At 42.1% G+C, this 1,153,433-nt stretch overlaps 41 protein-coding genes and 1 non-coding gene across 96 annotated transcripts; 17 read left to right on the top strand and 25 right to left on the bottom strand.

The window, feature by feature from the left end:
* Window positions 1-6,603: 6,603 nt before the first annotated feature.
* c4h4orf33 (chromosome 4 C4orf33 homolog) lies at window positions 6,604-10,967 on the bottom strand. Of its 2 annotated transcripts, none has more exons than XM_076728759.1 (6): window positions 10,615-10,967; window positions 9,900-10,093; window positions 8,581-8,641; window positions 8,434-8,485; window positions 8,144-8,343; window positions 6,604-7,611 (listed from the first exon to the last, which is right to left on the bottom strand). In XM_076728759.1, the coding sequence occupies exons 2-6, from the start codon at window positions 10,078-10,080 to the stop codon at window positions 7,515-7,517; spliced, it is 591 nt and encodes a 196-aa protein (XP_076584874.1). In that variant the 5' UTR covers window positions 10,081-10,093; window positions 10,615-10,967; the 3' UTR covers window positions 6,604-7,514. The 2 variants fall into 2 exon arrangements, with proteins under 2 accessions (XP_076584874.1, XP_076584875.1); XM_076728760.1 differs by having other exon boundaries at window positions 10,181-10,967.
* Window positions 10,968-10,998: 31 nt separating this feature from the next.
* sclt1 (sodium channel and clathrin linker 1) lies at window positions 10,999-23,362 on the top strand. Of its 2 annotated transcripts, XM_076729460.1 has the most exons (22): window positions 10,999-11,075; window positions 11,461-11,508; window positions 12,432-12,499; window positions 12,693-12,745; window positions 12,887-12,959; window positions 13,236-13,291; window positions 13,449-13,584; window positions 14,697-14,819; window positions 15,006-15,071; window positions 15,840-15,910; window positions 16,139-16,229; window positions 16,362-16,453; window positions 16,796-16,973; window positions 17,115-17,213; window positions 18,967-19,038; window positions 19,171-19,245; window positions 19,378-19,520; window positions 19,737-19,929; window positions 21,158-21,354; window positions 21,972-22,050; window positions 22,862-22,957; window positions 23,074-23,362. In XM_076729460.1, the coding sequence occupies exons 2-22, from the start codon at window positions 11,475-11,477 to the stop codon at window positions 23,131-23,133; spliced, it is 2,055 nt and encodes a 684-aa protein (XP_076585575.1). In that variant the 5' UTR covers window positions 10,999-11,075; window positions 11,461-11,474; the 3' UTR covers window positions 23,134-23,362. The 2 variants fall into 2 exon arrangements, with proteins under 2 accessions (XP_076585575.1, XP_076585574.1); XM_076729459.1 differs by having other exon boundaries at window positions 12,693-12,959.
* A 750-nt stretch (window positions 23,363-24,112) lies between these two features.
* Window positions 24,113-84,841, top strand: dnah6 (dynein, axonemal, heavy chain 6). Its single transcript, XM_076728205.1, has 82 exons — window positions 24,113-24,182; window positions 24,300-24,370; window positions 24,817-24,996; window positions 25,365-25,715; window positions 25,868-26,002; window positions 26,123-26,216; window positions 26,316-26,382; window positions 26,704-26,890; window positions 31,944-32,036; window positions 32,139-32,246; window positions 32,416-32,505; window positions 32,603-32,723; window positions 33,942-34,093; window positions 34,382-34,534; window positions 34,738-34,989; window positions 35,159-35,287; window positions 35,493-35,606; window positions 35,734-35,877; window positions 36,040-36,195; window positions 36,415-36,465; window positions 37,867-37,959; window positions 38,053-38,172; window positions 38,530-38,710; window positions 38,798-38,894; window positions 39,154-39,382; window positions 40,199-40,363; window positions 40,646-40,756; window positions 41,025-41,150; window positions 41,315-41,470; window positions 41,901-42,062; window positions 43,564-43,701; window positions 44,279-44,446; window positions 44,539-44,687; window positions 45,935-46,042; window positions 46,271-46,397; window positions 47,160-47,372; window positions 47,459-47,680; window positions 47,828-47,950; window positions 49,177-49,359; window positions 49,596-49,739; window positions 51,219-51,440; window positions 52,513-52,660; window positions 52,898-53,055; window positions 55,026-55,157; window positions 55,405-55,576; window positions 57,160-57,306; window positions 57,477-57,550; window positions 57,650-57,804; window positions 58,353-58,584; window positions 58,707-58,859; window positions 59,458-59,598; window positions 60,280-60,522; window positions 60,756-60,923; window positions 61,082-61,317; window positions 62,584-62,728; window positions 63,012-63,128; window positions 63,312-63,435; window positions 63,712-63,908; window positions 64,305-64,508; window positions 65,329-65,454; window positions 65,566-65,730; window positions 66,283-66,350; window positions 66,508-66,688; window positions 66,935-67,114; window positions 67,226-67,459; window positions 69,288-69,423; window positions 69,622-69,788; window positions 70,231-70,421; window positions 70,577-70,737; window positions 71,193-71,281; window positions 75,438-75,584; window positions 75,736-75,874; window positions 78,511-78,630; window positions 78,810-78,931; window positions 79,330-79,459; window positions 79,621-79,748; window positions 79,843-80,028; window positions 81,297-81,369; window positions 81,596-81,747; window positions 82,438-82,660; window positions 82,901-83,037; window positions 84,739-84,841. The coding sequence occupies exons 1-81, from the start codon at window positions 24,113-24,115 to the stop codon at window positions 83,002-83,004; spliced, it is 12,123 nt and encodes a 4,040-aa protein (XP_076584320.1). The 3' UTR covers window positions 83,005-83,037; window positions 84,739-84,841.
* On the bottom strand, window positions 27,748-31,354 carry LOC143318964 (uncharacterized). The gene is made up of 3 exons (XM_076727511.1): window positions 31,342-31,354; window positions 30,743-31,057; window positions 27,748-29,048 (listed from the first exon to the last, which is right to left on the bottom strand). Exons 1-3 carry the CDS (start codon window positions 31,352-31,354, stop codon window positions 28,288-28,290), a joined length of 1,089 nt encoding a protein of 362 aa, XP_076583626.1. The 3' UTR covers window positions 27,748-28,287.
* Window positions 84,842-90,611: 5,770 nt separating the features above from the next.
* On the bottom strand, window positions 90,612-134,505 carry chrna8 (cholinergic receptor, nicotinic, alpha 8). The gene is made up of 10 exons (XM_076728031.1): window positions 133,983-134,505; window positions 120,685-120,824; window positions 113,940-113,984; window positions 109,991-110,100; window positions 103,923-104,002; window positions 103,178-103,345; window positions 97,939-98,133; window positions 97,310-97,396; window positions 95,329-95,438; window positions 90,612-94,848 (listed from the first exon to the last, which is right to left on the bottom strand). The coding sequence occupies exons 1-10, from the start codon at window positions 134,050-134,052 to the stop codon at window positions 94,258-94,260; spliced, it is 1,596 nt and encodes a 531-aa protein (XP_076584146.1). The 5' UTR covers window positions 134,053-134,505; the 3' UTR covers window positions 90,612-94,257.
* A 6,558-nt stretch (window positions 134,506-141,063) lies between these two features.
* Window positions 141,064-152,914, bottom strand: chrnb3a (cholinergic receptor nicotinic beta 3 subunit a). Of its 2 annotated transcripts, XM_076728029.1 has the most exons (9): window positions 152,524-152,914; window positions 147,174-147,325; window positions 145,040-145,084; window positions 143,977-144,086; window positions 143,340-143,853; window positions 142,662-142,852; window positions 141,985-142,201; window positions 141,562-141,688; window positions 141,064-141,521 (listed from the first exon to the last, which is right to left on the bottom strand). In XM_076728029.1, exons 1-9 carry the CDS (start codon window positions 152,597-152,599, stop codon window positions 141,274-141,276), a joined length of 1,680 nt encoding a protein of 559 aa, XP_076584144.1. In that variant the 5' UTR covers window positions 152,600-152,914; the 3' UTR covers window positions 141,064-141,273. The 2 variants fall into 2 exon arrangements, with proteins under 2 accessions (XP_076584144.1, XP_076584145.1); XM_076728030.1 differs by having other exon boundaries at window positions 141,391-141,688; window positions 152,524-152,913.
* A 28,468-nt stretch (window positions 152,915-181,382) lies between these two features.
* On the bottom strand, window positions 181,383-203,773 carry chrna6 (cholinergic receptor, nicotinic, alpha 6). Of its 2 annotated transcripts, none has more exons than XM_076728917.1 (8): window positions 203,535-203,773; window positions 193,191-193,330; window positions 191,930-191,974; window positions 189,280-189,389; window positions 187,765-187,972; window positions 186,610-187,221; window positions 184,826-185,098; window positions 181,383-182,958 (listed from the first exon to the last, which is right to left on the bottom strand). In XM_076728917.1, the coding sequence occupies exons 1-8, from the start codon at window positions 203,590-203,592 to the stop codon at window positions 182,833-182,835; spliced, it is 1,572 nt and encodes a 523-aa protein (XP_076585032.1). In that variant the 5' UTR covers window positions 203,593-203,773; the 3' UTR covers window positions 181,383-182,832. The 2 variants fall into 2 exon arrangements, with proteins under 2 accessions (XP_076585032.1, XP_076585031.1); XM_076728916.1 differs by having other exon boundaries at window positions 184,826-185,095; window positions 203,535-203,733.
* An 11,327-nt stretch (window positions 203,774-215,100) lies between these two features.
* chrnb5a (cholinergic receptor, nicotinic, beta 5a) lies at window positions 215,101-227,872 on the bottom strand. The gene is made up of 8 exons (XM_076729118.1): window positions 227,353-227,872; window positions 223,328-223,473; window positions 220,329-220,373; window positions 220,129-220,238; window positions 219,087-219,613; window positions 218,121-218,611; window positions 216,615-216,760; window positions 215,101-216,170 (listed from the first exon to the last, which is right to left on the bottom strand). The coding sequence occupies exons 1-8, from the start codon at window positions 227,396-227,398 to the stop codon at window positions 216,155-216,157; spliced, it is 1,527 nt and encodes a 508-aa protein (XP_076585233.1). The 5' UTR covers window positions 227,399-227,872; the 3' UTR covers window positions 215,101-216,154.
* Window positions 227,873-235,707: 7,835 nt separating this feature from the next.
* LOC143320164 (uncharacterized) lies at window positions 235,708-242,311 on the bottom strand. 2 transcript variants are annotated; one of them, XM_076729638.1, is made up of 11 exons: window positions 241,951-242,311; window positions 241,806-241,869; window positions 240,790-241,128; window positions 239,808-239,921; window positions 239,528-239,643; window positions 239,298-239,406; window positions 239,078-239,214; window positions 237,268-238,925; window positions 237,075-237,173; window positions 236,882-236,973; window positions 235,708-236,284 (listed from the first exon to the last, which is right to left on the bottom strand). In XM_076729638.1, exons 1-11 carry the CDS (start codon window positions 242,031-242,033, stop codon window positions 235,979-235,981), a joined length of 3,117 nt encoding a protein of 1,038 aa, XP_076585753.1. In that variant the 5' UTR covers window positions 242,034-242,311; the 3' UTR covers window positions 235,708-235,978. The 2 variants fall into 2 exon arrangements, with proteins under 2 accessions (XP_076585753.1, XP_076585752.1); XM_076729637.1 differs by having other exon boundaries at window positions 237,075-237,176.
* A 1,571-nt stretch (window positions 242,312-243,882) lies between these two features.
* Window positions 243,883-245,642, top strand: LOC143320165 (group XIIB secretory phospholipase A2-like protein). The gene is made up of 4 exons (XM_076729640.1): window positions 243,883-244,129; window positions 244,744-244,832; window positions 245,150-245,315; window positions 245,524-245,642. Exons 1-4 carry the CDS (start codon window positions 243,883-243,885, stop codon window positions 245,640-245,642), a joined length of 621 nt encoding a protein of 206 aa, XP_076585755.1.
* An 834-nt stretch (window positions 245,643-246,476) lies between these two features.
* On the bottom strand, window positions 246,477-251,954 carry LOC143319879 (uncharacterized). 2 transcript variants are annotated; one of them, XM_076729127.1, is made up of 6 exons: window positions 251,735-251,954; window positions 250,893-251,433; window positions 250,635-250,778; window positions 248,379-249,881; window positions 247,270-247,345; window positions 246,477-246,857 (listed from the first exon to the last, which is right to left on the bottom strand). In XM_076729127.1, the coding sequence occupies exons 2-5, from the start codon at window positions 251,397-251,399 to the stop codon at window positions 247,271-247,273; spliced, it is 2,229 nt and encodes a 742-aa protein (XP_076585242.1). In that variant the 5' UTR covers window positions 251,400-251,433; window positions 251,735-251,954; the 3' UTR covers window positions 246,477-246,857; window position 247,270. The 2 variants fall into 2 exon arrangements, with proteins under 2 accessions (XP_076585242.1, XP_076585243.1); XM_076729128.1 differs by having other exon boundaries at window positions 251,739-251,845.
* Window positions 251,955-252,968: 1,014 nt separating this feature from the next.
* Window positions 252,969-257,705, bottom strand: LOC143319881 (uncharacterized). The gene is made up of 4 exons (XM_076729129.1): window positions 257,494-257,705; window positions 255,791-256,466; window positions 255,601-255,702; window positions 252,969-254,810 (listed from the first exon to the last, which is right to left on the bottom strand). The coding sequence occupies exons 2-4, from the start codon at window positions 256,424-256,426 to the stop codon at window positions 253,623-253,625; spliced, it is 1,926 nt and encodes a 641-aa protein (XP_076585244.1). The 5' UTR covers window positions 256,427-256,466; window positions 257,494-257,705; the 3' UTR covers window positions 252,969-253,622.
* A 10,563-nt stretch (window positions 257,706-268,268) lies between these two features.
* On the bottom strand, window positions 268,269-277,436 carry scrn2 (secernin 2). Its single transcript, XM_076729350.1, has 9 exons — window positions 277,097-277,436; window positions 276,255-276,417; window positions 274,911-275,092; window positions 274,219-274,418; window positions 272,476-272,691; window positions 272,208-272,373; window positions 270,790-270,970; window positions 269,364-269,520; window positions 268,269-268,658 (listed from the first exon to the last, which is right to left on the bottom strand). Exons 1-8 carry the CDS (start codon window positions 277,099-277,101, stop codon window positions 269,368-269,370), a joined length of 1,266 nt encoding a protein of 421 aa, XP_076585465.1. The 5' UTR covers window positions 277,102-277,436; the 3' UTR covers window positions 268,269-268,658; window positions 269,364-269,367.
* Window positions 277,437-285,361: 7,925 nt separating this feature from the next.
* sp6 (Sp6 transcription factor) lies at window positions 285,362-291,895 on the top strand. 2 transcript variants are annotated; one of them, XM_076729125.1, is made up of 2 exons: window positions 285,362-285,574; window positions 290,183-291,895. In XM_076729125.1, the coding sequence occupies exon 2, from the start codon at window positions 290,292-290,294 to the stop codon at window positions 291,216-291,218; it is 927 nt and encodes a 308-aa protein (XP_076585240.1). In that variant the 5' UTR covers window positions 285,362-285,574; window positions 290,183-290,291; the 3' UTR covers window positions 291,219-291,895. The 2 variants fall into 2 exon arrangements, with proteins under 2 accessions (XP_076585240.1, XP_076585241.1); XM_076729126.1 differs by lacking the exon at window positions 285,362-285,574 and adding an exon at window positions 289,911-289,936.
* Window positions 291,896-295,948: 4,053 nt separating this feature from the next.
* cwc25 (CWC25 spliceosome associated protein) lies at window positions 295,949-300,237 on the top strand. The gene is made up of 9 exons (XM_076727450.1): window positions 295,949-296,126; window positions 296,699-296,871; window positions 296,962-297,198; window positions 297,278-297,347; window positions 297,623-297,774; window positions 297,955-298,027; window positions 298,176-298,381; window positions 299,338-299,505; window positions 299,666-300,237. The coding sequence occupies exons 1-9, from the start codon at window positions 296,109-296,111 to the stop codon at window positions 299,775-299,777; spliced, it is 1,209 nt and encodes a 402-aa protein (XP_076583565.1). The 5' UTR covers window positions 295,949-296,108; the 3' UTR covers window positions 299,778-300,237.
* Window positions 300,238-300,903: 666 nt separating this feature from the next.
* Window positions 300,904-303,678, top strand: psmb3 (proteasome 20S subunit beta 3). The gene is made up of 6 exons (XM_076727623.1): window positions 300,904-301,022; window positions 302,078-302,262; window positions 302,514-302,621; window positions 302,718-302,895; window positions 303,320-303,414; window positions 303,510-303,678. The coding sequence occupies exons 1-6, from the start codon at window positions 301,020-301,022 to the stop codon at window positions 303,556-303,558; spliced, it is 618 nt and encodes a 205-aa protein (XP_076583738.1). The 5' UTR covers window positions 300,904-301,019; the 3' UTR covers window positions 303,559-303,678.
* A 772-nt stretch (window positions 303,679-304,450) lies between these two features.
* Window positions 304,451-317,250, bottom strand: LOC143319052 (phosphatidylinositol 5-phosphate 4-kinase type-2 beta-like). Its single transcript, XM_076727621.1, has 10 exons — window positions 316,616-317,250; window positions 313,736-313,833; window positions 310,233-310,329; window positions 309,974-310,126; window positions 309,580-309,726; window positions 309,014-309,052; window positions 308,459-308,572; window positions 307,289-307,550; window positions 306,931-307,034; window positions 304,451-305,652 (listed from the first exon to the last, which is right to left on the bottom strand). Exons 1-10 carry the CDS (start codon window positions 316,757-316,759, stop codon window positions 305,572-305,574), a joined length of 1,239 nt encoding a protein of 412 aa, XP_076583736.1. The 5' UTR covers window positions 316,760-317,250; the 3' UTR covers window positions 304,451-305,571.
* Window positions 317,251-319,934: 2,684 nt separating this feature from the next.
* Window positions 319,935-327,604, top strand: LOC143319053 (polycomb complex protein BMI-1-B-like). Its single transcript, XM_076727622.1, has 9 exons — window positions 319,935-320,072; window positions 320,716-320,843; window positions 321,305-321,401; window positions 321,483-321,538; window positions 321,641-321,770; window positions 322,098-322,137; window positions 322,274-322,372; window positions 324,526-324,606; window positions 326,363-327,604. The coding sequence occupies exons 2-9, from the start codon at window positions 320,726-320,728 to the stop codon at window positions 326,741-326,743; spliced, it is 1,002 nt and encodes a 333-aa protein (XP_076583737.1). The 5' UTR covers window positions 319,935-320,072; window positions 320,716-320,725; the 3' UTR covers window positions 326,744-327,604.
* Window positions 327,605-329,646: 2,042 nt separating this feature from the next.
* On the bottom strand, window positions 329,647-332,105 carry LOC143319585 (uncharacterized). The gene is made up of 3 exons (XM_076728668.1): window positions 331,788-332,105; window positions 330,682-330,798; window positions 329,647-330,603 (listed from the first exon to the last, which is right to left on the bottom strand). The coding sequence occupies exons 1-3, from the start codon at window positions 331,872-331,874 to the stop codon at window positions 330,418-330,420; spliced, it is 390 nt and encodes a 129-aa protein (XP_076584783.1). The 5' UTR covers window positions 331,875-332,105; the 3' UTR covers window positions 329,647-330,417.
* Window positions 332,106-332,318: 213 nt separating this feature from the next.
* On the bottom strand, window positions 332,319-334,546 carry LOC143319777 (uncharacterized). 2 transcript variants are annotated; one of them, XR_013077103.1, is made up of 4 exons: window positions 334,318-334,546; window positions 334,022-334,103; window positions 333,705-333,821; window positions 332,319-333,026 (listed from the first exon to the last, which is right to left on the bottom strand). XR_013077103.1 is itself a non-coding variant. In XM_076728990.1 (3 exons), the coding sequence occupies exons 1-3, from the start codon at window positions 334,408-334,410 to the stop codon at window positions 332,838-332,840; spliced, it is 399 nt and encodes a 132-aa protein (XP_076585105.1). In that variant the 5' UTR covers window positions 334,411-334,536; the 3' UTR covers window positions 332,319-332,837. The 2 variants fall into 2 exon arrangements, 1 of the variants encoding a protein (XP_076585105.1); XM_076728990.1 differs by lacking the exon at window positions 334,022-334,103 and having other exon boundaries at window positions 334,318-334,536.
* Window positions 334,547-335,290: 744 nt separating this feature from the next.
* Window positions 335,291-354,907, bottom strand: LOC143319447 (protein AF-17-like). The gene is made up of 20 exons (XM_076728446.1): window positions 354,574-354,907; window positions 353,606-353,685; window positions 353,444-353,498; window positions 353,169-353,278; window positions 349,589-349,692; window positions 347,472-347,565; window positions 346,746-346,853; window positions 346,559-346,648; window positions 345,860-346,007; window positions 344,946-345,746; window positions 344,206-344,405; window positions 343,167-343,284; window positions 342,961-343,027; window positions 342,451-342,599; window positions 340,357-340,557; window positions 340,103-340,179; window positions 339,452-339,822; window positions 339,146-339,245; window positions 338,163-338,375; window positions 335,291-338,068 (listed from the first exon to the last, which is right to left on the bottom strand). Exons 1-20 carry the CDS (start codon window positions 354,680-354,682, stop codon window positions 338,033-338,035), a joined length of 3,231 nt encoding a protein of 1,076 aa, XP_076584561.1. The 5' UTR covers window positions 354,683-354,907; the 3' UTR covers window positions 335,291-338,032.
* A 2,520-nt stretch (window positions 354,908-357,427) lies between these two features.
* On the bottom strand, window positions 357,428-367,591 carry LOC143319071 (zinc finger protein Aiolos-like). 2 transcript variants are annotated; one of them, XM_076727648.1, is made up of 9 exons: window positions 367,522-367,591; window positions 366,223-366,292; window positions 365,302-365,366; window positions 364,846-364,956; window positions 362,688-363,101; window positions 361,260-361,427; window positions 360,767-360,883; window positions 359,829-359,939; window positions 357,428-358,510 (listed from the first exon to the last, which is right to left on the bottom strand). In XM_076727648.1, the coding sequence occupies exons 3-9, from the start codon at window positions 365,351-365,353 to the stop codon at window positions 357,876-357,878; spliced, it is 1,608 nt and encodes a 535-aa protein (XP_076583763.1). In that variant the 5' UTR covers window positions 365,354-365,366; window positions 366,223-366,292; window positions 367,522-367,591; the 3' UTR covers window positions 357,428-357,875. The 2 variants fall into 2 exon arrangements, with proteins under 2 accessions (XP_076583763.1, XP_076583762.1); XM_076727647.1 differs by lacking the exon at window positions 367,522-367,591 and adding an exon at window positions 366,442-366,497.
* A 1,071-nt stretch (window positions 367,592-368,662) lies between these two features.
* LOC143319074 (insulin-like growth factor-binding protein 4) lies at window positions 368,663-384,681 on the top strand. The gene is made up of 4 exons (XM_076727660.1): window positions 368,663-369,573; window positions 377,635-377,798; window positions 379,219-379,344; window positions 381,086-384,681. Exons 1-4 carry the CDS (start codon window positions 369,216-369,218, stop codon window positions 381,221-381,223), a joined length of 786 nt encoding a protein of 261 aa, XP_076583775.1. The 5' UTR covers window positions 368,663-369,215; the 3' UTR covers window positions 381,224-384,681.
* A 2,180-nt stretch (window positions 384,682-386,861) lies between these two features.
* Window positions 386,862-395,533, top strand: LOC143319073 (SWI/SNF-related matrix-associated actin-dependent regulator of chromatin subfamily E member 1-like). 10 transcript variants are annotated; one of them, XM_076727649.1, is made up of 11 exons: window positions 386,862-387,281; window positions 388,021-388,075; window positions 388,408-388,451; window positions 388,739-388,843; window positions 389,661-389,741; window positions 390,083-390,214; window positions 390,441-390,612; window positions 393,043-393,215; window positions 393,314-393,415; window positions 393,928-394,189; window positions 394,284-395,533. In XM_076727649.1, exons 2-11 carry the CDS (start codon window positions 388,069-388,071, stop codon window positions 394,487-394,489), a joined length of 1,284 nt encoding a protein of 427 aa, XP_076583764.1. In that variant the 5' UTR covers window positions 386,862-387,281; window positions 388,021-388,068; the 3' UTR covers window positions 394,490-395,533. The 10 variants fall into 10 exon arrangements, with proteins under 10 accessions (XP_076583764.1, XP_076583769.1, XP_076583770.1 ...); XM_076727654.1 differs by having other exon boundaries at window positions 386,862-387,204; window positions 388,739-388,837; XM_076727655.1 differs by having other exon boundaries at window positions 386,893-387,281; window positions 393,943-394,189.
* A 1,362-nt stretch (window positions 395,534-396,895) lies between these two features.
* Window positions 396,896-400,116, top strand: ccr7 (chemokine (C-C motif) receptor 7). The gene is made up of 3 exons (XM_076728644.1): window positions 396,896-396,943; window positions 398,276-398,325; window positions 398,641-400,116. The coding sequence occupies exons 1-3, from the start codon at window positions 396,928-396,930 to the stop codon at window positions 399,703-399,705; spliced, it is 1,131 nt and encodes a 376-aa protein (XP_076584759.1). The 5' UTR covers window positions 396,896-396,927; the 3' UTR covers window positions 399,706-400,116.
* Window positions 400,117-402,561: 2,445 nt separating this feature from the next.
* On the top strand, window positions 402,562-411,428 carry LOC143319570 (tensin-4-like). The gene is made up of 13 exons (XM_076728643.1): window positions 402,562-402,596; window positions 403,763-404,036; window positions 405,162-405,504; window positions 405,899-406,230; window positions 406,320-406,415; window positions 406,590-406,721; window positions 408,077-408,169; window positions 408,776-408,853; window positions 408,953-409,015; window positions 410,324-410,495; window positions 410,616-410,684; window positions 410,952-410,981; window positions 411,188-411,428. The coding sequence occupies exons 2-13, from the start codon at window positions 403,784-403,786 to the stop codon at window positions 411,333-411,335; spliced, it is 1,809 nt and encodes a 602-aa protein (XP_076584758.1). The 5' UTR covers window positions 402,562-402,596; window positions 403,763-403,783; the 3' UTR covers window positions 411,336-411,428.
* A 547-nt stretch (window positions 411,429-411,975) lies between these two features.
* On the bottom strand, window positions 411,976-436,917 carry krt222 (keratin 222). 2 transcript variants are annotated; one of them, XM_076728453.1, is made up of 11 exons: window positions 436,578-436,917; window positions 434,185-434,372; window positions 433,735-433,938; window positions 430,661-430,743; window positions 429,544-429,697; window positions 426,170-426,451; window positions 423,436-423,561; window positions 421,160-421,380; window positions 418,852-419,072; window positions 418,643-418,745; window positions 411,976-414,283 (listed from the first exon to the last, which is right to left on the bottom strand). In XM_076728453.1, exons 3-11 carry the CDS (start codon window positions 433,930-433,932, stop codon window positions 414,070-414,072), a joined length of 1,602 nt encoding a protein of 533 aa, XP_076584568.1. In that variant the 5' UTR covers window positions 433,933-433,938; window positions 434,185-434,372; window positions 436,578-436,917; the 3' UTR covers window positions 411,976-414,069. The 2 variants fall into 2 exon arrangements, with proteins under 2 accessions (XP_076584568.1, XP_076584569.1); XM_076728454.1 differs by lacking the exon at window positions 436,578-436,917 and having other exon boundaries at window positions 434,185-434,678.
* Window positions 436,918-445,319: 8,402 nt separating this feature from the next.
* krt97 (keratin 97) lies at window positions 445,320-449,893 on the top strand. The gene is made up of 8 exons (XM_076728022.1): window positions 445,320-445,759; window positions 446,586-446,668; window positions 446,911-447,067; window positions 448,262-448,426; window positions 448,596-448,721; window positions 448,811-449,031; window positions 449,297-449,322; window positions 449,413-449,893. The coding sequence occupies exons 1-8, from the start codon at window positions 445,364-445,366 to the stop codon at window positions 449,517-449,519; spliced, it is 1,281 nt and encodes a 426-aa protein (XP_076584137.1). The 5' UTR covers window positions 445,320-445,363; the 3' UTR covers window positions 449,520-449,893.
* A 3,323-nt stretch (window positions 449,894-453,216) lies between these two features.
* rims1b (regulating synaptic membrane exocytosis 1b) lies at window positions 453,217-524,310 on the top strand. Of its 20 annotated transcripts, XM_076727999.1 has the most exons (34): window positions 453,217-454,070; window positions 474,023-474,236; window positions 478,433-478,453; window positions 487,586-487,884; window positions 488,391-489,289; window positions 495,192-495,232; window positions 495,526-495,636; window positions 495,889-495,988; window positions 496,295-496,418; window positions 496,526-496,582; window positions 496,892-496,938; window positions 497,119-497,234; window positions 497,324-497,454; window positions 497,546-497,717; window positions 498,271-498,424; window positions 498,664-498,720; window positions 500,825-500,978; window positions 502,405-502,521; window positions 503,021-503,083; window positions 503,618-503,695; window positions 505,757-505,876; window positions 506,652-506,741; window positions 507,775-507,852; window positions 508,336-508,401; window positions 509,645-509,758; window positions 510,325-510,428; window positions 511,193-511,287; window positions 511,415-511,575; window positions 515,293-515,507; window positions 519,313-519,457; window positions 520,185-520,297; window positions 520,900-521,001; window positions 521,253-521,392; window positions 521,533-524,310. In XM_076727999.1, the coding sequence occupies exons 1-34, from the start codon at window positions 453,904-453,906 to the stop codon at window positions 521,749-521,751; spliced, it is 4,884 nt and encodes a 1,627-aa protein (XP_076584114.1). In that variant the 5' UTR covers window positions 453,217-453,903; the 3' UTR covers window positions 521,752-524,310. The 20 variants fall into 20 exon arrangements, with proteins under 20 accessions (XP_076584114.1, XP_076584115.1, XP_076584118.1 ...); XM_076728000.1 differs by lacking the exons at window positions 503,618-503,695; window positions 505,757-505,876; window positions 507,775-507,852; XM_076728003.1 differs by lacking the exons at window positions 503,618-503,695; window positions 505,757-505,876; window positions 507,775-507,852; window positions 508,336-508,401; window positions 509,645-509,758.
* Window positions 524,311-528,373: 4,063 nt separating this feature from the next.
* Window positions 528,374-645,361, top strand: kcnq5b (potassium voltage-gated channel, KQT-like subfamily, member 5b). Of its 7 annotated transcripts, XM_076729376.1 has the most exons (16): window positions 528,374-529,034; window positions 610,762-610,852; window positions 612,300-612,426; window positions 617,765-617,940; window positions 622,047-622,172; window positions 623,586-623,696; window positions 624,935-625,030; window positions 626,056-626,150; window positions 628,071-628,097; window positions 630,219-630,275; window positions 632,321-632,544; window positions 635,110-635,221; window positions 637,103-637,234; window positions 637,562-637,669; window positions 639,549-639,675; window positions 639,988-645,361. In XM_076729376.1, the coding sequence occupies exons 1-16, from the start codon at window positions 528,694-528,696 to the stop codon at window positions 641,269-641,271; spliced, it is 3,234 nt and encodes a 1,077-aa protein (XP_076585491.1). In that variant the 5' UTR covers window positions 528,374-528,693; the 3' UTR covers window positions 641,272-645,361. The 7 variants fall into 7 exon arrangements, with proteins under 7 accessions (XP_076585491.1, XP_076585494.1, XP_076585495.1 ...); XM_076729379.1 differs by lacking the exon at window positions 637,562-637,669; XM_076729380.1 differs by lacking the exon at window positions 637,562-637,669 and having other exon boundaries at window positions 635,113-635,221.
* On the bottom strand, window positions 634,274-634,344 carry trnag-gcc (transfer RNA glycine (anticodon GCC)). Its single transcript has one exon. It is a non-coding gene; the product is annotated as a tRNA-Gly (tRNA).
* A 294-nt stretch (window positions 645,362-645,655) lies between the features above and the next one.
* Window positions 645,656-653,411, bottom strand: LOC143320021 (elongation factor 1-alpha 1). The gene is made up of 8 exons (XM_076729383.1): window positions 653,291-653,411; window positions 650,992-651,156; window positions 649,822-650,001; window positions 649,413-649,709; window positions 647,526-647,676; window positions 646,895-647,151; window positions 646,557-646,791; window positions 645,656-646,371 (listed from the first exon to the last, which is right to left on the bottom strand). Exons 2-8 carry the CDS (start codon window positions 651,133-651,135, stop codon window positions 646,247-646,249), a joined length of 1,389 nt encoding a protein of 462 aa, XP_076585498.1. The 5' UTR covers window positions 651,136-651,156; window positions 653,291-653,411; the 3' UTR covers window positions 645,656-646,246.
* A 75-nt stretch (window positions 653,412-653,486) lies between these two features.
* Window positions 653,487-661,769, bottom strand: LOC143318937 (NACHT, LRR and PYD domains-containing protein 3-like). Of its 2 annotated transcripts, none has more exons than XM_076727476.1 (9): window positions 661,705-661,769; window positions 657,954-659,589; window positions 657,149-657,493; window positions 656,040-656,207; window positions 655,765-655,935; window positions 655,361-655,576; window positions 655,108-655,281; window positions 654,201-654,374; window positions 653,487-653,976 (listed from the first exon to the last, which is right to left on the bottom strand). In XM_076727476.1, the coding sequence occupies exons 2-9, from the start codon at window positions 659,570-659,572 to the stop codon at window positions 653,961-653,963; spliced, it is 2,883 nt and encodes a 960-aa protein (XP_076583591.1). In that variant the 5' UTR covers window positions 659,573-659,589; window positions 661,705-661,769; the 3' UTR covers window positions 653,487-653,960. The 2 variants fall into 2 exon arrangements, with proteins under 2 accessions (XP_076583591.1, XP_076583592.1); XM_076727477.1 differs by lacking the exon at window positions 661,705-661,769 and adding an exon at window positions 661,182-661,303.
* A 5,728-nt stretch (window positions 661,770-667,497) lies between these two features.
* Window positions 667,498-699,607, bottom strand: LOC143319885 (ras and Rab interactor 2-like). 2 transcript variants are annotated; one of them, XM_076729136.1, is made up of 13 exons: window positions 699,492-699,607; window positions 691,697-691,850; window positions 684,238-684,332; window positions 683,788-683,986; window positions 683,583-683,697; window positions 681,051-681,123; window positions 680,170-680,261; window positions 675,609-677,027; window positions 672,207-672,289; window positions 671,709-671,934; window positions 671,393-671,524; window positions 669,276-669,439; window positions 667,498-668,906 (listed from the first exon to the last, which is right to left on the bottom strand). In XM_076729136.1, the coding sequence occupies exons 2-13, from the start codon at window positions 691,763-691,765 to the stop codon at window positions 668,580-668,582; spliced, it is 2,994 nt and encodes a 997-aa protein (XP_076585251.1). In that variant the 5' UTR covers window positions 691,766-691,850; window positions 699,492-699,607; the 3' UTR covers window positions 667,498-668,579. The 2 variants fall into 2 exon arrangements, with proteins under 2 accessions (XP_076585251.1, XP_076585252.1); XM_076729137.1 differs by having other exon boundaries at window positions 667,539-668,906; window positions 669,236-669,439.
* Window positions 699,608-700,992: 1,385 nt separating this feature from the next.
* On the bottom strand, window positions 700,993-747,491 carry LOC143319598 (sodium/potassium/calcium exchanger 3-like). Its single transcript, XM_076728695.1, has 17 exons — window positions 746,954-747,491; window positions 743,420-743,548; window positions 719,899-719,975; window positions 713,926-714,000; window positions 713,372-713,456; window positions 712,545-712,648; window positions 711,018-711,092; window positions 709,785-709,810; window positions 709,636-709,689; window positions 709,401-709,534; window positions 707,689-707,849; window positions 706,827-707,097; window positions 706,569-706,735; window positions 705,325-705,439; window positions 705,017-705,129; window positions 704,476-704,541; window positions 700,993-703,622 (listed from the first exon to the last, which is right to left on the bottom strand). Exons 1-17 carry the CDS (start codon window positions 747,147-747,149, stop codon window positions 703,470-703,472), a joined length of 2,001 nt encoding a protein of 666 aa, XP_076584810.1. The 5' UTR covers window positions 747,150-747,491; the 3' UTR covers window positions 700,993-703,469.
* A 957-nt stretch (window positions 747,492-748,448) lies between these two features.
* dtd1 (D-aminoacyl-tRNA deacylase 1) lies at window positions 748,449-765,795 on the bottom strand. 2 transcript variants are annotated; one of them, XM_076729293.1, is made up of 6 exons: window positions 765,684-765,795; window positions 765,156-765,246; window positions 764,128-764,363; window positions 763,035-763,132; window positions 755,892-756,056; window positions 748,449-752,427 (listed from the first exon to the last, which is right to left on the bottom strand). In XM_076729293.1, the coding sequence occupies exons 1-5, from the start codon at window positions 765,724-765,726 to the stop codon at window positions 755,901-755,903; spliced, it is 624 nt and encodes a 207-aa protein (XP_076585408.1). In that variant the 5' UTR covers window positions 765,727-765,795; the 3' UTR covers window positions 748,449-752,427; window positions 755,892-755,900. The 2 variants fall into 2 exon arrangements, with proteins under 2 accessions (XP_076585408.1, XP_076585409.1); XM_076729294.1 differs by having other exon boundaries at window positions 755,871-756,056.
* Window positions 765,796-766,735: 940 nt separating this feature from the next.
* LOC143319663 (small integral membrane protein 26-like) lies at window positions 766,736-768,401 on the bottom strand. Its single transcript, XM_076728795.1, has 2 exons — window positions 768,156-768,401; window positions 766,736-767,315 (listed from the first exon to the last, which is right to left on the bottom strand). The coding sequence occupies exons 1-2, from the start codon at window positions 768,277-768,279 to the stop codon at window positions 767,143-767,145; spliced, it is 297 nt and encodes a 98-aa protein (XP_076584910.1). The 5' UTR covers window positions 768,280-768,401; the 3' UTR covers window positions 766,736-767,142.
* A 7,383-nt stretch (window positions 768,402-775,784) lies between these two features.
* LOC143319231 (uncharacterized) lies at window positions 775,785-793,166 on the top strand. The gene is given in 52 exon segments (XM_076728020.1): window positions 775,785-775,848; window positions 776,531-776,563; window positions 776,925-777,389; window positions 777,541-777,588; window positions 777,668-777,721; window positions 777,845-777,892; window positions 778,707-778,850; window positions 778,969-779,070; window positions 780,103-780,171; window positions 780,265-780,345; window positions 780,555-780,605; window positions 780,754-780,915; window positions 781,062-781,142; window positions 781,244-781,288; window positions 781,872-781,994; window positions 782,095-782,385; window positions 782,469-782,519; window positions 782,603-782,629; window positions 782,760-782,786; window positions 782,886-782,948; window positions 783,028-783,123; window positions 783,202-783,255; window positions 783,457-783,492; window positions 783,581-783,634; window positions 783,783-783,854; window positions 784,050-784,112; window positions 784,459-784,530; window positions 785,080-785,115; window positions 785,221-785,337; window positions 785,430-785,525; window positions 785,671-785,742; window positions 785,850-785,900; window positions 786,043-786,105; window positions 786,205-786,264; window positions 786,440-786,466; window positions 786,569-786,619; window positions 786,842-786,913; window positions 787,138-787,167; window positions 788,210-788,311; window positions 788,405-788,527; window positions 788,659-788,748; window positions 789,339-789,464; window positions 789,557-789,631; window positions 789,786-789,890; window positions 789,999-790,136; window positions 790,474-790,635; window positions 790,766-790,912; window positions 791,419-791,568; window positions 791,665-791,811; window positions 791,937-792,017; window positions 792,256-792,309; window positions 793,061-793,166. Coding segments are annotated over 52 exon segments (4,719 nt in total). The 3' UTR covers window positions 793,129-793,166.
* A 306-nt stretch (window positions 793,167-793,472) lies between these two features.
* On the bottom strand, window positions 793,473-815,395 carry LOC143319416 (STE20-like serine/threonine-protein kinase). The gene is made up of 18 exons (XM_076728386.1): window positions 814,367-815,395; window positions 812,568-812,732; window positions 808,044-808,092; window positions 807,652-807,801; window positions 805,719-805,791; window positions 805,363-805,557; window positions 805,047-805,128; window positions 803,981-804,112; window positions 802,875-803,645; window positions 802,646-802,776; window positions 802,276-802,399; window positions 800,783-800,962; window positions 798,781-798,910; window positions 797,136-797,260; window positions 796,775-796,966; window positions 796,503-796,628; window positions 796,283-796,396; window positions 793,473-795,756 (listed from the first exon to the last, which is right to left on the bottom strand). Exons 1-18 carry the CDS (start codon window positions 814,514-814,516, stop codon window positions 795,610-795,612), a joined length of 3,036 nt encoding a protein of 1,011 aa, XP_076584501.1. The 5' UTR covers window positions 814,517-815,395; the 3' UTR covers window positions 793,473-795,609.
* Window positions 815,396-815,625: 230 nt separating this feature from the next.
* Window positions 815,626-823,444, top strand: stn1 (STN1 subunit of CST complex). Its single transcript, XM_076727495.1, has 9 exons — window positions 815,626-815,887; window positions 816,229-816,324; window positions 816,523-816,600; window positions 818,527-818,700; window positions 819,070-819,181; window positions 820,759-820,909; window positions 821,515-821,637; window positions 821,747-821,819; window positions 822,806-823,444. The coding sequence occupies exons 1-9, from the start codon at window positions 815,755-815,757 to the stop codon at window positions 822,961-822,963; spliced, it is 1,098 nt and encodes a 365-aa protein (XP_076583610.1). The 5' UTR covers window positions 815,626-815,754; the 3' UTR covers window positions 822,964-823,444.
* A 1,526-nt stretch (window positions 823,445-824,970) lies between these two features.
* sh3pxd2aa (SH3 and PX domains 2Aa) lies at window positions 824,971-921,161 on the top strand. Of its 7 annotated transcripts, XM_076727936.1 has the most exons (16): window positions 824,992-825,550; window positions 839,696-839,776; window positions 854,238-854,313; window positions 856,473-856,549; window positions 858,430-858,521; window positions 875,813-875,838; window positions 885,186-885,230; window positions 890,031-890,159; window positions 904,584-904,697; window positions 908,490-908,573; window positions 913,653-913,770; window positions 915,276-915,679; window positions 915,809-915,823; window positions 916,996-917,045; window positions 917,977-918,096; window positions 918,500-921,161. In XM_076727936.1, exons 1-16 carry the CDS (start codon window positions 825,455-825,457, stop codon window positions 920,516-920,518), a joined length of 3,546 nt encoding a protein of 1,181 aa, XP_076584051.1. In that variant the 5' UTR covers window positions 824,992-825,454; the 3' UTR covers window positions 920,519-921,161. The 7 variants fall into 7 exon arrangements, with proteins under 7 accessions (XP_076584052.1, XP_076584051.1, XP_076584055.1 ...); XM_076727937.1 differs by lacking the exon at window positions 915,809-915,823 and having other exon boundaries at window positions 824,971-825,550; XM_076727940.1 differs by lacking the exon at window positions 908,490-908,573.
* Window positions 921,162-931,846: 10,685 nt separating this feature from the next.
* neurl1aa (neuralized E3 ubiquitin protein ligase 1Aa) lies at window positions 931,847-1,008,381 on the bottom strand. 2 transcript variants are annotated; one of them, XM_076728289.1, is made up of 6 exons: window positions 1,008,286-1,008,381; window positions 961,719-961,969; window positions 961,110-961,431; window positions 945,666-946,394; window positions 936,248-936,397; window positions 931,847-935,094 (listed from the first exon to the last, which is right to left on the bottom strand). In XM_076728289.1, the coding sequence occupies exons 1-6, from the start codon at window positions 1,008,365-1,008,367 to the stop codon at window positions 934,853-934,855; spliced, it is 1,776 nt and encodes a 591-aa protein (XP_076584404.1). In that variant the 5' UTR covers window positions 1,008,368-1,008,381; the 3' UTR covers window positions 931,847-934,852. The 2 variants fall into 2 exon arrangements, with proteins under 2 accessions (XP_076584404.1, XP_076584405.1); XM_076728290.1 differs by lacking the exon at window positions 1,008,286-1,008,381 and adding an exon at window positions 973,543-973,769.
* Between the last annotated feature and the right edge of the window lie 145,052 nt (window positions 1,008,382-1,153,433).

A 1,153,433-nucleotide genomic window follows, 5' to 3' on the forward strand; every position in this document is an offset into this window, starting at 1 on the left:
TGCTTGATACTGTACATACCAGCCCCGGCCTTTTTCCATCTCGGTTGGTTTCTTCTTAATTTATACTATTCTCCATATAGAGCTACAACGGTCTACATTCTGCGGTGGATGATGTTCACTTAAATCATACACTTCATCTTTTTCCTGTATAGTCTGCCCCCTTTAAAAAGTCGAGGTGCAGGTGCTGAACTCACGGAATGCATTGAAAGACATTTCAGTCTTTTATCTGTTCATAATGCAGCATAGGCAGCCATGACACCTAACCCAGATAAATACTATAATTATCACTCCTGCCTCTCACAGCTCACCCGTCTGTCGATCATCTGTCATATCCATCATGCCTACACAAACACAGGAATGCACATATACGAACACACACACACACACACACACACACACACACACACACACACACAGACACACACACACTGTTTTGATCTGTCAAATCTGTATCCATCATAGCAAGTCAAAGTGAGATTTAGTACAGCACCCTGGCGGGGTAACCACACAGTGGGCGAGTTCATATTAAATTGTCTGCTGAAGTGGGCCAGATTGTGTTAGGCCAGTCTCTCCATTCATCTGCGCTAATGCCCTTTCTGCCTCCATCCATTTCAGGAGCTGAAGGAGACTGGAGAGCAGAGAACAGGGCCCAGGAGAGGAAGAGAGGGGAAGAGCAGAAATGAGTGAAGGGGAAAGTGAGAAAGGAACAGATTTGAAACGCAGAGAGAGAAAAGGGGTAAATAATAAAACAGGAAAAGGAGATAAAGGAAGCACAAAGACGGACTAAGCGGAGGAAATGCATGGTTAGACTGTGGCACCTAATGATGTAATTATTATTTTTTGGGGGGGGGTCACTATATGCGATTAACCACATTGTTATTTCAACATTTGTTCGGATTTTAAATGAGAAAGGTTGCAGCTCCTTCTTTAAGAGCAATATGGAGAGAACAAGAGCTAATGGAATGAAACGGCATGCCATGTACAGTGCATAGCAGCAGCTATACTAACAAGGCTCTATGGTAATGAGCTGGAGGGGGAGAGTACACGCGTATGAGTGGACACACTCATGCATGTAATACACACACACACACACACACACACACACACACACACAAACACACACACACACACACACACACACACACACACACACACACACATCATTACCACCATTGCCATTACCACTTTTAAGTGTTTGTTGCTATGGCAACAGTGTGATTTATTTCCCAATTAAGAGTTAGTGAACTTGCTCACTTACAACCAGTAATATCAAGCTGCAAATAAATTACCTTCCAGCATAATGTGGGCTATTTGCTATTAAAAACAAAGGAATATCACAATCTCCCAAACAAGCAAACTTCTGCATCAAGAGTTCACTTCTTTGTGAGTTTATTGTGCAAAAACAAATATTCTCTAATAATTGTGTGCCATGTCTACCAGCCAATTAATGGGCTTGCTAAAAAGGATAAAATTCAGCAGGCTTCACATCCAATAACAACCTTTTTCATCCATCTAGCTTAAAATGGAGATAAACAATACACGGATGGATGAGAGAGTCGGCAGGCAGGTGGGAATGTAATGGAATCAATTAGGCAAACACTCATGATTTATATTCTGTGTTCATAACAAAGAAAGCTTAATTTACTTTCTTTTCCCCTCGCACTGATATCATTTGTTTCTAATGTTTATGCACTGATAACATATGAATCCCATTCCTTCTTGTGACATATAAATCGAGCAGCAGTGCCCGTCTTTATATTCCTCTGTGTGTGTATGCACGAGTGTGTGTGCGTGTGTGTGTGTGTGTGTGTGTGTGTGTGTGTGTGTGTGTGTGTGCAGTGTATATGACCATATAAAGCAGAAGTAATTGTTAATTATTAACTCTAACCAAAATGTTAACGCACAGCACTGATTCATAAACATGAAGGCAATTTCTGCACGTGTCTGGTTGGAGTAGATTATACTTTCTGTGTGTTTCTGGGTGTCATTTGTCGTCACATTGTCATGAAAAATGTTAGCATATCTGTGGATGTGTGGATGTGAGAAAAACACCCTCGCTTGCCTAAGTTTGCAAATGGTTGTCCAACATCCTTCTGTAATGAAACCCCTCTATCCCTCTTTCTTTCTTCTATCCCCCTCACTCTCTCCCTCTCTCTTGTCTTGCTCACTGCAGTGTTGTTGAGAAGTAGAACTCGTCTGGCCCTCATTAATGTCCCTGGCATTTGCTTGGCTCTGCATCTCTCTCTTTTCCTCTCCCCAGCCTCTTACAGCTTCATCCCACATTCTACCCATGCCACCCTCGTACGCGCAACACTAGCAGGCTTCAACTGCAATTAGTACCTGCGTTATCACGCATTCATACACACATACACACATACACACGCACACACTGCAGAGACATTTAAGTCCACATCTTTTTTGTGCCCAGCACCACTCTTCAAATCCTTCACCCCTGCAGCCCTCTCAATAATGATGGACTTGTTGGACAATAATTAGACAGAGTTAATAAGCATTCAGTTGGTTAAGGGAAACACTGGGGATGCCATGTTCCCTTCCATTAGGGCTTTATTATATGCCGATTCAGTTTAACCTTAGTGGAGGACTGCACAACACAGCTCTGTCGGTGTGTTATTATATTTCATGTCTGGTTTAGCCGTGGCCATTGCGGAGAATTGATTGTGGATAAGGCTGCCTACTGTTTACGCCTAAATGGCACTTTGGTGATTAGGTGTGATAAAGTCCCACACGAGCACTGACCAAAGTTAACTTCTGTTTGTGCGATGTGGTGTACTGGAAGCCAGCCACACTAGGATTGTGTACTGCACAGCGTTGATAAGTTCTATCACTTTGTACAATCTGATACTGTTTTTGGCATTAGCCTGCAAAGACTGTGAATTGTCCCAGTATCTTATTAGCTCCGGTATGAATCTTTCATTTGGGTGTCTATCACAGAACCCCTAAAACTAGGCAAAGTCATTACCGTTTTCACTTTTTCAATCTCTCGCTCTTTTCATGTTCCGAGAGTACTCCTTTATCCCTCGCGTTCTATTTTTCATCACAACTTTATCCTCATTCATACCCTCAAACACTCTTTAAACTTGAAGAAATGAGACCCACGTCTCTTGAAACAAAAAAAAAAAACAAGGAAAAAAAAAAACAAAAAAACAAAGGAGCTAGGTCTGGGGTGATCACCAGAAAGTTTCTGACATGCAGAATCACCCTTAAGCTGGTGCTGAATGTTTTAGAGCAGGCTGGTCTCGTTTTCTGAGGGGGATAAGACGGCTCTTGTGTCTGCTTGTCTGCCAGGGCTTTGGTGGTAGTGGAGAGGCTGCTACCTGTTCTGCTCTCCCCTCTCATCTCTTCACACTAATTAGAGAGAACTGGGTTGAAGTCTTAGTGGGGACACACATCCTCCGCCTGCGCGCGGGTTGGGTGTGCGCAGTCATGTGTCTTCATCAAAGTGTTTCACGAAGATCATGTTTTTGTCTTAATGTGTCCAGAAACATATTCTAAGGACAACATTTTATTAGATAAGCTGGTGGACCACAATGTGCCAAGTCCATGCGCGTGTGTGTGCATGTGAACAGTGCGCAGTGTGGTGGCAAGGCACCGCAGGCGATGATAAGGAGGGGGCTTAAGCAGTGGGCTCTCCAGGCCTAATCACTGCACACATTTCAAAGGCAAGAACGCCAATTAAAACTGATAGGGCTCAATATGGGCTTTTGGGCTGCCACAGTGAAGAGCAACACATCCAACATGAAAATCAATCGGCCCCCCCGTCTCCTGGTCAGGAGAAGCGTTTTGCCAGACAGTGATCTGAGAGAAGCCTCTGATAAATACACAGGCTCTACAAAGGGCTGTAGCAGGGGCAAGGGGGACAGACTCGTGGGGTCATGGAGAGAAGCCAGATTTGTGAGTCCCCAGTCATCGTGCGTGTGTGCCGGTCTACGCTGGGGATCATAGGCCCTGTGATCTCAACTCCTAAAAGTAGGTGGAAAAGAAAGTGAGAGGGTCTTTGATATATATATTTAAGGGGGATGAACTGCAGAGTGTCATAATGAGTCATTCAAAGTTCCAGAAAGCTTTCAACCTACTTTATTTTGTCAGTTACTCCTGGTGTCGCCACTCGTAGAGGCTTGTCCTGAGACGATCATTTTCATCTCAGTCTGACAAATCAGGACAGGAGGGATTGCAGCCATTTTTCGACACAGTTTGTGTGCGATGATACTGACCTGGGTGAGTGTCTATCGTTTGAATATCTTGCTCATGAGCTCAAATTATCACTGCTCACCATTAAATTCTTGTTGTTTGATACGCTTGACCATGATATCTTTATCAGTGGTCTTGTTCCGCTGGTTGGTCTTTCTGACTCTGTTAAACTGGTTTCAAACATTCATCAAAGGGAGAAAGTTTTACGTCAGTCTTGGAGATCACGTGTCTGACAAACATGACATTTATCTTGCTGTTGCACAGTGGAGCTGCCTTTGTCCAGCACTGTTCTCACTATACATGCTGTGACATCAGAGAGCACAGTGTGTGTTTCCATAGTTACGCAGATGACACACAGCTGTACATCTGTGCTGAACCAAATGATGCTGCAGCTCTAGACTCCATTACTGTCTTTTGACAATAAACAAATGGATGAGTTAAATGAGGGTAAAAATGAAATCCTATCGGTCGGCCCTAAAACAAAAAGAGGAATGCTGTCTAATCATCTGGGGAAAATAACTCCCTGGATTAAATCTGAGGTTACAACTCTTGGTGTTCTCCTAGATTCAGATCTAAGGTTCAAGTCCCAAATCAACAAGATGACAAAACCTGCTGATAAACCTTCATTTCAGGCCAGCTTCATTACTGTAAAGCATTACTTACTGGTCTCATGAAAAAAAATTTTTCAATCATTATATTTTACTTGATTTTATGGATTAGAATCCTTATCATACAATGAGACATAATGAGAAGAAATATGTTCCACATTAGCAGGGAAAACTGCTTACTTGCTTCTTAATGGTCCAATTAGTTTTCCTGGCTAAAACTAGACTGAATTAGCTCTGGTTTTCTTTGAGTAAGCTAAGACTAACATGCCCAGAGTTTAAGACAAATAAAACATGACTTTAAATTAAAAAAAAAGCAGGATGAGGTTGACTGAATATGATAAAAAAAAAAAAGAAAAAGGACATCTGTAACAGGACTAACTGACTTTCACCTATGGAGACAGAGCAGGAAGACGGTTATCCTAACTTAACACAAAGACTAGAAACTGGGGGAAACAGTTAAGCAGACTCAGCCAAAAGATGCAAAAATCCACCTGCCAGCACTTCTAGAGTTACCTAATTTACTCAGCATATTTTGTTTGTCATATCTGTCCAAAAACCTAAAGTGTAAAATTGACCAGCTGTGGTTTTTCTATGTCTTGGCCGGGCGCAGTCACTCACTGTTTGTTGCTATTGGACAGAGCCAGGCTGTTTCCCTGCACTTCAGTCTTTATGCTAAACTAATTGCCTCTGGTTACTGTTATATAAACTGTCCAGTGGTGGAAGGGCTGGAACCCTAGGGTGGGACTCCATGGACTAAACTATGGACTAAACTGTATATAAGCAGTTAAAACTACCTCCACCTCCAGCAGCTACACCAGTAAAATGCTGCTTACTCATGGGGTTGCCGACTCTCACTATCAAATAAGGGACAAAAGGTGGCACGATGTGGGTGTGATGCTGTGTGAATATACAAAGTATTGTTTTGAGTCACTTATCATTATAACTTATCTCTTACAGTCCAAATAAAGATCAGTTCTCAATTGTCAGGGGTGGCAAATACAGGAGTTACTGTCCAACAGGTCCCTTAAACACAGTCCTTTATACGGAACTGTTAGCCTGACACAGCTTTTCATCTACAACACGTTCTCTGTCGAAACACCTGAAAGTCTTGGACTGCAGGTTAAAACTTCTTGTTAATCCTACAGGTAATGAACTTGAAGTAACAGTGGCCTATGCTGCAGTTTTGCAGAGGAATGAGACCCATAGAGGACGCATTGTATATTCATGTTCAACTGGAGAGGCAAGAAACGTGTATGTTCCATTTAGTCTGTAGCTTTGATAAAAGTGTGTCATTATGTAGGCTTATGTGAATAAACCTCTAAATACATGATGCAAGAAATCAGTTTGGATCTTTAAAGCAAAAAAACAAACAGCAAAAGAGGGGCATGACTCACTGAGTCGTTTTTTTTCCATGGGTACTTTGTGCTGCCCTTACCACATTCGAGCAGTCCTTTGTCCTTTTGCACAGCCACAGTGAAGTCCTCGCAAGTCACAAGTGACAAGTCACAGGTCACAGATATTTGAAGTTCATTTTTGATCAAGCTCTGCGCTGCGTCCACTTCTTGAGTCTGGTCGTTTAATGGTCATCAGAGAGAAAATCCTCTCTACAAAGGCTTTTGAGCTCAGGACACTGAGGACAAATGAGACAGCACTGATGCACTGATGTGTAAGTTAGACATCGGTGCATCAGCGCTAACGATCTCATAACGTCATATATACTGAGGTAATACATCAGTCACAAGCTCCACTTTCCTGCAGAATGAGTATGATACTTGAAGTACATTTTGATGATAATTCTTCCATACTTTTATTTAAGTTGGAGTTTGACTGAAGGACTTTTACATATAATGGAGATTTTTACATTGTTGTACTGGTACTTTTACTTCAGTGACACTTTTGAGTACTTCATCTAAACTCCTCGTCTAGCTGTCAGCGTATTTCTCAAAATGATGAACCATGACTTCAATAAGAAGACATAACAGTGAAACATGATCACACATCAGAAATACAGTCAAAAATCACAGAGAACAAATAGTGGCAATACACTTCACCAGCATTATGTGATCAATACGTAAACATATGGAATTGTAAAGGGAGTCCATAAAGGTAGTGGAATGATTGCAAAAGGATCTCATAACAGTCCAGCAGTAATTCAAAAGCTCTGGCATGTGTCTCTGAAAAACAGAGTTTTCATTTGACACTTGAGTGGTGTGTGATTGTTTGTGTGTGTGTGTGTGTGTGTGTGTCTCTTAACAGTCGGGGCAAAGAATCACAAGAGCCTGCTGTGGTTCACCTCACTGAAGTGAAACTCAGTCTACACAGGGGCCGGATGTCAAAGTGAGCATTCCTCGCCACCATCCACAGTAGGTCACACTCTGCCAAGGCAATTTAAGGTGACGTCCAACACCCTGTGATGTGTGATGTGTGTGACTGTGTGCTGGTCCAGATGTGTACGAAGGCTAATGCGCTCTGACAAGCTCATAACATACTCCTTGTCATATCGTTTGACATCGTTAATTAATAAAGATTGATTGCCCTTTGTTTCCTGTCAATGAGTGTTTGTAGTATTGCCCAGCCCCCGTAGTGCATGAGTGTGTGAGTGTGTGTGTGAGAGAGAGTGTGTGTACACGAGAGAGAGAGAGAGAGAGAGAGAGAGAGAGAGAGAGAGAGAGCGAGATGGAAGTGTTTTTGAGAAGTTCAGGGCTTTCCCTTCCACAGATCAGACACCGGCTGGACCCAATCTTCTCCCATGATGCTTTGCAGGCGGAAACTCTGGAAATACTCCAGGCGGTGGCTAGGACACATAAGAGACAGGCAAAAACTCTCATTCACTTTATCATCCACACTTGTTTTTCAGATTCTAACATACAATCTGACAAGTGCAACTGCAGAATTTGAAAAATTAAAGGGGCACTTGAGCGATTTCACATCTGAGGATCAGTCGAGTCACCTTAACCTGTGGATAACGGTTGTAAAGCGTCCCCTGAGAAGGAAAGTCTCTAAAGTAAAGAATATAATCCTTGTGATGTCATTAGGGTTATCTTAGCAGGAGCTTTAAATGCAGAAAGGCTGCATTAAAATTGGGGTGTGGAGTCAGGGGAAGGTGGGATCCAGTGCTTTTGGAGTTTGACCTATGCTAGGGACTAAAAGTCGTCTTTGAGCTCTTCTTTTATGAAGCTGCGTCTCGCATGTCTGACAACTTCATTTAAGTGCAGCATGAAAATTCTGGAGTTCCTTTTCAAAACAGTGTTTTACTATAAGTAACGTCTGTGTGCATGATCTACATGACCTCAAACCACTGCACTCATCGGAGTCTGCATACTCACAAGTTGGGTTTTTGGCCTTCCACGATGTCCTCCTTGGGGATGGCATAGAGAGCCTCATATACGCGCTTCTCTCCTGAGCCATGGATGGCGTAGGAGTTCATCTTGTCGACGTTGGGAGGGAAATACGACCAGGGGAGGAGAGCCTCACCCCTCCACCTGTCCCCTGTGGTCGTTGCATTAAACACCATGGGTAGCTGTTGCTGAAGAAATAATTTGAAGACAAAAATAAGATATACATCTAACTCAAAGTACAGCTGCTCCTTTCAAAAACTCCCTTCATGGCTACCCACCAGGAATGCTTGGCGGACTCCTGACAGCAATAATATCAGATGCTGTCCGTGTCTAAAATGAAACACAGTTCGTATGTTCATATTGACACATTTTACATACATATGGTCACAGACATGGATGTTACAGCAGCTTGGTTGTGTACTTACGGACAAAGCTCCACTTCTAGGTAATTATCTGTTGTACTATCAAGGAAGAAGGACTCCACAACTGTGAGGAAGTGGAAAAGAAAGATAATTGAATCAAGATAAAAATCTTTAATCCTGCATTAATAAACTTCTTAAAAGGTGTAATTAACCTCACCAACCAAAAAAATGTTATATGTTTGAGTCATTTATTTTAAGTTACAGTTTTACAATATTGCATAAAAATGACAGATACATAAACTTTGAAATAAGAGATGAAGAGCGGCATGCCTGCTATGCTAGCAGCGTGCTCATTATCTACTTAGATTATAATGGGGTTGGTTTCCAATCTAATAAGAAACATTAATGAGGCCAAATATGCGGGACTCATTAACCAGAAATCGAACTTAAGGTCAATTAGAGAGGATTGTTATTACTCAACCTCATCACTAGGTTTAATTGCTGTGTCACTATAATAATGATAATGCAGTTGCTATTATAGCCTAATAAACAGAGCTTCCCTCGTCTCTGCAGCCTCATTGGACTATATTCAGAATTTTAGCTCAGCTTTTTAGAGTGACCTAAAATTGCATCACACAGACTGAATCTCTAAATCCTGACTGGAATATCAACATTATAACAAGTAGAACTATTGAAAAAAACAAAAGATACAAGCAACATCTGTTCCGTATAAAGCAGTCTATTACAATAAGCTATAAATGTGACCTTTGTGAAGAAGTCTGAACTACTCACTACACACTTCTTAACTGGTTAACTGGAGCTAAGCTATAGTTAGCTTAGCATAACGACTGGAAACGTCTGTTGACCGTAGCTTCATACTGAACAGACTTTTGAGAGCCGTATAGATATTCTCATCAAGTCAAGAGAGTGAAAATGCAAAGTTCCCAAAATGATGAACTGCTCCTTTAATTAGCGTTGTTGTTTATTGCTGTTGTTGTTGTTTTAATCTAGTTAAATTGTGATGAATTAAATTTACATTTAATGCTACTGACAACTTTTGGTGGAACAGTGTCTGTCCCAATCAGTCTTCAAATGATTAATAAATGCACTCATCTTTAAATGGACATTTGCAGAATATGATTTTTAAAGGGTTTTAAAATGAGCCTTTAATTATTCCATTTGCCGATGTGACTTCATATCGCATTCAATTAAAACATTCATTTTTATCTCTTTTTAAATCACACTTTTGCAATCATTTTATCAATAAATCAGTCAGTAAGTAAATAAATCAATATCTCCCTCAAAGCTCTTGCTACAGATGTACGTGCATGTCTGGAGAAGCAGAGCAGTGCAGCACCCTAAGCCCCTGACCTCTGACCCACCCTCATAATCCCAGAGTCCAGGGAAGGGCTGGCCGGGATGCCCTGCAGGAGCTGCAGGATCATTGAAGAAGGGACCACACACCTCCATGTTCAGCCCTCCTTCGCCAGGAGAGAAGAGGATCCTGAGAGGATCATGATTCACAGGGTTGCTATCCCAGGTGTGCTGGATCGAAAACTCCATCAGCGTATGAGGACTGAAAGAACAACTGAATCAGCATGATGATCTGCCATGTGATCAGCATCACAGAGCAGCAATAAACTGCAGATTCACAGAAACTCACAGCAGATCAGAATGAGGAACTGTGTCATAAGCTGTGTTCCATGAGCTGCCCCCATGTTGTCATAGCTTTTCAGAGTCACAGGCTACTGGAATTCATTCCACTGTGCTCCAGCTCAGCTTCCATGTCTTAACACGCTGATAACAGTGTTACATGTGGAGACGTCTCCGTACTGTCAACGACAGAGCGGGAAGAAGTACACAGATATACTGGAAAGAGTAGGAAGCAGCTACACTCTGTGCCATGTCCTCAAGACGCCCACGACTCGCTCCTCTGAATTCTCTTTTATCGAACACGACACAGACTTCGTATTACAGAGCTGGCAGAGAAGTGCAACTGATGCGGACATTTGTGTGCATACAAAAGTTAAAGCCCCTCCGGGTCATGTCAGGGTAGCAGAGCAAGAGAGAAAAGGAAAATTATCGAAGTGAACTTACTTCAGGTACTGGTTTTAGGTTAGACTGGATTCAGTTCCGGCAAACAACGCAGAAGACGTTGTTTGTGACAGATTGTGATACGTTGGCATAACCAAACTAATTTTGGCTAATTGAGACTGTCTGCGGACTCATAGACATTGACACGCCTACGATATGATACTTCCTCGAGACTGTAGGTTAGGTTTAGATAATAAATCATGTGACCAGTCGTCCGGGAGCTATCCAGCAATTCTTAAACCCATATACCTATACTTTGTTACTTTTTGGTGGACCTTGAAACTACAGATTTGATTTCTTGAATTGACATCCTTCAAAATAAATCCGACCTACGCTTCCCGACACAGAGCGGAACCTTTATACTTCCCTGGTGCACACACGGAGCACGTTCTGTGGTGCATATCGTCATTGCCATTGGTTGTTACTTGTTTGCTTCAAAACAGACGGCGCAACCGGAGATTAAAGTAAACATCCCACTTTTGTAGTTCTGTATTCGAAAATACCACATGTCAAATAATACATTTGTCGTAACTCGTAACCGTGACCTTTCTCTGATGAAAATGATTTGTGTTGCAAGTTAGCCATTTGTTTAACAGAGCAAAAGGTTTAGTGAACAATGGTAGCTAAGCTCAGCTGAGATTCATTAGCTGCCCAAGCTAATGCTAGCTTCAGCAGGTAGAAACAGGTAACGTAAGCTAGCTACCTGATTATAAACAGCTTTGTATCGTCGTTAACGTTCGCTCGTCCTTTGTGCTTAACGTCAATGTTGAGTTTGCGATGTAATGTGACGTTAACGTCTGTGGTGATCGTTTTTAACTTACCGTTTGCAACTGTTCTGCCCGTTTTCAGGCTGCACCTACATCATGGAAGCAGATGTTGAGTTTTTACGTGATCAAGGTAAATTAAGGACACACTAGCAGGTTGTCAGGTCCCTCTAAATTGACCAGCTCAAAATTCGTCCAAAGGGAAGTGTAGCCCAATGTTCAAATGGAGAGAAATAACAAGGCTAATCATTTTTTTCTCTAAAACTGGGGAAAAAAGGGGCTCCTAATGACCCTCACGTAAATGCTAGTTAATCTGTTTTTGTAAATCGATAGCAAAGTCCACCACACTCAGACAGCACAAAAAGTTAGACGATGCTTTATCAAGACTGTTGGAACGCTTTCATGTCAGGGTACTGATGTGTGCCTGCCTCAACATGATGCATGCAGGACCAATATGATAGTCCGGTGTTGATTTGAAATTCCCCCACACATATATGTATGTATGTATGTATCTATATGAAATCTTTTTGATGAAGTGGTCTTACTCCTCAGCCTAAAAGCAGGCCTCATGTTTTTGGGTTATTAGGACTGATTCCTGCTCTGAAAGCCTTAATGAACTCATATCTAGGTCTCGCTCATAATTTTCATGACCTTGTGACTAATTCATTCATCTATCATCTTTGCTACCTTCTTATCTATATCTCCCTGACTGCCCCTGACTAACTGTTCTGTAACTAACATGTAGCCTAAATTTTGGCTGCTTTCAGCAAAACTGGTTTACCTTGACTTATGGCTCCCAAACACAGCCAACTGTTGCTGGATCTGGCCTCGAATTGACAGATAGTCCACTGCAGAGTCAACATGCACTTCAAGAGTGCTTTCAGTGCTCTTCTTCTGCTTTAACTGTAACTAATTGGTTGGTGGTACTGATTAAATCTACGATCCTATCAACCCCTTAATTTAGCAATTTCAAAATAGCCCCATGTTGATGGAGAAACCTGGAAACTCTGAATAGTGGAGCCACATGTGTGTGCTTGACTGTGTGTATGTTTTCAGTCCATAGGTTAAATTCAGCTCTCAGCCAGTATCAGCATGGACACCGAACTCAATCCACATCATCTCAGGTACAGAGACGTGTAAAAACCTCTAGAAACTGAAGAAGATTTAGCTCATCTTTAGATATCTTCTGTAAACAACATCAGTGTGTGCAACAAGATGTACTACTACATATATCAGACTTTTGATTAATGAAGTTTCTGATCTCTGTAACCCTGTCATCTGAATTTTACCCCATACTGCCCCACCATCTGTTATCAGGTTGAAGAGGCAAGACCACTAGAGTCCCCTGCACCCTGGATCTCTGATAGAAGGTTAAGTGCAATAAAAGTCTCACGACAACACATTCTTGTTGCAAGTCCAACTCATGGGGAAAAGAAGAATCTCATGTTGATACAAATGCACTGGAGAGCAAATATTTCTATATTTAAAGTAACATTATTCATCTGTTGCAGTATAATGGCTCCTCTGATTGCGGAGTATGATCGGCACATGAATGAAATGACTGAACAGCTGCAGACATACCAGGTGAAAGACTAAAATGATTAAATATAAAGTGAGGGATTAATTATTAAGTTAAGATGTTAAAATTTGCTGAATTGAGTAGTCTGAAGCCCAAAAGTAAAAGATGGAACTGAGGAGTATTATCTTGATTATTAATCAGGGGTGTTTTTTGCAGAGTAACATATTGTTGTTGACTTTTCCTTCAGAATGCTGATTTTTATCAGTTTTTAGTCATGTTAATTATGATTATCTTAACTGATTAATAACACACAGTGTTGATCTACTTGTTGAAATCAACAGGGACTGATGACAGATGTCAAAGTGAAGTTGGAAAGGGTTGTCAAGGAGAATGAAAGGTAGAAAAATTCCACTGGTGTCAACTTATGGAGCGTAGATACAAAAGAGGAGAGAAAAGCAATCAATATCAACCCAGTGTTTCTGTCATGGGAGATGTTCTTTAAGAATATCACATATTTATATCACCCTTCAATCTCAACCCCCAACCTTGGGCAGGCTGCACGCAGAGCTGAGGGAGTCTGTTGAGAAGCAGCTTCATGCCCTGCCTGTGGCTTTAGGAGTGGAGGGCAGCACACTGGAGCAGGAAGCAGTCACCAGAAACCTCCAAGAACAGGTCCAGCTGTCTGAGCAGGTCTGCATGTATATAAAGATTAAGTCCACCCTTAAAATTCTCTTTATGTTGTCCGTATAATATGTCGTACTGTGTCATGTTATAATCTGTAGGAATGCTCCAACACAGTGTTTCTGGGAGTTAAATGGGAAAAACAGTGTTAAAAAGTTTTGATCTCTGTGTATTCAGTGGAGAGATTTGTTCAAGATGTTAGCGAGACGATGTAAGGGAATTACTGTTTAGTATTTAGTTCGAATGCTAAACTAATATTACAGTTGCACAAGTTGAGAGGAGTCAGCAAAGTGATTCAATAATGCAGCAGTATTTATTTACTTTTTTTTAATCTTTATTTAATCAGACAGCCTCATTGAGATTCAAATCTCTTTTCCAAATGGAACCTGAGACCAGCTTTACCTCAAGTTTGCTAACATTAGCTAACATTAACCACCATAAACTACCGTTCATACCAGATCATGTATGGCTGTAACAGCAAAACCCCCGAGGACATTGGAATGAGCAGGGGTGCGCGTTGTTGATTATAAATTCAACTTTTCATTTTAAAGAGGAGGGAATGTTTGACTTCTTTCAAAAGTTACGCTGTCTGACTTTAAATTGACTGAGTACAAACATCAGAAACAGAGGGAAACACTCAGCCTAGTTCTGTCAAAGGTGCTTTCTGACTACTTTTAAACTGTCATATTTCCATGTTGTATCTTGTGTCTTTTACATATGTAGCAACAGAAAACAAGACATAATGTTTTATTAAGAAGCCAGCTCATGCGTTAGAGCTTGTAACTGACAGCACTTACAAACAGCTGGTCCCAGTGGCTCGACACAGCGCTGCTTGTTATAAGTTGCCAGCTTTACACACTTTGATGGTTGAACAAAACCCCGGTGACTTTTGAATCCAGTGGTGACTCACTTGCTAACAAGATAGAAGAAAAAAAAACTTTGGAACCCAGCTGTTTTCCACGCTGCTAACGCCTGCTCTACATGAGGCAATGTCCTGGATCAGTCTGTCGACTGAGTGCACAGAGATGGTTCATATTGTACTCCTCATGTAAGTCTGAGTAAGTGAGAAAAATTTGACTGTGAATCAATGTGTGAGTATATTTTTACGTGTGTTTGTGTAGGAGCGGTTGCAGGCCATGGAGCTGTGGCAGACGACAGCTCAGGAGTTGGACTGCCTTCAGCAGGTCTACCAGAAGACCATCTCTGATGGACAGATCCACGATGCTCAGAGACAGCAGCTCAAGGTTCAGTATTCCTGCATCAACATAAAGAGCCAGCATGTTAGCTCATCAGCCTTTCACCACTAGATAGTACCAGTATGATAGAAATTAGTTTAATTAGAGCAGTTTGGCCTCAGTTAATGCTTGACATAAGTGTGAGGTAATTAAAAGCAGTTAACTTTTATGGAATGCCTCTTTTTGCCATCACAGGATCAGCTCGTTCAGTTTCAGCAGCACACACACAAACTTCAAGTGGCCAATCAGAAACTGGAATCGGTAAGTGATGGTTAATTAAAAGCTTGTTAAATTATTGCCTCCTAATTAGCCATGCAATCGAAATGCTGAACACTTCTCTGAAATTAACCCTGCTCTAATAATGAATCGTGTAACTAAGTGAATTGGTCTCTAAATCACTGTGCTAGTCAGCCAGAACTGGCTTGCTTGGTTGTATAATGGAGTGTCAGCTCACTTGGTAATCCTCTAACTACCTCAGCCTTTTCTTTTTTCAGGACATGCTTTTACACACTAGTCTCTCTCTCTCCATCCCTCTTTCTCTCTCACACACCTACATTCACACATAAATACACTTGGCATCAAACTGTTTAGACTCTATTTAGACAGTAATCTGATTCAGGCTCTACCTTACTTGAGGTTTAAGGTGTACAGTATGCTGTGCATGTATTTATTCTCTCTCACACACACAAACACACATACACATGTGTGCCTGGTGGTTAGTTGGGCCACAATGCAGTGTGTGAGGACAGAGTAATACTATATCCCTTTAATGCATTTTTAATGAGGGTAAGCCTTGGGCTTTCCCCTCTCGATGTCTCATACAAACAGCCATTCTCAGTGACTGGATGTGACAACGATTGACTTTGTAGCCATGAGTGACTGACAGAGACTCCCAAGTTTGTTCTAAAAGGACACAGGAAGTTTTGAGGGATACGTTTTTGGGGAAAGTTGGTTTGGGGATAAAGTTCGAGGAGTGTGTTTGGAGTCATGCCACTCAAATGGCAGTCTTGTATCTCTTGTCACACACAGACTAACCAGCATTTCCTGAAGACGGTGACAGAGCAGAGCACAGAGATGGAGGAGCTACACAGTCAGCTCAGGTAACTAAATACCTTGGATTTTGTTACCTTTGGACAGAGTCAAGCTAGCTCCCTGTCTCCAGTCTTTGTGCTAACATAAGCTAACCAGCAGCTGTTGATACCTTCATATTTATTGTACAGACATAAATGTAATAAACAAATATGGTGACCATGAATTCAAGATGGCAGCCAGGTTTCTATGTTGTTATATGCTTGAACTATTGTTTGGTCTCTGTCCTCCTGATGTAGGCAGGCCAAGGCTGAGCTTAGGACAGCCACAGCCAAAGTAGATGAGATGACCAAATTGCTGCAGAACTTCCAGGACCAGATGCAGAGACGAGTGAGAGAAGATAAAAAACGAATATGAAAACAATATTGCAGAAGAAACGTGGTTGTCCACCTAACGGGAGTGGGGAAGGTCTTTGTAATGTACCCAAAAGCAATGGAACCACAACCTTGTGTATGTGTTTAGGAGGAAGATGTGGCAGAGGCTCAGGGCCGAGAGGACGCAGCAGACAGACGCCTCCAACAGCTTCAGACGGCTCTGAGCCAGCTGGAGGCCAGGTGAGCACACCCTCATCCTTTTCACCCTGTTCTTACCCCTTCAAGCATTTCCGCCTTGTGAAATTTATGCAGCATTGTGGAACTTCCAGCATGTTTTTCAAATGGGTCAGTACACATGATCATACCATCTTCTGCCTGTCAAAATGACTTAACATTTATAGCCGAAGCCCAACAACATTAACCAGTTTCAGACTGAACAGTAGCTGTAACAGCTTGTGGAAGCAGTGGGGTGCACAACTCTTTTGGGAAGTCATAGAATTTTCCATCAGAATTACAGAGAGCCGAGCAGCACTTGCCCATCTTTCCCCCTGCTAGTCCTCACTCTGTTTTCTCCATCACTAGACTAAAAGCTGCATCTCTGGAGGCAGAGGCAGTTCGTAGAGAGCAAACTGTGTGGGAGAGAAAGGTGGGGGAACTCCAGGCACGTTGCACCACCGTAGAAGATGAGAAGTATGAGGCCCTGGCCAAAGTGCGAGAGAGTGTTCAGGTGGCGGAGGAGGCTGCACTGCAGAAGGACCAGGTGATTCCGTCCTCATTTCTTCCTTTATTCCTTTTCCACTGGCCGGTGCTTTCCCCTCAGTCTTTTTTGAGCTGCCAACAAGTGTCCACATCCCATCCTTTGCCAGCTAAAGTGTCTGTCTGTCTTTACCCTCTGCCTCAGGCCCTGTTAAGAGAGAAACAGAAGACAGAGGAGCTGGAGAAGACAAAGGAGGCCATCAAACAGTTAATCCAGGATGCTGCAGTCCGCACCAGAAAAGAGGTGAATGGCTCGCTGAGCAAGAACAGCGCGGCTGTTCCTGAAGAAGTTGAAACAGCACTGGAACTCTGTGCATTCGCACTGGAAAATCTGCAAAGTGTCTCACAATCACAGCTTATTTTACTAAATGCCCTCCATGCAATTTGTTCCATGTGTGACGGAAATCTGCTTTTAAGATAGCAAATGTGTCTGCATGAAACTACAGATTTTCTGATTCATAATCACCCTTTCATGGCAGCACAGCCTCTAACTTTACCGCAGTAGTGAGCCGAAAGCAAAGCACTGCTCTTTCCCCTCCCTAACCTCAGTCGGGCATATGGTGATTAATACTCAATTAATGGGTCGTCTTCATCAAACCCTTCAACTGTTTAATCCTGTTAATGAAGCCTAGTATGACTGCAGTGCTGGCTGTCATCTTAGTCTCTGGCTGGCCTTCAACAAACGATGGTGTTTTAGAAAGTAACTGTTGATGTTTGACTTTCTGTAAATTATGGGTCCCTTGCCTCTGCCTTTTTACCTTGCAGGTAATTTTCTCATGACTGTCAGAGGTTGAGGTTAAACACTGAAGCAAAAATGAGGCAGTTTTTTCACCTTAATCTTCTCTCTCTCTCTCTCTCTCTCTCTCTCTCTCTCTCTCTCTCATTATTTAAAGCCATTCAGAGTTGAGATAAGGATGTGTAATGAAGAATTAATCCCAAAACTGCTTACACTGGTGGTCAGACCTCAGACTTACCTGAGGACTTAATTGCTTCTCATACAGTTGTGCATGAGGGGTGGAGTTTCTCCAAATATAGGTGTGTCTGGAGTTATCGACTGTTGAGACCACTGGTAGCGCTATGGAGCATTGTTTTTGGCTGTGCACGTGTCTTATGAGGAGGAAAATATTTGCACAACAGAACAAACAAAAAGAGTCCCATTCTTTAAAACAGGTGCCTGTAAGGAGGAGATGTTTTGCTGGAGAAGAATAATGACTTAATGCAGATTGGACAAACAAGCCATACAGATTTTCATTTCCTTACAGGGAACTAGGATTACATGAAACAGCCTAAAATAATGAATTTCACATTTCATTATCACTTCCTGTTTTGGGGGGCATTTTGCCTTTATTTTGATAATGGACAGGACAGAGGTAACAGGAAATTAGGGGGGGGAGAGAGAGGGGGGACGCTGTGCAACAAAGATCCCCGGGCTGGACTGGTGACATTGAGATTACGTGGTCAGCATCTTAAAATCCAAGGCCACCAGCGTGCCTCAAGTGAAATGAAATGCTGAAAACGAGTCAGTTTAATGAGACATTTTGAGTGAATCGATACTTAATCGCTCAGGTTAACTAATTTGTCTGCAGGCTGCAGAATTAATTTTACTTTTCTAAATTTTGTTATCTCACGTGTATTGGACCACAAGGACGGCCTAGAAGATTACTAAGATTATACAACACTGTAATAAGGATATTACAGAGATTTCACCTCACATTGCTTTAGTAATATCTCTTTTTTCTGTTGAAAAAGGTGTTTTCTTGACACCTTAGGAAAACCTCATCCCTAAAAACACCTGTCCATCCAAGAAAATCCTTCCGGCCTCAGTGGTGTGGGCTGGTTGTCTGAATTTACTGCCTTTCTCACATATGGTTCACGTTGCTAACTCAAGTACCTTCTTTGTTGTCTAATTAAAGTTTCTGTCTATGTAAAGCAATCGCGCTACCCAGATCCCAGTAATCACTGCCCAATTTGGAACTGTGTGACTTTATCTCCAACAGGTGGATAATGTGCGCAGGCAGTACAACGTTCAAATCCACCGTATGGCTGAGGAGCTGTCTGCACTGCAGCTGGTAAGACCCTGGCCCATTAAGGACTAATTCCTTTCAACATTACACTAAATCCTTTTATTCAGTCTCTACCTGTCTACTCATGTTTTATTTTTATACTCACTCTCCCCTTTCTCTCTTTCCACCTCTCTCCAGGAGTGTGCTGATAAAGAGTCTCAGATTGAAAGGTCCCTGCGGGAGAGAAAGGCTGTAGAGGAGGAGCTGGAGAAGGTATCAGTGAAACCACAAGAAAGATGCAGCTGAACCTAGCCACACAGTTCTGATAGCATTTGGATACATGGTTTTGTAGTTGAGCTCAGGCAGTGATTTGGTTTAAGACTGCCTGTGGTGTTTTTTGTTTAGCTGTATAAGGAGGGCAGGGCAGAGCCAGAGTTCAGGAAGATTGATGTCCTTCACCAGAGGTGTCTCGATGCAGAGAGGATGAAGGACGACATGAGCCTCACTCTACAAAGCACTCAGAACAAGCTGAAAAAGATGGAGATGGAGTAAGTGTAACTTAGCACTGTAGGTTTTCTCTTCAGTATTCTGGTCAGAAAGTTGAGCTTTCCACCTTTATTCCATCCCTTCTCCCAACCTGGAGCACTCACAGGGGGCAGGGGGGTGTCTAATGTAGCTCCCACTGCTGCCGATAATGATGGTTGTATGAAAATAACCATCTGTCCCGTACTTCGTCTCTCTTGCCACTTCCTTTCCATTTGTAGCTATAGTGAGGAGCTGTCACGGTGCCAGGAGGAAGTGCGGCGGTTGCAGGGCTCTCTGGCTGCAGCCCGGGACGACTGCGTCAGTGTCAGTGACGAGCGGCTCCAGCTTCAACAGGAGAACCTGCAGCTCCGGAAGGAGATGGATGAGCTGCGCAAAGCCAGCCTGCTGGTCCAAAAGAAGGCCAAGCAACAGGTAACGTAATGACTGTCAGAAAAGGAAGGAAGTGAAGGCATAGGCACTCTCTTTAACTGAACTGCCAGAAAAGATAAGTTTCAACAAGAGTGAAGCTGGATTCTGGAAGAAAGGGATGGAAGGCATTCTGCAGGGCCATAGGTTAATGAGTAGAGGACGGACAGCCTGTTAAAGGGATATTCCAGGGATTAAGAAAAGCTTTTTCATAAAGTTGAGGGACTTGCGAGAAACAGAATTAAACAAGACTGAGAGTCTTTGAACATGTGCAGTAGACCAGAATAAAGCCAGTACAAACCAAAACACTTAGTTTAGTGTGTTTGCATGCTAAAATTTGCAAATTTGCCCTAAACAAAGTACAGCTGTGGCTGATGGAAACGTCATTAGGTTTGCAGGTAATAAACCAACAGATAAATGAACATTTTGACCTGTTGATGGCACTGCATGAAAAGTCAGGAGACCAGCAAAGTCAGAATAATTCATCCTTGGGGAACATGAAAGTGTGTGCCCCAAGTTTATGGCAGTCTGTCCAGTAGCTGGACCAACCACGTTGACCGACAGACCAACATTACCATCTGTAGAACCATGCTGCTAAAAAGGGTCAAAATTGATGCAGCAGACATTTCCCACAATATGCTTAATACAACTCAACAACTTCTCTAACTTTTGTCTGACCACCCCTGCCGCCTTCTTTCACAGCTCCACACCTTCAGTTTGTAACTCAGTGTTTCTGGTATAAATTTGCTGTCGCCAAGCCCAAGCTGAGATAAACCTGATGACAACCTCGTTGTTGTTTTCTCAGACTCTCCCTCTAAAGCCAAAGATGACGTCGTATGACAATTTTTTTTTCTGGCTCAGTAGGAGCACTCACAATGAGTAAACTAATCTTCATGTGCAAAATCAGTGGTGTGCCTCTATAAGGAGAGGGAAAAAAGATGAAAGAACAAATGGATTTGCTTACCCTGCTGATCTGAAGTGTTTGCCAAGAACCATTTGGATTAACAGTTGGAAAGCTTTTACTGAAACAAATATTTAGAAACTTGCATGGAGAGTGATGGAATGGCTGGCAGAAGTTACAAACAGAGACTGACAATATAATACATGCTTTGCACACAAGTCATGCTCGCAGTCCACAAATGATAACATACCATCAATAATTCATTTGAATTATTTCCTACAAGGTAGGACATGTACATCTTTGTCTCTTGAAATGACCTGCCCTCCCCGTCAGGTGTCACAGATGGAGCAGGAGTACAGCCTGAAGGAGCAGGGCCTGGACGCACGGCTGCGGGAGCTGGAGGAATGCAGCCGAAGCTCCAGTGCTGATCTGACGCGCCTCCTCACAGCACAGCAGAAAAGTACCCAGCGCTGGAAAGAAGAGGCCAAGAGCCTGATTCAGTCCTTCGAGACTAAAATCACAGGCCTCAAGTGAGAACTTGCGAAGCTAGATTTCAAATGGGGGGAAAAAAGGATGCAAAATATGCAGAGAAATGTGCTTCAGGATCAAAAGGCTACCATTTTAAATCCTGAAAACGATGGGGCACATAAATGACAACATCACTCTGACAGCATCTGGCAGTGTGACTTTACTGGGTATTTTCCATATGTCAGTAAATGTGGAGCCATGTGGTGTTCAAAAAGAGCAAGTAGGCTGAGCAAACTTTTCTGTAACTGACAGACTGCTAAAAAAAGACTGATCTGATCCCCAATATGATGCAGTTTAAAATGATAGGAAATACATATGTTCTTATTTAATACAAACAGAATTTCAGCAGAGTTCAAACTGTACAAACAGTTTTTATGAAATGAGAAAGTCCTTCTTGTGATATTGCCTAAGGATTCTTTTTCTTTTACTTAAATGTTTCAAGATTAAGAGATTTTAACTAAAAATTGACTTTAACACTTTGTGTCGCTTTGCTCTCAGCGATGGCTGAACTACAGTTAGAAGTGTTGGAAGTATTAAACATGTTGAAACACTTGAAAATAAAGCTTTTCGGGTGAGAAATGACTTGGCTCTTTTTTCTCTTTTTAAACGTCTGTTTCAGGGCAGAGCTGAATCGGCAGAAGCAGCGCTCACACGAGCTAGAGATGCAGCTTGAAACTGACCACAATACCATTGCGGAGGTTTGTGTAATACACACACACGTGTGCAGCTTTATTTCCACTACAAACAGAGTTTAACATTAAAGAGCGATGAAACAATGAGCAGCAGGTTCTCATCACATGGTGGAAAACTTGGCAATCCAGACGTTCGCTGACTTATTACTGAATCACACATTAGTACCTGTCATAATTACAACAACACACGTGTATTTCAACCCCGTAAAGCAGAATAATAGAAATACACAAAACATTTGCTTTTGCATAAACTATTTGGCCATATAAGGATATGTTTTTAAGTGGCTCTAACAATATAAATTTGTCCTGAACTGTAGGGCACTGTTTTCTACCTGAGTGGAGAAGCTGCCCTTTGCTGTTCAGGCCTGATCAGTGGCTGTTAGCCTCTGCAAATGTCAGGCCTCCTTTGTAACATTGTGCTCAGACAAGAAGCAGGAGGCATTTTACTAGAGACCTGCAACATCAGCGTTAGAAGTGCCAAGCAGCATCAAGCAGCATGACAAAGACAGCTGGGAGAAGTTTAGTTGCACAAAGGGTGAAATAATAGCGGCGAGGATAATGGGAGCTGGCACAGTTTTTGCTTCTGAAAAATGCACAATGCGCTTAAACAAGTTGGGTTTGTTCAACGGCAAAGGAGTGATACTAATAATGTGAGGATTCATTCACAGTTTCTGCTCATGTATAAATGGGGAGCCCTCATCTTCTAACAACAGCCAGAAAAAAGTATCCCTGTGGTAATGGAGAGTAATAATTGCACACATTGCAGACTTTTGTGTTTGACTCGGTGTAACTAATTGACATGCTTGTTTTTGTGCAGTATGAGAGGCAGCTAGCAGAGAATCAAGAGAAGACGAGTCGTCTCCAGAGACGACTGACACAAGCGGAACAAAGGGCAACTACTGCTACACATCAGGTATGGCCGATTACAGTATGTGCCCTGTGCAGAGATATGATGACTTACCTGACTGAATAGTGATGTCATGTATCTGTTGTGCTGTTGTGTGTGTGTGTTTTTTTTTTTTTAAACAGCTGAGTATGCTGGCATCACAGCGAAGGAAAGCGGCCATGGTCAGTCCAGAGACTGTATGACGGTCACTGTGCTATGGGATGTAATGTTTAAAACAGGTTGCTTGCTCATTCTGTTATCATGTCAACAGTTTGGCCAAAAGAATAAGACAGCAATGATGTTATCTGTGATCTGGTGATTCAATGTAAACGTGTTCCAATCTGAAACACTAATGTACCAATTGTATTTATAAGGATGGAATGATGTATTTTGTGTTGAACGTAAAATAAAGTTTGTTGACAAACACCTTCGAAATCCACTCTGGTCTTTGTTGTATATTTAGGAATCACAATGCAATTCCTTGCGTCTTCAATATGTTCTTCTTCGTATTTGTCAAATTGCCAAATTGCACAACAACAACAACAACAAAAAACGTCATGGTGAAACGCTAAACCAGCGTGCCTTTGTTTGGCTGCACTGCATGCCGGGAGAGAGGTTTGTTGCTAGGAAACTGTAAACCTCGGCTCTGTCAGGAAGTGCGTGAGCGTTATAGATAGTTTTCCACAGAAATAAATAAGGTATAGCAAAAACTTGTCGAAGCTGAATATTTGATACGATAGGTATGTTTGAATGTCTCTTGTAGACGATGCTTAATTATACCAAATTCACCAATAATGAGCAAGTTGAAAAGTTTTCTAACTTAACGTTACCGTTTGAAATGTTTGTTAGAATGGTTGAAATGGCTGACGCTAACTAACTTTGAAAGCTAGCAAATGAATACCTTGTCTTTAATATTGTAATTTTGCCAACGGTATGTATTGTAACGTTAGCTAATGTGATGTGTGTATTTCAGAGCTAATACGCTAGAGTCACAAAAGTTGCTGTAGCTTTACCAAGTTTGACTTTAGTTAGTTACTCACGAAGTGAGCTGGTTGCGTAAATGATACAAGGTGTCTTCACTTTGCTGCTTTGTGAAAGTAGCTGAAGTTACTGCTTCATTAACATTGCTACTAACTCTTCTGTCCTTCCGTTCCCCCATTGCCCCAGAGCCTGTGAGCATACATGGCCTCTGCATCTCCGGAGGCCGCTCTGACGAGCCGCTCTGGTCGAAGCAGGGAGAATGAGTCCAGAGGTAGGTAGTAGACCTCCTTTCAGATGTCATGAAAATGTGCTAGTTATTGCTTACGTGTCGTACTGTAAAACAAGCAGTGAATTTAAATCTTAAATCCCACTGGCCATACTGTCTCAGAGCGACTGCTTCCTGAACTACAGAGCTCCACCATCTTCCCGAGACCTCCAGTCCATGTTCAGGACACACAGGTGAGACAGCACTAAGATCAAACTGACCATCAAATGTGCATCCAGTTTGGTCATATATATATATATATATATATATATATATATATATATATATATATATATATATATAAAGAAAAGAAAAATGCTCTATAATCTTTATATATATGTATAAAGATTATAGTGCATTTTTCTTGTGTTTATGTATGTGTTTTAAACATCTGTGCAAATCATTTGCTTAAAATCTGAATGAATGCAAAGCTGACAATCTGTGTGTCACAATTACAATTCACAATACTGTCAAAAATGACTTTACTGTTTGTACCATGAAGTAAAGCCTGATGTTTGATTAAAAAGCAGATATGTAAACCAACCAAGGAGGAGTTTTGAAGGTTTGAAGGTGTGTATATACAGTCTACAGTATGTAGGTATAGGTCTTTTGTTGATGTCAGTTTCTACCCTTAATCTAGGCTGTGCTGAAGAGACGTGTAGCACGGAAACAGCCCAGTCTCCACCACTTAAAAGCCCGTGATCGGATGTTTTTTCCAGGCTGGTACACTCAGTCACCTCCATCTCAACAAATGGAGCAGCCACACAGGCGCCATGAACAACTGCCTGTCCGCCTACCTCCTCTCCAATCCACGACCAAGGTCAGTGACAGACATGTTTGAGAAGAGGATAAGTATTGCTTCAAAGATGTCCATAGTGCATGATGGACAGGTTCCTCCAAAGTATATTTATGCTAAAATTCTTTTCATAAATCTAAAAAAAAAAAAAAACAATCCCAAAACCCAAGACTACCAGCAAAATTCTGACAAATGTGTCAAGCTTTCAGGCTACCTATTCACCTGTCAGGCTAAATAACTGGTAACAAAATGGTCCTTGGCAAAATCAGGCTCTTCTCTTCAAGGGGTTGACAAATCCTTTGTTAAAGTCCCAATTCATTGTTTACTGCCTTTCAATGAGCTACCTGCAGAAGGAAATTCATCTTTGCTTGTGTCTCTCCACCACTTTCCAGTTGTCCCAGACTGTGGCGTCAACCCCAAGTCTCCCCAGATGGCCGTTTCCCATTGAGAGAGTTGGACACTTGGACAGTCCCTCCAAAGTTCAGAGTTATGAGTACAGAAAAGATAACTATTTGATGGTCAGCCATGAAGGTGTGTTATCAGTGCGTGAGGACGAGCTGGACTTTGTGACTCTCAAGCGCTGGGATGAGGAGTATAACTACCACTGCAAGCTGATTCGCATGCCCTTCTTTGCCCTCTTCAAAAAGTGGAAACCCTTCTACGTCTGGCGCACCAAAGTTCGCGCCAAGAAGATTCATTTAGCCAAGGAGTCCCTCCAAAACCATTTGTTTACCGTCAGTCAGGTATGTGGCTGTTTGTTTAAATTGAGGTCTGGAATTTCTCTCAATTTGTCTTAATAATGTGCTAATGAATATAGAATATTATACATTGTCAGTATGCTCACTGAGAAGAACAATCTTTGTAGTCACTATTAACATCTGTATCTGTCATACAGTCTCTTAGTCCTGCACTGATAGACATCAGGAAAATGTGTTACCAAATAAGTGACACAGGCTTGTGTCACATGGAGAAAAAACACACCTACACACTGCAGGAGTTCCAGGACATCCAGTTCAAACAACTGCAAGAGGTGCAATTGTACATTCATACAAGAATTGGTCCAAAAGTTTGAAATGTATATACACACATTGTGTATGTCTGTGTGTGCCTCCTCACATGCTCATTGCACTCATTTGTTCATTACTGTCAGGCGCTGACTGACTTGAAGAAGTTTCAAGGTCTGGTAAAGGAGGTGACAGTTTGTGCCTGTCACAACTACTTGTCAGAATGTCAGCCCTCATCTGGTATTTCAAGTGCGTACACACTGACCATATGGACACGCTGGAACTTACATACATAGACCACAAAGTTATTGGACTGATAGACCTCTCTGTTTGTCACAGATAAGAGCAGGGACAAGACAATGATTGCGCAGATCAACACGACTTTTCGCTGTAACCGCCTCATTTGGTGGGTCATTTCTTGCATTTGTTTCTCTTTAATTGTGTTTGCCTTCTGATTCTGTTTGTGTACTAGACATGCCCACTTTTTGTTTTCTTTTTTTATTCACAGAAGACATTTTTATGTGTCACAGCCAGAAAAGCACAGGTGTGACTAATTAAATTAATGATGGCTGATTTCCACTTATCTGTTGTGGCCCACTGGAGCACTTGAATAGAACAGAGCCAGCGTTAATCTTATTGCTAACACGTGTTCACCTACTATGACAAGTCCAAATGTCTGCTGTGGAAAAGGCCAAGTCCAACCCATCTTTGTCTCCCACCTACCCAGCTTCATCCGTCTTGTTGACTATTTGGTCGTCAGCACCTTGCACATCTTGGTGGTGAATGCAGTGGCCAAACTGCTGGCTGTGCTCCAGGAGCAGGTACGTCAAACGCCCAGTCACGCCATTATTCAGAGCTGGAGCCAGCAGTCTGAGGCTACCACTGATCCTGTAGAAGAAGAGATGGATAAGAAGGTAGGGCACTGTTTCAGTATTATCAACAGTGAAAGCACAGTAATTACTGTATCTACCAATGTTTTTTCAAGCAGGCACAGTGATATGTCATGGAATGCGTAGGCCGAATGTACAAACCACAACAGGCCAGATACACTCAAATTCAGCTGTCCAATTGTCTCAAAGAATCTTCTTAGAAAAATGCTCAATAAGGGTCTGCAGGAGTCAGAGTCCGAGAAGCAAAAATACTTTATTGCCGGCAACAAAGGGGAAAAACACTCAGAAACGCACAGCGTGCAATTCTGAAGAACTCCAACTTACAATGGTCAGTGCTCTGTCTTTTATACAGTTCAGCTCAGGGTTTACCACGCCCTTGGGGGCATCTTCTCTTTTTTCTAAGGCTCTTCTATTTTTACACCATTACGTTATCTTTGGCAGCTCTTCTGCCCGGAATTTATCTATCTTACCCAAACTTGTATTGATACATTAGAGGTGCATCTTGAGGATGCCTCCTTTTCATTTTCTTTCTATTCTTCAAAATTACACCATTAGCTTCTGGTTGTCATGGGCTCTTATTTTTTAAAAATATTATCAAATTACAATTTATTGGCATAGATACATATAAAGTATAAAGGAATATCACACAATCACATGATCATTAAGTGCACTTTGAGATTATATTAAACATAGTAAGAGTATATTGAATCATCATTGAATCATAGTGTGATTATAAGAACACTCAACCTTTCGGTGATTACAGTAAGCACTCAAATATGGATTTATGGATGAATACAGTAAGGTTATATAAGGCTACACAGGGTTATATAGGGTCACAAAAACAACAGCTGCAAAGACACCTGCACGGCCATGGAAAAGCCCAAAGAGCCATAATGCAGGGGCCCTGCTCCCGTGATCTCTGCACAGTATTATCCTGGCCTTTTTGTGCTTCTTCTTCACTTTTCTACTTCTCCTGTACTCTTAAGCGAATGTGCTATTGTCACAGTATCACATCCAAAAACATTTCTGCTACAATATCATGCTCAACAAATCATCTGTTATCATCTACCATTGGTTACAGTTTTTTCTCTCAAATCATCACATATCTGTTGGAAAAAATTATACTACATCTCCCCCCTTTGTGACTGTAAAGTCACAGTGTTGCTGGTTCAACCAAGCTATTACTAGATAAATGATAAATGCAAGGAATGTGAGATGAGCAGACATATTAGTAAAGACTCAAATCATTTCTGCGTACTCCTTTTCAAAGATCAGTGTTTTAGACAATTGCTCAGTCGTTCACATTGGCTAAGGATTACAATTGGTAATTTCAGTGCAGGTACTAATGATTTCAGGTATCACATACATGAATGGAAACATGTCATTTATGCATGGACAATGGAAAGCCATTCAGAACATTTTTAGTCAGCAGGACTCGGTGGACTATCAGGACTGAGCGGATCAGGGGAGGTTGGAGAGCATGCAGGGGGGTCTGGTGAAGGCACGGCCTTCAACCCACGGATCAGTGTATCATACTTCAGGAGTCCCTCTATGAGTTCCTTCTGTCGGTGGAGGAGAGCATCACTTTGAACAATTAATTCCTGCAGTTGATTAAAGCGGACCTGGAGATCGGCGTAGGATTGCTGAATGGCATCGTATTCTTGCGGGATTTCATTTTTCTCTTGCAGAGCGGCATCTGTTTCTGCCAGGAAAATTTCCTTCTGCATCTCGAATTGCTTTTTCTCTATGCGATATAGTTCTACTTCACGACGCATCTGTCGTCGTGCTCTTCGGATGAGGGCCTGTCGGCATAACTGCATAAAGTAAGCACGTTCTTGGGGAGTTTTAATGGCTAGGTAGGGTCTAAACTTCCTCATGTTTAGTAGAAGTGTAGAGTGATGAAGGATGAGGTTTTGAGTGGGGGCCACAGCTTGGAGGGGCACAGTCCCTTGAATGGGCACAGCCTCACCATCAACAGTGGAGACGCTGTTAGCTTGTTTAAGTCTAGATGTTCTGGTGGGATCGTATCTCAAATCTTCAGATCCGTCTGCGGTGGGGGTTTTTGTAATATATCCAAATTTTCCTGTCTCCCACTCTACCCTTCTGGGGCCGATGCGAATCTCTAGTCGTGGATCTACTGCAGCCCTGTGTCTCCCTGCTATAGTCAGGTTTTCAGGGATTCCTAGAAAAGGACAAAAAGGGAGAGTTATTGAAGCAGTTGGATGATTACACAGTATTTCTAATAGTGTTGCCAGAGTTTTCTGTGTCCCCAAACCTCGTATCACTCTTTCCCACGGTATTGAAGGAAACTCCTCTTTTTTTTGAGCCAAGTTAATAATCCGTGTGATCAGCCACAATTTCAGAATGATTTCTTGTTCAGTTTGCCAATTTTCTACATCTTCGTTGTCAATGTAGGTTCGTTCCAACCAAAAATGTGTTCTGATGCCACGAGTTTCAATATCTCCTGTGCTATTAAAGTGCTCAGGCGTCACTATCTCGTCTTCACTATCACTGCTTTCCCTCTGTTCATCCATCCACTTTCTCCCTTATAGTTATTATTTACTTTGTCTTTTAATTTTATATTATTTACTTATTTATTTTTAATTAACTTATTATCTATTTATATTTGGTCTTTTAGTGTTATGTTATTTACTTCTCATTTAACACATTGTTCACTTATTGTTTATTTATATTATTTATTTTATCTTATCTTACTTTATTCTATTGTTATTTATTTATTATACTTTTAAGCAGCTTTCTAATTTTCAATTATTCTCCATATAATGCCGCTGAGAAATAGTAAAAACACTAGCAGCATCAAAATCCCTAAAAAAATATGCCCAATTGATGACTGATGAGCTATTTGCTGTAAGTTCTCAACTTTACTTCTCCTCTTCTGGTCTTTCTCTGGAGCAGCTCAGCTCTGAGGCCTCTGGTGTGTGTGTTACTCCGCTGCTCTCTCTCTTGTGTGTGTGTGTGTCTTGGCTACTCTCCTCCTACGCGTATGTGTGTGTGTGTAGCTTTTCTGCACCTGCACTCTCCTCAGATGCCTCAACTATATATGTGCGCGTATGTCTATCTCTCGCTCTGTGTGTGTGTCAAGGACGTGTGTGAGAGGGGAGGAGGCCAGCTCACCCCTCCCTTTGATTCTGCTTACTTTTCTCCTTCTTTTTTAACCCTTTCTCTCCTACGACTCTGTTCTCTACTCCGAATCCTTATTCTCCTGTTTTTCGTAACTCCTTTTTATTTCTTTTTATATTTTCTCTTGAAATCACTACCTAGTGTTTTTCTTCTTCTTTTTACTTTGCATAGGTTTCCTTTACTTCATTTACTCCTTTCTCAATCTGTGTTACGTCTCACCCTCTCAGATTTCACTTTCTCAACATCTGAAAAGGCGCTTATTCAGGAAACTGTCAACTTAATAAACTTTCCAACTAAAGGGTCTGTGTCACTTTTAATCTCTGGAATATTCTAACTTATCAACACCAGGGGCGTTGGCTCTGTTCTTTCTAGCCGCCCTGTTTAATACCAGCCAAACTAGTCCTCCAGCAAATACCAGCGTTGCAATCAACCAGCATGCAATACATATATTGAATATAATTTTTTCACACTCTCCCCGTTCACTCATGTCCGCACCATAGTTATTGCCGAAGCACCAAGACAGACACAGACATGTATACAGACACAAAGCTTAAGCAGACACAGACAGACAATGCTCTCGGCTGCCTCGTGCAATCACTGAATGATTTGGTAAATTTAAAATAGGTTAGGTTCGGTTGAGGTGGATCATCAGAGAGTCATACCAATCACCTGGGCGGACTATTCTCGTCACTCAGAAACCCTCCTCTAATTTGCAGAAATAAAGGCTCTGCTTACCTTTAAATTTTGTGGGCCCAGGTGTCTGGTAGCAGAGTGTAGCCGCCTCTGGCACTGGAGACCTCTTTGTCCTTGTCCTCTCCTGGGGCTGGCTCGCCGCTGATATGTTGTGGAATGCGTAGGCCGAATGTACAAACGACAACAGGCCAGATACACTCAAATTCAGCTGTCCAATTGTCTCAAAGAATCTTCTTAGAAAAATGCTCAATAAGGGTCTGCAGGAGTCAGAGTCCGAGAAGCAAAAATACTTTATTGCCGGCAACAAAGGGGAAAAACACTCAGAAACGCACAGCGTGCAATTCTGAAGAACTCCAACTTACAATGGTCAGTGCTCTGTCTTTTATACAGTTCAGCTCAGGGTTTACCACGCCCTTGGGGGCATCTTCTCTTTTTTCTAAGGCTCTTCTATTTTCGCACCATTACGTTATCTTTGGCAGCTCTTCTGCCTGGAATTTCCCTATCTTACCCAAACTTGTATTGATACCTTAAAGGTGCATCTTGAGGATGCCTCCTTTTCATTTTCTTTCTATTCTTCAAAATTACACCATTAGCTTCTGGTTGTCATGGGCTCTTATTTTTTAAAAATATTATCAAATTACAATTTATTGGCATAGATACATATAAAGTATAAAGGAATATCACACAATCACATTATCATTAAGTGCACTTTGAGATTATATTAAACATAGTAAGAGTATATTGAATCATCATTGAATCATAGTGTGATTATAAGAACACTCAACCTTTCGGTGATTACAGTAAACACTCAAATATGGATTTATGGATGAATACAGTAAGGTTATATAAGGCTACACAGGGTTATATAAGGTCACAAAAACAACAGCTGCAAAGACACCTGCACGGCCATGGAAAAGCCCAAAGAGCCATAATGCAGGGGCCCTGCTCCCATGATCTCTGCGCAGTATTATCCTGGCCTTTTTGTGCTTCTTCTTCACTTTTCTACTTCTCCTATACTCTTAAGCGAATGTGCTATTATCACAGTATCACATCCAAAAACATTTCTGCTACAATGTCATGCTCAACAAATCATGTATTATCATCCACCATTGGTTACAGTTTTTTCTCTCAAATCATCACATATCTGTTGGAAAAAATTATACTACAACAGACAGTATTCAGTTTTGGTTAGTGTGTGTGTGTGTGTGTGTGTGTGTGTGTGTGTCTTTATTAGTCCGTCAAGTCAGAAACTCCCTGTGTCCAACCCATGTTCATCACTGAGCTGATTCTGGACACAAATGCTTTGATCTACAAACCCTCTGAGGAGAACTTTCAGGTTAGTTATCCAAAGTGTTATTGATTGTGTCACTTAGAGTTTTTTTTTTTTTTTTAAATCTATTTACTTCATCTACAGTATACTGCTGGTTAATTCCTACAGGAGACGGTTGTGGAGATCATTGGGCGGCTTGAGGAAACAGTAGTTTCAGTTAATACACTGACAGGACATCTTGATTTGAATTCAATGACAAAGCCTGAAACACATAAGGTAGTAAAAATAACCACCACCTCAACACGACAGCCACTTAGTTGTTCTAAATGTTGATATTGATGGTATATCAAAAGTATTAATGTAATGATAGATTTTACTCTGCATGCGATCTGTGATATAGTCTGTGTTTGTATTTTTATGTGTACTTTTACGCGTTCACTTTTAGGATTTGAAAAATAAATACATGGATGCCCCCTGTTTGCAGTCCATCATAGACAATGATGGCCACCTGCAAAGTGCCATCCAGAATATCAAGGTCAGTTTTTACATTGCACAGGTTTCTATCTCTGGAGGGGAGGCTCTGCTTTGTCTGTACTATGTATGTATGGGTCTGACTTGTTTTTTCCCCTCAGGAATCACTCCACTTTGCCTTTGAAGCAGCAAAAGTGTACTCACACACGTTTGAGCGTTTTCGTCTGTTCTATAAAGAGAACGAAAGTCTGGATCTGGACGGACTGCAGCAACAGGATCATGGTGATGTAATATTCATTCGTGTAAAAATCGTTTCTGTGTCACATCTCCCACTCAACGCAACGAGCGTAGAATAGTGAGAATAGTACTTTGATCAGAGAGAGGCCTTTGTTACCAGCAGTATTGGTACTGGAAACATATTTTGGACATTTAAAAACACTGGACAAGTTGTCAACAAAACATGTTTGTTTCAACCTGGTCTGTGCCTTGGATGGACTATCAGTGGAAACAGGATATTTCTGTTTTCAAGTAATGACACCTCTCAGCTCCCCTCTGCCCTCAAGGAACCCTCTGTTTTCTTGAAAACAACCAAAAGTTGTGCCATATCATATCTTTCAAGACAACATGAGTATATTTTTTAATATGATTAAAAAAAACCCCATCATATCGTGATAATTGAAATGTTCTCACATGTTGATGTAATGGTGTCAAACCTTTATGCACAGAAACAACAAGAACTGCTGGAAGCAAAAGTTACATCGCTGCCAGCAGTATGGAAGAGGTTTGGTTACAAAGGATTTGCTGTGCAACAAGCCGCTGTAATATGTAACAAGTGCAAGACTTTAACAACAATACAAAAACTTATTTCACCTCCTCAAGCAGAAGCACCTGTTTGTGTATGAAGTTTGAATTTTCTAGTCTATAAACTACAAATGTCCATTTTTCAAAGCATGTCATAGGTTTGTATATAGACTTGCAGAGTTACTGTCTTCTTGTTGGATATGTTAAAGTTGCAGTCTTGTGAAAAACTCTGACATCTGAAATGTGAGAGTAGAGTAGAGTAGAGAGTAGGGTTTACTTCATCTGGGACGGCTAATTGCGTCTTCAAATTGCGCATGTTTTAAATCTTTACAGTTGTGCCAAACTTACAGGTATGTGTAACTACTGATCTACATGAAGTTATAGCCCTGAATTATAACACTGTTTTGTTTATAGCAGAGTTAGTTTTTCTTTTGGATTTGTTTCCTTTTTTGTTCGCCATTCATCTTAATCAGGGCTGCCGTGACTTGTATTGACTGAAATGATTACTCTGACTATTTTTGTCAATGCACTTGTGAGCAACTGGGGAACTTTTGAGGATACTGTTCAAAGAAGGGAGACGGTTAATAGCAGATGAGTTTTGGTGGAGATAAAAAAAAATATTTTCCAAAGATAAACTTTAAGCATGCAAAATAACTTGGTTCTTTTAGACTGATGGACGTTGACTGCTTCATCTCACAGGTTTGTCCTTTTTTGGAAAAGCACTGGAGTTATACCACAGTGAGCATAAGGAGGCCTCAGCCATTCAACAGAAGAGACATCTAGGCTTACTGCTTGTGGACAAAACACAGCTCAAAGAGAAGCTTGTGTCTTCCCCACGTCGCTGTCTGGAGGTGAGGTCTAGTTGTCCGCAAACATGCACTATATGACTGCTATTACACAACTGTTTTTGGTGTAAGAATTATGGAGTTTTTTTACCACAATGAACAAGTGCTTTAAACAAGAGGGCATTGAGGCCATCCTAACTCACTGAAATGAAAATGTAAGCGAGGTCCAAGGCTTCAGTGAGTGATATATTTGCAAGGGATATTTTCTAATACATCCAAATTTGGAATTAACACTGCAGCAAACATGTTGAAGGCACATAGGAATCGTTGCTCTGCTCTGAATCTCTGCTTTAGGTCGTCAACAAGATGCTCTCTCAGTTGGCTAAGAGGAGGCTCGATGGTGTCATTGCTGAGGCATGTGAAGCCCAGTTTAAACTAGAGTTCCGTCCCTCTACTACAGCTGAGTTAGCCGACTCCCTCACATTCCTCGATGAGATACAGGTGAGGGTTAGACATATGGTTCATGTTGATGGCAGTTTCTTTTGCATTCCTAAGTTCTTGTAAGAAAGCAAAGTTATTTTCACAGTATGTAGCCTCCAACCTCGTCTCCTCTCTTCTGTCCCCTTTCCTCTTGTCCTCTCCACCTTTTCCTGTCTGACTCTATTCTACTACACTCTCCTCTTCTTCTTTCTTTTTCTCCCTCTCACCAGATAACAGTGCTCGAAGAGGAGCAGGAGACAGTATGTCAGATGTACAATCTCATTAACATGTACTCAGTTCCCACGCCACCCGAGGATCTGGTTGTTTTCGCCACATTGCAACCCTCCATTAACTCTTTGCACAGCATCATTGATGAGGCAGCGGCGGAGAGAGACTCCAGCATGGAGAGGTTTTGCAGCTCCCTGCACAAGGACATAAAGGAGCTGAACCGTGAGGTCATGAAAGTCAAACTTAAGTCACAGGTGAATGGAGAAGTTCTACTCATTGTTCTATTAACTCTTACAGATTAAACAAATAAAAAGGGTCCTCTAATGGTTAGAAAGCATACTTTGGAAGTGTTATTTAAGGTGTGTCTGTGTATTAGTATTTGCTCCATTTTTTCTTGTTTGCCTTGTGGTTTTTCATGCGTAGGATCCACAACTCCTAGACATTAATGCCAATTCCTCCCAAGTGCGTCTGCTTCTGGGGGAGATCCAGATTTCCATAGACGAGCTGCAAGCCCAGGCCTCCACCTACACCACCTACCAGAAGAAGTTCAAGGTAATGTAATTCTTTAGATCCTTTCAGTAAATCCAAAATGGTTGTTGCAAAAAAAATAAAGCATGTCACAAGTCAATGCATAACAACTTCATTTTGTGTTGGAAATGTGGGTCCAAAGCATGAAAGGCCATGATATTTAAACTTTACCTGCAAACAAGCCACCCAACTCAACCCAAATTAGTTTTCCTTCTTTTGATGAGTAAAGGTGGAGGTGACAAAGTTTGACACTCTGGAGGAGTTAACTGCAGAGTTTAGGCTGAAGCAGCTGCTGTGGGACTCTCTAGAGGAGTGGGACTCTTTACAAGATGGATGGAGGCAGGTGAGGTGCATTTGATGTATTGTATGAGAGGCCCTGAACGCACGTACATTATCATGCACAGACACATGTAACAGCTCCTCCTCTCTGCTAAGCTTGACTGTGTCGTTCCACTTCCACCCATCCCCAGAGCACACTTGAGCAACTGGACCTAGAGCAGTTCAGCTCACAAGTCATCAAATATGGCAAATACGTCAACCAGCTGGAGAAGGGCCTGCCACGTAACAATGTAGTGCCAAGTCTTAAGGACAAGGTGGAGGTCACAAAGCAGAGGGTGGGTAGGACAACCCACATACTGTATACCAAAATGATCACAAATCTCATTTTGAAATGATGTCATATTAGAATACAAACTGCAAGCAACTGATTTCAGCAGCTGGTTCCTGACTGCAGCTTTGTGACTCTCTCTAAATCATATTCATGTGTTGTCCTTCAGCTGCCTGTGATCACTAACCTACGTAACCCATGTATGAAAGTGGAGCACTGGAAGACTCTGGAGTCTTTTGTGGGGACCTCCTTGAATGTGGAGGAGCTTACTGTGGCTGTTTTGGAGGAGATCAACATCTTTTCATATGCAATGGAGATACAAGAGGTAAATATAGCTACTTGATGAGCTGCTCCTGCTATGCTTGTGACAGCTTGGTCACTGCTGACTACATCACTACCACTTGCTTTTATCTAATCTTACTTACAGTGTTGCATTAAAGTAATCTTTGCATGTATTACACTAAATACAGGTATTCAACACTAGTACAAAAGCTGGTTATACTTACTGGATAAACAGCACTAATACAACCCTTGACCCCTTTAGGTGTCAGGACAGGCTTCAGGAGAGGCATCCGTGGAGACCGTTATCACAAAGGTGTGTTAAAATGGATCTACCTAGCTGTATCTAGACAAACTGCAGTACAAGTTTAATCATTAATCATGCCATTTTGTGCCCACATAACCCAATTTGATGACTCATACAGTATGACTCAACAATTACATTGTCACATACAGAGATTCCTGCTTTTTTGTAAGACTCTCTCTAAGATGCTTACTTAATTCCTATTTTTGTGATTTGACTCACACAGCATAAAGTGCATAAAGTGGGTTGGCTGGTGGCATGTGATGCACTGATGGTTGAACTTTGAGTAATACGTTATTAGTGGATATGATAGAGGCTGGCATTAATTATAGCCAATGAAAATCAGTTCCTCTGATCCACCTTAAAAGCAGTGCCCTCTCTTACACACAGGTCCCTTAAAAGAATAATTTGACATTTTGGGAAATACACTTATTTGCATTCCTGCCAGGAATCAGATGAGAAGATTGAAACCATTCTCATAGTTGTCTGTTAAATATGAAGCTACAGCCAGGGGACGGTTATCTTAGCTTTGCATAAAGACTGGAAGCAGGGGAAAACAGATATCCAGGCTCTGTCCACTGATAAAAGAAAATCTGCCTATCTTTTCTACAGATTAAGCAAACAAGATATAATGTGTTAATTAGTGAGCTTTAGAAGTGCTGGTAGGCGGATGTTTCTACCTTCAGACAAAATCAGCCTTCATATTTACTGCATAGACGTAACAGTGATATTGATCTTCTCATCTAATTAACAAGAAAACGAATCATGTTTCCAAAATGTCAAATTGTCCCTTTAAGTCAGATTTATGTTTCTGGAGACAATGACAGCCTGGTCACCATACTTTCCTCATGTGTGGTTTTAGCATTGAGTTTTAGTAATTAACACATGTACAGCAACAAGTTACTTTAAAATACATAAGTACATAAACTGGAATGATTAGTTAGATTGTGCTTTTATGAGTGAAGCACCACTCTGACATTTATGCGTGGAGAGCAGTGTTGTGTCTGGAGTAGGGCTGCATGTAATGTTTTTTTTTTTCATCATTGATTCATCCGCCAAATGTTTTCTCAGTTAATCGTTAGGTTAATAAAATGTTCTAAATCTAAATGATTATCAACAAAGTTGCTGCTTCATTTTCTGTTGATCGACTTAATTGTTGCAGCTTTCGTTTGGAGTTGTCCACCATTCACATTTGATTTTACTTAGGTGCTTTTCCCCTTATGTCACATCCACTTGAGCCAAGAGATAAGTTCAATGACGCTGTGTTAACATTTGTTGTGACCCACCATTCTCTACCCTGAAAATCATGTCTGTGGGATGATACACACATGATGTACACATGCAAGAACCTATTTATGGAATGCATTGCGAGCCCACATCATTTAACCTCTGCCCTCTCAATGAGCCATGCAGGTGGAGGATGTGTGGAAGACCACAGAGTTCACTGTGCTGTCTCATGGTGATTCCAAAGACGTCTTCATCTTAGGAGGCACGGATGATATCCAGGTGGTAACACACAGCACACACCACACACTCTCAGACACTGTTGTGTTTCAGTACATCTGATTGTGTGTGTTTCCATGTTTGTTTACTGTGAAGGTGCTGCTGGATGACAGCATTATCAATGCAAGCACGGTGGCATCTTCTCGCTATGTAGCTCCCATCAAGCTCAGGGTGGACAAACTGCTGAGACAGCTGACCCTCTTCAACCAAACACTGGTAAAGGCTAAGAAAAGAATGGCATAAAGTGATCTTTCATCATGATCATTTCAGGACTTGTCTACATACTGAATGCAGATTTTGACTTTGGGCTTGGCCTCAAATGCTACACAGTAGCTCTCCCTAGTGGCTGCAAGCGAGAACATATATTGCTTGCAGAAAGAAAATATGCTTCAGAATTTTTTGAGTTCTGTGTTTCACTTCATTCAAGGAAACACTTACAGTGTTGAATTTTAAGTCTATAGTTTATTGATATTATTCATTTCATTTTCTACTGTAATTCTTCCTCCACTCACATTGTCCCCGCTGTCTTCCCTTCCTCCCCTGTATTTCTTTCTTTTCTGCCCTCTTTTCCAGGATGAGTGGCTTACATGCCAAAGGAACTGGCTGTATCTAGAGAGTATCTTCTTGGCGCCAGACATTAAGAGGCAGCTGCCTGCTGAATCCAAGATGTTTCTTAAGGTGGACAAGTCCTGGAAGGAGATCATGTCAAAGGTCCATAAGATGCCCAACGCCCTAAAAGCAGCCACACAGCCTGGTAGGTAACCGAAGACAAGACGTGCAGTGACAGACGGACAGATACACACATGCGCTCGCTCTGGTAAATACATGTTATCCGACACAGATCTGCTGGAGACTTTTCAACACAACAACGCTCTTTTGGAAGAGATACAGAAGTGTCTGGAAGCATACCTGGAGTCCAAGAGAGTCATCTTCCCCAGGTATGCATATGCCTGCTTTGTCACATATTACAACAGACTTTAACATCATTTTTATCATCCTAAACTTTTTGCTTAATTTTTACTTCCTTTCTCTGTTAGTAGCTTTCCTTGTGCACAAACTACATTCAAAGTATACTGCTTTTCATTTCCCCCTTGACAGGTTAGCAGTTGTCACTCTAAACATCTCCTCCTGATGTGGATGCTAATGCGTAGTAGCAAGTACTCTGATATTCGTCCTTTATATATATATCCCTCGCAGGTTCTACTTCTTATCCAATGATGAGCTGCTAAAGATCCTGGCCCAGACAAGAAACCCCCAGGCGGTGCAGCCCCACCTCAGGAAGTGTTTTGATGCCATTACACGGTTAGAGTTCGCCTTGCTGCACGAACAATCTGCTGATGCGACAGGAACTGCGCTGGATGCTGGAGAACAGGAGGCGCTCTATAGCAAAAACATCCTGAACATGGTTTCTCCTGAGGGAGAAAAGGTCAGGTTTGAGTAACCTCAACACCTTCGGTCATCTTGCTTTCTGTTTTGTTCTACCTGTTGTTGTCTTGTTTCAGCCCTTGCTGAGAATGACTGAGTGAGTGAGAAGGGAAAAATACACCCTCATACCAACATCTTTACTGTGTGAAGTATGAAAATGTTCCCCTGTTCAGCCATGTTAAATGACACCACTCTTCTCTTATTAGTGGTGAGCGCAAGAATAAAGCAGGATGCCAGATACTGCAAAAAACAGTAATGGATAAAAAAAAAAAATTGGACATGCCAAATTCGGATTGGTATTGATAACAAAACAATGAATGAATTATGTAGTGTTGTTTTCAAAAGTGTTAAGAGTTTATTGGTTTGCCCCAAACACTAGAAAATTGGATAACAGCTTCGTCAGGGTTGACTGGTTTCGTACTCTCTCTGTGGCTGCTAGCTGTTTTCTGCTCTTGTTTGAGGTTTCATTGTATCCAGCTGAGGACCAGGCTCCCCTCAGTAGTAAATTATACCACAGCAATCATTATGGTATAATAGTGTTTGACATCTCAAATTCTGCAAGAAGAGTGATGAATGCTGTCTGACTGCAGTGGCAATTGTGCTTGCACAAATTGCTCAGTCACCCACTGTATCAGATGTAGGGCTCGTGAATTATGACCACAAGGGGTCATTAGTTATCACCCCTGCAGTCCTTTGATCACAAAAGGCAAATAGAGGCTGTGATAATTGACACAGAAGGTTCACATTGAACACGTAAAGACACGTATAACTGTGTCCTGAACTGTAACAGATCTTGTCCCTATGTGTCTAAGTGTAGGTGGGTTTGACCAAAGGTCTGAAGGCACAAGGCAATGTGGAAGATTGGCTTTGCAAGGTGGAGGAGGCCATGTTCTCTTCCCTGCGACGCCTCAGCAAGGCTGCCATTGCAGACTACCAGGTGAAGTCGAGAGAGGAATGGGTGGTGGCTGGACATCCATCACAGGTACACACACGCACACACATGCATTAAAGGCATCCCTGCTTTTCAGACTTTTTAAAGAACAGACATATTAGTAGTTACCACTACATTTCACTTTTATGCATTTATCATTTTTCTAACAGTGAGAATTATTGTTATTCACTGATTCAGAGGCTAACCAAGAACTGCTGCTATTGTCTCGTGCTTTCATTGATTTTGTAATTGATAACTATCATTTCAGGTGATACTTTGTGACAAGCCTTGTCTATTTTTATACAGACTTCAGTTTGTATGTGTGTCCACCAGGTGGTGCTGACCATTTCTCAGATGATGTGGTGCAGGGACATGGACGCCTGCCTGGAGGGAGACCATGACCACTTTGCTGCCCTGCAGGAATTTGAACTAACTAACTTTGAAGTACATCACACTAAGTCCTCTGCCTCTTGCTTTTCCTCTGGTTTTCTGGTTGAAAAGTATATTCAACAAATCAAGTCTGTTTTCCAAAGTATTTTTACATTTTAATTTCAACTTTATAACCCAATAATGTTCGCATTATTGTCATTGTTTTAATGGGTTGTCCAATAGTAATGTCTTAATTCATGGTGTGTGTGTGTGTGTGTGCGTGCGTGCGTGCGTGCGTGCGTGCGTGCGTGCGTGCGTGCGTGCGTGCGTGTGTTTATTGCAGAGGCTTAATGCCCTGGCAGCATTGGTACGAGGACAGCTGCCTACTTTACACCGCAATATCATCACTGCTCTCATCACCATCGATGTCCATGCCAGAGACATCGTCACAGATCTTGTCCGCCAGAAGGTACATAGTAGTGCAATAGTATGAACACACACAAACACCATCAAGGAGCATCAAGGTCTGTTCTTGGACTGGTATGATAGGTGCAGGTATTGACTGGGGACTTTCATCTGATTGAAAGGTTTTGTAAGAACTCACCACAAAGTAACTTCAGCTGTCTTTTTCAGGTGGACACCAGGTCTAACTTTGAATGGCAAAGACAGTTACGCTACTACTGGGACCTGGATACTGACAACTGTGTGGCCACAATGGCTCTATCTACTTACAATTATGGCTATGAATACCTGGGAGCCTGTCCTAGACTGGTTATCACACCACTCACGGTAACACACACTTACACAGTGATACTCAGACACACATGTATGACTGAAACACGCCAACCCCGGTGTAACACAGAGACCTTTTTCTGCTTTATGGTGAATACAACTGCAGTGAGATCAATGTGGGAACACATATTTTATCCTGAAGTAGACGAGCGTCCCCCAGTGGCAGAGCTTCATAAAGATTATGTTACTTCATTCAGAGTGCTTGTAAACCCACAGACTTCTATAGAAAAAACATCACACAAGCTAACAACCCACTACAAGGACCTAATAGTGTAGCCTGTAGAATATGTGTTTTGTAGTGGCTAGAACTGAATATGTGACACAGATACACAATATATTGTGAGTTTGTCTGTTATCTTGTTAATATTTTGTTTTAGTTTCAGCTATTCAGACTGTCTTGCATCTCTCACCCCTCCCTAATATGCAGGACCGATGCTATTTGTGTCTGATGGGGGCTCTCCAGTTAGACCTGGGAGGAGCTCCAGCTGGCCCAGCAGGCACAGGCAAAACAGAGACCACCAAGGACTTGGCTAAGGCCCTGGCCATACAGTGTGTGGTCTTCAACTGTTCTGATGGACTTGACTACAAGGTCTATAACCCACATCTGAACATTTGTGTGCTCCTTTATTACACTTTGTGTTACTTTTGTTTGCTCGTTTGTCCACTCACTTCTTCATTATTCACTTACATGTCATTCAGCACATATTCTGCTATTGTTACCAATAACTTTCACAGACACTGCATGTGTTCTCCTCAATGGAAGTAGCTCTGGAATGTTCTCTGTCACTCTGTTCATACTAAGTGATGCCATTAGATGGCACTGTTGCTAAAGCAGTCAGGCTTTAGCAATTTTGGCAGTTAAAGGACAGACATAGTACAAGACACTGTCCAGAGCCTTTAGTATAGTTGGATGCTACTAAAATGTTGCCTGATGCCAGATTTGGTCCTTTCCACTATGTTGTCCAAGCAGTCTCTCTGTAAGTTTTGCCTGCCCCATAAGTAACGTATTGATTACATCAACAATCTATCACAAGGTGGTTTCTGTGATCCCAATGTTAGCAAAAGGGATGACTCATCAAAAGTAAAAAAACACAGGATTGGAACCTGCTGTCACTCCCACGTTGAGGGTCAGATCTTTTGATATAAGTTATTCATTGTTTCTGTTTGTTTACAGTTTGCTTACATTAGTTAGTTTTCATTAAATTTGTTCAGGTGACAAATAAACACAGTTTATATTTTATCTATAAGTTGTAAGTAATATTATATATAAGGACTTACCAGTATTTTATAAGCCTTTAAACTTGAGAGAAAGTGTACTTTTAAATGTAATGTTTATAAGTATTTTGTCCTGGAGTCAGTACAGCTGAGAGCACACTGATAAGACAGCTGGAAAGCCACCCTCTCTACGTCTGCTGTCGTTAATTATTGGTAGCAGACACCTGTGTGTTAGAGTCGAACAGGGCTTTGATTCAGCCAGGCTGGGATCACAGCACTCTGTGGTTTTATGAGTAATTCTTTGTTCAGCTCTGCTCCACTGTGGCTAAGCAACATTTTACCGGAGCATTTAATTCCACTGTCCCTCCCACAGGGTTATTAATAACTTTGAACAGTGTTTTTTGTGTCGTCTGTGGAAAAGGTGCAAGCAAACATGACATCACACAAGTATAATGACTCACTGATACCAGCTAAACATATACATTATGTTCACTAGCAGACATGGCTGTCTTGTGCTCAGAAAGATTAGTATTAAAGCCAAAAACACGATCTCTTTTACTTTTTTATGTTTAGATTATTAGTTATTTCACAGGAATTTTAAATAGGTTTGGACTTTGACTACATCTTTTTTTTCCCTCTCTCTCGCTCATATTCTTTTTCCATAAGACATGCCAATGTCTAAGGCAGAGTGAGGAGTTTGCCATAGACAAATGGAGTCAAGATTATACATGTAACCATGAATTACACTGACTGTCTCACATGGTCTCAATGTTGCCACTTTATGAAACAATACTCAAAAATATATCTAGAAATGACAACCCAAACCTTAATATATCTTTCTCTCATTTTTAATCAGTGACACTTCTCTCTTCCAGATGATGGGGCGCTTCTTTAGCGGGCTTGCTCAGTCGGGTGCTTGGTGTTGTTTTGACGAATTTAACCGAATCGACATTGAAGTGTTGTCTGTCATCGCTCAGCAGCTCATAACCATACGCAATGCAAAAGCTGCAAAGGTACACACACACACACACACACACACACACACACACACACACACACACACTCACCACTTTTGCATTGTTCACAAGGCACTACCTTAAGATTCTAAGTAACATCAAGTGATGAGCCTTACACATCTCAAAAGTCAATCACTTGATGATAAGACTCTGATTGTCTGCTATCAGTCACTGGAGAATTATTTTCTATCTTCACATCTTTTCTAAATGTACGTAATCTATTGACAACACCATTTTGACAACACCTGTAATCTATTGACAACACCTGGAATTCATTGCCATTCATCTAGATGGATGGCAATGAATTCCATGGGACATCACACAATACATTAACTTTTATGTTGCATTTTATGACACAACGCTCACATCTTGACCAAATGCAATATGCTACAAGTTCAATTGAATACCAGCCTCTAATCCACTGTAGCATTACTGTGTTTTCCATAGAGGAGATACAGAAGGACCATTAGGTTAGGAGCCAGAACAGATTACATAAATTAGAAATTAATTAGCACCATAAGTCACTGCCACACACAGACATAAAGAGCATATCACTCATCTCTGTGTTATGCAGCTACCAAGGTTTCGATTTGAGGGCCAGGAGATCAAGCTCGTAATGACGTGTGCTGCATTCATCACCATGAACCCCGGTTACGCTGGAAGAACAGAGCTTCCTGACAACCTTAAAGCTCTCTTTCGACCCATAGCCATGATGGTGCCGAACTACGCACTTATTGCTGAGGTAACAGACTGTGTGTGTGCGTTGTTGTATATACTTGCTTATTTTCTCAACATAACAATTTGTCATTCCCCTGTTTCTTTTCCACTCTCCAGGTGATTTTATACTCAGAGGGATTTGAGTCCAGTAAGACCCTCGCGAGGAAAATGACCCAGATGTACAAGCTGTGCTCTGAGCAGCTGTCCCAGCAGGACCACTACGACTTTGGCATGAGAGCCGTCAAGTCTGTCCTGGTCATGGCTGGGTCAGAGTCATCACACTCATGCATACTCTGACATACACTGGCATAAATGCACTCAGTATATTTTGGCATCCATGCACAGAATGTGCTGTGAGAGATGGTTAAATGGCTGTGTTTCCAGTCAGCACACATTCACAGTCCATTACAGAGATAGTCATCGTCAGGGAGTTAGATGGTCGTCCTTTGTGCTGAGCTGTCACATACCTAGAAAATATTTTAATCCAATGTAAAAGCATTTAAAAAATCCAATACTGTATATGGAGGGTAAGAGCCTCTGACTGTTAAAATGACCCCATTCTTTCTTGCTGTGACTACGGTTGATAAAAGAAAGTAAGCACTTATTCAGTGAGACACTGGTTTCACTGTGTGTCACCTGTGTGAAATGTCTTCACTCATTCAAATGGATATCATACCTCAGGTGAAAGAGTGTTCGGACACATGAAGAGCAACATTAGGCAGAAAAAAAAGAAAGACTTGGAGAGACAGCACTGTTGTTCCTGGTGTGCGTGGGTGCATAAATAGATTTGAATGGATGTTCTTGACCATATGTAGTGAAATTCATGCTTTCGCCTGTTGGTTATTTGCTGAAGCTCAGGGAACTGATGTAATTGGCTTGTGATTCATTGTCTGTCTTTGCCTCGATATTACTCCTCTGAGTCTGCTCGTTCCACACTAAACACACATTCATTATCTCCCTCTCTAATGTTTTTTGCTTTGTTTTTATAATTAAGTGGAGCCAGCCTGTTGTGGAGATCAGGTTGTGTAATATTGAATTATCAGCTCATGGCGGCTGCTTATCTCTATTACATCTGTATTTGTAATGAGTCTGTTTTTCCACTAATTAATTTACCCATTCTAACATTGCTTTTCCTATATTGTGGTACATGGTCATCGAGTATTATTGAATTTCTTTCTTTTTTTACATTTGAATGCATTTTTTAAAAAAACTGACCAGTTAATTGATGCAGTTGATAAAAGTGAACGTTAAAAAAAAAAAAAGAAAAAAAGAAAAGAGGATTGTTGCAATGTGACCAACAGGTTTCTCCAAGCTTCAGGACTGCTACAAATGAAATATATATGAGCGCGTCATATTAGATTATTATAAAATGTCTTATATAAGGATTTCTAATCTGGCAATGGCTCTTTGACAAATACCCTACTTTGAAGAAAATGCTTCATGTGTGTAATTTCTAACGCTTTTTTTTTTCCATTTTGTGTGTGTGTGCGTGTGTGTCTGTGTGTGTTCTTAGGTCTCTAAAGCGAGATAACCCCCACCTCAGTGAGGATGTGGTCCTTATCAGAGCTCTCAGGGATTCTAACCTGCCAAAGTTCCTTGTTGATGATGCTGTGCTCTTTGGGTAAGCCTACCAGACATTTTGGTCAGGAAGCACATGTTACATCTGGTGTGCAGATACTAAAAAATAACAGGACATTAGAATATGACACCACACCGCCAACACAAGTTTCAGTGAGGAACGGTTTGTTGTGTATTTTATGTTTTTACATGTGCAAACAATTCTTTTCTATTGTGTGTGTGTGTGTGTGTGTGTGTGTGTGTGTGTGTGTATTATGCTAATGCTCTGCAGTGGTATCCTGTCAGACCTCTTTCCTGGTGTGTGCATTCCCGAGCACGACTACGGTGTGCTGCACTCCACCATCCTGGAGTCTCTGGTTAAGCGAAATCTGCAGCCTCTGGCTAGCATGACCAAGAAGGTACGTTGGGGGAAAATGATATTACTTTTTTTTTTTTTTGACTTATTTCTTTATGAATATGTTACCTCTGTAAAACACTTCGCCCTCAATACATACACCACATTTTAAAAGATAAGGCTGGTATTATTCGTCATTTTTCTTAGCGTCAACAAATCTCGTAAAAAGTACATTCTGACTAACTTACCCTGCCCATGGCTCTCATCCCCAAGCCCATTCACTCCCACTGAAGACATGATTTTTTTGAAGCAGGTCAGAAATATGTTTCTTTTTTTCAATAAACTAACTGATTTCCTAAAACATCTGGACACAGTTGACTAGAGTTAATAGAGATAATTGTGCGTCAATGGGAAACTATTTTCAGCCGCACATTAATACACATTTATGCATTAGTTGTTCATAGAATCAGTTAAATGTTGTTTTTGTATTTTCATCAAATTTGGTGAACAGTAATAAAGTGTAGAAGGTTGGCGGCCTTATCTTTTAAAGCACTGAATCACCCAAATTACCCCAAAACTCTTTTTCTCTTACTCTATCTCTGGTGGTATCTAGCCCTGCAGACATTTTAGTTTTACTTGCTCAGGTTTTGACATATCTGCCTCTGAGATTTCTGCCGCCTACACAATATAATGGAGGTGAATAGAATTTAGATGCCTTGTGTTTGTTTCACTCTGATGTAGTAGTGAACTTGGTTTGTTTTGTAGAAGGAGTCTCGTCAAAACATGCCCTCATTCCCCTCCTTTCCACTTCTTTTTATACAACCAGGTGATCCAGCTGTATGAGACCATGTTAGTGCGCCATGGTGTCATGTTGGTAGGGCCTACAGGTGGAGGTAAGACCACTGTCTACACCATCCTGGCAGACACACTGGAGGCCCTTCATTGCACAGGGCACAAAGCTAACAACCCCTTCTACCAACCTGTCAAGACCTATGTTCTCAACCCAAAATCTGTCACAATGGGAGAGCTCTACGGAGAGGTACTGTAGACAAGAGAATACATGATGCAGCTTCTTAGCTACCCTCTCTACTCCTGTTTATTTACTTTATTAACCTCAACCTTCAGGTTAACACATTAACACTGGAGTGGCGTGACGGACTGATGGCGCTGAGCGTCCGGGATGCAGTCAGTGACACCAGTGACCACCACAAGTGGGTGATCTGCGATGGGCCAGTTGACGCCCTGTGGATTGAGAACATGAACACGGTGCTGGACGACAACAAGATGCTCTGTCTGGCTAACAGCGAGCGAATCAAACTTACTCCATCCATACATATGGTGTTTGAGGTGAGAGCTGAGCACTGTGAGGGTAGAGTTTAATATTTTGTCCTGACTAAGAATTTGTTGCTCTCTGCTTTAGTGCATACTTACGTGGTTCCACAGATTTTGTGCTTCTAGATCAGCTTATTTACACTTCATTAACTGTGTTTTCAGGTCCAGGACTTGGCTGTAGCATCTCCAGCCACAGTCAGCCGCTGTGGGATGGTATATATTGACCCAGATGAGCTCAAGTGGATGCCCTATGTCCAGACATGGATAAGTGGATTAGGAGCCAAGGTTGTACATACTGTATCTCTGTCATCCCCAGATCTTTTAGAATCATACTTCAAATTGCAAAACAACTTTTGAAAGTGCCTAAAGGCATGTTGATAGTGACCATTATGCTTTCAAAACGAGGAATACACTTGAATTCGAATATACTCCTTCAAAATGCTTAATTTTCATCATTATCTGATGTTCATGTAGCCTAAACCAAAAATCTTTTGATATTTAGATGAAATGATCTCATTGTAGTCCTTGTTTATTGTCTTCTGGCGTTGAAACCAGCAGTCATTGAAGAATCCTGAACAAAAGATAAAAACAAAGTCAATATGAACAGCTTTGAACAGTGACTTTATTTTTCATTTGCATTTTCAAGTGCATTTATAGCAACAATTTAAACATAATGATAAAGACCTCTGGCATTAACTGTGTTTCATCTGTAGCGTGGTCTTACGGGGTCAGTGTTAGTACATACAATATAAGTTACATTCATTGTAATCAGGTCTTCTCTCAGGTCATAGGTCTGCACCCTTGATCACAGTCCATTGCAGAGACAGTTATCATTCAAACATCAAATACACTTTATGCTCTTACTGTATATCTCTTATCATCTCATCATCCTTCATCTTCCATCTGTCCATCGTCGCTTTTCTGTTCTGTCTGTGTGAAACTGCGGCTGTGTGTTCTTGACAGTTTGTGCTCTGGAACATGATTGGAAATGTGCCTTTTCATGCATTACAAGCAGGGGAACTTCAGCATCAGCATGAACACTGATGAGAGCACATCACATCAAAGTTTACAGTTTGCAACATTAGCCCTGAGCTGCTCAGGGTGACTGAGCACCACAATGAGAGCGGGTCATCCCTCCCCTCACCTTTTACCTCTCCCTCTCTTGCTGTGTACATCTCTGTCAGTGTCTACTTAAGTGACATTTTTCTGTTTGTTGACAGTGCATTTGTGTGTTGCTTTTTTTTACCTTTTGCACAGAGCCAGGTGTCCCCCTCTTTTATGCTATATTAAGCCAAAATTTAGTGCACTTTATCAATGTTGTCATGTAACACTTGGCAAGAAAGTGAATGAATGCTTTTCTGAAAATGTTGAACTATGTAACTCGAACTATGTCAATCTATTTTGCTTCAGTGATTATGTGTCTTTAAAGTGACATCATAACCTCACCCCCCTCTGCCTACTTACATCTCTCTATGATTTATTTCTTCCTTCGCTCCATGCTGTGTCTCTAGCTTCCAGACGCAGTGCGGGCATACCTGCTGGAGCTCTTTGAGCAGTATGTGGAGAAGGGCCTTCAGTTCGTGTTGAAGCATTGCACCCAGGCGATTCACCAAGTGGACATCAGCAAAGTCACCACACTCTGTTCCCTGCTGGAGGCACTGCTGCTGAGCAAAGGAGGGCCAGACCTCAAAATGGTACATCAATCACAAGATTTAACTGTCAAGTTGATGGCCAAGGTCAGATGAAGAAAGGCATAACCTTTGCTTAAACCACACTTGACACCAAGAACTTGGTGACTGGACTCCAGAAATACATAAATTGACAAGAGCATATAGTAGGTTATATGTATATTTAATTTTTAACCTTTACCTACAGTTATTTATTAACTAAGTTTCTTCCTCTCTTGTTTTTGTGTGTGTGTTGGTGTCAGGATTCCAAGCATCTCACCAGTGTATTATGTCAGACCTTCATATTTTGCTACCTGTGGGCAGTAGGCGGCAACTTGACCAGTTCTCACTGGGATGTTTTTGACACCTTTGTCAGAGAGCAGTTTGAAGACAACAGCAATGCTAAGGTATATACATATGCACACATCCACACTACATACAAGAATAGATGGACAGGATAGGGGTTTTTTTGCACTATACTGTATATGACACCACGTATGTTTGAAACGCACTGACATACATATAAACATGTCACAGCTGTGTCTCACATGTTCACTGTTGCTGTAAATCTCGTCTCTGCCACTCAAGGCATTTTTCTATCCCTCATCTGTATTACTGAGAGTCAAATGCATTTACCAACGCATTTGCTGATATTGGCATGAAATATGTGAAAAAGCCTGAAGGTTAGCTCATATTATATATTAGATGAAAGTACTCTTGGCACTGGGTATTTCTAGCTGGAGCACAGCTAATCTGAAAGAGGATTCTTTTCTATGATATCAGTTACTTGTGTGAAATGGCATTTTCCTCGATCCTCAGTGCCTTGCCATGTCTCACTACTGTCAGTGGTGAGAATGTGTGTAAGTGTTGTGTGTATGTATGTGTGTGTGTGTGTGTGTGTGTGTGTGTGTATATATATATATGTGTGTGTGTGTGTGTGTGTGTGTGTGTATGGAGGGTGGGAGGGATGGGTTTTATCTGTTTTTCCTTTACAATGTTTTTAACTGTTGTAAAGCACTTTGTGTTGCATTTTATTTGCATGAAAAGTGCTATATAAATAAAGTTTGGTTAAAGTTTGATTTGAAATGAAGATATTAAGAATATTGTACATTTTAGTATTACCTTCAGTGGGTTGCAAGGAACATCAGATAGATCAAATAGGAAGGATGAGCTTTGTGCCAAGGTTAGAAAAGTCAATCGCATACCATTAGCATTATGACTCTGCCATTATATAATGGAGGAATACAATTTTATTTGCAAAGAATGTGGTGCAGAGAAATAGATGAAAGGATGTAGAGGCTGAAATTATGAATCCTTCAGTCTTTGAGGCTAACAGGAAAAGGAAAGTTAATTGTCTTGGCTGGCAGTAGTGGCAGATGAGGGAATGTCTTATTGACAGAGGCAGAACACAGCAGGGTATGGACATGGAGGTGGAGTGAGCATGTTAGTAAAAGATTCACGAAGACTGCACAGTATCATCTGGAACATCCCACATCCCTGTCTGTGCATAAGGAGCTGAAGGTTGTGAATTTTAATGTTATTTATATCAGACAACTGTTGGTGTGTAAGTTTTGGTGTGTTTACTATGAGATTAAGCCAGTGCAGCCAACTCCCACCTGTGAAGCTTGAGGGAGTAAACTGCACATGCAGACATCAGTACCAGCAGGATTCAGGGAAACAAAAATGGCAGACAAATACTGATTCATATGCCACGGGGAAACATCCAAAGTACCACCTAACAGAAAACTACAGTCAACAGCAGAGTAGAATGAGTGTCTTTAATGCCTGATTTAAGGAGGTTTTACAGCTAATTACATACAGTCTAATGTAGGCACTTGTGCATTTTCGTGTTTGTCGATTAATGTGCTTTGATCTGTACCACGCAGCTCCCGAAGTATGGCACCCTGTGGAGTGTGTACATGAACTTTAACCACAAGCGTCTGGAGCCATGGGAGAAGATAATCCCTTCATTTAAATACAACAGGGAGCAACCCTTTTTTGAGATGCTGGTCCCCACCACAGACACTGTCCGCTACGGCTACCTGATGGAGAAGCTGCTATCTGTGCGACGTTCTGTGCTCTTCACTGGCGGCACTGGGGTGGGGAAGGTAAGGATTCATCAATACAGTAGAAACAGTAGCAACACTGTGAAATACTGTACTATAAGGAGCAGCACACTGATTGAATAGAAAGATACAACGCTATGTTGATATGTATTTGCCCACTTGTTTCCCTTTTAAGCCACTAAAGGGGCGTCTGGGTACAGAGAGGAAAACCACTGGCCACAGCTGGCGTGTCACTGAATACTGGCAGTGCCACTGCAAGAGTAGGTTCTTCTGGTTGCTTTTTGCACCTGATAAGCCAGGACCTTTTGCACATGTTAAGCTTGAGACATGCTTTGATGTCTTTGAGTTTGCATAAATTGGGCCCTATCTTACACCTGGCACACAGCGCAAGTGTCATCGCTAGTTTACCTCACGTGTCATAACACTTGTCGTTTTCATGCCCAGCGGCCATGCTGTGTATGTAGCAAATGTACTTGCACCCATCTGTGCGCTCATGGGCACGCTCATCGTAAACAATGTATGGTCAGGTGCATTGTTGGCTGAGCTATATAGGTAATTTAAATAAGGCAGACTGTGTTAATACTACATGCAAACAGGGGAGCACTATAGTGTGATTTAACAGCAAGTAAAGAAAACATAGAACAAGCCCCGATGGAAACACCAGAAAATAAGCTTATTAACTGAACTCGGCAAATACTCTAAATATCACGTCTGTGTGCTTTTAATATTGCATGTGGTTGAGATTTTAAAGGCGTGAATATTAGCTCACATACAATCTATGGACACCCCATTCTTTTCTATCCACACAAGGTTATTTATGCATGTCTCTGCATATTTTAACCCTCACCCTTACCCTCAGCCCCTCTCTTAACCTAAACCTCATTAGATTTGGAGAAGAGATAGCTAGAGATCAGGAGTAACTAAGGGTTAAGAACACACATTAAAAATAATCAATACTGCACCTTCAGGTAATCTTGAAATTACAAGGAATACATTGGCTGCAGAAGAAGCTTTTGAAACTAATGAAACCGTCGATGTTACAGGTCAAACTTGTTAGACAAGAAATAAATGTGTCTGCATTATTGAAGTATTTTTGCGTGTCTGTCCCTCACAGTCAGTGGTGGCCCGGGGCCTTCTTAACAGTATCCAGGAAAAGGCAGGATACCTTCCAGTCTACATCAACTTCTCTGCTCAGACCTCCTCCGCCCGCACGCAGGAGATCATTGAGTCCAAACTGGAGAAAAAGAGGAAGAACATTCTGGGTATTGGATCGCAGTTTGATGACCACATAATCATTAATATGCTGTACTGCAGTGTAGAAAAATCAGTGTAAAAACTGGTTTTGTCATTGATGTAGGCTGTTCATCGAGCCGTCCATTCATCTCTCTGTTTATGCAGTTATCTGTCATTATTCTGCTTTTTCAATCCATCTACAGACAGGTACTATCCATCTGTCAATCAATACACCTGTTAACCTTTTTCCTTTTCCCTCCCTGTAGGTGCTCCTGGTAACAAGAAGTTAGTGGTGTTTGTGGATGACCTGAATATGCCTAAACTGGACACTTACGGCTCTCAGCCCCCTATAGAACTACTGCGTCAATTCCAGGACTTTTCTGGCTTCTATGACAGAAACAAGTTCTTCTGGAAGGAGATCCAGGTATAAATGTATACAGATAAGATGAGCTCTATCGTGATGCTGCAGTTGAGTCATCATTATGTATGTGCTTATACCTGAAATTGGTTGCAAGGAGTTCAGCAGATGGCAGTTACAGTGTCCGACAACATGTGGTCGCCCCTTTTATGAAGCGTTAAACACACAAGATACATCCTGCAGACAGACATGTTCGGAGTTATTGTCGGCCACCATAGACAGAACTTCTCCAGCTGTTTCCTCCTGTTTACAGTCTTTATGCTAAGCTAAGATAAACCATCCAGGAGCTGTACTCAACACACAGAGATGGAAACGATATTGATTTTCTCATCTAACTCGAGGTGAGATGGCAAGCAGCCGCATTTCCCAAAATGCTTGATTGTTTTTCTGTTGAGTTAAAAAGTGTAGATATAGCTATTTAGTTTTTGTTTTTTACGCAGTCAGCATCAACTTCATTTGTTGTAGTTGGACTTTTAATGAAGTTTGTCCATTTATACAAGAAACCCATTCATCTTGTGTGCCTGTGTGTGTTTCTATCTGTATGTGTGTTAATATAGTCAACCCATATTTGTTTTCTGTATCGATAGAAAGTTTCCTACACTTAACTTTACTATACCACTGCACACACACACACACACACACACACACACACACACTCACAAGACTGATTGCACTTCAGATCGCTTGTGAAGTCTTATAGTACAATAGCTGAGTGTGTGTTTGTGTGCAGGTGTGTATGCAGAAAGTTGAAGTTGCACATAAGCAATACATTCAGGATCTTGTATAATAATGCAGTACACCACAGAAAGACAAGGTCATACACATGCAAAAGGCATAAATATACAGCAAGTACATTCCTGCAGAGTTATCAGTTTTTACTGGAGCACAAAGGGTTATATTTCAGGAGCAGGTGTGTGTGTGGTTTCCACCTGGAAACACAATTACACAAACTAACTTTTTTATTCAATATAGATATTTTTTTCCATTCAGCTAATTCATTCTGCCTATGAAGAACTTTTTTTTTCATTTATTTAAGTTTTCGTTGTGGCATATATTAAGTGCAGGATTTACAAAAAAAAAGTCCAAAGTTTAACAGAATCAGTGCAGCACAGGGCGACCAGAGAAGGAGGGACTGTAGTTTACACCCACCTGCCTTTGCAGGCGTTCTGTCTGTATCGTGCTCTGATGCTCCATCCCTCTAGCGCCTGCTCACATGGAGAATCTTATTACCTTCACTGGCAGAGTGTGTCTTATTTGTTTTTCTCAGGAGAAAATAAAACACATATTGCCCTTATGGATTTTTTGAACCAGAAGAAATGCAAATATAGTTACGTAACTATCTATAGCTTTCCAGATGCTGGAACGTCAGACTTCAGAGCAGGAGAAATATTCTTATTGTTTACAGATCAGATTGGATTCAAAGTGTTTTATGTTTAAATGAAATTAGTCTACCTGGTGTCTTGAAATCGAGAATTCAGCTGGGTAAACAGGAGACAAACCAAACTGAAACTCCACTTCATTCTGTGTCATATTTTCATGCATACGGTTTACTAGAAGTCAATTGTTTTACATTGAAAAGCCCCACAAACATTCCCTCTCATCTTTTCATGTCAGGAATTTCATCCAGCTAAATGTTAAACACCTGCTACCCTGCACAATGAAATAATTATTAAGTACTGCTGAAACACTTCATCAACCAATTGATTAGTAGACTGAAAGAAAATTGGTCATCAAAAATTCCAAAAAGTAATTTAATTGGTTTTTCAGACATTCTCTGGTTCTTCTCAAATGTTAGGACGTGCTCATTTTCTATCTTTCCTGTATTTTTGAATTGAGTATATTTATGTTTTGGACTTTTGGAGAAAGCAAACAACATGAAGTAGTCACCTTGGGCATTTTTACAATTTTCTGACTTTTTGTAGAGTAATGAAATAATAAATTGAGGAAAATAATCTTCATCCTTTCTTCCTGTCCAGGAAATGATCATTGCCGCGGCGTGTGCTCCTCCAGGAGGGGGCCGTAATCCGGTGACCCCCCGTTTCATCCGCCACTTCAGCATGCTGTGTCTTCCCACACCCTCGGAACACAGCCTAAAGCAGATCTTCAAAGTGAGGAAACACAGGCACACATATATACACACACATACATGTTCTTAACCGGTCCAGGAACATTATTATGTGGGCAGTACGTGATGTTCCTGTACGTCTCTCTGTGATATCTGACTTTCCCTTTTGCTCTGACTCTCTTTCTCATCTCTCCATTTCTCCTCAGTCCTTAGTTTTAATTTTCTTTAATCACACTTCATCCCCTCTTCATGGCTTTTACGATCTCTTTTTCCTCCCAACCTTCCTCCAGGCCATCCTGAATGGTTTCTTGAGTGAGTTTGCCCAGGCGGTGAAGGACTGTGCTGGTCAGATTGTGGATGCTGCTGTAGAGATTTATGACCGCTTGAGTGTAGATCTGCTACCCACTCCAGCAAAGTCCCACTATGTCTTCAATCTCCGGGACCTCTCCAAGTGTGTCCAAGGTGAGACATGAGCACTTATGGGATTTGACCCGATTGGCGGGTTGGTTTATGGGTCACACGTGACTGCAGCCTTAAAGATGCATTTTAATGTGAAGTATGGACAAGCGTGAGTTGCTCAGGCATACAGCATGTACACTGTCTCTTTGCTGAAAGAGACTGGCAGATACAGAGAGGGTCTAAATCCTGGCACCTTCACAGCACGGGGCACAGCTATGATGAATCTCTTCAAGTCACATCACCAGCTTTTATAGGCTGTGTCTCAGCCAAATGCTCCAAAATCGTCTGCGCCCCTACCCCCTCTGCCTCCTTCACCCTGTCCCTCCCTCCCTCCCTCCCTTCCCTTACCCAGCAGGCGTCATTACAGCACATAGATGAACTCAAGTGATTTCTGCAACTGCTTTCTATAGACTACTTGTTCAACATCGCTAGAGTGCATCACTCAAACACACAGTTCCCTTCAGCAATACATTATGTTGGTGAGGGGTAATAAACTGACACCCACTCTTCCCATTTTTTTATATCACTGTCATCTCGTGGCCTCCTTCTACACAGCGTCTTCTTCTTGTTTTCTTTCATATTTAACATTAGTAGGTAACTTTATTTGGCTCTGATTTAGGCTTCTTGCCTTGGTCTTATCTTTTTCTTGTGCTTTTTTGTTTTTGTTTCTCATTCTTTTGCTCCTACGTATTCTTCAAATTTCAAATCAAATCATATAGCACTTTTCATACATGATAAAATGCAACATTAAGTGCTTTACAACAGTTAAAAAACATTATAAAGGAAAACATAAAAACAGAGAAAACCCATCCCTCCCACCGTCTGTATGTACATATGCACACCCACAACTACACATACACACACACACACACACACACACAGTAGTGTGACATGGCAAGGCACTGAGGATCGAGGAAAAACGGCACCGTCCACACTGAGAGGAGTCATCACAGACTATGACCACAGGGGGCACCGGCACCCCCCCGAGGAAAACACTGGAGTTAAAAGTAAAAGGCATGATATAAGATAACTAAAATGAATTAAACAGTTAAAGGAAGAAAATTACATAAGATAATAAATAAAGTAGATTAAATAGGATAGAATACTACAAAATATAAAACAGCAAAATAAAAGGCATAAGAACATAAGAAGAATTTAAAGGTCAGTTAAAAGCCTGTTTAAAAAGGTGTGTCTTTAACCTTCTTTTAAAAAAAATCAACAGTCTCTGAGGTCCTGAGGCTCTCCAGCAGGCTGGGCCACAGGTGTGGGGCATAGTGGCTAAATGCCGCCTCACAGTGGGTTTTAGCTCTGGCCTTTGGTATGGATAAAAGGCCGGTGCCGGAGGACCTCAGGGTGCACGAGGGTTGATTCGGTAAAAGAAGGTCAGATAAGTAAGAGGGCGCAAGGCTGTTAAGACATTTAAAAACTAGTAAAAGAACCTAAAAATCGATCCTGAGGCGGACAGGGAGCCAATGCAGCGACTCTAAAACAGGTGTAATGTGGGCATTAAGATACAATAGATTAAGATAAAAAAAAAAAAATAACAACTCTCCTTCCCATACTTCTTGCCCTCTCTTGATGTCCAGGTATACTGCAGTGTGAGCCGAGCCAAGTGAGAGACAAGAACCAGATCTTCCGTCTCTTCTGCCACGAGTGTCAGCGGGTGTTCCATGACCGACTCATCAACAGCCAAGATAAGACCTATTTCAACACCATCGTCTGTGAGATGGCCAGTAAGAACTTGGTCACAAAGACCGTCCCGATGGCTCACTTTACTGAATGCACTGTTTGAATCCTGCACATTGGACTACTGACTGTCACTCTACCCACTCTCCACTGAATTTGCATCTCGCCGAGTTGAAGAATACCCCTCCTTTTGACCCCCTCTCTCTCTTTCTGCCAGGCAAATATTTTAGCATTAGCTTGGAGCCCTCGTATTTTGTGACTCAGCCCATCATTTTTGGGGACTTCATCAAGGTCACACTCTTCTTTTCTTATTGAAAACATTTGACACGTTCAGGAAAAAATTGCATTTCTATGTTTACACTGAAAAGCCTCACAACATTTCTCCTGTAGGTGGGTGCAGAGAAAGAAGACCGTCTGTATGAGGATCTGACAGACACGGATAAGATTCAGGCTGTTCTCCAGGACTACCTCGATGATTACAACATGACCTTCTCCAAGGAGACCAAGCTGGTTTTCTTCCAGGACGCCATTGAGCACGTCTCCAGGTGTGTACATGCAAAGTTGCACTGCTGAATTGCAAGATTTTTTGTAAGGTGGCTTCATTGGTGGTTAATGAGATTTAACTGTAGGTGATACAAACTGTGAGAGGAAAGTTGCACCGAGGAAGAAGTTACTCTCAACACTTTCTGATATTGCTTATTCAAAAGGAATATCTATAGATGCTGTTACATTATCTCTTGGAAAATTGCTCTTACAGTGTTTGAGAGGTACAGATGTACTGCATGAAATGGCACATAAGTCGTTGCTGATGAGGAGATGACTGTAAGATGTTTAGATGAGTTTGATAGAATTCATTTGTACAAGTCTCTACTTTTATGTTTGAGCTGTATTGTATCAAGACATGTCACTCCACATAAATGTGTTCTTTAATAATAAAAGTGAGCAGGTAGGGAGCACTACATTGCTCAAAGACCCTCTGAAAGGATACATGGCTCTCATGTTGTGGAATCAGTGATCTGTGTATATCTTTATAACTACGACATTTCCTGCCTTCTTCTTCACAAATTGCTATTTTTTTCTGTCTTTCTTTTAGGATTGCCCGTATGATTCGCCAGGAGAGAGGCAATGCCTTGCTAGTGGGGGTGGGAGGTACAGGCAAGCAGTCCCTCACTCGGCTGGCAGCCCACATGTGCGGGTATCGCTGCTTTGAGATCGAGCTGAACCGAGGCTACAACTATGACAGCTTCCATGAGGACTTGAGGAAGCTGTACACGATGGCTGGTGTGGAGGGCAAAGATATGGTGTTCCTCTTTACAGATACTCAGGTATGATGGAAGGACTTGACTGATATAAAAATAATAAACATTTGGATACCTGCAGATAGCTTTTTTTCTCTTGTTGCACATCCAATTACATTTAGAGGTATCTGCTCGTTTTCCTGTTGTAGATTGTGGTGGAAGAGTTTTTAGAGGATATCAACAACATGCTGAACTCTGGCGAGGTGCCCAACCTTTTTGAGAAAGATGAGCTCGAGCAAGTCCTCGCTGCCACTCGTCCTAAAGCCAAAGAGGCAGGAATCAGTGAGGAGAACAGGGACGAGGTATGCACAGACACAAACACTTAAAATGTTAAAATGTAGCACTGCAAATATCCATAACATATGTAGGCATGATATGATGATATGATCAATAATACTCTCATGTTTGTGCAGTAAATGTGAAGCTGTCACCAGCAGCCAGTTAGCTTAGCTTAACACAAAGACTGGAAACAGGGGGAAACAGGTAGCCTGTCATATCTTATTTGTTTAATCTATACAAAAATAAAGTTGTGGTTTCATGGGGCATTAGCTCTTACACACAGTAACATACGGATTTTGATAAAACAATCAAAAATACCAGATATTGCCACATAATGATTTAGATTTTCAAATGAAATCATTTGTATCAAACACTGCAGTAAGTAACCTAAGAGAAGCAGCTCAGAGAAGATAATTAAGAGCTCTCATAACATTTCAGAAACGACAAACATGTTAGAGTGTTTCCTACTAAAGTCAGTGCCCCCAAGTGAGCTGTAAGAAAATATCAGCCTTTTATTTTATCTGCCTACTGAGAGCACATTTCCAGAAGTTATGGAAGCTGTATGTGTGTGTGCACGCGCGTGTGCATGTGTGTGCGTGTGTGTTTATGTGCATCCTTCAGGTGTTCCAGTATTTCATCTCTCGTGTGCGAGAGAAGCTCCACATTGTGCTGTGTATGAGTCCCGTGGGCGATGCATTCAGGTCCCGCTGTCGTATGTTTCCTTCACTGGTCAATTGCTGCACAATCGACTGGTTTGTGCAGGTATGCTGAGATAGCTCTCATTTTGTTGTTTTTGCCATATCTAGTATATGGTGATATTAGATGATTTTGTAATTAAAACCCTGATCCCAGAAAGTTGGGATGCTTTTGCAATCAGTTATATTACACAGATCAAACCATATATATCTAAATATATAAATACAAATATTCTAATTGGTACAAAGATGTTGTGGGGTTTATCTTTGTGTTTGTTAGGATGTCACTCTCTTGAACCAGTCTACAGCCCCAGCAGCCCCATTCTTCTTTCACCCTATGGAACATTACCACCATGCCACTGGTCTTTTCCTCCCCCTTCTTTCTTCTAACATTTTTCTTGTTTTACATTTATCCTCTCTCTCACCCACCATTCTCTTCTCCTGCTCTTGTTCAGGATTGTAGTTTATAGCTTTTTATCCATATTGCTCTGCTTATATGCATTGTTAGCATATTGAATTTTCACTTGATTCAGTTGTGGAAGCTTGTAATTTGCATCTTTATCGAAATTCTTTTTTATTATGTTTTTGTTTTGTTTTGTTTTGTTTGTTTTTTTTAATCTTTCTATTGCTGGTCTGTTGAATCACCCTGCGAATAAGCAAAAGCTAAAAGAAAAGCTATATATCCTCGCCCTCACTGCAAACCTTATCTCACTCTTTCCTCTTTTCCCCTTTTCTATATGGTTGCAAGTGGCCTCGTGAGGCACTTCTCTCTGTCTCTCAGGCCTTCTTCCACAATGTGGACTTTGGCAGTGAGGAGCTGAAACAGAGCTTCTCAGCCATGTGTGTGGAGATACACGTTAGTGTCACTGACATGGCTGAGCGCTTCTACTCAGAGCTGAGACGACGATACTACACGACGCCTACCTCCTACCTGGAGCTCATCAACCTCTACCTGTCCATGCTCGAGGAGAAGAGACAGCAGCTGGTGTTTGTAAGTCTAACCACCAAAATGCACAAGCAGTTACCAGAACAAGTGATTAACTGCGTGTGGCAAAGCAGAAATAGCAGCTAGTTGCTCTTGCTAGTGGTTAATGATAAATGTGAACATTTTTCTCTGTGATCATCTTCTTTGTGGTTGTGACACTGTAATGCATTTTGTCGTAGACCTTGTAGATTGCATGCAAATTATGTATAATATATCTGTGTTGGGGTGTTTATGTATAGGCCAGAGATCGTGTGAAGAACGGTCTGACCAAACTGCTGGAGACCAATGAGCTTGTGGACAAAATGAAGGTGGATCTGTCTGCTCTGGAGCCAGTCCTGAAACAAAAATCCATTGATGTTGATGCCCTCATGGAGAAACTGGCTATAGACCAGGAGAGCGCTGATGAGGTGTGTGTGAGTGTGTGTGAGAGAGAGAGAGATACGGTATCACAGAACTTTCAAAAATGTGTCTGCTGTCTCCTTAAGGTGCTTAAAAAGCCTGATACCCGTTTGTCATTGCTTCAGTGTATGTGTGTGTATCGTACAAAAACATGTCCTTTCCACAGGTGCGTAAAGTAGTGAAAGAAGACGAAGCTTTGGCCAAGGTCAAAGCTGAAGACACCCAGGCCATGGCCGATGATGCCCAGAGGGACCTGGATGAGGCTCTGCCAGCCCTGGAGGGTGCCAATCAGGCCCTTAATTCTCTCGACAAGGCAGACATCTCTGAGATCAAGGTGTTCACCAAACCTCCAGACCTAGTCATGACCGTCATGGAGGCTGTCTGCATCCTGCTCAACTGCAAGTCAGTGTGCTTCTCTCTCACTCTAAACAACAAGACTTTTCCTCCTCAGAGATTTTTGATTCGAGATGTATCTCTGCCTCTCCCATCACATAAAATTGCCCTTCTCTCCCTGGCTGATATTTCATTATTACGAACTCAGATGTCACAAATTATGTCACATCCTAATAATCTATTTCAGAAAAAAATTAGGCGTGGCAGATGCCATTTGATAGGGCTTTTCATAACAAAGTCATGAGCGTGTGGAGAACAGACCAGGCATTAAGGACTTGGTGAAATCTAATAGCTAATCTCTGTATGATGTTTGTTTCATTTGTTCAGCACAACTGATTTAATTCAGCACCAGTGTCAAACGGTCACCTGTCAACAGAGCCTGATTCTGTCTGATCAAAAGTAGAATACTGGTCCAGCTTTAGTCTGGGATATGTGACTACAAAAATAAAGAAAACCAAACAGGAAAATGTAATCACCCGCTGTGAGTGTCCCAAAAAAAGAACCATCAGGCATCACATTTTTCATGATGATCCATCATTACAATCACAGTCATCGCTGTAGCTGCCTTCATCATCATGGCACTTACAATATCAACATCATAATGATCATCATCTTAATTTTTTTTCTTTTCAACAATGACCATCATCATTATAACCACAACTGTCACTCTGCCAAATGTGTGAGATTATGCCTGTTTTTTTAATCCTACATATTTTGTAGTCAGCATCCCGAGCAATTACCCTGCCATCTCATGAGTCACCCCTCTGTCTGCCCTTAAATTTCATCATTAATCTACTAGATTGCTGCACTAAACCCAATCCTGCCCAATATATTTTCACACTCACACCTGGTACACTTGCACTATGTGGATCCTTCACTGGCTGCTAGTACATGAATATGAATGTGTCTCATATCTATTTATACATTATACTATTTTGTTTCTCCTTGTTCTGAGTTATTCTGTTGCATGAGATCTGTAAGGTCTATGTGTCTTTTATTTAGAGTATCATGACCTGAAGTAGCTGATGTTATGTGAGTTAGTTATTTGTCAGTAGTGTTTCATTCTTATGCCATTCCCAGCAGTCACCAGTTCTGGCCTGGGTTTTCTAAATCTAAATCTGCCATGCTCAAATTGGAAATCAGCTTCCATCATTTTTTAACAGATATATTTTGTGCCCATATAAATTTAAGCCACACATGCACACTTATTAATTATTAGACATTTTCGTAGGCCCCCTTTTGTCACAGCTCCTCACCATCCCGTTCTACTTACAGACCGGACTGGCCTGGAGCCAAGCAATTACTGGGAGATGCCAATTTCCTCAGGCGTCTGACAGACTATGACAAGGACAATATCAAGCCTCAGATCCTGCTGAAACTGCAGAAATACATCAACAACCCTGATTTCATACCTGAGAAGGTCTGTTTGGATTTCATGTCAAGCACTCTGATATGTCAGTCAGATCTTTTGGAGTAGGGCTCAGAGTAAACAGACTATGGTGAAATATTTGGAAAGTTCTGAAAGTGCTGGAGCTGGGAGGGAAACTGGAAGGCAACCGCTGAAGTTTCAGCTATGGTCATCTGTACTTTACTGAAATGAACTATGTGGATTTAGTGGTGGCATAGATTGTTAATAATTTGTGGAACGTAACACCGGATGTTCTGTTATTTGGTGTAATTCCTTATTGTGTTGCTGTTGTTAGGTGGAGAAGGTATCTAAAGCCTGCAGATCAATGTGCATGTGGGTCAGAGCCATGGATATTTACTCCAGAGTCCTCAAAGAAGTCGGCCCCAAGAGAGAAAAACTGGCCAAGGCTCAGGTCAGTGGCATACAGTACAGCACAGTATGCATGTTTTGATCATATGGACAAATAACAGTTTAATGGAAACTGCTTTTCATACTCTTGCTCTAAATCTCAATGCTGCCTCTGTCAGATCTATTCAGTCCATTCAGTGGGTGAACTCTTTCTCTCCCCTTTCTCCATCTATTCCAACTCATGCAGGAGGAGCTGGACATGACTATGGTCACCCTCAGGGAGAAGCAACAAAAGCTTCAGGAGGTGGAGGACCAAATCAAAGTCCTGCAGGAGCAGTTTGACAGCAGCGTAAATGAGAAGGAGGATTTAGGTAAGGGGTGTTCCCTTTATGTGTTCCCATATTAAAGTCTACCTGGGTTTCAAACTGCTCAGCCACTTTATATATTATATGAATTCATTCCTGTTTTGTGAAAATCTCTGGAGATGGAGCATGTTCTCACTCATATGTCTTCCATCTCTTTCAGTACTGAAGGAGGTTTTATTACCCATTGGAACTGGAGAAAAAGAAAAGGCTGCCAGTGTTAACCTTGCTGATACTCTCTTTTTTTTCTCTTTGTCTCTTCGTGACCTCTCTCACTCTCCAAAGTTAACACCATGGCTCTCACACAAGCTCGCTTGACCAGGGCAGGGAAGCTTACTTCTGCTCTAGGTGATGAGCAAGTTCGCTGGCAAGAAAGTGTTGCCTTGTTTGAGCAAGAGATCATCAATGTTGTGGGGAATGTCTTCATTGCAGCTGCCTGTGTGGCCTACTATGGAGCGTTCACTTCCCACTACAGGCAGGCGGTAGGTACAGTGTGATGAGGTGCACTTCAGAGCTTTTAGGTGTACTCTGGCATGCAGAATGGACAACTGGTAGATTCAGTATGAGTGTACAGGGGTTGATCATTTGAAAGAAAATTAAGCTCAGTGTGACTTGTATTTCTGCTTTAAGGTGCAGTTCCCAGAACAAAATAGATATATGTTAATAGTATTGTCATTAATACCATTGTCATTAAGGTGATGTTGGGGATTTATTTGATCTTGTATTATGCCTAACTTTTGGTGGCTGATATGGAATTAATTTGGAGATGCTTCAGTTCAAGAACCAAACTTTGCTCTGGATGTCTCTGCTTACACCTGGCAGATATAACAAAAGCAAAGAAAAAAATGAATGCATGTGTTTGTGCCCCCTTTCCCCAGCTAATTGACCAGTGGATCATACAGTGCCAGGAACTGAGCATCCCCATCAGTTCCAGCTTCAGCCTGATCAGTGTTCTGGGTGACCCATTTGTCATCCGCCAGTGGAACACAGAGGGTCTGCCCCGTGACACTGTCTCGACAGAGAACGGGATTCTGGTGACCGAGGGCCGCCGCTGGCCTCTTATGATTGACCCACAGGACCAGGTGAACTAGAAACCAGGAACAGAGTGTGTCTCAGGGGTGTATTGATTTGTTGTTAGCTGTGATTAAGCATTTAATCAATTTATCATCCGAGGACTTCTATTTTCCTCTCATCCATTTAACCCATGTTAAAGCTTCCCATGTTGTGTCATGTTAGGGACAACTACATTTATACACATAAGGTTAAAAAAAACAAGTGAATAATGTTATTCCACAAATGTCTTGTCTCTTTAGATTTCATATGATTTAAAACATTGACTACATGGCTGCGGTACCAGCATAAAAAACAGAAAAAAAACCTCTTAAAATAGCACTTCCTGTCAGAGACAGTTAGAGACAAGCACACAGGCCCCTGCCCCAGGACATAAACACAGTTCCCAGCTACCCCACACAGAAAGGACACAAACCAGCTCGCTCAGACTTACATACGTGTACAGGGTGGAAATACTGTCACAGCTTTAGTTTTTAGGTCTCCTTGTAGCTGATTGTGTCCTCTTGAACACTGACAAATCCTGTTTTCTCTCCTGTCATATCTAAGCCTTTAATTCTTCTCCACCCCTTTAACTCTGTCTGTTCTTTTTCTACTGCAGCTCCTCTCTTGCTTTGCATAGACAGAGGGATGCAGACAGGGGTTAGATAGAAACTCTGACAAGTTATTTGTGAAGGCGTCTATGACTGATTGTGCTTAACAGACACACGATTCACTGTAGATGATATTTTATACTCTATAGGTCTTTTCCCACTTACGTTACCATGGTTGTCATATACATATACAGACCATCTTTTTGTCACATTTGATAAAGGTTATTTCTTTCACCCTCAGGCCAACCGATGGATCCGCTCCAAGGAGGCCAAACATGGTCTAAAGGTGATCAAGCTGACAGACCCAAGCTTTCTCCGTACCCTGGAGAATGCCATACGCATGGGCATGCCTGTACTGCTGGAGGAGGTAGGAACACACTAAAAACATTGTGTCGGAGATATAGGAGACCTTTATTGAACAGTTGTTTATAACCATTTGTGTGTGAGTGTTCCTTATTCTTGTACTCTGTGTGTGTAGTTAAAGGAGACCCTCGATCCAGCTCTGGAGCCCATCCTGCTGAAGCAGACATTTGTGTCTGGAGGACGGACATTGATCCGACTAGGAGACTCAGATATTGACTATGACAAAAACTTCAGGTTCTACATGACCACCAAGATGGCCAACCCACACTACCTCCCAGAGGTAAGGACACATTAGGTTCATCTGACATCAGCAGCTGTGCATCAGAGAAGCAATGCCAGTTCACCATGAAGTCTTGGATTCAACACAAACACACCCCTGGTGTTTGCCTCAAGCTTTTTGGTGAAGAAATCCCAAACAGGTTCCTACTGTGGCAACCAGATATTTATAGGCTTGTGAAAAAGCACATGTTTTGTGCTATAAGCAAAACAGTGACACAAAAGAACATTTTGTGCCCTTCTGCCATGGTAGCGAAGTGCCTGGTTCAATTAGTGCCGGGCTTCCTGTAATGGAATCGACTGTGGTCAGTTTGTGGGCATTGTGAAGAGATGAAGTCATCTGCCAGCTCACTGACTGTGCTGTGGCCTTTTATTCAACACCAGCCAAGCACAACAGCAACACCAAGTCAATACAAGCTTTGATTCCAGTGTTAATTCAAAACAACAGCGCGTGAAAGCAGCAACTTAGACAGCGTGAACCCACTCCACTGTTGTATATAAAGCCATTTTGTGTGCGCGTGTTTGTGTCTGTGTGTGTGTTCCTGTTGCCCTTTAGGTGTGTATCAAAGTTACAATTATCAACTTCACTGTGACCAAGTCCGGCTTGGAGGACCAACTACTGAGGTACACCCATTCACAGACACACATGACAAACAGAAATGACATGTAACCATACTCTCAGCCTCTTTTATCTAGTAATATTTATATTTGATTCATTTTCTTTCCCCCAACATTCTTTTCTCCACCCAAATCTTCCTGTAACACCTCTTCCTCTCCTCAGTGATGTGGTACGACTCGAGAGTCCACATCTTGAGGAGCAGAGGAATGAGCTGATTGTGTGCATCAACGCCGACCGCAACCAGCTAAAGGATATCGAAGACCGCATCCTGAAGCTTCTCTTCACCTCTGAGGGGAATATACTTGACAACGAGGAGCTCGTTCAAACTCTCCAGGAGTCAAAGGTAAATATGAGCTTAGCCGAAGGTCACATGGTTTGTCTTGTTCTGTACTGTTGAAAGAATGTTGATGAATGTGTTACCTGTCATCATCTATAAAGATTATTTCTACTTATATTTGGAGTTTTCTCGTTCTTCTCCTTGTTGTTTTGTCTTTTTCCTTTCCTCTGCCTCATCTCTTCTGTTCTTGTTTTGTTCTTATTCCTCTCTTTGATTTTTTGTTTTTTCCTCCCTGTTTCCACCAATCCTCAGGTGACATCGGAGGCCATAAAGCGTCGTCTGGAGGAGGCAGAGTCCACCGAGCTGATGATCAACTCTGCAAGGGAGCGCTACCGACCTGTGGCCACCCGAGGTTCAGTCTTGTACTTTGTCATCGCCAGTCTCTCTGAAATCGATCCAATGTACCAGTTCTCCCTCAAGTACTTCAAACAGGTAAGTCACCAGGCTTCATATTATAAGCCGCAGACAAATCTCCATCTGGAACATGATAATTTTCTTCGGCTCTGTCCCATTCTTGCTGTGCCTTGTTTTCTCCACCCTCAGCTCTTTAACTCCACCATTGAGACATCAGAGAAGAGCAGTGTGTTAGAAGAGCGCCTCCAGATCCTGCTGGACCAGATCCTGCTCACCTCCTACATCAATGTGTCCCGTGGCCTCTTCGAGCAGCACAAGCTAATCTACAGCTTCATGTTGTGTGTGGAGGTCATGAGGCAGCGTGGTGAAATCTCTGATGCTGAGTGGCAGTACTTCCTAAGAGGAGCTGCCTCTTTGGAAAAGGTAAGGTGGGAAATCAAGTGAGAAAATTCCAGTCAGACTTGAACCTATTCAATTTTTAATTGATCTTAGCTCTACAGTCCAATTAACTTGTATTGTGACATCCATCTTTACTATGTTATACATACCCTTCCCACACAATTCAAGCTAAGCTTTGTTTAAACATGCATTCTGCATATGGTAGTTGATGCAACAGACTGCAGAGTCATTGAGAAGAGCTGCATTGGTTCAGCCATTCAGAGTTTAAATGTACCAGAATGGCCAGCTGTCAGTGAGGTGATTGGACCACTGATGCCAGAACAAATCGCAAGGTATAAGGCGCAAGTGCCTGCAGGAATGGAGATATAATGTGTCATGAGCTCTGAATGAAAGAAAATATTTATTTTTCTTTTTTTTTTTTTTGTTTTTTTTGGCTTCTCAGTATTCTTATAATTAGACGAAAATAGAGAAATTTGTTACAGTTTGTTGGCTGGATCCTCTAAACTGCAGATAAACAAGGTGCCATTTTATTTTTCCCCTTCGAAAATCCCCCCAGGTTGGCCTGTAGGCGGTATCTTCATTCTTTCTCCCTCTTATGTTTGGATTGAGTTGATAGAAAAAAAGTCCTTTTTCACAAAGTCGCAGTTAGTCTCTCTCTCTCTCTCTCTCTCTCACTCTCTCTCTCTCTCTCTCTCTCTCTCTCTCTCTCTCTCACTCTCTCTCTCTCTCTCTCCCTCCCTCTCTCTCTCTCTCTCTCTCTCTCTCTCTCACTCTCTCCCTCTCTCTCTCTCCCTCTCTCTCTCTCTCTCTCTCTCTCTCACTCTCACTCTCTCTCTCTCTCTCTCTCTCTCTCTCTCTCTCTCTCTCTCTCTCTCTCTCTCTCTCTCAGCCAGCTTATTGCTGAAGAACCACTGAGACTGATGGAAACACAGTGAGCAAGAGACAAAAGAACATATGAGAAAGTCTGTGTGTGCAGAGAGGTTGACAAAATAATTATTTCTGTGAAGGAGAGATAAGGAAAGGAGAGTATCTCTGTTTCTCAGCTGGCCATATAACCTGTATGTAGCATGCTAATAGGGCTTGAGCAATCAATGCAAAGTACCCCAAGTCAAATGCTATAAGGCACTTCTCAACACCTTCACAGAGGCTAAATGAGGTCATCCGAACTGAGTCCATTTGACCTAAAAATAGTCCAACTTTCTTACATTTCAGTAGTTTTCGTTGAATAATCACCTTTTGTCTCCCCTTTTAGTTGTTATCTTTCCTCCCAACCCTCAGTGGGGCAGAAGGGTGTGCAGCTGAGGCACCATTGTTTCGGGCAATTAAGAAGGGGAAAGTACAGAGCAACTATTAAAAGGACCTTTGAGATTTAGCTCTGGTTTTATTGATGAGTTCAGATGGTTTTAAGGCCACAATACAGATCAGTCAGTGCCACCCAGGGGTATATTCCTGTGTTCAGCCACCATTTGGCTCTCATTTATATGACATTAGTTAGGCTGGAGGTGCTGCCTGTCAGCCGCTGTGATTCTCATGCTAATGGTGTCCTTCCCTTCCTTTCCTTCACTTCTGTCTCCAGTCTTTTGCATCACACCTTCGATGCATCCATCATCAACGTTTCCTTTGCTATTTTGAATGCTTTTTGAAATTGTCTTTGCCTTTTCACAGCATTGCCATCTCCTATCTGTTCTGTCTACCACCCTTAGATGTTTTGAATTATCTTCTCTTCACAGTTTTATTGACATGCTTTAATTCTTCTTTACTGCTTCTCTTCTCAAGGTCTGTCTTCCATCTTTTCCCCTTCTCCTTCCTTTACTATTGTAATTGGCTCCTTTTCCATTTCCCCTTCTCGTAGGACTATGCAGAACGGCCAGATGTGCCATGGCTAAGTGATTTTTACTGGCAGACATGTTGTGAGCTGGAGGACACACTGCCCTGCTTCAAAGACATCTCCAAGGAAATCACTAGAATGCATATCCGCATCAATCTAGGTAACCCAAACCTAGCGTTACTGTTCTGACTATCACATTCCCATGTTACAAAACATAATTTTTCACTGCCAGGTTTAGATATTCTAATCATTCTTCTACAACGTAGCATGCAGATCTTTATATACACAGCTGGGCAAAGGTCTTATGAAATCACCTACGAAGACGTGTAGCATTAGATAACAGTTGCCTCTCTTTTAGGACGTTTTCAAGCATCTATTAATCCAGAGGACTGGGAAGGCTATATGTCGGAGTTGCCTCCTCTCGGGAAGTCCAATGAGGCGAAGCAGGAGGTCAGAGGTTACTGGAGTGAAAGGTTGGGAGCCTTCCAGAAGCTGATCCTTATCAAGAGTTTCATGGAAGAGAACGTAAGCCAAGATGAAGTCTATGGAAAGATATTTCTGAAGGTTTTGGTGTTAAAATGAGAATAATTGTTGTCCATGTCATTGCTTTCACATGGCAAAGCAGACCTGCCACTGAATCTTACAAGAAAAGAAAGCCTTCCTTGCCAGCGATGTCCTGTCCTCTACTTATAAAAGCATCTAGTTTACCGATTGCATTTTATTTCTGTTTCTCTTAATGTCAGTCTTCCTTAGTCCTCTTTGTTATGACATCTTTCTTTTTGTTTAGTCATTTCTTACTTGCTTTTCTTACATTGAGGCTGTCTCTTTGCCTTTTCATCTGTCACATTCTTTCATGCACATATTGTGCCCTTTTATCCTGACTGCCGTTTTACTTTTTGTCCTCTTTGTCCTGTTATTCTATGATTTACTTCCTCCCCTTATTTTTTGATGTACTTCATCCTTCCAGGTGGTGTTTGCAGCAACCGAGTTTGTGATTGTCAGCCTTGGGAAGCAGTTTGTGGAAAACCCTCCTGTTGACCTGGCAAACCTCTACAGTGATATGTCCCCCTCCACACCACTAATATTCATTCTCAGCACAGGATCAGACCCAATGGGGGCCTTTCAGCGTTTTGCAAAAGAGAGAGGTTGTCTTGACAGGTAAAATAAGATAGACAGGTGGGACATGTGGCGTAAGGTCGAGGTGGTGTGACAGATAGAGATGTCTGGATGGAGAGAGAAAGGAGGAGTTTGGTATGATGATCAGTTGTTTGCACATGATCACAGGGGTATTTCCATCTTCCCCTTTCTCTCAGAGTTGAGTCCATCTCATTGGGTCAAGGCCAGGGACCAATAGCAGAGAAGATGATCCATGAAGCACTGAAGAGTGGCAAATGGGTCTTCCTGCAGAACTGTCATCTGGCTGTCTCCTGGATGCTAGCCATGGAAGAGCTTATCAAGACCTTCACTGAGCCTGGTACCGCCACACTGAATCAGCATTGAAACACTTCCATGTAATGACACGCATGGTCACACAAAGGCAGAATATCATGACACCAATTCCAGATGTGGCTACTGACCCATTTGTGATTGTATTTTGCACCGGTGCTCCAGGAAAAAAAGTGAAAGTATTTCAGTTTCAATTGTATGATTTTGATGCATGGCTACATTCAAAAAAAAAAAAAAAACAAAGGGAAAAAAACATGAAGAAAACGTAGAAGACACTAGCACATGCAACACAACAGATCCAAGCTTTAGGGTAACAAATAACTAAATGACTGTTGTTTTTAAGGGTGTTTCCTTAGTTTTTCACATTTGTATAAATTGAAAGGTATTTAATTGAATGTTTGTCTGTGTAATCAGAGAAATATTGATTAGCTTCTTCATTCTTTTGTCTATCGGTCAATAATGTTCCTGTCTCTTCCTGTGCAGACACATCAATCCACGAGAATTTCCGCTTGTTTCTCAGCTCCATGCCTACCAAAGTATTTCCAGTTACCGTGCTTCAAAACTCAGTCAAGGTAAACACACACACACACACACACACACACACACACACACACACACACACACACACACACACACACAGAGATTGTATAATCTCCCTTCAGTTTATTTCATTTGCAGATTGTCAAAGATTGCTCTGCAGGACAAATGTTGCCAGTATGAAGAAACATGTTGCATAATTAACAAAGGCTGCCTTTCTGTGCCTTTAAGTTCTGGCCTCAGAAACAATCAAGAGGTTTGAGTCAGAGGTTTGAAGCGACCTAGCTGGCACATACACGACTCACAAAAAGTTAGGGATATTTGGCTTTCGGGTGAAATTTATGGAAAATGTAAAAAGTTCACGCCACAGTGATATTATATCATGAAAGTAGGGCATTTAAGTAGAAGCATGCAATTTATTGAAACAAAAGCCAGCAACAGTGGTGGGTGTACCACAACAAAAAATGTCATTGTCTCGATAACTTGTCATGTGCCCTTGAGCATTAATTACAGCTTGACAACGATGTCTCATGCTGTTCACAAGTCAACTTATTGTCTGCTGAGGCATGGCATCCCACTCTTCTTGAAGGGCGGCCCTCAGGTCATTGAGGTTCTGGGGTACAGAGTTATGAGCCTCTACACAGCGACTCACCTGATCCCATAGGTTTTCTATGGGATTCAGGTCTTGAGAAAGGTCTGTAGTGACTAGACACACCTGCCCACACTGTAACACCACCACCACCAAAGGCTCGTCTGGTGACAACAGTGGCTGATGCATAGCGCTCTCTTTGACGTCTGCAACATCATTGGCGGCCATCATTTCTGCTCAACATGAAGCAACTTTCATCAGAGAACAGCACTGAGGTCCACTGGTTCCTAGTCCAGCATAAATGCTCCCTGGCCCATGCAAGACGATGACGCCTATGCCTGATGGTGTGGTCAGGTAACCTTGCAGGTCGTCTAGCACGCAGACCACGCTGATGTCTATTTTATTGGAGGAGTGATCATCCATGGCCACATAGAACTGTCGGCCAGTTAGATAAGAAAGTCAGCCGTTTAGATAAAGTCATCAATAATTATTATATTGTCATAATTAGAACTGATAATAGATAAGTGCTCAGAAAAATCAGGCGAGAAATTTGGGCAGTGCTTTGGTGGTTTATAAACAATAACTGCAAGAATGGTACCTGACATTTCAGTATGACAGCATGATACTCAAATGAACTAAAAACATCGAACGAAATAACCCTTGGGCTCATAACATACATAAACACATAAAGATGGCTGTCCCTGCACCCTCTTCCCTTGTCTAGGAGAAATTACAATTTTGTGGGGTAGTTTCAATAAGAGCAGCAGGTGTAAAAAAATATTAAATACATAATTGTCATGAACAGAGGTGAGTTTTTAGGGTTTTAATTAATGCCTGTCCTGGCATTGAACTTTAATATTTCATTCCAGCACTGTTGTGTATTCCAGACATAGTAGGTCAAAGAAATCTCATTAATTAAAAAGAGGAACCTGACTATTGTGTGTTAAAGCATTAAATAATGGCATTGTAGTTGTGTCCGCTGTGGGATATGGGATGATTATGAGACATAAAGGAATAGACCAAATGGATATGATTGCATTTCTTTTATTGGAAATTCAGACATTTTAGGTGCTTTGTAATTAGTTGAACAAAGATAATAGCTTCTCCTTAAAAAGAAGTGTCACAACATCAGTACAAACAATTAGTAGTATAGTATCCAGTATGAAACTATTAAATCAATTTATTTTGCAGTAGGCTTTTTAGCTGTAGTATTTTGTAGTTTGTGGTTTCCAGTTTTGGAAAGTGGAAGCAAACAATAACATGACTAATGACAAACCACTGCTATTGCGTAACATCCCCTTAAGCTCTGGAAAAAGATAAATTCTAAATGTAGATTCTCATGATTTTCTGAAAGATGAGCATTTGCCTGAGAGATGGGTAACACCTGTCTGATGACTGGAAGGAAGCAGATTCATAGGCATAGGAGTTGAGTCAAATGTCTTGAGTTGGGCCTGGCTTTCCTCTACCATTGTTGCTGCAGTCATCTGTGTGACAGTGGGGGGTTTGTGAGCAGGACTGGCTGGCTGGCTAGCTAACCACCCTCGCAGGCACTTCCGGTGCTTCTCAGCTCTGGAAACATTGTCATCAATTTTCAGAAGACTGCCAATATTCACACTACACAGTTGATTTCTCAAAAGTGAATTTAGTGATGAAATAGCATGTGAAAAATGTAAAAACTTCCCATTGTTGGCCCGCCTAGTTGCTGTGATCACTCCAGCACTTTGCAATGTGGGACACAGTAGAAAAGATAGACTGGTCTGATGCATACTGGAGATTTTGTCTGAACCAGTACGACAGCCAGGTATTTTTGGCATACTGCAGATTTTGCTTTTGTTTGCATACTGCATACTACATGCTGCATTTTGGTCTAATCAGTCCATGATGTTGTGTGGTAGCTAGATTCTGGTAGAGCTAGTGTTTCAATAGCCAGCAATGCCTGGCTGTATGGTCAGAAAATGAGCCTGGAGAAGAAAAGGATTTTTTTATTATTGAGGTTTGTTGAAGGATGGAATGTTTATAATTCATTGGCCTATGTAAGTAAAACTTACATGACCCAAAATGTAATCCATTCACAAATCTCTAAATCCATTGGTTGGACACTAACGTACCTGCATATTCTGCAAGTTCTCCTAGTTGTTTCTCCAAAGTCTATTAGTTTGCTTAAATTGTTAATAGTGGATAGCGCCACAAATCAGGTTGACATTTGAGATCTATGTGATCATGTGGGACAAACCACAGAATCAGAGGATCTTGAAATAATAGAAACAATCCGGGACATTTTCATGTGAGTTAAACCCTTTTTCGTGCTAAGATGGCACCAAGCAAAGCTGAGTTATACCACCGCTGTCTGCACCTTTAAGGTGTGTGTGTGAATGCCTGTAAAGATGCATGTATGTGTGCATGTGTGGGTTCGGCAAAAGAGAGAGGGAAAGGCATTCAAAGCAAAGCAGGGAGGGGATCCTAATTACCGTGGAAAGACACAATAACTGTCTCTTTATCACACAGAAACCCGGCGTCTGAACTCAGCTCAGAGCTTGTCAGCTGTGGCACTGGTCTGTTCATTGATAAAGCGCATCTTACTAGCTTCACCGCAGTGGGAGAAAACGAAAACAAAACAAAGCCAAAGGCGCAGGATCAACATAACATGCTTAATGCACAAAAACAAACAATAAGCGCAGCAGTCCATTAATTTCACAATACAGTAAAGCCTATATACAGTGAAGCTTACAGTCACTCTATTATTAATCTGTCTCTGCCCAAACAAAAGCCTCTGACTTTTTTTCAGGAGTTGGGTGCATCTGGCGGTATTTCTTGAGTCGACTTACTTGAAGTAAAATTAAATCCAAAACTTCCTTCGGCAGGCAAAGTAACATTGCTGGCTACACAAACAGCTGATCTTTTTGAGGATCCAAATGTCTTCAGTCAACACAAAGTCTTTTACTGATCCAGTGAGTTAAAGGACTGTTGCATAGGCTAATGAAAGTACAATATACCTCCTGTAGCAACTTCACATCACAGTGGAAAGGCAAGGTTTAGCAGGGAGTGTTGATTCTTATACCCTTGATGACACCATGGCTGTGTCATGGGGATTCCCCTGAGTGTCAGTGGGTCTTGTCTAATCGGAAACCAAGATTTGGATTCAAATCACATCTTATGCCGATGAGATGTTGGCACTATTCCTTTGTTCTCTGCCCTGAGATCTTTATCAGGCTTTAGCTTTTACATGTGAGCCTTTGTTCAGGTCTGTCTTTGTTCATCCACGTGGTGAGGTCCCAACATCTGTGTGTAATCTTTGATGTTATCAATTAAATATCCATTTACTGCTTTGAAAACTTAACTCTCCTATAATTGATAATTGATGAAGAGTATGATTTGACTTGTGTTTGTAGATCTGGAGAATCAGGTTGTGTCTTCAGTATAGACCATCGTACCTGATTTTCCAGCTTTCAGGATTATCAACAAAACAGACCTGATGGATGGGCATTATGCACAGGTGTCCAGGAGGGAGAACTGCATTTTTGGCAGTGTGAGCAGCAACTCACTGTAGCCTTCTCAATAACAGCCATCAAGCCTTGTGTATGTCTCTGTGCTGCTGTTGCCAGGTGACTAATGAGCCTCCTAAAGGCCTTCGAGCCAACATGCGAAGGGCCTTCACAGAGATCTCCAGCAGCTTCTTTGAAGACCATGTTCTGGGACGCCAGTGGAGGAAGATCGTCTTTGGAATCTGCTTTTTCCATGCAATCATCCAGGTTACACGCTGTCTCTTAAAATTGCACATGTGCTTGATCATTACTCCTCTGTGTGCCTCTATATGTTTCAGTTGTATGGTGCTGTATGTGCGGATATGTGCCTGTCCTTCTGTTTATGTGCCTATTATGTGTCTTGTTTTGCATATGTTAGGAGAGGAAGAAGTTTGGTGCTCTGGGCTGGAACATCCGCTATGAGTTTAATGACAGTGACAGGGAGTGTGCTTTGCTCAACCTCAACCTGTACTGCAAAGACGGCACCATCCCTTGGGACGCTCTCATTTACATCACTGGTAGGGAAGCCTACACACATTGCTCTATATACGTACAGGCATACATGTACAGCACAAGTTGATGTATTTGGGATTATGTATGTGCAGTGGCCTGCTCCAATCACATTTTCTATATATGATACGTATTAATTTGGCTCTGAAAGTGCAAAATCATAAAATCCAGTGTGCAAAACTTTGCATAATATGTCAGATTGTCTGGCTTTAAACAAAACAGGAAGTGTGGATGGAAACAGTCTCCCTCTGTCACTTAGCATGACATGTTTGTGGTGTTGCCAATGTGTGGCACAGACCACACACTGTTGTTTTGTCAACAACACACACATTTTCAGCCTCACATGAAATGTGGAAGGCAAAACGTTTGCTGATCTGACAAAGCAGGGCAGTTCTGTGACACGATTTCACTCTGTTCTGCAGCTGTGACCCCATGTTTGTTCAACTTTCACTCAGTGAACTTTGGCTGCTCTCTTCCTCTTGGCTTTGTGTTTGTAGGGATACAATTAAAAGAACAGATATTCCCATGCAACGCAAAGCTCTCTTTCTGTGTCAAGCATGGCAGATAAAGAAGTCAAAATAGTATGTGAAATAGTAATTTAAATTAGAACACAGCACTGTTAACAACATGCCACATTTCACATAACAGTTTTGTTCTAACCATATTGTAGCAGGGTTATGCTTTAGGGTTTAAACTGAACAGAGGAGATCACTTTGTTTGTTTTTTCTCTATTGCTTAACATGTAATATTCTCTGAGCACACATGTGAACACAGGAAATTTAAGCTGAATTTGATTATGTCACTTGTTTTGTCCTTGACTTCCATAACAGGCAAGAGATCCCTTTCATGAACAATACATCATATCTCTTAAATTCATTTGTTTCCCTAATCTGGTTTTCAATTACACCTTCAAATGATTATGTTCAGTCTCAGTGGAGCGCACCACTCCGGCATCAAATTGATGTTTCTTATTGTTTTCTCACTACTATGTTATTGGTTTAATCTTTAATTCTAACAGTTCTTGTGTGCCAGAGCTACAAACTCTTTGAGGCAAAGAATTTGGGCTCAAAGCATGATATTGCCTTTCCTCTGTTCGGAGGAGCAGCTCCTCTCTTCTGGTTAAAAAAAAACTAATAATCTAGCTTCCAGCTTTACCGCGCCTGCAGCTTGCTAAAGGCTTCAGCAGAGATTTGTCTGATTATTCACTCCGTTCTGTTCTGTCTTACATAACTGTCTTTACAATAAGTATAGATTTGAAGTCTTAAATTGTAAATGTTGAATATAAATTGAGTTTCATCTTCCTTTTTGTTCTTTGGGAATATTTACCCTCCTGCTGGGAAGTCTTTGCCTCCTGTCTATCTCCATGCCAGTGTGTGCGAGCCACATACGTGTTTGCCTCTCTGTGCTGTGCATTAATACATGAGAAGTCAAAGAACTGGACACAAACCAGACACTCCTTTAATGAAAACCTGTGACATGTATCACACTGTTTTTATGTTTTTTCACATCACCCAAGAACAGAAATGTTATCGTAGCTGTGTGTTTAAGCTCTTCAACTTAATGTTTCCTTTGTGGACTGTCCAGTGCCGCTGTAGTGCTCTCTATATGTCTCTCCCCCACTCTCTCATTCTCACCCATATGTGGCACATTAAGATGTCTGTGTGAAGCGCACTGACTGTATGATGTAGCTGCCTATGTAATCTTTATGTCTTTTCAGATGGGTGGGCAAAGAAACTGTCCCACGTTTCTGTCTCGTGTCAGTTTTTCCACATAAGAAGCAGATCGAAGCCTCTTCCAATAACTCTGTCCACCCATTCAAATGAGCGAAAGTGCTTCGATTGTTTTAACATAGTCATATTTACATTATTCAGTCAGAATTCAGATTACGTTTGGTCTCTCAACAAAGGATATCTCTGCTTGGTAAAACCTGTGAATAGCTCATGATGCTTGTTTTGTAGAATATTCAAGTGAGGGGGGTTAAAGCTGCAATGTGCATGTTTTCAATGGTTTTTTTTTGTTTTTTTTTTTCAAACACTTGTGTAATGCAATCCTAATCTGTTTCTGTGTGTGACACCCTTATGCCCTTGCGTTCCCTAATTGCCTGAGTTTGTCTTTTTTCCTGCTCCTTATTACTGATAATGGTCACCTTGGCCTCGAGCTGGATGGTGGTTAAGGGTAGACACATGATTAAGATGAGTGACAAGGTGCAATGTGAAACTGCCCATCTGAGGAGGAGGAGAGCAGGACAACAAAAACCCCCAATACACTTGGTCGTGTGAAGGAAAATGCTACTACATGTACTATAACTATTTGGGTGATGATCAAGTAGCTCACTGTCAGTGATCCATGTTTTTTTTAAATTGCTAAATATTTCTTCAGGTTTGCTTTCTCCTGACATTGTTTACTTGACAGTCAATCATCCATATTCAAATTGCCTACATATTCAATGGCTTATTCAAAATGTTTGCTGTAGAATAAGTGATTCATTGTGCTGGTCCTGAAGTGACGTTTGAGTGTGGCACTCCAGGTTCAAACTGGGTCTGAAGCAGGGGTGGTCAGTAAAACCACCGCCTCCTCTAACAAATACACAGAAATGCTGACACAGACTGACAACATCATGTGGTGTTTGTGTCTGTCTCCCCAGGTGAGATCACATATGGAGGCAGAGTGACGGATGCCTGGGACCAGCGCTGCCTCAGAACAGTCCTCAAAGGATTCTTCTCACCTGAAACCCTGGAGCCCGGCTACACCTTCTCCTCCTCCGGTATTTTCATCTCAAGCTCTCTCCTGCTCTCTTTCTCTCTGTATAAATACAGGGTGTGGACAAAATAACAGGAACACTTTGCAATATAATGAAATTCATTATAACAGATGTGTGTTTATATGTGTATATCTGCATTTCTTTTTCGTTGGATGAATGGTTTTGTTGCTTGTGTGTTGAAGGTATCTACTATGCTCCAGAGACAGATGAGCTAGAGCAATATAAGAAATATATTGAGAGTCTTCCAATAATAGATGATCCTGAGGTCTTTGGCATGCATGAAAATGCCAACCTGGCCTTCCAGGTAAGGAACAATAGTCGTATCTTACAAAAAAGGAATACAAATCTGCAAAAACTCTACATCCCCATCTCTCTGTCAGTCTGTCAATTGCCACCTTAAATATATATAATTCAATTTGATATGATATGCTTTTCTTGATAGACTCATATGAGCAGAAGCTGGAAACCAATTGACTTCTTTGTTTTCGTTGTGTTTGTTTTGCAGATGAGTGTTGATGTGTTAAAAAGTTCATTTGAACCAGTAAATGCCATTATTTATGGGCCTGTTCATGATTTAATCTGTAACTGCTTTCTGTTCAGAAGGCGTGAGAGTGCAACTGCAAAATATCAGTAAACAAGGATGCTGCAGTATGTCTATGTGTGTCCTTGAGTGTGTATGTCACTATGTGTTTGCCTCCACAGCGACAAGAAACTGTGACTCTAATCAACACCATACTGGATGTTAATCCTCGCTCAACAGCCCGTGATGGAGCTAAAAGTAACGATGACATAGTGTGCGAGCTCGCTGAATCCATCTTAGCCAAGCTACCTGGTAAACACACACACACATATATACATGACACACACATACACCTTGGCCTTTGTTGAGGATGTGTATCATTACCTGATGCTGTGCTGTTCATGTCCTTCTTGTCTGTCTGTCTACCTGTCTTCCTGGTTTGCTTCCCTGCCTGTCTGCCTGCCTATGTGCAGAGCGTCTGGACATGGACGAGGCATTGGAAACTCTGTTTGTCCGAGACAAAAATGGCCGCCTTAACTCCCTGACAATCGTGTTGGGCCAAGAGACAGACCGATTCAACAACCTGTTGAGAGTGCTCAGGGTGACATATATCTCAGAAAAGAACAGCACTTTAAAATACTTTCATTGATCTTTCCACCACTTCATTGTGATGTATAATATTTTCTGTTTCCCAGGTGTCTCTTATGACTCTGCAGAAAGCCATAGCAGGTCTGGTGGTGATGTCAGAGGAGATGGACCGTATATACACAAGCTTCCTGAACAACCAGGTTCCCACCCATTGGGCAAACTCCGCCTACCCCTCCCTCAAACCCCTGGCCTCCTGGGTCAGAGACCTGGCCCTCAGGACCTCCTTTATCCAGGTTTGAATAAGAAATGGAAAGAAATACCAACACACAACACATTTGTGCATCTTAAGGCTGATTTATACTTCTGTCTTACATTGTCGAACGTACAGCGTAGCTGTGTATCCTACACTGTGGTCTGATGTGAACCTCCCTAGAAATGTAAAGACACAGACCAGAACACCTATGATTGATTCGCTTGGTAGCACCTCATTTCCTTCACTGAGTAATGTCTACAGGCATACTGTTCATACACTAATGTGAGATAAATGGTTGCAGACCGCAAAAAATTGCCAAATGTACCTGCTGACATCTGAAAATATCAGAAATACATTTCCTCGTCCATGACTTTCAGTGGCCAGACAGGCACAGAAAACTCACCCGCTCATTATCTGCTCCCTCTCAGTTGCTGTTGTTTGATCTTCACAAAGAAAGTACATGAAGAAACTCAACACAGTGACATAGAATCCCACAGCCAACTCATATTTGGCAGAGGAATTGCTGAGGAATGCAGAAACACCAGCACACAAGTAAATGCTCACACCGATGAGCTTTGGCTCCGTGTGGATTAAGTGCAGAACTATAAATCAGCCATAATGCACTTGCTGACATTGAGCTGTATAGATAGGTTGTTTAAAGCCTGTTTTGGCTCAATAAAGATAATGGACAAGCATGTAAATGAATCAAAATTATGATAATAGGATTCTCTTCCTTCTGGCTCAAATCTCTTTGTATCAATGACTCTCACACACAGACATGACAGAGAGCTCCCTCCATGCATACTGGTTTGTGTGCCTGTGTGTGTTTTCTCATCAAGACAAAAAGCGCTAATAACACATGAACATTCTGTGTTCTTCCCAGCGGCACAGACCATCTCTCTTTCTCTCCCTGTACACCCTCTTTCAGCATTTGGTTCATCTCCCCTGACTTAAGCTGCTCTTCCGTGAGACTGGTCTGAACATGTGTGTTGCACAATCACTTAAAATCACTCTTACATGCACACACACACACACACTCACACATAAAAAAGGGGACAAACGGGAGAGTTGTCTCAGTTCATAAAGTGATGGGTAGCCGCTGAGTCAGACTGCACATGCTCACTACCTCAGAAGAGAGACTCCACCTCACTGTCAAAGTGGAGTCACTGAGTCACTTTCAGGTCCCATAAGTAAAAAGATGCCTGTAATGCATCATGGCTTGTTAAACACTGAACACAACCCATAAAAAAGTTATTTAAACGTGCACACATTTTAATTACATCCCTTACTCTCTCTCTGTCTTGCTAGACTTGGATCACGCGTGGTCAGCCCAAATCTTTTTGGATCTCAGGATTCTTCTTCCCTCAAGGCTTTCTCACTGGTAAAACACAGCAGAACCAAAATATCTTCCATGTTTTTAATGTTTTAATGAACTGTAGCAGCAAGGCAAGTTTCACGCTAACTATGCTTTCAAATACACATCAAAATAATGCCATTAGCTCCAAACAGCTCAACAATATCCACGGTTGCCACTATTGACGTGTTAGATCTTGCATAAGAACTTGATGAAATATTGTTCATGTTCTCCTTTACCTGCCGGCCTGTAGGGGTGCTTCAGAATCATGCCAGGCACTACAATTTGCCCATTGATGAGCTCAACTTCCGTTTCAACATGGTGCCAGTGTACAGAGACCAGGCAGCAGTCTGTGAGGCTCTACGCACTCTGCCCAACAACACTAAACTGGACATGGATGAGAAGGTACTTGAAAGGGGGGCATTCTGTTAAATCTAGTTGTTCCCATAACGTTATTTCAGACATGGGCACCCCCAATTCGTGCATCTGGCCAAGAAAGAGTCCTAGACATAACGTCCTGTAAAAAAATATGGTGCTTTCACACTCTGGTTTGGTTTGTACATACTAATTAGAAATGGGAATTACAAACTAAAGGTGCACATTTTTATCTTTGGACAGAGCCAGCCTAGCTGTTTCTCACTATTTCTAGTCTCTGTGCTAAACTAAGTTAACCCTCTGCTGGCAATTGCTTCATGTTTATTGTACAGACATGAGAGTGGTATCAAAGTCTTGCAAAGAAATTAAATAAGTATTGTGCATATTCCCCTAAAGTGTCCCACAAATACTTTTGCACTGGACAATCCAGCCCATCCAGATGTGATGTGACCTCACTAAACCATCCTGCCAGCTCTTCTACAGGTCTCTGCTATGACAATGAAATCCATACAGCTTTGGTACTGTGGCTGTATAAAGATTCTACAAAGCAAAGACACTGTTATGTCTCTGTTGGTAACCCAGCTTCTAAAAGGAGCAGTGATGATCTGAACATTGTTAACGCATACTGTGCACCACACAGGAGACAGCAATTCATCAAAAAGAGAGAAGTGATCGCTGTGAATATCTATCTTCACCTCCATCTCATTTGTGGAAATCCAGTTACCAGAGCCAGAGGACGGCGTGCTCGTGCACGGTATGTTCATGGATTCCAGTCGCTGGGACGATGACAGCATGGTGATTGAGGATGCGCTGCCTCGAGTGATGAACGCCATGCTGCCAGTGGTGCACTTTGAGCCACAGCGGAACTATGTGCCTGAGCCTGACCTATACCACGCTCCTCTGTACAAGACCTCAGCCAGAGCCGGAACTCTGTCCACCACTGGTACAGTACATCCTGGGTCCCTCACCCACATACTGGGTTACACTTTAGAGTTTTACATTTGAAGGTATTTACATTTTATACTGCATGAGCAGGCACAGGCTTGTTGTTTTGGATGTACGCCTAATTTTTTTTTAGAGGGTTTTGGTGTCCAGAACAATCTCTTCCACCATTTAGCACTGTAATGGATAGTTACTTAGATTTGACTTTTTCCCCTCACCCTTCATTTCTGTCCCCCTCCAGGTCACTCAACTAATTTTGTTGTGACAGTAATGCTCCCCTCCAAGCAACCCAGCGACTATTGGATATCAAAGGCCTCTGCTCTCCTGTGCCAGCTGGATGATTAAGACTTAATTAAAGGACAACAATGAATTTTAAATGTAAGTGAAATGCATTCTCTATGTACTACCTTGACGTAGCGTTGAAGCTTTTGTGGAATTATTCATAAAGTTTTTCACACACATGACTTGAGCTGAACGTGCACTTATTTCACATACAGTGTAACAAACACGAGTGAGCTTCCCCTGACTGATCTGCTTCCTTAGTACATTTGTGTATTCACGGAGGTTAATATCAGTTATATGCTGCAAAAAAGTCTCATCCAGTTGGCACTTGATGAGTACATCCAGATCTTTGAGGATGAGACACACATCTCAAAGATGTAAACTCCATGTACTAGTCTTCCATACTGGAGAGCTGCATTCCTGCTGTGCAGTAAGTCACTGGATGAATGAAATTTACAGTACACATGTAGCCTCGGGGAGAGAAAAGACGGGGGGATGGACGACAGAATAGGTACAGTAGATGGATGAACAGAGATGGGTGGCCAGATTCACAAAGGGAGTAAAAAAACAGGATAGCTGAGAGGGATGAGTTGAGACAGGAGAAGGAGTGATGATCATCAAATGATGAAATGTTTCCGCCACAACCCCCACGCACATCAGCAGCCTATTTGTGTCACTTAGGGCATGCAGTGCAAACACATAAAATATGGCTCTTCAGACTCATTAAGTATACCCACTGCAGCACTGGGACATTGTGCAGACACACTCAATCTCTGTCTCTCTGTCACACACACACATACTCTGCCTCCTCCACACCTTACTGCTTCAGTAGTGGCACACACGACCGGGAATGTAAACATTATATTTAACATCATCCTGGAGAAGAGCAGCACAGATAAAATTAAAAAACTGCAGTATCTCATGCTCACGATGGCACAACTTGTTTTTCTCAACAGTTTCAATTAGCAAAACTCTGAACACAAAATGCTATCATACTACTTTTTCCCTCACAGCACACAAAATTAAAACTTGTTGTTATCAAGTATTGATATCAGACAATAAGTAATTCTCATCAAAACACAAGATGCAGTGGTCCTTTTCTAAACATTATACACATCACAAAAAGACAAAAATGTGTATTTTAAGCAGAAGTCGTTCTTTGAAATGATGTGGAGTAAAATGATCTGTGAAAATCTAAATTTTATTCATTGAAAATGCATTGCTGTAGATGTAGGTGCTGAACTGTTGAGTCCAACTACAGTAAATTATACAAACAAAATGATGACTGATTTCACTTGACTGCCTCAGTTGATGTTTTCTGTTCTGTATCCGCCACAAAATAGATCGACACCAAACCTTATTGATATTTCAGTCACTTGTTTGCATTCTGAGGACTTGGCATGTGCTTTAGTGTTTACCTTGGCTTGTAGCGTTATGAGTTTTGCACATTGAAACTAAAACTAAGACAAAGTATCATAAAATTGTGTAAAGTGTAGTCACACTATTCAAAATAAGATACAGTGATAATGTGCTTAAATGTAGTGGAGATATGATGAGTTTTTCTTTCTTTTTTCATTGCAAACATCAGCTGAAAGAGAAAAAAAATGAGTCACGGCAAGTTTGCCATGAGGTTCTACCTGATTGCCCATTTCTCCTCGCAACTCTTCATCATTCACTCTCACTTTGCCAGTATCTGTCATCTTCCATATCCATTCCTCTGTCCTTCACTGTCCCACATGCACAGACCTTCATGCGCTTTGGTTATTAGAATAACGTACTCTGTCTATTTTTGTGCAGGGTTGGGATCTGTAGCAGAGGCAGCTGAGGTCCATGCCATGTAAAGGCTTCCCTAAAGCTGTAAATGGTGATGAGTTGTGTGGCTTTGCAGGGGCTTTTAAATACACACCATCACAACATGTCATTTTAGAGGTGAAACCTTTCCATTTATTAATCTCACCTTCATACAGATTTAATCAGGGATAGTGAAAATTGACTACTTACTGCACCTGAATAAGTTTCTGCACTAATAAAATCCTGCTTTTTTTCCTTGCCTTGGGAAAGCACAGTGATCCAGTTCAGTTAATTTTTAATTTTGTACGGTTCTTCCTACTGATGCGTACACAGTGACTGCACAAACGGCTTCACAGATGCATGATTTTCTGCAGCTCTTGTATCAACAGCAGCATCCACTAACCTCCTAACCTCCTTTATTAACCTCCTTTCTCCTGATCTATCCTTTCATAAGCCAAGATTATGCACTATGAATAACCGTGAATGTACTGTACTGTTAGTAGGATAAAAGTCATAATGAAGAGGGAGGAAAGGGATTGATGGGACCAAATAAGATTACATGCCCCAGTCACTCTGAAACCAGATTAACAATGTTTTATCATCTCACACACACTTTCATCCCTGTGGAGTAAGTCAGAGGGAAGAGGACATGGCTGATGTTTGAAACAGATGGGTCCAAAGGAAATTGTTTGTGTTGTGTTTTTTTAAGAGAGGGGGGATAAAAAGTGTGTCCATAGTTGATGAAACAGCTGTTAACATGACTATTTTACAACTAATCGACATGTTTGTAATGATGAAAAGCACAGATTGGCAGTTGGCCATCCTTGTGCTTTCGCTGCATTGATTTACAATTTGGTTTAATGATGCTGACAGCAGTCATTTGAGCTGAGCAGAAAATGTGTGAGTACTCAGTGTTTGCATCAAATTAGAGTGTCTAGGTCACACAGGTTATTCAGCTGTTATAGATTTTATTCAAACTTCCACCAGTGGCACTCCTTTACCAAGAAATTTGATATAACACCAGAAGAACCGATGCAACGCAGAGTCCAGGGAATTGGCTGACGCTAACAGAGAACATTGCTCTTGATGACCAGCCATTAACAGTTGTAGATAATATGGGATTTACAGATAATATGGGATAATATGGGAGTACAAGGATGCTGTGGACAACTTTGTCACATGGCGTGAGCAGAACCATCTGCAACTCAATGTGGCAAAGACTAAGGAACTGGTAGTGGACCTGAGGAGAACCAAGGCACTGGTGACCCCTGTTTCCATCCAGGGGGTCAGTGTGGAGGACTACATGTACCTGGGGGTGCATATTGACAATAAACTGGACTGGGCAAAGAACACTGATGCTTTCTACAGGAAGGGCCAGAGTCGTCTCTATTTTCTGAGGCGACTGAGGTCCTTCAACATCTGCCGGACTATGATCAGGATTTTCTCTGAGTCTGTGGTGGCTAGTGCTATTCTCTGTGCCGTTGCAGGCTGGGGCAGCAGGCTGATGCCAACAGACTCAACAAACTGATCCACCAAGCCAGTGACGTTGTGGGAATGGAGTGTGACTCTCTGACGGTGGTGTCAGAGAGGAGGATGCTGACTAAGCTACAGACTATCTTGAACAACGTCTCACACCCACTTCATGATGTGCTGGTCAGACACAAAAGTGCTTTCAATGAGAGACTCATCCCACCAAAATGCACGACTGAACGCCACAGGAAATCATTCCTGCCTGTGGCCATCAAACTGTACAACTCCTCCCTCTGAATGGTCCTTGGACTTTTTCAATATATATTTGTACATATTGATAATATATAGATTTTGTTATACATAGATAGATAGATAGATAGATAGATAGATAGATAGATAGATAGATAGATAGATAACAATTTCCCCTCAGGGGATCAATAAAGTATATCTGATTCTGATTCTGATTTGATCTGATTAACTTTATAAATATGCACGCATTCTAAATTTGATGCCTGCAGCACAGTTGAAACAAGTTGAGACGTGCATGTTTACCACTGTGTTACATCACCTTTTCTTTTAACAACTCTCAGTAAGCATTTGGGAACTGAGGACACTAATGACATTTTGAAGGTGAAATTCTTTCTTTCCCATTCTTGATAATGATCAAGTGCTTCACAAGAAAGCAATCACATGCACCAAGTGAGTGCTTCACATAGAAAACACAGAACGGACATAAAAACTGAATGTCAAATAAAATGGAGAATAAAATCCACTTGATGACAGTAAAACTAATATAGAATAAGGATGAAAATAAAGATAAAGACAATGCATTAAAGAGAATACACAACACAATTTCAGGCAGGCAAGTCTGGACTGCAGGTAGGTGTAGGAGCTGCACCCTGTGCACTCTACTCTGAAGCCATGCAGTTGAAACATGCGCAGAATGGGGTTTTTTTGGGTCATTTTTCTGTGCCCTTTATCTGGGTTATCAAGCCTCCCCACATTTCCAAGGCGCACTTACAGAAGCCCACAGGTCAAGGTGGCTGGGGCTTTCCTGTCGTCTGACATTATTATTGGGCCTGTAATGCCAGGGCATGCTTTTTCTGGAATTATGCTGAGGCTGTGGCTGCTCAGAGTAGCAGCCTGAGCGGTCCCAGATGGCCATCAAAGAACTGAAGGATGTGGCTTCATTTTTTGCATAACTAATTTAAGATTGTAAAGCAAATAACAGGTGTGCTGAGTTTCTCGTAAATGTCCGTTGTCTGTCTACTACTAAGGATCCCTACATTGCATCCTTTGCTCTGCTTCAGGTGGAATTTGATTTCCTTCCTTGTCACTTTTTTATGGTATCTGCAAATTAGAAATTTTGTCAGGCAACAACACAACTTTTATGACCTTATGACTAAAATCTCTCCTTCCAAACATGTAATTTCATAGTTGGTGGTCTTTCTCTGGCAAACCCTTCTCTCCACATTAAAGAGGCATAGATTAAGGACTTCAACTCATTCAGTTTAAAGTCATCCATCAGCTGCACCTTTCAAAGACCACACTGAACAGAATTTCTCCTTCTGTCTCAGCTACATGTGAGAAGTGTAAATTGGGTGATAGGACCCTCGGTCATCTCTCTTACTCCAAGCTCAAGAGGTTCTGGGATGATGTTTTTATGACAGCTAACCTCTGGCAGCGCCGCGGTGCTAAATGTTGACGTTTACGTTGTGGTTGTTTGCTTAGTTAACCACTCGCAAAAGTCCGCTGTTAGTTGTGTAGCTTGTAGGTATTACATTAAATCTATCACCATAGATTTAAAATAGCTAATGTTACACCACTTCCACCATTAGCCGACTCTGCTCCTCCTGATTGCAAACAGTTAACAAGCCATTTTTTTCAGTCAGTTTCTTGCATTTTTCACCTTATGAACAACAACATTTTGTAATTAATAAAAGCTCTTTGTGGTTTCTTGATTTTATTGGTCTGAGCAACTGTAAACAATGCAAAACAGACAGTTTGTTAACATGTTTCCTATGCAGAAAATCACTTCTGGCCGTCTATCTGCAGTTCGTAGCATAACAAAAAAGCAATGTGATGTCATCTGCAAACAACCTATTGGGTTACTGCAACTACTCTTTGACTCTTCACCCAGCTGTACAACAAGCCCTCATGTTTGATATGGTAATAACAAAAAGGGTTATCCTGAGAGTCAATCCGTATCCTTTAGAAAAAAAAAATGACGAAATGACACGCAAGTTTCAGGATTATAGTTTTCTGGCCATCATCTTTGGCCTTCCTCAACCTTACCTGGTCTTGTTCCATGGACTCTATTTCTGACCTTGAATCCACTGGTAGTCATTTCAGTCATCATACAGATTGACATGCACATGTGCACTTGTATATTATGCTTATTCACTTTCTTGCTGAGGCTTCAATAAGAAAATGGATACCACTCTCATGTCTGTAAATTAAATATGAGGCTACAGCCAGAAGCTGGTTAGCTTAGCATAAAACCAATGACCAGAGACCCCAGTGTAATACTCCAGTATATAACCCTGTTTCTAATCACAGCTATCACCAGCAGCTGGTTGACATGCATAAAGCTTGGAAACAGAGAGAAATAGTTACAGATTGCCACACATAGCCAGCTGTGAACCCACAAATTGTTCTTTTACACTTGTTTTTTGTACAGATCAAAGCAAATGAAATATAATGTTAACTAGTCAGCTTTAGCAATGCTAATAGGCAGTCTTTGTTACCTTCAGTCAGCTAGCTAGCTATAGAGTCCCTACCTAAACACCAGAAGGGCAAGTGCGTGCAGGCAATTATTCCACAAAGTGAATGACCATATAGACCACAGGAGGGGCAGGTGTGCGGTCTTAACATGAACTGAACAAAGCCTATGGAGATCTGTTCCAGTTGACCTGGTACCAACAGTGTTACATTATGTTACATTATTCACCACAACTGAATAACTCACCCTCCACCTACACCAACCCAGGTGGTCTGTTCCATCTCAGGACCAGAAAAGGGGAAGCAGTACCGTGACAGTCTACAGGGAGGGTTTGTCTGGGGACACTGTCTATGCCAGCTCAGCCTGATGGCAAATGAAGGCTTTGAGCGTGTGTGTGTGTTTGCATGGTGTGATACTGTGTGGTGCAATTCCAGCCACCAACAGCTAGCTGTCTGTCTGCATGTAGTGAAGCCTGAGATTAGATTTGACCAATTTGAACATGTCATTACTTTGCTGAGCAGCATTTGGTGTTTGTGTGTGTGTCCCTGTGCATGTGTGTGTGAGCTGCCAGATGTCTTAACTAATATTGCAGGCAGTAAGGAGATTAGATCCCTCCCGACTTGGTCTATCTCAGTCATTCATTCCTGCTGGGAAATGAGAAAGGTTGCTGAGCCTTGCTGGCTGAGGTCTCACTCATGCGTGGTCACATATCTGAGTTCATGTTAACCTGCAGTGTGTGGGTTAGCTCTGCAGAGAAGCTTAAAAACTTTGTGCAGTAGTCTGAAAACTTCCCCTTAAACTCTAACACCACTATATCTGGCCACATACACATATAACTACTCCTAAAAAGCAAATTAACAACAGAAACCACCGACATATACAATCTAGAAATACTGTTCCCAAGGCAAGAAAAAGCCTGAATGTTTGTGGATTTAGTGGGTGTGCGACAAAATATATAGAATCAAATGAATAGTTTAAGTTCCTTCTTAAGTATTAGACAGTGTTCAAAGATGGAAAATGTGTAACAAAACAACGGAGAGCTGCCTGGTTTAAGATTTTCTGTTGGAGATGTCCATTCAATATGGAGCAAGAGCCACATGACTGTTAGCTTAGTTTAGCAAAGCACAAAGAGGAAGGAATTTAACACAATTAGAGTTAATACAGAGTTAATAAGCGAGTTTTAGAATGCCAAGTATGATGCTACAGCCAGCAGCTCGTTAGCTTAGCTTATCACAAAGACTGGAAACTGGTGGACACAGCTAGCTTGTGACTTCTCGGAGTCTCGCTTTAGAGGTGCCGGTCGGAGGCTTTTGTAACCTTTAGACAGAAGCAGACTAGCGTTTTTTTTCCCCAGTCTTTATGCTAAGCTAAGCTAACCAGCTACCAGCTATAGCTAAGTTTTTATGGCAAAGTCATCAAACTACTTTAAAACTTTAACGCTTTTGGTGAGAAAAATGAACATTTAACAGTTTTCTGTCAGTTAATGTTTTTTTTTTAAGATGTGAAGCGTCACATTTCTATGGCAGAAGCAGGCAGTGATTAATCAGTAGACAAGCTGTCATGACACCATCTGCTACACTGGCCACAGCGACCCTGACATAACCCATGATGAGGCTCGTCTGACAGCTTTGGTGAATGGAAGCATTTTTGTGTGTATTATTTAGTGAATGGGCCACTCAAATACCAGTTATGTTCACATTTCTCCTTTATTTTTCTCAAAATAGTCATGTACAGTGAGCGTTTATGTACATCCTTCAAAAAAGAGAAAGAATACTGAGCAGAGAGGCACAGACAAAAATACAACACTGGTGATTTAAAAAGAAAAAAAAAAGCTGGTGATAGTATGGCAAAAGCAAACAGTCAAACCCTCACCTGACATGTACTTTTCAATTTCAGCCACAGAATTTCACATTGCTGCACTGCTGTCTGAGTCAGATGTGGTTTTAGCCTCAGCGTAGCTTTGACTCAGGAACTGCAGAATGTCTTTTACCCTGAATACCTAATTTTCTCTTCATATTTTCAGCACAGACTCATTTGACAGGTCCCATCATTCATTCATTAGACACACTTTGAACACTTTCAGTGCCATGAATGCTTCTAACATGAAAAACATATGCTGACTAGTCATCAACATGAGTGAGTAACAACAGAAATGGGTCAGGTTATCTCACAAAATATCTACAGAACTGGCTTTTATCAGTTGTCAGTCCAAGTCACATCTATGTTGATAACAAGTCTTATTCCACATCTCATATGAGTCATTACATCTCCACTGTTATATTCTCCAAGATGAGTCAGGGATCGTGGTTTTACATTATTCCTCCATCTGTTACGCAACATATTTAAAGCGGCTCAGACCCCTCTCCCACTTCTGTCCACACGAACTTTGACAAAATAACAAACTCAGCACTGGTTTGAACAGTTTTTTTTTCACTCTGATCATCAGCGTTCCGTCTTTTTGGATTTCAGTCTTCACCTGCTGTAACCCTTACAACTTACTCTACAATCTACACAATGTGGAATGACAAATGGACCAATATTAGAGGAACAGTGCAACATTTTGGGAAATATGCTTATTAGCTTCCTTGCCAAGAGTTAGATGAAAAAAATGATACCACTCTCATGCCTGTTTATTAAATATGAGGTCAGCAGCCAGACATCTTATCATATTAACTGGAAAAAGGGGTGAAGAACTGGCCTGGCTCTGCCCAAAAGTAACCACTCTGCCCTCCAGCACCTCTAAAGCTCACCAGTTATTCCCTGGCTTCCTGACTAAGCTAAGTGAACTGTGGATGCTGTTGCTTCACATTTACCATTAGACATGGGAGTGGTATTGATCTTTTAATCTAGCTCTTGTTTCCCTCTGTTTCCAGTCTTTGTAGTGATCGCTTTAACCAGCTGCTGGTTGTTCTTTACAGAACTGAAGCTCACTCATTAACATTTAATAGCTTCTTTGTTTAACCATGCAAACACACAAGTGTAAAACAACAAATTGTGTTAATGAGTGCTTCCCCTGTTTCTAGTCTCAATACGAAGCTAACTGTATGCTGGCTCTATACATGTGAGTGGCAGAGGTGGAAGAGGTACTTAGATCTTGTTCTTAAGTAAAGTAACAGTACCACAGTGTAGAAATACACTGCTATAAGTATATTTCCTGCATTCAAATTAAAAGTACAAAAGTGTTAGCATCAAAATATACTCAAAGTACCAAAAGTAAAACTATTCATTGTGCAGAAGGGCCCATTTCATAATCATGCATATTATATTATTGTACAATAATTACTGATGCATTAATGTGTTCATCAGTTAAATGTTGCTGCTGGTAAAGGTGAAGCTGATTTTAACGACTTTATTTGCTGTTAGGTAGAAATGGCTCTGATATAATTACATTACATTTTTGTAATAAAGAAGATGACCATATTTGTAATACTAATAATCATATTCCTGGTTGGACATAGGTGTAAAATGACTGAATCCTGATTAAAACTGCATTTGTGGATCAAAAATGAAGGAAACTCAAACTGTGGAGTATTGCATGTGCATTTCAGCCAAGATTGGCTTCACTTTTTCCTGTCTGTCCATTATGAGTGGATATGACATTTAAATGTTTCACAGTCTTGCAGTCATAGAGTGAATGGAAGCCAGTCAGTGGGAGGCAGCTATTTGTCTGCACTTGGCCCATTGATTAACTGTAACAGCATGAATTCCATTTCAGCAGCAGTCACACAGTGGACTGTATTTTGTTGTTTTCATTCTCCCTCGGTTCCACTCCACTTAAAATGGCCAAGAGCTAAGTTGTAGAGGTCTGTGAGTTGCATGCGTAAAAGTGAAAATTCACATGTGGCCTCTACCACTGAGGATCAGAGGGGACGCTCGGTTGGTGAGAAGAGACAAGGTTTAACACAAATCTGTTACATAAGGTCACCCAGTAATCCTTGTTGCATGTTGTTGCTGGAGATTAGAGAAGAAAGTGTTTGCCTTTCGCTGAGTATTAGAGAGTAAAAACACAAAGCACTCGGTGCTATAAAAGATTAGTGCCAAATGCATCTCTGCTGGGGTGATGTCCCTCCAGAATCATTTGAAAATCCCTCACAAGAACAAATATTGTCTTTCAATCACGACGGCTTTGATCTTCATTGTGAGTTTTTCCTCAGAACACAGCAACAAATTGTGTAACTAGCACGTATATCAGATAAATACTGAATTATTCTCAAAAGATAAATGCATTGTGAATGAATGTGAGTGATCTGCAAATAGCCGGAGTGTATCATATGCTAACCACACTGAATGCATTGTTTAGGACAAGGGATGGAAGTGAAGAGAAATGTTGGGATATCCCTTCTGAGGAAGTTAATTGATAACTATTTTGATGATTAATGAACCGTTTTACTCATTTTTCAAACAAAAATGCCAAACATTTGCTGTTTTTCCACCTGAACTATTGATTGGATAAAATGAGCAATTTGAACATGTCACCTGGGGCTCTAGGATATTATAATGCACTTTTCGCTATTTTCTGATGTTTTATATACAAAAACAACTAATTGAGTAATTGAGAAGAATAAGTGGCAGATGAATCTAAAATCCAAATAATCATCAGTGGCAGCTCTGGTGAAAAGAAGACAAGTGTGATGAACGGTGCTATGAGTTTAACGTGTCAGTCACTCAGTAAAGTCATCAACATAAAAAAGATTTCATCTCACCGTCACCACATTTATAAAGTAAGATGTAGATTTATTTACAAAATACAAAAACCTAGCATTACTAGAATACAGGCCTGAAAAAGCAAGTTCTAAAACTGTTCGTTGAGCTCTATGACTGCACTGTATGTAACTGCTGAAGACGTTTCTAGAAGATGAGAAGTGCTGCAGAGGGGACAGGAAGTGGAAAAGAGTTGACTTAAGCAGCAGAAAACGAAGACGTGGAAGGGAAGGAGTGTCAACAGTTTTCTGATGAGACGTGAAGACGAAGTGGTGGCAGGTAAATGATGTCAGCGGGGATACAGTGAAATATGCATTAGTATGAGTTTCTACATCATTAACTACTGCATGTAGCCTCAACTTCCTACGTGGCATATTGTGCGTGTGTGTGTGTGTTACCTAAGAGAGCCACCATGAAAGGGAATAACTCCACACAACCACATACCAATAAGAAATGTGTGCAGACTGAGGGAAAGGTTTGGTTGTGATGTACTGTGACTTGTAACAACACCATCTTGCGTGGCTTCATGTAGCTGTGGCAGGGAGGCTTGTGTGGTCCAGTTCTAATCATGTCAGGATTTCTAATGCTAGCTTTGCTGCTCTTCTTCCTCTCAGCGAAGGAGGAGATCTGCCTTATGTGAAGTCTTTGGACACAGCCTCAATGAAATTGGGAGCTGACATGAGAATGGTGAAGGTGCAGATGATGGAGAAGAGCGAAAAGGCCACCAGACATAACCGATCCACCACTGCCGCCGCAAACTTCCACTCGCTGCAGATCGCCTCTCCCTCGTCCTGGTCCCGGAAGCGCCTGGCAATGTACTGCACTTCCTCCAGGATCCGGGAAATTTCCGGAACCTGATCCAGCAGCAAAGTTTGCACCTGTTCTGAGTGGATGTCATGTTGGGAGGTGCCGTTGGGATGGCCGCCAGCGCCTCCTCCACCGCCGCACACCACCACACCTGAATCAGTGCTCGGTGGGAAAGCAGGGTTGTCTGTGCCCATCGAGTGGTAGCCGAAGTACATGTTCATGTTCCCATTGGTGGTGGCTGACTGGTTGGACGCCTGTCCTGGGATGGCGCTCATCTGAATGCTGCTGGTGCTGATATGGTGAGGAGGAGGGTGGGGGTACTTGTAGTTTGGGGGGCTCACTGCCGTTTTGTTTTCCTCTCCAGGTTTCTTCATGCGGAGAAACCAAGCGCACCAGTTGAGAAGGATGACTCGGACCTGGATGTAGAGATGGGGTAAGGTGGACAGATTAACGATGGTGAGTTACACACCAAGATATGAATGGTTGAATGAAATATAGAGAGAGAGGCAAGAAGATAGAAATACAGAGAAAAATAGAACTTTTACTCCCTGATCCCACTTCTGCCAGTGTTGCATTTGATGCACAATGTGCCATGAGCTTACAGTAAATAATGGATGACTTGAAGCTGGGGAGGTTTCCATGCAGTGCATTGTTTCTGAATAACTGTATGGTTCAAAGTGGATAATCTTGCTCTGATCAAGTGCTTTAAATAACGGTTGTGTTTGTGTTGACACAGCCTTTATCAACGTTTGAATGAACGTCACTTCATTCCTCCCACAAATGGGGCAATAACATAGTAGCAGCCTAGATGAGTACTTGAGTGTACCAATATGTACAAGTCATGTGGTTATTTGAAAATAATGCATTATTGGGTTTAAAAATGATGGTTAACTTACCCATTTAGGCATCTTCCCTCCATGCGGATCATGGTGGTGGAACTGCAGCACCAGGACTGTTACCACCACAGACAAGCCCACAATCATCATGGTGCTGGCAAAGTACTGAGCTGAAGGGGAGGAGAACACAGAAAAACAATCATAGCCTCTTATCTGAAATTGACCAGTGAATTTTAAATGAAAAGCTCATGAGGGTAAGTATTTTGGCAGAACTGCTGCTAAATCAGCCAGTCGGTTGGTTAGTCAGTGGAGAGTTTATCCCTGTCAACAAACCTGAGGTCCTAACCCCACAGGGGCTGGCAGGAGGATGACTAACATTTTGCTTCCTAATACACCAGCCAACCAAAACTCATACACTGCTGGAAGGCACTGAAGCTACAGAGACATGAAAAACATAACATATGCGTGGAGACAAGCACGATACCCCGTCCACATACACCATCATACACACAAACATGAGCGATATTCCCCTCTAAAAGAAAGAAGCAATTTTTCATCTTCATCCAGCGACCTCACAGAAAGGTGGACCAATCCAATTATTCCTTATACATTTCCATGTCAAAGTGTAATTGGAGCTATAGGAAATCTTGTCAGAGTCAACGGTGAGGAGCATTTATTATTGTCTTCAATCTATCAGTTCTGCTCCATCTGCTATGTGTTAATATGTGTACTCCAATAAATGCGAATTTGCTAATGGCTTCGTTTTACATCACTGAGCTGCCAAATGGCACTGAGCAGCATCTCTGTCTGCAGCCTCCTCTCCCATCTCATGGCTGGCTGCCTTGTCTCCTCTGGTCTGTATCAGTATGACCTTATACAGTGCGGCTCTGCTCGTCTCCTACACTGAGAGCATCTTTCACATCCTGCTTCGGCAGCCTCCCACACCCAGCCCCTCCCCGTCTCAACCACAACATATTGGTGAGTCAGTCTGCTGTGTGAAGTTATTTTATTTTATTTTATTTTGCACTGCTAATAAATGAGGAAAAACTCCCAATGACCCACCAACCATGCTGTAGCACTTTGCAGCCTGTCGCCCATGTGTTTATAGCTTCCCAGTGAAGGTCAGCTCTCTGACGCATCATCTGGTGTTTCCTGCGTTTCACTGGAAGTTATAGCAACTATGTACTACCAGGATATGACACCTTTGGGAGGCAACCAAATAAAAGCACCATTACCTTGAGTCAAGTTATGGATTTCTCTGGGTTCAAACATTGTTGGAAACATTTGGGATAATTTAAGTACACAACTCAACAAAATACAGATAACATACAGGTCTAGTCATTTTTAGACATGTTCCATATTATACCTTTAGTGCAGAACATTAGATTCTGCATTGTTTCATTCCATTATACCAGACAGGCTAAATGTAGCATCTTAAATGCATAGTTCAACATTTTGGGAAATACTATTCACTGTGCTTGTTAAAAGTTAGAAGATCGATGCCGCTCTCAAGTTGTGTTTGAACAGAACATGGGGGATATTTTTCTATGTGGTGGAACAATTGAATGAAAAGTCAATGGAAATGTTTCACTTTGCAAGAAATCTGTGTGGTTATCCTGGAGCTTTGTGCTTCATTAACATGCAGAAACAAGAAGAAGTAACTGAAGCCAGAAGCTGGAACCAGGAGCTTAGCTTAGCATTAAGACCGGAAACAGCTAGCAGCTGGCTCTGCGTGAAGGTTGAAAAACATCTACCAGCACGTCTTAGTGAGCTTTAGAGATTTATCTTTCCACCTTTGGAATGAGCCATGCTAGCTGTGTCCCCGTCCAGTCAGGCTGCTAACTCTAGTTTTATATTTACCGTACAGACACATTCTCATCTAACTCTTGTTTTAAACATGCATTTCACATTATTAGAAGTACAGTTCATGTCTATCACAAATAACTAATCACTCTGTGATCCATCTTCCTTGTTTTTCTTTCTTTTTCTCAGTCAAAGCATCACCAAAATGACTGATTATTTGAGCAGAAAAGTGTCTTACCAATCAGAGGAACAGAGTCTGAAGTGGCAGGCATGATCTCTGCGACCAGTAACATGAACACTGTGAGAGACAGCAGCACTGTGATGCCTAGAAAGACAGCAGACAGAGACGTGAGCAGAAACACAGAGGCTAAACTCCCTCACCACAGTTTAGCTTTCTCTTAAATGGTGACTGGAGAGTACTCAAAATGCAGCTGGTCGCTTCAAACTAGGTGAAAACAGCCGTGAATTTATTTTGGATTGTTCGCTCTCATTTCCTACCCTCAGGGGATTACTTGCCGTTGTATGTTTTACACTGACCTTGTCTCACTGAATGGCATTTTGAGACGAGCTGGCATTTTGAGGTGCGGGTGATTATCTTTTGTGTTTATAATGGAGCTTTCATTAATCTGCTCATGAATAAAATCCAAAACAAATGCCAATTCACAGCCATAATGTCAGCATTAGCATAGAGCAATGACAAATGGACGGGTTAGCAAGAGCGTCTGGACCTGGCGGGCTGAGATCACCAAAGCAGTGAAGAGAGATACATTTTTGTCTGCATGTCTGATTATAAGCATGAATCACTGTCCCTCTGTCTGTGCGTGTGTGTGTCTGTGTGTGTGTGTGTGTGTGTGTTCTGCCCTGTACCCAGTGAGATCTTCTCTCCGGAGTCAGCAGGGAGCAGGAAGACCAGCAGGGCCAGACCAGAGATGAGCACACAGGGGATGAGCAGGTTGAGGCCATAGTAAAGTGTCCTGCGGCGCATGGTGACAGTGAACGTCACGTCAGGGTAGGGCTCCTTACAGCAGTCATAGTACAGCTCGTTACGCTTAGCCGGCACACCTGAGGGAGAAATTAACAGGCGGAAACGTGTCAATTAGAGGTCAAATACACACAACTATAAAATACTGGTCCAGTTCTCAGTTCTGCTTGCCTGAATAATAATAATGAAGCCATTAATGTGTAGCTGTGGCTACTGCTTTCAATGTTAACACCATTTTAAATTTAGCGTGCTCGGCTGAGAGGATTAACAAAAAAGAATAAATGCAATGTTTATTGGTAGCATCTATTTGTGCAACCTTTGTTTAAACAGATAGTCTCATGAGATTAAAAACACTTTTTCAGGGGGATCTGGCCAAGATCGCACACAAGGGACAGTTAAAGAAATGCACGTTAAAAACAGACAGACACTGTCCAGAATAACACAGTTCAGCTCAGGAGTAGCAATAGCACTCTTCACTTGTGCTGCTTTTTGTCAGAGCTTTGAACGCTTCCAGGGAGATAAAATCAATAAGTGGTAGTGTGTTCTGTGTTCAAATATGACTGAACAAGGAGATTTGTGGTCAGAAGGTCACTGAGTTGAATCCTCGGATGGAAAGGAAAAAATGAAATGATAAATGCTTCCCTGTCTCGCTGTCAGTGTGCCTTTAAGACAGGTACTGACACCGTTCACTACAAGCAAACATGTTATTACATCTTATACAGGACAACAGCTTATGGATTTAAAATCAGTCCTAAAATTAAACTATGCCGTGACATCTACATTTTTTTGTATCTGAAGGTAAAACTCTGGACTTTAACCGAGCACAGATATGGAAGATGTTGTTATTTTAGGAGGATTAGGACTTTGCCATAAACAGACAGTGCGTGAAGCAGCTTGTCCCTGAAAAACAGCACATGTACTCTTACCTAAATGAATACTGTACATAATACAATGATGCCATGATGCAATCTTTTATATAAAACAATAATCTCCTGAACATCGTTTCAAAAACAAAACATTTTTGCTGATCTAAAATCACTTTAAAGTACAGCTTATTGTGGTCTGTTACCTAAGCAGACAGGCAGAGATTCCAAGTCAAATGTTTTGAGTCAGAAATAATATGTCTTCTACAGAGAAGCTTTTGTTATTTCAAAATTGCCACCTTTTGGAGAGCAGTCTTTGTGTTCAGAATCTGTACTTACTGGATCTGTATAATTGGACTACATAACCAATGTGTCAATAGACTTTACAGCCCAACTGCAGCAACAAGGCCAAAGCAAGGCAAGGCCACTTATCTATACAGCACATTTCATATTGAGTGGCAAGTCAAACAAAATTTTTTGTTGGCTGTAGTTGTTTGTTCTGTTCACACAGCCTGTGAAGAAATCCCTCTCTAAAGCAATTTCAATGTACAGTAAGTGATGGGGGACAAAATTCATTCTAAAGTTCAGCTAAAGGTAATATGAGGCCTCAGCAGGCTTAATCAAATGTAAAGTGGGTATTTTTCAAGCGGGTATTAAGTTACAAACTTCTTAGTGTTAAATTCCCTCTTTGTGTTGCTGTCCCTCTGCTGTGGCTCAGTTAGGAAATGCTGTCTGTGGAAGCACGAGAGGGAATTTAAAACTAAAAGGTCTGTCATTTTAGAAGATACCCACTTGATTTGTTTAACTCGGCCTGCTGAAGCTAAATTTTAACTTAGGCTGAGTTTCAGAGTGTATTTTTACACAGAAACACAAGTGCGGATTTTGTCTCCCATCACCCACAGTGAAATTGCTTTTGGAATGGATCTCTTTACAGCCATGTGGAAACAGGTGGAACAAATATAGCAACCAATATCTTTTCATTGGAAATATGGGGATGTGGGTATTGTTTTTTTGCAGTTCAGCACTGCACTCCTATGTCATTGTCAGACTCACAAGGTTTTTAAAAAATTGTCAAAATCGATGCAGTAGAACCAGAAATATCGTCCTTTTTTAACATGCATTGTTTTTCCTTGTCAAAATCTGGTGCCTACGTTAACCACAATACAACTCAACCGGTTCTGTCGCAGTTTTGGGTGTGTTATGCCAGTAGACGTTAATGTAGTCATGTGCTGAAAGCCTCAAGCAGAGGCGAAAAGCTACAGAGGTCTGGCAAGCTCATTTCTGTCTAACTCCATGCCCCCAGAATTTCTCCATTTTCAAACTTGTTCTTCAGCCCCAACTAATGCTGATTCCAGTGACATCACTTGAGGCCATTTATAAGATTTCACACAGCTGTGAGGTCAGATTTGGACAGTTTCTGAGATCATCAGGGCTGTTCTTCCAAGTACATGTAACAGCAACAAAATGCATCTTTTGTGTATTATTTTGTGTAGACCTGAGTCACAAGACCTAATCCTTGTATGTAGAAAGCATGTCAGAAATGTAATTTGGTCCCAGTCCCAGTGTGTGATTTGTCGACCAGCTAAAGTATTTTAAATTCAACTGCAAACTCCCACAATCCTTCTGTGCTACAGTACAGGCTTTCAGTGCATTAAAAACTGAGCTTTACAGCCTTTAACTTTTGTGTTAACTTCAAACTGCATCTCTAGAACCAATCCTAACTCACTTACTGATCCCGAATGTCTATCCCTGTGGCCTGGCTTCAGGTATATTTACTCAAGTAATGTGCCTTGTACATCAGATCAACAACAGAAAACAATATAACCTTGGAAGAACTAACAGTTGCACACAGAGTACAGACTGATGAGTTTTCTTAACTTAGAAAAAAACAAATGAAAAAAAAAAAACACAAGGTGAATGACTAACATCTTAATTTTGAGTCAATTTTGAGGTGAATCCTTCTTTTGTCCTCACATGATTAACTCATGTCAGCAGAAACTGTATTGTTTACAGTCTTTTATTCAGTATGATGTATGTCAATAGGAAATATAAGAAACTGCTATTAATGACAACTTGAATGGTCTTGGCTAGCCATTAACAAACAGCACATATGTCAGAGTCACGTAAGTCCAAAAATGTGTGTGTATTTGTGTTTATGAGAGCTACTGTGTACCGAGATGATTAATAAACGTGACTTTAATTAATTTCATGCACATCATTTTCTCCTTGATTGAAGCAAAAAACAGTGGGTGAGTTGGGGTGAGATGTCACAAAAAATTGATTGTCGTCTGTTTGTGCATATGTGTGCCTGTGCGTTTGTGTGTGTGTGTGTGTGTGTGTGTGTGTGTGGAAACTGTTCATTCCTTTAAAAAATTCAATTCTAAATTAATTACACAGATTCATTTTAATTTCATTGAAACTTTGTCACCTGAACGCTGAAGACGAATAGCCTTTGTCAGCCATCTATTAATTTGATGGATTGCAGACACAATTGATGCATTGTGCAGATGCACGTGTGTGGGTGCGTGCATGTGTGTGTGTGTGTGTGTGTGTGTGTGTGTGTGTGCATCCATGTGAGTGTGTGTGTTGGCATGGGTATGTTCTGAAGCACCAGGACAGTGTGTGTTCTTGGCCAGCTTGCCGCCTGGCTGTGCCTGAACTAAGTGAACCATCCCTGGGCCAGCTGTCACCACACACACCCATGGCCCCCTCCTTTATTCCCCCAGCCAGCTGGGTACACTCACAGCTCACTTTGTGTGTAAGTATGTTTGTGTTTGTGAATGTGAATTTTTCTGTTGGCCCCTGATTAACACCCAAACTTGGGTTAGAGCTGCTGTGAACCCTTCATTTCCACATGAAGAGATGAAGAGGAGAAAAAAACAAACTAACAAAAAAAAAAAAAAAAAAACGAGAGGAGAAGAAAAAAGAAAACAGAGAGAAGGCATCTAGATGCTTTATTATCTTTACTGTCTCATGTTGAACTTGACCTTTTTCCTCCTGCTTTGTTTCTTTGGAAGAGACAGATAAAGTGAGAGGCATTATGACAGTTAGAGAAATACCAAGACAGAACATTGCACACAAATAAGAATGTAGTGAGCCACTGAAAAATTGAGAAATGTCCTGCTTTTGTAAAGTTGAAATGTTGAAGGAATAGTCTGACACCTTGGCAAGTTTACTTATTTGTTTGTTTTCTTGGCAAGAGTTAAATGAGTAGATCGATACCAATGTCACGTCTGTGCAGTAAATATGAAGGTAAAGCCAGGAGATGATTAGCTTAGCTTAGCATGAAGACTGGAAACAGGCAGAAACAGCCAGCATGGTAAATAAGTGAATAAGTGTCTTTGCCAAAATGACAAACATATATATATACATATACATACGTATAAATGACATATATATATGTGTATGTATGTATGTGTGTGTGTGTGTGTGTGTGTGTGTGTGTGTGTATATATATATATATATATATATATACATATCTCAACCATGCCATGTGATGTCTATCAAAAAACACTTGGCACATGGCAGCCAATCAACCTTTTGCTCCATTCCAATTCTCACATTAGAAACAATAGCTTATCAGATACTAACTACCTAAAGGACTTTATCAACTTACAAATAAATACATATAAAACAATAAATGGTGTAAATTTGGTGTGAGTTCAACAATTGATCAGACAGAAGACGCTGTGTTGATACTGCTGTACTAAACAGCAGCAATATACTCCAGGATATCTGTAGCACTCTTTAACCAGGACTGATAGACAGGAAAATGTCAGAGAGAACAGCATCGTATCAGGAAACTGACATCCCTGAAACACCTGCTGTCAGAGCTGCGTAACACTGACTGGCTGTCTAACACCCTGAAATATGACATGAAGGGCTGGGCTAATGCTGAAAGTCTGTCTGTCTCAGCCTGTCAGAGTCTCTCAGAGTCCTGAGGGAATTCACAACTTGCTGCTCAAACACATCCGTCAAATATTGGGAGTGCTTTCAGTCAATCATCACATCAGCTCTCACAACTCATCTTTATCCCTCTTATGTCACTGTGCAACTTCTTCACTTATTCTCAGTGATTAAGTCAATCTAGATTCCGTTTCAGATTCATCCATACCCAGTCATCACCCAAATACTTTGTGATTGACATTTCATTGCTCTTAACTGCTCGATGCTCTCTTCACTAAGCAGATAATGATACATCTGTTACTCCTGTCAGAAACCCACACATTTTGAGAAAAGGAGGGTCTGTTCTTCTTCTTACCTACAAGATCCCACTCCCCGTTGGGTATGTAGGTAGAGATGTCGACATCCATCATCTGGAGGTCCAGCAGCCAGCCGTTGTGGGTCCAGGAGCCAAACTTCAGGTCACACTTCTGCACATCAAATGGGAACCACCGTACATCGATGTAGCAGGTACTCTTCAGGATGCCTGGAGAGACGTGTTGGAGAAATCTACTTTCAGCACTGAACGCTTTCAATAGTTTTTGGTGACACATTTTGAAAATGGCCCCTTAAATCAAGATGACATGGATGGTCTGTTGTCTTGTCAGTCATTTTTCTACTGATCATGTAACACATCATACACCAAATTCAGTCCCTAAAAGCATCATTTAAAAGAAAAATATGATTTCTATATGACACTGTGGGGTCTGAAAACTTTTCACTTTTCCTCAAAATTTTGCCCTTTTTTTGCCCCTAAATTTTTGACAAAGCTGAAACCTGCAAATCACCAAAACCATGGAAAAGGTGGAACTTTCAGTTTGCGAGTCCAGAATGAGGAAGATGATGATGATGATGATGATGATGATGATTGTGTTAATGATGTTTCTACAGACAGTGATGATCTCAACACTTGTAATGTGAAACGATGCTAATGATGGTGAGGATACTGTAAGAACAACCATAAGTAATGGAAATACAGTGATAAAATAGAGTTGATGAATGAAACTGAAACTGAGCTATTGGTGAAATATAATGTGTGATGTGTAATGCAGTGAATGTCTCACCTGGTGGGATGTACTGGCAGGATCCTGAAGCATTCACTAACACATTTGTATGGAACGTTGCATCAAACCTCTCATCAGCACTGCAAGGACAGAAGAGCAAATAATGGTAAAACAATATTGAAGTATTCAAAGACAAAGCCCCCCAAACATGGGGCTCGCTCCTCTAAAAGAAGACTTCGAGAGAAAAGGCCAGAAAGGGGAATAAAAGCAGCAGATGTTACAAAGCTCACGAAAGTACAGACAGATACAAAGAGAAAAACCCAGACAATGAACAGCAAGTGAGAATGAAGGTGACAGAGAGGTAGAGACAAGAGGGATTAGTGCAGACCCAGACAGACAGTGTTTAATTTTACTGATCATCTTCAACAAACATGCCTGTCCGCCATCATGACGTCCTTCAAACAGACAGGGATTATGTCCACTCAAAAAACAAACTACAGACACATCAAATTACTCATTTCACACAAGAGCAAAAATGATCCCCTGAACATCACCACTTCCAAAATGTTCTTTCAGAGAGAAACCCAAAGACCCAAAGTACCAAAGGACAGAAAATAACCATTCTTAGACCACAACTGTAAATGTTAGGGATTCTTTTTGGCATTCATTGCAATCAAAAGGAGCATGTCAGAAATGTAAAAAATTTAGTCGTGGCTAGCTGAGTATCTTTAATAAGAGTGGACAGAGTTTCAAAAGACCCCAATAAGTGCATTCAATGGCTGAGTATTCAGTAAATAAAAAGCACTCCCAAAGCATGTCTCTCCACCGAGGCTACGCGGCCCTCTACATTTATTGTTTTCATAATAGGAATCTGCGTTATGTTAATTAACAAATGTTAATTTGTCCAATACCTCAGTTCAACACTACAACACATCAACACTAATGACATTTCCATAAGTCTGTTCTGTACTTTATGTTTAGTATTAATTAGCAAATATAAGCATGCTAATACACTGAACATGCTAAATATCATACCTGCTAAACATCTGTATGTTAGCATTGTCATTGTCATTTAGATCAAGTACAGCCTTACAGAGGTTCTAGCATGACAGACACAAACAAACAAATGGTCGTATCGGACTAAAAACATAACCTCTTTGGCAGAAGTAATGAATCAATACAAGGCTTGGTTTGATGGTAGCATATATTTTTTTTATGTATTCATAAGTAGTATAATATTCATTCATTCCTTTCAGTACGCTGTTATCAATCCTGAACTGTAACCGAGTGCTCATCCAAAGTCAGACAAAACAACCTGACTCATACCATCATCTATTATTTTACATTAGTACATTTCTACCACTTACAGAATGAGACTGCAAGCGGCAGGAGAAAGTGAGGGGCATGCTTAAACTCTTCCTGAAGGCTTTTTGTTGGATAGGTAGAACATAAATTTTAGCAAAGTGCACTGGGACTGTGCCCAGGAGGCATATAACAAGACAAGGCTTTATCCTATGCAGATTTATAACAGCTACATCAATAATCTAAATCTAATCACTCTTTTCACTTTGCAGAGGGTGGAAAAGCTAAAAGGTTGTGAGAATATTTTGGAACAGTAGTAATCACTCTTATCCATTGCTTAGAATAAATGATCTAAATTAGCATTTAGCCTTGTAATAGTGTTTGGAACACAGCTACCTTACACACATACTAACTTGGTATCATTAGCATTTAAAAAAAGACCTGCAGTTTCTTATATTTTAAACAATCTATTAAAATGCAGGACGTGGTTAATATAGAAGTGAGTATTTTAAATGAAGATAGGACGAATTAAGACAGAAATATCTGGATGACATTGATTGATTATTTAAAACTCTTTTCTGAACCTTATAGAAATGTGGACACTTATTCAAGACACCAGTGGCACACATGAGCATCACAGGAGACTTCTTGACGCATAATCTTACATCTTAATCAGATCATTAAGTAAGTAGAACATGTTCCAGAAGGTCATATGCCATATGGAAAAGATAAGGGTATAATGAAAGTGTTGAATCCCAATGGAGTCCTTTTGCCTGCAATGGGATTCTTCAATAATTTAACCTTTTTTTTTCTTAGATGTGAGCCATTGAATGAAAAGCCAAAAGTGAAATGGTATCATACACATTGACATTTCATGCCTGTATGGTACAACATCACCACTGAGATATGCTTCTATGTATAGGAAAGAGCATTGTCCTGTCTGGATTCACATCTCAACATGTAAAGAAAGCAGCTCAACAGCGCGATGGCTTACATTATTTACATGAAAAACACAATGAAAGCAGAAAACTCACTCCTTTTGTGTCCCAACTTCCCAAGTGTCTGCAGATGGTGAAATATTCAAAGTCATGACTAGGACGGGACAAATGGTTCCTATATTATTCATCTGAAATGGGTTTAGGATTGTTGCTGTGCTAACATGGGTGCATATAAAACATACAGCTGTCTACATTTTAGATCCTTCACCAGTCAGACTTCTCAGTGCACCATGTCCAAACAGTCTTGGATAACGTCAATCAATCATTGGTCTTCAGCCTAAGGTGTTGTTCTACAAACTACCTTATGATCCAATAATCTGTCTGTTATGTCCCCAGGCAGCATACTCTTCTGAATCCCACCCAGAGACTCCAAGATAAGATACCTTGAGCTGCTGTTTGCTGCATAGGAATGAACAGTCAGAGCCTTCCTCTCCAAACATGCACTCATAGAGACGACCTTCCTGTTACTCCCTGAGAAGACTCCAACATAGCAGCACTCAAGACAGACGTTTGTGACCTTTGGTATCTTTCTGCCTCCTGCGATACCTTGTCCCCATCAGAGAGCTGACATTACACGTGCCCACAGACAGTTTTAGAGAGGGGTCAGCACACCAGGGACCTCACCTTCACCTGCTGCTTGACTGACAAATTTTACATGTTACACCTGCAAGCTCCCCTCCCAGGCATGGCTCAAGCAGTGCACCCCAGGCAAGGTAGGTTGATCTTGTTCATGCTGTAGTTGAAAGAACAAGATGACTCAAAAACTTCCCAAATGATGCACTAATGCTATTGTTAGCTTGAGAAGTCAATGCGTCTATGAACCCAATCTCAATGCTCTTGCATAGCATCTATAAAAACACACAATTTCTTTACTCCTCATTGGTTGAGGGGTCCATCACAGTTATTTTTGTCTTTATTTCCACTTTTTTATTTCCCTGCTGAAGTCTTGCCTCTGAAATGACCTGATTTCCAGATGCTGATCAGTAAAAGCTCATCTTATCTCATATATGTAATCTCTTTTCTTGCTTGCTTTCATGCTTCATAAAAATAGAAATGAATGATTTTACTCATGATTTATACTGCATGCATAAGGAACGTCAGTTTCAGTCTGGTTTTGTGTCAGGACTATATTGTCGTTATCGTTAGTGATCGCTGATCCCCACTGTAAGCTGCTTAATGTTCTGTATCATCCCTATTAGATATCCAAACCTCTCCCTTCTCCTTCTCAGTCTCATGCACGCGCACACAAACACACACACACACACACACACACACACACACACACACACGCAGCTGCCCTCAAAAGAATCCTCAATCACCTTGAAAGCGGAGCTGAAAAGCCAGTACCATCAATCAACTTCAACTCTGCCTTGTATCATGTTGTCTTTCCCCCATTACAAGTGTGATTCTTTAAGTGTGTGTGGGTGTAAGTGTGTGTGGGTATATGCGCAGGGGAAAGCATTCGAGGCATGAAGGATCGATGCATTGAAAAGATCTTACTCTCCTCTTAAATACCCTCTCTTGGAGCTTTACAGTGTAATAATGGTCAACAACCACACAAACTTTCTCCCGCGGTGTCTTTTACTGTCAGAAACACTATAAAAAGGTGTTTTACTCACAATAGCAAGAGCACCAATCAAATGCCGCTTTGCTATTTCCTCAAGTGGTATTCCCCTGCATATTAATGTAACTGATGTTTAGTAACAGAGGTCCTCATTCAGGTAAGCATTCCATCTCTTTGCTTGCAGTGTGAAGTTTTTCAGCAAAATGAACAGGGCTTAGACCTGTATCGCTTGTATCTATGTGCCAGTCATGTGATTCCACTGCATGCACCAAATTCAGCCACAGTGGCTGTAGTTGTTTTTTCAGTATGTCACAGCTGTTTAGAAAGAGGAGAAATGTTATGGATGTTCTTTGTTTACCATGTGGGCAGCTGTCTGTAATTTATGTCTAAGGGCAGCTTGTGTTTGTGGGCAAAATCGGTGCCACACACAATCTTTTCATTTCCACAGAAGCCTGAAACACAACGGACGCTGGAAAATGATCCAAGTTGCTCCAAGAAAGGGTCATTTTCTAAAACTGGGCAGGCCTCAACCACATTGTGAATCAATCTCAGAGACACCTAGCAACAATCCAAACAGCAGAATGCAGAACAGGTTGAATAGAAAAGAGTTTCAGTCAGACTGACAGATGAATCAAAGGAACCAATGAGCAGTTCAAGAAACAGATTTCTTTCTCTCTAACCCTGAAAGTCCCATTCGTTAACAAAGGTAGGAAAAGAAACAAGCTCAGCCAGATGAGGATTTCCAGTAAGACCTGTAGAGTTTGATATGAGATTGAACAATCTTCACAAACCAATTTAATTACACGATGACGACAAAATGAAGCACTAAAAGAACTAAGATATTGCATGCAAATAAAGCTACATTACGAAAATGTAATACACTACACTGCATTCTGTCTATTCTTGTCAAGGTGGATCCACTAATAGTATTTCCTCATATTTTTTACCACTGCCCATCGCATGCAACAGATGCAAAGCCCCCTGGGAGTAAAGGTTTATGTCCGCCCAGAGAGAATCTGCTCAATCATCTCATTAAATGAGGCTAAGAGGGAGATTTCACCTGGGGAATATGTCTTTCCACTCTGCTATTAGTGTACAAAGCCCAGACAATCTAGAGCAACCGACAATGTTCTTATTACAGAAAACAAGCTGGTAATAATAGAGAAAGAAGAGAGGGGGGGGGGGCAACAGAAAGAATAGATCAAAATAAGAACAATATGCAAAATAGAATGAAATAGCCAGAGCAGTGACAGATTAACCGATCATGCCAGTGGCCAGTAGCCGCTGATATAATCACCAGCAAAAGTGAGGTTTCATCATTTTAGCTGCCTTTCTTTCATCACTCCTTCCTTAATACCAATGCACTTTATTAAATAACCATTCTGATTCATAAGAGTAAAACTACACCATGTGGATGATTTTAAATTAAGTATGGTGAAATAATAAATCACTCTGTCAGTATAAAAATGGAGGGATTCTGAGGGAGTAGAGATTAAATGTGAGCAGTAAAATAACATTGAAAAGTATTATAGCAATGCAGATGTGATTTTATAAAGTATTTTAAATCTCTAGCATTAGTTCAGAAAGAGCACAGGAGGCAGGCTCTCAGTAGCTGATTGGTATTATTATTGGTATTTCATTCAAGCATCATCATCAGCGTCTCAGTCACGAGCTGCGTGGTTATCACCTGATTAATAATGTCCAATAATATTCATTCACTGACCATTACAACCTGACACTTTCACTTTGCTGATTACACTCATGCTAACACCTTTCGCTGCCACAACTCCATCCACCTGACCAACCTACTCCTTAGGTACTATATTTTTGATATTGTTGATTATACTATAGTTTTATGTTCATTTATGTCTGTTAAGGGGGCATTAGTTCTTTCAGCAGAATCCTCATTGCACTTAAGATTCATTATGAGCTCCCTCAAGGTGGAGAGCCTTTTTTCCCCAAATCTAACTGTATAGGCATTTGCTATGAATGGTTTGTTCCTTGACTTGATTGCATCTTTATTGCTCTTGCTCCTAGGCGGGTTATTTGCCTGAGGGCTGTAATGCCAAAGGACATCAATACTCCATCTGAGAATCCCTGGATGTGTGAGGTCCAATACGCTACTGAGAGACGTGTTGTAGCTTCAGATGTACAAAAGCAGATTTAAGCAGTAAAATCTTACAATCGACTCACAAGTAGCTGTTAAATGCAACAATCTGGGTGTAGTATGAAGTGAGATACAAAAGGTTGAGAGTATGTCCTACCTGTTGTAGAGGAGGATATCTGGCACCCAGACCAGATTGGAAGGGAAGCGAAGGTTCTGAACCCCGGGGTAGTTCTCTGGGTTCCATGAAAGGTAAATGTCTGTCCAATACTGAAACAAGCAACAGACAGAGTGAAGGAGCGGATATAAAAAGCAGGTGGTGTGAGGACATAAAAGTGACCACAAAACACATGATAATAAAAGTTAAGTGAGCAAACGGCAGAACGGGTAAAGAAAAAAGACTGAGGTTGAACTAAAATGAGACAAATGCCACATTTAAGGCTCTTTACTGTAATCTGCTTTTGGTTTGTATCCCAGCCAGGCGAGCCAAGTTATTATTTTTGTTGTTGTTGATACCTTGTTTGGCAAGGTATCATATTAGCAATGTTCACAGCTCTGACAGCAACACACATTTCACAGCTTTAGTGGTGTTGATACAATGCCACGCAACCTGCATGTATCATCTGTGCGTCATTGCATCTCTCCTAAAATAGAAAACACATCGTGGTTCACAGCAGCTATGTAAAACTTAAGTGCATCGTATCTTTCTTCCGAACTACAATCAACCATAGGCCATTAGAAGTCAAACACTGTCCCTTTACTCGAGCTAATATTCCAACAACTTTTGGCTCCTCCACTTTGTCCCCGTCTCTGATCATGGAGCCTGACAGTGAAACCATGCCAAGCCAACAGTTGCTGGCACTGACTCCTGCACTCCTATTTGAGCCTGTCTATATTCAGCAAGCAGCTAACTGATCCTGACATCAAAGCGTTCAGGAGCACTAAGAGTGAGTGTGTGTTGTGTGCTTCCTCTGTGCCTCCTTTCATGGCTTACAATACGTATCAACATGAGCTGTGGAATGGTACACATATTACATATTAGTGTGCGTTTCGGCATGTAAGCACATTCATTTGTGTTTGTTACTGTTGCGTCCTTCTATGGGTGTGTGTGTGTGTGTGTGTGTGCCTAGTATACATATATATAGAAGTCACATATAGATGGAGGCACTCAGATGTTGTCGCCATAGGGGACATTTTCTTTGGAGCAAACACAGTCCCATTACTAATATGGCCACAGTACACCGGGCACATCTGTTTATGCCTCTATGTACGTGAGTGTGTGTCTGTGTGCATGCATATTTGCACACGGATACTGTGCAATGTGTATTGTATTTACATGAATGTGCTTTTGGAACTAATGTATGTGTCTGTTCTCAAGCAAATCTATCTGTGCACATGTGCCTCTGTCCATGTAAGTGACGTCTAAAATCAACTGAGAATCCCATACAGAAAGTGTCTGATTTGAACCTTTCCCTCCCCACTTAGAGATGCGATCCATCTAAAGCACTGACATATGTCTCCACTCACGCAGCTAATGACTTAATCACTACACTTGTCATCTGTGGGCCTGGGCAGTTCGGTGCCAGACTCTTCTTTTCATGTTCGATGGCTTGGAAAGCACAACTAACAGCCAACAGTACAAATTACAGCTCAGTAACTTTGTAGTCTGTCAGGAACAGATGAGGAGGACACTCGGCTACGTAAGGTAACAGCTGTCTAAGAATAGGTTTTGGAGTTACATAACAGAAATTTAAGAAAGCGTCACTAATTTGAGACAACTAGGTTCTTATTAAGAGAGTGTGAAATTTATTCTCCGAATGCAAGACTGAGGATGATACGTTTTATGGTGTAGGATGAAAACATGCAGGATGTATATTCAGCATCCAATACAAATAACAGCTGAAAAAGTCGGACAGATGTTTAATATTTATCATTGATTGATTTGTGTTAATTGTGATGACCTTCTGTGCATCTCTTCTATGTGCTCCTCCCAACAAAGCCATGACTGGGTAATAAACTGTGCATAAATTATTTGTTACAGCTACAGATTGTTCTATTTGTCCATGTAGCAACATGTAAATTCTATTTAAAAAAAAAATACAACACTTGTATTTAGGTCATCTCTGGATTTAAGCCATGTTGATAGTTTGGATTTCATTGCCCTGGTTTTGAGATATCTGTCTCTGAGATTTCTGCCTTCACCCCAAAACAATGGAGGTGAATAGGATTTGATTTGTGGTGCTCGCAACAATGAATAAATGTATTTAATATTTTCAGTAACAGTAACAGGTCTATCTAGAAATAGTGTCCTGGTTTCTCTGGATAATCCACAGATATCACTAAGAACAGGGACTATTTCTTTGGTGGAAAGCAGTTCCGGTGAACAGCGCTGGTTTGTGGATTATCAAGATTCAGATCAGCACCACAGTTCCTGCAAGGACACATTTCTGATTATTGTTTGAAGTGTTTCAGAGTGATGAGCACCACAAACACAATTCCATTCACCTACATTGTATTCAGATGGAGGCAGAATTATCCGAGACAGATTCCTGCTAAAATGTAGATGAAACAGTTTTTTGGTAATATGGGTGAACTGACCCTTTAAAGGGCACTCCTCCATCAGCCATAAGAGCTGGGCATAGAGAGGACACTAAAGTAACACCAAGTTCTTAGAAAACTTAAGCTCATTACAATTCTCACAGTTAAAAACCACATAAAATCCAATCCATTCGGATGTGGGACATTCATTGCCTGATAAACCTGTAATCCTAAAATCCCCCACAATGCAGCAGAGGTGAACCTGCCCCTTCTCTGTGTGACTGTCTGCAAGCTAGTTAATGTACTTCTCAAATTTCCTTCAAAATCTGCTGCATCTGCAAAGCCCCCTTAAGCCATTACACCAAAGTGGAAGCCAGTATTATAGAGGTGGCTTCCTGAATAATTGATTCATTCATAACCTGTAAGCCAGTCAGCAGCCAACTCAACCTGACTGTCAGCTGTGAAATCCTTAATGGGCTGCTCTGACTGTGGCTGCTGTGATAATGAGGCTGTTGTGCCTACCTGACTGGCTTCATGTAACATTTTCCTGAGCATTGTGATGCATATTTCTTGTACCATTAGCCTAACTCATTTTCAACTTTCCATAATGGGATGGCTGTGCAACAGCTGAGCTAAGTAGCTTAGTCTCCACATGCTCACATGGCGGTACAGATGCTGTTAGTCCTCTAAACCCGTCCCCTGATCATAGTTCAGAAACTGGAATTTGGCACGGCAGCTCTGTCAGGCTTTCTCCTCATGCTGAAGCACGGTGCGGGGCTGTTGTCAGAACAATACTCTGCATTGAAGGAGTTTGGAAGGTTACCTTTCCAAACCAAAAACACAAAAGCCATTTAAGGAATGGAATAAACAATGTGATTATCTGTTCCAGCATAAGCTGTAATCATTGGCTAATCTCTGCTAATTCCAAGACAAAGAGTTCCCATATCATTAAAGAGCTGCAGTAACTTGTGGTTTTACAGGTTATGTTGACAAAAAGCCCCAGCGGTTTTCATTTTAGCCAGCAAAACTGATGGTTTCCAGGTAGAAATGAGGAGCCTGCTTATCTGTTTTGGTGTGATATGGAGACTAAAAAGATGTGTTGTAGCTCAAGAAAGGCAGACGCACTTCTAATTTATTGTAATGTCATCAGCTGAGAATAACTTCAACAACAACGTTGTAGTAAAGCCAATGTAAATGAAAAAGACTTAAAAAGCAAAAGAAAGTAACCCAAAGTGATGCTGAGAAATGTCTTGAGAGGTCTTTGAAAACATGATTAAATGGCTTAATAAGATATTTTTATCCTCATCCTCCTGTGACATACTCTAATGCTGGCAATAAATATCACATCATGCTATTATTAAATATCATGAAAGAAAAAAACTCTGGAGGGGGGGGGTCACGGAAACGGTTCCTGTTCAAAACAAAAGGTTATTGGTTGCTGCGCAAATCATACCTGACTGTGCTTTCAAAAGCCCACAGGACAAAACAATACACACACACGTTCCATAAATATACTAAATGACAATTATCACACAGTGATCACACAGAAAGTGCTTGGAGAGGAGACGTACCAGCTGCAGCCAGGCATTTGTGATCAACACTTGGTTCTTTTCATCCTTGAGGGGAACAGGAGGAGACAGAGAGAGTAATCAGCAGCAAGTAGACATGACGGCAGACAGTGAATCAAATTATTCTGCGGGGCGAGAGCAAATAAAAATATAAATGCTGCATGTCTGGTGAACATGAGGGGAGACTACGAGACAGATCGGCAATGAAGTCAAACTGCAGCCCTGATGACGCAGAGCCGGCGCGCTGACTGAATGACAATGATGCACTCCAGCCTTTTTCCTTTTTTATGAGATTCTTGTAATGCAACAGAAGTCGTGTTTTGTGATTTTAAACAATGCTGAGATCACAAATAAGGAAATGAAAAAGATAGGGCAATTTGCACAGGAAATTAGACTGCAGAAAGGACGCAGCTCTTCAGCAAAGAGATGAGCTTACAGCAGTTTCTACCAACATCATGAAAACAGAAACACACAGACTCAGCGGCTCCAGCTGCAGTTTATGATATTTCACAGGGGTCAGTTCATGGTCAAATGGTCAGAGAGAGAAAAGGAAGGGTGGAGAGTGAGTTTAAGTTAGATTGACAGAGAGAGAGAAGCAGAACGGAGAGAGGATGGGATAATTCATGAGGCAGCTGAAAGAAAAGGAGAGGTCGGAGGGAGAGGAAGCAAAAACCAAACAAAACCTGAGGACTTGTTTAGAGTCTGTTTCGCAGAATCCTACATGACAGCGACAAGTTTCACTCCTTGTTACACACTGGTACGCTCTGTGTCTGACTTATTACCTCCCTCTCAGCCTGAAGAAAAGTGCTCGACAGCGGTTGCTGGTCACAGCAGCGTCTTCTGTTCTGTTTCTTCATGGATTCGTCCCTTCTTGCTTCTTAGAATCACTTAAGTGGTGCCTCACCTTATCTTCTACCCATGACTGAAACCATAGCGCTAGCTCAACCCTTGGAAAACTTTCCCTTTAATGTCACTGTGGTAAAACCAAATCATGAAATCAATTTGCTCACTTTATTTCTTTCTGTTCCTCATCCCACCAGACCTAATCTAACGTGGAGTTTTCTTTCTTATCACACAGTTTCATACTGCTCTCGCTTGTTTCGTCCTGCTTTTTCTTTTTTTTTTCTCTCTCAGGAACAATTTCAGAAGTGGAACCTGAAAAATGAAACTTGTTCTTATGTTGTGTGACAGTCACAGAGAGTGTTTCGATTCGACCCTAACTGAATGACTGCTTTCACATTCCTTATTAATGCTTGGCAGTAATGTGGAGTATGCACAGTTTGAAGCTAATGGGATAAAACTTGTAAAATCACCTGTATGGTCCTTTTAAAGGTCTTTAAAGAGATTCAGGTGTTCCTGGTGAAGTTATTCTCAGCTGATGCCATTACATTAAATTAGATTATAGTGCATCAGCCTTTCTTAAGCCGCTGCACATCTTTTAGTCTCCATATCACACCAAAACAGGTGATCTTATTTTTATCCAGCCACCTCACTTTTAAAACCTCATATGGAGGATTTTGTTAATTTCCAAAGAACTGATTTATAACAGCTTGCTCTAGAAATAAAGGCAGCATGAGTGGAGACTGGGAAACCATCATCAGCACGCATCCCATCTGTCAGTTTAATAGGTACAGCTAGCTCCAACTAATGCAGCCTAATTCAACATTATACTGAGGTGTGTTTATTGCACTGGTATTCAATTATTTAATGTTAAATTGTAGTTATTCAACCAAGCCTGTGTCTGTCAGAGACTAAAAGATCTGCTATACTTGATGAACACTGTCCATCAAGTGTAGTTAGAAGAGCTCTGTTTGTGCCTTGAAGGAGAGTAATGGTGGTTAAATATGATGAAAAGGTGTCATGTACCCCTGAGGTCCAGTGGTGGAATTTAGCCAAGCAGATTTCCTCAAGTACTGTACTTAAGTGCCATTTAATTTGGAGGTTTTTCTACTTGAGTATATCCATTATATCATGCTACTTTTATACTTTTATTTCACTATTTCTGAAGCAAATATTGTACTTTTTACTCCTCTACATTTTACAACTTTACTACTTACTTTTCAGATTAAGATTTTATATTAAAAAAGCAGATGAAATAGATACATTACTAAACACTACAACACTAGTTCCTAACATTTTTGTTTTGTAACCCCTGACTATGTCAGCACATTATCGCTTCCACTTGTTTATTAGTGGAATGAAACTGACTGCAGGGTGTCGATCACTCACTTACACAATACAAACAAAACAGGCAACCACTCCTAAAATTGTTTCAGAGTGCTGCTGGTGGTTAGGGTACCTTCAACTTTTATGTTTGCACGTTCCCAGGCTTGAGCTTAATGACTTGTTGCACCACATAATTATGAAGCCGGATTTAGAGAACTGAGAGATCCAGCTTTCAAATCAGCTCAACATCAGCTTTCATGCAGACTGGGGTTTTCATAAACTACACGCTCAAATTTGGGCTTACAACAAGTTGAACAACCACTAATATGAGTATCACTATTGTTTTTGCAGTCTTGTAACTGTTAGTTAGTAAGTATCCATTTTAAATATGCTTGATGTGACTCTAACGATTCCCAGTTCAAAGAATCCCATTGACTGTGTTCAACTTCAAATGGTGTTTAAACTCAGAATCATCAGCGACAAGCAAAGCAAACTTGCTGCTCTTACTTGAAGTGAAAATCGATTCTCACACAATCACCACTCCTCTCTCCCTTTCCCGCCCCCTCACGTCACCCCTAACTCCCTCCACACTCCAATCTTATCTCCACCTGTCCTTTCTGATACATCCCTCTTTTAAACAGCCTCCTTTCGCCACTGCTGAATTAGAACAGCCTCCCATTGTGTGCTTCACAAAGCAACATTTTTCTGGCCTTTTGGTGTGTGTGTGAGCATGTGCACGATCAAGCTCGCAATCGTGGAGATTTAGCTTTGTCTGTGAGGTCGCTGTGTTTTCTCTCTCTTCTGTGCCTGACCTCTGCTTTGTGGTGTTTTGTGGGATTTTGCTCAGATGCAATCGGCAGTATCAGCCCTGTCACACCCACTATAAACACTAATCTCCACATGAATCTGCTCTGATTGGTGTTAGACAGACTGGCAAGGGAGTGATAGACACTTACATCCAACACAAGCTCCTTAACCGTATTTTATTGCAAGTTATCTGACATCATACAGCCAAGGTCAAAAACATGTTGTCATTCATATATATATATATATATATATATATATATATATATATATATATATATATATAGATAGATAGATAGATAGATAGATAGATAGATAGATGGATAGATAGATATAGATATATAGATATATAGATAGATATATTATATTCCATTTCTGTTTCAATTTCTGGAACAATATACATGGAGATTTACTGTAAAGCACCAATGGATTTTAATCTTTTATCCAGTTTTATCCAGCCTGTCCTCACCAGAAAAACAGCTGTATATGTATATGTATATGTATATGTACTGTATATATCATCCCTACAAGCAGGTTATTATAACCTAAGTAATTATGATGACAGGAGCAAAAGAGGAAGTCAGGTGACTTAGTATAAAAAGCAAGGAAATTGATGGGTTTTATCCATCACCCATCTGCCTTGTGTTCAATTGGCACTCTTGATATACTATAACTCAAACTGCAAGAGAGCAAATCAGAGTAGTTCCTAAAATGTTGAAATTTTGCTTTAAGTAAAAGTAGCAAAATGCCATATAAACACAATCCATTACAAGTAAAAGTACATAAGTATTAAAAGCAAAATGGGTGGCTGTGGAGCCCGTGGTTCAGAAGGTAGTGTGGGTCATCCACTAGTAAAAGCAAAAAGTGCAATTTTTCTCTCTGAACTGTAAAAGAGTAGATATATAAAGTCCCATGAAATAGAAATATTTAAGCACCTCATATTTGTACAAAATTGCATTTCACCACTGAACTTTGGTTTCTTTGTAAACAACATAAGGCACATGGCGACCTTCCCATACTGGATGGTGGCCGGTCCTGTGCTCATCTGTCAGTCTGTCTGTGCATCTGTCATTATTCATGGTGATGAACCCAGTTTGTGGACATCGACCTGCCCCAATTTCCTGGTTGGAGAGTTACCCAGGAGCAGATGGAGGAATCAAAGGCCACATTACACACACACGTGCACAACCCGCTTTACATTATTTACAACTGCCCAGTAAGCATTAATTCACATGGTCTTGCCAGCTTATCCATTATGCATTGAGTCAGCTAACAATGTAGTTAACAACAATGCACACATAGCAAACACACACACATATATAAAACATATTCAACAACATTTCAACAAATGACACGACAGCAATAATGTAAACACAACATGTTATTTGTAATTTTTCACAAATAAGTAAGCTTTGAAATTAAACTGTCCTTCAACAAAAGAACTAAATGGTCTCATGCCATCATGTTTGAAAAGTGCCATATGTTTTCTCTGAAGATTGTCTTGCCTCTCACCTCTGTGTCTCCAGTCTGTCATTCGTAAGCTCTCAGAATACATTAAAATGTTGTTTCATGTGTGCTGTAGGAAACTTGCCCTTATTAATAATAGAATGTGAATCCTACATTACAGCCCAGCGTATGGCTCTTACCAACATGTAGTTATCATGTGTCTTGTGACAGGGCTGGCCCAGTGATGTGACAGGGTGTCAGCTTAGGTTTTTTGGATGAGTGCTTCAACTTGAGGATTGGTGCACGAGTTGGGCACCAGGAGGAAACACATGATGAAGCACAAGGAACAAAACATAAAATGAGACGTGACAGAAAATCTGGCCAAAACCACAGAAGTGTTGATTTAAGAGCTGAGGGTTTGACAAGAAAAAGAGTGAAAGGGGGGATTGTGGCCACATTGAGCTAAAAGAGGCTTCTGTGTGTTTCTGGGTGTGTTTTTGTGTGTGTGTTTATGGGTGTAAAATGTAGGACACACAGATAAGAATGGAGAGATGTTGTGAACAAAGCCTTTCTCTCAAGAAACCACTTCAAAGAAGAAGAAACTTTGGCATTTGGCTCAGGTTTGGGGAGTGTGCAGAAAATGTTTCTGTGTATTTCTGAAATATTTGAGAAATATGTGACAAATGCACTTATTTGCTTCCTATGAGGCTGCAGCAGCCTGTTAGCTTAGCTTAGCAGAAAGACCAGAAATGAGGGGAAACAGCTAGCCTGTCATTTTCTGAAGGTAACAAAATCTGTCCACCATCACCAGTAACTTCCTCGAGTCTTGCTGTAGATGCCGATATAAGTGATGTTATAGCAGCGTCGCAACGCTGACCTCTTTTGGAGCTGACATTGTTGTTTTTGAACCAACAGTCGCTTGTCTTGTCGTCGTCACACTTAAACTGCACCCAGCTGTAGCTGCCATGAGCAGTTTCTCATGGGATGCTGATTGATCCAAATGACTGTAGTTATATCACACGCAAAGCCTGGCAAGATGGAGTCACATCACGTGACCTCATGTTATCTCATGATCCCGTGAATCCAGCTGTCTGAGAAGTCAAACTGGTAGGTTGGTTTTGTTACTTTGGACAGGGTCACGCTGGCTCTTTCAACCTGTTTCTAGCCTTTCTGCTAAGTTAAGATAAAATCTGAGAGGTATCAACCTTCTCATCTAACCGCTGGCACAAAGGCAAAAGGAAAATAAAAGCTCTTGCCAACACTTCTGAAGCTCACTGAGACTCGCATGTATCTCATTTTAATCTGTACAAAAGCCTGTTTGTGCTGTGGTTTGATTACGTGCCCAACTGTCTCTTGGCTGGGTGCAGTGACTTCCTGATGTCAGAAGGTGTGTTCACACAGAAAATTAAGCAACCTTTCACCTTTCATCATTTGCAGTAATTGGACTGCTGACCAATCGTACAGATGTTAGCTGGAAGCTAGCTAACAACAGATGTGCTGATCATGCGAGGGACCGTGTCAGTGTTAGTTTGTGTGCCAACTCAGCCTCTGATGGAACAGAAACAGCAGAAACTTCCTAATGAATTTCTGAAGTTGAAAATTTATCGACTTGCATTTTCAATTTGCCATCCTGAACAAGTTTACAGCTAATCACATCTTTCCATGAATTTGTATGCAGTCATGCCACTGCTACAATTGGCTTTGTGTTCTGCCTGAACACACAGTAACAGCCACAGTGAAATTGCCAGACAACCATGTTTTTACTCTTCGGTCATTGTGCTAAGCTAACCTCCTAGCTCTGACTTCATATTTAACAACAAATACAAAAGTCTATCCATCTAAATCTCAGCCAAAGCAAATAAGGGCATTTCCCAAGACTTTGAACTACTCTTTTTAAGGTGACACATGAAAATAGTTGTGATCATGTTGTAAAAATGGTGAAAGAGGGAGGGAGAGTGACGAGCAGCTCAGAAGGAGAAAAAGGGGCAAAAATGTGAGAGGGCATATCTCAACACTGAGACAGAATTTTCCCGTTGGATGAAAGAAAGGACTGAGGGCCTGTAGTGCCAAATGAAAAAGGAACGAGGCAAGAAACAAAGAACTCGCTCTTTCAGTTGGTTGGTTGCTGCCGCTGGTGGAATAACAGTTTTAGATTCGGAGGAAGATGAAGTGCAATACCCTCAAAGTAATGTGAATTAGTATGCACCACAGTCAGTGTAGGTAAATCAGATGACAAAAAACAAATCCCACACACTTCCTCACTTTTTCTGTCTGTCTTCAAACATACTCTGCACCTCACATCACCGTGACGCACACCGGCCCACACACTCACCACGTCAATGATTTGTAGCAGTGTGAGGCCCAGTTCCACCACAATGGGCGCGGAGTCATTTTGAACAGGTCTTTCCAACCGATTGTAGTTCAACATCAGGTCGTGGTACAGCTTCCTCTGGTGCACACCACCATCACAACCTGGAGCAGAAAGAGGATGGACAGCGTGAGTGTGAGAAATGAGAAAGGAATGAAGGATAGAGGGAGAGGAAAGGCATCAGCGGGACAAAGGGAAGGATGAAAGGGAGGAAGAGCAGAGGAGGGAGAAAGAATAATAGATAGTAGAGTTAAATGGAAGGGGAAGAAACGCAGGTGAGAAGGGAAGACAAAATGAAAAGATGTCATGGTGGGAGAAAGAGAGAACGGAAAGCAATGGTGACAAACTGAAATTCTACTGTTTGCATCTTTAACAGTCAACCCAGTACTTTAATAAAACACACTCACAATAGTCTCCCACACATATTAATGCCTGTAATCTAATCAACAGTGTTAGAGCAATTATTTCCAACTTGATTGAGCATGATTAACTCATAATTTGCTGAATGTAATGAGCACATTGTCAACTCAGTTAACTTTAATTGTGTTGACTGTGCTTTCATTTTGTCTCTTCTGTATTCATTAGGCCTCATCAAGAGGTTTACACTGAACAAAGAGGCATCCATCTTTAATGGGAATGAATATTGCAAAGCAGTCCCTGATACAAACAAAAACCCAGCCAGTTATGAAGGTAAGTGCTAGCTTTGTTCCTCTTTCACAAATTTGACTCAAAAAAGCTTTGACTGTGTGACTATCTGGAGAGTCAAAAAGCAGGACCAAAATATTTTTGACGGACGACACCTCACTCTCTCTAACTTAACATAACTACTGAACTGTCTATCTAAAATTATTCAGTGAGGAGGGACATTGAGCCGGGTGCTATTTAAAGAAAATTTAAATCAATCTTTATTTCCTGAATTAGATGCACAAGCATGTGTAATCAGTACTTTAAAGGTCCAGTGTGTAGGATTTAGTGGCATCCAGTGGTGAGGTTGCAGATTGCAACCAACTGAATACCCCTCACCACACACTCTCCTTCCAAGCATGTAGGAAAATCAATAATTGTCATGAAACTCTGGGCTGCTGCTGTTGAAACACAGAGGAGTCTGTGGAAGAGGACCTGCTCCTTCTGTAGATAAAACAAAAACACACTGATTCTTATTTTCAGGTGAATTTCTGCAAATGAAAACATACAGTACTTGATTATTACATTCCACAGAGCCCCCTAAACCTTACACACTGGTCATTTAATACATTTGTTCATCATTTTGGTAGAATAAATCTCCCTCCACTACATGTAGCTTGCCTCATAATCAGAGACTGTTGTCACAAAAACTACAGCATCAGTTATTTCAGTAAGTAAATTACATTCAAGGGACAAAGCCACCTAGTGGCTGTAGTAATTATGATGGAAGCAAAGGAGAAATTCAGGTGATGTTATCATTAATGGACAAAGTCCACCTGGGGAGGAGGTCAGGGTTGATGGATTAGGTGAAGAAAACATTGGATTTTCACATGGGAGACTGTTCAACCAAACCCTAAAGCTGCAAGAGGCAACAACTGAACATACAGAATGCAAAACCTTCTGGCTGTCTTACTGCTGGTTTGTCATCACTCCACTCAGACCAACCCACTAAACCTAAGTAAAAGTTTGAACAGAGGCAGAAGGATTTGTTTGCCCTGCAAAAACTCATAGAGCCTACTCTTTATGGCATGAGCCTCCCCACAACTCCTCTTCTCATAGATGCCCCTCCAGCACTTAATGGCTCCAGGACAGAGAGCCCCGGGCTTCAGAGGCAGCTGTGACACCGTTTCACACACACACACACACACACACACACACACACACGCACGCCTCTTTGCTACTCGTCGATAGGAGCGCCATGGCATCGAACACAACAAGCCTGAAGCTCCGTGTTAACGCGTGTGTTTTGTTCTGTACGCCACTGTGGACAAATTCATCACAAGTTGCAGGATTTTCTTAGAATTTTCCACCGTTGAATCAGACTGTCATTGTCACTTTCTCCAGCACTGGCACAGCGCTAAAAGAAGTGTGGAGATGTACAGGTCTGGCTATGTGAGACTAGGTTTCTACCATCTGAAAGGACACGCATGTGCATCTGCATATTCAGAAATGACCTGTGATTGGCCAAAGTCTCCTGTCACTGGCTAGATCTTCTAAAGCCTGAAAACAGAACCATGAGAAGGTGCGGAAGTCTAGTCTTCGTCTCAGACCACTTCAATTACAGTATGCTGAACGTTTACTATGGAATTTTTGCCCAATGATGTCGAAAATAAACTACCACAGTTTTAACCATAGTTTTATCAAGTAATAAAATGATTTTCCAACAGTGATTTAACACTTTTAGATGACACTGACTACTGATACCATCCTGCCAATAGGGACGTCAGATCAGAAAGCATTTATGTCTTTCATTCTTCAGGGCATGGACAAACAACAGTAATCAAAGTATAGTAAGACTAATGATGTGACCTCCTGTCGTCTTCCATTTAAAGGTAGAAAGACCTCTCCCCATCTTATTCACAGTCGTATCGATATGCTTTAAACATGATCATTTACAATCCAGCATTATAGACCCATTGTTTTTCAATTATAAGTGTTTATTAATGTATTTATGAAAACTATAACTTTTGTGGGCTCCTATGAGTGGAGGATGGTGTATACAATGTCTACTGTTAGCCGTGTCCTTATCTGTGCTTACAGCTACATTGTAGTCTGTTGTAAATGTAATGTAATAAATGTTTAGATTCTTCTTATAAATGCTAAATAGGGAGGCTTAAAGCAAAGTATTTTACAAGCCTTTTACGTATCAGAAGTAGATTTTTCTGATCACAGATTGTTCCAAACCCTGACACACTCTACGCTATCTAAAATACAACTACTTTTTAAAATTGTTCTATGACCAGGACATGAGTGAGTGAACTGGAAGCAGATTTCCATCCAACTTATCAGAAAACTTGCAGCTTTGGTGTCACCAGTGGCACTCCTGAAAAAGACACTGTAACTGACAGCAATGTACGACCCAGGGACAATATACTGAGAGCAACACATAAAAAGCAACAATCTTCATCAGGACAATCTCATTTCTCTCCAAACTATGTCTATCAGAATCATTTGAAAGATGCCCGAATCACATAGAAATTCCAAACACAGTGGCTTTAAGTCTCACGTCGATGTTGCCACCAGCAAAAACAAAACTTCCAGACTCCCTCAGCCATCAGTGTCTCATCTCAGCCAGAACTGACGAGGTCTCAGCCTGTCTCTCCCCAGTTACCCTTGTTCAGATTAGATGTTGTCTCGTCAGATTCCAGCATTTACCGAGCGACAGCCAAGACATGAGCGCACGCACGATGACTGAATGAATGGCTAATGAGGCAAACATAAACAAAGACAGCTCCCTTTGTGTTTATGTGTGAGGGTGTTGACGAGTGTCAGATGGGGCACTCCTAAATCTTGGCATGACAGGGACTCTGCATTATCGGTGAGAGCGGCGGCCAGCGAAAGAGTGGAGAGTCACTGGAGCAAGGCGAGATGAGCAAAAACAAGCTGGATAGAGTTGAGCTGAACAGGTGGTGACCAGGGATACACTGAGGTTAATCTATAATAGTGTATTTAATGAAGTCAGACTCCCTATTTCCTACCTGAGTGTTCCCATTGTTTGCAATGTGTAGGATGTATCTGTTTTCCACAATCATTTTTCTTGTCCTTTAAGTAGCAACACTCTGTACCTCCTGCCCTTGAGACAGAAGAGTCAAGAACATTATGTTCTCAACAATTTGTTTTCCAGGGTTCAAGCACGGAAACACACACTCTCAGCACTCCTTACTCCAGAGGGGAAAGGCAGGTTTATCTGTGTAGCAGCTTTCAACAACAAGGTAAGTGCTTTGCATACGATATTAAGAGCATATATAAAAGAAACACAAGGCAATTGTAAAAATGCACACATTAATAGGATTTTAATAAGACTAAAACAAAGTAAAATAGGAAATAAAAATAAGATAAAAAAGAATAAGGGAGAATAAAAATTCAAGTGCAGCAGTTTATTCAGGGTATGAATAAACTGCAGTGGCAAACGGAAAAGTTTCACTGATGAGACAAACTTTCGGTGACCTCGCTGGCCTTGTCAGTCTCATCTTCCCAGGCAGGAGAGAGCTGTTCCCTCTTTTTTTGTCAGCGATTTGTTATCAGCAATGTTAGTGTCGCAGAATGTGCCAGAATGTGCTCTGTTGGGGTGGAGGCATGCGACAGTGACCGTAATGCTAGCACTGACCAGCACTTCCATTTTATTTTCATACTTCCAGTGAATCCCCAAAGGGAGGAGAGAGACACATCTTTTGAGACCTCCTTGGACAGACTGAGCTGTTAACTGGTGCAGTAGACTGCGCTGCATTACACAGTGCGTCCTCAGGCAGTGTGTGTGTTATTTGACCGGGCTTTGGTTTGCACCATGTAGCTTCCTGAGAGCTGCATGTTTGTCCCTTCGGTGTCCCATATGTGACGCTCCATGTCAGTTCAGTCATTATGTAATGTCTTTCTTGCTCACTCCTCTCTGTGTATGTCTCCTTCTTTCTAATATGTCCTCAGTGTATTCAGACAGACTTATCAAGGTCATGCTAGTGCACTGGAGTCCATGGACAGCATCTGCTAATATGCTCGCACTGATAGGCCCTTGAAAAAATTCAGATGTTGGCAAAATGTACTTCAAAACTGCCAATTTCAGAGTCTGGCTTAACTCATGAAATTTTTGTTTTTGCTGACCTCTAGTGGTTTAACTCAGTCTAGCTGTAGTGATGTTGAAGTGCACACTTCTGACCCCTCCCATCAGTGATGTGATCAGAGGTGAAACAGGCTGCAAACTTTCAACCAGAGAGGGCAGTGAAACGCTGCTTTTCAGCCTGGTGTTCAGTTAGTCTTTGAAGACTTCAGTCATGAACACAAACTACTTGCTGGTGGCAGCTTTACTCTGGACTGAAAATAAAATCGACTGATATTAATCTGCTTTAACTGAAAACTTAGATTTAATTTGACCAGTGTAAATATTCACCCTCTTGTCCTGTAAGTGAGGATCATTTTTGGGTTTTCACATGTCACATTAAACACAAAGCATTTTTAAAATAATAGAGGCACACATTGTGTGGATCAATAAACATAACTTACAATACCTGTTTTTAGACTGAGCCCTTTTTTGTTTTTGTTCATTTACAATGCCTGCTTTAAAATGAAATCCATCAACCAACCCTCCACTTGAAAACATGTCCTGCGATAGAGACAAATTGTCACAATCTATCATAACTAGTTGGAAATATTCATCAAAGTTGCTGAAAGAGGTACAAAATTCCAAGCTCCATTTTTCAACTTGGCTCTTATTCTCATAATCGCACTTTGGGTGATTTATGTAAAATTTAATCCGTTTGAAAAACTCTACAAGGCTCACCCTGCATGCCCAGATATACTATATTACCATTATATACTACACTATTATTCATACTACTCATACTACTACATTTATCACAAATAGGGCTGGTCTTTCCTGCACAGGGCTGCCAACAAAGGGTATTCTCCAGCAGCTTGCCTGGTACTACATATCAACTTTTACTGCAGCCACCTGGGCTTGAATCTGGTCTGGGCCCTTTGCTGCATGTCATACCCTCACTATCACTATCAAATACAGCAGGAATGCAAAAAAGAGACATTTCCGAAAGGAAAAATGGGAGTCAATCAATGTCTTTATGTCTAATATAAAGCACTTTGTATTACCTTGTTGAAAGGTGCTAAAGCTCTCCTCATTAGTTTCATACATTCCATTCTGTTGCGTGATAGCATATGGCTGAATGGAGGGACAGACAGATGATTAAATGATTCATTGAAATGAATGAAGAAAGAGCTCCGTCTCAAAGCCTCTGCTCTCATGGAAGACTGCTAGAAAAAGCGCTCTTACAAGACTGCTGCGAGGGATGAGAGCAGATAGCTCATCTCTTGTTCAGCATCAGTTTACTACCCTCACAGTGCTGTACATGGCTGGCAGTGTGACCTGTCGCATTAAAGCGGGTCACAAGGGTTTTAAGGAAGACCAGATTACTGTCTCATTATGTTGTGTAGCCTGGGGGCAACTCCTGCAGTGTGTGCTCTCTCCGGCTTTCACACCGGCTCTCCCTTGTGTCTTTTGATGTGTTTGCAGTTGCAAGTGTGTGTGTGCAGCTTGCGGCACATGGATCAATCAATAAATAAAATTCTCTACTCCTACGTACTCACGATTTATGGATTCTATATTTCATTGTTGTACTCACTTTTCCTTTGTTGTTAGGCTCTTATGTATGTCATCATTATGTGTTTATTTCAGCTGTGATCTGAGGGGATGGTTGAAATACCAGGTCAGTTCAGAAATGGGAGAGGGGAAGATGAATGAGCAACATTCTTCCCTGCCTCATCACCATTAACTCTGAATGACTCAGTATAGCCTGTGGAGTTGCACTGCTTGACTCTAAGCATGCAAATGTACTGTATGTAGTATATTTAGCTTTTGAATGTCTTCTGACTCCTTCTTATTTTGCTTAATTTATTCATTTTAAATAGCTCTTTAACTGTTTCCTACCTCTATAGACTGTTTCTTGTGATACTGTAACATGTGAATTTCCCCTCTGGGGATCTATAAACTTCTATTTTATCTGCTTAAGGGTATACCATGCAGGATTTTCCTTAAAAAAAATGTCTAGATACAAAAGTAATCCCTCTAAATCGTCATTTATGACCCACTTAATGTGAGCAGGGTATCTGCAGGGATCCCGTCCTCTGCTTGTATTATCTTATTGGTATACCTTTGAAAGGCTGTGGTTGTCAACAGCAGCTGTTCAAGAAGGACTGTGCTGAAAATCCACAGAATGTTCAGAGCACTGTTACAAAAACACTGAAAAATTGGCCATGAGGTCAAATACTATGTATGAGAGTGGATGCTACTGTTTTTATCAGAGCAATTGGTTTAAAGAGGTTATCATGCCGCAACGATTTCTCTTGCACCTGAAATGCTCGACAGACCAAAACCACAATGTTCAGTGTCACTGTTTGCTTGAATTTGAAATTCAGCACACGATTTTGCTTCATTTAATCCATCAAACACATAAGCTATTTAGCTCATTAAAATGTAGGACAAAGACAGACAACAGAAATATCACAAAGAATGTTACCATCAAATGTTTTTTGCTCGAAAAATAACCGAAATGGTTCTTTTTCTGTCGAACAATTAGTTCAACTAAATGTTGCATCTCTCTCGCAATGCAACACAGAAAAAAAAAACACAGCAACACATTTCAAAGCTGCTGAACTTTGTAAGGAAAAGATACACACCAAGTGGGCCGTTTTTGAATTTGTGGTTTGCAGTGCATTTCAGTTGCAGAATGTCACATACTGTAGCAGCAGAGAGATAAGGTGCAGTCCCATTAAACGTCTGTCCTGCAAATTTTCACTCTGTCCCCTTCAGTTGAAACACATAGAATGGATGAATCGAAGCGTGCAGTTCCTGTTCAGATGCAATCTTCTTGCCAGCTCTGGCACACTTGCAGGTAAAACGTTGCCCTGCTTATTTACCCAACAGAAACATTGATGCACTGTGTTTGGAAATGAAGAGGTTATTAATGTAGCGATGAGCCACCGCTGTGTTTTGTATAAGACTGCACTACTTGCCTCTTGGCTGCAGCATCACTCTCATACACTGTTTACACAATGTGATTGCTCTGCTCAATATTTGTTTAATACCCACACAGGATACGCTGCAGAACCATGACATCATCCTTTTTTCGTGTGTATTTTCAGTGGACAGACACCACCTGAACAACAGTCAATGTTCAGATGACTTGCAGATCTCATTTGCCTTCACATTCAAGCTCTGCAGGAGGTCTTCCCTCTGCTTTTTCTGCAAAACACCTTATCCTCCTAATTCCTCTGATGTTTAAATTCCTGCTCCAGTCTTCCCTGCACAAAACATCCACTTCTATCCTCTATTGCATCTCCCGGACTACCACTGTTGTTTTTTCTTTTCAATTTTCAGCACTAAACCCAGCACTCACTGATTTGCTGCATGATCCACAACCTCAGTTGATACACTGAACATACCAATACAGACATACCCTAACATAGCCTGAAGGCATCTATCAGTTTTAAATGGCTACCATATATCTCTCTTATCGCATTAGTGGCCTCTCATATTTCCATTTCAGAGCCCACTGGGGACCTCACTCGATCCTCAATCATTAAAGCTCAGTTATATTGTACAGGTATAAAAAGGGTTCTTTTATTGGCGGGAGGACGCCGCAGTAGACACACAGGCAATTCACTTTATGAGTCGTTCACCCTTGAAAGTACTCGCTGCCTTTAAAATCATTTTTACAGACTCTGTGTCCATGGTGTGCTTTTTCCTGTCACAGACAATGACACTCACGGGTGTAACAAATCTTTGAGACAAAACCTGCCAGCGCTTTGACATGAAGTATTATCCGGTATGAATCAAAATCAAATCTGACACTCAGTGAAAATTGCCCTTTTTGCTTTGTGGATCTATTTGACCCACTGCAACTTGGGAAGAATCACACAATTTTATCACAGCAGTCTCAAAGCATGTATGTCCTTTAAGATCTACTCCAGCAATTTAGTATGTCACTTCAATAAAAGTGGTGGACTTGTCAAGGACAAGTTAAAAAAATGAGATAGCTTGACTTTTAGGTCCTAGTGTGGGAAACAGAAACACTGGATCCTACATTTTTTATGAGACCAACATTTACATCTTTCAAACTTCACACCTCCAGTTTGCAGCACAGGCTTTCTGTTATAAATTTGTCTCCAAGCCTATGATGACATCACATCATCTGGGTTATTTATAATAATACAACGGCTCTCACAGGCTGAGTGGTACTAACCATGACCAGCAAACTGATGTTGATGCTTGAAATCAGCACAGTGGTCTATTAATAAAGGACAAGTTTCATAAAGAAAAACATTTAAAGGTGAAACAGGTCCACTAAAACACCTGTAGAGCTCCAAGTATCCCAGCTCTTCATTCCTATACTCAGCAATGTGATATTCACATCTGGATCTATATTTTCTCTACACTGTACACTCCCTACAGGCTAAAGGCAATTTGCTTTTCTAAGTGTACCTATCAACACAGTGACTTTGTGACCTGCCATTAATAGAACCATGGAAACAGTAAATGCAGACTACAACAAACACTGACATGCAACCAGCAGTAAAGACCACATGTGAACTACAGCATATACACACCTTGCATGATCTGAAGTCCTACAATGTAACATGGCACACCCAGAGCTTCACTGCAGGTCATATTTAGGAAACTGTTTGTGCACAGTAGAGAGAGGCACAAAATGTTACACCCTAAAGCAAAATCCTAAACTGGGCTTTTCCCATCTTCGTGTCCCACATCGGAGCTTTCAAGGGCCAGAAGGCAACCCCTAACAGCTTGCTGCTCACAGCAATATTGACTTCACACTAAGAGAAACATTTGAGGACAGTAAGACAATGCCGGAGTACAGTCTTTAATGTCCGCAAGAGGCGGTTTGGGTTACGGACAGTAGTGAAAATGAATAGCAATAAATACACAATAAATAAAACACACAATGGACCACTGTCACCATGACCATTGGAGCAAAGGCAATGAAAACGGGAGACAGCCTGCTGTTATATTAAATTACAAGTCATTTCAAAGGTCAGCAGCTGATGGGGTAAAACACAGAACCCCTGAGACAGTTTTCATTTTCCACAGGTTGCAGTGTGCAGCATGTGGTGCACTTTTAAAGGCTTTACATGTTGATGTCATAGTGACTGCATACCGACATGATTCCATTTTTTCTTGACAGATGTCACTATCATTTTTCAAATTAACGTTGCTGGTGCAAATAATGTATTCTTCACATTATCATCTTAGATGTGTTATTACGGTGCACATCGTGAATGGTTCTCCTGAATGCATATGCAAAGTGATAGAAGTAAGCACCTGTTGGGGTCTTAGCTGCAGTCTGATGAAGGAATTTACCAGAAAGTAGATACAATTCAACTCAAGAGCACTCACAAGGACTATCCCACCACAGAGACAGATTAAATATTGATTAGCCTCAGGCACTTTGAACATCGAGGAGTCTTGGACAAGTTAAAAATCGAATCACATTAAAGCAGCGGGTTCACAGATTATCTGTATAAGATCAATACATATCTAGAATCTGAGAAGCAAAGAAGGCATTAGAACAGAATCTGACCAGGTCAGCGTATTAGCTTCAAGAATATCAAACAAGGTCACTTCCTTAGCTTCTGCAAATAGTGTCAAGCAGCATTTCCTCTGACCCAAGACGACACACACAAGTGTGTTTCTTAAATGTGGAGTAGCCTCATGCATCATGCAAGATTTCCTGGTTACGCATTTGCTTCACATTTAAAAGAATGATCCATTTACGCTCTGGTGCAGCACTATTTGTTTCCAGACGTTTCCTTAAACCTTAATTAATTGATTTCATGGCCTTTTGTGGGCAGTCCAACAGGCTGTGAACATAACACACATTTTGTAATAAAGCTGTGATGTCAAACACTTCCACACATCCAGCAGAGTAACATTATTATTCATTTAGAGTCATTTTTCCAATATTCACTTTAATTTTAGCTCCGCTCTGGTCTCCACCAACTCCTGAGGGAACTATCAGGCTCTCCAGCTGCTAAAAGCTCCACTATGTTCACCAGCTCGACACTAACTATGTCTGTGTTCTGTTTGGTGCTGAGCAGGCAGTGTACAGTGGGTTTATCAGAGCTTTTTTTTCTGAAACCAGCTACCTGGTATGCCTGGGAATGAGTTTGATGAGAGTGGCAGGCCCCAAAAAAGTGTGAATGGAATGATAATAATTTGTAAGTTTCCCACTTCGAGAGACTTTTTCACACCACACGGTCATTTTCTTTCATTACTAATATAAACATTTTGATCAGTGTCAATTCATTTTGTGCATGCATTTACATTCAGTGCTCTAGAATCGTCTACTGAGCTGATATTCAACAAGGACCATTCCTCATCAACTGCAGTAGCAAAACTCATTTTGCTCATATGAAAACACAGTCTCGAAGGAGCCAATTCAGGTGTCTGCATGCTTGAAACACATTTTACAGATTTTTGGGAGAATAATTACACCCACATTGGAGCAGTGACAAGCACAAGAGTGTAAATTTTAAGCTCATGTTTGCCCCACTTTTATAATGAACAGTAACTGTGTCTCAGAGTAAGAACTTCGATAAGCAATCACTGTTGAAAACGTCTGTGGCAAGCCAACTGCAAATTCAGATAATTGCATATTCAGTGAGTAATGACAAGACTGTGTCCACACTACATTTGACACGCTGTACTCATATTGGAGGGACTGTTTCTGGAACAGACGGTGGACACGATAAAACAAACAGCTAATTATGTGAACATCAGGGAATATGTGATTTATTACTTTAAGAGCTTAAGTCCTCCATGTAATGCTGTCCTAGAAATCGTGTGTAACGGGGACACCATATCAGTCATATCACTCAAGAAGGAAAGCCTTCACTTCACTGAGAGAAAAAAGAGGTAGAGATGTACATGGAATTTTGGACCCCTGAGGATTTCCTAGAAGGTTTGAATATGTTTACAGATGATGATAAGGAAAACATCTGACTTCATTTTAGTGTCTGTGAAAGTGCTCATACATCTACTTCACCTACAGTACACTACACCTACAACCTCTAAGTGCTTCCAAAGGCAACTGGACTTGCTTGTGGTTCTAGAAGACATTTTGTCTCTCATCCAAAAGGCTTCTTCAGTTCTAACTGACTGGTGGGAAGTCCCAGGCATTTGTCCTCTTGCAGGATCATAGCTATCATGCGAGTCGTTAGGTGGTGAGAATGGGTGGGTCGTTGGCCCACCTGCCCATCACTCGTGTGAGTCCTGGTGTAAATGGCTGTTGAGCTGCCTGGAGAGAGATCTCTGCATTGTAAGTGGCTGATATCTGGTGTCCCACCAGGTGAAACATCTTCTAGAACCACAAGCTAGTCCAGTTGCCTTTGGAAGCACTTAAAAGTGCCATTGCCTGGAATCTTCACAGACATACATCTACTACTGCAGCCATTACGCCATATACAGAACACCTGCCTTTGTAATCACAATGTAGTCTTGAGCGTAAAGTTAATGTCCAGTCTGTATGTTATTCTACAACACTCTACAACCTGTTTGAAGATGTGAGGGCTCTCCTTACTTTTACCTTCACCTGTGTGCATGTTGGAGTTTACACATGAGGAAACAAGGGATAGCAGCCCTGCTCCTTAACTGCGCTCTAATCTCCCTCTGAGAGTGGCTGTTCACATCTTCTTCTATGTGCGATGTCCCTCTGCGTTTTCACTTCATTTACTTCAGTCAAGCAGAGCAAAGGTGCCAAAACAGTAGGTTCCATCAGTAAAACCTGACTGCATGAGTAAAAACATCTACGCCACATGCATGTACAGAACAAGTCAAGATGTAAACCAGGGATTCAAACACATTTCAGAGGTTTAACCTCCTTTGAGGGTCCTGAGGCTCTGGTCCACTGGAGTCACGCATTTAACAATCCTTTAGCTGCAGATTACACTGAAGGGATGAGCGGCCCCAATGGGCTTCGTGCATCATCGCCTGGACGACCTCCTTATTCTGGGACAGATGTTGTCGGACTATTAAAGAAGGCTCACTGGCGTGCGCACGAACACTCGAGCATCCACTGACCCACGCGCTGCACCCTTACAAATGAACTCACATAGCAGTTTGTTAAAGTATGGTGATCTTCAGGGATTCAGCAGTCTTTACACATATTATGACACGCTTTGAAGTCTCCTTTAAATTGAATGAATACACATGAAATTGAATATTATAATATCTTTTTCTGAAAAAACATTTTAACAAAACGTTCTATTGCACCTTTGACAGCTGTGGATACAGGTGCTCCTGTCGCCCCAGATGTGCAGTTAACAGCCGAACTAAGCCGAAGTGTGTCTTAACTGCAGCTCTCATCTCTCTGACAAATGTTTATGCAAATGACGCTCAAATGACAGCAGCATCAGAGAAAACGTGCCTGTCTGCATATTTTTCTTTCTTTCTGTCTTTCTTTCTTTCTTTCTTCCTGTCTATCTTTTTTTTTTTTTTTTTTTTCTTGGTCTCTGCGTCTTTTCACAAGCCAGAAAACAGACTGAAGGCTCCGTCAGTGACCCACCTTGACAGCAGAATGTCGCCCACAGGTAAACTCCAATCAGTGCAGATCCAGTACACTTCCGAGGCTCCATGGCAGCGGTGGAGCACAACTCCCTCTGTAGCCCGCTGGGGATGTCAAACTTCGAGGGAGTGCAGCTTTATCAGACTGCTGGTATTCTCTCTCTCTCTCTCTCTCTCTCTCTCTCTCTCTCTCTCTCTCTCTCTCTCTCTCTCTTTGTGTTTGACTCCTCGCCCTCCTCAAAAGTCACTTCGGATTGCGCTCTGTGCCCCCCTCTCTGCGCTCTGCTGTATTTTTATATCAAACATCTCGAGCTTGTCCTCTGCGTGTTTCCTGTCGCGTCCGTGTCCGGTGATGGTGACAGCCACCTGTCCGCTGGAAGCTCCTGCGCAACGCTGTCAACTCCGTCGACGTTTTTCCCCTCCAGTCATTTCGGACTCATCCTCATCTGCTTTATGGCCGATGACTCAAGGACAGAGGAACACGCACGAGCTTAACGCGCGCACAGGGATCTCCAACAGAGGGCGACATGACCTCACCCCTGGACTTAGGAAAACTTTATTTAATTTATTTATTTGATTTTTATTTTCCACTCATGTTGCTCTGAATGTTTCATTAAAAGTGGGATCAAGGCCTGTTTGACCCATGCTCAGTTGCGTTATTGATCAGCAGGGTTTTGATGGCATCCCTGTGTGTCTGTTCATTTTGAGTAGAGAGCATGATCTCCTACAGTGATCATCCATCACTGCCTCATCCTTGTCCTCTTTTCCTCCTACAGGTGGGAGGGATGAGTCTAAGGCAACTGAGCAGCAGTAAAGATCAGTAAAACAGTCAAAGTGCACACATTCAGTTCAGGTGTGACCCTGAAAAGAGATTCATTTCCATTCTTTTCATTTTTCATTGTGGAATGTTTTTACTTCAACTGTTCTCAGTCTGATCAGTGTTGAAGTATTCTCCTCATGCACCTCCTCCTCCTCCTCCTCCTCCTCTCCTCTTCCCTTCCCTTCCTTCTTCTCTTTCAGCAACCTTGTCCTCGAGCGTTAGCCACTTTTACACAGCACACTCCTTTCTCATTATCCTGTTTTTGCTTGTAATGGTGTTCCTCCCCCTCTCTTTTTGGACTTTAACTTCATCCTCCCATAATGTTTCTCCTCTCCAGTCTCCATAATCTCTACCTCTTCATTCCTGCAGGCATCACCTGTAGCACACTCATCTTTCTCCTCTCGTCATTCCAAATCAGCCTGCTGCACACGACTTCTTCCTCTGGCCGAGGTGGTACAGTACATGACAGGAGAATAGATTATTCACCACAATTTACATTCTGAAAGCCATAAATCGCAGTAGCAAAGACCCCGTTGATTAACTGGCATTGATCCCAACTCATTTGCTCATTATCATTTCATCCTATGTGATAACACCCTTGTTCCGCGGTTAAATTGGTGCTTAGCCTTAAAAATACTGCCTTTTTTACACCCCATTTACTTCATCATTCGTTACATATGCTGCATTTTCCTAGTTGGATTTCCTGATCAGGTTTAAACACCCTGGAAATCAGAACTTGTGATTTTAAACACCTCAAACCAATCAGCTGTTAAACTGTACATTTCATAACAAGGACATTATACGATGCTATTTTCAGTGATGCATTTCTGCACAGCAGTGCACATGATGAACAAAGTTCATAATTTCATGTTAGCACGCACCACTGAATGCATCTTTAATCACTGTGGCAGCCGTCCAGTGTGGTGAATTTTGGTGCATTTGGCCAGTTGTTAAAGCATATTGCATGACATAATTACCCTTAATGAGACAGCCTGAGCGTCAGTGTGCTGCTGTCAGAGGGAAGGAAAACATCTTCAGGGCAGCACACAGGCAGCATACCTCACGCAGCCATGACAAGAGATGGAGTATTATTGCATTATTTTGCGCGCGCGCAGGTGTGTGTGGGAGTCAGTGTGCAGCTTCATTAGCTTGCATGGAGATGCTCCACGTTGTTAGTTGGTGTGATGCGCTGATGACGTTTCCTGCTCTGTTAACTTACTCATGTATGCCACCTCCGTCTTCTTTGCATCATCTTCTTAATGTTCTTCTCTCTCTCTCTCTCTTTTTTGTCTGCCTCTTCGTCACCCATTCACTGACTCACATTTTCTTTAGTTTTCTCATTTCTTTTACCCCCTGCCAGACCATACCCACCATTCCCTGTTAATCTTCTTTTTTGCCCTCTCTTCTCTTCCTCCTCCTCTGCCTTCCATCTCTCTTCTTCCCTCTGCTTCCATTCTTCCACTTCTCTGTTCTGTACTCTTACAGTTCTGCCTGTGAGCATCAGATGCAGCGATGTCCTCAGACCATTACAAGAGCGCCTGCAGCGCTTGTCCAGCTCTCACTATCTATTACTCTCGCTCTCCCATTCGCTTCAGCCCCAGTGTGTAAACCCCCACCTCCCCTGCTTCCCCTCCTTGTCTTTCTGTCTCCCTCTGGCTTCAGTCTGGACACAGTGTTGCACATGTATGCAGACTGCCATCAGCTCACATTAAATAAATGTCTTTTTGGCTGAGCCTGCAGGGACTGAAGGGTACTCTCTCTCTCTCTCTCTCTCTGTGTGTGTGTGTGTGTGTGTGTGTGTGTGTGTGTGTGTGTGTCTTTTTCTGTGTGTGCACCTGTTTATTTACAGTGCAGAGTCCTGTACTGTACATGCGTTGTCTCTTCTAGTCCAACTGAAAGAGACCCCCACCCCTTTCTTTTACAACACACCATACATTAACATACTGCGTAGCATAGTAACCCCAGGCCTGTGCCATAAATATCATAAACATATAAACAACATCACAAGCATGATCATCAAGCATGGGGCTGGACATGTGATTTATGGTGAGGCTTATGCCACTGCGTGTGCATACTTCAGCGTGTTAAATCATACTGTTGGCTACTGGACATATATGCTGAGAGCAATAACTTTCATTGAGCTACAGCAAAAGACATTTTTAAAGTAAATGACAATATGAAAAGGGTAAATTGCGATGAACCTACCAAGCATTATCACCTGAATCTCCAGCTCCCCTTGGCTTATGGGACTTAAGCTGTTTGGCTGTTTTAGTTCACTCTCAGTGTTCTCAAACACACTGAACCAGTCAGCAGCAGGACGGCAGCTAAAGAGCCAGATATGTCCCTCAGAAGTTGGTGTAGACCAAAAACAGAGCTAAAAAAGAGTGACTATTGAACTTACTTATGTTCACCATCTAGTTTCAAACTTTGTCTGTCTTCTATTTGGTGCAGGCAGGTATAGTTATTGTGTTTATCACAGTTTTTCCCCGAGAACAGCTGCTTTAGCTGGAAATGTGGCCGGTGAGAGTAGTTGTTCCATTTCCTGTGTTGCGTTGTGTTGTGTCTGTTATTTGAAACGGTAATGGTGCAAACTGTGTGGGAAACCCTAATGGCTACACTAGATGAAAAAAATTAGCTGACAAAATGAACTCTAGGTGAGAATGAATCACAACAGTAAAGAAAGTTTCCCCTTCCTTTGACAGTACTCATAGTGATATTTTCTTCTTTTAATTTAGAAATAAAGCTCTATGATCCACCATGCTCTATTAACGAAAATTAATTATTCATTATCATTATTTATATTCATAATTATTATTATTACCATAGAGGCATTTATCTACACAGGATGTGCACTGTAGCCTTGTCTTAAAATCCATAACCATGAACACGGTCAGCAGTGCGAGAGCTAATCCTCCTTTCACCTCTTCAGCTTCTCCATACATCTCTTCACTTTCACTCAGCAAAAAAACAAAAAGAAAAGAAACCTTAACCAATAAACACTCTTCACCCAGACTGCCTGTTCTCATGACAGAAGACATAAAAGGTAAAGGTCGCCTTCAAATCGGCCATTGTTTTTCTTTGAATGGCAGGATCACACCTTTAGGCAGTGAAGCTGAGGTGAGCGGCTGAGCATGATTTTCAGCACCTATGACCTTTTGACGGTGCTACAGTGCTACAGGCAGTCTGAGTCACGCAGCTGGAAAGTGACAAGGCTCACACACACAAGCACACGCAGTCTGTATATGTGATGTTATGAGGAATAGCACACGTGTCTTATTGCTTTGGTCCCTGGCAGTTCACTCAGTAATTGGATTCTTGATCAGCTCTCTCCCAGAGCTGCTTGCAACTCTGGTCTCTACCCCGTAATTTCCTCATGATGTACAACCTGGATTTGCTTCATTAAGAATGTATGTGAGACTGACCTTGTGGAGAATGTGAGTTTTCAGCCTCTCCATCCAGAAGAGCTTGAATTCATGGTGGCGATAACAGATGTGAAGCAGAAAATTGAGTCTTTCTGTATACCAAGAAATTCCCCAGAGCACTCCTGTGATCACCGTTTCAATCTTGTCTTGTTCATTGCTGCTGGAGCTGTACATTAGTGTCACAGAAAATAAAGTATGCACCTCCCAAGTCAATACTAAACTAAGGCAAAACTGCACATTCTCTAAAAGTTGCTCTGTGTGAGCTTTTATTGTGTATTTCGAGTCAGTGTCTCAGTCAAGCAATGCCATGACTTTCAATTGCTACAGCTGACATATAAATGCAGGTCAGGCTGGATTCGGACTGTAAAGGATTGAGATTAGCGAAGAATGTTCACTCGGGCGGATCAAATTACTCTGTGGCATGAGGCAAATATTACAACTGAGTCGAATTCTCTATGAATAGAAAAATAGAAAAATGCAGAATCCATACAGAATAAACTGGCTCAAATGTCTGTTGGCAGTTTGCATTAATTTGATAAACACTTCCTGGCTCTATTATAAACCATTCCGGCAGCTTGGCTCTCGGGATAGGACTGATGTTCTGTTGGGCAGTCCTCCCCTGTGCAGAATGAAATATCTCCACAGCTATTGCATGGATTACCGGGAATGTTTCTCCCGAAATTCATGGTCCCCAGAGGACAAATCCTACTGACTTTTCCTCTTGTGTCACCATGTGGTTTGTGTTTTCAGTGGAATGTCTCGGCATTTATCGCAAGTAATAATTCCCATCAGTCTCAGCTTAACTTTAATTAGCGAATGTTGCTAACATTCTAAGCTAACATGGAGAACATGCTAAACATTATACCAGCAAAACATTAGCGTGTTAGCATTGTCACTGTGAGCATGTTAGCACAATTCATGCTTCGGTAAACCCTCACCAGTGTGGCACTCCTTACTAGAATATTGTATTTCTCATACTACAAAGTTGCAATGCTGTTGGTCATTTTTTCAATGTAATGTGTATTTTCTATCTAAAATAATAATTTAAGGTTAGGCTGAAGTGTTTGGTAGTGGCTCAAAAAAGTTTAATGTCGAAAATGTGCTATGGTTCACAGCTTTTTGCTTTTTTGATACAAATAACTGAACTTCTTCTTCATACAATTTATCAGTATTAAATTATGAATTTCCCAGCTGCACCACAGAACATAAGAACATGAAATATGTTTTTGCTGGAAAGAGGAGTTCCCTTCAAAATATATTGGTTTTCTTACACACAGCTCCAGACTTTTCTCCACTCAAAGACCTGAAAGCTTGTTTATTTATATGGAATCCTGAGGGGTTCACACCCTGCTCTGTCACTGTCTGTTTGTGTCACACACACACACACACACACACACACACACACACACACACACACACACACAGTGCCCTTCTTGTGCACTCTCATTCTGTCTCACCCAAACACACACACACACATACACACAAACATACATACACACACACACACACCTGTCTGCCTGAGTCAGATCTGTAGCTGTGAATAATACACGAGTAGGCTGAGGTCAGACTGTTCAAGTGCAGGAGAAACAGGGGAGAGGCTTTCACTTAAGTATGCCAGCCATTTTTAATAAGTCAGAGAACAAACTCATGTCTCCCGTAAACTAGGCCAAAGCACAAAACGCTATGATATCACCAGGGACTGCCACTTGTAACAGTATTTGCTGGGTGACAAAAGCCTGAAGGCTGGAAAGTTACACAGCTAATAACCAGAAGGTTGGCCGTTCAGATAAGACAAACTCAGGGAAAATAATGATCTACTGTCTCCTCTTGTAAGTACTGCTGATCATGTGCCCTTTAGCAGCACAGACCGCTCAGGGAAGTTTGGCTAGAGCTGGTAAGGGGGGTACATAATAATGCTACTATATGACCGACAATCAACAAACAGTGGACATTACAAGCTTCCTAGAAGTATTGTATGTTCTATCTAATCTCATTGTACGGGTTAAATCTCCTCTATGCCTGCACTGCTCTGTTGTAACCTTCTCCCGTGCAGCTGTTAACCCGGGATGATGCTGTGAATGAAGACACATCGTTAGAAAAGGGCTGCTAAATACTGATCTGTACCAAAGCATGCTAATAGGTCATGTGTCTGTATCTTGTTAACGCATAATTTTTCTGGTCATATGTCATATTTGCAGAAGTTTTTTTTTTTTTTTTAAATCACATCACTATTTCTGTGAAGCAGATTTTGAATCAAAACCAACTGTTTTTGTGGCAAAAAAAAGATGTTTGCTGCCATTCAGTGGTGATACAGCATCATTACAGCCAAAACACAACCTAACTGGTACGCTCCATACAGTATGATATACTGTCAATACTCTAACACTACTCCAATTTATTGCTCTTGTCTGAAGTATCAGGGCCAGATTAACCCTCTACAGAGCCCTTGGTGAAAAAAATAGGTGTGGGCCCCTACTGACCCCTGCTCTCTCATTCTCTTTGTATTGTTTATGTATTACTTAGTAATTAGCAAATAATTTAAGGCTTTTTTTTCAGAAATATGCATCATGTATGTATAATCCTCAGAAAAAATGAGATCGCAAGATTATGCAACAGTACAGGGGTTGGTTTAAGGTCCCTATCATTTTCTTTGCTGGTGCTTTTGTGGTGCAGACAGTATTACCAAACTAATTTGCAGATCTTCAAATTCACACAAACAAATTGCCATGTTGTGAACTTGCAGTAATCCGCTTCGCTGACAGTCTTGGGGCCGCCGATAGTTGCCCCTTTGCCTGGTTGTAATCATCAAGTTAATCTTAAAAACAGGACTGGAAAATTGCTTTTGTACATCAGATTTCTTTTAATTAACATCATCATTACAGCACTTACAGTAGAGTACAGCGGGCTGGACGTCATGGTGCATGTGACACACAAAACTCATTATTCATGGAGTGATACTGTGCATGTTGCTTTATGTATAATTGCAATGTTACAGTTATATAAACATAAATATTCAAATCATATACGCTGCTTTAACCTGCTTATTGCTTTCAATCCTTTGCACTCCTGTGCAAACTTACAATGTATAACAAGTTGCATCTCGAACACTGCAGTTTCCAGTAGTCATTACAGGCTGCAAAACACACTGTCAGGAGGTAAAAGTTTGATTCTACAATAGAAATACATGGTGTGAATGTTTTATTGAACTTCATCAATAAATCATAGTCAAAGACAAACTGGAAAACAAGACACAGCTGTTGGCAGGTATTCATGAGTTTGTGTGTGTGTGTGTGTGTGTGTGTGTGTGTGTGTGTGTGTGTGTGTGTGTGTTTATCAAGGACTGCTGAGGTACATCTGCAGAGCAGGGGTGAAGATTAAGACAGTTCCCAGTATTGACACTGTGAGGAAGGCCCACAGGAAAATCCTGTCCAACACCTGAGCCACAAACTTCCAGTCTTGAACAACCTGAATAAGACAGAGATGGACAGACAGACAGAGCAAAACAGAGACAGACACAACAAAGAAAGGGCCACAGGTGAGAATTTGTCAGCCTCAAGCACTTCTGCCACAGTCAACATGCTTCATTCAGACACTACTTTGTGTCATTTTAAGCATCTATAGAGCAAAGGAGTCATACATTGGTGGTGAAACTCGAACAGTCAAGACGCTGCAGCGGTATAAAAAATTCAAAGAGAATGTAATACTCATGCATGCAAAGACTCTCATCCCACGCCTTCCCTCATGTCAGCCCACTCCCACACCTCTCGTATGAAGTGCTCCTTTTTGATGTGACGGCTGATGTAGCGAACTGAATTTGTGGCTTTCTCCAGCATGGCCAGCCAGGCTTGGGTCTCGTCCTCCTTCCCTGCGAGGGGGCCTCTCTGCTGGCTGCCACTGTGGCTAGAAACGCCCCTCCTCCCCACACCTTTGCGAGGCTTGAGCTCTGGGCTACGCATCTCCATATCTGGAAAGTGGTATCTGAGAATAATGGACACTGTGTTTTATGCATTTTACACACTGTATGTATCTTCTAATGTGTACTGGCACATTTAATAGTTTGACTTTTTGGGAAATATGCTTATTTCTTGCCAAGAGTTAGACGAGAAGATTGACACCGTTCTCATACATGTACGCTAAATGTGAAGCTACAACCGGGCGCTTATAGTTAGCTTAGCCAAGCATAAAGACTGGAAACCGTCTATTTGGCATTTCACAAGGGTTATGTGTCAGACTATTTTCTGATCAGGACCAGTAATCTCCTGATGTCTCAGCTAATTGTCTGCCAATGACTGTATTCAGCTAGTTAACAGCCTTGCTGTCTCCTCCCGTCTCCAGTCTTTATGCTAAACTGAGATAATCTTCTCTTCTGACTCTCATACAGAAAGCAAACAAGCATTTCCCAAAACCGTTCCTTTAGCTACAGTCGACCCCACATTACCTGTCAGTGTGGCCCCTCATACACAGCAGTCTGGGCAGTCTCTGAAGGAAGAGGCTCTTTACCCAGGGGGCCATGGGGTGGTAAGTTGCAGAGGAACGGTGGTGGACGTTAATGACAAAGACGGTGACGATGATGGAGAAAGTGACGAAGATCATGATGAAGAGCAGGTACTCTCCGATCAGTGGGATCACCTGGAGACAGAGAAATGTAATGGTTTCTGAGTCAGTTAAACAGCTTCACTCTAATGTTTGAACTGCTTCTTTCCACAGGTGGAAATTCATTCTGAATTTATGAGGAGACCTTTTTTTTTATTACCACATCAATAAATGTAACAATGACACACTGTCTGCTTCTTCAAGAGTTCAGTTTGGGAGCTCAGTATATGAAAAAGTGGATGCAGTCATGGTCTTCTTCAGCTCAGCTTTTCTGAAGTGTTCTGTAGTGGACTAAGATTTATCTGAAGTCAATAGCTTGTTAATTGAGTTGACGTGCAGTTTAAGCTGAAGGTAATTGAGAGGGCTGTGGGTGGGATCTGTGTTAATTAGGGCATGTGACAATTAAGATTACAATTAAGATAAGTGAACACAGGAAAATGTAGCACAGATAAAAAAAAATGCAGCCCAGACTAAACTTCAAAACGAACACAGGGTTTGAAGCGAACCCTCTTAGGGAACCCACCTTTGAGGATGAAGGGATGATTTCTTCTATGACCAGGAGGAACACAGTGAGTGACACCAGCACAGATGTGGAAAGTGACAGTTTCTCTCCTTCATCCGACGGCAAATAAAACACCAGCACAGTCAGAAAGGAGAGGCCGAGGCATGGGATGATGAGGAACAGGGTGTAGAACAAGGGCAGTCTCTTGAGGATGAAGGAGTAGGTGACAAACGGGTACCAGTACACCTCGTCCCTCCTGCTTCCCTTTACTCCCGTGGCATTGAGGATCTCCCACTCGCCGTTATCAAAGAAGTCTTTCCGGTCCACATAGTGATCCACCAGGACCAGGTCCACCATGTTCCCATCGTAAGTCCAGGAGCCAAACTTCATGGAGCAGTTCTGTCGGTCGAAGGGGAAGAAGGTGACATCCATGGTGCAGGAGGACTTGTAGCTGGCAGGTGGAGTCCATGTTATGGTACCGTCCCAGCGCACAATGGCTTTGGTCATCAGGGAACCCTCAAAGCGACCGTCCGCACTGAGAGAAGATGAGAAAGGAAGGATGAGGTGGCGAAGAAAAGTCATAAAGATCAGTAAAAATAAGATGTGATGTGTGTCAGGCACAGCTTCAGAATGTGCTTCTGATGTGTGCATAACTCACTTTTCATACAGGACAATGTCAGGCAGCCAAATCGTCTCTGAGGGCACTCTGATGGAGGTGATACCTCCATAGTCATCTGGGTTCCACTTCAGCTTCACATCAACCCACTCCTTTAAATAAATCAGTGACACACAACAAGTTACACAATCTGATCCATTTAGCCTACATTTTAGTGTGATCTTATGGTACAGCTGTCAAAGACACTAGACTCAGGAAAGCTTGATAGGCCTTTAAGTGCATCTCCTACATGTCAGCACCACGGACAGCTCCGGACTGCTAACTGCACCCAGCAAATGGAAACAATGCTTTAGACGACATGGTTTGCTTGTGCCTTGTCCACAATTCATTTGAGCAGGACAAACAAGTTAAAAGAAGCGTTCCCAAGTCCATGCCGTCTCCTTTAAACTGCAAGATTTGTTCTAAAAATTCTATATTTTCACAGACTCTTGTTGCAATTTCCTTTTATTTTCTTGATGCCCTTTAATGATCTAATTATATCACATAGACCCATTTAAGAATTACACTTTTTAGGAGTGTTAGGAGTCGGGAAAAAAAATATAATAAGTTTATTACAAGGAGGAATAGGGATTATTAAATGGCACTTAATAGCAGGAAATATTCATCATAATGACCAATGATATATTGTACAGTCATTACAAAATATGTCTTGTGTGTTCAGCTTTTGCATCTAGGATCAACTCTCAACTGAAGTGACCCTGGAGCTCTCCTAAAGTCAGTCAAAAAATGTACAGATGCTGTTTGTTGTTTTATATTAAATGAATTAATGAAATTAATCACATTTACAACAAATTTGTGAGCTCCTCTTGTCTGTAAAATTAAACTACACCACAATGTGTGACATTGTACATTTTATATAGGCTACAGTAGCACATTGTTGCCAATGAATCATAGCCAGCACTCAGACTGTGTTCAAATGAACTGATGATAGCCACCACTCGAGTCCCGCTGCACCAAAGGTGGCACACAAAGAATTCCCAGATGTGAAAACAGCACCTGACAGTTTAAAGATCCAGTTGTTGTAAATAGTAGTGTTCATTGTTACCTGCCAGAGCCAGACATTTGTAGTCATCAGTTGGTTCTTTTCATCCTGCAGGAAGACAGGGAAAGGGTTTTGTTCACTATTTGTACATCTTAGTGGGGCTTAACTGTGAGCAGTAAGAGAGGCTAATGAGGAGCAAACCAGAAGCTGGGGACAAAAAGTTGAGAGGGATGAAAGAAAGAAAGAAACCGAGTTAGAAAGGTTTTTTTTTTTTCTCAAATTGGGTTAATTACTCCTCTTGTTTGCCACTGAAGAAGCACAGAGGAACATTCTGAGGGTTAAGTGCCTGCTTCACGGTACATCTATAGCATTTAATGAGCAAGACAAGCACAAATTACTCTTGACAATACTAATATACTCTAGGTGCTGCTGCCTCATTTGCTCAATACATAGTATTGATCTATACTGTACAAAAACAGAAGTGTGAAGCCTGGAAAGAGGGTGACAGAAAGCAATAAGAGGAGGAGGACGAAGACAATAATGAATCTGAAGAGGTCAGAGAGGTTTTCGATGTAAGCTGTCGACTTTCCGTGCAGGATACGCTTTGCCAAAACATAAAAAGCAAAACTAGAGGAAAGAGAAAATCTATGGAATAGATTTTGTGGTTTGTCTGCTCTCAAGAGGCGCTGAGACAAACCTGACTGCATGCCCATCCTCTCTGAACAAAAATTGATTTGTTTTTGGTTTTTTAGTTTTTTCAGAATCTCAGTAGTTTAGTAAGAATACCACAAGATGGCACTCTTCTAGATGTTATTTCTGCATGGCAGGAGTACGAACATCAAATGCTGATGTAGTCAAAATATGGCCCTCTGTGGAGTAGTGAGAGCAGCTTTATGTGTGTGTGTGTGTGTGTGTGTGTGTCCTTGTGTAAATAATAAATGCGATCTGGTTCCTCTCAGCCTGATGGCCTCATTACTTCCTCTGCTGCTATGAAAAACTACTTTGGACCTCTCTTTTAACCTTTCTTCCTCTCTCCTCTTTTTACTCTCTCTTCCTGTCTTTGACCCTTTAAATCCCTCTGCTCCTTACTCTCCTCTTTGTTTATCCTCACACGTCTGTCCTCAGCACTGCTTCCGTACAACAGTTCCCTTAATCGCCACTCATTTCCATCTCTCACACTCCTAACCTGCCTCTCTCCGTCTTTGTATTTCTCTTCCTCTGCTCCAGCTAACTTTCATCATTTTTGACATTAAATAAAAACCTAAACAGAACATGAGCCATTTACAGTATCCACCAAACTCTTCTCATGGACTTCTCTCTGTTCCCTCCCTCTTCTTTCAGAATAATCACTAATCCTTCTTGCGCTCTGTATTCTCATGCATCTCAGTGATGGTGAGTTTCACTTCCTCCCCTCCTTTCCTTCCTTTCCTCTCTCATTCCAAAAACATAACCATCCAATTCTCAAAAGACTATAACACGATTTTATTCACCATGTTACATAAGGATAGTTTAATTTCTGCAGAGAGCTTCCTTAACAGGAACACACAGCTTAAGACTGCGCTGGGTTGGTCTCCCGGAAGCATTAGAGCCTCTCTGCCTGGTTTCACTCTGCTCAAGGGCGCTCAGGATGTGGTTAGCTTCAGAGACTGTTTAAAATACCCTCATCTATCTAATATTAATATAATACATTATATATGGCAAGGACAGAGCCAGAGCCACCTTTGAGGACACTGAGGTCGTGTCCTCAGTATTTTAATAGATATTGCGTGAATTGTGAATTTGTGGGCTTCCGCAACATCTTGTTTCTGATTGACCTTTTCGAAGTCCAGCCTGATTTTATTGATTTTCTGTCTTCCATTCCTCCTCTGTCAATATACCAAAAAATGCAAAGTCAGCTCACAAGATGAATCGAAGACGAGATCAAATCAAGATCAGTTGAGTGCTCCACATTAATAACTTCCACATTTATTTTACTTAGAATTCATGACAAAAATAATGTGATGATCTTTCATTTACTTCTACTTCTACAGCCTTAAAGATGACCATACAGTTAAAAACAAAGAAAACTGACCATGATAAATCTCAGAAAGGTTTCACAAACAGAGCCCTGAAGGTCCATCCTCCATGTGTAAAACCTGAAATGACTTGACATTATGTGCGCCTTGTGTGTTTGCATATCTGGGTGTTGTTTCCTCACCACATCAACCAGCTGTGAGATCTTGAGCCCAAAGCGAACAGTGATGGTGTCATTGGCGTGCTGGACAGGCCGCACCCACTTCTGGTAACCCCTGAAAAGGTTCCTCAACAACGAATCCTCCATCTCAGCCAGTGACACAAAGTCTTCCTGAACTGGAAGAAAGAAAGTTGTGATGAGGACTAAAGACACGGCATACAACAACAGTGTTCATGAAAACATAGCTACGGACATGATTATGAGATGATTAGTGATTAGTAGATTAGTCCATAAATAACAGTAAACTAATATTCTTTAACATCAATTTGGATAATTGATAAAGAAAATGTGGGTCTGCACAAAGAGGTGATTTCCCAGACATCTTACAGAACAGATGCATTTGTCTTTTAACCAATCCAGCTGTCTACACAACTGTTGTGTAAAACACACCTTTACATATGTAAACCCAACCCAAAGCACTTAAAGTCTACGTTCTTCCATTTCCCACCTGTAAGTGCAGTCATTCTGTGTTGGATTTCTTCTGTCAACACTGTCAAAACACTGGTGACCTACACTCAATGTAGTGCCTGAATGCATCATATGTGGATGGACGATTGAAGATCTTGTGCTGCTCTAATAATATGCTGCTTTAGCTTTACAGGCTAGGCAATGTCAGTAGGATACATCAGTTGAGAATCATGACTGAACGTTTGTGGAAATCCAGTAGCTGTTGAGATATCTAATGCATAAGCAAAAGCAATTCATCCTGTTTATACCACACTTCTAGCATGGCTAAATATGGATAAAACAGGTAATCTGAGGGTGCTACCTTGGACTCTAGGCAACTCTATTTTCAACATTTTATAAGGTAAACTATTCGATTAATAAAAAAAACAACAAATGAATCAATAGTGAAAAAAGTGTTGCAGCCCAGCTTATATGGCTAGTTGACTCACATGCATGTAATATTCATGTGCATGGACAGATGTGCACATAAATGTCACCCTCTTGCAAGGCCTACATGTTTAAGAACATACAAAGACACAGTGGTGCATGAACAAAGTGAACTACCTCTCCAGAGTCTCAAAAGCAAGCGGAAGGAAAAAATTTAGTCAGGGCCTAAGAGTCACACACACACACACACACACACACATACACACAGTGTCAACACTGGACTGACAGCTGGTCATGGCCGAGCGAATGCATCTAAGCTCCCAAGGCTGACAAAATGATCATGCTGACATGATCACCTCAGACAGAACAATTGCCAGGGGAGACAAGCTGAGCTCGGAGCGCTTTGTGCAGCCAGGCACAAATAGTCAGTTAAAAAGTGACGCTCACGCTGAGCAGGAGACTGAAGGAACAGTGCTTTCGCTTCACCAGCCACCGTTCTAGTGCGGACAGCTGGGAGATATCAGGCCTGTTCGGTAGACAATTACAGAAAACACACTGTGATATTCTGCAGTTACAGAGCAAAAAATGCAGGTGAGATTCAGTTCGGTCAATGGGTCGTGGTACAGCTTGTATTGAGTAAGAGCTAATGGTTTATTCTGGTAGCCAGACTGTTCAAAGACTCGTCAGTGGCTTGAAGTTTGCATACTTGATTGCACTGACAGTCAGTGTGCTCACCGACAGCTATATGTCCCGTCAAATTGTCCTTCAGCAAGATGCTGACGCTCTTCCCTGTTACTCACATTGTAACTCAGTCTAAAAGATGCAGATGACAGCAGCATTTGCTGGGCGCTCAGAGCATTATGTGGTATTTGTACTTGAGCTGCACAACAGAGCCTCCCACAGTAACTGGGTGCCTCTATCAGCTCTGAGCGTTTCACTGCATAAGAGGATGTTATTTGGCACCACCAACAGTCGTGTTGCAACGCAGGCAGAGGCTGATAGACACAAAAGAGAAGTTTGGATCCACAGCCTCTTAAACAAGGGGAATGGAGCAGAGGAATGGAGAGAGCTGATAAGGGAAGGAGAGAAACAGAGTGACCCAGAGCAATTCCCTTCGGTGTCTGAGAGACAGAATGAGGGGGCAGGGTAGGGTTTGATACAAAAGGAGAAGTTAACTGGAGCAAGGGGAATGAGAACAGACAGTAAAACAGACCACAAGGAGAAATCGAATTCTCATTTCAACTTGTAAACACAAGGTTCTATACTGTGCAAGCCAGCCCCGCTAATCTGACATGCTCCACATGTTACTTGATATGTTATATTCTGCAACTGTAGTTTACACTACAGAGAGATCAGATTTTCTTTATTTTTTATTTTTTTTTGCAGAGCTAGCCTGCATGTTTTTGTTTGTCTCAGCTGTGTCTAATTCTCAGTGATTACGATTAATTCAGTCCAGAAATCTTTCTTCCAGGAAACGTGAAAGCCAGATAGTATAACTGATGGATTACTGAATGCATCATGCTTTCTGTACATGGTACTGCAACAGCTAAGGCAGCGAAGTCACATTTTGAACACAAGGTGTTTTAGGCAGCAGAGGAAACGACAGTTTGCAATTCTGTGATGTGTGCAGGTCACGAATAAAGCTTTTTTTTTAAAACAGGGTTAATTCATTTGTGCACTTTTAACATTATCATTTAGTTTTATTTGTTGATGAAAAATGTCATACACTTCATCATAGGTTAGCGTTTAATACCTTTTAGTCTTCTTTTAGGCATGAAAAATTGGCTGATGGCGAATATTTTTCTTGACGGTACTACTGAATGTTTGGTTAAAACAACACTGCAGTGACGCCTGTAGTTGTTGGGTTTGTTTTAATGATTTTGGATTTGACACAAACTAACCTACAGGGCAGTGAGTTTATTCACAGAATGAAGGAACACGTCACCCAGTGTTTTAATTGGTTATTAAGAAACAATGGAGCTCTATGGCACACAGCAGTAAGCTACATCAGACTTTGGATACACAAACAACATCTGTTAGTAGGATTAATTCATTGTTGGTCTGGGTTTTTCTTCATAGTTTCTCCTGTGTATAAAAATCCATCTCTACAGTTTTTCATACTAAAAATTACTAAATTAGGTGACATTATGCTTGCTGTCATGCTTGAGGACTGGTGAGTGAATTAAGTCAGCGGAATGCCCTCACAAGTACCGAATAATAACACAAACATGTATGTGCATGTTTTTATGCCTGTGTGCATGCAAGGAAAAAAACTCAGAGTGCTTTAGGGAATGTGTGCATGGACACAACTGCACCCTTATATTTCCTGTCTTCTGCCTCCTATTTCCTGTCGGGTGTGCTGGAATCTGACGTACGCAGTGTGCTCAGACAGATTACATCCCATTGCATCAGAGCCCATGTGAAGCAATCAGTTTGTAAAGGCTTGAAACACGGCGTCGGTGCACTCAGTCAGCTGAATCCTATCTTCATCTCTACAGGAAGCAGCTCTGTCTCGAGACCCTCATCAACAAAAACACAGGAGCCAAACTAGTCTCGCAGATAGAGGATGATTGACTCGGTGTGTGTGTGTGCATGCAAGTGCAGCTGACTGAGCAGAGGTGAAGGGGAGAGTATTGATTAGAACACACAGTCTGATGGTGGGGGGTGGGTTTGGTTTTCTATGGGGAAATTATGATGCATTAGCATGTGTGTACACTGTGTGTGTGTGTGTGTGTGTGTGTGTGTGTGTGTGTGTGTAAGAGAGATGACCTACAGTTTGTTTATGATTGATACAGGCAGAGGGGTAACCCAGCATCCAAACAAACACCCTGCCTCCTCATCAATCTAAAACACCCCATGGGCCACACAGTGGTATGATCACCTTGACACTGCCACCATCTGTTCAGTATGAAACATCAGTGGGACGTACCACTGTGAGGGGTAGAAAGACGGGAGGGAAAACAGAGGGGAACCCACTTTTTCGTCACACACTAGTACAGATGAAAGACAACTTAACTCTGTGTTTTTTCTTTCCTCCATGCAGCTGTCACTGATTTCTAATGAGATGCTTACAGGCCATTGGAAAAGGGGATGTTTTTGAAGGCAAGAATCAAGAGAGAAGGAAGCAAGCTTTACTATTTGTGTTGCAGCCCTGCTCTTAGTTACCCATAATGTAACTGGACAGGTACCTCTGAGGTAGCCAAGACTTGTCACAATGGTTAACCCCTACCTTTGAGTCCTGTTTTGTATGTGAGTGTGCACGCCAATACGTTGCTTGCACATAGTCCTTGGATGCCACTGGACATCACATGCCCAGAGGTGACCACACGTATGCAATTTGACTGTTCATAGCCTACACATGTACCTGCATCTGAGCCTTCTTGTGAGCTGTTTTCATTGGAACTATCTTCCACCAAAGGAAAGGGTCCTGTGGAGCTGTGAGGTATCGGCAAGGTATGTGGATTATCCAGTGGAACGGGGCCATTGTATCTGGCTGCTGTTCAATTTTTAAGGTAATTTTTTAAAAGCTGTGACGACCACAAAGAAAATTTAATTTATCTCTACTGAGTTGGCAGCAACTACAACAAAGATCTCAAAACCCAGACAGATCGAGCCTAACATATCTGCATGACTAGAGGTTAGTGAGAACATGTGTTTGCTTTTTTAAAATTTTGGGTGAACTGACCCTTTAAAATCCAAGCACACCTACCTGCTTCCTGTAGGTGACATTCCTGTAATTCAGCCTTCGCAGCTCAGTGTCAGCTTAAAATGTGATTCCTCTTAAGTGTGGACTGACACTGGGACAGCTAATTGGTCACTGGAGGTGGATTAATTATTTCTTGTCATCACATCTCTCTCTTTTACTCTCTCACTGGTGCGCACACACATTCTTGCAGTATGTGCATAGTGTGTGACAGTATGAGCTGCCAATAGCCTCTACATCTCAAGATTAGAGTAACTGCTTTACAGTGAGCTGAATCAACACACACACACACACACACACACACACACACACACTATAGTATTTCATTCTTTATCAGACATCACTGAGTCAGTCTGTTTGTGTCAGGGAAGTCTTTCTCATGCAGGTCGGGTCTTTGTCCCATGTTGTTCTCCTGTACCATGTTATACACTCATCCCCAGTCATACATCCCCAGGGGGGCGCTGCGCTCCCATTCTTAAATAAACCATGAACATGCTCCTCTCACCTGACCCTAGCATTTTGCAAGTGCAATCACATCTGAATTATACAATATGCCCGCTTCTTTATGAAACTCTTCGCCTATTAAGAAGCGCTGGGCAAGACGGGGCACACCGTCTGTTAGATTAATGAGACTGTAACGTGGTGGGATGCTGTGTTTTGATCGCGCAACGCGGTCCCAAATCCTCACCAGGCTGCATCCAAGTCTATTTAGCATTTGTTGTTTTGGACTCATAAGACCCAACAGTTTAAAGACGAACTGTGTTTCCCGATTCTTACCTTGCATAGTAGCCTTCCCGAGAGCCAGGGAGAACAACAACACCGCAACCGCAAACTTCATGCTCCCTCTGATCATCAACAACACCGACTGGATCTATCCACCGCGAAGATCAAATCATGTCACTGACGACAAACACCTGCAGGATGCATCGCTGCTAAAAGCCAAGCGGGACCTCTGAAGTGTCGCCGCTGAGATGTCCAGTTTAAATAATGAAGGACAGCCGCTTGTTGGAGGCTTTGTATAACACGGACCGCCTTCACGATGCGGGGCAGCAGCAGTTTGTGCGATTCCCTCCACCTTCCTCCTGCTTGTCGCCTGTTGTGCGTCTCTGCAGCCTCTTTTTGTGCGCGCTTGTGTGCCCCGGTGCAGAGATGGATGGATGGATGGATGGAGCGGAGCGGAGCCGGGCTGAGGGCGGGACGGAGGAGGGCCGGCCCGTCAGAGGATGGAGGGAGGACGAGGACTGGGGAGGACAGATCTGGTCCCCTACCAGAGGGAAATAAATAATCAAATAAAATAAATAGTTAGATAGAGGAATAGATGCACGTGCAGTATACGATACCCATTGAAAACACCAACTTGGATTTTCAATACGTTTATATGACATAGCATCCCCTTTCTGGCTAATTGTTATGTATTTTTTAAAATAAGAACTTTATTAAATAGTTGTATATGTCTCAAAACAATCAGTACCTCCACTTTTCCTTTTATATAAGTGAAATAAATCATAAATAAAATGACAGCACTGACATTTCTGAAACTGTTCTTTTTGGTCCAAGAAAAGGACACATTGCAGACTCGTTGCAACCACAGATAAATACTGCATGATATAATCAACTGACACAATGAATTAGACAGTTTTACGAACAAAAGTAAATTTAAGACAATTTAGGGCTTTTAGGGCCTTGCAAACATCCTTAAAGATATCTCACCGATTCATTTTTATAGTACATATTACTTAATTTTCAAAAATGCCTCCCATGCTAGCTATTTAATAAAGTTAGAAGAGCTCAATATTCTTATACTATACCCTGTACAGATCCAAAGCACACTGCCCACATTCAGGCTTCCAGTTCTTCACTTGGGCAACAGTGATTAGGCCATGTGTGAGAGCTGAAAGGCTCCAAAATTGGTTCAAGTAAGAAAAATACCTAGTACTGTACCAAGTAACCTCTTGCCAAGCAGGAATGAAACAGCCCATGATTAACCAGAAGAATATGGCCTAATCTGCTGAGCAATGAAACATTAAGAACATGACATTGAAAATTTTGAGGTTAAGTGAATAAAATCGACAGTGTTCCATGAATGAATATAAAGAAACAAAACAAGCCCTGCAATGTCAAGATCAGCACTGACCGGGGCATGTTTTGTTTTGTTTTGTTTTGTTTTTGGTCTTTTTTTATTATAATTTTTTGTTGTTGCTTCTTAGCCAGCAATGGCTAAAGAACAGCATTGTCCTGAATGCAAAGCATAGTCTTAAGCCAGCAACGGCTAATGGTCAGCAGTGGCCTGAAGATTTTGCAAGTTTGAGTGTAGCCAGCATGACTAGTTTACAGGAATTACATACATCAAAAAGGCTTAAGCAGTCTCCATTCCCTACCACTTTCAGCATTTCATTCATTCATTCATTCATGAATAACACACTGAAGACCTGAAATTCAGCGCAGCGAACTGATTTGACCAAAAGAAGTCAGCAGTGACCCTAGAATTGTAAATTATGGAGTGCAGCTGAATAATTGGTGAGACAAACCACAAAACCACTGACCACTAGACATATGCAAGCTCACCATAAGCTGTGAAGGCCCGACAGATCTTTAAGCTTCGACACATGCAAGAGGCATAAGCAGAGGATGGGTTCATGATAGATCATGAAAGAACTTAAAAAAGAGCAATGACACACAGCAGTTAGCACAATGCAGCATTGATGTAGCAATTAGCAAATGCAATAATGATGTAGCAACTGACAGATTCAGTGAAATGTAGCAATTACCAGCAACAATATTCCATTTGTCAGCCATTACTGAATGCTAAATTAGAAAATGTATAGCCTGCAATGAACAATGCGTGTATGTTGTCAACAAGATCTGAATTAATTAAATGACCAGGATACAAGAATGTAATGCAGAGGTCGCCTTGACCAGAGGTAACAGATAAATCAAACAGACAGCAGGCAGCAGACAACAACACAGCACTACCATATTTACCAAAATATAATGAACATGAGCAATTGTAGATGCAATTAGTGTAGCATTCAGCAGAATACAACACATAACAATTCGTAAAACAGTGACTAAAAATTGCTGATGCAGTGAAAATGAAGCAATTAACAGAATGTGATGAATATGTATCAATTATCAGTGAATTAATATGTCCACTGACAGCCACGACTGGACACAAAATTAGGGTACCTATTTGGCCTGCAATGAGCACATGCATGTTATTACCAGCCATAATCTGATTTGAATATATAGAACTAGATGAGTGAATGATATGCTTAAAATCAGCTATGACTGAAAATACAGGAAAATAAGAAAGGGACAGAGAGTGGTAGATAGTTCTGAAACCAAACACCACTGCCAGTAAAATGCATTATGTATCAGAGAATCTGTGCAAACTACATTTACAGATCAAGCACTTTACATGGATGCTTCAGACATAGACTGTTGTGACAAGGGAGAAATGCAGTGGTTCTCCCCAAGCCCACAGATGGCATCCATAAGAACTTCCTATCATAAAAACATCTGCTCAACATAAAAAGTTATGTCGACTGTTGCAAATGTTGTTTGTGATGTTTAGTGACGAGATCAGCAATGACCTTGACTGGTTGATAATTTTTAAGTTTCCAGCAGAGGATAAGACTTGGTTACAACAGAGATAGCTGGGAGGAACCTTTCCAAACAAGGATTTGAGTTTGATTCCAAGGGGCTCGAGTCGTGTGTCTTGATTACTTATTATTCAAGGTGGTGGTAAAATAGAGCCGAGTTCCAAATTAAAGCAAGCTGGGGAAGAACAATGGTGGAACTCCTGTTGCAAATCATGAACATACAACTGATCTGTATAAAGCATTCCACTTAATCAATTACTTCAACAATATCATAAATGCTATTCGACTCTTTATAAGATTGGATTATTCGTCAACTTTCTAGAGACTTGATTCATTTAGCATAAGACGATACAGAACTGTGGATTTTATAATCTATCATGTGATACAAGAACTTACAAGGAAAACAAGAGAGAATAGGTCTCATGGTAGATATGAGCCAATACTCTTATTGGACATGAACTTAAAAAAACAAGCCTGTCTAATATATAAGCCTTCAAATAAATGTTTTTCTTGTAGTTGAGGTAAATTCAGGCTAGTGCCTTCTGTGGGGCCATATCATGCAGTAGAACATGGGCAGCTGGGAGGTGATCGCCTCCTCACGCTGACACACAGAGATCTCCATGCCACGGACATCACTGTAGCCAGATTCACCTGTAGGATTTAAAATCTTAAAAGTCAATAACTTTAAGGAAAAACCTACATGTAAGTATACCTGATTACCTGGGAATTGTGAAATATGCAGATGGTGACATTTCGATATGTCAACTTTTGTCATTTGATGAAGAGTAGCATTGTAGAGTACCATGGGTTAGACTGAACAGGCTGCAGAACTCATTCATGCCTTATTCAGTCAAACAATAAGAAGATGAGTACTCATTTTTTGTCTGTTCCTGAGATGGTTGTGGAATTTAAAAAAAAAAAAAGATGGGTTCTCTGTAGGCCATGGGCGATGTGTCATTTGTCAGGAAATTAGACACAAGGTTGGAAGGTATATTATGCAGGATTTTCCTAAAAGACAATGTCTAGATTCATAAAAAAAGAAATCCCTCTCAGCTTGCAGTGTACATACAAGAGGGACACATTACAATTACCGTTTGAAATTGTTTTGACTTTTTCTTTGCTTGCGCTTGTGGCACAAAAATCTGATGATAAAGTGTCATCTAATAGTATATGCCTGCAGTAATAAAAAAAAAAAGTCGTTTGTGCATGAGCCAGCAGCTTCAACTCTAACAGCTTTAAACAGCAGCCATCTGAATATACTGTATAGACTTGATGCAGAGCCTATTTTTAGGTTGAATGTTTCCTTTAGAAAATGTGGGGCCGTCTGTTAGCTCGTAACCCTGGTGCCATGCTTCTTATACAGTCAGGGCTTTTCCTGCTTCCTGCTTTCCCTCTTTTTCTAACAGGAAAATATTTTTAAAATGTGCCCGGTTCTCAGCACATGTTAGAGGTCCCATCTGCCTACTACTGAGCTGCAGCTATGGCTTAGGACATGGTTGAAGAAAGGGGTTCTATTTACAGGCAGACATCACTTCCCTCTAAAGGATGAAAAACACTTACATCTTGGAGGGGGCCTGAGTGGGACCCTTTGGCAGTTGGTTCACATAGAGGTGGAAGGTGATGGTGTCTCTTCAGGCTGAGGAGGTCACTGCTGCTGCTCTGCTGGATGACTGACCGCCATGTTGCACTGACAAAACCCTGACGGCACAGCATGACAACGGATGAGTCATTGTATGTTACTTCTGAATTATGCACATCACGTAGGTTAATAGAAAACAGCATAAATGCAACAAGGTAACATCTGCATCTTAAAAATGTGCGCATGTGCAATACCAGTCATTATGTCTTCCCCTATGAAAAATCCAGTAACACAATCTGTATTTTAGCTGATGTCAGTTGAGTGTGAACCATGTTTAAAATAGCAAGATTCACGCATTCTATGCATGAAATAGATTTAAAACATTTAAAAGCATAAAACTGTCCACACAACCTTTGTTTTCCAAAATACCTCTGTAAACTCAGGAATGTAAAATCAATTCCAAACACTCAAACAAGCATCCAGGCATCCAGGTAGTTTCAGCTGTCTTACCATAGTTGGTGCACGCTGGTTTCTTTAAACTAATTTAGCCTGACCGTAACTAGCTGGAGTGTAGCGGAGCTATTAAGTAGAAGAGCAGAGCGGTCTGATGAAGGATGGCAGCGAGACATTGAGGTGGTGGTAGTAAACAGGAACTTTATTTCGACTGCAGCAGCAAACACATGGCCTTCTCACACTACTAGGCTGCAACCTAAGCTTATCAACTCTAGAACAGACTGTAACATCTGAAGTGAGAAGTGTATTTATATGCATTTCTGGTTTCATTGTGTTATGACGTTTCTTTTCTGTGCAGACCTAATGGAACTACAAATACAGCTTTGCTCATTATTATACAATATGTAGTATTATATTTACTATACATACTGTAATTCAATCCGTGAAGTGGCTTTTCATCTGATAAGGATGTCAACACCCTCTTATTAAACCTGAATGTCAAAACTTGAACTTGAATACCATTCTAGAGAGACAGTACTGAGTACTGAGCAAACACAACAAAACATAATATTTCTATTAATATTTGTGTCAGCAATGGATGATGTCTGTTTATTCTCCTGTCAGGTGTCTCAGTGTGAAGTCCGAAATCCCCGGAATGGGAATCAAGAACCGGAACCATTGAGAACCATTTCCAAATGATTGATGTTGGCATGTTTTTCTGACAGTTGCACATTGTAAAACAACGGCAGCAAAATCAAGCGTCTATGCTGCTGAAAACTGAAAACACAAAAAAGCGTGGCTTCATTTCACAAAGAAAGACGACAGCAGTGGTAGTTGTAATGTCTGTAAAATGATGATTTAAAGTAAGGGTGTCTATGCGGCATGCACTTAAATTCCAGGAGTGCTATGTATTTGCTACTCTACGCATGAGTACCACTGCTTCCCAACCAAGCAGCACTTCCATTACTGAGGGTAAATATCCTATCCTCTATTATAAATTACATTAGCGCCATGCAGACAGGCCCAGCAGCTTTTTGCTTGACCAAGAAAACTTAAATAAAATGAAGGCTGTAGAAATATTCTCTCATTTCCTCCATGTGGATGATGACAGACTGCTGCTACAGCTGGCTCTCAGGCTACATCCAGCCTAACAAAAACTGAACAGGAATCAATGAGGGATTCAATAAAGAATCAGACCGAAAAGAAGAATCAATAATGGCATTGCTATCAAGAAAATCTTGGCAATTTCCATCCCTATGACATATTTTGAAGTGCAACATGCCTCTGTATTTCTGATTAAAAGATTTAAATCCTTATTGTTTAGGTGTAATGCCATCGAGAGAGTCAGAGAGCAATAAGAGCAAAGCAGAAATACCGTGAACGGCTCTACCACGACGGATGTCAGAGATGGAGGGCAGCTCCTTTTCTGGCAGGAGCGGAGGGGCGCCTAAGGAAAAAACAGGAATGGAAATGAATGACAAGCCACCTCCATATACAGTTAGATACCACACTCGACCATGATAGTAACAGTCATCGTTGACCATTTTCACCAGTGGTCTCTACCTGCTTAAATTGAGACTGTATCACGCTTGCTATTTATTATTCTGACATCTACATCTCCTTCATCATGGATGTTGTTAGCATGCGTTCCAGATTTTCTCTACATCACGAATAGTATTATATCTTCACTGTCGGGGATTTCAGTCTCATTTTGGCTCACCATGTTGTGACATGTATTGTAGCATCGACGGTAATTGTACACAGGAGGAAAACCAATCTGGGAAATGATCAGTACAAAACAAATCATCAACGTCTGCTGCAGAAACACAATATACTTTAATCAACATTAGACCCTAACCTAATAGTCCAGGAAGAAACGAGGTTGGTCTTTTCAAGGTGGCCAGCATGTCCTCCACAGCGAGCTCTGCCGCTTTGAGCAGAGCCTCTGTCTCGGTTACTCCCATGCCAGTCTTGTATGTCACCCCATCAATCACCACACAAAAGGGAAAATGAAGCCCTGTTATGTTGCCTGAGAAAGCAAGAGTTGAGAAATTGATTGAAGACAAATCCTCAGCTCTGGCTGGGATTGTGTTTTTTATTTTTTTGTTTTTTGAATCAGCTGTTACGTGAAGCATTCTGACAGATTTCGGGAATCATTTGAAGAGCTGAGAACCTGCAACTTTTCACCCTATCCAAACTTTAGGAAAGCTCACTTTGCTGGCTGGAGTTGTCAAGATGTGAAATAAGCCATAATAATAAATGAAATCAGCAGATGTAATATTTGCTTGGAATGAAAATACAGACTTTAGAATTTTGGAATGGCACCTGTGGCCACTGGACAAAGCAGTTATCTTTCTGAGCCCACAAAGAGGAAGTCACTGTGATTTGCTGTACACTGGACATAAAAATGGCCAATGACTAACCAGATTAAAAATCTGTCAGTGTTCAAAATAAGCTGAGTTTGTTGATACAGATGTTATCAATTATTAGGTTGTCAAGAGCTGAACTGGAGCTGAAATGATTAGTTCAGTATTTGATTAGTCAATGGACGGAACATTTCAGGGATTATTCTGACAATTGATTAATCGTTTAAATCATATTTCAAACGTTACATAGTTCTTGGGGCTCCAGACTCACTTTTTCCACTAGTAGCACTAGCACATCAGCACAAAATTTAGGAGCACCACTTCAAAATCAACATGCAACTTAACACACTCATGTTTTATTACTGATAAATGCTTTGGTAATAAAAAGGCAATTTACAGAAATAACAATGTGCTGTTTTATTTAAAGCAAAAAGTGAAGCAGTGCTTTAAGAGAAAATCATTTCCTAATGACATTTTCATTTTCATTGTCATCAGTGTTAAAACTATAGTGTTTTCCTTTTTCACTGGGATAATGACCGTATGTGTACTACACCAGTATTTGTGGTGGGAAAGAGGATTTGCTTTGCTCATCTCAGTTTATTTTCATATGCATGATGGATCTTCAGCTTTTTGTTGTCTTTTTTCCATGAACATCTTTGGGTTTTGTATTTTTGTCGACAAAATGATTAATCAATCTATTGTTGCAGTCCTAAAATAAGTCTCAATTTCTGTAATAATGAATTACTGTAATTATTCATGGGTGAAGTCATCAGGAAACAAAAGACCCAGATTAGAATTTGAACACAGGCAGCATATAAATCTTTTGCATGAATTGACAAGTACAATCAATCAACAGGCTTCCATGGACCAATAACAACAGCAGTGAATTTGAATACATACGGACATGTTGAGGAGCTTTCCTTGTGGTCACCGTCTCCTTTATTTCCAGGTGGAACATCTTGATGAGCTGATGGAGCAAAGCCATGTTGTCTATCTTGCCTTGCCTGGATCTGTCAATCAACGTTTTAGGTGAGACTTTTGACTTGACAGCAGGACCTTATTTGGTGAAATAAGGAAACATATAGAAAGGGTAAGTTTACATAGTTCACCTATATGATTTCTCCATTTGGCTGTAGGCACAAACAAACAAACAAAAAGCCTGCTCTGCAACAGAAACCAGACCTCATAGAGGATGAATGTAATCTGGAAGTTATTATCTGGATTAGTTCTTAAATGATTATCACTGGTGATAGAGATTGCTAATAGAGATTTGTGGGATTCAAGCAAATCACATTCCGAATGTACCTTTCTCTTGTTGGTCAGAGACATCTTTGTGAGGGCAGACGGAGGTTCACATGATTCAGTCAGTTCTGATGCTGCAGGAAAATGCTTCATGAGGACTCCTGGGAGATCGGAACAAAACCATGTCGCAACTGTAAGGTGCCGAGAAATGCTGTGGACGTGAACGAGTTACAAAATGTACATACAGCACCACCTCTTGGCCGATAACTGCCTCTGTAGATTGACACAAATGTTAAATGGAATTGACAGTAAAAGTATAGAGGTAATCATTACATACATTCATGGGTATTTCAGACTATCCAAAGACAGATTGTAGTGAAAGTGAGAATGCATTTAGAAAATGGCTTGCTTCACGATGATATCAACTGGGTACTCATTCAAAGTATTTATGGTGAATAATAAATAATATGCCATATGCCTGGTTAATATTCTGTGACACGGAGTTTAATATGTAGGATCGAGTTCTACGAATAAATTAAACATGCTAAAAATAGAAGCATAATCGTTATTCATTAGTCAGATTTCCTACGGTGGCTAGGCTAACAATAGCCATGTTAGCTAAGGCTAGCTATAATATTTTACTGGGTACATTGACAAAGGTATAGCTTATTTAGCTATAAACTAGTTAACAGTCATGTCAAAAGCATCTCACATATACTGTCTATGCACATATCCCAACAAGAGAATGGATGACAGAAACCAATACATTCCTTTATTGACTGTGCTTAATGCAGGGTTACAAAGTAAAATTATACAATTACGGCTGTACTTGTTGGAAAACTAAACCAGCGGCATTACATTTGCATAAGCATTAGGGCTGTGAAAATTGGCTATTCAATTATTCCTTCTAAAGAAATACACAGGCTCAAACCACACCAATATCTATTGCGCATTATGTCCGTAAAAGGAAAAGCCAATACAAGAGAAATACCACTTGTGGTTTGAGCCTTGGCCGTGACATCGGCATTTGAGAAATTCTCTGATTTCCTTGTTGGGATTACTTTCCACGTTGAGACTGACCACAAGTGTTTGGGGCAACGCTGGGGTCAAAGAACCTGTACGGGTTACCGCCTCATATTCAAAGACTGATAATGAGATTAATAAGCTTCTCATACTTCAACTTCCATGTTGCAGGGAAAAACATAGCCACTGCTGATGTCCTGTCGAGAGCGCATGTGCATGTGCTTCCATTTGATCCGGCCCGCACGGCAATTCATAAATACAAAAACGCAATTACTGTTTTTCATCAATAAGCAATATAACAGACTGGACTATTGGTTCTTCTGAGCAGAGTGTCCAAGTTAGTTTATGTGGACATGCTGGTAGTTGGATGAGCTAAAAGGACAAATTTGCTTGATAAAGTTGACACTTTTCTGTGAAGTTTGGTTGCCCAACAAAAAGCTGTGGCAAGTGCAACTGGAAAGAGGAAACACTGTGCAGCTCCCCTCTCTGGAAAACCTGCCATGACATCTGAATATGCTGCTGAGTGTGAAAACTCCTCCAGGCATTTGGTGAGAGGTTTCAGGGCATGGAAAGTAAACAAAAGGAACTGAGCATATTTGTCACGTCGTTTAATGTTAAACCAGCTGATGTTCCCGATAACTAACAACACAAAATCACTGAGTTGCAAAGCAACGACCTTATAGCAGTTCTTCAGTGCTGACTCTTTCTAAGACTCAATTCTGGTCAAGACTGACTGAACTGAACCTGGAAAACCAGCTGTGAGAACCATCATCATCATCACCATCATCATCACTACCATCTGACATCAGACACCAAAGAGAAGCAGTTCCAGCCGCTGCAGAGGTTAATTGATATATGTGTGCAATAATTTAGTATGGCCAGGGGTGACTGTTGCTCACGATCAGCCATGATGCTGGTAACTGGTTGGACATGAGGCAGGGCTCCAACATTACACTGTAAATATTAGTAATTGGAAGGCTCTGCAATACATTCAGTTACAAATATAAAGGCATAGTGTATCACTCACCTGCTCTTGAACGACGTCAAGCCCAACAGCGATTTTACCACTGAAACCTTCTTCAAGATCACACGCCTTTTATGTCACAGCAATATGCACATGTGATTGGATACAGCGTGTGAACGGCCCAGGTGTAAAAGCATAGATAGAGAGATCATAGTTCACCCGGACCATAAAGAGATCCCTTCCTAAAGAGACACTAAGAGAGTCTTTACACAGTCCTTGTTTCGTGTAAAAAGACATTTAAAGTTCAGATGAAGCTAATATGAGCCTTAGGCAGTCTGAGTTGGACAAATGAGGAGGGTGTATTCCAAAGTTAAAGTCTAGTATTCTCTATTTGTGCTCTGACAAACAGTTTGTGTTTGCTGAGCCACAGATGGATACTACTGTAATACAGAGAGGAGATAACTTTGGAAGATGCCCACTTTACTTGTCTAGCTTAGACTAATAAATCCTCATACTGTGCTAGCTTTTGCTGAACATAGGAATTATTTTTTATACAGACCAACAACTGTAGATTTTGTCTGCATTGCTCAGACTGAAATCGCTTTGGGTGGGATCTCTTTGTGGCCAGCATAGAAGGGAGGGACCATTACAGTGAACAAAAACTCTGTCAATATACAAACAGGCATATGAGTATTGCTCTTAGACAGACTTGTGAAACTATGCTGTAAGTCAGAGAAGAAAAGAGGTGCTCAACACACGTCATATCTGAACATGACAGACATCAGTCATGAACATGACTTTATCAAGGCTCCAACTCAAGTTACTGCACAAAATTTTGCATAGAGTAAAGAGTGAAGGATTGCACTGAAACCCAGAGCTTACCACTTTATGAGTAACACTCAAAGATGTTGTGAAGCACTTTAGTTCATGATAAATGGCCTAAGATCATCTTTCAGGAAGCAGTGACCTGTAAGTTTCCTCTCAGAAGCCCATCACATTGTTTTATAGGCAATGAGTCTGCACATTATCGTAAATCATCGCGGAGTGCAATTTGATGCTTCATTCATTCAGCTGCACACAGGCACGCACTTATACATGCCATGCCAAGCTAAGCCATGCCATACATGCCATGCCATCCCATAATCTCTTTACTGTCACAGGAGCCTAAGGGTGAGGCCGTAAGCACAAAGAATGATTCAAGACAAAGAAAATCCATGCTAATAATATCAGGACAGTGTGCACCAGAGGGGAAAACAGATCCCAGATGACTGGAATAAATCCTGCCACATCACATCCTGAGTCTGATTAGAGGCCGTAATGTATGTGGGCATCATGGACCACGATTAGAGCCTGACTCCAGTTCAAGTGGAGACTGGAGGTGCTTGTGCTATTATTTTATGCACAGTATGTTGTTATTCCAAACCTATCATCTTTCACTGATAAAAGGTAAAGTGGCCGGGATAAGCACTTACTGTGGCACATTCTATCTAATTATCTGCTGTACAAGCCGAGCAGATGAGGTGATCCAGTTATTGATCTGACAGAGAGTTTCCATACACTGTTGGGAAATTGAGAAATATGCATCCCCCCAGGTTCAATTCTCCTGTGTTGCCACTTAATGGTGTTGTAAGGGAATACAGCTTACACGAATATAATCAGGCTTGCACAATAGCAAAACAGCACTTCAATTTTCCTCACATGCAATACAAAGTAGACTGTGCCACCGTGCAGCAGAGAGCAGAGAGAGTGAAGAACGGGAGTGATTTACGGAAGAGCCAAGGTCCAACAGCCAGACCATCTGACAGAGAGCAGAGAGCTCGCATTCATTTGCTTTGTGCCATTTATGCAGGCAATCAAATAAGCAGTTAGTTGACTCGTAAAGAACTCAAGGCGAGCTCTCTCTCTCTCTCTCTCTCTCTCATAATTAATTTTGAGCCAACAGCAGCTGGAAGAAGAACTGCAAGGTGAATCATTTGGCACCCACGCACAAACACACAAACAAATGCACGGGATTTGATGCTTCATTCATAATCGACATGAACACACACTTCTTTGCTGCACACATGCAGGTCACATGCTTGAAAATCTGCCACTTTGGCTGCTTTCATTGGCTTTGTGTATCTCATTAAATGCTGTCTTACTCAGGCACCTGATCGCTGCGCTGCTACTGCCAAGACTCGCCCACGGGGGAACCCAGCCTCACACGCACACACACACACACGCACACACACACACACACACACACACACACACACACACACACACACACCTATCCAAGTAAGCACAACCTCCCTGCTTATCTAACACCCAAACAAACTCTGCCACTTCTGTGTCAGTGCACACAAACTGACAGTGGTGCTTCAGTAGTCTTGTTATCCAGCGCTGGAGGTGAATGATGATTCTGGATGGTCTTTAAATTGCAGACTACTTCAGTAATTAGTCTCATTCCACTTCAAATCCATGTTAATTAAGAAAATGAGTTCACATTAAGGTCATGAGAGCTGAGGAGAAGTATGGAGAGCAAAATGTGCTTTAATTATAGAAGAAATTTGAAAAGGCCCATCTTTTTGATGAAATTGTGACCATTATTGTTTATTTTGGAATAGAAGGACTCTGACTTCTTTCTTTCTGTCTTTCTTTTTCTTGCTCCATGATACATCTTGATGTATTAAGGTTCACTTTTAGTGTAGTGTAGCAGAGCTTTTTTTCCATCCTTTTCCAGGATTACTGCATTTGTCCATCAGAGAATGTGGATGTATGAAAACCTAATGCAATGTTTTATGTTTGGAATACGCAGGCACCGTAGAATTGCAGCTGACGTTCCAGCTAATCTCACCCGACTGATGTTTAATGCAAAAACATAACGACACGTGCACGTGGCCACTATCGCACACACACACACACACACACACACACACACACACACACACACACACACACGCGCGCGCACACACACACACACACACACACACACACACACACACACACACACAGAGGAAAATAAACTAACGAATGTCTCCCTGCTCTTTAATCAAACTGTGGGTGTTCCCACCACCATTTAACAGTCATGCTCCAGTTTGTGCTCAGTGACCTTTTCAATCCAAACAGAGGGAAAAAGGTAGACCACTGTTCAAATAGGAGCATTTGCCTCTGGCTGTGTATACACCTGTGTGTTCCTGTACATCTATCTTTACGAGGACCAACTTCAGTTTAAGCCCTTCAGAGCAAGCGAAGCGAGGCCATTTGATTTTAGAATTAGAGTTATTGTAAATTAAAGAGGGGCATGATTTATTTGAGTGCTACTCTGTGTGTGGAAACAGAGCTCAAGAAAGAAAATTATCCTGATGATATCATCAGGGTTATCACAGTTTTGGCTTGGATGCTCTCTGCAACAGAAAGTCTGCATTACAGACTGGAGACGTCAGACAGGAACGTTCTAATAAATAGTCTGCTGAGATGGAATATAGGCAATGCAGGATCCTGGGTTTCTGGAGCTTGGCCAATGATAGGGGATAACATGCAGGACATCTCAGCCTCTGCTGAGTCTGCTTTTTTATAAATCTGCCCCTCTGAAGTCTTCCTTTATGGAAGTGGCACATAAACTCACTGGACTACGCTGTTAAGGTTGAGGTTTGGTACTGAAGAATATATACTGGTAAGGCATAGTGTTATGGTGCATTAGCCTGAAAACTCTGACACTGAATCTATGCATTGAGGTATAAGCATATAAGCAGCTAAAATTCACATTTCAGATTTAGAGAAAGCTGACATGATTCAGACTAGGACTCCCTGCTGCAAGAGCTCATATCTGAGCCCTCAGCTGCTGTCATTTGTCACACTGATGTTATGTCACATCATTATCCTTCCCTCCTCCCCTCCCACTGCCCCTCCTTTTTATACCAGCACGTCTTTATTTATATCTTACAGAACTATTATTTCATTGGATGGTTTTCACAGCGTCATTTACTTGCAGACTTTTACAGAGTGCCTGTTTATTTTATGGAAAATGTCACACACACACACACACACACACACACACACACACACACACACACACAAGGAACACAGGTATCTAAGTATTAACTTGAACAGGGAAAGACAATAAAAGGCTGGTGCAAAGTCTTTCCCAGCAGTGACCTGTGTCTCTAGCAAGGAGCAGCACAGAGGAGAATAACACTAAATCTTACTGCCTGCTGGTTGTCTCAGACAGAGACAAAGTTTGAGAGACTAAGAGAGAAAGGTTGGGAGATGGACATCAGACGGAATATGAGTGAAGAAGGGGTTGTGGATCTCAAAGAGAATAGTTTTGATCCAATACAAATCCAATCTTCATCGGTATGATTGTGCACAGGTTGTGTATTTTGATGCAGGTTAACAGCAAGTTCTCTGCTCTCAGGCCCTTAGACAGACTAGCAAAGGCTAGAACAGGTGAAACATGTGAAAGACACATACTGTACACGCTGTGCTGCTGCTAGATTCCCAAGAGGAAGTGCTAACAAAGTTCTGTAGTGCTAATGGACGGTTCAGGGCAACAAGCTGTCTGTAAGAGCTGGTGCATGTGTGTGCATGTGTGTGTGTGTGTGTGTGTGTGTGTGTGTGTGTGTGTGTGTGTGTGTGTGTATGTGCATGCAAACAATGCACACACACATTAACACACAAACAGCATGGATCAGATGCTTGGCTGGAAAGTGAGAGGGAGAAAATATTAAAATATTTAGTAAAACAGACATAAAAATTATACCTGAGATAGATGAAGTTGTCAAATTAAAATCATAACACAGACAAAGTATCAGACAAAAAAAAAAACATGAAACCACGATCCGATGCTGATTATGACAAAGCGATGAGTCGGATTTTCTGCCCCAGTTACCGTGGCAGCCAGGAGCAGCTGCAGTGGCAGGGTAGCATTCGCTCTGCCGTTCCACTCCTCCACTCCCCGAGCCGGTCGATTATCAATGATACGGAAAGGCAAGGAAGATCCTGCTGGGCCCGCTGCCCAGCACATGCTGGGGCCACAAGAGGGGGGAGGAGGGTGAGACACACACTGAGAGAAATGGTTAGAGACAGAGAAGAGGACACGTTGTTGGCTTCGTTAATACACCAGTTCATGCCTAAAGGCATTAGGGACAGATAGAGTAGGACGGGGACGACAGTCATACATACACATATGCACTCGCACAAACTTGTTTTTGTCCCTCAGGAAGTAATCATATCAACTTACATTAAACCCCTGCAGGCTTACGCTAACATTTACCATGTGTGATGTTGCATCACCTAATGCAAGCTGGATGGGAGACATGGCAAAATTCCCATGGCAATGACTCATAAGTCTTCATGTCACTGGACAACCAAAGATGGCTGCATGATTACAAAGCTGTTCATATGAGAGTCACAAAATAACTCTATATCCATTGATTTTCAGGCACTTCATATTATTAAGCACAAAGTCAGAGGTACTGAAACTTTCAGACACATTTGATGACTTGGATGTTGACCATAGATATAAACCACTGAACAGTCTCCATGACTTCACTCAGGTTTCTGAGCAGCCATTGTGAAGCTCAGTGTCACTGGCTCCAGCCGTCGCCATCGTGACAGTGTCTGACTCCACCAAACTCCCAGTTAATCCAAAAGAGGTGAAGTGTAGGTGGAGCTGAGGTGGACAGAATGATGCCTGGTTGCTGGTTAAGCCTTAATATAATTCAAACCAGTGAGTTAGATTCAAATTCATGAACGGGGAATTTAATAAGGGAGTTTGTGTGGATTGATTCACTTTTGGAGTCAGCCTTGAGGGGCTGGAGTTTTGGAGCTTGATGGTCTTCATAAGCTGGAAACATCATAATTAAAAAAAAAAAAAAAAAAAAAATACACTCGTGGCCTAACCCTAGTTGCAGCCTGCCATCCGCTCTATTATTAATGAGGTTTTTTGTTTTACAGACCAAGAAAAACACAGACACAATCAGAGCTCATAGTCCTTCAGAGGGAACTTTTCCTTTACTCAACACTCACACAGTAATGTTAAATTCATCATCATAAATTTCCCCACAGTGGGATTAATGAAGGATTGTCTTATCAAATGCAGTGCACCATGTTTCCCATTACGGTTCCAGAGGTGGAGCGATCTGTGTAATCATGGTTTCCGTGGGAACGCAGCCACTGAGGCATTTGTTATGCATAAGTGGGCGTAGTTTCATCTTAACGAGGTTGGAAAATGATTGAGGTCATCCCAGATGCAAATCTTAGGGAAGTAGCTGCCTTATCACAGGTGGGCAAGTTAACCTGCAAACTGGTTCACACCAAAGCACCAGAGGCACCAAACCTACTGGGTTAGGTTAAAGATCATGGTTTGACTTAAAAAAAAAAAAAAAAAAAAAAAAAAAACAGCAATCAACACTGACAGTTGGCTTCAAGCCTGGTCTCTTTCTCTCCCAGCATTATTACACCCTCCTGGTACTGCACCGTCATACATCTGTGTACTTTTCACACCTAAGCAAGCAAAACATGGCACTGACGCGCTATCCTGTAGTGAACCAGTGATTCACTTACAAACTTTGGCATGAGATTGGGCAGTAATCTGAAACCAACCGCCAAAGCTGTCATTAAACATTCTACGTAGCAGAGTGTTCTGTAGAACAGAGAGGAGCCAACGTCTACACCTCAACATCTCAACTATGCATTGTACCCACAGATATAAAAGCAACAACCCACGACATCCATGAACAACCCTGTGCACTTTTTCCAATGTGCCATCCTGAAAAAAAAGTTTACACACGTCAGGTGAAGCATAAATCTTCATCAACAGTGTGGCCAAATAAGTTTTCATGTTTGTTTTCTTCTACTCATTTTGGTGTACCAAGCGAAGAATGGTTTTATTACTGCCCTGTGTGGCAAATGGGGGTAAAGTGGTTAATCAGAACTGCTGTTACAGTGGCTGTTTTTTTAACCCATAGGCCACAAGAGGCAGCAGTGACACCATTCTGCCACTTCTGCTTCCCTTACTGTTTCATCGTCTGGAGCTGTCTGTGAAGCCATGGATGAAATAGTCCCAAACAGGGCTACCCTAACCCCAACTCTACCACCTCTCTTTAACCCAACCCTAATCCTTAACCCTAACCAAGAACAAGTCTTAACCCTAATGCTGAATGGTTTACTCTCTGAGGACCAGCTGCTTTTCACCAGTGAGTCCCCTCAATGCAAGTGTGTAAACAGATTCAGATCTGCACTGCTTAATTAAGATAAGTACGTACTGTTGGTCAGAAGGGCTGATGTAGAAGTGAAGTTATTTTCAGTGAAAGTCGTCATTTCATTATGTCATGTAACATCAGCTCTGGTCTGTGCAGTAACACATCTGGAGCTGAGCTGACATTTTGTTCGCTGTCTGAAGACAGCTACAGGACCTTTCAGTGAAAAACAAAGGCGGCATCACAAGGACACATGAGCAAATACACAGTACCTACATGCACACACACACACACACATACACAGACACACACACACACAAACCAGAGGGACAGGAGTTGGCATTAAGTAAAACCAAGTCTGTCATTTCCACTCGAGCCCTCTGCCTCTTTTCGACTGAAGCTGTCACAAAAATATTCTGATAGAGGGACACAGATCTGACGCAGTGCGACTCACTGTCTGCACTCGTGGATGTTGAGTACCTTGATACATGCACACATGCACCATCTGCACACACACCTACACACACATGATGTACACACTCTCCCTGCTCCTCCACCACTGAAGTTGTCACAAAAATGTTCTGGACTGAGAGTTAAAGGTATGACTCAATCAGACTCCTTCCCTCTTCCTTATTTTACTCTCTCCACTCACTGCATCACACGCACGCACACTTCACAGCTCAGTGTGTGAATGCTCCTTTATGCACGCACACAAACACACACCTAGCTGCGCGTACACAAGTATCTTCAAGTTGAAGCTGTCACAAAAATACAGACACTTTCACATCTGACTCATTGAGACTGTAGCATGTCTCTGTTGCCGTACAACCTCTTGCAATCACTCTCTCTTTGTCTCACACACACACACACACACACACACACAAACACACACTCGCAAAACCCTGTTATCTACTGTATAATACCACCCTGGAACAGACCGGTATCTGAAGCCTCTGCAGTGTCCTCAGGGTATAGCTGTGGCAGCTATCAAAGAATAATGATTCACCCAGCCTGCCTTAATATGGAATATTTTTTTCCTAATATACTTACACACACACACACACACACACACACACACACACACTCACACACACAACGTACTTGTGGTATTACTGTATGCGCACTGAAAATACAAAGTGCTCTAATTTGATTCTTTGATTTCAAATATCTACAAACAGGCTCATATCACAGGCTACCAGTTTATCAACTATTACACCCTCCTACACTGGGAATTAAAGTTACGTATCTTGCATCAACAATCTTTATTCCGATAAGCTGACAGACTGGGCTATGATGAATACTTTTGGGAAATCAGACCTTGCTCTGTTTCAGTGTGCCTGGTAAATCTCAGTGGAGATGATTGAAGCTAAAACTGTGGAGCAGAGATGTTAGTGAACGCTGCCTTTCACTTCATCGCTCTACGAGCAGACTGTGAGTGTCACACTTGCTGTGAAGTGTAAAAAAAGGTAGAGATGATACTCAAACAGTGATAAGTGTGCTGTCTCAAAACATATTTCTCACTGCCCACTCCTGTTCTCTGAGAGAAGAGCACTCAGTGAGGAGTCTTTAACGAGGTTTCTAATGAGTGGCTCATTAAAGATCCATTATGATGTTGCAGAGCTCTCCTGGCTACCACACTGAGTCATCATCAAGGACAACAGGATGAGTACGTCATCCCCATTGTCATTGCGTCAGATCATACCATAGATTGTGTGACTTCCCTGAAATGACCTTTTTATGGCAGTGATATCACCGCCGTGGGGCTGACTGAGAGTACTGATGTTAAACTGACAACACACTCTCCATATGTTTGTGTTTAATCAGGGTTTCTGTGAAGTTACTTGGGAACAAGAATATATTCATTTTCTGTGTTCATACATGATACTGTGGCCCATACATTTGACCAATTGTTGTTGTTTTCTCTCTCTCTGTAGAGTCTGTTGATTTTCCCATATCCTCCTGACTACCAGTAGTTCAAATTTGTCCTCTGTGGAGGACATTTGTAAACCTGAATATCTCTCACTCACTGCATACTACTGAATTAACTTCTTTTGCTATCTGCAGAGAATATTTAGAGCTTTTCAATGATACCCAATGTGAAGGGGAGGGGCTTTGGTACCTTTCTCTTTCTCATTAAGGAAAATGACGTCTATCAGTGCAACTCTCTTAACAACACATTAAAACATTGTCTGAATTACTTTAACTATATTTAAGCATGGTATTTAAGTGTTTAAAAAGTGTCCTAAAAAAAATAAAAAATGAAAGGGTCATGCCTACTCTCCTGTCAGTGCATTAAAAACCCCATGAAATAAAATTTACTCATAACTGCTTCTTGTGTTACGGCTTTTGGGGTGCGCTTAGTCTGTTTCCTGTTTTATTTTGAAAGTGACTCTCCTCATGGGTCATTTTTCATTTTAGTTCCTGTCTTTGTGTGATGCTTTCTGTATCACCAGAGTTCCATCAGTTAACTAGCCTCTTGTTAATCAGCCTTCTGCGTTTTCCCTCTTTCAGTTGTCAGTTCTTAGTTCAGTTTTTGTTTTTCTCCTGAGCTCTTGGATTTGCCTCAGCCTGCTTCCTCAGTTGTTGTGTCGGCCTCTTTCTGTAGACTGGTATCAGTTTTAATTTATTAAAGTTTGGACAATGTGTGTTTGTGCGCAATGATGATAAGTATACACTGAACATGGGGGTTGGTTTGTGCATCTTTGTGTCCTCATCCAAAATGTTTAAAACTTGCATCATCGTCTGACTGCTCATGTTTTTTGCACTGTCAGACTTCTTCAGTGATGTTGCCACATTTCCATACCTCAGCAAGTAACTTGGTTTATTACTATATTATCATTATCAATGGAAAGGAGAGCGAAAACTTTGCAAATAAGACCGACAAGCTGTAATAAACTGGAGTTCACCAAAGGCCATTATACAGTAAGGATGGTATGAATGTGTTGAATATATTCAGTAACAAGTTGAATTGCAAAAGCAGGACTTGGTACCGTGGGGTATCAAACTTCTCATGAATTATTGAGAGACATGAAGTCCCCTCCTTGTTAGTTCCCTGGCCCTGTCTTGTTTGATGGAAATAATGCTGAACTGCACAAAAGTAGCACACACACAAATGTGCATACTATACAAACATCCTCTCTGTACTGCGCACATGCTGCGGGAATGCATTGTGAAAAAATCCCTTCCCTGCTCACCCACAAAGAGCCTAATTGGTTAGATACTGGACTGTGATGTTAAGGGGAAACAACCAGGCTCTTAAACCCAAGTGATTTGTCACTATCCTTGAAATGTTGTTGGATAGGTGATGAAGGTCAAAGAGAAAACAAATCCCAACAGCCACTCTCACGGCAGAACGTTTTGAGTCAGGTGGTCCGAATATTTGATGACCCCAGAAAACACACTGAAACCATGAATAGAGCAGGCAGTTGGACAAAGCTGCTTAAGAAAAGCACACACACAAAACAGATCTTAACAACTCATTTAGCTTAACGTCAAATCTTCAGGAATCACGGTACGTCTTACCTTGTTTCAAGATTTTTTTTTCTGAGTTGTCACAGAAGATGAATACAACTGAAAATGACATTTTAATGAACACAATGAACTTGTGTTCAGAAACGAAGGGAAAGATGGACTCAGTAATTGGTTAAAATGAGTTGTTAAATGGAGATTCCTGTAGGAAGGGTACAAGGGGCTCAGATGTTATGTGTTCATGTCAATTACACATGGCCTTGGTGCCATTTGCAGTGGTCTTTCTCTGCAGTTCAGAGCTGGATGACATTCTAGTCACCTCAGAAAATTGAAAAATGCCACTGCGAAGAAATAAGATAGCAGTGGTGTGGTATTTTCTCTTTAATGTTGGGATAATCATATCACACCATTTACAGCCACACTGGTTCTGAAAGTTAGGAACTTGTAGATTAACTACAGCAGGCTTTAAAGCTGCATGGAATCAGTGTTTTGTTGTTTTTTTTTTTGGCCACTAGGTAGCGATAGAACAAGCTGCAAACACTACATTGACATTTGATCACCTAAAAAAGCTGCTACAGTGATGCGTTAGTCAACACTTGCCTTCACACCTTGAGCAAACATGGAGTAACATTATCATTCACTTGAAGTTGTGTTTCAGCAGCAGCAGGCAGTCTCTGGCCTCTGTGTGTGTGTGTGTGTGTGTGTGTGTGTGTGTGTGTGTGTGTGTGTGTGTGTGTGTGTGTACACAAATTTACACAACCGGACAGTTGGGTTCAGTTAAAGGAAGTTTAACTTCTGATTTATTTATTTTTTTTTTAAGTGTTTTAATACAATAATGGCACCTGAGCTGGCAAGACTGATTACCATTGCAGTACAGTATCTATGCTGGAAGTCATCCCCCACTCCACTGGAGCAGAGAAGTAAACAACTCTGTGCATCTGTTTCTGCAGGCTCTTGCCTGGTTGTCGCTCGCATTGCATCACAGGACATTTGCATAAAGTTGAGCGTTTCTTAACTTTGTCCTTTTGTGCCGCTGGGCACCTTTTAGATCTCTGTATCTGAGCTGCCGGCGCCAGGCTGAAAAGCCAAGTCCCGTTCACAATGAATAGCAGCCTATCGTTCTCTCAAGCTTTTCAGTCTGTGTGTGTGAACAGTCCAATGTTCACTGTCTTTAGCACCTGGTTCTTCAGCCTGTGAAGACTCCGTTATGTTCACCAGCTTGTCGACATTTGGCACAAGACTGCTAGTGCACGGTGGGTTTTAGAGCTTTTCCTTTTTTTGCTGAAAACAGCTGCCTGTTGCCACTGGAAACAATGTTGATGAGAGTACAGTTTGTGGCCAAAACAATGAGCTGAAAGATGCTAGAAAACTTTACAGTGCTGAGTTAGGTGATAATTCTCTTTGAGTTCATCACCATCAGTGACCCCTTTCACCTTACATTGTTAACATAAAAGTATCGATTGGTACATCTTTAAACAACCCTGCTACATTTTCCTCACATATTCAAAGATAGACACTTTGTCCGAATACTCCCAAAGTGTGATATATCTGTGCTTTGATATGGAAATGATCCCTAAATTGTTACATTGTTTCGCATCATAAACCCACTCATTTGTACGTGGGAATGTTACATGTGGAAACAGCATCCAGCATAATGTATTTTTACAGAGAAATCACGATACCAACACCGTTATACAGCGTTGCTGTACATCTCCCTCCCACTGTTCTGTCTGAAGTGTGCCTGTGAGAGTTGCTCAGTTTAACATTGAACACTAAATCTTGTGATTTCCTGCCTCCGCCAGCCATCAAAGAAACACCTCTCTGCTGCTGTGGATGGCAGATGTCTTTCTTCTTTTCCTCTACCTCCTCCTCCTCCAGTTTCCCACAAGCAAACAGATTTCTCAAAAAGGGAAAGTCGGAAACGCCCTCACAAGCTGAATAAAGAAAGGGACAGATTTCCATACATAAAAACACTTTTTAAAAGTTTTTGCTATCACTTATTTAACACGGTGCACATGTTGGATACACGTGTCCTCCAATCGCAAAGCAGGGTTAATAAAAGAGAAGACGGTGAGGCTGGTAAAGGTTTGACATTGTCTGCATCAGGATCTTTTATGTGTTTGTCTGGGTTTTACTATTAAAGGCCCAATTTCAGAGCAATTGATAAACTGTGTTTGTTCTTGAGTGGATATGAGTCTTATATAAGATTTCTGTATTTCTGGCTCTATCATAACTCTTAATACCACTTTACTCTAGTGTTGACAAAATAAAAACCAACCATCCAATTGAATTCAAAACTGATGCACAGCTGTTTTACGCTCTTTGCCAATCGCTTTATCAGTGTGAACAATCTCTGAGAGCAATAGAGCTTCGGATAACACAATCTGGAGCCGTACATTTGTATACTCGTTTTATTACAGTGTTAAAATTGGGACATTACCCCAATTTTCAACACTGCCGTCATCCCCCTCATTCATTTTATCAAACGTGTTTCCTCATTCGCCGTCTGCAAACTCTGTCTTAAATAGCATTCTTCAGATACATCATAAATCCTTGGGGGGCATAAAAAACAAATTATGCATATAAATATTACACCAGCCACATTGAACCAAGCACAAGGTTGCTTTGCTTCCTTCGATTCCACAACTTGGCTTTTCATAAAGTCATATGATGTGATTGAATACGCCAGTGCAGCATAGAAAGGCAATTTTCCAGAGGGACTCAGATGAAAATTTGTATTACATATGATAATGTTTCCTATTAGGATTGAGCTCCTTCCCTTTTTGCAAATCCCACGGAAAATAGAGCATGAATCACCCCATACAATATAATTCTAGTTCTGCTTGACATTTCAATTTCGTTTGACCTCCGTTACTAAGAGCCTTCTATTGTATATGGCACTTCATAGTACTGCATTACGCTGTTCCATTAACGTTTTCATTTCGCCATGTTTCTTCTGCCTTTAAGCGTAGGGCTAAACTGGTTCTGAATTAAATCTAAATCAAATTGCACACTTGTATACAAATTGGGAAATCAAGCTGCAGAGCATATAAAATGCCTGCCAGTTGCAAAGCATGGGTTATTGATTCTCTCTCAACGGATGACTCAGTATCTACGTCATAGAGTCCAAAAACCATGCTGGTTTTGCTAAACTCAGAGATCAGATGTGTTGTCTGTCAACCTAAAACAGGTTTCCTTTCAAGTAAGTCAATCGAGCCACCAAAGGAATTTGTATTTGTGCATGTCTGTGTGTTTGTATTGATTGTGCTGGGGGGTCATGGTTAGGGTTAGGTGAGGGTAAGGGTTGGTGTTAGGCTAGTTTGTTTGGAATTGTCTCATCTTTGCCTGGCTTGTCCAAGTTTGGTTTGGAGTTCTACAAGAGCAGTCTCATTACTGACCCATTCACTACAACAGCTCTTCTCACCAACCAAACCACTCCAGATGATCACGTAAGTACTGGATGATTCTACAAACCCTGGATTTCCTTCAGTGCCAATATTTTTTATTTGTTATTCCAGCACTGCTCCTGACAGCACAGCTGGGCAGAGATGCTATATTCTAGCCATGTTATAAAATAAGAACATTTCAGCATTTATTTTGGCATGCGAAATATCTGCCCAGTACATAAAAGTGTTCAGGGATACTGCATAGCCTGAAATATGGACCAAATGTTGTGTATTGATCCAAACTCTACATCGGTTTTTCAGCTGCTGAAAAAGATGGAGGTGCTGTGCACATTACAGTGCAAATTGAGCATGTGCTCACCTCTTGGTATTGCTCTCTTGCCAGAATCCCACTGCACTCCCACTATAACTTTTTATTCCCCCTTTTTGTCCAATTTTGTGTAAATTCTGTCGTTGTCATTGAACATAGTAGACCTTTCATTCACAGAAATGTATATTTTTCTGCTTTTCAGTTGAAAACCTTAAATTTAGGGGTGAACATGGCAGTGTCTTCTGGATTAACATTAAGCCCAGTGCTGTTATTGACTGATGTTTGACATATAACCATATACATGTAATTTGTGTTTAGAAATGCGATAATGGTTTTATCAGAACTCAGTATTTTCCATTCACACACCTGAACAAGGGGGTGGAAGCAGCCCCAGCATTTCAAAGTAAACTAACAATGAGCGTTTTTGACCGTGGTGATGCAGAAACCTACGCTAGTCTATTCTGAGATTCTTTGAACGTGAGAGAATGTGTGTGTTTGTTGTTTACATCATTCACTGTAGAAATGTTGTACTTAGGGTCATGGTTGAGGTTAAGGACTGAATGTATTGTGAGTCAATAAAATGGCCTCCCTTAGAGAAAAAACACTGCTTCTGTACAGTAAGTACATGAAGTCACATTGTACCTCTTCTATGGACTGCCGAGTACAGTACATGAGGTACACAGTTGTATGTTCAGGGTGTGATATTTACACGGAAAACACAGTAACTTAGTTATCCAACAGCCGTCTAAATCCTGTTGACTGTGAAAAATGCTATCGACGTTGCAACATCCCACGTATCTGTTATTACCCACTGAGGTCTCTCAGCAGTTAAAGATCGACACTGTGGTTTGTATTGGATTAAATCTCAGTAATTGAAGATGAGAGCAACTGGCAATACTCATCGTGGTCCTTGGAAATGTCTGTCAAGCTTTTACTTTCACATGTAGGTCTTTATTACATTCTTTATAGTTGTTTTGTTGTTGTTTTTTTACAGACTCACAGCTAATATGCACAGACTAACCCTGTTTTACATCTGAATAAGCGCTTATCCAGGCCTCTGAAACCAATCCCACATATAGACTAAATAGGATCTTCCAAATCTAGTGTGCATTTGACATTTAGACACTTAGACACTTGATAAAATGTCACACACACACACACACACACACACACACACACACACACACAAACACACATACAGACACAGTGAAATTTCTTTAAGTGCAGTTTGCATGATTACAAGCCACAGGGGGCAGTTCAGTATATTGTGTTTTTGCATTTGTCACTTCAAAAGAAACCATTCATCCCTTGTGCGACTCTATGAGTCGTGAGACACATTCTGCATACTAATACTTGTTTATTGTTAAGCTAGGAAGGCTGCTCTTGTTTGATGTTGTGATAAACAATACTTGTAATTGAAAAGCACATCTGTTATTTCTATCTGCAATTGTTCGGGTTGGTTGACTTATTGAACAAGCAGCAAGCGGTAAATTATTTGTGTGGAGTTTGTGTTGCTTAACAAAGATTTTTTGCTGGTTAATCCATTATCCATATGTACACTGTACTCTGTACACACAGAGAAACCAAAGAACAGAGAGACCACACTGGGTCCTGAAAACACTGCTGCTTCAACTGCCGTGTGCCACACTGACGTGGTATAAAGGCAGTCTGCCATATCAGTGTCACGCTATGCCTCACCTTGGCATGGAAAGAGCACACTGTCAGAGATGCAATGTATGGTTAGATTTTTAAATTAAGCTTTTGAATAAAACATCTCAGGTGATGGCGGCAGTTTGGTTTGGTTTAGGGAAAGTACTTGGTTAGGTTGAGGAAAAGATCATGGTTTGGCTTTGAATGACTGTTTCCTTAAAATAATCAGCGATGACTATTTTCACACTGGAATTGAACCATAGTCTCCTTTGAGAAAGTCGTGATTGTTGCTCTTCATACTATGTTTGTCCTTCGTTCCTGTCATTATCGCCCCCTGCTGGTAGTGCATCTTCATACAGACTTGTACTTTTCATGCCAAGGAGAGACAAAACGAGACACTGACACCCTATCATCTTCTTCTATCTTCTGGATTGGCAGGTATATTACACAGCTTGGTGTGATTCTGGGCTGACCGTACTGTTATGTTACAGAGACAATGTTACTATAAGTGTTTGAAGGCTGTTTGTGTCCATACAGAATATAAAAATCGGAAAAGCCTTTTAATCTGGGTATTTTATTAGGTCTATATCCACTGGGCAACAATTTGTTGTGCAGTGTAGCATTTAGTTCCACTCGGCATATACGTACAGTATGTTCTCTTCCAGACCAGCCTTCATGTCCCTGTTAGCTGTCCCTGCTCTCTGGCACTGTTACTGCATCACTGATGCCTCTCCAGCCTCTGGGCTACAGCCATGTGTTTCATGCTCTGATGGCACCATAACTTACCATAGAAGAGATTATCCAGTGAGTCAAACTGCTCTCTGATCTCTTTAAACTGTGTTTGTGTGTGTGTGCAGCAGTGTCTCTCATGAGTTACGTTTCTATACAACTATTCTGCATTAGAAATTTCTGTTCAATATTGCGCATCAGGAGGAGAAGGTCAGTGAGCACTGCACCAGGCTGGACACAGAGACAAAAGAGAACAAGTCTCTGGGGAAATCAAGTATCTGGCCAACAAATCGGGATGGAGCAGACCAGGAGACTGGAGCTGAGTGAGCTGTTGCAGCCACAAAAAGACAAAAAAAAAAAAAAAAAGAAAGAAAAATAGTCTCATGCGGAAAAGATGAGGGAGGATCAGGAGCTGATCCAGAGGCTGAGGGATGAGCAGGATGCTCTCTGTAAGGAGCTGAAGGGCCTGAAAACAAGACTGTAGGAACTGGCCTCAGTAATGAGCATCCTCAAACCGTTACCACAAGGTTGGAGGGAGAATATTGTCCAAAACAGCATCATAGGTTGTAGCATTCCCTTAACTGAAAATATGGGGCCTATAGCAAAGCACAGGCCAGACCCAAAAATACACACAAATACTATATAAACAAATAAATATAAATATTTTTGACTACAAAATGGTTGCATACAGATGGACTGAGAGGCATAAAGACAGAGAGAGAGCTTGGATGTACTGCAGTATATCATATTTAGCCCCTATAATAGATATTCTGAAACAAAAATCAGTAGTGCAGCTGTCAATAAAAATCTTCTGTTATGAAATATGCATAACTAAGAATTACTGACTCATTACACTTGTACTCTACAGCTAGGAGATTGACTCTCTGATAGATAAACGTGATTATGTGGCAACCAATGATGCATTTTATCTTGTCTTTATCTAGCTTTTATTTTGGGGCGTAAATGGCTTCTAGGTAGGTCAACAAAAAGTTTTAAAATTGGTCAAGTGGATGACCTCAGTGGCTGCAAGGTAATCCACGTACTTCCACTGAAAGAGCCTGTTTTTGCGACTCACAGGCTCAGATTGTTATTCTAAATGTCTAACAGCATTGTGGAAAGGATCCCTACCGAGATAGATCTTTTTGTTTAAGACCTTTTTTGTTTAACAGCTGAAAAGCCACCACACTCCCTTTACAAAAACAATAATTTTACCTTGCAGAGCATGGGAGTTGCTGGTCTACCAGTGCTTCTATTGGTTAGTTTGTTTTAATGTCATTGTGTGACTTTGGTGTTTTAAAGGTCCAGATCCAAATTAACATCTTACAGCAAACACTCTTGGACATACTTGATGGGTGCATTTGCGCCCATGAGTTACGGTGCTGACAGCTGAGGGATCTACTGGACCAGTTCCAAAGGTTTTTGTACCTATATGTATTTAAAAAAAGGCCCAGGTTTAAAAAATTGTAATTAAATGCTGCAACTGGAGGCTCTGGTGGCTGTTCTTGTGTCTAATGGCAGAAAAAAAAATTTAAAGCAATCCTCCTGTGCCAGTTGTAAGTGTGTGTGTGTGTGTGTGTGTGTGTGTGTGTGTGTGTGTGTGCATTAGGAAGTCATTGGCATATTTTAAAACCTCTACCAAAAAACGCTATTCACTTTATTTGAAGAAATATGTCATTTATTTTAAGTTCAAAGACAGTCAGACAAAAGAAAGGCAAAGATCATTTCTACAAATACGTTTGCTCCCTTCAGGTTGAGTTGTGCATTTCTGATGTATCATATAGTCAAAAAGGATGAGGATAAATTAAATTAAGTAAATAAAACAGTCCCTTCATAGTGCTGTAATCCGAGGGTAATATATTTGTGGTCAAAGCAATCAAAATTTCTGTCATGCATGTTTCTTGCATTGCATGTTTGCTCTTAACAGTAAACTTAATCGAAAGTGACAAGAAAAAAACATGAAATTAATAGCCATGGAATCGGATGATAGAATCCTCTCGTGAATTAATAAATGTAATGCTATTTCAAGAGCAACTAATCAAGTACCATTTAATCCAATATTTACCAGGCCAAGCAATTACTTTCTGGAACATTAATCAGAGGGAACATTTATAAACATGTGGTTTCTAATTACAAAAAGAAGAACAGCCTGCCCTTATTTGTTAAAAGCGCTGCCAAGTGCGCCAGGAATCTGAACTCTAATTGGAAATGACACAAAAAGCGGTGAGTGCGACTGGCTCTGACAGTGAGCAGCTTGATGAATCAGACTGGGGAGTGGGTATGACAGTTATCAGTCAGCTGAATGGGGAGGGAGCTGCAGGGTTGAGTTCAGTATGGTAGAGAGTTTGTGTCATGTCTACTGGATGTCAAAAGTTCCCAGCTCGCTAACATCTGTTGGATGTTAAAACCCAGGTTCCAGTCCTGAAGAACTACTGGATGTGCCAAGTTTTGTCCCCTGCCAAGCTCTAACGTACCTCTTTCAAACCATGCAGGAATCAGCACATAAGGCCAAAAGGCAGAATGAATCTGACTTTTTGATGTTTTATCATAGAAAACATTATTATGCCATAGAAATAAGTTCCATGAATAGTACAGTAAAATTTAGCAACAGAATGGAGCAAAGAGTCAGTCCACAACTTTGTATTGGTGGCCTGTCTGCAGTAACTGGACTCTGTTTAGTAATCTCTGGGATCTACAACATGTCGTCACCATTACTGTGACAAGCCTGGCGAAACATACTTTTACTTCCTGCAAACTATAAACTAGTCAAAGTAAAGCTTATTTTCTTAAACTTTTGCAAATGGCAACGAACGCATGAAGTGTTATGTAAGTACTATGGCAATGATCTTCTTAGGTAAAATTAGCATTAGGCATGAAAATAAGTTATTACAACCAAATGACTGATGCAATTTACCAGCCAGCCTGAAAACTTTAAATCCTTTCTCGCACCTTCATTATTTCTACATTCCTGCTCTCTGCAAAAGGCAAGAAGCAAAACGAGCACACCAAGAAGTGCTTTAGGACTCAAAACTCTGTCTTCTGATTGGTCAACTGAGAGTTAGTCACTTGTTCAGGATTGGTCGACACAGGGTGGCGGTGAACCCCGACTGCTAAGCAGTTATGAGACAAAGCCACAAAGAGGCTGGAGGAAGAGGCCCACGGTTCCCAGGACGCACACGGTCACAAACACCCAAAGGAAGATTCTATCGATCACCATGGCAACATACTTCCAGTCATCCTCCACCTGCGAGCAAGGGAGGGGGAAAAACAAAAAGTGTGAGGGGACAGAGGAAGACGTCCGCAGTGACAAATGCAAGATGAAGAGTGGAGGGAGGTTGTTTTAAAAGCAGGTGAGGAGAGGTGCACAGTGAGAGGGTGAGTCAGAATCTCAGAGGGTGGGAGGTTTGTGGGAGACGATGGGGGAGGGTTACACAGTGAGGATGGAAAGAAGGGAGGAAACAAAGAAAGAGAGACAAGAGTTGAACATTTCTTGTAAGCCAACAGAAAATTGATACATAATTTACACAGGAGGAAATTACTATGATAATCACATTCAAACCACAGAGTCAAAAGAAGCGACAGGCGTTTTGACAAAGCTGATTGAGCCACAAGTTTTGCATATCAAAGGCTGCTTCTCCCCTTTGGGAGAATTCACCCACTGTATTTATAACTGACGGAGGGAGGAGGGAGAGCTCCCGACTCAAATCTAAAATTATTTGGCTCTAACTTACACTGCTGTTAACTTGTGGTGCAGGTTAGAATCTGCAACAATGCTGCCCAGAATCACAGCACAGCTCCCGAGGCCAACACTGCTGGAATGCTGGTGCATAAATACATTATGCATCAAACATCCGTTCTATAAAGTTTAGAAAAACTGAAATGTTTTATATATTTCCTGTGACTTGTTAGGAAAAGTTTTGTGGCCTACTATATTTTCTAAAATGGCGAAGTTTAAAATAATTAAATTTGCTTTCCAGTAAGACTGTTTGGAGGCTGGCTTGTCTTGTGTCCCATCCCTAAAATATGCTGTTGTGCAATTAATTAAGATTAGTTTCAATTTGGGTCATATTTTTTCACAGTTTGGTCATTATTTCTATCTTTCATTACTCAGCATTGTACTCAGCATATGCGACACTGCAACATTAAAGGCTGATGGGCAAGAAGCAAAAGCAGTAAATGGGATGTAAGCAAGATGATAGTTTAGCCAAATGTCTAAACCACTTTAAGACTGAATGTCAGCCCTCTCAAAGTGTCAGTAATAATCCCTCATTGCACAGGAAAACAGCTAGTGCATCAAGTCCAAACTGAACCAGGAAACTGGTCTGGAAGCTGTGGTCTATGTTTACATTAGTGTGGCTAATAATTTCACTGTTCATCTTTGTCTTTTTTTCTTTGAGGGATTTGTTCAAAATCTGTCTGCTAAGCCTTTTCACAATAGACATTTTCACACATCATGGCAGGAAAACTGCAGATGGAATTAATAACATGACAGTGGCTGCCCTCCATTTCCAGAGCCTTCATATTGGCCTTTTTCATGGAAAGCTCAGGGGTAAATAATAAGATGAATGATGGCTAAATTCCATTTATCTGCTTCAGTTTCAGAGTCCTTGTATTGTGTGCTGACTGTCATTGTCACACTGTAGTGGATCTACATACTTACTGGAAAACTACTTTTCTTCAGTTAACCCTTTCCATTAGCTGTGGTTTTATGTTAGATATTAACCCCATTATTCATTTACAGTGTCCATGAAAGCTTACTGACATTTAAAACTTGTTGTATTTAAATTATTTTGGGAAGCATTGCCTGAATAAATACCGTACTATTTAGTTCAAATTTTCTGAAGAAAAGCCGTGACACTAGTCCTTTTTCCCTCTGTTCTCTCATTGTTGGATTTTCATTTTTTTACTCTGCTTGAACACTATGAATCCTACAGTTGGCCAAACCACGAAAATTAAATATGAACACCTTGAGGGTTTATCTTTGCATACACGTGTTTGCTGGAAGACATGTGAAAACCGGTAGCTCTTGATGAAAAGTCAGTCATGCATTTGATTTGTTCTACTCTGACTTCACGCTGACATTCAGAGCAGTGAAAATAAGAATGACTCACCTCTTTGGCCTTGTTACGACTCCTCATGTTCTCAGCGATGTACTTGACGCTCTCGATGGCCTGTTTGATCTCAGGTGACACCACAGAAAAGGCCACCACTGTGTTGATGCTCTGCGGACTCAGCTGACGTGTCATCTTCCCCATGTCTGGTGTTTCTGGGGCCTCCTTTCCATGCTGGCAGGGACAAGGGCATTTCTTCCCAGTGCAACCCTCCACTGATGAGAGCTTACTATCCCCAAACTCCAGACAGTTGAGGGAGCCTCCTCCGACCTGCTGGGGATCACAACCAGGGCTCAGACTCAGCTTCACATTCTGCTTCAACTCAAACTCGACATTACTCAGGTAATAAGTTCATATAAAATATTGGAAACTCTGGGATACTCATCTGGGATCATCACAGTGCAACGCTAACAAGGTGATATAAAGGGCAGACTTGTTTCTGTCAAGTGTTTTGGGGAGTAAGACTTAAATAAGGGCTTTCTTTGAGCTCCCAGTGTTGACCACAAAGAACTTACTGGATCATACTGCAAATACATTGTGTGTGAGAACTTTGTTAAAAATTCTTTACTAATAGAGAAAAGTTTTTTAGACGATTTACCAAGTAGTACTTGCAGAAAGCGAGTAGCTAGAGCACTAAGGGGTTACACCATTGAAAAGTGGAAGGAGGTAAGAGTGTTTCTTGGAACATACAAGCTATCTAATGGTTAGAAACAGTCTGTTGGTGGAGGTGATCCAAGGTTTGATTCCCAGAGGGGTAATACATTCTGTACAGAAGTATGTTTTGAGTATTAATGGAGGAAACAGGTCAGGTAGGATTGTGATGTTGTCAGTCCAGCAGCTGGGACGCACTTGATTGACTACACTTTAGATGGTTGTTGCTTTGTTAAAAAGAGATTTAAGTCAAAATTACAGCATAGTGCAATAGCTAAAACCTGATTGCCTCTTTTCTCTCACTGAAACATACCAGAACTCACGATATATGGAAGTACAGACAGCTGTAAAGTTCAAATATATGAGTGGATCAATCTTCTCCAAAGAGAGACGAGTCAGCACTGGAAAATCCTGTAAACCCTGGATTATGTTCAGTGACAACGTTTTTCTACATCTGATGCTGCTGGTGTTTCTCGCGTTCTACAATATCCACGTATGGCAACTTTGGTATGATTAAGGTTAGGGAGCTGGTTATGGCAAACACACTATAGTTATGGTATGTTTACTCAACCTTCACACCTTAATTTTCCACCTTGCTACATAAACTGTGAGGTGCAGAATTGTCTGATATGAACATGAAAACCAGGGCTGCAATAAATTAAGTTTGAATTTTGACTATGACTGTTGGTGACCGTTCAGTGCACAACCAATGCAATACCAGCTGTCTTTGAAGTATCTTGGGCTCGTGATGGAAAGGAAAACAAAGATTCACTGCATCCAACCTGTCTTGGTCAGGTTCTTACCTGATAACCGCTAGTGCCTTCTTTTGTGTTAAACTGGATTACGTAATTCACAAACAGTTTTTTATAAGATCGTTGTTTATCTTTGCTGATTTCCTGCAACCTGGTGCCTGTTGGTAACATAAACCTAGACCACGCTTTGCCTGCAAAGTGCTCTGTGGTCCACTTTAAGGACAGCTCATACCATTGATCATTTGTAAAAAGCAAAAAGATTAACCTTAGCTTTTTTAGCAAGTCTTCATCTCCCACTGACCTTCACTTGGTGGTCAAAATGACATAACCCCTGTGAATATTTGAGTTTTAAATACTAGGTCCAGACCTGGGACGCCTCACCTGCATCAAGCTATTCTTCCTTTTCTTCCCTCCTTTCCCTCCTCCGCCTCCTCCTCCCCCTCCAGCTCCTCCTGCCTCCCCACTGCTGTCCAACCCCCGAGCTTTGGTGTCTTCGTCAATGGGCCTCCGCATCAACATAATCCTAGGCAGCACTTTGAGAAACACAGAGCGCACCCAACCCGGCATAGTGTGGGTCATTGGCGTGCGGTAATGTACATTCAGCACGAACACAGTGATGACGATGCTGAGTGTGACAAAGATCATTGTGAAGAGCAGGTACTCTCCAATGAGCGGGATGACCAGCGACGTGGAGGGGATGGTCTCCGTGATAACGAGCAGGAACACAGTGAGGGAGAGCAGGACAGAGATACAGAGCGTGACCTTCTCTCCACAGTCAGATGGGAGATAGAAAACCAGCACTGTGAGGAAAGAGATGAGGAGGCAGGGGATGATGAGGTTGATGGTGTAGAAGAGTGGCAGGCGCCGGATGTAGAAGGAGTAGGTGATGTCTGGGTAGATCTCCTCACAGCAGTTGTACTTGATATCATGCTTGTAGCCCGGAGCGTCAATGATTTCCCATTCACCGCTCTCCCAGAAGTCTTTCAGGTTCACCTGGGAGATGGACAATGTACTTAAAATCACAGAATGATTTAACAATTACAATTACAATTACATTTAACAGGAGGACAACATTCATGGTCAACTTACCATTCTGAACAGGGCGCTGTCAGTCAATACAATGCATACAGTACAAGGCAAATTTTTGTCCGATCAATATGGATTTGTTAAAATAATGAAAACAACTTAAAACTGATTTTCACCTGGATTACATGTCAGCATGCACCCAAAATACTGTATGTTGCAGCACGAAGATGCTGATCGCTCTAGTTTACAGTTGAGATGATCACCTTGCCTCAGATATTTAAAGTGTCAAGCCTTATTCTAGGTGACGCTAATAACATCACCATTCAGCATCAGACTTCGAAGAACTCCTTCCATTAAAACCAATGTTAATAGTACCCACAATAAATGGATGCATGCATTGGATGAGTGTAATCAGTGGTTTTCTTTTTTGGTCGGATAGACAGAAAAATAATTAAAGAGATAAATTATTAATAGTTACGCTGGAATTGTGACATAGTCACAAACACTGACCTTAGACCCAATGAGTACCAGGTCAATCTTGGCTTTATCATAAGTCCAGGAGCCAAACTTCATGGAGCAGTTCTGATAGTCGAAGGGGAAGTAGGTGATGTCCATGGGGCAGGAGGATTTAAAAATTGCTGGGGGAACCCAGGTGATGGTACCATCGAACTTCAGCAAAGCCTTGGTCTTGTCCTCCACCAGGAAATCACCTACAGCGCTGCATATGATGTGTGTGTGTGTGTGTGTGTGTGTGTGTGTGTGTGTGTGTGTGTACGCATGTGTTTGTACCATCAAGCAGAAGTATTCCCATGGTACAGGAGGTATGAGGAGGTATGATACAAGCATATGTGGGTTTTGAATAGGACACAAAGGTTAGAGGAAGGCGGAGACGTCAAACAATGGCGAGGAGAAAATGAAAGCAAGGAACACAAAAGAGGAGAGAAGATAAAAAGGTGAAGTTACGGAGGTAAGAAAGAGAACATTAGGATTTAAAGACAGGACAATCAAGCTGCATACATGTTATTGTGAAATACAAAATAGCCTTTGATTAACATGAGTCACTGATGTAAGCAGAAAGAAGAAATGAGAAGAAAAGAGGTGAACTGAAAGAGAGAGAGGGAGCACAACCTGACCCTGACCAACAGACAATCATCTTAGCATAATTCACTGTTATTACAGTGTTTTCTGCTGCACAGCGTAGCAGCTAGAGGTAGGAAAGAAATTTTGCTTCCAAGAATTTGGACAGAAATGTAATATTTTGACGATTTTTGATGTTTTGGTGTTCTGTTCTGATGAAGCTCTCATGGCAAAGTGACAAGACAGGTTTTTGGAAATTGCTTCCAAATATATGACCATTACAAAAACATGAGCGATTTGTGATCTGCCATCCCCATGGATATGTTGGTTTTTTTTTGTTTTTGCTTTTGTAGCCATATAAGCTGCAAACACAATACTGTCATGTTTTCATGTTTACAGCAAACAGCTGCCTATTTACTCATCTGCAGACACATAACAACATTAGCATTCATATGGAGTCGTGTTCCTGGCAACTTGATGAATTTAAGTCCAATATTCCCTCATGTTTTAGCTCTGTTGTTGGTCTTCACCAAAGCCTTGGGGAAATATCTGGCTCTTTAGCTGCTAAATGCTCCACTGTGTTGCCGTGTTTGTCAATAACTGTGTCTGTCCGTCAGGTATGTGCTGTTTGGTGCTGGGCAAGTAGCGGAAAGTGGATTTATTAGAGCTTCTTTTGCTGAAGACAGCTACCTGCTGCTGCTGGAAACAAAGCTGATAAAACGTAGCAAAAGGGAGAAAGGCTGCAGGCTGTGAAGCCAAAACAATGAGCAGAGAGACGCTAAAACAGTCCGAAGAGCTAAGTCATTATTTGGAAGGCCATAAGACGTCACTTTCCAGGAAAACGTGAACATCACTTTATGAGCTAACAGTCATTTCTGTTGTTTTTCTGGTGATGAAAACCTCATAATAAGTGTGATAATGGTGAACAGATGACAGTGACAGTCTCACTTGTTGTAGAGCACAATGTCGGGTCTCCAGATCTTGTTTGATGGAACTCTAATGAACTCAATTCCATCAAACTCCGCCGGCATCCAGCGCAGCTTGTAGTCATTCCAAATCTGAGAGGGAGGAAGAGAAAAACATTTTGAGCATAATGAGGAGTCAACCATCTGTTTTGTGTTTTGCATTGTACACTGCAGACAGTATTAGTCACTGGAGACACCCCCCTTCATGGGAATATTTTGAAATGCATATTTATACTGCAGGCAGAACTTCCTTTGATGTTTTACAGTAGAGAGTAAATAAGGATATTGTGGCAGAAAAAAAAAAATTAAATCTAATATAGACAGAAGCATGAGTTTCATGGAGCATCTGTGTGCTTTCATTGCTCTTTCACTGAAAATCAAGCACAAACATGTATGTTTTTGATACAATTCCTCCTGGTAATAGAGCCACAAAGGTTCAGTAAGCCAATAATAAGACACTTTATACAATACTCACATTTGTATAAAGAGGAGTTTAGAGAGGAGGAGTACTGACAGGAATACAGGATGAGTGCATTCACTTGCTGTTCTGTCAACATACCTGCGGGTAACATTTCATGAGCTGTAGATCCATTAGTCGTGGCTATTTGCATGTCATTCAAGATGAATTCATTCATTAGCAAGGCGGATTAATACCCAGTTATGACCTGGGAGCTGTTTAATTAACCACTTCATGCTACACTGGCTTTTCCACTTATCTATGAAGGGAGTTTACAGTATGGTTGGCTGGTGATGTTATTCCTGATCGAGGTCGAGGTTTATGGCTTATTGTTTATAAAACATAAATGATTCGAGATTTATTTTCTATGACCACAACATTCAAGCAATGATAAAAGCATACAGTGAGTCACTACAAGCTGCTGGTATGTCTGCTGCGTGTTAAAAGCAAAACAACAATTATACTGAACGGCTAGCTGCGGAGTTATCAGGGATGCATGAACATTTTAAACAGGACTTTGTATAGATTCAGTTAGCGACTGTACAAAAACAACTGGGGGAGGGGAGCAAAAAGGTGCCTATTATTATCATTATCATTATTATTATTATCATTATGTTCATTTGGTTGAGGGAAGTGTTGTCTGATTTATTTTTTCCCCATCAGTAGCTCAAGAAGATGCAGATTTTCTGTAAATTTGGGAATTTCTAATTTCACTTCCTATAATGCACAATGTTGTATTATTATTGTTCCATTAGGCAGATGTTAATCTAAAAACCTTTGAATTTTGCCTCTCAGTCATATGCCAATTCCACAAAACATCAATAAAATGTGATGATTTGCTAATCTCTTTTGACATCTACTCAACTGAAAACAGTACAAAGACAATATATTCAGCATCAGCTTCACTGATGAGGTAAAACATAGTTAAAGCAATTCTGACTCTCCTGTGTTGTCAGCACGCTTCAGTCTATAAATGTACAGCTTGGCAAAGATCACTTCTCTAATGAATCCGCATCACATACAAAGGCTGCCTGTCGTTGTACACTATGTCGCTCCGCTCTGTTTAAAATCAAGTTCTCTTATCCCTTACATAAAAGTAGTCAATGGAGCTTGTTTTTAAGGGGTATCAAATGAACACATTTAGAAACACTGTTACAGATGGAATCCCCTGCAGTGTTCCCACAGAACAGATGCAATGAATTCATCAAGGGGGGCTTTCTAAAATGGCTACCCCCGTAAACCCACTGGCTGTGATTCAAAGCCTATATCAGTGACTGTGATGATGACACAGCTTCTCATTAGTGATGCCTTCTTACAAATAAACAGCGCAGCCATTACAAACAGCAAACAAGATCAGCCTATATGGGTCCTTCAATGCATATTAATTGGACAGCTCCGAAATCACAGTATTGTATCTACCATAGGATCGTTCAGCATCCAACAGCTGTTTGTCCATGTAGCATAACTAGTCACTGATTTAAAAAGGCAATATCTATAATGTTTATTATAATTTGTAAATGTATAATTTATTGACATTTTGTGCTTTTTAAAAGGGGAAGTACCGATTTAGAAGAGGGAAACGTAAAGAAAAAAATAAACGACACTGGAAAAGTAGCAGGTTGGAAGACAGAGATAAAACATGTTATTTGGGAGAATAGCTAGCTGTGTGAGGTCAGGAGTTCAGCGTCTGTGGATATACATCTGCTGAGAGGCAGTGCGTGACTAACCATAATGCTGCCATTGACCATAAGCTGACTGCAGTTAAGTGTCCAGCTGACATATTCTGGCATCTTATTCACTATCCTTTCTCTTTTATTCTTACTGTTTTTAACATTTCACTGATGTGTGACACACACACACACACACACACACACACACACACACACACATACATATACATAAAAACTGTTTAACTGTTACATTGACGTAACCTCATCTTGGGGTCACACACACAAACTCAGGGGGAGGGAGAAGCAGAGCACTCATATTGATGTCTGCTTAGTATGTATAGGTATGTGCTAACACACGTGAACCATCCTCAGTCTTCACTTACCTCTGTCTCTGTAGACCTCAAGATGAGGTTCGATCAATGTAATAGTTCAAACATGTTGTGCGTGTGTGTGTGTGCGTGTGTGTGTGTGTGTGTGTGTGTGTGTCTGTGTCTGTGTCTACTTACATGTCTGAGCCATAAATTTGTTTCCATGATCTGATTCACCTCATCCTGCAGAGATAAGGAGAATGAAGAGAGCTTGTTAGCCAACATATGTGTGCATGCATGTGTGTGCGTTCATATGTGCGTGTGTGTGTGTGTGTGTGTCTGTGTGCATGGGACAGAGAGTATGTGGTTCACACAGCAGCTGAAATAACTACAAGCAAAATGCACACCATGTTGAGTTTAAAAGGAGAAAGAAAAACCATAGCCAGGAATAAAATCCACATTTTTGAAAAGAAAATGGAATCTGTCCTCTAATATATATCCTCTGGAGCTGGAGCTGATTGACTGAAAAGGTCGACTGTGAGTGAGTTAATAATAAATGGAGAGGTTACAAATGTCAGGTGTTCTCTCCGTCTCTCTCAGTGACCCTTATTCAGCTTGATTTTTGCAATCCTGTGATTCTCAGTGTTCCACATAAACAGAAACCACCTGCACTGTACATATATGCTTAAGCCACATATGCTGTTTACAGGCAGACACATGAAAATACGTGATCAGACACATACATCATGATGCGTTCAGTAAGTGCACCCCACGCCCACTCGTACACATCCATACACTCACCTTTAGATTAATCTCACCTTGCCCAGTAAGCAGAAATAGCTACATATCAGTCCAGTCTGAAAAAGATTCCTGCAGGCAATTTTCTCTTAATCTGAGGATTTCATTTCTGAGTTGAAAACCTCTTTTCACTGGCGGATATGCAGCATCCCCACCACCACCACCACCACCACCACCATCCCCCACCCGCATTAAACTTAACATTGCCAAAGCAAAACAGCAGTGTATAACAACACAGTGTGACATTTTCTGAATCCGTGAAATTGAGCAGACTAAATAAAGACTGCATTCACTTTCGGCTTTCACTTCTCTCGTTTCGCAGCTTATCTTTTCCCTTTTCTGTACTAAAGGTAGGAAATACGATCAAGATGCTCACGGGAAGACGTCTCCCGGCTCACTCAGACTCTCACACAGTGTTGAGAGGATGCTATAAGTGAAATAACATTTTGGTTACATTCGCTCATACATTTGTTCATGCACACCTATAAGACAAGACACACAGAACTGTATGAAATGAATGTGCAAAGGTGCTTAAAACACCTTTGGCATAATGTCGAACTGACTTTTAACAAGTTTCGTGCACATGATGATTATGATTAGAATATTACTCCTGTGTGTGTGTGTGTGTGTGTGTGTGTGTGTGTGTGTGTGTGTAGCTTACAACTTTGACCAGCTGCGAGATGGAGACCTCGAACTCCACAGTGACAGGGTCAGAGACATTCTCCACCGGCCTGATGAACTGGTTATATCTTCTGAACAGCTTCCTGAACAGTCGGTCCTCTGCCTTGGATGAAAAGCAGTCTGAATTGAGGGAAAGGGGACAGAGACAAAGAAGAGCGGGCACATGTTATCAGTGACTGGATGAGTGAACGTGAATAAAAAGAGAAGAGAATGATAGAAAAAAGGAGGGTTAGAAACAAACAAGCCGGAAAAGTGAAAAAATAAATAAATCAGTCTCAGAAGTTAGACATTTCCGAAAGGCTGGTGCTAGCACTACTAATCAATCACAGAATCCCAGCTATCATCCACAGGTCTCCAAGTAGAGTCCTGCATGGGACTGCTTCATAATCCTGCTCCCACCTCCTTCCACTGGACTTCTGACCATTACAACCCACTCCTGCAATGTGTATGTTGATTTTTGTCGATCATTTGACTAAATGATTTTCCCGTTTGGTCATTCTGAGCCACTGTACCCTGTATGAGTATCCATGTGCTGGTGTTTAGCCTAGTTCACAGCTGAGAACTTGCTTAATGTCCACACTGTTCATGTGGTGTTTATTCCTCATAAACCAGCCGCAGCTATTTCAAAACAGTGTGATCATTGATGCACAGATGAAGGAATTTCTATAATTTTCATCCTGCAAAAATCCTGCAATTAAGTTTTTGACCAGCCCTCCCACCCAGGCTTCTACCTCCAAGTCCATTCTAATCTTTAATAGGGAACTGAGATAAAATAGACATCAACCTCTTCCAATTTTGATGCAATGTCACATCAATCAAGTCTTTTGAGTTTGTGGATGAATGTTTTATGATGTTCTATGAAGAAGTCTCTTTAGATTATAGATCCTCCGCTTGGATCTTCAGAGTTGAAAGTCACTTTGAACAAGTCTGAGACATGAGATGACTTTTAGGGGGTTTCTTTGTGTGACTGGGCCAGTTTAAAATGGAGCCACAGCATTTGGTAAGGAAGCACAAAGCAGCCGTGTTCACTCTCACTCATATGGATGTATCAGATATAGTCTGTTTTCTTGTTTTCTTGAGGATCACTGGATCTCTCGAGGTCATGGTCTGTTGCTGCTCTCGCTTGGGCATATGAGAAAGGGAGGAAAAAGCTCATTCAGGACACAGATGCCCCACGTAGACCTTTAAACTCCGACCTCCTGAGTGAAACGACAGCTGTCAGGCTCACTGCCTCAGTTCATTTCAATTTAGTTCAACTAACCATGAGACCTTTTTCATTAGCTCCTGTTTCCTAACCCTTCACCTGCCCTCTTGTCTTTACAGACCTACCTCTACTTTCAGGGTTGGTCCCTGAGCTTTTACAACTGTAGATTTTCAAACAATATTTTAAAAACCAAGCCTTAACCTCATCTATCCGATACCAGCCTTTCTTACAATTTTCAATATCAATGAAACCACACTTACCAGGGTTATATAAATGTTTTTGTAGCTACTATATTGATTCATATTATTCATTTCTTCTTCTGCTTGACGTCATTGCAGTTTTCAACAGTGATCACAGCATGTTATCATCATCGCCCAGCAGAGCCATACTGGTGTCCAGTATGCATCGTTGCCATGGTTCGATATGTTTGTGGAATGTTTACAATGGCAGTGTGTCTATATTTTCCTCAGGTAGGTCTGTTATGCCTCAAGGTCACGGCTAAATGCTTTGAGAAGAACTTTAGTGCAACATTGACGCAGTGCAGTTAGCTGTATTTTGAGCAAAATGCACTGCTTTTCCTTCCAAACACACCACTGTCATTACTAGAAACCATTGACCGGAATTCATGAATTAATTGCAGTTCATCATGTAGGAAGACACAAATGTTTTGGAGAAGTATACCTTTAAAAAGCCCCAAGACAGTCTGTTTATTTAGACAGTGTTATGGGCAGATAATATACTACCATATCCAAGATATCCTAGAATAGAATCATATTTAAGCTCAAATAAAAATGTAATATCTAAATGGAGATAAATCACAGTGACAAGCATGTCGTCTTCTCTCCTCCTGACTAATGGCAAAGATGGGTAGGTGTTGGCAGCTGTGGGGTTTCATTCTGTATGAGATTTATTACAATTTACCTAAATATAGGTATGCCTTTGGCTAGACTGCCGCGTAAGTACTGTATACATAACCAAAATATGAAGGGCCTTATTTACTAATTATCCAGAAAGGAGCCTGGAAGGCCTGAGGCACAATATCAGCATGTTTACTGACTGAAAAATGCACAGCAAGCTATTTTAACACAGTGCAGAGGAGTTGTAGACTGTAGCCTGAGGAGAGGAGATAAAGTACTAAAAGGACTCTTTTTTTTTTTTTATTGGGCAGGTAAGGACTCAAGTTGTCGGGGGGGAGCTGCTGGTTGTCTTTAATAAGCTCAATGTTACTTAACTTAGAAACAGTGGACTGTCAGTTACCTTCTTTAAGTATGAGGGATTCACAGGAAACAATGTCACTGTTTGAAATTTGATTTCATCAACAACAGCCTCACTGCTCACTCTCATTACACCATATCAGAGCTGTGTTAAGTTGCTGCAAACACAAACCAAACATTTCCTACTCTTGCTGCTTCACATTAAAAGCATTGAACTAAGTAAACATGGGGGGGGGGGGCTTTATTGTCAAGCAACCACAGGAAATGCAATGCATTTGTCTATGCATTTACAGTTACAGTGCTGACCACAACTGTTCATCAAAAATGATTCTGAAAACATGGCAATGGAAGGTCGGGAGGAAGGACAGATGGCCTCACTGAGATGAAGTGCTATACAAACTTACTGTGCCCTGCTGTTGTGTGGAAAACTATTTGTGCCACACACAGCATGACATCAGATTGTGGTTGCTCATGGCTTGATGGAAAACGGTCAGTTACAGACTGATTTCAGGTTGTTTGGCTGCACCATTAACAGAACTAACCCCAGCTAACCCTCGAACTCTGCGACCTGCTGTATTAAATCACACTTGCTGTTGTTGCCAAATCAACCAAGACTGAAATCTTCAAGATTATAACTTTAAAAATGAGTTATTAGGATCAGGGTTGTTCTATTAAATGAGTCAAACTGCACTCTTTACCAGGATGAACTAGTTTTTGTTGGTTGTGTAAGCCGCGTACATTTTCAAAGTGAACCGCGTCATAGTTGAAAGTTTCCCACACAGTTTGCTGCCTTGAGGCCCGTTGAATCACAATGACTATCTCCTCTGTAGTTTGTGAAGATGATCACCCACTCTTCGTCCTCCCAGACCCCAAATGATCTTAGGGTTGTCACACAAAAACCCTGCTCGCTCCCCATCACACACTATAAATATCTAGATCAATAACACATTCTTCTCCGCTGGACAGATCTCAAGGTTGTTGGATGGAGGAGAGGGAATGCTCAAAAGGACAAAAGAAAGGAAAAACCCAAAGAAGACGTCTACCATTCAGAAGAACTATGTCACCTCAAAGACACCAGCAGATTTTACTTCTGTTGTTTTCCCCTAAACTCTTTTAAATACCATCTTCATTTGACTAGCCAGCAGAGTTTGGGATAAGATGAGAGGAAAATCTCTTGATTAAAATGGACTTCTTTGGAGAGGGCCTTGAAATCCTAATGATGAAACAGTGCTGACCCTATTACATCAAGATACCTTCCTCAACGGCTAGAGATAACCCTCGTCGTGCAAATAACAATGACACCAGAAACCCAGCTGCCGGTGAACTCCTGGAGGAGAGGAGAGGAGAGGAGAGGAGAGGAGAGGAGAGGAGAGGAGAGGAGAGGAGAGGAGAGACAGACTGAGAGTAAAGCCTTCTTAAGATGTCACCCAACAGATTATAAGAATCCACGTTTCATAGCCCTCTGTCTGTTAGCTGCCTAGCATGTGCTAATGCTGTGCTAAATAGAGTTTAAAGGCAGCATGATAGAACACTTTGCATCTGATCCATGTTTGTCAAAAAAGGAAGCGCTCCAATACATAATATTGACAGCAGTAATTTTTGGACAAGCGTAAGAAATAGAATTATAAAATAGAGAATAATTGAAAAGAACAATAGCAATAGGAAGGAAGGATGGAAGAAAAGTCATTTTAATTAAAAGATAAAATACAAAAAGTGAAGATATTAGATGGACTAAAATGGACTGTCATGGCGCTTCATCGGCTTGTTAACATAATTACAAAGGCAAAGCTGCTCTCTGCTGCGTGTCCACTGACTAAACCAGCTCTTTGATCAAAACAGGATCCTACACTCACGCTCACACACACACACACACACACACACACACACACACACACACACACACACACATACACACACACACACATACACGCATTTAACATGGTCACATGCATGTCACGTTGAGAATCATAAAAGAACCAATTATGACAGAAAATGAGCCACAGGTTCTATCCACTTTCATCTGGATTTAATCACATTTCTGTCCGCTCTGTCTCTGTGTTTCCAATTATTAGTCTACCAATATGTCACTGGCCTGGTTTCACTGGCTGCTTTCATCATGCCAGGATTAACATGTCACGTGGCAAAAAGGTAAGGTGCCAAAAAATGATTTTCTTCAGCGAGACTTTCTGGGAGAAAGAAGTCTCGTGAAAAATGTGTTTCATGATGCACAGGTAAAACAAGATTTCCAACAAGTGTATGACGGTTTGTAAATCAATCGTGTTCACAAATGCATCACTGCCACCTTAAACAACAGTTGCTAAAGTCTGAGGAATTGATTAAACTCTGTTTTTATGCTCTAACGTGAGCTGTAAGAGTTGCACGTCCAGCTAACTAGCTGACAACATACAGCAGGAACGCACTGTAGCGTAGCGTGGAATTCAGCCATCATTATTTTAATATTCATGGTGGCTTTCAACATTTTCCTACTTTCCTTGGCAAAATATCAAAGTGTCTTCTGTGAAAAAAGGACTACTAGTTCTACTCTGTTGTCCAAGCTAATGTTAGTTAGTTACTGGCTCCTGATTAGCATCTGACTTTACCGTAAGTCATGTTTTATATGGCACAGAAGTTTAGTTTGGCTTTAGTTTTGTCCACTTTTTGTATAATGTCTGTACTGTTATGTCAAGCATGTAGACGTTCCTTTCAGCATTTCATTCCCGGCCACTGTCTAGACTTAGACATGCTTATTGATTACCTCTGCCCTAACATAATAACAATTCAAACAACGAACTGATATTACTCACATTACTGCATAGCAGTTTTTCATTATTGGTTGGGGTTATCTTTTCATTCAGACTCATTTAAAACCAAATTAGAAAAAAAGAAACCAGCTGGTGCTTAACAGGAAGTTGTGTTTACAGTATACTCTGCAGCGTGTGCATTTAATGTACTTGTACATATAGTATCAGTTATCCAACTCAATGTGCAGAAGCTGTCAAAACCCACTTAGCAAGCAAGTTAGTTCAAATCCTGTGAGATATTTAATGCACCCAAGACACGAGGGTTGGAGGTCAACTTGCATACTGTGAAAAAAATAGTCTGGAGATGACTGACTATCATTCAAGATGAAGTATGAAGAGAACGACAAGGGGGGAGAGGCAGGAAGAGAAGAGTGAAGGACAGATAATGAGTGATGGAGAAGAAGAAACCATTTTATGGGCTGTCTGAGAGAATACTGTTAGAGTGCCATTTAGCCTCCATTCTCCCCTGAGCATGCAAATGCTTTTAAAGGAGAGAGAGAGAGAGAGAGAGAGAGAGAGGGAGAGCGACAGACAGGGGTGAAAGAGGAAGGCAGTATGTTTTAGCTTTAACATCTTCATCTTGTACAATACTTCTATTGTAAATACAGCATAAAAAGGAGTAATTGCTTTGCGAGGAGCTGGAAGGCTCAGCTCCAACTGTTTGTTTTCCTTTTGTAACTATGAAGCGGAGTTGAAATGAGCTGAAGTCAACTGACAGAGATTAAATGGGAGGAGAACAGCAGAGAGAGGGAGAGCGACAGCGGAAAAGACAGAGATGCAACTGAGTGGAAAGCTGATGACAGCAACAGAACCTGAGAGATTTGTGAGTGAGAAAGTGCGGTGGGAGCACAAGAATGTGAGAGACAGGTGCAAAGAGCCAGAGAGGATGGGATAGTGGAGCCAAGATAGATGAGTGTGTGTGTGTGTGTGTGTGTGTGTGTGTGTGTGTGTGTGTGTGTGTCTTCTTTGGGCAGATATAAGCATGAAAAGAGGTCCAATATAGTGCTATTAAAAGCCTTATGACATTCACAGGCGAGCACACATGCAACTGTGCGCTCACACATTTTCGTGTAGAAAGAAAATGGTTTTTCTTTCACCTTCAAAATGAGCATATCAAATAGCAATAGCTCATCCTTCCCCTCCAGGCATGTTCCCCCAAAAGTGGGTTACATGAATTTGAACGTTTTATGTAAAAAAAGTCATTCAACCTTTGTAGTTCAATATCTCAACGTCTTAAAAATGGACATTTTATGGTGATTAGGTGTAAATGAGACCCTGAAGTGGTCACATTCTTCTCTCTGGGGTTCAGGAAATGCCATCTTAACCTTGGAGAAGCCAGAGTGAGAGAAATAAGGTGTCAGTGGGAGTACACATGTTGTGTTTCACTAAATATGCTTGTAGAAAGAGTGTTACAAAGTGAATCCTGGCTGGTATACGTATGGCTTTGCTGATGACTGACGCTGAATGTGTTTTTTGTGGGAATGAAGAAAACACCCCCACACTTTACATGTTCTGGTAAAACTGTGAAATCCAGTGTACAGGTTGGGTGTTCATGAAAAGAGGCGGACGATCACAGCAGCGCGAAGCGAGCGCTGCAGAGCGAGGTGTTCTCAATACTTTTATCTATGACTCAGTTTATCTCTAGCCACGCCCCCTCTGCCCCCCATTCTGCCCTATAAATGTTACTGTGATACAAGCTTGCTCCACACACGCACACACATCATCATCATCATCATCACCACAGTTCACTGACCAGATCATCAGTCATGCATTCAAATACATTAAGAGAGCAGCCTCTATTTGAATACAAGGGACAGCATCATGGAGATACCTACAGGCTGATGTAACATGAGAGTCGCAGCACACTGAAAGCACATGCTGTAAATATTTTACGTGCTTTAGCATAATATGAGGCTAAAAATTGCAGCTACTGGTGCGGTCACATGAACCTTCTGTTTTAATGTACATAAATGCTGATCAGAGACATCGCAAACTGGCTGGAAGAGCAATGCAGCAGTTTGCAGTCTGGTAGTGTAATGCTGCACTTAACACGGTGATAGAATAATGGTCTTTCAGTCTCCAAGCAGCAGTGCACCACTGTTTTTAGAGGCCGACCATGCACATCCACAAGGTCACGGAACTCTGAATTGTGTGTCCATAAGAGCCGACTGGAGGTCACACCAAAACAGGAAATGCATGCTTGAATTTGTTTGTTCTGCCGGCGTCTTTAGAAGTGAATGGGAGCCAGGGCGTACGTTTGTGTGGTGGAGCTACCTTAAATCAGTTGCTGTTTTTTGAGTTGGGTTATGAATATGCATTTCAATCTGTAAATGTGTAGTTGGATTTGTGAGTATCCTTAACTCAACCCGGTCCACTAACATGCTTCAGAGGAAACATAATTGCTGTCCTGATTACATTCATTAGCAATGTTTCTTCTAAACCAGAAACACGACATCCCTTTATTGCGCATATGTAGGTCATATGGAGGAGGTCCAAGTGGATGGATGCGTGTAGAGTTCATGTCCCATGTCCTGCATTTTAGGTTTAAGCTACTAAAAAACTGCTTCAAATCAGTCAATCAATCAGTTTTTTCCACATTAAACCAACTTTTCTTTAATATTGACCAAATGCTTTGGGTTGCCTAAACATAACCAGTAAAGTGTTAAACATGTTTTGGTTACCATTGGTAACCAAAACATGAGAGCTGGCAACATTTGGCAAATACAGTCAGGATTAACATTCCTCTCAGTATGAATACTTCCTCATGTTGATGTTGTGCTAAAGCTGTAATCATATACAATATATTTATTCAAGCAAATTTTATGAGAAGGGGTTGCTTATTTTGTGATTGTGTAAAAGAATCTGAGAAGTACTCTTAGAGTAGTAAGTGCTGTAGTCTTAAATTTGTGAAAGTCTAAAATCATCAGATGTGTGACTTGTAAACGCACTTGACCTGTGATTATGTGAAACATCTATGATTGTATACTGTTACTGTAAGTGTACCCACATTTGTACGTGATCTCAGATTTGTGAATTTGTAAAATTAGAATATTGTGAAAGTACTTTATTTACAATCTAGGGCAATCTATGTAAAGCAATCTGTAAATGTGCACTGAGATTTTTACATTTGACTCAGATTAGTAAAAATGTACTCAGAAATGAAAATGAAATTTAAACATGCGACTCCAAGCTTCATCACAGAGACAAGTCCTCAGCATCAGGGTCAATTTGGAGGCCACAGCTTAGCAACCTCACCCGCTCCATCTGGCTAACATTAGCTTCTGTATCTGACCACCAGGAAATACCAGTGACCTCAGCAGTACTGAAGAACAGATTTAGATTCAGGTTCACAGCAAGCAAAAATAATTTAGGGACAACATACAAATGTGACTTCTGATAATACAGAGAGAGAGACAAAACACACACAAACACATACACACAGACACCTCCCAGCCAGGAGGGTCATGCATGGAGTGCAGTATGTGTGTAGAGCCTGATAAACCATAAAAGAGCCTATCTGCCACCTTGCATAAATCAGATAGCTGCTATTCATGCCCTTGGAGCAAATGTTTACGTTACTGCTTTGAAATGCCGCCGCATAATTACCGTCTCTGCATCTGTTTCACAGAGTGGCTCCAGGTCACATCCAGACTCTCTGCCACAGCTGCGGTCACTGATTAGGTCTCTGGATGTATTTCCATTATACCAAATCCTTCCTTCCTTCCTTCCTTCCTTCCTTCCTTCCTTCCTTCCTTCTTCCCTCTGACCCTCTCCTCCTTCCTTCCTTCCTTTTGTCATTCCTTCCTTCATCTGTGTGTGTGTGTGTGTCCCTTTATTCCCTCCTCCCTTCCTTCCTCTGTTCCTCTCTTCCCTCCTTCCATCCTTCCTTTCTCCTTCTTTGCCTTCTTTCTACATCCCATCCTTCCTTTCTCCCTCTCTTACCTCTCTTCCTTCTGTCACCCCCCGTCCCTTTATTCCCCTCCTTCATTCCTTCCTTCCTCTGCCCTATCTCCCTTCCTTCCTTCCTTCCATCCTGTTTTTATCCTTCTTTGCCTTTCTTCAAACATCCGTTCCTTCTTTCCTTCCTTACTTCCTTCCTTCCTTCCTTCATCAATACACGTGACTTAATCCTAATAATACATTTAACCAGGATTAACACAATTTATAACACTAAAATACCCCCTTTGAAAAGACAAGGTTGATCAAAATAACCTTTCCCGCTTCAAAATGTGTCCTCACTTTAAAAGCTCTAAAAATATACTTCCGTCTTTTGACAAAAAATTACAGGAACAAACACAAACGGCAAGTCAATACAACTTTTTATTCATACCATAATTGGGGTAAAACGAAAGTTATCAGGGTTATCCAAAGACGCACATTGCAATGAAGAAGGTTTTTATCAAATGCCTGCAGACGGGCGAAGCGGCTATCTGCCCTCTGTCTGAATACAGCAATGTTGGCGCAAGCCCTGTATAACCCTTCCAGCCGTAAAGAGGAAAACAGATCCTCTAAACAGATTCTAATCTGTTTTGGTTTCCTGAAATCACGACTTACGCCTCAAAACAAAATTTGCATTCATCAAAATTCATTTGCCTTTTCTCGCATTCGTCTGCATTTCATTTTGTTGGCCTAGTTAACAGGAAACCAAGTCATGATGAGGTTTATGACACGATCATGAGGACAGAGAGAGGAAAAAAACGTTTCGATTAAATTCGAATGGACAAAATGGACAATGTGGCATTAGATAATTGGAGGTTTTAAAGATTATTTTGTCATTTTCTAAATGATGATGAAACTGAAAAAAGTTAAGGGACTGATTATCGATGACTAAAGCTGAGGAACTTTGGTTTTTACGCACTGGACAGAAACTCCACTAAGTCACCTCGCTGCTGACTTCTCACAGCTGAAACATGAAGCCAAACTTAATGAAAAGCCTTTAAACCATCATAAAATCTCCAAGTTGAGCCTCAAGGCACAGACGCGCGTAAATCTCTCACGTTTCATCGCTAACTCTTGAAAAACAAACGATCTAAAATTCTTCATATGCATCTGACAGCGTCAAACCTACATGATATAAACGTCTGCCTGGGATAAATCCCACTTACTTTGCGCCATCAAACCCGCGAGAAGAAGCAGCAAAGTCCATCTCGCCGCCGGCTGCATCTCTCCCCCGTGTCGTTTGGGGATCCTCTTCACTTTTTTTTTTCCTGAAGGAACTCTGTCGGTTCAATCGATGAGAGGAAGAAATAAAATGAAATGGCGTGAAAACGTGCGTCTCTCCCCTGGTGCCGCCTGTCTCGCTCTGTCGGTGCGCTCCTTCCTGATCCGATCCGAACTTGACTACGCTCGTCCCTCCCCTATGAGCGCAAAGCTCCCCTCTGGCGCATCCATACGGACTCCACACAGGGAGGGGAAAACAGCCCGAACAATCGCTCTGGAGGGTAATAGGCGTAATTTGACTCCGTGGATGTCAGGGGGAGATAATTACCATAAAAATCCAGATGTAAGCCCACAGTCAGGAGGAACGTAGTAACTAAAGTCAAGTTTTGCTCTCGCCATGGTTTACTCGCTTTAGGTCTGAACGGAGCACCTCAGACTGGGGAGCATTCACATGTGTCTTTCATTTTAGATATATCAGCATTCACAATGATACAACAGAATTATATCTGACATAATTACAGTCAGTTTATACCAGATCTTCAGCTCACAGGCGCGCTGGAAAGGTTTTGAGTGATAGTCAGTGCAGGACTGACAGGTTCGCTGTCCGTGGTGCTGAAGTCACTTTACTCACTTTATTTACAGGAATGTTTCATGTACTGTTCGCATTTTCTGTCATTTTTGGTCCCATGAGGAAAACACATGTCTTTTAAAAGTGTACCCTGATGAGACAAAGTTCAATCTGTGCATTACTTCAGTCTGCTGAACCTAAGATTAGACCGTTTTGCATGCTGTGTCTTTCCCCTGCCACTAAACTGCAGCACTGCGCTGTGCTGAGGAGGAAAGTTTAGCTGCTCCGAAGAATCATTTCTGCCTCATTGAAAAGCGCAGCTTGTATTATGAGCTCCCCAGGTGCCTGTTTACCAGCCTCCGGATCGCGCTGATTAAGTTTAATTTTAGACCCTGATTCTCCACGTTTGGTTTGACGTCATCAAACAAATTAATTAAGGGAGGAGGAGGACTGAAACCGAGCCGAGCTGAACCGAGCCGACACAAAAGTGAGGGGTTAGGAACGAGACCCAACTGAGGTGTGTGTCCTGGTCGCGCGCGCGCGCGCGCACACACACACACACACGCACACACACACACACACACACACACACACACACATAGCTTAAGAATTGAGTGAAGCGTTCAATTAATTCTCTCTCTCTCTCTCTCTCTCTCTCTCTCTCTCTCTCTCTCGCTGTGTGTGTGTGTGTGTGTGTGTGTGTGTGTGTGTGTGTGCCTGTCCACACTTTCTCATTCATGGACACACACACACACACACACATTCATTGACCTTTAGTTGATATTGATCGATTGGAGACGTGTCTTAAGAGCTGTTGTCATCACAACCTCCCGTTGAACAAGTTTAAGTAATTGAATTTTGAATTAGATTTTCTTTTAATTATTCTTTCTATTGGGGATGATCAGATAACAAGCCACTGTTGGCACAAACACTTGAGACACTTGTTCTTATTCTGTTTGTGACCAGTAATAAATAGAGTTTCATAAAAAACAAACAAAAAAAGGGTATGGTTATTTTAACAGATCCAGACTTCCCTACTTTTTAGTCCTGCGACTTTCTGAAGAGAGGTGCTGAAAACAGTCACTTCAGTCAGAGGTGTTGGTGCTCTCTGACCCCTGGGGTCCCTGCAGCTGTTCTTGGTGTCCCCAGTAAGTATTTATTTGTGTGTATTTGCTGAAAATGCACTGTAGATGTTCCAGTATGTTGAACTGTTTTGACACTATAGGTAAAATTCAGAAGTACCATAATTTGTAATTTTTTTGTTCTGTTGATATGTTTTTCATATTTACATCCCCTGATATAAAACCAACAAATCACTGAGTCACAGTGCCACCCATCCACTACATCCATTATAGTCACATCTTACTTTCATTTAATATTATCTGTTAAATTGAATACCAAGATCGTGAAAACACTTCAAAACAAGACTGAATGAAACAATTATCATGTTAACAATTATTATTTCTGTGAAACAGCTAAACAGGTAGTGTGTTTGCCTCAAGTGAAACTCTACCAGATGTGACATGTGAGATATAAATATCATTTGAATATAGGTGTGTGTACACTGAAGCTTATACGCACGCACTTTATGTCAGGACCCCCCGCCCCCTTCACCCTCAGGCCATTTCACCCAGGATAAACACAATCAACCTTCACAACAATGAGCGCTGTCACAACAATCAGTGTCCTGTCATTTCAACACGCAAAACACTGTGCTTTTCACCTTCTCTTCCTTATTTAGCTATTGGATGGAGTTAACTGTTACAGAGTCTAATCCATGCAGACAGGAGCCGCACAAAAAGGACAGATGACGAAAAACAGAATAAGCGCAACGGGGATAATGTGTTTTTGCTGTTGCTGGTGTTGCCATCTGACAAGTGCTGAGCTCACAGTGTGGCGTCATGACACGCTTGTCTTCTCCAGCCTTATTAGTGAAGCAGTTTAGAGGAGGAACTAGGTGAGAATCAATGTTTCTGCCAGGATTGTTTAGCGTGACGCACCATAGCCTGTCCTGCTGCTCTGCCCTGGGCAATGTTTAATTCATGTTTTTCATAAAAGCTGAATGCACTGAGCCCAAAAGCCATTACTGTCATCCTCTTTTCTCTCCATGGCGTCATCTCCCCATTTTTACTTCCTCTCCTCTCAGTCATCGTCCCAACAATACACCGACTCCCCTCAGTCCTCTTGTTTTACTCGATTTCCTTACTTGCTGATTACGTTCCCTCCTTCCATGTTTTCTGTCACCCTTCTCTTTCACCTCACACACCTCGAACATGCTTCTCCTCCTGCACCTGCTCTCATTCATACAATGTACACTGGTGCCATCTTTCTGCCTCAAATGAAACACGACCCATAAAAAAAAATCTATCTTCCTCGCTAGAACTTTTAGACCATCCTGAATTATTCACACCCACATATCTGCACCACATCTCCTGACCCCGAGAGAAGTGCTTTTATTTTCAACCCCAAGTAATGAAATCTGGATGGCCTTTTTTATTCTTCTTGGCATGATCGTCTGCCTGAGGTGCATTTAATGGAGCAGAGGTGATCAGAGGCTTCTGGAAACTTCCAGAAGGCAGGAAGGTGGTTATTACTGTATATCTTCCTTATGTTGTGAGAAAAGATATAATGGTGGAGGTAAAGAGGTCAGGGTTGCAATATGGACAGAGCAGGATGCATGACTTTCAGCTGCATCCAGGAAATCACATCTATCAGGAAATAACTGTCTGCAATACATAACACAAGTATAAACATCATTATTATTATTATTATTATCGTGGTAATACAATGGATTTTGGATTGCTTAGCAACAGCTTCCAAAACAATGAGAGATTCGAATCAATATAGTCTCAACAAAAGCTGAATGTAAGTTTCATAAAGTAAGACTGTTTTGCAAGGCTGTTGTTTTTGATTGTATTGAGCGGAGTTACGTTTACCAACTCTGTTTGTTTCAGACTCACAGCCACATGCACCAAATGTTCCCAAGTTCAAACTTAGCTTTGTTAGAAGTGTTAACTAGGACACTAAATTTAAACAGGTTGCAGCAAAAAGAATAAAAAATAATAATAATAATAATAATAAATTCTTACATACAGTGTAGCTGTTGCTAAATTATTTCATTTATCATCTGGCAGATAAAGATAAAGTCGTGCTTTTGGGCACAAACAGAATCATTACAGAGGGATGAAACTTTACACACAAACTTAGCAAAGGATTTATGAATAGCTGGTGCAACCCAGGCCTGCAGTCCATATGAAGCCATTCTTTCTGCTTCCCGCTGACCTCTCTGGCTGAGGTCAGCGTCATGTTGAGAATAATATCTCAGGAAGACATTCTGCAAAGTTTGTTTTGAATCCCAGTTATTGTAAAGCAAAATGCTCGACTAGAACCACACAAAAAGGAGAAGACTGTGGTTTGATTGCTGTTGCATGTTTCCGAGATGTGATTGTTGAAGGTGAGTAAGAGTGCTCCACAGAGTAATGCTAAATAAATGCCAAAGACACTCCCTCCAGACAATTTTTCTCAGCATTAGAGTAATATGTCCCAAGATCTTTCTCTCTGTTTCGGTGTAAATAAATATGTTGAATTGTCCTTGAGCGAGACAGTGGACCCAAAAGCGCCCCCAGTATTTATGTACGGGGAACTAAACACCATATTAATGGGGCTATTTATTGCTTTACTGATGATTTCTTGCAGCCATTGAATCTAAAGTGTTCCCCTTAGAGCAATCCTTTGTGTTGTATTTTTTTCTCAAACAATTTAGAGAAGACAATAATATAAGCGATCAACACTTAAGCAAAGTGTACATTCAGACCAAGAGAAACGACCTCAGTAAAGACGTTACATAAATTCTGTCAACACATCTGGATGCCTTGACGTCAAATGATAGGAGGTCTGCCAACAGACGCAATCTTATTCTTGAACGCAGGATTATCAGCTTAATGCGCACACATACAGACAAATGCAGGTGGAAGAGCACACACATACACACACACACACACACACACACACAAACACACATATACACCTACACAAACACATCTGTTCATTTGTCTGACTAAGGAAAGCAATAATTAGATTGACTCAGCTCACATTAATCTACAGCTCTATACTGTGAGTGTACGGTGTTGTAGCCTTATACACACCTGGGTGCAAAGTACACCTACATAGGCATGATTTACGCCAGCAGCAGGTGCCATATTTTACACTGGAGCGAAAAGTGGACATACACACAGAAACACACACATGCTGGTTTTGCACAGCTAATGTCCTCTGGGACAGTAAATGTCATATGGTCTAGCGCGTGTAGTCCAAAAATGGGTTAGCTCATGCTGACTAAAACTATAATCAATCAAATTAGAGACACCAATTTTTGCCCCAACTGACGTATAAAACTCCCAGATCATTAGTTTAAAGTCCTGAAATCTGTCCCCATATGTGGCTTACGATAGTAATCACATCCACACACTCTCACTCTGCTCTGCAGGTCTCCGTGAGATTGCGAGTCAGATATTGGAAACTGATGGCTCTAAATCTGAAATAAATGTGGCAGCTCACCAGTCTGGCACTACTTTGACTGCTACAGCTTGTGATTGCGAGGGAAGGAGTATCATACACTCATACGTACTCAAGCCACAGGCAAGAGGAATACTCAGACAAGTTCAAACCTCTGTTAGTACATCATAAGTGCTGTCTAAGAGCATCGCACTCATTACTGTCTGCAGAGCTGGATATCTTTTATTCATCGCTGTGGCGGCAGAAGGGGAAGGGGAGTATAATTAGAGACCAAATGTACTGTCAACACTGGGGATGTTTTTACATGGTTTCTATATCCGAAATGAACTGAAAAGCCAAACTTAAAAGTTAGCTGCCAAGTAACAGTGCGTCAGCGCTGCGCAGTGTGAAATATCTGAAAGGATAAGTCTTTAAAATATTCAAAGTTTGTTCTGACATTTGTTCACGGGACACAAACATTGGGCATTCGTTTTTCCTCTTGAATTTATTACTCAGCGAAGTGTTTCTGTGCTGGTGTCTATTAGGGCATCTTCAGCCAGCAGGCAGAACACACACACACACACACACACACACATTCAAGCTGACACACAGAGCGATCAAATGTTGTGTGCTGCTGAAAGTGGGTTATCCTGTGGGACAAGCTGACTTAAGCCATCATGCTTAGCAGGCGATATCTGGAGGAGCCATGAAGACAGTGAAAACTCTGAAAGTATAATACTGCAGGGTCATCTGTGACCTATTGCTGCACTGGCACAACTTTATCTCGGCTGCTTCTCTCTCTACTAGAGTTCACTGTGGACTGAAGAATGTACAATGCTCCTCTGGTCCAAAATGATAATTGTGTCCAAAATCTGTTTCAGTTACCGAAGTGTGAAAGCTGTGGCCAGTTGATTTGTAGTTCCACACTGGTTAGACCAATTTGAAGCTGCTAAATTACTTCACTGAATAGTAAAACACTCAGGTGGAGGCACACAAACACGCAGGAATCCACACTAAGGGCTGGTATCTGGCACACAGCCTGTCCCGTGTTCCAAGCTATTTGGGCGTGTAGCGTGAAAAAGGACAGATAATTGGGTTTATCACCAGCGTATTTTTAGTTCTCATTTCTCCACACGCAATTTACAAACGACTGAAAATGAGCGGGGGGGGGGGGGAGTGAGGGAGTGGAAGAGCTGAAATAGAGAGAGGAGGAGGATAAGGAAGAGGGGAAAGAGAGGAATGGAGGTTCATAGAGGGAAGAGAAAGAAGGAATGGGCCATAGAGATGGAGCGTGGCACGTGTCCAGGTTTGGTGGAGTGTGTGAAGGAGCAGTAGTGTTTCCACCCTCAGGCACCGGAGCGGGTAGACGGAGCAGAACGAGCCCTCCGGATGACTGCAGGGGTGCCTGACAAACACTGCTTATTTTGGAGAGCAACCTTAGGAAACTTTAGCAGCGCAGCGAGCCAGATTTTCCACCATGATGCAGACCTCAGTTAACACTGGCAAACATTGGAGGGCATGAGAGTATAAATCTGATGTGAGTGCTGGAGATTATCTCCACGGTGGAATTTACATTAATTAGCGGTCTGAATGAAGAAAAGAAAAGAGAGACACAAAGCAAGTTCAGAAAGAGAAACAAAAGAATGTGTTTAAGGTCTTCCTGGAAATGAAAAGTCATGTGGTGATGGAAATATTAATGAGCTAAATGACAAGAGTTTGACTCAACGTCTGTCCACCATGTGAGTTTTTCACTAACATTTTATACATTAAGCTGGTCCGGTAATATTTGGCTTTATTTTCCACAGAGCTGATGGTTTGAGTGTTGTGAGAGTTCATGACCCCGTGCTGGATATTCTGTGGGAGCTATGGCTGTTAAAAAAGTGACGCGTGCACTTCAGTCACCACAGTTACTGTACCTTAACAAACGGTCAGAGGGCTCAGTGAGCAGGCCTGCACACGTGTGTTGGACAATAACCGCTGAGCTGAAACGCTGGGTTCACTTGGATTAACGGTGCTGCGGGTCAGCTGAGGCCGCCTCTGCTAGCGGAGATCAGATGGGTGCAGGTGAAGGGTGGCATGAAAAGGAGAGACGCAAAGAGGCACTGTTCTGGAAAAATGCTGCTGTGTGAAAAACGGTGACACCATTCACAAGTTAGTGAGGCAAGTTAGTTCATTGTTGTAGTTAGTTTGGCAACACTTCAATATAAAAGTTCGTTCATATCACTGAAACAGTGCACAATGTCAAATGAATCATTAATCAAAACTTCATTATACATCATTATATCTTTATTAAAGATAAACCAGCATACTCCTCCACCAGAAGCCAGACCTTCCAACCATTTATCCATCACATTTACATAACTATTTAATTTAGCTGTCTATTTCATCCACTTATTATTTTTAAATAACCAATTCACATGTTTATCTGTTACTTTTAGATAACTATTCAAACCACTTATCTATCCTACTTTTAGCTATTTAAACATTTAATCATTACTTATAGCTATCCATTTTGAACATTTTCCATTTTATCAAACAATTTCAATCATTTATGAATTAAATGGCTAACTTTTAGCCCTTTCAGTGCCTTTAAATAGCTTTTAGATAACTATTTGCACTATTTATTCATTACTGCAGCTCCCTGTTCAGACTTCTCTCCACATTTAGTTGCACTCTCAATTGCACCCTTTCAACTAGAGCTATATTTTTTAATCAAAATATAATTTATATTTTTTCTATTTGAGCTGCTCCACAATCTTTCCATATATTTGTGGCAACTGCGGAAGTACACAGGATTACCTGTATCCCTGGTTGGGAATCACTGTATTGGTAGTTTAACCCATACTCTGAGAGGGTAATACATACAAACGCACACTCAGACACACTTTGAATATGCAAAAATCAACGGCACCCCATTTCCAGCCCCTTGGTAATGTGTGTCTGGTGTATTCGCTAAGCTGCACAGAACATTACATTACACAATCTCATACCACCGTATGACAGCGAGCCTTCTCTGTTCTCTTCTGCCTTTCCCCCAGACACACCAACGTCACATCTGTCACCTTTATGCTCTAGTCAACCACACACACACACACACCACACACACACCACACACACACAAATCAGAGGGGGCACAGTAAATATGCATTTTGTCAATAGCTGTCCAGCACAGCAGAGGCTCAGTAGTAGTATTTTTGCTGATGTGCTGACTTCAGGAATCAGTGCTTCACTTTTGCTGAGATAAAGGATTTGAGCCAGTTAAATCTTATCATGGTCTATTATGTGTGTGCGAGTTCATTCATGCAGTAATACATAAAAAGTAACAGTGTGCTTTGTCTTCAGAGGCTGCAGACGGTTGGAAGGTGATGTTATTTTCACCCGGTATCACCTTTTGTTACGGCAGATGGAGTTCACAAATCTGGGTACATGGACATGCAAACACACAGACACACACACACACACACAGGAGAGCAGGTTTTCATCACTTCTGGGGACATTACATAGACTTACATTCATTTCCTAGCTTACCCTAACCCGAACCATAAACACCACTTACCTTAACCCAATACTACACCTTAAAATGTAATGATTTACATTGAGGACCTGCATTTTTTTACTACATGGGTGCACACAGTGGAACAAAGCACATTAGTGTTGTCGAGCACACTTCCTCTTTTGTCAGACTGAAGGAGCCTTTCTCCTACACACACATAGACACACAACCACCAGAATGTCCATTAACAGGATGTGACCCCGTCTGTGGATTCAACCTTATTCCACTTCAGATAGATCAGCAGACCAGAGCGAAGGTTTAAAAAGGGTCTTAACTGTGTGTGTGTGTGTGTGTGTGTGTGTGTGTACATCTCCAACACACGTAGAAAGAAAAAGAAAAAAGTCTCCTAATTAAGAACAGTCAATGTTCATTTTATCTCACCAGTAACACCTAAAGAACAAGCATTAATCAAATGAAGCATAATAAAACATGCATTTCTTTAGCAGAGCAGCTACACACACAATCACTGGAACTCTCACACACACACACACACACACACACACACACACACACACACACAACACACACACAAAACACAGACATCTGCTTGAGTCTTGTCTCCAGGTGATGAAGAAAACAAGTTCGTGAAAAGTTCAAAATGTATTTGAGGTCATCCAGATAAAACAGATGTCATAAATGACACATAAGTGTCATCATACCAACTTCTGAAAAGTATAAAAACAGAAAGATCACTTTCCCACCCCGTCTGCCTCCTGGCGAGTATTTAACACCTCCTTTTTATCCCATGCTGGCAGGACTCAGCTGAGTCTCTTCATGATGTTATCCCTCAGCAAAGGTAAGAAAATGATCTCTCTTCCACTAATAGTAATTCTCTTCTCTCTAACTGAGTGGTTTGACTGTATTTGATTTATTTATTTGATGATGACAGTTTGTGGTTATATATCATCATCAGCCTGTGGAAAAATGTATGAGAGGTTTATGAATGTGAAAACATTCAGCACATGACATTTGTAAAGATTTGTGATAATAGAGATATTTGACATAAAATCTATTTCATTCTTAATTTCTAAATGTTTTTTTGTCTGTGGTGACACAAATAATCTGAGGCCTCCATGCACTCTTAAGTTTTCTTTATTATGGAGTTGCTCATAACTGTGATTTAGGTGAAATTTTGCTTTTCCAAGTGTTACACATATTGCTCATTGCTTTCAGGATAACACTGACATTATTCAGTTTTTACTGTATACAGATCATATTAAAGACCAAAACCAACAATGCATTAGGTCATCGCTCAATAACTCCTGACTCTCCCTGCCTGTGGAGCTCCCAGTCCATTTCTTTGTACTGAAGTTGTAAACCTCTTAAACAGGTCACAAATGTACATGTTTCATTTTCAGAAAAAGCCCAGTAATAATCTGAAACAGCCGGGCACTGTGAGGTTTAACACACGCTACTCAGAAAGGAGTAATGGTGGATTTGTTGGGGACTACTTTCAGCTGTAGCTTGATACACATTTGGTGCACCAGTGTTATTTACAGCAGCAGGAGGGAGCATGTGAGATTGAGTCAAAAACTACAGTTGCAGTGTTCATGGTTACAAAGGAACATGGCACACAGTGCACCACTGTTGCTCACTTAAGTCTTCCTAATAGTTTTCAGACAACAATAGAGCTCTATGGAACAGAGGGATAAGATATATCAGCCCTTGGCTACACAGAAAATACTTGTTAGTAGGATTAATTCATTGTTGGTTTTAGTGGTTTCATTGGCAATGAGAAAAACAGAATCAACATAGAATATATTTCATAAAATGATGCCGCTATATTCATGATTTTAAGCTGAACTCAAAGGACCATACCATGGCTTTTGATTTTGAACTCCCATCACTTACATTAGACCATTAGTGTTGGTCAATTCCCAAAGCATGCAGCCATATTTTAGCTCTTGTAACATTTAGCAGAGTTGTTTAAATTTACCAAATTAAATGTTCAGGTGCTCCTTAAATTTCTGCCGTGTTGGTTCCAGAGACTGGTGTTCTGGTTGATCCTGTGATGTAGCGATGGTGTCACTTCTTTTTCTAACTAGTTAACCATTTTGAGCCACATATAGGCCAATTAATTTTGTACCATAAGGGCATCCAAAAGGACACATTTACTGCATTGTTTTGAACATGGGGGCACCGGGGGAAAATGCCACCAGTGAGATACAACACGCATTTTGTACAAAGTGTAATCATCTTCTCATTAGAACTCCTCATTGTGATATTCTCTGTCTGACACTTTCTTGCGAAAACATCATTATTTTGCAAAGTTATTTCTTTTCCTGCTACTTTTTGTTCAATAACAAGTATGCCGGTGTTCCAGCCCTTATCATCCAATGCGCACATGGAGTTCCAGGTAGAGGAATGGTGCATTTATGAGCTGTAGTGTGACGAAAAAGTTTTCCAGTCTAAAGTCATCAAGATACGTTAACTAACTTTATGTCAGATAAATTATTTGTATTCCCTGTTGAGTTTCCAGACATCATAGTTTATGAATGCAGTGCTACTATGTGACAGCTAAGTGGTGAAGCTCTCTCATCAGATCTTCACTTCAGCACCTGAATGCACCACCAGGAAGCATTCAAAGATCACTCTGCAATTTTAACGCTATTAAAAAATTATAGCAACGAAAATAAGTGCTGGCGTGTTTTTCACTATGATGCATTAGCAAGTTTCAAGTCTTTAGAAGTTGACTTTGATTGCAGACAAAAATTACCTGAAATCAATGGGCCCCTGGAAGGTGGGAAAAAAACCATAGCTCTGTTTGCATCCATTGGGTAATGGGTCACTATACAAAACCACTGGCATGGTCCTTTAAGAAAACAAATCCCAGACAAAATGTGAGGAAAGAACTGGGGAACATGTGACTAAGGGAAAAGCACTGGCCAAACATATAAAACTCACAGCTTTTTATTCAACATGTAATAGAATACAGTCAGTGTCATATTTATTGTTGATACTGATATAATGTGGTGCTGCTACAATTGTGACATGATATAGCAAAAAATAAAACACTAACTAAGTGTGCGAAAGACAGAAAGAGGAAGCAAGAGGAGAATACGCTTTCTTCAAAATAAGACAATGCATTAATAATTACAACACTGTCTGGGAGGTGGATGGTGGAGATGAGGCACAAAGCTCTGAAGCAGAACAAGAAAAGGACAGAGCAGGAGAGATGAGGCATTAATAATTTCATGAAGAGAAAAGGTGGGTAGGACAAAGTGTCCTCACATTGTTACAATAAAGTTTACTTTGAGAAGTGTGGAGAAATGAGAAATTATGGTCCATTGTATTGTGCTAACATGAACTATTGGTTTAATGTCCTCTAATGTCTTATTTTTCACATCAACAATGCTGCAGAGGACAGCAGACCTCATGGTCTTCTAGGAGCTGTAATGTGTAATGAACCTTTGTGCCTCCATCGTAGAGATCTCCAACTGCTCCATCAGCAGCACAGCCAGTCCAAAATGAAACAAAGACAACAAATTACCTGTATTTTTCACCAGCATGGTGGTTTGTGGTTGTTCTTTTCGTTGGGAGAGTTAAAGGCTGGGGAAAGTACTCCGCAACTGTCTTGTATGTTCTCTCAGAAACCGTGTATGGACATTATCTTGACTCTTTAACAATGTCACCTTGTTAGAGGTCATAAAAAGCATATCAAGATTGCCATGTCTGCACAGTGATGGGAGAGCTTGGACAGAGTCCATCATGAATAGAAGCCATGCGGTAAAAAAAAAAAAAAAAGAAGAAGAAGAAGAAGAAGAAAAAAAAGAAAGAAGTGTTCCAGAATGAATTCGGTCTTTATTTAAAGTCCACTGTCGCAAAGACAACCAGCTGTCAGCATTGGTTGGGCTGGTTATGTATCAGATCCAACCAACAAAGAAAACCTCTGTTATACTTTCTATGAGAGACACTTACTCCACGGTTTTCTTTCTCACGTCACACAAATCCTAGAAATCGCCATACCTATGAAAAGAAAAACACACAATCATAAACAGAAATGTAAATGAGGACGTACTACATTTTGCAAAAAATCATCTAGTCTGTCGATGCTTGTTTGGAATCAAGAGAAATTTCATGTAGTTGGCATGAGCTGAAATATAAGACTTCCTCCTTCTGCTTCACAATTAAAGCTTTTCACTTGCCAGCAAAGCTTTTATTGTGAAGCAGCTATAGCTTCATGTAGCTTTGTGCACAGACCTTAGCGACTTGTCGTTCTGCAGTGTTTAAAAATAGGCCTACATGACATAGACATGTTGCGGTGCTTTTTCTGTTAGCAGATTATTTAAATGACGTTTAAATGGCAGTTGTTGCCGAGCTAAGAGGTGTGTTGTGATACATTTTGATGTGTGTTTCAGAGTTTGTATGTCAGAGTACGTATGTGCGTTTCAGAGTATGTGTGTGACTCACTCTGTGTCATCAGCAGTGGGTGTGTTATAGCTCTGGAACAGTGGCTGCATGAAGAGCCCCAGAGTTCCCACCACACACACCAGGATGAAGATCCACAGGAACAAACGGTCTATCACCATGGCCACATACTTCCAGTCCTCTATGATCTGAAACCAAAAAAGAAAAAAAAAAAACAAGTTTAGACGATGACAGCTTGTTAAGACAGATCAAATCATGAATATAAAGGATGCGTGTGCAGGAGCAGACATTCAGAGAAACATCATGTTTTAATTCTTTGGGTCAGATGAACATGAGTGTGGTGAGGGGTCTCTATAGTTTGGAGTGCTTACAATCCTGTTTTACAACTGACTGTTAACCCCCTGAACAGCGATGATAGCTTAGTAACTGTGAATAAGTCTGTCTGTCAAGCTATGGCCAGAACATTGTTTGCATAAAGCTGCAGAAAGAACAATACTCAGTATTTAAAGAGTTTGGAGGGTCTTCTTTTAGCCTTTCCAAAAACCAAAATACAGCAAAAGTATTTCTGTGTAAGTGTAATTTGTAGCTTGTCCAGATGACTAGCACAATAGAGACCTGGCATCACTTGATTTTGAGTGGTTAGGCCTACAGGTTACATTTAAAAAAGACCTGTTCATGAGCAGCCCATTGACTGTAGAGTAGTACTATTGTATTTCCACAGAGTGTGAAAGCCAGACCTGGATGCTATCAGATGTTTAGAGTAATGTTAGAGGTTCGGTCTTGAAAGAGTAAACTGCAGTAAAACTGTAAAAACATAACTGAAATGCCCTGATGTTTGCCAAACACATTGGTTAGTCCTCATCCTAAAATCAGCAGCCAGACAGGGTTGTCGATCTTACATTTTTTCCCCCTATCACAGCGTAATTCTAGGACTAACGCACTGCAATGCTAGAGCAATGCTGGCAGGACTAAGCAAACAGTCAACTGCACTCTTCTCAGAAAGCGTATTAGTGATCAGAAGCAGTGTTTTATTGACTGCTGTTGCGGCTAAGACGCTTCTAGGACACCAAAAGCATATCAGGGTATAACTTAAACTGCAGTGCAGCCGGCAGTGCCGAGAGCAAGAGCAGGAGGCAGCTTGTTGAAAAATTTGCCATGAGCAATTACAGCTGCAAAACTTGTTTAGAATATTTATTAGGAGTGGGAATTTTGAGGAAGTTTAGAGGCCAAACCTGGGGTTAGGGTTAGTGCTGAGTTGAGTGACTTCATGTGCAAAGTTTTCTGAGAATATCTGACATCTTAAGATAAAAATAGATGTCTGACATTTTGGAAGAATGATTTGGCCTGTTCGACCTCCAATCTCCTTATTCTTCGCTGTTGCATCTTTGTCAACACACATCTCCATAATCTGCTTTTATAGGTCTTTACTTCCCTCAGTCTGTCTCTGCAATAATATATTCTGTCTTCCCATTCTCTCATGCGTTGATCCTATCTCTTCCTGCTCGTCACCATTGTTCTATTCACTTCACCACGGCTTTGTCTGCTCACCCCTTCATCGTCGTCTTCTGTCTTCATGTGTTCAGCGATGTATTTCACTCCATCCACTGCCTCCTCCAGATCTGCATCCCACTGAACAGCCAAACGCCTCTGGAAGTCTGAAAACCCGCCGCCCCCATCTGGGATGTCACCAACCTTCCAGCAAAACTTGTGTGCCAAGTCCTCATTCACGTAGAAAGAGTCGGTGTCTGTTCGGATCCCTCCGAGTCTGATGTTGGAGTACTGCTTCTTCTCTGTGCCGGTCTGGGAATAGTTTTTCCCAATGGCACTCCGGTTGGCGTACTTCTGGCGGAGTTTATCGCGGATACTGGAAGAGCCTGGACGCCTCATGAGGAGGAAGGTGGGCAGGCGGACTAAGAAGAGGCGTTTGACCCAGTCGGGCATGTGATGGGTGGATGGGGAGCGGTGGTGCACGTTGAGGACACAGACGGTGCTCACGATGGAGAACGTGACGAGCACCATGGTGAACATCAAGTATTTACCTTAGAAAAAGTGACAGAGAAACAGAAAGGGAAAAGATACTTCAAGAACAATACTGTTTTTATGAACTAAGTTATTCCAATGGCTTCGACTTTGCTGATCTTTTGATTTCTGCAAAGTTGCCGTCAATAATAGTCAGCACTTCCTGTACATGTTTCACATTAAAAGCCTACCTGGAACAGATGGGATAGTGCCCTTTCAGGAAGTGTTTAGTCTGATTGACAGCAGCCTAACACTGAACAAAAGGCTCACTGAGAGCAACAGAGCAAAATCTGATTTTAAGTATATGTTTATTTAACTTAAATAGTGTCTTTGATAAAGATATCAAAAGTTATTTGTGTGTTATTTGTTCATTCTGAATTTCATCCAAACAGTTTTGTTTTTTCAATTTATTTTATTACTAATGATGCATGACTCATCTGTTCACATGCCTAATTTTCTCAAATCTACACACTGTTACACACAACTATGACTGACCTATGAGTGGCACTGCAAGAGAGGTGGGTGGTACTATCTTTGATATCAGCAGCAGGAACACAGTGAGCGCCAGCAGCACTGAGATACACAGCGTCATCTTCTCCCCACAGTCTGACGGCAGGTAGAACACCAGGATGGCCAGCGACGTGATCAACACACATGGGATGATCAGGTTAATGGTGTAAAACAGTGGCTTCCTCTGGATCACAAAATCATAGGTGATATCCAGGTAGGTGATGTCATTGGGGTCCTCGTTTTTTCGTGCCGGGAGCGAGACGATGTCCCACTCCCCGCTGGGTGTGAAGTCATCGCGGCTGGCAAAGTCGCTCGTGAGGATTAGATCCACTTCTGTGTGGTCGTAGGTCCAAGAGCGGAACTTAAGAGTGCAGTTCTGTTGGTCGAAGGGGAAGTTCTGCACCTCGATGGCACAGGCTGACTTGTAGATGGCCGGAGGAAGCCAGAAGATGTCTCCTGTGTTGGAGACCACAGCGTTGCAATAGAAGGAAACCTCGTACACGCCATCAGCACTGTGAGAGGTTGTGGGTGAGATGTAAGATTAGTGAGAATATGGTTCCAGAGTCTGCACAAAAGACATATTTGAAGTCAGCTAACTCTTGAGGCAGAACTGCAAACCCCTTTTCCCTTTATTGTGATAATAGTAACCAGACAAACCCAAACTCTCGCTCATGATTGGCTGAAGTGAACCAGACATAGATGAAGCACGTATAAATCCCCTTCACCTCAACAAAAGAATAAAAAAACAGGCTTGAAGGAGAGAGAATGCAGAACATTTTAATTACAAAATCCCCATGGAAAAACATCCTTATTTTAGCAGCATATTGTCTGCATGTAATGCTTTGCTGGTGAAGTTGGAAAACCTCTGAATACTGTAGACTGATGTTCTGTGACTCCTTTAATACCAATGTGGTTGTGTTTTTTCTACCCGCTGACGTTAAAAAAACAGCACGATAGAAGCAGACCCTCTGAATCAAATACTGACAAACCGGTCCTCTCTTTGGTAGGATGACATGCACACGCTTACTTGTTGTAGAGCACTATATCAGGAAGCCAGATGCGTTTGGATGGTATACGCAGTTTCTTGATGCCTTCGTACTTTTCTGGGTCCCATCTCAGCCTGTAGTCATTCCACTCCTGCAGAGAGAGTGTTTATAAACTCCTTTAGTGACAAACACACCCACATGCTGTATATACAATGCCATATGTGGGCAGCTTGTATCCTACCTGAAACAGCCACAAATTGGTCGTCATTATCTGTTCTCTCTCATTCTGTAAGAAACAACCAGCATACTCTGAGCATCACTTCCATAAAATTCCACTTTGCAGTATAAACGCCTGAATCATTCTAATGCTAATGCTCTATGGGCAACAGTGTTAGCAAGACACATGAGGTCAAACCCAAATATCAGAACATTTTGGGCTAAATGTGTCTGTTTTTATAGCAGTTTTTATAGCACAATAGCATACATTAGAGATTTCATAGAGCTGCAGAGTGTCCACACTGAGTAAATATGTGTGGTCTAATGTTAAAGAACATTACAGGTTGTAGTATTGATAGTAATTTCACATGTCAAATATGCCAGACTGAGCGGCTGAACAAGGTTAACATTGAGCAGGCGGTTGATATTCAGCAAATAACTTCAAATTGTTAACTGTAACTGTTAAATCTCTCTGTCTCCTTTGTTTAGTCACACGGGTTAAATATGCAGAATAAATCAACAGCATCATAAAACTTAAATAGCAAACTATGTTTAAAAGTTGAGATGAATGAGTGATTAAAATGTGATGGATATGTCAAAATTCCTCTGACACTGTCATATCTGGTACATCTTATTTGAGGGCACGCCAATTTGCCACAGCACAGCCTTTGAAATCCTTAGCTGAAGTGAATTAAAGCGTGTTAGTTCAGAGTTTTCATGCAGTGGATAACAGTCTTCATTCAATAGTCCCAAAACACAGATAATCCAGAGATGGATTACTTTGTTTTAAACCAAACATCTAAAACTATCCATCCATCCATCTTCTTTGTTATTTTCCCTGTGCAGGTTTGAGGGTGGGCTGCAGCCTATCCCAGCATGCATTGGGCATGAGGTGTTGTAAATCTTGGAATAGTCACCTGTCTATCACAGATCTAATTCAAAGAGACAGACAAACAGAGTCAGACTCATTCACACCTACAGGCATTTTAAAGTTGCCAGTTCACCTAACCTGCATGTCTTTAGACTGTGGCAGTGATGCATTATCATATTTTCATTGTAGCATGTATAATAATATCAGGCCAAGTTACTGCATTGAAGCAGTTACAAAGTTACCACACTGTAATTCTAACATGTTAAAGCAACATTATGTTACTATTTTACTTCAAAATCATTTTGATGGACAATGATGCCTCTGTCATTCCATTACAATTTGTCCTTTGGCAGACACTTTTATCCAAAGCGATGTACATATGAGATTTCCATAAAACGAGGTGTTCAGTAAAGAGCTTGGTCTTTAGTCTTTTTCTAAAGATTGAGAGGGACTCTGCAGAACAAATGCAGTTTGGTAACTCGTTCCACCACCTGGGAACCACAGAAGAAAAGAGTCTAGCTAGAGACTTAGGGCTTTTTGGAGGTGGCAGCACCAGGCAGCATAAACCTGAATGAGGGAGTTCAGGTAGGTCGGAGCAGTTTTGGTGGCAATTTTGTAGGCGAGCATCAAGGACTTATACTTGATGCGGGCAGCAAGTGGGAGCCAGTGGAGGGATATGAACAGTGGAGTGACATACGCTCGTTTGGGCTGGTTAAAGACCAGACGAGCCACCGCATTCTGGATCACCTGCAAAGGTTTTAATATCCATGCCGAGACAGTGCACTAAGCTAAGAAGAGGAAATGAGAGTGTGCCCGAGCAAGAGGCCGGACAAGAGTGAATCTCAGCTTTTAGTTCTTGGTAAGAGCTTTGCCTTAATAAAAGGTGAGGTGAGGCAGACGCTGAGCTGGCCCTCTTACTGTTGGACTAGTAAGTAGTATTAGCTGGCTTGCTACTCTAAGTTATGTCTTGCATTGTTGCACTTGCTTAATGTAAGGCTGTGTTCGCAAAGTTGCTGACTCATTAGTTTTGATCATAAGTAATGTAGTTGTAATAAATGCATGTATGCAGCGGCCCATATTTTGGACAGTGCAGGAGTACACTCAGAAACTTTAGGGGCGGCAAATTGCAAAAAGTACCAATTCTTGAAAAACATTGCTTTAAGCAATTACACACCTTAGTTGCAAATTTTTTGAGGAGGAGAGAGGAGGAGAAAGGAGATCTGGACTGCTGATAGAGCAGGGGACCAGGAGACAGAAGACTACACAGATTAAAGGATCTGCACATGAACAAAGGCCCTCTAGTCAGGTTGAAACACCCTTTTTCACAAAGACCATGTCATGTTAAAGAAAGCGCAGGTATAAACAATAAAATTAATAATGTCTGAATTTAATTTGGCAGCTTTAGTTTGCTGCTGGTGTTGTGGCTTAAGGACACTCAAATAGACCAGAAGCATTCTTCATATTGCCGGTAACACCTGTGCTTTATGACAAGTCAACATGTCTGCTGTGAAGAGGCCTGTTGAGTGGAGTAATGCTTAGGTTGACATGATGTCAAAAAAAACCTTTGATCTAATAACAACGATGACGGTGTCCCGTCCTGATGGAGATGTCAGTCAAACACAACTGGCACACATCCACACAGTCTTACGAAGAGCACTAATCAGGATAGATAAGAGAAAGCTTTAGAAAAACCAGCACACCAGTGACAAAGTCTCTACAGTTCCAATAATAACCATGAGATCAAATGTTTGGGTATAAAATGTCAGGGCATGTCACAAGTTTGTTATGATTGTTCAGAGTTGGGATGCTTTCCTTTAACAGCAAAGTGCACAGTTGGAAACCTGCCTGTAAATAAAAGTTCAGTGTCTGAAACATTCACAGAGCAGAGTGCACAGGAATTGCTAGAAGCCATAAAAGATAAGAATTCAAGTCGTCAGATCGAGGTGATAAAAGAAAAACAAACAGAGATACGATCGCTGCATTGTGACCAAGCTGGAAAAAATATTCATGATGATATCAAAAGGGGCTTTTGTTGTGCGCCTATAAACATTTTGTCACAATCAGGCTGTGTCCCTGCTATCATATAGCAGCTTTTCTGATAACCTGCATTAGTGTACAAACACATGTTTTTGTATATACATAATTGTACTTACCACACTGATGAGCTGAGACAGAGACACCTGTATGGAGATGGTGACCTGCTGGCTCTTGTTGACGGCTGGTCTGATCAGTTTGTTGTAGCGCTCTGGACCCAACAGGTAGTTGACCAGCCGCTCCTCTGCATTCTCTGCCCTGCTGCCTACAGACAGTTCAGAGCACAGGCAGGGAAACGTTAGATTTTAAAGCGTACATCTTGAAAGTGCTGTAAACTCATCTCCATCTGAAATCTACTCTGTTAGTAGAGGCAGCGTATCTCCCTTTTATCGTAATACTGAATACAAAAATGTCTCCACGTTGTGTGCATGTGTGTGTGCGTGCTTGTGTGTGGGCTGCAGTTCCAAGCGTGATATTGTCTCTATCACAGTCTGTTTTCAGTCCAGTGTCATCATGAATGATGAACAATAAACAAGCTGGCTGGAAGTGAAGTAAATTTACCAAAAGGCAACACAGCTGAATCACGTGTTGTCTTTAATGTGTGTGTGTGTGTGTGTGTGCGTGTGTGTGTGTGTGTGTGTGTGTGTGTGCGGGTGTGCATCTTGCAGTCTCACGCTTTACTGCAGCATTTTAGAGCAAAAGAACAAACAAAAATTCAGTCATCCATCCATCCCCGTGTGAGGATCCCTGAAGCTTCGTGTTTCCTCAGCCCTAAATTATTGGTTATGTAAAAGTGATCGTATGAATAAGTCAGAAGCGAAATGCTTTGGACTCACTCTCCTGCCTCCCACAGCCATTATGACTACATTGTCAAACAAAGTGACAACATTGCGCAAAGCGTTTAATATCTGGAATGCTTCAGCCCCTCTGTGCCACATGAATTGTCTGTTTTTGTAAGATTACATGCAGGGAAGGCTGAGTGAGCATGGATGTTCTCTTTTTCAGCAGCACCCTGCTGTTTCAGGCTTTCATGTCACAGTGAACGCCGATGAATTCAGCTATTTGGAAGCAAGAGAGCCCAGGGAATCTCTTAGAACTTAATGGAACTTCAGTCTACAGTTTATTTTGACTTCAGAGGATAATTTATTTGCCATCAAACAAGAACCTAAATAGTCTACTTGTATGAGAGAAAGATGCTTGTTAAATTGAAGGATAACCTAATTTCTGAAGGCCTGTGTGTGGTAATGCTTCACATTACAGCCTGTAAATGACTCTGGGATGATTTACAGAGTATATACAGGGTATCAATAAAATACTTACTGCATACATATACCAGGAAAGGATGTGGGCTTAGGGAATAAGAGGATAACAACAAATGGGGCAAGTGTATTAAAGTGAAATTAGTTGTTCAAATTATGGCAGATATTTAAAATTGCTGCATCAGAACCACAGATATCATCTCTTTATTCCATACATTCTTGTCCAAACCTGGTGCCCGCATTACCCACAATGCAATTTGACCGCTTGCAGACCACCTGTAGTTCAGGTTTGAGTGTGTTATGATAGTGAACGAAGCCTCAAGCCACTGTTCTCAAGCAGAGGTGAGGAGCGAGCTACAGAAGAAGCTCACCTCTCTCTACCTGCACACGCCCAGACCTCTTTCATTTTCAGACCTGACTGTCGCTGTTTCAGGTGTGAAATTGATGGATCCCTTTAAGTGACAGTACAATACCTTTAGGTTAAAGTACAGAAAATGTGGGCTAAAGCTCCCTGACTGTAGAGTAGGTCTGGAGTGGACTGTGAAATAAAGCAATCCCTTGTTCACCGAGTACGGAGCAGCTTCCTGTTACGATTTCATTGGCACTCTATATGTAAAACATATTTACACTGTCATTTGCATGCTGTATTATTGATGTCTGAAAGAAGCGCTGAATGCTTTGACCTATTAAAATTATTGTTCACTATATTTGAGCTGGTGCGTTTTTCTTTTTTTTTTTATCTCTATGTTTTACGACAGCTTCAGTTATCACACAGATGCTGGACTGAAGAACGGTGCCAAACATCATTGCACAGTACAAGGCCGTCGAGCCTTCTGGCCTCCAGGGAAATGAAACACTCACAACAACATGATGGAATACACAGAGAAGTGCTGTGCGCTTTCTTGGTGTATTACATCATTTGAATAATTTAAACCTAGATTTCAGGGTATCTCTGCCTTGATGGATGTTGCAGAATAGTGCTCGACTGTATTGCATGTCAAACCTGATCTTTGTCAGAGTCTGGTTGCCTTTGTAAAGCAGATAGGAACATTGATGACGCCGGTATTTTGTTTTTTAAAGACCTGCTGACAGATAAATCTACGAGCTACGAGCTAAAGCTAAAGCCTAGACTACAATCTAATACAATTTCAGGGGTAAAAGATGTAAAAGACAATTCCATAGAAGAAAACCAGAATCGACGTCGAGGTAACAAATGGAAGTTTTTCTTTTAGGACATTGGAGGAGACATCCAAGTGTTCTGCCTAAAAGACAGGAGACGGTGCTGTCTTGGCCGTCGGTATAAAATAACCCTGTGTAAATTATTCAAAGAGCCCGTCTGCTTTTACTTACAAGTGTTTTAAGAGTATGAAAACTACGCACAGTTTTTACAACCCTGTTTCTGAGGGAAAAGTTGCTGCAAGGAGTGCTGTGGCTGCTTTTAATTCACGGGGGTCCTCTGAGGATCTGTCTCTGTCTTTAGTTACAAAGGCCTCAGACTGATCATCAAATTCTACACTGACAGTGGAGGTACAGAATGCACGTACAGGTAAGACAGATTGTGTAGAACTATGATTAACATGTGCACACATTGGAAACTGTATGTTGATGCTATTTACAGACATTACAATAAAAACAATGACAAAGCATAGCTAAGCCTCACTCTGAGCTGGAGTTATTGTTAAGGACACTGAGGTCATGTTCTTCATATTCTCTCCAGAAATTTGGGGATTTTAGCAGCCTGACGAGTTATTTATTTTCTACAAATACACACAAACCACAACTGACGGCTTATGTAATATTGATTGTGATGTCCTTTGGCAGAATTTCAGAATTGACTGTTTCTGTCATGGAAATCAAATCTAATGTAAAATAAGGGATTTAGTGTTTTTCTACCACAATGATCTTCTGGGCATGTGGAGAAGGGTTTGAATAACATTTAACCATCATAGGGCAATAGCAACGGTTGAACGAATAATTAAATGTACAAAGACTGCCCTTTCACTAGCAGTGGACAAACATTTGGGAGAGAGGTTGGTTTCCCTGGCAGAGCTTCAGCTCACGACTTCAGACCACAGCCCTCGCTACGCTGACACACAATGAAATGGAAGAGTGTCTTTGGTAGAGCTGAAGTGATTAAAAGTCAATGTCAAATCGTCTAGTGCCACCTTTAACGTGACCTGCATGATTATCTACAGGACAGTACATTCATTCATCTTCTCTTCTGAAATTTCTTCTGTGTGTGTGTGTGTGTGTGTGTGTGTGTGTGTGTGTGTGTGTGTGTGTGTGTGTGTACAGCAATCCTTGCCAAGCAATTTCCCAGCGGGGATCAATAAAGTTTTTCTGAGTCTTGGATTTGGAAAGTGAGGACCTTTTGGTTGGTCGTCACTTTCGGACAGACTTTTAAAGGGCTGTGTGGGTTAAGACTTGGTTTTAAGAGTGAGGTTAGAATTAAGTTTAGGTTTAGGTTTAGGTTTAGGTTAGGGTCAGGCATATAGCTGTGATGGTTAAGGTGAGGGTAAGGGGGTAGGGAATGCATCATGTCAATAGGGGTCGTTACAAGGATAAAAGTACAGTCGTGTGTGTGTGTGTGTGTGTGTGTGTGTGTGTGTGTGTGAGAGAGAGAGAGAGAGAGAGAGAGAGAGAGAGAGAGAGAGAGAGAGAGAGAATATCTTCATCTTATTGAAACGTGTCTGTTGGCAGAGTTGAGTGTACATCAGCACCATGGACGGCGTCATATTGTCAGTCAAAGCTCGCAGAAAAGGCTGGAAGTGCTCGTCTTGATAAAACACTTTCATGAAAATTTCAGTGTTTTTGCGTATTCCATCACTACACTCAGACACACATCAGTACTTCAGGATTATCTGAAAGAATATTAAAGAACTCACTTGTGAGAGAGAGAATGAAGAGCAGGAGCACAGTGCAGGCAGTCATCTCCTCTCTGCTTCTCTGGGCAAACTTACTACTTTCTTGTGTTGTCCTTCCAAAAAAAAGAAGTGTCTTGGATGTGAACAGCGGAAATATTCAGTGTTTATATAACGTCGTGGTACAGTCAGCCTTCTCTCTCACATCACATCTCGCATCCCTTCTTCTCTGCGCTGGTTGAAACACACCTGCTCCGGCTGGCGCAAAAAATAAACGAGCGAACTTTGGCTAGTGTAATAAGCAGGTCATTTGAAGAAAATCTTTATTTGGTAAAGACAACATGTTGGTCCTTTGTTTTATAGCCTTCCTCTGGAGGAGCCGGGCTGCCCATTGTGCGCCGCCACCTCAGCCACAAACCAGCCGCGGTGACACGTAAACCGCTCTCGATCCAGATCCAGCTGTCCAGGTTGATGTCGCCGTCCAAAAATGACTAAATCCTCATTTAACTTCTTCTTCTGTGAGTCTAAACATCCAGTGCTCAACTGCGTTAAGTTCTGTCCTCTGATGAAGCGCAGACAAGTTCTAGCGCGTCAAGAAATTGGCGCAGTTGCTGAAAAGTGCGAGACGCACAGCCAAGACGCTTTTTGTACGGCGGTTCCTCAGGGAAACTACTTGCAGGTAAAGTCCCAAAAGAGGCCGTGAACGATTTTCCATGAAAGTCCGTGTTACCCGGAGGAGAAGCCAGGAGGAGAAGCGGGAGGAGGAGGGGGTCGGGCAGGGGAGGTGTGTCCGTGTGTGCGCTCCTTGAGCTCCGGACCGGAGTGGAAAAGATTCGCGTCACGGCTTTAAGTGATGTTCAGCTGCCAGTCTGCTGTGGATGGCCTCTGTTCTGCCGGTGGTGCTTTGATAGCCTACTTTCCATGGCACTGAGTGAACCCAAACTTCAACAGCACAGAGAAGAGAACGGAGTTCGTGCCTTCATTTGACCTGTTCGTACGGGCACATTTACATAAGAGCGACTATAAGACGCATAAGTTCTTTTAAGACGGTTGTTTAGCCATAGGTTTACGCAAAGTGGGTTTATAGTGTAGCAGTATGATCACTGGAATATGTTTTTTGAAATGGCATAAGCAGACAGTTATTGAGTGCCAGCTGCGAGCAGATGTTGTCTAAATGAGTGGAGGAGGGGTGGCAGAGGATTTCTTTCCGTTGCTCTGAAGCGCTGAAAATGGAATACAAGGTAAGTCGTTAAAAGACTAAAACACCATGGAGGGTTTTTTTTGTTTTGTTTTTTTCAGTTGAGCCAGTATGAAGCATGAAGCACATTATGAAATTTCCTTTTTTTAGTAGGATAGGTGGATGCTCCATACCAGCATCATTCCCTGCCTTAGTGTCACTGAGCAATACATGAAAACCCATCAGCTCCAGAGGTGCTGCTCACTCACTCTGCTCTTAAACGTCCATGTGGATTGCATCCCCCCAGAGTTAGTGTCAAACTCTGCACACACCTCATCCTGTGCAGTGAAGGTTAAAGATCACCCTGAAGGAACAAAAAGTAAAACTGATTTTTGAGCAGAGGGGGACTTTAAAATCATGTATCTCTCATGTCTGACAAATAACACTTAGTGCTCATCTTCTTTCACTGAGAGGAACACACTGCTCATTATTCTCATGCTGTAAAACATATTGCGTGGATTCTGTTCAAAGGCACTCCTCTACAGAGGAGTTGTGTGCAGTTCATCTCACTATCAGAGCCACTACACAGAGGACTCCGTTATGTTGCAGATGTGCTTTTATACTCAAGCCAGGAATATTTTAACAGCTGGACTGGATGCACATGGCTGTGAATTGCCATCACACTAAGAGGAGAGGCATGTCGCAGGCCACTCAGCTGCAGAAGTCACAGCGAAAAGAGAGAAAGGCTCGGGTGTGAAAGCAATAAAGAGGAGACACGAAACAACTGCACATCTTTCAGACATTTCTGCACATGAATAAACCATTGCAGATTCAGTGGATAACACTTACAAGCATGGATTCCTCTTGGCCAGAGGCATTGAGAGGTTCTTTAATTGTGACGCAATAAAATGTACAATGCACAAGCAAGATATATAAAAAAAAAAAAAAAACAGTTAACATTGTGGAAACATCTTCTCGTCTCAAATGAAACATGACACATTTTCATAATTGTCATTTTTTCAATTCTTTTCAGTTAGTTTTGATGCAAATGCACGCAAATCCCACCTCCTCTCCCCTCTCTCTCTCTCTCACACACACACACATACACACAAGAAACATCTCATAAAACAGAAATAATAATGTCAAAACAAAAACTGATGAAGGATTTACTCTTGCACTATTATTTATGAGTTTAGCATGTGCATAAATCCCTCACAGTCCAGGCCATATAAATAACATACTACTCCCTTACATGGCCCATTGGAGGTTTCAATCTGCCATAATGGAAGTGTGTGTCTGCTTCAGCCAAGTTAACTGGCACGAGCACGCCACAGCTCACAGCAATTCATAACGCCCTCCGTCTCTAACTCTACTGCTCCATCACTGCCTTTCACCCCCGTACAGGCAGGCTCAGGCTGCCAAATAAAAGTGCCAAGATGATACCTGTCATATTAAATATTTATAGTCAGGACACGGCGTGTTTGGTGGGACCAATATATCAACATATTACACCGAGGAGGAGTTACACTCTATACTTGTTGGTGTTTAATTTTTACTTATCCAGATAAGGTCTGCTGAGTGTGCATGTTGGAAAGATTGCTGAGCCTGCAGCAAACAGCCTCTCCTCCCATTCATAAACACACACACGCACACATACACACACATACACACACACACACCTGGGCGCTAATGTTAGCCAACAGTTCCAGTGGAGGACTGTCATTATCCATCAGAAAGACTGAGATCAGCTGGACCAGCAGCAGCCTTGTCACAGACTGAATCTTTATATTTGTTGGGTTTTTCTGAGGCATTATGTGTTTCATTTGAAAGAGATAACCTCAGATACACACATGCAAATACATAAACCTCCCACCCAGTCCAAACCTACCAGGTGTACAGAAATGCAAGACTCAAAAATGATGGAGGAAGACAAATCTGCAGACCACTTATTTATCCACAGTACTTGAAAATTCCACTATTCAAAACAGAAGAACAAAAGGCATACTGACAGGTTAGACAAGAGATGTACTGCAGGAAACACATGTACAGGTCTCATATGTTACAGCCAACTCCTAAAAATCCCTTGTATGCAGAAATCTGAATTGAAATTTAAAAAAAATGTAGCTAGTCTGACTAAACGCTGGGAGGAAAACTCATCTCTAACCCAGTCTGTCTCTCAAAGGGGCACGTCAGCAATTTATTATCACACTTCCTTGAAATTGGGGTCCAGGCCAGAGACAGATTACAAAAGAATGGTCACAGTTGAAGCAGCAGCGACAGAGATATCCTGATTTTTAGGTCACTAGTATGAGTAAAGCCACCAAGGATCCTATATTTTCCATAAGGCATCATTCATTTTGAAGTCACTGTCTGTGAGAGTGTTACAGCTTTTAGGTTGGGCAAAATAAGCTGGAGGAGGTGGCATTAGCATTTAACTTGCTGGCAGGATAGTTTTCTCAAGGATGTGGTCACACTGTACAGAGCGCATTCACGCCTGGATGAGCTCCGATCATGGTGAGAGCCTAACCACCTCCAAATGTGCTCTCTCTGATTCAATTGCACTTTGACCCCAATATGTTCTAAGGCACTTTTTTTTCCTTATCCAGATAACTTATCCTGACAGATTACATTTTAATGCCAGGTGTAAATGGGGTATATGACATCATCAGGCGATATTTTCTCTGGGCTCTCCGTCACAGGCTGAGTAGTACTCCTCATGACCAAGAGTTCACTTTTTGCATTAAAGATGAGCCTCCTGGCAGGCAGGGGAGGGGTGGCGGAGCTGCATAGAAATACGCAGCCCACTCAGTGGAGCGGGTGAGGCTGAGGGTGGATCTGATGCAGGAGTACAGAAATAGAGCAGACAGCAAGGAGGCAAGGAACAACCAAGGGTGGGTATCAAAACGTGACATGTAACAATGAGCCAGCAGAAGGACTCATAAGAATCATATGGGGGAATGTCTTGATTGAAAAGTGGAAGCAACAGCGAGACACTGCATGATGGGTTTCTAAAATGTCACTATGATCCTGAAAAGAAGCCACCATGGCTTCACGAGTTCTAATGCAACGCAGCTGTGTGTAGGGCAGACTGTTCCAGGGAAACGCGTCACTTCATCTTCCTCAGAGTGAATCAGAGCTCGAGGTGGATGAGATGTATGTACATCTCAGCCTGAGGGTGTGAGGCTGGCGAAGGAGAACAGATTTGAGTCTCGCTGGCGTAGCAATGGAAGGTGTGGGATGTCTGTGATAGAGGAAATGAACTGGAGTGAGAAACAGAGTGTGGCACTGAAGCGTTGTCATGCAGATCAAACATGAAACATCACACCCAAGGGCATCAGTTCACTACACCCTGCATCTAACGCTGTTTGTCAACACAAAACGTGCCAATCTGGTTACTATGTTGTGTTGCACGGTTCAGCTGCAGTTGATGATTGTGAAATCACTGGTGTCCAGCCAAGCCTCTGGTTTTATCTTCATCTCAAATTTTCTGTATTTCCAATTATTCACATCTCTGCAGTTCTAACTAATTAAAAAATAGCATAAGACAAGTATTTGGAGTTAAATGCAAATATCATCTCATTTTTTTATATCTTGTGGCAATGGGTACTGTTGGCACACTTTTGTAAGGACAGAAGCACTGATGTAGACAAGTTGGCAAAGGCCCACACATTCACACACACACACACACACACACACACAGAGGGAGAGAGAGAGAGAGAGAGGGGTAACAGGTGTAATCTGTCACAGTGTCATAGTCATTAAAGCCCCAGAGCTTTTACCCTGCAGTTAGTCCTCCTCCTGTGCTCTTACATCATCACATTAACCTAGGTTTGAATGTTTATGCAACACCTGTGTGTGTGTGTGTGTGTGTGTGTGTGTGTGTGTGTGTGTGTCTGACTGTATGTGACCTTTTTGTGACTATTTTTTGCAAAAGTGCTTACTAAAGCTTCAGAGTTGGAAAATAATTTGCTTTTTAAAATCTGAACAGTTGTTTGTATAAAAAGACACAAAATCCTACACAAGCAAGGCAACATGTTCAATCTAAATTTATTTTATTTACAGTTTATATTATGTCCATAAAACAGTTTCCTGTTCACTCAACATTGATCCCTTTTGTCCTCCAAGGTGAAAAACAATTTCCTTCTGGAGATGTTCTCACTTTTAGCGATGCAACAAAATGTAAATTCACATCTGATGAGATTTACAGTCATCTATAATCTATTTTCTTGACTGGCACGACTTACTGAGTGGAACCAATTAAATTTCATGATGTTTTGGAGGTGTTTCACTGAGTTAAGGTGGATGCAAACAACGCCTACCACTTCACTGATACAGGATGACAGCAGCCCGGATCTGTTTCAACCAGTCAGTCAGACGTTTCTTTCAATATTATGTCAGTCTAACATCAACTAATGACTCGTTTAACCTGTCACTGCACTCTGAGATGGCTGGTGTAAAGGTACACATACCCACCAAAATGTGTCCAGAACATAAATGTGTTTTTATGGCACACAGCAGGTGGAACTTTCCATCCATCCATATTTGGTCCTATGTCCAGGTAAAAACTATTTATAATCCATTAGCTTTTGTATCCTTTGGGGGGGAAAAAATGATATGTATGCATAGGGATGGATGGATATTAGGTGGTCATGCATTTACTGTATCATATCTACCACTAGATGGCAACAATGACCTAATAACTGCACCACCAGCTCCTGTTAATGTTAGCACCCCACAGTCTGAGGCCAGATCATCTTTTTGAGCTGAGAAACAAAGGAATGAGGATGAAACATGTTCAGAAACTTGTGCATCAGCATCCCATCACCTCCTTTAGCACTCCCAGTGTCTCATGTGGAAGTTCAGGGCCAGATCAACCTGCTCTGCTCTGCTGCAACCAGCACAGCTCCTTTGACCCACCATTTCTATCACTGTGTGCAGAGGGTACACTAGTACTTTGCTGGAATATTGCACGGCCCCAGGTTTATTGTGTGTTAAAAAGATCAACATAAATAAACACATGTCACATGCAAGCACAGTATCAGCCGAAATAAGAATAAAAAATGTGACACAGGGCATCAAGATTTGGAAATAATGCATACTGATGGGTTGGTCTCTGTTAAATGATGAAAATAATTAACATACATGTAAATTTATTGTACTAAACATGTGAATGACTGAGGAGTTCCACTCCAAACACAGAGTGCGACCTCACAGTGAACAGAACACTGTGATGTTGTCGAATCAGATACACAGACAGAGTCCAGGCAGAGCAGCTCAGGGTTTCAACTCAGTCCACTGAAACCACACACACAAACTTTCTGTCAGTCTTTTTGTTTGAATTTCTACATTCATACTGATTTTACTTGAAACAGACCCAATGTACTGAGGAACGTGTCAGGTAAGATGAGACATACCACAAATTTGTGTGGTTCTGAAATAAGGATTGGGCCTTGAACTAATGGATAATCTTCATTTTTCTTCTTAACTGTGTGGTAAACAGTTTAGTTTTTCACTTGTTGTGTATTTTCACTCACATCAATATCAATATATAATGGCTCCTTCTTCCCTGAAAGGTTCATTTGTCTGGACTTCAAACTCTTGGACCTGAGTCTGCTTGAATACACTCAGCTGATATGTTACCCGTCTCTGTCCATGAGCGAGATCTGTTCAGTTCTACATCAGATATGCTGAATTTTCTTCTTTGCTGGTGGTCTGTTTTGATCAATTGGTTATTAATGTAAAGTTATTACAAGGTTATCTTTGATTGAGGATGACCAAATAAACTTATTAGACGGGTTTGGACCTAAATTTCTTGTCATTACAGATGCTACATACAAGAAACAAGGGTGAGAAGAATGAAATGTGAAACTTTGTGGACCTCTTGAAAAACATGCTGCAGGTGGACAAATACATGTGGATAATATGTAAAAAGCCAGGACAGAAGTGCAATAAGCAAAACTTTTGGACATCTTTTTTTCAGAAGGACAAATTTGTCATCAAAGTGTAAGTAAATGTGTGAGCCCTTACCAAAAATTCAAAATAGAAGAATCATTTCAATCCTGAACTGTGTCATACTGCAACACAACAAATCACATCCCAATCACTGCTAACCAATGCAAAACATGCAGGAAAGTCGACCAGTTTTCTGTTTGTTTGTTTGTTTGTTTGTTTGTTTGTTTGTTTGTTTGTTTGTTTGTTTGTGATCTGAACAGTCAATTCAAAAACTACTGTACATCCAGGTTACTGCCATTATATCTACAAAAACACTAAATGAGAGACATTTGATTTCAAATAAATCCAATTTAAACTCAAACAATATTTAAAGGAACATGCAAATAAATGAAATGATAATAATAATAATAAATCAGCTGCTGGTTTAAAATGGAGAGCAGTGGTGATGAATGGGGTAAACGTGATTTGGCCATCAGGGCCACCATACAAAACACTCAACAAAGAAAAAACAAACATGCTGGAGGTGCAGAGATACAGTGACACTGGTGACCAGTTAGCATTATGAAGAACGCACAAATGAGATTAATGGTTCATTTCAGACATCTACTCATTAATTTGTTCCTAAGTTCATGCAGATAAACACTGTTGAATAGTGATGAAGTTAGTGTCTTTTAAACAGCCAGTTGGAGCTTCATCAACTCATTTTTTTAAACTACACAAACATGTCAACAAGAGTATGACTTTGAAATGTCACACCTGCTGCCTCTCCTCCTTCTGGTGTCTGTATCTTTTTATCTTCTATGGACACATCGCCAACCAAAGCACGTGCTTTGACATTAAGGGTGCTGCATGTTTTGTCTCCTTCAGTAACACAGACACCGAAAACAATATGATAATATTCCAAAAGCATGAACATGATCTTTACAACGTAGGATTATTGTGGCAGTAACACTGGAGCAGCCCACTGTTGAAGCAGGATAAGCCTGTATATAGAGGGAGACACACAAAGACCAACCCATTCATATTTGCTCTCTCTTTATGCTTCTCAAAAATGATGCTTTCCTGAATAAATAACAACTGGCAACCTACTGAACTGTTTTCTATTTAATGAATTCATCATCAGGCATCGCTATAAAACAAATACCAATCAATGCAAAGAGAAAGTAAAAGGGCAGATTTCCATCAAAAGAAATCCACTCTGTGTGACGACAGGATTCTGTTATATCAGAATCACTCCAGTGAGACACAGATCAATGTTTTGGAACATTAGTTTATTTTTTCTAGAAAAATCAAAGACTTTGTTATATATATTTAATGTAATTTAACAATTTAATGTTCAATTATTTAAAAAATAAAAAAAAAAAAGTTGCACAGTTTGAAGTCTTAAAAACTGCACAGAAATGACAAGCACAAAGAAGCCTGCCCATTTTTTAAATACAACACAAGATTTACCATGGTTACCATGACTGGCCACAAATTAATTCAGATTATTAGAGTTTTCACACAAAAGTAATTCCAACGTTAATGTCCACTGTGGAAAACTGCAGTGTCTAAAGTCTTAAAAAGCTCCTTGAGTGGCGTCGCTGCCATGCTCCCATTCACCCGCTCTCCTTCCTCTGAAGTGTGCTTCAGTCTTGGTTGGGTGTGATGCTGCGTCAGTGGTGCCGCTGGTTTGAATGGCGAGCTGTCAGAGTCTGTCCCCTGAGGTTCAGTCACTCCTGCACCGCTGGGGGTCGACCCGCCTGATGCCTCTGAGGAGATGTGAGGAGACCGGTGAGAAGGCTGCTGCTCTGCTTTCTCCGTCGACTGTTCGCGGGAATCTGTAGTCTGTGGAGCAGATTATAAAACAATAACAGGAAAACAGGAGAAACAGGCATGAAGTTATCATTGTAAAATGGTGTGTCTGAATTGTGAATCTGGCAGGATTTTTCTTACTGACATCAAAACCCATGAAAATATCACCAACTGATCTTAATGGCAACTACTGTCCATGTATCCAAAGCCTGATATATCTGTTTTTTTCTGTGCCACAGAGGTTCCTTATTATCCAGAAAATATCTAGAACACACAGTGAGTCAAAGCACTGCACTGGATGACTTTCATATGTCATCATTAAAATGAACCTGGACACCATTGTTTGTTCTACGTCAATCCCACATATGTACATACATCATCACACTGCAGGAAATATTCCCCTGTCAATGCTCTTGCAGTGAATTTCCTCCTGTTTGAGTAATATTTGCTAAAACAAGACTACAGTTCGAGTCTACAGCCATGCTAGCTGCTAAATGCTAGCTGATGTTTAGCAGCTATAATGCTGACCATGTCCACAGAGCAGAGGAATGAGAGCGACCAACACTGAGCAGCTTTTAAAGTTCATGTCTTCAGTGGGAGCTCACGTCACGTGGATCATACGTTGCCTACCTCGTGCTTCTTCTTTCTTCGTCCCTTTCTTTTACTCTTCTGCTGTTGCGTCGTAAAAACACACGTTCCGCTTTTGTCCATCTTTTCACTTTCTGAAATGCACTCACGAGAAAAACAAATCAGTGCTCAATTCTACCAGGATGAGAACACTTTACACATGGATGTCAGCGTGATCCGTGAATGAACAGCACACCTGAAGGGACGCTGATCTGAATACAGCCCTGCTGCTCTCCGTCCTGTTGGTACGGGCTCAGGCACAGAAACAGAGTCCTCAGCACTGGATTTGCAGTGGCTGCTACAAAATGAACAGAGAATTAACAAACATGTTTCAGCAGAACCAATCAGCATTTCAGCTCAGTATTCGTGGGCAGTGTGTGGCAGCACACCTTTATGTGATGAGTCTTCAGGCAGCTGCTGATGGCTTGTAGATGGACTGTCAGCACAAGGAGCTGGACTGGTAGACGCCTCACTGAGAGAATCAGACACAAGGCTACTGACGGGACACACCGGCTGCTTTGCAGGTGGATCTATACGCTCAGTTGAACTGTCTCTTCCTATTTTAGGATCAGGGGAGAAATTAGAGAATCTTGGCGTATGACAGATTTCTCTGCCATCAGTTCTAACCTGTGGGATATCAGAGGCTCTTTGTTTGGAGCCTGAGAAATGAGTTGTATCATCAGTCCTTGAATGATCCGGCTGAGGCTGCACACATGGGAGAGGAGCAGCACTGAGAGGGGCGGCAAAAAGGCTGAGGAAGGAGCTGGCAGAGGGTTTGCTGGGTTCAGGCGCAGTTTTAAGATGATTACTTGCGCAATCGGCTGATGGTGGAGCAGCACAGGGAGACTGAGTTACGCCTTGAGCACATGAGGAATCTGTTCCACAGTTTTCTACAGGCTGTAGAGTGTCAGCGATGGGGCTTGCAAAAAGGCTGTGAAAGGGTCTTTTCAGGGTCTTTTTACATCCAGCTGCCAAATCACCACAATGTGCCATTTCATTGCTGCGGTCCGCTGTGGTTTCAGTGGAATAATGTTGTTTTGTGCCAGATTGTGTCTCTTTGGAGGGCAGGGGGATCTCAGTGGGCTGTTTGGCTGTAAAATGATGACTGACAGAGTCTGCAGAATCGCTTGATTTAACGGGGCTGGTGACAAGTTCAGCAAGAGCAGCAGCTCCACCTTTAAACTGAGTGAAAGGCTTGAAAGAGGCGTGTGAGTCAGATGTCAAAACAGAGAGCTGTGGAGGATGTTTGGAAGCAGATGACTCATGGCGGGGCCTTGAGAAAATGTTTTTGTGCTTGGTGGGTCCAAAAGGAAGACCACCTTCACTTTCACTCTCCACAGAGCATGTTATACCCACAGGCAGCTGTGACGACTCAAACTTGACTTCCTGAGAAGCTTGTTGAGGTTTCGGGGATTCTGGCATATTCCCACTTTGTTCCTTGTGATCCTCAGAGGCCGGAGAACGATTCGAGCAGGTCTTTGAAATCAGGCCGGTTCGCATTTGGAGGGATGACAGGCTCTTGAACATTTGCTCCTGGGATTTGTTTGCTTCTTTTCTGGTATTTGAAGAATACAAGAGCTTCTTATTTTGGGTTTCTGAGCTTAGCGGAGGATCGGTGATGTCTTCAAAGCTAGTTTTTGGGCTATAGGATACAGTTTGTGCAGTGGGAGGGGTAGGCATGTGACCAAAGGTAGACTTTTCCACTGATTTACAAGACCTGAGAACGGCATCGACAGAGTAGGGAACTTGGCTTTGGTTTGCAGACCCTGACGTGCAATCAGAAGAGGACAGAGGGGCAAATTCTTGACTTCTGGGAGTTGTGAAGAAACACGGGAAAGGTTTGGACAGCTGAGGTCCAAGCACTGCTTCAACTGAATAACAAACTGGCTCCTCATGCTGAAGGTTCGTTGACGGGGGGCTGTGGGGTTGGGCAGCATCGGATGCATGTGGTGGGACCACTTCCTCCATGTTATCAGCCAGTTCTTCAGTCTGACAGAGCAAGGCCTCCTCCTCAGGATTTGTGTCTGCACTTTGGTAAAAGTTAGGCCTGAAAAATACAGATTTCAGGAGAAGGTTGATCCCAAATGTCACAACTTGTATAGATGATTAATTATAAGATAAATTTCAGCGCAGGAGTAATACTGATACAGTAAATACCGACAGAATCACAGTGACAGGCTGCAGGTTGTATGTGCGCACCTGAGTGGCTGTATGAGTACATCAGGGGTTGTATTTGCATCTATGATTTTGGACTCGTCTGCGTCCACTGGTTGTCCAGAAGACTTCTGTTCAGCTGTTTTTGCAAGTTCATAAAGGTCATTTTCCCGTTTTAATGCCTGCAGTGAGAAGAAGTGATTTCAGCACACAGCAATGCACAGAAACCATTTTAACACGATGTTCATGACATTTACACACGCACCTTATCCAACAGTTCACTAGTGATGTCATTAAGAGGCTCATGGGAGAACCTGCAATCCGCTCCTTGAGAGCATTTTCCTTTTCTATGGAAGAACTTGCAGGGGAAGGACTGTACAGCTTAGTGAAGGAAATATTAGATATTCAACAGCCTCCAGTTTCTAACAAACAGCAGTGCAACATGTAGTTTATGACAGGAAGATGTGCAGCTTACTGCCGTTGAACCAAAGGATATTGTGCATGTATGGGCAGCTCTCCCCTTTTGTGCAGAGACCCTGGACGTAGAATTTGCACACTTCTTTGACCAGATTGTTGTAACCCTGAACATGTTCCAGCTGGCAGTCGTCACCCTGCGCACGGGAAAGAAAAGAAAGCAATGTTAGGACACTACAGGGTGAGCCATAAGAGCAGTCAGTGAAAGCATGAGGGCAGAAAAACAAGACGTTTTCTACCCTACATGTCCCTTTGACTGACTGGATGAATTACATATTAATATGTAATGAATATAACCTGCCTTGATGCACCTTCCCCAGAGGAAATGGCGACAAAGTAACCGCCCATCCACCAACAAAACATTCTGGTCTTTGAACTCCTGCGTCATGAACCTCGTTCGTTTCACGTGGAAGTCCTAAAAGGAAAGATGAGCTTATGAATAACATTCACAAATATTATCATTAATACATGATTTATACATTTTAAAGGAAGCTGTTTTCTGCCACCAGAGCTAATTCTTAGTGACAGTGTGAGCTTTGGTTTGAGGCAGTTACTCAATTGCTTACATTTGATGACTTGATTTGTGTAAATAGCAGCGTTTCATATCAGGTGTTACTTTGGGGGACGCCCTCAGTCAGTACTCAAGTCCTTTTTTCAGAAAATAACTAATATCTAAAAATAGCAGCCACAAAGTAAGAGGTCTCCATCAAATATCTCACATGCGTGTAGCACAGCTGCAGATTTTCACAGCTACACTTTCTTGATTCGTTGATTTCAAATCTGCAAATGAGTTTTTCTCAAGATAACATAAGGCCACTTACCTTTGTATTATCTCATTTTATTTTTCATTTTTCATGGGCTCAGGTTAAAATGAGGCATTTGCCTGGAGGTTTTTTCAATCATGAGGTTACACTGGAGCAGCAGCACAACAGAAAGTATTCCAAAAATCTCATGCCATTTTTTCTCTACCTTCTAATAATTTCACATGAGTTTCATTCAGTGTCAAAGGCATCTTAGCTCCATGCCTGTTTAGTAGAAAAAGTCTTCAAGCATTTTTGCCTTTACTTTGACAGTAAACAGGAAATGCAGGGACAGCACGTGGGGGATGAGATGCAACAACGATCACAGGCTCGCCCGATCAGAGAGCCAGCATGACTGATCTGAATGCCTCTGCCACAGCATCAGGTGGGCATCAAAGTGTGCTTTCATTCAAACTGCAACAGATAAGAAGCTGATGGTGGACGATAAGTGTCCTGACTGGTGCAGCCAAGTGTCTCACTCACCTGCTTATCATGCCTATTTTTCCTGTCGTCTCCACCTTTTCTAAAAGTAGGTCTAGTCTGATGGCTTCCACCTCTATTGGCATGTCTCCCTCTGTCCTTCTGTCGATGCTGATTTTTCTGCCCCTTTGTCTTCTTTTTCCACTCTTGTTGCTTGTTCACGTGAGGGTATTTTGTAGTTTTGGAAGTCTGACCTTTGTGGCACATGTTGTCATGGCCAGCTGTATCACTGGGGCCATGCATCACTTCTTTGTTGAAGCCAGCACTCGCATGTTCACTAGCAGTGTTACGCATACGGTAATGCATGGCCTTGAAGTGATCGGGTGTAACGTTTTGAGCAGTCTGGGCGAGAAGAAAAAGAAAATGAAGGGAAAGTAAATGTCAAGGAAAGGCAGAAGTCTTTTAATATAGTGATATTTATCATAATCTTCATTATTAATCAAATTGGGCAAGTCCATAAATACAGATTCATGCTGTCCAGACAAGCAGCACAAAGATCAGATAACAGACATCTACATCTAATACTGGGAAGTGTTTCTCATAATTTGTCCAAAACATTAATGATAGACAGTAATTTGAGTCCAGTGCCTTGATAGTAACTGATTTTATTCTCTTCATCTTCATTAACAGACTGATATTTACAGCTTAGACATGAAACCTGCATCTGCTCTTGTCCGACCTGCCTCCCCCATCCATTACTTTAACTCCTCCAGATAAAAATCAGTCTGAAAATTGCCCATTGAATTACTCTGGACCTTGACACAGTAGTTAATCTCATTTTAAGGACGGTTTAATTCTTGATGTAATCATCCCAAGTATTTTTGATTTGGCTCTAGCACAAAGATGTATTTCCTTCATGTTGCAAATTTGATGCCTGACAAAAAGGTCCATGATCACAACGTTGGATCTCTAACAAAAGCTGACAGTGTGCAGGAATTCAGCGTCAAATCTTCACCCAACGGCCAGAGAAAGGACACACAGGCTGATAATCAATGTTATAATTTCTAAGTTCAACTCGCCTTTTTGTTCGGGCCGGTCTGCTCAGCCTGAGTCTTCCTCTTCCTGCTATTCTCAGTCTCGTTCCTATAGACAAAAAGTGAGTGAGTGCTGAGTATCTGAAAGCCATTAAAGAACACCTGCTGCTGTTAGCGCACCGTTACACACCTGTGTGTGAAGGCTGGTCGACCAGGGCTCCTGACGTCTTCTTCGACAGCAGACAGTCTGGTGAACAGGTTGGCGAAAGCCATTTTCCTGTACTCGTCATTAGTTATTTGTTAGCACTGATGGTGTAACCACCCAGCGTTCAGGTTCAAGTGTAAATAAATTTTTAAACAGCCACGTGCACAGAGATAGTTCGTGATAACAAACGCTGCCTCGCGCTCATAAAAAGGCTCCTTCAGGTATTACCTCTCCTAACCTGCTTCCTGTCAAGGCCTGACGTGCCGAAATTTAGTCGAGTTTGACTTGCAGTCCAGTAAAACGGGGCTCACATGGCTCTCCTCCACACATCTCTCCATCGTTGTTGGTTTACATCTTCTTCCGTGTTTGAGACCGACGTCACGTCCCTGGACGCTACCAAACACAGACACACGGGAGGGGAGACCCTGACACCTGGCGCCACCTAGTGGTAAATGTACATACTGTATCTTCCTCAGGAGTGACAGAAACTCTTTGCAGCTATCACAGGAACAAACCCTGTAGCTGATTTCCTGAAACAAAGTTGTTTTGATCCCGCTCAGTGTCCATAAATGGATGAACTGTTGATTTTGCTTTTTATTTGTCCCTTTGAGGTGCAGCTCTGGGTTGGCCTTTATTGAGGTTATTCCTGTGGGCACTGATTTTCTCCTCTACAGAGATGAATCACTGGTCAAATGCTAACAGTTTGTCAGTCAGTAGACCTTCACTGAAGCGTATACATAAACTAAATGATGGCTGAATTCCATTTAGCTGCTGCAGTTTCAAGGTCCTGGTATTGTGCATGCAGGCTCACTGTCACATTGTCATGGCTGATCAGGACACTTGAACAGAGCCATTGTTACTGCCATTTGGAACATCTGTGCAATGTCTGCTGTGGAAAAATCAGTCCTGTTCTTTCTACAAATTAATGGCTGTACAGGTGATGAGAGTTGATTTGTGATTTGTTGTCATGTTTCTCTTTTTAAATACTCACTCGCTTGTGGGAATTTCTCAAATTTTGGAGAATAAAGTGCCAAAAAACTAAATACACATATCTGGCTTTTTGAAAATATTCTGTGTTATCCCATGATTTGACACATTATAATCATCTTCCTTTGTTAAACGTGCTGCTCTGTGATGACACACCTTGAGATTTGGGGACACACGCCATAATAGGCTACGGTCTGTACTAACCCATAGCAAAGTCTTCAGTTCAAATGCTTTAGCAAATGTATTCATGTACAGTTACAATATGATAAGTGCACAGCCTGCTCTGCATAGCACGCTCAACTGAGGGAAGAAAAGTTCCAGTTCTCCTCAGTTTGGTCATTTATACCCAGTCATTTTATGACATTGACCAAACACCTTAATATTGTGCTGATTTTCAAAAAAAAAAATAAAATAAAATAAAATAAAATAAAATGAAATAAAATAAATAGCTGTTAAAAGCAAGTTTGTAAGGTTCAGTAGCAAATGCTACCAAATGTGGGCTGTATCATGTGGTATGTTCATGAATTTGCTGACATTAACACACAATTTAACATGAATTCACTGACTTGAGAAACCAGAGAGCAGGGCCCAGAGGTGATGCTCTCTAATCTTAGAGCAAATTCACTCTATCCAGCTAGCTTCTCCATGTCACCCCCAAGGGTGATTAACTCTTAACTTAACGGGATTAAAATACAATTAAATCTTGGCTGAATGCTGAACAATTACTCTCTCATCAATCGGCTGGAGTGATAAAAGCTCAGACTTGCCAAAAAGACTGAGATAGAAACTGGACTTTGCTCCTCCACATGTGAGGCCATCCAGGAGTCGGGCTCAAAGTTCAGGTCACGCAGACAGTTTCAGCGCTGCCTCTGTGAGTGTGTCTGTGCTTCCCGTCAGTCTCTGAACTCTCTCTTCATACTGAGCTACAGGATGACCCGTTGGGCCCTTCTCGCTCCCCTCCTGCTGGGCCTGTTCATCCACAGTGCTGTCGGTCAGGACGCTGAGGACCCAGCACCACCAAGCCAGGCCTCCGATGGCACGCAGGCGCAGGACGAGAGCGGGGACTGGGGACTAAACTCCCTCAGAAACAGCTTCGAGTCAGTCGGCGGATATTTCGACTCTATGCTGGAGTTCATGGGGGGACGTGATGGAGTGTGCCAGTACCGCTGTCGATATGGTAAGTCAGTAAAATGGATGATGAAGCGTTACGCAGTATGGTTCATATGGTTTAGGGTTAGAATAATCCTGACAGTGACCTTTCATCAGCCTTTGTGGGCCACTACTGATAAACCTTTTTAGAAAACACAAAATGCTTCTTCTTTTTATGGAGGGTTTTGAGTCAAATCCAATCAAAGCCTTTTAATTATATATTAAACAGTAAATTTTTGTCAATTTTTTGTCAATTCCATCTTGATACACAGCATAATTTTTACATTAGTTACATCATTACTAATGAAAATACTAATAAAATACAAATTAAATTGGTGCCCAGGACAGACAGTTCATATTCAGGCAGCTGTAGTTTGGAAATCGTCTGTATGGAACAACAGAAAGAGTGCTCTGATAGTTATAACTTCCTAGGCTTTACTTCCTCTTGCACTTATCATGTTTGTTATCGTCTGGAAGGGGGCCTGCAAATGGACTGTGACCCCTGCATGATAGATGCAGTGTCATGGGAATGAGTCAATATCATGTGAACACATATGAAGCATTTGGATCTACTGTCAAGCCTACATGTTTGTTAGAAAGAGCCCAGCACATTTCCACTGACCTGTCATAACCCCCTCTCAGGTAAAGCCCCTCTTCCTCGTCCTGGCTACCAGATGCCAGAGCCTGACGGATGTAGCTCCTACTTCTTTGGTCTTCCTATTCCAGAAGGGGTATGCTTCCTCTCTGTTCGGGACAAATTCATGCAGATTTATAGACCTTGCACTCAGGATGTGAAATTAATAGTGACTGTACATTTCTAAGGGACTGCAAAAATGATGCAGCTTTCAAGCTTAATGTTTATGGAACAATCATTTTTGAACCAGGAGCTACTAAATTATTATTTCCACTGACACTGAATAAGTGATCGGGGCACAGAGGTTCTTCGCACACTAATATTTTCACTTCAGGGTGAATCAGTGTTTCTGTGAAGTAAAACTAACCCCCTGTGAACCCTGCAAACCCATTACTCACATTTGCTGTGTGACAGATGGACATGGGGATCCCTGCCATGACCAAGTGCTGCAATCAGCTGGATATGTGTTACGACACCTGCGGCTCCAACAAGTACCGCTGCGACTCCAAGTTCCGCTGGTGTCTCCACAGCATCTGTTCTGACCTCAAGAAGAGCCTTGGCTTTGTGTCAAAAGTTGAAGGTCGGTCATCTTTTCACCTTTTCCATCAAGTCCAAATGTTATGAATGAGTGCTGATTACATCTTGTCACATACTGGTCATTCAATGTTCTATGAAATTAACCTTAGGCTGAAATCTCAGATAACGGGAAAACGTCAAACCCTTCCTTCTTTCGTGCACACTGCTCTGTACTAACTGCGCTCCTGTGTCTCTTCACTCTCTCTGCTCAGCATGTGAAACAGTAGCAGACACCTTCTTCAACTCAGTGTGGACTCTGGGCTGCAGACCCTACATGAACAGCCAGAGAGCAGCGTGCTACTGCCAAGGAGAGGAGAAAGATGAACTTTAGATGAAGACGTGAACCACTCTCCTATTTATAATAGTATCAACTGGAGCAGCCTATCAGATGCTGCTGCTCTGCGTTATGCTGTTGCAAAGACTGCTGTGTCACTACTTGAGTAATTTATTTTGAAGTTGTTCTTCTGATTTTGTTCATTATTTCACATGGCAACAGAAAGGGATGTTATTGTCGAAAGCTCATCTGAACACTGTGTTGAGAGCCCAAACTTGTTTGTCTGTAGAGGTGCATCAATGCAGCTGAGTTTGGAGAAGGAAGAATGTATCTGTGGTGTGAACTTTACAATGCAGATCGCCTCTTGTGTTTCATGCTTCCAGTCTATGACCACGTCACACGTGTGACACGGTGTGAATAAATGCTGACACATACATGAATGTCATGGTGTCATTTCACTGTGTTCTACAGGCAGAGTTCATTACCTACAGTCCTCAGATCAGTGCACTTCATTAGACGACCTATGTGTTAGACTACCTGCTAGCAGCTAATGTAGCTTGTGCATGCAAGAGTACTGCCTTTGATATGCAGAACTGGAGGTGTTCCCTTTTAGTGTTAGCATTATGCCTCAATCCTCACAATGCACATGCTGTAGACAGGACCTCGTTTTTGAGGTAGAATTTTGTTCTGAGCTAGAGTCAGACGTGAAAATCCTGACCTGTTGGTGGCACTAGATGTAAAGTCAGGGGACCAACAGAAGTCATTAGGTTTCATCATCTGATGGGTAATTATTCTAAGATGTATAATAAGAACTGATCATTCAAGCTAGCTTTTGTCATCAACAAAGAACATTCACGACTACAGTAAAAACAGTCTACCACTCCATTCTTTCAAAGAATAGTTTACTCAGCATGGGAAGAACCTGACCACTTCTACAGGCTGAACCTTCTATGACAAAAAATATAGATTTATTCAACAGAGTTTATAAAACATATTTTTGCATCATCAAATTTCTACAGTACCAAGAGAAAAAAAAGGCGGAATAGAAACAGAGTTAAAAAGTAGTGATATTCACAGAAATACAGAGGTGAAATGAGCAGAACCTGCAACGCAAACCCGCAAATAACAAGCCGGCAATATCCTCCGAAGAACTCATTCACTTCACAGAATGGTCCCGTTACAAGCTGAACTGCATGTGGAAATATTGTTAAACAGGAGGTCCACGTGGTCCATCAGGGCTCACACGTAAGACACTCATCACACTCCACAGATCTGTGGAAGAAGAAGAAAAAGCTGGTGAGATCGTATGGCAGTCACTCAATGTTGTTCACAAATTCCCAATTAAATCATCATACAGTTCATACAGAGTTTCATTCAAAAACACCGTCCATTACAGAGATGTTTATTTCATTGTTACGGAGATTTAATTCTTAACAGTGTGATTTCAGAGAGATGTTCTGTGATGTTTTGTCGGTTGGAATTAGCTTTGACCCCTAAACGGGGTTTAATGAACGGAGCTATATATAAAGCATGTTATATATGGGGACTGGAAAGTTATTACACCAGTGGAAAATTAGCTCACATTTCACTTGATGAGTGCTTACAAAGCAGAAAGAGTCCCACACAGGATCATTTCTCAAGTTTCCAACTCTTCAAAGACACATGTCAAACTGTCAAAACTTACTTTAATCAAGCTCAGAGGTGAGAGAGTTGACTGGCTGTGGGATTTTTTGCTTCACCTTCTGGTTAAATGCTTCAAGCTAGAAAAAAACAGAAGTGGAAAGAACATCTCAGAATAGCGTCAGTGGAAGTGTGTTGTGATGAGGATCTTATGATGCAGTTTCATGTACAATATGTACAGAATTCTTTAATGGTGCCGAGGCTGCCCTGTCTTCCAAGTCATAGAACATATTGAGACATCTTTCACCTGTAGCAGGGTCAAAATATACGCAGGCGCATGGGAAAATAGTTCAAATATCAATCAATCAAGTGTCTCATCATTTTCTAGGAAAGTGACTCCAGGACGAAAAACAGGCCTCCCTCGGAGTAGCACATGAAAGTGATTTATGGAGCGTTATACTACACATACACACACTTTCAGATGACAGTCAGCAGCTGCAGTTTGAAACTTTAATGGGAAAAACTCAAAATGCAGAAAACAGCACCACTATTTTTGTGGCCTTTAGTGAATAGGGGAACAAACCATTTCAGAGGAGGCTACGTTTGAAACAGTATCTTCACTCTTATAATCACATGTAGTGAGCCACTCAGCATGAATGAACTGACAAATGTATACATGAATACAAGTTAAACTGGTACACTAGGTCATCTGGTCCAGCTCTGTGTCATATCCTTGTCAGCCCTGTCATCACACTGCACACACAGTGATGTGTTATAAACGGACTGTGGTCACCTCCACATGAAAAGCTTTTCTTCTTTTCCCCAGTTCAACTCACCTTTAAACTACTTCCTGTTCACTTATGTGGCCTATCCTTACAGAAAGCTTCTTCTGTGATTTGTCCCTTCAGATATTATTGACACTGACAGAAACAAATCATCACTGTTGTTCTTTCTTTAGCTCATAGTCATCAGTGAACATCTTCTATGATTTATTTTCTAAGAAAGCTGCTAAAATGTTTTGACTCCTGGTCAGTGGGAGAAGTAGATTTCCTACTCTGAGGCCCTGATCACTTGCTGTGTGGATCATGGCCACAATTCGGTATCAAATTCAATCTATCTGATATAACTTGAAAACAGATGATTAGGACATGAGAAACGCAGCACTCCACCAACCTTTTTCCTCAGGTTTGCCTTTATTTCCTCCTCTGTTGGCTGCTGTTTTTCCTCGTCTGACTGCTCAGCTTCGGATTTCTCTTCATCACCCCATGGAGCCTCCCCCCTCACCTCAGAATCTACGCTCTCATCTGCTGCCAATTTTTGGTTTTGACATAAAGTTTCTATTTCCCTGCTCCACCTGTAGCCTTCTGTGAGTTGCCTGTGACGGCTCTGAGCAGCGGGCTGCTTAGTGCAGACGACCTGCAGGCAGCGAGGTCCAGAGGCTGACCCTTGGCCTTCACTCATAGACAGATCTGGATTCACAAGTAAGTCAGCGTTCTGACGAGGCCAATGAAGAGGGTAGACCCCTCTGGAGCCGGGAAAGTGATGGTAGGTGTTCTGTGGATAAGGATGCCCCCTGGGATAACGGGATGAAAGAATGGCACCCTGAGAATATGTCCAGTAAGGACCTGCAGCAGCGCTGTAAGAGCCACTGTGGTGGGCACTGTAGTGAGAGTACTGGGGCAAACCGTACTGTGGAAAGGTAGGAAAGGCAGCGGGGTGGGGGTGGGGGTGGGGGTATGGCTGATTTTGTGGATTTGGATGTTGGTAAGCGGGAATTTCTCTGGAGTCTCCTCCGTCTGTCTCTCTGTCCCTGTGTGTCTGTGCTTTTTTGCTGTCCTGGTTGCCATCTTGGCATGTCCGTCCATCTCTGCTTCTGTCTCTCGAACGCCTGCGCCTTCGTTTCGAGCGCCTGTGGTGGGAGCGCCGACGGCGAGAGGGGCTGGAACTACAGCTTCTAGAGGTCGACCTTGAGGAGGAGGAGGAGGAGGAAGAGGAGGAGGAGGAGGAAGAGGAAGAGGCGTTCCTACACTGCTGACTCTCCTGTTCCCCTCTGCTGTCAGCCGTCACGCCGTCGTCTCTCTTCCCATACAGCCTCTCCTGAGTCCGGTCTGCTAATTTGCTCATCTCGTCCACTTCCAGGCTCAGGCCCAGACTTTTCAGAATGTTCTGGAGCTGCACGTGCTTCTCATCCACATTTGGTTTTTCTTCTTCTTCTTCTTCTTCTTTCTTCTTCTTCCTCTTCTTCACTCCCGGGGGAGACCTGGATCGACTACTCGAGCCAAAACAGAGGTCAGCTCTGTCATTCTTCTTCTCGTCATCACCAGGCAGGGAGAGTCTCTCGTTGCGGCGTCTCTCTGGACTGGGCGAGTCAATCTTCCTCTCTCCACTGTTGGTCCGACTGCGGTCCAGCAGCGAGGCTCCGCTGTTTGATCGCTGGCTCTGGCTCCTGAAGGGCACATCTGACTTGCTCTCCACAGTAGGAGGCTGAATGTTCAGGAGCTCCTTGCCTAAAGACAGATCCTCACTGTCATCGTTGACGATCCTGCGGAGGAAGTCTAAGTCCACTCCTTCGTTGAGCACGCTGACGAAGCGCTGGAAACCCTGGTTTACGATGTTCTCCTTCTTGGCTGGTGAACTGACACTTTGGCTGGGAAGGGGAGGTGTGACATCAGGGTCCTGGGAAAGGTCAGACATGCAGACACACTGCTTACTGTTTGAACGTGAATTCCATGATACAAAAACTGAAAACAAGCAGACCAAACGTGTTTTTTCGTGGATTTTACAGACAGGCTGAAGGAAGACATTATGTAAGTGACTTGTGCCTCATTGAAAGTGAAATGGAAATCTTGCTCTGTCCAACCTGGTTAATGTGACCAAGGTGCTTATTCACACATGCAGTAAGAGCAACATGTGAAACGTAAAGGGCTGTCTGAAAGGAGCCAACTGAAATTGCTCGTTACTTATTGGCCGACATGAAAGCTGACACTGGCCACACTGTACAAAACCACAAGGAAGTTACTGAGTCAAACATGTTTTCATGTGCATTTTCAATTGGAACCAACATGAAATTATGTTCATCTCAATGGATTTTTCCTCAAAATGAATGTGATGTCATCCAAAGACATGATTTGTGTATGGCTATCTATGTGTCAGTGTGTCCTGGGTGTATATCTCAAGCAGTGCATGCTGGGAAAGGTTTCAGCATTCAGTACGGGATAAGCGGGAATGGAAACCAAACATATTGATGTTTACATTTGATTTGATTATTGGTCCAATTTTAACTGTATTCACCTTTTAAGCTGAAATGCTGATTTCAGCTGTGATTTTTTCATAGTTTTTGTATATTTTATGTTTCACTTGGATGATTATTAAATGTAATGTGAAAGCGATAGCTATTTCCCACAAAGGAGGGAATAAAATATGACAAACCTCCCTGTTTCTTGGCAAAGCACAGAGATCACGAGATCTCTGCCTCATTAGTGCCTTCACTCTGAGCTTCAGCGGATGGTCTCCCTGCAGCAGTGCACCTTTGCTCAGGCTGGAGGACTTCACTCTGTCCCTGGGAGAACAGACCTGAGCAACACAAAGTGAGGCAAAACAGAGTACAGTATTTCATCTGGACAGCCAAAGTAAACTAATGTTCTTAAACAGCTGACTGATTATCTGATCAATGAAACCATTACTCACCTTTGACAGAAAGCTGAAAGAATTTCGCTGATGCAAAATGACATTCACCCTCTCCTTAAGAGCGGCACCTTTGCCTGGACCTGACTGCTGCTTGCAGGGCAGGCCTGGAGGCGACGTCTCCTTCCCAAACGGTTCAACTTTTTTCAGTGCAAGAGCAGCTTTCTTACGCATTATCTCCTCCTCTATTTTTCTAAGCTCTTTCATCTTCCTCGACAGCTCCGGATCGTTGTCCTCCTGCATTTCAAAGGGTTCTCCATAAGGGTTCTCACCTTCTGACTCCCCAACGCAAAAGTTATATGAGGGAGATCTGAGTTCCCTCGATCCCAAATTCACTCTCATGCTACTCTGTGGTTCATCATCAGTGTACTGTGAGTATTGGCAGCAAGTGTCCCAGTCATTACTCGATCTTGAGGTACTCTCCATGTTGTTATTAACAACAATCCGATGACTTGGGTCCAGGTGTCTCTGCAGTCTTTCAACAGCATCTTGCCAGCCCGGTGGATTCATGCTTCAGCCAGTTTCTTAGTTTCTGAAGCACACTCTGTTAAGTAAAAATGTGAAGAGATGACTGTGGGTTAATGAACACAGATCTGTGAGCACACACCGACTTTCCTCACAGTATAAAGACCACCTCTCCACCTCACGAGCCTTTTGGCCAAGCACTCAGCTAGCGACTGTAATCATGAATCTCTCAGCGCCAGACATGAACTTCGCTTAAATACTGAGTACTTTGGAAAGACACAGCCTTTGATAACCCAACCTCTAGCAACCGAACTAACGCCAAAACAGACTGCATCTTGCTTTTTGATAGGTTTAGCTTTGCTTGGCAGCAGACTGTTTACCTACTATAGCTGCTCAGATGACTCCTTCCTCTGTCGCATCGCGGAAAAACATGTTTTGAAGCCGGTGCTTCGACAATTAAGTTATTGAACTGTGAAATGTCGAAAGTGAGCTTTAGTGAGGTTTAAGTGTATGATAAGACAAACGTTTCAGTGTAAAATAGCAGCTAGCTCAGGCAGAGGGTCCAGGACTGCCCTCACTGCTTCAGTGGTGCTGAAAATGTATATTAACAGCGCCGCCTGCTGGATGGAGGACTGACACTGCATGAATGACCCTGTACATGACACGAAAACAGACTCATGATCCTACGACAAAACAGGACTCACGAAGCCTCTAAAAGCAGCTGGAGGCTGAGCACCTGAAGCTGTGTGGGATGTAAAACCGGGCTCTGCTTGACAGACACTGACACACTGCTTTTACTGACACCAACATTTCTGTGCAACTGCCTGCAAGCAGAAGTGATGGTCAGATTTTAAAAAGTGAAAATCTTAGAAGTGATTGGAGTGGTTCTTTCTTCATTGTGTAAGAAGCAGGAGCAGATTTTACATCTACTACGATCACATCTTCACCATGAAGTTCTTCAGTTTCTAGTTTGTTTTTGAGGAGTGGTGCAAGCATTGATTGACCTGGTGCACTGTAACACCATGTGAACGCTTGAAATGGTTGGTAGACTCTCTCTAGTCTTTTTTCAGGAGCTCTGCATTCCTTTCTGAACTTGTCTGAAGGTGTGCCATCGAGTTGAAATGAAACAGATCAATTCCAGCTTTGATAAATTATCATTTTAGTCAGTCAGACAGACAGATCACTTTGATTATTAACCAGAAAGTCTGTAGATCAATCAGCAATCCCAGAAATCATTAGTCCTAATGTAAAGCCCTCTTTCCCCCTCGCAGGTTAACAAGTGTACATCAGCAAATAGAGTATACACACACCGACCGGCAGTCAGCAGGGACTTCAGCCGCAGTGAAACTATCTCAGGTCATTGTAAATAAGAGTGGGATCTTTACTGTATAAACAGAATGTATGTTGTGGTGTTTCCCAACATGCTGATTTGTCACATTTTCATGTTGAAGCCTATGTACAGGTTCAGGTCAGTAGAGCACAATGCATGCAGCCTGCCAAGAAAAACTTCATGCAACGTGCTGACTTCTGTACATGAACGCCCCCTCCAATTTTTGCATTGTAAACATTTTTAAAACAGAGTGGAGAACAACGTGTGCAATGAAACAGCTGTTGGCCATTTTCTTTGAATCACTGTGTTTAATATCATACAATTCAAATATTTACATGTGTACACAAAAGGAAAACATGTCAACCTGACAGAGAGAGAGACAGTGAAGTGGAGAGCACATTTTGTGATTGTAGGTCAGCCAAAACCCTCTTAAGACTACACACTGGACAGTGATGCTAGTTCACTTGGCTTAAAAACGTGTATCCTACAAAAAGACCGCTCAAGACAAATATCAGCTCAGCAAAAATCAGAATTTTTCAAATCACTGTGTTTAAACAAATTTTTAACAAATTGAAGAAATCAATCAACCTTTTCTACACACTATGTCAGTGTTTCTCTCGAGCAGGACATTGTGCTCTCAGTATAAGCACAGACTGAGCAATGGACAAACCTCCAACACCACCTACAACTTCACTTGTGATCAACAACTGCTGTCTGTGTTGCTTTCATTGGTTTTGTTGCTGCTGGCTGCTTGCAAGTGTTCTATTTGGATTTTCTCTAAGGTGATGTTCAAATGTGTGTGTCGTTATCAAAACAGTCGTCCCTTAAGGCCCAACTGTTTACTTTATGAATATCGTATTATTCTTCAGATGCAAAAGATACTTTTTCAACCATATTAGTCGGTTTTTAAGACAGATTTTCACTGTACGCAACTGTCTTCATCCAGGTTGTTTGGTTTCAATGACCTGCAAACAGCGGGGCCTTGACAGTGTTTTGGATTTCTGTGTGGTGTTCAGAGGCTGAATGGGCAGGTTAAAAAGTGGGGGAGGATGACTCACGCATTGTGGGAGTAGGTGCCTCGTTTGAGCGAACATTGCTGGAAAGATGTTCAAAGGTGGGACGCGAGGGTACGGGAGGAGGGGGGGGGGCCGGCGAGGCAAGAAAAGCCCAGGTACAACGTGGGGCAAGTTAGGAGGTAGAGCCGGGTATGAAAGCGCTGAGGAGTTTACTGGAGAGTACATCGGCATCACAGGTGGAAGAGACGGCTCTGACAAAGTGTAAGTGGGATTCTGAGGAAACGCAGCAGTGCTTTCCTGGGAGTTAAATTCACTTTTCTCACTCTCCTGCAAAAACCTATAGCTGCTATTCTGGCCATATTCAACATCTTGATGTGCCCCTCTTACATCTTCCTGAGCACTATAGGAGTCTTTTTTCGTGTAATATTCCTGAGTTGAAGGGCTACGACTAGACCTGCTCGATGATGATCTACTTTGCAGTCTTGGTGAAAATGGCCGCCTCGTGTCCCTTTCCCTACTCCCTCTACGATTGCGGGCCACATCACTATCCTTCTTTCCATACAGACGCTCCTGGATACGATGTGACATCTGGCCCAGTTCCTCAAATCCTAAATTAATGCCAATAGCCTCCAAAACACCCTGCATGTGCCTGTGTTTGTGCTCTTCATCAGGTGTCAGTGTTGTTTTTTCCACCACTGAGGGAGACCCGGATCTACTGTTGGACCTGAAGTAGCTTCTTTCTCCGTCAGCCCTTTGCAGAGACTTTTCATCAGACAGGGAGCGCCCTCTGGGGCTGAAGGATCTGTGACGAGGCTGTGGAGAATCCGGTCTCTGGGATCCCTCGCTCTCACTCCAGTGGCTGGTGTTTTGGTGGCTTTCGTGTTGCCTCCTGTCACGTCTGGGAGACCACTGATAATCTCTAGTGTTCATGAAAGAACTTGTGGACTGTGGTTGAACATCCACGTCTGTAGAGGGCTGAGTCACTATCTTGGTGAGCGTGGCAACATTCACACCCTTGTTGAGGACATCGAGGAAACGCTGGAAGCCCTGGGTTGACTTCTTCTGCTCAGGAACAGCAGCACTTTGGTAGGTGACATCACTCTCAAAAGACTGATGGGAAACACGGTTTATGTATAACTATTAACTACAGTTTTTGCTTGTAAAAACACATGAGCACATGGAACAAAGTTTGGAACAAATTCACAGCCATCCAACACAATTCCCTCTAAAATTTCAACTATTATTTTAAAAATTCAACAGTACTAAGGAAAGTGGGGCCCTGTCTTATTTTCTTGACTAAAAGAAGCATCTTTTAGAAGAATATGGTGTTTTTATTGGTTCAGGTGATTAATTCCCTTTCATGCTGACAAACTGTGAGGACCTTCTCATTGTCACTCTCTATCACAACGTGAATAAAACCATGTAGTATATTGAGCCTTATTCCCAAAAGCCTGCCATAAATCTGACAGCTGCAAATACTGAGTATGATCCAATATTTTTCATTATTGTATTTCGATTTTTGTCTTGCATAGTATATTTTACAGTGCATACTTACATATTAGCTCTACGATGAAATTAGTTAAGCAATGTAGGTCTGACAGCTGAACAGCTGTCCATTAAGAAACTATAATCTGCTTTCATACAGCACTTTGTATGGTGTCCAATACATTTTGTATAGACTCTATAGAGAGAGGAGAGTCGATATGGGTCTGCTGTGGCAGTATGGTTATGTCAGAATGTCTGCAGACTGTATTCACCTCCAGAATGAGCAAAACGTTTTTGAGACTAAAAAAAGAAAAAGCGAAAAAGTGCTTTGTTTTCAGTACCCCACACAGATCAGCCCACATCTCTCACTGATGATACAAGTGGTCTCTAATGACCACATGTACACTAAACTCACCTGTCCACCAGATGCATTCAATGGAATCCTTGTTCTATTGAGACAACGATCCTCATGATCAATGGGAGGGCTGTCGTGCCTCTCTCTGGGTTTGGCATAACTCTGTAAGGAGGAAACTTGTATTAAACTACACTAAAAATAAACAAACTACGCTAACACTCGTGCTAACACAGTGTCTAATGTGACTTACCTTGATAGAGTGATCTTGTGAACGTGTCCTCTCTTGTGAATGGTCCCAGCTCCTTTCATGACCATCTCTATCTTTGTAATATCCAGACAATCGTCTGCTAGTTAAATCATCACGTTGCTGCTTGTAGGTGAACTCCTCATGCCGATGTCTGTGTCTTGAGTCTTGTGTTGTCTTCCTGTATCTGAAATCTTCATCCTGTGGAACTGTATGTTTCAAATCCTTGGATATGTCTGCACGTGAAAAACTGTCTGGTGACTGCCTGCTTGATTTATCCTCAGGCACACGCCTGTATCTGTAATCATCTTCATCACCCTCTGTAAACCTTTGCCTCTTCTTTTCAAAAGCACCCCAATCAGGTGAAGACATACGTCTCCTCAGTGGGCTCTTTCTGCTCCTGTCTCTGTTCAGTGAGTCTCTACTGTACGGCCTCTTAGGCGAGTCACTGTACTCTCTACTTCTGCTTGTCTTTTGGGTGCTACTGTGTCCATCACCACCATATTTATGATGGGATTCCCGCTGTACATCTCTGTGAGTTTCACGCCATTCTTCCCGTCTGTCATCATAGCCGTCCCACTGCCTTGAGCTTCTGCCATTGTACTGCCGACTGTGACTGTGCTCAGACCTGTGCGAGTACATTATCCCAGAGTAACTCCAACAGCTGAATGCCTGTCAAAGACTGCAGCAAAAAAAGAAAGTGAGCTTTAAAATCAAGAGGTTAAGAATTCAGAAAGAGCGATAAGCCGAATATAGATCAGGAAACAATCATTTATCTCACACTGACTTAGAAAGTGCTTGGTGCCTTACAACCCCTAAAAGCATCATGAAGAATTCATGCATTACTCTTGACAGTAAATGTGTGTTAATCAAAGGATAAAAAAGAGACAGTCAGCATCACTGTGGAACTCCATGACAGGAATGAGAGCTTTCTATCAGACCAGGCCCGTCAACAACAGGCCAAGGAGGACATACAGTACGCACATCAACCCTACTAAAGTTCCAGGAGGTGATCACATGGCTGTGCACACCTTCACCTGATCCAGTGACCGGTTTGACTGACAACCTGAAGTCACTCTTGAACATGTAGGAGTCAAGTACAATCATACAACACACTAAAGAATATATATACATTATGATGCGATTCTAATAAAAGACCAGACAACGTCTCCTAATATGCTGAAAGGGTAAATTAAAAAATAGTTAGGTAGCTAGAAACATCAGCTCGATGGCAGGAGTCTCAAACGTGTGTCCAAAGGTGTGGATTTCTTCACTCCGAATGAAAGATACACTTAATGATTTCTAGCAGACACTAATTATTCAAGAAATCGTGTCCTCAGCAGTACATTTCTTATCTTGAACGAGTTAGCACTGAGCTCTGCTGGAAAGGTTAGCAATGGCTTCAGTATCGTTTGACCTAGCTATATTAGCTCATGTTAACATTAACCTAGCTGGCTAGCTATACTAGCTCTTTGAGAGTAGTTGACTGCAAAGTAATGTTAGCGAAGCAGATAACGTCTAGCTATTCAACTTAAGCTAGTCTGAAGGTATCAAACTGACGCCATTGTCACATCAATTTTGTACTAAACCCTTCGTCCTGGTGTTCAAGTATATTAGCTGTGAAGTAAGCTAACGTCCAGGGGCAGCCTCTGGATAACCTAATAGCTACACTCAGCATAGCGTTAGGTGGCAACCTCATGTTACATTACCTTTTCCGTTGAACGACTCAACTTTCTTTCAGGGAGGGGCAGGCAAAATGCTGAAACAAGGCCTACCAATTTGTCAAAGTACTGACAATAACAAACCGTCAAGAACTGAGCTAAATTTTGCAAGTAAGTTTTTTAGGCAGGCGATGCAGCCCGCCTCGCTATGGAGCTGTTTGGTTTTCTACCTCCCCAGTCAGTCGCATGGGATGTAAGTTACCGCCGCCTGCTGGGCGGAGTGCGAACAAACAACTTCGTCCTCAGTCTTCTTCGGGTTTCATTGGCGGCTGGGAAACCTGCTGATAGGCCCATTAGCGGCACCTGGACAGTCAGGCAAACGATGTAACGCCAGAGAGAAAATCCATACTGATGCAGACAGAGGGCGATTTGAGGGGGGAGCAGATGCATTTGTAATTCTGCCTTTTTCTCTCAGTCCCATTTTTCTAGAAGTTTCATCTTAGATCCATAATATTCTTTAAACCATATACTATAAACAGGGTTCTAAATTAACTTTTTTGATCACCAGCCAATGTGGCTGGTGACCTTCTAAAGTTACCAGCCAATCAGAATTTCCACTAGCCAAATTTTTTCCCGGTGAAAATAAGAGATTATGAGTGCCACTGAATACATTTGATCATTTTATTTACATTGTTGGCATGAAAAATGCACAGAAAGTACAACACATGAAACAAAATATATACAGAAAGTGCAAACATTTAATTTATACAAACAAAAAATGCTGTCAGATTTATTATTTTATAAAAGACATTTTTCCAGTAAGTATTTAGTATCATTACATTCCTAATAAAATGTATTTTTCCTTTCAACTTAAAGTGTTTCTACTTTCCTTCTTTAATAAGAAATATATATAAGTAACAGCCATGACTTAAACACTTGCAAAAAATTGCATTGGTAATAAATTGAATTATGTATGTACAACTAGAAAACACAAATAGTGCAGCAGTCAGTATTGCAGACTCCTAGGCTCTCCTGATGACTTCGGGCACTCTCATGGTCCTTTACTGCCTCGATTTTAAAATTATTAGTCCCCACCACAAAATTATTCGTCTTGTTTTTTTCTTTCGTGTACATGCGGCAATCCTTACAAAACATGACGGCATTTTCGTGATCAAACACAAGCCATTCACGACCTGTCAGCCATTTAGCGTTAAACTTTCTTTTCTTCGTTTCGCACGCTTTGTTGAGGCGGGGTACACCTGAACCGGTCGCCAGCCGATTGCAGCAGTCTAAATTGTAAAAAATTGTAAAACTGTCTTTATGGCCTTTTATCACTAAGGGGGCTGGAGCCTATCCCAGCTAGCAATGGGCGAGAGGCGGGGTACACCTGAACCGGTCGCCAGCCGATTGCAGCAGTCTAAATTGTAAAAAATTGTAAAATTGTCTTTATGGCCTTTTATCACTAAGGTGAGAAGAGCATTCAATGAGGGAAACAGGACGAAGGGGGAAGTTTTTAGGGTGCAATCCATTGTAACTGAGAATTCTTGGAGGACTTCATTACGGCGTAAAAAGCGGCGTTCTTTTTGCGCATTACGGTGTAAAAAAACGGCGTAAAACCTGAAAAAACGCCGTTTTTTACGCCGTAATGAAGTTGAAACGTGACTGAATGTGGCGTATTTCTGGCAGGAACGGCTTGCCATACATTACGTCGTAAAAAACGTAAAAAAAAAAAAAAAAAAAAAAAAAAAAAAAAGCGTAAAAAAAGTGTCGGCGCCCAATCGCTGATCAAAACAAGCAGACCAAATCAGTTCAGCACAGATCTCCTTTGTGGCAAAGTTTGTCCTAACTTATCTTGTAGTTTCTCGTAGCTTAGTATTTTGGATGATTGGCAGGAACATATCCCATAAATTAACTTCGTCGTTGTTTTAAATTCCTCCTCCATGGGTGCGGATGACGCCTATCATGTGAATTGTTCGTCGCAGATGACGTCACTGCTCAGCGTGGTTATTATTTATTTTCTTAATTTCCATAGCAACAATCATAACAATATTAAACTCCTCTACAGCAGCAACGTAAAGACAAACAAATCTATCAAAGTCTAATATTTCCTGAGAAGTTTCAGTACATTAAAGGATTGGTTCACATTTTTTCAAGTCCACCTTACAACCATGCTCATAATGTCCACATGGTATGATGAAAACATTACTGTTGACTGTAACCATTGCTGACTGTACTGGGCCTGAAAAGATCCCTTCTCCAACCCATACTTATCATTCATCTAGTATGTGTAGACATACAAGGAATGGGCTGGTTTTAATTTTCTGTTCTGTGTAAATACCAGTTTCAAAGTTCGGGTGAAGGCTTTGTCACAGCTCATGAAGAAAACACTATCAGATGAAATACAAATTCCACACTAAGAACACCCACTGGAAAATTTGACAAATTCAGCCATTCGAGGCTCCATTTCCACCTCAGCTGTGTTTCAGAATGCATTTTTTCATAGAACTGGGCTGCAAATGTTGGCCCATCCCCATCACGTACATTTGAATCCCTTTAGAAAAGGATCTCCTCTTTGCTAGTAAGGACTGGAGGAATGATTACAAAAATCAATAACGCTTTCAGTTTATATATGGGCATGTTGGTGATGTTTTAAGACACACTTTAACTGAAATAACTACATGCAGAAGTCCATAGCACATGTTAGTCATCCATTTCTGTTGTTTAGGTTATCAGATGATAGTACCAATTATCAGTTGGCTCTCACATGACATGATTTCCAGTGTTTAAATATGTTTACAGTTTAAGTAAGTTTGGTTTCTAATGTGATAAAGTTGCACAGTTACTGTTAGGGGGTGTTAAACACTGCAACTGTTCATCAGTTGCATCAAAACGTTTCACATGCAAATCCTGAGACTGATCTTTGTGACACTTGATTTTATTCAAAGCAGGAAAGAGTGAGAGTGCAACTGAGCGAGAGTATAAAAAATGCTTTAATTTCTATTTGTAGTTTCAGCATTCAGTCACAGAGACACAATTTTCTTTCACTCAACAAGAAAACACAACCGCAGAAATGTCCACAACATTCAGTGTATCTAAAAGCAAGTGAATTAAATTATTAGGAAACTTCAGCCATAATTGAAAGAGATAACTTACCCAAATAAGACTGGCAACAAACTCAACACTAAACAAGACAAACAAAATACTGCACACTTCAACTTCCAGGATGATAAAAATGTACACTTTCATTAAATAAGTCCAACTCAGGTGAGCTAAGGCTGGGCGCTTAGGGTGAGGGAACTATGCCCCCCTGCGACATGGAGATGAACCAGGGCTGATCTCTGCTCTGTGCCCTTCTTTTTCATGTCCAGGACTTCGGGATAACATTAGGAGAGTTTGACAAACACACAAACATCACACAGGTTGATTGCTGAGATCACACAGCCTGTTTCAACCTGTATTAAATCAGTGTTTTTGGTCCCTTGGTTGCCTACTCCAGCAGAGAAGTAACATTAGCAATTGTATGGGCTCCTTTACATGCAATAATGTGGGATGGCTGTTACACCTCAGGGAGCACATTTAGCAACAGATAAAAGGACAACAGGTAAGTTGACAGTATTGTTCTTCCAGATGAATAGCAGCTTACCAATCAAATGTGACCAGTTTTAGAATTTTTGGGATTGTCAAATGAACTTTTTACATCAGTTAATCACTGCATCAGCAACTATTCAATAATTGTCGTCACCTCTTCAAATTGTAACATTTAATTGTGGTGTTAACTCATGAAAACTAAGCACTTCATTCACCCACCAGGTACCTACAAGACACAAGGAGAGACTGGTTTCAATTAATGGCTCAATAGCCCTGGTTACATAATCCATAACTGCTGCTTCAATGTGTTACAAAGACTGAGGGAAAAGGCTTGCAAAGGTAGGATCACCCTTTACACTCATATTGCATGACACATAATTTGAGTCGGTGTTGACATCAGTTTTAGTTAGAGCTAAAACGACGAGTCGATTGACAGAAAAATAATTGACATCTATATTGATAATTGATTACATTTCAGTTAAGCAAAAATCCTTAAAAAATGAAAAACACTCTCTGATTGAAGCATCTTAATGAGATGACTACTACTTTTCTTTGTACAGCTCAGGAGGTTGATAGAAGTCGTCCAGCTATGAGAAGGTTGGGGGTTCGAGCTCTGGCCTCAGCAGCCTACATGTCGAAGTATCCTTGAGCAAGATGCTGAACCCAAAATTGTCCCCGATGCTGTGCCATCAGTGTGTGAGTGTGTGTGAATGGATACACTCATAATGAGCGTGTGTGAATGGGTGAATGCAGACTTGTTGTAAAAGCGCTTTGAGTGATTGTCAAAAGCACTATGCAAATACAGTCCACTTACCATTTTCCGTTATCATTGAAAAGGGAATATTTTTGAGTTTTTGGTCAAACCCAAGAAATTGACATTTTTTAAATTTCACAGACTAAAGAATTGATTAATAATAATAAAAAAAAAATCAGCAGATTGATTGATAATGAAAATAACTTATTTTCAGACCTATTTTTTGTTTTTTTCTGATTTACATTTGAAGTTTGTAGTAAAAACACAATTGTTGCTAAAAAGCAGTAGTTATTTGCTCATTAAACCAACTCATCTGATTTATTGATGTGGACACAAACGTGAAGGATGCCTGATGAAGGAAGAATATTCTATGTAGGTGCATCCTTTAGAAAGGCACAAACACTGTGTTGCTAAGACAAATCTGAACATGAAGTTAACACAACAGTTTTGAAGTTTTTACACTTCCACTGGGCACACAAAAAGCTGTCTCTTGAGCAACACAATATTCAAAGTCATTTTGTGCCTCAAAGCAGACTGAACACTGACAGAGTGATATTTTGTCTGTTAAATTGCTGCGAGGATGAGAGCAGCAGAACAACAGTGCTGTGCGTCTTCTGTTACTGGTGTTGAAGCAGCATTTAGAAAAGTGAACAACTGATCCCAACACAAGTGTGGCTGCTTCCTCAACAGTTTTGCAAGAGTACTAATAGCATTAATTGCTGACCCATAACAAAATACAACTCGACCTAAGAAGCAGGGCCGACCTCTGCTAAGACCAATAGTCCACTCTTCTATGACATGCAAATCTGCAAGAGCAGCCACTATATATGTCTGAATATATTTCCAAAACAATGAGAATTTAACATTTGGATGTGAATAAGAGTGTAATTAGTTGCATGATATCAGTTGTGCTGGTCCTGGACTGCTTTCTGTATGAAGGTTGAGCAGCTCCTTGTGTTGGCTACTCCAGAGGATTACTGGTACCTGTGAATGTGGATTGTGGTATGAAGTCATTGTATCTCTACAATTGGCTGTTTTGTCACTGTTCAGCTTTACTACCATCTACTGGATGTTTGGATGTACAGCATTTATTCTGCCAAGGCCCAATGCCCTCTCTCACAGAGTTAAAAAAGTGAAAAACAATTTGTGTATCGAAATCCAAGCCAAGAAAAAAAAAAAGCTTTTTTCCCCAGCCTTCCTACACTACCCAGTGTTCACTGCAACAGTAACTTTCCAGAGATGCAGAATAAAAAATGAAGATGTGCAGCAATTCAGAAAAGACACAATTTGCAAGAGCTTTCGTCAAAGGCAAATCCTATTGTTTCATCACCCCACCATCTATGGCCTTCTTGATCAGTGTGGAGGAAACAGAGACCAAACTCAGCTCCTCCCAGCTCTTAGCCACCTTTCCATCATCAACTGCATTGCACTGCATGACTGATCATTTACTTTCAAAATACAGAGTGCGTCCACTGCCATAACTTGCAGGTGAACATTCTCTGAACAACGTCTGAAACAGAATAGCAAATGTTATCAAGGTAAAAGCATCTATTAAAAGAGAAAAGAGTAATAGGTCGCCACTGGCAGCCAAAAACCTCTCAGCTATCTTCTTGGCCATTGTCATGTTTGTGAATTCACGCCAATGTTGCATTCTGCTTCACTTCACATCATGTTCTGATTGGTTGTTTTTAGTCAGCTAAGCTCTGAATCGGCCGTTGGTGCACTTGTCTTTTTACACGTTTCTCTCATGTCTTTCATCTCCGGCTGCCACACAGTGTAAAGGGGCTTTTACAATGCGATTAAGATGATCTGAGCCTTAAGATGCTTGTGGGATATATGGCCCAGGTCGGTTATACATCGCACAAAGTACAAGACATGTTGGCCAAAATAAAGAACAATTCTGGTTAGTTAAAATTTAAATCTTATTTTTCTAGTTTTGGCCATTATTCCTGTCTTTAATAATAATATTGTACTCAACAAGTTAATCGCTGTGTACAGGGAACACAGCAAGCAGAAGTCAAAAAAAAAGATGAACAGAGGATGAGACAAGCTTGAAAGAAACTCCCATTTTAGCCAGTCTTATTTCAAAGAGAATTAGCATTTGAACTGTAAACATTTATCTCATTTTCAGACCAATATTATGTTCGCCTTTGACCTAACATGTAATGGTCATGAACAATTACTGACCTTTGTTTCAGCTAAATCATGTTTTAAGATCTTTTTATGAACAAAAAAGACATTTTAAACAATTACATTTTTGTATTCAGCAACTTGTTTCCTGAGAATCTTGTGAAAAAAGTTGTTAAAGGTGTTGGAAATCTATTTCCTCCGTCAGCTTATTAATGAGTGATGGGTTTCTACATGATCATGCAGTCTCTGCTCTGTTTGTGATTGGAAATTGGAAAAAGGTGATGTCACATATTTCCATGCACCAATTGAAATTTAGCAATATTTGAATGAATATGTGATGACAGTTGGTGGGTTGTTTGCTTGTGCTGCCAGATCAGTGTCAAATCTGATCAGTCTACACCCACACAGTCCTGATGAAGCAGATGAGCTGACTCTTTGAGCTTTAAACTCATAATATCTCTACTAAGATAAATAAGAATATTTTTTGTCCACAACTGTAACTTTGAGCAGGCGCTCGTTGCACCTGCACCACCTTTTTCCTGTGACTGGTTGGTAAGTATGGTTCAGTCATTACTGTGGCTGTTTGTGCTTCGCTGTTCCCAGAAATCGCTTGTCAGTCAATCAGCGTGGTCAGTGCTGTGACGTCTTTCACCTTGGATTTTCTCCGGGTGGCAGCCATGATGCCTTCCTAACTACCAAGTTTGTCTGGGGTTTTTTTAATGACTGTGTGCTACATGAGACAAATCACATCTTTAGCATTTTCTACCTCACTTTTGAACTCTGGGGGTTTATGACAGTAATTGTAAAAGATTTCATGACCACGGTTCGGGCCAAATAACTGGTATGTTATATTAAATGCTAACAGAGAGTAGTAAAGCACAGAAAAAAGTTAGATTGTTGACTGCCAAGCTTTCTATATGTGTGTTTTTCCTTTATGCTGCAGTGCATATGGAGCATCAGGTCTGGCTGTTGTCTGCAGCATTCAGCAGAAGTTGTTCTTGGCAGGATATTATTTCAAGGGAGAGTGCTCTCCTGTAGTTGAAGGATAAATCCAGGTAAACCGTTGGTATGCCCCGTGATAAATCTCTGTGGCGTAGCAGTGCCAGAGGGCACACATGCACACATTCAGACGCAAGTTCACAACAACGCCAGAGACGAACAGTGTTGTCGGGTAGTTTGGTCTGAGAGGAAGATTTCCTCATTTCATATGTTTGAGTGTTTAATGACTCTGTCCCTTCATAATGATGTTTTTGTTTCTGAGGTGATAAATGTCTTCTGGACCACCCCTCTGCTGGTCTCAGGCTCACTCCTGACGTAGCTGATTTAGGCACTGAAGAGGTGCCCTGAGGGGACTCTGTATAGTATGTGTGTGTGTAGTCTGAAAAGCATTAGCATTAGCATCAGTCAACTGTTCTAAATCAAAAGTTAAAATAATATAAATAAAATACAAACACTTAGGGAACGTTTGGATGGTCACTTTTTGTCGAACAAACAGGTGTAAGGGGATCAAGCTTAATGACACGAAAGACTTCAAGAGGAACAAGTCATTGGAAGGTCTGTTGAACTTCTGTCCTGAATTCAAATGTACCATCTCAACCATATACACTCATCAGCTCAATGTCGAGTGTAACATACCCAAAATATGTGTTGATGCAAAATCATGCACATGCTAATGAGTATAACTGGACTACTAGACAAGAGTGACATCTTGTGGTCAGAGCTGGCTGAGAGCAGTAGACAGCTGTGCAGTTTGTCACAAGTGCCTACACACTTTTCAACACTACACACAGCTCTTTACATTCAGCTTACCATTCACAATTCAAACCTCCTGTGTTCCTTTGGAAAGCAACAGCAATCACAACGGCAAGTTTTACTGACCAAGGTGTCAACAACATTTGCTTGACTGTTCTCTTAGAAATCAGAGCTTTAGCACTACTTAAGGCTCCGGATGAGCTCTCCTGTTTTGGAGGAAAATGGAGGTAAAGGAGTGAGAGTAAGAGGAGGATGAGGATAAGGAAGGACAGTTGTCTCAGATGAGATCATGACCACATTGGTAGACCATGTGTTCAACAAGAGTATGGAGGAGGCTTGGCAGAGAGTTCAGCTCAACCTGAGCTGCTGCATGTTTGCAGCTATCATCCTTACATTCAGAACTGGTAAGTTACCGACTATCTACATGATGCTAATGCTCTTTAGGTATGTCTACTGTAGTATCCTGCAGCCAGACACGTGTCAGTAGGTCTATGTTACTCTGTGATTGTTGGCCAAGGCCTGTGGAGACCACTACTGTAAATATGGTGGTAGAGGCACATAATACCATTACACTAGAAGAAATCCAGAACCACAGTAGACAAAAAACGTCCACCAGATGGGCTTTTCTACAGCTTTTGGACTCTGTTCTACAGCACAACCAAATCCAGATGAAACAGATGTATAGTGTGCCATTTGAGTGAAACACAGGGGGTTAAAGAATAGCATTACAAATAATGTGCAAGTATCATTTACTGCCATATCAGTACTGCATGCATGCATGTATTCTCATATTGACATGTCTGTGCCAGAGAGTCTTGGTTGCCGCTGTAATTCAGCACGTTTATGTTTGTATTGATGAGGCTCACTTTAACCTTGTCAAAAGAGGGGGAATATTACTGGCCACTGGTGCCATTAGCCAGTAAGGCATGATCCATCACCACGGCAACCTTGGTAACTGCAACACCGATCTTCTCGTTACATTCCTGGACACAGGACATGGCATCCTCATTCCAGGTGAGCAGAGGGGTGGACCAGAGAGGAAGAACACTCTTTATTGTCACATAAAAACTCAATTCTACACTATATTGCAGCCTATAGATTCTATAGTGTCACTTTCATGATCAAAATGACAAGTTGCAGGGTGTAGTTGCAGAATAGAGGATCATAAAGATATGCTGCCTGTAGTATTCCTATAATATTCCTATTTCTCTGATCATTGAGTAGCATCCATGCTGCTGAAAATACACCCTGAGACCAAACCATTTTAGGGGGGATATAGTTTTTACTATAGCTGTTTGGTGTAACCTGGGAGTGGAGCAGGTAATGTGACTTTCCAGGTAAAGTTTATACTGTTACTGTGTGTTTTGAAAATTATCTGTGCAGACTAAAGACCAGAGAGCTTTGACTGCTTTCTGGTCCGAAGAGAGGTGTTCAAATTCACAAATTATAACAGAGCTGCACCTTATTATAGAAATAATGTATAGCTGTATACCTTTTTATTTACAGTAGACATTTTGACATGTCACGGTAGGAAAAGTACAGCTATAATGAATGCGTTTAAAAATCCTGGTATTGCACATGCTGGTTCTCTGTCACACTGTCATGGCTCACTGGGACACTGGAATAGAGCTGAGCCATTATTAACATTTGTAATAACACTTGTCCCCTCTTCAAAGCACGTTGTGTGCAGTAAAAAAAAAAAAAACTATTCTGTTTCATTTTCTCTCAGCTGTGCCCACATTCAACATAAAGTAAAAAAATGTCCCGCGGCCAGCAGCTGGACCCATTTTTCAAAGTAATAAGGTATTAGTAATCACTCCAATGCAGTACATTACTTTGCATTTAATGTCAAGGAGGTAGCAGCCATTCATTTCTATATTTGCAAATCATTTTTTGTCACACAAAATTCAAATGAATGCATACTCCACTATCATTCATTTCAAAGTGAGACAGAATGATGATGAAAATAAATTAAAGGATGGAGGCAGAAATTAGTAATACTAATTAATAATGTGCCAAACACAAAGGTTTTGGTCAGCAATCACTGAATCGTGTGGCTGTGATCACACATCAGACACAAGAGAGAACTGTCACTCAGCTAGAACAAAAAGTTCAGAGAGCTGAATGAATGAACTGCGATGCATATTCAAAAGACTGGGAAGAGACCTTTAACTACTAATATCGACTAATACTCAGTAGATCAGAAATGACAAAACAATAAATCCCACTGGATATCATGTCGCTTGGGAATGGTTGGATTTATGTTGACAAAATCAACACAAGCCAGGGTTAATGACAACAGCTCTGCTCAGTATTCGGCTTTACTGGCATCTGAAATGAACAATCACAGAGCAGGAGATGAGTAAATGTTGTTTTCTTAACTTCCCTGACACGCAGCCCCTAACCCTCACTGGGCTGGCTTATGTCACCGTTTTGGAGAAGCTTTCACCTCGCACACTGAAATGGAGAAATGGACGAGCTAAAATGAAGAGATTTACAAATTTAACCAGCTTAAAAAGATGTGATGTCGCACTCATATTACCAGCACCTACAGCCGCACCACCAAGGTGGCCAGAAAGCTCACAACACACTCAGGACAAACTATGCACATTCTTTATTAGATCCTTCCCTACAGGTAGCCATCAAATGACAGCCCATTCATTTGCAGCAACAGACGAAATGTTAAACAAATGCCACATTCACAGTATTTGTGCAACTTCACACAGCTCTACATAGACGCCCGTGTAGTCTACATCATTATACTCACTAATGAGGTGCAGCCATTGCTCCCTGGGTGACAGATGATTAAAATGTTCCAATCACATGTGTAGTTTAGACAGTTAGTCTGTGTTAATGATGGAATGGTGTCAGAGATGTGTGTTGTGTGAGTGAGGCGGAGGCCCATCTGACGAGGAACACAGAGTTTGTAACAGTCCCAGGGCCTTCTTTTGTGAACCGTGCGAGCGCTAGGGATGTCCACCTGAGGGCGCTGTAACAGAGGACAGTTACACACGTTAGGCATTCAGTCTCAAGGGATGTTCCCGTATTTGCATGCAAAGTGTCAGGACACCAGAAACGTGTAAGAATCAGAACCAAGTTGTCATTATGGCTGCGACCTTTTGATCTTATTGCATAAGTGCAGATAGGCTGTCACCCTCTTGTGTTTGTTTTGCTGTGCTTTGCTCTTCAGGAACATTGTCAAAGAATTGCTGGCACATGCCAAAAATGCACTGGAGGACAAAGGATCATGATCAGGTCTGTTCAGATTTCAGCAGTAAAAGACAGCTCTGACTGGTCTCGTGTATTTCAACCGTCTGTACCTGCACAGTCTGTTCCCTTTTCACAGACCAGCACAGGCTCTCAAGGATCTTGAAAATCATCATGAAATTGGATTTGAATCAGATGTGATTAAGTAGTGTGCTGCTAAGACGGAATGAGAAAGCAGAGCTCTCCACCCCTTTAAAGTGCTTTTTACACCATTTCCGTTATTTTCTTCTGGTTTTTGACCTGAGCCTATACAGATAACATATACTGTAACCTGCAATGCCACTGGATGTCATTATATTTTGATCACAGTCATGCATATTCATCACTTTATCACCTTTTTAAAGTTGCAGTTAGAAGTTTTCCCTTAACAGCATTGAGCATATTCATGCACAGTACAGCACCAAATGAAGCCCCTGAAGCCTCTCACCTCCTCACTGGTAGAACTTAATCTCTGTGTCCACGCAATCGAAAAACAAGTCCCCCAGCTCATCTCCTGGTATCTCTCCATTCAGCATGGCTGCAATCTCGCTCAGACACTGCGACTCCAGCTCCCTCAGAATCTCATAGATGGCTAAACCCTCATCCTGACACAGGGAGAAGAAGACAGACAGACAGACATATCAAAATGACAGTAACACCTGGGTCAAATAGTACTTGCGTATATGTTTTAAACTGTTTAAGCAGTGCAGTCATTTGATTCAATCCTAAACTATGGTCAAGCCCTTGCATGTCATGTATTTACTATACTACAATCCAGTTCCCACTCTCGGCTTGGTGAAAGTCTCATTCAACCAGACATCTGTGGCCAGAGACGCAGACTTAACGACAGCAGTTGCACACCTGCTATAATACAGCTCTATTTCCTTTGCAGGCTAATCTGGGTTTCTACAAACTACACCTGCTCACCAAAACAGCAGCAATAGTTGTGTCCCAATTTCCATAATACATACTGTTAATATACAATCTGTACTGTATACTAATTCCCATAGTGCAATGTTTTGCAGTTACTTCGACACACTTAACTGATCTGTACAAAGAGGAAAAGATGCAAATGTGATGGCTAATGTTAGCATTAGCATGCCGTGTAACTGACAATATTAAGTGAAATGATGCTGACTTCATTACACTTATTCTGCTGTTACATTATGTTTAAGCATCAACCACACTCACTTGAACGTTTTACAGCTATGAGTATCTATTTCCTTTTGGAATTGCATTAGTGTCCATCAACAGCACACTATTACTATATACCGTATACTTCAGTTGTCACTTTTCTGTGTGAATGCACAATACTGACATGCTGAAAACCTACTTTGAATGTGAATATAGAATGAAATTGGGAATTTGACTGCTTCTGTAAATAGCACACTTCTCTTTCTGCAACTGTCAATTTATCTTACGCTGCCTCAACTATTGCATCATAAGCTCAACGCGGGTTAAAATGTAACTGCTTCTAATATTTGACAGTGATTCAACAAAAAAAACACAAGTTATCTCTGACAGGATAATCAGCTGAACAGCCTCAGTGAAAAACGTCACCTTGTTCTGAAGCACTAATACCTCCCAGCATTCTCATGTTGGTCTTTGGTTGCAATGTAGTCATGACTCAAACCCTGCGCTTTGGCTCTGGATGTTTATGTTTAGTCTACGCTCACAACAAGTGTCTTGTCTGCACTGATGGTGAGGTTCTGTTGTGTTTTGCTCTGCGCTGGGAGTGTCAGTCCTGAGCTGTGCCACTCCTCTGTAATTAATCAGCAACCAATGACCAAGTTCAACGCTCAGTAAAATAGTTTGGAATGAATGGGAACTTCCAGCAGGACTATCATTGACCTAGGTTGTCCATCAGTGCCCACCGGGTTGGTCTCCATGTTGTTGAGCGCCACCTGGTGGGCCTTGTACAGGTCGTGTCTGCGGTCCACCTGGCTCTGAAAGCGAGGCTGCTTCCTGACAGGGTCGTCTGGGCCGAACTGTGGGGAGACCACCCTCAGCACTGGGGTGAAACAGTCCGAGAAGATAAAAGGCTTGAATATAGACCTACCAGGGTATGGGTGGGGTGGGTTTACAGGGAGAGGAAGAGGAAAGAGAAAAAGGAAGACTCAGAAACTCCAAAGTGGAGACAGAATGCAGAAAAAGCAAAGTTCAGGAGGGGAACAATATTGAGTTGCAACACTTTCATAATGTAGGCATTTGAAATTGAAATGACACTTCAATGACAGGAAATCCAATGGAAATAAATTTTGCTGATCGATCAGTGTAAAAGCCATTTCTACGCTAGGTTTGTCTATTCCATGCAGCTATTGCTGCTTGTGCTAACAACTTTGTTTCAGATGCCAGAAATGTAAAACAAGTCACTTCCATTGCAGTTTGTTCCTTCAGACAGGACATACCAGACAGCCTAGCAGCATGCAACTGAATTTAGAAAATTTAGGAAGAATGCAGAGTCCAACATGTAGAACATGTTTGCTCTCTATTGGTGGGAGGATCTGGGGGGAAATGCCAAAGTAGCAGTCGCATATTTAAGCACTGCAGTGGTCTCAGCAGCCAGCGAGGCACCATGAAACACATTCTGCAACATTTAAAACATCCAGGATATAGGCAGTGCTTTATTTTACAGGGCTATAATAATTTCTTGAACGTTTCCTGGAGAGAACTGTGTCATTTCATACTAATTACATTGTTCTTACATAACATAGAAACAATGTTCTGAGACAGATGTTTTAGTCAGTTCATTTAGTTTATCACTCATTTTCCTGGAAAGAACTGCCCCATTTAAGTTGAAGTATATACAGTGCATAAGGAAACCTTTCAAGTTTCCACAGTTTGTCTCACGTTCACAAAGTTCTGCAGGTGAACTTTGTGTTCATTTCAGCTGCAGTTCACTGACCCAAAACCTCAAGGTTAGTCTCTAGCTGAGCATTGGGAATTACTTGGAAGTCTATCAATCAACCTCTCTCTATTTTCCCTGTAATTAGTCACATGCTTCTTTAAATATTTTAACTTTTTGTTTCCCTGATTTCTGGTCTAAAAGAGAACAGCACACACATAAATATCATATGAATGCTGCTGCTGTTTGTCATTCAGGCTTTTCCAATATTACTGCAGGGCTGCATGAGACAGAGTTATTTAGAACAGCTAGTTTAAAAGCCTTCATGTAAAGGGAGCAGTATAGGATTGTATTTACAGCAGTTTATATGTGAACATTTTGTGGTAGAAATTAGATACTATAGTCTTAAATGGCATTGATAATCTAGAGGAATTCTTAGTGACATACCTGGAGGGGTCTGGGGTGGCAGTGAAGAAGTGGATGCAGGGCAGGCTGGTGTCTTTGGGTAGGACAGACACCATGCTGCCTGTGGTGCAGAAACCTCCAGAATCCATGCAGATGCCACTGGGCTTGTCCCTCAGAATGGACATCATCACCTCTGCCGTCACTGAGCCTGAGAGCAGACGCAGCGTGGCAAAGTAGATGAGTGTTAGACGGTTCTCTCAGGCTGATGTCCAAAGGCATTTTGGGAAATACAGGAGAGGAGCACCCTCACCATCATGTTGCTGGAGTAGCTCTGTGCCTCCCTTGTAGCGCTGTTTGGCCAGCTCCATCCTGGCAGGCGGGCTCTCGGGGCTGAACACCTGAGAGAAGTTGAACTCTCCCTCACCGTCCCACCAGCCCTGAGCCTGGGCCACGCTCCGCAGCTCCGGGTGCTCTGCCGAGACCTCAGCACCGATGGTCAGCTGATTGGAGATGTTCTTCACACCCTCTGAGAAGACAAAGTGGCTGTCAGCATTTGAAATAAGACACATCTCCTGTTTGGGAGTGCGACATTTGCCACATTTTCCACCAGAAAAACATGCTGTTTATGTAAGGCATGCTCCTTTGTGTTGTATGTGCGTAGACACTGAGCAGAGCAGCTTGCAAGGTTTATCTCCTCTTGACAGAATGATCCAACCCCGATGAATGAGCGTCTCTTCACCACAATTTCAGGATTCCCTGAATTATATGACACATCTCTATAAGCTGTGGTCTCATGTTGAAGAATGAAGAATGAACAAAGAGATCTGAATTGGCTTTATTTACTTTGTAGTTCAGCTTCCCACATTAAAGAGCAAATATGACTCATGTAAGTATTTAAATATTTCGTATGGATTTTCAACACTCCTGTGTGGTTTAGTGTTTATTTGCTCTTTAAGGCTGATTAAGAAGCCGCGCACTCAATGCATAACTTTAGCCTACTGTAGCCTTAGCCCTGCAGATGCTTTGAGCCATGCTAGCAGTGTGGTAGAGGGGGTCTGCGGGTTGGTCCACAGCTGTGCTCCACACTGAGCTGAACTCAAGTTTCTCAATAAGTACTGAGTGGAATTCCTTGTCAGCCTTTGGTGATGCCTGACATTTTCATCTAGCACTGCCATCAGGTCAAAATTTCAGGTTGACCAACACTTTGGTTGATGGCCAAATACATGAAAAACACACATTCCCATGTGCCTCGGCTGTAATTTATGTGTAGTGCTAATTAGCAAATCATGCTAACATTTTAATCTAAGATATTAATGGTGGTAAACATTACACCTGCTAAAAAGCAACATGTTAGCATTGACATTGCCATCATGATAGCACGCTGACATTAGCATGCAGCTCAAACCACCACTGTGTCTGGGTACAGCCTCACAGAGCTGCTGGAAAGCTGTCGAGTCAAAGATAACTCATTCACACTTACGACACTGTCTCAGAGTTCTCAGTATTTGACCTCTAGGTTGTACGATACACTCTTATTCTGTATTCTTAGTACTTTGTAGTTTTTGGTTTTATGTCCCCCCTAGAAGAGGGGTCCCTCCTCAGTTACTCTTCCTGATGTTTCTTCCATTTTTAGCCACATGAAACTGCTCAAATCGCTTGAGACACACATTACAGGTGTAAACACACACCCAAATGGTGCACGCTGTTAATGCCACAGCTTAATTTTAGCACAGTCAGGCAAAAAACAAATAGGTGTTTTGTACTGATTGAAGTCAGACAGCTTGGTGTGCTGGGCACTGAACTATGTCAGGAGCAAATTCAGGATAGAAATGTTAATGAGTAACAACCAATGTTGAAGCTGCACAAGGTTTGTGTGCCATATGTGCCATATTAAATTAAAAGAAAAAAACAGAGTACAGACAGTTTTGAGCAACAGTCTTCAGTCATTCAACTCTACATATAGCTGTAGTTGTGTGAGCATACGTTGACAGCTCAGCACCCATTGAACTAAACAAAATTGACCCCACATGCACCCTCCGCTCTGCATCCTCACCCGTGACCTTCTGCGCCACCCACAGCCGTCCAGCGGTTTCCAGGACCCAGGCCTCGTTGCGGTCCACCAGTAGAAAGGTGTTGTGGTAGCTGAAGGGTGCAGGATCCTCCCTGCACTGTCCCCCCTGGCCATGCTGCTCCAGGAGGTTGGTGATCACCGTCAGCGCCGCCCAGGCACTGTCACCACGCTCCAACCCCAGTCTGACCATCAAAAGTCATGCTGTGTTACTGCTCTTTACAAGCATCAGTTGCAGAGTCATAAATGTGAGTAAGTTATTTATTAATTCCAACAACTCTTTCATCATCATGTATTTATCTCCTTGTATCTGCTTATGAATTTACTGTCTGATCAGTTAGTCCTTCTAACTCACCATGCGGACCGGTGGACTTTGTTTACATGCTCCTCTGCCATGTGTCATAGAGGAAATGCTACTCTAAGTGCTACGCTTCAACAGCACTTACTACACCTGTCAAAACATGCTTGTGACAGTCTGCACACCCTTCTGATCAAAGCCTGAGAGGATTAACTTAATACTTCTACTGAATATCCAGTACCCAAACTGTACTTAATGAGGATGCAATAGCTGCTCCCATCAGCTCGGAAGATTATTTTTTCTTTGTTGCTAAAATTGGCTAAGCTGTTTATGATCCATATAGTTCTTTTTTTGGTGCCAAAAGGTTTTCAATGCTCACCGGACAAGGTCCATGCCCAGCAGAGCCTCTCCTGGAGCGATGGGCTCTCGGGTCCACACAGCCTCATTCCCAATACACACTCCTTGGTCGTTGGCTCCCATTTCAGCGCCCCACATCCAGGCAGGTTTGCTGAGGATGAGAGCGTGAGTCTGCTCCACCTGAGGGATCTGGATGTATGTGCACTGCAGACCACAATGAGTGAGCGAGAGACAGCTAACTTTAGGGTGCCAATTTCAGAGTGATATGTATCTGCTTCAGGACAAAAGTTCCATTAAACTGTCAGTTAACAGCCACTTTCCACATCAGTGAAACTCAAAGGGCAGAATTACATCCTCTTGCCATATATAAATGTGTCTTACCGATCCCCGAGTTGTCTTCAGAATGCAAAATCTTTTGGATGAGAAGTTGAATATATTCCCTAAAATGATCTTTTTTTTCCCCACTCGTACCACTCGCGGGTTTAGTTTTGCTTTAATTTGCCCAGGTTTTGAAATATCTGCGTGTATGAATGCAAGTTAGTTGGTGCTACAGAGAAAATTGAAAATGTTTACATTTCAAAAACTCAGCAGCACCATCTTTTTCACAGACAGTGCTCCTGTTACTGAGGACTGCTGGTCTGACGCACCGTCACACCGTATCTGGTGCTGATACTGGTGCAATGACATAGAGGAAATTAGGTTGTGATCTTTCGAACAATACCCATTTTCTATCTGTGGTAACAGCTTTAAGTTCGACCTTCAGCTTTGATGCTGAGGCTTTCATGAACAGAACAAGCTGTCAACAGTTGTGTAAAAAGTAGTTAAATGAAACCTGTTTACAGCGAGGACTGTGTGTTATCCTGTGACCAGGACACTGTTTCTGAAAAGACACGTTACCGCTGATTGTATGAAGGTGATTTGTTTTTAATGCTGCGAGAACCACAAACAAAATAGAGCACCATGCCTCTCCACTGTGGTTAGGCGGAGGCAGAAATCTCAAACCTGGCCAAACAAAGTAAAGCTGCACAACCGAGGGGTGAAAAGGAGAAAGGATTTAATCAGTGATTTCAAACTTTCCCTTCCCTTAAACATTAACACGAAAGAATGTCTCTACATAAAGACCCCATGTAAATATTTTGCTATTCTGTTTCAGAGTACCGTCTCAGTTACGGTACTCTTAGTTTGAGCAGTACGTTGAGCAAATTTATGATGTGAATCTTTTTATTTTTAATTCTTTTTCTGCAATGCAGCAGCGTGTGGAAGTGCACAGTGAATCAGTGAGAATGTGATGCATGAAGCCTGCTGTCAGTCAGCTGTGCCAACAGCAGCGGTGCTGTGGGGCTGAGGGAGTTCAGGGCTGCTTTACCTCCAGCATGGAGCCTGGAGGGTGAGACGCTGCAGGGTAGTGGGCCACCTCCTGCACCTCATCCCGGGGACGGTCGGAGTTCTTCCCAAAAATCACATGGTCATCGCGAGACCCAGGGGGCAAGGACACAAAACAATCACATGACATGGGAGCCTGTGCCATCCTGCAACAAAGAAACAACATAAAAAATGGGTGGGAAACAGAAGTGTGGCTGGCTCTGGCGGAGGAATTAAAAGTGCTGTCAAATAAGCGCTCATTCAACCAAGTAGCCACCTCATGTAAACAACCTGATTTCCAAGTAATTAAGAATCTGACAACGTGTTTGACACCCAACACAAGTGAGCCCACACCCTGTTTGACCATAATATGCATGTGTGGAGTCAGGAGGACGAGTCTCCTTCCATTCCCCACCCAGCTTTTTGCACAAAGTCAGACCGAGCCGGTGCACTGCCCATCCCTTTCACACAGGGATTAAGAGGCAGTCTTGTGCAGAGCACTTTATTGACTGTAATCTTCACAAATCCGACCGCTACGTTGCTCTATTATCGCTCTCGTCTCGCATTTGCGACCACGAATCGCTTTCGATCCGGAAATTGTGTCGCCGAAAGTGCGCTGATCGCAGCTGCAGGCTGTGGCGGAGCTCGGTGTGAGATCAGTGTTTGTTCCGGAGATAAGGCCTGACTGAGCGCACTGACACCCGCCGTCTCTTTCCGGAGCGGCGACGCGCCTGTCGCTGCGTGTCAGTCCGCCGTTTTCGGGGGGTTCAGTAAAAGGGTGAACTTCAGGACTAACAGTGTGTAAACTAGAGCTAGTCTGTGAACGCGGCTGTAGAAAATGTTTACCTCATTTGCAATGGTGAGAGCGGACGGCCGGCTGCGAGAAGGCAGGTTGTAGATACCGAGTCACGTGACCGAGAAATCCAAAGGTATGTACTTAAAGGTCTCGTCTCGTCTGGCCACAAGCACAGCTCACCGTCTCCCAAAGCGTCCAGTCCACACCTGTGAAAAGCTGCACAGCAGGCCTGATGATGATGTACCTCTTCATCACGAGTCTGCCTCCCCTTCGCCTGTTTGTCAGGGCTGTAAACCCACAGCCAGCCCGGGTTAGAGAGTCCCAGGGAGTCCCTGCAACACACAGACTGCAACTTAAAACAATCCAGTGTTACTGCCCTCAAGTTAACAGCAAAGAAACTCTTCTTCGCTTCACTCCTGCCCTCTCACCGTATCCATTGTAAAATAAGAGCATATAAAACTGTAATTATATGCAAAGTATTTGTTTCGCCATACTTGCTGATTATCAGCTTCACTTAAACTCATGAGTTCATGTCTGCGTGACTCAAAGTGATGAGCTGGACAGACGTCTTACCTTGCATTCACTAAAGTAAACAAATTAACATTTTCATAAGAAACCTGCAAGAGGGGCACTCCACCCATTTCAACACGAAGCTCAGACTGCTCCTCACAGCTCGGCCCAGCCTGTGGCAGCACCCTGATGGCTTCTGTAGGTAGCTTTACAAAGTTTGAAAAAATATAACCCTGATGACGCCATTGGGGTTAGGATTGTATGGAGCTGCATTATGGGAAATGTAGGATTCAGTGTTTTAGGAGTGTGATAGTAGAGATCATTAATCTTAAAAATGTGTCTCTTGGAGTCACACATAACTGCAAGTACAATATTAAATCACTGGAGTGGCCCTTTAAATTGGTCTGTTTCCATTAAATTGAATATATGGATTCATATTTGTTGTTGCTCTCTATGTCTATGTAGGTGTCAGATTCTTTCTGTACTCACTTAATTCACCTCCACCTTTTTTTGAACCTTATTAAGTGTTAGTGTATTATGTAAACCTTTACTTTAATTGAAGTATCCAAAGCACCAACAAACTAAAGCAGACAAGCAAACTAAAAAGACAGAGCAAGTGGTCTGTGTCTGGAGGACGATGGACACCAACCAAAGGGGTTTTTCATGGTCAGTAATAAAGCCCTTAGTTACAAGTTTTAAACTTAAAGTAGTTTTTTATTTTATATATTGCTGGATTCTTATTATTGATACACAGGTAATCAGTATTTAATGCTATAGTTTTTAGCAGTGGAGTTAAATGTGACTACTTCTTACAGTATAGGGTAGACTGCATCATATTTTATAAGATGACTGTATGTTGTACATGAAAAATGGAGTTTGTATGTTGTATCTGTTCTTTCTGCAGTGTAAAGAGTCTCCTCTTTTCTGAGTCACGGTTTTTGGCACGGTGAAAACCACACTACTGCTTTTTACCAGTACTCTGGATCACATGTTGGCTAATCAGTGTAATTAAAGCAGGGCGAATTCCTGTGTGTCAGTGGGTTTATCGAGTGGGTGTCTCCCATCACTGGTGTTTCATTGAATTATGTCGCTGACACTTCCTGTCTGTGGGCTCAGGCTTTCCAGACACACACACTTACCAACACCTTCCACCTGCGTGATGCACTTCACTTCATTCCACAGTCATTTTAACAGGTTGAATCACCCAATTATGAAAAAACATATTTTCAAGCTTACCTCTGGTGGTATCTGGCAATGCAGATATACTTTTAGTTTAGTTTGTTCAGGACTTGAGATCTCCATCTCTGAGATTTCTGTCTCCACCACAATAAAGCGGAGGTGAATGGATTTTTGGGAAGTCAAAGTTAGCAACTAGCTAGTAAATAGTGGAGCATTTAGCTGTTTAGGAGTTGGTGCGGCCAAATCCAGAGCTAAAAAGAGAATGAATATTGGACTTACATTCATCTGGTGGCCTGAAACGCAACTCCAGATAAACGCTAAGTCTTCTGTAAGTGTAAATAAGCAACAGGTTTGTCATATCAACTTTATAAGGTGATTAGATCTTTTGCACTTACAGCTCAAAAACAAATTCAGTCTGATCATAAGCTGTTTTGGGGTTGTTGTTGTTGTTGTTGTTGTTGTTGTTGTTGTTTTTAATGCTGTGAGCACTGTCAACTGAATTAATTTCACTTCCACTGGGATGGAGGCAGAAAACTGCATGTTGTAGTTAGTTACCGCAGGTAATAAACCAAATGTTTTCTCCCCTAACCATTTGTTTAACCTGACAGCTTTCTTCTCATCCTAACATTAATTCCAGTCACTGAGCAGTGAATTGACTACATGGAGTGAAACTAATAACCTCACCCGTGCTAACAATAGATTGTCATTATGTGGTTGCTATAGGCTAGTTCTAACTCTAATAATGTAAACCTGCCCAACTGCATTGCTGTGACTGAAAGCATTCCGAGTCAGTCATTCCCAACTTCAGACTGGTGTAATGTCAACAGCTACTGATCATCAATATGCATGTCAGTGGGCCCCGTTCTTAAAACTGACTCATGTTGCGTCTGTCAAGTTTGATGATGCAAAGAGTTTTATGGCAGTAGTTTAATAACAGTTCGCATGCACATCTGAACGCACAGGAAACAAGGAGAGCCGATCTAGCCTCTTCAAATGTTCGACTAACGCTTGTGTTTTGAGATTCAGCACCTGGACCCTATTGGTGTTCAGTTATGCCCAGATTTGTAGGAGGTGTTGAGTTCTTTTTTTGAAGCAACTTGGTGGTGAGTGGTGTTCACTTGTGGTTCAGTAGGAATGCTGAAGGCAACAGGACTGAATTCTTGAGCGATTTCTGAGGAGACAACCTGTTACCTGAACAGCACTTGGCTACTTCCACACCCTGTCCGGCCTTTCATCTCTTGGAGCGTGCTGACAAGCACCGCACATCCTGTCTGTCCTTACACACAAACAGTAAAAACACCAAGAGAGGTAAACACCCACCTGAGCCAAAGGCAGACACACCCAAGCGAGAGCTCGCACACATGTACAGTACACACACACGCACACACACACACACACACGGGCACAGAAACAAGCACAGACAGAGTGAAACTAAACGGGTGAATGAAAAACAAAGCTTGTAAATAGCATACACCAACAAAACAAATCAAGTTGACGTCAGTAGTGTTGATTAATGAAGTAATGAAAAATGCAGATTCAGTCAAGCCAAGATTGGCCTTTGCTTTTCCTCCAAAAACATGATTTTTTTTTTTTAATTATTATTATTACACAGTTCCAGTGTGGCAAAATGGTCGGACCATTTGCAAAAATCACCTGAAACACTGGAAATCTTGTGGAAAAGTGTTTAAATTCAAAGATTTCATCAACTTATCACTGCTGTGTCTGATATATTTTCAGCGGTGTGGACAAGAGATCTGCCCTTCAGCTTGCTTGTTGAGCTCACATATTGACACACACCTACAGCGCTAAGCTGAAGACCCCTCCTAGAGCCACGCAGGCGTCGTGGGCCTGGTTGTGAGCCCTGCCATGTGAAGCAGAGGGCCGGCCGGAGGAAGATGAGGGGTGTTATGGGACGGAAACAGCTGGTGAGAAGCCCAGAGGATATTAATCTAAGGGGGGAGACAGGATGGCAGGAGAGGCCGTCTAATAAAGCATGGTATTACTGCTGCAAAGGTGTGTGTATGTGTGTGTGTCTGTCTGTCTTCCTGGGGGATTACTGGTGAGCCAGAAAAAAACGCTGGGTGTCTGTGTCCATCTGGCTACAACCAACTTTATGCTCTAAATGTAAGAAGTTCCCACATCTTCTCACAAATCTGAGGACATTTTTGGGTTGAGTGCTCATTTTACGGCTGTCAGGAAATCTGTGATCATCTCCAGTTCATTTGATAAATCCAGCCAGGCACATTTCAAGTTTTACAACCCTTCACATACACAGGAATAAGGGTTTTTGAAAATTAGATAAAATAAAGCAATCCAAATTTTCTCTGAGCAATTAAAGTTCCGGTTAAAAGGCAGAGGTGGAAGATGGGAGGGGAAGCTGGGCGGCATCAGTCGCACAGACAGTAATGACGGCGCCACTGCTGTTTAACAATCAAAGATGGGAGGCGGGGGCTCACAAGGAAGTCTCTCCTCGAAAAATACAGGTGTTTGGTACAATCAAAGCGCAGCTTGCAGAAATGACTGGGTTTGAAGTTGAAAGGGGAGGCAGGAGGAGAGGGGGGCCGTTGTGGTGAGTGAGTGCCTGTATGAGAAAAAAAAGGTGACTCAGAAGACAACTGTGGGCCGGTCTCTCCTCCGGGATTTTGAATAATTAACAAGGATAAGGAAGTTGACTACTAGGTGCTTACTGTTTACTTTGTTTGGATTTTTTTCTGCCTCTGGAGGGGAAGTGAGGCTTTAGCCGGCCTAGCTCTCTGGAGGTTGGCGTGTTGGCAGGAGGATTTGTCTGGGACACCGGTGTGGTTCCCGTGGGACTAGAGGCAAGTCAAACCAGCCAGAGGCCAGTGAATCAGAATCAGAACCAACTTTGTACGGTGGGAATCTTGTATACAAAACACATACCCTTTAAGGAAAGTCCCGAGTTGTACACACGGAAATACAATCACACACAAAGTGTGAGCTCCAGAATTCAGATTGATGTCTCACGTAAATCATTTTGACCTTCAGAGGAGCCAAAGCATCCAGCTCCAGAAACTTGTTCCTGACTAATTACTGTAATTAAAAATACAATAGATAGTAACACGCACCCTCTCATGTCTGTGTGTTAACTGTGAAGCTACCAAGAGACGGTTAGCTTAGCTTTACAAAAGACTGGGGCTGTCCGAAGGTAACAAAATCCACCTACAGTACCAGCACCTCTGAAGCTCACTAATTAACACAATGTGTATTTTTTAATTGTCATTTTTAATTGAAGGTGTTACGTGCTGAACTATTCCTTGGCTAGTCACGCTGACTGCCTACTAACTCCTGTCAAAAAATAGTTTTTACACTTTCTTTTTTCATACAGATTAAACAAATGAGATGTAACATGTTTACTGGTCGACAGACTTGCCACCTTTTTTCCCAGTCTTCACGCTAAGCTAACTGGTCGCTGGCTGAGCAAAAGAAAAAAAATCTACCCAACTTACTTGCAAGTCTACTTACTTGCTTTTTCATCTGCATCTTGTGGTTTTTGTTAGGCGATGGGATTTGCTCAGTTGTGGTTTCAGTTGTCATTAAATTATTTTTCCGGATAAGTCAAGCTTTTCAGCACAGACATTGATAGACACTGTTCTCCCACACTGCAGCTCACAATTAAAATGAATTAAAACAAAAATGGAAAAAGAAAAAAAATCGTTCACAAATTATTCATATATAATATAATATAATATAATATAATATAATATAATATAATATGTATTTGTTTATGAAGTTTTTAAAGTTGAATTAGCTGTGTCATTTCCAAAATTTCTGTTTGATTGGCATCTGGAAACACACGCCCTGCATTATTTCCTCATAGTATAATACTGTTTAGAGCATGTATAACATTAAACTGAGTGCCAAAGCAGTACACTGTTGACTTTGACACATTGTGTGCTTTCAAGTGCGATTAGGGAGTAGTGACTTGCACAGGTAGATGGGTTTGGTCTGAACAGCGCTAACACGCAAAGGTCAAAGGTGCTGCAGTCATATACATAGATTGACTTCACTGCATTGAAATTCACAGGGATCCTGCTGGATTGATGACAAGTGTAAATGTCAGTACTTCAGGAAAAGCCTCTTTGTAAGAGTGTTTAAAGAACCGCAAAGTTTCATGTACACACAGCATAAATTCTTATACAAAAAAAAATATGTAAGCAGTAACAGACATGAAAACTGTCAAACAAGTTATCTAAACACATTTAAATCATTAGGAGAATTTGTAAACCCCTACTTGAAATTGCACTGTAATTAAATGTTATTAAGCAGTCTCTTTCTGATTGTGCTGCATTGTATTCATGAGGAAATATGCTTGACTATTTAAAGACGTCAGTAAACAACATTTAGACGTGGTGTGTGGTCTTCAATTCAGTGGCCTGATCCTTTCTACGTGTACAAGTACATTATAGTGAAACATATGAGATGCTGAGATATTGTAGTAATTTTAGTTTTGACTAAGTTTTCTATGTGTCTCCAACAAAATTGTCAAACTGTGTTCAAATCTTCTATGTATGAATAACCTTGCTGTTAAGGCTCTTCCACATACTAAAATCCAAGCAGCGGTTTGGTTCCGTTGCAGGTCAAATATTGTGCGTGTGGAAACGACGTTCCCTCATCAGCGTGATCACTTTTCATGGCTGGAAGGTGTGTATGAGTCTATCAAGGCGCGTGCTCCATCAAGACTTTGTCAACATTCGCCGATCGCCCTGCGGTTCCATTAAGTGACCGTCATGTAATCAGTTCTAACTCAGCATTTGTAAAGTGCTGCTTCAGAGAAAGAGGAGCAGAGGGGGTAGGAAGTCATCTCCCGCCGGCTTGTCTGTGGTCTGTGTTTGTCAGTTGATTTGAAGCTGCTCCACCAACATGCTGTGACAGGAAAGGAATTAACTCAGCGAGGAGACAAAATAAAAGAAAAAGGCCTCAAAGGAAGATGATGTTAAAAACTCTTAAATGTGTAATGCACGTTCGAAGCCACTGCAGGCCATTCAGCTCTGACATACTACGACTCTCAGAAGCTGGGAGAGTTTCAACATTTGGCAAGTACTATAAGCCTTTTTGTAGGAGGTCAATTGTGATATTGAGCACAGTTTGTACTAATATGAGAAACTGTTTCTCTGAGCGGTTCAGATCTTTTGACAAGCAAATCTGGTGTCTGCTTACTGCAAAGTAAGAACTCCAGATTTGTGCATTGTGCCTGTGTTTTGGTCCGAGCCAAACCGCCTCTCAGGAGTGTCCGCAATCAAAGGATTTCCAGGTCTCAACTATCTGATTCACAGGCTGCAGTCACTGCACTGACCAGGTTACTGGACCAATCCTGCACAGTGTAAAAAAGTTCATCTTGATTTTGGTACATCACCATAACCGTGACAAAGTGTGACATAAGGCATTACAATGACATGAGAAATGTGTCTTATATTTATGTTCAATAGTTTTAAAGTAGTGGTAGAAAGTAGCTTTGAAGCAAAAGTGCTGTTAAAGTAAAAAAAAACAAATGAAGCAAATGAAGATTTAAAAAGTAATTCTAATAGTTAATATTCTGAATCTTAATTTCATAGACCAAATGTCATCTCCTCTAGCCAACTATGAATAAAAAAAATAAAAAAAAAAGCTGTGGACAAATTTAAGTTAATAAGTGGACTTGATATAACTTCAGAGGTCAAACTTTAATGCCAAAAACTGCTAGAACTATTTTCATTTACCTCAACTAAATCTTTATGGTTTTTATCCCTAAACACCCTACACCCTAAAACAAACGAGAGCTCCTGAGAGGTCAGCTTTAAATCTGATACAGAGCAGCAGTACTTCAGCTCTTACATGTCATGCTCTCACACATGCTTCAGTTTAAAGACCCCACTATCTGATGTACTGCGCTGAAAGATCAGATCATTTACTCAACTATTGGTAGCAATACCACACTACAAAAATATTCCATTACAAGTAATCAACTTCAGTAAAAGTCTAAAAGTACTATCCGCTATATGCACTGACAGTATCAGGAGCCGAAGCACTCATCATTATGCAGAATGACCCCTGTCCTCATTACGCATGTGTCCACGTTTAAGTGGCGGATTCATGTTGCAGTTTGTCGAGGTGGAGCTAATTTTAACTGCTTCATTTACGGCTGGTTTATTTAACCTCTAACAATGCATGACTGAATGTGTTATGAGTGGATGATTGTTTTATCTGTAAAATCTTCATCTGCTGTGAAGTAAAAAGCACATTTATTCCCCCAGATGTAGCAGAGTATAAAGTAAGGTACCTGCAACCTGTAGCCTACCTGAGTGTAGTATTTGAGTGTTATAGTATTAATTTGGGCAGTTTCCACCACTGACTGATGATATTAGACTTTCTACAGAAATGCAGATATTGTTGAGACTGAAAGCAGAGTCACACGTAGCACACTGTGAGGGAGAGCACGCTGAAATTTAGAATGAAGTATTGATGGTAAGTGGAAAAGTGGTCGATAGGATACCCCAGAGCACACTCTAGAAAACAACTGGGCTTCTGGCACCTCTGCCTCCCTCCGCATCAGCACAGGGCGGAGCCTGCAGCCACTCAAGACGCACAGCCTATCATAAAGTTTGGCACTCCTGAGAATGCTGCTTACCTGTGCGCCAAAACGCCGATACTTCCTCACCTGGAGCGTCTGCGATGGAGAAAATCAGATGAAATATGATGAGGATATTTTTTTTCTGTGCACTCTTGTCGACGAAGGGAAGAAGCAGCAGCAGCAGCAGAGCTGAGCCGAGACAGAGTTTCTCCAACCGAGTTGCTTTTATCCCATAAAGAAAATAACAGCAGCAGCAGCAGCAGCTCAACAGGTAAATCAGGAATTTGCTATCACTGCGGTCTAATGTAAGCCTTTACGTATCTGCTCATATGATCTGGAGTATCAGTGACCTGATCTTCGTTATAATTACTAAAACTATCTATGCTACAGCAACCGTTCATTAAACTGAAGGCACGTCCTGTGGCTTCCAAGTTGCCTACATGGAGCTGAGAGTCCAAACTTTAGAAAATCAAATAAAATTTCACATTGAAAACAGATAGTACAACAGACGCACTAAAACTCCTCTGACTTGAGACTTGAGACCCAAATTAAGAATGTATTAGTCTCCCATTAAAGAGCCCATAAGAGCTGCAATCCAACCTGAACTGATTTTTAAAAGGTTCACTTTGAATTCTTGTCTTGCGTTTTGGAGAATGTAGTTAAGAATGTTCAATATCAGCTGCCTTGATCAAACATCAATATATATATTATGATAAGAATATAAAGTCCAGGTTTTCAGGTGTAATAAGATAAAAGTGTGGATATTTAAGTGGTCTGTAGGTGTGGAGGGTCAGTTTCAATGGGATGTAGCCTGGTGTGTCATGGACTCACATAAAAATGATGATGCAGATTTTCTACCTTAAAGTCTTAGTTTAAATAATGTTTCACAAGCAAATGATGAGGAATCACACCTGTGTCACTCTGATGAAAGAGGAATCAAATCTGTTGATTAATGCTGCTGAGAAATTTTTCCGCCGCTCATTTCTGCTGTTTATTTTATATCCAGGTCTAAAGACGTTATTGTTCCTCTTTTCTTCCTGCTAAAAAAATATTTAGGTTATTTAAAGTTCACGTTCCCTTACAGGAACCCTGTGAAACTGATTAAAACTGAAGAATAATGAGAGATTTCCTAGAATGTACAGTAAAAGACAAAATATGTGATCTACACTAAATACAAGAGAGGAAGAATATCTTGACCTGAGATTCAGAGATGAATTATTTATGGCAAGCCGTCATTAAAGTGGAAGTGCACACGATGAGATTCGATAATATCCACTAAATGTATGTGTCTGCACATCAGTCTGGACAGTCTGACTGAGTTAGTATTAATTCTGTTTACATATTATTAGTTTTATTCAAAAAAGCCAAACTTAACTTTGGTGATTGATCCATATTTCAAATGCAAGTCTCAGTAAGATACATATGCAGTGGTGGAAGACATATTCATCATTTACTTTAGGAAAAGTAGCGATACCACAAAGTAAAATACAAGTGTGCACTCAGATGTACAATGAAGTAAAAGCATAAATATGAGCAATTAAAGTATGAAAAATAAAAGTACCAATACGTAGAATGGCCCTGTGAGTGTAACTGGATCATTACTGTTGATGTTTTAATATAATAATAATAATAAGCGGTTCTTCAATATTGAAATTGGTTGAAGTGAAGCTCATTTTTACTACTTTCTATACTGTTGGGTAGTTTAATCTAAAGCAATGCATCATTTATGAAGTGATCATATATTTTGTATGTAAAATTTTAATCAGAAAGGTCCTGTTGAATAACACTAAAAGGAACTATGTCATATAACTGTATATCTATCTATCTATATATATATATAGATCGATAGATATACAGTAGCGTTAAAATGGAAATTCTCAAGTAAAGCACAAGTAAAAAAATTTTTTTACTTAAGTCATTTAACTTAAAGTATTTGAGTAAATGCTCTTGATTTTTCCACAACTATATATATGTGTCTTGACAATTGTTAAATATTAAATCAAATATCATTTTTATGCAAACCAGGAGCAACAGCTGTCACATTTTGTACATCACATTTTAAATATCATCCTGTCTGCATGCTTGACATTTAATCTCTTTGTCCATTAAAACACAAATACTGAAACAACCAGCACACGAAATTGTGTTCAAAGAAATTCCTGTTGAAGAACAGCATGTGTGTGAAAAAAGCTGCAGTCTGTTTTTGACACTTGTGTGGTTTTTTTAAGAGAAAACTTAACAGAGAATATGCTCGGACTTCTGTGCAGCGGCTGGTAACGGTGGCCCTTAAAACTCCGTAAATCAAATGTTTGATGAAAGAGTTTTCTGGGTGCACGACGTCCACTTAGAGGAAAAATTGCTGTTAAAAAGTGCTGTTAAAACTACAGGCACAAGAACAGGTGTAGATATTGCGGTAATATATGCAGCAGGGCGTACAATTTACGCAACTGCGTATGAATCAGTGTCACAGCGATGGTCCTAAATCATTGAGGATGTCAAGCTGTCATCTAAACTATCTCTGCACTTAATCATACAATTAAAGCACAGAGAAAGCCATTAGCTGGGGTTAGCCTTCCATCTGGAACTCTATGTCACTAACTTCACCTTCATGTGCAAATTCAATTCTAGTTTGATGATTACTGTCGGTTACAGGATTTTATAAATTCTTAAATGAAGTCAGTTTCATTCCTCCTTATTGTTGCACCCACCAGATTTTTTACAGGTTTGTGGTCAGACTTTGGCCCTTGCATCAGTTGTCTGTATTTGTTTAAAGTTTTGTGTTTGTTTCAGTTTTGTGCAGACACATGGGCATTAAGCAAAGGTCAGAAAATCTTGATTGTAATAGGAAAGTGTTTTAAAGCTCGTTGTGGTACGTAGGTTAAATCAAACACCTTATTGGTGACCCAAACTGGTTTGTTTGGAGTGTCCACTGACAGTCAGCTTCAATGTTTTATTCTAGGTCTGGGATGAGATAGAATGGGAAATAAATTACTCTGGAAAATGGACTTTAAAATGCACATAAACTAGCACATTAGCAGGTTAGCAGTCTGAAAACGTATGAAGGCTTAACGATTCAACACTGCACTCATGTTGTAGTGTTTTCGTTTTAAAAAGCACAGAGAGAAGTTCCTTCTCTGTGCCTCTGCCCGATGGCAGACTTGTAAACTGGGGGCTGTGCTGGGTCTTGGTCGGGCAGGTTTTATGACCAGAGCTCTGTCATTGCTCTGTACCATCCTCCTCCTTCCAGGCTGCTGTCCCCCTTGGGGCCCACCTCATGCCAGCTGTTTCCTTCAGGAGCTCTTCACGCTCCCAGCACTTTGAGGAACGGAGGAGGATGCTGCTGTCATTTGTTTACGGTCATGTCAGCAGGAGCGGGATTGGGGGGGGACCATTCAGCCGTGCGTCTGCGTAACATTCCCAAAAAATTACAGAGCAGCTCTGGCTCCAGGCCAAAATGACATAAATCAGCTTGACCTTTAAGACAGGACCTTTCATTAGGGAATTCCAAACTAATTGCTTTACGATTTCATTGCAACTAGAAAGCATCTCTGCGAGGGTTTGACTGAACTTTTGAGAAGTGTAATTCTTTTGGTTTGGCCGTATTGACTCAACAAATTGAGATCCATTGTCAGTCAGAGTGACACGACTCGTGGGTTGAACCGCATGCCGGCTCCACCTGCATCTAATGAATCTGCGTATGTCTTCCACTGGCACTTGACCTTTTGTTTCTGGGCGACCTTGTGCATTTTGCTATGTGAGCTACGGTATCACAATGAGTGATCTCTATACTAAGATACTAACCTCTAAAGCTCCAGACTACTTTACTGTTTCCTGCTGTAAAGATAATTGTAGATGTTCCAGGATGGGGGTGTGGTGGAAGTCAACAAGATTGTTTGGGGCTAGGACATGTTTGGAGCCGAGCACAAATCTTGCAGCCTGCTAGCTTCTTGTCATAAATTTCAACACACTCTTGTCCAACTTTAACAAGCTTCATGTCACCTTCAGAAATCAGAGCCCCTCCCACCGCTGACTGACACTTTTTGAGGTGTGCACGAGTGTACGTACGTGGAGTGTGTAGGGGACAGGATGCTGTTTCAGAGCGTGTGCCCGTAATTACATACATAAAGTAATTGTTCTCATGTTATTGTTGGACTCCCATTCTCAGGCTCCTGAATGCCGTCAGTCTGCAACTGTTGATGCTTTCTGCCGCCAGTGTGTAAAAGGCGGGGTGTTTTACGGGGCTCCTTTTGTAACTTGCCTGGAGGGCTGTTGTTGTAAATCATGTGTGATTTATAAAAAACAGGTTCTCCTGTCTGCCAGGTTTCATCTCGACAAACCTCAGAGACGCACAAATAGACTTTGGCCTGCAGCCATACCTCCCTGGAACTTCTTCCTTTACCAAACTGCTCTCCTGTCAACACTCCCCTTCACTCTCGTCCCTCCCCCCGCTGCTGCCTGTGCACAGGGCCGATGATGTTGTTTTCTTTGCGCTTGTCTTTGACTGTCCTCCATGGGAAGTACCTGGCAGCGGATGCATGTGGCAGGCTTCTGCCTGGACACGTCTGTCTCCCCCTCTCTTCTGCCTCCACGGCCACGCAGCGTGAGAACTGCAGTATCCATGGCGATGAAGGAGGTGTGCTTGGGGTTGGTTATTTAAATGTTGTAGACAGGAGGATTTAGGCCTGAGTGTCTGCACTTCTGATGCTCAGAAATGTTAAATCAGCAGGAGCTGAGTAATTTCAAAGCCTGGAAAGAATGACCTCAGGACTTGTCAAAGTCACTGCATGTGGTTTAATGAAGTCATTGACAAAATGCAGCTGAGTGAGAAAGACTGAGTTGACACCAGAGATAATAGTTTGTCTGTTCTTTCTGTCTGCAGGTTTTATCCATGCATCGCCATCCCATCATGTGGTAATATCCTCAGCGTTACCCAAAAGATAGTGAACAACACTTTCATCAACAGTCTTGCACCTGCACCAGCTGCTCACATGGCCCACCCTTACGAGCCTTGGCTACGGACAGCACCACCTAGTGGCAGCTCAGAAGACATGAACATCCCCTCCTGGTGGGACCTCCACAGGGACGTCCAACCCGGGAGCTGGATAGACCTGCAGACGGGGCAGGGTGTCGGCTTGCCTTCAGTGAGTCCCGGAAGCTCCATGGGGTTGCAGTCCTCTTTAGGCCCCTACGGCTCTGACCCACAGCTGTGCACCCTGCCTCCAGCCCAACATGCTCCTGCCTCGCACTCGTCCCACCTCTTCCCCCAGGATGGCTTCAAGATGGAGCCGCTGGCCCCTGAGATGCTGCAGCAAGAACCGTTCTCCTTGGAGGAACCACAGGAGAACGTTGTCTCAGCTCGCCCCAAGCCCCAGCGCCGCTCCTCTTCTAGAGGTGCCGGCCAGGCTGTGTGTCGCTGTCCTAACTGCGTCCATGCTGAACAGCTGGGCCAGAGCACTGACGACACCAGAAGGAAGCACATGCACAACTGCCACATCCCTGGCTGCGGCAAAGCCTACGCCAAGACCTCCCATCTGAAGGCTCACCTACGATGGCACAGCGGGGACCGGCCATTTGTCTGCAACTGGCTCTTCTGTGGCAAGAGATTCACACGCTCTGATGAACTGCAGCGCCACCTACAGACACACACTGGCGCTAAGAAGTTCAGCTGCGCATTATGTCCTAGGGTGTTTATGCGCAATGACCACCTGGCCAAGCACATGCGCACACACGAGTCACCGCCAGGACATGGGGAGGAGAGGGTGAACGGAGACGGGAGGATGGATAAGGGCTTTGATGCACCTACGCCTCCTCAGTCATCCTCAAATGTGTCTGCGTCCGACACCACAGAGCCTCCGCTGAAGCTGAAATGTGAGACAGACCCCTCAGTCTCCAGCGTGACAGGGCAGTCCGGGTAATTTCACCACTTTCAGAAGAATCTTCTGCAGTTTAAGGTTTACCATTTGCTCCCGTCTCTGCCACAGAGGTGTCATAGATTTCCGATAGAATAGAGAAGAGAAAGAATTCGGACAAACTTGTACTGATCAAAGTTGGATGGAACAGAAAGTGTTCGTCTGTGGTCCTGTGAATTAATAACAGGGATAACTCAGTGATCTAAACGCACACAGAGAAAAACAATCCTGTGCTGTGACTAGAACTCTCCCTGTTTACTAAAAGTGAAAGGTGGCTAAGGAGGCAACCAAGCTGAAGCTGCAGCTTGTTGCTGAACTTCCATTGCTGCTAGAGCCACTACTACCAGTAGTGTAGAGACTGGGATGAGATCAACTGAAGGTGGCTTGTTAACTTGTTTACAATGAAATTAATCAAATGTGTTACTGGAGGAGTTGGGAACTTGTTTGACTCCAACACTGTTTAATTAACCAATTTCAAAGGCAGCATGAACGGAAAAAGGAAACAGTGATATTTTGCTTTGTTCCAGACTGAGGTAGTTGTGATAAGACACTGGAATATAATGCAGCATTTGCTTATTCATTGATGTCAGTAGCCATTTGGATGGTTGCCAGTTCATGCCACAAAACTGGTTGTGTGTGTATGTTGGTATGTAAGTAATTAAAGTGGTACATATACAAAATGAAAGTCCAGCAGCCATTAATGCATTGTCATGGCAGCTTGCTGTAATGATGTAGTGCAACACAATGATATAATATTTTATAAGATTTTATGATATAATATAATATTATATAATAGAAGTATAAAGTTCCATGCACTTCAAAGGCTACTATTTACTTAAAATAGTGTGTTTTTGTCACCACCATCATTTTGATGGCAAAACACTTCAGGTTACCAGATGAAAAGGAACGATGCAAACAACCGTTAAGTGTGACAATGATGTGAAAAAGATAAACTCACACATCTCGATAAATGAAATCTAAAAAATGAAAAGTGGTCAGAGCTGCTGAGGACAGTGACACCCTCCACTCTTCTGAGGTAAGACCAAGAAGAAACTCCCTCCACAGACACACTATGTCAACGCTACAAGCTGCTGGTACTGAATGAAACTTCCAGAAAGGCAGTTTACTGCAGTGGCCTCTGTGGTCCCAAGATTTAAAGCTGCAGTATTCAATATACCCATATTAACAATGGCTCAACTAACTCGCTCACAGTGCTGATACACAGAATAATCACTCAACTCAGCAGCTCTCCACAGCTTGCGAGTTTGAAAAGTGAAGCCAGTCCCCGAGTGCCTTAAACCTGCATTCTTTCTAATGACCAGCAGGGGGCCACTGGTTGCAAAAAGAAGTCAGATTAGCAAATCGCTACCACAGCGTGTGCTTGGGTTCTCAGTCAGATCCAATCTAGATAAGATAGAGGTGTAGCAATGTGTATCCTCTACCCAAATATGGTCACTTGTGGCTCCGAAAACCAGGATGGCATAGGCCATAATGCCAAAATCTGGCCTTCAAAACAGTAGTCCACAAACCAATGGGCGACGTCATGGTGGCTTCGTCCACTATTTATTATACAGTCGATGATTTGAGCTCATTATTTTGGATTTCTGGCCCACAACTGTTTTGGCTCAGTCTCATTCCCAGCAGCAGGCTGCTGTTTTCAGCAAAAACGTTCTGATAAAGCCTCTGTCAGCTGATTACTCAGCACCAAATGTCAAAAAGACAAAAATAGCTAGGCTACTGTCTAGTGAACATAGAGGAGCCTTTAGCAGTTTAAGAGCCTGATATTTAGGGCATTGGTGAAGACCAAACCTAGTTAAATGGGGAGTGAATTTTATTTTGTCGAGGGGCCAGAAACACAACTAATTAGGGGACTGTTTGCTAACAGTTTCCACATAATGATGCTGACATGTAAATGTTGTATTTACAACTTGTTCTGCTAAAAAACAATACTGCTTTTCATATTAGAATCATGCAACAGAAAATCTTGAAAGAACTTAACTTGAATTCATGCCTTCAAAAGGTTCAGGCAGTGGCAGAAGCAGAAGGTTGTCGTACCAATGTTATCCAGGTGTACCTCATTAAGTGGGCTTATGCAGTTCCTCCAAATATCATCAGCTTGATTACCATTTGCATGTCGGATCAAGCTTTAGTCAAAATCACCAACAAAGAATGTGGGAATTGCTCATCTCTCAACACATTTTATTAACAGCTGTTGGTGTGCCTGCGCTTTTTCCATGTTCACTGACACTGGCAAATTGTTGAACAAGACTCTTTTTGAAACATTACAAGGATTTGACTCTGAATTAGCATGCAGAGAAACACTGTTAGCAATCTAGTGAATGAAATAAAGTGCAGTTGAACACCACATGCATCAGAAATTGTTACTTGTTCTGAGTAGTTAACTTTCATAATCATTATTATGTGATCAATAGTTCTGTAGCGGGCAGTGTGAGCATCTTTACAGTTTAAAACACTATTAGGATGTATGTAAGCCATCACAGATGTTAGGCTGAGATCTCTATATATAGGGAGCTTGCATTATTGGAGGCTCACGATTGCTGTATTTATGTATAGAAGATAAGAAATGGAAGACATTACTTAAACATTAGTCAATTATTGTGTATTGACTATTATTGTTATTTTTTTGTTGATGTTATTATAGATAGTCTCTTATGTTGGTCAGTAGAACAGGATGGACAGCTTTTTTTAAAACTGGTTGCTGTAGTAAATGTTTTAGTTGACTGTAATGAAATAGGATCTAAAACTTTTAATAAGTTAAGTATCATGGTGTAATAACTTGTATTTAATCTATTATTGTCCTTTATCAAATAAAAAAACTATATTCTGTGCCCATGTTGAATGTTTATTTACAAAAGACAGGTGTGCTCATTATGAATTACTCTTTGCAGTTTTGTTTTCATGCAAATACAACAGATGGTTATTATTATTGTTATTACAACTATTCTTTTTCTTTTGTTTTTTTCATGTAGTAGCAGTAGTAGTCAAACACGAGGTTAGTTGGATGTGTTTAAAGCCTGTAAATTCTTATATCATATATGAGATATTGCAAAACTAGATATCATTCTTAAATTTGCACGCATGATTAGACTTCAACTCCCAAGAGATGGGACTGGATTGCAAGATAAATCTTAGGCGTCACAACATAATTAAAGTTAATTCATATATGTTATGTGTATGTTATTAATACACACACACACACACACACACACACACACAAAGATACATTACATAAAATAATAGATGTAAAATACATTTCTTTAATATGTTTATTGCATTCTTTGTGAACAACAGGGAGAACAATACTGATTATGTCCTCAAAAGGTTACAACACCTTCAATACAACAGGCCTGCAGCTTGTCTCTGCACGACATGGAAGATGTCGTCATGGAAGACCCTGTCAGGCATCATCACAGCTAAGCTGAATGAAGGTTTGGAATGATATGAATCAGTACAACTCTCAAAGTGGCGGTAGAAATTATCACCCAAAGTAAAAATATTTAGACTTTTTGCCATCCTCCATGATGGAATTTACAACCAGATGTTACATAGTTCCATCACACGAGGAGAAAACATGGGCAATCTGAATAAGGAGCTGATAAATTTGTAGGCGTTTGTCTTTTTTTATTGTTGTCATCTCTTTTTCAGACAAACATGAACAAGGGATACACCGAGTGTAGTTCTCCTTGAAAATGAAAAGAACTTATGTCTTAACATAAATTCTGTTTACAATACAATATTGACAGAAACCTACATTTATTGCTACATACACTTGACATTACATACATGCATTATGTCAAATATTAGACACTAAATAAATGTATCTAATATATTTTATTCCATTCTTTGTAAACAATACAACATTACCATAGCAACATATCATCATGACTGTCTTGTTTTCATGTACCGCCATTCAGTCAGTCCAGACAGTTCTGTCTGTCGTCTGTCTGAATCCACAAGTGAGCAGAACAGACATACAGAACAGAGACAAGTACCTGGGCATCCCACAGTTAAATGGAAACCACAGTCCATAGCAAGGAGGTCCGCTATAGCCAAATGCCTCCGAAGAATGAAGCAAGTTGTGAGGAACCAGCTCAGTGGGAAAAATAAGATCCAAACCATCAACAAATACTGTCTGCCCTATGAGTCATCAGATACCTAATGAGAGACATTTTCCAAAGGTGGTTGAGAGTGACAGAGTGAACATTTGGTGGGACTTACTTTCCAGACTGACAAGCAGCTGCTGGTGAACCCACCAGACATTGTGGTGGTCAATGAGAAACAGAAGACAGCAATAGTGATTAATATAGCAATCCAAAGCTACATCAGGAAGAAAGAGCATGAGACGCTCGAAATTCTGAAACTCCTAGGGAACCGCACAAAACAACCTTTACTCAAAATCATGTCCACATTAAGGCCATATTGTGGTAAATTGTTTCATTTTTAGCGATGACGAGCCAAACAGGTTTGGAAACATTGCTGATATAAATTTTACTTGAGGGTCAGGATACCGTTGATAAATATGTGCTTCGTTTTGTGATACCGGTTGTGCAACTAATTGACAACCACCAACAGCGTTCATTGACACAACGTTCATTTTTACTAACTGCGACCAAAACCAGTTCAAAGTCTTGTCAAGTCACATCGTTGACAGTTGTAGTTGACTTTACTGCGGGTACCTGAAGGCACCATGAGCTGGAAACGGAAGTAATATATACAAAACAGGAAATGCGTAAGGAATATCGCACATAAGCCTTGGTGGCTCCATTTTCTAGCTAGCTAGCTTTCTAGCAACTTTTGAGCTCCCACCTTTTATAGCTTTAAGGGCATATTTGTCTATTTCAATTTGTGTTGAAGTGAAACGACGAATCTTTCAAGATGGGGGGCGGTGATTTGGTAAGTCTGAGCTACACCACAGTAGGGTCTTTCTCGAATGATAGAAACCATTGGGACCAAACTGCATTCAGAATATAGGTATTTAAAGATGGCATTTTGCTTAATGGTGTCTATGCACCTGTTACAACATGAGTTAAGAACTGCTGCCATTTGTTACGAGCCACAATTCAGTTCAGCAATACTTACTTTAACTTTGGTCCTAGTCTTACATTGTAGTTGCTGTTTCAGTAGCTAACGTTAATGGCTCGTAGCCGTAGCGTATACGTTCAGAGTTCACGTTAGTTTGCGTTAGCTTTACTGACTGAGGATTCGATGGTCATCTGTAAAAGTTGACAATTACATATAATTTCCTTGCCGAATAAAGCCGAAGATGTTATGGATTTCTGATAGATCATTATTATTTGTGTGTCTTCGGATGGTAGATCCTGACACTCATTCTGTCTACGTAAATAGTTTTGATTGACAGGGAAACACTGTTAAACCCTTTCAAGCCAAAACTGTACATTAAAACTTGTACCTGGCAGTCTTCACAGATACAGTTACTAAATGTCTTCAACCTTGTCCTCTGCCAGAACTTGAAAAAGAGCTGGCACCCCCAGACTATGAAAAACATTGAGCGTGTTTGGAAAGCTGAACAGAAACATGAGGCTGAACGCAAGAAGATTGAGGAGCTCCAGAAAGAACTGAAAGAGGAACGAGCCCGAGAAGAAATTACGAGATTTGCAGAGGAAGCTGGTGCCATCAAGTTAGTTCTCTGATCTTCTCTAAGTTGTTTTGTGGGTCAAGACAGAAAAGTACTGTAGAAGTCATGTTGCATCTCTTTTTATGATGCCAGAAAGAAGGATGATCGTCTGGACTGGATGTACCAGGGCCCTGCTGGCCAGGTGTCCAGAGATGAGTATCTTCTGGGACGTGCCATTGACAAGCAGATCACTGACCAATACGAGGAGCCCGAGAGTGGTCCATCAGCGGAGACTGGCCTCCTGCCTGGGTCCATCTTCAACCCCACCACACCTGCCTCCAACCTCGATCTGGCTGCAAAGATCCGGGAAGACCCCCTGTTTGAGATCAGGTTAGGAAGCCCCCCCTCTCTTGTAATTTGTTCTGAAAAGTTGCAAATCGTTTAACTGTATTTTGTTTGTTTTCTGAAGGAAACGTGAGGAAGAAAAGAAGAGAGAAGTCTTGACTAATCCAGTGAAGATGAAGAAAATTAAAGAAATGGTAAAGTTACTGTGAAACTGTTTTGATGTGTTCGTTTGTGATGGATTCATTTTGATCTTGACCTCTCAAGATGTTGTTTTGAAATTTAACCTTTTTAAAGATTTTGATTTATATTACATCACTGTACAAAAATACGTATTACCCTGCTTAGCATCTTTCAGTGATGATTTATTAACACAGGACAACTGCAGTTGTGCTAGCAAAGTGGTACCATGTCAGGAGGAGATTGTCAACTATTTTTACTTATGGTGAAACATTGGTTGGTTCTCTGACAGCTGCGCCAGAATCTGGACAAGAAAGACAAAAAAAAGAAGAGGAAGAAGGATAAAAAGGAAAAGAAGGGAGACAAAGAGAGAAGAAAGGAGAAGAAGCACAAGAGAAGGAGTTCAAGTTCAAGCTCAAATGAAGAAGACGATAAAAATCACAGGTATGTAAGGACATTGTTTAAGAAATACCTGGAACATACTGTATACAATGAGCTAAGTACATGATGCACAATGCAAAAATACCATGTATTCTAGAATGGGATTGACACTATTACTGCACAAAGAGGATACTGAATCAGTTAATTCAATTAAGTGAATTATCGTCTTTGATCTATTTTTAGGTCACATTCGCGAAATGACTCTTCAGCAGACGCCAAGTCTCGTTCCCATCATGTTCCAGGCTACGGCCTACTGGTCAGTATGCAGCAAAGTGGTATTTTATTACACTACTCTTACCTTGCTCACACATACAGTACATCTGATCTCCTCTCCAGTTTCAATTGTTAATCTCTCACTGGACCTGAACCCTTGTAAGTCCTCACAGTTAAGTCTTCCCTCTCAGCTCCCTGCCGGCAGACAACACCAGTCCTCAGCTCCGTCCAATCACTCAGGGCACCGTGAGAGGAGCCGTTCCCGATCGCCTCACAGGAACAGCAGGGAAAGCCACTCCTACTCTTCTCTCTCACACAGAGGCGACAGGAAGGTGGAACCTCGAGCTGGCAGCCCACAGAGAGAGCGCTTCCACAGACAGAGGCACCATGTGTCCAAGTAAGAGTTCACAGGGACAGTGTAGACTCTATATTTGTAATTGTAATTTGTAACAGAGTTCTAATTTAGACAGTACTTCATTTAAGATTCAATTAATTCTCTTTTGACATATTTAGCAGTAAATCTTCTGTTAGTCATTCTTTATACAGTTGTTTGGGTTGGATTGCTGAACTATTTGTGTCTCAAATTTGGCACACATGTCCACAAAGATGAACTGACTAGATTTTGGTGGTCGAAGATCACAGAGCATGTTTTTGGCCATAACTCAAGAATTCATATGAGAATTGTAACAAAATGTCCTTCAAATGTCTAAAAGGATAAAATGATGAAGTGATGACATTTTATATCCAAGAGGTCAAAGGTTGACTTTCTCTGTGACATCATAGACCCCCTTTACACCTTGCATAAAAATGCGTTTTGTGTGATTGGATTGCAGTTGGATAGCACGAAAGTACAGGTATAAATGCACCCACGATGCATTGAGGTTGGCTTGTGATTCGATCAACCAAGCCACCTCTCAAAGTTGTCAGGGATGCATGGTGACCACGTGTAATTGTGCTTTCAATCCACATACAGCAATTACAGGGGTGGAAATAACACTGATAACTGGATAATGGTGGTCGCAGTTTGCCGGCGCATACATAGCTTTGACAACAAGTCTTCATCCATAATGGTCCCCATCACTATCCTCTCCCACCAGTATGCCTGTGCATCCAGGTCGTTGTCTGGACAGCACTAACCACAGCTGAAATTAAAGCAGCTGTATAAAACAGCATTCTCCTCTGCTCTCGTCTCCAGCATTCCATTTGACAAAGAAGGCTTCTCCCCTTGCCTCCAAAAGCAATCATAGGTCCATACAATAGAGCAGCATCTTAGCAGCATCGTAAACTGTAACTTCACTGGTTGGCAGAGGCATACAACTGCGAGGTGGTAATTCTAGTTTCTGTCCAATGTAGGAAGCTCTCTGCAGAAGAGCTGGAGCGCAAGAGGCGAGAGATGATGGACGAGGCCAAGCAGAGGGAGGAGGACAGGGAGAATAACGTGAAGAGATACAAGAGGCAAGATGAGCAGGAAAAGCAGCGGGAACAAAATGTCAAGCACGAGCGTCACGCTGGCTTCATTCAGTAAGTTTCTGAGCAACGCGGACAAAGAGATGAGATGATCAGTGTGTCTCCTATTTTGTTTTAAATGTACAAATAACGTTGTCCTGGTGTCTATCCATGTTTAGCCTTTCTTGCCTGCTTCATGTTCAGCTCCATTAATACAAACCTTTTCTTCTTGCAGTAACATGAAGCTGGAGAGTGCTGCCAGCTCTTCCTTAGAGGACCGAGTGAAGAGGAATATCCACTCCATTCAGAGGACGCCAGCCTCCCTGGATAATTTCATGAAGAGATGAAGACGGAAGACATTTATTTTATAGATAGACTGAACTGATTGGAAAGGCTTGGCAAGAGTGTGCCAGCCAATCCTGTATCTGTCTCATTAATGTATTCAGGCAGATATGTATGTACATATTAATGCATTGAGGTTGGATGGTGTGATGGGTCTATCATGAGGTCAAAAGGGGAACCACATGGCTCCATGCCTACCTATGGACTTTATTTTGAAAAGCAGTTTCCACAGTGGTAATGAATTTTCAGACGAATACAGAGAGCCTGTCATGGCTGCTCTGCTCTCTCACTTTCCTGAAAGCCAGTACATCTTTAAAGTTCATGTAATCTGAACTGTGTACAGTATATAGTTTTTTGTTTTTACAGTATAAGAGGACCTGTTTTTATCTAAGTGTTTTTGTAATATATGTTTGTTACTCAGTGCACACCTGTGAGTAGTAACTGGAATAAAAACACATTTCCAGAGCCCCATTCTTTCTCTTTATTTCTATTTGTATTGATATTCTGTCATTCAGGTATTGTGACAATCATAAAGTGTAAATATTCACATCACCTTCCTCATTATGAATATAAACGCTCCTGGTCACACACACAAAGCATCAGGTTTGTTGTCTGTGCAAAAAGAATTTATATTACTCAAAGCCTCATTCAACAGTGTTATGCTCAGGGAGGAAGATAATTCATTTTTTTTGTTGATTATTAAGTTTAGTGGTACAGTTTAGCAAATTTGAATGGGGTTGCCCGTCTTGGCCAGCTATTTGTACTCATTGAATAAGTTTTGTAACAGTTGGTCCAAGAACTTCAGGACAGGCTAGGACTTATTTTAAACGTTGCCATTCATTATTGTCCAGTTAACAGGGGGAAAAAAAGGATCGAGACGATACGATAAAATAGCCATTGCTTGCATACCTAACCCTGTCACCCTCAGACCTGAACTGGACAATGACAATCCAATTTTCAAGGCAAGTTTGAAAGAAACCCCGGTTTTAATTTCACTTTAACACGCCTCTAACAAACTATGCATGCACCGCGCGCCTGCGCCATATTCTCCAATGACAGTAGTGCTTTGCACAGTGTGCCGTTCAGCAGCCAATAAACTGTGCGGTAGAGGATGACGTAGAAGAATCATGATACTGTGATCTATGTGTTTCTAAATCGTGTAGTCACTGTGGGAAATAAGCAGTCATTTATAAAAGCTGGGAGTTTGCAAGTTCTAGCCGTTAGGAATACACCACAACACCGTCAACATGGTAAGAACATCATTAAGTAGATTATATGTGAATGTTTTGTTGGGTAAAATGGTTTAAAATTGGTTAATAAAGCTAACAGGTACAAGAGCCTGACTAAGCTAACTCAATGTTGGTAAACTCACTGACATTTCTTGCTAGCTCATTAAAGTTCGCTAATATTCTATGAAAGCATATTTAGCGCTAGATTGCACAAGTTATCAAAAACCCTTAAAGAACTTCAGATTTTCATTAGTGTTTCAGCGAACGTTAAAGAGCAATAAATGATAACAGCAGCCGGCGATAGCCGCGAAGCGAAATAGTTAGCATAGCCATGTTAGCTACATGAGCTAACGTTGTATTCTGTACATTGTGGTGTTATCCCGAATTCACTGTCATGACATTTTGTTTTTGTAATTGTTGTAGGTCAGGTTGTGTTTACGGCAGCTAAAGTTTGACGAGACATTTTCAGCTTGATTAACGTTAACTGAAGCTTCAGTGTAATATATACTCGTACTTACATGCTCGTACTGATGTATCAGACATTTGTGCCCTGTCTGTTCTCTACTACTCTTTTATTTTACTGTGATTTCTTCTGTTAGTTTGAGTTTTGTTTTTTATTACTACTCCATGTGTACACATGATGACGGATGACCCTGATGAATTCAATGGACTTGCTTTTTTCTTTTACATGTGTGATGTTATGAATATGAATATTGAAGTCATTATATTCTGTAAATATGTTGAGCAGAAGAATGTATTGTAGCAATAGTATTTATTCGTTATATGTCACACACACACACACACACACACACACACACACACACATAGGTGTTTACTGTATTCATACATGTTGATTGTTTGGCCATAAAATATCATTTAAAATGAAAAGTGTTTGTCAAAATCTCTTTTAGTGCAGAAACTGACATATTTAAGTGGCTCGTTTTGTCTTTTTGCTTAAGATGACGTAAGAAATAATTGAGTAATCAGTTAATCATTGGTCAGTGGACTTATAATGCAGTCTGTTGAGTGTTTCAGCTCTGACTGACTTACCTACCTCTGTCTTCTCCTTCATCCAGTCTATTATGTCCTATAATGGAGGGGCCGTCATGGCCATGCGGGGAAAGAACTGTGTGGCAATCGCAGCAGACCGAAGATTTGGCATTCAGGCTCAGATGGTCACCACAGACTTCCAGAAGATCTTCCCCATGGGAGAGAGGCTGTACATCGGGCTGGCTGGACTGGCCACTGATGTTCAGACAGTGTGAGTGTGTTTAACCTCCATCGCTTTCTCTCTCTCAAACTGGCAAAGCCGTTCTTTCAACTGGGCATGATAACAGGTTTTTATATCTCACTAACTATTTTTGAGGAAGCTGTGGTGTGAGTAATGCTGTTAGTAATGCATTTTTTGCAAATGTGCTTTTTGAGTAGTCAAATGAACAATAGTCAAACACAAAATGTCAGTGATGAATGAATCGCAGCAGTGCTAACTGGATGTCCCTGCCTTGTGTGTAGATCCCAGAGGCTTAAATTCAGACTGAATCTGTATGAGCTGAAGGAGGGTCGTCAGATTAAGCCCAAGACCTTCATGAGCATGGTGTCCAACCTGTTGTATGAAAGGAGGTGAGAGCGCTGAAGTTCATCTCGACCCATTTTAGCGTGAACAAGACTGATGTCCAAATCCACACTAATGCACTTAATATGTGATCCTCTCATCAGGTTTGGGCCATACTACATTGAGCCCGTGATCGCCGGACTCGATCCCAAAACCTTAGAGCCATTCATCTGCTCCTTGGATTTGATTGGCTGCCCCATGGTAACGGAAGACTTTGTTGTGAGCGGCACCTGTTCAGAGCAGATGTACGGCATGTGCGAGTCTTTGTGGGAGCCAGACATGGTAAGTCCTGTGTGGAGTTTAAAGTCCCTCTTTCGCCTGTAAGCTGGTTGCTGGACACTCAATGACAGTTACTACTACTTTATTTACATGCAAAGTAATATTCCCTTTATTTTCTAAATATATGATGTTTGCAGTATCCTACATGATAATGAGGGACCCCTTGTGTGTGCTTTTTGTGAATGTATAGTAAATGGTAGTGGTTTGTTTACACAGTCAACACCTGACCATTTCAACACAGCATTCAACTTCAAAAATCTGCCTCTTTGTTATTTGGGGTATCTATTGTTTATGTCATTAGTGCCACAGAGGCTAGTTGTTCAAGACACACCTCCTCTTGTACAGTATGTGAGGTCTGCCAAGGTGTCTGCCATGAAGGCCACAGCTATTCTTTCATAAAAACTGAGAAACGTGTGTGATCGTGCAGGAACCGGAGGACCTGTTTGAGACCATCTCCCAGGCGATGCTGAATGCAGTTGATAGAGATGCGGTGTCTGGCATGGGAGTTGTCGTACATGTCATGTAAGTACAGTGGTAACATGTACAGCACACACAGGTTAGAGTTAGGTGGAATGACAGGTTTGCAGTGATTGACGGCCTTCTCTCTTCTCTGGCAGTGAGAAAGACAAGATCACCACACGAACCCTGAAGGCCAGGATGGACTAGAGCTGCTGTTTCTCCCCACACTTCACCAACACAGATGTTTTGTATACAAATAAACAATGCTTGTACTTTGTTTTTGCCCCTCATTGATATTGTTCAATAAATGAAGACCGGTTAGGACAATGGACTTGACTGATATTATTTGTAATTTGCACTACATCGCTGCCACTTCAGATCTTTGTCAGGTCTCATATTGTGTAACACAGGCTCTGCACCAAATCAAGGTTCCTTGGAAATTCAAATTTCAAGGAAGGTGACACCTGCAGGGTTGGCTGACCAAAAAAAGATGGCACCAAGTGTGTGTCGCACCAGACTCACGACACACTGCAAAATCCTGAAGGGGCCAGTCTGACTGTCCATCCTAAACCCTGAACCTTCAAGACTACAGACGGGATCAAAATGCTTTGAGTAGTTTTTTCTTTTGGACATAGACCAGTGATTTCAAAGCTCCCTTGTCAAGATTAACAACTTACTCCACCTCTTAGCTTTTGGTGGGAGTTTCAACTGCATCTCACAGAGCACCTCCGTGGGTGGAGTTTGGTCAGTTGTCATGGACATTTTTTAAATCAGTTTCTGAGGTCAAGAATGAGCTTCTACACTCACTTTATCCTGCAGCCTTCAATAACACCAAGCTGAGGCAAAGGATCATTTTGGTATTTGGAAAATGTAATAGTCTGAGTGTAGATACAGGTCTGAGTAGCCCTTGACAACAATTGTTTCAATGTGTGCTCATGTTATTTCCAGATCTACAAACCCAAAGCCCCAGTCGTCTTAAGGATGTTCATTAGCAGCGTGATATATTAGCCTTATGCTTGACAAAGTGGCACAAACTCGAGACTGAAGTCTGTGATGGACAGTCAGTCACTGTAGAAAGAAGCACTGGCAAACAACAAAAACAAGATAAAACTCCCTTTAATATGCAATGAATCATTTTCAAGTAACCTTTTTTTCTAATGTCTGTTGGTAACAAAACAATACTGTATACAAACACAAAATTGCTACATTAATGTAAACAAGATATAAAAATGATCCTTATGGTAATAAAACAAGTATTTGCTGCAGAATTCCCCTTTTTATGTCAATTTTTTTTTTCTTAGACCAATCTCCACCAAGCTCACGGTTAAAATTCCAAAAAGATTCAAAAACAATATGGCAACGTAACATTCAAACACCAAGGTTTTTTTTTTTTTCCTCTTTTTTTTGTCTTTTTCGTTGTAACACTCAGATGCGAAGTTCAGTGGTTTGATGTTTCAACTTACTGGTGGAGTCTCATGTACACATCAGCCATGCATTTTTGATATTGCATTCATTTACTTAATACATCAATATATATTAATGTGTTTATCCCCTGTCGTTCCAATTCGTCAGCAGTAGGTTTTGCTTTTCTGTTGTTACTGAGAGAGAAGCCGGATGGTGACTGTCAAAGACTTTGTCATGCAATCTGACCATTCAGCATCTGTGCAAGTTGTTTACATCTGTGTGTGTGTGTGTGCGTGTGTGTTTGTGTTTGTGTCTAATAGAAATCATAAGAACAACAACGACATGAACAGAAACCGAAGAGACTGTACTAACGGACTGTTAATTGCTGAAGCTGACACACTCGTTCAAGGCATTAGTGAGACAGTTTCCGTGCTGGCGTGAGGAGTAACAAGGTGGCTGAGGAGGACTGGGAGGCAGAAAATTTTTAAAAAAAGAACAGGGAGATTATCGGGATGTCATTCTGAATTCAGTGAAGGGTTTCATGAGATTTCCTTGCTTTGGATGATGGAGCCAGGGAGGCGGCGGCGGCGGCGGCGTGTGCGATTGTGTGGGACAGTGTAACAGGCTCGGCGCATTCTTCCTGCCAGGCTGGTCCTGGCTGTGGGAGGATGCTGGTAGTTTTATGAGGCGGGGGGAGAGAGGAGAAGGGGGGGGGGGGGGGGGCTGACCTATACTGAGGTGGGGTAGAAGAGAAATAAGTGCGTGGCATTTGACAGATCTCTGACAGGAAGTGACGGGCTGGACCGGGAGATGAGTCTATGATAAGATGTTGGACATGAACTCGTAGAATCGTTTGGAGTACTGCTCCGGGTTCACCGTCGAAATTTCGGCCCCCGCCTGAGGAGCAAACAAACAAAAGGCAGAAAAATAGTTAGATGGAGCGACACGTGTGCAATACAAGAATGCCATCACTTTGATCTCCATTGTATTTAATGGTACATGGAGTTTAATGCGCTTCCATGGACTTTAGGACCTGACACACAGCTGAAGACCCCATGCCTGCAACTAACTTGTTTTCATGAATGATTACTCCGGTGATTATTTTTATGATTAAACATTTGTTTGTTACATCTTCAAAGAGTCAGACAATAGAGAGAAATGTAATGAACCAGTTTCCTTTCTTGTTTTGTAACACCAGCAGCCTGAAAGCCAGAGATATTCAGTTTACAATGAGAGAGAAAATCAGTGAGTCAAGTAACTATTCACTTTGTGACAATCGACTACAGTTGACTGTTTCAGGAAAAACACAACACCATGGTATCTGACCAGTGTTCAATAATAAATACAGAACGAAGACATTATGAAATTAATATTAGTAAAGTAAAACATCAGTAGTGAACTCATTTAATAACTACCAAAACATGATCATCACATGTTATTCATTTTTACTTCGTTGTGTAAATGTTCCAAATGTCATTTTTTTTCTCACCATTCAGCCAATCACATGCTCCCACTGTTTCATCAACCAAAATTTAGCACGCTAAATTCCGTAGCTAAAGCATCTGACAAAGCTAACATTCTTCTGAATCAACAAACCACAGGCTGCTGCTGTAAATAAACACAACGTAAGAACTAGTTTCTCTAAAGAACATGCGGCCTTACTCGACAGCTGCCTAGCTGAGTTTGGCTGGGAAGTGATTTATTACTGAGTCAGAAGTGAAGAGCCAGTGTTAGCAGCAGCACTTTGCTCGTGAATGCAGTCACCTCTGCAGCATTGTGACTCTAAAGATGTTCCTCAGAGAAAAAACAACCGTGTGTCTGTTGTAGCTAACTGATCTAGCTCGCTTGCTGACAGTTGTTAAACCTGCTGGGAGGCTGAGGGCACCTGTGATTGGCTGACGCTGGTAGAAACTCCCACTGTCATCAAAAGTGGCAGACTCATGAAAAAGGGAATTTTGAATTCATGAAGTCTGATGAAAAGATTGATCTTAGCATACTATTATAATAACTTATTAAATGATTTCATTATGTACTTTAAGAAAATATATTTGACATTATGTATTCATGTGTTTACTTGTTTCATAATGTCTACTCTAATATTGACCATTGTGGGGCTTCTTAGTCATCCGCCCTGAGCCACAGACAGATGGACTGTGATGTAGTCTCGACACTCACCCCGTGTTTCACAGTTTTGGCAGCATGTGCAGCTTTTTTCTTAGCATCATAGTGCGTGAGGATGTCGATGATAGCCATGAAGTATACCTCCTTCTTCACAGCACCTGGCACAAGATCAATACATCACAAGGCTTTAATTTGTATGAGGACTGCAGCCTTGACTGCTCTGCTCTTAGCCTGACTCATAAACATAGTTAAGTTTGATTCTGCTTGCCTGGAATTTAAGGTCAACATAAAACTGAACACAACAACAACTTAAGCACTTAAAAATCTAGATGATGCTAGCAGTCATGTGATGAGCTCTACCGCTCCTCTTAAAGCTACAGTAAGTCTGATGGATGTCAAAGATGACCCTCACTGTCGTGGCTCTTGATTGCGTAAACGTCCACAGAGGGGTCGAACTCCCCGGGGCCAAAGAATCCTCCACAGTTGAGAGGGTTTCCGGGGCTGTCGGGAGGCGTGCCGAAGGAGCCGGTGAGCACGCCTCCGCCCATCCCGTCGTTCTCGTACTCCTCCTCCTCTCCCACGCCCTCCACGTCCATCTCCTCCTGCTCCGCCCGCTCCACATCATGGATGCCCACCAGGAGACTGTAGTCCATGATCTTCAGGGTGGCCAAGAACTGACAGACACATAGAACACACAGAGAAACTCAACGCAAGGCCTCGCTGTCACATCTGGGCTTCTCGGTCATGATTCAGTCAGAATTAAACTCATAGAAGTCTTGTAAATAAACAGACTGTCACTTTGAACTCCATGGCCGTGATGAGCCCTTAAAGCTGCACCAATTAATACTTTAATACTTACAATGGATCAAATGCTTATGTGTGATGGGAAAGGGCTGGCTCGTAGTGACAAACCCAGAAAGTGATGACTCAAATTTGCCACTCCGGAGCATCAAAGTATTTTTCAGCTCATTTTCTGACCCATGACCTTATTTTGCGTTTCATCCACACTGGCTCCAGCAGTGAAAAAGCTTTGATAATCCCACTGTACATTAAAAACAGAGCTACAAGTGTGGATGTCGGACAACAGAACTGTGTACTGGAGTAAAATCTCAATGTGATTTCACTGAAAGACAAATGTCACTTGTACCTTTACAATACCTGACCTCTGGTACTAGCCATGAAATAGCCTAAAATTAATCTAGTTAATATAAGATTAGAATTTAAACAACAAACTACAAAGAACAAAACAATCCCAGCTCTTGGTGTTTTTCAGTACTCGCCGCTCCTGGCACATTTCAGTACTTTGTTTGGCACCAATAAAGTACTGAGGTTTGATACCCAACCCTGGCCAAACTAATCAAATGATTCTAAAAAAAAATAGCATGATTCACATTGCTTCAAATCTAAGTTGTGTCAAAGCAATGAAAAGATGGTGAGTTTTAACACGTCAGACTGACTCTGAGTTGCTCATCCAGGTTAGTTCATTGTGCTTTGGAAAGCTCTACCACAGCACAGGGTCAAAATCTCCTCTGAAACTGATCAATTCTTCAGCAGACCAGCTGAGAAAAAACACGTTTCTTACCTCTACATCCCGTTTTAACTTCTCCAGAAAGTACTTCTTGTTGTCATCTCCTATCTGTAGCTTCTGGCCTTCATTCAGGAAGTCGTTGTCTTTAAAAGTGGGGAGTTCTTTCGCCTGAGGGGAGGGAAAGGAGGTGTCAGACAGGAGCAGAATTGGCAGTTTTCTGGGTTTAACGGGATAATGAGGTCACAGGGCCACACATTCATCATCAACTGTAGGGATTTGGGCATGAATAGAGGCTAGATGCTACTGATAAAGTGTTCCAATTCACAAGTCATGAACGTCATATTATGACAAACAGAGATAATTCAAAAGCAATAGACAGAGAAAGTCCTATTCCCACAGCTCAGAGTGAATGACTGTCTCCTGTCAGTCTACAGCGCATGTACACACTGGCAGCATGAGGCCAGCATGAGGTACTGCGAGAATACATCTGCTTACTTATAACTACTTATTTTAGCTGTCATTTGACAGGTTTGGCTCTGGGGTGAGCTAAGGGCGTTTATTTTCGTCCCATCACAGCAGCAGCCGTCACTGCACTGAAATAAAACGTACCTTTTCCTTGTCGCTGGCTTCCCTTGAGACCGTAGAACCCTAAAAATGAGGCACAATAAGAATAAAAATAGAACCAATTGAAAGCAGCTCAAGACACATCAGAGGCTTTAACTCGCAGTGTTTTTTTTTTAAAACTGTCAATACTGGAAAGGTGAGATTGCTTTCTCCAGAGAATACTTGGCAGGAGAAGCAGCTTACGCTACAAAGGACACGATGAAGCACAATATTCAGCACAAAGTCCAAATTCTTTTCACTAAATTCACTGATGTGAATCACACTAGAGAGTGAAATGAAAATTCACTCCATTTATCTTCAGGTACGACCCAGACATTACAGTAGTACATGCAGAATATAGTACATGCACAGGATTTATACAGTCGTTTTTCACATAGGCAGCAGCAACACCTGGAAACAGACTCGGCTGATTGGATGAATGACAGTTCATGTTTTATTCTTGATTGATGATGCACAACTTCTCATGTGTGACTCTGGTCTGTCTGTCTGGTTTCAGATGTGTGTGCGTGGTTTATCGATACATGTTGGCGTAGCACGCAGACATGTCCTACCTTCAGGTCATATTTGCGGTGTACAGTGAGGCGATGGCTGAATACATTCCGGGTCACCACCATGTACGTCTCCACCCCGTCCACCGTTAGCCTGTACATGCCCAGGAACTGAGGGAGCAGCGTGTTTCCATGACACTCCACAATAAACTGGACACAATGAGGGGAGGAGAGCAGAGCGTGGAACAGGAAGAGTGGGAGTGAGGAATCAAATATACAGCATGAAAGTGATTCAAACTGGATACGGCAGCGCTCCACAGTCATCCTTTCCACAGTGCTGCGTCACTCACATACTTCAGATTCAAAAGAATGTTTTACACGTTCCACGTATCAAAGCGCTGAGTTCACAACACTCAGGTTTCTGTCTGTGTCTGGATGTGCCGCGTGGTGGTTCTACCTGGTGATATTTCTTCAGGATGTTGTGCATCTCAGCGATGTCCTCGCTGGACACGGTTTTGATTACAAAGCGGTGGTCGTAGCTGGACAGGAAGCGGTTGCCGAAGCGACCCTGGGAGTCGCTGTTGAGCGGGGCGCTCCTCGTCAGAGAGTTCTGGGGGCGAGACATCCACATTCAGTCTTACATGTGTTCTACCTAAAAACAACGTTCACTCTATCAATCAGAGTTAGTCTGTGTGTTGTCTGCAGGCGTGACTCACCTGGTAGTCCTGGTCGTCGATGCAGAACCTCTCCCTCAGGTTCCTGAACACCATGGGACAGTACTCTTTGAACTTAAAGCGACTAGGCAGGTTTTCTCTGCAAGAAAGAGACACAGTTCCACACAGTCAGCACAACAAACAGGAGCTCAGAGGCTCATTACTGAATGTGAGGACGAAGACTGACTGATGTTGAAGTCTGTCTGCTGATTGTTGGTTGTATTTCTGCGAGCGTGTGGATCTGCACAGACAACAACACAACTCAGAGTCGACATTTACAGCTTGGAACTCCTTTTCTGAATGCACATGTTTGTGAATGCAACTTCAGATGCTGCCGCTTTGCTGGATGAGAACATTTTTAAGTACGGCAAATAGCAAAGCAAACGCCAACATCAGGCTTTTAAACAAACGCATCATTTAAAGCTGGAGTGCAGGAATTTTCCGTATCAATGACCGTCTGTTCCATTCACGTCCTTGCCGTATTTCACAGTATACCAGTTTTTTAATCTGCTGTCTGTGGTGACACTTCCACGCTGACGCAGTACTGATGTGTTTTATGTCAGCCAGCAGAGTTTAGCTTGTCAGAGGTCAGAGCTGAAGGGGAGAGCAACCAAAAGCAACAAGTGGGCTACAGCAACTCGGAGCAGGGCGGAGCCAATGGTGCCATAAGCGCGTCAACAATGTTTGTGTAATTAGTCTTACAGCCAAAAGGGGGAGACAAATGTTTTGAACTGCAGATTTTAAATCCACGATCGCAAACAAACCGAGTTTCAAAATGGGAGCAAAGACATTGCCATAGAATTCATTCCCTCCTACAGATAAATGTGTACAAATTTCAATAAACACACACTTTATGGAAGGTGCATGTGCAGTTCATTTTGACATCCCATATTCCTATTGGCAGGTAGAATACAATATTTTGTTCTAATAAAGGAATGCAAAGAGATGAATGGACGTAGAATAAAGAATACCAGCAACAGAAAACTTACAGAAACTAACTGAGCTAAAATGTCAATACAAAGAAAACTGAACTGCATCCAAAATCACTCAGAGTGCTCTCAAGCTGTGCGGTTTGGTTTTGATGAACTCAGGTCCATTTTCCCAGTCAGTACGATTTTTTGGAGACAATCAATGTGCCAACAGGCCAATCAATGTGAAAGCAAATCGACCAAACTCTGGTGCTGACCAAGCAACCAAAGAAAGACAGCTAGGAAAGGCGTGTCTCCATCTGCAGTCAGGCGGTTTGTTTGAGGCAAACGAACCCACCACAGGATTTTATGATAGCAGACGTGTGACTTTAGCAAGACTTCAAAAGCTAAACTACTAATAAATCCATCTGCTGATCTGGGAAATGTACTCAGGAAGCAATTTTATAATTGACGTGTACAAGCCATGTACATATTTATGCAAATCATACGGTAACGATGGTAACACACATGCAAGTCAGCGCAGATTTTTTCTCTGATTTTTCAGTCAAAAGCTGTTAAACCTGCTGTGTGTGTATCCTGCGTCGTGTGCTCTGTCAGTTCATTAAATCCATTAAAAGATCCCAGATTTGCAGTTTATAATTGGTTATGCATAAACTTCTGTGAGTCAACAGAATCTGATCTCCCCTCGTGGGTCGTGATGATGCACTGATGATGCAGGACAATCAACAAGTTTACCAAAATAAACAAACTACAGGTGTGAAAGCACCCAAGAACCCTATTTGCATGGGAGTAGTATCGCGATGGGACCTCTTGTCTGTGTTTCGTGCAGCTCATTCACACAGAATAAGCAAAGTCTGTATTTTTCCCAAGTTTACTGACATTATCAGTCAAGGCTCTGTGTAACGTTAACATTGCAGAAGCAGAGCGTCTGTTCTTCAACAGCCACAATATTAATATAGTTTAGAGTTGTTTTGCATATATACGCATTTGCAGCTCATTTAGATCACATGCTTTGTGGCTGTGTGACAACCTTTTGTTCCCAACCTTCTCTGTCATCACTCATTTTAAACCGATCTTACAGCACAGCCGTTGACTGATTTTCAGCATGTTAAGAGCCGCGATCAAATTTCACACTTGTTCAGTTGTCTGACAACAGAAAACACATTTAAAAAAAGACCCTAAATCACAGATACGCCGATTCACACAGGAATAATATTATGACATGACCTCTGTGTTTGGTGAAATATAGTGGAGAATTTGAGGTGGAATTTCAACTTTACAACTTGGAATAAATCACTAGAGGGCCCCAGGTCATACTAGTCCTGCACCAATGTGGCTGTACTGCTTGCTATTCTGCATTTCAGCTCTTATTGCACTTTGTTAGAGGCAACAGATTTGGGTTGCTGTTATTGTTGGTTGGTTTGCCTCTGGTAAAAAACACTTATTAGTATGCAAGTTCTCTAAGCATCACAAGACTTTTGGCCACTGTGAACAAGCAGCAAAAAGACCAAACCACCAGCACTGAAGATTATGGGTTGTGGAGAGATTATCAAGTACGTGCACGAGAAGAGTCTCCTAAATCATGACAGCAAGCACAGATACAGTACACTAATTCAGAGTCAAAGTTCTGTTTATTTAGTGTTCAACTTATTTTGTCCACTCCTGCATACAGGGACAAAAGTTGTTGTCACCAATGCAGTATCCAACCGAATGTGAAATATGGCCACAATCTCCCCTTCTGATCCTGAGTTATGGTGCTGAATAATGACTGAAAAATGAAGAATAAATAAATAAAAGTCACAGTGAAACTGACCTTTTGGATACAAAATGTCATCACTTCATCATTTATCCTATGAGACATTTGTGTGAAATTTTTATGATAATATAAATTTTGTATATTTGTGTATTTCTTGAGTTATGGCAAAAAAAACATTATTTTGTTTCATTATAGAACCTTTTGACCATCGATGATCAAAATCTAATGAGTTCATCCTTGAGTCCAAGTGGACATTTGTACCACATGTAATGAAGTTCCCTGCAGGTGTCCTGAGATATCTCATTCACCAGAATGGGACAAATGTACGGATGCCCGTACAGACGGAGGGACAAACTGAAAACATTATGCCTCTGGTTGCAGCTGTGGCCGGAGCGGAGGCATAATAAAACACCACACTGCCTCAGTCTTGCACTGCTACTTTGCCATGAGGATGACTTGTATTGCAAAGTTGTTCGGTTAAGTACTCAGCCGAGCTTTGACAACAACCTGTGTATGAATGCGACCTGACCCTGCAGTGATGTCTCCACTGTCACATTATGCATGCTGACATTCATGCTGAATACAGCCCACATTAGGCCATTCAGAGAAAGTCTGCGTCTGTACTGTGATGAGATGTGTGTGGTTAAAGGCACAATCTACATTTTTTTTGGCCGCATAAATTACAAATATATTCACATTTACAGCTGACGAGCATTGGAGCAAAGAGGAGGGTTGACCACTGACGATTTTGATTACACGTGGATTACAGATTGTGCCTTTAGCAGACTGCGCTGACAGTGCATAAGCTGTGATGTACCTACTTGTTAAATAGGTGGTTGTCCACTTTGATCTTACTGTAGGCTTTAAAGTCATCTGGCATCAGCATTACTGGTACAGGCACGTTACTTAACTCGTTAACCTGAAGGAGACAAGTGAGAAAGAGAGACAGATCACACAAGAGCTGAAAGAAAACAGGAAATAGCTGCTATACACAACAACAGGCTAACAGCAACAGTAACTATTTATAAGAAACACAAGTAGCAATATTGACTTTCACAGTTTCACTGAGGGCACAGTCTGAAATTATGCTTGAAACAGACTCCTACACAAAGTGCTCTACTGTTGTGCAGCTCCACTGAAACAAATCAAGATAAGCTTTAAACATCATATGAGGATAAGACAGAGAGAAATATGCATATGCATCTCCCTTTGCCCTCAAGCACTGCACATGTTAATTAACAGGACAGCTGTAACACACCTCAGTGTTCACAAACAACCCAAACACATTCTGCCAAATCTCGGCCAGTGTTTACCAGCACTGATCATTAACTCTGGCACCAAAGAACAGGCTGACAGCTTTTCTTGCTACTGCTGCTAAGCCCCCCGACTCTGATCTTATCTGTTGACACAAATCCAGAGCAAAAGCTCACAGTGACGGACTTCAGGAAAACCTCTTCGTAGATTATCAAGTAAACAACCATACAAGAGAAACTGAGGGGAAAGATTGAAGCGATACCACGAACAGCCTTTAAGGAACTGTGAAGAGTAACCGACAGATAAACTAAAAGGGGCAGCAAAGGGGAAGTACGCAGTCCTGACAGTGCTTTTTGCTTATTTTAATGTAGCTTCTTCTCACTTTGAAAGTCAGCTCAAACTCCTGATGATGTATGTCAATACGAAGAGAATATGCTGAGGTTATGTTTGTACGTTCATAAGCAGCCTGTCTGACTGAACCTGAACTGACTGATCATCTGAACCCAACCTGTTACTTCCAGATTCACAATATAAACAACAACCAATCTTACTAATAGCCATAGGCCATAGAAGATATTTGTAAAAGACATATACAACAAAAATACAGCTGTTGTGTCTACATTAGGAGTCGAACTCTTGAATAAAGTTTGCAAAAAGGAAGTCAGGTAGCTTCCCACTGGCCGGGCAGGCCTGTTATAAATGGCAGACCTGTGTAAGTGTTAATGAATGCTGCTGAATGGGCTCACTGACAGAGCAGTGCCGTGAAGTACAAACCCTCCTTTAACCTGATGGGCTGATAGACCCGAGTGGGCAATTATTTGCTGACATGGCATTTAAAAAAAATCTGAGGGATTAACCGCATCTAACAGGTGGTGCAGTACGTCATCTAAACACCGACTGACACTGTGTGGAAGTTAAGTCCTCCTGCATCACAGCCAGGGCACTATTAAAAAATGCATCCAACTTCTGACTGGAAGACGGGGACTTTGATGAGAAGTCTGTTTGATGTCTTGAATCAGCTTCCCACCCACACCTCAAATCACCAGGCCTGTGTGCTGCACCCACACACCCACTGCCAAAGTTCACCCACTGAATACTGGAGATGCTGCAGTGATAACCATATCATTAGCTGCCTCCTTAATTCCTTGGCTGTATGCGTTTCATCCGCTGTGTCATTTCTTTTAACAGGATAGCTAGTGTTTATGGTTCTGATGTTATGTCTTGCAGAAATCGGAGGGGTTTGATACTGACACACAAACACATTTCCACTGTCAAAGTGTCACATCCGCTGGGACTGCTGTCACTATCAGCAGTTTTGGCAGTTAACAACGTTTGAGTTACAACCAATCACTCACTAAATTCATGTTTGGCAGATGAGTCAGTTTGTCATTTGATCACAGCAGTGCTGATGGGACAGTGGTGTGCTTTAACTGACACGAGGGAACCAAAAGTAAAGGACCCGAAAGCACATTTCACCTGACTGTGGCAATGAACCCACACTGCAGATCACAGGTGTTCTTCCATTCAGAGCAAATCAAAAAGCTCCGGCTCTGACAGACTTCTCTGTCACACCTGAGAGGCTCCTCTTCGACCACCAATCAAAACTGTGCAAGAGTGAATGTCAGACAAGCAGTTACCGTTGCACATTAGGCATGACCAAAGTGCTGGTGCAAACCCATTCCACCCATCACTGGTGTCGAATCTGCCCTTCGCTGTGCTTTTCATAGCCATGGCCAGGCTCGGCCAAAAGTGAATGTGATATATTTTTCTGCTCTATTTATAGGGAAATGGTGTGATGGAACAACCTGCAGCAATCGGATGCAGGCAAGGAGCACTGGAGCTGCACAAACACGCTCTGAGCAGGTTTATTCAAACAATAGGCAGGCTGCTGTCTGCAGCTGTGGGGCTGAAAATCTGTGTAACCTGCTGCTCCGGCTGCCTGTCACACCCCTCCCACTCCATGCCTGCACTACAGCCGCAGCTCACGACTTGGCTCCGAAACACTCCACCATCCATGATTTATGATGGCAGACTGTTAACGCTGTGTCTTAAGTGAAAATGCACAACCTGCCGCGGACATGCTCATTTTGTGATCATTACTCCACAACTGCAGAGAGCTTAACCGATTCACTTTACATCCCTGCAAAACGCACGCGCCAGGCACGTCAAGCCGCGGCTAGCTAACAAGGCAGCAGCAGTTCACTACAAAGTGCATGAAAGCGGCAAGCTCAGCGAAGAGTCAGCCAGCAGAGTTCTGTCCGAGCAAACTAATACTAATACTTGGCGAATTTCCATGAAATAGACTAATTCCATGGCCGACTTAAAGCATCAAAGCTGTCTTGACAGATGAGGGCAGCTGGCTAACAAGCTAGCGGACTAGCTAAATCAAAACAGCAGCATAAACAAGCCGCTCACTAGCAACAACGACACAGTTCACATATCCTTACCGTATGGTTGACACCCCACATTAAAACGCTGAGAATGGGCTCACTTGCGCGGAATAATTTCACTTTCTGTCCTATAAAATGCTTCTTTTTCGTCTTGGTTTTGCTAGCGCTGACAGGCGCTGCGCTGGTGCAGTTGGATGACATGTCTCAGGCTGGGAATTCAGGGGACGCAAGACGGCACTCACTGTCGTTCAGAGCCTCCACACACAACAAGAAAATCGGAAAGTTAAGAGCAGTTAAAAAAAAATCTATAAGTGCATCGTGCTCGTCGTCCAACTCGCAGCGAGTCTCTGGGAAGGATAACTGTCTTGTTGGGAGTCAGCGGTAGAGCATTTTGCGCCGTCACCACCCTTCCTCCTCCCGAGCAGGCCGCGGAGTCCAAAGAGCAGCTAGCCGGCCATCAGGCTACAGCGCAGCCCCTCTCTTTAGAAAAAACCCCCGGAGCGGTGAACACTCGCCGGACAGCTCCTCTGCTTTCCCTTTACCGCCTGCAGGCCAACTCTGATATGAAGCGGTTCTACTTGTTCGTGAGTAATCCCATCATGATGCGCCTGAGATTGTTGTCTATCACCACCAGCGAGCGCTGCGTTCGGGGTCTCCTCAAGATGGCGTCTGCGTTGCACTTCACAGTCAACAGCGCCCCCAGCAGGCCGCCGGCCGAACTACAGGGGTTCCCACACCTTACCCACAGGACAAGGAGGGTTGATGGGTTGTAAGCAAGGTTGATGAATGAAATACGGAGGCCAAATCCGTCCAATGTACTCCTGTGTTATATTTTTAACTAGTTGGATTTTTCTGATTTTATTTATTCGCTTAACTGTAGGATATTTACCAACATGAAGGAGTCAATACTGTTTGAAAGCTTTGTACACACCACCAGGAACACATTTCTGCACAGCAAATATTGTCTTTAAGTATATGGACTCTAAAAACCCTTAAAGATGCCTGTAAATAACACCAAGTTGTTTTTTCCCCCCCTTATTTTTATAAATAGATTTTGTAGGTTCCTAAAATGTCCAAATAAATGGAATGGCTGGTCCTGGTTATAACAGCTGTTGCACCTAAATTTGTGACCTGTCAGACTCTGCATCAGCTACAAAAAAAGACTCATGGGTTGACCCAAGGTTGACAGGTGAGGTGTGAGTTTTAAAGACAACTATGCATGGCACAGATTCATAACCCAGTAAATCAGAAATAAATGTGTGACATTATTCTAATTTCAATCAGGCATGTCCTCATTCAGGTTAAAAATCCAAACTGAGAATGTTTCAGGGAGTTACAGGATCCACATGGACCCACAGGCTCTGCTCTGACAGCGCTGTGAGGCCATGCTGGACATATCACTCACACACTGCATTCATTGCAGTATTCTGCAGAATTACTCCAATTTTAAATGCTTATATATGATGATGTTATGACAAGCTAAAACTCACCCAGCTGCTGCCACTCAGGTTCTTAGAAAAGACAGCATTGTTAGTTACAAACCCTCTCATGTGATTCTAAATGAGAGTACAACGGGAGGAAACACTGGAAATGTTTAAACTGGGAGTTCACTGTTAGTGGTTCCACCACTGTTTGTATGTCAAACAGATATGATGAAATTCAGTCAAAATACCAACTTTAGGTGGTAGGTGCCTCACCACCTATTTCATACATAAAACTCATTTTACTCGTTACAGTTAGCTCTGCAGCTGGATAATGTCTTCTGTGTCCAGTCTGACAAAATAACCCTGCTGATGTCATCAGGGTTATCCTGCATAACAAACAGGACATGGAGTTTGACAGACAAGAGTGTTGACTTGACAGGGTGAGTGTCATGAACAGATGCTATTGAACTGCATTGTGGGAAATGTAGGATCCAGTGTTTCTGCAGCTGAACCCATTTTAAGGAATAAATATTAAAATATCTTGCCTGTTGTTGCTTTAAGTTTGAACATTTCTCTTTTAAAAAAAATCTGTCTCTTGTGAGTCCTCCAGGCTTTATGGAATTAACAAATTACTGGAGTAACCCTTTAAAAACATTATTAAATGTTATTACACTACAAGATGCACAAGCTGTAAGAATGTAGTTGTAATAGGTTTTTTGTTTCAGGAGACCTTGTGTTCAAGTTTGCGCCATCCAAGATCAGATTGGACTTAATGTTTCTTTCTCATTAATTAAAATATTTTTTCTTAATATTTCCTAACCAAGAAATTCAAAGAAATTCTAAATCACCTTTACCCCCCTGTGCACTGTATCTCCACTCACTCACATTTCTGTTGTCTTCACAGAAAGCTTTATTCATATACAGCATGTTTACATACAGCAGCTCACAGACAGGAAGGTCGAGTCGGTGAAGGCTGCAGTATCAGTGTTCATTCCTGTGAGCTGTCCTCGGGCCCTCACAGGGCTCAGGGGTAAGTTTTGATGAGCTCTGCCTGGTTCCTCAAGGAACTCTGACTCTTCATCGGTTTACAGTCCAGTTCCACTTTTGAGTGATTGTCAGTGTTTTCATTTACTCATCCTTTTGTCCCTCTGCCCTGCTCTTCTGTCTTTGTCCTGTCCTGTTTCCATTCTACTGTTGTCATATTTATTTTTGTTCTCCCATCTGTCTGTAAATTTGTGCTGTTTGCAGGGTTATATGGAAAAGGAGCTTTCTAATCTCAGATTCATATTAGTAAACACTAATTGAATATATGAGACAAATAAAAATCGTTGAACTTGTAATTCACTTGATAGTATTAAGAATACTTCAGCACTTCATTTAGGCCTAGTCTACTGAAGATAATGTATCTGATCAGACATTTGTAATGTTTTCCACAGGTATTCATCGATGCAAAACGTTTTTTGTCCAAGTAAATAATTTTATCCTGCTATGTTTCATTTCTCTATTTCCTTTGACTTGTTGCTTCATCTATTATTCCTTATATCACTCCATATATCCTAATATAAAAATAATATATTGACTTTACTGTTTTTAAAAAATAATTAAAATGACAACGGAACAAGTCTTGCAAGTTTTCAAATGAACTCCCACACAGTGTGTGGGCCACCCCTCGGCCCGGGCCCCGGGACATGAGGCCTGCAGGGCCTCTGACTGTGGGTGATGCAGACCAAATGATCCCCATCAGTCAGCCGAGCAGAGGGCGTGTCGGATCCCTCTGCTGTGCAACTTCACCTGCGAAATGAATGAATAAACAGGTGAGATTCTTAAAAAAAAAAAAAAAAAAAAAAAAGCCAGAGAGGCGTCGGGCCGTGCAGCAGAAAGCAGTGTGTGCGAAGCGGTCAGGCCTGCAGAGGATACCCTGCATGCCCCGAGAACGAGGCGACAAAATAATATCACGTGATCCAAAATGGGCAGTCCTCTGACGGTGCTGAAAAAAGCCATTTTCTGGCGCTGCTGCAAATTCTGTCCAAGTCCAAATAATTTACCTGGATCCTCGTTGGGAGGAGAGGGAAACTTTTATGTCTAATCAGGTAGGACCGAAGCATCGGTGATCGCTCTTTCACGGGCTCATCGCCGCGCTGTTAGCTGAGGCGCACACAAAGTGCACGGTGTCACATTTTGAGTCTCTCTTGTTCGCCTCCTGATACAGCCCTGTCAGTGAATTTAAGATGGCTGCTTTGTGTACCAGTGTGATTTTGTATGGCTCTGCACCCCCCCTCAGTGTTGGTGTTTTCTCGGGATGTGTTCGGTCGTGGTGGCCGCTCGTCCGCCGGAGCTCTGGGCGAACGCAAACGCTCTTTGTTGCTCCGCTGGTCGAGCAGCAGAGCTGATGCACAAGATGAGGCCACACAGGGGCGATTCAATAGTCGGCTGCTGTGTACCAGCACTCAGGCTGCATTTAGCTGCACGGCTCCTGCTCTCCACACGTTCTTTATCGCTACAGCGTGTCATTCCAGGTGCTTCTGTGGGCCATCGGCTCTCTTTGTTGTGGTTTCACAAGCTGCTGTCCCAAGGACGAGCTGTAGACATTGTGTGAGGGAGCACTGTGGCAGCCACTCACTGACCATACGAGAAAGAAGCAAGAGCCTCAGCAAGCATTATGCACGTTCAGATCAGCTCCTGTGCTCCACTGTGTAACCAGAAGCTCTCCTGTTCTTGTTGTTTCCTCTGCAGATCTGTCCAGATGGATAAAATGCAGCCCAACCGGATTAAAATCACAGATCTGAATCCACACCTCACATGTCCACTGTGCGCTGGGTACTTAATTGATGCAACAACCATCGTAGAGTGCCTGCACTCCTGTAAGTTCCTCACAGGGAAGCGTTGGCTGACATGCATGCACAGAGTCTCCGCTGACCGCACTGTGGCTGGAGCACAGAGCTTCCACTTGCATGCATTTTGAAGCAGAGCTCCCGCTCATGTGTTTGTAAGGATGAGCATGATGTTGAGTGACCCCACCTTAATGTTCGTTTTTCAAAGCAGGCCTGGAGGTGGTTGACTTCGGGGAGCATCTGTGATAATCATGTAATGCGGTGATAATGATGCAGTATTTCCATGTTTGTTGACACTGTGCATTAGGCGTTAACTCAGCTCTGTGTGGAGGCTGATGATGCGTCTGATGGACTGTTGTGAGACTTCAGTCAGAATGTAACAAAAGCACTGTGTTGTTGCACTGCACTGAATCACGAGTGTTGCATGACCTACACGTTAACACTGTTGGTGATCGGTTCAGCATCTGTCCGTGTCCTTTCTCTCTGAACAGTTTGTAAAACCTGCATTGTTGCCTTCCTGGAGACAAATAAGTTCTGCCCTCGATGTGACGTCCAGGTTCACAAGACATGTCCGCAGCTCAGCATCAGGTCAGTGATGGTGCTTTAAACGCTCCTGACTGCAATGAGCACCATGTTATCAACGTAAAACGTGTTCTTCTTCTTTTCCAGAGCTGACAAAACTCTACAAGACATTGTTTATAAGCTTGTTCCGGGGTTATTCAAAGGTAAGGCCGCCATTCACGAGGATGTGGAGCAACAGATTAATCAAGCTTTGTCACAGTTTCCCATTTTCTGATGAATTTCCTCACAAATGGACACTTCTTCAGATGAGATGAAGCGGAGGCGGGACTTCTATGCCGAGAATCGTGTGCTGGAACCAGGGGAAGTGGTGGAGACGTTTAACATAGCAGAGGACGAAATCATCAGTCTGTCCATACAGTTCTATGAGAGGAACAAGTGAGTCACTCATTTCTCATTTTTCCAAAAAAAAAAAAAAAAAGCAGGGAGAATTGTTCATGTTGGGTCGGTTAGTGGAAAGTCGCTGCTGAGACAGGTGTAAAAGCCATGAAACGCAATGATCTGATCACGCAGAAGGCGAGCAGTAGAGGAGAGTTAGTCAGATATGCAAGTGAGGCCCGTGTTTAACAGAAATAAGAGAGAGAACGAGAGCAGTGTGACACTCGACATGGCTCCACTCACACCTGCGGTCTGTCCCTCTGAACGTGGAAAGAATTGTTCACTCTTGTTCAACACATTCTCTTTGTCTCTCATATTTGTGTGCAGAAATAATGAGAGGCAGTGCTCGGAGATGGAAGGAGACAAGGTAAAGCCTGATTTTAGAGAAACGGCAAAGTTGAGTGAAGCAGCAGTTGAATCCTGCACTCTTGATGTTTAATGTGGTGTTCTGGTCTCCACTCTGGAGTTATGGATCCCCTCTCTGCTCCTTTCTTTGTTCTCAGGCCAACGGTAAACGCTTCCTGCAGTGCCCAGCAGCCATGTCCGTCATGCACTTAGCAAAGTTCCTCAGAAGCAAGATGGATATTCCCAACAACTATCGGGTAATTAGACACTCTTGCCGTATTGATTGTGTAGCATACTTCAGGGTGTAGACACAATAATATAAATCCTTTGCGTAAAAGGACTTTTAACTCTGCAGTAACATAATCACAGCGGTGGGTGGGTCGTGTCGGGTTACATGCAGTTAGTGCAACACGATAACCAAAAGAGCTCCAAAGAGTCCAAATCATCTGTTCCCAAACTGACGTGCATCACCCGAAAAACTGCAAACTCATAAAAGCTGCTCTGCTTCTTTCTGTCAACACTGGATCAAATGACTGTGCTCGTACTGAGGAACCCACAGAGAGTTCTCACCAAACTCACAGTATTTTAGCATCTTTCAGTGTGTTGGTTTTGGTTTTATAGCCTGTAACTTCACTGTTTTGCTTCACTTTTAAAACTGCTGTCAGCAGCCTTGTTTTCAGCTGCAGCAGGCAGCTCTTTGTAGTGGAAGAAAAGCTTTGATAAAAGCAGCGTCTGCTACCTGCCCAGCATCCAACAGAGGACAAGCTCAGCCACGGCGTGCTGAGCGTAGAGCAGCGTTCAGCAGCGAAAGAGCAGTTGGTAGAGAGAAAAACACTCTAACGACTCCAAATGAATGCTAATGTTGCTCCGTACCTATTGGATGTGTAAACAGACAGCTGTTGGCTGACATGCTGGTCAGAAAGCTTTACATAAGTGGAGGTGAACAGTTTCAGAAGAAGAGATTTTGATAGGTCACAGCAGGAAAAGAACAGGTTTTGCTAACCCCATTAAAGATGGCCTGTTCCATTAAGCATCCCAGTGAGGCAGCATTCACAGCAGCAGGTCAGTCTAATTATTTTATTCATTCCACCTGTGCTTTTCTTGCTATTACCTGTCAAAATGTGTGCTATGAATATTTTACATTCAGGCCATGTCAGCGGGAAAACATCTGTAACTCGGGAGCGTTGACACATCATTCCAAGATCTGTAGCACCACTGCTAGCTAGTGGCTTGTTAACATATGAGCAAAGCCTGCATAGCTCCTTTTTAATGAGGTAAACTGGCAGTTTTCATGTTAATATTGGTTTTTATGTAGGTGCAGCTGCCAGTCATAGTGCCAGCCTCTTTGCCACTGTTTTTTTGACACTTGTGGGTGTAGTTTTCACCAAGCGGGGGAACTTCCAGCTGGCTGAAAACAGCATGATGTGAGTGTGGCATCAGACACAGACACACTGTCAAAACCAGTGTGTCCAGTGCAAAGGCCACATACATCATTTCAGTGACATAGCTGGAACACAAGCAGCAGCTACACTGTGTCCGTAGAAGGACCCAGTCCTTGCCAGCCAGTCAGCAATGAGCAGCGCTATCACTTTCATCTCACCCTGTCTTGGTTTCATTCGTTACAACATGTGATTAATTATAAACTACACCGGCTGGAAAATTCAGATGGGTCAACAACATTGTAGCGCTGTATTAGCTTCCAGTGGGGTGGAGGCTAATATTAGTAACAGCAACTGTGTTTACAGGTGGGAAACTGGTCATTACATGACATGAACACAGCATTGGATACACGGTACCTTGGCAGTAGTAGAAATCACTTAAAGATGGTGTTTGATTGTGTGACTGTTGACCTCCCAGCAGAACTGACTCCAGTTTGTCTGTCACTGCAGCTTTTCTTCTCCTTCTCTGTACAACGCTCCTTGATCAAACCCTCTCAGGAATCGATGTTTTTGAATGCCGACAAAATAAGTGCCATCTTTGTTCAGATGACGAGGTACTCGCACCGCAGCAGTGCCAGTTATCTCAAGATAGACACAGAAAGGCTTTCAAAAGCAATTGAGGTCAGTGAAACCGGAGCTTGCCTGGAAGCAGGACGGGACTTCAGGAGTAGGTCTGCTAATATTGGGTCAATATTCAAGGAAAGCTAAAAACATTAAGATGTTTCTATAGAGAGGTTTTTTTTTCTTTCCTTTTACTTCAGCGTCAGGACAAAAAATACTGGTATCAGCCTTGTAAAAATCCATACCGGCAGGTCACTGCAGTGCATCACCTGGAGCGTTAGGACACGTTGCAGTAGGATAGATCTGAACTTTCAAAGACAGAAACATAAAGCTGTTAAAGCGGAGAGCGAGCAGATGGCTGTTCTCTGCTGGTCACGTTGCATGAACTGGTTTTTCACTGTGCGTTACAGGTGGAGGTGTTGTACGGAGACGAGCCCTTAAAGGACTACTACACACTAATGGATATCGCCTACTTCTACGAATGGAGACGGGTGAGTGACGCTTTTCATCCTTTTTACTGTGCCCTTGAAGTATTCACCAGACCTGGACTGTGATGTTCACTGTGTTTGTTGTGTATTTGCGGGTCTTGTAGCTAACATGGTGTTATTCTTTGTTCCACTCAGGTGTAGATCAGTCTTCAGGTTGGCTTGAAATGGAAAAGTAACAGTGCTTTAAATCTTGTCAGGTCTGCAATGCAGCTACATGGTGGCTGTAAGTGAGGTGGCTTTAAGGGGGACCTGGTGTTTGTGGTGTCATGGAGGTGGTCCACGTTGTGCAGGTTATGTGGTTGTTTGGGTATCAGGAGGTCAAGTAGAACCACTTTGCCCTCCCTGATTCTCCATCTTTGCAGTGTTTCTTGGCCCGTCACAGATCACTGCTGACAGCTTTCCGGTGCATGCTGTATGTTTTTAGATGGATTACATGACAAACAGCCGATAAGAGCTGTTCATGTATACCTGCAAACATGGGGATAAACGGGTGCTTGGCGTTGAAGTTGTTAGCAACACATTTCCAGCTATAAAGCATTAAAGTGCATTGAAGTTAGCAACTTTTTTTCATGCAAGAAGTAGCTAAAGTCCCACGATCCCCGGTTTTCACCAGGTCAGTGTTTGATTGTCGTAGTTTGTGAATGCTCGTCAGTGTTTGGGCTGTCTCTACTCGTATGTGTCCAGCAACATACACACAGCAACATGCTCAAAGCCGACCCAGAGTCTCCCACATGAACGGTGCCATGGTGGTGGAAGCTAAACCCAGTGGCTGCCAGGAAGCGTGGGAGATGGTTTCAGAGGGAGCTGCTCTGAAACATGACTTGTGTCATCAGGAGGAAAGAGGGGGAAACACAAGCGTGGTCTGTCATCATGCAGACATCGCTGGAAACGTATTTACAGGATCCCACAGTGGTTTTTAGTTTGTTTTTCATTCCTGTTGTTTTTGGTTGTTCTTGTTTTAGCTGTATGTTTGTAGTTCACGATGCTGCTGCAGTGCTGTGATCTTCCAACAAAAAGTAATAGTTTCATCTTATTGAGTATGTTGTTCTGGAGCTTCGTTGGAATATCCTGGGTGGACAGGGTGGGCTGATGACCCTCTTTATAAGATGATCTCACTGAGATTGATGTTATGAAAAGGGACAAACTACAAGTGCTATGAAATGATTAGTTCTTGGTTATATCTTAGAGAGAAACAAGTGTGATATTTGGACTAAGGTTTGGTTCTCTGTAGCTGTTCTATATCGTCAAAAAATCCCACGAAAGGACTGAAATCAAAATAGTCTCCAACCTTCCCATACAGTCTCATTTTATTTAAACATGCTCAATAATTTCCTAAACTAGCTGTATTACTCAAGTATTACTCAAAATTGTAGTAAATGCTGCATTTGTTGGGGACTATTTTCTGTAGTGGATTGATACACATTTGGTGCACTAGCGAGTATTTGCAGCGTAAGGACAGTGTGTGTGTGAGAGTGAGTCAAAGTAAACCACAGTGCCCATGTTCATGGTGATGGAGGAAGAGGTCATCCAGTGTCATCGTGTGTCTCACTGGTGTGCGAGTAGTTTTCGCACAACAATGGAGCTCTGTGGCACAGCGGAGTAAGATGCAGTGGATGAGGCGCTGGCTGCACAGACGACACTTGTTATAGGATCCATTCAGTGATGCTTCTGGTCTGTTCATGTGATTTGTTGACAAAAGCATTTTTCACCAGTGTGAACTCCTATCCACAGTCCTAATTATGTGTGTGCCTCTGTGCAGACTGGACCCATCCCCCTGCAGTATCTGGTCAAACCCACCCGGAAGCGCAGGAGGCCGTCTCAGTCCGCCGCCCAGGGCCACTCTGACGGCGTCAACACCAGCCCGACGTCAGAGAGCGACTCGCAGAGCGACAAAGTCCACAGTCCCGCCGCAGCCCAGCCGCCCCGAGCCTCCTCGCAGTCCAGCACCGCGTCCCACGACCTCTCTCCCGCCATCCAAAGCTCCAACGGTACCACTGTGCCCAGTAACGCTCAGCGACACACTCTCGCCTCCAAACAGGGCGCCAATGCCCGGAAGGTGACTGTCAACGGCACAAGCTCTGCGGCCGGCAAGGAGGAGGCGAGGGCAGCCGACAAAAGCGGTTTGCCTCCGACAACCTAACGCGTGTGCGGGGCAGCGGGGAGGACAGTGTCTGAATTGCTCCCTTCTTTCTTCCCACAGAGCGAAAAGATGAGCTCGAGCCTTCTTCCTTCTGGACAAACGGGAGGCAGATTACTGATATCATTTTTCAGCAGGAAAGACTGAAAAGTGCAGCCAAATAGACACTTGTATGTATGTGCGTGTGTGTGTGTGTGTTTATGTGTGTTAGACTAGAACAGTGCACACATACAAACTGTACAGTATGTATCAAATGTGAGCATGTGTGCATACATATGTATAAACTTATCTTTTATACAAGATATTGTAATCGTTTTGTATTGTATATGCAGTGGGTCTGTTTCATTACCATAGTTCCATCAGCATTCATTTGGCTCCATGAAGCTTGAGACAAAATGCTGAAAGGCATCACAGTGTGCGCCACTGCAGGAGCTGGATGTAAAGAAAAAAGACGCTAGTCCTTGCCTTTGAACCGTCATGTTAATAACTGCTGTATAAGTGTCCAGTATAAGCAACCGCTCATCAGGTAACACAGGTACATTACATAGAACTGTTGATGCACTTTGTTAAGGTCAAGTCACACAATCCAAACCGACAAGTATTTTCCAACAGGAGAAGCATTTATATTTACAGAATTCCAAGCACTACCACGTTTGCGAGCCGATGTTTTTGACAGCAGAGCGTGTTCTTTCTCTCATGGCAGTCGAAGAACTCAAAAGGGATTTGAATATTGGGCCATGTATGTTGTAGTTCCATCGATTTCAACATTCCTTTTGTTTCTTTTCAGCAAACAATGATACTTTTTTATCAGCCATATGTGCATGTTTTAGGTCAATAAAATGTTTACTTACTAGGTTTTTCTGACCTGAGTGTCCTGTTTATGATTCCCTGAGCGTAGCGGGTTGTGAAGCATGCTGCGGTGCACGTGGCCAAAGCAGAGGGTGAAAACCAGGAAGCGCTGCTCGACAGTTATCTCCGTATGTTATGTGTGCTTAATAAACTTTACCTTCAGGAATCAGGCAATTCTGCTGGAGATTAAAACTCCACTTTAATCAGTTGGATAATTAAGGGTACATTGTCATGTCAACAGCTCTTTATTTTCTGTGTGATGGGGTGACCTTAAAAGTGTTAACATCACTCCATCGCCTTTGCATAATTCTCTCAATAGATGAGGTTTAAATGTATTCTTCCTGTCAGATTTTATATTTATACAGTCAGCATATCAAACCACAAATGTCAGAGCTTTCGTGTAATAAACTGAAACCAAACTCAAGTTATTAAAGACACTAGACTACATGTCACTGGTCCCTCATGACCCCCGGTCAGAGTTCTCTGTGCACTCTGTTATTTCTGACAGAGAAGCAAAGATTTGAGGAAAGCCTGGAAAAAGAAATTGAATTTTGTGTAGCGGTGGGTTCTCTTGTTGTTGAGCTGCTTTCTCTCCTTAAGGCATGCGGTCTGATCTCGGCTTTCTATGACCTGACCTTATCCTCCGGTGTGCCTCTCTTGCAGGGTAGTTTGGAAAAGGTGCTTGATGTGACAGATGAGCGGTGGGAAGAGGCACTGATCAGGGTCAAGTCTTCATGTGTCTTCACTGGAAACAGTGTAGTGACAGATGTGGATGTCAGCGGAGGATCATACTGGTGTTTTTTTTCTTGTCTAAAATCAGCTGAATTCTGAACTTGTTTCTTTCACACTCTGTGTGAGGGCCCTTTGAGGGCCATCTTTGGGGAATCCCTTATACCTGCCCTCTGAGTCAGAATGATTCAGATGTGGTTGCCTCTGCCTCACTCATCGCCTGTACATGTATTCTTTCAGTTAAAGCCCTGGTCCACCTTCTACATGCTGCTTGAATGATTTCATGTCTTTTCTGTCAATAGAAAAGGTGAAATATTTCGGAGGAGGATCATCTGTCCTTTTCTACATAAGACAGCAGCTCATTATCTCATCTGTAAATACTCTAATACCTCTCTGGACACCAACTGATTCTGAATGCATCCATGCTTTGAAGTAAGCACCTTGAGCATCCTTCTCATTGGACTTCCCTCTTTATTTCATTTTATATGCTTTTCGTGTGTGTTTTATTTAGTTTCTCTGTATGTGTGTTTTCTCCTCTCACTGAGAGTTTTGGGTTGGTGGGTGGGTGGGTGGGTGGCTTGGGTGAAGGTGTTGCTTTATTTCTGTTTTAACACACCAAAAATGAGGGGGGAAAAAAAAAAATTTTGGACGACAGATTTGTACTTTGTATTTGACATTTGTATAATAGCCGTTTTCAATAAAAATATATATGGAAAAAGAATTGTGTCACATAAATGTTTTGTCCTTTGTTAATTATGTTGCAACCCAACTCCCAGGTTGGTAACCACTGAAATGCATTATGTGATGTGATCAGTGATAAGACTTCCTATTTTGGTGAGTTGTATACAAACAGGTGAGACTCCCTGACCCTGTCCCTGATCAGGACGAATGTGAAACAGTGAGAAACAAACACCCTGTCTTCCATTTGAGGGCACTGTTACCATCTCTGGGGACAGATTCATTGTAACATAAGTTTTGCTCAAGCAGCCTGTCAGGATCTCAACTCCCCTGCTCTGATATCCTCAGCAGGCCTCCCTCAGTGTACATGTGCAGTAAAATGTCAGCAGCTCGTGTGCAAAGCCACCTGGTGGATGATACATGCAGTTGGAGCATCTTCTATCTACATCCTTTCTAGAGGTCCATTAGTTCCAGGGCCAGCATGGTTGACATGACAAAGTTTGTTATCAAAATGTTTTCTCCAAATCCCTCAAACATTTCTACATTCAGGACATCACAGTCTCAATATCAATCAAGGAAAGTTTGTGTGTAATATCCCAGGGCATTACCAGTCAGCACTATTCTTTCAAAAGATTTCCCAGACAGATCAATTAGACAAGTGTGAGTTTGGTTTTATTTCATTGTTTCATTGAATCATTGTAGACACTGGAGTCAACCTAACCAGCAGCTCAGTGTACATGCTGTCTATATCTCCATTTAAATAATCAAAAAGCATATAAATACATCTCCCATAAGTTAAAAGGTAAGAATGTGCCATTGTATATACTGTGCGGAGAAGAGCCTTACTCTGTGACCCTGACAGCTCCTCAGTGGAGTGAGTTGTATGAGACAGCACTATCACACCTTCTCACTGACTCTGAAATGAAATCATACATCATTTCATGAACACACTTCAGTGTAAAACATATGCAGACAGACAGCTTTCTCCTGTAAAACCATTCCGTAGATGTTCAAAATCTTGGCCATAATACAATTACATCCTATCTTCAACATCTTTTTCTATGGACTTTCACTATTGCGAATGTATTTGCAACAATGCCCACAATGGCTTCATAGAGCTGGAGGTATTTTTGCGAACCAAAAATAAACAGTATGGTAAATATGGTATATTCTCCACCACTTATACACACCTCAGGCGGTATTTCAGCAGTGCAACAATGCAACATCCCTCCCAGATAAAAAGAGAGAAAACAAATACTTTCTTCTGTCAAGCACAGAGAAATACTGACAAGACTCAAACACCATGGGCGCCACGGACAATCAGTTTAAGTGTTCTGCTTTCATTGAGTGCGTTGATTTACAAAAATGTGGATGCAACAGGAACATCAATGCTCAGTTCAAAGAGCTCTCTGCCTTCCTCTTCAAGAGCCGCTTTGTTCATGTAGAGGAGCAGATACAATGAAGTCCTGCTTGTGCGTGCCATCACAGTAAGGTGGGTTGTTTGTGTACTTGCAACCACACAACCAAACTGTGGCATCTTTCTCTGGGACAAAGCGTAGCGGGGACAGGCCTTGGGCTTTGGTTTTGTGGGCTCCATCGCAGAAAGGCTGAAAGACGAAGATGTAATCAGGCAATACACAGGATGTGTTGAGGAGTGAAACAAGATGACGTCAAAGGTGGTTTACCTGTTTCTTGCTGTGTCCACAGGTGCACCACGAGTAACGCTTTCCACCAACCAGCTCCACTTTGAAAGGCTTCTTAGAGGGGATGACAGGTTCTGAAGGAAGTGTGGAGAGCTGGACCTGAGGACGGAGTATGTAAGAGTTTTTTGTGTTTTTTTTAAAGATACCTAGCAATACTGTAAGTTACAAATACTCCACTGAAGCTACTAGTTCTGCATAGTAAAGGGTGGTTAAAGTAAAAGCAATACATGTGAAATCTAAAATATACTTCAATGTCAAGTCATGAGTCAGGATCAGAGTTTAGCATTTGATATCAGTGTTTAAAGCACCTGCATACGCACAGCACACATTGAGAGGAGATTTCACCTTCACCTGCCTGATGATGTTGGACCTCTTAAAACAGCGTGCAGACAGCGCTGTCAGTTTTCTTACATCAGTTTAGGGGGTGAACTTTTAACATTAGGAATCAACCTGAGCAAAACTTATCAAGCACAAGTGAAAACACCTGTATGGATGTGCAGCACCCATACAGGTGTAGTGCAGAGATTTCCTTTCTTTTGACCTCTTTTCACAGTGAGATTGGTTGAATAGTTGTAGGAGTTCATAGGTGGAGGCTAACTGCGCCCAGATGTATCTACACTAACATGAGATGTCAGTCCAGCCCGGACAGAGCAGAGCACAGCACAGCACAGCACAGCAGAGGGGAGTCCATGATTAAAACGTGTTGATGTTATACGGCAGGTGGCACTGCAATTGATAGTTTGTTCATACACATACTTTGGGGCCATTGCTAGGTTGTTAACGTGAGTGTCGTGTTTAATGTGGAAATAAACTAACGTCCCCCGACAGAAACTCTGGATGAAACAATGTACAGCGCTTCTACCTCAAATGTGCTGTGGTGCGTCATAACTCAAGTCTCGAGGCATTCAGCTTGAAGCGTCAGCTAACGCTAACACAACACTGTCCAAATAATACTGCGTAGTTTCTCTACGACAATACAAAAAGATATTTTATCAACCCAGCTATTTCAGACATGTTGCTACTAATTAAGGAGTCAGCCTAACAACACGTTTACAAAAGTCAGGGGCTACTGTAAGGACTGAATTTACCTTGGAAGCTGCCATGGCTGTTATCCAAGGTTGTCTGAAGGTGAAACTGATCCATTTATGGTCTAATTTGGTCGCCAACGTGTTCATGTTTGCACTGAGGGCGAAGCTTCAATGCGACCTTAGCTAACAGCTGCTCCAGCCGCGCGCAGGTGAAACAACCGTGAACGTGCCTCCGCGACCAACAACGTCCCAGTGACGTCACGGCTACGGAGGATATGGAAGGTCAGCCGAGCAGAGGAAGAAATATCAAACAAAAAACCGTCAACTAGCGAACTACTTCACAACCCAACAGCTGACCAAGGAGTACGAACAGTTCACTTCCTGTAGTCACGTGTTAGAAGCTGAACCAATTAGGAGGCGGATATCGGCCAGCAGCAAATTGAACTGAACTGATTTTGTGAGAAGTCCAATGTCCAAACAGTAAATTCATAACTGTGGGATCATTCAGCATGACACTACGAGACCAGGATGGAGCTCCTGCTGAGGACACAGGGGTCATGTCAAGCTAAGGAGGTCCAGTACACAAGGGTTGATACCAATATTTTTGAGGTGTATTGTGCAGAAATGTGACAAATCAAGACATTATTACAATACACATGGATAAATACAGCAATTAAACACACTTCAGAGAAAACCCAGGCACATGCGAATAACTCATAATCACAAGAAATACAATAGCTCTGCCTCGGCACAAGCTGCTTTGATATGTGTCACTTAGAATGCTTATGTATGTCTTTAACACAACACAACATGATTTGTATATGGACATTGGTTGCAAAAACATATAAACTTAAAAAAAAAGCAATGCAATTAACCGTGTACAGTCAAAATATCAGTCTGACAAGTATGAAGAGGATAAAATGATGCAGGACATCACATCTTCTTAACAAAAGCAGACAGCAGAGTATATATTTTGTTTCAATATTAAAATGTAATAAGTTTTATGAACCTGCAGATCACTGATGAGGCAGGATAAAGATAAATTTTCTGTTTCATTTCTGTTACAGTTACTGCTCCTCGATCTCCCAGTGCAAACATCTTGGATGCTGTTCATTTAAATATCCCTTTCACTGACTTCACTAAATCCCGGAAGATGACCTTCAAGTGTGAGCCGTCACAGTACGGCGCATTTTTGGTTTCCTTGCAGGCGCACAGCAGGACCGTCCTGTTTTTGTCAGGGGTGAAGCGTAGAGGAGAGATGCTCGGAGCTTTCATCTTGTGAGCTCCATCACAGAAAGGCTGAGAGAGAGAGAGAGAGAGAGAGAGAGAGAGAGAGAGAGAGAGAGAGATGACACAAAATCATTTCAGATCACATCAACTTTCTTTTCTTTTTTTTTTTTTTTTACCTGATGCCAGATTTACTATTTAAATTCAGTTTTTTCATCACTTTTTTGGATTATTCTGACATGATTTCATGTCCCAAAGCAGACAACAACTAATGTTTTATTTGAACTGGGTTCAACTGTATAAACACTGATCTTATTTATTACTCTTTAACACGCAACGTCAGAAGAAACAACCAAGGACAATACTCAAAATAGGTGTGTCAGTTTCAGGTTCCTACTTATTGCACACTGACTGACTATCGCTGCATAGTGAGACACGCAAATAGACCAGAGCCATTGTGAACGTGACTGTTAGACATGTGCTTTTCCTGCCATGACAGATCAAAAGTCTGTCATGAAAAATGACATTAACAAAGGAGTTGTGTGTCAGGACTGATCCTGAAATCCATTCTGTTATCTCCCACTGACAAAGTTCAAAGTTTCCCAGTGAGGGTTTAATATTTATTATTTTCTGGAAAGGCAGCTTTCGCACTGGTGGGGATGCAACCTCCAGGCTGTGACTCTGAATGACTGTCATCTTGCCCCGAGCCAAGGCGCCACTGGAGGTAGAACCCCAACCGCACATACTCACCTGTTTCTTACTGTGTCCACAGGCGCACCAGGCGTAGCGTTTCTCAGCAGACACCTTCACTCTGTAGGGCAGCCGGGCTGCAGGGACTCTCTCGGTGGACTGCAGGCAGCGCTGAACCTGCAAACAAAACAAACAAACCTTCACATGACACGCAACACCTGGCGATGGCTACAGGAATGCACTGTGAGCAGACATATGGTTGAAAATAGCAGAATAGTTAATGGAGAGTCAAAAAAAATGAAAGATACAAAATAACAAATGATACAAAAATGCACTTTATAACACCAGCTGACCGTAAACACGGACAGAATAGATACCTAATAGTTACTTTTTGACAGATATGTCTTGTTTGCAGATCACTGGTAGCCTTAAATCAAGTGGCCAGTTGTCAGGTATCACCTGCAGGCAGATTAGCAAAGCACATCAGTAGCAAAGGTCAACGACAGAGGGTGTGTCAGCTTTGTGTTTGCATACACAACAAAAGAATATACCGCTGCACGGTAGACTTAGCCATGACTCAGCACTCTGAAATACTCCGCTCGCGTCGGTAAAAGTAACAGAAAAATGACCTCCGAACACAACAAAAAGACTTTTCGACCTGATGAATTCTCACCACTGAAAAGGAAAGAGGCACAGCTAGCTGGGGTCGTCTGAAGGTCTGCCAGCATCCTCTCCACACCGCGGACACAGAGCTGTGAGTGCTCATGATGAAGCTCTAATGGACGCGGTCGTAATTTGGTGGCTTGTCAGGCTGGACAAGGAGGCCTCAGGTGTTTCGCTATCGAGTACGGACTCCAGAGAAAGTTCCAACATGGCCACTGTCGCGCACGCTACAGGTGATTGGTTGATGAGTGTAAACAGCTCGCGCGCTGAGGCCACAGCGCTCCTCCTCTTCCTCCGCGGTGAGTCGGTCCTTTTTTTTAAAGGTTGGACTATAAACCCGCGGAAGAGGAGAGAGGCAACAAAGAACTTCAGACAAAGCACGTTTTGGTTTCTATTTGGCAATAATCCACTTTTTAAATATTAATAAAACAATTAAACCACAAACCATGTATAAAGTCATTATTAATGGCCATTACTGGCACATTTAACATTAGCAAATGATTTGTTAATCACCCATAAAGCTACAAGTTACTATAATCTCTTTATAATGGATGCTTTGTTAGAGGGTGTTATAAAAAACAAAACAAAACGGTGTAAATGTCTAAACTTTGGATCTGCTTCAAGCATGTTTAAACCACATTTCTTTAGAAAATGAAATGATCTCAATATTCTTGACTCCGTGATGACTTGCAAAACTGTCTGTACACAAACAGATACCATAAACTCTTAATACAGAGTTCAACAAATTTTGTAACACAGTAAACATATAGAATATTTGCTTCTGATATTTGTTATGGTGACATGAATTTAAATCTATTTGAGTCAAACCAACACCAGGCTAGAAAAAGCTAACTATGTCAGTCAGTTGTCTTTGAAAAGGTCTGTGTTCATTCTCAAGTACACAGATCACTAACAGGTCAAAGTCATTCAACACCCAAAAAAAAATGTAACAACTCAGTAAAATACATTTATTGACAAAAAAGTTGTCTTAATCCGTCCTTTTAATTTTACACACAAAAATATCAAAATACTTTACAGGGCTTTTAATCTGAATATTGTCAAATTTGTTTCAATCAATTCTCTCAAACAAATACACTGTACAATGACAACATGCTTGTCCTTTTTAAAATTCAGTGCTCATTTCATTTAATTTCTTTTTTCAGGGAACAATGCATTTAAAATTATGCATAGTTATTACTTGGTATTTAGCAATACATTTGAGAGACCTCACTGCATTTCATGCAATTCATATCCCAATAGGTAACTCGCTCTCCATCAAACCTCATTCAGAGCCAGGTGCTTAAAATGTTGTAATACATAAAAGATACACAGTACGACATTCAGAACATGGATTATCTTGGTTACCCAAACTTCAAAGCTTAAAAGAATGAATGTGTTTTTACACAAACATATTAAAGTATACAACTTGTATTCCAACAAAATTGAAAAGGTACTAAAAAACAATTTACAATTGGGCCCAAAGTGCCCCAGTGCAACATGAGAAAGAAACCGCTTCAGAAATCCTTCGCACTCTTCAGTCAATCTCTTGGACATGGTTGTGTGTCTGGACTTACATAAGAAAGACATACTTGGTAAATTGCAGACCTCCCACTCGGAGTCGTGTCGTCGCGTTAGCCCATGTCTTCATCAAAATAATCAACATTCTCCTTCTGTCATTGCTACAGTATTTATCACCAACTAGTGAGCTGCTTGAAGTTCCTTTCTGACATCTACATTAGCTGCTAACAAAACAACCTAGCACTCAAGATATCACATGTATGGGAGATCATGTTCAAGATTGCAAAAAGAGGTGAGAAAGGCCTATGACAGCATTGTTAAAGAACACAGGAGAAAACACGATAAAATAATCACTTTGTGAGCGGCCCCTGTTAGTAGAACTGAGCCGAACAGATATATGATATCATACGATAGAGTGGAGTGGAAGGAAAGAGAAGCCTATCATGGTCCTGCATTGAGTCATGAACGTGGGCTCAATCAGGCCTGCAGTAAAGGTCAACACTAACGACACTGGTGATGCGCCGTCTGCTCAGCTGATAACAGCTACGCTATGCATCATACACTGCTGTGACAGCACTTTAATAATAGTTTACACCGCGGCCCCCCGCAGCCGTCCCCTACGGCACCACTGTGCAGGCTAAGATTCTCAACAAGTCCTTGTTTCTCAGTTCTCTGAAGCACAAACAACTAAAGAACATTGCATCTGAACACAAAACTTACAATAGAGAATGATTTGACACTTCTGTTACCACTATACGGTTATTCACACATTTCAACTTTTGAAATCATCAGTCAGCTATCAAAAGTATAAATGGGTTTAGGAAGAGTGCTTCCACTTCACTAATGTGCCCCTCCATGTACCCCAGATAAAAAAACACTATCAAAGAAAGACGACAAGAGAGCAAGCCTTTGGGCTTGTGGTTTCCTCTGTAAATCTAACATCATTAAGGCATTATCTATCCAGTATTGCTAAAAGAACAACTAGTTGGTGAACATGAAAAGAAGATCTATGTATGAAAGTAACACAAAAAAAACAAAACAACTGACACTTCAGGAGGAGGAGTGCAAAATACTCACAGAAATCAAAACCCTCTCAGTCCCTAGTGGCCTAGTAAGTACCAAGCATCCTTTATAAGGTACTGTGTGGATGGCTAATTTGCTCTGTTAGCTACTAACATGCAAAGTGCACATTTGTTTAGGAAAAGCAATTCATTTCTTACTTACAATTTCCAAATGTTTGGTTTTGTCTGTTTAATCTCAGTAGCAACTGGAAGGATATAAAAGTCTTTAGAACCTCTCGTGGTGGTTTGGAATAAAATCTGCTGGTCAACATTCGCGTTGATGCCAGTCTCTAGTGGACGCTAGCGCCATTTTGGACACGTGGGTTCTGTGCCATTTTTACATTTATGTGAGTTAATACCTTAGAGTTAACACCAAGATTTTTGGTGGGCATTTATATCCAGTGAAGGCTATTGCGGTAATGAGTTAGCACAAAATTTCAACAATGGAAAATAGGTGGCAAAAAGATCTGAGGTAATAACTAGCTTAATGAAGAAATGCCACCATCCACACATCGAAAATGACTGTATAGATATCCTTTACATAAGAAGTGCATGTGAGAAGATGCAACACATAGAAGATCTGGATGAAATTTGGGTGGGGTGAACACAAAGGGAAGACGAAATATCAAGGAAGACAGTTGAGGTTGAAAGAAGTGGCAGAAGCCTGTGATTCTCACTGACTGAATGGAAACTCTGGTTCGAGCCATGGAGGGAAATCATGAACGCTCAGTGCTTGAGAAGTCAGAGAGGAGACGCTCTGACCCAAAGTTCACTCTCCAACCCAGAAGCCCACACAGCACCTGCAGGGATGAGCAGAAACGCTGGCTCTGCCTTCATAAGCAGCCCCATTGGTCTAGCTAACAAATTAGTGCAATATAAGAAGAGACCATTGTATTTATGCTCTCTGAAAGCTGCCTACACAAAACCCTATGAGAAGAACCTCTGATATAAAGAATTCCCAAAAACATGAAAAACTTCACCTTGACGTTTAAGTCCATCCTGTTATACATTCATAAAAGAGGGTGTAACATAAAAATGATGGAGAAGGAAAGACGTTCAAAAGTCATGGAAGCTGACCGCAGTTCTTTAAGTGGGCTGTGGTGCCCGATATCTTCATCTGAGCTGCTCCTGTGTAATGAGGACACATCACCCATTCTTGTCTCCACCCTTGTCTCCTGCAGCCTGAAAACACAATTACACAATGTTTCTTACATTTCTAAAACTGAAAACATTCCCATAAACGCAGTCGTCATGAGAAGTCCTGCGCTTTGCTCACCCCAGGCTTGTGAAGTGTGTTGTCCTGCAGGCCAAACAGACTGCCACCCTGGCCACCCTGCAGGGGTGAGGCTGTGGCTGAGGACAGCAGGTTGGGTGACTGGGCGATCATGGGTGAGTTTGGGGTGGAGGTGAGTGCTCCTGTCAGCGTGAGGCGCTGCAGCTCTCTCTGTCTCTGCTGCTGCAGCATCTGGCACACCACCAGCTGCTGCTCCTGGTGGGGACACGAGAGAAGACGTTCAGGACACCTGTGACCTCCAGCTTGGACGTGTGGGACACTGAACTGTGAGCTCATTATGCAGTCATGTGACATTATACTAGTTTCTATCTTTGCACTGTAAACTTCCAGCTTTCAATTAAATCTGGGCTATCAATGTTGTGCAAGTGATCACATTCTGTTTCTATTTATATTTTAAAGTGTCACAACTATTTTAGAAACAGGGTTATATTTCAACACTTCACTGGTGTCTTGAATGTACCCTAACACAATTACAAATAAAGCCTAACCCTCACAGTCACAAAGGAAAGACAGCAGTTCTACATGTGTTAGATGTCCACAGCGTCTGGTTGGTTCCAGACTCCACCAGACTTTTACCAGTTTGCAAGTCAAATAGAGCAGTTGTGGCAGCTGGTTTCCTGTTGTTGAAAAGGAGTGACAGAGTGACTCATAACCTCAGTGGCTACTTAAACACACACTGCTGCATACTGTCATCCCCATACTCATCTTTGAAGCCATTGAGTATCATTGCTATTAACCAACAAGATTTCACATCTCACTCTTTTTCATAGTTAAAGTTCCAGCAGTACGTGAGTCAAACCTTTGACTGTAAATGACACGAATGACAGGAAGCATCTTGGAGCAAGACAACATAAGGCACATCACTACTGTGGTATCAGACAAATTCCACCTGATAAAGGGGAGCGATAATGGAGATCCTATGAGTACATTGTGAAAATATGGGGTGAGAATAAGAGTATAATTACAGGAGTGAAGTTCTGTGAGGTGAGGAACTGCTGGAGCTGCTGCTGTTGCTGTTGCTGTTCCAGAAGCATCTGCTTCTGCTGCTCGGACAGGAGAGAAGACCTGAAACACAAACAACAACACATTGTCGCATTATACACCAGGCAACACACTAACACTCCAGCCAGTCACTCCACGATTAGAGACGTATCGGTGGTTCAAGTACTACCTGCCAGCTGCCTGACATGATGCCAACGCCTTGAAATAAAACCACTAATTCTGTGTTGGATTTCTACTTCAGCTGATTTCAAGACAGACTGGGTACATACGGGCTCACACTCTTGGGAAGTGGAAAGCTCTGTGCCAGTGCCTGGGGGTTGAGAGGTGGAGGCTGGGGCCGCAGAGCGGGGAGCGTGGGCTGGGGGGCGTTCTGCACAGGAGACTGGATCACGCCATTCAGACTGCCCAGTACACCGTTCATATTCAGCTGAGGACTTCCTGCCAGGGACGCCATGAGCCCTCCCACCACGGGCAAAGAGGAGCTGCCAGCCTGACTGATTGTCCCCAGACCATCGCTCAGACCCCGACTCAGGCCGTTCAGGAGGGGCTGGCCGAAGGAGGCAGGGCTCGGCTGAGGAGGAGGAGTGCTCTGGAAGGAGAGGGAGGAGCTACTGCGGGACGGACTGCCAGAGTGGAGCTCCTGGGACAAAGACATGACCAATCGTTTGAGCTAATTAGCGCTCAGCTTACTTTTGATGCATTCAGTGCCTTTGCACCTCATTTAATAGCAAAATAAGCATTGGCACAAAAACATGGAGGGTAAATGAAGATAAATGTGAAAGCAGCAGACAGCATCAACTATCACGTCATCATCGTACTCAGGGTTAAACCCACATTTCATTTCACAATGGACTTGCTAATACAGTCTGACGCAGGTTTGTATGCTGTGTTCACTGTAAGGAGGGTGTACAGGGTCTCACCTCAGACGAGGTAACAAAGGAGGTGTCATTCAGGAAGCAGCTTTTGGACAGGGGACTTTTATTGGTGCTCAGGGGGTCTAAGGAAAAGAGGCGGAAACACAGGGTGAAAACTACAACACGTGCAGCCTCTACACTGCATTTTACTACATGTATCGTCTTGATTTTCTGCTGCATGCAGTTGAAGCAGTACAGATATGGAGTGCGTATCCTGAGATTTTAATATGACAATAGGTAGAGGAGATGAACAATCTGACCTTGGGTGGATGACAGGAAGTTGATCTGGGCAGAGCTGTGCATGGAGCCCTGGGCGGAAAGAACATGTGGGGGGAAAGGCACAGCAAGCTCCGTGTTGAGCAGCTGTAGCCGCTCCTTTTTGGCTGTCAGGCTGAGGATCTGGTCCTGGAGGCGCTGGTTCTCCTGCTGCAGGGAGTGGAGCGACTGAAGCATCTCGACAACTAGAAGAGGCAGGGAGGAGAGATCCGTCAGCATACAGAAACAGCATTTCAGCATGGGTCTGCTTCCATTACCTAACTGTATTTGGGAGTGCGATATGATGCAGACAGGAAGTGTCTAAATGAGTCAGACTATGACAAGAGTGGTTACTGTTGTGATAACTGGAATGTTTATGCAGCCACACTGGCACATGAAATATCCACTTAATACACAGCAGAGAACAGGCCTGGCGTGAGCACATCGGTCTATGTGGTGTCCAGACTGCCTTTACCCAAGAAAAGTCAATTGGCAGAGGAGCCAGAACTCATGTGTAATAGTCCCATTAATTTATTGCGTGTATCAGGATAACAGCTATGGTTAAACAATCCCATGCAGATGGAAAAATCAATGCCAAAGGCAGATGCAGTGACTTCCTCTAAACTTTATTTTAGTCCACTTTAAATGTCCTGTGCAACCCCACAGGTGGTTTCAATTACACGGATTGACTAGCCTCCTGCACTGGTAAATACAAGAGGTGGAACGACACAGAGCAAACACAGTCCTCTCTCATTTCTGCAGGGTGGAACAGCAGTTAACACTCATTAGTCTAAAGTCAACTCTCCCTGGGGCACAGAGAAACATATTTAAGGTGGAGGCTGGAGGCATTTCCTTTGGCAGATGACGGGAGGCTACAACCAAAGATTCCAAAGAAGTTGGGATGCTGTGTAAAACGTAAATAAAACAGAATGCAATCATTTGCAAATGAACTGTGTTTACCACCGACAGTGCTCCTGAGCCCATGTATTAATATCCTTTATCCAATCATGTGTTCACAAAGTGGTGAACCTCTCTCCATCCTTGCTTGTGAACGACTGAGCCTTTCCAGGATGCCCCTTTCATACCCAATCATGATACTATCACCTGTTACCAATCAACCTGTTTACCTGTGGAATGTTCCAAACAGGTGTTTTTGGAGCGTTCCACATCTTTCCCAGTCTTTAGTTGCTCCTGTCCCAACTTGTTTGAAACAAATTGCTGCATCAAACTCAGAATAAGCTGATATTTACAAAAATCAATGAAGCTAATGAGTTAAATATTCAATATACTGTCGTTGTACTGTTTTCAATTGAGTTTGTGTCAAAAAGGATTAACAAGTTAGCACATTTTATTTATGTTTTGCAGAGCATCTCAGCTTCTTTGGGCTCAGGCTCGTAAAGATGCATAAAACTATAGAGCTGACAAATATTATGAGGGTTGGAGGAGAAACAATGAACAGACAATGGAAGAAACGGTAGACAGAGTAAGAAAACTGATAAAAGCATGAGGCACTGGGTGGAGAAAGAAAAAGGAGCAAAAAATAGATGAAAAAGCAACTATCAGGTGATAATGTCCCCTGAGAAAAACTGAGTCAGAGTAAGAGGCAGTGATCAGTCTGGTCCAGGAGAGAGCCCAACAGAAAGAAATGTACACAAAGAACATGAGAAACAGAGCAGCTCGAGCTGCTTTCATATGGCTGCTGCAGCATGGCCTCTGTCACTGAGCTATTTTCTGTCCCTGAGTACATCCACAGGTTCATTCATCATTTCTAAATAGCACCAGGTCTTTTTCTCACTGCAGAATGCAGGTGAACACTACCATGTGCAGATTACAGATAGCACATTTTCAGCATGCATTGCAGTAGCTTCCAACCCTTTGGCTTGTTTGCCCTTAAAATGAAGATATTAGTGACCTCATATCCAGGTTATGGCCTGAATGTGGCCACTGGTCATGAGCAGTTCTACCAAAGAGTGACTTCTCCTTCTCTGAATGTTTCACTTAAACGATTTGTAAAAGCCAGAGGAAGTGAAAGAGTCAAAAAAACAAAACAAAAAAACCACTGGATTTGAGGTAATCGTCATCTTTCCAGGCTCACTCACTGTTGACTCCCATCTCTCCATTGCCGTGTTTCTCCAGCAGGAGCTCAATGTGTGAGCTGGCTGGAGGGACGTTCTCAGGACGGGCTCTGACTCCTGTACCCAGCCCGTCCCTCTGGTCAAACAGAAGAGGAAGACAGCTCATGGGAGACCTGAGTGTGGAGGAGGAGAAAACCAACAAGGAGTCAGAAAGAGGTCACTGCTACAGCCAGGCTGGGAAACTACCAACAAGATCCTGCTGCTGTGGTTGGTATTTTTTTTTTCCAATCCATGCAGTCACTTTGATAGTCGTTTCCTGTTGCTGCTTACAGAAATAGAATCTGATCTGACTACAGCTACAGTGCAGGGAAATTATATCCAAATGATCTTCCATTAAATGGACGAAAGATGAGCAGATAGTGAGACTGTCTCATAACTGAAACTGTTTACCACTCGCTTACTCATTTTGAACGGGAATAATCATGCACTGTGACTTTGAGTCAAAATCATCAAAAAAGATGAAACGAGACGTACTGTGATGAAAGGCTCTCTCTCGGTGAGTTCCCCTGACATGGGAAGCGACAGTCATCAAGGTCGGACTCTGAGAACGGGAACAAAGACTCATGAACTTTACTTTGAAGGCAGCACAATATGTCAGTCTGTGTAAAAGAGAAGAAACTTTGTGTCTGGTCATGTATATAGTTGTGTAACTCATGTACTGTACTGTGCCTTCCCCTCACCTGGCAGTGAGGTCTGGGCTTGGCTCAGTAGTGGTGGCAGTGTTGGGGCTGTGGAGAGACAGCTGGCGAAAGGCTGAGTGGAGGTCAGACTATAGGAGGTGCTGGAACCTGGGTGGACCTATGAGACAGTGAACATTAACATCTGGCTGACAAAGAAATCATCTGGACCATCTGGAGAGGATGTCAGAAAAAAAGAAGCCTTCTACTCAAACAAAGTCAAAACTCATCTGCTGGTAATAAAACCCCCATCTGCCCAAAATAAGTGTGAAACATAACTCAATATTAATCAGTATCACTCACTCAGATTCTTCTATGATGTTAACAATATTAGCATAGAAGTGCATTTTGCATACAAAATCATTTCATAATAGTATCAAGAGGTGCATTACAGTAATTTCATTATCAGTTAGCCTGCTGGAACTTCCACAGTTTGTCTATAAGATGAACACATGCCTACTACAAGTTCATAGAGGCCAGAATGATGCATCTGAATGACAGAAAATATTCAGTGAATATCAAATATTCAATTTTCACTGACATGAAACAGATCAAGGCAGCAAAGAGTGTTTTTGCCTCATAAATATCAAATATATAAAAAAATAATATTACAATTCAAAATTGTGGTTGACAATTATTTTCATTACTTTTCATTTACACATTAATAAAATAAATGAATATGAAGAAAATAACTAAAAGTAACTACAAAAAATGTTCATAATGAGATAATTCTTCATATTTCTATCTTACAGTCCTAATCCCAAAGATATTCCTTTACTGTTTTTATGCATTGTCCTTATGGTTATTTTCATCCTTATTCTATCTTACTTTTACTATCATTATGAAGTGGGTTTTATTCTCCATCTTATTTAACATTCAGTTTTTATGTCTGCATGTAATTTCTTTCTTGTGAAGCACTTGGAGCTGCAATTCCTCTTTGAAAAGGTGTTATACAACATTCTTCTTATTATAATGACATAAGAAAAGCAGAAAATAATCAGGTATGACAAGCTGGAACCAGCTTATCATACCTCTGAAGTACCTGTGTGTTTGAGACAGCGTTGACTGACGGAAGCGAGAGTGAGGAGACGTGGGATTGAAGGAGTCCTGAGGAGAGAGGGGTGCTACACATACCCCCTCCCAGGGACAGGGAGGTGCTACACACCCCTCCACCGAGGGAGAGAGGGGTACTGCAGACGCCCCCACCCAGTGTGAGAGGGTCCTTGAGACTGGAGTAGATACCTGGGAGATCAGAAAGGTAAAGCTTGTTTAAAAGATATTTGTTATTATTTTCACAAGTTGTAAGAATCCAAAAGACAACAACACAGGGCCCATGAGTGTGTGTGCACACAGAAGAGTCAATCTGTAAGTAGGGCAGGAAATCTACCACTCAGAGACATGTGCAGCGCACACAGAAACCACTATCTGGCACAATATCTGTGCCTCGTGCACATGAAATAAATACAGTGAGACAGATTTACAAAATATTCTAAAAGTTAAAACCACGTGTGTGAAAAACAATCTTTATTTGTCCTGCTCTGCTCTTACTCCACTGGCTGCTTCTACTACACTGTCAGGCCCTGATAAGCTGCTGCTGTGGTGCTGACATGACGTGTGGAATGGAAACATTTCAACACTTTAGACTCGAGTTGCAAGTGAACACACCAAAGTACAAAGAGATAGTGATAGAGTCGCTTTTTTTTTTTTTTTCTTTTTTACATACGCTCGCTCTCACACAGGAAGCTCGAGGGCTACCACACACACCCACTCACTTAGACTCACCGGGGCCGAGCAGCGAGTTGCCACGGCTTGTGGAAAAACTGCCGGCAGAGGAGGAGGAGAAAGAAGAGGAAGAGATGATGGTGGTGGGAGGAAGCGTGGAGGGGAAGGCGGGGTGGGGGACGGAGGACGGGCTTGGGTACAGTGAGGAGGTTAAAGCTGGAGGGGGCGGTGCTGCGTGGTGATGGTGGTGGTGATGCTCCTCTTCCCTCCGCTCGCGGTTCTTGCTGCCCCGTGGGCGCCCTGGACCGTGGCTGCTCTTCTTGTTGCCACGGTGCCTCCTCTCTCTGGGAAGAGGTGGAGGTGCGGCTTTGTCCTCCAGGTCCACCTCCTCCAGGATAGGAGGCGTGCTCAGTTGAGACGGTTTACAGAGAGACTTGGAGGGTTTGAAGTCACCCGAGGAGGAGATCTTCCGCACCTTGCTGCTGCTGCCCAGCCCTGACGAGGAGGTGATGCGCATGATGGACCCGAAGGTGGAAATAGTGACCTTGTTCTCGAAAGGGCTCGAGTTGCCCTCCGACCTGTCGTGACCCTGTGACCCTGCCAGTGGGCCATCGGCAGGAGTCAAAGCTGGCGGCTTGTGGTATTTACTGTCCTCCTCCTCCTCTTCCTCCTCCTCATCTTTGTCCTCTTCCTTTTCATCGTCCTCTTCGTCCTCGTCCTCCTGGACAGCTGGCCTCCTGTGACGCTCTTTACGCTCCTCGCCGCTGTGGTCGTCGCCGCCTCCCCCTCGGTCGTGCTCACGCTCCAGGCGGGAGGACGATGAGAACTGATGGAAATCCTGAGCAGAGGACAGGGAGCCACCTCCAAGAGAAACAAAGCTGTGGTCAAACTCAAAGAATCTCACTGCTATCAATCAGCTTTATATCACCTGCTCAACGTTTCCCTCTGGCTCCCTTTCATATCTCACGTGGTACCTGTGTTGAACGGACTGGAGGAGCAGGAGGAGGAGGAGCAGCTCTTGCCAGTGCTTCCTGTCTTCTTACTGCGGTGACTATGACTGTGTGAACTCAGCTTCTTGGACTTTCCCTCGCTGTCCTTGTTGCTGTGGTGGCTGGAGGATATCTGTACCAAAACACACGAGATTCGTTCTGTCCTTCAGTTTTCCCACCAAACGACAGTTCTAGATGTTACTTGTCAAAATCCCAGTTATATAATACTGATTAAGATACTGTGATATCATTCATTCATTCATCTTCTATACCCGCGTATCCCTTTCGGAGTTTCCGGGGCTGGAGCCTATTCCAGCTGGCAATGGGCGAGAGGCGGGGTACACCCTGAACCGGTCACCAGCCGATCGCAGGGCAACATAGACAGACATACAACCATTCACACTCACACTCACACCTATGGACAATTTAGAGTCACCAATTAACCCAATGAGCATGTTTTTGGGGGGTGGGAGGAAGCCGGAGTGACCGGAGAGAACCCACGCATGCACGGGAAGAACATGCAAACTTCACACAGAAAGGCCCTGCCCGACCCGGGGATCGAACCAGCGACCTTCTTGATGTGAGGCACGCGCACTACTGTGATATCAAGAATCCTTAAAACTGAAACTTTCATCTCACAGTATCCATCATCTCACAAGTCATCCTGTGGGCTGGCCTTTCTACCTTCTCTATGGTGCTGCTCGTCACTGAAGAGCCGAGGCTGTCAGAGGACTTCTTGTGACGCTCCTTTTGCCGAATCTTGTCCTTGTGACTCTGAATGATAAGGAAAACACAGGGCTCAGGTGTGTTCAGAGCCAAACCAGGTCCTACCAGGCACACACTGACCACACACATCAACACTGGTGTTTACCTTCCTCTGTCTGTGGTGGTGGTGTTTGTCCTGTGATGGAGAGCTGGAGCGCCCCCTGGAATGACTGAAGGCGCTACTTGCGTTTTCACTGGAGCGCAACTTCTTCTGCTGTAAACCCAAAGGAGAAAGTGAGCATTGCTTCAAGACCAAATTGCTGAGTTTTCCCTTCAAATAATGCTTAGAGGTGCCATCAAAATGGAAACCAGAGCTCACTGTGGGCTTTTAGATTAACAGGAAATCTGGGCAGGATCTGTTGAGCTTCAGCCTACATCTCAGTGATTAAACAGGTCTCGTGTTGTGCTCATTGACTGCTGTTTGCTCAACTGACAACCGAGCCAATCACAGCCTTTACAAGTGGGATTAAGAATGGAGGCGTCGTCTTTCTGTGTCAGAGCCAGAAAAATGTTGACAATCATAGATGAAATCGATGCAGCTATACTGACTATTTTAAGTCGAATTAATGAAATAACGAACAAAAACAACTGTTGTTTATAGTTCTGTTTGGCAACATGTTTACTGTTAATGGACCATGTTAAACTTCACAGTCCATTTAAGGGAAAGTCTTTTAAGAAGGAACATTTTTGAGACATTCATCTCTGATGTTTGAAGCAGCAAACATTTTCATCAAGAGGTCTTTAAGTTGATTGCAACTCCTTAATTTCCTTATTTTTACAATGTTCATGCAAGAATGTTGAGTTGCAGTCTCTGGACTGTTGTCCGTCTTACCATTTTGTTGTAGTGATGCTTGCAGTAGCCGCAATATTTAACATTGTCAGCTTCTGGACCTTCCTCCTCGCACAGCAGACCTGCCATCTGAGCACTGAACACAGGGTGTCACAGGGTCAGACAAGATACAGCAGAGCGAGCACACACACACACAGACACACACACACACAGACACACACACACACACACACACAGACTCTGACAACGACACCTGGATGTGGCCCAGGTCACCTGAGAGCGTTTCTCATCATTCAGGACAGAATGGATCAAATCTCTCTGCACACTAAAATCAGGCCATACAGTGTTCCAGCCTTGATTTGAAGTAGGCACCTCCTGCACTGTGACAGCAATCAGCTGCAGCTCACACAGAATTAAGGCACAAAACAATGCCATGAGAATGGAAAGACATAAAGAGGTGGAGTGCCAAAACTAGACTAACCCAAACAGAGCTACCAGCGCTCTGAGGCTAACTGTGGACAGGCATTCTTTCTGCTGATTGGCTGCTGCCGTTTCCAACAAGGAAAATCAATTATGTGCATCTGAAATGACATCACTTCTTGACCGTTTTTCCAAACAAATGTCACATGTTGGTTAATGCACACTGTCCTGCTGTGTACAAGCCCACTTCCAAAAACTTTGGGACACTGTGTAAAACATAAATAAAATGTGATGACTTGTTAATCCTTTTTGACACAAACTCAATTGAAAACAGAACAAAGACAATATATTTAATGTTTAACCTATTAGCTTCATTGATTTTTGTAAATATCTGCTTATTCTGAGTTTGATGCAGCAACATGTTTCAAACAAGTTGGGACAAGAGCAACTAAAGACTGGGAAAGATGTGGAATGCTCCAAAAACACCTGTTTGGAACATTCCAAAGGTAAACAGGTTGATTGGTAACAGGTGATAGTATCATGATTGGGTATGAAAGGAGCATCCTGGAAAGGCTCAGTCGTTCACAAGCAAGGATGGAGAGAGGTTCACCACTTTGTGAAGAACATTTAAGAACATTTCTCAACTTGCAAGGAATTTAGGGATTTCCCCATCTACAATCTCTAATATCATCAAAAGTTTCATAGAATATGGAGAAATCTGCACATCAGAGGCAACACTGAATATCTGTGACCTCCGAGCATTAAAAAGCAACATGATTATATAAAGGGTATGACTACATGGACTTGGGAACCCTTCTGAAAACCACTGTCAGTAAACACAGTTCATCACTGCTTCTAAAAATGCAAATTAAGACTCGACCATGCAAAGTGAGCAAAGTATCAACAATATCCAGAAATGCTGTCATCTTCTCTGGGCCTGAACTTATCTGAGATGTGTGAAGTGTCCTGTGGCTGAGTCCACAATTCAAACTGTTTTTGGAAATCATGGACATTGTGTCCTCCAGGCTAAAGAGGGGAGGGACCATCCGGGCTGCTAGCAGCACATATAGTCTGCATGTAGTTACAACAGCGTGGCTTTGTGGTAAAAGAGTGCGGGCACTAGGCTGGCCTGGCTGCAGTTCAGGCCAGTCTACTGTTGAAAATGTGTTGCGCATTATGAAGAACAAAATACAACAACGGAGACCCCGGACTGTTGAGCAACTTCAGTCGTATATCAGCAAGAATAGCTTTGAAAACATCAACAATTAGAGTCTTCAGTTCCCAAATGCTTCCTGAGTGTTGTATAAAGGTGATGTAACAAAGTAGCAAACATGGACCCGTGGGTGTATATTTATAAAATAATACTTAAGTTCCATTAAATATCTTGTCTTTGTACTGAATTCATCTGAATACACTGCAGATTGAAAAGGATCTGCAAATGACTGTAGTCTACTTTTACTCATATTTCACTCAGCGTCCCAACTTCTTTGGAATCAGGGTTGCATTAGTGTCTGTTTCTTCGTCGCCTTAACAATAGATTCACTCACAGGTCAATGTTACATCAAACATTTCATTTCCCCAAGCATTCTTGCAAGATATTTGCTGCAGCTCTTTCGCAACAATCAAGATAACTGATGATGTTGACCACCACGCTGTAAGTCTCACCACAACGCTGTAGACGACACACTTCCATGCAACCACGAGGTCACCCGTGTGCACATACACACCGTAACGCTTACCAGGTGACATGGAAAGCCTGTCTGCAGCCCTGTCTGTTGCACGTCATGCAGGCTCCGCAGGCAGCTTTGCTTTCCCTCCCGTGGTCCTCACAAATATAACAGGTCTGGTGAAGCAGCAAAGATGGAGAGAACAGGATATGAAGCAACACAAACACATCAGTTATTATTATTATTATCATTAACAACAACAGATGCTTTGTTGCCCCCTTGATGGACAAAGTTTATCCAAAGTCCCTGCTGATTCATAAAACGCAGATTCATGTGGACAGCTGTGTCAAGTTTTGGGAGATCTCGTCCCATCTGTTGCTCCAATGTTAGCGGGGCAAACTCATATATTCATGTTATTTGGCCATTAAAATGAGCCCTTGAGATTGCAGAGCGGGAAAGATGAAAGGCTCCTTAATTTGAGGCCAGCCGCAGCTATACTGTAAAAGATTAGGAAGTTTTGCTTGTCAAGGCAACAGACGAGGCTTTCAAACAGAACGCAGTTTGCTCCGTCCTTGATGCTGCAGCTTACAGCAGAACTGTTGACCAGATGTGAAGGAATGTTGTGAAACACATCTGACACTGAAGAGCTTTTACTTGAGAGGTTTTTGTGTCTTGATGCTACCACACTTCACTTCCTTTCCTTGTGACACACATTCCTTTTGATTTCCCTCCAAGTTATCATAGAATAGGTGTGAAAGGGCTTCATGATGAACTGTAGGTAGCACTCATTCTGATGCAACAAAACAATTCATCGTGTGCAACCAGGACTTTGGAAAGACTTGATTTTAGAGGCTGGACTTCTTGCGTCCTGTGTGAAAAGCAGTCTCGCCTGATATAAATGAGCACATAAGTACACAAAATACATGTAAGCATTGACACGTGAACACACAGGCACGCGCACACGGGGCTTTTGTACTTCTTCCTCAGCTATTCCCCCGTGAGCGGGGCTGACTGGTGGGGGGCAGAAGAGGCCTAGCAACAGGTGCGGGACAAAGGAACAGCGGGCTCTTTACCTTTCGCTTCAGCCCTCTCTGTTTCGCCTTTTCTCTCCCCTTTCCTCTGTCTTCCTCTACTCCCCACATCCCACTCAGCTCTCTGTTCCCCTCAGAGGATGTCGGCTGTGTAATGAAAGGCCAGAGACATAACTACACCGAGTGCGTAAAAGGAAGAGTGGCTTCTCAAGTTTTCACTGTCCATTGTAACGCTGTCTAGGAATGCAGGCAGCAAAATCTGGATGAATGGCTCTGACTGGGGAAAGCTGCATGCAATTTACTGTAGCTGACACAGTAATATGAAACCAGGCACTCAAACACTCACATGTGTACATTTATATGCAGGCACGCACACAGACATGGACACACATACACAAACACACAGCGTGTCAGCGACTGGCTGCTCAGCCTAATGTGTCCATGCGTCAAATATTGATTTCTTTGTAATGTGCAATGCTTTAAAAGGCCTGCTCTGGTGCATGCTGGATACGCTGCTCATTACTCCTGCTATACGTGCTCTGCCAACTGCCAAAGAACTGCACGGGCAAGAAATGAGCTACAAACGGATAAAGTTACAGGACAGCTGATGTATGATTGAGCTACAACGGCCTGAAACTAGTCTGCGGTTGAAATGGTTTGCTTTACAAAAGTGGGGAGAAAAAGACATTAGCAGAATATTTCAGAAGCATTTCTCGATGTCTAAGCAGGACTGTAAACACGCTGAGGACATATTCAGCCTGTTTTCCATCGGTGCTCTTACTCTGCATGTTAAGACCTGGTGTGAGGTGCCTTTATCTTTGTAGTTCATCGTCAATGTGCATCAGGAAACTGTTTCATGCAAACAAGTCATTCACCAGTGTTTACTTATACATGGAGATGACACGAAGGGGAGGCTTAATTACTGATATCTTCAACATCAGTTTTTTATGAATTAGTCATTTAATCTATGGAATCCCACACGGTTTTCCCCAGGCCTGAGGTGACACCTTCAACAGTCCACAGATTCAATCTTTAATCATACAAAAACAAGTAAGTCCAGCAAATCCTCTAAGTGAAGAATCAGCAACCAGTGACAACTGACTTTCATTACAATATGTAAAAGTATTTTGTGATGAATTGTGGTAAATGTACTTTGTTATCAAACTGCCTCATCTATTTCTACATCAGCTGGAAATCTCCCACATTTCCCAGAATGACTTTCAACATCCTCCAGAGAGCGGGCGTGACCTTGTCACATTCACTTCTGGCTTTGTACAGTAAGTGTAGGTGAAGAGTGCGGCGGTGATGTGGAGCGACGTGTTTTTCCCATAAAGAGAATTGTACCGTTTCCCACATGTCTTAAAGCTGCATTGCCTCGAGATTTGCTGAAACTACGGTTGTTGGTGGAGAACTGCTCTGTCTTTTTCCTTTAAAATGGATCTCTCTCTGGGACTGTTGACACTGGTGGAAAAAGTGACAAAGTCCCGGCTCTGAAAACATACAGAATTTACAGCTGTGGAGGTTTATTGTAATTGCTCTGGAAATACTTGTGTGACACCGATGGGGCTGGTGCCGACCATGTCTAATACAGGTGCCAATAAAATAGCTGCATTTGGTGCAATTTTTTGGTACGTGACAAAAGTTGTGCTACAGACATCAAACAATTTCATTTTCTATCCAATACACAAACATAATAGAGAGAATATACAACACTTGCAAGCATTTTAGCCAACTCTCACTGCAAACCCTACCAATGTGCAAAATAAACATGCTGAGCCGGGGACGCCAGGCTACTAATAGAGACATGGGTCCACAGTGAGTGAAGAAGATGAGACAAAGTACTCCATCTGCCTCTTTAGAGCTAAAAATGCCTTAAGTTTCTGGTGGTGGTGTCGCCCAATGATGGACAGACATCAATCCCTTATTACTAAAATTCTGTCACAACAGGTATATGAAAACGCAGCGCTCGCGTTGTAGACTTCATCCAACTGATTTTGTAACCAAACGCAGTCTGAAATTATCTGAAGGTCTCTAAAATGTGTGGGAATGAATAGAGTGCATTATCCATGAACACCAATATTTCAGCTGCGTACAGTGCAGCGCAGTGCTTAGTATAAACGAATGTGTCAGGAGGGATGAGAGGGTGCTGTCTAATCCTCTGAGCTGGAGGCCCTTGCGAGAGGGCAAATAACAATGGTGAGAGAGAGCAACCTTGATGGCAGCAACGTGAAATGGGAGATTGAGTGGAGGTGTTATTCCCTGTAACAATCATAGCAGAAGGGTTATAGGAAAGCACCTGGGTCAAATTGATAAATTCAGAGCCAAAGCCAAACTGCTCAAGCACCATCCACAGGCCGTCCCATTCTATCCCACTGAAGGCCTTCTCCGCACGCAGAGATGAGACAGCACAGGCTGAGTCAGTTGATAGGAAAGTACTGATGTTTAATACCTGGCCTTCGGTGACTGATCATCTTTAAAAAAAGACATTTCTATACGCATTCCCAGAAACCAGGTTGTGTTTCTGTCATGTAAGTTTCAGGACTGAGCCACGCACTCTGATGAAGTGTCGACTTCACAGTGTGTCACAGGTTTGATCCTGTCAGCAGTGTGTGTGTCAGTACCTTGATGTATCTCTCATGCGGGACGTACTGCAGGATGATGGGCTCCATGGTGAGGACGTTGGCAAACTGCACCTCAGGGATGTAGAGCGCGCACACAACGTGGGCCCAGCCTGACAGAGAGATTGGCAGCAGATCAATGGCATGATAAGGCTCCTTGTGAATGAAGTGGAAATCTGCAGCTTCTATGCTACTTCAGGCAAAGAGGTGGCCCTGCTCTTTCATACGCTTGCTGGGTAGCTCAGGGCGAGAGCAGATGGACAGAGGATGAGATTTACCTCCGCTGTCCGTCCTCTTGAGGGCACCATCCTTGTGGGGACACAGCTCACACCTCTGGAGGAGGACAGGACAGAGCAAACTAGTGAGCGTGCCATTAATGGTGACGGGTGAGGCGGGAAAGGATGGATGTGTCGTGTCATGTTGTGTGTTGGCATACTCACCACGCGCGCCGCCCTTTCCTGTGACTCACACTTCCGACAGAACCACGGACCGGTGGGCACCTGGACAATGCCATAGCATGCTGGGACACGCACACACAATCACACACACACACACAACAGATTAACCATATTATTTTTGATGCATGTAACACTGCAACACTGTAACATACATTATATGCATAGGGAAGAATTCTTTCACTGTCTTATCTTCACCACTTTTTTGTACTGTAATGTATTTTGCACATATGCTCATGTTACTCTGACCTGTCAGCAAAGTGAAGTTCTCTTACAATCCTTGTATTAAAAAAGACTTTTTTAATCAACTTGCAACTTAAATTAACCCCATAAAGACAGCTCTCCAGTCCACCTGCTGTGTCTTTTGACATTTTATAGCACGTTTCGCTGACTTTAAGGAATAAAACCATGTCTACTTCGAAAGAATGAACCTGCAGATGAGGACAGAGTGAAGTCAGGCAGGCATTAAGCTGATTTCTGCTCAGAAATATGAGCCAGTGCGTGAACTGCTCCCCCTGCTAGTCTCAAAGCAACAAAGCAAGTGGACACAAGGTAACATAGTGTCCAAACCGGCGGGCCTCGCCGGGGCTGTTTTGTCGCAAAAACACGCCTCTTGCTGTGTGCCATGAAACCAACCGGGCCAGACAGCCGCGCGCACACACGCGCCCGCACACACGCACGCGCACGCGGACCTTAAGTGGCATCAAGGCGCCATCCAGGCTCGTGTCACTCCGCCTGGCCCTGTGTGTTTAATCATGTGTGCTGAGAGGAAACAACAAACAGCACGCCTACCTACCCCTCCCACACGCAGCAACATACACACAAACACGCACGTAGACAGCGACAGACCGACACAGAAACCTACCGACCGACCAGCACCTCTGGCTGCCTCCAGCCGCCGGGTCAGCCGCCACAGCTGCCGGTAATTACACGCTAACAGCGGCTAATGTTACCTTGGTGAACGGCGACGCTGCAGCCGTGTCCATCACAGTAGACCAGCGGATTCTCAGCCCAGCCTCGTTCGTCTGAACACACGCAGCAACCTCCGACCATTTCCCGCATGCTTTTCCCATATGAAGAAATATATTTCCCCTCCCGGCAACCGCTCAGACCTCGCCCAGGCCTGTCAAGTGGTCGTCCCGCACTTTAACGCCGCGCCGGGCATAGTCGTGGGCCGCTTTCGTCGCGCAGTTTTAGCGCAGCGGAGAGACGAAATCTCGGCGTGGGGTTTGTGGTGCTGCTGCTACGTTTTTTCCGTGATGTCCTCCCCGTCCCCTTAGAACCGATGCAGTGCGCATGCTCAGACCTGCTCCTCTGGGTCGGAATAAAAGTCACAGCAAAGGTAGCAAGTTATTGTTATTTTTAACACGAGTCCCGTTTTTCACCGCGTTTTCAAACTGCACCGTGAATTTTGAAAGTATTATCAATATGTGAGAACTGCACCTCGAGGCCGCTCATCTGTTTAACAGTTTTATAAAGTAGATTAGTAAAACATGTGGATCAATCAGTCCAAACCGCTGGCTGCACGCTGTTTCTCTATCAATTCTGTTTCAACAGCGCCATCTTCAGGATATTCACAGAACAACGAGGCAACAATTACAAGCTATTTCACCATCTAACGTGCTGACCTGAAATAAAAAAGCATCCAGTGTGAATGTTGCACCTGTTTATATGACTGCCGTATCATTTCATTTTACTTCAGTCTGATTTATTCCATTTTGATCTAAGTCTGAAAGATGTTCAATGCAGCTGTCTACATTTGTATTTTATTATTTCCCCATTTGTAGACTAAACTCTAATCTAGTTGTAGCAAGAACTATCAAAAGAAAATAGATGTGAAATTCAAATTGCAGTTTGTCCAGCCGACCTGCACCCAAACTTCATCTGAATCCCTGGTTGCTCTAAAGGTCAGCGTACATTATGTTGTTGTTCCAGTCAAAACGCATCAGCATGGATTTCATTTTGACTTTTGGCTGTCCAGTCGACTCCTATAATTCAGTCAGCAGATGTCACCAGAAGCCTCTCATTTTGACTGGGCTTGCGTCACTGTTGCTTTATGACTCCTGTCTCGACTGGCTGAGTAAACTCTGTCTGGCAAGCCACTTTTATGGTGGAAATGGGACTCGAGACACACACACACACACACACACACACACAAAGAGGCAGAAACATGGCTCTCTAGATGCTAGCCCCATTCCTGTTTCCTTACATGCTTCTTTTATGTTCAGAGGTGATGTGTCAGAAAATATTCTCTGTGTGTCCTAACACAGTTTTTTTTTTTTTTAATCTTCCTAAATGACCACAAATTAAGCTTCAATTTCAACCTTTAACTTCTGCAAACAAACACCCACTCGACAAAGTACTCAGAAGACAAACATCCTGTCAATTCAAATCAACCTCTTCTTCTTGGAAAAAGAGAAGCAACCCATTTGTACTTTTGAAATGGATGACTGAGCTGTTTAATCTGACATATGGACATGAAGCTGTGATGACAGTTTGCCTGTGAAATGTCACTTCTCTTCAAACCCAAAGAGAGAAAAGGGAACTGGCACTGATGGAGGGGAGATAGTGTGGTGGCAGCTGGATGAAGTTAACACCCTGTTCTGGTCTGAAGGCAGCAAGGCGTGACCGAGTCCCAGCACTGACATGCAGGCAAAGCACATCCACGCTCACACAGCTCGACGCACTGACGAGTCAGAGCCCATTCAGTGTTCACCAAAACTTCCCCGACACTCAGAAGAAACCCATTTAGCTGTGAACAGTGGTTCCTTAAGTTTGTCATGCCAAAACCTCAAGTTTTACCTAAATTTGGCCCTCACAGATAAATTCCCACATGCAGTGTTTTACTGGCAGACATAATTTATTACCATCCAGTCTGTGGGTGAGGTGAGAGTTAAGTGGGAAGAATGAAACTATTGATTAAGATCATTGTTGCATTCTCTCAGAGAGCTTTCTTCCAGTTAAAAAAATAGTGACTATTTTTCATTTAGTTTGTGTCGCCCTGCATCATTTTTAAGGGCCCCGGTGGGTCTCAGACACCACCTTGGGACCTAACACTCTGGAGTCTGGAGCGATACACTGTCGTGCAGTACCACGCTTCCTCCAGCAGATGGATGCTGCTGTGAAGACATTTCCCGTCCACTGACATTCATTTCCTCAGCATCCGGGGAAAAACAGTGATGTCTTAATCCTGGGATGAAATCGGGAGACAATCCCATGATAGAGCTTTGGGTTATTTCTTATTTGACATTCTTGTAAACATTTTCAGTTCATACCAATTTTTAGATACTGCAGAGGCATCAAGATTCATCCTGTTTGCTGCTGATCTAATGTAACATAACAGCTTTAACATGTTTTCAGAGAAATCTTTAGGTGTTCAACAGCACATTTCATTTCATTCAACTTTCATTTACACCCCCTTTACCTCTGCCATTCTTAGATATACTTTGTACTTTCGAAATCCTATATAAATACACACACCTCTATTTTGTGCAAACATAAATGTCTCTGCAAAACCGTGAGCCATTTCTAACTTCTGGCAGGGCTAAATGAATATAATATTCAGGAGTGAGAAACCAACACATGGTGCAGAGCGAAGTGACGACTTCTGAAGCAGCAAACTGCACTTCTCTCAAACCACAGCCTAAAAGGAGACATGCGACCTTCGAGATAATAGGATTTTTTTTTTTTTCTGTCGTCTTGAATTGGCAAGTGTTTTCAGAGAAGCTTCACTTCTCTCAACAAAGTGCAGGTCTGTGTGTTCTGAAGGAAAAATGAAGTTCTCTTTTATTTTACACCTTTACACAGGTAACAGAAAAAAACAACAACAGATAAACAATGAATGCATTCAGGTTGCTACTTTGTTGAACATACATATATGGTATCTGGCTATATGATATAAACATTGGCTGCAGCAGGGATCATTAAGTACAAATGCTACTGAATTACTCCCTCATAAACACTTTACAGACCATCTTTTCAGATGAGGACAGTATGACTAAGAACACTCTGACACCCGTCACAGTCTTATAACGTCTCTCTCAATCTCTCTCACTCACACACACGCACACGCGCACACACACACACACACACACACACACACACACACACATACACACAGATAGCTGCTACTTCATGCTTTCATTTCTGATACTACCAGCTTCTTATATGAGTAAATCTGTGTGTGTGCTCATACACGTTATTTGTCTGAGCGTGTGTGTATGTTTGTAAGCATGAACAACTGCATGAATGAAAGCTACTTTAGTTCTAGGCGGTGCTCGCCACGGGCTATGTGGGAGGAAAACTCGTAACGGTCCCGACTGCGGTGGCCACACACGTTGCACTCGAGTGGGTCACGAAAGCCGTGGCACCCCATGTGGATGGTGAACATGACATAGTCCAGGAAGATCACCCTGCAGTGACCACAGGGGTACACTGCCCCAGGGACCGCTCCGGCCTCCCCGTCGGCCCGCACCACCCGTAAAGCCTCTAGAGGCGACAAGGGGATGGGCTGGGCGTGTGGGTGAGGGATGCCGTTCTGGTGGTTTAGCCCTCCCAGCAGGTGCCCTAAGCTGTACATGACGGGCTGGGACATCTGGGAACCGTCAGTGTGAAACGAGTCCATGCTGACGGGTGTCTGGGTGCCATGAGGGAGGCCCAGGAGCGGCATGGCCATTTTGTGGCCGTTGGAGAGGCCCATCGGGCTGATGTCGTTGCGGCTTAATGGGACAGGATAGGGCCTGTGGGAGGGAGCTGGGTCGCTGTCTGGGCCCGTGAGAATGGCCTGATGGTGGGAATCAGGCCCTGGGGAGCCTGTTGGAGGGTCCTTGTGGTCAGTTCGGTGGACCAGCTCCCTGTTAAAGCTCAGGTCCAGACAGACACCGTTGTCGCCTAGACCAGCAACACAAGAAGAAAGAGCTCAAGACTCCGCAGGAGGAATTTTCACGTTTCATCCAGCAGCATGGCCAGAGAAATACCACAGGCAGCAAGCAGCAGTTAAAGCAGTTATTGTTAACAGATGGAAAAAGATCTAACAGAGATCCTTACAGGACTCTGAGGGGTCCTCACTTTGGTGTTGAACACAGGCAATGAGAAAAATGAGCACCCCGAGGGTAACACAAAAGAAAAACCTACACAGTGAACTTGATCACACCAGGTCGACAGCACAAAAGAAGCTTTGAAGCATCAGAGCATCCTAACAGCAGTTGAGCTTGGAGGCATGAGAGGACAGAGGGCTGAGAGGAAGCAGACGACGTAGACGAAGGCCTCTAGTGCAGCTGCATCACACAAGTATAGACAGAGAGGCACCTGCTCACGTTTCTCGCCTCCTGCCTGCTCTCTCTCTCTCTCTGCGGTTGCAGACATTACTTCTCTTTTCCCCCTGTGGTTGTCATATTGAAAGATCTCACTTCATTTGTCAACTTGATAGAGAGACGTAGGAGGGTTTTTTTGCCAATACGCCCGTCATTTTGTGAGCAGCTTGAGGCTTGATTGCGAAACTACAACCCAATGTTAGTTAGGCTTAACCAGAAAGGTGAGAGCCAACTATTGAAAACTGTGTGTACGCCCATGAACCAGCCTTTTACCGAAACTGCTATCTTTTGATCATTCATCACATTATCTGAGTTTGAATCAAAACATGCAAAAGTAACTACATCGAGAAGTTTCAAGTGCACGTCTCCCTGTTTTACATGTCTCCATTTATTTAACCATGCATGGTACCCACCTATGACATACTTCTCACAGAGAATTTAGGACAGTGGAGACCACTCTCCGGTGTGTGCAGGTATGAGGCAGGTGCTCTGCTCTCAATTCCTGTTTGGCAAGAGATGAAGGCCAGCAAAGACAGACAGACAGGCAAACAGGTAGCTTAGACAGACAACTTGAAATAATCTAGAAAACAAGACTTCTGTATTCTGAAGCACAACTGCACAGCAAGAAGCACAAATGATGTAAACACTTCAAAAAGACAGCAACATATTATAGCTGCACAAGGCGGGCATGAACAGATATGATATCAAGTGGCAATTTAGTGGATAAATGTATCAAACAAAACCAAAACAATGCAGACATTCATAATATTTTGTATAAATCTTAAGCAATGCTATAGGCTACTTTAAAACTACAACAGAACTCTCCTTCACGTGCTTGAGATCATTGGCTCCGCTCAGTTCCTATGTGTCTGTGTTGTAAGTTGAGCTGCTCTTACCCGTGAACTTCTGTGGCATTGAGCTCTTCCGTTTGGCTACGTTGCTAGCGAGCCTGTCGAGCAGCAGAGCACGCTCAGTGCCCATCTGAGTCCTGGATGTCTGGCCGTCCTCTGTTTGACAGCAAGAGAGTGAGAGAGTAAGTGCAACACGGAAATGAAGACCTCTTCTCGATCAAGCAGAATCATGGGTAAAGGGAGTGCACTGAGCTGCATCTGTCCACCTGCCAAAGCTTTTGAGATTATAAAGTGAAGTCAAAAGAAAAAAAACTTGAAAAACACACCAGCTGCTCGAGTCACGCAAGGAGGAACAAGATATTAATTTGAGATCAGAAGCTCCTTTGACCTCACTTCCTGGTGCTTTTTTACCTCACCAGTGCAGGAGTGGAGACCACAGGATGAGGATGTACTTCCTCACCACCACGGCACTATCAGGCATAAACTTACGACATTCGGTGACCACAGAAGCAGAGCATTGTCTGTGTGTTGCAACCGTGCAACTGTCCTGTCAGTATGTAAAGGCATTTTGGGGGGAGTTTGTCGACCTGGAGGGTGCATGTTTATGTGTTTGCCCTACATATTTGGCTTCCCCTTTGCAGCTACAGACATGAGACGCGGTCTTCACAGCGCTGAGCCTCCACACCGCAGCAGCCATAACCTATTTAGTTGTAATGATGGGCTAACAGTCATAAGCCTATTAATTTAATGAGGCTAATAAAACAGGATGTGTTAGCAATAACAGCTTTAACCATGCGCCTGCTGCACGTGTACAAGTGTATTTATGTAGACTGTGCACTGGCCTGACTGCAGCAGTGGTTATATGTGTGTGTGTGTGATGTGTGTTTTTGTGTCCTGTGAGGACTGTTGGAGATCGAAGATGTTGTTTATGAAACGAGTGTCAGAAAGTGGCGTTGAGGCGAGGCTGTGTGTGCACTGCTCACCTCTCTCAGCGGGACCTTTGCTCTGAATGTACACATGGCACCTCTCCCTGTGCTCTTCGAGGGAGCTCCGCTGCTTGTAGCTGCGATTGCAGTGGTTGCACTTGAAGGGTTTCTCTACTGTGAGCAAGAGTTTCAGTTATCACGAACACACGAAGCATCAACGACACCTAAATGGTACAATTTTTTGTTTGTGGTTTCATACAAAACTGATGATGTGCATATTTGTGACCGTGCAGCATGTCTGCAGGTAAAACACGTGAACTGAAAGTGAATGAGTAAGTTTCCAGGGATAAGTGAGTAACATGTCATATGTGTAACCATATGAGAGTGCATGGCAGGGTGTTACTGGAAAAGCCATGTAGGCTGAGCGTGTGTTCAGATTCAAAGGGAGTGAGAAACCAACATGAAGGAGTGAGAAACCAACCAGCGTGATACTGTACACAGGTGCACACCGTATCAGCTTCACATGTGAGTGAATGTGGCAAGTTCGTACCAGAATGGGTGCGCAGGTGCCCGCTCAGGGCATCGCGTCGACGGCAGGCATAGCTGCACATCGGGCATTTGAAAGGCTTCTCCCCGGAATGCAGTTTGATGTGGCGAAGAAGGTTTCCCTTCTGCGTGAAGGAGGCCCCGCACTGAGTGCAGTGGAATGGCCTCTCACCTGAGAGAGGAAAAGAAATCCTAAAAAATAATCCTACACATTTCACATTTTGACAGAACATTTCTTTTTAAAACTTATGGATCACACAACAGTTTTGGTTTTCACAAGAAAGCTTGACAGCGTTGGGCTGATGCGTCCGACTGAAGATTACTGCTGAGCGTCACGTCGATGTGGTGTTCACGCCTTCACAAGTGGAAATGTTGTGCTAACTCAAAAATGAACTTGTTTTTCTGTACACTCTTCTTTCTCCTGGTATTACAGTGAATTGCAAAAAACACATGGTCATTCACCATCTTTGAAAAGGGAACAAGGCAACATCCACTTTGACGGTCAGAAACCTAGAAGCAATGTTCTCGTGGTCTCAAGTGTACTGTGCACTCGACTTCCCATGTTGAAAACACGGCCTCATGAGTTCCATCTGACGGCCGCATTACTTAACCTATTCAGCTACTCATCAGTGAAATGAAGTTGCAATAAAGATGTGTGTTATACTGCCAAAATCAATATTGTCATCTTGAATTCAACACGACTGTGTGAAAGGATCCTTTAAAATAAGTCAGTAATGCAGTCATAGTGTGATGTAACGTAATGCATTATGGTAACCTGAGTATCTGAACAGTGATGTTAGGAATGAGACAGGAGGAGAGCTCTGTGATCATCATGTGTTAAAGGTCTGTCACTACATTTAAAAGCTGAACTCTTTACCTTAATTCTTTGACAGGTTTAGTAAATTGTTTTGTCTTTTAGTGTATGATGTGTTCAGATGTGTCCGACGACAGCTTTACATTCCTTCACTGTGACAAATATTACTACATGTGGACTGCCAATAAGCTGACCATGACAGCAAATGTGTGCCTCACGTGTGTGGGATGAACATTATTTTCTATACTGTTACTCTTCTCTTTGAAAACTTAAGACTTTCCTGAACCATGCACGAGTGGGTTCTTTCAGGGATTGCATAACTCAGGGCAGAATAATGACTGTAGATGTACGTGGATGTGTTGATCTATCTGTTACTGGGATCAAATCACAAAGTTATTGCATGTTTATATTTGAACAACAATCTCTTAGCACTCTAGTGCTGGTTAGGACATGTGCGTCATGTATGATGCACACTCGTGTGCTCCTAATCGTACTTACTCAATCACACATCTTGACCTAGTCAATGCAAGGTGCTATCTCCCCATGCTATCAACAGAGTGATGGTTGCACAACTGTTGTGTTTGAGGTCAGGTGTTTGGGCTGTGTTCCTGTGCTTACCCGTGTGGCTGCGCTTGTGCACCAGCAGTACGTTGATGCTGACGCAGGACAGGCCACAGATGTCACAGTTGAGCTTGCCTGACGCCTGGATGCGGGGGACCACGGCTCCAGAGACATAAGTCCCTTCTGCACCAGTTGCCGCTGCTGCGTGGGCGTCCGGTGGGGCTGTGCTGTCATAACGGGAGTAGTCCATCAGTGACAGGTCCTGTGGCTCATTCAGGGTATCTCCCTCTTCATCCCCCTCCCCGTCCCTCTCCTCCTCGTCCTCCTCTATCCTCTGATCATCAAATCCTTCCTCCATCCCGTCCTCACTGGCCCCCTCTGTTTCCTCTTTTGGCACAATCTCTCCCTCTTTTTCAGCCTTGGGGTACTGCTCATTGTCTTCCATCTCCTCTGCCTCGGTTTTTATCACACCTAAGCCGGGAGGAAGCAATGGAGACGCAATGAATAGATTTGGAGTGACATTTGATGTAAATACACATGAAGTGACAGAAATGTGATAGAAATCACAGATTTACATAGACAAGACATATGGAGTGATGGATAGTACATGAAACAGTTGATGTTTGTTTTCACCTCCAAATATGGTGCTAAATGAGCTTGATGAGACTCCACTCCAATCAGAAAGTGAGGCGCTGTCACAAATTCACTTCTACATTTGTATTTTTAGTTGATAGTTTGATATCAGTACTGGCGCGTCTCCAAAATGTGGGTAGCTGAATTTGGGCCAATCTATAGTGTCACAAAGAGATTCAGATGATGTGTGCTCAAGATAAGGGGAAGGCATTTCCTCTGCATACACAGAAACTAGAACCAGGGCAGAAGAGAGGCGCAGCACGCGCCTCACACAGGCGACAATTCCTCATCTGCTTTTAAAGCAACATTTCAGATTGATTGTTTACTGTTTGTGCCACAGACGCAGAAAAATGTCCCACATCAATCTACAACAAAGATCCTCCCTGAGTTCTTCCATCAGCCAGCAGCTGATATGCAAGCTTTTCCATTTTTTATTTTTTTTTGACCATTTTCCACAGGGCCGTACCTACTGCAGGTCAAACTTCCACACCACACAGGATCAACTGTACATAAATTTCTCAGCATCACAACTTTTGACATGCAGAGTCCCGAGGCCTGGTTTGCAGGACCTCTCACCTAACCTCGTGCTAAGTGTTAACCAACCCCCAGCATACTCAGTTCCATCCAAAAACCACACTGTGGTCTTAGCGGTGACTGGTGATGAGCTGAAGAGCAGCGTCTTGTATTGTGGAAAGCGCTCAGAGGTGCTATGGAAACTTTGCGCACACTGAGCTCCGAGAGGCTCGATATAGAGTCCAGGGTCTCAGAGCAGCGAACCGCAGGCTGCGCATCAGACGCAGAGCAGGGCTTTAGGAAGTGCACCCAGCGGGGCAGATGGGTGGCAGTCAGAAATAAGTAGGGGAGCTGTCTTTAACAACATGTTCTTTTTTTTTTATGACGAATGAGGGACTAAGGCCACTAGGCTGAGAAAAACATTTCCACACTCAAAATATCATGTGTGAAACAAGGTGGTCACAGTGCAGACGTGCAAAAATAATATCTGACAAGGTTAATGTGATAACATTATATCATTAAGACATAATTTCTATCAGACAATACATGACACGGCAAAACCAGACTCTCTCTAGTTGATAATATTGCTGTTGGGTAAAAAAAAAAACAAAAAAACAAAACCTTCCATTCAGCTCATTCATGTACATTTTATTTTCCTGTTCAAGTCAAAGAAGAAAACTGTCCTCCTTGTTTCTATGGGTTGAGAACGTTTTACCGCGCTTTGATATATGAAACCATTAAAGCCCTTCGGAGAAACAAAGAGATGCACAGTGGCCACGCTAAAAGTAAGAACATTATTTCAGTTGCTTTGCTCGGCTTGACGTTCTTTTCTCAACAGCAGTCTTTCATTCTATTAAATCTCAGGCTTGGTAGCAGCGTCCCTCACACTTTTTCCAACTCTTTCTAATACTCAGCATCAAAAAAGTAACTGAATGATTGTACGATATGGTGTGAGTTTGAAACCTACAGTGCAAACTGTAATGGAAAGATGCGTGTGTGTGTGTGTGTGTGTGTGTGTGTGTGTGTGTGTGTGTGTGTGCGCGTGGGGGGGGGGTGGGGGGGCACATACGTGGATCTGTCACACCTTCAGCACACTGCATTCCATTCTCACTGAATGAGTTATCTTCCCTCTCTTCTTCCTCCTCCTGTGGCTTCAGATCTGCAACATCACTGCTACCATCTGAAAAAGTGACACGTTGTGCAAGTGCAAAGACTTAGTGTTACTTTTTGTTTCATTAAGAGGACTTCAAGCTAGTAAAGTACAGTTCTCTGTTATATTAGAATGGAGTATCAACTTCACTGGATGAACACTGAATGTGCACTTCTTCATCTAGCTGCTGCAGGGACACAGACATCTTACAGTCTGCTGTCCACTGCAGCCTGAGCAAACCCCTCCACACGCACAACTTCAGCTTTCAATACTCCGCAGTCATGTGCGGTAGGCAGGGTGCTGGCAGCTGTGGAGAAACGCGTGCAGCCTGGTCAAATACACTTTCACACTGACGACAAGGGATCAGATACTCACCCATCCCGTCTCCCTCTGGGGTGGTAAATTCAGGATGTTTGTCTGTGTTCATGATGTAAAATGTTCTGTGGAGAGGAATTACAATATTTGGTTCATGAGAGACAGTTTAGATTAAGCTGAACCAAGTCAAGTCAGATCTGTTCCTGTTGCGCTTTCACAGCTAAGTCCGTTCACAACTTCATTAACTACAAAAATGGTGGATTTGTTGCACGCATTCATGATGTGATATTTTGTTTGTGACACTGACTTTCTTCATGTTCTTGACACTATTAAAAGCCTCCTTCACTATTTCTACAAAGCATGTGAAGAAATAGAAGCAACACTTGCATCTCACTGTTCCTGTTGGTTGGACAGAATAAAAAGAAGTTTAGAAAAAAAAAGTGGGGCTAAGAGCCCACGGTTGATCGCTCGACCCTGTCACTACATTTAGCCTTGTGAGAAAGAGATGATGTTCACTGCACATGTACTTCCTGCCGGGTCTGTGCATAGGAGCAAATGTAAAAGCGCCTTCCTCGCCAACAGCCAGTGAGACTCCAACACTTGTAGCTATAGTTTGAAAATGTATTAGGAAATAAAAGAACCAGCCGTGCACCTTTCAAAAGCTGCTTTCAAGGCCCTTATCGCTAAAACAGTAAAAATTCCCAAAGTATCATACTATTAAAACATATACTACAAATATAACAGTCACAAAAACTCCAAACTGTACAGTTACTTAGAAACGTTTTCATCATGTAAAGAGCTGTAAGGACTTTCACATCACTTTCAGTGAGGAAAATACAGCAATAACAAACTTTCTGACACGCTCAAAATGAAATGGAGAAGCGTATGTCAACACTTCGCAATTCATTCCTTGGTGCTTCTTAGGTTTTATTTTTTGCTGGAAGATAACAGCAAGTTTGAGTTCTGATGAAATGATCTTACCTGCTTTTTGCTCAGCACCCGGAGGAGAACCACTCTCACAGTAGGAGATTCCACGCTCCGACTCTGGACTCTGAATATGGAATATACACGTCACTACAGTGAATTTTGGAGAGATCCCTTAAAGGAACAGGAACTTATTTTCAACAAGGTGGAGCAACAAAGACTAAAGCATGCTCACACAGCAGAGCAGCAGCACCAAACATTTTGATCACTCCTCACCATTTTCCTGATTCTAGTGTAAACATTCCTTTACAGGCGCGTAACATGGAGAGTCTGTAACGCTAAATGATTATGAGTGAAACAAAGAGCTGATCATGGTTTTGATATCACTTCAGGCACTCTACATGGGTCCTGACTTCCCATTTAAGGAGCTATTACTCCATCTTGTGGCCGTACTAGCTACGTTTCACTCCAACCATTGTCTCCCCAATCAGTAAAATAAGTCTGTATAACATGTTAAAACCCTTGAGCACTTGCACTGTTTATTTGGGTGAGTTGCACGTCCAAATGTTAATGCCATCTAGCCCTTGTCCCCTTTGCACTCAAATGTACTTATTGGAAGTTGCTTTGGACAAAAGCAACTGCCAATGATGTCATATACAAAAAATGCTTTTACCGCAACTGCACTCACATCTTAAACTTTAGGTATTCATTCTATTTTCCAAAAAAAATGCCTATAAACACCAAAAGACACACTATCACACTATCTGAGCTAGTTAATATCAGATTATGGGGCGCCCTGCTGCCCTAGCGGTTAAGTGAATGACAAAGAACTGCAATGTCCCCGGGTCGTGTTTGGCCAGGGACTTTTGTTTGCATGTCATTCCCCATCTGTCCTTCCCCTCATTTCCTGTCATGTCTCTAATTTGGCTATCAAATACAGGCATAGATGGTCACGAAAAAGAATTAAAAAAATGGATGAAACATCTGAAGTGTTCGGTTCTTTTCTGCTGTCAGTTCTAAAGATTGTAAAGACAGCTTTACTAACCACGGCTCACCGCTGAGTAATCCCCCCCCCCCCCCCAAGGAAAAAAACAAACAAAACACACACTCAAACACCTCATAAATGACACATAATGAAGCTGCTGGCTCCAGGACCATGAAAGTCATTTACTTGAAACCAACCAGGTGTAATTTTCCTCTCAAGTACCTCACTTAAAATAGCAGTTTAGTCATGAAAGTGGCTTAATTACAGAAAGACCGTTGATATCTTGACTAATTTCTGATCATATGCCACGATGGGATAGATGAGATGGATCTGGGTGTCGTGTAATTGACAACACACACTGTAGCACCCACCTGAGTGGTGCATGGCCTTGTTGTGAGGCTCGTCTGCTGCCACTGGCCCGCCTATGGCAACCAGCTACTAGCTGGAAGAAAAAAGCCCAAAGAAAGCACACTCACAAAGGCATTACAATACATGCTGGGTTTCCATGGCAAAATGGAGGCAAAGGAACACAGGGAAAAAAGAGAGACGTCGACCAATAAAAGCCATGATTCAAAACCTTAAAGGGCGGGTGTAGGGCATATCTGCACACACGGGCAAACAGGAACAAAGTAACACGCTGATTTAAAGACTCTTTCATGATCAGAAACACACACGTATAATAAACTATACCAGTTTGCAGCGTTGTTAAAACTTATCCTGCGATCCCACTGGTGGGAGGCTTTTTTAGGACTGGTGGGGGCAGGGCAGCCCTGAGGAGGGGGGTTAGACTGTCCATTTGCCTTTTATAGCTGCCCACTCCAGTTAGTAGCAAGAGAGAGAAAAAGAGAAAGAGACCGACATAATGAGGGAGGGTGGGGGGTGGGGGGGTGTTGGGGGTGCAACAGTACAGACTAGACTGACCACTGGACGCACACGTATGCAAACACACACTGAGACCCTGTCGAAGGAGCAGGAACGAGGTTGTTTTGTTGTTTGAACAATGTTTCAACCCCAGAGGCTCGTGTGTGTGCGTGTGTGTGTGTGTGCATATGTGTGTGTGTGTGTGTGTGTGTGTGTGTGTTGGGCATTTGGGGTTGATTAAAGTGGAACAGCACTGATGTGTTCTCTGTCTTTTTTCTTTTTCATGGACCCGAATGTTTCATCAGTGCAAATCAATATGACCGAGTGACTGTCACATGAAATAAGTAGGACATGTTTGACTGAAGAGAATAATAATAGGACGGCGGCGAGAGAGAACTAAGTTTATTCCGTGTGTGAACAAGTGAGAGGGCAATTCAGCTGTTTTTTCTCTCCAAGCACTCGGGATTGAGAGAGGACAAGTGAGGGAGAGTGTATATAAGCTTGTGTGCCTGAGTAGGAGAGAGCTAGAGAGAGACAGAGGGAGAGAGCTTTAGCCTGGCTTTTCTCCGCTGTGCCTTTCAGCTCCTCTCTCACTGTAGAAAGAGGCGTGTCCATGGACCAGTATAAAGTCCAAGGAGAGCCACTCGTGTTGAGCCTTTCTCAGGAGCGAGTCCTTTGCACTGCACACCAGCAAGAGGAGGAAACTGCAGCTGTTACTTAAAACACTGCCTTTTGATGACCTGCTTTGCATTTGGACACTTATAGACCAGATTTTTCTTCATTAGAGGGAGGGCGAGCCTCTGGACTCAAACTCGAAGAGAGAGCAAGACTCACCTGACCACAGTGGTGGATATCCTTCCTGCAACTGTTCATTTCAACATAACAAAAACTAGTTCTTATCACCACTACATTCGGCAGCCGAGCAGATCACGAACAAGCTCCAATTTCTGCGCTGTGAAATTGAATCAGAGGAACGGAGAGGCAATACAGCAGAGGCATTGTGTCCCTGCAATTGAAACACTAACCAGCTGAAAATATCAAAGAGCATTCTGGACAAAGCGTCTCTCAAACCTCCCTTGTTGGTCTAAAATCTGCTGTTGAAGTAGAAAGTGATCAAAAGCTGCACAACACTCAGAGAGGAGAGGGAAAGCAAAGGGGGACCATACACGAGGGCAAAGGATTGTGTGCAGGTGCCGGGGCTGCCATGGTGCGTGGAGGTGGCGTGGCAGTAGCTCCGTCCTGCTGGGGCTTTTGGGTGTTTGGCGCCCTGTCGCTGGTGGCGCTGTGCTTGTCAGACCAAGCTATCCGCTGTCCGGTGTGCTCCGAGGAGAGGCTGGCCAGCTGCCGTCTGCCGGAAGGCTGCGAGGAGACGGTGCGGGAGCCTGGCTGTGGCTGCTGCCCCACCTGCGCCCTGCCTAAAGGGGCTCACTGTGGTGTCTACTCGCCTCGATGTGGCACGGGCCTCCGCTGCTACCCGCCGCGTGGCGTGGAGAGGCCACTGCACTCGCTGATGCACGGCCAGGGGGTGTGCACCGACGAGAGAGAGGTGGAGGAAAACTCAGGTGAGAGCGAAGGGGTCAGAGTCTGTGTGTGAACTGATGACGAACACACTTCTTGACACTGGCCGCTTCTTTCTTTTACTTATTGTCAATTGCACTCAGACTCACATCACCGATGCATTTACACCACATTTGAGATGTCTGCAAATGTCTGTATCAAGATGCTCTCATAGTGCGAAGCATTGTCAACCACAGCTGACCAGGTCTCTCCAAACTCGGACTGGCGTCTCTGCGTCCCTCTCGCTCGGTGGACCCACGGCTGAGCAGACCAGAATATTTTCTGTCTCCGCTCCCTGGGCCTTACCTGAGCCGGGCAGGGTCAGAGTTGGGGGGGTGTGACAATGTGCTGCTTGTTTACCCTAATCTCGGCTAAGCCCCGAACCAGAGCGTGCACACACACCAGCTCCTCACGCATGGCCTGATGGGAGAGCGCACACAGTCCCTCTGCTGTCTTGCGGCTGCTCACTGTGAAAGGGGCCCTGCTGTAAGACGCAGAGCAGGCAGAGAGCAGAGCGCTGTGGTGATAGCTGGGGTGGGCGTGTGTGCATGTGAGTGTGTGTGAGGAGCTTGTACTGTATGTTTCTGCTGCATGTGTCTGCACTCTGTATGACTGTGCGGCATGCGAGATAGTCGCCTGTTTTAGTGCAGGAGTCGTGCATTTGGTTAATGCAGATAGTGACACTAAAACATCACTTTGCCAGCAACCTTTGGATGTGCAGTTACCACATAATGCCAAAGTTAAACTGAGATCCTGCAGGTAGCCGAGCAGTGCAGGCAGTGAAATGCATTGTGGTGGTACTGGGAATTTGAGTCTGTGTGTGTGTGTGTGTGTGTGTGTGTGTGTGTGTGTGTGGACGTGAATATGTGTGTGTGTTTGTAATGGGAGGAGGTAATAAAAGCTGCTGTATGAAATGACTGTAATGGAGTGTGGCCAGTCTGGGGCTATTAGAGCTCTCTGCAATCAGTAATTCACTTGGTGCTCTTTCATGGACGCCCCCATTCCTCCTCCTCCTCCTCCTGCTGCTGCAGATGTCTAACTCCTCTTCGACTGTCGATGTCTCTATCACACTCCTCTGGGCTGACTTCTTATTCTCCTCTTTGTTGATGCATTCCATTTGCAAAGAAGAAAGTCTGTTTCCACTTTCACACAGTGGGACGTCTAATACTGAATATCTTATCTGCAGTTCCAGTTCACTGCTTTGACGTTCACGTCTTTCTACTGAGGAAACTGGTCTCCACTGTTTGTCTTCCTCTGCTTTCCTCAAAGGGAGTGGTGTTGATTTCCATTATGCTATATGAGACAATTGTTAGAATGTGTCACAGACAAGGTGGTTCTTTCATTTGTTCCAGATTATCAACTAACTGGCCCGCCATTGCTTCACTGAGGCCAGGCTCCCAGACAGTTACTGGTAATGACAGTAGGCTATCTGCTCGTGCCAGAACACCAAAGATTTGGATCAACTTGGCCAATTCATTGCAGCATCTGTTTCCCCTGGCCCTGGGTACACCAACACATCCCCCCGCCCCCCCCCCAAGCCTTTGAGCGCATCGCCCACCACGTCCAGCTCCTTCATGAGGATGAGCTCATCGGCACTCTTGCTGCCAGAGCTGAAATGAGAGCCTTCTGCTCTCTGTGCAGGGCCAGCATAGGTTAGGCCGGCACATAGCATGACTAAATGGAATCAGAAAGAAGAGGCAAGCTGTTGAGAGCATGATAAAAACTGAGGGCTGTCTCAGCTTGGCCCGCTTGTTCTCCTTGAACATTATTTCTGCTCTTTGATGCTGCGTTGTCCGATCAGCTGGCTCAGAACTGGGTTACAGTGCACCGTGGGGAGCCTTGGGTCTTTTCTCTGGGGCGGGGCGGCAGTACATGAAACATTTCGGAAAGTTCATAAGTTTTGTTTTCAGTGTTCTGTAATCTGAGCACTGGGTTCTGTTTGCCTCCAAACTCCTTCTCACCCCTGGAGTCTGTCATAACAAAGCGGCAAAGCTCTGCCCAATAAACCTCACTGTAAATCAATTCTTCTGGGCAGCAGCTCAGATCTGCTGTATAAGAATGTTCAATGTAAACCATGGCAGCACAGAGACAATCAGAAAGGCACGGGGGAGAGGCGAAGTGCAACTCCAGTCACAAGCAAGAGATTTCCTTTGTGGCGCATTCATCGTACTTATGCATTATTAAACAAGGGGGTGCATCTCCTGAATACATGTCTGACACTGCCCCACTCCTAGCAACAGCGAACATGCTAGATAAAAATAGAAGAGGGTTTTTAAAAACCAAGAGAATTCATAATGAAAAGGACCCTGGGATAGAGGCAGATCTCGACAGCCCATTGAAGAGGATTTAGGGAGTTCAGGCTAATAGTCACAGCTCTGCATCTAGATACTGTAACACAACACATGTATCACAAAGACCTGTGCTGCCTCATGACTGTCACTTCATTTTAAGGCTAGCTGCTAACCACCAATAAACATGCACTGAATCAGGCTGGCAAGAGTAATGTTATCAGTCCATTTTCTTTGGATCAAAACAGTGTATTTCTCTCAAAAATTTATCAACCTTAAGGCTATTCTTGAACCAAATTTCCATAGCAACAACAAGCGCTATCCTGCATCTCGTGTCAAGGTCTAAGACAGCTTTAGTGCATGATAATATCCAATTCTTAGAAACCCTCTCTATCTTGATACTTAGAAAAAATCATCATGCGTGTGTTGGCATCTGTCGCTGCATTCCTGCCGCGTCTGCCCTGGTGTCGTATTCAAACGCTTCCCCCTGACAGTGAAACGGATATTATTTACAAACAGATACAGATGTCAGATATGAAAAGTCTTACACCTACAGGCAGCAAAGGAGTTGCATGAATGAAGCTGTCGGTGGAGTCAGGCTCTGTGCAACTATGCCTAATTTACAGTGACGCACACAGGTCTTTATGAAAGCAGCATGCTAACCTAGATTTTCCTCTCTCCTATGAGCGAGGACTCCTCAGCATGTTTTGGGAGTCGTGCACTGGTTAAAGACGTGGATGTATTTTTAGGGTGCTTTATGAGGATCTTCCCAAACCTCTTTGAGCAGATGTCCCTTAATGTTGTGTATTTGCTTTCTTTGGGTTGCGCAGGACATTTGTACAGCTGGGGCTCTTATGCAGGAGTAAACGTGATTAGCTAATTGCTGTCCTTCGTGGGACAGAGACCCCCTTCTGGTGTTGGAGCTGAGAGATACACAAACATGACACAGGCCTAAACTGAGGAAGACAGTGGATCCTCAAGGGCTGAGATTTCATATGGCAACCTATTAATTCAGCAATAAAAACACTGCAGCACTATCTTGATAAATTGTGATTTTTAAGATGTGTACTTGCTGAACAGTACAATACAATACTGTACTTGTTACTAATATTCCAGCTAGTACACCCCTTTCACTGGCTGACAGAATTGCTCAGTTCCTCTCCTCACACTTGCACTCAAGACCTTGATTCTGTACATACATTAAAACAAGAACAATCCACTCAAATTAAGTTAATGATGTTCCTCAAAATAGTCTGACCTAATTCTGTGCAGCTGCAGGTTTCCCTCTATTCAGAGATCTATTCATCACATGCAGTAGTAGTACGAGTGCATCAACAAGTGATAGATGGCTAAGATTACCCCGGCTCAATATGACAGGATTTACTTACCCATCTGCGAGCGAATGACTCTACAAAACAAGCAGCAGATGGAGTCCAGCCTATGAAGTTATGTCCCCGAGGTTAAAGATGAAAATAATATCTCAGTTCAGTTCATACTGCTGGATAAGTGACAGGAATTCAGATGTCTTTCAGTGTGTTTTTATCAAGATGAAAAATGAAACAGTTACGCTGGAGACAGTGAATGTGGGAAACACCTCACGTTGCACTAACATTCCCAAAACATGTTTTATTGTCATCATGCAGACCAATGGTTTGATCCAGAAGAGCTTTGTCAGGATAAAGGATAATGTTTATCCTGATGATGATCCATCTGGAAGTATTTGGATTTTTTTGTCTCTGGTCCACACCTCTGTGTGTGTGTGTGTGTGTGTGTGTGTATCTGTGTTACATCTGTCTTATTAGAGAAAATAACAGTGTTTCAAAACTTGCGCTGAAATGTTAAAGTACACAGTTGTGTTTTCTTTAGTGAAAATTAATGAACTGCTGGGAAGCTGCCACAGCCGAGAGCGATTGTGATTTTATCGTTGCTTTATTTTCTGTCAGACCCTGTCAGAGTACAAAGCAGTTTGCGTAATTTAGGATTCAAAGTAGGTGTGCACTTTTATTTATTTTCAGATTTCTTGCTCCTGACCATTTTCTGCTCGTTAAAGAGTAAATGAACACTAAATGAGAGAGGACAGTAAAGTGCTTCTGCTCTGCTCTATGTGGATTCAAACATGCTGTATGCCTGGATGTCTTTGACATCAGCTGGACGGGAGGTGTCCTGAATGGTATCAGACAGCGCAGCAGCAGTGCTCCATGTTTCAAAGGTTGCCTTTGTGATTTAGCTGATTTAACTTTCTGTCTTTTCTTTGACAAATGACACTATAAAAAGGTTCAACAGCCTTCTTGCAGCACATGCACAGCAGTCGTGACCTCACTAGACACCAACTCTGATGATTAACTGAATTCAGAGAAGTCTTCTGCCTGGAAACCAGCGGTTTGACACTCTGGCAGCATCCAGTGTTGACTGAAAAGAATAGTTTTTTGGTAGTGAGCCCAGCTGACTTTTGAGCTTGCAGCCATAAACTCTTGAAAAAACACAAATCAAAGTGTTACTGAACATTTTGGAGGAGTAGCCTCCACAAAGATCATTAATTTTGCAGGCGATTAGTCACTGTCAACGTAGTATAATCTATTCTATCAAGTGTCAAGGAAAATCACAACGCTATAAATAATGTTTATCTGTCGTTTTGTGAAATTCACAGTTTAAGTCACTCTAGGCAAGTTTTATGGACTGATATTCTATTAAAAACAGGCTAATCCCAGTGTTTGGAAACCATAAATGAATAAGTTGATAAAGCAGGAATGACACTGGCTGAGGCAAAGGCTCAGTCATGGAGCTGATCCCAGGGCAGTGATCAGTGGCTCTCTGTTGCAACTTTACAGATGCAATTTAAAATCTCAGCAATCCTTTCTTTGCATACACATATGCCATAAAAAGATGTTATTTAGCATTCAGGCTGAAAAAGGCATTGTTTTACTGTCCTCTCTGATTAAAAGCTTTCAGTGTGTATGGTCAGAAGTGTACTACACTTAGTACACGCTGCGCCAGCTGCACCTATAACCATGCCCAACAGTGATGTCACGGTGTACGGATCTGCCCTGAAGTACTCTCCTACATCACTACAGCAAATTGAGTTAAACCACTGGAGGTCAGAACTGTGACCAAAATATGTCCTGTGTGGAACATTTAACAGTCAAAAAATAAACCTGTCAGTGCTCTTACATAGGTTCTGAAATTTCTTGTTACTTATTGGCCATTACATACGGTAATAAGCTCAGACTGTGTCCGACATCAAACTCATCCTGCAAGTATCCTCAGTGTATCAGCATTAAAAAGAACACAATTGAAGTCATTCTTTGTAAAGGGTTTTTGTAGCAATGTGCAATATAGTGGACTGTCTCTTGGCTTAGATACAAGATATAAGATAGTGGAAATATAAACCACAGGAAAGTACTCTGCCAATCTCACTGAGAAGAACTAAATATTTATTTGAGGGGGATATTTGTCTAAGGTTTACAAGTTCAGCCCTAAAGCCACTCAGCCGAATCTGTAAACTGACCAACCCTTCAGCTCCTCATGTCTGTGTTCTATATATTGCAAAGAGAAGACATATAAATAAACAGAAGACGCAGCACAGACTTGTCATAATGTTGATTAAATGTTGTAACTGCAGTGAAAGTGATGGTTCCCCAAGCAGAAAGTGTATTCATCAGAGGGAGAGTGCCTGCTCTCTCTCATCCCATTATGACTGATGCTCACACGTCTGGTGGCCAGTGTGACGAATACATTTGCAAGCGCACCGGCTGATATGCAACAACAAATATTTGACTAAGAACTATTGAGCAAGCAATGCAGTTTATTATGTAACAGATCTGGAATTTGTCAGTTAAGTGCTAACAAAATGGAGTTTTGTGTTCACCCTACTGTATGCTCAGTTGATCAGTGCTGTATCACAATTAAATGTAGCAGCAGGCACTATGTGACCATCTGCTGATCACATGCTGCACGGTCTTCACACTAGGCTATTAAAATAATACAAAGTTTTTACCAATGGCTTTCATGACGAACTTAACCTGCTGATTAAAAGACAGGTAGTGGTCGTTGTCTTGAATGGATGTTGGTTGCTTAGTTTTAAGTGACTACAATGTATTCAAAGGCCAAAAAGACAGGTGAAGGCAGTTCCTGGTTCTGGGCATGATTATATGTTTACTCAAAACCTTTCGTTATCTTTGGTGTGCACCTGTGAAATGCAATTCAATGCAATGTATCAGCTGCAGGGCTGATAATGCACTGTAGGAATTATATTTCAAAAGCCAAGAGCTGCTGATCCAAATCAAATGAAACCACACACAGAAGTGGCAACTTCCTCCATGGAAAACAGCAGTGGTAGCAAACAGGACATGCCACCCCTGACCCACTTCTAAATCACTTTGGCTCGCCCTACAAAAGAGCATGGAATCGGAAAAGTGTGAACTGGCAAAAGAGGAGAAAGAACAACTTGGAACGAAGGAAACAGCTGAAAGTCTGTTGGCTCTTGTGGACGAAAGTGCTGATGAGCAAGGCTTAACAGCAACAAGACTAAAAATACAAACAGGCAAGAGACACTTCCCCCCCAGACAAGCAAAGCCAAGCAAGATGACTGTCTATGAAGTTTTAAGAAGCATGGTCACCTTCCAACTCCTGTTGCTGAAAAATTCAAGCCATCTCCAGAAAATGGCCCTGGATCAATATTCCGAATACAGCAGCTAGCTCGAGATCCAGTGCTGCAAAGAAAAGCTTGCTCTGGTTGGAATGTGTGTATGTGCACCTTCAAAGCATGGGAAAAGCATGTTGCACAAGATTAAAGAGGCTACTACTGACCCACCTTCACTGTCTCTTTGCCAAAAGCAATTAACTGGATGCCTGGCAGTGACCTTAGATATTAACCAGAGCTCAGATCTGGTTCAATGATCAGCTTCAAAAACAGCTTCAAAATGGTAAAACCGCAGTTTAAACTTCTTTGATTCCAGTGCCAATCTGTAAAATGCCATGGGTTGTGAGCAGAAAGCATCAAATGCTGCCAAGTCTTACGAGCCACAGGTGAAAGTCAACACACATGTGCACAAAGAAAGGCACACACAACCTTTATCCCTCATTTTACCCATGTTGTGTCCCCCAACCACCAACTAGCACACAGACACACACACAAACACACTTGTGCCCACTTGTGACAGTGCAAATACCCTCTAACAACCTCCATCTGGCACAGGCTGGGGTTGTTGTGAAGGGGTGGAGAATGAAGAGGGAGGGGGGCATTTCCTGAGGAAGCAGCTGGCTGCCTGCAGGGCCACAGAACTGCAGGATTATAGGGATGCAAAGGTGAAGGTGGCACAGACCACAATGTACAGAGGGTGGCAGAACAGGGGAGGTATGGTTTACCTCCCCTCAGAGCTTGTGGCATGGCTGTGGTGCAGTAGTTGAAAAGTACCAGGGCAAGAGCGGAGGTACAGATTACCCCCCAGAGCGGGAACATGGCTTGCTGTCCTTGAGGTTAACCTGGCCTCATTTTTAGCCTACATCTCACCACGTTCAGCTGTATGGGATGTTATGTAGAAGCACAAGGAGGAGCAGTGGAACAGCTCATGCTCTTTATCTGACACTCAAGCAAATCATGAAAATAATGGATGTTGCCATAAATCATGCTCATATCATTAAAACGTGGCTATTATGTTGCACTGACAGACATGCAACATAAGCCCTACAAATGCTTCTGACAAACTAGTTTATGTAATACTTTTGGCAGTGCATTGTTGTTGAATTTAAGGAACTAAAGCACTATTCTGTGTCCTTCAGCGATGGACAGGCAGGATGAGATCATCCCTGAGCACCCCAACAACAGCAATATCCGGTGCAGTCCTCAAGACAAGCGCTGCATACAGAAGACCCTGGCCCGACACCCTCCAAAATCCACAAATCAGAGAGGCAACACCGCCAGGGAGGAGACCAAGGCGGCACTGGTGAGAGAAACTATCTTCTGACGTCTTATCAGTTTCCAGGAAAAAAACCCAGGCAATCCTCTCTGCAACACATGCCTCAGCCCCAGCAGGTGTTTTATATTAAGGCTTTATAGTTCCAAAGCCACAAGCGTAACAGTCTAGTTATAAATTGTACAAATTAGTTATTTACAGACCGTAACATTTAATTGTGGTCTCGCAAAATAAAGTACAGGTGCACATTGACATCAACATGCAATTTGCTGTTTTAACACTGGCATGAGCAGGATCATAACATCCCTATTAATCACTAACAGGCTGGTTTTAGCACATTTAGTACATTCATTTAACACCGAAATGTGTTATATAAATGCCACACATACAGAAAAATACATACACATATAGATTTACTTGGGTTGCCCAACCACACAGGGTGACCTTTTGTTTTGAATACTTAGGTTTTTAATGAACTCATTTTTTTATGTCTTTAAAGTCTTTGTGGTCATGCAGTTGGACTGGTTGCGCAGCCTGATTGAAAAAAATGCCAGAGTGATGCATTCACATGCAATCATTCGTTGGCCTATGAATTCATTATAGCCGACTCTCAAGCGACTGCACATTGTTCTGATAGCCCATTATTCCAAAACCCCAATAGTCTGAAAAGACCTGTCTGATGTCCCTCTGATAGTTTGTTACTTTGTTAGGGTTAGATGGTTTGGGTTAGAATAAAATGTCAGGGTCAGAGCCAATCAGAAGCAGTACAGGGACAGATCTTTGTGGAATACAGATGGTAAAAAAAATAACGCAGAGAGCTGGAATAATGGGCCATCTGAACAACTGCACGGCACTGACTCTCTCCATTATTTGCTGATACGTTCACAAACAATGGAAGAGTTCTGACACTTCTAAGTGTCCAACGAAAAGTTGTTTGGTGTTGAGTTTAAGTATTACCAACAGCAGCTCTTGACTTTTCGCTACTTATGTCATGATGTCAAAATTAAAGTCGGATGTTTTGAACACTGTGTATTTAAGATAATCAAATACTCAAAAACTCTTCTGAACAAAAGTTGCCACAAGTTCCCATGAGCACTGGAGGCAATGTGCTCGGCAGATGAAATGTTATTTGAGTGAGTAATAATCGTTTAACCCAAATAAGACAACAGCACAAAGTATGAATCCAAAACATTTGCTACATTTTCCCACTATTTCCCAGATTTATTATTCATTACTTTTTATGACTGCAATAATCATTTGTGGTGGTCGTTTTAAGATTTTACCTAAACATTCTCATGATGTTCTCAGCCATTTAGAAAATTAGAGCTAATGCTTTCTTGTTAAGACAGCAGTTTTCTTATGGCACCGCGAATGTTTACACACATCGACTGCATGTCTGGGACTCTGCTGATGTCTATAAACGTCAACTCAAAAGCCATTTCTTCCACAGGCTCCCTGTCGTGCAGAGCTGCAGAGAGCGTTGGACAGACTGGCATCAAATACCCGCACACACGATGATCTCTTTACAATCCCCATACCCAACTGTGACAAGAATGGAGATTTCCACGCTAAACAGGTCTGTGAATTCAAACGCACAGTCATTATGAGCTTTATTGAATTACTGAGCAGACCACTATTTGGCCATGTGTATGGGTGAACTGTGAATCTCTATTATGAAGCCAATACAAATAAAAATGCCTATCTTTATTCTTCAAACAGTTCCTTTTAAACCATGTCAGCAATCTGTGGGCCAAAACACAAAACATGCCTGCAGCCGATGAAATATTACTAGTCTTACTAGTTCAAGATCAACACAAAAGTGCCTCCAAGCGGACTGTCATGGCAATGCCAAGGCCTTATTTTGCTAAGCTCATATGAAAAGTGATTTACTTTCAGAATGTGTGTATAAAGTGGTTTTCCCTTAACTGTTGGACGATAATCACTTTATTGCTATGATGGATGCAGTTTGCTTTTGGATGCTGTTGCTTGTTATTTTGCCTTTGCAAGTTTGGGCAACTCTGCAGATAAGAGTGACAGATACAGAGATAAGAGTGCTCTGAGCTGCATATGCAATCAAAGCAGGAGACGCAGAGCCAGTGATAAAAGGAAAGCTCTGCTAAGGCAAGAGTCTGAGTTATGTTGATTGTGTAATATGGTTAAAGTATCTCTGCTCAGACTCGGGCATCTGTTTACTGTTTAACTAAAACTGCACTGTGATAAAACCTAGTGGGAAGTAAAGCACAGGTCATGAGGGACAACTGGGAATCATTTCATGGCAGGCTTGCTCTGAGATTGTTAACTGGTCTTGGGGGCTTTTTGAAACTGTAAATTGTTACAGAAAAAGGAGAAAATCACACAATACATTTTGTATTTACAGGAATTGTTAAAAGTTCTCAGTAGGACTCTCAGAAGCTTTAAACCAGACAATCAAATTACTTGAAATACTTTTCACGGTTCGTTTAAGGTAACTTTAAGTGCCAGCTGGGTGTAGTTCGCCTTAACGTGTGATTCTTTGGTAAGTGGGGATCATTTTCTTAATGTGGTGTGGTGACAAAATAGTGTAAGACCAGACAAACTCCAGCCATTTGACCATTTATGCAGGAAAAGCCAAATGCTACTAAACAATGAAAACATCTTAAAAATATTTATAAGCCAAGTTGTCATCTTGAAGAACTATGGCCCAGCCAACAGAGCATTATCTTCTCTCTCAAGATAATCACTCTAATCTGTAACCTCTTACCTACAGCTCAGTATTACATGCATTGATTCTTGGAGGCAGCACAACAACCTGTAAACTGTATATTATCACCATATACCGTAAAACATGATCAACCTGTTCACAAACATTTGCTTATTTGCACACACAGCGACATTAGCATTCATTGGTAGTCGTGTCCACCTGGTGAACGTAAGTCCAATAGTCACTCTCTTTTAGCTCTGTTTTGCTCGCCACCAACTCCTGAGGGAAGCACCTCTCCAGCCGCTAGATACTGCACTACGTTCTCCGGTTATTTGCTAATGTGTCAGTGTGCTGGGCAGGTTAAGCACAGTGGATTTGAAATTGCACCAATGACAAAGGTCAGAGTGAGCCAAAACAGCAAAGCAGTGAGCCATAAGACCAAAATATTGATTTTAAAAAATCCATAAAGTGGAGAGGAACTGCAGCATTCACTGATAAATGTCTGTGGGTTTTTCATTGAGCAACACCATGATCCATTGTTAACATAACAATATTTACCAGAGCACCGTTAACATTTGAGCCTGCAGAAGCTGTTGAAGAAGCTATGACATGAAACTCTAATATCTTATGCCCACAGTGTCATCCGGCACGTGACGGCCAGCGGGGAAAGTGTTGGTGTGTGGATCAGAAGACGGGCATGAGACTGCCGGGGCCGCTGGAGCTGCGAGGGGATCTGGACTGCCACCAGTTAATGACTGCTACCCTGAGGGATTGAGGAATGAAGAGTGGCAGTGGGGGTGCAGGACCAGCTGAACTCTACTGGTGCTTATTAGTAGGACTACACAAGGAAAGGACTTCGCTCTAAAGCCTCGCTTCACCTGAGGTCGATGGTACTTGAGCTTGCGCAACAAAAAGGAAACCATTGAATTGAGTTCTTTTGCTATTTTGTTTCTGTGTGTGAGAGTATGTGATGTCTGAGTCTTTTGAGCACTTGTTGTATATTGTTTCTACTATGTGAACTTATGACGGATAGTCTTTAGACACACGCGCTTTGAAGTAACAGGTGGCAGAAAAAAACCTTTCACAGATAACAGTCGTAGTTGTGATCTTTGTTAGACAGCAAAATGTGTTGTTTTCTTTAGTCTAACTTCAGTAGAGTACTGTTGAAAAGTAAGAAAATGCATCAACCCCACCAGATAATCAGACCTGAGATACAAGAGGAGCTGGTAGCATCTGTTAAACTCTTTATGGAGCACTAGATCAGTTGCAATTACTGCAAAAAGATTATCAATTAAAAGATTATGTACTAGCTTTTCACACAATGTGTGTAATTGGTTGTGATGTGTGGATCTTATTCTGCTGTCCTATACGTATGTCATAAAAAACCCAACCCATCTGGTAAGTGGGTTCAAACTAACCATAAAATGTGTTTGCAAACACAAAGTCTAGTTCAGTGACAGCACAAGAGCAGCAATAAAAGATGGACTGAGAAGAACAGATGAAATGAAACCAGGGTAACAAAGGAATGCAACAATCCCATGACTTGAGTTACCAAACGATAAGCCATAGCTTTCACAATATCAAGACCAAACCGAAAAGTGAGATCAGTGTGAAAAACTGCATCTCTGAGAGGCCAGAATAGACGTGCTTCATTACCCCGTGGTTAACACTGCATCCTCCTTTCTCTGCCGACGAGCTCTCTCAAGCATCGCAGTCCAGAAGGACTGGCAGAGTAGCTGGGCTAGAAACTCTGTCCGCTGCTGATAGGATAATCTTATTTCTCCAGCTGGTGCTAAGATGCCAGTGTGACTCTTGTATGAATATGCTTCAACATACAGGATTTCTCTCCAAGCTGCTTGGCAGAACTTTGGTGGTGCTATATACTGAATGTGCCAAAATGCAAACAAACAAACAAAAAAAAAAGAGGCTTCTGGACTTTGTGGGCATTGTTTAGGATTGGAACTGAAGGCTGCGGTATGCAGGAAGTGGAGCAATTAGCATTGGCTAGTGTGAGGGTCACCTAAACGTGTGACCATCTTCACTAGCTGTCTCAAAGGTTTTCCATGTGTGTTTTCAATGTCACTGTTAACATGTAAAAGTAACATCCCATGCTGGCTTTGAACTCTCCCTGCAGCTAACAGACTGAATGTTCCATCGGCCGGTGTGACGTCTTTTAAATACACAAGCTGAGTAGAACAGGTTGTAATGTTTAAGCTCCTGGCAGCACAGCAACTCCTGGTTAATATGAAGCTTTGAATGGAGGACTCTGATGCAGCAGTAAAGATAGCATAATGATTTTGTGGAAACTAGAATTTCCTCTCAATCTGACTACGCTAGTTTTCACTTTTCATATCGTCTGTAGAGCATCACATTAATAATCACAGGAGTGTGTTACCAGCGAAGTGACATAGCTACTCGTCACACATTTTACATACCATGGGCGAGGCTGGTTTTGTACTGGTGTTGTACATTATGAGTTCGGGGCAGAGTGGCAGGTTTAAGCTAACACTGGTGTTTGTCACCACCAGATATGGACAGCCTGCTCTGTCTGCTCTATGGGAAACCTGGATTATTATTGACTCCAGCAAAAATTTGCCTGTGTAGATGGTCTGTCATTATTGCTATTGCTGAGCTTGACTTCACTAGAGAAGGGGGACCCCCACAGAAAACAGCAGAAAGATCAACCTGTCAGCGAATCATCGCTTTGTAGATGACAGTGCAGTCATGTCAGATACGTTGAAAAGAATGATCATAGTGAGTCAGATATTTACAGCTACTGTCACACAATGGATTCTTGGTTCTGTCTAGATCTCCACACAGATTTTACCTCAATATCATTTAAGCTTTAAATTGGACTAATTCAGCACAACATACTGAAGGAAGGTTCATTCAGTAACAGTGCCATGAAAACTACTATTATTAATATTATTATCAATATGCATTTTTTGCACATTTTCCACATTGAATTTGGTCTCGTCTTTCTTCTAAAATGCAGTAGTAGACACATATAAAGAATGTGAGAAAAGTAAAATGCCCTACTTTGATGCTTCTCTCATTTCTTCAATGTGCAGGGTAGCAAAACATGTAAGCCTATAAGCCCTCCCCCAGTAACCTCAACCTAACTAGGTGGGGGCAGCTGATTTTGACAAAATTTTGTCTCTTATCATCAGACTGAATGTTTCTCTGATGTACCCTCACTTCATTGTGAGGGTACTTGAGGGTGAAATTCTGGACAACTTTTTGTATTAAGGTGTGTTCTTAATGCACTTTGTCTTTGGCTACAAAATTCACTTGTGAATTTGGAATAAAAAACTTATATGGTTAATCATAATATACTATTGAAACAAAATGATGGAAGGTAATTTCTTGTGTTTGTGTTGGCCTAGTTCTGTCATACATAACATCAGACAGAATTCCACACCTTTCATCCCCAGTTACAAATACGACTACATAGTGTGGGGAATTTAATCTTATCACTGAAGCCAATGGTCAATTTCTAACCTTTGCTGGAAACAGAGCACTGCAACCTGATGACCACGTTTACTTGTCACTAAAGAGAGAATCCAAAGGTTCACCAAAGTTAACCAAAACACAGAACGATAGATAGAAGATGGTATGGGTGGAGATTCATTGCTACAGTTTAAGAATATCAAAAACCAAATATTCTAAAAATTGTTCCAAAGACTACAAACAAAGTGTCTGGAGACATCAATACTTATTCAGTGAAATGCATGCACACAAAAAAGTTTTGGCACAATCCTATCTTATCATTCATCAACTAATGAAGTGTTACTAAACATTCAAAGACATTTCTCTGTTAAATAATCTTAATCTTTGAGAGAGATGACAAATGGTTTTGGCTTTGATTTTGTAAAGGCCTTCTAACTACATAAACTGTGTATTTAAGCTATAGTACATTGCTTGATCTCTAACTTTGCTGTACTGAGCTGTAATTGCATTTCTCAAGACTAGATTGTTCCTGTTTGCCTTTGATATTATCTATTAATGTGTAGAAAATATGAAGTAACGTTTGCATGCATACAAATGGACTGGGGTTGGAGACAGCTAAGGTCTTGCGTATCTTGTCCAGAACAGGACTGTTATATTCAAACACTGAAGTGATCAAAGACCTGAAATATAGAGATTCAACCAATTAAATGGTCACTCACATTGTAAATGTTTACCTGATGAAAATGTACACATTGTAATACATCAATTAAAACACTTTAGAGACGACGATGTTATTGCTGTTGTTATTAGTAGCAGTAGTAATATCAATAGCAGCACTGGATCTTCATTGCTGCCATGTATGTATGTTGGCCAATACGTCACAAGAGAATGTGAGAATGTGAGAGAGCATGGAAATGCCATAGTGCAACGGTACTTTGTTTTTCATTGTGCTGTTATAAATAATGGTTGGAAGAAGTTTTCCTATAAAGCAACTTGTCTCACATAGACAAAATACAAGAAGTTCAGATAAATGAAGAGTGAATTAACACATGATAAACTTGTCATTGGTGACAGGCTTTTCTGTTTATCAAAATCCATTTACTAGTCATAATACTGGGTTCTCACAGTGCTTCATTTAATGTTTATTAAAGTCCAGTATAGCTCTAAATGCTGAATTGTTTAGCCAGTATTTATCTAATCTCAATTTAAATATGTTTTTTGATCTGTCTGCATTGCTGTTTTTAGTTATTACTGATGCTAATGTAACTGCCATCAAAGCCTTAACTGTAAAGTTTAAAGTAGAAATCCTTATAAAAAAGATGGCTTATGTAGTGTGTTAATTTAAAATAAATATGAGGACATATTGTTTTTTGATTTTTAAACTCAAATATTGGTATCTACCTCAAAATGCAGTATTGGTCAGGCTCTAGAATTGGTGGCTGTAGCAATAGTTGTGTCATTAGAGGAGGCACTGATTAGTGTCGTGTCATCTGTTACCCAAGCAGTTCTAGATACTGTGCCAAAATCAAATAGGAAACCTCTGACTACAAAATGAGCTGTGTTCCAGGATACACTTCACATCTGAAGTTACAGTGATTGACAAGTGTGAGAATACTTCATCTCATCAGTCTACTTGTCTATTTCATCAATTGGTAAAAAGTTCAAATTGTTGCCTCCAAGCAAAAGCAGTAAACAAAATATTTACACTGGACTTGAATGAATTTATGAACCTAAACATGTCGGCAGAACAATGCCATCTGTAATGTCAATGCCAGTTTTTTAGGGTTTTTTTTTTTTTTTTTTTTTTTTTTTTTTACATTGAAATCGAGCACCGTATGCTTCCCTGAGCCTCTCATGAAAGCTGGTTAGACAGACAGGTTAATGATAATACTCAAAGTATTTGTCCAAGAAATACCTCTGGAATGATACATCATAATAATCTGACTACAGCAGCTTCTAAAAATACCTCCACCGTCTACCACCAGAGTAAACTTTCAAGTCAGCTTAGTTCCACTCCCTGAGTCTATTTTGGAGAGCTCTACAGGCTTAAGAACTGGGTCTGAAGCTGCATTACAAGAACAGCCTTATGGGTTTCCCTCTGATTGATTCAAAATGTCATAGGCCCTGTTCTGCCCCTGGGCATCCACAATCCCACAGCTGTGCCTGGGAGGCCCTGCATGAGTGTCTGTGTTAAGCCTGCACAGTAGCTTACAGGCATGTGACCTCCAACCTACCTCAACATGTACTCCATCACAGGTGTCCAGTGCTAAACAAGGTCCCCGCCTTGCCTTGTATGGAATCTGCCCCGTGCGCCATCCATACAGCTTTCTGGCCATTGCTTGGTGAACGAAAAGATGAAGCACCACATCTGCAGGTGAGATCACAACAGTGTCTGCTTGCATATCATACAGGCTGCAGGTCAAGCAGAAATAAAATAAGCTCTCAAGTGTGCAGTGTAAACAGAAAGTAACAGGGTCACAAATGAACACAATCAATTAACAAATCCAAAACAAGTACTATTCAGGTTGAATGGACAGAGATGTAGGCTAAATCCTGCAGGCTTTGGACTGTTATCTTTAGGGTACACACTATTACAACTATTGACCTGGGCGGCTCTCAAACAATGTGAACAAGAATGCAAAGTATTTCAGTTCTCAAAACAAGGGAGCAGTGAATAGGGCAACCTTGATTTTCTCAAAAGCTTAGTGGCCTGTGAAGCGTCCGCCATGCAACTTACGGTATGGTGACATAAGCCACTTCAGCTTTTTTCAGTGCTATAGCCCGAGTTTATTTCCTTTTCCAAAAAAAAAAAAAAAAAAAAGTGAGAGAAATGTGTGTAAACTGTAAAGCATCTGCACTCACATAGCACTGGATTTTTGCTTCTAACTTTACACAACTCAGGAGTAAGCTGGCTCCACTATTTTCCCTACAAGTCTTATGATGATGCACATGAAGCTAAAGCCATTAAAGTGTATTGTGAAATCCCGTTTAGCTGCGCTGTTACGATACTTTCTCCTTTTCTCTGAATGGAATGACTGTTCTGGGGAAGAAATATGTTTCTGCTGTCAGATCAGTAAGTCAGAGCTGCAGCAGTGACAGTTGAGGGCGATGAGCATCCGCATCGAGCCAAGGAACAGCTGTAATGAGGAGAGGGTGGGGGTGCAATTCTGGAAGATTCTGCAGGAATCTTAGGAGTGGACCCCATTTCATTCGTTTATTGTGGGGACTGTTTCTTTGAGCTAGGTGGTTAGCCTTCCCTGTCAAACCCACAACGTACACACTGTGTTTGGGATTTAAGGTTTTAGGGTGAGTTTTTGTCCAGCACTTTATTATACATGCCTACTCGTCACCAGCAGAATCTATGGGATTTTGTATATCTGTAGGTATGTTGGTTTGCCTTGACGTTGCATGCTAGTAATGTCTCAGTTATGTATTTTCCTTGTCATTTAGCTGAGGTAGCTAAGCTACGTAACCAGCTAGTCCTCAAGCTGCTGGTTATTCAGACCACAGAAGTTAACGTTAACATGATGAGCTAGTCAACCAGCTAGTTTGGAATATTTTCTCTCCTCACAGTTTAGCGCTGAAGTCACGCACGTTTGCCACCGCTCTGTTTATTGCTGGCGTTTGCGGTAGACTAGCTAACCTAGCTAAAAAGAACACTATTCTGTAGCTGCTCTACGTTAGCATGCTAACGTTAGCTAGCTAGCTAAATCACAGCTCGCTCCCGAAGAGATGTAACGTTAGCGATAGCGGTTAGATGACCGATGAAATGTAGTCACAACGTGAACAACCTGTGCCATCTCAGCTGTTATCCTATCAAAATAGTCATGACTCCTTTGGCATTTAATGCGACCTTTAGCAAATGAACGCTGTGATTGATATGTGTTCTTTTGCTAACATTAAATGTATTTTAATCCAACAAGCTTCAGTTGATTGATTTAGTCAGCTTAAGCTAACTTAGAGGTAACGACGATGCTAGTCAGCGTTAGCCTGCCCTGTTGTCTGACAGTCACCATCGGCACTTCTTTGTTTTGTGCAATGGATAACATTAAACCACCGTGTCAGCACAGTTCATCTCATCTATACGATGTAAAATGCTTTCCCACTGTGTGTTTATTGCAGAGCCAATGACCGGAATAGATTGACACCTAACTGTTCCTCACTGCAAAGATGTCAAGTAAGAAACTGGGAGGGATTCAGCTTGATGTGACATTAAGCTATGTGAAGATGATGATTTCAAAATGCATATTCAAATATATTTCCAGAAATACACGTGAATTGATATAACCATAACACTGTAGTGTCAAAGGTTCATCAGTGGTTAACACAGCATTCTGTTGTTGTTGGTCAAATTGTGTTATTGATGGTTGTATTTCATGTAGAAAGACAGCATTTTTACTAACCATCACTAGTGAAGAGTCAGGGTTAGCTAATGTGGAGGATTTGAAATTGTCTGCTGTTTCACTGCACTGATGCTCTGTTTGATTTGGACCATCTCTTTCACAACAGAGAGGCCATCCTATGCTCCCCCCCCTCCCCCTGCCCCTACGACTGTAAGTATCCCTAACCTGGTGGAGCACTGAATGCTGGCTAGGTATCCAAAGTTAAGCCGACGTTGCTGCTTGGAGACATAATTTTGGTACAGTTCGTGCTTTATCAGAATATATTGTCATTTTTTCATGTTGAAGCCACAACACCTGTTTGTAACACAGACGGCTGTGCCGATACACCATGGCTTCTGAAAAGGCTTCAGATTTGCATTTTCCCAGCTTCTTATTTATTTGCACCCACCTTTTATGTCATTTCTCATTCGTATTTCTGTCTCATTTGTTTCCATCAGCAAATGCCCAACACTACCGGGTTTGTGGGGTACAACCCATACAGCCACCTTGCCTACAACAACTACAGACTGGGAGGGAGCCAAAGCAGCAACAGCCGGGTAACGGTATGAATAATAACACAGAGTAAACAAGGTGACTGAAAATGTCAGGCAGATGCAAGTGGACAGTTAAGTTTGGCTTAGTCTAAGGGTGAGACTTCAAGCATCAACAGCACTGGAGCTTTTCAGAAGCTTGACCTTTGCTTTGCTCAGAGCAAATGAGATTCGATGTATTTTTGCATTTTTTGCAAGAGCAGATGCTGCAGAGTAGTCAGTACGAGACGCTTAACTCATTCCATTACTGAGACTGAATGTGTGTCATACCAAACTCCCTGTGCTGCCTCCATCACAGTGCAGACTGGCTAAAAAGTCCATCTGTGTGTATTCAAATACCACCTGCCTTTCAAAGTCTGCATTTCTTACAGCCATGTTAAGTAACCCATGCCATCAGTGTTGCCATGGCATTACAGACTCGCAGCTCGGCATGGCTCTGGCTGCTGAGCAGTAATTTAGTCGCTGCATGCAAGCTGTGGTTGGCTGACTCTGATAATGGCATTATGGGCAAATCTCAGTTTAAGTGAGATTTTTTTTTTTTTCACAGTCAGTGCTATTCCATTGTACTCTGTGGGGTTCCTGACTTGCGTATGGCCTCAAACTGACATTAATTAAATCATGTTAATTGAAGTGACACAAAATTACTTTGATGCATATTGTATTTGATTCTAAGTCTCATTTTCTGATAGTTTTATGTCAAATTACATAACTATGCACCTGTATGTAGTTTTACAAGCTGTACTCAGCCTAGCTTAGTGAGAGTGTTTAAATGGTTGCCTGATCACTCCACAGCAACCGTGCCTTAAGGTGACTCTTCTTTGTTTGCCAGAATTCCTCTGGAATAAATATCCCAAAGCCACCAAAGCCACCCGATAAGCCATTGATGCCATATATGAGATATAGTCGTAAGGTAAGTGCACAGTATTTAATTGCTACCTTTTGAATCATCATATGCTCTGTTGGAAGACAGGGATGCTTTGCTTTTAAGATATTCTATCAGCTCAGAGTAAGTAAGATGTACATTTTGTTTCAGACACTAATAGATTCTTGCTAATCGAGGTAGGTGTGAAGCCACATTATGCCAGGAATTAGCTAGGACTGTCCTCACCATGCAGTGGGATTTATCAATTTGGAGATGGAGCTTAAAGCACACGGCCTCCTCTGGTTTGTGACCTCTCTGCAAAGAGATAACCACTTATAGCCCCTCCAATCCAACCCAACCCCACACCCATGTCTGGTTCTCATCACCAGGTTTGGGATCAAGTAAAAGCCTCCAATCCTGATCTGAAGCTATGGGAAATTGGGAAGATAATCGGTGGCATGTGGAGGGACCTCACTGATGAGGAGAAACAGGATTATTTGAATGACTACGAAGCAGAGAAGGTTGGTTGTTTTACAAGGGGTGTTTATGGGGTTGTTCTGATGGGTGACCAGTAGATGTGTCTCCAACAGTTGTGGGTCCCTCCAGTCATCATTTCTTCCTTCCTAACAGTAACCTGAGTAAACCTCTTTCCTTTTCTTGTCATAGTTGATTGAAACAAGAGTCCTCATGTTGCGTCTGTTTGCCTTGTCTGTTTCCCTGTCATTCCTGTCATCTTTTTCACCGTAGATTGAATATAATGAGAGCATGAAGGCCTATCACAATTCGCCAGCCTACCTGGCCTACGTCAATGCAAAAAGCCGGGCTGAGGCAGCTCTAGAAGAAGAGAGCCGCCAGAGACAGTCTAGACTGGACAAGGGCGAGCCTTACATGAGTATTCAGCCAGCAGAGGATCCAGATGGTAAGGCCACTCGGCTAAATGCTTTGTCTCCCAAGGTTTAGAGCACTGTGACAGAGCTGTAATTACTGTAGCACGACCACACAGAGTTGCCAGTCCGCACACCCAGAAACTGTTATCTTTTCCCCTCCTCCTACACTGCTACAACCATCCACATGTTTGGTAATGCTACCTTTGAAATGCCATTTCTGCTTTTAAGCTGCAAAATGGAACAAAATTTGTCATTGTTTTGCACAACTGTTTACATTTTGTAGGTATTCTTGCCATTGGTTTAGACATAATTGCAAAATTTACATTCTTTTCTCTGTTGTTTTAAAGACTGACGCACACACATGTTAGACACACAGGCCAGAAGAAGACTTTTGAGTTACACCCACCTCAAGGAAATGATGCTTGTCTGGGGTCTGGCTGGGTTACAGTAGAAGATAATGATGTACAGGAAAACTACAGATAAAACCAATTGCTATTTAGAAACACCCCAGACCATAAAAATGTCAGTGCTGGTATCCCAGTGGGTTATGTTCTCAACAGACTGCACGTACTACGTCAATGATTAAATAAGATTTAGCTCTCCGGGTGGCTATATATTCAGAGATTGTGCTTTAGTAATAAAGTCTTTTGGAAATTTGACTCTAAGCTGCTGGCATGTCTCTGTTTCTCCTGTTCTGTTCTTAATAGCATCAAAACAGCTCACAGAGATCAAGTTCCAGCTAGAGACATGCATTCAAAAGCAAACGACGGATCTATCGTGCTCTGTTTTAAAATGCATGTGAGAAAATGAACAAGCAAAACTAAATTATCGATATTTTTTCATAGTTTGTCATGCGTGTAATGTAATTGGGACATTATGAGCCATTCAGGAGGTGCCTTGGTTTTACTTTAATTCTGTCATGCAGAATAATGTGAAACACTAATCATGCAGGGTAGTATTGTGCTAAAAGGAAAAGTTGGAAAATATCAAATTCCACACACTAGTGAGGCTGAAATCTGTTGAATTTGTGAACATAAGAGAAGCTTAATTCTCACACACTACCTTCAGAATGTATTACATCTTTGGACTGTTTCCTGTTGTGGTGTCAGACAACTTCTGTGAGCACCTTTGAAACTTTGAACATGGCAGGTGAGATTCATGTCTGCTCTCTGGAAAGTTTCTTTGTGCACACATGGGTGCATAACAACCACGAATTCAGGTGATATCCACTGTGAGCTCTTGTTGCACGAGACAAAGCTTTAGCAGAGCCAAAGAGGAGTGCCACGTTTATAATAGCATTGAACAGTGTAGGCAAATTGAAGTATAAAAGGGGAAGTAATTGGTAAATAAACATGCAGACTTAGAAAGGAATCACATAGTTTCTATAAACTGTATTTAAAACTGTAACTGTGTGTATTTTTGAATCCAGCTATATATTCAAGTTGTTAAAATGGCACCGGTAATTTAACAGATACCGTAAAATTCAATACATAAATGCATTCAATTTACTCATTTGATCTAGTATTAATCACTTCTGTAAATGTCTTCATTAATTGCAGCCAGTTACTTACTTGCAATCATTTGACATTTACAGAACTTGTGTTGAAAGCACAAATGTCATTTTTGTGTTTGTCAAAAACACATTGTTTTGACCCCCAAAATGTTTTGCATTCAGCGTTGTTCTGGATTGGCTCTTGAAATTCTATTGAAAATCTACTCACCGACCTGAGGACAGCTGTGTACAGATACTGTTCTCTTCACACATCCAAACAAAGCCTGAGCAAAAGAGAATGGGAGAATGGTCAGTGCACCAAAATGATGGTTGTCAAAATCAGGAAGGTCGAAAGCTGTAATCACTGTCAAAGATGCTTCTGAAAGTACTGTAGTTCTGAATTTTATGCTGAATGCATTTGCAAAATAAATAAATAAAATAAAAAATCCATTTGAATCCATCTGGAGTTATTTCTTTAATGTGGAAAAAGTAAGTAGGGATGATTATTGTCTTAAGGTACTGTAGATTAACTGTATTTGGATTTTACTTTCCTGCACTATCATCCTGTATTTAAATGGAAAAGGAGTATACATTTAAGACAAAGAGGAACATTTGCTGATGAATGAAAATTGCAGACTACATCTGTCCACATACACTGGGTTATAATTAACTGCTTGTCCCATTCACCTAACAATAACGGTTTTGCTTTACATAAGGATGTATTTTGACATAATGGCCTACACTTAACTCTAACTCTGTATAAATATTGAGCAATATCCTCCTCATGTTTATAGTGTCTTGATAGAGTAGCATTTGCATCATTTTGTTTTGGATCATTTTTGCCATAGTTTGCTGAAGCCTCTCATATTCGGTGACGGTGACTGTAACACAGCTCTACTCTTTTGACAGGTGTGTAAAAATATATTTCCTGAAACAATCTTAATAACTTAGATGTTTTTCATGTCTTCAGATTACGACGATGGGTTTTCTATAAAGCACTCAGCTGCATCTCGCTTCCAACGCAACCACCGTCTGATCAGCGAGATCCTCAGTGAGAGCGTAGTCCCAGATGTGCGGTCCGTTGTGACCACTGCACGCATGCAGGTCCTCAAACGCCAGGTCCAGTCTTTAATGGTACACCAGGTATGATCAAATTGTGTAATGCTGGTATTTAGCAGACACCTTTGTTTTTAGCAGTTAATAGTGTACCAACTGTGGAGCCTGTGTGTCTTCTGTCACAGAGAAAGTTGGAGGCAGAGTTGCTTCAGATTGAAGACCGCCACCAGGATAAGAAAAGAAAATTCATCGAAGCCACAGAGACATTCACAAATGAGCTCAAAAGGGTATGGCATCTTTTACATGGAACTTGGTCATCACTTACTCGCACGCAAGCTTCATTTTGCATGTTTGATTATACAGTGTGCAGCTCTGGTTATGTGCCAGTCTACGCCTGCTTTACAGCCACCAGCTGCTGCTAACTCCATCCACATGTTCTGGCAATTATAAAGCTGTCATCATTTACAATTTGTAGCCCCCATAATTGTTCTGAAATGAGACGCAGCACTGTGCAATTGATTGCACTGTCTGCTATTCACAAGAGGTGGCGCCATTTACCCTGTTACAGAGCATCTGACAGCATCCAGTCACTCACTCACCGAGAAGGAGCATTTTCAAGACTGAACATGTGCTGAAACATTGTTGTAGATAGAAACAGAACTGAAAGTGCACATTCAGTGGTGTTATTTAGTTCCATTAAAGTGACCAAAAAAAATCTATTGGGCACGTACAGCATGCTCAAGAGTGCAGCAATTGTTTCATCTTTCCACATTAAATCCCCCATTGCTGTACTTTTAAGTTGTGTTGTATGAAGGTGGAAGTGGACATGGAGAAGATTTCTGCAGAGATCGCTGCAGCAGAAGAGGCAGCCCGCAAACGGATGGCAGAACGAGAAAAGGATGCAGGAGACCGAGGTGCAAGAGAGGCCCCCACCTGTGTCTTAGCTGAAGAAGAAAAGCACATTTGTGCAACGCATGGCAGCAAGTCCCAGCCAAATTCTCTGAGTGAAAGTAGCAACAAGGAAGGGGAGGACACGGAATCCAACACCACAGACACACCAGGTGTGCCACACTGGCCTTTTTTTGTGGCTGTCTAGCTCTGCTGCAGGGCTTCATGTTTTTTAATGTTATGCCTTGTTTTTGTTTTTTGACTCAGGGAAGTCAAAGGCCTCAGAGGAGCTTGACACTCATCCAGGCAGCGAGGAGGGGGTGTCAGAAGACAAAGAGAGTGTCCCAGAGGGAGCCATGGAGGAGGGAACCAGCGACAGTAACACAGGCTCAGAGACCACCTCTGCTCAAACAGAAGATGCCCCAACTATTGAGCCATCAGAGGGGCCAAGCAAAGCAAGAGCAGCCCACTGAGTCCAACACCTGAGGGTCTGTGAACTGTAAGGCTGTCATTTCATCCGTCAGCCTCTGATATCATCCTCTGATTACGTACATATTGCACCGTGTCATCTCAGTTTGTCGGATGGGCTCAGTGTTTAACAAGACTGAGGCAAAGATGATGTTTTAGTGGAGTTTGAAAGTCCCAAGGCTCACAGATGTGTGCTCAATACAAGTAAAAGAAAAATGTAAAACACTTGAAGCCAGCAAAGCAATGGTCCTGTCTAAAGACAGGGGCTGCCAAGTGCACCACAAATGCCCACGTGAACAGGCCTCATCGCTGTTTGGAAGAACACACAGAGGCCCCCTTCAGCACATATTGATACATATCTCTAGCACTATGTCTGGCATAGATCAGACCAGATCGTCACAAATCAAGACTATACTAAGACTGGCTATATGAAGAAAGCTTTCACATGAAACAAACATGGTTCAGTGTTATATTTAACGTTGTCCTTTGTATTTGTAGTGTCATTGTTGCTTTTATTGTTATTTTTGCATGTTGCAATTTTTCAAAATAAGTTGGCATACTTGTGATGAGTGGAGCTGGGTGACCATCTCCTTGGCAGGAGAATATTTGTTTACTCTCTGTATCAGTATTACAGTGACAGTATTGTCTCAGGAGTTTGTAGTCATTAGTAGTAGTTATTTTTGTTATTTATTCTAAGCATTTTTATTACACTTGTGTATCGGTTGTCCTGGGCCCCGCCCAGTCCATCCATAAGTATATCACGTGATCATCAATGCTGTACAATGCTGAACTACCAGTGTTCTCAAGTTTGCTAGCTATCAATCAAATCAAAAGCAGTATGCTTAGAACATGTCTGTGTTATGATCAATATTGCAATTTTAAGCAGAAAACTTTTAAATGTACCGTAATTGTGTACACAGTGTAACGAGGTTTGCTTAAACATGGATTTTCATGTCGTAAAACAGCTTGAAGAGCAGTCATAAACATGCAGTCTTAAAATGAATTTCCTTTTGCATATTTATACCAATAAACTTTTCTACCCTGAACAAGTTCTCACTTTCAGTATAAATAACTATAATGTCATGGTTATGGTACAAATGTGCATAATTTAAAAATACAGAAAGAGCTTTTAACGGTACAGTGCAAAGCCCTATTTGATAACGCTACATTACTATAAGCAGTCATGGCGCATAAACGATCAAAGACAAGTTGTCTGTATAAAGGTACGCAGAGGCTTGTATCATACGCCTGTTGGTGCATACAGTGTGCTTGTATGTAGCATATTTGTCCTTTACACAGTACAGGTAAGGGAAGTGGGTAAGATTAGAGGGAATTGTTCTCATTTCCTGTTTTCAGTGCAGAACTAGCAACCTTCCTGAAGGCTCAGTTTTGCATGTAACAGAATTCAGTATTACAACATTACTAAAGAACTGATTCAGACATGACAGGATATTTAAGTGTTATATGTGATTGCTATAGTTTCAGCCTCTTATGAGATGGTGTGATGATCAGATTTGGCAGTGCTTTGGCTGAAATGTGAAAGATATCTCCTGCATTGCAACTTGTCACGCTGTGTAGCATGAGGTTAGGACTACTTAAAGTGAAAGCTGGAAACCGCAACCACAGAGATACAGGTGTGCAGAACCCCGTGCAGATCTTCTGAGTTAGCAGGCAAAAGGGTAATTTTGCAAGGCCTCATCTGCTGTCCAGTGATGTAGTAGTGTGATGAACTGGGATAACGATTATAAAAAAGATACTGAGGCATACTGCAGTACCCAACAGTACTTTGAACTATTGCATTCTGTACATGGCATCCAGTCTATACATGTGCGGTGTTGCTGAGTGCTGTCAGGTAAGTATTTTCTGACTGCAGCGTGTAGCTTTGAGCAGAAGGATTTTCCCCACAATAACTAATTTACATACGATTCATATGATGATTTATACCTCAGCCCCTGCTCCTTGAAAAGTAGTCCCTTTCATTGAAGCATGAGTTGTGGCTGGTCATGTTAAATAACTGAAGACTGATCAAACACAAAGTACACACATAAGGCATAGATTTTTTTTGTCTTTAAAATACATCTTTTACCAAAATGTGGTCAAGGAGACTTTTTATGTAATCGAGGTTTATTTGTACATAACTGCGCTTCAGAACACCAACATAGTAATAGGTCTTGAGGCTATGAACACCAGGAAGATGTTAGAGCTTTATCTTTGTGATCAACCTCCATTCTTTAATGTCAAAGTGCCAATAAATGGAAAAAAGTTCATATTTTATGCAGTCTGTGGTTTTCTGACTGTTCTTTCGTGATTCGTGAGGGCCCACAGAAAGGAAGGTTTTTTTTTTTCCCCTTTCATTTCAACAAGGGGAAACCACCATCGAACACAGACAGTGAACTCATCTGTGTTGACGGGCTCTATCTGCAGCGTGCTGCTCTCAGTCAACATGACTTCAGTCAGCGGTGAGTACCTTAACAGAGTTGAACTAAGATAGTTAAAAGGATGTTGCATGAGCTATGGTGAATGATGCATGTAATAAAGCTACCAAATGATCACGCTTCAAAGGGTAATCTCAAGTAATAAATAAAAGTTAGTCAGTCATGTCAGAAGTAGCTGTGTGGACACTTCTGGTATCAAATTAATTAACGATAAATACTGCGTCTGTTGTGTCTGGGAGTGATACTGTGTGTATGTGTACGACATGTAACATGTTTAATCAATTACATTTAGCATGATCATCCATGTGCTCCAAATGACTGAAAGTGATGTCAGTGCTGTAATGGTTTCCTCGTCTGTAGCAAAGACCAGATTGCTCTGCACGTAACGTGGCACCGCACATGTTTTGTGAGGGCGATTTCATGTATCTATAAGTCGGTTATGCAGAGTTATACCTGTCTATACAGCTACTTGTAGTCATGTCAATCATTGTGATGTTTGAGGTAACCCAAATCTGCCAACCACTGCTACTACTATATAGTAATACTTGCTTAATATTAGAATTGCAATTGACAATTACTTGCAAAAGTAGTTTTTAAACATATTTATGTCTCATTTGCTAAACAGCAACTACTGGCATTTTTTCTGTAAGAACACACACAAAGTTTTTTCAATATCAAGTTATTTGAGTAATGATTCAGTCTGTATGGAAGTGTAACGAATCACATTTTCCAGAATGACTGAATGCTTTAGGACAAACAACTACTAGTAAGAGATTTAAAAAATAATAAAAATAATACAGAACTGTCCTTTTTTTCAATGAGTTGATTTAAGACAACATTACCACTGGCTGCAGAGGAAGCCCCTTACCTCTAACAATAAGAAACACAGTGTCACCACTAGTATGAAAACATTCAAAACAGAAAATATGATCAGTAGACTAGCATTTAAAGGGGAACTCCACCACATAAATTTCAGTTTACTAATGGTATGAAGGATGCTCGGCCTGTGAAAACACTTGTAGGACGACTTCTGTGGCTCTGGGGGAGCTTTGTGAAGTTGAAGAAAATAACCTTAATAATGTCATTAGATTTTCTCAGTGAGGGCTTGGAGTCTACACGTTAATATCACAAAATCTGTGTTAGAAACTGGGGTTATGGGACTTTTGGCCTTTTGCTGCTTCACTTTTGGCCATTCTTTTGGAAATCTGTCTCTTTCAAGTCCCTTAACTTGGGATTGTAGAACTAAATCGTAGAACCCCATTAACTGATCATCCGACACAGCACAATACAACAACTGTCAGTCATATTATATTACTGTGCTTGGTATTCTAAAAATTCACTCCATTTGTTTTTCAGATCTCCAAAAGCTTCTGCCAGCTGTGCTGATATGGTTGATGAATTTTAAGGTAAGAAAGACACAAGTGCAGCACCCCTTCTTACAGTTGTAAACGTGAAAGATAACAAGATGTTAAGAAAGGTTGTAGCAACTTGTATCCACTTAAGAGGCAAAAACAGTAGAGTAAATAACCACAACCTTCACCTCACAAGCATGATTTCCTTGAAGGAAGTGGTTGCTAAAGGTGTACCTAAAACAAAATTGTGTGTGTCTGTGTGTGGGTGTGTGTGTGGGTGGGGGGTGGGGGGCTGTGTGGGATTCAAATGATAGTTACTTGCTTTACTTGTTGCCTTTATTTGATAGTTTAATCTGTCTTTGATTACAGTTTAGCTCATCTCTGCATGAAGAGAATGCAACCACCCCGAACTACCAATCCTATGATTACAGTCCCGATTATTCCGATTTTCCTCTGCTGTGTGAGAAACATGCCAACCACCAGTTCCGTCTCTGGTTCATATCTACCTTCTACTCAATCATCTGCATTCTGGGGCTGGCAGGGAACCTACTGGTCATCCTCACCTTCTTCTACTTCAAGCGTCTCAAGACCATGACGGATGTTTATCTGCTCAACCTGTCCTTTGCAGACCTGCTCTTTGCTCTGTCGCTCCCCTTTTGGGCAGCAAACTCCATGGCAGAATGGGTGATGGGCCTGGTGGTGTGCAAGGCCATGCACACTATTTACAAGGTCAGCTTCTACAGCAGCATGTTCCTACTCTCTTTCATCAGCGTGGACCGCTACTTTGCCATCGCCAAGGCCGTCTCTGCTCACCGCCACCGCACCCAAGCAATATTTCTCAGTAAGGTGTCATCAGCTGTCATCTGGGTGATGGCAGTGATCTTCTCCATACCAGAAATGAAGTACACCACCATCAATAACAACACCTGCACTCCTTTCTCAAGCAATTCTGACCCACTCCGTGTCAGTATCCAGGCTAGCCAGATTGTTCTGGCTTTCGCCCTTCCACTCCTAGTCATGAGCATCTGTTACAGCAGCATTGTCCAGACCCTTTGTCAGGCTCGTAACTTTGAACGGAATAAGGCCATCAAGGTGATTCTCGCTGTGGTCGCTGTCTTCGTGGTCAGCCAAGTGCCTTATAACCTGGTCCTATTTTGGAACACAGTTGTCGCATCAAGAGGAGGAACCGATGACTGCAACTATGACAACAGACTACTCTATGCCACTGATGTCACCCAGTGTGTGGCCTTCCTGAGGTGCTGCCTGAACCCCTTCGTCTATGCCTTTATCGGTGTAAAGTTTCGTCATGACCTCCTGAAGCTACTGAAGGACTGGGGTTGCATGAGCCAGGAGAGGTTCTTCAGGTATACCTGCGGCAGGCGGAGGAGCTCAGGAGCCACCGACACTGAGACCACCACCACGTTCTCTCCTTAAAGCCATTTCAGTACGGCCTGTTCACATCTGCAGACCACACAGTCGACTGTTGAACATTAGAATCAAAGTCTCAAGCAAAAAGTATTTTACATGTACATATCACTTATCATATTCTATGAATGAAAATTATGGGGGGGGGCTTGCTGTTTTTTGTTGTTTTAGTCTCTTTGTTAATGTTTATTAAGTAGGCTGTGTTTTTGTTTTTTGTTGTGCTGCAAAAGTGTACAGTATTTCAAGAAACTGACAGTCTTATCTACAGTGCTTTTACTTCACCATCTGATGAGCGCCAAATCATGTACATGAAACAACAAACTGAACAATCCACATTCCAAAACTGTTTTCATTTCCTGTTCTCTGTATTGTAACATATTTTCAATATTGTAAAATAATTAAATACGATTACATTTACTGAAATGAGACTTCAGGTGTACTGCTTATTAGATTATTACATTATTGATATGGATTAAACACACAAAACCTATGGTAGCAGTAAAAATGGCTTATAAGTTTGACGGAAAACTGCCAACTGCAGAAAGAATGTGATTTTTATGCATCTTAACAGAAAATAACAAATACTGACTAAATATGTTTGTCAAATACCCCTTTGTTCATAGATGTAACCTACTTGGCAACCACCATGACAACAGTCGTTCAGAAGCTGATTGACCCTGATTTGAGAAAACCATGCTCTATAATATATGTAGGACAGGTGTGGGGAACATGCACGGGGATGCACCTGAGGAAGCTTATTATGCATATGCAACCTGGAGGAGGGGGATGCTCACTTGGGGCAAGCACTCCTGGCCCTCCCTTGGCAGCGTCCCTGGCCATGCTTTAAGTTACAGAACACATATCAATTAACCTCTGCACTGACTGGAACTGCTTCTCTTTGGTGTCTGATGTCAGATGGTAGTGATGATGATGATGATGATGATGCCTCTCACAGCTGGTTCAGCTCAGTGATTTCGTACTGTGGGTTGTCAGGGACATCAGCTGGTTCCACATTAACAGTGCAGCAAATATGTTCAGTTCCTTTTCTTTACTTTTCATGTCCTGAAACCTCTCACCAAATGCCTGAAGGAGTTTTCGCATTCAGCAGCATATTCAGATGTTCCAGCAGGCTTTTGTTCTTTTTCAGTCGGAAACTGCGCACTTTCCTCTTTCCAGCTGCACTTTCCATAGCTTCAATTTCACCTCAAATGATTTCACATTTGAAAGCAGAGAGCTGAGAAGCTGCTGGAGCTTGAGGTTCAGGTCTGAGAGGTTCTTGGTAATGTCCACCATGAAGGTCAGCTCACACAGACACTTGCTATCACTGAGTTTCCACACCAGTTTTTCCTTCATCTCTTTGAATTATTCCAGACAAACTGACACTTTGGAACAATTTTACTTTGTCTGGTGTGAGCAGCCTTGCAGCAGCAACAAGACACAAATTCACAAATTCTCCTTCTGAAGGTTTCAGCTTCTTGGATATCAGCTCGCTCACCTTGAAAACTGCCTGCATAACATTGCTTCTGTCAGAATGTGGTTTTGTGAAAGTTGCTTGTTGGGCATCCAAACTCCACCGAATAGCGTTAACTTTATAAAGCACATTTGTCCTTTTAGCTCATCCAGTTAAACGTTTTTGTAGCTGTAATGACTCTTGACTTTGGCCCCACAAACTAATGTAGACACACTGGCATGCCTTTTACTTCAACAAATTAAATAATAGTTTGTCCATTTCTCTCCACATCTACTTACATTTTGTTGACAGTCACCATGTTGCACTGACACGATAGCAACCACTATGTGTCTGTTGCATTCAGGGACTACCATTTTAAGTTATTTCATATATCGCTGAAAAAATTTTATGTTTTTTTTTTGTATTTCTGAACTGGCTCGCACGTCACATCAAATAGTCCAATGAGCCTGGAGGACGGAGGTTCCCCACCCCTGTTCTAGGGACAGCTGTCTCTGTGCTATACTGTTGATAGAAACCAGACAAAAACTTTTGCTGCACTGTTTCCAGTCACCAAGCTCCCTGCAGCCAATCTTTTCTGAAATTATTTCATACTGAAGGTAAGTTCAAGATTGCTCAACAGGAAAAAAGGGATATCTTCACTGTAATAAGAAGGGACAGTGATGTTTATGGCTTCCTTCAGGAGGCAAGTGGTACAGCAAGAGCTTTGGCTGTGTCAATATTTTATGGGCAAATAAAGAAAGAAAAAGTTCCCCAATCCTAGACTTAGAGTGTAGAAATAAAGGGAATTAAGTGAAAACAGAGGGCAGTTTGCCATTTAGCCTTACTGTTAAACAAATATACAGTGTGCAGGTTGAATGAAAAGAAAATTATATGTTCTGTATTCAAATAAAAGCATTAAAGGAAGTCAAAGGTGCAGCCACAGTTATGCGTAGGACCCTTCCCATAGTGCATAATAGCATGACAGATTATAATGCAACACACAGAATTAGTGGAGTTAAACTCCAGTTTGTTTCAACAATTCCTATCCTACTCTTAACAATTCCTACAACACTGAGTATTCTCTGCAAATACATGCACCCACCATGCAACTTCATATTAAATCATACTAAAGTTGTTATGAGTAAGTGTATATGGAAGCAAGCACATTACTTCCTTTAGGACAGTTTAAATGATGGCTCTGTGTACTCATCTGATTTCACTGTTGAAAAAAATTATACCACCCCTCCAGCCATAAACTTGACACTGTTGGGATGACATCATCACTTAGAGCCGCAGGGATTAGTGATACTCACTGCTGATAGGCTCACGGGGAAAGGGGTTGGGATTTCATTAATAAAAGCATGGAACACACGAAATGTCAAAGTAAAACTGAACAGTCTGCAAGTGAAACAGCATTACAATAGTGGAATCCCGACCAGAAGAAACTAAGGTAAGATGAACCTTCTTTACCTTATCTTGAGAAATACAACAGATTATTCAGCTGCAGTAAAGTTCTATGATCGGTCAATTTATCATCAGCTTTGAACAAATATATCAGTACTTCATTTTAACTGGATTGCTCCCTGTTCGTTTTTAATGTCCTAAATTGTGTTTCATCATTATTGCAGTCTTAGCAGGCACATAAAAAGTGATGTTATGCCAGATTATGATGCTCCACATGTATGCTCTTATTTCCTAAGATGAATAATGCTGAATAACTCAAAAGTTGCATGGCAGCTCATATGCCAATCGCATTTGATGGCACACATGGACCAAGCTGAAGCTTTGTGAAGTGGATGTTTCTCAAATGAACACAATGTTCTGAACGATTTGAACTTTCCAAAAAGGAGGCTGAGATTTTCGCCTGTGCACTGCTTTCCAATATACCACATTCACCTTAAAAGTTTTGGCTGTTGTAGCAAAACACTAGTCTAGTGTAGTCATGGTAACCACGAGTCACCTGGGTGACTCACTGCGCTCCACGCCTCATCTGAAACACACAGAGGGGGATACAGTACGAGCTGATCATGCCCTGTGCGACACGCCCTTTCTGAACGGCTACTCATGCTGATATCAGCACTGAAGTAAGCCATTTACTCAGCTTGTGTCATTATTCAGTGAGTGGGTTTATACAGGGATTGAGAAACATGTGGGAAAACTTGGACTAACATACACTGACTTATGCCCCCTCCTTACTTACGTACTGTTTGTTTTCTTTATGAACCACAACAACCTTCAAGTTACGTATTGCAGAGTGTCAGCATCCTAACATTAACTTTTACAGTGATGAACAAACCGAATGTAAGACAACACAAACACTGTATGTTTGCAACGGGAAAACTTAAAGAACATTTCTTATTAAAATCTGACAGTTGCAAATGCACTGCAAATGTTGCCAAGATATTGCTTTAATCACAGAAAACAACAACGAAAAACTTGCGATAGGTGCTTATGTATAGTCCATGCCAGTGGCCAAAATGCAGTTATTTTTTAAGAGTGTGAGTGTCTGGGAACAACAGCTTATGATGAGTCGGTTCTGCAGAGGACAAAAGCGAGTCTGTCATTCCAGTGAAGACTGATCTCTCTCCTTTGTATCACTTCCTTTGATCGTCCCAGAACACTGTGAGCTCTCCTAACATGATGCCTACAGCTAAAGGCATGTCCCACATGTTACCCAATCACGTTCTAAGAGTGGGTCAATCTATCCGCCTGGACTCAGCGCCAGAGACAGTCAGTCAACATCCCAGTCTCACGGAGCCCAGCAGTAACCATGGTGAACCCGATCTCGACATGTCACTGGAAAAGCTCAACCAACTCATCATGGAACTGGATCCGACATTTGAACCCATTGAGGTCAACAAAAGTCCCTCGTGCATCAGCCCTCCTACAGGTACAGTAACACTGTAAAGGCGCTTTGCATTGAAGCTTTCTTTTGTTTCTACAGCATTCAAACTGCTCTGTTATAGCTCATTCTTACTTAAATACATCAACAAAATGCAACAAAGAGGTGAGCAGAGGTTTGACAGAGAGCACTGCAATGCCATGCTCACTCTTATGAAACAAATAGCCCAGGGCTTTGGAAATTTACCCTCCCTGTTTGAGATAGTTTTATTGTTTTTAATCATGGGGTAATTGCACCACTTCAGCTGTTCTGGATTACTGCCCAGATGAGTACCACACCCTGCACATGTTAGACTACAGACACAGCGAAGCTCTCAGTTGTCACACGTGAGGGTGGTACTGCAGTGTCTTCACTGCCTGCTTTGATCAGAAAGTGTGCATAAGTCAACAAAGCATATCAAATCTTTTCCTGCTCATCTCTTTTTGAAAGATGTTTGGTCGGATGTTTCTGAAACTAGCAATGCGTTGTGGCAACGTTTGTTGGAAACAAAGTTTGAAGGAAACAGATCATCAGTGATGAGAAGTCATATAATACAAAGGTGCATTTCATCGCAGCAGACCAGTAAAAGAGAAAATTCATATGCTGTGTTGATGTGTACTTCTTTCCTACCTGCAACAACATAGCACAGCACCTACCTACAGTCACAGACAGAGTTTCTATTTCTGTATGAACATTAGTCATTATTATGTAACTTTGGTTGCAGAAGCCACTGTCTGGCTCATGCATTGACCACAGGCTACAGTGTCCTCCTAAGGGCATAAACTCACTCATTGCCAATCAACACAGTGAGGCAAACAGATCTTCAAGCACACAAGAACAAGTTGGGACTCCTTTAGGGGATTCACAACAGCAGAGGTGCATAATTCAAAGCATTTAGTTTGGAAGGAGCAGTCTGAGCTGTGCAAGCAAGTACCTGCATGACAAATATGAATGTCTTTATCAAGTGAGTTTTAGCAACTGTGTGTTTACATAACAAGGCCAAGCCCATTCTGCTAACAGAAATCCAAAGCATGAAGTCAGGGAAAACATGGAACACACTGCGTATTTCACATCCTTAGTAACATTTCACAATCCCTTTAAGGGTTTGCATAATACTTTCCTCTCGATCCTCAGGAGACGCCTGCTCAGATGAAGATGTCTCCCACTGCATGTTGGTCCCTAGAGGATGTTCTTCCTGCTCCTCACCCACCATGGTTCAATCTGTGTCACCCAGTATACCCATCCCTACACAGGGCAGCCTCAGCTGCAGTCCCCATGGCACACTGGTGTTCTCCAGTTCCCCTACATCCTCCCTGCCTCCACTGCCATGTGGAAGCGCGCCCCGACGAAATCCCTCACCGAAGCATGACATAGCCTTTTCTCAAGGATCCCTGCGCTTGTCACACTCCAACAGAAACAGTGCTGCCTCACTACTCTCCATGTCAACATGCTCAGACACCAGCTACATCCTTGGCAGGTAACACTCGAAATTAAAGTAATGGCTGCCATTAAACAAGTCTAAAATGTGCATCTTTTACATGCAGTGACTTATAAATATGCTAAAAACCAATAACCCCATGGTATTAAGTGGGTGACCAGGGCCATTTCACCCGCTGACTTAGTAGACTGACACGTTTGTCATTCTGCAGTGGAACAAAGGTTTTATGGCAGTAATAACAGTCGCAAACAAGAAAATGTAACCACATTCCCAGAAACAACGTGGTGCCATCTTTTCATGTGACAAACTAAACGATGGGAGAAGAGTTTCTGTTTCTCTGTGAAGTTTAAGTTTATGTTTACTGATAAAAAAATTAAAGAATACAGGATACTGATCTGCACATTTGCAATATATCCACTTCTTCCCTGCATAGCAACCTGTCTCTGGCAAGTGAAGATGCTGACTCTCCAGAGTCCATCCTTACTCGCATGTCCGGCTCCTTCAGCGATGTATCCAGAACGAGGTCATCTGACAACAGACACAGCCCAGACAAGCCCTCGCTGACAAAGCAAGGACATCTACAGGAGCTTCACAGTAAAGGAGCACAGAGCAGTCCTGCTTCACTCTCTGGATCTTTGACAGATATTCCTGTGCTGCTGGTAAATGGTGCACCACAGCTGGATCTGCAAATCCGGTCTCCTGGGTCAGACAACTATTTGATACAGACCATCCCTGTGTCCGACTCAAAGCCATTCTCTCCTCACAGTGAGTCACACATGTCATAGTAGTTTATTCTGCTGGCTGCTACCACATTTAATTTGTGATCTCAACAACATATTTTTCTGTTTGTTTAGGTTTCCAAGCCCGTTTTAACGGCAGCCAGCCCTCAATGAAATTTGTCATGGACACTTCAAAGTTTTGGTTCCGTCCACATATGAGCAGAGCAGAAGGTGAGCATCTCAAAACATCACTTCAAAGATTACCCATTGAAGAATACTCGCTTTACTGATGTTACTTCAGATTTTTTCTTCTGGGATGTAGGATTCTTTTGCAGCACAGACAAAATAATAAACGCACACTTGCAACTGTCTCCAAGCATTTCCTGTGATGTTTAATTGCTCTAGCTGAGGCCTTGGTAAAGGAAAAGGAAGCTGGAACATTTGTGGTGAGAGACAGCACCTCCTACAGAGGCAGTTTTGGTCTGGCTATGAAGGTGGACCAAACTTCCGCCAACTTCACCGCTACCGCCCTCCCAGGTAAACTTTTAATATTCAGAGCAACAGCCTGATCTAATTACTCCTCGTGAATCACGTGCACGTGCAATTGTAAAAAGTAACAGCAGTGTTTGGACAGATACAGGAAAGATAAGGTCTTGCGTAACACAGCTGCCACAATCACAGACCAACAGTGTGACCGTAGTGCAGTGCTGCTGTCGTCATGTGTCTATAGCAGAGACCTAAAAGGCACAGGGCATCACTTACCCAACTCTGCTGATGTGAATGGGCATGTCTGATGTCATCCAGCTATCTGTGGTGAGGCAGGAGACAGTGCTGTTATTTTTTCCACCCACAGTATACGCTGTATAAACACAAAAGAAAACCAGCTGTTTATGGCACTGTAAGCAATCAAGGAGGAAAAAAACGGAGTTCACTCACAAAACAATTTTGAGGCTTACTTCATTTGCAGATTTGTATTTGTTCAACCTTTTAAGGAATGCAGGACATGAAAGACATGCAAGCACTGAGACCATTTCAGTGTGCAGGCTGGGAGTATGTTGTCTGTTACAGTATTCCTCTGCTGGACCATGAATAAAATAATTATCCTTAATTGAGGGATGACAGTATAATATTTCCTTTCTGACTACCGTGTTATGCAGTGTAATACAAATCTAGTCCAAATAATTACTGAATATTTACAAGAGATGTAGGAGGAAGGATATCTGAAATGACCTTAGAATTTATGTTGAAATGAAGGTAGATTACTACACAGAGGGTAGAGGTTCTTAGATGTTTATTATAAACTACTACCTTGTGCTGATGGCAGATGGGGTAGACAGTTATAAAGACATTCCTGAAGAGCAGCGTTTATGTATTTTTAATGTTCTAGGTGACTTTCACAGAAAGCGATAAGCTAACGAATTAAAGAGTTAAAGAATCCTGGTTTGTGTTGTCTGTATTAGAGTAACATGTTGAGTTGGCCTTTTAATGAGGTTTCGTTTCCGTGAGAGTCACAGAAAATACGTGACAGCTAAGAGTACCCTGTATCCTTCAAAATGGGTTTCAGGGTATCCTGATATAGGACATTCTTGTCATGCAAGCAGTTAGCTTTTGAATGGGTACATTATGATTTGCTGTGTGAGCATCTATGTTTTTGTAGTTGTCTAGTGTCTCTTAAGACCATATGTGCTGGGCATCATGTGCTACAAGACACGAAAGCTAAATAAGTAAAAATAAAAAAATCAATCAATCAAAATAATGGATCAGCCATGAGCTACATGAAATACCTGTGCGTGCCTCGTGATCGCTGTTATCAATAACATATATTGTACATTAACTCCACTGAGTGCATGGAAATGTTGTTTTTTCTGACACGTGTCTTCCTTTCAACACAGAACAGAGCAGTTCAGATCTTGTCAGACACTTCCTTATTGAATCATCGGCTAAGGGCGTACGCATCAAAGGTTCTTCACAGGAACCCTACTTTGGTAAGAAGCCAACTACAATTAATACTTTCCCTCCAACTTCACACTGATGATGTCTGCCACACCAGAACTGAGTCAGCCATGTCTGGCCTCTCGGGGATGTGAATAGGCAGCAGTGGGTGGATCTTGTTCTTTTATTCAAAAGTATGAGTTCACAGGGTGTGCTCTCACACCCACAGAGCCATTGTAAAGGTTTATTGTGGGTCTCCTCTTTCTTATCAGAGCCTGTGGGTGTGAGGGATAAGACATGTACACTGATATATCTGCTTCCACAGAATGCTATCTTTACAGTACGTGCAAAAAAATAAAAAGTAATCTGATCCTGAAATAGGCCAACGGATTAAGGTATATTTAAAAGGCAAAAATACCATCCACATCCCACATCTAAAGCATAACCAGCAGAAAACACCATACTACACTACTGATCACAAAATCTCCTGATCCTCATTTACACTTTAAAATGAGTGCAACATTAACCTTTTTGTCTGACCCTTTGTGATCCAGAATAAGACAACGAACTCCCCAATTATACTTGAGCTGAGAGGTATGGTTGAGATAAAAGTACACATACATCATACTCAAAAGTCTGATTTTGTGTCATATTTGCAGGTAGTCTCTCGGCCCTGGTGTACCAGCACACTATCTCTGCTTATGCTTTACCCTGCAAATTACTGCTCCACTCCCAAGGTAAGGCGTTACTGCAAGACACAGTTTTTGTTTATTGCTGTTGTGTTTGTGCGTTACAAGGTCAACAAATGAAACTCCATCTGCTCTTTGCCTCCACAGATCTGGGTGCAGCAGAAGGGAGGGCAAATGACAAACCAGCATCAGAGGACAAGAGCAATACAGGTGGGACAAAATACCAGTGAAAAATATGACTCATTTGTTAAATTAGCATGTCAAACAGGGTTTTACATTGCATTTACTAGCACTTACTCTCAACTAACACTTACAAAGTGCCACTTAACTAGCCAGGGGCAAAAGACAAGGAGCAACAGAAACAGTTAAAAAAGTCAGCAACAATCAGTCAGTGGACAATAAGATGAAAAAAGGAACAAAATAATAAATATTACATATAAGCAACAAAAGTGGCTTTAAATACATCAACATAACGTTTGTATGTTCTTAGCATTTCTTCTCTTGTAGTCATGATTGTTTTGCAGCCATGCAGGGAAGGCTAGCAGCTAGCTAAGCTAACCATCCAAGAGGTAATTGAGGTTAAGTTAGCTAGTTAGCTAATTAGTTCATGTAGAAGGCTAGCTTTACATATTTAGGACTCCTTGGAAGCTTTTCAGGAAGTTCTAAAAAAAGTAAAAGTAATGTAAGTTTAAGTAATGTTACCTTGAAGCCAGTATATTGAGAAAGCAGGACAGTGGTGTGCACGTTTCCTCCTCCATCGTGTGCGCTCCACCTTGCTAGCTTCTAACTGCGTTTACAACAGAGCGCTCTGGCGGAGTAATTGACCAATCACAGCAAGCATTGGACTTATTGAGGACAAGCCCTCACAGGTGTAGTTACTGACGTTAATTAATCAACACTGCATTTCATCCAGGTGAGCTAGTGCTATACTCTAAGTATTAGAACTAACATGTACTTAAGTAGTACTTCTGGCCTCTGTCATATTTTGTTATTGGATTATCATAACATGCAGTATTCAATGTTGTAACTGAAGTGAAGCTAATACTTTATACTATTATAGATTATTCAATAAAATTTCTGAATATTTTATTATTGATTGATATGATTGGATACTCTTTCATGGAAAACCTTAATCAGAAAAATAGTTACTACAGCTGTCAGTGTAATGGAGTAAAAAGTACAGTTTGCCTCTGAAATGTGGTATACTTACAAAGTTAAAAAAAAAAAAAGAAAGAAAGTATAAAGTAGTATAAAGTACTAGAGTGATGTACTTCCCACCACTGTCAACTGAGCTGCCAATCAAGTCAAATCATATTAGAAATAACCTGTATGAAAATTCTGTCCATTTTGACTATGAGAATGGAAAAAAGGGGGTTTATTCAACTGGCAACTCCATGAGGGAGATGGAGGGGCTCCACTTAATTAAATTTGACTTTTGCTAACCTCCATGCTTAATTCCATGTGTGTGTGCAGTCAAACTCTATTTCTAAATGATCACAATGTTTGTCTTTTCCACAGCCTGCAATTTCGTCTACCTCAATGCTGTCCCCACTGAGATGCTGACAGGCCCTTGTGCAGTGCAGAAGGCGGTGTCCTCCACACTTGAGAAAGCCCCAGGTTCATTCACCCCAACCATAGTCAACGTGAAGGTGTCTCTGAAGGGAGTTACACTGACAGATGTCAACAGGAAGTAAGAAAAGACATCCTGTCAGCCTGCCGCTGAGATTTCATTTACAGTACATAACAAAATCATGGTGTTTTGTTTTTTTGTTTTTTTCCATTTCTGATCGCCAAAATCATTTCTTCACAGGCTCTTTTTCAGGCGCCATTACCCTGCTCAGCTGCTCAGCTACAGTGGTGAAGATCCAGACAATCGACTGTGAGTATACACAAGCATATTGTGAAATCAAAGGGTTTTGTGTTGAGAATGGTACACACACTGTGTTGAAAAAAATGTTACGTGACATTCACTGTGACGTTCTCTTTCCTGTGGGTAACTTCATATACAGAGATTAATCACCTTATTAGTACACCTTATATTCCTTACTCCTGAGAAAAAAAAACAAAACCAACATCTTTGCTAACAAACAGTATGGTCGTCAACCACATCTTTTAATCTCAAACTTTATCTTTTTTACTCTGACAGGTGGGTGAAAGGTTCCAGTTTTGGTGCAAGGTAATTTAAATTGCTTAAAATATCAGAGTGATTTTTTATATTTAACTTTAAATTCTTTGTATTTCTCATGTGAGTTCCCATAGTAAGCCCTCTCGGGCTTTCAAGCTCACCTCCAATTCCTATCTTTTATACTTAAATTTAAAAAGCACTTCTTGTACTTGTACTAATTAAATCTCATCATATCTATCGTTTCTGTGTCCCTCCAGGATGTTTGGCTTTGTGGCAAAAGGTACAGAGGCTAGCATGGAGAATATGTGCCACGTGTTTGCAGAATATGACGCCTTGCAGCCTTGCAACAAAGTCATTGAGGTTATTCAGGCTGCCATAGCCAAGACATTGACACACAAGGACTGAGACAATATAGAAGCGGTCTTAAGGCCCGACCTACACTGTCTGTCTTACACTGTACTTCTCTGAAGTAACCCGTCCAATATAAAGGTCTTTGTAAGTTTCACTACCACAGCTAACAGTTAACCTGGACAAGTTAGTGTATTTGATGGATTACAGTGCCATTAAAATCTGAATTAGAAGTGTTTAGAACTACCCAGACTTGATGATGAAAGTCATACTGAAAAGGAGCAACTGTGGCTCGTGGCAAATATGAAGATCGACAAGACTGAACAGCTGCCAAGCAATAACATGACAGACAAGGAACTAGCAGCATGTAATTGTAATTAAATGGCACGTTACCACTGTATAAATAATATATTACCAGTTTATAGGAATGCTAAAGCAAATTCACCTTAATATGTGAACCTCCCAAAGAATTTCTGTATAAAAAACTTAGAAACCAAACAATGAGGTACAACATGTGAAGCAGTTGATTTGTCTTATTTCTGAACATTTCTCCTTTCCAAGTAAACTGAAATGTAAACATGCACTAGCCGATGCTGTAAAATATAGTGATGAGGGATTCTGAAGGTTCTGTCTGAAGAGAAACTGACGTACTGTCATGTCCTGTCATTTCAAAGCAGAAACTTGGCAGATACCTTAGTTGTATTGCTCAGAAAGTATTTATTATACTGCACTGTAAACAATTTCTTCTCTGTATATTCATGCATTTTTTGAAACTGTTATGATGAAAAATAAACATGTTGAATTGTATATGTGCATGCTTACAAATGTTTATGTCTGAGAGAGACAGACAGAGAAAGAGAGAGAGGGAGTGCGGTCAAGTGTGAAAAACTGAGAAAGAGATTTATCTTTTCCTTTACCTCACCATCAAAGCCCATCTATAAACATAAAGGCAGGCATTGTGGTTAATGACTTCGTGTCTTCCAGTAAATCAAACTAAGATTATGATGGTAAACACTTGACAGAACACACAGACAGTCTGCACAGAATTCTCTCTTTTATTTGAAATGATAAATTGTTAGATAAAAGCATAATGCTTCATTTTGAAGTTTCAGAGCTCCCAAAATGAAGAGTGTGCTTCGTGAAGCAAAGCAAAATCAAGCACAGAACTGCATAGATAATATCTTTAAATATTCTCAACATATTCTGAGGCACCCAAATGCAATGCACAATGGTCCTTGTCTTACTGGTAATATCTTTGGTGCCAACTCAAAACTTAGCATAAAAACTTTGATTCTAAGGTTGAACAGATAGCACGTTCTCCACAACCCAAGTCGAGCATCGACGATACACTGCAGTGTTAACTATTTACAAATACTGCCCTCCTCTGGTTAAGACGGGGAATCTAAATTCTCTGAGACGTGTTGAAGAGACTCACTGCCAACATCACAGTGAGCTGTTTTTTAGATATTTTTATGGGGTGGGGGATACATTATTTTGAGTTGCAAGATTTTTTTTCTCCACAGAGAATGAACTGCAATGGCGAGACAAGAGACCTTTAATGTTCTCCTAAGTGCTGTATGTGTCTGCAATGCAAGCGTTTAGGGACTGTACAAAAGTGATTATGGTGGGAAGCGGGGCAGAACATTATGTGTCACTTTTAAAAAAGTGTCGCCCTGTCTAGCGTTATTCTTATTTTCAGCGGACCGTCCCTGTGACGAGCAGAGAAACTGCAACACTGAGCCAAAAAATCATACAGTAATATAACATATAATAATATAATTGTTAATTAACAACTGAAAGTGCACAAAGAATTGAAGATGGTGTGCTTGCTCCAATTTAAACCTTGACGTGTCCATGAAATAATAGCATTCACATAACCACCACACTGCAGAAGTGGACCTGGCAATTGCCAAAAATATGGCAAACGTAACAAAATAATGCATCCTGTTTAATGAATATTCAGTATATACTCAGCATCTAAAAGCTGTCACTTCATATCGCACATTATCTTGTTCTTTCTTGTTTTACACAATTACACAATTTACCTTACTGTACTTCTGCTTTCGGTTGAGATGCATAAAGTGAAGGTGGAAACTTACAGGATAGAGACAAATGAAGAGCTAACTAGAGAGATAACGTTCATAATCCCCCCCCCCCCGCTCCCACTAATGATTTTTGTACACTCTCTGAAAGAAAAAATCTGAAAAAATCCACCCATAGATACTTCACAGCAGCTTAAAGTGACTCGTGACTCCACGTCTTCATTTATCTCTACCTATCTGTGCACTCAGCCTCCTGCACCAAGTGTTAATTACAATTAGATGCTGTAGTTAAGCAGAGTGTTAATTACAATTAGATGCTGTAGTTAAGCAGAGTCATATGGTCGATATAATCTCTTTTGTCCAGTGACCTCATCCTGACATGACAGTTTTGAGAGACACTTTTTTCTTCATCTAGAATGATGTAGAAGAAAGATGGTAACATATTCAGTTGTTATCCTCTGATATATTTGATGAGGCTGACTAGCATTATAAAAATAGCCCCAGAAGCCTGATGGATAATTCTTATCCTGCCAGAGTCGAGGTTTGATGTGAGAAATCTCAGTTTCAGTCATCAGTTGTGATGCAAAGTTCAATGAATGTTGTCATTTGAAATTCATACTAAGCGTGATGGTAATGGATGGCAATATCGCAGATGTCAACGACACAAATGTTATTATTGTAACTTCAACATCACCAGTGTTACCACAAACAGCTGCAAGCCAGTGTTGACTCTGGCGAACCAGTGACAGTTACTGTGTGATAGTTGGGATGCTGCGAGATCTCTTCATGATGAGACGCACCTCCACGTCGGGGAGGCTGTCCTGTTTAGTCTGGGCACAGCCCTCATCTGCTGCAGCCATGTGCAGGTCGAAGCGCAGCGACACCGACTTCTTGCGCAGCTTGGGATTCCCTCTGAAGAAGGAGCCCTCCCACTGCTTTATCACCTTGTCAATCTTCTCCGTCCTGGTAGGAAAGAGTTCAGAGGTTGTGGCAATAAAAGCTGATGATGACATATGATGATTGACATTACGTGTGATCAGATCATTTGAACGATGCATGGACACTAAAAAATGTTTTGCTTTTTTTTCTTTTAGGCCTCTATTCTGTTTCAAACATGTTTTCTTTTATTGAGGAACATTTATTGCATGTGGTGTGCAGCAGTGATTTGTCTTTCCTTTGAATGTGGAGCTCAACTGCCGGAAATCTATTCATTTATTTCTAGTATTACTGTGTATCCTGTAATCCCATGTGGGATGGGCCATTTCAATGGTACCATATGACAAAATAGGAAGGAATGTCATTCATTCATTTATGCATGAGACACCTGGTTGCATAGTAACGCCAGGGGGCAGCAAGGGAGAACACTTTACTGCCTCAGATATGACTTGAAGGAGCGCCTACTTTGTGATGACATGCGACCAGTGTGGCACTAATAGACTCAGTGAGGATCAGGACCATATTAAATAAACTAAATAATGCAAGTCTCTTTCGATGTACTATGTACTGTAAGAGGGCAACCTTTCAGACCAAGATGTTTGACCTTGGGTAACTGGCTGTTGGAGATGTTGGATACCTTGCGCCTTAAAAGACAGATAATGGCTTTCTTGACCACCTGGGGGCAGTGTAACAGGCTGTAAACACAACACTGACATATACCTTATGAAGTTGACATGGTGAGCTTGTCACCAAACAGTTGCCTATTTACACATCCAACAAACACAGAGCAACATTAGCAACATTAGGGGCATTTGGAGTCATGTTTCTGGCCACCTGATGAATGTACGTCCAAAATTCCACCTCCTTTCAGCTCTATTTTTGATGTCCAGCTAAGGGACTATCTGTTTATCAGAGGAGCTGCCTGCTGCAACAGGAAACAAGGTTAATGAAAACAGTGAGAGTGAATGAAAACAATAAATTCGCAAGCTGTAAAGTATACAAACAATTAACTGCAATGTGCTAAAATGCTGTGTATGGCAGAGGTGAAATGCAGTGTCGGGCAATAATTCTGTGAGGATTCATCAAAAAATGGATTAGGCAGTTTTAACAAGTAATAGCTAGTCCATGCTAACACAACAAACATTACAATGTTGTTCTAGGATGAAAATATGACGTGTAATTAAATGGAGTGCAAAGCACTTTACACTTTGCCTTTCAGTCACACTCACACAGCTGGCAGCAAGTTACCATGCAAGCAAACAATTAACCACATAGAGTACATCTACTGTCCACTGAAACTGAAACACAGTGACTGGTTCCCAATCTGGGGTTTCCAACTCCCACTAGGGATCGCCAAAGCTTCACTGAGGTTTGCAAGGCCTTCTGGATTTTCAGGCATCTGAGAAAACTTAAAAAATATATACAGTAGGCCTATATCTCAGCATTTCCATCAGAAATTTGAAGATAACTAAGTTGAATAGTTACTTCTTAAGTTTAGATTGTTTTTGAAATATTAATAAAAAGTGACACGGTGAACACCTGAACACAAGCCACAGTGCTGCTTGAAAGTATGTGAACCCCTTGAACAGTTTAGATGTTTCTGTTCTTTTACCATGATTTTCTTATTTTATCATCTCCAGTTTTTATGTATGAAATGTCAGATATATGTTTATCAATTACATGTACTTGTCTAGTGGGACTTGTTTAAGTAGCCCAAAAACTACATGAAACATGGAATTTTGTATGTGCAAAAAGTAAGTGAACCCCCAGCTGCATTGGCTAAGTCAAGCAGGTAACAGACTCAGGTGAAACACATTTGGGTGTTTAATTAATCATTTAAGCAGACCAATGAAATGAGACATCCTTGGGAAAGGGTTTGGCCTGCACTAATTAAAAGAGAGAGGAAACCAACCAAACCACTGTGGTCCCATACAAATCAACAGTGGCAAGAGCAAAGGAGATATCTGAGGACGAGAGAAGAAGAGGGTAGTGACAGCCCATCAGTCTGGGGAGGGCTGTAAGACCATCTCCAAAAGATTCCAGCTCCATCCATCCACTGTAAGACAAATAATTTACAAATGGAGGGCCTTCAACATGACAGCAACCCTACCTAGAAGAGGACGCACATTAAAACTATCACCCAGAAGCACCAGAAAAATAATAAATCAGGTAAAGGCCAACCCACACATCACCTCTACCGAGTTTCAGACCTCTCTGGTAGCATCTGGGACAAATGTGCATGCATCTACAATCAGACAAAAATTGAATAGACATTCATGGGAGGGTTGCTAGAAGGAAGCCTCTGCTCTCAAAAAAGAACAAAGCTGCCTGTTTCAACTTAGCCAGAGAGCACTTGGACAAACCGGAGGCCTTCTGGAAGTCCATTCTCTGGATAGACGAGTCCAAAATAGAATTACTTAGTTACAATCAAAACCACCATGTTTGGAGAAAAGCCAACAATGTATCTGAGGACAAGAACCTCCTCCCAACAGTGAAGCATGGTGGTGGAAATGTGAAGGTCTGGGGCTGCTTTTCTGCTTCTGGACCTGGACGACTCCATATTATTCAAGGAACCATGAATTCTCAGGCATATCAACAAATTCTTGACCAGAATCTCCTGCCATCAGTCAGGGAGTTTAAGCTGGGACGAAAATGGATTGTGCAACAAGACAATGACCCAAAGCACTTCAGCAAAACTACAATGGAATGACTTCAGAGAAAGAGGATTCGTACTCTGGCTTGGCCCAGTCAAAGTCCGAACCTTAGTCCAATTGAAATGTTGTGGCGAGACCTGAAGAAGCTGCTACATACCAGATATCCCTCCGACCTCTCTGAACTGGCTGAGTTCTGCAAGGAGGAGTGGGCAAAAATCCCCATAAGCAGATGTGAGAGACTGGTTCATAGTTACAGAAGACGTTTGGTTGAAGTAATGGCTGCAAAAGGAGGAGCCACAAGCTACTAATAAAAGGGTTCACATACATTTGCACATGTTAAATTTTCAGTTATTGTGAAATTAATTGAATTAAATAATGAAAATATATCTCTTTTTGTGTGTGTGTCCATTATTTGGAAGGTGTGCTTTACAAATTGGGATTTGGGTGTATGTTTAATAAGGTTATTTTAATGTTTTTCACAAAAACAGTAACCATGTCTGGAGGGTTCACAAACTTTCACGCAGCACTGTATATTCACAGAGCTTTCACTCTCTGCTGAACAGCCTCATCCTGTATTACAACACAAGACAGGTATAACAGCCACAGAGCTAATAGAAAAATGGCCAAGCATCAGGGAGAAGAAAACAAAAGAAGTCTATCAAGTTTGTTGTTAAAAAATAGATGGAAAAAAGACATAATACAGACAGAATTGTATGAAAAGTTCCCAGAAATATCAGAAAAACAACATGAGGACACGCAGATTATGTATAGGCCTATGAGGCAGTTGGCCTGGGGAACATTCAGCCGGCTAACACTGGTTCCATCAGTGCTGACAGGCAGACGCCTTGATAGTGGATCATTACCTTACAAAGCTGCAGAGCAAATTAATTCACTTGAACTGGAGTATTTTTAACAAGATAAAGCTTCCTGTCAGCCATAGAAATGATGCCAGAGGTATTTAAGGAACATTTGGGTAAAGTAAATCCAGTGGGCTGGCCAGCAAAGAGCCTTGATATTTGTGAAGAATCTGTCAAGTGACAGTTTAACTTATCCTGTCTGCAGATCAAAGCTAAAAGACAAAGTAATATTCTGGCACAGTGAATGGGTTTGTGTGTAGCCCTCTGCGGACATTAAGTGTGTGTGTGTGTGTGTGCTTGTATGTGTGCGTGCATGTTGTTTTTGGATGTGCATTTGCTGGTAACACCTGAAGCATGAACAAAGAATTCCGCCCATGTCTACTCCAACAATAACAGGTGCCACGCCCTGAAGACTCCAGACCAGGCGGGTATCTCCACATCAAACACAAGCCATTACAGGAGGAAAATTCCCATGCTGCGCGATGATGAATTACTCATGGGAACCTGTGCAGCCAACTAAACGTTTCATGCCTCGTAACTTGTTCGACATGTAAAGGCCTTTGAGAGTCTGCACATCTTGTCGACTGGACCAGACGTCGCCGGGGTGGGGAGGACATGCATGATTGTGTCATTATAAACTAATGAGTCAATAAAAATTCTCTGAGTCACAGCCTTGGAGGTGAAAGGGTTCAGGACATTAAGCAAGCAAGAAACTATGTTGTTTCATAGTCAAAAAGGCATTTATCTGGACAACGTAGGACAGTGCCTTCTGAAGAGATGCTGTTAGCGCTTGCTACTAGAAAATGCCTTCATTTCAGAGTGAGCCAAAGGTGCTGACGGCAGGTCAACGGGGGGGCAAAAAGATCGATACTTACTCGATGGTGCCATGACCCTCTGCGCTCTCTCGCACCACATTGCCCTGAAGAATCTCCTGAGTCTTCACTGTGGAGATTGGCAAGTCTTTATCTTGCTCCGGCTCTGTGAGAAGACATTAATGACAAATCATAACAAGATAAGACTGCAGTAAGAGTGTGTGTGTGTGTGTGTGTGTGTGTGTGTGTGTGTGTGTGTGTGTGTTTCTTACCTGTGAGAATCACGAGGCTTTGCTGTCTATGCAGTATGCTTTTGTTTAGCCCATTTTCTGTTGGGAGGAGTGAAGGTATTTCAGGCAGGGGTTCAGACTTGGGTTCATCCGGGGTCACAGCAGGGTCACTGAAGCCGTTCTCGAGCCCATTCTCCTTCGGCTCCTCAACAAAAGACCTCCAGGGCCTCAGGCCCATTGGTTGCCCATTACGACCCATGTACCTGCGCACAGCAGGGGGAACAGAGTAATGACAACCAAAAAACCAAAAAGGATTGTGTGTATGCATGCATGCATGTGCATCAGACAAAGCAACAGTTGGACATTTAGTAAAAATATCTTGAATATCTATGAAGTTACAACTAGGAGACAGTTAGCTTAGCGTGAAGACAGGAAACAGCTTTTCTGGCTCTGTCCTACATAATGAAGATGTACCTCTAAAGCTCACTGATTAATATGTGTTCCATGCATAAACCGACTAAAGAATAACCACCTTCATATCTAATGGACAAACATCATTGTGGTGCTGATCTCCTTTTATCCGATTGTTCCTCTGGCGCCACCTTGTGGTTGATATTTGTGGTTTTCAGAAAAATGTCTCGACAAGTGGATGTATGGCCATGAAATCCGGTTCAGACATTCACTTGGGATGAAATCTAATAACTTTTCTGATCATCTGACTTTTCCTCTAGTCCCATTTTGAGTTCAGATTTTTCCCCCATTATTTCGGTTTATAAACATCAGCGCCAGCTGTGCTTTGTGTTAAGTGCTAATTAGCAAAAGTTATCATGCTGAAGCACCAAACTCATATGTTTAATACGACAAGGATTATACCTGCTGAACATCAGCATGTTTACATTGTCAGATGATAGCATGTGAATTTCACTTTGGGATGAATAAAGTATCTATCTATCTACCTATCTATCTATCTATTTAGCTCAACACATAATCTGACATAACTACAAGCATGACTCTAAGCCTTGTTATATGATTAATAATAACTTATAATTTTACTAAAACATTAGTCTTCGTTCATATGGTGCAAAGGAGAGTTTGAAACACACGCTCTCCTTCCCACATATGAACAAGACCCTGGATGACTGAAAGATTATATAAAAGTATTGTGCACTCACCATTCATTATGATCATATGTGCCTTTTATTTGGTTAATTTGCAGACATACCCAACTCACAAACCTTTGAGGATTTACGTGGGCAGATGAACGCATGAAACTAGATTTTTGTCACACAGTCACTTTCAGCCTCCGCTTGCTACCCACTCAGTCACCACCCTTTTCAATTATGAACAAACAATACAAATTTCAGATGCCATGTCCTGTCTCTGCTAGCATGAATGACATCAGTCAAAGTCATGTTTTGAAATAAAAGCATGTGCAAGCTAAGGAAAGGAGGAAAAGGCGTTACTCCAGTCTGTCTGCAAGCTCTACAAGAGCCATAAAACTAAATTACTGTACCTTCATCAAACTATAAAATGACAATCACAAGGTTGATACAGCAAATGTGTTGAACTGCAAAGAGCTCAATGTGAGATGTTTGTCCGTGGTCCAAATCGCCTGTGAAGATAATTAAAGGCCATGCCAAAAGAATGGAATATTCCCTAGTAAAACAGCATGACGCTGACAGGGAATAAGTTAAAAGACCAAACAAAGACGGGTCGACTGTCTGGATTCTATCATCCTGGATGATTAAAGGCAGAACTGGATTTTTAGGCTATGAATCACACATAGAAAGTCTATCATCTTACTTCATTTATCCTTTGTGTGTTTTTTGTATGTATGCAAATTTCCAATCACTGTTCTTACATGTCACTGTATTGTTTGGCTGCTCTCTACAGCCCGAGTATGTCTCAACCTGCAATTATTGTGGATTTTCAGTTTCTGCTGCATAATCCATGAGAGAATAGTAGGCTTTGACCAGACTGAAAGTGCGAGCACAGAAAATCATCAGTTTGACAGCTACATAAAGGAAACGATTAAGAAATCATTTTGTTTGCTTAGTTCTTAAGTGCTAAGAAAGTCATTTCTGTCTTAGTCATGTCACTGAATGTGTGTGTGTGTGTGTGTGTGTGTGTGTGTGTGTAAAGTCTTCTTTTTACATTCAGAATTTACAATAATACTGCATTAAAATGGATATTTATGTACTATTTTATTTTTCTTATGACAGTTTTTGGAGATGAAGCTGTTCCATTGTTCTGGGAAAACGTTTTCAACTAAAAAGTAAAAATTCCAGCCGAATGATTCCTTTCTGCTTTCTCCAATCATTCCACTCCTTTGCCTGTCTCTGGCCCTCACCTGCCCTCTTCACGCTCCAGGAGACGTCGGTATGTAGCGATCTCCCGCTCCAGCCTCATCTTGGTGTTGAGGAGCTGGCTGTGGCGTTGGCGCTGGGTGGCCAGCCCACTCCTCACCTGCTCCAGCTCGCTCTCCAACCCAGCGATCACCTGGGAAAGGTCCTGCAGCTGATTGGAGTACATCTGCTGGGTGTTCTGCAGGGAGGTCTCCAGGCCTTTCTCCTGAAAAGCAAGACGAAAGGAGCGATTAGGACAGTGACTATAGTTCTTAACATCTTTTTAAATAACTCAATGTTGTTTTAAATAACCATGTAGACATGTAGTTGCTACTGTACAAAAACATGAGCATCATCCCTCACTGGCTTCCCACCACCAACACAGCCAGGTGTGTTTGTTAGCTTGGTCTGCCTGAGCCCTAAACTGGGAACTGAAACCAGGTCTCTGCAGTGTTGATTCAAAAGGACTCTGCCATGTTCTGAGGTGTACCAGCCATGTGTGTAGGTGAAATGTGGTTGTAATGCTTCTCAAAAATGTATTAATCTAACACTAAACTAATTCTATAATATTTAAACTTATTCATTTTAGTTTATCGTAAAATATACCATGACATATGTCAAAGTGAAATATTTCAACAGCTACTGAAGGGATGAATTGTAACAAATTTGGTGATCCCCTGACTTTCCATCTTGCACCATCAGATCAAACTTTCCTTTGTCTCATGACCTTTACATCATTCTCAGCTGTGCTTCATGTTAAATACTAACTGACAAATGTTAGCATCACACACTAAACTAAAATAGCAAACATGGCACCAGCTAATCATTAGCATTTGCCGAATTAAACAAATAAAAAATAAAAAAAATGTTAGCATACATACTTCTAAGTCTTGTTTTCACATTTTAAAACACATTGTATGTAGTTATCAGTCTTAACGGGCTGCACTGGTGGTCCTGCATGTTTTAACCAATTGCAAATACGGTGCCTGTGCATACATGCATACAACATTATTGCAGACTTTTCCAGTACCTGCTTGCAACTGCAGTCTTAGAAGGATAACTTGACAATAAATAACTGACTCTTTGATTTCCTATTTTTATTCAAGTCTCTGCAAATAATTTTCATATTGTAGTAACAGGAAATCAGTAGAAATTTGAAAGTAAAATTCAGTCAAAAGCTTTGTAGTCAATGGACTAAGACTCACCAACTATAGGCCGATATCCAACCTTCAATTTATCAGTAAGATACTGGAAAAGATAGTTTCAGTGCCAATTAACCTCTCAAAGAATATAATATTCTGGACGAATTTACAGGCTTTAGAACAAACCAAAGCACTGAAATTGCTCTGACTAAAATAATCAGGGACCTCAGACTAAATTCTGATGAAAACAAGGTCTCAGTTCTTGATATCTTTACCAATGATCTGGTTCACTGGTTTCAAACATTGAGAAAGTTTTACGTCAGTCTTGGAGACCATGTGTCTGACAAACATGACATTTATCTTGCTGTTGCACAGTGGAGCTGCCTTTGTCCAGCACTGTTCTTACTATACATGCTGTGACATTAGAGAACACAATGTGTGTTTCCATAGTTACGCAGATGACACACAGCTGTACATCTGTACTGAACCAAATGATGCTGCAGCTCTAGACTCCATTACTGTCTTTTGACAATAAACAAATGGATGAGTTAAATGAGGATAAAACTGAAATCCTACCGGTCGGCCCTAAAACAAAAAGAGGAATGCTGTTTAATAATCTGGGGAAAATAACTCCCCGGATTAAATCTGAGGTTACAACTCTTGGTGTTCTCCTCGATTCAGGTCTAAGGTTCAAATCCCAAATCAACAAGATGACAAAACCTTCATGTTTCCACCTTAGAAACATAGCTACAGTATGACCATTTAGAAATCAAAAGATGCTGAAAAACTGCTGCACTTCTTTTAAAATGTTGTATTTTACTTGATTTCAAGTGTTCTATGTGCTCTGTTTTTAACTTCTTTTATCGCTATTATTCAGGGTTTTTTTCCATCTTATGCCATGAATTCTCTTTATTGTTTTCTCATTCTTGTCTGAAGGTTGGTATACAAATAAAGTGTACTATTATTATTATTATCATTATTAATATTATTATTATTATGCTATCTGTTGCTGTCTGTTTTCTTGTCATTATCCTATCACTTCTACGAGGTCAACTCATCCATTCTGCCACTTGCCATTGGCTCTCAGTGTCATAGTTGTGGAGTTGGTTGTGGTGTTGTGATGACGTGTGTTTCCTCACCAAGGCATGTAGGGTCTCAATCTCCACCTGCAGGGAGTGCCACTGCTTCCTGGCTTCAGCTAGCTCGGCCCGGGCCTCCCTCAGGGCGGCGCTGCCACGGCTCACCTGCGCCCACGCTGCCTCCTCCTGTATGAGGTCACAGTTAGCAGACATTAAAAGCCGTACAAGAATCCCAGCAGCACCACCACTGCTGCCACCTCATCCAAATGTACACACCCAACCGCACACACTCATTTGAGCTTCTATTCACCAGTCAACAGCAGAAACCCAAATCTTTGACCTCATGTCATGCCATGTCGGAACTGTTCTTCTAGCCCAAATAAATGAGAACAGAATGTGTTAATGTGTAGCACAGAAGCTGATGGTACGTGAATTGTCAGAATAAATATCTGCATCAGATAAACAAAAGATACAGCCAGCTAACACACAGACACACACCTTGTGGGTAACAGTTCTTTCCCACTGGCACTCAGTCAAACAGTCACATGAGAAGCAGAGGCAGCCACAGGTGGTGCTGTCGGTAGTGTGTCTTTCACTTTAGGTAAACAGGCAGCAGAGCAGACACCCAGGCCTGCGTGTACACACAGCTGAACAAGCTGTGTTGACACACTGTACAGCTGTTAGGCTTCACACCCTCTGTCCTCACCCCTCTTCAAATGCAGTGAAGCGGTGAAGCTGTCTCAGCACAGTTATGACAATATTTTGACAGTAAAAACAACAGAAGATGACTGAAGTTATGTAAGTTATTCTCTGTTTAATTTATTACTTCAATGATTCTCATTTTCTGTATCAATGCATAAAGTCTGTTTTAATTAATAAGAAAATCATATAAGTAAGCACATTTTGGCAGACGTTATCCTACATCAGCTCCCCGTTACTGATAACACGGACCAAACAAGACTCCTCGTCTTAGATTAAGTCGGATGTCCGTCATCTCAGGGAGTGATGGAAGGGGTACTGACTGAAACTTACCAGCTACTACAACCGAAACTGCAAAGTAAAAATTATCTGATCAAGTTAAAAGAAAAGAAAAAACAAAAAAAGAAGAAGAAAAGAAAGAAGAAAAATATGACTTTTGTATAATGTACTTGAAGTATCAAAAGTACTCATTATGGAGAATGGCCCCTTGTAGTTAGTGCAGTCAAGGTGAAGCTGACTGAAACTACTTCATATACTGTTGTCTGGTTTAATCTGTAACAATCCATAACATATTTTTTGACCATATGTTTTGGATGTAAAATCATCATAAGCAATTAAACTAGTAGCTATAGCTGTCACATAAATTTCGTTGGGTAAATAATCCTCTCTCACATATGGTGAAATAGAAGTGTTAGTACCATCAAATGGAAAGTAAAGTAGGAGTACCTTTAAACAAAGTACAGCAGTGGCGTAATTGTACCTTTAGGTGATATTTCAGACGTCACTGGTCTGACTACCATGTTTTTACGAGTGCTTGTTTGAATCGTTCACATGCTGCTTTCACACCAATAACACATTAAGAAATGCAGCAACGCCCCAATAAAGGTAGGGAAGAAGAAGTCGACAAGCAAACAAACAACAATGTAAGTAAAGCAGGATTCAAAATATTCACAAAAAAACAGCTTGGCAAATGTTTTGTGAGGAAGGAAATGCAGTCAACACATTCTAGACCCCAAGAATACACACGATGTGCTTTAAACATATCTTTTGTTTGTTTACAAAAACTCCACAGGGCACCTTTAAAGTTAAAAGCTGTCAGTGGAAATGATGCTAGATGTCCTGCGGTTTCAGTAGTTCTGGTGCCTGCATCAGAGTTTTGACCCTTCCGTGTAGTTTGCTCTCCAACGTTGCCATCTCATGAAGTAAACAATGCAACTCTTCCCAGGAAACTCAGGTTTCCTCTGATTACATGTTAACATGCTAAGCACAGCACAGTTTCCTTTGAAAAGAGGGCATTATTTTAAATGGAAATATCACCCATGATAATTATAGACATCATGCAGGCTTTTGACTGCAGCGTTGTGTAACCGTTACTTCAGTGGGACTGACAGAGAGGGTCTGATGTAAACAACGGCATTTCATAAACCTGCTCCATTTTAGGGCTGTGATAGCTTTGAGCCTTTGGCAAAGACACTTTATTGTCGCTGTCAGACCAAAGTCATTGTGCTGTGGCACAGAAACACCAGGATAATAAAAGGCACTCTGACTGTGTTTTTTTTCCATAATAACAAAAAAAGATAGGCCTGAAATAACAGTAGAAAAGCTCCTACTTCACAATAAAAGGCTGCCATTACTACATAAAGGATAAGAAAAACTGCAAGATACTGTAGATGAGAATGCTCAGGTTGTAAATTGGCTCATAAATGTTTAATGAAGACCAGGGATCATTCATTCAGAGTAGTAACTGATCTTCTGTTGTGGCACACTACTGCAATTGTGTGTGACAGTAAAAAGGTGAGGTGAATGAGGAGACAATCATGCAAAAACACACACAAACCTACAAGAAGGCAAACACAGACACCCACATTTACAAACAAGGAGGTATGATGATTCCTAAACCTACAGCTTTTCTCCACAGTCAACAAACACTCTGCTAACCATTTAAGTCCAGCTGAGCATGTACATCAGTCTGCCTTCCTTATGGGACTGCCTGGAGTTGGTGTTGAGGGTGTGTCTGGCTGGCAGTGGGCCAGGACAACATGACAGAGGCAGAGAAAAAAAAAAGATAAGTCAAGATGCGGGAGTGAATGCATACCTCACTGAGAGCTCCTCTGTGTGCTCTAGATGCTGCTGCTGCTGCTGCTGCTGCTCCAGAGAGGCTAGGCCCGACCAAGCCGGGGAGCGGATTTGACACAGCCCCCAGGCCGAGGTGTCTCTCGCCCGGCTCAGGAAGTCTGCTCTGATCGCACTGCGCTCTGATTCGGTCGAGGAGCTGGGTGAGCTCCATCCCTGTGCCATCCTCCTCCTCCAGTCCTGTGGCCGTCACTAACAAAGCATCGCAAGAGCTGGCCCGCTGCAGCTCTAGAGCCCGGGCTGCCTGCAAACAGCCAACCAGAGGGAGCAAGAGGGGGAGGGAGGGGGAGAGAGACAGAGAGAGGGAGAGAGAAAGGCAGCAAATGGTGAGGAGAGTGAATGATGTGAAGTGAGAGACTTAGAAGACAAAACATGTCAAAGAGGGAGATGAAACTGACTTCACTTGTGTATGAATAGACCAATAAATGCAAGGGAGAAAAGTGTGCAAGTGTGTGTGTGAGTGTGTGTGTCCGTGGGCGTGTGTGTGTGTGTGTGTGTGTGTGTGTGTGTGTGTGTGTGTGTGTGTATGTGTGTGTGGCAGTGGACTGTGAGACAGTTCATGCAATGCAGAGGCAAGAGGAAAATAAGAATCAGTTATTGAGTCCTACATGTGGGCATAGGTGAGTGTTTTTGTGCGTGTGCTTGTGTGAGAGCTTGTGTGTGTGTCTACGTGCAGGAAAAGACAGTGGGGGGTGGGGGGAGGGGGGCATTAGTCAGCAGGAATGAGAAAACGAAGAAAAGGAGGCAGGAAAGAAAGGAGAGGGGAGGGGCTGATGAGGTCAGAGCGAAGGGACGAGGGATCAGTAGATGCGGTGAAGTGTAACTCTCACGAATCAAACGCACGTACACACACACAAACACACACACACACACAAACAAAACATGAAAGGACTATAATGTCAGGGTTTAAAGTGAAGAGGTTACTCATAATGTACCCAATAACACGGTCACAATGATAACTAATGACATGTTTAAATACACTATATTTATACACTGTTCCTCATTTTATCTTCTGTTCTACTTCAGAACCAGCTGTCCAGGTCAGGGTCACGCAGCATCTCAAATGTCCTTCTCGTCATCCTCTGTGGTCAAATTTAGTACCAGTGACAAACAGCTCCTCACAGATCTTATATAGCTTCTGGGCAATCAACTGTCATCAGTCAGTCATGTGTGCTATAAGAAATCACATAACTTCAACAATTTCAATTTTGTGCAATACTGCAACAAGCAGCACTAAGAGTCTACAGTCATACAAGCAGCTCTGCAGTCATGGACTCTAAGTATGTATATTCACTCAAGTACTGTGCTTATGTGCTTTGACTAGTATTTGACAGCTGGCGTTACTGCTTAATCAGAAAGTACCAGACAGTATAAACAAGCACAGCTGACATGATTCATTCATAAATGCTAAACATTTCATTCTCCCAACTTCTCAAAAGGAAGATTTGCTGCTTGTCCTTTTGATTCTACAAATCTATTTCATTTTGAGGTTTGGACTGTTGGTCAGACAAAATAGGCATTGTATGGCTCTCAGTAATGGTGACAGCATTTTTTCAAGCCAATCAACTGATCAGTTGTGAAAATATCAACTGATTATTAATGAATAATTAGAAAAGGAGCAATAATAACCAAATGATATATATTAATGATATATAATATATCACAGAAGGCTGGAACAGTCACAAGAACCTTTTTTTTTTGGCATTGAGTACTTTTTAACATTTAATTTACTTTAAGTACATTTTTCTGATTATACTTACATATTTTTACTGAAGTAAGTTTTGAATGCAGGACTTTTACTTGAATTTTAACAGTGTGGTATCAGTGCTTTTATTTAAAGGATCTGAGTACTTCCTCCACCACTGCAGCTCTGTGAGGCTATACAGAGGTGATTTGAGTGCAATGCGAGCGTCAGCATGCCTACAAGCTCAAAATGATCATGATGATAACGTGCTGATGTGTAACAAGTATACTGTTTACCACTTTCACCATCTTAGTTGTGTGTATTAATATAAACACAAAGTACAGCTGATGCTGATGGGAATGTCATTACTTTTGCAGGATTTGGTCATAAAACAAAATACTGGGCAAATTGAAATTTTGACCTGATGAAGGCCCGAGATGAAAATTCTGCCAATTAACAGTATAAAGTGTATGTGTCTCTTAACAACTTTCTTAAAATAGCAACTACATAAAGTTATTGGAACTTCAGTTTGAGGCAAATGTTCCAAGCTAAATTTATAGGCCTGTCTAGCAACTTTCTCACCATGTGATCCAACTCACTACCAAATGCTAATATATCTCACTACCTAGTAAGTTAAGTGATGTTGGTACCTCTCAGCATGCAGACAACCTCACAAAGAAGCTCCAACTCCCTCCTTTTGAGCCAATTAGAGGGATCGTTCGTTTTTTTCGCCCCTTGCTTGAGACCATTTTGCCTTTCGTGACTGCTGATGTTCTACCGGACAATCCTAGAGAGCATCATTAGACACAGAATTACAACATGGTTTGGCAGCCTAACAGTGCAACTGAAAAGCAGGCGTGCCAATGTGAACAAAACAGCTATGAAGGCAACAGGGATGAAAGAATATGGGCCCATACAGAGCCTGTTCGAGCAGGCAGTCATGAAACAACCAACAAAAATCACTGTGGGATCTTAACACCCCCTTTTCTCTAAATACAAACCTCAGGAAGCAGCGTCCATGTGCCAAAATGCAAATCAAAGCGCTTGAAGCTATCGTTTGTTCCAGCCTCCATCAAGCTGTTGAACTCGAATGCTAAGTCTTAGTGCAATAGATCAATGTGCAATAAATCACTCTAGCACTTTGCACTCCTGGAGTTTCTTATTTATGCCGCCGTGTTGTCACTGCCAAATGTACAGTCAAATATCTCTTTCATCTTGTTAAGATTTTTCCATGTGCAGCAACTACCTAGCATCATGTCAAACGCTTCTCATGCTTTTGTGATGTTTTTCAATGTTACACAACTTACTGTTGCGCTGTACACTGGACAAAGTTGCTCTCGGGAACAATAAAGTTTACTCTACTCTATCAAAAGCTTAGGCTGGTCCCAAGAACACCGATCGACACCAAACCTCCACCAAGCCAAGGTTTCATTTCCAGAAGGAGTCAAGTGCATCTCATTCATCTGAGATTTCTTCTTGTCTAATGAGGTGACACGTACTCCACTGTCAGGCTGTGTTTGTAAAAGGTACATTAAAATTAAAAAAAGGTAGTATTGTGAGAGACTGTGTATATAGAGGGAGTCAGACAGAGAAACAGATATCAGACAGATGGGTTGGAAGTCATGACAGGCTTTCGCAGCGCATTTAGTGACCTCAAACTCCTGGTGCATCTCCTGCAGCTCTGTCATGGAGTGCCGAATCTCTGCCTGCAGTGTCATGCTGCTCTCATCTGCCTTCCTCTTTGACTGCCTGAGCAGATCCACCTGTTGCTCCAGGCGCCTCGTGTTCTTCTCCTCTGTCTCACACCTGTGATGTGATATTAACAGCCAAAGGTTATTTACTGAGGCCCACTCTGTGTTCACTGTTAATCATTTAACAATGGCATACATCCGTTACTTAAAAACCTGCGTGGAAAGCATTGAAAGGCCAGAGGAAACACATTAATTCAGAGTGAGTGCATCAGATAAATGACCTGAAGCATTAAGACATTCCTCAGTCTTACCCGATACCCAGTTTGAATGGATTTAAAAGGGGATCCCAAGGACTTTCCGCTAAGGGGGTTGAAGAGAGTAGTTTAAGCTGAATGATCTCATTTTGAGTCATGACAGCGAAGGAGGGTGTTGCAGAAATCATAACATAGCAAAAAGGACAAAAAAGACCTTGACATCATTTAAGTGTGTCCAGAGTCTCGCAGACACACTCAGGTAGCCAGCAGCTATAAATAGAACAGGTGTGTTTATTTCAAGCTGCTGCGTGTCGCCACTGTCCTTCAGGGGTTAATGGCTGACAGTGGAGGGACGGTGTGTGTGTGTTGAGGGAGGTGGGGGGTGGGGAGGTGACTCAGTGTCACTCTGCATCAATACATAAGTGAAAGTGCCGACGCGGCACAAAGCCCGGTCGGGATTTGTATGCAGGTTGGCTCACAAGAGCGGGAACTGGCCTGAGTTAGATAACAGAGGACTGGAAAAGCATTGCAGCAGGATGAAAACAGGAAGTCTTTGGGAGTGGTTCTACACCTATGTTTAGTATTTTGGGATGCTTATTAGGCCAGTAATAATGATCCCATATTTTTTATTAGCATGTCTCACTGTGTTACCAATTAAATCACAAATAAAAAGTATTTTTCTTCTCAGTGGGACACAAAGTGTATGAATGAGTGTAATGGTTTTATGTGATGCGATCTCATTACTAATACTGGCCCTTGACTGTATTCATGGAGGCAGGGGAGTGTTAGAGCTTTCAGGAAAACCACAGCCAAATACAGCTGACCTGGCCTGGATGGCAGCAGCTCTGGACCTCATGCTGTCAGACTGTAATGCCAGCTGGGCGTTCTCCATCAGTAGTTTACCAACCTGACAGAAACAGAAAACAATAGCACAAGTTAGCACATGCAGATACTGTGCTTTGATTTAGTTTGAAATGAGATCTCAAACACTATGTGTATATGTAGTTTCACTTTCCAAATGACTAAAATGACCCTCATTCATCAGGGAAGATATGTAGGTTTGTTTCAGTCCTCCTAATGCAAAACCTGCTATTTTTATCAGTCTTCATGTGATTAAATTTGCAAGCTTGAGTCACTTAACAGGAAATGAACAGATGTACTGAACTGTGCAACAGAACAGTCACCAACTCATTTCCTCTAGGACAGAAACTCTATTTTATATATGAGCATCTAAAGAGTATTGTATAAGAGATATATCAAGAAGAGGTTGCTGATTCTCTCCTCCATGTATTTCAGTACAATCTATATGTTTGCTGTAAGAGCTGTGCAAATAAGCCAAAGAGCCTTTTTCACAAAAGATGCAGGTGATACTGATAACATGAATTTTAATAGCTCTGTCCCAGTAAGCCATGACAATGAGAAAGTGAGCCAGCAAGCACAACAGCAGGACCCTGAAGCTGGAGCAGCTAAATGGAATTCAGCCATCATTCATTTTATTATTTACACCAGTTTTTCTACTGTACATGTCAAAATGTCCTGTTGTCTCTATATCGGTGATGTTTATGCATTTTCTTTTCTACAACAGTGTTTAGATGCTCATATACAAAATATAATTTCTGTCCTGGAGGAAAGGAGTTGGCAACTGTTCTATTGTACAGTTCAGTACATCTGTTCATTTCCTGTTAAGTTACTCAAGCTTGCAAATCTAATCACATGAAGATGATAAAAATAGCAAGTTTTGCATTGCGAGGACTGAAACAAACCTACATATCCTCCCTGATGAATCATTTTGGAAAATGGAAAGCCAAATTCAGGCCAGAACCAAATAAAGCCAACAGTTAAGTATTTGAAGTTATCATATCATATTTTGCCAATTAAGAAAATCCTTTTTCTCCATCTGTGAAGAAGCTAGCCCCACATCAAGACAAACTTTGTTCACTCTTATTCAGTATTTTGTGTTCTTTGTTGACAGGGGTATGGGAGACCAGGGACGCCTTTATTTTGCTAAATTCATCTACTCACAAAAAAGCTATGATGGTAGTTATGAGTTTTGCACAAATCTCAAACTTTTTTAAAAATTAAAATCAAGTATTCTTGCAGTTTCATGATCTGAGGCATTGTTACAGTATTTTTGATCATCCAAGTAATGATTCAAGAGTACTAATAGACTAAGATGAATACATTTCCAACCCTCCCTGATGTACATTTCTGTCCATGTAGAGATGTACATCAGGGTCTGGTGAATACAAACTGCAATAATAACTTGTTCATCTTTTATAAAACACTGAAATAATCAGGTGGAAAACATGTACTTGAGTAATTATTATTGTGGTTTCTTGCACAATGAATTGTCTGTAACAATCAAAACGATTTTTTGAATTTCTGGGGAAACTGAAACTGAAAGCGTAACAAGTCCTGACTGTAAATCAGCGTTGTGTACGGTGTCTACCTCTCCTCTCCTCACCTCACTTCTGGGCTCAAGAAGCAAAACAGTGCTAAAATATGTTCATAGTAAACACTAACTTATGTCACACAGCCAATGAACTACTGTGTGTATTTGTCTAGCAATGGCTAAATCATACATGAATGACCAAAAATATACAATTCTTTCCAGTTTCATTTCATTGTCACAGTGGAAAGGCTGTCAGGATACAAAGAGGTGGCTCCATGTCTTTTATCAGACACAAAAAAATGTTTAACACTCCTTTATTTTCTTTTGTGTTCAACGCTCTCAGAGCAAGCCGCACCCATGTTAAAAGACAGCCAAAAGTAACATGGAATATTCCATAACGTTTATAGCATAAACATTACAACTCATTACGCGGATGTTTTAGAACACCTGCCCTTTTTGATCCCCATTAGGATGAGTCAGTCAGTACAGTGACAGGATCTTATACTTAACGTCTGTGATTGCCCATCATTAAGTCTGTACTGTCAAATAAAATGATGTTATAAAGCTGCTCTTAACAAGATAAATAGTAGAGTAATCCTTTATGTTAACATTAAATCATTGCTCGGATCAGCGTACAAAGAAGCTAGCAGAGTTTGCTCGGGTGCATGCCACAGTCATGGGAACACCTGCCAAACTCTGATGACGTGATATGCAACGGGAAACAGGAGAGTCATTGAAATGTCTGTCAGTAACACCTACTCATGCAGAAAGTGACACTTAAACCGGGGAGCAGTTATAAACCATCAAGTCTGGTCATGTGAGATCATCATTAAGGTTGGCGTTTACGTGAAACAGCCTTTAAAGTGACAAAGACTTCTGCATTCTTTCTGCATGTGACAGCTGGCAGTCTCCGTGGCTCTGATCCAGCAGCAATGACACACATACCTGCCTCTCATCCTCTGCAATAGACTCGTTTAATGTGGAGTCATCACTCACCTCATGGATTTCAGTACAGTTTATCTAACCCGCTTTGGAACATCACTAAAATAAGCATTTCACTGCTCTTCAAAAGAAAATAAGAAAAAAAAGAAGAAAAGATTTTAGGTTATATGTATATATCAAGAGGAAGTTGCTGATTCTCTCTTCCAGCTGTAGTAAAAACATACAAATGTTCAATAATCAGTAATGGAGCATTATCTGAGCATGATCATAAAGCCCGCGTGGAAATACGACTGCATGCACATCTGCAGTACTATCATATGTTTGTCTGGAAAACAGCTGTGTAATTTCCAACACTTTAAGAAAAACAAACAAAAACCAGGTCACACGCAGAACAACATAGTGAAATTTGATCTCTGCATTTAAGCTGTCCCTGAGGAGCAGTGAGCAGTCATTGTGCAGCGCCTGGGGACCAGGTCAAGGACGCCTGATGGGAGAATTAACACTTAAAAGTGATTTCAAAGGATCACCTGACCTGTTCAAAATGTCAACAAAACAGAGTCTGACCTGGGCACGGAGCTCAGTGACAGTCTGTTCCTGCTGGGACCAGTCCCGGGAGCGTGAGGTGCTCCTGATGCCCCAGTCGGTTATCTGAGCCTCCAGCCGCTGGTTGGCCTCCTGCAGCCTGTTCACCTGCTCCAGGAAGCCCTTCAGTCGGGCATTCAGACCCCACATGGTGTGACTGGAGTCCTGCAGCAAGTCCATGGAGACCTGAGAGAGTGCACACCCAAATGTTTACAGACACACAGATGACAAGCCCCTGATATTTCCATACAGTCAAATGACACAACACAGCAGGCAGTGAACAAAACATTCGGATAGTACATGACTGACAGACTTACTGTGTGTCACAGAGATATGTAGTTACAACTTTTGCAGGACGCAGTCTGCCACCCATTTGAGATCACGCGCTGCCAGAGGCGTTTACTAGGTAAATGTTTACCCAGCAATACTCACCTGAGGCAACGTGGCCTTCACGTATAAGGCACAGTAAGAGTAGTAGAGGCAGGAAAAGTCTCTCAGTCTGTTCGCCTGGTCACACTGAGCTGATCCACCACTCCCCACAGCTTAGCCACATTCCTCTACAGCGGGCTGGTCAACACTTTCTCCTTCCCACTGTGTCCCAGGTCATCAGCAGCAGCCCCCTGAGACAGAGCAGACAGGCTCCCATTAGCCTGTCTCACAGTATCAGAGTGTCAGTCCGTAGTCTTCAGGGTCAACCACGAAAGGGACGTTCCTCTGTGTCCCACCTCACCCCCCTGGCAGCATGTGGGAGCAGGTAGAGCAGTGGGGTAAGCACTGGACACAGAGCTTACATCACCAGCACTCTGGGGCCCTTTGTGCTCTCTGATCCAGGATTACTGAGCCGCATTCAAAGAGGCAGCAACACAAGCTGTGGAGGGAATGTTCAGGGAGACACAGTGACAGGACCTGTGTGTGAGTGTGTGTGTGTGTGTGTGTGTGTATTTGCGTTAATAAGAGGTTAACTCCACATGTACTATAATTAACCCAAAGTCCGTGTCCCTATACACTCTGCTGAAATCAAGTAAATACACACTTTGTGCAGAGCTACCTCTTGCTCAATAACAGTCTTGGCTGCTTTTAAAGAATGGCTGAGTATGTGCCTGTCTGGGCCAAAGGTTTCAATTTTATGAATATTATAATGGGGCTTCAATATTTCCATGTTTGGAGATGGTATTGTTATGTCGCAACTGCAGCCCTTTGTTTCAGCAGAGATATGGCTTTAGTGCTGCACTTCTGGACTGTTTGGATTGTCACAGATATCAATACTGAACTGAAAACAGTTAAGGTGTTAAGGTGTGTTCTGGGGGTGTGGTGTAAAGATTCCATCGAATGTTCAAAGACACAGGCAGTCAAACAAAAAGATCATTAAAAAAATCTAAACACAGGGTTGTGACCTGGTACGGCTCCCCAGTTGACTGACAGGTAATTTAGTGCATTTAATGCACAGAATAACACATTGATGCCTTCTGATACTTCTCACATGAGACTGCTAACAGTGGCCACCCTGGCTACAAGCGGAATAAAAGGCTAAATGTAGCATGACAGTGCGGTCACTCCATGAAATGACACAGCGAAGTCAATATCTGTGCATTTTGTGAAGAAGGTGGTGCTAGATGCTTGGTGACGTAATGAAGAAGCAAGGCTGTTTGTTTAATCAGCTGACGAACAATGTGCGAACATGCTAGTCAGCTGAAAACCATGCAAATGCTCGACAGTATTACTACTATAACAGTAACAGTATTACTACTATAACTACTCGACAGTAGTTCTCCTGGAAGCAAGCCAGCTAGGTCAGTCTCTATCATCAAACTATGTAAAATTTCAGGTTTATAAATGACATGAAGTCAGTAAAGTAACACACTCTTTCAGAGCAATGTTCATGTCAAGTCGGCTGACATAACATAACATTAGCAATCGTACACGACTGCTCTTAGAAGTAAGGCTGAAACAGCACAAAAATAAAGTGTATGAGATGTACTAATAGTGTGTTTTATTGTGAGTGCTTTCAACTTTTTATTTTTGTTATTTCCTTCTTTCAACCTGTTACACAGTCTCTCTTCTTCTCACCCTCCAAAAACAAGCGCTCTTGACAAGCCAAGACTCGTCTCGGATTTAGTGATCGATCCTCTTCATGTGAATGGCACAGTTATGATCTAAATCTATTTTGATATACGCTATTCGGAGAATCTTGTGTTGTTTTTTTTAATCTAATGTGTTTCTGCATCATTTGTATTCACAGAGCCACTTTTGTAAATGTGCTAACACTTGGAGGATTTGCTTATCAGATGAATTTTCTGCTGGGTAAACAAACGTGTTTCGCTGAGAGGCAGGATGTGCAGATTATTAATACAGACAACCGAGCCTGCTCTTCCATCTGCTACAACCAATGTACAAATATTGTCTCTTGTCTAGACTTTTATTTTGACCGCAGAGAAACGACAGAGGAGGAGCAGCCGGCTGACTTTCTCATGTGGTTTCGCTGATAGTTTGTCATGGTTGTGGCTTTCATCCACCTGTATGGTCACATAAAGAGTGACAGAGATGGACAGATAGAGAGAGAGAGAGAGAGTGAGATTAAGAGAGAGTAGGAGAAAATGTCTGTCAAGCAAGAAATGTGGGCAGAGGAAAAAAATTCTAATGGAAATTTGAATTGGCTCATTAAATACACACATGCACACACGCAGGTGCACACACATGCATGCACGTACGCACGCGCACACACACACACACACACACACACACACACACACACACACACACACACACACACAAACAAGCTTACTACCTTACCATACAGTGCCAGACAGGATTGCTGGGACACTTACCATCATCACACTCCCACGCCCTCTCAGCAAGGTTGGTTGGCCTGTTGGTTGTTGATGATGACAGCAATTAAGGATGTTAGTTAAAAATCCTGGAAAAACAACACCTGTCAAGGCGTTGCAGGCCACTCTGTTCTGAGCATCTGGGACAGATGATTTCGACTGTGACTACAACAGGGAATGTCACCGAGCCTGTTCTCAGATGTCATCTTGCTCCCACATTGATCCAAGACCCGGCCTCCGTCGCACGACATTCACAGCGCTTTGCCAGGGGAACCACGGAACTGAGGGCTACAGGGAAAAGCAGGCAGTGACTTGTTAGTCAAATTTCAGGAGAAGAGGTGGAGGCTCCAGATGCGGACACTGCCTACAAGAGAAGGAAAACAAAACAAGTCTGCCTCAGATTACAGGTTTAACACCGAGCAGCCTTAAGAGCTCCCTCATGTACACTGACCTCTGCGACTTTACATTCCTCTGCCTCTGCTCCCCTGATGGGTGGGCGCTTAGGATCTCTTTGATGGTCTCTCATGTGATCTCACATTTTCTGTACGAGGAGCCTTTTACTAAAGGTTAAAAATAAAAAAGAAACACTTCTTTTAAAACAGAGGCCTGCCATTTCTTTCATACATCATCTAATAATTCTAAAAAACTCCATGCCAAGAGGTTTTCGTCTGTACATGATATCATTACGCAAGCCGCTTGAGTTCTGGATTGGAAGGCATTGTGATTTAAATCCAAAACCATGTGGGGGATTATCTTCACATAAACTCTTCACCAGACTTTGCTGTAGGGGTTATGTTAAGCTAAAGCATGTTTCATGTACGTTTACTTGCTGAGTAAAAGTGTTTGTAAGAGACAGAAACTGCAATAACAGTAGACTCAAGCACTCATTATTTATGCTTCTGCCGAAAATAATCATTCTCATCACTGTACCATTCAAAGCTGCACAAATATTTTCTATCAAAAATATGTCAAACTGACAGGAAATGATCAACCGGCTCTGCAGGTCCTCTCAGCTGTTTTAGCATCTTTAATCTTATTATTTTGGATTTCTGGCCCTCAACTTCAGCATCCAAGTGACTGTTATGTCCACTCATTCAAAGGTCATTCATGTTTCTCTCTGTCTGCTTGAACGTGCTGCTGCTCTTCTCCACTTACTGAACGCAGTCAGTCCAGAAAGCCACAAGAGAGCTCATTCATCCAGAAATATGGCGACTCTCTTCAAGGGAGAGGTTCTATAGGCTGCCCAAAAAGTGGCTAGATTTGTCAGCTAGAGCGGTATTAAAAAATCTGAAATGAATGAAAAATGACTCCAATTTTATGTCAGTGCTGCTCTGTGTATGTGTCTGCTGGATGTGTAATTTAGTCACATAATTGCCATATCAGCTTTAAAGGTAATATAATATCTCAGTGTTGTGTTTACAGCTTTTTTCAACCTCAAGTAGCCAAAATACAGCTTTAATATTCTGTAATTATAGCAGTATTAGTATTCACTGTAGCTAGCTAGATAACGGTAACACGCAAAGCGAGAACAATTCCTGGTTTGTTAACCACAGCATGAATCATATGCTATGAGAAAGTTTGGGGAAGGTCACTCGCTGTTTCAACATGAAGAAATTGTTTTGGCAGTTTGGTGTGGAACAACTTGAGTCAACATCTTTGGCCTCACTGCCAAACATCAGCAGTTGATCTCATTAGCAATCACATATGGGCGTAATATTTGGGTGTCCACATACTTTAGGCCATGTAGTGCTTCTCTGTGTGAAGTGTTTAGAAATACGACTTAAGGTTTTCGCATTATAACCAAAAGCAGTCCTCAATGTCCTTTGACCTGCCTGAGTCACACAGTTACTTTACAGACACACTTTGCTGACACGGTGATGTGCAAACACTTAGCCAAAACCTCTCCCATACCCATTTACTCCTGTTAACCAAACCCTCCACACCTTAGACTGAAATGCTGACCATACCTGCGGATAAGAACTTAAAGGACTCCCAGACACACACCATTCCATACATTTCATAGCTTATAGTCTCAAAGACAAATGCGACATACAGTTGAAAGAAACCTCTTTGAAGGTACTTTAATTGTATGATAAAAGGAACAGCTTTATGTGTCTGACACAGAAACATCAGTTAACAGGGCCCCGGTAGGGTGACTCCTCATAACCGACTGAGGAAGCTGATTAGATAACATGTCCATCATGACTGTTGCTTTGTGCCATCCCACTCTGATTCTTCGATAATAATGAGGGACCACATCAAGAAAAAGGGACAGGCTGGATTTCAGCCATATCAAAGTGTGTTTACCTGGATTTATGCACTTGTGTTTCTGATGTAAATATTTGCGTCTGACAACCAGTTTGATTAGAAAAAATAGCCTCATATTTCTAGAAGAACAGGTAAGCTCTCAGAGAGGCTGAGCAAACACAATACATGGCTCTGATGTTTTATGTAATTGGAATCTAGCTAATTTGGTCACATATCAGTTCATGTGTGAATTAACATTCCTTCGTGACGATTTACAATGTGTGATATGATCACTTGAAAACATCGGGACATGATCGTTTGTTAATGGTGCACAACAGGAATTCATGATACACCCTGCTTTAATTCATGCATTCTATCATCATGAATCACTACTTAATCATTATTTAATCATTACTTAAGTATAAGATTTGTACCCTTACTCTGAAGTGTTACCGTAACCTGATCTTAAATTGAGTTTCACACTGTGTAAATTGCTGATTTTACGCGTAAGGACCTCTAAAACAATGACATCAAAGTCAGCACCATTAAAAATTTGCTTTCTAATACATAGAAGTACCGTGACAGGGCCTGAAAAACTATTATCCTCGTCTTTGTCTGCCTGACATTTCGCAAAGCACCTCAGGGTTACACACTATTTGCTTCTCACAAAACAATTACGCTAGGAGTGCCACACTCAGCTGCCATTCAGTGTCATGGAGAACAAGGATGGGCAAATACTTCAAACAGCTGAACAAGTCAGGGCTGTGTACTTGTTAGCAGCAGTCAGTGGGGTCAACCAAGGGGCTGGTGGATGGGGTGTGGGTATGTCTGGTAAAGTGACAGGGTAAGCTGAGAAGAGGCACCTCTTTGTTTGATCTAGTCTGCTAATGTGTGGTAACGTGACAACGTGATGAACAGCAGAATCTTTACAGGCAGAATTCTATGCATTTTACAAGTACACGGAAAAACACCAACAAATGCATGGAGAGCAATGAACCCAATGAAAGCACTCAAACGTTCAATAATCTTAAATCCAGCCCCCTTGACACCCTCCATTCCAAAACCCGAGAGCTAAGCCCAGAAAAGAGTCCTCTGTCAGACGCTCTCTGAACACAGCTTTACACACACCATCAGAGTAAATTAAACTGTAACGCAATGTAAAGAAGCCATGGAACATTGGAAAGACAAAAACTAAAAGCCAGTAGATTCAAATATTATCTGACTCTAAAAATAGATTATCGATATGCAAAATATCTTTCTACCAACAGAGATAGAGAGCAGAGGATCCAAACCAAGTGCAGGCTCAGTGACCACAAATGAGCAATCAAAAAAGGAAGACACACACACACACACACACACACACACACACACAATATACAGAAAACACAATATGTGGTCACTGTGGTAAGAGATGCGCTGCTAAGGAACGTTTACTTCAACAAGTTCGACTCTGTAAATTCAGATTTCAGTGAGCTGAATGACGTCTCCGAATGAAAACTACCCTCAGGAGAAGGAGGCGGGGCATATCTCGCTGGCCAATATGTGTCAGTTTACCACAACCTGAGGCAGAATGAATGACCTACACAGACAGCACACACACACACACACACACACACACACACACACACACACACACACACTCACTCACAAATATATGCACTGTACTGTAATTGCGTGCTGCCCAAATATTTGGACAAATTGTATTTTGATGCTTTGTTTCTTGAAAGGTTCATGCCAATAAAGCCTTTTGAACTGAACTGCAATTAATGAACCCAAATGACTTCATAAGACCAGCCACTCAGCAAGGCATTCTGGGACAATGGAGATGCTGTCGAGTAACACTAGGTGTGTCCCAATTCAGGGGCTGCATCCTTCGGAGGACCCAGCCTACGCGGTCTCTGTAGGCTGGGTCCTGCGGAGGATCCTCCGTCGGCCGCATCAACTATCGGTAAATGGGACGGTCTAGCCTTCGGAACGTGTCCTGATTGCGTCACGACGTCATAGCTTCTTCCCTCCTAACCCGGGAAAAACACACGTACGGGGTGCAGAGATGCGCCCGTACAGCTCCTATCGCTTGTGCGAAATGTAGCCTATTATACAACTTACAAATTCACCTGATGTGAATATCTTCACAGCTTCGCGTCGGACGGTTCACGCCTCCTCGTCGTCCATTCATTTCTGATAATGGACACCTCGAAGGGCGTTATCCCGCTTATACCATGGTCACTTACGAAAGAAATAAATATTAAATCAATTATTAATACGTTAATGTTGTTTTTTTACCGTTAACATCGTAAGTTTTTCACAAGAGGCCGCTGAGTGGACTATTTAATATCGCTCGTTGTGACGCGTTGCCAAGGTAACCGGCTCTGGCCACAGAACCTGCAGTTTGAGCCAGCGCAATAATTTAGAACAATCAGGCTACACATTTTAACGGAGACCCTGCAGCCAATCACAATCGAGTATTCACCCAAAATAAGATATTAGTTGACATGCGAGCTTGTAACATTTGTAAGTGAAGAGTTTTAATAAGGCTAACTGTTAACTGAGCTCCTCATATCAACAGGTCGCCATTATTAAAAAAAACAATCGGTGCGCAAAGCATCTTGGGATATGGGAGGCCGTGAAGGATAGTAGCGACGCATCCTCCAAATACAGGGAAAAGGAGGACGCATTTGTCGGCTGCATTTGGAGGATCCTTCGAATTTGGACGAATTGGGACAGCCTTCGCGCAGCGTTATGACGTAAGCGGCCTTCAAATCCATCCTCCGAAGGATGCAGCCCCTGAATTGGGACACAGCTACTGTTTCACTATTAGCATTGTTAGGTTTAGCCAGGTAATCTCTGCAATGACCTTGGTTGTGTCATTAAGTCTGACATTACAGTGCATTCCAAGCAGGGCAGTTTAACGTAATGACACGGGGGTCAACAAATCTTGCGACTTTGTCAGTTTTACTTTAACTCTTGCTTACGTGTGCAGTTTTCCAAATTTAGCCACTAGAGGGGAGACTTGAACAAAATGGACAAAGCGCAGAATGCATCGGAAACTCTGCCATTAAGACTAAAGAGTGATCTTGATCTCACAGGAAGAAAAGGACAAACAAAAGGCTAATGTATAGGCCTAATCCTAATTTTAGCTCCTGTGTCATACTTAGTCCTGCAGATCTGGAGATGATCCTGTTTCTCACTTATTAGGAATAGAGCAGAGCCACGCTCTCAGGGTTTTATTCCACAGACTCACCTTAAGTCCCTAGTTTAAGCTCCGGTGTTGGTGTTATCCTCGTTAGTGATTATAACTCTTGTTTAAAGGCTGAGTGTCAATCCTGGTTTAATACCCTCGTCATTGTAACCCTAATTGAAAATTTATGCCAGCCTGTTCTTAGTTTCACTATCATCTGCATTAACCTTTTTTTTTTTTTTTTTTTTGGCCACATGGGAACAGCAAAACAAGCTGTGGAAACAACCCTGAAAAACAATCACAACATGAAGTTGATATTTTGAATATGTAGAAGGTCCAGAGCAACATTTGCGTTCAGTTGGAGTCATGTTTCTGGCCAGCTGATGAAGGTATGGCCGACATTTCTTTTAGCTCTGCTTCGGTCTCCAAAAACTCCTGTGTGAGTGTGTGTGAATGGGTGAATGTGGCATGTGCTGCAGAGTGCTTTCAGTTGTCAGTCAACTAAAGTGCTATATAACAGCAGTCCATTTACCAGCTGACTCTGTCAGCCTCTGTGTTGCTAGGCAAAGTTTATGTATATTAGACAAACTTATGTGATGAGTTTTTATTTGCCTTGGGGGGCATTTACATGTCAGTGCTTCTATCAGTTCTTAATGAATGCTCACACAGAACTCTGGCTCTGTACTGTTATAACTTCAGAGCAAACATAGCCTCGAAGGACTGGTTTACTGCAGGTTTCCTACATTTCTCATGAACTCTGAGCAATGTGAAAGGTAGGTAAAAAAATCTACAGATTATGGTCCACACTACTTGAAATAAATGATTTATGTGTTTTTATAAATGCCTGCAGTTATGAAAACAAACATGTTTCATGGGAATTGGATCAGATTCAGTTTCGGAGTGATTTAATTTGTGTTTTAAACAATGCTGCTTGGCAGCTACTATGAAAAATAGAATACAGTCTTCATAGTTTCCTTGTTTATCCTGGAGCAGCCCACTTGCTGCCAACAGCAACTTTCAGGAGACACAAAGACAAAAATTACAAAACATTTTGAGGGTCATGACATTTTTGTGAGCACCAGAACACCGTCGCTGGCAGTTATCCTGGATCCCAGTACAAAATCCTACTCTTGAGCAACTGCAACTGGGGACTCAGACAACATGCTGTTTTTTTTGTGACTGGCCTCTGCAGTACACGTATTGTGTGTTGAGGTCCCTTGGATTAAAACATGCTGACAGAGTGGTCAACACAGGCCTGCCTGGATATCATCAAACCACAACATGGCTTGAAACAATTATTATCTGAAGACTTGCAGACCTCTGTCTTTATGTGAAAGACGAGGCGCTGAAACTTTTCGTGTTTTTAGTCAAATCCTTCTTCAGATTTTGGTTAGACAGTGCACTTTAAGATGAAAAGATCATTCAATCTCATGAATTATAGCACCACTAAGAAGTGCTGTACATGAAAGAAAACATTCTCAATTATCAGCAGCATTGTGCTGACAGATCAGATCTTGAAAAGTCCTGTTTGCAGTCTGTTTGTACAGCATAAAGAACATTTCTGTCAACACACACCAGGTTTACAGGCATATGAAAACATGGATTCAGTATCTGTAAAACCATTGTGCACAAAGCCACTGTATAAAAAAAGCTCAGGTTAGCTGCTCTGCAAAACATTGCATAGAATGAATGATATTAAAGATGAAGTAAAATAGGAATAAATACTTTGCCCACTACCTTCAACACAAAAGAAACCTTTACTGACACACAAGAAAAGTTTTTCTTCTGTTAACGTCTACATTTTAGCAAACTCCTCACTTCCTTTGGAGTTCATGAGAACTCACATGCCGGCATGAACCTAAAAAGGTCAAGTTGCTGATCCAACTTTTGACACCAAATTAATGAAGACCAAGAGTATGCACAAGGGTTCACCTAGAATAGCTTATGCAACCGCAGCAGCCTGAGGCAGCAAAACATTGGAAATAAATATGTTTTTGGAGCAATTACCTGTGTGATCTCTTTTGTGCCTTTACCCAACAAGATCAAATCATTTTAATTAAAGCAAAGTATTAAATAACTCCATGGCAAGACTTCAAGAGCCTTGACTGGCAGCGCACTGCATGTGTAAACAGTTACATATGCAAATGTGGGAGAATATTTATAGCATGTTTGAATGAATGAGCAAAGAAGGAAAATGAACTCCCTTTGTATACAAGCACATACAGCTCACAGGGATCAAACCCTTCTCACCTCTGTTTAAATGATCCACCCTTTCACTGGTTCACACATAACAGCTGTAGAGGATCCTTCACTTTTTAGCCATGCTAAGCTAGTGCTGCAGCTCCAGGGATGGCAGTGTTGGTCAGGCCACCACTTTGGTCCAGACTGAAATGTCTCTACGGCTATTGGTTGTACTGCCACTGTATTTTGTCCAGATATTCATGATCCCCAGAGGATGCAGCCTGCTGACTTAGGCGATCTTTTTCCTCTCGTGTTAAAATCGAGTTCAGCGTTTTGTTTGTCCAATAGTTTGCTATTCAGAAAATGTTATCAAGCTAACACACTACACTAAAATGGTGAACATGGTTAACATTACTTGCTTAACATGTTGTGCATATTGTCATTACGAGCATGTCAGCTGTTGATGTGAGCGTTTAGCTGAAAGCACCTACATCCCTATGGTGCACAGCCTCACACTGCTGCATGCAGAGCTCTGTTTAGCCTTTAAAAACACAGAATAACGGACAAATTTCATTATTTCTGTCAAATCAAAGTAATACACTGACTTAGGTTTGAATATTTAGGGAAATGTTCAAAGTTTTAAAATCAATATCATCAATTTGGTTAAGAATTGAACACTAATGGACCGATAGCTGCATGCTAATCACGGATAACTTCATTTTTCTTGTACTTAATAGTAATTACAAAAGTTAAATGGACACATAGTATACTAATGCTTATTACTTGAGTCAGTTTTTGTAAGACAAATGTATAAATGACACCATGAAATCACAGTGTTTAAGTTTGGGGGAAATTAGCCAGAGACTGCCACAGACCTGAGATTAAGTGTATCAGACATGTTTAATTAAAGGTGACAGCTTGATTGAAGGCTGTCACACACGCCTTACTCGCCTCTGACACCCCTTCTATGAGGCGGCCGGTAAACCTGAATACCAACCTGCCACGCCCTGTGTGCGCTCACCTGTGATGGTGGCCAGCAGCATCTTTCCACCTACCTGTTCGGCCGCTCCCACCTCCGGGAAGAGGCTATAAAGTCCATCCTCCCGGCCACCTCAGCACCATCTCCTTCGCATCACTCTTGGGGTTTGACAAGTTGAATTGAGTCAGAACAGACGTCAACATGAGCACCCTGTTCCGCTCTGGGTTATCCACCGTGTCCCTGTCCTCTTCGCCGACAATCACTAGCTCCAGGCGGGGTACGAGCGTCTATGGCGGCGCAGGTGGTAAAAACGTCCGGATCTCCTACGCCTCCAACGGCATTGGCGCTGGCTTTGACCTGGCCGGGGTGCTCGCAGGTGTCGGAGGTGGCAGCAACGGTTTTGGCGTGACGGGCAACGAGAAAATAACCATGCAGAACCTCAATGACCGCCTGGCCTCTTACCTGGACAAGGTGCGCTCCCTGGAGAGCGCCAATGCGCAGCTGGAGCGTCAGATCCGCGAGTGGTACGAGAAGCAGACCCCCACCGTCAGGGACTACAGCAGGTATGAGGCAGTCATCGAGGACCTGCGCAGAAAGGTAAGCTTTCCCCGCATCAGTCTCAGAAATATGGCTTTAAGGGATTAATCTTTATTGTACTGCTACGAAACAAGGTTAAAAACGATCAGAAGGATACAACGATAACTTTAATGTTTTTTCAAACTCTTCATGTGACCTGCTGCCGTTGTTGTAATTGATGTGTTCTTTCTTTAGATTTCTCAGGTTTTTTTTTTAATCTATAATAATAATAAAACGTTGAATTTAATAAAACAATGTCATTAAACTACGACCCCCGAAACAACCACCAAATAAAGATGAATCATTTCATATATGTATCATATTACATCCTCCTGATATAACTCCATATGTGGCACTGCACCAAGAAGGGGTGAGAGCAGAGTTTAAGGTGGGCTCCTCCTCCACAGATTAGAATATGAGCCTTTAAAGAAATTCTTTTATCTCTTATTATGTGGCTTCCCTCATTAACATACTGTGTGCTCACTGACTCAGCAGAGTCTGGATCAAACCACCACCCGTCTGATTAGTGGAGAAGCTGCTCTGCCTCCTGAGTTAAAGTTAGAAAAGAGTTAGGTGTACCAAACTTAAAAACTAAAGCCTCTTATTGTTTTGTATTTCTCATTACAATCCACAAATGCTGCCAAGATATTTAACACTTTGACTCCATTGTCTGATGCCATCCAGAGTGAAAGTAATTTCAGTGGAATGCAAGTCAGGCGTGAAGCCAGCCATTCTCAACGAAACCCTGCCAGCCCATGTTTTACACACTATCACTAACATACCTTTGTAGCTGTATTATATGCGGTATAAGAACCCAGTGACATTACTTTTTTCTTCTTTTTTTTAGATCGCTGCTGCCACAAATGACAATGCCAGGCTGATGCTGCAGATTGACAATGCCAGACTGGCAGCAGAGGACTTCAGAATCAAGTGAGTGGAAATGTCAAAAGTAAGCTTTACTGTTTTATAATGGAAAAAGTCTGCAACTCGAAATGATGTGGTAATTAGCAGCATGTTCTTTCAGTCGTTCCAGTCTATATGCACATATTGTCACAGGGGTGTGAGCAGAGTGATAAAACAGGTGTAACCGGTTTTGGTGGAGCTTCTTTTTTGTTGGTGGTAACACCATTTGTGCAGGTGCAGCAACATGACCCTCTGTGCCCTCCATACAGGTTTGAGAATGAGCTGGCAGTGCGCATGTCAGTGGAGGTGGACATTGGTGGACTGCGCAAGGTACTGGATGACCTGACCACTACCCGCTCTGACCTGGAGATGCAGGTGGAGGGCCTGAGGGAGGAGCTGGTCTACCTGAAGAAGAACCATGCTGAGGTAATAGCATCACTGCATCTCTGTGAGCTCAGGTAGCCAGTGCTCCTCAGTTTCTTCATGCTCATCAGTTTCTGCACTGCAGAACAAAGCATGAATCTTGTTCTGTGGATAAATAGAAAAAGTTTTTCAAGAGACAGTCAACATTTGTCAAATACCTCCAAAGAATGCTATCTTTTGCTTGTACAAACAGCAGGTAATGTAAAACACTTTGGATGGTCTGCTGTGCCTTCCAGTTGTCAGAGAACTAGAAGCTACCAGGGTACCTCCAAAAAGCACTCACACATCCTCTGTTAACAGCACATCTCACATGATATTCAGTTGATTTGTCTATTTACTCAATGAGATGCTGACAAAGCAGTAGTGTGGTTACACAGGATGAGAAGCACATTTTTTGTGAGGTGCAATTACATACAGTCAGTGCAAAGCAGGGTGACACATGAGTCAAAAATCAGTTCAGATTTAGGGAAAAACTTGTGCATATCGCAGGATTTTGCAGAATACTGTGTGGAAGGAGGGGATTAATCACCGTCACTGACGGACAGCTGCTGAGTGCCAGGGAGCTCTGGAGGAGAGAGCCGGAGAAATAAACACCCGCAGTCACAGCACATTCTCCTCTGATCTGGAGCCATTTACCAGCAGGCTAAAGAGACTATTTTTTTTTTAGTTTTGGGAGTTAAAACTGGATCTGTCTTCGCTCTTGCTTCTCAACCTGTCTGTGGCGTGCAGACCTCCATTGTTGGGTGTTATCACTTTACTTCATGAACATACAGTAAGGAGAGGGGAAAAAGAGCACAAACTGAGCACAAACTGAACTAAACTGAGCACAAACACATAAGACACACACGCCCTAGGTGCCTGACGTCATTCGCTAGCTTACGGCTAACCTACAGTAAGGCATTCTGACTGTTTGAGGCGAACAAACATAAAACTTTCCCGTGATCATACTTGCGCAAGTAATAGTCAAGAGTCAAAAAGTCATTGAAGTAACTCAGAAATATTAATTATACATCATCTATCCGTTTAAAGTGTGCTGATATTAGCTGACATTAACCACCATAAACTAATGGTCATACCAAATTCAGAATTTCTGTGGTCGAGTTGTCTGTTTCTCAGAAACTCATGGCTACATTTACTTTTCGTGTGGTTTTCATGTCTGACCTTACCTGACCTTTGGCTCTGTTGTCCCGCCTGTAGGATCTTGCAGCCCTGCGTAGCCAAGTTTCTGCCAGCTCTGTGAACGTGGAGGTGGATGCCAGGCCTCAGGAGAACCTGTCTGTGATCATGGAGGACATCAGAAATCAGTATGAGGGCATCGTTGACAAGAACCGCCGTGAAATGGAGGCTTGGTACAAGGTCAAGGTGAGGCGAATGAGATGATACCTTTAACCTCATGATACCATGTTCATATCATCTCATGCCTTCATATCCAGTGAAGATGTGGCCTTTACCATTATATTAACATCAAATGGTTCCTAAGTAGCCTGAATAGCTTTCTGACAATTTTCATGTCCAATTTCATGTCTTCCAGTTTGATGAGCTGAATAAGCAGGTGGCATCCAGCTCAGAGACCCTCCAGACCTCCCGAAGTGAGATCACCGAGCTCAAGAGGACCCTGCAGGCACTTCAGATTGAACTGCAGTCCCAGCTCAGCCTGGTAATTCAGATGGCACATACACAGATGCACAAGTCCATACTGGAGGAAGCTGCTCTCATATCTCCTGCTGTGTTTTTCCTCCCGTGCAGAAAGCTGCCTTGGAGGGCCAGCTGGCAGAGACGGAGTCCCGCTACAGCCTGCAGCTGAGCCAGCTCCAGGCCATTGTCAACAGCCTGGAGGTCGAGCTCAGCCAGGTGAGGGCGGACATCGAGAGGCAGGCCGCAGAATACCAGGCGCTGCTCAACATCAAGACCAGGCTGGAGATGGAGATCGCTGAGTACAGAAGACTTCTGGACGGAGAGGATGTAAAGTAAGGGAATTCTTTAGTGAGATGTTTGTCACAAAACGTCCAACTTGATGTATGATTTATCCGTAGCTGGACTTTTTTTCTGAAGTAAACTAATATTATGCCTGCACAGTATTGTTAACAACATATAAAGTGTTAATCAATGACCTTTTTGGCGCTACAAGCTAAGCTAACCGGGCTGAGCCTGTTTCCCAAAACATCTATTATACAAATCTATTCTTTACCTCTTCCTTGAATGCTAAAAACATAACTTTTGTCTGTCTTCTAGGAGACCTGTTGTGACAACTGTCAAACGTAAGTTCACATCAATGCAGTATTTTTAGCTCTTTGCTCATAAAAATGAAATAGATTACATATTAAATTTTGCTGTGTTTTCATCTGCAGCTCAACCAGTCGTAACCCAGCGGAGGAAGGTGGTGATCGAGGAGATCGTTGATGGAAAAGTGGTGTCCCGCACAGAGGATGTGGACACAGAGGTCATTAAGAAGTAGATAGAGTTAATCCCAACAGATCTGGGTCAAATAAACAAAACAAAAAAAAAAAAAAAAAGAGAGAAAAATAAAGAAAAGAAATCTTCAAGAGCTCCTGTTGTATTTATTCTGTGTCTGACACTCATGAGATGTCCACTGAAGTCTCCTAAAACTAACCAGGAACAAAATGTTTTTTTTTTTTTTTTTTTTTTAATGTGTAAGAGGACTCTGTAAGCATTGGAAAGATTATAGGTTACATGTTGGGCCTAAATGACATATGTCTTAGTTTTATATCACTCTACCCCAAAAGCCACTGAAATTGTTGACAATTTTACAGACTGTCCTCCAATCTGCTAAAAGCGCACATTAGGTGGCACTGTGAGTCTGGATGATTAGAAAGGAAATGCAGCTTGGAGGCCTTTCATTCTCTGTTGGATTGAATGGATACATGCAGTGATACGATGCTTTTCATTTGTGTTTCTCTGACCATTGTCAATGTCAGTGTGAAAAGTTTGTGTTGCCGTTGTTAAAGCTCTGATGTATAGCGTTTTAAAAGAAAGACCATTGTCAAATTAAATGTTACACTATTACAGCTGCCATAAATAAAAGAGTCCACTGTTAAGATGATTGGCAGTCTTCACTCTGCTTTACTCTCTAAATTAAGACCACACTTCCCACAAACCTTCTTGTGTCATCTTGTGAAATCTTTGCTTTTTTTTTGCTTTTTTTTTTACTTCCTGAAGAGAATAAACGTTTCCCTTCTAATTGTCATCTTCCTTTGCATAGAAGTTATAAATCAGGATATATCCAGGCCGCCATGTCCAGTTTCACTGTTTTTCTGTTCAAATGCTACACATTATTTTGTAGAAGACAATAAAAGCTGATAAGATACTTCCTGTCGTGCTGCTGCAGTGTTATTTCAACTCTCAGAGTGTGTTTTATCTACTTGCCTTCATGCTTTCTTCCAGTATTTCCGAGACCTGCATCTGAGACACTTCACGTAACCATGATGATGTTTCTTGGTAAAATGTTCTTCAACGCTCCTCAATGATGTTTGCTTTGCTGTAGTTTTTGCTCAAAGGAATATTCACATCTTAAATGAATCAGTATAATTTATGATCCCGGTTGACACTTGTAATTTTCCTTAAAGAAACAATGCATTTGTCCTGTTTCAAATGAATCATTGAATTCAAAAGCAACAAAACAGACCACTAGTATACTCCTGAGAAACAGCATTGTCACGTAATTCACACTAGTTGTAACAGTTTGTCACGTTTTAACATGCAGTGCTTCCATCTGTCCACTAGATGTCAGTATGCTGTTGGAGAGTCTTGGATATGGAGACGTCCATCAGTTTCTGTGGGAATATCTTAGTAGCAGTTTACTTACTTTACTTCATCATCACAATGTAACCCAACCAAAAAGATTTTCTATCCACTACTGAATATTACACAAACTAGTTCCAACGGTGACTGACAAAAGAGTGACATTTCACATTCGCTTATCTAAGTATTGGTGACAATACTTAGATTCTTCAGCATTACTTTTGACACTTTTGACTGTTTGAAACACCTCCAGTTATTTTGTCCTTTTTATCAGAGCGTGTTGGTGTTTTTTTTTCTGCTGTTGCATCATTTTAACAGGATTTTAGGTCCATTTTTCAAATGAAAGACTTATGGTACAAATCAACTGAAACTCCCTCAGAGGATGCTGTTAGCCTTCCATACTTTTACTCCCAAAATAACGTTGCTCAATCCCCCTTGAACAAAAATGTTAAGTGTGATATAAATAAATGTAGCTTTTGATTGAAGACGTCACAGCCCCTGGTGTCCAGCAGGGGGCTCTCTCACCTGTAGTACCCAGCCTACACCAACATCCCTCACTTCTTTCATGCTTATTCATTTCCTACAATCTTGTTTTGCAGAGTAAGGATTTTTTTTTTTTTTCCCTCAGCATCCCAGAGAATGAGACAGCACTCATACTGAAAAAGTGGCTGTAAAGTTTGGGCTGATCTTTATTTTTTATTTTTTGCTGAAGATAGGTAAATCTGCCCTTCTTCTTTTTTCACTGGCAGGGAGGAATAAGGTCATCACTTATTTGCAGCCTTTCAATGTTCCTGTGAAATCTTTCCCACACACCACCAACAACTACCACATCTTTTCTCTCTGTAGTTCACCTTTACTCAGGGAGGAGATGTGACTGTTTCCAGTCTGACAAGTCAAGTTCAGGGCCTGGTGCACTTTCATCTGGGTCCACCATGCAGTGAAAACCTGAGTGTCACAATACCTCTCATGCATTAAGTCATGGCATTAAATATTGCATAATTGTGCATGCATCCAGTTTTCAAAACGTTTTTTTTTCTTTTTTTTTTGTTTACCATTTTCTAATAATGAGCATTATCACAGCTAATTGAGCCCATTCTTAATGTATGGAAAAGAGCCATTAACTCTGTCCTCCTACAGCTTGCACTCAGGGTGTATTTATACTCTGAGGTCTGCACCAAAGATCTGCTCTGCTGTAGCACGACTGTGTCACTCAGGGCTGGTGGTCCCTAGTCACGACCTAAATGATGACAAAATTCTGCAGCACGGGAAGCTGACGTCACCGCGGTACAGTCACCTCCTCGGTGACGTCACTCGACGGAGGCTGGGTGGCAGCAGCCGGGGTTAATGCCATCTGCTGGATGGACTCAGCCACTCAGCCGGCATTACGTCATCGGGGAGAAACCGGTGCCAGCTCCGGATCGGTATAGCCTGAGAGTCTGGATCTGAATGCAAAACGAGCCGAGAGGGGGGCTCGATTCTGACTGAGGCTATTATTGGACAGCAGCTGTTTGATGGAGCAGGCAGCTTCAACGTCTCAAAGGTTATCTGACAACAGTTATACAGTCCTCCAAAGTTTCTCTCACGCCTCAAACTTTCAATTAATTTGACTTAACCAACAAATAGAAAGTTCACCCATAAAATAAGATAAAGGAAGAGATGTCGCATCAGTGTGCTTTGTCCCTGTAGACATGATAGATAATTAAAAGATAACATTACACTGCACAGAACTGTCACAGTGCTCAGTTTTAGTTTTACCGCCCTCAAGAGAAAATTTGCTTTGCAGCCAGGTGAAACAGAACACAAACACAGACTAACCACACTTGAAACACTGTAATCTCAATAAGATGCTCATGCTAAAGCCCACCACACTTCCTCACATGAAATGTACATCAAGTGACAAAACGAAGGGACAGCAAGAGTTTATTAAACTGGCATAAGCAAAGCACGTAAGGGGAGAAGAAAAAAAAAGCTTCATAAAATGAAATAATCAACACGTGTGCAACAACTGCTTGTGCCAAACAGAGGAGGGTTATCTGATCAGCCGTGTTTCTGGAAGCCATGACGAAGCCATGAGGCAGGTACAACTGCACAGATACTCTGCGGGCTGAGAGCTCCACGGCAAGAAGTGGAAGACCCAGTGTGAGACCGACCACGGTGCAGTTCTGGGCCAGCTGCTGTCCATGGTGCTGAAACTGATGAATGGCTGAAGCCTAACGACGGACAGCTGAATCATGTCTCTGCTGTCACTGCGATGTAAGCTGCACGTGGTTTATAAAACACGCTTTAATGTATGATTTATTTGAATGACTGAAAGCGACCAAGTATCGCGAGAATCGAATATTCCAGCTGGTTATGACTGTTAAAGGCACTCCGGAACTTCGTGTGCCGAGTGTGTGCGTCTGTGCGTCCCTGCGCGTGTGTTTGTGCGTGTGGTTGATGAAACACTAGGGTGCGCGTGTGTGTGTGCCTGCTTGCCTGTGTGTGTGTGTGTAGCAACAGTAACGGTCGTGCTTGCATATGATGATGGTGAGGACCCCATTCTCACATGAGTAAGCGCGCCTCCGCAAAAAGAGGAGAGGAGGGCTGCATTCCCATTGACTGAGAGAGAGAGAGAGAGAGAGAGAGAGAGAGAGAGAGAGAGAGAGAGGAGCAGCACGGACTCCGCCTATACCGCCGTAACATCCAGCTCCAGTCCGACGACGGCGGAGGCACCACAGTCCAGCGAGTGATCCAGGGGCCCCCTCAGCTCGACTCAACTCCAGGCGTGAAAACGGAGATGGGCTCCCCGTGAATCCGGGCGGTGGAGGGGAGAGGCGGGCAGGCGGGGGGTGGGGGGGAACGACGACGAGAGTGTGGTGGGAGATACACCCAGAGAGGACAAACAAAAGCACAACCGAGGGTGCCTGCAACCATGAGCGGCTTGCACTATTCGCCAGAGCTGCGGCTGCCGCTGCCGCTGCCGCTCTGCCCGCGGACCATGTCGTGAGGTGTGGCTCCGAAACGCTCCGGGGAACCTGTCAGCCGAAACGACTCGCCGAGGAGGAGGAGGAGGAGGAGGAGGTGGGGTGGTGGTGGAAAAGATGTCCGCTTCGGTGGGGCCCCAGGGTGGCCCTCGCCCACCCACCGTGCCGCCATCCATGCCGGATCTACCGGACCTCAGCCATCTCACGGAGGAGGAGAGGAAGATCATCATGGCAGTGATGGCTCGGCAAAAGGAGGAAGAGGAGAAAGAACAAGCCATGCTAAAGTAAGTGCAACATTTTTCCTTTTCCGCGGAAGTTAGAACGCGTAACGCATAGCAATCCCCGATAGAGAGGCGTCCCTTGTACAGCGAGCTGCCCATTACAACCCAGTGTAACCAATGGAGTGGTCAGCCCACACTCCCATCACATCCAGTCACCATCAGCCGATGCAGCTCTGTTCTGCCATCATTTTACACTTGTAGGTTCGTTTTAAAGAGGCGGTGTGTTCCCCAAAATGCACCCACCAATATGAGGCACAGTGGAGCAGTAACAGCTCAGAATGTGTTTCTTAAAGAAGTCAGCATCACCAGAAACACGCCGGCTCGCTTGATGCTGATCGAATGGATCGATAAATGAGAACAATATACAGTCACAGTCAGTGGAGATGACCCGAAACAGGGTCGAACGTGTTACAGGTGTAGATAGGGCCGTGAGGATGAGGTGTGACAGTGCTGTGGTGGAGGTGGGGGAGAGAGAGAGAGTGAGAGAAAGAGAGAGAGAAAGGTGGGGGGTGCTGGTGATGAATCATAGCATTATCCATCCTTCACCCACTCGTTTTCATCAATGGGGGCTGCACCCCATCCCTCAGTTTACACATCCAACACCGCTGATTTTCCTTTTACGCACGCATACAGGCTGGAGCGGCTTTACCAGGGGAGGTTTTTGCAACCGCGAAGGGAATGTGTGTGCGAGTGTGTGTGTGTGTGTGCGTCAGTGTGTGTGTGCGTGAGAGAGAGAGAGAGAGAGAGAGAGAGATCGCTTCGACAATAATGGCAACAACAATGACATTATAGCTCACAGGCCTGGAGCGACACAAAGCGTTTTGTAAGGCCGACAGACGGACGGTGGTGAGGCGGTGTGTACCATCATTTGTGCTCCCCTCGGCGGTGAGAGGGAGATGGGGTGTGGTTGGGAATCTTAGCAGGCCTGAGCCGGACACGATACAGATTAGAAAAGAGACGGCTTATATTGGAGCACGCTTGAAAAAACCCCCCTGACTGTTCACCAAATGTCAATCCATTGGCAAATACGAAGAGTCTGTTTAAGAATAGGAAGAACTACTGATATGTTACAGAAAGATGCCAGAGGCTATACGGACACTGCAAGCCACTACAGGAGCATGATGGGAGCATGACAGGAACTAGCTATAGATTACTTTAAAGTCACTATGAGACGTTAGAGAGACATTACAGTGTTTTGTCAGTAGTGCTGGCAGTGCTACAGCTCACTCATACAGGGTTGATTACATTACAGTTTGATGCCTCAAGGGTTTCCACCACAAGCAACGACCGTTTGATCCACCAGAGCTAACAGTGAGCTGTATCCACACCTGCACTGAAGCATGCGGAGGCCCCTGTTTCCAGCTCCTCCAGCACTCTGGCTTGCTTCGATTCTAATGGCTGTTTTCATTTCCTGACTGCAGCCTAAAGGGAAGCTGGGTGAGAGCCGCGTCAGGCCCCTTGAGAGGAAGTGATGTATTTAATGTTCCATGAGGCACAGGCTCAGGTTCAGTCAATAATGGCTTCATCATCTGGCTAATCATTAATGGGACCAGCACGCCTCGGTCAGAGCAGAAATGGGATTTTTGAGAAATATGCAAATAATGGCTGCTGAGCAGTGCTGAGGCGGTCTTTGATATTTACTACAGTATTTTTTCCAAGATTACTCTGCAGGATGCTGAATGGACGTGAGGAGAGTTAGAGGGATAAATGGTAAAGCTTTAAGTCCTCCTGTTTGGCATTTATAAGCAGCATACAAACATGTAGTAAATGGTTTGTAATACACTATAAGCAGCTCTAAGTGTTTATGAATGTACAGTATTGACAGCACAGCTTTTTTCCTGTCAGTCATTATTTGTTCATACACCAGCCTCCACCAATGGGTGCCCACTGGAGAAGCTGTGGTTGTTGACAAACAATACACACTCATATGTACAACTGCATTGTCGTGTGTTATGAACCATTTATTAAAATACACTCCTTGATAATGATAATGCTAAATAAGCACACTTAAGTAAAGCTTTGTCAGATATATAGATAGAGAGAAAGAGAAATGAGAGGAGTTATATGTTCCTGTTCATGAGGTGAAAGCTTTATTCTGACTTCATTGCATTCAGGAGGCACTTCTTCCTCTGTGCGTGTTGGGAAGATTTTCAGATTTTTTTTTGGCAAGACTGTGTGTATCTGTTTGGCTGAAGAGATCAACTCAGTGTTACACACACTTGGTAATAGCTCTTTAGATGTAGCATTTCAACTAGAAGCTTTAGTTTCTAGATTGCTGACATTACCAGCAAGTGTGCACTTCCAGTGAGTCCTCCCAATGAAGCAATAACAAAATATAGTTTTATCATTGAAGGGTGAAGAGTTCAAACAGAGGCCTTTGTATAGAGCTGGCCTACACAGGGTGTTAGTAACTGGTGTATAGTAAATGAGTCAGGGACAAAGAGAAGATACAGGCAATCTGACATCTTCATTTGATCATGTTCACTCCTTTAATGTCAGTTAGTCCCAGACAATGACAGTGTATTTACAAAAATGAAAACAATGGCACCCGTCACACATGTCACACCTGTGCAAAGCAACCAATCCACTCAAAAACAGACCAACAAGAAATCCAAAGTCAGAGAGCCACGATCATCATGCACAGACACTTGAACTAAAACAATCACACATACTATGAATAATATCAACAACTTAAATCCCTCAGAGGGATATCTCTGTGTTTCTCAGGTCACAGCTGATCTAAGGAACCTTTTCTGGGATCTGGTGTCGTGCAGTTAGCTGTGACTTCAACAAAGACAGTAGTGCCTTGTAAATAAAAACATGCTGGTGCCTTTAAGATGTTGGTGACAATCATCCAACCTCTTCCTCTTCATTACAGTGTAGGCTGTTAGTGATGGATCAGATGGCACTGTGGTAAATGTCTATGAGCAGCAGCATGAGCACACGTGATATCTCTGTGGAGCAGATAGTTATGGACAGGGCAGGAATTCTGGCCTTCAGACGCTTCTGAATATCATATGCACATCTGCCTGTTTAGTTTTTTTTTTTTTCCTGGGGTTTTCCCGGCCGATTGAACTCAAAGGCGACTGTCAATGTTACTTTCAATACCCTCGTGTTGACTCTCCCATATATTTGAAATTCTGATTGAGCAAACACTTAATTGGTCTCATGTACTACAGATATATTGATTGCGGTGTAGTTTATTGAACATAAACATTTGAATTGAGAATAACTGCAGTTTTTTCAACCCAATACCAATTTGTTATACCACGCTGGACAAATAGGACATGCCTTTTTAAATTGGATTTTAGTGCTTCTTCTATTTTATATGTCACATTCTGTATTAAGCACATTGTTTTGTGTGGAGCTGATGATGTTAGTCGCAAACAAGTCAACCATCTCGCTTCCTCCTCATCTGAGTTGCACATGCACATTACCGCAAACCTTTCCTAATGATATAAGAAAATGATTTGATAAAAAAAATGTTTCTATTTATCTTGAAGTGTCACACTCTTTACTAAAAAAGGCATTAATGCTTTTAGAAATGCATCAGCCTTTTTAAGTAAGCCTTTGGCCCTCAAAAACATTTCACCCCTGCAAGCCAAGTGGCCTGGCCCCTAAAATTCTGAAATTCCAGGTCTGGTTATGGATTGTGGTTAATGGACTGTATACTTATTTTCCTGATTTTAGCAAAGAAACAAGCTCTGTTGGGTAAAAGAATCTGAATATGGGTGATGCTGTATGGCATTATATATGTGTCGTAATGTGTGGAGAGAACTATTTAATGCCAAAACTCAATAGGATTAGAGGAGGAACAAAAAAGATACTGGCATTGATGGATGGCAAACACTGATCATCTTAATTTTGTTTCATAGTAAAAGCAAAACCACGCTAAAAGGCTTCATTTGGTCACAGAGCCATTGAATGTACATGACTGTCACATACAGTACATGCCCTCCACAAGTTTCTACCATCCTTATTGTCTTTTTGCTGTTACTCAAATGATCTTAGTCAACAAAGCTGAATTTGGTTCCAGACGTTTGAATCATTGGTCACAGCAACTGGTTCAGCTATGCAGGTGAATTACGATGTCTGACTATCAGGCTAAATTGATCAAATAATTTATCAATTTCTGGTCTATTTCTGTTTATATATCTATGTTTTAACACAGAATAAATTTATTTTTGTATAATTTTGCTCTTATAATTGAAACCAACCTCCCCGTCTATGAAAATTATGCAACAGAATCAGCTTCTTTGGTGGCAGAGGGGGACATAAATAACAATAACCAGAAAGAACATTCTGTTCCTTACGTCAAGACTGTTCACCTGGTCAGCCCTGTCCAGTCTGTTTGCAGCGTTGCCTGGGACCTGAGCAGCTGGCAGCGATAAGGTTATACTGATACTGGACTTTATCTGACATGAGTTTAACCTCCAGCAGGAGAGAAACTGGAGCGTCCTGGTCTGTTGCTGAGCCAGAACACCTGGTTCTGGCCAATAATTTGCTCTGGTCAGGCTGTGAGAAGTCAGCACCTGAGCTTTGCTTCACTGATTCACAGCGCTAACGAACACTTTGTCCATGTCTAATACACCACAGACTTCAGAGCCGCTCTCCATTGACTTGCTAAACCTCCATTGACTTCCTAATCCAGAGGATGTTGGTGGAGGGGAGCTGTCACGCTGTGGGGAGTGCTGAACGCAGCAGTGACCTGCGTCTGCTGTGGCGTTGGAAATCCTCCTCCGAGCACTGCAGCAGGAAATCTTTTCTCTGCAGCCCAACATTCCAAGTTCCCCGCCACCCCTGGGAGCTTTTGAGGTTTCCAAAATGTAAATATAGAAATAATGTGTAAGCTATTGATGCGCTCAGCAGAGAGGTTGTAGACATTGCAGACGGGGGTGGATGCAAAACACAGGGCCTTAAGGTTGGAGTGGTGGGTGTGGTTAATGTAGGCCCCCCGCTTTTTGATGTTAAGGCAGAGTGTATAAGTAAACACTGTTAGTAGTAGTACTTCTTGAGTTTTAGTGAACTCACATCTGGCTTTGGTTTTATGTTTAGTAGCATCTCTCACTTTTCTGATGTACGACACGACACAACACGAGCAACGTGCTGATTGGCTGCAGTCTGTTGCTTGACACCAGCTGGACAGAAGAAGAAATCAGGACCTGGGGCACAGAAGGAGGGAGAAGGGGGAGGATTTAGAGGTTTTAAGGATTAGAGCAGTGGAAAGAGAGAGAAGAGGGGGAGACAGAAAGAATGGGAAGAGCTTCTGCAAGGGGTCCCACACACACACACACACACACACACACACACACACACACACACACACACACACACACACACAAGCACGCATTGCTAATCTCTTTACCAGGGCTCCCCAAGGCTGCAGGCTACAGGGTGCATCTAGAGGGCAGCGAAGCCCTCCTTCCTGTCTGCTGTCGAATATGGCTGCTACTGTCCACCTGGAGGTCATTTGTAGTTTTGTGTCCAAGGTCAAGAGTAGGCTTTCATGTATAGGAGAAACAGTTTGACTTCTGCTTCACTGTAGGACTTAAAATGATGGTTTGGCTTTTGATGGATTTGATTATTTTTCCCTTAACGCTGCACTAAACAATATTTTTGTGTAACAATGAATAAAGTGACTGTGTAACGTGAAGGGAGTTACTCATAGTAATGAACCCACAGAGAATTATCACCTGACTCTGCTGCTCCTGTCAGAGAGAGTGAATATTGGACTTTACATTCATCAGGTGGCCAGAAACTTGACCCCAAATGAAGGCTCATGTTGCTCTGTATCTAAAGAAGATGTAAATACGCAGCTGTTTGCTGACACACTGACTCTAACAACTTCACAGGGTGATAAAAGGTTCATGTTGTGTTTATAACTTCCTGCTTTGTCACCAAGTAGGTCAAAAAATATGCATATTTTTTTAGTGCAGCTTTAAGTAGTGTTGAAACAAACTCAGTTGAAGCTTTGTCTGTCTGCATGCAGTTTGAAAGTATATGTAAAGTGAGTTTAGCCTTGCTTAGCTCCATTCATTCTTTCCATCCATCCATTCCATCCATTCTCCATCATAGCGGGTCATTTAAAAGTTGTCTAACTACACAAAATTTGTTGTAATTTTTATATGAAAGTTGATGTTTCACGTTGATATATAACCAGACAGACAAATGTCTAATGAGCATGTGCAAATAGTCATGGCACTTCCTCTTAATGTTATAGAAGGAATAGATGGATACTAAATGGAAGAGTTGATTTTACTGATGTGGCAATGGAGTAGAATTAAGAATATGCAGATGTTTGGGTCAATAAATGTTTAAGGTGATTTTGGTGGAATTCTACAGGTGATAAATGAATATCTGTAAATCAGCTGTAACTTTCAGGCATGTTGAATCTCTGGCCACACCCTGATCAGTAATGTCACATGAGGTGCTTCTCTTCATCTGTCATAGTCGAAACGGCTTCAGTCAGTGATCAGAGTGCAGCCAGAAACTTAACATACTGGAAAGTTTTAAGGCCCAGAAAGCATCTTTTTGTATGCAGTGTTCAAACACAGAACCACCTTCCTTTGGGTCTTCTTTGAAGCTGGACTGGACTGAGCTGAGCCAGGACAGGATTTGTGGGTCTGTCTCATGTATGGATGGTTGGCTTTGAGGCTTCCATCAAATATTCGGACATGGACAATCTAGTTTACTTTGTGAAAATGAGAAATTGTTTGAACATTTCTCGTGATAGCTCTTCGTTTTACCTTCACTGCTGCTTTCCATTCATATATTTACTACAAATAGTGATGTAGTGACAAGTAAAATGGTGCAGCCACACAGGGCCAACAACCACCAGTCCACACCAGTATTAATCATAGTCTCAGAAATGCATTATGGTGTGCAATTATAAATGTATTCGAAAAAGAACTTCATTCTGCACAGAAAAAATTGGCTAAGCTGAGTTTAGGATGTTTTAGGTAGTTTTACAATCTACATGTACAAACTCGAGCTGTGATTTATTTTGTCAGAGTTAGAAATAAACTTACAGTTGCAGAATGAAAAACTATGTCTGCAAGCTGATAATATGTAGCGTTTGTCTGTCTCCATGCATTTGAATTCATCTTGACTAATGCTTGTTATTGTGGGAGCAGACATGCTTTTACCAGCCTCTAACTGTCCATTGTATCATCTAAACTTGTTGTATGCATTGGCCCTACGATAACATCATTCATTTTGTTTCTATCCAGTTCCAAACAGACATCCTTCCTCTTTCTCTGAAAGTTTCAGTGTATTTGCTCAACACAGCTAACATTATGTATAGTTACCAAATTTCGTCTCTAGAGTAAAAAAAAAAAAGATCCCCACTAAACCCAATTTGGTATCTCTCAGCTGAGATAAAGAGAAACATTTTCCCGAACAGACTTAAGAGTTTCAAGGTTTCTGTGAGAAAATGCTAATGCTGAATTATGGATCAGCTCTGAAAATAGCACACACTTGGAAGCGCTTCCTGAAATATTCAGTTCACTGGCTGCTGTTGATGTTCTGAACTCCTTTTTTTTCTTGTTAACCTGCTTCAGTTTTGGCCCACTGTCGAGTTCCTCTAATTACTCTTTGTCCATGAGTGCAGATATATGTTTGTGTATGTGTATACGTGTGATCATGTAGTTTAATGTAAATGAGAAAGCTGTGGTCAATACTATGTTAGAGAGGTGAACACATGCTCTCATACCCTCTAACACAAACATACACTCACACACACACTCAAACACACACATTCACATGCACACAGTATATATACAGCATGTCTGAGAGCATGTGTGCTGCAGTACTTATGAGAGGCAGCACATACCCAGATGGTGCTGCTTTTTTCTCAGTCTGTGGATGAAAGCTTGCAGAAGGAAGGTACAGTCTTGAAAAGACAGAATGTCTTTGTCACTGTACAGTTTGTCCTGTTGCTTTTCAGTCAGCCTCCACTCTTTTCCAGATAGCTGGAGAGAGCATGAATCCATGTACTCCCTATATGTGTGTGTGTGTGTGTGTGTGTGTGTGTGTGTGTGTGTGTGTGTGTGTGTGTGTGTGTTCAGAGTGTGCTGGATTGGATCTTCACACTTTGCTCTTAATTAAAAGAACCCAAAGGCAGTCGGGTGTGTCTGCAACACCTGGAGGAATGGAAGCCAGTGGGGTGCAGGGGGATGGAAACAGTGTGTGTGTGTGTGTGTGTGTGTGTGTGTGTGTGTGTGTGTGTGTGTGTGTACATGATTTCTGGCTTGTGTTTGTGCAACATCAGTGTGTATATGTGTTCTTGCCAGTTTTTCTACGCATCTGTCATCTCTGCTGTGTGTCTCAAAGAGCTGCATCTTGTGTTTGTGTTTCAGTTTTTCTCTGTCAGATGACCCCACAAGACTTTTGGGTTATACCTCAGTGTGAGTGTGTACGCAGGCGTGCATGCAAACACCATGATTTAAATGTCGGCCAGAAAGTTTTTGAAAGAGTTTGAAAGGCAGAAATCTCAGCATGCACTGAAGTAAAAGTATGTAATTTATTAAAGCTCTTTAAATCAAGCAATAAAATGATTAGTATTCTTAGTATTCTTTAACACTCTTGATTATGACTCATAGTCATAATCACGGTCTCTTCTGAAAGGCAACTCTTTGGAATTTAATGTCAAAAATTCTGAATGAATCTCAGTGATGCTGTAACAAATTTGCAGATGCACAAAATAGTACATACGTAGGATATTCTCTCTGTTTTTTGAACTTCACTCTAGTGTCTTGTATATAATTAAGATTTTAAAGTGGTTGACACAAATATAATCACAAGGCTTTGAGCTTTCAAATAATATGAATTTTGCAGAAGTTTAGTGAGCAATCAACTGGATGCAATTCCAAATAAGCTGCCAAACCACCCTCATGTTGAAGCTATGTGGTGCTGTGGTGGTTTTATGCTTTCGAACAGTGGCTGTTGTCAATGGTCTGGGCTTGACTTCTTCATTTAGATCCAGAGAAATCTTGAAATGTTTCAGCTGACAGTGATATGTCAGACACAACCCTAAGAACGCAGATGTTGAACCACTGGATGATCCCGTTCAGTGACAATGTTTTTTAACATCCAATTCCAGCGTTTTTAAAACTTCTAAACTTACCATGTTTGGACAGTTGTGTGCTACACACCCATCCACCACCCTGACCTCCACACTCTTGCATTTTCTGCTTTGTTACATGAAAGACAAACTACTTCCTGCGCTGACAATGAACATGGGCACTGGAGGCTGCACGCTTCAGATTCTTCCAGTATGATCATAATCCTTTGGATACTGGCCTGTTTAGATTGCTGAGCGGCCCCCATCGAGACTTTTTAAAACCGTGTGATGTTCCCAGTTTGGTGTGGATGAACTCGGGCTGCTCAGAGCCCTGACTTCTAACTCATCAAGCAAGAGCTCATCACCCAACATCAGCGTTGGCCCCCATGCAAATCCACACAGTCAGGTAAAAAAACTGGTGGAAAGCCTGAAACCAAAAGAGTGGAGGCTGTTATACAGCAACATTTTAACTACTGTATCACAGCACTGTGGCCACTTGTATGCATGAGGGACTGGATGACTAACCAAATGAACAACTGACAGCAAACAGCTGTTTCAACAATGTGTTCAGCTATCATACAGGGTTGAAATGTTTGGGTGTCCACATGCTTTTGTCCATGCAGTGAATGTGTGATAGAACTCAGAACTTCCCACAGTGTTCTAAAACTGTTCCTGTTTCTCTTATTGTCCAAGACTAGACAAGTGAACATGACCTTAAACCTCTGATCTATCTTTGGTCTTTTACTATCTTGTGCAATTTGGGAAACAGCCTTGTGTTTGTGTTGATACAGCTGGGCTGATTTGAGATCTGGTTAATCATTAGCTACAGTAGCAGAGACATAGGGGACAGTATGTAACAGAGAACCAGGACGTGGCCTTTCACGCTCTCAGAGGATGGGGAGGGATGGTGGTTGGCAGTGTGTGGGCTGGGTGGGACTCTGAGTGAGTGTGTTGAGAGAGAGTGCAAGACCTGAGTGAGCCTCTTTAGTGCTCCCAGACCTCCCCAGCATTAAAGTTTAATGAGAATGCATTCTACTTCGGCTGACCAGGCTCTCTACATCTCTCTCCCTCTCTCCTTCCATCCCTGTCTGTGTTTGTGGTCAGAGGAAGTGATGGGATTATATCATGAGCAGCCACACACAACATTGTATAGTACTCAAATTTGTCCTCTCTGGTAACACCAGCCACCACTCAAAAATGTCTCTCCATGCTTATTGGAAAACCTTAAATGTTAAATCATTGTGAATTGAACTGTGTCCACGACATGTGGCTGTGTGTGTTTGTGTGAATGTGTTTAAGAGAGAAGATTGTGACACACCTGTAATGTAACTGCTGCTTTATATTCTGACTTAAATTCGGTATATTATTATATTCGGTATTTAAATATATTTACTAAATAACTGTGTTTTGCTGCCCTCTCCACTGTAATGTCACAGAGAACATGAACGTAGTCTGAGTGATGTCGCCAGGGTTTCTGAAGAGCCATTGTGAAGCTCAGTCACAGTGACTCCGGCCATCTTGGCAGTGCCTGACTCCACCTAACTCCCTGTTAATGCTAAAATGGACAAAGAGGTGGAGGTGAAGCCTGGTTGCTGAAACATGGCGGGTAGCTGTCACTCAAAGCAGCCATGTCCGCGATTATACATAACTTTAAAACTAAAATGAGTGAGTTATATAAAGATTCAACTGGTGTACAGTTGTCATAAACAAGGAAACTTTTGGTTGCAGCCTGTGAATATGCTTATTTCTGCTGAAAAGTTGAGCATTTTAATGGGTCTATGGGGACTCGTTTCGGAGGCAGCCTCAGGTGGCCATTCAGGGAACTGCAGTTTTAGCACTCGCACATTGGCTTCATTTTCCAACCTTGGAGGCTGGTGCTTCATCAAAGTCTGCTGCACCTGTGAGCGTCACATCATCATCACTCTACTGCACCTATAACTACACCCAACAGTGATGTCACACTGTACTGACAGCTCTGAAGATTTAGAACTAAGATAAAATCATCCCAGTGGCCCGAAAGCAATAAAACAGGTTATCTTCCATTGTTTCGTTACAGTCAATGTTTCAAATGATGAGCAAGTGACACCACACAGAAGCAAAGAGTAGAGTATCTCAGTTAGGTTTGATGGCTCAGTCTGGTCCCTTGTGCCCTGATCTGATTCACATACAATTGGTTACTAATGTTGTATGTGCGCATGACTAAACAGGTAACAAGTAAACAAGTATAAGCTGCATTTTTATAGATATTGCCTCCTATTTTCTGGAGCGCCACCATGTTACTCCTTACTTCTCTCCTGCATGAATAAAACAGCTGTGAAACATAAATTCTGCACATTCTCCTCAAGCACATTTTGGACGGGAGTAAGACACGAGGCTAGCCGTGGAACAACAACAATCCAACAGAGCAATTACTTTTATTTGTAGCTTACTACGTGCGGAGGTTGGTGTGGCTCACAGAAAATTCAGTGAAGAAGAGGAAGGAGGGGGGTAACAGAGGAGTGGGCTGCTGGCTGTGGCCACTGGGATAGAGTGAGGGGATTAGAGGTTGTCCATAATTACTCCACAACTACTCCACCAACTCGGATGGAGGCTTAAACGTCACCCAGCTGGCTGAGTGAGGTCAGAGGCTTTGTATGCTACGTGTGATTTGTGCATGTGTGTCTCAGAATTTCAGATGCAGAGAGGAGGACAGTGCAAAGTGAGCTGTATATGCAGTTTACAGTGATGTGGAAGACAACATTGTTATCAGTTACTGGGCTTTGACGGAGTGAAATCCAATATACAACAATGAAGATATGAGATGGAGTTAGGTACAGGACGAGTGGAAAAGAAATCAGGCAAATGGAGGAAGAGTTTAAAGGGATATAAATGGAAAAGACAAAAAATAAATGCATGAGGAGGAGAATGATAGAGTGATAGACACACACGCACACACACACACACACACACACACACACACACACACACACACACACACAGACACATATACACACATACACGGTCAGGAGTCCATGCCAAAAAAGCACTTCGCTTCATGAAAATGGGTAAAACACTCACAGCATCAATAAAAAGAGTTATCAACATCTAAGCACCGGCCACGGGAGGGGCTTCTCAGTCTGATGCTATCGGCTGAAGACAGGCTAAAGCTATGAGGCTAAAACTCTCAGTGTGTGCTGTGATGGGGCTGCAACAGTGGCGGTGTGTGAGAAACAGAACTGAACCAACAACAACAAGTCTGAACTGTTGTTGAACAAGACAACATCAAGTCTGTTTATTGAACCTCTTCAGGCCCGCAGTGACTCTTACAAATGCCTGTCATTTGGAGTATATTGAAACTTAAATCAATTTATTTTGAATTTAGTCAACATCCCCCTATTTATAAAGATGTCAAATATGCAAAATTCCACGTAAACACTCAGAGCACATGATAGCCGTGATTTGTTTTGACCTAAATGCTAACATGCTTTCAATGATAATTATTGCATATTGTTTAGCAGCTAACACAGTGTTAGCACAGTGACATTTGCTAATTAACACCAAACAGTGTGTAGGTGAGGCTGATGGGAATGTAGTTACTTGGTCCTATTGGACATATTGAAAGTTTGACCTCAGTATGGTGGTAGATGTCAGGAGCTCAACAAAGCTGAATTACACTTCATCCTGAGCAGACCATGACTGTCTGCAGGTCTACTAGATTCTGTGGAAATCCATTCCAACTGCTCTTGAGACATTTCACTCAAATCTGAAAAAGTAAGAGTCAGTCAGTAAGAGTCAGTGAGGGTGGGAGTCAGCGTCTGGAGACTATCAATGTCTGCACAGTTTTTCATGACAATTCAGCCTGTAGTTCAAGAGATATTTCAATCTGGACCAAAGTAACTGACCAACCGACCGACAAACAATGTAAAAAGTTTCTTCTAAAACTTCATGAAATCTAGCCTTGAGACACCATGAAGTCTAGATTCTTCATTGATCACTGCTCCCCTAAAGCCGTGTACTAAAGCAGCAGGTTTATGTGACTCCAGCAGTCAGCGTGGAAGAGGCTCTAAGAATGACAGCTGGGAATCAAACCCCATCGAGCTACGGAGGATTGACCAGATTGTTTGAGAAATTGCTGCCCTATAGATAGATACACACTTGCCATCTGGGTGCTTTATTTCTGCTAGCATTATGACGTTAGTAGCATTTTATAGCCTTTTGACAGCGGAGGGAGCGTGTAAAAGTGGAAAGTGTAAAAGCCGTCATGGATATCATCATGGCAGGCAAACAAGAAAACAAAGAAGATGTTTGCATTCGTTTAATCACCCATCTGTTGCTGTTTTCTTTCCCTCCCCTTGCTCCTTTCTCCTTTTATCACTTCACACAGCACACTCCAGCAGGACTAGTAAGATTTTTTTTTTTTTTGGGGGGGGTATCTTTTTACACACAACTTCATTCATTTCCAATAAACGACTAATGTTCCTGCTCTTATGAACTGATTAACCGTGTTCCTGAACAGATCTACCTTTCTCTCCTCCACTTCTTCCTCCCCTTCCTCTTTCCATCATCCTGTCTCCATCCACTTTCCATCATCCACTCCTCTTCTCAAGTGGTATTTATAGAGTGGCTCCGGATGCATCGGCTCCTCTCCTCCACTGGTCTCTGGCCCACGCTTGTTTCCGTCTTGGCTCTCTTTGTTCAGCCTTTGCTTTTTCGCTTGTTCTCCTTCCACTTCCTCCTCCTCATCCTCCACCTCCTCCTCGTCCCTGTAGACAGCCGTTTGTCTATCCATCTCTTTCTGAGGTGGGAAGACTTCAGAGACTTAGTATATACACTCTTCACCTGTTCTTCCTGTCTTCCTGTTTCCCTTTATACCCACTGTATCGTCTTCCTGTCTGTGTCTGCCCCCTTTCATTTACCTCTTCTGATCACGCCGCCTCCACCCTGACTCCTCCTTTCCTTTCCCTTCCTTTCCTCCTTACAGCATGTGTCAGTCATTTTCCAGGTCTCTAGCACCCTCGTTGTGCTGTCATGGCGTGCTGGGACCACACTTGTTTTCTCTTTCAACTAAAAGCTACAAACCTCTGAAAAATGCAAGTTTGTGTTGCTGCAACCATTCGTGTCCTTTGTCTGCTTGCTAAACTCCACCCCTGAACAGCGACTGTCCAGTCAAGAAGAAGATTTATTTTTTCCATGTGCCAAAATTGTGTGTATAATGCTCTAATAATAGCAATACTTGATATTTCAATAGTTTGGAGGGTGTTGTCTTTTTTAAAGCCTTTCCAAATCCACCCAGGAACATCTTGCGTTAGATGTTATGTTTGCCAAACTCATTGGTTAGTCCTCACCTTCACGTACTCCACTGTAAAAGTGAAACTTTTTAGAAATACAGATATTAAAGCATAAATCTACTGTGCTGCTTTCCCAACTTTGTTTTTCTGTAGTAACCATCCAAAGTATCCATGGCTTTTCATGACATTGCAATCCAATTTTCATGTCTTCTTCATAGATGATTAGCTGGTGAGGATGATGACTTTTCAGTAGCTTTAGTCTGAATTATGATATCATGTATGTAGCCATCATGTGCCATCAAGACCAAGGTCCTTTTTTTTAAAAAGAAAAAAAAAAAAAAGGTCAAAAAAGTCAGCTTGCAATGGGGTTTTCAGCCAACTCAGAGTTTTAGCCTTAGTATTAACTTCTGCTAGCTAGCTACAGCTGATAAAATCAGTTTCAGCCAAAAAATAAATAAATAAATAAAATACATGACCCTTGGGTTAAGAATGAGAAACATTTCGTTCTTGTTCTTCGTCTTTACTACTGGGTCTCAAAAATTGTGAATTGGCACACACTACTACAGGCACAGCAACAATAGCCAAGGTGGCAGAGCTTAGTGAACGGTCCATCAGCATTTCCTGCTGCCGTTTGCCAGGGGCCGCAAAACACAGGCTGCTTCTTTTCATTTAATATGTGCATCTCCTCGTCTTCTGCAAGGCCTCACCAGGAATCAGCTGATGAGACAGAAATAGTACTGCCCTACGCACACACACACACACCTACAGTACACACATGCACACACACCCCTCCCCATCCTTGGGCAATGTATTCATAGCGGTGCTAATTAACAACTCCACAACAGCGACTGGTGAAGAGAGTGGAGACACAAGAGGGAGAGATAAAGAGAACAAGACAGAAAGGCAGAAAGAGGGAGGGAGTCCTTGGACATGCTGAGCTGAATATGTGAGGCCCTAGGCGAAGGCAAACCCATAGATGCATGTATGTGGGTTTTCTGTCTGTGTCATTGTTTGTATTTGCCTATGTGCGTTTGAGTGTATGCAAGCGTGTGCATGTGTGCTCATTTGCACACTTGTTTTGACAAGGCCAAAGCTGAGCTAACCCACATCTGGCTCTCTGGCTGTCCCTGCTGGCCCGTGGTGTTGACCTAGAGAAAGGAGACAGCCACAGTTCAGCCGGTTCACACCACTTGGACCCCCCTGGTCACTGTCTGCCTGGGCCAAATGCTAATGGTGTCACATAGTAACACATTACAGTAGTGTGAATAGGTTACTTTTTCGGTAATGAGTAGCTAGTGTACTGTAATGGATATCATGTTTTGTGTTTAGCAAAAACACAAGTCCTGCTCAGGACACGTTAACTTAGCTCTGGGGGCTGCGGGTGACGAGAATATGGCTAACTTCTGCTTAAAGAGGCATTACATAAGTCATTAGATTACATGTAAGTCTGTAACTAGTTACTGCTAGTGTGGAGTAGTTTAGGAATGCAATGTCATTTTTAATGAACAAGAGAAATCTTTCACAGTAGCCATTTTGTACTTGTCATGTGGTGAAACACAGGTGTGATTAAAGCTGCATTAATTGATTGTGGGCGACAGCGGTACAATTTCATATTTATGTATCCAGCAGACACGGAGGAACATTAGCATAGCCTTTATTGGAGTTGTGTTTCGGTCCACTCAGTTAATCTGTGTCTAATATTCACACCCTTTGTCGCTCCATTCTAGTCTCCACCAATTCCTGAGAAAAATATCTGTCTCTTCAGCTGATAAACACCTCAGTATGTTGACCAGCCGGTGACCAATGTTGTCTGTCTGTCTGTTGTTTGGTGCTGAACAGGTGGCGTACAGTGGGATGATCAGAAAGCAGCTGGCTGAGAAGTGAATGACAGCTGAGTTGTGGACTGTGAGCCCGATGCAGTGAGCTAAAAGAGGCTGAAAGGCTACATAGAGCTGAGAGGAAATGCTGAGTTGGGGAAACACACACAATGTGGGTTTGTCACTATGAGCGATCACGTTGCACACAGTAATTTGACTCATTGTTAATACAAAAACAATATTGATTAGTGTTTTAAAAACAATAACAATGGCTTTTACATATACTGACAATGGACAGAGTCTGTCTGCTCTGCTCATTCTTCACCACCTGTGATCCCAGGCATGGTGGCTGACTCCTGGGGAGGCAGCAGGCTCAGGCCAGTAATCCATGAACACACAGTAGAGTGAACACGGAGAGCACATCCTTTCCTGAGAGGACCTATTTTCCTGTCTTCACAGAGTGATTACGTTTTCATCCGTCTGGTTGGGGTCACTCAGATATCTCCTGCTGAGTCAAGGTTGAGATTAACACAGAGGTAGTGTTCATGATGTGCATTTAGGTGGAAATTACGATGTATATGAGAAGTGTGTGCTGACTCAGAGAGCGTGAATCTGGACTGCCACATTGCCTACTAATAGGGTGTGAATTTTAGATTTATGAAGGTGTCTGTGTGATGGAGAGCTTCACATGTTCGATGAACGCTGCAGCTGTGAAATCTGTATTATATATGGGCCTAATTCTTCACACAGGCAATTGCTCTCCAGTTGAGGACAAAGCTCACTGTCACTGAATATTGTTTGTTTTTAACCATTCATAGTGTGTCAGTCTCCCACTTTCTCTTTGCACGGTTTTTGAGAGCATGTTCTTGTCACACATTCATCGTGCAACTCTCACTCTCTCAGTTATCAAATGTGAAACAGAGTTGTAGGGTTTGTCTGAAGACATGCAGGTACACATTAAACCACTCTAATTTAAAGCTGCATTAATCCATGCTTTGATAGAAACACCTTGTCCTGATCTGTCCACAGAGAATTCAGTTAACACAGGTTTAGCCTAACAATAGGTTTCTATAGGCCACCAGTAGGTAAGGGTGGTGGGAAGAGGTGACCAGTTCAAAAATCTGGACAATCCAGATATCATGCAAGTGTCTTTACATAAAGGTATATGAGAATATAATAATGGGATTCAGATTTCACTGAATGGGCTTTACTGTAAATAACATTTAAGAGATCTTTTTGTGTTTCATCATTTCCTGGATTGTCCAGACCTGAGTTTTCTCCAGCTAAACCTCAAGGTTTTCAGTCAAAGGTGGTGAGACTCTCCTCACTGCTGCAGAGCTCCTTTGTGATTCAGCCTGAGAACACAGATGTATTTTTCTATAAAGAAGTCGCCTCGTGCAGCTTGAACAGTACATGTCTGCTGAATGCATGGAAGAGGTAGAAAAGACTGATGAAACCGTGGCTCTAAGAACAGAACAGCTGGTGCACTGACACCCACTGACACCCGGCGTTTGACGCCACCGCGTTACCATGACAACCGGCTGTGCGCCCTCTGTTTCTGACAGCTGTTCCCATGGTGCCTGGGCTTGGCTCAGCCCCTGTACTCCCATTGGCAGGATAGATAGCTTCTCAGGGTCAGAGGTCACACTTATGACGTTGCTGCGGTGGCTGTGTCATGTTTTTCCATTTGAATTACGTACGGATCAGTTTTGCTGAGGTTTGAGTCAACTCCAGTGTCCATTTATCATTATTTAGGACTATTGACTGAATCCAACATGCATGTGTAATTCAAATGCATGCATCTTTTGAGTATTTGAATGTGCAGACGCTTTCCACTGTCTGGACGATTACAATTACAGGATTCCACCAGATGCTTTATCAAAGCATCTTGTTCAAAGCGTCACCCTGTCGTCCTCAGTCAGGCGCAGCTCAAACTGGTGACACACAAAGAGATTAGAATGGGCGTAATGGTATAAAATGAAGATGTTCCGAGATTATCTTTATTATGTTGAGGTGTCCTTGCTTTGCATTATAGATGGCACAGATGCTTTGATGTTGAGCCCCTAGGTTATTACTGTTAGCTATAAAGTCCCCTTAAGGCATTACAAAACTTCAGCATTTGAACTTAAACATAACATAAGAAATATTAGGGAAACATGCATTTTAGATTGGATAATATTCACAATATCAGCCTAAAGGCTTCTGTTCGAGGATATTTCATTTTCTACCTTTAACATCAATGTGTATTTTTCCAGAAAGCATTCCTTACAATAACGTTTTTTCACATTTCATTCAACATTCCACGTCACAAAGTCGCTGTCCCTGTTCCAACCATTCTCTGTGTCAGCTGATTGGCCGAATGCGTCCCAGTCCGCCAGTCACCTCCCTGTTCCAGCTCTGTATGGTGGCAGTCTGCTGTCTCTGCTTGAGCACTAGCCAGAGACACCTAGACAGGCACAAGTGAAGAGGAATGTACAACTGACTTCAGTCAACTCGTCTCCTGGACGGGGAAAGTTTCTATTTGGCAGCTTCTGAAAGATTTTTTCAGGGAGACTGTATGCTTTGTGGGAATTACATAACGCTTTTTTTTTTTTTTTTTTTTTTTTCTGTAAAGACTGACAAAGACAAACCTTTTTCCAACTCAAAAGTATTCTTGAAGACACAGCTTTGACCCTGGACTGTGGATGGGTCATGGTGGAGGACTGTTATCTGTTTGATTTTTTCTACCACAAAAAGCTGCTGGCAGCAGATCAGGTGTTATGTTCTTTACCTGTTTCCCACTCTGCAGCTGAGCGCTACAAACAGGAGGACATGTCTGCTTTCAATAGACGCAGGTGATCTAGTTTAACATCAGTGTTCATTTGAATGTTATGTTGGGACCTCGTAATGTGTGATGGACAATTGTCACTTCTGATATTTTACAGATGCAAATGATTCATCAGCTGCTCATATATTTTAGGAATATTGATACTGTTCGCAGTCCGAACCATTAATCAGTGAGCAGAGGGAGTTCAGTGCCCTGCTTCCACTTTAACACTTTAACTTTTTCTTTAAGGTTAACAGATTTACTATGAATTTCTCATTTTCACCTCAGCAAATGTGCAAAAGTGCACTGCATTGTCTTAATGCTTTTTTTTTTTTTTTTTTTTGGACAAAGAACTCACAGACAAGACTGTAAAGTCAGTGTGCTGCCAGAGACTTAACTAAAGTTTGTCTGCAAATTGGCTGCAAAGCTGTGAATGAAGCCATCTCCTTCCTCTCTATCTCTCTCACTCAGCGAGGAAATTAAAGCGCCTGTCTGGGTCCCCTATATGAGAGCCATGGTATGCTAATGCAGTATTCCTTTGACAGTTCTGTTGAGACAACATTGTGGGTGTTTTCACATGGCCTGATTTGCAATTCACACTTGGGTTATTTCCATCATAGGCATGGGAAGCAGGGAGTGGAAGGGCTGTGAGCCACAGAGAGCAGAAATGAGTTGAGGTTTCATCTAATTGCGTGTATGATTTTTTGGAAAGCCACCTTTCAAGTGGAGCTCTAATTGCCAGTTATTTTGCTGGAGCTGAAGTGTTGTTCTCAAACATGTATAACATCACTATTGTTTGTTAGATTTATTTATTTTGAAAATTATTCAGTTATTCAGAAATTCCCCCATGGCTTTCGCTGTTTTTGTTTTTATCATGAGAGGACATTTAGACAGGAGGATCTGTCTGAACAGCGCTGAATGGTAAAGTTTATCAAGCACAAAAAGTCTGTGAATGCAAGATGTACCACTAATGACCAACCTTCATCTCTTCTCTCTCTCCTCAGAACACTGCACCAGCAGTTTGAGAGCTACAAACAGGAGGTGCGTCGCATCGGGGCAGAGACGCGGCGTCAGCAGACCCAACTGAAGGACGACGCGCCCACCTGCGGTATCTGCCGCAAGACTAAGTTTGCCGACGGCTGCGGCCACCTCTGCTCCTACTGCCAGACCAAATTCTGCGCTCGCTGTGGAGGGCGGGTCTCTCTGCGCTCCAACAATGTGAGGAACCTGACCTGTCACCTCCCCCTTTTCCTCTCTCCCTCTCACTCTCACCTCATTCCTGCTATAGCTGATGTTTCAGTTGGTCGTTCCGCTTCTGTGTTTGTTACCGTCTGCTTTGTTGCTTCCTGGTCACATTTTGGTGAGACCAAAGTGTATTGGAAGAATGGCTTGGCACCAGTCATGGACCCTTCAAGGCTCATTTTAAGTCTGAGGCTGCAGTGTTGTGGAGTGGTTATAAATCAAAGCACCTTAGCTCACTGGGATGTGAAAGCGCACCAGTAACAGCATCTGTGTTGTCCTGTGTCTCCTGTGACTGAACTGCAGATCATCAAAAAAGCACATCAGACAGTGACAGTACTGACCTTCTCAGGAAACATGCCTAAATAAGAGCAGAACCAGTGAGAGCAGGAGATGAAAAGAGGCTAACAAGGTTCAGAAAGAAAGGAACACTGAAAACCTTACCCGAGTGTCACCATACTGTGAGCAGTGAAAAGTTATTTTTAGCAAAGGGCGGCAGCTTGTACTGGCAACCCAGTTTATGTTTACAGATAATTTTTACAGTGTGAAAATCCTGTTAATTTAACATGTTAGCATTGCTAACATTTAATTAGCACCAAACACAAAGTACAGCCGAAGCTGATGAGAGTGTCATTAGTTTTGCAGGTATTTGTTTCTGTGCAAATCCAAGTAATTTATGAACATGAGTGTCCAAAATTCATCCGTCTCGTTGATAATGACCTATCACACTGTTCAGCCTGTCAAGTCTTTTCACCTGTTGGTGGCGCGAGATCAAAAGTCAGGGATCATCAAATTAAGTAGGCTTCCTTCTCTGGGGAACATCACATGGCTAAAAAGAAAACAAACTAATAAAAGATGTAATTTAAAGCTACAGTGCACCAAAAACACTGAGCTGTGTTTAAGTCTCTAAGCGACAGGCCGCAGAGACCACACTAGTATAAAACAAAGGCCCACACCATATCACCAAATTATAAGCATTAATGTGGTCCATGTCAGATCAGTGTGACATCTATCCATAAACCAACCATTTTTGCACTATTTTAAGACCCGGCTCTCTTCCATTCACGCACTCTCTGGGCTCTCCTCCAACCCTAGAGAGAGGACCTCCTCCTGGGTGTCTTACCTGACTATGGGCCCTCCACCCTTGGCCTGCTGGTCCTCAATCTGTTCAGGATCCGTACGGCCCAGCTGGCCCTGAACTCACACTGGCATCACGCATATGCAGAACTCAAAGCCAGTGAGAGTAGGGGATAAAGATAGTATCTCGATTGGTAAATCCTTTAATATTACTTTCACAGCAGACAGGCTTTTACATGGAAATAAACAGATGACACTAGCATGATGTAAATGCAATCTATAAATAAAACAGATGAGGCAAAAGATCTATTTGAAGGTAAATTATGCTCAAAATAACAACAATCAATATGGCCTTTTTTTGAATACTGCGTTTCATGCGTAACAACATACACACCTATTAGATTTATCCTTTCATTGGATTTTTCTTTATGTGTTTATGTTATAGTGTGTTTTTGCATCTGTGAGTCAGCACAAGAGTCACTTTAACACAATGAATCAATGAACCAAAGAGTCTACTGGGATGATAAGACATCAAATATAAAGAACCTAGTTCCTTTACATTACATAATTCCACTGTTATCCACTAAACAGATGGGAACTGAATAGTGAAAATTTCGTCTGACATTTCATTTTTCAAACACATGGTATGTTTAGTGTCAGCACATGTCACAGCCTTTCAAGGATTTCTGATAATGCAACAGCTGTATTTATCAAAGTTCCATGTAAGATTCGTTGCATCACTTAACCAAAACACACCTGAATTTTTACCGTCACTGAAAAATTCATAAATCCTCACAAGGGATAAGAGAACACAACGTGTGAATTGTCTGCTATTTCTTTTCTGTGTGTGTACATTTGTGAAAGGTTGTGTGTGCGTATGCGTGTGTATAATGTGTGGGGGGGATGTGTCGGAAGTGACGCTCCTTGGCAATGATTGCCTCAGTCCCGGGTTGTCTGGGCTGGCGAAGCAGAATAACAGGGTTAGGAAAGTGTGAGCTTTGTTTTATTACATGCAGACCTTCTCCTGCTTACAGCGTGCTCATTTATCCCACGTCAGCAGCCATGTTTTTTTCCTCTAGCTGCAGTCTGTACAACAGCTTGCTTCATCAGATGTATCCATATGAACAGGCACAACAGACACATTTTTCCTCAAAGAGTACAAAATATAATTTTGAAAAGTACCATGGTACCACAAAAAGTAACAAAAGCCATTCTAAAACAGTGCAATAGTGCGCCAAATGTCATTTACCACAAATGTACCACAATTGGGGGGATCAACAAGATTTTGAGCTTGCTCTTAAATAATAACATAAGATAATGGTTACCTTTCCAATCCTGTGAAAAAACCCGAGGCGTGCAGTCTCGTGGTGTTAATTCATGAACTTTTCCATACACACAAACTTGGATTTCTCAGGGAGAGTTTTCCACAGGTTTACGAAGGGTAACCACAGGCTTTGAAATGATTTCTCAACTATTCTACTGTCATTTCAAAAGAGTTTTTTATCATTTAAAAAAGTTTGATCTGTACCAGCTCCATATGGAAATGGTACTGAGACAACTTCTGTTGTGATTTGGCGCTATATAAATAAAATTGAATTGAATTTCACAAATTTACTGATCCTTCTTTGAGCCTAACAGACTGAACTTTTTTGAAAGCAAATCGATTTTGACATATACTATAATATCAATTATCAGATGGCATGCTACCAATCACTGCAGACATAGCACTACAGGGGCTGTGTAAGACTGCAAAATTATTGCTAGAAATATTAGGCTATAAACTCTTGTTTGTTTTTAGGCTTCCTGTAATAATTAATCAGTTCCAATGACAGAGCTGTGTAGTGCTCCCTGTGGCCTGCAGAAGGCGTCACAGCAACATGCTGTGCAAATGCCATCCACGCACTGATTAGGCCACAAAGCTTCACCCCTGCTTCACATTATAATGGGCACACTGTATTATTAAAGAGAAATCAGCAATAAAAGATTTATTAATTGTGTGTTTACATTTATTCACAGCATTGATGGAACAGGTCATGTTAAAAATGATGTAAGAACAACATCTTTGAAATAATTATCCTGAGGTCAAACCAAAGGTGATCAAAGCTATCATAGCTTAATGCAAATCCTTACGGACGTGTACAGACAGAGGGTTAGTAAAGGTAAGAATGTGCTCCATGTTGCTCTTGGTGTCCCAGTTTCTTCCTTGAGGAGCTGAGGAGCTGTGACACACCCTGCTGTTGTCACAGGTCATGAGTCACACCAAGGTCATGTCAAGCTGGGTCATGCATGTCGCTGCAGCCAACATGTCAGTGGTCACATATCGTACATTCACATACTCCTGTCCCCACCGCCTCACGCTCTGTCACTGAATATGAATATCTGTATCTAATTTGCACAATGTAATTAACAAATGTTTGCACCGCATCCTCTTTCCCTTTTCTCCTTTGTTTTTTTTCCCTCTTTTCCCACAATCTGTCCAATATCCCATTTCACAAATTCACCCTTTCTGCCTCTCTATTTCTTTTGTGTTCATTCATCTCTTTCTCTCCTTTCCTCTTTTGCTCCACTTCCACCTTCACTTTTCTCAATTCTCACTGCTACCTGGACTGCATGCCACAAAGGAGGACAAAGTGGTTAGCATCTTTTTTGTGTTCTCTCTGTGCTGTGAATGTGATGTCTGTCCCACCTGAAGGTAAAGACGCTGGCTGTGTTCAAATCTGGAGCTGAGATTTCTCTTGTCTGTTTACAGCATGTTGACATCTACCCTGGGAAGGTGACGGAAAATAGTTCTTTTAGTTTCTTCCATGTTGGCGAAGGCTATGATTTTTCAACTGAAAGAAAACAGGTTGAAAAACCAACAAGCGCAGATGCAAGAGAGTGAGCTATCGGATTGGAACGGAGCCAGTGTGTGTACAAATCCATTTATGGATTACTGACTTAACTGAACAGAGGGAGTCCCTGATAGTTCACAGTTTTTTGTTAACTTTGATTTCTGTGTGGGGTGGAGCCACCTGGAACTATTGTGTCCTCAGAAGATTTTCTCTCCAGTGTAAACCCAGACTAACTGTGTTCATTGTCTGTCTCCTCCTCTTGCAAAGTGTCTCATAGTGAAGGACAGGGTAAGGCTTGCTGGGTGATGGATTTTGCTGCATGGGTCACTACTATTGTCTCCCCCTCACACTTGGGTCTGTGCTCATTCACAGTATCAGAACAGGAATTCAGACCTACGATGAGTTTGGGCCTCACATATCATTGTGGTTAAGAGGTCCCAGGGCAGCTGGCTGTGATCCTGCATTAGTACTCTAATTCTGAGAATGAATGCAGACCCTGAAAATCAACTGGCGGGCAGAGCGAGCATGAGCCATGATATAGGCTGTCGGCAGGGGCGTCTCACCCTTCTGACCCATCCTGACCCCTCTTCCTATGGCTGAAGGCATGGCTGTGCTGAAAGGGGACAAATGGATTCTGGAATAAATCCTTGACAAACATGGGGATGGGAGATTGGGATTTCAGCTGGCATGCAAAAAAGAAAGCACTCTACCCTGCAGACCATTTATTTGAATGCACAACGAATGCACACTCATGCCTGTGCATGCTTTCCCTGCCTGTGTGTTTGAGACCAGACCAGCCTTGCCATGGGGAGACGGGAGGGGCCCAGGTATATGTTCCACTTTGTCAATTACCACTTTCCCACAATGCTTGGTCACTGCAAAATGTCGCCAAAGTGTTGTTACTGCTGCGCCCTGTCACAGTCACTCATGGTGAAGAGAATGGCAGTGAAACTTAGTTTGGGATGTTGCTGAGTCCTTGAATAGCCAGAGAGATGATTCATTGTTTTTACTTATGCTTCCACGTAAAGCAGCCAATAAGTTAAGAGAAAAGTTGACTCATGTCCTTCATGCAGGATTTTGATATGCTGCTTATGGAATACTGGTAATCTAGTAATTGCTCACTTCTCTCATGTAGCACGCTATTAGATTCAATTCCAAGAATCAAGATGACGCAGTCTTAACTAAGATATGACAGTGTGAAGTGATTGCGAATCATAGCTCAGCAACTGTAACTAGGCATGGCAGGCCTCTCAAGCTTTGGGTTTCTCCTCGTGGTAAAGTTGTGTGCATGGGCCTATAATAGGAGCGATACTCCACAGATAGAGAAACAAAAACTTTGACCATTATTTTACAATATGCATAGTACACCTGAGCTGTACGTTTCACTTTTTCAGAGACAGAAATTAAAGAAAGGCTGGATGCGTTGAGTTACAGAAGCTATTGGAAAAGCAGCTTACATAGTGATAATTGATTAAACAATGTTTATCAACTGACTATGTGTTATCCACTGAGCAAACATCAGTTGGTAGATGTAGGTCCATCTTGTCTTACTTTTTTTTGGCCTTAATATGAGTCATTTGGTCTGAAAACATGAAACAAAATAGACCAACTTCACTCAATGTTTGAACCACCTGAATATACAAGCATGTTTCTTAAACTTGAAATGAAAGAATAGAATCACACTAATTCTCAGTGTTGGTAACAAAGGTTACTCATTGTGATGCTTTGCAAACCCAACACATAATTAAATGTTAACATTTTCAAGTTTAAATCAATTTCAGTACATGATAGAAAGGCTGAGCTAGCTCTGAAGTGCGTGAAGCTTATGTGTATTTCATAGCCCTCTCTGTCAGGCTGCCCTGATAGTGCTGGTGCTATAGCTTGTCAATGGCAGTGTTTTTTTATGTGTTTAATGTCAGCTCCAGATGGCTTCCAGAAACTGAGCAAACCGCTGACAATCTGTCTCCTTTGTAGAGGAGTACTGCCTCCCAGTGGAGAGCAGGCAGGCGCTAACACACACACACACACACACACACACACACACACCCCTATGGTATACATTGATTCCTGGTGTTGATAAACCTGGTGAGAAAAACCACAAGACCCTGATTTTGTGCCAAAAATGGCATCAACCATGCCAAAAATCTGAGGAGAGGAAGTTCTATGACTGTACTTTGGTGCTCACACTTACACCTTGATTCACTGAAGCTCACATACATACAGTGCAGAAAAGTGCTAAAATACTGTGTATATTTATCATACAAGCACATTTAACACATTTCATCTTAGTGTTTATTTGTCTGGTTGCAGCTGTACCAAGTATATGGTGTGTGGTTTGAATTTGTTGATGGCCTACACTCTACCGATAACACACGTATACAGACACACATGCTCAGATTCGCACTGATACAGCCACGGAGAGTCTCGCTCACTTGCTGCATCAAGCTGACACTGCAAATTTTACCGGAAGGGAGGATGCACTGCATAATCTCAATCATGCTTCTCAGGACTAGATGACTAACCCACTGCTCTCTCCTCCTCCTCACACTCCACTCCTCTCTTCTCATACGCCACTATATCTCTGTAGTAGCCTCTGGAACACTCTTTGTTCCCTTCTTCTGTCCATTCTGAAGCATCTCCATTTAGCTCTCATCCCCCTCTTTCACTGTCTGTCCCTATGTCTGTCTTCTCTCTCCCCCTTTGTATCCACCCCCACAACACCATGCAGCTGTACACATTTCCTGGGCTAGAAAATATGCGCTTATGAGCCTGACAAACATTACGAGCCTGGTTTTGGAGCTCACATTATTGCTTCACAGTAATAGGACCTCCTTGACTGGATCTGGCAAAAGCCAATAGCAACATGCTCCTGTTGTTATCCCTCTCACTGAAGAGCCATAAGTGAAACGTGAAAGCTCACATGTGAAATAGAAGCACATGTTTTTTGGACATACAGTGTGTGTGCTAAAAGATAATTCTGGTTTTCTGTATTAATTTTCTCTTTTTTTCTTCATATATTTCTATTGGAGTGCAGCTCAGGCTGCATTTTTTCTGTCCAAACCCGACCTGACTATGAAACTGAGCCCAACCCAAAGCCAACAGGCATTCTTTTCTTATTCCTGAACTTAACCCAAGCCTGACACAGTTGATGTAAGCTAAGGCACTGAGTTTGTTTTACCCTGTCACACCATTATTGTCAGTGTGCATCCTGGACCCTTAGTCCACATGTCGCTGCAAGGCCCCATCTCCTTGGTTATTGCTGTCATATCTCATTAGAGCCCCACACATTTTAGAATACATATACATTACCAACTGCTTTGTTATTATCTGCATTGATGATTAAAGTGAAATCCCTCCATACTGTTGATTTCCATGCATGGTTTTGGTCATTTTCAACTTTCCTGAAATTTCCTTAAATTTTGTTTGACGTCCTCCATCCTTAACAAGGCTACATGAATAGGCTATTTACCGCCTTAAATAGCATAAGTCTTGCGTTCATGCATTGTTACATAAATAGCAAACCCCAGCACTCAGTAGGATGTAGACCAGCACAGACAGTAAGTCCTTAATCTTTATTTATTTTCATGGTGTTTTCGTGAAAAGCACCATGTCAGTCAGTCTAGGCCAGTCAACGTGACTGAACATGACCTAAACACAAACTTTGTCTTCGACTTCGTCTGGGCTTAGTGGGTCCTGTTTGGCTCTGCTATCCACACTTTACTTCTATCAGTAAAAATAACATTGTATTGACTAAAGTAGTTGCTGAGACCTGAGAAAGCTGCAACATCACTAAACAGATCCGATGAAGCAAAAACATGCAGCAGACAATCACATTATTGAAGCAAAGCCCCAGGTGAGTTTAATTTACACAAAGTCTTGATGTAACCATTATGCAAGCTGCTCTTCTCCTGGCGTCTGTATATCAACACTGGCTCATCCAGCCATTCTTTATTTTCTCTCTGAAAAACTGCTCAGTTTTCCTGTCCATATTCTAAATAAATGGCCAACTGCTAGAGCACTTGCCATTAGAGGTTAAAACCTTTGCAATTTTAAGTTAAATACTTAACTTGTTAGCATACAAAAGAACCCATTCTCATGAATTTACTAGTGCACCAATGCAGAAGATGGTCACGTCATTGGAACTTGGGGTTTCTTCAGTGCATGATATACACCAACTCTTGTAACATTGTTTAGTTCTAACCAAATCTGATCCACACTGTTGTCACATCATAAAGCAGAATTATTTATCAACAGTAATTTATAACAATTTTTGGAGGCACAGACAAATGATGCCGTCCTGCTGAGGTGCGTCAAATCAGGAAACACATTATTTGTGTTATTTTGGAGGGCGGTTGCATACAGTGTGTATACTGTGGGTATTTTATTGTTTAATTTGGAGGACTTGTTGGGTAATATAGAGCACTAAGAGCAGTGAGAGTCTTCGCTGTGATCCTGAGATCAGAAATGTAAAACCTGTGTGGATTTACAGTCTCAACAGCTCTGCTCTGCTTTCAGCCTTCCTCACCACTGAAAGCATTTGGCCTGCTTGCAGAGTTGATCTACTACCTTATTAGAGGAAATGGAGCATTATGTCTTTTGCGGTCGTCTTTCTTACCACCATTCAGGATTTACCATTCCCTGAACGATGGCAGTTTACACCCAGCGCTGCCTCATATGTCATTCTGTCGAGGTGTGTGTGTGTGTGTGTATATGTGTGTGTGTGTTTGTTGGTGGCAGGGTCACTGCACACGCTCACTGAAAGCCAACCACACCCTCACCACTGCCCACCACCCCCAAGGCTCCCATCTATTCTGCCCATTTAAGGAAAAGCTGATGTTCACACAATTCTGGCCTAAATGAATGCTGCTCTCGCCGGGAGCTGCTGTTGAATGCTGCTGCTGTTGGCAGAGCAGCGGCACGTCTTCACCATTTTGTCAGCAGATAGAGAGAGCAGTGCTGGGGGCGGAAGATGAAGGGAAGGGGGTATGGTATAGAGAAGTATGAGTGACAGGTGTGTGGTGTCTTCATTTGTCAAGTCAGCCAGGTGTGTCAGCTGAGCTGGAGGGTGAGGAGAGATGAAACGAAATAAAAAGGAAATGAAAAGAGGCGAGTGAAGGAAAGGGAAGAAAGGACAAAAGGGAAAGTGAAAAAAGGGAAAGAGAAGAAAATGAAGGTCAAGGAAAGGAAAACGGGGGGAAGGAAATGAAACGTAAGGGACAAAAGAGAGGAAAGGAAAGAAATAAAGGAAAGCAAAAAAGCAGATGAGAGGAATGATCAGAAAATTAAAGAAATTGAAAGAAAAGGAATAGAGAAATGGAAAGTAGTGGAGGAGTGGGAGGGAGGTGAAAGAAAGCAAGAAAAAAAGAAGTGGTGAGGAAAGGAAATTAAAGGAGACTAGAGGAAAGGACATAAAATGAAAGGGAAGGAAAATAAAGGAAATAAATGATAAGGAAAGGAAGGAAGTGAAAATGAAATAAGGGGAGTAAAGGAAAAGGAAGGAGAGGAAATCCATGTTAAAGCTCATATCAGATAGCAAATGCTGTAGTAACTCAAGGCAGTCTAAATGCCATTATTTATTTATTGATTTATTTTAGTTTTCCCTGCTGTCATTGTCCTTCAGTACTGACATACACATTCTGTTTTTTCTTCCTCAGATTTATAGGCACATACACGCACACACACACACAGTTTCCATCACTTTTGGGGACATTACATAGCCTAACTTAACCTTAACCCAAGTCTTCCCCCTAAAACATTTACATTATGGGGACTTCTGTTTCTGTCCCCATTTTGAAAGTGAGACCCCACAATGTGAGTAATGTCCATAAAGTCCAGACGCATGCACGCAACACACTGCTTTGTCCCCCTTTCTCTTACTGGTTCTTCTCCATACTTTGGTTACCATGGAGAAGCACATTTTTTAGAGGTTGACATTATTACATGAGAGAGATGGCACTGCTTATTTTCTACACACATATCTCGCCCACAGGCAGTCGCCCACGCCACACTCTTCCAGGCAAGAAGGTTTCAGAAATGTCCCACATATACACACTGCGCACATATGTGGATACACGCAGCCACATTCTCACAGTACATTGTGCTCAACGGCATTCAGTGAGGCAGCAAGATGAACTCGCATTGACACGAGAGTGGGCTGCCTCTGGACGCAGAGAGCTGATTGGTCAGCTTAGCTCAGGGTTTGACATCATGCTCTGGCTTGTCCGGCAGCAAGCACTACTGCAAATACATGTGTCACACACACTATAGGGTGGGGCTTTTGCGTAAATACATGCATGTGCGCACACACACATACACACACATGGGCATTGTCACACATGCTCTCAGTTCACACACGACTAATTCCCCCTACAATATCTTTCAGGCTATCCAGGAACACAGAGCACAATCAGTCTAGTGAGGCATTATATGTATTATGTCCTTTCTGTGTGTAGGTTTATGTGTGCGTGTGTGTGTGTGTGCGTGTGTGTGTCTCTGTGCCCATGTGTTCTATACCTTCTTTATTGTTTACTACCCTCCCACCCATCTGCACTGTTGGCTGTAAAGCACATAACAAACACATGGAGGCGTGCCATTAGAACGTAAGATCTGATTTTAATGTCTCTCTTTTGGATTATGAACACACAGGCCCATGAACAGTCCTCCCACAGTGTGTGTTCTTCTATATGATGCTCTCATTCAGGGATTAACCTTGTGGATTACACTATTTACTTCTGTTTGTTGGTAGTGACTTGTAGATACTCACATGCCTCACATGCTGATTGACCCTCAGCAGTAGGGCTGGGTATTGTTTCTGAGCTAGTGTTGATATGATACTTGATGTCAACACTAGAATGATATCTAACTTTGAGAAGTATAATTTAATCCCCTTTTTATTTCACTAAATGAGTCAGATTCTGGTGAAACGTGATCATTTTGCCCTGTGTGTGATACTTATGGTAGAAATGTTCCAGTGAGTGTAAAATTCCAATATATATATATGATCATTTTGAGATGTACTGTAGTTCTGGATTTTTTCCATGACAGTGAAATGGTATGGAGCTGATTTGGAACCAGTGTGATTATTGATTGGTCATTGTCTCCTCTATGATGTATAATGAAAAACTAGACCACTAGACAGCTGAGACAAATGTCCACTCACAACATCTTGCAAACTATTCGTGACTGGATTTCACAAATTTTGTTTGCCATGGTTTGATTGGCAAACTGTTGGTTAGCCTAGCGTCAAGTTTTGGTTTGGTTTGTACAAACACGCTATACCTGCATTCATACATACTAGGGTGCATACTGTGTCCTTCAGCCTGGCATAATAAACACTGGCCTGTCGTCAGAACCCATTGTATTAAAGTTGGTGAACCCAAGTTTTGAGTGCGCAACAGTCTGGAATTGAATGTACAATAGTTTGTCATGAAATATGACAATTCTGGAGTCTTTATGCAGTTATTTGTTTTTCAGCACCAGGGAATATAGCCAAATGTTAAAAGGCATCTAAAGACATGTAGCTGTACAAGAACTTGACATAAAGAAAATGTCTAAAATGTGTAAAATGTTTAAAACAGGAACAACTGTATCGTATGAATCTGTGACAGACATATTTCGGTTAGTACCAATAAAGTACTGAAGTTTGATTGTAGCCCGACACAGTTCTCTGAAACTGAGTTGTAAAAGAGTTAAAACTGGCTTCATCAGTTAAAAGTTTAACAGAGATCCAGGTGTGAAGAATGATTTGTATGTTTAAATGTGAGGGTTGCAATTGGCACATTTGATTCAGTGGATTTTACTGTACATAAAGTCATTTATATCCCATCATGCACTGGGTGAGAAGGCAGAAGGGGGTTGGGGCATCTGAGCTTAATCTCTAACCTGTGTAGTTGTGCTTGAGGGGGGTGATGGAGGAGGGTGGGCTATAGGTTAGAAGTTATGATTTGTGGGCTGGTATTGTCAGCTGATGATGAGTTGAATAATGGTGAGGAGCTGAAAGGATTACTGGCCACCGCTAATCTGTGGCCCCTCAGCTGAGGTAAAGAGGTGGGGAAAGACAGAGAGAGAAAGAGACTGTAGTGTGTGGCTTGGCGGCTGCCCGACAGCTGTGGGCCGTGCGGGCAGCTGATTTACTCTAGATTAGTTTGGACATGCGCCAACTAGGATTCAATCAGGCCATGATGAATGTGCTTTGGCGCGCTGACGGCTAAAAGCTAACTGCTAAACTGACTGCTAACAGTCCATCCCACTGGCCATCAAGGAGTAACATTTTGGGGTATACAAAGGTCCCAGAGGTGTTTTGTTTTCAACTTGTGCCAAGGTTTTTGCAGTGGAATACAAGAGACGACTGTTTCCTCTTTGCTTTGGATTTATTCTCTGAAAAATAAACCGCTGGGATTATAAATACGGAGGGAGATAAATCCTGTTTTTCTGCCGTTGGAGTGAGGTGCTGTTCAGTAGCCATGGCTACATGTGAGTATTTGATGTTGTCTGAGGGTCTGACTTAGAGAAAGAAGAATCAGATTTTATCATGGGTACTGTACATGGCTGTGGTCATCAATCTTACTTTGTTATGATGGCGTTCATAGAATTTTAAGGACTAAATCACAGAAGATCATTGCCTGCATGTGCAAAGATGATGCACTGACAGCTGATAGCTTTACTCATTCTCCTTTTGGATAAAAACAATGCATATATATATACAGTACAATACAATTTAGAGATAATCTTTCCCTTCTCTTCTTCCATTATAGTATTACAGAATTCGTTGTAGCCCTCGAAAGTATGATCTTTTTATTATACTGGATCACCAACATCAGCATCATGGATCATTCTAAAAGATAATTCACTGTATTGATGGTTACATGTCAATAAGAGTCGTAACAATCCCCAGCAGTAGAGTGACAGGGCAGGTGAGACATGACCTCATAAGGGAGTTCTGCAATTTCTCTAACCTTACAGAATTTACCAAAGCATTCAGCAAGCTGTGCTCGTGGATAATGTTGACTTTGATGGAAATGTTAATACAACACAGTCTGTCATATCTGAGTGCTCTGTAATATATGATTAGCTGTGCAAAGGAAGGAGGGGAAAGCATGTGGGGGAAACCAAAATGTAATTTTTAAGGTGAGCTACCATCTTGTATGTGAGTTAAAAAACATTACAAAAGGTGGTTAATTGTTTTTTTTTTTTTTAATGTTTAGAAGATATTGTATCTGCTTCCATATAGTTAGCAGCCTGTTTAGTGACAGGCTATCTGTTCGATAAAATTAATTTGTGTTGTGTACACATTGACAGTCATCAGATTTTTGTCACAGGCATGTCTAACCACTTCTTTGTTAGGTATTCAATTTTTTTAATGTACTTCTTTAATGCTACTTAACCCAACTTGCAAACACCTTTGTCCTTTAACCCCTGTAGGTAATGTGGGTATGCAACCTGTGCCGTAAACAGCAGGAGATTCTCACCAAATCAGGAGAATGGTTTTCGGGGTCAGGGGTGCGGCCTGGGAGCCTGGGCACCTCCTTGAACAATCCAGTCACGGGAGGTGAGGCCCAAAGGGACAGGAAGCTACTCCGCTCCAGGTCCCAAGCCCCGCCGAGCACCAACACCAACGCAGGGCCGCCTGACGGGATACAGCCACCCGCTGGTGTCACTGCTGCCAAGGGAGCGGACACCATGCCCAGCTCCCGCTCCCAAAGTGAACCACCTAGAGAAAAGTAAGGCTTCAAGATACACACACTGAACACAACTTCATCTCTAAGCTGCAGTACTTGCTCATAGAGGACGCTTTACATGTACAGCCAGTACCCTTTTTCATTAACATGGTGGGAATTGGAAAATTGGAGAATGGGAACCATATTTTTCAAAACTGAGAAAGTTAGCACTGCTTACTGGCTAAAGCTAATGTTGTTTTTTAATCCCTGGGGAAAAGGGGGTTTTAGTCTTGAGAGATCTTTGATTCAATCCCTTTATTTTCATTCAGTGGATGAGTTAGGTAAGAATTCATCACATCTCATGTTTGTTTTAATCTGTTTGTATAAAAGTCATCAAGGTTTTGTAAATATAGAGAGGAAAGTTCTGAGCACAGGATATTTGTGTACCCTCGTCATTATTTTTTTGATGTTACAAGTGCTGATGTTGCTCACCTGTTGTAATGGAAAAGATGCATCTGTGTTAGCAGACTATATGGTGCATTGCCATAATGAATCTTCCTCTCATATAGGAAAAGGCCAGTTTCCCTCCATGAACAAAATGGTAAAGGAGGCATGGGGCGTGGTAGTGGCCGGAGACCTGCAGGGAAGTTGCCATCTCAGTCATCCCTGGATGAACGAGTGGTGGCTGGAGAAAGAGGAGAGAGACGGTTAGGAGATGGACGGAGGCTGGAGAAGATCCATTCTCAGGACTATGAGGATGGGCAAGAGAACTTGGGCCGTTCAGAAACACACCGCAGACGGCCAGAGGATGAGGAGCAGAGGGAGCGCCAGCGCCGTGAGGAGGAGTTCCAGAATCGTTACCGTAGTGATCCCAACTTGGCACGATACCCAGTGAAACCACAGAAGGAGGAGCAGGAGATGCGCATGCATGCTAAGGTGTCCAAAGTCCGCCACGAACGACGACACAGTGATCTGGCGATCAATGAGGTTGGGCTGGGGCCTGGTGAAGGAGGTGGAGGTAGTGCAGGGGAGGTGCCTGAAAACCGCCTGGCCAGAAGGAGTGGAGGTGGGGAGGGAGACCGCAAGGCTGTTCTGGAGAACCACCGAGCCTACTCTGTGGATAGGACCGTGGGGGTAGGAGGGGGAGCTCCACCTGTTGGAGGTGGAGTGAGATCAGGACCCCAACCTGGGGGACCTGTGCCTCCAGATTGGGGCCCAAACAAGGGCCGCTTAGAGCCTGGTACAACACGGACACCAAGGGACAAGGGTGGGGATAACCTGCTGAGGAAGGACTCTCAGAGCTCGGACCAGTCGGAGTCTTTGCGGCCGCCCCCTCCACGGTCATACAAGAGCAAGCGCGGAGTCAACAAGAGGCAGATGTCCATCAGCAGCTCAGAGGAGGAGGGCGGTTCCACGCCCGAGTACACCAGCTGTGAGGACGTGGACATGGAAAGCGTCAGCGAGAAAGGTCAGTCAGACAGATGTGCTCACTCCACTAGCTTACTAGGCTAAATATATCAGAACTTGCAAACCTTTCACTGTTCACTGTCATTCATTTCCTTATATTAGACAGGATTCCTTAACCTGGCTCTAAAACCTGTTTCTACTCACCAAAACTTGTTAATGAGCAGCTGCAGATCTCACAGAGCCCACACGCCCATCCCTAATCAGCACACGTATCCTCATTCTGCCTACCTGAATCATAAAAAACCTTCGTTTATCTCTGCATTTGTTGTATTCTCATTATTCTTACTGTGAAGAGACTTTGCTTGTATCACCTATTATATACCCAGTGTAGTGTGGGTGGGATTAGAATTACAGCAGTATTATGTTTGTTGGCTAATTGACCTGCAGGTAATACTCAGAGATAGAAAGATACAGATTGAATGATTGGGCAAATGAACTGTGGGAACAGTTGTTATACAGATGACAGACAGTTGTAAAGATTCAATGACCTTAAACAGCTGAGTAACATAGTAACATATCAATGCCATAATAAAGCTCCTTTCTATTACAACATCTTCCCTCTTCCCACACTTCCTGGCCATACTTTCCAAACCCTAGCATCATCTGGTAAGTAGAATAACAGTAATGTGCAAAAAAAGCAGAGATGTTTTGGCTCGTAAGATTATTCTAATACCATCACATTCTAATTTTGGACTGTAAAACTATACGATAAGTGATAGAATGAAGCACCCACCCAGCACACAGTGCATTACTATCCCTGTGTGTCATCTACACCTCTGTGCTGTGGCTAAACCCTGCTGCTCTCAGGACAGCTCTCATTTATTTGGAGAGTCCCTGTGATTTAGGCCAGCAGCTTTGTGGAATTAGGCCAGTGGCTCGCATGCTACGTAATACTTCGCAAACTGCCAGCTGTACCAACCAACCATAGACGACCAGATAAAATCAAGCCTGGCTGTGGTTGCATGCTGCATGGTTACCGCTGGCTTCTTAGTACCTATGTATTATGCAGCTACTGTTAGAGAAGCGATGCTGGGCTGTGCTATAAGCCAAATTCAAGAGTCACTATGTGGAGTTAGCTGATAGAGCTATCAGCTTATCTCTCTCACCGGTCACAGAAGGGGCCTATTCCAGATGTTTTAATCCAGATTACTATAACTCGGGGACTGGTAATGGGTAGATGGTGTGGATTGAGATTATTAGCTGTTTTAAACACTATTTAGCTAGCTGGGCCTCAAAACAGGATGTCTCCTTTTACTCTCATCTGTGGCCTGAAGCAAGTTTTGCAGGATAATGTGCAGTATGTTTTCCTACAGAGATGCATTAGGGGGTCAGTCATTCATACAGAGTTGTGCTTTTGGCAAATCCAGGTCCAACAGACAGCCTCTTTTAGCTCTGTTTTTCTGTCTACAAACTCCTGAGGGAAATTTCTGGCTCTTTAGCCTCTAAAGGCTCCACTCTGTTCATCAGCTAGTCTCTAACATTGTCTGTTTCCTGTTTGGTGCTGAGCACGTATTGTACATTGGGTTTGAAAATGGCCACCTTACAACTAAACAATGAGATGAAACTCACCAAAGATCTGTAAAGCCAGCAGGAGCTGCAGATTCATGTGATATTTCTCTGTATAGTTCTGCACAGGTCCAGTTTTGTTTTTTTGTTTTTTTTTTGGCAAACCCACCTCCATTTGCAAAGCTTGGTGTTGGAACTGACCTGTTACCTACAAGTATTTCCAAGTCATAACTTGACCCACCCTGACCCGTTAATGTAGTCTGTCACCCAACCAGTAGTTAAATTCACAGATAACACAGTCACTCACTTTAAAGTGTTTGATTTTTACTTGCAAAATAGGAACATGTAGAAATTTGACTTCAAATCATAATTACTGCTCACTATGCTGACATTTAATTGCCCTTGACACTGCTGTGTAAAAGAAGAATACCGTCGGTAGTCCCTGGTTTAAGATGGAGCCTTCCTGACTCACAAATCTAGCCAAGGAAAAAAGTGTCTTCCATTTCAAACGATCTGATGTTCCAGCTCACAAATTTTACCGCTAACTGGATTGTGGCCTCCTTGTCCTCCCATTTAGACATTCTGAGAGTTGTGTTCTTGGAGTATCTGTCAATTCGTGCAGCAACTTGTTCCCTCAGTGACAATGTGCCTTGCTTGCAGCTATCAAACTTGATACAATTTAAACGCAGGAAAGCCACTGACAACATTATTCGCACAGTCTCTGACCACACCAAGTTTCTCCCAGACATCCAGCTTGGCCTTCAACTATATATTGTCCATGTATTGTTTGGTATGCAGTACTGGCTGTTTTTGCCTTTATGTCATCCATTTTTATGTACTAGCTAGTAGACATAGCTGTCGGATCGGTGATGTCCCGTTATTTGGCTGGATGTGAATTTAGAGTTCTTGCACATTTAGCTCGTTTTCACCTGATAAGACAGGATAACACTTTATTAATCTCTCCCATAGGGGATTAATACTGCGCCCATACCTGTGAGTTTAAACACATGTAAACACATTTAAACACATTGCACTTTTTTAGTACCAGTGAGTACCCACCGGTGTAGGACTCCAAACTACAAGCAACCTCTTCCGCAATGTATGTCACTCATGCATTGTTATAGTAGAAATATTGATTATTGAAAATTTTAGATATCAATATTGAGTCACATGGTTTCATAGTTTTTGAAGGCCTGTGTGATTGCCTGATTGGACAGTAGTCAAGCCTGTTGGGAAACAGCTGCATAACTGGGTTGAAAAACAGGGAACTTACACTTGAGAATTGATGTTAAGTGGATACACAATCAAAACATTATCAAGGCAAATACGATAGTGAAAGTTTTATGCAATGCTGTAACTGCTTGTAAGGTTGAATTTTAGTTCTATAAAGTCAGCAAATGATCCATACTGGGTCTATAGATTACCTGAAGGTGTTTCTCCTCGAAGTGCCTGTCTAACAGATTAACACAAGCTTCATTAGATTTAAGGTATAATTCAGGAAGATGAATTTTCACGGACAGTAGAATGGACTGTTTGCACATTTAACTGGATTATAATCATTGATTTAATGGTTAACATCAAAAAGCTTTGTGACCCTACTCCCACTAGTGATCGTCATAAGGTAATTACATTAGGAGTAAACAGCCCAGCGCCACATTGAAGTACTGTTTTTTTGAATACTACCTCATTGTAACATATTATTATTATTATGACATTACCTAATAAAGATTCTGAATGTATTTATACCCTTTAAACATTCTGTCAACTACACTGGTCAAGTAAAAGAGCTGTAAAATTTGGATTTAATGCAGAACACAAGCATTGATGCAGTGTACGCGCGTAGCAAGGATTACAAGCTACAGATATTATATGTAAGAGGAAGTTATGTAATTTTCATGCAGAAATAGTTGTTTATATGTAGCAAGAATCCTCTTAGCAGGATTATTGTAAACCATGTTTATGTTGTGGTTTCCCTTTCTGCCCAATAAACTGCATCCCACTGGACATACAGTACTAGTGTATCTCCCAGATTGAGGCTTTAATGATGGAGCAGCTCTGACTGGCAGGGCGTGTGGATGTCTTCCTTCTTTGGAGTGAAGAAGACACCAAGGTGGTAGTGGTGTTGAAGAAATGGAAGAGGGAGTCATTACTAGAGTTGCATGTTCTAAAAATGAAGATACAAGAGATGCTGTGGTATTTGCCCCTATTGATTCCGCCATAAACAGGAAAAATACATTTGAAATATTGTGTGGTCTATTGAATATCAGAGCATTAAATCAGCCAGAGTTTGATAAGTCCCTCTGTTTATCTGTCATACCAGTGTCTGAATCGGATCTGATGTGAGGTTGTCAGCGTGCTGATTGGTGTACAGGCTGCGATCTACCAGCTCTTATTGTGGTCATCCAGTATGTTTGTAGTAATTAAATTTGTTTTTTCAAAATAAAATCTGTGCAATATGCTTTCCTCAAAAATTAACAGTACAAACAACACTCCATAAATTCTTAGGTGCAATAAAAAGAACCTTTTACTTTCCGTTCATTGGTCCCACATCTTCTTCACCCAGTTCTCTCTGAGACATCCAGTGTGATGAGCTGTAAAATGCACTGCGACAAGAGAATATGTCAGTGGCAGAGAAGAGAGGCTGCGATATCCCTGGGTGATAAATACTAAAACTAGAAAGGCTCTCGGTCCCTAGCTGACCAGTCAGCTGGTCCAAGTCAGTGTCCTGCAGGCCATTTGACAATGGTACAGATCCTTATTCCACTGTCAGGCACAGCATATTCCTTAGTCTGATAGTCAGGGTAAGGTCCTGGTCCTGGATTTGTGTAAGATGTGCTTTTAGGGCATGAATCTGTTCTTCAGTCTTCAGACCTGCTGGCACAAGCCTTTTAATTGTGGCAAATTCAAATAACTTGTGGAGCATCAACTTTGAGTTTTTATTATCTTCACATGTTGAAGCGTGTGTTTGGTGACGTGCAGATCATAGTCTGTGCACATTTTAAACATGCCTGTTTAGTCTAACAGATTCCATAACATATTCATTAATGTATTGTTCTCTTTTTTCTGAACTCATTCAGTGTCATTTTGGGTTAAATGACACTAAAGAATCAGCACATGCTGTTGTTGTTGTGTGCAGGCAAAGATAAAAAAAGTTGGCAGGAGTTCAAGATCATGTGATGAAGATATTTTTTATATATAATGCTGGATTTCAGTGAGTGCAAATGGTATAACAGCAGATGGAGCTGAAGGGGAGAACAGACTCTATGATACACACACACACACACACACACACACACACACGCACGCGCGATGTTTTTATGACTTGTAGGGACATTGCATAGACTTACATTCATTTCCTGGAGACTTACCCTAACCATAACCACTATTTGCCTATACCTAACCCGAAACCTAACTTAACCTTACCTAACTCGTAACCCAATCCTCAGTCCTCACCCTAAAATGTAACAATTTAAATAGTGGGGACCTGTATTTTGTCCCCTCAAGTAAGGTGAGTCCCCACATGTTCCTGTGTAAACAGATTTTTCTCCCCACAATGTGAGAAATACACACACTCTGTTTTTCAGGAACAATACACCTGCAAAGAGCTGATGCTTTGATGTAGCATCAGTTAGAGGAGCAGCCCAGTTTTTGTAATCTGCCCTGCATGTTCATCCTCCAAAACCAAAAGCCCCTACTCAGCAGTTCAAACTGTGGAGTCAGCATTTATCCTCTCAAGCATTCTCGGTGGACTTTCAGATTTCAGATAAGCAGCACTGGAGTCATGTCTGCTCAGACTTTTTCCAGGTTTTCTGATGTCCATCACCCATGCTCTTGTTGGCTAACCTGATTATCACTGAAAATGTTTCGGACAAACAGCCTTGCATGTGCTGCATGTTTTCTTCCCCTTCTCGCTCTTCCTGCTGTCTTTCGACAGAACCATCAGTTGAATCATTCATCTCATCTCATGTACCAGGCTTGAACATTTCACTTACCTTGAAACCGAGGTTCCTCAAAGTCTTTGAAATCCCCATCTGATGTCATCTTGCTGTTGGTTTATTCCTGTGGTGACAAAGTGGCCACAGGCTGCTCCGGTCTGATGCTGGGCCAGTTAGTTCTTCTACTCGAGCCATCTGTCAGTGTTAATGAGAGCTGGGATACTCTGACATACACTGGTGTCTTTGTGCCTGGCCAGGCTCTGGCAGGAGGTTTGGACAGGCCAACTTGGAGCATGGTGAATCAGTTTGATTATGAATGAAGTTAGTTTTTCTTAGCTGTGCCTCTGTAATGACATTTTTATTTGCTTTTTTTATACATTCTTGTACATTAAAGATGAATTTCTCCACAGTACTGTCAGATGTCATGTCACTTATTTCCCCTCTTTCTCTTTCTCTGTGCAGGTGACTGGGATTGTCATTCTCTAGATCCAACAGTGTGGCATGTAAGTTTCAGCAAAACATGTCAGAGTCAGAGCATTAATGTGCTGCCGCTGCCCTGAATACTACAGTAACTCACATACACCTTCATGTACTCACGCACAAACACACACACACATCCACAAAGTAAATGAATACAAATAGAACCATGTCTATCAAAGCCACACAGTAACATTAGCACATCCTCTCTTCACGCTGTTCCTTTCTCACCATTTCCCTCCATCGTGTCGTCTTCTCTCCATTCCTCCTTATCCTCCTTCACAATGCCTTATAAATCTCCTAATAATTTCTCCTGCAGCATCCAGTTACATGGCAGCCGTCCAAAGAGGGTGACCACCTAATCGGGCGCATCACGCTAAGCAAGAGGTCGGCCATGCCCCGTGAGGCCGGCTCGCTCCTCGGCCTAAAAGTAAGCAGGGAATTCCTCCAATTCACACCTGGATCGCTCCAGGCTTGTAAATAAGAGATTAACTTCAGTTGAGAGCTAGTTTCAAACTGGAAATAGAGATGATTTGAGCTGTGGAGTGTTTCATGACAGAAGTATGTAGCATAATGCCTGTTAAACAATCACTAAGACCTACAGAGAGGTGCAAACTGCCTCTGAGTCTGCCAACATGAAGCTCTGTAACTCTCCGTTCTCCTTTCTCTCCTTTGTGTGCAGGTGGTAGGAGGGAAGATGACAGAGACAGGGAGACTTGGGGCCTTTATCACTAAAGTCAAGAAAGGCAGCCTAGCAGACGTCGTGGGACACCTACGAGCAGGTACGAAAACATGTAGTTTTTTGTTCTGGCTATATCTATAGAGATTACTATCGTAATTTAATTGGGGCAAAACACCCACTCAAGCTCAAAGCTGAGAAGCTATTAATATCTGCAAATATGTCCAAAAACTGTTTCATCCTCTTCTGAAAAATAAGCACAATAGCTGCAGTACCACTACACTTTATATTTCAAATGTGAATTCCAGATGCAGAATTGTCTGTTAGTGCCTGGCTTTTTAGTCAAATGCAATGCGAGATGAGCCTCAGGCTGGATCATCATTGTGCATTTCGGCCATCTTGGTTCCAGGTGACGAGGTGCTGCAGTGGAATGGGAAGTCATTGCCAGGAGCAACTAAGAAAGAAGTGTACAACATTATCCTTGAATCCAAGGCTGAACCTCAAGTGGAAATAGTTGTTTCAAGACCTATAGGGTAAGATTTTGGTTGTTAATATGTAATGATTGTCAAAGTACTTGAGTGATGGCATTCATTTTTTTCTGACAGACGCTTTTGGTATGTCTCCTTCCTTTATCTAAAAGCTCTATCCACCGCATTATGTCCAAAAACTTCTTGAGAAAAGTGTATAGAGCATATCAGTAAGTAGTGTTGATTCAATGGGTGGAGCCCCTTCCCTTCATATCTTCCCCAAAATCCTGAGATCCAAGAGAAAAATCCCATTTTCCAGCCATCCTTTTCACCTCTACTACCCACCATGTTTAATGTGTAAATGTGTATTTGACTGACTGCTTGCTCTTCTTCTACCTGTTGGTTGACATGAGTCCTTTGCTCATTCATTTTTAAAGATGAATGTACACCACAGTCCTCATTGTGTCCTTACATTACAAAGTATCTTGATGTATATTCTGTATATTTGAAGTTCAATGACTCTCTTTCACTTTTTGCAGAGACATCCCAAGAATCCCAGAGTCATCCCACCCACCTCTAGAATCTAGTAAGTGTTTACAGGAGCAGCTTTATTGTCTTATGTATTTTACCATTGTTTACTGCATTTGGAAGTAGCTTCTGGAGACAGAAGCTACTACACACATACATTGTACTCTAACACCAGATATTGGAGTTGATTGTGCCTTTGGCTCTATGATTTATTACAACTGTTTCCCCTCTTCAACAGCAGGCTCTAGTTCCTTTGAGTCACAAAAGATGGATCGTCCCTCCATATCAGTGATGTCCCCTACCAGCCCTGGGGCTCTCCGAGACCTTCCTCTGGTCCTGCCTGGACAGCTCTCTGTGAGTATCTGAAGAGGAGGGACTCATGTGCGTCATGTGAATGGATAGAGATATGGATAGAGGCTATTTCTCCTTATGCGTTTTTACAGGTGAAACTGTGGTACGACAAAGTGGGCCATCAATTGATCGTCAATGTCCTTCAAGCCATAGACCTGCCACCCCGACCAGACGGACGACCTCGGAACCCCTACGTCAAGATGTACTTCCTGCCTGATAGAAGGTATGGTCATTTTGTTTTGTTTTGTGGGTCCATCTCACAGTCACAGTGCATCAGCATCTCCCCTTCTAAACTCGATCATGCCTTGTTCTAGTGATAAGAGTAAACGGCGGACTAAAACAGTGAAGAAGAGCGCCGAGCCAAAGTGGAACCAGACCTTCATATATTCCCATGTTCACCGGCGGGACTTCAGAGAACGCATGCTAGAGATCACAGTGTGGGACCAGCCCAGAGTCCAGGAGGAGGAGAGTGAATTCCTGGGAGAGGTGGGAGACACAGGACATCCAAATACTATTTTCATACTGGTTTAATTACCTGGATTTCTTCACACTGCTATCATATGGACGATTTTCCGGATTGGACAGTGAACAGGAATATAATGTACACTGTAATCAAACGTCACATATACAGTATAATCAGTATCATAATCTGCTTTTCGAGCATTTTACTGAAGATTTGTTTCACTTTTTTTTTCTCTAGGTTTAAATTTTTTCAGTCTGTTCTCTAATCTGATTTTTACTTGCTATTTTCTAATATTAACTCCTCAGGGTTCTAAAATTACTCAAAATGCGAATAATTTCAACTTTGAATTTTAGCATTTGTGACTTCTGATCAGAAGTTGTAGGTTGGAACTTCTTTATATTAAGCACCAACAAGCCAAAAAGGTTGTGAATTTCTGCAGTAAAGCTCTTTGGACTGAAGTGGTTCCACAGAAACACAGTCCCATCTGCCCAAACGCCTCTGAAAACGTGGCTCCACCGGACTGCTTCTTTTTTGCTCACTCACCTGCCTCTTCGTTCCCTTTCTGTCCTCTCTCAGATCCTGATAGAGTTGGAGACAGCTCTGCTGGACGACATTCCTCATTGGTATAAACTCCAGACACACGACGTGTCCTCTATACCTCTGCCCCAGCCCTCCCCGTACCTCCCACGCAGACACGTCCATGGAGACAGCCCCAGCAAGAAGCTACAGAGTATGTCTGGTTATATATGGTATCTTTACAGGCGCTGAGTGAGCAAATATGTGGATGTGTATGTATGATTTATTCCCTGTTCTGTGAACCTACAGTGTTTGTGAGCGTGTGATTGCTAACCTTTCCTTCCTTCCTTTCCGACTGACAACCTCTCAAGCTTACCCTGTCTTGTATGTTTGTGTGTGTGTGTGTGTGTGTGTGTGTGTGTGTGTGTGTGTGTTGTGTACGTGTGTGTGCAGGGTCTCATCGCATCATTGATACAGAGTTTGATGATGGTTTGATGGTAGTGACTAAAGGTGGGTGGGGGGCATGGTTACTGAGCATTTCCTTGTACTAGCCTGTAGGCGTCCAGCACTGGGTGAGAGAGTGTTCTCTTGTCATCCTCCCTCCATCTGTTTCTCTGAAACCTTCCTGCCTCCTTTTGGCTCCACTGTATGTTTTTGAACAAATTGCACCCAAATTAAAGTAATTAATCGTTGCTGTGTCAGCAAGAGGCAACTCCAAAGACTTTTGCAATTCATCATATCGCTACTGGACTGCAGATTTTGAGTTGCAGCGTTGTAGTGTACAGCCTTTGTAGTGCTGATGTTGAGCAGTGTACTGTGCTCCTTCACTGAGGCTGCAGTGAACAGTTTCTCCTCTTCTGCTGGGCCGTAGAAACACTGAAGCACTGAGTGCATGTTAGACTGTAGAGCTACAGTTGTTCACTGCCATTCCACTGAGTTTCCTGCCATTCTCCTGCATGCCTCTAGTCTCATGGAAGTTGCTGACTTCACTGAAAGGACACTGAACATGTACAGTAGAAGCTGAATTTGTGTTATTTTGGCCAATAGAATCACTACAACTGCTTTGTTGTTAGACTGTTTCTGCTGTGGCTTGATCTTCTTTCAGATGAATGTGGACCTGATTTGAATTTGACACCTTTTTATGGTTCATTTTGTTTACAAATGTTACATGAGAATGGTTTGCCACACTGGGAAGTGAAATGAGTGTTAGACAGTCTACACATTCTCTGACTTAACATGACTGTGCCTATTTTTATTTTAAATGCAAATACTGAGATGAACAAATGATAAATCTAATCCTTTAAACACATGAATGCACTGTAGAGTTGTGGAGTGGGTTCTCCTGCTACTTTTAATGATCTCGTCAGTGTTCCTCGGTGCAGAAATATAATGATTTAATGATATTATACTGCAAGTTCTGGCTATCCCTTCAATTTATGATATTTTTCTCTCTGAGAGATCATGTTTTTTCATTAGTTTGTCAAGGCAAATTGCTCTAAATACTGCAATGCATGAGCTTTGGTTGCTATGGAGAAGAAGCCAGTGAGATGCAAATCAGAACTGTAGCAAGAACATGGCAGAACAAAACATGATGCCATAGTCACTGATTTCATCCACAATTGACCAAAAATCCAGAAGAGAGTTCATTTAAGCTACAGATTGTGTCGCCAGTTTTCTAAAAAGCAAGAGCTTAAGCTTTTTCTGCTTGAGGGAAGTTGTAGAATTTGAAGATTGATGAGAGGATGTTTCTTAGGAAACTGTATCTCGGACGTTGTGATTTTTGTGCACACAGGCTTGTGCCTTGTCTTTCTTGATCAGAAAACCACATATTTTACATCAGTGTTACTCATCTTTTATACCGATGATCTAACCAGGAGACTCTCATTTGCAACAAACCTTTGGAAGCTCCGATCTGACAGTCACTTAATTTTGTCTATGCAGAAAATGAATGGTACATTTATTTCTGGAACCCTGGACGCACAAAATAATTCCCTCCACTTTGCAACTCTATTTCAGATTTTAAGCAGCATCTACATGCGATTGAGCAAATACAGGTTCTGTAAAATATGAATCCATGCATTTCTTGTATTGTGTGTATTGTTGGATTGTATCTAACCTATTCTTTGTAGCTCTAGTGGTTAAATATTCCACAGAGGTTAAAAATTTGATCTCTCACCTCATCTGGCACTCCATGCAGGGTTCAACAAAAACTGACTGTCTGAGTCTGATCTCAGGTCTGACAGAGACATAGCAGAAACAGTCAGCTACTCAGGCTAGCTCACATGACCGGCTAACCTGTAGCCTAGCTGGTCATTTGCCTGTAAAACATCTGATGTGATGTTCTACAGTCTGTAAGAGAATGGCATCTGTAGTGGTAGCCAGTCCTTATCAAAGGATACACAACTAATGTTTGGATGTGTGTGTGTGTGTGTGTGTGTGTGTGTGTGTTTCTATGTGTGTATCTTCTCTTGTATTTGTGTGTGCGTGTGTTGTATCCATGAACCGACAAACATGTTTGTATGAATGTGTGTGTGTGTATGTGTGAATTCTGCTTTTTTTGCCTGGGTGTATCTGTGCTGGATCTGTGTGTGTGTGTGTGTGTGCATATGTGTAGATGCAGAGCGTAACTCCAGGGAGAGAGAGCGAGGCAGCACGTTGGCTGTGCCTGAGCAGCAGCGCACCGTCCAGCATCGTTCCCGTTCAGTGTCTCCCCACAGAGAGGACTCCTGCAGGGCTCGGTCACGGCCCGCACACGTGCCCATGCAGAGGTCAGCATCACCTGTCAGATTACCTGGTGAACTGTCAGTGGAGCGTATGTGGTCTGTGGTGACAATAGACCAGCATCAGCCAGTCAGTACATCTGCACTACTGAGATGAAATAGCCAGTAATATCTAACTTTTAATGATGCCAGGGCTGTTTAGAGGAAATATCCCTGTAGAGTCTCAATTATGAATATTGGATTACATGTCTGACATTTTTGCATTTGATGAGATTATGGTTTGGTCTGGCTATACTGTATCAGTGTCCTGGACTTGATGCAGCTTGTTAGCATTATTACTTTACTACTATATGGCCAAATCACTGCCAAGTAATACACACCTCTGTTTATGGCTGTTGGCATGACAGTGTAATTACTCAGTTAACAGTTGGAGGTAGCCAAAAACCGGTTAAAATATTACATTTAGCTGTAATATGTATGTAATCCAGCCAACAAAATATCAGTTATTTTTCTATTATCTCTTTCTTTCATTTGCATCTTTTTCACAACACATCACACATGTTGCTTCTGCTGCATTTGATTGTTCATCTGTAAAGTATGCAGCGGAAATGGGTTTATCGTCTTCAGTTATACCTCCAAACAACATTTATAGACTGAAATTTACATATAACAACAAAACAAAGTCATGTCAACCAAAAACAAGCAGAAGTTGTGTTCTACGATCTGTGTTTACTGACATGCCGTCGCACCCTCAGCAGTTTTGCTTTTCAAGGACTGATTTTGGTTCATACTGTAAATTTAGTATAATGTACTTTTCCGAAGCAACAGCAGAACCACCCTGGCACCCCTGTTTCTCTCTCTGTTTTCATTCATCAGTTATTTCCAATCATTCCTCCTCTCCATATTTTATCCAATGGATGTTAAGATACTATTAATGAAACTCAACACTTTCTGTATTTCTTTCAAATTAAAAGCCTAACTGGAAAGGGCCCTGTAAGCCACCGGATGCTTTTAATGTGGAATACCTCCCCAGGATGTGTTGAGTTTCACTGCTCGGGCCTTAATAAGCGGAAGTTATTGGAAATAATTTATGAACAAAAACAGCATTTCTCTTACAGAGAATACCAGAGAACTTTGACATAAAAAGAAATGATTTGGAGCTGAAGTGTTGTCATAAATCAGTTATTTTGTGATGGTACTTTGCTTGTATGCTGTGTCATTCTAATTATGTGTTCACAGTGGCGTTCTTATTTTCATTGACCATCTCGAGTTTGAACAAGTCCAAGCAAGAACACGAGGGCATCTGCTGTGCCCTTCATTTGGCTCAGCCAAGTCAAATTGTTTTGTAGGAATTCATATTGTGTCAGATTAATAAAGTAAAGGTGGACGTACTGAATCATTAGAACTACGGACCAAGATTCATATCATATCCAAAGAAACCTGTGAATCTATGAGATATCTTTGATTTCATCAGGAGTCTTGATGAGATCCACCAGAACCGCCACCACTCCCACTCGCCATCCCACTACCACGACTCCCACTTGGAGCACCAGCGCTCCGGTGACTCGGACTACGAGTACTCTGAGGACAGGTAACCTGTTGCTGGGACTTGTGGGGATCATCACAGTGTGGGATGGGGTTATGTATATGATATAGACATAATAATAGATGCATAAATACATATAATGATAACAGATAAGATGTATATGTTAAAGCACACACACTTTGGGTTAGTGCTCCTTGTGGGTCATTCAGCTCTTCATCAGTTCCAAAATATGCTTATGGAGCAGTGACTTGCTCATATTTACTTATATTTTACATGGGTTGAATCTATTTTGTGTGTGTAATGTGATATTACTGAACTAATATCTACTAATAATACTAACAGTGTGAAACTAGTCATTGCAACATACTAAGTTTGTTGTATCATTCTGTACTGCTGGATGCAGACGTAACTGAAATCTCAGAATTATGATTTCCTGGTTGCTCTCATTCATAAATTCACTTTACCTGTCTGAGTTTCCATCCTCTTCTGTTGTGTTTTCTCGGGTTGTTTCTCATTTGTTCACCCATCGTCATGGCAATGACAGTGAGGTCCTGGAGATGCACAGGTCTATCCGGGGCGGGAGTGCCGAGTGCCTGCACACAAACAGGTAAAAAAAAAAAAAAAAAAGAAAAAAAAAGAAAAAGAACAAAAGAACAAAGAAAAAAAAAGAAAACAACCACCATTCAGCTTTATTTTATTAAAATATGCCGTTTTATCATTGTTTCCATCCTCACTATACTTTAACAATTCCATCTTAACACTATTTTCAGTGAAAGCAGAGTGTGTTAATTATCTTCAGTGGACTGTAGATACCTTAGAGTGTTTGTCTGTTTTTTGCAACTGCATGAAAACACAAATCAACATGCCATATCAGGGTCAAGTAATCGTAGCATTCTCATAAATTCACGTCTGACTGCTGTATATCACCACATCAGTCTCATACAAACACACACAACATGCTGATCGCTGTGTGAGGGGATTAGGGACCTGCTCGGTGGCTTACCTCACAGAAGCCAAAGCTCTTTTGATTAATATCTTTTCTTTTTTGCATTTGATGTGTTTACTCACAGCAGTTGAATATCTTTTCCACTTTGCTTTTTTTGTCTTGCCTTACATGCATGATCTCCACTCATATAACCAGGGGCATAGGTAGATACAGCAACACACTGCCCCCCAAAATGCCCCTGTTAGTAAATGGTATCCATAAAGACATTTACAGGTAAGCGCTTCGCGTGAAAAGCAGTCTTGCGTACCCCTCTCTGTGCCTGTCCAGCTTTCCCAGACTCATTTGTGGAGGTGGTGGGTCATTTAGTTGTGGCAGTGTTCTCACAACGGCATGAATGTCCATATGTCTCCCAGTCCACTGTGCTGCTTGGGCTTGCTTCAGTTGGAGTGTGTGACAAGTTGCTTTGTCATGATGCCGCTTTAGCTAACTGAATGCTGCGTGTTTTTCTTCCCTCTGTATTATACAATCCTTGAAAAGACCACACTGGTGTTCTTACATGTTGTAGACCATAGTGCAACTACAAATCATGTATAGTTTACATCAACTCTGACCATTTTCCAAAGCATTTCAGATGATTTTAGGCTGGTTTTCGACCTTTTAGGTAGCAGTTGAGCACAGGATGTCAAGGGAGCTCTACCATCTGGATTTTGACAGATGAGCACCAAAGTGCGGTGTTCACAAGCTGTGCTGTCAGTCAATCAAACCTGAAAGCTAAACTATAAGCAGACATGGACTTTGTGAATAATGAGAATTTGGTCACCTCTTTCCCATTGTAGCACAATGATCACCACTGCATTTCAGCGAGTGGCATGGGTTTAAGTAGACCAGCCACCTCTAGGTCAGTCAGTGTGTCCACCACATTGGTCTAGACTGAAATATCTAAAAATTGTATCAATTCCATGAACTTTTGCACAGATGTTCATGATTTCCATGCTTCCTGGGGTTTTAATCCTACTGACATTACTACTTGACATTCACTTTTTTTTTTAAAGCATCTATTGGGATAACAATTATTGGATGGATTGACACAACATTTCACTTGGCCAACTTTGGTTTGGGTGTAATGAAACTAATTCCCATCAGCCTCAACTGTGGTTTGTGCTTAGTTCCTATCAGCATGCTAGCATGCTGGTGATAGTGAACACGGTAAACATTACACCTGCAAAACATCAGCATGTTAATATTGTCATTGTTAGTCTTTAGCTCAAGGCACCACATGCATAGGTATAGCCTCAAAGAGCCACTAGCATGGCTGTAGACTCCACCAGCTTTACATGAACATCAGTTTAGTGGACATGGATACTAAAAATACATATATATTTATGTATTCAACATCTAAGCTTCTGGAGTAGCCCACCCCACCCCATAGTAATGTCTACCTAGAAATCAGTCTACAATGTATTGAATGGTTTGGAAATGGTTGGTACAATGTAAAGAATATGTGAGTTGCAGTTAGAGCTAAAACCACCATTACTGTCCTTTAATGCAATTATCAGATGTTGATCCTGGCATCATAATTTGTACCAGATCACATGAGCATACTCTTTCTTTCTCTTTTTCTCTACCTCTGAACCAGCATTAAAAGCACAAAATCATCTGCCATATTTACTGTAATACTTCATCCCACCAGACACACAGACCTCCTGTGAGGTTTGTAAAGCACATTCCTCCATTTCTCTGCTCTGCTCTAATCCTTTTCACGGCACTCCTATACATTTTGTAGGCCTACTGTAGCTTGGTTTCCTCACCACGTGCTGCTTTAGATCTGTAGATTGCGTTATATAATCAGCATTACATGTAATCTCCCCACATACAGTATGTGTGGGGTCAATCCAGCGGGAATGCTGGAGGAACCATATCTACACTCTTACATAATGAATTCCTCACTCTGAGGTCACAGACAGGATGCAGTTCATCTCATGTGTTCATTTAGTGATTTGCTCTGCGTGGTGTTTCAGTGATCACCAGCAGCCACATCTCTCATCTGAGGCGATCCAAACTCTCTCTCTCTTTTTTTTTTTTTTTCACTGAGGCACGATGTGAACTGTGACTTGGAGGTTGAGCAGCTCCATAATGTCATAATGTGAATGTTGCCTCTTTGTCTCTCCTACACATTCACAAGAAGCCTGCTTAGTTTCCTGCTTGTGTTTTCTTCCCCTTCACTTATTTTGTCTCTGCTTCTTTCCATCAGTTGCATGTCATTTTTGTTTTCCTCTGCCTTCCTTTGCACGCGGCTCTTTCCCCGCCTCTCATGGGCGGGGCTCCGGCATACAGCTCCACCCTCCCTGCATGTCTAAAGAGCAAGCCGCCCCACAGGCAAGAAGGGGGCAGCACCATGCCTCGTAGCATCCTTACACACCGTGTGCTCAGGTTCACTGATGAGGTCACTGTTAGGTAAGAATGCATCCGCTTCCCGGACCATCTCCTCCCTCGTCCCCCCCTCCACCCAGGACCTTTTCTTTCTCTCTTTTTCAGGCGAAAACCTATACCAGAGGCTTATGCATGTACTGGCAGAGCATTAAACAAACTCTAAACTCCTAAGCCCTTACTGCCATCCGTGTGAGGCATTTGGCCTGAAACAGTATGTGCAATGTCATGCGACGGCACAGAGCCAACCATCTGTTGAAAGTAACTGTTGTCACAGAGCAGCATGACGTGACAAACACACAGCTGTGAGTAGATGTGAACGCTGGCTGCTCCTCTCCTCTTCACTCATTCACCCCCTCACACATACACTCTCAGAAGCGGTCCCCTCTCCCACTCAGACCTGGTTCCCATGGTAACTCACCAACCTTCCATCTGAGTGGTCTCACAGTGTATGGCCGCGAGGAATGACTGGCTATGATAAATGGAGATACAGCATCAGGGCCATTACATGTTACTGCACTGTCTGATGGCTTTCCTTATTCTCTCTTTGTCTCTCCCTCCTTCCCTCTCTTTCCTTTCTGCCCCCTTTTTCCAAACTTTATCTCACATTATCCTCCACATTTTTCTCTGTACTTTCCTTTTGTCTACCTCCTACTCATCATCCTTTTGTTCACGTTATTCACAACCTCTTCTTCCTGACACCCCTGCTTGCATCTTCTGTCCTTGTACATCTTGTCTCCATCTCCATTTCTTTCTCTTCTTTCTTTCTTTCTCTCTCTGCTGCCGTGTTGTGGCGGTGCAGCGACCTGCAGCCGTCGTTGGACAGAGTGAGGAGTGCCAGCACCACTTGTCTGAGACCAGACGCCAACTTTCACTCCCCTGACAGAGACAGGTATAAAAAGATTTTAAATGCACTTCATGAAACAAGTGAATTTAGTTTGTGATCTTTTACTTTAAAGATGAATACAGAAACTGTGGTCATATGTAGGCTGCTGAAATTGACTTCAGTTACAGCTTTCAAATCAGTTTTTTGTGGACTGCATGGTGGAATCATCCAACATTTCAGGGGTGGGATGCTGCATGTCTTCACTCCAGCTCATGTCATGTGTCACTTTCATACATGGGTGACTTGGCCATTGCACACTTTCATTAAAAAACATCTACCTGCTGTAGAGTATTTGAAATATCATTCAAAGGCAGAAAATAAGACAGAAGTTTTTGGCACAGAATGCTTAGCAGAGGCAGTCTAAATGAGTTAACAGACAAAGTTATAGAGCAAAAGGTTTGTGTAAATCCCTGAAAAGTTAGCTGAGTGCAATTTTAATGCAGACACTTTGAAGGATGTGCTCATTATTTTTTTCCTGAGGGGTGAGAAGACTTTATGTGTGTACAGTTCATATCAGTCAGTTAGCTTAGCTTAGCACAATGCCTGGCTATTCGAAGGTAACACAAACTATAAACTGTTGTTTTTACACTTTGGCTTTAGTACAGATAAAACAAATCAAATATAGCATGTTAATTTGTGAGCTTACAAAGTGCAGATTTTGTTACCTATGGACAGAACCATGTCTGTTTCCCCCTTTTATATTTTTATGCTAACATAAACTAACCACTCTCTGGCTCTCGATCATCTCATCTGACTCTCAGCCAGAAAGTTATTAAGTATATTTCCCAAAATGTCCAACCCTTCCATCAAATGAATAAGTTAAGTTCCAGTATATTTAGCACTTGTTAGGTTGTTTGTATACAGTAAGTGGCTGTAATGCTCAGATTTCTAACATGGCTTGAATTATACGATAAGTCAAGAAGAATCTCATGACTGATTTATGCAATGACATTTAAAAAGACTTTCCCTTAACTCACTAACAACCTCTCCTGGGGCTCCTACCTTGGGATCCTCCTCCTCCTACCCTCCCCCCCTCTAGGTGCTCCAACTCTTTGCCCCGCAAGACTCCCCCCAGCCCCAGGATCTTAGTAGAACATGTGGCCCCTGAGGAAGACAGGTATACCAGGCGTGCTGTCCTGCTGTCCCCTCCTCTTAAAACACCACGCTGCAGCTCTGCTTGCCTGCTTGTACCTTTGAAGCCTATCCTGTAGCCCAGAGCTCATCCTGTGATGATAGCGTAGCACAGATCTTGTGATCAGCATCGTTTCTTTCCCTTTTCCTGTAAATAAGACTGTGTAATCCCTCTTTTATTCTGCTGCACCTGCTCTTTCTGCTGAGCGCCTGTTTGAATTCCCCACTTCTCTGCCTTGAAAGCGCTTTCTTTACTGTAACGTTGTTGCTGCTGGGAAAAAAGTTGCAGTTCTCAGCTATATTGCTTTTACAAACCACAAATACCAAAGCAAAGGCTCAGTTTGAGCTTTTTACATCGTATCCAGCACATCAGTCAATATTCAGTTTTGCCATTCTGTGGGTCGTCATTCTCCATATCGTGTTTGTTTTTCTTCCTCTCTCCGTCTGTGGTTGCTGTTTGCCGAAACAGGCAGTGTAGCAATTCATCAAGTCCAAACTGTCAAAGGGGCAGCAAAAAAAGCCTTGAGGGGGACAGGTAAGATCATTCATTCACTCACTCACTCTCTCACCCACCTTATTTTATCTCTTCTCATTGCTGTTACTTCCCTCTTGAGGGATGATATCTGGCCATCTGTGACTGCTTGTCAACGCTGGATTATTGTTTTTGTTATTTAAGTCATGACTCATTCGATACATAGCCTTTAATGGTAGCTGATTCCAAAAAGCTTCCTCATAACATGTTAATGGAAGTTTGACACTCTGTAGGCTTGTAGCTGCTTGAATGTTGTGGAACCATTATGCTAAATATGAAGCTACAGCCAGCAGTTAGCTTAGCCTAACTTAAAGACTGGAAATTATGTTAAACTTCCAGCCTGGCTGTGTACAAATGTAAAAAAAAAACAAAAAAAACACTGCATGCCAGCATGACTAAAGCCCCCTAATTAACTCATTATGGTGTTAGTTTGTGGTTTTATGGGACAGAGCCAGGCTAGCTGTTTCCCCCCGTTTCCAGTCCTTATGCTAAGCTAAGCTAACAATTGCTGGCTGTAGCTTCATATTTACTGTACAGACATGAGAGTGGTATCTTCTAATCTAACTCTTTTGCAAAATAGAGTTAGATTGGGAAAAAAAAGCATATTTGCCAAAAAAAAAAAACTATTGCTTTAACAATACCGTGAGGGCATAGCACTATTTTACTTAAGGAAAAATATCTATGAAATAACTGCTGTGTTTTGTTCAGCTGACCCACAGCACAGTGCACCAGCTATATTTGATTAAGATTGTTTTACTTTAACAGTGTACACTGCCGACACATTTTTTTCCTTGTGGACCTTTGCACAGTCTAAACAGCGTCACACCAAGTGGCAACCTCCAGGGCTGAAAAACGAAGGCAGCATGAAAGTGCCAAAAACAGCAGTTTCCTCGAATGGCCACTTGAGGCTGGCTCTAAATACGAGTCAACCCCCATAGACCCCCATATTAAATGGCTAACTTTACAGTAGAAATGAACATGTTTACAGCCCGGTACAATGATCCACCTCTTTGTCCACTTTTGGATTAACTGGGAGTTTGCCGGAGTCAGGCATTAGATAGCGACAGCCGGAGCCACTGTCATTGATGGGTGACATCGCAGAGACCACATCCATATTTTATACAGTCTATGTATTATACACAGGGCCCCAAAATGAGTAACACATGTTCTATTATTTTCATTTGATTTCATTTTGCTGTATTTCTAAGGTTTTATATTTTCATTTCTTTTTATTTGCTGATGGCAGTCGTATCCAGCCCACCTCTATCCTGAGGGGCAGTAGGGGGAGAGGGGGCCCACTGAGGCCCTTTGGCCAGACAGCCCTTGCTGGGTCCTGCCCAAACTCACCACGGCTAGACAGGTGCATGCCACTGCCAGCTGTACGCCTCCACTCCCCTGTGTGCTGATTTCCGCTATGTCACACTGAGTGTGGTAATACTGTGTGCACAAATACCACATGTAAATGTTTCAAGATGCCAAAATAATGTTACAGCTCACTTCCAAGAGGTGAGGTATCCATCTTAGCTGGGGTAAGCATGTAGATATCTTGTGCTGTTCGATAGTGATTTGTGTAGTTTGTGTAAAGATTAGGAGTTCCATCAGGTCTGAAGCTGTGGAAGGTAAAGTTTATGGTATAAGTGTGCCATCTCAACATTATAATACAGTAACTGGGATAAGCAGAAATACTGTGCATAGTGTCTGTAAACACACTCAGTGCCACTTTCTTTACCTGTCCTGCACCTTTAGTGGTGATTCTGATCCATTGCTGTCCTCATGTGACCTGTGACCTTTTATACTGGCCATCAGTTTATTGTCTGTGTGAGTCAGTTTTGGGCTTCACTTAACTTAGTGATGAATACAGTTCTAATAATACACTTTTATGTCTCCTCTCCTGTCCCTTTGTGTCTTCATGTTCCTGTCTGTCAGAGCACACCCTCATGGCAGCCCCTCTCCAACGGGGACTCCCTCATCAGGTCGCAGGGCCAGGCAGCTGCCGCAGCTCCCTGCAAAGAGCAGCAGCATAGAGCAAGGTGTGTTGTGTGCAAGGATGTGGGTTTGGTTTCAGAAGTGGGGGATGCAGTACACTCATGGGTGGTGGGTCATCTTAGCAAATAACAATAACACAGTATGAGTCACTGTAAATTACATTTAGTTTCCCTAGAAGAGAGCTCTGACTTAAATGAGGCTGTTACAGCTTTAAACACACACCATTCCCTGAGTAGTGTCTCCCAGGCTGTGTCTATCCCTGACAAGTTCCACCAATCAGATGAAGGTAAGGCAGCCTGTAGGTAGCCTAGTTCTTCACTCATGCGGTTGTGACAAATGTGCCTCACAATCATATAGAGCACTCTATCCCCAAATTCTTCCCAGCAGTCTTGGGTCAAACTGAATTTTAAAATATTTTATACTGCATGTATTGGCTGATGGGTTTGGTTTAAGATGGGAGATGAGTCAGTCTCATGTACTTGTCAAATGAATACCCCGATCTGAATTAGTCTAATGTGGGAAACTCAGACCAGAAGCAAAATTTGTTCCCTGATTGACTGCGAGCATTTCTGTCTGACCCTCCTAGCATCCATCATGACAACACTTGATGTGCAATCAGTGCACATCATGCTCCATCTAGTGTCAGAAACAGGACCTGCATCCCCAAGATACTCCCCATTTGCTCCCTCTCCAGAAACACATCAATGTTTCTGATATCTTTTTCCAGGTTTTGTTTTCTGGTACTGCCTTTCTCTGTATGTATCCATAATCTTTCTGCCTTAGTCATTTACTCTCTCTTTTGTCTCAGCAGCGGAGCGAGCCCGACAGCTGCCGATGAAAGTACATTCCTACCGGCCTTCAGCCTCACATGACCCCGAGACGGACCTCAAGACCAAACGGGAGGTCAGCATCTGTGTTTTGCCAGTCATGCTGTATCCCTTTGTCCTGCACTTGATAAATTGCCTATTTTACTATTCTCACTCTCATCAAAGTGATCATTTTTCTCCCCCCTCTTCGCTTCTGTCTGTAGATGTATGCAGAACGGAGGCGCAGCAGTGACAACATGTCAGCCAGATCATCAGACAGCGATATGAGCGATGTGTCGGCTCTCTCCCGTGCCAGCAGTGCCTCCCGCCTCAGTAGCACCAGTTACATGTCTATCCAATCAGAACGACCCGGAGGACGACTCAGGTCAGCCCTCACCGGCTATTGCTCACGTGTTCTGTTTGAATGTGAGGGGTGCTGTGGATTTCAGTCGGCCATCCTATTTTAATAACAGTCATCCATCCAGTCAGTTCACCCTATCTGATTTGATCATATGTTATATGCATGCTAATCACTCTGTGTCTGTCTGTTTTATTTCTGCATGCCAACTGCTGCACGTTTCTGTCCGTCTGCATGCTCTGTCTCCTCTGTCCTCGCACACACACAAACATGCGGCTTCCGTACAATGAACGGTGGTAATCCAAACAAACTGAACTCAGATCCAAGTCATTAGAGGAGGAGAAGAAGGACAGGAGGATCTCATGGGGGGTGAATGGAGAGGAGGACAGGAGGAGGGCGGCAGGAAAGAGACGTTTCTCTGAGGAGTTGAAGCGCAGGAGACACACTGTTTCTGGAGACACGAGGGAGTCCAGGTAAAGATCAATATATCCCAAATGGTGAATTCACTGATGATGGCAGACAATCCATCTTCTCGCTGTACAACCAGGTCTGGATCCTTAAGATAGTATCCCTGAATCCCCATTTGTTTGAGACAACAGCAGCAACAGAAACTATTTAATGGTAGCAATTATAGACAACTGCTTATTGATCTCAACAGGGAGGTCATTTTCTTTTTGCTTGCAACCTTCAAAGAGAGGTTAGCTCAAATTTGTAGCGACACAGCGCCTTGCCCTTAAGCAGGGTGTATATTCACTGACACCGGGTTAAACTTGAATCTTCCATCTGAAGGAAGTTGTCCCTGCTTATTTTTGGGTTACACTTATCTTATCCAGACAGGAATATCTGGTTTAATGGAATTTCATTACGTTTTGGACCCACACATCCAAACCTTCCAAAGCATTATCCTTACTATTTCCATTTCTCATTCTCCAACTTTGTGGGGATAAATCACTAAATGGGCAAAGAAAGAAAAGTTACACATTCAATAGCACATTTGTAAATTGAAATAAAAAGGTTAATAAGACTTAATTAAGCTGACATTAAACTTTTTTATTAATAAGATTACTTACAAAGGTCATCCCAACTTTATGTAAGGATAAATTAAAGAGAATAAAAGGAACATACCTTTAAACAATATTAACACTTTAATTCAAAATGGATGTGCAAGAGGGTATGAAATCCAACTGAAGTAAATGATTAAAAAGTAGATCATGATAAAATCTCACAAAAATCCCCAAGTTCTCTTCATGTGCCCACACACTCCCACGCACAAGCACACACACGTCCCCAGCTGACCAGTAGCACTGTGCTGACAGGGACAAATCACCCTATCCCAGCGGTCCTCAGTGGGCCAGGTGCTGCTGTAGTACAGTTTATTAGCTGGCTAATGTATTGAGGTCTGGGAGGAGGAGAGAGAGGGTTTGGTTCTTTATGGCCTTACCACAGATCAATCCAAATAGAGCGTTAGAAAAGCACAGCCGCACAGCCTTTGACACACTTTCAGAGGTGTGAGAGAGAGAGATACAGAGAGAGAGAGAGAGAGAGAAACAGACAGACAGACAGACAGACAGACAGACAAAGAGAGTGAGAGAGAGAGAGAGAGAGAGAGAGAGAGAGAGAGAGAAACAGACAGACAGACAGACAGACAGACAGACAAAGAGAGTGAGAGAGAGAAAGAGAGAGAGGAGGTTTTCTTCTTTGTGAACGGCTTCATGTCATTTCAAGCTCATGGCGGATAACGTACTGCTCTCGTCTGCTCTCTGATGTTGGAACCTGGCTGTAGAGAATGGCTCCCATTCAGCCAAAAGAGCATTTGCGCAGTCAGCCGTTGATGTCAGTCATTAAGAGTTGCCTGGTTTCATTTCATCGGTAAAGGTGATGGATGGTTGAATGAGGTTGAGGTCAGAGCTCTGAAGGCCACTCAAGTTCTTTCACACCAAACTTGGAAAACCGTCTCTTTATGTATCTGGCTTTGTGCACGGGGCACTGTCATGCAGAAACAGGAAGTGGTCACAAGGTTGGAAGTGAATGATTGCGTAAAATGTCAGTGCATGTTGTAGCATCAAGGATTCCCGTCATTGAAAACCCTTCCAGAAGGGTTGAGCCCAAACCATGAAAAACAGCCCCAGTAGAAGGAGAGACATGAAGATACAGGACAGTGAAGTAAACAACATTCCTTTGGCTGTGCAGAGGCTGATGTCACATCAGTTCTTAGGCAGAGGCGAGTTTGTGTCTGTGTTCTAAGGCTGTGATCAGACAAACACTGAAAACACAAGTTTGAATTCAAAATAGCAGACAATGGAGTCAGCGGCCATTTATAAAACCGGTCGATTAGTTTGAGAAGCAGTGTAATGTAGCTTATCTACAATTCAGACAAGGGGTCAGTTTTGAGAGAGAATATGAATTGCTGATCTGAAGATGTAGAGGGCCATCTGACCTCAGGTCAGTTTTCACTCAGATAGGGATATTAAGATCAGTATTCAGTGGGTACTCTCACGTCGGCTTCAGGCCAGTTTGATGATAGGTTATGGAGGTGACTGAGCACCTTCAGAGGAAAGGAAATAGAGGTGCTGTGAGGCTGCTCTGACCCACTTAACCCTCCTTACATTTTCTTTTATGTTCTTCAATCTTTCCTCCCTGCTTGACATGCTTATATGTCTTATATATGACTCCTCATCAATTTTAAATAATTCATTTGTAATCCTCAGATTTCTTGCATTTCCTTGGTGTCACTTATTCAAGAAGTTGACTGTGCATCTATGAAAAGAAACAACATCACATGGTTTTCAGCCAAAAACAACAAATATGATATTTTTGTATATATGTATATAACAAATATATCACACACTGTACATACATGGATATCAGTTGGCATTTTGTACACTATCGTTTGCCATTTCTGTCATATTTGTCCCTTCTTTCCTGTGCATGTGTCTGTATCCCCTTTGCATGTCTCAGATCCCTCCTTGCATGCATCCTGTGTTGTGACTGCTGGGACCCCCTCAATCCTCCAGACCTGGATTTTCCCCTCCCATCCTCTTCTTCTGCTGCACGCCCTTCCCTAACCCCCCTGCAGGGGGCGGTTGAGAGGCCTCAAACCACCCTACCCCTTCCCAGTCATTCCCCGGCTTCCCTGAGCGACTGGACTGTGGCTGTCAGGGGTCCACTGGGAGTGGACGCTATGGGCGACAGGGGCAGCATAGCTGGGCTCTCCTGCAGCACTTTGACCCCCTCTGAGGGGATGGACATGCGGCAGCTCCTCCGAACCCCTAGGAGGCAGCATCGAGTGCTGGGCAGCTTCTGCCCACGTGTGGTGGCTCGTTTGAGGAGAATGAACTTGAGCACATGATATGATTGTCAGCTTTGGACTGATAGAACTGTTTAGTCTCATTTGATCCCTTTTTAATCAGAATGGTCTCTCAAGGTCTCAACTCAAGGCCCAAACATCTGTTTTATACTTAATTGGTAGGATGTGTCACTTGTCTGTCACCATTCCCCTTATTTGAAATCCCAAATGTTTGCTCATCTGTTATTTGATCACATGCTGTTTGATTAAACATCACTCCTCAAACACAGTCAGTTTGACATGTTACAGTTCTCATCATCAAACACTTTTTGTCCACCAAGCTCTTTTGTGTTCTCCTAAAATGAAGGTACAGTATAGAGGAAGTAACAGAGGCCTTAGTACATCCCTCCTCTCCATCTCATTAGATCACAGTGTCCCTCATTGTCTTCTCTCTCCAGTCGGCAGATACGATCGGTAGGCCGCAGCATGCTGAAGAGCTCCAGCGTGAGCGGCGAGATCTACACCCAGGAGCGCACCGACGGCAGCCAATCAGACACAGCGCTGGGCACAGTGGGTGGCGGCAGCAAGAAGAGACGCTCCAGCCTCAGCGCGCGGGTGGTGGCCATCGTTGGCAACCGCCGCAGCCGCAGCACTTCACAGATCAGCGGCCCAGGTGAGTTATGATGGTAACCCTAAATGTTCACTTGTGACTGTATCCCACTGGTTGTGTGTGATGTGAATGTAGCCAGTTGCCTCCCAAAAAATATGATGGGTATTCTAAATATTATTATGCGTGTATTGTGTATATATTTCATCTATTGCAATGGAAAGTAAATGTTCATGATCTGAGATGTCGGGGCTGCAGGGTCTCCACTCTAAGCTCTGCTAGACTCAGTGACAATTTTAAAATAAATTGTGTCATTAAGATTATTTTTAGGCTTAAAGCAGGGTGTATTTCTGGGCATATCGCCTTGAACGACAGGTGTCTCAACCCACCACACCCAAAGCAATCTTTCTCAATCTCAAAATGCCCTTCAGAAACACTTAGTTGATGTCACAGACGATACATCGTTATATAGAAGAGATCTCAAACTACAGGCCCATGGGCCAGATCTGGCCATGTTCATAAGGTTTGCCAAGTCTGAGAAAACAAAACAAAAACACCCTGATGATGTCATCATGATGTCATCAGGTCATCGGGGCTGTCCCTGTTTGGACCTTTGGATGTCAGGTTGCAGTATGGGGGGGTTATATTTTCAGAGCTTGACCCATAACATGCTTTTTCTGCACTGATTTTGACCATGCTGTCTGAATGTGTCTTTCAGAAGTGCAATACTAAATCATTGTAGCATCCTTGTGTGGTTCTTTTCAAACTGGAACAAGAGTAGAGATTATTAAGTTTTTCCAGGTACTGGAGCAAAGGTTGGGAGCAAACATTCACTGTCTTAGAATCTGCACAGATTTCACTAAATCATGAAACTGTTTTTCACTTGGAGACAAAGATTTGCCCTGAGGAGCAGACCTACTGAAGCACCACAAATTGCAAGTGTCCTTTTGTTCTGTGAAGATGTCTTCTGCTGCCCCAGTGCTCTTTATACGACAAACAAACAAATAATATGTTTCAGAGAGTTTCAGAACATCGTGGCCAGCTGAGAGCCGCTTGCAGCTCAGCTCCCAGTCACACAACGCAGTCTGGCTGGTCCAGCATGCACTTGTACCACAGGGGGGGTATAAGACATGATGAAAGCTCAACACTGTTACCCCCCTCTTTGTAGTGGACATAAAAAGCTATTAGAGAACACCAGGCCTAAGGGGGTCTCTCACCCTCTCTCCCTGATACAGAGAGGAGAGAGAGGATGTAGAGATAGTACAGAGATCAAGCTTAATTTGAAAAATCTTTCCTGTTCATGATGGGTGAGAGTAAAAGCAGGTAAGGGAGACTCATGTTTGGGTTTTTACATTTTAGGATTTTAGCCTGACTACAATGGTTATTTAGGTAGGTCGTATGTTGCTCAGGCTGTTTGAGTGCTGCTGACCACCTCACTTTCTAGGTGTAAGAACTGATCTCATGCTCAGCATATACAAGGGATGATGGTAGACTCAGAAGAACAGCTCAATTTTTCTCTTTGCACCATACGTGCCAATATTATGAGTCAGAAGGTGGACGCACCCTGGGCCAAGATGCCGAACAGCGTTCTTTGGGTTGTTATTCTGCCCAACAATTTCCTGTTTACTACTGATTACCACATTCAGTAGGACATGGGTGGGACTTTGGCTGTGCTTCAGACGGAGACATCACAGAGTCCTGAACTGGATCTCTGAGCTATCTTGAGATTTTCTGTGAATTCTTTCATATAAAAAAGGCTCTGTCCCACTGACAAATGTACTCTGGGAGTTCGTCCATTTATCTGTAATGTTTTTTTTTTTTTTTTTCTTTAGCCACAACATTGATTAAAGGGTATTTTTTGGGATTTATCTTTTGATGTCAAAGTGTCATTGTGAGGAAATCAATAGTTTATCGGGGAACTCCACCATCTTTAGTTTAGTACTGCTCAGCCTGTGAGAACAGTTACATAATATCTTCTGTGACTCTGGAGTCTGACAGGATAACCCTGATGATGTCATTAGGGTGGTCTCACTTTGGAGTTGGAAGCTACAAAATCAAAACCAGAAGCCTGATTTACAATCTGAGAGTGTGAGGTTTGTGGGTGTTTGTCAGGCAGGGAGGATCTAACAAAAGATTCTTTTGAGTTGCATCATGGGAAATGTTAAGCCGGTATTGTATGAAAGTGTGTATTAGACCCACCGGTCCACCATGTCAATGTCACATTTTGGCTCGTCTAGGCGTGAAAAACATGTATTCCTTATTCAAGTCAGTCAATGATAAATATACAACGTCTGGTGAGACTTTCATAATAAAGCTTCCTCATAAATATTTCACGGTTTGGTTAGGTTTAGGCACCAAACCTACTTGGTTAGATTTTAGGTAAGATCATGGGTTTGGTTAGAATAAGCTTGTTATTTATGTAACTTAAGTATATTATATACATATATAATGTTAATCTGCGTTTCGAGTGGACTTGCTACATAAGTTTAAAACATCAACATTGACTTTTGGTTTTGCACAGGACACAAACCCCGTCTCCTACCCGTCCTGTGTTTGACCCGTCCATCCACCCTCACCTGACCCACATGTGGACTTTGTCACTCTTTGTATCACATTCGTCCTTTGGTCCTGTCATTATCACTCTGCTAGAACTGCACCTTCATATGACCGTGTCCTTTTCACGCTGAGACGGGGAGGAAAATGTGCACTCACATGCTATCCTCTAGTGGAGTAACGGGGTATGTTAGATGTTTTGGTGTGATCCTGGGCTGGAAATGTAGGATTCTTCATTCCAGTTTGACCCATACGAGTGACTAAAGGCCCATACTGTTTCCTAAACAAAACAAAGGCTAAGATAGGATAAAATAAGATAAATTTTTATTGATCAGGGAAATTCAGTTGTTACAGATAGCAAGAATAAAAAGGAGAGGTAGAAAAAGCACAAATAGACAGTAAAAAGGATACAAAATAATGTCAACTATGTATATGTACATTATGTACAAAAGAGTAAAAGTTAAAGGGGTTAAAGGAAACTGTTCCCTTATCCTCTGTGATTTTCTGCTCCCAGTGAAACAGTTTGTGGGAGATCGTTTAAAGGAAAAGTTGGACATTCATTTTGGGTTCATTTGCTTTCTTGCCGAGGGTTACAAGATTAGACTGACACCACTCTCATGTCTCTCATGTCAACCACCAGCAGCCAGTTAGCTTATCTTATCACAAAGACTGGAAACAGGAGGAAACAGCCGGCCTGACTTAACGGTTCAGTATGTGATATATATGATATGATAAGGTATTTGTTTTGGTAGCCATGCTAGCCACACATGCATATCACTGCAAGTGAGTCCCTCCCTGTGAAAGTATTGGCTGTCCTTACATTTATAAAGAGTAACTTTATTCCATTGTCTTCCGCATTGAATCTATCATTAGTTGTTTTTACAAAACTAATCACAGTTAGTTGTATTTAACACTGAAGATGTGAAGAAATAGCTGTCAGCTGCCTGTTTAAACTTTGCATGACATGGGGGTGGTATTGAGCTTCTCATCTAACTGTTGGCAAGAGAGTGAATAAGTGTGTTTCTCAAAATGTTGAACTGTCCCTTTAAGAAAGCAAGAAAAACTAGCTGCTGTTGAGTTTCACCTCTACCTCAGTGGACAGTGTGTTTTCTCTTTGAATGTGGAATCAGATTTTGTCTATTTCAATAATTCTGTGGTTTGGGTCAGTGCGCAGGCGTAACTCATTTCATCAATGTTGTTTTTACTAGTCTTACATGTACCTTTCATGTTCTACTGTAAATTTCTGGGTAAATAAAGGTGAAAAACAACTACAGCTACTACATTATTGTGATTTTCCCATCTCTCCTCTTTCTTCCAGAGGGGAAGAGTAAGAAAGAGAAGGGTGCACCCATCCAAAGGAGCACAGAGACTGGCATGGCAGTCGAGCTGACAAGAAACATGAGCCGCCAGCCCAGCAGAGAGTCCAACAATGGCAGCATGAACAGCTACAACTCTGAGGGGAAGTCAGTAAACCACACACTTCCTGTTCAGATCAGTTTCCACCAACCATCAACTACACTTTCTCCACCCCCCGCCCTTGTCATTTTGTCCATTTATTTCTGTCTGTATGTACTTTACATATCCTGTGTTTTCAAGCCGCAGTGTTTTTATACATTCTTGTGTTCTGTTCTTTCTTCTGTTCATCTGTTTCAGATGGCAGTTTTTACACTGTGAAAGCTACTGCAGCTTGAAATGAACTACTGTCTCACAAAAATAAAACAGCATTAGTAAAATGGAGGATAGTCTGTATGCCAACATATTCTGAGGAATTACATCCAGGCGCACGCTGCCATTTTTGCATGTATGCGTCAGATGGCTCCCAGTAAACAGAGTGTAATGTAAAGAGCACACTGTAAAAAAAACATTCAACTTGGGCTCAGTGAGGCGATGATAAAACACAAACTTTGACTGAATCAAATTTAGGCCTCGTGTTTTCTGTGACGGATTATCTCGCATGGGCAATTTTCAAGATGTTTTTCATGCTGTAGACAATGACTGGCAGCTCTCCTGAAGGCAGCAAAATAAGCTCTGATGTCTCACAGTATGCTGACTGTGTACAGACCAATGTAGAGGAGAGACAACCACCGACATTGTCCTTATAAGAATCCCCCCTGTGCTAATGTGACTTTGGTTTGTGATATTGGTAATGTTTGTTGTAATTAATTCATGTTTTTGTGTTTTCTGTGGTAGTTTGATCTTCCCTGGAGTGAATCTGGGTGCCAGCAGTCAGTTCAGTGACTTCCTGGATGGCCTTGGACCAGCTCAGCTAGTGGGAAGGCAAACACTGGCTACTCCTGCTATAGGTAAGACACTGGTGATAATTCTCACTTCTTCTACACTCTGAACAGGTCGCCAGCCAATCACAAGGAATCTTTTGTATTATTATTATTATTATTATTATTAGTAGTAGTAGTAGTAGTAGTGGTAGTGGTAGTAGTAGTATTGGATGTAGTAGTATCAGCTCTCGTTTATTTCTAGTGTGTGTGTGGTCCAGGGTATTTTACTATTATTAGTTAGTGAGTATTTCGCCCACCTAGTTAGAGATAAACCTTTAATTGAAAAGATCAGTAATAGTGATAATATAATACCATAAAGTATAATATATAATGTAATAATATAATCAGTTATATTATAGTACAGCATGAAGTATGCATTAAACCATTTAGTGAATATTGCACCTATACACACACGTGATGAAGAGCTAAGTGAACCGCGGTGCTCTCATCAGTGTTAATGAAAGATCCCATAACATGTACTGTACATTTTCTGGGCTGACTGCAGTCACTACCTCAAACACTTGTGCTTTCTTTCCTCTTCATCTTGCAGCTGCCAGCACTTTCAGCTCTCATTGATGTCTTCCTGTTATATTAAACCAATCATCTGTTCACTTTTCTGTGTTTCCCAGGCGACATCCAGATTGGTATGATGGAGAAAAAGGGTCAGCTGGAGGTGGAAGTCATCAGAGCTCGAGGACTCGTACAAAAGCCAGGATCAAAATCCCTCCCTGGTGAGAACCTGACCGAGCTTGAGATACCAAAGAGCAGGTTATCCCTCCCTACCTCTCAAGACGTTGGCCTTAGACTCTTCACAGTATTACATAATATACATCCAGGGGAACCCAGCAGATAGACTCGACTGAAATGTGCCCTGTGCTTTTCTTTCCCATATAGACATATGTGAGATCTGATCTGGATTATACTGGCAAGCCCCTGTGTTCCTCACTAATAACTTTCTTTATTGTTTTGTTTCTGCCTTCAGCTCCATATGTCAAGGTCTATCTGCTGAATAATGGAGCGTACGTAGCCAAAAAGAAAACCAAGATTGCACGGAAAACACTTGACCCACTGTACCAGCAAGCACTGCTATTTGAGGAAAGCCCACAGGGTAAAGTCTTACAGGTGAGCTGAAGATATAATTTCTCTACATCAAAAACTTAAATGTTTTTTTTTCTTTTGTTGTAAATTCATACTGCTGAAATATGTTTCAGCAGGAGGAACCAAACTGCTGTGTAATTTGACAGAAAATGATTTTCCTTCAGGTGATTGTATGGGGAGACTATGGTCGCATGGACCATAAAAGCTTCATGGGAGTTGCACAAATCCTATTGGAGGAACTGGACTTATCAAGCACAGTTATTGGTTGGTACAAGCTGTTCCCACCATCCTCCTTGGTGGACCCGACACTTGCCTCCCTCACGCGGCGGGCTTCCCAGTCATCACTCGACAGTTCCTCCGGACCTCCTGGGGTCCGATCCTAGTGGACCAACAGCTCTACACCACTCAACGAGTAACAAACTCATGGAAGTACTGTAGAGAGAAACAAACAAAAAAATGATGGCGGAAATGTAGAACAACAACAACAATCAGAAACAGTCACAATGAGAAAGCTTTGTTGAGATCTGACAATCACTTCTGTCGCGATTAATTTTGTCTGTTGTAGGGAGCGCCACATTTCAGTGTTTCATATCCATTCAAAGAAAAATCTCATAGTTGTAGTCTGTGTGTGCTGAAGACGCAGGGCTGCCGACAGACAACAAGCAGTACGACGATTAAGTGTCAGAGAATCATATGAAGCAGGGTGATTTTTAACTGAATCAATAATAGCAAAGAAATGTATGTAAGCATCGGAATGTATGGACTCGAGACAGAGGTAATCACCCTCCACACCTGCAGGTGGCGCAGTCCTCTCTGTAGTGGCCTCCTCCAGAACCCCAACAGACTGCTGGCACCTCTGCCCCCAGGCAGGGTGCTCCCGTTTGGGTATTCAGTCTGGAAGTACAGGGCCTTCTTCTGGTGCCTAGACCTTGGAGCCGCATCACTGGTCCCTCTCTCTCGCAAAATCCTCTTTTCAATATGTTTACCATGGCTGCTCTGTGGCCACACTGTTTCAGCGTGTTTGCTTTGTCGTTCATTTCTTTCCCTTTGTTACTACTGGCACAAAATGTTTTTACAGTGCGTAAAATGCTCATGATAATGTTGTCAGTCTGGTGTGTGCATGGAGAGAAAAAACAAAACACAAGAGATAAAAAAGGATATAAAAACTATTAAATGTCTGCAAGTGTTATGCGGGGGTGGGGGTGGGGGTGGGGGTGGGGGGGCTGGTGATGATGACACAGCATAGATTTTTACACTTGACAGTGAGACTAACGTGCAGCGTTGTTTTCCTTGTTCCACCACTGGCAAATGTTCAGGCCAGTCGTCTTTGTATAGATGTATATTAGGCCTCCCAGGAGGTTGACCAATAAATAAAATTTATGTCACTTTGAAATATCACAAGGGTAAAACATCACTGTAAAAAAAAATAAAATAAAATAAGGAAATCTTTGTTCACCCACGCAAGAGCAAGATAGGACCGTCCAATTTTTCACATTGTTTGGGGAGTGCATTCCCTCACCCCAGCACGTTTCAGGTTTCTATCCAACCCTCAGTTTACATTCTTTTGAAAATTTAAACACAAGCACAAGAGCTTGATTTTTTTACAACAAAAAGTTAAACTTTTTGAAAAAAACATGTCGTTAAAAAAAGAAAAAAAGAAACAATCCCGTCACTGGTTCTGTTCATGTCACTGTCTTGATAATAGGAAACGGACAAAGAGAAAAGAATCGCTCACAGTTTCCCTCATGCATCTCTGTGAATGTGAAAGTAACCAATCAGACTGATCTGTCGGGACACCAACACCAATGCTCATCCTCTGTTCGGCCCGCAGGCTCTTCCCACCAGGAAAAAGGCGGGGCCAGCATGACTTTGGAACCTGTTCCAAGCTGCATGCACATTTTTGTAAAACGAAACAGATACAGAAAAAAAGATACTGAACTAGATACGTGTGTTAGTTCCACATACTGTAGGGCCGCTTGTATGTTGCATGCAGTTGTACAGTTTGCTCGTACTTGAATATTAAAGAGATAAAACCAAGAAACCGAAGCCATTCCCATTACGCAAAGACATTTGAACTCAACTGCAGTCTATTCCACGTCCCTCAGTCCGGTGCTGAATGTCTCTCAAACTAAGTCCCAAGATTACGTTGATGTCTTTCCTCGACCCTCTGGAAGATGTACTGTACTGTACAGTAGTACTGAGCAGACCTCACAGCCCCTCTTACTGTTACTCCACATCATAGTATACCTCCAAGGGGCTGAGATGATGTATGAATAAATATGTACAATTCAGATCCACTTATATGGAAATATGAATTATGTTTCAACATAATGATTTCAGATATGCTAACACATGAACTGTTAAGTTATATAAAGAATAAATGCAGATGCACAGAGAGTCATACCCTGTAAATACTCAACAGCCATTCACTGGGTTTTCATTCGGTTCAGTGATAGTTGCAAAGGGGCCAAGTCATATAATGAGGAGCCGTTAATGTCAGTAGGGACCATGCAGTGGGAGGACACAAGGCCATGGTCTTTGGTCACGTACTGGCCGATCTTAAACACGTGGCCGCAAAAACTACAGGTGTACCACTACTCTCGAAGTCGTCATCTGAACACTTCTTTGTGCTTCAAACCCAATGTCTGAACCCTGGCCATGTTCAGTCCCACTTCAGAAGAGTTGGCTTTTCTTTTCATCGTCCGGTGAAGCTGGTTTTCCCTTTTTTTTTTCTTTGTCAGTATTAACAAGAAAAAAAAAAACTGCTGATTGTTTACAACTTCTGTGTTCCACTGAAACAAAAAGAAAATTGAAAAAAGTAAAGCATTCACTGCAACATTTCTTGTTTGTATAACAGATGTGGCTCAAATGATGTGTATGTTTTATATTTAAAAAAAGTTCATTTTTATTATTTACAAATAAAAAGAATGTGTGGAAGAAAATTGCTTTAATTTCAGTGTCTCAATCAAATCTCTAAACTAAGCTAAATCATATTTTGAGGGGTTTTATTTTTATTTTTCTCTCTGCCTACCGCTACCATAGAGGTCAAGGTGAAAAACATCGGCCATGTTTCAAATTGGGGTCTGCTGCCAGGTTTGTGGCAAAGTTATTTTCCTCAGTCGCATAAATGTCCTCAGTCAAATAAACCTGCCAAATTCTGATGAAATAACCAAAAAGGTGCCATGAGGTCTCATGTTAAAGGTAATTTGACATTGTGTGAGAATCTGAATATTTCTGCCACTCTCATCACTGTACAGTAAATATGAAGCTACAGCCAGGAGGCCATTAGCTTAGCTTAGCATAAAGACAGCACCTCTAAAGCTCACTAATTAACATGTTACGTCTCGTTTGTCCCATAAAAAAACAAAATGTTGCTGTTTCTTCCTTGCTGTTTTTATGCTAAGCTACACTAACTGTCTGCTGGCTCTATGTGAATATTCAGCATACAGACATGAGAGCGGTATTGACTTTCGAATCTAAATTTGGCAACAGAGGATGGTGGGGGTGTTTGCAGATTCTGAGGCCTCAGGCCACTAAAAGCACCATATATTCTCACCAATTCTATACTTTTACACATTTAGTTAAAGTTATGGACCAGAACTAACTCATGTACTGCAGTCACTGTACTTAAGTATTCCAAGTTTCTGGACAATTATATTGCCACTTCATGCATCTCAGACAGAAATTCTGTGCTTTTTATTCCACTACATTTATATAATGGCTGTACTTACCAACTATATAGCAATTTCTGATGTTTAAGTGGTACAACACAAAGAAATGTTATATGTTAGTATAGTTTAGTGTAGTTTATAGCTACGGACGCTAAGAAGGATTAGGGAGTTGCACTGTGAATGAGCAGTTTGACTTTAGCATCACCTTTAGCACAACGTTAAAATACTGCTTATATGTCATTCTACGAAAAGTAGCAGTTGTCATCATGGAGATTTAAAGCTGCACTGATCAATATTTTTTGTATTAACAAGGGACCAAATGACTGTGTTTAATGTGCAAAGTGATGCTCTGCAGCTGCCCTCAGCTTGGTGTTACCCCTCCAACTTGGCTGTTTTGGTTCACTCTCCCAGCTCTCATCGACATTGTGTCCAGCAGCACATGGCAGCTGTTTAAAGCAATAAAGGCAGTGTTCTACCAGCCCGGCACCAAACGGCAGACAAGCGAAGTTAGGCAGCTAAAGAGCCAGATACTTCCCTCAGGAGCTGGTGGAGAGCAAAACAGAACAAAGGAGAGACAGAATATTGGCCCGACATTTTCTGTTTCTGTCAGTATCTTTTCCATTGACTGTCCATCCCTTCCTTCTCATTTAACGTGATAAATCTCATTTGTTGTTGCAGTGGTTAATGAGGGAGGAGTCATTTAGGGAGGTGTGGACTGCTACACTCATTCTGCCAGAATTCTGCTAATTCGTGTTCCATTAATCATTTTCATCAGTTACAGGCAAGGCTGTGCCTCCCTGTCACAAGCCCTGCTCTCTCCATGTAGCTCCTGCAGAAGAATGAAAAACAGAGTCTCATACAGTAGGAGTACATTTCTGCAGAGCAACAGTTTTAGCATGTAGTATTTGTTGATAAATGCACACACCAGCTGTGCACTGCTATAATATAACAGCATATGGCTCTGCCTTGGGTGCTGCTATATTGTGCCTCACTGAAGAGGAAGTCGAACCAATATGGCCTCACGTGTGACCTCACATATGATACAGTGCAGCAGAGGGCTTGGGAGATTTATGTTCCACATCCTCTTGTTAAATAAGCAGAGGGCCCCCGAAACAACATCTGCAGGCAATCTTGGCTAACCCTCCCACCAGCCTCGCCGTGCCAGCCGGGCCCCCGGCTCGTCACAGCATCAGGGGTCATGACCTCCGTGTACAAAGCCTGGATACAGACCCTGGTGGAAAGGAGAACTGCAGATCATACAGATCAGAGGTCAACATCAAATTTCCATGCTGCTCCCAGGAAATGGATTAATCTATATAATCAGTTCAGACGTCACACATCGGTGGAATCAGAGACCATGACTGGAAGTGCAATACAAACATTATGAAGTTCATTTTTAATATTATCCATTAAGATGACCTTCCCAAAGAAACAAAAAAAAGTAAACAAACAAAAACTTTGGGAAACAGGACATAAAACTGACGTCTGTCCTGATATGAAATAGACTGTTTACTTTGCTGTACTTTTTTTTTCTTCATTCGTATGCCTTTACTTGTTGATGAGGCATGACAGGGTGCATGTGCTTGTTGCAGGAAGCCACCTCACCATGTGACAAGATTAGATGATACAGTTTGAAAGCTTACCACTACTTTGAGGAACAAGTAGAAATGTTGAGTTCCACTTTAAGATGTACAGTGAAAACATTTTAGGAGTTTAGTTTCGTTTTTAAGTATCAGGAGATACACACCATCTTTGAAAACGTTTTTAATGTCTGACCCACTAGTTGGCCGTAGCTTGCCTACTTAAAGTAGCTCTCAGCACTCTATCTGATTCATTGATCTGCTCTTAGTCAGAGCCACTTAGACTTGATGTCAGTGTAGCAGGAATACATCTCACAGCCTAGACTGCTAATACTACAAGCAACCTTAATTTAACCGTGTGAGCTTCAGTGCTCAAAAATATTCCTGTGACCATGAAGTCTCATTTACTTCAGGGGTAAACAACAAGAATTAGAAGTGAGCGCGGAAGAGATTTGTATTCAAAACTGTGGCCTTCTACTGCTTGTCTGGCGCTGCAGCCACCAGTAGATGGCGTAGTTTGTTGGAAGACAGGAAGACTTAGTACTCAGAGGACGTCAAACATCTGCAGGTAACAGCAAGGCTTGCACACTCTCGGGTTCAATAGACACTTCCGGCCCCTCAGACTCTCAGTGGCTTTCAGATACTCATACATACAAAGAGTCTGCCTCCCCCTCCTCACTTACTCAAACTTCACTGTAAGGACAAACAACGGTCTTCCCTCATGTGGTCAGTGCTTTGCTGCGTCTCAGGACAACATCCAGTCTGTGTGATGATGAGGAAGCTTGAGCAGATGGTTCTGTAAAGTTAACAAATGTCTAGGAGAGGATGTGCACTGAGGGTCTGAGGGGAAGTTCATGTCGAGACGTAACAGACGTGACATTCTTCTTACCGCTTTCATTTGAGGCTATGGTGACATATAGGAAGCTGTAGTTTCACTTCATTAACCCTCCAGACACACAGTCCAGCTTAATCTGAATACACAGACCGATGGGGGTCAAATGTGTTGTGCATTATAAACAGCTTGGACTTGATAATATGAAAGCAGCACAGCACAGCAGCAGTGACAGCAGAAGACATCAGAAGGTGGGATACCTTCAAAATCAAGTCATTTAAGAGAAACGTGTCTGATGCCACGTGGTTGCAGTGACAGTAGGATAACAGATGACAGAGCAGTCTTGAAGGAGTGACGCTGCATGGTTTCTCTCGTGCAAAAATAAATCAAATACAACATCAACAACGTTTGATAAAAGCATATTTACAGAACACATACTACTCTGTTAAAAAAAAAAAAAAAAAAAAAAAAAAAAAAAAATCCTTGGATTAAAAGTCTTTTTGGTCACAGTATAATATTTTCTGCAGATGTTCAGTGAGCCGTCCTCAGTGGTTACTTTTCCAGCCGACCAAGTGGAAAATTCATCAGAATCCATGATACCTGATAGGCTTTTTTAAAAATGCGGTGTCATTTGGAACTCTTGGGGAAATTAAATTACACGAAGAGTTACGGTTGTTCGTTTGTATTTCTGCTACCACCTGAATAAAAAAACGTAATCAATACCGTCTGAAAACTTTATTCTCAAGTGACGTGGAGGTAAGATCAGCTCAAAGTGTTTACTGTGACACGAGGATCGAGATAAAGTCACGCGACGGCACTACCAGCACAGATGCGCATCTGCCGTGGACGCGCAGCTAGAAGCAACAGGCGGTAAAGCGCACTGGGAAAAGAGCCTGTGCTGAAAATTAATGCTAAAAATATCTTGTGTCCCACTGCAACGGACACACAATGCCTCTGTAACTTGTTGTTTCGTCAGACTGGACAGCACCGCGCACAGGCCAGGCGCGATGGAGATCTTTACGCGCGGCGGCGGTTGTGTAAATTGCCTGAGAAGAGCTTGATGCAAGACGAAAGAGGGCGGTCAAAGTGTGACGGTAAACAGTGCGCCTTGCGCTGGCAACGCTTTCACTCCCAACTCACTGCCTGTTAGACTGCGTCTCGCACGTGTATTGTTCGTGTATTGCTCCCGGCACGCATGCTTGACAAGACCTCGGCGCACTTGATGCCCGCTTTGGTGATGCCATGCCCCGGAACCACAGCGGAGACGAAGGCAGCACCGGGCTCTGGATGAGGACATCGCCGGGGCACCGTAACGAAGGCTACGGCTTGAAAGATGTGGAGTCCGGACGAAGGATGATGAACAACGCGGGAGACGGTTTGCTGTCAGCCTCCACCGCAGCAGGTGCTGCCGGGTCCGAGAGCCTGAGGGGGAAGCAGGGAGCCCGGCTCAGCCTGCTCGGAAAGCCGCTCATATACAGCGCGCAGAGCGGCCGGAGAAACGTGCGCTACCGGCGGCTCCAGAACTACCTGTACAACGTGCTGGAGAGACCGAGAGCCTGGGCGTTCATCTACCATGCGTTTGTGTAAGTTTATTTCCATCATTTGCATGTAGGATAATGTGTTGTGAAGATCTGAAGTTGCACACCTGTTGATGCTGCTCCACCCTCACTGCAGGGACACGCTTCAAACACCACATTTCAGGCAGCTCAAAGGGGCACAAACACACAATGGTCCAGGGTTGCTTTATCCAACAGGAGCACGCTGTGCCACCTCCTGCTCGAATCTGACGTGTTTTCACAACTCGCTTTGTCACTTGTGTATATGAGGGCTGACATGTAATGCACAGCTCATCTTTAAAGCACAGAATGGGCACATCATCACCAGAGCCAGTTTCACAGCTTGTAAAGAAAATCCCTTCCCTGCAGTTTGATACAACCCATTGAAATCCATGTACAGCTTTATGATACAAAGAGAGGCTTACTGTAACCCTCTCTATACATGATTTCCCTTGATGGCTGGGAAGGGGTCTTGTTCACTGGAGCTTAAATATAACATTGAACACACTAATACAGTTAGTACAGTTGCACTTTCACTAGAAAATGGATATGTAGTAGCCTAAACATCAAAGACTGTTTTCTTCATTGACTTCTGCATTTATGAGGCCCTCAGTGGTGAAAAGTTTCACATCTACTCTGTTAAAAGCAGAACTCGTGGTCTGTGTGCTCCTGAAGGTCAAGAATCAGGAACATCGTAAGCCTTCCTGTCTGCTCTCTGTCATTCTTGGCTTCCCAAACAGCTGCATTTAATTTCCCGCGTGCGACAGTTGTTGTGGCATCATGACTTTCTGAGAGGAAGGAAGTTGAGACACATGCTGACTGTAGAGCACCATCTTTTTTTTTTTTTTTTTTTTTTTTTCTTTGGTGTGTGGGTGGGGTATGTGTGTGTCCCGGCACGAGAAGGAGTGGCTGGAAAGAGAGGAGGGGTGGTGCTACTCTGCTTCAGATATTGCACTTCATCCAATGAAGCTGATCACTTTTATTTTTAAAGCCTCCTTGAAGTAGCTGCGAAAGCAAATTGTGGGACAGCAGGATAACATGAAGCATACAGGGCTCCCATTGTCCCTGTTATGTTCAGTAATGTTCATTGAGGACACTTGAAAATGGATGTATTGTTTCTAGAAATTACAGTGCCTAATTAAGTGTTCTCACTGTTTCAAGACTTACTGCTTTTTACAGGTTATATCACAATAAAGGCCCAGCAAGTGGAAATTCATTGTGAAGTAGGAGGTTGGTGGTTAGCACCAGTGTGACCCTGTTTCTTTTTTACCCGTGCTGCTTAACCAGCTTTTTCTGGCATTTTCCTCTCAGATTTGTACACATTTTCTATTCTTCTGGGTTATCAAAGGGTGTCCAAGCTAGCTAGCCTTCTAACGGTCAGTTAGCAAGCTCGGTCGCTAAGGAGGCAGTAGGTTTATTCGAACGTTATATTTGTACCACTGACTACCTCACAACTGAAAAAAACATATCTCTTTAATGCAACACTTTGTACTCCAAATGTTAATAAGCTACAACAGCGTCCTCCATTCTGGACCCTCCTGCTCATTGTTACCTCACAGGTCAACACTGTTAACCTTGGTCAATGTTGCAGATTTGCGTGTCAAAGTTAAACAAAGTTGATTTCCACACAGAGATATGGACAGATTAGTTCAGCCAACGTGCGTGAAGCCACTGATTGCGGTGATTCTGATGTTTTAAATGCTGGACTGTGTGGGAGGTATGAGCGAGCCTTACCTCTAACAAGTCTCTTCAGTCATTTGCTTTAACTGAATGAAAGGAGCTGGTATTTCCAGACAATCAGGATTCAGCATTTGCCCAGGAGCAGTTTGTCTTGCATCTGCGATATCCATCTGATAAACACCTCTTTATCTGAACTGCTGTGCATCATGGGCAACATTCGCTTATCTGGAGCTGCAGTAGCATAAATTTGGAAACAATATCATTTACAGGGTCTCTTTGTAAATGAAGATATCCTTCAAAGGAACTTTTTACACAGTGTAAGGTTGCTTTTGAAGAGAACGTATAGTCCGTCCGATGGAAGGATTACATTTATGGTGGTGTCGTTTTTCAGACATCTATTCAGTCCTTGTTCATTGCAAGGCCTGTCCAGACTGAATGGGGTCAAAGAGTAATGATGTAACGATGTCGCCATGTGACCACCATGGGGGTCAGCCAGCTCAAAGGTGACTTTCCATATCCTCTTTTATTGGGACCATAACTTTAGAGAGACACCGTTGGATTTCTGGATGTTTGGTCTACTCTTTTGCTAAAGGGTTGACTCAAAAATGCTAATTTACATATCTTATGAAAGTGTTGACTCACACACACCCACAAGGATCCACGGACTTGCACTCTTTTCGCTTCACATGAGCGTTAGGAAAGCATGGTTGGGTGGCTGGGAAGTTGGTGAATGATTGTCTTTCATCCCTGTGGCACTGAGCTTGAACAGGAGAAACGGAGGGGCCTGAACTCCCACTCAGCTCTTTGTTCCTCTGCTGTTATGAATGCTGCTATGATGGTTAGTGGCCTTGAAAGTTACACTGGTCTGCTGATATGACCATCGTTGCAGTTGAAAGTCTCACTGTTACTGTGTTTATCTACAAAATAAGATAATATCCATGTCCAGCTACAGATAAAGCTTGTTGTTGTTCATGTGTTCTGCTGACAGACAGTGTATTTATCAGTGTGTCTTTTAACCAAATTTCTGTAAACTGAGCTGTTGTTTAACAGTAATTGTTATTTAGGAGTCAGTGTAGGTGCCATAGCAAACAGGGCCAGTCTTAGCCCTTTTAGGGTCCTTTCACATTTTCATCACTCAATCATTTGGTGCAAATTTTGTTTAAAATTTGTGTAATATAATTTAGATTACTTCAAAGTAATTTGAAAGAGATGCCGTGCATGTTGGTCGGCCCCAGGACAGGGCGTTGCCCTTAAGTTGATGCCTTGTTTTACTTTACCACAGGCCGATCCTGATACACACATTAGATGAAAAGTTGACTGCAGTCCCCAAATGACCGACTGATACCTGACCCCAAAATATACCTCATTTCAATCATCTTAGTTAAGAAAGAATGGGTGGTCTTCTCTGCTGATGATGGTCATGCTTTAACATAAAACTTGAGCCAACTGTATCTTTAAATGATCTTTAGTTATGTCGTTGTGTTCAGGAAGAAGCAGGGTTTTAGTAATCATGATTGGTAGGCTGACAGTAAGATAAACTCAGTGCAACGCAAACAAGAATAATAGTTCTGTGATCACTGATTACTCAATGAAAACTGGATTTTTTCAAGTGTTGTCAGCACTGAATTATTGTAACACTACCAAGGGTTTTAGCACTTCATCTTGTCTTCGTTTGCTAACTGTTTTTATGCATTTACATTCCTTGCATACATTACAGCTAAGATGTGTTCGGTTTCCGTGGGCCACCTGCAAAACACACCTTTCATTGGATTGAAGAACCTGCTGTTCTTTGCTGTGTAGTTCAAAATCAAATCACAAACACCAGAATGATCCTGCAATAAGTTTTTTTGCCGCTTGGTGGCAGCAGAAAAAACTTGTAAACTGGAGTTTTGAATCTTTGATAATCTCATGCATCGATTTTTGGTTGTCTTGATTTAGAATCGATTCTTGATTCAAAATCGATTGTGGATTGAATGAGTAGAAAAGGTGGCATTGATTTTCAGTCTCGTGCTCCAGTATACTGTGTGCCAATCCATTCACTGGTGTCCTTAGTCCACTGAAGTACAATATGAATCATACTTGGCAATGAAGGGAGATGATCTTGCCTTTTCATTTGAAAAAGTTAACAGCATTAATTAGTGCATTCATTTGAAAGCATCTTACAGTCTTTAGCCTGTATGTGAACAACCAAGTGAGGGGGAGTACTGGGCCTCTCTGATCTCTGATGTGAGCGGGCTCAGGACTTCTGAGGTGAAACAAGAGTTGTTTTCTTCACCTCACTTGGTTTAAGTTGTTTAATGCTGCAGTTTGCGTTCATTAGTTGGTCTCATTTGTCACTGCTGATGGCTGATCAGGTCTGCTAGCGTAGAAATATACTTGGCGTTCCTTTTGCTAAGGTAACTATTCAGCCAGTAAATCAAAAACTTCTTGCAACCACTACATTTTGAAGATAAATTACTTGAAAACTCTATTGTGTGCATGCTGTAAATTGTGTTGCACTGCCGAGGCAGCTGAGTTCCGCCTTTTCGTTCCGTCAACATCACATTATTAGTAACATTCAACTTTGACTTTTGTGAATCAATGCCGAATCGTAGGAGATACGAATCACAGTTCTTTTTCCACTCACCCCTACTGTGAACACAGCATTGGCATATGATCACCTTGAACTTGATATAGCCGACTTGTTATCCAGCAGTTGCATATTTACACATCCAGCACTTACGTAGAAGCGTTATCCACTGATTTGAGTCATGTTTCTGTAAGTCATACTCTCTCTTTAAGCTCTGTCTTTGGTCTCTGCTGCAGTTTGGTTTTTACAGCCCACGCTATTAGTGTCACTGTTTGGGTTCACTCTGACTCTTCACATTGAGTGTTTTCAGTGAGACAATTCTGATAAACCCACTGTTCACTACCTGCTGGGCACCTAACAGTAAACGGACAAAATAACCAACTAACTGGTGAACATAGTGTAGCTTTAGCAGCTATAAAACCAGATATTTCACTCAAAAGTTGGTAGAGACCAAAAACAGAGCTAAAAGGAGATTGACATGTAAAATGTATTCAGTCCGATTCAAATTTGTCAGGTGGCATGACACACAAGTTCAAATTAATACGGATGTATTAGGAATATACAGAACATGGATGTGTACCTGTAAGCTGTTTGCTAACACGTTGTGTTGTCGACTTTATAAAAGTACAGGCACACAAAATTCAGTTAGGATGCACCTGAATGCACGAGACCACTGACAGCTCCAGCTGGAGGGGGACACACTGCGAGTAAGGCAGTGCTTGGTTTTGGCTTGCCTGTTTTCAACATGGCTGCCGGGTCACAAACTTTCTCATAACAGTACTCTAAAATATGCGTCTGAAACCATTTCAATCGATTTAGGAAATGCAGTGACAGAATCTTGATGTTTTATCTGCACTGCCTAGTTTGATCTGGCCAAACAAATCAATGAATGCATATTTAAACAATCACCGTAATCCATATGTAAACCAATTCCAGCCCAGGTTTCAGAGCACATGTGTATATGGAGATGAATTTTGCTCAAAGGTGCAAGTTCTCATAAATGTGTTTGTTTTTGCAATATTGTCTGTGTGTTTTTACACATGCTTCCTCATGAGGATGAGTGTGTTTGATACTAATGTGGCCAAGCTGTTCTGCCTGAGCAGCTGAAGCACTGTTTGGATAACTCACAGAAGTTCAATTTCACCATCCACTGCTTTCAGGTGGTAGTAAAAAAAGCTCTTTTTCTTATCTGACTTGTCGGAGCTGACACATTAGAAACAGGTCAGAGGAGCAAATACGCTTACGAGCCTGCCCTCGCAGCATTCGGTTATCCTCTCTTTGACGTGCCCACACAGCACATCCTCATTGGCTTTGATGCTCAAAGTGATATTTCACCTTCGACTGTGTTCCACTTTCTACCACGCGTCTCCAGGTGAACTTTCTTCTTGAAAATTGTAACACAAGGAGCAAGAAACTTCATGTTCATGTTAGGGAGTAGCGGTGGCTCAGGAGGTAGAGCGGTCGTCTGCCAATCAGGAGATCGGTGGTTTGATCCCTGGCCTCTGCAGTCCACATGCCGAAGTATCCTTGGGCAAGATACTGAACCCCAAAAACTGCCCCCGATGCTGCGCCATTGGTGTGTGAATTCATATGTACGTCACTTTGGATAAAAGCATCTGCCAAATGACTAATTGTAATTGTTAGCTTTTCAAAATAAATGTCACTGCTGATATTTGCATTTGATACTGGAGCTTTTATACGGAATTAAGGGCAAATATCTTGCTGTTGCACGTTCCTGTATAGCGTATGACTACTCACTGCATGTATATTTTTATCCATTCCCTATGTGTGACAGCAGCAGCAGCACTGAGCCAGTCTTTGTGCTGAGCCGAGTTGCGCCTCGGGTCCCAGCCTGCCCTCCTTCCTGCTTGTAGGCACACATACACAGTGCTGCCATTCATCTCACCTTTGGATTAACAAGCTCTTATCCTTGCAAGTATGTTCAGGGGCAGGAAAGTGTGGGGGAAAAGGATACAGTGTTCCTCTACCTCAGGTTTCTGAACTGGCGCTCTGAACTATGGGGGGACGGAGTGGTGATATGAACTCACTGCTCTCACTTGTTAAATATCTATCAGTCAGTTTATTGTTAGGGATACTTGAATTTATAGGCTGCTGTAAAGGATGTTGGCTCATCCTGAAAGCTGTGTTTGATAGTCATTATTGGGTACTTGAAGCCAACAGACACAATAAAATGTTTAGGAGACATCTGAATGACTAATCAGACACTCTGAATCCCACTGCTTTGTGTTAGATTTTCAGTTATCGTTTATAGTCCAGCCATTGAGAGTCTGTCACTTAGAAATATCTGTTTTTGCTGTTAACCCTATGCCCTCCGATGCTGACATTCATAAAAATGTCTGTTTTCCATTCTTCTGGTGTAGACTGTATTTTCTTAACCTGTTGCCAGGGCATTTTGCAGCGGCACATACTCAGGGTCCACTGTCGCCTTCTGAGTGTGTGACTTGGTGAAAAGAAGCCTCTCATAAACAGTCAGCGCAAAGTGTTGCAGAGAAACTGGCTGCTTTAATCGGCACAGTGACATCAAGCAGGGGTGTGATGGCTTTGTCCAGATGGTGGTTTCTTGACACTGCGTGTGTGCAGGGGTGAGGAGCGGAAGCCGTTGGTGTTGTGTACGCATTGATGGTGTAAATTTGTCTGTGACAGCTCAGCGAGAGTAAGTGGAAGTTCGATTCAGATGGTGTAAGAACAGAATTTGTGTGTGTGTAATCCATGGTAGTTTATGCATTAATTGTAGTTATACTACATAATATATATCATGTTTTAGGGCTTGGCTTAAAGCATTGTGGTTTTCCAAAGAGCATCATAACTTTTAAAGATTAGGTTCCTGCTCTCAACTGGTTTCCATCCATGTCCCTGCAATAGAATCATGAAACTACTTGCAGAAACTACTATCATGTTTTGAATGTAGTTGTCAAGCATTCACTGCTTTGAAAAGTCTTTGCGGTTTCAAGGATGCTCCCATATCCAAGGTCTCAGAGCTGACAGCAAGAGACAATAGCTTAACTTTGACAAAGAACATGAAAGCAACTAAATGTTTGCAATGACACATTACAGTATAACAGCTAGTATGAAGGCTCTTCTCTTCTATATTCCTCTTCTTGTCCCATGAAAACACCATTACCAACCATCCATTAGCCTGTCTCCACACGTTCTCACTTCTCTGCCCTTTCTGTTGCTTTTCCAAGTTTATGTGTGTATTTTATTTCCTAAAACACCTGGGCTGTGTCTTTTTTTTTTTTTTTTTTCACTGCTACTCAAACAGGAGCAAACAGTGCAGTTGTTTTGGGGACTATTTTCAGCTGCGTATTAATACAAATTTGATGTGCCAGTGAGTATTTCTGGTAGCAGGGTGGTGTATGTGGGACTGAGTCCAAATAAACTACAGTGCCCGTGTTCTTGGCAATGAAGCAACATGTCACCCAGATCAACAGTGTGGCTCATCGGAGTGTTTTTTTTAGTTTTGAGCCGCAGCTCTACAGCACAGAGGCAGACATGTCAGGCTCCGGATACACAGACTATACTGGTCAGTAGGATCAGTTTTTACATTGTCCTCATCTGTTTTTTATTGTGACATCACTTCACCATGGTTGCTTATTTACTCAGTCAACAACTGTGATCTCTACTAATAACTCACAACAGGACAACAGCTCTTTTTGATCAGAATTGTTTTCATTATTTGGAATAAAAAAGAAAATTGTGCTTTCCAATCACTCATTGATTAAACCCCACCAATCACATTTGTTTTGCATCCATAGATCCACTGTATATGTAGATCATTGTGCCAGTCGTTTGGATGCAGTGAATCAGGAGTCAGCCACAGCTGATGGGGATTGCTGCTGCAGGTATCATGTTTCAGTCCTGCATTTGCTCAGAGGGAGTTCCCCTCGCTCTGTTTTCAGAGACGGCCTTTCAAATAGACAAGGCCTTGGTACAGGGCACACCTATACACATGCATTGTAGGTATTGTGCGTCAGCTAAGAGAAACATCATTTACCTAAACAGCACCTGTCTGCTTCCTTTGAAAGGCTGCCTCACTTTAACACCTCCCACAGCGAGCAGGCGGGGATACATCAGGTTTAGCCACTTTCATCAAAAGGATGCTGATTTTCACTGCTTTTTTGATACACTTTCCTCCAAATCTTGAATGCCCTGATGCCTACCAGATAGCATAGACTAATATTTGTCTCCGAAAAGTTCAGTGACTAACTGGTAGGCATCACTACGGGCTGGCTTCCTGTCTGTGAACACATCCAGCTTCCAGCTTGGCCTGGAACTCCTGGCCACAGCTGGGAACAAACCCTGCAATCGAGGGCGAGGGTTTTTCCACTTGGCTGCCCCTTGAGTCTCTCTTTCTGATGACAAGGTTTTGGGTCTGATTGTCCAAGCCAGTCATTTCACAGGTTGTAGTCTGTGTGACTAAGCACTGACTCAATCACCTTTGGTGTAAGAAAAGCACCTTTTCCACAGTTCCTCCTTATTGCCCCTCCTTCCCTCTTTCTGCTCTTCTCGTATGTGCTGCAGTGCCTCCGGTGAGTTCATGTTATTATTTTTTTTTTACAGTCCTCTCATCTCTTCCCTCTCCTCCAAGACAAACCTCATCTCCCAGAATTGTAGAGGCATTACATCAGAGTGACCCGTACAGTCAGCTGTGAGTGGTATTGGAGTGTTGAATGTACATCTCTTCAGAGTCTTCATCGCCTCTTCCCACATATCCTCCCTTCATCTCTCTCCCCTGTGGCCTGTGCAGACAGTGCTGCTTGTTTGCATTTCTGTCATCGCCGTGCCTATGTTAGCAGTGTGCTGAGGCCAGGCACTGGAACAAAGAGAGGGGCACAGAGTATGACCTCTCATGGCTCTGCCTCTCTTCTTAGCCTGTTTTTATTGTTGTTTCAGTCGTTCCTCGTCTCTCAGCCTTAATCACAAATGCGCTGGCAGATGCTTGCCTTGAGGGAAGAGGCACGGGGGAGGCAGCCCGCTTGACTAGTTTGGAGATCTGACTGTAATAGTTCATCTGATATGGAGGGTTGCGCAGGCAGATTGGGACCTAATAACTGGGTTTATCTGCTGAGGTGCTTCACAGCGAGCCTCATGCAAAACACACACACACACACACACACACACACACACACACACACAGTGCCAGCCTCCTAATATGTTTTTATGTAAGCAGCACCAGCAACCCCTCAATGCGTCTGAGAAATCCCAAACTGAAAAGGGCAATTTTGAGCGCTTTCGTGTTGCCATAGCAATCGATGCTGCCTTCTTGAGCTCTCTCAAGACTGGAAAAAAAAAAAAAAAAAGCCGTCTTGGGTGGATTTCAATAAGCAAACAAAAATAAATCAGAGTAAGCGCTCCTGCCTGCGTGTGCATTTCTGTCATCCACTGATGGCGTTGCCTTTACTGGCCATGCTGTCACTGCTGTGCCACCACCGCCAGCAGTTAGTCATGGCCGATGCGAGCCATGCCCTGGTCACCGCTACCATGCTATATTTAGGCATGCAGCAACTAGTTTAGTGTTCATGGGTCCGTGAGCCTATTACATGTCCCTGTGGGAATAACAAAGCTGACCCTGAACACCCCCCACTGCCTGAATCTAATATCTGATAGGTCAGGTCTTGTAATTGAACAGTACATTTCTGTCTGTGATTTCACCTTTCTGTGATTTACTCTTCTGTGATTACTCTTCAGGTACTTTGGCTGCAGGATATGACTTGTTCACTTTTGCATTGAGTGAAAATCAATTAAACACATATATAACTCTATTTTTTAAGGCTTTACAGCCTGTGTTAATATCCAAAGACCAACAGCATCAAAATGCCTCAGGAAAGGAACTCTTGCTTCAAAAATAGCACCACTGTGCCTCGTTCTGGTGTGACGTAGACAACACACTACAGTAGTCATAATGTGTGTTGGAGGGGGGGCTTCTATGCAAGGGCAAAGGATTTACCACCATCTACATGTACAGCCAGGGCGAGCACACATGCTGGAGATGGGTCCAAGGTTGGGGGGCGGGGTGTTGATGGCAGCACATCAGGGAGATACAGCACCAGGCTATGCTCCCGGCACTCTGCTTGGCACGAGCCTGGTAACAATGCAGCATAGTTGGTGACAGGCCAGGGGCCCTCTGACCTCCCTGTCTTACCCACAGGGCCAGCGCTGCAGCTGGGTAGCCAGCCTGTCCCTCTAGCCCCCACCACCCCCAACGCCCCCCAAAAAAGAATTTAACCCTACATGCCCATCAGAATTGGCTTCTCCTCCACTGCGAACTTGCCTCTTTGTCTGTGTGTTCATGTGTGCTTGCACCCTAGTGTCATCTGTGTAAACCTGAGAGGCTTGTTTGAGCTCCATGTTATGACATAAAAAACTATCATTACTTTGCCCCTCCTGTGCCCTCCTCTCCCCCCTTCTGCAAATACATGACAGCTCTGTGGCGTTGATTTCCTTCTCCGGTTTTTCCCCTCGCTCCTGTAGCACATGTCTTCATGCTTAATTTCACACAAACAGAAAAATGTGATGTCGGCCCTGTTTGCATCCAGTAGTGAGATCGTACACAGCCCCTCTGTTTGGGAACATAAAAAGCTCAGTGTGGGAACTTCCGTGAAGCCCAACCTCAGTCAACTGATGGCCAGTGTGGAGGCAGAACAGAATACAGTATGTGTTTGTCAAAAGTCAGCAGGTAAAGCAGAGCACTCAGGTCTCGAGCTGTCTTGTCAAAACAGCCGAATGTCTTTGAAAGTATAATTTATTCTAATTTAATGAAACCAGTCATTTTATGATATTTCCAGCGCTGTTTCTACCATAGCTTAGCTACCCTTAGGTTAGTGTTTTATGACTGCAAGTCACAAGTGTCAGGGGTCAGCTCATTTCTGAGTCTGAATTCTGTGAGAGGGAGGCATATTTTCTGGTCAGCCATCATTTTTTCCCATAGTTATGCCCCTGCTCAGGCGTACTGGACCAGTGAGAGTCCCCAGAACTATTCCACGGCTTATAGTCCCAATGTCATCTCTTTCCTGTCCTCACAAAATTGGACAACGTGTACTGGAAAATGGTCAGCTGGGTTACCGGACTGAGGTTAAAGTGCTGAGGTATGGATGAGTGCCGGGGAGCTTTTAACCATTACATTGCTCTGTTAGCACTTTCTTGTAGCTGACTTGTCAGAACACATTAGTGGTAAGTTTGAGGTCACCTCAGGCAAAGTCCTCTGTCATCTAGATACAGAAAGCGCTCTGTGTGTGTGTGTGTGTGTGTGTGTGTGTGTGTGTGTGTGTGTGTGTGTGAGGAGGGGGGTTGGAGACTGAAGGAGGAAGAGATCACACACATGCTGCTGACATGAAGAGGTCTTCATGTGCCTCCACTTTTTTGAACAGGCCTGTGTGTGTGTGTGTGTGTGTGTATGTTTGTTTGTTTGTGTGTGTGTGTGTGTGTGCAAGCCTTTCATAATGCTGTTGCATGTAAAGCATATTTGACGTGTGATGAGTACACATAATGCCAGCATCATTTTTAAAAGGACATAAATTCTAAAGTAAAATTAATCTCATACGCAAACATCACAATGTGGGTCATATTAGAATGACAGTCAGCTATTAACAGCTACAGAGGAGCTGTGGCAGTGCATCACAATATGAAATAAATAAAAGAGCTCCATGAAGGCCAAAATCATCTGTGCCCACGCTGCAGGTGCATCAGAAATGGGGAAGATGGTCCCTAAAGTAATGATGGTCATTATTCCAGACACAGGCAAACTGCAGTGACAAAGAGGAACATTAATGCTGCGGGACAATAGTGCATTTAACTACCCCGTGTCCTAGAAATTACCTTTCTATATTACTAAATTGTTTTCATAATTATGTTGTGGTGTCATAAGTAGTCACTGTCTGGATTCTGTTCAGAGTCAACATTTGTTTGACTTTTATGTACCGCGCTGGAGTCACAGGAGGTGATGGTGGGCGGTGGATGTATAAGGTGCAGCACTGTGACACCAGAATCCAGCATTCAGCATGACTTGTCCTGTCTTGGAGAATATTCTCTCTGAAGGAACCGACGTGTCCGCAATGGAAAGTCTCTCTGCTGTGGGCTTGGTGACCCTGTGGGGCACAGTGGACGCCCCCAGGTAAGACCTCCATGATGGCATCTGCTCATCGACATGGGTCCAAAAGACTGATCCTCGTGCAGCCCTGCTTGATGACAATGACACACTATACCATACACTTGTATCCATATCATAATATATAATAAAATGAACATGGTCTCAAGCATTCAGAATTTGTCATCAGGTGTGTTTGCATGTGTGCTACAGAAAGCTTCAGCTGACCGGCTCTAACTGTAGAATAATGTAGCTTTCTGCACACATGTTAAAATGTTACTGTCATAAATGAGTTTGTCGCCCAGCGAACTACAGCTCCTTAGAGAGCCTTTCCTTCAGTGATGCTGCTTCTCTCTCATACATGTTACAAACTGTCTGGGATGCTGTCCTCCTTGATGAATGAGTATAGGAAGGGTTGACAGCATTGTTGTATTGCTTGAATCCTTTGTTCTGTTTTTGTTTTGAATGGCTGGAGGTCAGCGGCAAGCATTTTAGCGAGCTGTTCATCTGTCTTCCCCTGTCTCATCGGGGTTGTGAGAGGTGCTGCAGAATTGTGGAGAGATGTGTGTCTTGTTTTAGGTCTTGTACCAGTGGTTCTGTGAGAGCTAGGTGCCTGCCCAGGCAATGATTTAGGCCTAGTGCTTGTGTCAGAGGTTGATGCATGGGTGTGAGTGACAGTGGATGACTGACTTGTACCTGCTGAGGTCATGGTTTCAGCAAAAGCATTGGCGCTATCGTTATCTTGGTCACCATTGCTGTCTGACCTCGGCTACTTGCACTGTTGGATGCTGTGTTCTTAAGCAATGGTGAAGATTGTTTGCTGAGCCTGCTGTAAATGCTATTTTTTATTTGCAACTATAGCACTTTGCTTTATCATTGATTTTTGTTCTACTTCTTTTGACTGGCTGGATCTCACTGTTCGGGTAAAAGGAAGTGGATTCAGGACAGCCAGTGAAATTGAGGCACAATGATAAAAAGAAATACTCTCATGACATACAACACAGTTCCCTTCATTCATACCAAAGAGCTGCTGTAGAGAAAGGGATCATTCACAAGTGTAACATCACTGTTATGTTGATAGAAAGCAGAATTCAGTTAGCACTTTGCTTCCCTCAAAACCTATTTGCTGTTGCAAATTAGTTGTATGTGCATGTCATTTCTAGGGGACAGAGCTGGAGTTAAACATCTCCTTTTCAGAGCTGTAGACATGAAACAGCATTATTTGAGTTTGTCAGGTCTGAAGAAGATTAATGAGGATTCAGTGTAATATTCACTCATCTTTTAGCGCTGTTCATCACCAACTCCTGAGAAAAATGTCTTCAGCTTGCAAAATGTTGAACTTTCTTTGAATATGTGCTGTTTGCCACCGTGCAGTCTGCTCACAGTGGGATTATCAGAGCTTTTTCACGGAGAACAGCTTCCTGCTGCAGCTGGAAACAACGTTGATGAGAACAGTGAGTCTGAGCCTAGCACTAACACAAACACAAAGCATTAGCTTTTCATGTTACACAGAGTGATTCATTTATTGTGAAATGAATAGTTTGACATTTTGGACAAATGCTTATTGTCTCTCCTGCAGAACGTTTGAAGAGAGGACAGATACCACGTTAATGTCTATACGGTAAATACGAAGCTACAGTCAGAGGTAGACAGTAATGGAGTACATTTACTTGAGTACCTGTACTTCATGTGAGTATTAATTTGTTTAGAGCCTTATGACTTTTATTCCACCACCACTCCTCCACATTTCTATGAAGATTCCCGTTACCCAAATTGTTTCTAAAATGCAACAGGCCATTCACTGTGCTCGTCATGGAGAGAAACCAATCACAGTAAACTCCTCTTACGCCTGTCAGTCACCTTCAGAGTGCTCGCTGTAGTTCAAGTTGAACTTGGTGGTGCTAATGAAAGCTGCAGCAGATAGAGGTGACGACTCCTCGCCAGCAGAGTGTCCACGGTCATATCTGACGTCCGTGTTTGACAGACAGAAAGATTCTTATTGTTTGAAATGTTTGCTCTGTTAATCACACACAAACTTCAGCACTGCATCACGACAACAACTCACCACTGATGAGCTCTGATGCCAGCGGTTCTTTTATTTGAGCTTTTTATAATTTTAAGTGTCTCTGAAGTCTACAGGGAAGTGAAGATGGTGTTAACCAGGTTTGTGTGTGACTGAACGTCTCTGCACATTTGTTATATGCATCATGTATCACCAAGACATTTTTTCCATGATTATTGTATCTTGTGAGTAAAATGATACTTGTTATTCTCGCCTCATCATCAAGGATGAAAGGCGGTCTCTCTTAAAGGGGGCTATGTTTGCTCTGGCCTGGTTCCTTCCCTCTTGATGAGATCTGACAGGAGCTGCAGACAAGGAGACCTTATCACACTGGTAGCTAAAACTAGTCCGTGTGTGTATTTGCGCACTAGCATTAGTGACAGTTGCTGCTTTAACAGGTATAAAAAAGTGAGTGTGTGTGTGTGACAGTGAGAGCAAGCAGTGGGAGCAATGGTAATCTCTCTGCATGCAGTGCGTTTCTGACCAGTTGCTGTCATTATCAATCAGCGTCTCATAGACAACAAGGGAGGATGAGGCCACAGGGGTTTGACAGTCTCTTGACATACCACCATACAATATGTCAATGTGCTGTGCCACTCTGAGACCCAGGTTCTGATGATGTCCACTGAAAATCAAGCCTAACTGATGTCCACTGTGTTACACAGTGTGCGTGAGAGACCTCGTATCCAGCCCCTCAATCACGAGGAATCCCAGACAGCAGCTTGAATGTCAGTTGCTATCCTCAACATAAGTCTTTCAAATTGACTCTGAACTGCTGCCCATCACTTATGTTTGCCAAGCCGTGTCTGCCTGTCGCTCGACAAATCAACCCATAAGTGTTTGTCTTCTCAATATAAGCTTGACCCCACAGCGTGCCAGCTCGTCAGGGGGAGGGACAGTTGAAGTTTGGGAATCAAGCTGAGCATGAACACACAACAGCTGCTTGTTGAAATAACAGAGGGGCTGAAATGACTACACCACGTGGGTCATATTACCCACCCAGGCTTTTAATAGGCTAGCTTGACTGCAGAGAGAAAAGATTAGTTTGGAGTACAGTAGCCTGGTCACATATCATGGACGAAAGCATTTTGAAGGGTGTGTTGACAGAGGAATATATCACCATCGGTGTGTTCTTTGTAAAGGTGCATTGTACGGTGAGAGGCTTTCGATGAAGCACTTTTGCAGTCATGTTCTCCCCAAAATGTATTTTTTCCTCCTGAGATAGTTCCAACTTTAGAGTATGGGCTGTGTTTTGATGTATATCGATGGCTCATTGATGAAATCCTCTGGATTTCAGCTCTCTGTTGGAATCTCCATCAGACTGGCTTGTCACAACGATTAAGTCATGCTCCGACTCCACTGGAGCTGGATTCTACATATGGCTACTGAGGTTTTTGGAAAAATATTTGTCAAAGTAATTTATATTTTAGCCTAGCTGTGGTGGTGAGGGTTGTGAAGTAGAATTATTGCTCTTGGCAGTTTGCAGGGAGATGGAAAACCAACCGTCGTTATTGGTTTTATAGGCGAATTAAATTTATTTTAATGAAAGATTTTATTCATAACTTATATTTAGATCTAATCCTCAAACTATAAGTTCTGCATATTTGTTCTCCACAGCTCCCATGTGCTCTAGGCTTTATCCATTTTCTCCTTTGCGGAAAAGTGAAATTAAAGACACAGCCAGTCGTTAAACATACACTCGGCTCTAACCGATTTTCTGTTGTGATTAAGGAGAAGTGTACTTTGTAAATAGCCCAAAACCATCAGTATGACAACGGTTCAGTAAGGCATTTCCATATAATCTATGTTTAAATTGTTGAAGTAAATCACAAGTTAATGTAAGAGTCCTACATGTCCACAGTACATGCAGTATTTCTCTGTACAGTGAATCTCATCGTATTTCTCTACCTTTGCCATCTTTCTTCTATTCCCTTGTGTTTGATGTTACACCCCCTGTGTGTGTGTTTGCCTGGTGCATTACCACCTGTGACAGCCAAGTGGCAAACAAATCCCTTCTCCTTTTATTTGGAGGACCTGTGGATGGGGAGCAGAGACTGAGTTGCTGAGTGAAGCAAACAGCAAGAGATGCAAGAAGAACACACTGCAGTCCTGCTTCTCTATCGTGATCACAGCTGAGAAATGTAACAGAAAGCATACATTTCATGTTACTGCAGATGTGAAAGTGTGAAAAGGTTCAGTCGGGAACATTTTCCATTATTACAGCAATCTTTTGTCAGATACTTTTTAGCTGCTAGTGAAATCATACATATTATGCAGTTCTTAAGATAAAATGCTTTTAAATAAAAATGTTTCATTTCTCATTCCTGCTTATTGTTCCACACACTATGTTGAGAAGTATGCTGGTAAACCCTTAAATCTTACTTTAAAAAGAAATGTAAAAAAAAAAAAATGCTTTCAAATGAACATGTTAAAGCCAACAGAACTTTATTTATTATTCTTATTTTAACAGCAATGCCAAGTTTTTCAAAGATACCAAATACTGTGTGTCAGGCTGAATTTGGATTATTTCCAACATTATAGTTTCAGTTGAGAGCTGGACCAAGCTGCTCCACATGAATCCAGTACTGTCAGACAGTACTGTTATTTTTCTAACTTTAAAGCTACATAAGAGGAAATGAAAGGAGAAAGCTGGATGTGAGGGGGTCAGTTCATTTATGAAGTCCAGTCTTAATTTGTATAGAATCCTTGCCCATAGTGTGCATAATGAATGTGTAATGTAATTAAAATTACAGAGAGCTTGTTATGACACTGACAGCTAATGGTGAGTTGATGAGATCCGGTAGAAACCAGCTCAACACCGCTGAGCTGAAAACATGGCATGAGAACTCTGAAACTGGCTGCTCATCTCATGCACCCTTGCATCTCATCTGTGGCTCCCAGCTGTCACGCTGTGTTGTGACCCCTGAACATTGAAAGCATCAGTCCTCCACCATGCTGGTGTAGCGTGCGAGGTGTCCACAGTGCATCTGCTGTGTTGTCTACTGTGCTGAAGCTCCAGGGTTCCCATAGGTCTCTCTGGAAAGGCTAGAACTGTTGTTTTGTACGTCTTATCCGAACTCTCCTGAACCTCAGAAAAGACACAGTGGGGCTTCTCAGTGACACCTCTGGACAAAACGGCTAGGAGAATTGGCCATTTTAGTGTCAGCAGAAGCAAGTTTGTCCATCTCTGATCACCTGCTGGTCAGCTTGTTGAGCCTCAGAATGACTTTTAACAAAACAATTGTGTGTCTTTGTTGAGCAGCACATATGGTCAGCATGTTATTTATGTAACATCAAGGACTCTGGAAGGTATGCTGTCAGATACGAAGTGTCAGAGGCAAGTCTTAACAGAACCCAAAACATAGCATCTTCACACTTCTATTCTGGTTTTAAGATGGCCGTTTGCCCTTTGAAAAACACCCAATGAGCCAAATGAAACCTTCACACAGTGGAAAATAGAAAAAGCTCCCTCCCAGCTGGCATGTATTAAAATCCCACATCGCCCTAGTTCTTTCTCTCCAACCTATTTTTTTGTTGTTTTTGTTGCTTATTGAGTCGATTTTTCCCTGTTTTGACGTGGGATTACAGAGGACAGGGTTAGGTTGTTTTGACCAGTTCTGTTCCTTTGTGACTTTGGCAAGTGTGTTTGCCAAGTCTGGCTAAACTTGTTGTTTTGCCTCTGTGTCCTTAAAGGGTGATTATTTCGAATGTGTCATTCACAAAAATCTTCCATTCATGCTTGGAGCCAGTGTCCTGTTTTTGTGTGAATTGGATTTTTCTGTTCATTAGTGTATATAGGAGCTATGCAGTTAACACATTCATTCACACAGCTGTTGGATATTTATGCAATCATAGCATTTACAATATGCAAGTAGTACATGAGACTGTATTGATTTTCTTCTTGGCAGTATGCATGTATGCCTGCATTGATTCATAGTCTGATTTTGGCAGCACAAGCTTTTTCTCAGCTTATTTCCCTCATTACTGACTCCTGTTAGATGTAGGCCTGTTAATAAAATGCCCAATTATCACAACCTTGTCACTTCAGAGATAGTTTAAAAACAGTAAATATACTTTGCAGCTTGCAAGATCGTTAATGCACACATCTGATAGAGAGCACTTTGTCTGTTAGTACTAGTAGCTGTGGTAGTAGAAGGAATTTTACACTTAAATGATTATCTGAAAATGACCACTGTCATGTCTGTACAATAAACATGAAGCTACCACTAGCAGCTGGTTAGCTTAGCTCAGCATGAAGGCTGGAAACACAGGGCGGGAGCTAGCCTAACTCTGTCCAAAGGAAACAAAATCTGTCCACCAGCACGACTGAAGCTCACTGATGTTATATCTGCTTGAATCCAAGCTAAGCTAACTGGCATTTTGCCTATAGCTTCACAGCAGACAGTTTAACTTCTGATCTAATTCTCAGCAAGGAAATGAATAAGCACATTTCAGAAAATGTCAAACTCTTCCATTAAGCACAACAAATCACTGACTCAAGCTGAATTTCTTAGTCTTCTCTGATAGTAAATTGAATGTTTTAGACTGTTGATCAGACAAAATAAACAGTTTGAAGGAGTCATTTTGGGTTGTGATGGGTGCTTTTCACTGTTTTACAGATCAGAAATTTCATTTACTAATCAGAAAAACATTTCTGCAGATTCATTGGTAATTCATTCCTAATGATTCCCATAATTCAAGTGTAGTTTTATTTCACTGAGATAAGCAGTTGAATAAGATTATAATACAGGTGAAATATTCCTTAAAGGATTTTTCTGCTACCCTCAGCGAATGGTAAACCATACACCCCCTGTCACAATGAATATAATCTTTCAACCTGAGAGACTCTGTAATCCTGTATCGTGGCTTCTGCCTGGCTACTCATGAATAGAAGAATATAATGACTTTTGAACAGACTGCTTATGCATACACTCAGGGCCTCAGCAGTAGAAATGAAAGAAGTCTCTCGTTCTCTGTCTCTTTCTCGCTCTGCGCACCTGGATGAACGTTAATGCATGCCAAGCAGCTTCCTCGTCAACCATCTGCTGCTTCATCCTTAAAGTTCTCTGATCCTGGGCCTTATGCTCCGGCTGCCTTGAACCACCAGCCTGTCTGCCTTCCCTCCAGGGCTTCCGGCGGCAACCTGTGTTACTTAACCCGAACATGCTTGTGCCAAAGTTCAACCTTTCTATCATCGGATCAAGCTCAAAATCCTCACAGAGCTGCAGAGGAAGAGCTGAGGGCAAAGCTTTGATCAATGCATGATTAAAGCTGCTAATACAGTGGCTCCCATCCTTTTTTGTCTGAGGATCCCCCACAGCTCTGTCACACACTTCAAAAATGTGATTAATACAGTAATTATAAAAGTGGATATCAATGATTGTTAATCAGAAAAGTACATAATGTCAGTCTACAAAAATGTTTTTATACAATTTAACTGTCACTGTTCAGGTGATTTGGTCAAGCTTGCTTACTATTACTGTCTGAAGTTGCATGTTTCAGCCATTTATCCATTGCTTTGAGTGCAACTTTCATTCATTCGTTTTAGCGAATTATTTCAATTGCTAATTCATTTTAGCTCACTATGTCAACTTAATTCTTCTTCATTAGCTGTGCCAGCTGTTTGTGCAGCGCTTTAACCAAACTCTTTGACCTACTGTTTAGTCATTAGTTTTAGTGAACTGCTTTTTGCTAACTGCCTTCTCACTTGCTAATTACTTTTCATGCACTCTCTGACTCAACACATAGCAATCAGGTGTTTTAGTATATGGACATGTTTTTTTTTTTTTTTTTGAATCAAATCATCATTTCTGTTTTTTCCACTCTTGTCTATTTTTTCAATCTTTCCATGTGCCCCCTTGGCAACTGCAGAAGTAGGCTACTCCTAGGGTACATGTGAGCCTGTCCCTGGTTGGGAATCTGCAGTAGGTCAGACTGTTAGCCTCCTCTTTCTATCCATGAATCAGCTGTATCCTGTCCTGAGCGGCAGCCTCTATTTTTCCCCAGTGTCGACAGAGTTATGACCTTCCCCGGCGGAACAACTTTCACTCCAGTGAACAGCTGCTGTTTACCCCTTCTAATCACAGGCAGCTGAACATCCATCAGACCACTAATGAATAAAATTGCATCATATCATGCCCTCCCCCACTGTAACCTAATGATGCTCCGTGCTCTATCACACACTCTCACTGTAGCCTTTTTAATTGGGCCCACCCACTGTTCTTACAGGCGTTTACAAGGACTGAAGCACCACGTCTTTGTGGGCAAGTGTCTAGAAGACTTGTCTGTCATGGGCGACTCGAGCTGTAAAACTACCGCTGAGAGCTGTTAAATGCACCGTTTTACACAGTGTTTTCCTCTTACATGTATTCAAGACCTCCAAACTAGCTTTTCCTACAGTACGCTAATTTGCTGTTGTAAACTTTTACAGTGTTATGGTGTCTGCTGTTTCTTTAGAACTCAGAGGTTTGGTTAAAAAATGGGCGAGAAAATGGTCTGCTGAGTGCGTGTTATGGTAATTCCTCCATTTGAGGACAAATGTGAAGCAGGACTCATTACAACTGAACCCATCAGTGACAGAGAGAAAAAGCTCTGTCTTTTATGGTGCTGTAAACACAGTGTGAAGTTGCGTGCTTATTGGCTTCTCTCTAATTAAACTGGGACACAGAAGACTAGTTAAAAACAGCCCTCATATGTGATCCCGCAGGCTCCACAGACAGCAGCCATGTTATTGTTCCACGACAAACGTCACAAGATTTTTTTTTCTCAGAGTGGGCATGTTCTCAATTTGACAGCAGCACTTACAGAAAATATTACTAAAGGGACAGTGTAGAGTGTGAGACATGCCATGAAATATATCTTCAGCTTTGATTCATAGCTTTTAGCGGATATTTATTTAATGTAAAGGTCATGGTTATTTTGAATCAGGTTTTTTTTTTTTTACCCTGTGTTTGTGGTTGTGCATCATACCCAGCCCGGCCCAGTGAATGAGGAAACTCAAGAAATGATGAATGGAAATGTTGGAGTTTCAAAGGGCTGGGAGCAGAAGTACCTCACCCACCTGCAGTGTGCCTCCCTCTTTCAGTCACAGTACATCCAAAGGCTCAGCTGGGCCCAGCTCACATCTGCTCCACATGGTCATTATGTAGGGCCATGGTAAATCATAGAGGGTGGCTGTAGCTCCATTTCCACTAATGCCTTGAGACACAGAGCAACACACCAAATTCATTTTTGAAATGGTCCATGTCGTCATTATGGACTGTGTGCTGGAAGTCACCAGAGAGATGGCTGTTTTGTGGCTATGTTTGATTGATTGGATGGAAAGACTAACGTCTGCGCACTGGTATAACCCTTCCTACCTCACCAGGTTTTTACAAATAAAATCTACATAAAATATAAAAGATTTCCAAAAGGAAAGTGAAGCCACAATTAAATACATGTAAATTCCTGATGGATTCATTTGTAATGTAACCAATATATTTATACTATGTACCATCTGATAAACCTTCACACTGATGGAACTGTTTCTCAAACCAGCTTTCCTGGATTGTATGTTATCATTTCATTGGTATCTGAAACAACACGCTCACACAATAGTTTCTAAATTTTATCTATAGGGTTCTTGTACATAGACACAAATCTTCCATTTTTTTTGTGACATTCAGCACAACTTTCAGACAGACGTGTTTCAGTTGGAGGTATCTTTCATGCCAGCACCACATCCACCATCATTCTCACGTCCACTGTCATTCTCATGTTAGCTACAACAGGTATGGAATGTTCGATTAGACTTTCAAAATAAAGCTTGCTGAGAAACATTTCAGGTGATATTGGATAGTTTTAGGCACCAAAACTGGGTTCAGGAAAAGCTTATAGTTTGGAGGAGTGTTGGCTTCACATGGAAATCAAACCTCAGTCTTCGGTAAGAAAGTCCTGTTTGACCCATCCATCCACCCTGGCTACCTCCCCATGTGGACTTTCTTGCTCTTTATACTACGCTTGTCCTTATTACTTGGAAAGTCATGTTGAGTAGCACAAAGAAAGTGGATTCACGTCCATGTACGTGAGCCGTCTCTGATGTAAAGGTAGACTTAACTCATTTTTGGGTGTGATGGGAGTGAGTGTTGCCCAACAGACTCAACTCAGGCAGCACAGACTCAAAATCCTTCACATGCTTGCCCTCCACAATACTATTAATAATCACATTTCTTCTGTACAGTATCTTGTGAGCTAGAGGAGAGTGAATTGCTGTGGATTTTCTAAGTTTTTCTTTTGCCGTTTAATATGACAAACACTTTATGGAGGAAAATGAGAAAAACAAGAAGTACATGAGACAGACGTTTTTCCTCAGTATAGAATGGATCATGTTAAGAGAGTGATTTATGTGATTTGAATATGAAAGGCAGCTGCCTGTGTTGGCAGGCCACTCAGCCTTCATTGCTTCTCCCACACATTCACTGTCATGCATTAAATATGAACCCATCAGCTGTTTCACACCCTGTACTGCATTAATACACACACTCACAAATGGATCATCCAGCTACATGAGCATAAACAAATACTTGACCACTCATGTCTACACCCACCAGGCACACAAACACTTACTCACACACTTCATCCAGTCCATATGGACATCCAACTATCCATCCATCTGTTGACACTCCACATAACCACCAACAGTATATACACATGCATCCACTCTGCATGCACATATCCTATGTGTGTTGTCACTGGTCAGCCGGTCAGCTTCTATATGACTGAGAGTGGCTTTGTGCATGCAGGGCCTTTGAACTAATTGAACTGGTGGGTAGGATAGGTGGTCAGGGGGCTCTGGAGTATAAATAACCATATGATTGATATGTGGACTGCCACTTGGGAGTCCACATATCTACCATACTCATCCTCAGCCCTTGTTATGCCCCCTGTCCTTGACGATTTAGAAGTGTAGGACAGCAGGTAGAAATCAAGCCGCATTGAACAAGGTGAATGTAGGCAAATTCATGCTTTCAGTTGCTTGCTGGAGCTATTTGAAGCGTTTTGCAGCTATTTACAGCGTGACAAATCTAAAGTGTGAGAGTGTTGCATAAAAACAAACACTAGCCTCTTCACCTTTCTGTTTGGTTGCGAATAAAAATGTTCAGTAAACAACTAAACTGGGACTTGATATTTCAGGTTGCGCAGGGGTAAAACCATTTAGTGCCTCATAGACACTTTTTTGATGTATGGGGAAGTTCCCGTTTAGGTAACCCCAGGTCAGAGTGCAGGGCCAGCTACTGAACAGTAGAGATAGCAGAGACACAGTGTCTTGCTCAAGGACATGTCAGCAGGGGCCAACACAGGAGCCTGGAGGGTCACCTGCTTTAAGGCTAATCTTCCTACTCTTCACAGCTACATACATTATACGCAGCTGTTGACACATCCTCCTTATTTTTTAGTACTGCTGTGGAAACGCATGAAATACTGTCACTTTGCTCCACATGCATATTATATACAATTAAACAAGTACTGTGCATCACATACATTTTGTAACATAAGCAAAGACTTTGAAAATGACTTTATTTGCATGAAGACATGAATGATGTGAAGATATGTAACATTTGTACACCTTTGTCAATATGACAGGTGGCATAGTCTCTTTCTCGATCAATTTCCTGTCATCTCTCAACAGTTGCCTCTTTAATATAAGGCCCAAAAAACTTCAAAAAAAGAAAATGCCACTCGATGGTTTGTTTTGTTTTGTTTTTTTTGGTTTTTGTTGATTTACTAAAGAACCAACCGATGACTAAATTATTATGTACTGTGTGCATTCACATGAAATATCTGACGTAAGCATATCCTCTCTGTATTGATGGCATGAGTGACGTTTAGGTGTGTGACATTTTTCCAACTTGAAAGTGCCAGCTGACAGGGGACATCGCTGAGTAACGGACAGGCCATTTTCACCTGCCATGCAAAAGATCAACTATGGTTAAGTGTGTACTAAACGATGGGATTAAGGCAAAGGCACATGAAATGGTTTGAATGATTTAATTATGTTTAAATAGCAATATTTCCTTCGAAAATGATGCACTAGAGGGCTTTTTGAAATGATTTGGGACTTGGAACTGCACGGACTAAAAGGCAAATCAAAGCATCCATCTACCACTGCGACCGCTATACACTTTTTATTGTGCTATTTTAATATCACTGCTGCCTGTTTCTAGTTGTGCTTCCTCTGTGTAATCCTTTGGGGGTGGGGAAATATGCTGTATTTTTCTCCTTTCTGATGAACAGAGCACATATTTGCATTTTATGTTATGCTCATTTCATGAGCAGGCTGAATATACCGATCTGCAGCTCAATATTAAATACACAAAAAGAGAATTTGTCAGAGAAACCAGCTCTGGGTCTTTGTGTTGCAGACTTACAGTGTAGCTCTTAGGCTCCATGCAGAGAGAGAGAGAGAGAGATGGAGAGAGAGGCAGGGCCGACAGTGGGCATTCATCCTCTCAACATCCACAGCCTTAATTAGAAGCCTAATTACACAGGGAAATGGGATGCCAGGGGAGAAAAGAGGGAGGGATAGAAGAGGCAAAGAGAGGAGAGATGGTGAGGAGGTGGGGAGGGTTCATGCTTCAGAATGGCAATGCTCAAAAATAGACCCCCGCTCTCCGACCCCCCCAGAGGGGGTTAGAGGGTCTCTAACCCGCCTGAGGGTTGACTCAGGCATTGGAGCAGGGGGGTTCAGGTTGACTCAGAGTTTCAGCTCAGTGTTTCGCCTACAACTTCACTGTTTTGGTTCGCTCTCACAGCTCTCATAGCTGAGGCACAAATTCTCCATCTGAATGAGGTTTCAGCTTCTTAGCTGTTGTCTTGCTCTCAACTAAAACTGTCTTTGTCAGAATGTGGTCTTGTGAAAGCTGCTCGTTGGACAAATCCACTGATGAGTGTTCACTTTATCCAAGTGCATTTGCCCTTGCAGCTCATCCAGTTTAGTAAGTTTTGAGCTGCAGTAACAATCGAGATGCTTCATCACAGCGAGTACGTCCCCACAGACTAACATAGGTGCACTGGCTTCCCAAACAAAAAATGATTATTTGTCCAGTTCTCTTGGAAATCTATCTATCTATCTATCTATCTATCTATCTATCTATCTATCTATCTATCTATCGTTCGTATCTTTGACTGATTATAGCACTTGCAGGCATTCGTTTCAGGGCAAATAAGTCCACTCCAGCCCACCACTAGCTGCTGCTCAGTAAGCTTTTTGCTTTGAGCGAATGTGAAGGCGACATGGATGAGCGTATCAGCATTTTTGTCATCTCCTCTCATATCTGGGCTTTGCTCGAAGAGATTTCAGTGAAAAGCTGAACCTGAAACAATTAAAGTGAGGGGGCTAAACACCAGACTGTGGAGACATGTCCCTCAGATCTCCAGGGGAAATAACGTCATTGCTAAAATTAGTAAATCTATGCTCTGTACATGGAACTGCAGCTTTAGCCAGCATAGCCCTCAACCATTACAGTGTCCCTCATTTGATTATTGGATGTAACACATATCCCCTTGTCTCTTTCCGGCCCTTTCTCACTTTCTCACCATTTCTTCAAACTTGTCACTGCTGCTGGTTTCCATTTCTCTCACTCCATCTCGCCTCTCAAGCCCCTTTCCTCTCACTCTCCTCTCAGATGCATAGCCCAGCTATTTTCCCAAAGCAGTCATCTCTTAATTATTAACACAGATGTTAATGGAAGCCTCAGGTCTCAAGCCTCAAAAGCTTGACATCTCATCATCGTTACCGTATGTGGCTCAATGTGTGCGTCCCTCTGAGGGCATTAACAGAGGTGTTAGCCATAGCTCCCAACATGTTGGTCTGTGCTTGCTGCCTCATTTTTAAAGCTGCTGTGAACATGTTGATCTGTCGAATGCTGTAACATTGATGAGGAGGCTACAGTTGGTGTGATATAACTGTCCTATTTGAGATTAGATGGAGCTGTGCAGTCCTCACTGCCTACTACTGTAATATGCCAGCTACCAGTTCTGCCAGTAAGATGACCTACTTCATTTAAACATTGTTTTCACTTTAAATGACCTAAATCTGCATTTCTCGTATCAATAAGAGGTCAATGCAAAATTTAAAGGAGAGGAAATAACTTAAAGCTGCAGTAGGTAACTTGTATAAAAGTAATTTTTGTCATATTTGCTAAAACTGTCCCTATGGCCAGACAGCAGTACATGAAACATGTAATCTGTGGGGAAAAAAAAAAAACAAAAAAAAAAAAACGGCTCTATTGGTCCCACCTACTGCTCCTACTGCGATTTGTAAGAGTCCACCGTGTCCGACACAAAACAGCCAATCAGAGCCAGAGGAGCGTCTGAGGGAGTGTCTGACATCTGTCAATCACTACTCACACATGCTTGGAACCGCCCCCTCCCTCCACTTATGCTGCTGGCTGCCGCTCAGTCAGCTCTGTGAGCGGCGTCAGGAGGCTAGTGAAAGCTATGGCGGAGCAACAGCCACCCGCAAAGGAGAAACTGCCCATACCGCCAACAGCATATACGGCTAAGACAACAAATAACCAGAAAGCTAATATGGTGATTGTTACAGTAACACTCCGCAGCGCGTACGGTATGTTAGCGACTGTGATGTAGCAGCTGTGCAGAGATAGCTTGTATCTGATGCTAAGGCTAACGTTACTGGTTGTCACGGCAGCCACGCCACAGGGAGGAGGGGCTTGGAGGCAGGGCATGAGGGAGGGGGAGTGACGTGAACTTGTGTTGGTTCAAAGTCTGCTCTCTTCTCCATCTCACCTACTGCAGCTTTAAATGAGAGGCAGCAGAGACAAAGAATAGAAAATAAATGGAAGCATCTTCTTCCTCTCACGTTATTGAACTTATAGCAAAAAGGTGCAGTTTCTGTGAAACAAACAAAACCTGCCGTTGAAGGAAACTTTAGTCAGTGCCGCAACTCTTTGTTTAACAGAATATGATAGAGACTTAATACAGAGAAGCACATAAACACTGACAATTACACATACACACATAGGTACTTATGGAAACCCCTGTTTCTCTTCTCTGGCTTACAACATGCTAAGGAATTCCAAATAATCTTTGTATGGAAGCACAAGAATAGAGTTTTTTTTTTTTTTCCATTTCCATTAGTGTCTAACAAGGTATTGAGTGATAACCCCCTCCCCGTCTTTGTATGCTGCTGTGACTGACAGCCAGAATTACAGGCTTGCAGGACACACATGGCTCTAAAATCGGAAGAGCTTTTAGCAGAAAGTATTTATTTAAAGGCATTTGATAAAGCACAGTGTGTTCTGTCACTTGACTGTAGATAAAACAGTGGTTTTATTGCTTGACTAGACTAGCTCAGGCAGATTGACTGGTGATTCAGAATTGCATTGCCATTATTCCTGTGCACCTGTGACAAACAAGAAAACATGTTTTAAGCATAAGCTGTTAAAATTTCACCAATGCAACCAGTTTTTACTGCAGAGCATTTTATTTTGGTCTTTTTAGATAGATTGATATTTTGTCATTTAGGTAGTTTAGTCTCACATTTGATCTTAAACATGAAAATTCTGCTCCGCTGCTGTTTGTTTCAGAGCAGTCTTTGGAGTTTTTGCTGTGTATGCACTGGTGCATTTCAGATTTGTCATGGGGGATTAGACCATATCGCCAGTCAGGACGTTACCATTGTCTTCATAAAGACGGATAAGCTTTGGTTCAGTCTGTTTGTTGGTTACCTAGATATCTCAAAAGCTGGTGAACACATTTCAATTAAATCTAGTGGGAAGTTATGGGCCAAGAAAGAACTCATTATTTTGTGATGCATATAGTGCCACTGCCACTTTTAAACCAATTTGCCTTTGGCTTGCAACCGTGGATTTATTAAGAGAACTGAATCATGTTCCAAGATGGTGCCCATTCATTCCAATAAAAGCTGCTAACCAATGACATATATGCCAAAAAAAAGTTTTTCTCTTCCTGGTTGGCTTCCATGTTGTGCTGCCCACTGCACATGCACGCTAGTGATTTTTCCATGAAAAATACACGGCGAAGACGTCTTACATGTAGATAGCTTTTCTACATTCCCATAAAGTTTTCTTCTTGAACCACATGTTTCACAAAGATGATGTTGCTGCTAGGGAAAGCAGCAACGCCGCTAGTTTCCTGCAGAGCCAGTTTAGAGGCCCTCTGGTTTATCAGACGCTTACAGAAGTGTCTCTAGTTCCATGTTTATGTGATTCAAATCTGCATGGCCACACATATCGATACCTGCAACTCACTGCAAGGCATGGAAATGAGAAATTCTAGCTGAAATGTGCTCTGCAAGCATTTATTTCTCAGTTAGAATGACAGCTTTTTTACACTGGGAGGCAACTGATTTTGACCAGTAGCACAAAGCCTGTAGGCAAATCATTTACAGGCCAATACCAAAAATGCACACAAAGGCATCACTGACATGCAAATAGAACGTAAATGATCGAGTTCTCATGCTGCGATTTGTCTTTTCATCCTACTCACAGCAAGTATTCTAATCTCTGTCCTCTCCTCTCCTTCCACTGCTCCGTAATTGGTAATATTCAGTAAGATGAGGGAGAAAAATGGAAGGTGTCAGTGAATGTGTGACCGAGAGCAAAATAAATGCATTGTGTGTACCACTCAGCGAACATGTGGATTTGTTAAAGTGCACCCTCTGCAACCTCTCAGCCTGCTTGATTGGACCAGCGAACGAGGCACTGTTGAATAGCTATTGAAATTCTGTATGAGGATAGATGCGGCTATCTGTCACACAACATCTGAGGCGCTAAGTAGGCCCTTTCACAGTCTGAGGAGCTGTTATAGCTCTGGTTGGATGGGTTTTCTGCTTCAGGTTTGATCCAGGCAGCAAATGGATGCTCTGCTAATCTCATTCACGTTTTTATTTGAAAATAAAAAAGTAGCTTACTGAGCTTCACTGCTGAGCATATAGTAGCTTGGAAAGCAGCATAGAAGACAATATATATGTATTCACTGAAAGATGCAGCCGTAACATTTTAGGCAAATATGTTTTGTTGATTGTCTTAGCCCAGCAGAGCGTCCACTGTTCAAATAAATACCAGCACTACTACAATTAGACTGACCATATCCAAACTTTAGACAGATGAGCGGTATCTTCTTCTCGTCTCAGAAAGAAAGCGAATGAACTTCCCCAAAATTTTGAAGTACTTCTTACGTCACATGCTGCTACTTTGCTCTTCAGACAAGCTCAGAGGCGGGTATGAATTGGCATGATTTTAGAATATAATTTGATTACTTTTGCCTAAAGCTATCTCATTGCATGTAAGTCAGAGTAATGATTGACTTTTCTGGTGGTGTTGAGAGCTTCACCCTCTTTCATTTGGAACAATAGAGAAAACCACCATGACCCCAACAGCAGCAACCGACAGTGTCGACCCACCTCATACTACGCTGAGGAAGCTCAAAAAGTCACTCCTTGCCTGCCTGTGGCACCGATTTGACATATGAGTCACATTTGTATCGTAACATCAGTATGTTTTCTAGGCAAATGAAAGCATAGTTACGTAATCTGTAACCAGCTATACGAGGCTTATGTCCTATTTATGTCAGTCGGAAAATGGAGCATTTGATGACAGGCTCCTTCTCAGAAGTGATTTCCTGAAGTGTGTAGTGTAACATGCTAATAGCAGTGGCAGTAATGTGTATTCTGTGACAGCAGTACAGTGTTGTGTAGTGTGAGTAGTGTCATATACTAATTAAAATGACAAGATTTATTAGCTTTCTTCAATAAAGCGTCCTGTTGAGTTGAGAAATTAGATTTGAATGGAAAAGTAAAACTGCTGCTCTTTAATGTAGATAATGTATATGATACAAACTTTGTAACGGCAGTGAAGTAGAAAGATTCATACAGTATGTGATGCCAATTATACAATATGGTCAGTATATGACTGAGGGTTAATAAAGCACATCCTGCTGAGGCAGGAAGTGAACTCCACGCCTTTGCTACCCTGCTGACGGTCAAACTGACGAGGAGGAGTGGACCACCTGCATAAAGAGGCTGATAGACCAGGCGATTGAGGGACTCACCTTTGAAGGAAGCTGCCTGGACATCAAACCATTAGGAAAGTGTCCAAGGCAGTGGTGAAGGACCAGCAGGAGATGCTTAACAGTAGACACCTGCTTTTCTCTTTAATATTATTAGAGGATCCAGCTGTGGATGCAGTCATCTCTCAGACTCTGCGGGCTCACATCCAAGCCTTCCTTGCTCGTCCTGCAAAGAAGGCTGCCTCCTGCAAATGCCGGATTGGTGACCTGAAGGCCATGGGTTACACTGCTCTTTTAATCGCCATCATGCTTTTCCTTATATTGTTTACGCAGAGCAGCGTCAGCGGCTACAGGTGGATGTTTGCAGAGTAACATCATGAACCTGTCAGATGTGGAGAAGCCCATTGGTTAGTGCTGTGGCTTCACACTTCTCAAGTCACACTGACTCGACGTTGTTGCGGTTTACTCCAGATGCTCCGCTTTCTCCAACTTTCCCAATTTAGACAATAAAAGCACTTAATTGGATTTCTGTTGTTACAGGTATTTCTTCTTAAATTGGAGTTTTGAGACAGATTAGCTGACATACAGCTATGGTTTTAAAATGGAGAAATGAAGACTGACCTTTGTGTTTTAGACAAAAGTTCTAACAAAGAACGGCCCTGAACTTTGACTTGAGTCAAAATGTTACTCCTTTATGTCCCTCATGCTCTGAATCAGCCAATGAGAGGCCTGCATCACGTCAGTTACCACAGCGTCATGCGCAGCTTGCTCATCACTTACTGTATTCAACATGAACATGCTTCAATATCATTATTAATATCATTATTTATCGATTGTTGTCTTTTCTTATCGTCTTTTCTGTTCTACTTGTTCTGTTTTTCGTATTTCCCTTTTGTTTTGCTGCTATAGCAATTGAATTTCCCTGGCATGGGATCACTAAAGTATTATCTTTATGAAGAATACAAGAGGAAAGCCTCTATATGTCCCCCTATAAATGTGGACAATATCACGTGTGTGTGTGTGTGTGTGTGTGTGTGTGTGGAGATGTCCTTATAAAGAGCCCTCACTGGTACACTGCTGCCTTTGGGGCCAAAGTAATTGGAGCATAGTTCAGCAAATGGAAAGAAAGAGAAGAGAAATGGAGGGAGGGACGGAGGGACGGAGCTGAGAAGGACAAGTAGATGATGTGACAGTGGTGGTAGCTGAGGGGACAGAGTGTGTATCACAGAACAAATTACGTATGGCCTCAAGACAGAGAAGATGAAGGAGTGCGAAAGAGTGGAAGTGTGTGTCTGTGTGTGTGACAGAGTTTAAGTGTGAATGAAAGTTTGCATTGTCTCAATTGGAATCTAAGAAACTGAAGTAAAGGTGGGAAAATGTCAATGTTCCTGCAGTGAGTTTTACTTTTATACCAAGTCATTGAGTCTGATTTTAATGCAAGGTGCCAGCACTAACAGAGACTCTGTGCCTTTCATTAACAGACCATTTTAACTGTGTCTAACATTCAGCCCACATGGATGAACCATGGTAACCCTGAACCAAAGGCTGCTGGGCTACTGTATACACTATCAACACTGCTGCTGGAAATCCACATTTGCAGTCAAGCAGCTCGTAGAGGTTGAACTCTGGTCATTCTGCACACATTTGAGGATTGGTGCTCAACTCGTTAGTCAGAATGATGAGTGATGGTGAATGAGATTTATGTGAGGGTGCAGTTTGTGAAATGGTTTAATAATGGTTATTATTATTCAGAGAGTAGCCTTCAGTCAAGTTATCTGCAAGAAAAACCTTTCCGTGTGTGAAATCACTCCCTATTCACTATATGGTGCAAAATATTTACTGTGTACCATTTCTTTGAGTGTCCTATCCACATCCATATAGAGGAATCAATTGAGTGTTTATTATATAGGAAGTAAAGGATGAGTGAATGTGTTCTGATAGATAAAGAATGGCTGACTATTTGCGTTGAAGTAGTAACCATCTGCCACAGCTGCCTGGATGTAATGGCAACATCTCAAGACTAATCCACAGTTAATAAAGAGGTTTGCTAGAGTTGGCTGAATTGAATAATTATTTTCTGTTGTCGACTTCAGTTGCTGATGAGTATATTCCACAGTGCCCGTAGAGGATTCTATTAGATGGTGAGGCTGAAAACACACTGCAGCGCAGAGGCATCCTGTGACGAATGCCATTTGACAGCCGTTGGCCCTTCTGTGGCATGTCAAGCAATACGTAGCAATATCAAGTGAATCTGCTGTACTGCACTGGATGCAGGAGTGTTTTATGGGTTATTTCACTGACACATTCCCCAACTTAAGAGCTGATACGGCTTTTTCATAACATTATTCTTCTAATGCAGGGGTTGTGAGTCACAGAGGTCCTGGTATTTATATCTCAGACAGTAAGTTTCTCTTTGTTCATCGTTAGTGGGTGCAATACCACAGAAGATGTACTATCAGCTGAGGAGAGGTGCAGAGATGCCAAGTGAGGCGGTGAGTGTCCTGAAAAAAAACTGCATTTTTTTGGTCATCAGTGCTATAAAAGAGCACAGAGGTGTAGTCTGTTGCAGCATGTTGACCTGTGCCAAAACACACTCAGCTCTGGATCTGCAACCAAACACAGCTAAAATAGACAGTGTAAATAGTCAGAGATAGTCATGGGGTATCTTTATGCTATGTTATGTTTTGCATCTCTACATGTCTGATTTGTCTTTTGAAAAAAAAGCTTTGCAGTCCACCCGTAACTCAATAAGACCCCACGCTCACCTGTCCTGTCCTTTGAAACATGATTACAGTTGGGCACGTGCACCGTCCACTGTACAGCAGAAAGGGCCTGCTGTTCAAAGCAGCTGCACCTCACCTGCGCTTTGTCAGTGATATTTTACTGCTGGTTGGGAATTGAAGAATCGAATTAGAAATAAGTAAAAGGACATTTTCTTTACTTCTGATGTGAGGAACAGGGGCCAGAAATAAACACTGACTGCAGTGTGTGTGCAGTGTGTCGAAGTGGAGGCAGCTTGGTCAACTCTTTCACTGCATACCTAGATCAGGTTTTTGTAAGAAATAGTTGAGCAGAAATGCTCTTTAGAAATGTGTCACCTCAGTCTGATGTGCCATTAAAATACACAATGTGAATGTGACAATCATGCTGCTGTTTGAGGAAAATCCCTGCATCTCTCAGGACTTTATGCAAGGATGGATTTTTTGAAATTTCAAGTGAGTCAAGTCATGACCACAGAGATATGGGTATTTAAATTGACCATGATTCTGCAGCTCAACCTATAAACACAATGCAGTATGACAGGGCTTCTGAAAGTCCAGACCCCCAGTCGATCAGGACCCAGCCCATATCATCAACTGGCTGTCAAAGCCTCCCATCCGGCCCGCAGAATATTTATGAATTCAGAAAATGAGCGCATCGTTACTCACCAGTGGAAGCGCCTCAGTCCGTCCTGACACTGATCATCGATTAGCCTGCCAACCCCTCACTATGAGCCAAAAAGTCTGTAATTCATAGTTCACCTGCTCTACAGACAGTCAGAGAGACTGATTAAGCCTGTCTATTAGATGCAAGAGGCCTCACTTGTGTTTATTTCAGTTGGCCAACTGTTGAATTGAGTCCAAAACTGAGTATTTTTGTTTGCTTCCAAGCTTCCTACCATTCGTTCACCGTTGAACTTGTGGTTTTGTGTTGAGTACTGACTCCCTCCTTGGCACAGAGCATTTTCTAGTTTAATATCTAGTGATCAGTATGGATTTTCAATTTTTTAGGAGCCTGTTCACACTGATAATAACTCATAAACAACACGAATCATGTAAGAAAGTGTTTTTTTTCTATATTTAAGAGTCCCCACAGTGTTAGCATCTAAAAAATCTGGCCCTCGGACAAATGCAGTTGAGGACCCCTGCCACACCTCGTGTTATGAATAGGCTACAGTACGTTATGAAGGGTCACGTTTTCTATTTTGAAATAAATTTACCGACATTGAATCGACATATAGCTGGAGATGAGCAGTGATCCTGTCCTCAGATGAATGTGGTTTTATCTTGGCTCATTTCCATACGGTTGACATTGTTGTCATGGTGACATTAACTGCTGCAGAGTGTTGTTGCTGTCGAGTTCACACATTAACATTACGCTGGAGAATTTGCTACCAGCTTCTAAATCACAGATATAAAACATGTCTCCTTTTCTCTAGTACACAACTTCTACAACCGTTGTAAGAATATGTCTGAGCCAGAAATAAACATGGACTAACTGTCTTAACTGAGCCTTGTCTGCCTCAGCTTCATGCTGGCCCAATCAGCTGAGATGTGACATAAATTAATTTATTAATCTTATTTTGTTATTTCCAATCATTCTGGACCTTTGACCTTGAATATAAATCGGATGAACTTTTAAGTGACAAGTTTGAGAACCTGTACAACGGGCCATAATCGCTCTTGCCATGTTATCAGCATTTACTTAAAACTGCACCATGCATCCATTGTGGTAGTCTAAGAGGCCGTGCCTATGAGAATTTGACAGCCACTCGTGCAAAGATTTCATGGACTGTTGAAAACTCATTGGAAAGATTTTACAGCTGGAATAGAACAAGAGAAGTCAGTGGTACATAATCTGTGGACATGAATGTGTTTGTCCCATGACTGATGAATATGTTGCAGTGCCTCATAAGTGGTCAATCGGTGGTGGTGTTGCCTCTAATCCGCATCAAAATCTATAAATGAAATATGATTTTAGTGACCCATAGCCAAACTGTCAAAACAATACAATTGAACTTTGTTAAACTGATTATGAAATGTCCTGCAGGTATCCACTGAGCACAAGGCATCACAAAGTAAAGCTGCTAAATCGGTTGTCTTTGCTGGAAGGTTTTACTGGAGCAGTGTTAATATCTAGTCCCCTGGCTTAGTTTGACAAAGATTTAACAACAGTTTGAAGTAGAGTTGTTTGAATAGCTGCTTTCATACTTGGATTCACTAAACTCCAACGATAACAAATCTCTTATCAAAAGTTCTGTTTGCAGGCGTCTGACTTTCTGGTGAAGTGATCTATTTTATTGCAAAGTGTCTATTTCAATAGTCCCCCTAAGTTAACCTTTTTCATATATCACATCAGTATTTTAAGCTAATTGCTCTCTAGTTCTGCATCAGGAACTCTTGTATTTGAAGCAAGTAGCTTGTTAAAAGTCAGGTATGCATTTAGTTGACTGCATCTCTTCAAAGAGGCAGATTAAACTTTGTGAAACACGGTTTGATTTTATGAAGAATATTACTACATGTGCTCAGGAACAATGATTGCATTCTGTTTTTATTTTTACGTTTTACACGGCGGCCCACCTTTTTTGGAATAAGGGTTATATTTTAAAATTTGATATTGATTGCATATTCATTCTCAATAGTCGGCTGATTTTCTAATGACAACATAACAAACCGCCTCATCACAGAATCACAGTGTGTCGACCTCCTGCATGTCGCCCTGCCCGCCCCCTGATTTCCTCTGCCTCTGTGTATGTGGGTAGATGCCGTCGTCACCACAGTTTCCAACTTCAGCGTTGTGCCAGGCTGGCCCTCGTTCCTGTCTGCGACATGCACTGTAGCATTGTTCATTCTGATGGTTACGTCTCCAGGGCATCGCTTTATTTCAGCAAATGAGCTCCTCCGTTCACCACAGAGCCTTTCTGCGATGCCTCTGCGCGCATCTTCTTTGAGTTGCTTCTGAATTTCCATGAAGCAGGTTTACCTCAGCCGAACTGCCGCTCATGCAGCTTACAGAGACCTCTTAACACCCTTCACTCACCACTACATTGAACGTGACCTCTTCTTCTGGTATCTTCTGGTACTCCTCAGGGTTGCCTTCTCTTTTCTTCTGCTGCCGTTCAAGTTTAACATGGGAGCTTTATTCGCCACTGTATCTCTTTCCATCCTGTCTTCTTCTATCTCTCTGGCTGTCTTGCTCTCACTCCTGCTCCCCTGTCAGAGTGTAGGCGTACTGTACAACTGATAATGAATGCACAAGACCCTTTTCTTTGGCCAAAGTGCAGTGAGTCACTGAAGGGCTGCGAGCAAGATAGATAACACACTGAATAACCAGTTACGCACACACACATACAGACCAGACACACATAATATGTAATAAATCATAAGTCTTCCAGGGTGCAGGGAATGGCTGCTGTTGCCTTTTTAATGGCCTCTCATATTGAAACACAGCATGTCTGGGTGCTGGTGAGTCACAAGCACAGGTTATTACCACTCACATCCCAGTGTGTGCTGCAGTGTGTGTGTATCTGCGGGGGAATTTGGGGATGCTTTTGCGTGTGAATGTCACAATTTCACTGTGTGAAGTTTCCAGATGAGAAAACCCACCTTTGTCTTGATCTTCTCATCCTTGACCCTCTCATAGCTGCACTTTCTGAAATAGATTTGTCATTGTTCATGTGCCTACACGTCCTCACCTGTTGACCCAGCCATGTGTGTGGAGTCAGTTCCATGAAGATGCACACGAAAAGGTTGTGTGTGAAATGTTGGTGATGTATCTTGTGTATCCATTCAGAGCACAGGACTCTTTAAAAACCAGTTGAATATCAATTTTCCTCCCCAGAGTCTGAAGGTCTTTGATAGTTGTGAATGTCAGAAATGAAGTGTGTCCACTGAGGTCAGCTGTCACATCTGACTCAAGATTAATATAGAGTGTCTTCATCTACTCTAATTGTAACAACCTGTAAGTTTTGCAGGTGTCCAGTCATACAAGGCAACTAAAATTACATTTAAACCACAGCAAACAAACAAGATCTGACTAGATTTGCATATTGAACCATGACAGGTGTGACCCAACAGTCTGATAAATATTTTGCCAGTAGCAAAGCACAGGACAAGGCTTTTACAATAATCCACCATGTTCATAGATATATCAACAACGTATTATGTGGAGCACTCAGGCTCTTGGCTGCGCTGCACATCAACTAAATTAGGCCGACAACAAGCACAGCTGGGAATCCAGTTAAAGATAGAGATAAGCATGTGCTTCACATTGTGTGATTACACAATAACACATTTTCAGCATATCTCATCATAGTCATATCACTGCCACTCGCTGATGTGAGTGTTGCAGAAATCCCCTCCCTCACTAAGGTTACTTGAAAAGACTCTTCCCCTGTAGTTTTTGTCTCCAGGCTTTTCACAAAGTTCAAACTTCAGCACTTGTGTAAGGCTCTGTCATGCTGAGCAGAATTCCGAAAGTCTTACTCAGCAGACAAATTGGATTTTGCCAAAGGCTCAAAATGGCAACAGGCTGACTCATTTTTTTTCTAAGGGAGCAGGGAGGATATCCCACTTTAATTTAAGACTTGGTATCTCAGCAAGTCATTCAGCCCAGTGCATAACGCGGTTTCAACCACGCTTTGGGGAGAATCCTGCATGCTTCTGTAGCTTTCCAATAATCTCCCCAACACAAATTGAGCATCTCATTTGAATATTCATGACTGGGGAACATTGGTCTCACTAGCATCTTGGTGCAATATATCAGGTTAAATACTCAGTGGAAGTGCTTCGTTGCAAGACCGCAATTTGTTTTCTGCTGGTTTATCTCTGGCAGTTTTATCGCTGAGGTTCCAAGGCATTGTAAACATGTAGACGCAGTTCAGATGTAGCAGGAAGCAAGTCGTGATATATATTTGTTTATATTTTTGGTCTTTTACACATTATTTATCACAATATTATATAGAAGACAAAGTGTTTGGATTGGTCCAGTGTTGCTTTCCAGCATCACTTTGTGAGAGATGGAGGATGAAGCCATCAGCAGTCTCCGGCTTTGTGATGCTTTCTCTCCATCATGACGCACAACTGACAGCGACGTCTTTGGTTGGATCTCAGGGCGTCCAATCCAGGAATGAGGGTGGAGATTCTTCCAAGCATCTCGTTGGCTGCTGCTGGTCCTCTGTTAGTGATGGCATGTCATTTGCTTTGCATTCACTGTCAGCTGCATGTGATGTTCAGATGCCTCTAGCAGCTTCTACTGAACTGTGTTTCCACATACTGTATCCCACTGTGCTCTGTTCACCATCTTACCATCTGTTTCTTCAGCTCTCCTTATTGGTACTACCCAGCACATATAGTACAGTACATGTGCACATTCCACAGGATGGTGAAAACTGACAATATGCATCAAGCATGACTGCATCAACCATAATCACAGGTTTGCTTCATTATGAAAAAAAAGAGGTGAATTGTTGCCATTTTTGGTGCCTGTGGTTGATGTCATCCTAGAAAAATTTGCTCTTTTACCTCTCAGTGGGAGAAAAGTTCGCTTTTTTTTTTTACAATTGTGGCTCACATTTACTAAGACATTAGTGCTGTTAACATTTGGCTACCTGGTAACTATCAAAACTACTCAAAAGTAGGCTTTTACTTATGGATACCACCTACATATTTGATGGCAATAATGACAAACTCCGATGACATCTGACAAGGATTTGATATCAAACTGCTCATGATACAGTTAACAGCTTTGCACTGAATCTACCTGAGCTAACGTTAGCGCTGCAGACTGACGAGATGAGCCTCTCAGCCTCAATTCTCAAACGTCCTGAGGTAACAAACTGAAAACAGTGACATAATGTACTTAAAATTGATGGAATTCCATCTGCTGCTCATTATCTGTCAGCTGTCTGTCTAAAATCTAATTCTGATGTTATAAGCTCACACTAGCTAGTTTATCCAGAGAAACTCTCGCCACTTTGTTTGTGTTTTTGAACAGAATATAGACACAGGGCCCACCCAAAACTGCAAACTATGCACTACATACCTAACAGGTGTGCTATCGTTCATCATACTTTTGTGTGAATAAAAAGCATGCATGCATTTCAAACGTGCTGGTAGTGAGGAAGTAACGTGCACGCTGCTTTCCATCAGCCTCCCTGGAGAAGTGTCACCATGGCAACCCGTGCCAACCAGCCTCGCCTCTCCCTGCTTTTGCAATAATCTCATATCTATGACGTGATCAGACGATGCACTCATTCAAAAATACAGAATTCTTAGGAAAGTGAAACTTTGATTGTACACTTAAAAGTGAAGCGTAATTGATGATATGCTGGAGCTGCCTTGTTCACCGTCTGCCATTGTTGATGTTGTCAGTTGCCCATTGCATTGTGGGATATTTGTGCTGGCAGCATAGTGTTCAGTGTTTCCATACTGAAATATTCACAAATAGTATGCACCTCATGTACTATTTAGTCAATATTACAGTTTTGGACATTCTAAGGCATACTATTAGCATCAGTAAGAACAGTATGTTAGTATGGAGTTTCAGACTGGCCCACAGTCTGTTTTCTGTTTTTGTACACATCAACATGATGCTTCTTTTTGAAGAAACCATTAAGTGGAGATTGTACAGACAGCAGTATCTATAGAGCATATATGTTCTGCCTTGTTCTCACTCTCGTTACTCTTTCAGCAGCCACTGTCATTATCACCCCTGCCATCCTGATGTTACATTACATGAAGGAGCATTTATGATAAATGGCCTTCCACAGGCTGCAAAACACCTACATACAGTAGTACCATGAATACCAGATTTAACCGTTTGATAAAAACAGCCTTTGTGTCTGCACCATAAAGCAAACCAGATTGCAGCAGGTCCTTTCAAGAGAAGGGCCATTTCAGTGAAAAATGAATTTCGCATGTGAAAGCGCATATGTGGAATGAGCCACGGCATGTCATGCAACTCCTGTGCACCGCTGATAACAAAGACGACAGTGTGGCAGAGAGGAAAAAAGAAAGCTTTGCCTCTGTACTTAGAAGAAGAATATGTGATTAGTTTGACCTTTTGGAGGAGCTGAGCAGTTAGAAATTCAGCAGCCTTAAGAGGGAGCAACTCTCGCAGAGATTGCACAGAGACAGCTTCACTTATTTCTCAGTAGTATAATTAAGGATTATTTTTGAACAATTGCCACTTGTCAAGGAGGCGCCTGCAGTTGTTGCAGTACAGTGGAAAGCAACCAGAAAATTGTATGGAGCAAGAGGAAATGAGTTCAGCCTCTCCACTGGATGTCTTCCCAGAATGAGCAGGTAGTGGGGTGTCTGACTCAATTCACAGTTTTGGTCCATTTTCCAATAGCAATGAGCTGCGTCGAAGGTATTAAAGCACGATGCCTGCTGTTACTTGAAACTGCTAAATACATGCTGTCGTGCTTGAATTGTTTTAACAGATCTACATTTTACAGATTCTCCACTCTAAATGGTTGTTGTGTTTAGCTAAAGAGTTTTCAGCTGTATTTTGCATTGAATCACACACCCAGTGGAATCTGTGTTGAGTTTGGTTTAGAGGCCTAAGTCATCTTAATGTCAGTAAGGACAAACTCTTTAGCTCTGAGTAGCAGTGAAAGTTTTGGCCTGAGCCTCAACCCCTGGCCATGGACGCCAGTCTCCCTCTCTCTCTCTCTCTCTCTCTCTCTCTCTCTCTCTCTCTCTCTTTCTCTCTGTCTCTGTCTCTCTCTGTCTCTGCCCCCCTCCCCGTCTCTGTGTTATGCTGTGAGGCCCAGTCGTCGCAGCCAGCTGTTCCACTTCAGAGACAATTAAAGCAAGCTGTTCGCTGCTACCGCTGTTGCTATTATTTCAGTACCATATCTGTTTTAACCCAAAGCAAACAGCCAGAGCAGCCCAGCGATCCATTTCCTTGCCCAGTTAATCGATGATTCTTGCCTTAAGACTGAAATGGTGCACTTTTAACCCAATCCAAACTAATCAAATTCTCCCTTAAAAGGAGTTCTTGACACCTGCATTTACTTTGTTTTCTCTTCTTTTTTTCCACAGTTTCTGACTATCCATATCTGTTTTTCACCCCTTGCTTTTCGACACAGCGCCTTTGGCGCAGCACAGGTGGTCCAACGTCAGGCAAGCCCAGAGGGTCACTGGAAGATCACAGAGTAACCAAGTGAATCAGGAGCTTAAGTGTAAAAACACTATAAGTGGTCCAGTTGTGCAGATTTACATGCCACATGACTGTTTGATGTCAGCGTGACAGTGATGACCTCTGTATAAAGTTCATGTTGGGATTATAGGAATTATTCTGAAGGTGATTATCAACACAGTACATGTTTTAAGCATACCTGATGGCTGCAAGATTACCTGGACTAAACCATAAAATGATATGAACTGGGAAAAAGAAGGTATTATAAAAGTTCTATTTTACCTGCAGCAACTGGAAATTGCCTTTGGAGTCATATGAATTCACTGGGATGTTAGTGGCAACATATTGGACAGTAAAGGCTCTAAAGCTGTTTGATCATCCTAAAAGCACTTTGGAAGAAGCTTTAAGGCTTCCAACAAAGTGCTTATTGAATCATCTAAAAACGTTCGAAAAACCTCTTAAAAACAAGTTGTTGGACTCATGTCCCCACAACTTTCACACCTTTCACCAACAGGCATTTTTCAGTCATTCCCACCCTACACAGCGATTGGCCAGATTTGAACCTTTTTTCATTCTTCACTCAGCCAAATGCAACACCATGAGCAGCTTCTCAAAGTGTGCACTGTTATTTTCTTGTTTGTACAATTATTATGTCTCACCTCTCTCTTTGACAGCAGGCTTTCTGCCCCTCCTTTGATTGTGGCCTGTTGGAACAGCTAGAAACCCTTTTGCCTGGTTTGGTCACATGACACATTTAACAACTGTAGTTCATTTCAAGCATACTGACACCTTAATGTCAACGTCAAGCAAGTAAGATAAGATAAATTTTGTTAATCCCACACTGGGGAAATTAAATTGTTGTCGACAGCAAAGAGTAAAAGAGAGACATAGAAAAGATCAATAAGGCAATGAAAAAGGATACAGAATAAAAATCAAATATATACAGTATATGTACATTATATACAAAAGTATAAGAATACTGTTGCTATAAAAATGCTTTTGTCGTGTTGAATTGCACATGAGTCAATCATTCATCTTCTATACCGACTATCCCTTTCGGGGTTGCGGGGGGGCTGGAGCCTATCCCAGCTGTCAACGGGCGAGAGGCGGGGTACACCCTGAACCGGTCGCCAGTCGATTGCAGGGCAACATATAGAGACAGATAACCATTCACACTCACACTCACACCTAAGGACAATTATTAGAGTCAACAATTAACCTGAGCATGTTTTTGGTCTGTGGGCAATGAGCATGTTTTTGGTCTGTGGCGTGTCTGGAGAGAACCCACGCATGCACAGGAAGAACATGCAAACTTCACACAGAAAGGCCATGCACATGAGTCAGATATGGATAATAAGTACAGTGTTTGTACTATTAAACAGTAGAAAAATATATAACATGGTGAAAGCCTAGTAATATTGCACAAGATATTTGTAGTGCAAACGGGAAACAGCATCAGCACAGTGCTGTGTTAAATAATGCTGCAGTTAAATAGTCTGACTGCTGTTGAACGAAGGACCTGTGGTCACGCTCCCTCTTACACGGTGGATGCAGCGGCCTGTTGCTGAACATTAGATGTCTCTCCTCCATCAGCAGTTCAGGAATGCTAACATATGGAAAGGTCAGGATTATGCTTTAATGGTAAAAACCTCACTTTGTGCATGGTCGTCAGAGTAACACGATGTTAAGTAAGTTGTGTTGCTGCTGTCGTCTGCTGTCTGCACCTTTTTTCTTGAGCACAGTATCAGCATAGTTTGGATCGAGTCCTCCTTGATGAGGAAAAAGTCTTTGCTGGCAGCTTAAGACTTGACAGATGTTTATCTGAATGCCACTATGTTCAGTCCACATGGCTCTGCTTGTGGTTTGTAAAAGTGATAATATTTGTATATTTAATCATGGTCGGTCATCTAAAGATGAGTTAGTGATGATTGTGGCTCTATAAAGCAGGATCAATGCAGTACTGGAGTGTTTTATATTGACTAACAGTGGAGTACATAGAGCAGCATGCAAGCTGTCAGCTCAGATCACACCTGGAAGCCGCAGTGGATACTGTGCTAACCACTGCCTGCTCCCATCACTGTGATCCTCCTCACTTAAACCTGTATTCTTATATTCTCTCCATCATCTACTCCGCATTGTGGTAGAGTGGGGAAATGGAAATAAATGGTATATCAAGTTGATGGAGGATGTGGAGCTGAAGTGAAATACAAATGGCAGGGAGTGGAGCGGGGGAGGAGAGAGGACAGGCAAGGAAGGGAAAGTTATGTGCGATCAGAATTCATCCAGGTGTCTGAAAATGTAACAAATGTGAACATAAGTCACATAGCTCAAACAGGTTTTGTTATTATCAGTCCTTGAATCAAATGTGAATCACAGAGGGAGCTTTTCAGGTACAAACCCCCACATGTATCCAGAGGACTGCTGACCCTGTCCTCGTTACCATTTTGACCCTCCTTTAACGCCTCCCTGGTGGTTGTAAATTCTTATGCTCTGTGGTTGATTTTGGGTGCTTTTATTGTTTTCCACTATAAAAATTAAGAAAAAAAAAAAAAAAGAGCAGCAGCAGATTTTTCTTTTGCGTGTCTCTCTCTGTCTCGCATTTTCCGCTCAGCCAGAGTGTTGGCTAATGGAAATGTTGTGGAACCAAAAAGTCACATTATTCTGCATCCGATGCCAAATATAATGCACAGATGCTACTGTAAAATATGTTGCTGCCGCTCTGTTGTGGTGTGATCCAGAGTGATGTCACCACCGTTTATACAGAAAAATATACCTGACAGATGTAAGACCTTGGCACTTCCTGGCATCCTTGCTTATATAAAACCAATACAATGCATAGTTAACTATATGCAAAATCCAGCTTTTCTGTCTGGATGTCACAGTTCACATTTCTCCTGTTTATGATGGTAATGAGGCCATAATGAGCTAAATTTGGAATTTGGGTAGTGTTTCCAGATGTTTAAGGGTTTTGGGTGTTGAATAGGTGTGGAAACGTGTGTTCTGAGCTGGCATCAGCCTGCCTCTTTCCCAAAATCCAAAACATAACTATTAATAGACACAGCAAAGCTGGCTCCAGGCAGATGGCAACTTTTACTCTACTTTTTTTCCATCATAAGTTAGATGTTTGTGTTGTTTGCGCCACTTGGCTGTTTTTTTTAAAGGTGTCCCATTAAATAACTGAACCAACACCTTTCATTGAAAGAATGTACAACAGGCTCATAGCCTGAGGTTCCATGACTTATGGCTTTGACTGGCACTTACTGTATTTGCTCTGTTTTCAACCACTCGGGACAAACACACTTGAAACCTGAAGTCTTATTTGAGGAGACATGCTGCTGCACATGCAAGAAACACACACACACACACACACACACACACACACACACACACACACACAGGTCTCAATCTGAATGTCACCTTTGGTTGTGTTATGTGTGCATGTATCTGTGTGTCTGCATGTCAAACCAATGCAGGATCTCCAGTGCGTCTTTATGGAGCCCTCACACAGACACAATGTGTACACAACATATTTACACAAAAGTGCTTCCAAGCAGTGTGGATGTGCTGTCACACAAAAGCTTTTTCAGTCCACTCAACAACATGAAACATCAACTTTACTCTTCAGCTGCTTTCAAAAACACTTACAGTAAGACGTGGGAGGGAAAGATGGCCCCTGTAGTTGCAGGTTTTAGCTGTTGCAGTCAGGGTTGGATTCTGATTCCAGGTTGGTGAAATGCTCAGATTTTATGCTCTGAGGTGCTCTGGATGATTGTCACTGTCACTGCCAAATGTCAAATGTTATATCAGCTTTAGCTAATTAGCATAGCTTGCCAAAAGGCCAAAATGAAACATAGCTGTTGTCTGCTTAATGTGCTCTCTGTAAGCTGGTGACATGAGTAGTTTGTTAAAGAAAGAGGTATTACTTGTAACATTACTGCATGATCAACAGTATGTCATTACAGACCTCAAATGACTCTTTGAATTGAGTTTATTATTTTTCCCCTGCAAATGTTCCACAAGGGATTCAAAAGGATGGATTGTGATTGTATAAAATGACACTGAACCTCGACCCTTGTTGTAAGCTGACTGTCCAAAACATTTTTTTCCTTTTAGCAAGTACATTTCTCAGAGAAGGAAAGCACAGAAATGATCCTGAAAGCGAGAAGGAGAGAGACACTGTCTGAATCTCAGAACATCACAGGAAAACACACAGCGATATTCCATATGCATTTCATGTGTTTCAAATGACCTGCCTGTGTGTGTGTGTGTGTGTGTGTGTGTGTGTGTGTGTGTGTGCGCCCCGAAGTCTTGACTCTGTGGTGGAGGGGAAATGAAGCCTCTGCTTTCCTCAGTTGATCACAGTGAGAAACTGTCAGTGAGCCAAACAGACAGACGAACAGTCGGACTGGATGAAAGACAGACAGGAAGAGAAATGGAATGGAAGACCAGGAAGACAGTGAGAACCTGCAGCCAGACAGACAGGCAGACAGACAGACAGACAGACAGACAGACAGATAAACAGGCAGGCAGGCGACCAGACGGCCAAGTGGAAACACGCCGGTGGTCCCAGCCAGTGCCGCCAAATGACCGTGTAAGTCAGACGGAAAATAAGGAGGGGGAGGAAAAAAAGAAACATTGCTGCAGTCGTCCACTCTCTCTTGCACCCCCCTCACTCTCTTTTGGCGTCCGTCACAGTTACCCTCTGCTTTACCTTCTCCTCTGGTTTTTCAGCCTTTTTTCACATCCCCTGCTCTCTTTTGCCTCGCTTTCCTCTCGTCTCTTGCCACCTCCTCTTTGTTGTGACCTCCTTGGCCTTAATCTCCACCCTTTTACCACTCTCACATTTGCCTTATCCTCTCAGTCCTGCTTTTTGTCTCTCTCTCTCTCTCTCTCTGTGTTTGTCTGACTCTTTCTCTCTTTCCCCTCCCACCTGTCTGGACTGGCAGCCAGGCAGACAGAGGCAGCTTCATGGCTAGTGAGGTGTGATTGTGCGATAATGAGGCCCAGTGAACAGGAGAGGGAGAGCCGAGCTGGCCGCGACCACAGTCCATATAATCTTATAGCCAACGGGTGGGGATGAAGTCTCACCACCCTGCCAGGTTATTTTTGGCCTTTGTAATGCCTTCTCATTAGTGGTCATATTAGTGCAGCTAATAGAATCTGGAACGTGATGCCTGACCTCAGCTCGGTCTCTCTTTTGCTGTCGTGATACTGTATGTATTTGCCTGATTACCGGTGCGCCCCTGCACCCCTGTATGGCGACTGCAGTGTGTGCCGGAAAGTGACTGAGGTGTGATGTTGAAATACAACCAATAAGGCTGCGGAGGCACTTGCAAGTGTCCAATTATCTGTAGCGGTCAGCCGTGCAGATATGAAATAAAGACATGAGAGCTGACTGACACAAAATCACGCTTCTCAACTGTAATTTTGAAGCGAGGCAAAGCTATTATTAGTGTTTGATTGACCGTGGTATGTGCATGATTTCCGTAGCAGTTTGGACTCTGTGGCTGAATATGTCAAAATGCTGGTTTTTGAATTGCTGCACTGCGCCCAGCCTTCCTTCCACTGTTCCCAGCGTGATAGAGCACTTGTTGAGGTGGGAAATTGAATGATGTGTGTGTGTTCCTGTGTGCACGTGTCTGTGTGTGCAGTCAGTTGAGTAGATCTTAATAAGTAGATGGCCTCACACATATATGCGGACACACACATACAAGAATTTCCCGCCAAATGGTGCGGTTTGGATGACATGCAAATCACGCCATAACTTCTCCCTTGTGGAAAAAGAGAGTGCTGCTCTTGCTGGCAGATACTAGCCTGCTCTCTCTTTCTCTCACACTCTCGCCGGGACGGAAATTCTTCAACTTCCAGTCTGCCCTGCACACTTTGTGCTTGCAGCTCAGGCCTGCTCCCTTTTACTGCCACTGGAAACACAGTGAGCCTCCCTCAGTGGCCCCAGTTGTCTGGCCAAAGCATCCTCTCCTCCTGCACAGTAGCCACTCTGTAGTGTTTCACTTCCAGCATTTTTCTTTTCTTTTTTTTTTCCGAGCCTGAGGTCATCACTCCAACTTGAACTCCTATCCATTACAAATCAGACTGTATGTTTAGCCTCTTCAATCTAAAAACGGGGAGCATGACGAGGTTACTTCGGAACAGACAGACAGGCATAGCCAAGCAGACAGTTTCAGCCAGACTAAATGCAACAAAGTGCAGAAAGACAGGCTCTCTGAGGAAGACGCTGAGACAGAAACTCAGAGGCCAAGGAACTCAGGCTTGGGGGACACCTAGCAGGAAGTGGGTGGGTCCAAACTACCATTGGCTTGTAGTCTAATGGCTCCTATTTGAGGAACCTGTTTGGCCATTCCTGGTTACAGGGGCCCCACAGGGAAATTGGCCTCATTTCCTTAGCTCCTTCCTCTACCATTCCCCTTCATCATAGACACCAGGGCGTGATGCAGTGTGATGCTATTTAGAGCCTCATCTTTAGCCGGAGCAGCCAGGAAACAGGGGAGTGGCCAGATTAATTTCCCACAAAATAGACTGAAATTCAATAATAAGGACATACTGTGCTGTAACTTGTTTTAAAATTAGAGCTGGATGACGTTATCTCATCTTACGATACACCATGCGTGACCTTTTAACCCGACAGTTTACCTCGCATCATGTGACAGCCTCATCATTCTGTGCATGTAGCCGAAGTAGCAGAAGGAAATCACATTGATGATGACCGCGCGCCACTAACAGCACGGATTGTGTCAAATTGGGGAAATCTCCTTATGTTCCTAAAAACTCCACATGCTTGAACATTCTGCTAGCCAGAGCATGTAGATAAGAGGCGAGCAGTCAGCCCTGTGGGATGTCTCAGCGCTGCTCAGTGAGACTGTGTCAGAAACTGTTGAGACTGGGCAGACAGATGGATCTCGGCCCCCCGAGTCACCATGTAGCGTTTCCTCCCTGCTCATGACGCACAAATCATTTACAGGTCTGGCTTGGATTTTACACAAATTCTAACCATTTCTTTTCTTGTGTTGCTGTTTATTGGGTTTTCAGTTAATAACCACCATTTTTCACACCATATACCATGCGCTCAGGCTCAAAGGTTTTAGAAGTCAGCTGTTGCCAGTAAGGCGTGGCTGACAGTGATTGACTGATCACTAAGGTGCTCTTACACAGTTGTTGAGAGTTGAGATGTTGAGATGGCTTCCCATTCTATGTGTGCCATGCCAAACTACCGTATATCTGACCTGGCTTTGCGTAACTCATTGCTGACATGGCCTTGAAGTGATTGAGGGCTTCTACAGGGTGTCAAATAAGGTAGAGTTAGATTACTGATTGCATTCCTTCCTGTCATTCCCAGCATTCCCTTCTGTAATTCACAGCTTCTTATTCAATCTTTCTAGTTGTGGCTTGTGGCCACAGTTAAGCAGATGTGGCTCTTGAACACTTTAGGGTGACACCCCAGTCTAGTTGAATTTAGTTGTGTACCGTAATGATATAATTGTAAGAGATTAGACCGGGATAACCGTGCATTTGCACCAAACCTGCCCTTTAAACAATGCAGAGAATGGTGTTATTTTCAGTACACCTTTTCCCCCACAGATTTTTGACCAAACTGACCTCTGCCATTGACAGGGGCCAAAGGTTAGGAGGTGGTAGAGAATATTGGGAGGAGTTGTTGCTGTTATGTAACTCTACTCTCCAATCCTGCTGGGATTTGGATTGAAAATCAGTCACATTATTATTGTTTAAATTCAGATGTTGTCTGTGGCAGTTTCGTTAACTGCTTTGAGGAATGGGTTGGTTTGCATCCTAAGAGCAAACTAAGTACACTTAGTTGGTGTGAAAGAGAGAAAAACTTTCAAGTGAAGCCAGATGTCAGAGCTTTTCACGAGTATATGGTAATGTAACTTCAGCGAGTGTTGACTTTGATACAATACTGAAATACTCAGTCCTCATTCCCCTCTTCAGCCTCCTTGTTAGTAACACCATTCCCCAGACGCACTTGCAGATTTAATTTAGCACCAGATGTTTACAAGGGTTTTTTGAGTGTAGAATTGGGATTGCAGCTCCGTCAACCTCCACCCTTAGAGTGGCACTTGATGCTGTCCCTTGTTTTCCCGAGTGTACAATCACCTATCATTGCTTATAGAACATTTTCTCCCTTGATCTGGCCTTGGTTCACGTGCTTTTACATTCCCCTAACAGCTTTGAGGAAGAAGAAGAAGCTTTCTGTTGATGGTGGCCCCTCTTGAAACGGTCAGTAGAAGCAGAGTGAAAATAACTAATGCAGCACACAGTTTGGTCACTGTCTTAAATGACCTTACAGACCGAGTGATGATATCTTCAACGTTATTGAAGAGCTAAATGCAAATTTGAGGGACTATCTTCCCTACAAGATGTCAACCATGAATATACAGCAATGACTGTCGTCTTCATACCATCTGGACTAACAGCTAAGGCCTCCAGTGTTTGGGTGCTTGAACATACTGTTAATTTCCATACTGGGGCAATGTGCAAGAATAAGCAGTCATGCACATACATGTGCCATTCTTACTCATATATATGCACATATATGTGCAAATACAGTATGAATCTTATTGTGGAGAATAGAATGAACTAGTGTCTCAGAATTTGCTACGTGCATGACCTTATGTACTTTGTTTTTTCATGCTGTATCATAGCTGCTAGTTTGCTTTCTCTAACAGCAATAAAAAGGAAGACATGAGCTCTTTTGCCTTCAAGCATGCAGCACTTTAATTGTTTGACAATGCTTTTTCTGTTATGTAATTACAATTTCATTATTATGTGATTTACCCTGTGGGAGACTCACATTGGACTCATGCAGAGATTATGAGAAGATGCAGCCTTCCATCAGTACTAGAGTGAGGGCTTTTGACTGTTTAAAGGGATAGTTTGGGTTTTTTGAAGTGGGGTTCTATGAGGTACTTAGGAATAGTCAGTGTATTACCTACAGTAGATGCCCATTGGCACGCCCCCAGTTTGGAGAAGCAACAGGAGTACCAGTGTAGGAAGCTAAGCAATCTAGGTGCTGTGGATGGTTGTTCACAGCAGCACAGTGCTTAGCTTCCTACACGGTACTCCTGCTGCTTCTCCAAACTAGGGGAATGCTGGACATCTGTCCAAACAATGTGGATTCAACACTGTCATGGTTTTGGGGTGTTCTTGTTATTTCCTGTTTTATGTTGAAAAAGTTCTCCTTGCATCGTATTTTGATTTACTTCCTGTCTTTGTCTGTTTGCTGCCCTTGTGATTGTGGATTCGTTGCACCTGTCCCTCGTTAGTCGCCCCCCCATGTCTCTGAATTAAACATCTCAATTCTATGGCACTGGTGTTGCTTCAAATTAACTAAAAGTAATTACATAGTTCTAATTTGTTCAGACTTTATATTGTCAAAAATGACAGCCCTGATCAGGAGTGGAGAGCAGCCCCAACAACTGTGTCCTACTGCTTTGGCAACAGTCAAACATCAAGAAAAGCCTATATAGACATGCAGTAGGTGTTACTTTGTAGTAGCAACAATACTGAGACAATTTCTTGTGTCCTGTTTCCCATTAGAGGCTCTGAAGAAGATGTTCTGTGGATGAAATACTCCAATTCTAACTGTGATTCAAACTTTATTGTCCCATAAGGGGAATTTGGTTTGGAGACACTTCACAATAAAAGTGCACAATAAAAACACACAATAAAAGGACACTAAAACACAGTAAACAGAGTAAATGTACTTAAGATGAAAATGGCTCAGAAGAAATTGCCACAACCTAAACCACGCAGACAAGCGTGAATTGATAAGAGAGACATGGTGTAAAAACAGCTCCATATGGTGCAATAAAAGTCACCCGTTGGTGCAACACACAAATAGTTTTTTGGTGTAAGATGCTAAATAATATCACTTGTAATGATAATACAATTTATGTATATTTTACCCCCCAGTGTTGGATGTTATAGTCTGTATAATTTCTATCAATGAATATCTGCGTAATAATATGAATGCAGAATCTGCCGGCAAGAGACAAGATTTTGGAATTGAAAGCATTCTGGTTTCTATTTGTTGTCTGTTAATAGTCTGAGTGGTATTGACCAATCACACTTGAGCAGGCTTTGGTTGCAGGCAGGTAAACAGTCCATGTGGAGAGAAAAAGAGGCTGAATGCATTGGCTGAAATGGAATCTCAGAAGGCATCAGCTTGCATCTCATGACAATTTGGCCTTTTATTAGCTTTTTTTAATTAATCTGTATTCATATGCAGATGTCTGCTTATATAGATTATCTGAAATGTTAAATTGTTGCTTGAAAGTCAAGTTGCTACTTAAACTGAAAATAGTGACTGGCACACGGAAGAAGAAGTCTTGGCCCGGACATCTGCGGGCTACACCGGAAGCCCCAAAACATTGCCTGTTAGTTCAGATGATAGCCAATGGGTTCCAACATTGTAGCCTGTAGAGTAAAGATCATCTGCATCTTGACTCCCAGTTAACTTCTATAAAATCTGGAGGCAAACATGAGGGAAAAAGCTTGTTGCTCACATGAACTTGTGCTTTATATACTTTTTGAATGGGTGTGTGTGAGGGCGGATATACACTTGGGTGTTTCTATTTAGTCCAGTACGGTCGGGCTCTGCTGCTTGTTTGGGTTTAATCCTGGAGATCAGGGATCAGTGAGGAGTGCTAATCGGCAAGTCCAAACACTGGGGCTGTGATTAGCCGCCCACTAGCCCCACACTAGCCACGGCTCCATATCTGTGCCATGATAGGATTTGCAGTAGGTGCCGGAGCCGGCGGGCATTCATACAGGGCTCCATTCCACGAGATTTAATGAGCTTTGCTCCCAGAGACAAAGGGATTATTAGGTCTGTGGTGCATAAAGGCCACCGGACCTGCCAGACTTGTATCACCGCAGCATTGTTTTGGTGGGTTATATACTAATCCCAATTAGCAGCGGTGTGCAGCAGGGGACGTCACATACCACAAACCCACAGAAGTCACACAGGATAGAGCGTAGAAATATGAAAGAAAAAGAAAATAGTTGATGACAGCAAACTTTCCACAGGCTGTGGTCATCCCAAATTCCAACACCTTGCTGGACAATTTAAAAAAAAAAAAAAAAAAAGATAAAAGACACATTACATACTCACAACACATGAAATATGCTCATGAGGAGAACAAAATTAAAGGGATCAGGGATGTTAGCAATGATACTGATATAACCTTAAAAAACTTGTTTTAAGGGCTACTTTATTGTTGCAAAGCAGTATTTCTATGGTCACTTGTAAACTATATGTAAAGTCTGTGTGTGTGTGTATGTGTGTGTGTGTGTGTGTGTGTATTATGTATTTACTTAAAAGTCTCATATTATGCTCAGGTTCATACTTTTATTGTCAGTCAGTATGGCACCTCTGTTAACCCTCTGTCTCCGTTTTAGTGTCTCTGTAAGGCCCTGCTCTGATTGGTCTGCTCTCACAGGCAGTGCTCACCATGGGTCTGCTCTTTCTGTGTTTTTGCAGCCGCGGCTGTGTTTGGGGCGTGGCAGAGGGGGGTGACTGTATCGTTATGACATCAAAACCTTAAGAAAGTCCTGAAGGCTCATTTAAATACACAATTTCTGAATATGGGCTGTGTGCATTTCTCAGTGGATTGATACTTTCACAGTATTTATATATAGCAACTAGACCTGCTTTATAATCAAAAAACATGGAAATCTCACTTGCTATGAGTAACAATTTTTCTTTAGATTTTTCTGAAAATGTATTTTATTACAACATATATCCATATTATGTTCTAAAATTACATATAGTGTGATAAAGAGTTCAATCTGTACGCCCATCCTTGGACAGGTGAACAGTCCCATACACGTTCTTTTAAGTATTGTAATTGACTTTAAAAAGTGGAAGATGGTTTCTGATTTGACTGACAGATGGAAAGGATGGTTTCACTGCTGTCTCTCTGTCCATACCTCAAACTGGGACCAAACTGCTACCTGGATGAGACAACCAAAAAAAAAAAAAAAAAAAAAAAGTTATAAATCCTGCTTCCAATCTGTGAACCATTCCATTTATTTACTAAAACAGAAATAAACTGCAGCACTCAAGTTCTCTTTTCATTTGTCTGGGGAGCATCAAGGCGCAAAGAGCCTGTGTTCTGTCAGGCTTTGGTTGCACTGGAGGCCAGCGCAGTGGAGGACCACAGCATGTTGTTTTCTTTCTTTTAAAAATGCAGCTGAGACCACTGTTTCTCAGCTGAGCTGTTTCTCAGAACACGATAATAATAATAGTGTAATAGCAATAAAACAGCCTGGAGAATAAATAAAACTGCATTACAAAACACTTAAATCTTGAAATGTCAATTTTAAATTCAGGGCATGGTTCAGAGCATTCAGAATCAATTCACTCCATTTAATTGCATTTTAATGGTCCCTGTGAGCACGCCGGTCAAAACAGCTCCAGAGTTATTTGATTTCTTTCGTTCAAAACTGGACAGCTCACTTAGCTTGATCATGCCCCATCACAGACAGCGTGATTTATAGGTTCACTATATTGCGTCCCTCAAATGAGCTCAGTACATTGCTTGTGGTGTGTTTACGCCGCAGACTGATTTATCTGTATGTGTGAATAGCTGTGTTTTATGTGTGTTCTTTTGAGGTAGCGCACATGTGATTTTTAAACACAGCTTTCATTTTTGCATCTCCATTTGCATGTAATTTCCCTACTGGGACTCGGCACCTTTCGGCACTGTATTAGTAATCTGCCAAAAATAAACGAGTTAAGGGACAAGGAGGAACTTTATGAAACGAAGCTATTATATGAAGTGATGAATAAACTAATGAATAAGGTGATTAATTAGCTCTATCCAGAGGTAATGACCGGCTGCTCTTGAGGATCGGCTCGTCAGCCGTGACAAGGAACACAATGGACTCTTACTCACAGTGGGATCCAAATGCTTGCATTCTTTTGCATGCAGTGACATTGCACAAATCTTCCTATTCTGTTGTCCAACCTTAACCCAGGTCATCTGCTTTGGGCCCAGTGTGATGTCTGTGGTTACAATGAAGTTCATCAGCTTTTCAGTATTAGTCTGATTGATCTGGCTTGTGGGGGATCAGAGGAAAGGATTGCCTCTGTTTCCTCGATGAAATGACAGATTTCTTTTTTACATGTACTTCAAAGTTGATCCTTTTATCTTTACAGCGCACAGCTATTGGAGCAGTATGGGTGGTATGTTAGCGGGGGAGACCTTAATTACTGAAGGAAAAACCACCTCAAAGAATTGCAGATTAGAAAAGGGAATTGAATTGCCTTATTCAATCCAGCTTACCAATTTTGTTCAATAAATATGAAAACCAAATCAGCCGCAATGTGGTACACATACAGTACATCATAGAGACTGAGTGTTTAAGAACTAAAACAAAACCAAGGGTATTTGTGGGAAAGATTAAAGAGGCAGTTTTAAAATTATAGTCATGTTTTTTTTTGTGTGTGTTTTATTTTAGTTTTTTTTTTTAAAAGTCAGGGGAGGCGGAAATTTCCATCAATAGATGACTCTTGGTAATATGCAGAGTAATGAAGACCTTTCCATGTCGTAAAAGCCTCTCATTTCTAACCACTTCACTTGGAAGGCACACTCAGCAAATCCCTTCTTTATGTCTATTTAATGTCAATAGGAAAAACAAAAGGAGGCTGTGGAGAATGGTAGCAGGAGGAAACATATGGCTAAACCCTCATTCTGCCAATCACAGCAACATGAAAAACACATATATGAAAAAACACAGACACCAGGCTGCAGCCTGATTTATTTTCCCTCCTTCATCTCAATTCCAGGAATTTTATGAATGGAAAATGTCAGGGGATAGGTTTTCCAAAGCCGCTATGGCCTGCGTCTCATGAGCTTACCATGCTGTTCTGGTGAGTTCATGCTGTCTGGAGCAGCAGTGCCGAGTGCCACCAGAGGCACGGGCCCCCTGCACCCCCACATCCATTTTATATCATGCTGTTTGACTTTTAGCTGACCACCTTATCCATACCATCCTGAGAGTGCAGCGGTGAACTCTCCAAAATCAAGACACCAACCAGAAGTGTGCTGGTTGGTGGTCTGTGTTTAAAGACAGTAATATTTTAGATTAATGATACAAGGCTGCAAAGCCTGGAAAATCCATAAGTGAAGTAATAGCTAATGAAAGAAGTGGAATAGACCTTTTCAACTGGTGGTCTGAACAAGCCCTCAAGATGTGTCTCCTTCATACATCTGCTGGTTCCAGTGTTAAAGTTCACTGTTTTGTTTCTTAAGATAATATTTGATGACTGTGGATGTGTGTGAAGAGCCACCCAGGTCATTGTTATCCACGGAGGGTTGAATCCGGGCAACTGGACTTTGTTGTAGAAAGGGGTTTCTTCAGTTTCACCTGGCTGGTTGGGAGTCCCAGATATTTGACATCTGTAAGATCATCATCACGTTCATTGATACCACAAGTGGTGGATGACCATTTTCAAATTTCTACATCAAGTCCAGTTGCCCTTGATTCAACCCTCAGCGGATATTTGACTGTGCGGCTTTTCTCCCACAGTGCCTTTTGTTCCATCTAAAACAATATGTTTCTTTTTAACAGAAGTGCACAGAGTGGAGTTTTCCCAATGAATGACAGCAAGAATTGTCTTACAGCAGAAAGCACTTTGGCCAATCAGCGTGATCTGCTGTCATGCCAATTCTTTATTTCTATACACTTTCGCAGGGAAAAACACAGTACTTCAAGCCTTTCTACACCCATTATACAAGCAGTATGATAGTTCATTAAAGATTTAAGGCCCCTGTCTTTATAAAAACCCTTCTCCTTTCTCTCTATGCCACACAGGCATTTCTCAAAAAGAAACTTTTCTGTCCCTTTGCAGAATAAAACAGTTAAATGCTAGCAAGCATTTCAGCCACTCCTGAATTATTTAATATGTGTGCTCTCAAAGGGCACAATCTGTCACCCCCGGCCACACTGGGCAGTGGGCCTGTGTGTGTGCGCACAGTATGTGTGTGTTGTAGGGTTTTATTATTTTATTGCTGAGCAGTCTGTCAAGGCTTTTGCCACTTAGGACACATTTTGATTTGGTGTGATGTCCCTTTATCCTCTGCACTAATCAGTGCAGGGGTTTCAAAGTCTTACTCTGTGCCCCCCAAACAAAACTGAGACAACTGGAACATCCTGGTCATTATCAATGGGACAGTTACAGTTCCCATAATGCATTCAGGGATATACTGTAAACAGGAAGTGTAATGTTGCTGTGGTTTCGCTGAGTTATGCTGAGGGCTTCAACTTCAGCCTTGTTCACTAACCTGTGTGTGCATCACATGTAATTAGCTCTTAGTGGTTCCTGGTTGCAGTGCGTCCATGGATGTACAGACAGTTGTCACTGGATTGCTCTGATACTGACGAAAACGTAAGAATTTGATAATCATCAGGCACGTTATGGAATTATAAGGAGCATCTAGAGACTGAGGGAAATTTGAGATATTAATATCCTCAGAAAGTGTAAGCCAAACCGAATCTAAAAATATGTGCATCATATCTGTGTGTTCAGTGTTCAGATGTGTGTTCAGTAATGACTCCAAGAGGGAGTACCATTTTTTTTTTTTTGCACAAATGACAGCACTCTGACACTAAGGGGTTTAAAGCACCTAACTGCATCCATGAGCTGTGTGTGTGTGTGTGTGTGTGTGTGTGTGTGTGTGTGTGTGTGTGTGTGTCTTGATAAGTGGGACAAACAACACCATCAAGTATAGTTTAATGTATGAAATATTGTGTCAGCCGCAAAATAAAGCCACCGTTCCAACGTTCAAACTACGCCGATGGAGTCCTCTTGCTCCCTGCCGCTGCTATCACTATACTTCATGTGTCTGTTCTTGCCAACTTGTAAGGCTGTACATAAGCCGAAGCAGTGAGAGGATGAGTGAGTCCAGGCGGCCGAGTGCAGGTGACAGGGCGGTCATCATCCTCCACAGGCCTTGTCTTGCTGGAGAGCTACTGTAAGAGCCCTGTCTTATTACCTCTGTGCTAAAACTACTGCTGCTAGTGCTGCAGGGCTGCAGACAGGCCCACAGGATTAGCAGACCTCCTGGACACGAGCCAGACAAAACTGAGACAGATAGTAAGAGTGAAAAGATGAAAAAGACAGATTGATGCTGAAAAAAGCGGAGGATGGACTGAAACGCCAGATAGAGGAGGACTGATGAAGCAGAGACAAAAAGAGGAGAGGAGACATCCTGCTGTCAGCGGGTAGTGTAATCACCACCAGATGTCTTTCTGTGCTCTCTTGACTACAGGCGGATTTTCACAGCGATGCATTTCCACAGCCAGTGTTTCTTGAGGGATTCAGACACAGGATCTCACCCTGTTGTCTCTGTTGTTTGTTGCGGGTCCATTTTGATGCTTCATGTCGAGTTTGCACGGAGGCAATCTCACAGATGTGTGTGTCTAATGGCTCTGAGTTGTCTGACAGACGTTGAGGTACTTTTGTGTCTGACCTGTCTTCCTGCAGGGCAGACGGGATTGAGTGGTCTCCACACTGATGCAGACTCCGCACACATCATTATCCTAAATGAACTTTTTAATGCTTCTTTCTGAGAGTTCCTCTTCATGCTGGTGCTGTGACAATGTGCTTTTGTGTGTGCACGCTTCACTGTATTTGTTTGTGTTTGTGAACTGTTCATTTCATATTTCACGCAGAATCAGAAGTCATTTATTTTCAAAGTGTCCACAGGACCAATTGTCAGTGTTGGGGCTGCAGACAGTCTGATGATAAACTCTTCCCTGCAGTTCTATTGCTACACACAATGCATTAATTCACAGGAATGACAAAAAAATGTCCACTTCTTAAAACAACTGCACCAGCAGATGGCAAGTTTAGTTATTTCTTTCTGTCAGTTCTTCTTCAAGGTTTATTCACAAAGAATTAATATTAAAATATAATAAAAGGGAAATAATGTGTTGTTTTGTTTGAAGCCAGGTCTGCCCAAAGATTAGCATTAGCCGAGGGAGAACCCATTACATTTCAGAGCGGATCGAATCTTTGGACAGATACGCAAATTATCTGTCACTTGTGTTAACATTGCAAGTTAGGGCTCTCGGCCCTGGTAGAATAAATGCCACACATCTTAAAATCCAGGAGATGGTAGAAAAGTTCAGTAGTAATAAAACAAAACCAACTATAGAAATCTGATGACTCCATGTCACAATCCACATGCACAGGTAGCAGTAATCCTCTGGGGCAGCCAACACATGTAGTTACTCAAAAAGCAGTCGTTGTGGAGCACTCAGAGACAGCAGCTTCAGAAGAGAGCCATTATAATTGTAACATCACAACTAATGTGTGGCTATGGAAATTTAATATACTCATATCTTGCAGCTAATTTTACTCACAGCCAATTGTGAACTGTCTGCAATAAACTCCAGCAGAAATATTGACGAAAAATGTTCATGTTTCACTCTAACAAGCAGTAGAACTTGGGATCTTAGCACCATTGCACATCTTAACAATACAAGAGGTGTTTGCTTGGGCTGTGGGTCAGCATTAAGAGTCAGATTTTCCTTGAGGAAAACGTTTGGGCACCACTGTTTTAAGCTGTGCTGTAACAATCCAGAGTGATAAATCTCAATGGATATTTGTAGGATGACCATGAAATGTGTTAGATTTGGTCCCCGGAAGAGAAATACTGAAGACTTACTTACCATGAGCACCATCTTTTGGTTCAACTTGAAATGTCAACAACGCTTTGATGGGACAGTATAATTTGGTGCAGACATGTTCTTATTAGTGATTATTTGTGATAACTTGGGTGGACTGTGCCTGCATGCAGCCTCAGAGCTTCTGCTTCTGCATCTGACAATTTTTATAGCTCTCCAAAGCTAACAATTCAACAAGCATGCCCATTCCATGCACACATTAGCCAGGTGTGTGGAGGTATTAGAATAGGCAGGGTTTGAACATCTCAAGCTCATTTTTTATTCTTCATACAGTCATTTTAGCCATTTTGGCCATTTTTGTGTGTACAGCTGAGAGCAACACCATGAATGCCTCTGAGGGCACACTGACTGAATTGTGTGCCCTTATCCCCATTTATACAATGTGTTGCATCAAGACTACAAAGATACAGACAAGACGTAGTTCTTGGAGGGAGATCACAAAGCCGATGTGATTCAGCCAAAGAGGAGGCAGTGATAGCTTGAAATAACCATCTTGGAGTGTGGCTATTTGCACCAGGTATAAACACTTTTCCTATAGACATAGTCAGACGACACCCCATACATGCCAATTCATTTAAAGCATAATAAACATCATGAAGAACATCACTGATCATGAGACTGACAACACAGAGGAACATCAGCGTACAGCTCCATCATAAAGGGCAAAATCTACGCTTTTGTGCAGAAGTCATCAGCTGACACGTGCTGTATTATTTCCTCTGTGTCAACAATCCCAGCAGGAGAGGAGTGATCACTCACACACATCCAAACTGCCTTGTCGGTGAACTACCATGAGCCATGATGCTTCGTCTGCAGTGTCTGTACACTGTAGCATGCTGTCTGTCAATTTGTGGTGCCATCGCTAGTTTGACAAACAAACAGAGAGATTTGACAGTGCCAAGTGCAGTTTGTATAGCCACGGGGGGGTTAGCCAGCCAGCAATGTCTAAAATAGCTGCAAGCAAAACATCAGGAGAGGTTAGCGGGACTCTCCACTGCTGCCACTTCAGCGTGAGATGATCAAGCGCAGCCTTTCTTTCCCACCAGACTCACAGACTCTTCTGCTGTCGGCTCTCACAAAATGATTGTGTGCATGAAGCAAAAACCCATTTTGGAAGAAACTCTTTGTATTTCTGAGTATGTGAGTGTGCTTGTTTATTGGAAATCATACAATATTCTCTTGACAATAGAACTTGTGTACTCTGGCACTCTGATGCTCAATAAACATGCAGATCTTGCTGTACTCTTCATCCATGAATTGCTGAAAGAAAGTTCTGGTTTATTGCATCTTGGGTCTGACTTCTGTAGGTTTTGCCATCATTACTGTTGGAAAAAATAATATTGTAGGTTGAATTAATTACTGGGATATGGAAATGTGGAGACATTTTTAAAAAGACGTTTTTGTAGTCAACATTGTTGCATTGCCAAAAATATAGATTTTTCAATATGTAGCTTCCATTTCTGCATCACTGAAGTCTTCCTCTTAGTAACACTGGTGGCACCAGACACGGCTTTATCAGTGTTAATCAGGAAACTTAACCTGAATGTTTCTGTCTGATCCAGTAGAGTAATGCTGGCAACTTCTCACTCTCTAGCCTACAACAGCAGCATGCTAGCAGGCTAATACCAGTGTGTTTTCACCCTGATAATTTGATAATGAGATTTCGAGGCAATGGCTTCCAGATGTAAAGTCTCTTACACTTGTACTGTACTGTGAAGTAGCTGAACTGCCAGAGGCCCGAGCCAAGTCGCTGCTGGTTGGATGCAGGTGCTGTAACACCTGCTGCAGGGAAAGGTCATAGAGGAGAAAACAGAGATCATGCTATAAAAATCAGATGGAGGAAAAATGCTGTGCAATGTTGAGGCGACAAACACAGAATTAGCACCTCAGACTATTTTTTTCTTGACAGACTCAAGTTAACAACTACGAAGGGCTAAAAATGAAAAGTGAGTTTGAACTCGAATGACGCAGGATGGAGTAAACTCCGCCAGCTACATGGGATTTTATTTTAGGTATTTTAACAACTTTCCAAACAGTTTGTGTTGGTACTCTGTTGTGAAAATCAATATCCAACCTCTCAAAGTGTGAGTTGAAACAGCTCAGCATGTGTAGAGGCTGCATGGAAAATGACATTCACACAGACATACAGCATTAACAGCAATGCATCTTTGCATGCAACATGAAACATGAAATGACAGAACGTTTGCAGATTCACCCACAGACCTACAGTACACACATATACACATACAAACATGCAGCCCCCGGGCCTGACAGGGGACAACAGCCAATCAGTGGGGGTAATTAAGCATAATAAGCAGTCTTCAGACCAATCGAAATCTTTGCTGGTGTGATTCAGCATTTTAAACTGCAGCAGGGAAAACAGCAGAGACACAGAGAATAAAAGAAAAGAGAAGAAATAAGAGTTTGTGTCAGTGGTACCCTGCCTCTAAACACACACACACACGCGCACACACTAGTTGAGTTACCTTTCTAATAGATGCATTAGATGTGATGGAAGAGAGCCACTCTCCTCTGGCCAGAGACCTTTCACATCTGTCAAAGCATTGTGCACAAATCTGTTTGTTCTGTCCAGTCTGTTATTATTGATGCCCTCTTTGTCCAAACACATGATTTTATTGCTCTGTGTTTGCTTAAAGCAGTCACTGCTAATTCTTTTATTCACCACCAGATTTGTTGTTTGTATTATCCCTCATACCCCTGAAAGTGAAACTGAAGACAAGAAACTGTCTGCATGCAGCTTTTGTGGCACCTGTTTGCATAACTGGCCATCAGGACTTGGGAAAAAAAAAAGCTTATTATTCGTATTGTTATTCTGCAAATATGTCTATCAGCGAACATTGTTGTCAATTGTCTGCTTTGAGGGCTGTTTGGCTTTGAAACCGAGCGTGGTCAGACTGGCTGAATGGATGTCTGATTCTTAATTCAAGGTCAATGATACAGGAGATGGGAACGAGAATGTCATTGTCAGCAGGACAAAGGAGAGAGCTGTAGGCCATTCTGTATCACTGAATGTCAGTTTCGAATGTAGCATTTCCAAACGTTCTGCCAAGCAGCCTTGGTTGAAGCGCACCCTTCCTATGCCACTGTGTCTTTCCTCTCTGTTCCTGTTTGAAGTGTCTCTCTGCTGCGCTGCCATTTCCCAAATACAGCCTACGATAAAGTCACCCCATCGCTGCATCCTCTTATGTGCTTTTTACTTCCTTTGATCCAGGTTGATTTGATCACAAACTGCTTTGAGGACATTTTGCTTGGCTGAACACACTGTTGAGCTTCACGTTGAATATTAGGGCAAACTAATCAGATTCTGAACTTTACAAAGACATGGGTAGAAAGAGCCTCAAGATTGAGAGAAAAGCAAACATATAAAAAAAAAATCTCCAAGCTCATGTGTCAGCCTACACAGGACAGAGAAATCTTTTGGAATGTGTTTGGAGAAGATGTTGGCATGGAACACGAGAAGAACAAACTGTAAAGATGCTTCTCTACTCACACGTGGGAAATACATTTCGTCTAAGAATCTGTTCTTTACATTTGTGGTTTGGATGATCACCTCAGATCTCAAACATTCGTGGCCTCAAATTGAACAACTGTCTGCAGCGTTATTCCTTCAGGGAATGGCCAAAAGCGACATTTGTCACGTTCAAAGTGGCAAAGACTTCTAGTGGGAGCCACAGAGTGTGCAGAGGGAGGTCAGTCAGCCATAACCCTACGACCACAGGCTTTGTGCCCAGAGCTCGCCCAACAGTCATCAAAGCATTGTCTGTATTCAAGAGTGATTTGTGACCGTTTGGGAAGGCACTGATGTTGTCCTGCCGATAGAGCCATCAGATCAGAAAACTCTTTATTACAAACAATCAACACTTGCTCACTGAATGGTTTCATGAGCATGAAAATAATGTAAACCACACATGGTCAGATCTGAGCCCAGCAGATAAATGCGTCTGCTCGGGTTGTGTCATATGACCAAAATCTCATATCCTGATATAGGAAACCAGAGAATGATACATATCACAACGCATTTTATGTATATTCAGGAATTCTTTATGTTCTTAATACATTTTAACATACATACTCGACAAATAAAAGGAACTTACTCATATTTGATCATTTTCCCTCTTTATCTATTTGATAATTTGAACAAATCAAATCATCAACTAAGCATGTAACACAATATTAAATATGAATGCATAAAATACTACTATAGGTACAAAAAAATAAAAGACTAAAATGTGACTATGGTCAAAAATATGAAAAGAAAACATCCCTAAATAACATACTGTTTGAAATGATCCTTGTGTAGGTGGTAAAAGAGGGTCGTGGTTCTGTTCTGGGGACCGGTCTGTGTCAGTGTTTTCATCCCCAAACCACATGCATGCGACAGAAGCAGCTCTTCTTGTAGCTATAAGCTGTTCCTTCTGTCTTGGCCGATTGAGTCCTTCTCCTGTTCAGAATTACTGTTGTGTGTCACGTTCACTCTCCTTCATGTTTGTTTGTGTTGTCTTCATGCAAATTTCCTGCCTGCATCCGTGCCGTGTGAAAAGACCGCAAAGCCTCATTCAAATGACAAAAAATATTGATGTAAAGTGTTTGATTTATGACACTATGAAATGAACAATATGAATATCAAACCATAGACGGCACACACACATATATTGCCACAGGGCACAGCTCTAGCGTTTGCCAAAAGAATACATGTACAATGTTAAATATGAGATTTAAAGTGATTGTGGAGGGCTGGAGGGACCTTACTGAGACACGTTGTGATGGTTTTACTTTGTCACCCATCCGTATCTGTTCTGATAAGACCACAAATGACAGAAGAAGATAATGATAAATCTCTGCAGAGTCCCTGAACATCTACTGAAGCCAGCAGAGAGTTTTCTTTGCCACTGAAGGGCTTGGTGACCTTTTCCAACTAATCTGTAGCATTAAGACACTCCTGTATAAGGAGAAGCACAACAGTCACTTCCGTCTGTCTCGAAATGCTGCCCTACGTCTCTGATTTAAATCTCTTTGTCTCCATGCTTAGTGTCATTGCTAGAAAACATCTTTTGTGAACGTGATCGTGTCTGTTTCTCACCTGCACTTGTCTTTCATCCTCTTACATCACTGTTCTTTCATGGATCCCGGTTTCTAGTCTGATTTTCAGCATTTTACGGACACAAGACGGTCGCATTGACCCCATTCACTATTCATTTCAAATGTTTGGCTTTTAAAAAATATTTCAGCTGAGAAGCTGATGTGTGCCAGAATGTGTTTGGAAGCTTGGTTGCATCAGCTGTGTTCATTCATATGATTTGAGAATACAATATGCAGCTCCGTGTTATGGATGTGTGTGTGAGTGAGTGTGTGTGTGTGTGTGTGTGTGTGTGTGTGTGTGTGTGTGTGTGTGTGTGTGTGTGTGTGTGAGAGAGAGCAGCTTTGCTCGATAACTTCTCACTGACGTGAAACATCCAGCCAGGCCTTGCTCGATTATGATGCGATTAGTTAATTGGGTGAAGATGTGGAAAGTGAATTATGTGCCTATCTCATGCTACGCCACTAATGGATGGAAAATACCTCCATCTCCAACCTCATCCTCCCCACACCCTTTAACCAAAAAACTTCTCATAATTTCCAACTTGTGCATTCTAAAGTGAATAGATTTAGCATCTCAGATTTATATCATCTTTCCATTTGGCTTTCTCGGGCTGTCTCTCATCATGGCCACGGCCTGAGCCCGGTTGTAATTTACTGTGGGGTTGTTATCGTTACTGTAACAAAAACAGCCAACCGGCTCCTGTATTTATGTGTTTTATCTTCATGACCCCGTGAATGCCCCTTATTTGAAAAATGTGGCTGGTTATTAAAAACCAATCTTACACCATAAAATGTCTCACTGTGTAGCCTCTCACCAGAGCATTTTTCTGTCACTCAGAAATATTGGACTTTATGTGCTTTCTGTTTTAGATTCTGATTTCTGTGTTACACCACCGTGGCTTGAAGATCAAATTACCTTGAACAGAAAAGTCAACAGTTTTTCCAGAAAACAGTGAGCGTGATTATCTGCCACCTCAATTATTGTTTCCACAAAAACCGAGCAGCTCTCTCAGTCGCACGCATCGGTCTGAAGCGTACCCACTCTGTAAAAACGGCATAACAAATCCCTTTAACAGAGACACTGAAGGCCCCGCCAAAGAATGTGCTGTTCACCACTCTGCGACTGAACAGGAAGTGTACTGGCTTTTCCACAGGACTCCGCAGAAAATGGTTTTCCCATGAGTAGTTCCATGCAATCAGGTGCATGTGTTTTCTTGGCCGTTAATGTCTGCTGTCAGCTGAGCCACTGAGATCAGGGACACTGCCATCGATCACTTCTCATCATCTCAATGTTGCAAGAGCGAGAAAGCTGCTGAAACCTGCCTTGTTGTAGCCGAATTAGCCGAGGCTGTGGCTGAAGTCCTCTTTTAACAATGGCTGCCCAACCTTTGTGTGGTGATGAGGCTGAATGTCACTGATGGCGGGAAGGTATTCATCAGCCACTAAGAATACACTGGCATCACTCCTGTGAAGCCTCCGTCCTCTTTGTTTCGTTTGCCTATTCATCTTTGTCAGACCTTGTTTGTTGTAATTGTTTTTATTCGACTGCATTCATCTTCACGGACCGAGAGCAAAGGGATGAACCAGGGGCTGGGACTCATCTCGTCATATTGCGACTTAATAATGTAAATCTCCTGCCTGATATTATAGCTCGGTGCTGAATGTGCTTTAGAAAGCCATTGTGTAAATTTCTTTCTTCTTCTGCAGTGATTCATAATGAAAGGGCCCACACAATGCAATGAAATGATGAGAGAACTGCAGCGCAGCATATAGGAAACAATCCCAAGTCCCTCATTGTGAGGTTTGTTCAGTAATTGTGTTTTATCATCCCTGCATCCAGCTGAATATAAAGAGAGAAATAAATGTTCACGTGAGTGGAAATGTGCTGATTTGTACTTTCCAAACCCCTGCTTAATGAACACTGCATGCCAGTGTGATACAAGTGCTTGGATGACTCAGTGTGTGTGTAGTTCTTGCATGTTGGAGGGAGAAGTGGTGTAAATTGTCATGTGAGGAAACGAAAGGTATCTGATGGCGTTGTTGTTGACAAAAAGACAAATGTGGGGTGAAAGTTTGTAATTTTGTCCTGTCAGCTGCAGGGGAGGTTTTTCTGTTTTGCTGCAGCAGTAAAAAAAAAAACAAAAAAAAACGACTTCCTCTTCTGACTGTTTCTTGTGTACTGATACCTTCACTTCATCTGAAATCTGCCATTTCATTTCAAGAATCATTTGACGCTTGTGTCTCCTGTGTATTGTCAGTTCTAATGCAACACGTTGCTGGTATCTTAAGATTGACAAACAAATCACCAGAAATTAACAAATGCATTTGAAAGAGAGTGTTCAGCATTGGACAAGGGAAATGCACCACACATACAAAAAAAACAAAAAAAAAACACAGGGAAACACAGAAAAGCTGCAAGTCATCAACAACAAAAGCAAGCCACACTGAAAGGTAATGAACATGCACAGATGATTTCCTGACGTTGACTGAAATGATGGTGGAAAATTAGCTAGCAATGTTTATTTGTCTTCTGATTACCTGTTTACTGGTTAGCCTCATAGAGCCAGTAGCATGGTTTTACCCACTTAGTCCTGTTTTTGTGTCAGCCCAGTATCGTCTTGCTGTGCATCATTGCAGGTTGATGCAGATCTACTCGTCAGCATACGCCGCTGTCCAATTTTCCAGCATCCAAGCACATTATCCTCTCAGAAAAGCAGCACTTTTCTACATTCGTTCTCCAACTCAGCACACTTCAGCTACTGTACTTGACTTGAGTGACAGTGAAAGTGAATAATCTGCACTTGTTGCTGCTTTTTCTTTATCTTTTGGAGGCGTTTTGACTAAAGCTCCAAGACTGTTGTGGATATTTGTACTGTCTTTCCAAACAAGAGCTTTCACATATTGTATCTTTATTTCCAGGACCTTGAATCTACAGAGCAAATGTTTGCTTTGCTGACAGACGCTCCACCAAACAACCATCCCAGCAGCTCTTTTACCTCAGAAATAACTGTAAATACTAGAAATGTGAATGAAGCAGACCTTGGGATTTGCTTTCTGTTTCTATTTAACAGTCCACAAGCTTGCTGATGTCTGCAGACAGGCCTGGCTGGTGGCACTTCTCTTTTTCCATGTTTCACACTAACAGGATCAGGGATCATACATAATGCTCGGTTGCCTCTGTGAAACTATGTTTATTAAACTGGATGTGATGCTATCACCACCATCTCTGATGAGATTATGACTGGGTGAGTTGAGGGGATATACTCAAGTGGAGGAAAAACACCAAATCCAGAGTATTTGAATGGTTTTAATGAGCCATGTGGCAAAAGTAACAAGGAAATGAATTATTTCTTGACTTGTTTATCCTTGGCTGGAAAAATGGAAGAAGAAAGCATGCTCATGACGTGCAGTGACAGGCTGATTGTATGATATAAGGCTATTGATGATCTTTCGTGTTCAAAGAGCTTGGTGGTTTATGGCAGCTTCCATTAGAGATGCTAACACTCAGTCATTTTCCTTGTTAAATCAGATATCTGCTGAGAATCATTTAGGCCTCATCACGTAGCCCTCCTTAAAGTCCGCCATATATATATTTTATGAGCTGTTATCACTGTTGGAGTTATGGAGTCTCTGTAAAGTCTTTAGTGCTCCCCTGCAGGTCATTTGTCTTATCATGCAGAGGTCATTCATCACAGCATTATCACATTTCCAATGATTGTGCTCCCAGTCTACCACTAAAGAAATGAATGGAATTTAAGTGGCAGTATTTCTCCAGTATGGGTGTTAGCAGGTGACATATATGTTGCATTCATGAGCATTAGCATGAGCAGGTTAAGAGACATTCTATCTTCAAATAAATTTCTCTCTTGACAAAAATGTTTTACCCTCCTTTTAATGCGTAATATCAGAGGTAGGCTTCAGCCCATTGTTTGAAGCCGAAATGGAGAAAAGATGTTTTGTGAATGGATCACTCTCTCTCGCCCTCTATCCTCCGTCCTCTCTCTCCTCCGTGCTTGTTAATCATCCAGTTTAACCACAGAGATCCCACTTTAATCCTTGCGTTTCTGATAGCCATCTCGTCTGCCACCCTCCCCGCCCACTGTCCACTTTTTGTTCTTGTTTTTTCCCCCGCTTTTCGAGCATTCGTGGCCTTGCTCGAGGCTCCCTCCTCCTCTGAGAGACACAGATGTGTTTAGCCTTGTGGTGGAACTTGAGATATTCACAGATATTCACAGTAAGTTGTCCGAGCCTCCAAGCTGTTTTTTCCCTCCATGCTGATATGTTTAAGCTCATAAACTGTACATACACAAACAAAACCTCCATTGAAGTATGATGCATTGTGGGTATTAATGTCAATAAGATTATTGTAGATATACTGACTTTATTTGCCCTGTTGTCCTTGTAATTGTCGCTTGCATTGTTTGTTTGCTTTCTTTTCTGCAAAACCACAAAATTACCTTCACTGGTGGTGTTTTTTGTTTGTTTGTTTTGTTGTGTGTGTGTGTGTGTGTGTGTGTGTGTGTGTGTGTGTGTGATGATTTACTATGATATTTGTGCATGCCAGCTACAGTATAGTTCAGGTACCATTAATACTGAGGAGATGCATGAAAGTCAGATACGACAGTACTTCCTACATTGGAACTGATGCGTTTTATCCAAAGGCCTTTACACTTTGCCTCTCATTACACACACAAACACACACACACATGCACACGCACAGCGTCTGCAGGCAACAAGCTAGCTGCAAGCTGCTGGCCTGACCATCAATTTGGGGTCAGTTTCTTGCTCAAAGCCACTTTGACATTGTCAGGAGGAGCTGGGGACCACATAAGATATCTGCAGTGACTTCTTTTTGGGGTCACAAACTATTCATCCACATGACATTGACATAATATCACATTACAAAGTTCATATGGAGAGGGAGTTTGCAAACCGTTGCCAATGTACACATGCAGCAGAAAAGGAGAAAAAGATGGCAAAGATGTGAAGGCAGGAGCAGCTCAGCAGAAGAGTGTGAGTTTTAAGTCTGCTGACATAATACTTTAGAGATGGGAGAGTTTTTTGTAGTTTGTGGCAGACAAAACTGATTATATTCGAATGCCATCCTCCAGCATCAGTTACCGCTGAAGAGAATAAGCAAAACGGAGGAGCTGAAGATTGGATAATCAGGTTTGCCTGTTGATTGAAAAGCTCTCATCGCAGTGTATATCTGGTTGTGATTAATAATTCAGCTCTGGCAGAGCAGCGCAGCCCATTTTAATGTTCTCAGCCATCAGTTTTATCCTTCGTTATCACCCAAATTTAGACTGCATGGAGATGGATGCCAGACGTCAGCCCATCGACCGGCCCACTCCCGCTCTGTTGATTAATGGGGGTCCTTGCTATTTTGAGGGCGCAGGGGTTTGCCTGAGCAGATATCACAGTGAGTGATTTTGCTGCGCAGCACTTTGCCTTGCTGGGCTCCTCCATCCTCTGAAAGTAATGTGTGCTGTGTTTTACCCCTCTGAGGTTTTTGATTTAGTTTAAAGCTCTAAAGTGTGAAGCGCGGGTCGGTTTGTCTGGCAGTGGCCTTCGTTTTAGTGCTGACCAGTCGCGCTGAAACTCTTCTGATCTGTGATATTCTTGTTGTGTGCTACAGCTGTCCTGATTGAATTAAAGCCTCTAACTTTATTTCCTCCCTCTGCTGATTCATCCTCCATGCATACATAAAGCAGGTTTATTTTCTTTGAGTAGGTGGCTGTGCACGCCACAGGGGAGTGTGGGTGTGGTGCTTCCAGTGGTTGTTGGCCAGAACACCATCTGGACAGGTGATGCCTTTATGCAAGACATGCAGGTATTAGTTTTCCAAACTCTGTGGGGTTAGTCCAGGACGCTGCTTCCCTCCTCTTCCATGTCCATCTCTCATTACGGTGTAACAATGAGAGCTCTGTGTGCCTCTGCCACTCCCCGACCTCGATGAGTCTATGTCTGGGTGCCTCATTATCCCCTCACCTGGAACCATTAATACTTGTTTGCCTAGAGGGAGATTGGAGGTAGACGTGGGGTGGAGCCCGAAGGCCCAAGTATTGACCCGTTACTGGCTGGAGAAAGTAGACAAATAGTGTTGATCAATGGAGAGAGTCCCTGAAAAGTGGGACGCCACTGGGCTAAGCTCATCACAGTCGAGCAGATGAGACTGTATGAGAAAGTCACTGAGGACATTTTCAAGTGTGGACTACGATCAATAGGCTTGCAAATGACACAGATCAATCCCTGACAATGATTGCTTTGGACAATATCCTCTCCCATAACAGAGATAATGTGAAGTGTGTGTGTGAGAAAAACTCAAATTAAAGTAGTGAGGATGAATTGTCATGCCAGTCTCGACCTAAGAGGCCTTTTTTCATCAGTCAGGCAGCAGGAAGCCGGGTAATGAAAGAAAGGAAGGAAGGAAGGAAGGAAGGAAGGAAGGAGGAAAGAAAGAAAGAGTACATATTTAAAGACAGTGAGACAATGTAACAGCTCCAGCGACACTCCCTCACACCCAACAACCACTGTCGCTCTGTTCCAGGATGCTCCCCTTTAAAACACCCAACATCTCTTTTTCCATCCAGCACATGACTGTACATGAAATAGTCACTGTGATTTGGAGTGGCCAAGCAACCAGATGGGAATCTGTGTGGTAGGAGGAGGTCTGTGACTCTGAAATCTGTTCTCATTAAACCCCAGATGTGAAAGCGTGTCTGTGCAAAAACAGGTGGCTCTTTTAAAGTGCATGTAAACAACCAGACAGCAGTCAGATGTTAATTTTTCAGGCAGATGCTCAAACGCGCACCGTCACTGCCATCATAGTGATCACACGATTAACAAGTTGCTATTTTGATGAATTTATTGTGTAAGTCATTAATTAAACAATAATGGCAACCATGTTCTGGTCCCAGCTTCTCAGCTTTGCTGCTGTTCTCAGTTTCATATGAGTGTAAAATAAACGTCTTTAGGTTTTGGACTGTGGGTCAGACAAAGTGAGGTGAAGATGTCACCTCGGCCTCTCTCCTCCATTATGTCTTTACATTTATAGACTAAGCAATTCATAGAAAAAACAATCATAATGATTACATTTTCAGAACATATTTGTGTTTCTCTGATCAGTATTGCTATTTCATTTGTAACATTTTCCATGACTTCCAACTTTCCAACTACTTAGCTTTCATTTAAAGAGGATCAATCATTCTCAAATATCCTGGTATAATGACATTCAAACAGCATTAGACAGTATTTATTTAGCAGCTACATAGTTGACCAGTGAAGGTATGATAACATGTTGGTTTTGGGTTAATCCTTGATATGTGTATGTTGTTTCAAGAGAGAATAAAACTAGTAAGAATGTCTCATTGCTTGATGTCAGACTGATCAGCTCTAATGAGAGCTCTGACAGCTCTGTGTTTTGGCTGTTTAAGCTAGCGTCGCATTGGCTTCACACACTGACAGGACAGACGTCCTGAATGACGTCCAGACTCAGACCTCAATCAGCCAAAAGTCTCTGTTGCTGTTTGGACAGCTCACACAGTGAGCATTAATGAGCTACAGCTGGGTAAATGTGCCTGCAACAGTTGTCATTATAGTTGATGGAATCAATGTCTGCTAACAAAAACTTTTCACTCGTGTGACTTCTAATTAAAACTGCAGCTTTTGTCATTTTACAAGTGGTGATGTGAAAATGATTAATCATTCAGCCCTAGTTGTAGTCCCACCAACCATTCTGCACAAACGTACAGTATTTACTGTAATATAGGTATGGAGGCCTCACCAGCAACTCAGCATAAGCGGTGGGAGGCCGCACAGTCAGGGTCTGGCTCATTTATGAAGTCAGAATTGTTCAGTTCCTCCTTTACTTTCCATTACAAGTCCTCCTACAGCTCTGCTGATGGAGTTTTAATTTGCGCAGCCTCTTTACGTGCCTCGGTATGAGAGAACAGGACACATTAAACTGGAGTGCGGCTGCTTTACGGGTTTGCACCCTTGTGGTTTTATCCAGATGTATTGCTCTTTCTTTTCTACCAAGCATGTTAAAGGCCCTTAACTTTTCATTGTGCACTCATGGCAGTTTTTGCTGAATTTTCATTATGGTCTCTTGGATGTGTTCAAATGAAGGACGAGTGTGAAATAGCAGTGCACTGTGGGTGGTCTCTGTGGCTTTATCTCCTCGTATCGCCTTCACATTTTGTTTTGATAATACAGCATCAGTTCACAGCACAGAGGATTATGTGCATGTACACAGCCTCCTCTTGTTTGCCTCTTGTGTTTCTGTTTTTGGGAGTTGAGCTGTGATATCTCTACCCAGCTGTGAAACGGGTTGGTGCACCCTGTCCATCTGCTTTTTGCACTAATTATCTTTTTGGGGCTCTGTAGGAAATGAAGTAAGAGTGTGGAGTAATTGGTTATACCATAAAACACCATAGAGCTGCAAAAATTAATCAATTAGTTGTGAACTATTAAATTAATCACCAAGTATTTTGATAATTGATCACTTTGACCATACTTTTAAGAAAATAAGTCAAAATTATCTGACTCCAGTGTCTTAAATGTGAATGTTTGGTGGTTTCTTTATTCCTGCATGACAGTAAACCAAATATCTTTGGGTTGCGGACAATACAAACATTTGTGGATGTGGCCTTGGGCTTTGGGAAGCACTGGTTGATGTTTTCACCATTTTCTGACATTTCATAGACCAAGTGTCTAATTGAGAAAATAATCATCAGATTAATGGACAATGAAAATAATTGCTCGTTGCAGCCCTGTAACACCAACAAGGGCAAGATTCAGGCTTTTTCTTTGAAAAGAGGCACAATATATTGAAATTATAGTGAAATTATAGCGAAAAATGTGCATTATTATAGCATTAAATCTTAGAGAATGTGTGTGTCTTGCCGTGACATCAGGACATGATGTTATGTGTGATATTTAAAGTGTTTCACATAACAGCTGTTTGAAAGCAAGCTTTGCTGTCAGGGCTTTGTGTCTCAACCTACAGCACCACTTTAAGATAGTTATCATCTTGTCAGGAAGAGCACAAGCAAAAATGTTACCCGTCTTTGATTGCAGACTTTAATCATGCTGCAAACTGAATCAGAAAATGAGTGGAAATCCTGAATCATGACCATGTATTTTCAGTCTTTGTAGTTCTAGATGCATCCTGTTTTATTGTTAAGTGACAACTGAACATGAGCGCTGAACAAAGCATTGCTTTTATATATTGGGGGCATTAGATTTAACTAAATGAAGGGATTCAATGACTGAACATCTTAGAAAGCACCATTAGAACCTACCATTAAATGTTTTTATATTTGATGAGGGAGGAAGTAAAGGCACAAAAAGGATGCTGACAGGTACAGCAACGAGCAGACTAAGGCAGGGAAAACTGTCTGCATAATGTACTGAGATGACATTTCGCAGCACTTGATCAGTGCCCTATCATTAAAGCTGAATGTTCTTCAGTCACGCTACATCACTTTAATGTCATAAAACTACACTGTTCCTCCTCAACCTGTTTTCTCAGAACTTACTCAGAACAGTTTTGTCAATCTATAAAAACTTTGCTTTCAGTCAGTGTTTCAGTGTTGCGCAGGAAGACATTGCTTCGGAACATGAAACAGTAATGTCATTAATTTTTTCCAGTAACAAGCAGCAGTAAGGGATTACAATTTGAAATACAGTAACCTTGTTGTTGTTGTTGTTGTTGTTATTGTGTCTTACCAGGAGTTGGATGTAGGTTTGATATCTCTTGTGTTCAGTGGACAGACAGGTCCGCTACATATAAGCATGGCGCCGGGCCTGGAGGATACCTCCAGCTAGGACATTCACAGCTTCTGCATTTCAGTAGCTCATCGACTACCCCTGAAAGTAGTCAAGTAGTCGATTAATTGCAGGATAAATATTCTTTTTTCACCCAATAACGATGATCAATTCTTGTCAAAAAGGTCCCAAAAACAAAAACGTTGGTGGGACCACCCTGGGGGTCGGTGAAAGAGCAGAGTCCAATTGGCTCTGAAGGGCTGTTTATAAATCAGCTACCATCTGATTGGACTAAACCCCCAGCAAGTTTTTCTGAGTTGGAGATACTGTTTGACTGCAGTAGCAACAAGACTGCTCACTTGTGTTACCCTGTGCCTTGCCTTGTTTAATACCATGAATTCTGCCATCACGTAGAAAATGATTGTTCAAACAATTCTACATCTGCTCTGGTAAAGTATTTCCACACTGTCTGTAGTAGCTGAGCACTGGCACGTACAACCATGTTTCTTTCTGCCTCTTGTTTTTGCAGCATGTCTGCATGTCGTTGCAGATGCATTGTGACTGCTTCATGATTTTATTACTACTGTGTCAACTAGTGGCTTTAATAGTCAGCTGTTCTGTGAAACCTCTACCTCCAGCTGCTCTCCTACACTCAGGAATCACCTGTAAATACTTACTTCAACTGCTACATGCAGTCAGAGGGCCGAACATTTAGTTCAAGTGCGCGTGTGGAGGATTTGAAGTTGTTTAAAGGCACCTTTTAGGAGGCTGGGCTGAGTGACCGAAGTAATTCAATGAGTGAAGTGGTGATGGAACTACTTAATGCTAACTTAATGAGGCCTAGCATAGCTATTTCTGATTTGATTACATACAACACTGGGATCCTTATTGTCAGACCCCCCTGCCTCTTCTGATTCCACAGTGGCTACATATCCAAACATGCAGACCTGGCACTGTTTGTTACGCCACATCACATCTTTCATGTAATTGTGCCTCAGCATCGCCCCTCAGCTTTGCCTTTGCTTGAGGGGAAGTTTTTAGCTCCATGCTTTGTTGTCTCATCACTCTCATTGCATCGTTTTCAGGCGGCAGCTGTTTCTAGCATAACAACCATGATAATATTATAATATTAACAAACGATCCATTTTACTGAACATGTTTAACGTAAAACAACACATGTACTCATGCTTCGAGGCATATATTTCCTATGTTCTGTGGAAACAGGCTGACAGTGGCTGACTTAGCTAATCTGCAGCTGAAATTCTCCACAGTGACCAGCTGCAGCAACCTCAATGGGTCCAAACTCAAATTCCAAAGTACCACTTTTATATGCAGTCAAGTCAACAACAGTTTGAAAATTTAATGTCATGTCATTTAATTTAAAGCCTCACACTTGTGCTGTGTGCAGATTTCAGGGGCTCTTTTCAGTTTGGACTCTTGTATCATGTATTATTTTCTTACAGCGCTGGCTTGATGAGCAGGGACAGCTACATGTAGCAGTTTTCTTCAAAAAGTATTTTATTTACCAATTTTATGTGCAGCATACTGATGCAGAAAGTGTGTGATTCAGCTTTTTCCCCGTGATAAAAGCACAAACAAAACTCACAATATATTGTAATATTACATTGTTTACAATACATATCAAATCAGCACCCAAGTATTGTGATAGTATGAATGTGAGATGAAAAATCAAGTTTGCACTCTTCAGCCATCCTGAGAAGTCGTACGGCCGGCTGACACAGCTGTCAACTCTGGTAGAACATAAAGCTGCAGTGACACCCTAAACAACTTAACACAGCCTGCAGTCCTTCCTTCATCCAGTGATATCAGAATATGTCAGTGGAGGCAAACTTGGCCAAGCAGCAAAACTGAGAGTATTGGCAAGCATCATGGATGTAATGGGAAAGCAACCCTGAGCCTAATTACTCGCAAAACATGCAGCGCTTCATAGGTTCAGCCTGTGTTCATGTACAAAAGCCAAGCAACAAAAAATTCCAATTAAACGATGCAGAAAGGAAGTTCTCTCTCTACACAGTAGAAGAAGAGCAAAGAAGCGTGAATTCGTAATAGCTGTGCATACATGCATTCACACACACGCTTGACCTCCATGGCAAATTTTAGCCTCCAAGGACTCCTATAATTGTCATTATAAAGTCTGGGCCAAGTGCCTGTCCTGTGTTGACTTTGAGATCTTTTTCAAATTTTATACTCCAACAGCATGGCAGCCCCACACAGAACAGGATGTCATGAATATGTGTAATATTCAGGTTGTTGTGTATGTGTTTGTTGTTCTTAATGTAGATACAACAGTTAGAAAATCCTCTTGCTATACTTTCTGTTATGTGGTGCGCCGAGCACCAACAGATCAGCGACTCAGACTCAACATGCATTATTTCCACAGCGCTGTGTTGCCTGTGTTATCGAAACTGTGTGATTCCTCTAAACACTGTGCACAGCAAAGAGCCTCACACACCACCAAACGAACCCACAGGACTCCTTCTAAACACCTCGCTGTATCAATAGTCAGATGTCATGAAAATCCTTGCTCCCAGCCCCTCTTTGAGCCAACTTTGCAAGTTCATTTGCTAATCTCCTGAACACATTCTGCTCATTCTGCTCTCTCTTTCGGTGCCTCTTGCAGGTTGTGATGCATAACATCAGTGTAATGGGGAAGGAGAGACACAATGCCCCCCACCCCTTGACAAAAGTGCCTCCCTGGCTCAGCCTTTCAAAGAGTCCAGGTGCATTATGGAAATTCTGTCAGCTTCGGTCTCATAGCAGTGTCCTCAGAGCCTCACAGCCTCACTTCCTGGCTCACTGTCAGCACTGTAGATTAGAATACGTAGCAGCTGATAGCTTGCACAGAGCACATGCACACACATTGTGTCGTGCAGATTAAGAGCGTTTGTGCATATGTGTGTGACTGCAGAAAGAGTGCAAAGACAGGGATGTAATTACAGTACTTAAACAAGTGATAACAATCTAACAGTGTATGATGCAGCCCTTAAATCTACTGCCCCATGTAAGCCTGTGATATGTGCAGAGCACTCTGAGAGGGGCTGTCACTGTGGGAATAGAGCAACACATTGTCAGGGCAAATGTAAAGAATGTTTTGAGACATACAATGCATGGCTGACTGTGGAGGAATGTAACTGCAGGGCCTCACAGGGAAGGTTAAAGGTCAGGAGTTGTGGCTCTGGGTCACAGTCACCATAAAACAAGGCAGTGCGTAAGTATGTTGAGACGCGTGGTGATGAAGTTTTTATAGGTGGTATTTTTCTCTTTGAACCGAGTGACAACTTCTGATGGCTGGGATGTTGAATTGTAGAGAGAAAGCACATGATCTCCTCCATACATTAGCTTTACTATGTTGTAATCTATCAGCATTTGAAAGCATTTTAAAAGTCAGTGGGCCTCAGAGTTGAAAGCTGAAGTTCAAACATGAAAATCACAGAAATTACAGTACTCCCATAACAGCAGGAATGTGATGTAAAAGCTGCTCAGTAATCTAAGAATACATTACATACAGATCCCGGATGAGTAAACAATAGCAACAAGACAGACAGACACCCAAAATGATAACAAACAGTGCTTTTATGACCCCAAGCAAGTCTTTTATTAGGTTTTAGTATCACTTTGCCTCCTCGTAAAGTGACTCAGGATAACACAGAGCTGACATTAACGTGACACACACCTCCCCTGTTCCCTGCCTCAGCTTTGTTTAAGAAGTCAAATCCACTTTTATTGTGTCTGCAGCCCCGGCTCTGGTATTTGAGAATGATACTTTCTGCCAAAGCATGAGTACACTGACGAGGCGATGAACTCTGACCTGTATGATATGACGTGGTCAAAGACAAACTCTCGAATTAATGTAGTGCTATTTTAATGGATAATTGGAAAAAGAAGAATTATCATTAAAAGTGGAAGTGTTGTTATGGGTGGATCAGCTGCAGGAACATCTCAGAACACACAAAGTAAGATGTTAAATCATTGGAAAAAACATTGTACTTCCTCCTTAACTGGCTGCAGTATTCAAAAGTTAAGGTTTGATTAACGTCTGGTGGTGCATTTCTTGTGTTATTTCCTGTTTGTTCAACATTTTAAATTGCATTCATTTTTGGTCTACTAACTTACTAATGTTATGTAACAAGCATAGTATCATGCTGTTTGGAACTGGGACACAGCTCAGCTTAAATGGGCAGTGGAGTAGGAAAAGATAGTTATTAGTTGAAAAAAAATCAAAGCCAATTAAATATCTACTCTTATGTCGAGCCAGACTAAATGCCATGATGGTTTCAGTGTGAAAGCACGGGTACAATCACAAGGCAGGAGCAGGATTTGCTTTCAGGACCATGGACAGCATCAGAGGACACGTCTACATGAGAGTGAGAACGTCTTCTATCATCATCTGTCATAAGAAACCCAGTCAGATGTGGTCACTACGTCATCATCAGTCTGTTAGTGCACTGTGACCCAATTACCACACGATCAGGAGTTACCAGAGATGGTTCTTTACACGTTCCTCTCTGAACATCTGTGGGTGTAGAGGTTGCATTGATTTTCTCTGTTCACATAGCTCTTGGTTCACTTAAAGAATAAAAAGAGAGGTCCCTCACCTGACACACTGTGCTGACTGTGCCACAGGTTCAAGGACATTTCAAGTCTGGGCAACAATAAACTGGAGATTATTAATAGTTATGTTTTTCTTTAAATGTTAAAATCTGAAATAATATTAATGACTAGCTGCTATTTATATCTCCAAATAAACCTAGAGCCATGAACAATATTGAGTCAATGGGACACAGACATGGTAAAGACCCCCCCACCACTCCTACATCAGAGTAAGACATCCAGATTGAAAGAGACTGATTTTGGTCATTTTGTGGTTGTTTTGTGTCTCTTTATGGTCATTTTTATTACATTTGATTGACTCTCTAACTATCTGACTCCAGGGTGACCAGTCAAATTCCAGGGTGCGTGGGTGGAGGCACCCCTCAGCACCCTCCTGACCCGCCTCTGCACACAGATAACAAAGAGGATCAAAGAGAGGCTGCGTATCTGTTTTTATCCACCAGCTGCAGTGTGTGGAATTTAGTTGTTAATGTTGCAACCAATTTTCTAAACAAATCAATTAAATCATGCAAATCTGAGCAATACCACTGGTTCAGTGGTGTGGGTCTCTCTGTTTACAGGGGAGTGGAGGAGGGGTGGAGGGCACATTCGAAACAGGTGATTGCGTGAGTGGGTGGAAGGACAGATGTCTCTATGTTGCGATTGCGAGGGTGCCTTTGTGTGTGTGTGTGTGTGTGTGTGTGTGTAGGCCAGCTTCATTTTCAGCCGCTGCTGTTTGTCAGGTCAAGAGCAATCACTCTGCTGGAAGTGCAGAGCGAGACACTCTGGATGAATTGTGCCGCCTGTGAGCGCCGGGCATCATGGCAAACAGGGACCAAGGCCGGCTGAGAACACTGGTTTGTGGGATTAATTAGTGAACTTGGCTGAAAGCTTGATGACGCCGTCAGGGTGCCCATTTAAGTGAATATATTCAAAATGGAAACATGACTTAGTCTATGGATGAAGGGAGTTGATTGTCACTCTGCAATTTTCGGTCTGACAACCTTGTAAGTGCGAGAGGCGTAGGTGTGCCGGTGACAAGGAGCTTGCTTTTCAGCTGACAGCACCACAATGCTTGTCACTAGATGTTTTCCTCCAATCAAAATCACATTATTCAAATCTTTGGAAATGTCAACAGAGCAAACCTCAAACTTTTGATACTTTATGCTTTTATTTCCCTCAGAACCTCCAGCTGCTGTCTGAGCCATGTGACAGAGCAGGAGGAGAGCGTAATGGTCGAGAAATAATGACATAACCGTCCTCGTGGCTGTGGAAAATTTTGACCTCCATTTTGGCTCTCTGGATGTCAAAGAGAGCCCGAGTGGGGTCAGAACAGCGCAGTCCAGCACTGTACTGTAGGCTATGGAACACTGACCCACTCTGCACACCCACCATTTTCACACAGGCACCATTCAGACGCTGGATGTTATCCTGATGTCCCCCCGTTTTCCAGCTTGAAAGACTTCCTTTCAGCTCTGTGATAATCTGAGGTCAATTTGGCACCGAGGGGCTGATAGTAAATCCCCAGTCTCTACTTCAATACAGCTGTGGGGACGGACAAACTGCATTATGGGTAGAGCAGATCTCATATTGCCAATAGTGACATTTGTACAAAAATGAATTATATTGGGGAAAAGCATTTTCCAATAGCCCCGCAGTAACGATTGAAGCAGCTCTGATGACATCATAACATTGTACTCACTAAGAAATCCAGTTGGAAAATATGAGCCTGTATTTTCATTATCTTCCATGCTCTCCTGTTCACACATACACTACACAGACTGTACAGAATGTTAATTTTATAATCTTCAAGAAAACCTCATTGTTATACTGATTTTGCCTGGTGTGTATTCTGCTATAACCATTGAATGTATGTACCTCCCTCTATGATGCATTTAGCATTGTCAGTGACTGAATCTGTCACTCCCACACTGTTTCCAAATGTCATACACATGCACATTACCAAAACTGAAAAAGCCGGTGCATGCCAACATTGCACGTAACTTGTGCACTTGCTCATTTGTCGCCTTACACTGTAATCAGGATCTGAACAGCTGGTGCTGGTCACTAGGATGAATCAGCTTGAGTTCCATGTAAACAGATGGAAACACATACACAAGGTCTGACAGACAGAGTGGCTGCTTGAAGGGCAATTCCTGCCCCAGTTTTCAAGCAGGTGCCGCCAAATCAACCAGAGCTCAAATCTTAAGTCGTGCATACTCATAAACCAACAGAGAATTATCAGCAGAACATGCAGCCCCCCTCAGCTTTACTGAGGGGTTCAGCTCCTTGTTTTTCATGTGCACTACCTGCTCATACTGTCACGAAACCATTGGCCTGAGAGTGAAGTCTCACCGTTTGAAGTGACAGTTTTTCACAAATTTAGAGGCCTAAAGGTCAGAGCTTAGCCAAAGGTCTCCAGTTTGAATTATTGATGTATAACTGTCCAAACATGAAGCAGGACATAAGTGAAAAAAGCCATGCCTGCTTTACTTAAGCCTCTCCTTGGACAACGTTGAAAAGTACACGCACAGCATGTCAACCGGTCTTTCTCCAGCAGGCTTAAGAGGAGATCTGAGATGATAAAACACAGATGTGCTCGCACCGTTTAGCATCAAGAGCCACCGTAACTCTAACCCCCACGCTCATATTTCAGACAACAATGTGTTTTTGGAAGATTTATACCACGGAAAAAAAACATGTTATGGTTATGAAGATGGAAGGCTACGGTTTCCTGACGGAGGGAGTGTGGAAATGGTCGGATGTTGCTTGTTTTCCAATAGCCGCAGTTTCACTGCTTGTTTCTTGCAAATCATGTTACACAAACAAGCATGATTAACTTGATATCTCAGGAAATTGAATAATAGTTAGGCTCATGGTTCACTGCACAGAGGAAATAAGTTCTGTGATTGTGCTGCCAGGTTGTTCGTGTTCTGGTTCTCGTGCAGTGCCAGAGTGGGTTCAAGAGTTTGTCACAGAGGAAAGTACAGCCGACAGTTCCACTTTAGTGCACATTTCTATGATCAACAGCATATTTGTGACCAGTGGAAATTATGTTTTGGAACTTGAGATCTGATCTGCTGGCCAGTGTGGTGGTTTCAGAGGTCAGACCATTGATGTCATCCTGTCCAACTGTGTGTGTACGTCCTATTTATGATTCTCTCATTTGTTTTTCTGTTGTTCCGTTTAGGTTCATCTTGGTCTTCAGCTGCCTGGTCCTCTCTGTGTTCTCAACCATCCCGGCTCATCAGGACTTCTCCTCCTACTGTCTCCTCATCCTGGTAAGAAACTGACCAAGCATCAGCCAAAAATCATTTTCTGTCAACAAATGCTAGTTAATGATTTTTCCCTTAATGATACCTTTTTTTTTAATTGCACACCCTCAAACTAGAGCCTGACCAGTAAAGCTGCTCGGCCAGCATGTTAGAAAAAAGAAATTGTAGTGTAAAATTGCCAAAGATATGTTTAAAGTAGTTTAGAAACTGTCTCTAGTACAACGTCTGTGAAGACATTTTGCCTCATCCAACAACTCGTTTACACTTGATTTCAGTTGACTCTAGTGACTCTAACAACTGCTATCCATCCATCCATCCATCCATCTATACTGCTGTATATGATTGTAATTTAATGATTTTAAAGCACTTTGTTGTCATTACAGTATGGCCTTGTATTATATATAATACAGTTCATTAAGATGCCATATGATCACATTTGTTTGAGGCAGAATGTTGCCAACATGAAGCATTTTTCTTTAGTCTTATCTGGGCTGTAGTCAGGTCATTTTTTTTTTTTTTTTTTTTTTTTTTTTTTACATGTTACATATGTGATATGTATTTGCCTGTACAGAGGTCTAAATGCTGTTTCTAGGTTCCACATTGCCAGCACTAAAATTCTGCTGGTGAAATAGTGAATGGTCTACTTGTTTTTTTCTTTCTGTCTTTTTCTTTTTGGCCTAAGAATAGTTAAATTTTACTCTATCATGTTTTAGTTTTAATTGTAGAATAGACATGACCTCAGTTCCCTCAATAGATGACCCAAAACCCTGAAGTGCATGTGTTGAGGTAGAAAATGGATGTCAATAGAAAAACTGAGCATTTCTTAGAAGGGAAGATGTGAAGAATCTGAATTCTGATTCTGAAGAGTACCTCCTCTTTGAAGGCATGCCTGGACTTCCAGATCAGTCGCTCATTTATTTAAGTGTCTGCCCTCAAACTGGCAACTTTACCGACTGGAAGCACTAATAACACTGAACGGAGTTCAGAGTTGCCTTCTGAAAGAAAGTCAGGGAGGACAGAACAAGCTACTGGTGGGCAAAAAGGCTTTTTAAAGAGACTCGGGATGACTCAGGGTGTGTTTTGAAGAAGCCACTAGCTGAGAGGAGAGGTTGCTTTTTTCATACTCTCGATCATTTACTGCACTTGAATGCCCCTGCAGAAGTAACTGCCATTTCACAAATTGCACTGCGCTAATTGCATGAATGTTTTTATCTAATGGAAGCTGAATCAGTATGTGTGCATTAACAGACATGTTGTCAGAGCCATTATCAAATACAATACTTTGTCAACCTGGCATCCATTTTCATGATAAAAATGTTCCATTAATGATGCACAATGATAAGTGCTGATGTATTCAGAATCTACACTAACAAGCAATGACTAATATATGATTACTCTGCTACCATCATGGACACACTGCCAAAACAGCTATTGTTTCTGTCGTGTTGGACAGGAGTTTGTGATGATTGTGGTGTTTGGCTTGGAGTACATCATCCGGATCTGGTCAGCAGGATGCTGCTGTCGCTACAGAGGATGGCAGGGACGACTCCGCTTCGCCAGGAAGCCTTTCTGTGTCATAGGTGAGTCGCTGGACCATTTTGGTGAGTTTCTTTTGTGGAAACAGAAACAGATAATTCCACCACAAAGTTTTTTTTTTCTTTTTTGGTCCAGCAGGGGTACCACTTCCTCTCCTTCATTGTTTCACCTTCCAGCCACCTTCCTCTTGCCCTCTAGTGGACCACAGTTGTCCTCTCTGTGAACGCACTTTGATGTTAGACGTAAGCCCACTCCACAGCACGCTATTGACCATAGTTTGCTCGTGTCATTTTCAGTTGTGGTCAGAGCTCATAAGAGCAGAGAGCATTTACGTAATGAGGTTGCATTAACTGCCTTTTATTTTTTCCACTGTTTAGACATGGATCTCTGCTCCTTTCTTGGAAAGCACAGTAGGGTGCTTGAGGCAGGGAGAGCAGGGCTTAGAGGTCACGCAGGGTGCCGTGAGCTCCCGTCGTCACACTTTGTAGCGCTGTTGTAGGTTGCCAGCACTGAGGGAATATGAGCAAAACAAAAGGGCAAAAATAAAGAGAGAGAGAGAGAGAGAGAGAGAGAGGCAGAGACAGTCTGACGGAGAGTGTGAAAAAATGAGAGAGATGATAAAGTGAGAAACTCTGAGCGGTTAGGAGACAGATGGAGGTGATGCAGGTACACATGATGATCAGTCTCATTAAGCGTTTGTTGCTCTGACAGATAAACCTAATTAATAAATTAGTCGTATCATTTAGCTGTCTGGGTTCTGGCTCACAGAGAGAAGCCTGTGACCGTGCCACATAAAATAGCATGTCTCTGTGTCTCCATATACTGTCAGTGTACCTCTCACATTGTTTGATGTAATCACATTTAACATGCGTTTGAAAAGGGAATTATGGGAGATTTGCATAAATTCATATAATGTGCATATTTTGTTTTAGATTACAGCCCAGCTGACAAAAAGATTCTCAAAGTTGTGATGTCTCTCTGAGGATGTTTCTTCTTTTACTGTGCAGATAAAGGATTAAATAATGTGGCCTGTGTTGACTGGCTGATTTGAATTTGGCTCTAGAAGATCATGGTGCTGTAGTGAAAACAACATGGGAATAGACACATAATGAAAGCAGCAATGTTTTTTTCTTCTACAGTGGCACTAAATCAAACCTAAAGACCCTCTGCTGTACCGACTGGTACCGCTTTGTTATTTTAAAGCGATACCAGCCGGTGCAGCAGAGGGTTCATCCCATTCCTCTGGTGGAAAAGCTGAAATGAACAGTCATTCCCGCAAATCATGGCATTTTAAGAATCTAATTGCTTGATCAAAGCTGCTTTATTTTCCATTAAAAAACTAAACTTATATTTTGTCAGAGTATACTGACTATACAGACTATACTGAGCACAGAAGATCATTCTTGACCTTGTGATCTGAAAGAAATCATGCTAACTCAAGGTCCACTTATTAGCTTTGTGCAGACTTTTAACCATACTCATAGTTGGATAACACACATATATCACATGATGGCATCTGAGCCAACTCCATTAACCAATGGTTGCTGGTGCATCATGCCAGAGTGAACTATTCTGCTAAGCAGTTTATTTGTGGCAGCAGCAATCCTCAGTTACACACTTTCAAATATGCACGTGAACAACTTGGAACAGCTGGAATTTAAAGAGCCATATTCTTACCAAAATAATGCTCACCAAGGGAATTCTATGAAATCTCCGCATGTGATCAAAACGTCATTTTGCAAACAGAAATTTAACAATGAAAATGTTCTTGACTGGTGAGATTTATACCTCCGCACCTCAGAGTTACTGAGACTGTGTTTGTTTCTGTTCATGTATGTTTAAGTGTAGTTTCCTGCATGTGCATAAACATACATACTGTAGCTGAGTCCCACAGTGACCAGAATGAACTCATAAATTACTGGAATACAATTTCACCTCAAGTGGTGTAAGCAGTTGGTTTGTCCACTGCAGTCATTTAAAGCTCATTAGGGCCAAATGCTTCAGTATGGACACTCCCTGAGGACTGAGAAAGAAACACAGCTGCTAACAGCCTGATTGAATGGCTCCTGCTGCACACTTCCCATCGTTCACTGGGGCTGGCCCTCAGGAAATGCGTTCATAAATGTGTTGGAATGGTGTGGCGGAGGATGGACCGTGATATCGCACAGTCTTCCTGATGTGTTTCTCTGATTTCCCTGTTGGGTTCCACACTTGAGGGTTTGCCTGATGGTCAGAACACTTTATGCTGTGCCGTTCCCATGTCTTGTGTAAAGAAGAATAATGACCTTGAGTTATCATTTCCTCGATTTTCTGTTATTTTGTTTCACTGCAGTAGCTGTGGCCTTTTCCAATGGTGATTATCTCAATTTGGAACACGCCTTACAGAAATGATGGCACTGTACTGCACATCGGATGGCAGCTCAGGAAATCAGCGCAGCACTTTCAAGGAAAATCCATCGATTTGGGTTCTTCAGAGATTAAAAGACTGAATAGTTCACTCCCACCAGATTTTTTTAATCTATTGGTGCCTCTGTCTACATCATACAAGATGAGAACGTCGTACTGTGTTTGACCGAATTGTGCAGTTTGTCACGACAACACATGTTGTACAGTTGACAATTGTCATCATGGCTTCAGTAGATTTCACATTGACCAGTATGAAGAGCAGACTGGGTTTCATTTTCTAGCATGTAGGATAAACCTATGTCACATACTGAGCGCGTGGCACTTTAAAGTCATGGGCATTAACCAGGCATGGAGGGGCTAATGGTGCGATCACCCCGGATTCTGGTCCCCATTCACTATCACAAAGTCACCCCTCCTCATTGGTTTCACATAGAAAATAATACAAGCAGCAGATTCAGCAGAGACAGTGTGCTGAGTGACAGAATAGATGTGGATGAGCACTAGTGGAGTTGTAAATTTGCCACAAACACCGTAACACTGATCAATACTGTAAATGAGGTAGTATTACTACTCTCACTTGTATGCTTTATACCAGAGTTAATGGAGTTCCATTTCAGGGGGCTAGCACATGATTGATGGCTGCACAGGAAAACCCATGAACTTGTCAAAGGATTTGTGATTGATCTCAGAATGACTTCTAACATTAAAGTCCTTCAGTGCTGAATTCACCCGTTTGCTGATGAGGCAGATCACTTTCAGTTCCATCTTTCCTGAAACCTCTTTTCTCCTCAAGCATGCAGCGTTTCTCCTGGCGTGGCTTTTCTTACTTCCAAATTGTCCACCCAAATACAGCACGAACAATGATGGCGGAACATAAACTGTGCGACACTCACAAGGTGCTGCTAGTTGCCATGCAACCAGCTGCTTTCTACAAGTTTTCATTCCTAACCTGACAAACGCTTGACGGGGCCAGTTTGACACACTGTATTGAATGCAGGCTATTGAAAGTGAAAGTCCAGAAATGGGATGATTAAAATATAATGCATGCATTTCATGTCACATTTGCGGGCTGTACAAAATTTCAGGTTTCTGTCTGACATATTAAGAATACCTGCTCTATACTGACACACACACAAGCACAGATACAAAAAAAAGACTTTAGACTTTGGAGACTTTAGACTGCTTCTTTATTGATGCCAATTTGGGAAAGTATTTTGTCGCAGTAGCAATTAAACATACAGATGACCACAGAAAGTATACAAGATTTTTTTATTTTTTATTTTTCAATAAAGTAACACAAAAAGTGACAAAAAATATAGACAGGAATAACAGCAGTAAGCTAACCAAAACCAAACAAAACCACTGTCATTTTCCATGTGTGCGCGAAGTTTAGGATTAAAAATGACCACACACTCACTCATACTCAAATGCACACACACACACACACATTCATCTTTCTATCATTCACTTTCCTCATGTTTCCCCTCTGCTCCTTCAAAGGGGGCGAGCCTGCTGCAGCTCTGCGGGTGCACCGGAGGGTGTCATTAATGTATTTTTCATGGTGCTGCCGCTGACTTTCCCTCTCTTCCCTCTCCCCACTGTGGGTCAACTGCTCTATGGTTTAGAACAGGAGCCATTAGCCACACCTAGGTCAGCATTTTCTCTCAGGAAACGGGTTCGGTGGAAGGACAGAGGCAAGAGGGACGGTTATATATGAGGAAAAACGTCTTGCACAGAGTGAACTAAATAACACGACTGAAGGCTAGAGTTTCACATGGCACGTCACTGAAATGGAAGATCTGTTTGAGAGAGGAGTGAAGGGGGAAGAGGAGACAGAATGTTATTTCTTCAGTCACTGGGGCTTCTTACTGTGCTTGTCTGTGCTCTCTGTGGGTTTGATGTTATTCATTTGTTCGTTGTGGTTTCTGTGTGAACTTCCTCTGAACATAGTCATATCTGTCTGCACATCTACCCCTCTGTGCCTTTGTTTGTTGGTGTTTGTCTGTCTGTCGGTCATAATCTGCAACACATGCAGTAACACAGTGAGCCTGCACTTATATGTGATTATAGGAAAATGAATTCAGAAACAAACCTTAAACCTGCAGACTGTTAGAGTCTCAGTGGAATGCACTGCAGAGATCTTGAACATTTCAGTGTGAAGAATATTCTTCATGGGACGGCGCGTTAACCAATTACCTCTTCCCCGCCATCCTGTTTGTGTCTGCAGCAGATCGATGTGGTAGCCAGGAGACTTTTGCAAACATGTAGTGTATGGAGAAAGAGTGCACAGTACATTACTGTACTGTTGGTGCCCACAGAAGATTATGTCAGCTACAGCAATATGGAGCCTTTGTTGGGATAATTTGCAACAGTGCGGGATGAGTTGCAGCAACATGACAGACATCGAGCCAGCCTCCAGGCTCAGATGAGTCTGGTTAGGAGGCCAGTTTCACAGTAAGATCAATGTTAGTAAGATACATTTGTCTTTAGGTTGGACTTTTAAGCTATCAGAGTTGACAGAGTTCTGCTCTTATGACAAGTCTGCCAGGTCTCCTGCTGTTTTCACATGCATAAGCATGTGTAATCTCTATATATTACTTTATCTTAGATGAAATCATTGTTGTTTCCCAGTATATGGGTGGTCCAAATATTGCTTCTGCACCAAAATGTCTTAAATAAAACATAGTTTGAATCCATGCTCAAATGTGATGAACTCGATCCACTTGAATTACATTATATTCATCAGTAATGAAAAAAATATAATGAAAATAAACAACATGAACACAGAGATGACAAATAAAAGGACGCTATGTTCGAATATGTTTAACTTCCACTCAGTTAAACATATCCGGATCTTTCTAAACCTGACATGTATGAAGGTGATGCTAGGTGTCATGTATTTTGTTTCCAGGTTTAGATCATAATGTGTTATAGTTCGGTGAGCCCTTGTGTGTGTGTTTCCTCTCTGCCCTTCAGACATCATAGTGCTGATAGCATCAGTGGCGGTGGTGTCGGCGGGCAGCCAGGGCAACATCTTCGCCACCTCGGTGCTGCGGAGCCTGCGTTTCCTGCAGATCCTACGTATGGTTCGAATGGACCGAAGAGGGGGCACCTGGAAGCTTCTGGGCTCTGTGGTCTACGCACACAGCAAGGTGGGCACCACAGAATAATGGCCAATACAAACACACACACACACACACACACACACACACACACACACACACACACACACTCTTGTTGCTGTTGTTACAGAACAAAATCCTTGGGAACTGATGAGGTTTCTTGTTTGCTAGCATGGGGCCTTGAGTTAATGACCTCCAGTGTGATGTCTTTAACTCACTACATCACCATGCTGATAAAGTACAGTATGTAATTAATGGTAAATGCACCCACATTTCTACTCTGTATTTCATTTTAGATATCTGTGAGTAGTTTTGGTTGTACGCACCAAACATCCATGATTCAAATCAACAGTTGAGCCCAAAGTCAGTCCAGTCACTGCCCCTTTCTTGTCACTGTACACGGAGTAATGCAGAATAACTGCATGGTGGGATAGAAAAATTTAACAAACCGCGTCATGTCTCAAAATGAGTGAACTACAAAACTGACGGTGATGGAAACGGTGTCAATACATCAGCCTGGGATACTGACTCAGGTGCAGCCCTATAGTTATATCAAACTGTACATATCAAAGAGAACAGGAACACAGATGCTGTTTTTCTGGAACAAATTCAGAAATTCCTGATATTAAATGAATCCCTGGTAACTGGTAGAGAGCTGTGTTGCTGTTCTAAACACATTAATAGGTACAGTAGGAACAGCAGAAGAGTGCACAGCCCTGTATCAAGCCTACCCTGATTCAACTTAATGCTCATTTTTGACTTTTATTTGATAGAGTTGTTTCTAATATTTTGTCCCTCTTGTGTATGTAAGTGGGATGTACAATCCATTATAAACACCTTTAAATGTAATGTGTACTATACTATGTGAACTAAATGTATGCATACCCGTTTTCTTTGTATGCTTGTTATGTATGGACTGAAGGTATTCACATAGTGTTAAGTTGGATTGTTCAAAAATTACCAAATGTCATACAATTTATCACAGAAAGGTTCTGAAACATGTGATATGGTTTTAGAACCTGAAGTGTTCGGCTCTGCGTTGCTACTGAAATATTTAGGGCTCAGTTCAGCATTTGTGCTCTGACTTGTTCTTTTCAGGTATTTCTTGCCTTTTCATACCTCAGCTCACCCTCATCTCTCTGTGCTCCACCTGGACCGACCCACACAAACCCACCGACTTCTTTTTACTTCTGTCAGTATGACCCCCATAGAGGCCAGAGGCCGGGACAGGCCATTGTTGCTGCACATTCAAGCTGAATAATCAATGTCACATTTTAAATGAACAGTTCAAATGATGTAAGACTGTGTACTGTTCGCAGCGAGGATGTGTTTGGTAAGGGCTTTTTTCAAAGGGTTGTTGGGTCACTGAAGATGATTCATGGACGTGTCTGCCTGGCAAATGTTTCTAGTACTTTCTGAGTGGAACAAATTACCCCAAAACAACCAATTATGCAGCCTTAAGTAAAAGAAAATGTCATCACAAACAGCTTCACCTAAATTACAAATACATGCTTTCTTAGCTCTGCTGATATTCAGCCATACAGACAGTTTCTGTTTTGTTTGTCCAGGTTTTGAGAGATCTGGCTCAGCTCTTTGCCTCCCCTTCACTACGATGTTGGTGAACAGAATTTAATTTGCAACGCCACAAATATACTGTCCACTGTTTTCAAAGGGCCTATTTCTTCTGTAGAAAGCATTTCCATTTTTTGAAATGCGAATAAATCAATACTTTGAGTCACATCAGCTGCAGAATGGAGGAATGATGGCGTAGAAGATGTTGCGCTTTTGAATTGGAGTCTATCGGCAACAGCATCCACCAGCTCCCATGAGGCTGAGGTGGTGGAAAGCAGTGGAAGGCAGGGCCTAAAACAACAGAGCTGGCCATTCACAGCAAATATTATGTGGATCTCTGTGTAGTTTGCTGGTCAGAGCTCTACATAGACCAAAAACTGAACTGACCATGTGAACATTCCTTGTACTATGACGTTTAAGACCTGTGTACCTGCAAATGCACTGCCAATAGCCAGTAGCTATTAGCTAAGCAAAGCAAACTCAAACTCAAACTTTATTTATTTATATGGCACTTTTCATACTTAAAAAGCAACACAAAGTGCCTCACAGAGGCTAAAAACAACAAAGAAAAAAAAAAAAACAGCCCTCTCGCGCCCATAACTACATACAGAAACACATGCACAGACAGACATGTACGCACGCACACACACACCCGCACACACACACCCATACAGACAAGATAAGGGGTAAGACACCTTTGGGGGCCATCCACACTGAGAGGGCCCCTGGCTCATGACCAGGGGGCGCCGCCCAAGACCACCCCGACCCAGGCAGACGGGAGACCCCACACCAAGGTGCAGAGGCCTCCAGCCATCCAGGCCAGAGCCGTCCCCTCAGCAGCGCCCCCATCAGTAGGCCAGGAGCAGTTCCCAGTGAGGGGGGCCCCCATGAGGAAACGCTTGCCCTAAAAACCAAGGACCCCCATGAGGAAACACTGGAGCTAAAAATCAAGGGACTAAGACATAAACATAAAATGAAATAAAATGAGTAAATGAAATAAATAGCAATTAAACATGTTGTCAAAATATGCAACTAAAATAAGATACAAACAAAGATAAATATGCTAAGAAGCGTGATTAAAGGAATAAGATAAATCAAACAAATCAATTGAAAGCCTGATTAAAAAGGTGGGTCTTGAGCCTCTTTTTAAAAACATCAACAGTCTCTGCGGCACTGAGGCTCTCCAGCAGGCTGTTCCACAATCGGGGTCCATAATAACTAAAAGCCACCTCCCTGTGTGTTTTAGTTCTTACTTTTGGAATGGTTAAGAGGCCAGTACCGGAGGACCTCAGGGTCCGCGAGGGTTGGTAGGGTAAAAGTAGGTCACATAAATAAGAAGGAGCATCTTGTATTTATTGATGATCCCTGACGAATATATAATACAACTAAAGAGCCTGACATCCGAGGCTGTATTTTCGTGTTTTGTTTTTTTTTTATCCATTACTGACTGTTAGCTGGTTAGCTAATAAAGCACATTAGGGATTCTGTATGTACCTGCAACACATCACACATGGACCCAGACAATTGACTAAATCAGAGTGGAAGAGAGGGACACTCTTTAACACAACAGAATGTCCTGAACCCAGCCTGAAACCCAATGCTTGGTCTGGTTGGCACTAATGATTTCATGTTTTTGCCTCAGCTTACCTTATGAGCTCCATTTAAGCATGGTTCACTCCTGACAGCATCATTTGACTAACAGCTAGATGGTAGAATAGGCAGAATCTTCATCTACATCTGCTTTGTGCTCAGAATTTAGTGTCCAGCCTGCAGGAGGTGGCATTAATTTACCATGTGCCTGCTCCTGTACACTTACACAGAAGCTGCGAACGGCTGTGCTTGCAATTATTTTTAATGCTGTTATTTCGAGATCGCAAGTTAGTTATCGGGTAGGTTTACCTTGTTATCTCCAGAAAACGAAAGGCAGACTTCTCAAAATAACAAGATTATCACGAGAAAAAAGCTTTTGTTTTCTTGAGATCAGGGGATTATTATGAAGAACTCCAAAATGAATCTCTGGTTCATTTGATCACGCCTGATTTCAGCCGTCCAGGTCACTGTCATGACTGTGTGGGAGGATTCACAATGGAACAGTACAGTTACATGCACTTCACTGATCAGTGGGATCACTCCCTGATCACACACTTTCACCTTAGATCGTCTGCTACACTAGTCAAGATGCCTGCTGCCATGGCTCCTGATCCCTGATAACATTAGTAAAACAAAGAAAAGACCTTTTGTTTTCTCGTGGTAACGGGTTGATTTATTTAGGTCTCTATTGTAAAACCCTATTGGAAAAGCAGAAGGGACCGTACCTGCGTGTTAGAAAACAATCAGCAGAGATTGAAGCGGATTAAAATCACAGATTCAGATAAGAGTCATAACTTTCACTTGCATTACCTGCTCATTCGATTACATAGAAGGTTTTGTCCTTCGAGTTCATAGAAAAGCAGATTTAGGTTGATCAGCAATGACTGTTCATATGCTAAAGTGACTGTGCATTAACAAAATTCTCTTTTCTCCATGATTACACTCTGAAAGTCACTTTTGACCTCTGCCTGCAGGAGCTGGTCACCGCCTGGTACATCGGCTTCTTGGTTCTCATCTTCTCTTCGTTCCTCGTCTACCTTGTGGAGAACAAGTTTAACAAGGACTTTGCTACCTACGCAGATGCCTTGTGGTGGGGCACGGTGAGTTTGGAGGAATATCTGCATCCCTGCCTACCAGGATTCAGTAAAAAGTCAAGATGGAAATGATGACTTTAACAGCTGTTTCACTACTCATAGAGATGTGAAGCGTCTTTGCTAATGTTTTCTCCTGTTCGCTCTGTTGTTGCGTCTGAGCATTGACATCTCCTCCATAAACATTAGCCCTGCATGGCTCCATTAACCACCATTTTCATATCGGCTCAAAAAATCATAATGGTACTAAATGGTTACAGCCACCTTTGTCATTCAAGGGAATCAGAGCCTGAATGAAATACAATCCATAGAGATCAGTCTGCCAAAACAGGGAGGCAGACAGATGTATGCATAGACAGATAAAACAGAACTGAAGCCAAGCAAGTAGTTCTGCAATGAGTGCCAGCTCCAGGTTTGTTTGCTGCTGTCATTAAGTGCATACACTGCACTGAATGCTTCTTTTCAGGCTCTGGCTGAACACATGTGAATAACTCCATTCAGTTGTCTCATTTTGATGTGCTGAGTACCATCACTATGAATCATTATCACAATTAATTCTGTTTGTTCTTTTATTAGAACCTAATTTGTTGGTTCCTTCTCGATCAAGTCATTTTAGTCAGTCAAACATGTCATACTGTCAACGTGGCCTCTCATTGTGTCTTCATAGCTCATCCTCATAGGCTGAAGTAGGCCTTCACACAAAGAGGACGACAAGAACACACATACTGTGCTTTTTTTTTTATCAAATCAAAACATTTTCAGCCACGGGCTTTTGTCAAGGACATACAGACTTGCTCCTGTAAAGCCTCCTTACAGGTCTAATCACTCAGATGCGATTGCACTGCCTGCAGCCATAATTTCAAATCATGCCTCGATGTGGCTCAATTCAAGCCGCATGCAAAAGAAAGTTATGCACACCAAAGTACATTGAAGTTAAAGTAAAACAGGTTAGCTAGAGCAATCAGAAATCATTTGTGTCACTCAAACCCCCACCCTGATGTAGCCATGTGGATAGTGTCTGTCTTGGTGGTGACATTTAGAAATATTTGCTTTAGAAACATCTGCAACCACCTCAGTAATACAGCAACCAGTGGAATTTAGCTTTTTCTGCTTAAAAAAAAAAACTCTTTCTAATACAATACCCTTTATAAGGCTAAATAAGATCTAACTAATGGCTTTCTAATGTTAATAATAAATCATTTAGTTTGAATAATTAAGGAATCGTAGATTACATAGATTCATAGATTACAGTTATTAATATCAATGTTTGGGTTGCCAGGTTGTGACAAAAAATCTTCAGATGAATGTTACAAGTATATCTAATGATTAATGAGTTAATGAGTTAATGAGCTGCTAATAAAGAGCCAGAGCCTCACTTTAAGCATCACTTAGGAGCACATGATACGTAATTTGTTTTCACAGATCACCCTGACAACCATTGGCTACGGGGACAAGACACCAAAGACATGGACAGGACGGATGCTGTCTGCAGGGTTTGCTCTCCTGGGCATCTCGTTCTTTGCCTTGCCAGCAGTAAGTCTGTACTCTTCAATAAATCCTTCCTTCTCTGACTTGTCAGTTTGTGAAGCTTTCAGTGGCTGCAGTCATGTTATATCCACTCCAAGATCAATGATATTTGATTTTCTGTGTTTTGTCTTATATTTGAATGCAGTCCTGTGAGGGAATATTAAGTAAATATAATTGATGTACATTTCTTCCACTTTATATGCATGGAGCTTTTGATAAGATGATTGATTGTATATTTCCTATTTTACTTAAAGGTAATCTGTGGTGTTTTTGACCTCTAGTGGCTCTGTGGAGCAGTGTTTTATGATATACATTCCTGCCAGTGGTTTCACGCGTTTGAAGCCATCATGCACCGAGACATGTTGCAGTGCAGCAGCAGCAGCTCGTGCTAGCTAATGTTAACATGAATGATAAACTATTCAGGTTTCAAAATTCTCCAAAAATTGGCTTTTGAGAGGAAAGAAATATATTCAACATGTTTGCTAGACCTCAAGGATACACACAATAATTATAGACGTAGTTTGTTTAGCAGAGGACTCCAGAGAGCTCTTTTAAGTCCTGCTTTATTCAGTTCAAATTCAGAGAAATTCAGTCAATTTATGAAAAATCTTCTTCCACATTAAAAGTCTGAACCTAAACAAGTACATGTAAATGAACTCAGTGTAGTTTGACATTTTGGGAAATGCACTGATGAGCTCGCTCGCTGAGATCTGTACTCGCTCTCAAGTCTAACTCTGGTGCAGGAGGCAATTACGTATTTTAACTTAGCATAGATTTAACACAGCTAGCCTGGCTCTCTGCAGAATTTAAAAAAATCCTGCCTCTACCAGCACTCCTAAAGCAAACAAGTCTACATGTTAAATGGCATTTGTTAAATGCTCACACAAACAGAAATGGAAAACTCACAGTTTGTGGATTTCAAAGGGAATTCTGCATACACTGAGCATGTGGTGTGTGCCGGAGCAAGTGCACGCTAAATCTGTTTTTCTCTGATAATTCGAAACCATCTTGAGACTGACATTGATCTTCTCACCTAAATCTCAAGATAATAAGCATATTTCCCAAAATGTTCAACTAGTCCTTCAAGAAAAGTAAATATATGAAATATGATTTTCACATTGACCCTGTCATTTTTCATGCAGCCACAATGGAAGTATTCATTCATGTTGTAGTTTCTCAGCAGCTCAGTGATACTTGAGACATACACATGCATCCAGTATTTACTGCGATTAATATCATACCAGGGTATTCTGGGCTCAGGCTTTGCCCTGAAGGTCCAGGAGCAGCACAGACAGAAGCACTTTGAGAAGAGGAGAAACCCAGCCGCCTACCTCATCCAGGTAAAGCAGACAGCCTGCTGTCTTTCTGTTTCTCTGGCACACATCACTGTTTTTGGCTGGAAAATCAAACATTTTTTTTATGATGAATTGTAGTTATTCAAAACAATACGGCACAGAATCTGAGTAACCTGAATGCCTGCATATTTCTGTAATGTGTTTAAAAGCCCTAATTGATTTGATCATTCTCCAGTTTCTCTTTTCCCCCGTGGACTCTATGAAACCCTGAAACTACCCAATAAAAAGCACATAGCATGTAGCTCCACTCTGTCCAGCCCTGGGCCTCCTCATCTTCACTTTGCAGCTCTCTAATCTCTGGGAGGGGTTTTTGCCCCTCCAGACTCTCCTGTGTTTAAGAGCAGAAACAGCAGTTTGGCAGAGCCATTCTTGCCACCCTCTTGTCTGCTTCACACATTTCCTTCTTTTTCACACACGCCTTTTGTTTCATCCTGTACATTGATGGTGCTGACCTCACGTTGCCCTCCTCATATATTTCACACGCTTCCTTTTCCTCCCCTGCTCTCTCACCTACTTTCCTCCCACGTGCTTCTCCATTTTCTTCCTCTTTGGCCTCTCCTCCCACCTTTCTTTCCCATCTTATGTTCCTATCTCCCCCATTCCACCCCCTCTTGGCTCCTCCTCTTCCTCTTCATCCCATCCGTCCCATTGTTGTACCAGGCTGCGTGGCGTTATTACTCCACCGACAGCACCAGGCCCTACCTGGACGCCACGTGGCGGCACTATGAGAGCCTCCTGCCTTCCCACAGGCATGTATCCATGCCTGACCTTCGCCCAACCACAGACGTGTGACACACCTGTTTTTTGGTTTCACTAATCAGCTTTTTTCATTTGTTTTCTACTCTCCTCATCCTCTCCTTTCTCTTTCTTCTGACTCCCTCCTCTGCCTTGTTTTTTTTTTGTACTTAATTTTTTTTATCCTTTCCATTTATCTTTATCTTTTTTTGTGGGTCGGGGGGTCTCCTTGTTTTCTATTTTCTTCTTCCTGGTTTTGTGTATTCTGCATGCAGTGTGTTTGGCGTAGTTATGCGGCTGATGAGAACTCGGTTTCCATTGCTACCTGGAAGCCTCACTTGAAGGCGTTGCATACCTGCAGCCCTACAAAGTAGGTACAACTATGGCAGCTGGTGTCTGCATTTGGTGTCTGTGCCACTCTCACCTTTTCCTGTACTTTAATGATGTATATTTGAAGTTCCCACTTCTAAAATTGTTCAGCCTTTTCACTTTTTTCCTTTCCATTTTATTGAATAATGTATCAACTTTGCTCCTTTTGCAAAAATATACATGCACTGATGTGATTATGTTCTTTTTCTTAAGAGAAATTGGTTCACAGCCATCAAAAAGACTGATCATTTCCAGGCTATGTTAATTTCAGCTTGCTTGAATTGACAGATAAATGCTGACTTCTAAGATATCTCTAAATAACCCTTCATTTTTGCTGCTGTCATATAAATGGGCATTTTATCCCTCCACAGCATTCACACTGAGTTAGGCTCTGCATTTGACTAAAGTCATTTAAGTGCTCAATGGTCCAGAGACAACTGACACTGCTGTCACTTAGAGGGATTGAAGCAGCAATTTTAGCATTGGCCCTCCATGGCGTATCTTTTATGATGGCAGTTGTGGCCTCAATGAGATAATGAGGCTTTTTTTTTAACTTTAGTCTCCTTAAATTGGATTGGGTGGCCACTGACCACTGATGCTCTGAGCAATTTAGACGTACAGTGCTTATACTTCAGTGTCGACTGCCACATCTATACATGAGGATACAGTATGGATCACTATAAACAAGTTCCCACTCACAATCAAGTACGTGCACACAGCAGCAGGGGGTAGAAAATCACTGCCATGATGTCATGATAGCTATTTTCACTCTTCACCTATACAGAAACTTTCTAGAAACCAGTACAATAATTGTTTCGAGGTCCATTTGTGTGTGGCACTCATCTCTTTTCCAGACCTTTTTAAACAACACCCCCCAGTATGATCAGTACATCTGGAGCAATAATGCAGTTAGTAGTAATAACAGCATTCCAGACTACACAAAGTTAGCTATTGTAGGTGTATCCCAAACCATCAGTGGGCAGCACAGGCTAAAAGTAGAAAAGCCCTGGGAGGGTTCCTTCTTGGGATATTGAACATTTTTCATCCGTTGCTTTTGTAATTCATACAGTGTACGGCACAAAAAATACTTTCATATCGATCTCCCAATCAAACACTCATTCTGGTCTGTTTTGCCCCTGTGTGTGTGTGTGTGTGTGTGTGTGTGTGTATATGTCTGTACGTGTGTGTGCATGTCACAATGGTGTCACTCTGAGATCCGTGTATGGAGCCTGGAAAAATTGGGAAAATCATCTACAAGGCATATAGTTTACAGTTAAACAGTCATAATACACTTAATGCACAAAACACACAGTCTGAAAAACAATACTTAAAGTGAATAAGTGAACAGATCTTCACCTTCTCTTGTTGCAAATGCTTCCTTAGTTTGCATTGACCTGCATGTTTGTGGTGAGCCTGCTATTTGTTAAGGTCTATTTCCCCTGGAATGCTTATTATTGATCGATGTGTTCCTCCCTTCGAATCTTGTGCAACAGACAATGCTCTCACTGCAAATATCTTCCTGTCATGCTGACTTAGAGGACCATACCTGTGTGCATGCAGGTTTTAGCCTCAACTCAACACTTTCATCGACTGTGAATGTTAATGATTTAAAATAGACATTAGCTCATAACGGTAATGTTACTTTGACCAACACCTATGCAGACTGGATGTTCTGTTACATTAAACAAGTCTGCTTAAACGAGTCTGCTCATGGATTTATACATTCAAATGTCTGAAACACTGCAGCATGCTTTGCAACATGTTTAGCTGTAATGTAAAGCCTTTGTGCTTTGTAGTAAATGGACTAAGATGTGTAAAAACACAGGTATGGTCCATTGAGAATTGTGCTGACTTGACTTGAAGTTTTATGAAAAGATACTTTAATGTAGCTTTTTCTCTCCTTCTTCTCTGTCAACTCCAGGAAGGAGCAGGGAGAGTCGACCACAAGGTTTGTGTCTCTGTTGTTTCACTGAACATTCACTGTCTTCCATTATGTTGTAGCTCCATGCAGTTGTAACTTAAAGGTAAGGCTATCAAACATAAATACATTTTTGGTTCTGACTTTAAAGAGAGTGACAAGTACAAAATGTTGCCTGTCTCCAAAGTTAAATAGGCTACTTTTTTTATTTCAGATCTTAATTCAGCAACACAGCACAACAACCTGTAAACACAACAGCAAGCAGTTGGTTATTTATGCAAGCAGCAGACATGGAGCAACATTAGCATTCATTTAGTCATGTTTCTGGCCACCTGCTTTATCTTCTCTCCCTTTTTGCTATGTTCACCTGCTAGTCGCTAATTTAGTGTGTCTGCTGTTTGGTGCTGGGCAGGCAGCACTCAGTGGTTTGGACAGGGCTTGGTTAAGGTGCAGGCTGTTGAACCAAAGAACAATGAGCTGAAAGACACGAGTGATGACTTTAACATTACACAGTCATTTTTTTTCCATTGTTAATATAAGGTAATGCTGAGTTGTGCAGATTTAAACTAAGGTATCAAATCAGCGCCAGTATCAGCATTTTTCAAACAAAATATCAAACAGTATCAACCTTTATAAGGCTAAAGTCTCCTGTTGCTCCACTTCTGCACTGCCACTGAGAGCGTAAAGTCGCCCTTACTGGAGCTGTTTAAGGCCGTGGGTAATGAAATGTAGACCTGCAAACAGTGAGTCAAGCTAAAAGCACTCTCATTGTTTTTCATTTTTCTTTCTTTTTTAACACTTGTACTCCAAAACACACACACACACACACACACACACACACACACACACACACACACACACACACACACACACTAATGCTGAGGCACTCAAATACAAGCACTCATACAAACTCACACTCTGCATTTTTTTAGCCATCCTCTTGCCTCAGTTATCTATTATACTCTTGTTAGAAATAATGTTTTGTATAAGTCTGCTCATATTACCAAATTTTCTAATGATATCAGTGCTCCTAATGTTAGTCTTTTAGCTTATGCAGTTTTGGAATCATTTGTGGAGCACGGCATGCAGGGCAGTGAGGGCTGAGTGATGTAATGTGTTGTGTTTGCAGTTATGAAACACCGAGCAAACGCTTGTCTTCAAACACCACAGCAGCCTGAAGCCAGTCATCCTGTTTCTCCCCTGAGACTGGTGTCATATACTGTAACTATAACACATTGCAGCGAAACCAACAAATGTGAAAAGTCAATAAAGGGCCAAATTAAGCAGACTGCAGAGAGTCAGCCTCACCTGCACACAGGCAAGAACAGAATTCATCCCACACAATCTGAAGTGTGTCTAAAGAACAAGGGAGGAGCGTTCCAGCCTCCATCTTTTTTTTTTTTCTATGCAAACCCCCTACTCCTGGATTTATAGGGAGTCAGGGGTTTACTGCAGAGCTGGAGAGGAGATTAAAAGCAATGCAGTACAAGTGCAGCAGACTTACTTTATTTATTAGCTATATTTATGCATTAATCTTCATAGTAGTGTATCACACATCTGTACTGATAAAACACAGCTATGGGACATTAAAAGCACATGAAATAGCAAAAAAAAAAAAAAAGGTCTGCATCTCACTACCCTCGCTGAACCCACAAGTGTCTTATCTAAAGGTTACTGGCCTCACGCTGGTGACTCAGGCACTTGTTGCCATGGCCCAGCTGAATTCGCATAGTTAAATGAGGGATATCGACATGAAGCATGTGAGTCACCAAATTGCTGCCTTTTTCAAATGGTGCTGTAGATGTTCATTTTCCTCTACTAAGCTCAATTGCTTCTGTTCTGCTGCTTCTAAATGTCAGTGGTCGACGAATTGAAGCGCCAACAGAAACTGCGCTTGATTACTTTATACTTTACAGCCTTCATCCATACAGTCCTCCGAAGGATCATTGCATTTACACGTCAGACATTCAGGCTGACTTCATGCAATATCATCCAAGAAATTATTAGTAGTGTCACAGTAAAAAGGGCAAAGGGAAATAAGGGTAAAGAAGCACTTTGTTTCACAAAACGTTGAGCGGTAGAAATTTCCTTTCCTCTGTTTCTGCATCATGTAACACATCACCGTATGTCTATCTCCCCTTGATTTTTTAGTAAAATTCATAGTAATAAACAGAAGCTACTGAGGAGACGTACCACTCGGAAACATAGGTACACAGTGTTTCTGCTCCCGTTACATGACATTTTTATTTGGGAATGCTGACTAATTCTTGGTGCATGGGTATCAGTAGGAGGCTGTGCAGCCACAGAGAGTGCAGAGTAATTAAATATTGCAGGGAGACATCAGTCGGCTTTATGGTAATACACTATCTGCCTTTGTTTGATCTTTGCCTGAGCAATGCGCTACTTCTGCCTGTTGTGATTTTGGTTTTAACTACATTTGCTTTCAGAATATCTATGCCTGGTTTCATTCTCAGTAGGAGATTCTTGGAAATAATTAACATTTGTAATATTTTTCCTGACTGGAGGGAGATGATTGCAGAGATTATCTTACGTTGTATACTGCCATTATTTTGTTCCCCACGCAGCTCCCCCTGTTGCATCTTAACTACATATCACACACCATTCCCTATATCTCAGATACAGACTTTACACTCTATGGTACTCTATGGTAGTGACGACATGTTGCTGCCACCCAAGCGCACACATCATGTGCCTCTATAGCCACAATCATTAGATAGGTGTGGTGATGTTCTATATATTTTCTTGTCAACAAATCCAATGAAAAGACAAAGACCAGGACTGTATTGATTTTAATAAGTATTGCAATGTAGCCAAACTCTGATATGTGTACCTTCTTCCTCTGCGATAACAATTCCATTGTTGTCCAGAAACTATGAAAAACACTTCAGTGAGTCACACTGTTACACTGTGTGACCAGTTCCTTCAATAACACAAACATGACCACTGTAGTTTATTTTGACTCAATCCTACACCCTCTAAGTAATGCATCCAGTGTGTTGCCTGACAATGCCGTTAGTCCCACCCATGGCACTGATTGGCTCATCGTTAGCCCCCCACAGTGCTCAGTGAATTTTTCAGACGAATCAGTCAACTCAGTGGAGTGTGTGGATCCAAAGTTCTGGACCCAGGCAATCAAATGTGTATTAACCCACAGGTGAAAGTAGTCATATACAAATGCACCATTTACTCCTATTTGGGAATGGTTTGTTAACACCTACAGTACCCTGCTGTTTTAGGAAATTAGTGAGCCCTTTTTGAAAACAAAACCATATGTTTGTGACCCATTTTTCAAGATTTACTTCTTCAGCAGGAACGCATAGGCTGGTGCCACATACTGGATTGAGAAGTCATAAATGGTTGAGAGACGTGTTTGGTTTTGGTCTTTTCACTAGGTTTCCTGACAGTAAGAAAAATATAGATACAAGCCGTATCCTTTGACGTAAAGCAACACACATACGGTACCACTTTTAAATGAGCCATGCCTGATGCTTGTGCACTGCCTTTGCATGCAGTCATTATGTAGGTCTACCTGCATCAACATGGACTCACTCACTCCCTTCCTTTCTCTGTATCTCATTATCCTGTTCCTTCACTCTCCGCAAGTAATTTTCATCTATTTTCTTCAATAACTCACCCTTTCATGGCATGGAACTTATATGCAATAAATCCTATAGCTTTAAATGTTAAAGGGTATTGTATGTAACATATCACACTGTCAGCAGAAATTAAAGTATACAACATTTAACCCTTTAATATAACACTGCACTGTGACACTAAATGCTCCTCTTAGCAACATGCTAACGAATTGGTCACGTACAATGACATACTGCAGCTGATGCAGGGGACAAAACGTGAAACGTGCACACATCATCGCACAGACTACAACACACAGTCAAAGCATCACACCTTACCTGAGCTTGCATTGTATGTAAGGCACCTGCTGCAATGCTGCAATGCATGCTAGTTTTTCTCCATCTTGCCCTGCAGCCCTTCACCTTTATATTAGTAGATCAACTTCTGAATGGTGACTGCCACATGACAAGATCATGCAAAGGAATAGCATTGTGCCAGAAGTCTTGGATAATTCATGTTGTTGCCATAAAACTTCAGTCATTACTAACATATCTATATCTGTCTGTCATCCCACCTCCTCACAATACCGTTTCTTTCTTGTTCTTCTGCTCACTCCAACTCCCCTCTGTACCACTGTGAATCCCCATTTCACTCTACAGTCAGAAGCTGAGTTTCAAGGAGCGGGTGAGGTTAGCAAGCCCCCGAGGTCAGAGCATCAAGAATAGGCAGACCTCGTCGGTGAATGACCGGCGGTCTCCAGTGGCTGAGGCCGGGACAGAGGGCACCAGCCCTGCCAAGGTACAGAAGAGCTGGAGCTTCAACGACCGCACACGCTTCAGACCCTCACTCCGCCTTAAGAGCCAGTCTCGCTCCACCACTGACAGTGAGTGACTGCCCCATTATTCCACTTCCTCACAATGTTTGACTTTGCTTTGCATTCATTAACCGTAGTATAGTTTGGGTTGGTGCAAATTCAGGGCAACTAAAAGGCAAATTCAAGATAGAATTCATTCTCATATTAAGCCTACACAGGACATGTTTAGCTTAGCTTAGCATGAAGAGTTAAAAAAAAAGTTTCAAGCTCCAAGTCATGGTTTTACGGGGGTTAGGTGCTGTACTATTTCTTGATTGAAGTCTCATCGTCGCCGTTAGGCTGCCAGGCAATTAAAAAGCTATAGCGGTGTTCTTTTTTACCTTTGGATAGAGCCAGGCTTGTTGTTTCCCCATGATTCCAGTCCCCATGCTAAGCTAACCGTTTTGTGGCTGTAGCTTCACATTTAATGGACAGAAATGAGAGATATTGATGTTTTCAGCAAAACCTCAGCAAGAAATAAATACTATTGTCAAACTATTCACTTAAGTCCAAGAGTAAAATGCATGAATTCCCCAATTTCACTACATGTATTTAATAGAGGTGTACTGGCCAACCATCCAACCCACCAGAACTGGTTTTGCCCACTAATTCAGACAGCTGAGTGGAGGAATGCTAATGGCCGTGTGCACTTCCTTCCCTTGGCCTAGCAGTGCCGGCCTGGCAAGCCCTGCTGGGTAACAGCCAGTTGGTGTTTGTGGGTGGACTGATGGATTGATGGAAGGTGGGGGTGGTGAGCTCCAGCAGCCATATGAGGTGTCAGAGCCGGCCAGCTGGCTGAGGCCTGCTGATGCAGGCGAATCAATAACTAAGCTCGCCAAAACCAAACTGGTTTGCTGGTTAGCCATACTCTGTCTGATCATTCACTGTCACTGGCATGTTTGGCTAGCAGAGATGTTAGAAGATGAGAAACATTTCCTTTCATTATGACTTTAATTTGAAGTGAAATATGTTATTTTAATAGAGCAAATCTATGTTTTGTCACTGTCCCAGTCAGTCTCTATCTTAATAATGACTAGGTTTGTTTGTATATAAACAGCACATGCAGATTCTACATGCTGTGACCTACTGAGCAATGCTAATCTAAGGCCATTTACAGTATTTACTTAAATAGAACAAATGGCTCAACTCTGCAGTCCAGCTCTTGTCCTGCAACCCTCTGCTTACCTCCTCAGGGTGTCATAACTCAGGAGGCCTATAAACCGCCTTCACAAAGCTGCATTGTTCAGATATATCTGCACATATACCAGAGACCTATTCTTTTCTACAAGGTCTGCTGTTCCAGACACCACTTAAAACACTCTTTCAATTTCTATCAGAACAATCTGTGTCTACCTTTCACCCTCAGTTCAGTTCTCTTGATTCCTGTCAAATTCAGTCAGCTCGCATGCGCTGTTGTAACCTGAGTAATCCCCAGTATCAATCAGTCAATCAATCAATCAGGCTTTAACAAAGATGCATGCAAACCCAAAATTTGCCCTTCTCTTTTACTGAGGAAAATTACGAAGCCAGTCATTGCAGCTGTGTAATGTCTATGTGTATGTGACAGGGATGCTTTTAGTGATAAACCAATGGAGCATTATTGTCTAACTCTGCAGACCTACAGAGCATTTGAGCGTCTTAAGGTTCATTGTTTTCAGTGAAAAATCTGATATTGTGCTAACAGATTAGATTCAACTTTATTGTCATCATCACAGTGCAGCACAGAGACAACAAAATGCAGTAAAGTTTAAGAAGTCGCTGCACTGGCCGGGAATCGGACCCAGGTCTCCCGCGTGGCAGGCCAGAATTCTACCTCTGAACCACCAATGCTTGATACAGTTAGCAACTAGCTGGTGTTCATTGAGAGCATTTAGCAGCTAAAGAGCCAGATATTTCCCTCAGGAGTTGGTGGGGACAAAAAAACACAGAGCTGAGAGTAAATAAGAATCGACATTTTTGTCATTTTATTGGGATATTTTTTCCAGCTTGTTCCAGCACCCTCAAGTGGCCAAAAAATGTAAAAATGCAGCTTTAAAGCTTTTTCTGAGTGTCACTTTTGGAAATTGATGTGCGTTGTTCTATTTAGCTACAATTAGTTGCAATTACAAAGCGTTGCTATGGTTAGAATTTGCATGTGAATGATTGGGAGAATAAAACTGTGGCGAAGGCTGATTATAAAATCAGATGTTTTTTTGGACGTGGGTGGGAGGAATCTGGTCACTGACTGCATGCCAAGTGAACTCAGTGGCCCACTTACTACCTGTTACACATGTCACCTGTTTACATACCGTGCTGCACATGTTTTGTGGTTTAATAGAGATCACTTGCACTACCTGCACCTACCTCATACTGTTTATACTGTTTATACTTCATGCCACTTGCACTACTTACATGTATTTATACCGTTTTTTTGTTTTGTTTTGTTTTTTTTTTTGGATATCATGACTATTTGCACCTCTGGTTCTGGCTATTAGCAAACTAATGCAACACATGTAAATGCTTTGTCCCTGCTGCACAGTGGCCTGTTTTTGTAGGTGACATAAGGTCGTCTGATCAATGAACCAAATCCTCCTTTTCTGTATCCTCTCTCCCAAGCAGCAGATTCCAACATGGCGGGGGAGGATGGCTTTGATGAGAAGGGCTGTCACTGTGAGATCTCAGTGGAGGACTTGCTGCCCTCAGTCAAGTCTGTCATTAGAGCTGTCAGGTGAGGCAAAGGAAATGAGACTTCCTCTTTCACTCCAGCTAACACTGTATTTTTCTGCACTCAAGGCTGTGTGTAAACGAACCCTGATTGCAACACATTGGCTCGAGGGATTTAAGTGACCGGAAGATATTTTTTTGGGTTATTTTTAGATTATCTTTGGTTCATGTGATTGGATACAGTGTTGAGAGACAGGAAATATGGTTAGAGGGAGTATTAACACTGCAAAGCTCTGTAAACTGATCATGTCACAAGGACAGTGTGTGTCTTAGCCATGTAGAGTCCTAAAAATAAATCACCAGTCAGACTTAGTCATAACAAATACGAGAAGCTGTGGTTGAACCAGCAAGAATAAACTCTCACTTACGGTTACTGATTTGTGGTTCAGCTGTTGCATTTGTCAAATCTTAATAAAAGATTGGATTTAAGATAGCTGTATAATCTAAATGAAACGTTAGGTTTGACTTTGGTTCATATTTATAGTGTAATCAAAGATTAATTGATATGGTTCAAACCTATTGGGTTTTACAATAAAAGATGTTCAGTTCAGAACTGAAGTCATGCGCTGGCTAAGAAATGCTGTCATGTCTTACTCCCATGAGAAACACGTGGGCACTGGCAAACATTTGACAGTGATCTTTTCAAGACATCCTCATACGTAAACGACTGAGTAGGTCGACTACCAATGACTCACAAAACAGCATGTATCGCCATTGGAGAGTACCAGCGACAGTCTGGTATGACGTAAGCATACAGGACCTTCGTCCTCATGTCATTACCTTTGTGACACAGTCACAGTTTAGGCCCCAGAACAGCTTGGTTAGGTTAAGAAAACAGTACATCAGTAGCGAATAAACCTGAACTGATGTTTTCAAAAACTACAACCAACCGACACCATTTTTGTCATATTGTCACAATTCTACATAGCAACAAACATAAAATTAATCATGGATCATGATTGGTGAAGGTGTGAAACTAAGATCATGTTAAAAATATAATGGGGTTAAAGGACAGTTCACCTATATTTCTCACTGACCCAGTGGTCAAAGGAGTACTTTGACTGTTTACTTAAGTAAAAGTAGCAACACTGTGATGGAAAAATACTCCCTACAAGTAAAAGTTCTGCATTAAATCTTCTCTAATCTTTCCTATCTCAATAAAAGTACACATTATCAGCAAAATGCACTTCAAGTATCAAAGATAAAAGTTTTCATTATGGAGCAGAACAGCTGCTGTTAATGTTCTCTTATTGCATTTTGTAGTGTTTTATTATTACTGATGTTGAACACAAGTAACCTCAGACCATGAAGAAGTAAAACATCTTCTCCATCACAACATGCCAACTTTACTATATGAGGAGCATAAGTCTCAAATCTGAGTCAAGGCCATAGGTTCACTGGCCACAGAAAAAGATGCTGTCGCACAAACATTCACTTCCACTTTACTGTGAGGCACAGTTTTACTGCTGTTTGTCCTTGTCGGTTCCTTCCTCTCTTCACTTGAGCACTCAGAAACACACATTTAGCCAAATTCCCTTGAATTTAGCCTCAAGGCTCCACAGGTGCACACGCTCAGAGAGCTGCATATACAGAATGATAGTTTGAACCACACACAGCTAAAATAAGCAGCCACAGCCTCCCTGGATGTTTTTCTAAGGCCCAGTGAAGTGATTGTTCAGGTGTTCTGTCTGTTTGCATTGGTGTGAAGAAACAGGTGGTTGGCATGCAATTACACATGTTGAGCACTTTTTAAAACAAGAAAAACAAAGTTACAGTTCCATGTGTTTTTATAGCTGCATAAGTCTGTGAAATGTCCCACTGCGGGTCATGTTAACTGACTGTATAAGCACTCCCCCTTGTGGCTGATATACACATTTCTCTGCAGGATAATGAAGTTCCATGTAGCCAAGAAGAAGTTTAAGGAGACTCTGCGTCCTTACGATGTCAAGGATGTGATCGAGCAGTACTCTGCTGGGCACCTGGACATGCTGTGTCGCATCAAGAGCCTGCAAACCAGGTGGGACTGACGACAGACCGCATGACAACAGCGGCTGAAAGTTTTCATTCCATTTCCACCTTTGCTGTCCAAGTAGAGCTGTTTGACCACACTGTATCTGATTCACCTGTATCTTGGTGTGTTTGTGTGTGTTTGTGTGTTTGCATGTATGCACCTACACTTGTACCTTATACATGCATGGGTATATTTGTGTGTTACCTGGATGTCTGTTTATATGTTTGTTCTTTACATTTTGTATGTCCGAATGTGTATGTGCATGTGTACTTCTGGCTGCATGTGTGTTTCTGTGTATATGTGTGTGTGTGTTTCGTTTGCTTTCCCTCACAGGCTGGACATGATAGTAGGCCCACAGACCCTAAGCAGCCGAGCCAAGACCTTTTCCTCCCCCTCCCTGCCCGTCTATTACAGCCAGGGCAGAAAGAACTCCACCCAGGGGTCAGAATGCCCCCCTATCCTTCACATGTCACATGGGTTCAGTTCGCTTCCCATTCACTCAATTCAGCAGATGTTTGTCCTCAAAAACTTTAAAAACAGCAAATCTGGACTATAAAACAAAGTTTAGGTTTCTTTGTTGTGCTGACTGATCAGGAAGTGAAAGGAAACCTCTCTTAACACACCTGTCATGGACTGCTCTTTTCTCACACACTTCTGTCCTGGCTATGAAGTCACTCACAAACCAAACACTAACAAAACTCAGCAGTTTTTATGAGATGAAACATTCTATGGAATTGTGGTAAATTATAGGATCCTCTGTAACACTCGTACACCCGTCCATACACACAAACTGAATTCTTAAAGCACAGCGGTGTAAGCCTACCTGCTGTTGCTGCTGTAATATTGACCCCTGCTGTTGATGACCGTTAACTGAAACTGCTGCATGCACTTGGTCTTCTATTTTATCCAGGAAGTGAGATGTTTTTTGGACAAAATAATGATAACTCAGTGACCAGCAACCATTTTGTGAGTGTTTTCAACCACATCTCACGCTCTTCATCAACAGGTGGAGTTTGCTCAGTTGTCATGGTGATGACATCATGTGACAGAAGTGATGATCCTGGCTAACACTTGGTGATAGCCTGGGACAAAGATTGTAGCCCTTGATTCTCCATGACAACTGCAGACAACAGCATAACCTCCATTTGCTTAGTAAGAGTGTGAGATGGCGTTGAAAAGCTTGTAAGTGGATCAGGAGTGAATGTTACACTTTTGCACTCAGCTATATCAACACTTGACCTCTTTGATCTATGACCATCATCTGTGAAGACCCATGAGGAGAATGTAACCTTCCTCAAATTAATACACGAGACAAACTTATGCAAATGCCATCTTTCCATCTAGTTATCTATATTGTTTTTGTTCATATAAGGTTTGGCCTCTTTTCTTCTGCAGTGGTTTAATGTCACCTGCCACCAACTGTTTATCTCAATGCACTGAACTGCTGACATTTACATATCAGTAATGAATGGAAAAACACATTCGTTTGAATTTCTTTCGCCGGTTTTTCTGGAACTTTGGTTAAAATTTGCACAACATTTGGATGGAAACCTGGCTACTGTTGGCTAATCACAAAAAGCATAATCCTTTGGTATTTCTGATTATTTCATCGTTTAAAACACTGTATGACATTGTATTTGACTGGTATGACCACATCAAGTGGCAAAAAAAAACTACACTCCAAGAGGCACAAAAACACACATTCAGGGAAAACACATTTAGATGTGAGTGTGGTTTGGTTTTAGAGGGTCTTGTCAAACCTTTAATCATTCGTTTGTCCAAAGTGTTGGTGGCGTTGTAATTGCAAGATATTGCCTTGGCTTATCCCTGCCCTCTGCTGAACTTAACCTTGTTCATTAAGAGACTTTATTAACCACATTCTACTGAACCTCACTGGATTGAGCAGGAATAGTGTTTATGTAAGTGTTGAATAAGACACACAAACTGAATCTGTGCTGGAAAACAAAGAGATATATTCAGAATCAGATCAGAATCAATTCAGTCTTGTTTTGTGAACTATTTGATCCACGAGAAATCCACCCATCGTGTTTTCTCATCAATTATACAACATCTGTCAAATCCAGTGAGGAAGCGGAACCTCTCATTTGCCGTGTGTTGGAGGAGAAAGTGTGCTTGTGGTAATCTGTTTCTCTGTTGCAGTTTCCTTGCTTTCTGTTGGCTGCCGCGTGGATTTCTACTTTGTCACCTTTTTTTCTTCCTATCATTAATGTCTTACTGTGTTTGTATTTGCTTGTGTGTGTGTTTGTATGTTTGCTTGTGTGTGTGTGTGTGTGTGTGTGTGTGTGTGTGTGTGTTCCAGAGTGGACCAGATCCTCGGGAAAGGCCAGATCCCTCTGGATAAGAAGATTCGGGAGAAGCTGCTGTCTGATGGAGATATTTTAGAGGACATGAGCATGTTGGGTCGCGTCTGTAAGGTGGAGCGGCAGGTCCGTTTGGTTTGGGAGGGTATTCTCAGACAACTTTGAACTTTTTGCAGCTCTTTGCATTTGTTACACAACTGTTTGTGTTACTTTTGAGTGCAACACTATGAATGTCTTCCAGGAAAGACATGCACTATCATCCCCTTAGTGAAACGCTATCACTTCTCTACCCCTTATTCCATCAGAATAAATTTTATAATTGCATACAAAACTTCTTCACACATTCACTTTAAAATGCCTTCCTTCCCTACTGTTTTTCTTTTCTTGCTCTCTTATTGTTAGATGACTCACTCCCGTCTTCCCCTCCTCTCCTCACAGGTTCAGTCGATTGAGTCAAAGCTCGACTCCCTGCTTGACATTTATCGTCAGGTTTTGCGTAAAGGCTCGTCTTCAGCCCTCACACTCTCCTCTCTGCCCCTGTTTGAGCTGGAGCAGACCTCTGACTACAACTCCTCTGTCTTCAGCAAGGACCTGTCCTGCTCCACCCAGGTCAGCAGCAGTGGAGCGCCACCCCCTGGTGGCTGCGTCACAAGCTCCTCCACAAACTCCCGCCTGTCCCAGGGAGGACTCCATCTCATCCTGGCGCCCCCCCACGAGCTCAACCTCAATCTCAATGCCTCCTCTTCAACGCCTCCCTCTGGCCTCGCATCCTCCTCTTTCAGCCCGTCACCACTTCCTCATCATCATCATCATCACCACCACCATCATCGTCATCCTCCCCACCATCATTATACCCAGGCTCAGGCCACCACGCCTGAAAGTGGCACTGATGAAGCTGTGGGGAGCTCTCCACCCATCCTCACCCCAAATAGTGTCAGCAGTGGCGGGGGCGGAGGAGTCGGAGATGGAGGGTTTCCTCTTCTGGCAAGGCTTCCGCCACCACCCCCTCCCAGCCGAAGTGGGGGCCCGAGCAACTTACCACGAGCGACCTCCATAGAAGCATCCCCTGACATGGAGGACTTTTGTGGAGGTTTAGGAATGCAGATGGAGGACAGCAATGTAGTGGAGGACCTTGGTCATGGGTTGGGGCTGGGAAGACTGGGCCAGCAGCTACAGGGCAACAGCAACAGCAATGGCAAGATAAATACTCAGGAGGGGGGCTCCTGGAGGAGACACATGAGCCTGGAGCTGCAGCCGCTGGTGCTGCCAACACTGGGCTGCTGCTCTGGCACCAGCCAGATGGACCAAGGCTTGGGCAAGTCCATGTCAGTGCAGGACCTGATGCAGGCAGCCCCAGGGACTGTCCAGGATGCCCACCACAGCCTCTCATCTCCAAGCCCCAGTACAAGCAGTGACTCCCACAGCTGTAGCCAAGACCCTGGGGGAGGAGGGGGTGGTGGGGGTATAAGCAGGAGTGGTGGAGGTGGATGGGGTGAGGAGGACCTCTTTATCAGTGACAGGGAGATAGAGACGCAAGGATTTGACTTTCTGTCACTTGGGACTGCTGAGGCCCACACCTACTCCTCGGAGCTCCTGAGGACAGGGAGCAGAGCAGGGACAGGGTCCCAGGGCGCTAACCGTAGCCTGGCCCACGGTCATGCATCCTCGCCCTCTGCTGGCAGCACCGAATTGCTGAACATGCCTCACGTACGGCTAAAATAAATTTGCCTGTGTGTTCAGAAGGCAGGCAAATCTCACCTCAAAGAGACGGTTTTTATCCTTTTTGGGGAGCGGGAGGGTGGGAATATAACGAGGGGTCCTTTTATGTTTATTTTCATGTTGATCCATTTGATAAGAATCACAGTATTTTCATACAGGCTGATCACATATGGCATATCATTGCATGAGTTACTCTTTGTTTTAAAGTATGATTGACCAATCCGAGCTAGAAGATTCAGGATTGTATGATGGAAACACAGACCCTTAAAACCTGAGACTTTGCAATTAAACAAAGTCAACTACACTTGGTTCTAAAAGACCATTGTTTGATATGTGATCGTGAGACAGAGCATGAGCATTGCATGTTTTCAGTCAAAGGTACTGAGATTAGCAAGATACACTTTACACTTTACAAAGTAGGAAAGTAGGAAAGCATGGACACCTAACATTTATGGAAAATTCCTTTGAGAATACCACTCACAACTGTTGCAAGTAGTGGAAAAAATGGGGCGTTAAGATGGGGTGAGTCATCCTGGAGAAAGATTGTTGATATTTGCTGAATTTGAAATTCAGCGAACATCTCCTCACGGTCTGCTAGCTGCTAGCGTTCTGTGTATGCCCTGAAAAAAACCCACACAGGGCTCTGTGTTTTTGTACACTGTATGTTTTTGTACACAGCATTGGCTCTACAAATCAGAAAGACACAAGTTGTGTCAGACCAAGCCACACACTATTCTAGCCAATCAGCAACAAGGGGCATTCGTGCTCATGCACAAGAGGAAGGGGAGATGGGAGGAGCACGAGGGACGGTAAATCTGGCATGCTAACATGTAATCACATGCAAGAAAGAGAGATAACAATGTCAGCATTCTCCTGTATGACTCATCCCACCTTTATTACTCCTTTGTGCCCACATTTACATGATCTATTTCCTGTCTCTCCAATCACATGACAGGCATCCATATTGGAGTGAATGTTTCCTCACCATTGCCAAACTGCTCATTCTCAGTTCTTGTCACTATTTCTATTGTATTTCCATACCATTCTGTCCATTTTAGAAAACCGGATAACCTCCTGAACTTTGTAACCTTAAATTATATAAATCCTCAACCAGTGACGTCTGTTGCCCACAAGGACCATGACAGTGTATATGCAAGTTTTAGCTCCTAAACTGCAGGTCTCATAATACGTAAAAGTTTTGCTGACCATTTCTGAATGAGGGCAATACAGTTTAACATATTGCTTTGATAGATCGGGCATCTACTGGTTTGCAATAATTTCCATTCAGTAAATCAATTAGTGGACTCCTGAAATGTGCTTGAATTATGTAATCTGCCACAGTGAGCATCACTTCATTGTTGTCAATGTTACATGATCATTGTGTGGTGATGCAGGAAGTGCAGAGTTTTGAAAAGTCTGCATTGCATTACCTCATAACAATGAAGTCACTGTAACAGAAATTACTTGAATTACTTGAAACAAGCAAGTTTGGGAAGTGGACTAACTGATTTGTATATCATACTGCCAACAGCGTTAGGCAAAATATGGCCAAGCACCAAGTATGTGTTCTTACATTTGGGTACGTGCCGATACAGAGTACTGATGAGTACTTAATAATACCATTACAGTTCTAACATGCTCAGCACACACAGAGAGACATTTGTACTTCAATCCTTGTGAGAACACTAGTTGACATAAGCCATTCACTCCTAACCCTAACCTTAATCATCACAACTAAATACCCAACCCTAACCAAATTCTTATCTTAACCCTTAAATCCAAATCTGAACCCTCAAGCATCCCTTTGAAGGTCTGTCCCAAAGTGAGGACCGGCCAAAATGTCCTCACTTACCAAGAATGTCCTCACTCCCAAGGTCCAAAACTTGTATGGCTTCTCACAAAGATAGCTGTACAAGTGCACACACACACGCACACTTTACCTCTGATTGAGTACACTTGTAGTACAGTGGAGTGGGTTTTTTTCTGCATCAGTGAAGCGTCTCTTGGCTGCTGCAGCTAAGGTTCCCTACATAGTGTTGATGGGATGGTCCTCGTCTGTTTCTTTGGGCAAAAGTTTCTGAAGTATGATCACAGCAGCAATCACAGCAGAAGCTCAGTTTTCGGGTCAACTCCTCAAATGGAGCGTCCACAGTGAGCTTATCGGGGAGTTTATACTTGGACCCAAACATTCTGAGAGCCTGCTTCTGCTCGATGAGACTGTTTGGTCATACGGTTTCTGTGATGATGGGAATCTCATACCTCAATTCCACTACACTGAGAAGATGACCAAATCCTGTATTATCTACAGCTGACCACAGGTGGTCATCAAGAGCAGTGTGGGTAAGAGCTTCTGTTATTTTCACTGCCCATGGGTTGTCTCCTGACCGTTTCTCTCGCTTCAAAGTTGAATGTTGCTGTTTCCCACTGCTAGCATTAGCAAACTAATTGTGTTCTGCGTTGTGTTAGTTCTTTAGAACTTGTGAAAGGAGCTACTTTTAACTCCTGCTCTTGATGATTTGGCAGAGCATAGTTTGCAGTCTGCTCAACTCAGCATCGCTTATCTTAAAATATCTCCGAACTGCTGACATTGCTCCTCCTCCGCCTCCGTTTACGCCATGTAATTAATGTAGGATAGGGTGTGGTTGTATTGGAGTAGTTTTAGGATTGCAATTGCCAGTACATGAGCACAGTATCAGACCTGATGCTGGTAGCGGTATCGCTGTATCCCTAACAAAGTATGTGTGAAATTCTGAGCCACACCATCTAATGTCCAACTGATTTGCTGTAAATTGGCTAAAATATGCAAAACTGTAGGACTGGTCCTTTTTTTTTCTATTAAACACTGAGTTGGCTTGAATCTTATTTTGGAATTCCTTGACAACCATAACTTGTCACTGAGAGGTACAGCAGGAAAACCCAGACAGACAAGAGAAATGTCAGAGTTGCTGTAACTAATATTTGAACACTTAGCAATGTCACTTCTGCCAACAGTCATCTGTAATATGAGGTGCACCATGTTCAAAGCACATACACTTGTACACACTTGTATACGCACATGTACAGAGAAGAATGATCATTTACGCAGCCGGCTGTGACGCTACATGTCCATGACACTGTGGAGGATCTTAGGTACAGTCCAGAGGAGAGGAACGAGCAGTTGTTACTTATTTTTCAGATCAATTATGCACTGGTCAGCTGATTTTCCAGCTGATGACAGCCATGGATTGAAACACATCTTGAATGTCATTTCTTCATTTAAAAACAGTCTGATATGTTAGAATATGTGTGTCATAGCAAAGAACGTTGTTTTGGTTACACTGAAAGAAATGTTCAGAAATCTAACTTTGGTGTTGCAGCTGTCTTTTTGCCACTCTGTTTCTACATGAAAGGAAGATATCTCCTTTAAATCATGGGCAATGTTTGCTTTTTATCATGCAGTGTCATGTGGAATTCTTTTTGCTTCCTTGAAGTGGACTCGCTGCAGAATGTAGTCCTGTTGCATGGTACAGACTCAGATGCATCAGACAAGTTTAGTGGCTCTCTCTAAGTTGTTGGAAAATAATTATAGCGCCACAAGCTGCAGGTGAATACTACCCATGAAGGATCCAAAGCCTCAGTGGTGAATGATCACCTTTACTTAGCAGTACCTCAATGAATTCTGAAGACCTACATGAAAGACTAGAATATATGTGAGGGAGGCTTGGGGTCAGTTTGTTTTCAAGAAGTGGATTTTACTTTCCTTCAGATATTTAAATATATTTTGCATGAAGAGGTTGTCATATCCAAACCTATCTATAACTGAGAATGAATGCCTTGTCATTAAGACAAATCACTATTCGTGGTTCAAAATGACTGCATCGGAAGAAAAAGACCTCAGCTCTGATATGAAGTCTACAAAATGTGCAGTACATACAGAATATTGGTGCCTTGCTTTTGTGGTACATATCCGTCTCCATATCTACATTTTGCTGAAAAGTGCATTAGGTTCCTCTGAACAGAATTGGTTGCACTGTCTTCATTTTCTCTCCCTGTAATGTTCTGACTTGAGGCATTTTAGGTTTTTTTTTGTTTTTGTTTTTTTTTATTCAGAGATCATTTTGCTACTGGGCATAAAACAGGCCTTTGACATGTTGACATTCTGTCTTGTTTATTTTAATTTATTTAAATTATGTGCACATATTTACATACACGTAATAATCTCAGTTAGATTTATGAAGCCTGTAATGTAATGAAAATGCAAGTGAACTTTTCTTCTCATTCATCAATAAAGGAAATTCTATGAAGAGTTTGGTTTTTAACTTTCTCATCGTCATTCACTGAAACAGCGAGGTTCTTCAGTAGTTCAGGGTCAGACTGGACTGACTGAATGACACCAGGAACAAAGACATAATGTTTTAACATCTTTACTTTTAGGAACATGTGTTCACAGATAACAGTGATTAAGGTGCATAAACTATAACATTTAACAGAGCTACTGTTTGCTTAAGTAAAGTGCTTGGCATGAAGATTTCAGGTAGGAGACAAAGACTTTCTCAAGCTTGTTTCTCTAAGGTGCAAACAGGGAACATGCAAGCAGCCAATCTGGCTAGTTAGCATATCTGTTTTAAAGTTAGAACACAGAGCATTGCTTAAACAAAGATCTGGCAAAAGAACATCTCTGCCTTGTCACAGGTGTTAAGCAGCTAATGTTTTGGCTAGATCAATGTGCAGCCTAATTCTAAGTACAACAGCACACAAACAGGGAGCCCTAATGCAAAGTTGTTGTGTTGTCCTGCCACAAACTGACAATAAAACCTACATAGAACAGTGTGGTAACATGTTAATCACTAACAGTGTGGTACTCATTTTTTTTCCTTCGCCTGCTTTTGCGATGCATTGTGATAATAGACCAGACGCTGACTATGGTGTGCAGAAGGTGCAGGGTGCTAGTGTGTCTTCGGCCATGGTGAGCGTATGGGGCAGCAGCCCAGCACAACGTTCATTTGACCTTCTGTGCTTTCTGTGCAGACTTGGTTATCTTACCACTGGTGGGGGCTTTCTTTTCCACACCTTTAATTACTCCCACTGCCACGGTCTGACGCATGTCACGGACCGCAAACCTCCCTGAAGGGGGACAACAGACAAAACATTTGTTATCTCTGATTAAAATTTAAGTTCACATTTGTCAGTGAGGTTAAGATGAAGGTTTTGATTTTATGTCCAATAACCTTGAGTGAAACAACAGGTTTTATTGCTGGTTGCAGGTGGAGCCATAAGCAGAAATGCTGCTGGAAGGACAGTAAACTTACCGAGTGGTGGATACTCAGAGAAGCTCTCCACACACATGGGCTTGCCTGGGATCATGTCCACAATAGCAGCATCTCCAGACTTCAGGGACTTGGGGTTGTCTTCGAGCTTTTTCCCAGAGCGACGGTCAATCTTTTCCTTGAGCTCTGCAAACTTGCATGCGATGTGCGCAGTGTGGCAGTCCAGCACAGGGGCGTAGCCAGCACTGATCTGACCAGGGTGGTTCAGGATAATCACCTGGACGAGAACAGAGGCAAGTTATGTGCAGAAGCAGAGACTCATTAGCATGTGGATTCTTTAAGTCAGTACCCTTTTCAAAGCTTAACTCCTGCAGGCAGACCTGAGAGGTGAAGCTGGCTGCCTCCTGTGGTGGGTCGTTCCTGCTGTCTCCAGCCACGTTCCCACGGCGAATGTCCTTGACAGACACATTCTTGACGTTAAAGCCCACATTGTCACCAGGCAGCGCCTCAGTCAGAGCCTCATGGTGCATCTCCACAGACTTGACCTCAGTGGTTACATTGACAGGGGCAAAGGTCACCACCATACCAGGTTTTAGTATTCCTGTCTCCACTCTGCCCACTGGTACGGTCCCAATGCCTGGCAGAGAGAGATTAGCAACTTTACAAGGTGTCCACTGACAACTACATGCAAAACAACTACATGACTTGAACTGATAATTCAAGCATGAGCTCCATGATGATTTCTATAACACAGTTCTCTTAAAAAAAGGACAGACACTCACTTTAGGACATAAAGAGCCAATGGGAATTCTTTCCAGGACTCATTCAGTTCTCCTCTTTTTGTCACAAGGTGCTCTCATTCCAAAAATACTTTCAACATATAATCTAGAACAACTGACATTTCAGAGGCACTCGATAACTGGAGAACTTTCAATATTTCAAGTTTGATCTACCAACTACAAATCACACAGCTGTCACCCTTACAGCCGCCCACACCAACACCGCCCTCACCTCCAATCTTGTAGACATCCTGCAGAGGCAGGCGGAGGGGCTTGTCAGTGGGACGTGTGGGAGGCTGGATGGCATCCAGAGCCTCCAGCAGTGTGGTGCCTGAGGCATTACCGTCTTTACGGTTGATCTTCCAGCCCTTGAACCAGGTCATCTGTGGAGAGGCAGGAGCTCAGAGGTTTACTGTGACTGCTTACAGTGAGGTCACATCAATGATTAGAAAAATACACAAGTCACAATGTCTATGCAGCAGTTTTTTGGATGCAAGAGTGGTGTGCCTATGTATATGTATTGTTTACCAATACGCAAGAACCTTTTTGATAATTGAGGTACTTTCAGACAATGAGCGGTTGCCACTATCAACAAGGCTCAACGCTACCTCCAACCCTACCAGCCCTATCTGTACACCACAGGCTGCTGTTATCCACTAAGTATGAGCTCATCATGCAGCCAAATAGAGAAGGTTGTACCTTGAGGGTCACATATAGGTCAACATATGAGAAAAGAACATCCATCTTTTTTGCTTGATCCACCTTTTAGAAAACGTGTGTCCCAAAACACCAGCCAGATTTACCTCCTCATCTGATGCATGATGGGTAGGTACTCCTGGACTGCTTTGTAAATGAGGGCCCGTCACAGTACAAGCTGGAGGATGGATCAATACCAGCTGTCTGTGACATGACTTCAAACATGGAGGGTGTAAGTTTTTGCTTTTTGTTGTTTTGTTTGAAGCTGTTTTATTCTTTATTTTGTAGGTTAGGGGCTAAACTTGGCGCTAGCATGTAACAAATGCTGCTGCTCACAGTCTGGGGAAATGTTGGACTAATGATGTAATATTGAGGGACAGCCAACAGAAACTGTGTGAAAGAATACTTCGACTATTTTTAAACCTGAGCCCTACTTTGGTGTCTAAATGACTAATAAGAACAAAAAGTTTTGGAGCTGGTCCAGTACAACGCCTTAGCTGCAGCCACAAAACAGGTTGCAATAGCTGCAACATAATCCTTGTGGGCAACTGTGCCGTTCAAAGCACTCACACTAAAAGTGTTTGTTTTTGCCACTGACAAGTTGGAATGTTTTTGGGACAGAAATTGCAGAAACTGATCCAGTACTGAGAGAGAGAGCGCTGCAGCCGGCAGCCATAAAACGGGCTGTAATGTAATCCCTCTAGCCATTTGTGTACAGTCAATGTGCGTCCACTAAAAGTGTTGTCCCCCCCAATCAAATATAAATTTTTACAATTGAATGCCTGCATTTTTTTAATAACTCAATTACATATTCAAATTGAGAATATTTGTTGATACTCCCACTAACTAGTATCATAAACACTGTTTACTGTCTCAGGCCAGATATTCTGCTGCACTGTCTCTCTTCACTGATCTCTCTGTTCTCCACTGGTGAAGACGTGTGTGATTCAGGGAACTCAGAAATTTGTAAAGTCAGCTCCTGGTTTGTTACCCTTGCTGTAGTTTCTGCGGTTGCCATGCTTACACAGCGAGTCACGGTAGCAGGGTGAAAAAGTCATAAACTCTGAATGCTCCATCCAAAGAGATGAGCTACAGCATACCCCCTCGTCTACTTGCCACTACTGCTGAACTTTGCATGGCTGCCACTGTATCTGACTACCACGGAGACAGTGGCAACAAACTCTCACTGTCTGAAAACACCTTTAGCCTTTTCCAACTTATTAGAGGGCGCAAAAGTAGACGAGGACTGAAATTACAAAGAAGCAGCACCACTTCATATCCTAATGTGTAACGCTTGCTTAAGATATATGTAACTGTGCACATAGGGTATGCGGTCTATGTGACGACTTACTGTGCTTATTCTTTATGTATCTGTAAATACTGTCAATATATGATTACAGTTTGGGTCTCAAAGCAGGCTTACATTGGGGCTGGGTTCCAGCATGTTGTCTCCATTCCAGCCAGAGATGGGCACGAAGGCCACAGTGTCAGGGTTATAACCAATTTTCTTGATGTAAGTGCTGACTTCCTTCACAATCTCTTCGTAGCGCTTCTGGCTGTAGTTGGGCTCAGTGGAATCCATCTTGTTGATGCCCACAATGAGCTGTTTCACTCCCAAGGTGTAGGCAAGGAGGGCATGTTCACGAGTCTGGCCGTTCTTTGAGATGCCGGCTTCAAACTCCCCCACGCCTGCAGCCACGATCAGCACAGCACAGTCAGCCTGAAAGGAGGGCAGGTGTGGGGGTGAGAAAGTCTTTCTTCCTCAAGTACTTTTCTCTCTCTATCATGCATCATTTTTTCGTTTCCCACTCGTCAGCCCATTCTCCCTCTACCTGAGAAGTCCCAGTGATCATGTTCTTGATGAAGTCCCTGTGTCCCGGAGCATCAATGATGGTGACGTAGTACTTGCTGGTCTCAAACTTCCAAAGAGAGATGTCAATGGTGATGCCACGCTCACGCTCTGCTTTCAGCTTGTCCAAAACCCAGGCATATTTGAAGGAACCCTTTCCCATCTAGGGGATGTGGAAGGTAAAGTAAGATAAAGACATATCTAATGTTTACTTTATAATACAGTGCCTTAATCCAGAGCTTCTACTAGTGCCACCACTGCAAACAACTTTACAAAGTCAGATGCAATAAAACTCTAAATAATCTTGCAATTATGTGTACATCCGTCACAGTCCTACTGCAGAATGGAGGCTAATGGAGGTTGGTGTCAGTACAGAACTTTGCAATACATTTACCTCAGAGCCACCACAGGAAGGACTCTGCATAGAAGCTTCGACAGTCAATAATAACTTCAATGAAATGAAGTCTTGGAAATATTTTTGAATAATGTAACAAATTCCGCATAATGGGTATTTATTAGAGTATTAAAGGAACCTACCTACACATGTGTTTATGAGAACTTACTAATTAATTCTACTCATTAAATTAAAACTTTCAATGTTTTATTTTCAACTTTAATGTATGCTCCAGGTCTGTGAGCGACGAGCAATGGAAATGATCGTCTCAAAAACTAAGAAACAGGAGTTTGAGACACATAATTGGATCTGACTTGGATCTGACACATCCATTATGAATTCCTTACACACCCAACAATGAACTGATTCATAAACTAAAAAAAAAGGATTCTGTTATGCAATCATGCTGACCTAAAGTCACCGAAAGTCACCCTGACTGACTGATTGCTTGTAATTTGGGGAAAGCAGCTGCAGGCAGATAAAGCTAAATTTACATCCATCACTTTTCCCAGATGTTTTAGCAATTCAATGAAAGTCTTCTTTGTAGACAAAGTTATTACACAATTACTTGCGTATGGCAACAGGACACAGATTACACAGGGCAAGACACAGAAATGCACCATACTTGTGAGACAAGACATCCAGTTAAACATGATACTGTTGTACTAGAACACCTGTGCAGCACAGTGAATTTAAACAGTAAAAAAAGGCATTAAAAGATCATACTTTAAATCCAAGTGAAGACAATATGAGCCATACCTCAGCAGCTTCCTTCTCAAACTTCTCAATGGTTCTCTTGTCAATACCACCACACTTGTAGATCAGGTGGCCGGTGGTGGTGGACTTGCCTGAGTCGACATGTCCTATTACCACAATGTTTATGTGGAGCTTCTCCTTCCCCATAACAGCTCACCCTGGAGGACACTGAGATGCCAGCAAACAAAAACAATCAGGAAATGAGACTAAGAAGCCAGATCTGTGGAGAACCATTACTCTTTCACACTGCTGCCACAGTGCAGCCAGATGACAAACACAGTATATGTACACAAGTCATTTGAAACTTCCATTGTGCATACTGAATAAAAGCACGGTAATCAAGCTGTGAGGAGACGGTTTTTGTTGATCAAAAGCAAGTCCTGTCAAACACTCTACACCCTCCAGAGCATGATAGGTATTGTACCTGCAGTGGCTCAACTATGGGGAGAAAAGGTGATGACCTGCACAAACAAGTGGTTGGGTTTCAAAAACACTGTAAGTTAACACAGGTAATTTAAAACTGGAAGAAAAACAGATAGCTTCGATCAAATCAATCTGGCATCACTGCTTTCATATTGCCTCAATATTCCGTACTACAGACTTTCATATTGAATTCCACCAATCTCCGGCCTACAGAGATAGTTATCTGAGGCAGATTGAGTAGAAAAACCATCATCGTGTGTATGGTGAAAGTCAGCACAAACGTTAGTAAGCAATATCATGCTTCAACTCAACAGAATCACAAATGGGAGAACTGAGGCTTCTACCAAAAAAGCTCACTTATTTCTGCTCAGAGACCCGAACAGAGGTGCCTCTTTAGGAGGTGGACTCAAGCATCAAGAGGCTGCCTCTGAGGTCTCCTTGTCTCACTATTTAACGATCTGATATTACACTATGTAAAGTTTAAACTAGAGGAGCCATTGATCGCCATTAATTTGACACATACTAAAATGGTCCAAGATCTTAGTCATGGAGCTCCTTATTCCAGGACAGTACCAGCTTCCTTTACAGCATCACTCCGTGCAACAGCTTGAGCAAACTAAGTTACTTTTTAATGTCTGAATCTGCACTAACTTTAGCCAACAGGTACAAAGTTAGAGCCTGCGCCATTCTTTCAACTATATTAGCTATTATGGCGTCGCATTGCGCACCTCCTCACGGCAAAAGTCAGACAAAAATTTAGACGACGGGCAGTCTATCAGTTAATTACTAATAATGATATTAATGTTGTAGTTACATGATGTTAGCTAATAGACCCTTATCCTTAATTTTTATGTATTTCATTTTATCATCAGCAAAGCTAACGTTAAAATTAAGCACAGTTGTCTCGCGGAATCCTTCCCTGACTCCCTTCTCGTACAGTCATTCATTAACAATTTGCTGGAAAAAATATATAATCAAAATTATAATGCAGAATACCTGCTGTAATCCTGAAGTTAGCTAGCCGATACAGCTCGCGACAGCGGTTTACCGTTGCGTCACCTTCGCACAGTGGCACGCGCCCAAGGCACGTACACGCGCGCACTGGCCTCAGTCTCACCTCACGGTTTCAACCTGCGCCGACTGAACTTCAGCGCATGACCGCATCAGCCACACTGCTGCTTACCACAATATATTTTGGACCCTTTAAACTGCTCACTCATCTGTTCATTTCACGAGACATCAAAACTCGACGACATGTTTGTATTTGTTTGTATTTTCACAGACAACCGCAGGACACAGTTACATCATGGGACAGCTGCTAATCTCATGATAGTTATGAGTTAATTAACGACGGCTCCAACTCACAGAAAGCTCCAGATGAAAGAAGTGCGTGTAATGTCAGTAAATTACATGTATGTGACACACTGTCGCAATGAACGACAGTGAGCGTTGCTGCAGAGCTGAAGGCGGTTTACAAATGTCTGCGTGTCTCAGCATCCACTTTTGAGACGGATGCACAGCAGTGTTTATTTCACTGTGGCGGCAGCTGATGACCGACAGACAAGATTCCCGCATGACCGCTGAAACTGCGCCATAGTGGCCTGTTAGCCAGCAAACTACCAGCTGTGGTGCCAATCCACACCCCTCTGCACTTTTTGGCACCGCTCGCCTTGATCAAATTACCATGACACCAAAGCCACATAGCATCCAGCTGTCCATTTGGAGACTTAGTTTAATGCACTTACATAACAGCTATTACAAACATCCCTGTATTTACCAGCCCTTCGTAACACGTCTGTCCCAGGATGCTGATAAAAAAAAAAAAAAAAAAAAAACCGCCTTAGTTGTTGTGTTCCATTGAAAATGTCCCACATCCTACCTTTGCTTCCTGCTCTCAGGTGCGTTCACTGCGATGACAAGGGAGATGCTGCCTGCCGTGCAGCACTGACACACACACACACGCAGTCAGAGCACCGCTATGACAACTGGCGTCAAACGCGTCATTTAATGAAATTACGAGGTTTGGCCACTAGGTGGAGTGCTACTATAACACAGACATGAAGCACAACCGCACTGCATGGAATGAAAAAGTTTATTTGTTGACTTATTTCAATTCCTGCACCAAATTCAGTAGTTCAGTACATAAGAATAATACTGCAGGTATATATTTGATGAGTAGATGCATTACTTCAAATTAATCATCACACGTTTCCCTCTCTTTTCCCAGGATGGTCGTGTAATTTAGAAGTTAACTGTATACAATAACTACATGACGCGAAGCAGGAATAGAAAAGTAAATCACAAACATATTAAATAGTAACAGACTTCTGCTGTAATATAAGTGTTGGGTAGATTAACACATTTTCTGAAAATAATCAGTGAATAATGAGTGAAAATACTGAAAATAATTCAGTGGAATGAATGAAGTAGGCTGAACAGCAATTGCATTGCGGCTACGATATACACTGAAATACAAGGAAGCATGGAGTGTCAGAAATGTGAGTCGGTTTGAGCAGTTTGCGGCCTGGGTCTGCTTTCTGTCTGTCTCTTCAGTCTGTTGAGACACTGAAAGATAAGAAAGTAAAGACAGGGGACATGAATGCCTCTGGGATCAGGTCTGAAAGTGAGTAACACTTCATTTGCAGTCCAAATTGTCCTGGTCAGTTTAGACTGCTTCATAAATACTGAGGTAGAGGAAAGAGGATGCAGGGCTGAGACATAAATACCTGCTGTAATCTATTATTCATAATGCATTTTCATTTGTTTCAATCACCAGTATCAGTACTCACTCTATTGTATGTAAGGTGTATTTCAGGCTCTTCGTCAGTTCCATAAGCATTTTGATTCCTGAGCGGTCCAGACTGTTGCCCATCAGATGCAGCTCTGTCAGATGTTGGGGGTTTGACTTCAGGGCGGTGATCAGGTGCTGAATGCTCCTGGAGCTCAGGTTACAGGTCCTCAGTCTAGAGAGAAAATAGAGCATTTATGCACACTTTGATCAGATAGTCCCTGATCAGAGTCAGTATTTAGACTGAAACACACCTAGCCTGTCCTCACAACTTCAGCTAGCCATGCAGCCCGTTTTGAATATTCGGAATAAAATCCTACAGCTGCCACACAGCATATAATGTACGACCCCATGAACATTGCCCACAGGAATAACCATGTGTGCAACATTAATTCTAAATATTATAACAGAGGAAGAAATCAGCATGGAAAAATAACACATCTGGTGAGAACGTGCACACACTCATGCGTGGCAAATTTAAAAAAAAACTTAAATATTTGGACCCACTACAGCAGGCATGTCAAACCTATTCCACAAAGGGCCGTGTGGCTGCAGGTTTTTCCTCCAACCAGTCAAGAGCACGCAGTCTGACCAATCAGCTGTCTGAGGACTGAGATCAGCTAATGAAATGAGTCAAGACTGGTGTGCTGCTGCTTGGTTGGAAAGAAAACCTTCAGCCACTTGGCCCTTTGTGGAATAGGTTTGACATATGTGCACTACAGGCTCCACTGTGGGCCGTCTCCTAGTCATGTTAGGGATTAGAATTATTGATATAGGACCTTCTCTGAGGAGCAGCTCTAACTGCATGGCTGTAAGTTATCTGAATGTGCATTTTGACTGACTACATATCATCTGTTAATTGCTATTTGTAGGACTTCTTTAAAAGGCAATAATAATAAAAAACGTACGATAGCTTCTCCAGAATACACTGAGGGCTTCTGAGTCCCACGCAGAGTTTCTTCACTCCCCTATCCTGAAGGTCATTGGCAGACAGGTCCACCTCGCTGATTATGCTCTCCTTTGACGCAAGTCCTGATGCGAGCTCTGCACAGCAGTCATCCGTCAGGTTGCAGTTACTCAGGCTGAAACGGAGCAAAAATAGTGTTAGACTGTTCTTGTAACGCTTGTGTAATGCAGAAAAAGGTCTTGAAAATGATTTACTTGAGAGTTTTCAGATGGCTGTAAGGATTCTTCAGTCCGGCTGAAATCTCTCTGACTCCACTGTCTCCGAGGCAGTTCATGCTGAGGTCAATGTCTGTCAGCTCCACTGCCTGCCAGTCTGTTGCTTTCATCCACCCACTGTAGAGCTGCGAGACTGAACTCAGGACCTTAGCCAAATAACGGCAGCCCATGCCAGTGATTCCACATCTTGAAACACTGAAGGAAAATGAGAGAAATGTTGTTAATCCGTGGCTTATGGGTATTAAATGATCAGCACAGGAGCAAAATTCTAACACTCATTCAGACTTGCTAATGTTATCAATGAAAAAATAGATGCTCCTATCCCGGCATGTTCTACTTCAGTATGTAAACATAGGGGAAACACAAGAGCAAGGCGTCCTTACTTGAGTTTTTGCAGACTACACCATGCATACATGCCTTCGCAGATGAGCGCAAACCCTTCGTCTTTCAAACTGTTGTTGCTTAAATTGAGTTCCACCAGGGTGCTGGTTTCAAACTTCAGAGCTTCCCCGATGCTTCCACAGCTTAACACGGTGAGGCCACAGTGGTACATCCTGCCAAAGAGAGCCGAAGAGATCCAAGAAGCAACTAGATCATTCATATCAATTCATTTACGCTAACAAGGCGAGACGATGCATTTATATTAAGTCATACTCACTCCAGCTTTGTTAGCTGCGATATATCAAATTTCTTAAAGAGCTCATTGGCCCCCTTGTCTCCAAGAATATTGATGCTCAGATCCAACACTTTCAGGTGGCTGGAGTTCTTCTCCAGAGCTGAGGCCAGATAACGACAGCCCTTTTGCTCAATGTCACACTGTGACAGCCTGCAATGGAAACAATGACAGCAATGTAACTCCAATTCAGGGAAGGTAGAGCGCATCTTTCAAAAGCTAACTTCATTTGAGCTACTTTTTTTTCGACTTCCTTCTTTTCCTGTCTGTGTGTTGAGAGACAGGGTAAATGCTGCAACCTCAATCCATTAAAAAAAACCTTATGGATATACAAAATATCACTGCACGTCCCCTGTTAGCTGTGCCCTCTTAAACAAAAGGTTGTTCAAACATTTATCCTAAATGACCTTATGTCAACCAGTGAATTGGACTTTCTTTTTCTAACTGAGCTGTGGCTGTTGTTATGACATGGAAGGACGGAGGGAAGGAAGGAAAGAACATATTTCACAAATACCAATTTGGCTTCAGAGAGAGAGCAGTACAGTCCAACTGACAAATGGCATCCTAATGAGTGCAGACTCTGGAAATGTCACTATTCTAAGTTTGCTGGACTTGAGCACAGCCTTCACTACAGTTGATCGTTGTACTCAACAGACTCAGAACTGGATGATAATTAAATACAGTGTTCAAAGTCACTATTGAAAACTTGAGTTCTCCAGCAGATCTGTATCTGTTCCCCCTCAGATCAGCTCAAAAGGACACATCTGTACAGGCTGGCATTTGAATAATATTTCTAGAATATCTCTTAACGTTGTCGCTCTCTGTTTCGGTGCATGATGCTCTTTTCTTTCTCTGTCTTTGCACCTTCATTGCATTGACTTGTATTTAGTGAAGCACGCTGTAACTCTGGTTTTGAAAGGAGCTACAGAAATGAAGTTTATAATCATTATTCTTCTTATTAGTCTTACAATTATTTCTGTGACTTAATTCTTTTGGTGTTATTTTTTTTTTAGAATTTTTTATTTCACCTGTTGAAATGGTCATATCTGTCATTTTATTATCATTATCATTCATGCTCATGTCCCAACACTTACTTAAGTGTTTCTAACTGGCATTCAAGAGATCTCAAACCACTTGCAAGATGTCGTAGTCCCTCATTTCCTATTTCGTTCCTGCTGAGGTCCAGCTCTCGCAGTTTCAGGGACTGTCCCAGGGCCGTGGCCAGGTGTTTACAGGCATGCTCCGTCACCCCACAGCCTTGCAGCCTGAGTGTTTTCAGCCTGCAGTTTTGATGGCTCAGCCCCTCCACGAGTATCCTGACTCCATCGTCACTGATGCTGTTGTATCCCAGGTCCAGCTCTCTCAGGTATGACTCCCTTGTGGTCAGGACTGCTGCTAAGGCTGGACAGCACTTATCTGTCAGGTTAGAGAATCGCAGCCTGCAAGAGAACTGGAGTTAATGATTTTCTGTCAACACTGAATGAACTGATCTTAATGAGAGCTGTCTGTGTATCCAAAGCCTGATCTATCATATTCTTCTGTGTCATAGAGCTCCATTGTTGTCCAAATACTAGTGAGCCACACTCCCACACACACTGTCCTGCTGCTGTGAACAGTCAGTGGTGCCCAGGAAATTATTCGTATTATTTTTCAACAATAAAACTATACTGAGTATTCATGAACTGTCTTATTCTTTACTGACATTAACAAAAAAAATTGGGAGTAAATAAGACACAACACAAAATCTGCTTTAGTCACGTTTGATACCTATAATGAGTTACTGTTTTCAAATTCACTCTGCTGGAACAGAAAGCCAACACAAGTGTGTAAACGTCCTAAATACTTATGGTGTGTACTTATAGAAATGACAGAGGCTGAATCCATTGAGGACTAACTTACATGGCTTTCCTGGACTTCAGAATAGCTGGCAGCTGCCTGAGGAGTCTTTCGTCACATCTTGTGGACACTTCCATCTCAAAGCTTTCTCTCATCCCCTCAAAAGCTCTGGTCCTCTGTGCCATGAACTGCCAGTGCAGTGGTGTGATGTCGGGGATTGGGGAGAAGCCAAACTTCAGAAAGTACCTGACTTCACTCAGTAAAGCCTGGCTGTTGTACTCCCTGAGACAGTGGAACAGGCCCACAGCTCTGTGGGACAAAATGTGGTCCAGGATCATCTTCTTGGTGTAGCTAAACAGCAGATCGCTGGACTCCAACATACCACGCTCCTTAATGAGGCCGAAGATGAAGCGAAGGAAGACCTCGGTTTTTCCGTCATCGCTAAGCAGCGCCTGGTGCACCAGATTCCGACAGCTAATGGACCGGTCAGGACCCGCCTCAATGTCGTCCAGTTTAGCAGATGCAGCCAGGAACTCCTGAATGCTGGAGTGACCGAAGCGAAACACCGTGGTGTTACGCAGCCCCTTCTCTTCTCTCAACACAAGTGGACACTCTTTGGCGAACGCTGACGCTTCCTCAACACTTATGTCACGCTTCTGAAGGTTACGCTCGTACAGTATATTAATCATTCCCATCCGAAGCAATGCCAGCTTTTTCAGCTTGGCAATAATATCCGAGTGCGACGCTTTGACCACATTTGTGTAAATCTGGGTTAGATTCAAAGGAGTGATTTTAAAGCCATCATCTGCTTTTAGATGATTCTTCAATACATTTGCCGTGATGGTGCAGATTGGAGGGATCTGACAGAGGAACTCCAGACTCCTTGTTATTTTCACATGGTCGATGGCTTTGTTGGCCAGATCGTCATTCCCGATGATCGTCCTGAAGTGCTGCTCCATCTGCTCATTGCTGAACCCTTGAACCTCCGTCTCTTTAAGCAAAAGGTGATCAGGGATTCGTGGCACTGCCGCATACCGGGTCGTTATCCATATATGAGCATTGGGAAGTAAATTCCCCTTGATCAGACTGGTCACTAGAATGTCCACCGTGGACGCCTCAGACGCATCATTCACTGGCGGACAGCTGAACTTTAGCTGGAGCTGATACTCATCCAGTCCATCGAGGACGAACCACACATTTTTTTTATTTAAGCAGGAAACATCCAGCTCTTTCAATTCAGGGTAAAATGTCTGGAGAAGTTCAATTAGGCTCAGTTTGTCTTTTACTAAACTCAACTCCCAGAACGTGAGAGGAAACAGGAGGTGGATGTCCTGGTACCCTTTCCCCTCGGCCCACTCCAGAGCACAACTCTGCACCGCCGTGGTTTTTCCGACCCCACACACTCCCACACTGAGGACAGTTCTTTTGCTGCTGCTGTGTTTGCAGTCACATGATAAAATATCTGCGAGCGGGACGGTTTCATGAAAAATCCAAGTATGAAGGTCAGACTTGTCTACATATCGAAACTCGTGCTGGTGCAAATTATACAGTGGGTGTGAGCAGTTGCGTTGGAGCTCACAATAGCAAAGTCTTGAAGGAAGTATTGAGTTTTCAGAGGAACCTTCATTCAGTCTCTGATATTTGTTCTTCAGTATGGTTTTGAGACAGGTTTGGGGATCCATCAGACAGGCGGCGGTTCCTGAAAAGACGGAAAGATGGAGAGTGTAAAAAACAAAAGCTAGAACTTCATGTTCAACAGCTCGATACAACAACAACTCTCTTCACTTTCTGGTCTTCTTTTTTCTCAAGTGGGGACATTAAAGTGTGTCTACAGCAGATGGATAAAGATGTGTTCAGGCTCCTGTGAAAGTGACAACTTTAACTGGTGCTGACTGCATTCAGTCCAAACAGAATATATAAAATACTTCTGTTGACAAGCACAGAGTTTTTCACCTCCCAGAATAAAAAACAAGATTTGCATAAATTGTGTTGTATTGTTGAAGTTAACTGTGTTATTTACGTAATCATATTTATATATTCAGTATATATTATAATACATAGTATATAACTAGATATTTAGTTATACCCAGTTATATTTTTAGCAATTGCTGTTATTCTTGTTTATATATTTTGTTATGTTTTTTAACAATTGCTATCATTTTACATTTATATACTTATATTTTAAGAATTGCTCTGATCCTTTTTCCTCTTGGTTGTATATATTTTGTATTTGTCTGTATGTTTAAACTGCTGCTGCAACAGAATAACTTCCCAAATTGGGATAAATAAAGTAACAGTCTAAGTCGAAGTCAATCAACATGTAACCGATATGCTGGGATTTTTATCAAAGAAAACATATTTCAAGCTGACTGACAAGTGACTTGCTAAAGTCGTTGCTTACATACAACCCTGATTCCAAAGAAGTTGGGATGTGATAATTTGTTAATCCCTTTTGACATCTACTCCATTGAAAACAGAACAAAGAGAATATATTTAATGTTTAACTCATCAACTTCATTGATTTTTGTAAATATCTGCTTATTCTGAATTGTTGATGCAGCAACATGTTTCAAACAAGTTGGGTCAGGAGCAACTAAAGACTGGGAAAGATGTGGAATGCTCCAAAAACACCTGTTTGGAACATTCCACAGGTAAACAGGTTGATTGGTAACAGGTGATAGTATCATGATTGGGTATGAAAGGAGCATCCTGGAAAGGCTCAGTCGTTCACAAGCAAGGATGGAGAGAGGTTCACCACTTTGTGAACACATGATTGGATAAAAGGGCATTACTACATGGAACACTTCATAAACTGCTGTCAGTAAACAAAAACTGCATTCTGTTTCTACTTGTACTTTACAGTGTCTCAACTTTTTTGGAATTAGGTCTGTACAAATGAAATAACACGACATCACACCCTCAGAATCCAGACACTTCATCTTTGCATACGTTTAAAAAGTGTTCATCTCCTGGTTAGCAGCATCACAACTGTTCCATTAAGCCTGCAATACATCCAAACGTACGGCAGAAGTGTAAATAAGAAAATGCATTCTCATCTTTTGATTAGTGCAAAGCATCGTGATGTGTTCAGAGTCTGCCACAGTGCTGTAAAATGTGTTTCTTCACGTGTTTTCTATTGTTCCTGTAGCTTCCTGTACCATTAAAGTGATTAGAATATCTAAGGCTTGGCGAACAGAAACAGCAAACGGATGCAGTGATGTAAAATATCAATAATATCGATTATGAAAACATAACGCAGCAGAATGAGTCAACAAAGTGAATGTAGTTTACAGCGTGTCAAACTCTGCCTTCTCTTGAAGTCACTGTGTCCTCTGCAGTCTGTTTTCAGAAGAACTGTTTGACAGCGTCGTTTCATCACGGCCATTTTCACTGACATCCCGACATTGCTTTCTATTCAACATATATTAAACTACAAATAAACAAGGCTGTGACACTGTGATGAACTTCCTGCGTCACGTGCTTTCGTTTTCATCGTCAGCAGAAACGTGGAATCCAGGAAAGTGAAACTCTGCCGAGCTCGAGCTGTTGTAACATGGTGGAACTTAACGCAAACCATCCGCTTTAAACCCACTTTAAGACCTTGATTTAAGGAGGAATAGTCATGATCAGAGTAGAAGTTAAGAGGCTGCGACTCAGAAAAGCAGAGTTCGTGATGAGATCCGCCCTGTCCGATCTGCTCGTGCTGAAAAGCTTCAGATAACTTTAATTTATTGATCACTGATCGGTCTGTAGCTGCACAAGCTGCTGCCTTAATATTTACTGCTGAACTGGTCATTTTGTGCCACACACTTACCAAGAGAGACAAGTCCACACGGCTTCCTGTGCAGAGATGGAGGCTGAATCACAGTGCTGAAGTTAGCTTTCATTTGACACTTAAGGGAAAAATTAAGGGAAACTTAGCTGACAGCGCGAAGCGACCCATCCTCCGGCTCTCGCCCCCGTACTGTCAAACATTGCAGGTAGAAACTCAGCTGCTGTCTGAAACCCATTTTCTAATGAGTGAAGCCTTTATTCTGTTAGTCTGTTTATTGTATCTGTAAAATATTCTGTAGAGAGATTTCACATGAAAGCGTTAAGACAGCTGAAATGTCCAACACGCTTTCACAGCAACAAGAAACGAGAAAAAGAAAGAAAGAAAGAAAGAAAGAAAGAAAGAAAGAAAGAAGAGGATCTGTTAAGTGCACCTCAACTTTCCCCTTAAGTGTCGAATCAGAAGCTAACTTCAGCGCCGTGACGGGACGGTTTTTTTTTCCCTTCCAAAACTTTATTTACAGAAAACAGATCTACTTAACAGTAACGATCACAACAGTTATACAGAAACTACTAAAACAATAAAGAGCAACTTTATACAGACAACAAGAGCCCAGAGTCTAATCGTTTTGAGTCATTTTAGAATTCAAATAAAACATACTTCCCTTAAAGTAAAAAAAGTCTTTATAGCTTTTGTTGTTCGTTACATATCTGATTAAATTGCCATATTGTTGGAGTTGAACAGCAAACCAATGAAAGCAGGCTTTGAGTCAGACCTTTCTGGTTCGTGGATGTGGAATAAGGACGACCAGAAGCTGCATTATGTTGCTCGTTGATTTTACTATTCAACCTCCTGAAAACACAACATCACATGAAAAAACCACATCTGTACATTACTACCAATGATTTTATTTAGAGAGATTTGCATATCTGTCCAAACGAAATCTGAATGATCACAAAAAAAAGACACACACAGAGAACAAACAAAGGTAGAGTCTCTATTGATGTCAGATCTTTCCAACACTTCGTTAACAGCGTAAAGGCCCTGTTAAATCTCAAGGGGTACTTCCTGTTACATTACGTGAGATCAGAGTTCTTTAAAAAGTCAGGAGGACCTGCGGGAGCTGCTTAGAAAAAAATGGCATATTCTTTAGATGTGACTGGTTCCTTTAATCCTGTTCTGAATTACAGTAGCACACCCTTTTTGTCTACCTGTTGACCAACCAACATAACTGTATCAAAAGTCAAACCATGAACAATGAAACAGTGTTTTATTTTTTGTTAAAAAAAAAAAATCCTTATTATTAAAAAAAAGAAGCTTATATGCTAATGTCCAGTTTGCCTATGAAAATTAGCCAATTTGTGATTTGTCAGCAGAAATGTTGCACTTGAACAAAAAAATCTAAGCCACCAGTAGAGTGATAAAAGCATTGCAGGCTGGCTCACAGACAGGGACAGGCCTTCTCTCCCCCTCTGCCCCCCTCTGCTCACTGATCTCCATGACAGTGCTGACTGCTGCAGACAACAGGGCGAAAAAACATGGCTTTTATCCTTAACATCAACGTAGCAAGATTAGAGCTATTAGAAAGGAGAAACTAAAGGCTAAATGGATTATTCACACTGAAACAGAGTGCTATCATCACACATGAGGCACACTAACATGCATCAGTCATAAAACACAGGCCCTGAGTGGAGAGTACTGTGTTCATACTCATCTCAGTGTATTTACACTGTCCAATAATAGGAAGAAGAATCAGAGGGACAATCCCCTTTATTTGTCACACAGCGACATCCACAAGCACACACACACGCCAACAGTGTTACTACCGTGCCACTGTGCCACCTGACCGAACATATAGACAGTGAGACAGACAGTTTGCAGACTGAGGAATCTGTTACATCTTGGATTCAGTTTCTAAACCTTGTTAATCTTGACATGCAAAACATAGTTTAACTCACACTACAGATCAGACAGTAGGTTTTCTCAGTGTTTGGACAGTGGCTGATTGCATGTATTTTTACAGTCTGATGCACTCACATGGGGCCAGCTCAGCACTACACCAGCAGAGCTGGTGATGATTTACTGATTCTGAGGTCAGGATTTCTAAAGTTAGATTTCCATCTGTTGTGTGTTCAGGATTCATTTGCAACCATCAGATCATCAAGTGTTTTTGTTTTCCTTGGCAGCCGATGCCTTTTAGATCATTAAACCTTTGGGTTTGATATTTGCACTTGTTAATATAGAAAGGGGCACCAAACTTCAGCAGCTCAGAAGGATTTTATTTATACTTTTCTTTTAATGCTGATTTAATGATAATTAATGAACTAATGGCAGATCAGTCTCATCATCTGGCTCTCGATACAGTGATCGTCTGTTTCCAGCTCAAAAGGACACTGTCTGACAATGACTGAAATGAAAAGTATTATTTATTTGACACAATATTGAGAATGGAAATGAATAATGAATGAACAACTGGATGAAGAAAATGTAGCAGGATAATAAAATGAATGATTTTGGCGATAGCGAGAAGTAGTTTTGAAGAGAATGAGGACGCGAACGTCGCAGGGGCGGAGCTAGAGGGGTGGCCGGAGTAGTGCTGGCCACCTCTGGAATCTGATTGGCCACCTCAGGTGCCACCCCAGTTGACTGACAAGTCACTGCACATCTAGTTGATAGCTACACGATTTTGGAAACGTGAATGAGGAAGCCAGGCAGAATGTCTGAAGTCGCTGGTGAGCCCAGGTCTAGGCTGTTTATAACATGAGTCAGAAGGCATCGTGATGATGAGCGCAGTCGTTCGTTCAACACGAGCGCCGCCTGTACAGGGGGCAGCGTGAGATGCGCGCCATTTAGATGGTCAGTGCTCATGCTTGGAAGCATCAATCATAACGTGTAGCATACCAGAATGACAGGGAGAAACTCAGCTGAAAGCCTCTACCAAGCATTGCCACCCAAATGAAACATAATTCATACCCCAAGAAATTCTATGGGCATGTAAGGAAAACACGAAAGCAGAGAGTCTGCTGATCACGAAGATGTCTGCCTCCTCACTGTGTCACGAGCAAGCAGCCAAAGATTAGCAGGGAAAAACTTTGCTAAATCATAAAAGTATGTCTTGCCTTTGCTGTTTTGTGGTCAAAAGTTATATTCCAGCTCGAAAAAACTCTGCTAATGTCTCCTCCTATGACTCTGTGTTAGTTTGAGATCAATCACGAAGGTCCTGGATGTTTACATACGGAGGCGGGGGTTTCTAGAGTGGAGGGAGCGCTCTTAATGCGATATACTATCTCTGGAGTTACTTCCTTCTGGATCGTCATAGGTGTTTCTATGGTGACCTTTGGTGCTGCCCCTCGAATCTCTTGACTCTGACTGGTCAATAGAGGTGTCGATCATCAAAATTGACCAATGGGTTGCTGACCTATTGACCGGTGTAACTGTGAGCGCTCTGTCTCATTTACACATGAATAGACAGAGCGCTCTGTCTCATTTACACATGAATAGACAGAGCGCTCACAGAGGACACAGCTGAGCAGCCAGATGTGTTATCTTACTGTGTTATTTGCATTTTGTCCTTTTATGAAAGATAAGAACAATAGCAGGCAGAAAAAAGGCTGAAGAAGTGTTTTCAACAGGGGAGTTTCTCTGTCCAGATGTGCCCGAATGAGCGCCTGGACATACCTGTATCTTTTGCACAGTTACTCATCAGATATTACTTTACTAATTCCTATATGAATTTGGCTACTGTCCCATATGATGAGGAGCGGCTCTTTGGGTGGCTGTTTGACCCAGACAGATGGGTTGAGGCTGGCTGCAGGACTTCGGTCCAAATGGTTGACGGCCATATGGCAAAACTTCTCGGTTAATTAATGAAGTTGAGAATATTTTCAATGGCCGGTCGAAAATAACTACAAAAGAAGAGTTCGGCTTTAACTCTGAAAAAGTTATGCAGTTTAACATGGCAAGCAAAAATTGAAATTACAAGAAGACTGGAAAAAGAACCAGAGAAAAAGGTTTTTCTGAAGAGAAGGGGGAAAACAGCTGAAAGTGAAATACACGCAACCAAAGGGAAGTGAAACGAACTAGTGGACGTTTGCCCTGGGCTGCAGGGTGGATATATCCGGCGCTCCAGGGCGTGTCGGTGACAAACAAGCCTTTGCTCGCTTTAGAATGATTTACAGGTGAACGCTGTGATTTCATCCTATAGAGAGAAAACATTAACTAATGATTGCGTGCAATGGACTCTTCTGCTTCTTACTATGGTCAATCACATAGTCTAAATGATCAACTGTCAATCACACATCAATACTAATACTAAAATATATGATAACTAGTAGTATAACTAACTAATAGAACAAGGAAAGGCAGATTATATTTGGTGAATTAAGCACTACTAATTATAACTCTCATGTCAAGCGTCTGAAACCTAACCGCTACTAGTCTCTAGATGGCAGTATGGCTCCATGGTAGAAACCCGGACAAACATGCTTATGAGAAGATCATAGTTTTGTCATTTTACAAGCTAGAAACACGGAAAAAGCATTGATACCATACAACAGACACATGCAATGACAGGACTGACCTCTGTGGAAGACCCCCTTTCTATACAAGACATCAGTCATAAAAAAGGTCCTGAATTGTCAGAAACCCTGCTGCTGATATGTATTGCACCGTTTTATGTGTGTTATGTTCGTGTGCACATTCTGGATTACTATGGTTTAGAGTCTGAATGAAGGCTGGTATTACAGCATTGACAGTTAGCATCAGTGCGATAACCAGTGCTCGAGTAAACATGCTGTTTGGTGTCATACATTGACACATATTGGTGAGGTTTTGAGAATACTGCTTTACACATTACACTTGGTTAGAAATACAACATATGTTCAAACGTAATCAAAGGAACATCTCAACATGCATGGGAAACACCTTTTACAGTATATGAACTCCTATTGAGAACACTTAATTTTAGAACGTTATGCCATGTTACATATCTTTTCCCCACTTTTTCTCACTCTTATTATTGGCTTTCTTATCCAACACAGCAACTGACCACATTCTTAAAGCTGTCCTGAAATTGATGTACAACGAATTGAAGGTCAACCAGATGTAGTCCACCTGAGCCGATTTATCCTCAGGTTTTAACCCCAGGCTGACTTTTTATCATGTAGTTCAAAGTGATCATTTGGAACTGTCATATAGATACTCACCATGTTTTCATCATCGCTTAGTCACTTTAAGCTACAGGATCCTTTAGTGTATTGTTCAGGTAGTTAGACAGTACACGCTCAGTAGTGCTTCATTTGATCACCTGCCTTGATCTTTATTTGATGCCTGACCACCAGCATCATCTTACGCACTCACTGACCAGAACAAGACCGATAGATACCACACAGTCCTTCTTTGTTCTAGTTTTACAGATCTTTTGTTTCACTCCCGACCACAAGTGAACCCTATTTCAAGTCTTAGCAGCTAGGTCATTTGTCTAACTTTAGAGAAGCCATAGCTGTGGCCTTTGGCTAAAGCTTTTCAAATCAAAGTTAGAGTAAAAGAGGCTGGAGTAACAGAGAACTGGGGAGAGTCAGGGTTCAGCATTAGGGTGTGTTAAAAGTGTGAGAATATTATTTTGCAGTACCAGGAAGCTATTCACTCCCCCTGCAGCAGGTTCTGAAAGTTTTGTATATGTATTCAGTTTGTGTATTGAAATATGTGACTCGTGGTGCATTTTATAGGATGCTGTATGTGGATCACATCTTAGAAATTCAGTAAAATTCTCCATTGCTCCTTTGCAGTCAGCGTACTATAAAGCCACAAAGAAATCTGATATCATGACCAAGAATTGACACGTCTCCAAAATAATTTTATGTTGGAGTCAGCAAATAGCCTCGTTTTATAGAATTTTATATAGTTCCACAGTAGAAACAGTGTTGTTTTAAAATCGACTTTTGAGAAATAACTGGCATAAATCCAAGTCCACTATTGAATCCAGTACAGAAATTAATTAGAAATTAAAATCAGAATACAAATCTTTGTCACTTTAGCCATGAAAAAGGAAACATTTGAATATAAAAATATTTCTACAAAGACATACAAGCTACAATTGTCCCGCAATTGCAGTAAATAAACATAAGAGAAAAAAAAATCATAACTCTTAACAATAGTTCATTTTACTTATTAAATCAATGTCTTAGCATGAAGTTTTCATCTGGGTTATTTTGATGAAAGCTGACTAATCACTGGATGTCTTATTCTTTAATGGATCCCCATTAGCTTCCACAGGGTGGTCACTAGTCTTCCTGGGGTCCTCACTGAAAGCTTTCAGTAGCATACAGTGTGTTCAATTCCTTTTGAAGGCACCTGGGATAACAGCAGTTAAGGCAAATGTTAGTTACATAGAATGCAGTATTAAACTGAATGACCTCTGCTTTAAGGATGGTATACATGTCCAACAATCTGAAGAACTTTCACCTCCAATAATTCATACTAAAAGTCCTGCTTACCAGCCTCAATACACGATCTAATTATTTCTTCTCAGCAGGGCTGAATGGACTCTTGAACGAATCCTAAGTTTGTTGCTGGTTTTGGTCCAAAACCAGCAACAAACTTAGCATTCGTTGCCTTTTTGACTAATATCTGAACCACAGTTTTGAGGTGTTTGAGAGAAACACCAGCACTTTACAGAGTCCATTCTACCCTGTGATAGTTCCCCATGACAATAAATCACCTAAACATTCTGCATGGCATCATATTGATCAAAGACTTCTTCTCTCTGCATCGATATGCCAATAAACAGCTTTGATTCTGTTTCCATTCAGACATTCTCAAATCTATCTACAAAACAAACATCTACGTACAAGCACCACAACAATACCACAAAACGCAACTACAGTTTAGGATCAAGTGCGGCAAGCTGTTATATTCTACTATTCAACTTGAAGGCAGTTTCCATTGTGCATGATGGCAGGGATGCAGAGGTTAAGGTTAGGCACCCTCCTGTAGAGAAAGTGGAAGATCTGTGTCTGAGGCCGGCTGTGGAGCTCGGCTTTGATTCGTTGAGGGTGTGTGTCCGGGGCGAGCTGCTGGCTGGTGTCCTCAGTGACCAGAAACAGTGCGTAGTTCTCAGGGTCAGGAATCTTGAATTTGTAAGCACAGAGTGAGCAGACCTCCTCTGTGGTTGTGTAAGGGTGGACGAGCAGGGTTTTGGCGGTGCAGCCCGTGTCCACTTCCTGCAGAGCCACACGGAGATAATTCTGCAGAGAGGAACAAAAAGACGTGTGTTGACCTTTGGCAGTACAGACAGAAATAGGTATTACTGATAAGTCAAGCAGACAGGCGGAAAAAACACATGCTGCGATAGCCATAGAAAGACATCACATGCAGTTGTTAAATGTGCCACTAGAGGGAACTTTGTACCAGAATATGAAACCACAGATCCAGATCCATATGCTGTGATGTTAGTACAAACTGCACATATATTCCCTTCCACTGATGAGGGCCACAACACAGCACCTTTCATGCACCTTTCCAATACTGTGTGCAAAGTTTGGAGGTATTTGGAATTGGTACAACTTAGACTCACTGCCTGGGTGTTCAAGGTGGGTTCAGGTCAGGCGTGATACCTGAAAGTCGTCCACAGACGGCACTGAACGCTGGGCAGTGCGTCGGCGGTGCCACTGGTGCAGAGTGTTCCTGGCTTCAGAGCTCAGCACCCGGGCTGCCTGTTCCTCCTGGAAGTTCTTGATGAGGGCCATGGCTCCGTAGGCACTGGTCAGGTAGTAGCCCCCTGGGGGGTAGAAGTAGAGAAAGATGTGTGAGGATGGGTGGAGAACGAGAATCAACACCGAACTGACAGTGAAACACATCACGGCTGGTTATCTAGAAATGAAACTAGATGACATTGCATAGACTCATGTCAAAAGTGTAAAACAGTTCCTCAATTGTAATGGAAATTAATCAGAGGAAGGAGTGGGCATTTTCAAAGTGTACACACATTTGAGCAATTCTACAACGAGCTTCTGAGCCAGACAGGTCGACGCTGGTAAGACCATATTTCACTCTGGGAGGGTTCAGCCTCTTTTTCCCTCTGAACCAGTTCCAGTCCATTCAAATCAAGCACTGACTGGAATTTCCTACTAATGTCCTCAGGACTTTCCTTCCTATGCATACATTTCTCAAGCACTCTGGCTGCAGTGATTAAGAACATTCCAAAGAGCTTTAGGCTGAATTCTGACGAAGGTGATGTGATGCGGCTACTTAAGTCACAAAGTACTTTGTGTATAAGTACTCAGTAAATTCTCCAAAGAAATGAAAGGGACTGTAAACTTCTCCACCTTAATCAGAGCTCAAATATGCATAAAATGTACAAAGTTCAACTTTCTGGCTTAAACTTTCTTTTCAAAAATTAAACAGGGGCAGCACAAAGCAACAACACTGACATACTATCATTTTATAAAGTTGATATAGCAAACATGTTAGCAAACAGCGGCTTATTTACACATCACACAGACATGGAGCAACATTCATTTGAGTCGTGTTGGGGGCCACTTCTTGATTGTAGGTCCAACATTCACCCTCTTTGCTCTGTTTTGGTCTCCTCCAACTCCTGTGGGATATACCTGGCTCTTTAGCCACTAAACGCACCACTATATTCACCAATTAGCACCTGACTAGCTGCTGTCTGGCTTTTGTTGGTGCGTATCTATTAGAGCCACTTTAAGAAGCAACAGGAGGTATATGGTGAATGGTGCCTCCATATACCTTACTTTATTTAGCTACAGCAAACAATTACTGCTCAGTAAAAAGGGAAGGGGTGCAGACTTCTAGTACATGCCCCCCCCCCCCCCTCCCCCCTCACCACCACTGATCTCTAATGATATGAATAATTTCCAACTATTCAACTGGAGCGGTGCCTTCCGTTCATAAACTGTTAAGTGCTTCCTCCTGGACAGACCTTCCGTCGACCATGTTACACAAAAGAGCAAACGCACATTAACCTCACGCCATACTGCAATGTGCCTGGCCTCATGAGGGAAATATCCAACATTATGTAAGTTGAAGTGGAGGTAAATCGAAACTGCTCAGCAGCCTCTGCCACATAGCTTCTCCACAGGCTAAAAGGACAGTTTGTGGGTTTTCCATTTGTGCTTAGTAGGGCTGAAACTTACTGTAAGCTTTTTAAGAAACAGTTCAACATTTTGGGAAATGCTCTTATTCACAGTCTTCCTGAGAGTGAGTAGAGAAGATTAACGTCAATCTCATTTCTGTGTGTAAAGTGTGAAGCTAGTATGTGGTTAGCCTAGCCTAGCATGGAGACCAGAAACAGATAGCCTGGCTCTGTGTTTAATGGGTGAAGAACAGAAATGTAAAAGCTTGTGGTTTTAGGCAGAGCGACATTCTCAACACTACTTCTGCACTCTATGTTGCACTGTTAAATAATAGTTACAGCAGGTATCTCACCGTAAAATCACACATTGTTCTAATCACATTGCTTTTTAATGTACAGGTTGTTGATTTATTCTTGAACTTTATCGAGAGGCTAGCTGTTCGCCCCCTGCTTTCAGTCTAGGCTAAGCTTAAGACACCCAGACTCCAGCTCCATGGAGCTGGACAGGAGACGTGTAAGGGCCAAATTATGTGACACTGTCTTCATGGTATACTGCTTTTTTTATTTATTTATTTTTTTTAACTATGTTACATACCAAGAAAAGTCCTGGCTCACTGACATGGGGTGACCTACCCTCTCCTTGTAGCAGAGACGGGTCCAGCAGCTCCATCATATACTGGATCTCTGTGTCCAGCTGAGGCATGTCACACTGAGCCACGACATAAGTTAGCATGGGCAGGAAGTCATCGGCACCGTACATCCTTCCTGGAAGGAAGCAGACAGAGAGCAGAGGGGCCGGTAGGTGTGGTGGTCACACGGGTCAGACAGAGAGAGCAAAGACGGGACTGTGTGGAAAACAGCTCACCTCCAACTTAAGCTACCACACTTGTAAAATGAGTTTTAATCACAGGTGTTCTGTTATATGTATCTATCTAACACTTGTCCATACCTGAGTTATCCTGCATGATGGTGTAAATGAGTTTACACACACGCAGCAGCACTGACACCTTTTTCTCAGGGGAGTACATCTTTCTCATGTTTAGGAACTTGTGGCAGATCTTCTCAATAGCCACAGGGTCAGGAGGCACAGCTCCATCCACTCCAAGCTCCTGGGGATTCTTGGCCTTCGCCAGGGCCATGTTCTCCCTCAGCTGCTGCCAAGCTCCGCTGCTCACCTGTAACCACAACAGACCGAGTTTAAGGTGAGGTTTATTTACCCAGTCGACCAGGTCAGAGCCTGAGGAGATCATTAATACTGTGTCTTTATCTTTAATGACTGTAATCTCCTCTTTTAGGGATGTGATTTGTTTTTTTTGTTTGATTATTCATAGGGAGTCTGTTTATCTTCCAAAAATTATGATTGGAAATAGTGTAAGTCAGGTTTCTTCCATTGTGCACAATGTCTCATGAGTTTTGAATAAAGCAATCCTTTATTCTGCTCTCTTACCTGGAAGTCATGTAAAGCTGCCTCGATCACACTCTTCAGAGGCTTTAGGACACACTTGTGCATGGCCTTCTCTAGCACCTGGTCTATAGAAGATGACAGCAACACACAGACAAGCATTGACGCACACACGCACACACAGACAGACCACAGGTAAATTAGACATTTTTGACTGTTAACGTACACTGATCACTGATAGATGAAGAAATCCTGAATTCAAGCCAATAAATGGGTCACTCATTAGACATTGTGTAAGACCAATGACAGACAGTGACACATCACACTGAAAGCGTTCTGTCAGCTACAAGTGTTACAAGAATAAACTCTACAATTCCACTCTACAATTACTGTAATAAAGGAGGTGAAACACCACCTGGAAAACATGGTGTTTGATCATCTACACAATTTATCACATGAGAAATTACATTCAATATGTCTTACACAGTCCGCTGACAGCATAACCCAAACCACAACATTACAACATTCTGTCAGATTTTTCTTACTGTCAACAAATCCCACGAAATCACCAAAACCAACAACGTGTTACAGCAACTATTAATATTTTCTGACTTCCTCAAGACCTTTCCTACCTGTTAAAGACATAATTCTTTGAAACAGGGTCACATATACAATAGTTCCATTTCATTCAAGAAGATGACTATTACCTCAAACAGCAGCAAACCATTCTGCCAAAGGTCGCCAGCTGTGGCCTCTGATAGTTTCCTATGTGCATTTATCCTGCACTGTTTCTTAAATGGTAAAAGTAAAGTAAGAACCAAATTCATACAGCACATGTAGAACTGAATAACCTCAAAGTTTGGCACTGCAAGAACTAAAAGTCAGGTTTTACCAGACAGATTACATATTTGCTATTTGAAGAGTTAATTAGTGGCAGATTTACTGGAGTCACAGCTTGAGTATGACCTTGATGAATCTAACCTGGAAGCAGACCCAACATGGAAGTACCCTAAAAAGTTGCACTTGGACCTCTACAGTTGTTCCATCTGTAGCTCATCTGCATACATAGACTTCAAATATCTTCCTGCCCACCTCAACTATGTACAGAATGCTGCATTTACACAATTGTGTCTTATTGCTCACTGCCAGTACGGACTATTCATGCACAAGCATCTCCAGTCTCCAGGCAGTATTTATGCCTTGCTTATGCAATGAACACTGAACAAAATGCATGCTTTTCAACTTGCGTAAACAAGCAAGCATGCAGACACAAGAATCCTGCTCGTATGGAGAAATGTTTTGCCTTTATGGTGAGTCACAGGAACGCCAAAGGAGCACAGGGCGAATATGCTCCACTTAACATGACAGCACCAGCCTCCACACTGTGTCTGAGAGCCAAGCGTACAAGTCCTGTGGGTCGCTTGAGGTGAGGGCTTGGCAGTCCTTTATTCCACACTGCTAAGGCAAATAAATCTGAATCATGAACAAGGGGAGGCCTGAGGTGTTTACAGAGGCTGGATAAGTCTGTTGGATCCTCCTGTGTACACAAGGAGGGGTACAATAGGCTATTAAGGACACACAACTAGTCACACTGTAGTATGGACATGTACGCACGGACACACACGCACACAGTTTCAGACTGTGGACTTCCTGATTCCCTTCAGAAAGGCTTGTTTCCTTTGTATATTGAGCAATGTTTGTTATTGGGTTTTATCTAGACTACAGCCTGTTCAAAGGCTTCCCTCCACTGCAATAACCTGCAGGAAAGTCTGTGATAAACAGTGCATATATACACACACACACACACACACACACACACACACACACACACAACAATATACACTTCAGCAAGCACATTCACTAAAAACTTACGATAAAGTTAAACTAATGTTCATAAACGCAAACTTAAAATGTATGCAGGTTTCTGGTGTACGACCCAGAAATGAAGCCTTTCCTTTCCACTGATATCCTCCCTCTGTTTGTTCCTGTCCAGTCATGACCCAACGTTGCGTATGTGTTGACAGTCGTACACCCACGCAACATCCAGCAGTTGACCATTCCACCTCTTAACCTTGAAATGTAAGTATCATAGTCAGAACAAATGCTCAAAAAGCTCCTCAAGAATATTATTCCAAAGATATACAACTAAAAAACTTTGAGTTGTAACGTAACCACACTCAGAATTCTCACTATTTCTGTAAACACACTAAATGGGGCCGCAGACAGCGAAACTCCACTTCTCCTTCCTTAAACACATTATGTGTGACTGCAGTATGACGTCAGCAGGACTGCACACTCCTGCCCGTAGCTCTTAGTTTTGTTTTGATTTTCCTAGAAAAAAGAACAGCCGTGCCTTTGACACACCTTCTACAACATCTACACAACTATTTCACAAGTCACAGTGTCATGATAGTTTCTCTGAAACAACTCAGAATTCCAGCTCAGATGAAACTCTTACGCTTCATGCTTACTTCCACGGTCACTGTATAAAAACATGTCTTCACAGTTCCCCTCTCCAAATGGAACATTTGTGAGCGTGAGACGTTTTTTTGTGCTTGTCTGTGGTCTGTCAGCACCACCAGAATGGGTCACTTCTCTGTCGCTCAACAAGGCTTTGCTGTTGTTTGTTGTTTACAATGAACAAGGGATGTGAGATGAGTGCAAAGACATAATTACATATTCATGCAAATACTCGAGTCCAGAATAATCCAATAGGAATGAAACGTCCCTTTGATAGAGCTGCTCAAGCCTGCAAACTTTATTCTTACAGTCATCATGACGTCAGTGAGTATGAATTTCAGCACTGGCACGACAACAACACGCTTTTTTGATACCTTGCTGTTCTACAAAACCCCCTTCTCATCTTAGTAAAGAAGTCAAAGTGTTCAAATGTTAAATGCTGTCTAAAAAGAAGCAGCTGTATTGGAATAGACTACAACTACGGCGTATTTCACATATCATTTGAGGCCGTGGCACTTGACAGTCTTCGAATATAATTAAATTAAATTGCTGCCTTTCAAAATGAGCCTCAACTGCAATATGTGCTAAAGGCCATGAACAGAAGCCAAGAATAACTCACTGGGGCACAGCACACCGGCATTTCTGCAACTCAGCACCAGTAATGAGACTGATATGGAAAACCTGAACTGGTATGTCTGATTCCCAAGATAATGGTGGACCTGGTCTCTCACCGAACATTGTGAATGAATGAAGTCATTTTGAAATCCTTTTCTGAAGCAATTCTTTACTTCTCAAATTAAAAACTGGAAGGAAAACATGTAGAGAACTGAATGTTGTCAGCAATAGGAAATGACTAAAACATCAGACATGTGCCTACGCTTGCAGAGGCCGATGTGACACAAAGTCAAGACAGACAATCCCACCACGCAAGAAACTTTAACCTTCAACTTTGTGGTTTTAAAAAAGCAATCTTCTTGGTTGACTTACCGATCTGGTCCTCAGGTATGAGTGACTCTATAGGGGGGTCCAGCTCAGAGCTCTGGCGCAGGTAAGCCTTCATCTGTGTCATAAACTGCCTGATAGTCTGCAGAAAATCCATCCCTGATGTGTGACAGCCTCGGTTCTCCTGAACAAAGCTGATGTAGTCCTGGACCAGAGAGCCAAAATACGAGCTTTTGTCCCTGGACAGCTCTGCAATCCTTTTCACCGCCCGTCTCTCTGGGGTCATGAGGGAGCTGAGCATGCCGCTCACCTTGCGGAAGCGTCCCTTCAGGGCCCTGGGCAGGATAAAAGAGCCACCACTCAGGCTCACACCAACCCTTCGCCGCCGTGCTTTTAAGGACGGACGGAGGCGCATTTCTAGGTCCGTCTCCAGGCTGACACCATAGTCTTCTTCCTCGTCTTCTTCCCCATCCTCGTCATCTTCACTGCTGTCCTCCACTGGATCTTGATGATTAAGGTGTCGGGATGGGCTAGGGGCCAGGCCCAGGGAGAATCCCGGAGACTGTGAATATTCCAGTGAGTCGGAGGAAGAAGTAGACATGCTCATGTCACTGAGTCGCTGGCATCCCCTCTCATTAGGGCTGGATGGACTCCCAGCGTTATTCTCCAGTAGTACATCAGCAGGGACAGCAGGTGGAGGCTGGCAGGGTGGAAGCTTGGCACGGGACAGAGCCTTAGCGATGGTGTCATCATCCAGGGCGATGTGGCAGCGGTGAGCTTCCAGATCAGGCTTCTTAGGTCTTGGAGGTGGTGCGCTGGAAGGCACAGGGATTGGTGAGCTGGCAGTTTTGGACGGGCTGCTGTTCTTGGCACCCATTGGTGGTCGGGCAGGTGCCGGGCGCCTAGTAGAGGACTGTTGCTGCTTTGGAGACACAGCCACAGCCTCTGGCATGCTCTTGGGTCTCGTGGTAGCTGCTGGAGGTCCAGGTGGAGGTGGGGCAGGGCGCCGGCGTGGCATTGAGCGTGGGGGAGGGGGGCGAGGAGGAGGGGGCCGTGATTTGCCGTTCAGTTTGATCTTGTCCACGTGTTGCTCGCTACCTTGACTGCTGTTTAATGGCTTCCCGGATGTTTTCCCCGCATTCTCTAGGTTGTTATCAGACCTGACAGCACGTGAAGGTGTATCGTCCTCACAGCGGTGGTGGTGATGATGAGTCTGGAGAAACAGGGGGTTAACGAAGCACAGAGGACCGCTGGAATGTCTTCTCTCCAGATGAAAGGAAGGTGGAGGAGCGTGGGACCGTAGGGTCGGGGGTGCACTGTCACAGTGAGCCCCGGCGTATCTCTGCTGTGACCCCTCAACTTCCCTGTTCCTGTTAGTTCGCTGGGGGCTGAGGGTACGGCTCAGGGGACGACGGGGACATGGAGAGGTGCGACGCTGACCACACAGGGCAGAGTCCCAGAAGCCTGTAATACACAGACAAAGACACACTCAGGGGCAAACATTAACTAACACTAAGCCGAACACACACTTCTCCTTTGGACAATTCAAGGTTACCAGAAAGGCAATATCCTCAGACCCCAACTGGTATCAGAGTCTTCAAACTAAAAGATCAATTAAAGACGTAAAAAAAACAAAGACAGCATTCTCAGCTATTTCTCACCAACAGTTCAGATGTTTCCTCAAAGTTTTCTCTTAGCATGTCATTCTGTTCTCTTGTGTTTTCAGCCTTGCTGGTGGGAGAAGGGCGCTGAGCTCTACCCTGTGTCTCTTTGCTCTGAATCACTGCTCATTGCCGACACAACAAGAGGCAGAAAGAGGGAGTCGCCCATGCTAATCACAGAGTGGGAGGGCACTAAACACGCCACACAGCAAACAGTTCCAGTTCCTCCACTCCCTCTTCCTGCTCTGTGCGCCTCTCGTACTTTTAGTGCAGTATTTCCCTGTAGCTCCCCCTGATTTAGGACCTGTTAAAAGTTGTCTGACTGCATTTATATGATTTTCCTCTCTTCTATTCTCTATATTGACAGAGCAAGTGTGGAGAACGTGCTCCCACTCTGATGTTCCTGTGTGCCTTTCCTCTGAATCACTGCATTGTTCTCAGCTGTTTGGCAAGACAGTTCTCTTGCTAACACACTCAGCTTAATAACCACTTGAAAGGAAAGATTCACCAGGATCTAAGTAGGATTATGGAGTTAGAACACAATGATTTAACCAAACTGAACAGAACAGGCAACAAAGCACACCACTTCAAAATGTTTATGCAGTGACTGCAACATGAGCCCACAGATGACTGTTCCTGCGGCTAAAAATGGAAACATTAACTCTTGCATTCCAGGGGCAATAAAGACGAAGGGTCCAGCTGGTAGAGCAGTTTCATCTGTCTTAGAATATCTCAGTGTCTGGAGACTGAGATTTGGTGTTGTTCTTATTGGTCCATGTGAGCAATGACCACCTGACACTGTGGAGTCTAGCTGCAGAGCAAGACTGCAGCCCACTCCAAACAGCTAACTACTAACCAACCTCAAAAAAGGATACGCTGATGGGAGGATGAGTGCTGTTCCCTTTCATTCACGTTACTATTTATCTGTGATATTCGATAGAAAAAGAACACACTATAAATTCTCAGATAAAAGCTGATTCGTTCAGATAAAGGCTGAGTCTCAAATAATAAATTTACTGAAAAAAACAGTTGAACATGTCAATAAAAATGATTAAACTGGCCTTTCTAGCATAGCAGCACTCTCCATGGCCTCTGGGAAGGCAAATCATTTGCAAAGTCACTGCAATATTCAAATGTCTCTGAAGCTGTTTGTAACATGTGTTTACGTTTCACATGCGTGTGCCCAGATTCCACAACACAGAACGCCGTCTGCCATTTGTCTTTAAATAGAAGCTTTCCAGAGGAGAAGGGGAGTTTCCCTTAATGGCTGTACGAGTTAGCTAAGAAAAACTCAAGCTGGCTCACACTTAAAGGAATGATCAAACTCTCTCCTTCACATTACATTTGAGAACGTCAATTGAAAAGGCCTTGCAGTGCAGGCTTACACCCACCTCCATTCACAGGAATTCATGCCAAATACAAGAGCAACAGTTCACGCTTGTAAGTACTCATGACACGTTAGCACTCACACTTGCAAGCCTTGTGTGTCTTCATACATATCTGAATGTGGTGTGATGGTATGTGTGTGTTTGAACAGCACACGGCCTACTGTAGCTTTCCACTCGCCACTCCCTTCTCACCCACACTGAGCACTGAGCTATGTCACAGGCTTCTACTGTAGGGAAGCTGACTCATTGCAGTTTCACAGCAGCTGAGCCTAGAATAACTTGACAGAGATGAAGTGGCTAAACCTTCTGCGAGACAAGACCTGAATGGTCAGCACGGACTGACGAAGAAAAATAACTTTAACCTGTGCACTTCGATACTGGCTGTTTTGTCTCCATTTGCTTGCTTATTTGACTGCTTGCATGTTATAGCAGGTGTAGTGCTCACCAGCACCACTAGGTTTGGAGAGAATGTGGTATTATCAAGTACAATACTGCTGTTTTAGCTTTTTAGCTGTACTTACACCACATTATTACATCCTTCCTGAGCAGCCATTTGTTTCAGTTCATGCAGGTACAGCATGGAAACCAACTTATGTTGAACATTTGGTATGCTTTGTCACACACTGTCATATTTGCTTAATGTCAGAGTTCTGTCATTGTTGTGCAGTGACATCATTACAAAGATTCTGACCAGAGATGGTTTTCCCCTCATGTTGAATGTCACTCTGACATTTGCAAGCTGGAGTCCACTGTTAGAAACATCAAACTCTTGAACTACAGAATGTTGTGGCAGAATCAAACCCAGACAACAAATAAGCAAACATGGACCTCATGAGAGAGATTGCTTCCTTTAATTACAAGTGCCGATTGACCATCAACTGTCCAATTTGTTTTTCTCTGAACACACCATCAAATTTCCCCAAAACAGTCCCTGCTTGCAGTTCTATCAGCAGAGGCTGGTAATGTTTTAGAAATACGACAACATATTGTCAAGTATATTATTACATTTCTTTCTGAGAGTTAAAATGAGAATATTAATATCACTCTTATTTTTCTCTGTTAATGTTTCTGCTATGGAGCTGCAAACAGCCTAAAACCAAAAACTAAGTAAATGAGACACATGTTAATTAATGAGCTTTAAAGGAGCATGTTTAAAGCATTCAAAAGTAGGCTAACTGTTTCCCCCTGCCTCTAGTCCTAATGCTAAGCTAGGCTAATCGCTAGCTTTTCACTTAAAACACAGTCATAAGCGGTATCAAGCTTCTCATCTGACGATCTTCTCCAAAAAATGATGAACCAGTCCTTAAAGTTTGACAAATGAAGGCACTCAAAGCAATGATTACCCTTGTCAAACAAATTCCAAGTCTTTAGTTGTTTTTACTAGTGTGAAATGAATGAAAACTAATGACAAAAAAAGACCTAAAATCTCTAGAATGTTCTGACAAATACTTAACAGTATAATCGATTTGTAGTTAAACTTGCAAAACCAGCAGCGTGGTCGTTTGAGCTGTGTGTTCATACAGATTTTCAAACCAGTGAAGAAATAAAAGAGGCTACCTGCTCCAAGCTGAGCCACCTCCTCCAGTTCTTTCTGAGTCTTAGCAGATGCGATGGCTTCTGGGAGTTTGAGTGTGAAAGGCAGCACATCCCTAAAGAAAGATGAAAAGGCAACAAATGTGACAGAAAATAAATACAAGAAAAACATGAAGCAACGGAGGACCTGCAGTAATCACATGAAACTGCCTGGGAGAGGTGTGATACTTTAACTGCTGTTACCTGTGTACCTTTAACGTACTTGTGTCAACTACAACTTAGCGAAACGGCCTCATTAATACTGTTCAATATTCAGTACTTTAAGGTCAGGGTTATAATACACATTGTCCTCATTTGACAGTGATATTCCTGAACAAAAGTGATGATGCCATATGTTTGGTTGGCAAAGCAAAGCCTGAACACAGGCATACAGAGAAGTGAAAATACTTTGAACCAGCATCATCATAAACATGCTGACACACCCTTTGTCCTCATGACAAAGCCAAGCAGATACACATTTAGAGATATGCAATAAATACATGTTGGGATTTAGAGAGTAAGTTAACATCAGCTCAAAAAAATGTGCATTTGTAAAATCTAGGAGGCCTGTTTGATGAGCAGTCATCTCTCTAGTTGTCCAGTCTTGTACTGCTTGCAGCACAATTTCCCTCTATTTCCTGTGTCTGTTGTTTTAACTCCTACGTCTGTCTGTGTCTCCAGAGCTGGCACAAGCTAAAACAAGAAGTGAGAGCCTTGGGCACTGAGAGCTGACTGCTTACTCAACAAACATTATTTTCATCCATGGAGTTTCCATCCTCGAAATACCCTGTCATCGCAGAGCACAACACGGAGAGGCTGGGGATGTGATGGATGGATAGACAGAAAAATAAGTGTTAGTTGTTTACCTGCTAATACAGTAGAAAGCAACCAGGCGAAACAGATCTGCAAAGCTGATCCCAGATCCCTCAAGAGAAAAGGCTGCAAACAAATGAAATATTTACAGAGTGAATGACAATCAAGATGTAGTTGCATACAGTTCATTTGAATTTGGAACCTTTGCTCTGGTCATTCCACACATCATTGTTCTGTCCTTCCCTGTAGTTTATATATGTGTATCTATCTATCTGTCTATATGTACGTGTGTGTGTGTGTGTGTGTGTGTGTGTGTGTGTGTGTATATGTATATGTATATTTCTGTTGTCTGCTTTTGCCTGTCTGCCATCTGATCATATAAATATATGAAATATATGTATTCACAATATATACTTATAATTTTCATTTCATTAGAGACAGCTACTGGGGGTAGCTGTGGCACTGCTAAAAGTGAAGCAGGTTGCCACCACTGGAGGTTGCATCTGGGAAAGGCTGGGGCTGGGACCATATCACAGCTGAGCCTCAGTGGGCCTGACCACCTTTGTTTTGGTTTTTAGCCATGTTAGCAGCGTAGCTCTAGGGATGGCAGCGTGGGCTGACTGGTCTATCACTCTCGTCAAGACTAAAAATACTAATAGAATATTAATGCAAATACTAGATGGACTGCTGCGACATCTTTTACAGACACTCATGGGCTTCGGAGGATTAATCCAAAGTGCCTCTTTTTGCATATCAGCAGGTCTCAATGAATATTGGATAGACTGCAATGAAATCTGGTACAACATACAAGGATCCCAGAAACCCTAACCATGACTTTTTAACTGGCTCCAGCAGGTCAGAGTCTTCAATTATCCAACCCAATATGTCAGCCAACATCTGTATTGTTTGGCACAACAGATAGTCACAGTGATGTAGCCTTTTAACAATTCAGAAGTATGCCACTGAATGGATTGTCATGAAATCTGGTACAGACACTAGGACCATGGTTCAAACCTCTCTTCAGCCAACACGCTGCTTGTTTCATCAAGGTCTTCCTACAATTGCTCTTTACTGTACAGTACCAACACTGCCTAACTCTGAACCTGGCTAATCTGAGACTTTCAGACTCTCTGTTTACAACCCCGTCTTTCAGCTTTTCTGCATACAATGACCACTTACTCTTCCAAATGTAATATTTAGGACTAGTTTTAAAGAAAGAATGTGCATGTTAATGAGCACTGTGACTTAAAAAGGACTGAGGATTAAAATATTTTTTATAAAACTACTGTTTTATAAATGCAAACCGTTCATGCACAAGGGTAGCTTAATGCAGCAGTCTGTGCGGTATGAGAGGCCAACCAGAGAGCAGCTGACCCACATCTAAAGGCCAAAACAGGCCCAAGGCCCTCCCCTCCCTCCCATGTGTGCTGTCATTTCAGGAGGGAAAATCCGCAGCTGGTATGTCATCACACTTTGGCACTATCACAGCTCTGTGACAAATTCCAGCACCTCAATTTAGGACTAGTTACTGTAAGATTATAAGCACAGTTACAAATTAAATTACAATTATTGTTTCAGTTTAATAAGATCGCAGTAAATTATGAAACATTTACTTTACATTTTCAATGAAATGTAGCTGTTTTATTAACTAAAGTCACTCATACACACAGCTAGCTACAGTGTGTTCCCTGTTCCATGTCTCTCTTGAGGGATTGCAAGCAAGCACATGACCAAATGTTGTGCAAGTAACAGCTGGCTATAAAAGTTTACTGAAGGCAAAAGCGTCATCAGCAAAGCCTTCCTACTTGAAGAGAAGTCAAAGGGAACAGGGAATGTGTCACTGCAGCCACGTCACGTGCAGACCAATACTCAGTCACTGTATACCAGCAATTCAATGGAACACACAGCACCAAACTGATAGTAAGAATCTGAAACAACCCAACGTGATTTTGAGCCTCACAGTGACATGCTTACAGACACACGACAGGGCTAAGCTGATGTCCTCGGACCAAACTCTCATTTCTCATTTGTGTATGGGTTTATCCTCGTACGTGTGTCCGTGTGGAGGCGGACAGGAAATGATAACCTTCGTTCTCTGACGCACTGTGGCTGCAAAGGTGGTTGTGGTTCAACAAGACATAATCAGAAGACCGCAGGAAACTGAAAGCCCACAATTTGAGCCCTCTGGTCCATGAGCTATTACAACTGCTTCTCCTTTAACAGGAAGTCTCCTTTTCAAAAAAAGTAACTAAACGTTTACATACTGAACAATTCATAAGTATTCAACACTTCGGACAGTGTGTAGCAAATTTCAAAGACTGACAAATCTTTTAGATCATCTAAAAGTCCATTTGGAATTATTATCTGTGATTTGTCAATATCTAAATATATCTATAATTTAAATAACACATTCCTGATTTCAAAAAAGTTGGGACGCCATGAAACATCCCAACTTCTTTGTTACCGAGGTTGTATATTGATATTACTAATGTTAATATTTGACAATATCTAAACCATTTTATCCTGCTGTAGATAATCCACCCATCCAGAACTCGTGGTACAGGCAGTGAGAACACGTTACTTACTGTACTGGCTCTCTCTGACCGGAAAGTGGCTGATGGGAGTTCCTGACTGATCGTCCTTGAGACGCACAGACAGAACCTTTCTCTGCAGTGCAGCAGACTTCCTCACTAGGAACACCTGCATCACAGAATCAGCAGCCATGAAATATAATATAATATCTAAGATAATATTCCCATTAGCATTGTATTCCAGGATGGAATCGCTCACCCCTGGTGGCTGTTTGAGCAATATGTGGCTGGCCTCCTCTTCACTGACTGCCAGCAGCAGCCACACTGGGTGGGTTTGAGTCAGCCTGTCCAACACGCTCATCCTCCTCCTTAAGGAATCGTACCCAGAATCTCTTTCTTCCCCGACCCCACCACAGCCGGGGGACTGCAGGTACACACCACTCACTTCACTCTCCAGCCTGGCAGAGAGACAGACAGTGAAATGCTTTTGCCATCTGCTGGTGAAAATGAGTATCAATGTATAGCAGCATGAACAGACACTGCTGAAGGAAATCACATTTAAAAGAATGCAAAACAATGCAGAGCAAGCGGATGACAACACACGACCTGTCTCATCAAGATGACACGTGAGGTATTACCAGAGATTAAAAAACAACATTAGTCAGGTTGATAAAGACAACAGGAAAAAGGTAAGAAAAAACTGTCTCACCCTTGTAGGTCCATGGGCTCCTTGTCAACTGTTGGAGCGGTTTGGACCATCTCCTTCTTCAGCTCCCCAATCTCCAACGCAAATGTGTCGATCAGCTGGAAGAAGACACAATGAGAGGCTTTGACTGATGAGGGAACATCAGAAGAAGCAGAAGAGGAGGGGGAACAGCAGTAAACGAAACCGACAGCATTGCTCAAATATCAATTAGAAGGAAGAAAGTGAGACTAGAGGACTGGACGGAGGGGCTGCACTGGTCATGTCTCGAACAAAGGGCAGGGAAATGGTTAGTCACAGTTCCTGTGCGTGGACATCATTTCCTACAGGCAGGAAACACGGAGGGAAAGCATTGTCAAAAAATGACCCACATCAACATCCACAGTGAGTGGAAACATTCGGCGTGCTGCAGAGAAGCACACAGAACAGCTTTCAGTGTTTCCAACTGAAGTCTTCAGCCCGGACAACAAACAGCACAACAGCATGAAGACGTCAGCTTGGATCCTGTGTTAAGCACCAATTAGTCAATGACTGGTAATGACTGGATGTGTATTAACAACAGTGTAAGACTGTGTCTCTGTACTGTATTCCGTTTTAAACCACAACTATTTGTGGATCCTGTGATGACACAGATATGGAATGTGTTTCACAATCTGATAGCAGCCTCACTAAGCATACCGAAAAGCTGTGACACGTTTCCTTTTTTTAGGACAAAAGGAGAAGCACATGGATGGATGTAGTGCAGAAAAAATCAACGCGACACAAGGCCCAATTTTCAGTGTAGACTTGTTTATATTTTGGTACTATTAAAGTACACCAATTTAGCTATTAGCAGCTCTTGTTTGCAGTGTACCCATGGATACACAGACAGCTATTACTGGATGGCTTTGATACTGAAGAAAACTTAAAAACATGGTGATTTTCACCCTAGTTTTGGAGTCATAAGGGAGGTTGTTTTTCTTTGACTTCTAAGTGGATTTATAGACGTTAATTTGGACATGATGATGTCCTCGGGAAGCATAAGTCACACTGAATCTAAAAATGTGTGCATCATGTGTGTGTGTGTTCAGACTTGACTGATTTATTTTGACACAAATTGTAGCCATCTGGGTGAGTACCTTAATTATATTACGATTTATTGTGATTTCTGTGTCACAGCCTTTGCTGCAGCTGGAGCTGCAGACCAACAACAACAACTAACATTGCTTTTAGAACTCAAGCATGCACCTGTCTGTTTCACCTCACGCAGCATCTTTGCCTCACCTCTCTCCCTCTCCACCCCTCCATCAGCTCGTCCACACATCCCTCACAGCTTGAAAACCTCTGGTCTCCAGCAATGAAGGATATGAGAATACACTATGGCAGAATTTATTCCTAAATCAGCACAATTATAACCCCCAGAAGGACTCCTTAAAAATGGTTGAAAAAATACTCTGATGCATAAAGACGGAAACTAATTGCTTTCATGTTGTTGTGTTTCTTTCACCCTTTTCCTCATTCCCTCATTCCACAGTTTAGAGCACCCTCGGGGATTCAGAGCCTCCTCAAACATGTCTGAGTAAATGTTGAAATCTGGATGCTTTACACTGAAGATCTGGGTCAAACAGTGCAAACAACATGGCTTCCTAAGGCTTAATTACGCATTATATTCTTGCATCTGACCACAGAGCACAACATAATGAAGACCAGAAATGTGAGGCAATCAAGGCAAAGTATGTCAGTACAAACAGTACACGGAAAATCTATGTCATATTATCAGCATTGCCGTGATGTGGTTAACTCCACCCATGTAGTGCAAAAAAATATACACAAATACCACCTTTAATGAAGAGTTTCTGTGTCCATTACACATTTCAACCTGCAGGTGGCATCCTTTTCCAAACTTTCCTCCACCAGCTGGGCTCCAGGCCAGACCACAGTCACCACAGGACCCTCTAATTCCCCCCTCGCAGGACTAAGTGGAGCCAGCTCTGTTAAAGCCACAGTCTCTCCTGGCTTTGTGTCAGGTCAACACTCAATCATACAACATGAGTCAACAAGATAGCTCCAGAGTTACTGGAGCACTGAAAGTTGTACAGTTCAGACACAGACGGGGATGCTCAATGTGAGACCCAGTGAAGACAGGGATGGCTACTAGAGTCTCGACAACTGACCAGCAGTGGAGAAGAGCCAGCTCTGACGCGGCAAAGCTTCATTTTTCCTGTCAAAAGCAATTAGGAGCCTAAAACCAGATGGTACAGCCAAAGTGTCGGCTTAAACTAGTACTGCTAGACGATGGTTGCATCCTAAAGAGGGAAATATTCGGAAAATTCTGTCCTGTCAGCCCTCTCTATAATAACAAAGAAGGATCCTACAAGCTGTTGACAGAGATAAGTTTCTGGATTACAAAATGCCGATTTACACCAAAAGCTTGTTATGCATGGAACTGAAATCCAAGCAGCTGGAGATCTATGAGTCAATTTAAGGACAAAAGCAAGGTTGGATTACCAAACAGGCATACCTGGCAACTGCTACAGCCAACCCCAGGTTCACTGTGTGTCAACGTGTTTGGAATAATATGATTAGCTGAACATTTGTCTGAGAAGACGCATGATGAAACAACCAACACCCAACGATGGTCCTGCTTTATTACCTTACTTCTTACCTTTATTACCTTACCTTCTTATCTTTAGGCCCTGCTCTGCATAAGTGTCCTTGTGTCAAAATCCAATTTGTGAGTGTCTTTATGCTAACATGCTACACGATCCTAAATTAACTGTGTGTCTAATCATATTACTGTCCATCAGTATTTGACATACAGCATTGGTTGACGACTGTGTAGTACAGTAAGGCGACTCATTCAGCTGAGGTTATAACTATAGCTTTACTGAATGCATTAACTAAATATAGTCAGTTAGTTAATCATGCTGAACAGCCAAGGTATGTTCTAGGCATTAACCAATGTGCAGATACCAATCATTAGCAATCAAGGACACAGATGCCCAATATCTGGAGCCAAAACACATTTACAGTAAAAATGAAAATCTTAGAGCCAAAGCTTAAAACAACCAGTGATGGAAAGTACATTTATTCATAAGCACATTTTTGAGGAACTTACACTTGAGTACAATTTAATCTATTTTATCAGCAACTGGATAAGATTCTGATAACTGGGCAGGACCTTCATCGATCCACCGCTCTTATGTTCATACAAAGACTCAGCAGGATGTGCTACTTACACACTTTCATGAGCTTGTATATAAATGAGAGATGGACACATCAACAGTTGTTGATCATGATCTATTTTTTCGTTATCTGAACAGCATACTGTACAGGGGATTGTACAGTATGCAGCACACTGCATTCACCCTTTAATATAGTGTTGCAGGTTGATGACAATATCACTGCAGGGCCTCAGTTCCAGCACAGGGACACTGCACACAGGGAGTGCTCATGGAGTTTGAGGAGTCCAGCTGCTCATTTTAGCCTCAGAGCCCCGTGAAGGGTTATTAATCCAGCCATGGAAAGAAGCAGAAAGATAGTTATTACTTTCTGTTAAGAGACAGGCATTGAATTATATGAATGAAAAGGGGGAACAGGTCCAGAGGAGGAGACATGGGAAATTCCTGAGCTATGAAATGAAGGTCAGTGAACACGAGAGTTGCTGAGTGACTGGGTCTGGGCAGAGCGCCTTGTGGAGCTCTAATGGTGGCGCCCATGCAGGAATTATTTCACACTGATGACTTTGAGAGGAAAATGACCAATATTCACAAAAGCAGTCAACAACAAGAGTCTGTGATTAACTTTTATGAACCTCGACAACTTCATTCATCCGGTTTGTTCCCACTCTTTATTGATGTCAGTCCCCCTGCTCAACATATGGGTGCACAGTTAGCAGAGAGGCACAGCTCACACACAGCTCAGTGTGTGTGTGTGTGTGTCTGTCTGTGTGTGCACAGAGGTAAGTGATTCTCTGCATGGGCTGCTGTTAAAGCCATGGATGGAGTCAATGGGAAACTATGTGTTTGGTTTTGACACACACACACACACACACACACACACACACACACACACACACACACACACACACACACACACACACGCACACACACACACATGCGTGAGTGTTTTCACAGGGTGAGTGAGGACGGAAAAAACTGCAAAGGAAATTAAAAGCCAGACAACTTTCAGTGTTTGTTTCTTAGTTCATTGTTGATTCAGGTCTAATAGAAGGTCTTTTTTTAGCTTCGAAAGTGGCTTTCATTTATTCATCTGCAACACACTGTGTGAACTCAGTTGCAGCCAGGTGAAAGTTAAACACTTGCAGGGAGACAGAGTGTACAGCCGAAGCTCTTGTCCACTGCATGACAAAGAACAGGCCCATAGCTGCTCAGGCTGCTCAGTCCAGGATGCAACATGTGTTGTGCAAAAATGTTGTGTTTGGACTTTTCATTAGCTCTAATGGCAGCAATAAAATGATGTGATGTCACGCCAGTATTATCCTTAAGTAAAACTGGTGGCGTTGCTAAACTTATAGGAGCTTTCTGTTGATCTGCTGGAGCCTCAGAATGGCACAAATGAAAGCAAGAGGCTCTGATGAAAGATTGCTGGGAGGTCAAAGGTCAGAGTGTCAGTCCAGCTAACATAAATTCTGCATGTTGCTCAAGGACACTTCAGCAGGGCAGACGCTCACCAGCACAGAGGGGTGAAACTCCAGATGCAGAACAGTCTACCTCACTGTATCGTCACTAAGATGCCACACAGACCAGCAGTGACCAGAGCTCACACACTGTAAAGCGCATACATACAGTCTATGGTGCGCATGTGTTATTTGGCTGGCAGGACTTGAACGATAACGAAAGGCTGACTCAGACAGCAGCAGCAGAGGGGAAACAGATTTAGCTCATTATTTCACCAGAAATAGACCAGGAATAAAGCAACAGAGTGTTTTAATAAAACAAGAATATGTAATCTGAGACTGCATGAAAAAAAAGTGCTGTGGTAAGTGTTATTTTGATGCGCAAGCAATGGCTGTTGAGCAACAGGGATGAGAATATGTGTGTGTGTGCGTGTGCTTGCTGTGAGTGATAGTGGAAGAGAAAGAAGAAGAAGAAGAGAGAGAGAGAGAGAGAGAGAGAGAGAGAGAGAGAGAATGAGTTTTATTACGCCTGTGAGTGTGATTGTCAGGCTGCCAACAAATGCAGCTGCCATTTCCAGCACTCCTTCAATATATGGCAGAAAGAGGAGGAAAACTGTTGAAAGACAACTCCACTTTTATGTTTCATCAATCAACACTCGATTACAGCTCCTGAAAAAAGAAGAAGAACCGTGCTCAGTCAGAACTAACAAGGTGGGAATTTGAAGCAAGGATAAAAACTTGACAGGACAAAATAATCCTTCAGCGCATGAATCCATAAATTCTCTCATGAATGCATAAGAAACGTTCCCAAGAGACACAGAGCTCATTTTTGTAATGTAAAGGTTCTGTAGAGTAACATCAGACACATTTTATGTGAATAATGTTTGTTTAAGCAAACAACAGCTGATAAAAGCTGTACGACTTGAGTCAGCACAAAGGCAGAGATCAACTACTGAAGCCTCGAGAGAAATGAAGGTGTTGTGTGTCGTCTACCAGTTATTCATGTTTGAAAAGTGATGTGACTGATGATGTCACAGGACCAGAATGAAGCTAATCAATCAGTCTGCTCAGTGCTGACAGTGTGCAGGAGCTGATTTTTGGCCATATTTACACTGACATTAATCCAAAATGAATCTAATAGATGTACATGAAAATGTGACGTGAAGCCGGATTAACCACACTGAGTCATGTTCACATCTCTACAGTCAGAGGGTCAGATTACAGTCAGGGGACACGACAGGCCACAACAACCAGCACGGGCAGGTTCACGAGACCGTCGGGGGTAGCTGAGCTAGCACTACCGCTAACAAGCTAATCTGTTCTCTGCTGTCTGAGCACGATTGGCTGCCTGAGCTATTAAAGTGTTACCTCATTACATCAAACTGTGGGTTTGACAAACAGTGTTTTTGTATAAGAACGCCATCTTCATTATGTGAAGAGGAAATTCTGTTGATGAGGAAAGCTCCATTGTAATACTGAAACTGGAAAAAGCATCTTCGTGAATATTTAGAGTGAAATTAATGTCATTTTTTTGGAGGGTTTTGACAACTGATTGTTATGATTATTAATAATAATAACTTTATAACACATTTCATAGAGGAACTGCAGCTCAAAGTGCTTCACAAGAAAGAAATCAAATGCAGTGCTTCACGTAGAAAACACAGAACGGACATAAAGACTGAATGTTAAATAAGATGGAGAACCAAACCCACTTGATAATGACAGTAAAAGTAAGATAGAATAAGGATAAAAATAAAGAAAAAGACAACCTATAAAACCAAAGAATAAAATAATAAAATATAGATAAAAACAGAGCACACAGAATGCATAAAATCAAGTGAAACAGAACAATTTAAAAGAAGTGCAGATGTGCATCAGCGCGAGGAAAAGCACAAAAGTTTCAGACCTGAATCAGGAAGTCAGAACTGTTTTTAGCTGTCTTTTAAAAATAATCAGCGAGCTGCTTCCCTGATATCTCCAGGCCGTGTGTTTCAGAGCTTTGAGGTGTAATGGACAATGGCTGCCTCCCCAAATTTCTTTCGACTGGTGTCAGAAACCTCCAACAAACCAGCAGCAGATGATTGCATTGCTTGGTCCGAGTCCATTAAGGGCTTTGTATGCGAGGAGCAGGACCTCAGATTAGTTTGCCTCATAATTTCTGATTTGTTTGAATCCCATTTTGTTCAAACTAAAAAGAGTTGATGGAACAAAGAAACACACCTCATCACATCATCACATCATTGACAAACAAGCGCCATCCAGACTTTTTACTGTTGAGAGTTTTTCTCACTTCCCAAGGACAGCTGCTGTGCCTTCTTCATCATTTCACTGCACAAGCAGACGAGCTAGCACGGCTAACAAAAGCTAGAATCCCGATGCTTTCATCTGTCTCCATCCACCATGTGACCCTCCTACTGCAGGTTGCAGTAGTCTCATTACAGTTACTGCTCTAGTTTTCCTTACCAGGATCAGTTTAGACGGCTCATTTATGTGGGATAAAAAAATGTAATGACGAACATGTGAGTTACTAAAAATGGATTATTTTAATATAACTGCAGGAAACAGCTTGCAAACATTTCAAGATAGTAAAACACTGTGTGTCATAACGTCAGATTCTGGTCACAGCTACATTTTGACCCCAGATGCAGTCTCTAGGTTTTGTTTTTGTGGGCAGTGTAACACTTGTGATTCAGCCTGCTGTTTGTGAGTTGTTTCCTGTCCTAAACACATGTGGAGTCAGCCGTTCCCAGAAAAAAAAAAAACTGATGTTCCACAGGAAGTGATGTGCTATACATTACCGAGCGATCTCTGGAAAGTCGGCCAAGTCGTCCGACCATCAGCGCTTACCTTAAAGAAGCTGCCGCTCCTGTCTGTGAGGCCGCTCGGGGGATTCCTCGGCGGTGAGCTGGAGGCCATGTTGTCTTCCTGTCCACTGGACTGGTTAGCTCTTGCGTCTGGGTGTGTGTTTACGTCTGGGACGGCGTCTGCAGGGGCCAGAGCTCTGTGGGTCAAAAACACACTTCAGCTGTGGCGCAACCAGAGGAAATTCCTTCTTTGGCCACAGCCAGTATTATGGAGGTGCTGGTCTGCTAGAATGCTTTCACTGTGACTCTCTGTCTCTCCTCTTGCTGTCTACACACTCACCTCCCCTTCTCCTTTCACTTTCCTGCCTCCTCTCTCTTCGTTTCCCCTTTCCTTCGCCCCTTCATCTCAGATAATTGCCTCAATCCTTTTTCATCTCATTCCAGTCCTCAGCTTATTTTTGGCCTGAACGGCTGTCCTCTCATTACCTGTCTCTCCTGTTTCCCCCCTCTCTCACATTGTCACACTCTCCTTTTTTTCCTACATTTTGTTCCCATGTCCTCAAACATACAGTAGAGAATTCATTTTCCATTTGGAGAGCCTCAGTGCCAGCACAGCTGCCCTTCCTTCCCACCCATCACAGCAGAGGGTTTAGGGCTGTGGTGCTTCGGTAAGACTCCACGCTAAGTCAAAGTCTAGTGGTGTTGAATGACTGAAGCTGTATTCTAGCCTTGGCTTTGTGTTTTCGTTTCCCTTTCCCTTTCTGTCTCTTCTGCTATCTTTAACTCTGTTTCTCCATCTGTGCTTGATTTGTTTTTGTCCTCCCTCTTTCTCTCCAGCCAGGTTACGACCAGTAGGCCAGCCCTTCCCTTCCTGGCAGAGGTTCACAGCTCACGCAAGCTGGGGAGATGCTCCCTCCGTCCACACACGCACTTTCATCTCACACAGGAAGGAAGCCATAACCCCCATCAGCTCAGGCTGAGGGGGAGGAAAGAAACAAATAGAACGCTGACAAACATGGCAGAGAGTCAGGAGTCACTTTCAGACAATCAAATGTGAAACTATTTCTAAACACAAACTTTAGCCCAATGGAGGCATGAGTAAAACTCCAAACTGCTCACTGTGGTAACACACAGCACAGCACAGGACTGGAACAGACACTGACTCCTGAAACAACAGAGCTTTTTAGACTCTCTTAGGTCACTCTGCTGGTTTTATGACACGCCACTTTACTGCTTTGAGTCACTATTACCATTTTCATCAGCCTCTATCCAGCAGCAGCAAGCGGCAGATTCCAGCAAAAGGGCTCTGATAGCCTCACCACGCTGCCGGCCCGGCAACAAACAGACAAAGCTGATGTATCAGAGGACATCACAGCACTGCAGCTCCACAGAGACTCCACTGAGAGACTTGGCAGCGTCCTCTGTGTATGACTTGTTCCAAATAGTAAATACAAGCAATCCAGCTGCTTACTGACAACATCAACAAGGAGGTTAAACTGTCTCTTATGCTGCTTTAGAACAGTGCAGCATGTGAGAGGGGACTCTCACAAGACAATAAAAAACAAGCCCAGATCTCATCCGTCACACACTCGTCTCTCAGCTCTGATGCACATTCACCTGTTACACATGACCACAGAGACAGATGACCCACAGCCAGCTGCTGACCTGTGGATAGAGACAGCTGATCTGAGGCTCAACCAGGTTCAGCATCTACCATGCAGGAAGCTGAAGGACATTGAGGGAGACACCGGGGAAAACGAGGAAGATTACATTTATTAAGACGCACGTGGTACTCACCTGAGTTTTTCACTTTTTCTGACTAAATAATTACACAGTCAATTGAAAAATCACAGATGACAGATTAATCGATAATGAAGATAACTGTTAGTTTCTTAGCAGGCTGCAAAGAACAACTGAGGTCAAATAACTGCTGACTTTGCTTCATATCTGGTGACCTGTGCAGAGACTGCACTGTTTCCTGACTGTCTGAAAGCAGAGCTGAGAGTCTGGCAGCTTGGTTTCATTTCCACAGTCAGACAGAAGTGGAAGAAACAAAGACATAGAGAACCTCAGCGAACCAGGGAAAAACGAAAGGATGAATTGTGGGAAATAGATCCCACTGAGGAAATTTCCTGGAAATCAGTTCGCGATGACTCTTTGACTTCTTCTGCTCCTAATTGTGTAAAAGATCTGAAAGTGGCGAACGTGCCAAGCAAACCTCTGACAGTAAGTAAATATAATTCCACATGCATGATAATGAACCAGAGAGCTTGCTTGTAGGAAACAAGATGACCTCCCACCAGGGCAGCTCCTATTTGCGGCTCTAATTGGCAAAACCAACTGTGGGAATGTCCTGAAGCCCCTCGCCCCCACCACCGAGACACTCAAATCACATCAAACTCTCAACTAATGCCACAATTTTATGCTCAGTCAGTGCACACGGACCACTGCCTGTCTCTTTGTGTGTAGCCTGTGTGTGTGTGTGTGTGTGTGTGTGTGTGTGCAGCCTCAGCTGCAGCTAAACAAAGACACATCTGAGTGTGTACCCCTCCCTCACAGAACCACAGAGAAGCCCCCTGGCACTGCAGCACAGAGACACACTGTTCATAAGGTAAACACACACACACACACACACGCACATATGTTGATACATTAAAAGGCGTAAACTAGCATATAAGACATTTACATACACAGTTAAACATCAAGACACGGACACATGCAGAAATACATTCTCCAGTTCATAAAGAGAAACAGACACAGGAAGAGCACACCCCTCCCCATACATACACACGCTCCATTGTGTTTGACATAATAATAATAAAAAGGGAGACAGCAGGACTTCATTAAGCTCTGGTATTTGTGTTTTAAAGACCACGCTCATGGTGGGACCCTAATTTTCTCTCAGTGGGTGTCACGCTAGCTGTGAAGCTGTGCTGTCCTATATCAGCTAATGAATGGCTTCAGTGTTTGATGGCAGTGAATGCAGACATGTGTGTTCTCAGCGGCACTCCTTTAAGTCTGCTGATTCATTTCCTTGATTTACTTTACATATTAGAGATTAGAACTCATCTAACCTCAGGAAATGTTTTATTAACCGTGAATTCATAATTAATAAGGGGTTAAAGAGCCTTTATAACGCAGGGGCGTCAAAATCTCCTTTTGAGGGTCAAACCTGAATTTTAACACAGGCCACAGGCCAAGAGCAAAACACTTATTGTATTGTTGAGATGCAAATAACATGTGAAGAACATGTTAGTCTACTATTTTATGTCATTTACTTTATTCCTGAAAAGTATTAGCTTTTCTGTATTGTGAACTGCCTCACAGGGTGGATTAAATGGTGCTGTGTATACGAGCTGAAGGCCGGACTGCTGATGGCACACTATGACAAGACTTAGAAACAAACAGCAGTCGATCCTCAGCTGGCAGCACATCACAGCTGACTGCTTTCATGACGAGCTGATTTGTGTGCCGCAACGGCGAGCACATGTCACAAAGACAAATGGTGTGTTTTTATGGGGAACTGGGGCATAAAATACCTCTGAAAAATGTTATGTATCTTCAGCAACAACAACAACAAAAAACTAGCGATCTGCTACAGATTGTATGGAGCTCAACCACCAGGCTTAACAGTGAGGGGCATGACCACATGGCCTCCATGCTGTATGTCTGACAACATTTAAAGACTTCTGTCATTGATGTTTCTTGATTTTACTTGAGTTGTCTGTCCACATCTTTTATGATGTTTCACTGTACTTTTTAAACATCAGTCTGGTCCTGGTCTTTTTTTTAATTTTTTTTATTACCCTTGGGTTTTACTTTGTCGCCTTCAAAGTCAAAATGACACTAATGGCTAACAGGCTGTCAGCAGGCATCTCCTAAGAACCATGAAAAAGTCATGCAACTGTACTTTTCTTTTGATGACAAGTATGATCTGGATCAGTGTTTTCATAGGAACATTCAGTCTAACAGAACTGCTGACCCCATCTGGGATACTTAAAGTGCACTGCAATAGTGCTGCAAGCGCCCATCATGACCTGCCTGGTGTTGATGCTATTCCCCACCAGCCTCTCTGCCCCGCCCTGCAAAAACAAACCAAACCAACAAACTTTATCTGTTTGTTTGAACTGTCAGGACAACATGAAGTGCTGCTTCATGTGTCGCTGGTGAGCTCCAGTGAGGAGTGTTAGGCTGACAGGGCTCCATGCTGCTGTCAGAGAGCAGAACGTGAGGAGGGGGCTGCAGGCAGCTGCACAAACCCACTGCAGATAAGAACTCCCACACATGGCTCGTGTTATTGCCCTGAGACGGACCACATGATGGTGTGTGTGTGTGTGTGTGTCCACAGGGAAGAGAGTGTTTGATTTTAATACACTGACTTTTACCATTTAGTTGAAAAACGACAAAGGAATTCTTTCAATGATGAAAGAGTCTCAGCTGCTTTAGACATTTAGTTGTGATGGTTAAGGTTAGAGCTAAGGGGCTGGGTATGCATTATGTCAGCGAGTGTCCTCACAAGGATAGAAAGACCGACTTTAGTATGTGTGTGTGTGAGAGAGCAGAATTTGGGTCAGTGGTTCTCTGTGAGTTCAGCTGAACCGACTGGCCCATGTTGTGCTGGTTAGAGAGGAAACACTTGGGTTTTTAAGAATATGCAGGAATCTGATCACTCGTCTTTTTCACGCAGGGATAGAAGTTTGGAATTACTTTCATTTTTTCCGTGAAATGTTTATGGACCTTGTGTCAGTCAAACACCAACGTGACCAACTGCCTAACCTCTAATCACAGCTTTAGAAGTCCTGCAATAGCAACGTGCCAACGCTCAGAATCACCATCAAATAACTCAACCCTCACGTATAATAAGAGAGCTTCTGGCTTAAATCATGGTGAGAAACCGTGTCAGGCACCAGCACCGCCCAGCCACAACTTTACGCAGTAAAGGTCAGCCGAGAAAAGCCTGGGCTGTTTTCTCCGGGCTACTCCCCTTTAAATTAGTAGCAGGAATACTGGATCAAGCTGAGTATCGAGCCCAGCGCGGGGAGTTGGGACGCGTCTGTGCGTCTTCAGATTTAAAAGGAAGAGAGAGAGGAAAGATGGAGCAGATGGGAACTTCAAAATGAACAGAAAATATTTTAATTACCATGCTGAGTCATGGAGGAGATATGGAAGACAACCAAAGGGTAAACATACACCGGAAGGTGGATTTAAATGACTTCAGCCTGAGCCTGGCTGAAACCGAGGCTGCACTACCAGCCAGGCACAGTGAGCAGCTGTCCTGGGGCCACACACCCTCAGGGGCCCCAAAAACCCCACGTTCCCTCTTTGGCAATGAGAGTGTGGTATTTTGATTTATGTTAAATTTCCTTTTGAATATACACAACAAACAATATCAACGATATCTTGCTGAGAGTTAGATGAGAAGATCAACAGCCCTCATGTCTGTCCACTACATATGAAGCTACAGTCAGAGGCTGGTTAGCTTAGCTTAGCATAAAGACTAGAAACAGCCTACCAGCACCTCTAAAGCTCACTGATGAACACATGAATATGAGTGTTTCTTCTTTTACTTTTTGACAGAACTAAGGCTGCACTGAAAACCCGCACAGGCGAGAAACTTTTTTTCATAAAAGATCTCTGGAAACATCGACTCACTCTACTTGTACGATCACATGGAAACTGAGGGCATTTCCCACGAGTCCAGCTTATCCTGATAACAAGAAAACATGGAGGGAATTAGCCGAGGGCACCAAACATCCAGGACTATCACTCCTTGCAACACAGAAAACAGGTCTTTATCTTGCAGTGAGTCTGCAGGAGGATTCTGGAAATACCTCAGACCAGCTGTAAAAGTTGGGTTTTTCAATCAGCCCTGCTCAGAGGCTCCTCCATTTTTTACGGTCTGGTTCAAATACCTTCATTATTTCTGCTGATATTCATCTCACATGGTGAACGTTTCTAAATAAACTTGTGCTTAATCACATAATTACCAGTGACAGCTAACAGAGCTGGGGTGGAGCAGTATTCCAGCTGGTTTCTGGAGCTGTGGACAGAGTATGGTGAATCTGTCATGCAGTCTGTGCAGTGAGTGGGAGGAGTCGGGGGTCAACTGGAGCCCACAGCTCATTTTAGCTCCAGGGCCCCTCAGCTGGTTAATGCGTCCCTGCCTGGACGGGATGGAAGAAACCATTTAATCCAGTCAAACTATGATTATTAATAAGGTTTTTGGCAGATGCATACCAGTCGCTCACCTACATATTCTGACTGCATGCATAAAGCTGATATTCAGTGTGTTTCATTTCCTGGCCTGCTGCAGGATCACAGCAGACATCAGTGTGGCTCCTGTGAAAGCGTTCAGTGTTAACATCCCCCACAGGGACCGTTTATTCTCACAACGGTAACCTGAGTGGCTGCTTCCTTGTCCAGCCAGGATGACATCACTGTTCACAAACTCGCCGACTTCTCAGTTCTGCCTTGAACTTCCAGAAAAGAGATCTCTGATGGGGGTTTGCTTTCAAGTCTAAAGTCAGAGTTATCACACACAGGTAGAGCAGAAACATCAGAGGCATCTCTGGAGGATGACAAAACAAACGTGCCTGAAAGACAGCAGATGGACTGTGGTCACTGTGGACCAAAACGACAGCAGCTTCATAATGCGAACCAACTACTGACGAGCTGCAAGTTCTCCATTATTTGTCACTGCAGCTGGTTCGTTTCCCCATAGCGGTCTGTAACCGTGCCAAAAAATCCCTGGTTTAGCAGTGAAGCTAATCTCTCGAACAGATTCCACAGAAGATTAATGAGGAAGCTGACCCCTTCACTCCTCGTACACAACATCAGCTAACTGCTCGTTTAGAAAAGACAGAGAGGCCAGAAGTGAGCTGCAGGAGAGCACGTTATGTGCTGTGTTGAGTCAGGTTCAGACAGGCCCCACGTGTTTCTGAGGGAAAAACATCACCTCTCAGAGTGGTGCTCGGGTGGAGCTAAAGCTCTCCAAAGTTCAGGTGTTAACAGTGGAATAAAACCTCTGACAGACATGAGTGAATATTTTTAATTTACTTTTTTGTAAAAATGTATACTTCCACTTGGTGGCTATAAGAAAATCATTATTCCATCAACAAATGAATGTTTAGGCTGCAGTTATTTATGTTTTGTCTCTTTAAGTTATGACAAGTGAAAGGAACTGTTCAAATCCAGTTTTATTCCTTCTTCTTGTAACAGTTTTTATAAATCAAACGGGAGGGGTCCAAAGAAAATACTAACAATTTCTGCGAGGAGTCCTGTTATTCCTGCAAATCATTGTGCACAGTCCCTAAAATGAGACCAACCTGCAGCATAAGGCCTGGAGGAGGTGAAACATATGGAAGCTGTGTCCTCTCCTTTGAAGCCCTGTCAGACTGTGCGTGATGTACAGCCCTCACATGTGTTTACTTTGACTGGAAGCTTCATGTCATCAGTGAAGACTGGAGGTATTTTCAGCGATGCTTCTGCAAGAGGAAAGGAGCAGCCTAACGGAGCAGGAGGAGGCACGCAGACCTGCAGATACCAGCAGGACATGGCTTCAGTCTGTATCAGCCAACATGCACAGAACTCCCAAAGTTTACAGCTGGAGCGACTCAGCACAACTTTTTGCTGCACCCGGTCCTGCACGTTGCACGTTGTGGATCAGGTATTTGAGTGTTTGCTACAGACAGACAGACAGCAGAAAGTCTTTCTACAGGAAAACCTTCATCCAAGCTGTTGACAGTATGTCTGAAAACTCGACGTTTCCGTGCGGAGAAGCTGCGGGTTAGAAGCAGAAATAAAGATGTCGAGTCAAGCAGACGAGAACTTCTACTGACCTTTAAATCGTCTCCAGCTGCTTCATTAAATGCTCTTGCTCCTCCGCTTGTGCTCCATGAGGAGAGAAGGAGCCTCAGTGTCCCCGAACTCGGTGGGTTACATGGTTCAGTGTCAGCCAGAGACAGAGACCTCGGCTTTGGACCCCAGCTCTGAGGTGTGACGGCCCCTCAGGAGGAGGACGGAGGAGAGCGGCGGTAATATGACGCCTCCGCCTGATTGGCTGAGGAGGTGGCGGCCATTTAAATTCCTCAGACCAGTCTGACATGAAGAGCTGCGAATCAGACGAGAGAGCAGCCAAAGCATGTGTGTGCAAGAGGAACTGTGATTGTAAGATGCGCTTATATGCACACTGATAATGTGTGTGTGTGTGTGTGTGTGTGTGTGTGTGTGTGTGTGTGTGTGTGTGTATGTGTGCAGAAGTAACTGTGTATTGTTTACTTTATTTTCATTCTGTTCTAATTTAATATTTGTGTGTCCTCTCTCTCTCTCTCTCTCTCTCTCTCTCTCTCTCTGTGTGTGTGTGTGTGTGTGTGTGTGTGTGTGTGTGGCATTAAGGAGCTACTACATGTACATGTAATTGTTGTAAAATTGTAAAAGAACAATGAGAACTAAAGTAAGACATGGAATCATTTCTATCTTTATATGCCTGTATCAGTTGTAATTAATGACTTTATTAGTGGTAAAGAAATAATTGGCATAATCATTTGCAGGCTTATGATTTGTTCGGCCACTTCAGCAGAACAAGCAGGAAACACAACGCTGACACACTACAGCTTTAAAGTTGTTCTGGTGAATGTCCTCGAAAAGCTGCCTTCAGACGCAGAATTCATTTGGATTTGCCACCTGTGTCCACCAACCCCTGAGGAAAACATCAGGCTCAAATGCTCGCTGTGTTCACCAGCTAGCTGCTAACTTTGTTTATCTGGCCTGTGGTGCTGGAGAGTGAAGTTCAGTCAGCGCTGAAAGATGCTAAAATGCTTTGACCTGAGGGAAACCGTGGAGTCCAGTGATATTTCTAAATGGGTTTATCGCACTGAGGGACTCGTCTCACATTAAACATAAAATGACCCACTCATGTAACAGCATTGATTGGTGCAGCTTGTACAGGAACTCGTTTCGGGTCACCACATTTACCCTCCTACAGCACGGCACTTCATCAGTCTGACCCTCTATAAACGATGCTTCATTAGAAGATGACACTTGAATGAATGAATACTGAATGCTAAAATAAAGCCATCAAACTTGATCTACTTTTAACATGTGTACACCATGACTGCCTGAATATTAGAGGTACAGTCAGCTTCACATGATAATTGGTACCATAACTGTAAATATACAATAGAGAAGTTTTAGCATCTTCAAAAAAAAGTCAAGTAAAATACACTGAGTATACTGTATGTCTGACTCTAATAATAGGATAACTTGCTGTCGAGATAAACGGGAAGTTAATGATGAAGTCACAGGTCCAGTGAACAGCTCATAAACACATGAGAAAATTACTTGTGTATGTAAATCAGTTTATTGCAAGAAGACCACTGGGAACAAGGCAAACATCTGTCTCTCCCTCTGAGCTCTGCCCAGAGGTCCTCGTCAACAAAAATGAGGATTTACAAACAATTCAAAAGACATGAGCATAAAACGACATTAATTAGCTGAAAACTAACTGTTGGAGGCCTACATTCTAAATACTGTATATATCTCAAATATAACTGCTCATCAGAAGTTATTCCAACATCTGTGTTTATAATAGCATATCCCTCTGATATGTACAGCATAATCAAGACAGTGCCTTTTTGATCTTGGAAATTCATTAAAATTACACACAAAATAATCAGAATTATGACAGAGGCATGCAAACCGACCAGTATTTGTCTCTAGTAGCCTACCTGAAAATATACCCAAACCACTTTTTACTGCGTGTGTAACAGCCACCTCTGAGGGTTTAACACAGCTCTACAGCGCCCTCTTGTGGCTGCACGAGTAGCATCAACACCTCCAGAGGACGCTTTTAAAATATCTGCAACTCTATTAACATGAGAATTCTCCTTCAAGGTAAAATAAAAATACATATCTTCCACATTTTGTTTGAACACATGCTGAAAGAGAGTGGCAATACTGTTGACAAAGGTGTTTTTTTCTTTCTTTTCTTTTTTTTTTTTTTGGCTCAAATACAAGCAGGAGAATGGCCACAAGCGTTGCTTTTGAAGCCTCAAATACAAGGGATGGCACAAGAGTTCAAGCACTGTGTTTAAAGAACAGTATGTTGTGAAAGTTAAAAGGGCGGCGCGCCATCAGCACGCACTTCCTGTTTCATCTGAAAGTGAATCTTTTACATCTGTGATTGATCACTAATTCAACATGCCAGAGGATTAGCAACAGCCACCACCCATGTGTTTGGACCAGTGCTAAAGATTGCATTTTCAGTCCATCTCGGCAACGCAACCCCTGCTGTGCATCATCGTCAAAAACCACGGGGTTTGTCCCAATATACAAATGTTGCATTATCTTTCCAAACTATACAAAACTTATAAATTATAAAGTTCTATTCTTAAATATAAACAACATCAAGTCAGTTTCCAGTACTTAGATTATATATTAGATACAGTACATTGTACAGCTCCGACGTCACGTGCGGAGAACGTTCCATTTGATACACTGTACATGATCCAAAGGGCTGAAACTGGTGCTTAGACATGATCTTTGAATAAATTAATTCATAAATAAATCATGATTATGTCTTCCCAGTAACAGTGATGTCCTTGGTTCCCCTCGAGACACACGCGCACGCACGCGCACGCACGCGCACACACACACACACACACACACACACACACACAAAGACTTTGCACTCGAGCTGACTCTTAAGTCCAAATCTACGACTCTTACTCCTATTCTAAAAATACTTTTGGCTTTAGGAAGTAACAATGTTATACTCAACTCAGAGACTAAACTAATTCTTTATTATCGTACAAAGGGTCTACCGTCTAAGGGGAACTGGAAATTCAGTAGTTAGATGTTTTGAGTACCTGTAGAGGCTTTGCAATGACAGAATAATATCTCTAATCAATAAAGTGACAGTGCTGGATGTCAGTTCCAGGGAGATCCCTTTCCTATGTGGGTTTATTAGAGCAAAACAAAGCCCACATCTACTCGGATATGCCTGTAGAGAGAGAGAAACAAACAAGAAGAGAGACTATGTGAATAGTGTTAAATATCTAGACATTGCAAAGCTACAGTTGACCTGTGGCGAGTACAGCATGCTATGTTGGCTGGTACTGAGCACGGGAGACATGTCGAAGCATTGTGAGTGTGGTACTGTCAGACCAAATCACGAAGGTAAAACATAAAATACGGTGACTGCCATGGGATCGTTCAGCTTTGTGAGACTGATCCTGTTGTGCATAAGAGAATCCCATATATCAACTAATATTAGTACTTATATAATCCTCAAATATATACAGAGAAAGCCAGTTTTTACTTAAAAATACCTTAATCGTGTGCTTATATCCAAACTTGTACAAAGAGTAACAAACAATCCAGCTAAAAATCGCTGTTAGCGCAGGATTTCTCTCTTTCTGCCAGTCAGTCAGTTACAGTAGCAGCTTCTTCACCAACAGTAGCCTAAGTGTTGGTGTTAATACAGTTGAGTTCACTCCGGCCAACCTTTCGGTTCATTAGACGATTGGCAGCAATCTCTGCTGCTGGGACTCTCTTTTCACGCCTGCTGTGCGGTCCCAAAAAAACCAAACTTCCGGCGTCTTCTCTCCTGTGTGTATTGCACCAAAGATAAATCATACAGAGCTCTATTTTTCTATTTGAAAAAATAAAAGGTAGGACTTGGTTCCAAGGCGCAGAGAAACTGGAAGCCAGGTGAGGATTCCTCGATTGACCAGAGGAAGAAGAAGAAGATGAAGAAGAAGAAGGAGAAGGAGAAGAAGAAGAAGAAGAAGAAGAAGAAGAGGAGGAGGAGGAGGAGGTCAGTGGATGTCTCGACACATAGGAAGGTTGACAAAGATGAAGACGTTGAACTCGATGAGGATGGAGAAACAAAGAAAGATGGCGTACAAGATGAGGCAGGCCAAGCCCAGTCGCCAGTCCAGAGTCCATTTGTTCAAATGGACACCGAGAACCTACAGGGAAGAGAGACTGAATCAGTGACACCTTCAATACAGCAGAGAACGAGCAGGGCAGAGGGTCGAGCAGTGGAGACACTGGCCCCAAAGGTCATGGCTGGACTCAAGGCTGGAGGTTAGGTTTCAAAGCCATGAACAAGTAACTTAAATGGTCAGCGTGCGTATTAGTAGTGTATTGGCTCTTCATTGATCTACAGGTGGCAGTAATGTGCCAAGGATGAATGTATCAACAAAGGCAGAGAAGAAGAAGACTGAAAACTAGTACACATGAAAGTAAACAATGCTGGAATCAAGAAACACTCATGGAAACGTTCTATGAGGAGGGAAATACTCTCAACACACTCGTTAGACCTCAGTGATTCACACAGAGCAGTCTGGTGACTAACACTGACTGTAAACTAACTTTTGTTTGTTGAGAGAAAACTCCACAGGCCACCTTGAAGCTGTCAGTGCTCTGCTCACTCCTCCTGTGGGGAGTGATGAAGTGCGATCCTAGATGCCCAATATAACTGCTGTACATATTCTACATTGAAATGATGATCCATTCCACATGAGTTGCTTCCTTTTATAATTTCCCTCAATCAGATGTTGACAGATTTGCAATAAACAGCTAAACAGAACTTGACGTTCAATTTCACAACACGAGGCGATGCTGAGCGAGTCTCAGTGTGCTGACTAACAGTGTGGACAGGATTTCATTGAGCCAGCCTGGCAATTAAAAGTCAACATGTCATATTCTCTGTGTAAATCTATGGCTGGATTCCAAACTAAGATGTTAGATGAACATGCTTTAGCACCCAGAATCTCCCTGACAGCCCAGCTCAGTAAGTTGTAACAGTCTGGTACTTACTGTGACGAATACTGAGGCTAGCAGAAGTCCAACAGAGAATATGAGACCTTTGCTGTTGAGATGAACCTGAGGACACAAACAGAGATTAGAGTATTTTATTCACATGAGATATACAGCCAGGCGTCCCTGATGGCCTTAAAATGTAGTTTTGTTTTGTGTGTTTTTTTTTTTATAAAAGTCAGGTCCAAACAAAAGAAGGCAGAGGCTTTGCTCTGTTCTAACACACACAGAATCACTTCCAGTAATTATGCAGCCAGGGACCTTCATCACACCTCTTCTAATTTCTTTTTCTCGTGCGAAGAGAGATCAGCAGGCCAATCAACACATAATATCTTCTCAGTGTACGGTGATAAACCGTGCCGTGGCCGTGGCCAAACAAATATTGTGTGGTTGTGTTCGTGCACGGCGCTAATCTTAAACTCCCTCACTGCTCTGCGCTGAATATTACAGACTATTGTTTCCGTCCTTCATGAGCACAGCTCTGTTCTATTCTGGTCTAAGTCTAGCAGAATCTCCTGCGGCTGAGCTGAGAAGCACTCACGTTGGAGCCGTAGTCGATGCAGAGTGTTTGCAGAGCCCAGGGCAGGCCCAGGCCCACCAGGATGTCAAACACATTACTGCCTATGGAGTTGGAGATGGCCATGTCTCCCAGACCTGAGGCAAGGAGAGTAACACTGTCAAGGTCTGTATACAGTCAGGAGACAAGTCAGTTATGACAAGCAATACTCTGCTGTGGACCTCCTTCTCTTAACAGCATTTCAGCTTTGTTTCACTCAACACAAATACTGATGTTAACTTCCTGTGTCTTGTTGTTCCTGAGTTTGTGTGTGTGTGTGTGTGTGCGCACACCTTGTCGTGCGACTATAACACTAGCCATGCAGTCTGGGACACTGGTGCCGGCTGCCAGGAAGGTGATGCCCATGATAACGTCAGGAATTCCCAGAGTGAAGCCGATCACAGTCACCTGAAAACAAACACGTGTTGTCTCCATGCACTCTTTTATCTGTACTGTAGTTCTGCAGTGCACTTAATCAAATAAAATATTTCCCACCTGGAATTAACTTACAGTAGTTTAACAGTTTAAAGCACCCCCAGTATAAATACGCTAATACAGTTTAGCACAAAATGTACACCGTCTGTCCATCGGTGGTCACAGAAAGCATTCAGTTTCAGCATGTTCATCAAGTGAAGAACAACACCAGTCTCACTAAGGGACTGTACTAAAATGACTGGGCTGGGGGGGGGGGGCTGAGCATTACATTTTCATTGCTGAAAAAAGTAAGACCCTCCCTAGTCTTGTTAATATTGTCATTACCCTTGAAAAGACACAATCCCCTCCCACAATATGTTGAAATAATCCAACAGTATTAACAGTTTGTTTCACTAAAAGTTCATTAAAACTTTACAGTGGTGTGCTCCTATTTAAATCTTTATACGTCAATGGAAAAATCGTTTTCACATCTGCACCAAATCTCAAATCATAGTGGAAATAAGTGGAATTAGTCATTGACAAACTTATTACAAACACTATAAAATAGTGCATCCGGAAGATTCCAGCCATCGATTTTTGAACCAATGAACGATGAAGCTGTTAGTGCATTCCCAAATAATAATAATGACATAGATAGAAATTCAAATTCTCCCAGTAAAATAAGTTACCAATGTGTTATGCTAAGCTTACATTATATTACAGGCTAACATCTCACTTTACTGTAGTTCTGCTTTCTCTTATGATGCAGATTTAAGTGAGAGCAGCTGTATGTTCGTCAATATCTTGTTCATTAATATTTACAAAGATCCTCATCTGTCCAGCTTCTTAAATCTAAGTCAGTCTTATATTAGCAACTAGTACAATCTGATAATTGTTGTTGACTGCTCTGTATGTGGCCATACACTATTTTATGATGTAACTATTTAATTATTTCCATTTTTTAATTCAGAAAGATGAAAAAGATCAAAGAATTGTTGTGCAGTCCCTATAGCTAAACGCTCTCAGAGGATACTATCTCTCAGTTTCACTGAAGCAATTCTAACATCTTTAAAGATCAGGATGTGTTTCCAGCATGTTAGTGGGCGAGAGCGACTGCACTGACCATCCAGACCATGATGTAGGAGAGGCCAGCGATCCAGATGGTGGCGGTGAAGAAGGAGACCATGAACCATCTCTCCCAGCGGCGCTTGGCACAGTTGGGCACAGTGCAGAACAGAAGCAGAGACAGCGGCCACATGGTCATCCACTTCAGCTTGTTACACACCCCAGCTGGACAGATAAGGACAGAGACGATGATGACTTCAGTGACAGCTTTTATTGAGAGTGAGCATTCTGTTTGAAGATGTCTCACGTGCTGTACCTGGAACTTTGAACGGCACCAAGGGGCCATTACTGTCATCTTCCCCCTCTCCTTCCCCGTCGTTCTCATTGTTCTCATTGTCCTCATTTTCATTCTCTGTCTCATTCCCAGACTCCAGTCGCTGAAGTCTGCACCTCCCGTTCAGACCCTGCTCAGCCCCGCCCATCCCATTCTCTAAGCCCCGCCTCCCCTGCGCCCTGGCGGCTGAGTCAGAGTCGCCATTAGTGATGCGGTTGACTCGAGTCTCAGTGGTGTTGATCAGTCTTTGTCTCTGGAAATAATTAGAAAACATCATAACAGACAACGTCACGCTTTGACTACGACACGTCCATGAACACATTTGGACATTTTGTAATGTTCTGGAGCCTGACTGGTAGTGAGTCACATCCATTTGAGTCCCAGTTAACTCTTCAGGTTTGTTTCATTTTTTTATTTATATTACAGAATTCAGATATCTGTCTGAAGCAGAAGTTAATGCCCTTTTCTCTTCTGTCTGTCAAAAGTCCAAATTTGGTTGTTTGGTCTGGATTTACCTCCAGACTGTAGCCTGCAGCAGACAGGTGCCTGACAGACAGTGTTGGCTGTAACATCCAAAAGAAAATTAACATTCGTTCCACTCCTTCTTCTGTTGAACGCAGACACTGTTATTTGGTTTGTATTTATGCTAAGACTCTGGTTTGGCAGGGATTTTTCAAAGTAACTTAAGTTGACAAAAGTATTTTCTCTCGAGGGAAGCTTTGCTGCTTTTCAACTTTTTCCAATTTGAAAGAACTTGTAGCATGAAAATGTGCAGAACTCAAGATAGAGTCCAACACAGTGTACACACGCATGTGAGTCCATGTGCAGTTTAGTGTATTTGTACCTCATTGATAAGCATGCGGGAAGCCATGGTGAGGCGGGTTCTGGGGGAGAAATGACTGGTGATCATGATTCTCATGCCAGCCTCGGAGAAAGACAGCTGGTGGGGGTACGCAGACAGCAGCTCGTCCACCATCAGCACCGATGGCTTACAGTGGAAGTTAGCTGGAAGGAAATAACAAACACGTTCGTCTGACAGAAGCACTGATTGTTTACTTTTAGGCTAACTGAAATCGATTAGTCATCCTTCTTAAAAATCATGTAAAAGTGATTTTTGAATACATTGAAAACATTTTTCTTACTGTTGGAGATGCACATTTACTCTCCTCGTGTCTCAGTACCTGACAGTTTCCGCTTGTGTTGCTAATGCTAGCTTACAAGGTTCACACTGTTTGGCATCTACAAACTGATTATCTTTCAGGTAAGTTTTTAAGAAGAGTGTTCAGTTTGCTCCACCTTACCAGCTAATTATCTATCATGCCTGCAAATTGACATTAGCAGTTCACTTTTCGTTTGGGAGGACATTCAGCCAATGTGGAACACAATGTGTCCTTGTTTGTAGATAATTAGACACATTACCTACAAAGCAAATGTGGGTTATAGTCTGTGGCTGCTATAAACACACACTTTCTGTGGACTGAAAGGACACACAAAAGGCTCTCATCTGACGTCAACCATCAGCTGAACCAACTGCCACCCTGGTTCTCTTCATCACCTCTGCGGCAGACCCCAAGGAACAAGTTAGCTGGGGCAGCACAGATACAGAACAAGAGGACGAAGCAGGCAGAGCTGAAGAAGGGTGGAGGCTGGAAGGATGTGTGCTGGTCTTGAAAGGCATCTCGTGCTGGTCTCCTCTGTTAGCTGTTGCTATGTTCCATACTATGAGTGCAGAGAGACTGTAGAGTAATGTGTGGATGGTTAAAACAGTTCCTCCTTGAGACGGTAGAGACCCTGGAGATTTTCCTTATCCTTCTAGTGGCTGCTCCCACTGAGCAAAATGCAGTCTGATGTAAACCATAAATAAAGCCATGGCAGAACCAAAGGCATTGGCAACATCAAAGGCAGGGAATCATGTCATGCAGGACTCCCCTGGGCACAAAGCAGGTTTACAGGCAGATACACATCCATCTGCACCATCTGTATCCCACCACCATCAACTGGGCCAACAGGAAGACTACTGTGAGGAGTCTCCTCGTCCCTGGTCTGCTAGGAAGGCAGAACTGGATGCAAGGTGGGCAGTCACCTCTCTAATAAGCAGCTGAATGCTCCGGTTGGTGACGAACAGCTGTTCAGTTTACTCAAGTGAATTCTGTCACAACATCATTGCTGGTTTGTAGGTTTAAGAGTGTCTGTATGGAGGTGGAAGCAGGACTCAGAATGTCATCAAGTAGGTAAGTTCTTCTTCACAAACAAAGACATCACAGATTTGTTTGTGGCCATCATCACACCACATGCACAGCCCAAAACCTGGACAGCAGGGTGCAGCTCTAGCATTGAAGATCTATGCTGGCAATTATCCCAGGACAAAACAGACAGAACTTTGTCGATAAAGTCATCCGTGACTGTCTTATCCTGGAGCTGAACAAAAATAGATGAGGAGTGGTGCCCCAGCTGCCTCATATTTATGTAAATTTCAGTGCGCAGAGATGAGCAGCTCAAACCTACATAGTCCTGTTAGAGGGCAAAGCCTGTGTAAAATAGAGCAGATTATGTTACCTTTCTTGAGCAGGACTGCAGTAGCATCACACGTGACATTATCCTCGAGATCAGTGCTTCCAGTCAGCCCATTGGCCAGATTCAAAGAGCTCTTCTTTCGACGGTCAAAGTAACGATGTGCCCTGCCGTTAAACCTGGCAACGACAAATGAATAAGAAGGGGCCACAGCTTTTTAAACCAAAGGCAACTGATTGGTTAACTGCAGACATTAGCTGTTTCTGATGATGACACTCACTTCATGATGAGGATGTAGACCACATACATGAGGATCAGGACGAGAGACTCCCACCTGCACACAAACACAAGGTCAGTAAAATGTACAGTAATTCAGTATGTAAAAAACATATGTATATCGAGGCAGCTACAGAAAGTATCATTACATACCAGCACACTTTCTCATCGTAGATAAACTAAAAAGGCAAGAAAAAGAGGACATAAAAGGACATAAGACGGAGGCAGAAATTCCAAATAAGATTCATTCTGCATTTCAACATCAACTCCACTAGAGGGCATAACCAATCCAAAGCTCAGACACCCAGAAAAAGGTCAAAGTGTGACCTTTTGGTTCATTAGACCTAATTTAAAGGCACTGAAGAAACATTTTTTATTTTCCTCTGTAGCATGCTGCTCACTGAATATGTGAAATCATGCATTACGCTGTGACACACTGCCATCACCACGGTGTGCATGTTACGAGCGTGAGCTACGTTCTCTCTCTCACACAGTCCCAGTTCCATACTACAACTAACTGCATGTACAAAATTAAAGTCTTTAGAGTGCACTGTTTTTGCAGCTTGCATGCAAGAAATGAATATACTTTGTTGTTATAGTGGAAATAATACCATACATGCACTGCTGGACTTCAATTTACAACTTTGAACATTAATGCCAGCTAAACTGCAAAATGTTTTTCTAAACGTTGAATATCTTCTGTCCACAAACATATTCGTCATATTTTCATTTTTTGCAGCTGTAAATAGAGTCTGCATTTCAGTGGTGGAGGTATTCACATCCTGTACTTCATTAAAGTATCAAATCAAATCTTAATGAATATGATTTATTATTTATCATTACCATTTGCATAAAATAGAAATGCATACCTCAAAACTGGACTTAAGCACAATGCTTAGTAAATGCATTGGTTACTTCCTACCACTGATCCATTTCCATTGTGCATTGCTTTGTGTGACAACAGTGGCCATCAGCACACTCAAAAATGTGTGTTTTAGTATGCATATCAACGTTTTTCAGTAGACCGGATTTTGTCCCTTTTCCAGTGTGAACACACTGCATACTCCAAACCTGCTGAGAATTAGATGTGTTATGGATTTAACACATTATACTCCATAAGTATAACATGTTTTACACACACTTTGCTGGAGTGGCGACTGCTGAAAAAACCCACATTTATAATGGATGTACAGCACCTGTGTGTTTGTATCGACTCTCACCTATCTAGGCAGTTCTGCTGAGGCAGAAAGTGCAAATTGGGTATTGATGCCAAAGCTGCACTTTCAAATTGGCCTTATACTCTTTGTTGTAAGTATATCTACATATGTCTGCCATCACCACACGCGATCATGTGAACTGTGTATTTGCTGGTTGAAAAGCTCTTACCACAATGAGGGCCGTGATAGCAAATATGTAATAAATTGAATCCCGGAGAAGAGCCCAGTGAGAGAGTTTCACTGCCTGCAAGGAAAAAGAGAAAACACAGGTAAGCACACTCACAAGTATGCAGCTTCAGTTCATACACTCCTAGAGTATCACTTACTCATGCTGCAGTTTATGCAGGACTGAGATACAGAAACGCCTCTGACATCATTACCATACTAATGTAAACACAGGAGCTCTTTGAGTTGACCTCCTAAATTGCAATCACTGAAAAAGCCAACTGCGAGGTACCATCCTACGTAGGAAAGGTGCCCGTGTGTTATCGACTTTATATAATCAGATACAATGCAGGAGCCCACAGTGCAGTGACTAAGGCTGTAACACACTCCCACACAGCGCTCACACCGTATATATAGTAGATAAGTGAAGGGTCAAAAGGGTCAGAAGTCACATCTTGAGCGTGCCACTCCTAGCCGTGGAATCGTTTGCTGCTGTGAGGCAGATGGCAGAGTTGGAGCAGAACAAAGCTTTGAAATGTTTGCTTGTACTCTCTTTTGCTGAACAATAGTGCTTTGTGGAGGGATCCTGCTACGAACAGACAGCCAAAGGTAACAAACAGTTGTGAGGTGCAACGGCCGTACTTGAAGATGATTTCACTGCACCCCATCCCTCCAAGCCGTGTTCCACCGCCTGCCCTTCTCCCTCATTATCTCACTATGATTACGTAACGCACAATCTGGGATTGCATCACTGTTTGGAGTCCACTGCATATATTTTTCAGAGCAGAGAGCTTATCCTTGTACTCCGCTCATTTCCATGTCCCTGGCATGTCAGATAGCATCAGAGAGAGGCTGCACTATATTATGTTATCTCTGTATCTCATGCAACACACAGCACTGAGGATGCAAAGCAAAAAGTAGGAACAAACTCTCCACTGTATCCAGACTGATGGGATGTCGTGCATGTGTCTGGTTAAGCAGCACAGAGAAGAATAAAAAAGGAAGTGCCACACAAACAAAAACATATCGACATGGAAAGGTTCCGATGTGTGGTAGAACAAGAGCTTTCTGTTTTTAGACATTTTTCTTATACTTAGGTCTGTGGATGACTGCGGCGTGAAAAATTTCAATCTTGAGCTTTAGTTTTCATATGAGACAAGAAAGTAAGATAAGATAAATCTGACAATACTGACACTCGCGAAAATCGAAGCGGCAGAGAATACAGGAATTATCTTGGAGTAAAGATGTACAGATATCTGTGGCTCACACGTGGACCTGATGTCCTCTGTAGCTGTAGGTGCAGCTGTTTGGTGCAGTCGGCTCATGCACACAGAAATCAACAGTGTGTTTGTGTGTCCTGTGTTCTTTTGCACAAACATATGCACACATGCATGAGTACTTTCCCCACTTTGTGCTTGTGTGGCTGAATATGTAAAGCTGGCATTAAGGCTGTTGGTCATACTGTTTGAAAATGCCATCAGGTTAGCGGCAGGTTCGGCTGCAACAGTGTCACGTTGCTGTGTCACCGTACCTGACCGGCGAAGAAGCCACACACACCGATGATGCACAGGATGTTGAAGACAGCTGAACCCACAATGGTCCCTACACCCACATCACCTTTGGTGATGAACACCCCTGGGGAGAGAATAAACAAGCGCACACACAGCATCATGACTCCATAGAGAGCATAGATAATGTGATGTACACTACTTGACATTTCCAGTTGCAACTTAGCATCTGCAGTGCTGACAAACACATGTCACACAACTGTCAAAACATATGTAAATAACTCGGCCATACTGATCATGGATCTCTCTCTCTCTCACACACACACAAACAAACAGATGCACATGCAGAGAAAGACAAGAAGAAAATCTTTTTTAAGAGGCCCATAAAACCTGAATTTGCCTTCATTTTTCCATACAAATCAGGAGAAAGCTGAAACTCTCAATCCCAGCCGGTATGTATAATTAGATTTTTATTTAAAGAGTACAGTGACACAGTGTGACGGTCCCGCCTTTGAGCTGAATGTTCTTTGTATCGTTGATTCAGACAGACATGCCGAACACAACCACGATCAAAGAAAAAAAAAAAACAGGAAAAGAAAAAAAAAACATATGGCCTCTCTGGCAATTCTCTACTGCTGATGACATAAGGTGACTTTAATGTGACTCTAATATGATTCAGTATATTGAAAGCCTTGTTTATTTACCGCACGTGTCTTGGGATAAAAGCACTACTGTAAAGCATCCGTTAAAAGGCATGCATGCCTCCTCCCTCTTCCAGCTACAGCATGGCAGCATGCGTTTCAGTTAGAACAGAGGAAGTGAAGAGATGCAGTTGTGGTTGTGGTTATACCTATGACGGATGTGAAGAGCTCAGGGGCCGAGCTGCCGGCGGCCATGAAGGTGGCACCTGCTACGTCCTCGCTGAGATGAAGACGCTGTGAGAAAGCAAGAGACAAATAAAAAGTGTGTAATTCAACTGCAATGTGAAAATCCAGACCAGTCTAACACACAGCCTGACCCTTGACCCCGAGATCCACTCCAGCTTCCTTACAACAACACAGTACTGGTATTTTTCCACTCTGTCAAAACTTGACAGTGTGTCAGTCTGGAGGAGGAATAGTTGTTTTGTCCAATAAAATGATTTCTATTTTCTTTTCTACTCTCCTTGTTAGTGGGAAAAAGCAGTGCTTTGTCTTGTAAGATAAAGAAACACAACAGAAATACATTTAAATAATAATACTATACACAAAAGACCTAACTAGCTTTTCAAATACGTAGGTAACATTTATTCATTTCATGGGACACAACAAAAAAACCATTTGCTTCCTGAAATTACATTAATGCAACAAGATAATCAATGTCTTTCCTTTGGATTTGAGGACCTTTAATGCCTCACTTTCATACCTCACACAGTTTCTCCAGAGAGGGGACGAAATAGTCGTCACAGACGAGGGCCAGGGCACAGAACATGTAAATGGCCTGTAGAGAGAGAGAGTGATAAATATTACACAGATCAGTATTAATGTGTTGCTTGATGGGAAAAGTCCATGCTAAGATGTTCTCCAGCTGCATCACTATCTGCAATGACGTACAGCTAGCTGTGATTTAGCGACTGGTATTCCAGCTTATATTTCGAACATATCTCTGTATTTCCCCTGAGTGGTACAGTAAAGACCACCTCTCTGCTGTAAATGCTACATTAAATCTAGATCAAAATTTCCATGAAAAATGCAACAGTCAGTCGAGGAACTGAAGGCTTAAGATTCAGTGATCTGTAAATGTAATGCAGCACATTTAATGGATCAGACATAAAACATTCATGATTAATGTAACTCTGGGATCACACTTTGTACATTTTCAAGTAGGGAAGTTAGATTTCACTTTTCAAACATACCGGAATTAAAAAAGCCCAGGAGGGCAAGTTATTTATATGGCTTTTGCTTATTCTGCTGAAATAAACTGTCAAATGTATGAGACAGAAAAACTACATGACCTCTGACCTGGAATGACACTGTGGGCCGAAGTTACAGATACACATAACAAAATAATGTAATGTATGTTTGTTTATATACGTATATATAAGTGAACAGCAGGAGTCTCATGCAGCCTGTCTTGACATACAATGTTTTGTGTGACAGCCCATTTCCTTGAATTGCTACAATGGAGGTGGCAAGAGCAAAGTTAGCGTGACCCACATTTATAGGAAATATGTTAGGCTGAAATACAAAGAATTCTCTTTTAAGAAATCCTTAATACAGTTTAATTTATCATCTATCTCTTTCTATTTCAGTCTCCCTGCTTCAACATTCATTCATTCATTCATTCATTCATTCATTCATTCACACATTTGTTTTGTGATATCCAAAGCAAAGTCTGTAAATTTTGATTTGTAAATGTTGTCTTATTTAAAATAAATGATGAGGAATCAAACTCTACAATCTTAAATTACTTTTCCACACCAAAAAGTTGTTTCAAATTCTCACCACGACAAAATGAGATGTGTGCCATCTACAAAGAAGCTAAATGTTAATGCTTTGGAAACCTTGGAAACAAACATCGTATACATACAAAGCAACAACAGTGGGCCCAACGCTGACCCTTGGGGAACCCCATAAACAACCTTCACTAAAAATCCTTCCAAAAGTCCTCCATCAGTCAAGGACAGGATTCACTATGACTGTAAATAATCTACTGCATGAAATCCTTTTCATGTTATTTATTACTGGTGTATTTTTTTTTCCTGGTGTATAAACAGCCACAGCATGCAACCTTTCCTTGGTATCACATAATACGTAGAACACAGAGCACAGAGAAGCAGAGACAGGGTGGAGATGAAAGACAGATCGCGAAGATCAAGAGAGAAAATGTCAGGTAGTGATGACAGACTGACAGGGAATGTATGAACAAAGGAAAGGCCCGAATATTCTTACACTTATAAAAACGAAGCCTTACAAAGACCTGCTTACAGCGAGAATGGCAGGGAGACGGAATAATCCTTTTACATTTTACACATTTCACTTTGCACCAGGAGTTCATCTGTTTCCTGTTTTCCAAAAGCAGGTGAGAGTGAGCTGAATACCCAAGACATGAGATGCATGAGAGCTACACTGTGTGTGTGTGTGTGTGTGTGTGTGTGTGTGTGTGTGTGTGCGTGTGTGTGTGTGTGTGTGTGAAGAAGAAGAGTACCAGAAGCACGAGGCCATCAGTCACTGAGGGCAAGCAAAAAGTCAAAGGTCACATGTGATCCTGGTAACTGGGTTTAATGTTCAGCCAACAAGCCTCCTACAGCTGTGAATGAACGTGTGTGCACACTGAATGTATATCTGTGTGCATGTTTTGTGTTGCATGCAGACATGCAAGTCCTTAAATCTGGAGCTGTGTTTGTGTTTGTGAAAGCAAATGTTTTCTGAGAAGTGGAGATGCCAGCATTAATGAGCTGTGCAGAATTGGAGGGGGGTCTGCAGAACAGCTGTCAAGAGAACAGCAGTTGGAATTAAAATACTCTGACATTAAAATTCAGATATGAAGTTCTAACACAAAGTGTTTTCTGTCTTCAAGCTGAATCTAAGACCAGAAGCATACATGATCAATGACAACCTCTGACGGACAGAGGAATCACAGCAGCTTCAATTCAGGCTAATAGAGGAAGAGGAAAGCAGGATCTTACCCAGTGTTTAAATCAGCTTACCTGAATCAAGACTATATGCTGAGATCAGTGCAGCATGTTTTTGAATTTTAATTATTTTTGAACAGCATTTTCAGGTTATAAATGATTTCAGTTAAGGACTTTTAGCTGTTAGATTTTAATGTGTACAGTAGCAGGAAAATAATCAGGTAGTACTGTCTGACTGACAGTATCTTTACTGTCAACTCTTCCTGCTTTTCCTGCTGCAGGTAGAGAGAGGGCTGCCAGCACATTTGTACATTTACACTGCTATATGTACTCTGGCTGCTCAGTACCAAGCAGAGGTGGGGCCAAGTCGTCGTGTTGCAAGTTACAAGTAAGTCTCAAGTCCTGGCCATGAAGTTCAAAGTCAAGTCCCAATGAGATCTAAGCAAGGTCCAAGTCATAAAATTTGTCTTTCACGTCACTGGAACTATGTGTCCTTTACCAAATATAATGCAATTCAAATGTACTTTTTAACAGATTACAGTTTACAGAAATAAAGAATGCCTCTTAAATATTTCATTTGTTACTGTCAAATAAACTTTGGAACATTTCCATGGGATGCTGTTATTTGCATCCCAATGTGATCATCTGAGGCTCACAGTTTATCTGCTGTCAGCAAGATGGAGTTTTGTTTAATTGGCTTCATTGCAAAGAATCCAACAAACATTTTTACATTAGAGAGCATTTGTACACAAGGCAAAATATTTTGTGAGTTCTTGGCTATTAAGTCTCAAATTGTGACTGCCATTGTATTAATTGAATAAGACAGTTTGAGACCTTTGATGCTTCTATTTATTATTCTTTGTTATATCTACTTTTTTTTATTATTATTGTCAAGTGGGTTTTACTCTCCATCTTAATGCACTTTAATTTTTTTTCTACGTTCCTCGTCTTTTTTCATGTCAAGCACTTGGTGCGTGTGATTTCTTTGTTTCCACATAAGTTTCCATAGCCACACCTCACGTTGAGAAAAAGCACGTTGTTACAATTGTGGCGAGTGGTGATTGGACTGGTTCTGGTATGAAACTGTCCTGAGTGCTCCACAACGACTTCTTTCTGTATGAAGTTTGATCAACTACATCTGTCGGCTACCCCAGAGGATTACTGCTACCTGAAGATATGGAGTCATTGTATTTCTACAGTTGGTTTCGTTTTGTCACTGCTGAACTTTCCTACCATCTCCTGGACTTTAAGATGCATGGCGCCTTTTTCTCGCAATATTAATGAAAGTGTAAAATGATTTGTGTATCCACCCCAAGATTTGATTTGCTCCAAAATTTAACGGGTTCTTCCTTGTCTCATGCTACAGACTTCCAACAAGACTCATGAAAATTGAGACAGTAGTCTGTCCATGAATCCTGCTGACAATCAAACCAATAAACCGGACAGAAAACAGAACCTCTTTGGTGAAAGTGAAATCAGCGATAGAGGACATACGAGGAGAGACAGTCAGTGCTGTCATTTAGTTTGCTCCCTGGCTCACATCCTGCATGCAATGTTCCAAACCTGTTTGGGGTTCAGCGGAGCAGTGGATATATTGCATGTCACAGTTCAAATACACAGTAGGCAAGCTTTTTCCTCAGGACTGGCCCATTTTGCATCTAATTTTTCCAAAAGTGGAAAGGTGGAAAGGTACAGCAGCATTACAACTATGCAGTATCATTAGAATCCCTTATTATCTCTTCCTGAAATTCACAGAATTCTGTTCTCTACGCAAAGTACAGTAACACCTGCTATGAAATGACATAGAGTACATTATTCAGAAGGTCAGACATCAGAGGGAAATAGCTTGTTTTGATATCATCTATTTTTGCCTTTTTGTTTTTGTTAATAGAAAAGGTTACTTTTATTTGCCCTTCTGCAGCAGAAAAAGGCACCTCAGAGGGTGGGTGCACTGTAAGGAGGGACATTGCCTATAATGTCAGGCATGTACTGGCAAAGTGGTCCATCCAGTAGATCTTAGTGCTCTTTTTATGCACAGCGAAGTTCCCTGGAGACGCTGCTGTGCTGGCATGAGCTTCCATTACAGTCATCCCCCCGGAGACTATCGGCAACAGCACAACACAGCATGGGTCATCATGTACGAGAACATTCTGCCTGCCTTGTGCCAGTCATACAAGAGTGATGGCAGAGGGGCTCCATCATAGCCTTGACCTCACATATTGACCCCTGCTGGGCCATGCTGGAGAGGTCAGTGGGACTGGTGATGCATGTGCTGAACCAATGAGATACTGCCGGAGAGGAGAGGAGAGGAGAGGAGAGGAGAGGAGAGGAGAGGAGAACAGAGAGGAGAGGAGGGGAGGGGAGGAGAAGACAGGGATAAAGAGGAGAGAAGAGGAGGAGAAGAGAGGAATAAAGAGGAGAGGAGAGGAGGAGAAGAGAGGAATAAAGAGAGGAGAGGAGGAGAAGAAGAAGAGGGGAGAGGGATAAGGAGGAGAGGAGGAGAAGAGAGGAATAAAGAGAGGAGAGGAGGAGAAGAAGAGGGGAGAGGGATAAGGAGGAGAGGAAGAGAAGACAGGAATAAAGAGGAGAGAAGAGGAGGAGAAGATGACGATGAGGGAGGAATAAAGAGGAGAGGAGGGGGAGAGGAATAAAGAGGAGGAGAAGAGAGGAATAAAGAAGAGAGAAGAGGAGGAGAGAGGAATAAAGAGGAGAGGAGAGGACTCTACTGGGCCTGACATTGTGCTGCAGATCCAGACGCTGTCTTCTGCTCAGCCAGAGAGGATGAAATATCTGCCATTTGTTAAGCCTTGCTTTGGATGATAGCATGCCAGAAACAATGGTGTGACTTAATAAAAACTAAACGTGACAGGTAATGAGACAGACTGTGTCACTGTGTGATGTGTTTTGAATTCTGACTTTGGAGCTGTTCTGACATGCAGAAGAGGAACAGCATCAGTTTGGGCTGTAGACTCCAAGTTTTAAAATGAAAAATTCTGGCGGGTGGACTTAGAAAGAAGTGAGCTCAGCAGCCCGCTCCTCATCATAGCTTGAGGCTAGCTGCTCCCAGCAACATTATCTACTACTAGCATAACTCATCCAAGTCCCCAACCAAACTGTCAGCCGTCGACTTGCATTGCGGATTACGTATGGTAGGTGCAAAGTTTTTGACAAGGATGAAGAATGTGTGAAATTAAAAAAAGATAGTATCTCTAGTTCTGCTGCATGAATTTTGATCCCTTTCTGAAACTGTCCATCAGGAGTCTGACACTGTAATACGAGAGCAATGCTGAACTAGTGGAGTACTCCTCCAAAGAATATGGCTGTTTCTTTATAAAACCAACAACGTGTTAGTCCATCTCTCTATGCTCTCATATTTCTCTTTCCTTACTGTGGGCCTCAGCTCCAAGCAAACTGGTTCCTACTGAAGACACAACTAATTACATAGTTTAATTTTCACAAAGGCTCAGTAATCTCTTCAAACAGAAGGGCACAGTGGTTTTGAACAAACTTCAGCCAAACAGGCGTTAATTGTGCATTTGTTTGGGACTATTTTCAGTTGTGCATCAACACACATTTGATGCTTTAGCGAGTATTAATAGGGGATTGAGTCAAAATAAACAGTTGCCATGGTTATGATAATGAAGCAACGTGTCACTCATTGGAATAGTGTGGCTCATCGGTGTGTGTTTTGTACAGACTCACATAATCTCACGCGTCAACACACACACAAGAATGCAGAGTTGTGTCGGCTAAGGTAGACTTACACACAGGACATGCAGGGCCACAGCTCCTTCTGTTCTCTCTTTGTGTGTGAACAGGTCTGTAGGGAACTCGTGCAGAGCTGGAAGAGACAGACACATATGGTTACAACAGGTCATATACAGTATGTGAGTGTGTGAATATATATGAGTGTTTCTGCAGAACATGATGCATAGAACTTCATTCCAATGCTCAGCAGAGAGAGACAGAAACCCATTGAACTCATGTGTACTGACATGGAGCCTTGCCCAGAGAGCATCTTGCCCAAGTGTGTGACAGTCAAACTGTGCTCTGTGCATATGAGCATGCTTCCTCAGAGAGTGATGAGAGGAGAAGAAGGAAATGTAAAAAGTGTGCACTTTGAGGACAAAGCGAGGGCAGAGAGGAGAGAGAGCATTATAAAAATAGAGCGAGGGATTCGTATTTAGGGTAAGGCAAGTGGGATGGAGAGCAAAGGAGAGAGAAAGGGTGGTGGGAGTTTAACTGCAATTTGCAAACTCCACTTCTGTGCATGGGAATATCGAGTACAATCGAGCTCAGAGAGGGACTGTGTGTTAGCAAGACAGAGAGAGCAAGACTGAAAGAAAAGTGGAAAGTTGGCAGACGGAGAGAGTGTGAAGGAAAACAGAGAGAGGTGACAAAGAGGGAGTTTGGTTTTAAATGGTGGACTGAGTTATTTTACCCCCTCTCCATGGCTTCTCGACTTCCTCCCTGTCTCAGCCACACAGTCCCTTCTTGACTGCCAAGATCAATGACAGGTGCCTGGCTGCCGGAGAGAGTTGAGGAACCTTTGCCTCTCACCCCTCAAGCATCAAGTCGCCACTGTCATCATTTCCTCCCACACAAATCAGGAGCACATTCACAGGCCGGCCAGGCACCACGCAAACACTCGGGCTAATGCTACTGGCTGCTAACATGTGGTACAACAAATGGCAGAAGCAGAAATATTTTACTGATGTCTTGTCTTGGAGATATTGGTGAAGTAGCAACAGTTACAGAAATCTATAGTATTGAAGGGTACTAACAATGCAAGAATGACAAGAATATAATAGGTTTACAGACAGTGGAAGACTTAAAAAACACATCTGACTAGAGATGTTGATAATTAAGAGGAGTATGGACATACAGCATGCTACTACCTGCAGCATGTCACTTACCAACATGCTTGTGCGTGAATGTTGAATATTGTGTGAAAGTGAGTCAGGACTCTTTTGTAAAGGAGATTTAGATTTTAAGAGATCGTCTCACTTAAATAAGAGCACATAAATTAAAAGATACAGGTCATAGGGCATCTCTTTCAGACAACATGAGATGAACAGGAGATGGTTTCACTCTTTAAAAAAGGTAAGTACAGTTTTTGAGAAATTGCTACCAATAACACATTAAGCAGGAGTTTCAAGTGACGAAGGAAAGCACAGCGGTGCTTTGAGCTACATGCTAACATCAGCTTGCTAACAATGAAAATGGCAACATGCTGATGTTTTGCAGCCAGAGGTTAATCATGTTTGCCATTAGAGTTTACAATGTTAGCATATTATAGCACATTTACCAACTAGCACTAAACGTGTCATTATTTTTGCACATTTTGTTCCTAAAACGTAAGTGCTGGACAGTGAAGGTTTGACCTGATGATGGCGCTAGATGAAACGTCAAAGGAACACCAAAGTTAATACAATTCATCCTCCGGGGAAGGTGACTGTCTGCACCAAATTTCATGGCAATACATCCAATAGTTGTTATAGTGAGATACTTCTGTCTGGACTAACATGGCGGGCCAACGACCAACTGACCGACTGTCCAACATTACAACCCTGAGAGCTGTACCCACTACCATGGCTAGAAACTTCCAGTAACTTGACAACATTGCTGGATGTTTTCAGGCACATGACCAAGGAACATGATTAAGAGTTTTTTAAATCTTTATAACGCTGCATTTGCCTGGATTGGAGAGCTACTGCTAACGACAGCAGGTTTTTCTATTTGATACCTTGCCTACACTTGATAGTATAAGAGTAATGAGAGACACAGGGACACAGAGGAAACATGAGGACAGAGAGGGGACGATGACGTGAGACAAAGGTTTGAATGGGGAACATCTGGGTTATGTGGAATGCATCTTACAGAGTGTGGGACGCACTTCACTCAAGAGGCAGGTAGGCTAACCATAAGTGGGCGAAAGAATGAATGAACAAACCAAGTGAGTTAGGAGTAGTTGAGTGGTTTATCATTCCACCTACACGTAGTCTTATTTCAGTCTCAACTCCTTTACAACATGTTGCAGAGAGAAAATGAGAGCAGAGAAAATAGTTCACCACTTTCCCACTGTTTTCTCCCACTCACCCCCCATTCTTTACTCTGTTGACCTATTTGCATCTACAGTATCTCGCTGTGTTTGAGTGGCTACAGCGGTCTTCCTCTGCAATATGTTTCACTGCTATAACTCCTTAAGCCTAACACAATGCAGAGCAGGCTGTAAAAAGCCACAGAAGGTACAAAGCAGCAGAGCAGACGGCCATCTCACTGCGACAGCTGGATGTGTTTAATATTTACTGTTACAAGCCGGTGTTAGCTAGCTCAAACTCGAGCCAGCCAAAATGCCAGGCTAGTGTGTGAAGGGAAAAACAAGCAGCTCTCATGGCAGGAATTAGGGCTTAATGTAGATGGGGAAAAACACAATACTCTGTCTACAGCAGAAATGCCACAACAAAAATCACCAGAAACAGCGATACATGATAAGACTGAAAATAAAAGCAGCAGAATGCTGAAGCTGATGGTCTCCTGAAGTCTTCAAAGGCCCTGCAGATAAAAAGCCCTACTGCTTATTACTGTTCCAAGAAGCATGAAGCCCAATTTCCCATGAGAGGTAGTGAGTACATGTGCGGATGTGATGTCGAACCACACACTCCCACAAGAAGCCCACTGAACCTTCATGTAAACAAGGTGTTTTATTCACATCAGCACTCAAAGGTTCGACTTCACAGCACCCAGCTCTTTGTAAATATGAGTCAGGAACACATGCTCACCATGTCACACTGGGATGTATGCTGAAATCATACAGAATCATACATGGAAAGGATAAGTCTGCTTTACTACTTGGGTCTTCTGTTTTGGCCATATGACCAAAGCAGCCGACTGTTCTCTAAACCCCTCCCCTTTGGATTTCACAACATGCTGAACTGGTGAGCATAGCATCCGGTGAGGACGCGGATTGTTTGTCTGGGACCAGTGAGCTTTAGCCTCAGTCTAGAGTCCAATACATAAATGTAGACATCAAGTGCATATTTAAAACTCCTTTTACAAGATTCTTGTTTTACAACCAGTCAGCTGGATTCAGTGTTTTCAACCAACAAAATGAGGCTAATTTTGGTCTTATAAAATCTACCAGGGACAGTTGTTATCATGGCAAAATCAATGGTTGTCTTCCTTTGTCTTCTTCTGTCTGAAAACGAGAACCCATTGTTTGAAAAATTACTACACATTTCTAGTGGTACATCTGTCACATTATCCTTTTTATCCTTATCCAAATTGCATTTGTACCATGCAAGGACGACAGATGTAGCAACAGTAATCAACAGGTTGAGGCATAATGAATGATCAGTTGCTGAGAAGATGGTGTTAAATGGTCATATTTTGAGTAAAAAGGTAACATTAAAACCTCACACAAAGCTGACAAAACACAGTGAGGGCTGTATGACAGACTGTGTGCAAGAACCAGAGAAGCAGCAGAAATGCAGACTGATGTGTGGTCTCATGACAATTTTAATAACCAGAACAACTACAGTCAACCTGAAATTGAAACCTTACATCAACTCAGGTAGAAGTGGACAGTCAGAGAGGAATGGTGAATGGTGCTCTACATGAGCAGGTGAGGCAAAGTGATCAGCAGCTGAGTGCTGTTGAGTGGACGTGCTGATGGAGACGAGAGGATGCTGTGCCGGGGGAGGTACAGGCAGCAGATGCACTCATCGTCATTGCCTCGTCTGGTTTACGCCAACAAGGACGCACAGACACACACCGAGCACCTGCCTCACTATCGCACGCTACACCCGGCTTAAGTCCATGTGTCAGGGGTAAGTCATTCAGTTCACAGAGTCTCTAACTCCGATGAATCCGTTATACATGTATGCAGGTTTTTATAGAGATTTCTAGTTTTGGAGTGTGAAGATTCTCTCAATTAACCGAACTTAGACTGTACCAATCCTAGTGTGTCAACACACTCACATAACCACCACCACTTCTTTATACCTTCATCATCATGTACAGGCAGTTGATTGAGCACACTTTTTTTGTCACTTTACCCTTACACACCAAGTGACTGTTGAGAGCTGCCCATTAATGGTGTACTGCTGCTCGCTGAGCAGCTACACCGTCCTGGTGGAGGGTTTTCTTGCCAGTCTGGTAACATAAAATGGCAGTGGTCAAAGAAAGCTTTAGAGGTGGCACATTTGCTTATAAAGGGAATACAAAGATGCAAGTGGATGCAAAAAGGCATACATTTGCTCTTGTTAAGGTTGTTTGCACAAGGTGATTATATTTCAACTTGCACAAAAAACCCAAGGCTCTATGATTCCAGTTCATAAACATATGGAGATAAGAAGCCGCGTCTGGAAGAAAGAGATGAATGTTTTTGTAAAGCGACGCGATGACGCACAGAGCCATCACAGTAAGTCCAATATCTTACAGCAACACACTCATTCACACAAGGGCATATGATCATCAACATATTACAATCCAAAAGCACAAAAGGTTCCTTTCAACTATACCTCACAGGTAACATCTTATGCAACAGCTGTGACTCACCCTATTCAAACACATATACATACAAGACGGCCAAGCAAAGGGAGGGTGCTCACATGCAAGATGCACATATATATACATCTATATATACATATATATATATACATCTATATATACATACACACACACACACACACACACACACATATATATATATATATATACACACACACACACACACACACACACATATATACATTGATTCACAATGCCAGTTTCGGGGTTTGGGTAATCTGTCAGTTAATTAACAAATCTGTCTATGGAGCAGATACAATCGAATCACTAGCATGCTCAAACGTTCACACTCACGAGTCCACTTTGATCTGTTTCATCAATATCAGCACTCCTGCCTGGGTGCCTGTAAATTGCGCTTGACTGTATCCGTCAGAACACAAACTCCATGGCAACAGAGTGAGTGTCTCCTTGAGGCAGAGTGTGTTTAAGTGGCAGAAGGGAGAGGTGGGCAAAAATAATAGACTGCTAGTCTTAACCTGAGGGGAGTCACTCCTCTGCTGCAGCCGCTGCTCCGCGGTACGCTTGCCATTAGTGATGACGTTTGATGTACTACATGCAGAGCGCGGGCCGAGATGCAGTGCATTATGCATGATGTTTGGGGACTGGGAAAAAAATACATGTGCCATGGTGTATGATGTGAACGGCGTCGGTGTGCTACGGTAGCGGACGGATCAGAGGAGGAGGGATGGAAGGAAGGAGGGCTGAGGGGCAAACCTTCAGTGTGAAAGATGTTAGCTGAACTTGACAGCTCAACCAATAATATTTCTTTAACGCTCATGCTGAGGAAGCACAATGTGGGGAAAGTGATTGGACTGAGTGCACGCGAGGGAAGACAGAGAGGAAGAAAGAAAAAGGGATGCAGTTGGCCTGGTAATTAGCGCAGTTGTAACTGAGGTCAATGGGATGAACCCTTAACAGCTGCTGATGGTGCTCCGGCCCCAACCACCCCTGCTGGCTGTAGTACACGCACTCACGCACGCACGCACACACACACACACACACACACACAACCACACAGATGAAAGGACACAAACCCTTGTGGAAAGGCACGCACGCACGCACGCACGCACGCACGCACGCACGCACGCACGCACGCACGCACGCACGCACGCACGCACGCACACACAGAAACATACAGCGGGCCAGTGAGATTTCCATTGTTTCCCTTTCTGCAATCATCTCTTTCTCTCCGTTCTTCTTCACTGCGTACAATCAGGAGCAGTCAATGGATCAATCAGCAATCAGGCTTCAGCTTGCTGGGGGACACATTCTGCCTTGGACTGCTTCATTCTCCTGCTGGAGCTGACTGCCTTGACTGCCTGCCCGCTCGCCCGCCCGCTTGCACAATCCCATGCCAGTCTAATTTACCAGGCAATTTGGAAGGAGCCACTGTGAGCCACGGAGGGGCTCTGAATCGAGATGGGGCATGACTTCTGTTTGGTTAGCCCTCCTCGTGCCGGAGCTCTGCGCCACCTTTGCTTTTCCTTTTGCTCCACTGAACATGTTCAGATGCACAAGCCTGTCACGCTAGCTGCTGTGTTGTCACATTTCTGCCAAAATGTCTTCCTATCTTCATCTTCTTCAGATTCATATTTGCTTTTTCTGGCTTCCTTCCACATACTTTCTCCTAGCATTACACACTGCTAGACTGAACTCGACTGTGTGGACTATCTTTGATCACATCTCACTACTTCATTTGATTCTTCTCACTAACAAGAGAATTGTGTCATGTTACCTGCAGTTTTATTACATTTTATATTATTTTATTTTATTCATATTTTATTGTCATGGTCAGCAGATAGAATGGGTGAGATTTAGGGCTTTAACAAACACTGATAACATAACACTGCTTTTCAGCATGAATTAAGGCAAACTGGATGTTGTGTTCAAAGAAAGTGTCCCAGTCATTCCAATGTTACTTGCTCACAGTCACACACACTGGTTTCAGATTTTTTTTTTTTTTTTTGGCCTTTTCTTGCTTGGTTTTGCAACCTCTGACGTTTTCTACGATCTTGAATCACAGGCGCACAGAACACTTTTCAGTGCACAACTGTGAACATAGCGAAGCCAATGACAATGATGTTGAACTTAATCATCACACTTGGATGAGGAGCGTCATACCAATCAATCACTCCTGTGGGTGTGATCTCACCCTCTGCACAAATACTGCATGTATGCTCCTCACCCTCTTTCTCCTGCGTGGGAAGGCAGAAGACAGAGTGATCAATGATCCCAGCTTCACTTTCATTCATAAAAATGTGTTTACATATGTGAACTTTCATTGATGGAGGAGACTTTTTCCAATGTAACATATGTATGTACGACACATATACAAGATGGCAAGCTGTCAAATCAATCGGAAATGTTTTCGATTCATTTGCTGTCGACTGGCTGGTTGATTCAGCACTACTGAGGTTACAGATCATCGTGTCATCACATCAAGTAACACACCGTGTGTGTGGGCAAGTGTGTGGGTTTATTTATGGAGCAGGAAACAGAGAGGAGAGAAGTGGGAGGACTGTACACATGCATATGGTGGTGTTACATTTGTTCGTGGAGCTCTCCCTCACTCACGTACTGTACAAATCCCAGTGGATAACCACTCTCGTCATCTTTACCTAATACTCCCTCCATTTTTCCCATTTATTTATAGCTATTCCATAGATGGGGGTGAAAATGTGGAGCAGAGCTTGGGAGTCTTCAGGGATTTCCTGCAATTTCAGCTGTTTAAATATAAAATATAGAGGCAGGAAGCCCCCTGCCCCAGCTATGTTCTCCCTTCACCACTTTCTACCTAATGCTTCTGCTTTGCCATGAGGAACATGAAGGCTAAAACCACTGGCTGCTGCATATTTTAGTTGTACATCAGACATAATCACAAGTAATATCTGGATGCTCACTTCACATCCCGGCTAATGAGAGCAAACTACAAGGCAGGCCCTCTCACTCACTGCAACGAAGCTGTCAAAACAAGTGAACAGCAAAGAAAGCATCAGTGTGTGATCCCACTCTTACAGGTCACACAGGTAACCAGCTACATGGATGTTAATGGTTTCATTAGGGGGCAAAATGAGCTGGTAAGTTCATGCATCACAGTGCATTATTCAGAGTGTTGTAAGTGGCTTCCCCTGCCAGCTGAAACTGCTAATGCGAGCTGCCACTGTTAATGTTTCTTTGCTGTTCATCCTACAGGTAATTTAACATTGGCACCGCATTGTGAACATAGTGGAGGAGCATCAGGAGGAAGGACAGTGAGTTTAACTCTACACAGTATCAATAAGCAACGATGATGCTCCCCAAAAACTTCTCCTCCCACCCTCCTCACCCTCTCTCTTAGGTGATGATGTCACCTCTCCCAAGTAAGAGCCTGGGAGTCTTACGTAACACAGGGCAAGGCTCCGTATGCTCTGAAAGGGGGGTTGGGGAGAGGGCACTTAGGGATGTGTGTGTGTGTGTGTGTGTGTGTGTGTGTGTGTGTGTGCGTGCGCGCATGCATGTGTGTAGGAGAGCGAGAGCGAAAGTCACACAGTGAGGGAATGCAAGTGTGTGTGTGTGTGTGTGTGTGTGCATGCGTGCAAAATTCTGCCCCGCTCCCTTCTCAGTGATGATATAATACTTTCAGGCCGTTGTCATGGAAACGAACAGGCACCACTGGCTGGATTTGGCATTGGGGGGTAAGATGACGAGGGGAGGGGGTTGTCTAGCTGCATTTGGAGATTTGGATGGCATGCTCTTATTTGGATTGCGCTGTATGTGTGTGTGTGTGTGTGTGTGTGTGTATCAGAGAGATAGTGTGTGTGTGTGTGTGTGTGTGTGTGTGTGTGTGTGTGTGTGTGTGCGCGCGCTCGCAGTTGCTGTTTTGCTGTTCTGATGACTAAGCATATTATATTACAGTTTGGTACAGGCCAGACCCGACCTCTAGAGTAAAGGCTCAAGAGAGGATTTCACTGTGCTTGTGTGTGTGTGTGTGTGTGTGTGTGTGAGATAGATAAATAAACAGACAGAAAAAGAGAGTGAGAGACAACGGACAACAAAAACACTATGATCTATGTAACATTCACAACCATTTGATAGAACACTACTGCCATTCAGCTGGGTCTATAGGTGAGACAGGTAGGCTCCATCAGTCCAACACAAATGAGTTCACAGATCACACAGGCACTGGGGACCTGGGTAGCTGCTATCAATTTTCCTGATGTTTTCCTGAGTAAAAAGCCATCACCTTAAAGGATTATCCCAGTTCATTACATCTTAGTGTTTTGCTGTTGTTTCCATAGACTATAATGACACTGTCCTCACCAAGTTCACTTTGAAGATCTGCAGAGAGTCTGACAGCAAAAACCATGAGAGCTCTCCCATGATCATATCAGAAAGATGTTTAACCAGATTATTTAAACCACTTTATTTGGAGGTAAACCCAAAAGTGAGCATGTGCAAAATGCCAGCAATAATCCCTCATTACTCAAGAAAACCGTGTGCAAATACAACTGCAGTAGATCAGGAAGTCACTGTTTGCTGTGATGGATGGATTCCCAGGCATGGAGTGTAGTTCAGGCATAGCTCTGAAGTTGTGCTTGCATGAGCTGGTTACCATCAGCTTTATAATTCATGCTGACCAGTAATACCCAATCAAATTCCTGAGGTGTACAGTGCAGCCATTATAAGCTGACACACCATTCTTGTGATGATACGCTAACAGCAATGCTGTTGCAGCTGCCTTTACACCTTGTATCTACAGGTACTCAGTATTAAAGCATCAAGACTGGGGCCAAAAAAGTTGACTGGGGACATCCCCAGGTCATGTATGTATTTTTCAGTCCTTCTGCAGAATCCTCCTTGCTGCTTAGATTTTTTGAGAGCTCCCTTAAAGAGCTCCCTTTAAGTCGGTGAGTTCAATGCTGTTATTACCAATGGAAATGATGGCCAAAGCTACAAAAATACAGCCAGGCTGCTACGATCAGAATAGAATTATCTTTGAAGTCCTGCGGGCCTGCCTTGTTGTCATAATGAATTATTCACTGTTATCAGACTGTCATACAAATGCTCCAGATGCCACGATAAGTTGATAGAATTAAACGAGGGGACAGTTTTCTACAGTTAAATGCCACAGTGGAATTCCATTAGCAGATCTGTGAGTGCCGCCGTGGTGATGGAGAATAGTTAAATATGCCATTAATGAATTCCCTGCTCACTCGCTCCACACAGCGGTGTGAGGCACTATGGATTTGCAATACATCTCCCTCTGCTCTCGCTCGTCAAACTACCATCAACTGGAAGCTATCCAGCCCATTATGAATGCAATGATTCTGCATCTCACACGTCTGGCTAATTATGCACAGTGGGAAATGTTTTTTTCCTCTGTGTGTGTGTGTGTGTGTGTGTGTGTGTGTGTGTGTGTGTGTGTGTGTGTGTGTGTATTTGTGCAGTCACTGCATGCTTCCCCTCTGTTAAAACCAACACTGAAAATATCTGCTGAACGAACTTCTCTTCTAGTGTCCAGCTGTAATTAGATGGTGGTGAATTTTTGTTTGGTGGTGAAGTGGAGGACTGAAAGATGGACAGAGTTGGCCTAAGATATCTGGACTTAAAAGGAGGAAGGGTCTTTTGGGGAATAGTCAGTGGGGTAAACTGAATACCGTCTGATCAATTTGATCTTTTTACATCTGTTTTGCTATTTAACTAACTGTTCTTTGAAGTAGGTGTCTGCCTGGACACATTTAATCACCATCTAAACTCAAATCTCTAGATAGTGGAGGAAAAAATATGCCACAGCTGGCATGTACACTTATTTTGCATCTAGTCAAAGGGAATAAGTTCACTGAAGCGCAGCGCAATTGCCCTGAAAAAAAAAAAAAAAAAAAAAAAACCTCACTTCCCTCCTGATTTAGAAAACAGAATAATATTGGCTTTCCTAAAGCTGCGAGACGAACAGCCGCTCAGCTGTAGGGCAAACAAACTCGCCTATGAAAATCCAGCACATTTTGTAGCTCTAAAATCCATTCAGCTCCGAACTCTAAAACAAGAGACCTCGAACCTGTCTGCAAGGAGAGTGTTTGTGATCAGCTGTTAATCTCTCACACATCGAACTGCTCCTTCAATCTTTGCACCTTCTATTGTAAAGAAAGAGAGACGCAAACATGGTGAAAAAGTGTTGTGGGCACTGTTCGCTGGATGAAAACGATAAATATTACAGTACCTAAAAATAGCTGCTCAACTTCAGCCCCTACACCATATTGCTCGGAGCAGAGCATTCTGGGAGTTTGACCTGACAGGGGTTGGGAGTTGGGAGCAAAGAGATGAGTTTTCACGTGAAGCTTAACATTGACACAGTCTCGAGGGTTTCACTCTCGCCAATATCACAAGGAGTCACGGCTGCCCCTCCGGAGTGCAGCCGACATGTGAAGCTGTCGATGCTTTAATGGCGCTGGGACAACAAAGAGCAAACAGCAAGAACAATAACAAAAACAACCAGAGGGATGGAAAAAAAAAAAAGGTGATTAAAGTTGCATTTCCCACCCTCGGGGATCTGAACAAGCTCATCCCCGTGTACATCTCGTGCATATCCTCAGCGCACGTGGAGGGCTGGGGGCCTGTTCTGCACATGCTCAGTGGGCGATGATGATGCGGGCTGACACATCGCATGTCGTGAGCGTAGTTACCGTGCTGAGTAATGTGACATTTAAGGACTCTCGCTTTTTTTTTTTTCCCTCCCTTGCACAGTTTGGAGCACGTACACACTCTTCCCCAACAAACATCCATGCGTACACATGCACTGATGGGCTCACGTGCACGCATACACATGTATCATGAGTGCAGCTCCCTTCAGCTGAGAAGACAGAGCTTCATCATGGTGTGATACATCACTCACTAGTTCATGACTCTGTGTTGATTCTATTACAATTATCCTGTTTTCCTCTTTATAGTCCCAGATTTGTGGAAGGGGACTGTGATTGTCACACTGCTACGACAGAAACCCCATAATTTTACATTTTACACATTCAGAATAGAATCATTATTTATGAGTGCACAGCTGCAGTTAGATGGATCGTGAGTGAATAGCAGAAATTTCACTGTTGGATAACTCTATTTTTTATAACTTCAGTCTTATTTTTGCCATCATTCTGACAGCAAAAGTGAGGAAGAACAGCATTTTTTGTAAGAAATAAATAAATAACCTCCAATTAGCAGCGATGGCGTGACTATCTTGTGACAATGATCTGTACAACAAAAGCTGGCGGTGCTACGTTGTTGTGCTGGAGCTTGAAATGCTGGTTATTTGCGAGCAGCGTTTACTTGTTTGAACAGCACACCACCAGCTATTATTTCAGCACCATCCATCATTTGAGAAGGTATGATAAATTTCACTGTTGCTGCCCTGAAAATACACGCCACATGTAGCCTAATAAAACAGAGCTGCCATAAATCCTGCATTCATAAATGCATATGGGTTATGTTTCCATTTTGTTGGAGCTGTTTTAGAGAAGTGCTGATCCAACTGTATAGTCATTTTGGAGGCTGTTTGTGGAGCGTTTTAATCGTGTTGCATTATAATGAGAGGTGTTCCTCACGTTTATTAACTGATACATGACTCTGAAATGCAAGATACATTATCAGTAGCCTGTATTTTCAAGTGGATTGTGTTAGCTAGCTGCTCAGTGGCCTCCTGTGCAAGGTTATGGTAGTTATGGACAGCTCCCAGGCGTGATTATGGTATGCACTCAGCTGGATGTTGCTCAAAAAGAAAGCTCGTTTGACTGTAACTGAATAAATACAGTGGAAAAAAAGACAGATATAGCCATAAATGGGGTTTGAACACATGGGGAAAAAGATTCAGGTAATCTCTTTCTAAAAGACACTAATGAGTAATTCAGATAATCACATCTAACACATCTGATCTCTCCACTTGATAAAGGTGGTCGTGTCTTCAATGGCAGGTGTCACATCAGAAAGGCTCTGCTCGCTGGTCATGTTAGAAAAGCTGTCGAGGCTGACCACATCCAGCGTCACACTGCATGCCACATCCACCAGCACGTCAGCCAGGTCAATTAATGTGACAAAACTCACAAGGCTAAGTTTGGGCATAACCCTGGCCTTTCAATGTAATGCCGGTGACTCATTTTTAAACAGTGTACATCACCATGGTAACACAGGCTGCACAGCTTCCTCTGGAGCAGGTTAAGTTCACTCTATTGAATGCACATATACAGCTCAACTCCTCATGATTCGTCTCTGTGGAAAAATGGCACCGCTGCTGCATTCAGATCAGATGAATGAGAAAATGCATCTAAAAAAAACTTCAAGAAGAACTACAGCACTATAACTGATAGTATGCATGAAGGCCAGCAGTGATTTATTATAGAAGAGATACATGTTTGTAGCATTTCCAGGGCACTTGCCCACTCTATACTATAAAATACTGCTTCCAAGAAACAGCAGATACCTTACAGAACATTATTTGAATATCAATAATGAATGAATTTTAGTCTGCACTGACATTTTTCATGTGAGTGACGGATGCAATAGAATGTACCCACGTTCTCATTACCTCAGCATGGGGCCGGCTTAGTGAATAGAAAATCTCTTCACATCTGCAGTGTGGTGACACAGTACTGAATCAAAGGTTTGAACACCGTGCCTTAATGGCCGGTGCTGATAAGACTATTAACTTACATATTTACACTGTCTGCACTGCTCTCCTTCAATGCTCTGCAGCCTCTCAGCAACTATTTTTTGTTGTTTTAAGCAGTTTGTATTCATCTGCTTTAATTGCTTGTTTATTTTTTGGGAGATCACAAATCTTCCGGGCAATAAATTTTCATTTCCACTCCTTTATTATCTAAAAAGTGTGGTGATCGTGGTCATTGCTTTATTGCTATAATTGTTATGCGTCTCTGCTGTATCTTTGTATTGTTGCCACTGCAACAACCACCTTCCAATGGAGGTCAACATTATCTACTATTAAAGATACGCTGTGGAGTTTGTTGTAAACAGTGAAAATTGTTGCATTTCTTTCCTTGTAAAACACTCATAAAGTTTTGGAAGAACTGAAATACTGCATTGTTTGAATCATATTTGCTAGCTACCAGTTGTGCTAGCACACAGCACAGCTTGCTGCACACCTTTGCACATGACCACCAGCTGTCAACACTGTCCGACAAAGCAAAAAACACAGCGACTGTATTTGGTCAAAATTTAGTTCAAAACAGAATCAGACTTTCTGACATCATACAATAAAAACTATTAGTCCATACAAATGTGTCATTTTGGGGAGGGAAATTTACAAGGAATACAAAACGCAGCTGAAAAATAAACTGCAGTGACTGCATTGCTGCCTAAGGCTAGCTGGTGAGACAGCCTCAGCTAAAGCTAATTTACACACTTTACTCATGTTTCCTGGTATTGAAAAATCAAGTTTGATGCTCCAACATCTAAACACATAAATAAGACACTAGCTAAATCTTAAATCATAAGCTATTCCTGCTAAAAGCTATCCTAGCTTAGCACTACCTGCATTCTCCACAGTCTCTGATTAAACTAGCTTTCATTCAAATGACACAAAAACACATGTTGTTTGTAGATACTGTGTTTTCCCTGCACACTTACAATTTAGCATACAGCATCTGGATGTTTTTGTAACGTCTGTAACTGTGATTAATGTCAGCCTAAGAAGCTATAAAATTAAGGTTTTACAACTTTTATATGTGTTACACATTTTGGCTAAGAGCCTTCACATTTCAAACTGTTTCATTGACAGGACTAAACATTACGTCACCAACGTTCATGAGAAGCAAACAAAACAGGGTGCGCTCTTGAAAACGCTGCTCTATAGTGCCGTTAATGACTCCAAAAACTCCACAGGGTACCTTTAAAAAAGCTAATCTGGATTTATACACACTGCATGTGATTGGGCATTTATTGCAAACTTCACTCCTTGGACATGTGAATTCAGCTCGTGCATTGATGCACTGATGAAAATTGTTAGTTAGCTGCAAAACTGTTGATACACTGTAAAAATTGATTTTCTTGACATGCAGATATTCTTTCAATATCTGCATCCCAGTCCACTTTTTCCTAATTTTGTGGTGTTGGTGTTGCATTTAGACATTTTGGCTCATTAGAAGAAACCTCTGTAGTTAACACGCGTTTGTATCACCTGGATTTGTCACGATAACTTCCATGTCTGCCTGTGCATAAACTGTATATCTAACCACAAGAGAAGGAGATGAGAGAGTAGAGAGAAAAGGACTGGAGGGAAACAGCAGAGAGAAGTGGAGATCCTGGTGAATTCTGAGATCAGCCAGAGACACAGACACACTCCCAGACACACCGTGCTAGCTAGCTTACAGCTGCTAACATCTGTCCAGCTGGTACAGTACAGTGGATGCTTGTGGCAAATAAATCCAAACAGTCCAGAAATTAAATGAAGCAAGGTGAAAGTTTGCTTTGTTGTCTGTCTGAAAACAATTTACAATTCAGAGATCAAATTTTACGGTAGCTTCAATCCAGAAGAGAGACTGGAATGATTTCTGAAGGGTGTGGAGTTAACATGAGAACTGTAGACTCATGCTTTAGGAATCGGTCAACCTATTCCTCGACTGCTCCTCGATGTCTGACCAAACTGAGCAATCAAGCAAGAAGAGCACTGCTCAAGGACAGAACCAAGACCCAAGGACAACTCTGACACAATGTCTAGTATCTTGGAGATCTTGCAGCAAAGACAAGACTCCACTGACTTCTCGAGCTGTGATGTGACTCACCATGTGCAGAGGGCACCACTCGACACCATTCCTTTGGGTACAGAAAACAAATCATGCAACCACACCAATTCTAGAGGTGAACCTGCGTCACCAGCTTTGTGTGAAGATGTATTGTCTCACAGCACGATGACCCAAAAAAAAAAGCTGGAAGAGGAAAAAGTGAGGAGGAGAAAAGTCTGCCTTCAGTGGCTTAGTAACATCCCAGATTAAAAACCACCACAAACCCGCCAAACATCTTAAACACTGTGAGCAAAACAATATGGGAGAAATTTCCAAAATGTCTCTGTCTGTTTAAAGTGCTCCCTGCATGCCAGTGTCTGTACTCAGCCAAAGACTGTTTGTGAGGGAAGATGCTCCACTCTGTCACCACACGACAGACAGTTTTTCCAGTTCCAACGGGGTGATGCGTCGCCTCATGTCAGTTTCACTTTCTCAGCTATAAACCTTTTTCTTTTTTCATATCATAGCAATAATTTACATTTCTAAACTCTATAGTTTTGAACCAGCACCCTCAGTATTTGGATGAAGCAGCTGGTGAAACATAGGGTGTGTCATATTTAGTAGTCTACAGCTGTGATTTCAGCATGTCAGACACATACCTAATGAACATTTAGGCCAATCTATGTATCAGACTGGGCTCGGTATGGGATTCTGACAACGATTGGAGCCAAAAAAACTTGACTGGAACATCCCTACTTGTTAGCCAAAGAAGAAATGTTTTTCATTAGCTGTCGTTTCCATGGCAAAAAGTGAATTCCAGCCTGTGGTAGCATTCATGGACAGATTTTGGTAATCAGCTGAACATCCATCAGTTATGTTTACATGTAATAAAATGATGCAACTACTTCGCTCACTGTGATTAGGACAATAATTCTGTTTGGCTGTTTGCATGCCTATCCCCCGCTAGATCTTAAACAGCCTCCTCTATTTGGGAGCTGTGCATCTGTCAGTCATCATCAAAGCCTCCCAGCTGCTCGATTTCTTCGTGCTAAGAGCTTATCCTCGGATAAGGCAATCTGACAGACTGAAATATTCGTATCCATAAAGCACATCAAACACCTTATCACGACTCCCTGCTCTTTAACCTTTCATGTGCTACTGTGTAACACATATGTGTTGACTGGGTTAGTCATGCACAGGCAGAGGGAGTAATTGCATTCACAGACTAGATCATACATGGTTTTTCTGTCACTCCTTCCTCACACTTTCAAGCTCAGAGCACCTGCCTTTCTCTTTTAGATGAGCAATCATGGCAGATGTGAAGACAATGCCCTACTACTAATTAAAGAAACAAGAAGAATCAGTGCTATTGAAGAGATTTACTGACCAATATAGACCTATCACAGAGATATCGATAACGGCATATACTGTATATTATCCAATATGCAAACTGTTTTATAGAGTCCACAACGCAGTAGAAGGATGTTTGGAGTAATTTATATACAGTGCCATCACATAGTTCATCCAGCTGAACACACGGCAGCTAGAAGAAGAAGAAGCAGGTCTCGGCTATTTCAGCCCTATCATTACATTCAACACGGGGGGAAAGAACCCAGAGCTGTGGTCAAGAAACGTGACAGCCACCTCACTGATGGTTTCAAATAAAGTTTGGCATGAAAGTTTAAAGCAGAGGTGCTGTTCATCTCTTAACTCAACAGGCTTGATCATGAGTAAGTGTTTGTGATCAATTTTTCCCTCATCCATTTAACCTAATACACCCATTTTACATGTAGAGGCAAATGTTCTCATTACAGTAGCTCCTTCATCTCAACATGGATATTTCTGAGTGTGTAAAGTTGCAGTGAAACAAAGCAAAAGATTTATGGAGTTCAAAATGAACAGGAAGTGCATAGAATGATGGAGAGGAAGCTCAAAAACAAGGAAAAAGACCATGAGCGTATCATCACAGCATCCTCTGTTTTAGGCTGGCCAAGAACCCTAGTTGCATTTCACTCCCCCTCATATACTGCCAGCGCTCTGTTGGTCTCATAAAGGTATAAAATGGCAAAATGGTCAAATGGTATCCGCTTAGACATGCCGAGCAGTCTGAAACCCACTAAGCAATTTAACTGTATGCTCAACATACTGTTCAGAAAAATACTCTGTGTGGGAGCCTTTATGTCCTCTCAAAGTCTCTGGAATGCAGCAGCAAACGAGGATGTTCGTGGCTCTCAGGAAACAGCCTCAACATTGCTCACAGTCACAGCAGCAGGATGAATCTTTAAAGGTGTGTCAAGCCACTTTTGCTGCTGGCAAACAACCTGAACTCTATAATTCAGCAGGGGTGCTGGGAAGCATTTCCTCCGCGTGTGGGGAGGGACAGACGAGAGGCAGAGAAGAAACACGACAATCAATGATGCAGGAAATAACGGAAAACTGCAATGAGAGACAACCAAAAAGTAATGTATGCTAAATGTCCTGTCTACACGAGAGTTAGACGGAGTGAGGGAGAAAGAGGCAGACAATCAGCAGGAGCTGGTGTAGAAGGACTCTCAGACTCGCTGAGCTAATTGCTGTGATGGATTGGTCTTATTCCCCTGAGCACGGAGCGCCTGCTCCTGCAATAACACAACAAGATGACTTTGCCAATCTGCACGTCAGGCAGTTATGAAAGAACTTTGCCACCATCTGCAACTGTTAATACAGCTGTTGTCGTGTTGGGAAGGCAGCAGCAGCCCACTCAGAGCTAATATTGTAATATGGCAGAATTGATTTCTCAGAGGAAATCATTCCGGGAGCTCCCCGGGTCAATTTTGCATTTGATTAGTGGCAGTCTATTGTTGAGGTATTAGGGAGTGATCGTTATTTCTGATTTGATTAATTCATCAGCTGTACTATGGCGATGCTTACTTTACTTGCCTCTAGCACTCAAGGAGGCTACCCACATGAAGTGAGGCTAGCATGAGCACACGCACATGCACGCACACACACACACACACACACACACACACACACACATCTACTCGCTGCAGAAATCAGGGCCAGCACCCTCACATTAATCAATACTATTCTTAACAAGGCTCAACTCTTAAAGGTTCAACGTGCAGCCACACGCATGCGCGCACACACACCACATTTCTCACAGGGAAGCCCTGATTAAGTCATAGCAGCCTCCTTTCCTAAAATGGAGTGTTGCGTCGGAGCTGAGCTGAGCTTAGCTGAGCTGAGAGGAGAGGATCTTTAATAACGGAGGAGGAGAGCCCCCGGGGAAAGACCCCTGGAGAGAGCAGTCACATGTACGGGGTACCCAAACCACTATCTGTCTAATCACACAGCAAACGCTACTGTACACAGAGCTCCTCGGGGGGTTACATTAACCACCTGTGTTTGCAAATGTGTTTGAGAGAAGGACGGGAAGAAAAGATGCATCTGTGGTGGAGTGTGTGTGTGTGTGTGTGTTTGTATGGAACGGATGGAGGAGGAAGAAAGTTGTGTGTGGGTGTGCGTGTCTGTGCATGGCTGTGTGTTTAAAGGTACATGTCATCAGCTTTACTGCAGATACAGTATGACTAACCCCCCATTTCTCTGACATCCTCTGAACTAATGCATTTTTTTTTTTCCACCAGAAACCTACGATGTGGCCTTACACACTGGATTCTGGAAGAACCATCAAAATGAACAACTCCTGTTTTCCAAGAGAAAAGGAAGGTGAAGAGCAGGACAGAGAGGCTTATTTTTTTTGTATAAGATTGCTTATATTCACCTCCCCGAATGCAGACACACACACTAACAGGGCCACACACACACACGCACAAATCAACACCCACAGCCACATATACAGAGTGTGAACTCAACACCTCTTTTCTAGCCAGGAAACTCTCTTTGACATTTTCAGCAATTTGTAAAGCTCAAGGGCGGCGGAGGCTGAGCAAAAGGAGCGAAGTTACTCAGATGTAACCATTACTAGCAGCTACGGCTTGTGTCTCCCCTCTTTTCCCCTTAAATGAAAAATTGCAGCGTGATGGAGAGGGGGTGGGGGGGGGACTGAACAAGTGTCTGAAATCAATAGAAGCGGCGGGGTCCTCACAATTAAAATCAGGGAGGGAGACGTAATGACGGGTATGATGTCTTGCTTCATGTGAGGCTGGGAGGGGAAAATAAGCAAATCTCTCTCCCTCGCTGTCTGTCTGGCTGTCTCTCCCTCGTCTGTCAGGCACTTGATCAGCAGGCCTCTAATTTCAGGCAACAATCAGCGAGGGCCTCCATTGTGCTGCATCCTCTCAGAACACAGAGCTCATGTTGGGATACTTCCTCATCAGTCAGGCTTATGTTCTAGTCTGAGGCTGGCAAGCTATGGAAATACACACACACAGTACACACACACACACACACACACACACACACACACACACACACACACACACACATACAAATTCTGGTGCAAGCTACTACATGATCACGCACATAACTAGTCAGTGAGTTGATTTCCTGGTTGACAGAATTGTAATAGATAACAATGTGGATATCAAAGCTTAATTGCAGCTAGTGACACTGTCAGCTGGACTGAAATACTTAAAAAATAAATTAAAAAATCGGATGCATGGGACTTTGTATATATTTGTGATGCCAAGGGGATGAGTCCTATAGACTTTGGGGATCTCCTGACTTTTCCTCAACTTTGCCCTTTTTCCCGGGATTCTCTCGTATGTCACCCTTAGTGCTGTAATGTTGACAGGAGGCATAACTGCTGAGTCCTCCAGTAACAGGTGGCAGCGTGTAGAACATGAGCTGATTAGGTGTTACATCTAGTTGCGAGAGGCCATTCACTCAAACAGCACCCACCAACAAAACAAGAAGAAGAAGAAGATGAAGGTGAGTGATGGAGTAGCTGCCAAAAAGGCTAAATGTTTGTGCAACTATCTGGCAAGTATAAAGGCCCCAGAGGCACAGAAACACGCTCCACCTATGACTGTATTTATACTGTCTCTGCCTTCATTTCATCATCACCCTCTGCTACCAACTGCCAAAATCACAGCTGAAGCATAACCTACAAGTAATAGATCAACAAACTAAGTGCTGAATTTATATGTCCTTTTATGTTTTCATTTCAAAAAAGTAGACATGTTCACAACATTTCACTTTCAACCAGGTGTCCGATTCTGACCACATGACTGTAGTCACTTCATGTAGGAACTGGTTCACTCAATCCTTGTTGCTCTGATATTTTAATGCAAGTGGTTGTCTAGTGGTGATTTTAGGATTCACCGTGTGTCTCCTTGTCTAAATGTAAGGGGGGTGTGGACAGTGGTGAGGGTGGTGGAGTGCTGGAAAAGTTCCCTTATTTTCAAATCCCAGAGTTGACAGTTGCTCCAGTGCCATCGTGAGGGTGGCATTTCTGGTTTTCAGTTTGTGTGTTTTTTGGCTCGGATCACTCTCCGAAATATTTTGCCAACTCCGAGTCCGATCCGATACTCATATTTATCTGAATGTTGATTAAATATGCAGGCTATCTGGCACACTGAAATAAGAGCTGTATCCTGCTGAATTTGGCTCACCTTGTCTTTCATTAGCTTCATCCATGATACGAGGGCTTAGCAGGAGAATCGACATGATGTGATCAGCTGATCGCTTTACAAGGTGTCACTCTGTGGATGCTGGGAAAAACACTCGCAATCACATGGTGGTGTGACAGAGATCACAAATGATCTTTGGCTGAGCGCAGACACCAGCGTGCAGAGAGCTCTTTAATCTGACAACAGTCAAGTCTGATGATGTCATTTTGACCAGTGAAAGCGATGGTCAGTGCGGGCTAAAAATGGGAAGCAACTCGTCATTGGAGCTTAGTGAGTCAGTGTATTTTGCCAAACATGGTGTCAGAGGTCACTAGCAATGGTGCTCCCAAATTATTTTTCACATCCACATTCACTCACAGCAGCTGGGCATCAGCAGCATGAGCCGTTTCTTCCCATCACCAAAATATCAGTTGTCCAATACGTTTCTTATGACCAAATATGTGCCAAAATAACCACATTCCCATCATCCTCAGCTGTACTTTCTGACTCTCGCACAGATGCGAACATGGCTGTAGGATGTTGTATCACCATCTTTCCATTATTCCCATCAGTAATGCTTCTATCTTCCTACTTTGCCACTTCTCCTTGTTTCGTTTCATTTTAATTCAATGGTATCACCATGAACTTTGAAGCTGAATGGTTTTGCAAAATCCAGTGTTCAATGACCTTTCTAACCTTCAGTGCCAGTATTTAGAAATTGTCTTACCTAAGCTTGGCATCTACAGGACAGTTAACAGAGTACTCTAGTGCTCATTTAGAACTGCACCACAACACTCAAGAAGGCTCAGTGTCCAAGAACCAGAGATACTGTTCACAGTATTCTTGTCCTTGTTAAAACCTGGTGCCTACATTTCCCACAATGCAACTCAATCACCGACAGTTTAGTCAGAGGTTTGGATGTGTTGTGCTCGTAGCAGAGATGAGGAGTGGGTGACAGGGGTCTGGGGAGCTCAGACCCATCTGACACAAGCCACAAAAGGCTTCATGCAACTTTTTCCACTCGTGCAGTATTACTCTCCAGTAAGTTGTGACGAATTTATTTACTATTTTCTCACATTTTAAAGACTAAACAATTTTTTGATAATGAAAAAAACGTAGTTTGCTTATTTGCTTTGTGACTTGAAGCTCTAAACAGAAACAACAAAACGTGCATGCTCACCTCACCCAACAGCCCATGCATACCGTTGTGACATCCTTCCTTTCACACATCCACCACCTTTTCACAACACACAACAGCTCAGATGACGAATTACTCAGTAACTCCCCACAAGGGTACGTTTTATGTGTCTCATGCCAGGGACAGCAGCAGAAATCAGCAGAGCGGGCCAAGAGTTTCGGAAAATAAAGGTTTTTGTCGCAAAAACCACGCAGTCCTCGAGAGGGTGGCAGGGGCTGAAGCCACCGGGGTACGTGCTTTAAATTTAGCATGAGCGGAGGAAAGAGCAGCTACTGTATAATAAGCAGGATAAGAGAAGAAGTTGAACTTTGACCTCGGCTCCCTTTATAGATGACAGCTGCGACCTTGGGAGGGTGAGAAAGGAGATTGATGATGGCCATTTTGCTTAATGAGCTCACGAGAGAACCACTCCTCCCTCTGGAGGAGGCCAGTCGTCTCCCGCTCAAGGTAAAAAAAGATGTCAGTGTGATTTGCGGCGAAGTCACCTCTCTCCATCCTACCTTGTACACATCAATTATAACAGGAGCGAATTTCCTTCCATCTACGTCTAAAAATAGCAGCAGATATGGGTGATGGTGAGAGTCCATGCACGCACAAGGATTCGTCCAATGAGAAACAGGCTGGATTACACCACAAGATATGATTTTATACAACGTGAAAGCATTTTTGACTTTTAAGGTCACCTCCATGCGGTTCATTTCAACCGTTTTATGCGGACGGAGTGATTTTAAACTTTACAAACAGGACGCCTGACAAAATGCCTTCAGCATCCTCACACGCTATCCTTGAGCGCCTCAAACAGAAGTCGTTGGTTGATGATAAGATAAAAGGTCGCCATGGAAACAGGGATTTTTTTTTTCCTGAGATGTGGCCACCATGGGGAAAAACACGAGGGAAACACGAGAGGAAGGGAACGGGAGGGATGAAAAGACGAGACGGAGAGGGACGGCGAGGTGGAGGCAGAGGGAATGAAACCTGCAGGATCCTAAAAACATGTGACGGAGGACGAGAGTGAAAACCGCTGAGGCAGCCAGAATGTCACCGCCTGCTGTAGCCTGTGCTCATGGGAAATCATCTGACCTCACAATCTGGGTTACCCCACATCAGGAAGTGAAAACAAGGGGACCAGAGAGGGTGGAAAGACAAAGGATGTGGGGTGATCATTTGTTTCCCACGTCCCTTTTTCCCATATCCCTCCCTCTGCTCTGGAGGGTGGAGGGTGACAATGCTTGGGTGTCCTCTTTCTTTCAGTCTGTCTCCGCCTTACCTGGAGTGGTGCAGTTCTTAGATCCTTCGCTCTCCACTTCCTCCAGGCTACCGTTGTCCATTTCCTGCAGTAGCCTCCTCCCTCCCCATCTCCCCTGGTCCTCTCTGCTGTGGCTGGAGACATCGAAACCTGGAAGACGGTTGTCACAGTGAAAAGTCTACTTTCAAAACAGATTCAAGGACGTTTCAGTGCAGCTACAACATCTAGATGGGGCACTTTCACACTCAAAAAGCTGAGTCTAAAACTGTGATCCCTGAGTTTACTTTAAGGAACGTGAGCATGCATGAATGAAAGATATGCAAAGAATGAAAGAATGAAAGATATGCAAAGGTGCAATCACAACAAATCTTACAAGCTCATAGAAAGACACTGCACAGTGGCTCTAAAAAAAGGTCTTGGTCCCAGTTAGTGTCAGAATTGTGTGATGTCAATTTTGAGATGAACGCTCAGTGAATCATAGATCTACAGTGTAAATAGGGATATGCCATCAAGTCACGCACATCCTGATGTTTTGAAAAATGCAAAACAGTAAGCCGGGTTTGCATCCACACAAGGAGGAGGAGAGTGTGAAGCCGGCCCCAGCCAGCGAAAAGAGGACAACATGAAATGCTGATTCTGCAGATGGAGTTTGAGGTAAACAGTGACTGGATTTGAGTTTTTAGCAGGAGCATTAAGCTGGTTCATCACTTCTGCATCATTTCATGACGTGTTCTGATTGTTTGGTTTGTAAACCAGGATCATGGCAGCAGTTTTTTTTTAAAATCTCCATCTCTGCTTTTCAAGGTGACGTCTTCAAATGTCACGTGTTCACAGAAGACTGACAAAAGCAAGCAAATGTTCACATTTGAAAAGCTGAAACTGTTAAAAAATGACCTAAATGATTAACTGTTTGGCCAAACAGCAGATTTATTTTGTCAACTGACTGACTGATCAATCAGCGAAACATGGCAGCTTTACAAATGTTGCACATTTCCTTAAAGAAGCAGTAAGTCAGTGGGACCTTTTAGAAATCAACAGCTTTCACCACAAGCACACATGGTGAGCGTCAAAACGTACTGAGCAAAGAGGTTTGACAGCCAGTCCTGATGCAAAGCGACTTCTGAAGTACAGCAGCAGTGGCAACTATTTACGCCTATCAATCAAATCGCTTTGGACAAACTTCTCAAGAAAAGACAAAGATTATACAGTACATTTTCCGGCTGTAACTAATGATTATTTCACTATTGATTCACACGCTTACTATTTCCTTGATTACTAGAGCGATTCTTTACTTTAAGAAGTGTCAAAAATTGTGAAAAAATCATCAATACAATTCCTAAAACCCTGAGGTGACATCCTCAAATGTCCTATTTTGTCTGACCAACAGTCCAAGACAAAGAGATTCATTTCACAATGACATAAAACGGAGAAAAGCAGCAGATCCTCTCACTGGCGAGAACAACAGCAGAGGATGTTTGCTGTTTTCGCTTGAAAAATGACAGAAACAATTAATCAATTAACAAAATTGTTTCTGTCAATCGACTAATGGATTCAGCTCGAGTATATTCCAACACACTCACTATATGACCCACCAGAGATACTTTTAGTTACTTGTATTTCTACTGATCAGGGGCGTCTTCTCCATCACGTGAAAGTTTGGTTCTTTATATAAAAGCAGGGTAGTGAACAGCTGGAGGAGTGCACCACAGATGTGTCAGTTTGGTATCTCCCCCCTTGCCTCCTCCCCCCTCCCCCCTGATTCATACATTGAAGGGGAATTTCATGATTTTCCAAAACAAAATCCCCTTGTGGGGGTGGAGCAACAGCGCAGCGCACAATGTGGGGCTCCTACTGTGGCTACATCTGCACATTCTTCAAGAAAGCAGCAACACCAATGAATTTATTTCATACTTCAGAGAGCTCAGCAGGAGCACTCTGCCCTTTCCACCCTGCCAACCACAAGTCTGGCCTAAGAGAGGGATTCAGATAGAATTAAAAAGCCCAGTTATTCAATAGTCCTCAGGGCATGGCTGAACTTCTCACCTGGCCTCACCTTCCCTACACCACACACAGCAGCCACAGCCGCCGCCGCCGCAGCAGCAGCAGCAGCAGCAGCAGCAGAGAGGCTTGCGTGCCAGCGCTGTGCTCCTTCCTTCTATCTTTCGCTATCTTGCACAGGGAGAGAAGGAGCGTGGGAATGATTAATGTGCCACTGTGAGGAGGCGTTGAGTGCACTGCTTCCAGCTCCACAAACATCAAGCTCAATTTAGCAGAACTTCATTAAGCACAACATAAATAATCAACTTTAATTGATATTCCGGCAAGCTGATTAAGAGTTAACAAGAACACAATGGGGACATGGGAAATGCATTAAACGGCCCGCTGTTGTCACTTGTTCACCTCTCATTCTGAGCACATGCAGAGAGCAGCACTGTTGCATTTCCATGTAACCAGGATACGCAGTGGGGAGGAAAGAAGAGAAAAAAAAAAATTAGGCCCACTGATGATGCACAAATCATGAGTGTATGAATATTCATGCAGGCCTTCTGTCCATGAAAAGTGATAAATGCATCGCACTTTAGCTGACGCTGACTCAGTAATTAAGTGGAGTGTTGGGGGCACAGTCAAAGATAGAGACAGAGAGGAACATGCAGGCAGCGAGTCGAGTGCTACAGATGTTTGCTGTTAGGAAGCAATGCACTTATTTATTATCAGGGTTTCATCTGACATGCTTTTGGACGCTTTGGCAGCGCTAATCATTGAGCAAACATGCCAGCAGAGCACTGAAACACGGTCAGAGAGAGGGACGGAGACACTGTGTAACCATTTGCAGTAACCTGGAGAGGTGGAGGTCTGTACCCTGGAGCTCGTTGCCCTGATTTCACTGCTCTGCAGCGGAATCACCTGGACACAGAGGAGCCTCAGCATCCCTCAGCCCTCAATACTTCCCCATAGTTAAAGCTCATATGAATTCCTAATATAGCCTATTGTGTACCTGCCACGGCAGATGTATGACACTGTGTGAGGATTTTTCAAACTGGGCTAACGTCACAGGATGTCACTCTTTGGTTGAGATGTTCGAGTGCTGTGGTTTCGATAAAGTGACCCGGAACACGCGCTTTGACGAGCTATGCTAATGTCCCCAAACACATCACGACAGAAGGATTTTAGGAAGAATGTGACAGAGCAAAACTTTCAGTCAGGAATGGGCTGTTAGGAAAAAAGACGACATGGCAGACTGTACAATGAAGCCTGAACCACAGGGTTCATTTGGACACTGACTAATTGAGCCGCACTACAAGTCCCTGTAGGCAAATGAAGACCAACACTTAGCAGAACAAGTGATAACAGGAAGATGCGTTTAAGTACCACGCAGCTGCCGACACTGTTGTACGTGTGTTTACGGGAAAGGTGCAGCTGTGTGAGCCAAAACGAGGACGGCGAAGTGGAGAAATGTGACAGGCAAACATGTACAGTAGCCGGAAGAAACAACCAGCTAACTGCTGGGGGGTCAGCGGTACCGAACAGGAGCTGAACAAACGGCTGAATCCTCACCTGAATTTTCCGCTAAGAAGGAAAACCCCTTCACGACCACAAGCAAGCCGCCGAACAAGCATATCTGGATCAAAACCAACTCCTTTCGTCTTTTCCGCCTCGCTTTGACCTTCTTCTGGTTGGGCATCACTTGCGCCGGCCGATTCCGGAGTCGGATACCCGGCAGAGACATCCCCTCTACCGCTGCCACATCCATGCGGATCCCCGAAGTAAAAAAAGAAAAGAGAAAATAACGAGCAACCTCCTTTAATTCCCAGGAAATTGACTTATCTCCCGGGAATGGATGAAAAGTACAGGGGAGGGGTTTCAAGGTTTCAGGGGAGAATGTTGAAAAAAAGAAAAAAAAAAAAAAGTTGGAAATTAGTACCGCTGGGATGCTGCGAGGGCTGTTTGGCAAAAACGGGGAGCTTCTGGCTGGAAGAGCCGGATTTTGCTTCTTATGTCATGTTGAAATGTGGTTTTGGAAGTAGTAAGGCAGAGGACTACTGCACGAGCCCTCCATGGATGCGTCCGTCTGCTGTGAGAGAGAGAGAGAGAGAGAGAGAGAGAGAGGGGGGGAGAGAGAGAGAGAGAGGGAGAGAGAGAGAGCGAGGGAAGAGAGAGAGAAGAGAGGGGGGAGAGAGGAGAGAGAAAGAAAGAGGGGGGGGGAGTGCATGTGGGCATGTATGCACCTCTCTCTCTCACACACACACACACACACACACACAGTGAAATGGAACCCAGGTCAAAAATCTTAGTATTTTCTGATACTGGAAAAGAATTTCAGTTTTAGTCCGTTTGAGTAAATCTGTACCCACACTGGGGCGTGTGGTGATGTACTATTTGGTATTTCATTTTATTTAACGTACTAACATACAAAGCTAAGGTTGACCATTAAAGCTGCATCACTGCTTAACAAACAACAAAGCTGTAAACAATGCTGTTTTCTCCCCTCCTGACTGACACGGTCCACAGCAGACTCCAAGCATCAGTAGCATTCCTTTGGAAGTGTGTTCCTGGCCATGCAAAGAATGGATGCCCAGTTTACTGTCAATATTCAGCTCTGGCTGTTTAGCAAGATGCTAGCCGGAAATGTCTGGTGTTTGGTGCTGGCACGGTGGTGTGCACCGTGGGTTTATCTCAGCTTTTTCACCAAAACCTGCTGTCTGCTGCAGCAGGCCACAAGGTTGAGAGCACGGTGACACTGAACCAAAGCAGTTAAGCTGCAGGCTGCAAAATGACAACGAGCTGAAAAATGCTCAGTTGAGCTGAGTCAGGTGGTAAATTTGTTTATTTGTTACTACGAGCAACACCATTCTGATCACATGTAGCTATTTTTCCATTAACAGAAAAATATTGGCTGGTGCAGCTTTAACATTCTGTAAGTCAGTCAGTGCATTTAATACAGGAATGAAGGTGTGCACCACTTCCATGAGTTAAAGAACTTGAATGTGTGTTTGTTTCAGATGACAATCTCAGTATATTTTAGGTGCAAGTACAATTCTTTAGTATATGTATTTATTTATTTATTTATTTATTTATTTATTTTTGGCAAAGTTTCATATGTATACATTTTATTTTGAATTCACAACTAGTCCAATAATGTACTTACAGTCCAGGTACAAAACCACACTTACCACATTTAAAGTATATTTACAAGGCAGCAAAAAGACATGAGGCATGAATTCAGTAGATTAAAGGACGTCTTCAGCACAGAAACATATTGGAAACAGGTGTTCATTGATACGTTTGGATTTGGCTCTTCATCTAAATTCTTATTTCTACATGTCTGCCTTGTATTTGGCATAAAAGCTCTATAAAATAAAGTGTTTGAATGAAATGAAAGTCAGGCCGAGATCAAAATTGGAAATTGTCTGTTGTTTGCTTAAGGTGAAAGAAAAAAAAAAAGATGTGTGCCATGCACTGCCCTCTTCTGGGAATGTCCTTTATTGATATACAGTTCAGCGGCCTGTACTCGAAGGAAACTGATAATATAATGCTGAATAATAACACAAAGTTTTGTTTGTGAAGCTGTGCTGGCTCTCTAATAACCTTCCTAGTTGTTTTGGACTAGTACCACTCACCCATTTAAGCACACACAAATTCTGTGGGCAGCAGCCAAACATCACGGATGCCTTCCAAGCCAACTACATCCTCTACAAATAATAACAATAATAATGTTATCAGTCGAAAATATGTCAATACGTCAGCCAGATGTGAATGCCATTCTGTGTGAACGTGGCGAGCAGACAGTTTCTGTTTCTCCTCTGACATTTGGTCTTGAAATAAGACAAATCACTCATCAAGCCCAAGACAGATTAGATGTAGTATTTTCTTTGGTTACACAATAGTAGTGAGGTCATATGGACTGATTTCACTTGTGCCTGCTTGTACGTGTTGTCTGCTCACTCACTGAACATCCAAAGATAGACCATAGATTTGACTGTGTGTCTGCCATTCCTGGTGTTTTCTATGTAACGATTTGAGGGAAACAGAACTTAAGGATAATGGATAATACTTTATCCTGGCCAAGTGGGTTTCTTGATTGTCGGGCCTGAGGTTTCATATAAATAGCACTGGAAACTTTCCAGCAAGAATGGAAAAAGTGGTTAGGGCTCTAGGCAACTGGTTTCATTGTGCTTTTTTAACCCTTTGGAGGATGGAACAAAAGACAAGAAAAGGAGGGAAAGCAAGAGGTGTGACTGAGAGTTGCCCAAACATCTTTTGAAGAAAAATAATCCACGTTTAATCCATGTAATCCAAACACATTTTCCCCCAAGTAAAGTAAGATCGCTGCCTATTTTTCAGCATCACATATGGCAACCAAGCTCCACTCCAATCCACACATGACTGGAGACCTTAAAGCTGCCGTGAAACCTGGCCCGTCTCACTCAAAGCAAGCTCGGACTGGGCATGGAGTTACCAAACAAGATGAATTCCCAACCTCTCAGAGGCACACAAAAGAAAAAAAAAAAAAAAGAAAAACGCAAGGGGAAGGAGGGAAGAGGAAGGAGGAGGGGGGCAACAAATTAAATCCAGTTAAATTGTTTTTCCATAGCCAGTGGGTTTGGCAAAGGACTCTCACAAACACACACAAGATGTAAGATAAGTTGTAGAGAAGACAAACCAGACACAGTGTGGCTTCAGATGGAAGAGAATGCCTGGAATTTAACCCACTTTCCCATGTCCGACTGACACTGCGCCCACTCCCACTGCCCTGCCCTGCAGCTCGGCTGTCCGCGCGCACACACTAACAGCCGCGTTGGTTCGAAACACACAGGTGATTCCACAAACTTTGAACATCTGTCCCACTCAACACTCCCTGTTCTCACTGTTCCAGCTGTGATCAATTGCAGCCCTCTCATTTGTTTGGTACAGTACATCAATAATCAAAGGCCCCACAGTCTGCTTCCTCCTCTCTTACTGTAAAACCTGTCTGGCATTGGGATCACAATGCAGTCATTGCAGAGGAGAGCCGCAGTTCCAGCCCAATTTGAAGCAGTACTAAAGCTAGCTAGCTAGCAGACATATTTGGGTCATGTCTTCCCTCTCTGAGAGCTCCCAAGTCAGGGCTACAGCAGCTCCTCTCCCTCTCCTCCACAACATGGAGAAACCTCAGCTCAGCACCATTGGAGGGAGATAGAAAGGGGGTGGGGGATATGGTATGGTTGGCCAGGAATAGCTTGCTGAACTAAAAAGAAAAAAGCTAAAGAGTTGGGACAGTATAGACAGGCCAGGTGGTGATGCTGAAAGGAGAAATAAGGACAAGCATCCCTGCTTTTGCATCACAGAAACAAGCAGAATGAAAGAGCGGAAAAACACACAGAAAACACAGCATGGATCACTTTTTCTATTAACATCTTTATAAAATGGCCACAAAATGTACATTCAGATCTGTCAAGGGACAGCAGGACAGTGTCGTAATCAAAAACAATAAATACCAGATGTATTTTTGAGAGGCCAGAGCCCGCCCAGCCATACTGGTGTCAGCGTTCAATGATAGTGAAGCACAGCTGGCCCCTCTCCACAGAGGCAAAGTACATGTAATTGAGACAAACTGACTCGTAGCCACTCAGCCGAAGCTACTTGATCCGAGACGTAAAATCGACTATAGCTGAAGCGAGCAGTTTGGCACTATCCCTGCCTGCAGTCAAACGATCGTTTCCTGTCTGGTGGGAAGACTAAACGAGGTTTAGGAGACATGCAGGTCATCTTTTAGGATTTTAAGGTCCAACCGAAATCACAATTAGTTGGTTTGTCAGTTTTTGGAGTTAGGGATCCTGTGAAAGTGATTTTTAAATGTATTCCTAAGATTCTTTTTAATGCTGAAAGGAAATGCTCCTTTAGCCTCCAAGCCTTGGCGGATGGGTCGGTGTGGGTGACAGCTGAGCAGGCAGACCAGCAACCATAGAGAGACCATGGCAACCAACGTCTGTCACTAGTATTAGCCAAGGTATTGAAGAGTAAGGACCACACCATTTAGCATCTAAATTGTCCAATTTGCAGGTATGTTTGTACATTAGCTAGCTAATTAGCCATCTAGCCAACATTAGCATTGCACTTTTCTCATGGTGGATGTTTGTGTATTAGCTAATTTAGCAAGCTAAGGTGCAACACAAGACATGGGTCCATGCTTATAGAGGGAAAAAGATATATTAGCCAAAAGCTAATGTGGGTTGTGCTCAAACTCTGAGGCTTTTTCTGCATTGTGTGTTTTATTGCGGTTGCTGTCCGGCTGTAAGATATAAGTTTTCCCTTTTGTTTCTCAAAAGACAGCACGGGACATGTCCATTTACAGACCTGTGTGTGCTGTAGAAAAGCTGGACCTTAAACCACAGTAGATTCATACAGGTATAATCACCTTCTACATCAGATTCTACACATGTAACTATACCAATCATGAGGTGTGACTGGTACGATAAATATGGTAAAGCTGTTACATTTTCACTGTCCTGATGTTCTTGTGCCTGTACGATAAGCCAGGGACTTGGAGCAGCCTCAGGGTCAGCGCCATGTCTCGAAACAGAGATTAAGTGGGAACAGCGGGCGGAGAGTGAGACAGGCAGGGAGACTCAGAGAGAAAGACAGACAGAGACAGAGCGAGATGCGGGTAGAAACATAGAAGGACGGGCAGTGGTAAAAAGACAGAAAGAGAAAGCTAGTGGGCCACACAGCGCAATGCTGCCGATGCCTGCTCCATCCCGTATCACCTATGTTCCCCTCCCATGCACCCCTGTTCAATTTCCCCTCATCAATCTTAGAAAACCGTCTTGTAGTTAGACTTCGCTACTTCGTTTACATCTAGCCAGTCCAATGTGATCCTGGAGGAGAGAAGCCAAGGACACCAGCAAGGGGACGATGTTCTGCGACAGGCCGAGAGAATCCTGCTGATTCCGAACAGGAAGGAGGACAGTCCACGATCAGGTGTAAGAGTCACTGAGGATTAAGGCCTTCCTGAGGAAACTGGGCTCAGCGTCATGTCCCCAGTACGACATCTGCATGAGAAAAAACAGAAAAAAGTCATTTTGGTGTCAGGCTCTTCTCATTTGTATTATTGTTGATCAAAATTCAGTTTACAGCATAAATATCCAATTTATTCCTGTTTTAATTGATTTTTTTGGCCACTTGAGGGCAGCAGAACAAGAGAAAAACACATCAACATATTGGCACCTTGTAAAGTTGTTATGGCGAACATGTTTGCAAACAGTAGCAGTTAGCAACCTATTTACACCCCCAACAGACAGCAACATTAGCCTTCAGTCCAATATTCATTTCCTTTTGGTTTCTCTCTTTCTGTGAGCAAAGTTGTGGGCCAGAAAATCAAGACAATGGGCTGAAAGAGCATTAAAACAGGCCACATAGCTGAGGGGTTTGGTGGTAATCCTCTGTGTGTAATGTGAAAGTTGTCATTGATAGTAATGAAACCACAGTCATTTGATCCATAGCTAAATACTAAAAATGGGGATTAGTGTTGCTGAAAGAAAGATTGCCTTTATCCAGAGCCATTTTAGTTGAACAGGCACAAATTCAGTAACAAAAAGTGGGAAAGGGAAACTGGAATTACCACTTCATTGGCAATTTATCAGCAGACTTACACAAACAACGAGTGTGACTGTAGCTTTCATCAAATATAAAAAGGCACCACATTGTGAAAGCAGCCGTATAAAAATTTCAAAATGGAAGTTACTTCTACTCTCTGAGTACATCTCTGACAGGTGATAGGTGATTCGCAAACAGCAATTTACAATGTGGGCTAGAAATTGCTCACGACATCCTGACAAGCAGCAGAAACCTACATGTAAGCTGTTTCTATCAAAATCAGAACATTGCAGACAAGAAGTAAGAAGACCAGACGAGATAATGGAGGACTGTCACAAATTACTCATTCTGAGGAAAGCACACACTGCTCATGTTTAAGTCATGCAAAGCAAACCTCGGGAACACCAATTCCCTCTTTAAAATATGCAGCAACAGAGCCAAGCAAGCAAGCAAGCCCCTTGTCTGACATCTCTCTTACATCCAAATTTCCCTCTTCCACCTCTCCTCCCACCACAGTGCACACATTTCCAGAAGTGCTGTGTGTGCACTCCCCTGCTGCACACCCAGAGATGAAAAACCAAATAACTCGACTTCTCAGACTTTTTTTTTCCCCGTCTTATTCTGTCTCATTTCCCCCTCTTCCTCCCATCTCCCTCGCTCTGGCTCTCTGTCAGACAAAAAGGCCTTATGTAACGAGGTGCTGAAGCCTCCATGTCTTGGGGCACATATTTACCCAACATGCACTTGGGGATTACAGTGCAGGGCCCCTTGCTGGAGAAGACTATGAGACAGGACTACAGGCTTACAAGGTCCCACATGGGACAGGGCGTGTGTGTGTTTATGGAGGCGTTAGAGAACAGACAAAACTGTACCAACCATAATGCAACATCAGCATCAGTGGTGAATTTTAGATGTGCATGGTGTCAGACCGGCTTAACCCTAACTCTCTGCGTGTAACTAACGAACCAATGTGTCTCAGCACGTGCGGACAGAGGAGGACGAAGTATAGCTGCTGCTAAAGCGTGGCTGCAGTGCCAGTTTGACGGCGAATCTGTTAATGTGCGTGGGTGCCACAGAGTTCACACAGGGAGAGGGCTGTGCCACAACAGCCAGCAGCAGCAGCCTCAGCAGGGAGAGCAGAAGGGACACGGAGGGCGCTGACTCAATGCCTCCCCGTCTCTTTTCTCCCACAACTCCTCTGTTTTTGTGCTAGTAAACAAATACTGAAGGCAAATAAGAGCAACCCCGACCCCTCATCTCCCCCCCCCACCCCCCCACCCCCCCGCAATATGAACCGCAGAATGAGAAACAAGCAGGTCTGTCTCTCATGAGCGTTGCTGAGTTGAACCGCAATGTCAACAATAACAAAGACAGCAGGCACAGACAGGAAAAGGAAAAGAAGATGAAACGGAGATGCTCAGCTGAATCTGAACAGTGGCATTTTTCCTCTCACTGCACATTTAAAGCGACCATATTGTACTTGACACAATACACTAATACAAATGCGAGATGAACTACTTTTGAGGGCGACTGTATTTGTTGACAGAGCAAAATACAAAAAAACAAAAAAAAAAAAACTGTGCAAGCTCTTGCAAAAAGTCCAAGCTATACATTTACTGAATATTGTCTCTTACTCAGGCGCTCAGATCTATCAGGGTTTTTGCAAATTTCAGAGTCAAACTGTCTTTTTAGGTCCTTTTTAGAGTATGTGCCATTGAATTTAAGAAGAAATTCAGAGTAACTCTTTCATCTAAATGAACACGCTGGATATTTAAATTAATAATGGCAAAAATACTATGTGTAATATAAAAGGTGTTGCTCATGGTGATGAAGCCACAGATAATTATCAGCCAGCATTTCCCCTCAGCTCTGCAGAGCTTTACGGCATCTTTTAAATCTTTTTTTTTTTTTTTTTTTGTGGTTTTATGGCTCACAGCTAACACACTTTCACCGCACTCACCAACCCTGTTCAAGCTAGAGCAGGCAGCTGTTCTCAGCACAAAAGCTCTGATACAGCCAGCACCAAATGGCAGACAGACAAAGTTAACAGCTAGCTGATGAACATAGTGAAGCATTTAGCAGTTTTAAGAACTTTTTTTTTTTTCTCAGGAGCTGGCAGAGACGAAAACAGAGCTAAAAGGAGAGTGGATGGAGGACTTCAGTTCTTCAGGCGGTCACAAACATACATCAAATGAATGCTTTTGTTGTTCTGAGTCGACTGGATGCGTCAATAGGCAACAGTTTGCTCAGTCATTGCCTGTATCTCCTTGATAAGGCAATAATATGTTCATAATGTGTTTTCAGCTTGATGCACTGCCCCCGAGTGGCAAAAAAAAAAACACCACATATTTTTTCTTAGTGCATAAGAAACAGTAATTAAGCAAAAGACTTTTACTGCATGCGTAAGGAGGGGAAATATTATGCACATTTAACACCTCTCTGCATCTAAAGCCTTTTCATTAAGGGTGAGACATATAATTCAGACTTAAGCTGACCCACTGAAACGGTCATCTTTAATGGAAAAGTGACTTTGGCACTTTCCCAAACATGAGACCGACATTTTAAAATGCCAACAACATATTAAGGTAATGGTGAGCAGCTCTGAAAGGGTATAAACAGACATTATTATTCTCTTGTGGTTAGTAAAGCTGCTGGAATGTAAAAACAACGTACCTGGTATTCTGTATTAGCTCTGAATGTGTGCCTAAATATCATTAAATAAAATGAATCAAACTAAATCTACAGTTGCTCAAAAAATAGGCTCAAGAGAAGATTCGCCTTTCTAACCTGTTGAATAACACAAGAAATCAGTCAAATAAAAGACACGTCCTGCAGACACTCGGTGTGTGTATAAGCATGTGTTACATTTGACTGCGTGTGTTTGTGTGTATTTTTGTACACATCTCCTCGGCTCCCTCACCCTGCTGACTTAGGGCTCCCTCTCTGACGACACATCACCCTCAGCTCCACTGCTGGCGTTGGGGTCCTGTCTGTGACGCTGGGCGCCTTTCTCCCTGCTCGCCTCTGAGGGGCCCTTGGAGCGTGTCTTCTCTTTCCTCTGCTGCTGCTTCTCCTGCTTTGACAGCTAAGGAAACACAAGAAACAGGAAAGCTTGGTTCAGAAAAAAAGCTTTATCCTACACTTCAATTCTTGCGTCCTTAACATATATGAACCTGTAAAAGGAGATGACCAGGACAAAAGCCATGAATGAGGAAGAGAAAAGCTGTGATGCTGCCTTAAAATTGCCTTTAAGAACACTGAGGTGCCTCTGCAGCGGAAAAAGGAGTTAAAGGAAAAATCCATAGACGTGACTGCTACTAAAGCGCTCCAGTCTACATTCAACTCGCCTTGTCTGCTTCTTCAATAAGTCTTTTTGGCCCGGAGAACATGCCTGAACTTGACACATCCAGCTGTGAGTTTTATGTGTTATCTTTGCAAAACAGTAAGCCTCAAAAAAACAGAACTTTGATCCTGAACAGCGAGCTGACGTTCACCATTACCATGGAGTTTGAACAATGTGGGCAGGCAGGACAGGTCTAATGAATGAAGCTATCAAGTTGTATTATGGGAAGTGTGGGATTAAGCAAGGGAGGAAAAGTTTGGATATCTCTATCTCTGGTGTTTTGATTTTGACCATCGTCTTTAAAAAATGTCTCTCTTAAGTCCTTCAACTTTATGGAAGTGCAATACTACATCACTAGAGGACTTTAAAGCGCTGAAACCTCTTTTGTCAATTAACATCTTCTTTTGAGAGATAGAGTTCAACACACGCCCAGTGTCTTCTGCCAAAGTACAAAAGAGCAGTTTAGTTTATTTTACTGAGCTATCCAGTGCATGTTTTTGTGTTTTTCTCAAAGCTCTCCCTGGTTGAGGTGGGCAGGGCACAGCTGGTACTAGGTGATGTCACAAACCTCTGTATGAACCACGCCCACACAGTCCTGCCCAATCAGATTAGGCAAGTTTTTGACTGTTAAACGCTTCATAAAAAATGCCTAAAGAGTATTTTTTCCAAACTTAAACTCTAATTGTTGCCTTTGTAGTCATGAATATTTCATGTTTCTGAAAAATATTTCAGTTTTTAGGGGCTTCAAACATAAGTGTGTGACAATCCTGTTTTTCGTATGCAAGTATTCGGCTTTTCTTGAACACAAGTTAACTTTTTAAATATATTAAAAATGGCTGAACTTTGGCTGAACTGTCACTGAAACCTTATCAGTCCAGGGTTCCTGGTGGTTCAGTGGGCTGAGGCACACACCATGAAAGTGCTGCATCATGACTTGCAGATCATGACCTTTGCAGTATGTTCAGTATTCACCCAAAGGCCCCAACATGCATGCGAATTAGTATAATTAATTAAACAAAGAGGGAGAAACACGTCAGCGCCACAGAGCAGCACTGCACACTGACTTGTCTTTGTGGATACACGGCCACTTCTATTCTCTCCTCATTCAGAGCTATTCTGGGTTGTCATATGATCACTTCAATGAGGCTATTGTTGTGGCTGCATGCACTGGCTCTCGCACACTCCAAAACAGCCAAAACAGTGGCACTTAGTGCGACGAGTCGCTACTCCAATCAAACCCACTCCTGCTTCTTTTTTCCTTTATTCTTCACGGTCCATAAAACAGCACAACAGTTATGATGAAGTAGGTATGCTACCCCTCATCTGAAAAAGGCCTGTAAACACAGATGCTAAAACTTTTATGACTGCTGGGTAAATATTTATGAACTAAATGTCATCTTAAAAATCCAAAGCATTGCATAAGACATTACATTATTCAAAGAGCACAAAAAATTCAGTGTTATTCCCATTTGAACCCATTAACATGCTGTAGTATCAAACCAGGCCTACTGCCTTTGTTGATGATATAACATCTGGTACGTAAAACCCAAGAGACACATATCTGAACACAAACTGGACCCAGTGAGCAAGCAGACAACATCTCAAACTCTGATGTTAAGGCCACATCCAAACACAAACCTCTGCTTTGCAACCCAAAACCTGACCCAACATGATCAAACATATATATACTTCCTGTGTATTCTGGGTTTCAGCCCACACCCAAAAACAAAGTGCACAGTCAGGTGAACAAACGGAAAAACTCAGGACCCCTCAGTCATTGATCGCAGCCGTTCAGCATCCCAAAGAGAACATCCAAACAGGATGATTTTCATTGCTCTGGATAACACCATTGTTTGCTGTCCGCTTGACCCTGCAGTGGACTAAATCCCTGATTCATGGAAAGAAAGGGACAGTGTCTGTTGGCTGTTGCTTCATTTCCTCCCCGTGCCAAGCTTAGCCTATTGGCTGGCCTTTTATCCCACATGTTCAGCCTTGGCTTTGGCTCCTCGGCCCCCACAGCAAAACATCCCAAACAGACAAGATTAAAATTCTGAGGACTGCTTAATATCCCTCCCTTTGGGCTCACAACCAAGGCCACCAGGGGAGAGCAGCCAAAGCCGGCCCGAAGCCAAAGCATAAGGATGTTGGCTGGGTTCCACGGAAGTGACCAGAATCAATTCAGGAAGACGGATATATGAACTTCTTTCAAATGGCTGGAATAAGAGGCTGAGAGAGGTGTATCCCTGTTACTGAGAGGTTAGGAAGTATCTGTGTTCTGTTTGCACAGTTTAATATCCTCATTACTTAGCTTCTGCTTTGTACTGCTTTGTTTAATGCTATAGAAATGTAGCTATTTAGTAAACAGCTGTATACAACTGGTGCTTTACGTAGAGAGATATGCACAGCTGCCATTTACCTTTACTGCAGTTTAGTTTAACTCTGTTATTAGCGGTGATACTTCTCAAACAAATAGTTCAGTTAAATCTAAAGTATGAAGTCTAACTTGTGCTGGAGTCCACTGTCAGTGTAGCAGGAGAGCTGTGTGCCAGCTGAGTCTAACATAGGAGAGGGAGGGGGCGCAGCACAAAAAATCTTTTTTTCAACTACCTGATTATTTAACTTAAAAAATGTAAAAAACAGATTAAAAATATGGCGTACTAGGGCTGGGTGTTTTGATACTTGATACCAGAATAGTACTTTTTAATCCTGCTTGCAGCATAGATTGGTCTTCTCTGGTGTTGACTGTGAAATGTTTTTTTATCATTCTTTGTGGATAAGGTCACTGACATAAGGTCTAAAACAGTGATTCTCAACTGTTTTCAGTGGGTCGTAGACCTTTGCATTGGCAAAAAAACAGGAGGTTTTTTGTGGCTGTTGATCATTATGTCTCTTCACCGTCTCGGCTAACATGCGGTGTACCCCAGGGTTCAATCCTTGGTCCTGTTCTGTTCTCCCCGTACGCGCTCCCCCTTGGTCTCTTAATTAGTTGACTCAAGGGTATTTCTTATCACTGTTGTGGACTACACCCAGCTATACTTCTCTTTCAATTTGAATGACCTCAGTAAACTCTCCACTGCTGATGGTTTCAGAGGATGCATCCCAACATTTTCCTTTAGTTTAAAAAAAAAAATGCAGAATCAGTCAATAGTTTTAAGAAGCTGTTAAAACTCACTGATTCCAAGCACTAACCTGTAGTTTTTACTGTAGTTACAGTTTGTCTGTTTGACCACTGTCTTTCTGCATAGTGTTTGTGTCTTTATTCTTCTGTATAGTTTTTTTTTCTTCCTGTTTTAACTATCTAGATCAGAGGATGAAGCCTAGTGACTGAGGATCCCCTGACTGTTCCTCTAGCACCACCACGACGTTGGCATTTGTGGTCTTGAGTGAAATGTCTCAACAACTTTTAGATGGTTTTCTATGAAAGTTGATACAGATAACCAAGGTCCATAGAGGATGTATTTGAATGGTTTTGGTGATCCCTCAATAATTCATGCAGTGCCATCATCTGGTCATAATTCCAACCTGCCCATTACTGGTCGTACTGGTTTACGACCAAATAGCTACAAACTACTGATATTCCCATCAGCCTCAGATGGACTTTGTGTTTAGAGTTAATATGCAAACACTGGAATGGTATCATGTTAATGATGCACACAGCAAAAATTGCCTGTTCAACATCAGCAAAGTTGGCTTTGTAACAGCAGGCATGTTAGCATACTGACGTTAGCATTTAGCTCAAAGCGTTTCTGTTCCCAAGTACAGCCTTATGGTGCCGTGAACATGGCTGTAGTTTTAGTCTTGTTTCCTTGTCTTTTTGAGAAAGGAAAACATTTTTCGACCAAACCATTAAGTAAAAGAAAGCAAATTTTACAATGTAACATGTTGTCGAAACACTAACATAGAAGAACTGTGCCTCAATAAAACTGTTTTCCACACTGGCAAAGCTTTGCTTAAATCATCAAAATCATTCTGCTCTTGTCATACTTTGGTCAGTACTAAAAACAGACTCAAGTTCTATACTCAGCCCTGTCCATCACAAGTTCTCAGAACCAAAGATGACACCAATCAGCTCATCTATCTAACAACTATTTATTTCAGCACGACAGATGTCCTTTCTCCCAGAAAACTGCACATACAAAGCCATCAAGAAGTCACACCTGCCTTACAGTATGTTCTGTAGATGATGAGATATTAACCCTTTCTGATCTCAGTCCACAGTTGTAGATTTTAGAAAACGCCATTTCGAAGGAGCAATCCTGGTTTGACAGACAGCATACTGAAGTGAACAGAGAACAGGATGCTGGGAGCAGGCCTGGTCAGCTCCCACAGGAACAGGTACTGCAGAGGGTGAGCATGAGGTGGCAACAGAGAGCTTCCCAAAGCCTGTGCATGTGTACCGCAGATCATCTGCAGCCCACACAAAACACCCAGTCACACACACTCTCTCTCATACTTCTATACTTTTGAGGACCCTCATTGACATAATGCATTCTCTTGCCCCTTACACTAACCTTAACCATTACAACTAACTGCCAAACCCAAACCCTAACCTAAACCTAAACCTAAGCTTAACCCCAGTCTTCACCCTATAATTTAATGATTTACATTACAGGGACCTGCAATTTGAGTCCTCACAATGTGACTGTGCAAACAGATTTATGTCCCCATAATGTGGGTAAATGTGGGCAATACATTGGCGTGCGTGCACACACACACACACACACACACACACACACGGGTAAGCCAAATAGCGTGTACTTTCAGCTTCGCCATGGGGAGGAGTGAGTGAGAATCAGTTCCACTCCACAAGGCTATGGAAGAGGTGGCAATGGCAGACGGTGATCTTGGCAAGGACATGATGGTTACTGTTCGGCTTTTTTACATTCTCTTTGTCAAAATGTCCAAAAATGATTATCCTTAATCAGCATTTAGCTTGTTTCTAAGACAACATGCAGCACGATATGTTTGTGGTGACAGACTGCAAATGGCTGGAAAACTTTCCTCTATATACACAACTGAACAGACTGAATGCAGTTAAATGAAGGAAACATTCATAAAAATGAACTGGTCATCAGTGACCGGCTTTTTTAACCACCAAAAATGTCTTTACTGTGCAACTGAAAGCACAGCACTGACAAACTGTCACCTTACACAGTCATTATGGTGAACATTCAGCCTATTTACACGGCCAGCGGACACAGAACAACATTAGCATTTATTTGGAGCCTCTGGCCACCTTACAAATCCAATTCCAGTCCAAGTCCAATGTTTGCCTTCCTTTTATCTCTGTTTCAGTGTCCACAAACTGAAAAAATGTCCACATGCTCCACTGTTCACCAGACAGTCACAAACTTTGTCTGGTTTTTGGTGTTGGGCAGGTAGTTTATCAGAGGTTTTGTGCTGAAAACAGCTGATTCCTGCAGCTGTAAACAAAGCTGATTGGAGCAGAGTTTTTGGGGCCTTAAAACCAAAACAATGACCTAAAAAGAAATTTGAGCTGAGGGAAAGTGCAGAGTTTACGACAAGCCTCTGTGGGTTTGAGTGACACTGTTTCACGTTCCACAGTATTCTGATTCACTGTTCACATAAAAACCACTGATGAGTGCAGCCTTAATGATCGTAACACGTTTCCTACACCACACACGACCTCATTTCATGCTTCTCGTAGTTCTGATAACTGTTTTATGGGCTCCATATGTTCCGATATTTTTGAGTGTCATTTGTTGAAAATCTCATTAGAAATACGTATTTGATGTATTTGTGTTGTTGTTTGCTATGAATATTAATTTTACTTCCAGTAAAGTTTACAGTTTAAAAGTTACTGTTATATTCACAAAGGTTCAAAAGTTTGGTCTTTGGACAAATCATGTTTCTGACTCAAATCATTACTGTGATTTAACAAAAACTCTGCCCTACATGTAACATGCGGGAGGCTGCACACGAAAGAAGAGGAAATATCGCCACCTAGTGGTTCATGAAGAGAACTAAAATGAGCCATTGAAGAGAGGAATGACACCTCATGCATGAATCCAAGGTGGGTAGAGAGATGCACCTAATTCAGGATTTCTGTGTGTTTGGTTGTTTGTTTTGCGTTTGTTTTGAGTCCAGCAGTACAGCAGCAGTTTGAGAACCAAAGTTCATTTTACATATTCACTTTGGATATGTGTGTGACTTGTTGCTCTCAGTATAAAAAATATATCTTAGACAAAACAAATCTTACTTTAAGGTCTGTTTCCAAGCTTTTTAGAGCAGTGTGTAGTGGCATCTAGCAGTGAGTTTGCAGACTGCAACCAGCTGAATATCCCTTACCTCATCCTCTCATAGAGTGGCCACTAAAAATGCCCTCTTTAGAGTCAGTGTTTGGTTTGTCTATTTTGGGCTACTGTAGAAAAATGATGGTGAAACACGGCAGAGTCTGTGGGAAAGGAGACGCTCCCTCTGTAGATATTCTGAGCTCATTCTGAGGTAACAAAAACACTGATAAATCTACACTAATGACAACATACTCATGTGCATAATATTCCATTTCTGTCTAAATCCTGCACACTGGACCTGCAGTTCTATCTGTCAGCTGAGCCACGACAGCTGAGGAAACAACATCCACTGATGTAAGACCATGGAATAGTTGAAAACTCCAGTAAAGACCTAATAAGTGAACAATGAGTTCAGTTTTCTTTTTGTCAAACTACTTTGTCCAAAGCTTCATGCTCAGTTACGTACCTGCTTAGGGTCTGTGGGACCAGGAGGTGACGTCAGCTCAATGGTTACAGGGCCATCGTTTTGAATTTGGACCTGCATGTAGGCCGCAAACTTCCCGTCTGGAAACAGAAGACAACGCAGAGACACATCTCACAAGTCATCAAGAATGAGACATAGACAAAGATAAAATACATTCAAATGTCATCTGTTAGCATCACTGCCACAGTTAGCCCACAGTTTACTAAATCTAAGTAGCCCAGTACATCCCAAAAGACACCACCTCCTAATGGGCAGTAAACACAAGTGGAATGTGTTTGTCATTGGCAGTCCATCTTAGCAGGATAATGTGGAGCCTTGAGACATTGGGGACAAAAGATGAAGGGGGTGTAGGAGGACAGGAAGTTTCAACTTAAATGTTCTCCTTTCTTCCTCTGGGTCTGCGAGATTAATGACACCATCTGCACAATGAAGCTGTGGGCCGCGGTGAAAAAGTGCTGCATCATCACATTTCCTCTCTGGGGGGGGGGGGGGACTAATTAGGAAGCCTTATGCCTCCCTTGCTGGGACAAGGTGTTCTCTGCACCTGCTCCCCGGTGGGCTGACCCAATTCAGCGCCACCGTCACTGCACCGATAATCCACACCTCCCACCCCCAAAAAAGCCACAACCTTACGATGGAAATACAGGCAGTCAAATAGCAGGGGGGACAGGGCAGTGATCCAAACGTATCAGTGAGTGGCCATAACGGTGACCCTCGACACTTTTGTTTTTAATTAGCTCGGAGACAAGTAGCTGTGAACAACCCAGTGTTTTTAGCTGTTTTTTCCTCAAACCTCCTGGAAACTGGCCTCTCATTTGAGCCTCCACAGTTTTCACGATGATCTTTTTCATTTTTGCTGTTTTCAAAATGCATTTTAACAAAATCCATCCATCAGCTAGTCAATATCTGACCAGGGCTGCAAAAATTGGAAAATTATTCAATTGATTTTACAAAATCTGGAAAGAAAAGCAAGAACTTAGTGTTTTATCTGCTCTCCTCTGAGGTCCAAGAGCAGCAGGCACACACCACTGTAAGACTATGTAAAGTGGGACGGTAAAGACGGCTGTGCACCCACCCTTAATGAGCTCCGGCTTGTAGGCACTCCTCATGCTCTCCAGGATGCTGTTGTAGAAGGGCTGGGCCAGCTCTGCAGGCATGGCTAAGTGGAAGTCTGGCTTGTTGCCTTTCAGTATACACTGCAGTGTGAACTGGCTCACACACAGTACCTCAAAGTCCCTGTCCATCACACTTTTGGTCCATGCTCGTCCGTTCTCATCTTCAAACAGACGCAGGTTCAGGATCTTGCGTACGCTGAAACACAGTTATGAGATATGTAATCCATCACAACAAGGACTTAGCTGTCTACATTGCTGGCCAGAGATGCAGTATTGTTGTGGTAATGCAGATTATGATTGTAAGACGTAGCCTGTGTCATGTATACGTTACATCTTTGCTGATCATTTTTAATGCATACTATACAGTCTAAGATTTTCAGTGTGACTTTCATGCTGTGCAGACATTAATGGAAGCAAATAGCTGCCTGGAACAGTAAACGAATACATTCAAATATGTTAAAAAAAAAAAAAAAACAGTAGTGTGGCTGAAGGCTGAAAATTCACAAATTTAAACATATGAAGTCGAAAGACACTGAAATCAACTTCTAAATTACCCACAACGCACAAGTTTCTAAATGTAGAAACATCTACGGTCACTAAAGACCCCTTAGTGCCTCGGATGTAAAACCTGTTAACAGGGTTAAAACATGCAAAAACTCCCTTATGCACACCATACATGGTGGTACGACCCTTTAATGGTGGAGACCATAGCCCACCCAATACAGGATGTTAGAGGTGATGCCAACCAACCATTTTCCCCCACATAAACCTTCAACATAACGAATGCTTTTGAGGATTGTGCCCAAGTTGGAACATTTTATAGTTGCAGATGAACTTGTCAGTGGTCTCTGGTGGGCAAACTCTGGATTGGAGATGCTGTTGGCAGGTTGCCATGGACATATCTTAAGCATTTCAGATTCAAGATCCATTCAGAGTTCGGCCTCTGAACGTCCCTCCCTCCCACACACACACACACACACACACTCACATGTAGTCGGCATCCCTCTGGGTGTCCTCCACTGATATACCCAGCAGTATACACAGTCCTCGGCCTATGGAACTGATCTGCTCTTCTCCCACTGCAGGAAAAGAGGGAAAGGTTGAGTGAGCGGGGACTGTGGTCACTGAGTGACGAGCAGCCGAGACTGACAGGTGACAGACTGAATGACATCACTGTGCGCGGTGAAAGGAGCCAGCAGTCAGGACTGTCAGTCAGCTGTCAGTGCCACGGACATCCAGAGGACACGTTTATCATTGGAGCGGTGAAATAACCTTCGCTGCTTTCCTCCGAGCTTGAACGCCCCGCCAGCAGTCCTGTGTCTGGACCCCGGTCAGACTTTGACCGTCAGAGACACGCCTAGCTCTCTCTGGAGCCTCTTTCGTTTCGCTTGCAGTGCTAATGCTAACTCGGTTAGCTAAAATGCGTGGTCAGCGACGTCTATGCACGATAGCTATTAGCTCTGGTGTAAAGGCGTCCAAGCGTGGCAGCTTCGCTCGGTTCAAAACAGGCGCTTACCTGTGACACTCGCCTTGGTGACCCTTTGAACGATAGCCTTCATTGTTGTGGTAGTGTTTGTGAGCACGCTCTCACAACTTCCGAGGTCTAACAGCGTGACGGGACGATGTCGCCCTCTAGCGGCCGAAATACGCAACGCACACCTTTAGCTCCTTCCGGAGGAACAAACACGCTTTTTAACAAGTCACTCAGAGGCATGTGGCTGTCATCGCAGACACACTGACAAAGAAACAATGAGGAGCATGTAAAATATAAGTAGAAGCATCATACCGTGTATAAAATAGCTAAAACATAAACAACATAAAAATGCTGAATACATGTTAATACATCAAATACTACATCATAATGACCATGGTCATTTTGTCTGCATAGCGCAGGCCTTCACCTTTCTTTGTATTTATATCTGACTTATATCTGATTATTATGTTAGTCGTTGAATTTTTGTCATGCCTATGTATTATAAACCAGAATATGACAGCACTAACTTTCCCTGAGATAATGTCATTAAAATTGTATTTGTAAAATTAAAACTAACAAAGTCCAGGTGTCAGGTGTGGCATGAATGGACACTGCTTGCATGAGTGATCACAAAAAATGTGATACAATAGCCATGTAATAATATTAGCTTTCTTAATGCGCTTGGATGTGCTGAGATTGTTATGATGTATTTATGTAGCTGTGCTGTGCATTTTGAGGCTGCACTCGGTCATGGTTTTGCATTGTTCAGCATTATATTAAACAGAGCTTTAGTCATTTTTTTAATGGAAGACACTCTGACATGTCACAGAAGGAAAACACTTGTGCAAATGATAAAATGAACAATGGATGAATTCCGTTCAGCTGCTTCAGTCATGGCTCACTGGGAACCCTGAAGATAACAGAGCCATTGGCAATGCAGTCAGTCACACCTGTTTCCTGGTATGACAAGTCAAAATGTCTGCTGTGACAAAGGCCTACAGAGAGAGCTGAAGCAGCAGAAATACTAGAAACACCCTATAATATAATGTGTTATAATGGCACACACATCGCAGCATCAAAACTGACCACAGAACTGAAACACAACGCTTTTGATTTTCACAAAGGTATCGCTCATTTCCCACAACATGCATTACTTAACACATGCCAACACCAGTCAAAAACACAATAAAACCTTCTGACACTTTCATAATTGTGCCTTTTATTTAACAAAGAGATTAAGTGAACCCTCTGGCTATGCTCTCAGAATCAGAGGAAACTTGACCACACTAATACTTAAACATCATTAGTGGTTGTGGAAACCTTCTGTTGTTGGTGCGGATGAAGCGAACACAAATATTGTTGAAAATTGCTGACAGTTTCATCACAAATCCTAGCTGAAGGCAGTCCATGAGCGTCCAAACACGATGGCAGCTCTCTCACACCTGGACAGGTCACACAGAAGCATTCATTCATAGTGCATTCTCCAAACTTCAGTGCAGAGCTATTTGTTAGCGTCTCCACTCCCAGGCTCACTGCTGAAGGATTTGATGAAGTTGTAGATCCTTGTGGTGTACGGGACAAAGTCTTTCTTGTAGATGATGATAGTTTTGGAGTGAGGAGTCTCGTAGATGACTTGATTTGTATTTTCTGGCACTTGCACTTCTTCTTTTTTTCCTAAGTTTGAGGGAGAACATGCAGAGTGACTTAGCAGTCAGAACTGACGTGTGTAAACCTGCTTGAGGGTATAAACAGTATAATAACTGTGAAAGTCACCGTGTGTGTATTGAAAAGTTTGGAAATGGAAATTAAATGAGTTGTTTTTATTTCTGACTTTTTTCATTTATTACAACAAACATTTTCAGCTTGACTAACAAAGCCCAACAACTGTATAAATAACATTTGATAATTAGATTTGTTAGCTTATCACTCTCAAATTGATCTGCCACTATTGATTCTTGTGTCCCAGCCTGTTTAATATCGTGATAGTGTTACTGTCAGGGCTAAGGTTGGTTTAGGTTATAAAAAACACAAATCACCTTGATGCAACCAGCCGTGGAGGAAGTATTCAGATAATTTATTTGAGTACTTTTACAGGTAAAAGTCCCTCATTCAACATGGGCCTTTAAAACACAAGCCTCATCAGCAAAATGTACTTTCAGTATCTAAAGTTAAAGCTCTCATTATGCACACATTATCAATGTCAGATTATCAGATATCATATTGAATCGGTATTGTTGGTGCACTATTGTGTAAGTATTGGCATAATTTTATCTAATTTAATAATCTCATCTCTCCTTTACGTTTAAAAAACGTGACTTGCAAAAGTGATGGTGAGGGAAGCATCTCTGAGACAAGCAGGCTGCAGACATGACTAACTGTAGACAGACAGACAGACAGACAGACAACAGCCGTCACCAACGCCCCGATCAGCTGGTAACTTCACGGTTTACTGACAGCATTTAGACAGTGTCGAGCGGTGTGTGGGTGTGCGTGTTGCAGGTCGTGCTCACCCACCTGGCTCGTCCTGACGGGGTCCTTTGTACGTTATGTATCCGTACGTACAGATCATGGTCCAGACGCCAGCAGCGTACAGCGCAGACGCTCTGACGTTCCACTTGGCCACATCTTTGAACGACATGGCGGCAATATAAATAAAATCTATCCTGACGACAAAGTGCCCCGATAAACGCCTTTAATTATCTCTTGGTGCGAAGGTGTTTGGATAACTGAAGCTAACAAGTACAACTCAGGGCGCCGCCATGACAGCCAACCCGGAAGTACAACTGATACTTTAACACTTCCGGGTGTGCTTTTTCCAATGACTACTATCATTAAATAATAATTTTGTGTGGGGACATGGACCTTTGCTCGCACCAACTACATCACGTTCAGTCATTAACTAATTTTATTTTAAATAATCAAGGGTTTAAAGAGCTCCATCATCACTGTCTGACAACAACTGGATTTAGTTTGGCTCACACTGTGCTCAAGTCTTCGGCAGGTGTAAATGCAGTCTGTGTGTTGTGCTGTCATCTGTACACAACAGAACACTGAGAAAGATATTCGTTGTGAGCTAACAAAAAATAGAGATTGTTCAAATTCAGAGAATGCGTGAGAGAGAAGGCTGAAATAGACACACCTTTAATCACCATCTACCCTGTGCCATGAAAGGACCGTGTAATTCAACAGAACCATGGGAAAAATGAAAGAAATGCGAGTGGGAAATGAATGATCTACTGTTAAAAATGACCAGCAGGGTTAGAAAGAGTTTTCCCCTGTGCTTATCATGTGTTCACCCAATATCAATGACCTAAATCTCACTTCTTTTCTGTGAGACTTTGTATCAAAATTGTGGAATTTTGTCACAGGATGTCTCTGTTGGAACATACTGAGGAGAGGTCTGTTTGGAACTTACTCCATTTGCTAAGCAATATATGAGCTAAGTATGTAAGCTTGTAGTGCCCTTTTACAAACAGCTACCACCATCTTGGACTTGGACTTGGATGTGGACTGACCCCAAGTCCAACTACAGACACCACAAGTACACATGTGAAAAAAATGAAATATATATTTTGTTAACTATATATATATTAAAAATGATCTTGTTTTGTTTTGTTTTTTTGTTTTTTTTTGCATGATGTACTGTATGTGCAGTATGTTCGGTTCAGTATACTCAGCTAAACACAAATAAATTACGCTGGACAAAAATATTGAAGTGGATTGAACGAAATGTGTGAAGGGGAAAGAAGCTGAAGAGATTATGAGAACCTGCCCATCAATACATTTCATGTATTAGATACAAGTCACACTGCACTTATTTCTCTGATTAATTAGCATTCAGTGCTCACGATGTGTGGGATAAAGGTCAAAGCTGTCACCTGACATGTCTTGTGGCTACTCTGAAATAATCGTTGTGACTTGTGTTTTACTGGAAATTGGAGGTGATTTTTAATGTTGCTGAAAGACACAGCTGTGTTATGTCCAGGTGAAAACCACAGACGGCTCCTTTAACACAAATGTGGGTTTGATTAATACAGAGCGGGCAGAGCTCTAGACTCAGACTTGACTCATGGTGCAATGCTAGCAGGGCCATACATAACACTGAAGACACAGAAGCCATGTCCACAGTATTTTTTTTCTTTTGTTATTTTCTAATGTAAAGATACACTTAATGGATTCTTCTTATTCTGCTAAACTGCAGTAGGCAATAAATTCACCTATTTGTAGGAGAACTAAAGAAATATACAAATGTGTAAATACAATCAACAACATCTGGACACTGTAGTTTTTTTGCTAAACTGGAGCATGTAGCATATCTTTGGTGGGACTATTTTCACGTGGATTAATATACACCATGTGTATTTACAGCAGCAGAGTGGTGTATGTACAATTGACCCAAAGTAAATTTCAGCGCCCTTGTTCATGGTAATGAAGGAACATGTCACCCAGTGCATCAGTGTGGAGGATCAATTCATTGATGGTTTTGGTCTTTTTTTGTTGACAAAAAATAAAGTATGAATATAAGCAGACCTATCCTTAGACAACAGTTCTGGAAAAGGTCCTTTTTGAGAACATGACAAACCACTGCAGCTCATCTGGGAGGACTTATATTACTGTTACATAGCATTTATCAGTGAGTCACACAAGTGTCTCATACAAAATACGTCTCCGGTGTGCACGCTATGAAAACACCTGTGGATGGTTAATAGCTTGTACAAGAGGGTGAAGAGCTGACCCATGTGTGGCTGTTTACATGACTCACGTTAGCCATTATTCTTATCTTGCAACAGCTGGAGGCCCTGAGGCGTGCAGGTGAAGATTGACAGTGAAACATACCTGAATGATAGTGTATAGCCGCTGGCTGTGTGGTGTTATGTGCCACTCATTCATTTCTCCCTGAAGTATGCCTTTTTTTAAGGCACTCTGAGGATGGAAAACAGGGAAGAAGACTCAAAATCACTTCACGCCAGCGGGGCTGAAATGACATCTTAACTGTTTTAGCCTGGCCAAGGCCAAAACAAAGCCTGTAACTTGCTGGTTTGAAGTGTAAGGTTCAATGATTCAGGGGACAACTCAGGGAAGCTGACAAACATAATTTAAGAGGGGGAAAGAGAAACACATCACGCCGTGTTGCCCTCCGATTGGCGTTAAATCAACAGAGGTGTGAGAGATGTCGTATTAGAAGCATCCATGTCTCTAAAGAATTCATTCCCCATAAGTTTCAAACAAGATGGTTTCAGACTTGTTCAAGCAACAGATGGACTTGAACTGAAAAATCACACGTTCATCATACGTTTAGTAATGTACTCTTCTGTCTGTTGTTTCTTTGGATACGTAGATTTCATTTCCAGCACCTCTTTTGACAGTGACAGCTGGAGAGAGAGAGGGAATGACATGACCTGTCTTCACGTTTGTCACCTCTGTTTTTTGTCTTTTGATCGCACCGTATCATTTTTTTATATATGTTGACTGACATTTGCACAAGAATCCAGGATCCAGAATCCACGTCTAGCAACACACAATACACATGGACCCTAAAAATCAACATATCTGAAACTTAAATCATCCATTCAAACAAAATCTAAAACTTCAAAATCTAACATTTCAGTCACCAGCCCAGATCTTGGCCAAAATTCGGCCAAGGAAACTGTCCTCATGAAGTGGAGATCGGGGAACGCCACACATATTCAGTCCGTCCGTCATTCATTTTTTATTTGTTTTTTGGCTGTCCGCAATCATAACTTGAACACACTCACATACTATAGTAGTATCTCCATATTCACTGAAAACCACGTACATACATGCATACAAGAGAGGGCAAAAAGGAGGAAATATGGAAAAGCAGTGAGAAATCAATAATGATAATAGTGTGGGTGCCCCTATAGCTCAGTTGGTAAGGTGTGTGCCCCATGTGCTGAGGCTGCCAGTCCTCTGCCATGGCTGCGGGTTGGACTCATTTGCTGCCTGTCGTCCCCTCTCTCTGCCCTCTTTCCTGTCATGTCTTCAGCTGTCTCTATCACATTATAGGCAAAAAGCCCAAAAAATACTCTTAAAAAAAAATAATAATGATAATAGTGATGATTACATTGTGTTCATTCACAGGGCTATATTAATCACATGTATATCAATACCTACAACACTAATAATAATAATACCAATGATAACATATTTACTATTACTATATTATCTATTGTCATTATTGATTCTGTTCCTGTTTATTCAAATATCTGTTATTTATTTATTTTGTATTTTATTCTTTGATTCTCTGATCTGACTTTATTATGACTATGATGATGATGATGATGATTATTATTATGGTTATTGTTGTTACTGGTAGTAATAGTGGCATTGATATATATATAAAGAAAAGTGCTCTAATCTGTGAATTTCACCAGCACATCAATTTTCACATAAACAGCTGTATTGGGTGTTAAAACTTCTCAGCATTATTAACATTTCAGCTCATTGTTTTGATTTTTAGTTCAGTCAGCAAGAAATGTGGTGGTATTCATTTTATTACAGCAGTAAACGTTAGCTAGTCTGACTGACAGCGCAGGCTGAGGTCGTGTTTGTGAATTGGCATTAATGTAAGCATTAGTCATAATGTTGAGATGAGTTGGTGGTTGAACAAATATAAAGTATATGTAGGATACAGAATGTCCTGGTCGCTGAAGGAAACTCCTCCACAGGTGTTTATCATTCCAGCTGTTTCAGTAATGAGGCTGATTATAATGACTGGCGGCTGCTGAAGCTGTGACTGTGACACGTTGTGGCTGCAGTTTACTGTAGTTAAGTGTTATGAGTTATGGTTGTAGCTATTGCTGCATTGTTTTGAGGCTGTCTGACAGGTTTTTAAGTAAGAAACCTGCATGCAGGTGTGACTGACATGATTGTGCTTGGTGGTGAATACATTCCTGAACACACATCCATCAGTGCTGTCTTGACCAGTGTTACTATTGTTACTATTTTATGTGCTGTCAGAGTATTGTAAATATTTTCTGGTTTGTGTTGTAAAAGCTTCTGATCAACTATGAAATGATGGATACTTATATTTCTTTTCTTATATTGCTATTAATCTAGACAGCATCTTGAAGTTACTGTACTTGTGATGTTGTTAAGAATGCATTTCTCAGTGGAAATGAGAATGATTATAACCCTGACAGAGTGCAGTCATGGTTCAGGTGAGAGTGTGGCGCTGAGCGCAGTGTGAAAGTCAGGCCTCACTGCCACTCTAAAGCTCAAAGCATGTAAACAAAGTCAGCAGATTCCCGACAGAACAACTTTGACTTTTTGCAAAGGAAGCTTAAGTCTTTTACAATTCTGCAATATTTCCATGTACTTTGTCACATTTCAGCCCTCTTGAAAAAATGGATTGTGGACCTGAGTGTCTTCGCTCATACCTTGCTCATGTCTGTTGGTTATTTCAGTAACCAGATAGTTATTTATACACACAGTGAGGAAGCTGCTGCTGAGTCATCCTCATAATTGAGAGTTCTGCATCACCTTTGAAGTATTCTCACTCTTCCCGTCCAATAACGTTCAGTATTTTTCAGGCCCTTGAAATTCACGGTCACATTCCTGTAATATCTGTGACTCACAGGCATGTTCATCCAGTCTTCATTAAACAAGTGTGTAATTATAGAAACAAGCAACAGTAATTATTAATATTGTAGGATGCACCACTATTACTTTATTCAACCACTTTTACAATCTTTACACCACTGTTTTGTTCACTGAGCCCTGGGCTGTTTTCCTGTACTGTCTAAACAATGTGCCTGTCTCAGGCTGTAACTAACGGCCCCTTTCACTTTGTTGGAACTTGTCGACTGAAGCTTCGAGTCAGACAAAGCTAATAAACTCTCGGGCAAATGCAAGTCCCTGGCACTGCACAGCGTATTCCTGCAACACCTGGACCTTATTCACTGCAATGTCTTGAATAGAACAGACCGATAAAGTTTTTTTTCTGCTGGGGGACACAAGGGGGGGAGGGATTATTTTTGCACAAATGATTTAACAGGTAAGCAAAACTTGCTGCAGTTCTTTGTGACAGCTACAAAGGAGGTTTGCATGCATTAGTTAAGACTGTATGATGATTATATGCTTTTAAGTTGTTGCTACTTAAACATAAGATAAATCATAGCAGCACGTAGCGGTTTAGCTTAAAAGTTGTAAACAACAGTTACAACTATGATAATAGTATTATTGCATGTATTGCTCTTGAAAGACATACAGCTTGCATCAGAATGGATATTCTGTAAAGAGTGTTTAATACAATTTTTTAAGTATATTGACCCCATGCAGGGAAGATGATGTGTCAATATTTGTTAGAAATGCAAGGACAGTAAAGATAAGTAACCCTAAAAAACTAGAAATCTATATATTATGATTGTCTAATACAAACAATATGAAGCATGAAAAATAAAAATAAAAGGTTCTATACTTTTTGAAGTATATTTAGACACATGTAACCATATATATGAGGACATAAAGAAGTTGCAATACATGGTTAAATGCCAAAATTGCACGTGAATTAAAATTGCATTGCAGTTAGAGCAGCACAGATACAAAGTGTGTGAAAGGTAGGAAGGTAGGAAAACTGTAAAACCCAGCAACAAGCAAATGCATCGTGTGAAATGTGAACATAAAAATGTGGGATATGCCTGTTACTCTGTCAATATATCAGATTTTTTTTTCTTTCTCACACCTCCCTTCATGTGGGTGCAGGCTGCGTGGGTGGTTTGGGAGCGGTAACGTACAGTGTACGGGTGACATTGTTAAGACTGTTCCAACCAATCATCAGGTGGCATTCATGCCCGTGCACAGGACAAGGGGGGCAGGAAATAGTGAGAGCGAGAGGGACAGTAAAGCTGACATGTTAATGTACAATCGCATTATAAAGAAGGAGAGATGGCAATATATTCTGAAGAGTGTTGGTTTTAACAGTCAGAGATGTTGCTTGAGGAGTGTTTTTTATGGTCACAGTATTCATTCCAACAGGTTAGTCCAGAAAATCAACCAAACTCTCAATGAAAACATCAGTCTGTGCATATAGACTGGATCCTTCCTGCTGTTTCACGTCTTCCTTTTCTTGACCGCTGTAGTCCCTCTGTTTCAGCAGACAGGATATTAGTGTTTGTGGTTATATGTACCTTGTGTAAAAAGTTAGACGCTTGTGACTCTGAAGCCCCCCAGTGGCAGTATGATAACCAACACTGTAGCAGACAGCAGTGGACAGAACTACCCCCAGCCACCACAGATCCAGTCCAGTCCAGGGACACTGAGACAAATGGGCTGAAAGCAGCTCAAAGACACAGACTCTCAAATTTCTGTTCTTTTTTTTTTTTTTTTTTTCCAAACAAATAGTTATGACGTCAGAATAATTAAAAATGTTGTAATAATTTAAATATTTTCCTCATTGTGGCTTTGAAATGAAAAGAATGAACTAATAACACATTTAACCCTCTCATTTCAAAAATACTTTACAGAATTTTTTAAAATCATTATCTGTTTATTTAATTCTACAGCAGCAGTGCATTTTTTTTTTTATTTGCCTTCAGTTTTGTGGTATTTCTTCCTGGATGTCATGTTTTTGCAGAGTACATATGATTATCAAAATAAATCACCCATGTCAGCACACGTCTCTGCGCTGACAGTCTATAACAGCCTTTAGTAATCCATTACAGGTTCATTCTATCTGTATGACTGCTGGCCAAAGATTTTAAGTCAATTCCTCCAGTGACTGAAACCCCAGACCTGTTTCAGGCTAGATTCTGTGCTGATAAGCTTTGATACTGTAGCTCCTTTTTGTGAAAAGGAAAGCCACACTCATCAAGTGAACAGAGAGCTAAAGCCTTTCTATTCAGCTTCAGGTGAACCCTGCAGGATTCTAAAGAGCCCTTTTCACAAGAGGCACGGCTACAAAAGAAAGAAATATGAGCACGCAAAATAAAAAAATATGACTTGTTCCAAAGGACTGTGTGTGCAGATACTGCCAGAGGACACAATAAGATGCCAGTTCAATGTAATCAAAGTCTACATTGTCACAGAGTTTAGCCTTTCATATTTCACCCAGCATAACAGCCTTTTCCTCATGAATCATTTCAAGTATAAAAACAGTGCATGCTCCGTTTTGTGCAACATTGGATGGACAATCTAATTACAGCCACGACTGTCAGTTCTGGTGGAAGAGCTGAAAGAAGTAGCGAAGGTAAGATCTGAGAGGTGCTAACTGTAACTGCAGCTTTTCTCAAATGCAAATGCAGCAATGCTGCGACGCATATGCTTTTTATTTCTTTTGTATTGTCAACAGATGCATAATTTGCTTCAAACGAGCTGAATGAAGCTGTGAAATGACACATGCTATCAGTGACAACAGTACATGGCGTTATAATTTTCATATTAACAATGGTTCAAATGATTATCTGCAATGTGTAAGACGTCACTTATTCACATATTTGTGTGTGTGTGTGTGTGTGTGTGTGTGTGTGCGTGTGTGTGTGTGTGTGTGTGTGTGTGTGTGTGTGCGTGCGTGTGTGCGTGTGTGTGTGTGCTAGAGGGAGCCGGAGTCCCATCAAATGTCATCTTTAATAGATGAAAATGATCATTACCCTGGGCTCCACCAGCAACAGCAACTATGTTATGTTTGAGTGTCATAAATCAGTCTCCTATAAGAGTAGAATGGTATGGATAATGAGGCACGTCCAGGCACACTCGCAGGCAAGCAGAGGCTTACCTGGGGAATGTTATTTTCTAAGAAAAAACGCTGAAATGGGTGTTAAAATCTGAACTTTACCTGTGCAGTCTTGTAGCTGAAACTGGATTTAGGCAGTTAGATATTTGCTACCTTCATCGCCTGCATGCAATGACGCCTGAATATATGATGAAGGCAGCAGAGACTGTTAGCATACTTGAAAGCAAACTCAAGACCTACTTTTCTAATCTGGCTTTTCACTGAACGGTCCTTATTTGTTTGTTTACGTATTTATGTATGTCATTTCTCATAGCTTTCCTCAGTTCTTGATTATATTGATTGTTTTGCGCATGAATGGGGTGATATTAATGTTGTGTGAAGCACCTTGTGTTACCTTTTGTTTGGATGCAAAGTGCTGTACAAATAAAGACTGATGGATTGATTGATGAAGGCTTTGATAAGATGTGCCTGTTCAAGATTAGATGAAAAACACAAGGGTGACATTTCAATGAAAAATGTAAAAAATGATGACTGTAATTCATCAAAATGAGGTGGAAACTCCTCGCCTCCTTTATTTCAATGTCATTTCTTTTCCTCTCGGTGATCTTTGTCTGAAGGGTCAGCTTGAAGAGCTGCGTCAGGAGGCTCGAGCATCTCAGTTGTGATCACATCCAGCAGCTCCCACGCAGCCAGCTCCAGTTGATCTAGCACCACCAAGGGCACCGGAGGCATCAGCATCACTCCTCTTGGAGCTTCTCCTGCTGCATCCTCAGGTGGAGGGAGCTCAGCAGCTCCAGGGGTCTCAGGGGAAGGCTTTTGGGCTGCTGGAGAGGGGTCCTTTGGCATGTCTTCTAGCTTTGTAAGTGGTGGCAGAGAAGGAAAAGGGGAAGGGGGTCTAGGTACCGTGTCAGTTTCAACTGTGAGGAAGACCAGCTACAGTTCCGGAGGATCTGGGGAGGTGAAGAGAGGATCATCCTCAGCAATCGCTTATTCACCTGTTCCTAAAGAGAGGAAGAGCACGAGCACAATGGCTGCAGCCCGCTCACAGGTCTTTGATGGTTAGTCACAGAGCAAAGGTCAATTCATTCATGCTAATGTACTTAGCTGTCTGGTCTTTTCACATTGTTCATAGACTGAATGAAGGGCCAGCAGCATGACTTTACTGCATTTCAAAAGGAGGCTAATGTTTATTCTGTCACCATGTTTCAGAGAGTTCAAGCACAAACTCCTCTCCAGAGTATATCAGGAAGGAGTACGGTAAGTGTTGAATCTTAGATTATAGTCTGGAATGTGCACATGTGTTCAAATCGTCAATTATTATTATTTTTTCTATTAGGCTCTTCGATTACAACTTCAAGCTCTGCAAGCAGAGGAAGAACTCAGAGCAGAGGTACAGAATCAGCTCTGATACAGACCACTTAAAGGGATAGTACATTAACGATGCAAATAATTACATATTGGTACAATGTTGACCTGTACCTGACCTTTACTTAATGAACCATTTGTTTTTTAGAGAGTGAAATCAGAGCCAGGCTTCAGAGTGCTTCTCCTACAGCAAGCTGTGAGTACGACTCTCCATTGCATCCATGCATATCCACAGATCTGCAGTGGTGGAATGCAACTAAGAACATTCACTTAAGTACTGTACAAATTTCAGGTATTTTTACATCTACCTCTACTCAATATAGCAGTGGGAAAATAATGGGCAATAATGTACTTTTTAATCCACTACAGTTGTTTGACAACTATAGTTACATACAACATGTATAGTATGAAGAACCTTTAAAACATAAAAAAAAAAATAAAAAAAAGCAAGCACCCAGCAGTTTATAAAAACTGAGCTCAAACAATTAGTTAATTGACTCATAAAAAAATAAACAGCAGATTAATCCATAACAGAAACAATCATTATTTGCAGCCCAATATAAAATAATTAAGAATTAGTTTTACCTCAACCAACCACACCAGATAAATGCTGCTTAATCATCAATGCATGAGTAATAATAATCCCACAATATACTCTGTAATAGTACATATATACTATATCTAATGATATACTATATACAGTCACAGGGGCCATTTCATCATTACATTACATACTTGAAGAGCATTTTCCTTGTAGTACTTTTGTATTTTTACCTGCCGTTACCATTTTACGTGCAATAAGTATTTTTACAGTCTAGTAAAGGAGCTGAATACTTCCTCCACCTGTGCTTGTCTGATCTTACAGAATGTACATATGATGCAGCACTTTGATTTTGTTAGACTGTTAAAAAATGTAATCATGAGATCAGGTCAGTTTGAAGCTGACGTTAACTGTAACTGGAGGAGGAGTGCGCCTGTGCTCGGTGCCCACTGTTAGCTCTGCTGTGCAGGGACGGAGCTGGATGACGTGAAGCGTCTGCTGAGAGGAAACCCCACCACCAGCACCAGCTCCGCTCAGTCCCCCAACAACACACTGCCTGTCCCCAGGAAGGCCAGCGTGGAAACTAGGACCTTGTCTGAGAGCTCCAGCGCAGGTTCAGCCAATCAGCTCTCATATTATCTTTAAGACTGATATTAAAATTCACATGTGGTCTGCCACCAGTTTTTACACTTTCTCTTGTCTCTCTGCCATTTTTCTGGCTTCCATATTAGACCACTATGACAGCATTTGGTCTGGAGGTGTGAGGAGCAGCTACAGTTACAGTCACACCAACCCCAACAACCTGTCAACTACCTCCACCCTCTACCAGTCAGGTCAGTCATACATGACAACCCATAACATTAATTATTTGTTGATGAGGATGTACAACAACTGTATTTAACCACTGTCAATGAACCACTGCTGCAAGCATACCTCAGCACAGAAAGAAGCATGTTTTTGTTTTATCAATATGATGGATGCTGATTAAATTTTTGTTTGTGCTGCTCAAAGCATTAAAAATTCCATGAGAAAAACTCAATATCAACATGTTTCCAGACACAATGTGCTTTTTACTCACAGGCTGCTGCTTTCTACAGCTGAAAGAAGTTTCAATGAAAACTCTTCACACTGATGTCTGTCGATTATCTAAATCAACCAGGACATCCTTTCCGAAAAAAATAAATAAACAAATAAAATAAAATAATAAGAGTAATTGGGTTTTTCTAATCTACTTTCTATTGCTTTGAGTAGAATATATTGGGCTTGATTTGCTTCAGTTGTATTAGCTTTCAAAGGTTGATTTCTCCAAACCTCAGCATGTCAGACTCATGTAATTGTCTGCATGGCATCATACCGCTTGAAGAAAATATGTCTTTTTGTGAGTTGGGTGAAGTGACCCTTTAAAGCCTCTTTCTAAAGGGCCTTTATCAACTAAAAAACTCATTCAGACATGAAGAGATACACTCTTCATATACAACATGTACTTGCTGTAAATGAGTGTAGATAAATGTGGGTGAATGTGCAGCATGTGCATGTGCAAATAACAATAACAATATCAAAATACACCACTGAAAGCACTTGAAGCAGACACCAACAAGACATGCATTGTACATATGCTTTTATGGAATTCCTGCTGTGATACTTTGTGCAGTGACGGTTATTCACTCTAAGCCATTGTTTGTGGTGAATCTGTCTATTCAGTTAGCATCTTTTATTAACTGTGGTGTGATGGACCATTGAACATTAGAGTCATATTTAAATGTGCTTTTACCTGTTGTGTGGCATGGTAGTTATAGGTAATGGCCAGAATTCATAATGCTTTTTATTCTATTTTCCAAGGCTGTGCTCTGTTCTGTCACATGCAGGAGGAGTTCAGAAGAACCAGACACTCAGCTCTCCTTCAGTGAACAGTGGACTATCTGTTTGCAGCACTGGTGAGCTTCTCCCTGTCGCGTCGCATCTCACCGGGAATCAACGTAGCTTAGCACTGACAGCAGATAACCATGCTGTTTGTCCCTCTGCCTCAGTTCCTGTGTATGGTGTTCAGAATAACCTGGTCACTGCCAGCCCCACCATCCTGTCGCCCACTGGCTCCAGCACTCATATAGGTAAAACTTGTACATGTAGTCTCCATTCACATGGTGATATACAGCCAACTTTATCAACAAAGCTATCTGTGGCTTTTCTTCTAATCAAAAGCAATGAGCAACCTGACATATTTCACATGATGTGAGAGGGAAACCTTACAGTTGAGGAAGTTTAGTACTGTAACTTTTTTTTAACCACCATCTAAATGTGCATGTTTGTGCCTTCACAGTTTACGGTGTGCAAAAAAATGCATCTAGCACTGGAATTAGCACAACCACAGGTGAGGTATCAGATATGTAGATGGATTCATTGGTGTTCATCATCATCATGTTGCCATTATTGCATCATAATCAATACTTCCTTTACCACTGTCTCAGCAGCCCTTTGTTGTGTTTGAGTTGGTAATGTCATGTGTTTGTCTGTCACAGTGAGACCCAGCAGTCCCACTCATGATGAGGCCTCAGGCAGAGACTTTAAGTTTGTGCTGATAGAGAAAGAGAACGTTCCTGTTAACAGGGAGACAGAGCGGCTGGTCATAGCCAAAGATACGGGGAAGCACTTCATGTCTGCTGCACCTGCTGGTGCTTCTGGTAATACTGAATACTCCCTATTTTACTACCTGAATACTATTTCTGCTATTGCTACTGCTATTTTAAAGTCATATACTGTACACACTGCACACATGTGAACCATTTTCTGTGTATGATGCCGTACTTGTAATTGTTGTGTCTTGTAGCGACCTACTCTGAGGACTCACTGAAGAGAGAGAAGCAGAAACTATCATCCAGCACAGTGGAGGGAGGGACAGATGCTAAATGTAGCCTCCTATACAACAAATCCTGTTGGTTTTTGGATTCATCACATACATTATATTACTTGTTCAGAAGTTAATTATTTGCTGTTTCATATTTTTTAAAGATTCAGCCTCAAAAGTTGCCACCAAAGACAAAGCCACCTATGCAGGTACTGTCCCCTTTTTTATTAGGATCTGTTGTATGTCCACGTTTACAGTCAAATCCTGCGTGACCCCACAAAAAGATAGAGCAAAAGAATTGCCAAAATAGCTCTTAGAATATTGCATAAGATTTTACTTATGTAAGGCTGCAACTAATGATTATTTCTATTATGGATTAATCTGCATTTTATTTTATTGATCAATCCATCTATTCTACATTATAGTCACAACTAAGCTCAAAGTGACACCTTCAGATGTCTTATTCTGTTCAACCAACAGTGCAAACCTCAAAATAATTCAGTTTAATTCAAATTGTCTGATCTGAGAAGCTGAAACTATCAACTGTTTTAGGCAGTTTTGTATGAGAATATCTTCATTGATTGATTAATTAACAAAACATTTGCTGATTATTTTTGATCAAGTAATTGATTAATTTATTCATCATTTAAGTTCAATTTTTATGTACTGTTGGCTAGTTTATTTTTTTGGGATCCATCAAATCTTAAAAGCCCTTGCTGTGTTTTGTTAGTGGAGTAAAAAGTATAATATTACCATAATATGACCTTGTCTGTCATCTTCTTTGTTTCTCAGAGATCCGTGAAGATGAATCAGGCTTTGGCTTCTGCTCCTGCTGCCGCTGGTGGAAGTGGCTGCTCGGCCTGCTGCTCGGCCTGCTCCTCCTCCTTGGCCTCCTCTTTGGACTCATAGCTTTGGGTAAGACAGTAGAAAACAACATGCATTCTCTATAGCAGTATATAATTTATCGGTATAGGGCTCACTGAAGGTGATATGCACATCATCTCTGGCCTCACAGGTGAAGAAGTGAAACGCCTCAAGAACCGCGTTGATGCTCTTGAGGCCATCACTGGCACTGTGTCAGCAAGGTCCAGCCGCTTGTCGGCCTCCTCTGGCATCAACATCATCGACCCACTGGATTCATCATACATCCACAGGAGTCCGTCTGGGTCCACCCTGACCCACTATGACAATGGGATCAACCTGGGGGCTGCTGGGCCAGGAGGAGGCGCAGGACAGGACAGTGCTGCCCTTCAGAGAGCTGTTCAGCAGCTGCTCAGGGCTGAACTCCGCTCCGACGCTGTAAGAGGTACAGAAATATAACGCACTGATGAATCAACTCATCTGTCAGTCAAACATGTATTGATTGATCCTAATTTTTTCTTCTTTTAGAAACACTTACATACTCACTGAAAGGGGAGAGAGGAGATCCAGGGCCTAAAGGCATGTTTGCACAGATGTAAAATAATTAGGTATTTGTTGGTATTTTGTTGATGTCAATCATAAGACTGGCTGTTTCTTTGCAGGTGATCCAGGGCCACTCGGACAAAAAGGTGAGGGATTGTCCTGCATGTCTATGTGTCTTCAATGAATACATAAATTAATATTAAATTTAAGCAGTGTGTGATGTAAGGATCATGCTCTACAAACTGGAATCAACACCAATGAACTGGTCTTTTGCAGGTGATAGTGGTTTTCCTGGCCTGCCAGGTAAGACTGAGAGCAAACACACTGAAGCGTTTTCCTTTCCAAAGAGGTGACAGACACGCTGCCTGTTGCTTCTGCACTCATGTCTTCTTAATTTTAAAGGTCCTCCTGGGCAGATGGGTCACCCGGGATTGGATGGACCAAGGGGACCAAAAGGAAGTGCAGGTACTGTTAAGGGCATTGTGATGAGCAGAAACCAGAAGAAAAGAAATCATGGGCTGAGTTTCTTGTCCTTTGTGAATAGGTGAACCAGGTCAGGAGGGACCACCAGGCCAGAGGGGCCGGGAGGGACAGATGGGCCCCCGTGGTGAGGCTGGACAAGCAGGATTTGGAGAGAAAGGTTGAAAATATTCATGTCACTCATGTTGAATTTTGGAAAGTTATTCACTGAGGTATTAATGAAACCTGGTTTTGACAGGATCTAAAGGTGAGCCAGGTCCTGCTGGTGCTGTTGGGCCCATGGGGCTGCAAGGTAAGGTCAAAGGTCATGATGGAGTTATAGGTCAGATAACATTTGTGTTTAGCCCATTTACAAATTTGTCTCTAGAAAATTGATTCTCGCTAATATGTTAAATGGAACCCGTTGGCAGGTTGGTAAAACACATCAGAATCAGAAATCTGTGGAGGTGCTTTTCACTCTCTAAATACAGTCCATTTATCATGTTTGATTTAGGTGCCAGTGGAGAGCAGGGTGCCACTGGAAGGCCTGGTAATGACTCCATTTCCCATTATTTCATATTTTGTGTTTTCTTTACTCCTGACTGGCAAGCCTGATTAAGTCTGTTGTTTGTCTGCAGGCGCTCCAGGTCCAAAGGGTTTCCAGGGTGAAGCAGGAGCTCCAGGAGCAAAAGGTACCTTTCAGGCTTTATCTTCTTTTCATTTGCACGATCCACATGTCAACTAGAACACTTATCAATCAGTTATAGCTTTTATTGATTTTATTGATTTAGACCAACTTTCTGTTTGCTCCATTGACACTTATTATTGTTTTTAATGCAGGTGATCGAGGGACACCAGGGCTGCAGGGAGCCAAAGGAGACCAGGGAGAGAGGGGACTACGTGGACTTGCTGGTGTGTCCCAGAATAACGTTATTTATCACACATCTTAAAGTTTGAATGAGGGACCAGAGTTTTTTAATCTGCTGTCTTTGGTGACAATAGTCAGAACTGTAGGTTTAACTGTAAATCATTGCAAGTGTATTTTAGGTTAGGGTTTGTGAGTTGCATTTAAAATCTGAAAAATTTTGCTTGATTTCACAATTCAAGGTGAACCAGGACAACCTGGACCACAAGGCCCTGCTGGACCAAAGGGATCGAAGGGAATTACAGGTGAGGATAGAGGAAATATAAGATCCAGTCATACTTTCCAGTCAGCTCTGACAGAGTTACATGTTTGGATTACTGCTGACATGGTGATGTTAGGTGCTAGATAGACATGTGTGCTGTGAGAATGCTGTAAGATGGATGGATTTGTCCTTAAGAAAGACGAGATACAAAGAACAGCGAAGAACTTTCAGTGAATGAGCAGATATGGCTTTAATGATGCTACAACATGGTCAGATCACGAGTCTCTCCATGTCAAAATTGACAGGATCTCGATGAACAAATCAGAGAGATTGCAAAAATTATCATTTGTTGTTTCAGACTGTGAAATAGGCCTCTGTATAAATTGTAGGTGACACAGGTTCAATGGGACTTCCTGGTGTGAGAGGACCTGCTGGACTTCCTGGAGATGTTGGTCTCCCAGGTACCACAATGTTTTACATGGCAACATATATATTCAACTGCGATGTAATCAGTTGTTTTTATAAAATATTGCCTGAGGAATTTCCCATAGCTTAGCATGCAAACATTTGCTAATTAGCACTGAACACACAGTAGAGCTGAAGATGATGGGAATGTCATTAGTTTGGCAGGTATTTTGTCATAAACCAAAGAACTGGACACATAGAAATATTGACCTGTTGGTGTTACTAAGTGAAAAGTCAAGGAATCAAAATTTAATGAGAATCCATCCAAAAATGTTGACCGACAAATTAACATTGCCATCATTTGATCCACTGCCAGCTTGCAGAAAGACTTTACTTCTGTGTATGTGAGAGTCACATGTGAGTAACTAATGCTAATGCTAGTTGTGTAAATGGGAATAAAACTTTTCTTTCTCAGCAGGGTTCTTTAAGGGGTTAAAACAGTTGTGCTATGATTTAAAATGCTGTTTTTCAAAGGCTTATATAACCACTGATATGTCTATAATGTATACTATCATTATGAAATTTACCATAACCCCATCTTTCAGGTGAACCAGGATTACCTGGTAAAATCATCGCTCCAAGTAAGAACAGTATTCGTGTTGTACCAAGTGTACTGTGCATTTGTTTCAAAGCCATAGAAAAACACAGTGTCTTGTAAAGTTAACTGGTGTACATTTTGTTTCTAGTTGGGTCCGAAACTGTGGCCATCCCTGGACCACCAGGTCCTGCTGGGCCTCCAGGTCCTGCTGGAACCCCTGGTCTGTCTGGACCGATTGGCCCTGCTGGTGTTCCAGGACAACCTGGTAAATCCCAGCTCTTGACCATGTTAAGTGTCTGAGATGGTTCAAGTGTTACATGGATGTTAGAACTGTTACATATTGGCTTCATTATTTAGGTCCAAAGGGTGAACAAGGAGAGAAAGGAGAGAAGGGGGAGAGGGGAGACCAAGGACAACCTGGTGAGCCTGGTATCAGTGTCACAAGTTCAGAAAGTGTCAGTGCTACCCAAACACACAGTGAGTGCCTCTCCATTTCTTTAATTAGTTACTTAGGCACCATCTGTTGGTAATGCCAAGAATGACACTCTACCTACAGTAACACACTCCTCTCCCACCTCTGTGATTTCATTTCCAACAGAACTCTCCTCAGTGGCTGGACAGCCCGGCCCACCAGGACCTCCAGGGCCTCCTGGAGCACCTGGTCCTCAAGGTATGTCAAAAGCTATTTGAAAGATATGAAGGGCATTTCCAAGCAACTGGGACACTAGCTGAGATCAAACTAATAGTTATTCAACTGCTATTGTACCTCTTGTTTAGGTGAGACTAAGCAGGGTCCTCCAGGACGCAGAGGTCCTCCTGGACAGCCAGGTAAACAAGTATCTCACATTACAGATAGACAGACAGACAGACAGCCAGACAGATGGACAGACAGCCAGTGTCAGAAAAAAGTTTCTCTCTTATCTGTTTCTTTGTTGTTTGTTAATTTGTCCCTGTGTTGCTGCTGTCACAGGTGTTGGTGTACCTGGACCTCCAGGAGAGAGAGGAGAGCCTGGCAGCTTCGTGCCCACCTCAGGTTGGTGAAAGAAATCTTTTTACAAATATGTTGTAGAGTTTTGGACACATGTCATAGTTAACTTTAACTATCTCTGCTTGGAACATTTGATGTCTATAGGAACCTTTTTTGCTGGACCACCAGGACCTCCAGGACCACCAGGGCCACAGGGCTCAGTAGGTAGGTTTGACAAATCAGATACATTCATATCATGGATTCATGTGTTAGAAAAATTACATAACTGATTAGCGAATGTGGCAAGTCTCAGGCCATAAGAATTACGATACTTCTTTGAAATTATTGAGAACCTCCTGTGGACAGATATATTCTTTCATCCTCTCATTCATGTCTTCAGGTCCCCGAGGGATACAAGGGTACCAAGGTGAGAAAAGTGCAAACCTATCTGCATCCATCATAGCATTTAGAACCTGCAGACTTATAGAACAGACATATCTTTGGCTAAATTTAATGCTTATTGTTTCAGGTGAACCAGGTCAGCCAGGTCTTCCAGGGAGTCCAGGGGAACCAGGTGTTGGTATGTCAAAACCTTCAGATAAGTAGGATTTTTACAAAATGTATTCCAAAAAAGATTATCTGTGGGAGTCTTGCTTCATGTAGGAATCACTATATGTAGGCACTGTAGGGTGGAAAATGAGCTTATTCAGTTGTTATGGAGATGCTTCAACTGTCAACAATGAACATCAAAGCTCTTTTCACCAGATGTTAAATCAGTGTTTTTGTTTTCATATATTTTCAGGTTTCCCAGGTCAGTCTGGACCGAGAGGACCACAGGGTCCACCAGGCCCAGAGGGGCCACCAGGACCTAAGGGTACACTAAGCCAAATGTTCTGAATGACCTTCAAATCCTTTTTATAGACCTGTTACAAAATCCTCTTTGTTTGTGTCTGTATTATACAGGATTTAACCGTAGTGAATGGTTCTAGACAAACACTTTGTCTGTTCTGTCTGTCTTCCCCTTTTCCCGTTTTCTTTGATTCACAAGTCAGCAAACACTGGCGTTTGCCTCTCATTATGTTTACATGTTACTTGCAGGTGACGCAGGAATTTCTGGAGTATCCATTGGTAAGACCATCGGAAATATTGTACCCCACCATATATTAATACAGTATCCTAATGATAATCTTCACCGGTGCCCTCTGCAGTGTTATGAGCAAGCAACAGCAACTAAGGTTGACAATACGCTACAATTACAATTAACAATTTGTCACTTGGCAGACACTTTTATCCAAAGCAACATACATATGAGATTTTCATAAAACACAAGCAAGGTTCTAGATGGGAGAGAACAACAAGAATAAGTGCCCTAACGTAACTTTCTGGTCCAATCGGACACAGGTGCTACAAGACAATGTTGCGAAGAAGTGCAAAAAGTGCATAGAGTCGATAGAGTTTTTTTTTTCTATTATTTTTTTCATTAAAGAGCAAGGTGTTCAGTAAAGAGATTGGTTTGTAGTCTTTTTCTAAAGATCACAAGGGACGCTGCAGAACGAATGGAGTTTGATAACTTGTTCCACCACCTGGGAACCACTGGGAATCTTTGCTTGAATTGCTGGCAATTAAGTTGCATTGTGGGTAATGGGGAGGCCAGATTTTGAACAGAGAAATGAATGTATGGAATAAAACAGACAACATCTTTGGTTCTGCTGAATCAAATGATATCCTTTAAAAAAACAACAACTGTCAGCAGTCAGAGAAACAATTGCATAAGAGTACAGAGCCTAAATCTGGGGAGTACTCATTTAATGGAAAAAATATTATTAAAAAATGTGTTCAAATTATAGTCAGCTCTGCTGAACCTAACTTCTGATCATAGTAAGTTTCCATTTAAAAAAAGGGAGATGGATGTTTTTTGTTTCTTTGTTTTTTTCTACCGAATTTGCTTAGAGTCAGCATCTAGTGGCCATCAAAGGAACTGCAGATTAAAGTACTTGTTCATTGGCTTCACCCCTCAGCAAAGGTCGATGCTCAATTGGTACTGCTAATAATTCAACAGTATCAATAACATTCTTTCATTTTTTATCTTTGGGAATACTCTTTAAATTTGCTATTCATGTATTTTTCTTCTATGACATGACATTTTATCGAAGAATTTGTGTTGTCATAGCAGGTGGCTCATTCAGTCCTGGCCTCCCAGGCTCACCTGTTCCACCTGGACCTCACTCTGGATCATCTGAAATGGGCCGGTACATTGCAGAATATCTTCGGAGTAAGCTATGTATCTTTTTACTTTGGTTTATGTAATGCTACAATCAAATGAAACAAAGAGCTAAGTTTGAGACAAAATTGTTTTGATGTGCAGGTGGTGGCATCAGGGAGTACCTGGCTGGACCTCCTGGTCCTCCTGGTCCTCCGGGGGCTCCAGGGTCTGCAGGGGACGGGTTGGTCGACAGTGTGGCCAACCGAGTTATAGCCTACATTCAGAGTATGACCAGTTACATACAACATAATAATGCTACATCTATCATTACACAGGATGCATGTACATGAGAATCAACTGTTCACTGTTTAACTGCGGTGAAAGCCCTCAAAAATTTTTTACCCATTTAGGTCCAGATGGAGGGTATGATGGGACTCCTGGACCTCCTGGTCCTCCAGGTCCACCGGGCTCCATCTCTGTCAATGACATCATCAGTCTATTACAACGTAAGCCTTATTTGAGGGTGGTTAAGATCCCCAAAGTCCTGACAGATGACATATGTTGCAGTGGCAGAAACTTCATGTTTGAATGGCACAGATGCACATTCCCATGTGATGGGTACATGAGTCAATAATTTCTTCATCATTTTGTGCAAAGGGTGACATTGAGGCCAGCAGTGTTTGTGGATGAATTCAAAACCCAAAAAGTCTGAGGGATTGTGAGGCCCTGCTTTCACGGTCTGTGAATATCATACTGAAAATCAAGATCAAGCAAGCTTTTCCCTGCTCCTCCATGGGAGGTTTCTGTCCTGTCTAAGCTCACCTGAGGACACCTATATTACCAGTGTACCACCACAATCTCACTCCCCACCTGTGACTGTACCCGGAGTGGGTTATCTGATTCAAATTCAGATACATTTGAATGGGACAGCCATGTTTCATGTCTGTCTAATGATCTGTGCTAAGTAACAGGTAAAGAACTAGCTTTCAATAACTTGATTTCTTCAAATTGATACAGTTTGTTGGTTTGTTACTCATCTCTTGAGAGCATTGTATGTTAGACCTTTTGGCAAAGCGTGTCAATTATTTGTGTCCAGGAGAGGATGTAAAGAGATACATCTCTGGTCCGCCTGGTCCACCCGGACCCCCTGGAGCTCCAGGCCACGGGAGCTACAGGTTCAGCAACCAGGAGGTGGCTGAACGTGTCCTCAGCCTCATAAATGGTGAGTGTTACAGAAGGTCCTGCAGGTTATCAAAATGGTGTTCTGTTGAGAGGACATGACTCTGATTGACTTTGGATGCTGTCTGTCACTAGAGAGGGGGATGGGTGGTGTCCCTGGACCCCCGGGACCTCCTGGGCCGCCTGGTCTTCCTGGAAATCTGTTGTCAAGTAAGAAAACAATGGGGACACAGATGGTTAGCATCCCAGTAAACCAGCTTTTTGAGCTCGTAATATTTATGTTCATGTAGACTGTCTATTCTACAGAAACTAGATCTAGTAGCATTCTCAAGCTTACAGAAGTTCATTGTAATTCCCCAACTAGCACTTGCGGGCCCTCAGGGACCTCCTGGTCCCCCAGGTATCCCCGGTCCACAAGGTCCACCTGGCCCCAACTACGTCAGTTCAGACCTTAATGACAACCTGCAAAGTGAGTCAAAACATTCCCGTCATGAGTTCAAGAGGAATTCATCCGAGAAAGCATAATTGGACTTAACATTTTGTCTGCCTCCACATCTGTTCCACTGCCTTCCCAAAGGTGTTTCTCTCAGAGGCCCACCAGGCCTCCCTGGTCCCCCTGGACCTGAGGGACCCCCTGGCCGAATCCTTGGACTAATTTCCTATGCTGATTATGCCAACAGAGAGATGCATAAAGCAGAACAAGGAAACATCAAGGGTGAGTTTAAAGGTATACTTCGCCAATTTCAAAATGTAGCCTTAAAGCTAAAGTGTGTGACTTGTGACTTAGCCTGAGCTAATTCCGAGTACTAGAACTACTCGAGGGCATGAGCCAGGTTTAACATCTTTAACAAGATACGTTTTGGGGAAACCTTTATTGCATGCCTGAGGCTTACTGTCAACAACTATTCAAAAATATTACTTTGATGGTTTAATTCAGGCATAGTCTTGCCATAGATCTTCTCAAACATGTCACTATGTTATGTATGTTCTAGTCCCATATGACCCAAAGTCATTCCTTCTTCTGAAGTCACCTTATGTTGTATTGTTTCCAGCTGACAGTTCAAGAGGAGGTATGTTTGGACTTCCTGGTCCACCAGGTCCTCCTGGACCCCCAGGACACAAGGGAGAACCAGGTGTGCCTGGTACTAGAGACTGGTACCTGGATAATGGAGATTACTCCAGTGTGGCTGTCAAAGTAACTGATTACATCAAATGTAGGTGAACTAGAGGAAGTTTGTCATGAACCATACCACATATAGTACATTCTGAAATTTCCCCTCGCGGGACAAATAAAGGAATATTGATTGATAGCCTACCACTTACCTGACTGTCCTCCATATGCAGCCCATGGTCTTCTTCGTGATCTTGTGAGAGACTCTGAACATGTTGTTCAAGGACCTCCAGGACCTCCTGGACTTCCAGGAATGCCTGGACATAGCTCATGGGTTGGCTCTCGTGAAAACGTCATGGATGTGGTGGAATACATAAAATGTAAATTCATATGAGCTTTATATGCTTTCATAATCGAAAGGCTGCCATTATGTTCCAGAGCCCATGATGACATCTTTGATGATCTTAGCCCATGCTAACTGTGACCATGTCATTTCCAGCCCAGGATCTGTTACGACCAGCTGTTACAGATGTGGTGGAATACATCAGATGTAAGAAATTAAAGTTTATCACATAAAAGAATCACAGTCATTAGTGATTCATTTTAATTGCAGCAAAGTGTAGCTTATGAGATATAAAAGAAAGCACAACATTTTCAACAGTGAAGTCATCATGTTGTCTTCGCTGGTTGTCTTCAAGGCTTAGTCAGAAAAGTCTTGACCTCTTAGCCTCTTATTCTCAAAGATTACTCTCATGCCAGAGGTCTTTGCTAATGATACAGTACAACTTTCTTCCAGTCTGGCAGTTTACATTATTTTATTGCGGTTGAAAGCAATCAGTGACACAAAGGCTTTCACTTGCATCATTGAGTTTTCTCTCATTTGCAGCCCGTGGCGTGCTGCACGACATTGTGAGGGACTACAACAGTCGTGTCTTTCAAGGACCTCCAGGCCCGCCCGGCCCTCCAGGTCCTCCTGGATATAGCCGATGGTTTGGTTCCCATGGTAACACCACAGATCTGCTGGAATACATCAGATGTGAGCAACTGTATTATGATGTCACAAATCACAAATCAAAATCTACAGTAAATACACTGCTTGAGACTCTTCTTCACCTTGCCTGTTATTTTCCAGCTCATGGTCTACGTGACATTGAACGAAACCACAATGAACGTGTCGTCCAAGGACCGCCAGGACCACCTGGCCCTCCAGGTCCCCCTGGATACAGCCGAGTGTTTGGTTCCCATGCAAACATCACCGATTTAGTGGAGTACATGAGAAGTAAAGAAGCATTTAGTAGTTAAAATGTTACAGTCACCATTTCCCCAATACAGACAAAACTATGAAAAGGCAAAAGGGTGTGAGTGTCAGCATGACTGATAACAGTTGAATTTGTCCTCTGACAGCACATGGAGCCATTGTTGGACAGCCTGGAAGACCAGGACAGAAAGGGGACATGGGATTCCCAGGGCCAAAAGGAGAGAGAGGTAGATCAAAAAGAAAAGAAAAAGAAAAAAGTGTGATTTTATTTCGATATCAAACATGTTACCACCCTTTACCCAACAGAGGAAACCAAAGAAAACATAGCAGTTCACTGTGAAATTGATGTAAAAAAAAAAAAAGTTATGTTCTTCACTTGCTTCTGAGATTATAAAATCCATAATAACTGGAAAAATCACTCACAATATTTTGCTGCCAGTAAGCACTCTCTCTATTTGGACACAGGTGAACAAGGCTTTCCAGGCATTGAGGGACGCAGGGGACAAAAGGGTGACAGAGGTCAGTTGTTGTCACTGTCACATGAGGAGCTGGGCCCCGTTCTTCATACGTGGATAATTGATTTGGTGATATGATTGCTGAGGATTTGAGCCTGGATTTTTCACTTCTTCTCAGCTTACCTGGATTTGCTGCCAGAACAACAGCAACTAGATGAAAGTGGCACAAGCAGGCTTATTCACAAGCTGAACCCATGCATGAACTCATTTAGATACAGCGGACAAAATCTGCAGTACAGTGACAAAACATAAAATTTATGTGAGGCTGCAGTTGGCTAAATCAAGTTTCCTCCAGTGCAGCTCAATGAGGAAATGTTGTTCACGTGGGCATATTGTTTTGAGCCAGACAGGGAAACTTGAGAACCTGTCCTTTAAGCTGTGCAGCTGTGGAAAATATGTGCTCTCCGAAGCCACAGGGCCATGTCAGCTAGTCACAACTACGATTGTTTGATCAGCACTGACAAAATCATGAGCACTAATCATGCTTTCAACTCAATACTCCTGTTAGCTTTATTTCCAAATAACAGCACACAGTCATTGAATAGAACTTCATTCACGATTATGTGCATTTGAAGAACAGTTAGCAGGGTGAACATGTTAGCCTGCATTAGTTTGTTTGAAGAAAGGGGTCCCGCTACTGAGTTTTGGCCATCATTTTGAACGTTTGATTTTATGTTGTAACAAGCAGGAGCCCAATGATCAAAGCCGGTTCCATCAAGCAACCTTTTAATCAAACTGAATGTGCTGTTTTTCAGGAGAATTCACACTGATGACGTCAAGGAGGAGGAGGAGGGACACTGGTGTTCAAGAGCCAAGTTACTGAATATGTGGAACTCTATTCTAAATATCACATATAATAATATGGAGTTTGGTGTTTATAAAGGAGGTAACGGAATGGATGTTTTTCACCAACTGATGTGTTTTTCTAAATGATTTGTGATTGTGTTTTTATATTCTTGAATGTCTGCTGTACTGAACAGTCTGTGAAATTAGGGACTGTATAAATTGCTATCATGCAGAGGGGTGACATCTTTTATTCTGTGGGACTGAATCAACTGGTGACTTTCTTTTTCTGTTTTCATTTGATGTTTTGGAACTCCTATTTTTCCACACATAATTAAACTTAACTCCATAGCTTTTCAATCACTGCCACAAATACAACTGTCATACAGAGGAAAATGTTTATTTACAGCAGAATGAAAATCTACATTACACAGGCAGTCTAAAAACTATACATTTATTTTTTAAAAAATGCATTATGATTTTGATATGATATCATATTTTTTCATTCAACATTCAGAAATTAATCAATTTCCTCGCTTCTTTCTTTGTAGAATCTAACTGACCAACAGAACAAGAACTGACAGGATCAATTTTGTAGTCAGATTTATGTATGCTGCAAACCTCCAATAAGTAAACTACAGCACAGACAGCGCAGAGTGGGTGATACACTTCCATATAAATAGCTACTGAGAAAGTTTTGTGCACAGCACTCCTTCATTGCATTTTTTGTACATAACCATTCAGTTATTAAATACTTTGACTAACTGTAACTCTCAATAGCCAATCAGAAAGAAAATGAGATGATAAAATGAACCAATCAGAAGTGAAGATGGCCTAAACCAGTCAGGTCCATTTTCTGAACATGTTTGTCATTAAAACTGCATCAACACATCAGTCTAAATAAAAAAAAAACTGCAGAGAGCTCATGTTCTGTTTTCGTTTGGAGATGGAGATGCAATCATTCTCAAACCGTTAATATGCATCATACAGTCACAGAAGACAACGGTTAGTTGGCGAGCTGGCATAAAATCTGAAGTCTGACCAAAATCTTTAACGCCGGTCATATTATGCATACAGTATGTCCTTTCAGCTTTTCTGACGTATTAAGGCTATTAGCTAGCATGTTAATGAACACAGTATTATCATTTCAATAAAAAGGAGAAAAGCCATGCAGGCCTACTCATGATACACCTGGTAGCAACATACCATATGAGGAGGCATCGGAGGAAAACCAACATGGATACAAAGGAGGCATCGGCATCGGCATCATCATCATCATCATCATCATCATCACCATCATCATCATCTGAACTGCAGCTGATGTTTGGAACTGAAAGCTGTTTGATGTTTGGATTTGCTGAGTGGGCCTCACGACACTCACAAAAATGTTCCACCATTTCCAGAATTTATGGACATCATTGAACCATTGCATCTTAAAGTCATCCCTGAATAATGCTCCGATAGATCCAGAACTTTTGTTTGACAATTATGAAGTGGTGTTATCTAAGAAAATAACTAGCAAACCAACAAACAGGTACATAAATGCTTGTTTGACAGTCGTTCTGTCGCCACAGTGATTTCCTTAGCGTCTGATTAACAGTGATCCTTTTGTCTCTGTGTAAACACCACCTCCACGTCTCCTCTAATGTCTGCAACAAACACACTTCCACCTTTGCTTGTAGCTAAATAGTAATCTCAAGCCTTGTGCTCGAGACAGGAAGGCATTCTGAAGAAGAACCAGAAAAGACGGAATCATTTCTGCTGGAAAAAGTTCCTAAAGTTTACTTTGAAATCATGCTTGAGACTGGTTATATTAACCTCTAAAGGATCACAAGCTAAAATTCTAACACAGATATGTGATTTCATAAAAATATACTGTATCATCATTCCTTCAACAAGAGTGATATTAAAAATGTGCTGTCTGCTTCATCAGAAATACATTCTATTTCATGATCAATTAGAAATGATACAGTTGCTCTTTAATAGTTAACCAAATTAAACCATCAACACTATGTTTAAGTGGTATAAAAATGCTATCTTTTTTTTAGTGCAAATGTCTAAATGAGAGAACAATTGAGCAGCAAACAATCATCATAAACTGCTTGGATTTCAAAGCCAAAAACAACAAGTTCTACAGGCACTGCATTCTTTATAAAAACAATTCAATGACAGAAAGAAGGGTGGACAGAGAGCTACTTCGCTTTAGTGGTTTTGAGGTGACGACCAGAACACACAATCTGAAGATCTCCTTCATTATTCTCCTTCCAAGTGACTATAATAGAGTGAAAATATGATGAAATGAGCAGAATTGCAGAGCAGAGCTGCAGACTGAGGAACAAAGTCCAGACACAGAAATGCTTCTTCCACCCTTCAACAGTTTTCAGAGGATGAAGACAAGGCAGCACAGGCTCTGTCTTCACTGTCAGAGTGTGTGTGTGTGTGTGTGTGTGTGTGTGTGTGTGTGTGTGCTTGTGTCCTTGTGCTCTGTGTGTATGTCTCTGCATATGTACGTAGGTTTCTCCTAGAAACCTGTGGAGTGGACGCTGGGGATCGGGTAGAACTTGGAGATGCGGCTCTGGGTGGAGGGGTTAAGGCACTCCGACTCTCCGCTCATCTTGAAGAACACTTCCTGTTCCTGCAGCTTCCTGGCAAACTCTTCCTCAAGGGCCTGCAGGACACACACGAAAACATGTTCATGTCACATGATCATATGTCACAAAGGAATGTTTTCAGTATTTTAATCTGGTTGCCTTTATACTTGGTACTTATGTGGAACAACAAAACTGTCTGTTAGCCTTCACCTGATAAGGACAAACACAGCCTGGTGTGTGTGCCTGGTTATGGTAAACTCTGATTCTGCTGCACTGTGATTGCTGCACAGCTGGCTAAAAATGACACTGACATGTGCGGTGTTTTACCCAAAGCTGAATATTTTTGGTTGACATGGCCCCTAAGAGTCTACAGCCACAGCAGCTCTCTGAAGCGGAACCTTGTAAAATGTGTTTTGAGCTAAATGCTAACATCAGCACGCTAACATTCGCTAACTAGCACATGATGGCGCTAGATGAAAAATCAAGGGATCATAAAGGCCACAGGATTCATCCTCTGGGGTTAGAGTGGACCAAAGACCGACTGTCCACATCCATAGAGCCACACTAGAAGGAGCCACCATCCAGGTGGAACAGATGTGGTACCTTCTTCCTGGGTCGTAGTTTCTCCCTCCACTCCTTCAGCTCCATGCTGTGCTCCTCGTCTAGCTCCTTCAGCTTCTGGGTCTCATGTTCAATCAGCAGGTGGCACTTCTCATTCTGAAACGCACACAGGGAGGTTGGGCTCAGGTTGTTTTCTTAGGCTGGGATGATAGAATAAAACTCCACTGCTTTTAATCAGTGTAGTGTTTTTGAACATCTCTACCTGCAGCTGCTGAAGCTCTCGGATGTTGGCGTCACACTGCAGCTGCAGGTCTCTCATCTGGTTTTCATGTTTCTGCTGTTGATGCAGCCTCTCGTTCTTCTGTCTCTTCTCTTCCTGGGCTGCAAACTGGAAAACAGGGACAGGGTTAGGCTTCATACGTGAACATTCTTTGAAGAAATTTGGGCTGTCTGTACTTTGTTTGGCTTTCCATTGAGACATACAGGAAACAGTTGATTCCATTTCTAGCATATTGCATTCCATAGTCTCTTCACCTGTTTGACTTTCTCCCTCTCCTGCTCAGGTGTGATGGCAGCTCCGGTGATGCGAAGGCTCTTCTTGAACATGGCCATGCGGGTCTTGGCCTCGCTGCGCTGAATCTTGGGCAGTCTGGCTCTCTCCTGTGTCTGCTTGTTCTTCATCTCCTCAATCAGACGCTGATTGTAGCGCTGCATCTGCTCCATCTCCTGCACAGGGCACATTGCAGCAGACACAGAAGATTAAAGGAATCTTCCAGAGCAACCTTTTCAATTGTGAAATGTTTTAAAAGAAATTTCTTGAAGGCATTTTTTGACACAGAACAAGTGTCCTTAAATGTGGAAAAGAGCTACAATAAGTGCCTTGTCCAGCCTGTACCTTCTCGTGTCTCTTCAGCAGCTGGTGCCTCTGCATGAAGTACTGGTCTTTGAGCTGCTGTTTGAACAGCTGGTGTTTCTCCTGCAGATGGCGCTCTTCCAGCTCCCACATGGCAGCCTCCCGTGCTGTTCGCAGACAAGAGAACAAAAGACAAAGCTAAAAGGTTACACAGAAGAACCATTCACAAGCTTTGTAGAGGGGGATATCTTCCTCATCATTATGGTTCATTTTAAGAACATTCTGCTTTACTAGATGGTATGCAGTGGAGAGAAGTAATATGGAGCAGAAGACACACAACAACAGTTGTGGGCTGAAATTACCTCATTAGCAGCAAATGGCTGAATGCTTGAGATACTTATGTCAACCAACACCAACTTTACTAATGAGGTTTCAGCTTTGAACTATCTCACAATTTCTATTCCCAGTGAAAGCCTTTTACAAGCTCCTAAAGCACAGTTACAACCTCCCGTGACTTGGTTCAGTGAGCATTTCTGAGAAGTGTTGTTTGTGCAGCTCCTGGCACATGAAGCATAGGATTAAGTCCCAGGCAGTGCTAACTGCTAACAGGCTGCTGTTCGCTGCAGTCGCTGTTAGAAGGAATGTGGTCTGAGAGGACTCAGGCTGCCTCCTAAAGGAGCTTGTTTACTGTTGATCTGAGTCGTTACATGTTGTACTGATGTTTATGTTCAATGCTGTAATATACTGAACACATCTACATGTGACTGAAAATTAAAAACCATACTATAGAACAAAAACTATACAAAGAGGATGTGTAAATAATATTTGCATAAGCCTGCGTGAGGTATGAAACAAATGAGATTTACTGTAGAGGACTGTTGTCATTTTATTGTGATATCATCATAATATTCACTGTCCTTTGCTCTGTTTTGGTCTCCAGCCAAACGCTCCACTATTCTCAACAGCTGGTCAATAACTTTGCCTGTTTGGTAGCAGGTAGCATATAGGGGGTTCATCAAAGTTGCAAAAAACACTAAAGGCTCTCTGTAAAGCCAGTGTTTGGTTTTTCCATTCTGGGGTACTGTAGAAACACGGTGGTGTAACATAGCGGATTCTGTGGAAGAGGACCTGCTCCCTCTGTAGATACAAAGAGCTCATTCTAGTGTAAGGAAAAACACAATGATTCTTAATGTAACATAATATTCTCATAACTGTGAATATTAAGTTACAATTCTTCTAATAGATCCCCTTAAATCTGCCACTGGATCTTGAACATTACAGAACATAATTTGGCCCATTAATGATGATTGATGATATGATTTGTGCAGCCTTTTTACATCTGCATTGTCTTTGAACAGCTAAACCTGTGAGAATTAGAATTAAGTAGGAGGATTTTTCTGGATTAAACCAGACTGGGTGAGTCATTGTTACAGCACAGTCATTTATATGAGCCCTACCGCATTTATGTACTATACTGAAATCAAATTCAAAAAGATTTATTGGCATGAAGAAGGAGATGTTGTTGTATATATACACTATGTATATATACTATGTATAGTATATAGAATTATGTACTGTACTGAGTATAATGTACTTCTAGATGTTATATAGGAGTACATTATATCATCTGTATAATATAATAATGCATTATTTAGTGATTACTAGATTTTTGATTGACATATCTTACCTCGGAGAAGCTGCTGCTTGTGGTTGAGACAGTCTCTTTCGATAGTGGCGAGCTCATGTTTGTGTTGCTGGATAATCTTCTTCAGAGCGCTGTCCAGATCCTGCTGCTGCTTCTGGAGAAACTCTTGTTCCTGGACGAAGGATGACAGAGATTGTAAATGACTTGAGGAAAACAGGTCCAGGCGTTCATCTCTGAAACTACAATACATAAAGAATCTGAGAAAAAGGGCACAGTCAGAGGATCACTGAACTTCCATCCACAATACTCAAGGATCCAGCTTAGCCTGGTTCGTGACAGACAAAAGCTTCATCTGCTCTAGCAAAAACCTTTATCAATACATTAAGCAGGACAGGTGTTAGGAGACCAGCTGACTGTATAAGTGTCTGAGTGTGTTTGCTGGCCCACAGGCTTTGTGCCAAGTTCACTTCAGACTAAGTACGACTTGAGCTGATGAACCAGACACAACTGGCAGAAAAGGCTGTTTCACCTGCTTGTCAGTCACATTAATCCGGCCTACTTGGCTCACCGAACAGAGGAAACTGCCACTTCACAGGCTGATGTAGTGCTCAATGGCATACAGTAAACAATTTTCAAGCTTTCCTTTATCACACATGTCATAAATGGAGGGGAAGGGGGTAGGACTAAAGGAGCAACCTATAAAACTTTTTCAATGCCAAGTGCTAAACTTTAAGTACTGGTCACTTCCTTGTACTGTTCTGACCTAGTACACAACAATACTTGTGGGGAAAAACTGCTAAAATTTACAGCATTTTCCTTTCAGCATTCATCTTTGTTAACAAATTAAAGATTTGTTGATAGCATAGCACTACTTCGGGCTTTGTGTTGGCCCTTTTGTATGTATGGATGTACAGAAAAGACAGTGTATGCAGTCTCAAGAGAAATGAGTCATGCTTTAAGAGACAGATTCAGGGCTTTCACTTACATCCTGCATGGGAGTGTTGCACAAGGTGCATGAGGACAAGTGAAAGGACTGAATCATAACATGGGCCACTCCCTGTGGATCACAGTACACTGCCCTCGTACATGTTGCACTAAACCAGTGCTTCTCAAACCTTTTCTGACCTGCCCCCGGCAGAAGCTGAAAACAGTTATCAATGTTTACAGTCACTAACAACAACAGTGGAAGCAATTCATAAAAAAGTATCCAGGTTGAATTTTAGTAAAATAAAGGTCAGCACGACAGCGTCGGCAAACTCTTTTCTATTTTCCACGCGTAGATCTTCTTCACTCAACTTAGTTTGACTATGTTTTTCCCTTTGGTCATCCACGTGTCCCCTGCAGTGGCTCTATGCCCACCCCTCTGGGGGGCCCGCACCCCAGTTTGAGAATCACTGCATGAAACACTGCACACACATACACCATGAACCTGTGGTGCTGGCATTGCAAACTCATGTGGAAAACAAGTTATAAAAACTGCATCAATGTGTTGGACAATTTTGTGCGTGTTAACCTCCCACAGTTTGAAGTCTGTTCCAATGAAAGACGTGTAGAGGAGAGCTGAGAGGAAGGTAGTGTGTGTGCCAAAGTTCAAATTTCACAGCAAAGCAAACCCTCATTACCTCCTCTGGCGGGGCTTGGATAATATCCTCTTTAATACGTTTCATGATAGCATTTGTCACATGCTTTGGAGAAAGTCCCACTTCCTGTTTGCCCTGTGTCAGGGCAGCCATGAGCAATAGATGGAAATACAATGAGACAACAGCTGTGGATTGATTAGTACTATGTGAGAAAATAAATGAGAAGTGGCAGCGCAGACAGATTTAGCTCCTGTGCAGCTAAACGGTGGTTATGTAAACACTTTTAAGACAGATCAGAGAAGAGTGTGTGTGTGTGTGTGTGTGTGTGTGCGTGCGTGCGCGCCTAAGTATCAAAACAACCTACTATAAATAGGAACTTTATAAGCTATCCCATCTTCCTAAGGGACGACATGTGGGAAATGGAAATGAAAGGAAATGAAACGTGATGTGGTCCACTTGCTTACCTCTTTCTTGCGGTTTTTCAGCATGTTCTGGTACTTGGAGAGTTCTTTGTCCTGCTCGGCTTTGATGCGTTTGGCCTCGTCCCTCAGCCTGTTGGTGTGCTCCTGCTCCAGCTTCTCGATGGTCTGCTTCTGCTGCCGCTCCAGGTTCTCCACCTCCTGGTCATACTGACGTTTCTTACTCTGGAGGACACAGAGGATCAGATCATATCAGTATCTCCAAAATTTAATTGGTTCTTCCTTGGGCTTCACCCTTCCAATAAGTTTCATGTAGTTTTTCCATAATCCAGCTGACAGACAGACAAACAAACGGGACCAAAAACAACATTTGCGGAGATAATCAAACAAAACATATCTAATTTTAAAATAACACAATCAATATTAAAGAAGCAGCAACATGGGAGACTCATACAAAATTGTAGGTCCATTAGCTGCATGCATCACTCTTAACTTTCAGTTTTCAGGAATATGAGGCAGACCTACATGGCATCACATGATTGTAATGGTTGTAAAACAGGACCAAACTGCATCAGTTAAGTCAGAACCACAAAATCTGGATCTCTGTGCAGAGAAAGCCACTAACACTGAGATGAGTCACTGTCTTTTAGATTTTTTTCTACATCTGGACGTGTTTACGTTTGTAGAAGGTCAAAGCAAACCTTCATTTAACAACCACAAAATGAGTTTCTTTTTTCACATCCATGTGTCTTCAAGATGACAACATTCTGTTGCACGATAATGAGTGAAAAGCACTGAACCACCTCTCAGAAAAATTATATAACTGAATGTTCAAAAAGCTGTCCCACACAAAAATACTTCCCCTTCAGGGAAAAGCCATCAATCGGCTTGGCAAGAGAAAAACAATAGACAGTAACAATATCATTTTTAGTTTAAAGGCCATGTGTGTGTGTCTTGGGGTGTGCGCTCTTGTACTTCTATCTTTGCTTGAGCCCTTAAGAGGTCACTCCTCAGTTCTTCAAATGGCCGTTTTAGTGTTCAGGCTTAGTTTTAGGCTCAAATTAAGTTTAGGTAAGGGTTAGGGTTACACTAAGGTTAGAAGTTAGGGAATGCAATATGAAAGTGGGTTAGGGTTTGGGGGTGCAATAGTTTAAATAAAGTTTGAGAATGGCTGTTTAATCAGAAATATTCATTTGCTTGCAATTCAGGAGCCACTGTGACAGCTGGTTCTGACTGAGCCACATTTTCCTGCCATGACCAAAGATTCACAAATAGACAATGATGTAAAGCGTTGCTGTGGAAGAGCTGAGAAGGTCAAAACAATGGACCACCTTACAAAAGGCTACAGTGAAATAATTGGTCACTTAAACCAAAGTGTCACCAGCAGGCAGAGCTCAAAAGGTCTGCTAGAGAAAATTAAAAAAAACCAAAACAAAACAAAACACAAGTGTAGTTTGTTGGATGGATTTGAGCTCATATGTCACTGATTACATAACAAAGTTAGTCCCCGCCTTGACATTCGGAGTTGAGCGACTCACTGTGGTCTCCTGTTCAAAGCGCCGGTAGATCTGTTCTTTTTGCTGTTGCAGCTTGTTGCTGAGCTGCTGTTGAGCCCTCTGCTCCTCCTTCTGCAGGAGACGTAGCTCCCTCAGCTCCTGGCGCCTGGAGATTTGGAGGGAAAGGGGAAAGACAGATAAATTAATTTAATTAAGTCTTTTTTCAGCCTAAAGCAGGTCACACGTGAACACACATGACCTCTAAATGCGTCCTGACATGCAAAGATTCAGCACTTACAGAGATTAATTCCACACAGTCAGTTTGTACACTAAGGCTCCTGGGCAATATGTTTGGATAATATTTGCATAAACCTGAAGCCCAGGGTGTATTCAAATGAAGGCAGGAGGATACCTCAGGAATCTCAACTCCTCGTTCTTGGTATCATTGTCAGTGATGATCTTTGATGTGGTCACACTAACTTCCACTCCATCCACAATGAATTTGCGAGTCTTTTTCAACGTCTTCTTCTGCCGCCTGGTGTCCTGGGAAAACAAGAAAGGAGAGTTTAGAAATGCATCTGTAGCTATGCGAGGCCATAGCACAGTTTCTGACGTTGGAGTGTGTGCACTGTGTGAGTTACCTGTATAGAAACAGATCCATGCTCTTTTGTTTTGGACAGAAAGCTTGAGATAGACAGATTCAGGTCTACGCTGCTGTTATCTGCGACTGAGCCGCTCCCTGAGTCTGAATCTCTCTCTTTGTCATCCTTAGCTTTGTCTGGAACTTTCTTCTCATCTTCTGCATTTATTTTTTCATTTTCTGTGGGTTTCTCTCCATTCTCCTCTTTTGGCACAACTTCATCTTTCTCTGGTAGTGTCAGTGTCACCTTTAGATGTTTATACCGGTCCTCTTCCTCCTCTGCTGCTGCAGTTGATTCCTCCACAACGGTCATCTTTTCCTCCTGAGGAGCCTCAGTGACCTCTGTCCCCTCTGTGCTGGCCTGCGTAATGGCTGGAACCTCGGCTGTGTCCAGTTCTTTTTCATCTTCAGCAGCAATCTCCAGCTGCTGCATTTCCTTAGCAGGTGCCTCTGGTTCAGCCTCTGGATCTGAGGAGGCAACATCTACTCCTGGTTCTGGGAGTTTTTCCTCCTCTGGTTTCTGTTCTACCTCTCCATCGTCAGCTGGTGTGTTTGAAGCTTCCTCTGTGTGCTCCCCAGCTGCAGGGGCAGCAGGCTCCTCCACAAAGCTGGTGTTCACCAAATGGTTGGCCACAGGCAGCTCAGTGGGAGTGGGCACGGGCAGAATTGGCTCAACCTTCTCAGGGACTGATTCCAAGATGGAGGGAGAGAGGGGGATCTTCTCATCCTCAGAGCTCGCAACACTGACATCAGAGGGGGCGCGTTTGTGGCCCTGAGGAAGACATAGAAGTGACACCAAGAGAAGTTAGGAATGTTTCTTCAAAAGCCAGAACACAATAGGGGTGCACTCATGAAAATCACAAAATTTAATTTATGTTAATGTACTTAACATTTAAACTCTAGAATAAAGTCAGAAATCTGAGGCATAAGCTAATTTATGGCAGAACGGGTGCAGGCATAGTGTACATCTAAAACTTTGGCATGCCCTGCTTCATTAAAACAAAACTATACAAAATAAAAATTCCCAACAGTTAGCATTTTTCCCTCAACAGCTCAAATTCCTCAAGGAAACCGATTGTTAACTGTTTGTTGTAACTGTTTACACACCAGATGTGCCTCTGTCTCTTCCTCCTCTTCTTCTTCTTTGTGCTCTTCAATCTCTTCGGTGACCTCAGCCTTTGCCTCAGCTATTAGCTCCCTCAGTGGTCTGTTGTCTGTCACACTGGACACAAATGAATGCTGCACAAAATTCAATAATAAAATGATTAGAAATCTTTTATTCATTTATAAGGTTACATCCAATGCGTGATATATGTTGCGATAAACTCAACATTTATCTTGTGCAATAAAAGAACTTAAAAAGATTTGGCAGCAAAGACCGGACACCCCACCGACAACTAACCCCATAGATTTTGAAATATTCGTTTGTCACAGTCAGACTATATAAGACACAGTTAGGGGGACACAAGTACATCCAACAAACACACATTTAACAATTCTTTCCTGCATCCTTTGGTTACTCTGTCCCTCTCTGGAAGTCCGTCTGTCTGAGTGATTCCATGATAAACAAATCAATCAGAAAACCGTTTAACTTCTAGTAAACAAAGATCAGACTACACACTGCATGTACATCTCTCGACAGCCTCACCTTCTTCGGCTTAGAAATCTGCTGCACATATTCTATCGCTGGCCTGAGAATATGCAGCTTCTTCGATATCAAAACCTTCATTGGTGGCAGACCGCTATTTTGTATTTTCAAGCCCATTGAGTCTTCGTCTGCGCAGAACGATCCTTCAGCTGCAGTATTCCCTGTGTGTGTATGACTGTGTCCTTATTGCCTCTGCGTAAGTAAGTGGCTCTGACTTGGAGAGCACTTTAAACCCTATGGAAAAAGAAAAGCCTGTACTGCTGACGTCAGCTGAAGCACAAAGGGATGAGTGTCAGTCTTGCCAGGACACACGGTTCAGTACCTGACACCAAGCAGGTAAACAGATGTCGTCTAGGACTGTGCTGCTTACGCTCTGAATGGCAGGTGGTACATGGGTATGGGATGGGGAACGTGGATTATCGCTTGATTTAAGTGGCCAGATACAGGGCTTGGGCAACTGATAGGACAGCGAAATGGGGGTTCAGAACTTGAATGAAAAAACTGTGGGAATGAAGAGAAAGGTACCTGTAGCAGCTGTGTTGCACTCCATCTGTTGTCCACATGCTTGTCCAGACATCGCCTTAAGAAATCACTGAATTCTGGGGACCTTAACGGTGGAGTGAGATGGGTAAAAAAAGACTTGAACATGATCTTATATGATGCAAATGTATTGCTCTTCTACCTTATTGATCATTGCATGTCCAAAATGTCATGGAAACATGAAGGAAAACATTTCCTCAGTAGAGTTATGCAAACTAATGATGGTCATTCAAATCAATGACTTCAAGGCTGCTTCTCCCTCATGAAGGACAGGCCGACAAAGATTTGCGCTGTGACTCACCAGCGTGATGGTTGCATCAGGGTAGGAGGATCGGATTTTGCTATTTTCAGCAGGACTCTCATGGGGTTCATCTCGTGATTGGGTGGCTCAATCTGTGCCAGCTCAATCAAGGTGACCCCAAGGGACCAGACATCAGCCTTGTAGTCGTATGGACGGTCCTTGGACGTCTCACACATCACCACCTCTGGAGCCATCCTGGAAGGAAACAAGGGAAGTCAGTGAAAGGAGATGTGGAGTTCATAGATATTAACTGTATTCATACTTCTTTCAATTTTCTGTCAAAAAAGCAACAAAAAACATGACAAAAGGGGGTTTTATTGACTCTGAAAACATCTTTTGTTTTATATTGCACTCACCAGTAGGGTGTTCCAATGAAAGAGTCTCTCCTCTGTAGCGTTTTGGTGTTTTTGGCAGACACACCAAAGTCAGCTGGAAAACATGTGATTCAAGGAAAACCAGCAATTAGCTAGAGGAACACCACTGTCATCATTTATTTTCCTAATGTAGCCACACAAACCAAACAATTCAACTGCACGATTGCTAATCTCATAAGTGCATGAAGTTGCGTGAACACAAAGTTACACAGTCCAAGAAATCATATGCGGTTATAATACACTTTGTACATTTGCACGATGACATCAGGCCTTGTTTGGACCTCTTGTGAGTAACGGCTCATCAGTGTCCCAGCAGGCAGATGCACAGGCACCTCTGTGTGTGTACTATCACTGGACAAAATGCTTGCTGTGTGTTATTTCACTGAGCTTGTTCCATCCACCAGCAGTGACTCATACCCCATACGTATGCTGCATTAGTGCATCTTCTGTGAATGCACGTTTGTGTACACACTGAACAGCAGCAGGTCCAAACAATTGCTGATATGCATTTAAGGTCAATAGTTTATGTTACCATGTCTGCAATGATAATTCAACAGAACAAGTGTGCAGTATAAGTCAAAGTGAGATTCCCTTACAGGTCTGTTTTGTAAAGTCCATTCCGTCCATTTCACACATCAAGTTCAGCAAACTTGTCGCAGTGAAATTCATCTATTTCGCTTGTGAAAACAGTTATATAATGTCTTCGGTGGCTCTGGAAGGAGCTTTCCAAAGTCTGAGAAAATAACCCTGATGATGTCATCAGGGCTGGATGGAGAGATACGAGGCAAAGATACTGTGTGAGATGAAAAGGGCGGGCAGGTGGATGTTGGTATTCTTAGAAAAACAGGAAGTTAGTTAATGTAGTTTGGCCAACTTATTTGGCCATCTTATCAACATCATTAACAGTTTAATCTACAATGTCCACTGGGGATAAACATCCATAAATCCAAAAAGAAATTACAGGAAAAAATATGCCCCTTTTAACTCAAGAACTTGCCTGAAAAATCATCCTGTTTTAAAGTTTTTTTCAGTACCAAAATAACCCAGTGATAGCATGTACAAATTTGTGCACTGAGTTGAAAACCTGTGTACAAAAAATTTAAAATTAATAAAATAAAACAATTTGTTAAATCCTGGTTTCATAAATTGCAAAGAGTAATGCTAGTACTTGCATTATGAAAGAATATAAGATCCAGGGGATTGACCTGTACAAGTAGGTACACAAGAAGACAGGATATCTCTCTGTCTCTGCTGTTTCAATTCTGAGAACTATTTATTTCAATAATTAATTCAATTTCCATTAAATATTCTATTAGTTATTATTACTGGTAGGAATAATGGCCAACAAAAATAAAACCCAAGTTACAATGTCATGTGAACTTATCAGCTTCTTCCAATAAAAGAGCTAAAAATGAGTATGGTAAACTTGGTGGTAAAGTTGTTTTTCTGATCTATATGGTACGACATAACACCTTGACACAAGCGTGTGTGAAAAGTGGCTATAAATGGATGGTATCCATGTACAGTAAATTCCTGTGCCGTTTCCAGCACTTAAATTTTGAGGAAACATGAGATTAATACATTGAAACTCTGGCCAAAGCCACAAAGCCCACATTGCCAGACTGTGATCTCATTCATGATTTCCCTCCAGAAAAGTAAAAAAAAAATTGCATGACTAAATATACTTGTAAAGCAATTCATCCTAGCACTTCACTTCCTCTTACACCCCATCTGTATTATATAGATGACAGTTTTCTCCACTCATCCTTCAATAACACTCATATAAGCATCTATTCTGGCTCATTATCTGATAGATTCTTGGTCTGAGAATCCACACCAAGAGTCTGTAGCTACCCTGTCAGGAAATAAGGTAGCACTTCCTGGTGTTAACATCAGGATTTGACTTTGCTCTTACCCAGCTTGACGTCACCATCCAGTGTGAGGAGGATGTTGCCAGCCTTCAGATCTCTGTGGATGATGTTGTTGTCATGGAGGTAGACGAGGGCCAGCAGGGTCTGCTTACATACCACCCTGATCTGAGGCTCTGTCAGTGGTCTCTCCAGTTCTGCAGGGAATGAAGGTCACACAAATACATGCTTAGCATTCCTGGCTGTGGAAAAACTAATGCAACCTAATCATGGATGATAATAAGGGTTAAGCTGCATTCAGTGTGTTGATGAATGAAGAACGTAATATGTGGTTTGTCTACAGAGGCCTTTTGGTGTCTTCATTTCGTTTAGTGCTGTTTTCTGAACAGTTTCCTTTTTGACGTTACAACCTGTATGCAAATTGGAAATGCTGACTCACCTAGCATGACTGCATCCACAGCCCCTCCTGCACAGAACTCAATGAGGATCTGCCAACAAGGATGAAAAAAGGAACACAGAGTCAGTATGCAGTTCAACATGTGCAACACAGCTATTTGTTTTAGTAAAACAACATGCATCTCATAAAAATATAGTCTTTATTAGTTTTCATTATTAGCATTGAGCTATGCTACAACATGGCTGTCAAAGAGAGCTGAGTGCAGGCCATCATGAGGGTGTAATGCTGTGGCTGAACCCAGTGACCTCTCAAATCTATTGTGAGGGTCTGGATGGTTCTAAAGTTCAGAAAAAATGCCTGTTCCCATGTATTGAGTGTGCTGAAACATGTATTGTATATGTACAAAACACAAAGGAATTCATCATCATCACCATGTAACCTAACTACTCACTTGGTTTAGGAAATTTGAGAATGAATGCAGACATAGCCAGCCTGCGTGAATGAAACACAGAGACCTTAAAGGCATTTAGAAGCTTTCAGTATAGCTGTTGATGTAAGAGGATTGGCCCAGTTGGGGCTGCATTGTGGAAAAGGTTTCACACAGCTGCTAGGTAGCTAGGTAGCTATATTGCCAGACCTTGGGCCTTATTCTGTAAATAGGATTAAAGTTTCAATGGACACAGCAGCTCAGGCAGTGGGGAGTATGATTATGGTTGCAAGTTAGGGTAAAGCATCTGGAGCAGTGTTTTTATTAAGCTTGGACACAAGGTCAGCCTCATTACATGGTGCTAACTCACTCCTCTACAATGAGATTTGGGGAACGTTGGGCCAAATGTCACACATTAAGGAAGAGGAAGTAAAGCCACAGTTCTGCAATTTAGAAACCATTGAGAAACCAATTGTGGTTGATACGTTGGTTAAAGCCCTAGCCTTTTTTTTTTTTTTTTTTTTTGACAGGGTCAGTCTGCATTTAAAATGGCAGCTGACAAGATCTTCTAAAACCCTATTTCCTAAAAAAGACTAAATCCAACCTTCAACCAAGGTTCAATGGTATTCCATTATTCAGTTGAGCTTTTCAAGACTGTTGTATTTCGAAAAACAAAGCCCTTACAAGACATACAATGCTCTAAGTCTCAGAGCAGTCTTGGCTATTCAACACGTGCACCATTCTAGTGTTTCTCTGTAGGCGCACTGTTGTTTCAGTGACTCTGCTGTTGTACAATGGGCCCCACAGTGGTTTTCACAGTGGCAGCAGGCAGAGAGGGATCTCGGGCCAGGGTCGTGGCTTCCTCTCCCACTTGTTTATTTGACACACACAAATACATGGAGAAGTATGCACCCACATATTTTCTAATCGCTTCGTGTGGTACAGAGAGGGAGGAGTGTGAGTTCATACATGATCTCTCCAATACGTTTTGAGTGACATGAGCAACATTGCAGCCTCAAGTCTGTTGCTCTGCAACTAAAATTGTAGCGAAGCACAACAAAAGGGGAAACAAAGGTCAAGCAGTGATACAATTTAGTATGCAGTTATAAAGTCACCTCCCGACCCTCCTGGGATTATGCGGAATAAAGACTTTCATCTCTAGAAGGAAATGTCTCAGACACTCTCTCCTATTTGCACGAACAGGTGCCACAAAGGCCAAGATAAAAATCAACAGACAGTCCCCATCAGGCTACGGCCATTGTTCAAAGGACAATGAGGAGGAAAAGGGCTGAGCGCTCAATGAAATGCACTGAAATCAAATACTCAGGTAATCATGAAAGCTTATGACTTATGACAGGGCTGTCTTTTTAGCTGCTTATGTATTGACTCACACAAGTCAAGGCATGGAACTTCCAATGATGTTCCTGCCCAAGGATGGATACATGACCTATTTCCAAGTATGCCTTTGTTCTATGTATGTTTTCAGTTTATGGGAGTATGAAATTTAAAAAGAAATGTAAGTCTTTGGCATCATGTGGAAAGATGTTCTTTGCAATGCTGAATGTGTTATTCACTTAGCATGGTTAGATATTCTGTACTAGGGGTGGGGAACCTCCGGCCTCTGGGCTGTATATGGCAGCCAAGACCGTTTGATCTGGTCTGTCAAGAAAACAAAAGCAGACGCGTAGTGTCGTGCTTTCCAAGAGAAAAGGACAAAACCAAAAAAGTCAAGCCAGTCAAGTAAATTTGTGGGGATGTGTTTGCAATGTTGAAAAAGGCCAATCTTGAACATTATTACATCTTGAAACATGCTAAACTGCATAAACTGCAATGACAAATGCACTTGGATAAACACGCTCTTCAGCAGAATTTGGGTGCCCAACATGGAGTTTCACAAGATTGCATTCTGACAGACACTGCTAAGCAGGCAATTTTTGTGGTGAAAAAACTAGCAATAGCAATGGCTAAGAAGCTGAAATCTCAGTCAGAAGGAAGTGTCAATTTGTCTGGACTAATTCATAGAGACGAAGGTGAAAAACTGTCGTTGAGCTCAGTGGTAGTAAGTGGCTGTGTCATCTGGCCTTCATGGCGGAGAAGCAGTTAAAGCCAATCGCAAGGTTCAATAAGGCCCTCAGAGGATGTTCTAAAAATTGACATGTCCCTTGATAAGGAAAAAGGTGCCCACCCGTTCTACACAGTGCAGGGATAAACAGATACCAATACATTATTGGGTACCCGGTCCGATACTTTGCTCATGTACTCATAATTGTAAGTGTAAAACTATTGAAATACAATGGCACCCGGAAGCACAGCTACGTTGCATTAACTTCTCAGCAGTTGGGTAGGTTGGTGGAAGAGCAGCAATGTCAGCAGTTTGGAGACATTTAAGATAAACAACGACAAAAACAGAGCAGACTGCAGCCTATACTCTCATTTAAAAATGGGTAAAGTCCTTTTTCATGGTTGAGCTGTGCACAGTGCAGTGATTCGCTTCAGCCCCTCCTTGCCCTTCTCTCGTTTGCACTCTTTCTCACAAACACATTGACAACAGACCCTGTGAATAGCCCCTCCTCTCTCACAGTGAGGATAACTGCGGTCCAGTGAGCTGTCATTTGCAAAAACCCAGTCAAGCTAGCCGCCACATGGATTTTGATGAATGTCTATTCGCACTGTTGCCAGTGCTTGGAGTGGCCAAAAAGGACAAAAGACACACAAAGTCTTCACAAAGTATACAAATGAAGTAATGGCGCTGTATGTATTGTTCAGTTACTAATTTGTCACAAAGCACTTGCCAATTAAAACATCTGTAATGGAGCATCTTATATACAGCCTTAAGCTGATGGGGAAATAAGATAAAGTGGAAATAGACAACTGCTTTCTTCTGATGCTTTGGCATCGCATGTGATGCTGCTTCAGAAACTTCTTGCCAAAGAAACAGACGAGGACCATCTCATCACAACAATGAAGGGAAGCCATCAAGAGATGTTTCCCGGACCCAGAAAAAAGAAAAAACAGGCATTTAGTTGTGATGGTTAAGGTTAGGGTTAGGAGCTAGGGAATGCTTTTCACCAGTAAGGCTCCTCACAAATATAGAAAGACAAGTGTGTGTTTGTGGTTTGTGTGTGTGTGTGTGTGTGTGTGTGTGTGTGTGTGTAAGGGAGAGAGCATGTTAGGACTGTGGGATTGGTGAATCCCCAATATAGCATATGATGGGAACGAGAAAATCCCAGAATTACCAGGTTTCCAACCTGTAATCTACTCCTCTCACTTGAGTTCCACACACTCACTGTTTATTTATTCATGAACACTTCTCTCATGGTTAGGTCATGGGTATAATCCATATCTACTGACACAGGTTTGCTCCACGGCAAGGTAGAAGGCATTCAGGTGCTATATGTACACAACTAATCAGTGTTCACTGGAGCCGAATGATAATACTCCAATGGTGTGAAATACACCTAAAATTCAGAGTTTGTGTAGTAAGGAATAGACAAACTTGTAGGTTTCAAAGATAAATAATTTCCAAATGTACATATTTTTGCTTGAAAAAAAAAAGTGGCTGCAGTGAAAAATGAAAGCATTTGAAAATTAGCTCATATCAAAAGTAGATGGGTAATGAACTGGTATGATGATTAACAGCTCTAAAAGCTACTTGTTTCTGTTGCTCATCTGAACTTTGGCCTCAATTTTTGATAAGAATATGACCATAGGAGAGGAACTTGCATATACTGGAAAAACAATGCAGTACAGTGATGATGTACGCTTTTAACCTGGCATAGATACAATTGTGAGAGTCCACTCTCATAATCTCATCATTGTGACAACTGTAATAAAGAGTTTACAAAAAAGACTCAATGAAACAGTATTTTGTCTGTGGTTTTACATAACTGATTTACTGTGGGAGGAGGTTTAACCTCACTACCACATTCACTCTTGTCCACGTTTTAAGCTGCTAAAGCTACACTGCTAAAAACATTTATTAGATACTCCATCGAAGTTTTCAAGATTGATCTAATTTGTGATTCAGAAGGAAGTTTTGCTGAATCAAACTGCTGTATTAGGTCTATATTTTCCTCTGCTTGAATGGTATATTGGAGGAAACACTGATGACACTTGAGACACCTCTTCCCTCTACTCACCCAGAGTTTGCTTTCATAATAGAAAGCATCGAGCAGTTTGACAATGTTTTGGTGGTCGCAGGAGGCCAGGATGTCGATCTCCACCATGTAGTCCTCCAACTCCTCCTCTGTCTTTGTGTCAATAACTTTGGCTGCAGCTAGGATGCCCGTCAGTTTGTTCTGAGCCTGTGGGATAAGAATATTATTAGAGTGTTGTATGGCCAAAGGACTTTCACAGTTATTCAGCTCACAGTCTTATGTTTTGCTGGTCTTGTACTCTGATATAGTTCAATCTGTCTTCTCATTTTACAGCTCCAGATGAACACATGTTCTCTGAAAGACCCACAGAAGGCCAAACTTGGTTTATGTTGAACTTAAAGTTGTCTTGACCTCAGACCTGCAACAGACACCTCAAAAAGCCATTAAGTGGATCTAAAAACAGCAAATAAACACTCTGCTTTGCTGTAGGTCTGAGTGAGCAGAACATGAGACATGTCTTGTTGAAGTGGAAATTTCTCCTGTTTGTTTTGGCTTCTCTGCAGGCAGGATGTGCTCAATGAAGTCGCCACTGTGATATGGGATGCAGCCACTTCCTGGTGACCTGCCCGTATTCCGCGGTCAGCCATACACGCCATTTAAAAAAATATAAACCTCCATAATATACTCCTCAGTGCTAAAGCAGACAACTTGAATTTCACTATGAATCAATAGAGGGTGAACTATCCCAGTGATGCATCTGTGCAGTCTGACATTACAATTGCTTTGACCCAAAGCCCAAACACACAAACGTAACACTACAATTTACTATTTGTAGATTTCCTTCAGCTTGACTCTACAGTGCCACTGCTAGTGGGACAAAAACAAACTGCTTCCATGGAATAATTATGATAAACAGCAGGTCTGGTTCACGAAAGCCTTGTTGTTGTTGTAATGCTGCAAAATTGGCAACCTGTGATTAAATCATTATGCAATGAGATTAGGCTTAATTCAAGAATGATATAAAGTAACACCAGCATGAAATCATAGTTAAGTCCAGCTACTTCAAAGTGTCCAAAAATAGCATTTGGCAACAAAGAACAAAACAGAGAATACAAGCTGTGTTTGTGAGCCACAGACTTCCTGGTACTAGATTTGGTAGAGCCCTCCTGTGTGATAACATTAACCGTCACTCATGCAAATGAAGCTTCTGGCTCTAGCTATGCATTAGGATCAAAGGAAACAATGGCACTATTAAAATGTTGACAAGGGGGTTGCTTTGACACTGGGTCAGCTATCTGAAAATGTGAAGCGGGAATGATTTAGCTAGCTTGTTGGAGCTGGGGAACAGATACAAAATAAACAGCCATCAGCATCACAATAGTACATTTTGCTCCTGCTTGGAAAGTGCTACATTTCTGACAGGTCAAGCCTTATCTGTGCATAAATGATCAAGCTAATGTTCACAATGAGACCAGTTGGTGATGAAGTCAGTTTGCAGCAATGAGAGGATCTGATGACATTTGGACGTTTGTCACGTGTAAGTAAAGTCCATCTGGAGAGGGTTAAGACAAGTATGTAGGGTAGCTGTAGAGAGGGACCTCAGCACTCATATGTGACACCAGCTCTGTCACAGGGCCGTGTATTGGTTTGAAGACGGTGGGTGGGTCAAAACAATACAGGACAGAGAGTGACACTGCTGGCATGTTGTGTCACACTTCAAAAAGAGGATTGCTGGTTACAGAAGAGTCATAGCCCATTTTATGTAAACACAAGCCTGCCGCAAAAAAGCAGACGGAAGGCTACTCTTTACAAACAGCTGCTCAGCCGAAGCCATTGCTTACCTTGAACACTTTTCCAAAGGCTCCATCTCCCAATTCACCGATTATGTCCCATATTTCCTCTGGATTTTCATCTCTGCGGACGTGTTCGTACTGTTTCTTCTTCTTCTCAGATCCCAATTTAAATATTTTACGGAAATTAAAAAATGACATACTGAATCCTGGGTCATTCAATTACAGAGTTGACAAAGGAATTAAACTTTAGAATGACAAAGTAGCGTCGCTTTCCTTGAGCAGTTTATTTTAGCCTAAGTCTTTGGAGTAACATGTGTGTCCCGTTAGTTATAAATATCCGCCTGGTCAATACAGAGTGTAGCTTTCATAATAGTTAACAGTTACGACCAATACCTAACGTTAGCTTAGCCTTTGACACTGTTTTGGCCAGTCCAGAGAGTAGCTCTTCGCACATCATGGGTCATTGTTAACCCCTAAAATAACAACTAAATGTTAACACAGACGTGTCCGAGCATCAGACATTCGCCAAACAAGACTTCATTTCAATGCAAAGTAGTACTGTAAGCTCGTCGTTGTTCCAACTCCTGGCGACCCACTAGCCCGACAACCCTGTGGGGCTCTTTCTCAACCAAAAGGGGAAAAAAGATGAGTAAGACGGCCGTCCAAATAGTTGTACTCCACAGAATAATTCATTAGTTTCCTTGAGAGTAAAAATGGAAACAGTTGGTCCGTACATTAACATTCGCTAAAACGATCAAAAACAATCATCTTTCTCTTGGTGTGAAACGGGTTTAGTAATCTAGCGGATTTAGTGTCGATGCGCGTTCACGAGTGCGCGCGGCGGCGGTTCTTTCTCTTCGTGCCCCTCGTGCTTGACAGTTGGCGGGGTAATTTCAGTGTTCTGCTGCCCTCGTCTGCACAGGAGACCAAACACACTAATGCCGGAGGTGATGGGACTGTTCACGACGACACTGCATCTTATTTTCCCTTAGGAAAAACTACCAGTCTACTGTACAATACTTAATCGTTATTGACGTTACTGCGTCCACCGGCTACCACCCGCTCAATAAACAGCACAGCGAGGTTTCTTTGTGTACGTAAAACTACATGTCCCATACACCACTGCGAAACATGAACGCGCCGTACAGATAGTAAAATTATAACACAGTATTTTTAAAAATAGAAATCTTGCCATACTTTTCCGCAACAAGAAAGTTTCTAACATGCGCATCGTTTTAGTCACCGTGAACACCAAATAGGTAACGCTAACTAGTTATCACGAGTTAACAACGCGTCACGTGACCAATACTTCTCAAGACAGTCCATTGTTGCTAAGCTAGCTTACTTGTTTGCTAGCAAGTGAGTGCCCATGCAACGGGGAGAAAAACGGGATAAACAGGTCAACATAAACAATCTGCTGTTGCATTCATGATGAAATGCAGGCAGCTACGATGGATCCAGCGGAAGAGCCCCCATCGATGCTGTGGGGACTGGACCCGATCTTCTCTGCCTTCGCCAGGCTTTATGTCAGTGACATCCTGCAGATGACAGAGTCCACACAGGTGCCAGGTAACATTAATAACACCTATTAAAACATCAGTGGTTTTATTCACTGACTATGACTGAGTAGCAACATTCTCAGGTGTCACTATATTTGCTGAACACCTAACTGAACATTAATAATAATATGACTAAGATAGCCAAAGACAAACTAACGTCCATTACTGTAACTTATATTTCAGGTTCTCTGATTATATCCTGTATGTTTTCAATTCATTTGCCATTTCCCATAAATATAATAACTGTGCGACTTTTTACTACTTTGAGTGATAAAGTATAAGTTGCCCCTGCAAGCTATTACGATATAAGATACGAGCTGATGCACTGAGGTTATGATTTTTGTCTCCCAGGTATTTACTTCTACAACTTACATCCAATCTACAAAGTTGATGTACTTGGGACAGTGGTTTACAAGAGAGAAAGAGAAGACTTCTTCTGTTATGGAGGTACATGTTATAGAAAAAGCACTGGGGAAGTCTCCCATCTGTGACAATGTCCCAGTTTTTTTGTGTTACAGAAACTGACAGACACATGGCTGTTTTATAAAGGCCTAAAAATAACGTGGTTTTGACTTTCCAGTCGCCTTACAAGCACAAAGATTCTTTGTCTGGTTTTGATTTTGAGCTCTTTCCTGTTGTTCACAGTGGATGATGGTACCGGTGTTATAAACTGCCTATGCTGGAAAAATGACCTCTTTAAAGAGAAGGGGGATCCAACCAAATGTGAGTTTGCACTTGTATGAATGTCAGCGTTTGCATGATTGTCAGTTATGCTTTGTATAAGTAACCATTATTAGTAGCCTTCAGAGTGTTCTTCTGAACAAGCACAGCCACGTTTACATGTTTCTCACTGAATGAGTGTATGCTTAAGACCTAACAAATGTGTTGAAGGCATTTCTATTCTGATAAAACATTTGCAAAGCAGATTTCGGTTTCATACACAGTATATTTTGAAATGGGCTTTCTTTACGCCCTTGTCATCTAGCACAGCCAGCAGTCTTCTTCTTGCTGGCACTCTGTTATGTTTCTAAGCATGCTATGGCCTCCAACTGTTGTCCAGTGGAAGTGTGTGCTCGACAGATCTTCCTCTGTGGGTGCTAGGAGGCATTGGATACCAATAAAATGGGGACCCACTCATGAAAATGTTGCTCCATAGTGCCACTAGTGATTAAAAACTCCTATAATTGAAAAGGCCCTTGGACTCTGGAATGCCTGTCTCAATGAGTCATCTTCTTGAAGTCAATGTAAAGTTACATATCATTTTTGCTTTTATATGATTGGATGGCATGATGTGAAATAGTTGATTTTTTTTCACCTGGTGTGTGTTTTTTTTTTCTGCTAAACATTGCGGGATCCCTCTTTCAATCTCCTGGCACTGTCTCTTTTATTCACATACGGTGGCTGAGAGAGCTCAACACACTGCAGCTTAAGAAAACACATGCAAATACACACAACACAAGCAAGCAGACGAAAGCACAGCAACTACTCACAACATAACTAAATACAGAAGCGGGGTGCAAGTAGCACAGATGACAGCGCATCTGTTCCCAGGGGACATTAAAAAAATGAGGAACCCAGCTGGAACATACAGTACTTTATGGTTTTTTGACTTTTAGGAAGTTATCGAAGTCAGCTTCTTGTCAGTGGTGTTGGAAAATGAGGAAAAACATTTGTCATGGTTCATTTTAACATCATGGTCACATGATTCACACATTGTTACAGATATTTGTTATTGTTACAGATATTTGTTGTTTACCTAGCCTTAGCGTTTTGCATATTGTTAGCCTGCCAATTCAAGTAATCTGAAATACACATGATTCTCAAACATTGTTCTGTTATGTTCAGTAAATTCAGAACTCATCAACCATGGCGACAACAAGCTGTTCCAGCTGAGTTCATTACCTTTTGTTTCCCATGGAAACACATCCATTGTCGTCTGTGCTACTTGCAGCATGTTTCTGTATTACCTTGTGTTGTCTGTAGTTGCAGCACATGTGTTGTCAGATTGATGAAGATGTTTTCTTCATTTGTTTGTGTTTTGTCTATTTGCATGTGTTTTCTTAAATTGCAGTGCATTGAGCTCTTTCAGCCACCGTATTGCCCACATCCTTGTATTCTCTTAAAGCTGTTTTTTTTTCCAGTTGGGGGTCAGTGTAACAAGTTTAAAACCACAACATCGGACAAATTATCACCTCAGAAGCTGTTTTGTAGATGTGTTAGTAGTTACACATCCAGCAGTCATGTGAAATCTAATATTCACTCTCCTCTTCGCTCTGTTTTGGTCTGAAAATGTCTGGGTAATATGCTTGCTGTGTTCACCAGTTAGTCCTTAACTTTGTCAATCTGTTGTTTTGTGCTGGGCACTGAAAACAAGGTTGATGAGAGCACGATTTGTGGGCCATAAAACCAACACAGTGAGCTAAAAGAGGCTTAAAAGCTCTGCAAAGCTGAGGAAAACTGCAAAATGGTGCTAATTCGCTGTTAGTTCATCACTCCAAGTGACCCATTTCACGTTACACGTAATCTTTTGATCCTTTGTTTGTTTAAAAACTCGTTAATTTCAATTCAAAGGTCCTTCGTAAATTCATTATTTTGTATGAATTTATTACCACAAACCGGTGTGTAATATGACATGTACGTCATCTCTAGCAGGAGGAAAGCCCAGTGATGGGGCTCAGGGAGGCTTCAGCCTAGTCGCTGAGCTGGAGAAGCTGAGGCAGGCCCAGCAGGATCGCTGCCGCCTGGAGATTGGAGAGCTGCTCCGAGTCAGAGGACCGGTGAAGACGTCGAGACAACAGAGAGAAATCATGGCCTCCACCTACTGTGAGTACAGAGGGCTGTCCTCTGCAGGCCACAGTAGCAGTTTGATATCAAAATTCACCATTCACTTTGATTAATTTACCAACCAGCTACATAAAAAACAAAGCTATATATATACAGTATATATAATTCAGACAACAAAGTCAGCAAGAATACCATTAGCTCATGCAATCCCTCACCCACACACACACACTTAGCATGCCTAGCAAGGACATTCTTTATCCTAGCACTGCAGTCTTGCTTTATGATGGCCTGCACATGTCTCTCTTCCTCACACAACAGCACACAGCACATTTTTTACTTGAGAGTGGACGCCATCTCTATCCTCCACCCATTCATCATGTGTGTATCTGGCTCTGTGTGTGTTCCCAGATAAAGTCAATGACCCCATGATGGCGGTGCAGATAGCGTGGATGACCGAGGTTCCTCAGCTCTACAGACAGTGCTATGACAAACCACTCAAGCTGCAATCTATTGCAACGGGGTACAAACATCCATCTCTTAACATACCATCATAGTACATTACATTACACTGTAGCCGCTGTAGCTTACATCCAGTTGACCCTTCACTAAGCCTGCACTCCTTAGTTACTGTTGCTACGCCTGTCCAGCTTTCCATTCTCTCCGTTCTCTCTCCTCACTTACCGTATATGGAGTAAACAAAAACATTCTGATTTCTAGCCTACGGTCATCGATTTTGTTGGTTCAAATGATGACTCTTGGTAGTGGGGTTTGTAAGTGTAGCTAGCTAATGTACTACTGATGCTTATGGTTAAACTCTGTGAGCCAGCTGAGTTCATCTCCAGCTGACATTCCCATGTGACTCGCTTTAAAACAAGAACCCTGCAATAGGGTCTGAAGTGTGGAGTTGTTGGTTGCGTACATGATGCAATGTTAAAAGACAGGATGAAGCTACAGGCAGCATCCTCACCAGCTGTTGATCCACGCGATGTACACAAGAGAGCAGCATCGTTAGTGAAATTCAGCGTGGAGCTAGTCCAGCCCATAGCATGGCATTAAAAATAAAAAACAATAACATGGAGGCTAATTAATATGTTTTTCATTCTAACTTAACCCTTTAATTGTTTGGATGCTAACTGTGGAAGAAATACATACTTGGATGACTTTTACAAGAGAGAAGGAATTGAAGATATGAGGCATAAGCCATGAGTTTGGTGATGGGATGGTATCTCATTTTACTCACATTTTACTCAAAATGCATTATGATAGAAGTCTTAGCACAGTTTTCAGAAAACAGCATCAATTCAAATGCTCTAGTGTACATGTAACAGTTTGAACTGGCATGTTGGAAACATACTGGCTGTGTCATCACTGCTTAACACCGGCTGCACTGTGCAGACTGGAGTAATACAGCATGTGCACATCCAAGGAGAAAATCAACACTGTGAAATGGGACAGCTGCGTATGCTAAAATGCGTCAACTCGAAGACGTAATTGCCTCCGGTTGGAGAAACAGCCGACCAATTAAAGCTTCGAAGGCAAAATTAAGAATGGTGGCATCGTCCTTCTTCATAACTTGCTTGTTACCGAGCTAAAACCATGAAAAATAGGAACAGAAAACAGGAAAATGGCTGCAAAAGTAGCAACAAGCAGATACAATTGACGCAACAGCACAGTTTGTTGTACGTCTACTTATAGAAATACCAACTTAAATCAACATTTTTCTTCAATCTGGGGAAAATGAGTAAGTTGACTGCTCCTCCTTTAAATTTTCACAGTGGGGTTTGTACTCCGGGATTTAGTCCAATGTGTACAGTAGATAGTAGCTATCAGAAAAAAGTAAATACACCAAAAATATATTGCAGTAAAGGAAACAAACAATGAAAGCAGGGTAATTTTAATTTGCGTAGACAGGAAGAGGACAACGACTAAACAATCTAATGCCTCTGAAGGGTTAGGGTTTTTATTTCTGAAATGAGAAAGTAACAAGCTGTCACAGTGCAGCATGACTCAGTGATTATCAGTTGTTATTTACAGATAGACAGTGTTTAAGCTTTGGTATAAATGATTTGAAGGGCAGATTCTTTGTCTGTTTTTCAGTGACTCAGCCATCAGCCTCCTCAGCAAGGCAAAAAATATCATCAGAGATTTCTTTAAGCAGAAGTCAGTGACCAGATTCAGACCCTATGATGTTCAGGATCTCCTGCAGCCGCTGACCTCCAGCCAGCCTCAAACAGCATCAGCAGACCAGGTACCCAGAATAATAACACGGGAAACATCTTTTTTTTTTTTGAAGATGTGTGGCGGTGGGATGAAACGAAATTCAAACGTCAGATTTTTTTTTGAAGTGCCCTTCTTATGTGAGAGTGACTAAGGGAATAAAGAACTGCCGCCAAGGTTTGATTTCTAGCATTGGAGCTAATCTGTATTCCTCAGAGTTGTTCAAGTTATTGGTCATAATAATATAATGTATTAAACTCTTAAAGCTGCTGACAATGCAACTTGCGCTTCTTGGGCAGCTGTCCACTGATCGCAGGGTTGGCAGTTCAATCCTCAGCTCCTCCCTACTGTCTGTGTGTGTGTGTGTGTGTGTGTGTGTGTGTGTGTGTGAGAGAGAGAGAAAGAGAGAGAATGAGAGGCAAATTATAAAGTGCTTTGGATAAACGAGCTATATGAAAGCAGCCATTTGGCACATTTTGTTCTTCCTTATTCCCACAAAACAAGACAGTATGTCATCACACTGAGCACAGTTTCATAACAGAAAACAGCTAAATATCTAAAACTCAAACAAAAGGTAACAAAATCAGTTGTCATTTCAGCGCTGTCGTATTATTGCGCTTCTCTGTTGCTGTTAAGGAGCCCGTGGCGGGTCCGTCTGCCTGCCAGCAGCTACGGCAGCTTCTGAAGGAGACCCTGCAAATATTACTGGAAGAGGGTACAGTGTACCGCAAGGTCATATCCCAGGATGAAGTCTATCATGTAAGAAACAAAAGAGATAGCTTCAAAGAATTCCTCCTTCTTCAGTATGTGATTATTGTCACAGTTCGTTCTGGACAGGTGCCAGTTTGATGTCTTTGTCCCTCACCAGGTCACCGAGCATGACAAGGATCTACTCATAGCTGTCAAAGACATCATCAGGGAAGACTCAAAGAGAGAGAAGTGTAAGTAGACTTCTTTTCTTCTCTTAAGTAGTAATCAGGCTTGTCTTAGTTTGACTCCTCCAGTGCTCATTTTGTCATTACAGCGAAATCCCTGTTCATTATGCCCTGGCGACTGAAGACGAGACGACAATGTTGTTTGTGTTCAGGCGGACAACCTGGTTTTCATTTTTAACCAATCACTTCTGCAAGTGCAAGTTAAATTCTCTCACTGCCCCATCTCATTGGATTTTTTTTCCCCCTGCTTGGTGCATGCCAGGCACATGTCGGGTGCCCGCTGATAGGTAACAACAAGGCAAGCTAACGTTCACATGTTGTCTTAGCTAGCTAGTTTAAAGCCGAAAGAAACTACTTTAGCTGCTGCTGGCCACTCAAAGAAGAGTGCCTCATCCTCACCAGGATGTCAGGTGGGAAAGAAGAGGAGAGACGACCTGTGGAAATATTTCTCTTATATTCCATCCAAAAAAAAAGACCATGTGTATCGTTTCCAATGAGGATGGAGCGGTTTGCGGAGTCAGTGCCACTCTTTGAGCCAACTAAGCACTTTTGCCAATTGGTTTTAGGTTGCTGTGAATGTCGTTTTGATGTTAATCTATGCGTTTTGCTCAACCTCCTACCTGTTTTAAAGACAACAAGCTCAGGAGGGAACTGGTTTTGTTTTGTTATCACTGTGTGTTTTTTAATAATCTGTATTTCGGAGGAGTCTTGTTAAAAAAATTATGACTAAAACATTTGACTAAAATTAAACAAAAACTGGATTCCACTCACTAAATCATGGACGAAAACAACATAAAAGATAAAAAGAAGACTAAAACTAAATTTAATATTATTTTCAGTAAACGACTAAGACTAAAACTAAATTTAAAATTCCTGTCAAAATGAACACTGGACTCCTCTAAACTTCATCAGTCCCTCTTTTTAAAGCCTCCACATGCCACACGCCTTTGTGTCGACCTGTGAGTCATGGCTGTTTCCTCCTGTGCCTACAGATGCGGAGAAGGGTTGCCACATCCTGCACATCCTGTCTGCAGTCAGGCAGCGCTACAGCATCAACGTCAGCAAGGCGGCACTGGAGCTGGTCCTCAAATCACTGGAGTGCAACAGTGACATTGTCAGCACCAGCGATAGCCATTACATCGTGTTTTAACTTGAGCACAGTGGGCTCAGGAAGCCAGTAGTACTGCATGGACCATGTGTAGTATGGACTATTGCTCCAAAATGTGAGCGTCCGATGTGTCAAAGTAAATCATGCCATTTGTACTCCTCTGATCAACATGACTCTTGTCAAACGTGGCACTTGCCAACATTAGCTGAACTTCGTATTTGAATTATTGCTAACTTTAATCTAAATTTATTTGAAAGACATGCCAAAGAAAATCAGGGAAGCTTTCAGGACCACTGTTCTGCTGTGTTAAATATTTAAGATACCAGAAATTTGTAAATAAATCTAAAATAAATAAGAGACGAGGCAACACAGATAAAGCTCATGCATTATTGGATTAACCTGCCAGGGGCCCTGTGGCAAAAATGAGCCCCTGGGTCCCCATTAAGCCCCATTCTCTGACTTTATGTCCAATGTGTAAAGCTTTTCTTTAATAAATGTGTATATTATGTTTTTTTCTTAAGACAGAAAGAAAGGCCTCTAAGCAGCAGCAGACACAACATATCCCCTTTGTCCCCTAAACAATGTCTGTTTCATCCTTATCGAACTGATGCCTGCACCTGCCTGGCCAGACAAAAGAAAGTATGCTGGTAATCATAATGTGTGTCACCATCATTAGATAAGCAGTTACAAGCATAAATCACACTGCCAATGCACAACATGCACAAGATGTGCTTATAATGACCCAAATACGATTCGTTACTCATTCCAAGTATGCCACATCATGCATTTCTGTCGTTGAGCTCTTGATGCTTCAAAATGTTGGAACCTACATTTCCCACAATGCTCCATAAAAGCATTGGTCATTAGACTTCCACTGACTGGTAGGCGCTCAAGCCTTTCATAGGTTTGTAAAGTAGGCTTTCAGTTAAACATTTGGAGTCTCCAAACCTGGGTTGGGATAACCCTGATGACATCATCAGGGTTGTTTTCTTAGACTTTAGAGAGGTCCCAGCAGAGCTGCACAAAACAAATTATACAGCTGTTTTTCCAGACTGTAGCACTTGTAAAATTAGTGGAGTGCCCTTAACTTAAAAATGTGTGAATTCCATTACTTATTTTCTATTGATCAATTAATAGCCACAAATAAATTGCCTCACAGTGAACCCTGGGACTTTGGGGCCCCTGAGGATCTGGGGCCCTAGGGCTGTTAGCCACTTTGCTTAGTTGGTAATCCATCCTTGCATATTCCCATATGCATATTCAATTACTTCAGCACAAAGCAGTTGACACACATTAAGCTTGGTGCTCTCAGGGCCCCGGAGTCCTGGGGCCATGGGGCAGTTGCCCAGTTGGAATTCAGCCTTGGGCTCGTGGTTATAGTAAAGCCATTAAAGTAAAAGTAGGTTTTCACAAGTGATTTAAAAGATTACAATGATCTGGTCTCAGTAACGCTCTCAATCCCTTTGAAAGGTCTTAATGCATCAGGACAAAGGAGCGCGCGCTGCCTCTGAATTGGCGTCTCCTCCGTCTTGCTTATGTTGCTGCGTGCACAGGGGGGCAGTGTTTGGTCGTTAATTGGCTCTTTCATGTAGAGCAGGCTGCTGCTGATTGGTCGCCAGAGAAACATCTGTATCCATACTTCCAGTGGCTCGTGTCTCCGGCCAGAAAGCTGCTCGTGGCTCGGAGCCTGAGTGCTAAACTGACTGGAACGTCATTGTCACGCTGCCCTCGAATGACGAGATAAAGAACATTTCACTCAATTCACATCTGGCTTGCGTCGAATTCAGGCCTACATATAGCAGATATCTGAAACGTATCATTTCATATTCTCTTCAGCGGGGAGGAAAGTTATGGGGCCCCGAGGGAAGACGAGTGAGTGAGTGAAACGATAAACTGAGTGAAGACCACACTGCTTCAGAGTCATGTCGCCCGACAGCTCGCTTCTTGTGGAGAAAGGCACAGCCAAACAGTTTTTTTCTTGAGTGCTTTATTCCAAGTCGCCCCGAGGACGTGCGTGAAGCCCATCCCACTCCGTTCCCTAAAATTCATGCGCCTGCTGTAACGCAGGAGGCGTTTGGCCCTGGATTTGCCGGCTCTCTTGCATTCAGCCAGCCTCTGTCACCTCCAGGTATGCAGATGCCCCTTTTGTAGGCATCGCGGCAGACACAAAGGAACTCGCTTTACTTTATTCCCATTTTAAGGTGACCGACTTCACCAGCGCTCCGCCCGCCGCTGCCCAGCTCCCGTGGCTGCAGGCAACGTGAAAATCGCTCTCTGCTTGGATATTCGGCGGTGTGTATTTCACCCTCAGCCAACAGTACAGGCTTAAATGGACTATTGATAAGTTTCTAATCAGATTGATGGTCGTTACGTCAACGGGGGAAGTCTGAGCCGCCGAAATTGGCCGCGAGCGAGCTGATCTCTTAATGGACCGCTGAATTGTTAAATGACACAGCGATGAATGTTCTGATTTCTCTCCCGTGATACAAGATAGCTGATCTGGAGCCGCAGCAGCCGCCTGCCTGACGCTTTTATGCATAGCCTTTGCAGGGTCAAGATGCAGTTTCGGACTGTGCTGGACGTGAAAGTCGTGGACGTGGAGAAGAGGCGCAATCCGTCTAAACACTACGTGAGTTGCCTACCTGCCTTGTCTTCATCCATGTCACCTCATCCCCACCTTGTCCCGCTCAGATGTGTCTCTCTGGCCTGTTCACAGTCTCAGCGTGACACCTAAACGCAGCGTTTAGTCCACTAAATGCAGCCGAACGTTAGCTGCTATGTGAGGACCACAGCTAAGCTAAGTTCAGCGTTAGACTCTTGCTAAGTGAGATCCCCGCTCATAAATAATGAACAGATCCGAGCCATTAGCAGCTAACCCTCCACAGCATTTCAGCAGACACAGTTCATCATCACAGGTGAGCTGTCATAACTGTGCACCGTCAAATCAGCAGCCTGGCCGCCATCAGCACTGGAGCCAGGTGATGCAGGTTATCATGACTTTCTGACATGCTGCTGGTTCTTCACCCAGTGTGTTTGCAGTCACAGCTGTGCTGCATGTGTGTGGCTAGTTTACATGCGTTTGTGTTGAGGGTTAAGTGGTCAAACACTTCCAGTGAGGAATTACATTATTCATGCAGTGCCAGCTAACCTGTAAGGTGGAAGCAAAACTTCCACAGCCTTGAACATTTCATTTATTAAGAATTCATAAGAAATAAAACAGAGCCTGAATCATCCTCTGATAATTCATCCTCCTCCTCGGTGTTCAGCGCTACCTGTCCACACTTCAAAACATGTCTGCAATGAGCAGTTTCCAAAAATGAAGGCCTAAACTATTTTTATTTCCCTTCATGTGGACAAGCTTCGCCTTGTGGTTGATTCTTCTCGCACAAATCAAGATGAGTCCGTCTGTGAAACGACTGGATCCTGAAATTATTTCGTCACAAATTATCTGGCAACCATTTGACAGAACAGTCTCACCACTAAGAACGTTTAGTTGTTCTTCTGGAGCTTTTGATCATGTCACATGATCTTCATAAGCAGATGGAGTTTGCCCTGTTGTTTCCATCTTTCCGCAGCACTTTAAGGGCTCCTTGTCCATGTGGGCTTCAGAAATGAGACTGAGATTTCATCGGCCTTCTTCATCAATACCACACTGTCTCTGCACTTCATGGCCCCCGTTCAGATCCTATTTTGAGCTCATAAACAACTCATTCTGAATGACTTACTCATATGCAGTTGCACTCCTGCGGACCCCTGGGCCTAATGATATGTGGACACATTTAGCACACTTATCCTCCCTTAAAAGGAGGAATTCACAAACCTCTCCCCATATGTGCTCCTTAATCAGACAAAGTGTATCTGCTTTACAAGTCATGAAAAAATGCTGTGAATTTTTCATAAAGCAAACATTGTACTGTACTATGAGTGGATATATTTTTAACTGCGGCGTCCCCAGTGAAAGTGATACCTCCAGTCTGACACTGTGGAAGCATCACTGCAGAGCTCTGGGGCAAAAATGAGCTGTAGGCCCTGACTGACAACCCCAACCCCCTTCCTCCCAGTCTCTGGGTCTTGTGTGTGTACTGTATTTCTGCGTGCACTGTAGCCATCAAGTGTCGTGCACGCAGCCGTCTCCACATGGCAGCTTAGTTATGTTTTGCCTGGAGCTCTTGAAACCAACCAGAACTCCCATACTGGAGTCCTACCTGCGCCCGGGTTTGCCGTGTGCCAATTACTTTGTGTTTACCTGATTAAACACAGACTTATTCACGCCCCATGTAAGAACGATATCAACCTGAAATAATAATAGATGTTGACATGGCTTCAAAGATGAGGTAATGATGCAAAACGTGCATCAAAGCACTTCAATTAATATTGTGCTTTAGTCGTGCATATCTGCAAACAAATTAGCGTATTCATGTTAGAACAATCCACCGTACATAAAGTCAACCTTGTAGATGATCAAGCGTAAAGTGTTAAGAAAAAAAACCTATTCAGGTTTGAGCTTTTGTCTTGGAAGAGCTCAAAGGGTCGGTTAGCTAAGCTTTTTATTCAGTCTTGATCAAGATAACAAATCTTACTGAAAGTATCAGTGAGTAGCACTTTAAAGTGCCTCAGAGGAATGGCTGTCCCTAACACGATATGGGCAACTTTTAAAGCTAACTTAGCCTAAGAGCTGCTCTCATGGTTGGTCACTTTGAACTCAATTAAGGATGTCAAATATCTGAACATCTTAAAGAGCACAGCCTTACAAACGAAAACACCAGAAGACTGATGGCTTCTGGATTTCAGAGACAACCAGCTGAGCCTTTTTAATGGAACTCACAGTGCTGAGTTATATGAAAAGGCTCGCCTGGATTTCAAAACGTAGGATTTGAGATGTCTGTCTCTGAGGTTTTTGCCTCCAGCCCAGTAGTGTTGGTTACTACAGCATTTAAAAAGCTTAACTGCAGTCACGAGCATGAATGCCATGCAGCTGATGGTCAAATACACTTCTCATAGGTCGCTTTGGGCCAAAGCTGCTGAAAATAAAGAAAATGTCCTGATTAATGATAATATAATACATCCCTTTCCAGGAACAATCCTTGTCACTCCACAGACTTAACAAAGATGTAACGCATACCTTAAATGATTATTAAAGGAATGGTTTTACATTTTTGGATTGAGGATTTTTGCTTGTGGAGACTTTGATGAGAAGGTACCACCCTTATGTTTATGTGTTAGTATGGAGGCGATTACGTACTTAGCATTAAAAATGGAAGCAGCGGCTAACAGCTAGCATAGTTTCAAAAATGCCTCTCAGCCCCTCTGAAGCTCTCTAACATGCTGTATCTTGCTTGTTAAATTTGTAAGCAAACAGCAATGTAAAAATGCCCTTTGGACAGAGCCAGACGCGCTGTTTTCCCTCTCACTCCAGACTTAATGCATAGGGGGAAGAACGATGTCAATCTTCTCATCTCACTCAGCAAAATGTCATGCAACGTAAAAACACACAGTGAAAACAGGCACCTGTGCTCAGCGGGCTAATCTGACAGCGTGCACTCACAGGCAGAGTTCTCTCAGTGCTTAGAGGCAGTGAATTAACGGTCCGTTGTTCATGTACACTGTTGTGATTTTGATGCAGCTTGGACTCTTAATGCGCACTTATTGCTTCCACAGAACTCTGAAAGCGGTCCAGCCGATTCTAAGAAGGCTTGTCGAGTAGGAGTCGGGCTGCTATATGTACAGTTACAGTGTAACAGGAGCTCCTCAGAGCCGAGCTGAGCTGTGCTGTGTTTTGGGCTCCTCTGTCTCAGTGGGCCAGTCTGTGGCCTAGTTTCCCTAGCTACCCCGTCTCATGAGACAAGGCTAGTCACTGTGAGAAGAAAGAAGGGGGGAAGAGGGAGGGAGAGAGAGAAAATGAGAGGAAGACACAATCTGTGGCACCCATTGAATCTCATTTGTAATGTTTGTGAAACCAGCTGGAAATGCTTATCTCGAGAGAGGGGGGGAGGGGGTGAGACTTGGGGCTTTGTCAAAGGGAAGTGCTCGCTGGACCACAGGGAAAGCTGGACGGTTGAGTCGCAAACGCGCATCGCACACACAGACAAAGACGCACACGTTCTCCTCCTGTGAGTGATTTGTGCGTATGTGCTTGCAGGAGGAGGTGATAAAGGTTGGACACGGCCATGTTTACTTTAAGCTCCTGTTTCCTCTACAAGTCCCAGTCCCATAACATTTCATTTTCTAGAGACTCCTGTGCTGCGCAAAGGCCCAGACGGGAAGACGGTGTTGTTATTTGGCACCATAAAACATCTCTTCAGAGAGCTGTTCCCCACTCAAATATTTATTGGCCTATCAAACACAGAGTGATCTCGGCGAAAAGGGCCCCTGTTTTCAGATGCTCACCCCTAACTGAGAGGTGCATGCTGGAGGCAGGGGTTTATGAGGATGGCTCTTTTTTTTTGGGGGGGGATTGGCCATTGTTTGGGAAATTTTGACGACGAGCTGGAAGTGCTCAAAGGCTATGTGTGTGTGTGGGAAAGAGAGAAGGGGGAGTCAGGGGGTTTGCTGACGTCGTTGGTAAAGTTGATGTTCTTGATGCTCAGTTTGCAGAGCTCTGACATCGACGCTGACAGGAGTGTGCGTCTTTGTTGCATGCGCCGACGCGAGTGGCTGACAAAAGCTGCGGATGTTGTCGTCCTGGCGCTATTATTACTGGGACCTCACATGCATGCTGGGGGCTGTTTTCATGTGTTCGATACCAGATGTTTGTGATTGTTGATGCTTTTATTTGTCTCCTGCAGAAGCCTTACCCACATGACAACAGCTTTATTCCGATAGCGAGACGTCTCCCACAATGTTATGCCTGCTTTCAGGGTACAGGCGCGTGCTGTTGTGCTTGAACATGGCGCCCAGCTCCCCGATGTTGTTCTCAACAGCTTGACTTATGATTACATCATCCAGACACGGCGATGCTCTGTGGAGAGGCCGAGCATCGAGGGCATCAGAAGCTGAGCTGACCCTGGTTTTGTTTTCATGGGAAAATGACCCCAGCTGATCGTTGATCGTTGTTGTGCCATTTTAGTCTGGTCTGATGGATGTTTTTTGTGAGAAGAAGACAGACTGAGAGACAGAGGAGGAGGGAGGTGGAGTTGTCTTGCTTGCAGCTGTCTTCATCAGATGTTTAGATAGTCAGGGAAATTGGCTAAAAACTTATTAGAATCAGACAGGCTCGATTAGCATGACGAGATATTCTTTTGCTACCAAGGCACTCAGGGATGTTTTATTGGAAATGTTTGATCCCGTTAATAATACATATTCACCAGAAAGTGCATTAATAGTTAAAATCATGCTAAAATATTGACACAAACATTTCAAACTTAAAGGAGTGCCCCACTGATTTAGTAACCCTTATGTAAGGATGTGGGGCTCAGTGGAGACAAATGGTCAAATCTGTGCAATCCAAACCCAAGTCATCCGTGGATGGATGTTTTCAGCAGTAAACTTGAATAAACCTGTTATATACTACTCGCCCAGCACCGAACGACAAATAGACACGCGTTAGATGGTGAGCACAGAGGATCATTTAGCAGCTAAATGGCCGGACATTTCCCCCGGAGGTTGGTGGAAACCACAACAGAGCTAAAAGCAGAGTGAATGTTGGACATACATTTTCCAGTGGCCACAAAAACCACATTTCCACTGCATGGCACAACTCGGCTTGGCACGGCTCTGCTCAGCTCAGCTCAGCTCAGCTTGACTCACTCTTTTCTTTTTCCGTTGTGGATAACACCTGGTGCTGAGCAGATACTGAAAGGTGATGTGAAAAGGCTGCAGAGAACACTGGTCAGAGAACTGTCACTGCGTGTGTGTGCATGTGTGTGTGTGTGTGTGTGTGTGTGTGTGTGTGTGAGCGGCAGAGAGTGACAGTGAATATGAGCGGAGCGAAGTAAAGGTTAGCAGTGGAGTTGTTAGTTGAACGGTACATGTACAGTGTAGGTTACAGTGATTCTGATACAGTGAAGGGTGCGTAACGTTGCCATGACGATCAACTAAGAATCCTGCCTACATCGTGGGGTTCTATCTGCAGTGGAAAACCAAGCAGAGAGAAATACCCGGTACCAAAAACACATTGCCACTCAACTTGTTGCTCAGCCGCTGTGACGGTCCTGGAGCAGCATCAGTAATGACGTCGGAAGAGCTGCAACATGTCCGTGTCAGGTAAACCTCAAACAGGCTGCTCTGCCTTCAGTCAGCTTTTTTTTAGACAGGTAAAAACACAGGAGATTTATGGGAAAATGTTGAAGTGGGAGGACAGCGACAGAGAAGGGTCAACAGGTCTTCTTCTGTGGTCTTTATTGTCTTGCTGCCTCATCAACACTCCAGCAGCTAAAGCCTGTGTGTCATAGTTCTTTACGCCTCATCACAAATGACAAATTTCATACTCATCATTGATCTCCGTGTCACATGACTCTCAAAAGGAAATAACCATCTCGTGATATTTATCTATAAAGCTTTGTTGTTGAAGCCTTAAAACTGCTTCACATCTCCTCTCTCACTTAAATCTACCAGCTACAGCACGTCAGATTCCCCTCGTGGATCCACTGTTTGCAGAGCTCGTCTCACATTTCTGCAGGGATCTTAACACCTTATTGTCTGATCTTTTTATGGTCCTTCTAACAGTTTTTCTACCTCCTTTATTGTGTAATTGTGTTGTTCTGTTTGTTGCTTGTATTCTTGTTTCTTTTTCTCAGGTCTCTCTTGGAAAAGAGACTGATTATGTAAAGATGAAAAATACAAAACAAGTGACCAAAACACTCAAGAAATGCAGATTTAAGCCACACTTTGACGTTGTGAAAAAAACAAATCAGACAGTGATGGACAGGCATTATACAGGCACACAGCTGACGTGCTGTATTTAGTTATTAGGCCTGCACTTTGCAGTAGCTTTGAAAGCTTTGAGAGGAAAATGTTCAAATGCAGCATTCAGCAACATGAAAGACTTGCATCTTGACTTGCAGTTTGTAAAGACTCAGACTTGGATCTGCCCTCTAGGACTTGAAACTTGACCTGGTCCTCTTACAGGCTGGACACTTGCCTTAAAAACAGCTCAGAGTGTGCTATTATATGCATATTATTTGGGCACAGCTCGGCCTCTTTGGAGGTCTGTTCGTGTTCTCGTGATGCTTTGAATTCACATATCAAAGTGCTTATAGCCAGACTTAACGCTGGCAAAATTCAATGAACTGGAATCCATCTTGTGAGCTTGTTTACACGAGTGCACGACCTTGTCTGTCTTTAACTTTGCCGGGATCTGATTAACAGTCACTTCAGGATTGTTCTTTTGTCAACAAGTTGAAAAGATATCGAGAAGCCATCAAAGGTGCACAGGATGTACCTGCATATTAGACGCTTTTCCTGAGTGCTGCCTGATGGGCACTTCCTGTGCCACCACAAAGGCACAGGAGGCGTGATTGGAGCATTTCAAAGTGGAAGCGAGCACGGTTAAGGAAAAGTCGCGGCGTCGGCCTGGTGTGTGGCTCATAAAAGCCTCTGTTTAGGCAGCGGATACAAAACCTCTGTCTTTATGGACTTTCCAAAGACCCCCTGCCAAAGCTTCTGAATAGAATTGTCCTCCAGTTTATTTCACTCTTGTGACATTTTTGCTGGCTGAGAAACGGCTCAGAGAATTTGACAGGCTTTATTGTCATTTGTTAACCTCTCTGTCTCAGCTGAAAGAATAACTGACTGTATTAGTCAAGTGAGCGTCGGCCGGTTGTGGTTCTGTGTGGAAAGACTTCACTCCCACGCCGAGAGAATTTTTCCAACCTGACTCTTTGTACTCACATCATATGAAAGTATGATGCGTGTCTGTTTTATAGGTTACTTTAAATATAGTCTTATAGGCGGGGTTCCCTGCATTTAGTGGCTAGGCCCACATTCCCTGCCCCGCCAAGCACTCTGCTCTTTTGCCTTCTTCACTGTGACACTGGGTCCTGGCCTTCCTCTGTAACTGTAAGTTACTCTATTTTCTTGATTCTTTTATGATTCATCAATATTTCTAGCTGTTTCAGAAGAACATGATGGAATAATCACAGGTCCAGTTTGTTTAGCTGTAAGAACTCATGTTCTTTTCTTTGCTTCTGAGCATGAATGAAACTTTTGTTTTCAAGTCCCGCTTCCTCCCGTGGGAAGGACTGATGTATAAGGTCTTTTCTTGCTATCTGGGACATTCAAACCCCCAAAGCCCTCTTTGAGCTGTTTAGTTTTCCGTCTTGTTTGCGTTTACCCTGTTTTGAATCAATTTTTAGATATCAAAAATGGAGTGTGGACATGTGACTGCTGTGGAATGTGAAGATTGACTAATCTGTGATCAAGAAAAGACTTGAAAAGAATCGCATGGTGTCAGGAGCAGCTGTGTACTCAAACAGTTGTACATCTGGTCAAACTTACTCATGTTAGGCCCTTTATAGTCATCTGGTGAGTTATGGTGCCGCCTCCTCATTGTTTCCTAATCCCACAATTCCAACACCTTCCTGTTTCCAAACGTAGGAGTGGTTATTAACAACTGTGTGTTAGAAATCAAGAGATCATGCAGATCTCGCTTCGCCACGGGAGCTTTTATGTTGCCTCCTCGGCCAAATTTCAGCCCTCATTTTGGAATTGCAGCAATGCCCTGTTGGTTGAGACAAGCCTGCTGTGCAAGAATGTCTTGCAGCAATCACAAGATAATGTTTGACTTTTTATCTTGATGTCTGTGGTTCTCAAATCCCCACAAGAACATGGAGGATGATTGGGTACTTAATGTTCTTGTGCTTGCAAATAACTGAATATGTCTCATCTTGTTGCTGTGTAAATGGATCCTCTTTGTTCCATGTTAGCATATGGAAATGTTATTTGCGTGTATAAGTAGTGTATAAACATTCAATAAATACTCTATAACACGCTAAAATCAGCAGATATACAGCAGTGTTTATTCATGTCGGCCTATTTGTGAACAACTATAACTCTTTATGTGGAGACCCATAAGTGGATACTGGTGTTCAAACAGATACTGTTTTTATTGTTGACAAATACTGTTCATTAATAGACACAAAATGTCCTTATACCTGCGAACATCTACGTTACAGTGTGTCATAAACTACTTCTGAAAGCTTTACATAATGGTAATAAATGCAGGATCCACAGAAGCTTGACAGAGGGCATTTTGGCTGTACTTAACATGCACGACTGGATGTACTTGAGCTCTGAGTCAGCTTATGTTGGCTTATTTTAGTTCTTGCATGAGTATGTCCCATTCCTCATGAAAAGATGCCCAAAAAGCAGCTGCCATATAATAGGCAGAATAAAATAATCAGATTTCATGAGAGACAAATGAGAAGATGTTTACTGCTGGATGTTCCTTCATCTGTCTTGAGCCGCAGCAGCGCAGACTGTTATAATTTACAGGCTGTGTTAGTGAATAGAGTCTATTTTGGAGACTGGGGGGGCATTAGGTTTAAGCTTGATATTTTGGGCATGGGCAGACCACGGATGGTTGTTGGTTGTGTTTTCCACTGCGGTTGGAATTGCATACCCATCTGCTTCTGGGGTTTGGATCTTTTTACTGAGTCCACATCTTCCAGCCTGGCTCCTATCTTATACCTCAGCTAAGCATGGATTTGCTTCTGAGTCGAATTAAGTGGCCCAGAGGCATGATGGGAGAACGATACTCTGGCATACTGTTGAGGTCAGAGGAGTTTATAGAGCACACACACACACACACACACGGCTGTGTGTAGAACTGGAGGAAGCTCCACACAGATCTCTTAGTATTGTGTTAATATACTTTAGAGCCAGGCCGGTTGATGTATAGGCTGATACTTACAGCAGCTGTATCTGTATGGACATACATGTTAACCAGGAAGTGGCAAGAAATTGCAGGGCTTTGAGCAAACGTCGGCATGCTAACATGCTCACAATGACAGCGTAAACATGCTAATTTTTAGCAGGTATAACGTTTACTATGTTAATCATTCAGTGGGTAATTTAAAAACATTTAAAATGAAACATTTATTAATTAGCCCTAAAGACACAGTACAGCTGAGGAAAGTCAGTAGTTTTTCAGATATATTTGTCAGAAACAAACCTAGTGGAAAAAAAAAGTTGCGGTCTGATGATTGCCCTAAATGTAAAGTTAAGAGATCTCCAGCGTTCTTACACTTCATTCTTACATTTTCAGTGCAGTCCATCCATTTTGTACAGCTGTCTAGACATTTCACTATAACCCACAGATGTCAACCTCACGGGGTGAAAGAGGAAAGGTGAGGGTCATCAGCGTACATCGCCTGTGAACAGTCAATGTCTGGACAGAATTTTGTACCAGTCCAGTAGACAGAGACAAGTCTTAAAGGTCTCCTGCACTGTGCTGGCAAAGGGCTGGGTCGTAGATTCAAGAACAGATAATTATACTGTACATCTATGGGAAATACTCGCTATATATGAATGTATACAGCCATCAGGAACCCTATATTTTGTGTTAATAAAGTAGATCTGCTTTATGAATAAAGAGCTTTATTTACACTATGGCTAAGCCAAGTGTCACCTCAGTAACGCACCTGAGTGCGCTGCTTTGAAAGAGCACTGCGTTCTAGTTCCTTTTCAGATCATTGCGATCTTTTGGAATAATGTGGCAATCTTTTGACTATAGGAGGCATATTATGCTGCATACAAGTGCAGAAAAGTTTGAAAGATAAGTGTATTGCTGCTGTAATTTCTGACTTTGAAAGTTGTGCTTGGACTTGAATGTAATTACCAGACTATGGTTTCTGACTGAGGAAAGGGTGAGGAGACAAAGCACATTTAAAACTATTAGATTTGGTGTTCTTGTCTCTCTGAAACAGGTTGCGGTATGTGTCACAGCTGTCATCCATCTGGCTTTTCACCCATTGCTCACTATGCTGTGTTTTTAGCATCTTCAATAAACATGATGTGATCCCTCTTCGGTCCATTCTTTCTCCTAACCCCAATCTAGCGATGGGTGAATTGACTCCGGTGTTATCCGAATCCACATGTTCACATCATCCACCCACCACCCACCTGAACAAATTATTTTGACTGATTTTGAGACCTGGACCTGCATGGACAGTTCACTCCACCTCTACTGGTCCCTGTAGGCTGTATTGCCTTTCAAGCAGTGCGAGCTTTCCAGGATTCCTTTACAACAGTTTAATGAGGAGACACTGAGGCTGCTTTCAGGAATTTTAACCATTCCATGCACACAGTGTGGTCACTTCAGATATCATAGGATGTTTAAAAACTTTAGTGATAAATTTAAAGGATGGCTTCTTTACTCAAAACCGTTTCACTGTATGAACCTGGAATGTGTGTGTGAGTGTGACCTTTTGTATGAACACAGCATGAATTAACACTAAGATCCCGAACGATACTGTCGCTGTTGTGGGAGATTTAGATTAGCCTAATCTATGAAGTTCTGCTGCCGTGCCTTGTGCGTAAATGTGCACAGCATCTCGCTTAATGGGGAGACCATCTTCTTGCTTGTGCTGCCAGGGGATTGCTGCAGGTAATTATGTATTATTTCACCCATCTGCACCCTATCAACTATTTAAGGAATGTTCATTTTTATGACCTGGCCCACCCAATCTTTGATTTATCTAGTGCCCACGGATACAAATGCCATCCACGTACTGCCTCAAGCATATTTCAGGCACAGAAACATTCCTTGCTTTAAACCCTGTGTAGAGGCATTTTGCTGAATAAGTAAAAAGTTTGACCAACTGGTGGTGCTAGATAAAAAACATTCAAAAACTCTGAGGACCATGAATGTGTGCACTTAATTTCATAAGTCTATTCAGGACTTGTTGAGATAGTTTGTGGGCAGACTGAGGGACGGACTGAGTGACACTTACAATCATATATCCACACTGCTGGTGTGGGTAAAAACTGAATATTGACCAAAATACTGTTATATTTTTTCAGATACACACTTTGGTGTCTGCCTTGAAAATCTACCATCGGTAGACCTTTAATACGCTCTCAGTGTCACATAGACACTACTACAACACACACAAACAAGCTCAGACAACTGCCGGGGCAGCCCCCTCTGATCACTCTGAGGCATATCTTGTAATTTAGATAAGTCTCTATCAGTGTTGACTGACATGCACCAGCAGCATTAACATATTTTAGGTATTTGTAGCAGTGAAATCAAGTGTAGCGTCTCGTAGTAGTATGAAGCATTATGTGTTGCGAGTACACTGTAGCCAGCAGTAAACTCACTTCTCCATGTGCGACCTTATAGTTTTCTGAAATGTTATCTTTTTCCGTGAAGAGATGTTTTGTTAATGATCAGTAAACAGCTATTTGCTATACTCACGAGCCCTTGTTATGTTGCAAAAGTTACAAAGACACTTTGAAACATGGCCGACGTTGGCTGCACAATCCAGTTTTTGGCTTTTTTGATTTTGTAGCTCAGCAGAACCCTGGGGAGCACATTTTCATTGCAATTAATGCCAAAACTAATTGCTGTGGTGACACCCTGCTGTGCTAAGAACAAGTTTGTCAGTGTAGTGTGACAGTCACAGCTTCTGGGTGCCAGTAGCTGTGTTTGCATGGGAGTGAACATGCTGTGGTGGCTCCTCGCCAGCAGCAGCTGAGCCCCTTCCAGCAGCAACAAGGCCTTTTAACCTTTGGCTTTGTTGTGGAACCTCTTTTGTTTCAAGCTGCTGCCCTGCGTACGTCAACATCAGAGTCTTTTACTCCACTTCATTTATCTCGGCTCTGCTCTGGAGGCTCTTGGCAGGTACAGAGGGTTGGAGTGACAGTGTAAGATCACTCAGAAGGATGACGCCTGCTGAAATAAGGAGCAGCAAAGGCTCACCAGGGAAACACATTGTCTTTATTTAATCTAAATGCTATAGATGAAGCATAGTCAGTCGTTTCTGTGTTGCAGTGGCTTGATGCTAAATGGATTTCTGTTTGTGCTGTGTCTGGGCCACTTTGCTGGAATGCCTTGGCTGGGTGACAACATCTTGTTTTATTGGAAATACTTGATAATGGGTATTTTAACTGTATGTTTAGTACACCCCAGATGTATACAGCTTTAAACGGCTTAGTGGGTACAAAATATACGGAAACACCATGAATGCTTTTTGTGTAGGCTGTTGTGATCTGGCTGCAACAATGGAAAAAAGACAAATCTAGCTGTCGGTCTGATGGTGTTTTCTCTGTGTTCTAAATAATAGTCATGATTTTATAAAAATGAGAGCAGGGCTGGAACACCAGTCAACAGTAAAATCCCCAGTGTACACAATGTTACCAGGTTATTTGGTATACCTGTATATTGGAGGGCAATGGCAAAGGACCCAGTTTGACTAGGACCTGTTGTAGTTGTGTTGATGTTGTACAGCATTGTATTGAGAGGGGCTTCTCTGATTTTGCCTACCCCCCTGAAGGTGACAGAGTATTAGAACAATATATAAGCTTTAAAAAGTTATACTGGATTAAATTCAATTCTGGAGTTGTATCCAATAAACAGGTAATCGTGTTATGTCCTCTTCAAAAGCTCGTTGCCTAATGTTAAGGTAACAACTCATTCATTTGAGTAATTTCACACCAGAACCCTTTTTGAACATCTTTATATCAGCAGTTGAGATATCCCACCTGCTCTGAACATCTCTGATGAAAAATTCCTGGCCTCTGGATCTGTTACCTTGGTTATCCGAGTTTCATTAGATTAGAGATGATGGCGGCATCACTTACCCCCTCTTGATGGATAAATGGACTCTATCTCAATCTTATCAGGCCTCTCAGGGCTGCAACATTGCTTTCGCCAAGGGTAAAGGCCAGCAGGTCAGTGCGCTGACAAAGGAGGGATGATGTCACCATCTACCCTGAAGTATCAACCACTAACAGATTTATGAGTGGATGTCATTGAACATTCATGTTGGGGGAATTTGTCTTGGGCTGTGTGAGCATGTTTGCCTGTCAGTTTGTTGGTACTACAAGCCTTTGTGTACACCATTACAATCTATTGTCTCAATGATTGCTGAAAATGTTTGTTGTATAGATTAGTTATTTGACAGAAAATAATTGACAATGTAATTGATTGAATGTCACTTACTGAGCAAAACATTTGACAATTGATATCTCAGATATCAGACTTATAATATTGTAGTTGAACATGTTTGGGTTTGCACTGTTGGTTGGACTAAAATCAACCCGTTCTCACTCCCAACTCACCCCATCGGATGCTTGGTCAGGACCCATTGGCAGCACAATTGGCAACATAATCTTTTACCCAGGAGACCAAGGTTTGTGTCCCGTTTGAAACCAAAAGTGAAGGTTGCTTTCGTTAAGTACATAAAATAATGTATGCAAGTGAAGTACATAACTAACATTTTATTTTTAGCCAAACCATAACCTTTTCTTAAACTAAGTAGTTTAGTTTCCAAAACCTAACCAAGTAGTTTTTGGTGCCTAAATTTTTGGTTCACAATATTAGCAATGTGTTTGTTATTGTTCTTAGCAAGCTTTATTTTGAAAGTGTAGTGGGACATTGCTAACTGGACATTTTATATTTCTTCCTGCCAAGTTGATCACAAAGCCCAGCATGTTGAAAAATGGTGCTAAAGGGGCACCCAGAGCCTTAAAAAGTGACACTAAATGGGTCCTGATCAAGTATGTGTATGTAACGAGTTGGGAAGGAGAACGGGTTGACTAAACAAGCTTGTTAAAAATTAACATAAAAAACTTTGTGGCCCATCTTTTAACTTTGCTTTTCTTCTCTTGGCAGGTATATCTCATCAATGTCACCTACTCTGACAACACCTCTCACATCATCTACAGAAGATACAGCAAATTCTTTGACCTACAGGTAAACTTCCATCCCTCATATACTCTCCTGCATTTGCCGTGCGAGGAGCGTTTGTATCAAAATCCCTAATTCCATTGCCCCTGATGTATTTTGAACATGTCAACCCTGTGAACTTGCAGCATTGTTTTGTATAGATTAATGTGTAAGCCTCGCGACTGCTCACTGCCACCGTGTCTATGTCTGTGTTCTCCACACCTTGTCTCCTCAATGAATCAATGTGTGTGTTAGTAATTGGTCGGGGAGCAGGGGAGACATGGTTTGTATCCCTCAGCCTCGTAGAGACGCAGCAATACACTGCATCTCTCTCTCTCTGCCCTCTCTATGTCTCTACCCTTCCTTCTTTCTCCCCTCTTCTTCCTCTCTCTCATCTCATCTCTGCCTTACCCTCAAAACGTCAAGGAGCTGACAGGCCTTTTTTATAGTACAAGCAAGAACTCCACAGGGAAGTCAATTTAATATACCGTGCTTAATAGCGGGTTGCTGTGAGATTCTCTAGTGCAGGCTGCTCTGATTGGTGGGTACTTTAAATATAGTCCTACATGGAGGAGGTCTTTTTCTGTTTTCTTGACTTCAATCGGATGCTTTACTCATGTTTAACGTGTGAAGTTCTCTCGTCGCATTTATTTTGGAGCAGAGCAGAGTTGCAGTGAAAGCCCGGCCCTGTGTGTCTCAGACTGACTGTTCCACGCTGACAGAATGTTTGTGTGCATTCATGCCCCTTGCACCCTTGGCTTGCTGCAAGCTGATAGCATATGTATATTGGACCAGAGGTCTCAGGGTCACTAGTAAATATGAAGGGGTTGTAGTGAGAGAGTTACAGGGGGCACATCTCAATAGCCCTAGTGTGCTAGTCCAGCAGGAAATGATGTTTCAATCAGTGGAGGAAAGGTCCTCTCTGAAAGGTCCCATTGATAACCAGTGGGGCAGTGTGAGGTGGAAAATAGACCCCCCCGCAACTGATTACCCCCACTGTGGAATAAAAGACAGAGGTAGAATAATAAACATTGAAAAGCAAGCAAAGTATGCTCTGGAAAAGTCAGAGACATGGGCGGGCCGAGTGGATGCGTGTCTTCCTCCTCATATTTAGCCCCTCGCGTACGCAAGCGTGGTCCTCAAATTGCCTGGGAGGAAACTAATGAACCCTAATGGTTCATGGATGGCTTGTCACAAAATCACTCCCAGTCAACAGCGGCAAGATTGATTTTGTTAGCTTTGTCAGACGGCGAGGGGCAAAGGTCACCTAACTTGGTTTATTGAGTTGACAAAGACAGCGGTTCTCATATTGCCAAACTTTGTCAGTTTGAAAATCTTTGGCTCCATATTTCTGGATTTTACCAGAGGTCCCTTTTTAAGTACACTGCAGTATATCACCACCAGCACTCCACTGCTCACGTCTTACTTTGCCTGGTTCTTTGATGTTCCCATTTACACTGTGACACTCATGAATAAAACCGCTGCTGGCAACACTGACAGACCAGCTTTCTAATACTCAGTAATCCTCTATCTCTGCCGGTATATGGACCGAAAGGAAAGTTCTCTCTGTCAGCCTTTGATCTTACTAGATGCCTTTGATGGTCCTGTTTGATCCCATTGTTTTCCGAGCAACCTGGAGCCTCTCCTGTCCAAACATTTATCTGGTGGAGGGACCCTGCTGCTCTCAGCAGCCCTGCTAACCCTAGGGGGAAGAAACATGGATGGCCGCTCTCAGACTGTTGGAGAGCGCTTTGACCAAGGCTTTGGCAAAGATAGCAGGGGATTTCAAGACTGTTTCCTAGTAATAACCACAACAGGGTGTTTTTCTGGATAGTGGCCCGGGTTCAGGGCTGGTGTCAAGAATGAGAGGGTCCGCAGATGTTGCTTTAATCGAAAAACCAACTCTTTATGTTCTGCATAGAGTGTATGGACAGTAAAGCTTGTGTGTTTTGATGTAAGACACACATGAAGAGCCGTTTGATGTACTGGATGTAGCACTGACCATTCAGCGTCTGTCTGTCTTTTCCTGTATCACCCGTACATCACTTTATACATTAACATGCTTGCCCTCTGCCAACACCTCCTGGAAAATAGTGAATTTGAATGGATCCAGTAACATGACCTTGAGTTCCAAAGTGCTCTTGCCAGCATGAAGCCAGCGATGTAGAGAATGTGTTAAGGTAAAAATAATAGGAGCCATATTAGTGATATTTAGTGGTCTTCTGCGAAAAAGAAGTCATTTACAGCTAATAGAATGAATATATTAATGCAAAATGTTGCCAGAATTGCCCTGTGGGGAGCCATTTTGTCTGTGAACTTTTATTCTGTTCAGTGTGGGTTGGATCTCACACTCTCTGCTTCTTTGGGGAGACAGTAGCACCTTTCTCTCTGCCAAACTTTGCCATCGTCTTCCCATTAGTTCTTTATTTGCTGGTTGCTTGGGGGCCTAAAGCTGCCCAGCTGGAAGGTGGGTTTGATTTTTCTTCATTACACTCCCGCAGTTTTACCTGAATACCGCTCCCACCCCCCTCAGCCCCGGACTAACCCGTCCTTGCTCCTGCACTGATGTGGTTTTGTCTCAGCAAGACCTGACTAATGAGTCAAACAGTGTGTCCCTTTGTCAGAAGTAGGCCAGCATAAGTTACTCGTAAGAAGGGAGGAAACCGGGACGGGGAGAGGAACAGGTCAGCCTGCCAGGCAGCGAGGGAGGAGCGGAGCAATGAGGAGTAAGAATAGGACGATTATTGTGGTGGTGATAATGAGGCACAGGAGGACAGTGATGAAAGATATGAAAGCGATTATGGTAATGAGGATGACAACAATACTAGTGGTGTTGATGATTAAGACTCATACTCTGTTGATTCTGATTCAGATTCTGTTGATTCTGTTGGTGCTGACGACATTGATGATGCTGATGCATGACATGAAAGATGTTGTGGGTTTTTTCAGGGTCACTTGTTACAAAGAAGCCTTCATAAGAATGTTTGAGGAACCTCTGAGGAGTGGGTGATTGTGCCCTGCGTGTCCATGGGCAAAGAGGGTATATTTAAAGCCGCGCCATCTGAAAGAAGGACACGCTCTGACTCACGCTTTTTATGAGGGCCTTTGGTTTGTATTCTGTCCGCACACGCGCACACGACAACCCTCTTTTCTTTTTCCAAGTCTGCCCTCGTATGCGCCTCCCTACAGCAACTGAATATTTAGTTCGGGGAGGTTTTAATGTTATATTTCTCTGTTATCCCTGTTTTAGTGTTTAGTGTACCTTTGAACAACCAAAAGGCGATATTTGTTTGGTTTGCTGAAATTCAGTCTCAAGGTCGATACTCACTCCTGTTGGAAATAGCTTTACGGGTGCTAGCAGCAAACAGCGTGTTACGTTCAGTGCAGAAAATTATACAGTAGCTGTGGTCAAAACGCTTGAAAGTAAGGTCACTGAATTGGGAATCTCTAACCTCTAAGTGGGCTGTTTGATGGAAACATATGTCTAGACCACAAGGCATTATCGGTATGCTATCCTCGAGGATAAATTGCTGAATAGCCAGGCCACTAACTCAGCCCCTTTGTCCTTGAGGTGTTCTGTGGACCTACTGTAACTCAACTGAATGAGGTAGCCCATTGTTTCAGGTTGAGGATAAAGGGCTGCTTTATTTTATTTATGGGTGTGTGTGTGTGAGAGAGAGAGTGAAGAGTGAGAAACATAGCCTACTTTTTAGTCCCTGATGAGAGGCAGAGGAAGGACACCTACACACCGAACACAGGACCTGTTCTTGTGAGTTACAATCAGGCACTTGACAGGACGGCCCAGGCTGGGTCCTCACTGGTCTGTTAGCAGAGGGGGAAAAGTATGCAGTGTTTCCCACACCCATGGCGAAGGGATCAGGAGTGAGGGCTAAATTTAGGATGAATGAGCACAGTTCAGGCGTTTGTGGGACTTTTCCGTCGCTCAACATGCTTGACAGTGTGACTGTGAGGTGACTGGGACACATTCAGGGAATCAGAGTGACAGAGAAGAGTGCAGAACTGACACAGGAAAGGTTTAAAGTAACATAGAAGGCACGAGAAAATGAGATCTACCACCACTACTACTACCACTGATAATAATAATAAAACTTTCCTAGTAAGATATGAATAGAAATGGCGGCTGACTCTGAAACGTTGCATTGAAACCGTTGAATGCTGAACACAATTTTACAGACAAAAGCAAGATTAAGGGACTTGGAATACAAAACGAGAAAGCTCCTAGAGAGCATATGCCTCTGTCAAGACTCACAATCCAGGAAATTTGTGACGTTAATTGTACAAAATTCTGAGATTTTTGCATTCAGTAGGACGTCTAGATCTGGATCTGCCTAGACATACAAAGTAGTAATCCAAAGAAACCAGTCTGAAAACTCTCCTCACGTCAACCGTGTTTCCAGCAGCGGATCGCTGTTTTCAGCTCAATAATCTACGATCCCCACACAGCATCAGACAGCAGACAGACACAAGTAGCTACTAGCTCATAAACACAGTGGATCATTTAGCAGCTAAAGAGCCAGATGTTTGATACGTCCTGTGAGTAGGTGGAGACCAAAATAGAGAGAATAGTGGAGTTGGTTTTGTCAGATGGCCAGAGACATGACTACATACAGTATGAATGCTGATGCTCCTCTGTGTCTGCTGGATATGTAAACTGTGTGCTGACATGTCTGGTTTATTCCACGTAGCTCGTCCATGGAGGATGCTACAGGACCAGTTCTGAGAATATTGCCAGATCACATCTTCTGGCAGCAACTCCTACAAGCCTTTGAATCACCTGAAGATGATGTTGATCATTCATTGACGTGTATATCAATACAGATTTTTCTTCGCAGCAAATCTCAAACCTCCTGTTCCGAATGATTTACGTCGAATCAAGAAGCGAACGTAGCTTCAGTTTTGATCACCGACAGAAAAATCAGAGTCAGTGATCGCTCTTCAGTCGGACGCTCAGGCCTGTGCTGCATTGATCTCACATGTTTGAATGGAGTGTTCAGGTTTGCCTCTTCAAGTGTTTGGAGAAGAGGGGAGGCGTCGTTCCTCTCTGGGCTTGTGTTCTTTGTGTCGAGGTGCAGAGGCCCTGCCAATGCCTGGCAGCCTCTGCGTGTAGGGGCATGAAGGCAGAGAATGGAAATCATGGAGGAGTGTCTGTCAGCTCTTCTCTATTTTCACGTCTTTTTTTTTTTGGCAGACCTTTCAAAAGGTCGTTACATGTTTAAAATCTATTTTTACTGCATAGCCGTGTGTCTATGCATCTGCAGTATGTTCTTCCCCATGTGCTTCCACCTCTGTCTCCTCTTCCTTTGACTTTTTGGATTAGCATGTTCAGTTACATACAGTATATGTAGCAGGTGGAGTATACACACGTATTCTCCGTGTGCCTCTTCTGTTTACTCTGCTGTCTGTTATCTAGCGTTGTATGTGGCAGCTGACAGACTTCCTCTGTTGCTCTCCATCCACCTCTGTCTTGTGTTCTTTCCTCTCTTCTGTGTGCTGGAATGGACAGCCCTCACGCTTCTGGTTTCAGCTCAAGGTCTCCTCCCCCGGCATGGGATGGGACGATGCGGAGCGTCGACGAAAACTTTTGAACACTTTGTGCTGCGATACGTCTTTGACAGCCCTGCCTCACACTGAGCCTTGAATAGAGAGGCTGCTCAAGGTTTTTTTCTTTTTCATTACATTTCTAGCTCGGCCTCCGCTGCCTTTGTTCACCATTTGATAAATCACACAGTATTTATTTCATACTCCTGCTGTGCATCGTGTTCAGAGAGGGCAGGGTTGTGTTTTGTATGCCCGGATATTGTTGAGCGCAGAGCAGCTTGCACTGCTGAATGATTGAAGGACAGATGATATCAGGGAAGTGTGATAAAAAGAAATATGAACCTGTGTAGTATGAAGGGAATTCATGCAGTTATTTGTTATCCTCCGATGTGGAGGCGCAGATCAAGGAAAAGGTGTCATTCTTTATATGTCCCTCTGTCCTTTTTCCTCTCATGTAGCAGAATTTAGTGAATAGAAAAATGACATACTGACATTTGTAGATGAAATCAGTTCCTGCTGGCGTGCTTGATCGACAATAACATGGTCAGATGTCATTTGTGGCTCTTACATATGCTCAAACATCAGCACGTCCTTGTCCTAAATAGTCACCTTTTAAAGCTGCTGTCTGTAGTTTTTGATTGCCAACGCCCACCACACTAGTTCAAAGAATGTAAAAAACATGTTTCAGGTGCCGTTCAATGATCACACACGAACTTTGTTTGAACAATATAGAGACCTTAAAGGTCCCCTGTGCAGTTTTCTTGCAAACAAACAAAAGCTAGGTTTCCATTCAGTGTTACTCAACAAACCATATATTGTGCATCCTTGAGGTCTAACTAAACTGTTGAATGTATTTCATTTCCCATAAGACATTTGCAAAGCTTACAAAGTGTTTTAAATCGGTGATCATTTACGTCCATCTTTGCTAGCTTGCGGCCTTCTCCTTTACTGCCTTTGTTACCGCATTCTTTTGTGTATAGGTGGGTTGTGGCAATGTGCATTGCGACGCTAACGTATATGTTCATCCTTGTATAAAACAAATCAGGGCCCACCTGTAAAAACACTGGTTCATAGTGCTTCTAGTGGTAAAAAAAAAAAGTAAAAAAAAGTGTCTTTAAGTCCCACACAAGCTTGACCTGAGAATGAGTAGTGACATTTGGCTGCGATTGTCTCCACTTATAAACAAAAAATAATGTTTTGAAAAATGCTAAAGATGCTAAATTACACACATTCTACATATTGCAGCTTTGAATTTTTGGAAGGCCAAAAACATTTTGCCTTCATTGCAAATAAAATGATTGTGTATTCAGGATTTATGTCAAATACTCCTTTTTTTTGCTCTTTCTCTGACAACTTGATAGCTACAACATGATGTTTGAACACACACTAAATGCCCAAAAGGCAATACCAGGCAAAACCCAGGTAAAGTTACTCAAACATACTGTATATTCATTAACCATTAATCTGACACTGTCTGTGTCTTCTGATACCAGATAGCTGAGTTTCATCTGGTATTCCAAACATCCAGACAGTAAGACAAACCCTACAGGTTTATTGCTGAAATCATAGGTTGCCTCTGCTTATCTGAAGTATCGGTGGTTATGGCCAGTCCCATTCCAGCCAATGCCCTGCCCTGTCTCTCTGTCTGCAGGTTAATGAACAGTGATTGGGTAAACAGAAGGCTGGACAGGACATGTGGGACGCAGCCTTTTTAATGCCACCTGGTCAGGCTGAAAGAGAGACGAAACCAAGAGACCTGCGGAGCTAATGAGAGATATGAGATATGAGAGCTGCTGCTAGAATTCAAAGTGAAAGTCAGGTGTCTGTCTCCTCTTGCTCTGCTGTCCCCATCAGTCTTTTCCCTATTTGTCTTCCTCTCCCTCCACACGCCCGACTCATCACGTCTTCCCCACCGCCTCACACACTTTTTCACATTCATATCTCATTCCTATACCCCCACTTCCATATCTCTCCCTTTCATCCATCTGTCTCTGTCCCTCCTCTGAAGCCCTTCCTCGTCTCCCACCCACACCCCCTCTCATTTCTTCTGAGCTAGTTTTCCCAGGCTAATCTGCCACCACATGCACGTTCCCAGGGTCAAGTCCATTAGCTTCAGGAGCTACAGGCTGCAGAGGATTCTCTTATGGGCTTTTTATGTTTAGGCTGTTTTGCATGCATTCATTTTATTTGTTAGTGTGTGCACGTATATGTGTGTGTTTGTCCGTGGATGTATGTGTGATACGTTTCACGTCTCTCTGGTACATGATGATGGAATTTTCTCCCACTGTGTCCTCTCTTTTTCAGCCAGATTACATTTTATTCTATAGTCATAGAAGGAGCTTTAAAGGAAGTAGCCTTTCAAATTAAAGCCCTTCTACAGACCACAGTACGCTTTAGCCAGGGTGACTCCTGTCCAATTAATTATGTCCAAATAAAGAAATGCAAAAACCGTGTGGCTGCAAACCAGCCAACGATAACAATAACCACAAACTATAGAAAAATAGGCCAACTTCAAATGTGAAATGCAAAGAAATATGCATCCAACGTCACAATTTTAGCAGGATGTGTTGTTCTGGTTTACATTCCAGTTGGAGTCAGTGTTGAGCATTTATTGAACAAATGGTCTGGGAGTGGTCTTCTGTTGGGTCAAATCAAAGGTCGTGCTGCTCCTCCAGCAGGCCTCTAATGCTACACCTCCAGTGGTTTGCACAGGCACCTTTTTGCCTTTGCTAATGTGGAGGCTCATTGTTTTCAAGTGTCAGCAGCGTTTTCAAAATGAGCCAGCTGAGGGTGGAGTCAGCCCCGGTCTTTCAAACTGCACAACAACTGCCAGTGATTGGAAACTGCAGAGCATTGTTTGAATCAATAAAGCACCATTTGAGAACTTGACATGACAAGGAAGTGAATTTCTTTTGAGTTTCTCCCGTTTTCTTTCCAGTGTCTTTCAGGCTTTCTTCACTCCTCCCAGCCCACTCATGGTTGTACTCCAAACCTCACTTCTCATTTCCCCTCCACGCCCTTATAAGTGTGGGCTGTGGAGTGCACTGAGCACCAAATCCAACACACACACACACACAGGGAGGGCATTGCCATCCGATTCACCCTTTCTGGGAGAGACGGTGGTTTGGCCACACTGCCCAAGACTTGTCCTGGCTGTCAGCATGGAAACTCTTGAGACCATCAGCATGGCTAAATTAGGTCCTATGCTACTCTGTTAGCTGAACCCTGGCACAGGTGAGAGCCCTTCCTCTCTGCCTCGCCTGTAGTGAACTGTGAGCTGGCTGGCCTACTTACTTAACCCAAACTAAAGCGGTCCGTGTGAAAGCCGACACTGTTCTTTTCTTCAGATTGAGGTTGCTCGGGCCGAACTCAGCCAAACAGCTGAGGTGGTAAGTGGCCCGAAAATGCCACTGGAGCGTTCTGCTAGCGCTTCTGTTAAATATGAATGGAGGCTAATAATTTGGGCACAAGTGAAGGGCGTTGCTCAAAGGATGTGATGACTGTTCTTTGTTTAGGTGTAGTTGTGGTTGGCTCTGTTCTTGTTTCTTATTATTTCAAAGCTAATTTATTATGAACTAAGTATAAATAGCCATGGACCTGTTTTGTCTTCAAGGATTTCTCGCAGTTTATGCTGTTTTATCTCTTTGATTAATGTATTTTTAATGACTGTGCGTGTGTGTGCGTGTGTGCGTGTGTGTGTGTGTGTGTGTGTGTGTGTGTGTGTGTGAGAGAGAGAGTAAAACATCCTGTTATCTTAACTTCCACACCGCTATCTCTGCTGCGCTGAATGATTCCAGTCATTTCAGAGCTCTCTGCCAAGGTCCTCCTCCAGCTGCCCAGGCTGTGCTCCAGCACAGTGTTAACACAATTGTCAAACTGGCTCACAAGTCTTTCACTTCTTTCATTGTCAGCACTTGGATGAAATTAAATTAAGCAGTTTCACTGAAGTCGTCCGTCAGCATCCATCCTCCATCACTACAATACTGAAAGGAGGTGTTTGTAATAATACGACACCGTCCGATTCATATCGCTCCCGTGGCTACAGGTGCCACAATGTTTTAAGATAAGCTGGAATTCCGCTTCAGTCCCAGGAGAAAATGTGATCCCGTTCGGGGTGTTTCCCAGTCACAGCCCATCCCTGCAGCCTCTGCAGCCTGAGAGCGGAGAGTGACAGATGAGCGACTGTGGACAGACCTGCACCTGTTGTCATAGTGAAACAAGGGGAGCCTGAATCACCATGTGGGACATAACACCCCAGAGTGTTGACATCTCCAGGAACAGAGCTTAAATCTTTAAACAAATCCAGCCGCCACGCCACTCCCATCCATGCAGGATATCATGTTCCATCCAAATATAATGTGCCCTGAGCAGTGTCGAGATCTGGTGCCAGGGTGCCACTTTATATTTAGAGGCACAACTGTGAGTGATTGTGGCTGTAAAGGAGTGCCTGCCCCCCCCCCCCCCCCCCCCCCCCCCCCCGAGCCCATCTCAGACATCTGTCTCTCTGAAACTGAATACTGCTAGCCACTAATGCATGTTGAGACTTGTGTTCCATTAGTTTCCATCCTTCTGTCTCTAAGATTTGAGCTGAACTAAGACAAAGAAAGTAAAAGATGCACCTCTCACTCGTCAAAGATTTGGGCTAAATGTCCCTTCCTGAGCTCTTATTCCTCAAGATGAAAAAGGGGTCAGAGAGACAGGGGGGGGTGGGGGATTTGATGCATCCTGGGAGGGAAAGTGAGAGGAAACATGTTGACATCGTGGAGACAGGATACGTGTTGGCTTTATCATTAACTGTATGTTTGCTTGCAGATACAAGTGGAGCAGCAGGAGCGATGACCTTATCATGTCACGCTGCGACACCGGCGGCCTTGCTCACTATCACCACGCTGCAGTGGAAATGGCGCGAAGATCACATGGCTGTTTTTGCCGTGCCGGTCATGAGTTGTTCCAGAGGCTGAATGCGTGTTTATATTTCTGTTCCACGATTTCAGCCCTCACGGTCACATGACCACCAAACAGGAAGTGAGGCATCAATCCACCGCACAGTAACAGCATGGCATCCCCCAAGTTTATGCAACTGACCCTCACAGTTCCTTATATGGAGCTCTATTCTTAGCACATGAGCATGATATGAAGACGGAGCTGCTGTTGCTCTCACTCTGAGCGCAGTCTGTTCAGCTCTGTTCAGGTCCGCTGCGTTTTGGACCGGCTCCTCTGGTGTGTTTGGGCTGGCTCTGACTGTCCACATGTCCTTTTTGGATTGGGCTCTTTTTGAAAAAGACACATTTGTGCTTGTTGGGTTTGGGTGGGTTTAAGAAGCTGTACATACCACGACGTCAAAGTATGGAGTAGGACCAGATTAATGTAAACACCCAAATAATCTTACAACCGAACACTAACTGATGAGATATTAAAATGTCCACCGTTAGCATGTTTTGGTGTGAGTTGTGCTTACAAAGAGAATCTTTTGTCTTCCTTTTCTCAATTATTATTTGACCCTCGCATTCATTGTTTATGTTCAAAGCTGCTGCTCCTATCCAGGGCGATGCAGTCCAGCATTTGAATCAGCTTGAATTAAGCGTCAAAAGCAAAAATCCTGATGTCCCTGAAGGCGTAATGTGGAAGAGCTTTGCAGAAAAGCTAAAGTATGAATTGGACCTTACGTCATAGTAATCTGTACTCACTCTGACAAGAGATAAAAGAACCTCATCCCTTTGCTTTTTTTTCTGTCTTTTTTTTTTTTTTTTTTTTTATACCTGACTCCCAACATTTACACCAGTGGTCCAGAGCTGCATAGCATCATCCAATCACATCCCTTCACAACTCTTCTTCACACTCTCTGTGCTGGTTACCAAGGAGACAGTGAAGTCTGGGAAGTGGAGCAATGGTTTGGCATGAGTGTTATTTATTTTTTTATTTATTATGTGTTTTATTTATTTTCTTTATCTTTCCACATCCTGGGAATATGATATCACCACCTGGACTAATGATTGCGTGTTTGTCATATTACAAGAGGGAAGACACGCTCGCTGAGTGTTTCCTATGCAGCGTGCAGCATGTAGAGAGCAGTCATGTCACCTGATCCCCGCCGCCCCACCTGTTCTCACCATTTTCTCTCGCTGTGATCCCACAATTCCTGGCGTGATGCGAGCGCGCTTCCTCTTGCCAGGAATCTGTCATCAGCGACAGGAAAGTGTGTATTTTCAGCCTATCCTGAAACAACCGGAGACCGTTTTGAATAATGAGCTGACCTTGATCCAAGTGGGCCAGTATGGGCCGGACCAGGCTCAGAGGGAGAGCTCAGTGTGTTAAACTCTGATGAAGAAGTCAGCTGATTGAGATGACATGGGCCGAGAGCTGACATGTGGAGTCTTAGAGGTGCCTCCTCGTCCTTTCCAGTGCTTGCACCTGTGCACGCGCGCACGCACACACACACACACACACACACATATATGTATATATATGCTTACATAACCACACACTCTTTGGCTTTGACATTCCCCCACCTCACATTCCACCTCGTCACTCATTTTTGTGAAGAGAGTGGAAAAAAAAGGTGCAGTCACATTTGAAATCTGCCTCTCTGCTAAATGTTCGGTTGCTGGGCCACCATCCATCAGGCCCTGCGCGTCTTTCAGAGTTGGTTGTAAAATCAGCAGGATTTCTTTTTTGTCCCAAGCAGCGTGTGTGTGTGTGTGTGTGGGGGGGGGGTCCAAACAGCAGGACCTGCACCAAGTTTTGTGCTGTAGCAGCAGAAGAAGTTATGGTATGACTGCAGCTAAAGAAAAATCTTCCGAGGAGGACGAGGTGTTGTGGGGGGGGTGGAGACAGACTGAGAGTCTGGATCATGAGCTGTGTAGCACTGACTGTGTCTCCTCGAGGCCTCTAACTCTCAGCCGAGTGGAACCAGGTAAAAAAGAAGACAGGAGTTCAATAGAGAGGTGGATGCAGATTGACAGATGGACAGAGGGAACTGGATCTGGGGAAGGATGTGTCAGGATGGGGCATTAGGGAAGTGTTTGTGTGTGTGTGTGTGTGTGTGTGTGTGTGTGTGTGTGTGGGGGGGGGGGGGGGGGGGGGGGGGGGGGGTCTAGATGTCTTCATACTAGATGTCAGGCTGTTCGCTCCCTTCGTTCCCCGGGGTCTTTTACATCCCTCGATCATCAGATACAGCCACAACTGATGTCTCTTCTCTTTCCTTTAATTATAACCCTTCTGGTCTTCCACCCCCCTACGCACACATGCAGGCATGCATGCATACACACACACACACACACACACACACACACACACACACACACACACACACACACATTTCCTCACCTCCTCTCTGTCTCTGATTGCTGTAGGAAACAGTTTGCTGCAGTGCTGTGCAGTATGTCTGCCAGCCCTCTGCATCTCTCCTGTGCTTTGCTTTTACTTTCTCTCTAATTCCTCTCGTGAATGATTTATTTGAAGGGTAAACTGGGTAAACACAATAGGGCTGACACACACATACACTCCCCCTGACCTCTGCTGCGTCTCTCCTTCCCTCTCTGCCTTTCTCTTTCCCTGCTTTGCTTCTGTCTTTCTCGTTCTACCCATCCTCCCTCATCCTCCGTCTTTCTGCCTGCACCTTCAGCTCCAGTGTCAGCACTTCTCCTCTCACCATGTTCATGTCACCATGCTTTATGAATAAATCGTAGCTTGTTTGGCTCCCGCGGACCCCGCAGCTCACTGTGCCGCCGCTGCTCTGCGCCCTTGGGACCAAAGAAGTGTTGACAAGCTTTGATTTTCAGAATATTTGTGATTCGCTCATGTGGATTTGGGATTAAGTGCATTTGAGGGGTGCCACCCCCAAAATGCTGCACATCCACTTACTTAATGTTTCCTAGTCTGAATAAAAAGTAAAGGATTTTTTATTTGTCCACGGGAGCCTGACGTATTACTTAGCAATTGCAGTAATGTGGCCACTTTCAGTCATGAGTGGTATAAGGCAGTCTGTTATTACAATTAGGAATTCACCGTAAATGCACACTAGAATTAATGATCCTACTCAGTGGATAGACTGCCCCAGGATGTGTTCCCACCACGGTAACCACATAATGAGAGTCTCTATAAAATGAGAAGAAATGTGCTCCAAGAAGGCGCTGCAATATGGTGAACAGTGCTTTAAGTGTTGCAGCTATTCCTTGATCAACAATAGTTTATCTGCCCATCCAGCGCTTCTGTGCAGCGTCTCCGCTCACCCAGAGAAGTCACCGCCACAGGTTCCGTCAGACTTTCACGTAACATTCGCAGTAACATTTGATATACAGAACAAACTTCCATGTTATGCACGAGCAGACCTTTTCATGACAGCCCCACACAAAGCACATGAGTGATTTTTAGCTTTTCCACTAGCTGAACTCGTGCTCTGCTGCCACCCTGTAGACTGGACAGGGGGTCTGCTGAAGGTGGTCTACATGCGCTTATTGGCAGTGTTGCTCGTGAACTCCTTAATGTTACAGTCGATCACTCTCATTGTTCTATTCTGTCAAGACGATGGACTGCCTTCGCAATTTTTCCGTCATTGCCATCAATGGTGGAAAGTATGTGGTTAACGTGACCCCTGACCTTAACCCCTTGTAAAAACTACAAATTCTCATGTTTGCATTTTACTCTGTATGTGGATTAAACAATTGAGATACAGCGTGTTCATTAGTGAGCTGTAGAGGTGCTGGTTGGCGTGTGAACTTTGGAAAGAGCCAGCCTCGTTGTGTTTATGCTACGATAAGCTAAGCTGCCTCCTGGCTCGAGCTCTATAATTAACATAAAGACATGAGATTGATATTGATCTTTTTTCACTCTCAGAGAAAGCAGATAAGTACAGTACGCTTCCCGAAATGTTCAACTTTAAAAGCCAGAAAACTAAAACTGTTTTTTTTTTCTCCTCTTTCCTCCTTAGATGCAGATACTCGACAAGTTCCCAATTGAGGGAGGGCAGAAAGACCCAAAGAAGAGGATCATCCCGTTTCTCCCAGGTATTAGCCTGCGCCAGAGCTCCAGTTATCTGAACAGACTCCCATATTAATAATGTATGGCTGGCACTAGCGCAGCGTCAATATGAGCTGGTTACTGATGCCTGCCTGTGCTGCATGTGTGTGTCTGTGTGTGTATGCATGTATAGATGTGTGTGTTACTGTGTTACTGCTGACAAGGCACTATTTGTGACTTTCAAATCTCAGCGGTGTTTGCATGTCTGTACGTCTGCGGGAGTTTTTAGGACATGTTTGGATCAATTTGAATTGGTGTGTTTCTGAGTCAAGTCATGATCATGCATGCATTTGATCCTTGGACTACATGGATATGCAGTGTGTGTGTGTGTGTGTGTGTGTGTGTGTGTGTGTGTGTGTGTGTGTGTGTGTGTGTGTGCGTCCTAGCACTGACTGGAGTCATGCCACACATGCTCGCCTCTCCTGCTGTAAGTCACCGCCTGACATTCAGGCTCATGGCGACCTACAGTACAGTGTGGCAGTGATCGATGGTGCTGTTTGTGGCAGTTCAGTGTCCGGGGCAGAAGGGCTGACAGTGATTCTGCTAATCACACTCATGTCTTGTGTGTGGGTGTGTGTGTGTGTGTCAGTGGACACCTGTGTGTTTGTCATGCAGATTTCGGGAGATTCATTTGTGCTTAGGGAGTAAAAGGCACTTGTCTGATCAGTGCAGTTTATTTGACTAAATGCTCTGTTTAAGCCCTGTGGCAAACACACGGTCCAGCGTCTACTGTACATGCTCTCTATCTCCCCTCAAGTCCTCCATGAGTCTTTCTCTCTCTCGCTGACACACACTCACAAACAAAACCAATCTGGAAGCCGACCAATCACCTCCACCTACCTCTTATCTGTGAAAGCAGTGACGCCAGATGCAAACATGATTGATGTGCATTTGTTGGACGACCTTTGTTTCAGGATAAGCTCCTCTGCCCTTGTTGTGTTGTGACACTTATGGAATTTAATAAACTGCAGGACAATATTTGACATGAGCGTGGGATTTTAACAAAAGTGTTGCCATACACACATTAGATAGCAGGAAGCAGTGTATTTTTCTCTTGACTGGTGTAGGGCTGGGTGTTCAGTCTTTTTTTCTTCTTTGCGCAGATGGCTCTTGGTTTAACGGTTTTATTTGATTTGGCCTGAAACTGTTGTATGGCTTCATGTTTTTAGATATTTATTAGATATGTGGTTGACTATCAAATGAAAAAACACAACATGACTGCTGAAGAACTTTAAATAGAGATGAAATTACAAAATTATTTGAAAGTAGGGATGCAGTCAGATCAGTTTTGGGTATGCGGTGTGTGCTATGTATGGTAGGTATGTACTCGGACCTGTAATCATAAAACCACTCAGAAACAACGGCACCTGACATTATTCTGTGGCAACTTGGCATCAACCTCTCATCAGCTGAGCAGACGAAGTCGGCGTCAGGGAAATTTTGTCTTGTCTCACCTTCATTCGATGGCTTCATTTAAAAGCGAGCAGAGTATGAGGACCAGTGAAGCTAATGCACTGATAGCTGATAGCATGTTTACTTGAAATGATCAACCTCTAGCCAGTCGTTTAAGGCAGACTTGTACTTTTCTTCTTCTTAATTTTGATTTACTTTTTTTTCTGTGGATTGTCAATCCGTAATCAGGTGAATAGGTACAAAGATCATTGTGTTTAGTCTTGGTCATATCACATAAGCTCTGACTCTGACTCTCCAGAGACAGGATGTATTGCATACATTCCGATTGTAGGGTCGGGGTCCTTAGTGGCGTGATTTTCGTGTTTCCCCTGGATGGGATGAGAGAGGGCCTAAAATGCATGACCCATGTCTGTGTATAAGTCCAGTCTGTTATTTGGAAAGCCATGTCACAGGCAGAGGTCATGGAATCCATAGGGGGACAGCTGGGGCCTTGAGTGTGGGACAGAGACAGCTCCGGCCAGGAAGAATCAACACCGAACATTACTGACATCTCCTGGTCAGCCAGGGTATTACAGGAAGCAGTACGCAGAACAGAATCAGCTGAAAATTGATGTATTTTTAGGATGTGTCAGATATTTACATCTCTTCCCTCTCTCTTTTCCTCCCCATCTATCATCTCACTCTGTTCTCCTTCACCTTCTCCCTCCTCCGACCTCCTTTTCCTCCCCTCCAGGCAAAATCCTGTTCCGGAGGAGTCATGTGCGAGACGTGGCCATGAAGCGGCTGCGTTTCATCGACGACTACTGCAGGGTAAAGAGGCTTTGCTGTCAGCATCCTTCAGTTCCCTGTTCGACCCTGGGGATTATCCCCCAGCCTGCGAGGGGTCAAAGGTCACGGCCCATACTGTCCTTTCACATGCTTAAACATGGGACATGAGACATGAGTTTCCAGAGAGTCCTCGCAGTCAAGATCTGTGTCTGAGCTATCCTGAGACATCTGAGGAGTCTGTAATGTGCTCTGACACTTTGTGGGGAGATGTTATGATCTTTGCTCTGCAGTTGAAGGGGTGTTTATTTTCATGTGTGCCACAGTCAGAGAAGTGGGGTGACCTAGTTGTGCATCAGACTTCTCAGTCATTCCACTGCATGAAACAGACTTTGAGCTCTTCCATTATTTCAGAGTCCTCCTCGCTAACGACCTTAACCCCTCATTTTACAGCGTTAAGAAAAAACTGCTCCCTTCCTCTCTTCCAAATCAGCGTCCCCATCCGAAAAGAAGAAAGAAACCTTGAAAGCCTTCCATCAGTCAGAGACTGGCCTTATCACTTCCCGTTCGCTCTCTTATTGGTTTTTTCATTCATCCCGGATTCAGATCCTTTCCTCCGTCATGCCCTCCCCACTTCCTTCCTTCCTCTTGGCACAAAGCCACGTTAGCAGTAGAGGGAGGGCGCATTAAATCAAATTTGGGCTCTTATGTTTGTTTCTATAAACACCATTAGTGAGCGGGCCTGTTTTAGGAGAGGTTAGCCACAGTATCAGCTCAGTAATTGAGACCAAAAGAAGTTTAAAAACCAAAAGCAATTACATATATCTGAAATTAACCTGATCTTTAGCTCAGCACAGGCAAAGGCTTCCTCATTACCCAAATATCCTGAAGCGCTCTTATGTTTGCAGTTGCTATAGCAAGCCTGCTTTTTTGCCCAGCACTGGAGTGTACCGCACTGTTTGCTTCCTACATCCTGTTTATGAGGCAAACAACAGAGAGGAAGAGTAATTACCCAGTGTTCTCAAAGGATCTGCTCTCCGGAGATTGTGGGATGCTGAGTCCAGTTAGCGGTGGGTGCACAGTGAGATACGGCCTCTTCAATCACAGCCACAAGGTTCTTTCTATAATATAGGATCCCATGAGTGAAATATGAAGGAAGCACAAACTGTGACGGTTTCAGCAAACAAAACAACAAAAGCCCACGATTTGCATATGTCGTCGCATTTTGTTGCGGTCCAGTGCCTCAGTGCTGTACATGAGCTATGTCTTTGGAGGGAGCTGGCCAGATAATTAAATATAGATGGTTAACCAGACATGTTATCCTCTCTGACTGTGCTGTGGCTTTGTGGATGAACATATGTGGATTGTTATATTTGTAACACAAGCCCTCACAAATCAAGAAGAAAACTGAAAATTTGAAGACATTGCAAATCTTTTAAAGCTGCAGTTGGAAGCTCAGCAGACACGGAGCGTTAACTTGGAGTTGTGTCTCTGGCTACCTGACAAGTTTAAATTCAGTGTTCGCTTTCCTATCAGCTCTGTGCCATCGACTTCTGAGAAACTGTCTGGCCTTTCTACACCAAGACGTTAACTTTACCTGCTTTTTGGCACTGGGCAGGCAGCGTACAGTGAGTCCATCAGAGCTTTTTACCTCTGAAAACTGTTGTCTGCTGCATCTAGACACAAAGTTTCAGGCTAAAAAATCCAAACAGTTATCTTAAAGAGGCGTAAAGGCTCTGTAAAACCAAAGGAGAACTGTAGCGTTGGTGATAATTCTCCATCGCTTTATTACTTTGACCTGTTTCAAATTACACAGTCATTTGATCTGTTGTTAATATCAAAAGTATTGATCAGTGCAGCTTTACGTGACTAATCTCAGTCGTAGTCTATCGTCTGTTAAACCACCCGTTCTCTCTCTCCCTCAGGCGCTGGTGCGACTCCCCCCTCAGATTTCTCAGAGTGAGGAGGTGCTGCGCTTCTTTGAGACTAAAACTGAGGACATCAACCCCCCAGTGGAGTGAGTGTCACATGCTGTACTGTGCGTACACAAAACAAAGCCAAACACATGTACATGCACTGTGTGTTTAGACTAATCCACCATCTGATGTGTGTGTCGGGCTCTGCAGTGACACCATCATTACTGCAGCGCTACAGTCAACTGAATACAGCTCCACCGACTATGAATGTGTGGCCTGTTAACCCCCCCCAGGGTCTTTTATGACCAGGAAATGTGTAGAAACTCTGATAAAGTCTGTGAGATAAATTGAAAGTAGCTGAAAAGGACACAGAAGCATTGGCTCATTTTGGTGATTTACAGATGAAAGACATCTGGTTGTTGTTGGACTAACTTTGGGCGGAAAGCTAATTTTTTTTAGATGTCGACATATAATCGTTTCAACTGCAATTTGATGACTGTGTGTCAGCATGTGGCAGGTTGTAAAGATCTCTTTGGCAAAAGTTTCACAAAAACAGCTAAATATTCAAATTCGCTGCATAAATTTCAGCGTAATTACACATGTTTACAGTGGGATGCCAGCACAGTAATAATGGCTTGTTTACTTTTGCCTGCCACCTGGATTAGTCTATACAGACGTAGATGAATGCACACACAGATGCACACGCATGCGTACAGTATGTAAACTTGCTCATACTAATGACGTGCGCAACGTGCAAACATGATGTTGGCCGTGAATTAATTCACCTCGTTGATTTTTTTCATTCTGCTCGCAGTCGCTCAGATGATGTTGATACACGTTGCGCACGTGCTTGACACACTGTGTATAATGTTATGAACTAAAGCATCTTTTGCATGTCATTGTTTGACACATCGCCTCAAAAATACAGCATGATTGTGCTGAGGCTAAGCTCATTAGCTCTCTGTCTGCTCCCACTTTCTAGTCTATTCCCAAATCAGCTCTTTCTCTCTGAGTTCGTTAAAACCTCCTACCAGGCCAGCCAGGCAGAAGGGGGGTGGGGGGTGGGGGGCGCGTACAGAAAGTTGATGGATGTGAGAGTGGGAGGAGGAGAATGACTTGTTTCATAGCAGGAGATAGCCCCTTTGGGTAGTTTTTAATTAGAGAACACACTCTCCTCTCCAAACCTCAAATGCCAGTATTGCACTATTCATTTGTAATGTGCTCCTCTATGCGCCGAGACAGCTGCACCCGAGGCACTGCAACCGAGTACTCTTGTTAGACCCAGGCTATGTCTTTTTTGGTGTTTTAATTACTTTTCTCAGTATTATACTCTCCTCTCCTCTGCCCTCCTCTCTCTTGGATGAGAGGAAAGAAGTGAAGCAGGCAGGATTTAGTGACCTCAGTGTTTTCCAGCAGAGTAATAGGGTATCTCTCCACGTCTTCCTCTCTCCTGTTATTCTTTGTATCTAACTCGGCTTCATAAATTCAAGTATGTTTAATTGAGGCGACAGCTCAAGGTTACAAACACCAACGCAGCGCAATCATTCTTTGATCAACAGCTTTTGTTTCCGCTCAGTTCATGCAGCTCTCCATCTTGCCCTTGTTCTCATCTCTCTTTTACTGTCTCTCTGTCTCTCGTCCTGCCTCTCATTTGACTTATGCCCTTCATCTCTTTCAGTCCTTTTTGTACTTTTTCTTCTATGAGCGTCACTCTCTCTCTTCTGTCTCCCACTCACTTTCTCTCTCCTGTATATTCTGGTCTATTTTGGTGCATAAAGAACTGGCATCAATTGTCCTGTCAGGAGTTATGGGAATTGTAACCGTACATTTTTGCACACACTGTGCCCACCACACCGTGTGTTAACACCCATATATTATACACACAGTGTAGCGCCGACTAATTTTAGATGTTTAATTTTCCCCCACTTAAACTACACAGGAGTTGCATATCATAGAAATTCACGATGATCATTCAAGGATACCATAAAATAAGTTCACCATATGACCTACCGGGGTCCTGATTAGACAAGAGACACTCAAACTGCACCAAAGGAAGCATGTAGAAGGAGAAAAAAAGAGAGGTCCAAGGATTGACCCTTGAGGAGCTCCACAGGTCAGAGGGGCACCTGCAGATACTTTGTCAGCAAGCAATACAAAGAACTTTTGGTCAGATAAATAGGAGGAAAACCTTTTAAGTGCTATACCAGGCATCCAAACCCTCGACCTCCAGCAATCAGTGCTTGATTTAAGCAGCACTAAAATCCAGAAGAGCGACTGCAACTTAATGCCATTCGTGACTCTATGGAGAGGAATCTAGCTAGTAAGTAAATTTTTTTCGACAAATGCTTAAAGCTACTTGCAAACAACGTTTTCTAAGATTTTAGGAATGAAACACAAGGCCGAATAATAGGATTATTATCACATTCTGTTCTTTATGTTTTACACAACATCCCAACTTTTTTGGAATCTGAGTTGTAGTTATCTCCACCTTGACAAGCTTCTGTTTAAAGAGTCTATTTACCCAATATTGCAGCAATGATAATACAGTCTTATGATAAATATAATAAGGTCTGAAAAGTTCAATTCTGAGAATTTTACTTTTGATACTTTTTCTCTTAAATTCTCTTACATTAAATTAAATTAAATTAAATTGTCTGACAATGTCGATAAACATTTAAAAATTAAAAAACATTTAAATACTGCTGCTTTTTTCTCAAGGTAAGGATCTGAATTTCATTTTCTGCAGCAAAGTTGGGTCATATTAAGTTGAGTGCAAAAGTAACAGCTCTGGCAATGGACATGAGTTTTCACAGCAGTATGAAACAAGTAACAGAGCTCCTAAAAGAACAAACAAGCTGTGTGTGAATAGGAAGTGCATCAGTTCAAAAGATACCACATCTAACATGTCAGGAGGATCACTCTCAAAAATCATATCCAAAGACTGACAGTCACGTTGAAGCTAAATAAGAGGGATATGTCAGACAGTGCATATAAAGCAGGAAGTACCTGAGAATACTGTTAATGGAACTCCACAACATTCAGACATGGCTGAAAGACATGTCGCACTATGCGTTGAACCATTCACAGCTTGTGGACCATGAGGTGCTAGAGACAAACACTTCACAGGATTAAAAGCAAATTTTCATCCCTGATGCTCATGTAATTTTTTCTTTTACTGGCCAACACTGGCTTTAAAGGAGAATTGTAAGAACTATATTTCTTGCCCTGTTGTGACAATTATGTATAAAAAGGGAAGTAAATACATTTTAGATCTGGAAAAAAGCAGGAGAAGAAGAAGAAACATCCAGCCTCACAGCACAGTTTCCATTACATTCATTGTAATTACATCTAAATTGACTCATGGGATACTGTGGCACACATTTAAGGCACACATTGATCAATTACATGGATAAGCAAAATAAATAAATAAATACATAAATAAATAAAGTTAAAACTATAAAAAAGAAGTAATTAAATGAAATAAAAATAGATCAGACCTCTGAAATGTGCCATATGCTGTACAGATTGTAAAGTCCCGTGAGGCAAACTTGTCATTTGCGGTAATGGGACATATAAATAAAACTGACTTGACTTGGTTAAAAATGAGAGGATCAGAAAGTTTTGATATGCTCGGTTAATTGTACCCTGACTGTCATTTGTGTTCCTGGTGCCTCATGTTTGTGGGTACACCGCTTGAAAGTAACAAGTGATGGATTGTCTTCCTGGGTTGCTGTTGTGCTCAGTTTAGATGCAGTTCACATTCATGAAGAGTGATGTGTAAAGATGTGATCACATACAGACGCCTCTCTGTGTCCCTGCTGCCTTAATAAGAGAAGGAAATGCTCAGGGGGGCGAACTGCCCGCTCTCTGTTTGAAAAAAGAACAAGACTGCTCAGTTCATGGTGAGTAAGACGTCATGATCTCGACGACTTGACTTGTGTCAGGGCTAAATTGGATGGGTTCCTTCCATTCCCTCCTCATAATGCATCTGCTAGATGAAAATGAATCATGGGGGAGTGTGTTCTGGAATGAGATTGGCCATCGATTTAAAGTCGTGATTGGAGAGTGTGTGTTCGTAGTGTGTGGGTTTTTTAATGTTTGTGTGTTTGTAGGGGAAGAAAAGTGATTTGAAACCTTAAGAAGGATGGACCGCTGCAAAATAAAGTTAATCCGTTATGGCTTGTGTGTGTGGTTGAGTGTCTGTCAAGCTCATGTATTATATTCATGATCTGATATTGACTTCTTACCATACATCTCCTCTGTTTGCTCTTTATGTCTTCATGTGCGTGACTTTATGCAGAGCTTTGTGTGCTGCAGGAACACCATAATAATGTATTTTCAACCTCAAATCTTAATTGGGCTTAGATGATAATCAGCTGTTGATACTAATCCTTATTAGAACTAGGGTTCATTGTATTTTTCATTGGCTGAGAAGACAGAAACAGGACATGTTTGAGTTGTTGCCTTATTAATGTTGACAACCTGAAAATGGAAAAAGCTGCAAAAGGTATGAACTGTCAATGAAAAATGTATCTGACGCATTGGAAAAACTACAGTAGCCTACTTACCTTTGCATACCTCATTTTCATGAGCCACTTGATGCCAATACTGGAGGTCCTGATTGCAAGCTGCCGATTTAATAAACTTAAATTATTGCTCTGATATGAAAGTTTAACTGGCCGATTCTGACTCCTGATGCTGATGTAATACAGCTACATCATTTCACTATAGGTCACTCATCACTCTTTTTGCCGTGCTGAACAACCCAGTGAGTGATGCTTCTTTTACCTCCAAATGGCCTTTGGCTGAGAGCACACGCCAGCTTGCAGTGACAGCCTTAATTAGCTACAACTGACATAATCTGTGATGCCTGTCACATAAAGCGGTGAAAGCAATGGTCAAGCACTGGCTTAAAACCAAATGCCTGCTTGTTTTGCACATTGCTAATGAAGAAGTGCCTCTTAGTCTCTGAGATTATGAATGTGGATACTTTATCAACCAGGGACCTGGAAACTGGCAAATCCAGAACACAACCCCAGTCTGTTCAATCCTGTTTTCTCACACAATACAACTGAAAGTATATTTGAATTAATACAGCCAATGTACTTTAGCTAATGCCTAACAGTTGTTCAAATATGTAATGCAGAAGTAGGTGAGGTCAGAAGTAGCTGTTGTAGATAAACAAAATCATGTATCTCCTTCCCAACTTTTTCTCATGTTCTGCATAATAGGCATCATTTTTGATGAGTTGATACAATTTGCTGGCAAGTGCTAATCGAGAAGCAGCTGAACAACATCAAATTCTCATCCACTCTGAACAGAAGTTCTTGAAAGCAGAATAAGAACGTGTGAAAAACTGCTAATAGGTGTAAAAAGTCTGCTACCGCCTACTGTGCCTGATTTCATAACTCCATGAAAAAGTAATGGACTTTGGATGACTTGATTGTGTTTTCTGCAGTTTGAACAGAGTTCTTCATCCCTGTGTAAACCTACTATGCTGCTTAGCAACAAATCGTTAAAGTTGTTGCTTCCACACTCAACAGACACAACTCTTGTTGGATTCTCAGAAGATGCCTTGACACTGTAGACACAGTATCTTAATCAACAGACTTAGGCAGTGGGTGGAGTGGTTCTCCTCCTACTCCTCTGATTGGAGTTTTTCAGTTGCTGCTGGTAGCGACAATATGTATCCTCATCGGAAACTCTGTATTGTGGCGTGCCCCAAGGTTCTGTCCTGGGTCCCATTTGGTTTGCCTTATATGTGCTTCCCCTTGGGTAGATAATATGTCACTTTAAAGGTAAAGATGATATTCAATTATACATCTCATTTAGGCCTCAAAATGTAGAAAAAACACATAACTTCATAAACTCTTCCTATTTGGATGGCTAATTTCCTAGCTAGCTAGCTTAACACTGCCAGCCCTCTCCCTGAGGTAATGGATAGCCTTGGCTTTCCATCCTGCTCTGTTAAACCCTCCTTGTGAAATCTGGTTGTTACTATGAGCTAGGCACTAACTCTTGACCAACATGTTTGCTTTGTTCCTGGTTTTTCCAGCTGGCAAACATTGCAAAACTCAGGTCCGTTGTGTCTCAAGCTGAGATGGAGATGATTAGTCACGCTCTTATTTGTCTCATCTTGACTGTAGTGCTTCATTATTCACTCTTTCAGAATTATCCCTAAGTTTCTGGAGGGCCATGGGGTTATTTGACTAAAAACAATGCATTTTGACATAATTTTAGACTATTGTGTGTGTGTGTGCGTGCGTGTGTGAGTGTGTGGCCATGTATTCCTTTGTGGGGACTTGCATAGGTCAAGGTTATAGTAAGGTTAGGGTTAGGCAAATAGTGGTTATGTGTGTGTGCTTGTAACTGTAGAGGTGAGTCCTGCCCCCGGTCAAACACCCCTGAGAAGCTGGCTCAACTATAAATGACAGCAAAGTGTGGCAGAGAACACTTTTTTTTCACATTCAGAATTCAATTTGTTTGTTTTCAACTGTCAATGCCAAAAAGGATTTGCAAGTTATCAGTTATGTTTTATTTATGTTTTACACAGTGTCTCTGCATGGTCAGACTGAGATTTACTGCAGCTCTGTGTTTCCAGCAGGTCTCTAAGGTCCTCTCATCAGGCTGTGCTGGTTCTTCCTCACTCCAGGCTTGAAGCTAGAGCAGACTGTGCTTTTGATGTTGTGGCTCCTAAACTCAGAAATCTCTGAAACCTGGAACTCTCTCCCTTTAGACCTAAAATCTGTGGACACTGTAGATACCTTTTAAAAGCAGGTCACAAACTGTCTGTCTAGACAGGCCTTTATGTATGTTTTATTTATTTGTATATTACATCTTTTGACTTGTTTTTATTGTGATGTTCTTGTCTTAAAAGGCTCTATTTAAGTAAACTTGCATCATCTCCTCTTCCACTGCCCTCTTCAGTTTTTCCCCTTTTTCTTTCCTCACTTATTTCCCTTCTCCTCTCATCTTGTACTCATCCTCTCTCCTCCATTGTCCAGGAGTTATGAAGCATCCCTCTCTCTCTCGTCCTCCCCTCCCAGGCTCCCACCTCTTCCTTTCTCCTCCCAGTCATCAGTCCGTTCCACTTGTCTGCTGTGAGCAGGAGACAGGCGACAGACTCACTCAACCTTAATGGATAAGCTGCTCCATTCCCTCACTATTAGGATCAATAGCACTCACTGGAGACCACACAGAACAACATGAGCAGTGCACAGCTCCGGCGTTCACGGGGTTAAACACTTAAAGTGTGTCAGAGTGGTGAGGAGTGGTCGGTGGAGCGTGTGGTCCGTGGGAGGTCGTATGTGTGTTCATGTATGTGCTCTTGTCTGCGAGAATTTATCGATCCCAAACGGAGCTTGCTTACACCTCACGCGATGAGATTTCAAAATGTTTGGGCTTGTACTCAAAGAGGCACAGCGGCAGGAGGATAGTTGTGTGCTTTTTTTTCAGGATTAAATCGCCGTTGCTTGTTACGTGCAGCGTGTTTGTTGTTGTCAGGTTATTTCAGCTGTCTGTGTTCTCCAGTCTCGGCTCTATTTTCTCTCTCGCCACCATCTTACATGGATGCACTCATTCACCCACCCACCCACTCACCCACCCGATGCGGTGTCTGACTCATTCGTGCTCTCTTCCTCACACACTTACTCACAGGGTGTTGTCAAGGTGGGGTTCAGCTTGCAACAGTAATAGCTTTGAGAGGGCCAGACTGTACATGAGTGTGATGAAGAGAGTGGGCCAGGACAGCTGTGGCTACCAGGGTGCTGAAATGTGCCTGCTGATTCACTTCCTGGAAAAGGAGGAAGGAAATGAAGAGGATGGGGGAGATCCCTGTGGGGGACGGCGAAGAGGTCAGGACCAGGGGGGTGTAAGGTCAACGGTGCACCGGCCATCTCCTGACATCTCTGACAAGTGACATAAGATTTAACAACGATCAATACATGAGGCAGCGGATGCAATATATTGGCATTTAGGTTAAAGCAAGGTTTACAGTCTGACCTCAGCGCCATTTTTATGACCGGATCAAACTGTGACATCTTGTTTTTTATACTCCCTCCATGAAATCATCTGAGAGGAGTTATGCTTTGACAGTAGCCAGGTCTTCTCCCACTCTGCTGTGTAAGATTGAGTTTTCTCACTATGATCTGATTAGGAATAGGAGCCATGTGCCTTGCAGCGCTGCACACGAATCAATCCCATCAATCAAAGCTCAGAAAGCACTCAGACCTGAGCAGATCCCATCATCAGCCACAGTTTCCTCTCCCCTCTGCCTGTGTTTGAGAGACACTGACCCCTGTCTGCGGAGCAATGCACTGCAGCTCACTGTAACGTGAGACTCGGAGCTGATGTCACTCTTGTGCAATCAGTGGCTACTCTTTTGAAGCCAGGCGCGCTTGATGTTTAATGTATTTTGAATGGACCCTCAGCTGGATCTCTGGTCTTTATGTTTGCTATTAGATGTGTTGAAATGTCCTGCAGGACCAAACCCACAAAAACAAGGATCTATCTCCTGTGGTGCAAAGGCCTGATATCAAAAGACAGACTTTGTCATAACAGCTTTATGATATTTTTATGTGCCAAAACACAAGCTTTGGGAGAACACATTTACACAGTTGGAGACATTTTACGCACTTGAATATACACACTTAAATGCATACAGTCTAGGGGGTAAGAGGATGAATATCAGGAAATCTGGTCGGTTTATTTGTTGGATTTCTCTCTAATCATAATTCTTTGGAAATACTGTGTAGTTTTATCTCTTCGTGTCTCTTTTTGTGTTATTGTCCTTCCACTGTAGCTGAGTAAAGAGTCTGTGGGTTGGCCAATAATCACCTAAAATCAGTATCACATTTGTCGCATTTAGTTCGGTAAGTGATAGCTAATGTAACAGACAACAACCTGCTTCATCCTCCGGACAGACAAAGGCAGAGGGGAGACTCCTTTACTGCTCCATACTTGACAGTTATAACTTCCCTGTCCCTATATCCTGTAGTCAGCTGCTGAGAAACACAACTCAGGAACTCACGAGGAGCTGGAGCATTTACTCTCAGACAAACTGTAGCTCATACTGAACATTCATTGTTATATTCATAGTTTACTGCTGACCTGACTCTGCAACATCCAGCACACCTGCCTCCCAGAGTGCAGACTGTCCATACAGCCCTGCCTCACTCGCCGCACTGAGCGCGCCCAGTGAAGCAGTAATACTCACTATTTGTGACATTATTTGTACTCACCTTATTTTTCTCCTGTATTGTGTCGACTGAAGCCAGACTGTGCCTACATGACATCTTTTTGTGCAGCAGCTCTGTCTCATCTGCACCTGCCCACAGCTCCATTTCTCCAACATCTGAGTCATTTATATCCAAATGACTGGACTAGCATGGTAAAGTGCACTGCTTAAAACTGTTAGGTGGAGTAATGCCGACATGACTCATGAAACGAATCCAGACGGCAAACTTTGACTGGTAGTGTATTTCGGCCTGTAATGTTAGATTAGCTTGCTGTACTTAATGGGTAGGTGGCAGCCTGCCTGAAGGGACAGAAGGATAGAAGGAAGCAGATAAGACTGGGAACCATAATGCATTGCATTTGCATCAAACTCCTTACAGCAAAGTAAGAAGTCCCAGCTTTCCATCAAGCTACGTAATCTCTTATTCTACGCTCCACCAAGTGTCCACATGGTGGCGTACTTCACAATACAAACAGCTACAAATGGAGTTCTCTGCACCCCCAACTGTTGTATCCAGGTCAGGCGCTGGTCTGGTCTCTCGTCCACTGACGGACCTCCCCAGGGCTTCCCTTCCTCTATAAATGTATCCACTGTGTCTGGCCAGCTTCTCAAGCATTTCTCTGTGCTTTTTTCTCTCTTTTTGTGTTCATGTCCATTTTGCCCCCCCCCACTCTTCCTGTGTGAGATCTATTTCCACTGGATGGAATTTCTCGCCTCTCCAAAGCTTGCTAGACACCCCCTCCCCACCCCCACCCCCTTTCCTCTTACTGTATGTGAGACATGACTTTTTTTTTCTTCTCCTTCTTAGCATTTTTCCCCCCATCTTGAATTTTTATCAAGTCAATTTGCATGGGACGTGGGCTGTGATTCGTTTTATCTGTCTGGGCGCCTGGTATGGCAATCATATAACTATCAGCCTAAATGGCATTATCTGTCCTCTGCAGACTATAATGTTGACAAATTTCTCTATTAATATGCGCATACCGCATTTCAGCCATGAAGAAAATATTGGCCACTTCCCCCATAGGCTAGTGTGAGACACGGGTGATGTTATCATCATTCATCATGCCCCCTCACAGCCCTCCTCATGAATAACAATGGGGATCGACCTTGGCTTGTGCCTCGAGGAGAGAGATGCTGCAAGATTATCAGATTATTACCAGGATAAGTCATGAACTCGTGTGATTGGTCAGCTTTTGGGCTCTCGACAGGGGATCGCCTAAGTAGCTGGGTTGACGGGGTGAAGACAGATTTGGTGTTTTTGGGCTAATTAGGAATAAGTGGGTGATAATGTGTTTGTGTGGCTGGGTGAGGGTGGAGTATTGGGACATAAGTGTTTCCAGCTCTTTCAATGATATTGACGGGAAGCTTTTATTTGAGAGGGGACTATGTAACTTCTATTTAAGGAAGAAATAACAGAATTCCTTGTACAAATGAAAGGTTGAATCCATAAACACAAAAATGTACCCTTTCTTGATGAGATACACTCGGTGGTTTTGCTGCTGCAGCCTTACTTGGTCTGGTGTGACCAGTAGTGTATGGTGGGTAAGGTTCGCTAATATTAGCAGACTTTACAGCAACAGTGCTGTGTAACTGCTACTCTTGAGCCAGTTTTGCTTGATGTCGGTACTTGTGCTGCTGTATGCCATGTTTTATCATGTCTTTGTAGCCTCGATCTGTACAGCTAAATATACAAAATCTCACTTTAACCCTTTCAAACCACCACCTATCAGCCCTATCTCTGTTATGTTGTAGCTTGACATGCTTGTATTGGGTGACGCTGTGTAGAGCTGCAGGTTAGTATGTCAATGTGTGCAGTTCATTGCTGCTGTGTGGCACTGTTGCATTATACTATAGATGTTGTTTGCACATCTTAATTTGGATTTTATGTACTCTGAAAAGTCATTACTATAAACACAATCATTTGGATCATGAATGTAGTAAGTTAAGATTATATTATGCTAATGCATCCACATTGCCGCGAGGGTCCATGAGATATAAATTATGTCATGTCTGCTCATGTCTGTGCAGATGGTCCACATACAGTCCAAAATTGCCTATGCAGAATTCCCATGTAGTTATAAAAGAATAACTTGTGCGTATTTATTTGCTCCCAGTTCATTTCCATATCTGCAAACTGTGTGTCTCTGCGTCTTCGGCCGCACTCTTGAGTGTTGAGGTTAATTGATTTGTTTAACTCCATCTGGAGTGTTAATGCCCACATTGGGCTTTAACCTTGTCATAGCCATGAGGGCAAAGAGAGGGGACGGCTGAGGGTAATTCGGGGCCCTTGAGGGGCTTAGATTAGCTGGACCTGTTGGTAGAAAGGTTTGGTTTGAGGTCTGGATTTGGTGATGCTCAGGGATAAAGTGTGTGTGTGTGTGTGTGTGTGTGTGTGTGTGTGTGTGTGTGGGGGGGGGGGGGGGGGGGGGGGGGGGGAGGATGATTATCTCGGGAAGTGTTTATTTACTGGTCTTGCAGGCTAGCATAGCAGGGGGCCATTGAGAGTCATTAACTTGCTGCCATTATGCTAATACCTGTAAACACATTGATTAGCCCTTTATCTGCCAACCCACTCATATACTCTTAATGAGTAAATCCATGGGCTTCATGGACCAGTTGTTGAGTTTCTTTTACAATTTTAAGCTACTGAAAGTTTAAATACAGAATGCAGTCAGAGTTTATGATTGTATCTAATACTAATAACACTACTGGACTTGCAAGGAAGCATAACAGAATTCAACCACCCAGTGCCAACTGAAACCTCAATGACCACGAGCCATGGGGAAGAATAAATGTAATTATCCAGATCATAACAACAGCATGACAATGCTGTTAAATCTTTGGCATTTGCTTGGGTTTTGTATTTCAAGAGGATTTCTTTCTGCAACAAATTGAGTTTTCCCACCTTTAAACGAAGATCTAAGCAATTAAAAGAGGGATGGAGTTATACAGTATGTGTAAAAACAAATGCCGAGTTCAAGCACTTATTTCTCTGACTGCGGATAGAAACTCAACTGTGGTATCGAGCAAGTGATGTTCTTTAAGAGGATTAATACAGCTAACAACCTCATTTTGTTCCCCCTTAAAAGCCAACATAATCCTCGATCCGCAGCACTCAGACAGTATGAAAAACAAAAGGCATGGTTTACTCATTTTCATGTGCGTAATTGTGTGAATTTGAGGAATTGACGTTGATGAGGAAATAGTTTAGTTTCTTGCCTCACACATCTGTAGTCAGCTGACCACTGAGCCGACCTCCCTTACACCTCATGGCCCGTCTCACGATCCTCACCCACCTCTGTTTTGGCTTGACAATCAATGTCAAGAGCTCCAAACTCTGGAACTGATAAGACGAGCATGGAAGGGCTCCTTCTTCATGGAGCAGTGAGTGCAGTGTGACGAAATGTCAGTATGTGATGAAAAGTGTGACGAACAATGTGTATGTGTGTGTTCTTACGTATGCAGCTGACCCATCTGTTGATGTTTTTGTTCAGGATGCACATACCTGTCTTTACTATGTCTGACAGATTTATACTCACACACTAATAGATGTCTAGTTGCTGTCTGAGTGCATACTTTGGAAAAACTCTGCTGCTATCAAAATAACATCTTCACCAATAGCAAATCAGTACAAGACTGTGAAATCCTGTTTGTTCTTCAGAGTGGAAAAACTGTAAAATCCTGGTATCTTCGCTGCTAAAACCAGTTGTCATAGGACCAGTGCAGAAAGAATGGCCCTGAGATTCCACAAACACCCTTTTCTGCAACACTGCAGTATTTATCCTTCCCGTCGCCTTTCACCCCCTTTCACTCCTCTCCATACCTGAGTCGTAGGAAAAGAGCTGGCAGCTGGAGCTGGTTGCTCAGCCCTCCAGGATTTGATTTCAGCCTCAGGGACTCGGGTCACTGGATAGAGTCAGGACCCCGTGTTTCTTCTCTCCCTCCGCATCCTCCCACCCTCACTCTAAGTTTTGCCCTCCCCTGCTCCTCCTTTGTGCCCTAATGCTTTGCAGATGCCTCCATACCCCAAAAATAAAGCCAAAAATAGCCAGCTCCACTCCCACTGGTATGTCATAATGTGATGTTTAATGTTAATGCCTTGCTAACAAGCGAAACAGCTGTCCTTCCTCGTACTTTGTTACCAAAATAATCTCTTGTCTTGTACAAAACTAGGTTCGTTTTGGTGCTAATTATCTGCTATTGTAATTAGCTGCTAGTTGCATGGTTAATGTGCCTGTGTGTTGACTAATATTTGCCTCCTGAGCTGTTTCAGTGGGCTAATGCTTGGGTGTCATGCAGGCATGATGTTCTAAAGCCCTTTGTGAATGTTAAATGCTAATAACCACCCACACGTGATACGAGCTAACCTCCACTTTGACCTGCTTTCCATGACAACCGTAAAAGCACATGTTATTGATCCAGTCAGCAGTCACTCCATGTGTCAGGATTAACAAAGAGCTCCAACAGCTGTATTTACTGACTGCATCTGATCATTTATCAGGAAGAATTAACCCTGGAGAAGCAAATACAGAGCATGTTCAGTTTAGCCTTCATTTGGAGGCTGAGTGATTGTGTAGACATCTACAGTTGGACCAGAAAGTGCTTACGCCTCTGCCTTTTGACTGGGACTTGTTTATAGAGCTTCGAGGTTGTGTTTGCCTTTCAAACCATGCACAGCATGAATAGCTTAACAGGCTCCCTGGGACTTTGCTGCAGCAAAGTACTTTTCATGCTGCTGCTGTTTTCCACCAAACAAAACTCATTCAGTGGCCCCTGTCCTCACTTCCTTGATAAGTTACAACCAGCCATTTCCAGGTCCCTCACTTACACCTATTGTCACTCTGTCACTCTCGTTTACCATTTACTGTTTGCTTGTTTAATTAACCCAGCAGCCACCCGGCGTGTATGTAAAACCTACATTCTCAGTTTGGCTGATGGAGGGAAATCCTTTTACACATTGGATCTGTACATTTGTAAACTGTCATGTGTGCAAGATACACCGTACATTTCTAAACCTCTGAAAAAATGGATCAAATGAATGGTTAATAGAGTGAAATAATATGTTCAATTATTTCGTCACTGTTTGTCCTTATATTCATTTTTCGGTGTTCATGAGCCGGGCAGGCATCCGGGTTTATTAAGGGGCAAATAGTGCAAGCTGCTGAGTCTGCTAGTTGCTGTAAAGGCTGTTGCTGGAGGCCTCTTGACCAGATGACCTGAGTCCATGCTGCCCTGTTAAGTCCTACAAGGACGAAGCAGAAGACAAATATGGATGAGCACTTCAGGTTCAGTGCATAGCACTATCTTATGCTGAGAAATTACATGAATTACCAGCAGTAGAGGAAATTATGTTTTCCTATTAATGTAAGCCTCTGTGATGGAGGAGTGTGTTATGTTCCAATATTAGCCCTCAGATTTCCAAAAGAAGTCATGGAAGCACTACTTGCTTTGAAATGAAATTGAAGGTAGTAGCTAATTTTAGACCTTAGCTTACCTCAGTTTTGACAATGCATTTGAGCTTGCAAAAGATTGTGAGTGGGTGAGAGAAGAGTACCGGGCAAATGGAAATGTGAACACAGCAGTTAACATTCCCTGGAAATGTAAAACATTCCATTGCGCCCGAACAGAGGATATCAGCATCTTTAATGCCACTGCGGCAAGCCTCGAGCGAAAAGGGCAAACATCCTGGCAAGTATCCTGCCAACTCTGAGGCTTACTCTGTCCACAGCATACTTTCCACTGAGACACAACCAACACACTCTGCAGTACAACTTAGTGAAATCCGTTGGCCATTGACTTGAATATTATCCATTCTCTGTGTATTAGAGGTCGTGTGTCCAGTGTGGCTCAAGATGGATGGGGTGAGGCGAGGGGTCAAGTCCCGCTCTCTCTGTGTCCCACTTTGGTGACAATGAAGCATATTCTGGTTGCTTGCACAGAGTGATCTTGGTGGAGAGGTTGGTATAAAGGCTTTATTCATCTGCTGTGGCCAGTCACAAAGAGACAGATACAGCAGATCACAGAGGAATGGATGAAGGGATAGAGCTCGGACATGCATAGTGACACTGAAGAATCCAGAGCTGAAGTGAGACAGGGCTTTTCCTCATGCATGTGTGCTGCCTTGTCGGTCTTCTTGTAAAGCACTTGCGTATCTGTGTGTATTCATGTGCACGGCCAGCATGCATGTCGGTGTGTCACTTTATTAGCGTGAGTGCGGTCACAGCAAGAGCCAAGAGGAGGTTTTCATTAACCTCATGCAGTGAGAGGGCACTACCTTGACTGCCGGCTATGCTGCCCTGAGCAGTTTCTGCTCTCCTGGCACTGCAGTATAATCTTTTGGACCTGACAAGATAAGAGGTCCCTCATTAATGAAATGGGCTGTTTCACAAGGGCCAGCAAGGTCAACTGTCCCCATCAAGGATGCTCTTGCAGCTGGGTAGTTGATCCTGAATCTCAGGGGAACATCCGTGATCTATTAACCACACCGCCTGCTTGTGGACACGGACTCAATCTGACTGTTGATCATTATTATTTATTTTATTCTATTTTATTAACTCTTAACTGTAAAAGCATTTTGAATTGCATTTGGTGCAATATAACTAAAGTTTGATTGACTGATTGATTGAACATCCGCAATAATATGCCTACTCATACACATCCCTCTGTTATCCGGAAATGTACTGACAGCCATCTGCTGCAGTCTGGTACTCCTCTTGAAATGAGTGTTATTGTCAGTCATCCATAAACCACTTCACCCTCTGGTCTCCATATCCCTTGTTGCTGTCTGGCGGTTGATATTAGGACCTGTGTGGTGGTTATTTTTAAACAAAAGAGGATATTTCATATGGCAGACAAGTTTCTAGTGGCACTCAGCTCTTCACTGCAGCATTCTGCTTTAGTTTTATTGCTCTGCTTGTGTCCATTCCAACAACTGAATTGCAGCAGGATGACGTGGCTGAATTTGATGTCAGATGAGGGTTTTGATTAACCTGACGCACCAGATGGTTTGTTGCATAGAACCATCTGGGAAGTTGTCCATGAAAACTGTTTGGAAAAGGGCAGGCACTTTTAAAAATACTTGGCAGCTGATCGGATGAACCATCTGTCTATCACCTTCTATCACAGGCTAACTTCAACCAATCGCATCAACAAACCATATGATGCTATAGCAGCATGTATACTGAACTCTTTAGAAGACACCATTGTTATTTTCTAATGAACAATCGCAGCCGTCACACCTTATCCACTTCCGTAGCTGCTAGTGTTTACTCACAAGACACCGATTGATTCAAACGGCTGTGATTCGACCAAATCACATGACTTGAACGCTGGTATGATTGACTGTCATGTCACATGATCTCGTATGATCTTTTGATCTTGCGAGCCGGCTTGCAAGGCACAGTTTTGTTAGCCCTTGGGAAAACTGAAAGGGCATATTGATTCTGAGTAGCGCAAGAGAAAAAGAATGAGAGGAGGAGGAAGGAGGGGAGGGAGAATGGGGAGTGATAGATTGTCAGGTCTGCGGTTCTATAAATAGCGCGTTCTGTCTTCACTTGATCTGTCCCTTTGTTTGTCTTTTTTAACCTAATTTCCACGCAGCCTGAGTCCAAAAGTCACTATTGACTAGGGCAGAGACACACACGCTCAGCACAGCAAACCTCACAAACAGGCACGCTCACAACTGTGTGTCACCTCCCATCTGTAGCTTAGCCTTGTGCCATAATCCCATTAGAATCCATTAAGCAAGGCATCTTAAACTGATCCTCCTTCTTTCAAATGTGGAGAGAGGTCGCTTTCTTCTCTGACAGGACCAAGAAGGGAGGGGAGGGAGGAAGAGGAGTATAGGAAGAGGATGGTGGTGCCGCTTTGGAGTCACATGACTAATTTGTGTCTGTTGCAGGGAGTACGGGCAGCTGGCCAAAGTCAAGCCTCCCTCTCTCTCTCCATCCTTCACTCTCTGTCTCTCTCTCTCTCACTCCCTCAAACACATGCATTTGTTGGCGTGCTAAAGCCGACTGCATGCATATGTTTTTGCGTGGGAGCAGTTTTGCCGTATAGGAGTGTCAGAATCCATATGCAGTGACTGCATGCGTTGTTGACCGAGCAGCATCGGCTGTCACTAACCATGTCCCTCTTGTGTTGCTTCTCCCTCAGGGACTATGGCTCCAAGCGCAAGTCCGGTAAGTCACCTGTTTTCCTTAACTGTCCTTCCCTGAAGCTAACTTTGTCATCCTTTCTCTCTCAACTTGTTGCTCTTGATGGAACTGCCCAGATAGAAGGGAGGGTGCTGCGTTGCATGGTATATAGCTCTTAAGCTCTCTCTGCGACTTGCCTGTCATCCATGTGATGTCCATGTGTGGTTTGCTGACTTGTCCCGCTGTAGGATGCTGTCTTACTGTTGACTGTGTTTTAGGGTAGGTTCAAAAAGCTGTCAAGCCCTCTCCTTCTGGCTGTAGATTTGCCTCATAGTCAAGGGTGGGGTTTCAGAATTGCCTGTTAGTCCCTTGGGATGTCAAAATAGAGTCATTAACGTATGTCTTGTGAGGAGACAGTGTTATTCTCCGATTTGGCAGCCGGGACGTTTAAAGGATTGTTCGTGCTAAGTCTTCCCTGAAGTTCAAGGTGGGGCTTTTTTATGAAACATGTTCTGTATTCTTAATTAGTAATTTTCTGTAAGGAAGAAGAAAGAATGTTTTTTCTTAGACAGAGGTGCCTCCGAAGTTACTGTATGTGCTTGTAAGGGGCTTTGGTTTTATCCTGATCTGTGTGGTCTTATTTCCTGGGACTTAAGAGGTACACAAAAGCTGTAATACTTCCATTAGATACCATAATGCAATTCAGTAGAATACAGAGTAAAGGACATCCTGCCATAGTCAATACTGGACCTGTTCCACTGCATCTTGCTATGAATTACATGGCACAGGCCAATAAACCACAAAACGACTGGTTTGTTTTTCTATAAGACTATTCATCCACTGTCAAGGATTCTTAGCCTCATTAGCCATCTTAGGAAATGTATGGTTCTTAGAGGGTATTAGCTGCTGTATAGCTGCTTAACAAAAGCATTGGCACATGTGAGTCTCTAATATATGCACCTTGGAACTCTGTATGTTTAAGACTAGGTAGACTGGGGAGATATCAGTTATGCCGCATATGAATTATTGAGGAGAATATTCAGGAAATAGCTTGTGGTTGATGGGGAATCTGATTCTGTTGCTGCAGACATCCTTGTCTTGATATTTGAATGGCTTAAAGTTGTGTTTGGGAATGGAAATATCATGAGATAGCTATTGGTAATGGCTAAAGGTACAGCAATGCAGAAAGTAGTTCATATTATGTTGTGTCCCCTTGACCTCATTCATCAAAGTTTTGGGTAAGGTCAAAGTAACTTCTTTCAAGTAAACAACTCTAGAAATTGATGGTGAGTTTATTTTTGGACTAAAGGCACAGGAACTCTGCGCCTCCTGTGAGGAATTGATTTGTCGTAGCCCCAGAGGGAGCTCACTACCAATTCAATTACATCCACATTCCTCAAAGTGATTTGATTTCTTGGAGGCCGATTGCTGCTGCAGATAAGCCAGCTTGTGTTTTTTCTCTATATCCCCTTAGTGTAGTGTGTTATACTTTGAAACAGGTGGCTTTGTGTCAGCCACCCTAAATCTTTGGATATTGCCCAGTTGGATGCGACTCCACTGACCCACTGATCTCTACTACAACCTGATGTAACATGATGTCAATCATTGTGGGAAGGGGGTGTCTAAATGTCTATTTTTAAACCTTTGGACAGCTGCATAACACCTGCAGTGTTTCTAAGAGTGGAAACTAAAGGAACATCCCTGATTTCTTCTGTGGTTTGATTCATGCAGAGTTTAACTGGCTATCAACATTAGTAGTGTTTTTTTTAGATTTTGTATGTGATGATGACTATTGCTGATGTAGCCTGCTGCTCTTCTGGTCACTCCAAACAAATTCTTGTTGTCGCTGCAAGGAACATCTGCACCAGAGCACCTCTGGAGAAACACAAGAAGAGTTTGGAACAGCACATGTGAACAGGCTATTCTTTGATTCACGTTCTGTAGAGATGTCATGATTTTGATTCACAATTGAAAATTGATCAAAGTGAGCTTCCAATGAATGAATCCGAAGCAGGAGCAACAAGTATTGTCTTTTCCTTTCCCCCCCAAGGACAAAAAGTCTTGAAAAACGTTACAGTGCAGCTCACCAGCAACCTGCAGTTGTACTTTTCATTGCCGGGGTCAGAGATGTGTCCAGTTCTTTGACCCTCACTGTCCGCCATTGCTGTAGTTATCTAGCAGCTAGCTCAGTGTTTCCGATGATAATGTTTTTGCGTGGTGAATAGCATTTCACACATCTGAATGCAAGCCATAGTAACCTTGTATGAACAGGTACTTTTTATATCTCTTCTGTGACTGTGAACACAAGACACAAAACAGAAAAACTGATCAACTTAATCAGGTAAAACATTAGATATATTGTCTTTGGACTGTTTTATTTGTGTTTTACCCAGCATCCCAACTTTTTTGGAATCAGGGTTGTAGCATGCACTCACTTCCCACAGCAAACCTGCTAGTCCACATCACATATTAGGGTTCAGGTTACCCACAAGGCCCCCATCCTTAAACAGGGTCTGGTGGCTTTGTGCAGGTGAGAAAAATTGTTGTTGTAAAGTACCCTTCTGCCATCTAGTGAATCTTCGTTTTGTTTTTATGTCACACATTTTTTTCCTATTTGACCGTATGGCCTTAGTGTGGTACTTTGCAAAAAGATATAGTGTGTGTGTGTGTGTGTGTGTGTGTGTGTGTATGTGCATGTGTGACATAACTGTCAGTGCTGAAAAAAACAACAACCTTAAAACAAAAAATGTATTGAATCATGACTGATCGAAAGTCAAATTGAATTGAATGGTGACACCTCTATTATTGTGTAATATCAAGTCGATACAGCAGCAAAATGGAAAAAATGGAACCAGTTGGAGTGACCTGGTGGATGAGCTGCAACTGCATTTTTCAGTTTGGGTACATCTTGTTACATGTCACCCCCTCTATTGAAGGCCTAATACCATAAATGTCATGGCCTTGATGGGGTCCGTTATGGGATTTTCATTCAAAGACAGTGTGACAACACTGAGGCAAACTAGTGAAAGTGCAGTTGAAACAATTTAAGTTATTCCACCTAATAATTCAAAAGAATTTGACCTTTTAAAGATGAGCATTTGTTTTTCTGGTGCCTCCCAACAGAAACCAAACACTGATTCGTCTTGCCCCAAGTTAGCGGGGGGCATAGATGTCAGACATGTTTTTTTAAAAACATAAGGTCAGGTCCAGGGAGTTTCAGGGGTCATAGCTCTGTGCTCCTCCCCTGCTCTGCAGAGGGCAGATGGAGCTCACTCTTCCATGTGAGGGCCAGATTCAGAGGGAATGGAGGAGGGTGCTGTTTGGGCTACAGAGGCCACAGGGGTTGAGCCTGTCAGACAGGCGCTAGTTTGTTTACGTGGCACAGTGGATACGATTTCAGACTGATGCCAGAATGGCCAGTGGTGTTTACTTGGAGGAGGGAGGAAGGTTGTGTCTTTATGTGTGTGAGTGTTGTCACAAGTGTAGGGTTAGTGGACAGGGGCAGTTTGTGTGGGTACATATCTGTTAAACTGTCCGTGCTAATTAGGATCTTACGGCCAGGCAGCTTTTTTTGTCCCATCAGGAGTTCCTCTGTCAACAGACCATTTATATGCCACTTAACACCCTCCATTACCTGCCTCCTTCTTACCCCTGTAGGAATAAAACCCTTCTATGTGTTGACTTTTACACAGTTAACATCACACCGCACTTCATTGCAGCAATAATAATGTCAGCACAGTCTTATCACATCAATGCTGAAGATACAGTAAAGTGAGTATTGATTGAAGCAGAGAAATGATAATGATCTTTTCCAGCTTTAAAGCCATAAGGCAAAGCAAATGCTACATGGCAGAGGAGCAAGAGCTCTTCCTTGGGGAGTGACTGTGTTGTGTCTCTGTGGCTTGTGTCCATAAAATCTGAAGGTGAAGACGAACAAACGAGGGTCAAACTATTTTAGAAATGTAACTGTAAGAACAATACTTCCCACTCATATCTAAAGACCTCTGATTTGAAAGAGAACTTATTCTAATTCTAATCGTAACTATTATCTGTTAACTCCTCCTGCTCTGTCTCTTGCGTCTGTGTGCGAGATGTCACGTTTTTCTCTGACTCACTGTATTGAGTGTTTTGTCAAAGTGAATGTTTGGGGTGCTTCAACTGTTCGCTCTCCCTCAAGCCTCTTGGTGCATGGTGAGTTGTTTTCTCTCCTACTCTGTTGGACTGTTACAGCTTGTACCCTTCGACTCTGCTTCTCGCAGCAGTTTGTTTTGTTGCTTTTCCAGTTTCATTCCCTCATGGTGAATATCACGTGTGTATTATGCACTGTGGTGCATTAGCGAGGGATGGATTGGCTATTGAAGTGGGTGTGTGTGGACCCAGTGTGGTGTGGACCATGTCCCGCTTCGCCCTTTTTCCAGTAGCCTACACGAATAAAGCATTAGTTACGTACTGGGACTCTGGATTCTCTGAGTATAGTTGCAGCCCTCTAAGCTGATTCTATCAACTAGCTGAGGAAAAAGATGATTTTGGGAGCCAAAGTCTGGTGCCGCCCTGCAATCGACTGGCGACCGGTTCAGGGTGTACCCCGCCTCTCGCCCGTTGACAGCTGGAATAGGTTCCAGCCCCCCCGCAACCCTGAAAGGCATAGTCGGTATAGAAAATGGATGGATGGATGGAAGTCTGGTGTCAGTTCAACTTACACACAAGGTGAGACCAAGGTGGGTCCCACATAGTAAGTGTGCATAGACCTAAAGTCTTCAGTTCTGTGTGAGCACAAGCAAGGCATGGACCCACTTGTGATAGCCTTAGAGGGCTGTGCTTGTAGAAGTTACAGTAAGTCATGAACTTTCTCACCTGTTCATCTTCAAAGAGTAATGGCCAACACTCAACCGACCGATGGCGTAACTTCATCGCTCAGTCAGTCCATCAGACTATTGCATTTATATTTCTGGTCTGCTTTGCTGCAGTCCAGTCAGAAACTAGTAAGGTGAGTCAGAGTAGATAGCAGAGAGTGAGAGCATTTGGACAGAAATAGTGGTCACTGTGGAACAGATGTGGCCTGTGATGGGATTTGACTTCACCCTGAAGTGAGCATCCACACCGTGTCACTGTCCCAGCCTGGCTTTGGGAACAGTTTGTCATTGCAAACAGCTGTATTTTACGAGCATTGTGTCAAGGCTAAGCAGAGGGCTCGTCCACTGTCACTCCCCATGCCACCCTGAATGTACACAAATGTCATTTGTCAACTCAAACGTTTGTGTCACAGTCGTGGATGAATTGTTTGGTCTTTGTTCTCTGCTCCTCTTACTAAACATCGTATCAATACTAGTTAGCTTCTGCCTGTGGTTTGACATTGTTAGCGCTGGTGTCACTCTTGGCTGCTGTGCTTTTTCACAAATGTGGAATCAATATTGGTTAACTGTAATTTGTTTTTGGTCGCCCTTGTCTTGGTGTCAGGTGACAGATGTTTATCACTGAAGATCCTGGCTATGTGTGCTGCTGTGTGGTGGCAGCAGCTGTAGCTTGTAGCTGATCTGCAGTAAGGGTCAACGTTTTTTGTATGATCATTTGACTTTGCTTACCTATTCATTAGGTTCAAATCATACTCTGTTTGTTTACGTAGAGAAGACTGTTGGGTTAATGTTTAAAGGTGTACAGTAAGAACAGGATGTTGATGCTCAATATCTCAGATGTGTCATCCAACCAGATGAAACATTGTATCTTGAAGGTTGCAGTGAAATATATCTCCACTCCTTTTTTCATGCATTGGGAAATCTTAAGCCAAAGTAGCGATTAGCTCAAGGGATGGCAATGTGGTCCAGTAATTCAGCATCTTTTCATGGATTGCCATGAAGCTTTGTGCAAACATTCATGGTCCTTCGAGGATGAACCTCAGCCTATGGTGCTCCTCTGACTTTCCATCAAGCACCATCATCAGGTCAAAATTTGTCCAATGCTTTGTTTTATTACCAGGCACCTGCAAAATTGACATTTCCACTATTGTGTTTCATGTTGCTTTGTATTTCATGGCAATTAGCAAATGATAGCATGCTAACATGCTAAACTAAGATGGTGAACATGATAAACATTATTATAGCCAGACCAATAAAGAATTTTTCAGGCCGGTACTCTTATTATGGGCAAGATACACTCTGAGCAGGACATTTTACATGAAAAATCAACTTGTCAGTGTCCTCAGTTTGGCATTTCTGCACTGCAAGTTCTTGTTACTTATCAGCCAACACATGGAGATCCTGACATATCTGCTGACCCATTCGATTTATTGCCCTAGCTCTAAACAGTGCACTCACTAAACGGATATATTGTCATTGTTAGCATGTTAGCATTATCATTTAGCTGAAAGTGTAACAGTGTCCAAGCACTGGCTGCAGACTCTTGTTTATTGTCTTGTCTTACAAGTATTACCTCAAAATACATACTGAATATATTTAATTTTTCTCCTCAAATGAGAAATTTGTGGCCTTGAATTACTAAAATGTTTTTTCAAATGATTAATTTATTTGATATATAAAGATAAAGATACTTGACATCGTGGCTATAAAACGCAATATGGTGTTATTGTTGACATCCCTTGAGTTGATTAGACATGGTGAAGGTATGTAGCTGCCATACACAAGCAAATATGTTGGAGGCAAATTAAATTATCTGAGTGCATGATTTTGTAATTTTAGGGCTACAAATATGAATTCAAGGGGACAGAACAGGCTACCTCTACCAGGCCACATAGAGACTCAACAAAGTTCAGAGTGAGTTGGAAGGAAATGTTGGCATTTGGGGCATTATAACAAAAGCAGGGAGTGTATCTTTAAGATTTCACCATCAAGAAATTCATCATTCATGAGACTCCAAAGCTGCAGAAAGATCATATAGAAACTTAATTACGCTGAACAACAGACAGTTCATTCCTCATAATCCGTAGGCCACAGGTCTTAGCTTGTTGATGGATTGTCAGGGGGCGTGTGCGTCTGCAGGAACTTTTCTTTCAAAACACAATCTACTAAGTCAGTAGAAAAACAAGACAGATGGCTAATAAGCCCCCCCAATCCAAACCTCGAAGGAAGGGCTTCAGAGATGCCATTTTTCACCGTCCCCAGACCCTCAATTGCAGGGTAATGGAGACGTTTGGGGTCAGAATTCTAGGAAAATTACCCACAGCAGCAAAGGGACAGAGAAAACACTGCTGGCTCTGCTGGTTTGTGGCGTCATCATCCAAACCTGAAAGGAATTAAGCATCCGTAAATGTGTGTGTGTGTGTGTGTGTGTGTGTGTGTGTGTGTTGTGTGTATGGGGGGGGGTTTAGAATGGGGGACCCAGAGTTGAGAAGAGAGTTAATATCAATCAGATGTTGAGCGCTACACTGAGAGCAGCCGGGTGGGTAATAATCACGGTAGGGCGTTAGTGAGCGGGGTTTGACCCTGGCTGACCTGGGACCAGACCGTATCCCTCCCTCTGGGGCCACCATCAATCCAGCAAAGCTCCTGAGGCTCTGGTGGATAGCGAGAGGGGATTTGGCTTTTATTATCTCATGTGAGTCAACGGCGAAGAGCTGTTGGCTTCACAGCAGGGGCAGCGCTTGCCGGGATCCAGTACAACATGCTGCTCATGAAGTATAAAAACTTGATCTGTTCATAAGATAAGTTGATTATTTAGGAAACCGCCCTATTTTCAGATTGATGACAGCTCATTTTTGAAAACTTGCCACGAGTTTTGAATGTTTTGATTCACCCCAGAGCAGTAAAATGAGATGGATTTATTACAGGCCATGAACCTTCAGTCTTAGTGCAAACAAGGTTACGAGGTCTTTTTCAGACACATTATACATTTAAAAATGCTCTTTAACCAACAGTTGCTAGCTTGAATCACTGAGTTTTTCAGCACTTTAAACACCTCAGAGGTTGTGCCCATTGACAGCTGTTTGCCCTGGTTACAGCGACAATTGACCAATCAGAGCTTTGGGGGTGAGATTAAAAATGGGGATGTCATCTTCCCACATAGCTAACTACATTCATGAAAACATGAGACCAAACATAATGAGGACATAACAGAAAAGAGCTTTAGTTGCTTTTGTTGCTGAAAACATTTTTCTTTGATTCTTGTGAAACAGTCAGTGCAAAAGGTACATAGAGGTAAAAGCAATTGAAAAATGTTAATCAAAAGGATTTGTGTAGGCCTCATGCAGCATTTTGTTACCGTTTTGCTAAATATATTTAATGTGGTGAGTAAGACTGGAGGTCATTTGTAATTTTTCAATATCATTGGCTGGATTTTTGGTTCTGAAACTGGTAAAAACTCTTGAAACGTAGTATGAAGTTATAGATACGGGTGTCGATGAAAGTGCTTCACAGAGAAATATAAAAGATGAGCAAATAATTGTACATGTTAAATGCGGTTTGTTTGGAACTTCAGGATTCCTTGAAAACATAACTGGGTAGGAGGAGGGTGTGAGGGGGCTGGGACTGGCTGGACGGCAGTGAGTGATGTATCACAACATAGGAACTGAAAAGCAGCAAAGAAACCCAGATTAGTGGAATTGTATTGTCTTGACCAAATAGAAGCACATATCATTATGGACATTTCATGGACAGTCCCTCTTATTCTTAGTAGCCCACCTTGCCCAGGTCCCGCTCCTTCATATTCTTATATGCATATGTCCTGTTTCTCCAGCAGTGCTGCAGCCCTAATGCTGGCTCACTTCCAGGACAAGATGACAGCCAGACACCAAAATGTTACTTTGGTCTGATAGATCTCAAATCAAGCTTCAAATCATGGTTTCCCTGAAATATACCAAGGTAGCTTAATCTGCTGCAGCCCAAATCTTGGTCACGAGCTCCTCTGTCCCCGTCTTCCCTGATGCATGGCGTTTAATTTCCTGGCTAGGGGCTGGGATGTTTTTTAAAGAAGGGGGGTGGGGAGACAGGAATGACTTTCGAAGTGGCTGACGCCCATCTCAAACATTCCAGGAGGTCCAGATAGAGGGATGGAAGAACTGTATGAAGATATGGAGAGCTGGAGGGAAGGGGAAGCATCTTGCAGAGGGAGGGTTTGAGGAAGAAATTAAAAATGGAAGGGGTGTTTGTAATATACAACACGAAAACATTGGCCAATTCCTCAGCCACAGATGCCCTTTATTCTCTTCAGCATGAAGAAAACATTGATCTTAAAAACACTGGCCACAACTTTGTGTATCATTCCCAGATGAGTCTGCCCAGACTTTGGATCCAGTGCTGAATTTGCAGGAATTTATCTCTGCCTCTTCAGATTTGCTGCTCTGTAGGTGCGATGAAGGTGTGCTTTGCCATACTTTTGCTTCTGCATGTTATCAATCTGAATAATCTCTCTTTGCTTCTCTCCTTCCTTCTCTTCGTCTGCAGTATGGATGTACGGCTTTACAGACAGCCCGAGGAAAGAGGCCTCAGGTAGCCTTGTGTGTCTTTGTCAACATGTTGAATATGCATGCACTACTGTGCTCGTGTGAGAGTGACATGCCAGCTGCATCCCTTTTTTTTAATAGTTTATTTCCTTTCACGATTCAGCTCTCTCTCTCTCTCATCTGCTTTGCATGTGCTGCCATCTTCCTCTCCTTCCACCCATCTGCTCAAACTCAGTCTCTCCTTCTCTGCAGTCTGTCCATCCATCTCTGCAGACCTCTTTAGCCAATGCAACCGCTGGGCAGAGTTCCAGAGGGTCAGAGCATGGACCTTAGATCTGCATGTGGCAAAGCGTCTTAGACTGAATGAGGTGTCAAGTCTGGTTCTTTACATTTGTCTGCAACATGGTCGTAGATCACTGCCTGTGACCTCATTCAACTTTGGGTGCACACTATGGGAATGATGTGTTGAGAGAGAAGAAATGGAGTTGAAAATGTGTCTATTGTAAATAAACATCCTGGAGAAGAACATTTTTCCTGCCGATATAAACATTTGTGACAGAAATACAATTACATTTTTCTCCATCTGGTGAACATTCTCGAGACATTTAACTGTAATTGAGGCGTTGCTGGGGAAAGACACATACATGTTGTTTCCTTCCATCAGTGTGTCAGTATGAGTTAGGAACAACAAAGACAAAACCCCTTTGAACAGACTAAGGCAAGCAAAAAATGACCATATTTCTTGTGGGCACAAAGTGTACAGAAGTTGGAGAAAACCACTCTTCCCTAATTTCAACAACAAATCTCGTGCAGTAAAAGAATTAAAATATTGAAGGCAGAGTGTAACAGGTCTTCACGAATCACGGCATTTCTCAACAAGGCGTGGTTGCCATTACAACAGCATAAAGCTTTTAAATAGCTGGATCTGCGCTGCTTTATTACCTCAGGCTGACTTTGATTGCTCCCTGCACGTAGGCTGCTTATGTTCTCCGCAATATGTTCCTTTTCTTTATTTTGCCTCCAAGGAGAAAGCTAAAGAAAGACAGAGATGAATGCCCAGCCTCAACCCGTGGGGAAGTCAGGTTATGAGCAATCCCTGGTGTTTGCTGCCTGTTTATTTGACTGGCAACTTGTAGAGATGCTTAATTATGTTTTAAGCACTGCACAAAGGCTTTAGCCTACATTTTATTCTTCCAGGCTTCTTAAATGCATGAGTGCCCTGCAACCTGTTTCATTCTCATAAAAAATATTACAAGGCCATTGTGAAGATATTGTATTTAGGTGTGAGATGCACAGTAATCACTGCACTTGAATTTAGTGATGATTGGTTCTAGACGAGGGAGGTGTACTCTGAGATCTTTAAGGACAGTGGCATGTGTTGAGCAGGAGAGGTACAGCTTAACTCTTACAATATAAGTCATGTTCAAGGTCTTATCCCATTTCCAAAATGACAAAGGAGCTGACAGCGCAGAATTCGTTGTCTCGGATGCAGGCGTAAGTGGGAAGATGGAGAGATTTGCTGACAAAGTGTGATACTTTTCTTGTCAGGCGCAGTAATTAGCCAGCGCTCGTGTTTTTGCTTATCAGAGACTGATTTCTCTGTAGAGTCATTGCTTACGTGCCTTTTGCCTTTACGATGTTATTTTTTTTATATAGCCTCTTCCATCTCTCTTTGCCAGAATGTGTCTGAGAGGGGTCAGCCGCTGGCCAGGTGCTAGTACGCCAACCTCCGAGCCAACTCGGTAGGATCACTGGCTGTCATCTGTCCGCTGCGTATTCTCTGTTTATGTGATCCAATCTTAGTGTCACAAAAGCTTGCAGCTTGCAGAGGACTCTCTGCTCAACCTGCTGCTGCAAATGGAGGTCCAAGGGTTTTTGAGAAATCACTACGGGTCACCTGTGTTATTGGAGTTGTTCCTTTCATTTGTAAGGCTGGTGGCAGCGGTTTGCCAGGGATGCTTTCTCTCTCAGAGGGATGATGACATGCATTCGCTGCTGAGGTTCGACTGAAGTTTTCGTCAGTATATTGCAGCACAGGTGCAAATGTGTGATCTTTGTGGAGTCTTTTGATGAACATGGAGTTTCATTTCCAAAAGAGAAATCTCGCACTTAAAAAATTCATCCCGACCTCCCCAGGTATTATATTCTTTAAGACAATTCTGCGCTGCAGGATTTAAATGCCATTGTTTAGTGCCAATGCAGTTCATTTTAGGGTGCTTTGCTTATGCAGGTGCATACACACAAGACAGCAAGTAGTGCTAGCTTTTTTTAAAGGCCACTTCAACATTATTTGTTTTTTTAGATGAAAAGTTAGATGAAAAGACCATTCCTACCAACACCTCTACAGTGAAATAAAGACTCTTGATGAACAGTAGTTTTTCTGGACAGCGTCTCTACCTGTGGTTTGACCGTGATGGTACCAAGACTCCAGGAATCCTGTTTTCTGGCACCCAGCTGTTGTTTGCCAGGAAATAGTCACGCCATATTGCGTTGTTAACATGTTAATTACCGAGCTTTAGATTTGCTTTTAAGTATGTTTGTTCATTTTGTAAAGAGCCAGTGTTACTGTGCTTTCAGTCGTAATGCTAATCTCGGCTAATCACCTCCTGGTTTTAGCTCTGTATTGATCTTCTTCACTTACTTGCAAAAAGAACACAAGTGCATCTCCTCAAAGTGTTGAACTATTCCTTTAATTAGTAGCCTTTACACTAAATCCACTGTTTTGAGTTAGTAAGTTACATGTAAAGTCAATTGATCAACAGGTTCTTTGCAGGCACGTGACGTTAAATTCAGATGGAGCGCACGAAGTGAAAATATATGGATGGTATGGAGGACATGGAGGACAGTCCTTACTTACTACTAAACTTAAGTTTAGATAAAATTACAAGAGAAAGGAATGAACAGAAAATCTGAACATATTTTGGATGTGACCCTTACGTTATGAAGAGGAGAAATTTTACAACTAAACTGAAAGTTTTGCTGCTACTGAGGCAGTAGATATAACAACTACCTGCTTGTTCCGCTCTAGAAAACACATGAAAGCAGATGAAAGTATGGAGGCATACAACTGTCTTGTTAGCGGTTGCGTCCCGGACCTCTGTACCAAAGTGTTTTTTCAACGGTGCGTGCCTTATTTCCCTGTGGATTAACCGAGTAACAAACTTCCAGAGTGACGTGACATTATGCGCAAACAAGCTATTGATCCTGGTCTCATTTTTGAATGTTCGGTACAACAGTTTTTTTTCCTTTTTCCAGAGATAATCGAGTAATTCTGTCCTCTAGACCCCCCAAAACCATCAAAAAAAAAGAGGCCTGATGTATGTAGTGGGACACCTCATGTCACATTGAAGTCACTGTCAGTGCCTTCGGTTTTGGCTACCAAGGAGGATGCTTCAGGCCCTGTGAGTGGACCACGAGCTATAAGCAGATGATATAGATGTTAAAATGAGAACAAATGTTTCATCTTTAAAACGCCTGAAAAGCTTTTGTGTAGGGGCTGTGTGAAGTTGCTTGTTAGTCCTTCTGATAATGTAACTAACTCCCTTACCATTGTTAACTGCCTAACCTGAACCATACCTTAACTTATACTTCACTTACACAGTGCCTAAACTGCAGCTGTCCTGCACTAATGTTGGAGGAATAATTAATCTAAAAAAATGTAATTAAATGTTCAGGAACGTCATCAGTGAATCATTAAAATCTGTATCTGTTTCATGAGTGGGCTGCCTTCATTTGATGCTTTGTTCTAATCAGCTCGGGTCACATTGTTTGAGTCATGTTTGGAGTCATGGAGTGGATTCACACCTAACAAACTGTAGGACAGATATGAATATATGCTTTTAGTTATAACTAAATAACTTTTCCACAGTGTTTTCAGGGCACACAGCATCCATCTACATGTTTTCACTGTATAAATGTCAGTGGTGCACATACTGAGACACTTAAAGAACAGAACACACCAGGTTGTGAAGCGTAATCTGCTGAAAGGTCCCTCTCAATCTGTGTGTGTTATCTCTCTGTGGCCAAACAAGCAAATAAGCATGTCAGCGAAGGTCGGACGTGCAGCATGTGAAGTCCGTAACTGAAATCACGGCTGGCAGTGAAAAGGTTAAACATCAGAGAGAAGGAGAGAGAGAAAACACAGTGGCCTAACCCCAACTGAAATGCTTTCTTCTTTTGTTTCACATAAACATGGACCCAGCCTCCTTCCCTGTTTCTCTCTCTCTCTCTCTCTCTCTCTCTTTCTCTCTACTCCACTCATATGTTTCTATTTAAGGCCAGCAGTGCCGACTACCATGATTGGTGTGTTCACCCCCCTCCCGACTCGCTGTCCAACGGCTGGCTCCCAAAGGCAGTGGAGGGGAGGCCTTTCCTCTCAACCGCACTGTTGATTTTCCACAGGGAAACTTCACCATTCTTCCACTCATTCGCTCCCCAGTCTTCCCCGCCAACCACTAGCAGCTCCTCTGTTTCTCCTTTTTCTTCTGACTTCTCTGCGTCTTTCTCTTTGGATCTGAAAGTTTGGCTCAGGTCATGGATCCACGTTAGGTGTGAGATGCAGCCCCTGCAAACATTTTCATCCCGCTCCCTCCTTTTGTTTTGATTCCTTCCGATGCGCCTCAGTCCTTCACTGTGGGCTGGGGGTCGGCTCAGCTATATGGCCAGACGTTTGCGACTATGCAGCCAAGTCGCGAGCTTGCGTTCTGATTGGTCAGGGCGGCAGGGAGCAGGAGTTGGCCGATGGCGGCGTACCGGGTGCACAGCGGCAGCAGTGTAGTTGGTTGCAGCGGTCGTTCGCGGGGTGCCACAGCGGGCAGGTGGCTGACAGCCTGTTTCTTCCCCTCAGGGATTGACAGCTCGGAGCCCATGGTGCTGGAGCAGTACGTGGCCGTGGCCAACTATGAGAGGCAGGAGAACTCGGAGATCAACCTGAAGGCCGGCGAGACGGTGGACGTGATTGAGAAGAGCGAAAGTGGTGAGTGGATTCTTCTTTTGTTTATGAACTCTGACAGCCCTCCACACTGTGAGATCCATAACATTACTGTCAACATATGTTCTTTGAAAAGTATCGTAAAGACTTGGCTTTGTTCGTAACTGGCATGTTCTTAGAACTGCCTGACATTTGGTTTGTTTCTTCCTGTTTGTGTTTTCCTCTCTCTGAGTACACATAAACATACTCCTCACATCCACAGAGGTATGCTCACTCAGCACCTCTGTCTCCCGTTTCTCCCCCTCCTTTTCTAACCCCTTTGTCCACGAGAGTCCCCCACTCCAGCCTCCCTCCCACTCTTCTGCTCTCCCCCTTTCTCCCAATCTCCTGATCTCCTAGCTGGGGCTTGGCACCACCTGGAGGTGCTGTTTGGCTGGCAGTGGTCAGCGTGTGTTTGTGGTGGAGGCGGGGGGAGGCAGTGTTGTGGCTGGGGGCCAGTCTCTTGCCTTTTGCAGCAACAATGTCATTAAATTCAGGAGCAATTGTTCCGCTTAGTCAAAGGGGGAATTGAGATATTTGATTGGCTTCTTTCTGTTTTGGAGCCAGGCTGTAGACGGTGTCATGTCAACATTGGTGTAGATAAAGTAACATCCAGTATGTACACAGTGAACTACAGTGACAATATTGAACTAATGGTGCTGATCAACTGACCACTGATAGAATTACATCATCAAATGATGCAGCACACTTCACCTTGCCTCCCCTCCCATGGATTTCTGTTTAGCAATCCCAGAGCTGGATCTCATTTTCCGTGCAAGCAGCCACTGACAGCCAGCAGCTTGCACAACTCAAGAGAGAGCTTGGCACAAATGATCCTGTCATTCTCTGCACTGTTATCTATACACTTATTACACTCATTCTCTTTGAGATATCTTGCTGGCACATCTTCGAACAGTTATGTGCCTTAATGAGTCGGTTTTAGCGTTGAATCAGATTATGATTCAAATAGCATTTGGTGCATTTCCAATTTGTCCCGTCAGCATAAATGAGATTACTGTGAAATGAAGTTTTGACAGAGTAAAGAAGCTGCATGGGAAATTATTTCTCTTGTGATGTGGCTTTTGGTCAAACTTGTGCTCAAGGAAGTCAATGTCTTCTGAAGAACGACTTCAAGGATGTGTATGTCTTCATTTCTGTCTCTCCTTTCAGCTTTGTTTGTGAGGTTTTGAAGTGCCAAGTGTTCCTGTTAACTCTTGATTTAGGGGGAAGCTAATTTTTCTCATGCAACTTAGATGACCAGCAACTCTTTGCAGTTAGGTACATGCATCATTTAATGTTTTGTTTGATTCATATTCATAAGTGTTCCTCAGCCACAAGGTAGTTTTCTTTGGTGATCCCATTTCTGAAGATCAGGCCTGACAGCATCTGCTCACCAGACCAGTTTGAAAGCTCAATTCTGAATGTTAACATTTAACGCTGATTGAAGCACTTACAGCAATACGAGCAACTTCTGAACTCAGAGGAACTCTCGTCCAAGAGCTGGATGTGTGTGCTGTCGTCATTGACTGGGCAAAAGAAGTGGAGTAACAGCCATGTTGACGATGATGATGACATCACTGGGAGGCTATGCCAAGACAAACACATCTGAGAGCTCATATAGTATCCCAAAGCCCCCTTCCTGCTTTCAGGTTTTACTGCAGCCTCCTGGTCCCTCCAAACACAGCTGAACTCCGTATTTTACCTGCTTTTCTCTTCAAATGCTGATTTTCTTGCCTCTACATATTGAGCACAGATGGTATCATGCATTAATATGCTGTTCCTCATTCCAATACAGAATATTTCAACCAGTTTTTAAGTGTCTGCAGGCTTGACCTGATATAATTATGGGTTCAACTCCGGAGTCGGATGTTGTTGTTTTTATCCCGTGAGAAGTTACTGCCCTTGCAAATCGGGACCCAGCTGTTTCACTGCGCTGTGTCAAGACGACCCATTGTCATAGAGAAAACTAGTTAAATTACAAGCTCTGTGTGTGACAGGAGATTGGTGTGTGTGTGGATGAGTTTGCATGGGTGGTTAACGTTTATTCCCGTGTGTGTGTGAATTCTGTGTCTATGTATTCCTGCCTATCCTTCCTATAAGTGAGATTTATGAAACGCTGAGGGGGTGGGGGTAGCACAGGCCGGAATTGTCCCAGAGAGAGGAGTAGAGGCCTCGTCTGAGCCACTGTCCTGGTTTTCTCCCTCTGGTTTCTCCTCGGACATGGGAACCATAGAGCGTCTGGAGAGAGGAATGTCCCAGCTGTAGAAAATAAATCTGCATATGTGACCAGTTAAATTATATGGTGTGTTGGACTCAGAGGAGGCAGTGATGGGAAGGAGACAGAGAGGAAAGGTCAGTGTGTCTTAAAAGCCGCAGACCTATGTCAGATAGTACTTGAGGTAAATACCTCTTGGGATAGCAGATGAGGCACATGGAGCAGTACAATTAGTAGTGGGTTAAAATGCAAGTTTTTAAAGGTGTATTTAGTTTTCTTTTCAGTGACTACCAATTTACCTGATCACTGGACCATGGTCAATCCTGTGCATTATGCAGAACAAGCAGTTATTTGCAGATAAAGACAAGACAAAGGAGTCTACAGCCATGTTAACAGCTCTGTGAAGCTGTACTCGGGCACAGCAGTTCTTTAAGCTGAATGTTAACATAAGTAAGCATAAGTATCATGCTCACTATGACAATGCTAATATGCTGGTGCTAGGCAGATATAATGTTGTAGCACATTAGCATGCTGATGTGAATGTGATGACATCATTTTTGGTGCATGCACCCTTGTGCTGGGGACACTACACCCCTAGTTCAATAGGTATGTATGGACGATCTTGATTAGTTTGTAGCTTTGCTGTATCTTGCTGGGGTCTAAGACATGACCTTTTTATTGCAATGGATCCTGGTCCAGTCTGGCAGGGGACCTCTAAATTCTCCTTTCTCCCTTCATTTTCTGTGAGCCCTCAACTGCTTGCTGCCTAAGAAAGGCACAGATGCACAACAAATACCTGATGTTGTGTAGAGCACATGTCCTCATAAACAGTAGTCCTACAGATGTTTTCTTCTCCACTTTCTGATATCATCTCAGAGAATGAATTGTAATTTTAAGTGACTAGTCTTCCAGTCTGTGACCACAGTGACAGAGGGGGGAATATATGTGGAGAAAAATACCTTTTTTTCCCCTGTTTCATCAGCCGAGACTAATGGATCTGCCAGGAGGACCTTGACGCTAAACTGCAAACAGGATCCTTTGGGTTAGTGTACGGCCCAAGCCACAATGCCAGCCGGAGAAGCCATTTGCCCAAATATCTTGGCCCTCCTTTCTGCCAAGTTTGAGGGACATTTTGTCACAGTTGATTTAATGAGATTAGCCAGACTTGCTTACCTCTCTGTGGACTTGACCCTACCCCTCACATAGACCTATGACCTCCTGTTGTGTTGCCAGACGATACTAATCCTGTATTTTGGAAAACGATAAGAGTTATGTTTTTGTGGACCTCCATCATTAATTTCTATATGGAAACATTATAGACATCTCTCATGTTATGTGGCATTGCTTGTCAGCAGGTACAGTGCTGTTTTTAGGGAGAATCAGTGCCAGAAGTTTTGGCAGCATTTTCCCACCACACCTTCCCCAGTACCCAGGAGATGTAGTGAGGCTGGCAGCACTCAGTCTAACCCAGAATGCCTTTCCAATAGTTTGTCCTCAGTGCTTTGCTTGGTCTGGCTCGAGGCTATTGCTTGTGTGGATCAGTTTCATGAGGAGAAAGCCCTGAGCTAAAATTTATAGTCAGAACCTCACATTGCATTGCATTCATTTGCACCACAAGCTCTATTTATCTATGAGATAATGACAGCATTTGTGTGCTTTAGTGGCTTGAAAATATTAAGAAATTCACCCGAATTAAAGCATTGATGAATTCAGTTTTCAGTTACCAGTACATATATTGGACTGCCTGCACCTTGGCACTCAGCTCTACCCCTTCTGTTCAGTAAATGTGGTCCAAAAGCTTACACAGGAACCTGGTTTTGATGTTTGGGGAAAGGAGCTCATTATTATTGCCCTGAGTATGATCATTCACTAACAATGCACATCATAAGTCAACAGCCAAAACAAGAAGCAACCATTTTCAATTTAAAGTGGAACGATGCACCACTAGTCCATTAATCGACTGTTTCAGAAGTACACCAGTATCCCCATTGAGACTACAACAAAGATACAATAGACATCCGATAATGTTGCCTAAAGATATGAATGACACATCTTTGGTTCATGGAACCATTGTAAAATAAAGCTTTTTTAACTGCAGAATGAATTGTACTCTCAAGTACCATAAAAGTGATCAAGTGCCAAAAATGTGAAATGATGCAATTTCCCTTTAAAGCCTCCTCTGGGGGGAGATTTAAAAGATTTTGCAATGAAGCTAGCTTGACATACCCTTTGCCTTAGGCTGTCAAATGTAGCCTATGCCTTTAATCAAGGTGTACTAAGGGCTAGCTTAAAGGATGTTCTGGATCAGAGAATGCTGTTTTGGACGGAGATCACATGGGAGGCTGGAGGCGAGCTTTAGCACTGCCTCCTGGCTATAAAACAGACAGACAGACAGCCAGCCGGTATTAATCAGGGTGGTACGTCTTGAGTCAAGAGATGGCCTTAGTCTCATTCTTACAACACCCTAGCTTAGCTGTGTTAGCTAGCTTCACCCTCAGGCAGTAAAAAAGTGTTAAACTGCTTCTGTCACTTCATTCTTAGAGCTCAGACAATCTGGGGATGGCGGAGGCTCAGAGGAGACTACTTTAAGCTGATGAAGGAGCCACCTTTACAAACTCAGGTTAAAAACAGCATGTCTCAATAAGTCTGTCGTCTTTAATGAGCATGATGATAGTGTTAGCACAGAGGGAGGGATGGAGGAGGATTTTTTAGCTAGAGGGTGGTATAGCACATGCTAGCACACATCACACACCATATGGAGGATTAATACAGAGGTTTAGCATGACCCCACTGAGCGTGATGTTTAGTCACCACTGGTTATTGAAAGCCCCACCGCTGGCTATCTCCTTTCACTTGTAACAAGTCTGGCTCAGTAACAAGACCCCTGCATTTTATGAAAACTTCAGCCAGGTAACATGAGCTTCAAACTGGGATGTAATTCCTCCATCTCGCAGTGTCAATAAAGACCAGAACCTTGAAATTGGCTCTGACTTTCTAGGAAGAAACAGCACAGACGGGGTTGGGTGGCCCGTCATATATACTATTTTTAACTTGGAGACAAGCTTTGAAGTCTTTTTAAGTGGTGCTCGATCCAAACATCCAATATTTTAAATATAAAATACTCACCCCCTATAGAGAGGCAGTTGTAAAAAGTTTGCAGTTTTGTTCTTCACGGTACAAGTTTTCACAGCAGAAAAAAGCAGGAAAAAGTTTCGGTCTATTCAAACTCCTCATGGAGTGGGTGGAGGTATAGTCCCCATTGTAGGGTGACATTTAAAAGTTATCTTGATAACCTTAACATTTATCAAAAGAGGAGGAAACATGAGAGTCCCTTGGATAACTTGACCATACTGTTCTTCAGGTTCCTCATTTTCAAATCTTTATGTATTCATTTTGCTGAGCAACCAAACAACTCAACAAAACAAGGAATGTGCATTAACCCAGAATATCCAATCCCCACCACCCCAACTCCTGCCAGGGATGTAAAGAGAAAAGTTACAAAAAATCTATCTTTAATGCACATTGATGGATCAAAGTTGTGTTAAGGAAGAACTGTTGTTGTTAAGTATTTTTCCTTGCAGCTTGACATTTTAGCCATTGTTTTAGTGTCAGCATTTGTTCAGATATTCAGTATTGGCCAATAATTTTGTTGGCACTTGAGAAATGCAGTATTAAAACTCTTCATCTAAATATCAGATCAACAGATTTTGTGTGTGAACTTTGGATTTGCATCAATCCTGAATGGCAAATGACTGTTAAAGAGTACAGTGACCAAGAGCCTTAGGGACCAGGCAATGAACAAGTTTACTCCAGGATCAGGAACAAACCATATCGTATTTCCTAAGTTGATCCAAAATTGACTCAAAACCCAGAAGTAAATGTATTTTAATTGCTGAATATGTTATTCTAGAGTTCTACAAAGTGTAGTGTTTGTCTTCAGCTTGCCATTGGCAGTGCAGGAAACATAGTTTCCAGCTCACTGATTGAATGCTTCTTACATAAATGCTCAATGAATAGATCCACGTCATTGCTGGAGATAATGTTTCGCACGGTTTCAGTCACCTCACCAACATTTTATCATTGTCAGCATAGCCACTGGATGGATCATTTCTAAAATGATGACGATGAGGTCAGAACGGCGTTCTTCCAGTTTAATCCCATTAATGAAGCTAGTGTAGACCATGTTAAAGCTAATGCTGTGGCTGATTTCACAGCTGGTTTTAGGCAGCAACAATTCTTGTACTGCTATTTTAGGCATATTCTTTGAATCCCTGCTTCTGCTTACTCTGCAGAAAGATAAGCAGGCAATTCAATACGTTGCCTTGAAAAGAGGCAATGCGTTCCAGCGCTCCCTGCTCTCCAGGGGATCTGTTCCTAATTAGAAGCTGAGAGGAGAAAACAAGAATGACAGACCCCCCCACCCCACCCCACCGCACCAAACGTTGCATTTTTAACAGACATGATTGTTAAAACCATTCCGACGATTCCAAAATGAGAACTGAAAGGAAAGTGTGCGGTGTTGTTCTTGTATGAGGAATTAGCGTGGAACACTACAGCTTTGAAGCCTCAGCCAAACATCTGCCGGCTCTCCCTCTTTTGTCTCTTTTCTGTCACTCTCTCTCCCTATACCACTCTTTTAATCTCTCTCTCCGCTCCACTCTTTCCCACCTCTGCCTCTGCCACCTCGTGTCTTTTTTTCTTTTCATTGCCCTTAGTTTTCAGATCCTGCATCACTTCATGCGTCTCCTCTGAGCCTCTCCCACAGGGCTCAGGCCTGTGACAGTCAATGATAAGATGGCTCTGCTCTGCTACTGTACCACTGTGTTCACCGTGACCTCCACTTTGCCTCTGCGGGAGAAAGCAGGCAATTACTGCCTGCCAAGACATGGTGTAGCTATAAACTCCAATTAGAGCTCAGCGCTGTAAGAAATGCCAATTCCAGTCCTTCCACTGTCTTACATATTCATATTTTGCGCTGTGTGTATAAATGTGGGAGACAGCAGGTGTTGCTGCATAACCTTTCTGAATATTAGTCATTAGCTGCTCAGCGCCTCATAAATCCTTCAGAACAGTTGGGTCTGTTATGTCAGACAAACCAGCAAGAATTTTCAATTGAAAACAAAAAAAAACCAAAAAACAACCCGATTGTTGAACCTGCTCTGTTTGAGTGTTTGCTTTAGGTAAAGAAGTAGGCTGGGTTCCACTTCACCAAGCACCTGGGCAATAAAAAGACCTGACGTCAAACAGGAAATGAGCACTCATGTTCTCATGCTATCGAACACCACGCATTATAGCTCAGGTTGAATTCAAGAGGACTCACAGAGCATTGGGAATGCTTTGCTCATCGATGTGACTCACTCAAACACACACAAACACAGAGTGGACCCAGGCACCAGTAACAAGATATATGATTTCAAGCAGTTAAAACATCAGTCCACCTCTGCGTTCCACTGTATGTACAGATGGCTCTACAGTATGCACTTCATTACCTGAACACCTTTTATTTGCCCTGTTCATTTTCACAGCTGCCACTGCTGCTGAGCCCACCACCTGACTTTGACTCTTGTTTTTCCACAGCAGGTCACGTATGTGTACATGTGCACTTATTTGTCATGTTTCAGACAGAAGGTGATATGTTTCTGCTTTGATCTTAACTTCAGCCCACTCAAGGGTGCACTTAAGACTGTATTTGAAGCCACACTGAACTCCACAGCAGTCAAGATTATCACAACAGATTTATTCTTCATCTATATGTTGGATGTTACAAGCGTAACCTTTGGACACTTCTTCACCTCCAAGACGCACATAGACACACAACTACACACTGTAGTTTCACCGTTCGCCTGTATGTTTCCACACACAAAATAAGAGAATGAAAAGTAAAATACATTGTTATCAGTTCCTAGCGGCTGTTCATTACATCCTTCAGTTTGGAAATGCTGTCCAGAGTGATTGGCGATTTTGTTCTTGTTTTTAGCAAGTTAGTGGAACTAACAGTGCAGCGTTTGTCCTGAGGCTGTGCAGCAGTGTTTTATCATAGTAAATTAAAAGGATACATCACCATGGGAGCATGACTGTGTTCCGTAAAGTCAAGGACAGTGAGCCTGTCAGACGAGGAGGTGAAACAATGAGGGTAGTAGGAAAGCTCACAGAGGCTCCAAAATGGAAATGGTTGATGCTCTATGAGTCATGAATGTGCTCAGAAAATGCAAATAACCCTCTGCTTGTTGGATTTGGCCTCATGGTGGTCCTTCAGGAAAAGTCCCAGTTTCAACAAAAACATCAAGATTCACCACTGAGGACTGTGAATATCCATGTCTGATGATGCAACAAACCAAGCGACCATTATTACCAGGTGGTCAAACTTGAGGATTTTGTTGCTTCATCTCCTACCCCCACACCTGGGAGGAAGGGGGTGTTTTTGTTTTTTGTTTCAGTTTTGTTTCATGAAGAAATTGCCCAAATGTGTGGAGCTGACAAAATATCCAGGGTTTGAACTTTTCTCTTGAGCTTGTTTTTTCCGTTCTTCAATCTTTGTCACCATAAATATGTTAGAGGAGATGCTGTCCAAAAGTGTGCACTTATCCTCATTTGAACCCCTCTCTACGATGACAGACTTTTCCAAACAGCTGTGCATACTTTTGGCTTTAGGACTCATCATATGACACATTTCATAATTTCCTTTGGGTGAAGCATACACCTGCCATAAGGCATTGGGACAAAGGGACAAAAAACAACAAATCAGTTACAGTTCATAGTCAAATCTCTTTGCAAGAGAGCATATTTGTCCTTACGGTAATTCAGCCCACCACACCCTCACTGAGCGTCACTGGTCAGTGTTTGCATGATTCTACACACACACTATGTGGAGCCAAATTATGCATTGCTTTAATTGACTGAATAATTTTTCTCCATCTGGCTGCCAATCTTTGGCCCAGATCTCCTCCTGCGGGACAGATTTTCTGTGAAAACTGTGATCTAAAAGGCTTCTAAAGGCTTCTCACACATGAGGGTCAGCCCACTTCTCTCAGGGCCCATTCTGCCATGCTGCCAACTGGCTCTCACAGGGAGAGAGCGACTGCTTTCTATCTTTCTCGTTCGGTCTGTTATACCCACATCTGCAACTCCATTTTGTTTCTCTCGCCCTTTATCTCCAGTCTGTTGTACCGTCTGTGAGAGTAGGAGTGCACGTGTATATTTGAGGGAGTCCAGCACTGTTTCTGGTCCTCATTTAGCTGCTTTTACTGTGCCCACTTTCTGCAGAGCTGGATTTATAGGGAAACTGGGCCCTGTCAAACCCTTGCCTTACACTACCATGTGTGCACATGATGGAGTCTGAAGCTTGGCGTGTGTGACTGAGATAGAGAGGCTGCTTGACTGTGTCTGGCCTTTGGGATGTTTTGTTTTGGTGTGCATGTGTGAAGGAGACAGGAAACCAAGACATATCTACCAGGCAAGCCATGGTCAAGTGATATTGTTCATTTTTCTTCACACGTGTGTCTGTCAGTGCTTAAAATGGAAACAGATCATTTTCATGCAAATGATTTTATGCTGTGAACAATTTACGCAACTGGTCATACCATTGTTCAGCTGTCATAATTTTCCTCTGAAAACATGTGACTGTATAGCAGAGGCAACAGTTGGATGTTTTGGGAAATTGACTTTCTTGCCAAGTGTTACTTGAGAAAATTGACGCCACTCTCACTAAATGTTTAGCAGGAGGCAGCAGCCGCTTAGCTTAGCTTAGCATAAAGACAGGAAGCAAAGGGAAACGGCAAGCTCGGGTCATGTCCAAAGCCCACTAATAAACATCTTCTTTGTTTAATCATAAATGCTGGGATGGATTATGTTACCTTTGCGCAAAAGCCAGGATAGCTATTTCCAGCCTTTCTGCACCATTAATGCTAAGCTTAGCTAACCAGCTACTGGCCTCAGCTACATGTTAATTGTGCAGACATGAGAGTGGTATCAGTGTTCTCATCTAACCCGTGGCAATACAGCTAATAAGAATGTTTCCCAAAATAATGCTGCGTATCACTAAATTCTTCATAGCCAAATAACAAATGGGATGTTTCCCCTGAAACACTTGAAGTGGTTTCATAATGACCAAAAGAGTCCTGCTGGCCAGCTAGAATTTGGGAATGATCTTTGATTCTGAAGTCACTTTTAATCAGCACTGCAGCTAAAGAGACCTGTGCAGTCTTCAATCAAACTTAATGAAGTGGACCAGTTTTTATTATTCAGTGGTCTGGAGAAAGCCATTCATAATTTTAAGCCTCCACAGTTGGACTTCTGCACTCCTCGTTATTCTGGCATCAATCAAAAATGTCTACAATGCCTTGATGTGGACCGTGCTGCAGCTGTGATTTCAACCAGCGCAAACTGTTGGGATCTCATCATTCCTGATTTTCAAGTATGATTAAGCTCATCTCCAAATGATGAGATCTTTGAACTCTCATCAGAAACATGCCCTCCTATCAGTGTGTTTCTCATCTCACTGAGGGCAGGTTGAGCTATGCAGCAGCTGGGGAACTCACACTTGCCACTATTGATGGCAAACAGTCACCTCAGTCCTCTATCAGCACAGGAGATTTATTATTCTGTTTTTCCACCGTGTGCCAGGTGGGCTAAAGGGAAGAAGAGCTCCTGCATTTGTCTCTGTGCAGAACTACTACTCTCCTCTGTACAGGTGGCTCCAATTCTTCTTGAGCTTTTTGAGTAGCTGCAATGAATCAGCCTATGAAAGCCCTAATGTGTTTCACATGCAGCAAGCTATTCTTACTGCTAGACGGACCTTTCACACTGCAGCAAAACAGAAAATAGATTAAAACCTTCAGGAATCAAAGCTCAGACTCTCCACTGAAGCATCCAAGGCTGCTTGATCAGCTCACATATGAGCACACGCACGTAGTTAAATTCATAATTAAAGCCATTGTCTGGTCCCAGCCTGCTTCTCTGACCTTTGCTTAGCACAGTACTCCCCATCAGGAAAGTTTGACAGCCCCCTGTGACAGTTTTTAAGTGCAAGCACTGTGGCAACGCTGTTCATTAACAGTGGGCTTCTTAGAGCAGGAGCTGTGGTGTAAGATTTCATTTGCAAAGTAAAACTGTTGTGGTGTCATTACAGTTTAATTCAAAACCATAAGCTCCATCTGCAATGGCCAGCCAGAGTCCTAAACTGGTCCTGACGGCTCCAAAATGAATCACACTAATTTCTTCTCAATCCAGACTGCACTGGAACATCTCTGCAGGAGTTGCAGCAGTATGGAAGCAGTCAGCAGGCAGACAGGCACAGAGCATCCACAGAAAGCCAGTGTGACTGAGGACGTTCAGGCTGGAGGAGCTACACTGCAGCTACTGTGTATTACCCCCATGTGTCTGTAGGCCCTGGGGTTGAATTAACTCCCCTGTTGACTGTGAGACATGACCCGCTGTGGGGAAATCCAGGGGAGACAGTATTTCAGTATGATTTTTATGTGTGAGCTTGTGTGTGTGTTGTACGAAGGTGTTTTTATGCTGCCTATAAGCTGTCAAAGTCAGGGTGGCTCGGCCCTCACTGTGCTTAAACGGGTAAGAGGGCGAGAAGAGGCCTCATGTGGGGGGCTGGCCAGGCTCCTCTGCTGTGGTCTGTTTAGTGTCAACCCAATAATATATTAATGCCTGTTAGTGCCGTTGTTACAGTCTGACTTAAATGAAGCTCAGCACTGCTTTTCAAGGAGGAGCAGTCAACGTTCTGCAGTGCCACTGTTTCAGCTGTAAATGCCGCTAAAATGCGTTCACACTACATGTAAACAAACTGTGAAGGAACTGGAAAAAGGAAGTATTTTTCATTTGCACAGATCATGCAGATTGTAATGCTTTATAGTAACACAGTACACATATTCACCATTAGCCAACTGCCTCTCAGCATGCATATTAGTAGCATGTTGGCTCTTAACTACTCATCTTAAAGCACTTTTTAATACCTCATTCTGCACGACCATATTTTACAACTATAGACCATTAACTAATAGTTTTCCTTCAATAACCCCCTAATTACTGCTTATTGACAGTAAGTAAGGAAGATGTTGTACATCTGTACGAGCCCCAGAATAAGGCATTAATAAGTGCTTTATAATGACTGGTGAAAGTAGATGATAGTGTAGTATAAGTATTATTCATTCATTAATGCAAATTGTTTCATTATTTACTTACTACCTACACATGTGGTTATTTGTATAATAGCATGCTCATGCAGTCTCTGGTCCAACCCATCTCAATTCTCTGGTTAGTGATATACAGATGCTTTTACTGTGGCTGCTTTGGAAAGCACAAACACACCATCCTCTTGTTTAGCATTGCTGTTCCTTTCCATATGTTACAGCTCTATGTTACAGGCATATTTTCCACATCATTCACAATACTGTACGTGTTAATGTGATTGGTGTCTTGCCGGGTAATAAAAAAGGGCGTGGTGGGCTGATTCACCCAGGCTTCTCCAACCACATTAGAGAGCTGAGCCATATGGCTGTAAATACATTGGAGCAGCGATGACTTAATTGTTGGACTCCATTGGAGAAAGAAAAAAAAATGACTTTGTTGCCATTTTTGTTTGTCTTTCCTGTCTACCTCCACCCATCTCTCTGATTCTGTCACGTCTGCTGTGCATACACATTCAAGCACACAACAGCTGCTGTTAGAAGTGCCCACCGGCAAGGCATTGAACCTCTTTCTTTGGTGGAGCTGCAGTGTCCTCCCAAATATATTCTTGAAAATAGAAATACATGTCTTATCAACTTTCCGCTGTAAAAATGTACAATGCTGTGATCCATGACCTCATTCTTGCCTCACAGAGTCAGCTGTCTTGCAGCTTGTATTGTATATATTGGAAGAATGTGTCATGCAGTGATTTCCAGCCAGAAGCTGGAGCAACCTCAATAATGAGGTCACAGCTCCCCATTTTAAGACATGTCCAACTTATTCAGCACCATTGATATGATCCCAAATGTTACAAAAGCAACATGCGTCACGCTGCTGTACTTCGTAAGCACAGCCGTCAGAATGAAAGGACAAATGGCCGTTGTCAGAAAGTGATCGATGTGAATTGCTTGCCTCCCGATTCTTTTGGTTGTGGTTGCCGCCCAAAGGGACATGTGTTTTTGTAATTGTGTCAGCTCACTGAATGCTGGCACAGAAAAGCGTGCATGTGACCACAAACTTCTTATTAGCACTATTCAATGTATGATCTGTCTTCCACAACTTTGGTCAGGGTAGGGATGAAGTAAATAAAGTTGAATTCAAACGCAGAGCAGCAGTGTTATGTGACACCATGACATGGAATTGATTTGTCAGAGAAAACTCCCTCAAGACACGAGATTAGTCAGATTTGGGTAAGGACACAAAGGATGTTCGAGGAAAATGTAGACAGTCTTGTAAGAGCTTTTGTTTAACAAAGCATGAACGTGTCATTAATCAACAATGTTGCAAAGAGTCCCAGTACACGATACACTGAAAATCTCTAATGGCATCAAGTCAAGATGCTCTGATGACTCCATTGGTTAAAGTGCTGTATGTGCTGATAATACTTACTTTGATTTATGACTAAATTCCTGCCAAACTAATGACATTCCCATCAGCCGTAGCTGTTCTGTGTGTTTAGTGCTAATTGGCACATGTTAGCACGCTAACACACTGAACTAAGATTGTGAACATGGTAAATAGTACACCTGGTAAAACTTCAGCATGTTGACATGATTACTGTGAGCCTGTTGCCATGTTGATATTAGCCTTTCACTCAAAGCACCATGGTGCCAAAGTGCTGTTTAAATCTATGTTTCACTTCAAGCCCCAGCACTTTCCTCTCTCCAGTATCTTTCTTCTCTTTCGATGTCTGGTTTAGGAATGATGCGTGCGTCCAAGTAGGTGAAACTTCCAGCTGCCACGAGTCCGCCTCAGATCTCTCTGTCGGGCTGATACAGACATGCCCAACGTATTAGATTAGTTTTACCACCCATACACAGGCTGAAATCTGCTGTAGTGCAAATATTGGCTCATGCACAGTCACAGTACATTGTGCTGCATTTGAGAGATGAGCAACCATGACGTGTAATTCCCATTGTTTGGTGTAAATCGCTCAGTGGGAACGACGCTCGCTGCTATCCTTCAGGCCTTGATGATTGTTAGCAGTACTGATAGGTTCACTCTGTCTTGTTCCATCTGTCTATCTCTGTCTCCAGGCTGGTGGTTTGTCAGCACAGCAGAGGAGCAGGGCTGGGTGCCGGCCACATACCTGGACTCCCAGAATGTAACCAGAGACGATTTGGATCTGGGCACTTCCAGGACTGGAGAAGGTTAGAGCAGACACGCACACCAACACGACCTTATCCGATTCATAAAACACAGACAGACATAAACGTCATTCTGACCAACTCCTTGTTTGTGGAGCAGGCCAGGATTTGTCAGCACTACTTTTTGGTGGGAGTTTTTCCTGTGCTCACGTCTCAATCTAAGACAGCAGCATACAGAAGTCAGCGCTAAACACACGCATGCACACACACACTTACAAACACACTTCCAGTCACACATTAGGAACCTTGAAGACCATAGTCGCAGCTCCATGGTGAAATGGTACCAGACCACAGCCAAAGGGTTTGCAATATTTTGGCACCACAGAAAATTCCTTTCAACTCCCCCGGGAGGCTGCAACTCTTGCAGGAACCTCGTTTTGTTGTGACCCTTTCCTCCCTGATGTTTAGTCTGACTGCCGGGATGGAGCGTTTCATCACTGTGTGTTAAGCCTGCGTCTGCTTTCAGAGCAGGGGAATCCAGTCGAGATAAATAAAGTGCAAACACACCACATGCATGTCTGGAGATGCAGGCAAGGCACACATGCACACACTTTGTCTGCAGCGGAGTGTGGTAATTAAACAGGAATGGTGCAATAGTTTAAGAGGCTGCAGAGAGCCAGTGGATTATCTAACAAACATTTCCTGTCCCTCATTAAGACAAGCAAGCCTCCGTGCTTCATTGAACTGTGCAAATTCTGCAAGACACACATACACAAACAGACGCTCTGCTCGAATGATGACAGCTCCTGCACAGCTGCCACAGTCACTGTTCTGTGCTGTTCTCCTTTGTTTCTTGGATTTTTTTTTTCCCCTCTCGCACACTTTCACACACACACTTAGTAGACGTCGTCTGTAGCGGTGCAATCTCTTACAGTCCTGTATCTTAGATGTGAAACAGCTTCATGGAAATGTAGCGTCGGTCGCCTGTGGATTAGACGTTTTTATTGTTTTAATATATAGATTTTTTTTGATTTTCTATTTCTTTATCCTCCAAATATGTTTAGATTTAATTTGGTGTTTTAGAGATTGTTGAATTGTGATTAAAAAACTGCGTTTTATTTAACACTTAGCATCTGCTGCGTTGCAGCTTGGGTCTTGTTTTGGTAGCTTTGACCATTGTTCCTGTCATGATAATGTGGCTTTTCAAGAATTTGCTCGCACTTCAATTTTTTCCTGTTTCTGCCTGAAATTAGCCAACCACTCTGAGCAATATCACATGTGGAAACAGCTGCAGTGCAACATGCAGTAACAGCAATGGCAGATCGCCTTGTTTCTGTATTACAGCAGCAGGCTAGAGAAAGCCCCTAAAAACATTAAAGACATTCATTCATTCATCTATAGGAGTTTTATGGCAGCAGACTAGATTTATTCAAGCAGGCCAAGGCTGCAGAGCCTGCTGACTGTGGGTCTGGGCCGGTCTCTCCACTGCCACTGTGGACATGACATCCTCTGTGCAACATAACCAAATGTCATCAAGTGATGTCAGTGTCAGTCGGAAAATGTTTGAAGTCTGAAAATGACAAAAATCTCAGGGTGTGGAGTTAGACTGAAATGAGCTCACCAGACGTCTGTGGCCTGCTGCTCTTCTGTGTTTGAAGCCAGAGGCTCAAGGATCCATTAGCTGCTACTAACTCACCCGCATCTCTGAGAAAACTTTTGTTCCGCTGCATTCTGGGTAATGCAGGCGCCAGGTTTTAACCAGGAAGAATGCGTGGAATCAGAAGGCGGCTCTGCTGCGTCCATTATGATGCTTTTCTTAACTCTCCATCGTGAGTCTGGCAGTTATGTTAAAAGAGAAAAACACTCATTGAATTTAGGCTTTTTTTTGCACTCAAGTCAATTTATGCAGGAAGTGTCTGAGTTCACAAGAACACACACACTCCCCCCCCCCCCACCCCCCACCCCCGTCCTCTGTCAGTGGCCCCCATTTTCCCATTAGACCTGGTGTCTTTGTGTTTGCACACATCGTCACTCCTTATTTCTGACCTCCCCTTCCCGCTTCCCGTCGTCTCTTACATCTCATTATCTCTGCGTGGTCTGTAACCTAATTCCACTGACAGCTCAGCTCGCTGGAGAGGAACCGACAGGCTCAGCCCGGCCTCCGCTGAAATTACCTCGAAATAACATTTCCCTTTGTGCCTTCCCTTAGCTGATATTTCAATTAGGAGGTCAACAGGCTTAGGGTGGCGCTCGGTGGGATGGATGGAAGGCAGAGAAGAATCAAAAGGGAGAGGAAATGACAAGTAGCAGAAGCACACAAAGGGAAAGAGGGGGAGGATGTCGAGCACAGGGTAAGATGGAGGGACAAGACGGCGAAGACAGGACAGAGGATGGAGAAAGCGTGCAAGAGAGAGGGAATTAGATTACCACAGAAGACACGCAGACAAGTGCTGTTTCCATCCATCCTCCTTTGCATTAATGTGTTTGCTCTTCATGTGGTCTCAGAAAGGGCACTGAGATAGGAAAATGACTCATCATGTTTTGAGTGCAGCTTTATCAAAAAGGCTTTGAACTAATAAGGAGTGTAAGAGGTCGAGAGTTCAGCAGACAACAGCTAGAGACTGTACAGTCTCCCGAGAGACTGCATGTAGACAGTCAGCTACCAGTTCATATCAGCGTGTGAACCTTGTCTTCCTTCCTGGTTGATCAGCTGATCCAGACCCTCCAGTGCAGAACATAGTAACGTTAGTCGGCCGGCAAAAGTCATTTTCAACCTGCTTTATTCTTTCTGTTTCAAGATGCAGTTGATTTTTATTAGAAACAGCTTAAACTATGCTTCCTGCAGTGGCAGAGTTTAAGGATCTAACATTTTGAACTCAATTGCAGACGAATGACTCGATGATAAGATGATTTACAGTGTGTAAGCATGAATGAATGGATCCCTACATAATATTACATAATAATATCATATTATTAATCAGATGCTCAGAAAGAATTCCTCATTTATCAAAGTGTAAACTGAATAAAACAAATAATCATTTTATTGGGTAAAACAAATCAAAAGTCCAACTGCCAATGAAATCAATGATTGATGTGTGTGCCGTGAGAAATGACTAGCAGTGTCAGCCAGAAGCCAGCCGTGATTTCTGTTTTTGTTTCCCAGTCATGAGACGGAGAGGTGGGATGGAGCGTGTATATCTGACACTGTCAAAAAAAAACTAAACATAGGTTACAAAGGTCAGACCAGGACAGCAGTGCTGTACATGGTTACCTTATAATGAGCAGCTCAGGGTACTCGGTGTTGTCTGTTTTCCCTGTTCAGACGCTAAAAAAAGCCAGAAAATAAAACGACTTATCTTATTAAATTCATTTACTCTACGTGATAAACATGCACCCAACAGTACAGTACACATCCTCCAACAAATAATGCTGCAGTGTGACATGTGATGTTTGGCTACAGTCAGTACGAAGTGAATGAGGAAGATCTGGCCCTTAAACGAATTCTTCACATGCTGTTTTGGTTTTTGCTGTTGACTCCATACTCTTCAGGATTAACGCCTGTGTCGTACGTACAAGCTGTATATGTAGTGGAAATTTGTAGAATCTGTTTTGGATCATATAAGATCCTCAGCTAAAGCACTTACAGACCTACAGATTTACAGACTTACAGATCGACTGGCTTCATACTTCACATACAGAAGTTGTTTCACTGTCCTTTGGAAATTCTTTTGGTGCCACTAATGCAGCTTTTTTTTTTTTTTTTTGCATTTGTTAACTTTGCTAATCTATGCTTCTTACACTAACTCCACATCCGCTTGTTTGTTTTCCTTCTGGGTTGCTCCTCCTCATCATCAGTCACTAAGAGACGCAAGGCACATCTGAAGAGGCTGGACCGCCGCTGGACCCTCGGGGGTATAGTCAACCGCCAGCAGAGCAGAGGTGAACATGGAGACAGCAGGCTCTCACACACACAGACACACACACACAGACACACAGACACACACACAGACACACACACACACACACAGACACACACACACTTTCTCACTTCATCACTCCCTATCGTTCCTTGGCATAAAGGATGATAAAGTTGTTTTCTCGGCTGACACAAACTGAAAGAGCAACGATGAGCGTACATGGAATAAGTCTGTTCGTTCATTCTTGGAAAGATTGTGTGCAGGTCTTAATTCTGTTGTGCAACATTCTGGCAAAGTGTACGGAAGCTGTCAACAAAAGAAAACATTGAAGACAGGGATCAGAGAACAGCTTTCTAAATGTTCTCTTACAGCTTTTTCAAAAAACCATGCTTGAGTGCTGACCTGTAGATGTTTGTGGCAAGCTAACAGTTTGCCAGAATGTTCAGTGCTAATGGTAAAATGTTGCTAACTAACAATATACAGTTCATTTACAGCTGCTGTAAGAGAAAATTGCAGACAATTGAATTGAGTCCATTCTTTTTGCTAACAAAGCTCATGAGATGGAGACGTTCAAACAAAGCTAGCAAATGTGCCTTAGAGTTAAGATTCATTCGTCACACACACATGTACAATGTTATTTGAAGTGATGAAAATGTGGACATAATATAAATGTCTGAAAGTCACCCATCCATACAGCACACACCTCGCCCACAAACTGTAAAAAACAAATGTAGAGTACACTGCTGGGCCCCTCCTGGGGCCCCGCTCTTCACATATTTTGCGGCCACATGGTAAACAACCTCATTTACATCCTCGCCAGTCAGCCAACAACAACTGGCCTGGAGTATCTACAGGGAGCAGCTTATTGGGTGGCCATGAGTCAGCTCTGACAGTAAAATCTCAAATCGCACTCCATCAAACTTGGACTTTTAGCTCACACAGAGCAACAAAATAATTGGACTGCATTAAACACATTTGGATAATTAAGGTTATTTGGCTCCCACAGCACAAACACAACAACCTTGATGGCCGCTGAGCCATGCGAACATAAATGATTGCGTAACAGTGGTGCTGCTTAATTAAAGCAAGCTCCCTTAGGTTTGAAATGCTGTTAATGACTTTCGCATTTTGCTCGTAATTCTTAAAAAAAGAAAAGACAAACATGAAAATGTTCTTGTATGCTTTTATTTTTTTGCATTTGGCAAGTCACCTGCGGTTTTGTCGAGTTGTTACTGCTTTAATGCTGAAAGAGAGACATGAGTCTATGGCTGAGAACTCTTGGGGCCGAGTTAGCGCTTTCTAATTCAGACTTTTCTCAGACTGTCACTTAGGCACCTGTCTGGTGCCAGCATTAGTCAGGGCTCCTAACAGACACCCTGTACTTCTAATTTGTTTGTGGAGGCTGATCCTGGGCCAGTGCAACCTCTGTAAACTCCTTAAAACACTCTTTGTTTCGCATTATCATAATATAGCCTCACTGTACTGGCTTGTGTTACCTTCTTCCCTCAGACCAGCAGGCAACAGGGCCCAGAGTAGTGATTAATCAGAGGAGATTGAATGCAGGGCAACCTCAGGTCGAATGGAGTGTGCTTCTACTCTAGAGAGCCTATTGTAAGCTATACTGTACAGGAGGAAAACACACACGCTGACATCGAGGAATTAATCCTAGTTGGTTTTGTGGGGAAGAACAGTGGAAGCTGAAAGGCAGAGGGACATTACTCATGCAACCTTTTCTGTCTCAAGGCTAGGCAGGAATGTTAAAGGATGACCATTCACAGTGTCTCTCCTTTCACAGAGTGGAATCAAAGCGACATGAGACATACAGCAGGTTAGAGGGGACAGTGTCAGCCAGGTCTGCACCAGTGTTACCAGACGAGATACAGTTTGTCTTCCAGAACAGTGAGAAAGAGGTGGAAAGTGTGAAAGTGGGGCAGCGGCCCAATGTGGACTGGTTTTAATCACACAGACCTCAACCTCTGTCGAGCGTTGATGAGTCACCCGGCTAGCTGTCGCCACTGGAGAATGAGGGCATGAAACACGTTTAGAGGCCACCTTCTTGAATTCCAGCACTTACTTTTCTAGACAGCCAGCTTTTTTACTTTTGTAGGATAAAGGTATTTCACGTTGCTTTATTTAAACTTGCTATCTGACATTGTTTTGTTTTGTACAGTGGGATGGCTCTTTGATACACTTGAACACACCAGTGTCTTCAAATGGAAGCGTTTTACAGTCACTGCCATGCAAAGCTGACTTGTGAGTAATCCTGGTCCAGGAAAGCTCCAGACTCAGTGTGCGCTGAGACCACAAACAGCCCTGTGTTACAACACTGCAGGGGGCTGTGATGTTGGGGGTTGCCTCAGGTACCAGCAAGACATGAAATATGACTCAGGAAGTCCAATTTCAGGCACAGATCCATAAATTGAGAGGCTCATCAGATGAATGTTATCACCTCTGTTGCCTTTTTTTTGGGGCCCTCTCTATTGGCACCCCTGCTGCATGATGATGAAAAATATAATAAGATTCGTTGGATCAACAACTTTGTACACCACAAGGTCTGGAGCTCAGGCCAGTTTTTTCCTTTTGTGTAGGAGGTATTACACGCTCATATTCATAACAACATATTCAGTAAGGCAGCCTTGGTTTAGCTGAGAGGATTGAAAACACTCCTGTGTGACGATTTGGATTTAACGGTTGAAAGAAGTGTGTTAAGGCCACACAGAGGGTTACAGAGGGCTCTGGAGAAACTGAAGACAGTGGACTTTCACATGGCGGCCAGTGTTATTGGCTGCGTTACAAACAAGCTAACGGCTCCTGGACCAGTAGCCCTTTTTCCACCATCGAAAATAGTTTCACCATGAAAACTGCAGCTGCTGCTGACTGGAGTCATGTCAGACTTTTTTTTTTTTTTTTTTTTTTTTGCATCTTCCAACTTTTTCATTCACCGCCACTCTTCACTTTGTGACTGTATTACCGTCTACATGCTGTCCAATTACTGTAGGCCGTCTGTCTGTCTGTCTGTCTGTCTCTGCCTCCGCCTGGTTCTGTGCTTCAGTTAGACCTGGATCAAACCCTGCTATGTGCAGGTGTTTAATTACCTGGCACAGCAGATGGCTTGGATTTGCTGTTGAGAATGAGTGCCAGATCGTCGAGAAACCCACGAGAAGATGTCTGTCCACCTTCCTCCTGTTCTTATGCTCCCCCTTTCCTTGTCTTCCCTTCCCCCCAATTTTTGCCTTGTGAGTGGAGGCACCACTGTCCCTGCCTGATAATGCATTGCTGAGTTTGCGATAAGGAACGAGTGAGTGAGGTTTTACAGCTCTGTGCAGACACTTGAGATACAGTTTGATTTAGTAGCGCTGGCAGAGGACAAAAACAATGAGCCATCGTGTAGGATTTATGTTCTCTCAGGATGTAATTTGCTAATGGAAGAAAGCAGTCGTATACTCTGCGGCCCGTTTGCTGACACAGATTTCTTTGCCTCGTGCGTGATGCTTCATAAAGAAGATGGTGATACTGATACTGAGATCTTGATAATAAAATAAGGGTGGGCTCAGGATTCAAATTAAATTACAGCAGATCTGCTCTTTTTGACTCCCCTGTCGCCTGACACAAAGCCAGGTCGGGGTGTCTTGACCTCTCTGGGGTTGCTGATTGGCTACTGACAACGAAGTGACCTCATTGTGTTCTCGGCAGGGCTGGCGTTCCACACTCTAAGGTTCAATAGAAGCCATCCTCCCTCCGCCCTGCTGGCAGTGGTCTGAGCGCTATCATTTACAATGGGTCCCTAATCTGATTTATAGAGTCCCACTGACCACTCTCTCAACGCACTGTTCTGTCCGTGCAGTGTGATGCTGGAGCCAATACACAGAAAAACACACACACACACACAAACACACACAGAAAAACACACACCAAGATGCTCTCTGTGCTTTCACACAGTGTCAAAGACTTTGTCAGTAGTACATCAACACACACGACAGGCACAGACATTTAGGTAGACGTTCCACATTTCTCTATAAGACACCCTATTTGTTATTCCCTGTCCATCTGCAAGTACCTCTACACACACACACACACACACACACACACACACACACACACACACACACACACACACGCTGAGGTTCGGAGCCAGACATTCCACTGTGCTCCACATTATTGACGTCAGCTGCTCTGCAGTGACAGGCAGGAGAGGGACTGGAATGGCCGCCGTCTGGATGAACCCCACCTATTGAAAGCATGCATTGACATGTATGAGCACATACCTCTGAGATATCATTCCTGGCCCTCACATTTCCTTCAACAATGTGGATGTACAGCCGGTCATCTGAGTTCACATTCTCTGCTGTCTAACTCATTTATTCTGTACATGTTTTGATCCCCTCCTATGGCCATTTCTGTGTCCTTTTCTTCTGTTGTATTTTCTGCCTCTCACTTTTGTATGTAGATGATTGGTCTTCCTCTGCATACCATACCAGGTCATCCGCCGCTGAAATAAGCCACTGGTGAACTCTCCCACTGCTGGGAAGCTTGGTCTGACCTCTCTGGCAATCTTTCGTCTCCTCCTCTGCTCGCATCTCTTGCCTTGGTGTCTATAAATCCCCGAACTTTCTGCTGCTCCCCACTAAGCCCATTGTAGGATTTCCTTCCCTGCAGGGTCTTGGAAGCCTTGCAGAGTGTGAGAGAGGAGTGGTGGTCAGATCGGGATCTGAGAGGAGAGATCTCTGCCCAAATATCTTATCTCCTCGAGGGAGACCCTGATGTAGGCCTGCTGTTAGAGGAGGAATTTCCCTCTGGAGAGAGAGAGATGAACACTGGATCAAGGTCCAAATAGCTTGAATGAGGTCTAGCATGAATAAAAACAAGCAGAGAGGGAGAGAGGTTCCACCAGTAGAGGGAGATGCTTGTTATTATTGTGTAGGACAAGGGAAGAGTGTTTGTCTTGGTATGGAAATAGTGGGAGCATCTTAAGTAGGTCACACTTTTTCCCCCTCATAAGGCCCTGTGGGAAGATCTAAACTATACTGGTAGTTTAACTCCTCAGCGTAAGACAACTTTAATGTCTTTAACTTTCTATTTCTTTAACCCTCTTCATCTCCAGAGGAGAAGTATGTGACGATACAGCCGTACACCAGTCAAGGGAAGGATGAGGTCAGCTTTGAGAAAGGGGTCACCGTGGAGGTCATCCAAAAGAACCTGGAGGGCTGGTGGTTCATCAGGTGAGTAAACGCTGACGAATAAAAGGCGCTCAGCTGGCAGAACCGCCGCAGCAGGAGCATCAATGCATAGCAGCGACGTGAGCTAAAAGTTTCTTTTTTAGGCATTCCGTTTATGAGAGAGCGAGTCCTCAGAGAACAGTGACACTGTTGGCGCTCATCATTGCTGAGTGCTGTGATCAAGGCAGCGCTTTCCTGCGGCTCTCATTTGCGTAATGGTATTGAGGAGAAACCATTAGCATATGACACTCTCTACAGATCAACTGCGTCCTTCCTGGGATTTCTAATGTGTATGTGTGTGTCTGCCTGTTTGCACATGTGTGTGTTGTTTACCCAGCCAGTGTGTGTTTCCTGCCAGTTGTTTGTTTCCGTGTATCCTCGGAGGCAAAAGAGAGTGGAGCTCCTCTCCGCAGCGGATTACTATCACATGCTGCCTTGTGGCATCTGACGTACAGTGAGCATGCACCCAAAAGTGCGTGCATGCTCACTGTATCGACACATACACTGTCAAAGGTGTATGTGTGCTTGTGGTATTTGTAGTAGGTGTACACAAACTACTTGTTGAGGAGTTTTTCCTTATCCAATTTGAGAGTCTAAGGATAGATTGAATAGGCCTTTGAGGCACATTTGTGATTTCTGATATCATGTTTTATAAATAAAATTGGCTTGACTGGCCTTGTTCACTCCCTGGCCTTGTTGCATTGCATTTTAGAGCACATTATCCAACTCCAGATGTACCTCTGAGTCATGCTGCTCTCAGGCGACTGTTTTAATACTGTGAAGTCCAAGCGTGGGCCTTTTCTAGGTGTGGGGACGCCTTGTGGTCACAGCTGGAGTCATGCAACAGGGGAGCAGAGACGGTCGCGTCTTTTCTGAGCAGAAAACGGCCCACCTGGAGGCAAATGACTCAGAGTTGCATTTGGAAACATTACTTATTGTTTCGCAAAGCACTCTTAAATGACTCATTTAGCGTAACAATGAATGTTGAAATGTGGGGAAGTGGTGTCTCTTTGCATATATTACTGTATGTAGTCTGTTTACTTGCCTTTGGCTACCTTTACACCACTAGAATTAAAATAATGTCTGTTTTTCAATAAACAGGATCTTACTTGGTGTATTTTATTGCCCTCTTAAATGCCAGGAAACATGGATATTTAGTTGTTTATTTATTCCAGGTATCATTTATGGTCCAACTTATATCATCTTATAAAACTGTACACTGGTGATTTAATATTGCATTTTTCAGCAAGGGGACTCACAAAAAAAGTATGTTCAAAATCACACAACAGAGGCTTCCCCTTGTTTGAATCAAGCTCCAAAAACTACATTTTCTATAATGAAGCCAGTAGCATCATTTTGTTTTACGCTCGATGCCTGGTAGATATCCATGCCTTTCAATCTCCATGTCCCCATAAACTGACAGTTACATGTAAAATGTGTGCAGTGCCCCAGAAAAAGGAGAACAATATATAATATTAAACATGCTGTCTTTATGTTCCTATGCACAGATACTTAGGAAAAGAGGGCTGGGCCCCTGCCTCCTACTTGAAAAAAGTGAAAGAGGACTTCTCCCCTCGCAAGAAGACCCTGACAGGCCCCGTGGAGATCATCGGCAACATCATGGAGATCAGCAACCTGTTGCAAAAGAAGTCAGTCAGCGAAAAGGACATCCAAACAGAAGGAGAGGGGAGCTCCACACCGGAACGCCACATATCCAAGAGCGAGATCAGCCTGCCCATGCCCTATAATTCTGAAATCAATGCCGAGACGGGCAGGAGGCTGAGTGCAGGCCGTGACACCAACAGCCCGTGTCTGGGAATAGCAGCGAGTGCTGCCCTAAATGAAAATAAAGGGAGAGGCGAGCCAGGTTCCCCAGCTGTTGCCAGAGTGGCACCACATAGAGTGGAAATTGGTGAGTGTTTGTGGTGTGTTAGGAGACAATTGTACCATTGAATAAAGCAGTAATTCATTGCAGCTAAGGAGAGGTGGCGTTTTAGACTTCGTGTGAGATATTCAAACATGCCTTTTTCCTTTTGTGTAGGCTTTGATGCTATAGGTAAGCTACATGGCTACTGGTGGTGGTGATGGTGTAATCTAACAACATATACTTTGTCACACTGACCTGTGAAGCTTTTTAACATGGGATTTTTAATGTGGATATCCATTTTACTCACAGACTAACCATGTATGACCATTATATTTGTGTCTCATTCCTGAGTGTTTGATGGGACATGTTGAGCACAGAACATGAAATACATTTGTAGAAATTATTATCCTACAAAGATCATTTTAATTTGAGCAAATACAAATCTGTTTTGTGCTCCATACATTTGTTTGCAGGTTTACTAATATCCACAGTCCCCACTGACAACCTTTTTCGTCCACTTTTGCTCATTTCTGATTAGCTATTTTCAGTCAGATTGCTAGTGGTATTGTTGTGTATTAGTTCAGTTTTGGTTACTGACGTAGTTTTGTGAATTCCCATCTGTACTATTATGCTATAAGGTGATTAATACTAATTACCGATCAATTATTAAACTCAATAGAGGGCCCTACATGTTTCATTTTGTACATCTTGTGCCACTGAGTTGGAACAATTCGCAGCACAGTTACAATTCAATTTTAAAAAGAACTAACATACATTGATTACTATAAAGCCAAGGTTGTGGAGATGGCAGTCATCAAGGTAACCAACTAGCTTAGTTAGCTACTGCATCTATGGCCATTAGTTAGCAACCTACCAACTGATGATATTACATGCAATCTGACTGCAGCATTGCTCGTGCTGTCCAGAGTGTGAGCTCCTCAGTGGACCTGCTTTATCCACACACTTCTTTGTGAGATGGGCTGGTGGTCAGTCATCCAGATACACTTGTCTGGCAATATAGGATTATGGGATATGAGTGAACTTTAGGTTACTCGTGTAGCGGTCTCTGTGAGTGAGTGAGATGTCTCATTGGACCACCTCTCTTGCTGCTGGGGTCAAGTGAGAAGTATTGTGCTTATCTTGAATGGTGTCTGAGGCTGCATCAGACATATGTTAGATCAGAGGGTCCTGGTCCAGACACCATGACTGCCAGCCACTCAGGGCTACTGTAATAGTTTAAGTATTTCAGTCTTTGCATGTGCAAGAATGGGACACAAATATAAGTCTAGAACTCCTGACTGTTGGATGTAGTTTAAGTACATTGCAAATACATTTCAGTGACATGTTTCTTTGTTTTTCAGGCTCTCCTAATCTGAGACAAAAACCTCCTCCAAGAAGAGAAACCAACTTGGTAAGAAAATCAAGAATCGGCTGCCTCATAACAATACCCAAGATGGCTTTCTTTAATGTAATTGTATGTTCAACAGAAATATGTAAGCATCACAGAACAATTAAAGAATGTTCTAGCACATTTACAAACACTTGTTCTAGCTGAAAAGGATTTTCAAAGCAGTATAAATACATTACTTAAGGATAACAACACAAAAAGAAAGATTGTTAATTAGCTCCCAGGGTATTCCAAGAGTTGTCATAGCAACCATTAAAGAACACTAACAACAAAAGAACCATTTCAGCACGTCTTTCATCTATATCAACCACTGTGTACACTCAAATACTATAATATGTGTATTATCATATGCAGCTAGAACTCATATCTTGAAATGATTGATGTTTCCTTTATTATGTCTGTAGTCATTCTGATTCTTAAAGGGCAGTTCACCCCAAAATCAAAAACATATTTTTTTCCACATACCTGTAGTACTATTTATCCATCTAGAATGTTTTGGTTTGTCACAGAGTTCTAAGTTTCCTTCTGTGTAGTGATACAGTTGGCGGGTGTAGTTCGGTAAGAAGAAAAATAGGTCCTACGTGGAACTGCTCACAACATGGTCTGTGTATTAACTTGACTAACCGTGTCAAGATTTCTGGAGAGGCACATTGTTGTTGAATTTTTCACATGTATTTTTTTTGTGCATTGTCCAACACAAGCTAAGGACCATCTAGTGCAATTGGAGAGAAGGCAAAAATCTCTACAGCTGATATCTCAAGAAGTCAACAACTCAAACAATCTAGATGGATAAAAAGCACTACAGACAAGAGGAGTTTTTTTTTTTGTGTGTGCGTGATTTTGGGGTGAACTGCCCTTAAAGTCGTAGTCAGATCCAGCATAGTGATGGCTGGATATGATGTTAGCTGACATCTCTCCCCCTTTTGCTGTGCAGGGATTCCAGTTACCCAAGCCACCAGAGCCCCCTGCTGTGGAAGCAGAGTATTACACTATAGCAGATTTCCAGTCCTCGATCTCTGATGGCATCAGTTTCCGTGGAGGACAAAAGGCTGATGTAAGAGGCCAGATCTACATTGTTGTCACTGAGATGAGACAGTCATGGCTCATTGAATATGTATGCAACTGTGTGCTGCCCAGACAGGAAAAATGAGGCGATCAAGATGTAACCTTGAGATTTGTGTTTGAACATGATTATGTTGACAGACTTTGTGAGACTCAGGTAGTGAGATGAAGATAATGTTAATTGAAATTTGGCTAGGGAGCAATTTTAGACAGTGTGCTCATTTTTGTCATTATTGTCTCTGCAAGACTGTACTAGCATATGTACATTACAGCATGTCTGTGATCATCTGGTAATCTAACCCTGACTTATTTCATTGTTTAACAAATTTGAAAAATCCTCAAGAAAGAAAAATATTCTTTTTGATAGGTTTTATCTTCTGTCTCTTGTGCTGTAGGTGATAGAGAAGAATCCAGGAGGCTGGTGGTATGTACAGATTGGAGAGATGGAGGGCTGGGCCCCCTGCTCCTACATTGACAAGCGCAAGAAGCCCAACCTCAGCCGTCGGACCAGCACCCTGACCCGGCCCAAAGTCCCACCCCCAGCTCCACCTGTCAAAAAACAAGACTCTGAGGAGGCTCCCCCTGCTGCTAACTCTGCCTCTAAAGCCTCTGAGCCGCCAAGCAGGCCTGTGTATGAGGAGCCTGAATATGATGTACCTGCAGTTGGATGTGAAGGTGAATCGGACACAGATTCCCTGAAGGACGAGCGCACCCTTGATGTGAAGATTGGCAATGTTGTCAGCGACAAGTATCGCAGCTCCCCTCCTTCCTGTAAGGCTTCTCCTCCTGTCTGCAAGGCGTCCCCTGTGTTCACTCATCGAAGATCTTCCTTCAGGTCTGTAGAGGAGGTTGCAAAAGAGGAGTGTATCTATGAGAATGATGGCTTCAGGCGAAGCAGTGGTATTGAAGGAAAGCCGGTCAAAGGTTCCAGTGAGCCAAATTCCCCAAGGAGCTACCATTCCTCTACAGTCCCACGGAAACCCTCCGGATCCTCACCTTTAGCTGGTAGACCCATGAAGACCATGACACCGGAGATGAACCGGCGAAGCCAGACCCTGGGCAGACACATAGATATCAGCCTCAGGTCCCAGGACAGCAGCCCCCACTCTTCATCAGATGAATTGAGCAGAGGCTCCAAGAAAGGCCCTGCCTTCAGCCGGGATGTGGAGCAGAGAATAGGCCAGAGCCCCTCCACCAGACCCAAGCCTTCTGTCCGACCTAAACCACTCCTGACCAAATCAGAGCCCCAGAGTCCTGAGAGGATGGATATCACCTCTCTGAGAAGGCAATTGAGGCCTACAAGTCAGTTTCGACATGGCCTCAAACCTACTCGTGGAGACGACTCTGAAACAGCCTCTGTTATCTCATCAGAGGACTCGATGTGTTCGAGAAGTACCTCTGATCTCTCTTCTGTTTACTCCAAAGGGAGCCGTGGTGATTCAGATGTGGAAGGTCCCAATCTCTATCGCTCCTTGGATGCCTATAAGAAGGTCCAGGACTCTGAGGTCAGCTTTCCAGCTGGGGTGGAAGTTGAAGTTCTGGAGAAACAGGAGAGTGGTTGGTGGTACATCCGTTGGGGATCTGAGGAGGGCTGGGCTCCCTCGTACTACCTGGAACCTGTCAGACAAGTGAGTGATGCAGGTGGGTTAGAATCAGATGGACATGGGAGTGGTGGGAGTAAGTCCAACAGCCTGGAGAAAAATGAGCAGCATGTTTTGGCCCTCAATAACATCAATATTCAGGGTCTGAGCCAGCAGCATCAAGGCTTGAGGAGGAATACTCCGCCAATTCCTTCTAAGCCTCCTGGTGGCTTCTCAAAGCCGTCAGGAATGGTAAATGGAGGTGTTCGGATGAGGAACGGGGTGCGCCAGGTGGCGGTGAGGCCTCAATCTGTATTTGTGACCACAACACAGCCAGCCAAGGATGCACACTACATGACAGGGTCTCTGAGGCGAAATGACTCACTTGGCAGAAGTGATCACTACGGCTCTGGTTCTGCCACGCTTGGTGTACGCCGAAATGCCTCCTTCAGCACTGTGAGGCCACATGTAGTTGTTGAAAGTCAGACGAGGCCTGCTGAGCGTTCCAGCCTGGGGTCCTCAGGGAGCTCATTCAGCACAAGCAATGTACAGGATGCCCTTAGCAGAGTTAATCAACGCAACGGCATTCCTGTGTCCACAGTCCGACCCAAGCCCATAGAGAAGAGCCAACTGATCCACAACAACCTTGGCAGGGATGTGTATGTGTCCATTGCTGACTATCGTGGCGATGAGGAAACTATGGGTTTCACGGAGGGCACTTGTCTGGAGGTTCTGGAGAGAAACCCCAATGGATGGTGGTACTGCCAGGTGCAGGACAGCCTGCTTCCCCGCAAAGGCTGGGTCCCCTCCAACTACCTAGAGCGGAAAAAATAAACCCAACCCCACATCCTTCCTCTACCCTTACCCTCACCTCCCCCTTTTGATGTCTTCAAGGACGTGGGTGGCATCAATTCTTACGAATGTTACCCATCACCTCCCCCAAGCAATATGTCCTTGAAAATGTACATTAATGAAAAGACTGTGTGTAAAAAGAAAGATGTTTTAATCTGATAAGGAAGGACACTTTTAGTGCTGGTTTACTAAAATGTATTCGAAGAGGAGTATAAAGATGTTAAATATTTTGGCTTGGAATGACAGACAGAAACATGGGATTGGTCACCTTGAGCAAGGAAATTTGAGGAGGACAGTGTCTTTGAGAAATAAAATGGTATGAATGGGAGTGGTAACCTCTTAAAGAGGTGTGCATCATGTAATACAGAAGTTGAGCAGGGTAATGGCTATGCTTATTCCTGCCCATCACTGACTATGATGGCCGATAAGTGCCTTTTGTATTTGTTCACCTAAATGGAGGTCCTAACGGTGGATGGCAAAACATTAAATCAACCAAATCTTTTGAGTGCCATAGGCCAATGAACACCACCAAGAGTATTTCCTAACTAATTAAGAGCTCTACTATAGAGTTTAAACATAGTACAACGTTTCGATCTTAAGTGCTCTAATTGGGCCAACACACAGTAAAGAAAGAAAAAACACAGACTTAAGGAATTCATCATCAAAGTCATCAAGCAAACATTTTAATCTTGTTATTAATATTGTTTATTTAGTTTCATTGTTCATGTTATAATGTCTTGTGCTGATGCAAGTATTCCTTAGAGAATTATTTCTGCTTTCTTGTGACATCTGTTTTCCACCCAGAGCCTAGAATTGGAAAAGTTAAAGCTCCTGCCTCATGTCTCGTACCAGCCGACACTGGCAAAATATACAGTAGGTGCTCAGGTTTGATAAATGGGGATAGCTTTTTTTCTCATAGATCCTCAAGCCCATGAATAATATGTTCATATTCATATTTTTAATCCCATGTAACTATCTGGGATAATAAATGTATTAAAAAACCTGTGAAACTTGAAAATAACAGTTGGATATTAGTTTCCTGGAAAATCAGAGGCACAGTTTGAGTGCTCTCCAGAACAAAACAACCTCCTGTCTGAGTAGCTAATAACCTCAAAAGATCAAAACAATTCGTTTACAAAGGTTTAGGTTTACTGTCGTTCCAGGGACAATTGATTTTGTACATATTTTGTTTTGTAGACATATAATAACACTGCTGTTGCAGAGATGTATTGAATAAGTACTGGAAATGCGGTGAAATAATTGAATCCCAGGGACATATTTGCACAGCATTTAGCCCAAAATGTGATCAAACCAAAGTGAGTTTTTTGTGATTTTACTATTTATTTATGGTACAAATACAATACAGTATATTCAACAAAATGCCTGAAACAAGGCTTCTGAACTGAAAAAACGTTTTCCTGTCAGTACCTGGAAGTACTTAAATTGAAGACAGCATGGTGAGTTAAGTCCATGTAGAGCAAACTAAAGTGAAAATATGACGTTAGAAATACGTTTTCCCCAGTGCTGAAGTGAAATATGAGAATTTGAAATTCTGAGCTAAAATCCAACTTTCAAAATTCAAATGGCTGATGTTCAAGACTGCTGAAATACATTTTCTAATGATAGGTATGAGCGCTCTGTATGAGGCTGAACATTAACTTTTCATTATGTTTCTGCTGGACAGTATCATAGTATTAAACTAAGTACAGTACCTGCTAGATTGCAGTTATCTATTTTAGCGAAACCGTACTTGTTTTTTTGTTCATTTGGTACTCTGTGATCACACAGTGGCAATAATGAGGAACGAAGTGGTTCTGTTTTGTGAATTAGTGCACTTTAAACCTGCTTTTATGGTGCATTAATGTAAAGATGCAGTAAATACTCAGCATATTATTTATTGAATATTCTTTATTATTATTTAATGTCTCTCTATTCTTTTTTTTTTTTAAATTCCAACTCGTCTCTAATGAGAGGTGGAACTCTAAGAGGAGCTCTCTCTTCAACTGAGCCCATAGTTTGAGTAGAATTGGAGAAACAGAGGCCTCCTGTGGGAGGTCATAGGTACTACAACTTGATTTTTGTCCCATCCACAAGGCTTACAAGCCGTCTTACCTCAGTGCAATAAGAAATGCACTGCTGGTCAGTGAGTCTCACCAATAATTGTACAGAAATGCAATGTTTTTTTTCTCTCTTGTTTTTTTTAAATCTCAGTGCAGCTAAAATATTTTTGTAGTACATGTTTTGTATTGGGCAGTAATTTATTTTTTTTTTTGAAAATCTTCAAAAGTTTCTTTTTTTTGTCTATGCTGTGTGCTGCAACTTAAGCAAATCATGGACACTTCCTTCATCTTTATTGTGCTTTACATAATGCCTGATTTTATGTGTATTTATTCTGAATAGTTTTATATCTTATCACAGTTTGACAATCACCTTATTCCCCCAGTCACAATATTACTGTGCACCATTATACAGATTATCAGTCACGCAAATTGGACTTCACTCACCTGAATATGCAAAATCCCGACTCAGCAGTCAACAAAATTCCAAAACACCATCCTTTAGTTGAGAATATGAGCTGTTTGCAATTCATAAATGAAAATTAAAACCCCGATAAGGACCTATAAATATTGAAATTAAGAATTAGGTTGTTGATACTTGCCCCTTCCCATCCAGACGAAGGCATTATGTAAATGTGTTGAATCACTTTTAGCATTTCGCTCCAGCATATATTATTACTGCATATCGCTTTGTTTGATCAAGCTGAATTTACTTGGCTGAAATAGCAAGGGAATGGTTGTGTGTCGAGCGTACATTTAGCTGTGTAGCATCTATCTTCATTCATGCTTTTACCTTTTTCTTTCCTTATTTCCCTTTTTAGCCCTTTTTTGTCAAATTCTGAAATCTACCCTCGAGGAAATGTGCAATAGAAGCACATCATGCTTCAGCAAGAGGAAAAATATCACAGGTCTAGAAAAACGTGAACAATTCCATCACATCTGTTGGGAGTAGGTGTTCCCAGCCAAAACTGCCAGTCATGAGCTTTTACCATCATTTCAAGTCTATCATTTGAAGTCTGTCTGAAGGAGCAGAGGTGAAAGACCCTAAACGCATTGGAAAACTCATTGGACCAAAGCAGTCTTATGTGACATCTCATTGTTATCCTGACGTGATGGACTTTTATTCTGACTAACATGAGAAGCTCTGCTCCTCCTGCCAGGATCAGCAGTGGACAGTCATTTGTGAGTGGCATGGCAGAAACCCACTGACCCATTCTGTATTGACATTACAGCCACAGCCATCTGGGGTCTTGTTCACAGATGGAGAGTCATGGGCTCATTATCAGGGGCCTCAGCGGCCCCGCTCTGAGCTGTCACATTCGTGCCTGAATGGAATTTTGATAGTTTCTTGTTTTTGTGTTGTTGTTTTGGGTTTTCCCTCTGGAGTGTGTCCTCTCTGCACCTTCGCGGATGCCTCTTTTGACATTTACCCCTCCGTTGTCAAACTAAGTCAGACTTTTCCCCAGCAGTCACCATCAGCGAAGGTGATATTTGGAACCAACGGTGGACAAAGAGACGTCAGCGGGAGCGTCTCGGCGGTAAACAAGAGAGCGGAGAGACGAACGCTCCTTCAGGCCATTTCAGCTCAAACCATCAACTTCCAGGATGTACGCCAAAAATAGAAAAACCTTTATTTGTCTCTTTGCTGAGCCCCACACAGGCCTTATCGATGTGCTACAGGTGAATACATCATTGTGCTAAAGACTTCCTGAGTGTACAGGCCAATACACAGAGCTCCCTGTATTGTTCGAGGGGCTTGTGTCCATAAATCCTTTGGTTTGGATTGATTCTAGTTAAACTCCACCTTAAAGAAATAGTCTGACATTTTGGGAAATATCCTGATTTGCGTTCTTGCCAAGGGTTAGACGAGATTAGAAAAATTAGAAGATGTCTAACCAGTGTCCTGATGTTCATATCCAAAGAGCCCCTTGTCTCTGGATGTTTGTTTGATCTGTGTCAGCTTTGTTTGAGCAGAGTTTGGCTCTTTAACTCTGTCTGCTGAAGGGGAAAAGTTTCTCTGCTCGCTTTAAACAGACAGTTTGGATTTTTTGACGTGGGCTGGTTTGAGGCACTTATCAATAGTCAGTGTATTGGCTACAGTAGATGGTGGTCAGCATGCAGCCAGTCTGAAGAAGCAGTAGAACCTGTGAAGGAAGCTCAGCTCTGTGCTGCTGTAGACAGGAGGCAGCAGCTAATCTTTAGGCCCACCTAAAAAAAAAATCAATATCAGTGTAAATGTACGCTATATTAAGCGTTTAGGTTTATACCTTGATGTCAGACAGCCGTCTCTGACAGCAGCCATTAATATCTCTCTCTCCAAAGCCAGGGCCTGAACCAGACTCCCTTGACAAAAAGAGTTATTTTGCCTCACACGTCGCTGGTCTACTGCTGCCTCAATGGCTTTGTTTGTGCTTTTATGTGACTTCAGTGTTTTAAAGGGTCAGTTAGGATCCACCAGCGTCACACAATGACACAAACAAACCGATTCAACCCCGCTTCAAATGATCCAAACTGTCCCTGGAGAAGTAGATGCAGTCATGAGAATTTTACCGAAGGAATTTAACTGTTTTATTGAAAAACCATGTCAGATGAACTATTCTTCAAATCAGAGTGTATTTCTGTGTGTGAAAACATGTTTGAAAGGGATCTTTAAATACGGTACTAAAGCTAGGAGACATATCTTAGTTTAGCATCAAAGCTGGATTTTTAACCAGAAATTGAACTTTTTTGCTGGGGGAAAAAAAAAACTGACACAAATTCTGGCCTAAAACATGTTTGCAGAGGATCTTTAAATATGAAGCTAAAGCCAGGAGATGGTTAACTTAGACCTGCATGGAGACTGGGAGCTGGGGAAACAGCCCAGCTCTGGGAAAAACACCTCTAAAGGTCACTACTTCACTCGTTTTCAGTCTGTTTCCTGGATTTAGCCTCATGTTTAGCGTTCAGACATCACAGTGATATAAATCTGCTGATGTAACTCTTGGACTTAGAAAACAATGACGTTCACTTCCCAAAATGTCTCATTCTTTAAGTGACAGGCTTCTCTTTCAGTCACGTCCTCCCAGTTCAGCCACGCCGCTCCTCAACCTGCGTGCATCCACACGGCAGAATGGAAATGGAATTGGTGGCGGTAATATTTTTGCATTCCTCCTGTTCAGCTGAGTTCAACTCCACCATGATGAGGAGTCATCCATGCCAGAGGAAATAGTATATGAGTTTCCTGACATATTGGCAGAGGTCAGGCGGGTGAGATGGCTCAGCGACGCCGGCACCCTCTTTTAATTCTCGCTGTCTTTTTATTTTAACAAATGGACGGCGTCTCTCAGGCGTGAAGCACCTTAAGCGCCGTCCCAAACACCAGCTGCTGCCATAGTGTTATTCCTACTGGCTATACTTCCCTGTTCTCTTCCTTCCCCTGCCACGTAGTTCCACCTCCCCCCTTCCTCGACACGGCCGAGCAGTCTATTCCAGGGGAAATGATTGAGATATCTAGGAGGGTCTGGGGGCGGTGGGCTTGTTTGCGTGCATGTGTGCGTTTTTGCATGATGAGATGGATTGTTTGCAGGTGCGCTCAGGAGAGGAGAATTTGGAGGTCAAGGAGGAGATTTGCGAGAGCGGGATGTAGGGAGACACAAGATAGATCAGAGAGTGGATTCCAGGAGACAAGGTGAGAGTGAGGTGAGAGGAGCTGCGCTTCCATAGGAGGGAGATGAAAGGCTGCTGGGTGCTGTTTGCACTCTGAAGACCAGGAAAAATAATTCAGTTCATTTCATCCAGCCACTCCCACCCTCCCTCTAAAAACCCCCGGACCTAATGAGCTCCACGCTTCCCAACCTGAGTTGTGAAATCTCATCACTCCAAACAATGTTTTAATTGAGGCGCTTGATGTTTTTGAAGCAGCGCTCACAAGAAACTGCAAGAGACACGAGTTCCCGCCGCAGCAGCTCCTCTCAGTCTCACTCTCCGTCCACAGAACTACTTTTAAAACTGATCCTGCGTCTGATTTTAGCTGCTTTTACTGTCAGTGTCTTCAGATCTTATGTTGCCCTGAGGGTGTGAGAGTTGAGCTGGGTGCTGGAGAAGTTTTCTGGAGTCAGACAAAAATGGTTTCAAATGGAGGATTTTTTGCCTCTTTTTTTTTTTTTTTTTTGGCCTCCTTCCTTTGAGTTCTGCAATAGAGAAAAATAATTGAATGTTTTGAAGTGAAGTGTAGCACAGGATTTAAAAGGTTTACTCGCATCTAATGAAACAAGCTTTAATTCATCATGGAAACAAATCAAATAAAGGGCACCCAGCTCTGAAATGGAGTGATTTGTGAGTTAATAAAGGCGGTTGGTGGGAGGAGGAGGGGCAGGTTTGATAAGAAAGTTTTAGTAAGTGTGTGGGAGCAGGTGGGAGGTATTTAGGGGGATGATTTGGTATGTTTTTTAATTAATTTCTAACTTGAGTGTGAGAAGAAAGAAAAGAAAAAAACGAAGAGAAGCCGCAGGGCTTTGGGAATGCTGATTATTTATGTCAGTCTGAAAACTTCCTCACAGAATCGCAGTTGTTTGACGCGCCAGCGGGCATCAGCGGGAGCTGTCTGCGAGCTCCACAAAAGAGGCTGTGTCGAGGAACGAGGCACGCCGCTGTGTCTCTGTGGCACTTTTCTTTGTCTCTGTTTGAATCCCTGTTTCTAATTAGCACAACAGTGTGTCTTAATTAACCTTAGCCAGTCAGATGATATTCCGGCGCTAACAGCTTTCTAATCAAGAACACTGCGGCTGCTGCCAGTGTGCGTGGGAGCCTCCGCTGCCGGCCGCAGCCACTTTTTGGAGGTGGAGGTGTGCTGTCAGAAGTGACTGATGTAGAGCTACAGCTGAGCTAGATTTATGTGGAGGTGGAGCCTGTGTTTAGCCTTGATGTTGCATTGATAGAATAGAATTTGTCACCACCGCAGGATGCCAAAAAAACAAAAACAAAAACAAAACCATTGGAAGCCTGATGCCATCAAGCTCTTGATCTGTAAATTCTGACAAAAACAATCTGTTACCAGCATGTCAGCCACACTAACAAACACAATAACAACTACAGGCCTCGAGTTGGACCAAAGGAGGTGCTATTCTTTTCTTTTTGGATTCTCTTCGTTGTTCTGCAAATTGTGTTTAACTCTTGCAAACTCCTTGTTTTCAAAAGATCTGCCATGAGGAGGCTAAGGAGGCTTTATTCCACTGTAAATGTCAATGAATCATCCAATGATGAGTCATCTCTCCGCCAAATCACACGCGGTGACAGAGCCGCGCTCTTATCGGCTCAAAGCGGCGCGCGCCGGTGCGCGAGGACGACATGCAATGGAAGCAAACACTGTCCAAATTCCTGTGTGATTGGAGACATTCTGCACATGTGCATTCCTTTTGAAAACAGGGCATTTTCTTATCTACCGTTTCATTTTGACGAGTCTTGTTCCCTTTTTTTGTATCTTGTACATGTTTACATTGTATCTCGCATTGCCCAAAAGAGAAACAATATTAAATGTATTATCTTTGTTGTTTTACAATGGCTCCTTTTCATTTGTCTCATACCTTTCGGTCACATGAGCGACTGTAGACAAAGAGCAGCAAACCCCCTTCCGGCTCACAATCTAGCCAGATAGTGTGTGACAGTAATATTACAGATTGAGACATTTATCTCTATTCGCCTTATTGTGAAAGCCAGATTAAGTGAGTTTAGATGTGGAGGAGCAGAACAATGCAGCTGGTTATATATAGCGAGGTATGACTTATGAGAGAAAAGTGTGAGGAGGTTGAGAACGAGGAATGAAGACGAATGAGCTCTCGCAGCCCCAGTTTCCCACTAAAGAGGAGAGACAAGATTTTTGCTCTCCTGTATCCAAACCTGACTAGAGAGATTTATCACTTGCCTCCAGATTTACATGAAATACATGCTTATATCTCTGCCCCAGAGATGCACCACAAATCTGCACCTCTTTAATGGAAAATGCAGGTTTTCAGCAGGATTCAGCAGGTCAGACTCAATGTTTTTCAGACTGACACTGAAAGATGCTGGATGACATCATCTGTTGCATTTTGGGAATGTTGAGAATTTAAAACATGAACTTGCTGAAAGTGACATCACCATATAAAGATGTTAGCTAACAGTTTGCTTTTCAAACATCCAGCAGACACAGCAACATTTGAGCAATATTCACTCTCCTAGTGATTTGGTTAGCTCAGTTTTGGTCTCTACTAACTCCTGAGAAAAATATCTAGTTCTTCAGTTGCTCAAAGTTCGACTATGTTCACTGCTGTCAGGTGCTGAGCAGGTGGCATAGTGGATTTTACAGTTTTTTCACTGGTTGCATTGATGACAGCGGTGAGAGTGAATCAAAACAGTGGTTGTGGATGTAAACCTATTAGCTGAAAAATGCTAAAACACTGAGCAGAAGTGGAGGAAACTGCAGTCAGCTGATCATTTTCTATGGGTTTGACACATTCATTTAAAAATATGAATCAGCGTTGCTTTAATCAGTTGGATTTTGTAAACACCGACAAAAACTGTCACCTGATTTTTCCATTTTCAGACACGTAATGACATTTTTATGCCCAAAGTAACCATGTTTCTGTGTACAGAGGAGGCCATACCAGTGTGTCTCCACTAGATGGCTCTCTTGAACCAGACTTGCGTCACAGCCTCCTCCAGACAGCATCAGCTGGAGACGGCAGACAGCGAGCACAGACAGATTTTCATATGAATAGACCTGCGCATTCTATACTTAAAATGTACGCTGACATTGAGTCTTGAAATGGAATTCTATTATAATCAGTTCTTTTTCATACAGCATAACTAATAATATTGGATCCGAACATTGAAGGATGATCATCTCTGGCTGAACAATGACAAAAATTAGATACACTTGTTTGAATTCTTCTTTCCATGACATTATTACTCATCTCAGTCATATTTCCTCGTCAGTTCTTTCATGTGGAGATGTCATGAGTCGTCTATTGCAGGCGCAGACAGACAGATGGCTATCAGGGAGCACCGAGGAGACATCTGAATGAGGGGAATCATGAATTTATAGTGCAGTCATTTTAGCAGGAGCGCATCCACAGCGTAACTTTCAAAGTATTCAAGTACTTCCACTGATCTCCTAATCCCCTACCTGTCACTGTGAGGCCCTCCAGCAGCTGTGGCTGGGACAGAGGTCACAGCACATGATGCGACAGAGGGCCCGGGCCCCTGGATGACTTAGCATTGTGTTTCACCCGGACCTCAAAAGGCACGGCTGGCTACATCTGTGTTGTAGGCCAACTCACATTGTCTCATGTTTCAGTGCCAGAGGTCAAGGGCATGTAAACACTATTAACACTCTATTAGCATGTCCAGTGTTGCACTAGCAAAGAGGAAAGACCATGAAACATAATATGAATGGAAGCAATGTTTGAAGCAAACACGGTGCAGTTATGCTAGAGTACATTAAATATGCCGAGTGAACGGGCAAACAGGAACCTCTTTACACTGTCATGTGACAAATGCTACTATTTTAAAAGTATTTTTAACTGAGCGTGACACTTCATTCACTGAGGTCCACGTACCAGCTTACTCTGGAGCGTTTGACAGTCACATGGAGGTCATAGAAGTGCACAGAGTAATGGAAGGTTTGAACAGTTCCATGACAACTAAGTAAACTGTCAGAAAAAGTAAGTGGACCTTGAGTGATGATTGTTTCGTCAACGTAAATAGTCTTATTAGTAATTGTGGACACTGACAAAATATTACAACCGCTAACTTATTCTCTTATTCAAAATGCTGTAGAAATGCACCTCATCTACAAACAGAAGTATTTGGGAAAATGAATATCTGATACTAAACTTACTTGTGTCAATGTCTTAATTTGCAGGTAGACACTCTAAATGTATTTACGCACTGTATCTTAACGTGCGATATGCCAAATGGAGAAAGAAAGGCTACTTTAACACTTGAACAGATATTTCTATTTTCAGTCCATTGCATAATGAAATGTAAAAACTGAAAATAATGAGCAAGCTGTGAGTGACTCATGTGACACGTCGGCTGCACAGAGCCAATGAGCATTTATAAATCTGCAGCTTTAGCATGTTAATCACCCCTGCAGAACAGGCCGACAGAGCTACTGTCCATTTGGAGACAGAGGTTTGTATCTCCAGATGTTGCAATCCAAGACAGCAACCTGCAGCGACCAAAGCTTTGAATTGGTGGTGATTTAAAGATGACTCGATTAGGTGTTGTGCACCTGATGACCACTGAGAAACAAGTGGACTACTTTCAGTTTAAGTGCACCAATCAATACTTTTATGTTATCAGTGAATCAAATGTGCACACCCACAGATAACTGTGCAGCTCCTCTCTGCTCTGCACAGCTTTTTAGCTTTTTTTTTGCTCATTCAGACATTGTTCTTCCAGCCCGCAACTTTGCTGCTTCTCTCTGTTTTCTTCATCCTTGTCTCCAGCTGCAGCTGCTTTTGGCAAACAGAAAACTGAATGCTGCCAATCCAGATAAAGTTAGTGACTAGCTGACAGTGAGCACAGCTAATGAGCTAGATATTTTTCTCAGGAGTTGGTGGTGGTGGAATATGACTTGTAATAGGGAGAATGCTGTCTGTGTCATTCCCACTCTGCAACATGGAGCCTCTTCTTGCACTCTGTAACCTGGGTGGGCTGCTACGATCTCCCAAGAGGAGTGTGTAAAGCTTTATGGCACCAAGTCACACACAACCATGTCGGTGAAACTGGAGAAAATTTTTTCTGGTTTTCTCTGATGTCCTCCAGCTGCTCTGCCTCAGCTCTCAGTGATTTATGGAATGTCAGTAGGCCTATAGCTTTACTTGTTGGTAGGCTATAGTTACTTCTGACTACTGCTTACTGTAGCTGCCATTAGCTAGTTATCCTCGTTAGACATACAGTTAGCAGTTACTATGGCTTTGTTAGTTGTTAAAAGAACTGCAAACTGTTGCTAACTGTAGCTGCCATTAGCTAGTTAGCTCAGTTAGCCATGCAGTTACCAGTTACTATGGCATTATTTGTCGTTATAGTAACTGCAAACTGTTGCTAACTGTAGCTGCCATTAGCTAGTTAGCTGTGCAATCAGTGGCTACTATAGCTTTACTTCTTGCGATAGTAACCACTTAACTGATGCTAATTGTTGCTGCTGTTTGCTAGTTAGCTCAGTTGCCATACAGCTGTTAGCTGACTCTGACTGGGAAGTTGGAGAAATGATTTCCATTATGAAACAAACTATTTTTGCTCAAACACATCTGGAAAGTTTATTAACCACAATCATCCGACTCACACTGAACAGAGCTCACAAACACTTGTTTCAAAAGAAAAAGAAAGAAAAATACAGGTTTTGCAAAGTACTTCAGCTGCTGAGTCACAACAATGGACATACAGTATATATATGATTTCTAGCGACTGGTTCCAGTCTACATGAACACGAACAGCGTTCCTCTCTTCCCCTGATGCTCGTCTACTGTTGGTCCCAATGTTCACACAGAGCGAACCGATTACTCATGCATGACGAAAAGTACTAAGAGCTACAGAAAGAATCTTTAAATGTGCTGCTGTGCGACTGGCCGGACACACACACACAGGAGTCATGTCGGTATAGTGGCAATGTAGAAGAAAGCAAACGCAAGAAAAGCAGGTTCAGAGGAATTAGTCCACACATTGATGGACAAATAAATAGTACATGACAGGATCAGTAACATTCAAGGACCCCGAGGAGTACTCTGGATGCAAAAGTAAAATCAAAACTAAAAATGGCATTACATCCTTTGATAAAGGTGTGTGCAGACTCATTTACAGATGAAGACCTTGAACTGTTTAGCAATTAAAGTGGTCCAAAAACTGTTAGATGTAAATAAAAAAAAAAAAGCCCAAACTGAATACAGGGTTTTGCACAATTACATTTAAACAATGTATTAAAAAAACAAAACAAAAAAAGTATTTGGTCGGACTGTCTGCACTAAATAAAACACAAAATAAAACGTGCCATGTCTGAGTCTCAGAGAGCAACGTCGGCCTAAACATTTACAAGATTACAATCAGTAGCTTCATAAAGTGACATTTACCATTTCTTTCAGACAATAACGATAAGAAATGTAAAACCAGGATGGGTAGGAGGGCTCCTTAACATGGGCTTACACACAAGAAGATAAATTACAAAAAAGAACACCTGAAATTCAGGGATTGTAATAAAACTGAGAGTTTATATCTTGCACCCCAAAGCAACGAGGTTTTGATTGTGTACTGCAATATCTCTTATTGCGGCAAGGTGCAAGCATACCCCTATATTCTCACTATTAGAAAACAAGAATAAATTTAGATTCTCATTGTTTTGGATAAGCAAGGAAAGAAATCTCAGAATTATGATTATCAGTCAAAACAAACAAAACAAACAAACAAACAAACAAAACAAATCAGACAAAACTTTTTTCTTTGTTTTTTTCTATTCAAGCACACTGATAAAAATCATTTATCTCTCTAAATACACAAGTTAACATTCAAATGTGAATTAACACTTCAACCAGTAGCGTAGTGAAACTGTCATGTGGGAGGAGGGATGTGTGAAAGTCACTGTCAGCAGAAAGGACAGCTGACAAATACCATAGCAGCATAGGTTTGAGCCCCATTTGTTGATTATCTACAAAATGAAATACATGTTATTTTAAAAAAAAAAAAAAACAGCCTCTCAGCTTCCAGTGGTGTCCTGTCATTACCTATGGCTTACTGCTGAGTTGGTGTATTTACAACTGAAATTTCTGGGGGATGTATCACAACATTTTATACAGAACTTTGGGGATAGGAATCGTACAAATATTCAAAATACAAGCTTTTTCTATAACCCTGCCCCTGAACTACGTCTGTAAAGGATCTTTGCTGCTGGTGAAAGGCCTGTCACAGGGGTTATTCTGAATTTTCATAGTTAAATATTGGAAATGGATTTGGATGTTACAAAAATAACTTTCAATTTGTGTGCTTTTTCTCTCCTCTGAGTGGACATTTAGTGTCCGTTTGTGCCACACAACCGCAGTATTTGGTGATTTGTCAGGGGTTTGAGGAAACGGCAGAAACACAGAAAACGACACATCCGCGTGGAACAGGTGAACCCTCTGTGGGTTAAGGCAGGAGGCTGGGTTGTATCCGTGGTAACTTCTGATACCATGGCAACAATCCTTTACATGTTGTTATGGGAACTATTTTAGAGGATCTGTCAATTGGTCATGAACGCTCACAGTGTATTAGGCATGGTTGTAGGTAAAGTTTGGGAAAATAGTTCACATCTTCTTAAAAACGATCGCTGGCCCTGAGGAGAATCCAAATGATTTTTTTTTCCACTTCCTGTTTCCTTTCATAGATTTGGAGCTGCTGCTGAGTCTGCTGGACACAGGTTTGTAGATTGTTTGAACCGATGAATGTCTTTCATCCTCTCTGTCAATAATGGGGCATTTCTGAGAGGACAATGCTGATTTCAGTGCAACATACCACATTGCAGAGCAAGCAGCTAGCTAGCACAACAATATAGCTACTACCGACGTTTGCAATAGAACTACCATAAAGGTACATTACATTATACGAGTACAAGAGGTGTTACAATCCTAATGAATATACTCAGCACCGCCTTGCATCTCTAAGCACATCACTCACTGATAATCACGACAATTACAGAAATTCAACACTTCATCATTACGCTGCCAGGCTGACTTCTCTTTTCTGATGCTCAGTAACACACAGACACAAGTTGTGACATACTGAGATGATTACCTGCTGTGGTGTGACGGCATATTTCAGAGCTGCAGTCATCCTCTAAGAGAACAATTATCAAGACATTCAGCCCCAAAGTGACTCATTTGCTTCGGCACAAATGGGTGACAGTCCCTAATTCTTCCAACATGGCTCCACAAATGAAAGAATTTTGGAATTGGTTCAGTTTCTCTCCTTCAAAGTCTTCCAAGATCCTAGGAGAGAGCGAACACTCTTCGATTAAGAATAAAGTCGTCGGTGAAAGCCCCTGCCAGTTCAAGTGCCGCCTCTGCAGGGAGGCCGTGACAGCGACTCCAAATTGAAAGAGACCTTCCAAGCAAAGTAGTACCAGCTTTGGAAAAGGTCACGCAAGAGAACCAACCAACAATAACTGTATGAAAATACTAAATGAAAGTACCAGAGTTCATATTCCCTGAACTTAGACATTTCTTTCCCTGACTCTGGGACTGTGTTGTTCTTCGGGAGGGCGTCCCTCCCCTTATGTGCTGCGGTAGGTCTTGATAATGTCTTTGATCTGCCTTCTGCAGATAGGACAGCAGGCGTTGGACATCTTCTTGAGTTTGAGGCCACAGGTGTAGCACAGACACATGTGTCCGCAGGCGTAGATGACTGTGTCCACCGTGTTCTCGTAACATATCGAGCACTCATCGGACCAAGGCCCACGGCCTGATGGGAACGTGGGTGACTTGGGGAGGCTGACTGGTGAGTTCGGGGTTGTTCCTGTGGTGAAATTGAAATAAGATGTTAAATGAGGACAGATGGGAAAAGTAATGTAGCCAAATAAATTTAGACTTGACATCATTTACTGTATTTTCATACAGCTAGTTGCACGTGATGAAATAGCGGTACCAACGACAAAAAGTGTAGTTATCTCTGCTATTGTACGTATATTAAAAAATGACTAAATCTGTCAGTAAATAATTAAGTAAAAGTAAATCTCATGGTGTGTTCAGACCAACTGTCACAAGTCAATGCAAAGACGGGAATAAATGTGAATTTGCACTGGACAACATTACGCAACGCGAAAATGCAAAATCCACGACATTCAAGTATTCGCTTGACATGAAAATATTCAACTTGAGGGAAAGATGTGGTTATTTTCTGATAGCAGAAACCAATCGATCAATCCAGAGCGGGATTAATAATTACATCTTAATAATATCAGCTCCCTACATAGTTAGTTTAGCTAGCTAGCCATATCCATTCAAAAATAACAACAGAAAAATGGTCAAAACAGGTGGATGAGAAGTGTGGATGAGATTGACTTACAGAAATAACACCTACTAAGTCTACTCAGTTCTTCGCTGTGCTACGCCTGGAGCTCAGCAACCACTACTGCAACATGTCAGGTTGTGCTATGTTAGCTAGGTCCCCTGCTGCTGGCCTTAAGTCAGTAGCCGAAGATGTATCGATCCCACCAACATCATTTTCAGTCCATTTCAGTCCAATTTCAGCACATTCAAAATAGTAAACACCTCTCTCCACCCAACAAGAAATTAGCCGACATGAAAAGGACATCCAGCTGAGTGGATGAAGTGAAACAAACTCGCAATTCAGTCTGATTATCAGGCTAAAAAAAACTGTGTGGGAAGTTTTGTTTTGAATCGTGTTTTTGGCCTGGACTATCTAAAAAAAAAAGTCATTGCATCAGGACCATTTACATAACAGTGCCATGTGACATAACAACATGTGCTGAACATTTCCTCCATCCAGCTGCAGCTGCAGCAGCGGTGGGACCATGAAGTGTTGGCCATTGTTCCAAACTACTGCAGGATGACATCTGCTCACTATCCCATAATGGCTTCCACTCAGTCCCCTGTGGGTTGATTGATTCTGTGCTGCTGTAGCAGTAGCTCTCTCTGGGTGTACCTACCCCCTGCTGAGCTGCAGTAAGCTGCGGAGCACAGGCCTCCATTCAGCACTGGATCAGAGCTGCCACTGCCCAGGGCGCTGGGGGTGTGCGGAGAGGACGAGGGCGAGCCGGGATTCGATGTGGTCCGTGGATCCCCGAGATGAGTGGAACCTAATGGTAGCAGATTAAGGTAGAGGATTAGATGTTTAAGTTTAGTCAGAACTAGAATAGCTCCAGCGATCAGTTGCGATACACAGCAGAATCGGTGAGTTACTGGAGACTGATACTTCAACGATCATCAAAATACTGACTGACTGGATGGAACATGCAGTGTAAAGGGCACAGCAAGTAACACACAGAAGAGTGCACTCTTCTAAAAAGTTTACATTAAGTGACAAAAATGCATAACACGGCAAATCGGTCCTCTCATGGACGGCTGTTGTTGTTTTCTCCCACATTTTTGTTTCCTCTTTAGTCGACAATAGTACAGACAATGAACTAAGGCAGGATTCTTTTTTTTCCCCACCAAGGCATCACATTTATAGTCATGAGAGCACTCCAATCTGTGAGAGCAGTCATTTTAGAAGTGCACGCATATTCATCACTGAAGAGCTGTTCCCTCCTGTCTTTTTTGGGAAAGTGTATTTCAAAACAGAGCAGGCATCCTCCATTCTTTCCACATCCTATATTTACATGATGGACAGGGAAACAAATGGGAATTCCAAGGTCAAGTTTAGGGAACACATGTTGAAATGCCAATGATGCCTAGAAAGACAGACTGGACTCAAAGTCATTAACAAAACACAGGTTGAACACATGACTTAAAACTGTCCTAATCAATGTATCAACAGCGGATCAAATGGCTGTAATGTGAAAGGGGTCACTCAAACAAACAAACAAAAAAACCAGCAAGCAAAAAAGACCCAAATAATGCAGCTTTAAAATTTCAATTTTACCCTAAAGTGCAGTTTCAGCAGGGTTATGCAAAATGTGGTGTTTTACAAAAAATAATAAAATCCACAAGTAATTCTTGTTGAATGCTCTAAACGTATAGTATGCTCTGCCACTGAGAGGAACTTTAAAAGCTTACCATTACAGGTAGTGCAGGGACACCAGAATACCCAACAAATTAATATGCAAATTAGCTCTCTTTTAGAGCAAGCATATAATCATCAACAAAGAATTCCCATCCAATGCTTTGCTGCTTCTCAACATAAATGCAGATTACTTTAATTACGTTCCCTACAGCTTGCTGTCAAAAATAGCACAACAACAACGGCATCAGAAATCAGCTGCTGTGTCCCCACAAGATGTTCTCTGCTCCTATGTAATGACCCGCTTTTTTCAAAAAGCATCACTCCACTGTGGTGAATCTGACCGAGGAACATTTCACGGTATCTGTGTAAAACCGGAGTCATCTGGTGTGGCAGAGTCTCCGTCAACACTGACCAGTAACATCATGATGACAGCCCCACACTCATGGACTGTCCCAGCGGTCTGCCAGGCTGCATCTCTCTGCTGCCATCTGCACCAACAGTCCGATCAATCCAACCGGTGCCCAGGGCCAACAGACAACGGCCTAATTCACTTTAGACCCAAGCCAATAATGGGTCATTGGAATTTAGAGAAACTATCCCATAACTGCCAGGTCATAAACAGTCGCAGTGTTTTGTCACAGTTGGTGAGTTGTCATGTCATTGCTGCTCCTGTCTCTACATCAGGAGCTGTTTCATGTGGCTTTTTCTTGCTTGTTTTTGTTGTGTGTGTGTGTGTGTGTGTCGTCAGCACTGATGGATTGCTGCTTCATTACAAGCAAACTCGCAAATTATCATCTCTACTGTAATCTGCCTGGCATCCACACTGCTTTCCAAAGTATCGTCCAAGTACCACGATGAGTTTTATTTTCGAAGGTAAAGCTGAAAACTATCTGGAAAACCACAGTGTACAGCTCCACTGGGTGTATTAGTTAAATGAACACTGGACTCACTAAAGCAGTTGGTGAGAAGGTGGCAACCTCATTAAACAACAGGTTAAACAGGGCAACAATACAAGTGGTCAACAGCGATTCAGGCTGGGCTGTGGTGAACGTTTGCAACTGCTCGCTTACGCTCTCTTTTCCAATTAAATCTGACTTCTCTGTAGGGTAGTTTCAACCTGTGTGAAGGGCGCTTACTTGTTGCACCTGTTGGACCGATGTTCTGTCACCATGTCCTCAGTACAATGTTAGTACAATCAATAAAACTGATGGCTGGCGAAACAAAAACAGCACCCCAGTTGTAATAAACCAGAGTCTCCTTTAAATGCAACAGCCTCAAATGTTAGCATCTCACTGAGAAGGGTCAGTTATCTGTCTGCAATCCTAAAACATAATGGTCTGAAAGGCCTCTCCTGATGGGAAACTTGTTCCAAGTCACATTAAATGCACAAATTCAAAGAGCTTCAAATTCTATATCTTTTTATTTTTTTTACTTTTAACGTCCACATTTTTGAGGATAAGAGTGCAGACGCTCTTACAGTCACTCCTTGAAGGCATTCATGGTGTTGCAGTCATCTCAAAAGGCGACAAAATGAGAAGAGGAGTCAAGAATGAAAAAAGATCTGGAGAGAGAACATCAAACCCAGTCTACTTTCACACCTACAGAGGCATAAAGTTGGCATGATTTCATTGTTGGACACAGGCCTCAACTTCCAAAGATGGAAATGGTTTCAGACTCTGATCTGACCAGCTCTTGGTTTTAAGCATACTGTGGCCTTATATGTGCACCGTGAAAGCAAAGCAAAGCAGCTTTAGAAAGCCCAAATGATTATATGTATGTGCAACATGTGAACTGTATTGAAAGAGAAAGGAAAGAAAGACATGAAAGGCTGAGAATCAAACCATCATGCTGCAAGTGTTGATTAGTGAATCACTGTGCCGCCCCTACAAGGCGCTACTGGGCTCGTCATGTTTCACCTTTCACCGGATTACTCCAGCCTGATCATCCTGCAGCCCTGCAGCATGAGTGCTTCCCCTGTGGAACCGAATCCTCTTTCACTCCATGTCCCTCCCCTCCCTCTCTCCGTCCATCTCTCCCTGTTAATCCCCCTGGCAGGCGGGCACCTCCCTTCCAGGGCAGCTGAGGCAGGATCTGTGGTGCCCAGCCCTGATCCCGCCTGTTCACCACCAGATTAGACCGACCTGTGTGAACAGCTGTGAGAGCTAGGCTGCCTCTCTGTGGCCACATCTCTGCTGCTATCTACTTCCATCCATCATCTAATCATCCATCCGTCCATCTTTAGCACGTACGATTACATCTATGGGGAGAGCCTCCTCCTTTAAAGCATGGGAGGTATGCAGAGTATTTGACGAGGGAGGTGGGTGGGGCTGAGGGGTGACGCTGAGGACGGTAGAGGCCGAGGGTTGGGGGGCTTAGCGTGTGTTTGTGTGTATAAGGATCACCCCAGACAGCCTTCAAGCTTGTGTGGGTCACAGATTTCGGCCACTTTTTACAATACAGCCTGATTGGAGGGAAGGGGTTAAATGGAAAATCTCCATGCCTGTTTGTAAACTGACAAAGCAGCAGAAAGAAAGACGGAGACGAGGGAAAGTACCCTCGCAAATAGTTTACATTAACATTTCCATGATGAAATTCTATCCTCAAACACAAACCATTTCAAAATGGGTGGCCGTCAATTTAATTGCACAGAACCTTTTGTTCTGAGGCACTAACGGGACAAATGTGCACTTAGGCTCAGTTTTGTGTGTATGTTTGGATGGGATGAGAGGAAAGCCGCTCAGAAGGTAGTGGTTTAAGGTCAACACTTACCCTGCTGCACAAAATGTTCTTTTTTCTGTGCTGGAGATATTATCTTTAGAGACAAAAGAGCTGTTTTGGAGGGAGGAACCAGTCATACATGCCTGAGTTGTATCAGGTGCACTGAGGAGTGTGTGTGTGTGTGTGTGTGTGCTGCCATACGTATGTGGAACACATGTATACATGTATGCATTCATGAAGTATGCCGAGGAAGACAGAGGGTCGAACAGAAAAGGATCTGCTTTAAAAAAAAGCTTCTGAAATTAAAAAAATGATAATTGGGAGCAACTTGTTTTTCATTTTGACTTTCATCCTGAATTTTAGCCTTCGCTTCGCCTGCAGCAGCAGAAAATGCCAACCGCCAACAAACCGCTGCACCAACGAATGATAAAACCAGCTAGATCATTAACAATATTCAACAACTGAGCTGTGAAAGATGGACTGTCTCTTCCATAAGCGTGCCACTATTTTCCAGCGGTGCAAATAAATTAAATCTTGGCACAAACTCACTGATTTAGCCAATATGCAACAAAATAAGCAAAGCTCATCATTTAATCATTACAGCTCGGGGGGAAAGAGATATATGAAAGTTAATTTCGTACCCAGGCACTAAGGGTGTAATTTCCACGGGGGATGGGGGGACATGCCCCCTTCAATTATGCAGTTTCAGTTTGATTTAGTCACTAAAAGGCTGTCTAAACAGAATCTTCATTCTGTCCAGCTGCAGAAATCCAGAGGACAGAGGAGATGAGTTAAAAATGCTCAAAGTATTGATGCGTTGAGCGAGGGCTCTTTCAAGTGTTACCATGTGTTCAGTAATTTACTCACTGTTCGTGCCCTCTCAGGCTCGGTGAAGATATACCTATGGCCTAAGAGGAAGACCTGCAGACATTACACAGGGCTGTAAAAATAGTGGCAACACCTCTGCACGTTTTTCTGGTAGGAAGAATATTTCAGTGTCTGGTATTCTTTATAGTATGAGTATGCTTACTTAATTATAGATGACAAATGAGCCTGTCCATGTGTATATATGTATGCATCTGGGCTTCTGTGAGTGTCAGGCACTACAGCAGGGGTACATGTGGGGTAATTGCAGGGTCAGAAACAAAGATGTGGGTAGAACAAAATGATGAGCAAAAAAAACCCCCCAAAAACCTGACAGAGCGGACAAGAGAAGACGACGCTGGCTAAGATGACAGAAGTTGAGAGGAGGAGGAGAGAGGGAGCGTGGCAGCTGCAGAGTGTGAGGATGTGGGTGGTGAGACGTTTCACTTGAGCATGAGTGCACTGACATTTTAATGGAATCTATAATACATGCGAAGTGGGTCACTGGATGGGTGTCCTATTTCCATGCCACGAGGCACAAGGTCTCTTCAATATCTCTCTTAACTGTCAGCTGGTCTGTTTTCAGCTTTTGTTTGGTATAATCGCACTAATGGGAGATATTTGGACCAAAAAGAAAAACACTGTGGCGACATGCAGTCTAGGAGTTGTTGTCTCCCAGTGGACACAACTGTAGGTGACATGTCTTGACATGGAGAGTTTGGAAAAGAAAACACAGTTTTTGTCAGTTTTTCTGTCCGTCAGACTAAAACAGCCACATATAGGAAGCGTTCTGGTCACGCTGTCAGTGTGGCTCCAGGATCATTCAGTCAGTCAGACCAATTCTTTGGATTACAGTAAAATACTTCTGTATACCTGAAACTAATAAACTAACCACCAGTTTTCAGCCTGCTTCACCTCTACATTAAAATAGATTAAAGCTAAAGTAGCATGCTAACACGAGTTGCACTGACATGCTAAAGGTTAACACACTGTACGGCCATGCTAACTGAACGAATGGATGTGAACCTGTTAAGATGGTAACATGCTAATGGCCAGCATGTTAATATCAAATAGTTAACATGCATGCTAGTGTCACTATGATAATGTTAGCTCAGAGCACAGCTGAGTCTGTTCAGGGCCGAGCAAGCTGAGCCTTTCTGATTTAGGTGCAAACATGGCTTTCTTCTGCTGCCACGCTTGCCTCTCTATTACTCATCCGTCCAGGTTTGTTTACTTGCGTGTAATGGGAATTAATGCCTCACAGTTATTGACTTTAAGTCTTGTTCAGAATCTAAATTAAAGGTGCCCTGTGGAGATTCTGACCACTAGCAGTGCTATGGACCGATGTCCACGCGCCAGAACACGAGCAACATGATAAACATTCCTGCCACTGCAGTCACTCTGGCAGAGAGCAACACACAAAGAAGAAAAGCAACGTGCCGAAAAAGGAGTGAAGAAGACTACAAGCTGGCAGACATGATTGTAAACAATGCAGGATCTAAAATGTTCAAAATGGTTTATGGGAAGGGTATACATTGATATCTACACAAAGCATAAATGTATGTATATTTAAATATAGACACATACATACATGCATACATACATATGTGCAGGTGACAAAGACGTAGCCCATACTGGTTACTGTATACTGAATGTCAGAATTGGCATGTTTACTGTAAAGCAAATGTTGTTTTTCATACATTTACAGTGCTAATGGTGATCAGTTGAAACAGTAGCTGCTAAATGCTGGCAAGTAAGATGCATTTAAGACGAGGAGTAGCTGACAGGCTGGTACAGCGATGCCACAACAAACTCAAACAATGCTTTTTACAAGGAAAGGAACAATTGAATGTCATGCATTTAATGCCAAATTTCCAAGAAGACCCCCTTTGCTCAAAATTCTATTCTTTCGTCTTGTTCCTCTCAGGTCAGGTGACCTTGTGAGGCAGTCTTGGGCGCAGTCACACCTGTACACACAGCTTTCCACTTGTGAACTGAACACCCATGATGCATGCTACTGCCAGGTGTAAACAGGGCCTGTGTGTACAGAATACATTCCTTCAAATAGACTCAAAACAGAAAGACAGACATTTTAATTTAGAATGATAAAATAAGTATTGCTTCCACTGGCGTGACTACTATTAGAACTAATGCAGTATCGATTTCATTCGCCATCCTTACCCTGTCTGAGCACTCTTGGCTGACCTGAGCCACTCTGATATATCTGTTTGAGTATGCCTGTTCCTATTAGAAAGGTCCATTACTTCATGCTTTGTTTGAAGTGAGAGGCCTCTGTGATGACTGCTTTATCTTGCCATCCTGAGAAGCAGGAGCCCACTGGGACTGCCAGGCTTTCAAGTTTAACATCTCTCTATCGAAGTAAAAGATATGGCTCACATTCAGCTTAACTGAAAGCTAAATTGCTCTCCAGTCAACAAAGCAATAGATCAAGAGTTGCAAGAGTGAGATAAGAGATGCTTCCTAATTCAAAGCAGCTGGAAGGTAAAGATGATTCACACCTCAGTGGGAATTCCAAGATCTGCTCTGATAAGGAGATGTGCCTTGGTCCGCTCTCATTGTTCTGCTGTTCCTGTTTTGTTGTGCTGTCAAGGCTCTGAAGTTTCACTAAATCCACACAGGTGGTCTGTTATGCAAAGTTGCAAAGCCAAAATGTAATTTAACAGTAAAGCAGGTGATCTCTCTGTGTGATACCACAGTAGAAAAGTAGAAGAAGTGCTTATTGTTGCATCAAAGGAGGCACAGTTTGCTTTTTTGCAGTTAAAGAGGAGACTGAAACACGTCCATGAAAGCTGAATTTCTCATATTTTGCACTTGCTGAGTTGATCACTGATATTATCTCTCTACAAATCCAAGCCACTGTTTTTTGAAGCTCGCTGTGATCTGTATTGACGTGGCTGACAAGGTTACTTTGCTGTCAGTTGATGATAAGTGGGTCAAGCGAACAGTGAACACAGTGAATCCCTGTGTGTAACATGCAAGAGCCGAGTTTAAAATCCTGTAACATCACATCTGAAGACTTTTGACGCCTCTCTATGCGTGTCTCGTTAAGCTAGTTGTTCCCCCGTTGCATCTTTTAACCTCTGCTTCCTTTTCCGCTCCAGTCACTGAAGAAAAGCAGGATGTATTTATAGATGCCTTTTCCTCCACAGAAAAACACTTGTGACACCTTCGAAAGGCCAGTGCTGTTTTGTTATGCATCCACTGCTGCGCGTGCCAATTTGCATTATACAACTGACAAAGATGTTGCCTTTTTACTGTCAGCCCTTTGCTACCACAGCGTAAATACACTGAATAATAGCGTGTTGATAAAAGTGATCATTTTAAGAACATGCGTAAATTTGTGTGGTGCTGTCATTTGAATAGGATTCAGCTGAATTTCTTGGGCAGAGGTGGCAACAAATGCCACTGAGATTGGCATTCATGAAGATAGCCTGTTGCAGAGCTGTCTTCCACGTTTCACATTCTTGAGAGCACCCCCCCTCCAGCTGCCTGCGCCTCATGGGAAGGCAATGTGCTTGGCAGGGCAAAATGAAGTGCCACGCCAGAACCACCACACACCTTTCCCGCTCCCCCTGTCATTATGAGCATTTAGAGAGGGTAAACAAACCTCAGGTGTCCCGGCACACCACTGGCAGGCAAAGTGTCCACCCCGCTGAGACATCTTGTCGTCCCTGCTGCGTGCAGGTCACAGCCCTCCCTCCCGCAGCCCCTCTCCACCTCTGATCGCTCGCTTCCTGTTTTTCCATTTCCCCGGGTCGTGACAGAGCATCTACTTTTCTCGCTAATCCTATGAATGTGTATAGACACTTCCTGTCTCAAGACATCTGCTGTAAATATTCTGACAAACAAAGCAACAAACTGCCTCCTAAGTCTTGCCCCTTGACTGGGCCTTTACATTCCAAACAGGGAGACATGGTTTGCCTCCATTGGCATACTGTCAGAGCAATCAACAGTTTGCACAAATAGATTTGAACCTCACGGAGTAAGTGAATTAAGCACAGAGCTTGGAGGTCTCACCAGTGATGTGCTGTGCCAAATGAAGATCAATATCCTGATCTGTAAGTTCCTGACCTGGGACACATCACTGGGCTAAAAGGACAGTTATTTCCACCATAAATCACTCTTTCAAGGGGGTTTATTCTCAAGATAAAGCATGTGGTCAAAGAACAAAGGGCGCTCATTACTGCACGTACAGGAGGTGGATAAAATAATGTTAATACTTGATGAAACATGAGTTTGAGTTTTAGTGAACTACGCCACAATTTCAAAGGAAGATGGTCATATTAAGATGCCTGTTATGTGGATTACTTTGTGCATTTAGTGCAAGTGAGTTTCTTCAGTTTCAAATGGCAAGAAAAACCCATTGCATGTCTTCTGCCTAGTGTGGAGCTCTTTAAAGTCTGAGAATGCAATCCCTGATGACTTCTCTGGGCTTTAAAAATCCAATAAGAATATATGTTGGCTGATAGTAATTATTAAACACATCCCTTTGGTTTGTCTTTTAACGGTGACCAGACATGTTGAGTGGAACATTTTACAAAGCAAAAATGAGCTTGTGTTCTCTGGTGGACAATGAGACGATATGTAATGGTGACACTGACTTTCAATGTTCTTTAACCTAGTTTCACTTTCCTGTTCTGCAATTTCTTGTTGACAAACTGAAGGCATGGTGTTTGAAAGATGCAGGGAGGATCTAGCAAACGGAAGCTACTGACTGTACCCCTGTAAGTCTTTCAAATGCTTTTCATATTGTTTTGTCTAACCCTTAATATTTAATACAACTTGTGGTGCGTACTTACCCAAAATCCTCAGCTGAGTCACAGCTCCGTGCAGACCAAAGAACATCCAGAGTGGGCGGGAGTTGTCCACACAGACCTGCATTCCCACATTGGTGCCATTGTGGCTGAGGATGACCTCCCCTTCCTGGTTGACCAAGAAGCCCAGGATGTCACTGCTTTGGAGGGGCGTCGGCACCCGACACACCGCCCAAAACTCCTTCCTGTCCACCAGAGCCTCTGGATTGTAGGGCAAGTCGCTGGGGCGCAGCACCGCCGGATCACAGGATGTCACCCCGTAGGACAGCGAGCCCGAGCGTGCCGGGCTGGACTTGGTGACTTTGATGAAGACAGTCTCTCCGGTGCGCAGGGGCCGATTGGTGAAGACGAGAGTGCGCTCCTCTCGTGCGTGCTCAGATCGTGCCACAGTCTGCTCGTCCAGTGTCTTGATGTGCGCGCCGCGCAGCTGGTGGAAGTGGAGGTCGCTCTCTAGGGCGGATGGCAGCAGAGAGGACTGCTGGGAGTTGAGGGAGTTCTGTGGTATGGGGCAGGTGGAGGAGGAGGAGGCTGAGGCCAGGTGGAGGGTGTGGCGGTGGGAGTGAGTGTGGGCGGGGCGTCCGTCCTCCTGCTGCAGGTTGAGGTCACACAGGCTGACTGAGAGGCGGGAGTCATCGGCTTCACGCCGCAGAGAGGAGGAGCGCACTGTGGTGAAGGAGCGTGGGCGCAGGCAGTCGGGAGGAACAATCTCACTGTCTGGAAAGGAAGGGGAGAGAAGAAGAAGTGGGGGTGAGACAGAAAAAGTAAAGCGGATAATAATGGTCTGACTGTGTTTTGCTTTGATTAGCAATCTGCTCAAGGCCTGTGGCGATGAAGTTCGCAGTCAGCTGAATCCCAATTGTGAGCGTACAGTTCTAAAGGCTGAATCTGCAGCTCGTCTGACAACAAGATAATGACAAAAAAGAGAGAGCAATTTAACTTCAGTTGCACAAGTTGAATGCAATGCAGGATAGCTCTAATTACTCAACGCTGCTGCAAATGAGAGTGTCAGGAGGTGCTTTTACAGATAAAGAAAGAAAGAAAGTAGTCTGTTGCCCCTATATCTGCACAGAGCTGAATCATCTAGTTTTATACAAGAAAATGCTCGATGGTGTCATTTGACAATTTTTTTTCCTGAAACACAACTGAATACTGTATGTGTGTGGATGAGTATGTGTGTGTTTGAGTAAGTGTATGGGTGTGTGTGTTGGCTGCATTCCTTACAATCCATAGTACAGTATCACTCTACAGAGAGCCATTAATGTCAACCAATGTCTGTAAGAGCAGTGATCACATGCACACAAACACATTTGCTTAAGTCCCTTTCACACTGCAACTCTGAACTTATGCAGACATTACCTGGATTTGCACATCAGAACACAAATGTCAGAATCAGTTGGACAGCTGATTATAAGGAGTTTACCCTGACAGCTCCCTCGTATGAAATCTGTGTAATGTATGATTGAGGCCATGTGAGATCACAGCAGGTCAACAAGCAAGTGGCCGTGTTGATGACGTTTCTAACATGTGACTGGCGTGAAACCTTGAAGAACACAAAGATCTGAGGGTGAAGAAGAAGGCTCATTTTCACAAAGACAGCAGTGAAAATGTCTCCACAGCATACTTTCTCTTCATGTCCTGTGCCTGAAGAATTTCCTGTAAATTTCCAGTAGGTGAGAACGCGTCTGACGCAGACAATCTCCTGTTGTGTGCTTACATGTGTGAAAGGGCAACTCCAGACAATGTCCGGAGCTGATCCCCCGGACATTCATCTGAAGGCTGTATCAGAAAACAGCTTTACGGTCTCATCCTACGCCTCGACACAGCTGCTCAAAATAACACCACTAAATGTGTCGTCCCTCACTCTCCCTTCTACCCCCCTCCTAGCCTGGTGGTCGGGGTAAAATTAGCCTGGCGTCCTGAGAGAGACCCCTGCTCCTCTGAGTGGGCTGAAGGGGTGGGCTGTCTGGGTTTGTGTGTGATGCACGCACATGTGTATTTGTGGGACTGACAGACAGAGGAAACAAGAGACAGAGAAGAAAGAGAAAATAACCTCTCCTGCCCCCACACACAAGGTAATGAAGATACTGCAAGACCCTCCTCAGTCAGTGTAAGAGGTGGAGGAGAGCGATTGAGACAAAAAACCAGGGCGGAGGACGGCGGATGAAAGACAGTGTCCAGCCCCTGACTGTCTCTGGAGAGTCTCTCCAGTCCTGGTCAGCTCTGGGCCCCTCTATCTGACCAGGACCTGAGAGCCTGACTCCAGATAAACCTCTTAGCCTCAATTACCAGGGTTGTGGGACAGGCTGCCCACCGCTAACTGTAAACTGTAGCAGTGAAAACAGAACAGCCAAGCCTCTTATGATGCCCTCTCACAGCTGAAAGGGACGCAAGCCAAAGGAAGATAGATTTATGACAGCCCTGAAGAAAGCTATTATATGGGTTGAAGTACGTTGTTTCTCAATATAGTTTTAACTCAATTTAGTTGTTATTTAATTACATCCGTCCATTATTGACAACCGCTCATCCTTTGGAGGGTTGCAGGGGACTAACACTGATCCCAGCTGACACTGGGCGAGAGGCGGGGTTCACCCTGGACAGGTTGCCAGTCGCTGGACAACCATTCACACTCACATTCTACAGGCAATGTAGAGTCTATTGGCAGTTTAGAGTCACTGCTTAAACTGCATGGCACACAGAAAGGCACCCGACAGCTCTGAACCCAGGACAGTGCTAACCATTACACCACAGTACCGCTGACTGGAACTGGCAGTGGTCTACAGTGAAATTAATTAATCAAGGAAACAATTAATTTCTTTCATGCATGAATCAGGTTATAGAGCAGCAAAAATTAATACAGTCTAATGTGGGAAGTTGTTAAATATGGTAGCAATATGATACATGCTGCTGTCTAAGAAGATTACAGCTACTGTATGACTAGGAACCAGTTTTGCTTTTTCTAGATGAGTGTCAATACTGGAGTTGATACAAGGGATGAGGCTCAACATGTTGATAAAGCCAGAGGACAAGGTCTTACAGGGAAGGAAGAGGGTTCAGTGTCAATACAGCACCTGTGCTTCAGTATGGATACCAAAACAGTACTTTTATTTGATTCCTTAGCTCAATACTTCTTTTAATTTAACAAAGGAAGACAAAGTTCTCAAATATTGTCTCAACACAAGCAGATATAGACTGCCTCAATAAAACATCTAGCTTTTGGTTGAATTCAGCAACTGTGGCACAGCATTTAATTCCCAAAGACAACAACAAAGCATTGTGAATTTGCTCCAGCTCTGATTAATGCCTCTGACTGCCGCCTTCTTCAAAGCAAGAGTGACCAAGGCCAAATAACGTCATAACATAAACCTACAGTATCACTACACCGTGTGGGAGATTCCTGTGTTGCTATGCAGAAGAACACTGATCCTCCTTTGATAGTTTCTGATATTCTGTGCTTGGGTTGCTTGTGGTAAAAACATTATGCATTTATTGAACTATTGAAATTCTAACTACAACTATTCATCTGACAAACACAAAAACATACAACCGTCTTAACTGCCCAGTCCTACTCTAGTTAGGGAGACAATTCGATCTGGACCAAACACTCATTCTCATTCATACCCAGCTCTACAGAGTCATTCCACCATTCTAGATTCAACTCCACATCTCAACTAAACATATCTGAAGAGTATACTTTACCTTTGTCATCTACAAAGACAGTGGCTGACATCAAGTACCACGCTGTGAATGTGTTAAACTCAACTGGAGATGACAGCAGTCTCCTCAGTGTTTGATCCCCTTCCACTGACGCGTCTGATTTACTGCATCATCGCTGAAATGCTGTCTGATGAGTCCTTGTACGTTGTAAAGCAGAGATGGTATCGGTGCTCCCTCAAAGTCATGTCAGCCTTCAATTAATGTTTGCTGCTAACCCTGAGCATGGTGCTCTGTGATTAATGTTTAATGGAACCAAGGCCTTGTAATTGTGCTAATTGATTTTTCAGAGAGGCATAAAATGGAGAGGACAGTGCCTTTGGTGCACAGGGCACCTCCAAGAGACTGCTAATCAACCAATCAACCATTAAATAGCTCGCTGCTCAGAAGTGTGCAGCAGTTAACAATGTCCCCGAGGCGAGCTGAAGATGACTAGCATGCCAGCTTGGATTGCATCTACCATTTCCTCTGCTATCAATTCCCCCGATGGACTCTCAGTCTCCATGAAAACCCTCACTCGGACTTAGAGGACATGAACAGAGCCTATCAACGTACATGGCTGTGGCGTTGCAACTCAAGAGCTCAATCTGCTGTGCAGCTCACTTCTTAATTTCATGCCATTTCCTCTGACAGAGAGCCATTTGCTGAAGGGAGGTCTTTAATGAGGTAGAGAAACCTTAATGTGGTTGAAGTCTCAAATCCCGCTCTCTGATGATTAGGGAAGACCTCTCCTTTGGCCACGGAGTGAGGAGCAGGCACGCTAACTGCTCAACCACAAACCGATTGCGATGCCCAGCCATCGGCGCCCACTCGCTCCGAGTTATTGGGGGATTTGAATGACATCAACGGAACTGTGTGTGTCTTCCAGAGCCGGCCATTTCTCTGCTGCCCATCACTCCATCCTAAATTGGATTACGATGGGATAGACTTTGTTGCAGGACCTGCGGGACATGCAGGAGGACTGGAGCTGCAGAGAGGATGATGACATGTCTTGGGGGATAACAGCAGATGGGAGGGAGAACAGAGAGGAGAGGTAAATCCAGGGAGGCAGGGATGGCTGCTTGTGACAATGCTGGATTTTATGTTGAAAGGAGTCTGTGGAGGCTTCCAAAGAGCCACAAATCATCTTGCTCTCTCTGTGTGTCACTCCGACTCTTAACTCAAACGCAGAAAGTGTGAACACAAACTCAAACACACAGTAAATTGATTCCTCTAAAAAATATAGTCTTTCATCAGCTATTTTCAAAAAGCTTCTCTGAGGGTTTATGTTCCTTTTTATATCGCCTTCCTTTTCCTCTTCTTCTCTCACTTTTCAAAGAGTAGTCATTTCAAACCCATATTGGCTTGTGTGCCATGCATTCTCCTCTTTTTGCTTCTTTATTCATCAAAGGCTGGTGAGACGGAGGCACTGCTGTATTTTATGTACTCGTTGTTGGTTTGGAGGACAGAAAGAGGAATGAAAGGACTGCAGAACATTTACTGTGCATCTGAGAAAGCTTTGGTGTGTTTGTGCACTCAACGTGTGTCTCTCCATGTCTGTTTGTGACCTCACCAGCTGCTGCCCGCTAATCATGGTGCACCTGCGTTTTTAGCTGATACAATCCCTTTGTCCTATTGGTCCTTTTCAAATCCACCACTCACAGATGCTCTCTCTCATTGGCCGAGGACACAATTTTGCACTTTGAAAGCAGCATTAAACAGTGTGTGTGAGTGTGTGTGTGTGTGTGTGTGTGTGTGTTCATTTCTCTCTCATGTAGGAAGACATTGTAATGGGGCCATGGAAGATGCAGCTGCTGACACTGTGAGCCTGGAGGGGTTGTGGAACAGGGGGAGCACCGGGTTTCATCACCTGATTCTCCACTTTTGATTGAATTTCAAAGCAAATGTAGCACCTGTTGGGTTAAACCATTAATTAATTCATGCAGGGGATCATGAGAGCTATAGTCAGCTCTTTCATCTGACTTTTTAAAAATTGAAACCCATTTGGCTTGCCTTTTTTTCCCCCAGTTCCTCCTTGGAGCGTTTTTTGATTAGAATAATTAAGCACCTGTTGGGCTAATCCATTGCAAATACATGGACAAGGGTATTGGGTGATGGGAGGGAGAATGGCAGCGCATCTATTTTGGCCCGCACAGGCACTGGCTCACGCTGTAAATGTTTTTGATTAGGGAATAGCTGCAAAGCAGGTTAGCTAATGCTGTGCATGGGGAGGTGGATCGAGGCAGAGTCTGGCTTAGTGGCTTTGCTAGCCTGAGCAGACGGAACGTGCCAGGGTTTTGAGCCAGTGTTGGAGCGGGGGGTGGGGGGGATTTACTCTGTCTCGTGCACACAATCTATCTCACAGGGCTTATCTTTATCCACAGTCTCTGGAGGGTTTCATCTGATGTCAGCAAAGGTGAAGTGAGAGCTGGAACTAGGAAGAGAAAATGAAAAGAGAGATCTTAGAGTGATCTGTAAGTGAGAGGAGAGGAGAGGAGAGGAGAGAGGGGAGGAGAGGACTGTTCAGTTGGGATCAGCTACGAAGGCAGAAGGTAGAGATGGATATCCAGGGAGATTTTGCTACGAACAGATAAAGCATAGGGTCAGAGAGACAACATTGGGCCAAGCAAATGAGAGACCGAGATATAAAACAGCTAAGAGAAAGAGGGGGGTGAGTCAGAGGGGTCTTTGTACTAGATGTTTGGGATGTTCTTTATTCCCTGGCCTTGGCCCAATCCCCGCTCCCTGATCAGGCTGGGCAGCTTTAAACCAGGGGCTTTTGGAAAGAGCAGCGAGCTCCCAGGGCGACACATGGCCATAACAAAGAGCCAGGCAAAATGCCCGCTAAGTCACAAAAGCCCTGTCCCTTAGGTCATCAGCAGAATGCAGCGTGGCCGCCCCTTCTCTGCCAATCAGCATGCCAGGACCTTAGCGTTAATAACCTCCATCATAAGGTTCTTATATTAAAGCCCCTGTGTTTTATTCCTGTGCTCAAGCATGAAGGAAGGCTGAAATTAGGCCAATTATTTATTACTGGGAGAAGACTGACACTCTCAACACATGCAAGTCAGCTGCTTTGCTATCATTCATACAGTATTTATAGAAAACTGGTTCTACCGCACTAATTCATAGTTTTATATTAACAATGGATCAAGTGAACTCTGTAATGTGAAAGCTGTCGCTCGTAGTGATGAACTCTGCACTTCCCCTCAGCTCACAGAGCATCTTTCAACTCACTGCTTTGGTTTTTTCCAATATCAACCTTATAGTTAAATGTTGCATTGAAAGCTTCTTATGCTGCCTCCAATAGGCCCACAACCCAATTAACAGTACTTCAAAACATTGTTTCTGATATCATGTCAAGTTGGAAACCATTTCTCTCAGCTATGACTGCAGAAATGTCTGTCACTATGAAGAAGTTGAACCAGTGAGTGAGTCTTTTTCCAAATAATTTGGCAGTCCTCAGGGTTTATTTAAAAGCTGTATTATCATCTGCCTGCTTATGTTTCTTGCCCTTTTTGACTTCTTTTTACTGATGTTAGTGTCCCAGGAGCTCAGCGTTAAACATGGTGAGTTAGGTTACGTCATGATTACCAATAGGTATGATGGTCAAAACTAAGGAAATATGACCAAAGTTGTAATAAAGTGCAATCATCCTTTAAATAGGAGCATTATCACGACACATGACTGTCATGGCTGCCTATTTTGGAATCGTGTTTCTGATCAGGCACACTGACTTGCTTGAACTGTGTCACAAAGCAACATTTCTAAACCCCATGACTGCTGTTGTCAGTCTGTCTCTGTCTAAAAGTGTATAAGTGGGGCGCAGTAAATATGGTGTTGATTTCCCTGGCGCTGTTTCAGAGGGCGAGCAGTGTTCGACGGCTGGATGTTTCAGAGGATCTTCACTAAACATCATGCTTTGAACTGCGGGTAAAATCACTTCTGAGCACAGGGAAAACACAGACTGGAGGAAAAACAGGAAACTCCACATAAATCTTGATGGGTTACCTCGACTTTACCCCCATTAAAAGTTATCTGTTGAAATTTCTCACCGCTGATAAAGTTCAAAATGGAATTATTTTGCTAATGTCTTCTGATCTGTCTCTTTGAAGAGGAAACTCATGTCTTGGAGTATCCAGCCAAGGTACAGTAATTTAAAACGGATTAAAAATGCCAAAACATACAAACCCAGCATATTCTTCTTGGCCTTTTGAGCTCTCTGACCAACAGCAACCATAAATTATATGCAGCAGACTTAAGCCAAGAAACACAACACTGCTTAATTTGCTGTGCTTGATGTCCACCCTGAGCCCACTACATTTCCTACAAGAGTAAGAAACAGTCAGATTTACACCAGCTTTTCTGCTCTGTGTATTTTTGTTGGAGGGTCTGCATGAAGCATCGGGATCTGTAACCGCTGCTATTAACTGGGAGGCTGAGTCCTGCCAAGTCAAACACCAGTGCCAGTCAAGTGCGCACAATAATCAAATAATCATTTCACTGAAAGTAATCGGTTTCTCCCAGAAGTACGGGAACTCTGATCCGTCCCTCTATGAGCTGGACAGCGCAACAAAAGTTCCGAATAGACTTCTGTCACTCCAGATAACTTCATGTTAGTGGAGTGCATCCAGAGCAGAGTGCACAGAGAGGCACAGCCGTCAGTGAGCAACAGAGCTCAAATCTTCTTTCTAATGAAAACCTCCTGCATTTCTTTAATTACATGACTGTGGAAGTGTTTGTTTCTCTGAACACTTAAAGACTTTCATAATTAAGGTCAGTTTTAAAATTTGTTTCATCTAACTTCTACTCATTGAGTTTTTTGTGGTAATTAGTCTCTGTGTAGCTGTGGGCTAAAGAAAACTGACGTAGCAAACCAAATTATACCACTGAGGTGAAGGCTGTGCTCATCCACTTCTCTTCATTCTCTTTTGTCGGTCACACACTCTCACTTCCATCTGTCTTTACACCAAGCAGCCATGATGAACATCACGTTTGCATGTGAGCCAAGATCTCAGCCACTGGTTACATTTTAATCTCATGTCATTAATGTCTTAATATGATAATGCTGAACAGTCTGCTCATCACTCATCATGGTCGCATTGGAATATTGCTCCAAGAAGCTCCATGTACATAACAGTAACTTGTCTTTTGTACTGAGTATTGTTAAACTGGAAGAGACTTTCATCTGTTGGCCTCAGACTTAAACATATTCAGCTCTAAATACTGCCAGACAAGGCCTGCGTTTTATTTTGACACCTAGAAAAACTGTACTTTATCATCATTTCCTACACCTGTAAACTCAGAGAAGGGAATCCTCCAGACATGTAGGTGTAGAAGTCGCCGCTCAACCAGACCAGCTGGAAAGCTACATGACAACACATGAGGGATGCCATTTCCATCAGAGTTGACATCCTGTTCAAACAGGAAGACCCTGCTTCACGAGCTGTGAAAAATAGGCTAGCTCCTCTGACATGTCTTGTGAAAGACGTAAACAAAGAGTCGGGCCTGCTGTGCCGTCATTCATCAAGCTTTCACACATTGTTTTACTCTCTGTAGCACTTTCCAGGATTAGTTTTCTTTTCACCTAGGCCACATCTGCCATCTTTACACAAAAGCACATTTCCACAATCAATGGTGATTCGTGGTTGCATAAAACAGACAAGGACATTGTGCTATCATATATACAGAAAATACACCACCCAAACACACAGTTTGGAGTTCCAGATTAGGCTTGCAGGAAACCTGCATCCTATTTTCTGGTTGATTTGATAAAAATGGCCATCTTCAGAATGTCCTCTCATTACCACAGCTGCTCTGCCAATCTAGAGTGACAGCAGACGTTGCTGCTTCCTGATGGCACAATGGGAGCTCATTCTCCGGTCAACAGCTACCGTGTAATTCGATCCATCACCTGAGGACAATCTCTCATAACACAATAGACGTCAGAAGCTCTTTAGAGTTTCCCCCACGGAGGGTAAATGCAGTTTTCCTCGTGAATACAGAGATAGCCTCCCTTCCAGGACACGATGTTTGGTATGAACTAAATTAACTGCTTTGCTTCTTTGTGGTGACAGCTAGATTGCCCAACTCCTTCCCTGAGTCAGCCTGGTTGAGAGGTGTTAGCAGCCTCAAGGCTGTGCAATCAGACTTTATTCTCTTGTCCTTCAGGGAAGTCCCTCAGTGGCCCCCTCTTGATTAAAGCTCCACAGTGAGTGACTCATACAATCTGAGTCCTGCCGGCTTCAAAACAGCTGGAATTGCTCAGTTACTCAGCCTCCTTCCCGATGTTGAGTAAAGTTCTGCTGAGTGCGTGTGTGTGCGCGTACGTGTGTGTACATATGAGAGTGACAGCTAACCTTAGGAACCAGGACATGGGTATATATTAAACAACCTTTTCTAGTTTGTTGGATTTCAAGCCCACGGGGACAGCTTCAGTCTGGCCCAAAGATTATCCTGCCAAACCTCCACAATATTGTATTTGCTCAGTTCAAGGCCAGGTTCAGCCCATCACCTGCTACCTCAGGCGCCAAGCAGACACGTCACCACATTTGACACCTTTTATCTGTAGCACAAGAACAAAAATCTGGATGTGTTCTTGTATACTTGATGCATTTGTTTCTGGGCTCAACGTGGACGTTCCACCATTTGCTTCTGTCTCAGCGTCATGAGCAGGTTAGACGGGGAGAAGAGAAACCTTAAATTGCTGTCATCATGCTCATGCAGGTGTGAAACCACAAAATCAGCCCTGCCCCATTGTTCCTGTTATGTATAATGTATCCCCTGGTGATTCCTGAGGGGCGGATTATCACATGATACAGTACGGCTCCTATTTCAATCTTTCAACATCAAAGGTGTTCTGAATGTCCCCTGGGGCCATCCTTCAACATTGTACCTCTGCGCTGACCTCAGAACAGCCTCGGGATGTTGAGCAGATGACACATCTCAAGAGACAAAGGCACATGCAATATGTTGCTCTGAACACGTGCTACAAAACTGAATGACTATGATCAATATTTGTTTATTCAGAGGGGATCACATGACTACTTGTGCAGTATGTGAAAGGAGACTTTTATGATCAACAGTGATCACTTCCATTTCAAAAATTATAACAAGCTGTTTATTCAAAAATTAAATAAACTTACGCTTGTTAATAACCTTGTTGTGCTGCCTCCAAATGGAAAATAAATAACTAAAAAAAAAAAAATCAATCAACCTTCTTTAGACATATTTCCAGTTTGTCAAATTTACTCCTAAATTCTACTGGCCGCAGAACGACCGCATTCCATCTGCAATGCGTACGATGGAGCTGATTGCTGCCATTCGGGACAATGCGTACAGTTCCACAGGCGATTAGCGTCTCTGTTTCAGAAGACGATCTCCTGTGACTAGACATGCCTTGCATTTGTCGAACCCTTTGTCATAATATAGCCAGGGGTGGGTACAAGTTACACACATGAGCCTGGAAACTGGTTTTCACATTCCTTATTAAAACTATACTTTTACTTTATCTTTAGACCTTTTGTTTTAAATGGCAAGTAATCTACCCTTCACTACATTTGCCATTTTTACCTTTGTTGCAACTAATTTGTTGTCTACTAAGCATTTAGCTGTGTTAACCAAGTTATGTGAATGTGGTTATGAAGGAGAGCTTGGGACACAAAGAGACGTGTGCATCTGCCAGATATTAATGAGCTGAGCAAATGCCAAAAATCAGGCAAATACCTTTTCAATTTAATGCAGTAACTGCACACTATTCCCCTGGTGGCTGAAAAGCAGCCTGCATTACACTTTCATATGATCACATAATAACTGGATTGACTCTGATATATTAACAGAATCCTCTCATACACAGAGCGCGGCTTTCTTTTGATGGAAACCAGCCAATTTATTTGCTCTAATTTGCATTGATTGCTATTTGTTTTATAGCAATGCCTGATGGTGAATTCATTAAACAGAATGTCACCAGTTCTTGGCTTTCACTCAGTAGGCTGCCAATTGTTATTTATTGAAGAATCAATTTTTGAGAAGCATAAGGAGAGAACAAATATGGATGGATATAACTGCTCTGTTGGGTTTTATGTGTGACGAACAGGTCTCCCTCTCTGTTAGGGCTCACCCTGCTTCATATCAAAGCAAGTGGTTTGGTTGGTTACATTTCCATATCAAGATAACAGGTAACAACAGTAGGCTAGGCAGCTAGTGAGTGTGATGATCTTATCAAAACCTTCATGCAGATGGGGAGACTGTGGTTCAGGAGGCAGAGCAGATCTTCTACTAATCAAAACGTCTGTGATTCAATCCCCTTCTCCTTGAAGTGTCCTTGAGCAAGATACTGAACCTTAAATTGCTCCAAATAGCTGTGCCATTGGTGTGTGAATTGGTGAATGTGACGTGTAGAAAAGGACTTTAAGCAGTCCCTTCTCTAGAAAAGCACTACATAAATGCTGTCCATTTATGATAATCTATTTAGATTTAAAAAAAAAAAAAAGAAGAAAAAAAAACAGCAAGGAAACAATTGTACTAAGCACGAACAGCTAATTAGAGATGGCAAACATGAAAAGTATAATAGACATGCACAGTGGCTATTCCAAACCTGACGCACAGTGCATGTAACACTCATTAGACCTGAGACTTGACCTGAACTTGCATGAAATGTCTTGTGAAGATCTCTGGCCGGCACACACTAAGCAATATTAAAACACAAAATAACTAGTACTTTAAGTAGTTCATTGTCCTGGTGCTTTTACTTTTTTCAATGGGAGAAATTGTACTTTTACTTGAGTAAAGATTTTCAGCTCTATCCACCACTGGATAAAGCAAAGCACTCAGCTACAAGTGTTCATGAAAAAACCTTCTCCAAATACAGACAGTGAGTGCAGTAAAAACACTGAAGCCATGAAACAAAATGAGTGACAGGAAATGAACTGCTGGAAGGAGAAGCACATAACGTGACATGAAGACAGGTAGAACGGCTGGCTTGAACAGGCGGTGGAAACTGCTTTTGAAGGTGTGTGTAGCCTTGTGTGTGTGAATATTTGTGCGTAACGCTTTCCCTGCTGAATGGAGACATGAGAGACACTACCAGAGGACCCCTGCTAATTTACATTATGAAAGGGCTACATACACAAGCTGTACAAAATGTATTTGCGTAAGAAACTTAATCCACCACAGAATTTTAATTCAATCTTTATGTAGTGAGGATTATAGTATTTCCAAGGGGGCACGATGAATAATCTCACTCGCTGCAGAAAAACGCTGAAATGGAGAGAATAAAAATGTTATTGATCCTGGAGGGAAAAGTGGTCATCACAGCAGCAAAGAAGAGAGGTGTAGGAGAAAATTGGATGTTTTAAGTGAGAATCTGATAAAGGATCTAAATTAAAGTGAAATGGGCTTAACATGTCTACAGCTGTAAAAAAAAAAAACTAACAAAAAAAAAAACTTTCTCAGCAACAGCTAAAGCAAAAAAAGGAATGCTGCATTCTTCCTTATCTTGCTATATCTGTTGCTTCCCAAGATGTGGGTTTAATTGAGAATCAGGAACTGGGAAAAAAAACAAAAAAAAAAAAAAAAGAAAAACCAAACAGCTCCCCATATGCCAGATGAAATAAGGAGTGAAAGCGAGGGAAAGGCCTCAGATGTGAAAGCCCAAGGGCTTATCTGAAGATAGGGAAAGGTTCATGAAGCATTGTGTACAGAAATGTGATGCACAGAGCCGACACAATTGGCCATTCTGCTTCACAAAGGACCATGTCTAGTCTAGATGATGTATTTCTATCGCAACGTTCGGCTGTGTTCCACCCTTCTGAGCAGGCCCCTGTTTACGGGGGCAGATGTCAGTCAGCCTGAGGAACAACAGGGACACTGCTCGGGAAGCAGGCCTCCATATTGTCTGATTGTAAAAAAATAGCAGAAATGACTTAAGTAGGGCTAAGGAGAAGCCCGGTTTTGATTGAATTGGTGCTTGGAGCAGTGTTTCAAATGGGTCACATCTCTCAGAAAGACACATTATAGATACTTCAATCAGAGCAAACCTTGGAGTGCATGAGCTCAGTTAGCGGGCCTCTGCTATATGATATCTGAACCATTTTCTGCATGGCCCTTTATCTGATGAGGTTGTTTTTTTTTCATCTGCAAACAGTAATTTATTAGGACAGACAATGCTGAGCATGGCAACAGGAGTACCGTAGTACCGTAAGTGCCACTGGTCCACAAGGGAAAGGCAAACACAGGGGATGGGTTCCCCCAAACTCAAGACACTAAACATTCACCCACACCAGCCTGGAGATATCAGTGTCACACAATTACAATCAAATGTGTTATCTATGGGACATGTGACCCCTGGTCTATTTTTACAGCAGCAGAAAAGATGACAGCACTGACTCTCGAGGGAAAATGTGAGTATACATTCTCACACATCAAAGCCTGGGCCATACTATCCTGTGCTATGCCTTTGTGGTATGTGTGTTAAGCTACCTAGAATATCTTGATAATGCACAGCAGCACGGCTTTCTTCTCCCCACTGCTTTTGTGTAAACATGGGGCCAAATGTTGGTCAGATATAGATAGCCACTGCTTCATGGAAGGCTTTACAGTGCACAAAGAAGAATGATAACCTCTAGAAAGGACCTGTTTACAGTAAACACAAAGACACAAGAACACCTGCTTTGCCATCTGTAGAAATGTAGAAAGTAAAAGCACCAAACTCTGAGGGCACTGAGAAATACCTAAACATCTCATGGCTTACAAAAACCCCATTCAAGAAAAAGTGACAAGAAAGACAAATGGATCACTATTGTCGATGCTAAGATTACGTGAAACTGACCGAATTGAAGACGAAACTTGATAGAAAGATAGAAGAAATGACACTGAAAACCAACACGTTCTCACTTCAAAAATACGGATGCTTGGTCATTAGCTTTCAACTTCAGACTATGACTGGTATCCCTCTAGTTATAGTTTAGCACATGCAGGGCTCAGTGGTCAAGTTAGCAATAATAAAAATGCAATGTCCTGTTAGCAAAGCCCTGTTACACTTTCAAAATAAAGCTGCCTGAGAACAAGTATAAACTCATGGTTAATGTTTTGAAATGGTGGCAGTTAGCTGTGGTTTGGGGAAAGATCACCAATAAGTCTGTTGGTTACGTAGATTAACTTACGTTATTTCAATTATGTATGTTACATCACTTCACACTGGACACAAAGTCCTCTCTCTTCTGTGACAGTCCCATGCTTGATCATCCACCTTTTCTCGCTCTTTATACGTCATCGTGGGAAATACGTCTATTCCCTTTCTTGTCGGGACCTGGATGAAAAGATCTGTACCACTCTCATGTCTGCATGCTAAACACAATCAGCAGCCAGTTAGAGTAGTTGAGAGTAAATACTGGAACAAGGGGGAAACAACTAGCCTGGCTCTGCCTGCCAGCACCTCTGCAGCTCACTATTTAACATGTCATATTTTGTGGTTTTATGGGGTGTTATATACTGTGCTATTTCTTGGCCAGGAGCATTGACTTATCAGAGACCCATGTGCTACTGGCCAAGAAATAGTTCGGTACATAACCTTACCATATTCTTTGATATACCATGTGCTATTCCTTTAAACATCATTTCAGTTTAGATTAATCAGTAAATTAAATTAGAACCCTCGAGTGTCTTGCTCCCCGGGGCTGTTGCCTCATTTGCCTGGTTAGTAATTCAGTTGTGCATCTTATGCATCTTCAATCATCTTACCTAGCAGCTGCACTCCGCGAGTCAGACCGTAAACATCAATGAGGGCCCAGAGGGGCTCAGCTGTGCGGACTCCGCTGAAGAACAGCATGGGACTGGACTCGTTAATGCGGTAGAAGACTCTGCCCTTCTTGTCAACCCAAAAGGCGATAATGTTGCCCTCATTAGCAAACTCCTCCGGCAGGGCCTTGGCCCAGAAGCCACTCTGGGACACCAGGTCGGGGCAGGCGTACTTGGGCAGGTTGTCCGGGTTTATTCTGGAGGGGTCTTTGGAGGTGAAGCCCAGACGCAGAGCCCCGCTCCAGCAGCACTGCTTTTTAGTAATCTGGGGAGAAGAGAAACAAATGTGGCTTTATTGGTGTTATTTTGGAAATACTTGATATGAATAGCACAGACTGCCTTGGTCATGAGGCTGCAAATCACCCCAAATGCTCAACTATGACATATTTGACTTTACATGAATTTCATTCCAATGCACTCATTATAGATGAGTCTCCTTTAAGGAGCTGCACAACTTTAAGTGTAAACCTAAGATAAAACAGTACAATGGATTGAAAGTTTAAAAGCACCCAGACTTTTAGGGCTCAAGTGCTCCAATCTGACAGAAAATACCTTGAGGCGGACTTGCTCATACAGCGCTATGGGCCTGTTGCAGAAGGTGATGGCATTGCAGAAACTGGCCTGCCTCTTGACTGTCTTCTGGGCAAGGTCCATGACAATTTGGGACCCCTTGGTGTTTGGATGGAAGAGCAGTGGGCTGATGGGAAGGGCCCCACCGATGGTGCCACACTGGATAGGCAGGCACCTCTTGGGTTTGTGGTGACATCGGTGTGACGTGGACGGGAACGGGCCGCCGAGGGAGTCTGAGGCAGAGAGAGGTGAAGCACAGACAGAGATAAGCTTCACCGTGAAACAAAAATGTTCCAAGAAGGAGGTTAGGTTTAGTTACCATAGTTAGTGTCTGATGTTTGTTTCAAATCTGATGAAAGGTCACACAGCATAACATCAGATTTTGCAGTTTTTGTTGACTGTTTGTGAACAATGGAGCAATGAGAAATAATAAGCTAATCAGCCATAATCACATGGGGTGGGTGGAAATCAAATCTCCATGAGACTGCAACACATGTCCAAGACAGAAATAACGCTCTTCAGTTATTCACATACTGAACTGTTCCCGGATAAAATGGCCCAAGAAGACTGTGGGCATCAGTCACCACAAGTCTTTAGCAGAAGTCATGCGCTGCCTGGCTGCATAAAGCTGTTTCAACATATTACATACCACATATATATCAATAACACAGTTCACTATCTGGCATATCACACTTTCATATGCTTCATCCCAGAACCCAGCTGTTCTATGGCTGCGTGCCAAGAGTTAAGAGGACTTGCAGAGGAAATCTTGACTGACTTGATAATTAGATGCATGGGCAGTAAATGTGTCTGGGGTCTGGGTGAGAGTGGCTGAGGGGGTTTGGCCACAGCTCTTGAGCAGCTACTAGAAACAACATGTACTGGAGGAATTTCATAGACTTTCCAGAGGTGGTAACTGCCAGATTAAAATTGTGACATTAGTATTCTGAAGCTGAACTGAGCTGAATGGTTTTGACAGGGAATCCTAAAAATTCCATCATCTGATACTCCTTCAGTATGCTCTATATTATCGTTCGGGGATGAGAAATGATTTCCAGAAGTTTCAGTGTTTGTGTTTGAGCATTCCAGCATTTTGTGGTGAAATGGTTTATCTTTATGTTGTGCCCACTTTCTCTCAACTTGTCTGGTCTCCATCAGTTAGTGATCCAGTTTTTCCTCAGATCTCACCTGGATATTTTGTATCCAACAGGGTTTCGCTTGTACGCCCAGAAAGCAATAATACCAGCGACAGCAATTGTGATTTCAGGTTGAGAGATGGAGTTCCATTCCTGGCTCGAAGCGTTATATGTCTCCCAGCTGTGCTTTATGAACGATTCAAGCTGCTGTCAGTGGAGAGATCGGTATGTCTGTCCTCTCTTTGATTGATTTCTCCCTGTATGATTTACTGGCTTAAAAGAAACCCTGTCTCTTTAAATCTGAGGTATTGATACATCAGCATAAACATCAGCAAAACCTGATATTTACCCGGATATGTCAGTTGATGTTTTTCTCCAAACTCTAGTCAGCGATGCTGGAAACATTTCAACACCAAATATTTTAGCCATCTATCTTTTGGAATACAAAATCATAGACCAATCAACAACATGAACTCTTGAAAGGATATATCTCTGCTTCTAAGAGTGCCGCAGTGGTTCAGAGAGTGCCAGAGTTTAATTCCACATTATGGCAGGTGCTTGCTCACAAAAATGAATGGCTATTGAAAATGTCAAAGTAAAATCATAGTAAATAACCAGTTTATGGTGCTTTGGACTCACTCTATACCCACTGTCATATTCACGAAGGACTGTTTGACAAACAAATAGATGAAAGCTAACACGGTTGCAGCAGCAGATGTCCTGTGGAGTCCTGATAAGACCACGCAGCTAGTCCTGAAAAACAGCACGCTTTGTGTCCTCCGTCTTTCTTTGTCTCCCTCTTCTCCCTCTCGCCTGTGTTTATGTAGTAATGACCCTTCCAGTTTTTCACCCTGTAAGCGTGTCTACCGTTCAATCTGGCCCCAACCTAATAGCATCGTTGAGGCCTTTTGTCTTAGGCAGAGCCACAGGAGAGCAGTTGTTGAATGTGGTGCACATGGTCCTGGGCAGATTGAGCTGAATGCATTAGCAGGCTTTGAAGAGACGCAGCTGCTGTGGAGAGAAACTGGCTATGTGTGAATTCATGTTCCTTAGCAACCCCGTGTATCTAAAGGTCTCAATCAGTGCACTCTTTCTCTCTGCAGCTATCAGCTAGAATACAACAGATGCCTTTTGTTTACTCAGACACAACAAATGATATAGTCTTGGATTCTAGCTTTTTGAAACTCTGTTTATGGGAGCTTTTCTGAGAGTCCAGTCAAACAAAGGACAATATTAGTTTACAGAGCAAAACAGACACACAACTTTATTGGCATCATTCTGACATATCTCTTTAAATCCTCTATTTTACCAAATATCTTGATGACCAACACATCTTTAAACACTCAACAGCTTTGCAGGTATTTGTATTTGCAGGTCAGTGGAAGCATAGACAGATTCATACCCTGTAACAAAACGGTCAACTACTGAGTAGCTGCACTGGATTAAATGGGATTTAAGTGTCTTTGCGTGCTTTGTGACATTTTGACCCTTCCTGCTATCCATTTTAACATGTACGAGAAGCTTGACCCCGTCACACTTACAGTAAAAACAACCTTAACGTTTCACTCTCACCACCCTCAGTCTCATTTGGGGTTTGCAGCAAAAAGGTTTGATAAACCAACCGTGCGCCACATGACCAGCACCAAATGGCGAGTTAGTGACTTGCTAGTGAAGCAGCTGAAGAGCCAGATATTGAGAGCAAGACAAAGCTAAAAGGAGAGACATTATTGGACTTACATTAATCAGGAGGACAGAAACATACATGCATTCATATAAGTCTAAAGCTGCCTTGAGTGCACATACCAGATGCAACACATTGTAACTTGCAGCATTGTGCTGATTCTACTGTTCAGCTAAAAATGTTGAGGTGGAGGAGAAAATTACTGCTGCAAGATAAAAACCTTTCTAAATGTAGCACTTGAAGCCATTTAGCATATCTAATGAACGTGATGTACTTGCATGAATCTTGCGGTTTTTGGGTTGTGTATCCACATGGTTGAATGCATTTCTGTAAGGCACTTTGGATAAAAACGGTCAGCAAAAGGAATGTAACGTAATGTCACGACATCCTTCCAAGTCCGACCTTACATGATCATAAACTGATAAGCCTTCAAACCAGTTTGACTTCAGTTTGTCTTATCTTCAGCAGCACACCGTTGCCGCTTCATATGTTTTGTTTGAGGATTACAGTCAGTCTGAACGGGGCCTATGAGCATGTGACAGCGAAAAGAGTTCAACTTTGTCTTTACATTGCAGAAAATTGACCAAAATAGTCTTTTTTTTATTTGTGGGAAAACATTTTTTCCCATGTGGCAGTTGTACTGTTTAAGATTCAGTGTTTACTCTTAAACCCAATGTTGTAGTTTGAGGTTATTAGACAGACCAAAGCAGCCTCAGGTCTAACGGCCGGTCTCATTCCTCCAATTACCTCAGCAACACAAATACTGGAGTATGCTCATGTCCACAGACCCCGAGATGTGAACCCTTGATGTAAAAGGCTTGAAAATGGCTCTAGTTAACATCAATCTGACAGCTACCTCTTCAAAATCTCTGTTTGTGCAAACAGCTTAATGCGTGTGTTATCTGGGAAAAGCCGTTCTAACGGCCTCACAGGAGCCATTATGCCAAAGGACAAGGATGTCTTATTATGAACAAAGTGAAAAGCTTGTATTCCTCTGCCCCGGAGTGTGGAAGTCTTATCCAGCTAATAGCAACACAAACACACACACACACACACAACTGCTCCAATCCCTCATCACAATACACACGCTTGTGTGCAGCTAATACCTGTCATACACCAATGAACATCTCCATGGAACAGTAAATTAATCTTTCACCAGTTCATCTGACCGGCGACGGTGAGTGAGAGGTGAGCTCTGTGTGTGTGTGTGTGTGTGTGTGTGTTTTATCTAGAGTTGTGTAGTCATTACTCACCAACCATCAGCTAAGTGGTTTACCATCTAAATAGGATTTTGGAGGTAGGAGAAAACTATTCAAATATTGGCTCAGTGTTTGGTAGGCAAATGACGCAGAAACAGCAAAAAGATATTTCTCTAAATGAAATGTTCTCATGAGGTAAAGTTAAGCCGTATTACATGAAAGAGATCAAATATTTGCAAATAATTAATGCTTATTTATTATTAAATAACTACCAGAAGGTGTGGGATTGAATGCACTGTACCATGTACAGTACAGCAGGTGTGGTGCATGCAGTGGGTTGTAAAAGAACACTGAATAGCATATGGAGGGTACAGCCTACCGATTCACACACAGGTGAAGTAGTGAATTAATGTAAAGAATCATTTTCTATCGTGATCTAAACTTTCTCTCACTATTGTTCCAAGCAGCAAACCCTGTCCATGTATCTCCCAGGTATGGTAAAACCTTGACTAGTATTTGCAGATACCATTGACCCAGATCTCCACCATATAGAACCATTATGCCTAATATGAGCCCTGTGGAAACATGACGAGTCTACAGTCTTCAGTCACAACAGCAGCAGTGCTTATGAAGCACAGGTAACCCACATATCAACCCAGTCCCTCTGTAAAGCCCAGCATATCTCTCTCTCTCTCTCTCTCTCTCTCTCACACACACACACACACACACACACACACACACACACACACACACACACACACAGAGCCTGTGTGGGTCTGTGATAGTCTCTTACCTTAATGTTTGGGAATATGTAACCATAAGACAAACTGCTATAATTTAGATGGATCACCGAAACAAGCTGTTAAGAAAACAGCTTATGCATTATTTCCATGTCATGTGGACTGTTATGCTTTCACGCTAATCTTCTTCTCTTGGAATAATTCCAATCATTACAAGCGCATGAAAGACAAAAGCACACGTTGGCTCTTTTACAAAGGTTAGCATTGTAAAATGTTACTCTTCCTGCTCAAGTTCTTTATTTGATTTTGTTCTCCATAGATCTCTTGACAGTGTCATTTACAACACCGCCAACAAGCCTGGAGGGCAATGACAAACAACATCTTAATGATGTTTACATAGCAGCGTCTGGATGATGTATTCAATCCCACTGACTCATGACAAAATGGCATTTCAGCCTGATGTAACACCAACTGTGAAATGAATCATGCAATAATAGCGACCATTAATCACACACATTATCATTTAGGCTTGGATGCTTAAAATACAGCTCAGGCAAGATGGCTTTATACACTCTATGCACCGGCAGAAGCTCCCAGGTTATGTGTGGTGCCTTTAACATTGCAGTTCACAGGATTTTACAGTTCCTGTTCTTACTGATGTCCAAAGTTCATCATATGTACAGTTATACAGTTAGGTGACAGGCGCTACACAGAAACAGGTTGTGTGTGTGGAACTCAATAAGCTGTGTGTGGCTCAATGACAGCGAGACTGCTAATGTGGCAGAGACAGTAACTGAAGCTGTAGGTGCTATTCTACCTGAGGACACTCATTACGGACTCATCACTCATTATGCTGGTGGTTACCAAAGGCTTGACGTGCTGATAGATTTGTCATGATGTAGCCTGTTAGCTCAATGGTGACGCACTGATAGATGGCTTTTACCTATGGTAATGATGCATGGTGGGAGTTTCAATAATGACACCTGTCAGAAGAACATCAGGTAATCCTGACATTTAAAACTATTTACTCTAGAGAAGATGCTGTTTGGTGGCAGCTTTTTTGCCTTATGATAGCTCATATTATAACATCCGAAAAATTTGACTGACCTGCCATGTTGTTTTCATTCATTCACTCACCCTGTCACTGTCTTCACATTAGTCTATTGTATCTGGTGTCTGGCAGCAGAGTGATGTTTCAAAGACATTTTCTATGATCTCACAGGTGTCTACTTTCTGCCCAGAATGATAAAGTGTTTGCCTAGAGCAAACCAAAATTCAAGTCCAGTACTTCCACCGACTGCTGGCCCACTTTGCTCTACTTCTTTGTTGGAATTTAAAGTACATGAAGTCTGTTGCAAGAACTGCCTCAGTAGCTGGCCCGGACAAAGATGTTATCTTTCTCTTGATCTTCATGGAGAATACCTCTGAAGATACAACCTGCTCACATTTTTACCTTTGCCCTCATGTAGGAGAGGCTATGTGATGGCATTAGTAGTCTAATGCATGGCTATAACTAAAAATGATCAGTTCCATTTCTTTTCTGATTAATCAACCATTTAGTCCATAAAATGCCAGTCATAGTGAAAAACAATCCCAATTACCTTGAGTCAAAGGGTTTGTTTTGATGGCCTAAAAACCAAAAGGTATTCAACTTACAAAATAGAAAACCTCACAGCTGAGAAGCTGCCAGCAACAAACAACTGGAATTAAGCATCTTGAATTACGGTGGCTGACAAGGGCAAAGGTGCTGCAATGGCCCAAAACATTTCCATCAGGAGAAATGTGCTGCAGCTTCAGAAATGATGCCAGTTCATAAACAAAAACAAACAACAACACAAACACGGTGCAAATGAAAAAACTGTGCTGCAGAATGCCAAAACAAATACATTGACAGCAAACAGTGCAAATACAGAAACCATACAAAGTCTGAACCACAGAGTCTGAAATCAAACGCACCACTTAGCACGTCCGCTCGAGGCCAGGAGAACCTCCGCTGTGTTCACGTCATACGCAGCGTTCTTCTCTTGCATTACTTTTCAGACTTTGTGTGCTTCAGACTGTATTTTATTTGCTCTTAATGGACTTGTTTTGGCTTGTTTTTCATGTCTTCTTGAATTGGTGTTGTTTCTGAAGCTGCAGCATGTTTCTCCTGACGGAAGCGTTTTGGGCTGCTGCAACGTGTTTGTTCTTGTTGGCCATTGTATTAAATACAGATGCAATGATTAAGTAGAAATATAATAGGCAGACTAATTGATCATGAATATAATGGCTAGCAGTTATCCCTGGACCTATTGGCTATGAACAACAGAAACTACAGCTGGACTATAGTGGAAAATAGAATTACCACCCTGCGGTTGTATCCCTTCACCACCAACGTTGTAGTTTACATCCATGTCTGTCCAGACTCATATATGTAGTGATGTATTAAGTGTATTTTTTGGCTAAATGGGAGTTATCACTATATTGACGTGTATGATTCCAGTGAATAATTTCCAAAAAGGGGAGAGAGAACAGGTAGAGAGGTGTTTGACAAAAGCAACACGTCTCTTAATAAACTTTACAGCTGAACTTGTGTGTTGCAGTTGTGTTATTTACATGTGATCTACTATTTCTATAGTTTCTCAAACTCAAGCAACAAACTGATTCATCTATATGTGAGTAACATTACAGATTGACCTGGATACCAAAAGGTTTGTGTGTTTGCTGTGTGTGTGTGTGTGTGTGTGTGTGTGTGTGTGTGTGTGTGTGTGTTAAGAGTTTCTTACATCCGGACACAGAGCAGCCCCGTGACAACAACTTTCCTTTTTTTTGCCATTTCTGCTTTATTATTAGATAGTGACAGCTGGAGAGAGACAGGAAAGGCAAGGCAGAGAGAGAGAGAGAGAGAGAGAGAGAGAGAGAGAGAGAGAGAGAGAGAGAGAGAGAGAGAGAGATGCAGCTAAAGACCTAGGATAGACTCTAAACTGGGCTGCTGCTGTATGGACTCAGCCTGGTGATCTACAGGGTGCCCCACCTTTTTAACTGTTAACCAGCACTGGGATGAGACGCCGCTGATAACTTGACCATACGCACTCAGACGCCGCCTTGCGTAACTGAACGCCTGCCTCCAGCTTCCAGGCCACATGATCTGTGACAATAGCTGCATTGCGTGCATGTTAACAGGCAGCTGATAGGCAGACTGTGCGTGCACAGTGATCAGTTTGCTATGTGCTTTGGTGAAGGGGAGCACTTAATCAGTTTATCAAACAAGCAAAACACACAGTGCTCATTTTCAGGTTGTGGTAGGCGACGAGCGGGGCCTGCTGTAGATTAGTCATAAAAAATGAGAACCTTGCAAGTTTTCTGTTTGTATCCGGAAACAAAAAAAGTTTTAGCATGATGAGTTTGAGCTAATTTGCCTTACCTCATCCACAAACTGGGACATGTCACAGACAAGACCTGCACAAAATGTCCATATGCCTATAGAGTGGGAGGCATGGGGGCGATGTTGACACTGGATATTGTGCAGCTCTAGAAGAGACTAACTGGTCTTTACCATCAAAAAGAATACCTTTCTAGTGTCCTAGCCTGGGTTTACCTACTGTAAAGACACTGCCATCAATAATTTACTTCGCAATGACCTGGCATGAAAGGTGAGACAGTGGAGATGATGAAGTCTGGCTGACGTCATCTACTACAGCCCACTAGTCTTCCCGCTGTTACCGCATTCCACTTCAGGAGCAGGATTACACAACAGCAATCAATAAGTAATAATATTGCAAGGCCACATGCAATGAGCACAATGCAATCCAATGATGCTTCTTTGGCAGTGGAAGAGAGCAGGCTGGTGGAGAGGCGGAATGATATGCAGTATGTACTGACTGAAAGCAGGCAAGATGCTCCTCAGTACTGGCTGGAAGTCATTATGTGGGCGCTGCCTTGAAGGTGACCCATCATGAGGATGAGGATGAAAAGGCTGGCAGGAGACACACAAACTCATACACAGACACACACACACACACACACACACATGCTGGACAAGTAGGGAGGTTAGGGTTGCAGGGGATCTATCCCTGTGTGTTGATGTAGGTGACAGACTGCTGCCCCAGAACATGCTGCCTTAAGTCAGGAGTAGTAAGAATTATATGGGCGACACCGACACTCACTCTTAACAACGCCACCTGAGCCTGAGACATATGTTCCTGTCACTGCATAGCAACTGTGCAGGCCTGATTAAAGCTATGTCTTTCTCGGTCTTGCCCTCACTCGCACAAAGAGAAAGAAAAAAAAATAAATAAAGACAGAACAAGAAGAACAGGGAAAGATTTTCAGTGGTGCCCTGTGGCTTGAACGCTGTATTTAACTAGCCACTGCCTTTATTTGGCACTCGAGAACCTGAGGCATATCCCATGACATCACTGAGATCTCAGTGGGAAGTTCAGAAACTTTACTTTGTTATGTATATAGCATTGCTTCAGCTCAGTCTCCACTTTTCATTTGGATATTGAATCCAATTCACATCGAATGCAGCCAGACGCTCCATCGAATCAGCCTGTGCAGCTTCAGACACTGGCCCACTTTCAGTCAATCGGGAGCACAGAAGTGGAGCTCCCACACACTCGGCAGACTCAATTATGCAACCAACTTAGCAAACACTGTTTGGATGTGCTCTGGTGCTTCACACCTGAGAACAACAGCCTGCAGAGGTGCAACTTTAGAAAGCATAATGTCTTTCTCTGTAAACCACATCTTTCTCATTCCTCCATGTTTCTGGATCGTTTCAGGTTTTAGTTCTTTGCCAGCTGCATTTCCTGAAAGTACAAGTATGGAGGAAAACATCGCTGGAAGGGTTCAAGTATGATACTCTGGTTTCGTAAACTTTGCTGTTTCCTCTCAGCTCTAGAAAGAAGCAGCAGACGCAATCACATATTTTCTATTAGTGGCTGTGGATCACCATGGCAACACTTGTACTTTAATATGAAGTTCAGATTAACCCTCTCCTCTTTCCACTATCAACACAACTTTTCTAAATGTAAGTTAGCAGTGATTATCAGACAGCTTTACGTCCCAAATGAAACAGCTGAATATTTCATTCCATTTAAGTGTCTTGACTGAGCCAGCATGCACAACACCACACTGCCCACTGAGGAACAGAGCCAGTGAAGCAGATATAGATGGGACAGCTATGTGACGGACATCTGGAAATAAGATACAAAAACATAGAGGGGACCAAATTTACAAAGTAGCGATCCAAACTTGTCCACATGAAGGACTGGCAGTCAGTTACAATGGCAAACTATAAAATGGGACTGCAGAGGTGGTTTCCTTTATTTACAAGGTGATTTTGATGCAGCCCATTCCATCAGAACTGTGAGGCACAGAAACAGCTTGAGTCTAAGTTTAGTCATTATAAGAATGCACTAAAACAGGGGGGAGACGTGGACCACTTACAAAGTTTATGTTCTATGGAAGTGGATCACCCACTGTATGGTACAGCTGTGGCTCAGATCCACATCTTTAGAAATAATGGCACCAGATGTCATTCATCCACAAGTCAGGAAAAGATCACAACATTAAATGTTAGCCTAACAATGAGCCCTGAGCAGATTCAGATATGTGTCAGAAAATGGACCAATGACAAGAGTTCATAAGTATTATGCAAAATACACATTGGATAAACTAGAATAATACCAAAACTGAGAATGTTGTAAAATTGATCAATTAACACAGAGTGAAACCAGTACTGTATTAGTTCTTTGGGATTTTACCATGTTTTCACAACAGAAGATCACCTACTCTGAAGATGTTTGATACAAGCTTAACTGTAAAACTCACCTGTTTAATATTATTTTTTACACGATGAGCTAACAGGTAATTAATCAGGGAACCTCTGAATGCACACACCTTACAAAAAGTAATTTAGTGAGGTATTTGACCTTGATCACAAAGGCGTTACAGCCTCCTCTTCCTGCTGTCTTAGTCTGTCCCTCTTTAACTAATAGGATTAATCTTGGGGCTTTAATTAGAACGATCAGGTGGTCAAAATCAGAAGAGGCTCTAGGAACAGAGGCTTGACTTAACTCCCATAGGTTCACTTATATATATCACAATAAGATGCTAATTCTACAGAATGACAGAGTTCAGAATCATATTACTATTGACACTGTATCTCCAGCATTGCTATTATCTTCTTATAATGTCAGGGAGGAAGAAAGAGAGGGGGGCTGGGTGGACTATTTCTATTGTACAAAAATATCATGATGGGCATTTGTTTGTCACCGCAGGGAGCATTAAGCAAGACCCACAAGGCCTGAAGCTGGCCTACATTTTCCATTGAACACTGAGGCTCCACTGATGACTTCTGCCGGTTACTATCTGCCAGTAAAGCCACAGAGTCCCTGAGAGCTCCTCAGCAGACCTGCAACCCCAAAGACCCCTGGATCACACACAAGCACCCCAAGGTCTGTTTGGTACTACTGTAAAAACTCAAGCCCAACTCAAACTACCACATGTTTAGCTATGCAGGTAGTTGCTAGCTTACAGCCATAAATCACAATGTGAGACAGATGCTTTGACCTCACTGTTCACATGCAGGATATTGCAATAGGAAATCAATGCATCGATTTCCTACAGCACAGCTGCACGCGCTGTCCTTTTATTAATGAGGGGAAAGCACAGCACAGAGCCGAGCAGAGGGAAACCCCACAACTTTCCATCCTTCACTGAGACTGACATGTCCACGCTATCTAAACTGTTTGGAACACTTAAACATGCGCTATAAGTGCCGGTGAGAGCGCGAGGAGGCGGTCACATCCTGTTTGTTGCATCGCATCAATCAAAAGACAAGTGAACGCAGCTGCACGTCTCGAGACCCCTATTCTAATTAGCGGAGTGACGTAACTGTGACCAAAGAATAGGCAGTAGTGGCAGTATGGTACCTGATAACACAGCTGCTAGCCTACTGTGAACACAGCTAACACTCCATGAATTAAACACTTCACTCTTTACAGCCAAATGGCTCAAACTGGACACATAGGCTAAAACAACACAGCGTTAATATTTATTTCTTACCGTAAAAGGCATTTCGTGTTATCTGGCCACCCATTTCTTTATTCCCGTAGAGTCCGCTTATCGCCTTTGTGGATTACTCAGACGGTGTCGTTGCACAGTCCAGTGTTCGTGACATGATTGTACGTTCGCATCCAAAGGTGGTGTATCGCTTCTTTCCTCCGAATAGATGCAAACACTAGACACAGAGACCCACACCTCCTTCTTGTGAGCGCAGGGATCGTGAAGGCAACTCCCCCCCATTCACTGTGCGCTCTCTCCGCCTCGGGTCCCACTCACTCGCACTGCCATTTACATAAAAGGTGGAGACTGGCTGAGCGGTTTTAACGCTGTCACTGCCGCGCTGAGCTGCCATGGCGAGGAGTATTTATGGAGCAGGAGGTCGGGAGGTGACCATGAGGAATTAACTAAACGGTAGCCTTTGATCTGCGAAGGTGTACTGACCTGGATTCACTTTTGTCCTTTTGTAGATTTAGGCTATTAATGAATACATAAGCTCCACGCAGACTTTGTTGTTTAAAAACCAAAGCACATGCAAGCCTGAGGCTAAGTATGGATCCAGAATCTCAGAGAGCAAGTGGTCACATTCTTTACTCTCAACACTCACTGTTTCACCTGTCATACTTCCTCCTGTGCCTCAGGCCCCTGGCAGACAGACTGGGTGACCCCTCAAGAGTCAGGCCCCTGGTAGACAGACTGGGTGACCCCTCAAGAGTCAGGCCCCTGACTTGAGCTGTCATCACGTATCCATGGTGACCTCACAGGCCTCAATTTGAGACACCCCTGTGTTTACTTCAGGACCTGAAGCTGCAGGCTCTTAGGTAATAGCACTGTGAAGGACAGGGCGAGGTAAAGTTAGATATATGAATTCATGGATTCTGAATAAAATGACGCTGCGTGAAAGACAGGAATACATAATTACAGTGGTGGAAGGAGATCTTTTTTCCTTTAAAGGACACAACTGTCAACACTGGGATTTGACAATAAGGGAAAATGACCCGCCCTGGGCCATCCCACCACCCTCACCACTGTCCACATCCCCCTGACATTTAGAGAGGAGAGGAGACACATAGTGAATCCTAAAATCACCACTAGACAACCACTAGCCTTAAAATATCAGAGCAACAAGGATTGAGTTAACCAGTTCCTACATGAAGTGACAGTTATGTGGTCAGAATCAGACACCTGGTTGAAAATGAAATGTTGTGAACATGTCTACTTTATAGAAATGAAAATATGTATATCTACACTTAGACATTTTGCTTCAGATGTGATTTTGAGATCTCATCTCTGGTGGATTCAATGTCAGTAAATTTATTTCAAAATAGAAAATGTGATCCTTCATAACGTACTGTAGCCTATTCACACGAGGTGTGGCAGGGGTCCTCAACTGCATTTGTCTGAGGGCCAGATTTTTTTCTGTGGGGGCCAGACTAAAAAAAAGAAAAAAACAAATTCATTAAAATTCTGTGGGCTGGATGGAAATGTGGTGGGCTGGATGTGACCTGGGACCGCCAGTTTACGAATTGGGGTAGAGTCCAGATTGACTTGCTGTTTGGTCTGGATGTGGACGGAGGTTCTGCTCTACACACTGCCACCTGCTGTACCAGATGGGAATGCAGCAAACACATCAAATTGGCCAACTGGTTAAACCTCCCCATAATGTTACAGCCAACGCTTTTTTTTTTCTTTTTAAGAAATGTAAGGAAAATATTAAAAGGGAGGACAGTGGAAGAGAAGACTAAACCCTGGGAATATGGGAGGGTTGACAGGTCTGCTCTATGTATTGTGTTGCAGAAATATCTACTGAGGTTTGCATGCTAACCAGCTAGCCTTAGTCCATCCTGTCTCATAATACCACTTCAAGCTCAAGAGGTGATCCCTCAGTCCAATAACACAACAACACAAACATGGCTTTCTTGCCTGGTTTTGTGCCTGGCTTCCCAGAGCTGACCCCACCCCCAACTCAGGCCTCTTGGGGTGGGCTCTGACTGATGCCTGACCTCCCTCCTGCCTCCTATCTCTCCTGTCCCTGCCTGAACTCGTTGTGTCTTCATCGCCCTCAGAGGAGTCCTGGTCAGAGTCGCTCTAAAAGACTTTGATACTGCATTTTCTGTTGTTAAACTGGCATCCCGGTTCAGCCACGTTCACTGAGAGGCTGTTGACCTCGGTGCAGAGTTAAATGAGAAGATCAATAGCACTTTCATATTTATGTCCGTTAAATGTGGAAAACAGCTACCATATAGCTCTATGCAATGGGAAAGTAAAGAGTACAATAATTCCCTCTGACATGGAAACGACAAGAACTTAAGGCTTAAAAGGACTTTAAACACAGTGCTTGAGTAAATGTACTCAGTTCCATTTTACCACTCCATTATTATCAATTTTACTCAGTTTCACTCACATTTTGCAACTTGTTCAGTTACTTCCAGTGAGTTGTTTCTAGATTGTGCATCATGCTTTACATATATACTATTGTATGTGAAAACATATAATAATTCTATTGGGGAGAGAGACAACCCTGTTAAACAGCAGGCTGCAAAATGCTGTACATTCATGTTTATGTTTAAAGCATTACCCACTAAATATTTACATGTCCCCATTTCCCCATCACTTGTAATGATTACAACCATGTAACCATAACAAATACTTTAGCCTGGCTGGGATGTTAATCAAGATGAAATCAGGACCACAACCTCAAGGTTTGGTTTGCTAAATGAGACACTGCAGTCACACACATGGCATGCACATTTGAGGTGAAGACAGTTGGTGGAAAGTGCTCATAGCACAATGAGAGGCTGACCACATTTGGTTCCATGTATCACCTCTGCAGACAATTGTAAAAATCTGGGTTTGGGATTTTGAAGAGCCTGGTTGGCTAAAGCTAGTGCACGTTCAAGACAACACAAACAACTGGAAATGAAAATAGCTTCCTAATTGCATTCATCAGTATTTATACGATATGTCCCTATAAAACTGTCCTGTAAAAACAAACAAGCAATTCCATTTGGATTTGATAAGTTACAGTTAGAATGACTAGTGAACAAGTCAAAATATCATGCTTTGGTCTTGACCAATTTACAATTTATAATCTAACATTTTATAACCCTGAATCCTGAAAGTCTCCCCATGAAATGCGTCATTGCACAAAGGTTAAGCTTTTTGTCATGCAAGGGACACAGCTGTAAGAAGAGCAGTGACTGGACACTGGCCAGACAAGTTTCAGGAAGAAATGTCAGACTGTGCCCATGTCATGTAACCTTCCAGATCCACTCTAGAGGAAGGGCCTGAAGTGCACTTCCTTGCTTGACTTGATGTTGGCGGTGTACGTGAATGCATTGCTAGAACATCCTTCCTTTGTACAGTACCTTTTAATTCCTGCTTTAATAATGCAGCTGTCATTGTGTTGACCTTAACCTCTATAAAAAGAAAGTCCTGCTTTGGCCTGCAGTCCTCTCTGCAACATGACTGAGACGCATCTCTGCAAGTCTGTACATAAAATTGCGTTATATAACTTACTTAGATAATGTGGTGTAGCTCATGGTTTGCTACAATTCAACTGGTATCAGGAGGGACTCTGCATACAACTTCAGCTGATACACTGCATGACAGTTTTTGTGTTCCATGGCTTCCATTAATTCCATCCATATCTTCTTAGCTTCAGGGCACATCTCTGACTAATACCACAAGCATCATCAGCAGATGTTATTCAGCTCTGTTATGTTTAGGTTTGGTGTGCTTTTGCTGAACCTTGGATACTTAACGTTTCTGACAATCCTTTTAGAATGCTCTGATGTTTGCACAAGAATAAAGGCTGCGGATATGTGGATGTTACATTATATTACTGTGTATATCTGTCAGCAGATATGCTTTGAATACCTGAATAGTTTTCATTACTGGATAAATGGCAGCATAAGGCATTTGCGGAAACACTCAAATCAACCTTTAGTATGTTTGCATTGTCCTGATAAGTGCCATTTTATGTCCATGTGAACAGTGACTGAGGAGCAAAAGCAGAAGTACTGTTATGTCGTAGTGCTGCAAACCTTAGAGAGTTCAGAATGAATGGCTAGGTGGACAAGAGTCAACCCTGACACTGACTGTTACTTTCCTTTATCTATGACTGCAATCTTTCCCAAGCACTATCAAGTAGTGTTAGTAGCCTAAACCTATAACTAAACCTTTTCCATAGAGATGGAACATTATAAATCACATTTATGAAAGTGTGATTTGTGATGGTAGTGATTTTGAAGGCACTGGTCATAATCATCACTTTTGAAGGCAGTAACAAACAAAATAGTTTGTCATTTAGTTTGGAATATGTGTTGATTACGTGACATTTATTGGCATTTATTGCAACAAAATCAGGCACCTTGGCCATCTATGAGAGAAAAATGTAGAGAGGTCATCAGGAATTTTTTCCATTAAGGCAAGCTGTAATCATTCATTCATGTCATGCCAGTAGCAGAAACAGCTTCTTCTTCTCCTTCTGTCAGAGCTGAAAGAGCTGATTAGTCATAAGTTAAATGCTTGCTGCATCAGAAGTTACTTGGAAAATTTTTTGCATTTGGCTGTTTCCATCAACCTTTTTAACGCAATACTTAAAAATACACATAAAAATTGCTTGAAAGCAGCTGGAACCTGGACTCTTCCTTGGACATACTTGACCAATAAAGTTGATTCTGATTCAGGCATCTGCTACATAATGCCAATCAAATACGACAAAAAGGTGAAAATCCTCATTGTAAGGCACCATATTGGTGTGCAGGGTAGACCATGGCGGATTTATTATAATCTTCTTAGTTTCAAGTACAAACGAATAATGGCATGCTTTATTTACTCAGTTCATTGTTAAGTCCTCTGAAAAATGCAAATCACTATCTATGTGAATAGTCACTGACCTGTGGTGTCCTCACACCCACAGGCATCCTCAGCTCATGCACAATAAAGATGGGGAAAGAGATGAGATAAAACGAATGCAAATACATATTTCACGTTTCTTAGTTTGTCACCATTTTAGCTGTGACACGCTCGATGAATTTGTCTCGCTCTGCATAAACATTGTGTGTTTCATGGTTTTGAAACTGAGTGCAGCCATCAGACATCATGTGGCTGCAGATCTGACATGGTGGCTGATGATTAACCAAACCGCGTCACCACATGTCCCAGCATGCTTCAGTCATTGACAGCAGCTGGAGACCAGACCTGGCCAAGGTTTCCACGACAACCGCTGCTAGACAGGAATTACGTATAGCTAACAGGGATGCATATGTGAGCAAACAGGGACAAACGCAGAGTCCATTAGTCTAATGATGCACAGTCACTATGAACAGCGAGCATACTGTGAGACAAAAGGAGACAACACAACAGATAACAGTTTAGTGGAACAAAGGCACAGCAAAGTGTAAGCTCTGCAGAAGTATACCAATCCACAGGGGCGATATAACATCCTACCAGCAGAATGGGGCCTGCTGTCTCTTTCTGAGGGATTTCTATGGGAGTGAAAGAGGATCTGGGAGCAGATGCTGAGTGGTGGAGAGGTCAGCGGAGTGGGTCTCCTGCAGTTGGTATTGTCTGAGAGTGCTGCTCGGCACGCGTGTGCAAATAAAACCTCCTTTCAGCAGAGCCTCTGGAGCCCCATCAAGGGCCATTTGCAGCAGGAACAGTGGAACCCCTTACAATCCAGAAACAGGAAAAGATGGAGAGGAGACAGGGGGTGAGGTGGAGAAACTGAGACACCTTCTAAATTTTTGCAAAAGTGACTTTGGATCATTATGAAATCTGGAGAAGAGAAAATGAGAAACATGGAAAAAGAGAGGGGGGAAAGGTGAAAGATAACAAGTAGGGGGCATTTGCACAGTTACTGCAGCAAGCTCTGGAATAATGATGGTCTCCTCCTTTCATAAATCCAGCCTTATTGCAAATCCCTTTCTGTCTATTCTGAGACATGCCCTCAGCAGGTATTCCAGATAACTACACTCCTAGTTATTAGCAAAGGTGAAAGTTAGTTTGAGGGCATAGGATGTCTGATGTAGTACTTTTCATCAGAGTTGGAGCAGAAGAAGTGGGGAGGTGATAATTAGATCTGTCACTCTGCTTTAATATCTCTCAGACCTGTGCGGCCCTGGGCTGGATAGTTGCAAAGAAATGCCTTATTGTCTCTGCTGCTCAGGAACTGAAAATACCATTTCCATGTCTGATATACTGCGGCTAAATGTGCTGGTGATGAGTGATGGGCTTCACTGTGGATATGAAAGGATTCGATTTATCAATGAGGCTGGTAATTTAATAAGGTCTACATGTTGTCTCGTGCCGGACAAAGTAAAATTGTTCCAAAGTGTCAGTTTGTCTGGAATAATTCAGAGAGATGAAGGAAAACCTGGTGTGGAAACTCAGTGATAGCAAGTGTCTGTGTGAGCTGACCTTCATGGTGGACATTACCAAGAACCTCTCAGACCTGAACCTCAAGCTCCAGCAGCTTCTCAGCTCTCTGCTTTCAAATGTGAAATCATTTGAGGTGAAATTGAAGCTATGGAAAGTGCAGCTGGAAAGAGGAAAGTGCGCAGTTTCCGACTGAAAAAGAACAAAAGCCTGCTGTAACATCTGAATATGCTGCTGAATGTGAAAACTCCTTCAGGCATTTGGTGAGAGGTTTCAGGACATGAAAAGTAAAGAAAAGGCACTGAACATATTTGCTGCGCTGTTAATGTGGAACCAGCTGATGTCCCTGACAACCTAGAGCACGAAACACTGAGCTGCAAAGCAGCGACCTTCTACTGTGAGCAGCTCTTTTCAAAGCTGACTCTTGCAAAGACTCAATTCTGCTCAAGACTGACTGAACCAGCTGTGAGAAGCATCATCATCATCGTCATTATCATTAATACTATCTGAAATCACACACCTCACCAAAGAGAAGCAGTTCTTGTCAACGCAGAGGTTATTGTGATACATTTGTTCAACAACTCAGTATGGCCAGAGGGGCCAAGGCCACCCTGACAACTGAGCCCCCTCCAACAACTGAAATTGGCCTTAATAGTTGGGATATTTGGACATTTTAGCTTGGACCAAAGTGGTACACCAACCAACCGAGTGTCTGAAGAACTGAACAACTCACCAGCATTGTCATCTCCAGAGCTATGTCATGGCTGTGGTTTTATGAGGGAACTCATTGTTTCCTGTCCCTCTCTTACGGGCGGGAGTACCATGTGGTTGTAATTCCTCTCCGAACACATCACAGTGAGTTTTAAATTGCGATTCCAATCATGATGGGGAGTTTATTGTTCATTAGATTAATATGAGACAGCTGCTGTGTGGGAAAACATGTGAATATGTTTGCGTGGACCATCAGTCGTGGCCCTGCTGGCTTAGTGGTTTTCGAGCTGTGCCCTCTGCGAATCAGTGCACTGACACCCACTGGCTCAAGTCACGTTTGGCAAAAGGATAATTCCAGATGCAGAGAAAGAATAACAGAGCTTTCTTTAATCCATTTACGTGGCCCTCACTTCATCTTTCCTCTCATTTATCACATTTACAACCTGTGTCTCTGGGTTTTAAACTGCGTTTAGATCCTTGAGGAGCCGGGTTGAGCTGAAACATGATCAAATAAAAATGGAGTTCTTGAAAGTGTTCCCACAGAGCTGTCCCGTAGAGCTGGCACAGCTCAGACTGAAAATCACCTCAATCACTGCTTTATATGTACTCACTAAAACGCTAGCCTTTTTAATTAGACACAAGAGAGGCCACCAAAGATATTACCGGGGGCTAAATTGTTCCGTTTCTCATTTGGGACCATAACAGAGAAAAGCAGATTGAAGTGCTGTTTTTAGGGCATCTTTTCCGCTTGCTCCCACAGCTCAGATCTGAGTATCAGTTTCTCTCCAGCATCATAGACAAAAACACACGAAGATGTCTCATGCTTTGCTCTAAGCCCGAGAGAAGGACGGAAGACTGAGAGGAAAGAGGAGTCACAGGATTCATCTGAGATCCGGTAGCTTCAGGGTACAAGAATCAGGACGTCATGAGGAGCAGGGTGCTAGATACGCTACCGTTCACTCGACGAAACCATTTTCTGTCATTTTCTAGGGACTTGTTAAATATGTGCTCTGCATTATTTATGCAGGTTTGGGGAACATCCATGGAAAGAGACTATAGTTACCTGATTACACCATTTGTTAGAGTCACCTATTAGATGTCCTGTTAAAATAACGAAGAGCACATATTATACAGTCATCGTACAGTATATGAAAAATAACTGCTTTTGAATGATGGATACTTCAAAAGGAAAGAAGGAGATTGTGAGATTGCACACACACACTCACAATTAAATGAATTTAAAATAAATAAATAAATGCAGGTCAATGGAATTTAAGTTTTGGTGCTGAAAGCTTGACAAATAACATTTCAAAATGTTTAAGCAATATCTCACTCTAGAAACAATTCACAGACCTCACTGTAACCTGTTTTTAACTGAGCTGCTATCTCTAGATGAAAGAGTTCCAAAGAAACTTTTACAGTGAGCCGCACTAACGAGGACACTTGAAGATAAAATGTCTTTTTTCCATGCTGTGAGCACCACGAGCAAAATTCCTTTCACTTCCATTGTACTGGGGTGGAGGCTGAAATCAGAAGACAGTTTCAGACACAACAATCAAAAACTGGACAAATAAAACGAAAGCTATCTGCACCATCAGATTAAACTGAGTAAGAAATCTCAGTGGTGGCTGCTGGAGGTCAGTTTTACATATCTATGACTTTAGGGAGACTGTCCTACTGAGAAAAAATGACAGCATCAGGCCTCTGGCAAAAAACGACATTTGTTTATGTTCAAGCGACAAAGCTGCAGTTGTCCACAGCTGGTCGGAGGTTTGAGTGGATAAGACACCAAAACATTACACTTCTACACGGCAGACTGTGTTTATTACTGTAACCATGGTGATGCAGGTCCCCTAACATTAACAAAGTAGCCATTTTAACCAAAAGTACAATGATTCTATCTGTGCCTTCGCCTACCAAGGCATTACTACCTAAACCTAATGGCGTGTGTTGTGCTGCAAGTGTTGGCAAAGCTCAGGCGACCTACACTCAGTGTGCCTGAACACATCCTGTGTAGATGCACATGCAGGACTAAAGCTGCTGCTGCTCTGCTAATGTGCAGTTTTTATGGACATGCATTGTCAGATCATAAGATAGATTTATTTTTCCAACCCTGGCAAACAAGGTTGTCCTTTGATAGGTGCAACGGATCAGAAAATGCTTATGTGTGTTGTAATGGCCTTTTAGCTTTAAAGCGACTTCACAGGGCACACAAGACCATCTGGTCAGAGGAGAAACAGTTTTGGTTGCTAACTCATTTTAAGTGTTGCAAACAATGGTAAAACCTTAAAATCAACCGCAGCTGAGCCAAGGACAAGCGACCAACACAAGTGGACAACCCTGCACAAACTGGAGGGTGGAGTTGAGAAAACACACAGATTTTTGGCATGTAGTTTAAGAATGTAACAACCCAAAGTTTCCAGAGAATAAACACAGTTTTGTTTTTATTCAACTTAAAAATGCACTTCCATCTAACGTGTAACATCACTTTGGCTTCAGAGAAGTAATGTCATTGTGTTACATCATCAGTGTGGCAATGAAAGAAGACATTGTGTTTCTGAATGATTCACCCTGAAGGGGGCACATATAATAAACATTAGACAAGATTTGGAGCAGTACAACTAGGATGGGAGCTTCCCAGTATCTTTAACTGTGGGCCTATTTCCTGAAATTCATCCCAGTGTTGAAGGTTGTCGCTGGAAGAATCACAATCAGTAATCATTTGACACTTCTAAAAGAGCAGATTATGAAATATGAAAACTGCTTAACCCACATTAAAATTGTTCAAAAACTGTTTTGGTTCAGAAAAGCTTGGGAATTGGAGCAAGGCCACTTTTTCAAGGACTTTTGATTAACAATACCAATTTTAGAGATGAGAAGAGAAATATTAAGAGAGAAATATAATATGAAAATATTTACCAATAACAACAGAGATGCCAGAGAGATGCTTGTGGTATTCTTCTTCTACCTCTCAGTTTTATTCTTGCTGTCTGTAACAAGTAAATTTCCCTGGCGTGGGATCAATAAAGTTTTATCTCATCTTATCTCGTCTTAGTATCACTTCCTTCAAGGTCCCCTGATGTGAGATTTGGAAACAGTCGCATTTCTCCGCTTGTCTGTTATATATATATATCCTCTGTAATCAAATTGACAACATAAACCTGTCCTGAGTGAGTGTTTTATTACTGTGAACTTTAAACTCATACTGTTCACTTCAAAATGAAAGCAACATTTCATATAATAAAACGTAGTAAAAACAAAAGTATATTAAAAAACCTACTCCAGTATTTTTTTTTTTTTTTAGCTGTTTCGCACTGAAAAGGTAACAGTGGGCCACTTCTTTTACACCATACACAATGAAATGATCTTTAACTGCACCTCTTTAACTGCACATTAGCTGACTGACCGTCAGTTAAATTAGCAGCTGCACAGCTAATGTGCTGCTGACTGATATTTCATGTGAGCATTAAGTTACATCCTTCACTATTTTTCTACCCCTTGCTAATGTTACAATGCTAATGTTAGTTACAAATGTCCTTATAACACACTGAAGATAAAGTCATATGTGCCACTAATACCTGATCATTTGATGCTCTGAGTAGGTTTCTTGGATTGTTATTTCATTAAAGGTCTTGTTCAACTTGATATGTCTCTGGGTTGCACATCGGCAGAGATCACTACATTAGGCTGTTGAAACAGTTATTCCTTAGAAATGGAGTCATGGCGCAAATGGAAACATTTAAAACAATTTCACAGCCAGGGGAGCTAGAGGAGCTAACGAAGCTAAGGTCTGTCAGAGAGAGTCTGGACAGTGGCTTGAACTTGCCAACACTGAGCCAAATTCCGTCACAACAGAAAATTTAATTAAAGAGATTAAGAAAAAGTTGCTTAGTGAAGGTAATTTAGAATACAAGTTTGCTGAAGAGTAATCCTGTATTCTGTCATCTGCCTCTTGGTGAGGCAGACTCACAAAGGTGGGACCTTACAGTAAAGGGAATAAGGTTGTAGCCAAAAGGATGTCTGTGGGACTCAGTTGCTAAACCTGTGAGGTGATCATCAGTGGCGTTGCTAGGGTCTCTTAGGGCTCCAAGCAAGAAATCCCTGGGGACCCACCCCACCCGTGCACACCGCAAAAATTTGGATTTTGCACACATAAATACACAATTTCTGGGACATTTGAGATGAATACTGAAAAAATAGATTAATGGTTCTCAAAGTGAGGTCCAGGGACCAACAGAGGTCTATCAATAATCATTGTTGTAAATAAGTGGCTGGTGCCCCCCTAGTGGCCAGGGTCTCCAAGCAACTGCCTGGCTTGCCTGTCTGCAAGCCCCGCCCCTGGTGATCATGTAAACAGACTGGTCAGATGTATCTGGTTGTGTGAACCATGTGAAAATCAGGTGCACCTTCAGCAGCAGACTGTTGTCACCACAGTGCACCACAGAATGCCACGAGAAATCTGCAACTCATCCAGCGTCTGGCTACTCGGGTCAGTATTAGCAATCACATTTCTGTGCAAGTGAACATAAGAAAGTGGTTTACCAACAAGAAAAGCTCACCTAATGAGGATGGTCATTCAGCAGCTACATCCACACTGCAAGTATCGGCTACCGCAAGCACTCATTTTAGAGAATGAAGCAGTGTAATTCTGGGCAGATAAACCCAAACAGGTACTCCTGGATAGTTTTCCAGTTTGGCTCTTCTCAGGGAAAACTCTTGCCAGTGCATGGTGCCAAAGCAGACCCTGACTTGAGTGCTCTGTAAAAGGCGATGCTGTCTACTGTTTCCCTCGTAGACAGTTTAGAGCTCATGCATCATTGAATTTAACATTTACAGTAAAAGGCTGTGAGAACTCTTTTTCCACTTCGAAAAATGTGTTCACTGAGCACCGAAGAAGCGTGTCACAGCCCCGGAAAACTCATTGAATTCAACTTGCTTGTGAGAAGGATCTGACCAAGAAATGCAAGACAGAGCGGAAAGACAGTTTACTGAGGAGATTCCAGTCATCTGGGCAATGCTAGCGTCAGCTTTATTAGGCCCAGCATTAGCCTTCAAAGTGTAGTAAATAGGCCACAATCACATTAGTTGTGTCATTTTTGTGTGAGTTTTCCAGAATTGTCTTCCAGCTTTTAGGTAGTTAAAAATATTGGGTCTTTTTCAGTGTAGGTTTGCCAATATCAAGTAATAGATACAGTATGTGAGAGAAGAATAAAATATCCCCTGAGCTGCAGGCTGTCATAGACTTCCTTGTTTGATATGTAGTGCTGTAAATAGTACAGATACAACTGTCACAGTATCGCTGTTTCAGTGACTTTGTTTTGCACTTACTAACTTACTCAGGCCTCGGACTGTTTGTGTAGGAATTGTAAGTTTAATTGTTGTGTGAGACTATGCAACTACTTCATATTATTAATAACAGGCTGCATTATCAGGTTGCAGTTAGCCTGGGAGGTTTGCTAACATTGTTACATAGGCCATGAATATGACCCACTGTGAAAAAGCAAATGTTTTAAGTGAAGCAATAAACCAGCACCAGGTTCTATGCCCTATGGTGCACAAGTATCAAAGCTGATGCACATTGAAGTGCATTCAAGAATGGGCAGTCCCAATGTAAATAAGAGGCATAAGCACCACTAAAACTAAAGCAAGGTAATTTAACGAAATGCATCACAAGCCAGAGGACTAAAGAAATTTGCATTATCAGCAGATGGTGCTGAACACACTTTTGGTGTGGATATGCTAATATGCTAGCTAGCTAGCTGGTGAACATAGTGGAACACTGAGCAGCTTAGGAAACTGACATTTCTGCAATCACCAGGTGTCCAAAAATGTGCCTTCAAACAAATGCTAATGCTGCTCTGTGTTTGCTAGATGTCTAAATAGGAAACTGTTTGCTAACATGTTCACCATATCAACTTTATGAGATGATAACATGTGCGTACAACTTGTTGCACTGTCCCCAAATAGTCTTTCATTGTTGCATCAATGAAAGAGTAATTGACATATCTCTTTACAGCGTAGCAAAACTACCTGTGATCTGTAATGATTCACCGGGTCACATTGTTTTGAAGAAGACTAAAGACGACAGTGAACATAGTCATATTTCCTGGTCAAACTTAACTCATGACAGAAAGTTGTTTTCCATGTGACATGAAGTATGAACATCCTATAGTTGGAAAGGTGGAGTCTGTCATTAACTTCCAGTGATGACAGCTACAATTTGAAGATGAAATTAGCCCACAGAATGGAGGATACAGAAGGAAATGGCTCCTTCTTGAGGCTGACAGGGATGTGGATTATGACATCAGTGCTCATTTGGTTCCTTATCACTGTGGCATTAAAAGGAGGATCTATGGAGAGACTTCTATCCCAACAGAGAGCATGGGAAAAAAATCCATGATATTCTTGACTTCAGTGGAAAGCCCACAACTTTTCACTCACTACTGAACATTCCCTCACAGCAGGGGTCAAGGGGATTTTGGGTTTTGTGAAAGTACAGGTGGTTTACAGCCGTTTGCTTGTTTCTCAAGTGGGATACTGTCAGCAGCTCCCGCTCCTTCCTCCCCCGTTCTCTCTCTCTTACTCATGCACACTCACTCAACGCCACTGTCTCTCACACCCACTCATCCTATCACTCCACTGTAAAGCGCTTGTAAATGTCCCATGGCCACACTACTGGTGACAGATGGTAAAGGCAGGATGAAAACTCCCCAAATAAATATGTAATCCCTTCCTCACATGGGCTGTAGCACAACGCAGAGATTATCCCATCAGAAACACTACTGGAGCTCTGCAGAGCAGCAGGCTGGAGGGGACATCCCTCTTTGTGTTTGTGTATAAAATGATTTTAAAGCAGTGCCTGTGTGTTGTGTTTGAATGGCAGCCCGTGCTTTGTGAGTGACAGAGGTGATGAGAGGTAAATCAAGCCACATGCGACACATCAGGTTTGACAGGAATGTATTCAGAAATCATGAGTTCTTATTTGCTGCGTCACCGTCAGTGGAGGAAAGAGCTTCCATCTATCATCATGCAAGACTGATTTCACACACCAATAACACTAAAGATGTATTCATTTAAGTGATTTAGTTGCTTTAGTTCCTTGATTTTGGTGCCTGTTTGGGATTTTCCCATGGCAACTAGGATACAATTAGGGCCCTTTTATGATCATAGACCTTGTAACTGTTATCCAAGCACAAAATGTATTGACTTACCCCCGTAAAGATAGGGACATTACATGCTTTTACGTGCAGTGACAGATGTGTTTTAATGGTACCATTTGGTGATTTGGAAACAAACAGCCCATCGTGTGTACTCAGCAGCTCCACTGAGTTTATATGGAGAGAGAAAGTGGGATAACTGCCACCTCATGCACCCAAATATGCAATAATCATTACATTAATGCAATGACATTACAGGATAATTCCATTTTTAACTCAGGCCCTATGTTCATAGACATCATTCCTATTGATCATGAGAACACTGTACTGGCCCAAATATAATGCTGATTACTGAAGAACTCCCTTTTCCCACACCCAACTTTGTAAAAATACTTTTTGAAGATACTCACAGAGACTCCTCATCCTTGAAGCCTTTTCTCTTTTAAAAATGTAAGATGAAATATTTCCATTAAAACAGACCATAAACCCCATATTTGTTTAGCTTTTTGCAGTTACATCCTCACACACTCTGCTGTCAGGCACGTGGAAACAGTCAGTGACTTTCTCTGGCAGTCAGATTTTTTCAGTCTGTCTACATCAGGAGCTGTTTTCCACTTATTAGGACTTTATTTCCTCTGTGGCACAAGGACATGGCACAAGGGGTCAGAAAGTCCAAATGGTTAAACTTGGCTAACTAAACACTTTTGCTGCTAACTGTGAGTGACAGACTATAAACTCACTAGCCTAGCAACATTAAAGCTGCAGTACAAAAGACCCACAATGCAACACCAGTGTTATGTGTACCCTCTCCACTGAAAGAAACACAACACATAAATGTTTAGTCCTCCAATTTAATGCAACCCCTCACTTTTTCAAAACCCAATGTCCATAAATGATATATTCTTACATTTGGGGAAATACAGTAATTGCTGAAATCTTGCAACATCACTACAACAATGTCCTTTGTGGCCAAAAACAAGAGTAGTGAGATGACCAGGCAAGTGGTCAATGAGTGCACCTAAAATGTTGTTAATAATCCCTCACTGAACTGTGTGTCCACAGCTGCAGCTATGCCAGGTCAAAGTTGAAACAGGAAGTCCACAAAGTAAACTGTAATAAATCATCACATTTAACATGACTATCACGCTGCTGGCTGAAAACTTGTGTTGCATAATTCATTGCATTAATGAAGAGCTTGTCCAAATATCAAACTACATGGGAATTTGACTTCACAAGTGAAACATTGACATTGTGATAGATTTTGTCGTCGACAATGTCTACAATCAGGAACTTCAGCCACAATGAAATAAGCTAAATACAAAGCTTAAGATTTAGCCAGTTGTGAGGTTAGTTAAAACAGGGCTGCCAACTCTCAGGCGTTGACTGTGAGACTTTTCACAGGTTCTCACAAAACATGATCATTTTTTCAAGCAGTGAAAAAAGATCTTCAGAACTGATAACATTGCAGTGTGAAAAGAGGACACTGACAGCATGCGGACAGACAAGACATCGCAGCAACAGCAGCACCGTGCAGCAGTGACGTAATGAGACCATGAGTGGGAAAGTGAGAATTATACACTCATCTGTTGTGGCCAATTGTAATTTATTCCTATGCATGTAATCTCAGTCAGGCACTCTTCCCGCAGCAGCGCAGTAACTGTGTCTCATTTCAGAGGCTGGAGTTTCAGAGTCCTTTCGTTCCTGATGACGAGCGCACACACACACACACACACACACACACACACACACACACAACCCAAGTCCTCACCCTAAAAACCTGATGATTTACATTATGGAGAGCTGCATTTTGTCCCTACAAGTACGGCCATTCCTCACAATGTGTAAACAGATTTCTGTCCCCACAATACATGGGCGCACAGATCCACACACACACACACACACTCACTGATAATTAATATTGTAGGGTTGCTCAGCAGAGTAGCTCAGCAGATGAAGAAGAACAATGCATTTGATGGCTCAACAGAGGCCAGGTTTATTCTCCAGCTAACTGGAGGTTAAGGTGTGCCCACTAACACAGGGTGGCTAATCCCCTGGTTATCTGGAGTCATAGGCTAATTCTCTGTTAGCTAAGTCTCCATTAACATGTCTTGCACCTCCCATCTCCAGTCTCAGTTGTTCTAGCGTGTAGAAGTTTACACACATAACTCCTTTCATGTACACACACACGCAGGCACACACACACACACACACACACACACACTCACATACACACATTTTTCTAGGCATAATATTTCTAAAATTGAGTTTTAATCCTCTCCTTATGTAATTTATGTTGTAAATAGATTGCTATAAATGCATTAAAGAATGTCTTTAAATTTTAACTTTCATTAATTAAGTAATTTAATATTTATTTTAATTAATTCTTTCAATGTTTATAGTTCAGCTAATCTCTCAAGCAGAGAGAAAAGCTTTTCCGTTCTCTCTCATCTCCTCTGTGACCTCATCTCCATCCTGAGAAGCTCATCCTCTTCCTATTCCTATATAGGTGCTGGCTGACTTTGCTCCTCTGCCTGGTCATCCACTCCTGCCAGTGGCATTGCTAGGGTCTCTTGGGGCCAAGCAAGAAATCCCTGGGGCCCCCACCCTATCCGTGCATGCTGCAAAAATTTGGATTTTGCAAACATTAATGCACAATTTCTCAGACATTTGAGATGAATACTGAAAAAATAGATTAGTGGTTATCAAAGTGAGGTCCAGGGACCAACAGACGTCCCTGAAAGCCTAGGCCTATCAATAATTGTTGCTGTAAATAAGTGGCCGGGGGCTCCAAGCAACTGCCTGGCTTGCCTGTCCGTAAGCCCCGCCCCTGATTCCTCCACGTGGCCTTGGTGTGTTCTCAGGGATGGAGGCAATTAGGACTTTACTTTGATGCCCTATTTTGGGTTAAAAAAGAAGAAAAAGTGACAATCATAGCTTGAATCCCTGTGACAGCACTAGTCTAGTGAAGAGATGATCATTTCCCTCAATTTAATGAACAGAGCAATAGGTTTCTTGCTCCCTTAAAACAAAACAATTTATTAGAGTGCATTTTGCTTCGCACCACCAAACAAAACACTTGACAAGCAAAATAACCAAGTTCAGGTTAGCTGTGTCGTCCATCCCATCATTTGTAGTGGACTCTGAAAGTGATATTCTACTGTCTGATAGTGAAGTGAGTTGTACTTACCTTTACAGATTTAACCCCTGGCCACTGCCACAGCTGTTTGAAGAGTCCGCCATATTCTATCTTTAGAAAAAATCCAATCATTGCCAATTTGCAATGAGTCTTGGGATAGGTTGGACCATGAAGGATCCACCCGCTGGATCCTCCAAATTCAGGACAAGAAGGCCGCATTTCACGGCTGAATCTGAAGGAGTCTGAAATGGGACGGCCTTCTCGCACTGCTGGGATGCGTTCGGTCTTCAAACACAGCCTTTGAAGGATGCGGCCCCTGAACTCACACACAGCTTGTGTCTCTCCGTCTCCTCTGTGAGCATGCAGGCAGGAGAGACAGTGAGCCTCTGTGGTTATGTGTCTGTCGCTCTGAAACCTTCTCACGATTCTCAGGAATGCGTTTTTAGGTTAGTGCAATGCAATATCATGAATGTGCCTCAATTGTACCTCAACACTGATATTTGTAATATGACACTGTAACATTTTAAAATCTCATGTCAAATAAGAGGAAGCCTCAAAGCCACTCCTTCATGGAAAACATAGTTATTTGTGTTAAATAGGCCTTTTGTGCACACAGGACAAAGTCTGAACATCAGGCCATGTTCCAGAGCCCTAAGCATTTCTATTTATCCATGCTCTTATTTATCAGACAGTTCCACTGGTTAAGATGTCAAGGTATAGCTTCATCAATATATACAGTAAAAGCACCTCTGACATAAGCCCCCTTCATACATGCAGTCTGTCCCTGACATGTTCCTGCATGGGCTCATGTGTGAATGGGAGCAGGGATCAATAAATCTTTACCTTCTCTGTTCCCACCTCAAGACCTAAGAAGGGAAAAAGCTGTGTTGTGAATGGAAGCAGCAGCATTGCAGGGACAAACATGTAAAGAATTCCATCCATCTGACCAAAAGATGTTTTCATGTGGAGCGACTCAGCTGCTGATGTATTTGAATCTTCTTTATGGTTGGCTTGCTTGATAACTAATAAGAAATACAAGTTCTTTTATTTGAACTGCCGCCTACATGAACATCTGGCCTTGCCCCCATCTTCTTCTTCTTCTGTTGAGCTTTATGGCAGTTGACATCCATCAGTGCACCTCCACCTGCTGGAGTGTCCCTTGCCCCATGTGTGCTCTGGCCTTGCACTGGCATGTGTGAAAAGGGAAATGTTCCTGAATGTATGTGTGAATAGTAAAAATCATTAGTGGTGCCTGAAAAGTTATTCCAGTTATTTATTGGAAACCATGTTTGAAAGAGGCTATAATCAACAGACGAAAAGTAAAAACAGAAGACAAATCCAGACAATCTGGTTCAGCTAAGAACTCTGTCCTTCTTTTTGATCTGTTGGCTGGCTTTCAAGCTAAAGAAAATCTTTTTTGTTTTCATCATCATCCTGCTGCATCCGCTGTCTTTAAATAATGTTTTTCTCATTCATTTCCTTTTCATTCAGTGTTGCTGTTTGTAGATACAGCTACTTGCCGCTCCTCCGGATTCTCCTGAGGGTCCCATTCTTCAATGCCCCCTTCCCCCCGTCCTCCCAACTCCTCATTTCGGCAACAAAATCACTTCATAAATTCACTAGAATGCAGAAAAACAGCCTCTAAAATGAAGAATCTGCTGGATACCCTGGTTAGGCTTGGTCTCCTTATTTAGGATGATGTGTGGAGGCTGGCAAGTATGCTGATCAACCATACTTACCCATCACTAACCATTATTATTGACTTGCTTTTCATCTATTAATGCTTTCAGATTGTGAATTTGGCTGCTGAACTTTCTTAACAAAATTCTTGGCTGTCGAGGAGTGATGACCACGACTCCTGTGGTGGGTAATCTCGCAGAAGGCCTCTCATACAAGGCACTGACTTTCCAGATATCGAATCTCGCCGCAAACTAAATTGAAAAGTTGGCAGCCCTGGCTAAAACCTTACATCTGATACATTCTGTGTGTTTCTCTGAAAAAACTCAACAACAACAACATCTCTGCCACTTGACGGTATGCAGTGATCCAGTACAGAATCCTCTGCTGTCCTCATGAAGTCAACAACGAACTCACAGGAACTTAATCTGCACACAACTGAAATGGTCAATCTGCAAATGCTATGCAAATGTTTTACAGTGTTACATTAATTTTTCCTGTTTTGAGATGATCACACTATAGTCACGTTTTACTGCTTCTCTGTTTTTCAAAAAACCAACAAACAAGCAAACAAACAAAAAAAATCTATTTTAAATTTGGTGTAATTCACCCTTTTTAATTAAAAAATAATCACTTTCCGGGCACAATCTTCTCAATGCTAGTATGCAGCACAATGCAAGGCATTACTTTCTTTCCTGATTAAATTGTCATTTTGCCAACATTTTCTTCCACATAACTTCTGTAGAAGCCATTTTTTATAATGGTCTTTATTAATTCAGTTTAAAATGAAAATGAGTTTAATTTAATTTAAGTAGACAGTAAATTATGAATTGCATTATGTTGCGAATATTAAGGAAAGAAAATTGTTTATTTTGTCTCTAGTTTGAATTTATCTTAGTAATATTTGGTTATGGGTGGAGTATCCAATTATATATGGCCGGACGCACAGGTGGTATGGTTTTTCCCTTTTGTTCCTTGAAGGTGAAGAAGAGCGTCACGGTAAATGTTTTTTGACCGTTTTTTTTTGTTTAATTGTTTGGTAATCAGTTACGCCTTTGGACTTTTTTGTTGTCATGGATCCGCACTAATGATGAAAGTGTGAAACAAATGAGAAAATAAAGGACGCTAAGAACGGATCCGTGAGTTCTAAAGCTGTTTTATATTGTGAACGGTGGATGCGTGTCAAAATCACGAGACTGCTCCTGTCACCTAAGTGGCAATTTCATTTTCGTGGGAAAATTGTCACTACACTTTAAGTCAAAAAACTACGTGATCAAAGACTGTTTTATGTGATCGCTCCGAATGAATGAGGGCCCGTGATGCGGCTCCTGGATCAGCTGATCGTTTTGAATGAATGGATCGGACTTGATGGTGGCGGAACAATGGATCACAAAGGCGTTTCGCATCTGATCATCAGAAGCATCTAGTGACCTTTTTGTGGACTTATGGACCGATTGTGCGAAAACTTTGGAGTACACGCAAAGATGTCGGAGGAGACCGCTGATGACGTTGCGCTCGCGGACAAGAGTGCGGAGGAAAGGCTGCGTCATGGCATCAACGCGAGGAGAGTTAAACTAAGGCAACTCACGCAGAAATCCAACCAAATTGAAGATCTTTTGGCAAAGGATTCCAACTATAAGGTAATACAAATAAAAATGAAAGATTTCAAAGCTGTCTTGGAAACATTTAAAGAGCTCAATAAGTCTGTACAGAACTTATTAAATGAAGAAGAGAGAATCACTGATCAAGAGTCATGGTTTCAGCCAAGGTTGACAAGATTTCAGGAGTTTATCCAAAAGGTTCATGTGTGGAGTAAAAATGTCAAAAGCCAAATGGAAAAGTCTTTAAATGATGAAACAGATAATGAAGGGTCCGATATGGAAAGTGCATCAATGGTATCAAAATCAAGTTTATGCTCAGGTGTGTCTACAGCATCTTCTGCCCGCCTTAAGGAGGAAACAAGGAAAGCAGAACTGGAGGCAAAGGCTGCCGTATTGAAACAAAAACAGGCTTTGGCATTAAAGGAGACACAACTGAGGGCCGAGATGGAGCAACTTGATATTCAAACGGCCATAGCAGTGTCAAATGCAAAATTAAAGGTCTATGAGGAATATGACTCCCCTGAAAAGAACAATGCAATGAACGAATATTTTGATGAAGCTGTAAAATCATGCGGCAAATCAAATGTTCAAGATGATAATCCTGTTTGTACTGATCACACTCAGCCTTCATTCCCATCTTCTGGAGCCAGAACAAAGGTACAAAGGCCACATGAGCCCAGCACAAAGACCAATGCAGTTCTCAGACAACCTGCAGATAACACCGATGAGTTATATAATGTGATGAAAAGACAAAATGATATAACAGAAATGCTTGTGAGACACCAGCAATCTGCTCGCTTACCTCAGCGAGATGTTCCTGTCTTTTATGGTGATCCACTTGATTTCAGGTCTTTTATGAAAGCCTTTGAGCATGTTGTGGTCTCAAAAACGGACAATAATGCTGATAAACTTTTCTTTTTGGAGCAGTACACAAGAGGTGAGCCACATGATTTAGTAAAAGGTTGTCAACACATGCCTTCTTCCCGTGGCTATGTAGCAGCAGTGCACCTGCTGGAGGACCACTATGGAAACCCTCTCAAAATTGCAACAGCCTTAATGGAGAAGCTTTTCAAGTGGCCACAAGTTAAATCAGAAGACGCTAAAGCTCTTCACAGTTTTTCACTCTTTCTTGTGAACTGTCGCAATGCTTTGGAGGACATAGATTATGTGGAGGAGTTGAACAATCCAGCCAACATGAGGATTGCGATCTCAAAACTGCCTTACAAGATGAGAGAAAAATGGAGATCCTTGGCCTTTGACATCAAGGAAAGGAAAGGAAGCAGAGTGAAGTTTGTGGATCTTGTCATCTTTGTGGACCGAGAGGCAAAAATCATGAATGACCCCCTCTTTGGAGACCTGCAAACAACAGAAAGGAAGGACAGAAAGATGCCTGTCGTGGGGAAAATGACAAAAGGGGATAAGCCAGGAAGAAGTAGTTTTGCCACAAATGCATCCCTTTGTAAAGAGTTTGGAAATGAAAATGTGATTAAAGCCAACACACACATTTTGTCCAACAGCACTGCCCTCACCAGGCCATGTATGTACTGCAAGAAGAACCACACAATGGCTGAATGTCACCAAATTGCAGAAAAGCCTCACAAAGAAAAACTGGACATCTTAAGAAAGAATGGCATATGTTTTGGTTGTTTATTGAAAGGACATTTGAGCAAGGATTGCAAAAAGAGAATGACCTGCCAGGTGTGCTTTCAGAAACACCCAAGTTTGCTGCACATCTACAAAAATGAGAATGTTTTAAAACAAACACACATTGGTTGTCAAACAGAAGGCAACGGATGTCAACAGACAACTTCAAGTGCACTTGTGAGCTCAAATCATGTAGCAACTCCCTATAATGGGGCCGGAGACAATTGCATTTTGTCTATTCTTCCAGTTTATGTCAAATCAAAAAGGGGAACAAAGATTGTGGAAACATACGCTTTTTTAGACCCTGGGAGTTCAGGGACCTTCTGTACTGATGCATTAGCAAAACAGCTGAACCTCCATGGCAAGGAAACAGAGATCGTTTTGAGCACAATGAATGCAACCAAAAGAGTAAAAGGATGTCTTGTCAGAAACCTGGAAGTCTGTGGAATTAATGAGGATAAATATGTCGCTCTCTCAAAGGTTTTTACTCAGAGGAGCATTCCAATTGGAAAGGAAAACATCCCTGTTCAGGAAGATATAAAGAAATGGCCCTATCTTGAAGAAGTGAAACTTCCACATATTGATGCTGATGTTGGTCTACTTGTTGGTAATGATGTTCCAGAAGTTTTTGAGCCCTGGAAAGTAATTCACAGTAAAAAGAATGGACCATATGCTGTCAAAACTATTCTTGGATGGACTGTCAACGGACCAATCAGAGGACAGGAGGATGATGAGAAACGGTCCATTACAGTAAATCGGACATCGATCGACACCATAGAAAGGATGCTTATGCAACAATATGAGGTGGACTTTCCAGAACGTCACTGTAATGAAAATGTGGAGATGTCAATAGAAGACAGAAAATTCATGGAGTCTGTGTCAAATTCAGTGCAACATAAAGAGGGACATTACTGTATGAAGCTGCCAACAAGGGACCCAAGAATCAGGATGCCAAATAACAGGGATGTAGCAGTTCAACGTACACTCACTCTTAAGAAAAGGCTCAGCAGGAATCCTGACTTCCATACAGAATATTCTGCTTTCATCACAGACATGTTGAACAAAGGCTATGCTGTCAAAGTGCCAGAAACACAATTGAAGAGGCAAGATGGGAAAGTATGGTACATTCCACATCATGGAGTGTACCATCCAAAGAAAAGGAAACTGCGTGTTGTGTTTGATTGTGCTGCGCGTTATCAGGGAGTATCTCTCAACCAAAAGCTGCTTCAGGGCCCAGACCTAACTAACACGCTTATAGGAGTTCTGACTCGCTTCAGACAGGAGAATGTGGCGATGATGGCCGACATTGAGGCCATGTACCATCAAGTGCGAGTTCCGGAAGAGGACACAGATCTTCTGCGTTTTCTTTGGTGGCCAGAAGGAGATCTGACTCAAGAACTGTCTGAGTATAAAATGGTTGTCCATCTGTTTGGAGCTACTTCTTCTGCCAGCTGTGCAAACTTTGCTCTACGCAGAACTGCGGAAGACAACAGAACCTGCTCATCGCCTCAAGCTGTGGAAACTGTGCTGAAGAACTTTTATGTGGACGATTGCTTAAAAGCAGTGAGCAATGAGAAGGATGCTGTCATTCTAAGAAGAGACCTCACAACTCTGTGTGCATCAGGAGGATTCAAGTTATCAAAATGGACAAGCAACAGCCGCGCACTCTTGAAATCCGTGCCCGAAAATGAAAGAGCTAAGGAAGTCAAGGATTTGGATCTCGCGAAGGATGCTCTTCCCATAGAAAGGGCACTCGGTGTGCTATGGTGCGAAAACACTGATTCGTTCAAATTTAGAGTCATCATGAGGGAAGAGCCAGCAACAAGAAGAAAAGTTCTCTCTGTTGTAAGTTCCATATATGATCCTCTTGGATTTCTTGCTCCTATTGTGCTGCCCGCCAAGATCATTCTTCAGAGACTGTGCAAAGAAAAGATTTCCTGGGACGAGAAAATTCCCCAACATATTCAGCAGGAGTGGTCTTTGTGGATAAATCAGCTGCCTCAAGTGTCCAGCTTCCAAATGACCAGGTGCATTAAGCCGACTGAATTTGGGAAAATAATTGAAGCTCAGCTCAACCACTTTTCAGATGCCAGTGAGAGTGGTTATGGAACAGTGTCGTATCTAAAACTGACAAATGATAAAGGCCATGGTCACTGTGCGTTTATGATGGGAAAAGCCAGAGTCGCCCCATTAAAACAAACAACAATCCCTCGTATGGAGCTTACTGCAGCAGTGATGGCTGTAAACTTGGACAAGTTGTTGAGAAAGGAGCTTCAGATTGATCTTCAGGTCTCAGCATTTTGGACGGATAGCACAGCCGTGCTAAAATATATTGCAAATGAAGCACTGCGGCTGAAAACCTTCGTTGCAAACAGGATCGCAGTCATCAAGGCGGCTACAAATGTGGAGCAATGGAATCATGTGGATACTTCTCAAAATCCAGCTGATTGTGCTTCACGGGGACTCACAGTGGAGCAGTTTTTAGCCAACCAGACCTGGACTGAGGGGCCATCATTCTTAAAGGATGCAAACAGAAAGACAATGGATAAACATGAATGCATGGAGCTCTCTGAGGACGATCAAGAAGTAAGGAAAACAATAATGGTTCATTCAACACTTACAGAAGATGTGTCTCCAGTGGGAAAATTAATAAGTCACTATTCCAGCTGGTGGCGCCTAAAGAGAGCCATAGCCTGGATTCTTAGGGTCAAAGGTCACCTGATGTCCAGAAACAACACAAGAAATGGAGCTGATATTAAGGCTTCATCACACCAAGGACCTCTGACTGTGGAAGAGTTGAACAAAGCAGAAATGGAGGTTGTTCAGTATTGCCAGCGTCACAGTTTCCAAGCTGAGATTTCAGCTTTAGAAAGAGGAAAACAGACGCCGAAGAGGCAAAGTCCAATCTACAGGCTCGACCCATATCTTCAAGATGGAATATTGAGAGTTGGTGGACGATTAAATAGATCTGCTATGCCAGAGGAATCAAAACATCCAATAATTCTGCCAAAGGATGTTCATGCCACGAACCTGCTGTTAAAAGACATACATGAAAAGACTGGGCATTCTGGCAGAAATTTCATGCTTTCTCGTCTTCGTCAGCGATATTGGATTCCCTCAGCTAATGCAGCAGTGAGAAAAGTTCTGTCTCGTTGTGTTGTGTGCAGAAAACATCATGCAAAGGCTCAAGATCAGAAAATGGCAGACCTGCCAGTGGACAGACTGCTCCCTGACAAACCCCCCTTTACTGAGGTAGGGGTTGATTATTTTGGGCCCATAGAGGTCAAAAGAGGTCGCAGTATCATCAAAAGATATGGTGTGTTGTTTGCTTGTCTAACAACACGTGCTCTGCACATTGAAGTCTCACATACACTGGACACAGATTCCTGTATAAATGCCATCCGACGCTTCATGTGTAGAAGAGGACAAGTGGCTCTTATCAGATCCGACAATGGCACAAACTTAGTCGGAGCTGAAAGAGAACTAAGAGCTTCTCTACAGAAGATGGATCAAACCAAAATACAAAACACTCTAGCAGAAAGAGGGATCCAATGGATTTTCAATCCACCTGCTGGACCACACTTTGGTGGTATATGGGAGAGGCAAGTAAGGATGGTAAAGAGGATTTTAAAATCGGTGCTTCATGAACAAATAATAGATGATGAGTGTCTGCAAACCCTTCTCTGTGAGGTTGAAGCTATAATCAATGATAGACCAATAACAGCATCCTCCAACGACCCCAACGACCTCGAAGCATTAACACCAAACCATTTGTTGTTGCTCAAGAAAAGGCCATTGCTTCCGCCTGGGCTGTTCAGTAAAGATGATTGCTATTCACGCCGAAGATGGAAACAAACTCAGTACATGGCAGATTTATTTTGGAAAAGGTGGATAAAGGAGTACCTTCCAAACCTGCAGGAGCGCCAGAAGTGGAACAAGATCAAGGAAAATCTTCAGCTTGGAGACATTGTCATGATTTTGGATGAGAATGCACCAAGAAATTCCTGGCTGCTTGGGAGAGTAATACAGACAAAGATGGATTCCAAGGGTCTTGTTCGTCGGGTACTGGTGAAAACAAAATCAAGCACCCTAGAAAGACCAGTCAACAAGCTTTGCCTCATTTATGAGTCCCAAGACAGCAAAACCAAGGGATAAAGATGGCTCCCTGACTCTCAAAAAATGAAAAGAAAAAATACAAATGAAAGGACTGTGAATAAGATGCAATGCAAATTAAGAAGTAATGGGATATATTATTTAATTGTGAAAATGTATTTGGTTATTGCAATGTATGCAGTTGAAGAGTTTTTGAGTTAATTATAAGACTTCCTGCCTCATAATTAGGGGCCGGATTTGTAGAAGCCATTTTTTATAATGGTCTTTATTAATTCAGTTTAAAATGAAAATGAGTTTAATTTAATTTAAGTAGACAGTAAATTATGAATTGCATTATGTTGCGAATATTAAGGAAAGAAAATTGTTTATTTTGTCTCTAGTTTGAATTTATCTTAGTAATATTTGGTTATGGGTGGAGTATCCAATTATATATGGCCGGACGCACAGGTGGTATGGTTTTTCCCTTTTGTTCCTTGAAGGTGAAGAAGAGCGTCACGGTAAATGTTTTTTGACCGTTTTTTTTTGTTTAATTGTTTGGTAATCAGTTACGCCTTTGGACTTTTTTGTTGTCATGGATCCGCACTAATGATGAAAGTGTGAAACAAATGAGAAAATAAAGGACGCTAAGAACGGATCCGTGAGTTCTAAAGCTGTTTTATATTGTGAACGGTGGATGCGTGTCAAAATCACGAGACTGCTCCTGTCACCTAAGTGGCAATTTCATTTTCGTGGGAAAATTGTCACTACAACTTCCATTCCAACTTCTTCTCTTTTTTAATTGTACAATCAAAACCATTTGTGTGGTTGATATGCCTCTTTTGATCTGCTGCCATATGGAAAAGCTATTTGTTTTGGGAGTCTGGTTGGAAAGAAAAACAACATTTTTTTTTTTTTTTTCAATTTTTTTAATCATTTTAATCATGAGGTCACATGAGGACAAGGTACTGCCTCTCCAAGTCAGTCCATTTTCCAACCACACTGGCTCCACTCTGCAGAGCGACTCACCACAAAATGCATTTATGTTCTATTTCATTTGATCCTAGCTGAGTAGCAAGATTTGATCTAGCATGAATTAGGCTATTATCATTGCCACACCGCACACGCAATTATTGGAATACATGCAAAAATATTTCCATTGCACAAATTATTTGATACAACAAGGGAAAAGTTTAAATTTTGTCAACATGGTTCCATCTGAATAGACTGCTGTTCGGAGCATCAACATATTATTGAATACTATAACTATTTTTAAAAAACACAACAAAATCCAAAGGGCACAAAATAAAAATCAAAGCAGGTGGATATTGTGCATACTAGACACAAAGCTGCATTGACCTGGCGGGAAGCCCTCGGCCAAAAATGAACTGTGGGTCCCCAAAGACGCCCCAGTCTGCCTGTAAGCAAGCACGTAACGCAGCAACTGTCACAGATTATGTCACACATGAACCCGATGTCTCCAGATCTATCTGTAATGTGACTTAGATCCTTTAAGCATATAGATAAATGTGTTTGTTGCTTGAGTTTGAGAGTTTTATGACCCTCAGCAGAGCCAGGAGGCCTGTGTCACCATGCATATTAAGCATATATTTGATCCCAGTTAGAAATAGTAGATCACATTTTGTATATGTGTAACCAAAAGTGTCCAAGCTGATTTCAGCTGCTTTAATAACTTCAGTGGCAAAATGTAGAAAAAGCAAAAAAAAAAAAAAAAATAGTGCTTAGAAAATCACACAACTACAGAACCATCTGGATGTCAAACACTACCGCTGGCCCCTGTGACCCCGCAATTCACCTTGATCCTTTTATATGAAAAACATTTCTAAAATGTGACACGGTTTTGCACCGTTCTTGGAGACTTACATGAATCTTTGACCCAAACTTAACAAGAGTGCTACCTGCATCTATTGTGAGGTTTCCATGATTCCCAGACCTCGATGTGCATGTATAAAAGGCAAATGATCATGATTTCAAGCAGAGATTAATTATTCCACTTCTTTGCTTATAATAGCTGTGGAGGCAAGCTGCTTGTCCCCACATCACCGTAAAAGACCATTAAACACACATCTGTCACTGTGCATACAGGCAGGCTGTATAAAGTTCCCTTGGATAACAGTCGCAAGGCTTATGATTAACAAAATGCCATAATTCTACCCTGGTTACCATAGCGTAAGGGCATGGAGATGAAAATTTTCACCAAAGCTATAAACTAAAGTAAGTATAGAGCTATTATATTAATACATGTTTGACTGTGTCACTCTTCTAGTAATACAAATGCATTATTTGATCAATTCCATCAATACATGACATGAATACAGTATAATATAACAGGCTGTTGTATTTTCAAGAGCAAAACAATGCATCATCGCCACCGAGGCACTCTTAAGCAATTTCAAAACACATTAATAACAGTCTTGTGATAGCTCCTTGCCTTTGCATTGTCTTATATAAGCATGACACATCGTCTAACCTGATGAGCTCATCTAGCACAGGCGGCTGTCTGACTTATATCTAATGTTTACAAAGTGTGAACGGTGCAGTCCAGAGCCCGAGGTGCTCCACTCCTCCCAGGAGTGACAATGTGCCTGTATCACCTCTCTGTATTAGTGTTTCTTATTTAGGCAGGTGTTAAGGATGTTCGAAAACACTCCAGGCAGACAGCTGTACTGTTGGTGCCACGTTGCATAAGCGAGGTCAGCTGTCACATAAAGAAAACAGAGAGGCCACTGCTACGGCAAGAAGTGCAGAGAATGGTTGAGATGTTTTCTGAATATTTGCTGGGGTACATTATTAGTTCCTTTTGTAGTTATGATTCCATTTGGCAGTGCTTGAAATATGGTCTCAGGTTCCCTAATTACTAAACAAATACAGTATAATTAAATTTAATGACCACTCCCCAAAGAGTAAGAACACTTAGCTCTGATTAGGCTTTGTCCTAAGTTCATATGACTAAAAGTTTCCTACTGCAGCTAAACTTTGAAGACCATTAATTTCACCAAACAAAGCAAACAAAGAGGTAGGTTCTACTCATGTTGCTCCTACTCAGCAGAAACTCCTAAATATGGGCTAAAGAACACAAACTCCAGCAGACAAAGCTGAAATTCAGCCTCCATAGTTAAAAATAAACAATGCAGAGCAGATTTCACTTCATTGATCTTTTTGCCTCTGGGGTGCGGCAGAACTAGCTGGAAACACCACACTGACTTATTAAAGTTGTTATAGCCTCTGTGTTAGCAAGCAGTTGCTCATTTACTCATCTGGCAGACATAGACTAACATTGTGATTCATTTTGGGTCATGTTACTGGCCACCTGATGAATGTAAGTTAATATTTGCTCTCCTTTTTGCTCTGCTTTGCTCTCCACCAGCTCCTTAAGACAGAATAAATGCTCCTCTGTGTCTATCTGCTTTGGTGCCAGACAGCCAGACAGCTAGCGTATAGGAGCTAAATACAATATGCACATTGTGGTGTTTAGCAGCATGAGCAGCTGACTTGGAAAAAAAACGACAGTAATAATATAATACAATTGGCTATTTTAAGACGAGGTACACACTGTTGGTTTGTATGCCTTGTTATGGAACCACTGCAAATACATAACAGGTGGTGAATTTATGTAACTAAATGGTGTGACGACAAGGCTAGCAGTGTGTGATCACATGGAAGTCGGAATAATGGCAGGTTTGTGTGTTCTTCCCATCCTGTGTATGTTGTGTGGAAGTAGCATTATCAGAGCTGCGACTGGAAACTGAGTGGGAAGGTTGAGAGCAGGGATTTATGGGCTACTAAACCAGAACGAGTGACCACTTTCACATCACATGAAGTCACTGAACTACTGTTAATCTAAATATATAGAGTGCTGCTTAAAGCTGAATGCAATGCTGAGATCACAAGCCACAATTTGTATTTCTATTAGAAAAAAAAAAAAAAAAGAAAGTTCACATCGGCCCTGTCACTATGGTAACTGAGGTACAGTATGTGTGGAAACATTGAGTCGTGATGAGGCAAATTAGGTTGGAGCCAGCACATGTGTGAAGGTTCGTCACCCACATTTTACTGGCTGGAAGCTGGGTCAGTTTTCACCAGTAACTGGTACATGTGAAATCAGTGATCTAAACTTGTGTTTGTGATGGTTTTCCATATTCACACAGAAGCTCTAAGGATGGGTGCTGTTCTATGCTGCACAGATTATTGAGCTCCTTGGAGGAAATTTGTGAGTCACTAATATGTACTGTACAGTCTGTGAACTAGTCAGCACATCGGTTTGTATATATGCAAGTGTGTGTCAGTGTGTGTATGAGGTAACAGCATGCCCTTGTGGTGACCTCGCAGCAGTATCATAGAATGAGCTGAACTGGAGTCAGTTTGCTCAAATGAAAAGGCGATGATGTACAGCTCAGACTGGCTGTTCGGCTCCTCACTCCTGTCTTGTCTAAATGGACTGTGTCACAACTCAATGAGGCAAACCAAGCCAGCCTATAAAACACTTCCCACAAAGGCATTTCCTGTCCTGTCATAGGAGCTGTGAGGCAATCAGGATGAAAAGCAACTGCACAACTCTGAACTCTTCGTCTTACCACTGCCATTCAACAGTATTCAGAGTGGGTGGTTTGCTCTCTCTCTCTCTCTCTCTCTCTCTCTCTCTCTCTCTCTCTCTCTCTCTCTCTCACACACACACACACACACACACATACACACACACACTGTTAAAGCATCCTTGAGGAACACATCAGATTAACTCATATTCCTGGTTGGATAAGTGTTCTCTCTGACATTCTGAGTGAGGAGGTGTTCATCTCTAAAAAGATGAAGGGATGGCCTGGAACTAAACTGTTGTTTACCCAAGAGGAATTACTCCACATCTTGTTCGGTGGTGCATTCCCCATGTCTGCCTCTGTCTTTGTCTAGCATTCACTGTGTTTTTCCAGGGAGGCACACACACACGCACATTATCACACCACACGTCCTCTTCTGCTACATCTGTTTGTGCCTCAGTATTTCTTGTCTCTCTGCATGCACCTAGAGTGAACATACGGCAGCTTGTACTTTCTAACATTATGTTTGTGTCAGCAGCTGCGACTGAACACCATGTTCAAGAGCATTTGGTGATGCAGCGTCCCTGAGGATGACTCTGGTCTAAACGCTGTCCCACTACCTCTCTGTCACATGACCAGCTGTGCTTAGTGGCATTTAAAGCATCATAGATTATAATACTGGTGAGTGTATTAAATTGTCACTGAAGAGGAAACAAAGGTCCAGTTCATAAACCAACTGCCATACTAACAACATCATACTGTCCTTTCAAATCATTGAAACTTGATGTTAGAAGTAGCATACAGTACATTGCTGGCAAAAAAATGAACAAACAAATATTTTGTATCTTGTCTGCTCTGAGTTATGTACCATTTTCAAGAATTAGCTACAGTCTTCCAGTCAGCATGCCAGAATGTAAAAAGACTCCATCACAAGTCAAAGTCCTGCAATGAAAATCATACTTGCATAAAAATACCAAATTATTATTGACAAAAAACTAAAGTATCAAATATTAAGTCTTATAAGTAACGCAGCAAAACATCCTCTGTTAGCGTTGTGTTATTACATATTATTTTATGTGTGTTATAAAACCACTGGAGCACTGTGAAAAGTGTAGCTTACTTTAAGAAGTGTGAATGTCGGTCACTGCTGAGATCATTCAGGTCTACTGCAAACCTGTTTGGTTGACTTGACTTGCTTGTCACTAATACCAGCTCCAGTACGTTCTCCCTGCTGCCAACACTTTCTGTACAGACCCAACAGCTACCTGTACGCCAAAGAATATCAGTAACATGGCTTGAGGGTATTGGGCATCCTCTCTATGATCACAAGCTGCACAATTAACACAGGAAGTAAAGTAAAGCACGCCATCGAGTCATCAGCTCTTGTGGCTTAACTGGTCCACAAGAGGTCCCAAAACCCCCACAAATCCTGAGTACATACAGATGCATAATAAGCACTAATGCACTAATGTGTGTGTACTGTACTATTTTAATACCATAGTTAAACCATCTGTTCATTCCAGCGATTGCATTTTTAGAAATGCACATATACATGTTATGTTGCCGCCATATATTGAGCCAATTATTCTTTAATCTTTTTGTATATGAGATGCTAAAAAGATATTCACTTTGACAATATGTGAGAAAAAACAGCAAATCCTCTCAACTGGGAAGCTGAAACAAGAGGCTGCTCAACACTTTTTTGTGACTAATCAACTTATCATTCTGTAAAACATACAATTTATATAATAACATCCATATTGCCCACCTCTAATCTGAACTTTACTCTATCCAAGAAATGATTATGGAAACTCACTTCTCTTACAATAGTAGTTCGCTATCATAACCCCATTAAAACAGCATACATGCACTACAAAGACATGAAGGAGCTGCCTGGAGCACAAATATTACACCGTATTTCAATATACTTTTGTGGTTTATGTAAGAAATGAGATGAAGATTGCTCTGACAATGTATGGGAAGTCATCACCACAAAGCTGAGTCAGCAGAGCTAAGAGAAGGCCATTTATCCTGCTGAAAACAAATGAATGTCTGTACTGAAGAAGTGAGTGTGAGATGTGAGTTGGAGGGATGTGTGTGTGTGTTGGGGGGAATATAAACTGCATACTGAGTGCATGCATCATCTCCTCATCTGAGTATTGATCTGCAGATATCTTTGTTCCACATCCAACCAATCGCCGCACACTGTCCAAATGCCAGCCTAATAAACTGGGATGCAGAGCAGCACAAACACATCCCTGTCCTTTCATTACTGAACGGCTGCCAGTGACGTTGTCTGGCCCTCATCCCAATCAGCCATCATCTCCCGCTGATAACACACTCTGAAAACCATCACCATGGGAACTGTTGCACATGTTATGGGTGGTCGTCAAGGAAACCTGGCTGAATAATGGTCCCTCTTCTCTCATGCATCACCTTGCCTCTCTTCGCCTGACTCACTTGTTCTGCGCTGTGTTCCTGCGATGTGAAAATAGCTGTGCGCTCTAAGAAAGTGTGCTCGAGATAGAGGAAGAGGATGTGAAAGGGCAAACCGTGTAATATGGTGATTATCCTGATGACAGCTCCTTTTTAAACTGCTCCCCCAGGCTCATTTTCCCTGCTGTAATCCAGATGTAAGAGTGGGATCAGGATGGGAGGGTGGGTGTGGAGGTGGACTTTTTTTTTGTACTTTCCATGACTGTATTACACATGGAAGTCTTTAAAAGGGCTTTGAGGTTAGTTATCCACTGGTTTTTCAAGTAAAGAATAAACAGTTGAAGATCAACATTGGATGAGGCTGAACACAGACCCCGAGGTGTCCCAGAAGCCCCAGGTTCACTGTATGCCAAATGGTTTTAGGTTATTTGATTATCTAGTCACATGTCCCACTCAGCCATTAGAGTGTGACAGTGAGTCAGAATGCTAAATCCAGTCATCATAATTAAATATCATCGACACTTGATTTTCCTACATGTCGCATGTCAAAATGTGTTCCATGAAAAATGTCTGTTGTCTGCTATAGCAGCTATAATGGATTCAGTGGATTGTTATCTAATATCCTCCTATGTCCTACTTCACAGGGGAGCACTGTGTCAACATCGTGCCTTTAGCTCCTGATTGTTTGGCTGATATGGGATATATTCTTACATATCCTTAAAATAAAAATATGATCAAATTACAAAAGATTAAATCAAAACCTGGATCCTCTTTGTGTTGTGTGCACTGTACCTGAAACTTTGAGGTGACAGGGTATGAGCTCTAAACCATGCACAGGGCGGTAGGTGGAAAGTCAATAGGCGCCCAACAGCCAAAGTTCGCCACAGGCACCCTGAGGTTAATGGGCCCAGGGGGAAGGGAGGGAGGAGGGGGATAATAAAGTAAATAAACAAGAGCTCAATAACCAAAGTTCAAAAAAAGCTATGACCTACTGCCGTTTGGCAAGCTGTCACTGGCTGCAGATCAGATCACACCTCACCTACACGCTCCCACCCTCACAACCAGCACCCACCACCACAGCGGCAGCAGCAGGCCGCCTCCTGCAGCCTGAGACGGGAGCTGTTCTTCAGCACCACCTCACAACTGCTGCAGGAGCAACAGCAGCTGCACAATACGTGACTTCAACACCTTTCCACGTGAAGCTCAGTGCACTGCACGCGGAAAGTTCACTATTCCACCAGTGTACTGTTCGGGATGTAGAACTCAAATAAACCAGTCGTCCTTAACCACATGCGCTGAGATTCAGATGCGCACAGTGATCAGTGGCTTGGTTTTGCGGTGTGTTGCTGGTGTTTACTGACCTTTGTGAGAGTTTCGCAGTCTGTGAAAGCCCTGCTTTTGTCCTCTGTGCAGCGTCGATATACCAGACACATTACTGCCCATGACAGGATGCTGACAGTGATGCACCGCGGGTTTGACGGAATTCTGCTTATCCGACGGGTGATTGCTGCCTGAACCCCGCTGAGACAGCTTCCTCCGAAGACGCAGACAAACACTTGGCTCGTCACTGGCTCACAGGAGTGAACGTGGAGTTGCTTTTAATGACGTTCTCCACCCATCACCACAGAGGCAACAAGCAGCAGCACCAGGTGTGCGGAGTCAGAGTGCAGCGACAGTGTGACGGTGCTGGATCCTGGAGGCAGCTGTTGGCTTCTCATCAGCCGAGTTTGACGACTGAATGATCCTCTTCAGCCAGCTCTGCTGTCCCTGCACAGCAGCTGTAATGCTTTATTAAAATCAGTGTCAGAAGTTCATCATACAGCGTTTTTTTTTAAGCAGGGAGTTCTCATATTCCCGTTCAGTGTTGCGGTGACGGTGGAACTTGTGCAGTAGAAGAATAACAGTAGTAAGCAGGTCCGCAGGCCTGACTAACACCTTCACAGGTACCCTCAGCTCAGCCGGGACCACCTGCTGTCCTTTAAACGTGCACAATGCCGAACATGGCCAAGACACACATGTCTAATAAGCGCTTTATCATGGTTCATGAATTGTGTAAAGCTGCCATCTAGTGTAAATCAACAATAAACAACCAAACAAAAGAGGCCACCGACAGTCTGGGTTTGCTTCCCACATCTGTACAACTGATAAAAGTTGTTCATTCTAATGGGAAATTCTAAGGCAGTGTAATACCAGAGGAGTTCAATATTTTTCATTTTTGTTTTGTTGATTAGTGAAAGAACTTTGCTGCAACTCACAATTAAAATAATGATGAATGATTCCATAGACAAAGAGCAGTGGTGTTGATGATTCATTTGTCCTTGAACAAAACGGAAAGAGGTGTCCTTTTTACTTTTACATTTCAGTGAAGCAGTTACAGCTTCACAACTACATCAAAAAACCTGCGTTTATGATATACAATAACATGTTCTGAACAAGTCTAATAATCAAGTACTCGACAGCTGTAGTTACTAGTTATTTTGCAGTTTAGACTTTACCAACAAAACAGTTTACAAAGTGTGCAGCTCTGTCAAAAGTTAACTTCACAACAGAAAGTTAAATGGTTAAAATGAGCTTCATCTCAGCAGCTGCAACGTTAACATGCTGCTCACATGTTAATGCATGAGGATTAATAACAGAATAATAAAACAGGTAATAATATAACACTAACAGGGGACATTTTGCTGTATATAAGTGCAACTTTAAGCTACCTCACTGTCCAAAAAGCAGTGTCTAGTTGGAGCTCGGTTTCACACATCTACAAATTGTTGGCAGTTCCACTGAAGAGACACTTCACTATAACCATCTTAAATGGTTTCATCTAAACAACTGCTCACCCAAACAGCCAAAATTATCAAGTGTTTCACAAAAGGTAAATATAAATGTGTCATTTTTTTTTTCCTTTTCAATCTCATTATTGATCCCATGATCCCTCAGATTTATCTTCTGTCACTTTTTAACACAGGACTAAAAATCTGAACTCGCTCCACCAGGAAAATGCTGTTTTCAAATTGATTTATCTGTGTAACAATAAAAAATCAATCAGAGGAACACTGTTCTGCAGAATACTGTAAGTATCTTCTTCTGTTAACAATTATGTACTTCAAATACTACTGAAATAGTGCAGGATTTTTACTTGTAGTGGAGTATTTTTACATTATTTTTTATAGTTTTTCTCAGATTATGGGAGTACTTCTTTGTTAAGCTGTTGGCATCAGGTGAAGAGAAAAGAGGAAAACCATTTTATGATAAACATTCTGTGTGACCTTTCAGGGATTCACGTCACATGTTATCTGACTGCATTGAACCGACTGGACAGGCAGCAGCCACATAGTAATTTCAGATGTGTATGATTCCACTTTTTCCATTAGGATGGGAGCAGACTCTGGAAACCTGTGATTTAGCTCCGGCTTCCTACACAATTAGCCTTTAAACATTCAGCCTATTTTTCAATTCCCAGGAGGCAAAAACCTAGAGAGGACACTTTGGGTCCTCTGGGGGACGAATTCCAGCATATTTTCAGTATTCTTCTCCTCTGCATTTGAGGAGCTGACAGAATCTTGGAAAGTGATTGCTATGATCAAAGATAAGGTGGTTTCATGTGATTCTCCAAATATACTCGCATTTCCTACAAATATATAGTTAACTCAGTTATTTATATCACAGGTCTGTCATAATGGACAGTTTAAAAAAAAAGAATCCAAATCAAAGCAGCAGAATCAGAGATATTGTCCTTTTTATTTCACTCATTCTTCCTTCTTGTCTACACCATGGCGCCAAAATTACCCACAATGCGATTCAATCACGGACAGATTCAGGTGTGTTATTCTAGCTGCGGCTAATGAAGCGTCATGCTGAGGTGAGGAGTGGGCTGCAGAGGTCTGCTCAGCTCACTTCTTCTAAAGTCCACAATCCATGCAGATGTGTTTCATTTCAGACTTGCGGTCTTCAGCCCAGCTCCCTCTGGACACACTAAAGGCTTTTTTATATGCAATCGTACTCCCAAAGACCTGTAAACAGAGTTTGATGTGTAAAATCAGTGGAGTTCGCCTTAAATCAATCACATCCTCCAAAGTAAGAGATAGACACCCTAAAGAGCACACTGAGAATAATTGGTATGCCGTACATTCTCATAAATTGTTCTGCAAGTTATTGGTAGCAAGTGAAAATGTTTCAAAGCTCTTGGCTGTAAGCTTTGAACCATCATAGTATGCTGGCATAAGCCTGACTTCAGAATAGCACGTTAGATACAGTAAATTAGACATGCAGAGTCTGATTTTCTGTTCAAACCTCTGCATCTACACCGCCTTATACCTTGCCTTTACTGTCTTTTTGAAGATAGTACATAAAAGAAAGAGCCACTGGGCTTTCTGCTAAACAAACGGCCAAAATCAATAAGGGAAATGTTACTTTGTACATGAGTAACTGTTGAACACCGGCACAGATAAAGAATACTTTGCGTTGGAGAAGAAGGTAGAAAGCCCCAGCAGGATACAGTCCTACAGGCCATCACTGGCATGCAGTATATAAAACCACAAGTCAAGCACACCAGCCCTTGGCATCTTTTTCATCTATTTGCTCTTTGGTGTTTCCAAATTCAGTTCTAGCAGGACCTCTTGATCTGTCTGATCTCCAGAGAAATGAAAAAGAAGTAGAAGCTAGAGGAGGAGGTGAAGCTGCAGTGCAGGCAGCATTGATGCCACAACAGTGTCCATCAGAGGCCCTGACACTGCAGGGCCAACGGGGCCCCAAATGAGTGGAAGAGACCGGAGCCAGTGAACGAAAAGTGAATGCACGACGGGAGGCCAGAAGACTTCAAGCGGCCACACAAACACACTGACACGCTCACACAGACCCACTGACACACACAAATACACACACAAGGATGGCCATTTCACTGTGTATACACTAACATGGCAGCTTTCGGGCATCACAGAGGAGGCAAGCATGGTGCCTGACCTTTGCCAAACAGAAGACAGTCACAGGTCGACTCAGGGCCCTTGTTCTTCTTTAAGGGGTGTTTTGCTCTGTTTGTCAAACTGGGTTTTTATCAGATTTTTGGTCACTTCAATTTCTACAGCTCAAAAGTTTTCCTCAAAGACAAAAACACAGATGCAGTCGCACCAGAGGTAATTTCTTTTTTAATCAATGCATTCTTCCTCCTTATTAAACCTGCTGCCTACATTACCCACAATACCACTCCACTGCTGACAGTTGGGCCGGAGATCTGGGTGTGTAGCAGCTAATGCAGCCTCGGGCTTCTGGATTCAAGCAGAGATGTCTTTATTAACAATTGATGTAATTACTTATTTACAGTGTGAAATGGGTTGCTTGTTTGCCCACAGCTCCACAGATGTTTTCACTTCCTTTAAGCTCATTCTATTGGTTTTGTGGCCCACAGCTTTATCAGTCCTACACTACCTGCCCAGCACCAAACAGCCAACAGCCAAAGCCCCCAGCCTGCTGGTGAACACAGGGGAGCATCAAAAGCGTCAAATACTTCCTTCAGGAGTTGGTGGAGAGAACAACAGAGTTAAAAAGAGAGTGGATACTAATGATAATAATAAAGTTTATTCATAGAGTGCTTTTTTTAATATGGTAAAATGATCATACACACAAATGCACAACATTATTGCACATTAAAAGAAGTTATAAAGAGATGAGAGTTTGAGAGGAAAGGGGGTACCTATGGAGAGGGCTGGACTTACATTCATCAGGTGGCCAGAAACACAGCTCCAAATGAATGATAATGTTGTCCCATGTCAACTGGATGCATGAGTATACTACTGTTTGGTAATACGTGCAACATAACAACTTAATTAGGAGATAATGTCAGTGCTAAAAAAATAAACGAATGAATGCATTTCATCCATTAGTGAACTCACCAGACTAATGGTCAGTAATGGTTAGCTAATATGTATGTATGTCGTCGTCTTGCGACATATGACATACATAGAAGCAGATGACTGGCGTAATCGGAGAAAGAAGGACAGAAAAATGATCAAACCTAACTCTGGTCCCAGCTCTAAGGTTAACGCAGCAAAACAGCCTGATGGGGACGGAAGCGGGACTTTAACACTTATGCTCAAATCCAGCAGGTACGCCAGCTGCCAAGTTGACCTGGAGGTGGATACACTACTCAAAGCAGGTTGTGACAACAGCTACAGGGTTTACTTTTAGTCAGGCTCAAAGAGGAGATGATTTTTTGAAAGCTGTAAAACACTTTCTCTTATTGCCCTAATTGCAGTCGCCCTTTCCAGATGGGTAACATGAGCATTAATAAGACCCATGTTGACAAATACCACAATTTCCATTTAAACTGTCTGTACTGGCAACAAGTGAATATACGAAGAAGTATGCACAAGGAAGTGCGCTGTGTGTATTGCTTACCACATCAACTCACTGTCTCCAGCTTAGTGCAGATAAAAACATGATCGGACTCATGCAATCAGACACTCTCCAATCTTCATCTGTCCCCCAATCTTTCCCACTCTTCTTCTTATTTTCCACCGTCGATTGCCTCTTCTCAGCTGTGTAGCGGAGCCAAGTTTATCCACCGTGCCAATCGGATGTGTTGCTGGCCTGCAGAGTGATAAACGCTCAGCTGTTGCCTCTATCATTTGGCTGCACTCAATCTATGTCAGCATGCCATAGTTGATTTTTTTGTTGACATTTGTGGTTTGCCATAGTTTGAAGTGGTTAGTGACATTTTGCAAATGGCCACTGCTGAGCTCACTGAAACTGTTAAACAAATGGAATTTCTCTTTTGCTTTGCACTCATATCCTAGATAAGTTTCACAAACCTGCTATTTAGACCTCATATTGTCCCATATTTTTTCTCTGTCAGAGCGCAAAGTTCCTAAAAAGTGAGCAGTTACTGTAAAAGTGAGAAGCTGTTAGCATCGGCCAATGAGCCGCTCTCACTGGACTGTCAGCAGATGACCTGGAGATAAACCCTCAACCACCAACAGCAGAAGAACGCCTCAGTTCTGATGTTCACTGTGTGTGCATATCTGTGTGTGGATCGGGTGTTTCTATGTCTGCACATGCATGTTTATGAGCGTGAGAGCCTGAGAGAGAAGGAGGAGCAGGAGTAAAGGATCTGACAGTAGACTCACACTGTGCACATGAAAGACACACACAGTGCTCTCATCTCAAAGTGTTCCTCGCCGTGGACGGTGGCGCTGCAAGCCGAAAGAACTAAGCGGTCCTGGGAGTCCAGTATTGCCTTTTCAGGTTCTGCCTCTCCTCTAGCCGTTAGCTAGACAGGAACCGAATGATAGTTGACCTTTTGGGAAAAGTGGAGAGGTTTCTAATGTTATTCCTCTTTGGGAGAATCTCCATAGAAAAAAAAAAACCCTCCTCCAGCCTCAGGCGACGGGATGGTGAAAAGAAAGGCTCTTGGTTTGGCATTCTGAGCTTTGACTGCATCCAACTGCTGCACTGTACGCTTGTATCATGGAGAGCTCTAAAATAACTGCTCTTTAGGGTATGATTCATGCTTAGCTGGAGCTTAGCAGTCCTCAGCCCCCCACCCAAACACCCCCACCTCCATTGATTTTACATTTATACCCAGCTAAATTTGTCCAATATTACTAACATCTTTGCTTTATGGTGCTCATTTTAAAATTATGGCTAGAGGCAGAGCTCTGGATTCCTCATTCTATACCTTCATAAGCATAAATCTTTAAATCATGCCATCTTAATTTTAAATAGAAATAATAAAGGTGGTTGGCTATTCTCAGAATAAGTGAGTACAAGGCAAGATCCGATTTTTCCCCCCCTTTGAATGGAAACTTGTCTGAAGGTTTCGATGGATAATTTGTCAGAGGACTGAAATGTAGCCACAAGGGGGCACTGCTTGGACACAATTCATCATGTAATGGGCCCAGACAAAACAACCACATCTCCTCAAGCCCTTGTATTCCACTATCACAAGATGGAAGATCATTTCTAATCTTGAGCAGGACAAATTTGCTATTTAACTTTATATTTCATTTAGATGCAAACCACTGGAAAGCTTTGCAGCCAAGCATCCTTAATGTCTCTTGTGAGGCGGAGGAGCATGCCAACACAGCCTGCTTTTGATGTGCTGGCACATGATGTGCATTCTGATTTCACATGAGAAGCTCTCTTCATGCTGCTGCAGGATTGTTGTCATTTCCTGTAACATGGAGGTCGTAACTTGAATGAAAAAGAGAAAAGAGAAAGATAAGAGATATAGAACCCAAATATAGAGAAGGTTGAGAAAGGGGAAATAAGGGAGGGTGCTGAAAGACAGGAAGGAAAAAGAAGTTGATTACATATTCCCAAACCACGGCAATAACTGTCGTCCTCGAGCAAATCCTCTGGAAAATGGAGAGGTCTCCCATGAAATACACCCAGAAAGACAAAGAAGATAGGGTGATACCCTATGCCTGCAACACAATAAAATCTATTATCCACCTCTCTATCTCCCCCTCTTTAGAGCTTCCCCTGCCCCTCACATAGAGGTGTCAGTTAAAAGAAGAACAGGCATGTCAGATGTGCCAGGAGATTGCAAGGCAGAAAGTGACAAGAGTCATCCAGATGAAAAAAAAAAAAAAGTTTCACAAGATGGAGAGGTAGCAGGAACGCATGGTGGTGCTGCTGGGGGCGGCACTGAAACCCACATCTGTGGACTGGAGAGAGGCAACGGTGCACACATGCACACGCACACACACTCTCTTTGGCTATCCAACATGAACATTCTCTCTGTTCCTGGTCCATCTCTCTCCGTCATGACCGCCAGTGCCCCAGCAATAAAAACCTTTTTTGACATCTTCTTCAGCTGCTTCTTGGAAAAAAACACCCCCAAAAACTGAGTCACCAGTGATATCAACCAGGATTATTGGGGTGCTCCAGCAATTTAGTATTGCACTTTCTGAAAGTTGTGGGACTTGTGAGAGACAGATTAAAAAAAGAATGGTCCAAGCTGAAGTGGCAGAGGCTGAGATATCCTGACTTTTGGTCCATAGTGGGGATCAAAATCCAGAAATGCTGAATCCTACATTTCTCATGATGGAACTTAATAACATCTTTCATTAGACACTCTATCTGGCAGAAGCCCATGTTTCCAGCATCCCAGTTTGAAGAACAGGTATTCTTCGTCGTCTCAAATCCAAGATGAGCTAACTCTGGTGACATCATTTCCTCCAATGACATCATCGAGTTAGAAGACACATAGAAGACATTATACAATTGCCTCCACAGGCTGAGAAATCCCCACTGTGAGAAGTAAACAGATTTTTCAAAGACTATCAAAGAGCTCGGTTTTCTTTCTTTTCCTTTAATTTGCCTGGTGAAAGTGATTAAAGTTTCCTTTCCAGGACCAAGAAGGCAGCATAAAAAGAAGTGAGTATGTTTACATGCACACGCACAGTATCCCTGTTGTTAGTCTTTATCCGGTTTTGATTATATTCAGGATATTACGTTCACATGGAACACAGAGAAACCTTGTTATTCATACCCTTGTGTTGATTGTAATAACGCTACTGAGGTCTGTGGAGGGGGTTCATCAGTTTTTCTGCATTTGTATTATTCCTATGAAGCCATAGTGGCACATGTTTCTACTCTCGCAACCTCAATGAGCAAAGTCTGTAATTTATGCATGAAACTTGTAATCAGTTTGTGGTAGGTTGGTGTCTCCATTTTGCAGCACAGTATGAAGATCCTGGTGTGTTTCTACATCTCAGCCACTCTCTGTATTGACTGAGTTACCTCAGCAGTTGAGGATAAACCCAGCGCAGCTCATTTAGCAGAGCATTTATTGCTCTGTTTTTGCCACCTTTATCGTCATCTGATCAGCAGTAATGGAAGACGGGAGCAACAGTAACATTCATCCTCTGCATTGCTGATGTCAGACTTTCACTTTCATTTTATTGTGTACATCATTACATTACTTATCATCATATTTTTGAGCAGGGCTCCATGATGAAGTTGGCAGTAATAAATACGTGCGTGCATACATATGGTTAGCAACACTTGGTTGCACTTTCAAAATAAAGCGTGCTGAGTCACACTTTGGTTAGGTTTAGACACCAAAAACTACATGATTAGGTTGAGGAAAAGAGCATGGTTTCGCTTAAAATCTGCATGGTAGTTATGCACGTTACTTATGTGCATTAAGTGACTATGTTATGTACAAACAAAAGAGACCAAACTTTACCTGTAGTTTCTCCTGGCTTAACGTCCCAAGCTTATCCGACTACCCTGTACGTTGAAAAATAGTGCTATAGAGGTACCCAGTGCCGTAAAAAGTGTCGCCAAGGGGTGCTGACTAGCTATCCATATGTGATGAATTGTGAGTGAGAACGGGCTGGATGCTGTGGATCCCACGTTACTGAAGTGGCGTCCCTGTGGATCAGACTGTGTGTCCCAGTTGAAGACGCTCCTCAGCTGTTTTGGTTCCAGATGAATGATGGGAGCAATCTATTCCACTACTTTGAAGGACAGCCATGCGTAACTGAAAGAGAGACACACACCACGGCTCGATGGCAGCTGCCCACAATGAGGAAGATGAAGACATGTTTCGCTTTCATTTTTATCATTTTTCACATTAAGTGAACCCACTCAAGACGCTGCATTGTGGGCCGTCTCAGTCAAGGCGTCCCCTTTTTGCAGTCAGGTCGAGGCCAGCGTCTCTCTCCATACTGCTGTCCTTCTTGCAGTTTAGGGTAGATTTTCTTCTTGGCGTTATGCTAGTCTACAGTATTTGACCATTAATATAGAAATGGTGCTAAACACATTTTGCTTTCCCACCTTGACGCATTTTTAAGTGTGGCAACCTCTGTATCTGTGGCACTGAGATGAACAATATAGCGTATTCCAGGCTTCATTTAATTTTTTGCTGAATTCAGAGCTAAAGAGATATTCAGCATATGCACTTGTAACTTGAGACAATCACTTGTGGTGGATGACATTGGAACAGCAAAATTCTGGAGAAAAAACAGACATCCTGTGGACCGTCGATGTTCTTTCAGTGACTGGTAAATGGTTGTATGATTACGGTGTACATTGCAGGTTACAGTAGACCTACCAACATGTAGCCACTGTAACTGATTTTCCATTACCAAAAAAAACAAAACAAAACATTAGGCTCTCACCAGTGACCTGTTTGAGTTTTCTCTCTTAAGCATAATTTGCTTTCCATTGTCTAATGTCACAATTACCAAATTTCCATAACTGAGCTATGAAGTGGATGGGCCAATAAGAATACTGACTCAAGTACTTGTAGCTAGTAGGCTACCCATCATGGCCTAAACTGGTTACAGTCTGCCCACATCAACTACAAAAACTCATTTGTAGCCTATAACCAGCTAAGAAAACACACACTCTCCTGGGAACAGTCTCCTCATGCTCTCTCACCTCTTCTCATTTAAGCCTGTCGATCGTTGGATGAAATTATAGGTGAAACATGTTTTTGAATATGAAGTGAAGTTCCCCCTTTTCAGACTGTCCTGTCCCATTCTTGTGCAGACACCTTGTGACTATTGTCATGCTCATTGGACAGCAATGGTTCTTTGGTGTCTCCAAAAGACAGCGGCTTGATGTTGCCTTTCTGATGTCTCCAAAAAGTTAGCATATTGATGACAGTTTTTCACAGTTTAAAGAGGTATTAGTCTAATCTGTGTGTATCTGGCCACCTTTTCAAATGGTGATTATTGACAATGACAAGTGGCTGTTCAGATGAACAGTATTTTCATTGGCTGAATTTTAGTACTGAAGTATCAAGGGCTTCCATCAGGTGTATTTCATGTTGAAAGCAGGTGCCTCTCCTCTTCTTCTCAGGCTGGGATATGGCATGATCTCACTGCTACTACTGGTCTACGCGATTATTAGGAATTGAGACATAAAATGTGCAGAAAATATGTTGATGCAAACACTGTTAATGACAAGACCTCTTAGAGAGATTTGTCTCATGAAAGTTTCATTCAGATGGAGGGCAGGAAGTGAAAACCGCAGTGGATGGAGGAAAGTTGTTACTGTGCGGGTTTAGATCAAAGTACAAGAGAAAGGTATAAACAGAAAATCAGAATATATGTTGTTCTATATGTTACCCTGCACGGCAAGGTAAGTTATTTACATTCACCTGTTTTTTGTGAACCGCTGATTTAACAAGTGTTTGTTGTTTTGCTTGTAGCTATTACTTTAACTCTATCACCACAGATTTAAAACAATAGCTAATGTTGTACCATTTCCACTATTATCGAACTTAGCTCCTTCTGACAAAGGTTCACAAGCCACTTTTTCTGGCATTCTTCAGTCAATTTCTGGCATTTTCAACAACTTCCGGGCTCAATAAAATTTCCGCTTGATCAATTTGAGCAACTGTAAATGATGCAAAACATAAGCATTTTGAGTGTGTGTTACAGTGGTTCCTATGCAGAAAATCACTTCCTGCTCTCCATCTCCAGTTCGCACCACAACATAAGCGAGACGCGACCTCCCCTGCAAACAGTTGTCAGGTGCTGTGTAGGCTTTACAGATCCAGTCTTAAACCTCCAGAACTACTTTTCACTCTCCATTTTGTTTCCGTCTGCCTTCCCATGAGATTACATGAGTGAGATCATGTGAGGTGGTACATTGCTCCCTCTGGCACAGTAATCTTAATAATATCTTGTGTGTGATGTGCCATTATTTTCAGATCTTGTAGTGCTCTTGTAATATTTTAGCAGCAGGAGCACTGATATTACAAACCTTTGCACAGTCTGCCCGTATGTTTTGGTTACCCATTTAAAAATCAAAACAACCTTGTGGTTCAGCCTCTAACAGAAGAACCAATAAACACACTTCAGTTCACATACTTTGTCTAAAGAGAGAGCAAAGACCCATCTAAACACTTCATGGCCTTTCCTTTTAAGAGAGTGAAACAAGGTCTGATTAATCAATTGTCTGCGGGACTAGACTGTGTCCTTACCTGAGTACTGTGTGGGCCATCTGATGTTGTGATGGATGAGTTAAAAACATGCTGCCACATTAATATGTCTACCGGAGGTGATGGATGGGAGCCCAGGATCTGACAGGGAGGTCAACAGCCACGATCCACTGCACAGCGACCAAAGGGAGAACACGAAATGCCCATTTCTTATGACAACCCAGATGCTCATGCTTTCTGACACTGTATGCACTTAGCAATGCTCACTGGTCTCCCTGTTGCCTTCAAAGACGTGATCCCTCTCTTGTTCTTATTATGTTTCTCACTTTCTTTCTCTCTTCTCTCCCTTCATGTTGATCTATCTACCTGTCATCCTTTAGATCTCTTTGTTTTTATCCAGATTTACCTTTGCTCCTCACTGTTTTTTATACCTCTCATTTTTACTTTTTCAAGAGATTTGTGTGTTTCCCTTTACGGCCTCTCTCCCTTTGTACTGTTTCTGTTATGCATACTCTCATCATTTTCTGTTAGACAAAATAATAGGCTTTTTCTCACCACTGTAAGCTTTCAGACTTCATAACCCACATCCTGCGACAAAATTAAATGGCATACTGGCACACTCTTCGTCATGCAAGAAAAACAGTAGTTATCAAAATGTCACAAGCAAATTGTTTTGACTACAATGCATACTGTCTGTCACCCTCCCCGGGCGGAACTCGAGGACGCCCAAAGTAAAGCTGAGGCTGACAGAGAAGCAGGCCCGAGAGACACGTTGAATAAGCTATGAGCCTCACCGCAGGCTTCTGAATTTAGCGGGGTGAAGTATATAAGCCTGTCACCTCCATTTCCCTCTTCCTGTTTGAGCCCATATGAAGACCCTCCATGTTTCATTTCAAAGGTCACACATCTTGCAGCTCCATGATGTAACTACAACAAGATCTACCTGGCATGTTATTTCACGCGCAACATCATGTGTCAAATTTCATATACTCAGGCTGCTTGCCATTAAATGTGTGTCCTAGGAACACATATAGAATGTATTAACAAGCGGTAAAGCCTTTGTAAATGTGCTTGTTCTGCACGAGCACTGGGTGATTCTTTATTCAACGGTCAGTTCTCACAAAATACATAAAGGGAGAAAAACAACAAAAACAAAGACACAAATGTTCACAGTGGTCTCTAGCCATGCAGACAGTGTTAACCTCAATCTTGAAATATTTGTCACTGAGATTTCTGCCTCCACACCACAATATAATAGAGGTGAAATGGAATTTAGTTTATCATGCTCACAGCATTGAAAAATGGAATGGCTGCATCTATTTCCAGTGTCCCTCTCCCAGACCTCTGCATCCATGCCCATGTCTCAGGGTCTAGAGTTGTGCTCATCGATTTTTGACCAGTTGGAAATACAACCAAGCCAAGCAGACCTTTGTGAACAGGAATTTAGAATGGTGACATATAACAGCGTGGCAGTGCACTAAAAAATGTGACAGATTAGATTGACACAGTTAAAAAGGTTATTTTAAATGGACTTACAGAAATGACAACTCTCAAATTGAATAGATTTTTCGAGTCAACACAATGCTAATTGCTAACCCCACAAGTGTAATAGATCCACTGATCTGCTCAACAGTTGTTGGTGCATTCAGGTGCCAATAAACTACTGCAGAAAAAGACAATAGGACAACAGAGTTGGTTAGGACTAAACATATACTCCGAAAGAGATGATGGTCAATATGAACACAATGCAAGACTGAAAAATAAAGTGCAAATGTAATGACAGTTCACGGTGATTATCAGATTATACTCTGGATAATCCAGTAGTATAGTTCACGAGAATTTACCTTGCACCAAACAAAAAGTCCCTCAGAAAACTGCTGACACCATGTTCCATACGTTACCAAAATTAATGAGGGCTTCGTGTCAGGAAAAATAAACTTTTGAATGTTTTAAATATCAATTCAAAATTGTCAATGCAGTGCATTCGACTGACCTCCAATAACTATATTGAAAAATCTTAACATCAGAATACATAAAAGCAAACCACCTTGCAAAGCTGTAACAGTAACAGTAATGGTAGGTCAAAACTATTTCTTGTAATTTGGGTTAACCAACTCTTCAAACCTGTAAATTCCAGCATCTCAAAGCACAGCGATTTTGTTTTGCATGCACTTCAAGCATGCAGTGGAAAACTGTGCGACTCCTTGATTTCCCCTAATATAGAAACATATATAGAAATATACAGCTGCTGTACAAGTACGGACCAATGGCCTACTTTTTATTGACAGTACACAAGCCGGAGCCCAAAAATGGTTCATAAAAGGCTTTGACAGGCAGGCTTTGATCTGGAGTACTGCTTCTTCTAAAACACAGCTCTTTAAAGTCCCAGCCATCTCGCCTCTTCTTGAAAAAAGGGTCCTAATTGCTCTTCAGGGCTCTCAATGTGAGATGCAGGGGAAAGAGTACTCCTGACACAGATCATCATGTGCTAAATATTGTATCGTTGTGTATAAGGAGATGAGTGCCCATTCATATTTAATTGGCCTGGGCAGCACTGCGCCACACTCTGGTTTGCTAAGAGATGCAGGTTTGTGTGTGCAGCACTGACATGGATGAGCAAAGAAAGTGTTGGTCTTACGAAAACACAGATATAAAAAATGTCTGACCTGTCTTATCAAACAAATCCACGCTTTTGTGAAGTGTAATAGAGCCCAGCTGATATGGGATGTAGTTATATACCAACATATATTTGAGAGTTAAAAAAGATTATATAATAATGTATGGTCTGTTGTTCTTTTCTTAAAATCAACATATATAAGAAGCATAATTAATAGGGATCAATTTAGTCTGGTGTTAATGAATTGTGAGTTTAAATTGGACAAATGCTGCAATGGAGACATTTTCTGAATGATCTCAAACATATAGTGATGCTACATCTAGTGACACTACCATCTTCACTACATTCCCCAGTTGGTAGCGTTGGCTAGCTAACTTGAATTAATTGATTTCATTTGTGCACTTCAGTTTGGCCGTATACACTGATACCAATGTGGTGCATTCAACCAATAATGGACAGTGCCATTATTTCATAAGGAAAAAGGAAATAGCTTTTGTTTGAAGAACCAGGCTAAGTTCATCACCATCCGAGGAACAATTTTGTCAATTACCTTGTTCTCCAGACCATGATCCATTTTTGGCCATTTTTGTGAGGCAGTTGTTTTTGTTTGTGTGGAAGTTTAATTATGGCACAGTACATTTTTTTTTTAAACATTTCTTAATTGAAATGCCACTACAACTAATATACTGTGGTATTTTCCGTTGCCGCGATATAAAATTTGAAATAGCATGGTAGAAGATTTTGGGCATGTTGCCTACAGAAATCAAAATGCAAATTTTGATCTGCTTGGGCAACAGAGGGTGTTGTTGTTTGTAGAGTGGTGCCGCCTTTAAATAGATGAATTGTATTTTTTCTAACTTTCTTCTAACCTTTAGTTCATTTATTGTTAACATAGAATTGTGAATAAAAACAGAATAATAGAATAGAACCCTGTTTTCCATAAAATCCAGTAGAATTCAGCCATTTCAGACAAAATCGATGATCAACAGCACCGAAAGCACTAGATAAATTAATAAAAAGGTTGATACAGCCTTGCTTATTATTTTCATGTGTTTGTTTGCTGAGCAAGGTGCAGTATGATTAGAGCCAGAGGGAGGAAATCTGGTATTTTCAAATATACAGTGTGACCTGAAGAAACAAAGTGTGCATTGAATGAATCACACTTGCTATTTTCAGTTGAGATAGTGGTAAAACCTTGAACAATTTCATTGGATAAGGGTGTTGTAGTAGTAGTAGTAGAAGCTGAAAGATGTGATTTAACTGGGCTTTCCAAGTTTTATTTTATTTTTATTTTTATTTTTATTTATATTTTTATTTTTATGTTCACCTTGGTTTCATTGACTTTCAGAAAGTTCAGAGACATCAAATGATGATTTGGCATTTCAAATCACAGTGAGACATCTATTACGTTGTTGAGGAAAATATTGGCAATCAGTGGGTGATTTTGTTACAGGCACCCATACACATCCATATCACGTAACAAAACACTGAAATTTCTGAACAGAACCAAGGATTGTTGTTGTCCCTGAGTTTCTGAAAAGGTGCATGTTTGTCTGCAATGGAATGCTTTCAGAAAAAAGTCCAAAGCCAAGTTTGGCCAAGGAATTGTGATAGCAAACCCAATGTTAAATCAATATCAGACAAAAATGAAAACACAGTCTCTGGAGACACATATGTAGCAGCAGGTGTCTCAGGTAAAGGTGGTCGACTCAGTGTGTTAGCTCAGCTGTGAGGTTGTGTCCAAGGTAGGTGACATTCTGGGCCACGAACACACATTAGCGATGTTTCAGTCGCAGCCCTGGGTTGAGAGCCTCTTCAACACCTGTTTTAGTTAGTTATTCAGATGCTCTGCCTCTGTAGCACCTGTTATCAAAATATCATCCAGGTACACTGCTTAGTGCAGTTCCCTACACCACAGTGTCAATTGTCCTCTAGAAGATGGCAGGACTGGACACCACTCCAAACACCAGCATGTTTGAATAAGCCCTTAAGAGTGTGGATTATGCATTGTTCTTTTGAACCTTTGTCAAGAAGCAGATGTTGATAAGCATGGCTCATGATGAGTTCCCCTGCCATTTAAACGTGGAGGCACAGGTTGACTCTTCATTAGCTTTCTCAAGTGTGTATCTGCCTGATCGTGTTGAGCTTTTCCCTGCCCAGGTTTACCCTTTGAGCTCACTACACTTTTTAAGTGTCTCTTTTTGCAACAAGAATGATACAGCGTCTTTGAATTTGCAGAAAAAAAAAGTACAACAAACACATTCCACCTTGTTAACAGTCTCTCTCCTCACTTAGTACACTGTCACTGTCACTGTCCGCGACCCCACATCTCTTCTCTGAATATCTTTGAAATTATTAGCAGCCATCACCACACCTTGGAAAATCCCCAGGGCTTTTTTAAAAGTCAATGGTGGGGTCTCCCCCAGCACAGTATAGTGTCATTATGAATGCCACATACCAGTCTGTCACGGAGCATGTTGTCCAACCTTGCCCTGAAATCACAATGCTCTGACAGCTGCCATAGCTTCGCTATGTAGTCGACTACAACCTGACCTGGCTTCCTGAAATGGCTGTGAAATTCAATTTAATTTGGACTATCACAGGTTTCAGATTGTGGTGGTTCCTCATGAAATTGACCAGCTCATCATGTAGAATTTACCCTGTTTGGCTATACTTCTTATCAGCTTGTTAGTCTTTGGCCCACACACACTCAGGAGAACAGAGCACTTCTTATCCTCCTCAGTAATTACATTCCTGTCCAGTCTTCATTTCCCATCACACATTCACTGATAGTCCCAAACATAGTCTGAGTATGAGGCTTCTCATCCCCACGTAGCTCCTCTGCCATTTCCCTGTCTCCCCTGCCTGGCTCCTCCTCATGCGTTGCACCGCTACTCATACAAGCCCACCTAGCTAGCTAGAAGACTGCAGCCTAGCTCAAGCTAACAATAGAACAACGGGATGACGGGTCCGAAGGCAAACAAACAAACAAACCTCACTTTGTTGCCAATCAGCAACTTGTTGTCCTCCAATCAGCTTTATCTATAACTGGCAACATCAATGTTTAGACACACAGGGAACACAGAAAACACACAGGGCTAGAGGGATACACTCACACAAGCCTGGGAAGTGAAGTATGTCCCCGCAACCCTGGAAACTCCAGCTGAACATGAAATCTCTTTACAAACAGCTACACCTTGCGGCAGTGCAGCTATATTAACATTGTCCTCATTACAACCCTGATTCCAGAAAGTTGGGGCACTGTGTGAAACAGAAATAATAACAACAGAATGCAGTCATTTACATGTCAGACATCACATTTACATTTGATGTCTGGAGCATGTTCCAAACATTCCACAGGTAAAACAGGTTCATTGGTAACAGATGATCGTATCATGATTGGGTATGTAAGGGGCATCCTTGAAAGGCTCAGTCCTTCACAAGCAAAGATTTGCTTTGCTTTGATTTTATTAATTCATGCTTGCAGTGGAGCCAGGGCTCCACTGAAAAAACGCAGAACTTTACAAAACAAACATTAGAGAAAGACACTACAAAACATTTTCAAGATTAAGAAGAATAGATAAATAACTAAAATATTTCGGGGCAGTGAATTGGGAACAGTTAGCAGTCATGGTGGCCATGCTATGTCATTTTATTTTTATTTATTTATTTTTCCAGTCTAAATAGTGTCATTATATAGCCTGACTGCTGTGTGCAGCGTTGAGTTCCTCAGCCTGCTGGTCTTGGCCATGGGTTCAGCCAGTTTGTGCTGGTTCCTCAGTGTCTTGGTGGTGCGGTTGCCTCGTGTTGGAGGAAGCAGGTCATACAGAGGATGTTGCTCATCATGCATGTCCCTGATTAACTTCACTGCAGCCTCCTCCCTCCTGATCTGGAGTGATGGTAGGGGTTGTGAAAAATTACCAGCTCTTCTTCTGATGATTTTGCAGTTCACCACTGCATTGGCAAATACTTGCAACAGTTTAAGAACATTTCTCAAGGAATTGCGAAGAATTTAAGGATTTCACCGTCTACAATCCAGTATTATCAAAAGATTCAGAGAAAACGGAAAAATCTCTGCACATAAGATGCAAGGCTGAAAACCAGCACTGACTGTCTGTGACTGGCAGCACTGCATTAAAAACAGACATAACTGTAAAGAATATTACTACATGGACTCTGGAACACTTGAAAACCACTGTCAGTGAGCACAGTTCATCACTACTTCTACAAATGCAAATTAAGACTCTACCATGCAAGTGAAAGCCATATATCACCAACACCTAGAAACACAGCTGACTTCTCTGGGCAAGAGCTCATCTGAGATGGAATGACACAAAGTGGCAAAGTATGCTGTGGTCTGACGAGTCCACATTGTGTCTTCCAGGCTAAAGAGGAGAGGGACGATCCACGTTGTTACCAGTACAAAGTTCAAAAGCCATCATCTGTGATGGTGCGGAGTGTGTTAATGTCCGTAGATTGGGTTATTTACACATCTGTGAAGGCACCATTAATGCTGAAAGGTACAGATTTCAGAGAAACACATGCAGCCATCCAGATGTCGTTTTCTTTAACGTTCCTGCTTATTCCAGCAAGAAAATGACAAGCCCCATTCTGCATATGGCTACAACAGCACGGTTGGCCGGCCTGCAGTCCAGAACTGTCTCCCATTGAAACGTGTGGTGTGATGTAACACTGTGATAAACATGCCCATGTCCTAACTTTTTGGAATGTACTGCATGCATCAAATCATTAAATTGTGTTTTTACTCATGTTTTACACAGCATTCCAACTCTTTTGGAATTGGAGTTGTAGTATCAACTCCTTTTGTCAAATTTGGTTTATTATCATTCAATGCACACACATTAACAAATGTGCATGAACACAGATGACATTAGAATTCAAAGAACACGCCGGCAATATGGTCTAATGACGTGCTCCATAACTTGCAACATGTGGGGTGTTGAACATAAAACATTTACACGTGTTGTCAATGAGGCAGAAAAAATGAGCAAGGAAGCAACTTGATTTAAATATGGCAATTTATCATCAATGACTCCTGGCTATATGCTGACACTTTGTCTAGATTATTGGTTGCAACATGGACGTTATCCTTAACTCTCCACATTTGTCTCACAATTTCAACATGTCTCTGTCAGCTGGATACAACGCTTCTGCAAAAGACAATGATGTTACGGGGAGGAGGGACAAGCAGCAATCCAGGTGGTAATGACAGCACAGTACATGCAGCACGTTGCATGCATTTACAGTCATTTTCACTGCTCCCCTCCATCGGACATTGGACATTATGCATCTCAGTCTCTCTAACAGAGTGGAAAACTGTTTTGAAAAGGCACTCATAAAAGCAAGTGTCGGTTCTACAGTGCACTGTAGTAGCAGGACACTAAGCCATGTATATTAATCTCTCAAGACGCAGTGCTGTTCTGCATTCTCTAATGGGCAGTGCACCGTCGTCAAAGAACACGGATTAATTATTATATTAGGAGTAATGTTACTGCACCTTATTATCTGGTTTTATTCCTTCTGTGTGATTGTTACACTGTTGTGCGATAGCAGAGGAAAAACACCACCAGTTACTCTTCTTAAGCAAAGCTAGTGCTTGTCTCTGTAGCTTTGAAGTGAAAAAAGGCTCAAAGTATACTTTCCCTATTTTTAACTTGGTGTAACTCAGAGTCAGGGTTTATCGTTTCCATTTCCTTTGTAAGGATTTTCATTTCAGTCCTGTAATTTTTTTTTTTTTGTGTGCACCAGCTCTCCAGATGTGGAATCAAAAGTCAGTGTTCTCCTCAGCTTCCTCTCAAACTTTCACTTTGATTTTGCTCACTGTCTTCATATTCAGCCCTCTGCCTATGTCACTGCGCGTTACACTGCAACTACCTCTGGTTGGTTTGAAGTTGTCACTTTTGTCTGACGTAAAAGAAATTACAATTCTACATTTCAATTTGAACTTTAAAACCGACTGACAATATTCCCATGTTGGCCTTTAAAGCACTGTCTTGCAGAGGGTGGTGAATAACGTCTCCTACAGCCCTTAGCTGCCACAATGAATGCTGTCACAAAGCCCTGTGCAGGATTTTGAAACCAGACTCCTAGTAATGGCTTTCTGAATGTGTCTTTACCTCTGACTAGCTCTCTGAGTCACTGAAACCCTTAAACATTCATGAATATTTCCCTTTTTGCTTAAAAAATCTGCCAGCAGTGCACAAAACAGTTGATAATCGATCAGAAGCTGTAGGTAGGGGCGGGCAACAGAGCTAAATAATAAAATTCTAATTGAGCATTGCAGTGCAGGTATTGATTTTAATCCAATTTTCCTCCTTTAATCAATCATTTTTCAGCAGCATTAATTCTTGTTTCTTCACAGCCTGAGGTAACCGGTGAGGTGAAAGGAAAAGGCTTTCAACCCTTTTGTTTTGCCAAAGAAGCTGAACAAGTATAAGTATTTCATAGGGAAGAAAAAATAGATTTTTAATCTCACTTGGTATCCAGAACAGCAACTACTTTTAAAGGTACATCTTTGGATTTCAGTGCGCTCTTTATTCAAGAGTCAAGAATTACAGTGAAAACAGTCAGAGTCCATCCCCTCCTGGTTTAATGTTACTTGGGGTGTTTCTCACCAACAAAAATAGGGAACCATTTTATGATTGCTTCATTCATAAATCCCTCTCAACGAAAATCATTTGATTCTGTGCATGTTATCGTGGACTGGGGTGAAGTGAGCCCGGGTACTCCATGATTAGATTAACAGACCATGGACAGGGAGCAGTATAATACAACCCAGAAATCTAATTTGATTTGGAAAGGATCGGAAAATGTAATTTGATATTCCTTATCTTGCTTTGTGCTGGATAGAGGAGAGGTAGAAAAAAAAAAACAGAACACGATGGCCGATGTGAAAGTTGTATTGATCTCATATTGTATGAATTGAAATTGGCCTGGGCTGTTAACAGAGCCTTTAACACACATCTCGAGTCAGGTTTACATTGGAGTTGTTGCTGCTTGATTTTTGCAAGTGCAATTTCCTTCCAGCTTTGCCAACATAGCAGTTCTTGCCTACAGATGACAGATGAAAAACAGAAATATGAATCTGAATCACCAATCATCATTTTGGTTATAAGCCCCCTGTCTCTAATGAGGCCTCAAACTACGACTGTCTGCTTCAGACATATTCACACATGCAGCAACACATGATGTGGAAAAGAAGGTGGCATTTGAGAGTAAATAAAAAGATCACTGAGCCAGAGCTCAAGAAACATCAGTACATCAGAACTTCTACCTCAAAAAAAAAAAACCCCTCTCACACTGTCATGCACAACTAAAGTGTAGCTTATTAATGACTTATTCTGTCAGATACCTGCCATTTGGCCAATTAGCTCACCAGCCAGCCAGTCAGTGATATTACATCACATTAAATTAATCATTTAATCTCTGAAATGATGTCACCTTTACAGAAAAGTACAGTACACAATGTTAGAGAGGTATTAAAAGCCTAGTTTATTTCAGCTTCTCATCTTTAGCGTCTGTGGTGTGTGTATTTCAGAGTGAAACAGAGTTAACAGAGTGAAGCAGAGTTAGTTAAGACAATGGATTTGCTTGCTCTAAGGTGATTATTACTTAGCAAGCATAATTCTCTGGAATCATGTGACCTGAAGAGGACTGATTGCCTCTGCTGGTCATCCCAAAATCGCATTTGACTGGATTAATGTATGCAAGTATATGGGCCTGAGTTCCAGATAAATGATTAAATTTTCATTAATGATGATGAATTTTAAACCTTAACACTTAAAAAGGCTGTATTTTACATTTGGCTAGTCCTAACCAAGAAACAACACAACAGTTTTTAATGCTGGGTCTTTAAGAGCACTGCAATAAATCTACCATTAAAATAAAATCAGTTTAATAACATAAAACATTAAATGAGCCAGCTTAAAGTTGTTGAGGAGATTCTTCTGATGTCAGAGCAGTCTATAAATTATGTTTTCTTGGATTTTTTCCCCTCTGGCAGGGAAAAAAAGATGTAAACTCTTGAAAAATCCCAATAATCACCAGACCATTATCTCAGCTTTCATCCATGTCATCTACTTACAGTATGAACTGTGCTCGGCCTCTGTAGAACTGTATAAATTAGGCTGCAGAATTCTTTTTTCTATCTAATAAAGAATGAGAAACTTTTATGAAGATACAGTATTGGGTAGTGAAAAGCAGGCCAGGCATCCTTTGTGCTCATGATGGACATTAATTAAGACTTGAACTGCAAAATAAGTTTTGAAATTCATCACTGATATACTGTGAACTCATTCTCTTCTGTGCTGCTATTTTGTATTTGCCACCACTTCCGTGCACAAGATGTAAAATTGCATGTGAGCATTGTACCTGACGGTTTTGTCGTGTTTGGAAAGGCCAGTATGAAATATTTCTATAACAGAGACCTGCATTTGGACGCTTAAAACTATGGCGATAACAAACAGATGAATCCAGCAATGTCAGCCAGCCTACTCATTCTCTCACCTGCTCACTCGTTCACACTCTCACCCACACTTTAAATTGTGCTTGCTGCGTCAACAAACTGGATTTCTCATGGCAGACAGCGCCGCTGCTCTACACAGAGCAAAGGACGCAGTGGCCTCATGCAGGTCATTTATATCGTGCAGCCAAGCTCATTAACTCAGAGCCTAATGTTTGTTTGTTTGAGCTTGTTCCATTTGATCCACATTAAAACGCTGTTGCAGACCAATTGGACCTTTTTGAGCTGCCAATAGGGGCTGCCATATTAATGCACTGCATCGACTGTTAGGGGAAGGAGAAAAGTATGACTGTGAGAGGCTTTCATGTGACAAAATGCCAAATGACAGGAAGCGCTCTGATACAGTATATATCAAAGTTTTTTTGATTTCCTTTTTGGTTTCATCATATTTTTATATCATGTCTTTGATAGCTTGAAAAGAAGGCTGAGGCTCATCTCCCACTTTTCTCTGAGGGTGTCCTCCACTGACAAGCACAACGACCTTGTCACATTTTTTCACAGCTTTTTGACCACGGGCTGTAATTATTTAATGAGAGTCCCCGTGTACCCTGGCCTGACCCCACCTCATGCCTGTCTCCCCCTCTACATGTGCGACGATATCTCTGCTTGGATCTTTGCCTGTTCTTTTGTTCCACTCACTGTCTCTCATTGTCTGACTGTCTGTCTGTCTGTCTGACAGACTGACCAATCAGCCAAGTGACTGACAGACACATGGATGTTCTGCCCTTTTCATTTTTGTCAAGGTTAAATTGTAGCGATAATGAGACGAAAATCATGACCACATTTTTGGTTGTCATTGCCAGTTTGGAGGATGAAGAGCAGTGTTGTATTTACTGACATCTTGTCAAGAATTAAGTCTACCGGTCTACAGTCATGCTAGTAGCTCTGTGAAGCTGCACTTAGGCACAGCAGTGTTTTGAGTAAAATGCCAACATTAGCATTCTAGCATTCTGGCATATGCACATTAGTGTTTCTCTTACTGGTCCCACATCACAACATAACTTTTCTAGATCTGGTTAAGTTTTCTAAATATAAAACCCTCGTGGATGGGGAAAAAACAATAACAAACACAAAAACATAATCCAAATATAATAATGGAATGCTTTCTGGAAAATATTTTCTTTGGCCACAGATAATGTTTTAGTTGTAGTACCAGCTCTTTTAATACATCTATATATGGAACAAGTCCAAACCTTGGTCAAACAATCGGACGCAGACAGCAGTGAAATGGAAGTTTAATTGAGAACAGAAAAATGCTAATTTCTGAGCACTGACAGCAAGAGCTAATTTATCTAGCAAACGAGCAAGCAAGGTTCAACTGCTGTCCCATTGAATGAGTGTGATCAGCCTTTCTTTTGTCCACGAACATACTGTTGACCACACAAGCAAAACAAAGTTTTGAAATGCTGCTCTCCAGGATGACCTGGAGAAGAGATCATAGAGGTCACACTAACCTCAGTGATGGCTGGAACTGTTTCTCTTAGATGAGGCATCTGACGTCAGATGATAATGATGATGGTGCTACTTGCAGCTGATTTTCCAGGTTTGGGTCAGTGTTGAGCAGAACAGATCTTTGTGAGATTCAGTTTTTAAAGAGCTGCTCACAGTAGTAGGCTGTTCCAGACATGTAAACTTCAGTGCATATACGTCCGCAGACTGGGAAAATACTATATAATCATACACTTTAAAGGACTTGAGCAGCGGGAGGTTGTTGTACCTTTGAGCTTGTCGTTGCTTTGCAGCTCAATGACTCAAAGTTTCATGTCTTTGCCAGGCACATCAGCTGGTTCCATATTAAACGGCGTCTCAAATATGTTCTACAGCATGGTGCCGCAACTTTAATTTCACTTCAGATAATTTCACATTTTAAAAGCAGAGAGCTGAGAAGCTGCTGGAGAAGCTCTGAGGGGTACTACTGTCTGCCACGAAGGCCAAATCACACAGACACTCACTATCACTGAGTTATAGTAAGTGGCCAAACTGACACTTTCGAACAATTTTACTTTGTCCGGTGTTAGCAGCTTTACAGCTGCTGCAAATTCTCCCTCTGAATGAGGTCTCAGCTTCTTAGCTACAGTATAATTTATCCAAGGGTGTTCTTCCTGCAGCTCATCCGATTTAGTGTGTTTGAAGCTGTGATGACACTTGAGTTTATTCTTTTTCATCACTGCACTGGTGCCCCCAAAAACTAACATAAACTAACTAACATTTCTCGTGGAAAGTGTGTAATTCTACATTGACTCCTTTTCTTGACTGTGTCTTATTAGCTGCATACAACCTGAATGCCAGACCTTCCGCAGCCCAACCAGCTGCTTTCAGCACACTGCACTTTTGGCTCCAAGCTTGCTACTGGTAAAAAATTTGTTTTGTACCTCATACTGTAAACCCTGGTGTTGTTTTGAGAGGGGTGATGCATTATGAGATGAATTAACACAGATATATCCTTAGAGTTTACACTAATCTGAGGACTGGTCTTGTTGCTTTGTTTAATTCAGTGAACTTTGCACTTTGTGTAAAAGGAGTGCTTTCTCATAAACACAATCTTGTTTATGGGAAAGCACTGCTATGGGAATTGATTCATCATACTTGTAATGGCACAATCTTATTTAAAAAAAAAAATAAAAAATTATATATTGAGCTTTCTGTTGTGCTACCTAGCAGCCAAAGCAGAACTTGAATAATGACTCTGGATGTCTATAACTTTATTTATTTGGCCATTTTCATTTTCAGATCCACAGGATAGTGGAATGTGAATAAAAATGTATGTACACTAAAATACATCTACACCATTTGGACTTTACAAAACTAAATGTTATCTGATAATTGTATGGGAGGCCCCTCTGTTGAGAAGTAATACTAATGGGGAACGTTCATGCTGCAGTATCAAGGAGGGTATCAACACTCCCTGACAAATGATGAGTGATAACACCAAACTACACAAAACACACACACAAAAGAAAAAGCAGTTACTAATAGTGTTCAAAATGAGACTGTGCTACAATAGACCATGACAGCCATTTGACTGAGGAAGAGTGAGAGCAATTGAAAAGGGGAAGGATTACACATGTCCATTCTAACATATAAAATTCAATGCAGCATGTCAGTATTGGTCAATTTGAGACGTACCATCATGATGTCCACCGGCTATAGACCAGTGATCATCAACTGATGGTCTGCGGGCAACATCCGCCATAGCTTCCCATCAGGCCCACAGAATACAGTATTGCTGAATTCAGAAAGGGTGTACATCAACGTTACTCACCAGTGGAAGACTCTCAGTCCATCCTGAAAGTGAATGTTGTAGATTAGTTTACCAACCTCTGGTAATGAGCCAATGAGTCCATCTTTTATAGTTCACCTCTGCCTTTGTAGAATTATCCTCCAACTCCATCCTCTCTACTCTATGGATCCACCATCAAACCACTCAGTGCCCTGGCTGGCCATTCCCTGGAGCTCACAGCAGCGCCCTGGATGGACTACAGGAAGTAACACAGCGTCTGCTTCCAAAAGTTTTGGCCCGTGGACAAATGCAGTTGATGATACCTGCTATAGACTAAAGTAATCATAAAGAATTGCTTGGTGGATTCTTCAGTAATGCCAAGCATATCCATTTAAACAAATTAGGGAATAGACAAAGCAAATATTTGACACTGACAGCTACTGGTAGCACATTGGAAGAAAAGAAAAATGTGAAAAAGGTGAAACATTGCAAAAATGTTTTGACATGTGTCAATAAAAAGAAAATACTACAAACAGCTCATGTACCAAGATGACAAGCATTAGACTGAAAGATCACACAAGCTTCTGCTGCACTGGAGAGACAAAAAAATAAAAAATAAAAAAATAAAAAAAATGGCAGCAGATGAAACATCAGGTTTGAGTGATCCAATGAGACTGTATTAATAAATGAAAGAGCAAACTTGCCAACCTTATTCGTTCATTACCTAAACCTCATGGAAAAATAGAAATAATGTAAACTTTAAAATAAACACTTGTCTTTGAAGGTTGTATTTGCTCCACATAACAATTTAACAGGTGAAAGAGTTGATAAAATTACTGGCAGTTGAGCAACTTCGCCTGCAATGTGCGATTTCTTTTCTGGAATTCCTGTCTTCATTGGTTAAAGAAAAAGAGGGCTAATAAATTCCCACTCTTAGGGGATTTAATCATAATCAGTACATCTCATGATGATGTCCCTGCAGAATATGAGCAATTGTTTGATTGAAGTGCTTCATATGGACAGAGATTCACTGGAAAATTATATAACATACAGGAGACTGGAGATGCTATTAATTGCTGACTAAGGTGTGCTCCTGGACAGGATGTCTATTCATCTAATTTTTATTAAAAATTCAGTTGTCTTGGACTTGATAATTGGGCAAATACAGGTTTTTAGAAGTACCTCCAGCTCAAGTGCTGCCTCATCCCATTAATGAGATCTGGCTCTAATTTGACAACAGAAATCAAGGTCTGCTAAAACATGTTTATCACAGAAAATGTGCTGCTTCAATATTTTGGGACTATATTTGAGGTGCCAATGCACAAACCTTGATATGAAGAGTCTGAAGACATCAAGGTCTGTTTTTGAAAACAAGGAGGCCATTCATAGACCATGTTAGTATCAGATAATTACTGAGAATATGCCTCACTGCTTATAATAAGCAATACTTTGTAGCTGTATGATAAATCCTGTTATCACTACAGGTGTATTCATTTTTATTAACCTGGCTAGCAGCACAGCTCTAAGGATGGTCCGTCAGCTGGTCCATCACCTTGTTCCTCACTAAAATATCTAAACAACTACTGTATATGTTGAATTGCTTTGATCTTTGTGCAGGCATTCATGGTTCCCAGTGGATGAATTCACCTTGAAGTTGTGAGTTTTGAGTAAAACCTCTGAGCAATAACTGATTGCTGTGAAATTTTGACAGACATTTCCATTGCCTCTTAAGGTGACTTGAAATAACTTTGTTAGTTTGTTGCTGGATTTCACAAATTCCATCATCAGGACAAAACTTCAGTGAGTCCAATACTGTGATTTATGGCAAAAATGCCTATAAAACTAATGACATTTCCATCAGCCTCAGCTGTACTTTGTTTTTACTGCTAATTAGCTGCTAGCATGCAAGCATTCCAAACTATGATGGTGAACATGGTAAACATTACTCCTGCTTAAACTGTGAACATGTTAGTTTGCATACGTTAGCATTAAGCTCTTTAAGTTCAGAGCCCTGTATTGCCTAAATACAGCTTCATGGGTTTGGTAGACTTGATGTGTGCAAGCAAGGTGGTTTGGTGTTGGGTGATGAGCAAAGACATAAACAGCAATTGATAAGTTCAGAAATACTTTAATTAATCTGTATGGTTGCACAGTCTATGTATAAATATATGGACTTTTAATTTTGAAAAGACCAAAGCGTGGATATGTTCTGTGAGATAAATTTGACCAAACATTTTTGTTTCAGTGTTCAGTTGTAGTAACATTTGGCCTCCCTATGGCAACCAATTTCCTTACCACGATTTCACAAATATGGAATGGTATCCATAGAATATATTCGTCACATTATGTATGCATTGGCACATTTCAGTCTAACCCCTTAGTGTGCATAATACAGTTCCATGCATATTCATACAATGGTCCCCCAGTAGAATCCAGGGAGAGGTGTGTGTATGTGCAAAAGAGGGAGAGACAGCAATCAGCCAGCCAGCCAAACAGGAAGGTATGTGGGTCCAACAGTTCCCCGGCTGTGTGGAGACATTGTGGGGCTGCCCAGCACCAGAGGTCTGAACAGATGGATTTGGTGGGGCGCACCAGAAGGTTTTCGGGGAGAGCGTAGTCCTGATGTTCACGGCTAGCTGACTCAACCACTGGGGGGCTTTGCCGACAAGACCAGAGGAAATGGGGACACAGCAAAAGGAAAATATCTGTGTGTCTGTCTGTGTGTTGGTGATCTGAAGGGTAAAATGGTCTCTTCTCTTGTTTTTTTTTCTTCTGTTTGCCATGTTTTAGCTGTCGAACAGCAGGCCGCGATTATAAAAAAGCAATTATGATCTGTCTGACTGAGCACATCACTGAAAGTGCCTCCAACCAACAAAATGAGTTACAGTCCAAATGGAGGGAGTGACACAGCACTAGTCATAGTAATAAGAGGTGGAATGTGAATTCCCCACAGAGTCATTGTTCACTGTACATCCATCATTCATTCAGTGATAGTGGGGCACTGCAACAAAACTGCCACCTGACAGAGAAAATATGGTTGGAATAAATTTGATTTCCATCAAAAGCTTCACAGTGTGGGCAGTGGCAGTGGTGTGAAGTATTTAGTGAATCATGGGTGTCCACTGGGCTTGTGTTTTGACCAAGCCTGTGACTCCCCATGTGGAGCGCAGGCCCCATGCCACACAGGTCAACTCATTGGTAATGGTCACAGTTGCAACAGAAAACATATAAAAAGATCAAAAACTACTTGAGGAACAACACAGTACAGGAGAAATTAGTTTACTATGAATTTGCAATGTCTCCATTTGTGTCCTTTAACTATAATAAGCTGTTTACTTCTATCCTAAAGATAGTGCTTTTAGAGAAGGCCCTACAGAGTGGCCAAATTGGAGAATGCAAGACATCAGTGAAGTTATTACAGTTCATCCTGGGGGAAACATGGATGTCTGTACCACATGTCATAGCAATCCAACCAACAGTTATTGAGTCATTTCAATCTGAACTGAAAAATGTCTTCTAGTGGGATTAAGTTAGGGGTTAGGGTACCACCGAAATCATGAGAATTCATTCTCATCATGGACATCTGTACCAAAATTTGCGCAAATCAGTTTAGTATATTTCGAGATATTACACTGGATAATTAAAAATGCTGACCTGCTAAATGGTGCTAATTGAAAGTTAAACAGACACCAAAGTAATCAGGATTCCTCCTCTGAAGAATGAAGAAGAATGTCAGTGCATGTCATGGCAGTCCTATTTGTTTTGTTTTCACTTGGAAAACTTTTGCAAAAACATTTCATTTTGGTCTGAATATAGTGTAGATGACATGCCGTAATGCAAGCCCATTAGAACATTATTCGTTATGCATTATCATATCACAGGAAAACAGATTAGAATTCAATTTTTGGTCCACCAGATACTTGATGAATTTAGGGAATTAATTTATTTTTTGATTTGCAAGTCATAGTTTTTTTTTTGTGAACATCTCTCAGTTTTCTTTCCTACTTCTCACCTTTTCTGAGCTTAGTCATCACAATGAAAGAAAAACTGTCACATCCAGCCAGGAACTCTGGGAAGTGACCATGGTTTGTGATCCTACGTTTCTTTGCAATATTATTACCCAACCAATCACCGATGAGCTTCTTTTCAGTTCTTGCTGGTGTGCCAATCTGAGCTGACCACTTCCTGGTCTTAAAAACATACAAATATAAGTACAAATGCTTCATTTATTACATGACTGACATCATCCAACATAGCCATTAGGGTTAAAGTACAAACAGTAAACACCACACAAATACAGACACATCCACATCCACACAATCTTTCTTTAATAAATGCTAAAATAATTCTGTACTGTAAAACCCTGTGGGTAGGAATTTAAGCACCCAGCACACTGACAAAGATGACTAGATGATTAGAATTCAAAGCAGAGAGCAAAGCAATTTAAAGTATCACATCTTGAGCCTTAATCACATGCATTTATAATTCACACATGGATCAACTTCTAAGTACAAATCACATTAGCAAATATCAAGTGACATTTAGAATCAAATTTCCTGTTTAGGAGAGGACATTTTAAGAGATCCATCTATTATTGTTTACCTAACATGGTTATGTAAGACAAATAATGATACTATCAGTACTGTATGAGCATGGGGGAGTTTTAATGCCTGGAGTGTGACACAATGAGAAATTGTAAATTGTACCACAACATGATGAATTACTAGTTACAATTATTTGTATGTAATTAAATTAAATTAATTAAATCCGACCTGGCTTTCGTTGGTTTGAACGCAAGTTTGGACACAAGCACAAACTTGTAGGTAAGACTGCTACAGTCATCTATGGACCCCTTTTGAGCCTCTTATCCTAAAGGGGCTGGGCTTTACAAATAGCCTTGGTAAACCTTTACATTAATGTAGAGCAATATAAAGTAAGAGCCAATATGCTGCTATAATAATAAGCAAGTAGTTACTGCTGAACATGGGTACCTTAATATGGAGTGTTACCACGGCTTTGAACACGGAGTTAATAAACAAATAAATGAACAGCTCGTACCAAACAGACGTGCATGGAACCAAAATGTTAAATGATTGATAAAAACTTACAAACTGTCTTTCTCTCTCACTTTGCCAATCATCTGCGTTGATGCGTGTCATGTGTTGCAAGTAGATATGCACTGTCCACAGGTAAGTGGAAAGAAAGACATAGCTGATAGTCATTAAATAAGATAAAACTTACAAAGAAGAGCTCCTTAAAATGTGCAGTGATTTAGGGAAGGCCACTGCATTGTGGAAACCTGGGCACCTTGTTGTGACAAGATAAAAATTTCACAGGCTACTTATAGTTTAGAGATTGTAGTGGAATTCTGACGTACAGTAGAAAAAAAAACAGTCACATCCTCTCTGCAGAGACACATCCAGAAGCAGCTGACCACAGACAATATAGCCAATCTTCATAGGGTCCAAGCAATCACCGGCTGCTGTGAACTTTCAACTATAAAGTGTGGACATTTCATACAATAGCAGGACAGGGATTTAAAGATCCAGCACACGAGCTAATTAATGTGCACACTAGCTATCGTTGCATGACAGTGGAGAGTGTACTTCCAGACTCTTCTTCTAATTTCCAAAAATGTAAGCACATCGCTGACCACAACGAGGCAGGACTTGGCAAATTCAGCTGGGAAAGACATGGTCAGTATTTGAAAAAGTGAAGCTGATCTGCCAATCGCTCAGGCACATAATTTATTATTTTGAGATGCTAGTGTGCGTAATTGACTGTAAGGTATGGATTGCCACTAAACCTCTGGTTTGTTGGTTAGTAGCAGTTATATATTTTTTTGTGCTGGCAGACTGCCATCCTGATCTCAGGTCAGCTATTAAATTCAGGTATGGACTTGTTCTGGGTCGTGGTTTTTGGCCCGTGCTGAACTCTAGACGCAGACCATGTTATTATCAACAGGCGTACCAGGTCAGTCCTTTGTGGTAATTGCCAATAACCTTTGAGCTTGATGGTAGAATGAAAATCAGTTGCTTCCTTGGCTACAACCACACAGTCCCAAACCTCTTCACTCTCTTCTCTGAGTTCTTAACTTTGCAGGCACATTTATGCCCACCCTTCAGCTTTAACCCAGCATGCTTCAGGGTCCAGTCATGCTCATTCACATCTGCCGCACCATGATCCATTGGAAGCCAGTAGCTATCGTTCACCCCCAGGGACTTACTGCTTGTGCCCTCAGCAACTGATTAGTTTGGCGCTGCCTGCTGTGCTGTTATCTGTTTAGCCTCTCAGGAAGAGACACCATAAAAACAGCAGGGAGGCTGACCTCAGGCCCTTTACCACCAGCCTTTTTACTACCCTCAAACCCTCCTCTCTCTCAGAACTCTGAATTAATGAATGTGCAGCAAGCCGTGTGAAGAGTAAACACTTGCTGCTGGTCCTGCATAAAGGTGGGCTTCATCTTTCAAATCATAAACAGACATTTATATGACAAGTTCAATAAACGCAACAGAAGGAGGTGAGTCATTTGACAGGAAGGAAGTGAGTCACTGTTAACATCAGGTAGACAGCTTGATTGATGTTTAGGAGACCTTTGAGATTCCTTTCACAATGGAGTGATACACATCAAGTTATTTATAGAAAGCACTGATGTCTGCACAATGAGGCTCCAACAACAGCAACTTAAAATGTGTAGATCAAAAAGTGTTCTTCCCTTTATATTTAAGTTGTAGACAGTAAGTCTGTAAATTGCTTCATAATCCAGACCAGAGGAAAGTTGATGCTACAATACCCATAGTATAGATTTTCTCACAGCAGTTTGACTCGCCAAACACAGCTTGGTGTAGATAATAACATTAATAGTGAATGAATTCAACTTAGGTGTGCCGGTGCTCAGGGACTGGCGGTGTAAAGACTAAGCTTTTGCAAGGCTTAGTTGCACACCGAAATGGAATAGAGCCATCGGCATGTTATTAGTCACGCCCTTGTTTGACAAGTCAAGTGTCTCCCCGGAGAAAAGTTTACGCATGAGAAAGCAGTTCTTATTCCTGTAGAATTAACCAGGTTTCAAGACAGTTTCACATGAGGATTCTTACAATGGAGGAATCCGCTAGATCTGTGCAGCCGCAGATGACGCCCAGCATTTTCACTCAGACGTCACACCATCTAATGTTACAGGCAGAAAGGCAACCAGCAGAGTGATGTTTGAAAGTATTGAGCGTATTTTGACAAGTTGAATGAAATGCGGAGCGCAAGCTATAAAATTTAAACTTACGTATCATAGAACAACTATTTTGATGAGTAACCATTTGCTCATTTTAGACAAGTAGAAAACAGCAGAGACAGAAAACCGCAAACTCTCATCAGATCATCACTCTCTCGTCAGAGAAGATTAGCCAGCTCATCACGAAAAAGGCGACTGGAGATATGTTCCCATTAAGCTTTGTGGAGGAAGAAGGCTTCCCTGAGATGATGGCAGTTGTTAAGTTGGAGTAAGACTCTTGGACAGCTCTAACCATGGAGTCACATGTAAGCATAACCATATGCAACCCTTAACATCATGACCACCTGTCTAATATTGTGTTGGTCCCCCTTTTGCTGCCAAAACAGTCCTGACCCGTCGAGGCATGGACTCCACCCCTGAAGGTGTGCTGTGGTATCTGGCACCAAGACGTTAGCAGCAGATCCTATAAGTCCTGTAAGTTGAGAGGTGGGGCCTCCATGGATCGGACTTGTTTGTCCAGCACATCCCACAGATGCTCGATTGAGTTGAGATCTGGGGAGATGTGTGTATAGGAGGCAAAGAGGGATCACCACAGACCATGTGCATGTTGAGATCATGGGTCTGTTGCATTTCTCCCCCTTGAATATGGAAATCACTTTAAATGTCTGTCCCTAATTTTTATGATAATAATGTATCAGATGACAACATGAAAATGATGTGACAATGTGACAGGGGTCACTCGCATGGTGAAACCACAGAGAACTGTCTCCTGAATCTGCAGCTCTCCTCAGCTCTATGGAGCTTTATAGTGAGTTTCAGCTCATTATTTAGCTCTCCACAACTTTGCTGTTTTGGTTCATCTCATCACTCTCAGAGTCGTTTTCAGCTGGCAGCTGTTTTCAATGAGAAAGCTCTAAAAACCCACAGTTGGCGACTAGCTGTGAAAATAATGGAGCATTTAGCAGGTAATTGTCAGATCCATCTATCTGGAGCTTTTTTTTTTTTTTTTTTTTTTTTAAATATTGGACTTACATTTGTGGACATAACTCCAAATAAATGATAATGTGGCTTGGTAACATCTGGGTGTGTGAATAAGCAACTCTTTGCTGTTTCCTTAACATCCTAAAATGCGATGATGTCAGTGTTATGTTTATAAGCGTGTTTCCGCTACCCCTAAGTAGTCAAAGAAATCATTTTTGCAGGTTTAAGTAAAACTGGCTATTTTCACAGAAGATGGTGGTGACTGGTGTCAGTTACACTTGGGAGGAGTAAAGATTACTTATAGGTCTTGAATACATGGATGCATTTATGCATTTACAATATCTGGTTCGGGTCTGTTTCAAACCATCTCTGTAAGTGGTTTGAGCAGTTGGATGGCAATCTATCTTGAATGCGTGTTTTATGTAGACCTATTATACTTAGCTTGAGATTCACTTGAGACTTGAAAGCTATTTAATTCACCCAAGACCCACAAAACAATTAATTTGAGACAGTCAATTAAAGCTGGGGCCTTGCAAAGGCTGATGTATTATTACCTCATAAAGTTGTAGCTAACATGTTGCATAAAATTACTTTCACATCCAGCAGAAAGGAGCAACATTAGAATTCAATTGGGATGATGTTTCTGGTCAATTGATTCATGTAAATTCAATATTTATTCTCCTTTTAGCTCAATTTTGGGAGAAATATCACCATTTTAACTTTGCACCTTTTAGGGATGTATCTGAATCTGTTATTCAGGAAAACACAAATAAACTGTTGGAAACAGATATTTCTTCCACCTGAAGTTGCTCCTTTTTATTTTGGGGAAAAAAGCCAGCTCCATGATTGTTGTGTCTGTGCATCAGCCATTATGCTTCTTCTAATCGATTCACATCATTGTAGATGAAAAAATGGTTGCATCTACCTTAATTAATCACTGATTTAATGCATGAATCGGTGAGTCCTATATGTGACACAAATTTAACACACCTAAGATGTTGTGTGACCAACAGTTGCATGCTGCGTTTGGCTAAATGCTAAAACGCTCACGGTGGATCCTCCAGCAGCGACTTCTGTGTTTGCTACGTTGCTGAGGACCTTCTTCCTTTTGTGAGTTGTGTGAGGACTTTCTGCTGTTTCTGACAATTTCTGCCCCGGTTGTGACTGCAGAGCCTTATTGAGGTCAACAAAGAGCAGACTGTTGCGGGGGGCAAAGCTCGCAGAATGATGTTCAGCTGAGTACATCCGCTGCATTGCCTAGCAACATAGTGTTGTGTGTGCGAACTACGTCTGTGACTGCAGCTGCTGTGGAGTTCATATTGTTTGTACATCTCTGTGTTGTTTGCTTTGGGGATGTTTTATTCTGCTGTTAAAGTGGTAATTATTTCATTTCTGTAGCATAACACTGCTTGTTACATCCGCCATGGTGTCCCTAACCCTTTTTATGTGTTGTTGGTCATTTATAGTACATTTAATTGAATTGAGTTTTGTTCTCTTTTCTGGTTAATTGTAGTGAAGCCATACAGAGGAAGGCCTTTATGTGTTCATATCTGATAATCAGTGACATGCACAGGCTGCAGTTGGAATGTTTTGTTAGTTTGGAAATCAGGGCTTGCAGGGGAGATGTTGTTTCACTGGTGTTGTTTCCCTAGTGGAATTCCCCTCAAATGAAGGATATCTTATCTTAACGAAAAGTGTCCATTTCCAATGCAAAACAGAATCTTTTGATGTATGAAACAATTTGCTGAAAGAGGCTAAAAAACTGAGAGCGTAGGAGAACTGAAGAACTGATAATTCTCACTGCAAGTGAGTCATTTGATTCATTGTTAATATAACAAAGTGTTGATGAGTGCAAGTGTAACATAACATATGTGATTATGTTAAGAAATTCTATCACTAGTTGACTCTTTTGTGAGGACAGCTGTAATTTCATGTGGATTTCATGAATCACAGTCCAAAAGTGATTCCTACAAGAAGCCATTACCTCCTTGCAGATCCGTGGGTAACCCTAAATCATTCTTCGCTTTGTTTCTCCGTTCAATTTAAATCCATCCTTCTGTCTATTCTGTCTCTCCAGCTGAGATTGGTGAAGATGAGGTTGGCTGACTTGGTTTTGAAATGGAAGGGAAGGGAAGAGGCAGGAGAGGGAGGGGATTCTGAATAAAAGAAAAGGCTTATCATGAAAGCTGATCAGCAAGGAGGACTTTGGCGCTCCATTGACTCGCCTTTTTTTTTTTTTTTTTTTTGGTAGCATTTATGTTTTTACAGCTTTGTCTCCTGACAGTGATTTTACATTTGTCTGGGTGTGAAGTGGCACCATGGAAACAAAGGTGTTGTGGAGTTAAAAGCAGTACAGATGTGTTACTATATAGACTGCATGACAGAAGGCATTTTTATGTATGTCCCTTTTAAAGGCTATTGACATTGCTTAAAGAGGGACGTCCTCGCTACCAATTTGTCAGGTGTCAGCCCTGCTCTTGTCAACCTCTCATATTTCACTCTTCATTTAATAATTACCCTTTTACAAGCCCTATGACAGGATATCAATATGTCTCTCTGGAGATGCTAACAAATTCTGCCTCAGCCTTACACAGCCAATGAAAATGGGAAAAATATCCTGTCATATTCCTCTCTTCCCATCTTTACGCTCTCATTTTTTAACCATGGCTTTCGAGTTTCCAGCATGCTTCTACTTCTAGTCTTGTCAAAAAGCGTCACCATCAGCAGGTTTTCTGGAGAGTTGTGTGAAAGCTCTACTCATTCCTAGACAGTGTGCCAGCTGAATTACTCCACAGTAAGTGCTGCCCCACACAGGTTTCCCATGTGTGTCCTTTAAGCCCCCCCAGCACCCATGTACCACCCTGTCACTTGGATTGCATTTGCTGTTCTGTTCACCTAAACAAACCAGACTTAACCCGACTGTAAATCTTACCATCATGTCCTAAAAACATTTTGTATCATTTCATTCTGTTGAACATTTCAGGGATTCTCAGTCTGTTTTATTCATGTTAGACTTTAATGTATGCAGTTGAAATAGATTTTAAATGTTTGACTTTATGCCCTCTCTCATCTGTCTTCCTTTCTGTAGTCAGAGACAGTCTTGTTACTTTGATTTTCTCTGTTCTCTGTATGAAAGAGTTTGAAAATAGAGATTTGGAAAGGCTTCTGTTTCCCTTTGAACTGGTTATGCAATGAAGACAAAGACATCACAAAAAAATCTCTGAAACGCTCATTAATGCCTCGGAAATGTAGTTTATATATACAGATTTGAAATTTTGATATGGTTTTGAGTGATAGGTCTCTCAATATAATTAAATTTCACACCCACGTGCCTAATTTAATACAGCGTAATAACCATCTTTTTTATCTTTTCAGTAATATAACATCTGCCCCTTACCATTTCATGGCATGTGTTAAATTATGTTAAATTAGACGTCTCTATCTCTCAGTGGCCACCTGCTATTCATTTTGGTTTGCATGCTGTGCTGTGAAGCGGCACACAATGAATGCACTATAGATGCCAAAGATGTTTCGGTCAGTCTTCCGCAATGAGGGATTCAAGTCTTTGAAGTGTGAGCCTGCTCTTTGCTGAACCTTTGAGTTGGAGGTATGAGAGAGATAGCTTCTCTTTTTCTCTCTGTCTTTCTAGTTTAATTACTGAAATATAGTTTCTTTTCACTAAAGTCAGTGCAAAGCAAGTTCTCACTTCACAAGAGCGAGCTCAAAGTTCAGTTCACACAGACTAAAATGAACTTGTTCACGGTCACGGTTAAAAAATTTTGAAATTTGAACCAGGTTCACAATCCCCAACAAAATCACTTCACATTCATTTCTTTTCTTTTGTTTTGGAAATGTACTCTAGTGTTTTTCAAGGGTTTTTACCTCACAAGAGTGGAAGTGACAAAACTGGTAAATTTGACTTCAATTCGGCTTCTTATCCCTTAAATACAATGAAATGCTGTTTATCAGATTTGTTGATGAACTAAGATCCCCATTCCTATCAGTACCACCCCACCCACCCATAGGATTGCAGGTTACACAATAAATTTAGAGAAAGCAATATCACAAGATTACTCAAACAAAGGACAAAAACAAGAAAAAAAGAACGGCGCACACTGCTGAAAATGGACATTCACTACTGTTTATCGAGGGGTTCCTTTAGAGTCATGAAGTCATGAAAATCCAGAAAGGGCCTCCATATCTTTACAAGGTTTGAGTGTATATTGCAGTTTTTGGCTTTAAGAAATACAGTTCAAAAGGATCAAATGTCTTACAAGAAGTGTAGTTAAAGCTATGACCACATAGGCTTTGTTTGGTAAGAGAGCACAGGATTCTTTTGATGTGGAATCAGAGAGGGCCCAGACTGGACCACGGTCAAATTGGATTTCAAAATCTCACTAAAAGCTTTCACAATACTTATCTTGAGGGTGGAAAGATTCAGACACAGCCAGAGCATCTGCATTAAGTCTGTTGGCTGGCCTCTACACTTAGGGAATAATGGCTCAATGTTCAGATAAATCGTTGCCAGATTAGTCAAATGAACTCTGTGTACATTTTTCTGATTTATTATTTTGGCCATGTTCAGTAGATATAGACGACGTGTGTATCAAGTCCACCACAGAGTCCTATTGGTCGTCTGTCTGTCATAAAAATCTAATAAAAATAAAAACAACCACTACAATAGTACAACAAGCTAGGAGAATTAAATGTGGACTCTTTAACATCAGATCTCTGTCCTCTAAAGCTGTTTTAGTAAATGAGTTAACATAAGACCATAACATTGATTTATTTTGTTTGACTGAAACCTGGCTGTGTCCTGAAGAGTACGTTAGCCTAAATGAAGCTACTCCTCAGATTAATACTCACATTCCTTGAGGCAGTGGCCGAGGAGATGGAGTTGCAGCCATTTTTGACTCAAGCCTTTTAATTAACCCTAAACCTAAACTCAGCTATAACTCATTTGAAAGCCATGTTCTCACTCTTTCTCATGAAAAATGGAAAACAGTGCAGCCAGTTTTATTTGTTATAGTAAACGGCTCTTTTATAGCTGAGTTCTCTGAGTTTCTACCAGCTTTAGTCCTTAAATCAAAGAAAGTAATTATTGTAGGTGACTTTAATGTACATGTCGACATTGACAATGACGGCCTTAGCACTGCGTTTATCTCAGTATTAGACTCAGTTGGCTCCCGTCAGAATGTACATGAACCGACTCACTGTTTTAACCACACCCTCGACCTTGTTCTGACATATGGCATTGAAATTGAAGACTTAATAGTCTCATCACAGAATCTTTTATCAGACCATCATTTAATAACTTTTGAATTAATATTACCAGACTACCAGCCAGTAGGCAAAAATTCTTATACCAGACTCCTGTCTGATAGTGCTGTAGCTAAATGTAAGGATATGATCCCATCAGCATTTAATTCAATGCCATGTCTCAATACAACAGAGGATTCCTACGCTAACCTTTGTCCCTCCCAAATTGACTACCTGGTTGATAGTGCTACAGGTTCATTGCTTATGACACTTGACTCTGTTGCCCCCCTGAAAAAGAAGATAATAAAACAGAGGAGGTTTGCTCCATGGTATACCCCTCAAACCTGCATATTAAAGCAAACTTCACGGAAAATAAAAAGGAAATGGCGTTCTACCAATCTGGAAGAATTTCGGTTTGCCTGGCAAGACAGGGCAGCCTATTACTCTGCACTAATAGAGGAAAATAATAATAATCCCAGATTTCTCTTCAACATTGTAGCCAGGCTGACAGAGAGCAATAATTCTGTTGAACGATGTATTCCTTTAGCTCTGAACAGTAATGACTTCATGAGCTTCTTTAATGATAAAATTCTTACTATTAGAGACAGAATTCATCGGCTCCTGCCGTCAACAGGTACTGCTTTGTCTTCAAACACAGAAACCGTAGAAACCGCTATTAAACCTGTCACAGTTTTAGACCTTCACCAACTAATTTCAATAATTTCATCCTCAAAATCATCAACCTGTATTTTAGACCCCATCCTGACTAAGCTGCTTAAAGAAGTTTTACCTTTAATTGGCTCTTCCGTATTAGACATGATCAATCTGTCTTTATCAACAGGCTACGTACCACAGTCCTTTAAAGTAGCTGTAATAAAACCTCTACGTAAAAAGCTTACTCTTGATCCAGGGGTTTTAGCCAACTATAGACCGATATCCAACCTTCCCTTTCTCTCAAAACTTCTTGAGAAAGCAGTTGCTAATCAGCTGTGTGACTTTCTACACAAAAATAGTTTATTTAAGGATTTCCAGTCAGGATTTTAGAGTGCATCATAGCACAGAGACAGCACTGGTTAAAGTTACAAATGACCTTCTAATTGCATCTGATATAGGATTTGTCTCTGTACTAGTCTTATTGGATCTTAGTGCTGCATTTGACACCCTTGACCATGGTATCCTATTGCGGAGACTGGAACACTTCATTGGCATTAAGGGAACTGCGCTAAGCTGGTTTAAATCCTACTTGTGAGATTGCTCTGAGTTTGTACACATTAATGACAACTCCTCTGTGCTCGCTAAAGTCAGCTATGGAGTTCCGCAAGGTTCTGTGCTTGGACCAATTCTATTCACCTTATATATGCTTCCTTTAGGGAAGATTATTGGGAAGCACTCAATAAATTTTCATTGCTATGCAGATGATACCCAGCTGTATTTATCAGTGAAGCCAGAAGAAACCAGTCAGTTAACTAGACTTAAAGCATGTCTTCAGGACATAAAGACCTGGATGACCTGCAATTTTCTGATGCTAAACTTGGACAAAACTGAAGTTATAGTACTAGGTCCTAAACATCTTACAAACTCACTTTCAGATGACATAGCAGTTATGGACGGCATGGTGCTGGCCTCCAGGACCACTGTAAAGAATCTGGGAGTTATCTTTGATCAGGACATGTCCTTTCACTCCCATGTAAAACAAATTTCAAGGACTGCCTTTTGTCACCTACGTAACATTGCAAAAGTCAAGCATATTTTGTCTCAAAATGATGCAGAAAAACTAGTCCATGCATTCGTAATTTCCAGGCTGGATTATTGCAATTCCTTACTATCAGGCTGCCCATATTCGTTGCTAAATATCCTCCAGTTGCTCCAGAACGCTGCAGCACGTGTTCTGACAAAAACGAGGAAGAGAGATCATATTTCTCCGATGTTAGCTGCTCTGCAGAATAGAATTTAAAATTCTCCTCCTTACTTACAAAGCCATAAATGGCCAGGCACCTTCTTATCTTAAAGAGCTCATAGTACCTTATTACCCCACTAGAACACTGTGTTCCCAGAATGCAGGCTTACTGATGCTTCCTAAAGTCTCCAAAAGCAGAACAGGAACCAGAGCATTTAGCTATCAAGCACCTCTCCTGTGGAACCATCTCCCAGTCTTTGTCCAGGAGGCAGACACTGTCTCTACATTTAAGAGTAGCCTTAAAACTTTCCTTTTTGGTAAATCTTATAGTTAGGGCTGGCTCGGGCTTGCCCTGGACCAACCCCATAGTTATGCTGCTATAGCATTGGACTGTCGGGGGACCTCCAAAGATACACCCAGCTCCTCTGTCCTTCTCTCCCTCTCCATCTGCATGTTTTCATGTCCTACCATGGCATGTTACTAACTTAGCTTCTTCCCTGGAGTCTCTGTGCTTTGTCGTCTCGCAGGTTCCCGTGGATAGTGGCTGAATCTGGATTGTGGATTACAGCTGCGTCTCCTGCCGTGGCCTTGCCTGACATCCACTGCAACTACTACTGTTATTACATCCACTGTCATTGTTACTGTGATTGCATTTCTGTCTGTCTCTCTCTCTCTGACTGCATTTCTGTCTGTCTCTCTCTGTCTGTCTCACTCTCTCTCTCTTGCTCTCCCTCTCTCACCCAACGGATCAAGTCAGATGGCCGCCCACCCACAGCCTGGTTCTGCCTGAGGTTTCTGCCTGTTAAAAGGAAGTTTTTCCTCGCCACTGTCGCCAAGTGCTTGCTCATGAGGGAATTGTTGGGTCTCCGTAGATAAAAGAGCTCGGCCTGTGCCAGCTCTATATGGAAAGTGCCCTGAGACAACTTTTGTTGTGATTTGGTGCTATACAAATAAAGCTGAATTGAATTGAATTGATTTAAAATTACAATTCCAAGCCATTTTTAAAAGGATGAACATGTGATATGACTTAATGGAGAGGATAGAAGTTCCTTGCAGCTGAAGTTAGCTCTTCAAGTCAATGCTGCCAAATGCGCAAAAATTTCTGATATGTTTGCCATGGCAGGGTCTTCATCAGCTCCCGTGGCCATGGTGGTGGTGGCGACATTGAACAGGGACATGCAGTAAAACCTGTGGTAAGCTGGACTGCTTTCAGAACACTTGTGATGAGTAAAGCAACCCAACCCACTTGGTTAAATCTGATAATGATAAAATGTCAATAACATATTTTTGGCTAATGTTCTACAGCCAGGTTAGTTTGTATTCTAGTTAGTTTGTATTACCTGTATACGCAGGTATTTATAAGACATTGTGTATGTAGCCCTTAGTTAATGTAATGCAAAAGACACAGATGATCCTCTCATTCTCTTTCTATCTGTCACACACATACAGGATGATGCCTTCTTTTTTAAGGAGTTCACAGGCCTTCTTTATTCAGCACTGCTTTGTTTGGAATACAGTGATAATCAGATCAATCAACCATGTCTATTATTTCTCTTTCTCTCTCCCTCATTCATGTGTCATCATCCCTCTTAAGTTTTCAGTTTCTACACTGCTATTTTTACCTTGAAGATTGACCAATAATTAAATCTCTCTCTCTCTTTCTCTCTCAAACATACATACACAGAGTTCAAAGTTCATTCAGGAGTTCAGCTACGTTCATCCTTTTGGACTGGGTAAGTTCACAATTTATTGAGTACTACTCTTGGAAGAGTTAGCATCTGATCCATCATCTCTATTCTTTCTCTTTCTCTTTTCTTCCTCCCTGAAACACATAGGTACACCCAATAGGATGAATTCTGCTTAAAGATCCATTACGGTGATGGAGTGGTGGAGTACACTTTTTTGTAGTGTTAATAAATTACACTTTTTGGAAGTATTTAATGTGTCCACTGATTCCTGTTAACTCATTGCATGGCTTAAGGTATCTGGTTTTAAAGAGTTGCACAGTTGGTATACACATTCAAGAGACCGAAAAGACCGAAAAGGTGTACATTATCAAATGTGGTGGGCCGGTCTGTTCCAAAATGCCAGGGCTGATTTTTTGTCCCAGTCCTTCCCTGACTGAACCCATATTCTTATTGAGTGATTACCTATTACATTTGAACTCTAACTACTGCTCAGAAGGGGCGAGGCTGCACAAATCACTGAGCCCAGTGTTATTGACATGATGAGAGCTCTAATTCCCCACAGTCCACCGATCCTGCAATTGGTAAGTCTTCGAACCAGTGAATTAACTTCTAAATGTTGCATGGCCAGTAATAAAAAGTAAACTACGCAAAGCCAGGCCGTCTGAGCACTTCTTTGGAGATGGATCTTGCTGATCTGACTAGCTTTATTCTTATATATGAAAGAGACAATGCTTTTACCAAATGTTTTAATAAGATTTCTCATTAGGATGGGGATGTTTTGAAAACTCTAAAGAAACTTCGGTAAGACTGTCATTTTAAAAGGGTTACTGTAGCCAGCTCATGATAAAAAGGGCCCAACAATTCATATTCCATTTACCTTTATCAAGAAGTGACATTGGCTGTAAAAGTAGTTAGGAAGGAGTGAGAGGGCTCAATTCCCACATATTTAAAACCATCTTGGACCCTTTTAAAGCAGAAATGGTTAGAAGGAAATGCATCTGCTTCAGAATTTAAAGGAAAATTTAGCTTATACCCCAAGACTTTACCAAATTGATTCGAATGACTAGAATGCAGGACAGTGATAAAGCTGGATCAGAAACATCTAGAAGCAGATCATCTGCATAAAAAAAACTTTAAGTTTTCACCCCACACCACCCAGTCCTCACAGAACTGCAGTGATATTGCTAGGGGTTCAAAGACTAGTGCAAACAAGAGAGGGAAAAGTGAGCACTCCTGTCTTGCCCCCCTTCCAAGGGGAATGTTATCACATTGAGTAATTTTAGCAATTACAGCTGTCAAAAAAGCAGTTTCATCCAGTCAATTTGTCTTTAAAGCCAAAATTAATATTTCCACTCGACCTGTTTAAAGGCCTTCTCAGCAGCAACAGAAATCAGACTACCACCACAGTTTTCTCAGATTTGAGTAAGACTGCTGGCCTCGAATAAATCCTGTTTAATTGGACAAAACAATATCTGGAATGACACTCCCAAGTGGCTTAGCCAAGACCTTCGATAACACTTAAAATTCTAAATTTAGCAGAGAGATTTTTGGACTGCGTGACAATTTTGACCCAAAAGCAGAACACAGAAACAACTGATGAAGATGAAGGACTTATTCTAACAATGTAAAAATATTAGGCTAAAGAGTCAGATCCAGACTGGGTTGGCAGGGAGGAGAAGAGAATGACCAGTGGGTCTGCTCAGATCCAGATCGGGCTAGTTGAGGGAAGAGGGGAATCACTGATGGTTTGGTTGTGAACTGGCACTAGGTGGACAAGGCAGACAGGTACTGGGTCTGCTTATCCTGAGACATGAGGGAAAAACTGGGGCTAACAGTTCAGAAATATATTTCAGAGTTTCATTAGGAGAAAGCCAAGGGATTTCCTGTGACTGCAATGTATTTACTGGGCAGGTGAAACAATGATCTGGCAAAGACTATTGAGAAGATCCAGGTATTTATCCTGTAGAGGCTGAGTGGATGAGCTGCGGCTGTGGTGGGTGACTAGCAATCGGAGTCAGGTTTGCATAATTCTTGTGGAGAACTACCTGCCCAGGCCACACACACACACACACACACACACACACACACACACACACACACAAACAGACATGGCATAAAAGTGAGGACAGACAAGACATAGAGAGGGAGAGGGGAAAAGACAGGGACACACAGGGACGAGGAAGAAGAAGGCAGAAGGCCCCTAACAGAGATAGGACAATATGATATGCATAACATTGGATCTTTATCTTTCTTTGCCAGCTAACAGATAGTAGACAAAGTCATAAAAAGAATGCTTAAGGAAAGAGCCTTGTTTGAATAATTGGCATCAAATGAAAAGAAAACCATTTATAAAGTTCAATCGGAAACTAGTTGGACTGGGTGACTTGCTCTTTTGCATAGACATGATGGCCATAATGATTTCAGAAATCAAATATCTGCACTCAAATTAGTATTTTGTTTCTGTGACATGGTAGAAATAGATACGTTTTCAGATAAAGTTGTGGTGGAAGTTCTTGTGAGCTGAAGGGAGGAGTTCACCAGGAGACTTCAGATGTCTTAAACATAGATATTTATTGGAGGCTTGATGCATCAAGGAGAAGAAGAGTCACACCAAATCCTGAAGATGTCCTTTCTAATGCGGCGTGTTAATACTCCCAATGTCACATGTTTCTACCTTCTACTCCTCGAATTATTCCCTATTCTGGATATTCCATACTGATCTTCTGCATTTGTGGTACTCTATTGGATACTCTGAACATTAGCTCATTGCATACCTATGTATGCCCTGACTTCCACCCCACTAACTGAGGATACTTTGACCTACTTCCATATTAAAAATATGAATACTTGAGGAATCCTCATTGAATGGTCCAGTAGTTCTATAAGACCTTGGTTACTACTGTAACTAAAATAGGGCCAGACTTCCAATCTGCCATCTATTAGAATGATCCCTAAATATTATGTTGATGTGTGACGGTCTTTGTATTGCCCAACCTTGAGATCTTTGTGCTCCTAACTAAAAAGATGTCATGTGACAGAAAATTCCTTCACAAAAGTGTGTCAGGACCAAGCTCATCACTACATTCTTAAGTATAAAAAAAGTATTTGTTTTATGTTGTCATGACCTATCAACATCTCTCCTGTATGTGAAAGAATCTTTGTGATCCAGTGTACGGCAGCTGCTTGACAAGCTTGCAGACCCAATAATCTTCCTTATGACCAAATTCATACACACTGTGTCTGGATTTTAAGATCAGAGGGTAAAAGATTGAATTCAGTTTCCTTATAAACATCAACGTATTCACGACTATTCCTTTTGCGGAGAGTAGTGATAACATTCTAAGAAAATTCTTAGAATTATGACATTTCCTTAGGCTTTCCACTTACAGTTTAATACTAGATCCTGTTAAAGATAAAAGTTATTCACAGCGCATCTTGGCCCTTAAGAGAACTCCTAAAGTGAAAAACTGTTAGGAGTAGGGAAGAGGGCTTTGAAGAGGCTTAAGAGTTTCTTAAGCAGAGGAGAAAATGGTGGAAAAACAAAGAGGAAGGAGAAATATTCTCCAATGCTGAATCCCAGTGAGTTAAAGAAACGCTACCGATTAGATTGTGCAGGGATAATGTTTGTGGTTGAACTCATTTGAGATTTGCTCACATCTCCCACCCAACACAGTAACACTACAACGCCACAAATGAAAGTGATCCTAACACTAAGATATTTGGTAGCTGGAAAAATGCAGCAGTGCAGCAGTGATGACTTATGCCTGTTGCAACCTTCCATCAGCAGAGTGATCACACGAACAATTAGAGCGCTTTCACAGCCTCATATTATGACGGTTCATCTCATTCCACTGGATGTTTGTATCTTGCAGGCTCACAAAAGAGCATTCCTGGACATAGTGGGCTTCCCTGGTGTTGGTGTAATTGATGAGAAAGTTCTGAGTTATGCCAATTAACGCAGCTACTCACTACTGGGCAACAACCATGGAACTTGATACTAAAATTATCAACATGGTAAAAATGTAACCAAATAAACAGAACAACTATCAGCATTTGAATAGGTTACTGCACAAGAGGCCTGTGTTAGAGATGTTCATTGCATAAAATAGTATTCATTATTACACCATGTCCAAATAGAGTGTAACGGGCTAGTGGAGGACCCAATTGCAGTGCCAGCTGATTTACAGGGAATACGGGGAAACGGACAACCGCAGCAACAATGTGCCATACTGAGCAGAGAGCCGGCTCAGAAGGAGTTAGAGTGAGGAGAGCGGATCGAACGCGGAAATCACTGACAGATTTCGGTGTGGTCGAAAGCACTCTCAGAGGAGGAATATGCTCTTTGAAACCACAGAGGCGGTAAGATCTGCACAGCTGCAGACACAGGGCTTGGATGGAAGGAGTAGTCAGGAATAGGTGAGGTCGGACACCGGAGATCAGTCTGGAAAAGAATGCTGGAGAATCTTAAATACCCTCCTGATGACTCTAATAGGCTAGGTGTGCAGATAGGCAGGTATGGTCCGTGGCTGAAGAGCTGCAGCACAGGTAAGTGCTATGCTGGACTGTGACAATAGAGACTAAATTCTATGATTAGGTCTATTTTTTTCACTGTCTATTATATTATATATTATATATTACCTTTTAAAAGTATGTGTCATACCTGCCATAGGATCAACCACACCTCCTCATTAAGATAAAAGTTTCAGTCTCTTCCTTGCTTGGAGTTGCTCTGAGATTTTTCCTGAATTACTCCTAAACTAGGACTCCTTGCTAGAAATGTTTAGGCATATTAGGAGCTCTCTGGGAGGACTCTCAGAATGTGTGTGAGTATGGTCCCTGGAGTGCATTTTGAGTAGAAATCCAGGATTTGTTGTGAAATGTAGAATTTGGAGAATTTTTCTTTTTTGATTATGGAAGAACAAGTTATGATTCGCCAACCAGCCTATACTTTAAGAGTCTCCCATAATGTGGCTTGTGATACTTCTTGGGGGGGTAGGGTGTATGGATAGGTTGTATGACAAATACATTTGATAATAGAAGGGGGTTTAATCTCCATATTCTGTCAGAGGTGGGTGATTTGGAAGATCCCAATCAAGTAAGATTGCACTACAGTCAGATATTACAAAACAATTACATGAACAAGTCTTAACCTCTTACCGAGTATGACATAGTCTATGCGAGTATAGGTATGGTGCACATTAGAGAAAAAAGGAATAAGCTCTGGTGTGGGGAAACTTAAACCTCCAAATATCTGAAAGACCATATTGATTCTTGAAGTCATTCACCACTTCAGATGTCCTAGAGATATTCTTGGGAGTGTTAGATGATCAATCCAAGGAGATATCTGGTACAAGATAACCCCCTTTTATGAGAAATCCATTGTCAAGTTTGTTTATTGTCAAACATAATTACTCACAAAAATGAATGAAGCTCTAGCAGAGGTTTAGTCAGGAACACTATTCTTTGCATGCTTATGCCTGTAGTGTATTTCTCATACTTTCTCGATATATGATCTTCAGCTTCGTCATTTCATCATCCTGATGAACCTATTAGTCAACAGAGTCGTCAGCCACTACCGCCACCAGTGTCTGGACTCAATGGGGGGATTTATTTTGCTGCTGCTCAGGGCGATGACCCTTGATAACTAAATCTCCCTGTGAAGCCTCAGCGCCAAAGACTTTCTGATAAGACTTGATTATCACACATCATCTGTGATAATAATTAGCACATTATTAACAATTATCTTTACTTCATTCACTTGTTTCTCCTGAGTGAACTGTTGTTGCAGTTAGGTACACACAAATTCACAGGACTTGCAAGGGATCGTCCAACAACTATAATATATTGGCTGTGGCAAATTATCTCCTTGGACTGAAAAGAGATGTTTTTGGTTATTAACATGGCTGCCCCCTCTGGCTTTTGCATTACATTAGGAATGTTACACCAATCCAATTTCATTTTGATCAGCAGCGCGAGCATTGCAAAGATGATTTTCTTGTAACAACACTACGTCTACCTTCAATTGTTGCAAGTAAGCTATAAAGTCTTTCAGGTAATTGACCCCTTTTACATTCCATGATATGAACTTGATGTGATTATCACCTTATTGGCTTGACCCACCAAACTCTTTGCCTTGTGCTGTTATTCATTTTGTGTTTAGTTCTACCCTGTACTTCATACTCTGTCTTTCTGAAAAAGTGAGAAGGATACAAAGAAAAATGAATTCAAACTTGGCAACTAATGTGTCTAAGGAACAATACAGTAAAAACTTCTTTGAAAAATTATCCATATCATCAATGCATACACTACATACGCATATAATAGTAATTGTTGCATAAATAAAACTCATAAAATCACGTCAGTAGGACATACGTATATGTTTATAACAACTCTATTAGATTTTCCTGTTAGAACCTTTAAGCAATGTACAAAACAGCTGGATTTGCCCCTTCAAACAATGAATTAGGGTAATAAAAAACAAAAAGACCTTTAAAACTGTAAAGTAGTTAGATAAGAGTTGTTGATTCTATGTAAATCAAACTATTAACCCTTAAAACAGTAAGTTAGAACTGCTATTTTCCTACACTAAAAAAAAAAAAAAAAAAAAAAATTAATCTGAGCAATGAAAATTTGAACAAGAGCCATAAATAAAGAGGTATCCTGCAATGCTCAGTGATCATGCAGCGTCCATTGCCATTGATCCACCTGGTCAAAAAACACTTCAGGCTGGTAACATTAACTTCTGACCTGATGAAGACCATGGACAGGATCATACTGAACCACCTCCATCACCTGGTGAGCAGTGAGCCGGAACCCCTGCAGTTCACATATTAGCCAGGCATTGGTGTGGAAGACCTGCTGCACAGATCTCTTTCCAACCTGCAGAACAGCGGGAGCACTGTGAGGGTCATGTTTTTGGTGTATTCAACACAATCCAATCATCACTGCTCAGGGGGAAGCTGGAGTAGACTGCCATCTGGCTGCATGGACCATCAACTACCTCACCAACAGACCACAGTATGTGAGGCTTCACAACTGTGTGTCTGATGTGGTAGTCTGCAGCACGGGGACTCCGTGGGGTACAGTGCTCTCTCCTTTCCTCTTCACCCTCTACACATCAGACTTTAGACAGAACACTGACAGCTGTCAAATCCAGAAGTTCTCCGATGATACAGCCATCATTGGACATGTATCAAAGGGGAACAAATTGGAATATTGGGAGGTCATTACCAACTTTTTTAAATGGTGTGAACTGAACCACCAGCACATAAATGCCAGCAAGACAAAGGAGATGGTGATAGATAGGTAGGTGCAACAGATTGCATCAATGTACATCCAGGGTTTGGGCATTGAGATTGTGGGCAAGTACAAATACCTGGGTGTTCACCTCAAGAACAAACTGGACTGGACAAACAATACAGATGTCCTGTACAAGAAGGGTCACAGTTGACTCCATCTGCTGAGAAGACTGTGGTCCTTTGGAGTAAGTGGGACACTGTTAAGAACATTTTACATCACTGTAGTGGCATCTGCAATTTTCTATGCAGTGGTCTGCTGGGGCTGTGGAAGCTCTGAGAGGGACAGAAAAAGACTGAACAAACTGGTCAGGAGAGCTGGCTCTGCCCTGGACTATCCTCTGGACACCATTGAGGAGGTGAGTGAGAGGAGGATGTTCGCCAAGCTGACATTAATCATGGACAACCCCTCTCACCCACTGCATGAGAGAGTGTGGGTCTTAAGCAGCTCCTTTAGCAACAGCGTGCTGCATCCATTGTGTAAGAAAGAACACTACCACAGGTCCTTCCTTCCAACAGCTGTCAGAATATTAAATTCCAACATTATTTAACATAGCACTGTTGATGATGTTTCTGTTGATGTTTCCCATTACAACATCACAAACCTACTGTTTTCACTGATGTTATTTATGCTAACATACATTCATATCCATGACAGCTTGTGCAATATTACACATTTTCTACTTTGCTGTATATTTTTTCACTGTGCAGAAGTACAAACACTGTATTTATTATCCATATCTGACTCATGTGCAATTCAATATGGCAATGATATTTTTCCTGGCAACAGTATCCTTATACTCTTGTATATAATATACATACATATAGGTGATTTTTATTTTTATATTCTGTATCTTTTTTATTGTCTTTTTGATCTTTCTGTGTTTCTATTTTATTCTTTGCTGTTTGTAACAACTTAATTTCCTTGTTGTGGGATTAATTAAGTAAATCTTATCTTATCCTACCTATCTTTCCTTATCCATCCAACCACTCAGCTCAAAGGCTGGCCAATCCCAGCAGCTGACATCAGCGCATAGGCCAAACTATGGGAGAATCACTGAGATTGTCTATTAGTTCCAGGAGGCACCACTTGGGTTTATTGTTGTTGCTCAACTTTCGTATTGACCGTCAAATTATTATTTTTGCTTGCTTCATGGGGTCCCGAAGAGGTGTTTTTTGTTGGGATAAGGACTCATTCATTTGTAGTTGATCTGTGGGTTATTATGGACTTTATGTATTTTTAGGAATCTGTTTAGACTGATATAGGCTATTAAAAATAACATTTTGTAAGACAGTGAAAATATTTAACAGTAACAGTATCCACTTTGAAACATTCTGACTCTTGGACAAATGTATGATGACCCCTGCCATACCCTGTGGTATGAATAGGCCACAGTACTTTATGAAGTGTAATATTTTCTATTTTGGAAAAAAAAAAAGAAGTAAAAAATCTATTGATAAGAAATTGGTGTCAAGGAATTGGTGACATTGACTGCAGAGTATAGCTGGAGATCATTCACTGTGATCCTGTCCCTAGATGAATGTGGTTTTAATGCTGCTGGAGAGTGTGTTGTGCGTTGTTGCTGCAGAATTCACACATTAACATTACAGCAGAGAATTTGTTATCAGTTCTAAAATCACAGATAGAGAATGTACCTTGTTTTTTGTAGTGCACAATTTCTACAACTAGTGTAAAAGTAATTGTCAGAATATGTCGGCGTCAGAAATAGATATAGGCTAACTGTGAGCCTTGTCTGCCTCACTTTTGTGCTGGCCCAATAAAAAGAAATATGACATTAATTTATTTTGCTATTTTGTCATTGCTATCCATTCCAGACCTCTGACCTTGAATAAAAATTCAATGCAAAACAGTCAGTGATGAGTAAGAGAACCCCTGTGCAAGAATGTTTGCTAAATAGTTTTCGGAATTTAAGTTTAATAGTGATAGCGTAGCGTTAGCAGAATCCTCAGATTACAGATCTGAGGTCAGTATCGAAGTGTTTCCACATCTCATAATCAAATCAATCATCAATTGTTGATACTGCTTGTGAAAAGAACTAAGGAGTAATATTGGCAGGCAACACTGGCAACTCTTGATTAACTGGTCAGACAGTTTTCATCAATTGAAACTTTAACAAAAAGAAAGGCTATGTATTCAACAAATATTGCTAATGCTGATTAGCAGTTAGCAGAAATAGCTTTATATATCTATGTCCTTAGGGAAAAGTATGCTGAAATGGCAGTTCATATTAATTTTTTTTTTAACTGATCCAAGCTGTTCTTTTTCAATAGAACCTCCTACCCATCCATCCCTAGCCCCCAGTTACTGCCTCCGCCCAATTCCCAACAATTGCTGTATACTACAATAAAATCACAGTCATATTATGTGAAGTGAAAATGAAAGAAGTAGGTAACTGGCCTTTGACAAAATGCTTTGACTTTGGCTTGGATGGAGGAACTTCACGTTTGAAATTTCTTACCTGTGTCCTAGTTTTATATTTTGCAGTTGTTATATGAGGTCCTGATCATAAAAGTCCATGATATCTGAAAATAATGAATACAGGAATTCTATTGTTACTCAATAAATGTTAGCAATAGTAAGATTTCTGTTTTAATGTAGTATAAATTTAATCCTATTTCTAGAAAATCAGCAAGCATAAGAATTATATTTATTTGGTGAAAGTTTCTTGACATCCTGACAGCAATCAATAAACCAAATGTTCTGACAAAAAATAGGAAAATAAATCTGGTATCTGTGGCTGTTGCAGGCCAGCAATAAGACCATCCGACCTGAATGAAATGACTGGATGGCCTACCTGCCTGCCAACCAACTGCAAGTACCTGCCTACCCGAGCGCATGACTGGCGTCTCCCACTGTTAAGGTTTGTCCTTGAATAAGTTTTTGTTCCAGAACTCAAATGAGCAGACCAATACAGAGACAATGTCAAAAACAAAAGTCAATTTATTTTCAATAAGGGAAGGAACCAAAAGCACACTCAAAATTGAGAGGAAGTAACAAAGAACTAAGCTGGAAAAAACTGAGAGCAAACAGAAGCATAAAGTCCAAAAGTACAACAAAAAATCCACTGAAAGCTCCAGGACAATTCTTAAATGCAGGGCTTGCAAAGGTTTTCTTGGTTAATTACTCACACGATGGGTAGGATGATCACACGGTCAAGATCAGGATGAACTGGCAGCCATGTGTCCAGAGCCTCTCCTAAGTACTGCCAGCACTCAGGCTCTAACACACCTCAGGTGTGCAGGTAATTAGGCAGAGTGGCAGTGCACAGGGAAGACCCGCCCAAGCCCTGTTTACACATACACGGATATTTTGAAAAACTGAGACTTTTCCCTTCGTTTGTGCCCTCCGTTTACACGCAAACGGAGAATTCGCCTCTGAAAACGATGCATTCTAAAAACTCCGGCCACAGTGGAGATATTGGAAAACTTCGGTTGCACGTTTGCATGTAAACGGAGAAAAATGGAGAAAAATGGGGTTTTAGGTAGCCGACATCACATTATATGCCAGACCTTGCACCTGCTCCAAAAGTGCGACCTATGTTTATGTTTTCATTTGGCTATGCTGATCATGGATGCATTCATTCAGAGCAGCACTTACATTTATGTTGGTGCAAACCCCTTTCATATGTTTCCATTTGCAGATACAGTGCTCGGAGGTCAACAACAACTCCCCCCCACCCCTGTCGACGGCATACATACACCGGTTAGTGTATACAAAAAGTTTTCTGAAAACGGACCCGTGTTCATGCTGTTATTTTTGAAAACAGAGAGGGTGAAATGTCTGTTTATGAAAATAGCCGGCTACATGTAAACATAGTGCAAGTCTCAGACAAACAGGGGAGACAGACAAACAGACAAATAACACTAGGGAAAGAGAAAACATTGCTAAGCTAAAAGCTACAAGCTAATCCAAACACCCACAGTTCTAGGCAGATCCACTGCTGAAGCTACAGCGAGCTACTTGCAAAAGAATGGCAGAAAAAAATGCAGCCACAATGTCCAATTACTAACATGCTAGCTTGACAGCTGTGAGTGCTAACAATGTCCACAGTTTACATATTATGTATTATAATAATGTTACATATGAAGGACACATGAGGTAGTTGCAGTTAGCAATGACAATGATGCGCTGTTCTCCAGTACACACCCCCTTAGCCAACACTATCATTAAGCAGCTAATCCAGTAGCACAAAGCACACACCCACAGCAGTGAGCAGTAACTGCTGGGCCAGGCAGCCGATTCAGACTGAAAGGAACATTCATCAAGGCTATTTTGCTTGTGTTTATATGATTGTGGCATTTAGCAGAGTTGTTTACTTATGTTTTAATTAAAAAAGCAGTCCTCTCATCACTGCTCCTCTCCCAAAAGGCTCTTGTAGACTTGTTCTCCAGCAGCAGTCAGGCAGTGCATGTTCATGGGTTTTGCGTGAGTGGCTTTTGAGAGAGGCAAGAAGGGAGGGGATGGGATTTTTCAGTTGCACGCTTTCAAAACCTAGCTGGTTTCTCCAATGTTACCAACTCCAGCTTTAAATCACTGCAGAGAAAGAGGGTTCAATGAGATGATGTAATTAAAAGAGCACCTGCCAAAACCGTAACTGTGGAAGACATCGTAGAAAACATGGTTGGAAATACTGTATAACATTTATTTTTATTTTTATGCAGTAATGCAATGAAGATTACATTGTTGAACCTCCATGGCAAACACACTACTACACTCTGAGGTTCAGCAGGATCATCCAGTATTTACATTCTTCTCTGGTTAAATGGTTGGATCACAACCAACAGAACAAAGGAACTGCTAAATGGTAGCACAAGTAGGACTTTTAGTCTGGATGCAGTTACCCTTTAACATAAATCTAATTGTTTTAATTACTAACTTGTGTAGACAGACAGAAAGTAAATGTCTAAGAAATTATCCCATGTCAGGTCTCCAAGAGTATTTCTTTATTTTGAATACCAAAGTAATTCTACCTACATGGAGGACAAGTGTCCAAAAGGCATTCCTCTCTTAGTAGTGGAGTTAGTAGTGGTAGTAGGGGACTTTATTTTGTTGAAGATATTACCACACGCCAACCACAGACCACTCTGGGAGCATAGCCAGCTGAAGGGAGACCGGATCTGGGCACTAACTAAGATCTTTAGCCCTTTCAACTACATCAGTATGGCAGTCTCTCACCGCCAGCCTGCCCTTTCCGCCTCCTTAAGATGAATGAAAGGACAGAGGTTGGGGCTTATTAGACAGAAGAAAATTACCTCACTTTTCTCTGCTGCTCTTTGATCCCTCGCCTTCTGTCTTGTCTCTAGTTTTTCTCACAGTCTTACTTCATTTCTCACAGGTGTTCACAAAGTTTAACACACGTCATATGTGTGTATCTGAAGATTGAACAGGAAAAAACATCTTATATCATTCTTAAGCTGTGTCTCTTTGGTACAGCCTGGCTGTACAGTCAGACATCACACTAGTACCAACTACCACAGCCGCTGGCATCTGTGTGGCTAGCAAATGTCTACTGGCAATAAAATGTCTTGGTCATGGGCTAGTGCTAAGGGAGGAAAGAGTCATTACTTTACCCAGATCACCCAGTCTGGCAATTCTAACCGACAACAACTTCAGCAGCACTACCTCGCATTTAACTAACCACAAAGCAACCTCTGTTCCATATTTGACATATTTGAGAGGCACAGCTCTGGTGTAAACCCTGTGTTTGCGTGTGAGTGTTTTTTCCTTTCTTTCTCCCTGTGTCCTATACAGAAGGATCCACAGCTAATGAAGCAGCAAGAGGAAGAAACAAGGCAGTGCATTGACAGCCAGAAGGCAGAGGAGTGAAAGTACGCACAATCATAACAGACGCTGACGCTGAGCAGATTCGACAGGAGAAATAAGTGGACCAGGTAAAGAAACAGACTGATAGAGGCACAGAGACAGTAAGACTTGTAGAGAGAGAGAGAGAGAGAAATTTGAAGAAAGAGAAGACCGAGAGAGTGGTGGTGTTGTTAAAGGGGTCTTTCCTTGCTTCACTGAGCTAACTGGCTGCACTGACTGCTACAGGGATGAAAGAGACCAAAGTCTAGGTCGGCTCCAAGCTCATTAAACACAGAACCAGCCTCCCCCACTGAAGCCTAGAGGCCTAAGTGACCTTGCTAACCCTGCACCAAGTAAAATACAGATATCTGGACACAATTCTCAAGTTCCCCTGCTGTGACAAACTGGGAGAAACACTCGTTATGCAAAATGCTGGTGTCAACAGGTGACCAAACAGAGCCTGACCAGAATGGACTGCAAGTGATAGGAGTATGATGAATTTGATGCTATGTGTCTCTAACAGGGATTTTTTCAGCGTATGTTGCATTGCACCAATCTTTTGGCTGTCACTTGTCTTATTGAAAGAGTTAAAGTGAAGCTGGCAATGGACAAAGGCATTTCCATCGACTAGCACAACTGTCATTGTGTCATCTTTCTACACACAGCCAATAATAACTGTGTTTATGGGGCTATTTTTTTTTCTTCCTAAGGGCTGAATCACTCTTTAACAGAGTAATGACTTTTGACTTGAAACACTGACAGTAGCAGCGGAGCTACACTTGGAACCTCTATAGCTGACATTAAGATTGGGAATTTTTTTTCCCAAAGACATGCTGAGCTATGGTGCGAGTGGTTTCCTTTAACCAATTTAACCTAATTGTAAGTGACAATCAAAGTTGAAGTAGTTAGAACCCTTCTTCCCAGAGACATAAGTCAAGTTAGAAAACACACGCAGTACATCCTACTCTTTCCAGTGACTGTTATATCTCCATCACAGATAAATGTCACAAAAAGTCTTCAGAGCTACAGATCTTGCCCAGAAATCATTATGTTTCTGTGTTTTCTTTGGCAAAACAGTGCAACCAAAAAGGAAGAGTAAGTATTTAGAAATTGAATTGTCATGACTTTTCATGGTGTGGATTTGGCAAAATGTAAAGACCAATTACTTTTGAGCTAAGCCAGCTCATTGTTTCACTTCTTTAACTCACTGCTGTTCCAACGTTATACTTCATGCTTACATTCCATCCATACAGATACTTGTGTTGTGTGAAAACCTATTGAAATAAATGAGAAAACAAGACTAATAGCATGTTTACAGCCATGGCAGCTGCTCTATGACGAAGCTGCTGATGAATGTCAGCATGCTAACCATTACAGTATTAACTTGTTGCAGTCTAGAAGGTTCCATTTTACCATGTTCAGCATCCTACTTGAGCTCATTAGCTTGTGCTAACACTTGCTACTTAGCACTTAAAATAAAGTATAGCTGATGCTGATGGGAATGTCATTAGGTTTGCAGGTTTTGGTCAAGAAGTTATTTGTTCATCCTTAGGATAACATGAATGTTTTTGCCAAATTTAATGGCAATCCATCCATTAGTTGTTGAGACATTTCACTCTTATCTGAACATGTCAACCTGCCAGTGGCACCAAAATAAATCACCAGATGGGATCACCAGAGTCAGTAGGCTTCCTGTAGGTTTGGATCAAGTGGTTGACTGCCTGACCCACTGATGACTGACCAGCACTGTCATCCCTATACAGCCATGCTGTTAGCATGGAAACATATGTAATGGTTTCAAATGATGACTTTCATGAATGACTAACCTACACTTTCAGTCTGTAAATAAGGGAGAAACTGAGCAAAACAGCCAGTAGTTCAAAGAAAAAATATCTTAAAGCCCCATGTGTGAAGGCCTTTTCTCTGACTTTGGTAACTTCTAGAGTTAGACAAGAGAAACAAATACAGCCTGCGGCAATTTTCAACAGAAATGAATATTTTTTGTGGAAAAAAAAAAAAAATCTTAATAATTTGAAACATGCTATAATCATATTCTACAGATGGGGCCTTATAAAGAAGCATTATGAAGTAAATTTAAATTCTTGTTTTAAAGTCAAAGCAAATTCCAGCAAAATAACACAGTTTCCCCACAACAGAAAAAAGTATGACGTCCTTGGTCAGGCAGTGTTATATCTGGATACAATCTGCTTGCACCATTTCAGTTTACTGAAAAGAGACACCACAGGCACAAATATGATCAAAATGGTGTGGGGACGAAGAATGCTGAAGGCTGTTTTTTGGGGACAAAGGTGACTGAAGGCTTTATTTCGGGTTTGAAAAATGTTCCTTTATTGGATCCTTCGGCGTGTTATGTCAGTGTGCTGCCAGTGGTCCTTGATTTGAATCCCTGTACTGTAGATGGCATCTATTTTCCGATAGCAATAGTTATATTTAGAGTTGAGACTCCAGTTTGGTTAAGTTCGTTAAGGCGGTAAACTGTGTTTTAGTTGATTTTAGGGTCATGCTTATGTTTAGGTAAGACATACAGTTGCTATGTTTAAAGCTAAAGTCAGTAACTTTCCACTCATTCATTAGTGTGAAAAAACAAAAACCAACTGTAGAAATATGATGACTCCATGTTACAATGTGGAGCACTCAGAGGAAAACCATTACAATTGTAACATCACTTTTTTCTCAAACTAATGTGTAGCTAAGGAGCTTTATACATGCATCATGCAACTCATCTAGTCTCACTCACATCCAACTGTGAATTGCCGCTCAATAAGCTCCACACGACATATTAAATAAAAATGTTAGAGTTAGTTCTTTCCAGGAAACCATGAAGAGTTTATTTAAAAAATATTCGGAAATAACACAACAGTAATATAAAGCATTAAGATGTTTATTTCGTTTTATGTATCCAATCAGTTGAACTTTTAAGACAACTTTCATAAGTTCACTTTTATTGTTAAATGAATTACATCACTACACTGTACATCATTTCTGTGAGTTCTATTCTTCATAGAAATGACAAAGGCAAAATACGATAATGAGGTTTGGAGTGCAGTAAAAATGATTTAGGGAGACAGAGATGCTGAGGTAGAGGAGGGAAAAGACAGACAAAAGACACTAAAGACAAAAATGGGTTTGTATTGAGGATAGAGAAAGCAGAGAAATAAGACAGAGACTGAGTTGTCAATGAGATGAAATGATAGAAGGACAGAGAGCACATCCAGCTCAAACCCTTGGTGGATGCAGTTAAACCAAAACTCCATCATTCCTCCTACTTTTGGGTTATTTCTGTAGCAGGAATATTGCTATATAACCTTTCAGACTGCAGTCAGCCCCCAGCCGCTTCGATAAATAATCAATGAGCCTGAATTATGCACTAATAAAAAGGCTTCTCATTTTGGATTATTTTATTATTAAAGTTGAGATATTTCAGAGTTTTCCTGCGCACTCGTGGGAGATGTTATGGCCACACTTGGCACATGCAGATTTGTGATAAAGCACAGGGTTTATGGTATATGATTTTCATTCATATTATTAATTCAAATGCTAATGAGGACTTCAAAATAACATATGACTAAAGACTAGTTAGTAATTCTCACACATTTTCAATTTAGTCAAGAATGGATTAAGAAAAGCGGGCAACTGCCCAAAGGCCCTGAGCACCCCAAGGGCCCCAGTGGACCCAGGGAGTTTGTGTGGAAATTAGATTATGGTAATTTAACTGTTACAGTTTTGTTAGGTCATATGTGCCACTAAAGTACAATTAAAAAGTGAAATGGTAACAGTCATCGTGTAATGTGTACAAAGGTCCTGTGCCAAAGTCAAATTTTAATACCTTTAATATTTGACTTGATATTATACCTACATGGTTCATATCCAAGTTGCACGTGATACTTATACATTAACATTAACAATTCATCAAATGATTATGTGTAGTACGAATGGTGCTGCTTGCAGGTACAGTCTAGTGGTAGCACATGAATCTGGCCCTGTGTTTAACACTCACTTTTAGAGCACTCACACATGAAAACTGTAAAAGTAAAGGCTGCGTTGCTTTCATACTCTGGTAGCACATCATGCCTGCTGTTCCATTATGACTTTTTGTAAACACGTGATAATTTGCACTTGAAGTATTTTATTCTATCCTGAAATTTTACTTTAATCTATTAATCAATTCCTCATTCATTAAAAATGATTTAAAAACTGTGGCACGTTTGGCTGACATACAAAGTGGAATATCATGATCAATGTTGGGCGAGAAATGTTCAAAACGTAATATATTACATATTTCTAGTTACTTTCATTTGAAAGCAATGTTACTTAACAATATTATTGTCTGTATCGAGTGTTGCATTATCACACTACTTTTGTGTTACTTACACCAAAATACCCAAATAAGTACGGCTAGCTTTATATTTGGCATATTTAGGGCAAAATTGTGGTTTGTAACACTTGCGCTATCACCTCTATGGCCTCGGCATAACCTGGTTGACAATGATAATGACAATATCAGCTTACCTTACGAGCTAACAGCTTCCCATTTTTCCTACTCTTACATGTTTCATGCAACAGATATGCTCTCATTTAAATCTGTGCAGCTCGCACCTCAGCTGTTTCTTCACTGTGGCATCACTGCAACCTGAAACCTTTATTTATGCTTCTAGACTATCTGTTCGACAATACATACGTAAACATGAGGTTGATGCACAAGAAAAATCATTGAAGAAATATATTTATCTACATTTTGGAACTTAGGCCCTGCATACTGTGCTGACAGAGCCACCCACAGACACACACACACACACACACACACACACACACACACACACACTCACACACACACACACACACACACACACACACACAGAAACATGCACACAGTTCTGTTTCCATGACTTTTGGTGACATTACACTCACATTCATTTCCAGAAGACTCACTGTATTCACTACCATAACCACTACATGTGTAACCCTTACCCTCACATTTTCTTTTCCCACATCTGTGCAAATTCTGGCAGCTGTCCTCATCCTCTTCTCAACTTCTGAAATAACCAGCCATGATCTTGAGATTGCTGATTGTTGAATAGGCTTGAAGCCAAGCCATGACTCTTGAAAAGCTATCACTCGGTTTATACATATGTATGTATGTTGTATCAGTCAGTATGCCACATAAAATTAGACCCAGGGTTAACGTTTATGCATGACATCAGGCAGTTTCTCCATCTTTACTCAACACCATGGGGGTCTAGAAACATTGACAAATGCCTCACTGTAGTTTGGATCACCAGGTATCCAGCTTGGATGCAGCTGAGGTGGTGTAGCTTCTATGCATGGATATGCATATGCATATCCAGCTGATCAGTGACAATTGATGCTACCTCCAGTGGGTTGGACTCATTCTTTCTTCTGTACAGCCATATGCATTTTAAAACCCTTCATAGTGTATGCACACTCATCACAGTATCATTCACTGCACTTAATAACAATAAAAATCTCGGCATGTCTCAACCCAAGCATGACATAAAACATAATCAAATGGTGTAAATGAGCCACATTCCTCAGGTTATCCATTCCCTGTGTTTCCTCATTCAGGCATGAGTTTCATGTTGTAACAATATAGGCCAAGTAATCTCATGATAACATTTTACGCTATAACAATATAACAGGTTATAATATGACATGATGAGTTTGTATGTTGCAATAACACGAAAACATCTTGTTATAAAAATATACTTTTCATGTGATAACATAATACTCGTTTTTGTCCCGTTTTCTTTTTTCTGGCATGGCAACATTATACCTCCAGAATTTTGCACATATAGCATTTTTAAAAATGCTTTGCTTGTGATCTTTTTCACCTCTTTTCTCTTCGTATTGTCTTGTTACCTGTGCACTTTCCCAATTGCCAGTGCAGAGAAAAGCAGATGGTCCCTCACTGCCTTCCCACCTGCAAACATTGGTAATTGTACTAATTGGAGCACAGAACAAATTTGGAGACCACTGCCAGAAATTTCACCTCAGATCGTTGCTGAATGGGTGAGACCTTTTCCCCAGTTCCACCCGTGCATCCCAGTTTTAGTACATTTTATCACTGTAGTCGACAGCGCAGTGTTGCAGCAGGCTGTTTAACTTAATGGGATGTGGTGGCAATAGCGATGTCTGCTCAGCAGCTCAGACTGACGATGTCATCTCAGACGAGCCAGATGACAGTCAGTTCACCTTTGGACTGAAAATAAGTGAGTACAGAAAAACAGGCTAAGAACTGCACATCACAGCAATATAGTGCAATGCTGTATTAGTGTGATATCCTAAACTCCAGTTTATTGTGTTGATTTCTACTTTGGAGATTGTAAAATTCCACAAAAGAGAGATTCCATCTCTCACTAACCGTTCTGACCGGAGTATAATCTGCTGTACTCAAGGAGGATTAAATTAAATGGAGTTTGTGTCCTTTGCATAATTTGTGTAATACAGTCTCAGAAACAGGGAACATGATGAGGGGCAGCACTGGTTTGTGTGTGTGTGCAGAAGCAAAAATGTGTGTGTGCTTAACGTGTGGTAGAAGAGGAGGATGACAGGGCATGATGCTCCATTCCTGCTGTTTTTCCCTTGTCATTTTTTCTCTGGAGGTAGTCAAAACAGGACTCCACTCCCATTCCCACTGCACACGGCAACCTGTCAGTGGGTTCATGCCGCAACAAAGATATCACATATATGACTTAGAACTGTGCCTTTCTCACATGCTCTCTCTCACCTCTCTGTTTTATGATCCATGTAGACTGTTCAGTTAAAATCTCATGGCCTAATCTCACCAGGGTTTATGTCAGGGATGTTGCTGCTCATGTTTTTCAATCCAAGCACTGAACACTCATATGATTGAATGACTGAGCCAAATTGGACATGGGCGAGGCAGTGAAGGACAGTGGGCTAACATGAGAGTGGGCCTCTATGCGGAAAGGTCCATCGAGCACTGCAGAACAGCTTTACCAGAAGAAATCTGTCAAGATCAATGCTTTTACGGTGGGCAGAGCAAAATAACAACTGACAAACAGAACAATGATTTTGGCAGAAGTGGACGTGATGGCATTGATGCAATCTGCTGCAAGTCTGGCAACAGGGCGAGCAAAAGCCATGAGCAAAGCTGCACGAGTTACATCAAGCTGTTCATGTGAAGTGATAGTGGAAAGGGGCTATATCTGCAGAGATCTCAAACATGACATTATGGGGTAAACTTACTTTGTTAAATGAACTATTCTTGTATGATACAAGACACTTTCATTTTATGTTACAAAGCAGAGACAGAGCAAAAAAGCAGACATAACATCTAGTTACTGAACATCACTTTGCAGTTGCAGCTTTCAGCCTGACTACTTCACCATCTTTGCAAAGAAATGCAAAAAGTTCAAAAGTTATACTTCATTAATCCCAGTGGAGAACTTCACTGACCTACTTTAACCTTAGGGGCAGTGGGCAGCCCCAAGAAGAAACCAGGGAACATCTCCTGTGTTGATTAGTATTATGGTATTAGTATTGTACGGTATTCCTAATACACCTTATCCAACATTTTCATTTAAAGCTGCACTAATCAATGTTCTTACATTAACACTGTGTAAATATGAAAGGGGCCACTGTTGTGGCAAACAATCACCTAACTCTTCAGTTTCCTCAGTTCTACTGAGCATTTTAGCGTCTTTCGGCTCCATTTCTTGGCTTTCATTTTCAGTAAGAAAACCTCAAGCTGTACACAACCTGCACGGCAACAATCAGATGACAGACGATGTTAGAGACTAGATATATTCCACAGGAGTTGAAGACATAAACAAACCTGGAGAGTAAATTTAGAATCTTGTATCATAGAAGTGATGTACACAATATATATGACTTATTTTCAACAGCAAATTACTTTTATATAAAACATGATATTATATTTTCCATCAACATAATGAGAGAGTCATTTTCTGTTGTTATTTTTCTCCACAGTACACACTTTAGCAATGAAGAATCTACTTGTAGCGACTAAAGCATGATAAAACTTTGACAAAGGACTGCCACTCAGGTATCATTTTGAAAAGTGCACCCACTATCCACACCATGTAAATGTTGCACTTGATACACTAGGAAAAAAAACTGCCAAGGAATGTAATCCAGGAAGCAAATCATGCTCATTTACAAGACATAATGTACAAAACAAAGTGAGAGTAAACACACATAACTGCGAGGGAATTTTCCATTACAGGCCTTCTGTACAGTTAGGCACCCAAAGGTCTCAAGGTTGGACAACACAGAGACCTCAGATAGAGACACATTAACATAATATTTAGAGGCCATTGTAGCAGACAGCAGACAGGAATTCTCTCCTCCTGTTCATACTACAGAGTTAGCTAATGTCTTATAGATAAACTGTAGAGACAGATACCGGACCAATTCCAGGAGGAATGCTCGAGGTCTCGTTTTAAAGGAATTAGGTCAGTTAGAGGGTTGGATGTCAGAGCATACGTAAGTACGGTAGGAGCTATTGTTTGGTTTTGACTATCCAATAGGATACCACAAATGTAGAAAGTAGGTATAGAATATCCATAATAGGGATTAGTTCAAGGAGTAGAAAGGGAAACATGTGACATTGGGGTATTAATACACCCCATTAGAAGGGACATCTTCAGGATTTGGTGTGACTCTGACTTGGTACACTTGTGGACATTGTATTGCTCATCAACTTCTCCTCGATGCATCAAGCCTGCAATAAATACTTCTGCCTAAGACATCTGAAGTCTCCTGGTGAACTCCCTCCTTCAGCTCACAAGAATTTCCACCACAGTAACTTCGAGACGACAGGGCTGGATCACCAGAGCCAATACAAGGACACTTTTGTGTTGCACTGTAATTGATTTTCTGTGTCGTGACCTGAGCCTACGTTGGCATCACTGGATCAACAGAATAAGTAAAATTGTAAAGGCTGTGTATTTATACTGCAATCTGTATGTATGCTTGTGTGTATGTGTTTGTCAGTCTGTGTGTGGAGACGTTACCTTCAGTAAAAGCCCTTTGCACACTAGTTCTCAGGTCTCAGGTCAAGAAATCAGGCATCTCCAAAGTAAATCTTTGAAAACAGCAAATCTTGGATCTGCGGGGGTTGTCAAAGATTAAAAAGCAGCTACTGACACACATGTAACCTTTTCCTTTTCACATAGCTCCTGTGTAATCTGCTGAGCCTCTGTGAGAGTCATCATTCTTTTTGGAAAGGTAGCTTTGAACCCAAATGCTACAAACACTGGGCTTCACATTGAGTCTTTCTGAAGCAATCCCAAAAAATATGTAAATTGGAGAGAAAAAGATTTAAGACTCCTATTGACAGGTTAATTACACTGTATTCCACATTTTAACTGACATAAATAAAAAAAACATAGAACATATTTGGGGTATGCACTACATGTAAAACATGGAATTGATGTTGTATAACCTGGCAACACAAATCCAGCATCTTTTCATCTGTGTTCTGAAGCTTTTTAGTCAGTGTGAGGCCCAGCATTTGAAACATTTGGATTTGTCACCAAGAAGGTTGTAATGTCGGGGGTTGGAGGCATGTAGGGAAGCCTCATAACATGCTCCACACAACAGACTTGGACATAAGTCTTGATGTATTTGTATTCCTGCACTGTTATTGCCACTATTTTCTTCTTTGTTGTGCTACACAGTGTTTCCACATTTTCATTTTTCTTGTACTATTATTTATTACGAGCGAATAACCTTACGCCACCAGAAGGAATCACGTTCACAGTTCACCTACCATATCCGAAAGCACTTAGCCGCCTTAAAAAGAAACTTTGCTGCTACTGAAAGTCTTGTTTTTGCTAACCTTAAGTGGTCTAACCTGCTGTAGTAAAGTAGTGTACCTCAGGGTGTGTCAGTACACCATGACATCTCCATTGGCTACGGCTTTGGCTTTAGAATTTTAACAACCAAACCAATTTTGACAACCATCCACCATCCTGGGTGTGGTCAGAGATACAACTAACTTTCAATTATCCAAGTTAGTGCATGCGTCCCTTGGCCTAGAAGGAAATGTGGTTCAGATTGTGATGAACCCAACACTTTAGCCAGATAATCTAAACTGCAAGTTTAAAACTGAATCATGGAAAACTGTGCACATACATGGAGAAATGTCACTAGAAAGAAGCTCTTGGTGACTACAATGTTATTAATGGCAATATGAATAATGACCATAACTGTAGCATTGAGAACCAATTTGTAATAAATCAGAATTAGCCTTTGTCTTCACAACAAACTTTTATGATATTTTTTGACAAAGCAAAATTGAGAAGTTCAGTGGAGTTAGAGAGAGATGTAAATGGGACTGTTTAAAATGAGAGAGGTGAGGCAGGGTAATGTGTTTGGGACCTCACCACTCTGTAACTGTTCCCTTTCTTCATCATCATGCTCGGGGCTGAAACAGAGGTAAATGGATGAAATTGCGATTCAGACGGCAGTGGTGGCCCAATCAATTGCTTTTCAGAAGCTTGCATTACTGCCCAGGCATTTTAAACACTTTTCTCTGCCTCCTTGCTTTTTTCCAATGTGAGATGCTTCCGCCGAGCCTCCTCCCTCTTTCAAATGATGTATTGATGGTGTCAAGTCAGCCATATGCTAACCAATTGAGAGGCAAACCAGAGACGTATAACTGTGCACTTAAAGTCAAATGCACCAGAGACTTTACAATTTTATTGTGATGGGAACAAATGGTAATAATGGAGCTCATTAGGTAAATACAGAGAGAGAATCTGTCAAATCGATTGTGTGTTACCCTCAGACATCTATTTGATGTTAACTCAGAAATATTAGATCATACATAGATAGATAGATGGATAGATAGATATTTTATTCATCCCCAAGGGAAATTCACAGACACAGACACAGACAGACACACTTGTGTCCAACTTTGACCTTATGCTTTGAAGTACCACGTCTTAATCAACATCACTTCATCATTTGTAGAGATGTATATAAAAGTTCTAATAAAAGAATGTGTCTACCAGACATATTTGAACTTTCCTGAGCCCTGTCTCTTGTGGAGGAGTTCCAGGAATTGATTCTGATGTCTGTGTGTTCACTTACCATGCACTGGCCCTACAATATATGTTTGTATGTGAGTGATTCATTAGGGTAAGCAGGGCTGCTGTAAATCTTCTGTCTCAAAGTTTAATCACTACCTTAGAGTGGAAGCCAGAGCCATAACTGTTTTGTTCAGGCGCCGACATTTCTATGTGTCTACATTAATTTTACCTGTGCAAGCTCATGGAAAACTGTGTGGTTGCAGGCTACTGTGCATGTGCAAAACTGCCCCTGGTCTGATCCTTTCATCAGCCAGGAGGAAACAAACAGGAAGATGAAACCATTTTTGTGCATGCTGTTTTGTTTATGAAATCTGTTTCAATGAGAGATATAGATTGAACACAGCAAGAGGTCACCGTTGTCTTAGTCTGAGAGAAAAAATAGAAATTTATCATTATTCAATTTCTCACAAGCAACACGTACAGAATAGGCAGAAGCAGAAGGTTTGACGTTTAAAAAATATGTATTACAATAAGAACTCAGCTTTAATATTGTACTTTTTATTATGTTTTGAAGGATGCTGGTGTTTGCATTAAAGGGATAGCTCAGTAATTGTAATAGAAATTTGGCTCTTGTTTTTTCCAAGAGTGAGATGAAATGATTGATGCCAATCTTATCTCTTGAAGGACAAAACTATGTGTGAGGTTAGTGTTGAGTCTGCCATAGCATCACTTACATGATTTTAATGTGAGAGCAAGGATTAAAGAACTCAGATACAAAGAGCTCATAGGTGAGCTTTAGAGTGTGTTGTAGGTGTTTGTAGGCGTATTCTTGAATTCAGACAGAATCATTCAGTCTCCATTGCTTGGCTAGCCATATCCCAACTCCTGCAAAAATCCTTGTTTATACATCAACAGCAGATCGGATGATTACATTTGATGTGAACGCTGTCACTTGTAGAAAATTACCCAACTGCAGTTCCCTCAGCTAGCTATACAGAGGGTTTTTGCAACTTTAGCAACTTTAGCAACTACTTGGTTGCACTGTTCGGTTTCAGTCTTATCGTTCTCCTGTACCTCGTTGCCATCCAGCAGCTCACTCCAGAGCCCTTTGAAAAATCAAATGTGTGTATAATGGACAAAATGGTACAAAGCAATATGTGTACTGCAAGTGTCTTCGTATGTGCAAATGAGTACAGTATGCAGCAGATTGTTTTTTGCATGTGTGCCTGTGTTCACCGAACATATGCACAAGTGTGCATGTTTGTCTGCACATGTGTACGTGTACAGAATGCATCTGGCTGTCTATGAAATGTTCACATTTCCGTTCAGGCAGAGAGTAAGCAGGCTGGCACCTAATGAGCCGATTACTGGCAGCAGCATATGGTGTGTTCTGTATGGTTCTCTTGACTCCACCATTAGCACTGATGAGAGCTGGGAGAGATGTGGAGAGTGGGTGGGTCAGCTGGGGAGAAAATGCACAGATATGCGTCTACTTAGACACACAAAGCTGTTAATCATGAAACAGCTGGAATGTACAAAAACAGAGGAGGCAATATGCCAGAGCTGCATGGTTTGGGAACAGTGTTGGGGGCAACACATTAGAAAAGTAACTTGTTACAACAACATATTGCTTTTTGAAGTAATGGCATAAAATTAGTAATAAAATTTGTGTAATTGTATTATAATTACTATATCACATAACATGCTCCCACCAGCTATTAAGTGTTCAGCAGCTATTGGGAACTATCAGTCCTTTGATAATATTCAATAAGGGGAGGAAGAACTCAAAAACTCTGTTGTTAGATACAACTGGTGGCAGTGACTTTACTGAAGTAAAAGTAAGTATTATTGGCAAAGTGTACTTATGAAAAGTAAAAGTATTCTTTGTGCAGTAAAATGCTTCCTATTGGTGTTTTGCTAATATAATATTACAGCTGCATTAATGTGTATGTTCTGTATGTATTTTACTGCTGTAGATGTTTAAAGTTGAGCTAATTTTAGCTACTTTATATGCTGTTGGGTAGTTTGATCTACAGCAGTTTTTCAAATTCTCTTGTGTTGGAAGTGTTGTTACATCCAAGCGATGCAAAAGATCTAGTAGTTCATCCCTGTCCTCATCTGAAAGATCTTCCTCTGCGGCAGTGGCTATCAGATCCCTTTTGCATTGCCTTATGTACAGGAGAAGACATTCAAACAGCATATCATTTGAGACTTCACTCCCACTGAAAATGGATAGGTGACATGAAATCCCTTCAGTAGAATTTAGCTAATGAGTTTCCAGTCTTTTTTTTTCCTGCCATTTAGGAGACAGTGATGAAACCCCCAGGTGGGCCATAAACTATGTCCAAAATGCAGCAGACACATCTCTTGAGACCTAAGTAAGCGTATTTCAGGGGGTGTTTGAGGACTGCTGACCCTGTAGTTTTATGGTGACACATAGAATGTCATGTGAAGCTGCACAACTGCTTACTTCATCACCTGTAGATGCTGTGTCTGGAGTAATGAGTGCTGTGTCTGTTGAGGGAAGCCTGATGGATGTGACGACCAGCTCATCTCCTTCAAACTGCAAGGTGGTTTGATGTATCAAAGTGTCATTCAGTTGAGTAGCCATGGCTTCTCCAAGGAAGAGGCCAAACATCACCTCACATGTGTCTGATAATGCATCTGTATCAGCCTCTTTCAGATCTGGTGACAGCCTGACAATGGTTCTTCTTCATGTGTGTCTCCCTGTGGGACATCATTGTTTACGTCTGTTTTTTATTCATCATCCTTTTCTGTCAGATTCAGAGTACCCAGATAAAATCTTAAGGCTTCCATTCTTAGTGCAGTTCCCCAATGCCTCAAATCTCTTTAAATTCTCTTTTTCTATTTAGAAAGGACAGGCTGTGATGTGTCAGCTTTTTTTTGATTCCTTGGGTACATTGAGGGTCCATGTTACCCCTCCTCTGCATTTCCTCTCTTGTTCACCTTCATGAATCCACCCCAAGTCAATTTTTCTGGTCTTTTTAAAAATTCATTTGTTGCATTTTGCGTCACTTTTCTGCTTTGGAGCAAAGGTCTCCTCATGATCAGACTGCTGATCGTCATACTCATTGATGCCCATCCTTTTCTTTAGCTTTGACTCTTTTGCACCTGTACTTTTATTTTCTAAACAGAAACGTCTCCATACGTTGGGACATAGCCAGCAAGTGTGTCATCATTCATAAAGTCCATGATTGTGGCATAAATCTGTCAAGATTGACATAATGATAGCAACTCAAGGACAAGACCTGCAACATCCTCCCACCACACCCATGTGCACGCTCTTTTTCTCTCTCTCTCTCTCTCTCTCTCTCACACACACACACACACACACACACACACACACACACACACTCACACACACAGGAAAGACAGAGGGGTTCGTGGGGTTGGGCTACCCTTGACAACTATCCTGGGACCTGGATTTTAGATCTGATAAGCAGTATAAGTAGCCTAACTGTTGACTGTGTTGACGTGGATTCAGGTTGCCTATCTTAGATATAAATTATTACATTATAATGTGAAACATTTTATGTTCTAACACAATGGTATATTGTAACAAGAGTTTCCTGTATAACGTTAATTATGGCAAATTTGTATGTCATAATAATATGAAAATATATTGTTGCAATGTGGAAAATATCTTGCTATAATAACAAGAACTTTTCATGTTATAATGTGATACTGAAAAAAAAAAAGATATATTTTTTTAAAAGCAAAGTCTATAACAAACAAGCAGGTATGGTGGATATAGAGGGGGGACACCACTACATTGCTTGTGGATTGGAAACGAGTGAGCGATCATGTCTCTGAAAATGCTGCACAAAAGACATAGAGCAATGTGACTTTTTAGGAGAAACTAATGTCAGACCACTTTTTCATGGTCCTGTGGGGGACAAACATTGTGAAGTTGTTCCAAGTGTCACACATGTGATGGCCAAATGTCACGCAAAGGCTCATGGATGACAGCGGCACCGTGGTGATGGAGTTTGGGTCTCCGGGGATACAACAGGCACACAAGTTCTGTAGTGCTCTGGACTTTGTCCGCTGGCTGGCTGGTGTTGTCTCTGTCACACTGGCGTGTTGCTCCCTTTGTTCCCTTCATCTTCTGGTGGTCCGAGTGTTCAACCTTGCACCGCTACCTCACACCTGCCACATGTCCTCCTCTTGCCCTCATCAGTTCCTCCATTCCATCCTCTCCTCGTCCCCCCCACCCCTGCTCTCGTACCTGTGGCTGCTTCCTGCTGGCTGGTGTGTGGGGGAATGGCGTGGGTTCGTGAAGTCTGGGACCGCTGCCTGGTCTGCCTCAATATGTTTATACTTTCAGGGGGTACGGGTCTGCCTGCCCAGCTGCCCCATTGGTCCACCCATTGGAGCATCCCCTGAAAGGACTGGTCCTTTCAGCAGTTAATCCATATGCACAGGTAAATAATGTGGACAGCCAGGGACCACAGGCAAATCAACACAAAAAAAACACATGCAAAAAAAACTAAACTAAACTAAATTCATAGCAACATGCACAGCAAATCAAAACTACAAACAAGCCAAAAATAATAATTCCAAATGTAAGCAAATAGTACAAACAAAATGGCTCTTTAATACGGCTCTTTGCATGCCAGTGCAGTTTGGTGGTATGAAACTGAATCGTATCAGTCTGAAGATATATAGACAATATCTGTTAGCAGGTTTTGGTCTTTTTCTGGGATTTATAGAGAAGAGCAATAGCAATTATGTCAGCAGGACCTTTGTTTAAATGGAAATTGTACAACTCTTAGTGTACACTATACATTCATATTTTGTGAACCTCTGAAACATAATTTATGAGGTAGTTTGTTCTTAAAAAATAAATAGTAGAAAACAGCACATGTGTAGTTAGAGATTAGCATTAGTTTCACCAATCATGCACACAGTGTGCTTTTTTATTCATGTGAGTTTTCAATTTAGAAGCACACGTGCCTCTTGGAAAACAAATGTCATTGTGGTGCTTCATGTACCCGACGTGCTTTGGAACCACATTAAAATAAATGCAATGGTGTATTTTATGTATGCGTCTTCCTTGATGAAGATTGCAGCATCAAACAAAACAGTATTTGTATATCACATGAGTGAAATAAACATTTCAATTTCTCATTCGGAGTGAACTTTTACCCTCACCCACAGGCCATTACACACACACTTTGACTTCACAGGGATGTTTTTAGGCCTAAATGTTCAATGTCCTCTTTTGATCACTTGTTGATGACTAGCTTTGGATGCTGTTAGCTTTATAATTAATTCACTAGACGGAAAGTGAGAGGATCTAAATGAAGGAAATGAATCAGTGGATTTTAGCCCATCCTGCAGGCCTGTAGGAGGCTGTGTGCTGCCTCAAGGGTTACATTTCCTCTGACATCATCACTTTGCCTCTGTTGTCAGTTATAGCGAAAAAAGAACTGAAAGTTGAGAATTCTCCAAACCCAGTCAGGCATACAGGATTCCTTCCACCTCTCACCTTATTTTGATGTTGTGCTTTCAGTTTTTGCAAAATCTGTCACATATGTTTGTCAGTAAGTTGAACACACACACACACACACACACACACACACACACACACACACAAACAAAGGTATTTAAAACAACACGTTACTTAGTAACATTTAACTGTAATGTGATTACTTTTTTCATTAAGAAATAGTGTAAATAGGTAGTCCGTTGTGGCAACTCCCAGTAATTCCAAAACTGCCCTATTCATGTGTTGTGTGTTATTAGCTAGTTAATGTTAACCGCAGGTACACCTGCATTCAGGAGTTACCTGCTTTTCTTCAGTGCTGGTCAGTGTGTGAACCATGCTGCTGTCATCAAGACTAAGCTAGCTGCTGGATGGTCAGTACATCCCCTCAAATTATAAGGCTTTCTATTTCAACATGCTAAAATACAAAAGATACAAGTAGGACAGTTGTCTTAACCCATAAGGAACACTCTATTCTTCAGGTTATCAAAAAAAGTTGGAGATACATGGTTTTCACTCGACAAGAAGGGTATGAAAAAATGTAATCTGAAAGTAACTAGTAACTAAAGCTGTCAGACAAATGTAATGGGGTAAAAAGTATAATTTTTTTTCCTCTGGCATGGAAGTACAAAGTTGCATAAAATGGTAATTCTCAAGTACAAATACCTTGAATTTGTAAGTACAAGCACAGTACTTGAGTAAATGTTCTTCGTTACATTCGTGCACTGACATGTAGTAATAAAAACAAAAAACAGAAGAGATGAATGTGAGCTGGTTCTTTTTTGTGACTGTGAACTTAGTTCCAAATTTAAACTTGTGAAATGGCATTTTACTAGAATTTATAAAGTCATGCTCATAATTTGGCACAGCATACACACTGCTGCACTGGCTGCTTTCCATTTGACTGTCAATCAAATATGAACTTTTGAAATGTAGCAAAAAAACCCAAAACAAAACAAAAAAACAACCACAACCAACAACTAAAGATTGCAAACTGTTTTGGAGCGAATAATCTAGGCTTGGCAAAGTCTAGTTTCGTGAGGCTACGTTATGCATGGCTGGAACAAACAGAGCAGAAGAAGTAGAGGTCATGAACCGGAAACAAAAGCAGTGTTTTGCCAACTGCCAATAAGACAGAAAAGACTGAACAGTGGGAAAATCGTATTCTTCTCTCGGAGGTGAAACAGCTCATCAGTCATTTGAATAAATGTTTGGTACATCAAAACTTATTCTGAAAAGGTGTTTTCACATCTTAATTAAGTGCATTATCTCATTTCCGAAAAGGCAAAAACCACCTCAAGCAAGGGTAAATACTTTTTTTTGGCGTAAATGAGGACGCTTTTTTGAATTTTGCTCTTTTTATCAACCTTTTCTAATACAGTACTTCAACATGCAGCTAAACTCGGCTGATGGAAACACAGCTACTAATTGAATTTAATTTCAAATAGAGTAACTAGATCCAGCAGTCTAAATAAAAAAAAAAACTGCTCAACAGGTAAGAGTCTGGTTGTGGATTCATAAATGGCCCAGTACCTCCTAACTGGTGTAAAAGTAATTCACAAACATCTGTTGTAAGATAACGCTTCATTCAACATTCTCAACCATTTCATGACACTGGTCATCCTGAAATGTACTAATCCAGACTCTGTCAAGGCATTTAGGCCTCAACACCTTAAACCACACCTTCTGTTTCTTGTGTGGTGTGTTTGGGTGATACAAATGGAACATGTGGCCAAACAACTGCACCCTTAAAAGAACAAGACAGCTTGAATAAACATCATGGCTTCAACATGTGTGGTTTATGATGAATCTGCCCGACACTGTAGCCTCATGAGGATGCGTCACTGATCCCTCTGGTGTCCTCTGCTGCCTGTGGCTGCTGTTTGAAAGCCATCATGTCCCAGCTGGACGTCACTTGCTGGGGAACAGTGTCTGTCCCTGCAGGGTGTGGCTCCTCGCACCACATTCACAGACGACCCCAACATAAGTTAAATTGATGTGTGAGTTAACAAATATAGCTATTTAGTGGTTTTTTGGTCAGATATTCATTTGTTTTCATATTATTCATCTGGAAAGGTCTCTGTCAGGAGATTCTTGGAAAGCCTCAGGAAATGTAGGACTCTGAAAGGTACAATGAGGAAATTTTAAAAAATGTGAATTTGTTTGTAGGTTTTAAACTTGTTTTGCACAAGTGAACCAGAAGACCCCTGATGTGCTTGCCGAACATCCCAATTGTCAGAATAAATATTGCATTGTATGTTTCTGTCACTCCACCACCATCCCCTCAGCTCCCTGATGACACCTCACCTCATATACATGTACTGGTAATCTGAACAGCATCACTACTGCAGAAATGTTGATATGATACACAGAAAAATGTACAAATGTTCGTGGTTTGCAGAACCTACAATGCCAACATATTATTCTGGCCTGCGCTGAATGGCCTATGGGATCAATTAGGTCTTCCCAACATAAAGAGAGAATACAAAATAGGAAATAGTGAGACACGTGACTGACACAATACATAACAGCCTGTATGAGAGACGAGAATGACTTTACTTTTTCTTTCTCGTGACAAATGATCTCAGGGGCAACTTCCGCGAACTCATTTGCTGTTTTCAGTCCTCATTTACAGCTTTAGTTTTCCTGGTTACACATTCAGTCGGTGTCTTTCGTTTTCATGCTCAGCTACCTTCATACATAGATATGTCTGCAGGCTTTTCATCAGTGCTAACACCTCATATCGTTTTCTAGAAGCACGGTAGAATTTGATTTGATTTTTGGAGAGTGTGCAAAGGTTGTCCTCTGCCTTCATTCAGTTCCTGCTTTGAAACAACTTCTGCTCTAACTTCCACTATTAGACATTCAAGATAATTTGTTGGTTTTGTAGTTTCTTAGATTGTGGAGCAAAGATAGCAACATCGTGTCCTATGTGTTGTTCAATGAATGACAAACAGTAATGTTTTGTATTACAAACGACTACTTCACGTCCACTGTATAATATTATTTACAGCACTAATGCAGGATAAACCATGATAATTACCAATGGGATTGAGGAGGACTTTAGCCACTGTATTAGTTAGATTTTGGTGTTTAATTTAGATTAAAACCTCTAGTGTCTGTTTTGCAAGCTCTCAAATTACTTCTTTCTTTCCTCTAATCAATTTTCTCTCCTCCTCTCTGCTTTAAGTGCATAGTTGCCCCTCCTATAATATTATTTCTGGCAGCCTTGCTGCTCTGTCCCTCTCCCACACATGCTGGTGCCTGGCCAAGGCTGTGTTCCAGTGGTTTAGACTGTTACAGCTGTGGTTGAAATCTTTCTATTGTGAGCAGGAGAAAGATAATGGAACTGTGGGAGTGAGTGCGGGTGACAGCTACTGTTACCAAGATACTCTGAGGCTGAACGCTGTTGTGGAATTGAGATGATTTCAGTTTGCAGTAATGGTCCTCGTTCTGTCTGCCTGTGATTCTCTGTCTCACACAACTCGTTCGCTCCTTCTGTTCCTGTCATCTCTGTCTCCAATGCTGGGGACGCTCATTAGCCTGCTATTAAAGGACAATGGCGGACCTGGCCATCGTGCGTGATACGCAACCATTGTCCTTGTTACTACCAATCAAAATGCCAACCTGTAGATGTCGCTCGCCCCCCGCTGGGTGTGCCCAGGAGTCATCCATATACATTATGGTGATTAGAAACAGCCATAATTGTGATTGCTTTGTTTGGCCCTTTGGTCCTTCAGGGTCCCACGCTTTGTCCGTTGTATTTACCTCTCTCATATTGGACTGCATTTGTTTGTGTCCCGCTAATTTATGATGCAGCAATAAAAATGTGTCTCCTTTTTTTCATTTGCTCTCTTTCTACTCAGTGAGTAAGTGGCAGTCCCTATACTGGCAGTGGTTTCATTTTCTCACTTGCCCTTTTTTCTTTCCCCTTCCTCTGTCTCTTGTAGCAGCAGTATTGCAGGCAGTCAGTTTTGAAATTTATTAGCGAATGGCGTCTTCCTTTTGACAGTTTGACAGCTTAGATTTTCATGAGCCAATAAAGAGCAAGTCATTGTGCCTGGAATAACTGCTGTGAGAATATTGTTCTTCCTGGGCAGATAACAATGCCATTCATACAGTGGACCCTTGGCTTGATAACATACATATTGATCACTGTCACTTAGCTGGCAATTGCCTCAGCACCCTAGACAAATCACACACACAGCACGGCTGATCGGTCTGTATGTTTATATTGATGCTATATCACAGTGGAAGTATGCTCTACTCTCTGTGAGGTGAGCAGGTCCTTTAAAAACATGTCTGAGTTATTTCAGGTCCTCTGTTTCTTTGTTGTTCCTTGCTCTGATTTGCACTTATGAAACCACCTCGTTACGGTTATGAAACCATCTCAGTGCATGTCCAGGAGCAGGCATGTGTGCTGAGATAAATGAGGGGATTTTGCTTTGGATGTAGCCAGTGAGTCAGAGTCATTTGTTTCTGTGCACTTTGTGGACTCAATCAAGACGGGGAGAACAGGAAGAAATAACGATGGCAAAGAGTCCAGTCAGTCTTCGCTGTACATTCTGAAAACTGACACGGAATCTACAAGGAACATATGTTGCGTTTCATGTGCTGAGCATCCACACAGTCCCTTTTGAGGAGGATAATACACAGACTGTTTTCATGTGTCCTGTAAAAGGCTGCTACAACACAAGGGCTTTGATTGTTGTAATTGTGGCTCACAGTGACAATTAACATCTGGACACAGCAGAGGGAAAACTCTGCATGGAGGCGCAGATTTCTGCTTTCATGGCACATTCAAAGACTGCCTCAGTCCTCTCATCCTCAACACCAAGCTGCTATCTAACATGTTCGGGCCATCTTTTGCTTAATACATTTAAAATACATTCCCCTCTATCTCCTGTACTGCACAGTATTGCTTAAGTATGCCTTATGTTATCTCTTCAAGATTCTAAATATAAATTCATGCTTCATCCCATCTTGATAATTGTGATTCCATGTACTCGTGACTACATCAAACCACAAGATGCAGAACTTGTTCAGAATGCAGATAAAAGTGTATGAGGCTTCTCAGAAAAAGCTCACTTTGGTCCAACACACGACCAGTGAGGTTCCACATGAGCTTCCCTGGGCCTGTATTTGTCAAACAGCTGAAGGGCACGTCATCGCTTTTACTTATATGATCAGTTTAATCATCACTGCTGAATCAAGTTTGACCATTCTTCCTTTAATTGGTTTTGTGCAAGTCCTCCATCTTTATGGAAACTCAATCACTGGAGTGAATCACACATATTTTTCATATTTCTATAGCCTTCAGAAATACTTTAGAGCTAAGAGAAATGTCCTGAGGTGTTCTAAGCTGGTTTACAGCAGAGGTTTTCAAAGTCCAGACAATGTGGGCCCCTGAGAAAACTGCACCCCCCAACACATTGTAACACCCAATTATTATTCTTTGTCTGACTTCTAAATGGGATTATCATGCTCTATGTATTTGAACTACCCATGATTTGGGGGTTTTGGGGGATATAAACATGGAGTATAATGTTGCCATGAAGTAATTTAGTTTGCCGTGGACAAAATCTGAGCTCTGTAAATGGGGTAGCGGATTAGAGAAACCTGATTTCCCAACACAGATTTCATCAGCTTCTTGATGATCTACAATATAAAGGTAATCGGGTTTCTATTGGCTCTTTATACGTGTGCATGTTTAAGGCCACACTTGCTCGCATTTAAAAGACTCCCCTCAAAGGTCAACAACAACAAAAAACACAAAGTAGCCTCTAAGTCAGTGTGTCTGTCCTCTCACTGCTGACTTATTACCTGAAATACCCGAACCGAAGGCATAAATTGTGTTAAATAAAGCAATAACTACAATACCAGAGCACGGTGGTTTTAGTCTACCTGTAAGCTGCTCTGCAAACATGCTACTTATATGATGTTATGTCATGTGCTGTTTCGCATTCCTCAGTGCAATGGTGCAAACAAGAAAAACAATGTGTGAATTGCTTGTGGAGGGATTAAAAATGTCACACTTCCGACTGATCTAATTTAGATTAAATGAAAATCACACAGCTCTTTGCATCGTCGTATGAAATGTAGGTTAAATTCCTGCCTGGCTGGCTGTCCCTGCTCTGTGCACGCATGTGATTAATCACAATTGCTAATCGCTCGTTCATCGCTACTCTTAAAGGTTACTCCTACCCTTCACTGAAGTAGAAATGAGAAAAAAAAAAAGCCTGATTAAGATTTATCTCTTGTGCTTAATGTGCTGGTGCTTTCAAATCTTTAAGCTTTGATGCTGCAGATTTGCAACTTGTATATAAACATTTGCTTACAGTAGGTGTTCACACATGCATCTGTCACTCACAACATGAAAAGAGGCCTCACATAAAAGGATTAAGCCTTTGCTTTGGACCAGCTTTTGGGATTTTTGTGCTGCTTTCTCCCTCTGTGCAGTGCTTCACCCCCCTGTGAACCTTCTGGGCTTGGGCTGATCTGAACCGAGTAGCTCTGTCACTCTCCTCTGTGTTGTAAAGACACAAACTTGCACCCACACCTGCACAAATACACAAGGCAGAGACAGGCTATTTTCACTGCTGCTAGCAGACATTGTTCTGTGGAAGCACTGCATATGAATGGGCTCACTGCTGTTTGCCCCCCAGTCATGAGGATGAGGTGACACCAAGTGAAGTTCCTTCACCTCACAGTCTAAATCTTTCCAGTGATACCTTGTCACAAATGCAGTCAACAAAACAGTAAATTCTCAGGTAGTAGCTGGGTTTTGTAAGACATTTTAATCAATGTTAATAAGACCCTCTCTATCCTCTGTTTTAGTTATGATATATACACCATTGCCCTTAATGAACACATCCTCTATGTTTACCTGTTTGTCATGATAAATTCAACTGAATGTAGTCAACATTTTCTACATCGACCATTCATCATTCATTTGCAGCAGGTTCTACTTTCCCATTTTTCTCATTCTTGTTAAGCTAATGAAACTCAAACTTCCTGCAAAACTGCTTCCCACCCACCAGCAGCACAAAGTGCCTGATTATACATCTTCACAGGTCTGAAAGAGACCTGCGGAAAATATACCAGAAGCTGGCATGCATGAATAAAATAATATATATATATATATATATACACACACACACACACATCTCATATATATTTAAAAGGCCCAGTCCAAAAGGGACCCAAGGACAATCAAAGTTTCCTTGAAATAGTCTGGAGGCTAACATGGGATAAAATGTGATCAACCCCAAACAGACACAAACAAAGACAGAACAACTAACTGTTTGCTGCTGTTTGTCTGAGATGGCAAAGTAAACCACACAAGCATTTGTCAAACTAGCCAGTCAGTTCTCATCCTTGAAGTCTTTTCTCTTAAAAAGCGAAGTACACTGTTTGAAAGCACCACAGATAAAGCTTGAATCTCACCTTTGTGTGGCTTGTCCAAGTCTGGTTTCAGGTGCAGGGTGGTGTCATTGCTGACCCCTTTGGCTGACTGCAGCTCAATTACTAAGAGCCGAGAGAAACTCCAGCCATAATCCCTCCTGTTGCTGGTATTCTTTATATGTGAGACATCTGCAGGAAGTGTTGAATATTACTGAGGCTTATCGAGCTTTACACTGAATGAAAAAAAAAAAGTGGAATTAAAAAAGTGGAATTAATCAGTAACTAGTAATTGCATTTGCATTACATTACATGATCGGCATAAAGAGAAAAGTTTATTTTGAAGTATGACATGACTCTACTGATGGAATCATTGCTGTGGAAATGCACAGGTAATTTGGGGTCGAGGGGTTCTGGAATTAAAGACAAAAGACAGACTCATACAGTCTTTGTTGGTGACTGGCTTTTATTTGTGCATGCGCCAACTCAGTACATTTGAAACTCAGCCAATATCTGAATATAATCTTTTATCTGAGACTTTACAGAATCCCCCCCGATGAGTACAACTCATGTACACACACATGCACACACTCTTCAAAGTATCACTGTCTTTCTCTCTTTCGCTTGCTGTCTCTGCCTGGCACTCTCTGTCCAGTTCACATTATACATAATTGCTTTGAGTCATTAATAACCTATTAATATTGATGCATGTTATTTAAATGTGTGGGTTAACGACTCGATGGACCTCATTAAGACTTGATGGGGTCAAACTAGGCCTGCAGTCCTACCACAGTGAGCCTGATTACACTTTTAATAGACTGTGGCTTTGATTTATTCCTTGCCATGTACTCTCTGCAAAGAGATGTTTTAATTGTTAGGGATACTTTAAAAGAGGGCACCTGGCTTGAGCAGGCAGGTGACACTGGTTAATTGACTGTTCATTATAACCCGGCAAACAGTGCTAGTCCAATCATAGCTTAGCAACAGTAACTAGGCACATTAAGGCCTGTCAAGTTTTGGATTTCTCCACAAGCTGAACTGGTGTTCATGTGGCTCTACTAAGATACATACTCAGTATACAACGACTTTGGAGTTTCTCATTTTAATGGCCTTTCCAAAACCAAAATCATAAGAAACAAAGTCAAATGAATGGATTAAACAGTGTGTGTATACTTTTGCATAAGATGCAGTTAATTAGCATGTTGACTAGTGCACTACAGTAGTAGCCAAGTCCCAGATAGCAAAAGTTATTAATGCAACACTGACGGACAGTGACAAAGGCTGCTATATTGGTGATTATACTGAGATTGAAAAAATGCCATTGGATCAACACTGAATTTGCTCAAAATCACTCCATCATCACTCATCCACTACTTCTTGTATAATAGCCACTCAGGAAATGCTTCACATGGGGGTAAGTTTTAATCTTTTTACTTTAGAAAAGTGCCAGGTCAACTCATAGCTGCATTACTGTCCTAGCAAATTGGTTCATTGCTTGGTACAATTCACCATTATGTTTTCAAAATCACCTGAAAATAATAAATAACATAAAGACATTTGTATCTACAGAGGGAGTGGGTCCTCTTTCATGTTGCATCACGGTGTTTCTACGGTAGCTCAGAAAAGACAAACCAAACATTGACTCTATAGAGTGCCCTTCGTGTTTTTAGCAGCCACCATAGATTCTCTTACATGTTTGGAAAGGAGGTGGTGGGGTGAGGGGTGTTCAGTTGGTTGCATTCTGCTCTCTCACCACTAGATGGCATTAAATCCTGCACACAGGACCTTTAATATCTAATTGTTTTTTATCTGGTCTGAGATTTGTTATCAGATTTGGAATGTAACTCGTACTGTTTGACATTTTAGCAATACGTTGACGCCTGAATAATGATTTATATTCAGTACTGTGAATGACCTCTGTTGGCCATCACAAAATTTAACAGTGCTCTCTTTATTTCTTATTTTGAAAGTGACAAAGAGTCCCGGCTTTAAGGTTTTATAAATTTCACTAGTATAGCATGGTTTCACAACGCCTTGGCACACAAGGCACATTCAACGTTTTTATGGTATAATAACATACGTTTAAATGGATCCTATTGTCAGCTACTTTATTTTCTCTTCTGAAGACAGCAAAAGTTTTCTTGAACTTCATTTACATGTAGGGAAAAATATTATGCTGTTGTTTAAATGTCATGAAAAGTTCTGCTCTCTGGAAGTTAATTAGCGTAACATTGTTTCAACATATCAAAATCAAGTCAAATTCAGTCCCAGGCAGCTGTTTAGACGATGGCTAAATCAGTATTGATTCAGTCTCAGCCTTGATTGAAAATCTAATGTTTATTCAACATTAATCATAAGGAGCTCTTTCATTTTGGTTTCAGTATCAGGCATCCATGAAGATTCAATACTTCTGTCAACAATATTTCACTTTTGATTGTATCATATTTGAATTAACAGTGAAATATGCTATCTGGGATGTTACTTCCAAGGCCAAGGTGTACATTGTTAACTAACTGCATTACTTAACGGGTTACAGGGTTTGGTAAAAACCGGCATGAGTTTAGGCCAACCTTAGCTGCTGTGTCCTGCTCTTTAGTAAATTTGGTGAAGTTTATAACCCAGCCCAACGCACTGCTTCATCCTCATACTAAAACTATTTTCTTTCTTGTAATGCAAGAGTGAAAAGACACATTTTTCTTACATTGGTAGGCAACCAAACAACAACAACAACAAACAGTCTGATCTCACATTTTTCCTTATCATCCAAGCTCTACACTGCAATGCTATTTCTCTGTTTCCATGTCTTCTACATGCATCATCAACATGAGGATGTTGAGTTTTTACCTGCAGTCGCTGTTGTTTGAATAATATCGTGGTTGTAATCATTTAGATTTAAGACTTTAAGACTTTTATACACGGTTCCAGTTTAATAAACCAGTCAGCTGGAAAACATAAAAATCAACTATTTCTTGGTGCTAATGTAAGCTTAATTAACCAGATACAATTGGTAAAATCTGCAAGGTCCGTTGCCATTTCAGTGAAATCTGTGGTCACTTTCCAGCAACGAGAAGACTGCTTTTGTCTGCCTCTGTCTAAAGTACAGCACCCACTTTCAAACACTAAGAACTTAAAGTGGTAAATCTTGTGTAGACTGCAAACACACCATTTGAAAATGTCAGACAGCAGTGCTCTGTCCGATGACGACGATATTGCTCATATTCGCAGCCGACAACTCCAGAGCTCTGTCTGTTTCGACATAGCGCCTGTACTTAGATCCACAGGGATAGAGTGGATATGGGATTCCATAACTGGTAATAAAGCATCCAGCAGGCTGTGTGGCATATTTTCAAAAGACTGCTCAATAATGTCGACTCACTAACTCATTTTATCTATATTTCTCTCTGCAGCCCTCCCACTCCAAGCGGGAGAAAGTGTTTGCGGAGCTGAGGCACATTTTAGTGTGGCTGTGAGATCCAGAGGCAGCCTAGCAGCTCCAGCAGTGCCAGAATACCATCAGAGGGAGGAACAAAAAGCTCAAGGTCTTCACAAACTTTCATCTCTCTCTGTGTCTCCCTCATGTTTTATCTTTCCCTCCTCCCTACTACTTTTTTTCCACTCAAAGCATCTCTCACACTGTCACACCAACACCGACACATACTTTTTTTTTTTTTTAGTTTAGTTTAGTTTTCTTCTTGTTTTCTGTCTTTTCAACCCTTTTCCATATTTCTCATGTAGTCCTGCATGTTTTCCTCCTCTGTTGCTCTCTGTCTTTTTCTGTACTTCTCTCTATCCCACCTGTCCCCTCCCCAGTCTGGGTCTCACTTTTTATCTCACACTCTGTCACTTTGTCTTTGCTGTTTACTGGTATGTCTGACCACTGGCACAGAAATGGTACTCGAGGCTCAGCAGACCCGGGGTGTATATAGTCCTGTGGTGCATGTTAAGGCAGCTGTACCCCCCCCACCACAGACACCCACCACCTCTTTGTCTGCCCTCGCCTTCTGTTGTGCTCACAGCACCGCTGCCACCATGTCCAGCAGCCCTGCCTCCCCACTCGCCTCTATCGCTTGTCCCACAGAGGGCTTTTCAGGGCTTCTATAAATCATTTCTCCCTCACAGACTAGTTGTGAGTTCGGGCCAGTTCACTTAAATGAATAATTAGGCCCCCCCAACCACCACCTCCTCCACCATCACCTAATTAAGTGCTCAACCATAAAGAGTTGTGGTGACTACATTTGCAACCCGCATTTGGGATTTTAAAAAGTCCCCCCCCCCCCCCCCCTTTATTTTTTGCATCCTCTAATTCAGACATCATGAAAACATTCCAGTTAATACTGGGCCAAATGGAAAAGTTATTAGCATTTTTCTCTCTTCCTTATGCCTTAAATGATCTCACAGTGGTCATTAGAGAGCTCAGTGTTGCTCTTGAAAAAGTCAGTCATGCAGTGTTTAAAAGGATTTTCTCAAAATACTGCAGGTGTGCAGAATGTGGTTGTGAAGTGTCTGTTGTTAGCTGCGCATAACTTTGTAGGCATGGTGAATATAAACCTGCCCATGCCCAGAGGTGAAGACATTGTAAGCTGCATTCTTTGATAATTTATTACCAAGCTTAATTAAATGTGGACCTCCGGCACTGTTGGCAGTGGTTTAGCTAAACAAGCTTGCATCAAGGCAATTGCAATGCTAATAAGGAGTAAGCACCATTTAGGCCTCCAGTAAGCCAAAATTGAATCTGTTTTTCTGAAATTAAAAGAGCTGGCTTCTGCATTTGTAATGCTGCTAATTAATACCCTATTATTTGCTTTGTGGACCCTTGTGATGCTGTTATATTAGTAATACAATGTCAAATTGAAAACGGTGCTCTTGATGTTTGCCTACATTAAAATGATAACGTTAAAGTAATTGATGCAGATTCAAGCCTTTCTGTACCAACCGAGACAAACACAATTTTCTGACATTAAATGGCACGTAGTTGTAAATAAATGTCTGTCTTGGCCAAAGAAAGATGAAAATTAAAAAGCACTTTTACTGACAAAAACATTTTTCTTTGCTTTGCAGCTCCATCGTTCTATTGTGTAGCAGGGGACATCAGCAACAGTCTTGACACTAATTTCCACAATAAATAAAAAAAAAAAAATAAACAGAAATAAGTGTTGAAAAACCAATTTGTTATGCTATAAAGTCAGATGACCTGGTTGTGTAACAGATTTAATGAACTACACTGATACAACTTGGGGTGGCAGAGACGGTTGTTGCATTACTAAAACTGTATTCATGAAAACCTTTATCAATATCCTTCACACATTACTGTGATAATTCTTCTTTTTTTTATTTGCTATTCTCTACCGTCCTGTTTGACTCTTGGCTTACAGCGCCACATGTAATTTTGTGAATGTGTCGTTTCAGGACAATACTATTATCCAAAATTGTACTTCGTTTGTGTTTGTGCAAAAACTGTTGCATAAAGCAGCAGATAAGAAAATGAAAAGAGGTTAGAGGGAGAGTACCTTTACAGAGTAAATGCATATTTCCTGTAGCAAAATTGAGAGGAGGTGACAACAGAGCTGTGGACAATGGACAATCAACAGATGTACAGACACTGAATGGCACAGTGGTGTACTTTGGTATGAGATCTTCTACACGCATGAAGAGTTGTAGTTATGACTTGTATTACTTACATATACACACCATGATTGAGTGAGTCTCTATTTCTCTTCCCGTCTCTATTTTAAAAATAATAATAACAGCAACTGAATGAAACAGCAATACATCAGCATCACCTGCCACTGGGATCAACACAGAGCTGCTGGGAGCTGACAGGAAGAGCCAAATGACGACTCTTGTGGTCCTGCTTTCCATCAGTGCCAACCGAATCCACATCATGAAGCTGCAGCGAGTTTGACCGTTGTTCTGTCTTGTCAGAATCTGGCCAGCAAGTGGAAGGGAATGTGTATCAGAACTTATTCCTAAGAATTCAATTTGAAGAAATATTGATAGTTACAATGGTAAATACTGTTTTTGGTCTGATTAAAATGACTGAAATTTGCCAGTTCATATCATCAAGTCATCCAGAGCCGACTTAAATACATGGAGGTCAATAACTCTTCAGCAGTCACTGGGAGTGTAAGGTGACTTCAGTTAATCATACTTGTGACTGTCAATGTTGTCTCCAGAGTTGTCAATCTCACAGGATTTAATGGCTAAAACGGTAAATGGTAATGCGTACATCTCCTGTTATGACACTGATGTGACAACACCTTTAGACATATCAATATTTTCATGCATGTGGCACAGCTTTACCCTGACAAAATGGCAATTTTCTCTACAAAATGCTGTTTTTTTTCCCCTTGTCTGATTTGCTGATCAGACTGGAAAGGAAGATATGGAAGTGGGCATAGCGTTAGTAATCCTGCACTGCACTGCAATTTGGGCATCCAGGAAAACAGAATGGCAGAATCTGCCATCAGTCTGCTCAGAGCAGGTCAGATCGCCAAAGACATCCATTTTCCATCTCTTTTGATTCGCTCTGATTGCAAAACACAGTTGTAATGTGAGTGGCCACAATGTGATTCTTACCAGTATCTGTCATTCACAACCACTTGTACTGTCGTTTGTATTAAGGCTTTCTCTTTCATCTAATGTGTACAGCAGTAAAGGCGGCAAGATCACATCCAAACACGTTCCACTTATATGCAACTGCGCAGATGTATTACCATGACAACGCATGCAGTATACATTGGCTGCTCAAATGCCAGGCTCAAACAGGCTTAATTGATGGGGTAATAGCTAAACAGTAGCTAAGCCACAGCAACAGGTGAAATGCAGAGGGATGAAGAGTTGAAGGGCTGCAAATACACTCTAGTTGGCTGTTCTTTTTACTGAACTCTATATCTCCTGTCGTGACAGGGCATTTAGTGCCCCTCCTTCCATTTAGGAGGAGCACTCCTCCTAAATGGAAGGAGTACTGGAAATAATGATAGTATCTCTATAGGGAAAGCCTTGTCACACTCCTGCTTGTCATCCTTCAGATTGGTGGTGTTCTCAATGCTGGGGCACAAAATGCTTCAGGTACAAACTGGTGATTAAAACAGGTTGGGGTGGAGAGGTGTCACTGTAGGCACACATACAACTGAGCACATTGATACAGATTAAGATGTGCAAACAAATTTCAGTGCATGCTGGCATGAACATGACTAACTGAGGCTTATAAAACTTCCAAAAATCCAAAAATATTTTTGCAGCAAAATATTGGACTGTAAATTGCTGCAGTTATGTTTGTTAAATATAGCGAGCGGTCGTGTGTTTTACCTGTTTGTTGCACAACCAGTGTTCCACATATGTATTAATTTGCCAGACAAGCAGAGACTTCCCATCAGTCAGCTGATGTGACATCAAACATCGGCCATTCGCAAAGGAGCATGTAGGCACTGCGAGACAGGCTCTTTTTGCAAGACAGTGATGATTTATCTGTCAATACAAATTGCACAATGGGGTTATAATTTTAATGGACTACGTACACCGCCAGCACTTAGTGGACGATCACATCATTCAGGGAAAATGTTCCTTTAACAATGTGCTATCTAATAGCATAGGGAGTCAGAATAGCAGAGCAACAACAGTACTGTAATTAAAGGGGAGACAGTCACTGTTGCCCACCCATATAACAAAGTGTGAGGTTATTTTTCTATAAATTCAAACAATTTAAAAGGACACTTGCCTGTGTTTCAGGCACAGAATGAAACTTTGGGTCCAGACTGGTGCAACAGATTTGATAACAGGTTTTCACTGTTTAAAGTATATTTTTGACACCAACCAAGGTAACTCTACACAGACTAATAGGACTAACTCTGTAAGCTAACTGCTATGTTAGCTATGTTTTCTACTTTCTACACAGTCCAATTATATGTAAGTGTCTATTGTCTTGTTTGAGACTACTTCATTTCCTGCCTTTGTGATTGCTCTGACATGCCCTGATTAGTTTCTGCAGGTATAATACACTCCCCCTCATCCTCCAAGTTATCCCAACTATCAAAACAATGCTCCAAGCCAACCACTATTTTACAAAGGACATAACACTGATTAAGGGCCAGGTGTAAGATTTAATTTGTATGTCTGTATGTCTAGAACTGTTTTTAGAACTGTTTCACTCGGTGCAACCGCTAAATTGTCAGTAGGGCGTAAACTTCACCCTAAATTAGAAATTATGGTCAAACTAGACTATGTTTGAATTTCTGCATAGTTGGAGGAACCCAGTGCTGGTGTACATAATGTGCAGTCACATGCTCATCAGATGTTCGCATTTCCAGAGCAAGAAAGTCATGTTTCTGACTTTGCTGTGCTCATGAGCTTTTAAGTCATAATGTAGAAACAACAACGATGCTCCAAAGAAGATGTGATTTTGCCTCAGACTTGTTACTGCACATTCCCTAAAACCACTAAAATGTTGCTTTACCTGATCAAGTTAATGCTGATAAATAACTTTTCTAACTAATCTAAGTCACTCTACATGGATTGCAATTAACAATTTCAACTTAATATCATATTACAAATGACATGTGAGCAAAAAAATGTATAGGCAATAAAGTTTATTCATCACCCATTTAGTTTCATTCACTGTTTCTGCTTGTGACGTCAAAGTTTGCCAATTGTGTACCAAAAGTTTTGCTGTCTCAGTTCTGACTTTTCGGGGCATTCACGTGAATTTTTCCAGCTGGGCACTCATTTTTCCGATTGTCATGACACCATGTGAATGTTCCCCTCTCCTGCCAGTTAGTCTTAGTTCCTCTCAGTCTGGCTTTGCCACAGTTTCTTCTTGTCCTTCTCTGTCCTCGTGTTTTTGGAAACCTTTGCTTGATTATTGGGCTGCTTTTCTGTGTGCCAAATCCCAGTCTCAAGTACAGACTTTTGATCTGCTCATGCATCTCAGTCCACACTCTGTTGGTACCAGTGTTACAACCCCAAATTACCATAAATGCTAACCACTAATACTTCTGTTAGCCTGCTAAATGTCAATGCAAATTGTGGATGCTAATTGCTAATATGAATATTAATGCATAAAATCCATATATACATTCAGTATTTTTATCTAATGCATTTTGTAACACTACACTGTCACGTTGAATGTACTGTGAAAGAGTGTATTAAACATGGGCTCACCTGCTTGCTGAAGATAATTCTTGAAACTACTGAGCTTCCATCATGCAAGCTACTACAGAGTAAAGTATGTGGCCGCCTCTTATTTCTTCCTGCAGGGAAAGAAACGACTGTGCTGAACATGGTGGGGTTGTAGATGAAGCAGTATGAAAAAGGAGTGAAAGGTTGGCCAGTGAAATGCAGAACATGAAGAAGAAATAGGAGTGAAAAACAGCAGAAAAAAAATTCTCTGCTAGGTAAGTGCATCACCCCCTAGGAGAGGACTGAACTTGAACTGTGCAGGAGGCTGAGACGACTGAGTAGGAAGGACTGTGCCAAGCAAAGAGAGGGAAAGACAGAACATGTAGTGCTGTGTATTAATTCAGTGGTACAATTACAGTGTGCTTTCTGTCTCAGTGTACCGGCGTGTAAGTCTTCTGCTTTGTGTGTGTGCTCCTTCTTGCGTTTGTACCTGCAGGTGACCTTCATGATCTGCATCTGTCAGTGTGGACTCCTGACATGTGGCAAATGATACTTCAGACCATAAAGTCGGACGAGGGAACACACAGGCAACTTAGGTAGAAAATCACACAGTCAACGAGGCAGAGAATCAGCTGACCTTTCCTTTTCCTTACCTACCATCATTTATCTGGCTTCTAATAGAAACTGCAGCATGGAAGATTAAACAGTGATATGTGGCTGGCCCTCATTATGGGCTCTTACTAAGGCAAACGTGCTGCTGAACATGTTCGGTTGAGCTGTGCTTGTGTGTGTTGTGGCTCCTTCCATGGGAATCTCCTCTCTAATCAGATTTTAAGTAATTAAATTGAAGGCTAACCTCCACAGTCCTGTTTTCTGGCTTTTATGTGACAGGAGGGAGCTTGTAGTTACTTGTTTAATCAAATTTTGATTTACATCTGTCTGTGCCAGCAATGCCAGAATACCCAATTTTTGGCCTATGGTTATGTGATTGAAAGGTTTTTCCTCTTATTTTTGGCCAATTTAATGACCACCTTTGCAGACACATACACAGTTATACAGACGTACTAGCCCCAACAAACAACTGGATACACATACAGCCCCATTGCATATATGCACATATGATGTAATCCTACTTCTGTTTCCTTTTAACATTTAACAGTCATTGTCTCCTCCCAAACACAGATATAGAAAGCTTTAGGAGGATTTAGTCCTTGTTGCTAGATTCTCAAGTGGTCTCATTTCAAAATTTACTTTCTTGCTTCATTTTCATTTGCAATCAAGTGCTATTCCCAAAATTATCAGCATGACTCAGAAATTCTCATATTTCTCCACCCACAGCAGGGCTATACAACATCACAGCTGATACACACAGGAGACATTAGTTTTGGAGAGCGAGTGCAGGATGAAAGAGACAACCTGCTGGCGGGAGGAAGTTGGCCCACCTTGGATAATAGCAGCAGATTGAATCTCCATACTTGGTCAGCCTCTCAGCCATCTGCTGGTACCATGGGAGTCTGGTGTATGGACCCCCCACTGGAGCATCCCCTGCCCAGGCCTGGCCTGGACTCTGTTCAGGTGGCTGCTACATATGCTGTCATCTCTGAACCAGTGCCCAATTACACTTCATCTGATGTGTTTACTGCCTGAAACAAAGCACCGTTTGATTCACAGTTGTAGAGCATTGCAGTTTGAACTAAACCAGGAATATAAAGGGAAATCGAGGATGAAGGATGATATTGAAAGCTTGCTGATACAGAGAGCTTGTCGTTGGTTGTCTGGAAGTTGCGAGCAGAGACAGATGTTCCCTTCTCAGATTGTTTCATTTGATTCATCTTTAGATACTGGCCCCTTCAATCAAAGTTGATGGCAAAGTGTTTAATACACAGTGAATTAGATTTTATTAATCAAATATGGAATCTGTGAGCATTTTCTTTTAAACACATGGTTATGTAAGATAATTTATTCCACAAGATATGATGTACTAGATATTTCGAAATGAAAGCTGATCTTGCAAAATGTAGAAGGAAAAAAATAAAAATAAAAACAGTACCTCAGTGTCCTCTACAGCAGCTATGGTCCCGTTTGAGCTGCATGCTTTAGTCCCATTAGCTGTGTGGCTGTAGGCATGACAATGTCCAGAGTCTAATCTCTTGATAATTCTTGGATGTTTCATACACAGTGTATCCTATCTATCCATATCTTTAGTAATCCTTTGCCTTTTCATTTAGCACCACCATACGGTTGACATTTGGTCTCAACAGCTGCTGGATGGACTGCCATAACAATTGGCACAGTACTTTTGATATAGGTTACCAAAGACCTCTTTCTGTCACCACCCTCTGGGCATTTCTCTTACATTTACTTTGCTATGACTGCAAAGGATCAAAAACAGACTTTTGCTCTCTACAGTTGGCAGTTACCACAACCAAAATTAAATCAAATTAATAACACCTATATTTCCTGATTTCAATGAATGTACAAGAAATTATTCTTTGTGACATCATTTTACAGTACAAAACCACAGTAGTACAGTGGGTGCTCCTTCCTCCTATCTGTGTGAATGGTTTGCTTGAGTTTTTTGTGTTTTGTGTGTAGTCGGTCTTCTCTCAGGTTCCTCGGTGGAGAGGAGTTCATGTGGCTCAGGTCTGTTTGCTGAGACGTGAAGTTGCTCAACGTCCACCTGGGTCCAAAAAATGTCATCCTATGTATTTGCCTTTCCTACACTTTTCCTTGATCTTGGTGGAAAATGTCATCATGTCAAGGAAATATGTGAAGGGGAATTCATAAGAAGGTAGGAAAAAACAACTGTGTCTGCTGTATGAGAATCTGACTACACTTAAGCCAGGCTACATAATTACACTACAGCAGACGTTATTGATGTGGGTCTGTTGTGGTGAACCTACAGTCTTCCAAAGGTGGACTATTAAAAGCGTATCCCAGATACTTTGCCCCATCCATTCTTACTGTCTTCTTTAATACAAACTGTGTAGCTAAAGGCAACACGGTGAAAATTACTACTTCATTTCTAAAAGAACATAGGTATCAGTGCAGGAGGTATGGGTGCTGAGGGGGCTGTTGCACCCCCTAAAACTTTGCATTATAGAAACCATCAATTAATAAAAAGTGTGATGCAGCATAGAGAGAGACAGACCATGTGGAGGAGTGAGAGAGGGAGCATGAGAATATGGACACAAGTTTCAACGTGATATGAAAACTTTCTTTGACCTTGAAGTCTAATGTTACTCGACAGTTGTGTGGTTCATCAGTGAAGTGTATGAACTACACTGCTACACTGGAGTCTCTGTTAGCAGTGACACGCAGACAGATCAGTGTTACATATGCTGATCATGAAACATCTGTATCCTCACTGCGCTTCATGATTATAAACTATGAACTGGTGGTGGGTCATGTCTCTTGTCTGGATACAAGTGCTATCTCTCCTGCTTCATCTCTTTGTAGTTTTCATGCATTTGTTCACTGTTATTGACTGTGTAGTTCTCAAATTGCTATGATTGTATGAATATAATTGTTAGATTTATCCAAGAGGCATAACGTGTTGGGCTTACAAATCTACTACTATATTAAAATCTTAAGTTTCAAACATGTTGAATTAAAAACATCATCTGGCTAAAAATCATATCCCTTCTTCCTGAAAGATGGACATCCAGTTAATATGCTGATTATGGTCTGATTATAAACCCATGTATATAATAGCTTAAGAACCACACAACTCAGTCAATATCTTGAAATGTTGACTTGATTGTGCTTTGAAGTTATGGCTGATAGAGGCTGTGGATGTGGAATGATGAACAGGCGAGTGGTGTGCTGCTTTAAATGTTGCCACCACAAGGAATTGTGGAACAGCATTATCTCCTTTCCTTTCATAAAGGATGGTCCAGTGTATCCTTTGCTAAGGAGATATTAAAGGAAGCACTGGAAGGTTTTTCTTAATGTTTAGAAAATTTGAACAGCTCTTACTACGGCTGCCACTTAGATACTTCTGGTTCATTTCACTCAGTTATGAACCTTCCTGAGCAAAAAAGACTATGCGGCTGCAACCTCAGTCTAACATAGCCAGACTTATCTCCACAGTGCTGTGTCAGCACTGGAGGACTGTTTGGCGTCACCCATTGTCATTATGCTATGAGGGAAAAATGCTCTGGCTTGTTTTTATTTCTTTAAAACAATCACTTTCATCTCAGGTGGCACAAAGACCAAGATGTAATGATGGTGCCCTTCCAAGATAGTGTCAAGAGGGATTGGGGCTTGTTTTTGTGGAACATTTGCATGTGGGGAGGCAAGCCCTGGCATTAAAATGGCCAAGACAAAAGAAAAGGTAACAGCTGTAGCTTTTTTACCTTTATACGATTTGCAACCAGGTTAGCGTAAGGGTAACTTGCTATTTTCAGTATGTAGGTTGCTAGCTCAGTGATTGCTGTTACTGCAGGGATTTTATAACACACAGATAGCGGAGCAGGAGGAGAATGGTGCCTGAAATAGGCAGCAAATGGCAGGCTTATGCCCACATCTGGTGAGGCAGACTATCCATATCCTTATGTTACAATCTTTATATAATTGTGTCACTCTGATTGTTCATACAGTAATTTTGTTCTATTCTGTACACGCCAGCTATTGCATGTTCTGGCAGAGGGACTGCCTTTGTTGTTCCCTCTGTGGTTTCTTTTATTTTCTTCCTGTCAAAAATGTTTTTGAGTGTTTTTTTCTTCCAAATCGAGGGCCCAAGGATAGAGGGTGTACAGATTATATAGCCCCCTACATCCATATACATGGGCTCCATTCAGTGGTCTGATGTTCTCATAACTGTTAAAATCATCATCTCACACACCTACAGCTGTCCTCAAAACATCACCACACTTAGTTCAAACTCAATCATTTTGCAGTTACAAACCATTCTAACGCAATTAAATGCCCCCTTAGCTTTAGATCGCTAATCTGCTGGGTGGCTTTTGAATTAATAAGCCCCCAGAAACATCTCCAATGGCTCATGACGTTAAATGTTAAACACAGAATGTTGAGACAGCCACACTGGCCATGCTAATGATGTCTGTATTGATTACTCTCTCTCACTCAAGCACTTCTGCAGGTCTTTAATACAGAGGGAGAAAGAGAGAAAAGTGAGCTGGATACTGTGTGTCTGATGGTTTTGAGCACCAGTGTGTGCTCATGGGTCAGATCAAGTCAGCTGATATCTGCTCAGACACTGCCTCGTTCAGTTCAGCAACTCGGTGTGAAATCAGCCCTGTGATTCTTTTCTGCACTGATTGATGCGACTCAAATTTATTAGCTGCGACTGTGGAAGTAAACCACAGCCTTATTAGAGTACAAATCATTAGCACGGAGGAGTGTCTGAGGGTTCTGAGTTGTAAAACCTCCATCCACTCCAATCAGACACTGATTCCAGGCCTCTGCCTCAGCCGCTGACCAGCAGGTGAAATACTACGTGGGCTTGTGAGTTTTACAGTGCTTTGATTAGCGCATGTTCGCTGCACACTCTTGCAGCAGTGCCTACATCCTTAATCACAAGGCAGAAAATCTTTGAGGGCTTAAAGCAGCAATTACAGTAAAGTCAATCGATAATGACAGGTTTTAGAGGAGACCAAATGACTTTTAATGGATTTTAAAAGGTGGCATAAATAATGCACAGGCTTAGGTGTATAATTACGGCTGACTGCCAGCTGCTGTTTAACCAAATGTATGTAAAGAGAGACAGTTCCCTCCCCTCCTTTTTCCAAGCACATAAAAAGAGAGACTGAGCGCAGTATTAAGGTCGACCTCTCTTATGCAGCACTGTGGCCGACAAAAGCCAAACTGTCACTGCAAATTAATGGCATCCCAAAGCCAGCGCTTCCATTTCAGAGTGCTTCCTCTCTGGATGCCGCACGCAGACCGGGGCGCTGTCTCCATTACTGTGCCACAGAGGTTTGATGCACCAGATCCAGCCAGGCTTATGTCAGACTTTTCACCCCAGCTGGCCTCTGTGGTGTCCCTTCAGCCAAGCACTCCCTCAGCATGGTTCCAGAACACCCCGGCAGACAATACTCACATTTACTTGAATCTGTTCTTGAACCTGACGTTAACGTGTGCATTGCACCAGATACTAATTCCACTCATGGTGCTGAAGTTTTAAGTGTCTGAAGTGTTTATTAGAAGGGCTGGGACAATTAGAGATGAGAGGGCTGAAGTGGCAAGGAGATCAGACATAAACATTTGTTTATTTTCACACCTCAGTTAAGCCTTTGTCTTAAATTAGAAAGTGATAAGATGAATTTCATTTATGCCTTCATGGTGACTCATTGTTTTCCTTATCGGCTGGTCTCATGAAGTATATCTTCAGAGGCCTGTTCTATCAGTAAAGGAAGTGCATCTTGATCTGCTTCTTTGTTTCCATTGATGCTGAGGGACCTGTGAGGCATGGGATTTGACACACTGTAAACATAATATCACCTCAAACGATACCCACATGCTCCCACCATGGAATAATTTAGTCAGTGTGGTAAGTATCTTCATGTAGGTGACGTGTCACAGCCAGAGCCAGAGGATGAAGTGAATAAAATAAGGATGTATATTGCTGACTCACTACATGCACTTGTGTGTGGGACTACAGGCTAAAGGGACTTCATCTTTGGTTTTTCAGGCCTAATTAGGTCAGAACATTGCACTGTGTTTAGAATAACAGTGGTGACAAATGTGGTTTCAATGTATGTTAACCCAAATTAAAAAAGTTCTTTAATTCTTTTTAAAAATTCCAGCGGAGTTCGCTGTTCTTAGATCCACGGGGAGGGTGTTCTACAGTTTAGGGCCTTAAAAACTCACCAGATTTCTTGTGGGATACTTTAGCAACTTCTGAAAGAAAGACAGTGGAAGATCTGAGAGTTCTTGTTGGGGCGTAAAATGAGAAGCAGTCCCTGATATATGAAGGTGCTAGATTATGTAAGGCTTCACGGCCATAAGTAAAAGGACTTTAAAATCACTTCTAAATGATATAGGTAAGCGGTGCAGTGATGGGAGTGCAGGGGTAATGTGTTCTCTTTTTTTATTGGTCAAAATCCTGGCTGCAGCGTCCTGATGCATGTAGGACATTTTGGCACTGTTCTGAGTAATGAATAATCTAATCTAACCAGTCAAATTTTGGCAATTGTGACCTTGCAAACATGTTTAACAAAATTGAATTTCTTTTTAACTGACAAACAACAGCAGTTTTCTATGGTAATTTGTGGACTACTTGTTCTTCTTTAATTCTTGGAGGAGCAGCAGTATCCAAAAAAAAGACCTGAATTTATTAGGAAAATCAAGCACTAAATCATCAACTGACCAACTGAATGGTCTCATTACATTGTTCTAATGCTAATGTAATAACTGCTAAGAACAACTGACACAAGCTCATAAAAAACAGATAGAAATTCAGTGTTGTGATTTGGGGGTGGACAGATAGAAGATACTGGCAACTGCTCATCCTCATTCATCTTTTCTATGTGAATTCAGAAACTAGAATTGGGAAAACATGAGTAGGGCGGAGGCTCTACTCTGCAGTTCCCAACAACTCTACAGAGACTTTTAGCCTCTTTAAGCTCACTGGTTTGGTTTTCTAGCCAGCCCAGCCTCATTCTCCATACTTCCAGCAACAGCAGGTAAAGCCAAGCTATGCTACCTGCCCAGCAGCAAATATCAAACAAAGTTAGCAACTAGCCAGATAATTCCCTCAGGAGATGCTGAAGACCAAAAACAGAGCTTAAAAGAGATTAAACATTGTAAATGAAATTACATTCTGTAACACATTCACCATAACAACTTTATAGGGTGATAATATGTAAATGTTCTGCTTGCAGCTTGTTTTGCTTCCCCCAACTTGTGGAAAGGTACTATTTAGGCAAATCTGACTGCTTGACCATTTGCCATTTGATATGCCCCAAATAATGTAGCAACGGTGCAGATGTTAGCTGTGAGCTAGCGAGCGACAGATGCACCGACCGTGTGTGGGAGTGAGCCTGTGTGCTCGTTTCCAGCTCAGCCTCTGAATGAACTCAGAACTCACCTGAAACTCTGGCTTTTTAATATTTTCTCATTTCTCTGCTTGTTCCATTGAGTTTGTATGTAATCATGCAGCCTCTAAAATTAGCTTTGCATTCTGTCTGAACACACAGAGCTTTTTTGTTGGTTTTGAGTCTTCATTTAAAAATAAACATTGTTCCTCATGGAAGAAAAATGAGCCTGGTTAGGTGAGGTAAGTGTACGTATGTAAGGTCTCAGCATGCTTATTCCTATGCTGTATTGTATAACACCATGACATTCCCAGAGATTCCACAGTGAAACTCACAATTTAACCAACATTCACCTTGATGTTTGGTTCATGTGTGTTTGTCCATAGTCGACATAGTGACGGTGAACTTTCACCCACCAAATAGATAAAGGAAAATCAAGTTCTTTTCCTATTTGACCTGGATAACTGTTGGTCACGCAGACCTGGAGGTGATTCAAATTTCAAACCTGAGTTGGCAGGCTGAGCACAAACTAAACTGATGCCATTGTGGAGGCTAACCCTGACCCACACTTCAGTACATTAGTGAGTGCAAAAGACATTTAGTGGCTGTCAGGTTGACAAATATTTCTAGTACTCCAGAGTTGCAACATTTACACACATCTCATTGTCCCCTTTGGACTCTTGGTGGTGTTTGCAATATAAGCCATTGCAAATTTTGTGCATTTTCCTTCACTGATGGTTGAACGTGTTAACAATCAATAATTGATTTATCATTAGTAATTAGTGAAATACAGAATGCTTGGCTGCTAGGTTGTCTGTTGCGTGTCTGAATCGGTTAGCAGGACTGCTTATTTTAAATGCCTGTCTTTGTCAGTGTAGTGCCATGTAACTGTGATGCAACTCTTAATGCAGGCCAACAATCAGTCATTGTAGGCACGCTGTCGGTTGAAAGTAATTGCACTTTAAGCTTGTATTTCTTTTCATTGTACTGTTTCTCAATGTGGGTAGTAATTGTACCTCTTGAGGATATGCGATGGCCTGGTTCAGTGTAGTTAGTAGCTCATGAAATCCCTCACCGTCCACCACATATATAGGCATCATGTCCTCTTCCACCTTAATGCAAAGTGTCTGAGATATTGCCTCTGCACACACGTGTCCCCTTTTACGGTGTGATGCTCCTGTGCTGGACTACATATCTCCCTGTTCATCTTGCCTTACAATTTCCCAGTGACCGCTTCTTCTTTTGTTGTGCCAGTCTTTTTTCTGAACTGCAAAGCTGAAATCTGCCCTCAGGTGGTATAATATGTTAATATGTGAGCTGCGGAGAAATGGTGCACAAATCATACATTGTTGGTTAATACATTTTAAAAATCTCCCTATTTTTTTTTTTTATAATCCACGGCTTTATGCTATCAATAAAACCTTGCATCAAAAAGAAAAAGTAGCAGAAGTATCATCAGTCCTTCCATTACCCTTCTTTTCTCGTCTCTTGTCCTTCATGCTTTGGCTTTCACGTGGTGATGGTGGCAGTGGCGAAGAGTGGGGGACATCACGGGAAGTTTGTATATGTGCTGATAGTGAAATGCCATGGGAAACTCCCCTGGCTTATTTCCAAAAGTGAAACTCTCAATCTGAGATGAGGAGCGACACAACAGCTGACTGCAGCTTTTCAGTTTTCAGAGTGATCTGATCCCCGTTGGAGGAGGGCAGTTTTGATTTTCATCCTCAGAGGCTCAGAGGAGGATATGTATGTTCAGTGCAGGGGTCGGATGCCTTTTTAATAGAGTCCGGGGTCAGCAATGACACAAGTAGGCGATTCATCAGCTCAGAGTGATTGAGTCCTTGGGGCCACCGGTACTGTGGATCAAATCAAGATCAATGTTTCTTTTGAACAAACTGACTGGAAGCTATTATGACACATCCATCTCTTTTTGTGAAATCGCACCTCTGTTAAATTAGTCATGCACATCAAATGGAGACCTTTGACATTATTACAGCTGCCGCACCTGAATGCTAATGCTCACATCAAAAAGCTCAACCAGAAACTTGGAAGAAGATCCTTAGGATTATGTTTTTTAAGGATCGGTCAAATTCAGCAGAGATGAGCATTTGGATTATCTCGCCTTTCTTCTGCATCTTTAACTCAGTAATAAGCTTCCATCACTTTCTGTATCTATTGATTGTTGGCAAGAGGAGATAACCAGTCTAACCTCTTGTTTTCCTCAGTCCAACAATTTCTTCTCTTCAAAATGTAGGTCATTAATTTTCATGGCTCATGCTTGCCGAGCTGCTCGTGACAATCAGAAAATCAGTGAAATCACTTAAGGATAGTCAAACATCAATTGGCTGATCTGAGAAGCTAACCTGTAACGAGATGCATTCAGATATGGATCTGGTGTTGTCCATGAAATCCACACTGATTAGACCATGAAATTAAATCATTTAACGATAATGTGAGCTCTCTGTGTTTATCTTGATAACAGCTGCAAATTGACATTTTAAAATACATCAGCCGTGAAAATTATGGATCAAGATTGCATCTTGCTCTTGGTGGAGCATGTATCCTCTGCAGAGAACACACTTGTAAGCCTGTTTTTTGAAACAACATGAAGAAACATGAAGGAAAAAGAAATGATTTAGTCTATCAAGACAGTTGCTGTAACACATTTTATCATGAAAGTGATAGTTTTCTTTTACTTGTCCCTCCTAGAAATTGATGGTTGACTTATTTCTGCCCCATTGGACCTTTGTTATTCTGTGTGTGTGTGTGTTGTGGTACTTCCTGTCATTCTGATGATGCGCTATGAGCGATCACAGCTTGACGCCAATTCTCATGTAAAGAAGACGAGGCAGGAGGTGTCAGGCAGAAGGCTGACAAGTCTGCAATAAAATGTATGCAAATTAGGCCACAGGTTATTACATCTGCCGTGTGAGTGTTCAGGTGTGTGTGTGTGTGTGTGTGTGTGTGTATGTGTTGGTGTGTATGTGATCCTGCCTCTGTGGTCATGTTTATGGGCCCACTGTGCGAGCACAGCTGTAATGAGAGTTGATCGAGCGTGGCGTACACAGTGTGTCGCCACTGCGTGGTCGCTTTGTCTGCCTGTCTAACCTCTCGAGAACCTCCAGACTCACCCTGTCTGTCCCCTCTGACATCCACACTCACACACACAATACTGCAGAAGACACACACAGTGGGTTTGAATCACGCCACATCACATGCATGTGTTTGTGTGTGAACCTCTATTCTATTTGCCCTATATATTGGGCCATTAAGTTGAACTTAGTAACTAGTAACCTAGTAATTTATTAACAGTAACATTTTGCCATGAAACCAGTAAAGAAATAAGAAGCTTGGTGCAGAGGAGAAATGCATCTTCTAGTAATGGGAAACTATTTCATTGAGTACATAAGATGTGACATGTGAGTGTACTCTTGTTTTAAGGCACCTTTGACAGAGCTGGGCTGACTGACAAGCAACTGTTCCATCCATACTTGTTGTTGTTGAGCTATTACTACCCTGATTCCTAAGAAGGTGAGTTGATGTTCAAAAAAAACAAAACAAAAAACAGAATGTGATAATTTGCTAATTTTTTTTTGATGTGTATGCAATTGACAACAGTACAACATCAATTCTGTAAATATCTTCTTCTTCTGAATTTGATGCAGTAACATGTTTCAGCCCTGCAATTGACTGGCGACTGGTTCAGGGTGTACCCCACCTCTCGCCCGTTGACAGCTGGGATAGGCTCCAGCCCGCCCTGCAACCCCACGAAAGGGATACTTGGTATAGAAGATGAATGAATGAATGAATAACACATTTCAAACAAGTTGGGTCAGGAGCAACTAAAGACTGGGAAAGTTGAGGAATGCTCCAAAAACACTTGTTTGGAACATTCCACAGGTAAACAGGTTCATTGGTAACAGGTGATAGTATCATGATTGGGTATGAAAGGGACGTCCTGGAAAGGCTCAGTCTTCACAAGCGAGGATGGAGAGAGGTTCACCACTTTGTGAACACGTGATTGTAGGAGATTACTACATGGACTCAGGAACACTTCATAAATTGCTGATGGTAAACATTGTTCTAATGATTGCATTCTGTTTTATGTATTTATGTTTTACACAGCATCCCAATATTTTTGGAATTGGGCTTGTAGACAGTAACATTTGCTATGGTGATGGTGGCACATGCAGATGGTTGCCCTTTCAAACTTTGCTACATTTCTTTTTATTACCTATGACATGTATTACTTGACAGAGGTCAATGCTGGAAAGGGAAGCACAGAGATTGGAGGCTACTCCAGAATACTAACATTTTGCTAAAAAACAATACCCACCCCAGCTCCATCCTGTTCACCCTGCTGCCACCTGGCAAGCAATACAGAAGTATCCACTGCCGTACCATCAGACTATGGAGCAGCTTATTCCCTCAGGCTGGGAGACTCCATCCTCCAAACTCTACCATGAATAGGAGTTTATTTTTATGACTTACGATTTATTCATTGTTTATATAATTTTATTTTGTGAGTAGCACAAAGGGAATACATCTCGCATTTCATTGTACAACCCTGTGTCGTACAATGACCTTCTAACTGAAGAAATTTAAGTTTCACTTGGTTTTGGTTCCGGCAGACGATGTGTGGTTGGTTGGTGTAATATCCGCATGGACCATTACAAAAAATATTTTTATGTCGCACGTCAATTTAAGTCAATGAGTTGTTAGCTGTTGCTTAGTGCCAGTTGATTTGAGTACTGTGTTACTCCATGATGTGAACCATGGGAAATGAGGCTACACGACTACCCGTTTTTGAGTTTGCAATCAGCAAATGTGTTGTATCAATGCTCACAGGCTAAATGGCTCCAGTTAGACAGCATCAAGAAAAGCAAGACAGAGCACATCGCCTAGCAACGCCAGCAATCAAATTTGATTCAACAGCGGCAAAAGGATGAGTTGCTATCCTCTGTCAGCATTCACAATAGCTGCAGTATCATCATAATTCATATTTAAATGGTACATGGATTTTATTTATATAGCGCATTATTAGTCTGAAGTCTACATTCACCCATTCACACACACACATTGGTACGCTGCTCTTTATGAGCGTTATCCATTCACACACACTTGCACACTGATGGCACCGCATCTGCAGCAATTTGGGGTTTAGTATCTTGCCCAAGGATACTTCAACATGTAGTCTGCTGAGGCCAGGGATCGAATCACCGACCTTCTGATAAGTGGACGGCCACCCTACCTCCTGAGCCACAGCCGCCCCGATTCTAATTTTATTCAGATTTGGTCTGTATTATCTTTAATGATGCACAAAGAAACTTTCGCCAAGTGCAGAAAATAAATTTTCAGTGCAAAATTATTTTAACACTATTGCTTTAGTCCAAGAAGGGAAAGAGTGAGACGGGGGAAATGGAGCATACACGGGCGAGGAGACAGTCTCATCATAGAGCTAGAGAAAAGCCAGATACAGAGACAGAAAAGACACACACACACACACACACACACACACACACACACACACACACACACACACAAGAGCATACTGAGATGATGTGGCCATCAGATATATCGTGCTTCACTCAACCAATTTGAGCTGGTTTATGTGTCACATTTGCACCCTTTTTCTCTTCCCGCTGACGTAGTGTCCCTGTTCAGCACCAAATTACAGCACTGCCGTATTTCATCTGCTGCTCTCTAACATACTTTGTAATTAGAGCTTAGTGGGGTTTTAATGTGACACTGGTCATCCAGATAGCGTGCAGATGAGCCTGCTGATCCTCTTCTTAGGTGCATGTCTTTGGATAAGGAAGTGTGAGGGGGTAAAAAAGGCAGGGATCATTGCACGACAGGATTACAGAGAATGGGAGTCCTTTTCAACAGGAAAATGAAAAGTTATTGGATTCTCTGCTCCCTGCCTGTGTGCTCTGGAGGGGGTATGGAGGTTCTTTCACACCACACAGGCAATGTGTCCATTGGTTCATCTATCTGTAAATACTGATAAAGACACTTACGACTGATTATGTGTACCTTGAGTGTGTTTGTGTTGTTCTTACTGTTGTTAATTTTTTTTTTTTTTTTTTTTTTTTTTTTTTTTTTTTAAGGGTAGTTTTACATTATTTTACATCTTAAAACCTTTGAGCACAGCCAGCAAACCCCATGATCGCTGTTGGCTACAGTTTCTAGAATTGCTCCATGTTTAAGCACTCACTAGTAATTAAGTCATCTAACATGTTGAATTGGATTAAGTGCAGCATTACAAATCATTAATTATAATTATTGTACCTTCTTGTACAATTCTTGGGCTCTGATAAAGTTAGCAGAATAGAATGAAAACCCAGGTCATGCTTTTCATTTCTTTTTCTGTGTGCATATATTTTATCTTGACTCTGTCACAACACAATCTTGACAATTCTATGAAACCTTGGATTATGTTTAATTTTTGTATCTTCAATTCTAATGTATACTTAAGGTTTGGCAAAGATCATGTAATAAACTACTTATATAGAACTTTTCAAAACACAGTTATTATTATTATTATTATTGTTGTTATCATTCTGTGCTATATTACTCTACATTGCTATACTACAATAATACTACAGTACTACTACAATACTACAATAATAATACTACTATTGCTATATACTGCACAACAAATACTCTACTGTATGTGTATGGTATACTGTATGGATGGTATTATCTCTCTCTCTCTCTCTCTCTCTCTCTCTCTCTTTATATATATATATATATATATATATTATTATTATTTTTATTTATTTATTTTTTCCTCTGGGGATAAATTATCTTATCTTATGTGTAGGACACACTTTCTGCCTCAACCTGTATGTGATGGCAGTCTTGCTGAACTGCTGTTGTTGATGTCAGCCCTTTCTTTCTACACTGAGTTTGCCATTGACAGTTATTGTTTACATAATTAATGATGATGATGTGATTTTATTTTACTTTCCTTGTGTGTGTGTGTGTGTGTGTGTGTGAGAGAGAGAGAGAGAGAGAGAGAGAGAGAGAGAGCACCAGAAAAATATTTCCCTTAACCAGATCTTTTTCATGTACGGCATACTCTATAGATATGCATAGATATTCACTGTTGTAAAAGGTGTAATATTGCTGGTATGATGCCATTTTCACTGTTGTATTCACTGTATTTTTGCTGCAGGTGTTGCATGGAAAAAAAATAGGCAACACGTTGAATCACTAGATGAAGCGCCGCTGCAGCCACACCGCTCATGCGGACTGTGTGGGTGCTCTGATGGGTGCCAAAATGAAAAGCAGGAGGCTCAGCAACGCACACATGCTGCCGAGGTTCTGGGTGTAAGTCTAGACCTTGGAACAACAAGAAGAAGCGTCTAAGGATCTCAGGGAGCAAGAGGGGACATAAAGTTGTAAAACATTAGAAATACAACTTGGGGCAAGGCCTCATTTGGCTTTGAAAGCAATCAGTAAAATGTTGTAATCAATTCAAAGAGCAACAGGTAGCCAGTGTATGGAAGCCAGGAAATATGAGAGTTATGGCAGATAAAGAGTGGTTGAATTTAGAAACACTTGGTTATAGTTGGATTAGGGAGTTAGTGAAACATGGCAAACAACTGTGCTGGCCTAAAGAACAACAACCATTAGGCCACCACCCCAACCTGTACCTGCTTACACTGGCTTTCTACATGAGTACAGACTAATATCTGAGTTGGCAGTGAACGTTTGAGACTGTCCTCCAAAAATGAATCACAGAAAAAGTTGATTCAGCAAGTGCAAGAAAATGATAAATGTTTGCGTTCCAGGAACAAAGCCCTCACAGTAATTAGCGAAACAAAAGAGGGTGTCAGGTGATGTTATAGAGTGATAGGTGAACAAAACATTCATTCAATTCAATTCAGGTTTACTTATATAGCGCCAAATCACAACAGAAGTTGTCTCCAGACACTTTCCACATAGAGCTGTTACAGACCAAGCACTTGGGGACAGTGGCGAGGAAAAACTTCCTTTTAACAGGCAGAAACCTCAGGCAGAACCAGGCTCTGGGTGGGCGGCCATCTGAGACAGAGACAGACAGAGACAGACAGAGATGGAGAGAGAGAAAGAGACAGACAGACAGACAGAGACAGACAGACAGACAGACAGACAGACAGACAGAGAAGGAGTTGTTGGCTTTTAGTAAAAACAAGACTAAGATCATTCCATAATGCTAACCATGTGTGCCATGGCGATGAAGCCCCCCTGACCTTAATAAAGTAGCCAAAACTACAAAGTTTCCCCCACCTTGTTGTTTAACTTGGATGACTTTTACTCTGGATGTAAATCATGCCCAGCAGAATCGTCCATCATGAATGTAAATTGTGGGATACTGAGCTGGCTTTCAGGTTAATGACATCATTATCAGATAGATTTGCATTCACAGGTGCTATTAATAAGTCTTCTTGTTATCTTGATTCTATCCACATAGTGATCAGATTTCAATAACCTATGCAAATTAGGCAGGCAGGTCTGACTGACTTGTCAACAAACATGACATATCTCAAGCCAAGGATTCTATACTCTACTTATTTTTCCTTTGACGGATAAGAGGTTGTCTGTAACCTTTTCTTGTACTTGCTTGAGCTAGCAGGAAGTGGCTCGCTCACCTTTCAACTTGTTGGGTGGAAATTTTCTGACCAATGTGGTTACGCTGTATTCATCCGTTTTCTTTTTCCAGTTGCCTTTCTCTGTACAGTTTGTCTGTAGTTGTCTGCATGTAAAATGTGTGCGATTTGAACAGCCAGGCCTGTTCTCTTAGGCTGCTGGAGTGTGACGGGCTTCACACCTATCTATCAAGCAGGTAATTAATTAGGATGAATCGATTTAGAGCCTCTCCGATAATGATCTCTCTTGGACATCTCACTTATTTATGTGAGATGGAGGGGGAGTAGGGGGCACACGGGCTGTTAACGTGTGCTAAATGTTAATAGACTCTTGCTTTGACAATGAGAAACATTGTTGATGATGATTATGCAAATACACTCGATTGAGCACACAAACAAACACACACTCACATACACCAAAACCCAATCAAGACACACACCATGCACAGGTAGACCCAGGCCAACCTCAATAAAGACACATCTGCGCACACACACACACACACACACACACACACACACACACACACGCGCAGGAACACAAACCTACTTGTCTTGACTCTGTGAAGGCAACTCTCCTTTTATATCCCTTAGGTGTTTTTTTCCCAGTAAATACCCAGAGCAAAACGACTTTTGCGAGCGAGCCAACCCCAATTACAATCACAAGACACATTTGTCATATAAACTTTGTGCTCCATGAAATTTACTGGTTCAGCAAGAACCCTCCTTTTATTTATAGCTCAGGACAAATGCGACAGTCTTGACATATGGTTTGGTGTGGAAGGAATTTGCAGAAAGTTGAAAGTTCGGCACTCATATTTTTAAGTGTTTCAAAAACATATGGCCCCCTTCTAATGGTCTGAGTGTAATCTAATTCCCCCTCCCTGCCTCCCTCCCTCTCTTCGATGTGAACATACACCTGCAATTTGTGTCTTTATACCACAAAAGGGATCTTTCAATAGTGGGTGCTTTTACGGGCTGGCAGCGGTGAGCGGTGACGGCTCTCATATAGGTGATGTGAGTGGCAGCCAGCCCTTCCCTCTGCCACTGGATTGGATTGGATGCTTGCCCAGTGTTTGACAAGCTTTGGCACCTAACTCTGTGCGCAGTGGCACCGGTGCCACTTGGCAAGCTAGCACAGAGCGCCACTAGTCTCTCTGAGTCTTTCAGCGTCTTTGTTTCTCCTCCCTTTCTGCTACTATTTCCGACTTTCCAAGTTTGGATGGGGATTGTGACAGAGCGGTGGTAGTGTGGGAGGGTGTCACTCGGGTCACAAATGGCTCTGGTTCTGGTGTGTAGCAGCGTAGGCTACTTTCCAAACAAACAGAGCTGTTTGCCATGTGCCAATTTCTTCCACGCCACTCTTCACTTCCAGTCTGTAGCTTGTTTGTCCTCTCTGCTTATCATCTGTGTCGTGCCGCAGCCCTCAACTGCAGGATCATCTGTCAGTCAGCCAGTTAGTCAGTGTATGAGTGAGTGAGTCAGTCAAGTCAGCTGGTTGTCAGATGTGCTCTCCTGGGATGAACAGCAGAGAAGGCCTTTGCCTGTCATGTGTCAGGTGCTGTCATGACAAACCGATGCTAATGACTCAGGGATGCTGTGGAAGTGTGTGACATCCAGGTATGCTCCCGCACTGTCATGTGCTTTCGTTTCTCCCCTGAGAAACACTGAGTGACAGAACATTTTATCTGTTTTTGAGCGTGGCTGCACAAGGTTGACTACATTTTTGAGATGTTAATGAAGAGTCGGTAAATGGCCAACATGTTTTATTCGCCTGCTGTCAGAATATAAGTCATTATCACAGCACACAGCAAAACAGCTGCAGCGTGACATGATTTATGAGCCGTGACTTTATTGTCAGTTGTAAAGCCTGTGACTTTTACTGTATGTCACTGCTAAACTGTGATTTTTAAAAGAGGTTCAGAGGGTTCCTGTGTAAACATAGTGAGCAGAGCCAGCAGATTGTCACACGCCATTTATCATGTGTCTAATTGGAATAAAGCAACAGAACTCTTGTTTGCTAATCAAAGACATGATCTTTGTCGATTATCTGAGCATATTTCATTGAGATAATTAACCTTGTGTGTAATTTTATTCATATAAACCCCAAGGAATAAACAATTAGCTTAATCTCATTTGACATGCCCGCATTTCCCTGTTTAGCATCTATGATGGTTTTCTGAGCAAAATGACTCCAAATCTTCAGACAGCAGCAATGGTAGAAAACTGGTGCACACGCTCACAGCATTCAATGCCACAGAATCAATTGCTTTTAATCAATGATTAGATCAATTGCCATTGCATTGCTTCACTAGATTCTTAGATTAAATTGTTAGGGTGGTCAAAAAGGCATGAGCTGTTGATGACAGGTAATCCAATCGGCCCTACAATAACACACCCTGTGTTGACTCTGTTCTCCATGTTTCCTCCTCCAGTCAACATGAAAACTGAGACTGGTTTGGTCATTTACACTTTGGACTCTCATACCCCCATTTACTGTACACATTGTGCATCTTGGTCAGATCAAAAAAGCCAAATGTAAAGGTGACCAAGAAGCATTAGAGAAGGTGCTTTGAGATAGATTCTAGCCAGATGTTCAAAAGAGGTAAATGCATCGGCGTCGTCATGTATTGAAAAATGAACACAATATTCGAAACACTTTTGTTTACACTTAGGTCATATAAGTAAGGGATAATTATCCCGCTTATACCATGGTCCCTTACGAAAGAAATAAATATTAAATCAATTATTAATACGTTAATGTTGTTTTTTTTACCATTCAAGTCTTAAGTTTTTCACAAGAAGCGGCTGAGTGGACTATATAATATCGCTCGTTGTGGCTCTGGCCACAGAACCTGCAGCTCGGTCGGCGCAGCTGTTATATTAGGCCTAATCAGTGGGGGGAAGTGAGATGATTGCTTAACGTTATGTTACGTGATACAAAGTATCATTTCAGAGGGCAAGTGCACCTCTTACCGCTTGTGTGTGTCCAGAGGATGATGCCAAATTTTGCTTCAAAGAATCAAAGTCCACAGATTCCTACACGCAAATATGCACTTGCCACATTACAGATCTGTTTCTGTTGGACCCCATTTTAGTTATTTGAGCAGATGAAGTACCAAGAGGCATTCAAGATCGACTGAAATCCAATTTGCTTAAACTGCCAGAGAGTTAGCCAAGCAGTCTGACACCTTTATCTTCCAGCAGTAACCACAGAGCACTGCTGGTTTTGCTGGGGTATCAAGTTAATCGGGAAAAAAAAACGACATCAATGCTGTAAACATATCCAAGATCCTACTTCCTTCCTTCACAATAAGATAACATACTTCAACAACCATAAATTATGCAGTAAATAATTTCATTTTATTTTGACTGTACACCACCACTTGCTGGACGTTTTGTTAAACACTTTTCTTATTTCAATCTTTTTATTTTATCTAAATTGAGTAATGAGTAAAAAAGTAGCTTGTTTTAGGAACAGTAACTTTTCACATTTCTTGTTAAAACTGTACTCGTCCAAGCCTTGTAACACTGGAAAGCTTTAACTGATTTCCCTTGTGATACAAAGAGACTTGTGTGCCTGCCAGATATTAATGAATAATTAATTCATATCAATGAGAAACTTGAGAAAATCAGGTAAATATCTTTTCAAATTAAGGTTTGATTGTTCCACTGATGTATAATCACATGCAGTAACTGTACACTATTCCATTTGTGCCCAGGTTGGAATGCAGCATGTTTTAATAAGCTGCAGAATTAATTTCACTTTCTATTAATGGTGTATTAAAAGCATGTTAAGTAAACAGAACAAATGTAGGCTATGCACTGTGTAGACATCCAAGTCAGATTGGTTCTGATATATCAACATACTCAGAGTGGATTTCTTTTGATAGAAATCTGTCTATTTATATTCTCTAATTCACACTGATTGCTATTTGTTTTATAGCAATGCCTGATGGTGAATTTATTAAACACAATGTCGTCAGTGGAACGGTTCTTGGCTTTCTCTCAGTAGGCTACCATTTGTTATTTATTCAGGAAACAATCATTTTTAAGAAGCACAGAAAGTATGGATGGAGATAACTGTCCTGTTATACCTGTCCTGGGCAAGTTTCCCTCTATATACAGACTTACCTGCTTCATTCAACAATGGGCTGCTCCAGTGTTATTGCCACAATATTTCTTAAGATCATGTTCATAGATGCAGTAGGAATCATCATATTGCATTTGGTGCCTGTGCCATTGAGGAAGGCAAAATGTATGCAAGGCCCTTCATGTATCAAAGCAAGTGCTTTGGTTGGCTATGTGTCCATTAAGATAACAAATACAGCCAACAATAGTAGGCTAGGCAGGTAGTGAGTATGGTGTTTTAAAGTGATCTTATTGATGAGTTTATGTAGATTAAAAAAAAAACAAAAAAAACAACAACATGTACTGCAAAGTGCGTTTCCTAAATTACCATGTTGCACAGTGGTTCTTTCTAATCTGATGCACAGCAGATGTAACACTTTCTATTTGTCGGCCAAAGACTTGAAACTTGTAAAAATGTCTTGTGAAGATCTCTGGTGAAGTACTTGTGTATTTTTACTTGAGTTGGTTAGTCAAATGGTATTTTTCACTTTTACTTCACCATTTGTATGAGAGTAATTATACTTTTACTTGAGCAAAGCCTTTCAGTAGTTTACCCACCACTCTATGTATACATAACAATTAGTAGTAGTACAATAGCACACAGAGAGCACAGAGTACAGTTTACAGAGCAAGTTTTCAAGTACAATTACAATTTCATGACTGAAATGACACTTTCTTAAATCAAGACAAGTAAAGCAAATTATGGAAAAAGATGATTTATTCGGTAATAGCTTTTTTTTTTTTTTTTTTTTTTTTTTTTTTTTTAATAAGACAATAGTGTACAAATAAATTAAATTAAACATCAAGACACTGCTGTACAGACTTTACCAACAATAAAAAATGAACAGCATCCAACTCCTCCTTCTAGCCCACAGAAATGGTTTCCATTTGTGGCAGCTGTAACACTGGACCCACAGATCTGCTTGCCCACCAAGGGGAAGACGGGAATGTCCCTGAGCTGGCAGGCTCATTGAAGATGGGGTAAGCTCAGGGCAGGCAGCTGGAGATGTGTGAAGAACAAGAGGCAGCTGAGTGGGTTGAAGGGCCGGTGATGGAAAGGCCAGAGCTGGTGGCTGGAGCAGCCCCAAGGGATACTGTCCTTCTGTGACTGAGGCGGGAGCTGCCAGGCAGGGCAGAGGAAGTTCCTGCTGGGCTGAGGTTTTGCCCTGCTGCTGCTCCTCTGTGTCTTCTGGCCACAGCTTGGGGACTCCATTCTTACAGCACAATCCTCTGTCTCCTCAATGACATCTCCTAAGCTGTCAGTACCCAGGCCTTGGTAGTAAACCTCCAGACCTTGCTTTTGTTGCAGGCAGGAGGGCCAGGTCTTCTGCTATACGCTTGATGCTAGCAGGGGATGGGTGAGATAGGGATTAGGGAGAGGGGGTGGTCTTATGTGACGAAGGACAGGGGTAGGTGATTCTAGGGCGGGAGTGTTATGGCAGGAAGGCTCAGGGAGGGACAGCTGGGGATAGGGATGTTGGAATGGGTGGGTATCATCAGGCGTGCCCCAGCAAGAATCCAGCCACTACTCTTTGATCTTTTAGCCTTTGGTAAGAGTCTTGCAGAACTCTGGAAAACCCTTTCTTGGAAACCAAGAAAAAGAGGCTTACTGCTGATAGATCTCCTGTAAGACCAGAGAAATCTGCCTTCAACGGTCTGAAGAAACCCGTTCAAGGGCTGCAGGCACAGGAGAATGGCTCCCTCCTTCTGTGCTGCTCAGGCCAGGGGCCAGATGTATGAATGGTGCATCCTCATAAAAAACATGTATACGCCATTTCCCACACATACACATATTTAAAAAAGAAGAATGTGTGGTGTGAATAGCTGCAGGTGACATGATATGGTGGACATGAAATCCTGTACAAGGTGAAAGATGTAACCTTGTAGTCAAGCAGTTTGTAGTTTGTCTGCTGATTTCTGCAATTGCATTATTATTTTTGCAGTCTATGCAGAGCTCCGTAATGTGTCACTCTGCTCTGTAAACTGCATTTATAAACTTCATTTTAAATGATTTATGAGTAATGATGATTGAGATATCACCATTATGATGGTTTACAGGCACACCTGATGAACTGGTATGGGTGCAATAAATAGCCCGAGCCGTGCTTAATGGTCAGATGTAATGACAGCTATTCTGGTGCTGTTGGATAATTTCACAGATGCAATACAATTGGAGAAACTTTTTTTTTTTTTCTTTGGCAGTATACAAACCAAGAAATGTTCATCTTCAAGGGTCTGACCATGGACACCACTGACTTTAGGCTGGATTTGGGATGCCAAACTGCTGCAGAGTGAGCTGCCTGCCTGCATCTCCAGTATGGTCTGTCCCATGGCCTCTGGGCACCACTTGCATATCTTCTTCTCCTTCAGTAATTGCATTTTTTTCACAGTAAGATATAAATTCAAATTAGGTTTAAAGGTACATATCATGTCTATTTACTCGATGTGTAGACAAATAAATTTGACCTTTCTTTGAACATCTCGATCCTCCTGTAAAGTAAATAATAAAAAAAATCGCTGTCTCATGCACACACACACACACCTTACCTACCTTTCTCACTTTACCTCTCTGTCTCATCTTTTGTCGTCTTTCTCTTGTCTCTTGTGACAAGTGCACACAGTAGAGTGCCAAAAACTTTTCATTTTGGTAAACCTGATATAAGCCTTTGCATTATTATATTGGAAGTTAATGAATATAATCAGCACTTCCAATCAGAAGAACCTGAACTGGACACAGACTCTCTCTCTCTCTCTCTCTCTCTCTCTCTCTCTCTCTCTCTCTCTCTCTTATTTAAGGTGGGTGTAGGACAATACATTTCAGCAACAATACAGGGAAAATACAGACACACTTTTTAGGAGGAAAGACTGTCACCCAGGGCCTCATCTCCATCACTTTGTATTTTAGAGCTGGTAAAGAAGTAATTTGGACTAAGCAAAATGTTGACTGCTCTTAGGTGGCGGGGTGGCTTGCAGTTTCTGTTTTTACCTAAAAATAGGTCATCAACCACAAGTCTGGAAGTAGCACTTACAGACCCAACTTCCAGCACTGATCTTCCAGACAGGAGGCCTGCATTAGGGCTGACCTTGTACTTATTGACCACATCATACCTCACTTTTAAAGCCTAAAGTGAATGAAATGTTACTTTAAGTTTTTTGGTATGAATTGTGTCTATGTATTGTTAGTGTTACAGCCTCACAATGTAGGAAGGAAATCAAGGCTCAGGGCATGAGGCTGCAACATATAACATAACAGATGACACTCAGAAAGAAGGGTGTGAAAAACCCACAGCTTTATTAGTACCCGTCAAATAGTGATAATAATACTAATACTAATACTAATACTACTACTACTACTACTACTACTAATAATAATAATAATAATAATAAAGGGAAACGAAGACCGAACGAAAGAAGAAACAAAAGGGGGCTGGAGACCCTGGCCAAAATGAACAAAAGAAGGAAAGGCGCGGGACCAGCCACGCAATGAGCCGTCACCCCCAGCGTCTCCCCCTAACCTACCTAAAAAGGATTAGAAAAACTAAACCTAAACCAAAAGATGAATAACTGAACTGCCTGTAATCTCCAGCCCAAACTAAAACAACAAACACAACAAACCTCCAGCCTCCACCTAAACGTGCATGGAGGAAAAAAAAAACCTGCTTGGGGAAAAAAAGAGAACCCAAAGAAGGGAAGAGAAGAACCTTCTCACCACTGCTTTAAGCTGCCATGTGTCTGCCCCCCCCCTGCACTCTGCCCAGTTTTATTACCTCCTCCCCTCTCCAGCCCAGCCTGTGATGTCACACAGGTGTGTAGCAGGTAGAGGGAGCAGGAAGGCGGAGCTGAGAGGGAACAGGAGGGAGGCAGGCTGACACACGCACGTAACAGTTAGTACCAGCTCACAAAGAAGGGAGACGCACGCGGTGACAAACTGAAATTTATTATGTGGCAATAAAAATAACAATAAGGTGTGAAAGTTAGGATGAGTGGTGTATGAAAGTGCATGCAGTGGCTTATGTGAAGTGCATGTTGTCAGTGTAAAACAAAAAAGAAAGAAGCAGAGCGTCTGTGAAAGGAACGACACGCTGGCGTCTGGGTAGGCGGGTCTAAGGAACATTGGCCCAGTTGGTGCAATAGCACCTCAGCTCCAGCAAAGGACCAGCAAAACAAAAAAAACTGGGATTGTCACAGTGTACATGCTGTAGTAAGATCCTCTCTATCAGATTTGTGTTGTTATAAAGTTATATATGCAGGACCTTTATTATATTAGTCATCAAAGTGACGATTGTTCACAGATTCTTCCACATCAATACAAATGCCACTTGAAGTGTGCAAACTTGAGTGAATGCCTTTGAGGAAAGACTGTCTGAAAGCGTCAATCATTATCGCCGTTTGAATGATTATCACATGATCTTTGAGGGAAGGCTTCTCCATAAAATATAGCAATATGGAAAAGCTATAAACACTTTTGCCTTCAAGCATGCCACAAGCATGCTTGAATGTTATTAGTAAACCACTGACCTTCCCTGTAGTGGCAGTATCAAGTGAATATTTTCACATGAAAATAGAAATGAGATGGATGCCATTAATCCTGAGGATCTACCATATCTATTTTGGTCATTCCTGGAGTGTTTTCTCCAAGTTAATTTGAACATTTTGACCAAATGACCAAAAAATATGATGCGGTTCACTGTTTATATTAGTGAGTTTATCTTTCCATTTACTCACGTATAATTTTGCACCAGCATTTCCACTTATACAAATATAGCATGAGTATAAGGTGACTACCATGGCATTCACAAAATATATTCATGCTCCTGAGAGGAGCTCTCTGAATTTGGTGATTCCATGACCTAAATGAAACACAAAAGCATAAGAAAATTGTTGGTGATGTTGTTCATTCCATTCTAAACATTACTACCAGGGGTGTAATGAATATTGTTGACTTGGAAGACACAAGTGGAACAAAACCTCAAGCATTGCATGTTAAGAGATACGTTTATATTGATTGTGTAAAATTTTAGATTAAATATTGCAAGATATCAATAAATAAATTAACTCTCAGTTACATTTATGGTTTTAATTATAGCTGCTCTTATAAACCAAGAAGGTCAAATCAAATGCCAACCGTTTCAAAACAGCTGATTCAAGGTCTATCAGAGGGAAAAAAATCCGGTTATGTGGGCAAAGGAGACAGTCCAAAGACAGATGAAAGCAATTAAGTGTGAAAGTGCATTAGCAAAAACTAAACACAATCAGTAGGACCATAGCAGAGGCAAGCAGATGCAGAAGAAGATGAAAATGAAAATGAGAAGAAGATGACAGACAGCCCTGCCACACAGAGAAATGGGTTAATACTTTAAGGTTAAATGTCGGTTTGAAACTATGGATCTAAGGATCTGTAGTGGGCTGCTCTAAGCATAGGTGTTTTAAATAGCTGTGAAACTGTGTGGCGGCAAACAAGCAGCTCATCATCAGCACCATTGGAGCATCCCATTCCTTCGTTTATTCAAAAGTCAAGGGAAAACACAAGAGAGGCTCATTAGTAGCGTAATGCAGTCCAATGTGCCTGTTTATTTAATCTTATTATCTCCACCAGACATAAACCAGGAGGAGATCATGTGCTTGTTCATGTGTGTCCACAGGTGATCAACAGCGGCTTCAGTTTACCCCCAGACCAACACGTTCTCACTCCCAACTGGTCAGGGCAGCCAAGCCAGCGGCATACACTTCAAAACTATAACTCGGTGGCATCCACAGTCAAGTTAGCAACGGTAAATATGTAACATCTGAACATGTGGATAGACATTAAAAATAAAGCTTGCCAAGAAACATTACCTATTTTATTAGTTTTGGACACGCAGGAACGGATGAAGTCAGGTGACCTTTGTGGTCATGGTTATGGTCATGGTTATCATGGCCCTAATGTAGTATAATTTTTCTCAACAAGACATGTGAAGATATGTGAGAATTGAGTCAAACACTGTAACCAATGGTAGTTTGTAGCAGAAGTGTGATAGTGGAGAAATAGAAAAGGCACACAGAGGAGTCAGGAGGATGATGCTATGCAAGGCTGACACTGCGCAGCTAACACTGCGCAGCAGAAGTCAGATATCAGGAGATCATATGAGCCTATATCTGCATCATGAGTTTTTGGTACTTTCCATGGTTCTGCAGGTGTCTCTGCAGCCGGTGTTGGTCGGTTCTAACCGGTTTTGACCAGTACTGTCTGTGACCTTGCATAGCCCTGTGTGTCCTCATGTAACCTTACTGTATTCAAGCTATACTACGTATTTACCATGAAAGACAATAATGATTACCAATCATACTGTGATGATGATTATCAAGCATACTGTGATCAATGAATGCTGATTTTTGATGATTATTATGATTATACATATTTTAAAAAAAGAGAATGCATGACAAGCAAAAGTTAATGGTGTAATTGTAAGAAGTAAATACTTTTAAAAAAATAGAACCCAAGACGACCAGAAGCTAATGGTGTAATTTGGAAGAATAGAAAATAAAATAAAAAGGAAGCATCCTTAAGATGCACCTTTGATGTATCAATACAGATTTGGATAAGATAGGGAAATTCCGGGCAGGAAAGCTGCCAAAAGATAACGTAATGGTGTATAAAAATAGAAGAATCAGAAAAAAGAAGAAGATACCCCAAGGGCGGGGGTGACCTTGAACAAACTGTATAAAAGACAGACACAGACCCTTGTAAGTTGGAGAGACTTGGAGAACTTCATGGGAGTTACACCTTGTGTGTCTCTGAGTGTTTCCCCTTTGTTGTCGACAATAAAGTTGCTTCTCGGACTTCGACTCCTGCAGCCTTTTTGAGCATTTTTCTTGGACAGCTGAATCTGATCTACAACACTAACCCTAACCCTAACAGTCAAGTGGCCCTGACAGTCAAGTGGCCCCTGTCATCATGTTAACAACAGTCAGCTGACCTTTGTTTTCATAGTCAGATGTTATAGTTTAAGTGTTAAGTGTATTTGTGGGTGAAACATGTTTCGGGACAATTATTTGGGTGCTATTGATCCCTCTGTACCAACGACAGAAGAGCTTACTCTCTTGGCCTTTCTGAAAAAGCTGTGAGATGTGCAGGATGCGGACAACATGCCACATGAAGTTAATGTTAGTGGGACAACACCCATGGTTCACCTTTCCTTGCATAACAACAGAGCAGTACTTCCAATGACATGAAAGGAAATAGCCTACAATGATGCATTCAAGCAGGCCCAGGCTCTTTATAGGCTTCTCCTAAGTTGTGGAATTCCCAGTTGGACTCAGAGCCATGTTGAATTTGCAAGTTGCCAGGCGTGAGTACTTCAGACAGAATAATCTTTTTCATAGACTTGTACACCTCAAGGATGTTTTCACCACTGATCTTCCAACGGCAAAGAGAGTGGACAGCACTGTGTTGGTCCCAAAACACCAAAGAGGTACAGCAGCTCTTTTTTAAAGAGACACGTTCTCTCAGGTCGGTCTCAGTTTGAAGTCAATCTAGCTTTTTACACTGGGGCTCTACTGCTTTTACATGTTTTATATCTTTGTAAATAATCTACCTTTTAGCTATTGGACAAGTCCTCCAAATTGATGACAATAACATAGGATTTTTCGATCTCATGTCTGTATTCACAGGACCATTTTCTGTACCTTCCAAAACAACTCACTGCTGAATATAAATCAGTGTAATGATGCAACAAAGCCATGGTTAAGGTTTGGTTAGGTTTAGGGCTAAAATGACCGTCATGGTTTGGGTTGAAAATAAGTACTTAGTTAAGGTTTTTCACTGAAAACAGCTGCCTGCCGTGGCTGAAAATGGCACTTTGAGAGGAGCAAGAAGTAGTGAACCAAAACAGTAAAGCTGCAAGCTGGACAGCTAAACGATAAACGGCTAAACTGAAACTAATGCTCTGTAAGTCTCTGTTCTGTAGGTTCATCATTACGAACAGACACTTTTTACATCATCACATTGTTTTAACATTGTCATTTGATACAATGTTATAATAGAAATGTTGAGCCACATTAAGGTTATAGAAAAGTTGTGGTCATGCACAAAATCATTGACTGTCAGGTGGACACTGTTGTCTTCAGTCCCACAGACAGCACTGCTTTAAAAACTGAAATGTTTGTGTAAAGGGTGTTACTACATGTGCTTAGGAACACTTTGAAAAACCATTGTTGGTAGACACAGTTCATCACTGCATTGACTAAAGTTATCTGCTTCATTCAGAAATGCTGCCAACTTCTCTGGGCCTGAGCCCATCTGAGATGGACTGATAGAACGTGGAAAAGTGTGCTGGTCTGATGAGTCCACATTTTAAATTGTTTTGGGAATAATGGACGTTGTGTCCTTTGGAATAAAGAGGAAAAGGACCATCCAGATTTTTACCAGCAAGTTCAAAGACCAGCATCTGTGATGATAAGGGGGTCTGTTCGTGGCCTGAGTGAATTGTGTGGTACACTATAAAGTGCAGAATGTGACAATGGAGACCCCCGACTGTTGAGCAACTGAGTTTGAGAATGGGAAAGAATTTCACTTTCAAAACTTCAACAATTAGTGTCCTCAGTTCCCAAAGGGTTGATAAAAGAAAAGGTGATGTAACACAGTGACAAACATGCCTCTGTCTCAACTTTCTTGGAAATTGTTATAGGCATGAAATTCAGACTGTGTATATATATATATATATATATATATATATATATATAAACCCCAAATTGTATCAGTTTGAACTTTACATATCTTTTCTTTGTACTTTGTTCAATTGAATATAAGTCAAAAATGTGAGTATGTGTGTGTGTGTGTGTGTGTGTGTGTGTGTGTGTGCGTGTGCGTGTGTGTGTGTGTGTGAGACATTCCTCATCTGATGTTTTATAGACATTAATAGATAATAGACTAATAGATTAATACTGACAACATCAACTGTCACAGGAAAGGAAGATCAAGAGTTACCATTGCTGCAGTTGCCACCCTCAGAATATCACTAACAAGACTAAAGCCCACATAAATGCTTCACAGTCACAGTAGCAGACACATCTCAGCATCAGCTGTTCAGAGGAGACTGCATGGATTTTACGATGGTCTGATGAATCCAAATTTGAGATTTCTGGGAGATACAGAGAAGGTGACCGGATGGTATCTGCCTGTGTGGTTGCCATCATGAAACACTGGGGAGGAGGTGTGATGGTGTGCTGGTGACACTGTTGGCATTTTTTTTTTTTTTTTTTTTTTTTTAAATTCAAGGCACATTCAACCAGCATGGCTACCACAGCATTGCTGCAGCGATATGCCATCCCATCTGGTTTCTGCTTTGTGGGACCATCATTTACTTTTCAGTAGGATAATGATCCAAAACACACCTCCAGGCTATGTAAGGGCTATTTGACCAAGAAGAAGAGTGATGGAGTGCTGCATCAAATGACCTGGCACCCCATCCTGTCCACCCCCCACTGTCCACATACCCTTTACATTTAGACAAGGAGACACACGGTGAATCCTAAAATCACCACTAGACAACCACTTGCATTAAAATATCAGAGCAACAAGGACTGAGTTAACCAGTTCCTACATGAAGTGACTACAGTTATGTGGTCAGAATCAGACACCTGGTTGAAAGTGAAATGTTGTGAACATGTCTGCTTTATAGAAATGAAAACATAAAAGGACATATAAATTCAGCCTTTAGTTTATTGATGTATTACTTGAAGGACATGTACACTTCACTTACACAGTATGCTTCAGCTGTGATTTTGAGAGAGGTGAGAACTGGTCGAGGAGGATGATTATGAACACAAATGAGAGAGATAGTATAAATACAGTCACTGGTGGAGCATGTTTCTGTGCCTCTTGGATGCACTGATGCTTGGCAGCTTTGTCATGCTCACATCACTTTTCCCTCCATATGACACACTAAAATTACTGTGGTACATTTTACAAAAAGCGACTTTGACTGGCACACTCCCAGATTACATTCCACGTGTCAACATTGTGTTTCAGCATCATTCAGTATCAGCATCTGAACAGACCAGATCAGGAGCAGATGCCAGCTCCAACTCTTTGGCGTGGAGATGATTGCATAGGGTTTTTGTGAGTCATATATACAGTATATTATGTATATGTTGCTGTAAAATGTTCAAAGGCACATGTGCAGACCCATGGTCCTGTGAGACACAACAAACAAGGTCACTTCGGTGCTTTAAGGTAAGGTTAGGGTTAGTTAGGCCAAATATATCTGTAATGTTAAAATAAACACATCTGGTGAAATGTATTTTATGGTTCGGTCAAAGGTCAACAACTGAAGGCATTATGTGAATTTCAGGTTTCAGGTCAAAATAAAAAGTTTCGTGGCGGTGCATCTGCTGGAATGCTTCCATCAAGGTAAGGCGCATTCTCCAGTTTTTTATTTCGCTGGTACACTGTGTTCTGTTGCCGTCTCACCTTGTCGCACTGTGCAAACAGGCAGAATGAAAATGTCAACCTACCAGATAAATTTTCATATTTTCCTTAGCTAAGTCATGAAAAGAACTAACTAAAACAGCATTAGTAGATTTAGCTCCATAGAAGAAGCAACCTGTTTTTTTCTGGTTATTGTATTGTGTGAAGCAAACAATTAGAAAATTGTCGTTGGAAACAGAAGTCCACGCTGGCCACTTTAAATGTTAGCTTGAACAAACCATTGCTTGGTGTTCTTTACATAGGAAGGTTATTTTGAGAGTGTTCAAGTAACTGTGAAAGAAATAAGAGCATCATACATCATTCATATAATCAGGTTGGTTTATATAACTATATTTTGTTACATTACAAGAAATACAGTAGAATGAATGACGAGCATGTTGCATTATACATCACATATGTATTTGCCTATGTCGAGGTTTGACAATTCATCATTAATTTAATGATCCAACAGTATTTAATGTCAGATTGTCCAAATGACGTCTGTTTTCTGCATTTTTAACAAACAGATGAGCCTGAGTCAGACAGGGAAAGTTTTGAGGAAGTCTTTGCTGGATCCTCTGTGGAGACAGGTATGTGTGACAACCAGTCAGTGCCACTCCGCTCAAATTTGGTGTTATCAAATTGGGGCCACTTGACAGCTGATTCTAGGGCTACTTTTTGTTGCCAGTCCGCCCCTGTCTTGTTGCCAACCTACTGTGGAAGAAAAGAGGATAAAGTGACTGAAAGGCCACAAACTTTCCTCAAGTTTCAGTTACCTGATCATCATTTCACTCAGGTATCTAATGTACTGTACTTACATGAACGCTGTCAAACATAATGAACAGTTGCTTTACAATTTGCTATTCAGCTCTCACTGTCTAACCAATATAGCTCACAAGCTCACAGCTGGGTCTGTCTGATTTTATAGAGCCAAAAATAGTAACTATGAGATAAGGTTAAAGGGGAACCCTGCATAATTCACAGCACTTATCTCAGCACCCATTGTGCTCATAATGACACTAATTGCAGCATGATTTGAGAGAAAAGATTAACACGTGGAACTCAGATTGTCATAATTAACAGTCAAGTCCTGCAGATTGAAAACTGGAGATAGAATGAGGTGTTCTCTCAGTGTACTCTCCTTCACGTGTTCCTATCAGACATTTTTTTTCCTCATACTGAATCATGCATTTTGCCCTTAACCTGTAAGGTGTTCATCTCTCAGAGTGCTATAGCTGCCACAGGCTTGTATTTAATTCACTAATAATGAAAAACAGTTTTTTATTAAATTGACCAGCTTGTACAATTTACAGCTTGAATCAAAGAGACACTTTGACTTTCTATTAGATTCACCACTATTTCAGGTTTGAAGAGAAAGAAAAACATGTTATAATAGTAACGGCAACAAGTCTTTATAAGTTAGACCTAATTTAGTCACAATCATATTTCTAAAAATTTGCCAAATTTTAGATTTGCAGTATTACCAGTCAATGTGACATAACTGAACATAATTTGATTTTCAGTGCTTTAAAACTCCTAAATACTTGAGATTTCCCTTTTGGTTTTTCATTCTATAGCATTTTAATGGACAGTCCCTCAGGACCCTGTCTAACCTCTGATCAAACTGTATTACGTTTTACAGTCTGCAGGGTGCCATAGTGTCCATTGTAGTTATTAACTCATTCTTCAAGTAATACCCTAATGGCCAAAATTTTTAAAAGCCCATCATTATCAACCCATGTGAAAATAAGTAAATAAAAAATTAATAGAGAACAACTAATTACTGTGCCACTTCAGAGGACCTCAAGCTATTTTCCAATAATTAATTAGTGAAGTTTTAAGCGCTCCTGTGTGGGTTCATTGTTTTTTCATTGAATAATCAAATTGCTTGAGGAGGATTTTGTCTAATTCACTTCTTTTTTTCACACTGTTGAAACTAGTTGATTAACTCAACTATCATTGTCACATAGAATATTTAGAAGCTGTTTTGCAGTGCAAACTGGGGAACATAAGGACACTATGGAGCTGCAATCACACAGTAGGTCTCGGTATCACATTTCAAATCCAAACAGATCATTAAGTTAAATACCTGTGGGGTATTTCAAAGTGTTAAGAGATTTGTCAGCAGTGTGAAATGAACTTCATCCTGGCTGTGTCACAGTGCGCTAACTCCTGAGTGCGATTCTAAAAGTCTGTAGCGGTGACAGTTACTACACTACATTGAAGGAGCATTATCATACTTGTGATGTTCCTCTCGTACACAGCGTATTTTAATTCCCATCATACCCCTGTGTCAGCTCCCGCACTGCTACCTCTTCTGCCTGTCCTCCTGAGCCTATTTGGGGAAGATAGCTCATTACAAAGTGTGATTCTTCCTCTTCAGAGGGACTGCTGTTGCCTGTCAGCACAAAGGAATTGCCTGCCTGCTGCCAATGTGAAGATCAAGAGAGTGATGAGAAGAGATTGTCCTCACCCGTCCAGCTGACAAGCCTGGACTGTGGCGAGATCCTACTGTTGGAAATGGAAACCTCCAAATAACTGTTTGGAGCTCTTAGAGGCAGTGACAACAGCCTGAGCCCCACGGCCAAAGCTTATGCTTGGACTGTGGCTGGATTTCTTGTATTTCTACAATTTTTCTTGTGAATTACAAAATTTAAGTCATGACATTTTTTTTTTTTTATACATTTTTTAGTTGTCAGCGAGTTCAATTTCAGGGTATAAATCACAGTCAACCGTCAAGCATTGCTGATTCCCTGTAGTTATGTCGGCACTAATTGATGTTTTGTCCACTTGGAGGCAGCACAAAAAGCCGTAAAAACAACATTTATATATTATCACCTCATGAAGTTGTGACAGTGTGACAAAGGCTCAGTTTTGCAGCGGTCTAAAGTCAGTTTGAGCTGATTGCTGCCTGTCTGGTGCAAGGCTTTTCTCTTTAGATTCCCTCTCAGGCAGATGCAGCTATTTCCCTCTTTTTCTACACACCTGTAGCATCAATGTGCTAGCTGACATTTGCAGAACATGCCACCATCTCTTTTTTCTTTTTCAGATTCCAGTTTTCAGGTAACAGCAAATGCAAGCATAAGTATCACAAACTTATATCACCAAACAAATACCACAGTGAAATTGAAAATATTGGTATTTTCACATGCATTCTGTCTGTACAGAGTGTATATGTTAGTTAAACATTAGTTAGTTAGGACTGCTTTGTAAATGGGGGCCAGTAATGGTGCAAGCTCAAGGATGGATTGATGCTAACTCTCTGTGATCTGAACTCAAACTGGGAAACTTCGAGTATTGCACTGTTTTATGCTGTTTTACTGTCTATTTTTTTGTTTAGCCTGTTTAACTCTGCATTAGCATAGTTTATAGTTAATGTGGCTACACCCACAGACACAGCAATGACTGCTCATGTTGTAATATTCAGTGACGGTCAAGAGGAACTTTGAGAACATTAAGCCTCATTTGAAGGCAAGTAAATGATGACATGAGTAGTTTTGACGACTGTGTTTTCATGCTTTTTCATGTTGCTTTTTACAGCCCTAGCTCAGCTAGCATTAGCTCATGTGGTTATACTCCAACAGACTCAGAGCCATGTTGAACTAATTTTGTAATACTGAGTGACAGTCAAGACATACTGTGTGAACGCTAAGCCTTGTTTGAGGCCAGCTTGATCACTAGAGCAGTATTTTTGATGCAGAAAACTATTTTTCATGGTTCTTGTTGTGTTAGCTAATGTTAGCTAATGTGGCTATACATTCCATGGTGTCTGTATGTGTGTTAGGTCTAGTCTTGCATCAGCAAATGCCCTATTGGAATAAAGCGGTGGAATAAACAAATAAGCATATTGGTCCAAAGGGAGATACTTGACTTCTATTGGTGTAAAGCAACCAAGTTCCACCTCTTTACTCAGGTTAGAGAGACAGATGGAAGATGACAGAGCTTAGTGATAAGAGACACTGAAAGATAGGGTGCTATGATTATTGTTACATGTTCTTGATAGTACTACATTGTAAAAGTGCAAATACATCAAGGAAATAAGAGTTTAGTCAACAGCTGAAGTGACCCTGACACAATGTGATCTTCCTTCCTTTCTTTTCTTTTCTCCATGAGTACTGAACTTGAGAGCTGCTCCTGCAGTACATAGCACACTAGCTGATTGCTGTGTTAATTAGCGCAGCCTTGTGATGATTCAGCCACTGACTGGAGCATAATGTTGTATTGTTTGGTGTTTTCCTAACGAAAGAAATGAAAATGAGAGTATTTATGTGTAATATGACTATATGTGTGTGTTTATTTGCATTGTGTGAATGGAGATCATTAAGCTGAGTTTCATATGTTATGAGACGACTTGATGTTGTGCGTCGCTGTGATGTGTGCACAACCACAAGGTGTCAGTACTGTACAAGAAAATGTATTTTAAGTTTTCAGACGTGAGCAATGTTTAAATTGTAAGTGATTTATGCAACCATGTACAATTCAGTTACACAATTATTTAATAGTCATTTGATAGTACATTTTACAGTTGAATAGTTTCTAGTGTCAGTACACCCATGTTGAGCCCTGGATCGAGGAGTCCCTTCGTTTCTTCATCTGCTCTGCCTTCGATGTGATAGGATGCTTACGAGACATTGAATCTGTTGTGCAGAAGAAAGAATTGATTCACGTCGAGTGCGCCCCATTTCAAATATTATTGCAGACTATCTGTAAAGCTTTGTTAATGTGTGTTAATACAATAGTTTCACTTGAAACTTACCTTTGTGTCTTGGTTTCTCATTGTGGTGTCTGGTTCAATTTCAGTACCCCTCTCCATGAGTCTAGAGCATACTGGGCTAACGTGCCTCACAGGTGGGTTACACATGGCTGAAGCTAACACTACATGTGAAAAAGCAATGGTGAAACTGCAGGAATTCATTGCTCGGCAGCATTGTGCAGCTTTGATTGGCACGCAGCACCTTGGTTGCTCTGGCCACACAAAAACCAGTGGCCCGCTGGGCACTGAGGCCAAGGCTAATACGGGTCGGATTCATTCTCAAACATGTGCAGTGGTGAAGCACACCTCATTACATACATTTGATGCAGCTATATGTGCCAATCTTAATGAGTGCAGGTGTCACTCACAATCTATACTGGGACAAACGGAGTCACATTTCTGTAGCACTTCCACGGTACAACTCTGAATTAAATGTTGTCTCATTAAGATAAAGGATATAGCCAACAAAATATGAATGGAATATGTTATCATATCTTATCAAGAGCACTGTGATACATTATCACTCAATTATCACGTCTCGTGCACAAAAAAAATATCGTTTTAATAAAGCGTTAAAGTTTCAGTGTAAGTTGTAATTTATTCTTGTAATATCTGATCAGTGCATAGAAATGATTCTTTTTTCCCAGCATGCATTGGTCACCTGCACTTATTTGACACCATGTCGTGTATTGTGTTTTTTACCTGTGGCCTTGAGCTTTGTTTACCTGTTAATTACCTGCCTCTCCTTATTTACGTCTTGAGTACATGGACCAATTGTGACAACAAGATGAATCAATTCTCGGCACCTCAGAAAGAAATCTATCATCTGAATCAGGTCAAGGATCTACAAAGACGTCACACAATGTTTGAGTCAGAGCGGGCCTTGCACTTCAAAGAGGGGGCATTTTTTGGAGATTTAAGAATTCTGTTTTTAGGTTGTCATAGTTACCACATTTTTTCTATTAAAAATGTTCATATTCCATAATTATTTCTTTTTCTGTAATGCAGCAGCCATTAGGCCCATGCAGAAAATTGCATACTGTATAATAATGAAAGGAAGGTCAGTACAGTAAGTGCACTCTATCTATTCCCGCATTTCTACATCTTTCAGGTAGCCTTAATCAAGGAAAAATTCATTGCACGTTTAGCATGTACACAAACATGGAGTTTGTGGGTCAGCCACAACAGACAGTCGCTGAAGTGGAACACACACTTGATCATTTTCATGTGAAATAAATTTCATTTCATTCCACTCTGCACCTGGAGGCTATTTCAGCGGTCCAAATAAACTAACGAGGGTTACCGACCTCTTATTCAGTTTGTAACCTCTCCATGACACCCACCCACACACCCACACACACACACACACACACACACACACACACACACACACACACCCCGACACCATCTTTTCCTCCACAGGACTCATTACATTCACTTTTGAGGGACAGTCGCATGCTGAAGGAAAATGGTTTCCTCATTGTCAGCAGCCACTTTCTGCGAAGCTAATGGCTGTTATATTTCTTCAACAATCCCTTCCTTCCGTTGTTCCCTGCAAATATGAATGCTCATGCCCTTGGGAATTGTTCCATTTTAAATCTCTCACTCTCTCCCTCCTGCTCAGTTTCCTGCTTTGTCTCTCATCTCCAGAACAAAACAGCAACACGACAACACCTCGGCCACGTCACTGCTCAAAGGATTTAATTTGTTTGCGTTGTCTGTGGTTGTTAGCCCCACCTGGAAGCTGCAAGCGTCTCCAGGTGGGTTGTTCTTCAGTTTTCTTCTTGGTGCCATGGGGGCAACTATTCGTTCCATTTCCATGCTAATTGGTTGATTTTACAAATTTATCATTGTTCTTGCTCTACTTACAACTGTTGGTACTTGTGGCTCTGTGCCTGCTGTTTTCAGTATCAAAGCTCTCTTAAGCCAGGAAGCATGCTCAAAGTGAACTCAAAGCATGGCACAGATGTCTGAAACCCCGCAGAAAGTGCAGATGCTCGCTCCGTGTCCGGATAGAACCGAACACGGAGTGGAGTGAGCGGGCGGCAGAAAACAAGCCGAGTTGAAATGGAGAGTCAGCGGAGTGTCTTGTCGGCCTGGTTCAAATGGGAGTAATGACAGAGTAACTTTGAAGTGCAGGGAGCACAGAACATAGAGGAGAAGACCTTTGCATTCAGAGCCCGGCTCTAAGTGGGTCATATAGTTTGCCTTTGTTAACAGATGCTGTTTGTTTTAGTCTTTGTCTCACTCCTCCTTGGAAAACAAACACTGGCAACCACTGTGCCCTTTCTCCTCCTGTGCTGTTTAGACTTCAACATGGCTGAGCAACTTTATGTTAATCACAATGTTGCAAAGACATTTTTTTTTTTTTTTTTTATCTCCGCAGGCTGTTGTGGGTACAGATTTCTTTCCAAAACTTCATTTCTATTTACTCATTAGTGTTTGTTCAATTCCTGCTGGAGGTGGATGTGATCCAGCATGAAGACTGCAAACAACATCCTCACATCCTATACTCTGTCTTTCAAACATTCTAAGCCTGGCAGTTCAATATGGGTTTTTTCCTCCTTCATTTTGATGTACTTTAGACATTCCTCTGAGATGGAATCCCCTCTGGTGGGGGCATGGGATCAGCAGGCTGCATTGCCACTATAGCAGGTAGAAGAAATTAAATTATTTTGCAAAACAACTCACAAATGTAAGTTTAAATGTACTGGACACAAAGATTAAGCTGACATATCATATAATATAATAGCTGGCACATGTTGATGCATAGCATTCAGGCTACAGGCCACTATACACTGTGCGATAGGAGCAAGCTTATAGGTAAATTGAGTGTCACAGTGTGTGAAACGGATATACAAGACTCTTGGATGCAATCTCTTACAGACAGCAATACCAGTTTTGAGGCATGTCAGATTGCGTGATCAATAGAACATCATCCATCTCACTGTTCAAAGGGCTGCAAAGTCTCACAAACTTCTGTTCTCTTTCAAACTTTTCAAAAATGTCAGTTCCAATGCTGCATCGGTGGGTGTATGCCGCATCATTTCATGCAGTTTTCTGATTGGTTGGTTTGTAGCAGCAGTCACACTGTGAGAGCTTTGGTCACCAAAGCCAAAGTCTGTCAAAGTGAAATACAGGACAACCATTTTAGACCCAAAGATTTCACTGCAGCTCTGAGAAAGAATTTCTCTCGAAGGGGCCGGCCAAACATCCACCTGGTCCTTGCATTTTCATACTACTCCTCTACTCATGGCCAAACATGTTCAAAATTTAGCATAAATGTATACATTTTCAGGGTAATCCATTCAGTCGTTCTTGACATTGACCAACATTGCTATCCCTACATACAGTCGTGCTGCTTGCGTGGCTCCATATCGAACACAGTACACCAACATGTCTGATCTTTGCTGCATACACGCTCAATATCTAAAGGGCTTTAAATAGTTCATGCTCTCTCTTACTTATTGTAGATATATACAGGTACAGCAACAGGGACTCTATGCAGGAAAATCCTCACCCTCACTAGTTATTCTTCTGATCCTGGAGCATGTACAGTATTTGTTTAGAGCCCACAGCTCACGTTAATGTAACACTTGCCCTGGTCTGTATTTTGATCGACAGAAAACCCAGTGATTTTTTTCTTTCTGTTTTAAATATCAGATGCATCTTGCTGTTGCCATCTCTGCTTTCTCTGTTCATCTCTCGTCTCCATCTCCTCATCTCTCCCCATTCCTCTCTCTCTCTCTCTCTCTCTCTGCAACCAGTTTCCGACCTGTCTGCTATGATGACCATTAAGGCAGGGCCAGCGGTGCCGGTGGGCCTGCTGCTTCCCTGCTTGCGTCCCCATTGCACCGCAGTGAGCTTGCTGGCCTGGAGCCGCTAACAAGCTGTGCATTCAGACAGTTGATGCTACAAATGGAGCTGAGCAGTGGACCAACTCTGGAGATGAACAACTGAAGCGCTTCTGAATCCTTTCAGCAAGGGAGGGAGCAAGACCTCCTGATGCTAAGACTGGGTCTGACTTGCATTCATTTACAGCATAGAATTCTAAATGTGGTTGCATGTGTCACTGTGTCATTTATTCTAATTTCACACGTATATGGCACCATAATACACTGTAATAAATAATGTATTGCTAAGGTAATTGACATTGCTCACCAATAATTCAGGCTATGGTAAACTCAAGTAAATCTATACCACCGTGACAGTGAGGCAAGACTCCAATATTTCTCTGTTGCTGCTGCAGTAAATATCAAGATAGAAATACATGCAGTACAGCAACAACCAACAAGGCTAGCCTTACTGCCAGGATCAATATAGACATATGATATGTTAACGTGTACTGTATCATGCATCCAATTTAACTTGGATATTGATACATCTGTATTCCAACAATATAACTGTAGCTGTAGTTCAAGTTGAACTTGGTGGTGCTAATGAAAGCTGCAGCAGATAGAGGTGACGACTCCTCGCCAGCAGAGTGTCCACGGTCATATCTGACGTCCCTGTTTGAGAGACAGAAAGATTCTTACTGTTTGAAATGCTTGCTCTGTTTATCACACACAAACTTCAGCACTGCATCACGACAACAACTCACCACTGATGAGCTCTGATATCAGCGGTTCGTTTTATTCTACAGGTTCTATAGGTCAGTGCATTCAGTCTGTTGTTTGATTCATTAAGTTCTGTAAATACAGTACTTTTGAAGTATTAAGAAAGAAAGAAAGATTTGTCACACTTTGTCTTCCTCTGCTTTTGACCCATCCTGGTCCGTCCTTCCTCCGCAGGCTTCCAGCTGACCGGCACCCAGGGACCCAACCTCTTCTTTGTCACATTTGGGAGAACATGCAAACTCCACACAGAAAGGCCCCTTTTAAGGAGGAGGACACACCTTCAGCACCCACAGCGCCCCAAGCGGGAATCAAACCCAGGACCTTCTAGCTGTGAGGTGACAGTGTTGCCACTGTCCCACCGTGCCACCTATTTACGTCCCTTTCCTCTGACGCTCATTGTTGCTCACATGCTGACTTGAAAGTTGGGAATGTTCAGTCTTGACCTTGGAAACGGCATTTGACAAAACAGTCTCGCCACAAGGCTCATTTAGTTGCTGTGCTGCAGCTTTTGATCATGTGATAACAATATTAACGAGGCTGTTTCGAGCTGTTTTCTGTAAATTTGTTCACATGGATGAACAAATAGTTCAGAAAAGTTCATTAATTAGAAAACACAAAGAATTTGATTTGCGCAAACAAGTTACACATGAGAAAACAAATCCTCACTGACTCACTGAATTTGTCTTGAGCTGATTCATTGTTTGGATATGCCTGTTTTTTTGTGTATTGTGTTTGTTTTTCTAAATGTGTTGCTTATAAAGCCAAACCACCATGCTTCCCCTCCCACGTTCACCATAACCACCGCATCTGACGTCACTTTTTACTGTACATAACAATAAGGCTCTCACCCATGTTGCCAAACAGAAACAGAATCACAACAATTACACACCTGCTATTAATGTGGCTGGTAATCACAGCATGGAAGAAGATGGAGAGTAGGAGAAAGGACAGCGGAGGCAGTGGAGAGGAAAAACTGGGATAAAAGGAGGAAAGGAGGAGGATGGGGGAGGTAAGAGAGGGACGGTAAAGACAGAGGGACAATGAAGCGAGGAAAGAAGAAAGGAAAACGTTTGTCTGAGGAGCTGACACCAGCAGTGTTGGTGGCCGCTGCACACCGAAGAGGCAGAGACGTTCTCTTTTTCTGCCTCTCTATCGCACTCTCCTGCAGTCCTTCTTTCACCTCAGATTATTCTTGACTTTTCCTTCCTCATGTTGTCTGACTACATGTCCAAAAAACACCCTACACACACACACACACACACATACATGCATGCAAGCACGCGCTCACACACATACGCACGCAATGAAACCCACACATAACCTTCTAGTTGAGAGAGTGCAGCGCCGCAGCAGCACACGGGGGAACAAACAGCATGCTGCTTTTATAGAATGGGCTCCCTGATGGCCCGGTCATATCAGCCTGAATAATCAATGGCGGCGTCAGGGAGAGCACAGCCACAGCTCTCAGGAGGAAATGAACAGACTTCAGGCACCTACAAGTCGGCAATAAAGAAATACAAATGACCTGTTAATTGCAAAGGTTTCGACGCAGGAGAAAAGATCAAGTTAAAGAATTCAATAAACCCTTTGAAAATGAACTCTTTTTTTTTCATTAAATGCTGCTCTTCAGTGAGGAGGCTGCATATCTCACACCGCAGTGCAATATGCATCCAGGCTCACATGAGACCTGTGCAGACTGAGTCAGGTGTTTCACAGAATGGGAACTAGTCCGTGTTTTTTTTTTTTTTTTTTTTTTTTGTCGATTTAGCATTTCAATACAAGAAAAAGAGCGAACGTCAAACTTTTGCTGTTAATATTGCAGCAGAGGTGAGACACACGAGCACACTGAGCGTTTTGATGGACATCACCTTGTTATGATAGGCCACCTATCAGCGCATGTGGTGCAGGAGAGGGCAACACCAGGGGAGCTGCCATGCATATTTTAATGTTCTAAATGTGCTGAACAGCCAATTGTGCAGAAACAGGAGGTCTGAAGAGCTGGCCTCACCATGACAACATTCATGTGCTCTGATCGTTAGGATACCAATAAACAGGTTAGCTGTGATGCTGGGGGAATAGGGACCAGGCTCTGTAGATTTGTCTCCCCGTCTCAGTGTAATGATTTCTCCCGGTGATAGAGGGTAACCTTGAGTCCTACAGGGGCTCGCTCCACAGAATGAAGAGGACATGTCTCAGGTAAAATGAGCCCTTCTCTGCTCGCACCACAGTTATTGTCATGTGAGCGTGACTTTGATGTTATCTGTCAGGACATTTTTGCTGTAAGAAGTGAACTACGTAAATGTTGGGATTGATTTCATGCCCTTGCCTGCTGATGAATAGGTGCATACATGTATCATTCTCTGTGTGTGTTTGTTGGGGGTATAGTGGTGGTGGGGGCTTTAGACATTAAGGGAAAACAAATAGCAAACAAAATAATGTGCTGTCTCTGGTACTGGACAAGACTGGATTTTTCCGAACTGTTCTCATTCCGAGCTCATCAAATGCAAACGACCTGGGAATGAGCACATCTCATAGTGTCAGTGTGAGATGCATTCGGCTTCAGGCTACAACTACAAGTCACCTTGTAGATAGGGAGTTCATGGAGTTCATGTTCCATTTGAAACCAAAAGTCGACATTGACTTATTTGAACTTATTTGCGTAAGTAAACTTACGTAGTGCACTCAAGTTACATCATGTATGTAAATGTATTTATTTTAACCAGCACTGCGGTCTTTTCGTAAACCTGAGCTAGCAGTTCTGGTGCCTAAACCTACTTCACTGTGGCAGCTTCACACCATTAACCATATGTTAGAAAGGCTTTCTGGCAGAAAGGTGCCTGCACTGCAACAACTAGGTTGTAGTTTTAAGGTAATTTAATACTAGCTAATTAATATTAAGGTAGTTAAAGAATTTCTTTCACACCTATCACACAACAAGACAGAATGTTTTGCTAGTTTTCTATGTGACAAAGATATGATGCCAACACTAAGTGAAGTCTTGAGCAGAGAATCAGGACTGTTTTCTGCTTAAATCTGGTAAAAAAAAAAGAAAAAAGAACAGACTGGAATGGAAGTGACACATCTACACATCTCAGGCATTTGGACTTTAAAGGAAGTGACCTCTATGAGGATCTGACTCTGTTCCCATTGGCTTACTGGTCTGGAGTCCCCAGAACTGAAGTCAGCAGTTCAACCCTTCTCAAGAGGGTGGTTGAGGTCAAATTTCTTCACTTCGCCCTGTCCTCCCGATCTAACAACGTGGGCGAGGGAAGTGTGTGTGTGTGTGTGGAGGCCATCACACACCTCTGCAGCTATAGAGCTCTGCATCTTTCTACACCTCTGTATATCTTGCTGTGTTCGCTAAGCTATATCCACTTTTGGGTGATCCAATCACATCAGTAGGGTTTGATTTAAATCTCTTTTAACGAAACCCACATATTCTGTTTCACATGTCACATTAATGAAGTTAAAGACACTAACTTGTGTTTTACTGTGACTTTGAGGAGGCTTAAAGCGTGTGGATTGATTCAGTGTTTATGGTGCAGTAAGTGTATTATTCAGTAATTTTAATGCTTGTTAACTCCACACCATAACCTCAGAAATGTAGTGCCATATTTTGATTCACCCAAACTTACTTCAGCAGCTTCTCCAGTTTTACAGCGCAGTAAGCTAAGCTGCTAACTCAAACACTGACATTTTGACACACAGCAGTGTACAGTTCATTCTTTACACTGCCTAACGCCGACATATGACTGGTAGCTGTGCTGTTTTTTTGGAGCTAGCACAGAGAAACAAATACCTGTGAGAGGCCCTTTCTGTGGGACTGTTGAAGGAAATTTGCCAGAAATGACAGAGAAAAAACTCACGCTGGTCTCGTAGTTTGAGTTTAAATCATTTCTGCTTTGAGCTGTGCATGTCTGTTGGGGTATTTTGGAGGAGCATGAGTACACATCTTCGTGCGATTAAAATGAGTTAGCACATCAAATCCAAGCACTAGTTTGGCCACTCAACTTCTTTTCCCCCTCAGCCTGCATACATTCAATTACAGTGATATAGTGTGTTATCCTGCTACAAGCACAAACACATTTCTCCCTTTGGTTTATTTGCCAGACAGCACCATAATAAACACTACCTTTGTTAATAACCCTTTCAAGAAGCATGCAGGGAATTTAAGCCAGTACTCAACTGTAACAAAATTATTGTTTAAGCTGCTACAATACTTTGCAGCATTAATCTTCCTCATGCTATTGATTTTTGTTGTTGTTTGAGTTCTTGCAACAATTTGTGAGGGGCCGCATAATGGCCAAACTCAATTGATATCAGTGATTATATTACGAGGTTTAAAAGGAGATAGTTATGCTGTGAAATCTACTTTATACTACAAATTGAATAAATATAGAACTTTTCGAACATTTCTTATGTCATCAACCATCTGTTGACCTTTACGCACAAAGTGGGAATATTTTAGGGGATGCAATCATATGTGTTAATAGAAAAATATCAAGTATCTTTTCTTCCAGATGGATATATCACATATCACATTTTCGGATGAAAGCGTTAACATGCAGTTAAATGAATTGTGGCTCAATTTTGTGAGTGCAGAGGGAAGGTATGCAGTGGAGCGGAGATAAGAACGTTTGCTGCACAGACGATTGGAGGAGACGTTCATACAGTCGCCGTCTGCTGAGGGAAAGAGGACCAGATAAGGACTATAGCTCTTAGGGCTTCTGAGGCTCAAATCATCTGCCTCAGACTCGTTGGATCTCAACAGTTTTGCCTTCAAGTGTATTAGATATATGCAACTGCCTGACATTCAAAGAGACTCTTTCCCTTTTGGATTCCTGTAACAATTTGCCTTTATGGATGGAGTTTCTGCAGGCAGACAGATGGAAGAATATGCAGCCAGGCTCTTCTCAGCAGGCATATGTTGGCGACCCAGTCCCTACACCCTCACACTGAACCTGTATGCCCAAGAACAGGTGATAGGATGTTAAAAAGGGAGCCCATTTCAAGGTGGAAATACTGCGTCTGATATCATATAAAAATATGCCGGAGCTTTTGTAGTTCAATAATGATCATTTCATATCAAGATCATTCAGAAATGCTTTTTGTACATTTCTTCATTTTTCTCTTTGCCTTTAATACTTTAATATGAGCTAATAAAGATTCTAAGTAACTGCTGAACTACTGTCGGGATAACTGTTGTGTATTTCACTCTTTACTTTCACCCTTCTGGACTTCGTGTGTGTGTTATCTAGATTACTGTGTTTTACTTCTTAGATGAACTTAATGTTCTTCTTTCACTGGTAATACTTTGTTTCATCCTGAAATGACGCACAATGGGACTAATTTGACAGCTAGTTTAAACATTTGAGAATCCAGTTTCTTCGTTACAAAATCATTTTTTGTTGTCCAATACTGTTTTACACAGTTTCACAGTTCAGAGCTCATACCTCTCAACATTGAACATAAGGGAAATTTTGCGGCACCCTGCCCTGGGCTGTCCCACCATCCTCACCACTGCCCACATACCCCTTACATTCAGACAAAGAGAGACAGGTGAATACTAAAATCACCACTAGACAACCACTTGCTTTAAAAAATTAGAGCAACAAGGACTGAGTTAACCAGTTCCTACATGAAGTGGGTGATCAGGGTCAGATACCTGGTTGAAAGTGAAATGCTGTGAACATGTCTGCTTTATAGACATGAAAACACAAAAGGTCTTTGTTTAGTTATGTATTTCTTGAAGGATATGTACACGTCACTTACACGTTACGCTTTAATTGTTACTTTGAAAAAGAGACATTTGGTAACACAAGGTGAGTATGAGAAGAGATAGCAGAGATAGTATAAATGCAGACATTGATGGAGCATGTTTCTGTGCCTCTTGGATGACCTTATGTTTGGCAGATTTGTCGGTTTTCCCTCTGTGTGATACATTAAAATCAGTGTGGCATGTTTAAAAAATATCATGGCTTGGACTGACCTTGTTCTTCATTAAGTACAGGTAAGCGTATTAACTTCTAGCCTTTTTGGCAGCTACTTCATCCCTCTCATGTTCATCCATCTTCTTCTTCTTGTTTTATTTGCAGGTGCCATTTGAGTGAATGACTTCTCGAAACTACCAGCTAATGTTCCACATACTGCCAAATGTCGTATAGGAGGGGAATGTAGCAAACACATCAAATAGGTGTTTATACCTCCTGTCAATGTTTTTAAAGAAAAGATTAGAAACATGGGAAAATTACGGGAAAGTATTTACAAGTGAGGACAACGGGAGAGAAAGGTAAAGTACAGGAGAATCTCAGGAAAAATGGAAGGGTTGACAGGTCTGCGGTTGCTTGCGGTAAAAAAACTTCAGAAGCAATCCACTGTCTTCAACCTCTACAGGAAACGTGTTTTGCTCACTGCATAGTTGTGTACCTACTCGGTAGTGAGGGAAGAAGACAAAGTAATGCACTCCAAATCCAAAAATACTACAACCAAGAAGAAAAGTCAACATTAAGAGGGGAAGTTTGCTTCCACAGTCTGATTCTGTTTGTAATAGGAGCAGTATTGCAGTTGACTGTTGGTGCCTTGCTCAGTGGCACATATATTTATCACTGGTAACACACTAGATGAAGGGAGGGAATATGTTAATTTATTTATTGCAGATTTTCTATTCAAAGACCTTTTGGCTGGGTCTCCCTAATGGTCCCCATCCTACCTCCCACATTCAGTGATACACAATCAAACCCCCTCCCTCCAGCCCCAGTTTCAGCCCTCATGATGCTTTTGAGCAGAAATTAAGTATCACTGTGATTTCCATATTTTAACTCCAAGCACAGTGATGCCACCGCCTTTTTTGTGCCAGCAATAAGTCTTATGAAAGGAGTTGCCCTGGGGCCATATGAAATAACTTCTGTACAATATGAAGTGGGGCAATAATATATAAAGAAAATGTCAGCCATTATTTTTAAAATTATACCTGCCACCTTTTTCTTTGCAGATGGCTGTTGGACAGTGTTCTGTCTCAGGATCCTCTCAAGGATATACTTTCTCTTCTTTTCTAAAACTGCTCAATTCCCCTCGCTGTGCAAGGAAATTGTTTCAATTAGCATTGTAGAGGTGTTTTTCATTTGCTTTTGGCTAGTTGGTTTATCATTTGCTATAAAGATGAAGTGGGCAACACAAACAAGACTCATTATCATCAGTGGCGTTTTGTGCTCTTAACTATCCTCTCCTTTTTCCATGCACTATTTGTCTGTGTTTGCTGCCATCTCCCTCAAGATTGAACGCTTTGCATTAAAAACTGGGCCACCCTGGCAGCCTGACAAATGAAGGCAATAGCATGTTTGGAGACACCTCGTTCAACAGTTATTGAAGTTGATAACTTATAATTTGCATATAGATAAGGCATTCTCACCTAGACTAAATGTTTAGCATATAAAGTAGAATTGTACTTTTTTTATTTTTCCTCAAGCTCAATTGTACTGACAAAAGCTGGCATACAATTTGAGGGTGGATTGTTTCAAATGTTTGGGTGGCGGTTGGAATTTAGTGAAGGCTAGAATGTCAGTGTGCCACTTGACGACGTAATTACAAATGACAATTATTCATTAGGCCTTAAAAAGGATGCAAAAAGTGAGCATTTTCGCTGTTTGGAAAGACAATATCTACTGTGCAATTACTCAGTCAGGCTGAATTCAACCCTTAAATACTACTGTTCCAGGATGAATCATGCATGAATCATCTAATAAAGCAATAAGCACACGCAGAGGAAGAATTTGTTCGCATGCTGAAAGGAACTCAGTGAACATTCAAATATTAGCCGCCTTTCTGGGAGCTTCAAGTTCTTATTTTCAGGTGCAGCCAGTCCTATATTTAGCTAAATGCATGTTTGTGTTTGATACTGTTACTGCTGGTTTCGCTTTTCCACAGGTTCTCTAGAAACAGGAATTGCCTTTAAAAAAAAAAGGATGAGGAGCTCATCAGACACTGCAGGGATAAGCCTGGTTAATACCCTGTGAACTAAACATCACACTGTTAATGCAGTCTTCCATTTTACCAGCTTCCAGGGATGAGGAAATTGCCACCCAAGTGAAAGTGTCAAAAAAACGAAACTGCTGTTAGTTACATCTTTTCATCATAAGTACAGCCTGTGCTAAAATGCTGGTTTACTGCACAGTATGCTTTAAGTAAGTTTTTCTTTCTTTCTTTCTTTCTTTGGAAAAAATGCAGTTCATGCAACACATTAATGCTATTATGAGGATTATGCTTGCAAATCAAATTATATCCATGAATGTTAAACAACATTTAAAAGGGCCCACATTGCTTGCTGAGTCACACCAGAGAGACCACAAAGAGTTACTTTTGAAAGAGTGTAATATTAAAAGCTATGGTGATAATGCTATCTGGCTATATGGAAAGTGGAGCCAAACACCTATAATGCACCAGCAGATGAAAGCTGTTTGGATTCAGTGAAGATTCTGTATATTGTTGGCTGAGGATACAATTGACTACAAGATTGCTGTTATTTCTGTCAGTTTCTGCCTCTGAAAGTCTGAAATCACTTTCTCTTGCAGGTGGATAAGTTGAATGAAATATTCCAGCACTCCAGTTTGCCTAGAATGTTTTGAATATACAAAGTAAGCATGTTTGTGCGGTGTCTATAAAGGAAAAGAACACAATACAAAGATCTGGAACCAGGATGTAATCATCAGTATGAGGCTTATTTTAAATCTATGATATAACAGGCAAGCATGGTTGATGATTAGCTTCCCTCTTGGCACTAAATGATGCCATTAACTTGCCATTAACTAACAGAACTTAAATCTCATCCTTTCACTTTGACAAACGTAGTTTATGTAGTAGGGTGAAGTCACATTGAAGGAGCAGGTTTACAGTCAGTGAAAGTGGTGATAGAGACAGCAAAGAGCAGCAGCACAATAAACTGGAAACACAAAAGAGACACATTATTATCATAATTATTATTATGAAGTTGATATGGTGAACATATAAACAGTTGCATTTACACAGAGGACATAGAGCATCATCAATTCAAGCCACTTGAAATATGAAACCACAGCATTTACCGTCCTTTAAGCTTTACTTTGGTCTTCACTGCCCTCTGAGAAAAATAGCTTAGTTGCGAAAAAAAAAAAGAAAACTAAAAAACCCCACAATGCTACAAGGCTCCACAGAGCCGAGGGGTGATAATTCTCTGTGGGTCTGTTACTACAAGTGACCCCTTCAATATTCTAAATTGTTTTGTGATTCACCCTGAGCATGAAAATATTGATTAGTGCAGCCTTTAAAGGATTACTGGTTGGTCATATTGGTCATGTGATTTTGAGTACTGATGTACTGATAACCACACAGGGCAACTGTAGAATGCATTTGTTCTCACATTACAAACTACAAAGAACTAACTCATTTATAAAAGCTGCTGTTATAATAAGACATTGCAGATATTCAAAAACACAACGTCAGCTGACAATAAGTACAACATTTTTTTGTTTTGTACAGAATTTTAGTCAGGTCTAATTTCCGTCCTCAAATTTTTAGAAGCCTGAAATTGTAAAATAACAAGGACTAAAGAGACATTGTTGCTTTGTCCTTTCAAAATGTCACATGGAAAAATAAAAGTAAACATTTCCACAGTCCGGTTTAGGAGACTTTCTCTGATGTAACTGTGAGGAATATTTCAGCATCATGTCTGTGATTTCAGCTGCTCTCCATGTGAATCACATATACTGATGAATAAAAACTGTACTTTAGGAGGTCTAGAACATAATTTAGTAAATTTATAACATGTGTGCCATTTTACATGTATCTGTAAATGTCAATGCAAACTAAACTGGTACATTATCAGGATGGACTCAATCCCAAGTACCACCACTTTTTCACAGCCCCCAGCATCTGTATGAGACACACTGGGCTGTCAGCTAACTCCAGTGTAAACCCATCCACGTCAATGTTACATGCTCCGGGCAAAGCAATGTATAAAGAAGAAGAAAGTCTGTAACTGCAGGAAGATGTGGTGGATGGATGGATGGATCAAACACAGGACTTTGACCAAGAAGACTTGGGTCTGTGTGCCGTGAAAAAATCTAAGTGAACAATCTTTTCCTGAACCTAACCAAGTACATTTGTTGCCTAAGTGTTAAGCCTAAGCCTAACCAAACTATGACTATTTCACAATATTACCTACATTTTAGTAAGGCTTTGTGCGTTGGTGGGGCGTGGATGTGTTGGACAGGGGCAGCAGTTGCCCTGGCCACAGATTGACGTAATATTTTTCAGTTGTGTCGAGTTTGTACTCCTGAATGTAGCAACACTGTTTTTTTTCTGGGTCAAAAATAAACCACTCAGACCAACATTAAATGTCATGCAAAATATAAAAATAGATGTTCGGCACAGTACCTACCTTTGGACAAGCTCCACTGTAGACAAAGCAGATAACCCTTGTTTGGCTTGGTGTGCTCTCAGTGGAATTGATCAGTGCAGACAATATAACCTACATGCACTGCTCTGTTGAACAGGCGTGGGGTAATTCACTAGATTCAAAACTGTCATCATGGACATTAATGTTTATATACAATACAAATACAGAAGTTGACTTAATTGCTTTGTGACAATTTGGTTTTTGACAACAGACAACCTGAATGTTGGCTAAATTGGAATGGTTGCAAATTCAGTTGTTCAGACTTGTAAACAAATAGCAAATGATAGCTGTCAATGCCATTTTAGCTTGGATTACATTCTATGCATGACTGTAAAATTACACAAAGCATATGTTTTGCAGTGATTCTCATTTTTACAAATAAAGTGTTGAAATGGATGCAGTGACTCAGTCTAGTTGTCACTTCAGTTGGTGGTGGTCCACTAGACTCATTTCCAGCACAGAGCCTCTTGGTGTGAAATGTAGCAGTATCTAATTTTAAAATTAAATCTTTGCACTTGTTAGTTGGACACCACCTTTGTTCAAAGAAAATAAATACACGAAATTAAACTGATCATTAAATTGATCAGTCTCAAAAGAAAGAATTGTAATTCTTCTCCATACATGCACCTTTGTTTTCAAAGAGTACAAGCAACTTCTTGCTTTTAAATGACAACATTATAGCTGAATGATGACAAACTGAAGGATTAAAAAGGTATATATAAAGATACTGTGAAGAAACATATGAATAAAGGGTATTAAATGATTAAGAAAGTAAAATAGTAAAGTTTATTCAGTGAATGATAGTGAGGTGAAGCATATAATTTTGTTAAAAAAAAAAGTTTATTTGAAACCCCCACCCCCCATAGAGATACCACAGAATGGGAAGATTAAAGGGGTCAGCTCTGCAGCTTGCTGAATCTCTGGAAGACACCCACTGTCATTGTGCTCACTAGAGTAGCCAAAGTGATAGACAAGATTTGGCAGACTATTGAAAATATTCATGACAGTTCAGGCTGTGTAAGAAACTCTGGTACAATTCAAGGTCATACACAGGTGCCTTTTCTTTCCTACCAGATAGCAGAAATATTTACTTTTAACTTAAAAAAGTTTACAGGACAATGCGACATTGTCTCTTCAGTGCTTTAAAACTTAAGATATACTCCACATTTTAACCGATGTGAAGTCAGGCTGTGATGGAAGAGTACCAACTTTTAAGAGACATCTTTCAAACCTACCTACTCTGAGTATTTGATTGGAAAGAGATTTTTTCTGCTGGAGTGTCCATAATTGACATTTATTAGTGTATGGGTGCTTAATTACAAAGGGCACCAAGTTGCCATCCATCCATTTAATTATGCTAATCCAGGTCTAAGTTGTGGCGGTAGCAGACTGTGCAAAATAGCCCAGACACCCAGTTACTCCCGCCAGCTTCTCCTGGAGGATCCCAAGGCTTTCTGAGGCCAGATGGGACATATAATCCCTCCAGTGTGCTCTGGGTCTGCCTCAGGGTGGCGTCCAGGGGGTATCCTAATCAGATGTCCGAGACCTTAACCGGCTCTTTTTGATGTCAAGAAGCAGCAAACTCTAAGTTCCTTCTGGACGTCCAAAAGTAAACCAGTTTTACCCATGATTTCATTTGATTTTCAGTTACTACGAAGAGCTCATGACTATAGGTGAGAGCTACATCCTAAATCGTTTGGTAAATTTTGAGCTATGCCATTATTCTTCCCTCCCTCTATACCAGGACATTTTTTACATTCCATCATATCCTCTTTGCCTGTGAGTAATAACTGCAATGTCTGCACTCCTTTTTCTCACTGTCTGTGTGCTTTCAGAAAAAAATGGATAAATAAATAATGGATTAATTGCTTAATTGTGGGTGTTTGAGGCTCCTGATACCTTTCCAGGACCTTGATAATTGGGTACAATTGTACACTATTTAATATGTGTCATCTAGAAAGGACAACTCTATCACTGTACTGCTAAGTCTCATGAAAACAATTTTGATGCGACTGTAGAGTTTAAAAGACCAGGCTTAGAGCACCGGGCACAGTAGGACTGACCTGAAATTTATTCCCCATCTGAGCTGCTGACTGGCTGCTGCGCGTCCCCAAACTACAGGGGAAAAGGAGCACTCACACTCCAAAGCAAGTGTGGTATAATGAGCCAACCCGGGAACGTTGGTCTTATTTCATAGCTAGGCTCTAAAAGGTTAGCCCGGCCCAATTAATTCTGCTAGTTAAAAAGGTCAGGGCCCTGTGTTAAAGGGCTTGGGAAAAGCTATACAAGGGCCTTTCACTGCCACCTCATTACTTAGGCTTCATCATGCTTCATTATAAAGTCGTAGGCATTGTTTAAACATGATTGGAGGGAACCAAGAGGCGGGCCCAGACTCAACCCGAAAGCTAACGCAAGCCAAAATTTGGTCATATTTGCAGTAGAGCTTTCTTGATAGGGCAACGGTGCTGTGGTTAGTTGGGCCTGATGCTGACTTCAAAAGCAGCAATGTCCAACCAGATGGAGATCATTATCCATCAAAGTATGGCTGTATAGTGAAATTGAACATAGTGAGAAACAGTGTTCAAAGTGTTATGGTACTGCAGCAGAGAGATGCCATGGTCAGATTCATGGCAGCAAATACTCTTCCTTGTCCTAGTTGTATTAGACATGTGTAGTGTAGGAAGAAACAAAAGCCTATTCAATTCACTCAGTGTTATTACCGTAGCTACAATTTTGGTTCAACAGACGGGCACAAAACATGCCACTTTCAGTCAAATCATGAGCTTCGGCAGATATCAGGAGCCCTTATAAATTAATCCCATGTATTTCTAATCCATTTGCATGTAATTACCATTGTGTCTTTTTTTGCATAATGATAGTCTTTTAATCAAACAAAACCATTAGGTCCTTGCATTGTTGAACTAAGAATCATTAATATGAGATTGATGCCCTGGGGCTGATCTGGTTCTCTTGCTTAATATCAGCTGTTTTCAGCTATTTCCTTAAACCCCAATCCTACAATTGATCCTAATCTAACCCTAACCCTAGCATCAAATGTTACACAAGGGGTGGACTTTACTGATAGCCCTGAAATAACCCTGATTTCACATGGACACACAGGACCAACCAAAAAGGTTTCCCTCATTTTACTATGATTGTTAGGGCTTTGGGTCCTCACAAAGGCACAAGCTCAACAGCTCACACTCACACACTTCAAATACATTCAATATGATGTGAGACGCCTGAGACACCAAGAGACGTGGGCAGGAACCAGATCAAAGTCCAGTACCTGAGATAATTAAGACTGATCCTTCAACTGCCTGTGAAAATGAATCCATCACTTTTTCACCACAATGAAATCCCTGCTGTGCACTCTCACAGAGCTTTGTTATCAAAGACCATATTAAAATCAGTAATGCAAGAGGAAATTGGAAGGAAAGTTGTGCAAACTGGTTAATGCGCTGTTCCAAATCAGAATAAATTTACATCCCCAAAAGGTCATATACTGATCTAGCATATTTTTTGCTAAAGGAACAAGGCCAGCAATGATTCAAAACCTCTGGACCTAGTATATTATGCACAGACAAATTAAGCTCCTCTACATTTGATACATAAAGAAAGCATCACAATAAAATACCCTGCTGCAAACGACTACGATGCTGCAACGAGTAAACCAGATTAAAGATCAGAGGTACAATCCAAAACATTACATTACACAAGCTGCCTGAGGAAGGTGAGACAGAGGGGGAAATGCTAAATGCTGTGTACTGTTTGAAAGCTGCCGTCATGATAATTAGCAAGTGCTTGTTAGTGACACAGACAGTGGAGACAGCACAGCATAAGACCAGTGAGACACTGAAGGAACAGAAAGCTCTTCGTGCCAGAAACAAAAGATTTGAGTTCCTGCTACTGTCTGTCACTGCAGATTGTGTATCAAGCACCAAAGTCTCTCTCACATATGGAATATATGACCGCCACAATCAAACATTGACTTTGGAGTCTGTGTGATTTTATGACAGTAGCAGCTTGTCATGGATCAGCTGGGGAGTGGTTAGCAGGGGCTTAGAAAACTGCTTTAGAGGGTTGAAAACAAATGATTCACATTATCATCCCTCTCCTCCCCAAAAATCTATGATTATGCAGAATTTCTGATCTGAAGGAAGAGGCTCAAGTTCTAAACACAGAGAGAATATCAGGGAGGGAGCAGTGACAATACTGATATTGTTCACTTACTCCTTCATCGTTTGTGTCAGCAGTGACTAGTAATCAGTGTCTAGATGTTCTTCCAAAGACATCTATTGTGCGAATTTCTGCCAGTGTAAACAAAAAGTAGTCTAGTCTATAATGACAGCTCTGGCTGCTGATTTTCTAATGAATAGAACAGGAAATTGTCTTTGATCAAACTGTGATGGTAAATTTTTTCCTCTCCGCTGTAAACTGTCAGGTTTTTGGAGTTAGCGTACAGGGGGAACAAGTTAGCATATGTGACATTGCCAAAGAAGTATTTTTTCCCCCATCATTAGAATACTGCAGAGAAATGAAGCCATTGTTTATCTGAAAAGCTTTTTGTCAGTTGAAAGTTGGCAGAGGATACTGTCTGATGACACAAAAACCTTGTTTATCAGATCCACCATTATTTCTATGCGTTGCAACTAACTGAAACATCAAGACTGGTTGATGGCTGATGACTTCTCCCAGTCAGGATAGTTTTGGTCATCTGCAGGTCAAAAAGTGATGAGGTTAAATAGTTCATGTATATGTCAGTGGTGCCTAGCCTTTTAGACTGGATTTATTTCTGAACAGTTCAACCAAAAATTGATAAGTTTCCTTCTTTTATTGGAAATAGTTAACAGTTCATAGGAAAATAACTAGGTTTGAAAAATAAACAAACCTGTATGTAATCTTGCAAGTACTTAGATCTATCTTCGACTTATGGGGTCCTAAACCATGTCAAACCACTACATTTCAGTGCATAT

This window comes from Chaetodon auriga, chromosome 4 (genome assembly GCF_051107435.1).
Source record: "Chaetodon auriga isolate fChaAug3 chromosome 4, fChaAug3.hap1, whole genome shotgun sequence".
Taxonomy (NCBI): Eukaryota; Metazoa; Chordata; class Actinopteri; order Chaetodontiformes; family Chaetodontidae; genus Chaetodon; species Chaetodon auriga.

Coding starts and splice junctions, on each gene's coding strand:
- c4h4orf33 (XM_076728759.1), bottom strand. CDS start 10,080: ATGGAGTTTTCGATCCAGCACACCTGGGATAGCAACCCTGTGAATCAT. Junction 8,642..9,899: donor TGGACTCTGGGATTATGAGG/GTGGGTCAGAGG, acceptor ACTTCCTCACAG/TTGTGGAGTCCTTCTTCCTT. Junction 8,344..8,433: donor GAGTCCGCCAAGCATTCCTG/GTGGGTAGCCAT, acceptor TTATTTCTTCAG/CAACAGCTACCCATGGTGTT.
- sclt1 (XM_076729459.1), top strand. CDS start 11,475: ATGGAAGCAGATGTTGAGTTTTTACGTGATCAAG. Junction 15,911..16,138: donor GAGCTACACAGTCAGCTCAG/GTAACTAAATAC, acceptor CTCCTGATGTAG/GCAGGCCAAGGCTGAGCTTA. Junction 19,039..19,170: donor AGCTGTCTGCACTGCAGCTG/GTAAGACCCTGG, acceptor ACCTCTCTCCAG/GAGTGTGCTGATAAAGAGTC.
- dnah6 (XM_076728205.1), top strand. CDS start 24,113: ATGGCCTCTGCATCTCCGGAGGCCGCTCTGACGAGCCGCTCTGGTCGA. Junction 40,364..40,645: donor TGGCTGGACATCCATCACAG/GTACACACACGC, acceptor TGTGTCCACCAG/GTGGTGCTGACCATTTCTCA. Junction 47,681..47,827: donor CCATACATATGGTGTTTGAG/GTGAGAGCTGAG, acceptor CTGTGTTTTCAG/GTCCAGGACTTGGCTGTAGC.
- LOC143318964 (XM_076727511.1), bottom strand. Junction 29,049..30,742: donor TGGGCCCACAAAATTTAAAG/GTAAGCAGAGCC, acceptor GTCCTTTTCTAG/GAATCCCTGAAAACCTGACT.
- chrna8 (XM_076728031.1), bottom strand. CDS start 134,052: ATGGAGCCTCGGAAGTGTACTGGATCTGCACTGATTGGAGTTTACCTG. Junction 104,003..109,990: donor GATATCCTCCTCTACAACAG/GTAGGACATACT, acceptor CTGTCCTTGCAG/TGCTGATGAGAGGTTTGATG. Junction 98,134..103,177: donor CGGGGAGTGGGATCTTGTAG/GTAAGAAGAAGA, acceptor TTTCTCCCTCAG/GTGTGCCGGCTAAGCGTAAC.
- chrnb3a (XM_076728029.1), bottom strand. CDS start 152,599: ATGATCAGAGGGAGCATGAAGTTTGCGGTTGCGGTGTTGTTGTTCTCC. Junction 145,085..147,173: donor TCTCACAGCTGGTTGATGTG/GTGAGGAAACAA, acceptor GTCTTCCTGCAG/GATGAAAAGAACCAACTGAT. Junction 142,202..142,661: donor ATGAGGGGCCACACTGACAG/GTAATGTGGGGT, acceptor CATTATTCTCAG/ATACCACTTTCCAGATATGG.
- chrna6 (XM_076728917.1), bottom strand. CDS start 203,592: ATGCAGCCGGCGGCGAGATGGACTTTGCTGCTTCTTCTCGCGGGTTTG. Junction 191,975..193,190: donor TCTCGCAGCTGGTCAAAGTT/GTAAGCTACACA, acceptor TTATCTCTGCAG/GATGAGGTGAATCAGATCAT. Junction 185,099..186,609: donor GGAAGAATAGCTTGATGCAG/GTGAGGCGTCCC, acceptor TGTGATCCCCAG/CAGGTCGGAGGAGGCTCCCT.
- chrnb5a (XM_076729118.1), bottom strand. CDS start 227,398: ATGACTGCCTGCACTGTGCTCCTGCTCTTCATTCTCTCTCTCACAA. Junction 220,374..223,327: donor TGTCTCAGCTCATCAGTGTG/GTAAGTACAATT, acceptor TGTTTCTTACAG/AATGAGAGAGAACAGATAAT. Junction 220,239..220,328: donor CCAATTTGTGGCTGTTTCAG/GTAGGATACAAG, acceptor CTCTCTCTGCAG/GAGTGGAATGACTACAGGCT.
- LOC143320164 (XM_076729637.1), bottom strand. CDS start 242,033: ATGGCTTTCGCCAACCTGTTCACCAGACTGTCTGCTGTCGAAGAAGAC. Junction 239,644..239,807: donor TCTGGGGAAGGTGCATCAAG/GCAGGTTATATT, acceptor TCCCGTGCGCAG/GGTGACGACTGCCAGCTGGA. Junction 239,215..239,297: donor CTAGTGAACTGTTGGATAAG/GTGCGTGTGTAA, acceptor TTCTCACTGCAG/GCATTAAAACGGGAAAATGA.
- LOC143320165 (XM_076729640.1), top strand. CDS start 243,883: ATGACCCGTTGGGCCCTTCTCGCTCCCCTCCTGCTGGGCCTGTTCATC. Junction 244,130..244,743: donor CCAGTACCGCTGTCGATATG/GTAAGTCAGTAA, acceptor ACCCCCTCTCAG/GTAAAGCCCCTCTTCCTCGT. Junction 245,316..245,523: donor CTTTGTGTCAAAAGTTGAAG/GTCGGTCATCTT, acceptor CTCTCTGCTCAG/CATGTGAAACAGTAGCAGAC.
- LOC143319879 (XM_076729127.1), bottom strand. CDS start 251,399: ATGAATCCACCGGGCTGGCAAGATGCTGTTGAAAGACTGCAGAGACAC. Junction 250,779..250,892: donor CTTTCAGCTTTCTGTCAAAG/GTGAGTAATGGT, acceptor TGTGTTGCTCAG/GTCTGTTCTCCCAGGGACAG. Junction 249,882..250,634: donor CTTTGCCAAGAAACAGGGAG/GTTTGTCATATT, acceptor GACCTTTCCCAG/GACCCTGATGTCACACCTCC.
- LOC143319881 (XM_076729129.1), bottom strand. CDS start 256,426: ATGTACTCGCACAGGTCTGAGCACAGTCACAGTCGGCAGTACAATGGC. Junction 255,703..255,790: donor CACAAGATCACTCTATCAAG/GTAAGTCACATT, acceptor TCCTCCTTACAG/AGTTATGCCAAACCCAGAGA. Junction 254,811..255,600: donor TGAATGCATCTGGTGGACAG/GTGAGTTTAGTG, acceptor GTTTCCCATCAG/TCTTTTGAGAGTGATGTCAC.
- scrn2 (XM_076729350.1), bottom strand. Junction 274,419..274,910: donor CTGGGCATGGACCTTGTCCG/GTGAGCATTGAA, acceptor TTTGATGGTCAG/ACTGGGGTTGGAGCGTGGTG. Junction 270,971..272,207: donor GCCACCCCAGACCCCTCCAG/GTATGTCACTAA, acceptor ATACCCTGGTAG/GTCTATATTCAAGCCTTTTA.
- sp6 (XM_076729125.1), top strand. CDS start 290,292: ATGGCCCACCCTTACGAGCCTTGGCTACGGACAGCACCACCTAGTGGC.
- cwc25 (XM_076727450.1), top strand. Junction 297,348..297,622: donor TGAAGAAAATTAAAGAAATG/GTAAAGTTACTG, acceptor GTTCTCTGACAG/CTGCGCCAGAATCTGGACAA. Junction 298,382..299,337: donor CAGAGGCACCATGTGTCCAA/GTAAGAGTTCAC, acceptor TGTCCAATGTAG/GAAGCTCTCTGCAGAAGAGC.
- psmb3 (XM_076727623.1), top strand. Junction 302,896..303,319: donor CTTTGTGGGAGCCAGACATG/GTAAGTCCTGTG, acceptor GTGATCGTGCAG/GAACCGGAGGACCTGTTTGA. Junction 303,415..303,509: donor GGAGTTGTCGTACATGTCAT/GTAAGTACAGTG, acceptor CTTCTCTGGCAG/TGAGAAAGACAAGATCACCA.
- LOC143319052 (XM_076727621.1), bottom strand. CDS start 316,759: ATGTCATCCAACTGCACCAGCGCAGCGCCTGTCAGCGCTAGCAAAACC. Junction 313,834..316,615: donor TGTGGGGTGTCAACCATACG/GTAAGGATATGT, acceptor TGTCTCCTTCAG/GTTAACGAGTTAAGTAACGT. Junction 305,653..306,930: donor CCAAAACTGTGAAACACGGG/GTGAGTGTCGAG, acceptor TTTGCTCCTCAG/GCGGGGGCCGAAATTTCGAC.
- LOC143319053 (XM_076727622.1), top strand. CDS start 320,726: ATGGATAAAATGCAGCCCAACCGGATTAAAATCACAGATCTGAATCCA. Junction 321,402..321,482: donor TGTCCGCAGCTCAGCATCAG/GTCAGTGATGGT, acceptor CTTCTTTTCCAG/AGCTGACAAAACTCTACAAG. Junction 324,607..326,362: donor ACTTCTACGAATGGAGACGG/GTGAGTGACGCT, acceptor GCCTCTGTGCAG/ACTGGACCCATCCCCCTGCA.
- LOC143319585 (XM_076728668.1), bottom strand. CDS start 331,874: ATGAACACGTTGGCGACCAAATTAGACCATAAATGGATCAGTTTCACC. Junction 330,799..331,787: donor CAGCCATGGCAGCTTCCAAG/GTAAATTCAGTC, acceptor CTCCGTCCTCAG/GTCCAGCTCTCCACACTTCC. Junction 330,604..330,681: donor GTGGACACAGCAAGAAACAG/GTAAACCACCTT, acceptor TTCGTCTTTCAG/CCTTTCTGCGATGGAGCCCA.
- LOC143319777 (XM_076728990.1), bottom strand. CDS start 334,410: ATGAGCACTCACAGCTCTGTGTCCGCGGTGTGGAGAGGATGCTGGCAG. Junction 333,822..334,317: donor TGCCTCTTTCCTTTTCAGTG/GTGAGAATTCAT, acceptor TTTTGTTTGCAG/GTTCAGCGCTGCCTGCAGTC. Junction 333,027..333,704: donor GTGGACACAGTAAGAAACAG/GTGAGTATGTGC, acceptor TCTCTCTCTCAG/CCTTTCTGTGATGGAGCTCA.
- LOC143319447 (XM_076728446.1), bottom strand. CDS start 354,682: ATGCGGGAAATGGTCGGAGGTTGCTGCGTGTGTTCAGACGAACGAGGC. Junction 349,693..353,168: donor CGCATGAGAGATACATCAAG/GTACTGACACAC, acceptor CTGCTTCACCAG/ACCTGTTATATTTGTGAGGA. Junction 346,008..346,558: donor CGAGCAGCACCATAGAGAAG/GTAGAAAGGCCA, acceptor GTTTTGGTACAG/ATATCCTCCAGCCACCACAG.
- LOC143319071 (XM_076727648.1), bottom strand. CDS start 365,353: ATGAACACAGACAAACATCCTGAATTTACCACCCCAGAGGGAGACGGG. Junction 360,884..361,259: donor GCACCTGCGCACCCATTCTG/GTACGAACTTGC, acceptor TCTTGCTCACAG/TAGAGAAACCCTTCAAGTGC. Junction 359,940..360,766: donor CAAAGGTCCCGCTGAGAGAG/GTGAGCAGTGCA, acceptor GCTGTCAAACAG/AGGACGGCCAGACATCCAGG.
- LOC143319074 (XM_076727660.1), top strand. CDS start 369,216: ATGGTGCGTGGAGGTGGCGTGGCAGTAGCTCCGTCCTGCTGGGGCTTT. Junction 369,574..377,634: donor AGAGGTGGAGGAAAACTCAG/GTGAGAGCGAAG, acceptor TGTGTCCTTCAG/CGATGGACAGGCAGGATGAG. Junction 377,799..379,218: donor AGGAGACCAAGGCGGCACTG/GTGAGAGAAACT, acceptor TTTCTTCCACAG/GCTCCCTGTCGTGCAGAGCT.
- LOC143319073 (XM_076727649.1), top strand. Junction 390,613..393,042: donor GCCAGCAGAGGATCCAGATG/GTAAGGCCACTC, acceptor TCATGTCTTCAG/ATTACGACGATGGGTTTTCT. Junction 393,416..393,927: donor TCACAAATGAGCTCAAAAGG/GTATGGCATCTT, acceptor TGTACTTTTAAG/TTGTGTTGTATGAAGGTGGA.
- ccr7 (XM_076728644.1), top strand. Junction 398,326..398,640: donor TATGGTTGATGAATTTTAAG/GTAAGAAAGACA, acceptor CTTTGATTACAG/TTTAGCTCATCTCTGCATGA.
- LOC143319570 (XM_076728643.1), top strand. CDS start 403,784: ATGATGCCTACAGCTAAAGGCATGTCCCACATGTTACCCAATCACGTT. Junction 410,496..410,615: donor CTGACAGATGTCAACAGGAA/GTAAGAAAAGAC, acceptor ATTTCTTCACAG/GCTCTTTTTCAGGCGCCATT. Junction 410,982..411,187: donor GGTTCCAGTTTTGGTGCAAG/GTAATTTAAATT, acceptor GTGTCCCTCCAG/GATGTTTGGCTTTGTGGCAA.
- krt222 (XM_076728453.1), bottom strand. CDS start 433,932: ATGGACTTGCTGCAGGACTCCAGTCACACCATGTGGGGTCTGAATGCC. Junction 426,452..429,543: donor AGATGCACCAGGAGTTTGAG/GTCACTAAATGC, acceptor GGCTGTTTGCAG/GCAGCCCGGGCTCTAGAGCT. Junction 414,284..418,642: donor GAGGGTCATGGCACCATCGA/GTAAGTATCGAT, acceptor CTTTCCTACCAG/GACGGAGAAGATTGACAAGG.
- krt97 (XM_076728022.1), top strand. CDS start 445,364: ATGAGCACCCTGTTCCGCTCTGGGTTATCCACCGTGTCCCTGTCCTCT. Junction 446,669..446,910: donor GCAGAGGACTTCAGAATCAA/GTGAGTGGAAAT, acceptor CCCTCCATACAG/GTTTGAGAATGAGCTGGCAG. Junction 449,032..449,296: donor CTGGACGGAGAGGATGTAAA/GTAAGGGAATTC, acceptor TCTGTCTTCTAG/GAGACCTGTTGTGACAACTG.
- rims1b (XM_076727999.1), top strand. CDS start 453,904: ATGTCCGCTTCGGTGGGGCCCCAGGGTGGCCCTCGCCCACCCACCGTG. Junction 503,084..503,617: donor GAGTGCCTGCACACAAACAG/GTAAAAAAAAAA, acceptor TCATATAACCAG/GGGCATAGGTAGATACAGCA. Junction 505,877..506,651: donor ACTGATGAGGTCACTGTTAG/GTAAGAATGCAT, acceptor GTGGCGGTGCAG/CGACCTGCAGCCGTCGTTGG.
- kcnq5b (XM_076729376.1), top strand. CDS start 528,694: ATGCCCCGGAACCACAGCGGAGACGAAGGCAGCACCGGGCTCTGGATG. Junction 623,697..624,934: donor CGTTCTTTGCCTTGCCAGCA/GTAAGTCTGTAC, acceptor ATATCATACCAG/GGTATTCTGGGCTCAGGCTT. Junction 639,676..639,987: donor TCTGTAAGGTGGAGCGGCAG/GTCCGTTTGGTT, acceptor CTCTCCTCACAG/GTTCAGTCGATTGAGTCAAA.
- LOC143320021 (XM_076729383.1), bottom strand. CDS start 651,135: ATGGGGAAGGAGAAGCTCCACATAAACATTGTGGTAATAGGACATGTC. Junction 647,152..647,525: donor GGATGTCTACAAGATTGGAG/GTGAGGGCGGTG, acceptor TCTCTCTGCCAG/GCATTGGGACCGTACCAGTG. Junction 646,372..646,556: donor CTCTGAGTATCCACCACTCG/GTAAGTTTACTG, acceptor GTCCCCCTTCAG/GGAGGTTTGCGGTCCGTGAC.
- LOC143318937 (XM_076727476.1), bottom strand. CDS start 659,572: ATGGATCCCCAAACCTGTCTCAAAACCATACTGAAGAACAAATATCAG. Junction 656,208..657,148: donor TGCCAGTTAGAAACACTTAA/GTAAGTGTTGGG, acceptor TTTCCATTGCAG/GCTGTCACAGTGTGACATTG. Junction 654,375..655,107: donor TGTATTCTGGAGAAGCTATC/GTACGTTTTTTA, acceptor TTTTCTCTCTAG/ACTGAGGACCTGTAACCTGA.
- LOC143319885 (XM_076729136.1), bottom strand. CDS start 691,765: ATGGCCTCCAGCTCACCGCCGAGGAATCCCCCGAGCGGCCTCACAGAC. Junction 671,935..672,206: donor CAGCTTTACATGACTTCCAG/GTAAGAGAGCAG, acceptor TTGTGGTTACAG/GTGAGCAGCGGAGCTTGGCA. Junction 669,440..671,392: donor GTCTCTGCTACAAGGAGAGG/GTAGGTCACCCC, acceptor TCTACCCCCCAG/GGGGCTACTACCTGACCAGT.
- LOC143319598 (XM_076728695.1), bottom strand. CDS start 747,149: ATGGATGTGGCAGCGGTAGAGGGGATGTCTCTGCCGGGTATCCGACTC. Junction 714,001..719,898: donor TGGCCCTGCATGTCCTGTGT/GTAAGTCTACCT, acceptor CTCTCTCTACAG/GCCATTTACATGTTCTGTGC. Junction 706,736..706,826: donor GGTGCCGTTCAAAGTTCCAG/GTACAGCACGTG, acceptor TTATCTGTCCAG/CTGGGGTGTGTAACAAGCTG.
- dtd1 (XM_076729293.1), bottom strand. CDS start 765,726: ATGAAGGCTATCGTTCAAAGGGTCACCAAGGCGAGTGTCACAG. Junction 765,247..765,683: donor CACCAAGGCGAGTGTCACAG/GTAAGCGCCTGT, acceptor CTTTTCCTGCAG/TGGGAGAAGAGCAGATCAGT. Junction 756,057..763,034: donor GTCCCACAGACCCTAAGCAG/GTACGTAACTGA, acceptor GTGTTTCCTTAG/CTGTCAAAGCAGGAGAAGCA.
- LOC143319663 (XM_076728795.1), bottom strand. CDS start 768,279: ATGTCGTTCAAAGATGTGGCCAAGTGGAACGTCAGAGCGTCTGCGCTG. Junction 767,316..768,155: donor ACCCCGTCAGGACGAGCCAG/GTGGGTGAGCAC, acceptor CCTCAAACTTAG/GAAAAAAAGAAGAAGTGCAA.
- LOC143319416 (XM_076728386.1), bottom strand. CDS start 814,516: ATGTCATTTTTTAATTTCCGTAAAATATTTAAATTGGGATCTGAGAAG. Junction 800,963..802,275: donor GCTTTGAACAGGAGACCACA/GTGAGTCGCTCA, acceptor TGTGTCCTCCAG/AGTAAGAAACGTCAGTATGA. Junction 796,397..796,502: donor GAGAGCTTCAGCAGCTGCAG/GTAGAGATGTTC, acceptor TGTGCGTTTCAG/AATGAGAAGTGCCACCTGCT.
- stn1 (XM_076727495.1), top strand. CDS start 815,755: ATGCAGGCAGCTACGATGGATCCAGCGGAAGAGCCCCCATCGATGCTG. Junction 816,601..818,526: donor GAAGGGGGATCCAACCAAAT/GTGAGTTTGCAC, acceptor CGTCATCTCTAG/CAGGAGGAAAGCCCAGTGAT. Junction 820,910..821,514: donor AAACAGCATCAGCAGACCAG/GTACCCAGAATA, acceptor GTTGCTGTTAAG/GAGCCCGTGGCGGGTCCGTC.
- sh3pxd2aa (XM_076727936.1), top strand. CDS start 825,455: ATGCATAGCCTTTGCAGGGTCAAGATGCAGTTTCGGACTGTGCTGGAC. Junction 858,522..875,812: donor GACATCAACCCCCCAGTGGA/GTGAGTGTCACA, acceptor CTTCTCCCTCAG/GGACTATGGCTCCAAGCGCA. Junction 875,839..885,185: donor TGGCTCCAAGCGCAAGTCCG/GTAAGTCACCTG, acceptor CTTCGTCTGCAG/TATGGATGTACGGCTTTACA.
- neurl1aa (XM_076728289.1), bottom strand. CDS start 1,008,367: ATGGGCAGTAATGTGTCTGGTATATCGACGCTGCACAGAGGACAAAAG. Junction 961,970..1,008,285: donor ACTGCGAAACTCTCACAAAG/GTCAGTAAACAC, acceptor TCTCTGCCTCAG/ACTCCCTCGGCGGCCCGTTC. Junction 961,432..961,718: donor ATGAGCAAGTCCGCCTCAAG/GTATTTTCTGTC, acceptor TCTTCTCCCCAG/ATTACTAAAAAGCAGTGCTG.